The sequence below is a fragment of the Sus scrofa genome, chromosome 13, assembly GCF_000003025.6.
Source record: "Sus scrofa isolate TJ Tabasco breed Duroc chromosome 13, Sscrofa11.1, whole genome shotgun sequence".
Classification (NCBI taxonomy): Eukaryota; Metazoa; Chordata; class Mammalia; order Artiodactyla; family Suidae; genus Sus; species Sus scrofa.
In genome coordinates, this window is record NC_010455.5 from 118,140,527 (window position 1) to 118,965,526 (window position 825,000).

The 825,000-nt window shown below is 36.1% G+C and overlaps 4 protein-coding genes and 1 long non-coding RNA gene across 21 annotated transcripts; 2 read left to right on the plus strand and 3 right to left on the minus strand.

Annotated features, from left to right (window-relative positions):
* Window positions 32,005–473,892, minus strand: LOC102167959. Of its 3 annotated transcripts, none has more exons than XR_002338126.1 (7): window positions 473,777–473,892; window positions 471,180–471,276; window positions 145,241–145,283; window positions 138,553–138,774; window positions 137,783–137,869; window positions 132,990–133,045; window positions 32,005–32,763 (listed from the first exon to the last, which is right to left on the minus strand). It is a non-coding gene; the product is annotated as an uncharacterized LOC102167959 (long non-coding RNA). The 3 variants fall into 3 exon arrangements; XR_002338125.1 differs by lacking the exon at window positions 32,005–32,763 and adding an exon at window positions 129,271–129,318; XR_307046.3 differs by lacking the exons at window positions 32,005–32,763; window positions 132,990–133,045; window positions 137,783–137,869; window positions 138,553–138,774; window positions 145,241–145,283 and adding an exon at window positions 459,561–460,866.
* TTC14 (tetratricopeptide repeat domain 14) lies at window positions 473,866–497,703 on the plus strand. Of its 5 annotated transcripts, none has more exons than XM_001927185.5 (12): window positions 473,866–474,217; window positions 474,680–474,804; window positions 474,897–475,096; window positions 475,976–476,060; window positions 476,156–476,285; window positions 476,610–476,765; window positions 477,182–477,253; window positions 477,751–477,870; window positions 477,972–478,094; window positions 480,205–480,322; window positions 481,243–481,352; window positions 482,173–490,420. In XM_001927185.5, the coding sequence occupies exons 1-12, from the start codon at window positions 474,057–474,059 to the stop codon at window positions 483,089–483,091; spliced, it is 2,319 nt and encodes a 772-aa protein (XP_001927220.2). In that variant the 5' UTR covers window positions 473,866–474,056; the 3' UTR covers window positions 483,092–490,420. The 5 variants fall into 5 exon arrangements, 2 of the variants coding, with proteins under 2 accessions (XP_001927220.2, XP_013837684.1); XR_002338123.1 differs by adding exons at window positions 493,119–493,340; window positions 496,682–497,703 and having other exon boundaries at window positions 473,868–474,217; window positions 480,205–482,546; XR_002338122.1 differs by adding exons at window positions 493,119–493,340; window positions 495,208–497,617 and having other exon boundaries at window positions 473,868–474,217; window positions 480,205–482,546.
* Window positions 483,261–632,679, minus strand: CCDC39 (coiled-coil domain containing 39). 4 transcript variants are annotated; one of them, XM_021071234.1, is made up of 26 exons: window positions 632,543–632,679; window positions 632,329–632,450; window positions 631,499–631,556; window positions 558,789–558,901; window positions 557,400–557,529; window positions 550,576–550,689; window positions 541,518–542,533; window positions 534,999–535,118; window positions 532,486–532,632; window positions 530,029–530,187; window positions 529,185–529,277; window positions 528,960–529,088; window positions 525,291–525,482; window positions 522,376–522,479; window positions 521,917–522,049; window positions 517,980–518,174; window positions 516,904–517,068; window positions 514,488–514,625; window positions 511,956–512,164; window positions 495,164–495,287; window positions 490,428–490,587; window positions 489,761–489,867; window positions 488,720–488,860; window positions 488,430–488,609; window positions 488,196–488,284; window positions 483,261–486,974 (listed from the first exon to the last, which is right to left on the minus strand). In XM_021071234.1, the coding sequence occupies exons 7-26, from the start codon at window positions 541,605–541,607 to the stop codon at window positions 486,821–486,823; spliced, it is 2,829 nt and encodes a 942-aa protein (XP_020926893.1). In that variant the 5' UTR covers window positions 541,608–542,533; window positions 550,576–550,689; window positions 557,400–557,529; window positions 558,789–558,901; window positions 631,499–631,556; window positions 632,329–632,450; window positions 632,543–632,679; the 3' UTR covers window positions 483,261–486,820. The 4 variants fall into 4 exon arrangements, with proteins under 4 accessions (XP_020926893.1, XP_020926894.1, XP_003132600.1 ...); XM_021071235.1 differs by lacking the exon at window positions 550,576–550,689; XM_003132552.4 differs by lacking the exons at window positions 631,499–631,556; window positions 632,329–632,450; window positions 632,543–632,679 and having other exon boundaries at window positions 558,789–560,302.
* FXR1 (FMR1 autosomal homolog 1) lies at window positions 698,788–759,278 on the plus strand. Of its 8 annotated transcripts, none has more exons than XM_021071238.1 (18): window positions 698,788–698,841; window positions 698,995–699,084; window positions 716,803–716,855; window positions 718,720–718,813; window positions 729,837–729,908; window positions 730,322–730,470; window positions 730,695–730,788; window positions 731,427–731,543; window positions 732,828–732,998; window positions 734,394–734,472; window positions 738,183–738,292; window positions 743,808–743,894; window positions 745,388–745,595; window positions 750,308–750,511; window positions 752,679–752,879; window positions 753,624–753,704; window positions 757,362–757,453; window positions 758,205–759,278. In XM_021071238.1, exons 2-18 carry the CDS (start codon window positions 699,034–699,036, stop codon window positions 758,373–758,375), a joined length of 2,034 nt encoding a protein of 677 aa, XP_020926897.1. In that variant the 5' UTR covers window positions 698,788–698,841; window positions 698,995–699,033; the 3' UTR covers window positions 758,376–759,278. The 8 variants fall into 8 exon arrangements, with proteins under 8 accessions (XP_020926897.1, XP_005670074.1, XP_003132601.1 ...); XM_005670017.3 differs by lacking the exon at window positions 698,788–698,841 and having other exon boundaries at window positions 745,388–745,445; window positions 745,533–745,595; XM_003132553.4 differs by lacking the exons at window positions 698,788–698,841; window positions 753,624–753,704 and having other exon boundaries at window positions 745,388–745,445; window positions 745,533–745,595; window positions 758,205–759,273.
* DNAJC19 (DnaJ heat shock protein family (Hsp40) member C19) lies at window positions 766,773–772,744 on the minus strand. The gene is given in 7 exon segments (NM_001190204.1): window positions 766,773–767,374; window positions 768,926–768,996; window positions 770,086–770,123; window positions 770,126–770,164; window positions 771,555–771,628; window positions 771,708–771,759; window positions 772,588–772,744. Coding segments are annotated over 7 exon segments (348 nt in total). The 5' UTR covers window positions 772,591–772,744; the 3' UTR covers window positions 766,773–767,303.

Consider the following 825,000-nt stretch of genomic DNA (forward strand, 5'->3'; position numbering starts at 1 on the left):
TAAAAAGAAGACGGGAGGGGAGTGAGTATTTAAAGTATTTAAAGAAAAACTACAAGTATAAAAGAAATCTGCTTCCTGTGAATATATCATTCAAAAGTAAAGGAGAAATATAGATTTTCAGACAAACAAAAACCAAGGGAATTCACCATGACAGTTACCTGCAAGAATTATTAAAAGTTCTTCAGAGAGAAGCAAAATAATATAGGGAGAAACTCACATATACATAGAGAAAGGAAGAACATTAAAGTTGAAATAAATAAAGTAAAAGTAAAATATTTCTAATTCTTTTTTTTCTGAGGTATACTTGACATACAAATTTCCAGTTCTTTTTTTGTTTGTTTGTTTTTGTGGCACCTGTGGCATGCGGAAATTCCTGGGTCAGGGATGGGACCTGCACCTTAGCAGCAACCCAAAGCACTGCCGTGACAACACCAGATCCTTAACCTAACTATGCCACAAGGGAACTCCACAACTTTCTAATTCTTAATTGATCTAATAGGTTACTATTTATTCAGAGCAATGATAGCAACAATGTTTTAGGTGCTTATACATAGATGGGGAAGGGAATGACAGCAATATTATAAGGGATGGATGGGAAGAATATCCTGCTATAAGGTACCTGCACTAGTGTAAACTGTAAGTGGTAGTGTGCTACTTGAAAGTAGAATCATATTATTTATAAATGTATATTGCAAACTCTAGGGCAGTCTCAAAGAAATTAAAGAAGTATAACTGATATGTAAAAGGAAGAGAGAAAATAGAGTAATATATTCAATTAAAACCATAGAGGGCAGTAAACAAGGGGAAGACAAGAAATAAAGAAGACTGGAGAGGACAGACAAAAGCTACAAACATGATAGATATTAATCCACTGATATAAATAATCAATTAAAATGTGAAAGGCATAAATACATCAATTAAAAGACAGGGATTATTAAAATAAATTAAAAAACAATCCCAAATATATGTTGTCTCTAAGAAGTCCACTTTATATATGAATACACAGATAGATTAAAAGTGAGGAATGGAGAAAAATATACCATGTTAACATCAATCAAATGAAAGCTAGGACAGTTAATTTATACAACATGGACTTTGGAACAACAACTAAGAGGGTAATACATAATGAGGAAGGGCTCAAATCTCTAAGAAGGTGCCCCAATCCTTAATGTATATGCATTTAACAACACAGAATCAAAATACATGAAGAAAAACCCAATAGAATTGCAAGGAGAAACAGATAAATTCACCATTGTATAGACTTCAACACCTCTTGCCCAGTAGTTGACAGATCCTGTAGGCAGAAAAGCAGTAAGAACAGAATTGAACTGAACAGCATTATCAATCAACTGGATCAGACTGACATTTATAGAGGACTTCATACAATAGCAGACTACACATTCTTCCCAAATTCACAGGGAACATTCATCAGGATAAACTATATTCTGCACCATAAAACACATCTTAACAAATTCATAAAATAGAAATCTTACAAAGTATGCTCTCAGGCCACAATGGAATTCAACTAGAAATCAATAACAGAAAGATAGCTTAAAAATTCCAAAATAATTGGAGATTAAACAATATACTTAGAAATAACAAGTAGATGAGGAGTTCCCGTCATAGCTCAGTGGTTAACAAACCCGAATAGTATCTATCAGGATGTAGGTTCAATCCCTGGCCTTGCCCAATGGGTTAAGGGTCTGGCAGTGCCATGAGCTGTGGTGTAGGTCGCATGCATGGCTTGTATCCTATGTTGCTGTGGCTGTGGTGTAGGTTGGCAGCTGCAGCTCCGATTCTACCCCTAGCCTGGGAACCTCCATATGCCGTGGGTAGGGCCCTAAAAACTACAAAAGACAAAAACAAAATAAAACAACAACAACAAAAACAACCAAGTGGATGAAAGAAAAAGTCAAAAGGGAAATTTTAAAAATATTTTAAACTAAATATCAAAAATATGGAATACAGAAAAAGCAATGCTTACAGGGAAATTTATTTTTATGGCACCAAATGGATATACTAAAAAGAAGAAAGATTTAAAGTGAAATTCTAAATTCCATTTTAGGAAACTAGAGTAAGAAAGTAGTTTAAGCAAAAGCTAGCAGAAGAAAAGAAATAATGAAAATCAGAAAAAATTAATGAAGGTGAAAATCAGAAATCAAAGAAACCAAATCTGCTTATTGGATAATATTAAACTTTAGTCAATTTAACCAACAACAACAAAAAAGGGCAGACACAAATAAGCACTTAAAAAGATACTCAACATCACATGCCATCAGGGAATTTCAAATTGAAACAATAATGTGGTACCACCTCTGACTGAAAAACAAGGACAACACTAAATGCTGGTAAGTACTTGGAGCAATAGGAGCTCTCACTCATTGATGCAGGAAATGCAAAGTGGTACAGCACTTGGGAATTTTGGTGGTTTCTTACAAAGCTAAACATAGGCTTACTATATAGTCCAACAATTACATCCATAGTTGTTTACCCAAAGGAGTTGAAAACTTAGGTCCACACAAAACCCCGTGAATCAATATTTCTAGCAACTTAATTCATAATTACCCCTAACCCATCACAACCAAGATATCCTTCAGTGGGTGAATGGATAAGTGTACACAGTGGTACATCCATACAATGGAGTATTATTTCGTGGTTAAAAATAAATGAGCTATCAAGCCACACACAAAAAAATGGAGGAAACTTAAATGAATACTACTAAATGAAAGAAGCTAGTCTGAAAATGACAAAACTATATCACATTCTGAAAAAGGCAAAACTTTATAGAGATAGTAAAAATGTCTGTGGTTTCCAGGAATTTGGGGAAGGGAAGAGGGATGATTAGTTGAAGCAGGAGGGATTTTTAAGGCAGTGAAACTGTTCTGTATGATACAGTCAAGGCAGATTACAATACTATGTATTTTTCAAATCCCATTGAACTGTACTACCCAGAATTAACCTGGATGTAAACTATGGACTTTAGCTAATAATAATGTATCAATAATGACTACCTAGTTGTAACAAATGTACTACACTAAAGTAAGATGTTGACAATAGCACAATCTATGTGGGGAAGTTGGGAGTATACTGTGATTCTCTGTACTACCTATTCAATTTTTATGTAAATTTGAAAGTGTTCTAAAAATAAAATCTATTTGTTAAAATATATATTTGTTCTACTCTACAATTCTGATTTATGCTGCCCCCACAGGAGCTGTAATATTAAACCCCTTTAAAACAAACATTGCAACTTAAAGATCCAAATGAATCTTTTCTTTTGGAGCAATTACCTCAAGGTAATGTCCTTGTTCCAGAGATTGTAACATCTGTAGGCAAATCCCTTGAAGTGTTGCCTTCAGAGCTCATTTACCAGTTGTGCCATAGGCTTTTATTGTCCTGGCTCACATGCCCTCAGCCCACCTCTGGTTAGAGCAGCAGCTTCAGTGGACAGCTGCATGTGAACTTAGAGACACATGGAGAACATCTCACTTGAAGTTTTCATGCCTTTTCCAAACCTGCAGGAGTCCACTCAGCTACTCAGGAGGACAATCCAGAAATACAAAGTATTGAACAACTTAGGCTGCTTTCAACCAATGGATAAATACCCTAGTTTCCAGTCCTTTAACTGAAAAACTCTTGGAAGTATTCTACCCACGTTTCACAATCCCAATAAAGTTGTGATCCCAATGTTCCTAATGGTAACCTTGAAAAACAGTCTTATATTGACTTTTTCTCTTCCCTCCTTCACCCTCACCATACCCCACCCCTTCCTGAATCTTGAGATCACTGCCTAAATAAACTACTTGGACTCTGGTCCTTGTCTCTGACTCTCTTTGCAGGAGCAATGAAACTAAAACATATATTTTTTAACTCAATGAATTTTATTACATTTATAGTTGTACAATGATCATCACAATCCAATTTTATAGCATTTCCATCCCAAACCCAGCCCATCCCTACACTCCCAACCTGTCTCCTTTGGAAACCATAAATTTTTCAAAGTCTGTGAGTCAGTATCTGTTCTTCAAAGAAGTTCATTGTATCCTTTTTTTTTAAGATTCCACATATAAATGATAGCATATGATATTGATGTCTCACTAACTTCACTTAGCATGATAGTTTCTAGGTCCATCCATGTTGCTGAAATGCCATTTCTTTTCATGGCTAAGTAATATTCCACTGTGTATATGTACCACATCTTCTTTATCCACTCCTCTGTCAAGGGACGTTTAGGATGCTTCCATATCTTGGCTATTGAATATAGTGCTGCAGTGAACATTGGAGTAATGTATCTTTTTGAGCCATGTTTTTTTCTGGATAGATGCCCAGGAATGGAAATGCTGGATCAAATGGTAATTCCATTTTTAGTTTTTTTGAGGAAGCTCCATATTGTTTTCCATAGTGGTTGCACCAATTTACATTCCCACCAACAGTGTACGAGGGTTCCTTTTTTCTCCAAACCCTCTCCAGCATTTATTGTTTGTAGACTTTTTGATGATGGCCATTCTGGCTGGTATAAAGTGGTATCTCATAGTAGTCTTGATTTGCATTTGTCTAATAATTAGTGACATTTAACATCTCTTCATAGTTTTTTTTTTTTTGTTTGTTTTTTTGGCCATCTGTATGTCTTCCTTGGAGAACTGTCTGTTTAGATCTTCTGCCCATTTTTTTTTTATGGTGTCATTTGGGTTTTTTTGGTATGGAGCTGCAGGAGGTATTTATAAATTTCAGAGATTAATACCTTGTCAGTTGCTTCACTTGCAAATATTTTCTCCCATTCTGTGGGTTGTTAAACTACTTATTATATAGATAATGAATCCAGGAAACAGAACAACTATGGCCACATGTTTTTTAAACTTTTTTATTAAAGCTGATTTATAATTTTATGTCCATTTCTGCTGTTGGCCACATGTTTTAAAGATGTAGCAAAACAAATCTGCAAACTGGTTAGAGAAAAGACCTCCTGAGAACACTGTTAAGTCATGTTTTAACTGGTGTGTAGGAATAGAGTACTACAAACACATGAAAAGAGACAATTACTTATAACTGTCAACACTGGAAAAGTCTTCCCTTCCTTCTCACAGGACTATCAATATCTTAATAATTATTACCCATGGGCTGTATATGAACATACACAACATCCTGCACAGCCTTTTCTTTCCCCAAGGATTCACTAAACATATTTGGAGGATATTTTTCATATCTTGAGATTTGACCAGGCATTAATGATAGATCATGGTATCTAGGGAGTTAAAGAGTGAAGTGTGAGATGGATACGGCAAGAACAGCTTCAGTCTGAGTAGTGGCACTGAAAACAATGTTGTGGGGCATCTTCATAGGCATGATCATGATTTAGAAATGTACAGAGAAGTGAAATATGAGTAAGCAATTTTGCAGGCAGCCAAACTGCATCTAGTAGGTATGAAAATGGATAATAGAATCTCTATGGTGGTTTAAAAATATTCTCCAGAAATTTTTCAAAACTCCTCCCTCCAAAAGGAGAGGCTAATTTTCTTCTTTTGAATATGGACTGGACTCGGTGACTCACTTCTAACTAATAGGATATGATAGATATATCATTGTGTGACATCTGAGACCAGGCCATAAATAGCATTGTAGCCTACACTTTGCTCTCTTTCTCTTGAATCTAAACACAAGATTCTTGCTCCGAAGGAAGCTAGCTACCATGTCATGAAGGTACTCAAGCATCGGTAGAGAGAGGCCCATGTGACAATGAACTGAGTCTCCCTGCTAATTAACATGGGAGCGAGCCATCTTGGAAATAGACTCTCCAGCCTCAATCAAACCCTTGGATGACAGCAGCTCTGATCAATGTCTTTTTTTTTTTTTTTTTTTTTGTCTTTTTGCTATTTCTTTGGGCCGCCCCTGCGGCATATGGAGGTTCCCAGGCTAGGGGTCTAATCGGAGCTGTAGCCACTGGCCTACGCCAGAGCCACAGCAACGTGGAATCCGAGCCACGTCTGCAACCTACACCACAGCTCACGACAATGCCGGATCGTTAACCCACTGAGCAAGGGCAGGGACCGAACCCGCAACCTCATGGTTCCTAGTCGGATTCATTAACCACTGCTCCATGATGGGAACTCCTGATCAATATCTTAACTCTCAACTTCATAAGCAACTCTGAGCTAAACCACAAGCTAATCTGCAAGTGATTCTGATTTTCTTGCCTTAGAAGATAAAGTTCAAATATTCCTAGCAAGGCACCCCAGCACCTTTGTGAGCTGATCTTTATTCCCTCTCCTGGTTTCCTTGCTCATGCAGCCTCTTTCTAGTCATAATAATCTGTTTTCTGTTCTATCACCATCCCATTTTTCCTCATGCCCAACATATGCTATGTTCTCTGTCTGTAGGTCTGCACTCATCTTGCTTTAACTGTCTCCATCTGGAAAACTCTTGCTTATTATTTATGCTTCAGCTCAAGTGCTGTTCTCTCTGTGGACATTTTTTCTCATTTCTTCAGGAAGTTTTAAGGACTCTTTCTTCAAGCTTTCAGGGATCCTTGTGCACATCTCTCTTACTATAACCAACATGATGTAAATATTCATGCCCTTATCTTTCCACTTATTTGTATAGGGACTGATGTGTATGTTCTTTCTTCTTCTTCTTCTTTCTTTTCAAGTATAAAGTAAATAGAGTCACACTATTGTTGAATTCAGTAACTGAATGGATTACTATTGTGTTAGTGAACTCTTGCCGTATAAATAGCAAATGTAAGAAAGTTGGTTCTTTACCATTAGTTCATATTCAGCAAATGAGTATGAGCATTTGAGTATCTGTGGGTCATACATAATGCTTGGTATTGCTTTCTATGCTAGCTTATTAAATCTTCATAATAATCTGTGGAAAGGCTTCGGTTTCATTATCCCCACTTACTTTATGGTTTGGGTAGATCCAGGACTCAAACCCAGATATTCTGTCTCCAATCTGAGAATTCTCCCTCCACACTCCTACAGCCTTATTTCAGTAATAATAACAACCACATCAGAGAAAATTCTTTAGGGACTTAGAAGGTTGAATTGGGCCATGCCCTATTATATTCTAGAAGAATACTTTTCAATGTTCGTTTTATAAACATTTCAATAGATACTTCATTGAAAAGTATCTATTGAATAGATAGATACTTTTCTTCAAAGCAAAGCAGTACTTAATAAACACTCATGTCCTGGCCAGTTTTCTATTTATGCTGTGGGATTTTTGAGCTATAAAGTCAAGAGGCATGAAAGAAAACCAGCAAAGCATTTTATGACAACCATACTGGTGAGCAAGTAACTCAAAGAAAGCTAATTATTAGAATCATCAGAAAGTGTTCTCAGCCCTAATGAAAGTTTTTCCTTGGGGAAGTTCTTGGTGGTAGTTATTCACACAAATTATTTCTCAGAAGCCCACAACAGATTGACTACACCAATTTTCAATTAACTGCAGTATTTTCCAAGTGATAGAAGAGTGAAAGACATTTTTTAAAGAGAGCAGTTTCCTATCTAATAAATAACTACCTGCCATGGCATGAAATTTAACAGTAGTTGTGGCATTGTACATCAAAAAGTAAATTACAGTGTACAAAGTTAACAAAGTCTCAGTGTAGATGCTGCCAACTTTCTCTTTCCTAGAAGCACCAAGCAGTAGCGACCATGAAAAAACACTACCTCAGCTGTTGATTCTATACTAGATTGCAGACACTTCTAAAATAAGGCTGGTCACTTGTTGACCTAAAACAAATAGACAGCCAGTTGTTCCTCCAGCAAAAAAATGCAATTCAGGGATTTGCAACCACTGCTAGCCACATTCAAGTCACTGCATGGCAAGGCTAGGCGAACACTTTTTTTTTTTTTTTTTAATTTTTAAACAGCAGTATTGAAGTATTATTTATATTCCATTAAATGCACCCATTTTAAAGTGTACCATTGGATGAGTTTTAGTCAATGTAAATGAATGTACAACCATCACCACAATCCAAGCTATAGAAATTTTCATCACCCCAAAAGCAAGATAACTCATTTAAAGAGGGGGAAGGAAAGTTGAGGGGGCTATAGGAAACAATTCCTCTATTGGAGAAATTGAGAGGTCGAAGTATAGTAGCTTTTCATTGGCTGAGTTGTGACAGTCTCTCACTGGCTGAGCTTTTGCCAGGCAAAAAGAGGAAGTCTTTTTTTTTTCCTGTTGGGTTCTGCTATGGTGTAGGGCATGAGAGCTCTCCCTTCTGACTCCCTGATTCTATTTTAATTGGGGTTTCTGTTTATTAATTGTCACACGCTTTTGTAAGAATTATGAGTGAGGTCTTTGTTTTGGTTTTCTATACATTTATGTGTATTAGCATGTTACTGGTACATATTAAAGTGTAATTTTATAATAAAATCATAGCCAAGGCCTCTGTGAATATAACTGATAACTCTAGTATGTGTTTTCATAGCTTATTTTGTGTGTATACCTTGAATGGAATCTAATACATCATCACAATACACTGATGTGATTATTTCACAATCATTGATATGATTTTCTTGAGGGCAGAGACTGCGCTTTTATAATTTATGTTTTCTTAATGTTTGAATGAATGAATGAAATAATGGAGTATGTATCATCACATTTTTAATCATGTATGGTAAACATTTACTTTTGTCTGTCTGTTATCCCTTCTCTCTTCTGGCAATGTCATTTTCATTATTCTACAGGAAACCACCCTTTCTCTACTCTCAATTCACATAGTTTTGGGCATGTGGTGGGGTGGAAAGAGTTGGGAAAATTGTATATTCCTTTCTTTTGGTTCAGTGGTTTATGCACAGGCATAAAAACAAAGTTGGTTCAATTACAGTGCATCTTGGAAGTTTTGCTTTTTTCCAGTGAGTCCCACTGAAAAAGTCTAATCTAGTCTGAAAAGTAGGCAGCTATTCCAGCTCTGCCATGAACTTCTCATTTATATAAGTCAATAAGTTCCCAATTATTTGACCAATTTGAATTGGATTTGTGTCTTTGATGCCTTCTGCTTTGTTTTCTCCAAGGGTTTGTAAAGCCCTCAGATTAGATGCTAGTATGGTCCTGTGATGCTGGAATAGTCGGTGGGGAATAATTAGGCTTAGCCGCACTTTCTCTATATGTTTGGTGTTTGTCAAATGCATTGAAAGATAGATTGCTAGATAGATAGTTAGATAATTTGCAAAAAGTCCTGAATCATGGACTCTAAAAATTGATGATTTAACTATATGCTCTTGCATCTATCATTCTACAAGGAGTTCTCAGAGACTATGTCATCTTTGTATGCACAACATGGCACTGAAATAATGTCAGTCTCTTTAACTACTTCAGAGGGTTACGTCATATGTGGACCAGCATTTTCGAGGTCAGCAAGCCAAGTACATACTCTACTGACTGGAGAATGAAAGGCTGACACTTCCCAGAGTTTATATCAACTGCACCTTGACCACAGCTTTAACAAACTTGTCATTTTTGATGCTGAATTTCTTCATCTATAAAGGAGAAGGCTTATTTGGTATATGTATAGCAAGGAAGTTAAGGCTGAATAAGACTGTTTTTGGTATTAAAACTCCAGCGGTGATTTCATTTCTATTATTTTACTAAGGGGTATAATCAAAGAACAAAATTCTGAAGACTTTAGTGAAAAGCCTCAAGGCTTTGCCTCAAAATTAACTGGATACACTAGGTTACAATTATAACTAGCAGCATTATGCCTCACTGTTCAAAGGGAGTGACTAAGGAGATCTAATAAAGTACTGAGAGAAGGGACTGCAGATAGGTTTTAAACGTAACAAAGGATTTTTGGCTGAGTGAAGTTAGTCAATCTTGCCTGGAGAAGTAATCAATGGAAGAGTCATAAGAAAAAATTGGAAGATATCCTCCTTGGTCAGTATTAGATTTAGAAAACACACAATTTTAAGATTCAGCACCACAAAGACAGTTGGCTTCATTGAAATGTACTCAAAACAGGACTGGAATTTCATCCTTCTTCCAGTAACATGCTAGCTATGGAAACTGGAAAAACATAAAACCATGGTTTCTGTAAAGTGAAAATAAAAATAATTTTTTCATCATGTAGTAGCTTAGTTGTTAAAATAAATGATACAATGATTATCATAGTTAATAGTAACTTTACTTAGTACATAATATGTGTCAAGCACTGTGCTAAGTGCAGGCATATGATCTCATTTAGTTCTCAAGACAACCTGATGAAAAATGGCCACTGTTATTCTCATTTTACAAATAGGAGGAGAAGTAGGTTGCACAGAGAAGTTACGTACCTTGCCCAAGTCCCTTGGCTAGTAAGCGACAAAACACTTGCACTATATTGCTTTTCTCCCAGTGCAGACAGTAGCAACTTAATAAATCAGAGTTGAAACTGAATCATGCAAATGCTCAAACTAAGGAAGATGATTGAAGATTACCCAAATGGAAATAAAATGTAGTATACAGGTGACTTGTCCCTGTCTCCATTTTGATAAATACAGTGTTTATTCAAGATGTGGTACCCTGCTCTAGATCCAACGCCAGATCCATTTTTCTTCCCATATCAGGCTTTTCTGCTTGATTCCTTGAAATGGTAGTTCTTTCAACTCCTGCTTCTTCAATTTGAAGCATAATAGAGAATGAATTTACACAGCATCATTTCTTTAAAATTCTTCAAGTTTCTTAAACTTGTTTACAAAAGAAAGGCACCATCTTGAATCATCAGTTTCCTGGGATTTTCTCTGCATCCAGCAAAAGTGCCTGGGCATTGGATATTGACTCCATACTTGTATATACTATGACCCAACCAATGTCTTTCCTGTTGCATGTACATACAAAAGATGGCTTAAATCCATAATTTCAAAACATCATGAGGTCATGAAGCCTTTAAAACATTAAAGAGAAGATTGACAAGGGAAGTTATAGTCTTACCAGAGAGTAAACATAGCAATACTTCAACAAACATCATTAGACATACAAATAGACAGATTGATAGAATACAACACAAGGTCAAAAAATAAACAAAGAAATTTAATTAAATAATTTGGTAGATTATAAAGGTGCTCAGATCCATAGGGTAAAGATGAATTATTCAATAAACAGTTTCAGGGGAAATGGGTAGATGTATAAGACAATAAAATTTGAATAATTTCTTAAACCTCATTAGGTCACTAGAAAAAATTTAAATATAAAGGTTTAAATGTTTAAAAAATGGCAGAATTAAAAAAGTCAAGATTAAGGAAGCTCTAGCTATGACATAAATTTCAAAAGCTACAGAGGAAAGGTTAATAAATTCACGTCCAGATATTTTTTTACAAAGATAACCATATACAAAGACAACAAACAAATAATGTAATAGGAAGATATTTGCAAATTAGCTAAAAAATAGAGGGCTAGTTTTGCTGAAATATAAAGCATTTCTAAAAATTGATAAGAAAAAGACTCTTAAACCAATTGAAAAAAAAGTGGATAAAGAATATGAATTGATGGGTGAACAGAAAAGAAAAACAGTTCTTAATCATACAAAAATGCTTATCATCATTTATAATAAAATAATTTCTTTTATTACACTGATACCGCATTTTTTGTGTGTGTGTGCCAAAAATCAAAAGTTTGATAACACACAGTGATGGTGAAAATTTGGGAAAACAGGTACTATCATATATTAATGGTGGAATTATAAATTGTCTTATGGAGGATGATTTGGCAATACCCATCAAAATTACAAAAGATATAATGTTTGATCCAGCAATCCACTTCTAGAAATTTATCCTATACCTGGGTAATTGACATCTATTTATGTACGGGTATGGAGTGACTGACAATATACATTGCTGAGTGAAAATGGCAGGGTGCAAAATAGGATATATGGGTATACTTCAGTGCATAAAATATATTTGGACCAGAATCTGGGGAAAAAAACTGAATGGCTAGAGGAAACAGATGGGAAAATGCTTTTCACTATTTATCTTTTTTTTTTTTTTTTTTTTTTTTTTTTTTTTTTTTTTTAACCAGTAAAGGCCATGACTTTGGTTTCTTTTGTTGCCCAGATAGTTTGATCTAAATGGGTCTGATGTCAATAGTGACATTTTTAAATTTTATGCCATTGATCTGAAACTGAAGACCTCTCCATAATTTATGAATTAAATTTAACTCCTGTTTGATGTAAAACCGCAATAGACATACATAAAACTTCTGATTGAGGACTAGTAAATAAGGAAAGTCATAACACTTTTGGGAAACACTCTGCAGCTCCATGTATTATTGAAGACTTGGAGGAGTTGGCTCCTTCTTCAATGATGGATTTATTGAATGAAGCACATGTGATCATTTCCCTGTCTGCCATCAGCTTCATCTTGCCCTTGCTCAGTATTGCAGAGGAGAGAAGCCTAAAAACTTCATCGCCCAGACTCTCGTGCCAGCATAGTTCTTCTGGCTAGATTCTATCAATGGGAGGCACTATAGGAGATTAGACTAAGAGGGAGGACAAAAAGAAGAAGCAATTTTTCTTCCCACTTTAGGTTTTGGTGGCTCCTCTAGCAGTAATAGGTGCATAGTGTGAGTGCAGGCTTCTTGGTTCCTCTCAGACAATGTGGTCCAGCAGCCGTGGCAAGAAGGAATGCTCTGTCATCCCATCAGCATAGTGCTGAGGCAGTCTGATTCCAGCAGCAACAGTGACAGAAGCCTTCTGAGCTACTGAAGCATCAGTGGAAATGTGAGTTCCATGCTTCCTGCAGTGGTGGCTCCAAAGCCAGTGGCAGGTGCTCAGTAGCCTTAGTGATGAAGTTCCTTGGACACTGCATACCACCATTTTCTGTTTCCTTCAGCCTGGATGGGTAGTAGCTTCTTGTAATTATCGATGTCTTCCTTCCCCTTTACATCTTTAGACCTCCAATTTGTAACCAATGTCCTATATTATATTTCTACAGATTGAAAAAACTAGCATGGCACTTTTCTTAACTGACTTATACAAAACAGAAGAATGTTTTAAGAGATTCATGATTTATGAACTCAAGAAGACTGAAGAGAATGTTTCTTTTTGAAATCAGATCAAGATATCATAGAAAAGGAACCAAGACAAAGAAGTGCTACACGGATATGAAAAACAATATTGTGATACTTTAAACCATCAAGGAGACCCAGTAGAAAAGCAAGCTAAGGCACCGACTCATTATTCTGAAAACTGATAAAGGTAGAGAACTGATCATTTATTTTTCCTTTCCTATATGATTTGTATGTCAGGACACTCAAATAGTTATTGAAGGAAAATTCTTCTTTAGTAAAAGAACCACAGCTAATAAATGCAGAATAAATGATAGAATTAAACCCCCCCCCCACTATTTTGCAATGCCTAATGGAATAAAAGAAAATGAAAGAAACAATCAACAGTGACTGCTATAAACATTAGGTGAATGGTTAACGGAAAATTATAATGGATGGGTCTGAAATGACAACACCTGAACACTATAATTAATCTCAATGTCACTAAAGTAGACCAAACAAATATTAATTGGCATATGATGCAAGGAAGTAGAAATTACACAGCACCACCTATAAAATATCCTTGAAAAAAGGACTTATCTAATTAATCCTGAAGTTATAAGTACTAATTTTAAGAAAAAAAGGGAGAAAGAAGACAATGCTAATTTACACTGCAAGATACAATTAGCCAAATACAGAATGTGGGCAACTCTATAGAATCCCACCCACAGTAGACATTAAAAAAAGGACGGGGGAGTACACTGATATCCATTAAAAGAAACTTAACAATTGAACAGTAGTAATATATAGTCCTTATTAATGTGAAAAGACATCTTTTGAGACAGTTGGGGGAAATTAGGCATAGATAAGGTATTACATAATATTAAGAAATTATTAATTGTGTTGGGTGTAATATGTTATTTTTTGTGTGTACATTTTTTTTTTTAAATCCCTTTTTGGAGTTCCTGTCATGGTTCAGTGGTTAGCGAACCCAACTAGTATCCATGAAGATGTGGGTTCGATCCCTGGCCTTGCTCAGTGGGTTAAGAATCCAGCATTGCGGTGAGCTGTGGTTTAGGTTGTAGGCACAGCTCAAATCTTGCCTTGCTATGGCTATGGTGTAGGCTGGTGGCTACAGCTCTGACTGGACCTCTAGCCTGGGAACCTCCATATGCTGCTGGTATGGCCCTAAAGAGACCAAAAAAAAAAAAAAATTCATTTCTGTTAAAAGTGCAGAGTGCTTATGGGAGAAATGATATAATGCTGGGGATTTGCTTTAAAAGCTCCACCACTTTCTTTTCATTAAAGAAAAAAAAAGTATTGGGGCGGATATAAATGAAATAAGATAGGCTGGTTATAATGCTGTACCTGGGAGATAAGCACATGGAGGCTCATTATATATTTTTGTATGAAATTTTCCTAATAAACAGTTTAAACTAATTTTCTCTATGAAACACTTTTAAAACCCAGAGGCTCATGATTATTTTAAATTGTCAATTAATAGCTAAATTCTATATCTTAATAAAATATTTAAAAACACTGCAAATATTGGACTTCATATCTCAGTTTGAGTTTCAAGTTCTAGCTGAGAAACTCTGCACTGCTCCAAATATATACCATGATAGATAATTCATAAAGAGAGCACTTAAAAGTCATAGTGGCATTAAAACAAGATAAACACCTTAGTGGACCAGAAGTGGATCATAACACAAAGAGTAATGTGAGAGGGACTGAAGCTATAGACCTTTTGGAGTTTGGGTTGTTTATGATAGGGATACGAAAACCAATATTTGTTTACCAGTCTGTTACTTTTATAAGACAATGAGCTGCTTGAAGACAGGCGCCATATGCCTTCATCTTAATGGGCCTAGAAAAGTGCCTGGAACACTTTAGGCAATAATTGAGTAAATGATGAGCAAGCAAAAAGCTTGAGGACAGGATGACAAATAGGACCAGAAATATGCTTGATCAAAAGAAAAATAAAAGCTTGAATTCATACAAGCACTAAATAGACATGTGTTATTCTTCTGTTGTAGAAGACCAGTGGAAAAAAGCACTCTGTAGGGTTCAAGAGCCCTTACGTAATGATTTTTTTCTTTTCATAGGAAGAAGATGGATAGATTGATTGTGCCCACAGTTTACTGTTCTGAAGCAAGTATTATCAGGCCATGTATCCCTTCCAGAAAGACTGCAACTTCTGCTCTGAGAGAGGAAAAATGTGTCATACCTGCAGATTTCTACTTAAAGCTTTTTGTTGAGAGAATTCCTGCTTCCTTACTGTTGTGAAACATGTACATACATGTGTATATTTTAAAATTAATCAGGAGTTCCCGTCGTGGCGCAGTGGTTAACGAATCCGACTAGGAACCATGAGGTTGCGGGTTCGGTCCCTGCCCTTGCTCAGTGGGTTAACGATCCAGTGTTGCCGTGAGCTGTGGTGTAGGTTGCAGACGCGGCTCGGATCCCGCGTTGCTGTGGCTCTGGCGTAGGCCAGTGGCTACAGCTCCGATTCAACCCCTAGCCTGGGAACCTCCATATGCCGCGGGAGTGGCCCAAGAAATAACAACAAAGACAAAAAGACAAAAAAAAAAAAATAAAATAAAATAAATCAAATGGACACTCATCTCCTGTATATAACAAGTTCGATAAAAAGGATTATTATTGAATGGCATATGGCCACATAATTTCTGCCCCAGTAAAGGTATAAAAGAGATAAAAATTTGTCCCCCTTTCCATGGACATGTCCTATAGCTTTTCTTATAAGGACTTCTTTGGGCAATGCTGGCAAACTCCTATGTTCACCTCTTTCCTCACACAAGTTACATCATTTCCAGGGTCCAGGACTGTTCACACTATCAAACAGGGCTTTGTAGGGCTGTAATCATTGCCAAAAAAAATTCTGAAAATCTAGATATTGCTTGCATGATATGTGATACAGAGGAAAGAGAATGTAATTCTTTCTATCTCATTTTCAATCCAAAAGGTCAAATTATGGTCTAGCCACAGAGAGCCAGCTTAATTATTGCAGCCTCTGTCAAATCAACTCAAAATGAAATGCTAAATGGCTTAAATGTTATAAATCTGGGTAAAATTCAGCCTTTGCCTATCACAGGAGTGGTCAATTACTGGGTGATAGGGAGGAAACATTATTTCCTAAGAGGAACCTTTCCAAGTTATACTGAGAGGAGAATCACGGCCTTTTGTATTTGTTGTTAATTTTAATTAATAGGAAATAATGACATCCACATTTATACTGTTTTATATAAATGAAGTGGAAAAATCCTTGGATTGAAAGCTAAGTTCTAATGCCAATTCTGATTGACCAACTGTGTGATCTTGGACAGTTCACTTGACTCTCTGAGACTTAATTTTCCTACCTATAAAATAAGGGGGCTTGGACAAGCCTCAATCAGGTGATCTTTAAAGCCCTTTTCAGCTTTGTCATGGAGTTTAGGCTCTATTATGTAAGTGTGGAAATTATATAAGCATTTAAAAAGGCACATAGATATGCAGAGAAGTCAATGAGCAACAATATTGAGGTTTTTGGCACCTACAATTGTGTGAGATGATATAGCAAGAAAGAGAAAGAGAAATTTTAAATAGTGCTTTGGTGTTTTATATTCACTGACATTCATAAAATGGCCCAATTTAAAAGCTGTGGAAGACAGAAAATGAATTAAAATGCTAAGTATTAAGCATATATGAAATACTTAAGTATTCTAAATATAAGATACAAAGGCCCAACTCTGAATTTAAAGTAATTTTACCAATAGGAACTCTTCTGAAAGATAATAACCACATTGCTACTTATCTCTATATTTATAATCAACTGTTATTCTTTCTTTATAGAGGAGACATGGCAGCTACCAAGACTAACTGTAATCACTGTGTATGTGTTATTAATCTCCCTGTTACATTTCAGCAGTCAGAAACACAAACCCCACAAACCTGGTCAATCTATGTGAGCCCAAGCACTAGGCATATCTCTTGTTCCCATATCCCCTTCTTCTCTTCCCTCAATTGCATATATTTTGACCATCTAAGTAACTCAGACTCAAAGCAATTTATTAAACCAGGGCATATAGTTTCCTCTGGTATCTTATGCAACATTTTCAAAACAGCCCAGACATGCACGATAACCATGTTTTTTGCCTGTCAGCAAATTTTTTTCTTCCATTCTGAAAGGATTCTATCAAATTTGATAAGGTTGACGTGTTCTATAAATCCCTACTGCCTCCTTTAATGTAATCATAACTTCCCGGGGGCTGGTTCCTAGGGACAAAGCTTTATACTCCATAACTTTTCAGTGAAAGATTTACTATGTGGTGGAATTAATATGTGCAGTACATTTCACAGCTTTTCCACCTCAAATGGCATTTCTTAGTCAGCAGATTAGGTTTCCCATATGTATTGCCACAAATAGTAATTCTTCCTCAGAGTTCAGAAAGATTTGTGGAAACAGGTATTTTCAAATTAAATCTTATTCACTCAGCATAAACCAGTCTCACTTGATGAGTGCCTTTGACATGTCGGGGAATAATTAAATTTAATTTTCATGTACAAGATAGAAATGAAAAATATTTCTGCAGGCCTGTGGTAGCTGACTCTATGCTACCGCCTTTGTGCTCTCAAAAGGAAAGGGAAATGGATTCTAAGAGAATAGCGCAGTCCACAAAGTTCTAGGAGAAAACATTCTAGAATAGTACAATCTCTGCCGATATGGCAGCTTTTATTTTAGCCTTTAGGGTTGAAAGTGGGACTATACTTGGTGGATTTTTTTTTTTATTTTGAAAAGGTAGAAAGGTAATGTGACCTATTTATTATCCAAAAATTAGAAATTCACAGGCTTTCAAAAAGCAGACCTGAGAGGAAAGTCATAGAATCATATATTCCAAATTGTCAGCAGGCACTGAAATGGAGTGGAGCCTTTACTATTATTAGACTTTTGAATATTATTAATAATAACTAAAATAATACCTCAATGTATTTAGAACCCCTTATGAATCGGGTCTGTTTCCAAAGTTCCCTGTATTCTTACAAGGCAGTCTTATTGTTATATCTATTTACAGCTGAGGAATTTGAGCCTCAGAATGATGAAGCAAATTTCTTGATGTCACACAGCTAGTAAGTGACTGAACTGTGATTTGGCCTTAGGGTCTGGGTGTCTCCAAAACCTGTGCTCTAATACAATATAATTAAGAGCACAGTTTCCTAAAGCAGAATTCCCGCTTTCAAATTCAGACACTGCTACCTGTATAAAATCAAGTTCAGGTCCCTCATGTATAAAATTATCATTAATGTCATCATCATCATCACCATCATCATTTAGTCAGGCTATTGTGGGGATTAAATGAGTTAATACAGGAAAAGTGTTTTTACTCTCTTCTTGGCCCATACACAACACTCAATGAGTGGTAGCTACTTCTCATGTTACCATATTAGGTAGACGCTCTTTATGGAGGTTAAGGAACAGATGGAAAGTTGGGGAATCAATAAGACTAACTCCTTTATAAATGATTGAATTGGTTTTGAAGCAGTAAAAAGGTACATTGATTGCTTAAAGAGAAAACAGCCAGAGTAACAGAAGTCTGTGGCCCATACATTAAAATTGTATTGCCAAATCTGAACACAAGCAATAATGATGGGAAGACACTTTTGACCTACTCATTCACTCATTCAACAGATTCAATGCTTCATTTGCTTTTTTTTCTCCTCCAGAGTAAGAACGTATGTTTAGTGTTCACCCCTGGGTAAGAGTTGACTCTGCCTGAAAATTCCAATTTGTATCAACAAGCCATGAACTTTAGAAAACTTGAGACAACATGCTTTTATTAAACTTAAAATTTGTATACTGCTCATTTATTAGAAAGGTGTTTTTAAAATTATGCAGATTCTTGAAAGGAACACGGAATGACCATCCTTATTGTCTAATTAATTCAGTTCTTTTTATTCAGGGTTCTCCTTATCCTCTTTATTCACTTTATTATTATTATTTTTTTTTTCTGAGTGTCTGATGGAGACACCAAAGGTAGAGTGAAGTGAAATGACTTGAGAACAGCTCTTAGGGACATGGTGCCAAGGCTTGAAAGTCATGCTCAAATTTGCTTCTCTGAAACAGCTTTGCTCATATACACAGCTGTATAAATTACATCATTTTGAAAGAAACAAAACACCTTTTGTGCTTGTCTTAGAGTTCTTTTTCATTCACACCAGATTTCTTTCTCTGTAAGAATAATAGCAAAGATTTACTTTGAAAAACTCTGTGCTCAGAGCTGGAAGTAGGGGTTGGGAAAAAGGAGAAATTTGATCCTGACTTTTTAAAAAAAATCATGTAGTAGGCTGAGATTCCCTCCGGTGTGATAAAAAATAAAGTGAGGCCAGATGGTAAGGAGTTGTTTATGGGTTCTGAAGTAAAGTACTAAGTCATTAAAATCTGGAGGCTTCTCTCATTTATTTCAGCTTCCTCTTCTCATCAAATCCCTGTTTTCTGTGGCTGGAGGTACAGGGAGACAATGTCTGGGCAGCAAATATGAACGCCTCCTTGTACCAGGCCATAGTTAAAGAGTTTCTTTGCTTTTCTCAGATAGGGAAAGGTTATCTACTCTAAGTTTTCAGGTGTTTAAAATCTGAATGTACTTTGAAGCTCATTTGTTGGCATGGGCTATTTGGAGGGTTCCTTAGAGAATTTATCTTCATCAATGCATATAAGAGGGATGTTTGCAGTGTGATGAATCCTGAAAGGATATGCTCAAAATGGATATGCTGATTTAAAAACTACTGGCTGGTGTTATCTGCAAAATGGGAAGGATAACATTGTCCTGCTGTCATATTTTTAGAGAATGAAATCGATAAAGTCCACTCAAACTGTTTATGAGCATGATCCTGCTATTCCATGTAACTCTTGCCATGAAAACATCCTCAGAATTAAGCAAATACTATGCTTTAAAAAGCTGTAAGCCTTAGGTTGAATTTTGTTAAGTAACAATTTTCCCCTGATGAGCCCATACTAACCCTTTTGTGAAAGTTATGTGTACAGGGTTAGAAATTAGACTAACCAGGTTTGAATTTGGATTTAAATCTTAACTCTGCTACTTACTAACCAAGTGAACTTGGACACTTACTCAATACCTTTAAGCTACTGTTTGTTTTCTCATCTATAAAATGGGAACATTAATAGTTCTTACCTCATAACTGTAATTGAGGAAAATAAATTGAGCAATGTTGTAAACTCCTTTCACAGTTTTTGGACTATACTTCCTGGCTCTTGATAGGCACAACTACTCATCTTGACTCAATAATATCAACCTAACCCTCACAGTTAAAATGATAAAGAATCTCAAGGACCTACTGTATAGTGTAGGGAGGTTTACTTAATGTTCCCCCGATAACCTATGCGGGGAAAGAATGGATATATGTATAACTGATCCACTTTGCTATAAACATGATGCAAACATTGTAAATCAACTATACTCTAATAAAATTTTTTAAAATGATAAAGAATCATTTATAAGAAAGCTTACCAGAATATAGGAAGAGCCTTAAGAAACCAGAGACAACTGAGTTTTCTTGGGGTACTCATTGACCAGCTACTTTTTAATACCATGGAGAGAAACAGAGGTGTCTGTGTCAGGCTGTAGGGCTCTCCCCCACAGAGCAGTGTGGCTGGTGATGGTGGGGCCATCATGTCCAGAGCTACCAGGTTCCAATACTAAGTAAGTAGAGCTTGGTGGAAGATGGGTGGGAATTTGGATCAGGAACTACTGCGGGAGGTTTTTATTGCTTTGGAGTAATCCCTCCCAGGCATGTCTCATTCTTGACCCAGGACTCTGAGGACAATCAGGGCAATCAGGGAGACAGGGAGAAAAGAACAGGAAAGAGAAGTCCAGAAAAGCCCTGGAGGACCTCTTCTATTTAGAGGTAAGGAAATGATGTGCTGTGGATAGATTCCTGTTCCCCAGCACTGCAAAGTTTTATTGGAACCTTCATTCAGGCCTTTCTTGGTTCTAAAATGCATATTATCAGCTTTCAGAACCTCTGAATTTCAGAGTCTCTGACTCTTCTGTTTCCCTATTTGAAATTCTTACTTCTAAAAACATACGTGTCTGCATGCCATCTATTCTAAAAATAAAATGTATGTACAATATATGGATACATTCCCAAGGAAAAAATCACATGTGTAGAGAAAGTTTCACTTTACTACCAACCAGAAACAAATTGAATATGGCTTGTTTATAATTTGTCATAGGAATGAGGTCATTCTATAAATATTCTTATGCAACTTTTTTTTACTTACTAATGTTTTTATGAGATTTCTATGATAGCACATATACATATACACATTATAGTTAATTAATCTAGGATGAAGGAGGCAAGAATATACAAAAGAAATAAAACAGCCTTTTCAACAAGTGGTGCTGAGAAAATCAGACAGCTGCATGAAAAAGAATGAAACTAGAACATTATCTAATATCATATACAGAAATAAACTAAAGTGGATTAAAGACCTAAATGTAAGATGGATACTATAAAACTCCTAGAGGAAAACATAGACAGAACATTCTGACATAAATAACAGCAATACATTTTTGGGTCCAACTTCTAAAGCAAAGAAAATAAAAGCAAAAATAAATGGGAATCATTGACAAAATGAAAAGACAACCCATAGAATAGGAAAAGCTATTTGCATATGATATGAACAATAAGGGGTTAATATCCAACATATATAAATAGCTCATATGGAATTTTCTGTGGCTCAGAGGGTTAAGAACCCAACTAGTATCCATGAGGATGTAGGTTCAATCTCTGGCCTCACTCTGTGGGTTAAGGATCCAGTGTTGCTGCAAGCCGTGTATAGGTCATGGATGTGCCTCAGATCTGGTGTTGCTGTGGCTGTGATGTAAGCCAACAGCTGTAGCTCTTATTCAACCCCTAGCCTGAAAACTTTCATATGCCACAAGTGTGGCTGTAAAAAGAAGGGAAAAAAAAGCTCATACAATTCAACATCAATCCAATTATAAAAAATGGGCAGAAGATCTGAACAGACCTTTTCCCAAAGAGGAAATGCAGATGGCCAACAGACACATGAAAAGAGGCTCAACACTGCTAATCATCTGGGAAATGCAAATCAAAACCAAAATGAGATGTCACTTCACACCTGTCAGAATGACTATCATCAAAATGAACACAAGTAACAAATATTGGCGAGAATGTGGAGAAAAGGGAACCCTCCTACACTGTTGGTGGGAATATAAACTGGTGTAGCCAATGTGGAAAACAACATAGAGGTTTCTTTAAAAACTAAAAATAATACAACCATATGATCCAGCAATTCTACTCCTGTATATATATCTGAAAAAAACCAAAAGTACTACTTTGAAAAGATACAGGCAACCCAAAGTTCATAGCAGCACTGTTTTCAATAGCCAAGACATGGAAGCAACCTGCGGGGAGCCAAGGAGATACAGGAGGCCAAGGAATGGAACTAGCAGTTCCCAAAGGCATGGTTTCTAACCGAGGGAAAAAAAGCCTACCCGCCAGCACAGTTCCGAGGGCAGGTTTAGAAATAGGGTAAGGGGCTTACCCGGTGGCACAGTTCCGAGGGCAAGTTCTAAAAATAATGAGGCTCACCTGCTAACCCAACAACAACAGCAGCAATAACAAAATGAAGGCTTTGCAGAATAGTGCAAGAATAAAAAATTGCTTCTTGGAAAATTCAGTCTTTCCTGTTATTTACTTATTACTCAGCCTTTTCTGTTATTTGTTATTCTTTGTTATTTTTCTATATTGTTATTTTCTATATTGTTTTGTGATTCAATAAAATTGGAACAACAAAAATTGGAACAGTAATAAAATAATGAGTTTCACCTTGGTGAAATTCCCCCTATTCAGATCTAATACAAGCAAAAACAAAGTGTTCATTGGTTTATTACAAGTAAAAATAGGTTTTAGAGTTAGGTAATTGTGGAGTGTACAACAGGTTAGAATAGGTTAGACATACATCATTCTTGATGGAAAAATATAATCTTGCTTTTAATAAGTTTTGTAGGGAACTTTTAAGTTTTAGAAAATTAAGTTGCTTTGATATATAAAATATTTTCTCATACTGTCCCCTGACCATAACGCTTTGAAGTTAGTACCCTAAGCTTTAATCTAAAAAATGAGTTTTTGTAAATGTTAAATTCTTGTGCTTGTGACCTTTCTAGTTGTTAAAGACTAGCTTAAAACAATAACGGTGGTGCTTGCTAAAAGTAACCACAAGACATTTTATATCGAATTGCCTTATTTTCATATAATGATTTTTCCACATAATGTTTTGTACCCATTATAATTTTGCATGATGCATTGTATCCGTTAGTTTTGATTAAAATTTTTAGAACACATTGTATATCTACCATACCATGTAGTCTAAAATTTAACCTTTGAGAATGTGATCTAAGCACTGTGATGTAAGTTACAATTAAGCTGTCTATATAAACTGTTACCTATGCTAATAAAATTTGAGCAGTCCAGCACCCTGAAAGAAGGGGCAAAGAGGCTGTCTCTGCGTCCCCAGAGGGAATACCCTGGCTGCTTGAGCTGGACTCTGGCAGCAACTTAAGTGCCCATCGACAGATAAATGGATAAAGAATATATGGTAAATAAACACACACACACACACACACACACAATGAAATACTACTCAGCTATAAAAAAGGAATGACATTTTGCTATTTGCAGCAATATAGAAGAGGTGGAGGGAATTATGCTAAGTTAACTAAGTTAGACAAAAACAAACACTGCATGATACCATTTATATGTACAATCTAAAAAATAAAACAAACTAGTGGATATAACACAAAAGGAGGAGACTACAGATACAGAGAACAAGCTAGTGCAGATGGGGAGAGTAGAGGGCAGTGCAGGAGAGTGTGTGGAGAAAAGGGAACCCTATTACACTGTTAGTGGGAATGTAAATTGGTGCAACCACTGTGGAAAACAGTATGGAGATTCCTCAGAAAACTAAAAATAGAATTACCATGAGACACAGCAATCCCACTCCTGGACATCTATCCAGAGAAAACCATGACTCAAAAAGATACATGTACTCCAATGTTCATTGCAGTACTATATACAATAGCCAAGACATGGAAACCACCTAAATGTCCATCTACAGAGGAGTGGATCAAGAAGATGTACATATATCCAATGGTATATTACTCAGCCATTAAAAGGAATGAAGTAATGGCATTTTTAGCAACATGGATGGACCACAGAAATTATCATGCTAAGTAAAGTCAGTCAGACAGAGAGATACCAGCATCACAAGCTATCACTTACACGTGGACTCTAAAAAAAAGGACACAATGAACGTCTTTGCAGAACAGACACTGACTCAAAGACATTGAAAAACTTATGGTTTCCAAATGAGACATGTTGAGAAGTGGGGGGATGTGCTGGGGGGTCGGGATGGAAATACTATAACTTGGTTGTGATGATCGTTGTACATCTATAAAAGTAATAAAATTCATTGAGTAATAAAAATTTCTGAAATGGAGATAATAGTGTTTATTTCATAAGGCGTCTATAAGGATTAAATAGGATGTGAATACAAAACAAAAACAGAAACAAAAACAAAAAAACCCCAAATTATATGAATCAAGTGCTTTGTGATTCCTGGATTCTAATATTGTGAAAATTAATTTGTTAGACTCAAATATATTTGTGAATTCTATTTAGTTTTTGAATCCTGTGTAATGTTTAGAACAGTTATGAAGGTTTTAAGATTACTGTTATCTTTTAAAAACTCCTATGTATTTTCTATTACCATTATGGGTTTTTCTATATTTAAATATATAATAGCCCTGGTTTTCAGCATGATACTATAAATGAAGTAGCATCTACAAATATGATAAGTTGTATTTTTCTTTCTGACTCAAAATACTTTGAAAAATAAAATTCTATGTATTAGACTATGTTTATAGATTATGAAATTTCAAATAAATTTGAAAAGTGAAAAAAATCATTCAATACATTTTTAAAAATTTAAAAATATACATCTAGTGTATTATTTTTAACTGTTACATAGTATTCTACAGTATGAACAATTGACAATTTAAGAATTTCTCTATTGATAATGTCTGGTTTTCAAAAGTTTATTATTACAATAATATCGTAGTAAGCATCTTTCTACATATTTGAAAAAATACCAAGCAATAATTGTTCCATCATAGGATACTCAAATTTTAAATATTGATTAAACATATCATTGCCCTTCAAAAATTCTGTACCAATTTGTATTTCCTGTGCAGTGATGAGGAATTTGCCAATTTTGGACATTACTTATCTTCCAAATTTTTGCTAATATGTTAGGTAAAAATTATTCTATTAATATTTTAAAACGCATTTCCCTGATTATTTATAAAATTAACTCTCTTCATGTTAATTAACTATTTCTTTTGTGAATTATTCAAATTTTTGCATGTCTTTTTCTTAATTTTTTTAATTGGCAGGTGTTCTTTATATAATTTATGTATTTATTTTCTGTCACCTTCTTACTTTTTTTTCATTTAGATCATTTTATTAGTGGATGGCCTAAAGTAAGATATTTTGCCAATATTAAAATGATTGTTGACATAAAAATAGAGACATTTCTTATTGTTTTTGTTTTCTCAGTTTTAACATCTTTCTAGTCAAATATAGCAAGTTTTATAAGTTTAAGTGTAAAATATAAAATGATAGTGAATGGCCCATTATTGATGTCTTTGGGTTAAAAATGTTCCTAAGGGTTTCTGGAAGTGCCTTTCCGGAAAATTTTATTTATAACTCATTAATTACTATCTATGAAACACCTCCTATATATAACTCATTGTGTTAAAAAAATAGTATCATAGACCTTTTTTGATAGTCATTTCACTTTTTAAAATGGTGACTTTGTAGTATGGGTTTAAATTTTTTGGATAGTCAAATTTGTCCTTTTCTTCTTCCCTTCTTTCCTTCCTCCCTCCCTCTCCCTCTCCTTCTCTCTTTCTCTGTCTGTCTTTTTAGGGCCACACATGCAGCATATGGAAGTTCCCAGGGTAGGGGTTGAATAAGAGCTGCAGCTGCCAGCCTACACCACAGCCACAGAAACACCAGATCCGAGCTGCATCTGTGACCTATACCACAGCTGCAGCAATGCCTGATCCTTAACCTACTAAATGAGGCCAGGGATTGAACCCTCATCCTCATGGAGACTACATGTGATTCTTAACCTGATGAGCCACAATGGGAACTCCCCCAGTAGTCAAATTTATTGATGTTTTCTTTTTAACTTCCAGATTTGCTATTTTGTATAGCAAGCATTTCCAAAACATACTTCATTTTCTGCTAATATTTTATAGTTGATTTGTTGTGTTTAAAATTTAATCAAAGTAGAATTATTTTTGGATACATTCTTTTGTTTTGAGATGCAAAAGGCAGATACTGGAAGGAATTAAGGCCAGAGGTGAAGGTCTGGGTTTCTTAAGGAGTTACTAACGGGCAATTTGAGTCTGTATTAATTTTACAAGAGAACAATTTTGTGGTGATGGTAGAGGGAAGGAGTTTCTTCAGTATGTCTTCAGACCCTATATAAGCAATACTGCGTTTGTCATCACTTAAAGATGCCCTTGATTCTATCAACTATACATTTATTTTGAATTACACTTTTATAGTATTTTTCAACATGAATGCTCCACATTACTCAATCCAGGTAATGTGTCCATATTTTATAATTCCACATCAAAGCTATTCCATAATTACTCTTAATAGGAGTTAAATCCATTTTCTCAATTTATAAAGATCATCAGGAGTTTAATTGCAAATCACATTAGTGTTAGAAAATGGGGCAACTTAAGATTTATAATCTATAAGAATGTGACTAAGAATTAAAGATGAGAGGAAGAAAGAGGCCCAGAGTGAAGATCACATACCAAAGAAACCATTCAGAAAGACAACCTCACAGAGTAAAATAAAATTTATATTGGAGAAATTGAAGGAAGTTGCTAAAATACAGTCAATTTAAATATTCTAATGATAAAACACTTGCAGGAACTATTTCCATGACCTATATTTATTATTTATTTCTTATAGCCAGTTTTAAAAAATATCCTTCATAATGTAGGCATTGAATTTAGTCTATCTGGGAGTCTGAAATTTACTTTATCGTGATGTCTCTTGAGAAGACTACCATTTCTTCTTCCTACACTCATGATCAGCCCCTTGAGGCATCAAATGTTGATAATGTTCCATTAAGATTAAATGCTATGGAGAACATATAATAGACAATTAAAGCATTGGCTGGGAAAATAAGTCATTACTTCCACAAGTATGTATTGAATACGTATGGTGTTTCATAGATACTGTTTTGAGTAATTGGGATATATTTGTGAGCAAAAAAATTCCTGACTTCATAAAGCTTATGTCAGGGAGGAAAAATTTTTCCCCTACTCTCTTAGGTTCAGTGAATGGGGGCCTACAAATTATACTAACAAAAGACAGATTAATAGGAGTAAAAGCACACAATTTTTAATATTTATATGCACAAGAGTTCCTGAAAAAGATGTAAAACTCAAAGAAGCAGTTAGACTTGGGGCTTATACATCTTTTTAACAAAGGAAAGAGGGTTTGGGTTTTAAGAGGATAAACTGTGGGCAAGTGACTAAGAAATATATGAAAGAACTAATGGAAGATAAGGACTATTTTAGAAAGTTCTGTTTATGCAAATTCATCATGGTATTAACTCCCTATCTTGGACTGTAGGAGTATCCCTTCTCTTCCTGATGTGGGAGGTGGGCACCTTTCTCAATGGCAAATGTACACCAGATAAGGAGAGGGCAGAGAATTCTTTCTGTATCTGTTGATTCTTAATTGCCTTCAGCTCAATAATCCTTATGCCAAAGTGGCATATTTGAAGGCAGCATATTGATTCCCTTCACTTACCCTGCAGAAAGACGACTGTGTAATAAACTTGTCTAAACAGAAATGTTTGTTACCTAAGACTCAGAATTACCTTCTAATCCAAGATTCTCAAATTTAATATGCAAAGTATTACCTTGGGAATCTTGCAGATCTGATTCAGTAGGTCTGGCAGTGACTGAGACTCAGACTTTCTAATCTAGGAGGTGATGTCCATACTGTTGGTCCCTGGACCTCATCTGAATTGCAAGGTATCCCATGATTTTTCTATGTAGTTTGCTACAGGTGAACTCTCCAGACTTATGCTAATCTTTATCAATGTCTGTATATGAACTCTTCAAAAGTCTATGTCAATTAGCCCACTACACTATATTGCTATGGGTTCTTTTGTTAAAGGCTCTAAACATCCTCCCTGTAGGCCATGGAAATCAAAAGAACCTCTAACAAGATTCTGATCCCAGCACAATGGGAAGATACACATTTTCACCCTTTGTTTCACACTATTTTATGGATATTTGAGATTGATCTGCCCTATAACCTGTAGCTGAAAGTGCAAATGTAATCATATGACTCACGTAGCAGCACCTACCTCATCTCCAACACTGAGAGGGCATAGTCAGAGAAAATAATAAACACCATTAATCTCCTTTTACTATAGAGATTGGAGGGGGTAGGGTTGACTCCAGTGAAACGAAACATTTTACTTTAAGCTTCTGTTTGTGTGTGACAGCGTGGTCGTCAGGATGATTCTGTTGTTTGGCAGGATTCTGTAATGTGTCTCATTCTTAACTTCCATTTAGTTATCCGTGCAACTCTGCATAATAATGTATATTGATCTCTCCCTTTGGGGCAGAACAATATCTGCAGACTTTGTTGAATTTAGGAAAACTGTTTCTCTTCTTAAACGTAAATTTAAGTTGTACTATTGCTGAAAATTATTAATTTTTGAGGATCATGTGTGTATACTTTTGAGTGATTATTCTGGGCAAAAATTATAAGAACAGTACTACAGGTGGACTAAAGGGACAGAGGGACCATAATGCACCAAATACTGGTGAGCAGATTTCAGAGAACCAAATCTTCGGTGCCAAACCACATCAGGATTCTTGCATCAGGCCCAGAATTCCAAATTTCATCTGGACTGTCCCCCCACCCCCATGCACACTCTGACCTACCCTCCAAGGAGTTCTGGTGGGCAGTGCTTCACAACCCAGGTGTGGGTTGCAAACACTTGGGTGTTTTTTAAAGCATATCCATGCTGGAAGCCCACTCCAGGGATCCTGAGTTAATTGTCTGGGAGTTAGTTTTAGGCATAGTCCTATTTGAAACACTTTTCTACTTAAGTTAGAATGACAATAATATCAGTTCGTCCTGTGAGAATAGCCAGTTCTACATTGTTCAAGAGTTGCTGAGGCTGAGATGGGGAGGAGCACTGGTCTGGAGAGACAACCGCTGAAGGTTGGCTCAGGAGGCCAACAATAGGCTCCCAGTCTCCTCTCTCCCCCAGTGCCCTAGAGAAAGCTGTCCTTGAACATCCTTTGAAGATGGAGAGAAGCTGACATTGAGCTATAGTTTGAGGGTTTGAACATTTTTATTCCAGGAAACCTTCATTGTTTTCTTTGTTCTTGATTAGAGATTTGATAGGACCATTAAGTAGAAAATTGTAAATAACAGTTTGCAGTAAGATCTTATCGAGAGAAAGCAAGAACAATCTGAAGTGGTATGAAACTGGTATCTCTCTAGATGAAGAATGGCTTCCCTTATTCTTCCAAATTCACCACTGATAGCAGACAATGTACACAGTGATCAGTATGTGATTTTCTTTTCTTTTTTTTAATTTTTTAAAGTTTTATTGAGGTATAGTTGATTTACAATGTTGTGATAATTTTCTTTTTTTTTCTGTTTTTAAAATTTTTTACTGTGAAAGTGGTGTTTGAAGGCTTGAAGACATATATAAAGGAGTAGAAGCTAGCTATCTTTCCCTTGACTAGTATGTAAATGAGGTGCCCAAAAGTTGTAGTTTAATTTTGGTGTTTTTTTCTTTGGAGTTTCTATAGGATGTTTTATGACTTTTGGGTTCCTGTAATTGTGTACTATAATGACACAATTAAATTCAAATGGGGCTGGCATAAATTTGTTCTTGCTCCACTAAAAGACTATTCTTGAAACCTATTTACTGAAATTGATATAAAATTAAAGAAAATCACTTACTTGATGAATAATGTGGCTAAGGAAAGTCTTTCAACCCAGTAAAATAAGGAGGAATCAATCAACAAACTCTTATATTTTAAGTACATTTTTCCTGGTTTTTCAGATATAAAAGACTTTTTTCCAAAAGGAAAAAATTTTTATACAATGCATGTCTAATATGTGCAAATTATTATGCCTTTTGCCAACTGTTACTTCTAATCTCTCAAAAAGTCACTTTAAACTAATGAAAAAAGATAATTATCTTGAAACTGTCCTATTCACTGCTCATTTTTTTAGTCCTGGAAAACACTGAAAGAATGAGCGTCACCCCCCCATGCAAGTCCCCTTTTCCAATAGGCATAAAATAAACATTAGCAGAACTTGTCAAAATGAGAGGCAAATATTCCAACTATGACACTGTGATGCAGACTTGGGTTCCAAATTAAATCATTAGGAATTACACTATCACTTAACAGGAATGTGTCTGTAAACCTGCAAGTAGGATTTTCTCTGAACTAAATAGAACATCTTTAGTTTATCATATGGGAGAACAAGTCCAAATAAATATTAAATTATAAAACAAAAAGTCTTCTTAGAGGGTCTCTTGCAATCTATTATTAAATGTACATTCTACAGTTGGTTTTACTCCATGGAAAAGTACATGTGATACTTTTCATAAAATATTTTCTAAGAGTACAAATATTCAGAGACCATACTGGAGAAACTGAGGAAGTCAGAGTGGTTACTCCATCACTTTAGCCATCAGGATTCATTAGGTATCTGTAATGTTATATTTGTTGAGGTACCATAAATAATTTTTGATTTGTTTCTTTTTTCATTTTATCACTTAGTTAATTTAACTTCAATTCCATATTTGGCAAATCTTAGCTTTTGCTTAATCCAGTATTTCCAAAACAGTAATCTTACTTCTTCCAATATTTCCATTTAGAAGACTTAAGATATAAATTGCACCAAAAGTAGGCACTTCGGTGTTTCAGGCTTATTTCTTACTGGTTTATAATTATTTTACTCATATTTTAAAATGCAGAATGTAGACTTTTAAAGGACTTGAGAATTTACTTATGATAATTCCAAAAACCCATTTTAAAAAGAGAATATTATAGGTACAATCATGGGGCTAGGTTTTAAGTATTTCACTACCTTTTATAGCAGAGTCAGCAGTTGTCATCTCTTCTCCATGTGCTGGGTTCCAGGGTATGTGCTTTATACATATTTCCATATTCAATCTTCATAACAACCCTTCTCTGTAAAAATCTTGATCATGGGCATTGACAGGGGACATTCTCAGGATTATACAGCCTACTAAGAGAAAGCCAGAACTTGGAAGCCAGGCCTGATTGATTCTAATTCTTGCGTTTTGCCCCTACATTTCAACTTACCCTCTCCCTTCATGCAGTAAAAGATTAAAATTTTAGGTAAAAGAAACTAGAATATTTTTTATAACTAACTCTGTTAACATTTGTCACCTAGGACTTGAATGGGGGAAAGAGGACATATTTTATTTTATTTATTTATTTTTTTGTCTTTTTGTCTTTTGTTGTTGTTGTTGTTGCTATTTCTTGGGCCGCTCCCGCGGCATATGGAGGTTCCCAGGCTAGGGGTCGAATGGGAGCTGTAGCCACCGGCCTACGCCAGAGCCACAGCAACGCGGGATCCGAGCCGCGTCTACAACCTACACCACAGCTCACGGCAACACCGGATCGTTAAACCCACTGAGCAAGGGCAGGGACCGAACCCGCAACCTCATGGTTCCTAGTTGATTCGTTAACCACTGCGCCACGACGGAAACTCCAAAGAGGACATATTTTAGTATGTCAGTACTGAGACATCCTCTAGTGTGACTGCCACTTTTTTTGTTGTTGTTGTTGTTATTGTCTCATAGATATCGGTGTCTTAAAACTAGAAGAAGCAATTACATATGGAACCATTATTTTGTTCTTTATTATTTCTTTTTTTCATGCTCTTCTGAGAAAAATGAAACTAAATAGAGCTTAAAACCAAACTAAAGAGAGAGTAAGGGCAACAGGGAATTTCTGATTGTGCTTGAAGTCCCCCTCATTCAGAAGATCTCCTTCAAACTTAATGAAAAAACAAAACAAAACAAAAACCCGAGGGAAATATAGGAGGCATTTGAATGTAAAACTTAAGACCTGACATCTTAAAGTCACATACTTAGGACTAAAAATTCAAAGCAATGCTTAGACAAAAACAAAAAAACAAACCACTTTTCTAATAAAGGCTGGAAGAACTAAATGGATGGAGACTGATCACAGTTGAGCATCTCTGAGAAAAGAATTAACCACGGAAGTGTGCTCCTTAGGTAATATCCACAAATCCCACAGGGACTGCAATGTTGAAGATAAACTTCTAGAAAAGAAAAGACTGGGAAACAAGGGATTCAGCCAATCAATAAATATTTATTGATAGTTGTATCAGCTCTGAATGTATTCAGTGACAAGTAACAGAAAGCCACAATGACACTGGCCTAGGCAGATAGGGCTTTATTGGTCTCCAGAAGAGCCAGTCTTGAGCTGGCTGATATGGATGGCTCATCAGTGCCAGCAAGGACCCAAGCTCCTTCTGTGTATCCATTCTGACATCTTTAATATGTAGCCATTTGTTTGTTTATTCATGTTCTGTTCTTGGTTTCGCAATTTCAAAGGTTTTCTTAGTTCTTTAAGTCTTATGTCCAGGCAGGCAGAAGGCAGACCATAGAAACAAAAAACAAACAAAAAGCTTCCACCTAGTGCTTTAATTATCTATTACTGCATTACAAACTAACCCCAAATTTAATGGCTTTAACTGACAAATTTAAAATATGATATGCCATGATTCTGTGTGGCAGAGAACTGAAATTACTGGTGGTTGTCCAGGCATGTTTCACTCCTGACAGAGCCTCTCCATATGGCTACTCTGGGCTTCCTTATACCATGATCTCCTCAAGGTAATAAGGTTTCTTGCATGCTGGTTTAGGCAAACAAAAAAAAAAAAAAAAAAAAAAAAGGAAAGTCCTGGATCTTATAATGGCTAGGCCTACAGGTGACATAGCATCACTGGTACCACCTTCTATTGGTGGAAGCAGTCACAGGCTAGTCCAGATTCAAGGAGAGTAGCTATAGTCACCCCTCTTCCTCCATCTCTCAATGGGAGCAGTGTCAAAGAATTTAACTTCATCTTTATCACAGTCTGCACACTTGTCACAAATTATTTATATTTTCTCTAAATGCAAAAATATACTTATCCCTTGCAAGACTCAAAAAAAAAAAATCTCATTCCATTATGGCAGTAGGCTCAGGCTCAATATCTAGGCTCTCATAATCTATATCAGATGCAGGTAGAGATAAGGCTCTAAAGTCAGTAAGGTAGTTTTTTTTGTTTGTTTGTTTGTTTTTTCCAAGAAGCTAACAATTAAGATTTGGAGTCAGAAGCCTCAGTTCTGCCACAAAAAATTTGTACTTGACTTTTCTGGGTATAAGGTGTTTCTTTGATTCCAGGAGCCTGAGTACAATTCCTCTCAAGCTGAAGAGGTATTAGCTGAAGAGACAAGTTATCTGTCCCTCATATTTTATTGACCAATATTAGAACTCCAAGATGTGGAAACTCTAGAAAGCATGGAGAAACTGACGCTGGAGTGCCAGAAGTTAAGCAGAGCAAACAGCCTGAGAAGGAACTTATTTGCCCCTCTCCTTTGTCATTTCTTCCAAAGAATCTTTATCAAGAGGCCTCCATATCCTACTTTTATATTTTGGATCTAATAAGAAAACACTCCAGTGTTCCTTGAAATAAGAACTGAGTCTTTCCTCAGAAACCACAAAGGACACAATTCACTAAGATCAAATTAGAAATGAAAATTTGTGTATTACTATAAATTCCTATATTAAAATTGATTGATTGATTGATTGTCTTTTTAGGGCTGCATCTGCAGCATATGGAAGTTCCCAGGCTAGGGGTCTAATTGGAGTTATAGCTGTTGGCCTACACCAGAGCCACAGCTGATCTGAGCCGTGTCTGTGACCTACATACACCACAGCTCACGGCAACACTGGATCCTTAATCCATTGAGCAAGGCCAGGGATCGAACCTGCAACCTTATGATTCCTAGTTGGATTCATTTCCACTGCGCCACAATGGGAACTCCTCTATATGAAAATTTAAAATTCAAGGTACTGGAAGTGAGATTTTCATCACATGAAGACTGCAAGTTATGACTGTCAAGCATACTATCATATATTTCAATTTATGCTGTTCCATTTAAGCAATTTCAATCACTGCATAAGAATTCTGACTTCTGTAGACCAGCTCTATTTATAAAAGCAACAGCAACATTTAATAAAATAATATTTTGCAAATGTTAACTTTTGGAACAACTTCTTTGTAATGGGAATATATATTTGTCATAAGGCTTTGAGCTATTTAAGCTTGTTTGGAAAATATCTGCCCTGCTTCCTTATTTACTTGTCTATTCATCTTCCTTCCTTTCTTCTCCTTCCCTCCTTCCCTCCTTCCCTTGCTTCCTTCCTTCCTTCCTTCCTCCCTCCTCTTCATTCTCTATTTTCTTAGCATAGTTTTCACTTTACTTTTGAGACATAGTTCTTTCATAGCCAAAAAAAAGCAAACACAAAAACAAAAAACCAAAAAAACTTCACCCCAAAACAAAAAAGCAATTACAACAAAACCTTTCTATAGCTCTGAGAACTTGTATTCCCATGTCCAATGTCATAGACAAATGTCTAGAAAATGTTAAATTCCTGAATGTTGTAAATATAACTGTCTTTCCTTTTTATTTCTTAATTGAAGTCAACCCATTTCAGTCATCTGTTCTTTGCTTTGCTACTAAAGAGAAAAAGAAATACTGAAAACTATAAAAACAACCAATGTCTTGTTTATAACAGTTTAAAATCAAAACAACCTAAACATATTCACTGACTATTGCATGTGATAGTTTATGTATTGACATTTTAAAAATAATTTCAGGTTGTAATCAGTATACTTTATGGCCTCTATTTGTTGAAAAGTTTTATAATATCCTGAAGTGAGAATTTTATGAATAAAAGACCATCTGGCTCCCCAGAGTGTATGAATTTTTTTAGCCTCTTTGAATGGAGCTTTATTTTCAGAAACAAGCTACATTTAAAAAATGGGTTTGTGATGAATAAACTAGTGAGGCCTTGTAAATTGCCAATTTTGTCTTTTCAGGGAGCCTTTCTTTATCTCTCATTTCCATCTCTTTATTCTTCCTATGTCCATAGGAAATAGAAATTATTTTAGTCTCTATGACTTGCATTCTCTTTGTCTTGAGTTTTTACCCAGAGGGGTCTGGGATTGTATCACAATGAACTGAGGTAACTTATACCACTGACTGTGGAGGCCCTCTCTACTGAAGTTAAGTTGGGTAACACAGCATAAGACTTGTCCTTCAAAGACTCCCATGTAAATAACCCAGTCAAGAGTAAAGACCAGAGACACACTTACAGTGGTTCTGGAAATGAGGAATGGTATTATTCACATTCTAGGAGCATCAGCAATGTTCTATAACGAGAATGCAGGTGGTACAGAACTGATTAGACACAGAGTGTTAACTCATAACTTTTCTCCAAGAAATATGAATTGTGCTAGGGAATTAAGCTGTGTATGTTAGCTCCACTAGGTTATGTTGTGTAACAAATAGTCCTAGAATCTCAGTGGCTTACAAAATTAAAAAAAAAAAATTCAACGTATAAATGTTCATGCATGATAACACTAGAAGATATAAATGAAATAGAGAGATGTCCATAACTTTACCTAGAATAATTGAATGGCAAAGATAGAAAGGAGACTGATAGAGGTGTGTTGCATTTGGTAACTTGATCTTTATAAGAACATTACCATAGGAAATGTTATTTCCAAATAGTGACCAGAATTTTATCAAATTCAGAACAAAAGAAAATAGTTGTGTAAAATTCAGTATTTACTAAAATTATTTTTTAAATTGCTTCTATATCAAATAAATAGATGTTACAAAACTGCTGTAGTTTTTACTTATATGACCACCCCATGGGATATTTAAAACTATGTGGATATGAGAAAATACTTCATTATATGGAACTTTTCTTTACATTGCAGGATGTCTAGCAACCTAGTATTTTTTGCTTATTTGTTTGACTTGCTTTATTATGGTATTTGCTTAATTGCAGTGGTCTGGAAACAAACTGGTAGCATCTAATATTTATTATCTACCAACTAAAGAACAATAGTCCCTTTGAATCATTGGGACAAACAAAATTGCCCCAACAAATTTTCATAATGCCTTCCCTAAGGGTTCTCTTCTATTGAGAACCAATGCAGGGAAAGAATAGAACAAGATATTGGTCAATTAAAACATAAAACCAATGTTGTGCCAATTTATGCTGTACAGTAAAGTGACTCAGTCATACATATATTTTCATTTTTTATATTTTTTTTCCATCATGGCGTATCCTGGGAAATTAAACTATACTTAAAAAATAAATAAACCATCACAAATATTTGAGACAGTTACAATTAAGCACAAAATCAAGCAAGAAATAATAGATTTTTGCCTTTATGGGTTAAAAAACCCATAAAACCAAAAAGTAAAGGAAATAATATAAATATAAAGGAAGATATGATAAAAGAAAAAGCGAGAAAATATTAAAATAGGAGGTCCGTAAAGAATAGTAAGAAAATGCTGGTCTTCTTCTGCCTAAGAGGTAGGAAACTGGAGTGTTCCTTTCATTCTAACAACAATGAAAAAAGCCAAATAAACCATAAAATCATAACCTTCCTTGAACTTGTCAGACAACTGATATTTCAGGTCAATCCAACAGCATAACACCTAAGGAAAGACAGGTTCCTCCAAGGAGATGTGACATGAATACTGGTTTTCCTATGGCAGCGTTCAGGATGAAGAGATATAAGGTACCAATCAAGTAGACTAAGAATTCAGCTAAAAAATTTCAACATATTGCTAAAGGCCAAATGTGGGCTTGTGTGACACAATAAAACCCCTGAAGACCACAGGTATAAGCAGATAAGTGGATTTTGTACCAATTCACAGGATCTTTTTACAGGCCTGGAGAGAGGGAGTGGCCTTGTCTGTGGGAAAAGTACAATCTGTTTGGGCCCTTCATGCCTAGAGAAGAAAAGTCTTAAGAGAATTTATTGCAGACTGGGAAAGGGTAAAACATAAAAAAAGAAAGCCCTGTATCTTGGGTATTGGTGGTAGAAAATCTTCCTGAGCCCCAACCATTAGAGTTATTCTACTGTTGGGGATGGAGCAGGACTCTCACTCCAACATAAGACCCCTTGAAGATAAAAAGCAGAAATTGGCTGCCATTGGGAGGAGGCAAAAGACCACTGAAGAAGCCACAGTTAGCAACCCCAGGGATGCAAAACATGCTTAAGACAGGCCAGACCAAGATAAAAGAAAACATTCCTTCCACTTACCACCAGGTAGACAAGAATCAAGTATCAAGAAATGGTTGTTTACCACTGGAGATAAAGCAAGAATGTGCAGAGGGACCCCTTCTAAGGCACAGGTACACAGCAAATGTCAAAATATAAGAATAGAACAGAATTATTAAGAAAAACTCATATGTGTGTTTGTCCTTAAACTAAGCACTAGGTAATGCTAAGGAAACTTTTTTTTTTTTTTTTTTTTTTTTTTTTTTTTTGTCTTTTTGCTATTTCTTGGGCCGCTCCCACGGCATGTGGAGGTTCCCAGGCTAGGGGTCGAATCAGAGCTGTAGCTGCCGGCCTACGCCAGAGCCCACAGCAACGCTGGATCTGAGCCGCATCTGCGACCTACACCACAGGTCACGGCAACGCCAGATCGTCAACCCACTGAGCAAGGGCAGGGACCGAACCCGCAACCTCATGGTTCCTAGTCGGATTCGTTAACCACTGCGCCACGACGGGAACTCCCCTAAGGAAACTTTTAGTTGGTGAGGCATGGAAGTTAACAGTAGCAACAACATAACCCAAATCCAGACCATCTCTTTACCAGATATCTCTTTATAACCACTTATAGTAATTGTCTAGCAGCAAAGGAACATAAATATTATTTGCTTTTCTAGGCATAAATATTATTTATCTTAGCTTTTACTCCCATACAAACAATAAAAAAGTATGTCACACAAAAATGCAAGAGGAAAAAAAAGAACAACTGATGTCAAGATATAAGGCAATCAACCAAAACAGAGCTAGAGATGACTCAGATGTTGGAATTATTAGATAAGGATTATTAAATATGTTAATATGTTAAAGGCTCTACTATAAAAAGTAGACAACATTCGTGAACACAAGGGGAATTTCAGAAGAGAAACAAACTCTAAAAATCAAATGGGCATTCTAGAAATAAAAATGTAGTCACAGAGATGAGGAATCCCTTTGACAGGCAGACTCAAATAAGCCAAAAAAAAAAAAAAAAAAAAAAAGAACAAGCGTACTTGAAGATAGGGTAATGAAAATTCTGAAGTAAAAATTCTTAAAGAAACACAGCATCAAAAGCTCTAATATACATGTAATTCTAATTCTAGAAGGAGAAGAAAGAATAGAATAGAGAAAAATAAATTTTCAGAAAGATAAATGTCAAGAATTTCTTCACAAATAATGAACGATCTATGGATCTAATAACTCAGAGAAATCCAAACTGGATTAATTCAAAAGAAACAAAACCCACACATATACATATACCTATACATGTAATACTCAAGCTGTTAAAACTAAAGATGAAATCTTGAAGGTAGGAGTTCCCATTTTCTTCCCACTCTCAGTGGGTCAAGAATCTGACTTGTATCCATGAGGATATGGGTTTGATCCATGGCCTTGCTCAGTGGGTTAAGGATCCCTCATTGCCATGAGCTGCAGTGTAGGTTGCAGACACAGGTCAGATCTGGTATTGCTGTGGCTGTGATGTAGGCAGCTATAGCTCTGATTCCACCAGTATCCTAGGAACTTCCATATGCCATGGTGTGGCCATAAAAACAAACAAACAAAACAAAACAAAAACTTGAAGGTAGCCAAAAGAAGAAAAAGAACCACACATTACATGCTGAACAAAGATAAGAATTACAGTCCACTTCTTATTGTGAGCTAGACACAATGGGATGACATCTTTAAAGTGCCAAAAGAATAAAAAGTTTCAACCCAGAATTCTATATCCAGTAAAATATCTTTCTAGTAGTAAAGAAATGCATAGGTATCAAAACATATTTTTAATCAATCAACTTTACAAATCAAAAGCCTTCAGACACTTGGATAATTTACCCACTGTACACTGAATTTAATCTCTAATATCTAACCCCAAGTATTAGATCCAAACACCAGCTCATTCCATCCTCCAATTTTAGCTACTAATTATACATCCTAAACCTAGCTATCATCTCCTTCAATCCTTTCCTCTTAGAAACTACACACAATGATCTTACAAACACCTTTTACAGTTTAGTTTATAATGCAAAAAAAAAAAAGAAATCCACAAAACTCCTTTTACCACTTTAAATAGCTTGTTCCCCGTAAAAATGTAAATGGTTTTAAATACCTGCATTTTTAAAAAGACTTCTGACATCAATTTTTCAATGTTCAATTAACAGAAAAATACTTAGGGGGTTCCCATTGTGGCTCAGTGGAAATAAATCTGACTAGTATTCATGGGGATGCAAGTTTGATGGCTGGCCTTGTTTGGTGGGTTGGGGATCTGGTATTGCTGTGAGCTGGAGTGTGGGTCGTGGGCTTGGCTTGGATCTAGCGTTGCTGTGTCTGTGACTTAGGCCTGCAGCTGTAGCTCTGATTGAACCTCTAGCCTGGGAATGTCCACGTTCCATGGGCGCGGCCCTAAAAAGCAAAACAAAAACAAAAACAAAAAACTTAGTACGAATTTGCTTTAATGAAAATATAATCTATGTTTCTGAAACCATTTAAAATGGCTTTTGGATCTTTCATGAATGTGGTTAAAATATATTTTCCAACATATTAACTTCAGAAATGAATTTTTTTCTTTTATTTTGACTCCCTTCTATATTACCTCTTTCTTTCACTATTTTCCCTTTTCAAGTTCTCTCCCAATCCATTTTTATTGACATTTTCTTGAAATTTTTCTTCTATAAACATTTGTTCCATTCTATACTATGACATTGAAAACATTATGATTTTTACATTATGGAATTTAATTTCAAAAATTATGATTACTTTGTTTCTTAGCCATAGTTACGGCTGTGTTTAAGTGGCTTCAAAACTTCCCGACAGTTTTCTTTTTCTGTACCTATCTTAATTTATTGATTCATCTTTAAGATGGCTGAAGTGTATCTTCAAACAAATTTTTTAGACAAGTTCTATGAGTTCCTGAGTATTTGAGACTATCTTTCTCTTCCTTCACTTGTCAGTGATGGCCTGGTAGAATAAATAAATTTTAATTCACATCATTTACCCCTTAGTATTCTTAGAATTTTTTTCCTTAACTTTTTTTTTCTTTAAAAAATATTTTAGGTGAGCCTAAATATAACAAAGATGTCTCTTAGTTCTTTAATAATTAGTTAAAATACTTAAAGTCTATCTTGTATAACTCTAGGGAGGCCTAGACCTCATTGTATTATCTTCTTTTAGTATTTATGAGTATTTGAATTTTTCATGGCTTGATACCAATTATCACAGACCACCTTGTGTTACCACAGATCACTACTCTGGCTTTCCCCATTCATTTCTCTTGTCATTTTGTCTTAAGAATCTTTCCTGCTTTGTCCATGCTAGAGCAGCTTTCTCCTGATATTTTTCTCAAAGGGGTATGCCCATGCCATTTTAAAAAAAATCCTTAAGGCATAAATAATACATGTTTAAAGTATTTCCAAAAGGGTTACTGTGTGAAAAAAAAAAAGTTAATGTGTAGCATCATGCAGTGATTACAAGTGTGGCCCCTGTAGCCAGACTGCCTGGGTTAGAATTTTGTCTCTACCATTTACTAAGTGTGTGTGATCTTGGGCAAATTACTTAATCTCATTCTATCTGTTTTCTCAGTTTTAAAGTGGGAAAAATAATAGTGCCATGATGAAGATTGCATGAATGTTTATAAAGTGCTTATCCCAGTCCCTGGTATTTAGTAAATGCTATATGAACATTGTCAAATAAGTAAAACAAACAATAAAGAGTGTGACAAAGATATGCTCAAAATCATTAACAAACAATTTAGTATTGCTATCTTCACTGGTTAAGAGTACTCAGGAGTTAACCATTAGCACATTAAAAAAAATTAGTAGTTGTTATTACTGTTTACATTTTAGATCTTTTTTTCAGTCTCCCACATAGCATGGGTTATCTGCTTAGCCCCTGAGTGTTGAAATGCCCCCCCCCCTTTTTGTCTTTTGTCTTCTTAGGGCTGCACCTACAGCATATGGAGGTTCCCAGGCTAGGGGTCGAATTGGAACTATTGCTGCTGGCCTACACCAGAGCCACGGCAAAGGCCAGATCCGAGCTGCATCTGTGACCTACACCACAGCTCATGGCAACGCTGGATCCTTAACCCACTGAGGAAGGCCAGGGATTGAACCCGCAACCTCATGGTTCCTAGTTGAATTCGTTTCCGCTGCGCCAAGACAGGAACTCCGAAATGCTCTTAAAAATGTCCCTACTACTTTGTTTTTATCTTTTTTATTTTATTTTTTTACTTTTTATTTTTTCCCAGTCTTACTGAAGTACGATAGAGAAATAAAATTGTATATGTATAAAGTGTACAACATGATAATATGACATATGTATACATTGTGAAACGTCTACCACTTTTCCTACTGCTTTATTTATTTATTTACTTATTTATTTTGCTTTTTTACTTTTTTGGTTGCACTCACAGCATTTGGTAGTTCCCTGGCCAGGGATCGAGCCATGTCTACAATCTATGCCACAGCTGTGGCAATGCTGGATCCTTAGCACACTGCACTGTAACTGAACTGGCAAAGCCACAGAGACAAGCTGGATCATTGACTCACTGTGCCACAGTGGTTAATTCCCACTTTCCCACTTACCCTACTACTTTAGATCTAGGCCTCCAGATCTGCCTCAGACTCAGGAAGAAGAAAAAATGAATACTATATATTCGAACCACCCCCACACAGGAGCCACTCTGAATCCAATTAAGATAACATTTTCCATTAGTATGCATATAAGCAGAGAAGTCAGCTTTTCATTTTCTCAACATCCCCTTTCCAAAAGGGCCCATCATAACCTAAAGGTCTATGAAAGTGTTGGTTCCAAACTAGATAACCAACTGTGGATTAGTCATTTAAATAAGCTAGTATTAAGGTAAAACTGCTAGTATGCACTAAAAAGTTAAGGAATAGACAGGAAGATATGAAATGTGTCATCAAAAAATGTAAAACCTAAGGTAGAGAAGAAAATGTAGAACTTTTAGAATGTTTGAACTTAAATGACTATCAGTTTAAAATAAGTACATAGAGTTATAGGTCAATATATATGAACTCCATGGTAAACACAAATCAAAAATGTACAATAGATACCTGAAATCTAGAGAGAAAGGAACAGAAACATAACACCAATGTAAACTACAAAACCACAAGGAAAGAAACAAAAAGAAGAAGAAAACAGAAAAGGACCTCAAAAACAACCCCCAAACAAATAAGACAATGGCAATAAATACATACCTAACAATAACTGCTTTAAATGTCAATGGACTTAATGCTCCAATCAAAAGACATAGGGTGGCTAACTGGGTTAAAAAAAAAACCCAAGACTCATCTATATGCTGCCTATAGGAGAGTCACTGCACAGGTAAAGATACACAAAGATTAAAGTGAGAGGATGGGGAAAAAATTCAATTCAAATGGAAATGAAAATAAAGCTGGAGTAGCAATATTTGCCTCAGAGTAGACTTTAAAACAATGTCTATAAGACAAAAAGGGCATTATGTAATGATAAAGGGATCAATACTTGAAGAGAATATATTTGCAAATATATATGTACCAAATATAGGAGCACCTAAATACATAAAGCAAATATTAACAGACATAAAGGGAGAAATTGACAGTAATACAATCATTGTAGGGGACTTTAACATACTACTTATATCAATGGACAGATGATCTGGACAGAAAATCAATAAAGAAACAGTGGTCTTAAGTGACCGTTAGACTAGTGGCACTTAATAGATATCTATAGAACATTGTATCCCCAAACACCAGAAAATATCCTTTTCAAGTGCATGTGGAATGTTCTTCAAGATACATCATAGGCTAAGCCACAAAACAAGTCTCAACTAATTTAAGAACATAAAAATTTTATCAAGCATGTTTTCTGACTACAGAGATATGAAACAAAAAATCAATTACAGGAAGAAAGATGTGGAAAAAAACATAGAGACTAAATAGCATGCTACTAAAAAATCAATAAGTCAGTGAGGTCAAAGAGGAAATCAGAAAATACTTTGAAACAAATGAAAATAAAGACATGATTTCCAAATTCTATGGGGCAGAGCAAAAACAATTCTAAGAGGGAAGTTTATAGTGATATAGGTCAAAAGAACAAATTAAACAACCTAACTTACCATCTAAATGAATTAGAAAAATAAGAACAAACCTCAAAGTCAGCTGAAGGAAGGAAATAATAAAGATTAGAGAGGAATTAAATAAGCTAGAGACCAAAAAAAAAAAAAAATAGAAAAGATAAATGACACCAAAAGATGATTTTTTGAAAAGATAAATAAAACTGATAAGCCTTTAACTGGGCTCATTAAGGAAAAAGAATCCTGCTTGTACAGCACAGGGAACTATATCTAGTTACTTGTGATGGAACATGATGGAGGATAATATGAGAAAAAGAATGTATATATGTATGTGTAGTTGGGTCACTTTGCTGTACAGTAGAAAATTGACAGAACACTGTAAACTAACTATAATGGAAAAATAAAAATCATTTTAAAAAAGGAAAAAGAGAGGAAACAAATAAAACAAAATAAGAAATGAAAGAAAAGAAAAAACCCATACCATCAAAATCCAAAAAAAAAAAAAAAAGCCCAACAACATAAGAAAATACAAACAGTACATGCAAACAAACTTGACAAATTAGAAGAAGTGGGACAAATTTGTGGAAGCATACAACCTTTCAAAACTAATCAGGAAGACCGTGACTCACAAAGACACATGTACTCCGATGTTCACTGCAGCACTATTTTCAATAGCCAAGACATGGAAACAACCTAAATGTCCATCGAAAGAGGAGTGGATCAAGAAGATGTGGTACATATGCACAATGAAATATTACTCAGCCATTAAGAGGAATGAAATACTGGCATTCTTAGCAACATGGATGGACCTAGAAATGATCATGCTAAGTGAAGTCAGTCAGACAATGACACAACAACATCAAATGCTCTCACTGACATGTGGAATCGAAAAAAGGACAGAATGAACTTTTTTGCAGAACAGATACTGACTCACAGACTTTGAAAAACTTATGGTCTCCAAAGGAGACAGTTTGGGGGGGGATGCGCTGGGGTTGTGTGTTGGAAATCCTATAAAATTGGATTGTGATGATCATTGTACAACTATAAATGTAATAAATTCATTGAGTATTAAAAAAAACAGAAAAACTAATCAGGAAGAAACAGACAATCTAAACAAACTAATCACTAGCAGTGAAATTGAACTTGTACTTATAAAAACTCCCCAGAGTCCAGAATTGGACAGCTCCAAAGGGGGGAATTCTACCAAACGCACAAAAAAGAGCTAATAGCTACCCTCAGCAAATTATTTCAGAAAAATTGAAGATGAGGGAACACTCCCAAATTCTTCTTATGAGGCCATCATTACTATGATACCAAACCCAAAGACACTAAAAAAAGAAAGAAAAAAAGGAAATTACATACCAGTATCTCTGATGAATACAGATGCAAAAATCCTCAACAAAATATTAGCAAATCAAATTCAACAATTCATTAAAAAGAGCATACAACTTGATCAAGTGGGATTCATTCCATGGATATAAGGATGTCTCAATATCTACAAATCAATCAACATGATATACCACATTAATAAAATAAAGGATAAAAATCAAATGATAATGTTCATAGATGCAAAGCATTTGATAAAATTCAACACCATTCATGATAAAAACTCTCAAAAAAGTTGTTGTTGAGGGAAATATCATAATACAGGCCATTTACGACAAATCCATAGCCAGTATCATATTCAATGGTGAAAAGCCAAAAGCTTTTCCACTAAAATCAGGAATAAAGACTCCCGCTCTTGCCATTTTTACTTTTCATATATACTTATGGAAGTTCTAGCCATAGTAATTAGACAAGAATAAAGGCATCCAATTTGGAAGGGAAGAAGTAAAACTGTCACTGTTTGCAGATGACGATATTATATATAGAAAACCCTAACTCTCCACTGAACAACTTGTAGAATAAATGAATTAAGTAAAGTTGCAGGATACAAGATTAATATATAGAGATCTGTTGCTTTCTACACACTAATAATGAGCTAAAGAAAGAGAAAGCAAGAAAACAACCCCATTTATAAATGCATCAAAAGGAATAAAATACCTAGGAATAAACTTAACCAAGGAAGTAAAAGATATATATTCTGGAAACTATAAAACATTGATGAAGGAAACTAACAATGATACAAATGGAAAGCCAATCTGTATTCATAGACTGAAATAATTAATACCATAAAAATGGTCATACTACCCAAAGCAATATATAGATTTAATCCAATCCCTATCAAAATACTCATGATATTTTTCACATAACTAGACCAAATAATTCCAAAATTTTTATGGGCCCACAAAAGACCCTGAATAGCCAAAACAGTCTTGAGAAAAAAGAACAAATCTGGTAATATCATGCTCCCTGGCTTCAGACTCTACTACAAAGCTACTGTAAGCAAAACACTATTATAATGGCACAAAAACAAAAAGATCCATGGATCAAAATAGAACCTATAGTCAATTAATCCACAACAAAGGAGGTAAGACTATGCAATGGAGAGAAGACAGTCTCTTAATAAGTGGTGATGGAAAAACTGGACAGCAACATGTAAAAAAGAAAAATTAGGATATTTTCTCATATCATGAGAAAAATACAATAAATAAATAAACAAACAAACAAACAAACAAACTCAGGAGTTCCCGTTGCGGTGCAGCAGAAATGAATCTGACTGGGAACGATGAGGTTGCAGGTTCAACCCCTGGTCTCGCTCAGTGGGTTACGGATCCGGCATTGCCATGAGCTGTGGTGTAGTTTGCAGAGCAGCTCGGATCTGGCATTGCTGTGGCTCTGGCATAGGCCAGCGGCTACAGCTCTGATTAGACCCCTAGCCTGGGAAGCTCCATATGCCACGAGTGTGGCCCTAAAAAGACTAAAAAATAAAATAAAATAAATAAAAAATAAAAAAAACTCAAAATGGGTTAAAGATCTAACTATAAAACTGGAATCCGTAAAACTCCTGAATAAAAACAGACAGTACAGTCTTTGACATAAGTCAGATAATAAGCAATATTTTTTTGGATCTGTCTTCTCTTCTCAGACAAGGGAAACAAAAGTAAAAATAAACAAATTGTGCCTAATTAAGTTGAAAAGCTTTGCCACAAGGAAGGAAACTATCAACAAAAATGAAAAAACAACCTACCGAATGGGATAAGATATTTGAAGATGGTATGTATGATAAGGGATTAATATCCAAAATATAATAAGAGCTCTGCAACTCAACATCAAAAAAACCAAACAACCTCATTGAAAAATGGGTGAAGGACATGAATAGGCATTTTTCCAAGGAAGATATAGAGGCACATGAAAAGATGATCAACATCACTAATCATCAAGGAAATGTAAATCAAAAGTACAATGAGATAATCACCTCACACTTGACAGAATGGCTGTTATTAAAAAGAGAAAGATGACAAGTGTTGGCAACGATGTAGAGAAAAGTGAACCTTTGTACACTGTTGGTAGGAATATAAATTGGTGCAGCCACTATGGAAAATAGTATGGAGACTCCTCAAAAAATTAAAAATAGAACTATCATATGATCCAGCAATTCTACTCCTGGGTATATATCTGAAGATAATGAAAATACTTTTTTGAGAAGATATAGGCTTCCCAGTGTCCATAACAATAGCTAAGATATGAAAGCAACCTAATTTTCCATCAAAAGATGAATAGATGAAGAAGATGTGGCATATATCACAATGAAATATACCTCAGCAATAAAAAAAAATGAAATTTTGCCATTTATAATTACATGGATGGACCTGAGAGTATTATGCTCAGTGAAACAAGGCAGAGAGAAAAACAAATATCATGTCTTCACTTATATGTGAAATATAAAAAAAAAGAATGAATATAGTGAAACAAAAATAGATACATAGATATGGAGAACAAACTAGAGGTTACCAGTAAGGAGGGAAATAGAGGAAAGGGACTAAGAAGTACAAACTACTTGGTACAAAATAAAACACAATGATATATTGTATATTGTACAGTATAGGGAATATATAGCCAATGTTTTATAATAACTTTAAAATGAGTATAATCTATAAAATACCAAATCACTATATTGTACACAAGAAAATAGTAAAACAACTATACTTCATCTAAAAAAACAGAATTATAATCATAGTTATAAATAAGAATTTTGAAATATAGTCAAACTGATAAATCAGTGTATGAGTCAGATGTTTGGAAAGCAAAAGCAAAAGCAAAAGAAAATAATAAAAAAATAGATAATTTCTCTAAAATATCTAATTTAAAAGAATAAAAAAATTATAAGTATAAAGGTTTTATAAAATAAAGAGGTAGTTTAAATTATAGAAATAATTACATATAATTTTATATTAAGCGAGTTGAAAAATCTCATATGGATGGTTTAGAGGAATCAAAAAGCTATAAATTTATACTTTTTACTTTAATGAAAAGGTATTCAACATCACTAATCAACAGGGAAATACAAATCATATGACAATGAGAGATCACCTCATACCTTTTAGGATATCTACTGTCGAAGAAACTAAACAATAACAAGTGTTGGTGATAATGTGGAAAAATTATACCCTTGTACACTGTTGGTTGTAACATAAAATGGTATAGATAATAGGAAAACAGTAAAAAGTCCTTAAAAATTAAAAGTAGAATTGACATATGATCTAGGAATTTCACTTCTGACTATATATCAAAAAGAATTTAAATCAAGGTCTTAAAGAGATATCTGAACATCTAGGTTCATTGTAGCTTTCTTTACAATTTCCTAGACATGGAAACAACTCACATGTTTGTTAATGATAAGTGCATTAAAAAATGTGGCACATATGGTCAATGGAATATTATTCATCCTTCAAAAGGAAGAAAATCCTTCCATTTATGATGACATAGATGAAACTGGAGGACAATATTCTAGGTGAGATAAGCCAATTTGAGAAGGATAAATACTGTACAATTCCACTTACTAAGGTATTTAAAGTAGTCAAACTTACAGAAGCAGAGAATAGAATGATGGCTGGGGAGGGACTGGGGAGAAGGGCAAATGTTACATGGGTATAAAGTTTCAGTAATGCAAGATGAGTAAGTTCTAGAAAACTGAATTATTAAAGCAAGTCTAAAATCCAGAAAAACTGAATAGCTGTAAATAAAAGAATTAGTAAATATATTTCCTTAATACCGTACACAAAGGGTAAGACCAGATCAATTAAATACTGAAATGTGAAGCTATAATATTAATAGGAGAGAGATTATTTCAACAGAGGCAGGGAAGTAGTTTTTAACTAAAATTCAAAAGAGCAACCTATTTTTTTTAAGCCATTAGTTAAGAGTGATCATTAGGTTATAATCAATTTTAATTAAGGATTTCTGTTTGTAGACATGATGTACAATATTAGAGGTGGCTTATTGAGAAGAAAGGATAAGAAACAAAGAATAATAAAATACAGGTAAAAGTTACAGTGGATAAGAATAAATGGTTTCATATGTAACAATGAGTTGTAGAAGGAGAAAATGGGGGAGAAGTAATATTCACAGCCATAATGGCAAAAAAAGGTATGAGGCCTAATACTGGAGAGACACAGTCAGTACTTGGTTGGAATAAATAAAAACATGAGTGAAGGTGGTCAAGGTACAAACTTCCAGCTGTCAGGTAAATAACCCCTGGGGTTAAAATGTGCAGCACGGTGATGATAGTTACCAGTATTGAACTGCATATCTAGAAGATGCTAACAGAATAGATTTTAAGTTCTCACCATAAGGAAAAAAAATTGTAGCTATGTGTGATGGTGGATGTTAACTAAATTTACTGTGATGATTTTACCATATGTACATATAGTACATCATTGGGTTATACACCTAAAACTAATACATTGTTACATGTCAATTTAAAAAAATCATTAAAGGAGTTCCTGTTGTAGCACGGTGGTTAATGAATATGACTAGGAACCATGAGATTGTGGTTGAGGGGGTTTAGGATCTGGCATTGCTGTGAGCTGTGGTGTAGGTTGCAGACGCAGCTTGGATCCCACATTGCTGTGGCTCTGGCATAGGCTGGCAGCTGTAGCTCTGATTAGACCCCTAGCCTGGGAACCTCCATATGCCACTGGTGCAGCCCAAGAAAACACAAAAAAAAAAATTCATTAAAAAAAACCCAGAAAACAAAACAAAACAAATCCAAATCTTTACCTAAGCTCATTGTGGTGAAATTTCACAATGTCAAAGATATAGAGAAAAATCTCAAAAGCAACCAGAGAAAAGACAAATTTTCTTCCAAGAATCAATGAATATACAAACAGCCAACTTCTTGGGGGCAACAATAGATATCTAAAGACAATGGAATGATACTTTCAAAGTTCAGAAAATACCTATCAAATAAAGTATTAAAGATGAGGAAAGATGGATAGTTTTCAAAATTTTAGAAAGTTGGCCTCTCATAGATATTTACTGAAGGAATCATTTACAGATATAATTTTAAGGCAGCCAAATATTTGGTAATAAATGGAATAATAAAACTTATGATAAATATAGGAAAGAAAAAAATGATGAGTTGAAAACCAAATAGTGTCGTAGAAATAAGCACAAATATATGTATAATCAAAATAAATGCACATGGACTAAACTCATAGACTAAAAGGCAGATTCAGATTTGAGAAAAACAAAACAAAATATAGGTATCTAATGTGGCATACAAATTATAATAACCTAAATCAATAATGAAATATACCATGTTCTACATGGGATTTTAAATCCTACAATTATGTTAATTTTCTTCATATTTTTCCATGAACTTTATGAAATTCCAACAATAAAATTCTGATTCAGAAATTTACCTAGAAGTTGAGAGACCCAGGAACTGGCAAGACAATTCTACAAAAAACCTCATTGAAAACAGTCAAAATGTATGGAAGAACTAAATCTCTAAAATATGATATTGAATTAAAAAATTATACAAAATAAATTTTAGATGATTTATTTTTAATTTTTATTGTATATGATTTACAATGTTCTGTAAGTTTCTGCTGTACAGTAAAGTGACCCAGTCACATACACACACGTATAAGAATATACATATTCTAATATATATATTTTTATGAAGAATATATATATACTCTTTTTCTCACATTTTCCTCCACCATGTTCCATCACAAGTGACTAGATAAGAGTTTCCTGTACTATACAGCAAGATCTCATTGCTTCTCCACTCCAAATGCAAATAATTTTCATCTACCAACCCCAAACTCCCTCTACCTACCCTTGGCAACCACAAGTCTGTTCCCAATGTCCATGAGTTAGCTTTTTGTTTTTCATAGGTAGGTTCATTTGTGCTGTATGTTAGATTCCAGGTATCAGTGATATCATATGGTAGTTGTCTTTCTTTCTGACTTAATTCACTTAATATGAGAGTCTCTAGTTCCATCCATGTCGATGCAAACGGCATTGTTTTGTTCTTTTTTATGGTTGAGTAGTATTCCATTGTGTATATATACCACATCTTCTCTTTTTTTTTTGTCTTTATAGGGCCACTTTTGTAGCATATGGAGGTTCCAAGGCTAGGAGTTCAGTCGGAGCTGTAGCTGCCAGCCTACACCAGAGCCACAGCAACACAGCATCTAAGCTGCATCTGCGACCTACACTACAGCTCACAGCAATGCCAGATCCTTAATCTACTGAGCAAGGCCAAGGATGGAACCACATCTTCATGGATACTAGCTGGGTTCGCTAACTGCTGAGCCAAAACAGGAACTCCAATACCACATCTTCTCAATCCATTCATCTACTGATGGACATTTTGGTTGTTTCCATGTCTTGGCTATTGTGAAGAGTGCTGCAATGAACATTAAGTGTGCATGTATCTTTTTCAAAGAAATGTCCAGATACATGCCCAGGGGTGCCACTGCTGGGTCACATGGTAGTTCTATATTTAGTTTTCTGAGGTACCTCCATACTGTTTTCCATAGTGGTCATTCCAATTAACATTCCCACCAACAGTGAAGGAGGGTACCCTTTTCTCCATATCCTCTCCAGCATTTGTTATTTGTTGATTTGTTAATGATGGCTATTCTGACTGGTATGAGGTGGTACTTCGTCGTAGTTTTGATTTGTATTTTTCTAACAATTAGTGATGCAGAGCATTTTTTCATGTACCTTTTGACCATCTGTATATTTTCTTTGGAGAAATGTCTATTCAGGTCTTCTGCCCATTTTTCAATTGCGTTTTTTTTTTTGTTGTTTTTTTTTTTTTTTTTTGCTGTTGAATTGTGTAAGTTGTTTGTATATTTTAGAAATTAAGTGCTTATTGGTTGCATAATTTGAAACTATTTTCTCCCATTCTGCAGGCTGTCTTTTTGGTCTATTTATGGTTTTTCTTTTTTTTTTTTTTTTTTTTTTTTTTTGCTATGCAAAAGCTTTAAGTTTGATTAGGTCCCATTGATTTATTTTCATTTTTATTTCTGTTGCCATGGGAGACTGACCTAAGGAAACATTTGTATGGCTGATATCAGAGAATGTTTTGCCTATGTTCTCTTCCTTGTCCTATGTTTAAATCTTTAAGCCATTTTGAGTTTATTTTTGTACATGGTATGAGGGTGTGTTCTAGTTTCATTTATTTACATGCAGCTGTTCAGTTTTCCCATCACCACTTGCTGAAGAGATTGTCTTTTTCTCATTTTATATTCTTGCCTGTTTTGTTGAAGATTAATTGACTGTAGGTGTCTGGGTTTATTTCTGGGTTCTCTATTCTGTATGGTCAGTTACTGTATCTTTATAATATAATGCCTGAAGCCTGGGAGAGTTATGCCTCCTGCTTATTTGTTTTCCTCATGATTTCTTTGGCAATTCTGGGGCTTTTATGTTCCATATAAATTTTTGGATGGTTTGTTCTAGTTCTGTGAAAAATATCATGGGTAATTTGATACGAATTGCACTAAATCTGTAGATTGCTTTGGGCAGTACAACCACTTTTCCAATATTAATTTTTCGAACCTAAGCATGGAATATCTTTCCATTTCTCTGAATCCTCTTTAATTTCCTTGATTAATGTTTTATAGTTCTCAGTGTAAAAGTCTTTCACCTCCTTAGTCAGGTTTATTCCTAGGTATTTAATTTTTAGGGGTGTGATTTTAAAAGGTATTGTATTTTTACATTCCCTTTCTAATATTTCATTGTTAGTATACAGAAATACAACCAATTTCTGAATGTTACTCTTATATCCTGTTACTTTGCTGAATTCATTGATCAGTTCGAGTAGTTTTTGTGTGGAATCCTTAGGGTTTTCTCTATATATCTTATCATCTGCATAGAGCAACAATTTTACCTCTTCTCTTCCAATTTGGATGCCTTTAATTTCTTTTGTTTGTCTGATTGCTGTGGCTAGGACTTCCAATACTACATTGAATAAAAGTGGTGAGAATGAACACCCCACTCACATAAATGGACAGATCCTCTAGACATAAAACTAATAAGGCAACAGAGATCCTACATGACCCAATAAATGTTAGACTTTATTGACATTTTCAGGACATTGCATCCAAAAAAATTAGAATATACATTCTTTACAAGTGCACGTGGAACATTCTCAAGGATTGACTACATACTGGGGCACAAAAATAAACTCAACAAATTTAAGAGTATAGAAATTATTTCAAGCATCTTCTCTGACTACAGTGGCAGGAAATTAGAAATCAACCACAAGAAAATAAATGAAAAAACTCTACAGGGAGACTAAACAACATGCTACTAAAAAACCAATGGGTTAATGAGAAAATCAAAAGGGAAGTTAAAAAATACCTTGAGACAAATGATAACGAAAACACAACCATTCAAAATCTATGGGATGCTGCAAAAGCAGTGCTTAGAGGAAGTTCATAGTGATACAGGCCTTCTTAAGAAAAGAAGAAAAATCTCAAATCAACAACCCAGCCTACCACCTAAAAGAATTTGAAAAAAAGAACTAACAAAACCTAAAGTGAGCATAAGGAAGGAAATCATAAAGATCAGGGAAGAAATCAATAAAATAGAGATTCAAAAAACAATAGAAAAAAATCAATAAAACCAAGAGCTGGTTCTTTGAAAGGGTAAACAAAATCAACAAACCCCTGGCTACACTCACCAAAAAGAGGAGATAAATAACTCAAATAAACAAAATAAGAAATGAAAAAGGAGAAATCTCAACAGACACTGCACAAATACAAAAAACCATGAGAGAACACTACAAATAACTATACACCAACAAATTTATAACCTAGAATGAACAACTTTCTAGAGACATACAGCACACCAAAACTGAATCAAGAAGAAACAGATCTACTGAACAGACCAATCACTAGAAATGAAAGTGAATATATAATGAAAACACTCCCTACAAACATGAGAGTTCTCATGGAGTTTAAATCCAGAAAAACAATAATAAAATCAAATTACCACATATATTATAAAATCAAAATCTGACAAAGATAGCAAACCAAATAACAAAAAACTTGAGAATAATCCTAAGGATGGATAGTTGCAAAATAGATGCAAAATAACCTATTAAATATTAAGTAATTGAATTAATAGTATATTAGGAGACAATTATACCAAAGCCAATTAGGTTTTATTTCAGACATAAAAAGATGATGCATCATTTAAAAAATATCAGTAATACCATCAGTGGATAGCTCAGTGAAAAAATATATACTAATCTATTCAATATCTATTTCTTCACTGAACATTAGTTTATTTAACAAATACTGATTAAATACTAATTCCACATCTTCTATCAGGCACTGGACATAAAATAGTGAGAAAGATGGGCGCTGTCCCTGGTTTCAGATAGTTTACATAATAGTGGGGAAGACAGAGTGGTAATCAAGTAATTGGACTACAGAGTGATAATGGCTTTGTTAAGGAGGCACAGGTACTAGGGGGCCCAAATATCAAAGAATCTCTCCCAGCCTGGAGTGTCTGGGAAGGATTGCTGATGTAAGAATAAGAGTTAGCTGGCAAAAAAGTGAAAAAAAAAAAACAAAAAACAAAAAAACAAGTGTTTGAGGCAGAAGAAATGATATGGACAATGACAGCAAAATGAGAGAAAATAGAATATGGCTGAAGTGTAGAGGTAGATGGCTGGTGACAAAAGCAGGGCCATATGATTCAGTTGCTTGTAAGTCATATTAAGGACTTTAGATTTTATTCTAAAAGCAACAGAGAGCCACTGAAAGGCTTTAAGTAGGGGGGCAACATAATCAATTTTGCATTTCAGAAAATTTCATTTGAGCAGAAGTTTGGGAATGAATTGGAGAGGCTCAGCACTGGCAGATAGTTAAAAGTTCATATGCCCATAGAAGAGAAAGGATAACAGCATGAACTAAGGCAGTAGAAAAGGAAAGCCAGGGCAGATTTAAGAGGTATTTAGGAGGCAGAGTTGTGAAGTCTTGGTGATGACTAAATATGGGAGAGGGGAAGGTAGAGGGAAGAGTCAAGAGCAGGCTGGGTAGTGGTGGAAGGATTTGCTAAAAGCTCTCATTGACTGTGTTATTGCTTTCTCAAAATCATAAAAGTCGGAGTTCCCGTGGTGGCGCAGTGGTTACGAATCCGACTAGGAACCATGAGGTTTCAGGTTCGGTCCCTGCCCTTGCTCAGTGGGTTAACGATCCGGCGTTGCCGTAAGCTGTGGTGTAGGTTGCAGAAGCAGCTCGGATCCCGCGTTGCTGTGGCTCTGGCGTAGGCCGGTGGCTACAGCTCCCATTCGACCCCTAGCCTGGGAACCTCCATATGCCGTGGGAGCGGCCCAAGAAACAGCAACAACAACAACAACAAAAATAAATAAAATAAATAAATAAATAAATAAATAAATCAATAAATCATAAAAGTTATTTGTTTGAACCTAACAGATTTATTCTTAATAATAAAACACCAGAGACAGTCCTATGAAAATCTATAACAAGATAGTAATGCCCATTATTATTTCCCTTATTTAATGCTATATTTCAAATGGTAGATAGTGTAATAATGCAGAAAAATAAAAATAATTCTTGGAAGCCAAACTTTTATTATTGTGATATACAGATGACACGTCTATTTACCTAGAAAACCTAAGTGACTCAAGGAAACAAGTTAGAAAATATTAGCAAGTGGTAAAATTTCAAATTATAAATTGATTTTTTAAAAAAATCAATAGTTTCTGATTGTATCAGCAAAAACACATTAGTAGATACAGCAAAAAACTTTCTTTTCAAAATGAAAATTAAACATGAAATACCTAAAAAGAGGTTTAAGGATCAATCAGTATTGATATGAAAGAAAATATGAAACTTTTAAGAGATGTAAACTATTGCATTTGGAATGGATAAGCAACGAGATCCTGCTGTATAGCACTGGGAACTATATCTAGTCACTTGTAATGGATCATGATGGAGGATGATGTGAGAAAAAGAATGTAAAAATGTATGTGTGACTGGGTCATTTTGCTGTATAGCAGAAAATTGACAGAACACTATAAACCAACTATAATGGAAAAAATAAAAGTCATTAATAAAAAGAAAATATAAAACTACTGAATAAACAGGGATTCAAACAAAATTCTTGAATGTGGAAACACTTTGAAAAAAGTCAATTTTTTCAAATTGACATATAAATGTGATAAAACTTGATCTTTGAGTCAATTTAAAAAGTGTGAGAACAGCCAAGAAAAATTTTGAAATCTTAAAAAAGAAGAATTCTGATTAGGAATTATGCTGCCAAATATGAAAATACATTTTAAAGTCAGGATAATTAGAAGTCTGGTACTGTTACATAATTAGATAGCACAGTAGGATGGATTAGAATGCCTCAAAATATTGCCAATTATATGCCAATTTTAGTGTATGATGAAAATAGCATTTAAACTAGGGAGAAAAAATGAGAGTGTGATTGAATAGATGCATTTATCTCCTCTCCCTCTGGAAACCTTTCTAAAATATCAGTTAAAAGATTTTTAAACAGCAAAGAACTACAAGCACAAATGGATCAGGGCAGAAGATAAAAGTAGATAAGAGGTGACACAATTTTTGGAAAACAGAGAAATGGAGGAAATAGTAACCAACTCAGCAAGGGAAGGAAGCTAATATCTATGTGCCATCAGAGAGGGACACTGGAGGGAAGTCTAGACACAGTGGATGCTAATAAGGTTGAAAACAGAAGGATAGGGAGATGTCTATGTCCTGAATTGTGGGTTTCCTCCAACACCCTTCCCATAACAACATCCATTCATTTCCCTATCCTAGGCTGAATAAATGAGGATTACTTTCTTGGGAGATTGAGAAGGGGCTCCAATGTCAGGTGCATTTAGGCTCCATTATCTAAAACGTTATCTTCTTATCTTCTTCTTTATTGCTCTAAAATAAAGCCTACAAATTTAAAAGCTATCTTTTCTCCCTTCCCCTAGAAAAACTTCAGCTATATTTTTGGAATCTTTCTCTTAAATATGCATGGCATACTAGAAAATTTAAAAAAAACCTTCAACTTGAAATAAAGAAGACAAAGCAAACAGAAAACAAATAAAATCCTCAGATGGAACAGAGATAAAACAAATGAAACCCCTATAATCTGTATCCTCGGAAGGATAAGAGAAAATATTGCATCCATGAAAAAATAAAAGAATAATGCATAAAAGAAACAAACAGACCAGAAATGAACTATAAGAAATTAAAATATGAGAACCAGACCACAACAATAAATCAATAAAGGGGTTGAAAATAAAGTTAAGGAAGCATTACAAAAAATAGAACACACACACACACAGACAGAGATGTGATGTACTAAAGATTTAGCCTTGAGAAACAGGAGTGATCATTGTAGGCATAATTAGGTCAATTGTGTAAGGAAGGTTTACCAAGTAAGATTAGAGGCAGAACATAGAATAAAGCAGTTCATTTATGGTTGCATGATAATCTACCATAGATTCAGACTACAAATTTATGTTACTAAATTATAGTACTATTGTCAGACCTTACAGTTTTTCCCCAGTTTTTAACTCTTACAAATAATGTTGCAGTAAACAGTTTTGCCCATAAATCATTGCCTAAGTTTCAGTTTATTTTCTTAGGACAGATAAAAGAAATGGAATTACTAGATGCTGTCCCACTTTGAAGTGGTGAGGTGGTTAGGAAACCAGCTGAATACTTAAAGAATTTTTAAAAAATTTAAAGAATTTTGATGAAATGGTTTGAGAAATGATCCCAACTGATCAGTTATTTCTAGGGATAATATAGTTGTGAAGTCAGTATTTTCATAGCTTACTAGGAGAAGGGTGGGCCTCTTTCAGGTCTCTCAGATGTGAGAAGTTACCAAAGGAGTATTTGGGGCCATCAGACAAAAACAAACTCTCAAAAGCATATTCACAAGGAATTCTTGAAGAGGAAACCAAGGGTTCTTTCCCCAGCTTTGACAGGGAAGAGAGGAGTGGTTTTGAGTTTGAGAATAGGAATGCAGAGGACAATTACCCAGTGAGAAATACTCTACTGCCCTCTTCTTGGTAATAGTTATCTTATTATTCACCTGTGTCCAAGTCTCATCACACTTTGGCTAAAGCTGCTTTGTTTCTCTTACTTTGTTATTCCTTCTTCCAAGCACATGGAAAGATGCATGAGTTCAAGTTACGAAACCCTGAGGATATTATTTAGTCTTCTATTTGATGATGTTCCAATTATTTATTGCTGAAAAACAAACTACCTAATGAAAGTACAATTTGGGCAGGGTTTGGCAGGGACAGCTTGTCTCTGCTTCTTTTAATATCAGCTGGCATGGCTAAAAGACTGGAGGTAGAGTCATCTGAATCAGGATTTCTCAACCATAAGTACTGTTGTTATTTGGGCTGAACATTCTATACTATGGGAGACTATGAGTTGTAGAATATCTAGTCCTCTATCTACTAGATGCTAGTAGCACTCCCTTTCAAGTTGTAACAACCAAACATATCTTCAAAAATTATCAAATGTTCCCTCCTGGGGAGGTGGGAAGGCAATATTGTCCATGGTTGAGAACAATTGTGAAGGCTTGCTCATGCGGTAGCTGATGCTGGCTATAGACTGAGACCTTAGGGGAGATGAATGTGGAATACCGGCACATGATCTCTCCAAAATGATGTGGTGGCTGAGTTCCAAGAGGAAGTGTCAAGGTGAGGAAGGGAAAGCCATATTGCTTTTTATGACATAGCTCTGATGTCATGCAGATTTACTTCTGTTGCATTTGTTCAATTAAGCATCAACAAAGGCCATTCTCAATTTCAAACGGAGGAGAAATATATTCTACCTATTGATGGGGACTCTGTGAATGACTTACATGTAATCGTTGATTGTTACGTAGTCGCATTTCTGTACCCTTTCTAAATCTGTTAATATTAGTTTGCTAGTGACTTAAAGCACTTACTCTAAACTTTCCTGGGGTTTTCTTCAGAGGGTTCAAGAAAGAGCTAAGATATTGTTTCTGAAGAGTGGCTTAGGCCCAGAACAAAAGAATGGATTTTGGCTAGATAGCAGGAGAGGAATTCCTAAGTGGACCCTGCGTGTAGAAAACTGTCTAGTTGGAGAGGAGGGACAGCACAGAGAGGAGAACCAACTCAAATGGTGCTACAAAAATAGCGCTTGATGCCACAGGTTTCAGGATCCAAAAATATCAGGCTGGTGTTCAGCACCTACCTTTATTCAGACTAGAAGTGTAGCAAGGGAACTGTCCTTTTTTTTTTTTTTTTAAACACTTTACCAATCATTTCTGTTATGGAACATTCCAATATAAATGTCTTTGATAATTTATATTATCGTATCATGATCATCTTCCTAAGACTCCCAATGTGGTGCCTAACCTCAATTATTTCCTATTATGGGGTAATTGAAAGATTTTAAGAATTTCTGCATTATTTTAAGGATCAGACATTAGGGAAAAGTAGCAATAATAATAACAGCGACAAAAGTGAAAATGTTTGTCTTGGACTGCATGAATGCAGTTGGTTTTCACCAAGATTGAGTTCATATAATTGAAGACACACCTTGTTCCAGAAACAAAGCACAGCTTTCCTGAGGCTACTCAATCTTTATCAAGTTTTTCTTCCACAAAAGGCTGCTCTTGCTGAGCAAATTCATTGCCTTCTGGGAAAAGATGTTCTATAGCATAGTCCTCCCCAACCAGAGAATGCTCTCTGGAATAGCAAGTAGTTATTAATGTCTGAATCTTTGTGCTGGCACGTTATGATAAAAACAAGCCACCTTTCTGTCTCCTTGCTCCACTTTACTGTACTGAAGCTGGGCCCAGCCGCAGAATTTGAGGTGGTAGAAATAGTAATTGCTTATATTTTAAGATCAAAGTCACCTAATGGTACAAAGGGAAAAAACGGCCAAATAAAATGGAGGCTTTGCTATTTGTAGAGGAGACTCCTTGACAGCAGGGGATGAGAGCAGTAAGGTCTTGCTTTTGGTTTCATTAGGATTCTTCAACTCAGTAGGATTCTTAACCTTCCAACAAGTAATTCTTTCCTGAACTCTAGGAAGTAATAATACCTCTCTAGGGAGTTCTTGTTGTGGCTCAGTGGGTTAAGAGCCCGACATCTATCCATGAGGATGTGGGTTCAATCCCTGCACTAGCTCAGTAGGTTAAGGATCCCACATTGTGGTGAGCTGTGGTGTAGGTTGCAGATGCGGCTCAGATCTTTTGTTGCTGTGGCTGTGGTTGTGGCATAGGCTGTCACCTGCAGTTCCAATTCAACACCTACTCTGGGACCTTCCATATGCTGCAGGTGCACCCCTAAAAAGGAAAAAAAAAACTCTTTGTGACTCTAATTTTACTCTTGTTTCTAGAAGTAACCATTGTTAATACCATGGTACATTTCCCCCTCTTGCCTTCTACACATTTCCATGACTCATTTTTTAAATAATGAGATTATATTAAATCTATTGTTCTACAACTGCTTTTATTTTTAATGATATGTATTGGAAATCTTTTCCATAACTGACATTGTTATTATTAACACTGCATCACATTTTAAAACATCTATTGAATTCTGCAGGATGAACATGTTGTAATGTATGTAGTAAACCATTCTCCCTTCTACTGATGCAAATTTAGATGGTATCATTTTCTTAAAACTCTGCAAACAATGATTCAATGAGCGTTGCTGTACATACATCTTTTGCACTTGTATGAGTATTTCTGAAAGATGATACCTCAAAATAGAATTTTAATGGATACTGCAAATTGATCCCAACACCCTTTTCCCATTATAAATTCCAACAAATGGAATATGGCAGTGCCTATATCCAAAAGTGAATATTTTCAGTCTTTTGAATTTTTGCCGATAAATGATGCCTCATTGTTTTAATTTCAATTTTCCTGATTACCGGTAAAACATGCTTATTGCTCATTTATATTTCTTCTGTTATGAATTGCCCATTTGCATTCTTCTGAACATTATTATTTAGTGAGGGGAAAAATAATGAAATGATGAAAAATATATAGAAGTACATAAAGCACTTGTATTAGGGAGTAGAATTGTAGTGATTTTTTTCTCTTCTGTAATTTTAAAATTTCTACTGTTGTTACAGTAAAAGTGGGTTTTTTTGTTGTTTTTTTAGTGAAAAAAATCATAAATACTTCTGTGGCTATTCTTTAGTTATTTCTACTCCTTCAAAAGTCCCTTTTGGACTGCTTACTAAAAATAAACCTATTCCCTAATTAGCAATGGAAAAAAAAGCCAGAGAAGTTTATTCACTGTTTGAGGGTACATGCTTTTTATGAGCTTAAAAAACAATATTGATTATTGGTTCCAAACATTCTGCCAAGGTGGATTCTAGATTCTGTTGTGTCATCTCTACTGAAAATTTGGCATCAGCATGTTTTTAGCCAATAAAACTACATAAATTACTCTCACAAGAAATTGCTGAAAGGATCAAAGTGATAACAATGAATGATCTTCTCATAAAGAATATATTTTATGGAGTTCCTGCAGTGGAAACAAATCTGACGAGGAACCATGAGGTTGTGGGTTTGATCCCTAGCCTCACTCAGTGGGTTAAGGACCTGGCATTGCCTTGAGCTGTGGTGTAGGTCGCAGACGTGGCTCAGATCCTGTGTTGCTGTGACTGTGGCATAGGCCGGCAGCTACAGCTCCGATTAGACCCCTAGCCTGGGAAACTCCATATGCCGCGGGTGCGGCCCTAAAAAGACAAAAAAAAAAAAAAAAAGAATATATTTTATAAGAGAAAATGACTTATTATTTCATAAAGTTGTCATTTATCCCTTGTCCACCGTAGATAAAACATATCTGAGAACTACAGAAACTCTGATAATCCTGAACAAAGTCTGCCATTGAAGAATGTAATGGGATGAAGCACATGCTAACCTCCAGTTCCTGTACTGGTTTTTGAATCTCTCCATATTGATCTTTGCTCAGACAGGAGTCCAGGAGGAGGCTCAAGCATTCTGGGGGACAGATGGCATAGCTTGGAGTGGGAGAGAGGATCTTGGCTACTAGGCTGTTTGCAGTGATCTGGACATGAGGTGAGAACAAACTCAAAGTGTAATTAGGTGCGGAAGATTTAACACATGGAGTTGGTTGGGCTGTGGAGTTGTATAAAGTTGGGGTTCAAATCCTCACTTGATCTCTTTCTAGTTGTGAGGTTTGGGGTAAGTAATATCTATTTTAGTGTTATTTTTTTCCAATTTACAATGGGGATAAGAATACAGTTGGCCATGAAAGTAATTATGAGAATAAAATGAGATAAATGTGTGTAAAGTTCTTTACATAGCATGTAGTATAAAGATAGTGCTCAATAAATAGTAGTGTCACACTGACTTTTTTTTTTTTTGCCTTTTATGGCCACACTTGTGGCATATGGAGGTTTCCAGGCTAGGGGTCTAATCAGAGCTACAGCTGCTGGCCTATGCCACAGCTACAGCAATGCCAGATCTGAGCCACATCTTCGACCTATACCACAGCTCACAGTAATGCCAGATCCTTAATCCACTGAGCAAGGCCAGGGATTGAACTCGCAACCTCGTGGTTCCTAGTTGGATTCATTTCCGCTGTGCCACAACACGAACTCCCAACACACTGATCTTTTTTTAAATTTTATTTTTAGTTTAATAAAGCCAGAATAATGTGGCAGGAACCCTATTATGGAGACTAACATTAGAGTTCAGAATCCATGCCCTGGAGGGCTTCAGGGAAGTCCTGTCCTATATATATTTCCAATGTTTGTTCCATGCTTATTTCTTGATTCTTGCTTGTTCCTCTAGTTTCTCAAAGATTTAGAATCTGTGTAAGTTCACCTGAGGAAACATTAAACTTTTTGGCTTCTGCTTGTTTAAATCCCCCCTAGTCTAATGGCATGACTGGCTTCAAAACATTATTCAGGATAAAACAGACCCATGAGGGGGTCTCCGGAGGGGAGAACAGGGAGCCAGGCTGGAAAGTAGTGACAACAGATGCTCGAGAAGCAGTTTGAAGGAAAGAAAAAAAGTTACTAACAGCGCAGATGCATCAGTGAAGGAGAGAAGAGGGCCGAAGATGTTCTGACCTGAAAGAGCTAAAGTAGTAGAGACTAGGATTCTCACCATAGCATTCTTCATACATCCTGCAGCTCATGGAATTGGACTAGCAGTCAAAGCAAGTCTTCATCTAGTGCATCTAGCTTCCCATAATATAACTTTTAATACTTCTGTTTTCTTTTTAATCATTTCTACTTTTTTTTTCTTGTGGAAAAACCTTTCTGTTTCTTCTCATTCCTTATTTATAATTTACATAAATGATTTCCATAGCATCTAAGATTACTATTAGCAATAACTAATGATTTTTACAAATTGTCTCTGACACAAACTGATTTCAGAAAGAATTTGTATTTTTTTAATCACAGACTGATTTTGTAGCAATGTTCCCTGGAAGTAACTTTTGGATTATACAAGACTTCTCCAAATGATTAAAATTTCTGATATGGATGACTAATAAGGTATTAATATCCAAAATATATAAACAGCTCATACAACTCAATAACAAAAACCCAAACAACCCAATTAAAAAATGGTCAGAAGACCTGAATAGATATTTTTCCAAAGAAGACACAGATGGCCAACAGGCACACTAAAAGATGCTCAACATCACTAATCATCAGAGAAATGCAATTAAAAACCATAATGAGATATCATCTTATGCCTGTCAGAATGGCTATCATCAAAAAGACCACAAATAACAAATGTTGGTAAGAATGTGGGCAAAATGGAACCCTCCTACACTGCTGGTGGGAATATAAATTGGTACAGCCGCTACAGAGAACAGTGCAGAATTTCTTTAGAAAACTAAAAACAGAACTAACACATGATCCAGCAATTCCACTCCTGGGTATATATTTGAAGAAAAAAACCCACTAATTTGAAAAGATATACCCACCCCAATGTACACTGCAGAATTGTTTACAATAGCCAAGATATGGAAGCAACTTAAATGCTAATTAACAGATGAATGGATAAAGAAGATGTGCTGTGACACACACACACATACACACACACACCATGGAAAACTACTCAGCCATAAAAAGGAATAAAATTTTGCCTTTGCAACAAAATGGAAGGACCTGTATGGTATTATGCTACATGAAATAAGTCAAAGACAAATACTGTATGCTTTCACTTACATGTGGAATCTAAAAAATGCAACAAACCAGTGAATATAAAAAAACAGAAACAGACTCATAGATATAGAGAACCAGTGAGGAGAGGGAAGGGAAAGGGGCAATTTAGGGGAAGGGGATTACCAATGTAAATATCATATATAAAATAAATAAGCTATAAGAATTTATTGTATAGCACACGGTATGTACTCAACATTTCATAATAAATTTAAATGAAGTAGAATCTACATAAATTTTGAATTGCTATGTTGCATACTGAAATCAATACAATATTGTAAATCAATTATACCTCAATTTTAAAAAATTTTGATACAATAAGTCATGTGTTATGTGTATTGATAAAAATAACCCGTAGCAACTGACATTTTAAAATTATGCTATGATATAAAAGAAAAGGAGTACAGTCAAAATTTGACTGTTCAATAAGTCCATTCTCTGATAACATACTTCTAGTTGAATAAAGCTTAAAGATAAAATATATCTTTACAGATTAAAAAAAATAAAATTATAGTGTGATATTGATAGGCACCATGCTAAGCATTTTACATGCCTTAATTCATAGCAATTTTATGAGGATAATGACTTTGTCCCATTTTATAGATGAAAACTAAAGTTTAGAGAGATGAGGTTACCTGCAGCCACTTGAGAACACAGATGGAATTAAAAGCCAGGCTATTAACTTTTTACCTAGAGCATGCTTCTCAAGCTGGGTCCTGAGCTTTTCATAGCAAAGTGACAGTGGTTCCTTGAAGCATCTTTCTGGAATGTCAATTTTACTAGACTCTCTAGATGAAGACATTTTATACAAAGTAAGCATTTATGTGGCAATGTCTGGATTCATCAGCATGGAGTAGAAAAAATGTCATCCAACATCAGAACCCCAGAGAATGACAACTCTGAATCACCACCTGCCCACTCTGTCAGGATGTGCAGGATTTGCACTGGCTCCTGATTTGTTCAAGGGTCACAAGGGGGATTACTTGAGTTAGAGGGTAAGTTTGGTCTGCTCTAATTTTTTATTAGCTGATGCAGATCTCAGAGGTTCTCTCTTGAGGGTAGAGATCAACACAAACATGGCCCTGGAAGCTGAATATCTAAGAACCTGGTCACTTCTGTGTGGCTGCTGCTGCCCAGCATTAGCATAGATGCTTAGTTCAGCTGCTTTCTGACTATCTAAGCCAACTTCAGCAGCCCAGCACTCTGTGGATGTCTTATCTGCTCTGGATGCTCTCCCTTGCTCTGGATTTAGGAGAGGGGTGCTCCTCTTTACTTCTGTACTGATTCTTCCAAGCATTCCCAGGTTCTTCTCTAAGTTCAGGGGCTTTCGCCTTGCATAAAAGAAACCTTTAATCTCTCCCCAAGCATGTCCAATATCACTTCCAGACTGGCATATGGCCAGGGGCAGCTTACGTCCCCTGACTGGAGTTTATTCAGTCCTCCACAAGTAGCTGGCATGATCTGCTTTTCCAACATACGGTACAAATATAGATATACTTTATAAATACGTGCACTTTTGTTTTTCTTTTCTTTTTCTTTCTTTTTTTTTTTTTTTTGTGTCTTTTTGCTATTTCTTTGGGCCGCTCCCACGGCATATGGAGGTTCCTAGGCTAGGGGTCGAATCGGAGCTGTAGCCAAAGGCCTACGCCAGAGCCACAGCAACTCCAGATCTGAATCACGTCTGCGACCTACACCACAGCTTACGGCAATGCCAGATTGTTAACCCACTGAGCAAGGGCAGGGACCGAACCTGCAACCTCATGGTTCCTAGTTGGATTCGTTAACCACTGCGCCATGACAGGAACTCCCACTTTTGTTTTTCAAATCAATTGTTCACGTTCTATGTTCCTCCTCTAATTAATTCAACAACTCTAGGGCCTACTCTGTCCATAGGGATTAGTCCCTTCTCCAAATGCCAATCAAAGAAATGTAAAAACTCAATTAATCTATTAGCACCACTAGTTTGGACACTGCCACAACAAGTTGCTGTGTGACTCTAATCTCGTAGGTACTTGTCCGGGTACAGTGACACTCTTTCTGGCACAGGGTGAAATGGAGTCCCATGCTGGGCCCCCAAGGTGACTATTGTCTTAGTTTGTGCTTCTAAGATCAGCCACTGCTCCCCTAAATATGACTTCATGCCTGGTAGATGAATGTGGACAAACTTTCAATCCTCAGCCCAATGCAGTGCTGAAGACACAAATATTTGAACCATATCTACCTTCCTTTTTCCCCATGGTAAGTTATCTTTGGATAACAGGGTGAATGGTAGGTTTCCCAACCAGGCTTCCCTAACCCAATGAAAATTTGTTTTTATTTCTAAAAATAATTTTGAACTTCAAAATCAGAAAGGGCTCACTAGCTTTCTAGAAAATCTTTTAACTCCTTATTTGGTTTGGTTCCCCTAAAAGTGTTTTGCATACTGAGAGATATTATAATGACAAGGACACTGTACTAAGTCACCACTGATTCTCAGGAGAAATGTGCTAAGTCACATTAGGTATCAATCTCCCAATCTAAGGATAGCTTTAAGTTATGAGTACAGCTGATCCCTGCTTCAGATAGGGAACAAAGTTTTACTTGTTTAATATCTGGCTCCCTACTGCATACTTGAGTACCTTTTTAATATGATAAATAGTGAGAACACCCCCTTGCCCCCCATAAAATAAAAGCCCACACCTAAACTCTGTTATTCCCAAATTCTGAGTTGGTATTTTATCCATGGTTACCTAATAATGTATAGCTGTCTTATGGATTGTAAAGAAAACCTCATATCTTTTTTTTTAATAGATAAAACATAAAATGGCAAAGGTATTTTAAGCTTAAGGGAAGCATTTATGGGCTGAATCCCCAAACTCATGGAATTTAGGAATATTTTCAAGGGGAATTTGAGAAGTACTCTAGGACTTCAAGTGTAAAAAATATTGTTACACAACAGGCTTCATATTAGACCTTAAGGAATACTCTTAGGCTCAAAGTTTTGAATATTTATCTTATAAAATATGCATTAATGAAAGTATATACCATTAGCCTCATAAAAGTGGTTAGTGTAACCTGTACTTTTATAAATGTGCAAGACTATAAAACTCTAGAAAGAAGTCAAACAAGTTCAACTAGGCAGATTCAGTAATGGTCCTGTAACAATACATCTGTATATGATGAGTTTTTGTCAAAATACGGTAGCTAAATCATAGTGATGGTTGATATGATATTGCATAAGATACCACATAGCTTGATAATAGAACAACTATAAAAAGTTTAAATGCTTAATTATTAAAAACTAAAAAGAGTTTACTCAACAAAAATATTGATGACTATGGGAATGCAATAAGAAAGAAAAATATTAGGTGAGATTATCAGAGAACATTAGAATGTTTCCAATTTTTCAACATGACAAAAGGGGAGGTTTGAAGAACACAACTTGCTTCCTCTCCCACAATCTTCAGCTCTAGAGATGATTCAGAATTTGACTTACACTAGTGGCCTATGGGCCAAATCCTGATGATTATATATTAACTTTAGGCAGCACAGTATTGTAAACATTTTTAATAAACTGCCAACATTAAAAAATTATGCAATTAAAAAATTGCCAAGTTTCTTAAAGAAAATTGGTAATAATCTTGTATGGCATTATGACCCCATCAGGACTACTACTCTGCATGACTCAAAAGAGATGCCATCTATATGTATTCTAAGTAAATGATGATCCCTAGTGTTGCATAGCGTTTTGGTCCTCAACTCCTTACCTAACTTGAATCATTCGTTTGTGTTACCTAGGCAATCCATATTTCAGGATTCTACACACCATAAACCATGTATAAACAATCAGTATTACTCTTCTTTTCCCTATGGAAATCATCAATGTCTAAATGGAGCTCATGCAAGAGAACAAAAAAAGGATCAGAACCAAGGACTCACCACAGAGATGCTTCAGGGTTGGTCACAACAACAAGCATGGAGGGATAGGCAGGTGAGGAATGACCAGAGTTGTCTAGCAGCAGACATTATTCCAAATCCAGGAAAATAGCTGAATTCCATGAAGTCTATCTTTTATAAAAAGGGAATTAGCAACAGGACTGGGTTGAAGGAGAAATCCCTAAATCTGAGAAACAAAGCAGGATTCTTTCATCCTTGTGGAAGCTGGGAATTGAACAGGCAACCAAAAGTTGAGGTACAGTTGCTGGTATTGCTTTGTGTGCTGGAAACCCTGTTATGTACTAGTATAAAACCAACATGAAGGCAATCTGGTGCTGAGCTCTCCAAACGGAAATCTTGAATTATATGCCTGATTAGGAATGGGGCTGATCAAATCCAGGAGAGAAAGTTACATACACAAACACACTGAGCCTTATATGGTGATTAAGTTTACTCAAAACTGGGAGTTGGACTGATAAGAGGCAAAGGAAAAAACTATTAGAGTCAGTCAAAGGAAAGTGCTGATGACCTTAAATGCCCTGAAATAAATCGTTAGAGAAGAATGGCCAACAGTGTTTAATTTGACTTGGAGAGTTGAGTGTTTTCTTATCACTTAAGACATTTCTTCATGTCCATATTGAGTCAGTCCTCCTGAAGTAAATACAGAACCATGGGTCAAAAGTTTGCAAGAGTTTTTTTTTTTTTTTTTTTTTTTTTTTTAAATCTTTCCAATCCATAGTTAATTATCCCTCCTTATTAGGAAAAAAAAAAAAAGAATGTGTTCTAGATGCTCTCCTGTCTGTACTCATGCTTTCCTAGTAATTATGGAGTTGGATTCAGGACCCCACAAATGTGGTGAGAAGGTGGAACAGCATGGCCACACCTTTTTCGCCAATTAAGAAGGCAATTGTTTCTGAGCAAATGCACATATAATTTAGCTGTAGCTCTACCATCTGGTACTGAGTTTACAGTTGCATTTCCTGAAGATTCAGCAAAATGACAAATGAGACAGTGATTCTTTCCTTGTCAATCTAATTACTGGGAAAAGTCACCAGTTACTTCGTACTTATTCATGTGTTATTCCAGGACATGGCATAACTAATTTGAATGCACTGGATAGTCCAAGAAGAATCAGGTCCTAAAACTGGGGCAGGGACAAAAGAAATAGCTCTAAATTATACCTATTTAATTGATTATTCATGTATAATTTTTAAAAATAGTGGGAACTATTATTACTCGCACCTATTACTGACCACACGCTAAATATGCACTACTACTCCATATCTCATTTAAACACAGGTAATGGCTTCACTACTTATTTGAAGAAATTTCTGGGTTTGGAACAGGTTGGAGTTCCCGTTGTAGCTCAGTGGTTAACGAATTTGACTAGGAACCATGAGGTTTCAGGTTCGAGCCCTGGCCTTGCTCAGTCGGTTAAGAATCTGGTGTGGCCGTGAGCTGTGGTGTAGGTTGCAGATGCGGCTTCATTCTACGTTGCTGTGGCTCTGGCATAGGCTGGCAGCTATAGCTCCCATGAGAACCCTAGCCTGGGAACCTCCATGTGCCATGAGAAGAGCCTTAGAAAAGACAAAAAGACAGACAAACAAACAAACAAAAAACCAATCTGGTTACAGGTAGATTCCAGGGTGGGGGTGGGTGGAATTTGTCCTGAAGCTTCATTTGCGAGAGCTTTATTCAACAATTATAAATGATGCAAAAAAAAAAAAAAAGGGCAGCAGATTTTTTCCCCACTATCTCATGAAGATACTTTCTAACAGATTCACCCTAAATATTTAGGAGAATGTACTCAGTCCAGACTTAGTGAAGATACATGTTATATGTTAATTTGTAGATTTGTGTCTGGTAGGAATGCAAATAATTTCTGCTTAGTTGCAAAATTAATACCAAAAGTTACAGTTTATTGCCTTGGATGCATTTTTTATCTATTAGCAAATTCACTTTAATCATCCTTTTGTGTGATTAACTACGTAATTCTCCATTTTCAAATTCTCTCCTTTGTACCAGCCTAACCATGTTGCTGGTTTGCTTATTAGTTAGTAAAATGTATAAAATATTTGACAATGTTCAGTCTATACTTCCATTAGAGTTATATTCTTAACTTTTGGTAAGTGAAAATAAGTATTCTGGAGGCACAGACATTGCTTATGTTGTTGGCATCAAGCAACATTTGCTGAGCTTACAGTCCTGCTTAATATTTTCAAAATTGCCATAGATTCTTCTGTATCCCAAAGTTGATAGCTTCTGTAGCTGGATATTCCACAAGAAGCAGAAAAACAATAGCTCTCTCTTCCTCCCAACTTCCCAGGCCTTCACAGAGCCATCAGAGCCTCTTTTTGCACAAGGTAACCAAATGAAGGTTGACAAGAGTCCAGAAAGTTTACAGACTTCTTGCTAACTATGATATTTGGAAGGACATCAAAAGGAAGATATGAAACTGCAAGCTAAAAGGTAAATAACTACCAAAGAACAAATACATGTAGATGGGAGAGGACACTAAAAATATCCTCGATACTATCTCTAAGGTACAAAGATGACACATTAACTATAAATTCCATTTTACAAGAAATGCGAGTGCAGAGAAGTTAAGTATGTCACCCAATATCACATAGCTGTTAGGAGGCAGAACTGAGATCTGGATGTATGCTTCATTCTAACATTGACAATTTACCCATTATGCTACATTGCCTCCCTTATAAAGTGGGAGACAAAGAGGAGTAGTTGGTAGTGGAATGTGGCAGTAAGTATTGAGAAGATTAAATGAAACCTGACAGAACCAGAGTGATGGGAATCTAGGCACCAGCAATATTTGGAAATTGGAGCAAGCAGGTAAAAATCTGTGGCCCCTAAAACATCCCCATATATCAGTCTGAAAATTAGATTCAAATTCCAAACCTTGGAGGACTTAAGAGAGAATGAAGGAGGAAAAATGACATATAAATTACTAGATAGGGATTCAGTTACAGAATAAGCCAAGAGCTCTTTATCAGCTGGGGCACAGAATCAAGGTTAGAAAGCCACAGGTTCCAGGCTAAAAGCTCTAGTTAACTAACTGAAGTCCATTTGGGAATTCCAGGGGATATCATAATTGCATCTTAGTTGGTTATTTTTTTCCTTCCTGTCATCATTCTACAGTGATTAAGGACAGGATGAACTCAGATGAGTGCTTGCTCTCCCAAAAGAATTGAAACTGAAGGCCTGCTCATCAATTGCCTTGTCTCTGCTAATATACATGGAACTCAGAAAGAATGAATTTAAATTAAAATACAGGAGAATATCTACATAGCCACTTTTTAATTCAACTTTAGAGAATATTTATCAATGAGATCTCATAACTTATTGATCATTCGCACACACATTAATTCACTTAAAAACAAATTAACCACTGAGTTAAATCCTAGGAATACAAAGATGAATCAAACAAATTCCTTGCTTTCAAAGTACTTACCATCTAGAGAGGAATAAAATATATGTTGGGAACCATCTGTAATGTAAATCAGAATTAAATAAATAAACAAGTAAAGAACTGCAGGAGGAGGAGAAAAAAATAATAGACCAAATTCTCACTGAAGGGTGAGAGGGGTTTATGGAAGAGGTTGCTTTGTGGTAATTTTTTTTTTTTTTTTTTTTTTTTTTTAGGGCTACATGTGCAGCATATGGAAGTTCCCAGGCTAGAGGCTGAATCAGAGGTACATTTGCCGGCCTACCCCAAAGCCACAGCAACCCTATATCCAAGCCGCATCTGCGACCTACACCACAGCTCACAGCAACACCATATCGTTAACCCCCTGAGCAAGGCCAGGGATGGAACCTGCATCCTCATGGATACTAGTCAGATTCGTTACTGCTGAGTCACAATGGTGACTCCTGTGGTGATTTTTAATTAAGGCAGGATCATACTATTTATATGAAACTTAAGCATATATTTAAAATTTTATATTTTGAGGACACTAGTAAATGTGACTGTATCTCCTCTGTTTAATAGCTGTTTTTGTGCTTGTAAATTTATATACCTTGCCCCAAACCACACACACATACACACATTTGAACTTAAAATGCCTGGATGTACCCACAGGGTAAGTTTTGAGGTGGGGTGAAGTGGGGTGGGAGATGAACAGATGTCTTACACTTTTTGGTTCATACACTATTATTCTGATTGACATTTTTGGGACAAGCATGAAATATCTTTATAATAAATTACCTTTCATAAACAATAACTCCCTAGGTCAGTATGATTCTGACAGGGAGAATATGGTAGGGCTGAGTGCAGAGGAAATGGCAGATAGTACACAGTACTGAAACAAAGGGTTGTGGAACTTGAGGCTAATTGTTTGGAGTCCTAAGTGCTTAAATACTCAGAAATCTTCCAGCTGAAAGCAACAGAAAACCAGATTTAATCTGGCTTAAGCATGAAGGGAAATAATTATCCAAAGTAACTGAAAAGTCCAGGGGAGATGTCTTTTTCAGGCATAGCCAAATCTAGGTGCTTAAACAATCACTTCAGAAATATTTATCTCCTCTTGTCTTACCTCTACTTTTTTCTAACTGCACTTATTTTCAGACATAGAAATGGCACTAGCAGCCCCAGGCTAATATCCTATTGGTTAGGAACCCAGGTAGAAAGAAAACTTTTCATTTCCCCAAATTCTAGCAAAAGACTCAGAGCCAGCTCCCTCTGGCCTGACTCCAGCCATGTTCTCCTGTGTAGACTTGCTGGTTCCAGGGGACATAAGAGCTGCACGCAGCTACATTTGCCTCATTTTCCCATCTCTAAAGTGTCTTCTCCTGAAAATGAGAAATGAGCAGAAAGTTTAAGGGACATACTTAAGGCAGTTATCAGAACGAGAAATAGATCATGGGCAGGAAAACACAACAGAAAATTCATGCTAGGAAATTTGTGGATTTGAGAAAAATGGGCCTGAAATCTTTTTTAAAGCCCTTAGCATTAGTGATAAATGAGTGAGAAATGAGAGCATCCAGCTAATGACACACAACTACAGTGTGGGGAATGACAGACTCCCTGCATACATGATGAAAATGACCTTAGAGACCAAAGTAGATGATGAGTTATTCATAAGAAAACACTTGAATACACTCTGGTTGTTTTTAGGAGAATGAAAAAAAAATCCATGTTGCAAGTTATGGATGTAGAGTCCCAAAGTAGAGAATTTTCTCATCAGGAGATTTGTCAGTACTGGGAGAAAAAGAAGAAGTATCCCCACTTGTGCATGCAGATGACCCAAAGACTCACTGTCACTTAAACATGTAACTCTTTTTTTCTTTAAATTAATCAAATGTGCTCTGGCTTCTCTTATCAGAATTTTTTTTCCTAGTTCTCCCACTTATTCATTCTTTCCCTCAACCCTCCTATTGATGAACTAAAATGACATTATTTTTACTATATAACACAGGGGCTTGTTAAGTGAGTAGTACATGCTTTCATTTGTTATCTGCCTTATTTGGCTGATTTTGAGCCTATGTCTCTAATGACCTTAGTTTTAGTCCTGAATGCTTTCCTCTCTGTTTCTTACTGTTGATTTCAGCACTGGCAGCTTTGTTGTAGGGGGCTAAGAACTGTGTGTCTGCTAAAGCATTTCTCCTAAGTGAGCGTGCCAGAAACAAGTCTGAAAGATTGAAAACACACACACAATTGTATAGAATCTGGCTCATCCACTGCCTCACCATCTCCCCACCCCCTGCCACTACTTGCCCTCATCAAATATGATGACGGTTCATTAAGAGTTAGCATATTTTTGTTACTCATTACAGTTTAGAATATATAAAATATCATCCATTACCTAGCTTAATTATAGCGGAACAACCACACTGTGTTCACATACTTTTCATTCCTCATTGCCACAATTTTCTTTCTAGATTCCTGTTGCAGAGGGGTTGTGAGACTGAATGACATGAGCTTTAAGATTCTGGTCACTCAGTATGAGAGTTTCTAGTTCCATCCATGTTCCTGCAAATGGCATTATGTCATTTTTTATGGCTGAGTAGTATTTCATTGTGTATACATACACCACATCTTCCTAATCCAGTCATCTGTTGATGGACATTTGGGTCGTTTTCATGTCTTGGCTATTGTGAATAGTGCTGCAATGAACATGCAGGTACATGTGTATTTTTCAAGGAAAGTTTTGTACAGATATGGCCCAAGAGTGGGGTTGCTGGGTCATATGGTAGTTCCATGTATAGTTTTCTAAGGTAGCTCCATACTTTTCTCTGTAATGGTTGTACCAGCTTACATTCCCACCAAGAGTACCAGAGGGTTCCCTTTTCTCCACACCCCTCTGGAATCTAATATATGGCACAAATGAACCTTTCCACAGAAAAGAAAATCATGGACTTGGAGAATAGACTTGTGGTTGCCAAGGGGGGGGAGGGGTGGGATGGATTGGGAATTTGGGGTTAATAGATGGAGACTATCACCTTTGGAATGGATAAGCAATGAGATCCTGCTGTGTAGTATTGGGAACTATGTCTAGTCACTTATGATGAAGCATGATAATATGAGAAAAAAGACTGTGTACATGTATGTGTAACTGGGTCACCATGCCATACAGTAGAAAAGAAAATAATGTATTGGGGAAATAAAAAATAATAATAATAAAATTTTTAAAAATAAGATATAAAGTATATTCAGCTAAAGGATTTGGTTTGAGTGCATACCATGAGCTCTTTAAAGGGAAAGATGTGGGCTATTTTGTTCATAACAGTACCTGACATAATAGACATGCAAATAATACAAATAAATGTTTGTAAAATAATAAGAGAATGACAATTCTGGACTACTAAACACTAAACCAGTGTTACAGGTTGAATTATATCATCCCAAAAGATAACACTCAGAACTCAAAATGTAACCTTATTTGGAAATAAGATCTTTAGGGATACACTCAAGTTGAGATAACATTTTACTAGAATAGGTTGAGTCTTAATCTAATGACTCGTGTCCTTATCAGAAGGAAATTTGGATTCATAAACAGAGAGAAGATCATGTAAAGACAAATGGAGAGACTGGCATAATGCATTAACAACCAACAACTGCCAGCAACCACCAGCAGCTAGAAGAGTGAAAGAAGGATCCTCCCCTGGGGACTCCAGAAAGATCACAACCTTGCCAGCACCTTGATTTCAGACTTCCAGCCTGTGAGAAAATGAATTTCTGCTGTTTTAAGCCACCCAGTTCAGTGTTTTCTTACAGCATCCCTAGGAAACTGATATAGCCAGGATCCTGAACAATGTGGCACATATCTGGGGTGATGAAGGGATCACTGTTTGATCTCAGTTTTCATATTTAGAAATTTTATTTGGGGAGAATTTGATTTATCTTGACTTATATGACTGTCTAAAACAATTAGCTGTCACAGCAGAGGTTTCTTTATCATCGTAAAGGAAAACAGCAATATCTATTAAGTGTTATTAGTAATTATTCTGTCTTGGATAATATAATCTTAAGCCCAACTGTTTAAATCTTGTTTTCTGCCAATCATTTCATCTAATCATTTCTCAACATATGCTTCTTAGATCTTAATAGTTATATAATATTATACAATTCCCAGAAGATATAGAGTTGATCATTGCACAAGTCATATTTTCAGAAAGAAATTCTTATTTGTCATATACAAATTTATTGCTACAGGCTGTCTTTTGCATAACTTGCGTAGTTAACTACTGCCTCCATGTAGAGTTTAAACCTGTGCCAGTGGGCTACAGTGCAGCTCCATCTCAAAACATTTAGTGAGCACATACAGATTTGAAGGCTGGAATAGCCTTCTAGGAGAGATTACTTTTGGTCCTCATATTTTTGTGGGGAAATATGACTGGTGCATCTATATTGTGGATATCACTAGATGATGACATTTGTTGTTAAGGCAATTTTAAGTCTCATATCAATAGTTTGTTATGATACAACCTTTTCCCATTTTTCCAAATATAAAAAACATACTTTTGATTCAAAAGTCATCCTTTGAGGTACTCCCAATTTTTTAATTTAGTCTTTCAATAGCATCATTACTTTACATTAGAAAATCCCTACTGGACAGATTTTTCTTTGTGAAGACACTTCTGAATTATTGTACAAACATAAAAAGTTCTCTGTAAGTTCATCATAGGACAGAATTTATAGAAACTTCTATCTGGGTACCCAATTAATATTCAAGGACATCTCAAATATGCCAAAATTTGTCATGAATTATGCATTATTTTAGATTTTTATAATCTCTTTACTTTCTTTGAAATACGTGCTATAACTCTTGTTCTGATTCCTTTAGTTTCTGATGTTAACATTTTTATTTGAGTCATTTTTCTGTTCTAGCTTTTTTTCCCAGGGAGTAAACAAAGCATGATGATTTGCTAAAATTAGAAGGAAGCTTTTTAAAAAATCTCAAAATGCCTTAAGTCACACAAAGCTGTTTTTGTTGTTTTTCTTCATATGCATAGGTGCCAGTATTAGGTAATGGCATTTTACTTTTAAGTTTTTGTGCATAGATTGTCAAGGATTTTCTCAAATACATTGGTTTCATTTTATTGGACTCCTTTGGTCAGAAAAACAATAGTCTCCATGCCAATATCCAAGCTGACTCAAGTAAACTCCATTAAAAATATAGCATATTGTTGTATTTTTGTCCCAACAACCATCAAATAATGATAAGGCTTTCTTTTTTCTTTTTCATGTTATTTTGGAGACATCTGTTTACCTGTACCTGGAAATCTAGGTAATGCATTCGTGCAAGAAATTCCAATAAAAAGGGGGGGGGCAAGGACAATGTCAGGTAGAATGGAAAGATTCTTTTATAATTTATTATTAATATGATTTTCAGCTACTCATTTAAAAAATACTGTCATAATAATATTTGCTGCAATGCTATCATTCAAAGAAACACTTGTGGCATCCATATTTTGGAAAGAGGATGGGAAATCATTTGAACAGTATCTCTAATATAATAACTTAAAAATTTTTGTTCTATCTAATCAATGCTGAAACAGATGAACCTCTGTTTCATTTTTTTTTTTCCATTTTGGAATCACATCAATAGATCAAAGAAATTAGAGATGTTTGGTTTAAACCATCATTCTGCCTGAAAAAGATAATATCCATGGTAAAGTTAAGAAATCATGAGAATTTAGCTAACAGGATTTTTTAAAAGTATGGACTTTGGTATAGAAAAAAAAATTCAGTTGATTACAAGTGTAATTATGAGGAGTTCCCGTCGTGGCTCAGCGGTAAATGAACCTGACCAGTATCCATGAGGACGTGAGTTCGATACCTGGCCTTGCTCAGTGAGTTAAGGATCCAGCTGTGGTGTAGGTTGTAAACACAGCTCGGTTCTCGAGTTGCTGTGGCTGTGGCATAGATCGTTGGCTACAGCTCCTATTGGACCCCTAGCCTGGGAATGTCCATATGCTGTGGGTGTGGCCCTAAAAAGACAAAAAAAAAGTGTAATTATAAGAGATAAATTATGCACATGTATTTTTGTAAGATAACTTTTTGTTTTTTTATAAGAAATTTCCCATTAAATTGTCTATCCTTAAGTTGCCTCTGTTTCACCATTTATGTTGCTTTCTTATAGTATATGCCCATTTACCCAAAACTTAAATTGCTTAAAGGCAAAAAGGCATGGAAAAACCCAAAGTCAAAATTTATCTCTGCTAGTTCCCTAATTGTACAGGAATACATTTCCAGTAACAGATGAAGGAATGTTCTTCAAAATCTGTTCTCTACCTCTTCATTCTAGTAGACCCTTTGTCAAAATCCATTTCTCCTGTCACCTTTTTCCCTTTTGTTACTCTTGGCTTCCACTCTGCCCTATTTTGACCTTTTCTCATCTTTATAAAGACTCTCAGACTTAAAAAGTTTTGCCCAAAGTCTGGAACTATTAAATGTTGACACGAGTCTGACGCTTAAACTCTTGTTATTTCTACAATTTCAAAAACTACTCCAGCAAGATTCCATGTACACTTGTGTGTTGGCCATCAAAAGTAAATATGTTAGAACAGTGCTTCTCAAACTGTAATGTACATACAAATAAACTAGGGATAATTTTAAGCTGCAGATTCTGATTCAGGGGACCTGGGGTAGAGCCTATTTTTCTGTATTTCTCACAAAGCACCAAGGGATGCTGAGGCTGCCACACTTTCAGTATGAAAGCCCTGTAAAACCTAGCAGAAGTCAGGTGCTGTTAATAAAGCTACTACTGGATTTTGTTCACTATTTTTTTTTTTTTTACAAATCACAATGAGTCAATTTTGAGTTTATTGTTATAATAAAATAAGTGAAATTCAAATAAATTAATAGTCAGGATTATTAACTAGTTTATCAGTTCTTTGTACCTTTTTTTTTTTCTTTTGAGGTGGAATTGGTGAAGCCATCATTAAGAAAACAAATGAACTGAATATGATCTACTCCAACAAACCATTTTTTCAAGACAGACGATGGAGATTATGTGGATAATTTTGAACATGTGCTGTCTCCTGCCCCTTCTAACATTTTTATCCAGGTGAAAACAGATAGAAGGAATATGACAAACAGCCTTGAAGGAGATACAGATCACCACAGGGCAGAGAGAAGAGCAGGTATGACCGTAGGGAAAGGGCTGTTCTTAAAGAAGCACAGGATGGGGGCAGAGCTTCAAGAACCAGATAAACCTAAGCTGGAAGCATGGCTTGCCACTTACTGAGAATATGACTTTGGGAAATTTGTTTATCCTTGCTAAGCTTAGTTTTCTAATTGATGACCATCTATCTTGCAGTGATGTCAAAATAAACAAGATGATGGATGTAAAAGGACTTGTCACATACTAAGGCAGGCCACAAATTAATGTCCTTTTGATATTTCTGCATGAAGGTGAGCTGCTATGTGCTGCTTTTAGGCACACAGGCTTAAGTGGGGTTTCCCAGCTTTTTCTTTCTTATCCCCTCTCTGGAGTTTCTGTTTGGTTGGCCTCAGCACCAAATAGTAACCAAGAATGAAGTCTAGAGGAATTAATCCAATCCTAGACAACGCACTCTCAGTGGTATCTGGGTCATTCAACATCCCATTTATGCTTGCACATACATTATGATACTGTGGGTCATAAATATTTTACCAATTAATGCAATTGGGACCAGGCCCATCTCTATAGTCATTAAGTCAAGTGTGCTTAGTTTCGTCAGAAAGCATTACTTGACATACTTGTGCAAAATAAATTTTGCATGTGTTTTTGATGCAGAGAGAAGCCAGAAACTTTAAATAATGAGTAATTAAAATTCTGAAAATAATGAATCCCACCACTTTTTAAGCAGATCCTTTGGTAAATTTTTATTAGCATTTGACATTTAGGTCTTGTGCTACTTAGCATGAACAAGGTTTCTCAGAACCAACTTCCTCTTTCGCAAATCTATGATAACTAAAGTTAGTTCTTTAGAACTATTTTGGACACCATTTTAACTGATAAGTAGTGGGGCATGAAGAGCAGGGTGGGGGTAGCAACTTGGGTCTAGGAGTCATTAGCATGCTCACCAACACAACGAAGTGATGTGCATTTTCTTATTGAGATACTATTTGGGGAGATAATGGGAATGCTTCTCGGCCTCTGGATTAAGGGGTTTGGAGCAGAATAACACTTCCTGGAAAGATATATTCAACTCTACCGTTAAGTCGGCACCAGAATCCATTTTAGAGTTTATTATCTATGCATAAAGCAGTTGTTTCTGGGTGTCCAATAGCCGAGAAAAATACAATCTCACTAAACAAATTTCTTCCATCTAATTCACTGATTTCTCCACTTCCTTTATATCCATTATTCTATACCTTCCTTTACCTACATGGTTATCTAGCTTGGATTCCACAGGCCAGTTTCACAATTAGTCCCTTACCCCTCTCCTCTGGAACACATCTCCTTACAGAACACCATCCTGAATCAACCCATCACCTGTCTTTGCTGAGCCTTCACCAGAGCAGCTAAGTAGATGGCAGAGAAAAACTGCACCCCAGGTGGATTTATATTGTTCATTTGTCTCCACTGGGTCCCTGACACTGCCCAGAAATCTCTTCTTCCAATAAACTTGATCTTCCATCCATAGTAACTACCAGTTCACAGCTTATCTAGTCTTCCCTGACTTTCCATCCTCTACTTCCATTATTATTTTTTTGCTAATAACATTGCGTAAGACATGTTAGAAAAAATAGAAGTTATCAGGTAGAAGTTTCCTTATAGTTTGTCACCAAATTTACAATGTGCCTTCCTATTCCACTTCCACCCCCTTTTTCCGCGATGGCCCCTCTTATGGGCTGAATTGTGTCCCCCTGAAACGCATACATTTAAGTCCTAACCCCTCCTACCTAAAATGTGGCTCTGTTTGGACACAGAGCCTTAAAGATCTCCCAATCTAAATTAAGCTTCATTATTATATTTTGAATGTCCTATGTTTTTTCTTCATAATATTTACCATGATTGGCAATGATTTATTTATTTACTGTCTACCTCCCTCACTAGATTTTAAGATCTGGGGTACAGGGCAGGGCCAGTGGCAATATCAAAGGATGGAAAGGTTGTTATCTTCCTTTTAATATCCCCCTGCATTTACTTGATATGCACAATTGGCATTTTATTAGTAGTGTGTCAAGTGTTATGCAAAACAAGATTCAACACAAATGTCCTGACCTCCTTTCAATCACTTTTTACTTCTGAGCTTATTTTGCATAGAAATTATAAAACTGATTCTCACTAGGACAATGTCTGTTGATTCACTGTTATAGTCCTAGTACCTAGCACTATATCTGGTAGCTTTGATCAATAAATTCTTCTGGAAGGAAAGAAAGAATAGGGGGAGACAGGGAGGGAGAAAGAAAGGGAGGGAGGAAGGAAGAAGTAGTGGTTGTGGCCATAGGAAAACTAATTACCCACCACCAAGATGTCTCAGATACAGTTGATGTGAGGTAAATTGACAGCTTTCCATTCAGGGATTTTAAATTTGGTGTCTGTGGATGTTAAGTACCAGTGTATCTATTAAGGATCTATGGATTCTTGTGATCCTGGATTTACTGAGGAATCTGGAGTTTCATTAGGTAACTGATTTGCCTGGATTGTCCTGTTATTTTCACTTCCAGATGTATCATGATTTATTAAAACTGTGATGGTTAATTTTATGTATCAACTTGACTGGGCCATGGAGTGCCAAAATAGTCAGTTAAAAGATTATCATGGATGTGTCTGTGAGACTGTTCCTGAGTGAAATTAACATTTGAATTGGTAGACAGAGTAAAGCAGATTATCTCCCTCAATGCTGGTGGGCATCATCCAATTCATTGAGGGTCTGACTAGAAAACAAAAGGTGAATTAAGAGAAAATTTACTCTTTGTTAATTCAGTTGGGACATCAGTCTTCTCCTGCCTTCAGACCTGGCAATTGTCAGGTGGAAATTGTCTTTACTTGCTCTCCAGCTTGCTGAACACAGATCCTTGGCCTTCTCAACCTGTGTAGCCACATAAGTCAATTCCTTACAATAAATCTCTTTTTATATCTCTGTTTCTTCTTATCTATCTAATTATTTTATATTACATAAATATTGTACAAATAAAATATTGGTTCTGTTTTTTTCTGGAGAATCCAGACTAATACAGGCACCTAGCAGATATTCAGGGACTCTTAAAAGTGACAGGGAACTTAGAAATTATTTCATTTCTCAAATAAGTTATTTCAATATGAGAGCCATCTGAGTGAGCTCTTAAAATTTGAGACAAATTGTAGAAAGGCATTGTTTGCCAATGCAATAAAAATTCTTGGGAATTTTATGTGGAATGTTCAATACATGCATTTCCATATATGTATCTGTACATTTTCCCATAGAGGAGCTGCTAGGTTTTGCATCAGTTTATTTTAAAGAAATTTATTATGAAAAATTTAAAACATAGACAAATGTAGAGAATAGTATTATAAACCTTCATGTACCCATCACCCAGCTTCAACAATCATTAGCTCATGACCAATCTTAATTCATTCTCACCCACTCCCACTATTTTGAAACAGATCCCAGACATCATATCATTTTATGAATAAATGCCAAACAGCTAATTTACAAATACATTTTTAGAATATAATTCTCTACTGATTTGAAAATTGCCTGTATTTCCACCTTGGGCTGAATAACAGATTTATTAATTTTCTATTCTCTTTTCCTTATGGACATTTTTCTGTGTAAGAGAAAGAAAGAAATCTCTCTGCCAACCAACTACTTAGCCATATATTTTTTTAATCTATATAGACTATTTTGAGTAGAGAGCCAAATTTTGGTTCTAAGTTTGTGACTTTGAGTAAGATTTTAGCTCTCTGTGTCTGTTTCTTCATCTAAAAAACAATAAAATACTTGAGGATTGTGCCTATGACATGACACTCATAATGTTGGCTATTATTATTATTTAATATGACAACTAGAGCAAGCATGTACAGGTGGAAGTGATGACTCAACTGTAATTCTTGTAGTAATTCTAACAGCCCCTAACCCTATACTGCAGAGGCTCAGAAAATGCCACAAGACACAAAGAATTAACCTTTTTTTCCTTCTTTCCATTTTAGAGACTGCCAAGTGTCCTCATATGCCCTTATAATAGCTTTCTTTTGTGTCAAGGGGATAACAGGGCAGATTGATCCTCTCTCTAATGGCTCAAAGAGTCTCAGCTTACGTCTGGTGATAAATAATGAAGCATGCTAACTGATTCTTGCCTATAGAATTTATCACCAGTCGCTGTTTCTTAGTCTTTCATGGGGGCCTCAGTAGAGACTTACGTAGCCACAGACATGAAAGCAAAATAAAGAAAAAACAATTCCATCTGTCAAACTGATGATGGAGGCTGTCCAAACCTGTGAACAAAACCTGAAGTGCTAATTCTATGCACTGCTGATGCCTTTAATTATGTGACTTTGACAGATGGAAATATCATTATGCAGTTTTTATTTAAGAAGCTCATGCAACTGTAGTTTTTGTGCCAAGAGTAATCAGTCACATTAAAGAATTTGCCAGGAAGTAAACTCTACCTTATTTATAGTTTACTAGGTCCTAATTATGCTTCATAAATGGACAGTCATATAATAAAGCAAACAAAAAATATACATGACTGCAAATTACTACATAGCTGTTGCATGTCATAACAGGCAGCCACTTCAAACCACATAATACTTTCCTGGCAATATGCAGCAAACACACTCCAGATAATACCTTGTTGATTCAAAATTCCAAAGATCTGAAATGAGATTTTTCCTTTGTCTTGATTTTAGTAAGATATTCAGAAAGTTAATGAACAATCACTATTTGCCATATACAATATGTGGCATATATATATTATGAATACCTATAAGGAGTTTATCTGATTACAAGGATTTTCCAGACCCTCCTGCTAGTTCTTTGTAAAACTGCCTTTAGGGGCATCTGCACTGGTATTTTATCTCTGAATTACATCATCTCAAGATATTTTTATTTCTTCCTCTTGTATTCCTAACTTGGTGAGTTTCCATTGCACTCATCTCCTCCCCAATCTCCTTATCATGGCCTCTCTCTAAAGAGGAGACCTAGAGATACAGACATGTATATATAATCTATAGGTGATTACTGAGTGGTTAGAAGAGTCCTGTCTTCTTAGTTCAATAGCTAACCCTCAGTCCAAACCTTCTTTATCATCAAGCTATTACAGGTCCATGGCTGTGGGTCTAATCATTCCTCTCCCCTCCTGACTTAATCTGCATACTCCTGCAGGTTTCTTCTTAAATCTCAATCATTATACATTTCTCCTGCTCAAGAACCTTCAGTGAATCCCTTGCCTCTAAAATATAACCCCAGGTTTGGCATTCGAGCTCTTCATGACCCGGCCCTAATCAACCTTTCTATTCCTGTCCTTCTGCTTATTAATGTATACCCTCCATTCTAACTATAATGGACTGTCTAACATTCCCTGGCTTCTCTCTTCTAATCTTCTATTCCTCTGCACATTCCCATTATCTGCCCTAAACACCTTTTCAAATCATCTTTGCTTCTTTGAAGCCTACACTTCCTTTCCAGTTGAAGCACAACTCTTACAAATGTGTTCCCCCTCAGTGCAGTTTCGAATAATGGCCATGTATATGGATATTATATTTATCCGGCATTTAGAATATTCCAAATTATTACCTTTCCTTTTTTATATTTCAAGTTTTTCCCTTTCCAAACAGTCTATTAGTTTTTTAAGGGAAGAGACTACATATATGTCTTGCTAAATTATAGGCTTATTGGAGTTTAGGACTCTGAGAGGTAAAATAATGAATGTAAAGAATATGAAGATTAGCCTCAAACAGATTAAAACTCTGATCTGGCACTCATTAGCTGTGTGCCAGTGGATAAGTCTTCTAAACTCTGTGAGCCCTAGTTCCTTCACCTACAAAATAAGGATAACAGTCTTCTATTTTTAGAAGACTGTTGAAGAAGCAAGCAACAATAATAAATTAAACATGCTCAATACGTTATAGCTATTAGGATATTAAATTGTCTTGTACCTTCAATGCTGAGCACAGTGACTGGCAAATAGTTGGCCTTTAATAAACATTAATTGAATTAAACTGCATTTATGTTCATAGCATTTATCTTAACTACCACCACTCTTGATGTTCAATAATAATGTTCCCAATCTAGTTGAATCCCTTAAAAAATTGAGCATAAACACTGTTTTGAACTTGTCAATATAAAAATAGTATTATAAACTTTTATATCTATCTTTTTTTTTTTTGGTCTTTTTACCTTTTCTTTGGCCGTTCCCAGGCTAGGGGTCCAACTGGAGCTGGAGCTGTCGGCCTATGCCAGAGCCACAGCAATGTGGGATCCAAGCCAAGTCTGTGACCTACACCACAGTTCACGGCAACACTGGTTCCTTAACCCACTGAGCAAGGCCAGAGATCAAACCTGCAACCTCATGGTTCCTAGTCAGATTCGTCAACCACTGAACCACAACGGGAACTCCAAATCTTTTATATCATTTATTAATAAAATAAAAATATCTTCAGTTATGAACATGTGGATTACATTTAAGTGTAAACCTTTATGTGGCCTCCTGACAACATTGTGAATTGGATACAAAAGAAACAAGTGCCATGCTAATTTTCAGTAAAAGAAATAGGTAGCCAGTAGGAAAGAAAGCATTAGAAATAAAAGAATGGAAAAGGAGAACAAGATCTTTAGAACTTAGGGAAGGAGGGTGGTGTAATGTAGAAAACAAAGACAGAAGGTATAAGTACCAGTTCTATTTTTTGTCCCAAATTAACCCTTTGACTTAGACTTGTATTTGTAAATTGAGGGGGTTGGAACAGAGTATAATTTCACACACGTCAGTCATTTGTGAACCATCTTGATGATTTTTGGCCATAACTGAATACCATGTGAGCTATTATTTACTTGATATTTCTTTAAATTGACTGACCTTTATTTTACTCAAATAAATTTACTATAAAAGGAAATGACATATCACTGCCTAGAAAACCAGAATCAGTTGCCATAAATAGAATATAACTGTGAAAATAAACAAAAACAGAGCTATCTTATAAAAATAATTAATGAGATAAAGTTTCCAACTGAAAAAGTTGAGCCTGAATTTGACTTTTCTTTGATAAAAAGGGAGATTATCAAGGGGATGTTAAAGAAAAGTGGCACAAAAATAAGATTCGCTCTTTCATGTAATTCAAATATAGTGAAAGAAAACCAAAAAGGAAATGACTACTTAACTTGGTGACTCACTATTAGTGGTTGACATGCACCTACACTACCAGACTCTTGGACTCTCAACAATAGAAATGAAGCCTTACAAGATAATCTTGGTCAGATTCCTTACAGTCACACTAAACATGTGGCAAACAAAGCAGAAGTGAAAAGTTTGTACCAAATGTATAGCCCAGGTATAGTATGAGGAAATGGTTATGGCTACATTGCAGCTTCATATTCCACCAACAGTTTCACCTGACAGTTTTAAACTCTCAGTGTGTTTGCAGGATCTCTGGAGAATCTCAGTAATCAACTAAGCAATAATACCTACTTTTGGAGCCTGCTTCACCCCATACAAAACAATAAAATGCTTTATCTCACTTGATCTTCTGTGGGTAAGAAGAAATAAGTATCAATTTAGAAAACAATCTGAATAAGTTCAGGTCCCAAATAATCACTCTCCAGGTCTCTGGTCTTGAGAAAAATTACTTAATCTCATTTACTTCTAAAGGTGGTCTTTAAAGAGCAACATAGGAAGCCCCTGAACTTCTCTCAAAAACACACCATAACTACAGCTACATGTGAGGCAATTCCCTTTGAAAGAAATCCAGAAACTGAGTGACTCCTATGTACTGGGTAAATGAGAAAACACGCACAACAAAGTAGGCCACTTTGAGTCACCATGATCTCCCCGGAAGGATTTGTACACACATCTAGACCCTAGCTTTTATGGTTGCCACCAAAAGGAAAGACCCCTGGATATTCTGTTCTAATAATCAATGGGGCTTCCACTCAGGAGTCCCACAGGACTGCTATAAACAAAGATGCATTCCTTAACTGGCTCTCCTTCAAGGACTCAGCACAGAGAAAGCAGGCAGAAGTGCTCATTTCCCAGTCTTTCCCTGAAAGGGATCTGTTCGCATACTTTAAAAGGTTCTGTCAGAGGGTCAGGCTCTTAATTTAGTACATCTAGAGCTGACAGAAGTCAACCCCAGAGACCAGGGAAGCTGGCAGACACTTCCCCTGACAACTCCCCTGACTTCTTTTATAGCCTGGTTCAAGTCACCAGTATCACTTGGAAGGAACTTGACTGCTATGCCAACTTTTGTGGGTGCTGAGAAATGAGCCCTCTGATTGTCTGACTCTTATAGCCATTTGGTTTTGCATTTAGGAGTCCCATAGAACTACATCAAACAAATAAGACATTCTTAGTGGGCTCAAGAACTACCGCCTTCTCCACCTGCCCCTGGTATGGCTATACATCTCAGCCTAGTGCAAAGAGAGCATACAAAAAGGCCCACCTCCCAGTTTTACCTCAAAGAGACCTAACCACATACTTTTCTCAGATGCTGTCTGAGGGTCTGGCTTCCAATCCACCTATATCTAGGTGTTAAATGTAATCTTCCACTTTGGGACACTGATGGGCCTTGGCACACCTTCAGCTACTGAGAGCCACTAAGAAGAAAGCAGGTTGGACAAACACAAAAATATTTACTGAACATTCCATCTAATACCAGCAGAATACACATTGTTCTCAAGTGCTGATGGAATACTTTCCAGGACAGATAATATGTTAGGCCATAAAACAAGTCTTAATAATTTTTTTTTTTTTTCTGTTCAGGGCTGCACCTACAGCATATGGAAGCTCCCAGGCTAGCAGCTGAGTCAAAGCTATAGCTGCCGGCCTATTCCACAGCCACAGCAATGCCAGATCTGAGCGACATCTGCGACCTACAGTTCATGGCAATGCCGGCTCATTAACCCACTGAGAAAGGCCAGGGATTGAACATGCATCCTCATGGATACTAGTCAGATTTGTTTCTGCTGAGCCACAAGGGGAACTCTAAGTCCTAATAAATTTAAGAAGACTGAAATCATATCAATTATCTTTTTCTGACCACAATGGTGTGAAACTAGGATTCAATTACAAGAAAAAATTAGAAAATTCACAAATGTGTTAAGTTTAAACAACATGCTTTCAGAACAACAAATGGGTCATGGAAAAAAATCAGTAATAAAAATACATATTCCAACAAATGAAAATGAAAGTACAGCATACCAAAGCCTATGGGATGTAGCAAAAGCAGTGTTAAGAGGGAGGTTTATAGAGATAAATGCTGACATTATGAAATGAGAAAGAGTTCAAACAATCTAAACTTACACCTCAAGGAACTAGGAAAAAGGACCAAACAAAGCCCAAAGTAAGTAGAAGGAAGGAAATAAAGATCAGTGTGTAAATAAATGAAATAAAGATGTAAAAAAAAAAATAGAAAAGACCAAGGAAACTAGAAGCTAGTTTTTGAAAAGATAAACAAAATAGCCAAGCCATTATCTAGATTCACCAAGAAAAAATAGAGGGGACTCCAATACGTAAAATTATAAATGAAAGAGGAGACATTCCAACTGATACTCCATAAATACAAAGAATCATAAGAGACTACTATGAACACATATACCATCTATATATTGGACAATCTAGAAGAAATAGATAAGTTCCTAGTAACATACAACCTATCATGATTGAAACATGAAAAATAAAGAGATAGTATGAGAAGAGTGTATATATGTATACACACACACATGCACACACACACATATATATGCATATACATATATGATTGGGTCACTTTGCTATACAGCAGAAATTGAGAGAACACTGTAAATCAACTATACTCTAATAAAAATAAAATTTAAAAAATCTGAATGTATCAATTACTAGGAAGGAGATTGAATCAGTAATCAGAAATCCAGGACCAGAAAGCTTCACTGGTGAATTCTATCAAACTTTTTTTTTTTTTAATGATACCAATCCTTCTCAAACTTCCAAAAAAGAGACGAGAAAAGAACATTTTCAAACTCATTTTGCAAGGCCAGTATTAACCTGTTACCAAAATGAGACGAAAATATTAAAGAAAAGAAAATTACAGGTCAAGGGGAGGGGAGGGAGTGGGATGAACTGGGAATCTGGGCTTAATAGATGCAAACTATTGCCTTTGGAATGGGTCGCAATGAGATCCTGCTGTATAGCACTGGGAACTATATCTAGTCACTTATGACAGAGCATGATAATGTGAGAAAAAGAATAATATGTATGTGTGACTGGGTCATCTTGCCGTACAGTAGAAAATTGACAAAACACTGTAAACCAGCTGTAATGGAAAAAAAAATCATTATAAAAAAAGGAGAAAATTACAGGTCAATGTCTTTGATGAATATAAACGCAAAATCCTCAACAAGATATTATCAAACTGAATTCCACAGTACATTAAAAGGACCATACAACATAATCAAGTGGGATCCATTCTAGGGATGTTCATATCTACAAATCAATCAATGTGGTACTTCACATTAACAAAATGAAGGATAAAAATCATATGATGATCTCAATAGATTCCAGAAGAGCATTTGAGAAAATTCAACATCCTTTAATGATAAAATCTCTCAACAAACTCAGTATAAAAGAAACATACTTCAACATAATAAACTAATATCATACTTAATGATAATTTGACTTCAAAGATCAGGAATAAACAAGGGTGCTGATTCTCACTGCTCCTATTCAACATAGTACCGAAAGTCCTAGTCAAAGCAATTAAGCAATAAAAAGAAATAAAAGACGTCCAAATTGGAAAGGAAAAAGTAAAATCGTAGAATTAAAAATACTTAATATTGTTAAAATGTCTACATAGCTTAAAACGATTGACAGATTCAATGCAATCCCTATCAAAATCCAGAGAGCTTTTTTTTTTTTAACAGAAATGGGAAAAAAATTTAAATTTGTATGGAACCACAAATTTCTGTGATCAGCCAAAGTAATCTTGAGAAAGAACAAAGATGGATCATATGGAAGTTTCAGTGTTTAATTTTTTTTTTTTTTTTTTTTTTTTTGCTTTTTAGGGCTGCACCCAAGACATACGGAGATTCCCAGGCTAGGGGTCAAATCAGAGCTACAGCTGCTGGCCTACACCACAGCCACAGCAATACCAGATCTGAGCCGCATCTGCAATCTACACCACAGGTCACTGGCAATGCGGAATCCTTAACTCAGTGAGCGAGGCCAGGGACCAAACCCGCAACCTCATGGTTCCTAGTCAGATTCATTTCCACTGCACCAGGACAGGACCTCCTCAACTTTTAATTTTTTGAGAAATCTCCATACTGTGTTTCATGATGGCTATACCAATTTACATTCCCTTAAAATTTTTCCCTTTTCTCCACATCCTTATCAACATTTGTTATTCCTTTTTCTTTTTTTTGAGATAATAGTCATCCTAAGATGTGAGGTGATATCTCGTTGTTTTGATGTGCATTCCCCTGATGATTAGTGATGGTGAGCACTTTTCATGTACATAATGGCCATATGTATGTCTTTTTTTTGGAGAACTGTCTATTTAGGTCCTTTGCTCTTTCTAAAATTGGATTTTTTTGGTGTTCCCTGGTGGCTCAGTGAGTTAAGGACCTGGCACTGGCACTACTATGGCCCTGGTCACTGCTATGACACTTATTTGATTCCTGGCCTGAGAAATTTTGCATGATACAGGTGTGGCAAAAAAAAAAAAAAATGGATTTTTTTATTTTTGCTGTTGAGTGTATGAGTTCTTTACATACTTTGGATATTACTCCCTTATCAGACATATGGCCTACAAATATCTCTTCCCATCCCATAGGTCACCTTTTCAAATTATTTTTTCCATTTATGTACAGAAGCTCTTTAATTTGACATAGTCCCACTTGTTTATTTTTTGCTTTTATTGCCTGCATTTTTGGTGTCTTATCTAAGAAATCATTGCCTAGACCAATGTTAGGGTTTTTTTTTTCATGTTTCCTCTAAAGAGTTTCAGTTTCAGGTCTTACACTTAAAATCTTTGATCCATTTTGAATTAATTTTTTTTGAATTGTAAAGATAGGGGTCCAGTTTCTTTCTTTTGCATTTGGATATCCAGTTTCCCAGCACCATTTACTGAAGAAACAATCTTTCCTCACTGTCTATTCTTGGCACTCTTGTAACAAAATAGGTTATTGTAAATATGGGTTTATGTCTTGGCTCTCTATTCTGTTCCACTAGTCTATGTATCTGTCTTTATATTAATACCATACTGTTTTGATTATTATTGCTTTGTAATATAGCTGAAATCAGGAAACATGATGCCTCCAGTTTTGCTCTTCTTTCTCAGTATTCCTCTGGCTATTAAGGGTTTTTTGTAGCTTCATATGAATTTTATGAGTTTTTTTTTGTCTATGAAAAATGGCACCAAAATGTTGATAGAGATATGTTGAATATTTTTTAAAAGCCATTTTCATAGAAACAGAGAGTATAATGTTGGTTTCTAGGGGGTGGGTGCAGGGAGAAATGATATAATATAGATCAAAAGGTACAAATTTTCAGTTATAAGAAGAGTTAAGTTCTATGGACCTAGTGTGCAACATGATGACTGTAATTAGTAATAGAGTTCTGTACACATGACAGTTGCTGAGAGTAGATCTTAAGTGTTCTTACCACAAAAAAAGAGTTAACTATGTAAGGTGATGAATGTGTTAATTATCTTGATCTTGGTAATCATTCTACTGCAACATTTATGCATATGAAGTTATTAGGTTGTACATTTTAAATATATACAATTATGGAGTTCCCATTGTAGCTCACTGGGTTAAGGACCCAATGTTGTCTCTGTGAGGATATGGGTTCAATCCCTGGCCTTGCTCAGTGGGTTAAGCATTTGGCATTACAGCAAACTATGGCATAGATGCAGATATGGCTTATATCCAGTGCTGCTGTGGCTGTGTCATAGGCCCTAGCTGCAGCTCCAATTAGACCTCTGGCCTGGGAACTTCTGTATGCCACTGGTATGGCCATAAAAAGGAAAAAAATGTATATATATAATTACATTCTTCAATTATTCTTCAATAAAGTTAAAAAAGAAGAACAAAGCTGAAAGCAAATTATATATCTGATAAGGGGTTAGTATTTAAAGACTCATAACTCGGTAGAAAAAAAGACAAAAAATATACAGAGGAAATAATAGACATATTTTCAAAAAAAGACATAAAATGGACAACAGGTACATGAAAAGATGTTCAACCAGTCATTTGTGAAATGCAAACTGAAACCACAATAAGCTTTCACTTCGTACCTGTTAGAATGGCTATTATCAAAAGACAAGTAATAAACAGTTATTTGCAAAGATAAGGGGGAAAAAAAGGTAATCCTTTGCACTGTTGGTGGGAACATAAACTGATGCAGCCACTGTGGAAACAGTGTGAAGATTCCTCAAAAATTAAAAATTTAACTATTGTGTGATCCAACAATAATATATCTGGATATACATCTGAAGGAAATGGACATAGAATATTGAGGAGATACCTGCACTCCATGTTCACTGCAGCACTATTCAGAATAGCCAACACATGGAAACAACCTAAGTGCCCATCAATGAATGAATCTGTCTGTCTGTCTGTCTGTCTATCTATGGAATGGAATGTTTTTCAGCCATGAGGAGGAAGGAAATTCTTCCATTCACAACATGGATAAACCTTAAGTTCATCATTCTGAGTGAAGTAGGTCATACAAAGAAGGGCAAATATTGCCATGTATTACTTGTATGTGCAATCTAAAAAAGCCCAACTCATAGAAACAGAAAATAGAATGGTTGTTGTCAGTGGGTGGGAGAAATGGGGGGGGGGGATATTGGTCAAAGAGTACAAACTTTCAGTTATAAGATGAACAAGTTCTGGGAATCTAATGTACAATATGGTGATTATAGTTAACAATATTGTATTACGTTCTTAAAAGTTGCTAAGGGAGTAGATTTTAAATGTACTCAGCACATAAATTCAAAAGAGGTAATTATGTGATGGAGGTGTTAGCAAAGACTAAGGTGATACTCAATTTGCAATATATAAGTGTATCTAATCAATGTATTTCATATCTTAAACGTACATGTTACATGTCAATTATATCTCAATAAAGCTGAAAAACTCATTTATTTTTTTAATCACTTGAAAAATGAGATTAATAAGTCTCACTTCACAGGATTGCTGTAAGAATTAGAGGTAATGCATGTAAAGAAACTAATATTCATAGTTCCCATTGTGGCCCAGCAGTAACAAACCCGACTAGTAACCATGAGGATGTGGATTCAATCCACGGCCTCACTCAGGGGGTTAAAGATCCGGTGTTGCCATGAGCTGTGGTGTAGGTTGCAGATGTGGCTTGGATCCTGTGTTGCTGCTGGCTGTGATTTAGGCCAGCAGCTGCAACTCCAATTAGACCCCCAACTTGGGAACTGCCATATACTGCAGGTGCAGCCCTAAAAAGCAAAAAAGAAGAAAGAAACCAACATCTAATGGGATTTTAGAATTGACAAATCATCCTTATTACTAACACATAACAATCACCTGATAAAGTAGGTGGGACAGTCTATCATTTCTATTTTTCAGATATTTCTGTGGAAGCTCAGGAAAGAACAAGACAAAAAACCCAACCAGAAGTAGGTAGTGACTTAGATTTGAACTTAAGCATTTTGATTTCCAGACCAACTTTCTTCTACCTATTGCACCTCCTTTCTTTCTCCCTGCACATGGAAGCAGAGAACTAGCTATAATATGAAGGTGTTGGAAGATGAAAAGTCTGATATTTCTGCCTGTTTGCTTGTGTATACTTATATACTTGTATATCTGTGTGCCTTGAAGTGGGTAAATATGGTCTAAAAGGCCTCTTGCACTCTTTGCCTAGCTTATTTTGGCACTTCTTCTTGAAGGGCTTAAAGTGTGGGCAATTCCAATTAATGCATGGGCTTTCCCCCAAATACACCAGACACATGCACTGTGTATTGCCTTTGTTAATTTTGTTAGCTTCTTCAGAAATATACTTCCCCATTGCATTCCTGGCCCTGGGAACAAAACAAAAACCAAATTAAGACAAAACAAAGCATCCTAAGAAACAAAAGCCCTGGGCCCAGATCAAAGATCACTTCTTTGCCATAGCTTCTCCTCACACTTCCCTAAGAGAAAAGATTTCTTCCTCATTAGTGTCCTCTTTGCCACCATACTTACATTATCCTCACATTTTGGAATGGGTTTTTTTTTTTTTTGCCATATTTGTATCACTCTCCTACCTATGAGCCCTTTAAGAAGGGGACACGAACATGCCACTTTGAAACCAGTGTCTAGCATGTTGTCTGGCAGTACTTGCTCCACAAATGCAAGTTGACATAAATTCAACTGAATTTGTTCTTCTGAGAAAGTAAACAGTGAAAGAAATGTAACTTGCCTATATAGAGAGAATAATTAGAAATATCAACAAATGTGTTTAGCATAAGACTGGTTGCTGTGGAGCTGTGATGTCCTTGTATCTTTGTTTTCAAATGGTATAACAATATGTATATAAATGTATACATCTATTAAAACACACATAATATAATTTCTATAGCAAGGCAGAGACCATTGATGTTTTGCTTAGGATTTTATTAGCATTTGGGGCTTTGCTAAAAAATAAAATAAGAGCTATATTAAGAGTGCTAAGTTGAATCTGCCAGAGTATTTAGTTATTGGGGGAACATGGTAAGATGTAAAGTTATGCAAATGAACACAGGAAATTGATCAGACTTAAAGACCAAACAAAATAGAATAAACCCAAACTTACTGCCCCTAAATGCCATCAAGGTCCTTGCTTTGCTCCCCTGGGGAAATTTCTTTGTCTCTGCAAGATACCCTGGGACCAAGTAAGAGATAAGTCATTTCAAAATGAAATGGCCTATTTTTGGAGTACTGTCCTGAATTTTTCCTTTTGCCTATAATAATCTATTGTCCTGGATACCAAAAATAGTGTGGGGCAGGGATTATTTAAAGCTCTTCAGCAGAAGGCAGTTATGTAGCCTGCTGAACTTCTTAGAACAAAAGAAGTAAGTTTAAGCTAAAGAGAACTTTGAAACTGTCTAGAGCAGTGGAACCATGTATGCTGGCACCATCAGTATTTTCGTTTTCCTTTATTTTATTTTCTCAGAGTTGTAGAAAGCTCTAAAGATCCAGCAAGGTAGAAATTTGATATGTTAAAAACTAATTAGTAGGCTTTAGTTGGGAAAATCCACCTCAAAAACAAATAAAACATAAGGAACCATTTAACAGTGTTGTTTATTTAAGTTGGGTGATGCTGGGACATCAGAAAAGGCCAGTGTTTTTGGCTTAAGTATTTTTCAACAAGGGTCCCAATCCTTCTGGGTGACATGACTTCTTCACCAAGGGACTCAAGAAGTTATAATGTTCTTCAACTATTTGAAAGATTTTTTTGTTTCCTAGCACTACCGTAAAAGAATACCAAAATCTTAGTGATATTAAACCTTTAAAATCTTAAGCATTTAAAAAAGCATAAATTTATACTATTAGAATTCTGGACATCAGAAGTCTGAGATCTGATTCACTGGGTTAAAATCAAAATGTTGGCAGAGTAGGGTCCTTTCAGAAGCTCTGGAGAGAGAATCCATTATTTTGCCTTTTCCAGCTTCTAGTGATCTCCTTTATCCCTTTCCTCATCCTCAGAGCATATCACTCCAGTCTCTCTGTGCATCATCACTTTGCCTCCTCTTCTGTAGCCAAATACCCCCTTGTCTTTCTCTTATGAGAACATTTGTGATTATACTTAGATCCACTTGAAGAATCTGAGATAGTCTCCCCATCTCAAGTTCTTAACTTAATCAGATCTGCAAAGTCCCTTTTTCCATATAAGGTAACATTCACAACAACTTTTGAGGATTGGGATATGGATAACTTTCGGCTGGGGGGTGAAGTGGAAGAGCATTATTCAGTTTACCTTAGAGGGTTATCAAGTAGAAGAGGAATTGACCTTGCTTAGTGTGACCATGAATATAACCACCCATGACAAGACACATTTTTGAAATATGAAAGGAACTATTTTGGATTATTAGCATTTTCCAAAAGTAAAGAGGACTCCCTTGGGTGTATGACATGATATTAAACTATGGCACCATGATATAACACCTAGGACATTCCAAAGAGAAATGCTAGGCAGAAATGCAGATTTTCAAAGATAATAACTCTACAAGATGACAATCAGGAGCTCAAGAGATTGGAGATGGGGAAGGATTTTTGAACAGGTTTCTTTAGAGGGAGCTTCTTTCTTCTCCCTTGTTCACAGGGAATATGGCAAGGGTGCTCTCTCCTTTATGTCCAGCCTAGAAGGGATGGGCTTCAGAGAGACCACTCTAAAAAAGAGGAGTCTTGGACTGAGGTGTGACCAGAAAGAGGCTCTGGCCATCAATCTCTGTGGGAAGTGCAAAAAGAAACAGATGCTCTATATTAGAAGAAATTGCCCTGTCTCTGATGGTGAGTCAAAGATGCTCAAGGCCCAAGAACATATGTAGAAACTTAAGTCCTGCTTGAGAGGATTTCTACTGGAAGGTGAAGGGAACCTAGCAGAGGGTCTAGATAGGGAGGACCACAGGAAAATCAGAAGCTGAGAAGGAAGGCATAGCAACAAGCTAAAGAGTGGGACTTCTGGTATCCTGGAAGTCACCTCAGAGTGGTTCAGCAAGAGAGCTGCTGAAGAATCTGCCAACTGCATATACTCAGAAACTATCATTTTTAGTCATGGACTGTTGAACCAGCTTAAGGCAGCACTTGCAACTCCAAGTTTTGTGAGGTTTTAAACTTATAATTTTGAGAGGCTCTCTTTAAGAAAAAGAATAAAGTTTCACAAAATTAGCTAAAAGGCCATGGAAGAGGTATATACAAATGAAAAGTTCTAAAGTTTGATTTTGGTATCTTAATGAAGTAAAAATTTTCTGATGTCTTCTCCCCTTCTCTCTTCTTGTACTTCAACTCCAGAAGGGTCTGAGATGAAGATTAGCTAGGCTGACCAGGAAGAAAGGGGCAGATCACCCCACTAAAATGTAGGAAGAGATTTATGCCTTTGTATGAGGATTGAAGTATTGACCAACATATTGAATATTTAATTACATAATTGAGAATGTACTTTTGTACTTAAAAAGACTGCAACATTCTGCACTAGCCTTGAGTGACCAGGAAACATGAGTTCTGCCAGAGTTTCTATTTAGAGGCTGGAGAAAGCTTCTCCCACCAAGTACATATTAAAGTGACAATGGGAAGTAAAAAGTTATGTTTTGATTACATTGCATGAGCTGTGCTTATTCAATACACAGGTTATAGGTGCTGGTGAGTTCAACACCAATAATATATAACAAACAATGATAGCTTGTCAGCATGCAGAAGAGTTTTAGGCATCTCAAGTATACTAAGTGATCTTTAAAGTCATGCTAACTCTGATGATTTCTATTTCTTATATGTTTCTCAACCACTGATAATAGAGCCTTTCCTAAGTAAAGTTTGATGGAGAGAATGAGAAGCAAGCGAAAAAGCAAGAAGGTGGTGTTAAATTGATTACCTGTGTGTAAAACGAATGAGGACTGAAGTATTGACCAACATATTGAATATTTAATTACATAATTGAGAATGTACTTTTGTACTTAAAAAGACTGCAACATTCTCCACTAGCCTTGAGTGACCAGGAAATTATAAGGGACTGCAATTATAAGGGACAGGAAGGAAGAATTAGGATTGTATTGTTATTACAAGGTAGTGAAATGGCATAATGTTATTTGAAAGTGGACTTGGATTAGTTCTGTATTGCAAATTCTAGGACAACTATTAAAAATAAGTATAACTATAAGAAAAGAGAGAAAATGAAATAATAAAATTCTCAAAACCATAAATGAGAGAGAAAGAGAGGAAGATAAAGACAGGAACAAAGAATCAGAGCAAATATAGAAAATTGTAAGTAATATAGTAGATATCAATCTATATCAATAATGACTTTGAACATCAATGGTCTAAATACACTAAACAAAAGAGATTGTTAGAGTAGAAGCAGAAAACAAACTCAATTGTTAGAGTAGAAGCAGAAAACAAGCTCAAGTAAATACTGTTTACAAGAAGTTTGCTTTAAATATAAAGATGCCTATAAATTAAAAGAAAATAAATGGAGATAGATATATCATGCTAACACTAATTGGAAGAAAGCAGGAATAGCTGTATTAATTTCATACAAAGCAGACTTCAAACCACGGAGAGTTCTCAGTGATAAACAGGGGCACCGGGGGCATTATATTAATGATAAAGAGGTCAATTCTTCAAGAAGACACAATAATCCTTAAAGTGTATATGCCTAACAAAAGATCATCAAAATATATGAGGCAAAAGCTGATAGAACTGCAAAAACAAACAGATGAACCACCATTCATCTATCTCTAGCTGGAGACTAGTCTTTTCAACAAATGATGCTGAATCTACTAGAATCCACATGTAAAAAATTAAATCTAGACACAAATCTTACACTCCCTCAAAAGTTAACTCAAAGAAGATCATAGAAATAAACTAAAAACTCAAAATGATAAAACTCCTAGAAGATAACATATGAGAAAATCAAGATGACCTGGGGTTTGGTGATGACTTTTTGAGATATAACACCAAAGGCATAATTCATGAAAGAATTCATAAAATGAACTTCATTAAAATTTAAAAAGTTCTGCTCTGCAAAAGACATTGTCAAGAGAATGAAAAGACAAGCCATAGACTGAGAGAAAATATGTGAAAAAGACATATCTGATAAAGGACTATTATATAAAATCTATAAAGATCTCTTAAGATTTGATAAAATATAAGAAAACAACCTGATTTTAAAAATGAGTCAAAGACCTTAACAGACACCTCATCAAAGAAGACATATAGATAGAAAATAAGAATATGAAAAGATACTCCATATGATATGTCCTCAGAGAAATGCAAATTAAAATATAGATACCACTCTATACCTATTAAGTGGGCAAAATCTGGAACATTGATAGACACCAAATGCTGGCAGCGATGTGAATCAACAGGAACACTCATTCACTGCTGTCACTGGGAAGACAGTTTTCTAGTTTTTTACATAACTAAATATATTCTTACCATATGATTCAGCAATTGTGTTCCTTGGTATTTACCCAAAGAAAGTGAAAACATGCCACACAAAAACCTATACATGGATATTTACAGCAGCTTTCTTCATAATTGCCAAAATTTGGAAGCAACCAAGAAGTCCTTTAGATAGTGAATAGACAAATAAACTGTGATATATAAGACAATGGAATATCACTCAGTGCTAAAAAGAAATGAACTATCAAGCCATAAAAAGACATAGTTGAGCTTTAAATGCACATTATTAAGTGAAAGAAGCCAGTCTAAAAATACTATATGTTGTATGATTCCGATATGTCATTTTAGACAAGGCAAAAGTATGGAGAGAGTAAAAAGATCCACGGTTGCCAGAGGTTGAACCAGGAGCAGGAACGAATAATCAGAGTAGATAATATGTTTCTAGCAGTGAAATACTTGTACTGTAGGTACTACCATGATGGATATATGTCATTATAGGTTTGTTCCATTCCAAGGAATATGTAACACCAAAGTGAACACTAAAGTAAACTATGGACTTTGGCGATCATGATGCTTCAATGTAGGTTCATCACTTTTATTATATGTACCATCTGGCGGGATGTGTTAATAATAGGGAGGCTCTGCACATGTGGGAAATCTCTATATCTTCTGCTTAATTTTGCTGTGAAACTAGAACCGCTTTAAAAAATAAAGTCTACAAAGAAAATAATTAAAAAATACTACTGCCTACACTCAAACATTTGCATGCCTTTGTGGGGGCCTCTGTTCAAAATATATGTTAATACGAAAGAATAAGTTTACAGCCAAAACTCATTTTTAAAGTTGGTTTATCTCCAAATGTATGAGTGTTTTATTACTGTTATTATAAATGCCCTTTAATGCAGGGCTTCTCATTCATTAGCTTAGAGTTCCAAAGTGAAATGAAAAACAACAGTTTCTTGACAAGCTTGCAGACTTTAAAGCCATTAGAGTGGGTGGAAGAAATGAGTGCTGCAAAGCTTTATAGATATCGATAGGATTGCTTTATTCTGAAATGATGACATAAACAAGCCTCTTTAAAGGCTTCACTGAGTCTATCATGGAAACTGCCATGTAAATTTTGGGAACTTGATAAGCTTTGAAACTTGGGCATAAATAATACATTTCCCAGCAAAACTTGAGCCAATTCTTTTATTGGCATGTTCACAAATTTCTAAAGCTTCACCATGGCAATTTCCAAAAAGGCAACCCTTAAGCTAGCATTTTTTTATGTGCATATTATTGTCTGTTTTGAACTGAGGAAATGAATTTTCTCTAAAGAAAGTAGGAAGGGAATTGATGTTTAATGTTTACTGTGTGCCAGATACTTAACATAAGCTCTCATTTTATCCTGATGACAAATTGGTAAGGTCAGCCTTGTTATCTCTATTTTAGATATAAGGAAACTAACAGGCACTGAGAATAACAGTAGTTAAAGCTTATAGAACCCTATCTGTCAAGCAATGTTTTAAATACTTTTTGCTTATGTGGGTGGTAAATCCTCCTCATAACAATTTTTAAAAGTTAGGAACCATTATAACATCCTTTATGCAAGTGAGAAAACTGAAGCACTGAGTTGTTCAAAGTAAGTGATAGAGGCCAGGATGGAGATGCAGGTAGTCTGGCTCAAGTCTGACTTTTTAACCACTGAACTATAGCCTAAAGAATAGCAAAAGCTACCTAACAGCAAGGCAATGGTAGAGTTATTTTTTCTTGTCTTTCTAACCCTTGAAGTCTTTCTCATTCTTCAGGATTCAAGTTTCCATTCAAATGAGGGTCATTATCATACCCTGACTCTCAGGGTGCTGTTGCAATAATTTGTTTCCCTGAGCTACCATGGCCATATTATTTGTAGTCTTCCTTAGCAAGCATTTAGTTCTGATTTAGGTATTTACATGTAAGCTCTTTGAAGATAGAGACTAATGTCTTATTATCTCTAAGCAAACAATCTTTGTACAGTAGTGGGTGCTCTGGAAATTTTGAAATGAAAAAGAGGATTATCTATTTCCATTTTTAAGCAACAATGTTTTCCTTTTTGTTGTATGTTAAAGGAGCAAATATAACATGAATGAAAAGATCTATAGCTGATGATATTAGCATAGAGGACTGAGTAGTTTAAGCCTGAATTGATAACATTCAGAAGGAAAGAATGTCAACTAAATGACAAATTTAAGCTAACAGAAATAATGCAATGTAAACTAACAGAAATTTAATAAATGTAAAATGTAATAAAATTACTGTCTTTTCTACATGAATGTAACTTCTCTTAAACTCCATTTAGCCAAGAGACATATATTCTTTCAAACATGAGCCCCCATGTGAAGCCCAGAGGTACTACTCACTGGTCACTGGGAGTACATGGCTCTTATCACCCAGAAGATACCACTTCAGATTCTTCAAACCTGAGATGCAAAGCCCTGTTCCCAGAGACAGAGACATCTACCCTCTGCTCCAAGTGATGGAGCTCAGGTGCTATGGCCCAGGCATGTGGGTTGCAGTGAAAGCAGCACTGATCTTGGAGTCACATAATCTGGGTTTAAAACCCAGTCCTGATACTCCCTAGCTGTATGCTGGGGCAAATGCCTCATACTCAGTTTCTTCATTTGCATAATGAATGTAAAAATACTGCCACACAACACTGATTAAAGGGTTAATTGAGATTCTATTTGTGCAAATCTCTGGCCCATTGATCCTCTCAGCATTTGGGCAATGTGAGTTCTAACTATTCCTGTCTTGGTCACCTCCAACATGCACTGCCACTCTGGCTGCTGGTCCCTAGGCTCTCACTATGTGGCTTCTTGAGGTCTTCAGGCCACTCAGTGTTGACTTCAAACCCAGAAGCTACTACAGGGGTCTTGAACTTCCCTGTAGTCTGGCTAGATCTCTCCTCAGCTTTGCTGCTCCTATTGATTTCTTCCATGCATCTCAATGAAGATTTCATTTTTTCTAGGGGCTTTCTTGAGGCCCACTCTAGGCATCATCACCACCTCTAGAGAGACCTTCCATCCTTGTCTACCTTTGGCTGGCTAATACCTCACTTTCCAGATTCCATGTTCAGCATCCATGGAGTCCACAAACATTTACTGAAGGTCTACTAAGTACCCATCAGACACTGGAGTTACTCAGTTGTCATCCTCGAGGAGCTTAGAATTTAGAAGCAAAAATAGAAAAACCAACTATAACAATACTGGGTGACATGTATTAAGAAAGAAAGGAGAAGAGGAGATACCTGGGCTCATCTGCAGACATGCCCTTCTGGTATCCTAGCATTGCCACCAGAAAGAGTCCTGTGTCTAAGGCTTTGGATACAGGAGAAAGTGACCACAGATCCCAACACTGACAATGAAAAGGGCTTGCAGAGCTGTCATTATAATTTTCTGTGCCATGTCCTGGGGGTGGGGGAGTGCTCATGCTCATGTGCCCTCATGCTAGCAACCCACCTTGCTTCCTTAGCCCCACAGTGGAAGAAATCACTTGAATGATTTCTACCCCTGGTGGCCTCTCTCCTAATATGGACAGGCCTCCTTTGCTTCTTTGGGTCTACCATGGCTCAGGCTCACTTATTCATCCATAAACATTGATACCATGCCATAAAAGCTGTGCAGAGTGACTCATGGTTAAATAGTGATGACTCTGACTATAGGATCTGAGCTTTAGTTGGTTTTTCTACCATTGAAGATGGATTTGGGCTAATACTCTCAACTCTTTCACTTGCTTCTCAGGGAACCAATAGAAGACACAAATATGATTCACAAAAGATCAGGGTATGAGTTCTTCACAAGTCATGTGAAGATAACTAGCCCATAAGGGGACTAAACTCAGAACCTTAATTTCATTAGAGGTACATTCTGAGACTCTGGTCTAAAATAAAGTCATTAACTCAGAGGAGAGGTCCATGTTATGGACTCAGGGCCATAACTGCTTCTATAATATGGAGCTAGTGATTCAATTCTTAGATGCATACTGTAAAGATGAGTCTGTACATATTCTTATAGTTTTCATCAGCTTACAGATTAACAGAGTGGAATAACTGCTAAAATAGATAAAACAAAGTATATGAACAAAAGAAGCCATGATTAAGAGAAAGAAATTCTTGTCTAAAAATATTTGAAAACTTGGCCCTCAAATCATGGGTTCTTGGGAGAGGGACAGTCTATTCATCTTTGCATTCTCAGAATCTAGGAGATAGTTTCTGAACATTGCTTAATAAATATTATATAAAAGAATTCACAATTATTTGCCAAAAACCTGGAATAATGAAGCTTTGAGAAAGTAGTTAGTTGGAATGAAAAGTACTTAATATGGTAAGTCAAATTCAGAATAAAATATAACTCCATCTTCTAAAATATATTATAAATGCATTAGAGCAGATATTTATAAAAGTTGAAGAAATGTTTACTAGTTGAACTCTTATTAGTCTGTGACTGAAAAATCAACACAAAAATATAATAGAGGATTGGGAAGGAAAGCTTGAAACTTGGTGAAAATATTTATTTCTGTATGTCATAAATTTATCAATCTTAAAGAGATTTTCATATTTTTAATTTTCCCATGTAATCAGTAGAAAATGTACATTACCTGGGCTTTCAGAGTAAAAACATCCTTAAAAATTATTTTCATTGTTATTCTCTGAATAGGACCATTCACAAATATTTCACTTTTGATTTATTGAAAAGAATTCCTTTCTTTTCCAATAAAAAAGGACTCAATTTAAAAACAGTACATTATTTCCTTAAAAATAAAGTATCAAGAAAATTTAAAAATTAAAAAAAAAAGAGCCAAATGAGAAAGTTTTTTTGTAAGAGGCTATCTGCTGCTGCAAAAGGACACTTGCACTTCCTCTCATACATTCTGCAGTGACCCTGGGGCCCCTACAGCCTGAGCATAAATAAGGCCAAGTGGCCCCTGATGCAGTGTTCCTGTCTCCAGCCAGCCATCCCTCTGTCTGTTACTAGAGCAGCTGGAAGATGACTGACATGCCTTCTGGCCGCCTTCTAACCTTTCTAACCACAGCATCAAGTTTAATGCCTCTACCCCATCCACTCTCTAGAACTAGCTGGGCAGAAGCTGTTACCAATCAACGGGTATATTCATTACCTCCTTTAGTGTTCAGGACCAAGGAGAGAAAGTCTGAATTTAGAAATGAGAGGGTAGGGAGTTCCTACTGTGGCACAGAGCATTAGGAATGTAAATGCAGCAGCTTGGGTCACTGCAGAGTTGTGGATCCTATCCCCCACCAGGTACAATGGGTTAAGGATTAGGTGCTGCCCCAGCTGTCGGGTAGTTGCAACTGAGGCTTGGATTTGATCCTTGGCCCAGGAACTTCCATATGCCACAGGTGTGGAAAGGAAGAAGGAAGCAAGGAAGGAAAGGAGGGAGGGAGGGAGAGAAGGGAGAAAAGAAAGAATAAGTGACAGGGTAGACATTGAGCAATACCATGGGAAGGAAGTACCTTACTTGGCTGACATATTCCCCAGAGAGCTAATGGGGATGAAAGGAGAAAGAAGAAAAGAATCTCTGATATGTTTATTTCAGAGCTCAAAATTAAAATTTACTACTTGGTCACTTTGCTGTTTTTATTTTCTTTAGAATAGTATCCCAATGAGAGTTACAACCAAACATTATTTATCACAGGAATGGAGTTAAATAATATAATACGGAGTTCCCGTCGTGGCACAGTGGTTAACGAACCCGACTAGGAACCATGAGGTTGTGGGTTCGGTCCCTGGCCTTGCTCAGTGGGTTAAAGGATCTGGCGTTGCCGTGAGCTGTGGTGTAGATTGCAGACACGGTTCGGATCCCACGTTGCTGTGGCTCTGGAGTAGGCCAGTGGCTACCCGATTCGACCCCTAGCCTGGGAACCTCCATATGCCGCGGGAGCGGCCCAAAGAAATAGCAAAAAAAAAAAATAATAATAACAATAATATAATACATGACTTGATTTCACATCAATCTTAAAAGTTATTTTAAAAATGAAGGTACTGATTTTCTTAAAAAGGAACATTTTGAAAATTAAAAAAAAAATCTCTATGCATGTATACCTTGCTTTGTTTGTTTTCACTTATTCAATGCCATGTATTGAACACTTAGGGCAGCCTCATAGTACCATGTCAAGAAAAGCAGTGTGATGTAGAGACTCTTGCTATTCAATGTGTGGCCCAGACCAAAATATGGACATGAGCAAGGGACTTATTAGAAATGCTGAGTCTTAGCTGCATTAGACACACTGAACCTGAACTTGCATTTAACAAATTTCCCAGGTGATTTATGTGCACATCAACATTTGTGAAGTACCAATGTAGAAGTCTCCAAACTTTTTTTTTAAATCATACATCCCTATCTGTTAAAAAAGTAACACTCTCTAATATGTATGGATATATTTACAAATTATGTCTGTAACATATACTGTAACATGATACATATTTTATAAAGAATGCATAAAATATTAATATGACAAGTTAAAATACACTTAACATTTATTAATACATTACTAGACATTCTAGTAATTTCTTACTGTTGCCTCAATGGATTTTTTTTGTATAGCCACACTCGTGGCATATGGACGTTCCCGGGCCAGGGATTGAATCTAAGCCCCAGCTGTGCCAACCCTGTATCCTTTAACCCACTGTATGGGGCAAGGGATCAAAATGTGCCTCTATAGCAATCTGAGTCACTGCAGCCAGATTCTTAACCTACTGTGTCACAGTGGGAACTCCTCAATGGATCATTTTGACCACACACCCACTTTGCAGATCCCTGGCCCTGAGGAGTGTACACTGGGCTTAAGATATGAAAACTTAGTTGTGACTTCCAGTTTTACCAATTTTTACTTAGTATTAGTTCTCAGAAAGGCATGGGATGATGCAGCACAACTTCAGTTGTACAGCATTCTGGGTTGCAGGAAGTAGAGATGTTAGAGAAGGTGAGCTAGCAGGAAGCTAGTCATGACTAGGGAGAGGCTGATAATCGTAAATCAAGTCCCAATAAAAGAAAGGCAACCCCAGTTCAGTTATAGATAGGTTCACAATCTAAAGGGAGTTTGCTTCCAAGTGATTAAACAAGAAGTAGAAACTTGTGAGAAGTGTAAGCAGGTCTCATCAGAAGAATGGAAAAAGTGACGTCTGAAGTTGGGCGGAACTGGTTTCAAGTGCTGGCTCTACCTTTTATAATCTTGGTAAGTTACTTAAATTCCAAGTGTCTATTTCTTGTAAAGGCTAAAAAGAAGCTACCTTGGTCCATAGAGAAGTTTTAACAACCTAAATTCACCTCAAAGGAACCTACCTTGGCTTGAGGTCATTCATGAGGAAAGAGACAGAAGAGGCAAAAAATTCCAAATAAGAACAACCTGTTTTTTCCCCCAAATGTAGTAGTTAATTTTATGTGTTATCTTGAGTAGGCCATGGGGTAACCATATATTTGGTCAAACATTATTCTGGCTATTTCTGTGAAGCTGTTTTTGGATTATATTAACATTTAAATAGACAGACTAAGTAAAACAATCAATTAAAAGCATGAATAGAATAAAAAGACTGAGAATTCTTCCTGCCTGATTGTCTTCTATCTGGGACATTCACTTTTTTTTCTTTCTTTGAACTCAAACTGCAACACTGGTTCTTACTGGGTCTCAAGCCTGCAGGCCTCTAGATGGAACTATGCAATTGGCTCTCCTGTCTCTCTAGCAGCTGGCTCACCTGCTGATCTCTGACCTTAGCCTTCATGATCACGTGAGCAATTCCTTATATTAAATGCACCTATCTATTCAACTAAAAATAACATTCATAATATTTATAATTAAACAAGGAATTTTTCAACTTAGTGCATAGGACCAATTCCCACAAAAGCATAGACCCACTGTGGTTTTGGATTGAGCTTCTGCGTTATAAGATGCTGGAAACCCATTCTCATGATATCTTGGACCCCCAGTCTTCAGGTGGTGATCATGAATCCAACTGCTATGTGGCTGCTTCATGATCAGGAACCTGCCTATGCTCCTGTCCCAACATCCTCTCAGAAACAGTAGAGTGGAGTAGATGAAGAGTGCCCACTTTGGAACAATGCAGATGTGGACCTGAGCACCTATAAATGTTTAGAACACAGCAACTGAGAATAAGTTGCACTTTTTTCAAGGTTTTGAATGATTCTTGCAGGTCCCTGCTGGTTGGATGACTAGAGGGGTAGTTTTTCCTGGTGCCTCATTCCTGAGGAGGCAGAGCTGTTCCAGGTTAACAAGTCACTAGGATAGGAGGAGGCCAGAGGGACACTGGGAGGGAGGAGGTGTAGCTTAGATTGAGCTTGAGTTTAGATTTAGAAACTACATATCCATTAAACTACCAAAATTCCTGAGGCATCAAGCACCTCCCCATATTCTTCAGTCTATTAACACCAAGAGAATTCTTTTTCTATTAATGATTTGGTTGAGCAATTCTCAGAATTTGAATCATTGATGTTCTTGATATGACAGGAAGTCTCCATGTGAAAAAAGCAAATGTCAATGAGTTGGTCTATGTCTTGTGAAGAAAGCATAATCAGTTTTAGAAAAATTTAATTTCCATTTCAAAATAAGAGGAAGAAAACATGTATTTATTCTACAGAACTGAAAAAATTACTTTTAAGAGACTAGTTCGCTTCATTAACTAATCATTTGTTCATTCAAAAAGCATTGACTAAGTATCTTAAATATGCTAAGTCCTGTAGTAGCCTAATGCTGAGTTTCTATTAGTCTGCAATTCTGCAGAAATTCCAATGAGAAACATTGTGGGAAACAAAAATATCAGGAGAGTTAGCTTTAATCTGTCACAAAACGGGCTTCATTAGATATTTTCAAGTAATGATCTGAAAATTACATATCAAATGTGATGCATTAGTTTGTTGTGCAAAATGCTTCCACTGTAATAACTCTAGGAGGACACACCTCTATCCAGCATTCAGAAGAAATGTGTGTACGTCACAGCATATTTGCTGCTATAGTTTGCTATCACAATGACACAGGATTCTGAGATTTAAATAGCTGCTTTGAAGCAGCAAACTCCTCTGACTTAAACTTCTAGAATAGAAGACCCATCCCTATGGGAGACTTCCTTTATTTCCAACCTGATTTCCATTTATATGGGGCAATTCAGACTTTCCTCTTTAAGCTAGCATCTTAAATGATTTTTAGTAAACCTAGGATAGAGCAATAACAGGGCCACTCTTCTAAAGTCACTTTACCAGTAGAAGCCATTTCATGTTTTCCAGACATTCACTGGTGATGTTATTATTATCATTATCATTTTAGCAGTCATATATCTTATGTAGTGTAGAAGGCAGTCATCCTTGAAGGAACATTCTGAGCTGAATTCAGGCTGCATGCCATGTTTTTACATCTGAAAGCATATACTTCAGAATATGTACATTACTATAAACTGTGACAACATTTTGGTGAGAAAAGAAAACCAAGTCATAAAATCCTCAAAATGAGTACTGTAAATTTTCTGTGGGTGCACATCCATGTATAGGACAATATGGAAAGTTACAGAACAAACTGGTGATTGCATTACTTTGAGATGAGAGTGGGAAAAGTCAAAGAGGGGATCCAAATAGTGATGATAGTCTATCAGGGTAGTTTAAAATCAAACCAAAAATTAAAAAAAAAATCAAATTAATAGTGACCAAAAAGTTAAATTAATATTGATCAAAAATCAAAGTAATAGTGTCTTATTCTCTCACATAAGGGCAGTTCAGAGATACACAGTACAAGTGTGAAGATTCCATGAAGATAAGGAGATAGATTCCTTCCAGCACTCTTTGTCATCCTTAGGGTGTGGCCTTCATCCTCACAGTTCAGTATGACTGTTAGAAAGCTAGCCATCAAAACTGAGTTCTACAGAGTAGAATGGAGGAATGAAAAAAAGGGGGGGGCACAACATATTTGTCAACTATCTTTCATCAATAAATAGTTTTGGTTTGCATTTCCCTAATCATTAGTGATGCCAGGCACCTTTGCATGGGCTTGTTGATCATTGCTAATCATTTGTATATCTACTTTGCAGAAATGCTTACTCAAGTCCTTTGTCCACTTTAAAAATTATATAAGTTTCATGGTGCAGCACTATAATTTGAAATCTGTATATATTACACAGTGATCACTACCATAAGTCCAGTTACCATCCACTGCCATACAGTTGACTCAATTCGTTTCACCCACCTCTCTACTTCCTTCTCTTTGTGTAATCACTAACATGATTTTTGTATCCATGAGTTTTTTTTTAATTTTGTTTGTTGTTTTATTTTATTTTATTGATTTTCCATGTTGTCACAAGTGGCAGGACTTCATTCTTTTTTATGGCTGAATGGTACTCCATTGTGTATATATACTACATCTTCTTTACCCATTGATTCTTCTTCCATCCATTGATGGACACTAAGGTTGTTTCCATATCTTGGATATTGTAGATAATGTTGCAATGAACAGAGGGGTGTATATATCTTTTTGAATTGATGTTTTTGTGTTTATAAGATAAATGCCCAAAAGTCAAATGGCTGGCCATCTGGGAGTTCTATTCCTAATTTTTTTTATTTATTTATTTTTTCCACTGTACAGCATGGGGACCAAGTTACACATACATGTATACATAGTTTTTCCTCCCGTTGTTGTGTTACAATGTAAGTATCTAGACATAGTTCTTCTCAATGCTACACAGCAGGATCTCATTGTAAATCCATTCCAAGAGCAATGGTTTGCATCTGTTAACCCCAAGCTCCTAATCCCTCCCACTCCCTCCCTCTCCCCCCAGGCAGCCACAGTTTATTCTCTAAGTCCATGACTTTCTTTTCTGTGAAAACATTCATTTGTGCTATATATAAGATTCCAGTTATAAGTAATATCATATGGTATTTTTCTTTCTCTTTCTGACTTATTTCACTCAGTATGAGAGTCTCTAGTTCCATCCATGTTGCTACAAATGGCATCATGTCGTTCTTTTTTATGGCCGAGTAGTATTCCATTGTGTATATATACCACTTCTTCCGAATCCAATTGTCTGTCAATGGACATTTGGGTTGTTTCCATGTCTTGGCTATTGTGAATAGTGCTGCAATGAACATGCGGGTGCATGTGTCTTTTTTAAGGAAAGTTTTGTCTGGTATATGCCCAAAAGTAGGACTGCTGGGTCATATGGTAGTTCTAGGTATAGATTTCTAAGGTACCTCCATACTGTTCTCCATAGTGGCTGTACCAGTTTACGTTCCCACCAACAGTGCAGGAGGGTTCCCTTTTCTCTGCACTTCCTCCAGCACTTGTTATTTGTGGACTTATTAATGATGGCCATTCTGACTGGTGTGAGGTGGTTTCTTGTGGTATTTTTGATTTGCATTTCTCTAATAATCAGGGATGTTGAACATTGTTTCATGTGCTTGTTGGCCATCAGTGTATCTTCCTTGGAGAAATGTCTATTCAGGTCTTTTGCCCATTTTTCCATTGGGTTGTTGACTTGTTTGCCGATGAGCTATATAAATTGCTTGTATATCCTAGAGATTAAGCCCTTGTCTGTTGCATCGTTTGAAACTATTTTCTCCTATTCTATAAGTTGTTGTTTTGCTTTCTTTTTGGTTTCCTTTGCTGTGCAAAAGCTTGTCAGTTTCATTAGGTCCCATTGGTTTATTTTTGCTCTTATTTCTATTGCCTTGGGAGAATGACCTGAGAAAATATTCACGAGGTTGATGTCAGAGAATGTTTTGCCTACGTTCTCTTCTAGGAGTTTGATGGTGTCTTGTCTTATGTTTAAGTCTTTCAGCCATTTTGGGTTGTGCATGGTGTGAGGGTGTGTTCTAGTTTCACTGATTTGCATGCAGCTGTCCAGTTTTCCCAGCAATTCTTGCTGAATAGACTTTCTTTTTCCCATTTTATGCTGTTGCCTCCTTTGTCAAAGATTACTTGACCATAGGTGTCAGGGTTTATTTCTGGGTTCTCTGTTCAGTTCCATTGGTCTGTATGTCTGTTTTGGTGCCAGTACCACACTGTCTTGATTACTGTGGCTTTGTAATATTGCTTGAAGTCTGGAAGAGTTATGTCTCCTGCTTGGTTTTTGTTTCTCAGGATTGCTTTGGCAATTCTGGGTCTTTCGTGGTTCCATATAAATTTTTGGATTGTTTGTTCTAGTTCTGTGAAAAATGTCGTGGTAAATTGATAGGTATTGCACTGAATCTGTAGATTGCTTTGGAGAGTATGGCCATTTTTACAATATTAATTTTTCCAATCCAGGAACATGGAATATCTTTCCATTTCTTTAATAATATCTTCTTTAATTTAATAATATCTTCTTTAATTTCCTTGATTAATGTTTTATAGTTCTCATGATATAAGTCCTTTACCTCCTTAGTCAGGTGTATTCCCAGGTATTTGATTTTTTGGGGTGCAATTTTAAAAGGTATTGTATTTCTGTATTCCTTTTCCAATATTTCATTGTTAGTATATAGAAATGTGACTGATTTCTGAATGTTAATCTTATATCCTGCTACTTTGCTGAATTTGTTGATCAGTTCAAGTAGTTTTTGGGTTGAATCCTTAAGGTTTTCTATGTATAGTGTCATGTTGTCTGCATACAGTGACAGCTTTATCTCTTCTCTTCCTGTTTGGATGCCTTTTATTTCTTTTGTTTGAGGAATCTTCACACTGTTTTCCATAGTGTCTGAACCAATTTACAGTCCCACCAATGTGTGAGGGTTACCTTTCTCCACATTCTTATGAACATTCATTTTTTTTTTTTTTTTTGTCTATTGAATGATAGGTATAAGGTGATATTTCATTATAACAGGTGTGAGGTGATATTTCATTGTGGTTTTGATTTGCATTTCCCTAATAACTAGTAAAGTTGAACATATTTTAATATGCCTGTATATATATATATATATATAATCTGTATGTTTTCTTTTAAAAAATGTCTATTCAGCACCTCTGCCCATTTTTTAATTCAGGCTGTTTTGTTGCTGTTGTTGAACTGTATGAGTTCTTTGTATATTTTAGATATTAACCCCTTATCAGATATATGATTTACAAATATCTTCACCATTCAATAGGTTTCCTTTTCATTTGGATGATGTTTTCCTTCACTGTGCAGATGCTTTTTAGTTTGATGTAGTTCCATTTATTTATTTTTGCTTTTGTTTCACTTTGGAGTCCGATCCAAGAAACACTGCTAAGACATGTCAGTGAACTACCTGCCTATGTTTTATTCTAAGGATTTTATTATTTCATTTTTACTTTCAAATTTTTAGTTCATGTTGAGTTAATTTTTGTGTATGGTGTGAGATAGTGGTTTAGTTTTATTCTTTCATGTGCAGCTCTCCAGTTTTTCCAACACCATTTATTGAAAGACTATCCTTTCTCCATTGTGTATACTATGCTCCTCAGTCATATATTAATTGTATATATAAGTGGGTATATTTTTGGACTCTCTGTTTCACTGTTTATATTCATGGCAGTGCCATACTGTTTTGATAACTGTAGTTTTGGAGAATAGTTTGAAAGCAGGGAGCATGATACCTCCAGCTCTATACTTCTTTCTCAAAGTCATTAATATTTGAGATCTTATGTGGTTCTATAAAATTTTAGAGTGATTTTTTTTTCTGGCTCTGTGAAATATGCCATTGGAATTTTGATAGGGATTTCTTTGAATTTGTAGATTGCTTTGTATAGTATGGACATTTTAACAATATTTCCAAGCCATGAGCATAGAATATAACCATTTATTTGTGTCTCCTTCAATTTCTTATCAGTGTCCTACAGTTTTTAGAGTACAATTTTTTCACTTCCTTGGTATTTTATTCTCAGGTATTTTATTGTTTTTGATGCAACTGTAAATGAGATTATTTTTCTTAATTTCTATGATAGCTCATTATCCATGTAAAGAAATGCCATCGATTTCTATATGTTGATTTTTGTATCCTGCATCTTAATTAGATTCATTTATTAGTTCTAACAGTATTTTTGGTGTAGTCTTTAGGGTATTCTGTATATAGTATCATGTCACCTGCAAATATGACAGTTTGACTTTTTCCTTTCCAATTTGGATATCTTTTACTTCTTTTTCTTGACTTAAGTGCTATGTCGAGGTCTTCAAACATTATGTTGAATAAAAGTAGTGAGAGTGGGCAACCTTGTCTTATTCCTGATCTTAGAGGAAAAGCTTTTAGATTTTCATACTTGAGCATGATGTTAGCTGTGGGTATGTCATCTATGAGCTTTATTATGTTGAGTTATACTCCATCAGTGCCACTTTGTTGAGAGTTTTTATCATGAATGGATGTTGAATTTTGTCAAATTCTGTTTTTGCATCTTTTGAAATGACTGTATAATTTTTATTCACTTTGTTAATATGATGCATCATGTTGATTGATTTGTAGCTGATGAACTATCTTTGCATCTCTGTGATAAATCTCACTTGATAAGGGTGTATGATCCTTTCAATGTATTGCTGGATTTAGTTTGCTAATATTTTGTTGAGTTTTGCATCTATGATCATAAGGATATTAGCTGTAATTTTCTTTTCTTGTGGTGTTCTTACATGGTCTTGATATCAGAATAATGATGGTTTCATAAAGTGTTTGGAAAGTTTTCCTTCTCTTTAATCTCTTGGAACAGTTTGAGAAAGACAGGAATTGAATCTTCTTAAATATTTTATAGAATGCTCCAGTAACACCACCTGGTCCTGGATTTTTATTTCCTGGGAGATTTTTGATTCAGTCTTCTTACTAATAATCAGTATACTCAGATTTTCTATTTTTCATGATTCAATTTTGGAAGATCGTACACTTCTAGAAGTTTATTCATTTCTTCTATGTTGTCCATTTTATTGGCCTGAATAAATTTTTTTGTATTTCTGTGATATGTGTAACTTCTCTTTCATTTTTAATTTATTTGAGCTCTCTTTTTTCTTTGTCCAGCTAAAAGTTCATTGATTTTGTTTATCTTTTCAAATAACCCAGTTTGTAGTTTCATTGATCTGTTGTTTTTCTCAGTCTCTATTTCTCTTGTTTTCACTCTGACCTTTATTATTTTCTTCCTTTGACTAATTTTGGGCTTCTTTTGTTCTTCTTTTTCTAGTTCCCTTAGGTATAAAGTTCTATTGTTCATTGGTATTTTTCCTGTTTCTTGAGGTGACCCTGTACTGCTATAATCTTCCCTCTTATAACTATTTTTTTCTGTAGGCCATAGATTTTGGTATGTTGTGTTTAATTTTTCATTTGTGTCTAGATATTTTTAAGAATTTCCTTGATGAATATTGGTTGTTATATAGTATGTTGTTTAATCTCCATGTTTCTGTGTTGTTTTGCTTTTTTTTTTTTCTTGTCATGGATTTCTAGTTTCATACCACACTGTGGTCAGCGAAGGTGCTTGATATGATTTCAATCTTCTTGAATTTATTTATACTTGTTTTGGGATCTAACATATGATCTATCTTGGAGAATGTTCCATGTGCACTTGAGAAGAATGTATTCTGCTCCTTTTCAATGGAATGTTCTGTATATATCTATTAAGTCTACCTGATCCAATGTGTCATTTAAAACTATTGTTTTCTTAGTGATTGTCTTTTGGGATGACCTAAACCCTGATGTAAGTGGAGTATTAAAATCCCCTACTATTATATTGCTTTCAACTTCCCCCTTTTAAGTCTGATAACATTTGCTTTATATATTTTGATGTTCTTCCTTTGGGTGCATATACATTTATAAATGTCATATCTTCTTGCTAGAATGGTCCCTTTATCATTATGTAATAGACCTCTTTGTCTTTTCTTACAGTCTTTGTTTTAAAGTCTATTTTGTCTGACATGATTGTAGCTATATCAGCTTTCTTTTCATTTCCATTTGTATCAAGTATCTTTTCCCATCCCTTCACTTTCAGTCTGTGTATGTCCTTACTTCCAAAGTGAGCCTCTTGTGGGCAGCATATTTTATTTTTTAATCCATTCAGACACTCCATGTCTTCTGATTGGCAAATTTAGTCCATTTATACTTAAATAAATTATTGATAGGTATGTACTTATTACTTTTTAAAAATTTGCTTTCTGGTTGTTTTTGTAGTTCCTCTTTGTTTCTTTCTTCATCTCTTTCTCTCTTACCTTGTGCTTTGTAGTTTTCTTTAAAGTTCTTTATGGTTATGTTTAGATTCCTTTCTCATTTTCTTTTGTGTATTTACTGTAAGTTTTTTCCTTATTGCTACCTGTGAGTTTCACATGTAATTTCATTTGTAAATAGCTGTCTAAGTTGGTAGCAACTTAAACATATTCCAAAGTTTTATATTTTTACTCCCCCCTTGCCATGCTTTATACTTTTGATGACACATTTTGCATCTTTTTATGAATCCCTTAATGAATCATTATACTTTTAATTAACTTCATTACTTTTGTCTTTTAACCCTCATGCTTGCTTTATAAATGATTGATCTACTACCTTTATTAGATATTATCTTTATCAATGAAATTTTTGCTTTTATATGTTTTCTTTTTTTTTAAATTTTGTTTTTTTAGGGCACCCACAGCATGTGGAGGTTCCCAGGCTAGGGGTCAAATCAGAGTTGTAGCCACTGGCCAACACCACAGACATAGCAACACCAGATCCAAGCCACATCTGCAACCTACACCACAGCTCAGAGCAACGCTGGATCCTTAACCCACTGAGCAAGGCCAGGGATGAAACCTGGGTCTCATGGATAGTCAGATTTGTTTATGCTGAGCCATGATGGGAACTCCCTGTTTTCTTATTCTTAATTAATGTCACTTAGTTTAAACTTAAAGAGGTCCCTTTAACATTTCTTGCAGGGCCAGATTAGTGGTGATGAACTCTTTCAGTTTTTGCTTACATGGATGTTCTTAAACTCTTGAATTCTGAATGATAAACTTGCTGGTAGGGAATTCTTGGTTGGAAGTTTCCTTTTAAATGTGTCATGCCATTACCTTCTGGCCTGAAAAGTTTCTGCCAAAAAAATCTGCTGAGAAACTTATGATGTTTGTGTATAAGCTGTTTTTCTCTTGTTGTTTTTACAATTGTCTCTTTACCCTTGAATTTTACCATTTTAATTATAATGTGTCTTGATGTGTATCTCTTTGGGTTTATTTTATTTGAAACTCTCTGGTCTTCCAGGACTTAGATATCTATTTTCTTCCCTAGATAGGGAAGTTTTTAGCCACTATTTCTTCAAGTAATTTTTATGGCCCTTTCTCTCTCTCTTTTCTTTCTGGTACCCTTATAAGGTGAATGTTACCCACACTGATCTGTTCCAAAGATCCCTTAAGGGATCTTCACTTTAAAAATTTTTATTTTGTTGCTCTGTCTGGGATAGTTCTATTCTTTGTCTTTCCATCATGCTGATTTGTCCTTCTACCTCATCCAAGTTGTTCTTAAACTCCTTCTAATGAATTTTTCAGTTCAGTTATAAGTTCTGTTTGGTATTTTCCTATATTTTTCTAACTCTTCCTTGAAGTTCTCATGGAAGAACTTACATTCCTCTCAAGTTCAGTATCTTTATGACAATTACTTTGGAGTCTATCAGGTAGATCGCTTATCTCCATTTAGTTTAGTTCTTTTTCTAAGGATTTGTTTTATTCTTTTGATAGGAATATATTCCTCTGTCTCTTCGTTTTGACTGTCTATAATTGTTCCCACATATGAGATAAATCAGCAACCTCTTCCAGTCTTGAAGGAATGCCTTATGCAGAGATGTCCTGTGGGGCTCAGAAGCACAGTCCAAACTGGCCAGCAGAGCCAGGAGCTCAAGGGATATCCCTATATGAACTATGTGCACCTCTCTGTTGTGGCAGAGCTGTGACTGCTATGATGCATTGGTGGGTGGGACTGGCCCCTGATGGCTACAAGGCTGGGCAGAGGTGCAGGGGTGGGGCATGCCCACTGGCACTAGCAGGTTAAAGGAAGAATTCTGAAATGGCACCTGCCAGCACCAGCATTAGTAAGATTGCCTGAGATCATAAAAATTGCTCCCTTCAGTGTCTCAGTCCCCCAGGGAGTGCCCCAATTGGTTCCTGTTTCTCTGTGGGTTAATAAATGGGTCCCCTTTACCTAAAATCAGTGCATTTTTCATTGGTTTTGAGTTGAGAAAGTCTGTGTAGAAGCACTTTAAGAGTGATTTTTCTATTCACCAAAGTTCTATAGTTTTCCTGGACATGTTCCCTGTTAGTTTTCAAAGTCTTGTGTTTTGAGGGCTCATCTCTTTCACAGGATCTAAGGGTTGAGGAGCATGATGTAAACACAAAGTACTATCATTCACAGCAATAGTAGTAGCCAAGAGTCTCTACAGAGTATCTATGTACCTGCACTGATTCTCTGAATTCCAACTGCCCTTGGGTAGTGCAGAGAGCCAAGTGATACTTCCACAGAGAGTGGGTTATAGTGCACAAGAAATCTGAGCTCAGAGCAACCAAATCTTTTATAATGGGCAACCAACATGCCTGCACTTTTCTCTGGAGGGAAACATTATCTGTCTGTCAAGGCTACTTGCTATTTTAAAATCCTTATAAGATAATCCAGGACAAACAGAATTAGTGCCTCACTTTCAAGTCAAGCAGAAAGCCATGAAATTTTCTGACATTAATGAGTAGCACCTTTTATTTTACTCCTCAGAGCTTTCTGGCTAACAAGACTAAGAGGTACATATTCTTGCTAATAAATATATAGCTTTGCTTAAAAATGGAGCATCAAAGTTGAGATAAACTTTTTTTCCCTAGCCCTGAGTTATAAGGGGAAACAGGCTTTTGGGATCTTACTTAGAACATAAATTAAACATAATAAGTAATGTATTCTGAGTTTTGTACAATATAGGGAAATTTCTTTTCATATAGCCATATCTTACATAGATGTGGAAAAAAAATCAAGAAAAAATAAATCAAAACTCTGTGAAAATATTTTTATGAAGACGTTCTATATATTTAAACAGTAATAAAGTTTTAAATGTCTAATCTTCAATATGGTCATATTTACAGGGTATATACCTACAGCCAAAGTTTAGTCTAATGCAAATCATGAACAAGATAATACAGTCAACTGTTTGTTTTATATGTTCTACATTTATAAAATTCAGATGCCTCAATTTATCTTCCATTTTGATAAATAGAAGCACCTTATCAAACATATTAAAAAACAATCACCACCTATTTTGTTCTAGGCACTGTGCTATTTACTGCATATAAAGAGATGAATAGTACAGTTTCCACCTTCAAGATACATCCTAAACATCTCAAGTAGCTTGTGTGTCTTTAACTTATTTTCCTTGTCATTAGTCTTCATGGATGGCTTAATTCTATGAAGGGAGTTAAGCAGCTTGTTCATGCAAACCATTGGTAGGTAAATGGAAGCTATTTTACTTGGATCACATTTCATCACTGTTGTTTCATGAGCTTCTTAAGAGTGGCCCAATATAGTGGTGAATAGACAAATTTGGCTATTTAAATTAATCAAAATAAAAAATAAATCAATTCCTCAGCCACACTAACCACATTTCTAATGATCACTAGCCACATGTGGCTAGTGGCCAGTGTGTTGGACAGTGCAGCTATAGATAATTCCATCATTTCAGAATGTTCTATTAAATGGAACTCTTTCAACGTATGACTCTGCTTTTTAAAGGTACAGTCTTTAGTTATAAACTGAATATGTCCCCAGAGTTTGTACTCCTAATTTTTCATAACAGCAAATTCCTCAATATGTCAGACTAAATCCAAAATGAGGTAGATATACAGATATGCAGATGTATGGATGCATATACAGATATAGAAATAGACGTAGATATGAATATTTATTCTATACAAGTACCCAGTTCCTGACATTCTTTCTTAAGGAGGAAAAGGATCAATCAGTAATTAGTACAATCAACCCTCTGAACTTTACATCTGGAGTGGGTGATAGTTTCAGTAATTCTTTGTGGCTTCTACCCTATGATTGAAATTTTACTGGCTGCAGTATTTGTGATGGTTATTCTGTTGGAAAGTATAAAATCTGTAATTACTGCATTAGCTCACAGAAGAAATAGATAGGGTATGTGCTTTGTAAATGTCATTTGATATTTGCATGTGGCATTTAAATTCCTCCTAGTGGTAATACACCACAGAGATCTTTGTATTGTTTCTGAGTTGTTTCCTTTGTTAATTTTTATTCCACTTGCAGAAGGCATTTTAGGAGTTATTGGAAGAGTTAGAATTTTGTGTTTTATGCTACTGACATTCAGTAAGCTTAATAAAGAAATGACAATCCAAGAACTATGTGAGGCAATTTAATCTCTGATCTACTGTTTCCTTGAATTAATTACTGGAGAAAATAAAACAGGCTTCCAAAATCTGATCCTCAGAGTTCAAGGAGGGGGAACAAATAAAACAAGTACAGATGGACATAGTCAATTATATTACAAGTGGCTTAAATGTCATAATGAATGCATGTTCCCATGTAATATTTTTTGAACTGTACCATTAGTTTTTAGGGTTTCTATCAATCTGTGATTAGGATAAGTTTCACTTTATATGAGGAATCTTCCTCCTGTATGTAAGTCATCCATTTTGGTTCCTGGTATTGTTTCTTAATAGTATCTTCAATGGTCAGGTGTTTTTGAATTTTCATTATTATTATTAAAGGTGTTTATTTTCATGAGTGAAACTCATATTGAAAATCTTATCTGACTTTAAATATTTTTAAACTATGTGGATGCTCTGGTTTTGTTTGCTCATTTCTGTAATATAAGCAGGATCTTGCATTTAGTGATCCTCTGGCCAAATTTGGCACTTCTCTGCTTTACAGAATCCTTACTGGAGCTCTCAGTCATGTGCTCATCTGAACATTTTTCTCCCTTACATTCTCTTATAGTAAACAATTCAGTGTGATCTAACAGAATACATGAGAATTTAAAACTTCTACTGGACTTCCTTTGAAAAGTTTATTCATTTAAAATTGTAACTCAAAAACAAATTAAAGAACATAAATAAGAAAAAAATTTTTATTTCCTTAAAAGAAATATTCATAGTCTCCTCCCTACCCCCCAACAGAGAGAGGGACTGTGAACATCATGGTTAGATCCTTTATGTATATATTGTATACACATATCCATTTTTTGCAAATATAGGATCATATATGTTATTTTATAATATGAATATGAAATTTTTACTTCATTATCCTAAATATATTTCCCATGCTATAATTTCTTAATAAATTATATACTGTTCTAGAACATCATTTGTGAAGCAAATACATAATTTACTGAACTACCCACATCATGGACATTTTGCTTGTCTCTGACACTGTGGCTTTATTATCAACAACCTTCTGATTTGTTCATTCTATTACATATTTACTTTTTATATCAGTAGAGAAATTTCTGAACATTATTAGGAATAGCCAAATTTTAATATTCTTCTATTCTTTTATAGCAACCTACCTTAATTTTTCTCATGCAAAACAATAATTCAGAACTTATTTGACAAGGCCCAGTGGAATTGCTCATTTTCTCAGCATTCAGTTCCTCAGCTTTTTACTCACTTGCCAGTGCCTCTTTCCTATACTCCCTCTTGTATTCATGCTCTGTCTTCCTAAAAACCTACTCCTATATATTTTATTAACATGGAGGCATAATTAATTTAAAACAACTTAATGTTTTCCTTTATGAAGTTATTTGCACTTAACAGGGCTAAAAGCCTTACATTAACAAGATGAGGTTCTAAAGGAGGAATTGTAGGCATCTACAGAATGTTGTAAAGGATCCCTATGAACAAATCCTTTAATGTGTTGCTTATTCTTCTTATTTTAAGGCTTTGGGGGAATAAATGTTACTTGCTCTGTTTACCCATGGGTTAAGCTGCAAATATGCTTGTTATATCTCAAGTCCTTCATATGAGTCAAAGTGACAAACTAGAGAGTTAGCAACTTCAGGCAGAGATTACCTGTTGCTGTAATGCTGGGATGCCTAGCATTGTGCCAATCACATAACAGATACACAACAACTGTATGTTGTTTAATTGGTCAACTAACTGATTCAGGCTGTGGTCACTGATCTCTAGATATCTGCCTTTATTTGCTTTTGCTGCCAATTCCTGCAATTCTCTTATAGATGATAAGTAAGAGATGTTGTAAACTATGTTCATGGTTCTTTTATATGTAGAAGAAAGAATGGTCCTACAAAATCAGAAATATTTATATTCAGTCAAAGGGGGAGAGTAATGAGAAACAGTGGTGTAGAGGACAAACTCCATCCTCATTATGAAAAAATATGAACAAAACATGGCTCTTCCAACAGTCCAATAAGGGAGATAACTGTTTAAATAAGTGACTATTTTAAATGCAATAATATATTAATAGGCATGATAAAATGGTACAAAAAGAATGAGCCATGAACTTTCCCTGGAGCAGTCAGTGAAATATTTACTCAAGAGACTGCTTGAGATATCTGTCCCGTGGCTGGGAGGAAGGCTTCACAGAGGAGGGCACCAGCTACTTCACTGAATCAGGAGTTTGTGATGAGATTAACCTGGTGGAGTAGAAGGACTGGAGCTCACCATCTCTCATAAAAGCAACATAATTATAACAAACTACTGAACAACCTTCAACCAAATAGACTGAAAACTATCAAAAAAGATATCCTACTCCAGAAGACAAAGAGGAGGCTAAATCAAGACCACAGGAGGGGCAATTTTGTGATGTAAGCAACCCTACACCTACTGGGTGGGCAGCCCACAGACTGAAAAATAACTGTCTTGCAGAGACTCACCTATAGGAGTGAGAGTTCAGAGCCCCTGAGGATCTAGCATTGAGAGAAGGAGTCCCCAGAGCATTTGGCATTGAAGGCCAGCGGGGTCTGTGTGAAGGAGCTCCATGGGACTGGGGAAAATGGAGATGCCATTCTTGAAAGGAACACACAGCTTTCATGTGCACTGGGTCCTAGGGAAAAGCAGAGACTCCATAGGAATCTGGGTCAGACCTGCTTGCAGTTCTTGGAGGACCTCCTGAGAAAACAGGGGGTGACTATGGCTCATTGAGGGGGAAGGACATTGAAGGCAAAGGTCTTGAACTCCTCTAGAGGTGGCCATTTTGGAAAAATCTGGCCCCACCCATCAGGCCTGAGAATCCCAGGCAAAATAACAAACCACCAGGTGGGAACACAGCCAACCCATCAGCAAACAGGCTAGCTAAAGACACCCTCCACCCCATGCACATAGCCACCTCTAATCTCACCCAGAGACAAAGTCCCACACATCTGATGAGGTTACTAGCAGATTTTTCAGCTCCAACTACCCATGGGCAGGCATGAGTCCCTCCCATGGGGAAGTCTACAGCAAGTCCCTGTACCAACTTCAGCCACAAGGGGGGGCAGACATAAGAAGCAAGAGAGGCTACAACTCTATTGTCTGCAAAAAGAAGACCACACCAAGAATCTATATAAAATGAAAAGGCAGAGAATTATGACTCAGAAAAGGAAACAAGAAAAAAACCCAGAAAAACAGCTAAGTGATCTGGAGATTATCAACCTCCAAGAAAAAGACTTTAGACTGATGATTGTAAAGATGATCCAAGATCTTGGAAATAAACTGGAGGCAACAAATGATAAATTACAAAAAAAAAAAAAACTGCAATAAATACAAGATTTAAGGATTAAGCAAGCAAAGATGCAAAATATAATAACTGAAATAAAAAATTCATTAGAAGTAACCAGCAGCAGAATACAGGAGGCAGAAGAACAAATAAGTGAGGCAGAGGACAGACTCGTGGAAATCACTGATGTGGAACGGAAAAGAGAAAAAAGATTGGAAAGAAATGAAGGCAGTCTAAGAGAACTCTAGGACAATGTCAGATGCACAAACATATGTATTATAAGGGTGCCAGAAGGAGAAGACAGAGAGAAAGGGCCAGAAAATAATATTTGAAGATATAATAGCTGAAAACTTCCCTAACATGGGAAAGGAATCACTCACTCAAATCCAGGAAGAATAACAAGTACCATATAAGTTAAACCCAAGGAGGAACCCCCTGAGACACATATTAATAAAACTGACCAAAATTAAACACAAAGAGAAAATATTGAAAGCAGCTAGGGAAAAGAAAAAAATAATACAAAAGAGGTTATTGGCAGATTTTTCAGCAGAAGCTATGCAGGCCAGAAGGGAGTGGCACAATATACTTAAAGTGATGAAAGGAATAAACCTCCAGTCAAGATTACTCTGCCCAGCAAGGCTCTCATTCAGATTTGAAGGAGAAATCAAAAGCTTTACAAGACAAGCAAAAGCTAAACCAGCTTTATAACTAGTACTAAAGAAACTTCTTTAGGTGAAAAAGAAAAGGCCACCACTAGAAACAAAAATACCACAAATGACAAGGCTCATCAGTAAAGGCATGCTATAGTAAAGGTAGGAAATCATCCACACACAAATATGCTACCAAAATCAGAATTGTGAGAAGAGGAGGGTACAAATGTAGGACACTGGCGATAAGAGACCAACAACTGAAAACAACAGAAAATTAAAAGGGAAACTGCTTGAACAGGATGTTAAAGGATGATAAGTGTCTGTTTAGGTATATGGAAAAAGAGTAAGGGCCACTGTACAAAAGGGTGAAAAATTGTATCAAGTTCAATAAATGGTAAATATTATGATCCTTGAACACAATCTATTAGGCACAGAGTGGCAGAGGATCAAATCAGATTTATCACAGTGTAATTATTCCAGAGGCCTTGTGTGCTATGCTAAGGAGCCAGGAATTATATTCTCTAGGCCAGTGGCTCACTATCCCAGCCACACATTAGAACTGCTTGGGACGATTTTCAAAAATACAGATGCCTTGGGCCCACCTACATGTGTTTGAAGGGGTAGCAGAAATGTTAGTTCAACTTTAGATGGGACAAGTTGGGGATAACTGTGAGGCAAGGGAGATGGAGATGGAAATAATGTATGAATGGTGGGTTACTTGAGTCTGGAATTTGTAGAAAGCTGTTAGCCCTAAATTACTGTGGGTTCAGAGATTGCATAGTGCATTATCCTAACTCTGTGTAAAATTGTGCTTGAATCTTGATCTAAGGACACACCAGCTCCATAAACTTGGGAAAATTACTTCCCTTTGAGCTTTAGTTTCCTAATTTGGAAATGAAGCCGCTATAGGAGCCAGATGAGATATAAGTGAAAGAGTGCTTTGGAAAGTATTATGTGACTGTGCAGTTTTATTATTATCATTAATGACTGGTGTATATATAATGGAAATATTTTCTTAGTGTGCACATGGTACAGAAGAAAATATCAGACCAGGATCAGGTAATTCATCTTCAAATCTCAGTATTGTTATTATCTACCTGGGCTATTTTGGGTACTTGATATCACTCCTATACTTCAATATCCATAGAGTGAAAATTGGATGAGACCAGTGGTTTCAAAACTCTGCTCATTAGAGTCTTAGCATTTTTCATTGAGATACCCAGGTGCATGGAGAGACTACAATAGTCATACTTTCAGCTGACTTATGTATTAGATTTTTCTGTAGGGTTCTTTAAAAGAAAATGTTTTAAAGCTAGGAATAGAAAAGTCTGAAAACTTTTGAGTTAGATGATTGTCTTTCCTTCTGGAATATCCTATGGTTCTACAGTATTGTAAATGTTCCAGCATCTCCAAATTCCTGCCCTCTCCACAAGGTTGTGTGGAGGAATAGCTATGAAAAGCCTCCCAAAGTTGTAAGATAATTCTCTAAAGTTCCTTATTGGCAATATCCAGAAACCAAGTGATGTTATACCCATATCCATACTCTATCAATTATTTTATTCTTTATGTTTTACATATAAATATTGCAGGACAGGTATGAAAATACTCATCACACATGCCAGCCCTAGTGGCTGCCCAGACCCTGTGATGACCTGGTTTCTATGTCTGCATTTGGGTGACCCCCACAAAAGAAAGCTGTGATAAACTATTAATTTCTAAATTAAGCACAGAAAGAAGCACATGTATTAATATTTTTCACTCCTCTTAGAAGCAAAAAACAGCTTGGTTACCAAACATGCCTCCAACTTTTGCTTTTGCATACAGGGGGTTTATGCCTGTGGGGAACTATGCCTAAATTTTATAGCTGAGCTCTCTCTTGTGGCAGGGAGTTCTTTCCTATTAAAAAATTTGTATTCAATAAATGTAAGGGAACTTCCTCGATCTGAAAAAAGGGCATCATCTTAGTGATGAAAAATTTACTCCCATGGTCAGGAACAGAGTAAGGATGTCTTATTTCATCACTTCTATTTAAGAGTACTGGATGTTCGCACCAGTGTGATAAAACAATAAAAACTTTCTAGCAAAAGACTTTTATCCCAAATATATAAAGAATTCTTATAATCCAGTAAAAAGAAGATCAACAACCCAATTTAAAAATGGGTAAAAAGATTTTAACAGACATATCATCAAGGAGGATATGTAGATGTCAAATATGCACACAAAGATATGCACAATATCATTAGTCATTGGTGAAATGCAAATAAAAACAGCAACGATATATCCCTACATATCAGCTAAAATGGCTAAAATAAAAAAGACTGTCTATGCAAAATGTTGGTGAAGACCAGGATCAACTGGAACTCTCATACACTGCTGGTGGAAATGTAAAATGATATAACTACTTTGGAAGGTAATTTGGCAGTTTCTTAAAAAGTTAAATACATACCTACCATACTACTCGAAGTTTTTACTCCCTCCTAGGTATTTACCCAAGAAAAACAAAAGCAAATGTTGACTCAAAGACTTTTACATTATACTCATAGCCACTATATTGTAAATAGCCCCCAATGGAAATAACCTGAGTGTCCACACTGCCACCTGTCTGCTAGGTAAATGAATAAACATACTGTGGTACAGGCATTGAATGGAATACTTCTCAGCAATAAGAGGATACAACTACTGATATATACAAAAAACAGGGATAGATCTCAAAATAACTTTTAAAGCAAAAGAAGCCAGATAAAACTAAAATACTACGTAATTTTATTCATAAAAATTCTAAAAATATAAATTAAACTATAATAACAGAGAACAGATCATTGGTTGCTTTGGGACAAGAGAGGTGGGATGGCAGAGACCAGGGAAGAACATGATGAAAAGATTACAAAGAGACATGAAAAAACTTTTTGGGGTGATGAATATGTTCATTATTTTGATTGTGGTGATGCTTTCATGAATCTATATATAGGTTAAAAACTCACCAAACTATAATTTTTAAATATATGGAATTGACTGTCAACTAGACTTCATTAAAGTTAAAAATTAAAAAATTTAATTACCTGTCATTTTTGGTGACTGTATTAGCCATCTAGTTTTACTTCATTAGAAAGAAATTCATCACTTGCTGTGGAAGTTGAGCAAGTTTCTAACATCACTGGGATTCAGTTTTCTCAATTCTGAGAAACAGTTGACTTCTACAACGATGAAAGGTCCCTTTCATCATCTCTAGCCTATGATATATAAGCCACATTCAAGAAGATGGAGGAAATCCTATACTCTGATACTTAAATTCTAATGTTAAAACCAAAAAATTTTTTTTCTGGGATAGGGGACATTTGACATCTAGACTATGACTCTGACACTTGTACTATCAGCTGCTATGGATTCTTTTATTGATTTTTAGCTTGTGAGGTGTCTGTGGAAGATTCTGCCTGAGCCCAGGCTGAGTTGGTCCCAGGATGATAATCAACTGACAGGAGGATCTGAAATATCTGAGTGCCCTGGGTCACTTGAGGTTTCTTTTTAGAACTTATACAATTAATATACATTTGGAATGTCCATGAGATTGAAATTGATGTGGGATAAAAAGACAAAATGCTTTAAAGTTTTATTCTAAAAATTCTTAAATGTGTATAGACAATGCTTTCTAGAATTATAGGAATTGAAAGGAATGTGAGTAATTTTATTAGTATTAATCTTTATTTTCCAAACAATAATTAAAAAAACAAACTAATAAATAATGTTAGCATTCATTTAATGCTATTTGGTTCCTGGTACCATGCTTAATTCTTTGAATATATCATTTAATACTCAAAACTTTCAATATCATATTCACTTTTTCACACACACACACAAAAATGAAGGACGCCACTACTGAGAAAAACACCCAGTGTCATAGAGCTAGTGAAGTGCCAGGTACTAACTATTTTCACCACACTATTTACAGATCATGAATTTAACCTGAGCCAAGTGGGTTTTCAAATCTGTTTCATTCCACTTCTGACTTATAGACTGGCCTTCACAAAGCCACTAATCCTCTTCACATTCTGGGATCTGTGCTTTGAAAATGAAGATAATGATTTTCTTAAAACCCACACTCCGAGTACATAAGAAACATGACAATCAGATGGCAAAGAAAATCTACTTGTATTGATAGTACCATCCTCCATAAAAAATTCAAAAATAATTTTTATAGGTTTGGTAGTTGTCATTTATAGATATATCCCAATGTCAACCAAATTAACCTTGCCTTTTTTTTTTTTTTTTTAAGGTTAACATAAAATCAACTCAAGCCCTCTATCCTTTTAGGAAGTAGAAAACCCACCACCTTTCCTCACCATGTGCCCTTCAGAGAGCTGTTTATTAACTGGCATTTTCATGGACACCAGTAGTTCCCATTTCCTATTCTAGCTGAACTCTGAGTCTTATTGTTTTATCTCATCCTCAATGATTATTCTTTTTGCTCTTCTTATACAAAATAGGGAGGGGCAAAGACTTTTCCTTGATTTCTCCAAAATAATGTCAATTTCTATAGATGACTTCTCTGAAGTTTTACGACAATGGAATAGGGGAGTTTTAACACAAAATTACACACAAAGCATTTTAAAACATTAAAATTCCTTCAGTAGCCCTATTAGCAGCAATTATTCACCAACTTGCTTTCTTCAGGCTCTAGTCTTCCACCATATAATTTGAGCACTTCTTCTGTGTAATCAACATCTCTGTCATTTTTCTCTTCCTCACCGAAATCCCCAAATTTGATATAATGTTCCATAGTGAACAGTTTAGCCAGTACTTTCATATATTTCCTTCTAAACAACCTCTATCCTCATCTTCTATACTAATAGGCAAGTTTCATTTTCAAAACATTTGTCTCCCTAAGAGGAATTCACATGCCGTTCACTGATATAAGCTTTTAAAAACCTCATTTCATATCTAATGTAACTTTGCTAATTTGCAGTTACTTGTCTACTGACCTTAATACAAACCAGAAAGTAGGCATAAATGGTTCCCAGGAAGCCAAAGTCACCATCACAGGCAATTTGTTTATAAAAAGAAAATTGTATAGTAACAGTAGTGATAAAAATAAGGAAAACATTCAAAGAGTTTCTCTTAGAGCTACATATAAATCAATTAAATTAGAACACTCCCTCACAACACAAACTCAAAATGGATTAAAGATTTAAATATAAGACATGACACCATAAAAATCCTAGAAGAGAACACAGGCAAAACATTCTAGGACATAAATCATAGCAATATTTTCTGAGATCAGTCTCACATGGCAAAAGAAATAAAAGCAAAAATAAACAAATAGGACCTAATCAAACTTAAAAGATTTTGCACAGCAAAGGAAGCCATCAACAAAATGAAAAGTCAACCTGCAGAATGAGAGAAAATATTTGCAAATGATGCTACTGACAAGGGATTAATTTCTAAAATATACAAACAGCTCATACACCTAAATATCAAAAAAAAAGAGAACCCTATCAAAAAAATTGAGCAGCAGACCTAAATAGACATTTCTCAAAAGAAGACTTTCAGAAGGCCAACAGGCACATGAAAAGATGCTCGGCATCACTAATTATTAGAGAAATGCAAATCAAAACCACAATGAGGTATCACCTCACACCAGTCAGAATGGCCATCATTAAAAAGTCTATAAATAATAACTACTGGAGAGAGTGTGGAGAAAAAAGAGCCCTCCTAACTGTTGATGGAAATTAAATTAGTGCAGCCACTATGGAAAACATTATAGAGGTCCCTTAAAAAACTAAAAATAGAGTTACCATATGATCCAGCAATCTCATTCCTGGCATATACACAGAAAAGATGAAAACTCTAATTTGAAAAGATACATACAGCCCTATGTTCAAAGAAATGTTGTTTACAACAGCTAAGACATGGAAACAACCCAACTGCTTATCAATAGACAACTGGTTTAAGATGCAGCAAATATATACAATGGGATACTCAGTCATAAAAAAATAATGAAATATTTGCAGTGATATGGATAGACTTAGAGAATATCATATTAAGTGGGGTAAGTCAGAAAAAGACAAACATTTTATGATAATCAACTATATATGAAATCTAAAAAGTAATACATCTATATACAAAACAGAAATAGAGTCATAGACATAGAAAACAATATATGGTTACCAAAAGGAAAACGGAAGTGGGGGAGGAATAAATTAGGAATATGGGATTAACAAATACAAACTACTATATATAAAACAGATAAGCAACAAGGACTTACTGTATTGCACAGGGAACTATCTTATAATAACCTGTAATGGAAAATAACCTGGAAAAAATAAAACTGAATCACTTTACTGCACACCTGAAACTAACACAATATTTTAAATCAATTATAGTTCAATTTTTAAAAAAGAGCTTGTCAAACTATTACATTTACAGTGGATAAGCAATGAGGTCCTACTGTATATCACAGGGAACTGTGTCCAATCTCTTGGGATAGACCATGATGGAAGATAACATAAGAAAAGGAATTTGTATATATATGTATGACTGAGTCACTTTGCTGTGCAACAGAAATTGGTGCAACATTGTAAATCAACTATACTTTAATAAAAATAAAATAAAATAAGATCTTGTCCTTAATACAAAAGAACCCTCAAAAGTTGAAGTTCTTTTAGTAAAAAATGCTTACTTTCATTGTTTAAAAAATGAGTGTAAATAAGGAATATTAAGAACAGTTCCTGGATCTGACATGCTCTCAGGTATGATTAAAATGGATTAATGGATTAATTTATCATTAGATGAATGAATGATTAGAAAATAGCAATCATGATAAAATAAGATATGGTACACTTAAAGAAAAGCCAACTCTGCTTCACAAATAGGAAAGAAAAGACAGACACTTAGACATTACTGAAGGAAAAAAACAAAAACAAAAAATAACCACCATTGGAATATAAAAGCTTTGAATCCTCTTTTTAACTGGTAACCAGTAGAGAAGTATGAAGTTTTAATTTAAATATTTGAAACTCACTGTTACTTTTAAGTCCAACACCACCAGCTAGAATATGAAATAAATTTTGTAAAAGTACCTAGTTGAAATATTTACATATTCTACTACAATATTTTAATAAATGTAAATAAAAGGATTAATTACTGACTTCCTACTTTGTACAGCAAAAACTTCAAGAAGGAGACACCAAGGACCTAGGCTTTAAAGGATGAATAACATTTACAAAATTTAGATCCATGGGCACTCTAGGTAGAGGAGGCACAAAAGCCAAGGCACAAATGTGCCAATTACTTTTTATTCCACCAGGAGGACACTAAGATCACTGTAAATGAGTAAAATGTAGCTCCTGGAATGAAAAATTGAGAGGTCACTACTCCAATGAAAGAGCGATAGTATGATTAAGCTAAAATAAGTATTTCTTTGGAGTACTGGTACAATAGATTAAAAGTCCTGAATTTTTTTTTTCTTTTTTTTTCATTTTTGAGGAGGGTTAAAGGGGCTTGGATTTTGGAGAAGGAAGCAACAGAGGTAAGTTATTAACAAAAATATGTACATTTAACTAAAAAAAATTACAGGTCAGTCTTATGATGTGACTAATACCTTTGTTTAATATAAGTGTCTGGAACACATTTTTCTCTATGTATTTATATTAGTATTTATTATTTCCTCATTATATGAATGTTACATTACCTATCAACTAACCCCAATTACCAGGAACATCTAGACTTTGTATATAGGAAAATGAATAATATACTTCAGCAGTCCAGTGCCCATTCCAAGAAAGAATGTGTTCACTACGTCTCCCAAATGTCAGGCTATTGTTCCATTCTCCTTCAATTCAGAGATCTTGTCTAACACAGACTTTGAAGCCAGGGAATTTTATTTTTAGGAACTCACCTAGGCCACTAGGGCTCTCTCCATGATCCATACTTTAACGTAATATGCTAATGTTTGAATACTGAAGTTTTCTAAACAAAGTTTTCTATGACCTAGCCACAAGTACACACCATATTAGCAACTCATTAAATTCAATTTAAACCTCATCAGTGCCTTACTTCAAGTCCTAAAAAGACCTGAATAAAAAAAATAAGAATATATTCTGAAGAGTATTGGGTTCTACCTTTTTATATTCTAAGAGTGCATTCCTTTCACAAATTCAAATGCTGTACTTTCCGGGCTTAACCTCTATCTCAAATTGTCAAAATGATAACACTGTGTTTGGTAATTTATTTTACTATATTCGATATACTTTCTATTGTTTCTATTGATTTATTCTTCCTAGCAACTACATATGGTGATCAAATATTTAATTGTGCGACTTTCCTGTTTCGCCTTCAAGGAGATAGTGTAAATTGTAATCAAAATTATAATTTTAAAAAATCCTGGAGTTCCCATCGTGGTGCAATGGTTAATGAATCCGACTGGGAGCCATGAGGTGTGGTTCCATCCCTGCCCTTGCTCGGTGGGTTAAGGATCCGGCGTTGCCGTGAGCTGTGGTGTAAGTCGCAGACGCGGCTCAGATCCCGCGTTGCTATGGCTCTGGTGTAGGCTGGTGGCTGCAGCTCTGAGTGGACCCCTAGCCTGGGAACCTCCATATGCCGTGGGAGAGGCCCTAGAAATGGCAAAAAGACAAAAAAAAAAAAAAATCCTCATAAGACAGCATTATGAACTTTTAACATGAAAAAGGCATAAAGGATTTAGCAAATCTGCTCTTGTTCCCATAATGAAACTTTAAAAATAAGATCTAAAGTAGAAAATAATCTTTAAAAACATACACAAACAACAATAATGACAAAAGCTGAGCAAGAAATAGAACGAAATAGAAGTTTGGAGACCAACAAAAATTTCCATAGTGTGCTCAGAAAAATTAAGGATGAGTTTGCTGAATTAAATAAAACTTGTAAGGCTTAAATGTTTTCCACATGGATTTCCCCAAATATCACTCTCTTCTTTCCACCCTCTTTCTTAGCCTGGAAAAGAACAGTGGTGGAACTTCTGCAGAGATTCTTATACATTGTGAAAATTTCCTAATCAGCTTTCTAGAAGATACAGAATCCCAATTACTATCATATCTTAATAGTATTTGGAATCTGATTCATCCAAACCTTGTCAACATGCCATTTGTAGTAAAAATAAACAGGATGATTTCCTGTATTTCTGAACACATTTAAGCTTTTTTGTACCAGAAAAATATATCCTATACCAGATTATTTTCTAGAACCTTTTGCATTTTCCTGCAACCCTATGATATTCCTCCCCCTCCATGTGTAACACCACCCCTTTGCTCCAGTTTCTTTTAGTCCCAGCACAACTGCACCAACAGCATTTTTCATGGAGGCAGTAAATAGGCTACTCCCGAACAACCAACTATTTTGCAGACTTTCTCCTCAAATTTAACTCCTAAATGCCCAGAACACCCACCTGAGCCGATACATTCTGTATCTTTAGATGAGAAAGATAAATCAATTCCACAGAGAGCAATATGAAATCTACAATTGAAATTTAGAAGCAAAATCAAACCCCTTACCCTTTTTTATAGGACTAGAAGAAACTGTATGTGCTTAACTGGTGACAGTGAACTTGCTCTCGTGCCAATGAAATTAATCTTGAAGCTGATGTAAACTGTGCCTAACTTCAGTGTAGCAGCTCCCTCTGCTATTATCTGATAGCCACCACTTCAGAGATTCTTCTGGCTTTGTGCTATGGACATTTGCTTCCTATAAAGATGGTTGATTGGATAGTCTGACTTTGTGAAGGTTAGGTAAATTTTTTTTTCTCATACAAGTTACATGCACTTGAAATTGAAATTGGATATGATTCAGAAAAGACTTTTCTGCCCATGTGACCTGTGCATTATTTACCAGGTGTAGATATCTTAGGAAGATGGAATCTATGTTTTAAGTCATTTTGGAAGCTTAAGTAAGTCCTAGGTGAACTTGAAGGCTGGATGAGTCAACCAGAATTTTAGAATTGGCCAGACTTACTTTGGAGCCAGGATTTGCAGCTGGCAACTGGGCAATGGTTCAGGAGGAAGCTGATGCTAAAAGGAAAAAAAAAAAAAAAAAGTATGAGACTCACATGCTTATAATCAGCACCTAACCTCTTTAAAAAATACCCCTGATTTTCCTTGTGGTGGTTTCTTTTTTCCATCCAAATGGTTTCTGGATGTTAACTTTAATCTGATTTCACCAGGACACCAATGTGGTGAGAACAAAGGTCAAGGCAGGTGAGTAGCCTCCAGATTTTTTATCTGAGCTCCAATCATTCACTGGTGCCTCTGGCTGAAAAACACCAGAAACATGAAAGGGATGGAAATAGCTAAAAGCAAATTTAAGAAGCTGGAATGCTCAAATCTATTATATATTCCTATTAGAGGAAGGAGAAACTCAGAACTTAATGTGTAACCTGAGAAGGAGAAGTTGGTAGAAGAGGGGGAGGAGGAGGAAGGAACGTGGAGGAAGAAGGGGAGAACAGGGGAAAAGGTATGAGCTTTATCACTTGATTAGAGCTAGGTCCTCAGCTTTAGCTGTTTTGCTATCATAACTCCAACATCACCTCAGTAACTCATAACAATAACATTTCTTTCTTTCTCTTCCTCCATGTCTATTACAGGTCAACTGCTGTAACTGCAGAACTAGCCTCAAACTGGCCCTATCTTGTTTCTAACAAGATACTGAATTATTTTGTTCAAAGACAGCAGAACAAAACCACAAGGCTTGCAGCCAAAGCATGCACAGAGGAGATCTTGACCTCAAACAATACCCAGAACCAAAGTTTCTCCCCCATGCCCTCCTGGAACCAAATGCTTGGACATGCCTGGAATCTGAACTCTGGAATCAGAAGCGGAGGGTCTAGGCTGAAGCCCCTTTACCATTTCTTACCTCAAATGGCCAGGTTTCAACGTCCTGCCAGTGCTTCTGCATACTAGCCTTCCTCTCTAACTCGTGAAAATTTGAAGTACCCTAGTTTGACAGAATTGAACTGTGCCTCCTGTCTTCCTGCTGGTCAAGCTCACAATAAAGCTTTTTCTTTTATCAAAAGCTGCAAGCATAGTACTGGCTTCTATGCATGTCAGGCAGCAAGCTCTTTGCTTAGTAATGAAATAAGAGGGAAACCGGTGGGACACAACTACTAGATAATGAAGAAGAGGCACAGCTGACAGGAGATAAAAACCAGCTGGAACTGCCTGAAACCAAGGTGGTTTGAGAATAGTCAGGTCATTGACTTTAGCTCATTAAACCTTCACTGCAATATTAAAAATTACTCCCCCTTAAGCTCATTATACCTTCATTGTAATACTAAAAATTACTCCCCCTTAAGCCATGACAGTTCGGAGGCGGACCACAAAAGGCCAAAAAGTGGGCAGTGGCTAATCTTCACCCTTCCCCAAAATAGCAAGTTAGCCTATGAAAATACCCAGCCCATAATAACTAACAACCCTGTGCTCCAGAGCCTCTCTCACCTTACATTCTGCCTATGGAGTGTGTACCTCTAAATAAATTTGATTTTGCTTTTCTTTGACTCATTCTTGAATTCTTTCTGGCTCTAAGTCAAGGATTCTCAATTGCTGGTCCATACTAAGGACTTCTGTGTGTCCCAGGATGTGATATTTCCTTCTCCTGCAACAATATCACTCCTGCTGGGCAGTTCATTGTCTTCACTTAGGATTTGGGCTGATGGACTGAGAGGGCTTAATAGAGATATCAGAGGGAAAACAGCCTGACAAAATCACAAGACGGAAGCTCAGAGGGACACATTCACCTTTGTTCTCATTTCATTTGTCAAAGCAAGTCACATGCCTAAGCCTGACAATCAATGGGGTGGGAATGTATATTTTGAAAATATACAATTATCAAATAATAAGTAATAACTAAAAATCTTACCAAAATAAGATAAATGCCACTTCTTCCTTCTCTGGTGTATTGGTCAGGGTATTTTGTAGAATGTCCTTCAGTCTGAGTTTTTCTGATGTTTTTCTCATAATTAGATTGGGATTATGGGGTTTGAGGGAGAAAGACCACAGAGGAAATGTGCTATTCTCATTACAGGATATCAAGAATAAGTACTACCAACATGACTCATCACAGTTGGTGCTAACCTTGAAGGAGGGCTTATCAGATTTCTCCATTGTAAAGTTATTTGCTTTTCTTCTTTTTGGTGCTGTACTTTCTAGAAGGAAGTCATTATGTACAGTGTAGGCTATACTCCCACAGAAGTGGGGAGTTATGTTCTACCTCTTGAGGGCATTTCACTCTTTTTATAGGTAAGGAATCTGAGGTGTAGGCTTTAAGCCCAAGTTAAGAGTTAATTAAGTGGCATCAAGATTGAAACCCCCGTGATGTATAAAACTACACAAAAAGAAGCAGAATAGGGAAATGGTTAGAAAAATAGAAGGCTATATCTAGTTTGTTTTAAAGGAGCATGTTGAGAGGCATTGCCCCTTGATAATAGAGACATTCACATAATGATTCCTTACCGTGCTACACACTAGCCCTGGGAATGGAGAGTTATGCTCCTTGAAGTTATAATATTACCCAGCTACTGTTGTAATGCGGCCTAACTATTAATCTGTCTCTCTGCAAATGCACCCTAACTCCATTCTGATCACAAAGGCATTTTTCAAAAGGGAAACCAAGTTCTCAGAGCACTGATAGGGAGAGTAGAGGATGAAAATGATTTTTATCTGCCCTTATTATGGCTTCTAAGCAGTGGGTTTTTTTTTTTGTTTGTTTGTTTTTTGTTTTTGCTTTTGTTTGAAGAGAGTTACAACTCCAGATCTGTCTAATAAAGAAAAGGCATGTTCCTGTCACAGAAATAGCTTTTGTACAATGGGAAGCTGTCACTAAGGCTGAGAAGCAGAGAAAACAGGACAGTCTATGTCTGGTGGGTGAAAATTGCATGAGGTTTTTCCCTCTTACCATGATGATGTAATTCAATGTTGACATTTTAAAGAAGTGTGTCAGGTCCCATATCTAGTTTTATTTTAAAATGTCATTGACAATTCAAAGACAGAAACAGCCATGTAACAGTGTTGAATTGTGTTTTCTGAACCAGGATCAAATCTCTCTTCTGACAAAAAAATTAAGTTACAGAGAATGTATAAAGATAAAAGAGAGTTTGTGGACATTCTATATATTTCACATGAAGAAAAGTCTATTCTCTATCCATTTTTATAAAATGAGTAGAGACTACATGATGTCTGAGTCACATGTGCATACCATACATTTAATTGTAATCATATGATAACCCTGAATGTTATTAGTTTAAATATCCTCATGTGTGTGGTTTCTTGGTAGTCTGACATCTTTGCTGGCAATCAGGAAGTGGGGTTATTCACCTCTACTTTTCATATTATGGAGACATTTGTATTTTCAGAACTAATTTTCTCCTTCAATTGCTAAAATTGTCTAGGCTGTGTGAGGTTGTTATGTAAATCCTACACAAGGATTGAGCTTTTATGGCAAAAACTGTTTTGTTTACCATTGTGTCCCAGCACTTAGTAACTTCTAGAACACTGCATACACCTAATAAATGTTTGTTCAGTGAATACTGAGTAAATGTTTTCAAGAGAGAAGCACTGTGTAAATTCAAGATAGTCATCAAATATACAATTTCATAAAATATACAATTACTTCTAAAATGAAAGGCCACATCTAAAGTCTAAGATTATTAATTTCCTTCAGCTCAGAATAAAGCATATTTTTATGAGACCAAGTATAATAGTCTATATCACATAATTTACATAATAGCACATTTTCTTCCAAATATCCTGATCAAAGGCAAGAGCCCCAAAGATAGATATTGATAACTGACTTCTATGCTAGACCTCCAGGAAGTCACTAAAATTTTTAAGCATTAGGCTGTTATTCATATGAACAGAATGTAATTTTTCTTTTGATGAGTCAATAAAATTATATTTTCTTTATACTAAATGACCAAATTGATTGAAAATTAATACTTAATGCTAATGAGACAATGTTGAGAGAGTTACTCTCCTCTACTGTGGTGTAAGAGTATTCTGATACAATTTTTCCAGAAAATAATTTGAGAATATAATGAAAAAGCATTAAGAGTTCATAGCTTTTTTTTTTAACAAAGGAGTTCTATTTCTAGATGTTTATCTAAAATAAATCATCAGAGATTTTGCCAGAGATTAGTGTTTGAGAATATAGAGATGTTTGTTATGTAATAATAATAATCATGAGCAAGTGACTTTTTTTTAGATGGACCCACAGCATACGGAAGTTCTCGGGTGAGGGGTCAAATCTGAGCTGCATACACTACACTGGGCTAGGGATCAAACCCATGCCATCACAAAGACAATGCTGGATCCTTAACCTAATGCACCACAGTGGGAACTCCAAGCAAGTGTCTTATTTAATTTAATTGTGCTCTAATTTTTTTTTTTCTTTTTAGGGCTGCACCTGTGGCATATGAAAGTTCCCCCACTATGGGGTCAAATCAGAGCTGCAGCTGCCAGCCTACACTACAGCCATAGCAACAAAGGATCCAAGCTGCATCTGCAATCTGTCCACAGCATGTGGCAATGCTGGATCCTTAACCGACTGAGTAAGGCCAGGATCAAATCCACATCCTCACATACACTGTCAGGTTCTTAATCCACTGAAACACAAAAGAACTCCTTGTGCTCTAATTTTCCAAGGCAATGATTATTTTAAATTCAGTTTAATTTTTATTACAGTTATACATGATCATAATTTAGAGAATCAAATGTTGTATAAGACTTAATACAGAGAAAAAGCAGAGCTCTGATTACCTATTTCTGATTTCTGTTCCCTAGAAGTAGCCACTTTCAACTCTTTTAATTTATCCTTAGGATATTTGCTTCCACATTTCTACCACTCTAAAAACAAGCAAACAAAAAAGAAATTAGTTAACAAGCTTAATTTTTCAGTTTTAGACATTACCTATTGACTTCCTACTACGGAAAATTATAATCTAGCTTTTTCTCACTGCCTCTATCCTTAGCTTCCACATACAGCTTTACTATTTCCCCTTTCTTCCCAATAGAGTTTTATCATAATCTTTTTTTTTTTTTTTGTCTTTTTGCCATTTTTTGGGCCGCTCCCGCAGCATATGAAGATTCCCAGGTGGAATTGGAGCTGTAGCCATCGGCCTACGCCACAGCCACAGCAACGTGGGATCCAAGCCGCGTCTGCAACCTGCACCACAGCTCATGGCAACGCAGGATCCTTAACCCACTGAGCAAGGCCAGGGATTGAACCCGCAACCTCATAGTTCCTAGTCAGATTCGTTAACCACTGAGCAATGACGGGAACTCCAAGTTTTATCATAATCTTAAACATATCACTACATTGTATATACTATTATGACTATATAAACATGAAACCTTGCTGAGTCATACTGGTATTATTATTACTTTCCCTTTTCTGAACAATTTTTGCTTTTGGACTTTTATTTTTTTTTCTTTTTAGGTGATGCTATTGTTGTTTTTCTTAGCTCCCTGTATATTTGTAGTTTTTTATTCAGTTCCCCAGTTGTGAAAATCTTTTTTTCAGTACATACGTGCACATTAAGCATCAATGTCATCCTCCTGAAGAAAGTTTCACATGAGCCTTTGACTTTCCACATCTGGATAGCTGAAGCTTAGCTGTCTTTTTGGGGTATCCTTTCACCGTCATCAGGGAGTTCTCTTTCCATCTTTTGTATGGAACTTCTTTTCTTCTGGATTCCGTGTCATCACCTTTTAATTTTCTTTGTTTTGGCAGAACACAAATTCCTGAGGAGCTGCAGACAGGAAGTAAAATTTTTGAGACTGTGCAGCCTGAAAACTAAAAAATTTTACTCTCATGTTTAACTAACATTGGTTAGGAACAGAATACATCACTAGAAACTGTATCCTCAGAATTGTGAAGGCTTTGATCTACTGCCTTCTAGCTTCTAGAGTTGCTAATAAGAGGCTCAATAACAAAGTATAACATTTTCTCAGCACTGACTATGTGCCAGTCACACTTCTGTTTGTATTTATGTTTATCATCTCATGTAGTCTTCACAATAAACCTGTGAGGTAGGTGCTACATTTTAATTTCCTTTTTACAGATGTGGAAACTTAGACACAGAGTTGCAGAGACTTTCCCAGAGTTAAAGGGCTAGTAATCATAGAGTCTGGGATTTGAATCCAGCTGAACTGGATGGGGAGCTCATGCTGTAACCCATGCTTTACCGACAAACTGATTAGTGATCTTCTTAATGATGAACTTTCAATCAAATAATTTTGTTATTTTTATTATTGATTGATTGATTGTCTTTTTAGGACTGCACCCATGGCATATGGAAGTTCCTGGGCTAGGAGTTGAATCAGAGCTGTACCTGCCAGCCTACACAGCCACAGCAGCACCAGATCCGAGCCGTGTCTGTGACCTATACCACAGTTCATGGCAATGCCGAATCCTTAAGCCACTGAGCAAGGCCAGGGATTGAACCAGCATCCTCGTGGATACTAGTCAGGTTCATTACCACTGAGCCCCAATGGGAATTCCTATTTTTTTTTTATTTTGATTTCAGTATCCTGAAATTTTACAATGCTGTGTCTTGTAGTGGGCTCTTCCCATTCATTATCATGAACACACAGTGAGCCCTTTCAGTCTGAAAACGCTGTGCTTCAGTTCTGGAGAAGGTTTGTGAATTATTTCTATTATTAATTTCCTCCCATTTTCTCTGTTCTGTTTCTAGATTTCATGGACTGGTCCCACTAATTTTCCTATTCTCTGCCTGTTCTATTTTCCATAGCTTTACCTTTTTTGCTCCACTTTCTATAATATTTCCTCAACTTTATCTTCCAAAATTTTTTATTGAATTCATTTCCACTGTTATTTTTTAACAACCAAGAGTTCTTTGTGTTCTTAAAACATTCTGGATTTCTCCTCCATAGGTTTATCATCTCATGAATACCTATCTATATTCATGTCAATCAGAATACTTTGAGTTTTTAAAAAAGTTTTATCCAGGTTGCATTTTTATTTTCACTTGTATATTATCTGTGTATTTTCCGATGGCTGTCAGCTGTTTGTATTAGAAATTTTATTGGAACCTTTGTACAGGTGGATGGAGCTTATGAACTGGGCATCTGTGTAGTGAAATGGCTGAGGCTGTTTCATTAGGGAATTCTTGATGTCAGTATCTCTCAATTTGGGGCTAGTTTGATTCCCAAGAGATAAGTGTTCTAATCTCTTGCCTGGAAGGGAAGAATCTGGCTGCCAGCATTTGGAAGAGAGCCTTAAATGTACACATGGTATTAAAATCCTCTGCTTTTGACACAGCATGCACATCCTTAAATGCACTGGTATCTCCTGAGGAAGCCTCTGTCTTATTCTTTCCCTGGACTAAACTTCCAGTATCCTTTTGGGGAGGGGTGTAGAAAGGGAGGAAAGGAGTAGGTACCTTCCTGTATGGAGCAGGATTCCAAATTTGGGGCTTCAACACTATCAACCATTTTTGCAGTTTTCAGCCCCATCTTCTCCTGTACTTCTTGGTGTCTCTCTCGAGTTTCGGGGTCAGTTACAAAAGGCAAAATGAGTTGCACTTAAATTTTCACTGCCAGTTTAGGATTCAGCTTTCTCGAATTTATTCCATCAATTACATTTATCCATTTCCTTTGTAATGTTCTTATACTCTTAGTCCTGGTGTGTATAAGCCTTTTTTTTTTTTAAATTACTCAATGAATTTATTACATTTATAGTTGTACAATGATCATCACAATCCAATTTTATAGGATCTCCATCCTACACCCCCAGTGCATCCCCCCACCCCACAACCTGTCTCCTTAGGAAACCATAAGTTTTTTAAAATCTGTGAGTCAGTATCTGTTCTGCAAAGAAGTTCATTGTGTCCTTTTAGAGTCCATGTGTCAGTGACATCATTTGATGTTGGTGTCTCATTGTCTGGCCGACTTCACTTAGCATGATAATTTCTAGGTCCATCCATGTTGCTAAAAATTCTGGTATTTCATTCCTTTTAATGGCTGAGTAATATTCCATTGTGTATATGTACCACATCTTCTTGATCCACTCCTCTGTCAATGGACATGTAGGTTGTTTCCACGTCTTGGCTATTGCAAATAGTGTTGCAATGAATATTGGATTACATGAGTCTTTTTTTTTTTTTTTTGTCTTTTTGTCTTTTTTGTTGTTGTTACTGTTGCTATTTCTTGGGCCGCTCCCACGGCATATGGAGGTTCCCAGGCTAGGGGTTGAATCGGAGCTGTAGCCACCAGCCTACGCCAGAGCCACAGCAACACGGGATCCAAGCCGCGTCTGCAACCTACACCACAGCTCACGGCAACGCCGGATCGTTAACCCACTGAGCAAGGGCAGGGATCGAACCCGCAACCTCATGGTTCCTAGTCGGATTCGTTAACCACTGCGCCACGACGGGAACTCCTACATGAGTCTTTTTGATGGACATTTAGGTTGTTTCCATGTCTTGGCTATTGCAAATATTGTTGCAATGAACATTGGAGTACATGTGTCTTTTTGAGTCATGGTTTTCTCTGGATAGATGCCCAGGAGTAGGATTGCTGGATCAAATTGTAGTTCTATTTTTAGTTTTCTGAGGCATCTCCATACTGTTTTCCACAGTGGTTGCACCAATTTACACTCCCACCAAGAGTGTAATAGGGTTCCTTCTTTTTCTCCACACCCTCTCCATCATTATTGTTTGTAGCCTTTTTGATGATGGCCATTCTGGCTGGTGTAAGGTGGTACCTCATAGTGGTTTTGATTTACATTTCTCTAATGATGAGTGATGTTGAACATCTTTTCATGTGTTTTTTGGCCATCCGTATGTCTTCTTTGGAGAATTGTCTGTTTAGATCTTCTGCCCATTTTTTGATGGGGTTGTTTGATTTTCTGGTATTGAGGTTCAGAAGGTATTTATAAATTCTGGAGATTAATCCCTTGTCAGTCGATTCATTTGCGAATATGTTCTCCCATTCTGTAGGTTGTCTTTTTGTTTTGTTTAGGGTTTCCTTTGCTGTGCAGAAGCTTTTAAATTTAATTAGGTCCCATTTGTTTATTTTTGTTTTTACTGCCACTACTCTAAGAGGTGGATCTGAGAAGATGTTGCTATTGTTTATGTTGGAGAGTGTTTGGCCTATGTTTTCCTCTAAGAGTTTTATAGTATCTGGTCTTATATCTAGGTCTTTAATCCATATGGAGTTTATTTTTGTGTATGGTGTTAGGGAGTGTTCTAATTTCATTCTTTTACATGTTGCTGTCCAGTTTTCCTAGCACCACTTATTGAACAGGCTAATTCTCCATTGTATATTCGTGCCTCCTTTGTCATAGATTAGCTCTATCAAATTACCAAGAACATTTTTCACAGGACTCAAACAAAATATTTTAAAGTTTGTTTGGAAGAACAAAAGACCCAGAATAGCCAAAGACATCTTGAAAAAGAAAAATGGAGCTGGAGGTATCAGGCTCCCTGACTTCAGACTATACCACAAAGCAACAATCAACAAAACCATATGATACTGGCACAAAGACAGAAATATAGACCAGTGGAACAGGATAGAAAGCCCAGAATTAAACCCATGCACCTACAGTCCTGGTGTGTATAAGCCTTTTAAAAAACTCCCCTTTTGGTCATGTTAGCAGTGTTTGAGGAGTTGACAGAGGCAAAAATTGTGTGGGGGGGAGATGGGTGGTGGTAGTAATGGGTGCAATAAACCTCACTTTCTAAAGAGTACCTTCTGCTCAAGTGTTTCAATTTCCTCATATGTTCACGCCCTTTCCAATATGTATTATCTATAGATGTTTTTAATGATGGCCAGTCTGATTAGTGTGAGGTGATACCTCATTGTGGTTTTGATTTGCATTTCACTAATAATTAGTAATGTTGAGCACATTTTCATGTGCCTGTTGGCCACGTGAATATATTTTTTTAGAGAAATGTTTATTTAGTTCTCCTGGCCAATCAATTTTTTGATTGCATTGTTTCAGGTGTATGAACTGTTTGTACATTTTGGAAATTAATCACTTGTTGGTAGAATGGTTTGCAAACATTTTCTCCCATTCTGTAGGTTGTCTTTTCATTTTTTTCGATGGTTTCCTTTGCTGTGCAAAAGCTTTAAGTTTAATTAGGTTCCATGTGCTTATTTTTGTTTTTATTTCCATTATTCTAGGAGATGGAATCAAAAAATACTGCTGCAATTTATGTCAAAGAGTGTTCTGCCTATGTTTTCCTTTAGGAATTTTATCATATCCAGTTTTACATTTAGCTCTTTAATCCATTTTGAGTTTATTTTTGTATTTGGTGTTAGAGAATACACTAATTCTATTCTTTTATGTTTAGCTGTCCAGTTTTCCCAGTATACTTACTGAAGAGACTGTCATTTCTCTATTGTATATTCTTGCTTCCTTTGTCATAGATTAATTGAACATAAATGTGGGGGTTTATTTCTGGACTCTCCTTGACCCACTGAGAGAGGCCAGGGATCAAACCCATGTCCTTATGGATACTAGTTGGGTTCATTTCTGCTGCACCACAACGGGAACTCCTGTACATTAATTTTTATCCAGAAATTTTGCTGAACTTATTGATAAGGTCTCTTGTAGTTTTTTGGTGCAAAAATAATTTGGTAAACCTATTGATATAAAAAAGAAGTGGATATATGAAAACATAACAGTTGTCTTTATTTTCCAACAATTGGATTCTTTACTTATTTGACAGCTTCAAAAATGTTTATAAAATAACTCTTTCCTTTTTATCTTCTTATTTTTCCCAGTTTTATGAATTTTTCTGGTAAGGTGAGGAACCCAAGAGTGTGTGGGCCTTGTGGTGAATGGGAGAATTTGAAAATCTTGATTTTTCAGATGTATGTTCCAGTATAGCTTCCCAGTTGATGATACCAGAGCAAGAATTCAGAAATGAAGAGTTGCTATATAGGAAAAACTATGTCTCAAATCTTTATACCAAAATTAAATATTTTAAAACACTATAAAGTTAATACATTAATGATTTAATGAGCCATTAGTATCTTTCTTTCTGGTACTCTGGTACTCACTGTCATCCTGAATGTTTTCCTTTTTCATGACAACTCACTTTGTTTATTCAAGTCCAAAGTATAACTCCAAACTCAGATTCTCACAGCTAAAAAGGTGGATTAAATGTTATCTATTCCAAAATCAGAATTTTTCAGATGAAAAAGTATAGGCTAATAAAGTTTTCCTTTTTTTGTTGATAATAGAACTAGTAAAAATCAATGGTGTCAAATATAAAATCACACTTACAGATATTCCTGCACACCTCTCCTATTTCCCTGTGTTTTGTTCATTATAAATTTTGGGGTCATCACCTGCTTAGCCAAATTAGACTGTCCCTGCTTTTTGAAAGTGCCTATTAAGTCAAAGGTGATCTCTGTGGCACCAATGGATTATATAGGTGATTCTCAATTTAAGACTCCTCACTAAGCTGATAATCACAGCATTTTAAGTGAGAAAAAGAAATGGCCTATACCATTCAATTTATATTTATGTACACAGATGTTTTTCTTTTGGGGAAAACAAAACACAACAAAAGAAATCCCCACATTGCTTGCTTTTATAAAATTGACACTGTGACTCATAACTCATGTTTTCTTTTGTGCTGGTCCTTCTAGGAAACTCAGAACTAAATAATGCACAATCAAATCTCTAACAAAGATCTCCCAGCAATTTTTCTTCTTGCCTCCCAGCTTCAAGTTCTTTTACTACCTCAATTCACTTTAAATCCATTTTCTTAACCATGTCATTTTTACTGACATTGTTTCACAAATAATTTCAAGTATTTTTTTAATAAGGCATTATATAAACAAACAAGTGAAACAACTTTTGTATGCTTTTTCCAATGTACCTGCTGGTATAGGTACATAGAATTTTTTAAAAATTTGTTCCATTTTATTGAGTAACAAGTTCATTGTTATGCCTTATTCAGTGTTTGCTGTAGAAAGGTTCCACTTTACCTACTGTGAGGTTATGAAATAAAATTAGTAATTTTAAAACTTAGAAAGTTCTTTAGCTGTATAAATCAGCATTGCCCTTGAACCTCCATTTGATTCAATTTTATGCATAAGGCATTATTTCTTCCTGTAGTTTTTGACAGATATATAGAATTAAAGTAGAATATATAGGAAATTATGTAAATAAAATAAAGAAAGAAACATTAGACATACACTCATGGATACATAAACATCCTCAAAATGGTCTCAACTTACCTAGAATGGGAATTATATCATTTGTATTTATGCAGGTACTTCACTGAAAAATTAACAGAGATATTAATATACAAGAAAGAAATCACTTTAATTCCAGGTAATATGTAATTTTACAGCTCTTAAATGTTAAAAAAATTGATATATGTTTAATATATGTAATTACACCATTAGCATGTTCATATGGTATACGGTAAGGAATATGACTCCCATATAAATCATGGGATATTTGCTAATAAACATTTATATGACATATATTTTTTGTGTGTATACATATATACATAATTTGTGCTATTAAATAGATATTAAATATTATATATTGTTTTATTTTATTTTATATTATTTTATTACCCTTGAGGTATTTCCATATACACTATTTTAGTGAAACCTCAAAGTAGTCCTAAGAGCTTCAATGTTGACTCTACTTCAAATGTATGGAAACAGAACTCCAGGGAGATCGTGTGATTGAAGGTCAGAGTAGTAAAATGACAATGCCAGGACTAGAGGGTGGATGTCCTCACTCTCACTCCAAGGTATTTCTAATGCAAACTACTCTAGTTTCCAAATTTCTAAAACTCAATACCAGCTTATCCTCAGACTCACACAGCTTCTTATGACACTGACCTCATCCTGTTCTTATTAATATAAACATCAGTAGCTGAAAGAATGGAGAGAGGCTTACATATTAACACATTACTATCAATGTTGCCATACTGTATTCACACTGGCAGAAGATCAGTCACCTTTTCAAACATTAAGGCCTGGGCTTTCTTGGAGTTTCTCAGACTCTCTTGTATATTTAAACTTGCACAGATACTTTCAGTTTACACAGAAAGAAACTTTTCAGGAAATTCCCTTTACACATCAAAACATTATCTAATACAATGCAGTTTTGTATATGAGTTCAAAGAACATAATTCTTTTCAAAGAAGATATGTTTAAAGCTAAATAAAAAATAGGAAGTGAATACATTCAGAAAGAAAAAACTACAATGTTAATAGGTATTTCTCTGTGAATTAGAGCACTATATTTTTAAAATGTCTTTTTTATTCTTTTGAATCTTCCAAGTCCAGCATCTCAAATTTACATCCAATCAGAACTCTTGGATTTCTTCCCTATCTACCACACAAACCAGATATGTGCACCCTGCCAGGCTTCCACAAATTATTAGTGATCTCTCCATTTTCCTTTTGCTCAGTCCAAAAACAAAGGAGTCATTTTTACCTCCTCTCTTCAAAAGAGCACACTTTAGAGCAAAATACATCATGAATTTGATCACTTCTGATAAGATCTACATCCATCCTCCAAAATTTTACTGAGATTTACTTCAATAGCCACCTAATTAACTTACCTGTTTCTACTCCTGCCCACTGCCCTCCCCCAAGCCAATTCTATACATTGCAGCTAGAACAGTTTTATTAGTTTCATTACTAAGTCAGACCTTCTCCAGTGGCTTTCTCAAATCTTTCCCTGGGCTGTATGAGATCTTGTCCCAACCCACCTCTCCAGCTTTTTCCAGTCCCCTCTTACATCCTTCTTCAGGCCATAGTGGCCTTCTTGTTCATCTTTGAAATGACCATGTTTGTTTCCACCTCAAGGTCTTTGCATTCGTTAGTCCCCCTGTCTGGCACACACTTCCCCAGGTCTCTGCAGCGTCTACTTCCTGAATTCATCCCTGTCACTGCTCGATGTCATCTCCTAAGAGAGGTTTTCCTGACTCTACTCAAGGTATTTCTCCTTCATCTCTCTGCTCTTATCTGTTTCCTCCACTTGCTTTATAGTCCTTCATTGTACTATCACTACCTTACTCCTATTGAAGGTACTCTCATTTATAATCTTCCTTCCCCTCTAAGGTATTAGCTCTACTGAGGACAGGGCACATTGTTCAGGGCACCATCACCAAGTTCACAGCAGTTCATGCTCCATAAATATTTTCTTTCAAGTTATAAAGTAGTACTTTATAATTAGAAATAAAATACATACTTTTCTTAATTAGAAATAAAATACATACTTTTCTTATGTATGAGCCAAAACTCCAATTATAGACTGAGAACACTCTGCAAAGTACAGCTTTGACAAAGGAAAAGAATGAACTGTCAGTAGAATTGAAAGGTTAAATGAAGAAAGTGGAAGTTGAGCTGAGCCTGACCTGAAACAAGTCATTACAGAGGCTAAGGAGAAGAACAATAACAGGAGAAGGAAAATGAGACTGCAATTAAAAATAGAAAGGTTACTGAAGGCCAGCTTCCAGTTACCAGTGACTGAGTGCCAGAGAGGACCAAATTTTATAACAGCCTGTGGAGAAGGGTTTGGCACCTGGCCCTGGGATACCAGTGATATTATTCTGTAACAGAGCTTTGTGGACCATTTAATGATGACAGCAGGCACTCTGTTAAAAGGTTAGCTGCAGAGGGCACCTGAGGTGGAGAGCGAACAGCAAAGTGCATGACACGATATGGCTTAAATCTAGTAACTGCACCTGTAGAAGACTAAAATGTTTGCTGTGTAGAAACTGTGAACTGAAGAGGCACGTGAGATAGGGCAATGACTATTTTCAAAAATCAGGTTTACTAGAATCTAAATGAAGGTAACTCTAAAATATACACAAAAAGAAAATACTCCAAGAGAGATAGAACTAGAATAGAAAGATAGGGGTTCCTATGCAAACAGTCAGTTGACCATTCTTACGCAAATAATGTTCTGAGGGGAAAACACAAAGTTTGAAATAGAATCAAATCAAACCTTTCTTTCTCTCTTTCTTTCTCCCTCTCTCTTTCTTTCTTTCTCTTTCTTTCTTTCTTTCTTTCTTTCTTTCTTTCTTTCTTTCTTTCTTTCTTTCTTTCTTTCTCTATTTTTATTGTAACTATATAAGATGATGGATGTTGCTATATATCCATCTCATGGTAATCATTTCACAATATATGTAAGTCAAACTTTAATGATATACACCTAAAACTCATACAATGGTGTGTTGATTATTTTAAAAAGAAGAAATAGTACATAAATTCTCTCTCTCTTTGATATGGCATTACGTAGATGAACATATATTTGTGGAACCAATTTAAGATCTGTTGATAACCATCTGTCAGGACTATGAATTCAAAGCCAGAATTTCTAGAGTCTAGAACAGGTCAGATCACAGATTGGCTGAGTGATTGTATGTGATTCATTTCACTCCTTGAGCTTTACTTTTCTCATGGGTAAAATAAGATAATTTAACCAGATAATTCCTAAAGTCCATTCCAAATCTTACAACCCGTATCATGATAACCATTGGCACTGATCTCAGCTAAATGAAGTAAATCATAACTGTGACAAAGATCCTCAGGATTGACTTACTTCATTATTCTGCCTTTACTTAATCAAATATCATTCATCCATCATCCATCTATCCTTCATTAAACAAACATTTACTGGGTAACTAAGGTAAGCCAAGAGCCACCCTAGGATAGTCAACAAGGTCCCTGTCCTTAAAGAGGTCTACCAAAGGGTTTCACACTGTAGTTTTTAAAGGTTAATTTGTTTTAGGACCTAGGTCCTGAAAACAAATTAACCTTTAAAAACTACAGTGTCAATAGAGAGAAGCTGGTTAATCTGCCAACATGCAGATTTCTCTATATATGGATTTGCATCTGTGTTCTCTTGTGAATACAGACATTGGGATTTTATCTGCAAAGTTTGTATAAATACCTATACAAAGCTTTTACAGATTACTGAAGTCTTCCATACTATGTAGTGATAAACATAGTATGTATATCTCAGTCTCACCAACTGATTCACAGGACTCTAGCTGCTCTTAGGTTCCACACTTGGGCATGGATGAAGGAATAGTACTGCTTGTGCAAGCAACTTCAAGAATCACTTTGCCCTCATTGAGGTAGCTTGCTGAGTGGCTCACACTGGGCAGAGCCTCCTCCCAGGAAGTCAGGTTGTATATTAGCCCCTCTTAAAAGTCTGTTCATTGCTGACACTAATGCCCATTTACTAAAGAATGAATTCATTTTTCGTTCCCTCCTCCTCTTGAGAATGGTCCCCACCACTTGAGGGTTTTTTTAACAGTAGCTTCTGGAAATTCATCTTGTTCTTCTGATTTACCACGTATTTCTAGCATTCATTAAGTCAATTTTATGTTTCACTCTGGAGCTTTAGTTATCAGAAAAATAACTGACTCTTAAACAACCAAACAAGACTATTTTGGAATTTATGTCTCCTTTTTTAAGAATTGCAGAAAGACACCCCAAAGGACCTGTGTGCTTTAATGCAATTACCACCTACTAAATAAAAAACTCACACTTATTTATTTAAGAGCCAGATGGTCATTTCCTCCTGTTCTATTCCACCTAGAAACCTGGAAACATGTAATTTTCAAGAGAAACCCAAGCTTTTAAACAAAAAGTCATTATTTTTTCACTTAAAAATAAAAAATATACAAATACTGAATAATAAATTAATTATTATTCTAGCATGAATAATGTTTCTCTTATTATTTTGTGAGAGACACTCAAAATAGCATCCCCCAATGGCCACATGGAAATTCACTGCTCAGCTCTGCCTTCAAGAAAGGATTTGCTGTTAGATGGAGGGAATGTGGTCAGCAGGCAGCCTCCATCCATTGCCCCTTTAGGATTTGCAGAGAGCCAGGTTGGTGCTCTTCTCTGGACTATCTCCATCCAATGACTCTACAAGGTGGGGGTGTAAGTGGAGGACAATTTTGGCCTAAAGCAGGACATTCCGATGGGCTTAGATCCCTCAAGAATAAGGATTTGGATAGTGCTACTAGGTATTCTGTAGAAAAGAGTAGATTTGGTACCAAAGGTGAGGAAGACCCTTGAAAGTCGAGTGGAGGAGGGAGACAATGAGTACCAGTTGTTGGTACGAACTTTAGCTTGGCAGCTACAGCTTGTCCTACTAGTATACCTTTTCTAAGTTTCTCTAAGAAAAAAAAAGGTCCATCAGAACCCCAGAGGATCTGCTCCTAGAACATCAAGAAAATCTAGAAGGGACAAGGATGCACTGTAGTAGACATAGAAAATGTGTGTGCAGATCTTTTTCCAGGAATGAATTTCTGTCCAGCTGCAGGAAGTAGCTAATAGCAGACAGCCTCAAATCACTGGCTTCTTCAGAGTTTGCCTCAACTGCAGAGAGCCAGGGCCTCATTCTTCCTGGGATAACTGACAGTCAATGACTGAGATAAGACAGGGTGACATCTCAGCCCAATTCAGAATTCCTCTGATGGTCAATACTGCTCTGGACTCCACAGGGTTGGTGGAGGCCTTGCCACACCTGTATCATGATCTGAAATCTCCCCTTGCCAAGTCTTGCTCCCTCCCACTTACATTTCTTTCATAGATTTCTTTGCTTGTCTATGGACCTGCCTCCAGGAAATACAACTGGTGGCACTCACCCCTTCTCCCACTTACATGTAAGAAGGCCTCTTGCTTTGCCTCCTCGCCTCATAAGAGTGGGACAAGGAATGGAAGTGGTGGCCAGCAGCACAGAGCTCTGATGGTCAGAGTCTGGGGTTGTGGGAAAGAGTTGGAACAGAATTATTTCAGTGCTTTTTCACTTTTCTTCTCAGGCCTGAGATACAGAGTCCATCATTAATGGCATGAGAAACATCTATGGTTTGATGTACGACTACACGTTGCTTTTTAGGGTAATAGAAAAATCTTTAAGAACCTAATCACTTATGATGGAGCATGATAATGTGAGAAAAAAGAATGTATACATGTATGCGTAACTGGGTCACCTTACTATACAGTAGAAAATTGACAGAACACTGTAAACCAGCTATAATGGAAAAAAATAAAAATCATTATATTAAAAAAAGAAACGGATCTATTTTTTAAATGTTCTGAGGGTACTAGTTAGTTAAAGGTATTTTATGATGACTCCTTTAGTAAATAATTCTATTTTAATCTGTTTTACAAACACAGATTTTCATACGTCAGAATTACTCAAATTAAATCCTAAAAACTAAAATAAAGCAGCTATTCTAATTGATGCCACCTCAAAGTATAGGATGGGGAGGTAAGAAAACTACTTTTACTGTTATTCAAAAATGTATTTCTAAAAAACATTTGGACATCCACTCAATATTCTCTTTAGGTTGAAGATAGCATTCCTCTCACTTCCCCAACCCCTTTACCAGCCCCTGTTCCCATCCATGTTCCTGGCATTTACTCTCTTTTTAATGGAACTTAGCCCTGTCCCCTTGGCCTGACACATAGCATTCTGGAGAGTGGTGTAGAGTGCTGGCTTTGCACCAGGACGATGACAAGGAAAGGGAGGGCCAGGCCAGTTGGCTCAGGCACTTCTATGGTATAGCTGAGAACCACGTAGATGGAGTGATTTCTCCATCTATGGAGAAAGCTCCTTTCTCCCTGGGCTTTTCCTCTTCTACATAAGACATTCCAAGTCAAGACTGAAGAGTCTGGTCTCCTCTCCTTGTTTTTTTCTTCACGTGTACATCTAGGACCCTCATAGACACAGGTGTGCTGTAAAGCTTAACTGAGATGGCAAATGTGAGAAGATCCAGCACAATGCCTGGCACACCAAAGTTGCTCAAAAAGTGGATGTTTTTTCATATATGTGAATGGATTTAACAATTTTGTATTATATACTTGAAATTTTCTAAGAGGGTATATATTTTTTTGTTCATATATGTGTTTATTTATTCCTGGCCTTCTATCAGGAATGTCTGAAGATACGACACATGTTCATATCTGAGCCCGTGTACCTGTGCAGCTGGCAGAGTAAAGGAAAGGGAGCCCTTTAGGAGACAGGATTCCCTTATAGACTTAAGCCATTTTGCTTTTACTGCTCTGCTCTAAACTGCAACCCCCACCTCCATCCTTGGTGATTCCAAGTTCTCCATTATAATAACTTTAAGGTCCTCGCAGTTCTAAGGGAATCTAAAAAAAAAAGTACTTTAGTAGCCCCCTCTAACTGTATTTAAAGGAAAACAAACTGCAAAAACAAAAAAATCTTTATAGCTTTTGAGCGTTATGATTGTCATTTTGTTAATTGCTTTCTGTCTGTTTTGCAGTTATTTTGTCCCTCTCTTCCTCTGTTGCTGCCTTTCTTTGTTATTTGATGATTTCTTTTTGGAAGTGATTTGGTTTGATTCTTTTCTCTGTATCTCTGTGTACCTATTATAGGTTTTATTTTGTAGTTGGCTGCAGGCTTGCATAAAATATCTTGTAGTTATAATTTTCTATTTTAAGTTGATAACGATTTAAGTTCAATTGCACTACAGGTGCTTACAGTGATAGTGAAGGCTGCTGGGGTCCTCCTACTCTCTGCCAGGGTCAGGATCAAAGGTGTATGCACAGTGATGGCAATGTGGGACACCTGGGACGTCGATGCCCATGCTGTGGCACCAGGACTTGGAGGGAATATGTGAGGAAGGGAAGGGTATGGCACTTCTGGTCCTGGAGGGAAGCAGTGACAGCTTCTGCTTAGGGGCCAAACAGTGGCATGGACTCCAGGTAGCTCTGACAGCTTGGGTCAATGGAGTTCTTAGTGATGAAAACTGCTGTGATCCTTCTGGTTTCTTTTCCCTGCCATGGGAGAAGTTTGCAGCCCAGGGTATCTCTCTTGGCCTCAAGTTGTGTTAGGCTAGGGGATTAAGCAATGTAGGTAAAATGCTTCCTATACTTTTCAATACAGTCATCTTTGGTTTTTGTGGTTCCCTATTTTGCTATGGTTTCTTAATTGTAGTCCAGAGCTCTCCAGAGCTATTTTTTAACTGTCAGTGGTTATTAAACTATTGTTTTTGTGGGGGTATGACACCTATTAGTTTGCCATCTTGCTAATGTCACTCTGGTATTATTTTTCTTAAGATGGTATTCAAAAATTGAACCAGCTCCTGCAGCTGGTAAGTGGCAGAGCCAGATTCAAACTCAAGTCTGTCTGATTTCAAAGCTATTCCTTGATATACTTTTTTCTCCCTTCTCATTGTTTATAGCTTAATTTATTTCTCCCTGACCATCTCTCCCATTATCCTCAGATCTTTCCTTCCATTGAAATCCCTTCCTATTGCCAGAAAACATCACTGAGTCACTCTTTTTACCTTCTCCCAAAAAAGAGATGGTGATTTCCTGCTAACAGTTCCATTTCTCTGATGATTCTCTCCCCTTACGCTATTGTCAAAATTCTCAAAACAAGGTTGAGCTTCTTATCCCTACTACCATCCCCAGAAATTGCTAACCTGCAGAACAATCTTCTACCTTGTTTCATGGTAGTCTCTACAGCTACATTCTTTGCTAACTTTTGCATCTTCTCCTGCTGGCGCCACAGTTCCTTGACCTTCTCAATACACATGGTTTTCGTCTCTACTCCATTTGAACCACTCACAGTCATGATCACATCCTGCAACTCAGCTTCCCTCAGAACAGCTTTATATCTCAGATCTATGAAACTAAAATTTCACTTCTCCCACCCCTATGCCCTTTTTCATTCTTTGATTATGCTAAAGCTACTAGTTACCTTCCTAGAGAAGAGCAATAAGTTGTCATGTGCATTCTTGCTAACTCAGATCTTAAATTAACTCCTAAATTCATTTGGTAATTTAAAAAATCATCTACATTTGTCTACTTATGATATTCTACAGGGAACCTTTTCTTAATCTTTTCCCCCTATCAAATATTAGTCTATAGGTATTCACTTCCTGAACAAAACCTTAGCTCATACCTTACAGGAAAGATTGGGAGGGCGCCTAGCCCTTTGATCCTCTCTTTCCTCCTCAACAGTTCTTATTTATCACAAGCTCTTATTTGTCCCATCTGTCGCAGAGAAAGAAATTCTTTTTCTGTGGCATATGGATATTCCCAGGCCAGGCATTGAATCCAAGCTGTAGCTGTGACCTACAACACAGCTGTGGCAATGCCAGATCCTTAACCCACTCTGCTGGGCCAGGAATCAAACCCACACCTCAGGAGTGACCCGAGCCACTGAAGAGATAATGTTGGACCCTTAACCCACTGAACCCATAGTGGGAACTCTCAAGAAATTCTTTTTTAAGGGTGGCCCCCCTCCCTTCCCTTATCATATCACATTTTCTGATGCTTTGTTCCATCTATTATTTTTATATTTCCTATTGTTCCTCCTCCCTGGATTATTCCTCTACATCTAGAATGTGCCTTCTGTCATTCACTTGAAATAACTAACCTTTGGTGGCACCCTCTAGGATCCTCCATGTGTATCTGAGACCTCAAGCCTGTCAATTTTTCCAATCCTAATTAAAGATCAAGGAGGATATAAAGATGTTAAGGGAGATTTCAACAAGATTTCAGACTGCAGAGGAATACAGGGACCTACACAATCTTTAAGGCAAACTACATTATGGTAAGTAATAGAAATTTATCCAAAGTTGGGATGATTATCTCTACCAATTTTTAGGTTTTGTGACATAGATCTGGGTCATCAAGATGGAGGGTGTTAAAGTGCTGCAGAAATTTCAAGCTGAGGAAGATTATTGGCCATTGTCCTGGACTTTGGTCAAGGTACATAAACCCCTTAGGAAACAAAGCAGGTGTAGGAACAAGAGTAGCACTATGCACAGGCATCCATGTCTTAGAAGAACATATTTATGCCTCTATGTATCACTTTCGAAAGGTGAATAATTGGAAGGACATTTGAGATTCACCTAGTCCAGATGTGAGTAATAACTTGTGGGCTATATTCTGCCCATTGCTGATAAGGTTTTCTTGGTCCACACTGTGGTTTTCATAAAAATTGTACCAACACATTAAAATATAAAGAAATAACATAAATGTCATGTTTTGGTTCTTAGGAGATATTGGGAGATTTGACAGCCCAAGCTTGAAATTTCAGCATGGTAAACTTTGGTTGGCTCTGAGTAATGGCCAGCTCTTTAGATGGGGTATGCACTCTTTAGTTTACCCTCATCACTCTCTCATTCATTCAGGAGGCATCAGCATTGGAATTTCCAATTTATGGCTTATTCCAATGTCCTGATATTACAAATGATGAAATTGGAACCCAAGGTGTTCTCCTGGTGACTCCAAGATCACAAAAGCTGGTCAGAGACAGTATTGCACCTGATTCCTAGTTGTGCATCCATATAACATATTGCTCCACAAAGCTGCTTGGCCAACTTTTTTTGATGTACAGAAGCAACGAGTCTAATCCTAACAGAGGTAAAAAATTCAAGTAACACTTTTTCCCATTATCAGCTTTCAAACCATCCTTTTGGAATAATGCAGTTCACTCTGGAAGTCTTGTCACTGGGCAGATCAATAGCTCTGACCTACTTGATTATGTAACTTGCAATTCTGTTTCCATTATAAAACTCATTACCTATTAAAGCAAAAAAAAAAAAAAAACCTCACTTATCTTTCTTAGAATCTTTTCTCAAACTGCATAGGCTGAAGGTCAGGGCTCCTTACCAGCTTTATAGCAACTTTTTGGCTTTTGTTCAGGCAAGGAAACTGTAAGACACCATAACTCTGATTCTACAAATAATTCTCATCTTAAATAATTGAATTGATGTTTACATAGCTTTAAGTATGCCATTCTGGGACTACCTTATTTCCTTAGCATCTATATACATTTTTTTCTGTTGCTGCTATAAAAAGTAAAAATAAGGGAGACTTCATTCCGTGCATCCTTCCGTTCTCCTTCCCTTCCTTCCCTTCTCTTCCTTTCTCTCCCATGCATTTTTTTGTCTTTCCCTTTCTCTTCCTCTCCCTCCTTTCCTTCCATTTTCTTCTTTTCTCTTCGCATACTTCTTTAATCATTTATTGGTTGCTCACTGCATACTAGTAATTGTATGGCAAAATTTGAGGTGAAAGGAGACTGATAAAGTATAAGGTCTGATGAATGAATGAATAAATGATTATACAGAAGTATAAGGTGTAAACAGTAGATACTCTCAGTGTTCTCTTAGATCCCCATACCATACATTAACTTGACTTTCAAAGGCAACACTGGCATCTTTGTTGGTGGGCTTCCCTCACACTTCCAGAACCACTATGCCTATGTGTACCACAAGCTATGCGTACAGGAGTGCCTATACTGGTACAAGTTAACCAATGGTAGTCAGTGTAGAAGTAAAAATACCCATCCCAGATCCCACTTTCTTATCTGGGATAATTCTGAGGATTAAGTTTTAAACAGTCTTACAGAGTTTCCCTATGAGATAGTAATTATCAGTCACCCATGACAGTTACTTGACATAACAACATATCTCTTAAAGGCTGCCTTCCCTTCCCTGATTGCTTCCTTCTTTATCTGTACATGTTCTCTGCACCTCTGAAAAGACGCTTGACTCAAATCCTGTCTCTGAGTCTACTTTGGGAGGAATCCAGATCAAAATAAAGGAACTCATGACCCTTGTCTAATTGAGAATAGGTAGTTATAAGACCAAAGTCATATGGGACTACAAGAAAACAATTCTGTCTGGAAGAATTGGATAAGATAGCAATTTAGGGAGTGACATCTGAACTAGGTCTTAAAAAATAAGTATGAATTTGCCAAGTGGAGGTGATAAGATTCAATAATACTTGCAACTGTATACTTTGCATCTGTTTTCTCCTTTGATTCTCAGAAGAATTTTATGGGTTAGGTGCTTACTAAAATCCTAATTTTTACAAATGAAGAAACTGGGACTTGGAGCAATTAATCAATTTACATAAGGTTATTCCACAGGGCTAAGATTTAGAGGCAGTACCATATGGCTCCAGAATCATAGTTCTTCATAAGACTATACCACAAAGGAGAAAGAAAAGCTTTCCATGCAGACATATCTGAGCTTGGATGTTCTTTTGTATTAGCTGTGAGTCCTTGAGTGAAAATTAACTTCTAAATCTATTTTCTCCACTGAAATTGGAGATAATTACTCTGAAGAAAGTTTTAATGAGGTCTGCTTGAAATATAACATGCGACGTACCCATTACAATGCTTGTTATAAGTGGGCTTTCAGTAAATAGAGCATAGTTATGGACATATATCATAAGATTATTATGGACAGGTGAAACCACCATGTGAAAATTTTTGTGTATCTCTGAACGCGAGCCCCTTTAATCCAAAATATGATAGTTTAGCATGCCTATAGTATTTATGGTGAAAAATGGTGAGAAATGAAGTTACAATGGACCTTTAGGACCTGTTATATAAAAGGTAGGTATGTCAAGCTAAGGTTGACTTCATACTAAAGGCAAAGGTTTTTATGCCGGGATGAAGATGACATGTTTGCACCTGCATTTAGAGGTTAAGTCAGAGTGAGTTGAATTTTCCAGATGTGTTGTGGGGGGGTGTTGGTGGGGTGGATAACCTGAAGTCACCAAGAATGATAGATTAGAAGATTGTGGGTCTGGGGGAAGAAAAATCTTTCAGGAGGCTTTTGGGATCTGCTATAGGATTTTTCCCATTCTCACGTCATTGCTCTTCAACATTTTCAAAGCAGAATAAAATTATTAAGTATGAATTAATTCAAAAATTGTGTATTTGTATGTGTGAAAGAGAAATAGAGAGAGAAAGAGAGAGAGGGAGAGAGAACAAAGTAGGTGAAGAGAGGAAGGGTAGGCTTAGCTAGCCTAAAAAGAAAGGTGAAACTGGAAAGCACTTGAGTTAGTGTGACAGCAGTCCATGTGGTCAGCATCTTCTCTAAGGAAATCTATAGCTAACTATAGTTGCCAACCTCCAAGTTAGCCTGCAATGACCCATATCTTCTGGTATTCACACTCTTATGTAAATTCCTCCCACATGAAATCAGGGCTGTCCCTATGTGACCAATAGAATGTGGCAGAAATGGTGGTATGTGATTTCCTTCAATTTTTAAAAGTAATAAAAAAAAGAAGTGTTCTCTTGCCATTGTGTAACTGGATTAAGCCAGAGAGAAACCATAGATAACAGTGAATCAGTTGATGCCTAAACTAGGATAGTAGTTATAAAACTATTTTGAATTTACAATCTCCATCCCTAAGAAAGTTGTTTATCAAATTTAAGAGTTTGATCCCTCTTTAAAATTTCACTAAGAAGACCTTTTCGGTCTCTCCTTACCAAGAATTTTCATTCACATTATTTGTAAACCTCCAGGGGGTTCATAAATATTCACATGTACAGATAGAGTACTGATAGAGTGATATAATTGCTTGCCTGAGTCAACACTTGGGAATTTATTTCCATAATCTTCAATTTGTAAACCAGAGGACAGTTTATTTTCTCATCTTTACAGTAAGGTTTTAGAAGTATGATTGATTAAAGCCTAAAGAAGAGAATCTTCGTTTGGAACCAGTAATGAAAACATTTCCAGTTTAAAAAAAAAAAAAAAAAAAGCAAAGCATAAGACTAAAGAAAGAATGTTTCTTATATTGAGAATTATACCATAACTTGTAACTATATCTCTGGACAGAACTTCTCTTTGATACATTATTTTCCTTTAATTAGTGAGTATCTGAAGGCAGCAATTCATGTGGTCATGAAAGGACACTTATATATATTTTTACCATTTGGAGAACTGGCCATGTGTCCCTTTTTTAAAAGTTACCTTTTTACCAACTGCTTGAAAATTATGATCTGTTACCTGATTTCAGAATCATTTCTTTGAAAGGCCTTTATTTTGATAGGTTATTTGGGGATAATGATTGTAAAACTTAGAATTATTTAACATAATGACTTTATCTTTACTTCTTTTATAACATATTCCAGTTCTGAACTATTTAACTATTTTAACTTTTACCATTAACTAAATGGCCTACAGAGTCATCAATGCATACATTTATGACTTAGAAAATGTTCAGTTGTGAAGTTCTTAGTTTTCTGGGCAGTTATATAATACATAATATCAGTGGAAAGAATTTTCCCAGTTGGGAATTGTTGCTAAAAAGTTACATACAGAATGAGAAAATAAAAAATAGAAAATATAAGATTGTGAGATTGAAGATGCTATTTAAATTTTTCAGCACTTTTTGTGAAAAGCTTGTGAAATGACCAATGAGACCTTTAATTTGAAAGCAGCATGTCTCACCAGCTGCTTTTGTAAAGTTTACACTAGCTAACATGAGACAAATTCCCACATCTCAGATGCTTAACATGAGACATTTATTTCTCACTGAGGTAAATCCTGATTGACAAGTGACTTCTACCAAATGGTTCAAGGAGCCAGATTCTTCTGTCTTGTGGCTCTCTAACTTCAACATGTGGCTTCCAAGATCACTGTGTTAATAATTTACATCAAGGCAGAAGATAATGAAAATTATGCATGAGCGCCTTTACGGACCAGTTGCAAAAGAATATATATCACCTCTGAATTTATTCTATTGGCCAGAGTTCCCTCACATCACCATATCCACAGCAAAGGAGGCTGGGAAATATAGTCTACCTTTGTGTCCAGCAAGAAGAAGAAAGATTTGGCCATATCAGCTAGCAATGTCTACAATAACACCCAACTGCTTTATCCTTTTTAATGTCACTGCTGGAGTCTAAGTGAGCAGAAAATTTATATTTACCAATATTTGAGGTAATACAAAACCACCAGCACAAATTTTTCTAAGTGCTCTTATTTGTCATTTTCTGGTTTTAAAGAGTGAGAATAAGACTGTTTCTCTGATTTACTGTACTGGCATACTATAAATTTTGCCTATTGGTATTGACATAATTATCTAGATTTATGTCTTTATTTTTGTTTGGCTAAGCCATCTAATAATGATCTCTTATTTGTAAAGTGATTTTTTAATTTTTTTTAAGTTTATGTGATTTTTAAATTTTTTTCCATTATAGTTGATTTATGTAAAGTGATTTTTATATATCCCACGTTATCATTATTTACCTAAGTGGAACTCCATGTGGTTTATGATACCAAATTATTTTACCATGTAGATCACTGGAACCCTCTTCTCAATCACGTTGGCAGCAAAACATGATAAACTCATTCTCCTGCCTTTTCCTTTTCAAAAAATATCCTGATGGCTTTTTTTTTTCCCTTTTATGTCTCTAAATAAAACTCTGGAAATCTGTGCTATAATTAAAAGAAACAGCATTCTCTGGTAATGGGAATCATGGGAATGTTCTCAGACCAATTTGTTTCTCAGTTTAAGTTTACCCTAAGAGCTGTTTTTGGTACAGGGACTCTCAAGGGAAATCAAGAGAACCTCAGAAACTTGTTCAGAATTTCCAGGTTAAGTGGAACGGGGAAGCCATGACAAGTGGCTATGCAACCTGCGATCTGATGAGCAGCCAGAGGCTCCCAAACCAGAAGCATCTTCTCTATGTATCTGCTAATTGCCTCTCCACAAACACACACAAACCTTATTTCAGTACAGCCCATCAGCATCAGAACTTTGAGTATTCCATTTCATTAGGATGTTAACATTATTGTCACCAAACATTTCATAGATTATTATTGAGAAATAAATTAAAGAAGAAAAATGTTCATTATATGTGATGTCAAATGGTCCTTTGTTTACTAAGTGATTTGAGTAATAGGAAGTTAATCTTCAGACCACCCTGACCATAAAATATTTCTTCCTTCTTAGAATTTCATAGGAAATTTTATCACAACACTCAATTAACAATTTTCATTTGCTGTTCTACAGTAATGATAATTAAGAAAGTTTTTAAAAGAAAACACACAATCTTATCATCTTAACAAATTAGCTTTTTCCAATTTTTCTAATTTGTTAGTCATCTTTATGTATGTATATTTAGGGTCTTACTGTTGTTTATGATGTTCTTGTTGATATCCTTTAATCTCTTTTTACCTCTTTGAGGGTCCTACAAGGCCTGGTTTTGAACAGAGTATGTATTTAATAAACGTTTGTTGACAAATATCTACTGATCTTATACCATGTGCTGGATACTGTTCTGGGTCCTGGGAGAGAGTGAAAAATGAGATATAAATTTTGTCTCAAGTAGCTTATGTTCTAGGAGTGAGGTTGGGGAGATAGATAGTAAAATGTAAAGATTCAAATGAGTTAATGAGATATATATGGGGCACTGAGACCTGAATGATGAGAAGGATGTAGCTGTGTGAAGATCCAGGGATGTGTAAACAGCCTAAGCAGAAAAAGGCAGTTGCACAATGTACAGGTTTGGTGCATTTCAGGTACAGCACAAAGGCCATTGTGACCAAAACAAAGTGAGTAAAGAGAGAAAGGGAAAGAGAGAAGGTGGTTGAAGTTAATACGACTTCGGAGTTCTTGCAGATATTAAGAATTTATCGAAAAGCCATAGGAAAGTATTAAGTGGAGGCATGGTAAGATCTAATTTATGTTTGATGACTCCAGTTTCCCCGTAGCCGATATACAGAAAGGCGAGAAGAGGAAAGCCTGCGTGGACAGATAAGTCTGGTCTTAAACGGGGAGTGTATCAGGGGAGATACTGAGAAATGCTTGAACTATGGATACATTTTGGAAGTAGAGGCAACAGAGTTACCGTGAATTAAATGTGTGCTATAAGAAATTAAGTAGAATCAAGGAAGATTCCCAAGCATTCAGGTACCATTCAGGAATGTGATATAATTTGTTATGATAGACATATCTTGATGACATTCATTCAAATAGTTATTAAATGATTACTCTGTGTCAGACACTGTGATAGGCTTTGTGAACAGGAAGAATCCCCTGAGGAAATCTAATCTAAGCAAGAGAGCTGAGGGCTGGCATTAAGGCAGAGGGAGAAGGATGAAGAGGAAATGACAAATTTAAGAAATATGTGGGAGGTGGAATTGGCAGAATATGGTGCCTGATGTTGAGAGTGAGAAAAAATTCTAGGATGATTTGAAAATTTCTGATTTAAGTGGGTAGATGGTAATGCCATTAACATAGAATGAATACATCATAAGAAATTAGTTTAGGGAGCAAGTCCTTATTACATTAATAATGGAAGCTAATGTTTACTGATCACTTCTTATGTACCCAGCACTGGGCTTAGTGCTTAACACAAATAGACCTCATTTAATCCTCGCTATTGATACTCTGTATCGTCCCTGCTTTTACAGAGAAATCTGGGAATTATGGAAGCTAACTAACTTGCTCAGTGCCACATATGTAGTAAGTAGGAGAATGAGGTCTTGAATCCGTGACACAAGTGTTTGTGGAAGTTGCATTTGAGTTGTATGGATATCCAGTTAGGGGCATTTAGTAGATTTATAAACATAGACCTAGACATAGACCTTATAAACATAGACCATAAACGTAGATACAGATTTGAGAATTGTCAGTATAAAAATGATTGTTTGATTCCATACCCTGTGCTGGTTCCCTTCTCTTCCCTGTATTGCTTTCTTCCACCCCTAATATGTTTTCTGGGATCACCTTCCAAATAATCTACTTGCACTTGAATCCTTAACACGAAGTCTGCTTCTGAAGGAATCCTAACCCAGACAGAAACTGACTGAAAAGCAAACCGAAGGTGAAAAAGAAATAGCAACAAGCCCTTTCTTAAAAACTTGGCTATGAAAGGAGGGAAATCAATAGGGAAGTAACCGCAAGAGAATGCAGGACTACTTTTAAAGAAAGGAAGACAGTTTATATGCTAGGAGGAAAAAGTAAGGGGAACATTGAAGAGGTCCTGGTAAAAAAACAAAAATCTATTATTTTCTGTGAGATCGAGAAAAATTTTCTGCTCAGAGGTAGGGGTGACAGAGAGAAAGTAAAGTGGGGTTTTCAGTGGTACATGAGATGTTGAAAACCACAGATTTTTGGTGATAACAATTTGAGGGCTACCATGATTTTTGCCATTAGAGCTCAACAATCAGAGAGCAGAAGTGGAGATGCCTGAAATAATATGAAACTGGGTCAAAACTTCCAGAACTGACTTCTCTGAGTAATGCAAGTGTCCACGTTAGGAACAACAGTGTCCAAGTGAAAATGCAAACAACCCAGGCATTTCCAGCAACTCTAGTTCTTGCTGACCTGGGCAGAGACCACTTGACTGAGACTTCAAACCCCCAACCTGTCACGAGACATGTTTCTACAATCTTTTCGTAGCCTCTTTGCTTCTGTTTTCTATGCTGAAAACTCCATCTTGTCCTGCTTTACTTTACCCCATCTTCCTGCTTGAAAAACAGTCGCAGTGCTGGTAAATGACTTAAGAACAAAGACCTAAAGGCCTAAGTTATTCATAGGGTCAGCTGAATGAGGACATAATGCATTGGTCTAGGCAGCCTTTTGCACAGCCTGATGTGTCCTCTAAAGAATAAGAGGAAGATAAGCCTTGTGGCCCCAAGGGGTTTTGAGGGGTCTTTAGCAGGATATGCATTAGCAAGGAGAACTGAGGTGCAAACCTAGGCACGCCATCTGCAGAAGCACAATGGTGATTCTCTAGAATGCTATGCATAGCTAGCTGATGCCAAGCTTCTTCAATGCTAATGATTGTTAAATGCCTAAAGGTCAGAATAAAAGCTTAATCAGCAACCGGCTATGTGACTTTTAAAATAATTTAAAAAAACCCCTATATCCTGCACCTACAACCCCCTCCTCACTTGACGTAATCCTCAAGAGCACAATAAAAGCAGTGTGGTTTCTTGAACCAGTGCTCTTGGTCCCTGAGACCTTGAGTCCCCTGGTTCCCACCTTTAAGATAAATGTCTCTGTGTCTTGTTTTATGTTAACTTTTTCCTTAAGTTTCACAGCACCTGTTCTTCAGCCCCAACCTGCTGAGCTGGTTGCAGCAAAACCCTCTCTGCTTTGTCTTCTTAAATCCTCTTGGCCTCACCAATTTCTGATATACAACTTCCCTGGCATTCAGACTTCATGAATATTCTTATTGTCTTTTTTTTTCAGTAAAATTAAAGGAGCTATGAAGTCACTTAGAGTTGTTGAAGCTAGAAATATTTTGAATACAAAGTCTCAGAGAGGTATTCACTTGCCAAGATTAAAGAACAAGTTAGTAGATAAGCCAAGAGACTCTGCTTTTTCTACTCTACTGAGATAGCTCCCTTAAAGGTAGGAACAAAGAGTCAAGAGCAGAGAGGGGAATATGCAAAAAAAAGAGTGGATTTCAAAAAAAAAAATGGAATTTGTATTACATTTTTAACTCTTGCTAAGCATTTTTATTTCCACAATGTATTGATTTGATTTCTATCAGAGACAAATACAGTATTCTCACAGCCCTGGTTCTCTCACAGGGACTATTATCACTTTGTCTTTCAAGGAATGATCTCCCTTCTGCTAAAAAGGATGAGATGATGTGGTCATGAGATTGCTGAGGTCAGTTTAGAGCCAAGTATCCATGACAGAGAGTTCCTTCTCTCCCAGGGAAGCACCTCCACATTCAGCTCTGTCCCGGGAGGCAAAGGGGGCAAGAGATCAGGCAGGCTAATTAACTCAGATGTCTCCCCTTGGCCTTGGAAATCATTAATCATAGAGCCACCACATGGCTACTGCTCTTTTAATGATGATTTTAATTTGCATATTAAGCAAGCAGTCTCAAGAATGTTGTTTTGGGTAGAATTTGTGAGCCATGCCCAGGCAGGTTATTTCAAAGTCAATTGCACTTTAATACTCTTTTCTGAAAAGTCACTCTTTCATTTTGACAACTTCATTTTGTAAATACTGGGCTGTCATTTTCTTGGTGCTAGGCAAATTAATCCCAACCAAGCATTTATTACTTTTAATAACAATGGAAAAAGAATTTAAACTTAAAATTGCTTTTAAAATTGTAATGGTTGTGAAATAGCCTGGGTTTTTGAACTAGAAAGGAGATAAGATATTGTCTATTTCAAGTGTTTTGCAAATAAAATTAAGATGCAGAGATGTTAAGTGACTCATCAGAGGTCACAGAGCAACTGACAGAACTGGATCAAAAGTCTGGTATTTCCTACTCAAACTATTAATGAAATTAGATACATTAAGATACCATAGTACTTCAAAACATTGTACCATTTTTTCAGAATCAATTAAATCCTACATAGTTGAGTGCATCTGCATTCCAAATTAGACAACTTGGCTCACAAGCATTATTGCTGTCAAAAGCCATATCATCTCAAGCTAATTTTCTTAATATGAAAAGGAAAATCTACTTACTTGTTTTTCATTAAGTAATAATACTTGTCTTGCAGTAATGTGGCCCAAAAATTGCAATCATGAAGAAAAACAGCTTAATTGAACTCAGAACAGTACTTAAAAGAAACAATTATATCTGAAAGACTTTGAAATGTAATGCACAACGAATAAAATGGCCTACCTTAATAACAAAGGACATTTGAAGCAATTTACAGTTTTACAAGAGATCTCACAGCTACCTGCATTATTATAAATTATCCAATGATCTTACTACCTTTTATAATTTAAGATACAGGGTTGCAATATGATTTGTTCAAAGTCCCACAGCTGGTTCGTGGCCCTGCCTAACTTAGATCCTAGTCTCTGGATCTCCCGGTTCTCAGGGCAGAGTTTTCCCATCACTATAGTAATGGCCCTTCATTGAAATACATGCGATATTATGGTCACTCTGGGTTCTGGACACTGGCCAACTGACCAGATGTTCACATAATGAGTGTAAAGGGCATTGCTAAATTCCTCAACCGAGGTCTAGTCTCTGGCAGAACTGGGATGGAAACCACTGCTCCCTATTTTATCAGAGTTCTCTTAACTCCAGTGTGGACCCTATAAATTCTCTCACTGCTGGTTCACTGCCACCAGAGTCAACCACACCCATCTTTGGAAAATGCCCTTCTTCATACTAGGGCATTTTGGAAAATGCCATACTTCATACTGTTAAAGAGAAAAAGCATGGGCTCAAAATGGTGTCACCTGTGCTAAAGCCCAGAATACCAAATCTAGTTTTAACACCTAACCTAATTACAGTTTTGACCTTCCCCAGAAATATAATCTTAACCATTCTGGAATTTTCTCCTTAGCATCAATAGAAGTAATCTGTCACATAGGCCCTCTTTATCCCATTCCTGCCTCACCTAGGAAAGAAGAGGCAATTTGTATGATAAAACACAGTGCAGTCCCTTTGACCCCAAAAGATGATGTCCTGGCCCAAAGGAACCGTTTCTTATCTTTTGCTAATGATTTCCTTGCCCCACCCTCTTCTCTATAAAAATCTTCCATTTTATATAACTCCTTGGAACATGCTTCTAGTTGCTAGATGGGAAGCTGCCCAATTCATGAATCACTGAATAAAGCCAATTAAATCTTCAAATTTTACTCAGTTGAAGTTTGTTTCTTAACAACACGCTGTGGGTAGCACCACTGGTAGCCCAAGAACATGCTTACTAAAGATGTAGAGAGGATAGAATAAAACTTTTTTAAGATAGTCACGAAGCATTAAAAGATAAGGAAAGAGGACTGAGGAAAACAGAAAGATGCACAGAGCTGTGAAGCCTACAGCTTAAGTGGATAGACCCCAAGAAGTTCTGAAATGAGAGGAAATCACCCAGGTAAGGGTTTTTTATACTTAGGAGGCAGCACACTTCTCTGCCCAGGGACACTTCTCCATTACACTCCTGTTCAACACAGCAGGCAAATTTAAAACACTTTGCTCATACTCTTCATTCCAGGTGCATAGTCTTGTCAACTCAGGCTAATTCCAAGGATCTTCAAACTGTGGCACATACTCCAGTTGTATCTGTTAGTGCTCCTCCATATTTTAAAAACTTGGTCATACCTAACCTTCTCTCTGTAACAGGGTCTGTTTGTTCCATGATGGCAAAGGGGGAGGGGGTAATATAATTAGGATCATAATCTTTGCAGCATTTAGCTGTTTTCATGGTTTTCTCCTACTGGTGATGACTGACACTCTACTGTATGCCTATTGTCCCCACCTAATGATCAAGCATATCCTCTCCTGGGAGTTCCCATTGTGGCTCAGTGGTAACAAATCCAACTAGTATCTAAGAGGATGTGAGTTCAATCCCTGGCCTCACTTAGTGGGTTAAGGATCTGGCATTGCCATGAGCTGTGGTATAGGTCGCAGATGAAGTTCGAACCTGGTGTTGCTGTGGCTGTAGTATAGGCTGGCAGGTGCAGCTCAGATTTGACCCCTAGCCTGGGAACTTCCATATGCCATGGGTGCGGCCTTAAAAAACAAACAAACAAACAAACAAACAAAAAAAAAAAAAACAAAATCCTCTCTTACTCTCAAAGTGTCCTTCTTTGGAACTGCATGTTATTTGGTCACCATAGTCATATTTTGCAAAATGAATTTGCAATTTATTTGAACATTTTGTATAACTTACACTGGTTTTCCTATGCCATACCTTCAATCCAAAAAAACATTTATTGAGCATTTGCTGCATACAAAATCTTACCTCAGAAGTTGTAATGCTAAGGTGGAAACATGGTTTCTATTGCCCCAAAATGCATTATCATGATGAAAAAATAGACAATGAAAGAAAAAAAAAATCAATACCGCTGTAGAACAGAATGATATGAGTTATAAACAAGGTTTTAATATTGTGCTGTGGGATTGTGAGGAATAAAGAATCCTTGAAATTGGGACATTTTTGGTTTTGTTTTTTAAAATTTTACTGCTGTACTTATAACATATGGAAGTTCCTAGGGGTCGAATCAGAGCTGCCGCTGTTGGCCCACGCCACAGCCATGGCCACATTGGATCTGAGCTGCATCTGTGACCTACACTGCAGCTTGCAGCAATGCTGGCACATGACAGGGACTGAACACGAATCCTCTGAGAGACTATGTTGGGTTCTTAACCTGTTCAGCCACAATAGGAACTCCCTGGATTGGGACATTTTAAAGGATAAGACTTGAGGAGGCATTCCAGGCAGACGTAGCAAATGACAGTAATAAAACTAAAAGCAAAAAAAAAAAAAGTTATAATTCATTTATGCTTACTATTTTCCAGGAATAATGAAGATTGCTTTAGAGAGATTATCTCTAATCAAATCTAATTTAATCAAATCTGATTAAGTCATACTTTCTATTAAGTCTAATCTATATTATTAATGCTAGAATCCAGAAAGGTTGGGAGATATCTTGCTAAAGAGGATCTTGAAAACCCAGGTGAGTAGTTGACATTTCAAACTACAGGAAGCAGAAGCCATCTCATGTTTGGATTTGAAGTGGGGATATGACTAGGTGGCAGTGTTGGAAGGACGGTCAGAGAGAAAGGAGACAGCAGACTTATTAGGAGGCTATGTTAATGTAGACATAATGAGGGATTGAAGTAGGAAAGGGGTAACAGAAAGTAGGAGACAAATTTGAGACCAACCACAAAAATATTAAGGTGATTTTTCAATTTAATAAGATATGAGAGTTTCTTGTTTGTCTTGATGAACTCTAGTAAATTTCTAATTCTTAGGATAAATTGGTGGTATGTGTAGAGGAATGCATTGTTGTATTTGAAATTACTCTGCATCTTTCTCCCTTTCCCCCTTATTTCCTGTTTAGTGCATTATGCTTTAAATTATCTTTAACTCACTAGAAAAGTTCAGTAACTTTCAAGAAAAGAAGAGTTGCTCTTTACAAGTTACTTATCCTCTATTTTGTATGCAAGTGTTGTTTTTTTAATCACCTTTAAACCTTGTGCAGTATCATGTAAATGACATTGTGGAACGAGCTGTCAAAATGGATTCACTCACTGTAAATTTTAAAAAGTAAAAGTTGAGAAAAGACAATCTGGCTTAGAGCAAATCTGTGCATGGCAAGGTGATAACAATGATCACCACCAGTAGAAAATCTATTTTGAATTGTTTTTCTGATTTTGGTGTTGGCTAGTGTTCACCAATATTCTTTCAATTGGTTATTTGATTAGGATGTAACTGCATTAGGATCAACTCTAGCTTTAATATTTTTGATAATATCTTCAGATCAATAAGAACGATGGGCATGGAGTTCCCATTGTGGTGCGATAGAAACAAATACCACTAGTATCCATGAGGATACAGATTCGATCCTTGGCCTTGTTCAGGGATCCGGCGTTGCTGTGAGCTGTGGTCTAGGTCACAGACACGGCTTGGATCCTGCATTGCAGTGGCTGTGGAGTAGGCTGGCAGCTATAGCTCTGAGTTGACCTCTAGCCCAGGAACCTCCATGTGCCTTGGGTACAGCCCTAAAAAGTAAAACACACACACACACACACACACACACACACACACACACACACACACACACATACATACACACAAACTACGGCCTGAGTTGGAATAAGTTTAGGCTCAAGAATGACAAAAATGTGAGCTATACTAACAAATTTGATTCATTAGGATGCCTATGCTGAAGTTCAATTTAAAACTTAATATTAAATTTAATGAATTTAATAATGCTGAAATTTAAAAAAATTCAAGAGTTTAAGTTAAATATTGGACTTTTAAAAATATATATTCTATCTTAAAATTATCAGGTACAGATTTGAAGGTGATATCCAAGTCCATGCTGGTAATGCAGCCACTCATATTCTTTTCATTCAGAAAAGAAGTTAGATCTTAATATGAGGTATTCATGAAGAATATCTCCAATTTTTGATATCAGCTGCAAACAAGATTTTAAGCTCTAATAATTTATGAACCCCTTGGAATTATGGGTTTATCTCAAATTGAAAATAGATTCATAAATCATTTCGTTTCAAAAGTGGATATTTCCAACCACACTGTATCAAAATGTATTGTCTGTCACTTCAAGGATCATTTAACGTTTTCTACAAAGTTCGCATTAGTTAGACCATCTCTATAGTGTCGTTCTCCGAGAAATACCCACACAAGGAACTTCTCTATGCTTTCTCGTTCAGTCATGCTGCTCTTAATTCTACATTCCCTGTTCCCCACCAGAGGTAACAAAATGCTAAGCTTTTAGTGACAAGAAAATGACTTTGCCATCTGGAAGACCTTTGACTAATATCTCTGGAGAAAGAGAATTTCAGAAGAGCCTTTTCTCATAAATAATTTTTCCTACTTTCCTTTAAAAAAGAATTTATTCAAATTAGTATAATACTTTATGCTTCACAATACACTTTTACAAACATCATCTCACTAAAAAGAAACATCTCACATCTCTTAAAAGAAACTCTAATGGAAACAAGGCAGGTATCACTGTTTTGCCTATTTCAAGATAAGAAAACTGAAGTTCAGAAAGGTCACTTAAGGAGTAGGTGGTGGAGCTAGGATTTGCAGTTTGGTCTGAGTTCATATCTAGTGAGCCTGACACTATGTCCCAAGACAATGTTTGTGCCAATACCAAGAAATAAGAGGAGGCTGGTAAATAGGCTACAGGAGTTCTCTGACAACTGAATATTACACAGAAAAAGACCCTTGCGGTACAGTGGGAAAATAAAAAAAATTAAAAAAATTAAAAAAAAAGAAAAAGAAATATATTTCTTACATACCTAGTGATTTCTGACTTGTATACTGCAGCATTGTGCAGGCAGCCCTGGTTCTTAGCACAGATAGTGAGATCTGCACATTGGCAGGACAAAGCATTTATCCATCAGCAGAGAACAGTAGGAGCAGGGTGGTAGAACTTGGGGCTGGGTGAGGGACACAAATTTATAAGGGTCCAACAGCAGGGGTGCATGTTACCAGATATAGTGAGATGGTACATGAAAAGCCCATCTTCTCTCCAGGGTTCGCGTGCTGACCAGGAATTTGAATAATGTCATGGTCAAGTCCTGACCATCATTCCTGGCTCAGAAGCACTACTCCTCTTTGGCTGCTAGGTCTTTCCTTCTTTTCTTTCAACCTCTCTGCCTTCTTTTTCTCATTCATTTATTTATTGAGGTATAATTGACATCAAGTCTCATTCTTGACAAGAGCAAACCATGCCCAAATCCTCTTTGTTTTTGATGGGGTATCCACCCCTTCCTAGCAATTTGACATTTGTCTGGTCATCTTTTCTGGAAGAGACTGTTTAAATGCTTAATTTTTCCATGTCAGACTTTAGCTGATGGGAATATACACACAGAGGAGTGCAGCTCATCTAGCTCAACCCACCAACCATATCTAATTTTTAGCTTTGGCTTAAACAGAACACCCTTCAAATAATAATACATTAAGGATCTGACACAGAGGACAATATATATGGACAAAATATATCATGTTCCAAATTTGTATAAGATTCATAGATTTGCTTTGGAACTTGGGCCCAGAATTGAGGATTAAAGTTTACATAGAGCAAGTAGGAGTTTGGAGCCAATATGAGAGTCAAATATTTCTCTTTCAGATGTTTACAGGGATAAATATGGCAAAGAAATACTCTCTTCCCTTCCCAAAAAACTGTGCCCACCTTTCTAAGAGTAAGTCAAGAGTACAGCTGGGGTTTTATATTTCTTATTTTTTCTAGCTTTAGGCCACCTAATTCTCAATACATAATATGTGTTCAATATATATTTCTTATGTAAATTAACTTTTTATAACCATAAACATCTTCATTTTCTCTAAGTTACTGGTTTGCTGAAATACGGAAAGCTTAAGTACGATAAAGATATTTCAATGTATCTCCTCACCTCAGATTAATTTTGCATAACCTAAACCCTCAGATATAAAGAACTTTTGAGGTTAGAGCCCATGATTAATAATAATGCTACCTTCTGACAAAGTGTATGGTTGCAGCCTAGTTTTATTGCAGATTGAATAGCTATAGAAACACCTAGCTGTTTAATAAAAATTAATACTCCTTCTTTCTTAGTGAAGAGTCGTAGTTGGGAAGCATCTGCCCAGATAGTGATTAATCTACTCACACATTGCATTTGGGTTGGGCAAGGGAAGTTTTTCTCAAAGTCAGGGAAACAGAAGTGTTGTGAGTCACTTCCAGGCAAAGCTGTTAAGAAGAAAATACCTGAGAGGACAGTGAACCTTCATAATGGAATAGTCTGAGTTCTTGAATCTCCTTGTAGAAAACTGCTTCCAACCAGGAACCATTACACTATTAGATGAGTTTAGTATAGCCTTATAATGTGCTGAACTATTGAGATTTTTGTATTTGTTGAAGAGCTTGAGTTACCTAACCATGTATATATGTGGAAATAATATAACCAAAAATTTTTAAGTAGCCATGCAGCAATTTCAGGGATCCCTGAATGCAGTACGAAGGGAATCTGAGATATAGCAGGGAGAATAAATAAACAGGCCAGGAGAACAGGAATAGAAGAGAATAGCAAAGTACCTAAATGAATCTCTTTAAGTTGTCAAAGAACAGAAGAAAGAGAATTTGATTCCAAAAAATATGAGTGAATTGCTAAGTAAGAACTTTGTCTTTCCACAGATCTTAACTGCTGGTAAAACAAGATAGTAAGCCAAGTATGGACTTGACCATTAGGCTTTGTTTTTTATCAAAGATATTTAATTCAAGTCTTTCGTGACTTTTTTTTTTTCTTCCAAAAGGAAATATATTCTAATTAAAAAAAAACAGCAAAAATAAGATTCCCTGTTCAAATTTTTAAACCTGACCTTATTTAAACTCAGCTATTATATAAAGATTATCTAATAATATATGTTTATTGATATTCTACAAATATGACTTAAGGTATTTACATATCTGTATTAGTTATTTCTGTGTCCTGAATGTTCTGAAGAAATTCATTTCAAATATGCTTTTCAAAGGATATTATTGATATTAATTTTTCTTTCTCTAGAAATTAAGGCCTCTCTTTTGAAGTTGTGATACGTTAAAAAAAAGTTTTCCATGATGCAACTTCAAGGCCCAGTCACTTCCATGGAACAGCAATCCTTGTTTATGGTGCTGAAGAAATTTTTCTTCTCCACAACTTTACTTATGATAAAACCATCATTTCTCTCAGACTGACCTCATACAGTCAGAACTAGTTTGGTGAAAGTATATTTTGACAATTATGGCCCCAAATTTTAGTAAAAATTGACACTTCTCAGATTGTTGCTCAAGTTTAAAAATGTGTATCTTTGATTTTGCTTTCCCTCCAGTTACAATAATTTCCTGAGGTCAAATAAATGTGGACTTGTGTGCTGAATGTCAGCGAATTGTAGAACGTTGCTGGTAATTCATTTCTTAAAATATTATACATTATTTCTCACTTATTCTGTAATACTAAGTGGACCTATATTCTCTTTATTCATTTTACTGTTAGCTGGAGGCTGATACAGGGTTATATTATGAGGTTTAAAATAACAGCACACAGAGTGAAATCAATGTTGTTGAACACAACAAACAATCCACATATTCACTCAGTTATGATGATTTTGATTTTGATTTTGCCTATCATCCAATTAGTACCACATTCACTTCTAATTTCAATCCCATTGTGATTTGTTCAGTAACTCTTGTAATATCCCCTATGCTTTTTAGAACAGTGCTTAATATACAATAGATTCTCAATAGAAATGTTTAGATTCTGAATTTTTTAAATGAAGCAGATATACTATTATGTTCCAGTTGATTTAGTTGAACATTCTGAATTTTTGTAATGAGCTCCAATCAGGATTCATTCTGTGGTGATATGATACATTCTGTAAAGAGCTGTGCTCTTTGCTTGCAGGCCTGCAGGCAGAAACGCTGACACCAAGAGAGCTCAGCACCCAGCAGCAGTAAAGAGGATTTCCCTCTGGACATGGTAGATGCACTTCTTTCTCCACCTTCTGCATTTCTCCAATGACTTCAACTCATTTAAAACTAGATTTAGGGGCATGCCAACCAGACAACTGCCTAAGATGTCAGTCTTTAAGGAGTGCTAAGGCATCAACAGGATAAATTAGAAACGGGTGCCAGTTAACTCAGTTTTCCACCCATAGTTTATTGATAAAATGCTAACTGGTATTACTTCTGTCAAGAGAACATACAAACAACCCTACTTGATGTGCCAATCTATGTTGAATATTCTGAGGAATCTGAAATCAGCAACCACAGCTGAAATTCCTGGAATAAAGGAATGGTACGAGATTATATAGAGTGAACACATGATATATTTTATTATCCAAATGTTAAACCCTTTAATATAGTTCACAAAAAGTTTGCAGGTTCAGAAAATTGACAAAGAGGAGTTGATGCTGTGGCCCAGCAGGTTAAGGATACAGTGTTGCCGCATGGCGTAGGTAGCAGCTACAGCTTGGATTCAATCCCTGGCCTGAGGAATTTCCATGTGCCATGGGTGTGGGAAAGAAAGAAAGGGAGGGAGGGAGGAAGAAAGGAAGAAAGGAAGGGAGGAAGGGAGGGAGGGAGGATTCTGATGTCCAATAGGAGGTGAACAGACATCTTTCTCCAGTTTTTTAGGCAAAGGAAACTGAAACAGTATATGTGAAAATTATTGTTGGGTTTGGCTGCAAATTAGAGAAAACCTGAATAAGTTTTAAGTTTAAGCAATTAGTAGTGTATTTCTTACATGTCAAGAAATATGCATGAAAACTAGCTGCTGCATTGGTTTAGCCTTTCAATAATGACATCAAGGACCCAGGCTTTTCTAGCTTCATGTTCTGCCATCTTTAGCAATTCAGCTTTCATTCTCATGTCCATAGCTCATGATTGCAATATAGCTCTTGCTGTTTAGAAATCAAATTCATGTCCAAGCCAGGAAGAAGGAAAAAGTGAAAGAGACCATGAAAGAGTGTGCCCCTTTTCCTTTGGGAAAAAAGTTTTCCTAGAACCACTCAGAACAAATTTATTCTTGGGTATCATTGACCATAGCAGTGTCACAAGGACCACCTCTGGCACAGCTGGGATAGCTGGGACCAGGCCAGCCATAATTGGCTTAGACTAATCAACTATCCATCCTGAGACTGAGTGCACTGTCATCTTGCACAAAGTCAGGATTCTTTTAGCAAGGGAGAAGGTAAATATTGGAGTTAAGTATTTAAGAGTCTGCCACTGCCAGGTGTCATGGGGTGAGAGGTAAGGGGGAAGCAAAAGGGCAAAAAAAACACAGTGGTCATCATCTCACAGCTCAAGACCTTATCTCTGAGCACACACAGAGGATATCCCCTGGAAATACCCTAGGGAAAAAATGTGGACGAGAGGAAATACTTTTAGACCATGAGTGATCCTTTAATATAGTTTGGGCAAGACTCCTGAATACATTAATTTTTACCAGTCCTGGATCACATATTAAACTCAGGCTGCAACAAAAAAGATACAAACAAAAACCATTTTACAAGAATTTGAGAGAAGAGGATTTAATTTTATCCATGACAGGGATAATAGTCATATTTCCTCCTTCTCACCAAAACACTGTTTCCTCCTGAGAATTTTAAATTTCACTTTGGTTTGAACTTTGGACCCAAAGGCTGCTGATAATGTTAGGATATTCAGTTGAGTGTTCACTCATTTTGAGGGGTTGGGCTTTTGGGGATCAATAGAAAGAGGAAAAATCCATTACTTTTGTAGATCTGTGATAGGAAATACCAAATTAAAAAGATAAAGGCCGTGAGCTGTGGTGTGGGTTGCAGACACGGCTCAGATCCCGCGTTGCTGTGGCTCTGGCGTAGGCTGGCAGCTACAGCGCCGATTGGACCCCGAGCCTGGGAACCTCCATATGCCACGGGAGCGGCCCAAAGAAATAGCAAAAAAAAGAAAAAAATAAAAAAATAAAACGATAACCAGAATATCACTTTAGGAGAGGATTAAGAAGGTGGAATAGAAGGACTGGAGCTCAACTTCTCTCCTAAAAACAACAAAATTCACAACTAAAGACTGAGCACTCTTCACCAAAATGGACCAGAAACCTTAAAAAAGATACCCTACTCCAGAAGAAAAAGAGGAGGCCACATCAAGAGGTAGGAGGGGTGATTTCGTGATATAAACAACCCCATATCTCCCGGGTGGGAAGCCCCACAGACTGGAAACTAACTGGTTCACAGAGACTCACCTACAAGAATGAGAATTCTGAGTCCCACATCAAACCCTCACGTGCAGCACTGGCACTGGGAGAAAGAGCCCTGGAGCATCTGGCATTGAAGGCCAGTGGGGCTTGTGCACAAGAGCTCCACGGGACTGGGGAAAATTGAGACCCCATTCTTAAAAGGTGCATACAGACTTTCACGTGCACTGAGTCCCAGGGCAAACCAAAGTCTCCAAGGGAATCTGGGTCAAACCTGACTTCAGTTCTTGGAGGACATCCTGGGAAAACAGGGGTGAATGTGGCTTGTTGTGAGGGAAGGACATTGAAAGCGAAGCTCTCGGGAATATTCAGCAGCAGTGCCTTTCTCTGGAGGTGGCCATTTTGGGAAAATCATCAGGAAGCCTACAGCAAGCCCCCATACTGACTTTAGCCACAAGGGGAGCAGACACCAGAAGTAAGGGAGGCTACAACTCTATTATCTGTAAAAAGGTCACCACACCAAAAACCTATAAAAATGAAAAGACAGAGAACTATAACTCAGATGAGGGAGAAAGGAAAAACCCCAGAAAATCAGCTAAGCGATGAGATTCTCAGCCTCTAGGAAAAAGACTTTAGACTGTTGATGCTGAAGATGATGCAAGACATTGGAAATAAACTGGAGGCAAAGGTGGATAACTTACAGGAAACATTGACCAAAGAGATACAAGATATAAAACTTAAACAAGAAGAGATGCAAAATATAATAACTGAAATAAAAAATTCACTAGAAGTAGCTAACAGCAGAATACAGGAGGCAGAAGAACGAATAAGCGAGGTGGAGGACAGATTAGTGGAAATTACGGATGCAGAACAGAAAAGAGAAAAAAGATTGAAAACAAATGAAGAGAGTCTCAGAGAACTCTGGGACAACATGAAACACAACAACATCCATTTTATAAGGGGACAGAAAAAATATTCCAAGAGATAATAGCCGAAAACTTCCCTAACATGGGAAAGGAACTACTCACTCAAATCCAGGAAGCATAACGAGTTCCATATAAAATAAGCCCAAAGAGGAATACACCGAGACACACACTAATCAAACTGACCAAAATTAAAGACAAAGAGAAAATCTTGAAAGCAGCTAGGGAAAAGAAACAAGCAACATACAAGGGAACCCCAATAAGGTTATTGGCAGATTTTTCAGCAGAAACTCTGCAGGCCGAAAGGGAGTGGCATGATATACTTAATGTGATGAAAGGAAAAAAACTCCAAACAAGATTACTCTACCCAGCAAGGCTCTCATTCAGGTTTGAAGGAGAAATCAAAACCTTCACAGATACGCAAAAGCTGAGAGAATTCAGCAACACTAAACCAGCCTTACAACAAATACTAAAGGAACTTCTCTAGGCAGAAAAGAAAAGACAGCAACAGGAAACAAAAATGGCACACATGACAAGGCTCACCAGTAAGGGTATATATATATACAGTAAAGATACAAAATCATCCATGCACAATTATACCACCAAAATCCGAAATCGTGAGAAAAGATGGGTACAAATGCAGGACACTGGAGATGAACTTGCAATTAAGAGAACTGTCGCCAGAGGCCAGCTCCGGCAGCCAGGGAGTATACATCCCTATCGGAGAGGGACATGGCGTCAGTGAATGTACAACACGGAGACAGCCTCTTTGTCCCTTCTTTAAGGGCACTGGACTGCTCAAACTTTATTGGTAATAGTAGTTGATTATATAGACAGTATTTCATTATAGATTACACCACAGTGTTAAAAGTATATTGGTTAACTATTACATGGTATAGCAGCTATGCATCCTGTTTTAAGATCTCTATCTTAACTAAACTTAGTGAGTACTTTGAAGAGGCCATAAAACACAAGAATTTAGCATTTACAAACTTTGTTTGTAGACTGGTGCTTATCTTCAAAGTGTTATGACAGGGAGACAGTGTAAGTAAATATAAACCAACTTAATTAAACCAGCTATCACTAAAAAGCTTTTAAAATCAAAGACAAAACTCACAGCTAGGTTTTTTGGATAAGATATGGCTAACTTCTATGGACCTCATTAAAATCCTAACTCTAAAGTTTACTATATAACTAGTTAATAGATAAACACTATGTTTTAACTAAGTTGGATTTAAATAGGGGAAAGTCCTTCAGGATGAAATTCTTATTATATTCTTGTTGTAACTTTGTTAAATCACAAATCACCACAGGAAAATAAGAATAATAAGTAAGTAATCAGGAAAGACTGAGGAAAACTGAATAGCAAATAAAACAACAGGAAAGAAACAATCCATGTTCTCCAGCAAAAACATGGAAATTGTTTTCCCAGGAAAGCCCCAATTCTTTCCCATCAACATCAAAGTGAGAGCTGTGTAACCTGAGGCCTGCCCTCAGCTTGTACCCTGCAGGCAGGCTTTTATTCTGACCAGAGGTCCACCTTCGGCATTCACCGTTCAGGTGAGCTCCCTTCCTTGGTTAGGAACCTGCCTTCAGGTTTTTTTTTGCCATCAGGCAAGGTCCTTTTTTTGAGTCCCTGTATTTTCTCAGCTCCCCACAGAGAATAACAACTTAAAACAATCTCATATACATATAGACTCATATCAAAACTTCAGAATAACTGCAAACCCAAAATATACAATTGACACACAAGCAAGGAATCTCTGGAGAATAAATATATCTCATAGTAAATAAGTGCATAATCCACCATGAAGGGGGTCATTTGACATCATTCTTGGAATGCTGAAGTCTCCTTAGATCTAATTCTGATTTCCTCTCCATCAAAGAATTTATGATAATTATAATTAAATAATGCAACTGTACAATTAAATAATACAGTTCTACAACTGTATTATTAATAACCATTTCTCTCCATGGTACAATGTAAGGTCTATAATGTCTTGTTTATCATATCACCTAGAATGGTATAATGCCTATATTGAAGAATCAATAATATGTAACAAATTGTGAGGACATATTTATAGTTACACTGTTTTTTAATCAATTTATGCATTTTTTCTTTTACTTATTTTCATAGGGAGTATTATTTTTGTTATTCTTACCAGTTAAGTTATTCTTTTTATTATGCTATATAAAATATTTAATGGTATATAAGGCTTTCTTTATAAATTTTAGTTGCATAATATACACAATTTTAATATAATGCTAATATTTAAAGAAAAATTGAAATGTAATAGATAATACAAAATAGTAAAGATGAAAGCCATACAAAATGGGATAAAGTATAGAATAAATTTCCTATTTGTCTCAGCATATTTTCCATTCCACTTCTCCAGAGGGAGTCACTTAATCTCTTTCTTAAGATCCATGATATAATAATCTGTGTGAATGTAATTGCATTTAAATATATGTATTTTATTCTGTAAAAAATAAAAATAAAATTTTTTTAAGATTTAAAAAAAATGTAAAAAAAGGATAAAGAACCAGCCCAGTTTTTTCCTCCTAATATCAGATTCACTATCTATAAAAATATTTTTCATAGTTTGAAATTAGTGACAAAAAGAATGGATATTTGTGAGCTTCTAATTTTCTAGAATAGGTATGCACTTTCATTGATATTTGAGGATGCAAGTTAGTAAAATTGAAAGTTTTTCTGGAATATGAATGTTTTGATCATGAATAATTGTACTGACTGGCAAGATTTTAGTTTTACTTTAATCTCATACTGCCTCAGTTTCCTGTTGCTTTGAGGTATATTAGCAGGGACCTCTTCTATTGCAAATTATATTAGTACTATTCATAGCTCAAGTGTAAGGAAAAAATAATAATAATTTGTTTCTTTACATAAATGGAAGGTCTATGGCTTGATCCAGGGTTTATCTCTATTCATCTCTGTTTCATATTATGTTTTGACTTCCTTTTCTTCTTCTTCAGATGGCCCCTTCCATGTAGCCAAAGAAGATGGGAGAAAGTACATCTAGTTTATAGTATTCTCATAGCTCTTGATCTGAGAGGAATAAAGGATAGTGTCCTTGCCGAATGTATCTGGACATTGAGTTCAGACCTGTGGGTAAGGAAAGGGGGGGGGGTTCAATCTATCTCACCCATATAAAAAGTAGGAGTCTCCCAAAATAAAGGGTTAGGGTTAGATTAAAAACAAAGCAAAACAATGACAGTAACAGATGACTGCTCATGGACAAATCAGTACTTAATGGAATCTAATGCTTAAAAATAAAAAGGTATTGTTTATATTTTGTTCTACCTTGAAGAGAATATAATTGCAGCCATTATCAGGAAGTTCTAGAAAAAAATTATTTATTTTTGGGGGTTTAGAAAAAGTTTAAAGACATAAATGACTCTCATTAATTTAGATCAGTTTAGTATAATATCTACAAGCCCCAAATATCTACAAGCACCAAGAATTACATTTGTCACACTATTTTTTTTCCTGTAAACTTTGAGGCAATTAATTTTTCAGCCAAGAAAATTGAGACTTATGGAGGTTGAGTAAGTTGCTTAAGGTCATGCAAGGAGCTAGTGGCAGAGATCTTCTGGCTTTAAAAGCCTACTCTTTAAGATTCATTATTGTGAACTAGCTGATATCTGTTCATGTTGTCTGAGATGTTCTGAAACACCCTCAAATTGTTTTGTTTTCAAGAATACAAGCTAACAGCTAAAAAAAAAAAAAATTGTTACTTGGCAAAGTCTTTGGTATCCCTCTTTATTCTATGAATGCTACTATGTATTTACAATTTATAAATTTAATAAATGTATGAGAATAACTGGTAACCACCATATGAATTTATTTTCTCTAAATTAATACTGAAGTATTAGTTTCCTTGAGTAATCTAACCATTCTTGCCTACAAGATTAAATTGTACCATCTTTGAAACATATTTGTTAAGCTTGAGCTCAGTCCTTGTTTATATTTTCACAAATTCAAAATTAGTGGAAAGTATATTAATGTTTTTCTCCATTAATAAGACTGAAAAATAAGCCAATTTATTCCTCTATTAGAATGTGTACAGTGAAGTATTAGTGAAGTCTTTAGGGAAAGTATTTTAAAAGATCCAAAACAAAATTTCAAATCAATTAGAAATAGTTCAACATTAATCTGTAAGACATTCTCCTGTTTTTCAGAGTTTCTTCTTTCAGGTCATCATTCAACAATCAACAGATATATTTTGCTAGTTTTGTGTCAGGTATTGGCACAGGAGTTGGGAAACTGACAAAGAAAAATGTTGAATTCCCAACTTCAAGGAACCTAGAGCCTAATCTTGGAGACAGATGAGAAGATACAAAACTAAACAGAGTCTGAAGAGTGCCAGCATGGGGTACACAAAATGAGCTATGGGGATCTACAGAAAAAGCACCCAAGACAACCTAGGTGATCAGGATTGAGTTGGAAAAGTAATTACAAAAGCTTCCTAGGAAGCTTGATGCCTGAAGTGAGTTGTAAAGGATAAATATAAGACAGGACAGAGAAAGAAAAGGTTCCAAGCAGAATAGGCAGCATGTACTAGGGTCACCATACCCAAGAAAAGAGGCAGATGGAGGAAGGCGTGGGGTGAGGGAGTATTTAGAAACCCAAAAATTGTTGAGTATAATTTAGGATGAAATGTGATAGGGAAACAAGTGGGGATTTATGGGAAAGAAACATTGAGTTCTACCCCACCAATATTAATAGATAGCATTTTTGAACCTTACTTGCCTATAGAGAGATTCCACCATCTAAAGAAACAGTAGGCAGAACAACATGCAATTCAAAGAAGCAAGGTTCTAAGAGCAACCAAAGTCCATAACAAGAGGACATCAGGAGTTGCCCAAAGATACAGTTTGGGAAATAAAATGAATGAAAACTGGAAGAAGAAAGTTATGAGAATGAGGATGAGAAGCATAAGGAGCTGAGCATTCTAACCAAGAGTACCAAATAGTACTTTGACCTACTGTTCCTTTGGAGGCCGACAGAGGCTCTGTCTAAACATATAGAAGATGCACATACTTGACTGCCAATGTGGAGAATAGCTGCCAACTACAACCAGGAAGGATTATAGGACCTCACTTTCCCAAAGAGGAACAATGCTCTGGACAAATCCAAGGGCAGGGAAAGCAGAGCTATTTTAGACTCCTTGGCTTTCTCCTCTCTGACAAGAAATTGTATTAATATCCCTGGAATGCTATAAATAGCAATCTCTAATGAAGAAGGAAAAAAAAGAAAAAGACAGAATCACACATTTCCCTGCTGTACTTAGGGAAACACAACACTAATGCCCTCTTGATATGAATCTCAGAAATAAAAATAACTTTCTTGTTTATGAGAGATTGTGAAAGAGAATTATACATCATTAAGATTATGGTTATGGAAACATATTTATGTCAATCATAGGAAATTACAGACACTCCCTCTTGGACTGGCCCAAACCACCATCTAGTTCTTCAGCAAAGTTACTGCTGAACTAATAACCCAGGCCACCTCTCTCTGAAAACACAAATGGATATGGTCCCCTGGATTGACATCCTTGATCCTCTTTCTTGGATATGATTTTGCTACTTGCTGCCTGTCTTGAATGCCCCACCACTGATGAGAATGTGAAAAATGACCTCAATCCAAATTTATTTTGGATAAGCAAAGCTCTCTCCTCCTCCCCTCCCTTGTCAAGAGACAGATTAGATAATCAAATATGACTAAAAGTTTCAGATATGACTAAAAGTTTGAGAAGGTGGGACTGACAGATCAAATGACTTCAGAGACTCCCTGATTTTCAAAAGATTGAGCTCAAATAAACAAACAAAATTAAAGAAACAAAAACTGATGTGCGTTTGTGCAGACCCAAGTGGTCCTGTATCCTCAAAACTGCATGGCCCGTGTTAATCTCCCATTGGTTACAGACAACAAAGAAAGTGAGTAAAGTTTCCAGAGGTCGAGTGGTGTGGGGGCCTGGGGGAAAGCATTCTGTACTTTCTTTCAGGTACACAAATAGCGTATGAAAAGAGTTCTTGCCTAGTACAAAATACACTAACCACAAAAGGAAAAACTTGATGAATTGGGCTATATTAAAATTAAGAATTTTTGCTCATCAGATGACACCATAAAGAGAGAGAGAAAGAGAAATCACATGTTGGGAGAAGATATTTTCAAAGCATGTAACTGGAAAAGAGCTAGTAGCCAGAATGTATAAAATACCCTCATGATTCATTAAATAAAGGGTAAATGATGAAATAAAAAAATGGGCAAGACACTTGAACAAACATTTCACTAAAAAGGATGTATGAAGAGCCAATAAATGTATGAAAAGATACTCACTTAATTAGGCATCGGAGAAATGTAAACTAAAACCGAGTGAGACACCAAATGACCCATTTCTGGAAGGGCTAAAATTAAAAGAACTGATGATAATATGTGTTGGTGAGGATGAAGTAAAGATACATACAGTGCTGATAAGAACAAAAATTGTACAATCACTTTAGAATGCTATTTGATAGTATCTATTAGTATATTATGAATATAAGCACACTCTATGGTCTAGCAATTATACTTCTAGACATATGTCCAACAGAAATGTACACATATGCATACCAAAAACCATATATGAGTAGTCTATAGCAGCATTATTTATAATAGCCTTAAACTGAAAACATCCCCAAAGTTTATAAAAAATAATGTAAATTTAGAAATTGTGATATATTTACAACATGGTTAATTGGACAAATATTATGTTGATACAGATGCAAAACAATAATAATAAATAAGGGGGAAAATTTATCTATGGTATTAGAAATTAGGATAATGATTGCTATGTTAGTAGATAAGGGAGGATATGAATGAGGCTTCTGGGATGCTGGTAATATTTTATTTTGTGACTTGGTGGAGCTTACATGGAGTGCTTATGTTGTGATAACTCATCTAGCTATACACTTTCTTTTTTTTTAGCATTTCAGTTAAAAAAGTTTACAAGAAGTGCATGGAAGTGGCTTGATGCTTAGTTGTTATTTAAATAGTTCCTTGGACTTCTGCCGTCCAATACTCACTTGCCAAATATGGTTGTGTCTAAGGTGCTGACAGAACTAGAGCAGGAGAGAGGATCACTACATAGTTTGTCCTCAGGCTAGTTGGGACTCCTCAACCTTCAGGGAGAAGGTAATGGTTATCTGTCAAAAGATCTATATTTTTAAACTTTAACACATGAAGAGGGACATGTGGCTTAATTATATACTTACATGAAATGCCATGCAATGTCTTGGTAAAGACATGGATGTTGAATCTGTATAAAATGAAAACTGCTTGACAGTGTTAAAATACATATATATAATTTTGCTGTGGCATGGAAAGTATCACAGTTTTCCAGAACTAAGTAGATAAAGGATCTGTGTGTTATCAGGGAAAATAATTGGGCCCTGGTGGGACTGATTATGGACAAGGCAATCAGTCTGCTTCCTAAAATAATTTTTATATCTCCAAGGTAACATCACATAATCAGTGTTGGTTTTTTTTCATAGCATGTTTAGCATAGCAAAAATATAAACAGATTGTTCTAACTTACAGATGAGACATTTAAAAAGCTTAAATTGCCCTCTACTTATTTAGTTTTGAAATAATAAATTATTAAATAAAAATGCTAAATTCAGAGGCTAAATATCATCCGCAGGGTCAAGTCACACTACTCAGCATAAACTTCTCCATCTTCCCACCTTCACCCCTGCCTACTCCATCCTCTCTTGACCCACTGTATATTCCAATGGTTGCAATTACTTATAGTTACTGAATATTTGCCCTTCCAAATTTCCAGGCTTTGTGCAATGCTCTTAACTCCATACTCAAAATCCCTTCCTTAATTATCTTCCTGGAAATTTTCTGTTCGTCCTTCAACAACTTCCTCAGTCTCAAAGATTAATCACTCTTTCCTATATTCTAACTGCAAACCATTTCTGTTTCCATTGTTGACCTTATGATACTTTTTTTTCCTTCTTTAATATTTAGGATTCGTTGGAGATAGAGATTACATTTTATGCATCTATACACCAAATCCTTCCTGTTGTTCCAATATCTGGAGCATGGAAAATGATAAAGGAATATTTACCAAGTGAAACTGAAAAGAAATTTTGCTCTTTCATAAGCAATTTGCCAGAGAAGAAATTTAAATAGCCAATAAGCATACTAGAAATCTCCAATCTCCTTATTTAAACACTGAAAGTTGAAACAATATACACTATTTTCTTCTTAAATACTTAAAAAAATTATAATGCCTGTGTTGCTTATACACTCGGTTCAGTACTTCTTCTCCAACGCTTTTAAAACGTTTATAAACTTTGACCTGTAAATACAAAAATGCAAATGTAGATATAGTATCATTTCAATTATATAAAGAAAATATATAACTGGATGTCTATTCTCATGAAAAAATCTAACAATGTGTATATATTTATGCACTAACATATATTTACAGTATTATTTATAATAAAGAAATTGGAACATAAGCAAAGGGCCAAAAATTAAGGGAATAATTTAATCCCCTTAAATCACTAATACATCTTAACTGTTAAAAAAGAAACTACAGTCTAAAAATGGAATCAGTTGTGCTAAGGTCCATGACAGCAAACCAAGACTTAATTGTAATTTCAGCCACTCCCAGGAATATGACCTTTAACCAGTCATTCTGGAATTATCTAATTAGTACTACAGAGGTAATCTAAATGAGAGACCCTTGTCCTTCCTCTAAATGAAGCTCACCTTGCCTGAAATAATGTTTTATTTATGACTTCCTCATCCCATCTCTGTTGTGCCTTTAAAAATCTTCCAGTTTGTATAGGTCTCAGAGCTCCTTTCTGCTTACTAGATGGAATGAAGTTTGATTCACTGAATAAAGTCAATTAGATCTTCGAATTTATTTGGTTAGATTTTGTTTTTTAACACTACAATGGAATATGATGCTTTATGGTGTGTTTAATGGCATGGAAAATGTTTATGATATAGTTAACCTGCAAAATGAGATACCAAAAATGCAAATGTAGATATAGTATCATTTCAATTACATAAAGAAAATTGTTGATTAAAAGATTAAAGGAGGAGTTCCCATCATGGCACAGTGGTTAACGAATCTGACTAGGAACCATGAGGTTGTGGGTTCAGTCCCTGGCCTTGCTCAGTGGGTTAAGGATCCAGAGTTGCCATGAGCTGTGGTGTAGGTTGCAGACATGGCTCAGATCCCACGTTGCTGTGGCTCTGGTGTAGGTCAGTGGCTACAGCTCCGATTTAACCCCTAGCCTGGGAACCTCCACACACCAAGGGAGCGGCCCTAGAAAAGGCAAAAAGACAAAAAAAAAAAAGATTAAAGGAAAAATACCCCCAAAAGATAGCACTAGCTCCTCTAAGGTATGAACTTAAGAGAAAAAAATATTTCTTTTATTTTTTGAAGTATAGTTGATTTACAATGTTAATTTCTGCTGTACAGCAAAGTGACTCATAACTAAAGTTATATATAGATATATTCTTTTTCCATATTCTTTTCCATTATGGTTTATTACAGGATATTGAATATAGTTCCTGTGCTTTACAGCCAGCAGGACCTTGTTGTTTATCCATCTTATATACACTAGTTTGCATCTGCTAATCCCAAACTCCCAATCCTTTCAAGAAAATTTTTTTGATTTCATAGAACTTTCCCCTAATTCCTAAATTTTTTTAATAGTCCAGTTATCAGGAGAAAAAAAATCTGAATTTTGCGTTCTTATATATAAGTACACAATATAAAACTTTTTTATTTTTCAATTTTGTTTATTATTATTATTACTATTATTTCTTTTTAGGGCCATACCTGCAGCATATGGAAGTTTCCAGGCTATGGATCAATGCAGGATCCTTAACCCACAGAGTGGGGCCAGGGATCAAATCCACATCCTCATGGATACTGGTCAGGTTTGTTAGCACTGAGCCACAATGGGAACTCCAATAAAACTGTTTTTTAATTCAAGTAAACATTGGATAGGAGTTCCCGTTGTGGCTCAGTGGTTAGTGAATCCGACCAGGAACCATGAGGTTGCTGGTTCTACAGAGGTAATCTAAGTGGGCTTGCTCAGTGGGTTAAGGATCCAGCATTGCTCAGTGGGTTAAGGATCCAGCATTGCAGTGAGCTGTGGTGTAGGTTGCAGATGTGGCTTGGATCCCACGTTGCTGTGGCTCTGGTGTAGGTTGGCGGCCACAACTCCGACTAGACCCCTAGCCTGGGAACCTCCATATGCTGTGGGAGTGGCCCTAGAAATGGCAAAAATGACAAAAAAAAATGAAACCATGGATAGGACATACCTGATTATTATTAATTCTGAAACTGAGAAAATATTTTAAAATCATTTTTATTAATATCCAATGACTAGATAACTATATTTGATTTCTAAAAGGTAGAGTATTTCTCAGAGAAGGGAAGAATGTGAATCACCAAATATTTCTGAAGGTGGAATCAGGTTGTGGGACAAACTCTCTCATACATTTCCTTAGTAATATGCTATGGAAATACTACAGAGAAGACATCATTATTCACAAGTTGATGGTTTCCCCAAAATCACTCTGGTATTTGACAAAGTCATATTGTGATTTCAGGATTATCTGCAAAAAAATGTTATTCATTCTATTCCAATTAATTAACACTCTAAGCAAAATTAGAATTCACAGACTGCTTTAATGAAGAGATAAAAATTATTTGTAGTGAGTCATACAATTTACTTACTTAAAGCTTTACTAAATAGATTAAATTTGCTCCTGAATCATAATTTACACAAACGTTTTTATCAAGACATGGAATGCTTTGAAAACATGGACCATGTTATAAGCATTGCGAGTTTGTTGTTCCCAGCCTAGGGTCAGAAGCAACTACAGGGATTCAGTAAGAACCTGATGAATTAATCAGATACCTCAGCAGGAACTTTAATCTTTACAAGACAAAGTTATCCCAAATTTCAAATTAGGACAAACTAAACAAAGTTTTATTGTTTCCTCATGCACAGTTTTGTAAGCATGATTCTTAACCTTGACAGCAGGTTTTACTGTTAAGAAATAGGTCTCCCTTAAGATTTTAGTGCAGCCATTAAGAACTCTTTTAAGATCTATGGAAAATTATAACATCCTATTTTAGGTGCAAGGATTAAGGGCTATTGACTTTAGTTTCTTCTAGAAACACTTGTTCATTAATTTTGGGAGTCATTGCTACAATCATCGTCTTGTCAGGGGACCTCGAAGTGACTAAGATTTCCAAGAAACATTCTTGATAAATATGAACTTTGAGAACTGCCTCTCTGAGGCAGCTTTGAGTGGGTTCCATGCTGCTTTTGATGAAGATTACTGAGATTAAAACATAGCCAAAGATAAGGCTTGGTGGCCAAATTCTCTTCACAATCATTTTATCTTTCTAGGAAAATAGTGCTTTGAGGAATATTTATGAAAGGGCAAATGAGAAAAAGACTGCTTGAACTCCTACTATGAACCAGGTATTGCATGTACATTATTGCATTATAAATGAAAATAAAATAAAATAAAATAAAATAAAAATTTTCTATGAAGTAGGTATCCTTCATGTTACAGATGAAGAAACCAAGACTAAAAGTTCAGCAAACACTCAAGGACTCAGATAATAAAAGATCAAACAGGGTTTCTGAGCTGTTTCTTTACTCTCGGATATATTCTCTGCCTTCTCTCTGTCCTGCTATCTATTAGAAGAAACTAAAATTCCTAGGTTCCTTTATTGTGGTTCTAGATATATTTGGCCAAGGGGTAGGAGGGTTGGGACCTAGTGGAGATGACACTAATTCCCCCTACCAAGTTTATCATTAACCTCTCTATCTAAAACTTTATTTCCTTTCTTATCCTGACACTGTTCCCTTCAGAATTGAGTAGTATCAAAGAAACGGGGGGACTGAAACCAAGCAGGACACTGTAGGGCCTTCCCAGATACAAACCCCCTCTGTGCCCCCTCTTCTTATTTGGCTTTCCTGAGTTCCAAAGAGCAGAATCAAGCAGTTAAGAATTAGGGCAACAGAGTTGCCAGACTCCTAGTTCCTCCTGAAGTGACAGTGATAACAATCTGAAGAGTATCTTTGAGTTTTTCTGCATAAACTAAGACCCTTCCACGTCCACTCTGTGAAGGATGTTGACTACATACTGAGCACAAGCACACAGACCCCAGACTGGTTGGAACAACCAGAAAGTTGGTGATTAAGATTCCCCAAACACACTCTGTTACCTTACCACCAACCAATCAGAAGAATGTCCACAGCTGATCACACTCCCTGAAACCCTCACTCCTAAGTTGTCTTTAAAAACCCTTCCCTAAGAGACTTCAGGGTCTTTTGAGCATTGGCTGCCTATTCTTCTTGCTTGGTGCCCTGAAAATAAATGCTGTACTTTTCTTCACCACATCCCAGTGTCAGTAGATTGCACTTGCTACACATTACGTGAGCAGGCCTGAGTTCAGTTCTGTAACAGAGACTAGGAGGCCACAGAAAAGTAAATGGGACAGTCACCCCTCTCTTGCTTTGTCTGGGATAATCTTTTAAGAAGCAGTTCCAGCTCCTTGGTGGCTCTAGGTCTAATGGGTCTAGCTATAGCTCTAGCTCCCATGAGACTGCCTCAGTTTGGGACTCTGATGATCCACCTCCTCCCTGCCACTTTAGCCTAAGGGGCTATTGTTTCTTATTCTTGCTAATCTCTGAATTGCATAACTTGTCCATTTTCCCATCAGGTTCTCAGTCCTTTCATCAATTGTGTAAAAAATATTTTTCATTAAAACTCAAACATTAAAAAAAAAAAAGAAGGAAGGAAGGAAAGAAAGAAGGAAATGCTGGATTGGTTTCTGTTCCTAATTTACCCTAATTGATAAAGATGTAAATTTCAGTCTGTTTGATCCCCTTGCCTAGCTCTCTTTCTATTGATCCATGACCATACACTGCTAACAAAAAGGTAATTTTATTTAAGATGAATATGTGGTCAAAGATTAACATATGAAGCATTTCTGTCTCTGACTCTATTTCATATATCCCCTGACTATCCAATGTCTTGTCACTTCATGCATTTTTAAAATAGTTTTATGTAACTGGACACTATTATTGACACAGCTGTTTGTGTGTAAGTTAGTTACTGCAGTGTGGGCTGGATTTTGGCAGAGAAGCATATGGAGCCCAAAAAGTATGCGTATAACCATGGATTTTAATGTTTTATTAAGACTCATTTCCTTTTGGCCACCAATTTGTCATACTGTCAGATAATTTATAATTGTCTAATCCAGAAGCATTCTAAACAATTTTTATCCAAGCTTTAGAATGCTTTAAGGCAAGTGAAGATGTCCCTCTTACTAAAATGTGTGAAATATTATAACCAATTTCTTGAATTAGCTGTACTCAGGAGTATGCCAGTAGAAACCAAACTTACTTCTCTTCCCTTTTACTTCAAGCCACTCAGCAGCCTGGTTTCCTCCCATTATTGGAGAATATGTCCCCAAGTCCCACAGCTCCTTTAGTCACCCTTATATGATACACAGATACTTCCTTTGTTTTTATATTAAAAGGTCTAATACACTCCAAGTCTAATAATCATAAAGTCCTTCCATTAATTAATTTAGCAACTGTTTATTGAACACCTATTTACCTGGTAGTAGTCTAGGTTCTGTGGTTACAGCAGTAAATAAGACAGAAAACCTTCCTTTTATGCAGTTCATGTTTTGGTGGGGAGGTAGGCAATACATATAAGTAAGCAAAATACATAATACACTAATAATAAATGCTAAGAGGGCCAAATTTTAGATAGGTTGATGAAAAGGGGACTTTTCAAAGTTCATAGGACTTCACTCCCAGCTGATGACCTTACTTTCTATTTGCCTGAGAAAAGTGAAGTAATCAGGTAAGAACTTTCACAAGCTCCCATCATTGCATCAACCCATCTATCAACATCTATGCCCACTTACTCTGCCTTCTCTCTTGTTAATTTGGAAGAACTATTGACACTCTCAGATAAATCCAGCTCTTCCACTTATGCACCAGATCCAATCCCTTCTTGCTTACTCAAGACCATTGCTTTGGTTGCTCTCATCTCTCTTTCCTGTGTCATCAATTTTCTCTTGCTCAGTGACATGTAAACATCTCTCATCTTAAAAATCCTCTTAGAATCCACTTCATTTTCTTTTGGAGCAAAACTCCTCTATATTGTCTACCCTCAGTGACTCTCGCCCTGTTCTCTTTAGAGTCTATTTAAATCAGGCTTTCCCCTTATCTCTTCACTGAAATTGAAAGGTCACCAACAACTTCCATGTTGCTAAATACAGTGGTAATTTCTCAATCCTCATCTTATTTCCTCTTCACCACTGTTTCACAGAGGCCATCAATCCATCTCATTGAAACACATTTTTCACTTTGTTTCTAGGATACCCCAGCCTGGGTTTCCTTCCCTATCTCTGGAAGTGTCTTCTCAGTATCCTTCGGGTTTTCTCCTCATCAACCCATCATCTAAACATTAGAAGGCCCTATGCCTCAGTCTCTGAACCTCCCATTTTTTCTATTTATACTCACACCCTCATGGTCTTACCTAGCCTCATGGCTTTTGATACCACTATTATCCTGAAGATTATCAAATCTGTATCTCTAGTTTAATTTTTATTTTATTTATTCTTGAAGACATAATTTTTTTTCACTTTTACTCATCTTTTCCCCCAGATATAGTGAAATATAATTGACAAATAAAATTGCGTAAACTTAGGATATACAACATAAGGATTTGATATATGTATGTATTGGAAAATGACCACCATATTAAATTAGTTAACACATCCATCACCTTACATAGATGTCTTTTGTTTGTTTGTTTGTTTGGTGATATCATTAAAGATTTACGTTCTATGACTTTGGAATATAGTTTGGAATTAGGAAGTGTGACACTACCAAGATCTGTTTTTCATTCTCAAGGTTGCTTTGGTTATTCAGGATCTTTTTTGATTCCATACAAATCCAGGGTTGTTTCTTCTAGTTCTGTCATGGGAATTTTTATTAGGCATTGCATTGAATTTGTAGATGGATTTGGGCAGCATGGACATTTTACTAACATTAATTCCTCTGATCTGTGAGCATGGAATATCTTTCTGTTTTTATTTCTTCTTCCATTTCTGTCATCAATGTCTTACAGTTTTTAATGTAGAGATGTTTTACCTCCTTGGTTAAATTTACTCTTAAATATTTTTATTGTTTTTGATGCTATTGTAAATGGGATTTTAAAGAATTCCTTTTTCAGATATTTTGTTGTTAGAATATAGAAACACAACTGATTTCTGCATGTTGATTTTGTGTCCTGTAGCTCTATTAAACTTGTTTATTAGTTCTAGTGGTTTTTGGTAGAGTCTTCAGAGTTTCTATATGAAAGATCATGTATCTGCAGAGACTATTTAACTTTTTTGTTTCCAATTTCAATGCATTTTATTTATTTTTCTTGCCTAAATGCTCTGACTACGACTTCCAGTACTCTGCTGAATAAACATGGTAAGAGTGGGCACCCTTCAACCTTAAATTTTAGATTCATAAGTCCAACTGCCTATTCAGCATCTCCACCCAAATGCTCAATAGATAACTCAAAGTTAGCATATCTATATCAGAGTTCACTCTTCCATCCCAAAATGTACCAATTAAAGTTTTCCTCTCACTTTAGCATAGGCCTCCTTGACAGAAGGAGAAGACAGAGTTGGCTTATTTTCTTGGTTCATTCTGCCTCCTCCCCACTCCCCAGTTCCACTCTAGAATTGAACAAGGGATAGAGAAGAAGGAAAGTGACAGGAAAGACCTTCCCTGACCATCATGTAGCTCTTGCTATGTACTCTGAAAATTTAGTACAATATTTCACGATACATTTTCAAAAAGAACATGAATTATGGGATAGAAGATGAGAAAGAGAGGAATCAGCTAAGAAGTTGTTATTTCCGCAATTCATGTGAGAAATAATGGTGGCCTAAATTAAGGAGTAGTCATAGCAAGGGAAAAAAATCAACAGAAAGGTGAAGTTTTCAGCCAGTAAGTTAGCCAGGAGTTAATTGATTGGAAGTAAAGAGTGAAAGAGTGGGAAAAGTCAATGCTTTTAGATCCTAACTTTGGAGTGGTTACTAGTGACAATGAAACTGAGAATATAAGGAAAGCACACACTTTTGGAGAAAGAGGAATAAATGGTTTGATTTAAGTCATATTTCAAACTCATGTCTAAAAGACATTAATAAGAAACTGGAAAAAGTCTTCATGTAATTTAAGTACAGATGATAATTTTTTAAAAAAATATGGAAGCTGGAGTTCCTGTCATGGTGTAGTGGAAACAAATCTGACTAAGAACCATGAGGTTTCGGGTTTGATCCCTGGCCTCGCTCAATGGGTGAAGGATCCAGGATTGCCATGAGCTGTGGCATAGGCTGGTAGCTGTAGCTCCACTTAGACCCCTCGCCTGGGAACCTCCATATGCTGCAAGTGTGGCCCTAAAAAAAAATATGGAAGAGTACATCTGCACAGTAATATGACTGGAGGGCCAGAACTCTGCATTGAACCAAACTAAGGACCATCAAATATAGAGTGCCTCTGTTTCCCAATCCTGATGGAAGAAACACACTTGAAATAAAAATGCATACCAATCTCATCATTATATAGTTAGAGGAAAAGGAAATGGGCTGGTTGGCATATCATTTTGTTATAGAAATAAAGATGTACGGTAGCCTGCCTATAGTCACAACATTTTAAGATCTACATTGCGGTTTATGCCTTTCTGTAATCTAAACTCTTGCATAAACCTGATATCTTTTCCTTATAAATTCTAACCATTCCAATCCCATCCCCCACAACTACAGAAAATGGTATGTATTTAGGTCACTCAGTGAATAACAACAAAAGTAATACCTGCGTGTTTTCCTGACAACAGCAGTTCTGGGGGCTTTTGGGCTGGTGAAGCCACAGGGAGGCTAAGATGAAGACAGTTTTGGATCATGAATCATTACTAAAAATTGTGAGCTAAATTCTGATTGCAGAATCCTTATTACTGTGTTACCACAATCCAAAGAGAAGACAGCTGGATTCTCAGATGACAGGTGGAGCTTACAATTTCTGGCTGAAGACAACTCAATTTTGCAGCTATAAATTGTGCAAATTTGATATGGACATCACTGTAAGAGGATACATGTGGAACCCCACTAAGTTATTATTACAGTGACTTTTTCTGGCAGTAAGATTCACTTTATCATTAGAATTTTGCAGCATATGGAGACTCCCTATAGGGAACCAACCTTCTCCTCACAGAAACTTTCTAAAATTTTATTAACTTAATTTACTGAAAGTTAAGCTTTTAGTTTTATGGTAAAAAACACCAGCATTAAAACCCTATAATTTTGCCCAGCCTACAATTCCAGCCTTAACTCTTCACCTACCATCCTCAAATTCACACATCAGTGTTCTGCTTATGGCCCTCTGACCCTGGATGGCATTTTCCTTCTTCCCTGAGCCCTCTGAGATCCAGCTCAATGTCCCAACTCTCCTCCCATAAAACCTTGCTCAATCTCTATAGTTTGAAATGCTTCTCACACCTTTGAATTCCTATAACAGTCTATTGTGGGAAATTTTGGTAAATGGTAACACACTTAACAAATGTTTTATATATTATTTTGACTCAGCATCTCGCAATTCTAGTGGGAGTTTTTTTTCTGTTTATGAACTTTTATTCATGTTTCAGGGGACCTCAAGACTACCCTCAGGTTTATTGATTTACTGAAAGAATTCACAGAACTCAGAAAATCTGTTATATTCGTGACTACAATTTATTACAGTGAAAGGATACAGATTAAAATCAGCAAAAGCCAAAGATGCATAGGATGGAGTCCAGGAAAAACCAGGTGCAAGTTATCCTCTTCCACTAAAGTTGTACAAATAGGATTTAATTCTCTGATGAACAATGTCTGACAACATGTATGATGTATTGTCAACCGAAGAAGCTCACTAGAACCTTGGTATCTAGGTTTTTATCAGGGGTCAGCCACATAGGCACTCCAATGGTAATATAACAGAACTAACTATTCAGTCTCCAACTGCTCCCCCAGCCCCCAGAGATCAAATTGACACAGCATGACCCAGGGTTGCAAGAGAACAAAAACAGGTATTCACTGTAAAATTCATTGTTAGCATAAACTATCTTGTGTAGTCCAAGGTCTCAGGTATGCAAAGATACTCTTTTCAGGCAAAACATTCCATGAGCTCAGAGGTTGTCTCCCAAAAGGTAGGTTAAAGGTTAGTCCTTTCTATGGAATGTGTAGATCATCTGGGGTTTCCTGGACATCACTGCCCACCTATTTCTACATTTCCTCTGCATCACAATAAGATTTCATTTCCCAGAATTCCTAAGTCAGATTCCGATGAGAAGCACTTAGACTAGATTTGGAAGGTGGAAGAGAAGTCAGTAGTTTCTGCTGGCAGTGTGAGCAGATGCAGGAGTTTAGCAGAAGCCTCTAGACAAACTCCAGAGAATCATCTACTTCAAGACCCCAGTTGGAGTATTCAAAATAACATCTGTTTTTCTGATTAAAATCTGACTGATATAGATAGTGAAGAACCTTAAGATTTCTTTCGAAATATTTACAACAATACATTAGGAATAAAAAATTAAAACCTATTAAAAGATTAGAAAATTTTCAACTCTTTCTCTTAAAATCCATTTCAAAGTATACCCAAGAAATTTTTACTTGATTATAGTTTAATTCCCTTTTGATGGTCTTTAATGTTCTTTATCTTTCTCTCTAAGCCTGCTATTATTTTTGACCTACTGTATAATCTCTTAAAATGAAGCTAGAAATAATGAATAACCACCAATATAAATTTTAAATTATCTATTATAAATTATATTTTGCCTTTCATTTAGATTCTTAAAGGTTCCTTAGCAAAGATAGGATACCAAAGAGACTAATTTTTAAATTATTTTCCCAGGGTCTTGTAGATCAGCAAATTAACTCAAGAAACATGTATTGGGCACCTATACCAGCTATGCTCTCTAGAAACATAAAATTCAGTCGGTAGGAAAAATACAAACATGGAAATGAAGAAAACAATAAAACATATTTAAATAATACCTCAAGATAACAGAAGATGAAATGTTAAAAGTTAATGTATGACTCATTGCTCAAATTACTAACCTGGCTACTCAGAGAAGCTGAAGGGTTCTTCCATGCACACTTCCTCTGCCTTGATATAAAGAAATTAATCTCTTCACATTAGTTTGAGTGTTAAATATTACATAGGAAACCATGGGTAAGGAACCATGATTACCCTATGGTATTTCCAACTGGTATGAAATATTACTAGAAAGGCCTTCAAGCTTGACATCAGACCAGATGTCAATAATAAATTGCCTGTTCAAGACACAGAAATCACCTACCTATTAATATCCTCTCTCATAGTTAATTGCTCTTTTACTTTCAGTATTTCTATTTTATACTTTGCATTGAGAGAGCCTTGACTTTATGGACAGAACGTCCCACATTAGTGGACTGCAGGAATCGCCCTCACTACACCACAGGCTGAGAGAAAGAGTTAAATTAAAAGAGAAGGGAAACAAAGAAGGTCACAAAACCTGCCCTGTTTCTCCAACACATTTGCTCGTTCTCTGACCTTATACTCAAGGCATGTTTTATAATACATATTAATTATATATTATTAATATATAATAATATATTAATTTTCCTCTTTAATCCATAATGATATGGAATATATTTATCCACTAAGTATGGAGAGAAGCTCAAAAGTTCCTTAAGTTTTTTCCAAGTTCTATATTCCTCCCACCTGCTAGTCCTATCATTAAATCAAACTCCAAAAGTAATCCAGATTTCAAGAAGAAGGGAATTTGGTTTGACTCTGATTTTCTAGGTCTTATCAACTGGGAAGTAAATAGTTAAATAGAATATTTGCAATTCCTTTTCCCCATTCCTTTCCCATTAGCAGGGGAAACCTCCAGAAAAGAACAAAAAAAAAAAAAAAAAGGATGAACTGGTCAAATATCCTTGTAATAGTACTAAAGAAAATGATTTCTAGCAAACAAAGTAATAGCATTTGCTAACAGGACAGTCCTCATCTGTAGAAGGATATACTTGCTATCAGATTGCTTATGATAACATACCTGGAATAGATTTATAGACATGGTTTCCTGGAAAATGTCATAGAAACTATATAACTATCTGAGTATAAAATGGAGATGTTTCATGGACCAAATAGTTCTTTCTCCCTAAGTGACTTACCTGCACACCTCACTAGAAACCTCTAATACTAATCAGGGACCAGGAAACATTCTGATGCAGTGAGGAGAAGAAAAAAAAAAAAAAAAAAAGGACCTACAAAGATGCACTGCACTGACTCTTTCAGATGTCTCCCTGCTTCATCTATGTCTCATGATTACCTGCATACCTGAAATCATTAGTAAAACTTGTTCTTGGCCACAGTCTCTGATTTATTTGATAATCTGATTCTAGCCTTCACCCTAGCCTTGAAAAAAGTATTCTACTTAATTCTTAGTGTTCAGTCTCTGCTCTATATCCCCACTCTGCTATCTCTGGCCTAATTTCTATCTCCTGAAACCCTCTCTTGATAAACTTGTTGAGGACCTCAGACTTTACAGGGCTAATGTCCCGTATTTCTCATGCCAGTCTCTGCCAGAGACTTAAGGTTTTTTTCACAGCCTAGCACAATGACTTTCCACTTTGCACCTGTGGAAAAATACGACTGGCTTGAGATATATGCCTGGCTCTAAAAATAACATCCACTTCCAGAGTTTGTTGGCTCTTCCCATTTTCATGTCCCATGTTGCACCCATACTGGATCCCTTGTATACTGAATCTTCTAGAAGACTTTGACAAACTTTAGATACTCTGTTCTGCTGTCTCTTGAACAGTCATGGCTGGCCTTCTTCCTACCTAGATGGTAAGAGTAATTCCATGTTCAGCCCTCCTCAATTTTCCCTGTCATGCCCTTATATGTGATAAGTACTGGATCTTACAATGAACTTATATCCCATCTAGCCCACAGATATGTAATAATTGCCTGTAGATAGAGATAAGATAAAGAGCACCTAATAACTATAAATTATTTACACTTTCTTTTTTTTATAATTTTTTTTTTATTTTCCCACTGTACAGCAAGGGGATCAGGTTATCCTTAGATGTATACATTGCAGTTACAGTTTTTCCCCCACCCTTTCTTCTGTTGCAACATGAGTATCTAGACAAAGTTCTCAATGCTATTCAGCAGGATCTCCTTGTAAATCTATTCTAAGTTGTGTCTGATAAGCCCAAGCTCCCCATCCCTCCCACTCCTTCCCCCTCCCATCAGGCAGCCACAAGTCTCTTCTCCAAGTCCATGATTTTCTTTTCTGAGGAGATGTTCATTTGTGCTGGATATTAGATTCCAGTTATAAGTGATATCATATGGTATTTGCCTTTGTCTTTCTGGCTCATTTCACTCAGTAGGAGAGTCTCTAGTTCCATCCATGTTGCTGCAAATGGCATTATGTCATTCTTTTTTATGGCTGAGTAGTATTCCTTCGTGTATATATACCACTTCTTCCGAATCCAATCATCTGTTGATGGACATTTGAGTTGTTTACATGTCCTGGCTATTGTGAATAGTGCTGCAATGAACATGCGGGTGCATGTGTCTCTTTTAAGTAGAGTTTTGTCTGGATAGATGCCCAAGAGTGGGATTGCGGGGTCATATGGAAGTTCTATGTATAGATTTCTAAGGTATCTCCAAACTGTTCTCCATAGTGGCTGTACCAGTTGACATTCCCACCAGCAGTGCAGGAGGGTTCCCTTTTCTCCACAGCCCCTCCAGCACTTGTTATTTGTGGATTTATTAATGATGGCCATTCTGACTGGTGTGAGGTGGTATCTCATGGTAGTTTTGATTTGCATTTCTCTTATAATCAATGATGCTGAGCATTTTTTCATGTGTTTGTTGGCCATCTGTATATCTTCTTTGGAGAAATGCCTATTCACGTCTTTTGCCCATTTTTCCATTGATTGATTGGTTTTCTTGCTGTTGGGTTGTATAAGTTGTTTATATATTCTAGAGATTAAGCCCTTGTCCATTGCATCATTTGAAACTATTTTCTCCCATTCTGTAAGTTGTCTTTTTGTTTTCTTTTGGGTTTCCTTTGCTGTGCAAAAGCTTGTCAGTTTCATTAGGTCCCATTGGTTTATTTTTGCTCTAATTTCTATTGCTTTGGGAGACTGACCTGAGAAAATATTCATGATGTTGATGTCAGAGAGTGTTTTGCCTATGTTCTCTTCTAGGAGTTTGATGGTGTCCTGTCGTATATTTAAGTCTTTCAGCCATTTTGAGTTTATTTTTGTGCATGGTATGAGGGTGTGTTCTAGTTTCATTGCTTTGCATGCTGTCCAGGTTTCCCAGCAATGCTTGCTGAATAGACTTTCCTTTTCCCATTTGATGTTCTTGCCTCCCTTGTCAAAGATTAATTGACCATAGGTGTCAGGGTTTATTTCCGGATTCTCTATTCTGTTCCATTGGTCTGTCTGTCTGTTTTGATACCAGTACCACACTGTTTTGATGACTGTGGCTTTGTAGTATTTCTTGAAGTCTGGGAGAGTGATGCCTCCTGCTTGGTTTTTGTTTCTCAGGATTGCTTTGGCGATTCTGGGTCTTTTGTGGTTCCATATAAATGTTTGGATTGTTTGTTCTAGTTCTGTGAAAAATGTCCTGGGTAATTTGATAGGGATTGCATTGACTCTGTAGATTGCTTTGGGTAGTATGGCCATTTTTACAATATTGATTTTCCCAATCCAGGAACATGGAATATCTTTCCATTTCTTTACATCTTCTTTGATTTCTTTGATTAAAGTTTTATAGTTCTCGGCATATAGGTCCTTTACCTCCTTGGTCAGGTGTATTCCGAGGTATTTGATTTTGTGAGGTGCAATTTTAAAAGGTATCGTATTTTTGTATTCCTTTTCTAATATTTCATTGCTGGTATACAGAAATGCAACTGACTTCTGAATGTTAATCTTATATCCTGCTACTTTGCTGAATTTATTAATCAGTTCAAGGAGTTTTGGGGTTGAGTCCTTAGGGTTTTCTAGGTATAGTATCATGTCATCTGCATACAGTGACAGTTTGATCTCTTCTCTTCCTATATGGATGCCTTTTATTTCTTTGGTTTGTCTAATTGCTGTGGCTAGGACTTCCAAAACTATGTTGAAGAGCAGTGGTGAGAGTGGGCATCCCTGTCTTGTTCCAGATTTGAGTGAGAAGGCTTTCAGTTTTTCCCCATTGAGGATTATATTTGCTGTGGGTTTATCATAAATGGCTTTGATTATATTCAGGAATGTTCCCTCTATACCCACTTTGGCGAGGGTCTTGATCATGAATGGATGTTGGACTTTGTCAAATGCTTTTTATGCGTCTATTGAGATGATCATATGATTTTTTACTTTTTTTTTTGTTAATGTGGTGTATGATGCTGATTGATTTGCGTATGTTAAACCATCCTTGTGAACCGGGATGAACCCAACCTGGTCATGGTGTATAATTTTTTTGATATGTTTTTGGATTCGGTTGGCTAAGATTTTGTTGAAAATTTTTGCATCTATATTCATCAATGATATTGGGCGATAGTTTTCTTTTTTGGTGGTATCTCTGTCTGGTTTTGGAATGAGGGTGATGGTGGCCTCATAGAATGTCTTTGGGAGTATTCCTTCTTCTTCAACCTTTTGAAAGAGTTTAAGGGGGATGGGCACCAATTCCTCTTTATATGTTTGATAGAATTCACCTGTGAAGCCATCTGGTCCTGGACTTTTATTTGTAGGGAGTGTTTTTAATGACCTCTTCAATTTCATTTCTATGATCGGTCTGTTCAGTTGGTCTGTTTCTACTTGATTCAGTTTTGGTAGGCTGTAAGATTCTAGAAAATTGTCCATTTCTTCCAGATTGTCAAACTTGTTGCCGTATAGTTGTTCATAGTATTCTCTTATGGTTTTTTGTATTTCTGCTGTATCTGTTGTGATTTCTCCTTTTTCATTTATAATTTTGGTGATTTGGGTTCTTTCTCTCCTCTTTTGAGTGAGTCTGGCCAGGGGTTTGTCAATTTTGTTCACCTTTTCAAAGAACCAGCTCTTGGTTTTATTAATTTTCTCTATTGTTTTTTGAGTCTCTATTTTATTGATTTCTTCTTTGATCTTTATAATTTCCTTCCTTCTGCTGACTTTAGGACTTTTTTGTTCTTCTTTTTCTAATTCGTTTAGGTGGAGGGTTAAGTTGTCAATTTGGGATCTTTCTTCTGTTTTGAGAAAGGCCTGTATTGCTATAAATTTCCCTCTGAGCACTGCTTTCGCAGTATCCCATAGATTTTGAGAGGTTGTGTCTTCATTATCATTTGTTTCAAGGTAGTTTTTAATTTCCTTCTTGATTTCCTCATTGACCCATTGGTTTTTTAGTAGCATTTGTTTAGTCTCCATGTAGTAGGTTTTTTTCTCTTTCCTTTTCCCATGGTTGGTTTCTAATTTCATGGCATTGTGGTCAGAGAAGATACTTGAGATAATTTCTATGCTCCTAAATTTATTGAAGTTAGCTTTGTGTCCCAATATGTGGTCGATTCTTGAAAATGTTCCATGAGCATTTGAGAAGAATGTGTATTCTGATTTTTTTGGATGTAGTGTCCTGAAGATATCAATGAAGTCTAACTTTTCTATTGTTTCCTTTAGGATCTCTGTTGCTTTATTGGTTTTCTGTCTAGAGGATCTGTCCATTGATGTGAGGGGGGTATTAAGGTCTCCCACTATGATTGTATTCTCATCAATATCTCCCTTTATGTCTGTTAATATTTGTTGTATGTATCTGGGTGCTCCTATATTTGGGGCATATATGTTGACGATAGTAACATCCTCTCCTTGGATGGATCCCTTAATCATTAAGTAGTGTCCTTCTTTGTCTTTCTTTATGTCTTTTGTTTTAAAGTCTATTTTGTCTGATATGAGTGTTGCAACTCCTGCTTCTCTGTCATGTCTATTGGCGTGAAATATTTTCCCCCACCCTTTCACTTTCAATCTATATGTATCTTTTGTACTAAGGTGAGTTTCTTGTAGGCAGCATATTGAAGATTTTTGCCTTTTTATCCACTCAGCCAGTCTGTGTCTTTTGATTGGGGCATTCAGTCCATTGACATTTAAGGTGATAATTGATAGATGATTATTTATTGCCATTTGAACCTCGTGTTCCAGTTGATTCTATGGTTCTCCATTCTTCCTTTTTTTTTTTTGTTTTTTTTTTTTTTTTTTGGCTGGTTGGTCACCTGTTATTATCTGCTTGAGTGTATTTTTTTTTCATTTTTTGCAAATGCAATATTTGGTTTTGGCTTGTGGTTGCCCTGTTTTTTAAGTATGCTAACCCCTTCCCATAATTGTGTGTTTTAGCCTGATGGTCCTGTAAGTTCAAACACTTCATTACTATATTAAAATTAAGAAGAGAAACATACAAACAAACAAACAAAAAGGGTTATTTACTTCCTAACATCCCTTGCCCACATTTTATGGTTTTGATGACTCTTTTTCATTTTTTTCTTTTTAATTTTTTTTTGAAGCATGTTCATGATTAAATCTGTATGCTGGCTTATTTGAGTGACTGCTCTCTGATTGCAGTTTCCTCAGTCCTAGTTCTTCCTCTTCTTCTTCTTTTTTTTTTCTTTTCTTTTTTCTTCTCTTTCCTTCCTTTCTTTTTGGTTTAGAGAAGCCCTTTCAATATTTCCTTTAACCTGGGTTTTGTGTTGCTGTATTCTTTAAGTTTTTGCTTGTTGGAAAAAATTTTTATTTCCCCTTCTATTTTAAATGATATTCTTGCTGGATAGAGTATTCTAGGTTGCATATTTTTTCCTTTTAGCACTTTAAATATCTCTTGCCATTCCCTCCTGGCCTGTAGTGTTTCTGTAGAGAAATCAGCTGATATTCTTATGGGGGTTCCCTTGTAGGTAACATTCTGCTTTTCTCTTGCTGCCTTTAGGATCCTCTCTTTATCACTAACTTTTGCCATTTTTATTATGATGTGTCTTGGTGTGGGTCTGTTTGGGTTCAGTTTGTTTGGGGCCCTCTGTGCTTCTTGTATCTTGAACCCAGTATCCTTTAGATTTGGGAAGTTTCCAGCGATAATTTCTTCAAATATATTTTCCATCCCCTTATCTTTTTCTACTCCTTCTGGAATTCCTATTATGCGTAGATTGGCCCGCTTTATATTATCCCATAGGTCTCTTATATTGCTTTCCAGTTTTTTGATTCGGTTTTCTGTCTGTTGACTGGATTGAGTGATTTCCATTATTCTATCTTCCATATCACTGATTCGTTCTTCTGCATTATTCATTCTGGTTTTTACTGCCCTTAGTTCAGTTTGCATCTCTGCAAATGAATGTTCTAGTTTTTCTTGGCTCCTCCTTATATTTTCTAGTTCCTTTCTGAGGGTATCTGCATTACTGTTCATATCTTCTCTTAATTCCTTCAGTATTTTCACTATTTCTCTTTTGAACTCCAGGTCTGTCTGACTGCAGAGATCTGTTTCATTGTTGACTGTTTTAGGTGAGTTCTCCTGTTGGTTTGACTGGGGGTGGTTTCTCAGCTTCTTCATCTTGCTTGTTGTTTTCTTTCTCCTGAGGATGTTGTACTCTCCGTTATCGGGCAGTGTTTGCCTTGTCACTGCCTTGGAATATTTTCTGAGGGCTGGCATTGTTGGTCAACCTTTTTTGAGGCAGTGTGGCTTCTCTGGAGTGTTGATGGGGCTAATAGTGTTTCTTTGAAGCAAAGGAAGACTTCCTGAGGGCAGACAGGACTGGGAGGTCCACACCACGATGGTAGCAGATTTCACTTGGTCATGCAGAGCTTGCTCTGGTGTTTTTAGGCTGTGGGGTTCTTGCAGGGGGTTGGTGGTGTTGGGCAGCTGTTCCTCAGGTGTGCAGCACCCCCTGGGGGCTGGAGCAGCTATCTGGGTCTCTGAGAACCTAAGAGGCTCTTCCCTAGGGCAGCCCAACTCAGAAGGACGGCCTGCGAATGTAGGCGGATCTTTTCAGTCTGGCCAAGCTTGTTGCAGCTTTTCTGGGCTGCAGGGGGTTCTCCAGGGGGCTGGTGGTGCTGAGCAGCTATTCCGCAGGAGTGGGGCACCCCCCTGGGGGTTTGGGCGGGTAGCAGGGCCGCTCGGACTCAGAAAAACCGTCCGAGAATTAGGCAGATCTATTCACTGCCTGGCTAGGCTTGTTCTAGCTTTTCTGGGCTGTAGGCCTTTTCTCGGGGGGTGGTGGTGTTTGGTGCTACTCTGCGGAAGTATAGCCCCTCCAAAGGGCAAGCAGGCCTGTGCAGGGTCAGCCCTTGTGGTGGTAGGCTTCAGGCAATTGTTGAGGCCAGCCCTCCCGGATGGCAGGCAGCCCCAGGTTCAGCGAGAGCATAGGGGGTGGCGGTGGTGGGGGGAGGGGATGCACTGGGAAGCACAGCTTTCAGCTAGCTAGCAGGCCTGTAAGCTTGCTGTGGCGTGGGGGGTATTCTATGGGGACCCACCCCTTCTTCTCTCCCCTCCCCAGCATGGGCGCAAACCAGGCTCTTCTCCCAGGTTCCCTCTGATGCAGCTTTCCACTTCCCCGCCCCTAGAGTATTGCTCCCTTTCTCTGTGACAGCTTTGTTTTCTAGTCTCCCAGGCAGTCTCTGCCCCATCAAATGGTTTCTAGACCTCCCAAGCAGTTTCCGCTCCACCCCGCCCCCTCCAGCCCATTCTCGGGGACTAACCTCTGGAGCCGAGGTCTCAGTGCCCAGCCCCCACCCAGGCGTCCCCCAGCCCTTTCTCGGGGACTAACCTTTGGAGGCGAGGTCTCGGTGCCCAGCCCCCACCCAGGCGTCCCCCGGCCCTTTCCCGGGGACTAACCTCTGGAGCCGAGGACTCAGTGCCCCGCCCCCACCCAGGCGTCTCAATTTTTGGTGACTGTGCCCGTAGTTCAGATGGTCCGTTGGGTTCTTGATCGGCTTTTCCGTACTCCAACTTGCTGCTACATTCTTCTCTGCATCTGGAGATTCCTCCAGTTCATTTGATCTTTCCCCCAGTAGGTGACTTTCCAGGGTGCGGGATCCCTTTCTCCTCCGCAGTTCCCTTTCGGGAGCGCCCGTCCGGCTCGGATTCACCTTCTCTCACTCTCCTCTTTTCTCCTGTTCTGCCCAGTAATGTCACGAACTTCTTGCCGTTATTGGAGTTTAGGTTCCTCTGCCAGCAATTGGTTGCTGTTCTGTGCGAGTCATTTATTCTGTAGATGTGCTTTTTTTGTTGTGTTTGTGGGAGAGGGTGAGCGTGTCCCCCTACTCCTCCGCCATCTTGTCCTCTCCCCCCATTTATACTTTCTTTTTTTTTTTTTTTTGCTTTTTTTTTTAGGGCCCCACCCTCAGCATATGGAGGTTCCCAGGCTAGGGGTCCTATTGGAGCTGCAGCTTCCAGCCTATGCCACAGGCACAGCAATATCAGATCCTAGCCATGTCTGCAACCAATACCACAGCTCATGGCAATGCTAGATCCTTAACTCACTGAGGGAGGCCAGGGATTGAACCTGCAACCTAATGGTTCCTAGTCGGATTTGGTTCCATTGTGCCATGATGGGAACTCCTAAATTATTTATACTTTCTATGCACCAGGCATAGTGTGAGGATCATTACTGTATATAATTTTAAATCCTCAAAAAATATCCTGCAAGTGGACCATCATTTTGGTGATGAAGAAAATTAGCCTTAGAAACATCCTCTTCATCCAAGGCTTTACAACTAGCAGAGCTGAGATGTAGAGTCAGGCCTTTCTGGGTTCAAGGCCCATACTTGCTTATGACATCCTTTTTATTTTTCTTTATTTGATTATCCTTGAATTTTCTTTAGAAGGAAAAATGAAGTAAAGGAACTTTTTCAACTTAGTGTCAGGAATTCAACCATAACTAGCAATGATCCGATTTAGGGTAAGAAAAAAGATGACATAGGATTCCTGGGATCTAGCCGCAACAGAAAGGAAAAGTGTATGATGGAAATCATTTCATATTAATTACTTTCCCACTTCCTTTATATTCCTTGTGAAGAAGTTATCACCATTGTTTAAACTGCTTTGCTTCCTATTTATTGTTTTCTAGCACTCAATGACAAAATTCAATTTAGTCATGGGCCACAAGGTTTTCATTTGGAGGGTCCAAATTAGAAGAAATGATGTAGCTCTAGACCCCCTTATAAAAATTATTTACAATTATTTACACTGCAGTTCTGTCAGTAATGGATTTTCACACTCATACACAGAAACTAATTCAGAGGCTCCTCAAGTGAGAAGTTCTATTTTTATATTTAACCACCAAAGAGAAGCATACTTCGCAGAATATCTTTTAAAAATAAACATGGGAATGTACTGGTCATTAGTCAAAAAGCAATATCTATCTTTTAAGGCAAATAAATGTAGAAACCCCTCTGCCTGATTCTTCCGGGGTCTTTGGTAAAACTGATTTCTTTGGTTACTAGAAAATACCTTTTGGCACTAAGTCTTAATATGCTGAATGATACACACACACACACACACACACACACACACACGTGTGCCAAAAATATGCATTAGAGGCTTAAACATGTTTCTTAACACTTGTTTGTCATCTAAACAAAATTTTTCTGCCTCTGGAAGAGGAAAGGATAGGGTGTAATAGTGAGAGAAAGAACGAATGTAACAGTCTTTTACGATTTCTCCTTTTTAAGCTCCTGGAGTAACTATGAGATATAATTATTTATCCAGTGAACATTTATTCAATTCCTACCACATATGCAGAGGGGGGAAAGGTGATAAGAGATACTTCATCTCTGTCCTTTTGAAATTTACAGCATATTGGGGAAACATTAAACAATCACAAAGACTATAAAAAGGAAAATTTGTATATAGGAAGAGCAAGGGATGCTATGAGACCATCTAACAAACAGAGCTAAACTAACATGGAAAATTTAGGAGGGCATCCATTAGAAAGTGACACTTAAGCTAAAAGAAGAGTGGAATTAGCTAGGCTTCAAAATTTGGTAGGGAGGCTGAAGGAGGATTTTTAAAAGGTCTAAGGAACTTTTGAATCTTTGTAAACAGTTTAACTACATATCCTTAATTCAAAAGAAAGTGGGAATTTAAACAAATATTGAATTCTTTTTAGTAGATTTGTTTTTTTATAGCACTATAGCAATTATGAAACTTTTTTCTGGTATTGTAGAATAGAAAAATCAAGTAAACATATTGATATTAGGAAGTGGGGTTCTCACTGAAGAAGGAAGATACAAATGGAAAAAGGGTAGTAAAGAAAGAAACTTATGGAGTGTGTATTGAAATGGGAAAATCTCAGTGTAAATGTGTGTGTGTGTGTGTGTGTGTGTGTTATGGAGAGAGTGTATTTTCTAGATTTCTTTGCTAAAAGGAAGCAATAAAACTCATTAGCAAGGCTTACAACTAGCATACAAATCTCTATTTCAAAATAGCTTTCCACACTAAAAACATCCAAGGCTCTTTGGAAAACAAGGAAGTGTTAAAAAACATGGGGAAGATAAAGAGGCCGGGAACTACTTTAAAATAGGCTCACTGGCTGTGTCTGCAGCAATCTAGCAACAAACTAAAGACAATAACCCACTGAATAAAATAAGAATACACAACTCCGTATTGATGATGATATCAGATAGATTACTACATAGATAATTAGATAAATAGTGGTCAGAGAGATAGACAGAAGAGAAGAAAAAGTTGTTCCTTACAATAGACTACCAGAGGGAACAATGGACTTAGAAAAATAGAATTTTTACATTCATACTATATATAAAAACTTGATTCAGGCAGAATCAAAAACTGGCTGCTAAATATAAAGCCTTTGAAGGTAAGAGCTACTAAAACGAGTAAGAATCAGCACAGGGTCTGGCATCTGTTAGAAATTCCTATCTATTTATCTATCTTTAATTTATATATATATATATAAACACATATCTATATCTATTATTTATATAACTTAAACTTATCTGTTAAAAGAAAATACTCTGAAAGAACACCCTAGTTTCTATCTATGAATTGACACAGGAGAAGAAATGTGCCTCCCTCCACATGTCACGCTCCAGTGCAAACCCAACTGGCAAGTGTCAAGCATGAACATTTGTTCTGTTATACAATGCAGGAACAGAGCCCAGAGTCTCTGGGATTTTCAAGGGGTTACACAAACACTGGAGACATGAAAAATACATATGTTTCAGTTTCAAAACATGAAAAAGAGCAAAGTCTAAATCTACAAGTAATTAAATAAATTAAAACATATCAACTTCATTCTTAGAATTCACATTGTCTTTACTAAGCAACTTTTAGGTTAGACTTTCTCACTTCATTAAAAATTCCCTAGTACATATAATTATTATGAAGGAATCAAAACTGATTTTACTTAAATAAATTACTTAAAACTGTCTTCAACCACCTTCCACAGGGTTTCTTTCCATGTAATGTTGGTATCATTGAGGGGAGGGGTGGTGTCATGTGTGGTTCCACCTCTAATTATAAATTTTGTTATTTATTTTCATGGATGTATTTTTCATTATAATAACATTATCATAATATAGAGTTTAGTTACTAAGGTAGCTAGAAGGGGGGACTGTGTTACTCACTCTTAGACTCTCTCCTCTGGTCAAAATTCAACTGGGTTCTTGATTTATTCTTATTGTGATGGCAAGAACATTATGACTTTGTTTCTTTCTACTTTGTGTGTTGTTAACATATATTTTCAAGCTATACACTTTTTCTTAAATTTACTAATCAAGCATTTAATTTTACTTATCAAGCCTTTATACCCTTTTCTTCTTTGATGTAACAAATTCTCTTTCTGATCAGTTTTGCTAATTGACAGTAGTCAAATTATTCCAAAATCATAACTTGCAATGTTTCTCAAATCTTATTGGTAAAAATATATTTAATATGGTCTGTGAGGTATGCTGATATTTTGATACAATAAAGGTTCGGGCTTCTAAAATAAGTGGGTCTAGGCCCTAAAGCCAAGTAGTGAGCTAGAGAGTTCATACAATTATTCAACAATTAGTTGAGAGTCTATTATATTCCGGAAATTCTATTAGGTGTTATGGGGCAGACAAATAACTAAAGAGTACTACTTATATCTCTTAGGAGCTAACAATATAGTTGGGGAGTGTGAAAGTGACTGAGTAATTGTCACTGAAATTTGTTCTCATTCTTTAGCATATCATTAAGCTACTATCAGAGCTCTCCTACAGTTAGATGGACTATGGGACTGAATTTGTCTAGGGGAATGTGGGCAGAAGTGATGCATACCACTTCCATACTTGGCCACTAAATCTTCATGTAAATAAGACTGCACTGTCTCTTTTTTTCTTAAACTGTTGAGTGGATGTGGAGGATCCAGTGGAGACTTCTGAAAGCCTAGAGGATAGTGGTTACACTAAATGAATAAGTCTACATCCCGGAATTATTGCATGTATCAGAGTCCCTCCCCCCAAGCCTATATACTGTAAGATGATCAAGAATTAAATTTTGGGGAGTTCCTGTCATGGCTCAGTGGTTAACGAATCCGACTAGGAACCATGAGGTTACAGGTTTGATCCCTAGCGTTGCTCAGTGGGTTAAGGATCTGGCGTTGCCATGAGCTGTGGTATAGGTTGCAGACATGGCTCAGATCCCAAGTTGCTGTGGCTCTGGCATAGGCCGGCAGCTATGGCTCCAATTCGACCCCTAGCCTGGGAACCTCCATATGCCGCAGGGGTGATCCAAGAAATGGCAAAAAGACAAAAAAAAAATTAAATTTTGGTTGTTTACACCACTGAAATTATAGGCAGTTTGTTAAAGCAGTTAGAGTATCTTGAATAATATAGGGAGACTAAATTTAATCTCAAATAACTTCAGTTTTTAAAAACTGGTGTGTTAACAATAGAGATGTTCAAAGTACTAGAAATAATTTCAGTTTGTTAAGTGTGAAATGAGGGATGGTCATTCTAACAATGAGTAATGGTATCTGAGGCAACTGCTAATTGATTGCTACAGTCCCCACCATATATAAATCTTCCTCCTCTTATTTCTCCTCTTATCAATTACTTGAATGTATACCTTTCCATTTCATTTTTCTTTATTCTTAGCCTTAGTTTTTCAAATGTTTAAAAATCAGCCCCTTATATTACCCATGTTATCTACCTTTTTAGGTTTAGATTTTTAAATTCACAATTACCTTGTATGCATAGATACTATTCTGTTCCTTATATTTCATTTCCATTTCCATTTATTCTCAATCATTAAAGTAAGTCCTCTGGGCATATAAAGTTTTGTTCACCTGTATTATGTGAGTTATTTTATGTATGTAAAAGATACATATTTACTGAACATTAACCCTCTACTGTACCAGTCTAAGGGAGAGAGCTATATTATGGGAATTAGTTTAATAGTTAAAGATATGAGCTTATAGGTCACATTCATTTTGAGTTTAAATTTCTACTCTACCACTTACTATGTGCCCTTGGATAAATGACTTAAGCCATAAGTTTCTTATCTCTAAAGCAGCAATACTGGCATTTGCCTGCTTCATAAAATTGATATATGGTTTAATTGAACTAATATATATGAAACACCAAATTTATAGTGGGAACTTAATGAAGAGGAGTTACCATTATCATCATTATTATCATGGTTACAATTAATATCGGTATATCTGAATTTTTTTAAGACCCACAAGAGGGTCAGTATCTAGTAACTGTCCTGTAATTGATCATAATCAATGAAACAGGGGAAAAGATATAACCATAGGCTGCATCTGAGCAGAGCCACAGACACCTATAGTCAGCACATCTGACCTCTGTAAGTGCATGACCCCTGCTTACTTCAGCTCTCTCTTCCTCTGATTAAAGGCCCCAATGTAGGAAAAATGAAAAACACATACTTACTGGGAACAGAGCCAGCTTGAGCCCAACTCTCAAGGTTTCTGTTCCAGCAACTTGGGAGCAGTCCCTGCCCTTGAAAGGGCAGTGGGAACTACTAAGCAGAGAGGAAGTTCCACCTCATACCCTGAGCAGGCCCTAGCTTCTCCATCACAAGCCACACCTCTAATCAAGGTGATTGTGGCCAGCACACTCTGTGAAAGATGTGACTAATGTCCACATCAAATCCAGTCCTTCTACCAAAGAAAGGCATTGGCCAAATGCAATCTACATAGGGACACTCCCACTTAAGGACAGCCCTTAAGACCACAATAGGTAACTTGTTTTACCTAAATTCATAGAGACAAAGAAAGTTAAGTAAAATGAAAAAGTAGGGGGGTAATTCTCAATTGAAAGAGCAAGAGAAAACCCCTGAAAAAATAAATAAAATAAAGTTTACCAAAGAATTCAAAACAAATGCTAACTGAATTAGGAAAGAAAACTGAGTTAAACACAAATTGTTTTAAGAAGGAAAATATAAAAAAGACCAATCAAACATAGACAATTAAATATCTTAGATAAAAAGTACTCTAAAAGTAATGAATAGCAAACAAGATGAAGACACAGAAAAAGGCATAAGTGATCTAAAAGGTAGACTAACAGAAACCATCCAATCATAACAGCAGACAGAAAGACAAATTAAAAAATGAAAGCAATAAACTAAAGATCCATGGTATAATATTAAGGGTGCCAATATTCACATTTTCAGGGTTCCAAAAGAAGAGAGAAAGGTATCAAAAATGCATTTGAAGAGGACTTCCCATCATGGTGCAGTGGAAATGAATCTGACTAGGAACCACGAGGTTGCAGGTTCAATCCTTGGCCTCACTCAGTGGGTTAAAGTTCTGGTGTTGCTGTGAGCTGTAGTGTAGGTTGCAGACGTGACTCAGATCTGGAATTGCTGCGGCTGTGGCATAGGCCAGCAGGTGTAGCTCCAATTCGACCCCTAGCCTGAGAATCTCCATATGCTGTGGGGGCAGCCCTAAAAAAAGCAAAAAAAAAAAAAAAAAAAAAAAAAAAAAAAGGTATTTGAAGAAATTATGCTGAAAACTTTCCAAATAAAAGAAGGACACAAATATACAGGTACAGAAAACAGAGGGTCCCAAACAAGATGAACCCAAACATACCTATACCAAGACATATCACAATTAAATGGCAAAAGTTAAAGAGAGAATCCTAAAGGAAGCATGAGAAAAACAAAGAATCATACACAAGGAAATACCCAAAAGGCTATCAACTGAAACATTTCAGCAGAAACTTTGCAGACCTGTAAGGAGTGGCATGATATATTCAAGATGATGAAAGGAAAAATCTGCAACTTAGGTATCATGTAGAATAGGAGGAGAGATAAAGAAACTTTCAGATAAGCAATAACTAAAATAATTCAGCAATACTAAACCTACCCTAAAAGAAATGTTGAAGGGCCTTCTCTAAATGGAAAAGAAGTAAGCATCTACAAAAAGAGGAAAATCACAATAGGAAAAGAAAATATATGATAAGGATTAAAGATCACTTAAATAAGCCAGTATATATTAAAAGACAAAATATATAAAAATAAATATAACTACAATAAACAGTAAAAGGTTAAGCATGAAGATGTAAAATATGACATCAAAAACACAAAATGTGGAGGAAAGGAGTAAAAACTGTAGACATTTTAGAATGAATTTGAACTAAAATGACAATCAGTTTAAATCAAATAGATGCAGTTATGGGTCAACAGAGATGAACCCCATGGTAATCACAAATCAAAAACCTATAGTACATACACAAAAATCAAAAAGAAAGAAATCCAAGTATGCTACAAAAGAAAATCATCAAACAACAGGAGAAACAATAAGGACAAGAAATGAACAGAAAAAAACTACAAAAATACATGGAAAATAAGCAATAAAATTACAGTAAGTACACAACTACCAATAATTAAATGTCATTGAGCTAAATTTTCTGATCAAAAGAGAAGGTAGTTAGTTGAATAATACCATAATAATAATAAAAGAGTCTTCAATATGCTGCCTACAAGAGACTCACTTCAGGGCAAAAGAAACACACAGTAAGGGAATAAAAAAAGCTATTTCATACAAATGGAAATTATAAGAAAGTGGGGTTAGCAATAGTCATATCAGACAAAACAGACTTTAAAGTGTTAACAAAAGACATTATATAATGATATATGTTATATTATGATATAATTATATCATATAATGATAAAGGGATCAACACAAGAAGAGACTATTATATTTGTTAACATACACACACCCAATAAAGGAGCACCTATACATATAAAATAAATGCTAATAGACATAAAGGGAGAAGTTAATGATAATATAATAATAGTAAGAGACTTTAACAATCCACTGATATGAATGAACAGATTATCAAGACAGAAAATAAATAAGGCAACAGTGCTCTTAAATGATACAATAGACTAGTTGGGCATAATTGATACCTACAGGACATTGCATCCATCCAAAAACAGCAGAATACACATTCTTTTTCAAGTATACATGGAATGTTCTCGAGGAGATATCACATGTTTGGTCACAAAACAATCCTTTACAAATTTAAAATGCTAGAAATTAAATCAAGCATTTTTTCCAAACACAACATATGAAACTAAAAATCAACTACAGAAAGAAAAACAGTCAAACAATAAACATGTGGAGACTAAAAAACCTGTTGCATGGGTCATCAATAAAATTAAAGAATAAATCAGAAAATAACTTGGACAAATGAAAATGGAAACACAACTTTCCAAAATCTGTGGGATTCAGCAAAAGCAGTTGTTAAGAGGGAAGCTTATAATGATATAGGTTTCAAGAAACAAGAATAATTTCAAATAAACTACCTAAACAACCACTAAAAAGAAATAGAAAAAGAAAAAACAAAGCCCAAGGTCAGCAGAAGAAAAGAAACAATGAAGGTCAGAGAGAACATAAATAAAATAGAAATTTAAAAAAGATGGAAAAGATCAATGAAACTTAGACCTGGTTTTTTGAAAAGTTAAATAAATGCATAAAACTTTGGCCAGATTCAACAAGAAGAAAAGAGAAAGGACCCAAACAACAAAATAATAAATGAAACAGGAGAAATAACTGATACCACAGAGATATGTCAACAAATTAGGCAACCTACAAGAAATGGACAAATTTCTAAAAACAGTCTGCCAAGACTGACTCAAGAAGAAACACACACCCAAACTTCCATAAACGTTTTTCCTATGGCCTAGAATCACCTTTTGCCCTACAGCTAACACTCCATCTCCAAATTCAGCTCAGTAGTTACTTCAGCTAGGATGCTCTACTACCATCTCCATCATTACGATTTTTCTCCCTTCTTTGTGTCCCCAAAGCACCAGGTGTATACTCCTATCAAAGCATGAATCATCCATCGCACTGGGACTTCCTGTTATCTTTTCTGTGTCCCTAACTAGACCACTTATTCTGGGAAGCAGGGGCCATACACTTCATTTTCCCAGACCAGCAGCATCATTATGACTCTCCCAGACTTGTTAGAAAGACTATTTCTTGGGCCCCTCCCCTGACCTACTGAAAGAGAAGCTCTGGAGGTGAAACCCAAGAATCTCTTGCTTTATAACAATGAGAATAAATAATCCAAAACTATACACAATCATATGGAAAAATTCACAATTGCTGAGTGAAAGAAGCCAGACACAAGAAAGGTAACTACTGTGTGTGTGTATCCATTTTATACATTCACAAAATAACCAAAATTAATCAGTTCTTAGAGTGTAGTATAAGTGGTTACCCTTGCTCAGTCTGGCAACCTAATTGGTAGGTGCCAGTTTAAAATGAAAATGCAGGGGCTTTTGTTCGAAATGTAGTCCTTCAAATACCTTCCACACATCTTGGGCCCTATAACTTTTACTCTTTGTATTGTCTATTTTGGGATGCATTAACTCAGAAATTGAAATTGTTTGAGGTTCATTGATGGCAACATGAAAGGTAACTGGAATCACGGAAGGAAACGCTCTTCGAACAAGAAAGAATTTGGTAGAAACTCATTAGTGCTCAATAAATGGTGAATATTGGCATATTTGAAACAGTGCTGTATAAAGCAATTTTCCAAAAATACATGAAGGACATGCAGCCCCCTTGATTTTCTGCTAATATACAGAATGATACCTTTTTAGGGTTTAATAGACACAGCCTTGTCATTCTGATGCCAGACATCTAGGACAAACAGAAACTTCAGGAATTAGCATCCTGTGCATGAAAGCAAAAAATACAGCCACATTTCCAGCAAAAAAAAAAAAAATGTGTCAGTAATCACTAATTTACAGAGAAAGGTTTTGTGAGAGAGAAGATGGGAGACCACATGAGCACAGGCATCGTTTGAGGGTAAAAGACACCAAAAGGAAAAAGAAAGACATGAATTATTTTTCTGTTTTTGCACAAGGCCTTTCTGGATTTAAGCATACTAATATGCCCCAGGCTCAAAGGGTAACTTACTTTTGAAGTCGTAAACATGGCTGTTTGCATCTAAGAGAAGCCTGTCACAGAAATCTGAGGTGTGACATATTTGCCTGAGACTGGTGTTTCAGAGGAATAAAAATATGCTATAGTTGTGAGACTTAAGAATACATCAGTCTCTTCTTGAAGAGACAGCTATAGCTTGAAATCTCTGGGGGTCAAGGTAGGGGAAAGCTTTATGTTCAATCTTTAGGATTCCTGAAATATAAAGTGTATCAATGATAGAAAGTATATATTCTTTTGGCTTGTCTTTAAGACTGTTATGTAACATAGCTCTTTCAGAAAAGACATGTGACTGGACAAGTAGTAACTATATTTTTCTTTCTAATATAATAAAAATATATCCATTAAATCCTACAGTTTAGAAATACTGCTTATCCCATGAGATATACTGCCCATCAGCATAGCTCAGTGACATCTTTCTTCATCATTGCCATCATACTTATCAATCCAGTGGTGAATATTGCAAATACAACTGTTCCCTAAAGAAGATGTCAGCCTATGAACAACATACAAACACACACTATCTTATGTATTTTAAACAAGTATTGAATAACCAAATCAATTTATGCCAAGAGCTGTAAAAATGTAATGTCATGATTCCTGCCATTCTCAAACCGTGTAGTTAAGATACTAAATTTCTAACAAATAAATGTAAATCTGTGGAAAAGAACTTATCTGTAAAATGAAATGCAGCATGTCTCAATTTTCATGGTAGAGAATATTTCTCTTTTAGTAAAAAACTGAAACTCTTTATAATACTAATTCTCTCAGTGTTTTTGCAATAGTAGGTATATACTGATTAATTCAATAAATCTCTGAGGCCCATTGCATATCTAGTCAAAAACTTGAAACTATCTGTACTTTAATGTTACATTTACTAAATAATGTATCTGATAAACAAAAACTTTGAAAACCAATTCTTCTTAAGCATTCAAACATTGATTACAATTTGATTGTTTCCATACAAAACTGCAATTACAGTTCAGCATAACTGATTCTTTTGAATACACCAAACCCCTGCACATGAGACAAAACACACACAAATGCATTAATTACAAAATGTGGAGTTCCCATTATGGCTCAGCAGAAACAAATCTGACTAGCATCCATGAGGATGCAGGGTTCACTCCCTGGCCTCAATCAGTGGGTTGAGGATCTGGCATTGCTGTGAGCTATAGTGTAGGTTGCAGACGTGGCTTAGATCTGGCATTGCTATGGCTATGGCGTAGGCCAGCAGCTACAGCTCTGATTCGACTCCTGGCCTGAGAATCTCCAAGTACCATGGGTATGGCCCTAAAAAGACAAAAAAAAAGTGTTACTAAGTATATACTTTAAAATTACTCTGCAATAACAAAAACATGAGTTTAATTCATTTCTTCACTTTATGTTTTTAAACCTTCCTGCTATAATTACTATGGTTAAGTTCCCAAAGTTTTGACATAAATTGGACATCTTCCCTGGTTTGCTATATTCACCAGAAAATTTTTAATTACCAATATTTAACGTAATGAGTTGACATCCTAGCAATGTCCAATAGTTTGCAATAAGATTGTATCTTTCTCTTCACCATTCCTTCTCTTCCTCTTCTGAACATTAGAAACACAGCTTTAAATTTTTTATTGAAGGAGTTCCCATCCTGGCTCAGCAGAAACGAAACTGACTAGCATCCATGAGGACTCAGGTTCAATCCTTGGCCTTGCTCAGTGGGTTAAGGATCCAGCATCATCATAAGCTGTGGTGTAGGTTGCAGACGTGACTCGGATCTGGTGTTGCTGTGGCTATGGCCTAGGCTGGCAGCTGTAGCTCTGATTGGAGCCCTTGCCTGAGACCTCCATATGCCATGAGTGCAGCCCTAAAAGAACAAAAAAAAATAAAAATAAAAATAAAAAAAGATTTTTATTGAAGTGTAGTTCTTACAATATTATATAAGTTACAGGTGTACAATATAGTGATTCACAGTTTTTATAGGTTATACTCCATTTCAGTTATTGTAAAACATTGGCTATATTCCTTATGTTGTATATCCTTGTAGATTATTTTGTACCTAATAGTTTGTACTTCCTAAATCCCTGCCCCTATATTGCCCCTGCCCCCTTACCTTTCCCCACTGGTAACCATTAGTTTGTTCTCTATATTTGTGAGTCTTCTTTTTTTGTTGTTGTTATATTCACTAGTTTATTATACTTTTTTTTTAGATTATACATGTAAGAGATATCATACCTTATTTGTCTTTCTCTATTTGGCTTAATTCATTTAGCATAATTCCCTCCAAGTCCATCTATGTTGCTGCAAATGGCAAAATTTCACTCTTTTTTATGGCTGAGTAGTATTCCACATCTTCTTTATCCATGCATCTGTTGCTTCCATATCTTGATTACTGTAAATAACTCTACTATTAACATTGGGGTGCATGAATCTTTCTGAGTTAGCATTATTGTTTTTTTTCAGATACATGCCCAGGAGTGGAATTTGGGGGTCGTAGGGTAGTTCTATTTTTAGTTTTTTTGAAAAATCTCAATACTGTTTTCCACAGTGGCTGAACCAATTTATATCATTAATAACAGTGCAGGAGGGTTCTCTTTTATCCATATCCTTATCAACATTATTGGTATTCTTTTTGATGACAGCCATTCTGACAGGTGTGAGGTGATATCTCGTGTTTTTGACTTGCATTCTCTGATGACTTGCATTCTCTGAGCCTCTTTTCATTTTTCTATTAATTAGGTCCTATTGTTTATTTTTGTTTTCATTTTCTTTGCTTTAGGAGATAGATCCAAAAAACATTGCTGCATTTTACGTCTGAGTGTTCTGCCTGTGTTTTCCTCTAGACATTTTATAGTATCCAGTCTTACATTTATGTCTTTGATCCATTCTGAGTTTATTTTTGTATACAGTGTTAGAGAGGGTTCTAATTTCTTTTTTTTTTACATGTAGCTCTCCAGGTTTCCCAGCACTTCTTGAAAACAGTCTTTTCTCCATTATATATCCTTGCCTTCTTTGTCATAGATTAATTGACTATACCTATGTGAGTTTATTTCTGGGCTCCTTACACTGTTCCATTGATCTACATCTCTATTTTTGTGCAATACCATGTGGTTTTGATTACCAAAGGTTTATAGTATAGTCTGAATTCAGGGAGTATAATTCTATTGGCTCTGTTCTTCTTTATCATGATTGTTTTGGTTATTTGGAAACTTTCGTGTTTCCATATAAATTTTAAAATTATCTGTTCTAGCTCTGTGAAAAATTCCATTAGTATGTTTATAGAGAGAGATTGCACAGAATCTGTATATTGTCTTACTCACTCTCATCACTTTTATTCAAGATAGTTTTGGAAGTGCTAGCCACAGCAATCAGGAAAGAAAAATAAGGGAATCCAAATTGGAAAGGAAGAAGCAAAACTGTCACTGTTTGCAGATGACATGATGCTAAACATAGACAGTCCTGAAGATGCGACCAGAAAACTGCTAGAGATCATCGATTTATTGGTAAAGTTGTAGGACACAAAAATTAATATCCATAAATCTGTTGCACTTCTATACACTAACAAAGAACTATCAGAAAGAGAAATAAAAGAAACAATCCCATTGGCCACTTCATCAAAAGAATAAAATACCTAGGAATAAGCCTACCTAAGGAGATAAAAGACTTTTACTCAGAAAACTATAAGGCACTGACAAAAGAAATTGAAGATGGCACAGATGGAAATATATTCCATGTTTTTCAATTGGGAGGATTAATATTGTTACAGACAAGGCTTTTTTTTCTTTTTACATTCAATACAATTTAATCAATTGCAGTCTTAAAATTGGCCAAAAGGAGTCTCTTCATGTTGGCTCCTGTTTTCTTTTGTCATGACCCCATTAGCCTTTACTAGTCTTTGCTTTCTGGCAAATGATATATCACAGGTTTCTCTTGAACGTTTTCTGCCCAAACATAGAATCTGCCATTTCCCCCAAGGAGCTCTGATTCCTCTTAGTAGTCAAATTTCAACACTAAATTTAGGGATTCTGCACACTCATTGCTCCTGAGCTGTAAGACTCCATGCTTTTTCAGTGGTCACAGTTGGGAAATATTTATTTTTTATGAGAAGAAAAAAGTGTCATGAGTTCTGTCTAATATTTTCAATAGAAATTTAGTCAAAAGAGTTTTAACATCATTGATTTTTCTCCCAATTTCTCTCTCTCTGAAAATCTTGATTCCTAATGGCATTAACTTATTATTTGGTTTTTCCTATTTTGTACACACACACACACACACACATGCATATATATATGTGTGTGTGTGTATAATACTCAAAACATCATTGATATTATCACTAGCAATACAATTTTTGACTGTAGGTTAAAATTTCTTTGCATTTCTGAATCTATAGCCAAAACACTAAAGTTAGTGCAGTAATTATTTTCTCTAGATGATTATAATCCTAGATGTAAATTACATTCTCACTTGGCAAGATATACTATAATCCATTGTTCTGTCCTAAGATATTGACTTGCATTGTTAATATTCTTAATTTTTAATGTGCTTACTCATTATTATTTCCATTGGTTGGATCATTTAGAGGTTGTGGCTCCCAGAAGATGGCAATTGTGTCAACCTTAGCCATTAGTTCTCCTTTTTTTCTGATGGGGTTAATTTATCATCTTGAACATATCATTAAGCCTTGTTCCTCCTTGGTTATTGAGTGTGATCTTTGATGTCGATTCACAGCTCAGTTCTCTTTCTGACTGGCTATAATGTGTGATCACCAATACCGACCAGTCCTTGGTGTAGTTGCTACTTTTACCAGGATTGTACTCATGGTTCCCAGTATTTGGGTGGAAATAAGTACCTACCTATACTTCATAAACAGATGTATATTAAGTAGAAGTAACACACAGAAGTATATTAGCATTCTCTTTTTTTTAAATAAGTTTAAGAAAATAAGACATTCTTCTAAGAAATTAGGCTTTTTTTTGTTACATCTATCTTTTGTACACTTAATATTATGATGAACTTATGGCATGTACAGATTCAACTTATTTCAATTAGCCACAATTACCATCACTATTATTTTGATGCTTCTACCACTACAATTTTATCCTTTTAGCACAGCCACAATCCTTTAAAATGTCCTTGTTTGCTGGCAACAACATTTTTCCCAGGTCTATCTAAACTGTTCTTGCCCTAAGACCTGGAATAAGCTATCTCACAGAGTAATGGTTCCTTTTAGAGGAGAATAACATTTGTATCAGATACAATATCCATCCCATCCCTTCCTCTTGGCTTTACCATTTCAGTATCACTGACATCATTTCCAAAATGCCAGCATTCTTCTTCTCTGTGCCTGAAGGCTTTTTCTGGTGGCTAGGTTCTCCTTCCTGATTGGTAGGTTGGAAATGCCAGGGAATTAGCATCACCTGGGAGCAGTGCTCAACCAATGATTCAGGAAGGCTGGATATAAATACTTCAGCTCCCTCATACACAGGTATAATAAATCTGTGGCTTGAATTTCACACTGGCTCCCAGAGTCCCAAGCTAACCAGCTATAATGACTTGGAAGATATGTATCCTCTGTTAGCTTCATTCCCACCCCTATCTCATGTTTTTTTTTTTTTTCCATTGACAGATGAGTTTTATTTTATTTTATTTTATTTTTTTATTATTTTCCCACTGTACAGCAAGGGGGTCAGGTCGTCCTTAGATGTATACATTGCAGTTACAGTTTTTTCCCCCACCCTTTCTTCTGTTGCGACATGAGTATCTAGACATAGTTCTCAATGCTATTCAGCAGGATCTCCTTATAAATCTATTCTAGGTTGTGCTTGGGCTTATCAGACACAACCTATCTCATGTTTTTTGATTCCTCTCTTTACACTGGAATCTTGCCTCAGTGTCTGCTTCTGGAGTAACCTAGATTACATAGTACTAATGTAATGTAATATAGTATAATGCAGCTGTAGTGACAGAGCTGGAAAATATATGTCCTTTTTCACTGATTAACCCTAATTTTATTTTCCAGTTTAAACTTTTATGGTGCAAGACTCTACCTTTCTTACAGTATGTGGTTTCACTAATAAAAATTTCCTCTACTTTATCAAAGTGTTATTAAATAAATGTCTGATGATGGCAATGTGATAATGATAGATAATATCTATGATCTCAATAACTGAATCTTTTCAAAGAATTTGTTTAAAGTAAACTAGTATTTATGAGTGACTTATGTGTCAAACACTGGGCTAAGAGCTAGGAATACAAAAGTTAAAAACCTGACATTAGTAAATAAATTAGCTAGTTGTCTGACAGAAGTTGGAGAATTAAAAAGCCCATGTTTGGACATTTATGATCCTATAAAGGTCATAGTTTCACATAAGAATGGTTCTTTTGTATAAAAAAATGACTATTTGGGAGAAAGACAATGGCATTATTTTTTACATATTTATGGATACTTGTGGTAAGGAACTTTATTACCCTCTCAAATCTTTTAAAAATTGGGAGTTCCCATTGTGGCTCAGCAGTTAATGAATCCGACTAGCATCCATGAGGAGGCGGGTTCAATCCCTGGCCTCACTCAGTGAGTTAAGGATCTGGCATTGCTGTGAGCTGTGGTGTAGGTCACAGACGCAGCTTGGATCCCACATTGCTCTAACTCTGGCGTAGCCTGGTGGCTACAGCTCCAATTGGACCCCTAGCCTGGGAACCTCCATATGCCATGGTGCAGCCCTAAAAATACAAAAAAAAAAAAAAAAAAAAAAAAATCCCCATTAACCTTAGAAAAAATATTTTTTACACAAGATGGTAATTGAATTCATAGTAAATGGCAGTATGAGGTTTCCATCAGTATTTCAAAAAATAAATACTGTCAAAATTTCTTCTCTACTTGAGGTTTGTATATTTTAAAGAATGCTGAGAAGCAAGTTTTAGGTGAGGACTAGACTGAACTGCAGGGTATGCAGGGTAAATGTAAATTCAACACTGGAGTATTTCTAAAATATATTTGTGCTGATTATTTAACTACAAGGTGGAAAGCACCCATTTCTTCTAGTTACTTCCAATCATTATAGAAATCCATAACTATATATAATTCACTAAGCAACATATTCAGAATGAAATGCGTATATAGGAGAAGGCCCTAGTTTCCCAATTCTAGTCTTAAAATTCTTTTCAAATTTATAATTAATTTTTCTGATTATTGGAATCTTCTGTGGTATTTATTTTTCAGAGATGTATCACTTATTATTGAAAAATTTTAATTCCTGCCTATATTCTGTTCTCAAGACATACTCTTCTCATTTCCTTTATCATGTCAGTATTTTGAGAAACAATATGAAATAACAATTTAGAAACACATTTTATCCCCCTCCCCGAAAATGATGCTTAAATATGTCAGTTTAAATGAATTAACATTTGACTGATACATTTGGCAGTAGCAACAAATTCACATGCCAAGGCATGGACTGATTCTACTAGAAAATATGGTGTATCCTTATGTTTTTATGCTCTACTCAACATTAAAAAGTGGTAAGATCTTGTTTTCTCCTGTTCTGATTTTTCAAAGTGACATTCATGAGCCTATACCTAGTGTCCTAGTAAATACTTTTAAGTGTGATATTATACACTCAATACAGAAATGCAAAGATAGGGGAGGAGTAGGGGAAACAGTATACTATTTATCAAGATATGAGTACCTGTGGCTTAATTTTTATATCATTTTTTTTTCTCCTGGCATTACTTTCTTTTTATTAAATATAATTTATTATTATTTTATAAATTTTTATCTTTTTACAGCCATACCTGTGGCATATGGAAGTTCCTGGGCTAGGGGTTGTACTGGAGCTACAGCTGCTGGCATATGCCACAGCCTTGGCAACACTGGATCCAAACAACATCTGTGACGTATGCTGCAGCTTGTGGCAACACCAGATACTTAACCCACTGAGCTAAGCCAGGAATTAAACCTGCACCCTCACGGGGACTATGTCAGGTTCTTAACCCACTGAGTCACAACAGAAACTCTTATAATTTATTTTTTAGAAAAGTTTTAGGTTTACAACAAAACTGAGTAGAAGGTACAGTCATTTTTCAAATAATCTCTTCTCCTACCCATACACAGCTTCCCCCATTATCAACATCCCTCACCAGCATAGTACATTTTTTACAACTGATGAGCCTATACTGACACATCATAATCAAAGTCCATAGTTTACATTATGGTTCACTCTTGGTGTTTTACATACTACGGGTTCGGACAAATTTATAATGCCTTTTCCAGAATGTCATACAGTTGGAATCATAAAGGAGGCAGCTTTTTCAGACTGTCTTCTTTCATGTTAATTTAAAGTTTTCATGTCTTTTTTATTGCTTGATGGCTCATTTCTTCATAGTGTTAAATAGTATTCCATTTTCTTGATGTAGCACAGTTTATCCATTTGACTACTGAGGGAAATCTTGGTTGATTCCAAGTTTTGGCAATTTTGAAGAAAACTCCCATAAATATCTGAGTACAGGTTTTTGTGGGGATGTAAATTTTCAACCCTTTGGGTAAAAGCCAAGATGCACGATTGCTGAATTATATAGTAAGATCATGTTAGCTTTGTAAGAAACTACCCTACTGTCTTCCAAAGTGTCTATACCATTCTGCATTTCCATCAGCAATGAATGAGAGTTCTTGCTGCTGCACATCCCTGCAAGCATTTGATGTCATCATTGTTTCAGATTTTGGCCATATTCTAATAGGTATATAGTGGTAACTCATTGTTGTTTTAATTTACATTTCCCTGATGATGTATGATGTGAAGCATATTTTCATATTCTTATTTGCCACCTATACATCTTTGGTTTGATATCTGTTAAAGTCTTTGGCCCATTTTATAATTAGGTTGTTTGTTTTCCTATTGTTGAGTTTTAAAAGTTATTTGTACATTTTGGATAACAGTCATTTATCAGATATATATTTTGAAAATATTTTATCCCAGTCTCTGGCTTGACTTTTCCTTCCCTTGACAGTGTCTTCTGTAGAGCAAAAATTATTTAGTTTAATGAGAACCAGTTTGTCAATTGTTTCTTTCATAGATTATGCCTTTAGTGTTACAGCTAAAGTCATCACCAAACCCAAACTCATCTAGATTTTTCCCTTTATATCCTAGGAGTTTTATAGTTTTGTGTTTCACATTTATGTCAGTGATCCATTTTAAATTAACTTTATGAATAGTGTAAAGTCAGTGTCTAGATGCACTTTTTGCATGTGGATGTTCACTTATCCTCAAACCATTTGTTAAAAAGACTACCTCAGCTCCATTTTATGTCCTTTGCTCCTTTGTCAATGATCAGTTAACTATGTTTATGTGGCCTATTTCTGAGCTCTCTAGTCTGTTTGAATGATCTACTTTTTTTTTTTTTTTTTTTTTTTTTTTACCAATACCACACTATCTTCATGGCTGCAACTTTATAGTAAGCTTGAAGTCAGGAAGTGTCAGTTCTACAACTTACTTATCTTTCAAAATTGCATTAGCTACACTGGGTCTTTTGCCTCTCCAAATAAATTTCAGAATCAGTTTGTTGTAGCTAGAAAATAATTTGCTGGGATTTTGGTTGAGTTTGTGTTAAGTCTACAGATCAAGCTGGGAAGAACTGACAACTTCACAATACTGAGCATTCCTGTCCATGAACATTAAATATCTCCATTTATTTAGTTCTTTGATTTCTTTTATCAGTTTGTAGTTTTTCTCATTAGATCCTGTACATATTTTATTAGACTTACACCTAAGTATTTCACTTTTGAGGGTGCTAATGTATGAGGTATTGTGTTATTAATTTCAAATACTACTTGTTCATTGCTGGTACATAGGAAACAAATTGACTTTTTATGTTAACTTTGTATTCCATAACCTTGCTATAATTGCTTATTAGTTCCATTTTTTTTTTTTTGGTCAAGTCTTTCAGATTTTCTACATAGATGATGACATCATCTTCAAACAAAAATAATTTTATTTCTTCCTTTCCAAGCTGTACACTTCTTATTTCTTTTTCTTGTATTATTGCATTAGCTAGTAATTTCTCATTACTTATATCACTTTTACTTTCTAAAGATCAATTTGGTGAGAAAAAATTGGAAGTATTTAGGCTCTTGATATAAGAGAATTAAATTATAAAATTTCATTTCAGGCCAAAGGATCAAGATGATGGAGAAGTGAGATGTTGCGCACACCTTCTCCCACAAACACATCCAAAAAACCACATCTATATGTAGAACAATTTGCACAGAACATCTACCGAACCCTGGCAGAAGAACTTAAAACTCCAAAAAGGGCAAGAAACCCTCCACATAACTGGGAAGAACAAAAGAAAAAGAGAGAGTGAGAGAAAAGGAATCAGGATGGGTCTAGCATTCCTGAGAGGGAGCTGTTAAAGAGAAAAGGAACCCATACCATGGGAAGCCATCTAACCAATGGGGAGATCAGCCATGATGATCAAAGTTTCCGAGAAAAGCACAGCAGCTGGACTGAGGAGGGAAAAGCAAAGTGAGAACCACACAGATGATCTGCAACACTTCCCAGGCCACCACAGACTAAGATGCTCAGAGGAGAGCTGGGTGATGAGACTCAGGCTCCAGAAGTCAGTTCCAAGAAGAGGCCTAGGGCTGGCTGTGTGAAGACAGCCTGAGGGGCTGGGGAGTGGCGTGCCATGTGATGTGAAGTGGAACGCCACAGCCGAGGGAACTTGGGAGGAAGCTGGGCCTGCAGAAGAAGCAAGGCACCATTGTTGGGGAGGCTGAGAGGAGGAGGGGTGGACTAACATAGAAATCTCTTTCCCTGTGCATGCATGGGCTCTCAGAGGGAAGGCCACTTCTGGCACAAGCTATGGGTGGAGAGGCACCATTTGCTTGGGCTATGGGAGACTGGGTGCCTCTTGGGTGGGCTACAGGTGGCCAGGCTACTCTTGTGTGAGCTAAGGAAGCAGGGGGGCTAAGCATGACATGGAGCCTCTTGCATGATCTACAGGTGTAAGGGACAGACCACAGATGTCACCTCAGAAACCAGAAGGGGACATTACCTGCCACCACTAGAGGTCTGTGAACAGGCTCCACCTATGGCCCCAGTCACCTCAGAGGTCATCAAAAAAGAGAGCAGTGCAACCAAGCATCGCCCCATTGTTGCTCTCATTCCCCTCAGAACACACCCACCCTGCTGCTGCCGCCACTGCCAAACACTCTGGGCTGAGCCCACACAAGCCTGATCACTGTTACTTCCCAGGACCCTGTAACTAGGAGCAGCCTGTACAGCACCTCCTGTGTGGGCTAAGTGAGATGGGGTGCTTCTTGTTTGGTCTACAAGTGGCGGGGGCAAACCACCACAGATATCTCTGACTCCAGAGGTGGCATAGCCTGCCACCACTAGAGGTCCATAAATAGGCACCACTTGTGGCCCGAATAACCTCAGAGAGCAGCACAAAGGAGGGCATTGTGACCAAAAATGACCCATTGTTGCTCTTACTCTCCTAGGAACTGACACACCCTGCCACTGCCACTGCCAAATGTTCCAGGCACTGCCTAAATCTGCCTGAGGCTCATTAACACTTCCTGGGGCCCTGCAACTAGGAGTAGCCTGTGGCACCTTACTGCAGGTCCTTGCTACTGTCAAGGGCCCAGCAACCAGGCACTGAGTACTAACCCTGTCCATTGCCTCCTTCTCCCTGGAAACACAATCAGCACCCTATCAAGGGGATAACGGTCTGCTCACAATGAAAAAAGAGACAGCAGATATCCAAACTCACACACCAAAAATAAAGAGCAAGCCCCCACCCCAAATACAAAGGGGCACTCTTGCATACAACTATCCCTCCAAGATTACAGTGGTTGGTTTCAGTAAACTCACAGAATTAGAAAAATATAAATGAAATGAAGAAGCTCAGGAACCATTTCCCACCTAAAAGAACAGGAGAATTCACCTGAAGCAGAAAACAATAAAATAGACCTCTGCAGCCTGATGCCAAGTTCAAAAAGGAGCTAGTGAAAATACTGAAGGAATTAAGAGTGCATATAAACAGTAATCCAGATTACTTTAGAAAGGAACTAGAAAATAAAATGAGGAACATAGAAAAATTAGAAAATTCATTTGCAGAGAGACAAACTGAGGTAAGGCATTAGTAAGAAGAATGAATAATGCATAAAAAGTAAATAGTGACTTGGAAGATAGAATAATGGAAATCACCCAATCAGGACAGCAGACAGAAAACCAAATGAAAAAGCATGAAAGCAATATCAGAGATCTATGGGATAATATAAAGCAGGCCTTCTATGCATAATAGGGATTCCAGAAGGAGAAGAAAAATAAAAGGGGATTGAAAACATATTTGAAGAAACTAAGTCTGAAAACTTTCCAAATCTAAAGGAAACAGATATCAAGATGCAGGAAGCAAGAGGGCCCAAAACAAATCGAATCCAAACAGGCCCACACCAAGACATATTATAATAAAAGTGGCAAAAGTTAGAGGATTCTAAAGGCAGCAAGAGTAAAACAAAGCATTAATTGTAGGGAATCCTATTAAACTATCAGTTGATTTCTCTACAGAACCATTACAGGCTGGAAGAGAGTGGCAATATAGATTCAAAGTTTTAAAAGGGAAAAAATCTGCAGCCTAGAATACTCTACCCAGCAAGAATATCATTTAAAATAGAAGGAGAAATAAAGAATTTCTCCAACAAACAAAAATTAAAAGAGCAGAGCAATACTAAACACATTCTAAAAGAAATACTGAAAGGGCTCTTCTAAATAAAAAAGAAAGAAGAATAAATAGGATGGAGGAAATCAAAATTGGAAACCAATCACTTAAATAAGACAGTACAGATCTACAAGGAAAAAAAATAATATTGTAAAAGTTATGATAAACACAAGAAACAGCAAAAGGACAAACATGAAGATGTTAAAAAAAAGGACATCAAAATCACAAAATGTGGAGAATGAAAGTAAGAAAATCTAGACTCTTTCTTTTTTTAAATAATGTGTTTGAGCCTATATGACTATCAGGCTAAAGTAAGCAAATATAGGAAGGGATTAACTTACTTGAAAAACAGGGCAACAAATTGAAAGCAAACTTACATTCACAAAAGCTAAAAAGAAAAGGACATAAGCATAATAAAAGCAAATCATCCAACCAAAAAAAGAAAGGAACAAAGGAGAAACAATCAACTGGAAAAGTAGGTTTAAAATAGCAATAAATATTCATTTACCAATAATTACCTAAAATGTCAATGAACTGAATATTCCAATCAAAAGACATAACCTGAAAGATTGGATTAAAAAGCAAGAGCCTCACCTTAGGGCAAAGGACACATATAAATTGAAAGTGAGGGAAGAGGAACAGGTATTTCATGCCAATGGATGAGGCAGGAAGACAGGAGTTGCAATACATATATCAGACAAAATAGACTTTAAAACGAAGGCCATAAAGAAAGACAAAGAAGGACACTATTTAATGACAAAATGATCCATTCACAAAGAGGATATTAGAGTCATCAATATATATTCCCTTAACATAGAAGCACCCAAATACATATAACAAATGCTAACAGACATAAAAGGAGAAATTGATGGGAAAACAATTACAGTGGGAGATTTTAACACCCCATTCACATCAATTGACACATCCTCTAGAGAGAAAATCAACAAGGTGACAAAGATCCTAAACAACACAACAGAAAATTAGATTTGACATTTTCATGATATTACATCCAAAAAAATCAGAATATACATTTTTTTCAAGTGCACATGGAACATTCTCAAGGATTGACCACATACTGGGACACAAAACTAAACTCAACAAATTAAAGAGTATAGGAATTGTTTCAAGTATCTTCTCTGACCACAATGGCCTGAAACTAGAAATCAACCACAAGAAAAGAAATGAGAAAATACTGACTACATGGAGACTAAACAACATGCTACTAAAAAACCAATGGGTCAATGAGGAAATCAAAAGGGAAATTAACAAATATCTCAAGAGAAATGATAATAAAAACACAACCATTCAAAATCTGTGGGATGCCACAAAAGCAGTGCTTAGAGGGAAATTCATAGAATTACAGGCCTTCCTCAAAAAAAAAAAAAAAGAAAAGAAAGAAAAATCTCAAATCAATAACACACCACCTGGAGAATTAGAAAAAGAGGAACAAACAAAACCCAAAGTCAGCAGAAGGAAGGAAATCATAAAGATCTGAGAGGAAATCAATAAAATGGAGGATGAAAAAACAATAGACAAAATCAATAAAATCAAGAGCTGGTTCTTTGAAAGCACAAACAAAATTGACAAACGTCTGGCCAGATTCACCAAGAAAAGGAGAGAAAAAACCAAATAAACAAAATAAGAAAAGAAAAAGGAGAAATCACAACGGATACTGCAGAAATTAAAAAAAACAGAGAATACTATGAACAATTATATGCCAACAAATTTGACAACCTAGAAGAAAAGGACAAATTTCTAGAGACATACAGCCCACCGAAATTGAATCAAGAAGAAATAGATCAACTGAACAGACCAATCACTAGAAATGAAATTGAATATGTAATGAAAACACTCCTTACAAACAAAAGTCCAGGACCAGATGGCTTCACAGGTTAATTCTGTCAAACATGTGAAGAAGAACTTCTACCCATCCTTCCTAAACTTTTCTGAAAGGTTGAAGAAGAAATAATATTCTGCCCAAAAATATTCTGTGAAGCCACAAACACCTTAATACCAAAAACAGACAAAGATACTACCAAAAAAGAAAATTATACACCATTATCTTTGATGAATATAGATGCAAAAATTCTCAACAAAATTTTAGCCAACCAAATCCAACAACATATAAAAAAGATCATACATTTATGACCAAGTGGGATTCATCCCAGGTTCACAAGGAGAGTTCAACATATGCAAATCAATCAACATCATACACCACATTAACAAAAGAAAAGTCTATTCTCCAAGCCCATGATTTTCTTTTCTGTGGAATGCTTAATTTATGCCATATATTAGATTCCAGATATAAGTGATGTCATATGGTATTTGTTTTTCACTTTCTAGTCCAAAGGGGAGAGGGAGGGAGCAGGATGGATTGGGAACTTGGGGTTAATAGATGCAGACTATTACCCTTGGAATGGACAAGCAATGAGATCCTGCTGTGTAGCACTGGGAACTATATCTAGTCACTTATTATAGAGCATGATAATGTGAGAAAAAAGAATCTATACATGTATATGTAACTGGGTCACCATGCTGTATAGTAGAAAATTGCCAGAACACTGTAAACTAGCTATAATGAAAAAAAAAATCATTATATATTTAAAAAAACAGAAAACAAAAGTCAAAAAACACATGATGATCCCAATAGATGCAGAAAAAGCATTTGCCAAAGTCCAACATCCATTCATGATCAAAACTCTTACCAAAGTGGGTATAGAAGGAACAAACCTTAACATAACAAAAGCCATTTATGACAACCCCACAGAAAATATAATACTCAATGGAGAAAAGCTGAAAGCCTTCCCACTAAAAGTTGGAACAAGACAAGGATGCCCACTCTCACCACTGTTATCCAACATAGTATTGGAAGTCCTAGCCACAGCACTCAGAGAAACAAAAGAAATAAAAGGTATCCAAATTGGAAGAGAAGAGGTAAAAATATCACTGCATGCAGATGACATGCTACTATACATAGAAAACCCTAAGGACTCCGCACAAAAACTACTTGAACTGATCAAAAAAAATTCAGCAAAGTAGCAGGATGTAAGATTAACATTCAGAAATCAGTTGCATTTCTGTATACTAACAATGAAATATTAGGGAATATAAAAATACAATACCTTTTAAAATCACATCCCCAAAAATTAAATACCTAGGAATAAACCTGACCAAGGAGGTGAAAGACTTATATGCTGAGAAGTATAAAACATTAATCAGGAAATTAAAGAGGATTCAAAGAAATCAAAAGATATTCCATGTTTCTGGGTTGGAAAAATTAATATTGCAAAAAGGGCCATACTACCCAAAGCAATCTAGATTCAATACAATCCCTATCAAATTACCCATGACATTTTTCATAGAGCTACAACAAACAATCCAAAAATTTATATAGAACCACAAAAGACTGAGAATTGCCAAAGCAATCCTGAGGAACAAAAACCAAGCAGGAGGCGTAACTCTCCCAGACTTCAGGCAATACTACAAAGCCACAGTTATCAAGACAGTGTGTTATTGGTACCAGAACAGACATACAGACCAATGGAACAGAACAGAGAATGCAGAAATAAACCCAGACACCTATGGTCAATTAATCTTCAACAAAGAAAGCAAGAAAATAAAATGGGGAAAAGGCCTTCTTTTCAGCAAGCGATGATGGGAAAATTGGACAGCTGCATGCAAATCAGGGAAACTGGAACACACCCTCATACCATGCACAAAAATCACAAAAATAAACTCAAAATGGCTTAAAGACTTAATAAGACAAGACACCCTAAAACTCCTAGAAGAGAACATAGGCAAAACATTCTCTGACATCAACCTTACAAATGCTTTCTTAGGTTAGTCTCCCAAGGTGACAGAAATTAAAGCAAAAATAAACCAATGGCACTAATCAAACTGACAAGCTTTGCACAGCAAAGGAAACCGTAAAAAAAAAGATAACTTATAGAATAGGAGAAAATAGTTTCAAACGATGCAACTGACAAGGGTTTAATCTCTAAGTTGTATAAGGGCAAACAACTTATACAACTCAACAGCAAAAAAACCAACAACACAATTGAAAAATGGACAAAAGACATGAATAAACATTTCACCAAAGAAGATATACAGATGGCCAACAAGCATATGAAAAAATGCTCAATATCACTAATTATTAGAGAAATGCAACTCAAAACTACCATGAGTTACCACCTCACCTGGCTCAGAATGACCATCATTAACAAGTCAACCAAAAACAAACGCTGGAGAGGGTGTGGAGAAAAGGTACCTTCCTGCACAGTTGGTGGGAATATAAATTGGTATAACCACAATGGAAAATAATATAGAGGTACCTCAGAAAACTAAATATGGAACTGCCATATGACCCAGTGAGGCAGAGTAATGAATGATAATTCAGGTAGTAAGTTAAGGAACATGAGCTTCAATATATTCTTTGATGTGGTCATTGATTAACATCTGCGATTTAAGGGTTCCACGGGGTGATATTCCCACAGGCCTTTTTTACTATAGGGAGTACATGTGTTTTACATCCGTATGGATGTAAATCTCTAACCCACTCCTTGACTAATAGAAAAGGAATGAGAGGAATGGCAACTCCCAGTCTAGGGTAAAGGAGAAAAAAGGAACCATAAAACTCACAGGGCATACCACCGTTAAGACCCCTATTCGACAAGGACTGATATAGGTAAACTGGGCAAGATCAATGGGAAAAAAAACTGATATATGGACCCCACCTTGGTACCCCCATCTGTAAGAAATAAAACCCCTGTAGAACAATAGAGTGGGGGACTCTTCCTCCCCCTCCCAGTGTCTGTGCTGGGAGCTATTTGCTATCCTGTCATAAAGCCTTTTTGCTTGCTTGCTGTCTGGTGCTTGTGTGTGTTTGCAATGTTCATTCTTCAGCTCTGTGAACAAGAACCCAGATTTTGGTAACACCAGGAATCACAATCTTGGGCATATATCTGGACAAAACTTTCATTGAAAAAGATACATGCTTACATGCACCCGTATGTTCACTGCATCACTATTCACAACAGCCAAGACATGGAAACAACCTAAATGCCCATTGACAGATGAATGAATTAAGAAGATGTGGTATATATACATAATGGAATAGTACTCAGACATAAAAAGAACAAAATAATGCGATTTGCAGCAACATGAATGGAACAAGAGACTCAAACACTGAGTGAAGTCAGAAAGAGAAAGACAAATACTGTATATCACTTACATTTGGAATCTAAAATAGCACATATGCACCCTTCCACGGAAAAGAAACTGTGGACTTGGAGAACAGAATTGTGGTTGCCAAGAGGGAGGGGATGCAAATGAGATGGACTGGGAGTTTGGCCTTAATAGATGCAAACTATGGCATTTGGAATGGATAAGCAATGAAATGCTGCTGTATGGCACCAGAAACAATAGTCACTTGTGATGGAACATGATAGAGGGTAATGTAAGAAAAAGAATATATATATGTATGAGTGGGTCACTTTGCTGTAAAGAAGAAATTTACAGAATACTGTATATCAACTATAATGGAAAAAATAAAAATATAAAATAAAATAAAGTAAAATAAAATTTCAGATCTGAAAAGTTTTTTGAAGTTCTTATTGTCCAAAATTATGTCTAATATCATATTAAATAGAAACTTAGACTGAGATATAATTATAGTACTAATTGGGGTAAATAGATGAATGCCAGACACAAATCTGTTGAATATAACCATGAATCTACAGTGTCAGGGGTAGTAAATATATAGCAAACAGACTGTTACTTCTCTATCCTGAACTCGTGAGAGACACTGCTAATCAAACTCATTACTTTCACCTACTGAATTTAAACAAGGTTTCTGCACAATGTTCCCAGCAGTATTATCCCTAGGTCAAGGTTGGTTTGTGGAATGAAATTATTTACCATCCTTGAAGTACAATATAAAGAGTTCATGGAATAACATGCTTCTTCTAATTCTCAGGGTATACCACAACCAGAATAAGCTGGACTATGTAAGTATAAAAGTAGTGCATCTTTTTCCCCAGAGTTCTAAAATTATGGAGATTGCTACAGTTGTTGCATAAAAATATTCTGTTTCTTCTCTGTCCTCACGATGACAAGTGAAAATAACTCCAACTCCAAATTGGTAAGAGCAATAAATCAACTGTTTAGAAAGTGTACATACAATGAATAAGGCGCTTTTCCTATCAAATCCATGTAAAGACCATAGATAACATCTTAAGCCAAGTTCAAGTCTCTAGGTACTAGAGATCACTTAGTATACAATATCCCAGATACAAACGGATAATTGCTTTATGCAAGCAAGAGTTAGGACAACTTCTGTCATTAAAAAAAAGAAAAAAAGAAAAAGAAAAAGAAAAGTGGAGTATGTGGTAAGTGACATAGAAGCCTGCATCTACATTACTGTGTGTAACAGGGATAATGCCTAAAACTGATCAACCAAGAACAGCAGAGTAATTATATTATTTAAAGTATTAAAGTAACACTAGAGGAACAAACAGAGGCACAGAAGACAGCTGACTTTTTTGGGGTTTTTTTTTTTTTTTTTTTGGTCTTTTTGCCTTTTCTAGGGCCACTCCCGGGGCATATGGAGGTCCCCAGGCTAGGGGATCCGAGCCAGATCTGCGACATACACCACAGCTCACGGCAACGCTGGGTCCTTAACCCACTGAGCAAGGACAGGGATCGAACCCACAACCTCATGGTTCCTAGTCGGATTCATTAACCACTGTGCCACAAAGGGAACTCCGAGAAGAGGGCTGACTCTTAATCAGTGAGAAAGGAAAGCCTGAAAATCAGGAACTGCAATTGTTGTAACACTATTGTACTTTAACACTATTGTACTTTTCAGACCATACACACATATTATTTTGCTAAAAAATTTTTTAAAAAGCTGGCATCGTAAAAGTAGAGGAGGAAACTCGTCTGCTATTCTTCTGCCCACACAGATATAGATCAGGGTATGTATCAACTGATCAGGTGATTCAAATCGTAAGTAATACAGGGTCAAAGGTGAAATCGATATTTACATTATCCTCCTCCTTTCAGTTACTTTTTAATCTCTTAATTTGAAAAAATTCTGAATAAGGCAAGTTTTCTCAAGAAGAAACCATACGATATATTTTTCTATGCATAAAAATATTTACTTAATCTTTTTTTGGATTTTTGTCCCAAGCCACCTCTCTCTTTATAATAAATGTTTATGTTTTGTCACTCACCTCTAAATCCTGTAATTCATTTTGCATAAATCTATTTGCCTCCTCAGGGAACTCCAAATAATTAGCCATAATTTTTCCTATGATTGTATTTATTTAGATTAGTTACATTATATATAACTAATATATACACTCATATTTCTCCCAATTGGCTATAAATGCTTTTAAACTAATCCTTGCTGTAAATCCTACTTTCTTGTTCCATGAGGCACAGCTGTTTTCCTTCATCATTTTTGATCAGTAAGGTGCTTCGTAGAAATGGCTATACATTCTCTCATTTACCTATATGATGTTATGCCTCATTGGTTTGCTCCCTTCCAAGCCAGGTCTTGTCTGGCCCACTTCTGTGCACTATCTCGAAGTCTCTGAACCTAAAGCACTGATCTAAAGTTCCTGTGACAGTGTCTTCAAATCCTCTGCTGACGGCTGTGCCTCTGAATAACATAAACTGTCACCCGTCCATTGTAACCTCATAGTAGGTAGCAATAACGAATCAAAATAAATTAACCTCAGTTGCTATGTGCTGCAAACATTGTCCAGAAGTTGTTCCTAATCCCTTCTTTTTATAAAATTTAAAGACAGCATGACACCAGCAGATCAAACCATTCACCTTTATCCTCACAGCTAAAAATACATGTCCCAAATGTAGGCTTAAAATTGAACAAATGAACGTTCTTTCAATTGGGATGGTTAAAAATTTTTAAGACACAGTTAACAAGTTCTGAAAGTTATAAGGCCTCAAATGGAGATAAGAGGTCAAAATCAGGAGTTCCCATCATAGCTCAGCAGAAACGAATCTGAATAGCATCCATGAGGACTCAGGTTGATCCCTGGCCTCACTTAGGGAGTTAAGGATCCGGCATTGTGGTCAGCTGTGGTGTAGGTCACAGACACAGCTCAGATACCACATTGCTGTGGCTGTGGTGTAGGCCAGCAGATAAAGCTCTGATTTGACCCCTAGCCTGAGAACTTCCATATGCTGCAGGTGTGGCCCTACAAAGACGGAAAAAAAAAAAAAAAGATCAAAATCATTCATGAAATGATTTTTATTACAGAAACATGAGTCTGGTCTCTTAAAATGCAATACAACACATGAAAAGCCAAATTTATAAAATAAATTAGGTATTATTTTGCAATACAAAAGACTTTAATTATTTGAAAATCTTTACTTCAAAAGTGTTTTAAGAAAATAGTTCCCTGGACATTTAAGATTTTCATCTCCATAGATCTCTGACCACTCTAACTACTTTGATAAGAAGACAAAGGACAGAGAACTTTATTCTATTGTAAGCTGTTGATAATTGACTACATTAAAAACAAAACAAAACTCCAGCTGCTAAAATTAAATTTACCCAAATTTTTAAATACATAAGTTATTGTATAAAGAAGAGGTCACAGATTTGCCCAAAAGCAATAACTAGTATTTTTCTCTTCTTCTATCTTTTTCCTTTCCACTTTTATAAAAAAAAAATCTTTTTTTGAGACAAAATTTTAAATTTCAGGAATATCACATAAAAATCTGGACTCCTGGCCTCTCATCAGAAAATTCTAAGGATCTGGCAGTTCACATTTCCACTGGCAACAAGCAGCTAGAATTCATTAGCTGAGCTCTCTTTTACATGCAACATGAATTCCCTAGTTCCCAGAGGGTCCTTCATATACTATTGCACACGAGATCCAACCAAATTCACCCATTTAAATTACCTGCTTAATGTCTTTAGGCATTTATTTGATATTGTGAATGTCAGTTTCCTAAATAAAATAGTTATTATGATGCTCATTCGTTCGAGTTAGTTATGACACCAATAATGATGATCTTAATAGTCAGATGATGTCTTAACAGTTATAAGAATTTCTACTTAATTTCCTTGTCATCAATAAATACTATTTATTTATTTATTTATATAGCTTTTTTAGCACTGTACCCACAGCATATGGAAGTTCCCAGGCTAGGAGTCAAATCAGAGATACAGTTGCCAGTCTATGCCACAGCCACAGCAATGCCAGATCCGAGCTGTGTCTGCAACCTACACCACAGCTCATGGCAATACCTGATCCTTAACCCACTGAGCAAGGCCAGGGATTGAACCCTCATCCTCATGGATACTAGTCTGGCTCATAACCTTCTGAGCCACAATAGGAATGCCCCTAATTTTATATTTAAATTAATAGTGGCAGAAACAGAACTCTTATCTGAGTATCAATCAATCAGTCTCCTTCTGTGTAACTCAATTGAAAAGAAACTAGCCAAACAGTATTCTTTTTTCTTTTACTACTAATTTGATAAACTATGTATCAGTCTCCTAGGGATGCTGGAACAAATTACTTGGTATCTTAAAAGAACATAAATTTATTCTCTCACAGTTATGGTGACAGAAGCCTAAAATCAAAGAGTAGGCAGGGCCATGCTCTTTGGGGAATCCTTTCTTGCCACTTCCAGGTTTTAGTGGTTCATGGTATTCCCTGGTTTGTGACAGCAGAACTGCAATCTCTGTCTTTGCCTTTACAATCTTTGTCTTTGTCTTCTCCTCTTCCCCTGTCTGTGTTTCTGTGTCCTTTCTCTCATAAAGACAATACTCATTGGATTTAGAACCAATTCTAAAACCCTATCATGTCACCTTGAGACTCAACTTGATTACATCTGCAAAAATCCTATTTCTAAACACAGTCACATTTATAGGTATAGGGAGAGGGAGGGAAGGGGTTAGGACTTGAACATATCTTTTTTGAGGGATAAAACTCAACTCACTACATATTGACTTTTTCACAAATTTAAATAAATTTGTGGTCCATTTGGGTTTAAGTCTTTAAGCTCTAGTTATTTTCCAATTTAAATTCACATATTTAATAACATCAAGTTATAAGTATGAAGTTTTCAAAACTAGGATCTCTGCTGAATTATAATTAGTTGCATCTAATAAGCCAGTTCTGAGCCATAAGACAAAACTGAATAAAGGAAGTCTTAAAATTTAAGCCATAGCTTTTAAATCAGAGTGGCTACCACTTTTCTCTCTTTGACCAAGGATCTTCAAGATGGTTTTATGGCCCCTGCAATGGAGGCTGAAACAGGTTAATGCAATTTTGACTTTGTAAGAACCAACTGTTAAGTATTCATGAATTTTAAAAGCTAGTAGTAGCTTGAAATTGGCCATGGTTTTAAGTATTTACAACATAAAATTTGATAAATGCTGCAAGTCAGTGTCCCTTCTCCCCAGAGAGCCAGCTATTAAATAATTACCAACACACCATGCTGTACATTAACCAGTGATCCACAGGTGGTCTAGTAGTTTCAGAAGAAAAAGTAATTATTTAGTTTTGCTCACCTATATTTCATAAATGTGAAACACAAGATTAATTATTACCATCTCCCAAGTATTGTTACTTCTCAATCATCATTTCCTTAAGTGATGTTCAAGAGAAGCAAAGATAGCTACAAAGTCAACAAGGTGAATTAGTCTCAGCTAATGAATTTTCACATCATTTGCATAAAGTTGGCATTTTAAATTGTTATCATAGTGTTGTGTTATATCTGCAGCAATAGATCAGTGACTTAAAGTAATTCAGAAAAGCATAAAAGTAACAGGAAAGTTTCAGTTCAGAATATTATCATATATATGACCAGTACTCCAATATGAATGTAGAAATTGAATGTGTGTGTGTTCTGATAAAGATTCTGTGAGTATAATGATATCTTGAAAATAAAAATAATAACTATAAATATCTAAAAAGTGAGCTTTGTTGGCCAAGAAAGCCAGTCACTTCTTCCACCATGTATTGAGTGCTACAAGATTATGTAAAATAATAAAGAAGCTCTTTCATTTTCAAATATAGCAGAGTGACCTTCCTAGTAAACCAATTACATTTTACCAGAATGAATGCATAATAATGTTTCTAGCATGAAATTAACTTTGTTATCAAGTTTTGTTAACTTTGTTAATTAACTTTGTTAATCAATTTAGAAAGATGTGACCAAAACCATAGGTATCATTCACAACTGTACTCCTCTAGGAAAAAGAAGTAACCATTCTGTTATTAGTGAGATGCTTGTTAAATTAGCTACAAAGTTAACAAGTATCACAAGTATCACATTCACAGGGAAAATGGAATGAACTCTAGGTAAAGTTACTTAAACAAAACTATTGTATATCATATAATATCAATTACATAAAATATAGAGGAATAAGTACTGTTACATGCTTATTATATGAAAATGTACACTTGAATCAGAACAAATAGTATCGTGTGTGTGTGCACATGTGTGTGTGTGTGTATGTGTGTGTGTGCGTATACAGGAAGAAGAGGTATTGCTGGACAAATAAAGAAGTTGCACCCAAATGCCAGGCCACATACTGCCTTATTTATAGAGAAATGTTGGCAGTCACCAACATGTCTTCTCATCTTGACTCATAATTGAAGGAAATGATTCAAATTGCAAATATGGTCTAATTAATTCAAACTTTAATTTTGTCTAAAAGGCATTGATTGGGGGGGCAGGAATACATTAGTGATGAAAGCAGACAAAATATCCTTTCTCATTTTGGTATGCATGTGGATTTTTAAAGGGAAGCAGACAATAAACCAAATAAATAAGTGAATTACATAGTTTATACTTGGCAGTTTTTGCCCTAAAGAAATGATAATTTCATATAGTTCAGCTTAACATTTTAGAAGATGATAAATACCATGGATATAAATAAAGCAAAACATAGGAAGAGGGAGTTTGGGGGCAGGAGTCATAAAGGAAAGGGCAGTTGGAGGCAAGGAAAGTCTTCACTGGTACAACCATCTCAGTGAACTATACAGAGAAACTGGCAGAGTGAACAGGACTACTTTTGTTACTAAAGAATGCTAGCTGTTGAAAACTAGAACCAAGAACTTTAAATTTGGATGAAAACACTAAAACACCCTAACTAGCTAAAGCAATCTTAAGAAAAAAAGAACAGAGTTGGAAGAATCATGCTCCCTGACTTTAGACTGTACCACAGACCAAACACAATATGGTACTGGCACAAAAACATACATATATTTCAATGAAACAGAATAGAGAGCCCAGAAATAAACTCACACACTAATAGTCAATTAATCTATGACAAAGGAGGCATGAATATACAATGCAGAAAGACAGTCTTTTCAATAAGTGGTGTGGGGAAAGCTGGACAGCTACATGTAAAAGAATGAAATTAGAACATTTTCTAATGTCATACACAAAAATAAACCAAATTGGATTGAAGACCTAAATGTAAGACTAGAAACCATAAAAAACTCCTAGGAAGAAAACATAGGCAGAATACTCTTTAACATAAACTGTAGCAATATTTTTTTGGATCTGTCTCCTAAAGCAAAAGAAAAGAAAGTAAAAATAAACCAATGGGATCTAATTAAACTTAAAAGTTTTTGCACATTAACAAAATGAAAAGACAGCCTAATGAATGAGAGAAGGTATTTGCAAATGATATGACCCAGAAGGGATTAATATCCAAAATATACAAATAGCTCATACAACTCAACATCTAAAAAACAAACAATCTGATTTAAAAATGGGCAGAAGAACTGAACTTGCTCCAAAAAGGAAATGCAGATGGCCAAGAAACATATGCAAAGAGGCTCAACTTCACTAATTATCAAGGAAATGCAAATCAAAAGCACAATGAGATATTACCTCACACCTGTTAGAATGGCTATCATCAAAAAAAAACACAAATGTTGATGGGGATATGGAGAAAAGGGAACCCTTGTGCACTGTTGGTGGGAATGTAAATTGCTGCAGCCACTATGGAAAACAGTAAGGGGGTTTCCCAAAAAAAAAAAAAAAAAAAAAAAAACACGCTAAAACTGAAACTGCCACATGACCCAGTAATTCCACTCCCGGGTATATATCCTGCAAAAATGAAAACACTAATTAAAGAAGATACATTTTCATAGCAGCATTATTTACAACAGCCAAGATATGGAAACAATGTAATGTCCATCAATAGATGAACAGATAAAGGCCATGTGGTAAATATATACAGTGGAATACTACTCAGCCATATAAAACAATGAAATTGTGTAATTTGCAGCACTATGGATGGACTTGAAAGGCATTATGCTAAGTGAAATAAGTCAGACAGAGAAAGACAAATACCATATGATATCACATATATGAAAGCTAAAAAATACAACAAAGTAGTAAATATAACGAGTGATACAGACTCATGGATATAGAGAACGAACTAATAGTTACAGAGAAGAGAGGGAAAGGGGAAGGGGAACTTTGATGCAGAGGGTTAAGAGTTATAAACCATTAGGTACAAAATAAGTTACAAGGATATATTATACAACACAGAAAATATGGCAAATATTTTATAACAACCATAAATGGAGTATAACCTTAAATTTATGAACCACTATGTTATACATTTGTAACTTATATAATGTTGTACATCAACTATATTTCAATTAAAAAAATAAATACATAGTTACCTATAAAAAATAAAATGAAATGGAAAAAAGAGGAATGCTAGCTGTTGAAAGAACATGTGTTCACATGAGGTTTTGAAAAAATTGGCAAGATAAAAGTATTTCTCCATGAATTCATAATATAAGAAAAAGACGGTTTCTATTATTTGAAGTGGCTTACTTCAAGTTTCAAAGATATACCCTATATCTTGAATAGACTGAATTTATCATCTTGTTGCTAAAATGGCACAAGGGATATCAGGATTACTTAAGAGGACCAATTGGTGGGACAAGCAACTTGATGGCCAAGAATTCAATGCTTGCCAGAGAAATAAATTGACTTTTTAAAAAACCAAATCCAAATCCTGCAACAGAAAATGGGTTATCCTTTCAAATCTGAGTACTACCTAAAATGTAAATTGGAAAACCATTGGCTACATCTCCCGTGTTGAAGCTTTTAGGGTTGGTGTATGCTAACCCCGCCTATGCAGCATCTTTCAGAATGCTCAAAATAAGTTTCAGTGGAAAATATCTTCATATTTCTGGATCCACATGCAGTCTTAAAATCTGTAACTATCTGACAGTGCCAACAAATACTTGCTGCCATTTCTAAGAACCTATAATTATGATGAAAGAATTTCTAATTTAGCAGAAATAAAGACAAAGAAAAGGAACCAACTGCTTATAGAATATGACCTATGAGTGTAGCCTTCATGCTGAATAAATGCTCCCAAGTAAAATGCTGTAAACAGCATTATCCCACTCACAGATAAGATAAAGGGAGCAACATAGTCTCTGCTTAAGAGCTCAGGCACCGAAGTCTGGGTTTGAATCACATTTAACTAGCTACATGGTCCTGAACAAGTTATTTAATGTTTCCATGCCTAAATTTCTATCTGAGAATGATTGTAATAATGCCAATTTTGTAATGTGACTGTAACATGGGGTAATGTATGTAAAAACGTAGTGCCTGGTATGCAATAAGAACTTTGTGAATAATAAGACCTCCTGGGTTATTGTGATAAACTGATGGATTTGGAGACATTAGAACCAATGAGAAGAATTACGTATACACAAAAACTTCTCTACCTTGAAGAATATAGACAATATTCAGTCTGTTATGTCACCATCTTGTTAAACCTAATGCACTCTGTTAAGCCCACAGAAAGTAAAAGGTCAAAGGGAAGTTCGTTGTATAAAAATAAAACAAACGGCTTGAAAATAGCTTGTCTTGTTCCTTACACATTCCCTTTTACCTTTGTGGACATTTATTTGCTTAACAAGCAAGCCCCTTTGCCATATCCTTCAATGTTTACCAAATCCAAATTTGTGAAGTCCTAGCTTAGACTGTTTTATTAAATGCTCATAAGACTTTTATAGCTTTATGGGAGTTGAGTAGGATTTCCTCAGAAGTCCATGCCAAACCATTAAAATCTAGTGTTGCTTTCATTTAGTCATACAATTCCAGGAGAGTCTGCTTTAATAACAAATCTTAGACATGGAATGTGGGGGGAAGAATAGAAGAACACGGGAGACTAAGCCTGAATATTGGATATTGAACTTTAGACCCCAGTGGATATAAGCAAGTCACTGAAGCCTTTGATTTTTCCACATCCAGAAAAACAAGAATAATGATTGTGAAAAACAAATGTGAAAATACTTTGTAAACTGAAAATATCATGCAGAGATTCAAGAACATATCCAGGTTTTATGAGGCTTACGTATATTGACGGCTCTCTGTAAGAAAAAAAAATGCAGCATGATGAATACAAAATTATATACAGATGTAAAGAGTTATTTATAACGAGAAAATAAGGTATGACAAATTATAAATATTAAGGTATTTAAAAATACCACAAACATGGTGAAATCTAGTAATATAGTATAATATTTCTTTATTAATTAACTACTTGACATGCAGTTAAAATAGGCTTTTCCTATATTTTTGGATGCATACTCTTTAAACACCTTTTGATATGATAAGGGTTTTATAATTTTTCTATGGTAAATACAAAAAATATTCATACCTTCCTCTAATATGATTGATTAGAATTTTTTTAAGTAACTTAATAGTTTCTATTAGCTTCATAATTTGTTTTGGACAGTGTCGTATACATTTTTAGTGTTATTGTCATATGTGGAAAAAACTCTATTAGTGTCTTTCCTGTACGTGCTCTATGATCTCAGAGCACTTCTTGTTTTCCTGCATAGAGTTTAACCTAACATATTCATTGACTTAGTGATATCCATTAATCAATTTATCCTAGAATTATGTTATCTTCATCAGTTGTGATACTCACACCAAATTAAAATAATAAAATATTTTCATAATGTTTTCATATAATGTATTCCTCTTAATTAATTGGGTTATTAAACAATCCAAAAGCCTAACTCATTGTTTCTACTCAAAATTTATCCTGGAAATTATTCCTACATTGTGATAAGAGACAGCAATATTGACCAATTGCTGTTAAAATATTCAATTATTTAAAAATTTACCAAAATTTTTGACAATGAGAACATGGGCTTGGGCCCCCTCCTGGGACTTTGGAATGTTTCCATGCAGATGAAGTTTAAGCTTCATTAGCTTCACAGAAAATCTGTCTCTGAAGATTTAATTAATTTACCCACTAGAAAAATATCTCTCGCACCTCACTACTTCCAACAGTTTTGGCAGTAACTGATACAAACAGGCTCTGGATAAATATTTGGAAAATAAATAAAATAAGTTGTACTATGATTAACACAATTAATGAGAATTCATTAGCCATGTGGTAATATGATATAGGAAGAGATTTTCAGTATACCAAACAAAACAATATAATGGTAGAACATGAGCTGTGGATCCAGGATTCCTAGCTCCATCATATAAAGGCTATGTGTCTCAACCTTTTCTGTGCCTCAGTTTCCTCTTCTGAAAAACGGGGCTAATACTAATAACCTGCTATACAGGGTAGTAAGGATTAAATGTAGTGATGCATATAAAATGTTCAATGAGTTTTAACACAAAGTAAGCATTTGGCAAGTGTAACCATTTTTCTTTTACAAATAAAAATCTTTCTTCCCTCTTTACAAAAATGTTTTAAGGTAGCTTAAACAAAACACTTCAAAAGGCTAAAATAAAATTAGATTAATCAAAATGATGTGCAAACTAAAGATAAGAAACCTAAGAAAAGTCAGCACGTGAAGTGAGAAATGTCGTACAAAAAAAAAAGTCCCTTACGGTTGATAGAGGTAGGGAGCAAATCTGGCTTTATGAACCCTGTAAAGCAGCCCACTGTGCTAAAGAACACCTTCAGGATATTGCAGCAGCAGACTTCAATCTGTCCTATTATTGGCAAATGATGCTGGAAAAAATTATTAGTACTTAGGTCAAACATTTCTCTATCTTTCTCAAACTCCTCAGATTTTACATTATGGAGAAGCATTTGAATTAGTTAACAAGTGTTCTTAAAGGGAACTCTGCTCCTCAGTGATGGGCTAAGATTTATCAAACAGGTGCTGACAGTGATTGGGCAGACTGGATTGGAATGAAAGGAATACCTCATTTCTAGGTTTCTTGTGATCTTGTAGGACCAAGTGAATAAGAAGTCACAGGACCAGAAGAAATGCAGAAAAATAGGCATCTAAATCTAATGTTTCAACATTTTCCTTTGCAAAATAAGGATGAGAAACTTTTAAAGGCATTGTGTACAATAAACTAGGAAGGATAAAGGGTTTTAAAATTTTATAAAGCCCTGAGGATCTTCGTTGTGCTAACCCAAAGAATCTTCAAAAGCTATATAGCATATTTGCTTCCAGAATTACAGTTCTCTAATCCGAAAAAGAAATTGAGGCAATTCCTAAATTGTCTTTTTATTATTGCTGCTGTTTCAAATTCCCTTTAAAACAAGTCTGAAAATGTTTGTGCCTCCTCTAAGATAAAAATTCCCACGTACCACTTCAAACTTGATATTTTCTATTAGAGCTTAAAAATAACATCTACCTTCTACTTGAATTACTTCGGTTAAGCCTGTTAACATAAATTATGATACTCTGGAGCCATATAGGTTTGCTAAGTAATATTTAGCTGAAGAAAAAATATGAGCCATTCTTGTAGAAACTGACCAGCTAAAATAATTTCATCATGTACGGTTTGGAATTTGCCTATAATGGAAATCAGAGTGCCAATTCTAGATTTTTTTGGTTGTATGCATAGGCATACTGAGAAAATAATTTTTAAAAAATTATCAGAGGTAGTTTTCATATCCTCACAACATGGAAAAGTGGGGTATAGGAGATAACTTTGGAATTAATAAAAACCACAAACACTGATGTTTACCGGGATACCATAAATGAAACATATCCTTAAAATAAATTTGCCCTTTTGGGAAATTTTAATTAAATTTTCAGATTATGGTAAAATATATATAACACAAAACTAGCCATTTAAGTCATTTTAAAGTATACAATTCAGTAGCATTAATTACATTCACAATGTTGGAAAACCATTACCACTATTTCCAAAACTTTTTCATAGCCCAAAATAGAAACTGTAACCATTAAGTAATAACTCCATTGTTCCTCTTTTCCCCAATCCTCTTAACCTCTAGTCCACTTTCTGTCTCTATGAATTTGCCTATTCTAGAAAATTTAATATAAATGAAATCATACAATATTTGTCAGTTTGTCTGACTTATTTCACACAGCATAATGTTTTCAAGGTCATCCATGTCATACCTTGTATAAAAACTTCATCCCTTTTTATGGCTAAGTATATATAATTTCATCATGTATGGTTCTGAATTTGCCTATAATATATATATAAAAAACATTAACCATATGTGGTTATCCATTCATTTGTTGATAGACATTTGAAGTATTCGTACCCTTTGGTTATTGTTAATAAGGCTGAAATGAACACTGACATACATGTATCAGTTTGAGTCCATTCTTTCAATTTTTTTTTTTTTTTTTTTGTCTTTTTGCTATTTCTTGGGCTGCTCCCGCGGCATATGGATGTTCCCAGGCTAAGGGTCGAATCGGAGCTGTAGCTGCTGGCCTGTGCCAGAGCCACAGCAACCCTGGATCCGAGCCACGTCTGCAACCTACACCACAGCTCACAGGCAATGCCGGATCGTCAACCCACTGAGCAAGGGTAGGGACCGAACCAGCAACCTATGGTTCCTGGTCGGATTCGTTAACCACTGCGCCACGACGGGAACTCCCATTCTTTCAATTTTTTTTTCATTTTTCATTTTTTTATTTTTCAGTGGCTGCAACATGTTACATTTCCATCAGCATTATGCAAAGTCTTTCAATTTCTCCACATTCTTGCCAATACTTGTTATTTTCTGCATTTTAAAAATTATTATCATAGCCATTCTAGTAAGTATGAAATGGTACAAGATACAAGAAGCACAGAGGGCCCCAAACAAACTGAACCCAAACAGACCCACACCAAGACACATCATAATAAAAATGGCAAAAGTTAGTGATAAAGAGAGGATCTTAAAGGCAGCAAGAGAAAAGCAGAATGTTACCTACAAGGGAACCCCCATAAGAATATCAGCTGATTTCTCTACAGAAACATTGCAGGCCAGGAGGGAATGGCAAGAGATATTTAAAGTGCTAAAAGGAAAAAATATGCAACCTAGAATACTCTATCCAGCAAGAATATCATTTAAAATAGAAGGGGAAATAAAAATTTTTTCCAACAAGCAAAAACTTAAAGAATACAGCAACACAAAACCCAGGTTAAAGGAAATATTGAAAGGGCTTCTCTAAATCAAAAAGAAAGGAAGGAAAGAGAAGAAAAACGAAAAGAAAAAAAAAAAAGAAGAAGAAGAGGAAGAACTAGGACTGAGGAAACCGCAATCAGAGAGCAGTCACTCAAATAAGCCAGCATACAGATTTAATCATGAACATGCTTCAAAAAAAAAATAAAAAGAAAAAAATGAAAAAGAGTCATCAAAACCATAAAATGTGGGCAAGGGATGTTAGGAAGTAAATAACCCTTTTTGTTTGTTTGTTTGTATGTTTCTCTTCTTAATTTTAATATAGTAATGAAGTGTTTGAACTTACAGGTACCTCATTGTGGTTTTGATTTGCATTTCCCTAATGAGTAAGATTATGCTGAGGATCTTTTCCTGTGTTTTTTGGCCATTTACATATTTTCTTTGGAGAAATGTCTATTAAAGTCTTTCATCCATTTTTTTAATTGGAGTTCTCTTTTTGTTACTGAGTTTTAGGAGATCTCTATGTATTGGGGGATAATAAACTTTTATCATATATGTCATTTATAAATGTTTTCTCCCATTTTATAGCTTGTCTTTTCACTTTCCTGATAATGTAATTTTGCCTTTAAAAGTAGTATTTACTTTTCTCTCTTTTGAGATAAAAAAGAATATGAAAGTATTTAAAATACTAATCATAGAATTTATTGGAAATGCTATATGGAAAATGTATTTTCTTCTCAATTGTTTCACTATTCTTAAGGTAGAATACATTTATTAACCTTATTTCTTATATGTATAAATGAAAGCTGGTTTTAATTGAGCTATTTTTACTATAAAGAGGTCAAAGTAAAAAAAATGACATTAGAGGAAAAACTGAACACTTGTTTCATTTATAGAACACTGTCCTCACCTGTGCCTGAGGAGTCTTTACTTTATTGGAGTTAGATGGTATTGATTACAAGAGGATATATTATATCCAAGGAGGGAACTGTATAAGATTAGTGGAAAGAGAATATGTTAAATCAGCGAATTCAAGAAAATATGCATAGGCACATAATATATTGTGGAGAAGGATAAAAGATCAAGAAATTGAGGATAACTTTCATTCTTGGGACTACAAAAGTTATATGAGCCATGAATATAGCTGAAATTTACCCAAATGCACAAAGCATATAACTAACATAAAATGCATAAACTCTACTTCTGTTTTTTTGCCAAAACAATTCCTCCTCATATTATAGATATTATAAATGAGAAGAGCCATATGCACTTGCAGTTTATAGGAATCATAGATGGAGCTAGTTCCATTCAGGAGAAGGAATGGGAAGAAGTTTAGAGACAAAGGATAGGGCCAAGGAAGTTGCTATTGATCGTAGGTAAAAGGGATTATAATGAGCCTGTGTGCTAAAGATTTTCATCTTTATTAGAAAGCCTTTAAGAAAATCTTTTTGCAAGCATGGAGAAAAGACTTAACCATAAGTATTTTAAATTACATCAGGAAAAAAAGTCCATAAAACAGAGACTGATGAAGAGTTACAAAAGTCTTCAGAGTATTTTTCCAGAATCAAAGCTTTTTCTCAGTGAGTTTTGAGAAGGTAGAAAGGCAACCAGACTTGATAGAATCATTAATACCTAGAGCTTTCAATCATCCCCCAGTGCAGTATACCCCCGAAAAGTACACAGAGTGGTAGTATCCTAATAGAACTGTCACTTAGAAAATGAATGTAGCAGAACCTGACAATTTGGAACAGCATTTAAAACTGGATAAGCGTTTTCTAGAAAATGAACTTTTAAGAAATTCTTTACTATATCAAATAAAGGAACAATCTCTCTTAAATAATTCTCTAAAGTAGATATAAGGCATCTGTCAAATTATGTTCCAGCTAAACGTAGGATAAAAAGTCATAAATATCTAACATTTTATACTTTGGAGGTCTTGACTGCAAAAGAGTACTCATACTCATGGCACATATACTCATGGTAAAAATCTTTGCCTGGTTAAAAACTATAGCTAACTCAAAGAAAGTGGAAGGAGATGTTATTGATACTAGCAGGGTCTAAATCCAGCTAACCCAGTCAAAATGCCTTGTTAGAAGTATAAGTGTGTGTGGTAAGTATGCACGTCATCTTAAATAACAAATGCCAATATATCCCCAAATACATGAATTTTCAGGTCTTGTTCTAAGAGAGGAAGAAGAACCTTTTCACACAACTGTGTAGTCAATAGTAAAATAGAGGATAAACCCAGCAACTCAGTTAAAATGTCATACCTCAGTATGTATCTATGTGCATGTTAGTATGTGATTAAAAATGGCCATTCTCATGCAAATCAAAACTACAGTGAAGGGAGTTCCCATCGTGGCTCATTAGGGTGAGAACCCAACATAGTGTCTGGGAGAATACAGGTTCAATCCCTGGCCTTGCTCAGTGGGTTAAGGATCTGGTGTTGCCACAAGCTGCAGCATTGGTCGTAAATGTGGCTCAGATCCCACATTGCTGCAGCTGTAGTTCCAATTCAACCCCTAGCCTAAGAACTTCCATATGCCACAGATGCAGACATAAAAAGGGGGAGAAAAAAACAACAAAACAAACAAAAAACTACAATGAGGTATCATCTCACACCAGCCAGAATGACCATTAGCAAAAAAAATCTCAAACAATAAGTGCTGGAGAAGGTTTGGAGAAAAAGGAAACTTCCTACATTGTTGGTGGGAATGCAAATTGGTACAACCACTATAGACAACAATATGGAGGTTCCTTAAAAAACTAAATATAGAACTAGTATATGATCCAATAATCCCACTTCTGGGCATATACCTGAAGAAAACCATAATTTGAAAAGATACATGCACCTCAGTGTTCATTGCAGCACTATTTACAAGAGCTAAGACATGGAGCAACCTAAATGTCCCTCAACAGAGAATTGGATAAAGAAAATGTGGTGTATATATATATATATGCGTACACACACACACACACATACACACACACAATGGAATATTACTCAGCCATAAAAAAGAATGAAGTGATGCCATTTGCAGCAACATGGATGGACATAGAAATTATCATACAAAATGACATGTCAGACAAAAATAAATATCATATGTGATAACTAATATGTGGAATTTAGCAAAACATGATACAAAAGAATTTACAAAACAGAAATAGACTCAAAAACTTTGAAACCAAATTCATGATTATCAAAGGGGAAACACAGGGTGGAAAGGTTAAATTAGGGGGTTTGGATTGTCATGTACACACAACTATATATAAAATAGATAGGTAACAAGGACCTTTTATACAGCACAGAGTAATCTACTCAATACTGTATAATAACATATATTGGAAAAGAATCTGAAAAAGAATGGGTATATGTATACATACATACATATATGATTTACGTTGCTATAACCTAAAACTAACACAACTTTCAAATACACTCCAACAAAATATATTTCAAATATTTAATAATATAATAATATATATTTCAAATACTATATATTATATAATATACAATATTATATATTATAAAAATTTAAAATAAATTTCAAATATACTCTAACAAAATTTATTTTAAAAAAAGCCATTCTCTCCACTACCCCAACAGTGAAATGTGTATAGCCCCAGGGCTCATTTTGTGTTTACTGGATATTATTGCTTACTTAATAATGTTTCTCTGAGATGATGGGGAAAACCTACATCCCCGTGAGCAATGGTGAGTCTCTCCTGCCCCTGAAAAGCAGTGAAACTAGTTCTGAGACAAGCTGATTTGCAGAAGACATTGTTTCTTGGTTCCACACTTCTCATTTCAACTTGAAGAAGTCAAGATTAAGGACACTCCTAGATGTTGGAGAAGAACTCTCTAGTGATACTTTGAGACAAAGACTAGTCAAAAATGCTCTGGAATTACCCTTTTCTGTACAGTAGACCCTAGTTACTGATCTATTTTATATACAGTAGTGTGTATATGTCATTCCCAACCCCCTAATTTATGCTTCTCTAATTTAGCCTTCAGTCACAGACTGAAGAAAGAAGCCAGATTTATGAGCCAGGTTATAAAATCATACATTATCAGCTCTATTTCTTTCCCTTATGTTTTCCCAGGTGTTTGGTAAACCTATTTTTAAATGTTACCCTCTGGTCTACACAAAAATTCAAGTTCCATTAGGGCAGGGGTGTTTGTCTGCTTTATTAATTGCTCCATTGCCCTATGCTTCAAATAGTGCCAGGAGTACACAGGATAATTAACAAATATTTAATAAAATGATTGGGTTCATCACATTACTGGGAAATTAGGGATAATTTCTATAGTCATACTTTGATCCGTATTTTAAGAAATAACTTTCTTGAAACCAGAGAGTGGGGGCAGTAGTACTGGTGAGAAAACTTTAAGGAGTAATTCAGTCTGGGGGGAAATAATCATGGCTGTAATATAAAACCATTCCACCATCTGTGGGAATTGTTCTTTAATTGCCAGCCTAGAAGAATGTGGTTTTGATTTAAGGCAGCTTTGCGTTTGGAGGCAAAGTGAGAGGAGCAAGTGGATGAGTCCTTAGAGCTACATTACATAGTGTGATCAATAGTACAGCTCAGAAAAAAAAAAAAAAAAAAAAAAAAACCTGGGGAGGAGAGCAGGGAAGCAGTTTAACTATAGTCCACGAAGGACTCAGGCAGTCTCAGATCTATTTCCAGCCTTCATGAAGCTTCTAGTGGGAAGTAAAATAGGCATGATGTTAGGCTATTCACATTTGCCTTCTCATTTAATCCCACAATAACACTGTGAAGATAAATGACATGGCACTGATGCTGAGAGAGGGTAAATAGCTTCTTTAGATAGTAGAGGTAGAGAATGATTAAGCTTGGATTCAAACTTGGATCTGTTTAATTTCAGGGTTCAATTTTGTTACTCTAGGACTCAATGTCTTCAATCTGCCTAAATCCCAATCTTACACTCTGAACATTTTGACCCTTTACTGCACTGATATAATAGCAAGATAATTGCTTCTACATAGAAATGTGCCGTCTCAATTATTATTTTGTGTTTGTGTAAGGGATATGGGCATGACACCAGGAAAAGTACTGCTTGTGATGAAAGATTAGAAAATAAAACCAAAAATAGACTGTCTAGAGAAGTAGAGTTTGCTTTCAATGTCAAGTTTAATTAGGAGTGATAACTTCATTAAAAACAAACAGTACCTTTCTTATATGGTTTCTAAAATGTTTTTGCATAAATTCAGCCTTAGGAAAAAAAATAAAGATTTTTTCCCATGTATCTTTAAATGCCTTTGCTAGCCCATGGAAAATATTTTCTGCGTTCATCAAAGACTCATTCTAGGGGCTAAGTACTTCATATGGCTATATTCTTGAGATGCTGCTTATTAATACAAAATTCCACCATCTGAATCATCAAAAAAGGGAAGACTTTGTATAATTTCCCTGTGGGTCCTCTTTTCACTGTTCATTTGTTCTCATTCAATCTGTTTCTTCCCTACACATGGCTCCTACACTCTATTTCTCTTTTTTCCTATCCTCTATTGTCATGTGCTTTTAATAACAGAAAAGGTATCTGGGACATTTAATTTTAAGTATGTTAAAAGAAAAAGCAATTGAGTATGTAATGACAATGGAATATCATGAGTAATTGTTGGCTCTAGAATAAAAATAAAGTTTCAAGAAAGCTGAGTTGAAAAAAGTCTCTTGTAATTACCACAAAGAATTATATGAAGAATTCAATTTGGCTCTGGATTTGACTTTGTCTCTAGTTTTCCCAATCTCACAAAAATAAATTTGAGGGTAGATTTGGTTGACATATTTACTGTGGACCTACTATGTACCAGATGCTACCCTAGGAAGTACTTTACATATGCTCAACATTCCTTACAAGAGCTCTGTGAAGCGATTACTTTTACCCTCATTTTATAATTGAGGAAACTGAGCCTTAGATAAATTAAATAATCTACCTCAAATAACACTATAGAATTTGTTAGAGGTATAATATTAACCTCGATGAGTCAGGCTCTAAACTTTTGCTTTTTTGTTTTGTTTTGCTTTGATTTTTACAGCCACACCTGGGGCATATGGATGTTCCCAGGCTAGGGGTCAGATTGGAGCTACAGCGGCTGGCCTGCCACAACCACAGCAATGCTGGATCCGAGTCGCATCTGCAACCTATGCCACAGCTCACAGAAACACCGGATACTTAACCCACTGAGCAAGGCCAGGGATCTAAACCACATCTTTTTGGATCCTAGTTGGGTTCGTTACCACCGAGCCATGACGGGAACTCCTTTTGCTTTTTGTTTCCATTGGGAAGGACATTATTTAATTAATTGAATCTTTGAATGTCATCATCAATAACTATATGTTGAGCAAGGTATCTTCTGAAAATAGCACCTTAGCCTTCCTATGTACAAAAGAAATGTATAGGAGTTCCCCACATGGCGCAGTGGAAACAAATCCAACTAGGAACCATGAGGTTGTGAGTTTGATCCCTGGCCTCACTCAGTGGGTTAAGGATCTGGAGTTGCCATGAGTTCTGGTGTAGGTTGCAGATGAGGCTTGGCTCTGGCGTTGCTGTGGCTCTGGCATAGGTTGACGTCTACAGCTCCAATTAGACCCCTAGCCTGGGAACCTCCATATGCCGCACGTGCGGCCCTAAAAGGACAAAAGACAAAAACAAAAAAGAAATGTATAACTACAAGTCATTTTCTAGTATTTCTCTCTCTTCTTTTCTTTGGTTCTTTTTTTAACTGTACTAGTTGTATTTCCTTTTTTTTTTTTCTCCAGGGCTGCAGCATATGGACGTTCCCAGGCTAGGAGTCAAATCACACCACAGCCACAGCAATGCCAGATCCAAGGCCACAGCTGCAACCTATGCCACAGCTTAGGGCAATGCTGGGTCCTTAACCCACTGAGAGAGGCCAGGGATTGAACCCAGATACTCATGGATTCTAGTCAGGTTCTTAACCTGCTGAGCCACATCATGAACTTTTTGTTTTCCTTTTTTAAAACTGTGAAATGTATACAGAAGTATATATAAAATGAATATGTATAAAGGATCATAAAACAATGAATAACCATATATCCAGATTAAGAAAAAAGAACTTGGAGTTCCCATTATGGTGCAGCAGAAACAAATCCGACTAGTAACCATGAGGCTGTGAGTTCGATTCCTGGCCTCACCCAGTGGGTTGGGGATCCAGCATTGCCGTGAGCTGTGGTGTAGTTCACAGATTCGGCTTGGATCTGGCATTGCTGTGGCTATGGTGTAGGCTGGCAGCTTGTAGCTCTGATTAGACCCCTAGCCTGGGAACCTCCATATGCCATGGCCCTAAAAAGACAAATGACAAAACACACACACAAAAAAAATTTATCAACACATCAGGAGTCCTTTGTGGGTCCTCCCTTAATCATAATTTCTCTCTCCCCTACAAATGTTACCATTCTTGTCTATGTTAATTTTCCCTTATATTTCTTAATTATTTTGGTGCCCATGTATGTATCCTTTAACATATTTTATTGCACTATAAACAAATTAATAAGAATAAATCCAATTCACAGGAAAAGTCAATATTGCCACAATTAGAACAAAGTTCCTAGGAAAAGATAAACTGAACAGTTTCTGGGGCATAATCTTAATTCACCTTCCCCCAAAGTTTACAGGGACCTCTTGGGAAATAAGCAGAAGGGGATAGATGAATGTCGAAAAGACAGAATTCATCACAGTCAGATCCCTGACAGACTCAAAGTAAACTAGGGACAGAAAAAAAAAGGGAAAATTAACTCTGTATTTTCTACTTCAAGATCACCATTGGCCAACCTCAGTTCCTAGGAGCATATCTAAGAAAATCATTTCTTTGGAGCAACTCAGGTGATCACACCTGACCCAGGCAGCAGTTTGAAAAGGAAAGTAGAAATTTCACCAGCAACATGGTCTAGACAAGATAAGCACAGAATGCTCACTTGGACAGTCTGTCCTAGGTTTAAAAGTAGGTATAGTGGTTATCAGAGCAGACTTTTCAGTTTTTGCCCAGCACAGGGGGGATAGGGTTTAGAATTTAAGTCCTGCCAAGTTAGAAATGCTTAGTAAAGCCCTTAGGGTTTTCCACTGATAGCCTAAACTGGCCACTTCTTAGGAATGTAAATTAAGCTCCTGGATTAGGATGGAATTAAGATGGCGGAATAGAAGGACTGGAGCTCAACTTCTCTCCTAAGAACAACAAAATTCACAACTAAAGGCTGAGCACTCTTCACCAAAATGGACCAGAAACCTTAAAAAAGATACCCTACTCCAGAAGAAAAAGAGGAGGCCACATCAAGAGGTAGAGGGGCGATTTCGTGATATAAACAACCCCATACCTCCCGGGTGGGAAGCCCCACAGACTGGAAACTAACTGGTTCACAGAGACTCACCTATAGGAGTGAGAGTTCTGAGCCAAGCATCAAACTCTCACGTGTGGGGATCTAGCACAGGGAGAAAGAGCCCTTGGAGCATCTGGCATTGAAGGCCAGTGGGGCTTGTGCACAAGAGCTCCATGGGACTGGGGGAAACAGAGACACATTCTTAAAAGATGCACACAGACTTTCATGTGCACTGAGTCCCAGGGCAACGCAAAGTCTCCAAGGGAATCTGGGTCAAAACTGACTGCAGATCTTGGGGGACATCCTGGGAAAACAGGGGTGAATGTGGCTTGTTGTGAGGGAAGGACATTGAAGGCAAAACTCTTGGGAATATTTGGGAATATTCAGCAGCTGTGCCTTTGTCTGGAGGTGGGTATTTTGGGAAAATCTAACCCTACCTGTCAGACAGTGCTGAGAAGCCCCAGGGCAAACAACAACCCAGGTGGGATCCAGCCCCACCCATCAGTAAAAAGGCTACCTAAAGACCCCTCAGGCACACAGCTGCCTCTAATCCCACCCAGAGACTAAGCCCCACCCACCAGAGGGATTAGAATCAGCTCCTCTTACCAAGGGGCAGGCATCAGAACCTCCCATCAGGAAGCCTACACCAAGCCCCCATACTGACATCGGCCACAGGGGAGCAGACACCAGAAGTAAGAGAGGCTACAACCCTATTATCTGTAAGAAGGTCACCACACCAAACACCTATAAAAATGAAAAGACAGAGGACTATAACTCAGATGAGGGAGAAAGGAAAAACCCCAGAAAATCAGATAAGTGATGAGGAGATTCTCAGCCTCCAGGAAAAAGACTTTAGATTGTTGATGCTGAAGATGATGCAAGACATTGGAAAGAAAGTGGAGGCAAAGATGAATAACTTACAGGAAACACTGAGCAAAGAGATACAAGATATAAAACTTAAATAAGAAGAGATGCAAAATACAATAACTGAAATAAAAAAATCACTAGAAGCAGCTAACAGCAGAATAAAGGAGGCAGAAGAACGAATAAGCGAGGTGGAGGACAAATTAGTGGAAATTACAGATGCAGAACAGAAAAAGGAAAAAGATTGCAAACAAATGAAGAGAGTCTCAGAGAACTCTGGGACAACGTGAAATGCACCAACATCTGTATTATAGGGTTGCAGAAGGAGAAGAGAGAGAGAAGGAGACAGAAAAAATATTCCAAGAGATAATAGCTGAAAACTTCCCTAATATGGGGAAGGAACCACTCACTCAAATCCAGGAAGCACAACGAGTACCATATAAAATAAACCCAAGGAGGAACACCCCAAGACACATATTAATCAGATGGACCAAAATTAAAGACAAAGAGAAAATCTTGAAAGCAGCTAGGGAAAAGAAACAAGTAACATACAAGGGAACCCCAATAAGGTTATTGGCAGATTTTTCAGCAGAAACTCTGTAGGCCAGAAGGGAGTGGCATGATATACTCATACTCAATGTGATGAAAGGAAAAAACCTCAAACAAGATTAACCAGCAAGGCTCTCGTTCAGATTTGAAGGAGAAATCAAAACCTTCACAGATACACAAGAGCTGAGAGAATTCAGCAACACTAAACCAGCCTTACAACAAATACTATAGGCAGAAAAGAACAAGAGAAGAAGGAAAGGAAAAAGAACAGCAAAAACAAATCCAAAGTAATTAATAAAATGGCAATAAGAACATACATATCAATAATTACATTAAATGTGAATGGACTAAACACCCCAGCCAAAAGACATAGACTGGCTGAATGGATACAAAAACAAGACCCATACATATGCTGTCTTCAAGAGACCCACTTCACTTCTAGGGACACATACAAATTGAAAGCGAGAGGGTGGAAGAAAATATTTCATGCAAACGGGGATCAAAAGAAAGCTGGAGTAGCAATACTCGTATCAGGCAAAATAGACTTTAAAATGAACAATATTTTAAGGGACAAAGAAGGACATTACATAATGATCAAAGGATCAATCCAAGAAGATGATATAACAATTTTAAATATCTATGCACCCAACACAGGTTCACCACAATATATAAGGCAACTGCTAACAACCTTAAAAGGAGAAAATGACAATAACACAATCATAGTGGGGGACTTTAACACCCCACTTACAGCAATGGACAGATCAACCAGACAGAAAATCAATAAGGAAACACAGGCCCTGAATGAAGCATTAAACCAGATGGACTTAAGAGATATTTATAGGACATTCCATCTAAAAGCAACAGAATACACATTCTTCTCAAGTGCACTTGGAACATTCTCGAAGATTGATCACATCCTGGGCTACAAATCCAACCTCAGTAACTTTAAGAAAATTGAAATCATATCAATCATCTTTTCTGACCACAATGCTATATGACTGGAAATCAACAACAAGAAAAAAACTGCAAAAAACACAAACACGTGGAGACTCAACAACATGCTACTAAACAACCAATGGATCACTGAAAAAATCAAAGAGGAAATTAAAAAATACCTAGAAGCAAATGACAACGAAGACATGACACTCCAAAACCTATGGGATGCAGCAAAAGCTGTTGTAAGAGGAAAGTTTATAGCAATACAAGGCCACCTCAGGAAACAAGAAAAAGCTCAAATAAACAAGTTAACTTTACATCTAAAGCAGCTCGAGAGAGAAGAACAGATAAGACCCAAAGTTAGTAGAAGGAAAGAAATCATAAAGATCAGAGCAGAAATCAATGAAATAGAAACAAAGAAAACCACTGAAAAGAGCAATGAAATGAAAAGCTGGTTCTTTGAAAAGATCAACAAAATTGATACACCCCTAGCCAGACTTACCAAGCAAAAAAGAGAGAGGACTCAAATCAATAAAATTAGAAATGAAAAAGGAGAAGTAACAACGGACATCACAGAAATACAAAGGATCATAAGAGACTACTATATTTAACTACAAGGCAATAAAATGGAAAACCTAGAAGAAATGGACAAATTCTTAGAAAAGTACAATCTTCCAAGACTAAACCAAGATGAAATAGAAAAGATGAATGGACCCATCACAAGAACTGAAATTGAAACTGTGATTAAAAAACTTCCAACAAACAAAAGTCCAAACCAGATGGCTTCATAGGTGAATTCTTTCAAACATTTAGAGAAGAGCTAATACCTGTCCTTCTGAAACTATTTCAAAAAACTGCAGAGGAAGGGATACTCACAAACTCATTCTATGAGGCCACCATCACCCTGGTACCAAAACCAGACAAAGACTCCACAAAAAAAGAAAACTATAGGCCAATTTCACTGATGAACATCGATGCAAAAATCTTCAACAAAATACTAGCAACCTGAATCCAACAATACATTGAAAGGATTCTATATCATGATCAAGTGGGATTTATCCCAGGGATGCAAGGGTTCTTCAATATCAGCAAATCCATCAGTGCGATACCCCACTTTAACAAACTGAAGAATAAAAACCATATGATCCTCTCAATAGACGCAGAAAAAGCCTTTCACAAAACCCAACACCCATTTCTGATAAAAACCCTTCAGAAAATGGGCATAGAGGGAACCTACCTCAACATAATAAAGGCCATATATGACAAACCCACAGCAAACATCATTCTCAATGGTGAAAAGCTGAAAGAATTCCTGCTGAGATCAGGAACAAGACAAGGATGTCTGCTCTTGCCACTACTCTTCAACATAGTTCTGGAAGTCCTAGCCACTGCAATCAGAGAAGTTAAAGAAATAAAAGGAATCCAAATTGGAAAGGAAGAAGTAAAACTATCACTATTTGCAGATGACATGATACTATACCTAGAGAATCCTAAAGGCTCTACCAGAAAACTGTTAGAGCTCATCCACGAATTTGGCAAAGTCACAGGATACAAAATCAATACACAGAAATCGATGGCATTTCTATATACTGACAATGAAAAAGCAGAAAAGGAAATTAGGGAAGCAATACCATTTCCCATCACATCCAAAAGAATAAAATACCTAGGAGTAAACCTACCTAAAGAAACAAAAGACCTGTACTCTGAAAACTATAAGCCACTGATGAAAGAAATCAAAGAGGACACAAATAGATGGAAAGATATACCATGCCCACGGATTGGAAGAGTTAATATTATCAAAATGACTATACTATCTAAAGCAATCTATAGATTCAATGAAATCTGTGAAACTACCAAGGACATTTTTCACAGAACTCAAACAAAATATTTTAAAGTTTGTTTAGAAGCACAGAAGACCCAGAATAGCCAGAGATCCTGAAAAGGAGAAATGGAGCTGGAGGAGTCAGGCTCCTGGACTTCAGACTATACTACAAAGCAACAGTCATCAAAACTGCATGGTACTGGCACAAAGACAGAAATATAGATCAGTGGAACAGGATAGAAAGCCCAGAATTCAACCCATGCACCTACAGCCAACTCATCTATGACAAAGGAGGCAAGAATATACAATGGAGAAAGAACAGCTTGTTCAATAAGTGGTGCTGGGAAAACTGGACAGCCACATGGAAAAGAATGAAATTAGAACACTCCCTAACACCACACACAAAAATAAACTCAAAATGGATTAAAGACCTAGATATAAGACCAGACACTATCAAACTCCTAGAGGAAAACATAGGCTAAACACTCTCTGACATAAACGACAGCAACATCTCAGATCCACCTATCAGCGTATTGACAATAAAAAGAAAAATAAACAAATGGGATCTAATCAAACTTCAAAGTTTCTGCACAGCAAAGGAAACCCTAAACAACACAAAAAGACAACCCACAAACTGGGAGAAAATCTTTACAAATGAATCGACTGATAAGGGATTCATCTCCAAAATTTATAAACAACTTCTGCAGCTCCATATCAAAAAAACAAACAACCCCATCAAAAAAATGGGCAGAAGATCTAAACAGACAATCTCCAAAGAAGACATACAGATGGCCAAGAAATACATGAAAAGATGTTCAACGTCACACATTATTAGAGAGATGCAAATCAAAACCACTATGAGGTACCACCTTACACCAGCCAGAATGGCCACCATCCAAAAGTCTACAAACAATAAGTGCTGGAGAGGGTGTGGAGAAAAAGGAACACTAGTACACTGTTGGTGGGATAGTAAATCAGTGCAACCACTGTGGAAAACAGTATGGAGATTCCTCAGAAAACTAAACATAGAACTACCATTTGATCCAGCAATCCCACTTCTGGGCATCTATCCAGAGAAAACCATGACTTGAAAAGACACATGTACTCCAATGTTCATTGCAGCACTATATACAATAGCCAAGACATGGAAACAACCTAAATGTCCATCGACAGAAGAGTGGATCAAGAAGAGGTGGTACATATACACAATGGAATATTACTCAGCCATTAAAACGAATGAAATACCAGCATTTTTAGCAACATGGATGGACCTAAAAACTATCATGCCAAGTGAAGTCAGCCATACAATGAGACACCAACATCAAATGCTTGCACTGACATGTGGAATCTGAAAAAAGGACAGACTGAACTTCTTTGCAGAACAGATGCTGACTCATAGACATTGAAAAACTTATGGTCTCTGGAGGAGACAGTTTGGGGGGTGGGGGCATGTGCCTGGGCTGTGGGATGGAAATCCTGTGAAATCAGATTGTTATGATCATTATACAACTACAGATGTAATAAATTCATTTGAGTAATAAAAAAATGGAAAAAAAGAATATAAATTAAGTTCCAAAACTAAAATATTTTCCCTAAAATTAAGGGCAAAATGTTAACAGACCTTCATGAAGAAAGCATAAAGTTAATTCTTTATGCATTCAAGTTAGCTGCTACTAGAACAAAACTCAACACTTCAGAGGAAGATATCAAAATTCAGTGTCTTTTATAACATAACATCTATAAAATACAGTATGCCATCAAAAATATCTAGACATCTTAATAAATAGAAAAATGTGACACAGATCAAAGAAATATCAGTCAGCAAAAAGAGATCCACAGAAAACCCAGAAGTTGTAATTAGCAGAAAAGGATTTTAAAATTACTATGATTACTATTGTAGTGGGAAAAGAACTGCGGAATTCCAGAAGAAACCGGGGAAAATTCTAGAACTGAAAATTACAATATATAAAATCAAATATGCTTGAAAAGATTAAAGGTATATTGGACACATCGGAAGAAAAGATCAGTGACCTTGAGGATGGGTCAGTAGAAGTAATCCAAATACAATCACAAAGAGAAGGAGAAAAAATGATTACAAGCCTCAGTGGCATGTGTGGCATTATCAAGCCATCTAAATTATGACACTGGAGTCCCAGAAAGTAAGGAGAGTGAAAAGAGGACAGATAAATATTTGAAGAAATAATGACTAAAACCAATCTCATATTTGATCAAAAACAGCAAACCACCAACCCAAGAAGTCTGGCAAATCTCAAGCAAGATCCATCCATTTGAAGATGTCTGTGTCTTTTGCAAGATGTTTTATGAAAGATGTGGATCACTCTCTTATTCAATACCTCTATCATAGAGAGGTATAACAAAAATATTTCTAAAAATTTACTGTCGAGAAAAAAATATATATTTCTATTGGTCAGAGTGATTCTCTCCAACCCAAACACTTTCATGTCTTTTGTTGTATCAGGAAACTCAAAGCTGGATATAGATGTAGCAGATACTTACAGCAACTAAGTTACTGTTATCCATACCCTCCTATCCCCCACCACACACCTCTCACATTACATGTGTGTTTTATGTTGAGGTGGACTTTGTACAAGAATTTACCCCTTAGGAGTTCCCATCGTGGTGCAGTGGTTAACGAATCCGACTAGGAACCATGAGGTTGCAGGTTCAATCCCTGCCCCTGCTTAGTGAGTTAAGGATCCGGCGTTGCCGTGAGCTGTGGGTGTAGGTCGCAGACGCGGCTCAGATCCTGCATTGCTGTGGCTCTGGCATAGGCTGGTGGCTACAGCTCCAAATAGACCCCTAGTCTGGGAACCTCCATATGCCCCGAGGGCGGCCCAAGAAATGGCCAAAAAAGCCAAAAAAAAAAGAATTTACCCCTTAGCCTTCTTCACTGTGACTTGATTCTTCTGTGCCTAAATTTACTAACCTGTAAAATGAAGGTTATAAGAATACTTCTCTTACCTACCTTCATTGTTGAAGCATTAAATTATAAAATACACAGAGAGTGGGATCTCTGATAATTGCAGGCTATGCTTATTTAGTCATCTTGAACAATGCTTGGGAACAGCTATCACATAAAATATAGTACAAAGCAAACATTTATTTAAAGGTATAGTATTACAGTAAATTATGAAATTAATGAGAGATTCTCAATCCTTGTCTCTAGAATAAATACTGGACCAACATACTGAAATGTTCCATTAAGTTTCTAGGCAACAGGAACAGTGCACACAGTGAATGCAGCATTTGTTCATGGAACAACCTATAGACATTAACAGACTTTAAGACATCTTTGGTTAAATGCCTCCATTTTATTGCTAGGGAAATATACAATTATGTGTATTTTTAATGCCCTGGATCCCAAAACTTCATAAATTTTGTTATTTCCTAGAGTTCCACAGTACTTTATTGCTGACCCTAGTCTCCAGTTTCTAACTCACTGGTTTTTAAAAATTGCTAAATCTGAAGGAAGTTAAGTATCTATAAAATATGAATAATAGCATCTTCCCTGCCTAACTCATAAGTTATGAGACTTAAACTATGAAATATCTTAGTAAAAATATATATGTAAATGGAAAACTATTACTCTTATTATTTTCCTCTGTAGCATTTATTTTCCTCAAACAAAATCTTGGTATTGATCTTCTTAGACAGTGAGAGAATTCCTATTATACAACATATAAACGATCCAGTTTGTTTTAAAGGAGAAAAAAGCAGGAAAAAAAGACTACCATGGGATATATTTTACTTATTTTTTTCCATATATAATATGAATTTGAAGCAACTACTATTTAAAGTCTGTGTGTGAGGAAAAGTGTGTATAATGGACAAACCACTTGACCTTTTACTAGAATAGAGATATGTTTTCTGGTACCCACAAAAACTAGTAAATTACAATGGCTCTGTTGAACCAAGCAGATGACAATGATTCCAAGGGCTTTTAGTTCTCTTTCAATATATAAATGGATTGCTTCTTGGTCCGTATTGTTTACTTCTACTATTCCAATAGCCTCTTTACCTGCAATGAGCAACACTATGTGATATTAGAAGAGAAGAGATGGATTAGTTTACTTTCTGACAGAAGCATTTTCTGGGCAAGTGTTTGCCAACACAAACATAAACCATATTTTTCTAAGTATGAATTGCTATAAGTTATTTATTAGATTTAAGAGATGCCCTTTATAATTCACATCACATCAGAACACAGACATTTTTTAAAAAGAACAAGAAATTATGTTGAGGGCATCTACTTACACCCTGATGGGCTTCAAAACTGATAGCTCTAAGCCAAATCACACTTCTGACTGCCAGACCCCTGGTACTCTTTCAAATTCAGCATATACAATATCAAATTCATTATCACTTCCTCCCATCCAAAGCTGCTCTCTTCTATATTATTTCATATCTTTATCTAACAATAAAACTATTATTGTTTGATTAATTTCTTAATGGAGCTGTTGTCTTTTATTTGCTTTATTGAGGTATAACTGACAAATAAGAATTGTATATATTTAAGTATATAAATATACAACAATTAGATGTTTTTATATATGTACATATCGTGAAATGATCACCACAATCAGGCTAATTGACATATCCATCACCACACTTCATCACCCTTTCCTCTTCCTTCCTTACTTTGCATCTTTCTTCCTTCTTTTCTTTTTCTTTCTTTTTTATTGAGAACACAATACATGTACACTCTTAGCAAATTTCAAGTATACAACCCAGAATTATTAACCATAGTCACCTTGCTATACATTATATCCCCAAAATTTATTCTACTTACGTAACAAACATCATACCTTTGGGCCAGGACCTCTCCATTTCTCTCTCCACCCTGCGCCTGGTAACCACCATTCTAGCTGCTTCTTCTATGAGTCTATTTTAGAGTCTACATGTAAGTGAAATCATGTAGTATTTGTCTTTCTGCATTTGGTTTATTTCACTTAGCATAAGGTCCTCCAGGTTCATCCATGTCTTTGAAGATGGCAGGATTTCTTTCTTTTTTAAAGGCTGAATAATAGTCTAGTATACATATCTTTTCCTTTATCAATCTGTCAATAGATATTTGTTTCCATATCTTGGCTGTTAATAATGCAATCACCTTTTAAGGGACCTTCATTTTTCCTCATCCTGATAACATTATCCATACTGATCCACGGCTTGTCTTTCCAACACTCATCTGATAATATATAACAACACTGTTTTGAAGCCCCCAGTGATTCCACAACACCTATAACAAGAAATCTAGTCTCCTTGGTGAGACCCAGTGTCTGGTCTTCTTCTTAGCAGCTTTCCCAACTCTAATATCCTGTACATAGTTTGTGTTTCAGCCAGGGTAGACTGTTAAAGTTCCTCAAACAGCATACTATTCCATGCTCTCCTATCTTTGTGCTTAGTTTTCCCATCTCCTACATCCACCCATATCAACATCCACTTACCAAATTTTTACTCATCCTTCCAGACCCAACCCAAATTTATATCTATTAGGAAGCCTTCCCCTATGTGCTAGAGGAGAAAACTTGCTCCTCTGATCCACCTTGCTACTTTGCACATAACATCCTTCTACTGCTGTTCTTAACACATTTTATTGCAATATCTTTTCACGTGATTGTTTCCTTTTTCTAGAACTAGAATTCCTTAGGACAAGAAAAGTATGTTACTTGTATTGTCTTTTCAATGCTGAGCCCGTACACTGCATAGAGTAAGTCCACCATGAGTATTTGTTGATATATAGTAAATAAAATTTTAGAAATATCACTTGCATAAGACTAGAACTTTCATATATATTTTAATCCTTATCAGAGCTCTGGGATGTCAGAAACTCATGGTCTCTGCTGTGGAACTATTAACATATCAAGGTAATAAAAATCCTTGTATTCCAGCTCTAAAGGTCCAGTGGGTGGGTATTATGAGCATGGCTGACATGACTCATTGAGTAATCTAACATATTAATGTAACCTATGCTTACTCCCCTTGGAGTTTGATTTTTATAAAAAGTCTGTGCATATGCTACAGACATACATTTTTCTTTTCTCAGCTATTAAGAGACTACCAGCCACCTCAGATAAAAGTAAACTCTCTTCTTCTCAGAACACAGATCATATTATACCTACATTGTGTCTCCACTATTCAGCTTCCCCTACTGCCTGTGATCTCTCGAGGAAAAAAAAACTATGCCATTTTCATCTTTGTATCCCCAGCACTAATCACAGAACCCTGTTTAGTGGGCTCTAATGAAATGTCTTTAGAAAAAACGAAGTAGAAAGAAGGAGTGGAGGGAAGGAAGAAGGGAAAGAAAGAGAAAGAAAGCAGTTATTCCTGCTTACTAAAGAAAGACCCGTAAACATTATTACCATTTTTCAGATGAGGAAACAAAAGAAAAAAGAAATGTGCAAGACTACCCATAGACTGATTCACTGGTTAAGCTAAGACAAGAACTAAATTGTCCTGTCTTAGAGTTGAGGGAGCATGAAATCAGATATCTGGAAAGGAGTAGGCACCTGCAAGTTGATATTTCCCTCCCCTTTTCCATTGAGACTCATTGTCCTCTGATAAAGATGGTTGCATGCAGCAGTTTTTTCCAATGCTTCATGAATAAAACCAGGGATTTTCTGAGTATATTTGGACTTCAAAAGAAATACCTTATTCCTGCATTGCAACAAGCTGTGGCACAGGTCATAGGATGGCAGCTGCAGCTCCAGTTTGACCTCTAGCCTGGGAACTTCCATACGCCACATGTGTGGCCATAAAAAGAAAAAAAAAGTAAGATGATGACAACAGCTATTATATTTACCAGCCCAGGACCCACTTGATTTCCATTTGAGGAATTGCTTCCCAACTCTTGAGATCATATAATTCTCTCACATTGGCCCTACCTCTAAACTTCAAGGGACTTTATGGGACTATATGAACCAGGCCCGGGAATCAACCAGTAGCCCTGGTGATTAGTTCAGAGAAGAGTTTGGATTCTCAGTTAATGTGAACACAGCCAATCATGGGAATGTGTTAGAATAATTGTGAAAGAGAGGCTCTTTTCTTACAGAGGTTGATAAGAGGATAGCATACATGTCTGAAATTGCTGGCTATTACTGCAAGAGGGTGGGGATTACCTTAAAATGGAGCCAACAGTGAGGAAGACAGAAAGTGGTAATGACATTACTTAAACCCTTGGATATAACTATACCTTACTTTTCAGTAATGGAAGTCAACAAATTTTCCTTTTCATTTGAGCGATTTATGTTTCTATAACTGAAAACTGAAGAATGGTTAACAAAGTTATGGCTTTGTTATACTTTATGAAATAAATTGAATAATATTAAATCCTATTAGCCCAAATTTCTGGTCAGCTGCTAAGTATTACATGTATTTTTCCTGAATATATTTCACTTATTATAAACCTGGAAACTCACTAATACATGTCCACCATTCATTTTTTATTTTTTGTGTGTGTGTCTTTTTGCCTTTTCTAGGGCTGCTTCCCGTGGCATGTGGAGGTTCCCAGGCTAGGGGTCTAATCAGAGCTGTAGCCTCCAGCCTACACCAACACGGGATCCCAGCCATGTCTGCAACCTACACCACAGCTCATGGCAACACCGGATCCTTAACCCACTGAGTGAGGCCAGAGATCGAACCCGCAACCTCATGGTTCCTAGTCAGAATCGTTAACCACTGCGCCATGACGGGAACTCCCATGTCCACCATTCATAACCCAAATCTAAAATACTGCCTGATCCAACTAGAAATAATTCTTCATTTCCCTGAACACTTAAAGAAACTTACCTCTAGGAAAAGATAAAAATATTTTCAATTTTTCAAGTATTTATATATTTGTCTTATTTGGATGAAATTATTATGACAGCGAAGCTTTAATTATACACTTAATATTGTTTCTTAAATGATAAACAGATGAAACATTAGACTGTTTTCTTATTTTGATTAGTTTGAATTGGAATTATGAAACTGAGACTTTTAAATCAAAATTTATATCTCATCATTGTACTGGTATTATAATTACTAATTCTCATACTTAATAATTTTAGTTATAACTTAAATGAAATTTCATTATCTATATATGAGTTGCTTTGAACTCATTTATGTGTCCAGGAATAGTTTATGATTTCCCAAAATACCCATGAGAAATAAGTAACAAACAATTGCATCTGCATTGTTTTATCTAGCTTTTTTTACAGTTCCTATCTTGGTGAACCAAGGTAGATTGTTTAAGTATTTGGGTTTATCTACACTAGAGCTAGATTACATGAACAGTAAATCTTACATTGAAAGTCCCTTAGAATTAAATCCCTTTATTATGTATCATCTACATACATAATTAGCTTCATTACATCAATTCATGGTCATTCCCAATAATTCCCTTATTAAAATCTTATACTCAAAAAACACTAAACCATTTGCATTCCCTAAAACATAACATACATTTTTTATGCCTTCTTGCCTTGGGACATGTTCTTCCTTCTATTTTTAATGACTTTCTATCTTTTGTCCACCCAGGAATGCTTATCTATCTTTCAAGCCTTAACTTAACTATTATCTTATCAATAAAACCTCCCAGATACCCCATACTGTCCAAGGCAAAACTGATTACCATTCCTTCCTCTCTGCTAGCACTAAACCTATCGTGGCTCCATTATTATACTTATCCCTATTGAATTTGACCGTCTCTTCAACCAAAATATGAGCTCCATGAAAGAAGTGAACCAGATCCAATAGATGGCTGTACAGAGGCTAGAATGGACCCTGTGTTATAATAAATGTTAAATTTATGTTTAACAAATGAATAAATACACTGATTTATGTAGACAGCAAAATTAATTTATGTATGGATTTTATATTAATCAATGTCCTAATTCTGTTTTATAGATCAGTTTTAAACATAAAAATGAGATCTTTAAGCAAGTTTTTAAAGTGAAGTTTTGGATTTCAATGACAGAGTTTGAACTAAACTTCATTAGTCAAGATTCTAGTTGAGGATGGTATTTTTTTGCTGAAAAATTTAAATGGTACATGTTTAAGATGTAGTATAAGTGACATGGCAAGTAATGTAAAAAGATCGAGCATAGTTTCCCAAAACAATAAACATATAAGACCTACTACTGGCATAAGACATTCTTTTAGTTTGTAGAAATGTACAAATAACATCTCACGTTGAAAAGATAAAATAATAAAAATATGTTGAGACACCACTGCTAGAAAAATGACATACTTGCATGTTTCATTTTAAAGGCCACAAAGATAGAAGAATTCTCAGAGTCAAAAGACAATTAAAATAGAAAATGGAAAAATTTCTGTTTGATCAATTACACAGATGATTGAATCAGAGATAAATGTTCTGATCTACCCACAATCCATGATCCATATGGCAACCCCCATAGAAATGTAGCTTCCTATTCCATGGGAAGAATTAAAATGTTGGATTTACCATGTTTTCTGGCTGATTCAGAAAGATTTATGTTGCCCTTGTCATTGAGCAAATGCCCATAACTAGGAAGAATGTAACATTCTATTATTTTAAAATAGTTTTTCCATGTATTTCATAAATAAACAAATTTCTGGGTTAAGGCAATGTTTTCACTTTACAACAATAGTAAACCATGCCAATAACATGTATTTGTCTTAGTATATGATGAAATACTAAGGAAGAGGGTACCACTATCCAATACCATAGCTTTCTGATTATTAGTATTGTCTATGGCACATTTTTCTGTCTTGTATCTAGTTGACTATAGCATGCCTCTAAAATTTAGCCTTCTTTCAATTAGTCATTCATGTTGTTGAGCAAGCTGGGATTAAAAGGAAACAATTTGAGATTCAAGAGAAAGAAAATGGAATAGGAAGGGAGTTTCAGTTTAAAACTTTTTCAATTGTATATGCAGCTTTGTCTATGACAATCAGAATGTTTCTCAATCAGAAACATTCTTTTATTCATTCATTAATTTAGATGATACACATAATTTAGCATAGCCATGAGCTGGGCATTGTCCTATGTTTGTACATGAAAAGAAAATAATAAATAACATTCATTTGTAATACAAAGAACAGCTGCTCTATGCAAACTATAAAACTAAAAACTATCATATATCACCAATAGCTACTAGATGCTAGATTATTATTATATATTATCATAATCTTCATTATAATCCTATAATTTATTAATTATTATGCCCCATTAACAATTTAAAATATCAATAGAAATTTTTTTAAAAGATGTTAATTGATCAGGTAGAATATGTCTCATAAGCAGAGAAAAACATAAAGAGATGAAAATTATGAAGGAAAAGTAAAAGACTTGGAGGACAAATATAGGAGACTTAAAAGAGTAGGAAAGATCAGAGTCCCATCAAAGGAAAAGGAGGCAGTTAATTCTATCCATTACAATTACAAAGTATACAAAAGGCATAGGAACATCTATGATACAATTAATCTAGGAAACAATTAATGATCTTGGAAAAAAGTTGACCTTCAAGGATTAACAGGAGTTTATGAGGTTAGCCAATATTTCAGTTTGAAAGACTAGAACTACATAGACAAGAGAAGAGGATTTTAGTGTATGTTTGAGGAGTAGTGGAGCAGCCTATTGTGACTGCAAAACAGGATGCATGGAGAATGACAATAGAGAATGTTGTCAAGCCAGTTCATTAAGGTTTCTTGTGCTAAGAAATATGAATTGCAGCCTATAGGGAAGTAGTTCTCAAACTTCAGTATACATGATAATATCCTAGGAGTGCTTTTTACAATTGAGATTTCTGGACTCTAGCCCCACCTAACCCAGAACACTGCATTATAACACTCAGGTGATGCTAATATTCAGAAACAATGCTGTAAACTCAATGAAATCATGAAAGATTTTTAATTAGAATAATGGCATTATCAGACCTGTGCTTTAGATGGCTCTCTGGCATCAATGCAGAAATTAGATTAGGGCTGGGAGATTGGCTTAGGGCATTTAGAGGCCATTACCAAAGTATAGTTGAAAGATAATAAAAGCACAAGTTAGGGAAGAGAGAAACTGGGGAGAAAGTTTTCAAAGACATCAGAAATTGAATGAGCAAGACTGGTGATCAACTGAAAGTTGATAAAGGACAGGAAGGAAAGAAAAAAAAAAAAAAGAAAAAAACAAAAACACTCTCTTGTCCCACTCTCCTAGGACAAGATTGCTTGTTCTGAGGCCATGGTAGTGAGTAACTACCCAATTAAGAGTTAAAACCATTAATCATAATATGACAACTTTCCTCTGTGAATAAATTTCTGAAAGTTAGCCAATCAGTCTGACCCAAGAAACCATGCTTTTTCAGCTTACTTCAAACTGCTCCTATTCCTGAAAGTCTTCCAAACTCTGAAATCCATGCCTCCCCAAAGTCTGTCAATTTCTCCTCATGCCTTGCCCAAATGTTTTCTTTGCTGAGGAAGACTGCCTAACTTGCATCACCTTCCTTACTCAGAGACAGCATGACTGTCTAACAACAGAGGGATGGTTGAATAAATGGTAGTATAATCCATACTATGACCTTTTACCTAGTTCTTAAAAAGAACAAGTTGGATCTCTGTTTAATAAATATCTAATAAATTCACTTGCTTGTTTTAGCTATTATATGGTAGTCTTTTCCTTCTATAGGAAGAAGGCAATGTACTAAGAAAAGGAAACTGACATTTATCAAGTGACAGCTATATGTTGGGCATTTCGTAAGACGCTTTCACTTTTAATCTTTATTTATATTAAAACTCTGTGAAGTATTTTCACTACTACTTTGCATGTGAGGAAATGAAGGTGCTGGTGAAGAAACACAAATCATAAAACTAATCTGATCTTGATCCAGGGTTTGACCCCAGGACTTCTGACTCCAAGTCTAATAATTCTGGATTTGAGCTTGGTGAAAACTAGCTGAGATAGTAATCTAAGAAGAAAAGCAGATTTCAGGAAATAGATAATAAGCTCTGTCTTATACTTGATAAGATGGAGTCTGCTGAAAAATATTGAAGAGGAAATGAGTAATAAACAGTTGGAAACATGGATGAAACTCAGGAGAGAAGTTGGGTTGGGTCAAGAATGATGTACTTAGAAGAAACTGTATTTTAAGCTGATGTAAGATGAAATGTTAGTTATTTTAAATGACAGAGGATAAATAATAAAAGGAGAAAAAAATCATTCTTTAAGGAGAGAATCAAACAAAATAGAGTCACACATGAGGCCAGAGGAGGAAATCTGTGATCAAGAAGGATGTGTCTGACAATGCCATATGTTGCAGAAAAGTAAAAGAGGACGAGAAATTTAATGACACCACTAGACTAACAACTACTACATATTTGATGATTTCTATGAGAGTTAATTTCAATCAAGTGACAGAAATATAGACCAAATTTCAATGAATTAGAGAGGAAAACAATGGGGAAGAAGGAGAGACAAATGTGGCTTAAGGGAAATACACAACTAAGGGCATTTTTGTTGCTGTTTTTAGAATGAAAAAAAAAAAACTTGAACACATTTGTAAGCAAGAGTAAGGAAATTAGTGAAGAAGATGCTTTAGAATTAAGCAGGAGCAGAAGTGGAGAGATTTAGCCTTTGTGTGTGACCAGCTCTCATGAAGGAAAAATGGAAATATAGCTGACACTGGTGATGGATAGGTTTGCCAGTGAAGGAGAGAAAAATAAGGGATCATCTTCCAATTAATAAAGAAATTTATGCCTAAAGTGTCTTTAATTTTAATTAATCATAACAGTTTTTCTCAGGGGGCTATATACCGAATCTTAAGAGGTATTTGTGTCAACAAATTCTAATAGGAAATTATTTGAGGAAAATTAGACAACATGGAGAATGGCAGGAAAAGAATTAGGGGAAAGGGAATTCAATACCAAGGGGAAAAAAATGGGAGATAAGCTTTGTGTATAGGAGCCAAAACTTGTGAGTACAAAGATAAAAATTACTCTGACATTCATTATGATTCTGGACCGATTCCTTAATTTCTCCACCACTGAGAGTTTACAGCCTAATTATTAGCTTTCCCAGCTATAAAACTATGGGGCATGTCAAGTATTGTACAGCTAGTAGTAGAACAGTAATATTTGCCTATCTGCCTCAAGAGGAAGGCACAAAAGTTAATTGTTCAGAGTGTGTGGATGCACATACTGACGAATTAGAAAGGAGCAAGGAGGTAGAAATTTATAGAGAAACACTCTTTATATGAATATATTAATGGTTTTTAAAATATATATTGTTTTCACTAAATCCATTTGCTCTTATTCACTTCTCCATTTCATTTTGGGTACTTTTAGTCAGTGGTTCTATGCTTTATAATACAAAGATTCCGCAAAATTTTCTTGCAATTTACTTTTTCCAATTTCATTGCAGTTCATTAGGAAAAAAAAAAAAGATGTTCATTATTAAAGATTCATCAATTCAGGCTTTCAGACAAAAGCAAAATTTTTTCATAAATGGCCTAGAGCCACTAATACATAGTAATCTATTAATTGCTAGAAGAAACCGAAAATGGAAAAGTGATTTGCAGATAAACTGATTTAAAGCTAATTAGATTTCCTGAAGAGCCCACAAACTGGCAGTGAGTGCAAAGAATTTCACTTAAATTAGAATTCTTTGTGGAACTCAGTTTAAGAGAAAAACTAGAAATGGAACTATGAGGGAGAATAAGTGTCATTTGATTTACATATACTTTACTAGAGTTGTGAATGTGTTCACTTGTTCTTTGATTTGCCTTGCTTTTATAACATTCTGCGTGTTATTTGTAAGGTATACGTTTAAATAATATATATAGTCAAATCCTAAGAGGTTATATATTGGAAAAAATAGTAATCAGAAATTTCAGAGTTTGTTCGGGATATAGAAGTTCCCAAACTAGGGGATGAATCTGAGTTGAAGCTGCTGGCTATACCACAGCTCACCACAACACCAACAGGAGGAACACTCCCAAACTCATTCTATTAGACCACCATCACCACAGCCACTTCAATGCCAGATCCAGGCCACAACTGCAACCTACACCACAGCTCACTGCAACCACAGATCTGTAACCCACTGAGCAAGGCCAGGGATCAGCCCCACATCCTCATGAATTCTAGTCAGGTTTTTTAACCACTGAGCTACAAGGGAACTCCATCTCCTCTTATTCGTAACTTTAAGTGAGTCTTATTCAAAATTTGAGAACTCTCAACTGAACAGCTGACATTTGTCAGGCACTGTGCTGTGCCCCAAGAAATCAAACTATATTTTAATTTCCTGAGTTTTCTTGATCTATCATATTGTTTGTACCAGATTGATTTATTCTTTCTGGGTCATTATTAAAGTAACAGTTATATACAACTTTCTGTCTCTCTGAAAATATTTTAGATTTGGGTGATAAATATAAATGTGGGGAGGTCCTTCATTTCTTTGTATGTCTGTCTTATCTGTAAGAGCACTGTACAGCTGTTAATTTTTTGTCATTCCTTCTATTAATATTATTACTGGTCCTAATACCCATTATTTTAATCCTGTCGCTTTTTCCCTTTCCCCTTTACCCCTTACTTTATCCCTCCAAGTCCCCTGCCAAAGACAGAGTTCTACCAGATGGGTCTGATTGCTCTAGGCAGGGCCCTGTCACCCTGCCTCTCACAACATTTTAACAGGGAAAGTCAAAGAGCCTTAGGGCTGCAGCTTAACTAAACTCTTATTTAAGGATGAGTGTAATTCTCTCATGATTACTCTATATGGGTTACATTTAACAGCTTTAAAATACCAAATCAATTCAGCTTTATCTTAGGACGGCAATCAATTCAAACCTCTCCCTTAAAACTGAAACTTTTATAGTGGCCTAAAGCCCATGGCACTAAATTGAAATCTAAGAAGAGCCAAGGAAGATACAATCTGCAAATTTAGAAGATAAAATGGATTACAATGAAGCTGTGCCAAATGTCTATTCAATGTGTGTTACAAATTAGAAGGGAGCCAATTCCAATAAACTCATACTGAATAGTCGGAGAATAATGAAGAAAAATAAGGAAAAAAATTTGACTTGAAATTAGTGTTTAACTCAAAGGAGTCTTTTTTTTTTCCTTCTCTTTAAAATGTGTTTAACCCTAGATTAGCAGCCCTTGAAACAACCTTGGAGACAAGAAATAATCACTGTCTCCAATGATGATTCTATTGCCCAAGATAATAATATTTACTGTTTTGTTAAAAGATATTTATTGAATATTTTATCAATTCCTGGCTTCCACAATAGAAATTCAATGATGAAGCAGATACAGGCTCTGCTTCTGGAATGAGCTCATCATTTGGTATGGTATGGGAAAAGAGACGCATGGAATGCTGGGAGCATCCCTGGAGATGGCTCTTCACCCTGCCTTGGGAATTTACCTACTGTTGCTCAAAGGAGATAACATCTAAGTTAAACCTTGAAAGATGAGAAAGAAATAAATTAATCCCACTTAGATCTTTGAGATTCCAAACCTTGATACTGTTTCCCAGATGTTTAAATATGGAGATGAAAGAAATAAATAAAATTGTTCTTCTCCATCCAATATCATCACCCTAATCAGCATTAATACTTTATTTATTTATTTATTTATTTATTTGATCTTTTTAGAGCTGCACCTGAAACATATGGAAGTTTGCGGGCTAAGGGTCCAATTGGAGCTGCAGCTGCTGGCCTATACCACAGCCACAGCAACACCAGATCCCAGCCACATCTATGACGTATGGTGCAGCTTGCAGCAACATTGGATCATTAAACCACTGAGCGAAGCCAGGGATTGAACCTGCATCCTCATGGATACTAGTCAGGTTTTTAACCCACCAAGCCACAACAGGAACTCCGCACTTCCTTTTCCTTCTTCCAAAAATGGAAACAAGAGAGAAGCAGAGACAAACTGGGGGAGAAAATTGAAAGTTTCTTGAACAGCTTTCTAGAGTAGATTATACTTAATTACAGAGGAGTTCTCTGTTCCTAGAAACCACACATACATTAACAGTCAAATACCCAGAAACTTCCAAAGCCAACCTAAAGAGGAAAAACCGAAAATTCAAATTGAATGCTGGGCTCTGTAGAGAATTATATGAACGAATGGTTGGTCTCATGACTGTAGACCTTAGAAAAGGAAATATTTTATTATTTAGAATTAGTCTGATCCTCTTTCTCTAAAGTTCTTAAACTGTTGATGTCTTCCTTCTGCTATATATACATAATCTCCTAAATTATATAAGCTCATATTCAGGAAAACAATTGCACATATGCTGATAATTGTAGCTAGTCATACAACCATTTGTAATAATGAATATTTTAGTAATAAGTTCAGATCTTTAAATTCAGGTGAAAATTTTGCACATATCACCTCTGCCAATACCCTCATGAAAGATTTCTTTGAGTTTACCTAAAGAAAGCTCTGCTAATAAACTAACAAGGCAAAAGTACAAATAAAGATGTTACTGAAGAAAATGGTGTTTAAAGAAATATATCATTCTCTTAACTATATAAATATCTATTATCATCCTGGATTATTTCAACAAATGATACATCATCTTATTCTTACTCCTTGTCCATAATAAGTCCATTTCTCTGATTTTAAAAACTCATTGGTTCTTCAATTATAGTAAATTTTTTTAAAAAAAAACCCTCAGTTGTTCTTTAAGCACCCCAGCCTTTTCAATTCCAGCTTCCAGCTTCCCTACTCACTACTTTGAATCCATTTCACTCAGAGTTTCTGCAAATTAATGATCTCTACATCAGAATTCCTCTCTCTTACCAAATCTTCTTCTACAATCCCTACTGACTCATTCTACTGAATCTGTTTTTATGCTAATTGAACACTGAAACCTATATATTCTTAGCCCCTCTAAATTCTATCTGAAGTGAAGAGGAGGAATTAGATGTGGCCACTACCCTTCCATGCAGATGCTTTATGCACAAACCAAAACTAATCATCTTTCAACACAAACCTGCTTTTCCTTTAATTTCCCCTATCATTATAAATTATTAGAAGCTCACTATGTGCCAGACACCATATGGAGAGCAATGTATCAGTCAAAGTAAGCTATTTGATATAATAAAAAAGCCCAAATTTCAATAGCTTTAGTCAATGAGGATTTATTTGTCATTCACAGCACAATCCAATGAAGATCAGTGTGGTGGGATGGGAGTGGGCTTTACGCCACCACTTAGAAATCTAGCCTTCTTCCCTCAAGTGGCTCTGATCACTAGGAGAATTATAAGGACTGTTTCATAGGAAAGGCCTGGGGATAGGCCTTTCTACCTATATATTGTTGTCTAGAATTCACTTCTACCTATATCTTGTTGTCTAGAAGTCACATAGCTTCACCTAACCAAAGGAGGCTAGGAAATGTAGATCAGAGTGCCCAAAAAAGAAGAGATACATGTGGTGCCATCTAGCCAGTCTCTGCAACCAGTAATGAACAAATCAATGCTCTGATAGGTAGCTTAAACTCTAGTGTGGAGAGAGAAGATAATAAACAAAATATACAACATCGTGTTGGATAGTGATGAGCGCTACAAAGAGAAATAATCCAGGGTAAGGGAACATTGGAGAGAACCAGGAAATACTATTGTGTTTCATTAAGCCTATGAACATTTTTTTTTCACATTCTAACATCGCTGAAATCAGGATTCATCTTACAAAGTTGTCATACCATTGACTAACTGGTAGCATTTTTCTTTCTCAATGATACCCGAAATAATGATGCATCTTACTAAAAACTGCATATGAAATAAGATTTTTTAATGTAGAATCATCAGGGAAGACCTTTCTGCACTGACATGTCACCAGAGGCCTGAATGAAGATAAAGCTCTAACCATATTAAAAGCTCTGCACAGAGAAAATAGCATGTTCAAGGAAGAGCAAAGACATCACTGTAGCTGAATGGAGGAGGGGAGGTAGAGAATGGCAGAAAGGGAGGGTGGAGAAGTAGTTAAGTGGCTGATGCCTTCAACAAATTATTTCACTTCACTGAGCCTCAATGTTTTGAACTGTGAAATAACGACAGTAACATCTACTTGATAGAAATGTGTGAATATTAAATAACATAACATAGTGAAGGAAACAGAGGAACAGACATAGCATAGACATCCCCCTCTTCCTTTCATTACCCCCTGAAGATGAGGACCAATCCAGCAATCTTTTGATTTCCTTATACTATCCCTAGCAGAGTAGTGAAAATAATACATTTTGGTATCTCTAACTTTAGGTCTCAAATTTTAAGCTTTTAACGTTAAGTCGTTATGTATTCAAACACGTTGCTTCCTATTAACTGACAAAAGCTGTACTTAACAATCTTGGGGCCTTTTTCTTATTATATATTCTCAAAGGAAGGCTCTCTAAGTGCCAAACTAGAAATTCTATTTTTTTCATTCACTTTTTTTCCCTTTTTTTCTTTTCTCCTTATGTATGTAAACTTGACAGAAGAAGGATAAAGAGATGTGTGAGCAATGGGAGATTGCTAAATCTTAAAAAGACTCTCTTATTTCTGCATAAAATTGTATTCCCATCTCTCAAAACTTCATTGTAACCCCCAAATTTAGTCTTTTCTATTAGGTGTTGATTTTAATTCACTAGGAAAAAAGTTTTTGTGCTAAAATCAAACATTCTAACCAACTACACTACTGATCAAATGAAATAAAAATATGGGCTAGTGACTGGTGCAGTGAAATAAATTTGTCATATTTTTCTCTGAGATATTCAGGCCTGATTGTGAACACTAGGTAATACTTTACGTTGGTTATTTCCAAGGTATTTTCCAAGTGTCATTTCCAGGACCACTAATTTTTTATACATTCGTAAGATATAACATGAGTACTAAGAACTGCACACCTTACTACTTTAAAAAATAACCATTTTTTTCTAGTTAGGAAAATCTACAAAAAGACCCTCTAGAAAATTTGTTCATTCATTCATTCCCTTACTTAATAAAACATATACTGAGAGCCTAATGTATACAAAAGATGCAAATATGAAACAAGGCTATTTGCTACAGAAAAGTGATAGTCTAACATTAGTATATCAAAAATGTATTGTGCCATGAATTGTGCCAGGGATTTAGGGATACAGTAGCTGAGTAAAACATGATAGCTGACCTCAAATACTTTATTGCTAATGTGGAAAATATTTAAGTGAATGGTTAGAATACAATTTTATTAATACAGAACAAATGTATAAATTAAATATTGAGATAGTGGATAATGCATGGTGAACTAGAACTTTGTTCTATAATTAGAAGTGTTTGGAATGGTACAAGGACTTTTTTTTTTAATAATCCTAACCATAAAGAAAACTTTAAAATTGAAAGGTAAAACTACTGCACAGTCTCTCATTCTGTACTTTCCATGAATGAGATGGTTAAGCTACAGATCTGTCCCAATTTCTCAAAAACAGGAAAAGAGAATTTTGCAATGTCAGAGAATAAGAGTCAGGAAGCCCAGGACCCCAGACTGGCTTGGCCAAGGTTTAATCACTGTGCATCTGGAGGCATAGCTATTTAAAACCTTTACTTCTGTCCTGGTAAAACAGAAGAGTTAGACTGATTTCTAAGGTGTTTCCCACTTCCAATATTTCCTACTCTTAGCTCCTAATAACTTGTGTTATTGCTGAGGAGGGATTAGCTACAGGAAGGCTTATATGTCCTACTACTTCTGTCACCACATCAAAATAATAGTTTTTTAACTTGTGCATAAAAGATGAAGTTATGTACATCTCTATGAACAAATGGGCTATTTAATAAGTTTTTTCATCTAATAAAAGGGTTCTATAATGTGCTTTAAGTTTCTTTATGAAGAGTTAGAGCTGCTGAGTAATATAGGAATCTGTGTATGTAGAAAGTCTTTAATATAAATTATATATTAGAAAAAAATTAATTTGTTCTGTGATCACAAGCCAAAATATCAAATTCAAATTCAACAACATTACTACTTTCTGGCATGACTGATCACAAATCATGAATAATTTTATGAATTAATTTGGTCATTAAATCAGAATTTTTGACTATCCCTACAAATCAGTGTTTAAGATTTACATTCAAAGTGATTATGTATTCCATTTATATTCTGATTAAGGATCAGATTTATTTTAATCATAGACATTCTACTCTGATAAAGGAACCATCTGATCATGGTGGTCTAATAAACAGACTTACTTACTTAGTTCCTTTCCCAAGTTCTTTTCTTATTTCTTATTTTACTTAAAGTATTCCTTTGGGAAACCATATTTTAAAATATATTACTACTCTCTGTCCTTTTCCCAACAAACTAAATTGTCAAATATTTCTGTGAGATATTTTTATGGAAATGTTTATAAACAAAACTAACAAACTAGAAAAAAAAAGTTGCTAATAAATTCTACGTTTAATGATGAGACAAAAAAAATGTGAAACTTTCAAGGAAAAAGAAAAAAGTACTGGAATTTATCTAGTTTTCCCAATTTGGCTTAGATTTTAAATAAAGAAATGTGCTGTTATAAAATTTAGCAACTGGACTAAAAGAGGACACCTAAGTTCTCATCCTAATAATGCCCAAATGTAATGATTATAGAGTGAGTTTCATTATGCCCTTTTACAGCCTTTCGAAATACTATCTATAAAGGTATATAATGTACGTTAGTTTTAAATGACTGATTGGATTTAATCTCAAACTATTTTCATAATATGCGGAAATGTCCAGTAGTGAGATTTCTGTTTCTTTCTTTAAGATGGTCAACTTCAGAAGGCAATAAAGAGAAAATCACTTTAGACAATGTATAATATCAAGGACAAAAGAAGGTGAAATATGGAAAAGTAAAGTAGGATTTTTAATCAGAGAAAACTGAAATGACTAAGGCTTTAAATTAACTAACATTTCTCCCCTGCAGCACTCATATCCCTTGGCTCCTGTCCTCACCCCCAATTCAACAGCCACAGCATCCATTGTCTCCAGAAGAAGAGGAAAGTTTACTTCTGACTACTGAATTTCAAAAATTTGGAATCATAGGACAAAAGAAAAGGATTATTATGATGAAACAATCCACAAGAATCGTAGTAAAGCTAAAAGATTTAAAAATTAGCAAAAGAATAAGGGTTTCTAGGACTGGAGAGATCAGAGGGAAAAGATCTTGCCAAAACACTTAGGTCCATGTGTGCTTGGGTGAGTCTGTGCTCAATTCCTGAATAAGGACTGAGGAAGGAGCAAAACTCCAAGGTTCCCCACATCTCCTGTGGTGCACATGAAGAAGAGATGTCTCTATGAAGTAGGTAGCCAGTCTTTTGATGGTGTCCTAGTTATCCCTGTGACACCATGGGGCTCAGGAGCACAGAATGTTTCCTGTGTTCCCCAAAACAATGGAAAAATGGCACAGAGAAACAGCTGCTTGGTAAAGGATAAGGATAGACCCAGAAGTGACCAGTAGGATCAAAAGAGAATGAGGTCATTCCATCAAATGCTGATGTGGGCCCCCAATATTACAAACGGCCAGATGTGGTCTGCCCATGATTTGCCTCATGAAAGTCTCCTGCAACTTATAATCAATCCCAGATAAAGGTAGTTACTGAGAAGGAAAGCCATGATGAGTGAAATTATGTTTCTTTCCATTAAATTGAGTCTCAAATTAGAAATTATTTTCTTATAAAAAAATAAAGTTAATATTTTGTACAAGTCTGTTTTTTCAGACTGAGATATGTACCTGCCAAATGGGATGTACCCTGTTTGATTCCAACTTAGGTCATGCATTGGCCTCAGACAAGAGCCTAAATGGAACAGAGCAGAAGAGGAGAGGAGCAACAGTGACCCTGATGTAATTCTGCAGGTCTCCCTTTGCCTCAGTTTCAGAGTTCCTACACAGGAACTTTTGTGTGCCTCAGGCTGGGCTGCAGCCAAATTGTAACTTAGGCATTTTTCAGCCATTGTCTCTTTCCTCACTGCAACCTTTCTCTCATTGATAGAGTAGAGATGAAGAAACAGAGGTTTAGAAAGTTACATCATCATTCAAGTTCACACAATTACTAAGTGAAGATTTGGACCCAAGCCTACCTGAAGATCACACTATTTCTAACCCCTAGCTTGCCTCCAAGGATGCAGGTTCAGTATTCAAGGAAATATAACTGAAGGGAAATAATACTAGAACCAGATTTGAGAAGAATCAGAGGGGCAGCCTCTGGCTTTATGGGTAGGATGATGCCAGAAGTTTTGTTTGTTTGTTTGGTTGGTTGGTTTGGTTTGGTTTGTTTTTACTCATTCAGTCAACAAATACTTTCAAGCAGCTATGATATGCAAGGTACTATATATCAAACAGGTTACAAATATAAGTTCCCACTATGGAAGACAGTCTAGTGCCAGACCCCTACTTAGGGTACATACTGAGAACTATATCCATCCTTTCCCTCACTGCTTTGCTCTTGAAACCAGAACTGCTTTGCAACTCCTGGAACAAGCAGGCAGGGATGACAGGGAGCACACGCACTGCTCTGAGGAATAAGGAAAGTTGACAACTTGTCTCCTAACCAGTCCCCTGCCTCCAGTGTCTCCCCTTCTCCTATCTACTCTTCCCTCTCTCGGCCAGGAAATATTGTTTCTAATACACATATTTTAACTGTTAAAGTACACCGCTTAAATATACCACTTGCTTGCCAGATCCCATACAATGAAGTTCACAGTCTTTAGCATGAGTTCAAGGCCCTTTACTCTTTCCTGACCTTCCCTCCTCCAATCTGTCCTATTTCTCAACTATACTGTACTACTCTAATTCTTTGTGCAAGCTATACCCCACTGTCTAAATGCCCTCCCCAACCTTCTATTTCATGCATTCCTCAAATGTCCCCCAATTCTAACTCCTCTAGGAAATCTTTCAGGAGTCCTCGCTGCTTGTGAAATCAATAATTCCTCCTTCTGGTTCCACACAGCAATTCCTTCACATTTCTACAAAAGCACTTACCTCATTGGTTATGTTAAATGGGCAATACTAATCAAAGGGAGAATTCGGAGGGGGGAAAAAAATCCATAAAATTGGAGGAAGTGAAAGTATCAAGTATCAGAGTTAGTTAAAAGAAATGGAGTGTGTAGAGTCAGTGAAGTCAGAGGAACAGGCATAGGTCAGCAAGGAATAGATTAAAAATAAAAAAGAAGTTGAATATTTATAAACATATGACCAGAGATTCAAGGTGCCCCTAGAATACTGTTGTACCCCATGGAATATCTGGGGTTGAAATCTTAAGGTCCACATCCATTTTCCTTGTAATAGACATCTGCACCATGCCACTGGCATTATGATGGAAAAACCGCATGCAAATAAATTCATGAGAGGTGGGGCTGTACATAGACATAGTCTAGTTATCCTCACCTTTTGGGAAAGGTCTGGAGAGAGGTTTAGAGGGGTTTGTGACAAACAAACAAACAATTAGATCCTAAAGGATGAAAACTGGATCACATATTATAATATAGCTCATTTCCATTTGCAAACTCAAGATATTTTCTGGGAACTGTGCATACCTACTGTCTTTCCATGTGCTTTGTTGATGTGGCTAACAAGTCAAGTATTTCTCCCAAAACACGATGTCTCATCTATTCTACTCATCAACCCCACTGCCTAGAATAAACTTGAAACCAGATTTTGACCATAGCATGTTATACACATTATTTCCTTCCTCACTGCAACTGGGCAATGACAGAAGTTCATTTCCCAGGGACCTAAGCTATGTTGCAGATTGGAAAGATGATGTCAGTTCACTACTTAGATTTTCAAGGAATCAATAAATTGGCACATTGGCAAGGTGTGAGCTGGTCTCTGCTGAGACACTGGTAACACGACTTGACCTTCACTGAGGTAATTGTAGGGAGACTATAATAGTGCTTGGCATGAAAAATACAGGAATAGACTAATTCAGTCTCTATAATGGGGTGTCAGTAGGAATTCAACATTTAAACCAGTAAACATTTGACATATTAGGAGGTTCAGAAATGGAGAGAAACTTTCACGGCCCTGAAAGAATCTGGGGAGAGATGCACAAATAAATAGAACCAGAGCCATCTCTGGAAGTGGAGGAAAGAGGGAACTTGCCCAAACAACCAGAAGGTTCTGAGTGAATCAAAAAGGACCAGGGAGAGAAGAAAGCTTGCAGAAACCCAGCAAATCATTACTGCAAACTCTGCCTGGGGCCATTTGGGTATTGGAAGTAGCAGCTAACCTAGGGGAAGTGGTAGTCATGCCATGTCACAAGGAGACTTTCAAGGACAAAACAAGGAAAGATCTTTTTCCCTCTTTTCCTAGTCCCCAAGAAGGAGAGTGGCTGTGAGACCACTGGAAACTATCTACCCCTGTCTCTATGTCAAGGCTGTCTCCTTGGGTACTGTCATGACCCAAGGATGATGAATCAAAGACGGTAATCAGAATCTCTAGCAGCTGATAGCCTTTGTATCTGGACAGCTGTACTGCTCTAATCAAGGTCATCAAAGATGAGAGGGTGGCTAAAGAAGGTGAGACTGAAACACATTGTAAGATGGTCTGCCTCTTTGACAAGGGACCTGCCTACACAAGAATATAAAGAAATCTCAGAATTGTCAGCAATAAAAGGTGAAGAAACAAGAGAAACTGAATGAATACCAAAGGTTTTAAGAGGTGAGAGTGGGGCAATGCTGTGCTTTTATCGATCCTCTCAGAAAGAACAACCTAAAAAAAGGTTAGTTGCAAGTAAAGTGTTTTAAAGTAAAAAGTTTAAAACTTGAAGTGCAATGCTAGCTTCAAGACAAAACCTTAGGCTGTAATAAACTCTTTTTTTTTTCTTTTAAATGTCTGTGACTTAAATCTCTAGGCCTTGAGACTGTGTGAATGTTCAAAAAGAGAACCAATTGAATTCAATTTAATCTTCAGGGTTTCATTGCTTTGTAATAGATACATTTCCATTAGTAAAACTACAATGAAGTATTTGATTAGAATTTGGGCTATACTTTAAGAATTTTTAAAGCTATGTATTTTTTTTTTTCAGGATAGACCTCTGTTCCCAATTATACTGAACTGAAATTATCTTGAAAGAACTGACCTGTTGATTTCCTGTTATAAATTGACTTGTGTTTTAAAATCACTACTTTTGTGTTTGGCTTAAGTTTGTTCTTAGAAAGGTGACATTAAATAGCAATACAAAAATGGGTAAAGGTGGAAAATTTTCCTGTAACACAGAAACACTATGTCATTATGTGTTTAATAATAGTTATCTAAAAATTATTCTTCAAGGCTGAAGTTTTGGGGGGAAAGTCTTTGAAGGGTATTTTCCCTGGTTTGAGATTATGTAATCTGTGACTTCTAAATGTAAACGAGTCCTGGCTGGCCCTCCCCAGCATTTTTAATGCAGTATGATAATTAAAAGATTTACAATTACAAATTGGAAAGGCCCTTTACTTGGGAAATTTAAACTATTAAAAAATTAAAACCTTGAAATTTAAAGCTAAAGAATGTAAAGATGGTAGAATACATAATGCCATAAAATAGATGTTAGATTCTATTTTAATTTGAGTGTTTCTTTAGCTAATTGTCCAACTGAATAGATAAATGACTTTTTTTAGAGGGAATGAAATAGATTAATTTGTATGAGACTTTGATTTCTTTAAATTTTTGTGGCCATATCCACAAGCATATGAAGTTCCAGGGCCAGGGATTGAAAACTATGCTCCAGGTATGCAATGCCTAACCCCTCTAAACTACTGCACTGGGCCAGGGATCAAACCCCAGCAACCTGCGTTGCTGCAGATGGATTCTTAACACACTGTACCACAGCAGAACTCTGGGATTTAATTTTTTTTTTTTTTTTTTTGTCTTTTTAGGGCCACACCCACAGAGGTTCCCAGGCTAGGGGTCAATTTGGAGCTGTAGCCGCTGGCCTATGCCACAGCCACAGCAACAAGGGATCCGAGCCGCATCTGCAACCTACAACATAGCTCACGGCAACACGGGATCCTTAACACATTGAGTAAGGCCAGGGATCGATCGTGCATCCTCATGGATGCCCATCGGGTTCATTAACCACTGAGCCAGGACGGGAACTCCCTAGGATTTAATTTTTAAAAGGAAGTTATATACCTTATATAGCTAACTTAAATAGCACAGACTAAATCATGCTTTACTGTACTTTCCAACAGTTTAGAATACAGAATACTTGATGAGAAGTAATATTCCTTGGTCAGGTTGCTTGAAATCAATTAAGCCTGGTCTCTAGAAAAAAAAAAACAGGGGGTGCAATATAATAGAAAATTACATTCAAGCGTAATCACTGGATATTTTCCAATCTGGAAATCAGATGAACACAAAAAATAATTCAACTATCACCATGGTGCTATGAGATTTGACTTAAGAGTGACTTGGAAGCTCATTCTGCATTGTCCAAAACGTTTAGTGAGGACCCCAGATTCCTGCATTCTCCCATGAGAAGGGCTGCACCTGAACTCAACCTCCCAAACTTGTGACCCCCTTCCCCCAAGCAGAAGGGTCTGAAACTTCCCACGGGCTCTAAGTTCTCCTAGTCTAGGGCAGTTAGATTTCATGGAAACGTCCTCAAAATAACCAATGTAAACTCAGACTACCTGGCACCTGAATAATCTGTACCTCCCTGACCCCACTCCCAACTGACAAGATTGTTTTCATGCCTTTCCTAAAAGGAAGAAAGGTTCCTCGCCAAGACTGTTACTCTCCTACACCTTGCCCTGGCCTCAGCTTGCTCTTCTGGATGGGGGTTCTGGGTGCCCCATCACACTGGCTCTTGGGTCCTAAATTAAACAATAAATCTTTTTCGTAACTTATACCAAGTGATGTTGAAAATTTGCTACCTTGTATAACAGTTTTCTAAGGACATTTAGTATACAAAGAACAATTGTGGTCTGTGGCAAAGGGTCTATACAATAAACGTATTAGCATGGAAAGAATATGGTTCATTTCCTTGTCATCATTTGTATAACTATGGTTGATCCTCATTATTCACAGATTCCCTATCTGCAAATTCACCTACTCACTAAAGTTCATTTGTAATCTCAAAATCAATGTTCAGAACTCCATCGTGATCATTCATGAACATGCATGGAATGGATGATAATTTGAGTTGACAGACATGTTCCCAGCTGAGACATACAAGGAAACCTTTGCCTTCCTATTCCTTGTTCCCTCTCATACTACAAACAACTACCCTTGTGGTCTATTTAGCGCCATGTTTTTTGCATTTTTTGTGCTTTTTCTTGGTGATTTTGCTGTTTAAAATGGCCCCCAAACATAACGTTGAAGTACTACCTAGTGCTCTTAAATGCAAAAATCTGCGATGTGCCTTATGAAGAAAATACAGGTCTTAAATAACCTTCCTTCAGTTGTGACTTATAGTGCTGTTAGCTCAGAGTTCAATGTTAATGAATCAACAATATGGTACATCTAGAAAATAAGAGGCAACTTGCTGATCTATACATGAGTCCACCCTGAAAGTGCCAAAGTAACATCTACAGTATGTGATGGAGCTATGGAAAAGATGGAAATTTGTGGATTTATTAGATAACAAATGATTTAAAAAGCCTAGCAGAGAGCTACTGTTGTAAGGCTGGAAGCCAAAGAAATATATTGTCATGTTACCTAGGGTCAAGAAAATGTTAAAGCTTTCTTAGCTAGTGCTGGCTGCTCTGCTCACATGTTGCAAAAGACAGTACAGAGTGAAAAAGGTTAAATCTGCAGGTAAACAGGTTCTGTAGATGTGGAAGCCATGGAAGAATTTTTAAAATACTTGTTAAGCATTACACAGGACAAGGGTTATATGAAAAAGCAGATTTTCAATACCAGTGGGACTGAATTGTTTTACAAAGACATTGGCAAGTGAACCTATATAATGCAAATGACATTTTGGTTGATGAAAATGCTGTGACCAAAGGCTCAGGGAAATCTAACCCTGTATTTCCCAGAGGAGCAATAGTTCAGTATTTGTTAATTCAGTGTTTGTGGAAACTTTATAGAAGATAACTACTACAAGTAAGGAGATTAGATTTTATTAGGGTCAATGCACTGAGGAAATGTTTTTCATTTAATTGGAGAATTCTGAAATGGTCAATGTTTGAGGATCATCAGAAACAGGAGAGCTGCTAAGCGCGGTCTTATGGAATAAGAGTATTCCATCAACTCTGACCTCTTTTTCTCTCCCTCTTGGCTTGTGGGTATTTCTCAACCTTTTGACATTCAGAGTGAGCTGTGCCTATTCCTACAAAGCAGGCAATCACTAACAGTAACTAATTTCCTGAGAATGTACAGATGTTTCTGCCCTAGTGAAAAGTGAATCTCAATGGCAATGTCTTGCTTAAGAAAATCCAGTCACTGATTCTGGCATCCTTTATGTCCTCTAGAGATGGAACTCTCTCTGTGGAAGAGAAAAAGAATATAAATGCAAGCCAGAATAGACTAAATAAAAACTCTGAACTTCTGAATTTGAATTCAAAAGTATAGTATAAACTTATGTAATTTTTTTAATTGAAGCATAGTTGATTTACAATGTTGTGTTTCTTTAGGTATAGTGATTCTTTATATCACTATATGTATATATTCTTTTTCAAATTCTTTTCTTTTTCTGCCGCCCTCACAGCATATGGAAATTCTCAGGCCAGGGATCAAATCCCAGTCACAGTTGTGACCTATACCACAGCAGCAGCAACATTGGATCCTTAACTCAAGGCACTGGGCTAGGGATGGAACAGGCACCTCTACAGAGACAAGCTGGATTCCTAACCTACTGTGCCACAGCAGGAACTCCTCATATTCTTTTCTATTATAGGTTATTACAAGATATTGAATGTAGTACCCTGTGCTAAATAGTAGATCCTTGTTTATCTATTTTGCTCTGTTAATCTCAAACTCCTAATTTAACTCCACCTCCTTTCCCCTTTGGTAACCATAAGATTGTTTTCTATGTCTGTTAGTCTATTTCTGTTTTGTAAATAAGCCATTTTGTTAGATTCCACATATATGTGATATCATATTTGTCATATTCTATCTGACTCACTTCATGTAATATGACAATCTCTAGGTCCATTCACATTGCTGAAAATGGCATTATTTCATTCTTTTTATGACTGTATAATATTCATATATACTCCACATAATTATTTTATTTTCAGGAGGTTGAGGACAAGGCAGAGAAGGAGGAGAATGAATAGGAGATATATAAAATAATGCATATATATACACACATATATATACACATAACTATATGTATGAATGTATGTGTGTGTATGTATGCTCTTTCTACTGAAAATGTCTATTAACATAGTAAACCCAGAAGCAATATGTATCCATTAGTTCCTAGATTATATTAAAACTTATACTGCATTAAGAGATCAAAATTTGAAAATTTCTATAATCATGAATTCTTATAACTATAATTTAGAAATTCAAAACATAATACTAAATAATTTTTTAGTTCAAGAGAAAATATAAATGAAAATTATAAACTATGTGGAATGAACAATTATATCATCACATATTGAGATCTGTGGAACACAACCAAAGCAATATTCAGAGGGACATATATAGGCCAATAACATTTATCATTAACCAAGAATATCTGAAAATAAATGAAATAAGCTTTCAATTTAATAAACATGAAAAAAGGACTAAATAAATCAAACATTAGACATGGAGACTCACTACCAGATCCCCCTGTAAGGAGTTTCTGCTCAGAAATAGAGAGGAAGTGTGGTCAGCAGGCAGTCTCGAGCTGCCAACTTCTTCAGGGTATACCTCAGCTGCAAAGAGCCCCCTTGTCTGAGGCTACACTTTTCCAGAGTAGCCTGCACCTTTCACCTGGGGATAAAAAGACCCATTTGACCCAATGAGAACCAACTCTCATGGGAATTCCCACATCAGAGCTCTTGACACACTGGCCAAGGCTTTGGTAGTAGAATTATGCTTGTCTCAGAAATGAATTGGGGAGTATCTCATCTTTATCTATGCTTCAAATAGCTTGTCTCTTTTTTTTTTAAGGTTTGGCAGAACTCAATCCATCTAGGCCTGACACCTTATTTGGGGAGTAATCAGCTACTGTTATATTTATTAGCTCATTTTTCCTTCCTAAACTGATTCCGTCTTGTCCTGCCAATTTCAGTCTTCTTCTTCTTCTTCTTTTTTTTTTTTTTTTTTTTTTTTTTGCAAGGAAGGAGAGCACATAGAGAAAACTACATTTCATCTAGTTTGTAAAATGTATTAGCATGAAGTTGACTCTATGTCTCTGTAGTTTTGCCCCCTTTTAATTCTGATGTTGTTTACTTGTGTCCTTTATAAATTTTTTTGATCAGGTTTACTTAAATTTTATCTATTTATTTTTTTGGTTTTAATTTTTATTTTGTAAAGACTCAAATTTTTGTTCTGTTATTTTTGTCTGTTGTGAGCTGAAAAGAGACAAATGGAATTGGGCAGAAGGAGAAATACTGAAATTTTAAAGGCATCCCATTTAAGGCTGGGACTAAGACCAGAATGGCAGCCATTCTACTTTTTAACTTTGTAATGTAAGCTCCAGCTAATGCAATAAGATCTGGAGTAAGAATGAATAAATAATAAATGAAGAGGTATAAGAGCTATAAAGGTTGGAAAGTAAAGACAAAACTGTCAATTTTTGCAGACAATGTAATAGTCAATCTAGGAAGTACTAGAGAACCAAAGGACAAGTTTACTCACAATAGCAATAGAAACCACAAAGTGCTTAAGAATAAATCTAACAGGAAATACAAGACATTTATGTTAAAAACAAAGGAACTTTTCTGAAATATACAAAAGAGTTTGCTAAATAGACATATATTTATAGGCAAGAAGGTTGCTTATTAGAAGGTTATCAGTACTCCCAGGATTAATTTATTAATCCAATACTATCTAATCAAAGTAACACAAGCATTTTCATCAAGTTTTTGACAAACTTTTCTTAAATGCACAGTGAACAAAAAAAAAAAGCTATCATCATTTTTAATATAAATAAAAGATATCTATCTATACCAGCTGGAAATCAAGACAAGTTCTAAAATTAAAATAATTAATACAATACGGTCCTACACAGATGGCCAAAATGCACAACATTGCTAATTATTAGATAAATGCAAATCAAAACTATAACGAGGTATTGCCTCACATCAGTCAGAATGACCATGATCAAAAAGTCTACAAATAATAAACTATAGAGGATGTGGAGAAAAAGGAACCCTCCTACACTGTTGGTAAGAATGTATCCACAATGGAAAACAGTAGGGAGGTTCCTTAAAAAACTAAAAATAGGAGTTCCCATTGTGGCACAGCAGAACCAAACCTGACTAGTATCCATGACGATATGGGTTCGAACCCTGGCCCTGTTCAGTGGGTGAAGGATCTGGCATTACTGTGGCTGTGGCGTAAGCTGGCAGCTGTAGCTCTGATTCGACCCCTAGCCTAGGAATTTCCATACGCATATGCTGTAAGTACAGCCCTAAAATGCAAAAAAAAACCACCTAAAGATAGAACTGCCATATGATCCAGGAATCCCACTCCTGGCATACATCCAGAGAAAACCATAATTTGAAAAGATACATGCAGCACAGTGTTCACTAGAGCACTATTTACAATAGCCAAGACATGAAAGCAACCTAAATGTCCATCAACAGATACATAGGTAAAGAAGATACAGTATATGTATACAGTGGAATGTTACTTGGCCATATAAAAGAATGAAATAATGCCATTTACAGCAACATGGATGGACCTAGAGTTATCATACTAAGTGAAGTAAGTTAGACAAAGACAAATATCATGTGAGATCACTTACACGTGGAATCTAAAAAAAAAAGACACAAATGAACTAATATACAACATAAAACAGACTTCAAAAACAGACCTCAAAAACAAACTTAAGGTTACCAAAGCGGAAAGGTGAGGGAGAGGGATAAATTAGGAGGTTGAGATGAAAATATTCACACTGCTACATATAAAATCAACAAGGACCTACTGTATAGTACAGGCAACTCTACTCAATATTCTGTAATAACCTATATGAGAAGAGAGTCTGAAAAAAGAATGGATATATATATATAACTGAATCACTTTGCTATATACCTGAAACTAACACAACATTGTAAATCAACTATATTCCAATATAAAAAAATCAATCAAAAAATCAATCGATCAATCAATCAATATGTAACAAGTTGACTTTACCTTGGGTCATATATGCCCATATTTGAGTCCTTACTTCTTCAAATAGTGGCTATTATTCCATACATATAAAAATATAAATATATATTGACTTGGTATAGGAAAAAATAGATCAATGGAACACAACAAAGTGTCCTAAAACTGAATCATGTATGTGGTAATTTGTTATAAAAGAGAGGAAACTAATACAAGTGATTCAAAACAAAGATTTTTGCTTTGCCTATAATATGTCACCTTTTAAATTCAGAAGACAAATTTATGTACAATTCCAAATTATGTATAAAATAATTTATGTGTAATTTCCATTTTTTAAATAAAGGAAAAGGTAGTAGCTAGACGTCGCTGGCTGGTATTCATTGTGCTATTATTATTATTACATGCTTATTTGTTTTGTTCATTTACACTAATGCAACATGATATAAATTGTCACTGACTGTCATGAATGAGGACATCAGACTATGCAGTGGAGAAGTTTTCAGGTTCATTCTGAAGACTCATGCATTCTGCAGCTGGTCTCCAGACACCAGAGTCCACTTTTTTTAAGCCTCACATCTCAACATCTATTAAATTAAATCATGTGGAGAAATTAACTAGTGTTTTACGTGTTAGTTTCTTTGCCAGCAAAAGACAAGTTACCAGGAAAAAAATTTTAAAGTCACATGCAGTTTAAGAACATGGAAACATCTTGGCTCATTCACCTTTTCTCAATACTGGACATTAAGCAAGGAACAAAGACAAATCCAGATCTCAATGCCTTAGTGAACAAGTGGTGGTGATTTTTAGCATCAGCATGATCTGTCCCCACTCTGAAGCTATAACTCGAGTAGCTGCTGTGCTTTGTGAGGCTGCAACCTAATTCATTTGATAACTACAATTACCAAATCTAGACTGTGCTGACTACAGAATTCGAAAGAACAGCATGGAAGGAAAACCTACTGAGAACTTCAGAATCTATCAATAAGCTCCTGAAGTAGTTTAAAGTACTAAACAACTTCAACTAAAAAAGCAACACAGTGTATGTCATTTATATATGCATGCAAGACTTCTGCTTATTTTCAAAAATTACTTGAGAAAAGTCATAAATATGCGACTAGAAACTAGACAAGTTGCTAAAAGGAGGGTGATAGATGTTACTTTACCAACCTGAGAGGAAGTAGAGAAATTGGGAACATGTTTGTTTGTTTGGTTTTTGCTTTTTAGGGCCACACCCACGGCATATGGAGGTTCCCAGGCTAGGGGCGGCATCAGAGCTGTAGCTGCTGGCCTACACCACAGCTCACGGCAATGCCAAATCCTTAACCCACTGAGAGAGGCCAAGGATCGAACTTGCAACTTCATGGTTCCTAGTCAGATTCATTTCTGCTGAGCCACAATGGGAACTCCAGGGAACACTATATTTACTCTGGATTTCCTGGCAGCCAAAATAAAAGGAAAAAAACGATCTGAAATGTATAATGGCCGTATTAGAAATATTAATTGCTTTCAAATTTTCCTATTGTTTGATAGAAGGAATCATATCAGCTACTTTTTCAGGGATAAAATTTTTCATTAGCAATAATGTTAAGAAAGAATTTATGGCAGATATATATAAATAAAATACACTGAATAAATTAATATAAACTTCTGTCAACCAAGTAGCCATCTATAAAATTGAGAACATATATGATACTAAATCTTCACTCCATGAAATTATTTCTCCAGAGTGTTGGGATAATACCATTCAGCTGTATTGCTTTCTGATAGTCTAACTTTAATTTAGATGGAGAAGGTTGACAAACTAGAGAAAATATTAATTTGTTCACTAAGCAGTTTTTCAAGTATAAGATTCATAAATTAGTTTTGGAAATTCATGGCTGAATTCCCTCATTAGTGATTTAAGTGTCAATATTCTTTTTTGTGAACTAAATGGAGCTTTAAATATCTTAGGGAATAAGTATGAGGGACAGGGTTCTCACTATGGAAATTAATGGGCAAAACCGATGGTTAGGAATACTTCACCTTGAGTATACACTAACTTTAGAAATGATTACAATAAGCACTAACAATTTTCCCTAGAAAAAAATTTTGAAACTCCCTAGGCAGCTATCTTAAGCACCTGATTAAAACCTTCAAGTTTGTTGAAATGGGTAATGGATGTCCAATATGCCTTTCCCAACAGTTCTGGATATCCAACTTAGGGATGTAGTTATAAGAATGTAGTTAAAAGAATGCTTATTTTGCCACTTCCAACCCATATGACTCAGGCTGGCCAATTAGTACTATCCATTTCCCTGGCCATAATAATTGTTCAGGAGTGGGCATATGACCCAAGCAGTCCAAATGGAGTGAATCTCAGGACTTTGCTTGCATTACTGGAACTAATGTGGTCTTTTCAAATCCTTTTCAAAGCTGTGGTGTATGTGAGACTGGAAACCATGATGTCCATGTTTACTATCATATAGAAACCCCTGAGGGTGAAATTGACATAAGCAGGAGAAGAGAGTCAAAAGAATCACAGAGAAATGGATCTGTAGACCTGATAACATCATGGGCCCCTGGATAAAAACATTCCATCAAATCAAACTAGACTTTTCAATTTCATGAACCAGTAAATTTCCCTACTTAATAAGCTATTTAAATTATATTTTCCATTATTTGTAAATAGAAGCATTTGCTAGTTTTTATTACACTTGTTATCAAAGAATCTCTATTACCTATAAAAAGATAATTAAAAACCTTCTTCATGGCCTACTCTTAAATTTAACTCTAGGCTGATGGGCCTACAAAGATAAGTTAGGAAGAAAAGCATTCTCAAGTAGCTCAATGAAAGACCATCTGGGTGTGGCTGTTTTGGATTGCCCATTTACATATGAAAAAATATGGGACAAAAATCAACTACTTTAATTTTAATATTGTTAAAGTTTTCCTGCTCTGTTCTGAAAATAATTAGTCAACATATTCAGTTACTTCTTAAGTTAGTTTTAAAAATCCATATTATTAATTTGGAAAATGTTGTTTACCTTTATTTTGCCATAACTGGTGATGCACATCTTTTGTACCTCATAATAAATGATCCAAAAAATTTCAATATTCAAAGATTAAAGGCATTGTTATTTAAGAATTACCTTTTCTTATTCAGAATTCCACTGAAACGAATAGTGGGATATATAAATTGTGAATCAACTTTGAAAAAACAAAGGTGAAAGCTATTCACTTGCCTGAAAGTTGGAAGAATTCCTACTAGATACATGCCAACAGTCTACAAAAGGCATTGAGAGATGACACACTTGACTATCCATTTAAAGGAGGCAGCATGTTCAAGACAAAAACAAAGGAATTCTGAAAATATCTCCTTGCCCCAGACATTCCACAACTCACAACTCAAGGCTTCAGTTCAAGAATCCTTGACTCACAACACTGAGACAATGAAGTGATATTAGGAAGCCCTGAAATTGCCTGTGCATATCAATGACTAGCCCAGATACTCAATGAATAAATTAATGACCTGAGCAAAGATCATGAATGCTATTTTGGACCTACAAAACTCAAAGTGAAATTTAAGATTAAATTTAAGAAACATTTCCATCTCAGAGAAAAGGAAAAAAAAGACAAAAAGAAAAATGAAAAAACTGGGAAATCAACTTATAAATATCAACAATTTTTTGGAAAGAAAATAGCATAAGAAACAGAAGCAATATTCAAATAATGGGGGAAAGTTTTGATTAACTGAAAAAATTATATTTTTGGAAAAAGTATTATTTTTAATCCTCTGATGACTTTTAAGAAGGTTTCTACTGTTGGCTAATGAATAATTCCACAGAAAGGAAAGCCCTTTACCCAAGGAGAGGGGTATAAAGAAGATATGAGGATTAGAAAACATGCTAGATGAAGCAAAGGCTAGAGCCAGAGAAACAGGGAAAACAAAGTAGCTGAGAAGTGAGAGAAGGAAAAAGATCTCAAATGGGTATTTGGAAGTAAAATGAACTACCTTCCACAATACAATCATTTTCCTCCCTTTTAACACTAAAGATCTGGTAAAATGTATATTGTTCACTAGTACTTTGTAGTGTACCTGGTACTGGGAGACAATGCATTGCATTTCACATTCTGCCTCAAAGTTAGAGTGAGGCAAGAATGCAGACTTCCCATCTAGACTGTACACAAGGAACTTTCTTGCTCTAAAAAAAAATAAAAAATAAAAAAATAAACTTTGAAAGAAAGGAAATATCAGATTGTCCACAAGGAACAAAAGTTAGCCTGATCCAGACTATTCCAAAACACTAAACAGTAGAATAACAGTGAAATAATATCTATAGGTTTCTGAGGGGGAAAAAATGTGCCTTAAGAATAAGTGAGCTAATCAGAATTAGAACATTCTTATACACAAAAATAAACTCACTGTCCCTTCCCAGGAACCTAGAACAAGGAGCAGCCTTTGCAGCACTGCTTGTGGGGGCTAAGTTGGATAGGGTGCTTCTTGCATGGTCTACATGTGGTGGGGGCAAACCACAGCAGTTATCACTGACTCCAGAGGTGGGGGTGGCCCACTATCACTAGGGGTCTGTGAACAGCCACCATTTGCAGCACCAGTCACCTCAGAGCAGGGTTTTGTGATAGAACACTACCTGTTGTTGCTCTCACTCCCCTGGGAACTCACACACCCTGCTGCTGTCACTGCCAAATGCTCTGGGCACCTCGAAATCTGCCTAAGACTCATTACCACTTCCCAGGGCTCTGCAACTAGGAGTAGCCTTTGCACCTTCCTGCAGGTCCTTGCTGCTAAGAGCCCAGCAACAAGACACTGACTACTAGCACTACCCATTTCTTCCTCCTCCCTGGAAATACACTTGGCACCCTGGGGAAAACAGCCTTCTCACTCTGAAGAAAGAGACAGCAAATATCCAAACTCTCAAGCCAAAAAAAAAATAGTAACCCCCCAAAAATACAAAGGGGTGCTCTTGCATAGAAGTAGCCCCTCAAAACTACAGTTTGGCTTCCCTAAACTCACAGAAAAAGAAGAACATAAGCAAAATGAAGAAGCTCAGCAACCATTCCCACCTAAAAGAACAGGAGAATTCACCTAAAGCAGCAAACAATGAAGCAAACTTCTGCAGTTTGATAGACATTGAGTTTAAAAGGGAGATAGTGAAAACACTGAAGGAATCAAGGCTGATTGTCAAGGAATTGAGAAAAGATATGAACAGTAATACAGATTACTTTAGAAAGGAACTAGAAAATATATGGAAGAACACATAAAAGGTAGAAAATTCATTTCCAGAGACCCAAATTGAGCTAAAGGCACTACAGAGAAGAATGAATAATTCAGAGGAACAAATGAGTGACTTGGAAGAAAGAATAATGGAAATCACCCAATCAGGACAACAAACAGAAAACCAAATGAGAAAACACAAAAGCAATATAAGAGACCTAAGGGATAATATAAAGCCGGCCAACCTATTCATGATAGAAATTCAAAAAGAAGAAGAAAAAGAAAGGGGATTGAAAATATATTTGGAAAAAAAAGTCTGAAAAATTTCCAAATCTAAAGGAAACAGATATCAAGATACAGGAAGCAAGGGACCCCCAAACAAGTTGAATCCAAACAAGCCCACACCAAGACATACAAATAAAATAGCAAAAGTTAAAGAGAGTATTCTAAAGGCAACAAGAGAAAAACAAAGCATTCATTATAAGGGAACACCCATAAGGCTATCAACTGATTTCTCTACAGAAGCACTACAGGCCAGAAGAGAGTAGCAAGATATATTCAAAATTCTGAAAGAAAAAAAATTTACAGTCTAGAATGCTCTATCCAAAAAGAATCACATTTAAAACAGAAGGGGAAATAATGAATTTCTACAACAAACAAAAGTTCAAAGAGTACAGCAATACTAAGCCCATTCTAAAAGAAACACTTAAAGGACTTCTCTAAATAAAAAATGAAGTAAGAATAAATAGGATGGAGGAAACCGCAACTGGAAAGACATAATGTAAATAAGCCAGCATACAGATCTGAGAATGGAAAAGAAAAAAAAAACTACTGTAAAAGCAATGATAAACACAAGGAATAGAAAAGAACAAACATGAAGACATTGAAAAAGGACTTCAAAATCATACACTGTATGGAAGGAAAGTAAGAAAATCTAGACTCTTTTAAATAATGTGTTTGAGCCTATACGACTATCAGGCTAAAGCAAGCAGATACAGGAAGAGGTTAACATACGTAAAAAACAGGGCAACCACAAATCAAAACCAAACATTACATTCACAAAAACTAAAAAGAAAAGGACACAAGCATAAAATAAATGGAAATCATGCAACCAAAAAAAAAAAAAAAAAAAAAAAGAAAGGAACAAAAGAGAAACGGAATCAACTGAAAAACAAGGGTTAAAATTGCAATAAATACATATTTGTCAATAATTACCTTAAATGTCAATGGACTGAATGCTCCAATCAAAAGACACAGAGTTGTATATTGGAGAAAAAAGCAAAAACCTACAATCTGCTGTCTACAAGAGACTCGCCTTAGGGCAAAGGACACATATAGATTGAAAGTGAGGGAATGGGAAAAGATATTTCATGCCAATGGGCAAGACAGGAAAGCAGGAATTGCAATACTCATATCAGACAAAATAGACTTTAAAATGAGGCCATAAAGAAAGACAAAGAAGGACACTATTTAATGGCAACAGGATCCATTCAAGAGGGGGATATTACAATGGTCAAAAATCTATGACCCTACTATAGGAGCACCCAGATATATACAACAAATACTAACAGACATAAAAGGAGAACCTGATAGGAATGAAATTATAGCAGGAGACTTTAACATGCCACTCACATCAATGGACAGATCCTCTAGACAGAAAATCAATAAGGCAACAGAAATCCTAAATGACACAATAGAAAAGTTAGACTTAACTGATATTTTCAGGACATTACATCCAAAAAAATCAGAATATAAATTCTTCTCAAGGGCAAATGGAACATTCTCAAGGATCTGTCACATACTGGGGCACAAAACTAACCTCAACAAATTTAAGAGTATAGAAATTATATAAAGTAAATTATCTGACCATAATGGCATGAAACTAGAAATCAATCACAGGAAGAGAAATGAAAAGAAAAAAAAAAAAAAACCTACTTGGAGACTAAAGAACATACTACTCAAAAACCAATGGGACAATGAGGAAATCAAGAAGGAAGTTAAAAAAGACCTTTAGACAAATGATAATGAAGACAGAACCATTCAAAATCTATGGGATGCCACAAAAGCAATGCTTGGAGGGATTCACAACATTATAGGCCTTCCTCAAAAAAGAAGAAAAATCTCAAATTGACAACTAAACCCACCACCTAAATGAATCTGAAAAAGTAGAATAAACAAAACCTAAAGTCTGAAGAAGGAAGGGAATTATAAAGATCAGAGAGGAAATCAATAAAATAGAGATACAAAAAAAAAAAATAGAAAAAAATTCCATAAAACCAAGAGCTGGTTCCTTGAAAGGGTAAACAAAATTGACAAACCTCTGGCCAGACTCACCAAGAAAATGAGAGGAAAAAACCCAAATAAACAAAAGAAGAAATGAAAAAGAAGAAATCACAATGGATACTGCGGAAATATAGAAAAACATAAGATGACACTATGAACAATTGTAAACAAACAAATTTTGAAGAAATGGACAACTTTCTAGAGACTTAAAAGCAGGCCAAAACTGAATAGAGAAGAAATAGATCAACCGAACAGACCTATCACTAGAAATGGAATTGAATGTCATTAAAAACACTCCCTACAAATAAAAGTCCAGGACCAGATGGCTTCACAGGTGAATTCCACCAAACATACCAAGAGGAACTTATACCCATCCTCCTTAAACTCTTCCAAATGGTTGAAGAAGAAGGAACACTCCCAAAGTCATTCTATGAGGCCACCATCACCCTAACTCCAAAACCAGACAAAGATACCATCAAAAAAGAAAACTATAGGCCAGTATCTTTGATGAATATAGACGCAAAAATTCTCAACAAAATTTTAGCCATCTGAATCCAACAACACATCAAAAAGATCACACAGCACGACCAGGTGGGGTTCATCCCAGGTTCACAAGGATGGCTCAACACATGCAAATCAATCAACTGCATACACCACACTAACAAAAGGAAAGTCAAAAACCACATAATCATCTCAATAGATGCAGAAAAAGCATTTGACAAAAGTCCAACATCCATTCATGATCAAAACTCTTATCAAAGTGGGTATAGAGGGAACATATCTTAACATAACAAAAGCCGTTTATGACAAACCCACAGCAAATATAATACTCAATGGAGAAAAGCTGAAAGCCTTCCCTCTAAAATCTGGAACAAGACATGGATGTCCACTCTCACCACTTTTATTCAACATAGTACTGGGAGTCCTAGCCACAGCAATCAGACAAACAAAAAAAATTAAAGGCATCCAAATAGGAAGAGAAGAGGTAAAACTGTCACTGTATGCAGATGACATGATACTATATATAGAAAATCCTAAGGATCAACCCAAAAACTACTTGAACTGATTAACAAATTCAGCAAAGTGGCAGGATATAAGATTAACATTCAGAAATCAGTTGCATTTCTGTTTACTAAAAATGAAATACTTGAAAAGGAATATAAAAATACAATATCTTTTAAAATTGCACCCCAAAAAAATCAAACGCCTGGGAATACACCTGACCAAGGAGGTAAAGGACTTATATCACAACAACTATAAAACATTAATCAAGGAAATTAAAGAAGATATAAAGAAATGGAAAGACATTCCATGTTTCTGGATTGGAAAAATTAATATTTAAAAATGGCCATACTACCCAAAGCAATCTGCAATTTCAATGCAATCCCTATCGAATCACCCATGACATTTTTTATAGAGCTATAACAAACAATCCAAAAATTTATATGGAACCACAAAAGACCCAGAATTGCCAAAGCAATTCTGAGGAACAAAAACCAAGCAGGAGGCATAACTCTCTCAGACTTCAAGCAATATTACGAAGCCACACTCATCAATACAGTGTGGTACTGATACCAAAACAGACATACTGATCAATGGAACAGAATAGAGAATGCAGAAATAAATCCAGAACCTATGGTCAATTCGACAAAGGCAGCAAGAACATAAAATGGGAAAAAGACAGCCTTTTCATTAAGTGATAATGGGAAAACCGGAGAGCCACATGTAAATCAATGGAACTGAAACGCACACTCAACACCATGCACAAACATATACTCAAAATGATTTAAAGACTTAAACATAAGACAAGACACCATCAAAATCCTAGAAGGGAACATAGGCAAAAAATTCTCTGACATCAACCTTACAAATATTTTCTCAGGTCAGAGTCCCAAAGAAACAGAAATAAAAACAAAAATTAGCCAATAGGACCTAATCAGACTGATAAGCTCTTTCATGGCAAAGGAAAGCATTAAAAAAAAAAAAAAGACAACTTACAGAATGGAGAAAATAGTTTCAAATGATGCAACTGACAAGGGCTTAATCTCTAAAATACACAATCAACTTAGACAACTCAACAGAAAAAAGCCAACAACTCCAACTGAAAAATGGGCAAAAGATTTGAGTAGACATTTCCCCAAAGAAATAGAGATGGCCAATAAGCACATGAAAAAATGTTCAACATCACTGATTGTTATTGAAATGCAAATCAAAACTACTATGAGGTATCACCTCGCACCAGTCAGAATGGCCATCATTAATAAGTCCATAAGCAACAAATGCTGGAGAGGGTCTGGAGAAAATGGAATCCTCCTACACTGTTGGTGGAAATGTAAATTGGTACAACCACTTTGGAAAACTGGAGGTACCTATGGAGGTACCTCAGAAAACTAAAAATAGAACTACCATACAACCCAGTAATCCCACTCTTGGGCATATATCTGGACAAAACTTCCCTTGAAAAAGACACATGAACCCTCATATTCAATGCAGCACTATTCACAATAGCCAAGACATGGGAACAACATAAATGTGCAATGATAGATGAATGGATTAAGAAGATGTGGTATATATACACAATGGAATACTACTCAACCATAAAAAGCACAAAATAATGCCATTTGCAGCAACATGGGTAGAACTAGAGACTCTCATACTAAGTCAAGTAAGTCAGAAAGAGAAAAACAAATACCATATGATATCACTTATATCTGGAATCTAATATATGGCACAAATGAACCTTTCCATAGAAAAGAAAATCATAGATTATAGAACAGACTTGTGGTTGCCAAGGGTGAAGGGAAGGGAGTGGGATGGACTGGGAATTTGGGGTTAATAGATATAAACCATTGCTTTTGGAATGGATAAGCAATGAGATCCTGCTGTATAGCACTGGGAACTATATCTAGTCACTTATAATGGAGCATGATATTGTAAGAAAAAAGAATGTATATGTGTATGTGTGACTGGGTCACCTTGCTGTACATTAGAAAATTGACAGAACACTGTAAACCAGCTATAATGGAAAAAAAAAGATAAAAATCATTAAAAAAAATAAATTAAAAAACAAAGGGAAGTGATCCAGGCAGTCTGCCATTTTAAATATCAGTGGACAGGTAAAAGAGGAGACATTATAGACAATTCTAAAATTTAAACATAAATGACTTGGAGAGTAATAATGTCATTAACATAAATAGCAAACTCCAGAAGGAAGTTTGATTTGGAGAAGAACATAAGTTTAAGTTTAAACCAGCTGAATGTGAAACAGCAGCTGGACACCCAAGTGGAAATTTATTGAAGTCTATTGAAAACCTGGACCTGAAGCCCATAGAACAGGTAGGACTTTAGGATAGTAAGAGAGCTTTGGAAATCAGTTCAAAGAAGGATATTAAAGCCATGGAATTCTAAGAGAAAGAAAGAGTAAAAATAGAAAAGGTTCAAGGAAAAAACCTTGGGGAAGTTCCACATTAGCAGCAGAAATAGGAAGAAGAGTCTTATAGGGGGCTGATGAAACACTTAAGAGACAATAAGAAAATCAAGACAAAGACATCAATAAAGGAGCTTATAAACATGAGAATTAGTAAATATGGTAAAAATATACCGAAAGGCCAAAGTAGGTAAAGATAGGGGAAAGCTCTATATTAGCTTGGATCTAGATACAGCTATGTAGTTTATACAAAGCAGATATATTTCTCTTTTATTAGTATCCTAGGGGAGGGTAATCCTGCTTTACAGGGTTGTTAGGAACCCAATCTCTTTACTGCTTCTAGAATGTTGTTCCCTTCTATATGGTTCCTGACGGCTTCTCACAGTATTCTCATTTGTGGAGGCCATATGGAGAAAGACAAGGAGATGTGAACCAGAAATGGCACACATTACTTCCCTTCACATTCTTTTGGCTAGAGCTTACTCATATAGCTACAATGAGCTGATATGTAGACTATAGCTGAATATTCATGTATATAACTAAAAATTTTATTATAATGGAAGAAGAGGAGGATAAATATTCACTGCCCCTGTCAGTGAAATTCCTTGTATTTCAGTCTGATTTAGATGACCATTCTCTGTACTCTCAAAGTACTGGTCCTAGTATTCACCACTTTTATCTGAATTATTTTCTTTAAACATTTCCCTTTCCAGGCAATCAAAACCTTAGGGGCATAGAATATGACTTATCCATCTTTATATTCCTATTCCCAAAGATAGTATGTGGTACTAACACATGCTAAATAAATCAATTTCTGATGAATGAATGAAAGAGACAATATTAAAAGCAGATACAGTAGAAGTTCCCATCGTGGCTCAATGGTTAACGAATCCGACTAGGAACCATGAAGTTGTGGGTTTGATCCCTGGCCTTGCTCAGTGGGTTAAGGATCCAGCATTGCTGTGAGCTGTGGTGTAGGTTGCAGATTCAGCTCTGATCCCATGTTGCTGTGGCTCTGGCGTAGGCCAGCAGCTGTAGCTCCAATTAGACCCCTAACCTGGGAACCTCTATGTGCCACGGGTGTGGCCCTAGAAGACAAAAAAAAAAAAAAAAAAAAAAAAAAAAAAAGGCAGATATAGTATTAGTACAACTTTTGTAATTTATGTGATAAAGAATGAAAAACTATTTCCTCTACTGAATGCAGAAATGTTCTGGCATTTTTTTTTCAGATACCATAAAAAGTTTCTGTTTTGAAATTTCCTTGAAATAATTAACATAATAAGCACTGTGACTAGGACACAGAAGAAACTGTTCTGGAAGAGAAAACATCTAAATGAATTGATCAAAACAATAGGTAAGGAAGGTACAGGTTATTCCATATCCATTATATTGATACACATAGTAAAAACCTATGTCTGTGACGTGCACTTTTATTCATCTTTTACTAAAAGCTTTCCTATCCCTGGGCGTTCTGATCCAGAAAATTCTGAACTTCTCATGAGTAAACATAGTTTAAGGGTAATTATTTATTCCTATATAATAGTATTTATCATCTGTCACTGAGTGAGACATTTTTAGTGAATGAAGCAACATAAAATATATATTTATAACTAGGTTTTAAAATTAAAACAAGTCGGTTTTAATTAGAAAGACTTTACTTTGTGGTAAAAGCAGCTTTCACTTATGATCCCAAGTTGCCTTGAAATCAGGAGGTGCTTCTAGGTGAATGGCTAGCAGAACCAACACTTGGTTTTCAATTATTTCTTTGCCAGTTTGGACATATATAACCTGAGCTAAAAATTTTATTTTTTAAAAATTTTAAAATGTACAATGTTATGTTAGATTCAGGTGTATGGGCAAAGTGAATCAGCCATACATATATACTTATCCACTCTTTCTCAGAGTCTTTCCCATCTAGGTTGATAAAGACTATTGAGCAGAGTTCCCTACACTATAGAGTAGGTCCTTGTTAGTTACCTCTTCTATATATATAGCGGTATGTATATTTCAATATCCCAAACTCCCAGTTTATCCTTCCCTCTTCATTTTCCACTTCAGTAACCATAAAATTATTTTCTATGTCTGTGAATCTGTTTCTGCTTTATTAATAAATTCATTTGTATCTTTCTCTAGATTCCACATATAAGTGATATCACATAATATTTGTCTTTTTCTGTCTGGCTTATTTCACTTAGTATGACAATCTCTAGGTCCCTAAAAAACTTTAAAATCAACTTAAAGCCCCAGGAAAGACTCGAGGGCAAAATTGGATTAAATCCTGGGCCCTACAAGAAAAAATTTTTCTGTAGTCAATTGATAGCATGCTGTATAATGAATAAAAACAAAATCTACAAAAAACAAAAACAAACCAATGGGACCTAATCAAACTTACAAGCTTTTGCACAGCAAAGGAAACCATAAAAAAAAAAAAAAAGACAGAGAACTATGGAATGGGATAAAATAGTTCCAAACTATAGAACTGACAAGGGCTTAATCTCCAAAATATAGAAACAACTCATAAAACTCAACAGCAAAAAAAAAAAACAAGCAACCTAATTGAAAAACGGTCAAAAGACCTAAACAGACATTTCTCCAAAGAAGACATACAGATTGCCAATAGCCACATGAAAAAATGCTCAACATTAGTAATTATCAGAGAAATGCAAATCAAAACTACAGTGAGGTACCACCTTACACCAGTCAGAATGGCCATCATTAAGTCCATAAATAACAAATGCTGGAGAGGGTATGGAGATAAGAGACCCCTCCTACACTGCTGGTGGGAATGCAAATTGGTACAACCACTATGGAAAACAGTATGGAGGTACTTCAGAAAACTAAATATACAACTACCATGTGACCAAGCAATCCCAATCCTGGGCATGTATCTGGATATGACTTTCATTGAAAAAGGTACATGTACCCTTACGTTCATTGCAGCACTATTCACAATAGCCAAGACATGGGAACAACCTAAATGTCCAATGACAGATAAATGGATTAAGAAGATGTGTTACATATATGCCGGAGGCCAGCTCGGGCTGCCAGGGTGTATATGCCCCGAAGGAGATGGACGTGCTTGGAGGATGCACATGGAAACAGCCTCTCTGTCTCTTCGTTCAGGGTGCTGGACTGCTCAAATTTTATTGGCATAAGTGGTTGTTTATATAGACAGCTTTTCACTGCAGATTACATCACAGTGTTAAAAGTACATTGGTTAACTATTACATGTTAAAGCAGCTATACATCATGTTCTAAGATCTTTATCTTAACTAAATTTAGTGGGTACAATTTAAGGGCAATTAGGTACAATACATTATGTGGAAAGGAGGAGACTCAGTACAAATCATCCCATGGCCAGCCAGTCTTTACAAGTTGAAGAGGTCACAGACACAAGAATTTGGCATTCACAAATCTTGTTTTTAGACTGGGGCTTATCTTTAAAGCATTATGGCAGGGAGACAGTGTAAGAAAATATAAACCAACTTAACTAGCTATCACTTAAAAGCTTTTAAAATCAAGGACAAAACTCACAGCTAGGTTTCATGAATAGTATATGTCTAACTTCTATGAACCTCATTAAAATCCTAACTCTAAAGTTTACTGTATAACTAGTTAGTAGATAAACACTATGTTTTTAATTAAGATGGATTTAAATAGGGGAAAGTCCTTCAGGATGAAATTCTTATTATATTATTGTTGTAACTTTGTTAAATCACAAATCACCACAGGAAAATAAGAATAATAAGTAAACAATCAGGAAAGACTGAGGAACACTGAATAGCAAATAAAACAACAGGAAAGACTAGGTCACCCGAGAAACAATCCATGTTCTCTGACACAAACATGAAAATTGTTTTTCCAGGAAAGCCCCAATTCCTCCCCATCAACAGCAAAATGACAGCTGTGTAACCTGAGGCCTGCCCTTGGCTTGTACCGTACAGGCAGGCTTCAGCCTGCCCTCAGTTTTGCACCGCACAGGCATGCTTTTATCCTGACCAGAAGCCCACCTTCGGCTTGTACCATTCAGGTGAGCTCCCTTCCTTGGTTAGGAACCTGCCTTCAGGTTTTTCTGCCATCAGGCAAGGTCCCTTTCTCGAGTCCCTGCATCTCCTCAGCTCCCTGCACATATACACAATGAAATACTACTCTTTCATTAAAAAGAACAAAATAATGTCATTTGCAGCAACATGGATAGAACTAGAGACTTTCATACTAAGTGAACAAAGTCAGAAAGAGAAAGACAAATACCATATGATATCACATATCTGGAATCTAATATATGGCACAAATGAACCTATCTACAGAAAAGAAACAAACTCATGGACATGGAAAACAGACTGTGGTCGCCAAGAGGGAGGGGAAGGGAGTGGGAGGGACTGGGATTAATAGATGCAAACTATTGCCTGTGGAATGGATAAGCAATGAGATCCTGCTGTATAGCACAGGGAACTGTATCCAATCACTTGTGATGGAACATGATAGAGGATGCTGTGAAAAAAAGAATGTATCTAAATGTATAACTGGGTTGCTTTGCTGTACAGCAGAAATGGATAGAATACTGTAAATCAAGTATAATAAAAATTTTTAAAAACAAAAACAAAATTTATATGCAAAAATTAGCACTAGAATTTTTCTGTTCTAATATTATAAAGATTACATATCTCCACAAAACAGCCAAAATCATACTTTGTGTTGAAATATTAAAGTCAATCTCATTAAAGTCTAGAATAGATGGAAGTTCTGAAAAGCACATTAAGGACGTGGAAGAAAAATATACAATCAACTCATACAACTCAGTAACAAAACACTTAATCAAAAAATGGGCAGAAGGGAGTTCCTGCTGTGGCCCAGCAAGTTAAGTATCCAGCATTGTCTTTGCAGTGGCCCAGGTAACCGATGAGGTACAAGATCCATCCCTAGCTCTGTGGGGTTAAGGATCCAGTCTTGCTATAGCAGTAGCAAAGGTCACAGCTGCAGCTCAGATTCGATCCCTGGCCCAGGTGCTGGGAAAAAAAATATAGATAGATAGATAGACAGACAGACAGACAGGCAGGCAGGCAGAAGATCTAAATAGACATTTCTCCAAAGACATCCAGATGTCCAATAGGCACATGAAAGGATGTTCAACATCACTAATTATTAGAGAAATGCAAGTCAAAATGATAATGAGATATCACTTCATACCAGTCTGAATGCTCATCATCAAAAAGTCTACAAACAATAAATGCTGGAGAAGGAACCTTTCTATTGTATAGGAATATAAATTGGTACAACTGCTATGGAAAACAGTATGGAGGTTCTCCCCCCAAAAAACTGAAAATAGAACTACCATATGATCCAGTAATCCCACTCCTAGGCATATACCCAGAGAAAACCATAATTGGAAGGATACATGCACCCCAATGTTTATTTCAGCACTATTTACAATAGCTAAGACATGGAAGCAACTGAAATATCCATCGACATAGGAATGGATAAAGATGTGGCACATATATACAATGGGATATTACTCAGCCATAAAAAGGAAAGAAATAATGCCATTTGCAGCAACATGGATGGGCCTAGAGATTATCATACTAAGTGAAGTTAGTAATACAGAGAAAGACAAATATCATATGCTATCACTTATAAGTGGACTCTAAAGAAAAGACAAAAATTAACTTATTTGCAGAACATAAACAGACACACAGACTTGGAAAACAAACTTACAGGGGAAGGGTGTTGGGGAGGGGATGGATTGGGAGTTTGGGATTGGCCAAAGCACACTTTTGTATGTGGGATAGTGGTCAACGAAGACTTACTGTATAGCAGAGGGAAATCTACTTAATGTTCTTTGATAAACCATATGGGAATGGACATATAAGTTTATGTATAGCTGAATCACTTTTCCATACATCAGAAATTAATATGACATTGTAAATCAACTATACTTTGATAAAATTTTAAAAATAAAATAAAAAGGAAAATGAATGAAAGAGAATTCATGTATGGATTTGGATCAATGTCAAATGTTTCGCAAATGGAAAACACATTGCAGAATCCTAAAAACATATATATCCATGTTCTTTGACTTATAGTTCCAAATTTTAAAATAAAGTTATAAAACTTTTAGAAGAAAACATAAGGAGAAACCTGTGTGCCCTTGGGTTAGGCAATGAATGTTTAGATATGACACTAAAAGCATACTCCATAAAGAAAAAAATTGGTAAGTTGTACTTCATCAAAATTAAAATCTTTTTCTCTGTGAAAGATACCATTAAAAGAATGAAAATTCAAGTCATGGGCCAGGAGAAAATATTTACAGATTAAATATCTGATAAATATATTTCCACAACAGATAAAGAACTCAATTAAACAGGAAGAAAACAAACAACACAAGAAAAAATAACAGGAAAAAAGCTGAACTGTCACTTTATCAAAGAAGAAATATAGATAGCAAGTCAACATATAAAAGGATAGTTAATATTATTATTAATTAGGGAAATGCAAACTAAAATCATAATGAAATACCAACAACACTTATAGGTATGATTTCAATTACAAAACCAAACAAAAATAACAACTGCTAATAAGGATTCAGAACAATAGGAATCTCTCATTCACAGAAAGTTGGAATATGTTATAGTAATTTTGAAAAATCGTTCCTTACACAGTTAAACATACACTTACAATGAACATAAAATCTCAAACACACTGAGAATGAATGAACTAGAACTGCATGCAACAAAATGGATAAATTTCACTAACATAATGTTAATGAAGAGAAGCCAGAGTACATATTGAATAACTCCATTCAAAAACAGGCAAAACTAGCCTATGGTGTTAGAATAGTTATTGCCCTGGAGTGAAGGTTAGTTATTTGTGCACAGCATGGATTTATACAAAGACTTTTGGAGTGCTGAGAGTGTTTTGCTTCTTTATCTGGGGATTAGTTACATGAGTATGATCACTTTGTAAAAACATAAGCACTATATGTATACATATATATGGTTTATAAACTTTTTTATGTATGTCTTTCTTACTAAAAAGTTTACTAAGAGGGGAGAGGAGATTGCTTAAATCATCATATATTCATGCGATAAAACCATTAAAAACATTACAGTATGGTTTTGGTATTAAGATATAAGTAAGTGGTAAAATAATGTAGTATGGCCCTAAGTTATAAAAAGTTTAAGTATATACATAAAACAGATCTGAAAGACTATTTAAACTGAGATTTAAATTTTGGTTGGGTCATAGATGCTTTGTGTTCTTGGCACTAGCATTCATTATTTACTTCTTGTGTGATGAGCATATATTAATTGTGCATATTAAAAATCTTTAATTCATATAAAAAGTTAAAAAGGAGTTCTAACACTACAAGATCTCAAATACAATATAATACGTAAATAGCATAGGAATAGATATACGAGTAAGTGGAAGAGAATAGATAACCCAACAACAGAATTTTTACTGTGGTAAAAAGTGCTGCAGATATACATAAAAGTAGGGATACTTCGTAAATAGTACCAAGAGAACATTTTGGAAGAAAATAAATTTAGGTCTACACTTCATCTAAAGGAATAAATTCCTCATCAATCTATAAGTAAGTGTAAATACAATTAAGCAACAAAAAATACAATACAGCAAAACAATACAGGTAGATATTCTTTGACTATAAAGGGACTTTATAAAAAAGATTATATAGGTTTGACTATATTAAATAGAAGGCTCTTGTATTTCAAAAGAAAACATCACCAAGATTAAATGCAAACAATACAATGAGGACAATGTTTGGTATTAAGTATGGCACATAAAGGGCTTGTGTAGTTAGTATTTAATATCTCAGAGAAACATGTAATAAATTCATATAGATGTCAATCAAAAAGTAAGAAAAGAGCATGAAAATAATGAATTACAAAAAAGAAAATGTAAAAGTCCTTAACTTTTTGTAAGATTATTCCTACCATTATGTGAATACTAGATTTCAGCAGGACAAGTATTTAGGAGCTTACTGCAATGGTCCAGGTGGCAGACACTAGTGGCCTACTCTAGGATGGCAGTAGTGGTGATGGAAAGAAATGACACACTCAAAATGTAGTTTAGAAATATTACAATGATAGATTGGATGAAGGGGTATAGGTGGGTAAAGGGAAATAATCAATAATAACTCCTAGATTTCCTAGGTAATCAATTGGGTGATTGATTAATTATGGTATGAAATGGTTAAGGGGGGAGAAGAACTGATTAGGGAGGTGGATCAAGTATCTGTATTGAGGGGTACATTTGAGATGCCTGTGAACCATCCAAGAGGTAATTTCAAGCAAAATTAGACAGGAAAGTCAAAACTAAAGTTCTTGACTAGGTTTTGAAATTTTGGATTTATCAAGAGTTTAAATCTATTGAAATGGGCAGATGAAAGTGAACAGATATATTTTAATCATCTTTTGAAGAGACTCTCTATGAAGGATACTGAGAAGCAGTGAGTGAGGTGGGAGAAAAGCAAGAGGAAATAGCAATGGTAAGAGCCAAGGGACAAAAATTGTTTCAAGAAGTTGTCATGTGTCCATTGGCTCTGGTAACACAGACATCATTCATGGCATCACTGGTAGATGCTGGCTCAGTAGAATGATGAGTAGAAGCTAAATTAAATTTCAGTCTACCACTACACCTCCATTTAATTTTATTACAGCAGGAAGTAAAATTCCTATAATGTTAATCAGATCAGGTCAACCCAACTACACACTTACCTACTCAAGGATAACAAAATATAAGAAGTGGTAGAGAATAGAAAGTAATATGGATCCAAATTGCCTTTTAAATCTAGGGAGCTGGGTAGGTTTACTGAGCTAGTAGTAAACCAACTGGTATGCCTAGCCTCACAGAATCTAAAGAGTGGATAGAATATTGAAGGAATGTCCCAGAGAAAGAAAATTCATGGCATGCATTCATTCTCATCAATCATAGCACTTCTTCCTAATGAGATGGGATAGTGGAAGAGGTCCACAGTGCCCCTGACAGCCATTACCAGCTGATCACACTTAGCATGGGAATTGAACCCACTCACCATACTTATCCCAAGTACCAAATAAGTCCCCATTTCCTTATATAATCCCATTTACTTCACCTATACAAAACCATAGGCAGTCATTTAGCTTCTGCTTCAACAGGGGTAGAAAACATCCATCTTCTTTTGAGGTTGAGTCAAAAGCTGCTCCCACTACTTTTCACACCTTAGAAGTTATTGCAACTCCATGAGCCATCATAATCTTTTGGTTCCCATATGTCAAGATTTCAGGTATTTGAAGACAGCTATTTATGTTTCCCTAGAATTTTCTCCTCTCGAATAGGAACAACTTTAGCACCTTTATCAAAGGATATAGTTTCTAGTCTCATACCGCCTTATTCACTTTTACCACACTCCCATTTTCCTGAAAAACATATACCCCTCCACTATCATGCTTTACATACTCAGACTGAATTTAAAAACTGGACCTAAACCACAAATGGAGAAGAGCATCTATGTCTAAACTTATGTATAGCCCCAGCAACCAGCTGCTAGTTTTCCCCCAAGGACAGCAGAGCAGTAAGAACAAGTGTAAAGGGCTCCATGGGGATAAAGGGAGATCATTAGCAGGCATAAATCCCTGCTGTTGGAACTCAAGCAGTCTAACTACTGAGTGGAACAGATGATACATTCCAGGATGTTTCTCCCTTGGGCCATGTGAATTTTAGGATTGAAATATCTAGCAGAATAAAAATAAGTTCTGAATAAAATTATTGCAAATTAAAGATGAATAAATTTGGCTCTAATAGACAGACTACATTATCTTTTAGCCAGTTTTTACGTAAAGGAAACACTATTATTAAACTAATCCCTTAAGTAATTCAGAGGAAAAATTTTTACTTGAGGTTTCAGGTTTCTTATAAGTTACTTTATTATAGCAATATGGGGAGTTAAAACAAAAGGAGTATATTTCATTTCCAGACAGATCTTAAACTCCTTAAGTGGAAGGACCATTTTTCTTCTTTTTTTAATTTCATCCAATGATTGAATATCAAGGATACCCAAATTATGTGCTTATTAACATAAAAATAATTAATGAATAAATGAAAACATTTTATAAGAATAGAAAATATCCAAAACTTTTGGTTAGTCTTCAGTGTCTATATTACTGGGTCTACAGAAACAACTAAAACTTTTAAAATATTTTCTAGAAACTGACCTACCTCTCTCATATATACTACCAAAAACCATAAGCAGCTTATGTAAATTATATGGAAAGGCACTGAGGCCTTCCATTTGCACAAGACAAGAGGGAGCCTTTATTTCTTAATCTTGTCTTCTCTTCCTTGGCTCTCCTGTATTTGCTAGTAACTTTTTATGATCATCAGCAATTTCTCTTAAATAGAATTCTGTTGTTACCCAGACACCTCAACTGTAGCCATCTCTTTACAGGATGTCATGAACCTTTTAGTTAGTTTGGTTTGAGAATTTTCCAGCTTTGTGCCTTTTTCTTTATTCATTGCTTGACCTCATTGTTTCAGTTTCCAGTAAGTCTTATCACTTCTACTAATAAAAAAGAATGGAGTCAACACTGCCTTAGATACTATACCTCATGAGGCTAAAACATAAAGCTTTAAATTCATAAAGCTTTTTGAAAAAGAAGCTATCAAAATGACATTGTCAGTGTTTGAGTACTTTGAAAACTAAACTATAAAGTACTTCAAGCCTGCCAAAACTGAATAGAGAAGAAATGGATCAACCGAACAGACCTCATCACTAGAAATGGAATTGAATATGTCATTAAAAACACTCCCTACAAATAAAAGTCCAGGACCAGATGGCTTCACAGGTGAATTCCACCAAACATACCAAGAGGAACTTATACCCATCCTCCTTAAACTCTTCCAAATGGTTGAAGAAGGAACACTCCCAAAGTCATTCTATGAGGCCACCATCACCCTAACTCCAAAACCAGACAAAGATACCATCAAAAAAGAAAACTATAGGCCAGTATCTTTGATGAATATAGACGCAAAAATTCTCAACAAAATTTTAGCCATCTGAATCCAACAACACATCAAAAAGATCACACAGCACGACCAGGTGGGGTTCATCCCAGGTTCACAAGGATGGCTCAACACATGCAAATCAATCAACTGCATACACCACACTAACAAAAGGAAAGTCAAAAACCACATAATCATCTCAATAGATGCAGAAAAAGCATTTGACAAAAGTCCAACATCCATTCATGATCAAAACTCTTATCAAAGTGGGTATAGAGGGAACATATCTTAACATAACAAAAGCCGTTTATGACAAACCCACAGCAAATATAATACTCAATGGAGAAAAGCTGAAAGCCTTCCCTCTAAAATCTGGAACAAGACATGGATGTCCACTCTCACCACTTTTATTCAACATAGTACTGGGAGTCCTAGCCACAGCAATCAGACAAACAAAAAAAATTAAAGGCATCCAAATAGGAAGAGAAGAGGTAAAACTGTCACTGTATGCAGATGACATGATACTATATATAGAAAATCCTAAGGATCAACCCAAAAACTACTTGAACTGATTAACAAATTCAGCAAAGTGGCAGGATATAAGATTAACATTCAGAAATCAGTTGCATTTCTGTTTACTAAAAATGAAATACTTGAAAAGGAATATAAAAATACAATATCTTTTAAAATTGCACCCCAAAAAAATCAAACGCCTGGGAATACACCTGACCAAGGAGGTAAAGGACTTATATCACAACAACTATAAAACATTAATCAAGGAAATTAAAGAAGATATAAAGAAATGGAAAGATATCCCATGATCCTGGGTTGGAAAAATTAATATTGTAAAAAAAATAATATTGTAACTACCCAAAGCAATCTGCAAATTCAATGCAATCCCTATCAAATTACCCATTCTATTTTTCACAGAACTTGAACAAACAATCCAAACATTTATATGGAACCACAAAAGACCCAGAATTGCCAAAGCAATTCTGAGGAACAAAAACCAAGCAGGAGGCATAATTCTCCTAGACTTCAGGCAATATTACAAAGCCATAGCCATCAATACAGTGTGGTACTGTCACCAAAACAGACATATAGACCAATGGAACAGAATAGAGAATGCAGAAATAAGTCCAGAACCTATGGTCAATTAATCTTTGACAAATGAGACAAGAACATAAAATGGGAAAAAGACAGTCTTTTCAGCAAGTATTGCTGGGCAACCTGGATGACTGCATGCAAATCAATGAAACTAGAACACACCCTCACACCATGCACAAAAATAAACTCCAAATGGCTGAAAGACTTAAATATAAGACAAGACACCATCAAACTCCTGGAAGAGAACAGAGGCAAAACATCCTCTGACATCAACCTTACAAATGTTTTCTCAGCTCAGTCTCCCAAGGCAACAGAAATAAAAGCAAAAATAAACCTAATCAAACTTACAAGCTTTTGCATAGCAAAGGAAACCCAAAAGAAAACAAAAAGACAACTTTAAGAATGGGAGAAAACAGTTTCAAGTGATGTGACTGACAAGGGCTTAATCTCTAGAATATATAAACAACTTACACAATTCAACAGCAAAAAAGCCAACAACCCAATGGAAAAATGGACAAAAGACCTGAATAGACTGTTCTCCAAGGAAGATGTACAGATGGCCAACAAGCACATGAAAAAATGCTCAACATCCCTGATTAGTAGAGAAATGCAAATCAAAGCTACTATAAGGTACCACCTTATACCAGTCAGAATGGCCATCATTAATAAGTCCACAAATAACAAATGCTGGAGAGGGTGTGGAGAAAAGGGAACCCTCCTGCACTGTTGGTGGGAATGTAAGCTGGTACAACCACTATGGAGATAAGTATGGAGATACCTTAGAAATCTACACATAGAACTACCATATGACCCAGCAACCCCACTCTTGAGCATATATCTGGACAAAACTTTCCTTGAAAAAGACACATGCACCCACATGTTCATTGCAGCTCTATTCACAATAGCCAAGACATGGAAACAACCCATATGTCCACTGACAGATGATTAGATTAGGAAGATGTGGTATATGGTATATACACACAATGGAATACAACTCAGCCATAAAAAAGAACAAAATAATGCCATTTTCAGCAACATGGATGGAACTAGAGACTATCATCTTGAGTGAAGTTAGTCAGAAATAGAAAGGCAAATACCATATGATATCACTTATACCTGGAATCTAATATAAGGCACAAAGGAACCTTTCCACAGAAAAGAAAATTATGGACTTGGAGAATAGACTTCTGGTTGCCAAGGGGGAAGGGGAAGGAGTCAGGTGGTTGGGGAGCTTGGGGCTAATAGATACAAACTATTGCCCTTGGAATGGATTAGCAATGATATCCTGCTGTGTAGCACTGGTAACTATGTCTAGTCACTTATGATGGAGCATGATAATATGTGAAAATAGAATGTGTACATGTATGTGTAACTGAGTCACCATGCTGTACAGCAGGAAAAAAACTGTATTGGGGAAATAACTATTAAAAATAATAATAATAATAATAAAGCACTTCCTAAGGGTCAGTTTAGGAAATCTTGGCTTAATCTTTCTGAGATAAGTACTTATCAAAATGAAAAATTACTGGGATAAAGCCATTCAAACTATGGGTAAGAAACTAGGGAATGATTTGTTATAGCCTTAAAATGCAGAGCAAAGCATGGTATTACTTTTTGAATAAATGAAATTTGAACTTACATGAATTGCTACATCCTCTAACCTTTGGTCAGAAGATTCTCCTTGTAAAAGCATCTGTGTTATTATGTTATTTCATGCTGTAAAGACAAAAATACTTTGCAAGTTAAATGTCTCTTCACTCATATCATTCCAGTTTTATCAGTATTTTTTCACGATAATCCTCATAATGCTACATATCAGAGCATGTGTTTTGGTATGGACATGTCTATTTGTATGCATCCTTGTGAGATATGAGCATCCTATTTCTTTTTTAAATTAAATTTTACTGAAGTATAGTCGATTTACAATGTTGTGTTAGTTTCAAGTGTACAGCAATGTAAATCAGTTATACATATACATATATCCTCTCCTTTTCAGATTCTTTTCCAATATAAGTCACTACGATTTAGTAGATTTTCCTGTGCTATACAGTTGGTCCTTTTTAATTCTTTATTAACCAAAGAGGACCATACCTTTTGCTTCAAAGTAAGCCAAAGAGAATCATAACATTTTAATGTGCAAAATTCCCCAGAGATCTTATAGTTCAATGTCTTCATTTTATAGATAAAGTAACTGAGACCCAGAGGTCAAATGACTAGGCAACTGTTATTGAGTGCAATTTAGATGGCCCTGCAAGCCTCAAAACAGATCACTCATTGAGAGACAATGGCCCTAGTCCTCTCCAACATGGTCTAAAATCCCCATCAGCTTCACAATGCCTGGAGTTCCCATCGTGGCTCAGTGGTTAATGAATCTGACGAGCATCCATGAGGATACAGGTTCAATTCCTGGCCTTGCTCAGTGGGTTAAGGATCCAGCATTGCCATGAGCTGTGGTGTAGGTCGAAGACGTGGCTCAGATCCTGCATTGCTGTGGCTGTGGCGTAGGCCAGAAGCTACAGCTCCAATTTGACCCCTAGCCTGGGAACCTCCATATGCCATGGGTGCAGCCTTAAAAAAGCAAAAACAACAACAACAACAACAACAACAACAAAACCACAATGTCTGACACTTAAAGTACTTATCAATTAATCAGTAAGAATTAGGTAAGTGGAATCATTGTCCCTTTATGGACATTACTAAAATTGGGGCTGGAAGGAACTAAGCACAATTTGTTTTTCATATCCCTTTCCATCTCTTTCTTACTCTCTTGCCGTTTTCTTTTACAGCCTCAGAGGACTCTAACTTCTGAAGTCTGTTCCCAGCACCACTCCTACTGGGGTTTTTAATTCCCAGAAGTGACCCAGATCTTTCTACTTTACTTCACTGACTGGCCAAACTTATGTGACTTGCATTCTATTAATCTATATAACTAGGCCCTGTTATGGTAAACTATAATTCAGAGGCCACTACCATTTTCCCCAGTGTTTCAAATAACTCATTAACCTATAACCTGCTAGCATTTCAAATATTAAGGCATAAAATAAGCTTCCCTATATCTCATGGCATTAAATATTGATTCTTCAACACTTTGAAGTAATTATAGAACAGCAATGATTCCTAGGTAAGGATGTCCCTTCCCCAAACTCAACCCCTCAACAGTATATATCAAATGATCCTAGCTGTCTCCCTTCAGAACCTATCAGTAACTTTTTCTCCTAGACAGTCTATGTCAATTACAATGATTCAAGTTAGGAGCATTTTAGTTTTTCATAAAATTAAAAAAAAATCTTTATGAACTTATTCTCTGGCTAATCAGCTAATCTAATTGGTCTCTGTTTCAGAGTACCAATCATCTTTCTTGATATTATATTTGGTTTGGCTTGGTTTTTTAACAATAGCTGAAGTTTCTTGATCTTAATATAGACAATTATACTCTCCTAGTAATAGTGACAAAAACAATTAAAATAACAAAACATTTACTGAATGCTTCCTATGTATCAGTTTACTAAACAAATACTTTACATGCTTTGTCTCATATAATCATTTCAACAATACTTTCAACTATATGCTATAAATATCTTTTCATTTGTTGATGTGGAAACTTCTGGATGTGTGATCTTGGAAAATTACTTACCACCTGAATTTCTATAAAATGGGATGATAATAGCAATCTCTTTGATGATACAATGAAATATCCAAATAAATGTTTATCATGGTGCCTGACTTATAGTAAGTGTTTGGTAAATGACAGCGTTTATTGACTAACTTGATCCTAAGTCATACAGCTAGTATATGATGGATCCAGGGATCCAAGCCAGACAGCCAGCCTCCAAAGATACATTCTATCATCTCTAAAATGATATGCATAAAGCACTTATAAAGGTGGTTATTATCAAAAATTATTAGCCTAGATCCTGAAACATGAATACAACTTTCTCATAGTTTGCTTTTCCAAAAACAGTTTTAAATTTGATCTCTTAAAATTTTATTTTTAATTTTGCTATCTCCTTTAACAAATTTAAAATTCTGCAGCAGCTGTCTTACATTTATTTAACGTATATCGTAAATATTGACACTCTGATATTGTCAAAGAAAAACTAAAGTCCAAGACAAAATTAACAAAGGCCTACACTTGTAGAAAGGAAACCCATGTTTTTTTAAATTGAAATACAGTTGATTTACAATGTTGTGTTATTTCTGGAGTATAGAAAAGTGATTTAGTTATATATATATTTTCAGATTATTTTCCATTATAGGACATTATTCAATATTGTATATAGTTCCCTGTGATATACAGCAAATCCTTGTTATCTGTTTTATATGTAGTAATTTTTATCTGCTAATCCCACATTCTTAATTTGTCCCTCGGCCCTTCTCCTTTGGTAATCATAATTTGTTTTTTATGTTTGTGAGTCTACTTCTGTTTTGATATAAATTTGTTTGTATTATTTTTTATATCTCATGTATAAGTGATATCATATAATATTTGTCTTTCTCTGTCTGCCTTCACTTAGTACAATAATCTCTAGGTCCATCTAAGTTGCGCAAATGACATTATTTCATTCTTTTTATGGCTGAGTTATAGTCTACTGTAGGTATATATACCATATCTTCTTTATCCATTCATCTGTCTATGGACATTTAGATTTTTTCCCATGTCTTAGCTTTTGTAAACAGTGCTGCTATGAATACTTGGGTGTACATATATCTTTTGAATTATCATTTTCTATGAATATACGTTCAGTAGTGGGATTATATGATCATATAGTAACTTTGTTTTTATTTTTTAAGGAGCTTCTAGACTGTTTTAATAATGGCTTAGCCAATTTACACTACCATCAATAGTGTAGGAAGGTTTCCTTTTCTCCATACCCTCCCTAGCATTTATTATTTGTAGACCTTTTGATGATGGCCATCTGACCAGTGTGATGTGATGTCTCACTGTGATTTTGACTTGTATTTCTCTAATAATTAGTGATGCTGAACATCTTCTCATGTGCCTGTTGACCATCTGCATGTTTTCTTTGGAGAAATATCTGTTTAGGTTTTCTGCCCTAACATTTTTCACAGAACTAGTATAAGTAATACTAAAATTTATATGGAAACACAAAAGACCCAGGTTTGCCAAGGCAATCTTGAGAACAAAGAACAAAGCTGGAAGCATAACCCTTCCAGACTTCAGACAATATTATAAAATTACAGTATTCCAAATGGCATGGTATTGCACAAAAACAGACATATAGATCAATGGAACAGAAAAGAAAGCCTAGAAATAAACCCACATACCTACAGTCAATCTATGATAAAGGAAGCTAGGTTATGCAATGGAGAAAAGTACCTCTTCAATAAGTGGTGCTTGGAAAACTGGACAGCTAAATGTAAAAGAATGAAATTAGAACATTCTCTAACACCATAAATAAAAATAAACTCAAAATAGTTTGAGACCTAAATATAAAACATGACACCATAAAATTCCTATAGGAAAACATAGGCAAAACATTCTTGGACATAAATCATAGCAATATTTTCCTAGATCAGTCTCCCAAGGGAAAAGAAATAAAAGCAAAAAATTAATAAATGGCACCTAATCAAACTTAAAACTTTTGCACAACGGAGGAAACCACAAATGAAACCACAAAATGAAAAAAAACTATGGAATGGGAGAAAATATTTGTAAACAATACAAGTGACAAAAATATCCAAAGTATATGAATAGTTCATACAACTAAACGTCAAAAACAAAAAACAAAAATTAACAACCTGATCAAAAAATGGGCAGAAGGAAACATCTTTTATTTTGGCAGAGGTTCAAAAATTTGGGGAAGAAGACTAAATTTAAAAGAGGAAATACTGAGACAGTCAAGATAGTCTCTACAAATGTTCTATTAAGGTGGACTTTTTGAAAGTTGAGGAGACTTTTCAGTAGGTCTTCGGATAAACTAATAGTCCTTGGTTGAATGTAAAAAGGCAAGCAAAAATTGAGAGATGTTTCAAAAAGAGGAAGGAGTGTTTGATGTTCTACTGAGATAATCATCAGTGACTGGGCATTTCCTAGAACAAATGGGGTTGATAGTGGCTGTTATGGCAAGTCATTTCTTAATATTCTCAAGTATCCTCATCAGAATCTTGTGAAGATAGAGCAGCCATTATTACTGTCTTTTCTTTGCCAGTGAAGAAAGAGTAGCTGATGAGTTAAAGTCCCAAGGACACACAGCTATTGAAGTGATAAAGAATCTGAACCAGAATCTAGGTTTTCTCATTCCCTGTTCATTGTTCTTTCCACCATGTCACATTGATTCCATACCCCTTTTGTCAATTTGACATGTCTTGATTATAAGAAAACTAGGAATTCTTTAATATGGAATCAAAAGATATTTTCACCATGTACTAAAGAAATTATTTAGAAATCATTTTATTCCCACTGGCTATTAGAAGAGAGTTTACTGTCAGAAGACAAAAACTGCATGCAAGTATTTACCTGAGAAAGACTTGCTAGTCTTTTCTGATCTTTTGCCTCCTCTAAATATGTCTTAAAATCATGTACAAACAATACAAACACCATTCCATTTTATACATAAATGTATTTTATGTATAAGAAGTAGTTTTCTTATGTTTAACCTTTTATAAGGATTATTCTGCATTTCTTATTCCCCTTTGACAGCTAAAGCTATTGAGTGCAAAGAAATCTTTCTTGTAACAGGCAAGTGGTCAGTTAAACACATACAGACTCTCCCACTATATACAATCTCTTCTCCATTTTTGTCAAGTCAAGCCTCAAGCAATTTCTCCTTGCTCAAAAATAGCACACATGATGGAAAGCCCTGAGTGGATTGACGTCATTTAGGTGCTTGAGCAGTGAAGCAAGCACCAGGAGACTTACATACTGGTTTTAATGAACATCTTAAAAATACACTTGCATAGTTCATATTCTAAAATCCTTGGCGAGTGTCACACAATAAGCCTTAGTAACTGCAGAAGAAAACACAAGCTGGAACTACCAAAATCTTCATTACTTCATCCTCTTTCTCTCCCTCAACTCTAGCCTCACCAGTGTAAACATCACTGATGCTGGCAAGTGAATTAAAGGAATTAAAGTCAGCATTTCCAATAAAATTTTATCCATTTTAATTACTGAAATTAGTAGTGTGATTACTATAATCTGTCTTTGGTAATGCCCATACATTTTCTGGAAATTGCAAAGAAACTGTAGATTAAGATTTGAACTAAAAATCTAGAGAGGAAAGCTAGTACAACCTCGGAGAGTTATTTTTTTATTCAATTGCTTATTTTTTAAGAAATGAATATGGTTTATAATTTGATATTAGCATGTATCAGAGAGAAATAAGAAGGATATTCCAAAGTAGCAAAACTATAAAGGCAAACTAAACCTTTTCTGTTTTTAATGTGAATAGCCTGGGGAAGGGAGGAAAAAAAAGGACCAATGAATTTGAAGGCAGTATTTGCTGACTACAGAGAGAAACAAGCCAGGCACTGAAGCCAAGACATTCCAAAGAGGAAACATGGTTGCCAAGAAGTGCTTTGATTTTAAGCTAAAATACTTATCAGATAAAAAGAATAGTAAATGATTAGTGAGGAAGGTAATGGATTGTACCTTAAACACTTAGCTCTATACTTCTTTTCTAAATTTTTATATTTAAACCAGCGATGGTATAACATTATCTTAGCTCAACCACTCAAAAATAAAGGTTATTTTTATATAAAATATAATACATAGAAAATAAAAATTATATCATGGAGGCACAAGAAGAACACTATGACTTAGAAATCCTAGGGAATGGTTCTATAATGTAAGCCTTTTTCCTTTTGGAACTAACAGCAATAGGAGCTATCATTACCTGGTAGCAGTATTTCTAGATAGCATAATAATCTCTTTGAAAAATGATATTAACTTCTTGAACACAGAATCTAAAAGTAAAGACATGAGGTCTCATGGATTGCCATGATATATCTTTTTTGCCTGGGTTGAATAATGATATTCTTGTCCAAGGTCTCCTTTCATTTACTCTTCCCCTCACATATCCAAATTCATAAAATCTGAAAGCATTATTATAATAACTTACCCTAAAGTTTCAAATATGTTTACTTGACTTAGGTGAAAACTCTACAAATAACTGGAATGTCAATTTGTAGAGCAGTTAATTGGATCATTATACAAATAATAACTTAATTATATAAAAACTCAATAGGGATGTAAAATAGAGGATTTCACATATTTATGGCTCAATGAATGGCCATGAAGATAAGCAAGGGAGGGAGTTCCCTTGTGGCTCAGAGGGTTAAGGATCCAGCATTGTCACGGAAGCAGCTCAGGTTGCTGCTGTGGCACAGGTTTGATCCCTGGCCTAGGAACTTCCACATGTTGTGGGTGCATCCAGAAAAAAAAGCCAGGGAGTTAGATAAAGATAGGAGAGTAGGAAGAAGCAGAACTCACCTCGCCCCATAAATACATCAAAAATACATCTACATGTGGAAGAATTATCAATGAAAACTAATTGGAGACTGGCAGAAAGACTCCTATACAACTGAGGCTATAAGAAAGATCCACACAGAATTGGGTAGCAAAGGAAGAAAAGCAATTGGATCAGGACCTATGCCCCTGAGGAGATGCAAATGAAAAGGAAGATTACATGGGTGGAAATTCTCCCTGAGAAGTGAGTGATTTGAGCCACATATTTGGCACCCCAGCCCTGAAATCCAAAAGGAAGATGAGCCCCCTTGGCTGGTTGGGGGGCCAGTGGGACTAATAGTAGGGCTGTGGGAAGCCCACACTCCATTCAGAAGGTGTGCACTTGTGCTTCCTTGCTCCCAATGCAAGGTGGAAAGTGTGGATTGAGAACATGTAGGTGGCTGACTAGCTTCCTTCTAATGCATCAACACTGTCCTAGCCTGAGCTGAGCAAAGATAACAATCCTGCTTGCTTCATGTGGCATCTGTACACTGGAGTAAGAGCTACCATGCTTTGGAAAGACTTCTACCATAGACACTGAGGCAGCTCAAACCCAAAGTGGTGCATGAGCAGGGGATAGTCAGGCATTGTTAGCATTAATGGGTGATGCATCAGAGATACCTAGGACATCGCAGGGCCACAGAACTGCCACAGCCCAGTGCCCCAGACCTCAATGAGTGCCCCAAACAGCCTCTCTTGCTCCAGTGCTGCTGCAAGTGGGAAAAGCCCACACAAGGGAATTGAACTGTCTCTGATCCTCAGGTCTTCTACTCCAGCAATTTGGAATATGACCCTACCCTCAATAGTGTGGTGATTGCCACTGAGCAGGGGGGAAGCCCCAGATCACACTAGACTCTAGTTCTACTCTCTCTGTCTCCAGCTTCACCTCCAACCAAGGTGATATCTGCCAGTATTCCCTGAGGAAAGACACAACTTTTGTTCCTGCCAAATCCAGCTCTCCTACCAAAGCCACTGGGCACATGCAGACTCTATATGGACACTCTCACATAAGGACACCCTTTTAAGACTGAAATAGGTAAGTTTCACCTAATTCCACAAAGACATAGGAAGTTAAATAAAATGAGAAGACAGAGGAACTTGTTTCAATTGAAAAAGAGAAAACACCTAGAAAATCAACTAATAAAACAAGTAAACAATGTACACATAAAAAATTCAAGATATTAGTAATAAGAATGCTAACTAAATGAGGGAAGAGAATAGATGAACACAGCGGGAATTTTGATAATGAACTAGAAATTACAAAAAGAACCTGTCAGAACTGAAGAGTAGGAGTTCCCACTGTGGTTCAGCAGTAATGAACCTGACTAGTATCCATGAGGATATGGGTTTGACCCCTACCCCTCCTCCAGTGCTGCCATGAGCTGCAGTGTAGGTCGCAGACATGGCTCGGGTCTGGCATTGCTATGGCTATGGTAAGGCCAGCAGCTATAGCTCCAATTCGAGCCCTAGTCTGGGAAATTCCATATGCTGTGGGTGTAGCTCTTAAAAAAACCAACAAAAAAGAACTGAAGAATACAGTAACTGAAATGGAAAACACACAAGAAGAAATGAACAGCAGACTAGGTGATACAGAAGAATGCATAAGTGATCTAGAAGATAAGATAATGGAAATCACCCAGTCAGAAAAGCAAAAATAAATAAATAAAAATTTTAAAATTAGAACAGTTTAATAGATATTTGGTATAACATCAAGCATTCTGACATTTGCATTACAGGGGTTCCAGAGGACCAGAGAAAAAGAAGGGGGTCAAAAATGTATTTAATGAAATTATGGCTGAAAAATTCCCAAAACCTGAAGAAGGAACAGATATCCAAGTATAGGAAGCAGAGAGCATCCAAAACAAGATGAAGCCAAACAAACCCATACCAAAACACATAATAATTAAAATGACAAAAGTTAAAGAGAGAATTCTAAACACAGCACGAGAAAAACAAAGACTCATATCCAAGGGAACATCCATAAGTCTATCAGGTATTTTTCAGCAGAAACTTTGATGGCCTGAAGGAAGTGGCATGATATATTTAAAGTGCTGAAAGAGGAAAACATACAACCTAGGATATTCTACTAAGTGAGATTATTATTTTTAATTGAAGGAGGTATAAAGAACTTCTTAGGCAAGCAAAAACTAAGAGTTTATCAATATTAAATCGAACCAAAAGGTAATACTAAAGGGTCTTCAAAGTGTAAAGAAAAAGGCTATAAGAGGAAGTATGTATCAATTGGAAAGGAAAAATCCCATTTTAAAAGAAAATACATAGTAAAGGCTAAGGAGCAACTATTTAATAAACTAGTATGAAGATTAAAAGACAAAAAATTATAAAATCAACTATAACTACAATAATCAGTAAAGGCATAAACCTGAAGATGTAAAATATGACATCAAAAACAAAAAATTGGGGGAGGGAAGAAAAATGTAGGTCTTTTATAATGTGTTTGAACTTGAAGGACTACCTATTTAAAACTAATACATATAGATATGGCTAAATACATATGAACCCCATGGTAACCACAAGTCAAAAATATATAATAGGATACACAAAAACAAGAAAGAAAGGAACACAAGTATACCACTAAAGAAAATCATCAAATCATAAGCAAAGAAGCTAAAAGAAGAAAAGAACATGAAAGATCTACAAAAACAACTAGGGAAAACAAGTAATAAAATGGTGATGAGTACATACTTATCACCAATTATTTTAAATATCAACAGACTAAATGCTCTAGCCAAAATGCATAGAGTGGCTGAATATATATATATATATATTCTACTAAGCAAGTAGAATATACACAAGACCCAACTACATACTGCTTATAAAGACTCATTTCAGAATTAAAACACACACAGACTGAAAGTAAGGAAATGGAAACAGATATTATATGCAAATGGAAATAACAAGAAAGTGGGCATAGTAATACTCATATAACAAAACAGACTTTAAAACAAAGTATATAACAAAAGACAAATATTGCCATTATAAAAAGATGAAGTGATCAGTACAAGAAGATGATATTACACTCAATATATACACACTAGAGGAGCAACTAAATATATAAAGCAAATATTAAGAGACATAAAGGGAGAAACTAATGATAATACAATAATAGTAGAGGATTTTAACACCTGAGTTACATCAAAGGACAAATAATTTAGAGAGATAATCAATAAGGCAATGGTTGTCTTAAATGACACAGAGACCCACTGGACTTAATAGATATCTACAGGACATTCCATCCAAAAATATTTTAACACATATTCTTTTTGTTTGTTTGTTTTGCCTTTTCTAGGGCCACTCCCATGGCACAGGGAGGTTCCCAAGCTAGGGGTCTAATCGGAATTGTAGCTGCCAGCTTTCGCCAGAGCCACAGCAACACAGGATCCGAGCTGCATCTGTGACCTACACCACAGCTCGTGGATGCCAGATCCTTAACCCACTGAGCAAGGCCAGGGATCAAACCTGCAACCTCATGGTTCCTAGATGAATTTGTTAACCACTGAGCCACAACAGGAACTCCCTTAACACATATTCTTTTCAAGTGTATATGGCAAATTCTCCGGGAGAAATAACATGCTAGGCCACAAAACAACTCTAAACAAATTTAAGAGTGTAGAAATAATATCAAGCATTTTCTTTTTCCAACCACAACAATATGACACTAGAAATCAATTAGAGGAAGATGGGAAAAGCACAAACACATGGACCAAAAAAACTTGTACACAAATTTCCAAAATCTATGGGATGCAGTAAGGGGGAAGTTTATAGTGATTGAGGCCTTTCTCAAAAAACAACAAATATCACAAATAACCAACCAAAGCTTCCAACAAAATGAATTAGAAAAATAATAATAAGCATAATAAAGCATAAAGTCAGCAGAAGAAAAAAAAATAAAGATCAAAGAGGAAATAAATAAAATAGAGACAAAAATAATAAAAAAATCAGTGAAATCAAGCACTGGTTTTTGGAAAGAAAGAAAATTGATAAATCTTTAGCTAAGCTCATCAAAAACAAAAGAGAGGGCACAAATAAACAAGAAAAGAAATGAAATAGGAGAAATAATAACCAGTACAACAGAGGCAAAAAATCATCAGTTATTGGAAAACAAACTGGACAACTGAGAAGAAACAGGCAAATTTATAGGAACATATGAACTCCAAAGACTGAGTCAGAAAGAAACAGATAATCCAAACAGATAAATCACTAGTAGTGATATTAAATATGTAATTTTAAAAAAATACCAGGAGGGAACATTTGGGACAAGATGGCAGAGTAGGAAGACTCTAGCTAACCTCCTCTCAAGAAAGCACCAAAATTAAAACTAACTTCTGAACAACCATCAACAAAATAGACTGGAAGCTACAAAAAAAGATCTTCTACACCCAAAGACAAAAAAGAAGCCACATTGAGATGGTAGAAAGGGTGTTTTTGTGATATAAGCAATCCCATACCCACCAGAAAGGTGACCCACAAACAGGAAAATTACTATATTACAGTGGCTCTCCCATAGGAGTGAGTGTTCCAAATCCCACATCAGGTTCCCAAGCCTGGGGATCCGTGAAAGCAGCTAGAGAAAAGCAGCAAATAACATACAAGGGAACCCTGATAAAGTTAGCAGCTGATTTGTAAGCAGAAACTCTGTAGGCCAGAAGGGGAGAGAGATGATATACTTAAAGTGATGAAAGGAAGAAAGTTCTGACCAAGAATACTCTAACCAGCAAGGCTGTCATTCAGATTTGAAGGAGAAATCAAAAACTTTACAGACAAGCAAAAGCTAAGAGAATTCAGCACCACTAAACCAGCTTTACAATACATACTAAGGAACTTCTAGAGGCAGAAAAGAAAAGGCCACAACTAGAAACAAAAAATTACAAATGAGGACTTCTCACTATGGCATAGTTGGTTAATGATCCAAATCACCTCTGTGGCATTACCAGTTCAATCCCCAGCATGCAGATGTACCTCAGATTCCATTCCTGGCCTGGGAAGTTCCATATGCCATGAGTGCATCCAGAAAAGAAAAAAAAGAAAATTACACATGACAAGGTTCACTGGTAAATGCAAACATATAGTAAAGGTAGGAAATAATCTACAAATAAATATGATATCAAAACAAGCAATTGTGAGAAAAGGAGGGTAAAAATGCAAGACACTGGAGATTCATCTGTAATTAAGATACCACCAAATTTAAAAAATCATATATATACGTGTGTGTATATATATATAGTGTGTATGTGTGTGTGTGTGTGTGTGTGTGTATACACACTCTATAGCAAAACCTCATGGTAACAGCAAACCAAAAATCTATAACAGATACACACACAAATAAGAAAAAGCAATCCAAGCACAACAATAAAGATAGTTATCAGACCACAGGAGAAAAGGAAAATAAAAAGAAGGAATGAAAAAAGACCAACAAAAACAAATGCAAAACAATTAACAAAATGGCCATAAGAACACACATATCAATAATGACCTTAATGTAAATGGACTAAATGCTCCAACCAAAAGACATAAACTGGTGGAATGGATACAAAAATAGGACCCATATATATATATATAATGCTGCCTACAAGAGAGCTATGCTGCATTCAGTTCTAAAACTGAAAATGGGAGGATGGAAGAAGATATTCCATACAAATGGTAATCAAAAGAAAGCTGGACTAGCAATACTCATGTCAGACAACATAGACTTTATTTTTTTTTTTGTCTTTTTTTTTTGTTGTTGTTGTTGTTGTTGTTGTTGCTATTTCTTGGGCCGCTCCCGCGGCATATGGAGGTTCCCAGGCTAGGGGTTGAATCGGAGCTGTAGCCACCGGCCTACGCCAGAGCCACAGCAACACGGGATCCGAGCCACGTCTGCAACCTACACCACAGCTCACGGCAACGCCAGATCGTTAACCCACTGAGCAAGGGCAGGGACCGAACCCGCAACCTCATGGTTCCTAGTCGGATTCGTTAACCACTGCGCCACGACGGGAACTCCAGACAACATAGACTTTAAAGTAAAGAATGTTATAAGAGAAAAAGAAAGACATTGCATAATGATTAAAGGATCAATCCAAGAAGAAGACAAAACAATTGTAAATATATATGCACCCAACATAGGAGCACCTCAATATATAAGGCAATCACTAACAGCCATAAAAGGAGAAATCAACAACAACACAGTAATAGTGGGGAACTTTAACTCCCAAACTACAGTAATGGACAGTTTATTCAGATGGAAAATCAATAAGGAAGCACATGCCTTAAATGATGCTTTAGACCAGATGATCTTAAAAGATATTTATAGAACATTCCATCCAAAAGTAACAGAATACACATTCTTCTCAAGCACACACAGAACATTCTCTAGGATAGATCAAATTCTGGGTGACAAATCAAGCCTAAGTAAATTTAAGAAAACTGAAATCAAGTCAAGCATATTTTCTGACCACAATGTGAAAGGATTAGAAACCAACTACAAGGGAAAAACTGCAAAAAACACAAATCCATGAGACTAAACAATATGTTACTAAACAACTAATGGATCACTGAAAAAATCAAAATGGAAATTGAGCAATATTGAGAGAAAACTGAAAACAAAAACACAACAATCCAAATCCTACAGGATGCAGCACAAGCAGTTCTAAGAGGGAAGTTTATAGAAATACAAGCCTACCTTGGCAAACAAGAAAAATCTCAAATAAACAATCTAACCGTACACCTTAAGCAACTAGAAAAAGAAGAACAAATAAATGCCTAAGTTAGTGGAAGGAAAGAAATCATAAAGATAAGAGCAGTGATAAATTAAATAGAAAAAAAGAAAACAATAGACAAGATCAATGAAACAAAAAGCTGGTTCCTTGAAAAGATCAAAAAAATTGATAAACCCTTAGCCAAACTCATCAAGGAGAAAAGGAACAGGGCTCAAATAAAATTAAAAATGAAAAGAGAAGTTTAAACAGACATCAAAGAAATACAAAGAATCATAAGAGACTACTACAAGCAACTATATGCTAGTAAAATGGACAACCTAGATGAAATGGATAAATTCTTAGAAAGGTACAATCTTATAAATCTGAACCCCGAGGAAGTAGAAAAGATGAGCGGACCAATCACAAGTGCTTAAATTGAAACTGATTTAAAAATTTCTAACAAATAAGTCCAGAACCAGATTGCTTCACAGGTGAATTCTAAGAAATATTTAAAGAAGAGATAACATCTATCCTTCTGAAACTACTCCAAAAAAATGCAGATGAAGGAAAACTCCCAAACATATTCTATAAGGCCACCATCACCCTGATATCAAAGCCAGACAAAAATACCACCACAAAAAGAAAACCACAGGCCAACATCATCGATGAAAATACATGCAAAAATCCTCAACAAAATATTAGCAAACCAAATACAACAATACATTAACAAGATAATAACACCATGATTAAGTGGGATTCATCCTGGGGATGCAGGATTTTTCAAAATTAATCAATGTTATACACCACATCAACAAGTTGAAGAATAAAAACCATATGTCATTTCAATAGATGCTGAAAAAGATTTTAACAAAATCCAACACCTATTTATGATAAAAATCCTCCAGACAATGGGCATAGCAGCATCCTACCTCAACATGATAAAGACCATATATGACAAACCCACAGCTAACATCATCCTTAATGGTGAAAAGCTGAAAAAATTTCCACTAAGATCAGGAGCAAGACAAGAATGTCTGCACTCACCACTTCTATTCAACATAGTTTTGGAAGTCCTAGCCATTGCAATCAGAGAAGAAAAAGAAATAAAAGGAATCCAAATTGAGAAGGAAGAAGTAAAACTATCACTATTTGCAAATGACATGACACTGTACATGGAAAATCCTAAAGACACTACCAGAAAATTGTTAGAGCTCATCAATGAATTTGGTAAAGTTGCAGGATAAAAATTAATACAAAGAAATTGATTGCATTTCTATACATTAATATTGAAATATCAGTAGGAGAAATGAGGAAAACAATCTCATATACCATCATATCAAAAAGAATAAAATACCTAGGAATAAACCTACCTAAAGAGACAAAAGATCTGTACTCTGAAAATTATAAGACACTGATTAGAGAAATCAAAGATGATACAGATGGACAAACATGGGATTGAAAAATTCCTCTGGGATTGAACAAATCAATATTGTCAAACTGACTATACTACCCAAGGCAATCTACCAATTTAATGCAATCCCAATCAAATTACCAATGGCATTTTTCATAGAATTAGAACAAATTTTTTTTAATTTGTATGGAAACATAGAATCTCCAAATAGCCAAAGGAATCCTGAGAGAGAAAAACGGAGCTGGAGGAATCAGACTCTGTGACCTCAGACTATTTGACAAAGCTCAGTCATCAAAACAGTGTGGAATTGGCACAAAAACAGAAATATAGATCAGTGGAATAGGATAGAAAGCCCAGAAATAAACCCAAGTACCTATGGTCAACTAATCTATGAAAAAGGAGGCAAGAATATACAATGGAGAAAAGAAAGTCTCTTCAACAAGTGGTGCTGGCAACAGAACTTGATGAAACATTGTAAATCAACTATACTTTAATAATAATAGTAATAAATGGCAAAAAATAAAATAAAATCTTAAATTGAAATTTAAAAAAAAAAGTGGTGCTGGGAAAACTGGATGGCTACATTTAAAAAATGAAATCAGAACATTCTCTTACACCATACACAAAAATAAACTCAAAATGGATTAAAGAGCTAAATATAAGACTGGATACTATAACACTCTTAGAGGAAAACATAGGCAGAACACTCTCTGACATAAACTGCAGCAATATATCTTCAGATCCAGCTCCTAGAGTAACAAAAATAAAAACAAAAATAAACAAATGGAACCTAATAAAAGTTTAAAGTTTTTGCACAGCAAAGGAAACCATAAACAAAATGAAAAGACAATCCACAGAATGGATGAAAATATTTGCAAATGAAGCAACTTATAAGGGATTAATTTCAAAAATGTACAAACAACTCACACAGCCCAATATCAAAAAAACAAAGAACCCAATCAAAAAATGGGCAGAAGATATAGACATTTTTCTAAAGAAGACATGCAGATGAGCAAAATCACATGAAAAGTGTTCAACATTGTTAATTATTAGAGAAATACAAATCAAATCTACTATAAGGTACCACCTTAAACCAGGAGAATGGCCATCATCAAAACAATAAATGCTGGAGACAGTGTAGAAAAAATGGAACTCTCTTAACTATTGGTAAGAATGTAAACTGGAACAGCCACTATGGAAAATAGTATGGACTTTCCTCAGAAAACTAAGAAAACCATAATTTTAGAAGATACATGCAACCCAATGTTCAGTGAAGCACTGTTTACCATAGCTGAGGCATGGAAACAACCTAAATGTCAACTGACAGTGGAATAGATAAAGGAGATGTTGTACATATATATATTCAATGGAATATTACTTAGCCAAAAAAAGAAGGAAATAACATGATTTGCAGCAACATAGATAGACCTAGAGATTATCGTATTAAATGAAGGTAGACAGTGAAAAACAAACATCATATGATGTCACTTGTATGTGGAATCTAAGAAAAGGAGAGAAATGAACATATTTACAGAACATAAATAGACACACAGACTTTGAAAACAAACTTATGGTTACCAAAGGGGGCAGGTGGCAGGGGGGAGAGATAGACAATGTGTTTGGGACTAGCATATGCACAGTGTGGTATATGGAATGACTGGCCATTGGGGACCTGCTTATAGCACAGGGACTCTACCCAATATTCTGTAATAATCTATATGGGGGAAGAATCTAATGGGGGTGTGTACGTGTGTGTGTGTGTGTATATATATATATATCTGAATCATTTTGTTGAGAAATTATCACAGCATGGTAAATCAACTATACTTCAACAAAACTTTAAAAAATGAAAAAGAAAGCTCCAAGGAAACAAAAGTCCAGGACTGGATGGCTTCGAAGGGGAATTTTATAAAACATATAAAGAGGAGCTAATACATATAGTTCTCAACTATTCCCAGAAATGTGACAATAAGTGAACTCTTCCAACTTCATTAAACAAGGCCACCATTACCCTGATACCAAAACTAGATAAAGACACTACAAAACAAGAAAATTACAAGGCAATATCTTTGATAAATACAGAAGTAAAAATCCTCAACAAAATACTAACAAATTGAATTCAACAATATAAAAATATTAGCAAATTGAATTTAACAACATATAAAATGGATCATATAAGCATGATCAAGTGGGTTTTGTTCCAGAGATGCAAGAATGGTTCAATATTCACAAATTAATCAATGTAATAAACAATATTAACAACTGGAAGGATAAAAACCACATGATCATCTCAAAAGACACAGAAAAAGTATTTGACAAAATTCAACATCCGTTCATGTCAAAAACTCTCATCAAAGTTGGTACAAAGAGAACATATCCCAACATAATAAAGGCCATTTATGACAAACCCATATCTAAAACCATACTCAATAATGAAAAGCTAAAAGCTCTTCCTCTAAAATCAGGAAAAAGATAAGGATAACCACACTCACCATTTCTTTTCAACTAGAATAGGAAGTCCTAGACATAGTAATAAGAGATGTAAAAGTAATAAAAGGCATCCAAATTATAAGGAAGTAAAACTGTCACTGTTTTCAGACGACATGATACCACATATAGAAAACCATAAAGTCTCCACCAAAAACCTATTAGAGCTAATAAATGAATTCAGAAAAGTTGAAGGATATAACATTAATATACAGAAATTTGTTGATTTTCTACATATACTAATAATGAAATATCAAAAAGAGAAAGGAAAAAATCCCATTTAAAATTGCACCCCCCCAAAAAAAAAATACCTAGGAACAAACTTAACCAAGGAGGTGAAAGACCTGTACTCTGAAAATCAGAAAACAGTGATGAAGGAATGTGAAAATGATACAATGAAATGGAATGATACCCAATGTTTTGGGATTGGAAGAATTAATATTGTTCAAATGTCCTTATTTCTCAAAGCAATCAACAGATTTAATGCAACACCCATCAAAATACTCATGACATTTTTCACAGAACTATAACAAGTCATCCTAAAATTCATATGAAACTGCAAAAGACCTTAAATTGCCAAAGCAATCCTGAGAAGAAAGAACGAATCTGGTGGCATCATGCTTCCTGGTTTCAGACTATATTACAAAACAAAAAAAAATCAAAAGAGCATGGTAATGGCACAAAAATAGACACATAGAATAATTAAACAGAACAGAAAACCTAGAAATAAATCCCTACCCTACAGTCAATTAATCTGTGACAAAGGAAACAAGAATATACAATGGGGAAAAGAAGGCGTCTTCAGCAAGGAGTGCTACATGTCAAAGAATGAAATTAAAACATTTTTTCAAACCATGTATAAAAATAAATGAAAAACTGTAATTGCAATGTATACATATAAGGATAACCTGACCCCCTTGCTGTACAGTGGGAAAATTAAAAAAAAAATGAAATGGATTAAAGGTCTAAATATAAGACTGGAAATCATAAAAACTAAAAAGAAAACATAGGCAGAATACTCTTTAACATAAATTATAGCAATTTTTTTTTTTGGATCTATCTCCTAAGGCAAAGGAAACAAAAGCAGAAATAAACAAGTGTGATCTAACTAAATTTAAAAACTTTTACACAGCAAAGGAAACCACTGTCAAAATGAAAAGACACCTACTGAGTGGGAGAATATATTTGCCAATGATATGACTGATAAGGGGTTAATATCAAAAATATATCAACAGCTCATATTAAAAAAATAGTCAATAAAAAAAATGGAGTTCCCACTGTGACACAACAGAAATGAATCTGACTAGTATTCATGAGGATGAGGGCTCCATCCCTGGCCTCACTCAGTGGGCCAGATATCCGCATTGCCATGAGCTTCAGTGTAGGTCACAGATGTGGCTCGGATCCCGCGTAGCTGTGGCTGTGGTGTAGGCTGGCAGCTCTAGCTCTGATTAAACCCCTAGCCTGGGAATTTCCATATGCCACTAGTGCAGCCCTAAAAAGCAAAAAATAATAATATAAAATAAAATAAAATAAAATAAAACAAATAATCCCATTTAAAAAATGGGCAGAAGACCTAAACAGACATTTGTCCATGTGCTAATAGGCAAATGAAAAAAAGTGTTCAACTTTGCTAATCATCAGAGAAATGCAAATCAAAACACAATGAGATATCACCAATGGCTATCATCAAAAAGTCTGCAAATAACAAGTTTTGGCAAGAATATTGATAAAAGGGTATCCTAGTACCCTGCTGGTAGAATTGTAAACTGATACAGCCATACGACCCAGCAATTCCACCACTGAATATTTATCTGAAGAAAACGAAAACAGTAATTTGAAAAAGTACATTGCAGTATTATTTACAATAGTCAAGATATGGAAGCAATCTAAGTACCCATGAATAGATGAATGAATAAAGATGTGGCATAAATATACGCACAATGGACTATTACTCAGCCATAAAAAGAATGAAATTCTGCTATTTGCAACAACAGTGGATGGACCTAGAGAATATTATGCTTAATGAAATAAGTCAGACAGAAGGATAAACACTCTTATCACTTTTGTGTAGAGTCTAAAAACAAAACAAGCAAATGTATATAATAGAACAGAAACAGAAGCACAGATAGAACAAACTAGTGGTTACCAGTCAGGAGAAGGAAGGGGAGATGAGTGAGTTAGGGGTATGGGATTTATTTTAAACATTTTAGTCAGTATGTATAAAATAAGTAAACAACAAGGACATATTGCAGAGCATAGGGAAATACAGCCACTGTTTGTAATAATTAATGGAGTATAATATATAAAATTACTGAATCATTTAAAAAAAGATTTGAAAATAATGAATACTGAACTCATCTGTGAAGACTGTAATATGACATTACAAGGGCTTCCATTAGTGACCAAGAGCATACATATAGGTCTTAGAATTTTTTTCTTTCCTCTGGATTACTTTTACCATACTTCATAATTTCTAAATCACAAGTTAGAACTGAACAGTTTAAGGTTGAAAATTAGTGCTGAAATTTTGGCTGCTGCTAATTTTTGGTTGCCCCTTCCAATAGTAAACTCAGGACCAAATACAAGGAGGAAAAAACTATATACATATACTGAAGTCATACTCTGTCAGGAATTTCCATTTATAGCATAAATTTAATCTTTACAACTATCCAATATGGAAAGTGTTTTTATCCCCACTATCTAGAAGAGAAATTTCAGGCTTAGAGAAATTAAGGCATCAGTCAAAAATACTCAGGTATTAAGTGACAGAATCAAGCATCTCGCCCAGTCACTCTCCTTCTCTAGTAGTTATAAATTTACATTTTAAAATTGAAACATTTTTTCTTATGGCATGATCATTGTAAAAAGTAAAAGCATATGAAGTTAAAAGATCTCTTCTCTGCCAATTTATACATGCATATATGCATACCCCAAAAATATATATACACCCCAAAACAACCATACAGCAATCCTAGCAGCTTTCTCCTATCACTGACTACTAAATTATTTTAATTTTTATTGATCTGACGCCAAAGCTGCTTACTAAGACTATGCACAATAAATTAAATGTCCCTTCTATGTTGAAAGCTTTTCCAATACTGTGTTTTGAAAATAATTCTCATGCTCCACATTAGTATTTTTTTTCTTTAGATTTACCATGCCCAGTTCCTTCAACTACCTCTCTCATATAAAAGAACTCCCAGCTCTGGATTTCCCATCGTGGTTCAGTGGTTAACAAACCCAACTAGTATCCATGACGATGCGGGTTCAATCCCTGACCTTGCTCGCTCAGTGGGTTAAGGATCTGGCTCTGCCATGAGGTGTGGTGTAAGTCGCAGATGCAGCTGATATCCCGTGTTGCTATTGTTCTGATGTAGGCTGGCGGCTACAGCTCTGATTAGACTCCTAGCCTGAGAACCTCCATATGGCACTGGTGCAGCCCTAAAAGACTACAACAACAAAAAAGAATTCCCAGCGCTATAATTTTCCTAGACGATATCCTGGAATTAAACATATTATTCAAGATATAGATTGATCAGCTGCAGAATATTTAACCCTCTTAATTGGGACACTTGACTTTCTTGAGCATATAAACTTTAAGGCTAAAGTCTAAATGTTCATTTACTTTCTAATCACCTATGTCAAAATTTTCACTTTCAATGAGTTTATAGCCAATTGAAACCCCTAAGCAATTTGCCAAGTCTCTTCCTTTCTATATTTAAACACTAATTTGTCTTAATCTAATTGTGTATCCTCTACATTGCAAATATGTTCCTATCATTTGCCTATAATCCAAACCTGTCAAAAAACTTTGAATCAGCTCTATGATTCAGTATATTAGTTATCCCTTCCAGGTTATGTCATTTCCTGAACCCATTCACCTCCTATGTCTTGAGGTCACTGAAAAAAATGTCAAGCAGATGGCCAAAAAACACATGAAAAGATGTTCAACATCACTCATTATTAAATAAATTCAAATCAAAACTACTATGAGGTACCACCTTACACCAAACAGAATGGCCATCATCAAAAAGTCTACAAACAATAAATGCTGGAGAGGGTGTGGAGAAAAGGGAACCCTGTAGCACTGTTGGTGACAATGTATATTTGTGCAACCACTATGGAAAACAGTATGGAGATTTCTTAGAAAACTAAAAATAGAATTACCATTTGATCCAGCAATCCCACTCCTAGGCATCTATCCAGAGAAAACCATGGCTCAAAAAGACACATGTACTCCAATGTTCATTACAGCACTATTTACAATAGCCAAGACATGGAAACAACCTAAATGCCCACTGACAGAGGAGTGGATAAAGAAGATGTGCTACATACACACAATGGAATATTCCTCAGCAATAAAAAGAAATGAAATAATGGCATTTTTAGTAACATGGATGGACCTAGAAATTATCATGCTAAGTGAAGTTAGACAGTGATACACAAAAGTGATATGCTATCACTTATATGAGAATCTATAAAAAGGATACAAATGAATTCATTTGCATAACAGAAACAGACTCACAGAATTTGTAAAAATTATGATTTCCAAAGGAGGCAGGTTGCGGGTGGGGAGGGATAGACTGGGGGGTTAGGTTGAAAATGCTATAAAATTGGGTTGTGATGATTGTTGTACAGCTATAAATATAATCAAATTTATTGAGTTAAGCCCCCCCAAAAAATGTCAAGCAGATCAGGGCAAAAGTCACAGCCCTTAATTTGTCACTCAAAACATCCTTCCAATTTGATATTAATCCATTAATCAACTGCTTTTGGGTTCCATGCAATAGTGCAATAGATAAAAATCACTCATGGTATTGGTATTTTGAGTTAGCTTAAATTTCTCCATATTTTACATAATGATTGTAGCATAAAATGTTATAAAATTATGCACTGGTTTTATTCAAGATGGCAGATGGGTCATCATTTTTTGTTCACAGTTATGCATTTCTTACAGGGTATATTAGAAAAAAAGTATCACTGGCACATGACAAACCTGTGACCTTATAAATATTTTCATTTAGGATGAAGTTAAGTTTAAGTAAAAAAAATGAATTGATTTAAAGAAAGCTTTTAGGCATATAAAAGTAGACATGTTACATGAACACATCAAAAAATATGAAGTTATTAAGCAAATGACTGAAAACAGAGAAAACCTAGCACAGGGTTTTATGTACACAATACATAATACAATACAATAGAGTTTTCAGTTCACAAATACATCATAATACATCATCTGATCTGCATAAAACCACAATAAAAAGTACACGAGAGATATCAACAAATGCCTTAGACTATACGGCCGCTATTCTCAGTCACTAAGTTTCAAGAAAAAATAGGAAAAGAGTTTCACACAATTTTAATTTGTTCTAAGCAAACCTTTACAGGTTCCTGGGAATCAACATCTGCTTCTAACTCTTTATGAAAGTAGGTGGTGTTAAAATACAACAATAGAAATGTACTTTTCAGTATTTTTCCTAAGGTGTTCACAAGCCATCTGTCTAATAATCTGTTCTACAATTGTGTATGGCCTAAAGCTTGTGAGTCTTCAATTTCTAGATTCATTTTATATCCAGTATGAAAACTGAGACATTACATATCTCCAGTCTTTTGACATCTACTATCCCCAGTTCCTCCAAGATACCTGGCAATAACTCCTAAATCACATACGGATTTTTTTTTTTTTTTTTTTTTTTTTTGCTAGTCTAGTATGTATGTATTTCATTTGACCCTAAGGACTTGAATTAATTTAAACCATCTGCATGCTGTCATTCATTAGTCAATAAGCATTTTGAACATTCACTAAGTGCTGAACAATATGTTTAAAATTGTTTCCCCCAGGGAATTCAGTTTAACAGGAAAGAAATTTATGTAAATAAATACATATTTATTTCAACATGACAAGCGCTACAACAGAAATATGAACAAAATGTTATGTGGATACAGAAGAACCTGTGCATGTCTTTAAAAAGGTGGAGATAATGTGAGTTAAGTCTTAAAGACTGTCTATGAATCCCTAAAAAGTGGCATTCATACTAAAAGATTATTAAGTTTAATCTTTAGGAAACACCAAGAAATCTGGCAAAGCTGGAGCTGAAAAAGCATGAAAGGAATAGACAGATGAAAGAAAAGCTCACAACATACCATGAAGGGCCTTATGTGCTATGGTAAGAAGTCTGAACTGGGTTCTATAAATTTTAGAGAACCAAAAAATGTTTTTAAGTAGGGGAATAAAAAGATTTAATTTCAGAGAAATCATTTGTGGGAGTAGAGAAGTTATCTTCTTTACTTGATTGGAGGGTGAGAGGAAAAAATGTATGCCACACAGCACCAAGAATTTTTAAGAAGGCTGCTGAAATAATGCCAACAATCAATGAGGCCGGAATCAAGGTACTGTCTTGTCCTATTTGGGCCTTCAATCTCTCATCAACATGTTCTTCCAATTTAATAACTCTGATATAAGAGGTGAAACAGTATAGGGAACTAATTCTCCCATTTTTCCATCACCTATTAAAGTTAGAATTTTCCCCAAGTGAGAATTATCTATTAACTCCTTTTGTTATATTTATTCTAAATACAATTACATTTATATTTATTCCAAAAATAAGAAAAAATTTTAAACACTTAAAAGCCAATATTTTGATCTATATTCTCTGGATTAGTCTAGGCTTTTAGCATTCCTGAAACTATTACTACAGGTTTCTGCTACCCTTCTCTGTGAATTTGATTACATATATGTGGCAAATTTGTCAAACTCCCTCCTCCCATATGTGTCTGCCTCCATTTACTTTACTAATAGAACTCCCAGATTCTAGGCAGGAAGACAGATATCCAGACTAAATTTGCATTTCCCAGTCTTCATTACAGCTAGGTGTGACTATCTGACTAATGTTGACAAATGGAACTAGTATTTGCAGCTTAAGAGTACCAGAATAGTGTGGAGACATGCCCTTCTTCCTTTCTTCCTTCTTGATGGCTGGAATATAGAAGTAATGCCTGGAACTGGAGCAGCTATGTTAGACTACAAAGTGACCCTGAAAATAATGTCTATATGCAACAAAGCCACACACACACACACACACACACAAAGCTAGGCAAACTATTGCATTTAGAATGGATAAGCAATGAGATCCTACTGTATAGCACAGGGAACTATATCCAATCTCTTGGGACAGACCACAATGGAAGAAAAGAAAAGGAATGTATATACATATGTATGACTGGGTCACTTTGCTGTACAGCAGAAACTAGCAGAACATTATAATCAACTATTTTTAAAAAGGCTATGTCTGAGAATCTTATAGAACACAGACACTGTGCCCTCCTGTATTTTCCATCTATAGATTTTAACAGGAAAGAGAAATTAATTTCTATCCTGTTTAAGCTACTAGAACTTTAAATTCTAGCAGCCATACCTAAATCCCTAAGTGACAGGTATCTTTCCTTTCAAATTTTAATTTCTTCCATCTTCTTTTTAAAGATCCTGAAGCACAAGAAGAAGATAAAGTAAAAACATCACTGTCACCCTTCTCCATCCATATCATCTTGTGTACCACATAAGCTTATTTTGGTGCCTTTCTTTTTCTCCTTGATTGGAATAATCTCATATCAATTATAAAGGAAATGTGTCATTTAAAGGCCTGACATAATTACTGAGCCATCAGTTTTAAATTTTTTTCATTGAACTTTATTGAGATATAATTGTCATACAGCACTGTATATGTTTGAGGTGTACAGCATAATGGTTTGACTTATGGACATCATGAAATGAATATCACAATAAGTTTAGTGAACATCCATCACCTCATATAGATACAAAGTTAAATAGAAAAAAATTTTTTTCCTTGTGATGAGAACTCTTAGGATTCACTCTCTTAACTTTCATAGATAATATACAGTACTATTAATGATATTTATCATGTACATTATACCTCTAGTACTTAGTTATAACTGCAAGTTTCCACCTTTTGACTGCCTCCATCCAACCTTACTTAACTTCTCCCCCTGCCTCTGGAAATCCAAATATATTCTCTTTTGCTATAAGTTTGTTTGTTTTTGAAGCACAATTGACCTACAACACTATGTTAGTTACTATCACACAAATAGTGATTCAATATTTCAAAATGGTCACCACAGTAAGTCTAGTTATGATACATCAGCATACAAAGATAATTACTACTTACTGTACATTTCACACACATGACTCATTTATTTTGCAGCTGGAAATTTATACCACTTAATCTCCTTCATCTATTTCTTTCTTCTTCCCACTCTGCTTCCCTCTGGCTACCACCTGATTATTCTCTGCAATTATAACTCTTTCAGCTCTGTTACATTTATTTGTTTTGTTTTTTAGATTCCACATATAAGTGAAATCATACAGTATTTGTCTTTTTCTGTCATATTTCACTTAGCATAATACCTCCTTAGATCCATCCCTGTTATTTCAAGTGCAAGATATCTTTTTTTTGTGACTAATATTCCACTGATAGATAGATGGATAGATAGATAGATAGACAAATAAATATCATGTATAATAAACATACAGGACATCTTTATCCATTCATCTACTGATGGCACTTATGTTACTTTCAATCTCTTAGCGATTGCAAATAATGCTGCAAGGAACACAGGTGTGCACATATCTTTTAGAGTTAGTGTTTTTGTTTTCTTCAAATAAATACCCAGGAAAGGAATTGCTAGATTATGTGGTAGCTCTAATTTAATTTTTTGAGGAGTCTCCATACTGTTTCCCATAGTGGCTATCCCATATTAAATTCCCGCTAACTATGGTTCCCCTGTCTCTACAACCTCACTAATACTTGCTATTTGTTGTTTTTTCTTTTCTTTTTTTTTTTTTTTTTTTTTTGGCCTCATCCAAGGCATGCAGAAGTTCTAGGCCAGGCATCAAACCTGAACCACAGCAGTAACCAGAGCAACTGCAGTGACATTACCACATTCTTAACCCATGGAGCCACCAGGGAACTCCTATTTGTTGTTTTTTTGATAACAGCCATTCTTATAGGTATGAGATAATATCTTACTGTAATTCTGGTCTGCATTCTTTGATGATTAGTGATATTGAGCTTATTTTCATGTGCTTTTTGGCCATCTGTATGTCTTCTCTAGAAAAATGTATATTCAGATCTACTGCTCACTTTTTAATCAGGTTATATTTTGGTTTTTCTTTTTTTGATATAGAGTTGTATAAGTTCTTTGTTTTTAATATTGACCTTTTATCAGATATATCATTTGCAAATATCTTCTCCCATGTAGTATGTGGACTAAGGGACATGGCAAAAGCAGTTCTGAGAGGGAAGTTTATAGCAATACAATTTTATCTGAGGAAAGAAGAAAACACTCAAACAACCTAAACTTACACCTAAACATCTAGAGAAGGAAAAACAGACAAAGCCCAAAATTAGTAGAAGGAAAGGAATCATAAAGATCAGAGCATAAATTAATAACATAGAGACGATGAAAACAATTGAGAAGATAAATGAAACCAAAAGATGGTTCTTTGAAGAGATCGACAAAATTGATAAACCTTTATTAGGCAAACTTATCAAGAAAAAAAGAGTGATGGTTCAAATCAATAGAATTAGAGATGAAAAAGGATAAGTTACAATTGACACTGCAGAAATACAAAGGATCATGAGAGACTGCTATGAACAACTGTATGCCAATAAAATGGACAACCTAGAAGAAATGGACAGATTGTTACAAAGATACAACCTACTAAGACTGAACAAGGAAAAAACAGAAAATATGAATAGACCAATCACAAGCGCTGAAATTGAAAATGTGATTAAAAAACTTCCAGGAGTTGCCATCATGGCTCAGTGGTTAATGAACCTGACTAGTATCCATGCAGATGCGGGTTCGATCCCTGGCCTTGCTCAATGGGTTAAGGATCTGGCATTGCGCTGAGCTGTGGTGTGGGTCAGACATGGCTTGGATCCCACTTTGCTATGGCTATGATTTAGGCTGGCAGCTGCAGCTCCGATTTGACCCCTACCCTGGGAACCTCCATATGCCACAGGTGTGGCCCTAAAAAGATAAAAGACCAAAAAAAAAAAAAAAATCCAAAAAGCAAAAGTCTAGGACCTGATGGCTTCTCAGGTGAGTTCTACCAAACATCCAGAGAAAAGTTAACATCTCTTCTTCTGAAACTTTTCCAGAAAATTGCAGAGGGAGGAACACTCCCAAGCTCATTCTATGAAGCCACCATTACCTTGATACCAAAACCAGACAAAGGTACCACAAAAAAAAGATTACAGGCCAATATCACTCATGAACATAGATGCAAAAATCCTCAACAAAATATTAGCAAACCACATACAAATATACATTAAAAAGATCATACACTATAATCAAGTAGGATCTATCCCAGGGATGTAAGGATTCTTCAATATCCACAAATCTATCAATGTGATACACCACAACAACAAAATGAAAAATAAAAACCATATGATCATCTCACTAAATGCATAAAAAGCTTTTGACAAAATTCAACACCCATTACTGATAAAAAACTCTCCAGAGAGTGGGCATAGAGGGGAACTACCTCAACATAATAAAAGCCATTTATGAGAAACTGACAGCTAACATCATTCTCAATGGTGAAAAACTGAAAGCATTTCCACTAAGATCAGGAACAAGACAGGATGTCCTCTTTCACCAGTGTTTTACAATATAGTCCTAGAAGTCCTAGCCATGGCAATCAGAGAAGAAAAAGAAATAAAAGGAATCCAAATTGGAAAAGTAAAACTATCACTGTTTGCAGATGACATGATACTGTACCCAGAAAATCCTAAAGATACAGAAAACTACTAGAGCTCATCAATGAATTTGGTAAAATTCAACACACAGAAATTGATTGCATTTCTATATACTAACAATTAAAGATCAGAAAGAGAAATTAGGGAAACTATTCCTTTACCACTGCATCAAAAAGAATAAAATTCCTAGGACCAAACCTACTGAGAGAGACAAAAGACTTGTATTCTGAAAACTATTGGACACTGATGAAAGAAATCAAAGAAGACACAAATAGATGGAAAAATACACCATGCTCTTGATAGTCATCAAAACAGTATGGTATTAGCACAAAAACAGAACTATAGATCAGTGGAACAAGATAGAAAACCCAGAAATAGACCCAAGCACTATGGTCAACTAATCTATGACAAAAGAGGCAAGGACATACAGTAGAGGGAAGACAGTTTCTTCAATAAATGGTGCTGGGAAAACTGGACAACCACATGTAAGAGAATGAAATTAGAACATTTTCTAATACCATAAATTAAAATAAACTCAAAATGGATGAAAGACCTAAATGTAAGGCAAGATACTATAAAACTCCTAGAGCTAAACATAGGCAGAATGCTCTTTGACATAAATCACAGCAAAATCTTGTTTGACCCACCTCCAAAATAAAAACAGTAAAGACACAAATAAAGCCATGGGACCTAATTAAATTCAAAAACTTCTGCACGACAAAGGAAACCATTAAAAAATGAAAAGACAACTCACAGAATGGGAGAAAATTTTTGAAAATGACTCAACCAACAAAGGTTTAATCTCCAAAATATACAAACAACTCATACAATTCAACAACAAAAAACAAAAAACCCAATTGAAAAGTAGGCAGAAGACCTAAAGAGACATTCTTCCAAAGACAACATACAGATAGCCAACAGGCACATGAAAAAATGCTCAACATCACTAGTTATTAGAGGAATGCAAATTAAAACTACAGTGAGGTACCACCTCACATCAGTCATAATGGCCATCATTAACAAGTCAGCAAACAACAAATGCTGGAGAGGATGTGGAGAAAAAGGAACACTCCTTCACTGTTGGTGTGAATGTAAATTGGTACAACCACTATGGAAAACAGTATGGAAATACCTCAGAAAACTAAATACAGAACTGCCAGATGACCCAGCAATCCCACTCTTGGGAATATACCTGGACAAAACTTTCATTGAAAAGTATACATGCAACCCATATGTTCATCACAGCACTATTCACAATAGCCAAGACATGGAAACAGCATAAATGCCTATCAACAGATGAATGGATTAAGAAGATGTGGTACATATATATAATGGAATACTACTCAGCTATAAAAAAGGACAAAATAATGCTATTCGCAGCAACATTAATGAAACTATAGACTCTCATACTGAGTGAAGTCAGAAAGAGAAAGACAAGCACCATATGATATCATTTATATGTGGAGTCTAAAATATGGCACAAATGATCTACCTACAAAATAGAAACAGATCATGGATTTGGAGGACATACTTGTCCTCTTGGGGAAGGAGGAGGGAGTGGGATGAATTGGGAGTCTTGGGTTAGTAGATGCAAATTGTTGCATTTGGAGTGGATGGGCAATGGGATCCTACTGTATAGCACAGGGAACTACATCCAATAAACTGTGATGGAACATGATGGAGAATAATGTGAGAAAAAGAATGTATATATGTATATAACTGGGTCATTTTTCTGTACAGCAGAAGTTGGCAGAACATTATAAATCAGCTCTAGTTTAAAAATTTGGAGTTCCCATCATGGCTCAGCAGTTAATGAACCGACTAGCATCAATGAGGATGCAGGTTAGATCCCTGTCCTTGCTCAGTGGGTTAAGGATCTGGCATTGCCATGAGCTGTGGTGTAGATGGCAGATGCGGCTCATATCCTGTGTTGCTGTGGCTGTGGCATAGGTCAGCAGGCTACAGCTCCAATTGGACCCCTAGCCTGGGAACATACACATATGCTGTGTGTGCAGCTAAAAAGACAAAAAACAATTAATTAATTAATTTTAAAAAGGAAAAAAATTTTAAAAACCCCCCCAAAAAAACCTGCAGGTTTTATTCTAGATTTTGTAAAATATAGTCCAACATTTCCCAAGTTCCCAAATAATCTGGAAAATCCATTTCTATCCCATGATAGTATATATTCAGTTGGCTCTTCACTTGTAATAGCTCATTTTTTTTAACCATTTGAGTTCTCTAGGATTCCAAAATCACTTATCAATCATTCTATGTTTATTTTGATCATTTTGCTTATCACCAAAAGTGAGCGATCTTCAGTTTCAATGTCTTTCAGGTTTTCTCTTTCTAGTAAATCTCCATGTATCTACAGCTATACCCATCTTCTATAAAGAGTAAATAAACACTCACCATTAAGACTTTCTTCCTAGATCATGGGAGTTTCCACTGTGCACAGCAGGTTAAGAACCTGACTAGTATCCATGATGATGCAGGTTCGATCCCTAGCCTTACTCAATGGGTCGGGGATCCAGCATTGCTGTGAGCTATGGTGTAGGTCATAAATGCAGCTCAGATCCCACGGTGCTTTGGCTGTGGTGTAGGCCGGCAGCTGTAGCTCTGATTTGACCCCTAGCCTGGGAACTTCCATATGCTGTGGGTGCAGCCCTAAAAAAAAAAAAGACTTTCTTCCTAGGTCATTATTGTAGGCTTTTTTTAAAGCATGTTAAGTCCAAGTTCCCTGCATGGTTCAGCAGTTAACAAACCTTTCTAGGATCCCTGGCCTTGCTCAGTGGGTTGAGGATCTGGCACTGCCTTGAGCTGCGGTGTGTGTTGCAGATATGGCTCAGATCCCACGTTGCTGTGGCTGTGGTGTAGGCAGGTAGTTGTGGTGTAGGCTGGCAGCTGTAGCTCTGATTCGACCCCTAACCTGGAAGATACCATGTGCCGCAAATATGGCCCTAAAAAGACAAAAAAAAAAGCATATTAACTCCTCTGAATTCTTAACGCCGATTATTAAATATGAAAACAACTTCAATGAGCCTTCCAGTCACAGAGATAAGAGATAAGAAGTAATGTAACCATAATTTAAAAACAGTGTTCTTTCTGCTACACTATACTATCACTAAACAAATAACTCCTGACCCCAAATTCTTAAAATCTAGTTAGAGACCAAAAGTAATACACCGGGTATAATACAATAAACTTTAAGGCTATAAATTATATTAGGCTAAGTTATAAAAACATTATGAACTAAATAAGATCAGTACTAAAATATGGACACAATACTGTAGGAAAGAAGGATTTTCACAGTTTGAAGAGATTAGGAATGAATTCATGAAGAAGGTGGAATTTTAACTGTGACTTTAAGAATGGTCAGCATTAGATAGGCAATAGCTTAGGGGAAGGATTTCCAGTAAAGTTAAGGCAGATAGTAGGACTATCCATGACACATTCTTCAGAGAGTGAGCACACCAGCCTAACAGTGCAGGAGGCATGTTTTATTACCAATGTTGTTTTCTAAGCAGGAATGACTCAAGTATGGTGGACCCTGAGGTTCAGACATTGGAGTAAGCAAAACACAGCACAGTATTTTCCTAACTGAAACTCCACAAGCATAGTCCAAGTAGTCCACAAGGTTTTCCACAAGAATATTAGAATTTTGTGTTTTCATTTATTTTATTATCTAAGTAAATATTTATAATTGATAGATGTATCCATATGACCACTTCAATACCAACTACTGACAAGAGTCTGGTATCCACATCTGTGCATGTATGTGATTACATTGGTGCTAACTAATTATTGAGGGTTCCTGAGAACAAAACAGAAGCTGATTCAATACATTAATGATGTTGTCACACAAAACAAAGTCTACATGATATCACAGAAGAGTGTATGAATAAATATTCTGAGACAACTCAAATAGAAAAAAATGACATCACACAGTGACACAGGCCTATCAAATGCAAAAAAAATGTAGCTATAAAAGCAACACTATATTCACATGGTGACAGAGTTGTTTCAGCAAAACATCATCTGCCTTTTAAATTTTGGTAATTGAAATTTTACCAAATTTTCAGCTTTGGTTTATATTAAGTATATAAATGTATTTTTATGCTTGAACAAGAACTACAAGCATAAGCAGATTATATATAATTTTACATTTATTTTAATCTAACAAATAATTTAAGTTAGCATTGATCATCTATGAAAAAATTTCTTGTCTTTAAAAAGTGGTATATCTAGCAAAGAGTGGACAAACACCCTGTTTTAAATAGAGTGGTCTGAGGAAGCTCCTCTGATTAAGTGATATTTGAACAGAGTCCTAATAAAAGTGAATAAGTAACCCTATTAGATAGGGACTTAAGGGCAGAGCCTTCAGGAGCTGCAACTTCATTAGAGCCCTATCATTAGAAACCTATATGAATGTGTTCGAGGACAGAAGTGAAGACCAGATCAACTGGGACTTTTAAGCCATAGTAAGGATATTGGATTTTACTCTAAGATAAGAAGCCATAGGAGATTTTAAATAGGAGTGACATGATCTGACTTCTGTCTATAAAAATAAATGATAAAGAAAACTCCTAATTATTTTTAAATTAGATAAAGCATTTTGATTTCATTTTCTTTTTTCTGCTTTCCTCCTCCAAGTTCATCATTTATTAGTTGAGCTCTTTGTAGTCTGTTCTGCTTGTTAAGAAAATTTAAGTCAATTCTGCTTACATAAACAAGTAATATTTGAAATACTTTTAAACCATATGTAGTTTTCTAAAGATATATAAGAAGAAACTAATCTAATATATGTCAAAATCTCTTAATTAACTTAGCTGAAGGGGAAAATAAATGGGGAATGAGAAAACATGTGCTCAGGAAGAAGGCTAGAGACCAAGTGGCCAACTGTCTTTCCAGATCTCTCACCATCTGAAATGGAACATGGAGAGTGCATGAAGATAGAGAGAAGGGAGTAGAAAGAGAAATAAATATGATCAAATATATAAAAGAAAAAGTGATCTACATAAATGACTAGAAATGTTGTATATCTTGATCTGAATGGTAGTAACTTGGATGAACAGATATTTTAAAATCTACTGAACTGAAAAAAGTATGTGTACTTTATTGTATCTATATAATACTTTGATGAAAAAATAAAACCTGAACAAATAAATAAATAAAAGTAGTCTGTATTTTTTTTTTTGAGTTTGAGGAAACACTAGTACAAAAGCTTTAAAACAGACAGATTTATCTCCTAGTTGCAATTTTACTACTTACTGGCTGGGTAACTAAAACTATCTTCTTAACCAGTCCAAAGTCCATTTCCTCCATTTGTAAAATGAAGATAACAATAGATCAATAGACCTGTTATATAACAACTGTGCTCATTAAACAATAGTGATAAAAATAAAAAGAAGGAAAGGAGGAAGGGAGGGAGAGAGAAGAAAGCAAGCTTTGGCTTAACATGATACATACATGCATACATGTGTACTCACATGCAACCACATGATGTTGAAAGTTTTAAGCAAAGGAGGAAGAGGATGAAAGCAGGTCTTTAGAAACTGCAATCTGATAGGTTTTTTGTTTGTTTTTGGGGGGGTTAGGGGGTTTTGTTTTTGTTGTTGTTGTTTTGCCTCGTCTGTGGCATGTAGAAGTTCCTGGACCAAAAATCGAACCTGTTGCCACAGCAGTGACCCAAGCCACTGCAGTGACAATGCCGGATCCTTAACCCACTACACCACAAGAGAACTCCTCTGACAGTATTAAGGAAGGGTTAGAGTAGAAACCAGAGTGTAGGAAGTCTACTAAAGCACATCATAACTTTCAATAAACAAGTTGTATAAATCAGTAAATTTGATGGCCTGCAGTGAGCTTTTAGAAAGCTTCAAACACTAGTCAGTCTATCTGGATTTCCCTCCAACCTTCAGAGAACATTTATTAAGCACTATTTGCCGCAAAACTAATAAAAAAGGTCATGATTCTGCTTTACCAGGAACATATGAGCTAAATGAATAAATACATTAAACAAATCAATAAAGTACAAAAACTGCATATTCATTTTAGATTCAAGTAAAGAAATAATAGCTGTGGACTTTAAAAACTCAGGATATCCATTGTCAACACTTCTCAGATGCCAGAAGCAGGATGAGGGGTTTGGGGGCTTATATTTCAGTCAACATGGTCAGCAAAGATCTCTCCGAGAAGATGACATCCAAGCAGAAGTAGATAAAGAAGCTAGCTAAATGGATATTTGGAGGAGGAACATTCTAGGCATTCAGAAAGAAGCAAGCCCGGTGCGTTTAAGGAAAAGCAGGAGCAGAATGAGCTAAGGAAAAGGAATAGCAGAAAATGAGATCAAAGAAATAGTGAGGGACAGATCAAGGGGAACATACAGACCATGATAAGAACTCTGAATTTAATTCTAAATGAGATGAGAAACCATTAGAGAATTCTCAGCAAAGGAGTGACCTAATCTAACTTGAGTTTTTCAAAAGATTGCTCTGGCTGCTGTTTTGAGAAGGGACTGTGGAAAGGATGGAGGCAGGGAGAACATTTCATAAAGGGATTCATATAAGTAGAGAGCACACTGGCCTTATTCTCTTCTCTCAGTGGAAAAGCCCCTAAAGAACCACTCTTAAGGACTGGGAGAACTTTACAGAGAGAAGGCAAACATCTCACTTCCAGGAGTTGAGTTTTGCTGAACCACAAAATCCAGAGACTCATCTTGGTGTGACCACCAAGGTTGGAACTCTGAAAGAGTGAACCTGATAAGTGATCCCTGACATCTGGGAGTATTTGAGAACAGGAATATTTTTGCTTGCCTCTCATCTGAAGATTATATAAGGTGGCAGGAGCTTCCTATGAAGCAACAAAGAGAGAAGGAAGCAGAGGGGATATAGCATACACTTTCCCACTGTTAAGGCAAGGATGTAAGTTCCTCTAGGCCAGTGGGAGAACACAGAAGGTAACCAGGTTCAACCTATCCCACATAAACTAACTTTCTGCCAAGAATAGAGAAACCCAGGAGAAAGAGGGAGAAGTTATAGACAGGGGCTGAGATTGGGTCATAAAAGCTCAGTTTAAATACAATGGTTGCACAGTGCCTTCTTTACTAGGGGGCACTTACAACTAGATTACATATAAGGTTTTTAACCTTTTTCCTATTCTCACCGTCTACCCTAGAGGAAACAGAAAAAGTAAGAAAAGAGTAAAAACTAAGATCTAGTGAAAGAATGGGTTCTGCCCCTTCTTGTCATGAAATCTAACCTCTTCTGTACAGCTCCATAAGCATGTTAGAAAAAAACCACACCCAGAGATTGCTTGTCTTCAGGGCCATTACTACTCATTTCTTATTATAATCTAATTTGTATTATAAGGACTCAAGGTAGTTTGCATAATATTTATAGACAACATGATAGCCAATTATGAAAATGAAGTTATTTTTATAAATAAAACATAGAGAAAGAAGGTCACTCTTGTCTTCCATTTAAATGTTGTTGTCATTATTTGCTCTTAATGGAAATTAATCCGCAGCTACTTATATAAAATAGAACAATGATCTTTTTATACCTGCCAGGTGACAGTTACTCAGTACTCATACACAGAGATCACATAAATAAATGATAAATAAATAAATGATATATAGAGAATACATAAATAATAGAGGGTACTGATGATTAAATATAGATCAATATAGATGACTTTAATGTACATAGATTCATTCATTCAGCAAGTTCTTACTATTTACTGTGTGTTAGGCACTGAGCATTCAGTTGGTTCCTTACAATCCAAAGAGAAAGGCTGATATTTTAAAAAGTAAACACAAATTATATATTTCTCTGAACTCAGATCCATGCTATAAAGCAAAAGAACAAGATGTAGTGATGGAAAAGCCTTTACATTTTGGGAACAGGGGAAACTTCTCTGTGCAAGTGATATTTAAGCTGATAATTGAAGGATGAAAGGAAGCACCAGATGAAAATGTGAAGCAAAAACCCTGATGTGGAAAAGAGCCTGGAGTTAGCCAGAAATTTAAAGAGGAAGTAGAATAGTAAATAATAGCATAAGATAAAGTTAGATGGAAGTTTCAAGCATGTACCTTATGGACAGTCAGAGACTTCTTAGACTTTCCAAAGCAGTTGTTTGAATTTTATTCCAAGTGTAATGAGAAAACTTTAATGAGTTTAAACTTTGAAAACCCACATTTAGAAAGATCTCCCTGGCTGAAGGCTGTGTGAGAGAATGGAATGAATAGGAGCCAAAATAGAGAAATGTGAGGAGGTTATTACAAGAGATCAAAGATGTTGATAGATTAGATGGTGGTAGTGAAGGTGAAGAAAACTAAGCCTCTTTTTCTTCTAATTCTACATGCTTGATTGTGAGGGACAAGTTCATGATAACTTCAACTACCACTTCTACATTGATAACTCCCAAATCTATCTCCTGGATACAATTTCTTTCATAAAATCCGAGTACTCCCAGTCCCCCCCCCCCATATCCAGTTGCTTAATAAATGCTTCCTTTCAGAGAGTACAAATTCAAATGGAATTCTTCATCTTCCCCTCCAAACTTGCTGCCTTTGTGACTTTTAATCCTTATCCCCATCACCTGGAATCAAAAGCTTACCATCATCTTTGATGCCTCCATTTCTGTTCATCTCCCATGTCAGCATAGTGAAGCATTATGAGTACATGCTCTGGAATCAGAATATGTAGGCCCATGGATTGGAACAGCATTACAGAACATTTACCTGGTATATAGTTGCCATTGCTATGCTCTAGATGATACATTATAACTCAGGAGATTTTTAATTTCAACTCCTATATGCCGTGGAATGCGTAGGAATCCTAACCGATCACAGAGCATTTTCAGGTATAGTCTCTTTAATTCAAATAAACACAGCAGCACTGAATCATTCATAAAATGGATATCTGGTCTCCTTGGTTATGCTGAGAGGAAAACCATTATTTCCTAAATTGACTATAGTTTTTTCAGTGAATAGTATGCAGATTACCACAGTCCTTACTCTGCAAAACAGTCACACAAATAGAGAACTATGGTGGCCCTGAAGGAAGATGATCTATTTTTTTTGGTTTTGGTCTCTCAAGTAAATCTAAAAATCAATGCAGCTAGAGTTAGAGCCGAAGTTTCAGAAAGGACTGACAGAGTCTAGGTAGTTATAAGAAAGTGAAAAAGGATGAGACCCCCAAGGAATAGCACTTTGTGTGAGATGATCCAGTGATTAAAGACAGTACCAGCACATAGTAGAGGGGAAAAGGAAACAGAACCCATGAAGAATTCAGAGCAGCAAAGGTCAGAAAGAATGCTTAATGATCTTCCCTATGCCCTTTCCAGATCTACCCTCCACTTCTCTGTGGAGGAAGAGGTATATGTATGAAATTGTGTGGATAATACCTACGGACTCTTTTCCTCTTGCTTTCAGTTATGTACAGTTAATAGGATGTGTACCAGCTAAGATTTAAGAAAAAGAGAGAGAGGTTGGGTATTTATGCTTCTGCAAGGTTTCCATGGATTGGACTGTCAGCCTCAACCAAAGGCCACAGCTCTTCCTAGCAACAGGCCATTGTTATTACACCCAGATTTTTGTACTACCCCCTGTATTCTCCCTACATCATGCTCCTACACTTTATAAATTGTCACCTTATTAAACAAGAGTAATTATTAAAAAAGAGAAAATTATTGAATTACATGCTTATAAAGCTAGTTTGTCTCTGTTGAGTGTGGAAAGAAGAGGTTTCCAGTGGAAATCCTTATCCCCATGCAGTTTCTTTTCAGGTGCTGATTAAATAGTGTTTATGCCTGTTTGAGCTGACACCAAGGAAACAAGCAAGGACTTGACAGCAGGTTTCATTTAACTCACATCATCTCAGGAAAGAGTTCTACTAATGTCTAAAATAACTGGGGGATGAGAGTGGAGTGGAAGAGTGACAAGGAACCACCAAAAGAGCCAACATTCTTTTATTATTTTGAGAGACAGGAGATTTTCAAGTTCAGCAAGCCTCCCATTCTGCAGTGAACCTAATTAAAGTAAACAGAATTTTAAAATGAACCAAACCCAATTAGACAGCAGGAGCTAACATTTCCCTTCAATTATTATATGAGATCACATCTCAGAGTTGTGTGCTGGACACCTTCCCCTTTATTCAATTTGTCTTCCCCATCCACAGCCCTCTTCAGAGTACTCAAGAACAGAGAGACCTCTAGACCATCAAATGGTCTAAGCCAGCCCAAACTTCCCAGTCTCTCTTGTCCTATGCACAAATGGATGCTATTATACCACATAGTCAATTCATAACAGGGAGCTGAAAGAGAGCAAAGATGGCAGCTGAAGACAGAGACACACCAGGAGACAGTTATGCATTTTTTAATGCTAATTCTGTAGCTAGAGCTGATACTCCTTTGTAGTTTATAAACTTTTGATATAACTGCTGAGACCATTCCACCTTTGAAAAGGGAGAACTGCTACTTTTTTCATAACAAAAGAAACAGTCCCTGCCAATAATACTATGTCTTTCCCAGGAAAAGGGGGGGGGGGTTGAGGGTAGGGGGTAAAGAAGATCAGATTTAGCAAATGAAATCTGCTGTAATTATTATGCAAATGCAGCTAAGGGAAATGTCTGGTAAAACTATAGTACAACTCAAACACATATTATAAAATGCATGTCAGTCTAAAAGCAGAGTGAAAAAAAAATGTAATGCTTTTTTTAAAATACAACTCAGTATATTCAAGGGATACATCCGAATGCTTGGAAATCTATATACTCTTTATTAAATAATTCATATATAATTATAATATATGTACAATAATATTAATAGCTCTTTCAAAGTTTAAAATATTTTTAATAAATGTAATTTATTAAATAAATTTAGTTTTATAAAAATAAATTTCATACATGTATACAAAATTTTTCACTTCCAAAATATTTTTTCTTTATATTCAAAAAATCTATCATGTATAAGTTCCTAAAAGTAGAATTTATATTTATCACCCAATAAAAATGGAAAATTAAAAGGCAACCAAAAAAAAGTTAACTACTTGAGAATTAAGATTCATGTTTCTAAATAACCTTTAAATCAAAGAAGAAATTAAAACTGAAAGTTTCTAAAAGCATGGAAAGATGAATGCTTCACATCATTTATTCAGCCAATGAACATTTACTACGTACCTGCAATTGTGAAGAAAAGCACTTTGCCAAGCATGTAGGAATGTGAAAAAAAAATGTAACAGTCATTCAAGGTGAGGCCATCACAGACTCCAGTGAAAATATGTGCTGAGGATTGTGGGAATCCGGAAGAAAGAAATATTAATTCCAATTAATCAGAATACAAAAGAAAAAATTCTGCATTTGAATAAATCAGTTCTTGGGGAATATGCTGGTTTTGGTTAGACAGAGAAAGTGAAGGGAAGTGGACATTCCATGCTGCAGGAAGGCACAAAGACATAGAGGTATGAATGTAGAATGGGTGAAACACAGAAGTACAACTAAACCTGTCAGAAGCTGTGCCTGTAATGGTATAATTAAAATTAAAATAAGGTGTAGATGGCCTTAGATTATCAAAGTTTAACATGCAAAGCTTATGGAAACTTGCTAAAAAGATTTTGATTTAGTAGATGAAAGGCAGGGTCTAAGATTCTGCATCTCTAACAAGCTCCCAATCTATGACAGTAAAGTTGGTGTGGACAATACTTAGATCTGCAAGGTAATAAAGGATTCACAAATGGAAATCATGGAGATTTGGTGTCCCTGGAGAAAGCCAATGTAATGTAGCCATTAAAATCCAGTCTCTGGAGTCCCTCATGCCTCAGTGGGTTGAAGATGTGGCATGTCACTGCAGTGGCTTTGGTTACAGTTGTGGCTCAGGTTCAGTCCTTGGCCTGAAAACTTCTGCATGCCACGGGCAAGGCATATGTATACACACACACACACACAATCTTTGTAATCAGGATAGATAGGATTTAAATTCATCTCCTTAATTTTTTAGTTGTGTATCCTTTGGCAACTTACCTTTGGAGCCTGAGTTTCTCCATTTATAAAGTGAGAAAATAATTGTTACCTCAAGATATTGCTAGGATTACATGAGATAAAGATTGTAAATAACCTGGAATAGTACATAGCAAAAAGTAAATACTTAATATGTGATAACATTACTTCCTAGAGCCTATAACATAAGAGAGCTCCTTTCCTCTGCTGCTATCCTTTAGCAGAAAACCGCTAATTTTTCTTTTCTTTCTTTGTTCTTAATGCTAGATATTTCCTTCATACTATGTAACTCTTGAAAGAATCATTTAGAAACAAAGCTACTAGATGCTTACTAAATTCACTCTACTGGAATTTTTCTAAATTAGAGCTAAAATCAAAGCTTTCTTTTTTATTCTTTTAAATTGAAATATAATTGACATACAACACTGTAATTGATTTAGGTGTGAAAACTGATTTGATATAGTACCTACTGCAAAATGATAATCACAATAAATTTAGTTAACATCTATCACCATACATAATTAGAATTTTTGCTTGTGATAAGAACTTTAAAATCTACTCTCTTACAACTTTCAAATATACAATACAGTATTATTAAGTATAGTTACCACATTATACATTAATCACTGACTTTTCTGAATAGTCTGCTATGGGCAGGTTCTTCCACACTGCCTTCAAATATGGATAGCAAAAAAGGAAAAACAAGGAACAGGCATATAGTTGGAAAGTTTTAAATGATTAAAACCTTTAATGATAGGCAAAAGTGTATACTGAAATACTACAAAATATTGAAAAGAGTAAGAAGTTATGGTACAAATTTAGATGTCAACAAATTACTGTTCTGCTTAAAACAAAGATGATAGGGAGGAAGTAGTTATTTTCAGAATTGTCACAAAGAAAATGTGTTCAGTGTATCTCAAAAAGATAGGTTTGAAGGAATAGACAAATAGGTTGTCATGTTTGTGATGGAAAACACAGATAAGAAATGCCAATTATAGGCCAATGATTTTGCTAAAAGGGAGTGAAATTACTAAAGAAATAAACATATCAGAATTATAGTTTTAAGACAGCTTCATGTTTTTGGTCAAAATGAATTGTCTTAAGTGAAAAGAACTAGCCATATTCAGAAACTTCCAGTTATTTTATTTTTTTTATTTTTTTGTCTTTTCTGCCATTTCTTGGGCCACTCCCGCGGCATATGGAGGTTCCCAGGCTAGGGGTCTAATCGGAGCTGTAGCTGCCAGCCTATGCCAGAGCCACAGCAACGCGGGATTCAAGCCGTGTCTGCAACCTACACCACAGCTCAGGGCAATGCTGGATCCTTAACCCACTGAGCAAGGGCAGGGATCGAACCCGCAACCTCATGGTTCCTAGTCGGATTCATTAACCACTGCGCCACGACGGGAACTCCCCAGTTATTTTAAAGAAATACTAATCCTAATTCCTACCAATGAATCATTTTCTCTGTTTCCTTTATTAAATTAATTCTTAGATATATAATATCAACTAGATACAAGTATTTTTATACACTTTCATTTGTAAGTGTACTCAAGGCCAAAAAAAAAGTCTATCATTGTGGAATCTACCAGAGTAAGCAAGTATGAGTCAAATTCTGCTGATAGACTAAATAAATCCTGCCCTAAAACCATCTTCAAATACAAAATAGAACCAAAGAGAGATCAAAACTTTTTATGATTGTGTGAGTTCAAAGAAAAACATTTCTGTCTTTGTTTTAGACTAGATGGAAAAATTAAAAATAAACTCCTTGAAAGATGGAACATACCAATATTGGAAGTGATTCAATTCAAAAGACATTTACAGGGAATCTTTCAGGTACCAAGGCCCTCATGGGACTCATGGAAACTTGGTCAATGCTGATAGGACAGATGGGGGCATGGATAGAACACAAGTTCATAGGAAAAGGGCCCCTTTTATTGTTCTATGTTGGTGACATAGGTACATGGATAAATAACACTTAGTATTCAGTCCAATTTTTCATAAAGGAACCTTTCAAAACAAGGGCGTAGTCTTTCACAGAGTTTAAGATTCCATTCCCAACAAGCTAAGTAACTTGCAGAGAAAATAAAAATATGAGACTAGTCTCAAATTCTAATATTTTTATCAGCTGAAGTTCATAACTGATCTCTTCTTCTTTTTCAAACATTGTATCAGTGCCTAGCCTACTGGCTGAGGTGGCCAAATAATAAAACTCCCATCATCCAACAGCTACATATTTTTATTTCTTTCTTTTCCCCTCTTCAAGTATATTCCCCAAATTCAAATTTCCTTTCTGGTAATATGTGAGTCTGCAAGAATAATTTTCCCCTACATCTAATTTTATTCTCACTAGAGAAATTACATCATTAACTTTTATTACTACTACTGTCACTGCTGCTACTAAAAAGGAAGAGAAGGAAGAGGAGAGAGAGGAGAGAGAGGAGGAAGAATACTTACTGAACATTTATCATGTTCCGGGCATTGTCTCATTTAATTTTCACTGAAACAAATCAAAACTTGCTGTAATTAACTCCATTTATAGATGACAAAACTAAAGCTTTGAAGGGTGTGGTACTTTGAGATCACACAGCTTTGAAGTACAGGGGCAGAATTCAAACAGACAGTCTAATGCCAAATCCACATGCTTGGTCTCTTCTCTCACTGCCTCCCTAGAATCAGCTGATGAGGTTTGAGAGAAATGGGCAAGACCAAGCCCAAGTCAGTCCATATGTGAAGCCTTCAATCCTTGGTTCTCTAACTACCCACTTAGCCACTACCTACCAGTTTCCTGCATTGTGTCTGTAGATAATCAAATATTTAAGTAATCAGTAGAATAATCCATCCATTTCTCTGTTTCATTTTATTCATGAAACCAGAAACAAAGATTTAATCATTAATTACAAATGTATAACTAGGATACATGCTAATTCCTCCAAAGTATTTTCTTTCTGCAGAAATTTTGGTTTAGAAAACTTACTAATCTTCCCATCCCAAAATTGGATCAGCTTAGCTGCACCTCATCCTGGAAATATTAGATCAACCTTTGTCAACATTAGTAAATTAATAGCTATATAATACTAAGTTTTAAAAGATGAAAGTCTGAATTTACTCTGACTTTCAAAACATTATAGACCATGTGGTACAATTATTAGAAAATCTCAACTGAAATATGGCAAGCGAGAAAATTAAATGCAGAGCTCCTGATTCGTACCTTTCCTCAGAGATTTATCATGATTCCTTAGAACAAAAATGAATTTTGGATAATGACTTCCATTACCTTCAAAGCTTAAAAACCTCTTTTATCAGAAAGTTAACAATTTAGCTTCGTAGAATTAAGGGTGGGTAGGCCAAAGGCATTTTAGTTAATGCCAGAATTATTTCTGACTACCTTGTAACCTTCAAGAATATATTATTTTTGACTTGAGGCAGCTGTGCAATTGGACACACCTAACATTTCTTAACATATGTATTCTCATTTTCAAGGTCTTAATTCTGTAGTTACTTGATAGACAACTAATGTATTCTTTGGAAGCTCAAAAATCTCAATGAGCAAAGGCCAGATCTGGAAAGATTCTGCAAATCTCTATTCATACCAGATCAGGACTAGAAGATTATTTCCCTATGATCTCTGTACCTCCCCTCTTCATTACTTTTTAGCTATAATTTAATACTATTAAATGACAAAAAAATTAAGAAAGTTTAAAGCATATGGCATTGGTAAATCCCCCCAGAAGACAGGAATATAAATGTAAACGCCAAGGGATAGGTATAAAAACTTAGGAACTGGTGCTGTCAATGATGAACTATAGTGTACATAACTGACCTAAAAAAGCATTCAGGTTTTAAGCTTTTAAAAGCACTATCTAGTAAAATGCATACACCCACAGGATGAATTTGGCAGAAGAAACACGGTCAGTCATATTTCTAACCAAGAATCTAGTATTATTGATCATTTAGTAATTAGAACTTTTTTCATTATCAATAGCTATTTTGATACAGATCTCACAGTTAAAATTTATTCTGTCCATGTGTTCTGTTCCCCAAGTTTAACTGTTCACACAGCTGGGTTGAGCACTGAAGATGCTAAAAGGGAGGATAAAATTTATTTCTTTCACTGTTTGGGGGAAGCATTATTTGTAAATTATATGGCCTGAAATGTGCTTGCTAGCCCAATGAAAGCACAGATCTTGTACCATGTAATTGGATTTGATAAAGATTGTTGGGAAGCCAAAAAAAGCCAACAGGACTATATCACATGCAGTATTCAGAGGAAGCTACACATAAATGCTTCATGTTTTGGTCTAATTGTAAAGAACTTATTTCTTTTTTAAAAAGTGGACTACTATAAGTTTTGGTAGACTCTGTACAATAAATGTAGATTAGATTCAGTATTACAGGATTTTAATGAATTAAATAGAGGTAAGACATATTTCCACAGATAACAAGGTGGCTTCTCTTGATTCTATAACTCTATGATATTCATTCTATGATTTTTAGCCCCAGAATCAGTAGTGAAATCTAGATGACCTAGCCAATTAGTTTTGTATTGGTGCTCATGAGATTCAAATGTTTTAATAGTAATGACTGTGACTATAACTATGGCTAGGCTACAATTAGAAATCAGTATGACATCATTATCAATACAACAAAATGTTCTTGAAACAAAATTCATTTTGGGAAAGACTTTCTAAAAATGCAGATATGGTGTTAAGATACTGGCATACATTTTTCTGTAGGGTTACTGGCAATTTATATTTATTTTGTAAAATGTATATTTATAACTTAAGAGTCTCTTACTTTTAATCAGTTTTAAAACAATACTTGTAATGCTGTCCATGACTTTATTAAAAAATTAAGTCATAAGGATATAACATTTTTTAAATGTCATACCTCCTCTTCTTCCCTTAACTTCTCCTCCACTCCACATAACTTTCTCTAAACTTAGTAAGGATTTACAAGCTTAAATGTGTGTATAATATATTTTAAGCAACTTTACTAACAAGTATGAATTCTACAACTTGTTCTTTATCATTTAGCAATATGTTTTGAGAGTTTTTTTCCCAAGTGAGTGCCCCAAAATTTACCTCACCAATAATCATATTAATGAACATTTATAACATATATTTTGGCTATTACAACCTAAGAGCACATATGATTTGTCTTGGTACCAAGTCTCAGTGAAACTAGAGTGGGAGAAATTTCACAGACATTAAGTCTATCTCTGTACTATCACTTATTCATTGTTAAACCATTTTGTTAACTATGTTAGAGTCTAAACCCTAATGGTAAGGCATGACCAAATTATAATGTAAGTTGACCATGAAAACAATATCACATTAGATCAGTACACTTATTAAATTTATTCTCCAAATGTATTACTGACATCATTGGAATAGAGTTCAGCATGTCTTAGTTATTTTAAGGTACAAAAATGATTTTGCCAGTATGATAGGCATATTTAAATCTCCATGAAAACTCATGACTGTTTTTTTAAACGAAAGGATTCAGAATTCAGTGCCAACAGCAACAAAAATAATTGTTTCAGCAATTAAAATTTGGTAGCCTTTTAAACAAAATGACACAAATCTTCATTAGCATCTTGATTTGATATATAATTGGCAATGTTATTGTCATTACAGTTAATAATAATTGTTTAATTATACCTTCTGCATCTTAAAAACAATTGACCAAAAATTTCACCAAGATAAAATAATATTTCAAATATTTTTCTTTGACTGTTTAGGCCTGTCAAAAGTCTAAGCATCAGTGTAACAGCTCTCACTCTTTGGTTGTTTTTAATGTGAATAAATTATAATTCAATACTTTTATCATGCAATTAATTTATATAATAACTATCCTGCTAGACATGAGATTTCATGGATGAAAAAGAATTTATTGGCATTTATTAATCCAACCCAAATATTTAAAGTGAAAATGCTACTGTGGGAGTGCCCACTGTGGTGCAGAGGAACTGAATCCAACTAGGAACCATGAGGTTGTGGGTTTGATCTCTGGCATTGCTCAGTGGGTTAAGGATCCATCATTGCCATGAGCTGTGGTGTAGGTTGCAGATATGGCTTGGTCCGCTGCATGGCTGTGGCTGTGGCTGTGGCATGGGCCAGCAGCTGTACCTCTGATTCGACCCCTAGCCTGGGAACCGCCACATGCCACTAATGCAGCCCTAAAAACCAAAAAAAAAAAAGGAAAATGTTACTGTGAAAAAAGGTATATAAAGCACAAAGGAAATTTTCAAAAGAACTATTAGAATCATTACTGGTATATCACTACTTTGAGTGAAGTCAAAAGAAAGCAAAATTGAAATGAATTTCAAACTCTCTTCAAATTTGAGGCAATTGCTTAGATGCAATTTTTTTCTGAAATATGTTCTTTACTTTTTGACATTTCCTATTACTGTATATAGGTATGTGTGCATGTATGTGTATGCACACATACACACAGAGATATATGACAGAATGTTCTTCCTATATTAAAACTAATAGATGCACAATTTTTTTTTTTTTTGTCTTTTGTCTTTTGAGGGCTATATATCCATGGCATACAGAGGTTCCCAGGCTAAGGGTTGAACCAGAGCTGTAGCTGCCAGCCTACATCACAGTCACAGCAACACAGGATCCAAGCCACATCTGTGACCTACACTGCAGCACACTCAACACCAGATCCTTAACCCACGGAGCAAAGCCAGGGATTGAACCTACATCCTCATGGATATAAGTCTAGTTTGTTAACCACTGAGCCAAGATAGGAACTCCCCACAACATTTCTAATTTTTTATCAGAGAAATGAAAATGAAAACTACAATGAAGTATCATCTCACACCAGTCAGAATAGCTATAATCAAACAGTCTATAAGTAATAAATGCTAGAGAAGATGTGAAGAAAAGGGAACCCTCCTGCACTGTTAGTGAGAATATAACCATTATGGAAAAGAGTACAGAGGTTCCTTAAAAAACTAAAAATAGAATTTCCATATGATCCAGCAATCCTACTCCTAGGCAAATACACAGAGAAAATGATAATCCAAAAAGGTACACGCACCACAGTATTCATTTCAGCACTATTTGCAATAGCCAATACATGGAAGCAATGTAAGTGTCCAATGAGGGACGGGATTAAGATGGCAAAATAGAAGGACTGGAGCTCAACTTCTCTCATAAAAACAGCAAAATTACAACCAAATGCTGAACAACCTTCAACCAAATGGACTGCAAACTTTCGAAAAGATATCCTACTCAGAAGACAAAAAGGAGGCCACATCAAGAGGTAGGAGGGGCAATTACATGATATAAGCAACCCCATACCTCCCAGGTAGGAAGTAACTGTATCACAGAGACTCAACTAAGGAGTGAGACTTCTGAGACCCACGTCAAGTCTTCACACCTGGGGATCTGGCATTGGGAGAAAGAGCCCCCGGAGCATCTGGCATTGAAGGCCAGTGGGGCTTATGTGCAGGAGCTACATGGGACTGGTGGAAATAGAGACCGCATTCTTGAAAGACACACGCAGACTTTCATCTGCACTGGGCCCAGGCCAAAGCAGAGGCTGCAAAAGAATCTGTGTTGGACCTGACTACAGCTCTTAGAGGATCTCCCGGGAAAAAAAGGGGTGACTGTGGCCTGTTGTGGGGGAAGTACATTGGAGGGAAAATTCTTGGGAATAGTCATCAGGGTGTGTTTCCCTGGAGGTGGCCATTTTGGGAATATCTGGCCCCACACATTAGCACTGAGAAGCCCCATGCCAAACAATAATCCAGTTGGGATCACAGCCCCACCCATCAGGAAACAGGCTGCCTAAAGACCCCCAAGCACACAGCCAACTCTAATCTAACCCAAAGACAAAGCCCCACTCATCAGAAGGATAGCAATCAGCTCCACCTACCAGGGGGCAGGTACCAGTCCCTCCTATCAGGAGATCTACAGCAAGCCCTCATACGACCTTCAGCAACAAGGGGAGCAGACATCAGAAATAAGAGAGGCTGGAGTTCCCATCATGGCTCGGTGGGTAAGGAATCCAACTAGGAACCATGAGGTTGCGGGTTCGATCCCTGGCCTTGCTCAATAGGTGAAGGATCCGGCATTGCCGTGAGCTGTGGTGAAGGTTGCAGGCGCGGCTCAGATCCCGCATTGCTGTGGCTGTGGTGTAGGCTGGCAGCTACAGCTCCGATTCAACCCCTAACCTCCATATGCCGCAGGAGCAACCCAAGAAATGGCAAAAAGACAAAATAAAAAAATAAAAAAATAAAAAAAAAGAGAGAGAGAGGCTACAACTCCACTGTCTGCAAAAAGGACACCACACTAAAAATGTATTAAAATGAAAAGGCAGAGAAGTATAACTCAGATACGAGAGAAATAATTAAAAAAAAAAAACAGAAAAACAGCTAAGTGATCTGGAGATTATCAGTCTCCAAAAAAAAGACTTTAGACTGATGATGCTGAAGATGATGCAAGACATTGGAAATAAACTGGAGGTAAGGATTGATAATTTACAGCAAATACTGAGCAAAGAAATACAAGATATAAAACTTAAGCAAGCAGATATGCAAAATACAATAACTGAAATAAATAATTCATTAGAAGCAACCAATAGCAGAATACAGGAGGCAGAAGAATGAATAAGCAAGGTGGAGGACATACTAGTGGAAATCACAGATGCAGAACAGAAAAGAGAAAAAAGATTGAAAACAAATGAAGAGAGTCTCAGAGAACCCCAGGGCAACGTTAAATGCACCAACATCCATATCATAGGGGTACCAGAAGGAGAAGAGAGAGAAAAAAGGACATAAAAAAAATTTGAAGAGATAATAGACGAAAACTACCCTAGCATGGGAAAGAAAGCACTCACTCAAATCCAGAAAGCACAATGAGTATCATATAAAATAAACCCAAAGAGGAACACCCGAACACATATCAAACTGACCAAAATTAAACACCAAGAGAAAATATTGAAAGCAGCTAGGTAAAAGAAACAAATAATATACAAGGAACCCCAATAAGGTTATCAATAGATTTTTCAGAAGAAACTCTGCAGGCCAGAAGGCAGTGACACAACATACTTAACAACATGAAAGGAAAAAAACTCCAAACAAGATTACTTTACCCAGCAAGGCTCTCATTCAGATTTGAAGGAGAAATCAAAAGATTTACAGAAAAGCAAAAGCTAAGAGAATTCAGCATCACTAAACCAGCTTTAAAACAAATACTAAAGGAACATTTCTAGAAAGAAAAGAAAAGGCCACAGCTAGAAACAAAAATAACACAAATGACAAGGCTCACCAGTAAAGGTATATATACAGTAAAGATAGGAAATCATCCACATATAATTATGCTACCAAAATCAGAAATTGTGAGAAGAGGGTACAAATGCAGGACACTGGAGATGCACTTGCAATTAAGAGATAAACAACTTAAAACAATCTTGTATATATATATATATATATATATATATAGACTCTTATGTCAAAACTTCAGGATAACTGCAAACCAAAAATCTACAATTGATACAAACACAAATAAGAAAAATCAACTCAATACAACACTAAAGGTAGTCATCAAACCACAAAAGGAGAGAACAAGAGAAGAAGGGAAGAAAGAAGAGCAACAAAAACATCCAAAGCAATTAATAAAATGGCAATAAGAACATACATATCAATAATTACCTCAAATGTTAATGGACTAAATGCCCCAAGCAAAAGACACACACTGGCTAAATGGATACAAAAACAAGATCCATATATATGTTGTCTTCAAGAGACCCACTTCACTTCTAGGGAGACATACAAATTGAAAGGGAGAGGATGGAAGAAAATATTCCAGGAAAACAGGAATCAAAAGAAAGCTGGAGTAGCAATACTCATATCAGAAAAAATAGACTTTAAAATGAAGAATGTTTTAAGGGACAAGGAAGGTCACTACCTAATGATCAAAGGATCAATCCAAGAAGAAGATATAACAATTTTAAATATCTATGCAGCCAACATACGTTCACCACAATATACAAGGCAACTGCTAACAACCTTAAAAGGATAAATCAACAATAACACTGTAATAACACTTTAACACTGCACTTACAGCAACGGACAGATCATCCAGACACAAAATCGATAAGGAAACACAGGCCCTGAATTAAGCATTAGACCAGATGGACTTAGTAGATATTCATAGGACATTCCATCCAAAAGCAGCAGAATACACATTCTTCTCAAGTGCACACGGATCATTCTCTAAGATTGATCACATTCTGGGCTACAAATCAAGCCCTGGTAACTTTAAGAAAATTGAAATCATATCAAGCATCTTTTACAGCCACAATGCTATATGACTGGAAATCAAGGACAAGAAAACTGCAAAAAAACACGAACAAGTGGAGACTAAATAACATGCTATGAAACAACCAAAGGACCACTGAAAAAAATCAAAGAAGAAATTAAAAAATACTTAGAAGCAAATGACAAAAAAGATACACACTCTATGGGATGCAGCAAAAGCCATTCTAAGAGGAAAGTTTATAGCAATACAAGCCTACCTCAGGAAACAAGAAACAGCTCAAATAAACAACCTAACTTTACATCTAAAGCAGCTTGAGAGAGAACAGACAAGACCTAAATAAAGTTAGCAGAAGGAAAGACATCATAAAGATTACAGCAAAAATCAATGAAATAGAAACAAAGAAAACCATAGAAAAGATCAATGAAATGAAAAGCTGGTTCTTTGAAAAGATCAACAAAATGGATAAACCCTTAGCCAGACTTCTCAAGAAAAAAAGAGAGAGGACTCAAAACAATAAAATTAGAAATGAAAAAGGAGAAGTAACAACAGACATCACAGAAATACAAAGGATCATAAGAGACTACTATATGCAACTATACGCCAATAAAACGGAAAACCTAGAAGAAATGGACCAAGTCTTAGAAAAGTACAATATTCCAAGACTAAACCAAGATGAAATAGAAAAGATGAATAGACCAATCACAAGTACTGAAATTGAAACTGTCATTAAAAATCTTCCAACAAACAAAAGTCCAGGACCAGATGGCTTCACAGGCAAATTCTATCAAACATTTAGAGAAGAGCTAACATCTATCTTTCCGAAACTATTCCAAAAAATTGCAGAGGAAAGAACATTCCCAAAATCATTCTATGAGGCCATCACCAACCTGACACCAAAACCAGACAAAGATACCCCAAAAAGAAAACTACAGGCCAATTTCACTGATGAACATAGATGTAAAAATCCTCAACAAAATACTAGCAAACCAAATCCAACAATACATTTAAAAAATTGTACATCATGATCAATCAAGTGGATTTATCCCAAGGATGCAAGGATTCTTCAATATCCACAAATCAATCAGGGTTATACACTGCCTTAACAAACTGAGGAATAAAAGCAGAAAAAGTCTTTGACAAAACCCAACACCCTTTTCTAATAAAAACCCTTCAGAAAGTGGCCACAGAAGGAACCTACCTCAACATGATAAAGTCCATAGATGACAAACCCAAATATCATTGTTAATGGTGAAAAGCTGAAAGAATTCACGCTGAGATCAGGAACAAGACAAGGATGTCTGCTCTCACCACTACTCTTCAACATAATTTTGGAAGTCCTAGCCACAGCAACAGAGAAGTAAAAAAATAAAAGTAATCCAAATTGGATAGGAAAAAATAAAAATATCACTATCTGCAGATGAAAAGATACTATACCTACAGAATCCTAAAGACTGTACCAGAAAACTGATAGAGCTCATCAATGAATTTGGCAAAGTTGTAGGTACAAAATTAATACACAAAAATCAATGGCATTTCTATATACTAACAACAAAATATTAGAAAGAGAAACAATACCATTTACCATCACATCAAAAAGAATAAAACACTTAGTAATAAACCTACCTAAAGAGACAAAAGATCTGTACTCTGAAAACTATAAGACACTGATGAAAGAAATCAAAGATGACACAAATAGATGGAAAGACATACCATGCTCTTGGATTGGAAGAGTCAATATTATCATAATGACTATGCTACCCAAGGCAATCTATAGATTCAATGGCAATCCCTATGAAAGTACCAAGGACATTTTTCACAGAACTCAAATAAAATATTTTAAAGTTTGTTTGGAAGCACAAAAGACCCAGAATAGCCAAAGACATCCTGAAAAAGAAAAATGGAGCTGGAGGAATCAGGATCCTGGACTTCAGACTATACTACAAATCTACAGGCATCAAAAGCATATGGTACTGGCACAAAGACAGAAATATAGATCAGTGGAACAGGATAGAAAGCCCAAAATTAAACCCATGCACCTACAGTCAGCCAATCTATGAAAAGGTAGCAAGAATTTACAATGGAGAATAGACAGTCCCTTCAATAAGTGGTGCGGGGAAAACTGGACAGCCACATGTACAAGAATGAAATTAGAACACTTCCTAACACCACACACAAAAATAAACTCAAAATGGGTTAAAGACCTAAATATAAGACCAGATACTATACATCTCTTAGAGGAAATCATAGGGCAAACACTCTCCAACATAAATGACAGCCACATCTTCTCAGATCAAACTCCTAGAGTAATGACAATAAAAACAAAAATAAACAAATGGGATTTCATTATACTTAAAATTTTCTGCACAGCAAAGGAAGCCCTAAACAAAACAAAAAGACAACCCACAGGATGGGACAAAATACTTGCAAATGAAGTGACTGTCAAGAGATTAATCTCCAAAATTTATAAACACCTTCTGAACCTCAATACCAAAAAAACAAACAACCCACCCCATCAAAAAATGGGCAGAAGATCTAAACAGACAGTTGTCCAAAGAAGATATACAGGTGGCCAAAAAACACATGAAAAGATGTTCAACGTCACTCATTACTAGAAAAATGCAAATCAAAACCACTATGAGGTACCACCTTACATCAGCCAGAATGGCCATTATCCAAAAGTCTACAAACAATAAGTGCTGGAGAGGGTATGAAGAAAAAAGAACCCTGGTACACTGCTAGTGGGAATGTAAATTGGTGCAACCACTGTGGAAAACAGTATGGAGATGCCTCAGAACACTAAAAATAGAACTATCATTTGATCCAGCAATCCCACTCCTGGGCATCTATCCAGAGAAAACCATGACTCAAAAAGACACATGTACTCCAGTGTTCCTTGCAGCACTATATACAATAGACAAGACATGGAAACAACCAAATGTCCATCAACAAAAGAGTGGATCAAGAAGATGTGGTACATATACATAAGGGAATATTACTCAACCATTAAAAGTTAAGAAATAATGGCATTTGCAGCAACATGTATGGACCTAAAAATTATCATGCTAAGTGAAGTTGGCCAGACAATGAGACACCAACATCAAATGCTTTCACTTACATGTGGAATCTAAAAAAAGGACACAATTGGGTGTTCCCATCATGGCTCAGTGGTTAATGAATCCAACTAGGAACCACGAGGTTGAGGGTTCGATCCCTGGACTCGCTCAGTGGATTAGGGATCTGGCGTTGCTGTGAGCTGTGGTGTAGGTTGCAGACGTGGCTCGGATCCCACATTGCTGTGGCTCTGGCATAGGCCGGCAACTACAGCTCCGATTTGACCCTTAGCCTGGGAACCTCCATATGCCACGGGAGTGGCCCTAGAAATGGCGAAAAGACCGAAGAATAAAAAAAATTTTTAAATTAAAAAATAAAAAAAGGACACAATGAACTTCTTTTCAGAACAGATACTGACTCACAGATTTTGAAAAACTTATAGTTTCCAAATGAGATAGGTTGGGAGCTGGGGGGATGCACTGAGGATTTGGTATGGAAATGTGATAAAATTTGGTTGTGATGATCGTTGTATCACTATAAATGTAATAAAATTCTTGGAGTAATAAAAAAATCTAAAAAAATTTCCACCAACACATGAATGGATAAAGAAGATGTAGAATATTACTCAGTAATAAAAAAAAGAATGAAATATTGAATACACAACAACATGGATGGACCGAGAGATTATCATATGAAGTGAGTTAAATCAGATAAAGACAAATATCGTATGAGATTATACATGAAATCTAAAGACATGATACAGATGAACTAATTTACAGAACAGAAACAGACTTGAAAAACACAGTTACCAAAGGGGAGAGTGGCGAGAGGATAAGTTAGGAGTCTAGGATTAACATACATTCAACTATCTATAAAATATTTAATCAATAAGGACCTACTGTATTAGGACAGGGAACTCTACTGAATATTCCATAATAACCTATATGGGAAAAGAATGGATATATGTATATGTATAACTGAATCACTTTGCTGTCCACCTGAAACTAATACAACATTGCAAATCAACTAAACTCCAATATAAAATCTGGTATATATCTGGAAAAAATGAAAACTAATTTTAAAAGATATATGTACCCCAGTTTCATAACAGCACTACTTACAATAGCTAAGACACAGAAGGAACCCAGTGCCCATCAACAGACAACTGGCTTAACATGTGGTATGTGTATATATTATATATATATATATATATGTATGTATTTACTCAGCCATAAAAATGATTGAAATATTGCTATTTGCAGCAACTTGGACAGACCTAGGGAATATTACACTTAGTGAGGTAACTCACACAGAGAAAAACAAATATTATATGATATCACTTACATGTGGAATCTAAAAAATAATACAAATGAATCTACATACAAAACAGAAAGACTCACAGATATAGAGAACAAACTAATGGTTACCAAGGCAGGATTTAGGGGGACAGATTAGATGCACTGAGATTAACAGATACAAACTATTATATTGAAGTTCCCATTATGGCTCAGTGGTTAATGAACCTGACTAGGATCCAAGAGGACATGGGTTCAATCCCTGGCCTTGTTCAGTGGGTTAAGGATCTGGTGTTGCCATGAGCTGTGGTGTAGATTGCAGATGCAGCTTGGATCCTACATTGCTGTGGCTGTGGTGTAGGCCAGCAGCTGTACCTCCGATTCGACCCCTAGCCTGGGAGCTTCCATATGCTGCAGGTGAGGCCCTAAAAGAAAAAAAAGGAAAAAAAGAAAAAAAAAAAAACTATTATACATAATGTAGATAAGGAACAAAAATTTACTATATAGCACAGGGAATTATAGCCTTTATCTTGTAATAACACATATTGGAATATAATCTTAAAAAAAAAACAAAAAAAGGAGTTACCGTCATGGCACAGTGGTTAAAGAATCCGACTAGGAACCATGAGGTTGCAGGTTCGATCCCTGGTCTTGCTCAGTGGGTTAAGGATCCAGCATTGCTGTGAGCTATGGTGTAGGTTGCAGACGTGGCTCGGATCCCGCGTCACTGTGGCTCTGGCATAGGCTGGTGACTACGGCTCTGATTAGCCCCTAGCCTGGGAATCTCCATATGCTGCAGAAGCGGCCCTAGAAAAAGCAAAAAGACAAAAAAAACAAAACAAAACAAAGAATCACTGTGCTGTGTACCTGAAACTAAAACAATATTACAAATCAACTATACTTCAATTACAATATTGATCTTGAAAAATAATAATAAAACAAAAATAAACAAATAAAACTAATAAAAATTTATTTCAGTAATAGGATAAAACAAAAATGAGGAGGCACAATTCAGTTTCATTCAAATGGTTAAAATAGGGAGTTCCTGTCGTGGTGCAGTAGTTAACGAATTCGACTAGGAACCATGAGGTTGCGGGTTCAATCCCTGCCCTTGCTCAGTGGGTTAACGATCCGGCGCCCTATCCTGGGAACCTCCATATGCCGAAGGAGCGGCCCAAGAAATAGCAAAAAAAAAAAGACAAATGGTTAAAATAAAATAGAAACTGCAAAAAAATCAGTAATTTTGCTAATGTCTAATCATGAGAAAATGGTTCTAAGTTTGTTTGATATTATTTTAAGTTACATTGACAGGATATTATCTAACTATATTGTCATAATTAAGTTTCAAAGTTTACATACAGAGAAACAGTTTTATCAAAATGAGGCTATTTGGTTACAAATAAAGATACTACCTATGAATGCAGGGTGAATTTTAATAACATGGGGGTGGGGGAAAGACATATTACATTTGGTTTGGGGATTTTTGGGTTTTTTTGTTGGTCTTACTTCTTAATGAAGACAGAAAGCTCCCAAGATAGAATATGATAATGCTTCTCATTATGGGCAACTGATTAACTACCTTAAGTAAGAGGAAATATTTTACTTCAAATAAGTTTAAACCCTTTTCTAGCTGATAATGAATCTCAAAATTCAAAAAACTGTTACCTGGGGAGTTCCCATCATGGCTCAGTGGAAACAAATCTGACTAGTATCCATGAGGCTACAGGTTCAATCCATGGCCTTTCTCTGTGGACTAAGGATCCAGCTGCCCTAAGCTGTGGTGTAGGTTGCAGACATGGCTCTGATCCGATGCTGCTGTAGCTAAGGCGTAGGTCAGCAGCTACAGCTCAGATTCAGCCTCTAGCCTAGGAACTTCCATATGCTGTGGGTGCAGCCCTTAAAAAAAAAAAAAAAAACCTATTACTCTAATTTACTCTTGGAATATATTTCCCCTCAGATGAACTCAATGTATATAGTCTATTTTATTTATTTAAACAGCAGTCCTAAATTTTACTTATATTATACATCCATCATTATTCTGGATCACTCCCAGAACCTCACTCCAACTTTGTCCTCTGTATGTTAGAGGTCTGCGTCTTTCTCAATCTAATCTACAGTATCAGTAAGGAGACCTTGTGTCCCAGCTTTCTTAGGACAAGTCTCATTTACACCTAATGTTGCATATTTGATAGCCCCTGCCTCCCTTTCACTTCAAAATAGTCCCAGTTCATGGAGTTCCCATTGTGGCAGAGTAGAAACAAACCTGACTAGTATCCATGAGGAGGTGGGTTCAATCCCTGGCCTTGCTCCATGGCTTAAGGATCCAGCATCGCTGAGAGCTGTGGTGTAGGTGGCAGATGTGGCTCAGATCCCACATTGCTCTGGTTGTAGTGTAGGCTGGCAGCTGTATCTCCAATTACCCTAGCCTGGGAACTTCCAAATCCTGCAAGTGCAGCCCTAAAAAGCAAAAAGCAAAAAAAAAAAAAAAAAAAGAAATAGTCCAGTTTATAAAATAATTTATATGGTCACTCAATGTAAAAAGAACATGAGAGCCAGAAGTATAGCCTTTGTAATGTTTGCCACTGTCAAACTTTTTGACCTGATTAGGAAACTTAAATAAGAACTACTTATGGTTTTCTCATGAACCTATATCAGTTTTTAGTTACTTAACAGGAATCATCTATTAACACTACTTACATTTCATTCCTATTGATAAAGATCTCAAATTTTTATTTATTTTTTAAATTATTTATTTATTTATTTTTGCTTTTTAGGGATGCACCCGCAGCATATGGAGATTCCCAGGCTGGGGGTCAAATAGGAGCTACAGCTACCAACCTACTCCACAGCCACAGCAATGCCAGATCCTTAACCCACTGAGTGAGCCCAGGGATTGAACCCACAACCTCATGTTCCTAGTTGGACTCATTTCCACTGTGCCACAATGGGAACTCCAAGATCTCAAACTTTTAATGCATTTAAAAAAAAATCTTACAAATAATATTCTCTTGATAACAAAGAGAAAAAAAAAAAACACTTTTCTCTTACACCTAAATAATGTGATACTTTTTTTTTTTTTGGATTAACTTGAGAAGTTTCTGCTATAGAATGTAGGAAAATCAATAACCTCTTCTATGCTTCTTTCACTTAACAAATACCGAGGAACAATATGTGACAGTTATTCTGCTGAGCACTTTTTGGGGGTTAGTGTAAGAAGGGAGTGGTGAGAGAGAAGAAATTTTAAATGACATGTAGGAACTTCCAGTTACAAATCTTGTTTAAATGACATTAGAGGAGACCAATGTAGACAAGGGATGCCAGGAAACCTTGGAAAAGGGAAAGCCAACAAAGGAATAGTATTGACAAAATGACTAGAAGAAGCTGACATCTCCGTGCTTGCAGGGTGGGATAAGAAGAAATAAGCTATTCCTCACAGAATTCAAGTATAGAGGCAACAGGAAGTAATTAGACCACATGTTTCAGTAAAATGAGAATTTATATAAAGAAAGGGGAAGAAATGACAATGCAAAAAAAAAAAAGGGGGGGACCTGAAGCAGGGAAGCACAAAGGAAAATCTCAGGGGATGACAGCTTGCATTAGGCCAAAGAATGGGCACTCAGGTTGCTGCAGGGGACAGAGAACTTCAGGAGAGAGTTCCACAGAGTGAAAAGACAAAGGAACTGATGGAGTGTTTGGAATTGTGTTTGAGCATTTGAAAAACTTATTAGACTTGATAGATCTGAGGAAGCATTTTTAAAACTTAGTAAAATAATTCCTGGAGTTCATGGCACAGGGGAAACAAATCTGACTAGGAACCATGAGGTTGCGGGTTCAATCCCCAGCCTCACTCAGAGGGTTAAGGATCTGGCATTGCAGTGAGCTATGGCGTGGGTCGCAGACATGGCTTGGATCTGACATTGCTGTGGCTGTAGCTGTGGCCTGCAGCTGTAGCTCCAATTAGACCGCTAGCCTGGGAACCTCCATATGTGGTGGGTGTGGCCCTAAAAAGCAAAAAAAGAAGAAGAAAAGAAAAAAAATAACTCCCACTGTTCATAGGAGCACTATTTAAATAGCCAAGACATGGAAACAACCCAAGTGCCCATCAATAGACAATTGGTCTAAGAAAAGACACTCATACACTGGAATATTATTCAGCCATAAAAAAGAATGAAATATTGCTATCTGCAGCAAAATGGATGGACCTAGACATTTTTATACTTAGTGAGGTAAGTCACATAGGAAAAACAAATATATTATGATATCACTTATATGTGAAATCTAAAAATAATACAAATGAATCTATACACAAAACAGAAACATACAACGTAAAAAACAAACTTGTGGTTACCAAAGGAGATAAGGAAGGGGGGAGGGATAAATTAGGATTAACAGATACCAACTACTGTATATAAATATATAAGCAACAAGGATGTACTATATAGAACAGAGAATTACAGCTATGATTTTGTAATAATCTATAATGGAATATAATCTGCAAAAATACTGACTCATTATGCTGTATACCTCAAACTAACAAAATATTGTAGATCAACTATACTTCCAGAATTAAAGGAAGAAGAAGGCATGGTTCTATAGAATAAACCTAAACTAGAATTTAGGAAGCATGAATGGCTGTGCTAGCTCCACAACTGTAGGGTTGTAACATCTTGTGCAAGTCTTTCTGATCCTCAGTTTACCTCACCTATAATCCAAGGAAACTAAAGTAGGTGATCCTTATGCTTCTAAACCTAAAATCTATTATTTGCATAGTAGTATTCAAAGCATTTCTATAGGTATCAATTTTATTTCAGTATTACCACATTCAACAAGTTTGTAATGAGCATCTTCTATGTGCCAAATAATGCTCTGGATGCTTGGGATGCATCAATGAACAAACCAGATGCATCAATGAACAAACCAGATGCATCAATGAACAAACCAGATGCATCAATGAACAAACCAGAGCCATGCGGAGGAGCCTGGGAGCGCCCCCCCACCGCCATGTGTGAACCTCAGGGTCCCCATGTGCACACACTGTCAGATTGTGTGACTGTGGGTCAGCGACCCCAGCAGGACAGACAGGGATGAGCGGTCACAAACCAGATGAAGACTCTTACTTTCAAGGGACTTACATTTCAACTCATATCTTGTGAAATAAATGTTATTTATGTTTTACATAGGAAGAGAGTTTTAAAATAGATGTAAAGAACTGCCTAGATAAGTTAGTAGTAAGCAAAGTTAGGATTCAGGCTCAGGGCTTCTGATTCACAGAATGTGTTCTTTCCACACAATACACATCATAAAGGACATAATTCAACTGGGAAACAATTGAGGAAAATATAAGCTGCTGTTAACTGAGATGACTATTAGATAATGTCATCATATGTTCTTATTGGGGTCTTTGATGATGCCAATGATTTTTTTTAAAGAAATGAAAACTCTAATGGCACTAAATAAGGAATAGGTCTTATAAAACAGATGGCTTAGCAGATGGTAGATTGCTCCTTTTCTTCTTGGCACCTCCTGCTGAAATAATGTGACATGCAGGATGGTGAGGTATGTTTGACTTCTTAGGTCTTAACTAGTAGATATTTCTGGAACAGATGCTGCTTCCTTACCCTGAGCTCAACAAATTCACAAGTACAATCTGCAGCATTTCCTTTTCTGCCACTCTTCTTATATTGTGTCCAGTTTTATTACACTCTAATTAAAATATTTTATATTGAAATATGGACTAAAATGAGTCAAGAGTTTCAGGGTAAGTAACTCAGAACAATCCTGTGATTGTTCCCAATAAGAAGAATGGCAGTCACAATTTTGGGTAATTCAATATTTCATTAAATATACCTTTGGAGCAACAGAATGTATTAGGTGAAATAATATGCAGGTCACTGGGTACTATGGGAGGTTTAAGGATGATGAGATGTGATCTTGGTCTTCAAGGATTTCACAGTATAGGAGGCATTTAAATAAGCATACCAATCATTAAAATGCAGGGCAGAATGTAACTGCTATAAGGGTAGCTCAAAGAGTGAGTTGGTAATTTTGGGGAAGAGGATCTCACCTCTTGGTTGGACTTCGATGGGCTGGAGCAAGATAGAGTTAGGGTGAAAGAACATGCTAAAGTCAGACTTTGCAGGATGATGAGATTTCTGTAACTAGAAATAATAGGGAGGGCTTTCCAGAAGCATGGGCTTAAAGTGTGGAGGTGCGAATATTTATAGGGAAGTTATTAACTTTGACAAGAGCATATAACTTTGACTGGATTATGATGGCTGGGTAAATCAAGGCAAGCTATCTGAGCTTAGAACATCTTATAATAGGGAAATATTGAAGGATATCCTGCAAGAAGATAACATGATCTATGCTTTGTTTTAGCAAGATTATTTTCTTAGGAGTTGGGTTGGATTATAGGAGAGAGAAACAAAAGGCAGTGGGACCAATTAGGTGTTCTTATTATAGCCCAGAGAAGAGATAATGAGGGTCTAAAGTAGATCTGGTACTTGTTAGAGGAAGAAAGCAATGAAGAGGAGAGATATTGACATATTCACTATAATTTCCCCATCAAGAGGGGAAAAGTCTGTATCTCTTGTTAATAACTGCAAACTAAGTCCTGATCAAGGTTACTAGGGACATTAACAAAATTGCTAACTAAAATAGAAGCCCTAGGGTTGATTAAATTTCTTTCCCCTAATTTCATAAATTTCTAGAGAATTTTTATATTTTTTACATACATCCAAATGATTTTACGGTCTCTTCAGAATTGATTTATTATTTAAGTAAAACCTAAAAGGTAGAAACCTAAAGCAGAATTCAAAATTGACTTTAAAAGATTTCATATTATGTAACATAAGGTACCCTCTGATTCTTCACTGTGATTATATATGAGCATACAGTATCATAAAAAGCAGCTTTATCAAATATTAATAGATTTTCCTCTAACCAATTTCTATCCAACATAATTAATAATATATCTAAAATAAATTGAATTTCTTATAGTATGTGTCATCCAAGGGTTTTTTTTTTAAGCAAATCTTTATCTTTTAGAACTAAATCTGTCAGTAAAAGCAAAGACATAAATAAAAATTGTGCATGGAATGATACATAATGGATTTCGATATGGAAAAGAATTCTTTTCAGAGTTCTGATAAAACACCATGGAATGGCTCCAGGCTAAGTTCCCCTGGGTCACACATAAAGGCCGAGAGTGGTCTGCTATTGCCTAGAGTCTATGGAAGGATTAAAACAGGCCCATATGCTACTAAATCATGTTCCAGTCCATCCCAAAACTTCCAGTCCACCACATAGAAAGATCTGTTTTTGCAGCTCTGAGCTTCAACCACCACAAATAATGTTATTTCATACCCTAGGTGCTAATCAAATATAATTATTCACTCTTCAGGACACCATCCTGAATTCCCCACAAAATCCTTCTCACATTTTCACTGCAAAGTACTCTTTCCCAACTCTAAGCCCAGACAGCACTTTATCTGACCTATGTTTTATGTCTGCCATTTTCAAACTTCTTAATATTATTTTAAGCATAGGTTATCTCCCCCATAATATAGTAAGTTCCCCAAGGGCAGAGTCAAAGTATCATTTTCACAACCTTATGGTAGGCTGAGCTCATGCCACAAAAACACAGAAGAGTTGCTGATAAAGAAATGTCTAAGCTTCCGCTTCACAAAGAGCACTCCATTAGTCCCTAAAAAATTAAGAAATAGCTGAAAGATTCTTTAAAACTTATCAACTTTGTTATGTAAAACTGGATGAAAACTGGGCCTCAGTGTCAATTAACGTTGCTCAGATCTGTCTCAGGCTGAATTAACATTTCTCAAGGAGGATCAGGAATGTGGTTTATCATGCTATTCTTCCTTCCCACCTCATCATCCTTTCCCCTACCCTAGGCCCCCATTAGAGTTTTTTAGAATAAGTAGTACAATATTGGCAAAATATTTTCTTTTTCACATACTGAAGTTTCCTTTTTAGATGATCTTGTTTTTCCTTTTTTAGCTTGTCTTTCCCTGCCTTTATCAAAATAACCCTTCCCTTTTATAAAGATCTCTACCCTCATGGGGAACAGCTATTATATTTTGAACTATAAATGGAAAAATAATGTTATTATATTGCATTATGGAGCTTCTGCTGAAATTGCTGTTTCTCAGGAATTGAACGTACACTGGGACTCTTGTCTCTTCACAGTGGCTATTGTACTAATCCTGGTAAAGTGCTATAGGCTTCCTTCTCACCCATTTTAAATCTGTTTGCATAACACATTATGTTTAGTGTCTTGAGTCTAGTGTAATTACATTGAAATTGCTAGATGATGTGGACTGCCACCATTGAGTTTCCTAGAGACTCTGACCCAAGGCCTTTAATTTGCTTGCCAGTTTCTCTCTTACTCATGCCTTTGACCAAAATGAGGACTAATAACAAAGAGGAGTATCTAAGCCCTCTTTACATGATGAATTTAGTGTGCATAGGTGACACGATGTTAAAATAATAAAATCAAAATTAGAAATACAAAAAAAAAAAAATTAAGTCTGGCTAAGGCCAAGGGTTACCTAATCCAGCATCTGTTCTCCCTCATGGATAATTACATCACTAAGAAAATATTCAAGGTTTAGGAAATGTCCTTCAGAGCTTGAACCCAGTTCAGAGTTGTTGAGACCTTATTTAGTTCCAATGGTTAGCTGAAGTTTCAAATTATCTATAGTATTCATACACAACCTTGTCATTTCTATGGGACCTCTCTCTACATTGATAAAATATTTCAGCTATGTATTCATTTTGTGTCAAAATGTTCCCATGAAAGGCATTAGAGTAGGCATAGTTCCATTTTAAAGTTGAAGAAATGACAAAACAAAGCATTAAATAACACAACAATTACTAACATAGGTAAGTAACAATAGCGCTGAACAGCTAGGCAGGGCTGTACTCATGTGCTAACTTAACATTTGTTTTTATTTAAAACCTTAAGATAGTTTCACCTTCTTCTGTGGCTCTGACTTTTGACTATGCTAAAAAGCATAGTAGTGCAGAATATATATTTATTAAGAGAATGGGCTCTGAAGCTAGATTACCTAGGTTTAAATCGTAGCCTGCTACTTATTGGCCCTGGGAGCTTAGGCAACTGTCTTATGTTTCCATGCCTCAATTACCCCTCTGTCAAATTAGAATAACAACATATTTTTTTGTAAGTTTGTTGTGAAGAGTTAATATGTATAAGATCCATATGTGATGTATATGAAGTCCTTAAACATTGCCTGACACATAGGACACCTTTTTTTCTAATAGACCTAGCTTTACATTAGGCAATTCATTTAAATATTAATGATAGAGGCTATCTGATTTGGTAACTTCTGGCCCTTATTTCTAGCCAGTTGTTAAAAAACTGAATTTCCTATTATTGGGGAGGTGAAGAGGATTTAGGCCTTTGCTAATTTCAGCCATGCCTATGTAACTCCGGCATCATCTAAGTTCACAAGCCTTTGAGTTTTATATAAAATCAGAAAGACTATCCTTTACCCTAAATACTATGTGAAGTTCAATAACTTCTGCTAATTCTCACCGACATCTCCAAATCTCTGATTCTTCAGATCCCTGATCTCAGTTCCTGTAGCTATCCTTTTTCCTTTTTTTTTTTTTTTTTTTTCTTGCTCTATACCAAACCCAATGTAGGAATCTGCCTGATTTCCTTGATCACTGGAGTACTCCTTCTCCAAAATCCTCAGTCAAGATACATTTCTATAGTAGTCTTGAATGAAGGTTTGGGCTTACATTGGTGTGTTGTACATACTACTGTTACAGGCTTCAAGTCCCCTAGAAGATTAAACCCAAAAGCCTCTGGCCATGTCTCATTGTAATGCCCCTTGCCCCAACCAGGGCTGCTTTTTCCCTCCTAGGGAAGGAATGCTACCCATTCCTCACCCTGCCTCTATAAACCTGCTCCTCATGCAAATAAGATAACCTGCCTGGTTATCTTCAAATATGCCTCATATAGAGATCAAATAACACTCAGTTCTTACAGGAAGGGGCTGGGGCAGGAGAAATTGGGTATCCACTCAGGTCCACATAGTGGGGCTATAAATACAGTTGTAAAGCAAGGCAGGCCGTCTTTTTTTTTTTAACCCCCGCAGGCGCGCACCCATGTTCTCTCTCTTTCTCTCTCTCTCTCTGAAAATCTATTTTTGCTTTAACAAATTTGTAAAATGCCCATCATTTCAATGCTTTGCTATGGCAGGGCAGGGACAGAGGAAACTGCAATTCTATCATTCTGGAACAAATTCTATCATTACTGTGCTCAGTGAACCATGTCCCCTGAAGTTGTATACTAAGGGGATTTACATGGAACAACATAAACAATTTCAAGTGGAATATTAGTCTCATATAGTCTTGGACATTATTAGCTACCCGAAGGCTGGAATGTCCCACGTCCTTCAGAGCCTGTAGCCTCTTGCCACCTGATTTGGCAGCCCAACACAGACACCTTTATCAGCCTCCTCTCCTTCCTCTTTTTTCACTCAAATACACCCAGATATCCCCTATTCATTTCTTATTCATGCTTTACCTGAGGGCATCACCTTTTACCTGACAAAGCAGTTTATGAAGGTATTTTTCTAAACAAGGTACTTCCCTTCACAATAGGAATCCTGATATCAGTTAATAAAATATTATTTTCTGTTATATTTTATAATATATTTTTATCACCACAAAAATATGGATCAAATATATACTTAATTCAATCTATTTCACAAATATTTATTGAGCTCTGAGTAGTGGTTTTTAAGAAATCCAGAGGAGTGAATCCTACCCTGGAGAGATTTAGCTCTTTTCAGTCACAAGGGATAAATGATATAAGAGACATCAAGATGAAGTGCTTTGAGCATTTAGATGTAGATTAACCCCATCTGAATAGGCCCTGGGAAAAGTTTTTAAGAGTTACTAATTCTGTATTCAATTTTGAAATGGCTGGTTTTAAGTCAGTGAAACTGGACAGACTCTTTCACAATACAAGGGAGAGTACTTAAAGGATGTGTTTCTTTCAGCAATTTCACTAACTTAAAACTTTGAACTTTACACTTGGAGTAATATCAGATGGTTTATAAAGAACTGAAGTTTTGCTGTCTATAAATTCCACGTCATTCCTAGGCCACTTTAAGTATGTAACTAATGAAATATATACATACATATATATATATATGTTAAGAAAAAAGATACATATACATTCAAGGAAGTTGTTAACTTATAAAATCATAAAAATTATTAAAAATGGAAATGTATAATTGTTTCATATTTGATTAGGTAATTTGATTTTTTTCATTGTTTTGGTAAAAGAATGATCAAAATGATATGATTCTGCTAAATTAAGAGGATAACAAGAGGGGAAAACAACTCTCTATAATCAAGTTTAAGTAGAGAACAATGACCTGTGATTATAAGGCAAAAAAGATGGAGACATGGGAAGCACTCACTATAAAGGAAATCAGGTCATTAATCTTCTGACTATTGAAATAATATAGCCAAGTGAGTTATCTAACTGATAACAGTTCTATACAGATGTCAAAAAGGAGACTTTTAGATATTAGATTCACTTTTTTCCCCACGTTATCAGTTATTGGCTTTTAGGGTCTACTTTTCAATGCAGAAGATTTTAGAGATAGAAGGGATTTTAAGAGGTAAATTTCTCCCTAAGAAGAGGCACCCCTGTTTCTACAAATCTATCTGGTGGTAAAATAGCATAAATGCATTTTCAACACTAAGTAAATGTTTATTAAATGCCCACCTTGTAACAGCACTTACTAGGAGTTGGTTGGATTTTAGGAAACCAGATAGCGCCCACCTTCCTAGAGCTCATTGTTTAGTAAAGAAGGGTCTACTTTCAGACTAAGCAACCCTGTTTCTTTTCTGAATGACTCTAAAAATTATAAAAAAAAAAAATTCTATATTTAACTAAAATCTGCCTCCTTAAAACTCTTTTCCAAGTTATACCTTCTGGAATCATGAAAAATAAATAAAATATTTCTAAAATTTTATCCTACAGGCAGAAGAGACCTTTGAAAGATTAATTCATCAAAGTCACTTCTTAAAAAAAATATCAATAGGACAGAGCCAAATATAGAATTCTGCAGCCTACCATTTGTAAATTCTTAGTTAAAATCATTTTTCACATACCAAAAAAAAAACATTTACAGAAGCATGTTCATTGGCAATGCCATCTGCCTCTACAAGGATTAAGTCACTAGCCACTGAAGCTGCTGATCTTCACTTCTCAGAAGGAGATCAGGAATAAGGCACTCTGTGCTCTGGGAAAAACTGGCAGGATAGGACTTTAGTTAGATATTTTCAGGAGATTTTATGAGCCCAAATTCTTGCATTTCTCATATTCAGAAAAGTACTAAAATCATTAATGGTGACATCTGCTCCTCATGACTAGCAGCAAGCTTCTGCCAAAATGTATGCTTGAATGCACATACTCCTAAAATCACATATAACACTGACCTTCCCCCATATTTCAAAGCAGTTCCTCAGAGCTATCTGAGATCCTATCTCCTGGGCTATAGTCTTAATTTTTCCCCAAATAAAACCTAACTCACAACTCTCACATTGTGCTTTTTTTTTTTTTTCAGTTGACAGTGATAAAGAAAAAAAATACTGAAATATAAAATAGTAAAAAAGAAAGGTTAAGGAAGATGGCACGTTCCATTTCATGCAATATTATGCAAACATTTGACTCTTATTTAACCGTCTGCATAAGAGTATATAATATAGGGACTTTCATAAAGTAGAACATTAAGTGAGAGAAAAATTCTAGAGATACCAAATACCTGCATATTGAACACATGAATCTATCTCTACCCCCTCACAAAAATCCCACTACATGCCAGTAAAGTAATTTTAATACCTTTAAAGTAAATCTTGGAAATGTTTAAACTAATGCCAAAAGTACAAAGAATATGGGAAAGAAGAAGACAGGAGACAGGAAACAACAAAAATAAAATTTTGAATTTGCAAAGTAACCAATATAAAGGAACAAAAAGATATGGCTGAAGGAGCCACAACATGGCTGATTTACATTGTATAATCCCAGAAAGACTCAGAAACTCAAAAGAGTACTAAAGGTAGGGGTAAAGGTGGGACCAAAAACAGAAGGATTAGTTAGAATCTACATATATGTATACACACATATTTACTTTTATTTCCTTTTTTAAAAAAAGGAAAGAAAAGCCAGAAAAAAAGGAAAGAAATACCTTCAAAATTCTGAAGAAAAAAAATATTCCCTATCTAGACTTCCATGCCCAGAAATAATTAGTCAAGAGCGAAAGCAAAATAAGGATATTTTAAGACATATAAAATGTATGTCTCAAAAAGCATAATTTCCATGAATTATTTCTCAGAAACCTACAGAATATATTCCACCAAAACAAGGGAATAAAACCACAAATAGGAAAATGTGAAATTCAGAAAAAAAAAAAGATCTCATTCAGGAAAAGGTGAAGGTAAGCTTCAGAACAACTATAAAGGAAAGAAAAGTCCCAACATCAGCTAAGCATCTGGCACAGAGGTCAGATGGCTTCAGGTAAGTCACCAAGATATGTCACTCAAATATTTCACCAAGAAAACAATGAAACTGAGGAAATGGTTTATGTGTCTAAATAAATTGATAAGCAATTTACTTAATGACAGGCACATTCAAAGTTAAGCAAACAAAAAAGATCTTAACTGCAAATAAAAAATTTCACCAGAAAGGAAATAATGATAATGATATGGAAGAACAGGGTTACAAAAAGCATTTGTATAATCATCATATAATGTAGATGTTAAATATTTATTTAACCAAAAGTTTGTTACATAACAATATGAGAGAAAACAAAGTAGATGTGGATAGATATCTAAGCGGGGGGAAGTGTGAGGGGTAAAAGCTGAAGTGAGAGCTAATTCTCATCTTCCATGATAGGAAGTCAACAGATCTAGAAAATTATGTCATCGTAGAAGAATATGCTATTGTAAATACAAAAGTAAATTCCAAAAGAAACAGCTAATACAGTCAAAAGTAGTTTCTTCTGGGGTTGGAAAAAATAAGACAAAGGACTAGTCATTTTCATTGTAGGTCTTGAAGAACAATATAGTAAAATCTTTTTACAATAAATGGCATTTGCACGTTTTTATTTAAAAAAATTAAATGTCAGAGTTCCTGTCGTGGCATAGTGGAAACAAATCCAACTAGGAACCATGAGGTTGTGGGTTCAATCCCTGCCCTTGCTCAGTGGATTAAGGCATTGCCATGAGGTGTGGTATAGGTCACAGATGTGGCTCGGATTTGGCATTGCTATAGCTGTGGCATAGGCCACCAGCTACAGCTCCAATTAGACCCCTTGCCTGGGAACCTCCATAGCCACAAGTGCGGCCCTGAAAAGACAAAAAGACAAAAAAATTAAAAATTAAAAAAAATTTTAAAATTACATGTAAAAATGACCTCAAAATCCATTTTTATAATAGTCTTAAACTAAAGGCAAGAAATATACACAAATATAAATACAGTTTAGATCATTTGTTTTGTATACTTTTCTGGGTTATTCAGATTTTCTTTCATGAATATATATTATTGAAATAATAAAAAACTTAAATAAAAGGAACCAAATTGAGCACAATTTGTTCATTGAAAACCTGATGTTTCTTAATATTTAATATATTATTTCTACGTATACAATAATCTACTCTTTAATTATCTTTCAGATTCTTCTAGGAGTTGTTAAATTCATTATTCTATTCCTACAAGATGTATTCCTTCACTCACATCTAAAACACACACACACACACACACCCATTTCACAATTGAAAGAGTTGTTATCCATTTCTGCATCCTGTTCATACCCACTCTATGGGGCCCTTTAAAATCAACAATAACTGGCCTGTAACTATAAGTTCTTCCATACTCCAGAATTCAGTTTAATTAAGGCTAAACAATTAAACTTAAAACAATGATGCATGCTCTTATTTACCTTTTTATGGTAGTATGGTATTTACACTATATTTTCTACTCTAAAGATTCACCTTTTTATTAGGAAAAATATGTAAATGTTCATGTATTTTCACCATGATTATATAAATTTCTGTGAGATTTGAATACTTTCTTTCAAATTAATTTTAGATTATTAGCAAAATACTGTTTATGAAGAGGAGAAATTTTTTTAAAAAAAGTTGTCTTAGCTTGTAAATCAACTATAATTCAATAAAGCTTTAAAAAATGGGGAAAAAAGTTCTGTCTTATCTAAGGCCTTAAAATATACATTTCTATACTCTATTTCACATGCACTAGCTTATAACTCCTCCCATCACCACTATCTGAACTCAGACTCTCAACAATGCTCCTCTGGATCACTGAAATAAACTAAAATCGGTCTCCTGGAAGCATAACTCTCCCAGACTTCAAACAGTATTACAAAGCTACAGTTATCAAAACATTGTGGTACTGGTACAAAAACAGACATACACACCAAAAGAACAGAATAGAGAACTCAGAAATTTTTTTTTTTTTTTTTTTTGCTTTTTAGGGCTGCACCCACAGCTTATGGAGGTTCCCAGACTAGGGGTCTAATAGGAGATACAGCTGCAGGCCTATGCCACAGCCACAGCAACACCAGATCTGAGCCACGTCTGCTAACTACCCATATCTCACAACAGTTCCAGATCCTTAACCTGCTGAGCAAGGCCAGGGATCAAACCCACAACCTCATGGTTCCCAGTCAGATTCGTTTCTGCTGAGCCACAACAGGAACTCTGAGAATCCAGACATCTGGCCAATTAATCTTTGACAAAGGAGGCAAGAATCTAAAATGGGAAAAAGACAGTATCTTTAGCAAGTGATGCTGGGAAAACTGGACAGCAGCATGTAAATCAATGAAGCTAGAACACACGCTCACACCATTCCCAAAATAAACTCAAAATGGCTTAAAGACTTAAACATAAGACAAGATACCACAAAACTTCTAAAAGACAACCTAGGCAAAATGCTCTCTGACACAAACTGTACAAGTGTTTCCATAGGTCAGTCTCCAGAAGCAATAGAAATAAAAGCAAAAATAAACCAATGGGACCTAATCAAATTAAGAGCTTTTGCACAGCAAAGGAACCCATAAGAAAAAACAAAGTGACAGCCTTTGGAATGGGAGAAAATAGTTGCAAACAATGCAAGCAACACAGGCTTAATCTCCAAAATAACACAAACAACTTACATAACTCAACAGCAAAAAAACAACCCAATTGAAAAATGGGCCAAAGACCTAAGTAGATATTCCTCCAAAGGAGACATGCAGCTGGCCAACAGACATGTGAAAAAATGCTCAACATCACTAATTATTAGAGAAGTGCAAGTCAAAACTACAGTGAGGTACCACCTCACACCAGTCAAAATGGCCATAATTAGAAAGTCTACAAATAACAAATGCTGGAGAAGGCGTGGAGAAAAGGGAACCCTCCTTCACTGTTGGTGGGAATGTAAAGTGATACAACCACTATGGAAAACAGTTTGGAGGTACCTCAGAAAACTAAATATAGAAATACCATATGATCCAGAAATCCCACTCCTGGGCATATATCCAGACAAAAATTCCATTCGAAAAGACACATTCACCCCTACATTCACTGAAGCATTATTCACAATATCCAAGACATACAAACAACCTAAATGTCCAATGACAGATGAATGGATTAAGAAGACATGGTACATGTACACAATGAAATACTATGCAGCCATAAAAAAGAATCAAATGATGCCATTCGCAACAAAATGGATGCAACTAGAGCTACTCATACTAAGTAAAGTAAGTCAGAAAGACAAATACCATATGATTTCAGTTTATTTGTTGAATTTAAAATAATATGTACCTATCTGTAGAATAGAAACAGTCTCACAGACATGGAAACCAGACTTGTGGTTGCCAAGAGGGAGGAGGAAGAAGTGGGATATACTGAAAGTCTGGGATTAATAGATGCAAACCATTACATTTAGAATGGATAAACAATGAGGGCCTGCTGTATAGCTCTGTATCTAATCACTTGTTATAGAACATGATGGAAGATAATGTGAGAAGATTATGTATATATGTATAACTGGGTTACTTTGCTATGCAGAAGGAATTGATAAAACATTATAAATCAACAAAAAATTTTTAAAAATCTGGTGTTCTGAGTGCCAAGATTTCCCTTTCTGAGCTATTATCTGGTTTGGGAACCCTGTTCCAAATGCCTTTGTGCTCTCCTGTCTTTCATGTCTTACTTATGAAGTTCAAATTATTCTGATGCTTAGAAACTTTTTCCCCACTCCCTATCTGTTACTCAAAGTAACAGATCATCTCTCATGGTCTAACTCAAAGTCCAACTCTGTGAACCATATCCAACTTTCACCATTTGGAATTAGTACCATCCCTTGGCTATTTTCTCTCTAAAACATTTCTGTACCTCTCTTCTTGTTCTCATCTCAATCTATTTCAGGTTATATACCATCTTTGAGTCACCCAAAACACCTAGTATAGGACTTTATTCATAGTAGAGCCACAATGAATACTGAATTAAATTTTAGCTCAAATGACACAAAGTTACATCAAGTCACAAGTATCTGATAATATCAAAAGTAAGACCTAGAAATATACAGCTTACTTTGCAGCCACTGTAACTCTTATCTTTCCATAAAGAATTTTTAGTTTTTAAATGTATTGATCTAAGAGGCATTTGAAATTGTTTAAATTTCAAGATCTTACTTATTACTTAGTTTGGAAAGATGCTAGTTCATATGGACTATTTATCTTAATTGGTTCATTTTTACTTCATATGTGAGATCTATTTTTCTGATATCTTGATGAAAGAAAATTAGTCTGTCCACTGAGGTGAATAATGCCTTAGATAAAGGACAAATCAATGCCTAGATAGCTGTAAAATTCCATCACTGCAAAATGTTGCACTCCATTTCCTTACCGAACATTTCAGGGAAATGAATGGAAATTAGCTCAAAAGGCTCCAACACTTTGTCACACTTTGGCAGTTTATAAAAACAAATAGAAGAGAAAACCATACTTTGAATTTCATGTTATTTTTGAAAAACTGACCAGAAGTCTATCACCAAAAATACTTGTGGGAAAAAAAAAAAAAAAAACAAGAACCAAAAATGCCAGTAATAATCCCATAATCCAACTTTTTAAATTGGCCTTCCTAAACCTCCAGTCAAAAGGCCCTGTTTTCACTTTATGAACTGCTACAAATAAATAATATTTAACTGTCATAAACTTAGTCCACTAAAAAATTTGCACATACAGTTTTTAACAAATAAAATTTTAATAAGAAGTTTCCTGTAAGGGCTTAATTCAATTTAGATGCAGCTAAACTGAATTCTTTTATTTCCTTAACTAAGAAACTATAAATATTTATAGTATTCCTCCAAATGATTGGGATAAAACACATCCCGAATGTCCTCAACTCACTTAATACATTCTGTATCAGGGTGCTCTAAAGAAACAGAATCAAGAATGAATACACACACACACACACACACACATACTCACACACACCCCTAAAGAAAGTGTGAATTATTTCAAGGAATCGGTTCACATGATTGTCAAGGCCAGGGAGTCTGAAATCTGTAGGGTAGGCTGGCCTGCTGGATATTCAGACAAGAGTTGGAGGTTGCAATGTTGAGTCTGAAATTTGTAGGGCAGGCCAACAGGCTAAAAATTCAGATATAATTTCTGTTACCGTTTTTAGGTAAAAGTTCTTCTCTGAAAACCTTTGATTTTGTGGTTCCTATCGTGGCTCAGTGGCAACAAATCTGACTTGTATCAGTGAATATGCAGGTTTTATCCGTGGCCTCACTCAGTGGGTTAAGGATCTGGCGTTGCCTGTGAGCTGTGGTGTATGTTGCAGACACAGCTCAGATCCCATGTTGCTGTGGCTGTGGTATAGGCCAGCAGCTACAGCTCTAATTTGACCCCTAGCCTAGGAACTTCCATATGCCATGGGTGCAGCCCTAAAAAAATAAAAATTAAAAAAAATAAAAACCTCATTTTGCTCTTAAGACCTTCAGCTTATTGGATGCGGTCTACTCATATTATGGAGGGTAACTTGCTTTACTTGAAGTCAACTGATTATAAATGTTAATCACATTACTAAATACCCTTACAGTACCACCTAGACTATTATTTGACCAAATCACTAGGGACCATAGCCTAGCCAAGTTGACACATTAAATTAACACATTCAGGAGTTCCCGTCGTGGTGCAGTGGTTAACGAATCCGACTAGGAACCATGAGGTTGCGGGTTCGGTCCCTGCCCTTGCTCAGTGGGTTAACGATCCGGCTTTTCCGGCTTTTCCGTGAGCTGTGGTGTAGGTTGCAGACGTGGCTCAGATCCCGCGTTGCTGTGGCTCTGGCGTAGGCCGGTGGCTACAGCTCCGATTCAACCCCTAGCCTGGGAACCTCCATATGCCGCGGGAGCGGCCCAAGAAATAGCAACAACAACAACAAAAGACAAAAAGACAAAAGACAAAAAAAATAAATAAATTAATTAATTAATTAATTAACACATTCAGTCAGTATATATTTACTGAGTACCACCTAAGGGTGTAGTACTACTCCAGGCATAGACTTTACCCTCAAGCCATCACATTATCAATATGGAAGACAAACAAGTAAATCAACAATTACATAATAGTGTTCAAAGTGCTATGCTAAGGTGCTAAGAAGGCTAGGTTAAGGGCATTAAATTCAATTATAGTGATTTTGAGAACCATTAGAAGAAAGGTAATGATTGATCCAAATTTTGAAGGAAGATTAATAATTACTAGCTTGGTAGGATAAAGAAAGGGGACAAAGTCATATGCAAAAGTGATTTCTGTGGGAAAAAAAAAAAAGATGCAGGTGTATTTGATTTGCCTAGAGCAAAGAATACATATGCCACCAAGGCAGAAAAGTGAGCTAAAAAAGTGGGCAGATGCCAGAACTCAAAGGGATTTATTTATGTGCCAAGCCATGGCATATGCACCATACCCTGATGGCTATGATAATTCATCCAAAAGGAGTTATACAATCAAATAAGAATATCATAAAAATTTCTTGTACTGCAGGGATAAGATGCAGCTAAGCCCAGAGTTGGGAGAGTGGGGCTGAGGAGGAAATTAAAGCAGAGAGACCAATTTGGAAAGTGGCAACAGATAGCTGAGAAATTGGGAAAGCCTGCAGCAGTGAAATGAAGAGGAGTAGAGAGATTTTAGGAAGTAAAATAAATAGGATTTGATGACTAACTAATGTGGGATGAGAAAGATGGAGGCATATGTGATAACTTCTGGTTTTGGATTTGGATGAATATGAGCATGCTTGTGCCATATTAAAAAAAAATCTTGGTTAAAAAGGTAAAGCATAATGAGAAAGGAAGAATAAGGTGAAAGGAGGAAATAAAGCAAAGAATACTCCAACAGCTACTATTATATCTTTCTACACTAAGAGCAGATGGTGAAAACAATTTCATAAATTTCTCACTAATCCTCTAAATTTCCTTATACATGGCTAAACTATGCTTTGTGCAGAACAAAAGAGGTTGCTTAATAACAAAAGTAAAACTTTAGGGTACTTTTGGTACTTAAAAATTTACTTGTAAAAGAAATTACTCTGCTAAATTGCTTTTTCCTCTTCAGAAAAATGTACAAAACACTCCAAAATTCTGAATGGATTAGGTGAGAAATAGGGCAACAGTTAGCTTCTTGCCCAGAACTTGAAAACAGAATTTGTCTGTGATAATTAAACAGTAAAAACAATACACAGTGAAACATGGAGTACCCGTCATGGTGCAGCAGAAACAAATCCGACTAGGAACCATGAGGTGGCAGGTTCAATCCCTGGTTTTGCTCAGTGGGTTGTGGATCCAGTGCTGCCATGAGCTGTGGTATAGGTCACAGACATGGCTCAGATCTGGCATTGCTGTGGCTGTGGTGTAGGCCGGCAGCTGTAGCTCAGATTGGATTCCCAGCCTGGAAACTTCCACATGCTGCAAGTGCAGCCCTGAGGAAAAAAAAAAAAAAAAAACAATATTACAGTGAAACATGTCAGAAATATGCAGAATCTTGAAGAAACAGATTGATAACTGTATTAACAAATCTAAATAATGTGTTTATTTAGAACTGGAGCAGAAATAAGTGTTGTAAAACTAAACATAGGTAGGAGCCATCTAAGCATTTCTCAAGAAGAACACCCAGTGAAGATGAACATCTGGTCCTCCTGGCACATATATTTCTACTAGTGGGATGTATGAATAAAGCCATCAAAATCTGATGCAATTAAAAATTCAAATTAAAGCTCCTTTTCCTTTGATTATAAGCACTTTACTAGGTCACATGTGTAAAATTTGGCTTCTGAAGTAGATAACTATTTTTAGTCTGTCCTATACCCATCTCTTCTTCTGAACAGAATTGCACATTGCCCAAACCCTTCTCCTTCAGGAAACTGCTCCTTCTCTGACTCTAGAAATGTAACACAGTACCTCCCATGTTCTTAAAAACTCAGGCCCTAGTAACAGTAGAAAACAGTGGAAAACAGAGCCAATGAATGGAAAGGTACAGAATTCTGATGACATCATTTGAGCCCTTAGGTCAAACTTTACCAGAAAGCCAGCCATCCTTCCTAGACTTTCCAGTTACATGAAGTATTCAATTTCCTATCTTCTTTATGTCAGTCTGAGTTTCATTTTTTAGAACTTGCAACTTTGAGTTCTAACTACTACTATGCATCATTACATAATGTCTAAGGGATACACCCCATCTCTAAGCTGCTCCTGAACTTGAAGCTCTGTACACAATGAGTTGTTTTTGGTCATATAAAAAATTAACTTAAACACCAAACCCATAATACTAACTTGGGACTCCATCTAATAAAGCAATCAAGTCTGACCTTCAAGTCCATTAAAGTCTATAAACAGCCAACTGAAATGAATACATTCTTCTCAAATTATGGCCTCTTTAAAAATTATAAAATAGAAGTAGAGAAGATTTTTATCTATTTCATTTGCCAAGATAGAGGAAATGGTAGTGACCTAATTCTTTTTTAATCCTAATTCATGGAGTGACTACTAATATCTAGTTTCCACACAAACTATTTCTATGAGAAATATATCAAGATGGCTGAAAAAATCTCAGTGTACCATGTTGCAGAGTAGCTAAGAGATCAAAATTGTGACCCTTAAAATACCTCTCATTTAGAAATGCAAACACTTCTTAAAGTCAAGAACAGTGCAGCCTGCTCCCACATTGGAAATTCCTTTTTTTTTTAATTTAAGAAAACTACTCCAACGATTCATTGAGTGAAAGCATTATTGAGTAAAGCATTCATAAATGAAAGTAGAGACCCAATATATGATCTCCAAAAGTGGGATAAAATAAACTAAATGAAATTTAGCACAATTATACATTAAAATATGCTTATGAATGTGCAGCTCAAACAAAATAAATTATGTATGTGGAATTGAGTTATGTACTGCTTTTATATCAAAACCAAAATGTCTCATAAAGTCCACATGTGAGAGTAGTAAATACAGTAAAAAAAGACAAATGATTATTTTTCCCAATGATTATATTTTTTAATTTCTCACAATTTTTATGAAAAATTTTAGCCAATAGCAATTACTTGTTTTCCCTTTCCTACTAGAGTTTGACAACTTAAATTAATGACTACATAAATTTGATTATTTGAAGTCACATATCATCATTTCAAATCAATATTATGTAAAACTTAAGTAAGAGGAAGTCTTTATCATATATCCTACACAATCCTGACATTATAAAAAAAAAATTGTACTAAATAATGAGGTCGTCCTCACGTTTTACACCATGCACTACCCAACCTCATTCAAGGCAGGTGCGGAAGGAAGAGTATCTACCAGTAATAATGTGCTTTTGTAATTTTCCTCAGTTAAGGTGTTAAGGGACATAGCATTTGAATGGTATCATAACAGATCATCAAGAAAAAATGAAAGATAGTGTATACTAAACAGCAAAGCGAAGAATGAGATTAAGATGGTGGAGGAGTAAGACATGGCAACCACCTTCTCCCACAAACACATAAAAAAAAAATCTATGTGTAAAACGATTCTCACAGAACCCCTCCTGAACACTGGCAGAAGAGCTTAAACATCTAAAAACAGTAAGAAACCCCCCACATAACTGGGTAGAACAAAAACCCTCCACAAAACTGGGTAGAAAAAAGGAAAAAAGAGTGAGCGAGAGAGAGAACAAAATCAGGATGGGACCAGGACTCCTAAGATGTAGCTGAGAAAGAGGAAAAGAACCCACACCCCAGGAAGCCACCTAACTGATAGGGAGATCAGCTGAGACAGAGGGGACTCAAAGCCACAGAGAAAAGCTCAGCAGCCCCACCAAGAAGGGTAAAGAAGAGAGAGAGCTGCAAATGCCATTGGTAACACCGCCACCAGACAACAAAGCCCGAGATGCTCAGAAAGGATTTGGACATTGAGACTCAGACTCTGGAGGTCAGTTCCAGGAAGAGGACTAGTGTTGGTGGTGTGGAGATGGCCTGAGGAAACTAGTGCACCAAAGGCTGGAGAGTGGAGAACCATAGCTGAAGGAACCCAGGAGGAGGTCTAGGACCACAGTAAAAGCAAGGCACCATTGTTAGGGAGGGCAAGAGAAAGAGGGATGGCTCACCATAGGAATATCTTTCTCTGCACATATGAGGAATCTCAGAGGGCAGGGCTATGGGCAGCAAGGTGCCTCTTGCATGGGCTATGGGTTGTGGCACCTCCTGTGTAGGCTAAGTGAGATGGGGTGCTTCTTTCATGGTCTACAGGTGGTGGGGGCAAACCACCACAGTTATCCCTGATTTCAGAGGTAGGCAGGCTTGCCACCACTATGGGTCACTGAGTAGGTACCACATGCAACCCCAGTCACCTTAGAGGTCAGCAGAGAAGAGGGTATTGCAAGCAAGCACCACCCATTGTTGCTCTCACTCCTGTGGGAATGCAAACACCATGGTGCTGGCACTGCTACATAGTCTGAGCACCACCTGAATCTGCCTGGGGATCATTGCCACTTCCCAGGACCCTGCAAAAAGGAGCAGTGGGTGGATCTTCCCATGGGCGCTTGTTACTGTCAAGGGCTCAGCAACCAGGCACTGGCTATCAGTCCTGACCATTGCCTTTATCTCCCTAGAAGCACATGCAGCACCCTGTCAGGGGGATAAAAGCTCATATCGAGGAAAGAGACAGCAAGAATCCAAACTCCCACACCAAAAATAAGTAGTAAGCCCTCACAAAATATGCAGGGGTGCTCTTGAATATAAATAGCCCACAAAGACTACAGTATTTGGTTTCATCAAACTCACAGAATAAGAAAAATATAAGCACCTTAGAAATCTATACATAGAACTTCCATATGACCCTGCAATCCCACTCTTGGGCATCTATCCGGACAAAACTGTACTTAAAAGAGACATGTGCACCCACATGTTCATTGCAGCACTATTCACAATAGCCAAGACATGGAAACAACCCAAATGTCCATCCACAGATGATTGGATTCGGAAGATGTGGTATATATACACAATGGAATACTACTCAGCCATAAAAAGAATGACATAATGCCGTTTGCAGCAACATGGATGGAACTAGAGAATCTCATCCTGAGTGAAATGAGCCAGAAAGACAAAGACAAATACCATACGCTATCACTTATAACTGGAATCTAATATCCAGCACAAATGAACATCTCCTCAGAAAAGAAAATCATGGACTTGGAGAAGAGACTTGTGGCTGCCTGATGGGAGGGGGAGGGAGTGGGAGGGATCGGGAGTTTGGGCTTATCAGACACAACTTAGAATAGATTTACAAGGAGATCCTGCTGAATAGCATTGAGAACTATGTCTAGATACTCATGTTGCAACAGAAGAAAGGGTGGGGGAAAAAATGTAATTGTAATGTATACATGTAAGGATAACCTGACCCCCTTGCTGTACAGTGGGAAAATTAAAAAAATTATTAAAAAAAAGAAAAATATAAGCAAAATGAAGAAGCTCTGGAACCATTCCCACTTAAAAGAACAGGAGAATTCACCTGAAGCAGCAAACAATGAAACAGAGCTCTGCAGTCTAACAGAAATCAAATTCAAAAAGGAGATAGTGAAAATACTGAAGGAATTAAGGGTGAATATGAAGGAATTAAGAATGGATATAAACAGTAATGCAGACTACTTTAGAAAGGAACTAGAAAATACAAGGAGGAGCCAAGAAAAGCTAGAAAATTCATTTGCAGAGATGCAAACTGAGTTAAAAGCACTGAAGACCAGAATAAATAATACAGAGGAACAAACTAGTGACTTGGAAGATAGAATAATGGAAATCACCTAGTCAGGACAGCAGACAGAAAGCCAAATGAAAAAACATGAAAGCAATATTAGAGATCTATGGGATAATAAAAAGTGGGCCAATCTATGCATAATCAGGATTCCAGAAGGAGAAGAAAAAGAAAAGGGATTGAAAATATATTTAAAGAAATTATGGCTGAAAACTTTCCAAATCTAAAGGAAACAGCTATCAAGATTCAGGAAGCACATAGGTCCCCAAATAACTTGAACCCATACAGTCCCACACCAAGACATATTGCAATAAAAATGGCAAATGTTAAACAGAGGATTTTAAAGGCAGCAAGAGAAAAACAAAGAGTTAATTATCAGGGAACCCCCCATAAGGCTATCAGGTGATTTCTCTACAGAAACACTATAGGCCAGAAGAGAGTGGCAAGAAAGAGTAAAAATTCTAAAAGGGAAAATTTTGCAGCCTCAAACACTCTATCCAGCAAGAATATCATTTGAAATGGAAGGAAAAATAAAGAATTTCTTCAACAAAAAAACCTAATGGTACAGCAATACTAAACCTACCATAAAAGAAATACTGAAAGGGTTCTTCTACATAAAATAGAAGGAAGATGAAATAGGATGGAGGAAATCACAATTGGAAAGTAATCATTTAAATAAGCCAGCATACAGAACTAAAAGCAACAAGAAACACAAAGAATAACAAAAGGAAAAACAAGATGTTAAAAAAAAGGACATCTAAATCATAAAATGGGAAGGAAAGTAGGAAAATCTAGACTTTTTTTTTTAAATAATGTATTTGAGCCTATTTGACTATCAGGCTAAAGCAAGCAGATATACGAAGTGGACAATATACTTGAAAAACAGGGCTATCACGAATCAAAACCAAACAATACATTCACAAAGATTAAAAAGAAGACACAAGCATAAAATAAAAGGAAATCATCCAGCCAAATAAAGGAACAAATGTGAAACATATAATCATCTGGAAAACAAGGTTTAATATGGCAATAAATACATATTTATCAATAATTAACTTAAAAGTCAATGGACTGAATGATCCAATCAAAAGACAAAGAATGGCAGACTGAATAAAAATAACAAGAGCCTACCACATGCTGTCTACAAGAGACTCAGCTTAGGACAAAGGACACACATAAATTGAAAGTGAGGGGATGGGAAAAGATATTTCACACAAATGGAAAAGACAGGAAATCAAGAGTTGCAATACTCGTATCAGACACAAGAGACTTTAAAACAAGGTCATTAAGAAAGACAAAGAAGGACATTAATTATAAAAGGACCCATTCAAGAAGAGGATATTACAATAATCAATATATATGCCCCAATATAGGAGTATCCAAGTACATACAACAAATACTAATGGACATAAAAGGAAAAATTGATGGGAATATGAACAGTAGGAAACTTTAACACCCCTCTGACATCAAAGGAGAGATCTTTTAAACAGAAAATCAACAAGGCAACAGAGATCCTAAATGGCACAATAAAAAGGTTAGACTTAATTGACATGACATCTAAAAAATCAGAATACACCTTTTCAAGTATACCTGAAACAGTCCCAAGGACTGACCACATACTGGGGCACAAAACTAAACAAATTTAAGAGTATAGACATTATTTCAAGTGTCTTCTCTGACCACAATGGCATGAAGCTAGAAATCAATGACAGGAAAAGAAATGAGAAAGACTAAAAAAACCAATGGGTCAAGGAGGAAATCAAAAGAAAGACTAAAAAACCAATGGGCGAAGGAGGATATCAAAAGGGAAATTAAAAAATACCTTGAGACAAATGATAATGAAAATACAACTATTCAAAATCTATGGGATGCTGCAAAAGCAGTTTTTAGAGGGAAGTTCATAGTGATACAGGCCTTCCTCAAAATAGAAGAAAAATCTCAAATTGACAACTTAACCCATCACCTAAAAGAATTTGAAGAATAAGAACAAACAAGGAGTTCCCATCATAGCTCAGTGGAAACGACATTGAATAGTATCCAGGAGGATACAGGTTCAATCCCTGGTCTCACTCAGTGGGTTAAGGATCCAGCATTGCTGTGAGATGTGGTGTAGGTTGCAGATGTTTCTTGGATCTGCCATTGCTGTGGCTGTGGTATAGGCCAGTGGCTACAGCTCCAATTAGGCCACTTGTCTGGGAACCTCCATATGCTGCAGGTGCAGCCCTAAAAATACAAAAAAAAAAAAAAGAACAAACAAAACCTAAATTCAGCAGAAGGAAGGAAATCATAAAGCTCAGAAAGTAAATCAATAAAATAGAGATTCAAAAAACAATAGAAAAAAATCAATAAAACTAAGAGCTGGTTCTTTGAAAGGGTAAACAAAATTGGCAAACCTCTGACCAGACTCACCAAGAAGAGGAAAGAAAGAACTCAAAATAAGAATCTGAAGAGAAGAAATCTCAACAGATACTGTAGAAATACAAAAAAAAAAAAAGATAAGATAATACTATGAACAATTGTATGCCAACAAATTTGACAACCTAGAAGAAATGAACTTTCTAGAGACACACAGACCACCAAAACTGAATCAAGAAGAAACAGATCAACTGAACACACCAATTACTAGGTATGAAATTGAATATGTAATAAAAAACACTCCCTACAAACAAAAGGCCAAGACCAGATGGCTTCATAGGCAAATTCTACCAAACATACAAGAAGAACTTATACCGGTACTTCTTAAATTTTTCTAAAAATGTGAAGAAGAAGGAACACTTCCAAAGACATTCTATGATGCCACCATCATGCTAATATCAAAATCAGACAAAGGTACTACCAAAAAAGAAAATTATAGGCTGATATCTTTGATAAGTATAGACAAAAAAATTCTCAAAGAAGTTTTAGCTAACCCTTCTGTAAGTGGTCTTTTTGGATTTTTTTATGGTTTCCTTTGTTGTGCAAAAGCTGTCAGTTTGATGAGGTCCCATTGGTTTATTTCTGCTTTTATTTCTGTTGCCTTGGGAGACTGACCTGAGACAACATTTGTAAGGTTGATGTCAGAGAATGTTTTGCCCATGTTTTCTTCTAGGAGTTTGATGCTGTGTTGTCTTATGTTTAAGTCTTTATGTCATTTTGAGTTTATTTTTGTGCATGGTGTCAGGGTGTGTTCCAGTTTCACTGATGTACATGCCACTGTCCAGTATTCCCAGCACCAATTATTGAAAAGACTGTCTTTTCCCCATTTTATATTTTTGCCTCCTTTGTCAAAGGTTAATTGACAAAGAATTCCCAACATAGCTCAGCAGTTAATGAACACGACTAGTATCCATGAGGACATGGGTCCAATCCCTGGCCTCACTCAGTGGGTTAAAGATATAGCATTGCTGTGAGCTATGGTGTAGGTCGCAAATGTGGTTTGGGTCCTGGTGTTGCTGTGGCTGTGGTGTATACTAGAGACTACAGCTCCAATTCAACCCCATGCCTGGGAACCTCCATATGCCACAGGTGCAGCCTAAAAAGACAAAAAAAAAAAAAAAAAAGCCAAGATTAATTGACTGAAGGTGTCTGGGTTCTCTATTCTGTTCCATTAGTCTGTATGTCTACTTCAGTGCCAGTACTGCACTGTCTTGATTCATGTAGAAAATAGTATCAAATGATACAACCGACAAGGGCTTAATTTCTAAAATATATGAACAAGTTATACAAAAAAGCAAAAAAGCCAATAACCCATTTGAAAAATGGACAAAAGACCTGAATAGAAATTTTTCCAAAGAAGATATACAGATGGCCCAAAGGCAAATGAAAAAATGCTCAATATCACTGATTAAATCAAAATTACTATGAGGTACCAGCTCACACAAGTCAGAATGGCCATCATTAATAAGTCCAGAAATAACAAATGCTGGAGAGGGTGTGGAGAAAAGAGAACCCTCTACACTGTTGGTGGGAATGTAAATTGGAGCAACCATTGTGGAAAACAGTATGGAGGTACCTCAGAAAATAAAAACAGAACTACCATATGACCCAGCAATGCCACTCTTGGGCATATATCTAGTCAAAACTATCCTTGAAAAAGACACGTGGACACACATGTTCATTGCAACACTATTCACAATATTCAAGACATGGAAAAAACCTAAATGTCAATCAACAGATTAATGGATTAAGAAGATGTAGTTTATATACACAATCACATACTACTCAGCCATAAAAAAGAAGAAAATAATGCCATCTGCAGCAACATGTATGGCACTAGAGACTCTCATACTAAGTGAAGTAAATCAGAAAGAGAAAGACAAATATCATAAGATATCACTTATATATGGAACGTAATATATGGGATTAAGATGGCAGAATAGAAGGACTGGAACTCAACTTCTCTTCTAAAAACAACAAAATTACAATGAAATGCTTAGCAATCTTCAACCAAATGGACCAAAAACTTTCAAAAAGATATCCTACTCCAGAAGACAAAGAGGAGGGCACATCAAGAGGTAGGAGGGGCGATTACATGATATAAGCAACCCAATACCTTCCAGGTGGGAAGCCCCACAGACGAGAAAGCAACTGGTTCACAGAGACTAATCTACAGGAGTGAGAGTTCTGAGCCCCATGTCAAGGCCCTATGCCTGAGCAACTGACATTGGGGAAATAGACCCTGGAGCACCTGATATTGAAGATCAGTGGGGCTTATGTTCAGGAGCTCCATGGGACTTTGGGAAATGGAGACCACATTCTTAAAAGATGCTCATAGACTTTGACGTGCACTGGGTCCCAGGGCAATGCAAAGTCTCCACTGGAATCTGGATCATATCTGGCTACATCTCTTGGAGATTCTCCTGGGAAAACAGGGGGTGAATGTGGCTTCCTGCAGGAGAAGGGCATTGGAAGCAAATCTCTCAGGAATACTCAGCAGCATTCCTTTCTCTGGAGGTGGCCATTTAAGGAAAATCTGGCCCCACCCATCAGCACTGAGAAGCCCCAGGGTAAACAACAATCCAGGTGGGATCACAGCCCTGCCCCTCAGTAAACTGGCTGCCTAAAGACCCCTCAGGCACAGTCACCACTAATCTCACCCAGAGACAAAGCCCCACCCACCAAAGGGATTAGAATCAGCTCCACCTACCAAGGGGCAGGCATCAGAACCTCCCATTAGGAAGCCTACACCAAGCCCCCATACTGAGTGCAGCCACAAGGGGGGCAGACACCAGAAGTAAGAGAGGTTACAACTCCATTATCTGTAAAAAGGACACCACACCAAAACCTATAAAAATGAAAAGACAGAGGACTATAACTCAGATGAGGGAGAAAGGAAAAACCCCAGAAAATCATCTAAGCCATGAGGAGATTCTTAGCCTCCAGGAAAAAGACTTTAGATTGTTGATGCTGAAGATGATGCAAGACATTGGAAATAAACTGGAGGCAAGGATGGATAACTTACAGGAAACACTGAGCAAAGAGATACAAGATATAAAACTTAAACAAGAAGAGATGCAAAATACAATAACTGAAATAAAAATTCACTAGAAGCAGCTAACAGCAGAATACAGAAGGCAGAAGAATGAATAAGCAAGGTGGAGGACAGATAAGTGGAAATCACTGATGAGGAATAGAAAAGAGAAAAAAGATTGAAAACAAATGAAGAGAGTCTCAGAGAACTCTGGGACAATGTGAAACACAACAACATCTGTATTATAGGGGTGCCAGAAGGAGAGGAGAGAGAGAAGGGGACAGAAAAAATATTCCAAGAGATAACAGCCAAAAACTCCCCTAACATGGGAAAGGAACCACTCACTCAAATCCAGGAAGCACAACAAGTTCCATATAAAATAAACCCAAGGAGGAATACACTGAGACACATACTAATCAAACTGACCAAAATTAAAGACAAAGAGAAAATCTTGAAAGCAGCTAGGGAAAAGAAACAAGCAACATACAAGGGAACCCCGATAAGGTTATCGGCAGATTTTCAGCTGAAATGCTGCAGGCCAGAAGGGAGTGGCATGATATACTTAACGTGATGAAAGGGAAAAAACCTCCAATCAAGATTACTTTACCCAGCAAGGCTCTCATTCAGATTTGAACGAAAAATCCAAAGCTTCACAGATAAGCAAAAGCTAAGAGAATTCAGCATCACTAAACCAGCTTAACAATAAATATTAAAGGAACTTCTCAAGGCAAAAAAAAAGAAGAAAAAAAAAAAAAGGCTGCAAACAGAAACAAAAATACCACAAATGACAAAGCTTACCAGTAAAGGTATATATATATAGTAATAATACGAAATCATCCACACACAATTATGCCACCAAAATCATAAATTGTGAGAAGAGGGTACAAATGCTGGACAATGGACAAGCACTTGCAATTAAGAGACCAACAACTTAAAACAATCTCATATTTATACAGATTCCTATATCAAAACTTCAGAATAACTACAAACCAAAAATCTACTTTTGATACACAAATACAAAAAATCAACTCAAATACAGCACTAAAGATAGTCATCAAACGACAAGAGGAAAGAAGAAGGGAAGAAGGGAAGAAAAAAGAGCAACAAAAATAAATCCAAAGCAATTCATAAAATGACAATAAGAACATACAGATCAATAATTACTGTAAATATAAATGGAAAAAATACCCCAACCAAAAGACATAGACTGGCTAAATGGATACAACAAGATGCATATATACGCTGTCTTCAAGAGACCCGCTTCACTTCTAGGGACGCATCCAATTTGAAGTGAGAGGATGGAAGAAAACATTCTATGCAAATGGGAATTGAAAGCTGGAGTAACAATAGTCATAGCAGACAAAATAGACCTTAAAGAGTATTTTAAGAGGCAAAGAAGGACATTTCATAATGATCAAAGGATCAATACAAGAAAAAAATATAACTGTAAATATATATGCACCCAACATAGGATCACTACAATATGTAAGGCAACTGCTAACAACCTTAAAAGGAGAAATTGACAATTACACAAGAATAAAGGGGACTTTAAACACCCCACTCTCAGCAATAGACAGATCATCCAGACAGAAAATCAATGAGGAAACACAGGCCCTGAATGAAGCATTAGACCACATGGACTTAATAGATATTTTTAGGACATTCCATCCAAAAGCAACAGAATACACATTCTTCTGAAGTGCACTTGGAACATTCTTTAAGATTAATCACATCCTGGGCTACAAATCAAACCTCAGTAACTTTAAGAAAATTGAAATCATATCAAGCATTTTTTGGACCACAACGCTTTATGACTGGAAATCAAGAACAAGAAAAAAACTACAAAAAAACCACAAACACATGGAGAATAAACAACATGCTACTAAACAACCAATGGATCACTGAAAAAATCAAAGAGGAAATTTTAAAATACCCAGAAGCAAATGACAACAAAGACACGACACTCCAAAACCTATGGGATGCAGCAAAAGTCATTCTAAGAGGAAAGGCTATAGCAATACAAGCCCACCTCAGGAAACCAGAAACAGCTCAAACAAACAAGATGACTTTATATCTAAAGCAGCTAGAGAGAGAAGAATAGACAAGACCTAACATTAGTAGAAGGAAAGAAATCATAAAGATGAGAGCAGAAATCAATGAAATAGAAACAAAACCATAGAAAAGATCAATGAAACGAAAAGCTGGTTCTTTGAAAAGATCAACAAAATTGATAAACCCTTAGCCAGACTTCTCAAGAACAAAGAGAGGACTCAAATCAATAAAATTAGAAATGTAGGAGAAGTTACAACGGACATCACAGAAACACAAAGGATCATAAGAGACTACTATATGCAACTGTAGCCCAATAAAATGGATGACCTAGAAGAAATGGACAAAGTCTTAGAAAAGTACAATCTTCCAAGACTCAACCAAGATGAAACAGAAAAGATAAATAGACCAATCACAAGAACTGAAATTGAAGCTGTCATTAAAAATCTTCCAACAAATGAAAGCCCAGGACCAGATGGCTTCACAGGAGAATTCTATCAAACATTTAGAGAAGAGCTAACACCTATCCTTCTGAAGCTATTCAAAAAAACTACAGAGGAAGGGACACCTTCAAACTTATTCTACGAGGCCACCATCACCCTGATACCAAAACCAGACAAAGATACCACAAATAAAGAAAATTATAGGCCAATCCTACTACTGAACATAGGTGCAAAAATCCTCAGCAAAATACTAGCAACCTGAATCCAACAAGACATTAAAAGGATTGTACATCATGATCAATCAAGTGGGATTTATCCCAAGGATGCAAGGATTCTTCAATATCCACAATTCAACGAGGGAGATACACCACATTAACAAACTGAGGAATAAAAACCATACACGATCCTCTCAATAGATGCAGAAAAAGCCTTTCACAAAATCCAACACCCATTTCTAACAAAAACCCTTCAGAAAGTGGGCATAGAGGAAACCTACCTCAACATAATAAAGGCCATATATGACAAACCCAGAGCTAACAATATTCTCAATGGTGAAAAGATGAACAAATTCCCGCTGAGATCAGGAACAAGACAAGGATGTCTGCTCCACTACTACTATTCAACATAGTTTTGCAAGTCCTAGCCATGGCAATCAGAGAAGTAAAAGAGATAATAGGAATCCAAATTGGAAAGGAAGAAGTAAAACTATCACTATTTGCAGATGACATGATACTATACCTAGAAAATCCTAAAAAAATACTGCCAGAAAACTGTCAGAGCTCATCGATGAATTTGGCAAAGTCGCAGGTACAATATTAATACACAGAAATCGATGGCATTTCTATATACTGACAATGAAAGAGCAGAAAGAGAAATTAGGGAAGCAATCCCGTTTACCATCACATCCAAAAGAATAAAATACCTAGGAGTAAACCTACCTAAAGAGACACAAGACCTGTACTCTGAAAACTATAAGACACTGATGAAAGAAATCAAAGACGACACAAATAGATGGAAAGACATACATACCATGCTCTTGGATTGGAAGAGTCAATATTATCAAAATGACTATGCTACCCAAGGCAATCTATAGATTCAATGCAATCCCTATGAAAGTACCAAGGACGTTTTTCACAGAATGAAACAAAATATTTTAAAGTTTGTTTGGAAGCACAAAAGACCCAGAATAGCCAAAGACATCCTGAAAAAGAAAAATGGAGCTGGAGGAATCAGGCTCCTGGACATGCTGAAAAAGAAAAATGGAGCTGGAGGAATCAGGCTCCCGGACTACAAATCTACAGTCATCAAAAGCATATGGTACTGGCACAAAGACAGACGTATAGATCAGTGGAACAGGACAGAAAGCCCAGAATTAAACCCATGCATCTACTGCCAACTAATCTGTGACAAAGGAGGCAATATTCGATAAGTGGTGCTGGGAAAACTGGACAGCCACATGTACAAGAATGAAATTAGAACACTTCCTAACACCACACACAAAAATAAACTCAAAATGGATTTAAGACCTAGATATAAGAGCAGATACTACAAAACTCTTAGAGGAAAACGTAGGGCAAACAGTCTCTGACATAAACGACCGCCACATCTTCTCAGATCCACCTCTTCGAGTAATGACAGTAAAAGCAAAAATAAACAAATGGGACTTCATTAAACTTAAAATTTTCTGCACAGCAAAGGAAACCCTAAACAAAACAAAATGACAACCCACAGAATGGGAGAAAATATTTGCAAATGAAGTGACTGTCAAGAGATTAATCTCCAAATTTATAAACACCTTCTGAACCTCAATACCAAAAAAACAAACAACCATCAAAAATGGGCAGAAGATCTAAACAGACAGTTCTCCAAAGAAGATATACAGAAGGCCAAAAAACACATGAAAAGATGTTCAACATCACTCATTATTAGAGAAATGCAAATCAAAACCACATGAGGCACAACCTTACACCAGCCAGAATGGCCATTATCCAAAAGTCTACAAACAATAAGTGCTGGAGAGGGTGCGGAGAAAAGGGAACCCTATGACACTGCTAATGGGAATGTAAATTGGTGCAACCACTGTGGAAAACAGTATGGAGATGCCTCAGAAAACTAAACATAGAACTACCATTTGATCCAGCAATCTCACTCCTGGGCATCTATCCAGAGAAAACCATGACTCAAAAAACACATGTACTCCAATGTTCATTGCAGCATTTTTTGCAATAGCCAAGACATGGAAACAACTTAAATGTCCATCGACAGAGTAGTGGACCAAGAAGATGTGGGACATATACATAATGGAATATTACTCAGCCATTAAAATGAAAAAAATACCAGCATTTTTAGCAACATGAATGGTCCTAGAAATTATCATGCTAAGTGAAGTCAGTCAGACTACAAGACACCAACATCAAATGCTATCAGTTACATGTGGAACCTGAAAAAAGGACACAATGAACTTCTTCGCAGAAGAGGCACTGACTCACAAACTTTTAACAACTTATGGTTTCCAAAGGAGATGGTTTGTGGGGTGGGGGGATGCACTGGGGGTTTGGGATGGAAATGTATAAAATGGTTGTGATGATAATTGTACAACTATAAGTGTAATAAATTCATTGAGTAATATAAAAAAAAGAAAAGAAACTCAGGGACTTGGAGAACAGACCTGAGGTTGTCAAGATTGGAGAGTTGCCAATGAACTGGGAATCTAGGGTTAATACATGAAAACTATTGCCTTTGGAATGGATAAGCAACAAGATCCTACTGTATAGCACTGGGAATTATATCTAGTCACTTATGATGGAGCATAATGGAGTATAATGTGAGAGAAGGAATGCATATATATATGTTTGACTGGGTGTCTTTGCTGTATTGTAGGCAAATTGACAGAACACTGCATGCTAGTTATAAGGCAAAAAATAAAAATCATTAATAAAATTAAAAAAAATTTAGCCAACAAAATCCAACAACATATCAAAAGATCATACACCACAAACAAGTGGGATTCATCTCAAGTTCATAGGGATGGTTCAACATATACAAATTAATCAATGTCATATACCACATTAACTGAAGAAAAGTCAAAACCCACATGGTCATCTCAATAGATACAGGAAAATATTGTTTGACAATATCCAACATACATTCATAATGAAAAAAACTCTTACCAAAGTGGGTATAGACAGAACATACCTTAACATAATAAAAGCAATTTATGACAAACCCACAGCCAATATTATAATACTCAAAGAAGAGAAGCTGAAAGCTATCCCACTAAAATCTAGAACAAGACAAGGATGCCCACTCTCACCTATTTTATTCAACATAGTATTGGAAGTCTTAGCCACAGGGATCAGACAAATTAAGGAAATAAAAGGTATACAAATTGGAAGAGAAGAGGTAAAACTGTCACTGTATGCAGATGACATGATACTATATATATAAAACCCTAAGGACTCCACACAAAAACTACTTGAACTATTCAACAAATTTAGAAAAGTAGCAAGATACAAGACTAACATTCAGAAATTAGCTGGATTTCTGTATACTAACAATGAAATATTAGAAAAGGAATATAAAAACACAATACCTTTTAAAATTGCATGCAAAAAAATAAAATACCTAGGAATAAATCTGACCAAGGAGGTGAAAGACTTATAAGCTAAGAACTATAAAACATTAATCAAATAAATTAAAGAGGATTCAAAGAAATGATATTCCATGATCCTGGACTGGAAGAATTAATGAAAAGATATTCCATGCTCCTCAACTGGGAGAATTAATATTGTTAAAATGGTCATACTACCCAAAGCAATCTACACATTCAATGTAATCCTATCAAATTATCCATGACATTTTTTTTTACAGAACTAGAAAACAATACAAAAATTTATATAGAACCATTAAAGACCCAGAATTGCCAAAGCAATCCTGGGGGTGCAGGGGGAGGAATCAGGAGGCATAACTCTCCCAGACTTCAGACAGTATTACAAAGCTACAATAATCAAGACAGTGTGGACTCGTACAAAAACAGACATACAGACCAAAGGAACACAACAAAGAATCCAGAAATAATCCCAGACACCTACGGTCAATTAATCTTTGACAAAGGAGGCAAGAATCTAAAATGGGAAAAAGACAGTATCTTTAGCAAGTGATGCTGGGAAAACTGGACAGCAGCATGTAAATCAATGAAGCTAGAACACACGCTCACACCATTCCCAAAATAAACTCAAAATGGCTTAAAGACTTAAACATAAGACAAGATACCACAAAACTTCTAAAAGACAACCTAGGCAAAATGCTCTCTGACACAAACTGTACAAGTGTTTCCATAGGTCAGTCTCCAGAAGCAATAGAAATAAAAGCAAAAATAAACCAATGGGACCTAATCAAATTAAGAGCTTTTGCACAGCAAAGGAACCCATAAGAAAAAACAAAGTGACAGCCTTTGGAATGGGAGAAAATAGTTGCAAACAATGCAAGCAACACAGGCTTAATCTCCAAAATAACACAAACAACTTACATAACTCAACAGCAAAAAAACAACCCAATTGAAAAATGGGCCAAAGACCTAAGTAGATATTCCTCCAAAGGAGACATGCAGCTGGCCAACAGACATGTGAAAAAATGCTCAACATCACTAATTATTAGAGAAGTGCAAGTCAAAACTACAGTGAGGTACCACCTCACACCAGTCAAAATGGCCATAATTAGAAAGTCTACAAATAACAAATGCTGGAGAAGGCGTGGAGAAAAGGGAACCCTCCTTCACTGTTGGTGGGAATGTAAAGTGATACAACCACTATGGAAAACAGTTTGGAGGTACCTCAGAAAACTAAATATAGAAATACCATATGATCCAGAAATCCCACTCCTGGGCATATATCCAGACAAAAATTTCATTCGAAAAGACACATTCACCCCTACATTCACTGAAGCATTATTCACAATATCCAAGACATACAAACAACCTAAATGTCCAATGACAGATGAATGGATTAAGAAGACATGGTACATGTACACAATGAAATACTATGCAGCCATAAAAAAAAATCAAATGATGCCATTTGCAACAACATGGACGGATGGATGGAATCAGAGACCCTCATACTAAGTGAAATAAGAAAGAGAAAGGCAATTATTATAAGATATCGCTTATATCTGGAATCTAATATACAGCACAAATGATCCTAACTACAGAAAAGAAACAAACTCATGGACATGGAGAACATACTTGTAGTTGCCAAGAGGGAGGTGAAGGGAATTGGAGGGACTGGAAGTTTGTGGTTAGTAGTTCAAACTATTGCATTTGGAATGGATAAGCAATGAGATCCTACTATATAGCACAGGGAACTATATCTAATCACTTGTGATGGAACATGATAGAAGACAATGAATAAAAAAAGTTATGTATATAAATGTATATTTGGGTCACTTTATTGTACAGCAGAAATTGACAGAACATTGTAAATCAACTATAATAAAAAATTCTTTTAAATAGAAGAGGAAAAAAAACACAAAGGCAAAACATAAAGAAATAAATAATAAAACCAGATACCATTAATTAAACTTTTTCTCTATGCTAGATACATTTTATCTGTATTAACTTATTTAATCCTTACAAATGCCTAATGGTAGTCAACTTGTACAATCAGAAAAATGTCTGCACACCTCTCTTCCATAGCAACTGTGCAACTAAAATTTCTGCCTTAGGAGTAAGCTGGTGGCATACTGGGTTAAGGGTCTTGCATTGTCACTGCTGTGGCTCAGGTCACTACTGTGGCACAGTTTAGATCCCTAGACCAGGAACATGGGTGTGGCCCAAAAAAAAAGCATTTGCCTTGGAAAAAATGATGATACATTACATGACATTAATATTTCAGAATGCTCACAAAGAGCTGAGACTATTAGTGAATGCTAAAGTCAATAATACCAATAACCTCCCTCATCCCACATTCTCTCTTTCATCTCAAGTAACACTAAGTATTCAAAGATCTCATTGTTTCATTATGTCTGCTTTAGTCCTCTTTCAATGAATGCCATGAGGAAGAGAAAGGAAAAAAATAATGTATTGGGAAAATAAAAAATAAATAAATAAAACCTGTATTGGATCCATGCCAAAAAAAAAAAAAAAAGATTAATCAAAAATTAAAACCTGAAACATTGAGGGAAAAAAAACCAAAAAAGTGGTAATTCTAGCTCTGAGTGTCCTCTCTCTTGCATACATATGTGCATGTACATATATATGTGTGTACAGCTACTTTTCATAAGTAATATTTAACAATAAGCAGTGCCAAAATTAGCTGATTAATTTTTTATATTACTGGGGAAACTTGACCAATGTCTATAAGATGATCTGGCTATAATGACCCATTGTTTTCACATGTAGGTAATCAGCTAGATCTGAGTGGCAGTTACTCTTTCACTGATGCTGCTTGCCATATTTCTCTATCACCTCCTTTTACGTTATAATCTATAATGCTAAATTATGCTTTCTATCTGGCCCTTGTAGCAAATGACTTTGTGACCACTGACCAAACTTTTAATAAAGGTTTTGCTACCAACAAACTGTCCGACCTTAAATAAGTCATTAAATTTCTTTGGGATTCAAAGCCTTCACCTAACATTGGGAAAGGGAACTTAGGGCCCATGACATCCTCATCTCTAAGAGTCCTTCTAATGCTAATATTTTTTCTAAAGTTTAGAATACTCTCACTCCCTCATTAGAAATGGGCTGTCTGGTATAATTTTTTTATCAGCAAAATCTTTGCTATCATTAAATTCGAAATAGTTTATTAGTGCTTTTAATCACAAGAAAAGACTTCACCAATTTAGAAGTACTGGAAAGAAATATGCATGTATTTCAATTTTAATGTCCTTGGAAGGGTTTATCTATGTCAGACTTGATTTGGAAAAATTTGACTGAGCACCCTCTCTAAACATCTGTGGAATACTGATTCAATTAGATTACAGCTGGTATTGTCCACTGTCTAAAGTCTAACAAAAAAAGAGAAAGGTGAGAGTGTATTCATTTTCTTAAATTAAATTCTCTTCCACACAACTGATTTGGGAAGTGATTTTACCTAGGATTTCCCCAACTTTGCCATAATTACTCCACAGTATCTAATTTGAATGTGTTTTCAGTCTATTCTTTCAAAAAATTAAGTCACTTAAAAAGCACTGAGTAATTTTCTTGCTAGTAAATGCCATGTTAGATCATATTCTCAAAAGTATGCTGTGTATTTGCTGGGTCAAACTAGAAGAAGTGTATATATAACCACTACTTGGGATCACCAATAAAACAATATAAGATTTTTCAGGAAACAAAATACTAAATATGCAAAATGACAAATGTGTTAATTATTTTATCTTCATTTGTCATTAGAGAAGTGAAAAGAGTTAAGCCTTGCCATTCAAAGTATAGCGTGTGAACCAGCAGCATCAACATTCCCTGGGAGCCTATTAGAAAAGCAGAATCACAGGCTCCACCCCAGACCTGCTGTATTAGAACCCATAGTTTAGCATTATGCACAGATTATGGTATCAGAAATATTGGTCTGAGCACAACTGAGGAATAGTGCGTAGGCCTGATACTAATCCTGATTCTGCCAGTTATTGACCACACTTAATTTAACTTCAGTTTCATTATCTATAAAGTGAGAGTAAATGTTAATTACCTCAAAGAATGTTCCTTGATTTTATTTACTTTTTACATTTGAAGACTCTGGGATAGAGTAAGTCCTCAATAAACATTTGCCAAATCGAACTACCACAAGAAAAAAAAAGTTAGACACTAAAAATTCTGACTCCACTTTGAGGTTAAAATTCAAATGTATTTTTACAAATCAGTATTTTTTTTTTAACATGAACTGAATCTGTTCACTTTGATTAAGATGTATAACTATTTTCTTTGGTGTTTCTTCTTAAAAACTCAAATGGGAATTAAAAGAGAACTGGTTTCTTTCCTTTTACCTCTCTCTTCTTTCTCCAATTCATCCTTCCTTCAAACACAATGAACAAGTGCACCCTAAAGAGAAAACTAAATGAGCACTGCAGTGATTTTTTTAGGAATTCCAAATGCCCAATCCAGCACTAAGGGACAACACAGTTAAATGGTTAAATGACAAGATAACAACACAAATCCAATTTATCCACAGCACAGATGCAATGTTTGGGTAAAAGCCATGACTTGTTCATAAAGAGATAGTGGCAAGATAACCAGAGAGCAGAAGTTTGCTAAATTAAATGAAGAAAATCAAAACCGACAACAGGAATAAATGTTAACAAAAACACCATAAAGCGTAACTGTGCTACATGTCGAAAATGTAGGATATGGATGATCGACAGCCCCAGGAAGCAATGATTGTGACACCCTTTGATTTGCCTGGCACCCCAACTTTTAAACTATGGACCAAACCTACAAACTTTAAAACATCATATTTGTAATATGATGTTATTGTCATGATGTTCCTATCATATACCTAATATGAAAAAAATTACTCTTCAATTTTGGTTAACAATAAGTTTTCATATATAAACCATAATTTTAACTAAATTAGTAGGATTTTTAAATTTTATTTTATAAAATCTATTTTCACTCAAATGATTCCCTAGTTACCATTTGTATGTGGATCTTACATATAACCACTTTATTGATTTTTCACAACGTCACTAGATTAATAGTCTCCACTTGCTAAATGGCAGGCCTTCCATGCTTTCTGGTGTCCCTGAATATTCCAAAGTGAATGGGGAATATTTCACAAAGAATTTGCACAGCTTCCTATCTCTATTGCCCTTATGCTCTGGCTCTTAACATTCCTCTTGGCTAATTCTGCTTAGGAACACACATGGTGTAATGACCTCTGACATCCTTTCAAGATCTGTTTTCTCAACATCTGGTGCCAAAGACACCATCCTGCCTACAGGTTCCTAGCATAAACACCACCTGCAGCTCTATTCTGGTCACCAATACATTGATGTTAACCCAATCTTAACCTCCAGTCCTCACTTGGAGAGAAATGATTTCCACTTTTTCACCTCTTCACATTTGAAGGCAGAAGGCATCCTGCAGCAGAAAAGCTTGGGCTGATAGTGATAAAGTGCTTTCAACTTTACCATAAAACCATCTCTTTTTCAGGATCACAAGCACCCACAAGAGTCCTCAGTTTCACTTGATATATTAATATCACTTCTAGAAATTTTAAAACTCCAAACAATCAGATATGGATAAGTATTTATCTTCAAGGATTTCAGCATTATTTATAATGCTCGTAAATTGGAAATAAATTAATTGTCCAAAAGTGGAGGATAATTAAATTAATTATGATTCATACATGTAATATTATGCTGCCAATAAAAATTATATATTATTGGGAGTTCCCACGTAGCTCAGTGGAAATGAATCTGTTTATTATCCATGAGGATGAGGGTTAGATCCCTGGCCTCACTCAGTGGGTTAAGGATCTGGAGTTGCCATGAGCTGTGGTGTAGGTCACAGATGTGGTTTGGATCTGGTGTTGCTGTGGCTGTGGTATAGGTAGGCATCTGTAGCTCTGTTTTGACCCCTAGCCTGGGAACTTCCAGGTGCCAAGGGTGCAGCCCAAAAAAAATAAATAAATAAAAGCAAAAAAAATTTATACATTATTATTATTTGAAGAATATTTAACCACATAAATAAGTGCTACTTATATAATGTTTAGCACTTAAAAAGATGATCACAATTTTATAAAAGAAAACAATTTACATTAAAATTCAAGTAGGCTCATACAAGTCCTCAACAAAAACAAGACAAAAATAAAAAAATGGAAATAAGTTAATTGTCCAATAAATTAATAAAACCATCTCTTAGATCAGCTAGACCTTTCTCCAAAGACATAGAGATGGCCAACAAGCACATGAAAAGATTTCAACATCACTAATAATTAGAGAAACACAAATCAAAATGACAATGAGTGAGTCATTATGGCTTAGCAGGTTAAGAACACGACATAGAGTCCATGAGGATGCAGATTCAATCCCTGGCCTTCCTGATTGGATTAAGGATCTGGCGTTGCCACCAGCTGGGGCATAGGTCATAGATACGGCTTGGATCTGATGTTGCCATGGCTGTGTTGTAGACCTGCAGCTGCAGCTCCAATTTGACCCCTAACCCAGGAACTTTTATATGCCACAGGTACAGCCATTAAAAGGAAAAAAAAAAAAAAAACTTCAATGAGGTATCACCTCACACCAGTCAGAATGACCATCGTCAAAAAGTCTACAAATAACAAATGCTGGAAAGGGTTTGAGTGGGTGTGTAAATTTGTGCACCACTATGGAAAAAAGCATGGAGTTGCCTTAAAAAAAACTAAAAAAATTACTTACCATATGATCCTGCAATCCCATTCCTAGGCATATATCTGGAGAACTCTAATTCAAAAAGATGTATGTACCCCAATATTCATTGCAGCACCATTTACAACATCCAAGACATGGAAGCAACCTAATTATCCATCAACAGAGTAATGGATAAAGAAGATATGGTATGTATATAATGGGATAATACTCAGCCATTATAAAAATGAAATAATGCCATTTGTAGCAACATAGATGGACACAGAGATTATCATACTAAGTGCAATAAGTCATACAAAAACAAATATATGATATCACCTATATGTGGAATCTAAAAATTAATACAAATAAACTTATTTTACAAAACAGAAACAGGGGTTCCCACTGTGGCTCAGCAGTAACGAACCTGAATAGCATCCATGAGGATGTAGATTTGATCCCTGGCCTCACTCAGTGGGTTAAGGATCCACTGTTGCTGTGCTGTGGTGTAAGTCACAGATGCTGCTCAGATCTCACATTGCTATGGCTGTAGTATAGGCTGGCAGCTGCAGCTCCAATTCAACCCCCAGCCTGGGAATTTCCATATGCCACAGGTGTGGCCCTAAAAAGCAAAATAAAATAAATTTAATTAAAAAAAAACAGAAACAGAGGAACAGACATAAAAAACAAACTTATAGTTACCCAAGGGGAAAGGAAGTAGGGGAGGGATAAATTAGGAGTTAGAAATTAGCAGAAACAGACTACTATATATAAAGTAGATAAATAAGAAGGACCTACTGTATAGCACAGGTAACTATAGTCAATATCTTATAATAAACTATAATAGAAAAGAAAAAAAATGCAAGAAAGAAAGATACCAAAATTTAACAGTGGTATCTATCCTTGAAAAGTTTGTACTTGAATTGGTAGATATACTGAGTTGGTAAACATGTTACTTATATCTATTCAGCAATATGCAAGTAATATATCAAAGCATGATCAACTAATTACAGAGAATATCTTTTGAACTGAATCTGGGAAAATGAGTAGTTTTCCAGATGGAGAACTAATAAAAAAAAAAAAATAGGCATTCTTAGAGCAGGAAATAATGTATGAAAAGCTAGTGAGTCGTTTGTATCGGTATATAGTTCACGGGCTAAATATCAATTAACATCTGTTGAATACAGTAATTAATGAGTTATTAAAAAATTTATTCTGACTGTTCTTTGTCTCTATATTTCAGTCATTATGTCTACTATTACAACAGAATGATATATTACAGGTTTATAAAGTGACTAATTTAATATCAATTACATCTTAGGATGTTACTTCCTAAAATCATCTTGGAATTCTTTAATTTCATCAGTAATTTATCATAATTTATTAAAAAATTAATATAAAGTAAGGTAATTCTGGAAGACCTCTCGAAGAGTCAATTACCCCCTCTAAAAAATATTAAATCCTTTTCTTGCTTTTTATGCTAAGAAACAGCTGATATTTAGACAAAGAGCCCTTTGTCTATTCACCAACTATAAATCATAAGAATGACTATAATTGCTTTTGGAACATTTTCTTTAAAAAAAAATACCTACTACAAGGGGATCTTTGACACAATTTAGACTTCTTTTTTTTGTTATTATTAAAATTTAGTCGGGTCTTCCACTTTTTTTATTTCTCCAATACATTATTTTTTTCACTTTTTAAAAACGATTTGCTATTTTTTATTCTTCTTAAAATAATAAAGTGACGTTTGCAAAACTGATTTCAAAATTGATATTAAAAAAACTTAATCCCTGAATCATTATTTATTCTTTTAACATTTATAAAGACTGAAGTCCATCATCTTTTGTCAGCAATTATGAGACGGAAGGTGTAGATGGAAATTTAGTAATTTTTTTCTAATATAAGGGTATTTGATGGGAAAAATGATTACTGAAAGCAAAAGCAGAAGGACTCAATCTAAATTAAGGCAAGATTTAAATCATAGACAGGAACTTAGTTTCAAAGAGATTTATTTATTATTAAAATAATAGCAACTAAAAACTTTTTCTGTCATTTTACTTACTAGATACTCTAAATAGTCCTTTATATTGAGACAAGCAAAATATTGCAGATAAAGCATAGGACTCTCCACAAGATATGGAATCTACAGAAGATCCCTACATAAAGCTGGATTCCCTTTCCCCCAAAATTACACTTTGGACTCCTATAAGGATAAATAAAAATAGAGAGGCATTTCTGTTAATGTTTGGAGTCATTCTATCACCAAAGAGTACCTTTTCGCTTTTTTTTTTTTTTTTTTTTTGGCTGCACCCAGGGCATGTGGAAATTCCAGGTCAGGAATCGAACTCACACCACAGCAGAGACCCAAGGTACAGCAGTGGCAACATCAGATCCTTAACCTGCCAAACTACCAGGGAACTCTAGTAAAAGGTGTTTTTAATTGTGAGATGCTCAGTCTCTATTCAAAAGAGCAGAGGGGGTCTAAATGGTTTAAAGATATAGCCATGCCAAGAGAAGACTAAATGGAATTACGGTACACTGGAGGAATGGAGATTTCACAGTAGAAATGACTTTTGAGAACACATGCCTATGGAGAGTTACCCATGCAGGCTCACAAGATTCTCCACAACTGAAATCAGTACCATATTAATAATGTAATCTGTGATTTAGTTAGAAAAAAAAAACTGTCCTATGAAATCAATGGGGTTCATTTAAATTGCATTGGTTTTGTATTTTTGTCGTATTTAATTTACAGTATTTTTGTTTCATTGCTATGTAAGTCTTAGACATCTAAAGGGTTTACACTTAGTTTTAAGATTGTATATATTTTAAGAGGTTTTTTTAATAATCTTTTTTTCCTTCAAAAGAGATGCATACATTTTTTGATGGAATATAGAATGTACATTTAATAAGGACTGGCTTACTATTTGATTTCTTGTGTAAATCCACCTAGGATTTGGACCTATCCCTCTGGCCACAGTGTGCCATAACAGTTATGGTAGCCATTACTACTTGTGAGAATTACCTGGTCAGTCTCTATGAACCAGGCAGATTTTTGCCCTGAGGCAGAAATCCACCTTGGGTGAATTGGGTAGAACTATGTGAAACTGCCAGTCTTGTAGGTCAAAAATACTCACATATAAGCATTTTATTATCATACAACCTAATCCATGCTCAAGTTTCTTCTCCTTCAAAAAGGAGAACCTGATCTAAACCAGTACAAATGCATCACAACAGAGACCTCTTAACAGGTAGCTAACCTCCTTGATGCTATCTTAATTTTGACCAATGCCATTCAGGCAAATTAGAATTTAAAGGTAACGGCTTTTTCTTTATACAAAAACAGTATTTTTAAAACAAACAAACAAAAAAAGCAACTACTGAACATATATAAAGAAAGAAAGCTGGGAGTTCCCTTCGTGGCTCAGTGGTTAACGAATCCGACTAGGAACCATGAGGTTGCAGGTTCGATCCCTGCCCTTGCTCAGTGGGTTAATGATCCGGCATTGCCGTGAGCTGTGGTGTAGGTCGCAGACACGGCTCAGATCCCACATTGTTGTGGCTCTGGCATAGCTGGCAGCTACAGCTCCGATTAGACCCCTAGCCTGGGAACCTCCCATATGCTGCAGGAGCGGCCCAAGAAATGGCAAAAAAAGACAAAAAAAAAAAAAAAAAAGACTAAAAGAAAGAAAGCTAGAAGGAATATAAAATTAGATCCAAAAAAGTTTGACATTGTCTTAAGGAACTACTTGGCCTGGCCATTGATCAAGGAGAACCTCTTCTTCATAGACCAGAAGTTATTAATCAGGTTTTTGTTTGTTTGTTTGTTTGTTTTTGTATAGAGCAAGACAGAAAAGATTCAGAACTCCCAGAAACAAATAACAAAATAACTTTTTGATAAGTCCTTTTTTATTTTCTATTCACTCAAATACTAAGAAGTAATCAAATATTACCCATACTGTTATCTCACCCTTTCTTGTGAAGGTCCTTTCCTTTTATTGTTTCAAATTTCCCAACAGTGAAGAAACCCCACCCACATCTAATTGTAAAAGAGGACAAAGAATGGTTTGTCCACAGTTACTGCTTCCTTAGAGCTGAAGTGTTCTGCCTCCCTGTTTCATACCAAACATGATAGTGACAATATCCAAGTGCAACTTTTCTGGTCACATTTGGAACACTGAAATGCGCATTTCTCTTTCCTCCATCAGAAATATTTCAAAATAGTATGGATGACAAAATCATCATGATACAGGACAAGATATGAAGAAATATGAGGAATATCTCCTGTTTTTGTTACTCTCATGTTTAATATTTTTAATTTATCTTTTGGGAAGGAAACATCCCAAATTTTGTGTACAGAAGATTTATGTCCTTGTAATAATAGCTATACAACCATAAATATAATATGATTCATTGAATTTAAAAAAAAAAAAGATTTATGTCCACTTCATTCTCAGATAAAGGAAGGATTATCCCTTGACAAATGGCCAATGAAGCCTAGTCTTAGAAACATGATATTCCATGACTTCCACATCATGGCACCAAAGGGCTGATGTTAAGAAAAAAGATAACATATTCACAGAGGAAAAAATGTGATATATTGAGTCTATGAAAAAGAACTGAGTAAAATAATTATAAATGATAAAATATTCCTGATGTTTGATAACAGCTGTTATTAATTTCATTCAAAAAATATTTACAAGAATTTATTATATGTAAGATATTGAATTAATACAAATAATCAACATTTATTGACTACTTATTATGTGCCAGCTATTTTATTCACATTATTTTATAATTATCATGAACTAGATATTATTCCAATTTATAGAATAATAATAGGAAGCTAAAGAGGTTTTTAAAAGTTCTTAAGTGGCTTAACTGTCTATTTTCTTTCTACTACACTATACAAACCACTTAAAAACATTTGAAAATTGAAGGCATATAATAATTTAGGGTGCCCAACAATGTGCAAATCAATATTGTTAAAGTAAATATGATTCATTTTTAGGTTAGCCACCAAAATTTCATTTGGAGTCAAAAGCATAAATATGAAAGTACTTTTTCTGTTGACAGCAGTGTTTTCCCAATCTCATCTGTAGCACTTGCCAACAGCCAACATGATGAATTTTAAAGGAGTAACTGAAAATCTATCATTGTGTTGGCCAGTGTGGAAATTTCCTGCTGGTTCCTCTCTGTTGGTGGAGTTGCCCCTCAAATCTAAAACGCCTGGAGTCTGAGGAATATCCAAGATTGGTTTCCTTCCTATCGGTTTGCCAAATGACAACCAGAAGTTGCAGCTACTCAGTTCTCCTTCTATTTTGACTTCCATGGTAGTGGACTAGAGCATGATCATTTCATAAAAACACTTGATTATTACTTTATACGATAATCTCTTATTGAGAACCTATTAATGCAATCTATATTACATGGACTTTTGTTCAAAGAAAATACAACCAATAATAGTTTACATATCTATCCTGAGTAAATATGACACATTTAGTACCCTTCTATGATTCAGTCTACATACATGCTCTAAGAAAAACATATGGAGAAAAGCTATACCTACTTCCTAGTCCTCCAAATATCTCAGAACTTGTCAGGCTGAAAGTGTGCCTTTTTCACCATTTTTATTCCTAATCCCATGCATATATAGCTTGCATATTGTTGGTATTAAAATAAGAAGTTTGTTGAATAAATGAGCTCTATATCCTTTCAAGTCCTTTGGTACTATCTTTAAAAATAAGAGTAGTCTGTGGGTCAGAGGCTCTGGCTTAGTCCTAACAATATACCAAACCCACCATCTAACTTTTTTTAAAAGTCACAGCAATTGACTGCATCCATGAGAGAGAGTGGAACTGAATGGATGGCTAGGATGTTAAGGGATGGTACCAGATGTTCCTTAGTATAATATGAGTGGCTTTCAGCTCATTTCTGAAAATAATTTATTTAGAAAGAGGCTTCCACCAGGGAGCTTATAATGAACTATCAGACTTTTGGAGGTGACAGTGGGAAGTACTTGTGAGTGGTCTAACCCTGCAGACCTAGGAACTATGGAGAAGATTTAAAAAACTCTGAGACCCTGCTATCAGAAGGGCTGCACTGACTGGTCCCACACAGTGGGTCCACACTAGGAGACAAAACTAACTCTGGGCAGTGAAAGGAAATACAATCATCAAGATGTACCAGGTACCTGGGAAAGCAAGATAGGTGAGCTACATGGGAGCTTCCAGAAGAAGTACCCAGTTAGGGCCCTCCTTATGGGAGCAAATGAAGCATGCTTAGAGGAAGTCTGATAGCATGATACTTCATGGAAGTTTGCAGGCAAGTAAAGTTTGTAGGCTGTTCTCGGAGAAGAATGACAGACTCTAGAGTCAGTAACTACAATTGGCAACAAGGTAAAAGCAGGACACAGCAAGGCTGAACTAATGTTGAGACTAACAACCACAAAATTTCCCAAGAACTCTTAAAATCACCCTGCTGCTCATTACTTATATCATTCCTTCGATTCTGTGAAACTGATGACTGGTTTTTGCTCAGAGAAAATCCATCTATTTGATTCTATTTTTATCTTTTTCCTCAACTCCTAAACTATCTGTGGCAAATATTTTTCAAACAGTGCTATGGATGATTCCTTTGAATGAGATTCAGTGAACATAATCAAAAATGGTTACAAGGTCACTTAGATCTTATATTAGAGGTCCAGTGGTCACCACAGATCATGAGATAACCTGGTCCCTTCTCTTCTTTGCACACGCAAAGGACTAAGGTACAGGGGGATTGAGTGACTTCTTTGACATAGCAGAACTAGTTAGAAGTAGCATTAGGACTAGAATTCATGTTATGAACACACCTAGTTCTATGCTTTTTTCCCTACACTGTGTTGGTTCTACTATAATGTGAATACATTTAGCTTTCCTTACTTAATGTTCTATTTTGTACAAGACTTCATGAAATAATATTCTTATTAGACTACATTTCCCAAATAGCTTTCTTTTTTTCTTTCTTTTTAGGACCACATGCATGGCACATGGAAATTCCCAGGTTAGGGGTTGAATCAGAGCTATAGCTGCTGGCCTATGCCAGAGCCACAGCCACAGCCATAGCCACACAGGATCCAAGCTGCATCTGTGACCTACATCACAGCTCACGGCAACGCTGGATCCCTGACCCACTGAGATAGGCCAGGGATCAAACCCACATCCTCAGGGATACTAATGGGATTCATTTCCACTGCACCACAAGAACTCCCAAATAGCTTTCTTACTAAATCTCTCTTACTGAAGTGAATATCTTATTTGTTGGACTTCCGAGTCTTGCCTTTCACTGCTAAGAACAAAACAAAAACTGCAATGCCCAATGAATTATACATCTCTAATTGTATATGGCTCATAAATTGTCATATACAATTTATGTATGGTAGTCACTGTTATCAATGACAAAATTAAAAAAATCTTTAAGTGGCTTTAATGATAGGGATATTAAATTTGATAAGCTAGTAGAAACTAAGAAATTCACATTAAAATAAAGGCAGAGATTAAAAAAAAAAGGCAGTGAAAATTACCTGAAAAGGCATCCCAGTTCAGCCAACTAATTAATTCTGTAACCTCAGTGAACTCAAACTCTGTGGCCCAGATTCCTCATAAGAAGAAGAAGAAGGAAAGGGGGGTGGGGGACAAGGAGGGAGGTGAGAGAGGAAGGAGAAGGAGGAGTTGAAACTAAACTGAAAAGATTCCTGGATTCAAAGAAAGCCTCCAGAGTTCCATGTAGACATTCTCCAATTTTGGTAAAAACTGGGTCTAGGATATAAGCATGGCTTATGTACATACAGGTCTGTGTGATAATAATAGCTACGTTAGGGAATAATAACCATATGCCAAGTATTTTTCTAAGAGCTATGAATACATGTAAATTCATGGAATAATTGTCACAGAAATTCAATGAGATAAGCACCATTGTTTTCATCCCAATGTTTCAAATAAGGAAACTGAGGCATAAAGATTAAGTAATTCACCAACATCATATATATAATAAGAGGTAGAATCAGGGTTTAAACCCACTCTGGCCTCTTGAGCCATGCACTCAAAACACTATGTTATACTGCCCCCTGATGATGGATGAGCTGGCAGGTTTGGGTAGCTGGGAGATTAAAAGATCTGGGCTAGTCTTTTAAAGTAAAACAGATAATAACTTTTAATTATACATCCTTCCTGGGATTGTTTTCTTAGATAATTTACAGTAGTGAGGTACCAATATTCACCCAGTTGTTCAGGTTAAAAATCAAAGAGTAATTCTTGCTTTTTGCGTTTCTCTCACTCCAAAATCCATCAGCAAGTCTTCTCAGGTCTACGATCAAAACAAATCTAGAATTCAACCATTTCTCACTATCATACTGCTATCACTTGGTTCACTTTCATCTCCACCTTTACTTGTAATGTTGCAATTATCTCCTAATTCACCTCCCTGCTTTTACACTTATCCTTCTATAGTAATCTCCACATGGCATGCGAAGGGATCATTTTTAAAACATAAGATTACATCATCCCTCTACTCAAAACCCTCCTATGGCTTCACATAATATTTAGAATAAAATATAAACTCCTTACTAAGGTCTGACTCTTCAGATTCTCATGGACTTGTTATCTAGTTCTTTTTTATGAACTGCATTTTGCTATCTGAATAAAACTTCCTGAAGTCTTTGAGCTTCTGCTGTGATGTTCTGTACTTTTTCCTACCAAAATATAACTGCTATGTATTTACTGGAGGAGAGTTAATTCATTAGCATTTAACACTAATACAATACTACATTAAAATCCCATGCCATGTGGTTATGCAGAAATAAAAGCTGCCCCCTGCTTCCTTTGCTCTTCACAGTCTATGGCAACTGTCAAGACTGCTCTAAGAATTCTTTTTTTTTTTTAATGACAAGAATACCTGCTCATCAGCCTTTTTTTCTCTAGGTATTTTCTATTTGTCATTACAAATGATAAGTTGCTAGCTAAGATTGATGTTTGTCAGTTCAGAAAGAAATTTTGGAATAATTAGTGATAGAAACAATTTATTTTTAAAATCTATAGTAAGTTAAGGGCACGCACACACAATGTACGGAAAGGAAAAGTGCTGCTTCCCGGAAACTGATTTCTTCATCATGAGAGATCAAATAGGGCAAACACAGCTAACACACAAAAGTTGAAAAAGCAGACCTTGTCTCTAGTGATAGTTCGGACAAGAGCTCTAGAAGATTCCATTCACATGTTCTAAAAGCATGAATCTCTCCCTTAAATATCTGTGGAAGTAACCACTATCTAGTGATTTAAAAGACCATAAAATGGATATAACCCAATTTCTTTTCATTAAATATCCCACTGCAACATCTATGATTTGACTTCCATATGTACAGACAACAATAAAACTAAAAATTTCTAAATTGGCTGATTTCTCAGCTCAATCATAATAGTTGAAAAATTAGTTCTCAATTTCCAAAACAGTATTAAAAGCAACAGCCTTTTTTTATGTGTTAATTAGGGCTGTGCATTTATTTCTCTAGAAACAGATTTGAGGTTGTGTCCTCTGCTAACCTTTTACTGAGAATAGATCTATGCATTTTAAACTTTATTTGGGACATAGATTACAGTTTCTGTGACTTTGTTATTAAAATAAGATACCCCAAAATAAATATAATCGCAATGAACGAAGGAATTGGGATAAAATAGTAAGTAATTCAAAGGACAAGTTAACTTCCCTACTGTTAGTTTCAAAGGTTGTAGATAATAAACTAAAAACTACAAGCAAATTGAAATTAAGGGGGTGAACATAACTCCCAAGACTGATTTAGGTCATTTTACTATTTCTTCATTTCTCTCCCAGAAGATAAAATGGAGACTAAACTTCTGTTGTCCCAACCAGGGATGATATTAAGTATATATTTTACAACCAATACGGTACTAGCACTGACCTAGTAGAATAGACTTCAGCCTGCAAGAGTGAGTAAATAGTGTCCCTGAGGACCCCTTTTATGGCTTACATTAACCATTTAATTGCTAATTTGGAGGAGACCTGGTAGATTCCAAAGGAGAATCTAGAGGCAAGCCAATAGGGGTGAGGGTGGGGGCCACTCAAAGGAGCTCAATGTATAGAGTTTTTACTAATCAGTAAAAAAAAGTATTTCAGTATTTTTAATACCTGAAAGAGCCATACAATGCATGCCAATTGAACATTACTCTTAATACTGTTGTGAGCTTTGGCTAATTGAGGAAGGGAAGAGGAAAACAATGAACACTGTTTTCTAAACTATTTGTTTTATCTTGCCCATTTCTCTTCCCTTCGTGATATCCTACTCATCCATCACTTATAAAGTCAAATGCTTCCCTCTCAATTCCCCACCCTCCTTGTTCTCATTCTCCCCTCACTATAACTCTATACGTGTGTATATGAATATTTGCTCAATGTTTCTTTCTCACATTAGACTCCCTAGGGAGTCTTAGACCTTGACCAGACCTTATCTTTTGCCTCACTATTTTTTTCCTTACAACCAGAAAAATACTTACTGAGTATTAAATATTTTTAATAAACAAATGAATTGATAGGATAATTTATTTTTATTTTTTTATTTTAATTTTTTTTAATTAAATTTTTTTATTTTCCCACTGTACAGCAAGGGGATCAGGTTATCCTTACATGTATACATTACAATTACATTTTTTCCCCCACCCTTTGTTCTGTTAATTTGATTTTTAAATGTTACATGCCATATGGGGTCAAATAATTAACCATAGCCTACTCACAATAAAGGAGAAAGTCATGCAAGTTAAAAAGATAATATAAAAATATGTAATATTTATTGCATTCTCACTATGAGATAATCACTGTGCTAGGTGTTCCAAAACATGTTACCTTATTCATTTTCCCCAGACCCTATGAGGTAAGCATTATTTTCACTGTCCTCGTTTTGTAGATGAGGAAAAGAAGGCTTAGAGTAATAGAATTGCTAAAATTCAAGAGCTAGTAAGTGGTAGTCCAGAGTTTTAAGCAGGGCCTGTCCAATACCAGATACCAAACTTTTAACCTCTGTACATTTACTTTTCCCATATTTAATCCATTTTACATATACCTCCCTTCCTTTGGGGTGAATAAGCTGGCAAATATTGTGTGCTTCTGTACTGGATTGGATTAAGTATGCCTAAGAGTCAAAGTAATGCATTGTAAGAGAGATAACTTGACAAGAAAAACTGCTGCAGACATGTTCTGGTATCTAGTTGATGAGCAGATGGTGTACTTCTGAGAAATATCAGGATATATGAAAGAAAACATTTAGGCAACTGATGTTTATGTGGGTGCAATTTTCTGGCTATAGCAGATGCCCAACGCTTCCTGACATCTGTTATACTCCCTTTTAAGCACGCACACACGCGCGTGCACACACACACACATACACACACACACAGCTGATGAAGTTGAATAGACTATGACTTTGCATATCAGTAAATTGTATTTAATGGTCCTATAAGTCATCATCTAACCAAGAACTCAGATGCTGAAATTGAATTCTCAGCTACTATGGCACAATAGAAAGAAAATACACTTTGGAATCCAGCAAGCCTGAGTTCATAATCCTGGGCCTTCCGTTCATATGTTGTATAATCTTGAACTATGTTTGTAACTTTGCAGAGTTTAAATTTGTCAGTAACCTAATTCAATATTGCCTAACCTATTGGTTCCTATATGATTCAAATAGGAATAAAGTATCTGACAAACAGTAGGCATTTATAAATGCTAGCTAAATACCCAAACCAAACAAAAGTTGGCATAGTTAATATGAGGGTTAATTTACTGTCTCAACTTGGAGGGTGTTTTTGAATGAGATTAACTTTTTAATCAGTCAATTTTGAGTAAATAGATTTCTTACACAGGTGAGCCTCATCCAATCAGCTGAAGGCCTGAAGAGAACAAAAAGACTGGCCTTTCAAGCAAAAGGGAATTATCTATCAGACTGCATTGAGATTTCATCTGCACCAGCAGCTCTCCTGGGTCCCCAGCCTGCTAGCCCTGCAGATTTTGGACTCACAAGTCTCCATAAGCACATAGGCCAATTCTCTCTCTCCCAGTACATACGTCCTAACAATACATATATAAATATATATACACATGTATACACAAATCCTATTATATATACATTATATACATACATATCTATCTCTATCTCTACCGCTATCTCTATCTCTGTCTACACACACACACACACTTACATACAACCTATTGGTTCTGCTTCTCTGGAGAATCCTAACTAAATGTTCCGTAATTGCCTGATGAAACAAGACAAAATAAATTTTAGATATGGGAAGTTGGAGGCTAAGATTGGGCCTATAGGTGGAGTAAGTTTAAAGCTGAAGAAGAAATACACTTGGGCCTGAAATACATATAGGCCTAAAGGCAATCTCAGTTGGGGTAAATCACTTGGAAAAGGACTCAGAAGAAGTGTAAATAGAAGTGTGGGAAGTGGGCTATTGAGAGTGAAGATGAAAAGTAAATTGCAGGGACAGGCTATGGGACAAATCTGGTGATTGTTCTTTTTGTAGTATAAGATTTCCAAATCACAGTTTGTGGTATTCAATGAAGGATCCTAAGAGAAAATAGGTGCTCTGAGACTGTAGTTCACTGAGTGGTAAGACCAAAGGGATAATCTAAGGCTGGGATAATCTAATTTGGAAAAACTAGAGACTCCCATAGAAGTCAACTCTCAAAGTCAGGAGCTCAGAGAGATCCCACCATGCAGGCTCATGCAACTAATGATCACAGGTCTAAGGATGTTTACAAGAAAAGCAGCAGGTCCCAAGTTCTGTTGGATGAACAAAACCTTGAGAGTAGGCTTCCTAATATCTTAAGTAAAGTCCATTTTCATCCTGTTTCCTGACTTCCCTGGGGAAAACATCTAAGGGAATTCAGATAACTGAGAGAATACCTCTGCCAAAAACTTTGCTTGGTTTGGAACTCTACTTTTTTGCTACAGATGACTGGTTGTACATCCATGCAATCAAGTTTGTTCCATTCATCACATTTTTTAATACCACTCTTAATTACTTTGACCCAACACCAATTGATTAATATTGGCCTTACTCTATCAGCCCATTATTAGTCAGTTTTAAACAAGAATGTTTCAGTCAAGATTTTCCAGAGAAACAGAACTAATACTAGGTATATATGTAAATATACATATATATAGAGAGAGAAAGAGAGATTAATTGACTATAAGGAATTGGCTAGTGTGATTATGGAAACTAAGTATCACAATCTATTGTCTGTCTGCAAGCTGGAGATCTAGGAGACCTGGTATAGTTCAGTCCAAGTCCAAAAATCTAAGAACTAGGGGAGTCAATGACATAAATCTCATTCCATGGGTAGGAAAAGACTCATTTCCCAGCTCAAGTAGTCAGCAGAAAGGGAAATTCTCTTTTCTTCTGCCTTTTCATTCTGTTCAAGCCCTCAGTGGACTGGATGACACTCATCCACATGGGAAGGGTTGGGGAGAAATCTGATTTACTCACTCTACAGATGCAAATGCTAGCCTCATCTAGAAACATCCACATAGACACACCTAGAAATAATATTTAATAAAATGCCTGAGCACCCCATAATCCAGCCACATTGAGACACAAAATTAGCCACCCCAAAAATTTGGGTCATATTTCTAAGACCTTTTAAGCAAAGTTGTAAATTTGAAGACTGGTGATGCTGCTAATATGGGGTCATTCAAATTGTTACAGTCTAGGCCAGGGGTCAGGAAACTTTTTCTGTAAAGGACCAGATAGTAATATTTTATACTTTGGAGGTCATAAGATCTCTGTCACAACTACTTAACATAGATAATATAGATAATATTTAAATGAAAGAGCATGGCTGTGTCCCAACTAACATTTATTTATGGACACTTAAGTTTGAATTTCATATATTTTCACATATCACAAAAGATTATTTTTCTTTTTCTTTTATTTTTCAGTGATTTAAAAATGTAAAAACCATCTTTAGTTCATGAGCCATACAAAAACAGGGTGCAATTTGCTAACCCTTGGTCTGGGCTGATAATTCTTCAACAGTGGTCTTTGGTACCTTGTGAGCTTCAAAGACCTTCCTGATGGTATGTGATTTAAAATTGTGAGTTCCTTCTTTGACTGCTATAGGATGGATAAATGACATTAAATGCTATAGATTTATTGCTATGTACATGTGAAGCTGTTTACTAGTAACCTACTAAGTGATTTATTAAACATTACTTATATTTAGTTATTAGAAAACTAAAACTGATCCAATACTAGAATTTTTCCCTACCTCTTAGCCTTTTTAGTTTTTACAAAGATTACATGTTCTATCCCCCAAATTATCTCACAGACATTATACAACAGCATGAACCATAACACACTGTACTTTTATTCCATACCACTTACCATAATTATAATTACTTTTTAAAATAATATTTTATTTTTTATATTACAGTTGATTTACAATGTAATATAAATTTCTGCTCTACAGCAAAGTGACCCACTCATACATATATATACATTCTTTTTCTCATATTATCCTACATCATGTTTCATCACAAGTGATTAGATATAGTCCCCTGTGCTATACAGCAGGATCTCATTGCTTATCCACTCCAAATGCAATAGTTTGCATCTATTAACCCCAACTCTCAGTCCATCCCACTCTCTCCTCCTCCCCCTTGGCAACCACAAGTCTGTTCTCCAAGTCCATGAGTTTGTCTCTTTTCCACAGATAGGTTCATTTATGCAGTATGTTAGATTCCAGATATAAGTGATATATCATATGGTATTTGTCTGTTTCTTTCTGACTTACTTCACTTAATATGAGAGTATCTGATTCCATCTGTGTTGCTGCAAATGGCATTATTTTGTTCTTTTTTATGGCTGAGAAGTATTCCTTTGTGTATATATAACCACATCTTCTTAATGCATTCATCTGTCAATGGACATTTAGATTGTTTCCATGTCTTGGCTATTGTGAATAGTGCTGCTTAATAAAAGTTTTTACTCTTACTAGACTATTAGCTCTGTAAGATCAGTGGTCATATGTTTTTTTTTTTTTCATCAAAATGTACCCAGCCCATAGCACATCTGGAAAATTGTGGGTGTTTGGTACATATCTATGGGCTGAATGAACAAATGAATTGTTTTTGGTCATTAAATACTTCAATTCTTTTTAATTATAAATACCTTTTCATTTAGCGTCAATGTTATCAATCCAGGTTGTTAATAGTTGTTTACCCTGCTATTTGTAATGTTATATTTACACCAACAGTATTTTAGGACTATAATTTTGCACAGACAGGTCTTAAGACAAGAATGAAATGTGGTCTCAATATGAGCCATTCACACTTTTATTGTGTGTTTTGTTTTGTTTTGTTTTTTTAAGTTGAGAGTTAAGTTTTATTTGGGGTAATATGAGGACTTAGCCTGGGAGAAAGCATCTCAGGTAACCCCAAAAAACCACTTCCCACACTTTTATTGTTAAAACAGTTTTATGAAATTCACTCCTGAAGGGATAGGATGAAGGATAGAGGAAGGAAGGTTAACAAGGACACAAGGACTCTTTACTGTTACCTACAAGTTCTTACTCCAACTGAAAATGGTCAAAATGTTTGAAAGCCATTGTATTTACAAGAAATGTATTTGTAGATGATAGGGCAATGTCTTTTTTAGTCAGCACCCTCTGGTTCAGGGATATTTAATTTCAGTATTCTTGCTTCTTCTCTACCTTAAGGCTAGACTTTCAGAACATTTCTGGTAAGCCCACCTCAGCTTAATTTAGGGTAATGCAAATTTTACTAGCTTGTTTCAAGTCAAGATATAAGAAGGAAGGAGTTCTTCCAGCTCAAGATAATGCTTCTAAGTCGTTAGCCCTCTGTGTGCTTTGTTTTTAGAAGCATATATGTACAAAATGGAACCTCAGGGATGATTGTGCCAACCTTCAGATCTTAAAATCCAGATCTACCTTATATGAGACATAAAAAAGACTTCCTGGGAAAATAGGACCACTGATCTGTACTCAACAGCTTCAGGTACAGTTTTGGTCTATTTAACCTCAGTATTTCTAGCATTTAAGCAGAAAGATTCAATTCCAATGACTGTTATTTTAAACTATTATACTAAAGGCAGCGTTAAGGTAATTTAGGTAAAAGCGAAATTTAAACAAAACAAGGAAAAAGAATGTTAATTACTTTAGGGAAATGTATAAACTTCCTCTTCATTGAATACTCAATGGTTATTTGTTCTAATTGCTCTTTAGTGAGTATTTATTGTGCACATTGGCAAGATGCTCATTAGAATTACTGATTCAAAGACAAGAGGGAAAGTGCAAAACTACCAATAAGTTCACCAGAGAATCCTGAAATCCTTTTTAAGTGCTTAACTCTTTTGGCAATGTCTGCACAAAGTTATCAAGGAATCTAAAGATCCAGTTCTGCCAAACCCCAATCCAATACTCTAATATGTACTCAGAATTTAACCTGCAAGTTTTACACAGATATACCCAATTTGCAAAGTTGAAAAAGGTGGCTGGATTGTTCCTGACACTGTAATAAGTCCTTGAAAAGAGATTATCTTGTCAAGCTGTGATATTTAGGTAAGTCAAAATAACAACAACAACAAACCAAACCAAAACAAAAAAACAAAAAAAAAACTTAAGGAAAGGAAGCTTTCTTCCCCCATTTTTAAAAATTTCGTGAAGTATAGTTGATTTACAGTGCTGTCATAATTTCTGCTGTGCATAAAAGTGATTCAGTTGTAACATACATACATCCATTCTCTTTCAGATTCTTTCCCCACATTTTATAAGTGTGGAGGTGTTTGTAAAGGAGAAAGCTTACTGCTGCTTAGATTTAAACTGTCACTTCTTTCCTTTTTTTTTTTTTTTTTTTGGAGAAAGAACATTCTAGTACTGGCAAATAAAAATCGGTTTTACCTAACTTGGCCTAACTTATACATGTTAACATCTCTTAGAAAGCCCCTCTCCATCTATACAGATCCAAATCCACCTGAAGCCCTGCCCCTTCCAACTTCTGCCTGAGTCAGCTTCCTAATGCATCAACCCATATTGGTTCCCTTTTTCTTTAAAGCATCACTGTATCCATTGCTCATTATATCTCTTATTTCTTGGTTGCTCTACTTTTATTGAACTGTTTTTCCTCTTCTCCATAATCATAGTACAAACTAAGAGAGCTAGGAGAGTGTTTTTTTCTCCATTAAAACTAGGAGAGGGATGATATGAGGAGCTACTGGTAGGGTGTTGTGATAGCACTAACACAAACTTGGGGGTGGGGGATGGAAAGACTGCCCGGAGGATATACCCTGAAGTAGCATTCTCTCATTCCCAGGCCTCTGCTTAATCCAATGATTCAGCAAAGCTCTGGGTGTCTTTATCTTCCTTCTGATTATACCTACCTCTATTTTTTGAAAGCACATCCACCTTATACTCAATCAATCCTTTTGGTTCTGCTTTAGTGGTAAGACGTCTTTTGATTCTTTTCTTGTAAGGGCAGAAAGGGCTGAGCTTAAAAACAAGTTTGCTTCAGGCTTAATGGGTATTCTGATGTATTTTTATTTTTCTCTTATACCTCTGTATTATGTATGCTGTGGTGTTACTGCATATGCATTAGTTCCAGGTCACTGGTTGACAAACCCGTACTCCAGTTCCAGAGTGGTATTTCACTTGCAGACTTCACTGTCCGTTAAGAAAGTATGTTATTTGTGTCAGAACAGCAGATAAATAAATAATAATGCAGCAGACTTTCCACCCAGGGATTTTTGTGTTCTGCAAGCAAGTGGTGGTATTATATCCACTCTATGAGTAGGTGACTAAGGCTAGAGACACTTTATGTATCTAAAAAGCAAACCAATAAACCTACAGGGTTTTTTTTTTCTAAATTACAAAATAGGCTTTCACCTTCAAACAGATATTTGTATACCAATGTTCATAGCAGCATTATTTACAAGAGTCAAAAAGTAGATGCAACCTAAGTGTCCATCAATAGATGAATAGATGAACAAAATGTGGCATATACATACAATGAAATATAATTCAGCTTTAAAAAAAGAAAGGGGTGGTTCCCTGGTAGTCTAGTGGTTGGGATTTGGTCCTTGCACCACTATGGCCCAGGTTCAATCCCTGGTCTGGGAACTGAGATCTCACATAAAGCCACTGCATGCAGCAGTCAAAAAAAACAAAGAAGGGAATTCTGGCACATACTATAACATGAATGAATCTTGAAGATTTTATGCTAAATGAAATAACCCATTCATTAAAGGACAAAGTATTGTATGATTCTACTTTATAAGGTACTTAGAGAGATCAAATTCATAGAGACACAAAGTAGAATGGTGGTTGCCAAGAAAAGCCAGGGGATGGGGAGTTAGTATTTAATGGGTATGTAGTTTCAATTGTGGAAAATGAAAAAGTTCTGTATATGGAAGGTGGTGGTAACTACACAACAATGTGACTATATTTAATGCCATAAAACTGTATACTTAAAAATAATTAAAATGGTAAATTTTATGTTATGCAAATTTCACTATATAAAAAGGGGACTTTCTCAATAATACTTCTCTCATTCTTGAAAGTAACAAAAGATGAAAGAGAAACTAAAGATGGGATTCTGTTCATCTCTTTATCTGGTTAACATCAGCCTAGCTGTTCCAAAGATTGATAATACTAATAAGACTTACTTGATTGTTTTCTTTTTAAAGTGTTTTTCTTTAAACTATCCAAAGGAAATACATATTTTAATACCATCTTAAAACTTTTCTTTAAATCAGTATAACTTTCATATACCAGGTAGATTTTTACTTATTCTGCCCCTAGATGTTTCTCCATACCTTTTAATATCTGAAAGTATACGCACAGGGACACAGAAATTGTATTCCACAATAGAAAACAGGAATTAACATGCACACACAACTTAGGAAAGGGAACACATTTTTTCTAAATTAACTAAGCCACTTTTTATGGCGGTATGATTTTACAGCATCTTGCATTACAACAATTAGAAAACCTATTAAAATTTCTATGCTTAACATACCGAATCAGCAACTTTGGGACTGATGACTTGTAACGTGCATTTTAAATTAGATCCTCTAAGTTAATTTTAAGCACATGAAGTTTAATAACCAGTAAACTAAAACAAAAGTAAATAATACCAGTATCAGGAGTATATTTCCTTAGAAAAGCAGGAAAAGATGACAGATGGGAATCTGATCAGAATGCAGAAACATAAGATGCACATCAAAATTAAAATTATAATATCTTTATCTGTACTTACTGCTTCTTTAACTAAGATAGATAACATTGGAATGATGGCACAGATTTAAATAACAAAACAACAAGAAGCAAAAGTTTTTATGGGGAGATACACCCACTGAAGGAAACAGTCTGTCTTTGTGAAGTGTTTTACAGAATTTGAAGGAAAAGCATACTGTGTCATGTGTGTAAAAATTAATAAAACAGAGGAGTTTGCTGGTGGCCTAGAAGGTTAAGGATCTGGCATTGTCACTGATATGGTGCAGGTTGGATCCCTGGCCCAGAAATTTCTGCAGGCCGTAGGAACAGCCAAAACAATAATAATAATAAAACAGAAAACTAAAATAGAGTCAAGAGGCCAGAAGCAGATGCTCTCACATGCTACAGCCAACAGGAAAAAGAAAGACTTCTTGCCTGTCAAAAGGTCAGACAATGAGTGATTGTCACAACTCAGCCAATGAAAAGCTACTATATTTTGAATTCTCAATTCCTCCCATAGACTCTTTGTTTACTAGAGCCCTTCCAACTTCCTTCTCCCATCTTTGAGAGAGTTCTCTCCTTGCTCTGTAGGGATCTGTGCTGTCCCCAAGTTTGCAAACTCTGAATTGCAATTCTTTTTTTTTTTTTTTTTTTTTTTATTTTCCCACTGTACAGCAAGGGGGTCAGGTTATCCTTAGATGTATACATTGCAGTTACAGTTTTTTCCCCCACCCTTTCTTCTGTTGCGACATTGCAATTCTTTGTTGAACCCAAATAAACCCATTTTTGCTGGAGAAATAGCTGGGAGTCTATTTGTTTTAGGTCAACATGTGTCAATGGCAGAAACAGGAAAAGGACATTCCAACTTTGACCAGACAGCCCAAACTCAGATACAACTTTGCATTATTATGCAGTGTTTACATTTCACCTGAATTCCCAAGTAACTTCTATCCAGGAGCACTCAAAGATCTTTACATTTTGCTTTCTTGAATTCTGTCTCACATCTTTGAGAATTGTGGAGTGTCTTCCCGTGGCTAGCGTCAAAGTAATTAAAAGAATGTATGGGAGTTCCTGTCGTGGCGCAGTGGTTAACGAATCCGACTAGGAACCATGAGGTTGTGGGTTCGATCCCTGGCCTTGCTCAATGGGTTAAGGATCCAGCATTGCTGTGCGCTGTGGCGTAGGCCAGTGGCTATAGCTCCGATTGGACTCCTAGCCTGGGAACCTCCACGTGCCATGGGAGTGACCCTAGAAAAAGGCAAAAAGACAAAAAAAAAAAAAAAAAAAAAAAAAAAAGAATGTATGAAATACTATTTGTCTAAGAACTACATTTCTGCCCAAAAAGGGGGAAGAGAGAGAGGAAAGCGGGCTTAAAATCCAAAGCAATAAAATATTACATAGTATACAATATTGTCGGTGATGCAAAAGCCTTAGTATTCACAAAGCCTTTTTCACAGTCCCAATATGTACCCTATAAAGAGGATTTCGGAACACTGTAACTGCCATGTGTTTCATAGTCAATATGGTTTGAGTGATAAGGCTCTTTTCTCTTCCCTTCAACTTTTCTAGTGCCTATACTGTGCTTTCATTCTGTCCTTTCTGCTTGTATGTATATTTAACTCTTTACCTCCAAATAAAGAATGCTGCCTATCTGTGACTGTGACTGGCAATAAGTTCCTTTGTGAAAAATCTTAGTTTAATTCATGAACTAGAATGATATCTATTGGCATTCTTTTTAACGTACTGTGAACAAATAACTTTGGAGCAATTATCTAGAATATGGCCATCATCACTTCCCCCTCATCCCTTGGTATTTTATACCCATGCCATACTCACAGGCACTCTGTCAGAAAGGAGCAGTTTCCTAAGGAGCATGTGAGCACATCCACCTGTGGCACCAGACAATAAGAATGGATACAAGAGAATCCACTAGGAAGAAAGAGCCTTCAGGTCTTCCTGACTGGATAAAAAAAGCTAGGGAGAAAGGAAAGAGTCCAACTTAAATCAGAGGTTTCAAGCTGGGCAATAAAGAGAATCATGACACCAAGAGGAAACAGAAAAGAGAACTGTTTTGAGAGCAAAATAATGCATTTCACTTGAGATATGGGATTTTAAAACTGATGACTGCATATTCAAACAGAAATGTCTAGCAGATAACTACAGATACAATATTGCAGCTAAAGGGAGGGGGCAGGCCCTGAGAGGGTGATTTGATCATTTTCATTTATGCAATGGTTATGGCATTATAATGTATGAAACATATAAAGAGAAGGAGTGAAGAAAGACAAGCAGAGCATATGGCTGGACCTTTAAGGTATAAAGAAGAAGAGAACTCAATGAAAGGGACAGGAGAATAGTAATCAGAGAAACTAGGTAAGAACTGTAGTGGCTCAGAGTTATAGAGGTCAAGGAAGGAAGATAATCAAGAAAGTAGGGATCTCAGTTCCACTGAACACAGGAAAAAAGACCAATGAGAATGGGGACCAAGAAAAAAAATTAGGTTTAGAAATTTAGGGGCTGCTAATATGAGTCAGATTTTAGAATAATGAGGAAGTGGGAAAGATGGATGACAGCACTGAGTAACTGAAAGATAATATACTTTTATTTTCTAGTAGCTACATTAAAAATTTTCTAGTAGCTACATTAAAAAAGTAAAAAAGCAAAGCTTTGAAGTGGAAAAAAAGGAAGGATTTGGGTATGTCTTGAGTAAAGGCTATTGACATGGGGCTAGACAGGCTAGCTCACTAGAAGTAAGGCATGTTATGTGATTAGTCAGGGGTACATATTTGGCTTTTTCTGGTTGGTCCTAACTTGGAAGCAGGGACAAAAATTAGAGAAGCTGTTAGTTATTCATCAAGTTCTGGGCATTTGAGGCAGATTATAACAGGGGTTATTGTTTGGTTGCATTTCTTTAAATTGTTACTAGAGATAGCAGTCTGACTTCCTATCAGTCTGATATACAGCAAGCTGGCTTCCTGTGGTGCTGACCATAGATAATGAGTTGGTTTCCTGAGCAGGCTGCTGCAAATTGTGGGTCAGAGTTATATTTATATATATGGTCTGGCCATTATCCATTTGTATATTTAGTCTCTCAATAGCCTGGCATCTGTTATTCAAATTCTCTTGAATCTAGCATAGCTCAGGAATGTCACATGTTAAAAGTCAAAATACCTAACTAAAAATCTCCACTTTTCCCTAATTAGTAGTGAGATCCCAAACTAATCATTAAACATCTCTGAACCTCAAATTTTCTCATCCAAAACTGAAAAGCAATCAAAAGTTTTCAGTTCCAGAAAACAGACAAGGAAGACAGAAAGAAAAAATGAAGATGTCAACCACAGAACAAACTAACAATGTTTCAATACTGACTAAATATAATTAAACAAAAAATTATAGATATGAAAATATTAAAACTCCATCTACAAATGAATAAGAAGCAAAAAGAGATGTGAAATCATAGCTAACCAAACAATGGGAGATGTTGGGGAAAAATTATGTCAACAATTAAGACTAAATTACAAAATTTCTATGCACCAAAACAGGCATAGAATGGTATTGGAAACTTATAAACTAAACAGAAGCCTAAAATCAAAGGGTGGTATCTGAAAATCAAAGAATGGTATCTGAAACTTATAAACTAAACAGAAGCCTAAGTAAGAAAAAGTGGTACTAAGGGCATTTTATGTAAAGAAAATTATTAGAATTAGTATAAAGGTAATAACCACTGGAACAAAAATACAGACCTCCCTAAATACCAAAAGCAATATTAAAAAACGACAAAGGAAATATTATACAATGTGAATGACAGTGACCAAAATTATCAATGACATTACCAAATTCAAATATATTTTAAAAGAAAAAATTACTTTAGCTACAGAGTAAAACCCAACTCTATGCCATATGTAAGGAAAATCCCTCAAACAAAGTTATTTAGAGGGTTTAAATATAAAGAGGTGGGCAAACGTACACACACACACAAAGAGCAAACAAAAACAAGAAAGGGGTTGTAATCTTAACTTCTGACAAGCTAGAATTCAGTACCTTAAGAATTAAAAAAGACAATAAATAACATTGTCATTATACATAAGAATATGAATATATAACAGTTTTGAATATTTATGCAACAAATTTCATAGCAATCACTTTACGAAGCAGAAACTACAAGAGATGCAAGGAAAAATAACCAGAAATACACAGCAATGCCCAATTGTAATATATGACTCAGTTCCACATAGCCAACAAAAAATAAAGACAGAAGCCCTAAAAAACACAACCAATAAAGTAAATTTTATGAATATACATATCAGATTCTACATCCCAAATATAACTTCTTTTCAAGAACACATAAACATTCATAAAGACAATACATTATGGTCCAAAGAAAATCTCAATGAGTTTTACAAAGTAAAAATGAAACAAAAATAATTCTCTCATATTAAAAAGAAATTAATAACAAAATGAAAACGTAAATAGGCCTTTTTAGATAAAGTTTAAAAACTCTCTATTAAACAATTCTTGAGGCAAAGGAGAACTGAAATTTCAAAATTATTTATAAAAATAATGGAAATGACACTATATATCAGTATCAATGAGACACAATTACAGCAAAGATCAGAAAAAAAAATCATAGCCTAGGGAGTTCCTATTGTGGCACAATGGAAATGAATCTGACTAGTATCCATGAAAATGGGGGTCCAATTCCTGGCCTTTCTCAGTAGGTCAGGGGTCCGGCATTGCCATGAGCTGTGTGGTGTAGGACATAGACATGGCTCAGATTCTGTGTTGCTGTGACAGCGGAGAGGCTGACAGCTGTAGCTCTGTTTGGACTCCAGCCTGGGAATTCCCATACGCTGCTGTGAGGCCCTAAAAAACAAGAAAAAAAAAAAAAATCAGAGCTTTAACTGGTTATACAGGGAAATGAAAGAATGACAATAAATAATTATCAGCTTGACTTAATAAAAAGATACTCCTCGAGTTTTTTTGTTTTGTTTTGTTTTTTGCTCTGTAGAGCCACACTTGCAGCATATGGAAGTTCCTAGCAGCTGTCAGCCTACGCTGCAGCCACAGCAACTGAGGAGCTGATCTGCATCTGTAACTTAAACCACAGCTCATGACAACACCGGATCCTTAACCCACTGAGCAAGGCCATGGATGGAACTGGGCATCCTCATGGATACAAGCAGGGCTTGTTACCACTGAGCCACAACAGGAACTTACCCTTATACTTAAATAGGATTTATTTAGTATCACAAAGATGTAAATTCTTCACAAGTGTATAAAATTTAACTTGGGAGTAGTTAAAAATAAACAACACACAAAAAAAGGAAATATTAAAGGTAATGGCAAAAATAATGAGTTATAAACAGAAAAAAGAATTAATTAAAATTTTTGGAAAATATTAGTAAAATATAGATCCACCAGCTAACTAATCAAGCAAAAAAAAGAAACACAATTATACAAAATACGAAATGACAAGTAAATAACCATAAAAACAGATTTTTTTAAAACATGAGAGTCATATGATACACATTTTTTATTTACTTTTATAATATGTTTATTTTTTTCCATTAGAGTTCATTTATAGTGTTCTGTCAATTTCTACTGTACAACAAAGTGACCCAGTTATATATATACATATATACACACACACATATATATATTCTTTTTCTCACATTATCTTCCATCATGTTCCATCACAAGTGACTAGATTTAGTTTCCTGTGTTATACAACAGGATCTCATTGCTTATCCACTCCAAATGTAATAGTTTGCATCTGTTAACCCCAACTCCCAGTCTATCCCACTCCCTCCCTCTCCCCCTCCCCCTTGGCAACCACAAGTCTCTTCTCTAAGTCCATGAGTTTATTTTCTGTGGAAAGGCTCATTTGTGCCGTATATTAGATTCCAGATAAAAGTGATATCATACGGTATTTTTCTTTCTCTTTTGCCTTACCTCACTTAGTATGAGAACCACTAGCTCCATGCATGTTGCTGCAAATGGCATTATTTTGTTTTTTATGGCTGAGTAGTATTCCATTGTATATATATAACCACATCTTCTTAATTCATTCATCTGTCATTGGACATTTAGTTTGTTCCCATGTCTTGGCTATTGTGAATAGTACTGCATGAACATATGGATGTATGTATCTTTTTCAATGAAAGTTTTGTCTGGATATATGCCCAAGAGTGGGATTTCTGGGTCATATGGTAGTTCTATATTTAGTTTTCTGAGGTACCCCCATAATGTAATCCATAGTGACTGTACCAATTTACATTCCCACCAACAGTGTAGGAGGGTACCCTTTACTCCACACCCTCTCTAGCATTTCTTGTTTGTTGCCTTGTAAATGATGGTCATTCTGACTTGTGTGAGGTGGTACCTCATAGTAGCTTTGATTTGCATTTCTCTAATAATTAGTGATGTTGAGCATTTTTCATGATCTTGTTGGCCATCTGCATGTCTTCTTTGGAGAAACGTCTATTCAGGTCTTTTGCCCATTTTTCAATTGGGTTGTTGGTTTTTTTTGCTGTTGGGTTGTATAAGTTGTCTCAATATTTTAGAGATTAAGCCCTTGTCAGTTGCATCTTTGAAACTATATTCTCCCATTCTGTAGGTTCTCTCTCTTTTTTTTTTTATGGTTTCCTTTGCTGTGCAAAATCCTGTCAATGTGATTAGGTCCCATTGGTTTATTTCTGCTGTTATGTCTGTTGCCTTGGGAGACTGACCTAGAAAAACTTGGTACAGTTGATGTCAGAGAATGTTTTGCTTATGTTCTTTTCTAAGTCTTTAAGCCATTTTGAGTTTATTTTTGTGCACAGTATGAGGGTGTGTCCCAATTTCATTGATTTACATGTGGCTGTCCAGTTTTCCCAGCATCATTTGCTGAGAAGACTGTATACTTCCAATTTTACATTCTTGCCTACTTTGTTGAAAATGAATTCACCATAGGGGTCTGGGTTTATTTCCGGGTTCTCTATTTTGTTCATTGGTCTGTATGTCTGTTTTGGTACCAATAACACACCATCTTGATCACCATAGCTTTGTAATATTGTCTGAAGTCTGGCAGAGTTATACCTCCTGCTTGTTTTTTGTTCTTCAGGATTGCTTTAGAAATTCTGGGTTTTTTATGGTTCCATATAAATTTTTGGATTGTTTGTTGTAGTTCTGTGAAAAATGTCATGGGTAATTTGATAGGGATTGCATTGAATCTGTAGATTGCTTTGGGTAGTATGGCTATTTATATGACATTAATTCTTCCAACCCAGGAGAATGGACTATCTTTCCACTTCTTTGAATCCACTTTAATTTCCTTGATTAATGTTTTATAGTTCTCAGCATATAAGTCTTTCACCTCCTTAGGTTTATTCCTGGGTTTTTAATTTTGGGGGTGTGATTTTTAAAGGTATTGTAAGTTTATATTCCTTTTCTAATATTTTATTGTTAGTATACAGAAATGCAACCAATTTCTAAATGTTAATCTTGTATCCTACTACTTTGCTGATTTCAGTGTAGAGCTGGAGTAGTTTTTGTATGGAGTCCTTGGGGTTTTCTTTTCTTTCTTTTTTTTTTTTTTTTTTTTTTTTTGTCTTTTTGCCTTTTCTAGCTAGGGCCACTCCCGCAGCATATGGAGGTTCCCAGGCTAGGGGTCTAATCGGAGCTGTAGCCACCAGTCTACACCAGAGCCACAGCAACGCGGGATCCAAGCCATGTCTGGGACCTACACCACAGCTCACGGCAACGCCGAACCCTTAACCCACTGAGCAACGCCAGGGATCGAACCTGCAACCTCATGGTTCCTAGTCAGATTCGTTAACCACTGTGCCACAATGGGAACTCCAGGGGGTTTTCTAAATATAGTATCATTTCATATGCATAGAGTCAAATTTTACCTCTTCCCTTCCAATTTGGATACCTTTTATTTCTTTTGTTTCTCTGATTGCTGTGGCTAGGACTTCCAATACTATGTTAAATACTAGTGGTGAGAGTAGGCATCCTTGTCTTGTTCCAGATTTTAGTGAGAAGGCTTTCAGCTTTTCTCCATTGAGTTTTATATTGTCTGTTGGTTTGTCATAATGGCTTTTATTATGTTAAGGAATGTTCTATCTATACCCATTTTGGTAAGAGTTATCAAGAATGGATGTTGGATTTTATCAAATGCTTTTTCTCCATCTATAGAGATGATCATGTCAGCTTTGACTTTTCTTTTGTTAATGTGGTGTATGACTTGATAGATTTGCATATGTCAAACCATCCTTGTGAAACTGGGATGAATCCCACTTGGTCGTGGAGTACGATCTTTTTTATATGTTCTTGGATTTGGTTATCTAAAATTCTGTTGAGAATTGTTGCATCTATATTAATTAAAGATACTGGTCTATAATTTTCTTTTTGGGGAGTATCTTTGTCTGATTTTGGTATTAGGGTGATGGTGGCTTCATAGAATGTCTTTGGGAGTGTTCCATCTTCTTCAACCTTTTGGAAATGTTTAAGAAGAATGGGTATAAGTTCTTTGTGTGTTTGGTAGAATTCACTTGTGCAGCCATCTGGTCCTGGACTTTATTTGTAGGGAGAGTTTTTATTACATATTCAATTTCTTTTCTAGTGATTGGTCTGTTCAGCTGATCTATTTCTTCTTGATTCAGTTTTGGCAGGCTGTAAGTCTCTAGAAAGTTGTCCATTTTTTCCAGGTTGTCAATATTGTTGGAATATAATTGTTCATAGTATTCTATTTTTTTTTTTTTTTTTTTTTTTTGTATTTCAGCAATATCCGTTGAGATTTCTCCTTTTTCACTTATTTTGTTTATTTGGGCTCTTCCTCTCCTCTCCTCTCCTTGCTGAGTCTGGTCAAAGGTTGTCATTTTTGTTTACCCTTTCAAAGAACCTGCTCTTGATTTTATTGATTTTTTTCCTATTGTTCTTTGAATCTCTATTTTATTGATTTCCTCTCTGATCTTTATGATTATCTTCCTCCTGCTGACTTTAGGTTTTGATTGTCCTTCTTTTTCAAGTTTTTTTAGGTGGTGGGCTAAGTTGTCAATTTAAGATTTTTCTTCTTTCATTGAGGATGGCCGGTATTGCAATGAAATCCCCTCTAAGCACTGCTTTTTCAACATCCCATAAATTTTGAATGGTTGTGCTTTCATTATCATTTGTCTCAAGATATTTTTTAATTTATTTTTTTATTTCCTCATTGACCCATTGGTTTTTCAGTTACAACATGTTTAGTCCTCATGCAGTCAGTTGTTTCTCATTTCTTTTCCTGTAGTTGATTTCTAGTTTCATGTCATTGTGGTCAGAGAAGATACTTGAAATAATTCCTATACTCTTAAATTTGTTGAGGTTAGTTCTGTGCCCCAGTATGTGGTCAGTTCCAGAGAATCTTCCATGTGCACTTGAAAAGAATGTATATTCTGATTTTTTTGGATGTAATGTCCTGAAAATATCAATTAAATCTAACTTTTCTATTGTGTCATTTAGGATCTCTGTTGCCTTATTGATTCTCTGTCTAGAGGATCTGTCCATTGAAGTTAGTGAGATGTTAAAGTCTCCTACTATTATTATATTCCCATCAATTTCTTCTTTTATATCTGTTAGTATCTGTTGTATGTATCTGGATGCTCCTATATTAGGGGCCTATATATTGATGATTGTAAAATGGTCTTGAATATTCATTTTATCATTAAATACTGTCCTTCTTTGTATTTCCTTATGGACTTTGTTTTAAAGTTTATTTTGTCTGACATGAGTATTGCAATTCCTGCTTTCCCGTCTCTTCCATTGGCATGAAATATGTTTTCCCATCCCCTTTCAATTTATATGCGTTCTTTGCCCTAAGGTGAGTCTCTCATAAATAGCATGTTTTAGACTGTTTCTTTTTTATCCAATCTGTCACTCTGTGTCTTTTGATTGGAGCATTCAATCCATTGACTTTTAAGGTAATTATTGATAAATATGTATTTATTGCCATTTTAAACCTTCTTTTCCAGTTGATACTGTCTCTTCTTTGTTGCTTTTTTGTTGTTGTTGTTGTTATATGATTTCCTTTTATTCTATGCTTCTGTCCTTTTCATTTTAGTTTTTGTGAATGTAATGTTTGGTTTTGATTTGTGTTGCCCTGTATGTTAACCCTGTTCTATATCTGCTTGCTTTAGCCTGATAGTCATATAGGCTCAAAAACAGTATTTAAAAAAAAAAAGAGTCTAGATTTTCTTACTCTCTTTCACATATTTTATGTCCTTTTTAAGCCTTTTTTGTCCTTTTACTATTCATTGTTCCTTTTGCTGTTCCTTTTTTGTCCTTTTGCTGTTCTTAGTTTTTATCATCACTTTTATAAGAGGTTCCCCCCCCCTTTTAGATCTGTATACTGGCTTATTTAAATGATTGCTTTCCTATTGTGATTTCCTCTATCCCATTTCTTCTTACTTCTTTTTTATTTAGAGGAGACCTTTCCGTATTTCTTACAAATTACATTTTATTATTGATGTATTCTTTTAGTTTTTGTTTGTTGGAGTAATTCTTTATTTCTCCTTCTATTTTAAATGATATTTTTGCTGGGTAGAGTATTCTAAGTTACAACTTTTTCCCTTTTAGAACTTTGAGTATATCTTGCCACCCTCTTCTGGCCTGTAGTGTTTCTGTAGAAAAATCACCTGATAACCTTATGGGGCTTATAATTCCCTTAATTAACTCTTTTTCTCTTGCTGACTTCAGAATCCTTTCTTTAACTTTTGCCATTTTTATCATAATATGTCTTGGTGTGGGCCTGTTTGGGTTCAACTTGTTTGGAGCCCTCTGGGCTTCCCGTATCTGTTTCCTTTAGATTTGGTAAGTTCTCAGCCATAATTTCTTCAAATATATTTTAAATCCCCTTTTCTTTTTCCTTTCCTTCTGGAATCCTGATTATGCATAGATTGCCCTGTTTTATATTATCCCATAGATCTCTGATATTGCTTTCATGTTTTTTCATTCGGTTTTCTGTCTGCTGTGCTGATTAGGTGATTTCCATTACTCTATCTTCCAAGTCACTAATTCATTTTTCTGGATTCATTCTGCTCTTTAATGCCTTTACCTCAGTTTGTGTCTCTGCAAATGAATTTTCTAATTTTTCTTGTCTCCTCCTAATATTTTCTAATTCCTTTCTAAAGTAGTCTGTATTACTGTTTATATCTGTTCTTAATTCCTTCATATTCACCCTTAATTCCTTCAGTATTTTCAATATCTCCTTTTTGAACTCGGTGTCTATTAGACTGCAGAGGTCTGTTTCATTGTTCTGCTTCAGGTGAATTCTCCTATTCTTTTAACCAGGAATGGTTCCAGAGCTTCTTCATTTCACTTATATTTTTCTGATTCTGTGTTTATAGAAACCAACTACTGTAGTCTTGGCGGATTGTTTCTATGTAAGAATGCCCCTTTGTATTTTGGGGGGGCATACTTTTTATTTTGGGTGTGGGAATTTGGATATTTGCTATCTCTTTCTTCAATGTGAGCAGGCTGTTATCCCCCTGACAGGGTGCTGATTGTGCTTCCAGGGAGAAGGTAGCAATGGGCAGTGCTAGTAGTCAGTGCCTAGTTGCTGGGCTTTTGATAAGGACCTGCAGGAAGATGGCACAGGCTACTCCTAGTTGCAGGGCCCTGGGAAGTGGTAATGGGCCTCAGGCAGATTTAGGCAGTGCCTAGAACATTTGGCAGTGGCAGTGGCAGGGTGTGTCAGTTCCTAGGAGCATGAGAGCAACAATGGGTGGGTTTTGGTCACAATGCCCTCCTCTGTGGTGCCCTCTGAGGTAATCTGGGCCACAAGTGGTGCCTATTTATGGACCTCTAGTGGTGGCAGGCCATGCCAACCTCTGGAGACAGAGATGACTGTAGTGGTGTGTCCCTGCCACCAGTAAACCTCTCAAGAAGCACCTCATCCCACTTAGCCCATACAAGAGGTGCTGTACAGGCTGCTCCTAGTTACAGGGTCCTGGTAAGTGACAGTCATCAGGCATATGTGGGTGCTGCCCAAAGCATTTGGCAGTGACAGCAGCAGGGCAGGTGTGTTCTCAGGCGAGTGAAAGCAACAATGGTTGGTGCTTGGTTGCAGTGCCTTCTTTTCTGTCAACCTCTGAGGTTACTGGGACATAGGTGGAGCCTGCTCACCGACCCCTAGTGTTGGCATGCCACTCCCCCCTCCAGTTCTGAGATGACTGCTATGCTTTGTCTCCACTGCCTGTAGATCATGCAAGAGACACCATGTCATGATTAGCCCCCTGCTGCCCTTAGCCCACCTAAGAGGTACATGGCCACCTATAGCCTCACAAGAGACACCAGGTCTCCCATAACCCAAGCAAGTGGCCTCTCACAACCTGTAGCCTGAACCAGAGGTGCCTCACCCTCTGAGAGCCTGCATGTGCATAGGAAAAGAGATTCATAAGGCAGAATCCCCCTCCTCTTCTCAGCCTCCTTAAAAATGGTGCCTTGCTTCTCCTGTGAGCACAGACCCACTCCTGATTTCTGTCAGCTGTGTCGTTCCACTCCCCAGTCTGTGACATACCACTCCCTAGCTCCTCAGGTTGTCTCCACATGGTCAACCCTAGTCCTCTCCCTGGAACCATCCTCTGAAGCCTGAGTCTCAGTGCCCAGCCCCCATATGAGTGTCTCAGTCTGTGGTGTTCACAGTGGGTGGCGCAGATGATCTACGTGGCTCTCACTTTGCTTTGCCCTCTTCAGTCCAGCTGCTGCACTTTTCTGGGTGACTCTGAGGTCCCTCCATCTCAGCTGATCTCCTGATAAGGTGGCTTGCCAGGGTGTGGGTTCCTTTCTTCTTTCACAGCTCCCTCCAGGGGGTGCTAGTCCCATTCTGATTCCTTATCTCTCTCTCCCTTTTTTTTCTTTTGTTCTACCCAGTTATGTGGAGGGTTTCTTGCCCTTTTTGGTGGTTTAAGTTCTCCTGCCAACATTCAGTAGATGTTCTGTGTGAATCATTCTACATGTAGATGTGTTTTTTTGATATGTTTGTTGGAGAAGGTGAACACAATGTCTTATTTCTCCACCGTCTTGATCCTTCTCTCCAAATTTTTTAAAATCACAAGACATTGCATGGCATAACTGTGCTAATAAACTATAAAATATACATGAAATATATACATTTGGAATACTGACCTTAGCATATATAAACTGTCAAACTAATTTTCATAAAAGAAATAGAGATAGTTTTTCAAAATACTAGCCCACAAAAAGCACAAGGAAAAAATGGTTTCACAAGAGAACTCCAGCAAACCTCCAAAGATCAGATTATTCCAGTGCTTCTATGTTCCAAAACATAGAGGGGGAAATCTGTCTACCCTCCTCCTAAATACCTCTTTAATTATGACCCATACCCACAACCACTGCCTGAGCTCAGATCTTCAAAATCTTTTATTTGGACACTCCATTCCTTTTCCCTCTAATTTTTTCCTGAAAGCTAATCCTGGGGTGTTATTTTTTGAAAATTAAAATACAATCACATTTTACTTACTTTCCAAATTTAAATGTAACAGTACTGGAAAAATTCTGCTATCATCTTAAATATGCTGACTAATAAATCTGGCTATCAGTATAGTTTTGGGACATGTGGGGCTTAAGGGGCCTTTAGTACAACAAGGTTGTTTCTTTGGAAGACATAATGGAACTGAAAAGATAAGACAGCTGAGGATGGAATTCTAGATAATATATCAAAGGAAAGTAAACAAAAAAATAATAATTTAGTGGGAGAAAGTTGACGGCATAAAACAGATCTTCCCAGTGATTTTGTGGGCTAGCCAGGTAAGTAACCATCTTCATTTTGAGAACCTTGTCTCTGGATATTTACCTAAGGTCATATAATTATATGATGCAGCAAAAACCAGAGCCCAGATTACTACCATGTCTAGCATTCTGCACACACTGCCTGTCTTCACCCAGTAGTCCTCAGCAAGTTTGTCTTTTGAAATGTCAAGGCTTCTTATACTGCCTAGTGTTGATATCTCACTTCTCTTAAAGTTTACTCTCCTGAAAAGCAGCAACCATATCTTATGATACCCTTTAATCAATAAGGGTGCCTAGCACAGTGCCTAATTCATGCTACAGACTCTTGTGTAATAGTAACTATTATTATAATACATATTTCCTTGAATGTATTAGATTTCTGTGGAGCCTGGCACATACTTTTAAAGCTGTTTTGCTGTTGAAAGTGTCAAACAATAATCAGTATTGAGGCTGCAAAGAACAAAAAGCTTTTTTAGGGTCTTGAGAATTGCAATTTGAAACACACAGATATGGGTGATACCAAAAGATTATCCCAGAGAAGAAAAAGTCAGGAGCTTAAAAAGACAAAAGACACACGGTTGTTAAATTATGAGAGAATTGTGACTGGTTCTGATGAAAGTCGCGGGATATTTGTCCTTAAGGAATCATGAGTTGTTTTAGGATAAGGATTCAATAAGTAAATAGGCTGTCACATTATTTTAGGGTACATAGCCAGTAAGTATCTTGACTAGGACAGTAAGTGTTCAAAAGGTCAGATTCCATCTTGGCAGAGAGGTGCAGGAGTTACACTTCCTCAATGGCCTCCCAGCTCTTTTTTTTTTTTTAATTTTTTTTCTGAAGCACATGGAAGTTCCCGAGGGGCTGAGGGTCAAATTGAAGCCACATCTGCAACCTACACCACAGCCATGGCAATGCTGGATCTTCAACCCACTGAGTGAGGCCAAGAATTGGACCTGCATCCTCAGAGACACGATGTTGGATTCTTAACCCACAGAGCCATAAAAGGAACAATTCCAGCTTTATTTTAGAAAGCTCTCTTAGAAATACTGACTCTATTTTTATTTTTCTTCACAAAAGAGATTTTCTTTCACAAAAGAGATTGAGAGTAAATGTGTTAAATATAAAACAATTCACAGGGAGTTCCCTTTGTGGTTCAGCAGTAACAAACCTGACTAGTATCCATGAAGGTGTCGGTTTGATCTCTAGCCTTGCTCAGTGGGTTAGATATCTGGCATTGGCGTGAGCTGTGGTGTAGGTCACAGATGCAGCTCAGATCGCTTTGCTGTGACTGTGGCAAAGGCCAGTAGCTGCAGCTCTGATTTGACCCGTAGCCGGTGAACTTCCATTAGCCACTTGGGTGGCCCTAAAAAGAAAATAAATAAATAAATAAATAAAACATTGTATATATAGAGCAACCTTACAACTTACGCTTTTTTTTCCCTTAGGTCAGGGGCAATTTCAAACATTTTGTTTCATTATCACTAACAATAAATGTTATAGTTCCAAAAAATATAGCAACCAAGTACTTGTTAATAGTTTGAACCATTGTCCCATGTAAAAACTGTGCTATACAGAGAGGTTAAAAAAAAAAAAATACTGTGCTATATGTGAAGAGTCAGGAAAACTATATGAGGTGGAAATTACCTTGACTGACTTAGTAAAGTGTTCTCAACTTAAAGTATAAATAATAATGTGCTTCATCTTGACTATTGATTATACTTCATCCCCTCAGGCCAATACTGAATATCTATCTATTGTTAACCTATTATATGTGTTCAGTATGGTTAATCTTTTTAATTATATCAGTAAAAAAAAGCTCATAAGTGCTCACCATTCAGGCTAAGTGAAGAAAAGGCTAACATGGTAAAAAAAAAAAAAAAAAGTTTAAATGATAAATTGTATTAAAGGAAAATTACTACTTAAAATTACAAGACACCTAGTTGAAAAATCACTTCAATAAATACATTTGAAATTAGCATATTTAGAGGCTGTGTCTTAAGAAAGTTTGTTCACTTGAATAGTTTTTAACATAAACCTGCAAATTTTGTTAAAATTGTTAATGTTCTTAGGAAACCCTTTTTACAAGAAAAATTTTAGGCAAGTAATCATGGGATGTAAATTCACTGAATGTAAATGAACACTTTACTTGCATATAGATTGCTGCCATTTAATTTGGTATAAATTTCTAGATTATTTATTTATTCACAGAAATTCAAGTAGCCCTCCTTTTAGGATCTGGAGAAGCAAAACTCTTAAGTTGTGAGAGCTTTATAATGTTTACTTGGAGCTACTACGGGTAACAAAAGACAGTAGCATGATTGCATTAAAAGATAGTTTCTGGGATTGACAGACTGGAAAGAATCCAAAATTATAAAATGAGTCCCAGCTCATATACATGCCAACAGGCCTCATCAGTTCCCCTCACCAAAGACTTCCTAAAATTCCATGCATGGCAAAAAATCTGAAGCCTTGTCTTGATATTCAATTGAACATTCACCACCAAGCAATAAATTATTCAAATGGAGAGTCTAATTATGTCTTTTAAAACTACTGTATTTTCCATTTATTTTGAAGACCAAATGAATGGAGTATGTATCACTTAGATGGCAGAAAGAGATGGCTCTGGATTATCCTCAAACTGGGTAACTGAGGAGAATTTAATAGAGACCACAAAGGTATGGCATGGATTATAGGAAATCAATTAAGAATAATGCTTTATGCCAGGGCTAGCCATTGTGTATTACTCCCCCACATTTGTTGGTGTGAAGGGAGAAAATGGCTACTCAAATTTGGAGAAAGACACTTGACTGGATCTATAGCCTCTGCAAGAAGCTGCCAACCTATTAGTATCTATTGATAAGAATCACTTGGAATTAATGGGGGATAACTGCCATGACTTCAGTCTTCAGGGAGATTTCCATTGGCTGAACAAAACCAGAAGCCAGAGAGTAAAAGAACTCTTTGATGCAGTCCAGATAAGTCAGTCCCCTGGGGCACAGAGAGGTGGAGACTAGAGTGAATTTGGAGGACATATAGAAAATATCCGACACAGTACTGTTCCACAGGTAACATAAAATCTAACTCAAGGAGTACCCATCGTGGTGCAGCAGAAATGAATCCAACTAGGAAACATGAGGTTGCAGGTTAGATACCTGGCCTCTCTCAGTGGGTTAAGGATCCAGCGTTGCTGTGATCTGTGGTGTAGGTCAAAGGCACGGCTTGGATCTGGTGTTGCTATGGCTGTGGCTGTGGCGTAGGCCATCAGCTGTAGCTCCGATTCGGAACCCTAGCCTGGAAACTTCCATATGCCGTGGGTACAGTCCTAAAAAAAAAAAGACAAAAAAAAAATCTAACTCAAGTTTATATAAGCCCACAAGGGAATTTATTGACTTAAGCATCTGAAAACTATAGAGTATATCTTCAGCCCCAGCTTCACTCAGTATTGCAAAGCATGTCATTTGGATCTTGGATCCAGTATCTTTCTATCTGTTAGACCTGATCTCTTCTCTGTAGACTTTATGCAAAGTGGCAAGATATCTGATAGGACTTTCAGGTTGAAGTCCAAAAGAAAAAAAAAGTAAAAGAATAATAAAATTAAATAAAAATAGGTGTTCTCATCATGGCTCAGCAGAAACAAATGTGATTAGCATCCATGAGGATGCAAGTTCAAGCCCTGGCCTTGCTCAGTGGGCAAGGATCTGGCATTGTCCTGAGCTGTGGAGTAGGTCGCAGACACCACTTGGATCTGGTGTTGCTGTGGCTGTGGTGTTGGCCAGTGGCTACAGCTCTGATTTGAATCCTAGCCTTGAAACCTCCATATGCTGTGTGTATAGCCCTAAAAAGACAAAAAAAAAAAAAAATTAAATAAAAATAATAAAGTAAAAAACACAAAATCCTTTTAAAAGTTTAAAGAGTTCTGGACTTAACTCTCAGTGGCCTATATCAAGTCACCTGCATATTCCTAAACAAATCAATAATCAGAGGAATGAAACACGATGACTGGCCTGTAGTGAATAATATACCTATTTTTTTTTCTGTTTTTATATTTTTTATTACTCAATGAATTTATTACATTTATACTTGTACAATGATCATCACAATCCAATTTTATAGGATTTCTATGCCACAACCCCAGCGCATCTCCCCATCCCCAACTTGTCTCCTTTGGAAACCATAAGTTGTTAAAAGTCTATGAGTCAGTATTGCTTCTGCAAAGAAGTTCATTCTGTCTGTTTTTCAGATTCCACATGTCAATGAAATCATTTGATGTTGGTGTCTCATTATTTTACTGACTTCACTTAGCATGATAATTTCTAGGTCCATCAATGTTGCTAAAAATACTGTTATTTCATTTCTTTTAATGGCTGAGTAATATTCCATTGTTTATATGTCCCACATCTTCTTGATCCAGTCCTCCGTAATGGACATTTAGGTTGTTTCCATGTCTTGGCTATTGCAAAAAGTGCTGCAATGAACATTGGAGTACATGTTTCTTTTTGAGTCATGGTTTTCTCTGGATAGATGCCCAGGAGTGGGATTGCTGGATCAAATGGGAGTTCTATTTTGAGTTTTCTGAGGAATCTCCATACTGCTTTCCACAGTGGTTGCACCAATTTAAAATCCCACCAACAGTGTAATAGGGTTCCCTTTTCTCCGCACCCTCTCCAGCACTTATTGTTTGTAGACTATTTGATGATGGCCATTCTGTCTGGAGTAAGATGGTACCTCATAGTGGTTTTGATTTGCATTTCTCTAATAATGAGTGATGTTGAACATCTTTTCATGTGTTTTTTGGCCATCTGTATGTCTTCTTTGGAGAACTGTCTGTTTAGATCTTCTGCCCATTTTTTGATGAGGTTGTTTGTATGTTGGGTATTGGGCTATGGAGGCGTTTATAAATTTGGAGATTAATCTCTTGACAGTCACTTCATTTGCAAATATTTTCTCCCATTCTGTGGGTTGTCATTTTGTTTTGTTTAGGGTTTCCTTTGCTGTGCAGAAAATTTTAAGTTTAATGAAGTCCCATTTGTTTATTTTTGCTTTTACTGTCATTACTCGAAGAGGTGGATCTGAGAAGATGTGGCGGTCGTTTATGTCAGAGACTGTTTGCCCTACGTTTTCCTCTAAGAGTTTTGTAGTATCTGCTCTTATATCTAGGTCTTAAATCCATTTTGAGTTTATTTTTGTGTGTGGTGTTAGGAAGTGTTCTAATTTCATTCTTGTACATGTGGCTGTCCAGTTTTCCCAGCACCACTTATCGAATATTGCCTCCTTTGTCACAGATTAGTTGGCAGTAGATGCATGGGTTTAATTCTGGGCTTTCTGTCCTGTTCCACTGATCTATACGTCTGTCTTTGTGCCAGTACCATATGCTTTTGATGACTGTAGATTTGTAGTCCGGGAGCCTGATTCCTCCAGCTCCATTTTTCTTTTTCAGCATGTCCAGGAGCCTGATTCCTCCAGCTCCATTTTTCTTTTTCAGGATGTCTTTGGCTATTCTGGGTCTTTTGTGCTTCCAAACAAACTTTAAAATATTTTGTTTCATTCTGTGAAAAACGTCCTTGGTACTTTCATAGGGATTGCATTGAATCTATAGATTGCCTTGGGTAGCATAGTCATTTTGATAATATTGACTCTTCCAATCCAAGAGCATGGTATGTATGTCTTTCCATCTATTTGTGTCGTCTTTGATTTCTTTCATCAGTGTCTTATAGTTTTCAGAGTACAGGTCTTGTGTCTCTTTAGGTAGGTTTACTCCTAGGTATTTTATTCTTTTGGATGTGATGGTAAACGGGATTGCTTCCCTAATTTCTCTTTCTGCTCTTTCATTGTCAGTATATAGAAATGCCATCGATTTCTGTGTATTAATATTGTACCTGCGACTTTGCCAAATTCATCGATGAGCTCTGACAGTTTTCTGGCAGTATTTTTTTAGGATTTTCTAGGTATAGTATCATGTCATCTGCAAATAGTGATAGTTTTACTTCTTCCTTTCCAATTTGGATTCCTATTATCTCTTTTACTTCTCTGATTGCCATGGCTAGGACTTGCAAAACTATGTTGAATAGTAGTAGTGGAGCAGACATCCTTGTCTTGTTCCTGATCTCAGCGGGAATTTGTTCATCTTTTCACCATTGAGAATATTGTTAGCTCTGGGTTTGTCATATATGGCCTTTATTATGTTGAGGTAGGTTTCCTCTATGCCCACTTTCTGAAGGGTTTTTGTTAGAAATGGGTGTTGGATTTTGTGAAAGGCTTTTTCTGCATCTATTGAGAGGATCGTGTATGGTTTTTATTCCTCAGTTTGTTAATGTGGTGTATCTCCCTCGTTGAATTGTGGATATTGAAGAATCCTTGCATCCTTGGGATAAATCCCACTTGATTGATCATGATGTACAATCCTTTTAATGTCTTGTTGGATTCAGGTTGCTAGTATTTTGCTGAGGATTTTTGCACCTATGTTCAGTAGTAGGATTGGCCTATAATTTTCTTTATTTGTGGTATCTTTGTCTGGTTTTGGTATCAGGGTGATGGTGGCCTCGTAGAATAAGTTTGAAGGTGTCCCTTCCTCTGTAGTTTTTTTGAATAGCTTCAGAAGGATAGGTGTTAGCTCTTCTCTAAATGTTTGATAGAATTCTCCTGTGAAGCCGTCTGGTCCTGGGCTTTCATTTGTTGGAAGATTTTTAATGACAGCTTCAATTTCAGTTCTTGTGATTGGTCTATTTATCTTTTCTGTTTCATCTTGGTTGAGTCTTGGAAGATTGTACTTTTCTAAGACTTTGTCCATTTCTTCTAGGTCATCCATTTTATTGGGCTACAGTTGCATATAGTAGTCTCTTATGATCCTTTGTGTTTCTGTGATGTCCGTTGTAACTTCTCCTACATTTCTAATTTTATTGATTTGAGTCCTCTCTTTGTTCTTGAGAAGTCTGGCTAAGGGTTTATCAATTTTGTTGATCTTTTCAAAGAACCAGCTTTTCGTTTCATTGATCTTTTCTATGGTTTTGTTTCTATTTCATTGATTTCTGCTCTCATCTTTATGATTTCTTTCCTTCTACTAATGTTAGGTCTTGTCTATTCTTCTCTCTCTAGCTGCTTTAGATATAAAGTCATCTTGTTTGTTTGAGCTGTTTCTGGTTTCCTGAGGTGGGCTTGTATTGCTATAGCCTTTCCTCTTAGAATGACTTTTGCTGCATCCCATAGGTTTTGGAGTGTCGTGTCTTTGTTGTCATTTGCTTCTGGGTATTTTAAAATTTCCTCTTTGATTTTTTCAGTGATCCATTGGTTGTTTAGTAGCATGTTGTTTATTCTCCATGTGTTTGTGGTTTTTTTGTAGTTTTTTTCTTGTTCTTGATTTCCAGTCATAAAGCGTTGTGGTCCAAAAAATGCTTGATATGATTTCAATTTTCTTAAAGTTACTGAGGTTTGATTTGTAGCCCAGGATGTGATTAATCTTAAAGAATGTTCCAAGTGCACTTCAGAAGAATGTGTATTCTGTTGCTTTTGGATGGAATGTCCTAAAAATATCTATTAAGTCCATGTGGTCTAATGCTTCATTCAGGGCCTGTGTTTCCTCATTGATTTTCTGTCTGGATGATCTGTCTATTGCTGAGAGTGGGGTGTTTAAAGTCCCCTTTATTCTTGTGTAATTGTCAATTTCTCCTTTTAAGGTTGTTAGCAGTTGCCTTACATATTGTAGTGATCCTATGTTGGGTGCATATATATTTACAGTTATATTTTTTTCTTGTATTGATCCTTTGATCATTATGAAATGTCCTTCTTTGCCTCTTAAAATACTCTTTAAGGTCTATTTTGTCTGCTATGACTATTGTTACTCCAGCTTTCAATTCCCATTTGCATAGAATGTTTTCTTCCATCCTCTCACTTCAAATTGGATGCGTCCCTAGAAGTGAAGCGGGTCTCTTGAAGACAGCGTATATATGCATCTTGTTGTATCCATTTAGCCAGTCTATGTCTTTTGGTTGGGGTATTTTTTCCATTTATATTTACAGTAATTATTGATCTGTATGTTCTTATTGTCATTTTATGAATTGCTTTGGATTTATTTTTGTTGCTCTTTTTTCTTCCCTTCTTCCCTTCTTCTTTCCTCTTGTCGTTTGATGACTATCTTTAGTGCTGTATTTGAGTTGATTTTTTGTATTTGTGTATCAAAAGTAGATTTTTGGTTTGTAGTTATTCTGAAGTTTTGATATAGGAATCTGTATAAATATGAGATTGTTTTAAGTTGTTGGTCTCTTAATTGCAAGTGCATCTCCAGTGTCCTGCTTTGCTCTTCTTGGCAGCAACTCCTGAGGTAACTGGTGCTGCAAATTGGTGCCTATTCAGAGGACCTTTACTTGTGGAAGTCTGTATCATGAAGAGGATATTACACTCACAATATATATGCCCCTAGGTATAAGAGCACCCAAATACATATAACAAATACTAACAAACAAAAAAGGAGAAATTGATGCAAATACAATAAGAGTAGGAGACTTTAACACCCCACTCACACCAATGGATATAAAGAATATCATGAAGGCAACAGAGACCTTAATGACACAACACAACATTTAGACTTAATTGTTATTTCAGCATATTACATCCAAAAAAATCATAATATACATTCTTTTCAAGTGCACATGGAAGATTCTCTAGAGCTAACCACATACTGGAGCACAAAACTAACCTCAACCAATCTAAAAGTACAGAAATTATTTTAAGCATAAACAACATGCTACTGAAAAATCTTTGGGTCAATAAAAAAGTCAAAAAGGAAATTAAAAAAATATCTTGAGATAAACAAAAATGAAAACGCAATCATTCAAAAGCTATAGGATGCTGCAAAAGCAGTTCTTAGAAGGAAGTTCATAGTGATACAGGCTTTCCTCAAATAAGAAAAATTTCAAATCAACAACCTAACTTGCCACCTAAAAGAATTTAAAAAAAAAGAACAAACAAAACCTTAAGTCAGCAAAAGGAAATCATAAAGATCAGAAAGGAAAGCAATCAACTAGAGATCAAAAAAACAATAGAAAAAAAATCTGGTTTGTGAAAGGGTAAACAAAATTGAAAAACTTCTGGCCAGACTCACCAAGAAGAGCAAGAGAACCCAAATAAACAAAATAAGAAATGAAAAAGGATAAATCTCCTGCTGATACACAAAAAAACCTTAAGAGAATACTCTGAACAATTATTTGACAACCTGAAGAAATGGTTCTAGGATAACATTCTAGAAACATACAGCATGCCAAAACAAAATCAAGAAGAAATAGGTAATTTGAGCAGACCTATCACTAGAAATAAAATTGAATGTGTAATAAAAACACTCCCTACAAACAAAAGTCCAAGACCAGAGGGCTGCACAGGCAAATTCTACCAAACATATAAAGAGGAACTTATATGCATTTTAACTTTTCCAAAATGTTGAAGAAGAAGGAACACTCCCAAAGACATTCTATGAAGCCACCATCACCCTGATACCAAAACCAAAGATACTACCAAAAAAGGAGATTAGAGGCCAATATCTTTGACGAATATAAACACAAATATTCTCAACAAAACTTTAACCAAACGAATCCAACGACGTATAAAAAAAGATCATATGCCATGACCAAGTGGGATTTATCCCAAGTTCACAAGGATAGTTCAACATATGCAAATCAATCAACATCATACACCACATTAACAAAAGAAAAGTCAAAAACCACAAGACCATTTCACTAGATGCAGGAAAATAATGTTTGACAATATCCAACATCCATTCGTGATAAAAACTCTTAAACCAAAGTGGATATAGATGGAACATATCTTAACAGAGTAAGATTTACGACAAACTCACAGCCAATATAACACTCAACAGAGAAAAGCTGAAAACTTTCCCACTAAAATCTAGAATGAGACAAGGATGCCCACTCTCACCACTTTTATTCAACATTCACCTAGCCACAGCAATCACACAAACAAAGAAATAAAAGGTATCCAAATTGGAAAAGAAGAGGTAAAATTGTCACTATATGCAAATGACATGATACTATATATAGAAAGCCCTAAGGACTCTACACAAAAACTACCTAACTGATCAATGAATTCAGCAAAGTAGCAGGATACAAGACTAACATTCAGAAATTGGTTGCATTTCTGTATATCAACAATGAAATATTTTTAAAAGAATATAATAAAACAATACCTTTTTAAATTGCACCTAAAAAAATTAAAAACCTAGGAACAAACCTGATCAAGAAGGTGAAAGACTTATACATTGAGAACTATAAAACATTAATCAAGGAAATTAAAGAGGACTCAAAGAAATGGGAAGATAGCCCATGCTGTTGGATTGGAAGAATCTATATTGTTAAAATGGTGATACTACCCAAAGCAATCTACGGATTTAATGCAATCCCTATCAAATTATTCATGACATTTTTCACAGAACTAGAACAAATAATCCAAAAATTTATATGGAACCACGAAAGACTCAGAATAGCCAAAGCAATTTGGAGGGGAAAAAACCAAGCAGGAGACTTAAATTTCTCAGACTTCAGACACTATCACAAAGCTACAGTAATCAAGAGAGTATGGTACTGGTACAAAAACAGATAATATGGACCAACAGAAATAAAACTGAATATGTAATAAAAACCCCAGAAATAAACCTGGACATCTACCACCAATTAATCTTTGACAAAGGAGGCACAAATATAAAATGGGAAAAAGACAGTCTCTTCAGCAAGTGGTGCTAGGAAAACTGGACAGCTGCATATAAATCAATGAAAATAGAATGCACCCTCACACCATGCACAAAAATAAACTAAAAAATGGCTTAGAGACTTAAACATAAGAAAAGCACCATAAAACTCCTCGAAGAGAACATGGGCTAAACATTCTCTGATTAGGTCAGTCTTCCAATGCAATAGAAATAAAAACAAAAATAAACCAATGCAACCTAATCAAACTACAGATTCTCATACCAAAGTCAGAAGAAGAAAGACAAATACCATATGATATCACTTATATGCCAAATCTAAAATATGGCATAAATCATCCTATCTACACAACAGAAACAGACTCACAGACATGGAGAGCAGACCTTGGTTGCCAAGCAGGAGAGAGTGGGATGGACAGAGAGTTGGGGTTAGTAGATGAAAATGATTACATTTAGAATGGATAAGCAATGAGGTCCTGCTGTATAGCACAATGAACTATATCCAGTCTCTTGAGATAGAATATAAGAAAGGGAACATATGCCTTACATATATTTTTATATATGCCTGGGTCACTGCTATACAGCAGAAATTGACAGAGCATTGTAAATCAACTATACTTTAATTTTTAAAATGCCAGTAAAAAAATAACTTAATGCTAATAATGATGAAATTATACTTTGGGGTACTTTTCTCTGAAAAGGAAGTATCTTTATTTTCAAACATGCATCACACTGTCACAGAAATTTAAAGCTGGAAAGGACAGGACTATTTTAGGAACTAAGAACCCACAAAGTTCAAGTGCTGTAAAACTAGATAGCACTTTTTTTTTTTTTTTTTTTGGCTGTACCTATGGCATGTGGAAGTTCCTGGGCAAGGAACTGAACCAAAGCCACTGCAGTGATGACCCTGGATCCTTAACCCACTGAGAACTCCCTAGATAACATTTTAAAATCAAATCTTGAAGAAATGAAAGACTGTGTCCCAGAGAAGTTATAGGACGATGAGGTAATGTGAGTAGAGCTTCTATATTTTATCCAGAGACACTATGTGAACTTTAAATTCACAGTAAATTTTACAGGTGAGTGGCAAGGGACTATTATATTCCCCTTAAATCATCCTGTTAAAGGAAGAAAAGCTTTAACCAGGTAGACACCAAATTCAGTTCTCTCAGATCACATTTATAGGGTAAATGGACTGATTTTTTTTTTTAGTGCAGCTGTGTATATGCTGATTAGACAAAGAATGCAAATACTCAATCATCACATCTCTAAAATGATACAGAAAACCATCTATTTTTGGCTGTCTACTGTGCTTTTTTACCTTTCCTCTCAATAATGTACCTACACTTTAGTTTTTAAATTGCTTACCTACACAAAGCACATTAGCTTCTCACAGGTTTTTAGGCTGGCTTCATGTTTATTTCTCTACAGAAATGAGCACATCTTAAAATTATCCAGGAACAAATCTAAAGCTAGATGATTAGAAAAGCAGTTAGGGAGCAGAAAATCATTTTCTTTTAGCCTGTTTAACAAGAAACAAATTGAGATGTACCAAAATGAAAATTCATTTTTATTTGCATTCCCTTTGTCCTCTTCCCCCTCCCTGGTTGTTGTTGAGCTGGGGGACTTAAATATGCCACTATGACATCCAGGTAAAAGGGCTGTCCACTTTATATTTTAATTAGTCTCATTTTTGGAAACTGGTATCCTTGCAATATCATGTTTCACTGCTGTGCTGATAATCCATTGAGGTTTGGCAGCATCCTCTTCTGATCTTCATCCTCTTCTGATCTTCTCTCATGTGGGTGGTTCATCTCACCCAGACTAAGAGACTGTAAGTCTGTTCAGTCTTTCTTTCTCAACTATTTCCTGGGCTCTTTCTTTCCTATGGACACAGAGAAATGTTCATTGTTTTTTCACATGCTCTTGGACCACAAAAGTCCTAGGATTGTCCTTAGGCCTTAGCTGTGTCATACCATCTCTCCAGCATTCTCTGTTCCATTGCTCTCCAGTTGTTATGGCATGGTGAATCTCTGCAAGCCTACCGAAGTCCCAGAAAGAAAGGGTGATTCTTGGAGAGTAAACCATTAGAGGAAGGGGAGGATAAGGATTTAACCACCATTCTCTCCTCCTTATACTTGCCCCAAGATTCATTCCAAGGGAATCTATTTCATTTACACAGAAGTGACAAAACTCTCTTTCCTTGCCTATCTCCATTGCCACTCTAAATCTTTACATATACATATATATGTTTGTATGTATATATTTCTTTTTAGGGCCACACCAGAGGCATATGGAAGTTCCCAGGCTAGGGGTCAAATCAGAGCTGCAGCTGAGGCCTATGCCACAGCCACAGCAACACCAGATCTGAGCCACATCTGCAACATACACTGCAGCTTGCAGCAATGCCAGATCTTTAACCCACTGAGCAAAGCTAAGGATCAAACCCACAACCTCACAGAGACAACATTGGGCCCTTAACCTATTGAGCTACAATGGGAACTCCTACATATGTATTTATAACTGCTTTAAAAGTCCTGTCTGTTAATTTCATCATCTCTGTCATTTCTCGGTCTGTTTCTATTGATGACTTTTTCACCTGGTTATGGGTCACATTTTCATGTTCCTCCAAATGTCTAGTAATTTTTGATAAAGGTTGAATGTAGTGAATTTTACCATTTAGTGATTTTTGTGTTTCATTAAAGAGAGTTGAGTATTGTTCTGGTAGCAACTAATTTATAGGCATACCTCATTTTACTGCATTTCACTTTATTGCTCTTCACAAATACTGTGGTTTGTTAGAACTCTGCATTGTCAGATGATGGTAGGCATTTTTTTAGAAATAAGGTATTTTTTAATCAAGGCAGTACATAGTTTTTTTAAGATTTTTTTTAGATTAAACTCTTATTAAGTGACAGTATTGTATAAATATAACTTTTACATGTACCAGGAAACCCCAAAATTCACATGAGTCACTTTATTATATTTGCTTTATTGCAGTGGCCTGGATCTGAAACAGTATTTCTGAGGTATGCCTTACCTGGAGAGTAACATGATCATTTTGAAGCTTCTATTTCGACTTTGTTAAAGTGGGCCTAGAGTAGATTTTACTCTAGGGCTAGTTTTGGCCCCTCTTCTTAGGAGTAAAGCTAATGGTATAGCCTTTTGGGGATCTCTATTGAATTTCCTGAGTGTAAACAGGCCTTTCCACCTTAGTTGAGTCAGAATTCAAATATCTCCCAACCCTGTGAAACTCTGATGTTTTTTCAGCTCACAGCTTCCCTATAGTTGTTCCCTATGGTTCCTTCCTGCAGTTATTTGTCTGGCCTTGTGGAGTCTCACCCCATATATGTACAGCTTCGTATTCAGTCAAATACTCAGGGGGACATGCATGTAAATTTCTGGAGTTCTTTCCCTGCCTAGCTCCCTTCTCTCTGGTACTCTGCCCCATAAATTACAGTTTGTTAAGCCTCTCTAACTGACATCTGTCCCCCCCCAGCTTAGCAAAGCTGCCATGTTCTGTCTGGATTCCACCTCTCTCTACCACTGTCTAGGAAGTGCTTCCAGCCCAAAAACAGGGCAATTACAGGGTTTATCTAGCTTGATTCCCTTCTCTCAGACAATAGTTTTGCATTGCCTATTGTACAATGTCTGAATACAGTTGTTTCATATGTTTTCCAGTGTTATTTTTGTAGTTATTTACTGTAGAAAAGTTAGTCTGGTTCCAATTAACCAGTTTGTAGCTGAAAGTAACATTTAAGGCTTTTGATTTTCTCCATTTAAAATATTATTGACAAACCCTAAAATAATAGGTATCCCTCTACATAGGTGCCAATTGAGAAGAGGATCACCATTTAATCATTTATACCAGGGGAAAAATCAATTAATAATTCATAAATCATACTATCATAACTCATAATAAATTTCTATAGATACATAAACTAGATTGTATAGTCAAATTTTATTACTACTGTAATGACTATAATGCAGATATTTCATGTAGAGAGATCAGCTACAAGATTTATTCACAAAATTTGGACAAAAGAGAAGTTACTAAATGAGAAGCAAAAGATGGGAACTAGAAATGACTTCCTGGAATACAAAGGAAAAGCAATTTCCTGGAGAACAAAGGAGGGATTAACTTCTCTTTTTTAATAAAATTGAAAAGTTTCAGAATTTAATAATACAGAAAGCTGAAGTCAATGACATGATAGGGGCTGGTGTTTTCTCACTGCATGGCCTTGGGAAAATAAAACATAATCCATTAGAAGAGGGCAAACAGAGGCTCAAGTGAGTAAGATCTAAAAGGATTTTCATGGTTTCCTCCAAGACAGGAGATGTGATGAGTTAAGGCTGGCCTTAGAGAAGAAATGTGTCACATGCCCCAGATGAATGTGGGTCTTGCATGAAATGAACACTTAAGATAGCGTTTCAGGGAGAAACGCAGCAGAAACGAATCCGACTAGGAACCATGAGTTTGCGGGTTCCACCCCTGGCCTCGCTTAGTGGGTTAAGGATCCGGCGTTGCTAGGAGCCATAGAATAGGCCGGCAACAACAGCTCCAATAAGACCCCTAGCCTGGGAACCTCCACATGCCATGGGCATGGCCCTGAAAAGACAAAAGATCAAAAAAAAAAAAAAGAGTTTCAGGAAAACTGGCAGGGAATACAGACCTAAATGGACTTGCATGCCCAACAGTCTTACATAGAAGCTCTGAGAAGAGGTAAGGCATCAATGTGTGAAAAGGACAAATAGGCAAATAGGTTTGTAAATAATGAGAAACTTTCAGCAGTGATATGCTATTAATCTACTTAGTATAACCCACTTAGTATTTCTTATATAAAATATATTTTTGCTTAATTATTTTTAATAGAATCTATCATGAGAACATTTGCTCAAAATTCAACACTCTCTTGCTCCATGAACATTGGGAAAGTGGATTATATCAACACAGAATAGTCCATAAAACAAATATCCTAATAAGTGGTATAAAAATGTTACCAATTCAGTTCTTATTTCACTAATTCCAAGGGTCCCACAGATACTCTTTTGTTACATAGTTCAGGAAAGGAGTTATCCTTAATTTCATCAGAAATAAGAGCCAATAGCAAAGCACTGGAAATATCTGATAATTATACAGAAATAATCAATGTAATGGTATGTATATTGTGAAATTATACTATACTATACTACTGTGAATTTTACTCTTCTCTAAATCTTTACATTTTAATAATAGTACTAGTTATTTTATTCTGTAGAAATGATAAAAGTTATAGAAATAATCCTCTTTTCTTTCATATTCATATATACATATCTCCACACACTGTTGTGCTGGATATATTTCTCTGGAGAATCCTTACTAACACAACAAGCATGCAGGCATTTGTCCTATATACACAGAATACTACAGAGAGACTATTCCTAGTCACACCTTAAAGAGGGCAATCCTAATCACAGATATCATGAAATCAACAAAAATTAATAAAATTTTAATTTATAATTAAATTATAATTAAAAACAAGATAAAAGGCAACAAATGTAAACCATGGAGAAGAAAAATAAGAGAGGATGAGAGAAAACTGCATTTTTTTTAATCTATCATACCATTTAACTCATAATTAAGATAAAGGGGAAAAAACTCCTTTAAAGTATTTTAAAAAAATCAACCCATCTGCTTCTGGAGGATCCAGTTACCATGCTCCTTTCACTTGTCCAGAAAGCATTTTTATTCCACACTGAACCAGTAATATGAACTACGTTTTTGGAATACTGCTTTTTGTTGCTGTAATTTCCAGATGACATGTTTTATTTGCCTTAACTACCTCCCAAGCCAAGAAATGTTACCACGGTCCAGAATTAGAATTGATTTCCAGGTCCCCTTCATGCAACCTGGTTAATTAAGCCTTTCTCAGCCATATATGTGACATATATGATATACCATGTCCTATTCCTAACTCTGAGTGTGACATCTGCCTGTAAACACTTTTACATTGTCATTCATTCATCCAAACATATTTATTTAGTACCTGATGTGTGCCAGGCACTGAGCTAGTTATTAAGTACAGAGTCATGAACCAGAGAGACATGGCCCTGCCTTCATGGATCTTATATTTTAGTGAAGAATACAGATAATCAAGAAGACAAAAAGAAAATAAATTATGATAACTGCTATTATGGAAATAAATGGAGTGTTTTGAGAGAGAAGAGGTCACCTTTAAGCTAAGACCTGAAAATAAAAATAAAATAAAGTAAGGGAAGAGCATTTCAGAAAATAGCAAGTACAAAAGCTCTGAAGTGGGGAAAACTTGGCGTATTTAGAAAATATCAGAAAATCCATGTGGTTGAATGACAAATGATGATGACGGAGAAGGCTAAAAATGAAGTAGGATACATAGGCAGAGACAAGATGATAAAGGGCTTAACAGTGAATTTATTGGAGCAAAGAATGGAGCTCTCCTAAACTTGGAAATCAGATTACTTTCTCATAAAGTGAAACCAGGAATAAGTAAAGCATAAAGCACAAGAATCACCATTTGTGGAAGTGGCTACAAGCAGAAGAGAACTGTGTGCATGGCTGGAGAGCTTAAGAAACAAATAATTACAGAGTGACTACAGTATAGACATAGAGAATAATGATTAGAATATGACTATAACTTAAGCTGAAACATAATCAATGATATTGAACTTTGCCTGAAGAATTAATCTGTTAACAAGTCTGAGATATTCCTTAAAGGTACCTCTCCAGCCACAGCAGGGCAAGGAAGAGTGGAGAAGGTGTTAACAGGTTGCTTAATATCTTCTATCAATGCACCAACAAAGATAGTTCTGTTATCTGTCTTGTATATTGGGCTTTCATTTCAAAAAAGGTTAAAAGAAATCTTTGAAAACTGCCTCAAAAACGGCAAGTATAATTACATATATATATACATAAAATGGTATATAAGGAGAATATAACATATATATACAGAAAGAGACTACAACATATATATTTATATAAAGAGAAGAGGTGGGGAGAGAGAGGGAGATTGGGAGAGAAGAAGGGAGAAAGAGGGTGTGGGAAAGAAAGACAGAGATAAAGAGGGAGAGGTGGAAGGGGTGCTTGGATGAGCAAAGGATCATACAGCCTTAGCAGATATACTCACATAGAGGAAATGAATGCATAAGATTACATAGTTTGATGAAATTAGTCATGAACATCACCCAACAGACTGCTTTTCCTCTAATACCAGCTTCACAAACTTCTTCTGACTAAAGCTAGCTTCTCATAGGAGACTATATTGATATTCCACATGAGTTTCTGTTGTACATGACATTTATATTTCACCTTTAAACATCATCAAAATGATTTCTAAATCAGTGTCTCATTAATTTGGTTAGTGTGTATCTGTCTCCCAAGCTTGACTTGAATTTCTGCACTTGAAAAACAGGATTCCCAGTGCAATGACTACTTCATGGAACTGTCACATTCAGACTTCCTGAGAATTACCAACCAATATTTTTCTGTGACTTCTATGTCTGGTCTCTTTTCTATATGCCCAATTGGAACTAGAGAATTTCATCCATTTAAAGAGATTATCCAGGAAGTTCCTATTGTGGCTCAGCAGTAATGAGCCTGACTAGTATCCATGAGGATGCAGGTTTGATCCCTGGCCTTGCTCAGTGGGATAAGGATCCAGCGTTGCCATGAGCTGTTGCTGTAGGTTGCAAACATGGCTGAGATCCCACGAGGCTGTGGTGCAGGCCAGCAGCTGCAGCTGTGATTTGACCCTTAGGCTGGGAACCTCCATATGCCGTAGGCATGGCCCTAAAAAGCAGGGGGAAAAAAAAAAGACAGACTATCCACAGTAGGAATCCACACTTACCAGCAATGCAATACAAAAGAACTTATTACTTATTTCATAAAAAAAAGAAACAGTGGCTTAAAGAGAGACATGCAGTTTTAGCACCTGGACTGCTTTTATCATAGAACAGAAAATGTTAAAGGTTAAATCTGAAAGGTCATTGTATCCAACCCTTTATTTTTATAGGTGATAAGAGAGTCTTGGAAGATTAGATGGTCTGTTCCCAAAACACAACAAGGACTCCCGGGCTAAACTGGTCCTACTATAACTTCCTCCACGGTGGTAATAGTTGCTCACACTCTTAATCTTCTGGCAGCCATTGAAATTTTACATTCTCATTCTATGCAATGATGGATAAATTTAAAATGAAATTATGTTTCCTAAGACATAAAAGATAGCCTTCTTAAAGTTTTTTCCTTTCCTTTATGAGTAACACATATTTAGTTAACTCCAGCCTATATACAGCCAAAATGATCCTTTGATAATGAAAGTCATAATGTGTCTTTCTGCTTAAAACCCTGAAGCAACCCCTATTCCACTAAGAATAAAAGCCAGCTCCTCTAACCTCCTACAAACCCTGTACCACTGTGCTCATCCTGTTCCTGCCATAATGTTGTCATTGCTATTCCTAATACACCAAGTACTTACCTGCCTTATGACCTTTGTGCTGGCTGTTGTCTCTACCTGGAATTTTTTTCTCTCAAATAAGATGAATAACTAATTCACTTCCTTCAAGTCTATGCTTAAATGTCATCTTCTCAGTAAGACCTACCTTGACCATTCTATTTAAAAAGTATTACACCCATCTCTCTGAAATTCCAATTCCCCAACCCTAACTTACTTCTTTTTGTACAGGATTTAACATCCTCTAATATACTACATCATTTACTTATTTATTACATTTATTGTTCATTGTCTGTCTCCGTCCACCAGAATGTAAGCTATATGAAGGCAGGAATCTTCATGTATTTTTCCACCATTATTTCCCTAACATCTGAAACAGTGCCTAACCCTCAAATATTTGCTGGATGAATTAATTAATTCACTCAATTAACTGCATTTGGAAATCTATTTTATGTCTACCAATAATGAAAAGTCACATCAGAAGTGGACAGGATCAAAGTTAATCTTTTCTCAGATATGCTGGCTCTTCTGATGGATTCCATTAAGAAGGGCAATATACTAAAGCATTAATAGATTTCTAGTTTATGAAATTCTTCTTTGGTATTCCTATCAACAAAATAAGAGGAGTTACTGTTTAATAATTAAAAGATGATCACTACTATTTCCAATCTCTTGGGATAGATCATGATGGAAAAGAATATAAAAAGGAACGTGTGTGTGTATGTATGTGTGTATAACACACATAACTAAGTTGCTTTGCTGTACAGCGGAAATTGGCACAACTATAAATCAACTATAATTTAAAATTGCAAAACAACAACAAGGACTTTTCTGTATAGCACATGAAACTATATTCAATATCTTGCAACAATCTATAGTGGGAAAAAATCTGAAGCTGTACACCTGAAACTAACACAATATTAAAAATCAACTATAGTTTAATAAATAAAGTTTTTTTAATTTTTATTTATTTATTTATTTATTTTTGTCTTTTTGCCTTTTCTAGGGCTGCTCCCACGGCATACGGAGGTTCCCAGGCTAGAGGTCTAATCGGAGCTGTATCCACTAGCCTACGCTAGAGCCACAGCAACACGGGATCTGAGCTGCGTCTGCGACCTACACCACAGCTCACAGCAACGCCAGATCCTTAACCCACTCAGCAAGGGCAGGGATCGAACCTGAAACCTCATGGTTCCTAGTTGGATTCTTTAACCACTGTGCCACAACAGGAACTCCTAATAAATAAAATTTTTAAAAGGTGCTCAATTACTCTTTTGAAAGAAATGTCCACATTGCATTAAAAATGAGTATCAAACCAATCCAGAATGTATTGACCAGGAATACTAATTATTTAGCATCAATTAAACTATCAATTTTTCTTAGTTATAATCCTGACATGATCCCTTGCATAGTATTCTGAGAAACTGTCACAAAATAAGAATCTAAGAAGTATGTGTGTGTTTGTACATTTATAAGCAGTCATGACAAAGTACCTGGAGATAAGCATACTGAACTATTTTATGCAACTATTGCATACATCTTTCAACTGTTTTTTTTTTCCAACAATCATGATGTATTTATTCTTAAATATCCTCTTTCTGTTTTCAAGTCCCTTTAGTAAACAAAGACAAACATGGATAAATGGCTGAGAATCGCACTGCAGGTGGCCACTGTGTATGGTCAAGCACTACACATCTCTGGGACTGCCACCTATATCATATATGGATTATGATGTAAATGCACCAACACCTCCTCCAACACCCTTCCCTGGAGTTGTGCAGTATTCACCTCTGAGTCTGTTCAATTTAACCAGCCCATATTGGAACTGAAATCAATGACCTTTCCTCTTGGCAAAAGTAATTCAAAGTTACTGAGCTAATCAATCCTAGACAATGAGATATGAACTGATTTGCATTAAAATATCCTCAAAACATTTACTAGTTCTTGAAAAATGGACAAGGTGTTACAGACATAACTATCTTAAAATGATGCTATATAATAGGTTGCCATTTCCTATCCCTGAATCTTTAATTTGCAGTTGGTTTTCTGGTAGAAAATTTGATACCCACAATGATCTTATGGCACCCTCAAGTGGATAAATATTAGATCAGCAGTGCTTTTCTTAAAGAGATGTGTTGGTCTGTAATAGAAAAAAATAAATAGTAGGATAATGGAAACAAAGATTACTGAATGAATGAAAATAAACGGACCTCTACCACAAGGGCTTGTAATTTGAACAATGTTTTTAATAATGAAGACGGACTTTTTGTTGGTCTAGCTACACTTTCCATTTAGTATTCTTCACATTTTCTTGGGTCAATTTAAGGAGATTTTGAATAGAACTTTGAGTACAACAAAGCTAACCACCTTAAGTGGTAACGAAGCTGTAATCTAAACCTCTTGCACCATGTGCTTATGAATGAAACCAAGTGGCCTCATCATAGAAAAAGTGTTCAACACATATCTTTAGATGTTAAGGGAAGTTCCACACATATATATTTATAAACCATACCCTTAGGGAGCATGGTTTCTGATGATCATCTTAGATGTATGGCATGGTAGAAAGAATATTTGATATACAGGAAGATAATGTAGATTCTAAAATTAGTTTTTGAACAAATTATTAACTTTTCCATATCTGTTTCTTCATTTTTAAAACATTAGAGTAGAAACTAGAGCAGAGACTAGTTGATGGTTTCTTACTGAACTAGTCAAGTTTCTTTTGGTTCCAAACCATAAATTTACTCAAGCTAGCTTAAGCAACAAAAAGGAATTTTGGAGGGAGTTCCTACTCTGGCACACTGGGTTAGGAATCCGACTGCAGTATCTTGGGTCCCTGAAGAAGTATGGGTTCGATCCCTGGCCTGGCACAGTGGCCAGCATGCATTGCAGCTGTGGCTTGGATTCAATCCCTGGCCTGGGAACTTCCATATGCCATGGGTGCAGCCATTACAAAAAAAAAAAAAAAATTTTTTTAAGGGGGATTTTTTTTAAGAAAAAAAAAAAAGATGCTGAAAAATTAGAGAGAGGAGTAATAATATACCCCTAGGATCTTATTCGGTTCTACTCACCCTTTCTTGATATACACATTCTATCCTTAATTCCAGGTGAGGATGGACTTTGCTGAAATGGTTTACATCAGAGTTAAGAACCAGAAAAAAACAGTCTATAAATACCTATATAGTCATAGATTGTTTGTGAATATTTCCAAAAGGTAATATACAAGTTTCTGAGTTCGGAATAGACTTTATCTTTTCCAAACAGTGTTACTAACAGCCACACATTATTTTGAGAAAATTGGGGAATCTAAGAAAAGCTACTTTGCGATACTGTTTCTTTCCCTACTTTATATGGTTACCTTTCTTTAGCTAAGTTTTTGTGTTCTTTGCTAAATAAATCAGGCATTTAATCTTTGTGTGCGTGCGTGTGTGTGTTCACTCATGCAGAGACAGGGAATCTCTTCCCACCAATCTCTAACCTGCCTAAAATGACACACTTACATAAATGTCCATAACTAAAATACCCCTAACTTCAATCTTGCAGTATCCAGAGTATTTTGCTTATTCACATCTCTAATCCTTTAATTATATTGCTCCCTCATCTTGAAATGCACATACTTCCTCCCCTCCTCTCTTATGTTCATTAATTACCACTACTTCATCTCCCAGAAGAAAAAAAAGGGGGGAGGGGAATAAGCAGATATGCAGCAGGTGTCCATAACAATAGCACTTACCACTATGCCATATTTGCTGCTTCTTACATCTACTCCTCTATTGAACTGTGTGCCACACAGGAACCAGGTGTTTTTTTCATCTTTATATATCCAGGGCCTAGAGAGTATTTTTTAAAAGATACACATATGTGTTTATTTAGAAATGGAATTTGACATCACAATAAAAATAGGCCCAAGATGCAGACCCCAAAGAGTGGATTGTCTTGAATGTGCTGCCCTTTCTTATCTCCCATATATTCACCTAATCATTAATAATGATTAGTGTGGGAAAATATTTGTAAAGGCCAAACCAGTAACCCAAAAAGTTAAAGCAAGAACTGAAAAAAAAAGTGTTTTTTTATGTCCATCTTGAGAAGCCCCATATATGGAACTGGTTTCTCCAAGAAGCAAAACTAGTTGCTCACTTTCTCTCCTCACTCACTCCCACCAGTCCTTCCTCAAAGATCCAGTACTCTGTCCCCTTCAATGTCCCTTTCAAAGTCTAAGGCATCCATCCCAGCAGGAAACGAATTCAAATACACCTGTAATTGTAGAAGGCTCAAGCCCCTTCTATGGGGGTGGTATTTGGGAAGTAAACAGGGTGCCTCTGGCACTTAACTACTACCGCTACTCCTTTTAAGGACAGCACTAACCAAAGATAGAAAACCCTAGTCTGGTTACTTTCTCCTATTTTCATGGCCATACCACACCAATATTAGATGTTCAAGGTATGGGGTGGTTGGAGGTTACTCTGGTGTTGGAATCAGGAAAAAGAGTAAGCCAGATCCCATAGAGATGAAGGCATGTGCTACTCAAGAATGGCCTCACAAGGTGGCATTCTCAAACTAAGTGCCACTGTCCAGCATCTGGTTCACTGTCCAGACACTGGCTTCTCAGTCCCTCAGAGATAATTAGATCCCTAATAACAGATCAACCCTAACTAAAATCACATTATCTTATTTATCAGATAAGATATAATGCACATAGTTCCTTTTTCGTGTTAGCTTTCCTTTTCACAGACAGCACCCTCTTTCCTAAAAACAGCCATTGTCTAGAGCTATAGCTTAACACAAATCAGTTTGCAGCACTGTTTAAACTTCCCTGATACACCCCTAGTGGCTTGAAATTTATTATCTTTTTTTTTCCTTTTTTTTTTTTTTTTTTTTTTTAATGGCATGGAAGTTCCCTGGGCCAGGGACTGAATACAAACCCTAGCTGTGACCCATGCCCCAGGTGGAGTAAAGCTAGATCTCTTAATCCACTGTGGCAGGCTGGGGATCAAACACACACTTTTGCAGCCACCTGAGTCACTGCAGTTGGATTCTTAACCCACTACACCACAGTGGGAACTCTGAAATTTATTATCTTTTAAACTTACATTCTTTATTCCATTTTCTCAAGTCTTAGTAGACTGTTTACCTTTTTGCTTGGATTTTTTACAAAACAGTGTGAAGTTATTCACTAGGTCTGGGTCTTCTATCCAGGTGGTGAGACAGTGAAGGTCAAAGAGATCTCACCAAATACACATAGCTGGAGAGGTGGAAAAATAACTGCTGCTATTTATTTTTGCTCAAAAGGCCTAAACTACACATATTTAAATAGTACAGATTTTAATATACTGCAATAAAACAAAAACGCATTATCTCAGTATTAGAATAAGTTAGCCCTTCCATATAATAAAAACATTTTGTCTAGCAACTCTGAAATTTATTCAGACCTACGTTAGAATTCTAACTCCAGCCTTTTGCCAGCTGGGTGACGCTGAGCAATTTATTGAATCTCTTGATCGTTTTCCTCAGTCTCTAAAATGAGAGTACAAGGAGGTACAGTGGTTAGGTTCTCAAGTCAATAAGTAAGGGATAGGGTGGGGGTAGTTCCTCCACAGTGGTGCCGAATGCAGCGGTTTGGGTCACTGTGGAGTTGTGGGTTGCATCCCGGCCCCAGTAGGTTTAAGGATCCCACGTTGCCACAGCTGTGGAGTAACTTGCAGCTATGCAATAGGTTACAGCTGGGGCTCCTGTTCAGTCTCCTGTGCCTGGGAACTTTCATAAGCCGCGGGTATGGCAATTAAAAAAGGGAAAAGGGGGCAAAGAGCCTAAGTCACAATTACCTTTGAAAATCACCTGAATTACACTTAAGTATTTTAATATTGATTTCAACGGAAACAAACTATATAGTAAACTTTATGGACACTAAATTTTGAGAAACCACTTAGAGAAATAAAAAGAATGTATATATGCAATGTCTAGGCATTAAAGCCATTCTGGTTTTAAATTAAATCTAAAATCACTAACAGTGATCAAGATATGGATGGAGAACACAACTCCGGTGCTTAACAAATGTTAGTGTCCTTCCTTTCTTCCGCCCTTTAGCCTACCAGGAAATTTCCCAGAGCGGTCGTTTTAACGTGGTTGTGCCTGAGGCGTAGGTAGTGGTTTACCCAGCAAGTACCTGAGGGAAGAAACTTTAAGGTTTGGGGTTCTCATCCTGACACTGGCACTTGGAAGGTCCTCGCTAACAAGATAATGAATTATTTACCACAGATTAGAGCTCAGACCGTTTCAATGCACTAACACCTCGGAAATTTTAAGAAACAAACTTGTCACACGCAACGCTACCTCAGAGCCGTAGTTGGCCCTTAGCTCCGGAAAACCTTGACCAATCCTTCCGGCTTCCGTAATCTCGCTCAATTTCGCGAGACCGAGACTGGCTGCGCGGCACCGCCGCTAGGGGCGGATTCAGAACACTTCCGGGAGGTCACTCTGTAGGTGTCTGGGATGTATGCTTCCGGCGGCTTGCAGGCTCCCTCCTCAGATTCCGGGACCACCCGGCTGAAGTAGTGGGCCCAGAACAGTGGACAGGCAGCCCATTGGTTGTTGGGCCCAGCCGTCTCTCACCATGGACCGGGACCTTCTGCGGCAGTCACTGAATTTCCACGGGCCTTCATTGCTCTCCCTGCTCCGGAGCGAACAGCAGGACAATCCGCACTTCCGGAGCCTCCTGGGCTCGGTGGCAGAGCCTCCGCGGGGCCCGCCACCCCAGCAGCAGTTACAGGGCAGGTAATGGGATAGGGGCGCCGCTGCGAGACGGGGAAAGGGGACAGCTCGGGGTTCCACTGCCGCAGTCGGGCGCCTGAGCCTTCTAGGAGCGGAGCGGTGTTGTGAGCGCGTGGTGATTGTGGCGCTGGTTCCGAGGGCAGTGTGGAGGAGGGTTCACACTCCTGGTGTGAGGGCAAGATGGGGACTGAACTTTTTAAATCTGGTACTGCCTACCGGAGGCGCTGATTCTTTAGTAAAATCCCCCGGGGCTTCTGTATCTGGAACTGCGCGGGTGTCACATTTTTTATGTTTCCCCGCCCTCTATCTGGGCTGGCAAATGAGGTTAAAACATTTTTTCAGAAGGCGTACGGCCAAGAGCTTAAGATGGACCCGATTGGGCATTGAAAACCGAGAGCAGAAGCTTGGACGTACTAAAAGGTTTTGTAGATAAACCAGTTTTCATAACTTTTGTTTTTTTTTAAGAAAAGAGAAGAAAGTTGACAACATTGAAATACAAAAATTCATTTCCAAAAAAGCGGATCTGCTTTTTGCACTTTCCTGGAAATCAGGTACACCTACAACTTCTGAAATTAATGAAGATAATGAAGGTGAGTTTTGATTGCGGTTTGGTTTAACACCACTTCAAGTGAAATCGAATGCAAAGCTGTTGTTAGTACTGTTTTGTTAATTATTTTTTCAGATCATTATGCAGTCATGCCACCTTTAGAGCAGTTCATGGAGATACCTGGTATGGACCGAAGAGAGCTGTTTTTCCGAGATATTGAGCGTGGTGATATAGTGATTGGAAGAATTAGTTCCATTCGGGAATTTGGGTTTTTCATGGTGTTGATTTGTTTAGGCAGTGGCATTATGAGAGATATATCCCACTTAGAAATCACAGTAAGTTACTCACTCTTCAGTTATTTGATTGTCTCTGTTTTTGATAACGTGTCATCTCAATGCAAGAATTATGTCTTTGTATCCAGTTGTAATTAAGTGTATTCTGCAGACATAGTTTTGAGAAATAAGTATTATTTGGAGAAAAATAAAGCACTATTTCTTTTTAAAAAATTATTGGCAGTAATATAGTTATCTACTCCTCCACCACTTCTAGTTTTAGGGGTTTGGGTTGGGAGGGGTGGTGACCTTTTTAAAATGCTCAAAAAGATACCAGTGGACATGATGAGATTGGTAACCTGTGGTTATTCTAGATGAACGTTACCTTTATTAGCATTTGCTACTAGATATCTGCACGTGGACAATTTAAAAACAAATCCACTATCTATGAGATACTTTGCCCAAAGTAAATGACCTGAATTTAAAACATTTCACTTTAATTTAAAAGGTTTGATATTTATTGTCTATTAAGACAGATGAAAATGGAAGAAAAGCAGAAGGTATCGCCAACTAGATAACAGACCTAACCTTTGGAGAATTCACATTTCATTTTCATTGGAACTCTCCTACCTGCTGGACAAATTTTAATTTTATATTTAACAAGCACAAAATACCTTTTGGTTTCATAATCCGTGCTTATATTTGGGTCCTAAAACTAATTGCAAATTTCATGAGATTTTAGTTTTTTAACTGAACTAGAAAATTTATTGTGTTTGGGCACAGAAATTATTAAAATCCTTATTTAAATTTAAACTTTAGGGTGATAATTGTTTTCTTAATTTTTCTGTCAACTATCAGCTATTTATACTGAATAATTAGAATAAAAGAAGACACTTTCACTGAATATGGAATGTCTGGTATTTTAAAAACTTTTCATTGCAGGCTCTATGTCCATTAAGAGATGTGCCTTCTCTCAGTAACCATGGGGATCCTTTATCATATTACCAGACTGGTGACATCATTCGAGGTGATCAGTTTCATAATACTAATAAAAAAGTAACAGTTGTCAGATTTATGTTTGCATTGCCTTGTTAATCAACTTAATTTTTTCATTTTTTTAAGCTGGAATCAAGGATATTGACAGATATCATGAAAAGCTTGCAGTATCTCTATATAGCTCATCTCTTCCATCACACCTATCTGGTATTAAATTAGGTGTAATTAGTTCCGAAGAACTTCCTTTGTACTACAGGTAATTTATCCACATGTTAATTGCAAAAGTTTCTTGGCTAAAAAAGAGCAAATTTTGTCCAGTTTCTAACAAGAAAGTAGAATTTTATTTTCTCTTATTTCAAAATATGCTCATTTTATTTTTACAACCCTTAAATTTCTTGAAGTTTGACAAAAAGAATTAAATCATAATATTGCCACACCTTCATTTACAGAAATGGTCTGTATTTAAATCCCCTGTGATAATGTTATTTCCTTAGTAGAAATGGGACATGCTAATTGTGTTAATCATTAATATGTTTTTGTTGTGTGTGTGTGTATGTGTTGTTTTTTTTTTTTTTTAAAGGAGAAGTATTGAACTAAATAGCAATTCTTTGGAATCTTATGAGAATATCATGCAAAGTTCTTTGGGATTTGTTAATCCAGGCGTAGTTGAATTCCTTCTAGGAAAACTAGGAATAGATGAATCTAATCCACCATCTTTAATGAGAGGCCTACAAAGGTATAGTAAATTATTCTATTAAGTGATGAAGTTAGTTGGTGCTGAGGTCAAAATTTGCATAACTGAGGAACATAAATGGAAGGATAAAAGTCTGGTGACAGCAGTATGCCAAAGTTTGAACAAACCACGTGATCTCATTTCTTTCTGGAAATGTCATTGATTGATGTGTGCATGTGACCAAGTAGATGTGTAAAAAATTTATAAGATGCAGAAAAAGATAGGGAAAATGTATAAGAATTTTGTGCATATGCTAAAGAAAAGTACTGCGTAACAATAGTAGTCACTCCTAGGAGTTCAAGAATTTTGCTTTGTAAATGGAATACAAATTTCTTGCTTGGGATTCAGTTTTTATCTGTCAAGCAGAGTGAAATATAGTTACCAAAAATAGTACTTACAGTTTGACTTTTCTTTAATAGCAAAAATTTCTCTGAAGATGATTTCGCTTCTGCCTTAAGAAAGAAACAGTCTGCATCTTGGGCTTTAAAATGGTATGGAGATTTTTTCTTTCAACAATTGCATTATTTAGTCCAAAAGGTTAGGGTAAGGCAAGCATTCATTTGTTTATAAATGAATTTAAACAGTACTTTTTTTTGCCACACCCACCACGTGGAAGTTCCCAGGCCAGGGACAGAACCTGCATCATAGCAGCGGCCCTAGCCACTGCAGTGACAATAGATCCTTAACCCACTGTGCCACAAGGGAACTCCAAAATGATATGTTTTTGACATTAGATTTTAATAGGTGCAAATGGTATTATGTTGAAAACTGAAGATTTAAGTTTTAGCCAACATTCTTAATTTTTTAAAGAGAAATTGGTATATTGACTTCATAAATATTTGTTATGAAATTATCCAAAGAACAGAATACTTCTTAAGAGTTAATATTAACCAAATTTGATTTGCTTTAAAAACGTATTAATACTAACATTTTGTTTGGATATTCTGAGAAATGTTTGTTATTTATGCTTTTACGTGTGTCCGTTTAGTGTGAAGATTGGAGTTGATTATTTTAAGGTGGGACGCCATGTGGATGCTATGAATGAATACAATAAAGCTCTGGAAATAGACAAACAAAATGTGGAAGCTTTAGTAGCTCGAGGAGCATTGTAAGTGGATTGTGGGGTTTAAGGAATATTTATAAGATAAATGTACAAAATTTATGACTAGCTCACAAGATAAATTCTTCTAATTCGTTTCATACCTATAGATATGCAACAAAAGGAAGTCTGAACAAAGCAATAGAAGATTTTGAGCTTGCTTTGGAAAACTGTCCAACTCACAGGAATGCAAGAAAATACCTTTGCCAGACACTTGTAGAAAGAGGAGGGCAGTAAGTGTCAGATTTTAATAGTAGAGATCTGATATTCAACCACTATAAATCTTGAATTTAACATAAGGAAATAGCATTTGTAACTTAACTCAGACGCTCTTAACTTCAGTTTTGGTTGAAAAAAAAATTTTTTTTTACCTTTTAGGGCCACACTCACTGCATATGGAAGTTCCCAGGCTGTTGCTGCCTGCCTACACCACAGCCACAACACCAGATCTGAGCTGCATCTGCAACCTATACCACAGCTCACGGCAACGCCGGATCCTTAACTCACTGAGCAAGGCCAGGGATTGAACCCACAACCTCATGGTTCCTAGTTGGATTCGTTTCCGCTGCGCCACAATGGGAACTCTGAAAATATTTTTTAAATATAGTCCTCTTTAAATTTTCTAGTCCTTTTTTTCCTTCCTTATTCCTTAGGTTGTTTATGATCTGAGATATTTTATTGTCTTGAGTTCACTGTTCTGAATACTTATTCCCATTACATAGAAATATAATTGCTTAAGGATAACCTGACCCCCTTGCTGTACAGTGGGAAAATAAAATTAAAAAAATAAATAAATAAATAAATAAATAAAAGAAATATAATTGTAAAGGTATAAGATTAATAGAGAGAAATTTAATTTCTAATCATTTCATCATTCTAGTAATACAATGCCAGAAATATAAGTTGAGAACTCTATAGTTAATTGTGAATAAGATTTTATTGTTGTATTCAGTTCATTGCTCTACTTTGTCTAGTAAAATCCACAAATTTAGATTAAAAGGAGGAGTAAAATGTTAGGAACAAACAAACCCTGTGTTACTATCCTTAGATTCTGGCATACTTGGTGTAGTACCTGATAGACACACACAAAAATAAATATATGACTAACAGACTAGTCTATAAAATATTTTGAAGAAACATAATACTTCAAATATAAATAATTAGGTAGTAACCTGCTTTAATAAAGGCCAGTTTATAATTAAAAGCACCTTTTTGCTATTAGTTTTTTTAATGGAATTATCTCTTTTCTTTTTCATGAATTTTCCTGATCATTTCATTTTGTATGATCATCCCAGAATTCCACAAAATGAAATTTCACAATATTTGTTTTTAACTGAGAAACTTCTACTTGGATCCAAGTGATTGAAACAGCTTTTTACTTTCTCACTAGGTACCTAGCTAGTACCTACTTAGCTATGGTTGTCTTATCATTCACATGCTGGTGTTTTTTAGCTGAGTGAAGGTAGCATCATCTGTTTCAATATCCAGGCCAGAAATGTTGGTCATCTTTGATTGGTCCCTTACTCCCTTTGTCCAATCCAACACAAAAGTGATCCCATTGAAGCCACTGATTTTTTAAATTTGTTTTACAGTAATTACATTTTTCTGCTTTCTAAAAACTGAAAATATTTTACAAAATCCTTTCACCATTCTGTGTCCAAACTTACTAATTCTGATTTTTCACAACATAGATTTGAGGATATCAGTATATTAGGTGTTTTTATGTATTATATTAAAATATCAATGCCTGACCTGCAGTATGGCCTTAGTTACCAGTAATAGATTCCTGTTTGGTTTGCTTGTTTGTTTAACTGAGATATAATTAACACATAACATATTAGGTTCAGTTTAAGTACAACATAATGGTTTGATACACACACACACACACAGAAAGTGTTGACTACAGTAAGTGATTGACGTCCATCACACTTATTTTTTTTATGATGAGAACTTTTAAGATTACTCTCTTAGCAACTTTCAAATATACAATGTTGTTAACTATAGTCACAAAGCTGTATATTACATCCCTAGGACTTTATAACTAGAAGTTTATAGGTTTTGACCACCTTAACCATTTTGCCTGCTCCCTACACCCCCAATGAGTAACCACCAATGAGTTCAGTTTTCTCTTGTTTTATGTGATCATTTTACTCTCCCCCTACCCCCCCCAAAAAGAAAAAAAGTAAAAAGCACCTTATTTAATTACTGTTCCACTTGGAAAATAATTTGCTAAACATGTTTTTTCTGTAATAAATTCATATAAGCCTCTGCCCTACATGCATATTTGAAGACTTCTAATTTATATAAAAAAAAAAAAAACCTAAATTTTCCTTTCAAATTTAGGTTAGAAGAAGAAGAAAAGTTTTTAAATGCTGAAAGTTACTATAAGAAAGCTTTGGCTTTGGATGGAACTTTTAAAGATGCAGAGGATGCTTTGCAGAAGCTTCATAAATACATGCAGGTGATTCTTTATTTCCTCTTAGAAATTTAGCAATACTGAAATTAATGCAAAAACTCGACTTTCTTCTAAGGAAAATTATTATAAATCACTTAAGACATTATGAAGTTTTTTTAGATAGAGCTTTTCTTAATTGGGTTTGATAGTACTTCATAGTTTTGTTAATTCTCAAAAGTAAAAATAGTCCTGTGAGAAAATTCCCTTTGCCTAAATTTGGTATGTGATTTTGAGAACTTCTAGTAGTGAACATTCCTGGTGGTTACAGAATTCAGTATTGTTACTATAATTGATCTAATTATAAAAACCTTTTTGAGAAATATTTTAAACTGTCTTTTCCTGTAATACTGATGATGATGTTTTCTCATGCATTTTCTTCTGAATTGGACCATTGCTGCTGTGTCTGTGACATCTGGTGCTGCTCATCCCCATCCTCAAACTGGAAAATGATTTCTTATGTAATCATGCATCCAACTGGGCTGTGCTATTTTTTAAATGGTTTGTATTTGAACATGGTGATTCTCCCCTCAATTCACCTTAATGGAATTTCCTTATTTGCATTTTATTTATAAAATTTATGTCTTGTTTAAATTTTTAATTTTTTTAAAAATAATTTTTCATGTACTTTATTTTTTTCTCTTTCTTGCACTCTGGGCCATGGGTACCAATGCAATGGCTTCCACTTTTTTTCATGGAATACCAACTGCAATATGGTCTTCAATGCTCTTCTGGCTGTTCCAATGATTAATGCCAAACACCTGTGTGATTAATTTTTATATGTTAAAATCACTTGTTTAATACTGGATATATGGTGATTTGGGTATACCACATTTGGTTTCTGGTTGGGGGTGGTCTTTTGAAAACTGGGCTTTATATATTCTGCTATTTTTAACGTGTGGTTTTTTCCGATATCTGGGTTCTAAAAGAAATCTTTGGAATTAAGAGAAAAACAAGCTGAAAAGGAAGAAAAGCAGAAAACAAAGAAAATAGAAACAAGTGCAGAAAAGTTGCGTAAGCTCTTAAAAGAGGAGAAAAGGTAAACTATAATATTCAGTATTTCTTAACTTAAAGCAAGTACTGAGTTGAACCAGAGTGCCATACGGGAGGTAAAGTAAGTAAAAAGTAAGTGTTTCAACTCAATCTACAATTCTTGGCAAGTGTGTATACCATAAAATTTTCTATAAAAGAGATAAAGCAAAGTGAAATCTAAGGCTAGACTTGTGGGAAAAAAAATGTAACCTTAGAATTAAAATATCTAGTAAGCTGTTTTAATTATCTTTGTTTGAGGGAGAAATGTTTTAGAACTAGAGCAGTAATTCTCAACTGGGAGCAGATTGGTCCCCCTGTGGAATATTTTTGGTTGTCATAACTGATAGAATGTTATTGGCATTTAGTGCGTAGAGGTTAGGGATGCTGCTAAACTTAATACAGAGATGTAGGATCCCCCACTGCCACTCTATGCTCCCAACAAAGAATTATTCAGCAAAAAATATTAATAGTGCTAAGGTGGAAAAACTATGAACCAGAGGTAACCAAATATAAAACCTTAGTTTTCTCCTTTTATGTGTTCAGATGATCTTGTGCTTTTAAGGTAATATTGGAAATGTCACTGTGTCTTTCAGAAATGATAGGTTTGCTTACAGTGACAACTATCTACACAAGTATTTTTTCCCAAAAGTTATGAATAATGATAAAATTAGACATCATAATAACAGAGTATTATAACAATTCCTTATCTAAACTACAACTTTGATAAAATCTTTATAAAATAGAGAATGAATTAGAACTAACGGCTTTATGGATAATTAAATGTTTTTATAGTCAACATATCTAATGAGTTAACTACATTTTTTTAGGCTAAAGAAAAAAAGAAGAAAATCAACTTCTTCCTCTTCAAGTGTTTCTTCTGCTGATGAATCAGTTTCTTCATCATCCTCTTCCTCTTCGGGGCACAAAAGGCATAAGAAACATAAGAGGAATCGCTCAGAGTCTTCTCGAAGTTCCAAAAGGCATTCAGCTAAGGCATCCTCAAATCAGATAGATCAGAGTAAGAAAGATGAGTGCTTCCCAGTTCCAGCCAATACTTCAGCATCTTTTCTTAACCAAAAACAAGAAGTGGAAAAACTACTGGAAAAGCAGGATAGGTTACCATATCAAAAGAAACAGGTAAAAGAAAAAGATAGATGCCCTTTCTCTTCATCTTCAGTTGAAATTCCGGATGATTTTGGAGGTAGGTCTGAATATCCAAGAGATTTTTGTAATAGCTATAAAACTCAGGCAGGTAGTAGCAAAACAGAAAAGCCATATAAGTCAGAAAGACATTTATCCAGTAGAAGAGATTCCTCAGATTCCTTCTATAGGAATTCAGAGGAAAAGATTAAAATTTATGGTTATAGAAGATTTGAAAAAGATATAGAAGGAAGAAAAGAGCAGTATAGAAGGTGGGAGACAGGTTCCGTGAAATATTCCACTTCACCAGCAAGCTCAGAATACTCTTCAAAATCAGTTGAAAAGTATAAAAAATATACTTATTCTGGATCACGTGATTTCAGTAGACATGAGCAACGATATGAATTAAATAAAAATCAAGGAGAATATGAAAGAGAGGGTAATTATGAGGAGGATGCTAAAACTGAGGTCCCAGAAGAAGAAGGACTAAATAGCAAAGAGCATTCAGAAAGTGGAGTTAAAAAAAATTTACCTCAAAATTTACTCAATATATTTAATCAGATAGCTGCATTTGAGAAAGAAAAAGGAAGTAAGCCAAAAAATTAATATGCCAAAGGGATCAGTTCCATTACACTAAAGGCTTTTATTGAAAGAATTAGGTCTTTTAGTTCTAATAGCCCAGTGCAGAAATCTCTGCTCTTGTGGTTATTTTGTTTGTAGAGATTATAGAAATCAAATGCTTTTTATAGCTATTCTCAAAGTATATTTGTTTCAGTTGTAGGTCCCCTTTGCTTGATTTTTTAGGTATTTCATACGTGTGTTTATGTACAGTATTTCTTACTCTGATGATTTAAACTTCTTCATCTAAAGATAACTCAAAGTATTGTTCCTTCTTTGTATTACGGTGTATGAGAATTCCTTGGGTCCACCTTATCCTACTGTTTGAGAGAAAATTAAATTTGTGTATTGAACAGTTGGTTGTTTTTATCAAAAATTACTTAATTCCCTTTTCTGTTAAAAGCCCTTGGCTTTTGAAAGAGATATTGCTGAATGTTCCTTAAGTACCATTAAATATTAAATTTTTTGCATAATGTTTATTTTAAAATGGTAGACAGATTATCTGTCTTGTCTAATTGACCTCTAAAGTCTGATTTAACTAAAATGGTTTATGTACCAGCTGTTTGACTAGTATCTTAGGAATAAAGCCATAAAGTTGATTTCTCTTTTTTTCCCCTTCTTGCTAGCAGTATAGCCCTAAGAAATTTCTTTAAATATTGGTAAGACCCTAAGAGACTACATTCCAGGCTATTCAAGAATAGATCAGAGTAGAAAAGACTGCTCTTATTCAAAAAAAAAAAAAAAAAAACAAAACAAAACAGTGGCAAGAGAAGCACACTATATATCTGGTTTTCCACTAAGGGAAAGAAAATTAGGAAACTGTCCTACTATTGCAGATGTCCAGTTAGGAAGGCACTAAGCATGTTTGTAAATAGCCTAGAGCTGGCCTACATTTCTGCTTTTCTTCCTTCACACCTTTCCTCCAATACCTCCTTTCTCTGACAGAACCTGACAATACATTTCAGCAATTAGAGTTAAAGAAGGAAGGAACTTGGATCATAAGGATCCTCCCAAATTATTGAAAACTGTATAGAATGGAATAGATGTAAATAGGAGTAACAGGAGTTTATAATCAGCTTTTGAATCCTTCCAACTCATGATACTGGATGGGTAGGATGGAGGGTAGTGAGAACCCATCTACAAAGGTCTGTGTGAAAAGAACAATAGAGAAAAAAAACATTTAGTCCTTGTCTGTTTCACAGCTCTTGCCAACAGTAAATTACCAAAACTTTTAAGTATAGCTGGGTGTGTATTGTTTGCGATCTTCAGACTTCAGAGATGGGAGCTTAATGAAAAAGCTAAAATTTGTTTTTGAATGGAACAGAAAGAGAAACTCTGGTCAAAATCAATAGGTAATAGCAGTAGAAATCAGTCACTTTGGCATTAATCTTTGCACCAAGCAATCCATCTTCTGAAGAGTCCCTAGTTCTTCCCATGTATTAAATATTTCTGATATCATCCCTACATAGTCTTACATAGTGGTGTTTTAAAGAGTGGAAACTCTTGACATACGCCTTGACCTTTAGGAATTCCTAATACAGCTTCAGAATTTTACGTACACTTCATTTAATAAAAGCTCTTTGAGCATCACTCTCAAACAGCGTTGTCATTTTCCAAAGCACCTTTGTGACTTAATGTTACTTAATTCAGGTACAAAAAAATTATTATAGTACCTTACTCAGCCTGCCTGAATTTAGAAATTCCATCTTCCTCAAAGCTTCTTTCCTGGGGCATATATAAACTTAAGCAGATTATTTAAGACAATTTCTAAGGCTATGTTCAGGAAACCCATCATAGCAAAAAAATATCATTAGAGATTTACTTGTGAAGAATCCCTAGTGATAAATAACTTCAGCACTTTTTTTTTCCTTAACATCATTATGTCTGCAGTTTGTACATACTCAGGCTATATCTTGGTGACTTTAACAATATGTGAACGTTATAGTAACTTTCCAGATTTGGGGGTGATGGGGTTGATCCCTTGTCTCACCATTTAACAGTATTACACTGAAGATGAAACTGTTACTTAAGAGTAAAATACAAACTTGTATACTGGCCTGAGAACCTCACTGTTGCACAAATATTGTGTTAGGCTTTGGTTGGTGGCTCAGTAATAGGTAGAAGTTATTGTGCAATTCCAGTGTGTCAGGCTCTGTGCATTTTGTGTATATTATCTGATTATTTCAATAAACTTTCAATATAGGAAGCTGTCTCTATATTACAAATGAGAAAATAAAGCTTAGAGAGTTAACTTCCCTAGAGTCACAAAACTATTAAGATGTAACACCTGCCTTCATAGAATACAGTGTTAATATTTCAACTTCCAAGTAATTTACAAAATAGGGTGGAGAATGAGAACTTTGGTAAACATGCAAAGTGACCATAAAACCATCAGTTTTTAGGTCTTAAAAAATCTCACCAAAACAATTAAAAAAAAACTCAGCTTTTTAAACCACATTATTTATTGTACTTGGCTATGACTTTTGCTGGCTATTCCTAAATAATAATAATGATAGTAAAAAAATAATGATCAGAAAAATAAATAAATAAATAAATAAATAAATAATGATCAGGAGAAATAAGTTTATTACCACTATTGCCTTTCAGAAGGAACTGCAAATGACAGTTCTAAACAATGACAGTTGTCAAAACAAATTTTTTTTCCCCAAGGTTTGAAAGAGACAGTACTCATTTAAGTACATAGAATCTCATGTTTATTTGAAAATCAGTTTTTTAACACAGTCATACTTCACCCTCAATTCCAAGAGTTCAAAGTGTCAGGCGCATGTTACAATAAAGCATTGACTGGAATAACTAAATCCGGTAGTCTGCCTTTACTGCAAATTTATGGAATTTCCATTGCAATTCTAATCACACTGAGCTTTCTTTAAATTTTTTATTAAATGAAGAAAGTCTTGAAAAATACATTCTTGGTTGTATCTTGAAAGCAAAATCTCTAATATGTTTAACTTCTTTCAGGATCAGAGTGGACTACTTTCTAGAAATTTAAGCTACACTTTTATTGCTACACAGTGGTTCTCTTTTCTGTCAGTTTTCTTTGTGGAAAGGAAGGTAATGGGTTTTTTGGGGGTTTTTTTGTTTGTTTTTGACTAAAAATGTTTAAATTTTGCTCAAAGAGAAACTAATAGATTTCTTCCCCCAAAGTCCAGGAAGTATGTTTATTTTAATAAAGAAAACTAATTTTAGGATCTGCTAATGTAAAAGAATTTTAATAGTGTTATAAACTATAGTACAGTGAATCTTGAATTTCTTCCTGAAAGATGCAGTTACGTTAGAAGTAAGAGTAGTTTCATGGCAAGCATGAAATAATGAAGCAACTTTTTCTAATATAACAAACATCAGAATAACAGTGAAAAACATCATCTCCCTATGTCTGTATAACACATATCCTTATTAAGAATCTGTTGTTACTGCTTTCCCTCTATGTGAAGAAAATAGTAGGAAAAAAACTAAGAAAGTTAAACATTTCTTTGGTCTATTTGGACCCAAACTACTTGACTTAAAAAAACACTTTTTGTGTTTTCCACTAGGTAAAACTTTCATCTGGTTGTTTTGTATTTCTAACACTCTGAGTATGCCTTTACCTCTATTATAAACATGTGGCACTCAAAAGCATAGCCTGGGATATTACTATTTTAAAATTATGAGATTTTTGTTTTTGTGTTTATAACTTGTTCAAAAGAGAGATTAAAATGTTTATTTGTTGCTCTTTTTGCTTTTACCATTACTGGAGCCACTGCTAACACTCGCTGGTCTAGAAGTGCTGCCAATTAGTGGAGAGGCTGGGAAGTTTAGCTCTAATACTTTAATTGAAGTCTGAGAAGTAGAAGTACTTGTACTCTTAGACGACCTAGAATAAAATCAGAATTACTGTAAATTTAATTCAAAATTTTTATTTCAGTAGAGACCCCCTCTAATGGCAAAAGATGCCATAATTCCACAAGTAATTAAAGAAGTCAAAAAAGATAATTAATGCTATTAATAATGCTAATAAATTTTAAAAGCATGACCATTAATCATATCAAGAAATTAGTTTAAAAGGAAAAGAAAGGTGGTAAAGTTTCAAACCAGTAGAAAAATAGTTCAGCAAATCTATATGAAAAACATTTTCAACTATAATCAATTTAGAAATAGAATCATTATATATTAAAAATTCAAAAATCATTAAATATAAAAGGTAACAAAAACCAGGGACATGGGAATTTGGGTGCTGGCAAGAGTGATTAAAATGACAGGTTATATAATTTAAGCCAAAAAAAAGTGAGAGGCCTATTGACGGATGAAGTGGTGGGGCCATTTGAAAGCCATACAGTTATAAATACTAAGTTTTTAAAATACCTATATATTTTATAAAAGTACAGTGTTGTTCAAGTGGCTATTAGCTATGTTTACATAGAAGGTGGTTTGGTTTTGTTTTTACTTAGTCTTTTAGGAAATCCTTTTATGACATGTCTACATAAGCTAAGGGAAAATAATGTGGCTGCTGAATGTGGGAAATTAAATTAGGATCATCATTAATAATTTTTATTTTGTCAGCAAAGCATAAGAATGCTGACTAAATATCTACTTGATAGAATTCTGGATAAAACTAAACTGCAGAAGTAAAGAATAATTTCCCTTTTTTAGCAAAATAAAGCAGCATAAATAAAATTCTGACTATTTAAGATTTTATAATGGGTTTTAATCATAAAAATCTTACTCCAAAAGTCTGTACAGCTAAGTTGCCCTTTTATGGTTTAAATTCTACCCATACTCAGAGTTGACCATGCTAGGTGTACCCTCCAGAATTTCACCCTGTTTTATCCTAGTGAAATAGCTGCTAGTCACAAAGCCCTATATGCCAAAGTGGAAATGATAGCACCAGACAAAAGTCAGAAGGAAAGAGTCTTGCTCTGCTGGCTGTTTCCTGCATCTGTGACACTGGCATGGGAAGGCAGAGGAGAGCATTAGCAATGCACTGGCAGATCCAGCAGCTGTGGCAGTGTGTAAGTGGCTGGGCTCACTCAGAATGAAAGCTGTGAGAGTTGTAGGTAAGTTAGTTAAAGAGATGATGTGTTAGCCTTCCACTTACCTTGCTGATGATAACAGTGAAGTCTGTGAAGGAGATCTGGAACTGTGATGACTGCCTTTAGTGCTAGCTGTAGGTAGTTCTAAACCACTCTGGAAGAATATTCAATAGCAATCGTCACTGCCACTACATTTTAGAATATTTTTAAATAAGATTTCACTTTATTTTGAATGACAAATTTATTTTCATGAAGTGTTTAAGAAGTATTTATATTTAATAGAAGGTAATCTTGTTTACCTGTTGGAAGTATGTCTGAAGGATAGTACCAATCTCAGCATTTTCTTCTGCAATATCCGCTAACATTTCATCAATGATTTTATGAAGCCGTTTCACTTCACGAAGTTTGATATCATGTTCTTCTAATGTTACATCTTTAGTGTCTTTCAAAAGACGGATTTCCTTGGTGAGTTTTGCACACTGTTAGTCAATAGAATAATTTTTAATGGATACATGAGGATTTGGGGTTACCATTTGGAACTCTCAAAAACATGAATATGACAGGTCAAGTTTTTAAAAGTTATCAATACCTGTTTAGTTACTCTCTCTAATTTTGGCTTCTGCTCCTCAGTTTCTCTGCTTAGTTGAAGTGCATAAGCTTGCTTCTCTGACATTTTTTCTTTGACATTATTTGTTACATGTTCTATAACTGCTAAGGTATTTTCCATGCTCTGCAAAAAATACAGTATTAACATACTGGTTAGAATCAGAAATAACTCTTAGAATTTGCCATTTGTCGAGTTTTTATTTAAATCTGACTTAATTTATTTTTGTATATAATGTATATCCTATCAATATCATTTATAATAAGTATAATGGTTTTATGGTTTAAGTTCTATATATAATTCTATTGGAAAGTATTTTTATGGTATTTGGGAGAAAAATTACTCAAACAATGACCACTGAAAATATTTAATTTTCAAAGATTACCAATTTTTGTCATCTGTTCCTTCAACTTTATAAGTTAAAAAAAAAATCTAATGTTTACATAGAGCCTGCTTATTACCAAACATGTTTTTTCTCATCTTTCAAATGTTTTTGTTTTAAAGAACAGTCTTTAAGGTAATCTGAAAGGATTTAAGAGAAACAAAAGTTCCAGGAGTTCCCATTGTGGCTCAGCAATGTATCCATGAGGATGTAGGTTCAATCCCTGGCCTTGCTCAGTGGGTTAAGGATCCGATGTTGCCGTGATCTGTGGTGTAGGTCACAGACCCAACCTGGATCTGGCATTGCTGTGGCTGTGGCATAAGTCAGCAGCTGCAGCTCCAATTTGACCTCTAGTCTGGGAACTCCATATGCCACAGATGCAGCTGAAATGAGCAAGGTTAGTGGATAGATCATAATTAGCTAGCTCTGATTTCATCAACTAACAAGTAACCGTCAGAGGTCTAACCTGTGCTTAGCACTGAGATTTTAACTAATTTAGTTAATACTTTGATCACTTATTTTTTCTCATTTAAACTTTATCTTCTCTCAAAAATTGTATTTGTGCAAGATAACAAGAGAGTAGGATAAAAATAATGATAGTTAACTTTTACAAAGGGCTTATTATTAAAGTCTGTAGAATATACCTGGATATCTTCCTGTAGTTCTCTGATCTGTCTTTGTTTGTATCTGTATTTTTCATCAACAGCTCTTTTTTGTTCTTCTAGTTGGATTTTTAGCTCATACTCATCACCTAGAATTTAAAGACTTTTTACTTAAAATTTTGAACATGCTGTATAAAAAGCAACCTTCAAATCTTACCTAAATTAAACCTTTAACATGTTTTTTCTGGCCATGCCTACGGCATACGGAAGTTCCCAGGTCAGGGACTGAATCTGCATCACAGCTGTAACCTGGGCCCAGCAGTGACAACACCAGATCCTTAAGCCGCTGAGCCACCAGGGAACTCCTTGGACGTTTTTTGCTGTTAAAGGTTAAATTCCTTATGTCTACTTGTTGAAAAACAGGGCATGAAGTAGCTATTCTTAATTTGTCAACACAGAGCAGGCAATATGCTGCTCTTTTCTTCAGATTTGAAATTAATTCCCTATAGAAGTGTTGTATGTCATGTCTAAAACCAATAATGGAACAACTTAGCACTTATTTTAAAGGAGGGGGCTGATTGATTTTTTCCAAACTCAATCAAACATGGTATGTTTTTGTTTTTCTTATCTCAGTGTTCCTCTTTTTAAATAACTCTACAGCTTTCATTGCCTGTATATTCATTAAAAAGTTTTAATAATTCCTACATACTAGACGGTGTCACTTTCTTAAAAGATTGTTTGTAATTGTTGTTGCAACTGTTCAGCACTTGCAGGGTGTTTCCTAAAGCATAGATTTCTTTTTCAGCTTTGTTGATCTTAGCATCTAAACTGTCACCTTCCCTTTGAAGTTCTTCTTTTTCTTGAGCAGCCTATGAAAAACAAAATAGAACTAATTGATAAAAGTATCATGAGGGAGAACGTCTGTTTTCAAGGCAGGAAATAGTTAACTCACAACATTTGCCTTGAGGCCTACATTGCAGCAACAAGCATGTATTTCTTGTACTTGATTAAAAGTAGAAGATCAAATCCTCAAGGCCTTCCAAATATATAGCACATAGGATACAAAACCATGACGGCAACGTAGTAACTAACCAAAGTGTACATGAAAACTCTGCAACAAAAATGGCCATAAATGTTAAGCAGGTAGAAACTACTGAGAACAGAAATAGGGTTAGCTAGAAGTTTCAAACTAGATATTTAAAAGAATGTATGTTTCCAGCCTGAAAGAGACTTGGCACACTTTCTCATTTTAAATCTTAGAAGTAAAAGAGGTGAACAAGGTATACCCAGGAAAGTAAATGCTTATCCCTTCCAATGCAGTTATATGTATATTATCAGAAGTAGGATTTCAACATCTTTGAGCAGTTAAGTAGTGTTCAAATTAAAGTACCTGTTCAGTAGCACATACTAAAACCGAAACAACACAGAGAAGATTGCATGGTCCCTGCACAAGGCTGACATGCAAATTTGTGAAGTGTTCCCTATTTTTAAAAGGAAAAACACTTCATGATTGCACTTACATGACGTATGCAGAGTGGTTAAATTAGCAAAAACAAAGTAGAACAATGGTTGCCAGGGGTTTGGTCAAATTAACAAAAACAAAGTAGAACAATGGTTGCCAGGGGTAGAAACTGTTTAATGCATAGTTTCACTTTTGAAAGATGAAAAAAAGTTCTGGAGATAGATGTTGGTGTTGACTGCACAACAGCATGCTTAATACCACTGAATTATACACTTAAAAATCATTAAAACAGCAAATTTTGTATTTGATAACATTTAAGAAATAATTTTAATTGGAGAAAGATAATTGTGATAAATGTGGCTAGAAAAAAAATGAAGTCTATAAGTTGCTGAAGTCCAGAAATTCCTCAGTGAATGAACATAACTCAGTGACATCTTCCAGCTTAACTTTGTCACTGGGCTAGGCTTTTTAGAGTTGTACCCAAAGAGTTCCAAAGAACTTTCTCCAATTAAGGGTTGACAGGGATAGCATGCATATGTATTTAAAAGTACCAAAACCCTCTGCAGGTTCGATCCCTGACCTTGCTCAGTGGGTTGATCCGGCGTTGTGAGCTGTGGTGTAGGTTGCAGATGTGGCTTGGATCCCACGTTGCTGTGACTCTGGCGTAGACCAGTGGCTACAGCTCCTATTAGACCCCTAGCCTGGGAATCTCCATATGCCTCAGAAGCAGCCCTAGAAAAGGCAAAAAAAAATAAAGCACCAAAACCCATTTTTAGTCAAGATGTATCCTCAAGTATCTGTAACTAAACCAGAATGTGGTCACTGGATGTTTTATTGGTAATGTTTCAGTTCTTAACATTTTCACTGTTACTTGTTTTATTGTGCTTTAAGATATGCTACACATTTTATAGCAAATAGGACATAATAAAAAAATAAAGCTCAGCAAAATAAGGTAATAATAGTATTAGGAGTTCCCATTGTGGCTCAGTGGGTTTAGGACCGGATGTTGTTTCCACGAGGATATGGGTTTGATTCCTGGCCCTCCTCAGTGCGGTAAGGATCGCTGTGGCTGAGGCATAGGCTTCAGCTGCAGCTCTGATTTGACCCCCTAGCCTGAGAACTTCCATATGCCATAGGTGCAGCCATAAAAAGAAAAAAAAAAATTATGTTCTTAGATAAATTATATCTAATTCTTTTAAGTTGAATCTAGAATTAGCAAACATTTCATTCAAAATTCAGTGGGCGAAAGCGAGAATGAAAACATTTTAGTTGTGGATTTCCTACTAGTAAATGAAAAACATTAAATCACTTTACTACACCAAGTACAACTTATTTGTCAAATGAGGGATTGAACTTGCTCATTTACACAAACTCCTGATATAATTCCATATATATACCTTCTAAACCTCTATGATCCCATTTGCCTCTTAAATCAGAAATTATATAATATCTATTTTTTATCCTGGATTTAGAAGGGTTGATATTCAAAAGAAATTTTTATAACTTTCCATCAACATTTTAAAGCATTTTTTAGTAATTTCATTGGACAGTTTCATTAAATTCTATCAGAATGGAACTGTTTCCTTATAAAGACAAAGAGGAACTTGGAAATGAGATCTGAAAGATGTCAGACCTTCATTGATTACTGACTGTTTTTCTGACTCTTAAGGGTCAGATACTAGAAGATACTAAGGTGGGTAAAGGGAAACACAGCCATGTGTGCCACGTTGACAGGAGGCTAATGTAGGACAATAAACAAGGACTATAGATTGAATTGCTTCCCCCCAAAAATAGGTGAAGTCCCAACCCCTAGTACTTCAGAATGTTTATTTGCAAATAGAGTTTTTATAGATGTAGTCCAGTTACAGTGAGGTTGTTAGGATGGGTCCTGGTCCAGTATAATTAGTGTCCTTATAAAAATGGGAAATTTGGCCACAGGCATGGACTTAAATTGAGGGAATACTGAAGAGACACAAGGAGAATGCCATCTGAAGATGAAGACAGAGATCATGGTGATAACTTCCATAAGTTAAGGAACACAAAAGATTGCCAGCACACCGCCATAAGCCAGGAAAGGGACGTGGAGCAGATCGTCCCTCACAGCCCTCAGAAAATCGATCCTGCTGACAGCTTCATCTTGGACTTCCAGCCTCTACAACTGTGAGTCATTTCTACAGTTTAAGCTACCTAGTCTATGATACTTTGCTATAACAGCCCTAGCAAACTAATACAAAGGATCAACATAAGAATGTACCTGTTTTCTGAGAAGTGAATTCTTCAACATTATCTTCATAACAGCAATAACAGTAATGATAGCTAATTATATTGAGGGCTTTTTTTGTTCCAGACATTGTTTTATGGGCTTTACATATATTTTCTCATTTACTTCTTAAAACAGAGTGACAATATTATCCTAATTTTTCAAGTAAGAAAACTTAAGGTCTCAAATGGTTAAATAAAAGGTCACCTACCTAATCAGTGATAGAACCAAGATAAGGGTAAAGGCATTCTAATGAACTAATGCTGTTATGTAGCTCATCAGAGCCTTGTTGGTAGAAAAACTTAACTGGAAATGCAACACATATCTACTTCTCAACACTTAATATGCTAGAGCCTATCATTCACCCCTTGGGAACCTTCAAAACCTAAGAGGAAGAAAGTCATATTAATATTGGGCAGAAGCCTGAGGTACTATACACTGAGAAGTTATAAGAAGGGTTTAAGAGCTGGGACTCATCTCAGCTAGGTTAGGTGTAATTTTCCTGAGGCAAAGTTGCAGATGTATTGCACAGTGTAGTATGTGCTAGGGTGACAGGAGGGAGTTGCTGTCATGGCTCAGCAGTAACGAACCTGACTAGTATCCATGAGGATGTGGGTTTGATCCCTGGCCTTGTTCAGTGGGTTAAGGATACGGCATTGCCGTGAGCTGTGGTGAAGGTCATAGACATGGCTTGGATCCCCCATTGCTGTGGCTGTGGGGCAGGCTGGCAGCTGTAACTGATTTGATCCCTATCCTGAGAACTTCTATATGCCCTAAAAAGACAAAAAAAAAGGGGTGTGGGGGTGGGGCTACAGAAGGAAACTTGGAAGAGGTAGAAGTAAAAATGGAGGGTGAATCCACAAGGGGCATCCTCTAAAAGTGTGAACTGGGGATCTTCCCACTCCAATTCATGTATGAAAAAGGAAAAGTGAGCTGAAGTTACAGTTTCCATTCCTTCTTTGAACTGTATGAAAAAGGAAAAGTGAGCTGAAGTTACAGTTCCATTCCTTCTTTGAACTTCCCAGACCTCTGCTCAGGGTATTTTCTAAAGAGAAAGATGAATATAGAAGTGATCAGAAAGGAAACTGCATCTGATTCCTGATCACTTCTAAATTTCTGAATAGGTTTATGCGGTTAAGATAACCATAAGGTGGCAGACAACTCTCACAACATCAGAAAGAACAAGATAGAGTCACTTGATCTGCTTGTCTCCTATATAATATAAAGTCAAAGGAAAAGCTCTCTTTCTCTGGATATGTGCCACACCAGGACTGCAGTGGTAAATGGAGTATAAGAGTGGTGGTATAGCTCCAGGTGATGATAAAGTCTAGGCTGTGGTCATATGAGTGTGAGGCTACAGTGAAGTAAAGCTTTAAACCTGAGGTGTTGAACAGGTTGTCACAAGCATGTTAAAGACACCCAAAGTGATAGTAGGCCTTCGGGTAAAAGAGATTATGAATCTTAAAAAAAGAGGGAAAATGACATGACACAATGATAGCAAAAAAAAAAAACAAAAACAAAACAAAAACCTCTGAGTGATCTAGACCTCTCCTTGACCTCATGTGTATAAAACTAATAGTGCTTCAGTACCTCCATTTAGCAACTCATGTTTTATGGCCCTAATTAAGTGCAATAGCCACTAGAGTTGCCATTTTGGCTTATAACAAAGAGCTAAGAAAGCATACTTCACATTCTATCATAACTGTAAATCAATTAAGAGTACCTTTATTACATAATAGGCCTGTGTTTTCTCCTCTTCTCCTTCAGGAGGCAGCATAACAACAGTAAGAATTTCATATCTGTTCTTCAGCTTATCAATTTTACTTAGCCGCTCATGAAACTCAGCACTGATATGAAAAGGAAAAGAAAAATTAAATGCCCAAAAAATTTATATATACTTTTTAAAAAAGACTATACTGTTCTTACAGAAGACATTTGTATTTGTGTTGCTTCTAAACTCAAACAGTTCAAACATGTTCTCACTTTTCAATTTTATAATTCAGTCTAAAGGGTCTCAGATTTCACCCAATTTGAAAGCTAACAAGTTAGCCTGCCACAGTTTCATGGATGCTGGAAGAAAGCACAAGATTTCTGGGTCAGAAAAAAAGGAATTTATCACTCATGACATAACCAAGTAGCATGAGCTTCCTATTCGCATTGGTTCCCCTTGCTCCCAAAGTCCCAAGCAGATTAGGAGGGGCTCAAATGGATGCTGCACATACAATATGTTTATGTCACAGCTCAAGAAGCTCAACCTTAGGTAATCCAAATATTTCATAATGGGAAATAAGCAAACATACCTAATCCTTGCCCCAGAGGGAAATGAAACTAGCTCACAAGGCTATTTACTATCCAAACATCTTTTAAAGGATAGTCCACTACAAATCAAATCTATAATGAGATATCACCCCACACCCATGAGGATGGCTACTATCAAAAAGACAAAAAAGTAAAAATTATTGGTGAGGATGTGAACAAATGGAACCCTTATGCACTGTTGGTAGGACAATAAAATGGTGTAGCTGCTATAGAAAACATGGAAGTTTCTCAAAAAAAATTAAAAACAGAACTGCCATATGATCCAGCAATCCAACTTCTGGGTATATATCCTAAAGAATTGAAAGAAAGTTCTCAAAAAGGTATCTTCACACCAGTATTCATGTATTATTCCCATTATACAAGAGGTGGAAGCAAGCCAATGTTCGTGGAAAAATGAATGGATAAAATGTGGTATATACATGCAATGGAATATTATTCAGCCTTGAAAATGAAATTCTGTCACATGCTCCATGAGTGAAACTTGAAGCTATCATGCTAAATAAAATAAGCCAATCACAAAAAGACATGATTACACTTACATGAGATATATAAAGTAGTTAAATTCGTACAGACAGAACAATGGTTACCAGGGGCTGAGAGAAGGGGAAATGAGGAGTTAATATTTAATGGGTATAGAATCTGAGAGAGAATGGATATGTATATAGGTATGACTAGGTCACTTGGTTGTGTGGGAATTACCACAATTTTGTAAATTAGCTGTACTTCAATAAAACTTAAAAACAAATAATTGATAAGAGAGTTTCAGTTTTACAGGATGAAAAAGCTCTGGAGATCTGTTGTTCAACAATGTGAAGATACTTAATATCAATGAACTGTACATTTTTAAATGGTTAAGATGGTAAATTATATGTTTTTTACCAAAAAAAAAATTTTTAATATTGTCCACAAACACCTTCTGCAGCTCCATACCAAAAAAACAACCCCATCAAAAAATGGGCAGAAGATCTAAACAGACAATTCTCCAAAGAAGACATACGGATGGCCAAAAATCACATTAAAAGATGTTCAACATCACTCATTATTAGAGAAATGCAAATCAAAACCACGATGAGGTACCACCTTACACCAGCCAGAATGGCCAGCATCAAAAAGTCTACAAACAATAAGTGCTGGATTGGGTATGAAGAAAAAAGAACCCTATTACACTGTTGGTGGGATTGTAAATTGGTGCAACCACTGTGGAAAACAGTATGGAAATGCCTCAGAAAACTAAAAATAGAACTACCATTTGATCCAGCAATCCCACTTCTGGGCATTTATCCAGAGAAAACCATGACTTGAAAAGACACATGTACTCCAATGTTCATTGCAGCACTATATACAATAGCCAAGACATGGAAACAACCTAAATGTCCATCGACAGAGGATTGGATCAAGAAGATGTGGTACATACACATGATGGAATACTACTCAGCCATTAAAAGGAATGAAATACCAGAATTTTTTTGCAACATGGATGGACCTAGAAATTATCATGCTAAGTGAACTCAGCCATACAATGAGACACCAACATCAAATACTTTCACTGCCATGTGGAATCTGGAAAAAGGACAGACTGAACTTCTTTGCAGAACAGATGCTGACTCACAGACATTGAAAAACTTAAGGTCTCTGGAGAAGACAGTTTGGAGGGTGGGGGGATGTGCTTGGGCTGTGGGATGGAAATCCTGTGAAATTGTATTGTTATGATCATTATACAACTACAGATGTGATAAATTCATTTGAGTAATTAAAAAAATTAAAAAATAAAATAAAATATTGTCCAGAATAGGATAGCTAGTGCCTTCCTTGCAAGGCATGCAGAAATACAATAAACCATTGGAGAATTGTCTCCCAAGATTTAGATCCTTAAATCTGCTGGATATTTTTTTTCCCTTCTTTCCTTTTTCCTTCTTGTCCCAATAAATTTATATTTTTAAACTATTTTAACTTATTTTGTAATAACACCAATAATGCTGATATATGTATAGCAACATGGAGAATCTCGTTCGCCTGCTACAACCTCATGAAAATAAGCATTTCAGCCATGGTGAAAAGAAATCTTCAACCTATCAGTTTCCTTCCCCTAGAGAGGATTAATGGTAAAAGATATAAAGTATCAGAAGTTATAGCTTTGCTAATTTTTAAGTATTATTATTGTTTCATTAGAAAGTATTTACACTTTTTTTTTTTACTTTTGAGGGCTGCACCTGCAGCATATGGAGGTTCCCAGGCTAGGGGTAGAATCAGAGCTACAGCCGCTGGCCTATGCTATAGCCACAGCGACACCAGATCCGAGCCATGTCTGTGACCTACACCACAGTTCACAGCAATACTGGATCCATAATCCACTGAGCGAGGGCAGGGATTGAACCCACAACCTCATGGTTCCTAGTCAGATTTGTTTCCACTGCACCACAATGGGAACTCCATACACATTCATTATGTGGTTGTAAAAGACAGGGCTTGTTGGCCTTCCAGCTTAACTTGGTGAACTGAGTATAAGCATATCTTTCCTCTTTCCTAAAATGGAAAAGATTAAAAGAAAAAAAAACACCCCACCACAGTTCTGGGAACCAGAAAGAATTTTTCATGAATTCATGAAAAAATGGAAAACAAATGGGATATGGCTGACAAGAGGAAAAAATGGAGATACACACAGAAGATTATTGCAGAAATGAGACATTTTTCACCAAAGAACTCTGGAGAAAATCCAAACTCAGGAGTCAGAAAGAAAAAGAGCAAGAGTGATCTCTGAGGCTATTATCAAGGTAACTAATAAAAGGATTACCTACAGAACATCTGGGCCACTCTCCTCAACCCCTCAAAATACACATAAATGTTGGCAGGAATTATTTATGTTCCAATTATAACCCCCAAATTACCAGAATTCCTAACACTGTATGTTGAATCTGGAAACAAAAGCAAAAAAGAGCATGATGTAATTACAGGCCTGCACAACAGTAGAGGTTAATTTAAAATAAAATGGCAATTCCAGCCAGTAATGAAAGTCTTCATTGCCCAAAATAAACTCCTTATGTTCCTTGTGGAATGCATTAGAGAGACCTGTTAGAAAAAGTGATCTAGCACAGCAAAGGAAACACTAAACAAAATGAAAAGACAACTCACAGAATAGGAGAAAATATTTTCAAATGAAGCAACTGACAAGGGATTAATCTCCAAAATTTATAAACACCTTCTGAACCTCAATACCAAAAAAAACAACCTCATCAAAAAATGGGCAGAAGATCTAAACAAACAATTCTCCAAAGACATACAGAAGGCCAAAAAACACATGAAAAGATGTTCAACATCACTCATCATTGGAGAAATGCAAATCAAAACCACTTTGAGGTACCAACTTACATCAGCCAGAATGGCTATCATCCAAAAGTCTACAAACAATAAGTTCTGGAGAGGGTGTGGAGAAAAGGGAACCCTATTACACTGCTAGTGGGATTGTAAATTGGTGCAACCACTGTGTAGGACAGTATGGAGATTCCTCAGAAAACTAAAAATAGAATTACCATTTGATCCAGCAGTCCCACTCCTGGGCATCTATTCAGAGAAAACCATGACTCATAAAATACATACACTCCAAGGTTCATTGCAGCACTATATACAATAGCCAAGACATGGAAGCGTCCTAAATGTCCATTGACAGAGGAGTGGATAAAGAAGATATGGGACATATACACAATGGAATGTTAGTCATTAAAAGGAATGAAATAATGACACTTGCAGCAACATGGATGGACCTAGAAATTATCATGCTAAGTGAAATTAGTCAGACAGTGAGACACCAACATCATATGCTATCACTTATATGTGAAATCTAAAAAAAAAAAAAAAAAAAAAAAAAAAAGGATATAATGAACTTCTTTGCAGAACAGAAACAGACTCACAGACTTTGAAAACCTTATGGTTTCCAAAGGAGACAGGTTGGGGGTGGTGGGATCAGCTGGGGGTTTGCAGTGGAAATGCTATAAAATAGGGTTGTAATGATCATTGTATAACTAGAAATGTACTAAAATTTATTGAGTTAAATAAAAATAAAAAGCAATCTAACCTAATTACAGAAGAAATCCATACCAACTAACTATACCAATCACCACGATTATTAATTAAGTATTAGTTAATAATAATAAATACAACAGAAACCCAAAGACTATCAGTAGCTATGGAAAGCTAACAGTATGAATGAAAAGAATAAAATGAGCATAGACAGAACAGACCCTAGGAGATACAAAGATAATGTCTGGGATAGAAAAGAACTTTCGAAGTATTCTAAGTAGTATCCTCTCAAAGATGAAAGAAGGGAGTTTCCTGGTGGTCTAGTAGTTATTACTGTGCTTTCACTACTGTAACCTAGGTCCAGTTCTTTGTCTGGGAACTGAAATGCCATATCAAGCCACTGCACACTGTGGGCCAAAAAAAAAAAAAAAAAAAAAAAGGTGAAAAACATACTGCTTCCAAAAATGCCCATAATACTAGAATGGGCTGCCATGAAAAGAAAGAACCAATGAAAGAATAAGAGTTCTCACAGGTAGTCTCTTTTTAATTTAAAAGTAGTGAAGGAGTTCCAGTTGTGGCTCAGCAGTAACAAACTGATCAGTATCCATGAGGACATGGATTCAATCCCTGGCCTCACTCAGTGGGTTAAAGATCCAGTGTTGCTGTAAGCTGTGGTGTAGGTTGCAGACATGGCTCAGATCTGGTGTTGCTGTGGCTGTAGTTTAGGCTGTAGCTCTGATTCAGCCCTTAGCTTGGAAACCTCCGTCTGCCCCAGGTGCAGCCCTAAATTTTTTTTTTAATTTTTAAATAAATAAATAAAAGTAGTGAAGAATGCTGGGTGTGGTGCTGGGTGCACTTGGGAGGCTGAGGCAGGAGGATGTGGAAGGAGCTGAGGAGCCCAGCAGCTCTGAGCTGTAATGCACTATGCCAAATGGGTGCCTGCACTAAGTTCAGCATCAATATGGTTACCTGCCAGGAGCAGGGAATCACCAGCATCCACTAAAAGTGAACAACAAATGGGAAGATTGATATAAGGGAAAAAAAAGAATTAATAGAAAATTATTTTCCTGACCTGAAAGAAAGACTTCAATGAAATAACTGAAAGAGCTCACCAGGGTCAAACAAGAAAAATAAAAAGGACAAAACACCCAGAAATACAGAAATCCCGAAATTCCCCAAATAAAAACATTGTCCCAAAGCTTCCAGAAAGAAAAAAAAAAAAAACAGGATCCCTACAAAATAAAATGAATTACCCTGTCATGAACAACACTTTAATCTAGAAGAACAGGAAACAATACTTTCAAACTTCAACTGTAATTCAAATATGGGGTAGAATAAATATGCTTTAAATATATGAGGACTCAAAATTTTCAGAAAATATAAATTCTTGAAAAAGAGTTTCCAAACATACTTCAGAAAAATAAAATGAAAATACAAAAATATAGAGTGGCAAAAAATACATGAGAGAATATTAAACCAAGAAATAAATAAAACATTTAGCTAGGCTGAAAAGATTGTTGGCAATTGGCTGTACGGTTTAATGCAAGCTGTAAGGATTAAGTTCTTTAAAAAGGAGAGACATAATATTAAGAACAATAGGTAACAACCTGAAACTAATCAGTGATTTCAATAATACATGAAAGATGAAGAGAGGAAATTCAGCAATAAAAGGTGCAAAGAGCCTTAACTATTTTAGGAAGGAAAAAATAATAGGAACTAATAAATCTTCAGTATTGATAGAAAGATTATAATTTCTTTTGAATTTAAGAATAAATAACAAAATAATTAAAATTTATATATAATATAAATAAATTGAGGAAAAAAGGAAAATCCAATAAAACCAAAGAAAGAGTGGAAAGACAAAAAGAATACCTACCATATGATCTAGGTGTTCCATTTCTAGGCATCTAACCAAGAGCTACCCAAGAGAAAAGAAAGCAGATGACCATTCCAAGAACACATATGTTCATGGCAGCTTTACATGCAGTAGTCCTAAACTGGAAATGATTCAAATATTTATCAACAGGTAAATGTACATATAGTTTGAGTAGATACATACAATAGAATATTACATTTAGAGATAAAAATCCAAGGTCAGCAAACCATTCTACACCTGCAACTTGTTTTTGTACAGCTGATGAACAAAGAATGGCTTTCACATTTTTTAATGTAAAAATCAAGAAAAAAATTTTTAAAAATCAAGGTTGAAAATTAATTAGCTAGCATCTATCTCAAGTTAGGAAAAGAATACCAAAATAAACCCTCAAAAATAGAAATAAATAAATAAACTTAAATACAAGATTTAAAACTTAAGCAGGTGGAGATGCAAAATACAATATCTAAATTAAAAAATTCATTGGAAGCAACCAACAGCAGAATACAGGAGACAGAAGAACAAATAAGCGAAGTGGAGGACAGACTAGTGGAAATCACGGATGTGGAACAGAAAAAAGATTGAAAAGAAATGAAGACAGTCTCAGAGAACTCTGGGACAACATTAAATGCACCAACATCCGTATTATAGGGGTGCCAGAAGGAGAAGAGGGAGAGAAAGGGACAGAAAAAATATGTGAAGAGATAATAGCCAAAAACTTCCCTAACATGGAAAAGCAACCACTCACTCAAATCTAGGAAACACAACGAGTACCATATAAAATAAACCAAATAGCCAAAGCAATCCTAAGACACATATTAATCAACCAACCAAAATTAAAGACAAAGGAAAATATTTATTTATTTATTTATTGTCTTTTTATGGCCACACCTGCAGCACATGGAGGTGCCCAAGCTAGGGGTGTAATTGGACCTGCAGCAACAGGCCTGTGCCACAGCCACAACAATGTCAGATCTGAGCCGTGTCTGCGACCTACACCACAGCTCTTGGCAACACCAGATTCTTAAAGCACTAAGCGAGGCCAGGGATCGAACCCACAACCTCATGGTTCCTAGCCAGATTCAATTCTGCTGCACCACGACAGGAACTCCCCAAAATAAAATATTGAAAGCAACTAGGGAGAAGAAGCAAATACTATACAAGGAACCCCAATAGGGTTATCAGCAGATTTTACAACAGAAACTCTGTAGCCCAGAAGGCGGTGGCATGATATACTTAAAGTGATGAAAGGGAAAAACTACCACCAAGATGACTTTACCCAGCGAAGATTTCATTCAGATTTGAAGGCGATATCAAAAGCTTTATAGACAATCAGGAGTTCCTGTCGTGGATCAGTGGAAATGAATCCAACTAGGAACCATGAGGTTGTGGGTTCCATCCCCAGCCTTGCTCAGTGGGTTAAGGATCCAGCATTGACATGAGCTGTGGTGTAGGTTGCAGACGAGGCTAGGATCCCACATTGCTGTGGCTGTGGTGTAGGCCAGCAGCTACGGCTCCAATTAGACCCCTAGTCTGGGAACCTCCACATACTGTGGATGTGGCCCTAAAAAGACAAAAAAAAAAAAAGACCCCCCCCCAAAAAAAACTCTTTATGGACAAGCAAAAAAAGGGAATTCAGCAACACTAAACCAGCTTTACAACAATATTAAAGAAAAGTCTTTAGAAAGAAAAGTCTGCAACTAGATACAAAAAATACTACAAGTTATAAGGATCACCAGTAAAAGCATATATACAGTAAGTTAGGGAATCATCCACATACAAATATGCTACCAAAATCAGAAATAGTGAGAAGAGGAGGGTACAAATGCGGGACACTGGAGATGCACTTGTAATTAAGAGACTGTCAACCTAAAACAATCTTTTATGTGTGTGTGTATGTATATATGCATATGTGTGTATATATATATGTATATGTATGTATATATACTCCTATAACAAAACCTCAGGGCAACTGCAAATAAAAAATCTGTAATTGATACACACACAGATGAGAAAAATCAACTCAAATACAATGCTAAAGATGGTCATCAAACAACAGGAGAGAACAAGAGAAGAAGGGAAGAAAAAAGAGCAGCAAAAACAAATCCAAAACAGTTCATAAAGTGGCAATAAGAACATACATATCAATCTTTAACTTAAATGTAAATGGACTAAATGCCCCAACCAAAAGACAGAGACTGGCTGAATGGATACATATACACTGTCTTCAAGAGACCCACTTCACTTCTAGGGACACATACAAATTGAAAGTGAGAGGGTGGAAGAAAATATTCCAGGCAAATGGGAATCAAAAGAAAGGTGGAGTAGCAATACTCATATCAGACAAAATAGACCTTAAAATAAAGAATATTTTAAGAGACAAGGAATAACATTAAATAATGATCAAAGGATCAATCCAAGAAGAAGATAAAAAATTTTGAATATATATGTACCCAACATAGGATCACTACAATATGTAAGGCAACTGCTAACAACCTTAAAAGGAGAAATTAATAACAACACAAGAATAGTGGGGGACTTTAACACCCCACTTACAGCAATGGACAGATTATCGAGATAGGAAATCAATAAGGAAACACAAGCCCTGAATGAAGCATTAGACCAGATGGACTTAATAGATATTTACAGGACATTCCATGCAAAAGCAGGAGAATGCACATTCTTCTCAAGTGCACATGGAACATTCTTTAAGATTGATCACATCCTGGGCCACAAATCAAACCTCAGTAACTTTAAGAAAATTGAAATCATAAAAGCATCTTTTTTGACCACAATGCTATATGACTGGAAATCAACAAAAAGAAAAAACTGAAAAAAACACAAACATGTGGACACTAAATAATATGCTACTAAAAAACCAGTGGATCACTGAAGAAATCAAAGAGGAAATTTTAAAATACCTAGAAGCAAATAACAACAAAGACATGACACTCCAAAACCTATGGGATGCAGCAAAAGCCATTCTAAGAGGAAAGGCTATAGCAATACAAGCCCACCTCAGGAAACAAGAAACAGCTCAAATAAACAAGATGACTTTATATCTAAAGCAGCTAGAGAGAGAAGAAGAGACAAGACCTAAAGTTAGCAGAAGGAAAAGCATCATAAAGATCAGAGCAGAAATCAATGAAATAGAAACAGAAAACCAAAGAAAAGATCAATGAAATGAAAAGCTGGTTCTTTGAAAAGATCAACAAAATTAATAAACCCTTAGCCAGGCTTATCAAGAAAAAAAGAGAGAGGACTCAAATCAATAAAATTAAAGATGTAGGAGAAGATACAGTAGACATCACAGAAATACAAAGGATCATAAGAGACTACTACATGCAACTATATGCCAATAAAATGGAAAACCTAGAAGAAATGGACAAAGTCTTAGAAAAGTACAATCTTCCAAGACTAAACCAAGATGAAATAGAAAAAATGAACAGACCAATCACAAGAACTGAAATTGAAACTGTGATTAAAAAACTTCCAACAAACAAAAGTCCAGGACCAGATGGCTTCACAGGCAAATTCTACCAAACATTTAGAGAAGAGCTAACATCTATCCTTCTGAAACTATTCCAAAAAATTGAAGAGGAAAGAACATTCCCAAAATCATTCTATGAGGCCACCATCACCCTGATACCAAAACCAATGATAACACAAAAAAAGAAAATTACAGGACAATTTCACTGATGAACATAGAAATAAAAATTCTCAGCAAAATACTAGCAACCTGAATCCAACAAGACATTAAAAGGATTGTACATCATGATCAATCAAGTGGGATTTATCCCAAGGATGCAAGGATTCTTCAATATCCACAATTCAACGAGGGAGATACACCACATTAACAAACTGAGGAATAAAAACCATACACGATCCTCTCAATAGATGCAGAAAAAGCCTTTCACAAAATCCAACACCCATTTCTAACAAAAACCCTTCAGAAAGTGGGCATAGAGGAAACCTACCTCAACATAATAAAGGCCATATATGACAAACCCAGAGCTAACAATATTCTCAATGGTGAAAAGCTGAACAAATTCCCGCTGAGATCAGGAACAAGACAAGGATGTCTGCTCCACTACTACTATTCAACATAGTTTTGCAAGTCCAAGCCATGGCAATCAGAGAAGTAAAAGAGATAATAGGAATCCAAATTGGAAAGGAAGAAGTAAAACTATCACTATTTGCAGATGACATGATACTATACCTAGAAAATCCTAAAAAAATACTGCCAGAAAACTGTCAGAGCTCATCGATGAATTTGGCAAAGTCGCAGGTACAATATTAATACACAGAAATCGATGGCATTTCTATATACTGACAATGAAAGAGCAGAAAGAGAAATTAGGGAAGCAATCCCGTTTACCATCACATCCAAAAGAATAAAATACCTAGGAGTAAACCTACCTAAAGAGACACAAGACCTGTACTCTGAAAACTATAAGACACTGATGAAAGAAATCAAAGACGACACAAACAGATGGAAAGACATACCATGCTCTTGGATTGGAAGAATCAATATTAACAAAATTACTATACTACCCAAGGGTATCTTCAGAATGATTGCAATCCTTATCAAATTACCAAGGAAATTTTTCACAGAACTGGAACAAAATATCTTAAAGTTTGTTTGGAAGCACAAAGACCCAGAACAGCCAAAGCAATCCTAAGAAAGAAAAATGAGCTGGAGGAATCAGGCTCTTTGACTTCAGACTATACTACAAAGCTACAGTCATCAAAAGCATATGGTACTGGTACAACAACAGAAATACAGATAAGTGGAACAGGATAGAATTAAACCCACACACCTACAGCCAACTAATCTGTGACAAAGGAGGCAAGAATATACAATGGAGAAAAGACAGCCTGTTCGATAAGTGGTGCTGGGAAAACTGGACAACTACATGTACAAGAATGAAATTAGAACACTTCCTAACACCACACACAAAAATAAACTCAAAATGAATTTAAGAATTAGATGTAAGACCAGATACTATAAATCTCTTAGAGGAAAACATAGGGCAAACACTCTCCAATATAAACGACAGCCACATCTTCTCAGATCCATCTCTTAGAGTAATGATAGTAAAAACAAAAATAAACAAATGGGACTTCATTAAATTTAAAAGTGTCTGCACAGCAAAGGAAACCCTAAACAAAAGAAAAAGACAACCCACAGAATGGGAGAAAATATTTGCAAATGAAGCAACTGACAAGGGATTGGGCATAAGATCTAAACAGGCAATTCTCCAAAGAAGATATACAGAAGGCCAAAAAGCACATGAAAAGATGTTCAACATTACTCATTATTAGAGAAATGCAAATCAAAACCACATGAGGCACAACCTTACACCAGCCAGAATGGCCATTATCCAAAAGTCTACAAACAATAAGTGCTGGAGAGGGTGAGGAGAAAAAGAAACCCTAGTACACTGCTAATGGGAATGTAAATTGGTGCAACCACTGTGGAAAACAGTATGGAGATGCCTCAGAAAACTCAAAATAGAATTACCATTTGATCCAGCAATCCCACTCCTGGGCATCTATCCAGAGAAAACCATGACTCAAAAAGACATTACTCCAAGTTTCATTGCAGCACTATGTACAATAGCCAAGACATGGAAACAATCTAAATGCACGTCTACAGAAGAGTGAATAAAGAAGATGTGGGACGTATACACAATGGCTTATTACTCATCCATTACAAGAAAAGAAGCAAGGGCATTTGCAGCAACATGGATGGACCTTGAAATTATCATACTAAGTGAAGTTAGACAATGAGACACCAACATCAAATTCTATCACTTACATGTGGAATCTAAAAAAAAGACACAATGAACTTATTTGCAGAATAGATACTGACTCGCAGACTTTGAAAACCTTATGGTTTCCAAAGGGAACAGGTTGGGGGGGGGGGATTGGCTGGAGGTATGTGATGGAAAAGGTTTAAAATTGGGTTGTGATGATCATTGTACAACTATAAATGTAATAAAATAATTGAGTATTAAAAATATATAATTCTAGTCTTTTACACACTTATTACAAAAAAATGAGAAACACATATATCATTTTATAAAAGTGGATATAACCTTAATAACCCAGTAACTTGTCAGGGGCTGGAAAGAATTATAAGCATAGATGCAAAACTTGTTTAAAAATATTAGCAAAGAGGGAGTTCCCGTCATGGCTCGGTGGTTAATGAATCTGACTAGGAACCATGAGGACGGTGATTTGATCTCTGGCTTAGCTCAGTGGGTTAAGGATCTGGCGTTGCCGTGAGCTGTGGTGTGAGTAACAGATGTGGCTCAGATCCCACGTTGCTGTGGCTCTGGTGTAGGCCAGTGGCCACAGCTCTGATTAGACCCCTAGCCTGGGAATTTTCATGTGCTGCAGGTGCAGCCATAGAAAAGACAAAAAAGACACCAAAAAAATATACATATATATATATTAGCAAAGAAAATCTAGGTATATACAAAATGTAATATTGTATTTGCTACAGGAATGTAATTTTGTTTTAGCTTTGAAAAAGCCCATCAAGAGTTCTGTTTTGGGAGACAGGATTAAGATGGTGGAATAGAAGGACTGGAGCTCAACTTCTCTCCTAAAAACAACAAAACTCACAACTAAAGACTGAGCAATCTCCACCCAAATGGACTGGAAACCTTAAAAAAGATACCCTACTCCAGAAGAAAAAGAGGAGGCCACATCAAGAGGTAGGAGGGGCGATTTCATGATATAAACAACCCCATACCTCCCAGGTGGGAAGCTCCACAGACTGAAAACTAACTGGTTCACAGACTCACCTACAGGAGTGAGAGTTCTGAGCCCCACATCAAACCCTCACATGCGGGGATCTGACACTGGGAGAAAGAGCCCCTGGAGCATCTGGCATTGAAGGCCAGTGAGGCTTGTGCGCAGGAGCTCCACGGGACTGGGGGAAACGGAGACCCCATTCTTAAAAGGCGCACATGGACTTTCATTTGCACTGGGTCCCAGGGCAAAGCAAAGTCTCCAAGGGAATCTGGGTCAAACCTGACTGCAGTTCTTGGAGGACATCCTGGGAAAACGGGTGAATGTGGCTTGTTGTGAGGAAAGGATATTGGAAGCAAAGCTATCGGGAATATTCAGCAGCGTGCCTTTCTCTGGAGGTGGCCATTTTGGGAAAATCTGGCCCCACCTGTCAGACAGTGCTGAGAAGCCCCAGGGCAAACAACAATCCAGGTGGGATCACAGCCCTGCCCCTCAGTAAACAGGCTACCTAAAGACCCCTCAGGCACACAGCTGCCTCTAATCCCACCCAGAGACTAAGCCCCACCCACCAGAGGGATTAGAATCAGTTCCACCTACAAGTGGGCAGGCATCAGCCCCTCCCATCAGGAAGCCTACACCAAGCCCCCATACTGAGTGCAGCCACAAGGGGGTCAGACACCAGAAGTAAGAGAGTACAACCCTATAAGTAAGTAAGTAATAGTACAACCCTATTATCTGTAAAAAGGTCACCACACCAAAAACCTATAAAAATGAAAAGACAGAGAACTATAACTCAGATGAGGGAGAAAGGAAAAACCCCAGAAAATCAGATAAGTGATGAGGAGATTCTCAGCCTCCAGGAAAAAGACTTTAGATTGTTGATGCTGAAGATGATGCAAGACATTGGAAATAAACTGGAGGCAAGGATGGATAACTTACAGGAAACACTGAGCAAAGAGATACAAGATATAAAACTTAAGCAAGAAGAGATGCAAAATACAATAACTGAAATAAATTCACTAGAGGCAGCTAACAGCAGAATACAGGAGGCAGAAGAATGAATAAGCGAGGTGGAGGACAGATTAGTGGAAATTACAGAGACAGAACAGAAGAGAGAAAAAAGATTGAAAACAAATGAAGGGAGTTCCCATCGTGGCGCAGTGGTTAACAAATCCGACTAGGAACCATGAGGTTACGGTTCGGTCCCTGCCCTTGCTCAGTGGGTTAACAATCCGGCGTTGCTGTGAGCTGTGGTGTAGGTTGCAAACTCAGCTCAGATCCCGCGTTGCTGTGGCTTTGGCATAGGCCGGTGGCTACAGCTCTGATTAGACCCCTAGCCTGGGAACCTCCATATGCCGCAGGAGCAGCCCAAGAAATAGCTAAAAAAAGACAAAAAAAAAAAAATGAAGAGAGTCTCAGAGAACTCTGGGACAACATGAAATGCAACAACATCCATATTATAGGGGTACCAGAAGGAGAAGAGAGAGAGAAGGGGACAGAAAAAATATTCCAAGAGATAATAGCCAAAAACTTCCCTAACATGGGAAAGGAACCATTCACTCAAATCCAGGAAGCACAACGAGTTCCATATAAAATAAACCCAAAGAGGAATACACCAAGACACATATTAATCAAACTGACTGAAATTAAAGACAAAGAGAAAATCTTGAAAGCAGCTAGGGAAAAGAAACAAGTAACATACAAGGGAACCCCAATAAGGTTATCGGCAGATTTTTCAGCAGAATCTCTGCAGCCCAGAAGGGAGTGGCATGATATACTTAACGTGATGAAAGGAAAAAACCTCCAACCAAGATTACTCTACCCAGCAAGGCTCTCATTTAGATTTGAAGGAGAAATCAACACCTTCACAGATAAGCAAAAGCTGAGAGAATTCAGCAACACTAAACCAGCCTTACAACAAATACTAAAGGAACTTCTCTAGGCAGAAAAGAAAAGACAGCAACAGGAAACAAAAATTCCACAAATGACAAGGCTCACCAGTAAAGGTATATATACAGTAAAGATACGAAATCATCCATACACAATTATGCCACCAAAATCAGGAATCATGAGAAGTGGTGGGTACAAACGCAGGACACTGGAGATGAACTTGCAATTAAGAGAACAACAACTTAAAACAATCTCATGTACATATTGACTCTTATATCAAAACTTCAGAATAACTGCAAACCAAAAATCTGCAATTGATACACAAATAAGGAATCTCTGGAGAAGAAATATATCTCATGGTAAATAAGTGCATAATCCACCATGAAAGGGGTCATTTGACATCATTCTTGGAATGCTGAAGTCTTCTTAGAACTGATTCTGATTTCCTCTCCATCAAAGACTTTATGATACTTATAATTAAATAATGCAACTGTACAATTAAAAAAAAAAAGAGTTCTGTTTTGGCTCACTGGGTTAAGAACCTGACATACTGTCCATGAGGATATGGGTTCAATCCCTGGCCTCAGATTGCAGATGCAGCTCAGATCTGGTGTTGCCATGGCTGTGGTGTAGGCTTGCAGCTGCAGCTCCACTTTGACCCCTAGCCCAGGAACTTCCATATGTTACAGGCATGGCCATAAAAAGATTAAAAAAGCAATCAATATGTTCAATTATATTAACAGATTAAAGAAGATACATCATATCAATGAATGCAAAAGAGCATATAATAAAAGTCAACACTCATTCCTGGTTAAACAAATTAAAACAACCTCTTAGCAAAGAATGAAAATAGATGGCAGCTCCCTTAATATTATAAAGAGAATATCAAAAACACCACAGTAAACTTAATACTTAATGATAAAACAATGAAAACTTTCCCTTTGAGATCAGGCACCTGCAAGACAAGGGTACCTGCAATCACCACTGCTATTCAACTTTGAACTGGAGGTTAGTTAGATAATAAGGGCGATAGAGCAAGAACAATAGAAATTGAAAAGATTGAAAAAGAAGAGACGAAACTGTTATTTGCAAATAATGTCAATGAAATACCTAGAAAGTAAAATCTACAGATCAATTGCTAGAATTAATAAAAGTTTAAGCAAGGGTTTTAGATACTTAATATACAGAAATCAACTGTATTTCTATTTACCAGCAATGAACTGAAAATGAAATGTTTTAAAAGGAAATAACATTGACAGCAATCTTTACGAAAATAGCCTGCAGCCAGGAAAAATCTTACAAAACATATGCAAAATCTCTAGGGGAAAATTGCTTCAGTAAATGCAGCTGCCGTGTATCCATAATGGAAAGCATGTTATTGGACCCTTACCACAAACCGTACACAAAAATCAATTCCAAGAGGATTAATGATCTTAAAGTAAAAGGGTAAATCTAAAGAATGAGGAGTTAGCCTAAGGGGAGAGAGAGAGAAAAGCATGGCTTTGTGGCTAAAATATGACTTGTGTACTATATTAAAAGGCTTTTCAAGTGAAAAAGAAAAAGATGGACATCCAACATGGTAGAGGGAGCAGTCAGTTCTTCCGACATTACCCTTACATTTTCAAAATTCGATAGCAGTATTTTAAAACGCTATTACCTTACGTTTTGCCGTTCTTGATCAACGTATCTTATTTGTGATGCAAGCATTGTTTTGTGAACCTTAATTTCTTCAGTCCGTTCTTCCATAGCTGTGTGTAATTGCTGTTTTCTTTTTTCCAAAGAAAGAACCTCTTTTGCCTTACTGTGGAGCATTTCTCGAGCACGTTTAACTTCAAGTTTTAAAAGATTGTCTTCTATCATCAAATCCTATCAACATAACAAAATCATCAAATATTGAAATAATAATTTGTATACCCAAATCAAAATGTTTCTTTTTTATTGCTACAAAATTCAAACTTGAAAATATAACTCTTTCTAATTTGACCATTGACCAAGATATTAATTAGGATTAAATTTATGTTATTCCCAGTCACACTCGGGTTTTCTTTTCTTTTTAAGAAAGAGGTTTACGGCTATTCCAAGTCTTTTATTATAATTCATTTTAAATGCAAGTATTACTAAAAAACGAAAGGAAGAAGTTATTCCTAAAATTGAAAGTTACAAAATCCAGAAAATATATACAGGCCTATGGATGAGCTTTTTTATATTCTGAACTAAATCTTATGAAATAATGTGTAAATAATTTTTTTGTCTTTTTAGGGCTGCACCTGAGGCATGTGGAGGTTCCCAGGCTAGGGGTCAAATCGAAGCTGTGGCCTATGCCACAGCCACAGCAATGCCAGATCCGAGCTGCGTCTGCAACCTTATACCACAGCTCATGGCAGCACCGGATCCTTAACCCACTGACCGAGGTCAGGGATCAAACCTGTGTCTTCATGGATCCTGGTCAGATTCATTTTCACTGAGCCACAATGGAACTCCCTAAACTTTTATTTTAAAACAATTCAATCATGAGTAGAGTACTGACATAGGAGCACACCCATAGATCAATTTTCAGAACAGAAAGCCCAGAAAAAAAAATCCAGAATATGAGATTTTACTATTTCAAAACAAAGCTTTTCAGTTGGAAAAAAGATTAGATCCCCACATCTCATAGGCACCAAAAATAAATTCCAGAGGAATGAAAAAACCTAATGTAAGAGATGAAACCAATGCAGCCACTAGAAATAGTAAATGTTTTGATTTTTAATGTGATGAAGAAGTATCTAAGCGTAAAAAACACGGGAAAAACAATTATTTGATGCTTAAAAAGCATTTTTATGTCAAAAAACTGAATAGAAATTTAAAGACAATGGACGTGGGAAATCCGTTGTGGCTCAGCAAGTTACAACCCAACTAGTATCCATGAGGATGCAGGTTTGATCCCTGGCCTCGCTCAGTGGGTTAAGGATCCGGGATTGCCATGAGCTGCAGTGAAGTTGCAGACATGGCTCAGATCCTGCATTGTGACTATGGTGTAGGCTGGTAGCTGCAGCTACAATTTGACCCCTAGTCTGGGAGCTTCCGTATGCCACAGGTTATGGCCCTAAAAAAATTAAATTTAATTTTAAAAAATAATAAAATAAAAAATAAGGACAATGGACATAGTATTTATGAGAGTTAATAATTTTGCATATGAAGATCTTTTGTAAAGCAATTTAAAAATATAAACCTCCTAATGGAAACATGGACCAAGAAAATGAACAAAAAATCCAAAAGAAAAATTATGAAACATAATTGTTAAAATGCTTTAAACATTTTAATTGAAACATAGATATTTAAAATTTTATGTTTAAACATAAAATGTTTTAAAATGTCACCAATTTTTTTATATGGCCATACTTGCGGCATATGGAAATTTCCAGGCCAGGGATGCAATCCAAGTGCACACTATTGGTGGGAGTATTCATTGAACCCTCTAGACGGCAATTTGGCCTGAAAATAGTTTCAAGACACTAAAAATAATTCTTTTTGAAGCATAATTATACAACTAGAAATTTATCCTAAGGAACTACAAGAATAAATGTGTAACAAAATATGTGCATAGTACACGTTAGTGCTATTTCAAATAGCCAAACAATGGAAACAAACATATCCCAAAAAATAGGAGATGGTTAAATAAATAATGGTGACTTCATGGAATGTGCTGTAGGAAGCCATTAAAAATAGGAATCATGTACAATATATATTTAAATTTTGGAATCCAGTATATAAAGCCAATATTCTTTTGTTGTGTTGCTTTGTCTTTTTAGGGCTACACCCGTGACATATGGAAGTTCCCAGGCTAGCAGTCAATCAAAGCTGCATCTGCAGGCCTACACCACAGCCACAGCAATGCCAGATCTGAGCCATATCTGTGACCTACACTGTAGCTTGCAATGACGAACGATCCTTAACCGACTGAGCAAGGCCAGGGATTTAACCCGCATCCTCATGGATACTAGTCAGGTTCTTAAGCTGCTGAGCCACAACAGGAACTCCCTAAAGCCAATTTTCTTAAAAGGACTGAAAGAAAAAAATATACTGTAACTGCTTATCTTGTGTACAGTTATAGTGATTTATTCTTTATAATTTGTATTTTAAAGTTTATCTACAATTAGCAGGAAAACATGTGGTTTTTATATTACATATATATAGGATTCTATTGTACCTGTTTCAAAGCTTTGACTTTATTAAGTTCTTTCTCTGATCTGTCATTGAAAAGGTTTAGTTCATTTATTTTGGTCATGAGAGACTGCTTTTCATCACAGTTTTTACTATTTGACTTCTTGATAAAATAAAGATCATTCTGTAAAAAGGAAAAAAGATACATAAATACATATTTTAAATAAAAATATTAAATGCATACTACTAAATATGTATGACATTAAATTATATGCTCCATTAAATATTTATAATGATCAAATTTTTTAATCTCACCCTTTATGCTCCTATGTCTCTAAAGTAATATACATGGACATTCACATAGAAACATATTCATTTTTATTATCTATTGATGTTTGGGTTTAGTTTGAGTTCAATAATTCTAGGAAATATTATGTATGGTTAGAATTCGAACTGATTTCTCTCTTTCTCTCTTCCTCTCTCCCCCTTTTCCTCCCTCTGCTGCCTTTCTCATTGCCTATATTTCTCTGAAGTATAAGGACCTAAAATTGCAGCAAGACAAAAAGAATTTTTTTACATAAAGATAAGATTTCATAAAATTAACTTTTAGAATGAAAATTTTAATTTAAGGTAATTTTCAACCAGAAGAAATACATTTCTATCATGCAAAATAAGAGATGAAGTTGCAAGGGAAAGAGAACGCAGATTGACTTTATAACCTAATGCTACTACTGAAAAAGAAAAAAACCTTCATTAGACAGTTAATTAGCTTCAGTATCTTTAAAAATTCACTTGTATTTCCATTAATTTATTTATCTCTGTCAAAACCAGAGTTGGGATAGGCGTTAGCACTAGCCTAGTATATACAATGGACAGAACCCCAGGGTAGTTAAAAGGGGAACACTAGATCCATCCCCACACAGTAAAACAAGTACAATTCAGGCTAGGGTCAAAAAACATGTTTAGATACAAATGTCACCCTCAGCTCATTCCATAGTGTTAATATTCCCACTATGGAATGTAAGAGTATATAATTAAAATAATACAATTTATTGAATACCTACTAAAAGCACTATTAAGATATACATTGATTCTAATCCTCCCAAATGCCCTAAATAATATTAAATATTGTTTTCCACTTAAAAGTGAGTAAACTAGGAGTCAGAAAAGTTAAAATAGCAGTAGTGATATAACATTGACATTCAAAACCAGTTCTGATTCCAAACTTGGGAAAAGACATGTACTCTTTCCCATTAAACCGAAGAAACAGATTTTTAAAAACTTAATCATGCTACAGACTATACCAAATCAATATTTTGTCATGTGAAAAAAAAATTTTTTTTTTTTAATTTAAAGACAACTTCCTTTCACCTTTGTAGCCCTTAAGGAATTCAAGCAGTTCTTCTTATTACCACTAGAGGACACTCATCACTAGCCTTTCCAGCTGTTTAACATTTAAACCCTTTAGAGTTCTCTCCTCATTCAGGTCCATGCTCTCACTCCTTCCCTCCTACTTTCCAGTTAAACTTTAACATAGCTTTTATATTACAAGGCTCCCCTAACAGAGGTTTTATATTACCATAAACATATTAAAATACCTGAAGATGGAGAACATTTTTACTTCATTAACAAATTTGAGTCATCTGAAATATTTTAAATAAGTAAACATGTGAATAACAATAGATGACCCATAAAGGAGCAGCTTCTCTTAAATGCCATTTCAGAGATAAAAAAAACAATCACGTTGTTATGGTAGATACATAATAGAAAACCGGGATTTATCAGTTTTTTTTGTTTTTTTGTTTTTTTGTTTTTTTGTCTTTTTGTTGTTGTTGTTGTTGTTGTTGTTGCTATTTCTTGGGCCGCTCCCGCGGCATATGGAGGTTCCCAGGCCAGGGGTTGAATTGGAGCTGTAGCCACCGGTCTACGCCAGAGCCACAGCAACGCGGGATCCCAGCCGCATCTGCAACCTACACCACTGCTCACGGCAACGCCGGATCGTTAACCCACTGAGCAAGGGCAGGGACCGAACCCGCAACCTCATGGTTCCTAGTCGGATTCGTTAACCACTGCGCCACGACGGGAACTCCCTATCAGTTTTTTAATAATATTTTTAAGTCACATGGACCAGGGATCAAATCCTACCTCTCTGTATAGTACCTATGAAATCATGGACAACTTACTTAATCTGTAAAACAAGTAATAATACCTTCCTCTCAAGACATCTGTAAGGATTAAATGAAATAAAACACTAAAAGCATATAGTAAGTGCATAATCAATGGTAATGTTACATTCTCGTAGTCAGTCTAGAAATAAGAACATTAGTCCAAAAACTTGTTATATATGTGGATAGCCTAGCAATCGTCCTATCCAAAGTCAAGTCTTGGGAACATGTTGATTTAAAACAAAATGACTAATGATTAGGATATCTGAAGTATGAAAAGTATTTTGGCTAAGTTACATGAAGCTTCTTGATCTGTACTTCCAAAAGGCTGAGTGTAGATTTTTTCTCTTCCAATGTCTTTTTAAGTTCAACGGTTTTTGCTTCCAGGGCTTGTCTTTCTTCTGAATTAATTTCTCCTTTTAACCGTGACATTCGGCGTTCCACTTGTTGAATGTAAAAATCCTATTACAGTTTTAAAAATAAGTTAGTAAAAAGAAATCATTAAAACCATTTCTATAAGTGCAAAAACTCTGTAAATATTTTCTTATGTTTGGCCTGATGTCATCACTTATTAAAATCACTTTAATCCTAATTTATAGAATAAAATCCATCTTACTCTAAGGAGTGAAATAGCAAACTATTCTTTCACAACCAGGGCACATGGCAGTGACAAAGAACTAATTTTCTGAAAATACAACAAAGCAGTAGGTATTTATCATACTACTATGATGGGTTTACATGGACATGGATTTTTTGAGGGTACTTTTCTAAAGGGTGCAAAAAAAAAAAAAGAGTCACAAATTGTTGGCCATGAAAGGCTCAAATATGATGAACTTCTAATGAATTATTTTTAAAATTGTACTTTATCATTTGTAATTTTGAGAAACTAAGAATATATTAGATGAGGAAATTAAGATGTAGAGAGGGAGGACATTACGAAACTAATATGAGACAGAATATTATATAGAATAAATAAGGAAAAACTTTAAAAATACTTCTAATCTATTGGTCCAGGGCTGGAAGAGGGGAAGTTGATGTTAGTACAATTAAGAATCAACATACAGTTTTTCTAGGTGTCAGATATCCCACTCCCTGTTTTGTTTTACTCCAGCTCTAACTGCTCCAGGTCCCTTTAAACTGTGAACTAGAGCTATTTATCTTCTTACCTGCTTATTTCAGATCAAGAAAAAGAAATTGTTTTCAAGGCTCCCTCACCCTGCTACTGACCTAACATGATACCTCATCTTCAGCATCTGTCCATCCCCACCAAGAGTTCTTAGAAATTTTTATTTTCTTAGGACTCTGCAGAGTTATCTTGACCGCCACAATTATAGCAAATCAATATGGAATATAGTCATAAGAGTAACATCTACCTGACTGTACATAATTTCTTGCTGCTTCAAGGTTTCAAAGTCCAGTTTATGTAACTGATGGTTGAGGTGCTTTAGAGAAGAACGGGTTCCTTCGATTTCAGATACAATGGCTTTTTCTTTCATTGTCTCAGTCTGTAATTCCCGAACTTTCTTAAATAGCACATCTTTCAATATGTTCAGCTGAACTTCTACTTCCTGATAATAAGAACTACAGTGATTAATGAAATATAATGCCTTGAAGTATTTTATTGCACGAACATTATAATTTAGGGGCTCATAAATTAACCTGCATTTTAGCCCTTTAGAATATAAAGCCCTTCCCACAATTTCAACGAATTCCCAACATTACTTGTAGTCTACACTAGTCTAGTAGACTAGAATAGTCATTTTCTACTCCTGTGTCATACGCCTTGATCTGTCATCTTAATTCTATCCCATGTCACCTTAGCCTTAGAACTCAGCTATTCCACTGCTTTCCTTAGAACATAAACTATACTAAAGACACACAGCTTATAAGTTCACAAAGTTTACTAAAGTCTTGAGAATGCTAAAGAAAGAACATAAAATATACGAAAAATACACAGCTTATGAGTTCACAAAGTTTACTAAAGTCTTAAGGGTGTTAAAAGAAGAAATCATATCACTCAATCTCCAATCTTCTTTTGGGCACTATCCAGTGGTGAGCAGAAAAATGTTTAAATACCAGCCTTCTAGTGGATATGAGGTTAGGGGAAGAGGCTGATTCCTATGATTATTTATATTCCCACTATGGCAAATTTCAAGCTACTAACATGATTCCTCTAAATGCAGAGCTGATAAATATGCAGTAGCAAACCATTATGCAGTATATCTACTATACACATATAACAAACATTAGTAATCTTAAGTAACTTAAAAGGGTAGATAACAGCAAAAGGTAAAATAATTTGGAAGGGATATGTGCTGAATAATTATTACTTTTGTTTTTAATATAATTTATTTAATTATAAATAAAATATAATTGAATAATAAAATATAGCTGAATTCTTAATAGTAGCTATGTTTAGCAGCTGACTTATAAATTCCAGAAAATTTATCAATTCTTACGAGCTGGTAAGGGCTAGCCCCAACGTACTACTGGCACTATTCCTTATTCACACCTTGCCTGCAGCTGACTTCCCTGCACATGCACCCCTCCAGGAAACAAACCAGTACCCGTATCCCACTGCTCCTTTCTCAGGAGGCAAGTCTGTCTTGATCTCAGGGTCTCACATCAATGTATTCAAGCTTCAAATAGATCCCCATGCCAAGATCTAATGAAAGCTCTCAGTTTAAAACGTTGAAATAATTTCTCTCTGTGCTCTCATATACCAGATAAGAAGGCAGATAAGTATACCCAGATAAGCATATTTCCCTTTGGAAAACAATGAACCTCAATATGAAACAAAAGAAGTCTTTGGCACATTTAAATTTTCACAAATGAAGAAATATAATCTGATATAAGTTTATAAAACACACTATTTTTCATATAATAGACAAAGACTGCCAGTCAGAATTTTAAAATCAGTGCTTGGTGGAGTTCCCGTCATGGCGCAATGGTTAACGAATCTGACTAGGAACCGGGAGGTTGCAGGTTCGATCCCTGGCCTTGCTCAGTGGGTTAAAGATCCGATGTTGCCGTGAGCTGTGGTGTAGGTTGCAGACACGGCTCAGATCCCACGTTGCTGTGGCTCTGACGTAGACCAGTGGCTACAGCTCTGATTGGACCCCTAGCCTGGGAATCTCCATATGCCACGGGAAGCAGCCCTAGAAAAGGCAAAAAGACAGAAAAATAAAAAAATTAAAATAAAAATAAAAAAATAAAATCAGTACTTGGTGTCAACATCACTAATTATTAGAGAAATGCAAGTCTAAACCACAATGCGGTACTACCTCATACCAGTCAGAATGGCCATCATTAATAAGTCTAATAACAAATGTTGGCGAATATGTAGAGAAAAGAGAACCCTCCTACACCATTGGGAGGAATATAAATTTGTTCAAGCACTTTGGAAGACAGTCTGGAGAAAACTAAAAACAGAACTACCATATGATCCAGCAAACCCACTCCTGAGCATATATCCAGACAGACAAAACTATAATTCAAAAAGATACATGCATCCTTATGTTCATAGCAGCACCATTCACAATAGCAAGACATGGAAACAACAGAAATATCCATTGATAGATGAATGGATTAAGAAGATGTGGTACATACACACAATGGAATAGCCATAAAAAAGAACAAAACAATGCCATTTGCAGCAATATAGATGCAACTAGAGATTATCAAACTAAGTGATATAAGTCAGAAAGAAAATGACAAATACCATATGATATCACTTATATGTGGAATCTAAAATATGGCACAAATGAACCTACCAACATAACAGAAACAGACTCACAGACATAGAGAACAGAACAGACTTGTGGTTGCCGAGGGGAAGGGAGAAGGGAGTAGGATAGATGGGGAGTTTGGGGTTAGCAGATGCAAACTATTACATTTAGAATGGATAAGCAATGAGATCCTACTGTATAGCACAGTGAACTATATTCAGTCTTTTAGGATAGAACATGATGAAAGATAAGAAAGGGAATGTGTATGTGTGTGTATACATATATATAATATATATGCCTGGGTCAGTTTGCTGTACAGCAGAAATTGACAGAACATTGTAAATCAACTATACTTTAATAATAAATAACTAAATAATAAAGATAAAGTCAGTGATTGCTGGTGAATAACACAGCTCATCTCCAAAACACATAGGCTTGTAATTTTTCCAAACCAAAAAAAAAAAAAAAAAAAAAACTCCAACAACTACAAAAACCAAGATTAGAAACACAAACCTGCTAGAGCACAATCAGTACACATGCTGCCAATCTTACTATTTGCTAATTCAGCTGATTTCTTAAAAAATATCACTAGTTTTTAATTCTGTCTTCAGAAGGTCTATTCCATATAAACTTCATAGTCTTCATAGATTTTTAGTAAGTTCTAATACTTCCCCATTTCATGTGGTACAGAAAATCATGCTCTTAAGGGGGGGGGGCGGTAAAGAGACACAACTTTTTTTTTTAATTATGTTGTACAATTTGGACTAAAATACCACTCATGTCAAGATTGTTGCATGTCTCCATTACTCAGGAATTTTAAACATAGAGCAGCACACTGAGGAATCTGGATTCTATCCAAATATAAGTGAAACCACCCTTGATAATAAGCCTCAGCCAAGGGGGGATTTTACCAGCACCTTCAGCTGCCCCTCTTCTTCCCTCATCAAAAAAAAGTAGTGTCTATACTGATAGGTGACACAAGTCACTTTGAAGTTTTCAAAGAGGAAATGGTGAATCAGCCTTTGGGCCTCAAAAATTGGTTTTAATGTTACCAGAATACCAAAGAGATTAAGGTAGAAGGGGGACATCAGTAAAGTTAGTAAAGTGCTAAAATTTAAAAGCACATTTATCAATAAAAGGTGCCAGACTGTAAGAGGTTAAAAAGATAGCAGATGTTGAAGAAACACAAGTAATGAATGAAGACCACTGGGAGTAATTTGATCACAAACAAAAAAGATGATCAGGTGGAATCAGTTGTAAACTAAGGGCGCTTTTCAAGGTACATCTGCAATATGAGAATCTGTACATGGATGGCACACAGGGACAGGGACACAGAAGGCACTGAGCAGCCAAAGATAGAGGGGCTACCTTTAAAAGAAGACATCAAAGTTAAATGCTGAAAGTGAAGCAAATGGAGAATTAGGTAAAAAGAGGTCTAACAACTCAATAATCTGATTACAAAAGTGATCTCACCAGAAATTAGAGCCTCAAAAGACCTCATACTCTTCTGATCCCAAGAGTCTAATTAGTTCACTATTGCTAAATTTGCTGTGATTTTTAAAAAACTGAAACTAAACTTTACCTTTACACCTCTTTCTTCCTCCTTTAGCATGTCTTCCAAGTTGGTAGCTTTCTCTTCTACAGACATAGTTTTCTCAGTTATCTGCTTTAATTTTTTTCTTACAATCTGATTATGATTTTTAATTTTGTGTAACCTTTAGAGAATTTATAAGGAAAAAATATAAAACATGTATAAAATGTATTTAATGCAAACAAACAAGGATCAGTTTATCCTAAGATTTTTTTTCACATAACTTGAAAGTTTCTTTTGCCATATATTTTTTTTATTGCCAATATATATTTAATAAATCATAAAAATATTTATCCTAAGTCTTTGTACCAAAAAACCCAGGAAACTTTTTTAAGTTTAATAATTCACTAACTATAATTTTACAGTTGTTTAAACAAAAAACCAAATATTCAATAATATTTCTAGAAATAGTTAAAAACTATAAATATATTTAAATATCTTTTTTTTTACCTTGTTGTTTCTTCATTAATATCCTTCTTTATTTTGGAAATATTTTTCCTCAGAGCTTCTAAATCACTGGAACTTCTATTCACAGTGGCTTTTAAAGAATCCAGCTATTTATTAGTTAATAGACAGAAATTATATATTTCATTTCTGAGAGTTCTATTCTCAACACATTAATTTCTAACTTATGTTACACCCACAAACATAGTAACCATGTTTCTGTAATACATATTTAACAATTTTTATTTTTTATCTGACTTTTAATTTTAAATGACTTTTAAGATACTAGCATATAGAGACCTACATATATGAAGTACAAAAAGCAAAAGCTTCACAACACTGTATTTGGCAATGATTTCTTGGCTATAACACCAAAGGCATAGGAAACAAAAGAGGAAATAGACACATTGGACTTCATTAAATTAAAAAGTTTTGTACAATGAAAACACTATCAACAGAGCATAAAGGCAACCCATAGAATGGGAGAAAATATCTGCAAATTATATATCTGATAAGGGATTAATATTCAGAATATACAGAAAACCTTTAAAACTCAAAAAAACAACAAAAAGCCTGACTCAAAAATGGACAAAGAAATGGAATAGATATTTCTCTAAGTAAGAAATACAAAAGGCAAATAAGCACATGAAAAGATGCTCAACATCATTAATCATTAGGGAAACACAAATCAAAACTGCAATGAAATACCACCTCACACCCATTAGTATAGCTACCATTGAAAAAAATCCCAAAATAACAAGTGTTGATGAGGATGTAAAGAAACCCTTGTGCACTGCTGATAGGAATGTAAAATGGTATAGGCACTGTGGAAAATGGTACAGCAGTTTCTCAAAATTTAAAAATATAAGTACCATAGGATCCAGCAATTCTGAGATAATTGTACACCCATGTTCACAGCAGCATTATTCACAATAGCTAAAATATGGAAGCAATCCAAGGACACTGACAGATGAATGGATAAGCAAAATGTGGTATATACATACAATGGAGTAGTATTCAGCATTGAAAAGGAACAAAATTTTGACATATACTATAACATGGATGACTCTTGAGGAAATTATGCTAAGTAAAATAAGTGAAATGGGCAGTCACAAAAAGACAAATACTTCATGAGTCCATTTATATGGGGCACTTAGAACAGTTAAAATCATAGAGACAGAAAGTAGAATGGTGGTTTCCAGGGGCTGAGAGGAGGGGTAAAATGGGAAATTATTGTTTAATGGGCATAGAGTTACAGCTTTACAAGAAAAGAGTTATGAAGATAGGTGACAGTGATGGTTGTACAAAATTAAGAATGTATTTAATACCATAGAACTGTACACTTGAAAAGAGTTAAGATGTTAAATTGTATGTTACACGTATTTCACCACAATAAAAAAAAATTGAGAAAAAAAATGAAGTACTCTTACATGATACAACTTGTGTGAACTTTGAAAACATTACATAAGTAAAAGAATCCTGACACAAAATGCACCATATTATGATGTTCGAAATAGGCAAATCCATAGAGACAGAAAGTAGATTAAAAGTTGCCTGGGCCTGGTAGAAGAGGAGAAAGAAAAGAGATTGCTAATGGGTATGGGGTTTCTTTTTAAAGATAAAAATATTCTAAAATTAAATAGTGAGAATTTCACAATCCTATGAAATACTAAAAACCACTGAGTTGTACACATTGAAAGGGTGTATTGTGATTTGTGAATTATATTTCAATAAACCAAGTATAAATGAATGAATACCTAAATTCTTTTCTGCAAATGGTTTGTTTTTTTTTTGTCTTTTTGCTATTTCTTGGGCCACTCCCACGGCACATGGAGGTTCCCAGGCTAGGGGTCAAATCGGAGCTGCAGCCTCCGGCCTATGCCAGAGCCACAGCAACTCAAGATCCGAGCCATGCCTGTGACCTACACCACAGCTCAGGGCAACGCCGGATCATCAACCCACTGAGCAAGGGCAGGGACTGAACCCGCAACCTCGTGGTTCCTGGTCGGATTCGTTAACCACTGCGCCACGACGGGAACTCCCAAATGGTTTAAACTTTAAAAATTTTTTGAATGAGCTAGTAGCAGTGACATTTCATTTATACAAGAAATTCACTTATTTTACTTTTTCAAGATCTTAATTCTCTTCAGTCAGGAAAAAAAATCTTCCCCCCTTTATCAGAAATATAAAGTACAACAACTTATAGAATAAAATGCTCTGCACTATTCCAATTTATCACCTAAACAGCAGTAACTTCAGATAACATGGCCTCAGGGCACACAGCTCATAAAGATCCCTTTATTGCTAACTAAGGGGATTGCTAACTCTCCCTGTGAGAGTGTTACCTGGCACGTATGCTCCAAAGAAGGAAAGAAAAAAGCAGGAGTTTTATTTTCTCAGTGTATTCCAAGGTGCTACACCACTACACTGTCCCATTACCACACTGAAATATTTTCCCTTAACAATGTAAGAAACTGAATGTAAGCAGGTAGCTCCACCTAGAATTTGAGTTAAAACCATCATACACATGTAGCACTGGAAAGACTTTTCAAATTATCACCAATGTCAGTAATTCATCTTCACATTTGCTTATTTTCCAGTTATTTTATAATATATGACTTACAGCCTAGACCCTTCAAGAGCCATTTGCCTTTGGTCACTTATAAAACACCATGTGTGACAGGCAAGTTGGGCCCTGCACAACTCCAGGTGAAACATTTCATACCACTTGTGAGGTGAATGATGGCCTCTGTTGCCTTCATCCAATCAAGGCCTCATCAGAGTAACCTAAAAGTTCCACAACAGGAAGGTACATGATAGAAAGAACCAGAAAGCAGTTCCTTAATCAAAGGAAAAACTTTAGGCTTATTTGTACAGTAATTTGTTATAAACACACAAGCCAGTCTTTTTAGTTGACATACCTCATCCTTCAGCTGGCTTCTATTGGTTTCATGACGTTGATATTCTGTTCTACATTTTAAAACTTTGCGATCAGCAACAGAAATTTTTTTCTCATACTCTGTGTTATTCCCAATCTCACTTTCCAAAAACTTGATCTTTTCCTTAACCAAATTTTCTTTTTCTCTTATCTCCTGCTTTATCCTTGCTAATGCCTAGGATTTAAAATATATATGTTAAATATGTTTAATATGATGAACAAAACTAAAAGGAATTTAGTTCTTTATATTATTTAACAATACTTAACATTTTTAGAGAAATAATTTACATGAATAAAATATTAATATGCTACACATTAATATCTATAAACACACATTTTTTTTTCTTTTTGCCTTTTTGTCATTCTAGGGCCACATCCGGGGCATATGGAGGTTCCCAGGCTAGGCGTCTAATCAGAGCTGTAGCCACCGGCCTACACCACAGCCACAGCAACGCGGGATCTGAGCCGTGTCTGCGACCTACACCACAGCTCACGGCAACATCATATCCTTAACCCACTGGGCGAGGCCAGGAATCAAACCTGCATCCTCATAGATGCTAGTCGGGTTCATTAACCACTGAGCCAAGACGGGAACTCCTATAAGCTCATATTTTTAAAGGTCTCTATGTGTTATTTCATCCATCTAGTACTTTGCTAAAGAGATGAATAAAATGTCAATCTTTTATCAATGAAAAGTGACATCTAAAAAAAAATAACAAAAATTTGGAATTCCTGCTGTGATCTGCAGCATCTCTAGAGTACTGGGACCCAAGTTCAATCTCTGGCCCAGCACAGTGGGTTAGGGATCCAGTGCTGCCAGCTGTGGCAGGGGTCAAAACTGTGGCTCACATTTGATCCCTGGCCCAGGAACTCCATATGTTGCATAGTAGCCAAAAAAAAAAAAAAAAAAACATATATATATATATATATAATATATATATGAGTATTGAATAGTTTTCACATAGAAGGTTGGAGTTCAATGAAATTTTCCAAATATTTCCAAGACCAGGTTTTTTGTTTTTGTTTTTTTTTTCTTTTTTTGTGAATATTTTTGTTATTGGTTTCAATAGGAATGTCTTCACTCAGGCTTTTGGCTGGTCTTGGGGATACAAAATAACTAGAATATACACAGTAGTAACTGAGGTATGGACAAAGCACTATGGGATGATGATGATGATGAAGTCTACCAAGAGAAATCTTTTTAAAAGATACTACCTAAGAGGCTTCATTTGAGTTGGGCCTAAAAAGATAAATGGGGATGCATAAATAATATTGTTAGAGTATAGGGTAGGAGGAAGGGATGGAATGGCGATATGTTAAGAACGGGTGGTACAAATGATACAGATGAAGCTGGAAAGGCAGAAGTTAGGCCCAAATTGTGAAGAACTCAGTTTTTCAATTGCCATGTTAAAGAGGTTCAACTTTTAAGCAATGTGAAACAAAAATTTTAGAGGGGGGAATAAAAAGATAGACGGTTTTTATAGGTGATTCTGATGGCAATATGTTAGATGAATTGGAAGGAGAAGGAAAATTTACTCTAAAATACATTTCTTCCAAGTTTTCTGAAATAGGGTTCCACCAAACAACTAATCCCAGGAGGCTTGGTCAGAGGAGGGTATGTGTTCTGAAGTAAGTTTTAGAAATGCTGCATGTAAAACTATACTTATTAGCATATTAAGTCAATATTCATCTGAGGTTCACTGCACTTCTTAAAACATTCTAAATTTGTTTAATCTAATATTCACATCTATAAAACAATTAACATTCTAATACCTATTGTGTTCATTCAACCAAAGGACAGGTCAAAACTTCCTAAATTTTTATATTCAGATGATTATTCCGGAATTTCATGCTTTACATTAATTATTTTTTTTACCACTTAATCAGATGTTTAGATGCTTTAATTCCTACTTCGAAGTTCACCTTTTTTTTTTGGCCACAACTGTGGCATGAGGAAGTTCCCAGTCCAGGGACTGAACCGGAGCCACAGCAGCGACAACACCGAATCCTTAACCACTAGGCCACCAGGCAACTCCAAAGTTCATATTTTTTAATATGGCAATCTATTCCAATTAAGTTTTCATATAGATGATGCTTATAAGTAATAGTCCAAAACTTCTATACCAGAATAAAAGCATAATAGACAAATATTTTTCCTTTTCTCAATAATGTAAAAGTTTCTTTTAAGAAGCCAATTTCAGGATCATATGGTCAGACTCCTGCCAAGAAGGCACTGAGAAGGTAGGGTCTGTTTTAGAGGAAGAGGAACAAAAGGTTTCCAATCTCAAATCCTCTAGTGGTTTGAACTGGCTCTCACTGGCTCATCAAAGCTAACATATATACCTCTTCTCAACTTTGTGTTCAGGGGAGTCAAGTTGGTGTAAAGTCGTTTCACCACAGAAGTCAGAGCCTGTTGTTAAACTGAGAGCCTGTTGGTAAAAACTTAGAAGCATCCTACGACCATGGAATCACTTCTTAGCACCCTCCCTAGTCCTTTCCAACACATACAGCCAGGAGATGTCACCCTGTAAATAAGGAACCACTGAGGATATGACCAGGGAGCTACAAGCTGTGGATTCTGCCAACTCAGCAGGCTGAGTCAATTTAGTTGCAGGGTTGCATGAGAATTCAATCATGGATCTGCAATCTTAGATCTGACACATTTGATTTACACAGAGGAAGTAGTCAGGTCTTGAGATTTGAAAGCTGTTAAGAAGCCAAGAAAAGGAACCATATTAGCATTAAGAAATAAAAAAGAGCTCATAGTTAAGACTAGTTCTCCCATGTCACTCCTGGGGAGCTACAGGCCATTTTGTTGATAAAATGCTGATTACTTTCAGAAACTTAGAGAAATAACATTTTACATATAAGTTACATGTAATGAATAAACCACATGCAGATATCAGAACTCCACACTTCCAATAACCCAAGCTGCTTGCCAAATGCCTTCCATGGAGTTTATTCAGGATGGAAGTTAGCACATTTTCTCATCTGCCTTCTTTCCTCCTCAATTCCTTCTCCTTCCCAACTTTCCCTAATCTTCCATTTTCACTCACCACTATTTTATCCCTTAGTGATTTCCCCAAAATGTTCTCCTAGGTTACCTCTGAAAGTAGATAACATAACACTAGGTCTGTGTTTAATCAGTATGGATTCCACCCCTTCTGAGTATCCCATTATGGGTACCTCAGTTTCAAAAGGGAATCTTTTTGGAAGTCAAGGCTTCTCTCCTGACTCTCCCTCCTTTCTTGGCTATCCATGAGGCTGATTTCCCTGCACCTTTGATTAGCACACAAAGAGCACATGTCAAATCCAAGGCAAATTGGATTTGCCTTGGATTTGACAAATTGGACAATATGTTAGTCAGCACATTGTATTACTGCAATAACACTATCTGTTGACATTCTCTAGTCCCACATTTCAGAGATGACAGGATCCAATCTTCGGCATTATATACCATAAAGAAATAATCTTCATAAAATCACACTTCTAAATGGATATAGAGTCAGCTTTGAAAAACATTTACCAAAACTACTTGAATCCTGCTACAAAAGTGACTTTCAAATAAGAGTGTGATTTACATTTGAAATGAATGACTAAAATACAAAAGAGATAAATACAGCTGAATGTTGCTAGGATCAAACTACTTTACCAAGGCACAGTTATCGATGTCTCGATCTCTCTGCTGCATCTGTTCTATTGTGTTCTCCCACTGTTTAATGAGTTCTTGCCTTTCACTATGAATTTTACGAAAATCTTGGGCTGCTTTATCCAATTCTAACTGTCAAATGAAAAGCAAATAATATTTTTGTGAATTTAAGTGCTTTTGCAAATATCACCTAGACAATTAAGAAGTAAAAATCTTTATTAAACAAACCTGTGCACTTAGAGTCTCTGCAAGTTCGTTGTCAAGTACCTTTCTCCTCTGATTACATTCCACAGTCAGTCTTTCTAATTGCAGGGTCAGTGCCTATGATGTAGTTCCATGCAAAAATATTCATAATTATCATTTTATTAGTGTAAAAGCTGTTAGTGTATCTCACACTAAGTATTACTATATTACACATACACATTTATTCGATATCTAAAACAATTACAAAATAATGTATAAATTCTTTATCTTTGAACCACAAAGTGCTGCAAAGAAAACTGAATTGTTTCTAAAGAGACACTTAATACTTCTTAAAGTAAGTTAGAAAAAAGATTCAACAATATTTACCATTTTAAATTATTTTAAATAATGCATGCAGTATTAAATCTATTAGAAAATAGCACATTTCATGATGCTAAAGTATTACCAGATTTAATTACAAGTAGATTTTTAAGTAATGGTTACAATAATATATTAAATAATCAATAGCACTAGTCTCAAATCAGTAATAACTACCTGTAACATTCAAAGTATCACAGAAAAGAAGTTATATATAGTTCTATTACAAAACCTTTTCTGAAATGCTTTTGAGAAACCTCCTCAATCAGGATTCTTAACCTGGAGTCCATAGATCCTGAAAAGGTTAAAAGACTTCAGAGGATCTGTAAAACTTGCAGCAAAATTTTGTGGGTATTTGAGTATGTTCATTTTTCTGGAAAGGATATTTGGCTTTATTAGCCACCAAAATGTTCAAGAATTACTTTAAAATTACAAGTCCAATTTTAGAATAAAAGGTTGATATATTACAGATTTAGAGAAATTCTGACACTTACAATATATAATATCTCACCCTAATTTTATTATCATCTTGTTGTGCATACTTCTGAAGAGTGAAGGCATCACTATCTTTACGAGCTGATTCTTCCAGCCAGGCCTCCAATGCTTGCTGGTCCCAGTTCATTTGACATTTCAAACCATCCAGTTTTTGAATAGTTTTAAAGATGTAATTCTAATCTCCAAAGAGATGGGGCAGGGAGATTGTAAAACATTATTTACCATAAAGACTAAAATAAAACATACCATTACATATTACAGAATATATTTAAAAGGCTTAATCTCTGAATATACAAGCAACTTACACAACTCAACAGCAAAAAAGCCAACCACCCAATGGAAAAATGGGCAAAAGACCTGAATAGACCATTCTCCAAGGAAGAGATACAGATGGCCAACAAGCACATAAAAAAATGCTCAACATCCCTGACTATTAGAGAAATGCAAATCAAAACTACCATGAGATACCACCTCACGTCAGTCAGAATGGCCATCATTAATAAGTCCACAAATAACAAGTGCTGGAGGGGGTGTGGAGAAAAGGGAACCCTCCTGCACTGTTGGTGGGAATGTAAGCTTGTACAGCTACTATGGAGAACAGTATGGAGGTAGCTCAGAAATCTATACATAGAACTACCATATGACCCAGCAGTCCCACTCTTGGGCATATATCTGGACAAAACTTTCCTTAAAAAAGACACACGCACCCGCATGTTCATTGCAGCTCTATTCACAATAGCCAAGACATGGAAACAACCCAAATGTCCATCAGCAGATGATTGGATTAGGAAGATGCGGTATATATACACAATGGAATACTATTCAGCCATAAAAAAAGAACAACATAATGCCATTTGCAGCAACATGGATGGAACTAGAGACTCTCACATTGAGTGAATTAAGTCAGAAAGAGAAAGACAAATACCATATGATATCATTTATATCTGGAATCTAATATACAGCACAAATGAACATTTCCACAGAAAAGAAAATCATGGACTTGGAGAATAGACTTGTGGCTGCGGTGGCGGAGGGGGGAGTGGGAGGGATCAGGAGCTTGGCATTAACAGATGCAAACTATTGCTCTTGGAATGGATTTACAATGAGATCCTGCTGTGTAGCATTGAGAACTACATCTAGATACTCACATTGCAACACAACAATGGGAGGAAATAGTACATATACATGTATGTGTAACTTGGTCCCCATGCTATACAGGGGAAAATAATATATATATTAAAAAAAAAAAAAGGAAGAAAGAAATCCTGTTTCTCTCCCTGACCTCGAAATGTATGCAACATCATATTTAATTGTATAACTATCATACTTTTAATTCTTTCGTTGTGAAATAGAGGGGTGATGAGTGTATAAATTGAGAACAGTAGTTGAGTTAGAGGCTGCTTAAAAAGGCCTCAGGGTAGCTCCCCTAGAGCAATCTCATTAGTCATTGCACCAAAGCCACCCCAAGTGGGTGCGCAATCTTAAGAAAAATAATATGCTTGATATGCTAACTCAAGCCCAAGACAATTCCCTTTCAGCTCCGTTTCCAACCATATTTCTGCATCTAAAAGGCCTTTTATATAGAAATTTTGGAAGCACATTTGATTGAAATAAATATAGTAGTTAAGGAAATAAAAATATTTCTGTCCATATATTAATTTAACAAATCTAGATTCATAAAAGAAAACAGATCAATATGAAAAGAAATACAAATTAATATGATAAAATATGTATTATGCGTATGTATACATATATATGTATATGCATTTCCATGCATTATATGCATATGTAAAGAGAAGAAATGAATTTGGAAAAATTTCTAATCAGGTAACTAAAAACTAAGGAAAAAGAAAAAATAGATTATAGGAGTTTAATATTAAAGTCACAAGCTAATAAAAATAGATTATAGGAGTTTAATATTAAAGTCACAAGCTAATAATATGAAAGGCAAAAATTCTAACTGAAAAATGAAATTCAAAATTATAAGTGACTTTTTAATGTGGCTTTTAAAAATTTAGCACTTATCATCTTCCCTGTCTCAGCTTTAGCTCTGCCTTGACTTTGGTCAGCTTCCAGATGGCAGGATTATAATTCATTCATCCACTCATGTATTGTGTGTGTCAATAATTTTCATTTGTGGAATAAATGAAGACTACCCCCCAAAATAAAATAAAAATGTAGCACTTATAAATAAATTATGCCTAGTATGGTGTAATAGGCAGCCAGCATGGTACTTTGCACACAGTAAGGCTCAATGAATATTTGGTAAATGAATATTGAGAAAATAAATGTAACATTCTACCATTGTTGACTCAAATCACAGCTCCATGTGACTTTCATTGTCCGAAAAACAAGTGAATGTCAAGAAACTAATGAATGCCTTTCCCAAACAGGAAAAAAAAAAATCAATGTTTGTTTGGTGAGGGAAGATGGAACAATACTACAACATTTTAAGTAACATTTCAACACATACTTCCTTATCACTTTTCTTTTCCTGTATTGAAGCCGTTTCATTTTCCAGTCGTTGAATTTCATCCTTCACTCGTCCCAGTTCTCTTTCAGCAATCATCTTAAAGTGTTCTTCACTTTCAATCTCATGCTCCCTGGCTTTGCAAAGAGACTACACAATAATACAGAAGGCAGAAAGACTTTTTAAATTTTACTATTATACAATATTTATAATAACCCAGTAGACAAAAAAATCTCAAAGTCTGCACATGCTTAGATTAAGTGCTGTTAATTCCACTTCCCTGAAATTTACACCACATTAGATTTTGTGATTCAGTATAGTCAGTGTTGCTTATTAGTTGTAAGAAAGCCAAGGAATGGAATGTGCTAGGAAAAAAATGTTGTCAGCATTTTTCAGATACTACGTTGGTCTAGGAAAATAGCCAAAAACCAAAGTTTATGTAGTGAGACTTAAAAAGATAGAATTCATTTAACTCAAAATAAGAAACAAAATTAATTAAAAAATACTTAGGAAATGGTATGTTTCTAAAAATTGATCACATATTCTAATTAACAGAGATAATCTTAAAATAATTATATAAACACTAGGAGTTCCTGTTGCGGCTCAGCAGTTTTAATAAACCCAACTAGTATCCAAGAGGATGCAGGTTCCATTCCTGGCCCTTCTCAGTGGGTTAAGAATCTGGCACTGCCATGAGCTGTGGTGTAGGTTGCAGACATCGCTGGGATCCAGTGTTGCTGTGGCTGTGGTGAAGGTCGGCAGTTGTAGTTCAAATTTCAACCTCTAGTCTGGGAACCTCCGTATGCTGCAGGTGCAGCCCTTGGAAAAAAAATTATATAAACACCAATGGTTGTAAATATGTTCTAGATTATATTAATATACAGTGATACCTTTGTGCTAAGTTTTATTTAATAAAATAATATTTGTTAACTATTGATCTTGTACAGCTTCTAAGTTATCACCACCAGTAGTATTTTCACATGATTAAAGCTGTTAGCGTTGAAGGATGTTTATTGTCTTTTGTCTCTATTATCCTATTTAATTGATGTTTGACAATAATGAAATACACCTACAGAGAATCTCTCTCTCAAATCCCCAACTCAGTGGTTTAATAACTTGAAGAAAAGATGTTACAAACTGTTTATTAGTTACCAAATCACACCAGGATTCAAAAATTCTGAGATTGTTTTTAAAAATTTGTTAACTTAGTAACTTTTTTTTTTTTAGGGCCGCACCCATGGCACATGGAAGTTTCCAGGGTAGGGGTTGAATTGGAACTACAGGTGCCAGCCTAAGCCACAGCCACAGCAATGCTGGATCTGAGCCAAAGATCCTTAACTCACTGAGCAAGGCCAGGGATCAAACCCACATCCTCGTGGACACTAGTTGGGCTCTTAACTCACTGAGCCACAGTGGGACCTTCCACTAAATTTATAACTTTCTAACAACACTTGTAAAACCCATGAAGTAGTTACTTATCTGTATTAGTTATAAACTGGTATTAAAAACATAACTTTTTTCATATTTAAGAATTACATACTTTTTCAAAGAAAAGTAGATGCATTTTTAAAAAAAATAGTTTCAGATGGAAGTTAGTAAACTCTCCAATGCTGATTTGCTATCTAATTTGCTATGTAATTTCCTAGACATCATAAGAAGTTCTACCCATGAATAAATTGTCTATGAAACAGATGCTTAATCACTTTTTTAATTATTATCATTTGTATTAATATTTCTAAAATGCATTGTACTATCCAGTTACTTTAAACAGTTTCCCAAATATAATTATTTTATCATCTAAGGATTGTCATTATAAAAGTGAATTTTTTTTTTAAGCTGCACTTGTAGCATATGGAAATTCCCATGCTAGGAGTTGAATCGGAACTGCAGCTGCCGGCCTACACCACAGCCACAGCAACACAGGATCTGAGCTGCATCTGCAACCTACACCAGAGCTTGTACTAATGCCAGACCCTTAATCCACTGAGCAAGGTCAGGGATCAAACCCACATCCTCATAGACACTGCGTCAGGTTCTTAACCTGCTGAGCCACAACAAGAACTCCAGAATTCAGTTCTTTATGCTAAAATACGGTGGTGACTTAAGGACTAATGAAGTGTGTGGACTATTTGCCTCCACTCAAAATAGCAGAAACTCTATTAAGTATTTAATTAGGTCTGTTATTATGTGTTTTACTATGTCTGTTTCCACTTAAAGCCATTATTTACCACTGCTATCACAGTACACTTCTCATATACCTGCTGCCTAATATTATATCAGACTGTTTGGATGATGATTTCTCCTTTCAAATGAATTAATTATTCCTTAAACTTGGTGGCAGTAGAGTTCCTAAAAGCCTTTTTTTCTACCTACTTTCAGGTTCAAGGTATGTTCATAATTTAGTTATGCAAAAGTTTCCTATTATATCTCTAAAATCAAAGCACAGATATAAATGCAATGTGAACTGTTCCATGCTACACATGATATAATCAATGTGATTTTCAACATTATTGTACCTGTGTAAATAAGAACTCTTGCTTAACATTTTTGAAGTGAGAAGTCATAGCATTAATTCGATCTTCATAGTCACGAAGCTGATCTTGCAAGCTTGACCTTTCATTCTGCAGCTTTGACAACTGCAAAAAATAAATGATATGATTAACCAAAGTCCTACTAAGTTTTTATCATATTAAAGTTCTAAAATCAAAAGAAAATTAAATTTTCACTTACTTTGTTTCTTTCAATATCCATTAGATAACTTCTACAATCTACTGATCTTTTCAAAAATTAAAAAATAGTGTTATTTAGAGAGTACTGTGGGAAAATCAGCACCATATTAAAAGAGAATATAGGACTGGGATGCAGCAATCCCACTCCTGTGCATCCATCCAGAGAAAACTGTAATTCAAAAAGATACATGCACCCCAATGCTCACTGCAGCATTATTTACAATAGCCAAGACATGGAAGCAACCTAAATGTCCATCAAGAGAGGAATGGATAAAGAAGATGGGTACATATATATAATGGAATAGTTCTCAGCCATAAAAAACAATTAAATAATGCCATTATACATATATCCAGACAAAACTTTCCTTAAAAAAGACACACGCACCCGCATGTTCATTGCAGCTCTATTCACAATAGCCAAGACATGGAAACAACCCAAATGTCCATCGACAGATGATTGGATTAGGAAGATGTGGTATATATACACAATGAAGTACTATTCAGCCATAAAAAAGAAAGACATAAGGCCTTGCAGCAACATGGATGGAACTAGAGATTCTCATACTGAGTGAAATAAGTCAGAAAGAGAAAGACAAATACCATATGATATCACTTATATCTGGAATTTAATATATGGCACAAATGAACATTTCCACAGAAAAGAAAATCATGGACTTGGAGAATAGTTTGTGTTTGATTAGAGATCACAACATATGGACTCGAAAGAACTAGAGCTTGAGTCCTGAATCTTTCCCAACTGTTTCAGCTTCCTGCCCTTGGGTGAATCACTTACCCATACCTTGTTTGTGTGGCAGAGATAGCAGTATTCAAATGCTTTACTGTAGTGGGGGTGGGAGTGGCACCCCTAACACTTGCACTGTTCGAGGTCAACTGCAATATTAAATATGTATGTTTTGCTTTTCATTTCATTAATTTCAGTTTTATTAGCTCCCTTTTTACTTTGTTCTTTTTAAAAACTTATTAAGAGGAGTTCTTAGTTTCTTTCCTTATTGTTTTCCTGATTTTTATGGACTTAGGGTCTATGTTATCCCCAAAATCATATGTTGAAGCCCTAAGCCCCAGTGTATTGTTGTATGGAGGTGGGGCCTTTGGGAAGTAAGAAGGTTGAGAATAGGACATGAGGATAAGGCCCTCTTGATGAGATATTAGTATCTCATAAGAAGAGAAAGAGACCAGAGCTCACTCACTCTCTGCCATGAGAGAACAGAGCAAGAAGGCAGCCACCTCATTAGTACTCAGTCACTATGGCACCCTGATCTGGACTTCTAGCCTTTAGAATTATGAGAAATCAGGGAGTTCCCATCGTGGCGCAGCGGTTAACAAATCCGACTAGGAACCATGAGGTTGCGGGTTCGGTCCCTGCCCTTGCTCAGTGGGTTAATGATCCGGCGTTGCCGTGAGCTGTGGTGTAGGTCACAGATGCGGCTCGGATCCCGCGTTGCTGTGGCTCTGGTGTAGGCCGGTGGCTACAGCTCCAATTGGACCCCTAGCCTGGGAACCTCCATATGCCGTGGGAGTGGCCCAAGAAATAGCAAAAAAAAAAAAAAAAAAAAAAAAGAATTATGAGAAATCAATGTCTGTTTTGAAGTCACTCAGTCTTTGTTATTTTGTTATAGCAACCCAAGCCAACTGAAACACTGATTTAAAAATGAAAGCATTTAAGTCTACAAGTTTTGTCTAAGATTTTTGTTCTTTCCCATAGATATGGGTATGAAGCAGTCTCCTTCCATTGTTTTCTAAGAGGTGACTTTTTCCTTTTAATTTCTCTTTGACTTGGAGCTCCCGTCATGGCTCAGTGGTTAATGAATCCGTCTAGGAACCACGAGGTTGCGGGTTCGATCCCTAGCCTTGCTCAGTGGGTTAAGAATCTGGCGTTGCCGTGAGCTGTGGTGTAGGTTGCAGACACGGCTCAGATCTGGCATTGCTGTGGCTGTGGTGTAGGCTGGTGGCTACAGCTCTGATTTGACCCCTAGCCTGGGAACCTCCACATGCCACCAGTGCAGCCCTAGAAAAGGCGAAAAGACAAAATAATAATAATAATAATAATAATAATAATTTCTCTTTGACTTAAGAGCTATCTAGGAATATATTTCTGAGAAACTTGCCTAAGTTTAGGCTTAGGCTGCCATAACAGAGTATCATATACTGGGTGGCTAAAACAAACAAATTTATTTCTCAAAGTTCTAAAGGCTAGGAGTTTGAAGATTGAGATGCCACCCAAGTCAGTTTCAGTTCCAGTGAAATTTCTCTTCCTGACATGCAAATGGCTGCCTTCTCACTCTGTCCTCACATGACAGAGAGAAAGAGCCCTGGTCTACCTTCCTCTCCTTATAAACACATTAATCCCATGTGGGTCCCACTATCATGACCTCATCCAAACCTAATTACATCCCAAAGGTCCCACCTCTAACTACCATCATATTAGGGGTTAGGTCATTCAACATATGAATTTGGCTGGGGGAGGAACGCAAACATTCAGTCCATAACAATGGAAAAGAATTTAAAAACTGTTTATTATAAATTCTGTTGGCTTATGATTAGAGAAATGTGACCTACAAAATTTCTATCACTCATTTTATTAATTGTGATAAAATACATATAACATAGAATTTATCATTTTAACCATTTTTCAGTCTGTATTAAGTATTATGGCATTAGGTATATTCACATGGTATACAACCATCACCACTATTCATTTCCAAAAATTTTTCATCTTCCCAGATTGAAACTCTGTACCCACAAAACACTAATTCCCCATTACCCTTCCCCCCAGCCCCTGGAAATCATCATTCTACTTTGTGTCTCTATGAATTTGACTACTCTAGGCTATCTCATATGAGTGGAATCATATAGCATTTGTCATTTTGTGTCTAGCTTATTTCACTTAGCATGTCTTTAAGGTTTATCATTCACTTTTAGGTTTTATTCTGGTCTAGTACATGATCTACCTTTGTGAATGTTTTATGAATATACAGTATTTAAGAGACACATGCTCTCTATGAGTTTTGTCTTGGGAGTTTTTTGGTTTTGGGGTTTTTTTGGTGAAAGTTCCCAGTTAGGGATCGAACCTAAGCCACAATACTAACTGAGCCACAGCAGTGACTTAACTGCTAGGCTACTGAAAAACTCCTACGCTACCAGGGAACTCCTCTATGTTTTTATTTTTATCCTTTATATCTTTATTTTTGTCTATTAGAATTTTCTAATTCTGGGGACGCAAATATTGAAGCATCTAACTACATATTTTTGTCAAGGTCTACTTGCATTTATAATAGCTTTTACTCCTATGTATTCAGCTGTTGTGTTTTTTGGTGCTTTACCACTTTTATCACTGCATAATGAACCCAGAACAAAAGCATCTGCTTTTTAAATGAAAGCATAATGATTAACTCTCCACAAGTCGATAATTCCTTTCCCATAGAGTTCCCAAAAAACATTTTACTGTCCCTTTGTTAAGTATAAAAGGACTTGCAAGAACCACCAGGTATTTATTGAAAACTTACATAATGTGAGGGACATCATATTAAACAAACAAAAAGCTCCCAAAGGAAACATAATTTAGGACACTATAGACAAAAACACAAACACACACATTCAGAGAGATTGTAAATGATATTGTACTCCTAAAACAATATCATGTGCCGCAAAAAAGCAACTAGCAAATGACCTAAAAATTATGATACAGTTGCCAAAATTAAAATTGCTATGTAAAGATGAAATAAAACCCTAAAAGCTTCCAGAGATTAAAAAAGTAACCTACAAAGAAATGGAAATCACTTTAAGTTCTATTCACCAATAACACTTCTATTCACCAATAACAGGTAATAGGGCAATACTTTGCAAATTCTGTGGAAAAATTTTTAACCTAGAATTTTCTACCCAGTAAAATTACCATCAAATATGAAGATAAGTAAAAACATTTTTAGATTCAGTGTTTACATTTCATAGTCTCTTCTTAGGGAGACACAAGAAAGTATTTCATAAAAATAAGGGAATAATTCAAGAAAAAGAAGATATGTGATGTAGGAAACAGCACATCAACCCAGAAAAGGAATAAAGAGAATTCTTGGGTTGTAACAGTTGGGAAATAGGCCTGTAAGAAAATAGTCCATGTTGGAAAACACAGGACTCCAGGAGGAAGGAGTGGGAGGAGAGAAAAAGTTTCTTGAAGATCTAACACTATGATTTAAGGAGTATAAATTTAAAGCAGGCAGTACAAGGAGCCAGACTGGCAAAGAAGGATGTGAATAATGAAAAACTCAGTACTATGAGTCCTTCCTGAAACAGTCATACGTGTGCATGGAGAATACACAATCAGTAAAAATATGAATCAAAGTGAAAAATTCAAAAAAAGATAAACTAAGTAAAAGTGGTTACATTAGGGACCATTAAATCATTTTAAATATAAAACTAAGATAAAACATGGTAACTAAGGGCATTGAACAGAATGAAAATAAAATAAACCTTGATAATATAAAAAAATAAAACTACTATTTTTTAATAGGGTAAAAAGATGGCAGAAAGTGTTGAGAGATAATTTCTTTTCAAAGATGAAAAATTAGGTAGTCAACTCACACTGTCTACAAATTAATTGTTATTTAGTTTTTCTTAATATTAAAGAAAAATTTTAGCAACAGCTCTTTCTTGTAATTAATACTCACTTAAATTCAAATTCCTTCCAATTTCTCCTCCTAAATACACATAAAATTAAATTTAAATTTCTATGTTAAAACAGCACATACAGTAGGATCCCATTTTTATAATACTCCTGTCTTTTGTATCTATATATCTGTAGACCATGATGGGTGGGACATTTGTTTAAAGCCATGATAGACACTTCTACAGACAACAGTGAGTACTTTGGAGGGAGAATATCTTGCATTTTTTTTTTATATCCTTCTGAATAACTTAAACTTTCAAGAGTTGCTTTTTAATATCAGTGTTTATTTAAGTGAAGTGATTATGACCCTCATTATTCTTTTTATTGCTCTAATATTTTTTAAAATAGATAATACAAGTAACATGTATATAAAATCCTGAGACAATTATTATGGCAATAATACCAAAAGCTAACATTTGAATGGAACTTTAACCTATATTAATGCCCTTAGAACTATATTATAACCCTGTGAGGTAATTATTTTATTTATTTCCCGTTTACCTAAGAAGAAATGGGCTCAGTGCTGGTAACCAGGATCTGAACCCAGGACTGGATATTTGTTAATACCATCAACTCTCGGTGCTCAATGCGCAATCTCTTCTATTTTCTAATGTTGCCCTTCACTTAAAACAGAAGACAAAATCTGAAGTCATCTAAATTAAATATAAGTAAATAAGACAGAATATTTTGAAAAAAAATATTTTCAAAAACCAAAATAGAGCATTGTCATTTCTCAGAGGAGAGAAGACCTTCTCTTCCAGTCTCTGAAGTAGTGTAAACATCATCCGTTCTTCTTGGGCCCTCTTCCAAGAAGAGGCACAGGATCTGAGAGCTACATCTGTGGGATCCTTAGTTCACTGAGTGAGGCCAGGGATGGAACCTGAATCCTCAGGAACAGAAACTATGGCCGGTTCTTAACCCGCTCAGCCACAATGGGAATTCCTAGGCTGACTGCTAAAAGGTTTTTACAAGTTTCCTGAGCTGGTTGCAATTTTATTTTTAACAACTACCATGCATTGGTTCCAAGCTGGTGTAAAATATTCCTTACAAAGTAAAACACTTCATTGTGTTCTGTGACAACTTAATCCTCACTTTGAAAATCTGTAAACTGTACATTTTACCTGCTTACTAGAACACCCCTCTTTGAAAACGTTTCAAGTAACTTTAAACATCGTAGGCAGAAATTTAAAAAGAAACGTCAACCATAATTTGTTTTGTTTATACACATTCGCAAATAAATGTTGCTGCTCAAACCTCAGAAGTCCCTTTGCAAACCGTGTTTCATTCTGAAGAAGGAAGAAGCGGCACAGAAATCAGCCTTTCCTCTCCTGCTAAGGAGGCTGGAAATAAGTGCATGGAGTGGAAGAGGAGAGGGTAAAGATTCAGGCTTATAGTCGTGAATATCAATTATCGTTTCAGTATTTATTTACTTACTTACACGCTTAGCGAATACCTAAAAGGGCTGGCAGGTAAGGGAGGAGATGGTGCCAGGGAGAGGTAGACCAGCAAGAGATGGGATTAGGGAAGGTACGGAAAGAAATAAAAGGGTTGGGGTATTCCTGCCAATCAGAAGACGTCCCCCAACACAAACCCCTCCTCCCTCGTCTTCTTCACCCGATCCTCACCTGATCTTCAAGTATCTTGTTCTCCTCGTTCGCCACCGGGATGGCGAACCCATCCTCCCAATGCAGCTCCGCCAAGAACTCACTACTCATGATGACAAACGGATAGGGGAATCTCAGAAAAGGTGCCGAGGAAAGATCCACTTTCGCGTACCGCTTGTGAGCTGCACCTGAGGCAAACCCAAGAACTCTGCAAAGCTCAGAGGTAGTTGCTACCGGAGTTCTAGCAACCGTTTCGCGCCCTTAGTTACCAAGCAGGAAGTGCTCAAATCCCGAGGCAAAACTTCCGGTTGAGAACTCCTTCCCTGAATCCAGGGCAGTTTTTTCTTCTTGAGCAGCCGTAGAAGCCAATCAACTTATTACTCCAGAGGTTCGTTGGTGTTGCTAGGTGCCGGCATAACAGTCCTTCAAAGTGCGACTCCAGATAATCCCATTGATGGTCCCGGGTGGTGTAAAAATCGGTGACGCCCGCCATCTCCCGGGAACCGCGTTGAGCTACTTAGCTGAGACAGCAGGCGGAAGATGAGGGCTAATGAAATAAACCGGGTTTTCAAGTGTCGGTTGAGTTTCATTAGTAGATGGAATCTCGTAGGCTGAGGTAGACAGGTATTTTGAAGCAGAATTCACTCCCTCGAATCATTGTTGGATATTTTAATCTTCGTCTGTTTTTAACTTCTGCTCTTCCTCACAATGTTCAGACCCACTGCAAAGTCCTAGCTGACCTCAGTCATGAACCGCACAGAAATGGTAAACTTGCAGCGCAGAGTTGCTACACCTTTATTTTCTCCACATTTTCATTTGTTGACATTTACAAATCTTTAATTTAACATAAAAACTTGTATTTCTTCCTAATCTCGAAAAAGGCTAGAAAACACAGCCCACATTATCAAAAGGCATTATTCAGCTGAAGAGGCGCCCCCTTTAGACTCGCAAGCACTTCACCAATTCACTCATTCCAATTACCAGCTTGGCAACTGTAGGGTTTAAGTTTACGGCCTGTGCAGTACAGCTTCTCCAAACTGAAAAGGACAAAACAATCCTTCATTTTCTAGATAATTAAACTGAGGCTCCCAGAGGTGCATGAGGGGTGTTCTTGGCTGGAATACTCTCTACCACTGCATCGTGAGGATCAATTTAACTGTGCTTATTAAATAATCAACTTTCTGTAGGTTTTTTTGCCTTTTTGAATTTTATTTTACCTGTTTGTTGTTAAACTTTTTATTATAAAAAGTTTAAATATATGTAAGAATAGAGAGCAGAGTATAATGAACCCCCATATACTCACACCCTGATTTAACATGCATTTTTTGCCATATTAGCTTCATCTATATCTTTTGCTGTAACATTTTTAAAGTAAATCACAGACATCATAACATTTCACCAGTAAATACTTGAGCATGCACCACTGTTTAACGTTTAATGTTTTCTAACATAAACACAATATCATTATCACATCTAAAAGAATTAACAATATCAAAATATCTCATCAATATTTTTCAAATTCATATTTCCTCAAATGTCTTGAAAATATCTTTTTATCAACTTGCTTTTCGAAATCCTCTTTTGTGGCTTTGTCTCTGTGCTTACATGTTTTTCCATGTTTAATCTTATGGACTTAAAAAATAGTGTTTTCAGACAGTACAGTTAGCAAGGCATTGTATTCTCCACTTCTGTAATGCCTAAATTTCCGAGGTGGTCGAAAGAAAGACTCTGCTTGTAGAGGGAATTTTGACCTATATGGAATAATGAACTTTTACAGCTTAAATAACCCTATAGAAGATCATCTTTCATAAGAGCTTAGTCATCCCTACTAATGAAAATATTAATATCCAGCATATATTAAGATAACATAGGAGTTCCCATGGTGGCTCAGCAGAAATGAATCTGACTAGTATTAATGAGGATGCAGGTTCGATCCCTGGCCTCTCTTGGTGGGTTAAGGATCTGGCATTGCTGTGAGCTGTGGTGTAGGTCACAGACGCAGCTCGGATCCGGCATTGCTGTGGCTGTAGTGTAGGCTGGTGGGTACAGCTCTGATTCCACTCCTAGCCTGGGAACCTCCATGTGCCACAAGTGCGGTCCTTAAAAAAAAAAAAAAAAAGAAAGAAAGAAAGAAAGACAGAGAAAGAAAGAAAGAAAGACAGAGAAAGAAAGAAAGAAAGAAAGAAAGAGAAAAGAAAAATATAGCATATAGTTACTTATACTTGAAAGTTATATGTTATGGCAATGTCCCTTTTTTAAATGATTCTTTTAAAATGTGGCAATGTCCCTTTTTTAAATGATTATTTTAAAATGTGAATACTGAGGCAGCTGCCTTGGCCTGTGCCAATCTGTTGATCCATCCCTCGCAGTGTCAGCTATGGCTGCCAAATGCATGACTGCAGCTGTCTTTGCTGGGTACACACTTAGGCCCCAAGGACATAACTTTAGCAGCCAAATCCATGCAAAGAATTCTGTTTCCCATATCTCGAGTCTTCTATTTCTTCGATTTCAGGATGTCCATTATACAATTGTTTAATTTTGGACAAAATGTCCGTGCAGTCTCCAAATTCTACATTGTGCCTTTAAACAATATCCCTTCTTCTCCCCATCATCACCACAGCATTCCATATCATCCAATTCCTACTTTTTTAATTTTACAACTTCCAGATAATAACTCTCTTTGCATTCATTCAGATCTAGATTTGAAAACAAAACCCAGAGTTTTATAAGCTTTATCACTGATTGTGAAATAATCAATTTAATCCCCAAATGCTAAAGTAGATGTTACTCTTTTACTATATCATTCCCAAATATACAAGTCTTGGAGTTCCCATCATGGCTCAATGATTAACGAACCCAACTAGTACCCATGAGGACTTGGGTTTGATCCCCGGCCTCACTCAGTGGGTTAAGGATCTGGCATTGCTGTCAGCTGTGGTGTAGGTCACAGACACGGCTGGGACCCAAGTTGCTGTGACTGTGGTGCAGGCCAGCGGCTACAGCTCCAATTGGACCCATAGCCTGGGAACCTCCATATTCCATGGATGTGGCCCTAAAAAGACAAAACAAAACAAAACAAAATATACAAGTCTTGAATTTTGACAAATGCAAACACCTGGTTAATCTAAACTACTCTCAAGATGTGGAAAGGTAGCACTACCCTAAAAAGTTTCTGCTTGCTTCTTTCCAGTGAGTCCTACTCCCATCTCCCCTAATCCCCTAGAGGCAATTTACTGTTCTGATATTTTCTCTATCATAAATTATTTGCTTCTCTTTTAAAACTTCAAGTAAGTGGAAAGGAACTATATTATGCTACATTTGCTGTATTTACAATTTGTTGCCTTTCAGCTCCAAATTCACCTATTTTGTCTGTTCTGTGAAAACAGATATGGGCCCCTTAAATATTTCTCCTTTGAGTGTCTCAGTGGGGCACTCTGTTGCCAAATTGCCCAAGAGGTGGGAGCTATGGAAGGCTGCCAGGGGACTCTTCCCTGGGCATAGTCTGGAATTCTGGGTTTGGGGGAAGAAAACTACAGAAGTGAAATACACTTCTCATCACATCACACCAAAGCGTTCATAATGGTATCATGGCAGCATTACTGGTGATTTTAACTGTGACTATTCTGTTAAGATAGCATTTGCCAGTTTTCCCCATTGTAAAGCTACTATTTCCCCTTCCATACTCTAAATGATTCACTGAGTTCAGTATGCCCTCAAGGAGGGAGATTACACTCTACTTCCCAAAGAGAGAATATCTACATATATATTATTTGAAAATTTTCTGTAAGTAATATTATCTCTCTCCATTTATTTATTTATTTATTCAGTTATTTATATTACAATGGACTCACATTTATTTTATACTTTGGTTTTTTGTTTTTGTTTTGGCTTTTTAGGGCCACACAAGCAGCATTTGGAAGTTCCAGGCTAGGGGCTGACTCAGAGCTGCAGCTGCCAGCCTACACCATAGCCACAGCCATGCAGGATCCAAGCCGCATCTGCAACCTACAGTACAGTTCATGGCAACACTACTGAGTGAGGCCAGGGATCGAACCTGCATCCTCATGGATGCTAGCTGGATTTGTTTCCAGTTTCCACTGCACCACAAAGTAAACTCCCTATTTTATACTTTGGATTATAATCCAAACTCTGCTATTTTGGTACCCGATTTGTTCTAGCTTTGACCATTGGTCCCTATATCTCTTTGACATGCCTTCATCTTTTTGGGTTTGTTTTTTGTTTGTTTGTTTGTTTGTTTGTTTTCTTTTTGCCATTTCTTGGGCCACTCCTGTGGCATATGGAGGTTCCCAGGCTAGGGGTCGAATCGGAGCTGTAGCCACCGGCCTACGCCAGAGCCACAGCAACGGGGGATCCGAGCCGCGTTTGCGACCTACACCACAGCTCACGGCAACGCCGGATCCTTGACCCACTGAGCAAGGTCAGGGATCAAACCACTGCGCCACGATGGGAACTCTCATTTTTTTGTTTTTTGAGCTTCTCCTTACTTTCTGGCCTGCAAATGCTCTAGACTCACCTTGTATTTTCCCTAACACTGCCTGAGAATTAGCCATTTCTCCAAGGAGCTTTGGTTCCTTTTATTAGAGAATAGCATTTAAAAACCAAGATCTGGACTCTGGGCATGTTGGCTCTTACTGGATTGCCATTGCTTCTGGGCCCTCTCAGCAGACAAAATCAGATGATATATGTGTATATTCATCCAAGAATTCATACATATCTACAGTTGTCTTTATATCTATCTGTATAGGCCAAACATCAGTACATGCTGATATCTCTACTCCAATCCAGTACCACAGAGTGCATTCTAGCCTTCTCTTATTTATTTTAAAATTTCTTTCTGGGAGTTCCCATCATGGCTCAGTGGTTAACAAACCCAGCTAGGAACCATGAGGTTGTGGGTTCAATCCCTGCCTTGCTCAGTGGGTTAAGGATCCGGTGTTGCTGTGAGCTGTGGTGTAGGTCACAGACACAGCTTGTGTCCCGAGTTGCTGTGGCTCTGGCATAGGCCAGCGGCTACTGCTCCGATCAGACTCCTAGCCTGGGAACCTCCATATGCCGCAGGTGCAGCCCTAGAAAAGACAAAAAGATGAAAGAAAGAAAGAAAGAAAGGAAGGAAGGAAGGAAGGAAGGAAGGAAGGAAGGAAGGAAGGAAGAAAGAAAGAAAAAAAAAGAAAAGAAAAGAAAAGAAAAGAAAAAAGAAAGAAAGAAAGAAAAGAAAGAAAAAGAAAATTTCCTCTGACAGAAACCTTGCTCCCACTATCCATCATCCATTTACTTATTTAACTCCAAAGTACCTTTAAATTGTTTCAGAATTATTAACATGTACTCTCAGTACAAGTCTTTTCAAGGACATCTGTTTTTATTTTTCTGAATAAATACCAAGGAGAACAATTGCTGACCATACAATAGGTGTATGTTTAGTTTTATAAAACATGTTATACTTATTTATATATATTTTATAAACTATACAATCTTATTAAAATATATTAAATTTTACATTGATGTTAAATTAATATTAAAATTTAATATTCATTAACATTTATATTTATTAAAATATGTATATATAGATTTTTTTCTAGTACTTTTATAATTATATACCTATATTAAATTTTTAATGTACATAAAATTTATATTTGCGCATGAGGGCAAATAGATTCATAGTTCTTTTTCAGAACAAATAGGAATTTTCCAAAGGCCATTTGTTAAACAGTCTATCTCACTCCTTTGGTTTAAAATATGTCCTTTTTTAGGAGTTCTCATCATAGCTCAGCAGAAATGAAGCTGACTAGCATCCATGAGGATGCAGGTTTGATCCCTGGCCTTGCTCAGTGGGTTAAGGATCCAGTGTTGCCATGAGCTGTAGTGTAGGTTGCACACATGGTTTGAATCTCATGTTGCTGTGGGTGTGATGTAGACCAGCAGCTACAGCTCTGATTTGACCCCTATGAAATTTGAATTTCCATATGCCTCAGGTATGGCCCTAAAAAGACAAAAAATAAAATAAATAAAATGTCTTTTTTTAATACTAAATTCCCACATGTACAATGATATGTTTCTGCACGTCTGGTATTTCATCAATTTTTTCATCTATCCCTACAAAAACACCACACTGTTATGAGTAACAAAGCTTCTTAATAAGGTAGGCTCTAACACCATCTTTCACATTCATCACAACTATTCTTATGAGAAAGTACAAAAGCTTCCTTGCAATTAAGTCACAAAATTCAAAAAGGGTCAAAAATCCCTAGGGGTTTTCACAGAAATTTCCTTGAATATGTATAACAATTTAAGAAGAAATGAAACTTTTATTGTGTTGTCTTCCTACCAGAAATATAGTAAATTTCTCCTTTTTTTCACATTTTATTTTATGTAATTCGCTCTTAATATAGTTGTATATGACTACATTCAGAGCAGAATTAGAACTTCCAAGATTGCCCCTGGCTACTACATGTACTTCAGCAGTATGCAAGGCTTTTACACTGCTATTGCTCAGGTACTCAGTTCTTCATGAGGAAATGCATTTTATTATGAAATAGATAATGACTTGAATAACGAGATAACAGTCTCACTGGAAGAAGGTCAGAAAGGTCTTATAATTGTCCTGTTCCACAGTTTCTTTCCCTATATGAAACAGGTTTTTAGTGGTTAATATCTTAATATCCAATATTTTGCAAGGCTATATTGGATAATTGGCTACTCAGTTAATGAAAGAGATGGATGTCTTTACAAAAGAACACTTACCTCACAGCCAAATATCATGCAATATTTCTGAAATCATTGTTCCTTTTTTTTTTCAATGTTTTTATCATTGTTGCTGGAACATAGCAATCCCTCGATTAATATTGATGAATCAATGGATGGATTATTTTTAAAGATTTATTTCTCCTGCTAATGAGGGCCATTGCTATATTTAAACAAAACATTTTTGGAGTTCCCGTCGTGGTGCAGCAGAAACGAATCCGACTAGGTACCATGAGGTTGTGAGTTCGATCCTTGGCCTCACTAAGCTCAGTGGGTTAAGGATCTGGCGTTGCCGTGAGCTGTGGTGTAGGTCCCAGACTCAGCTCGGATCCTGCATTGTTGTGGCTGTGGTGCAGGCCAGCAGGTATAGCTCTGATTTGACCCCTAGCCTGGGAACCTCCATATGCTGCAGGTGCAGCCCTAGGAAAAACAACAATAGCAAAACTTTTCTATGCAGAGAAAAAGTAGAGAAAAGTCTTCCTTAATTACAGGCTTTCTAATATCCTTTTCTGGGAAATTACATTCACAAAATTTATTTTGCCCATGGCAACCACTGCCTTGTAAAAAAAACTACATAATTTAGTTTGGTACAGTCGGATGTGAGTGCAGATCCACATGTGTATGTATACCTATAAAATCAATTGTTTAGGTGGGTAACCTAAAATAATAGCTAACAATTTTCTGTGACTATTTCCTAGTGGCAAGGACAAAGGGGGAAAGAAGGCCCTATATAGCAAAGCATTTTAATCTTCCAGTAAAACAATCCTCAAAATCAAAAGAAATGGCTAAACCAATACTATAGGAAGCTTTGATAGTCATAGTTTCATACTTTTGCTAGTGGAAACATATATTTTACAGATTTTATTCATTTATTCTAATCCAGTAGATGGTGCTACATGTCTGTATATGTAAAGTACCACAAATGCCTTTTTTTTCTTTTTTTCAATATTTTCTTTCTTTTTTAGCCAGAACTCTCATCAAGGTCTACTATTATAATGAAGCTCATTATTCCTGACATCTGAGCCAAATCTCTGGGTTCAGCACTAAAGACGTACTTAAAAAGAAACCCCTCCAGAAATAACTGTGGCCCAAATAACAACCTAACAATCTATTAACAGCATTTTTCTTCCCCCTCAGCTCATTCTCACTCTAAAATGACAAAATCTTTAGTGTCACACAGAACTCTGTGTCATTCCATTGAAAACATCCAGATGCAAAATCAGAGTCCCTCTTATTCTTCTAAACAGTTAGCTACCATTATTGTGAAACAACCATAACAATGATAATAATTAACAATGAAATTTCAAGATTGTCATGGATATATCAACATGTAAATTAACCATTTTAGAAGATCACATATGCTAAAAAAACTTAGGTATATGAAATTTTATTAACAAAGTTTGTTTTTGTATCAGTGATTAAGCATCCAAATTAATGTTTCACTGTGAATCATGAAAGACTGAAAGCTTTAGCAAAGCAGAGACTCTAGGTATCAGCAAAAATAAAACCTATCACCCAGCAACCTTCAAACAGGTAATTTACATTACTTATTTATTAAAAACATATAATAAACTTGACATATAATCTGAATCCAAAGTTATCAATTTTCTCACCTCTTTTATCTTTGTAGATTTGTAATATGCTACTAGCTCATAAATTTATAATGCTCTTAAAGTGTCATTGTATTATGAAATAAGGATAAAGAGACATCAACTACTAATATAAAAATTAGAACATTTTATTTATTGTATTAAATTTTGATTGACTTAACTGTGAGGCAATTTCACAAAGTCCTTTCATATACTTTGAAAATTCTTTTACTCTTTGCATTGTATCAAAAGAAAAATGAGAGCTGTAATCACTAATTTTAGATGAGTTCTATACATAATATAGGTACTAATAATCTGCTGACCAAAGGCTTAACAAAATGGTTTTATTCAGTGAATTATATCACTTTAATGACTAGATTCTAATACAAATACAGGGAAGTCAGAGTAACCTTTCAGATAACTATTTTGTCACTTTTGCTTTCCTTCACTCATATTTTCATTAATTCTCTCACCAGTTTTTGAATAAACTCAAAGAGACAGAATTGCATGGATTATTTTTAGGTGGGTTATAGAACATGGAAAAGCCATGATCTTAATCCAGAAATGACATCTTGATGAACCCTCCCTCCAAAAAATAGTAAAAGAAAAAACAATTTAAATGGTCAGTTATACTATAGGCAAGGTAAGGTTATATAAACCAATCCATGTATCTACTGGGAGCAAGGTCAAGGTGGAGATGGCAGTAAATATCCTTTGTATAACTAGCTTACCTGGAGATCCAATGACTAGATGAGCCACAGGGGATGCAACTTCTTAAAGGAAGTGGCTTTTTTATTTTTGTTTTTCTGAGGTATTATAATTGATGTATGTAGAGTTCTTCATTCCTAGGAAAAACACTGGCCTAAGCCCTTAATTTACAGAATTGAAAAAGTTATTATTCTTTTCCTCAAGCAGTTTACCATCAAATGGAGAAACCAACCACAGAAGCCACCTCCTAACTGGTAACTATCTCCATAATTGATCTAACACCGTCTCCGCACCTCAGCCAAAATGATTTTTCTAACCCTCAAATCTCAGCATGTCATCCCCCTCCACAAAACTCCCCCACAGCTCTCCATGGCCTCCCTAACCTGGCTTATAAGGCCCTTGTGAGCTGGCCCTGCTCCCTCCCAGTCTCTTGTCCTCTCTTCTTCACTTCACAAAGAATGAATTTGTTTCCTTCAAGTTCTCTCTCATGTCAAGTCTTAGCACCTCTGATGCGTCTGCCTGGGCACGCTCCCCATATTTTCCCAGCTGATGTCAACCTTCTCTGATCTACATACACTTCTCCTGGCATCGATCTTGGCATTTCCTCTTTTTACTTTTCTGAGTCCTCTTATTACACTGTAAGCAGTATAAGTCAGTAAGTGTCTAGTTGATGGCTCCCCAGCACTAGGCATACTGTGATATTCATTCATTCATTCACTCATTCATTCATCATATACTCATTGAGAACTTAATGTATGACATTATCTCTGAAGTAAGTGATAGGGACATGTATCAGTGAGCAAAACTATAGTAGGATGCTGCCTTCCAGAGCTTTTGTTAAATAAGCTAAAGCATACCAAGTGCACATAGTATGGCAGAGCTACCAGGACCCATCACAGAAGCATGCCTGTCTCCAGGTGGGAGGATATCAGGGACAAAACAGTCATGCCATTAGAATAAGGTCTTATCTGAAACTTGAAAGAAGAGGATACAAAGGTTCCTGGTGAAAAGCTGAGGTGAAAGTGTATTCCAGGTAAAAAGAATAAAAATAAAAAGTCAACAGTGTGGAAAATATTGTGCCTGGGAGGTGGAGGGAAGTGAGAAATTACAAGTAGTTCAACATTGCTGAATGGGGAATGGGGTCGCTTTTGAGAGCAGCATTTGTCTGGAAGAGTAACATGAAATGAGGCAGAGAGAACTAAAAGGTACCATGTCACAAGAATATTTTCTTATAGACAATAGAGATACATTGATGATTTTAAATGGCAGAGATGAATGGAAAAGAGGTCAGTAATGAGAATCTGAAATAGGGAGAGAGAAAAGAGGCAGAAACTTTGAGACTGATTTGGAATTCCCGTGGTGGCTCAGTGGTTAACGAATCCAACTGGGAACCATGAGGTTGCGGGTTCGATCCCTGGCCTTGCTCAGTGGGTTAAGGATCTGGCATTGCTGTGAGCTGTGGTGTAGGTTGCAGACTCGGCTCGGATCCCACGTTGCTGTGGGCCGGCGACTACAGCTCCGATTTGACCCCTAGCCTGGGAACCTCCATGTGCTGTGGGAGCAACCCAAGAAATGGCAAAAAGACAAAAAAAACTTTGAGACTGTTTAAAAGTTGGACCAACCACAGGCCACAGGATGGTCTTCCCATTCTGTGGGGAATATCAGGGACCAGTGGGCTTGGGGTAAGGAAAGCTAGCTTCAAAATCTGACGGCAATATTGTGTCACCAGTAGAAAAGTTTTCAGAACTTCCTTAAGATTATATTCTCAAAGTGTGAATATGGTTTTGCTTAGCCTTTCAAACCTTATGTATTCTCCCACGTGCTTGACAACCATCTGCTAAATCATCAGCATATAATAGATAGTATCACCCACAGGTAACTGCAAGTTTGTGCACACCATCAGAGTGTTCTTATTCTCCAGGGTCCGAGGCAGGCACCAAAAGATAAAGAAAGAAAACAGGAAGGAAATAATAGCCTGTGTCTTATGCTATCCCAACAAAAATACTGATATCAGCCTTCTTTGCTTTCAGTGCTGCTCTTCAAAATAATACAAAGATTCTTTCACTTCCTTCTTTGTTCTTTTGTGAACTTTTTCATATTTTTTATAGTGAGCATGAATTATTTTTATAATCAGAAGAAAAATACTTGCTTAACAACTATAATACCCACGCCTCCACCCCTGGCAAAAAAAAAAAAAAAAAAAAAAAAAATCCTTGGAAGGTAATGGGCAGTGGTGAAAGAGCAAATGAAAAAACATACTCACTATATAACCACTATGTAGAAAAAGGTAGGGAAACGTGTGTTTTTCATGATACTATACACACCATCTGAGTGAGTGCAGTATAAAAAAAGTCTGGTATAGGGCTGCAGTTTGAACCTTCTATGCTGCTATATGGAAAAAGCACTACTCCATTGGGCTTTTTTATAGCTGAGGTTTTAAGAGACACTGCAGAGAGGTGGCCTGTTTTAATTCAATGAGCTATAGCTCTCCACATAATATATGGGTAGGTTTACTCAAAGTACTTTTTATCAGCTGTCAGTCTGTTTCCTAGCCTGCATCTGGCTACATTTCAGATAGCAAAGGAGAAAGCAGGGGTTATTCTATGGTTTTTGCCCTGGGGGAACTAATTGCTGCTTATTACTTTAGTGAATTGTGTGTGGAGTAATTGCTATTCTTCTGCTATGTTCTGTAGTATTATTCACATAAATCCTATGTAAAGCTAGATCTATATATACAGTTTACTCAGTTTAATTAAAAGTGGATGAAGCCCATATACATGTACCTGAGTTGTTGTAAGTGGTGATTGTCATCCCATGTTGGGATATCAGTGAAGGTATATTGAGTCTTACCTATTGGAATCTGCTCAGTGTGTCTGCCCACATTCTAAGAATTTTATGCCATCCATTGCTTTTCTTTTCTGTACACTGAATGCTGGTTTCTTGTTATTCCCATAGCATTATCTCACTCCAAACTCTTTTGTCAATTAGTTTTTTAGTTTCAGTGAGGATTTCAGAAAATACAAACTATTTCACACTCTTTCTCATCGTCTTTTAACTCTACCTCTCTCTGAGGTTCATGTAAGGGTGGCTAGTAATGGTACGAGAAAGAGAGCGAAAGAGAGAGGGGTAGGGGAGAGAGAGAAAGAGATGCACACATTAACCAACAGTTTTCTTTTATGAACAAGAAAATTGGCCGTTTTCCTATTAGCATATGAGGAACCTAAGACTGTCCCTTGTTGTCAAGGCAACAGCTGTTCCTTGGGTGTCTGCAATAGAAAAGAAGCCAGAGCAATCTTTATAGGATCAAGTCTTTTTTATCATCAAATCATAGAAAAGAACCTTGAGAGTCTACCCAACCTATCTTCCTGCCCTTAGTTAAGATTCACTAAAATAATTGGAAACTAATATAAAAAAATCTTATTTTAAATAATTCTGAAAAGATTACCATAGCTCTACGTGGTAAATATCTGTAATGTTTTATAGTTCACACTACTAATAATTTTTTCAGTCATTCTAACTTAAATCTTTCATGCTGCAATTTGAAGACCCACTTCCAATAGTTCTAATCTCGGTAGAAATAAACAACTGAACACTTTCCTCTAAAAGAGAGTCTTGCCTGTATTAAAAAATAAATAAATAAATAATAATGTCTGACAAATTCCTCAAAGTGAATGATGCTAGTTTCTTTTATCTTTTCAGCCACGTGTAATGTAGGTCTCCTCCTCCTCCTGCGCTGTGCAAGACCATTTCTAATTAACGAACCCAGTCCCATATTGTTACTATCTATGATGCTGATCAGTGGTGCCCAAAAAGAGCAGGATACCCACTCAGTTCTTGGTCTATATCCTCATGTCTTTTAGGTTAACTAAATCTGTAGAATTACATTCATCATATGTTGTTTTGCACAGACTGGCCAATAGAATTTTGCTGCTTGGTTTGAAAATAATCACTCATTTCCCACCCGATGCTTGGGCAACTGATTTATCTTTTCAAGAGACTACTATCGCTTTTCCTGGTAGAATCATATTTTCTTATGATTCTTTCTTTGAAGACCAAGTTCTTGCACTCCCCCCCCCCCCGCCCCTCACACTGGCAGGCTTAATAAGCATAATTTCTGTGCCATTATCCATGTTACTAATTAACATATGCTGAGCACTAGCCACAGAAAGGCATCCTGGAAATATTTTTTTAAAGATATCCATATTATTAACCAGGCACAAAAAATGTATCACCTAGAACCAGAAACATCCTTCTCACTGGACTTCCTGTATCATTTTGACCTGTTACCTTAGTTCTTCAGACACGGATGACATAATTTCTGGTCCTAATTTTTCTCCTCTCTAAAATGGAGGGACAGCATCTAGACTAATAGCATTTATTGATCCCTTTCACTATGTAAGGCACTGTGCTAATCACATTTTCTCACTTCATCTTCACAACAATCTTTAAAAGTAGGTATTTATTGTCACTCCCATTTTACAGAAAAAGAAAGTGAAGCTTAGCCTGGTCAAGTAACTTTCCCAAAATAAGATGGCTACTGGGAAATGGAGCCAGATTTTGGCCTAACCTCCCATGCTCTTAACCATGCTGCCATGGGAGCAGGAAAATGGGTACTCCACTCACATGCTGCTGTCAACATATAAATTGGCAGAATCTTTCTGGAAGGTAATGTGGTAATATCAGAATCCTTAAAAAGGTATGATCTTTTCTTCAGTATTTATCTTTTTATTTAGCAAACATCTATATAATATGTGCCAGGCACTGCCCTAAGCATCTTTCATATATTAAAAATAAACCTTTACGGTAACATTATCTCTGTTTTACAAAAAAGCAAATTGAGACACTTAGAAAATAAACAGTTTTCCTAAAGTTTCACAATTCATAAGATGCAGAGCTAGGTTGTGGCTGCTGAATCATATATTGATACATTTACAAGACAGTAAATAATATTATGGTTTATCTAACTTTTATTTAAAAACAAATTTATTTGGGGGGCACAAAAACATTAACAGAATACAAGAACAACAAAATTAACAGTGATAAGGTTATGGATGAGTGATTTTTTCCTTGAGTATATCTGTATTTTTCTTTCTTTTTTTTAAACAGGAAAAGTATATTTTTTTTCTAAATAGCAATTCTTAATTTAAAAGTAACCTAAAGATATTGCAATAAGGTTTCTCTGTGGTCTTTTTGACAGTGGGATGGTGCTTACATTATATGAATTTATATGAACAACCATGCTTAGAACAAAGTTTATATGGAAATCTAGTCTCCCTGGTCCATCTTTTATTAACAGGCTAGCAAGAAAGGAGGATTACTTGATTTGCTTTAATGAAGTTACATGATCTACTGAACAACCCTAATTTATGAATTCAGAAAACTTCACCCTAGACCCATCAATATGACAAGCCATTTAACTCCTCTTGCTACATCTGTGGGTTATGCTGAAGGTGTTTATGGTTCTAGGATAGAGTCATGGTTAAAAGCCAGGTTCCAGGGATCAGGCTCTATAGCTTCCATTCCTAAATCTACCACCTATTTTAGCTGTGTGAATCTGAACTCTTTAGGTCTCAATTTCCTCATCAGTAAAATGGGGATACTAATTGCATTTAGCATTAAGCCCAATGACTTTTTTGTAAAACACCACTATGTCAGGTACATAGTAGTTACTTAGTAGGGTAGCTGTTTTATTGCTACTGTTTATTACTGTTTAGTGTTCATTTTAAAAGTGTTCATTTTAAATTTGAGATTCTCTAGTAAATGCTACCATGCACTTTCTTCAGGTGTTCTCACCTGAAGGATTTAAATTTTTCTTTAAGAAGGAGATGAGAAAAAGCAAAGCATCATCTATGATCTGATCCACTTAAACTTGTTACACTTCAATATTATAAATTATCCCTATGGTTGTCTAAGGACAATTTTCATAATCAGTGTAGTGACTACACCAATACTGATTAATAATGATATTATGAACTATTCAGAATCCATAATCAATGTATACTTGTTTTAATTATGTCACAGACTATGTGCTTTTGCATACAGACTTTTACATACAGTCTCAGATTAAGCTGTGGACCCTCATATACCCTACATCAGACACCCATGCTATATTGTTTGACTATTGCCAGTTTCCCTAAGAAGAGAATTATCAGATTAAATTCAGTGTGTTATGGACAAGAAAAATATCAGTGAAATAGCTTTATCCTATATTACTCTATGGCCATTTACAAGAGAGACTTCCATGTTTCCACGCCAGTATAGGGAGAAATAAATGAGAATGCCCCCACACACACACACCTCTTTTCAATAAAACAAATTAAAAATAGTATTTACATACTTCCAACACTGTTTTCTCTGAATTCTGAAGAATCAGCTTTGGTAAAACCTTTGCTGTCTTTTGCCAATAGAGTTGTTAACACCAAAATCTGAACAAGCTTTTCAACTGGATTTGGTCATGTGAGTCAAAGCAGAGTTTGTGTTGTATGTCTTTCTGCCTCTCTCCACTCCCACATTAGTTGAGCCTCACTGCTCTTCACCATAATCCTCCCAGCCCTACTCTCCTTGTTGGTTGAGCCTCACTGCTCCAACAAGTAATGCACTTCTGACACAATGAGGGACAGCAGGAGTAGTGTGGGGGAAATCCGATAATGCAGACACCAGCTTGACAGGCCTGCTTCCTTTTGAGTGCCACATTATAAACTGGCCAAGTGAAACATGAAGGTATTATCCTGTCTTATCTCTTGGTTGAAAGGGGTGCAGCCTCCTTAATGGTAAAGTTTTTGGCTTGTTGCCAAAGGATTCTCACTTTCCCTGCTTCATATATTCAGCCAGAGTGCTGTTTCCTCACCTCTGTTAGCTGTTTTGACTCCAACGTGCTCCAGGATGAAAGATCATAACATGTCAGCACCAGGTGATGTTTCTGCCACAGAATTTTCATGAACAGGTTGATTCTGAAGCCAATTTACAAATGTCTACAACTGGAGAGAGAGTCGAGGGACTTCAGGTTACTGTACATATAACCCAGATTTCAGAGAGTTTCCCACACTCACGCACCTCCCAGGACTGGCTTTATTATTCTCCTAGGGAAACCTGTCATTCTTGGATCACCATCTTCCTACCTCAGAGAGAAGCATGTAAACACACACACACACTCTCTTCAGAGTCAGAGTCTATATGACATGGACCCAGGGTTGGTTTTTTTCAATAAGCTTCACAAGTGCATTTGATGCCTAATTTGTAATTTGAGAATGACTGCCCACAGCATTCCTACATCTAAAGACAAACTCAAGGGCTAACTTTTAAAATTTATGAGCCATTCTGATAGAGCAAAAACACCCTGAAGTTCACAGTTCCTCTTATTTATTGCTGATACTAAACAATAATAAAATGTACTGCATTACTTTTGAAAAGATATCTAAAATGGGTGCCTAGTATTTATTAAATGTTATAAGTAAATGGCTTAGTAGACCAGAACCAAAAGCATAGCCTTTTTACAGCATAATTAATTCTACAAAGACCAGCACACAGACCATCATCCTGTTGTTGTCTCTGTAACCCTGAGGAAAATTATTTAAGGTGTCTGAGATCTGGTCTCATTGTGGGTGAAATATATTCTCTATATATTTCATAAATAAGGATGAAAGATAAGTAAAGACCATTGCCAACACCCAGTTGGTAGATAGGAACACCCAGTTCAGGTTGTTGTCCTTCCCTTTCCTATTTCTGTTCATTCCTTACAAACAACTAGACTTTGCTTTCCTCTAGACCAGAGACCTTAATTTACCTATTCATCCATGTTGCTAAATAGCCACTCTAAGAGCTCAGGAAAGTAATGTACACCATTAGAGGAATATAAAGCCATGTATAGGTAACATTTCATTAAACCACATAAAAGTCTGATGTTGAAGGGGGCAAAGATTCTCATCTTCATTTTACAGGCACTTGAATTTTTTGAGGTTGTATGCTTCCAAGAAAACAACCAATCTGTGACAAAGATGTAATTAAGACCCACGATTTCTAATTCCCAGGCTTTGACTCCAACCTCTGAAAAAGCTTCAATTCAATGAAACTAATGGCACTTTGGTCTCTGGAATTAGATGCTGTTATCAATGACTTCCACATGGGAAGATCATTCCAAAATGTGTAATTAACCAAGAAAATGCAAATAAACCAATTTGTACCTGCTATTTAGAGGTAAGACATAGAAATGGCTTGAGTTCATTATTTGAAAACTAACCTTTTTCTGCTTCAAATGTAGCTTACGGTCTCCAGTTGTTTACAGGTATTTTCAAAAATTACATTTTCAGTGAAATACGGTACATCATTTGTGATTCTATTGCCAGTACAGAGCTTGGAATGGAGAAAGAAATACATGTCATTGGGCACAATGGGAAGAAAACACTTATTTGAATGACCTTTAGCAATTCAATGTAATAAACATTTTTTGAAACTCTATTGTGTACTAGGCTCTGTGCCGAGTGGGATATGAGTCAAGCTCCCAGTCTAGCCCAGTGGGAAACATGATAACATTTGGCAAATGTTACTGAATCACTGAACCTAGTGGAATAAGTAAATATTTAACTATACCTTCTAAAAGGCAGATGGTAATTGTATAATAAAACAGGCCTATAAGGGTACAGTCTAGAAAGGCTGCATAGAAGGGGAAATATTTAACGTAGTCCCAGAAGACTACTTCTTTCAAGTGACAGAGACTCAATTTAAAGCACTTTAAGGGAAAAACAGAGATTATGGTTTGGCACTATTAGAACAAGCACTAGAACACCTTGACTCTCTTAGTCTCTCCACCTCTCTTATCTGATTCTCCTTGCATGTTGGCCTCGTTGTCTCCTATTGGATATGAGCTTTCTCTTTGTATTACAGAACATGGTCACTGGCGGCTTTGTGCTAAACACCATGCCAAAGCAATGATTCAGAAGAAAAGAGTATTTCTTGCCTACCTTCAGTCTTGGAAGGACTCCAATTGGCCCAGCTTGGGTTTCTTGCTCATCCTTGGGTCAATCATTGTGGCCACAAGCATGATTATTTATGTGGCCTAAGTGACTGGCAAGGCTTTCATAAATACATCATTGCAAAGGCAGAGAAGCAGTTATCCTAGAAAGGGCAGTTCTGGGTAGACCAAAAGAATGAATTCCCTTGCAACCTAGAAAAACAAAGTGGCTACTACCCCCACGCTAAGGTAGAAAAAGAGGTCATTCCAAGCAGAAGAGCTTGAGCAAAGGCAAGAAGAGGGAAAATAGTATGTGTTGAAGGACCAGATAGTATTGGTGGTATACAGTGGGAAAGAAAGAAAAGGTGATTGGGGTCAAAGAGTGTGAATATTTGAAGCCCTATAAAAAATTGGTACTAAGTTCTCTAAGCAGGGTACAGGCTTTTAAGGTTTGGAGAGTTATGTAATACACTCTATATTTTAGAAAAATAATTTTCTCTTATATCATGGAGGATATTCTAGATAGAAATATCGGAGACAAGGAGAATGGGTAGAAAAGGTATGGTGGGCATACTGTTTTTGTCTGAAAGTTAGACAACTTTCCTGGTGAGAATTTCCTCTCCACTCTGAGGAATTTTGGTAGAACTGTCAATCAGTGTCCCACTAAACCACAAGGTTGAGTCAGTTATATCACTGTATTTCCTCAGACAAACCATCAACTCATGAAGAAGCATGTGACTCAAGCAGAGCTAATTTGTGTTCTTTCCTGAGGTTTAACCCATGAATCCTTTCAGAAAACATACTCTAAAGAGGTAGGCTGAGGAGTTTCCATTGTGGCTCGGCAGGTTAAGAACCCAACTAACATCCATGAGGATGTGAGTTCAATCCCTGACCTCACTCAGTGGGTTAAGGATCTGGTGTTGCCACAAGCTGTGGTGAAGTTCACAGAGGTGGCTTGGATCTGGTGTTGCTGTGGCTATGGCATAGGCCAGTGGCTGCAGCTCTGATTTGACCTCTAGTCTGGGAACTTCCATATGCCACGGGTGTGGCCCTAAAAACAAACAAACAAACAAAAATGACGTAGGCTGAGAATTCCCAACAGCCATCCTGTCATTACATAGAGAGAGTTTGTGTAAAATAAAAGCCAACACATGAGAAAAAATTGAGGTGAAAGGAAAAAGAGCTCTGTGGACATTGTGTCAGCCCTGCATTGACAGTCTTGAAATTCCCAGTTACGTGTGTCAATACCATTTATCTTTTGTCTCTGAATTGCATTTATTTCACACAACTACTGCATACAAAAGGTATCTACCTTTTATTGACTACCTATTACATCCTAGTCGTAGTACGGAGTACTTTACGCACATTATCATATTAAGTCTTGACAAATAACCCAAAGTATATATTATGACTCCCCATTTTATGGAATGAAAAATCATGACTCAAAATAAATTGATTTTTAAAAGTGTATTTAACTATTAAGAGTTAGAAATGATATTCTAAAGGTTTGTCCAACTCTAACACCTAACTTCTTTTTTACTCTACTATATCTATGCTACATTGCTCTATACCATTAGAAAGCAACACTCTCAATGAGAAATAATAAAAGACTGAACTAAGGCAATAGCAGCAAGAATAGGAGGAAAAGATAGACTCAAGAGATATTTAAGAAAGAAATATATGCACCTTGATGTTCATAGCAGCATTACCAAAAGCCAAGAGATGGAAGCAACCTAACTACCCATCAAAAGATGAATGGACAAAGTGGTTATATATATATATAAACACACATACAATGGAACACTACTCTACCATAAAAAAACAATGAAATTTTGCCATTTGCAATGACATGGATGGACTTGGAGGGTATTATGCTGAAATAAGTCAGACAGAGAAAGATGAATATTGTATGATATCACTTATATGTGGAAGCTAAAAAGTACAACAAAACAGTGAACAATACAAAAAAGAAGGAGACTCACAGATATAGAAAACAAACTAGTGGTTACTGGTGGGAAGAGGGATGGAGGAGGGAAAAGTTAGGGCAGAGGATTAAGAGGTACAAACTCATGTATAAAATAAGTTATAGTGATATATTGTACAACACAGACAAGATAGCCAATATTTTATAATAGCTATAAATGGGAATATAACCTTCAAATATTGTGAATCACTACATTGTACATTTGTAACTTATACAATATTGTACATCAACTATACTTCAATTAAAAAAATAAAATGAGTTCCCTTGAGGCAAAGAGGGTTAAGGATCCAGCATTGTCACTGCAGCCACCTAGGTCGTTGCTGTGGCATGGGTGTGATCCCTGGTCTGAGAACTTCCGCATGCTGCATGTGTGGAAAAAAATAAAGTAGACATTTAATATCCAAGTGGAGCCATCCAGTGAGTTAAGAAATGAAGCTCTGGTTATCCAACAGATAAATAGGTTTGAGACTAATATATCTATACCAGTGTTTGCAGCCACTAGAGTAGATGAGGCTGTTCACTGACAGCCCATAAAGTGAGAAATAAGAGGTGGCAGAAGATGAACCCTCCAGACTTAAAAACTTCAGCAAGTGAAGAGTAGGCCTTTGTTCCTGCTCCCTCCCTCTAGAGTGCTCTTTTCCTTTGTCTGCCTTATGTGTGTATAGTCATCAGAAATGGTATTACATAGCCATAATACCTCTTTGAGGTTTTGTTGGATCTTCCATTCTTCATCCTCTAATAGAACTGAATGCTTCAACCTTTCTGCCAGGCCCTGGGACTTTGCACAATATTCTTACAATAGTTTTATTATATAGCATTGAGGAAAAGAACACAAACTTAAGATTTAGACAAACCCGGGTTGAATTTCCACTCTTTGATCCACTAGTTGTGTGGCCTTTAGCAAATTATCTAACCTCTTCTGAGTCATGGTTTTCTCCTATGTAAAAGGGAGGAAAATACCTTCCTCACAAGGTTGTTTTGAGAATAAAGGAGGTATCTGTAAAGCTCTTTGTATATCAACTAGCACATAGAAAACACTAGACTAAGAGTAGACCTCATTTGTTTATAAATCTCTTTCTCCTTATCAGATTTCTTCCATGTTTTACTCATCTTTATATCTGTCTTCTCTGACAAAGTATCTGGTAACTGACGGCCACTCAGGAAATGTGTGCTGAACTTAACCAGGAGTAGATACAAAGCCAGAGAAGTAAGAGGACAATCAGAAAAGAACAGAGACATAGAAGGGAGAAGAGCATTTAAGAAATAGGGAGTGGTGAACAGTGCCAAATGCTCTAGAGGCATCTAGGAGAACAAGGCCTGAAAAATATATCATTAGTTTGAGCAGATAGGACTTTGATCATTTTTGTAATAGTTAGTCTAGTGAAATGTTGAGTCTAGTGAAATGTTACAGTGATTACAGGATAAATGAGATGAGGAGGTAAGAAGAAAGTCTAGACACCCTTTGCAATAAGTTGACTAACTAAGGGAAAGAAAAAAACATGGAGGTATTTTATTTTGAAATATAAACAGGTAGAAGGACAATTTTTCTATAACAGGAACAAATGTAAAATATATTTAACCAAAAGAGAAGACATAGTTAAGTCAGGGAAAATATCTGAGACTCGGAAATGAGTAAAAACAATTATTAAATGTTCTACTGGGACCCTCCAGGGTTTATATGACTTTGAGGGATATGTACCTCTAATTTATTTTATATTGACCAAGCAATTTTACAACTCAATGGAAGTGGAAGTTTATTTGTAAACAACAACAAAAACCCAACTGGTAGTAATGCAAATTATTCTGGACAATAGCAATACAAATGAATTTTGTCCAGTAGAGACATGATCAACTATTACCCTTTAGAAAAAATAACCACAAACATACCATTTCCTTGCCCTAAAGGATATTAACCAGTTTTCTATCTACTAGTAAGTTTATTTCAGCATTACCAACTACTTGTACACACTTCTATTTTTCAATTTCTCCTTCAGTACAGTCATAGTTATTTCAATAAGTCTTTTATCGATGATTGAGCTGCATAAAATTTTTGCCATATGTTTGCTTTATATTTGTATGAGAGTCATTTGTATATGAAACTCATATTTTTAACACTGAAAATTATAATTTAGCCCTGGAAGAGTTCTGTTGAAGGGCAGAGAAGAGAAAGCCATCTGCACAAGATCCTGGAAAAGGAATTCAGTTAAAAAGTGGGTCTAGATAAAGCATGCAAAGACCTTTTTTTTAATCTCTTTTATATTTAAAAAGTATTTTATTTTTAGATTAATTTTTAAATATTTCTTATATTTATAATTTTAAATTGTATAAAACAATTTTTAAATGTTACTTTCCACTTACAGTTTGACAAAATATTGGCTATATTCCCCATATTGTACAATACAACCCTCGAGCTAATCTACATCCAATAGCTTCCAATAGTTTGTACCTTCCACTCCTCCATTCCTATGCTGCCCCCCACCCACTGGTAACCACTAGTTTATTTTCTATATCTGTGAGTCTGCTTTTATTTTGTTATATTCATGGGTTTCTTATATTTTTTAGATTCCATAGATAAGTGATATCATACAGTATTTGTCTTTCTCTATCTAACTTATTTCTTGATGGAAGATTATATAAGTCAAACATTCAAACAAGCATTGTCTAATTTACTCACCACTGACTATAGAACAAAATGATGAGCTTCTCTTTCACTGTCCCCACTTTTGTTAGGCCACAATAAATGCTGTACATTCAGCTGGTGTGAAGAGACACTAAGCACTTAGTTTTTTATGATACATATACCTACAGCCACTTTTCAAGAGAATAACAAAACGTATTTTCCCATAATTCAAATATCTGTTATGTACTCCTGATTTAAAGACATCTGAAACATCTCTGCTTTCTGAGAACATTCAAACACAATGTTCCAGGAACACAGGGAACACTCAAAATATTTTTATAAAGTATAAGATCAATTTGGCATTATCTATTAGGGGACTTCAAATTGTGAGTAACTTTTGATTTAGCAATTCCACTTCCAGGAATGTATCCTAAGAAAAGCAATCAAAGGCTAATACTGCATTTAAAAATGTTGAATGCCACAGCATTTATTATGGTGAAAAAAATAACCTAATGTTCTTCAATAGGGAAATAGTTCAAAAAATTATAGTACAGTGTCAGTACATATTTTCAAAGATTATATGATGACACGGGACAAATGTATGCAACAAAATGTTAGGTAAAAAATCAGGACACAGTGTCACATACAGTATGAAGCCAATTTTGTGAAATGTACACATAAAAAGATTGGGAAGAAATACAATGTTCCATTCTATAAAAATTCCATTACTGAGTTCAGATAATAAAGTTTCAGACAGTTAGAAATACATGTATGTTAAAGTAGTAACTACCTCTGAGTGAGAGATGACTTTTGCAGGTTATGTACATTTGCTAAATTAAAATGCTTCATTTATAGTTAAGTTTATTAGGATACAAATATTTTTGTTTTAACAAGATATTAAAGTATTTTTTAATTTTTAGTAATTTCGATTAATTATAATTTATTTATAATTATCTGCCAACTTCTGCTGTACAGCAAGGTGACGCAGTTACTCACTAGACTCTGAGTTAACACAGATGGAGAACAGCCACAATTCCACTATTAGCATGGACAGATGAACACATTATTTTTATATAAACCATAGCGAATAACACAGAAAGCAGAGGCTTAAGAAACCAAATAAATGAATGTAAATTGATAAAAAAAAAAGTCTAGCTATCTTTAAAAATATCACTCATTGTTTTTGATTAAACTGAATACCTTTATTTTATCTTCATCACAATTTGAAGTAATTTATAATTTTCCCTCTGATCTCTTTAAATTTGTTCAATATCTTTTCATTGTAGAGGAGATGTAATACTCCATTGCTGCAATCCCCCAAAGAACATTCTACACAAATGACCCTTGGTATATACTGTGGAAAAAGGGGGGTCTGGGCCAAGGAACTTTGGGAAATGCTACTTTTTAATCTCCTGCTCTTAGAAAGGTCCAATACAGATGGCACGTAGTAAAGGCTAAGAAAAGTTTATTAGCTTAACTTTTTTGAAGTCTGGATTAGAAAACCTGTTTAAATTTGTAGCCCAACTAAAACATTTTAGAAAATGCTGATACGTAGATCAGTGGTGAGAGTCAAGGTCAGAAGACCAGGCTCCCATCCTATCTGTACCAGACCCTATAACTCATTTCAGTTCCAGGGCCTCAGTTTCCTGGTTTGTAAGTGAGGAAGCTGGTCTAGATAGTGCCAAAGGTCCCTTTCAGACCTAAAATTCTTTTCTTTTTTTTTTTTTTCCAGATTGTATCTGCAGCATATGGAAGTTCCCAGGGCTAAGGGTCGAAATGGAGCTACAGCTGCCAGCCTACGCCATAGCCACAGCAACACCAGATTCCAGTCGCATCTGCAGTCTACACCACAGCTCAAGGCAGTGCTGGATACTTAACCCACTGAGCAAGGCCAGGGATCAAACCACATGGAAACTAGTCGAGTTCATTACCACTGAGCCACAACCAGAACTCCTAAAATTCTATTGTAATCATGTCAAATAATTTGTTGCTTGAGAGATACTTAAGAAAAAATGTATGTCAAGGATTGTTTAATGTAATCATAGAGAACTAAATTTTATCACACAATGTATATTCTGCTTTTTAATTTTACATCATCAGCTAGACCTCTAGATGGACATTCAGATAACTGAAAGCTATTTGATCCTCACTCATGAAAATAAAATATAGTTAATTTGGCTCTCTCTGCCACGGTCCTCTTAAATACTAGTGACATTTTCTTCTTTTCCCTCCTGATAAGTAACTGAAATAAAACTAATGGATATACAAGTACAAAGATATCATAAGGTTGGGACCTCTGAGTCTGACAAACAAAAAGCCGATTCCGCATCTGCAGCATGCTGTAGACACATCTGGCTTACTTTAGCTCACAATGGAGTAATATGAATTGTGCTAAAAACCACTATTTGTGCAAATGCAAATAATATTCCATCTGCTCAGGATTTTTTTTTCTTATATAGCTTTTGTTCCAGCGTGGTAAAAGCCTGTTTCTTTACCCTGAAGTGCTCCTGCTGATGAAGAGTGAAGTACATGACAATGAACTAAAATCCATTATCAAACAAATACAGTGAGCTTTTCAGCAAGTCATCACAGGGAATGTTGCCTTTTTCCCTGGCATTAAGTTGAAAGCGATTTGTGCTCATGCAAATAAGACAAAGTGGTGGGTTTAAAAATAAAAAAAAAATGTATATATATATGCACACACACACATTCCATACACTGTAGTTTGCTTTGTAACTCTTCCATTTTTATATCTGTCTTGGTGGGGGAGGGCAGCAGAGAAGCATTTTGGCAGCCTTCTTTAGATTTCCTTTTGGTTTGAGTGGTGATAAGTTCTCCACAGAATTTGAGCTCTGCCTTATGCTGTCTTAAATAACTTACTTGGGAATTGGGAGAGCTGCTTTCCCAGCTCCTGAGAAGAGCCTAGGGCAACTTGGAAGGAAACTTAACCCCTGTGCTGCTGAAACCAAAGTAAGTTTCAAAAGATCCAACTTCAGGATTCGCTGGTGGTGGCAATCAAAGGTAAATGGTCCAAGTTCAATCTTAAACTAAATATATTTCTGAGTGCTCAGACATTCTTTTCAGTGCCCCGGGCCTTAATCTGGGGGCTTTGTGGAAGTTATACCTTTCCTAAAATTAATAGGCTATTTCTGTATTTTCAAGGAAAATATCTGCATGGGTGACAATTATGCTATTACTATTACTACTACTACACAAGATGTTAATAAGCCAACTCCAGAGAACAGTCAAATTCAGGAAAATGTATGCAGGCTTCTTTTCAGTCCACTTCACCCTTAGCTTTGCCTTTTGTTTTGCTTCCTTGTCCCCTTCTCCTAAGATCTATGATTCCTATTTCGACAACAGAGAAAAAAGCAAAAGAACTTGATCCTTTCTTCCTAAGATCAGAGAAGTGGGGCAGAAGAAGATTATAAGCTTGTATGAGCATGAAAACACACTTTTATTTAAAAAAAAAAAAACTCAAGGCTTATTTTACAGCATTTCTGGCTGTTTTATTTATGCCTGATGATTTTATTCAATTTTAGTTGGATTTTAAATAATCCGACTAATATTTTCATCTTCATGAAATTTGAAGAATATTCTTTTATGGAACAGAGAATATTTGGAGGTTTGTGTTTTTATAATTTTTAGAGTTTATAGATTTCAAATTATGCATTTCTCTTTTAACTTTAAATTTTACAATACTATTTTCAATTAACATTGATTTGTGAGTTTTAAATATAATGAAGCACATATAGTGATGTTAAGATACAATGAAATAACAGATGTAAAAAAGTACTTGAATTATTAGAGAAAAGGTTGCTATGGACATCTAAGATGCTAATGCTATTAATGCATATAATTTATAATTCTTGGGGGAGGAATGACTGCCATAAATTGAACAGTATTTCCTTTTCTACATCATATTGTAAACAAAAATAGATTACTATTTTCTTATAGCTTACTTTCTAGGGTGCGTATTAAACTACCTTTTACAGCCCAAGTAAAACCTGAAATTAAGCATTTGAGTACACAATTGTGTTTTATCAACAGTTTTGCAGTTAAACCACCTGCAAACATTAACATTATTCCCCAAACCATTCAATTTCACAGTTAAAAATATGATCTAAAAATAAATTAGTAATTTAGAACCCAAACGTACTAAACTACAGCAGTTATGTTGGCATGGTGTCTATAATTATATTTACAATTTTGTGGTGTGTTTTAGAGCAACTGAGAATTGTAAAGAAATAAAATAGTATTTGTCCTAATAAGGCCACTTTTTTCAAAGGTGATTTCCTTTTATGTTAAAGCAAGATAACTTTTCACTCTTCCTGACTTCAAAGGAAAACGTATTATTCCAAATATGTTTTAAACTTTTAACATAAAATCCTTACACATTAAACCATTAATATACGGTTGGTCAGGAAAATGTCTCATTCCACTCACAATAATGTCTCAGTTTAATTAGACCCTGAAAAGTAAAGGATTTAAATTCAAATCCTGGCCAACATTAATTATAGAATTCTTAATATTGTAGCATGCCCTTTAGTAAGTCCCTAGGATATGTCCTATGCTAAATAAAAAAAGGAAATGAGCTTCTGGTGACAAAAGGCTGATTATTGTAAAATATTATATGTATTGATATGTGGTACATCATCCTAAAGTCCTCTCCCAAGATTCAAAAAAATTAAAAAATTAAAAAACAAAAATTTGAAGTCCTGGAACTGTGGGTTTTGTTTTTTGGTTTTTTTCAGGGCTGCACTCATGGCATATGGAGGTTCCCAGGCTAGTGGTCGAATGGGAGCTGAAGCCGCCAGCCTACACCACAGCCACAGCAACATGGTATCTGAGACACGTCTGCAACCTACAGCACAGCTCGTGGCAATGCTGGATCCTTAACCCACTGAGTGAGGCCAGGGATCAAACTTGTGTCCTAATGGATATTAGTCAGATTTGGTAACTACTGAGCCACAATAGGAACTCCTTTTTTTTTTTTTTTTTTTTTTTGGTCTTTTTAGGGCTGAAGCTCTGGACCTTTGAAAACTGGAACTTTGTTCCAGTGTTCTTTCCCCACATGTATAGAAAACCAAAGACCTGCTGTTTCCAACAGCTGGACATCAAGAGCCTAATTCTTGAACCTTTTTTCAGCCTCTTTAGTAGGGAGATCACTCTTCTATGGTCTTCCGGAATCCTAGTTACATGAAGAGTTGGTCCACATATAGCAGGTACAGACACTGCCAGGGAAGAAGTATTCCTGAGCATTTCCTGATAGTAGGAATAGCACCTAGCAGTGACTAGGAACAAAATGCACAGCCACATGACAAGTCCCTCTAGTCCTATTCTGAAATCCTTGCCAGCGTCTTGTCCCTTCAATTAGAGATGACTTGGATTCATACCAATCAATCAACAAGTTTTTATTACACATTCATTTTCATATGAGGAGTTCTATGAACCACACCTCAGGCATCATGCTGAAAGGTAAAAAGCATTGACTAGATTCGCATTCACATCCAAGTTCTGCCAACTACAAGCTGGCTATGAGACTTCCTTAGCATATTAAGTTGCATTCTTTTTTTTGTTTTTTTTTTTTGTCTTTTTTGTCTTTTTAGGGCCGCACCCGCAGCATATGGAGGTTCCCAGGCTAGGGGTCTAATTGGAGCTGTTGCTACTGGCCTGCGCCAGAGCCACAGCAAGGCCAGATTTGAGCCGTGTCTGCAACCTACACCACAGCTCACGGCAATGCCAGATCCTTAAACCCACTGAGTGAGGCCAGGGATCGAACCCTCAACTCATGGTTTCTAGTCAGATTTGTTTCTGCTGTGCCACGATGGGAACTCCTAAGTTCCATTCTTAATATGGCTCGACTTTCTCATCTGTAAAGTAGTTTTAATACCTGCCGCATTTACCTCTTGGCATTGTTCTGAGAACTAAAAAATTAAGTATGCAGAGAATGCTTTGACAATTGTAAAATGCAAAACTACAGACAGAAAATAGTATTATTGGACTTCATACTGTGTGATTAATAAATTTCTGTAGCTTCTCAAAGAAAAGGTCTTAAATAATTTTAAAATTATAAAGAATTATAAAATGCACCTCAAATATCAAGGGAACAACGTCAACTCTAACTTTGGTCAATGGTCAAATAAATTAAAAGTTATTGTATAACAAACAATAAAAACATTTTATTTTATTGTTTTTAATATTCCATTTATTTATTTCTTAATGTTTTCCAGCTAAAAATTTAGATAATGACACTGAGTTTCCAGAAGTCAAAAAGAAATAATCCAAATTCTATTAATTCTTCAAATTTGGTCTTAAAGGAATTTTAAAAATTCAGTAGGGTGTCACTAGTGTTTGGCACAAGATTCCTTCTTGGCATTTCTTAGGATGTTTATGTGTTTTAATACCCCATATTCTGAGAAAAAAATCATTTAAGAAATTGGGATAACAGGAAATGCATTGTAATCATCCTTCATGAGTGAAGGCTTAACAGTCAACACAGAGACATGTCATGTTTCAAGGAATCCACTGCCATCAAGTCAAAAGCAGAAAACACTGAATGCCAGAGTAACAATTTACCCATTCTGAAGCATGGGTCTGTGGCCTCCTCACCAGTCTCAAAGCCAAAAAAAATATTAAGCAATCAAAACGTATATTATATTATAGCACACAGGGAGTAAAACTGACACACTCAGCTCACACAGGGAGTAAAACTGACACACTCAGCTCAGGAGAATACTTATGTCAGTAATCCAAACCAATCAAGTTGTTAATGAACATTTCTAACTTGTTTCAAGGCCAAAATTGATTTGAAGCAGCAAATTAGGAAGGAAGAGGGGCTTCCTACAAGCAGAATTTAGTATATTAATAAGACATGACAGTATAGAAAAAACATTATGAAAAGCAAAGCAAGGATTCAAAAAGGGCAGCTGTGAAGAGCTTTTAAAGGATGTTACAAACAGTCTTACTCAGGTCAGAGAAACCTTCCATAGCAATCTGCAGAAGATCTTGGAAATGTTTGCTTAGTACATATATGATTGAAAATCATACTAGAAAAATTAAAATATAATAAAAGGCTTAATTGTTGAGGGTTTAGTCCTCAGAAGTGGTATAGCTGGCAATATAGTTCAACTCACTTGGCAAGAGTTCAGTGTACTCACATGTAATTATATTTTTATTTTATTTTATTTATTTCCTTATTTATTTATTTATGGATTTATGGATCTATTGTCTTTTTTAGGGTCACACCTGCAGCATTTCGAAGTTCCCAGGTTAGGGGTTTCATAGGGGCTGCAGCTGCAGGCCTACACCATAGCCACAGCAACATGGCATCCCAGCTGCATCTGCAACCTACACCATAACTCATGGCATCTTTAACCCATAAGGCTAGGAACTGAACCCACATCCTCATGGATAATAGTTAGGCTCATTACTGCTGAGCCATGATGAGAACTCCTTATCTTACTTTAAAGCCATCTGAATTTTTCTACAAATAATTGGTAATATTACTGGCTCTCTATTGATGTGGAAAGCATTTAAGATAATACTTCATGTGGTTTTTTACACTATGATAAATTCCTAGTCTACCCCTTAACTGGTGATCTCAATGATTTAACATTGCTATTCCTCAATTTCTATCTATGTTAGCACCAACTACTCCAGTTTTGTGCTTCTGACTGTGATTATAAGGTTTGTGATCAATACTGTGATGAGAATAAAAACAAGAGCCCCTACATTCATAGCAGTTTATCAACTAGAATATTCTATTGCTCAGGACTAGTTTTCAGTTGTTTTGATATGTTATCTCATGATGGCTCTTTCTGGGAAAAAAAAAATAGGGTTTTTTTAGCAGTATACAGTTGATATCTAATCAACAGGTTCCAATGCAGTGCACTATACGCCAAGAGGATATAAGACGATCTATTGAAATAGGAGAAATAATGAGTTTATTTTTATCTTTAAAAAGGAATAAAAGAAACCCTACAGTATTTAAAATAAGTTGATACTGATACTCTCAAGTGGTCAACCTATCATAAAAGTTTTGTTAATTTGGCTGAGGGAAGTATGTGGTTTTAGCAATGTAGTGGATCAACAGGACAGCCTTAATTCATCTACAAGCAGCATATTATGGCATTTTATGCATGAAGCCAAATATATACACACAGATATTACTTTAAAGAATAGAGTCTTTACAATACCTGAAATTAGATTGGGAGAGAAGTCTGGGATATTATAGACCTTGCTGGTAACTTTTTCAAAAAGTACTGAAAAGGGTAGTTAAACTTAAAGACCTTTTTAGGGACAACTGCTCATGACTTATTGACCTTTTCTGAGATGATAAGTGTCAGACAATGGGTGTTATCCAGTAGATATTTTTATAAAATAAATAAATTTAATAATGGTGATGCTGTTAGCAGAAGAAGGGATTCTATAACATTAATAAGTGAACAAAATAAATTTTTAAATATTTCACCTTTATCTCTGTATCTCTAGATCACATAGATATTTACAGTAATGCATCTAGTAAGTAAATATTTTGAAGTTGCATGCTCAAATATTTTTTTCTAATAGAGATGTGGGACAGACTAACTCATGCATAATGACAGTACTTAACAACATCTTAATGATGACAACCACATATTGCTGAGTTCCTGGCAGTATTTTAAAGCACTATGGAATCATGCTTTTAGTTGCTTATCTCACTAAACTGGGAAGAGACAATATGTATCAATCAGACTGCTTTCAGTTGCAAGTAAAAGTAAGTAGGGTGGCTGGCATTTCCACTGTGGTACAGCAGTTTAAGGATCTGGCATTGTCACTGCAGCAGCTCAGGTTGCTGCTGTGGCATGAGTTCAATCCCTGGCCCTAGAACTTCCACATTCCCCAAGCACAGCCAAAAAAAAAAAAAAAAAAAAAAAGGAAAGGAAGAAGTAGAAGAAATAGTAGTAGTGTGGGCTTCAGACAAAGGGAAATAAGGGTTCCAGGCTCCACCTTTTGTTATTTTGTTACTCTCTCAGCTTTACCCTTCTCTTTGAGTCAGGTTTAGTCCTCAGGCTGACTTGCCTCATAATCTCAAGATTATTGCCAGCAGTAGAGAAACAGAATTCCTTGTTCATGTGTAAGGGAAATGTGAGTGTGTGTCAGTGAAAGAGATAGACAGACAGACAGAAACCACTTCTATCCATCTATTAAACTGTAGGAAGCTTCTTACCCAGAAGCCCTAAGTCTTTTCTCAAGTTTTACTGGCCAAATTGGTTTAGACAGGACCTTATCTAAACCAATCACTGTTAAATATGATAAAACAATAATTAGCCACTAAAGAGTTGGAGTGTGATGCCTATTGAAGAGTCAACCATAATGTTCACCAGATACTATTCTCCCAATTTTACAGATGCTTCCCACCTTATTATTCCAAAGGGTAAGTAGCTTACCCAAGATTACCTAGCAAATGAATCATTGACTTGACTGAAGTGATCTTTCTTGTCCTCATCATAATTATCATTTATTGTAATTATTATTATTATTGCCAAAATAGTGATAAAATGATGAAGATTTGTATTGCATAAAAGAGCATAATATTAGGAAAAAACTACCTACAGATCTAATAGGTAATTGAAAAATAAGCCAGATACTGTCATAAATCCATGAGACAACCAATGTAAGAGGCTAGAAAAAGTGGTCTACTCCATGGAAAAATTAAACTAACACTCTACCTCTTCATAAATATAAAAATAAATTTCAGACAGTTTGTATAAAAAACAAACTATAAAAGGAGAATTTTAATTTTTCTAATCTATATTTTTCCAAAATATTTAGAAGTAATAGTTATAAAAGTATTGACATGTATAACATTATAAAGGAAGGGATTTATTTTTTAATTATAAAAATGTAAAACTATTAATTTTGAAACATCATAATATGAAAGGGCCAATAATAAATGCAAAATACTGAATGGTTTTTATTTTAATATATAAGTAGTTCTTATAAGTCAATAAGAAAAAGATAAACACACCAATATATAAATGATGAAAGGATGAGAAAAAATGATTCACCAAAGACAACTCAAATACCAATATACATGGAAATAAAATGTTTGAACTCATTAGTAATATAAAAAACCCTAGTAAAAACAAATATGCTTTTCATTTAAAAAGCAAATTTTATCAAAACAAATAAAATACTTTGTTCTATTGATAATGTCCAGTGCTGATTAGGTTTATAAGGAAACTCATGAACTCATACACCTTTTTTTTTTCATTTTTTAAAATTCCATTGAAGTACAGTTGTTTTACAATGTTGTGTTAATTCCTGCTGTACAGAAAAGTGATTAAGTTATATCATATACACATATCCAGTCTTTTTCAGATTCTTTTCCCATATAGGTTATCCCAGAATATTGAGTAGAGATCCCTGAGCCATAGAGCAGGTCCCTGTGGACCATCCATTCCACACATAATAGTGTGCATATGCCAATTCCAAACTCCCAATCCATCCCTCCTTTAAAACTTTTGATAGAAAGTAAAATTTTAATTTATTAAATTCACAAAAGTTTTAAAAAGTAACATAACTCACACAAAGGGGATTTTAAAAGGATATTCTTGCATTTTATTTGTGAGAGTATAAAGTGCTACATCTTGTGGAGTTTGGCATTAAATTCTAAGTACCTTAAAAATATATATATTCATTAACAACTATTATTACCTAAAAAGACAACAAAAAATTGCAGACAAAAATCTGTTAAATAAATTTATCTAATAGCCCTAAATTAGAAACAACCTAAGTATCCAAAAATAGTAAATGGTTTGATAAATCATTATAAGGTTATTCAATTGAATATTTTAAAGTCATTAAAAATTATGCTTATAAAAATATTTGTCATGAGGAAGAATATGAAATGAAATGAAATGTTTATCAAATCTTAGAAAATGTGATTTCAGTTTTGAGAAAATCATATGAATATAGATATAGAAATAAGCTGACAACATATTCAAATGTCTGAAGTATGGGAAAAAATATTTTCATTTTTAAATTTATATCATTGTATAATTCTCAAATACTCCACAGTGAACAACTCAAGTATTTTCTTACTCAAGAATGCATTGACGAATTCTCTTGCGACACAGTGGGTTAAGGATCCAGCATTGTCACTTCAGTGGCTTGGGTCACTGCTGTGATATAGCTTTAATCCCTGGCCTGAGAACTTCCACATGCCACGGATGTGGAAAGAAAAAATGTATTGAGATCCTTTGTATTTTCAAAATCCTTGTCCTTTTTAAAGAAACAAGCTCTCCTCTGCTTCATTCATGTATATACATACTGAGGAATTTATATACGGAGGTCATAACAATATACTACAAAAAATACATATATTACATCTGGAGCACAACAACAAAGTTTTTACATACCTGCAATTGACTAAAGGTAAGTTATGTATGGAAACCATACCCATAATACTACCAAGACTGTGTAAAATCTGAAGTCCATCTTAAAAAGTCTTAGATACCTGTAGCTGGTTAAATGCACTAAAGACAGCCTAATGTTACCGAGCAACTACATACTCATAAGTCAATCATTTTCATCCATGACCTTATTCAGTCCTCCCAATAAACTGCAAGGTATCATTCCATTTTTCCAAATGAAGAAACTAAGGCTTAAGTGAAGCTATGTACCTACCCAGCAAGGTGATACTAGAACCAAGACTCAAAAGTTCCTAGCTTTTCACACCTCCATTCATGCTGCCTTTCAAGCAATTTACAAAAAAAAAGAACTGATCAACTAAATAATCAACTCAAAACAGTCTATAGGAAAAGCATACATGAAAAACAGCATGTGATTTATTCGCAAAACCTTTAATTTTTTGTTGAGTTATGCTGATAATTTAATTCATCTTTTGTTTTCAATTTTGATTTAAGTTTATTCTTAGTCTACAGCCCTTAGAACTGATAGGAAGCTGTGCCTACAAAATATCAACCATGCTGCTACTTTAAACTACCTAAAGGAATAGATGCTTCTCTTTTCACACAGGTGTTAGACTTTATGCAGACGCCCAGGGAGTAATGACAGTTTGTCTTCTGTGGGATTTCTTGGCTCAAACCACCATTGCTAAGGTAAAAATAAAACACCTAAGAAACCAGCTAGTTAAGCATTTTATAAACAGAGGATTAACATATCATGATTCAAGTAATTCACTGATCGTATTCTTTTGGAGACATTTGACAAAACTCTATTATTAATAAATTACACCTTGAAAATTTCAGAATAGATTTATCTTAACTGTATCATAAGAACATATAATTACACATTGAATTTTAGAATAATTAATAATGCTGGATACATAAATAGTGTTTTTCATCCCATTCTCTCAAGGAACAAACACCTTGTCATTAAACTTTGACAGGAGGAGAGATTACCCCATTAAAAAATCACTGTGGACAGACCTGAAAATGTTATTTTCCTCTGGTATCTTACACTGGCATACTTCCAAAATCATTCATATGTCTTTTAGTTGTGTTGCTAGGTTTTGTTTGCTTGATACCCTTTTTCAACATACATTTTGAACATCAATATAAGTATTTTGTTGTCTTTAAAAGATTTTTCCCAAAGAGAAAGAAAATGGCTAGTTTGGATTTAGGGCAGGGATGAGGAAAAAAAGAAGAATATGTCTCCTTTCCCCATTCTACTATACTTTCCTAGGGCTGTTCCATTTTCACCCCACACATACACCACAAATACTCACTTGTATTAATAACTTAGCTATTAAGATGCTGTTTTTTAAACCCCATTTAGTTATGGGCAAAGCATATCAAAACACAATGAAGATCTTAATAACAGAAACTAACAGGCATATTTTATTTTCCAGAACTAGGTTAAATGCTATTTGAGTATGATAACTATCCTCCCTGACAACGCATGCAAATCTCTTAAAAAAAATAATCTGTTTATACTGACATTTTATGAAATGGCTTGGGAGTGTTCTTTATTTCATCTTTTACAATATGAACTGGAGTTGAAGTTGCTTTTCAAAATAGTCCTTAGATAACTCTTTTAACACGATGCCATTAAAAGGGTAGAGGCTTATCAATGCTTCTTCAGCCTTCAATGACATGGTCACCTGATATTCTAGGAAACTTGTGATCATAATCAAAGTAAAATTAAGAGAAATTAGTCTTAAGTTACTGGAAACTTTGGAACTCAAAACCCTGTAGTAATAAAAAACTTTTTACCTGTCCTTAAAACCAAGAGGTCAAGTATTCATTGACCAATAAAGACCCCCCCATCAGCTAGAAAACACTTTAAAATCCAATTAACTCTTTCCCACAGACAGCCTTTATTTTCTATTTTATCAGAAAGTTAAGTTTGCTATTCTACACTCCAATAAAAGTTAGGTTGTTTTGATCTGATAATTGTAAGATGTACTGTATGTATCTTAATTTGTAAGTTTTTAATGCTAAAGCTCAAAGCTGTTCAGATATAACAGGAGTGCTGGAAATGAGGTACAAAATACTGGAATTCAAATTAACCAATAAATATATTTTAATATATATCAGCAGGACTCTAGAGGATTCCATTAATGTTGAAAAATAGAAAGGATTTAGGTTAATTTGGTAAGAAGGCAGGTCAGAACGTTTACAACAGTGGTATAGAATTGTATAGAGATGCAAAATTTTTCAAGAGAGCAGAATTTTTTCAAAAACGCTGACTCTAGCTGTCACAGCCCTGCCTTGGCTAAATCCAGTGGAGAGATAGGAGGACTTTCTAATTTGCTTTCCCTCTATTTTAATAATAGCTGTGCATAAGTAATTTATGAAAGGCCAACCAGGCAGTGGGCAACAGAAAATTAAACTCATTTTATCTGAAAGCAGGTGGATTTCTATATATCATTAGCATGCATAGAATTCTCACAATGTTATTTCTCATACTGATGGAATGTAACCAAATAATATATGAGTTTTTTGCTTATGCACGAGTGAAATTTTTAGATAAAAGTGCCAGCCCCAATGGCAATTTTCTGCAAAACGAAAACTAATTCTGCGAAGCTTCTTATTACTGGAAAGACTCATTTGGCTTGCATTAGAGACTGACATAAGTGACTTTAGGATTTTACTAACAGATTAGATGAGATGTGCCATATACAGTAATATCATTAGAGAATGTAACAGCACTGGAACGCTTTGGGGCACTTATTAAGGGTACCAGCACAAGTAAATTGTTTTCCTTTATAACACAAGCTTTTGAATTTTTTCTCTGATTAGAATGCTTTATTTTTATGGATTTTTTTCCCTGACATTTAAAACAACTTTTATTTTACACCCCTCAAAATTGCACACAAATTATGTTTTGCATGATTCAGCTCAGTGTTACTAAATGCATTATCTATGCCTTATTTCATGAATATCACCTAGGCAGAGGGTAGATATGTATTAAGAAAACAGCTTACCACAATACTAAAATCAGAACTCCTCTAACAGAATATTATCCTAACTTACAGCAAAGACTAATCTTCATGGCTCTGAGGAATTTTTGCTATTAGTACCTTTCACTAACTCCATGTTTGTGTGGGTTCTACTCTCAACTTCTAACAAGATCTTAAAATTGGACCATTAAAAGTGGTTATTATAATATGAATACTCCTATTGTTCTGTTTACTGCCATCCTAAAATTCATTCAAGTAAAGAAATATTATAGCTTTTTTATTCTGTTGAATCTTCCCTTATCAAAAATTATGTATCAAGCAAAACATTTCTTGCTAAGGTAGGCAGAAATATGGGGTGAAGATGGAAATGCTTGTCACTTTATAAAAGAAGCCATTGGAAGAGCTAGGAGTATTGGGGGAATGATTTTATGCTCAATAATTTTTCCGTTATGAATTATCTTTTCCTGATATAAGTTTTTACCTCTTCCTGGGTATAGAGAGGAGTTTTCTTCCCCCTTCTTTCTAAAAGTTCTTTCACACTTCATCGTAAGAGAAGGAAATTAATGAGAAAAATGTACTACGCACCAAGCTACCTAGAGAATAGCAGCCATAGTGATGAGTTTGGGAATGTGCATTTGGTGTCCCAGTCTATGTAGTGATGGGGTTGAGTTATGGAATCACACAGAGGGGAGATGGAACCCCATCTTTGCCATTTTACTACACACCTTACTTTAGGCAAATTACTTCTTCCCTTCTCTGAGTTTTTATTTCTTCACCTATATGGTGGGATCATGACAGCACTAACCCTGAAGTTTTTCTCTGAGGATCATATGCAACTGGATTACCCTGTTGCTCATATTCCACCTCTACAGTGGAAGAGAGGCTCCTGCAAAGAGGGTGGCCCAATGGATTGAAAATTATGTCAGACCAATTCTGCTAGATGTTCCAGATTTCTACAGGAAGAACTCAAGACTGTATTAGCTAAAAACAGAATGTGAAAATAATCATTGAGACAAACCCCCATGACCAATCCTGAGCCAAAGACACTTCAATCTAGGAATGACTGAAGTCAGTCATTGCAATGTTCAAAAGTCACCTCTTCTGAGAAATGGGTTGAACTGAGTTAGTCACAGCCATTGGTGTGTTCCTAATGCTGTTTTTATTAGCTCACTTAACACACTGCATGGATATTATTTCCTTAAATATCATCCTCACATCTTGAACTCTTTGAGGGCAGGACTTCATCTTTTCAATTTCTTAACCTCAAGCTGTCAGCACATTGCCAGATATATAGAAGTTATCAAAATAAGTGTCTATGAGCCTTTTGTGCACTTGTAAAAATGTCTGAGACCCCCCCAAAAAAAGTACAAAAAAACTTTAAAATTAAATCAGTAAGTACTAAAATTTTGACAAATGGGAGTTCTCTTGTGGCACAGTGGGTTAAGGATCCAGCATTGTCACTGCAGTGGCTTGAGTCACTGCTGTGGTGAGGGTTTAAACCCTGGCCTGGGAATTTCCATATACTGAGAGCATGGCCAAAAATTAAAAAAAAAAAAATTAAATAAATTTCTACAAATTTTCACCATAATGTGAAAAATAACTGTGAAATTTAATATTCATAAAACTTCATTACATTTTAAAAAGAGTAAGGTAAATTTTCTTATCACCAAAATTTCTGAGAATGCACAATGAATACCAAGAAATTATAGTCAATCTTAAAGTAAAATTAACTAAAAATTTTTGGATGTAAAAGTAGTACAATCCTTTTATATCACACATAGCTAAAAATTTTAGATGTAAAAGTATTACAATCCTTTTATATTACTTTTGCAGGAAAAAAATAATCAAAGTAAGATGTCAGTGCATTTCAGTGTGATATGATATGGGATAGGGTCTATAAAAGTGTGAGGGTCCAGGACCTCAGAGGTCTTCAACAGCCTGATAACAGGGGAAGAGTAGGCCAGATTTTAAACAGGCTGGCTGAAGCATGGTGAGACTAATCAAGAAAAGCTTCTTAGTGGAGGTTTCACTGATCTATAGTATAAAGGTAGAGAGAGAGAGATGGTTTGAAGAAGGGGCGTTATGCCCCACCAGAACTAATCGTATGAGTAAGCAAAGTAAAAGACTGAGAGTGTTTTCTGAGGTAGACAAGCCCCTTGACTCACCTGCACCCCCCACCCCTCCAAAAAAAAATTTTCCAATATGTCTTGGGAGACCTAAAATTCTACCAATAAAGAATAATTTTATTATCTAAAACTTATGTCAGCTAGTAAATGTAAATGTGCCTGAGACATCTAACCTTTTAAGCAATATCAATAATTTAGACCATACTGGGGGTTTAAAATCTTTCCTGTGGTTAGATTTTATAAGAAAAAAGGGCACTAAATGACCAAACAGGGATATGACGAGGGGTAGTAACCCAGCTATCAGGATTCTACTGTGAACTTCATTCAAGACAACTTGTAGGAGTTCCTGTCCTGGCTCAGCAGAAAAGAATCTGACTAGTATCCAAGAAGATGCAGGTTCGATCCCTGGTCTTGATCAGTGGGTTAAGAATCTGGCATTGCCATGACCTGTGCTGTAGGTTGCAGATGCAGCTCGGATCTGGCATTGCTGTGGCCTGTGGTGTAGGCCAGTGGCTACAGCTCCAATTACACCCCTAGCCTGGGAAACTGTGTATGCCATGGGTGTGGCCCTAAAAAGAAAAACAACAACAACAACAACAAATCCAGCTTGTATTCCTGGGAAGAACCTGAGACAAACACAAATTATGTTGAACCATTTGCTGGTGAAGTGTGAGTTGTATTTGATGCAAGAACCACTGAGGGCTCATGAATCACAGAGCAGCCTGGCCAAATAACACGAATGGAAAATTGTCTGAGCCTAACGAGTAGGGAACAAAAGTAGTGAACAACAGCAGCCACGTTCTTATTGAGCCATTGCAAAAGAGAAGTTAACAAATGGGTCATACAATATAATGCCAAGAGATGGGCAGACAAAAAGTAATAATAGCGGTATTTGCTATAATAACTATAAATGAAGTATAACCTTTAAACATTGTGAATCACTATAGTGTACACCTGTAACTTACATAATATTGTGCAGCAAGTTTACTTCAATTTAAAAATTATTTTTTAAAAAAAGACTATTTGTGACTCTTTATATGTCTCAGAAAATTCAAGGAGGCATGGAAATACTTAGACTTCACTGCTGGGATTAAGTAGACCAGGAATTCATAGCAAAGTCTTTGAACTCAAAAACAATATTTCTTATTAATACATAAATTTATTTTACTGTTAACCTTAAAATGGATATCTATGCAGTAGTTGAGAGAAGAGTAGTTATTTTTCTTTGTTGTTTTATGTCATTATTTACTCTGTGTCTTCCTTGGGTAAAATGATTGATATCCAAGGTGGTATCAATGAGTTCTCCCATTCTTCCCACAACATTCTATTTCCTAATCTCTTTTCTCAGTTCTCACCATAAAATGCTAAATCTCATACCCTATAATAGTCAGACAATTTCCGCTCAATCAAGCTGAAGGAAGCATAGAATTATTCTGCTACAGTTTGTCTCTAATCTATCTTCTAATTTGAGGAGGAGTCTAATTATTGATCTTCAAAGGATCTTTAGGAATGTTATGAAAATGGGTTAACATTTATTTAAGAAGGACTCATCAAGGATCTTATTTAAAATAAACAATTTCACCCTTTCAAAATCAGGGAATGGAAAAAAAGGATATTTTTCTCAAAGTATGAATGCCACAAGGGTTTTCTCACATTGATTCATTGCTTATAGATAAAAAACAACTTAAGCTGATTTTTGTTGTTTATAGACTAAGTGTAAAATGTTCCACCAAAATAGGTAATGACATTTTTCTGTCCATAGATGTGCATGTAAGTCCAATTATGTATTTGTTGTCATTTAAATATCACCGCCATTATTGAAACAGAAGTGCCAGTACTAATTCTTGCTGTCACATTTTCCAAAAATGAAAATAAGGCTTTTAAGTAAAATGCTAAGGTTTTCAATCTGAATTATTCATTCTTTGCATGGCCTTAGCAGAACACCCTCAGCAAAATAGCTAAACAAAAGCCTACCAGGGTTCTGGTTTCTAATCTGGTTAAGAAATACATTATAGGATTTTTTTTTTTAACTTCACAGTTAATGGAAAAGTTTTTCTTTCCTGAAACTCAGCAAAGAGTTGAAGAAAGCTCATCTAACTGCCACAGCCTCCATCTAACTGCAGTACCATGAGCAGACCTTGAAAATAGTGGCATTAATCACACAGCTAAACAAACTACCTTTAATGGTACCAGCTGACCAATCAGAACCATTCCCCAGATGATCTTTGTGGGAATAGCAATCCATTAATAGTAACTGAAGCAATGATCTTCCATGCCACCTTTATTTCATGCAAGTCCACTCCACTGGTAATATCTCAGGGGAATTATTAGCTATGTCAATGTCCTTCGGAAGGGACACCCTGCCTGTTCCAATATGTATTTCCTCTGTAACATATTTTTCCTCTCTCCCACAGAAGTGCTTTTTAGAAATTAAAATAATTTTCACTGTGGCTCTAGCAAGAATATAGGGAGTGAAGAGAAGAAGAAATGGGTGGGAGAATGAGCTGAGAAGAAAAACACTTTCTCCTACACCTAGCTCTGAGTTTCAAAACGTTTGAAGAAAAGTGATGCACTAAATTATATTATCTTGTAGTTGCTCATCTTAGCTACTCTTTGCCATTAAGGAGAATAAATCTATGTGTATCTAAATATTTCAAACTAATTATAAATAAAGCTTTGCAAAATTTTCTTACCTCTGATCTTAACACTTACACTAATCTTATGCTTAATAATTTAAGCTGGGAGAGTGAGAGAGTGAAAGGGTAATTAGAAGTCTAAGCTGTACCCCCAGCCACCTACCACACCATGAGCTCTACCTTGGAGTCTGTATTATTTGTCTTCTCATGTCCAACTCCTTGCATAGCAAAGGTGCTCAATAAATGTTTTATGAATAAATTCTCTATCATAGTGAACAAACCAAGGACGAAATCAGCTACTATAATGCTAAATACTCTATAGCATACCCAGTAGCTGCCTTTGTCATTTTTTTGATAATGATATGAACATTACCCCTAATTTATTTTAATACTACGTTTTTCACTTGCCAACTCCTTTCTCCTATAGGAGCTTGTCACATTTTCAAGATTGTGGTTAGATCAACTTACACAAACTCTCAGCAATGGAGGCCATAGTTTGGAAAACATTTTCCAGCAGTTGAACTGTGCAGAATAACTTATACGGTGTAAACCTCTACCCTACTCCCATCCCCAAACCTGCTGGCTAACTGGTTGATCTACAAGTCTACAAAATATTTTAGCAGTTCCAGACTTTCTGCATCACTTTGCACATCTAACATGGTGAGCATATAACTAAGTGATATTAGGGAAGTATCAATGATTCATGTTTTTAATCATTAAATATACCCGTATCCAAAGCCTGAACTGATTGACTGGTTTGTGTAATAGGATGAAACTTTGATATCTTAACAAGATCTCCTCCTTTCAAGAATATTATGTCATTCCATGACGCTTCTCAGGTGGTCAGAACTAGGCATTATTCAGGGAAGGAGGGATGACTGAAAAGGATGCAGAGTACATAGACGTTCAGTTCTTGTTTTCTGGTTGCTATAACAGACTCTTAGAACTTACAGCTTAAAAAAAATTTTATTATGGTAATTCTCAAACAAATACAAAAGCAGAAAGACTAATAAACTCATATCTATGGACCACCCAGGTTCAATTATTACCAATCCTGGTTCATCTGTACCCTTACCTACTCTGCTTCTGCCCTGCAGTTTTGGAGGCAAATTCTGGACATTATACAATTTCACTCACAAATACTCAGTATATATCTCCAAAAGACAAAGGCTTTTTTGTGATTCCCTTTTTCCACACCAGTTTGTTTGTAGTACAAGAGGTATTAGCTGAAAAAGACTCATATTTAAAGAAAAGAAAGAAAAGACTTATATTTAAGGAAAATATAACACAATAAATTCCATTATCACACTTAAAAGGTAAACAATAATTATTTAATATCATCAAATATCTTTTCAGTCACATTTCTCTGATGGCTCTTAAATAACATGCACATTTTTTTAGTTGCAAAATCTGAGCTTCAGGTGTTTCAAAAACCCAATCTGTATAGAATTCAGGACATGAAATTTATTCACTTAAAAAAAAATTGGAAGGAGGCTAGGTGAGAAGACCCAACATCTCACTCCAAAACCTAAGTATAGGTTATCCAGACTGGGAGACAGAAAAGTGGGGTAAGAGACAAGAAAGCAATAGCAATTGTGCTACATGTTTAAAATGGATGAGAGAATGGGTCCTATACCCAACTCTTTGAGCCAAGTCCCAGTCCTTGGTGAGTGAACACCGTGTAAACCCTCCAGGATTTAGATGCAAACCTGAGTTAAAAGGAAATTGAATTTCTGCCTCTCAGAGAAATGAGAGCTAGAGATAGATTTTAATTTTACCTGTAGAAGAATAAAGTGCTTTTTGACACACCTAAGGTGTATGACCTGTAAATTTATTCTCAATAAATTTGATTTGTTTTTCTAGATTAAGAATTGGAAGTATGAGTTTGACCTGCTCTATATAGCTAGTTGCTCCTTTGGAGGACACAAAAATAATATTCAATCAATCACATAGATCTCCTGGAAAAGTTATGTTCTCACCTCAGCCCTCCAAATAAAAGTGGCATCACCCCTGAAAATGATTCCTTTGAGCTTATAAAAAAGAAAGTTTCTACATTCTCACTCCTGAGGTTATTTGGTTTCCCAGTCGTAAATTTCTTACAATGCCAAAATAACAAGCAAATATATACAATAATAACAATAGCTTTTTTTTTCTTTTAAACATTGAGGTATATTTTAGAATACTTCAGTGACAATAGAGTCAATCTACTGGGAGTTCCCGTCGTGGCGCAGTGGTTAACGAATCCAACTAGGAACCATGAGGTTGTGGGTTTGGTCCCTGCCCTTGCTCAGTGGGTTAACGATCTGGCATTGCCGTGAGCTGTGGTGTAGGTTGCAGACGCGGCTCGGATCCCGCGTTGCTGTGGCTCTGGCATAGGCCGGTGGCTACAGCTCTGATTAGACCCCTAGCCTGGGAACCTCCATATGCCGCGGGAGCGGCCCAAGAAATAGCAAAAAAAAGAAGAAAAAAAAAGAAAGAGTCAATCTACTAAAGAATCTGCTTCTGGGAGTTCCTGTTGTGGCTTAGTGGGTTAAGGACCTAACTAGTATCCATGAGGATGCGAGTTCGATCCCTGGCCTCACTCAGTGGGTTAAGGATCCAGCTTTGCCACAAGCTACAGTGCAGGTCACAGATGTGTCTCAGATCTGGCATTGCTGTGGCTGTGGTGTAGGCTGGCAGCTGCAGGCCCAATTCAACCCATAGCCTGGGAACTTCCATATGCTGTGGGTGTGTTCCTAAAAAGGAAAAAAAAAAAAGAGTTTGCTTCTGGGTGTCCCCTCCAAAAAAAAAAAAAAAAAAAAAAAAAAGAATCTGCCTAATAGCCAAACACTTCAGACCACAAAGTTAACATTTAGATTACATACATCTTAGAACAAGCACTAACTTATCAGTTAAAATAAGTTATCTCAATAAGTTTCAGACACTGCTAAGCACTTCACATGGTTTACCTCATTTAATTTTCATAAAAGCCCTTTGAAGTAGCTGCTGCTTTCCGCAATTTATAGATGAGTACACCAACGTCACACAGCTAATAAGTGGAAGAGCCAGGTGTGACACTCATTGGAGCTTACAGGTCTAAATACCATACTTTCCTGAATTCCTCTTTTGGTAACTAAAAAAATAATTCTCAAGATTATGGTCTCCACAAGTGACATTTCCTTGAACTCTTAACTATTCATATTTTTATCTCAATTTAAACTTCAAAGTATAGAATAAAAACAAAAGATACTTTAAAAAATGAGTTTTTCAGAATCCTAACCCATATTGATGCTTTACTATTGGTTTGTTTTTTTTTTTAACTGCAATAGGCTTTGAATTTATTATCAAACTGCTCTTTCAAGCTACAAGTATAGAATTTAACCTGGTATTCATGACCAGGGTTTCTGTAATTCCAAGTCAGAGTTATGAAAGAAAATTATGAGACAATGGTTGATAATATTGAAAAAAAATCCATATTTACAGAAGATTTTTTTCAAGTGACTTACTATGATGTCTATTCATGGGAAGAAAGCATTTGAAAAGACAAGTATATAAAGAAGTTATCCTACAGTGAACAGAACAAAGCCCATTAATGACAATGATGTGAACATTCAAGAAATTATTAAAAGGACCTTTCACTTTGAGGGAAAATTAATTTACCCCGAATTTAGTGCAATTGTTGAAATAAGAAAATCAGAAAGGCAAGGCAGCAGACCTTGAGGCCAAAGTTTTGCCTAAAGTAATAGCAGTTATAAAGGAAACAGCATTCTGCTTTTCTTTTTTACATTTTGTCAAAAAGCACTGGTGGCATATACATTAGTGGTTCTTAACATTCTTATTTCTTTAACAGCATAGTTCTTTTTTTCCTTCCAGAACTTAAAATAATTAATAGGTCTATAAAGTTTTATCTCTGTTTCATCTATACATATTTTAAAATTCTTTAGTACCCAAATTTTACGGGAAAACAGCTTTATTTCACAAATTCCAGGCTTTCTTTTTAAAAATATTTAAACACATAGAGGCTTGGGAGTTCCTGTCGTGGCGCAGTGGTTAACGAATCTGACTAGGAACCATGAGGTTGCGGGTTCGATCCCTGGCCTTGCTCAGTGGGTTAAGGATCTGGCATTGCCGTGAGCTGTGGTGTAGGTCACAGACGCGGCTCGCGGCTCGGATCCCTCGGATCCCGCGTTGCTGTGGCTGTGGCATAGGCTGGTGGCTACAGCTCCGAATAGACCCTAGCCTGGGAACCTCCATATGCCGAGGGAGCAGCCCTAGAAAAGGCAAAAAGACAAAATAAATAAATACATGCATGCATACATACATACATAGAGGCTTGCAATCAATCACATAGATCTCCTGGAAAAGTTATGGTGTTTACTAGGAACACTTGCCTTGGGGCAGAGAGATGGTTTCTTTGTCTGACCACCTTCACAATGAGTAGCCATCTTTGTCCAGGAAAGTATCTTCATAGTTCTAATTCTATATAAGTGTTTCTCTCTCCAGACTCATCAACAAACCAACAAGGAGTAATGCTGAAAACCAGGGAGGAGGAAAAGGGATTTTGGACATGTCCCTTGACTTCAAATTTCATACAATCTCTCCCATCTTCTCTGCCTGTCAATGTGTAAATTGAAAACTAGGACCCCACTGCTGCAGGAAAGAGAAGACACAGCCAAAAAAAAAATCATAGAAAAAACTATCTAATTCTTGAATTTCAGAGTGCATAGGTCAGATCCCATCCATTTAAACAGTGATTTAAGAAATCTGCAGGGGGAATTTGGGGTTGGCAAATACAAACTATTATATTTAGAAAGGATAAGCAATGAGGTCCTACTGTATAGAACAGGAAACTATATCCAGTCTCTTGAGACAGACCATGATGGAAGATAATACAAGAAAAGGAATATATATATGTATATATATATATGACTGGGTCACTTTGCTGTACAATAGAAACTGGCACAAAGAAATAAATTTGCAGGGATCATTTCCATGTAAGAGGAAACTCTAGTGAATGAGTTGAGGTGTGTGTCTAAAGTTCTTTTTAGACCATAAATACTTCGTAAATTCAGAAAAAGATGGTGTTACGGCCTGCAGGAGGAAGTAGGGGAAGGTTCACACTGGGTATGCGGGAGATGTGAATTTTTCCTTGAGGGATGGGTTAGTTTCAGATGGAAACAGATTGGCTATTGGATTCAAGAACTGATCTAGGGAGTTCCTGTCATGGCTCAGCGGAAACGAATCTGACTAGTATCCATGAGGACTCAGGTTCGATCCCTGGCCTCACTCAGTGGGCTAAGGATATGACGTTGCCATGAGCTATGGTGTTAAGTCGAAGATGTGGCTTGGATCTGGTGTCGCTGTCACTATGATATAGGCCAGCGGCTACAGCTCAAATTCAACCCCTAGCCTGGGAATCTCCATATTCCATGAATGCAAAAGCCAAAAAAGAAAAAAAGAACTAGTCTAAGCAAAGAATATAGATGATACAATCAAGATTCAGCAGTGACCATTTAGGTTCCCAGGAAACCCCACTGGAGAGAGAATCTATCAGAACATTCACAAACCTATCTAATTTAGAAAGATTTCCCTATCTAAGTGCTGATTTCTTTCATAAACATCACTGTGTCATGGACCGAAAAATAGCTCTTAATTATAGGGTAGATTTAGCATCACTGTTTTACAAATTTACCTCTTGTCCTTTATTCCATAAAAAGGCAAATATGTGTGCTCCATGATTCCAGCTGAAAATCTGTCCTCTAGAACTCTATTATCCTTCTTACCTCTAAGCCTTTGCATTTCAGGGAAACCTTACCCATCAAGAATTAGCTCAACCATAACTTTATACCTGAAATCTTTCTGATACCTCCAATTCCTGAAACACTGCACCTCATTCACTATAAGTGGTATATGTAACCTAATTAACATTAATACGCAACTGTAATCATCTGCTTACCTATATATTTCTCTCTTACTAGATGGTTGTTCTTCAAGGACATAAAAATATCTTGTTCATCTTTTGATTCTTAGATCCAAGCCCAATGCCTGGCATATGTTAAATACTAAAGTTTCTGGTTTAAAAATAAACGAATGGGATTTCATTAAACTTAAAAGTTTCTGCACAGCAAAGGAAACCCTAAACAAAACAAAAAGACAACCTACAGAACGGTACAAAATATTTGCAAATGAAGCAACTGACAAGGGATTAATCTCCAAAATTGATAAAAACCTTCTGAACCTCAATACCAAAAACAAACAACAAACAACCTCTTCAGAAAATGGGCAGAAGATCTAAACAGACAATTCTCCAAAGAACACATACAGATAGCCAAAAAACACATGAAAAGATGTTCAACATCACTCATTATTAGAGAAATGCAAATCAAAACCACTATGAGGTACAACCTTACACCAGCCAGAATGGCCAGCATCAAAAAGTCTACAAACAGTAAGTGCTGGAGAGGGTGTGGAGAAAAGGGAACCCTATTACACTGTTGGTAGGAATGTAAATTGGTGCAACCACTGTGGAAAACAGTATGGAGATTCCTCTGAAAACTAAAAATAGAATTACCATTTGACTCAGCAATCCCACTCCTGGGCATCTATCCAGAGAAAACCATGACTTGAAAAGACACATGTACTCCAATGTTCATCGCAGCACTCTATACAATAGCCAAGACATGGAAACAACCTAAATGTCCTTCAACAGAGGAGTGGCTAAAGAAGAGGTGGTACATACACACAATGGAATATTACTCAGCCATTAAAAGGAAAGAAATTATGGCATTTGCAGCAACATGGATGGACCTAGAAATTATCATGCTAAGTGAAGTCAGTCAGACAATGAGACACCCACATTGAATGCTATCACTTACAAGTGGAATCTAAAAAAAAGGACAGAATGAACTTTGCAGAACAGATACTGACTCACAGACTTTGAAAAACTTATGGTTTCCAAATGAGACAGGTTGAGGGGGGGGATACACTGAGGGTTTGGGATGGAAATGCAATAAAATTTGGTTGTGATGATTGTTGTACAACTATAAATGTAATAAAATACATTAATTTTTTAAAGGGGGAAAAAATAACTGCAATTGCTCAAAAAAATAAATAATTAAATAAAGTGTCTGGTTTTTGGAGGAGAGGAGGAGGAATGAACTGCCATTGTGAGTACCTAGGTGATTTCAATCAGGCAAACAAAGCCATGAAGGTAAAAATAAGAATGGGGAAAGGAAGCATGAAACTTGCTCTCCGAGCAGAGCAGTACTAACTAAATCATGACTAAGGCATTTTGACTTTAAAGGCTTCTTAGGACTTAGTCTCCAGGACCCTTCCCATGACATCCTCAGCTGCTATGAGCTTCTACTTGGATTTGCCCTTCCCAGCCTGGATCCCAAGTCCTGTGCCTTTTCCTATTTCCTCTCCCCAAAATCTACCACTCTAGTATCTCTCTTAGCTTACTGCTCTCCGCCAGCAAACCTAAAACTTCAGTATGTGGAAATATATTATTGTGTTTCCCAAGTGTGTTCCCCTGAGATATTTCATTCAGAGTTATGTTCCTGTTAAATTTCAGAAATGTTTACATACTCCTGTAAATTCCAAATGGGCATTAACATACCAAAGGCTCAGAGAAGTCTTATACTAAGAATCTATTGCTTTTGTTTAATTCTGCATTTCCCAAAATTATTTGACCAAGAAACATTTTTTATAGCATCTCAATGTTTCACTGGTCTCCTGTTCCACAGAACACACCCCAGGAAGCACCAGGTGAGGATTAGCAGTTCCAAGTGACTTATCCGAATCACAACAGGTATTTTCTAAAGACTATGTTGTAACCCAAAGGCCTGATTCTTTGGTAGGAATTTCAGGTGCTTACTTATGACAAAGCTTTTGGGTAAACAGTCTCTATGGAGCACCTCAAATTATGTCATGATGGAGGAACTTTTCATATATGCTTATTAGGTACCAAGCAACATACTATGTGTTTTCATGTATCTTCTTCCAGTTAATCCAAAAAACAATCCTATGAAGTAGTTATATGTTTACCCATTTAAAAATGAAGAGACTGGGAGTTCCCATCATGGCTCAGTGGGTTAAGAACCTGACATAGTATCTGTGAGGATACAGGTTTGACCCTTGTCCTTGATCAGTGGGTTAAGGATCCGACATTGCCACAAGCTGCAGTGTAGGCTGCAGATGTAGCTCAGATCTGGCGTTGCTGTGGCTACAGCTCTGATTCAACCCCTAGCCTGGGAACTTCATAAACTATGGATGCAGTCCTAAAAAGAAAAAAAAGAGAGAGAGAGATTTAATATCACAAGGACTGGATTCAACTCATCACCATTTACGAACTGTATGGTCTTAGGCAAGGTATTTAACCTCTGAGCTCAGTTTCCTCTTTTTTTTTTTTTTTTTTTTTCTTTTTCTTTTTAGGGCCATACCCTTGGTATATGGAAGTTCCCAGGCTAGGAGTCAAATCGGAACTGCAGCTGCTGGCCTACACCATAGGCACAGCAATACTGGATCTGAGGGGCATCTGTTACCAACACCACAGCTTGCGGCAACACCAGATCCTTAACCCACTGAACGAAGGCAGGGATCAAACCCGCATCCTCACAGACGTGCTGTCAGGTTCTTAACCTACTGAGCCACAATGGGAACTCCCTATTATACACACTAAAGTTTGAGAACCACAGTTCTAGGTATGTGTTATTTTTACCACGTTGTATTACCATCATCCAACTAATTAGTCGATCAACACGTGAGGTTTCTGCTTCACTCTCAAGGACAGCCCAATCAGGTCTCTATCCTACACCGTCTTTGAATATTACCATACAGCTTCCCCTGAGTAAAGCAACTCATACCCTAAAGATGAAAGAGACAACAAATGAATCTTCTAATTTTGAATGCATTGCATTTGTTTATGTTATAGGTAAAACCAACTACTTCTACTGGCTCTCAGTGAAGTAACATATCTCAACTGGCAAAAATTTGAAAGATGAAGATACCCGGTGAAAAGCAGTGTTGGAAATAAAGAAATTCAAGGCTTTTGACTCTTTTGCTAATAATGATTTTTATAAGGTTTTTCTCTCTTTTATTGTTCATGCCTTTTATATATTACTATTTTCTTCTTTACTAATTCCCGAGATAAACAGCCATCCTTTCCGTTAAATTACCTGCCATTAAGTGCAGAAAGGTCAAGTAACTGTCATTTTTCTTTTCACTGGATCATGTGAAGTATTTTCAACTATGCAGTGAGGTGCTCTGGCCAAGAAATAAAAAACAAATAGCTAGAGTGTTTACAAATGTTTGTAGAAGGGCAGGGATGAGAGAGAGAGGAAGGGAGAGAATAAGTCCTGTTTCCCACCTTGACTTTTTGTTCCTTAGTTGAAAACCATCTCTCCTTCACCTCCTGTCTTCCCAGTTCATGACTATTGTTATAGGCATCACATAATGTAACTGATGTTTCATCGCTCTGTACTTTCATCTGGGAGATATTTGGTGAAGGTAAAAGTGAAGAAAAATGTTGTAACCAAGTTGAAGAATAGATATTAAAATAGGGATACAGAGACAGATTGATGGCTGCCTGCTCTAATGTGTATTCTCACCATCTTCCTTACTAATAAAACTCCAGCACTTTACTGCCCAGAATAAAGAATGCACTCTCGGCCTTCTTTACAGGTAGGTATAGCTGGGTGTTTAAGCAATGGCTTTTGAAATACAACTGGAAGAACTGTGTGGTAGTTTCTTGGAATTTCCTTTGCCCTCCATCTATATCCCCTAGAATACAAACATGATAACCAGGACTAAAACTGCTCTTTTGGACATGAGGTAAACTCAGAACAGCAAAGCAGCAAGAATAAAGGAGTTGGGGTCTCTGTGGGCCATGCAGCTACCACAGGAGCCCTGGACTCATTACCTCTACATTACTTCACTTGAAAGAGAAATAAAATTTTAACCTGGTTTAAGGCTCTATAACTTTGGGCTTGCCATCACATGCAGCCAAACCCATGCTAACTGATAGTGCCTCTATTTCTCCAGGAACTTCCACACACCACGAATCTGGTCCTGAATTTGTTTTGATGTGAGTAAATAAAATAAAAGAGATTCTATCTATAATGATAGTTTTGTTTAATAGTTTTAAAATCCTAGTTATCTTAATGGGATATTCAACTCATAGCTACAAAAAGTATGTGATTCCATGATTCTTTGTTGGCATTACCTTGAGGGCCTTAAGGTGGTATAGGAAATTGCAAAAGAGATTGGTTACATTTATATGTGATTTAAACAACTTTTTCTTTCATAAAGTGCAATCTCTAGATTGACTCAATTTAAGTTAAAACTAAATCACTGCTATTCCTAAAGTTCCTATATCTTGGGCCTTTTCTCTTCCTTTTAAAACACTATTTTCCTAACTAGGATACTGGATCACCACCAAAAATTTGGAAAACACCAATGTTTCTCTTTTCCTTGATTTCCCCTTGCCCTTTTTTTCTCCCAGGAGTACACAGAAAGGCAAGGAAAATGCCAATATCCAGAGGAAGTTCTAGAGAACCCAAGGGAAATGAAGGGCTGAGACTTCGAGAGTCCTTTATGCATCTAAATTGTCATAAACTGGGTAGCAGCTTGAAGAGGAGCAGTTTACATGTCTGCTTTTTCAGAGCAAGGCTCACAGTGGCACCTTCCTCTGTTGTTGTTTTTCCTAAACTTTTCCAGCTCTTTCTTCTTATGTAAATATATAAGTCCTGCACCCCATTTCATGCTTTATTATTCCCAAATAGCAGATGCATTAGGCCCTTTGATTCATCTGTGGAGAATGCATTTTGAAGCAAAGCTTAATACCCTAAAATGGTTAGTTCATGGGGTTTTAATTTTAGGAATATCAGAAAAGCATTAATTCATAGTCTTCAATTGGCACAAAAACTCAACGGATCTCCTCATGGAAAATCCCCCCTCCTGTCCTTTGCTCAGAAGTTGGCAGGAGACTTAATGCAAATCAAAGGCCTCATAAAACTTGAATGCTACCCTCTGGCTTCCTGGAGAGGCCGCCTGGACCAGTCTTGAAGAAAACTGTCTCCATAGGGGAGGCAAGTCCTTGAAGTCTTCTGGTGGCCAACCAAAAGAAAACTCATACCACTTCTGGGTCTTTCAAAATGTTTTTATTAAGAGACTCAGTTTTAGTTCCATAACCAAAAGCAAGGCCTGAAGTCCCTGAACTTATATTTCTTTTCTGCATTGATCAGACTGCCCAGTGGCACTTCTGTGCAGATAGTATTGTTAGGTTCATATCACAAAAATTAATTTAAAATAGATGATAAAAGTGCACAAAAATTGCATAATGCTAACAGTAATTTTGTGACTGTTTTTAACCAGTGGGTCATTTTTTTTCTCTATCTGCATAACTTTTGAGCAAATCATCCCTCTATGAAAATAAGTAGTTTCATAGTAAAAGAATAGCTGGAAAATAATTTCTGCAAAAATGAAACAAACCAAAAAATCTGGAAAAAATCCTCTGCTGCTTTCCTGAAAATTTTCAACATAAAACTAAATTAAATTTTACCTGCATAAATGTCCTAATATAAATTGGGGGTCAGAGGGCAGGTGTGGGGGCAAAATAAGTAAAGAATTTTTAAGTGTGTCTTTTGACTTATTTTTAAACAGCCTCCATATTAGTTTATTTTATCACTCACCTGGCTATCAACCATAGAAACCAGGTTTCTTGCTTGCTCCCAGGCCAAAGTCAGGATTGGGCTCGGCCTGTATTAAAACTCATCCTAAGACTGGTCTAGGTAGGAGCAATCCTAGCTCATTGCCTTTGGTGTTTTGTGCTCTGACCTTAGGCCCCATTTCTAATAGCTAGCCTTTCTATCTTAACCAGGCCTCTACCTCGTACCCTTGAACTGGGTCCTGATTTTCCACCCTGCTCTGTTTTCTTACCTTGACACCCACTTGGTTCTTCCCAGTTGTCTGTGGCTCTGGAGGCTTGTTCTGAATGCCAGTCTGGAGATAGGGACCCAGCCACCTACTTCCACTTTTGCCTCAGGCTCCTATTTCTGAATCTCCACATAATTCCTTGCCTGGGATTCTCTGTTGATCTTTGAGAACACCTACCTCTTGCCCCATCACCTAACACTGCTCTCTAACCAGAACACCACATATTGATATCTCCACTCTCATTGAATATTGTCATTCATCCAAACTAGATTTTCTCCAAGACCCTGCACATCCCCAAAGGCATGTAAGATTTCCCAGGTCCTCTCTGCCCTGCCCTGCTAGACTCTAAGCTACTCACCAACCTCCAGTCCTAACTCTTGATTCCCAAGATTATGCTTTTCTCATGTCCATTGGCTTGTTGATTTTAGATTTTTAGTTCTATGAAGGAAAAATTAAAAACTGCTATCTTACCTAACTTCAGGATTCAAGAATCTGGCACAAAAACAAAACAAAAACCAACCAACCAACAACAAAAGCAGATATTCAACCTTCATTTTAAAATCTCATAATCCCAAAATCAAGGAGAGATGGTATTTGTGATTTTGTAGCTTCTGACTCACTGCAGATATCATCTTAGCTGAGCCTCAAACATTTCCAAACAACCTCACCATTGTTAGATATTTCCTCTTTATACTGAACTGGAATCTGTAGCACTAAACATTCTATTCATTAATGAAAGACGCAACAAGGAGTATATGTAACCTCACAATCATCCATTCATTCAACAAACATGGTAGCAGGCACCACATGACAGTTGCCCTGGAGTCAGGGTGAAAAGGGAACAAGCTGGAGGCCGAAGGAGTCAGACAACTGCAAGGGAAAGCTGAGATTCAAGAATGTGGCAGGCTATTTGGAGTGAGATGGGAGATGGGGAGAAGAGAACTTCTGAATCAGAATGGAGCAGGAATCTGTCTCTTGCATGGCCCTAGGGTCCCAGAAATGACAGATATTTCTACATAAGAGGCCAGGCAATTCATAGAAAATTATGTAGGGCTACTTACTGGGTTTGTTTTTGTTGTTATTGGGGGGTTTGGGGGGGATTTTTGTTGTTGTTGTTCCTTCAATACCAATTTCCACTGCAAATTAGTTTTTTTTTTTTCATTTCACAGGTGAAAGTAATAGTTTCTAAAATGTAGATCAAAATTGCAAATTTTTAAAGTAAAAATTATGCAAGCTTCAATTTCCTCAGCTTCTAATAAAAATAACAATAAATCAGAATATTAATTAAATCCAGACTCTAGTCCCAGATTCTGTCTGATCTTGAAGACTCTGTTTAACCTCTTAGCCTGAATTTCTCCCATCTGTAAAAAATTAAAGTTAAAATACATCTTACCACATCACAGAGTTGCCCTGAAGCTGCAAAAATAAAAGCTACCATTCATCAAACCGATTCTGGGCCAGATTTCAACCTCTGCAATTTAGGTGCATTACCTCCTAAATCTGCACCATAGTCCTGTAAGATAAGAACCATTATCCCCATTTTCCAGATGATGAAACTGAGACTTCCAAAGGTTATGCAATTTTATTTTATTTTATTTTCCTTTTTAGGGCCACAATCATGGCATATGGAAGTTCCCTGGCTAGGGGTTGAATCAGAGCTATAGCTGTTGGCCTACATCACAGCCACAGCAACTCCAGATCCTTAACCCACTGAGCAAGGCCAGGGATTGAACCCACATGCTCATGAATACTACTCAGGTTCTGTTACTGCGGAGCCATGACAGGAATTCCAGCAATTTTCTACCAGAACTTTAACCCATACATATCTGACTCCAAAACCCTTTCTCTTAATTAGATGCTAAACTGTGGGAAAGGGTCAGCAACTAGTGTCCTTATGTAAGCACATGAAAGGAAATGTTAAAGAATTTTGTCTCCCCTACCTTGTCTACATGAATTCGACTGTTGGTTTCTTGTTACGATTACTTTCACTGCACAATTTCCAAAAAACCAAAAGTTTTTCAAACAATGTAGACTGTAACAAGTAAAAACCACACACACACTGTGCCCAACCTGCCAATCTCAGTATTGCTCTATCTCCCATTATTAACAATTTTGAGATATATCTTTCCAGTGCTTTTCCATGCACTACACGTTGATGTATAGAGAAAGATTCTACATTAATAGGACTACACTACACATATTATTCTGAGAGTTGCCTTTTTTTCACTAATCAATGGATCTTTCTTTCTTTCTTTTTTATGGCGACACCTTCAGCATATGGGAGTTCCTGATGCCAGATCCTTTAACTCACTGTACTGTGCCAGGTTTTGAACTGGTACTACCAGAGACAAGCCAGATCATTAACTCACTCTGTCACAGTGGGAATCCCTTTTTTTTAAAGGCCCTCTTTCAGTCTGCATAATATTCCATATGTTGATATACCATGTTTATTACCCTAATTTTAATGAACTCAGTATGTTTCCAATTTTCGGTTATTACTAGAAATGTTATCATGAATACCTTCATACATGTATCTTTGAGCACGTGCACAAAATACTTCCATAGGTTTGTCTTTGATGGGTATTATATAAGTTTACACTCTACTACAGTATATGTGTACTTTTGGCATCCTCATCAAAACTAGACACAACCAGGCTTTTATATTTTTGCTAATTTAATGGAGAAAAAAATAACTTATTCTCATTTGCATTTCCCTGAATACTAGTAAGATTATGCATTATGTTTACCACCTAGTTGTATTTCATCTTCCAAGAATTATTTGCCTCTCTATATTCTTTGTTCAATTTTCCATTGGAAGATTTTTCTTTTTACTGTTGGATTTGTGGGAGAACTTCACATGTTATAGATATTACTCCTTTGAATATATGTATTATAGATATTTTCTTCCAGTATATTTCTTGTCTTTTAACATTTTTAAATGGATAAAAACATTTTTTATCTTTATGTAAACTTGTCACTTCTTTACATTTATGACTTGGCAGTTTCGTATATTGCTTAGAAACTTCTCTGGTTAAAGATCATAAAAAGCATTCTCCTATATTTTCTTCTAGGATTTTTATGGTGTTGTTATTTTGTTGGTGGTATTGTGTGTTTGTTTGTTACAGTAAATTATTACTTTCCCTGAATTTTTTGTGAACAGTAAGGATCTTTTTTCAAATGGGCAACCAATTGTCTCAATACATAAATTGAATAGTTCATCTATTTCACTGATTTGAAATGTGCTTTTATCGTAACTACATTTCCACATATACATTGATCTTATTCTAGACTTTGTATTCTGTCCCCTTGATTGCTTAATCTATGCTTTATCAATACCCCTTGCATATCACTATATCTTTGACATATATTGTTCACTTGCTGCTAGCAAGGCAAGTCTTCAAACATAGTTCTCTTCCTAAATTCTCTTATCCATTATAAACAATGGCACCAAGGGATCCAGATATACCCTACCTGTCCATTTACTCTTGAAACTGCTAAATTCAAGAAGAAAATAGTACACTTTTGATGAAAACATCATTAATACAGACCATACTCAAAAAAGTCTTTTTGAAGCTACCTGTAATAGTAATTTCAACCACTACATCTTCATACTGAAGCCATTATGTTTCTGATTGAATGATTTTGAGAATTCCAGCCTTCTGCATCTTTCCTCCCTTCTGAATTAATATGGCCAAGAGATAAGTATCTCTCAAATCTTATTCCTTTGGAAAGGCAGGAAACTGATCAAAAATCCTGGTTTTCATAAGTAATAATGTAACATACCGACCATGTAATTTGGAGTATTCATTTGAAATCACATTTTAACGTAATGATTATATAATAGATATATTTAAATAATTAGAGCCAGAGCAGTTCAGTGATTTAAATTATGGGCTTTAGAGTCAGACATTTTAATTCAAATCATAAATTGTGGTAAGTTATTTAACTTTTCAGGAAACTCAATTTCCTCATCTATAAAATAAAGGTTAAAATGCAAAACTTGTCTGCTGTTTGTAAGGATTAGAAATAATGTATGTAAAGTATTTAAACATTGCAGCACTTAGTAGGTACCTAGTAAATTGTGATTGTTATCATTGTTATTCTATTGTATCTCTTGCATGAACACAGCAGTTTTCTCTTTTTCAGAGTGCTTTTGTGGGTCTTTTCATGTTCTTTTTATGGATGAAATGTGGGCACAGGGACATTGAGAGGGCGGACTGCTGGCAATTGTTCACTGCTGTGGGGGGAAACAAGGGTGGGCTTGAGGAAGCACTGTACTGTGGAATCTCAAGGACTCAGATTTCTCTTGCACCCGCAGTCACAACCTGAGAGGCAGAGCTCCTTTGAGAGCATTTGAGTGTTAGAAATTTATGAGGTTTTTATAAGATGATCCATTTTAAAAAGATCATATTTAATCCCATTTAGGACCTGGTTTAGATGAGCTTTTCTATATAACCATTGTAAATGAAAAATACTGTCAAAATTCTAACTTCCTTACATTTGCACAAAAGTGAGTGGGAAAATAAAGTTATATTTACATTTTGCATCATTTATTTGATCCTCATTTTAGGCCAATAAATTACATATTAAAAATCCTCAGTGTTTAACTTGTTTACCTGCTAAATTATCAATGATGATATAATCTTTATTGGAGGGACTATTTAGAGGTAAGCTTAAATGGGTAGATGGTGGTTTCAGTGCAAGCAATGAATAATCACATTTTTTTTCAGCATTGTAAAAAATTACTTCCTATCCATTTCTTAAGAATGACTTGCTTCAATATTTTCCTCTCACCCCTAGATCTCTGATCAATATACTTTGGTATATGTGCAATTTAGAATAGAGTAACAAGGGCAATAAAGAAATAAACCTCAATTTGCTCAGATGTAGGTCATTCTGGGACAAAGTCAGAGGATGTATGTCTTGTGGGGGTGTGCAAAAAACATGTTATAGACAATAATTATAATAATTATTGTTTACTTCAAAGTAGTGTGTTACTTCCTGGGACTCAATGCCCAATCTGTATCCTTTCAAGGTGTAAGATTATATGAAAACTGACATCTGATGCAAAAGGTAGAGTGAATAAAATGTTTCATAAGTTTGCAATATAGTATCTGAACTGCATTTGAATCTAACCATTTTCCTGGTGAATGGTAATGTGATAAAAATACAAATTTAAGCCAGTTCTTAAATAGACAAAGTAATAACCACATATAAATGAAAAACAAATCAACATTTTTAAAAATTGACAATAAAGGCACTGGGTACATAAATGATCATATATATTTTACATTTGCAAATAATGAAGCCTCACATGGATCATAATAATTGTTACTGGTTTTTAATATTGGGCAGAGCACAAATACAAAATGTACTTGAAGCTCAGCTTTAAGTAGATTATGAACATTTAATATAGAATGTTATCATAATATTCAGAGCTCCAAATTGCAGACTTCTGTCACCCACTTTCAAGCATGCTTCTGAAGATCATAGTTAATTCTGCTGATTTATGGTAATGCTGCAGCATTATCGTCCACAGCATCAGAAACCACTAACAAGCTTAGTATAAGCTTGGGCTGAAATGGTTTGAGGTTTAAATTTCTGTAACGATTATAAAGTAGAAGGAGTAAAATCCCACTTCAGCAAAAAAAAAAAAAAAAAAAAAAAGTACTGCATTTCCACTTACTATCACAACCATCCCCCACCTCCCAGTAGCCTTCCCCAACTGCATCAAGAAAAGTAACTTTTAATGGACTGGCATTTTAAATTTTCCACATAGTCTTTTCTGAATGGTAATATTCTTAATTCAAATACATAATGCTCACAGTTTTTCCTTGCTGAGGAAGACTACTCTAAAAGAAGTTACTCTACCCTATCTTTCTAAAACGGTTGCTCTTTTTAAAACAAATTCCATTCTGGAAGCTCCCTTTTTGAACATTAATTTACATTACATCCAATCTTCAAGAAAACGGTTAGAAATCAGAATATTTTAATGGCCATTATCCTCTTCTGGCCAAATAATTGTGTCATATTAATGTGTGGCCCTTAAGCAGATGAGACCCATTTGTTGTCTCCTGTAGGGCTGTTACAGTCAAGGAAGCCCGGGTCTGAATCACAACGGTAAAATGGGGCCTGCCTATCCAAACTGCTCCTCCAAAGGTGAGTGCATCCTTGTCAGTGAACACAATGAGCAAATGCTAATAACGGCAGGAGATTTGTGGCATCTTCAAGATGAAAAATATGGTAACATCCACACCATCCCTGCTGCAAGACAAAAGAGCAGCTCCCATGATTGCAAACTGATTTCTAAGAAAGTGAGCTAAAGGAAGGACCCCGTATAATGCACTTGTGGCTCTGTCCTCTGGCTTGGAATAAGACAGAAACAGATTCAGTAGGAACTGGCTTCATGTTTTCTATAAGAAAGTAAATTCATGCCACCCTTCAGCTTTAGCAAGAATCTGTCTATGAAAAAGCCTATGTTTGCCTTGTGTTATTTGGAAATAGTCACAATTCGAAAAACAGAAGGTGCGGGAGAGCGTGTTCCACAAAGTGGTTAATGGGCTGAGGTGGGGCAATTCACTGTGAATCCTTCCTGAAAGAGTAAGATTTGGTCCAGCAGCATGTACCTTCTGAAACTCTAATTTCAAAATCAGCTATAAGACAGGCTAACACTGAGGACACAGGGAAGACACACAGGTAAAGAAAACAGAATAATAATGTGTGCTAATTTGCACTCTTTATCTCTGCATTAAAAAACAAATGAGAAGGAATATTTCATGACACCTGTTTTTATTTGAGAGAGAAATTTTGGTATCCATGATCAAATTGTAGGGTCCCTGAAGACAAAATATTGTTCAGGAAAAAAGCACACCTGAGATTCCTAGGATGAATTTTTTCATATGGGTGGAGGAGGTATCTCTTCACAGTATGCACATAAAACATTGAACTCTGGCTCTAGGAACAGCAGTTGATGGGACTGAATGAAAGTGGAAGGGGTGAAGCGGTAGGAAGCCAAGGAAGTAAGAACTGAGATGGAAGCATCTGTGGAGACTGGGTACTAGGCTGGCAGGGGTACCCAGGGAAGGAGTCTTTGTGATTCCTAACAGGCTTCCTAAGGCAGAGGAGCAGGTCAGTAGTACATGTTCAGTATAAAGTGTGTAACGGGTCAAAACAAACAAACAAACAAAAAGCAAACGCAAGAAGGAAAGTAACTCGTAATTTCAGGCCTTTTAGAGCCCAGAGTGAAACGTGGAAACCACAGGTCTCCCTAAGATTCCGGATGGCTCATCTTCTGAAGTTCAAACACCAACTCCTTACTCCGGCTTTCTTTTCAAGATGTCATTCTCCCGCCTCCACACTCACTACCAAACAAACATAGAAATCTACTACTGTTCTCCCCATGCACTCCATTTTCTTCCAATCTGAGAGCCATTTGTGTGTATAATTGAAAATTAGCAGTGCAGCTGTTTGAAGAGAGTAATTTATCACAGCGCATTGTTCGTGCCTGACACTTTAGACCTGGCTCTAACAAGCCAGTGGTTGCTGGGGGTTGAGCTACAGAAAGTGATTCGGCTGTAATGCTGCGTTTCCCCTGCTTTGTTGCTAATTGTAGCCTCTTTTTCTCCATTGAATTGGGAGTTGAGTAAAAGAGCTTGTTTGCTCTGTGCGGTGAGGCTGCCAGGGCCGCTTGGGCTATTATCACAAGATACTCTTGATCTTTTGAAAAGCAGGAAATAGAATTTTTCTCCAACAGGGAAAGTAATTTGCGATGCGTCCATTAGTTCTTCATTAAAGCAAGATTAAATTGCATGGCAAATCACATCTGTGTTTGGATGATTAAAGGGTGGCATTTTAGAGGCCAAAACTAATTACTAGTCAAAATGAATGGGAGTGAAAAAACAGTCATGTTTTTACATTAGATAGTGTGGCTTGTAATTAGATTCAAGCTAATTCCACTATTTCTTCTCTTTTAATGAGATGAGCCTGTCCTCATCTTTTTCTAGGCCATGCTAACAACCCCAAATGTATAATTTTGATAATACTAAGAGTTTACTTTATTGAAATTTCTTTGCTACCTGCCACAAGTGACTGTTCTCTCCAGTGGTACTTCATTATATAGAAACACAGCTACTCAGCAATATAGTTTACAACAAAAGTCATTCCCACAGGAGGAGTAATTTTTAATGAATATGCAAAAATGTATATAAACAAAAATGTATATTTTTAAACATTATTGAAATTAGCCATCTCCAGAAATTTGGGCAAAACAAATCCTCAGTTGGGCAACTAAAACAAGCACCTTTAGCAAGGAAGAGTAGGGAGTAAGGTTTGCTTGCAGTAAAGTATTAAAGGGCTCCAAATTCATTGTGCATTTGGGTGGTAGTGTTTTTTCTCTGCCTTGAAATATAATTTTTCTCATATCCCCTATATGTTTTCACCTGTTCCTATGATTAAAGCATGCTATAAGGGATTCTCCTGAGTTGTTTGTATTTTTATTATAAACAAACATTGGAAATTAAAAGCATTGCATCAAGATAGAGAAACTAGTAAAGTCAAGACTCCTCAAGCAATTATATTGCTTAAAAGTAGGTTAAATTTGCTCTCAGAAATATGTTTCAGTTTTTAATGGTGAAAAAATGGTAATTTCTTAAATCACTGCGGATCATATTTAGATGAGTCAAGCAGATATTGCAGGGCGCAGGGGCGGGGGAAGAAGTTTCGACCCAGGTGTTCTTGGATATACTGTCTTATCAGAAACACCTTAGGAGGACCAGAATCCATTCAACTCTCTGTACTGAGTTTTGAATACATCAAACTTCAGCAGCCTCAGTGAAGTAGGAGCCCATTAAAAAGGACTACACAAAATTTTCCCTTTCTAGCAACTAACTTTAACCTTGACATCAGAATTTCCAAATCTCTCATGATCAAGGTACTATTTTAATAAAACTCTTTGTAGCAAAGTCTCCACTACATCTTCAGGTCAAAGACTGCACTTTCTTCACCAGTGTATTTCCAAAGCCTAGCACCTTTTATGACAATGGGTTAAGTGAATATTTGACCAAAACAAGAGAGAACAAATAAATAAACAAATTGGGGGAAAATAATCTTTACAAATCAAGTTTTCCTCAGTATTTTTTAATGAAGTCTGCCAAATGCAGGCTGTTCTTCCTATGGTAATGTAGGTAAACAGCATATAGCATTTTTTTTTTCATACTCTGGATTGCTTTTATTTTTGTTTGTTTGTTTGTTTTATTACTCAAATGAATCTATCACATCTGCAGTTGTATAATGATCATAACAATCCAATTTCGCAGGATTTCCATCCCATAACCCAAGCACATCCCCCCACCCCTCAAACTGTCTCCTCCAGAGACCGTAAATTTTTCAATGTCTGTGAGTCAGCATCTGTTCTGCAAAGAAGTTCAGTCTGTCCTTTTTTCAGATTCCACATGTCAGTGAAAGCATTTGATGTTGGTGTAGCATATAGCATTTTAAAACATGCGAACATGCAGTTTACATGCTCTGCCAACATAGAGATAAGAAAAGGAACAGGATTCCTGAAATCTGGTAACTGTACCAGGCACATGGATTTTTTTCTTTTTTACAATTATAGCTGATTTACAATGTTGTGCCAATTTCTGCTGAACAGCAAAGTAACCCAGTCACGTATATATATACATTCTTTTTCTTGTATCACCCCCCCATCATGTTCTATCCCAAGAAACTGGACACAGTTCTCTGTGCTATACAGTGTGGATTTTTATATTAAGCATTTATTTGTTCATTTATTCACTTATTCATTCGTCTCATTTTTAGCTGAATTTTTTATTAGGCTAATTGCATTCTTTAACTTTTCATACTATAGTTTTCACATAACCAACACTCAACACTTAATGGGTGATGTTTCCTAAGACAACAACAGTTTCTATTTCATTTTTATTTTGCCCTAATTGTTTGCATCTTGTTATAAAGCTGTCACAATGGCAGAGACAGACATTCAAAAGAGTTTTCTGATACAAAGCAGAATATGTACAACGCAACACACAGACACAATCTCTATAAATATTGGTTGTTCATGTGTGTGGTGATTTGACTGCAGTGCAAGTGAATAGTTAGAGATAATTTCTTTTGATACCAACTAAAGAAAATATGTAAAACCAAAGTCGGTGATCTATGGTTCCATATGAAGGAGTGGGTACTAATTTATGCTCTTGCCGGCCATCTCAGGAGAGGGTTCAGAGTTTGAATGGCCCGCAACCAAGAGTCCCTAGGAAGAGGTCTGTACTCAGCAACCTTCCCTGAGGACTTATGGAGAGCTCTTTTCCTGATGCTTTGGGAACATGTTTCTTACCTCCAGGGAATTTGAAATAAGGATTCTTGTTGGTAGTTAAGAAAAAAACAAAAAAAACAAAAAAAACAAAAAAAAACCTAGCAATTACTACACATAACATTAAAAATCTCTTTCTTAGGATTGAGACTCTTAATAAAGCAACAATATCAGTTGTCATTCTACAAGCATTTACTGAGGGTCTACTGTGTGCCAGGTTCTGGACATATAATAGTGCATAAAAGTGTTTCTGCTCCCATGGAGCCTATAAAACATAGAATTGAATAACGATAACTTAAAATTTATCTTAAATAAAAATTGAGAGGCCTATAAACACAATTTACTAAAGGAACATTACAATGCTTATCAAGTGTGAGTATCCAGTTCATTGTGACTTCTTTACAACATCTGATTCAAGTGCAAAAATAATTATCAAGTTGTGATTTTGTTTTCATCAGTGCTGCTGACCTCAGCTCGTTTAGAACACAGGGACAATGACTGAATGAATTGTGAAGAGAAAAAGAGCAACTGTCCTCTTGGTAAGTGGCAGCTAGTTGAGGGGAGGAACCATTGGTTGTCGAAAACACCCTACTACTACTATCTGCCAGTAACTCTACTTGGGGACTGAAGGCTAGTTGGGAATGACAAGTCTTTATAAAAGGACAGCCTGAAAATAGGCAGTAAATCAGAACTTAACAATATATTTTTTAAAGGTCTGGCAGACAACGTGGCAGAGTTCCAGAATTCCTATTTGTTCCACTCTATAGAACTAAAGTACTCCATACCAGTCCTCTTTGGCAACTAATCCTGGAAGATACAAGATGGCTGCTGGGCAAACCCACCCTGAAGCTTCCTGTTGTGTTTTTCTCAACAAGCTGCTTCCTAGAGGAGAAATATTTGTTAGCTCCCAAGTACCAGTCAAGATCTTAAAACCCATTTGAATGTGATTATTTTCCAATTATTGGCTTAATCAAAACTGTGAGCACAAATAACTGCTCTGTGTTCCTCAGGGAATAAGAGGATATAAGCCTTAAATTGCAGCATAAGTAACTTTTTTAGAAATAGTTTTAATGCAGTTATTATGATGTCTGGCTGTGGGAGGCAGAATTCAATGAATGCTGTGACAAAGACCATGTCTCTCAGCTTGAACCTTGGGTTATGTGACTAGACACAAAACTAACACACTAGGATAAAGACTTTCAAAGCAAATAATTTTTTGAAAAAGACAAAAACAAAAAAACTTCCATTAATCTTCAAAGGAGTAGAGGAAGTAAAAAAAAAAAAAAAGGCAAAGGTATAATAGTCCCTCCTTATCCAAGGAAGATAAGTTCCAAGACTCCCAGTGGATGCTTGAAACCTTGGATAGTACCAAACCATACATATATATGTACACACACACACACACACACACACTGTTTTTTCATATATGTACATACCTATGGTAATGTTCAATTTATAAATTAGGCACAGTAAATAAAAAAGAATGTGGAGTTCCCATTGTGGCTCAGTGCTTGACGAATCCAACTAGGAACCATGAGGTTGCAGGTTCCATCCCTAGCCTCACTCAGTGGGTTAAGGATCTGGCATTGCCATGAGCTGTGGTGTAGGTCGCAGACACGGCTCGGATCCCGTGTTGCTGTGGCTCTGGCATAGGCTGGCAGCTACAGCTCCAACTAGACCCCTAGCTTGGGAACCTCCATATGCCGAAAGTTCTGCCCTAGAAAAGACAAAAAAAAAAAAAAAGACAGAAATAAAAAAGAATGAAATGCCATTTGTAGCATCATGAATACAACTAGAGATTCTCACATTAAGTGAAGTCAGTCAGAAAGATGACAAATACCATACAATATCGCTTAAATGTGGAATCTAAAATATGGCACAAATGAACCTATCTACAGAACAGAGACAGACTCAACAGACATACATAACAGACTTGTTGCCAAAGGGAGGCAGGGAGGGAGTGGATGGACTGGGATTTGGGGGTTGGTAGATGCAATGAGGTCCTACTGCATAGCACAGGGAACTATATCCAGTCCCTTAAGGTAGACCATAATGGAAGATAATATAAGAAAGGGAATATATATATATATATATATATAATTGTTATATTATTATTATACATATATATGTATAACTGGGTCTCTTGGCTGTACAGCAGAAATTAGCACATTGTACATAAACAATACCTTAATAAAGATTAAAATAATATAAGTTATGTAAATATGATCTCTCTCTCAAACTCTCATTATGCTAAACTTACTGACCCTTCTCATTGTGATGGTATGAGATGATAAAATGCCTACATAAGGAGATGAAGTAAGGTGAATGACAGGCACTGTGATTTAGCATTAGGCTACATTTGACCTTCTGACTATGTCAGAATAAGGGTCATCGCTTTGGGTTATCCTGGACCATTCAGCTTGATAATGGCTAAATGTCAAGAGAAGACAATGTTGATGGTTGGGGATCCCTGGCAAGACTGGGTGGGATGGTGCAAGATTTCATCATGCTACTCAGAATGGCTCAAAATTTAAAAACTCATGAATGGTTTATCGCTGTTATTTTCCATTTAATACTTTCGGAACCTGGGGACTTTGGGGAACTACAACTGCAGAAAGCAAAACCATGAATAAAGGAGGACTAATGTAATACCTAGGCAAATATGAGAGTTTTCCTGCACAAACTCCACTCTAAACAAAACTTAGCTGTGGATGAAACTATTGGCGAATGTGAGAACAAAGATCTTAATGAGACTTTCCAAGGGAGGTTGGGATGAGGGAAGGAGGATTAAATGGTGGAATTACTTTTTTAAAGTAATGGAAGCTGAATCCATCTATAATTTTATGTTCTCCCACCCTGGCATCAGTTACACTCTCTTATACATGTATGATATGATAATATAATAACACTTTCAGCAAAAAAAAAAAAAAAATCATTTACACACACAACCAGACAGGGTTAAGGGGTTGTGTGGGTGTGTGTGTATACAATGTTTATGCATGTGTCTCTAGAAGAACTAGAGACTATTCTGTGCTCCCAGGCTTTGGCAGAGATAAAATTGTGAACAGTCTGCAGCCAGGTCATTTTCTAATGCTCTGCAGAAAGCTCTAAGAAGGCTAACTCTCTCCCCATGTAAATGCTCCCCTACAGAAGTAGGCTTTCTGCAGACCCTAGCCCAAATTAGATTATGGACCCAGACCTGGCTAAAGCTTGGGACAAGGATATAACTACTTCTGCTATGCAGAATTGCCCACGGGCATGGCAGAGACAGATTCTTTCCAACGGGACAGAGGAAGTAACCTGACCCACAAAATATCTGTCCTGACCTTTTCTTGAAAAATAGTCTGGAGTTGGCAGGATTACTCCCCTCAAAATAACTTTTAAAATGCTTGCATAACAGAAAAAGGTAAGCGCGCATAACAAAAACAATTTAAAGGAGAAATGACATAGGGCCTGGCTTAACCACTGTATAAACTGGTTACATAGAGAGAACTCCAGTTTTATTTCTTACGTATTTCACAAACATTCAAAGGAGGGCCAAAGGACATTACACAGAGTATAGATGCCACTCATCAGTGGCACATAAAGTAAGAAATAAATGTGTCTACCTTGTGCACATTAACGCAACAAGTGGGCTTTTCACTCCCTTGATCTCTAATTTTCACAAGCCTCACTTCAGTAGCTGAGGAAACTGAGTCAACAGAAGCAAAGTTAACCTTTCAAGTCACAATATTCAACAAGTTTAAAACCCAAGTCTATCAAATGCAAAATCCCAATACATTCTCTTTGACAGGCAACTTTTCCAAAAAGAACCTACCGCTTTAAGGTAAATAAAGTGATAATGAAGATTATTATGCAATTAAATGTTATTTTGATGATTTTTTTTTTTCTTGGGCTGTGTCTGCAGTATGAAGAAGCTCCAGGCCAGGGATTGAAACTGCACCACAGCAATGACTCACTTGAGCCACAGCAGTGACCAGGCCATATCCTTAACCCACTAGGCCACCAGGGAAATCCCAGTATTTGTCGTTTTTGCAGCAGAGAAACAGAGCAGAACTCTCCAACACAGATATAAGACTATACATGGAAACTGAAAATAAATGTTTAGCAACTTTGCCAGGTGTGAAGCAGAAAATACAGCAAATCATTTTTAAAGTAATAAAACTATCTTATTTCTTCCCTGTAGAAATAAGCACTCTTTAACTTTTGATTTTTTTCTAGCCTTTTAAAAATGTGTATGTTTTGGAGTCTCTGTTGTGTGGCTCAGCAGGTTATGAACCCGACTAGTATCCATGATGATGTGGGTTCAATCCCTGGCCTTGCTCAGTGGGTTAAGAATCCGGCATCACCATGAGCTATGGTATAGGTAGCAAATGTGGCTCAGATCCTATGTTGCTGTGGCTGTGGCTGTGGCATAGGTCAGCAGGTGCAGCTCTGATTTGACCCCTAGCCTGGGAACTTTCACATGCCACAGGTGCAGCCCTAAAAATCAAAAAATAAAATTAAGATAAAATGTATGTTTTATTTACTTAAAACTAGACTTATACTAACTGATGTTTATCCTTGCTTTAAAATGTTTAAAAAGGTAGCATAGGCAAAAATAATAACCTTTCTTTCTACAAATGATACCAATAAGGAATCTAAGTAGCTGTTTAAAATAATAAAATAGATCCATAAGAACTGAGTTGGAAAGCTGCCCAGGATGTATCATAATTTGAAAAAGAAAAATGTAGAGCAATATGGAATGTATGATTCTATTAAAACCAAAAAATAAGCTACACATATGCAACTACATGAATTCATGCATAAGTGTGTATGTATCCTCCCTTCATGTATGTTGGTGTAAGCATAAGAAAAAGACTGGAAAAGTGGTTGTCTCTGAAGTAGAAGTAGAAAGGGAAAGGAACCACTTTCACTGTTTATTTTATGCACTCTCTTATATCATCTAAATTTTTATAGTAAGTATGTGTGTTGTGGACTGAATGTAGGTGTTCCTTCCAAAATACACTGAAGCCCTAATCCCAAGTGTGGCTGTATTTGAAGTAAGGAAGTAACTGAAATTAAATGAGGTCGTAAAGTGAAGCCCTGATCCAATATTGGACACTAATCCAGTAGGGTCAGTGATCTTATAATAAGACACCAAAGACCTCATTCCCTCTCTCTCTCTCCTCCCCTCCTACTTCTCTCTCCCTTAGGAGACATCATGTGCTAGTTCAGGTTAGGGTAGGACAAAGTTCAAAATCTTGGAGGATAGGGGGACAATTAACCAAAGTTTGGTTAACAAGTATTTTGTTCCAACTGATCAGTGGGAACAAGCAGTTTGATCATTTCTGAGGCAAAAAAAAGAACTGCCGGCGGTGGGGGGCGGGGTGAGGGGGGAGTCTGTGTCTGGCTTTGCTACATTTAAACAAGAGAGGCATTTGTGAGTCTTATTAAATCATTTTTCAGAATACAAAGGGCGGAAGGATTTCTTAAGCTTCACTGTTTTCCAGGATCAGGGAACTCAGGTAAAATTCAATATTGTCAATTTCTGCAAATGACATTAAAAATAGCTACCATTCCACATTTTGAAAAGTTACTGGTATCCTTAGTCTTCCACTCCGCATATCCCCAAAATATTTTCATAAACTTCATAACATTAATTTAATTCACAACAGCCTCCCTGAAGTAAATACTACTGTCCCCATTTTTACAAATAGGAATCAAACTCATAGAAAGTAACATCCTCCAGGGTACAGGCCTAATAAGACTCAGCAGCAGGGAGTGAGAGAGAGGGAAGGCAGCAAGTACTCAAACCAGGTCTTTGTAACTCATTCAGCTCCCAGCATCCCACTGCCTTCATGAAATTACATGGACAGTTTAACCAGAAAGCTGGTGGATTCCTTGCTGATCTTCAAGGTGAGCACAGATTTAAACAAGAACATTCTCTTGGAGTTTATACTGTCTGAGTAGAAAGTAACTTGGAGAGGTGAAACTTTACATGGTAGAAAGAATACAGATTACATCAAATTACCTGTATAATGAGGATTGAGTACATTGCTATATTATGACTGCAAGTGTATCTTTAGATACCAATACGGAATCTAAGTAGCTGTTTAGATACCAATAAACAGAGATACCAACAGGAATCTAAGTAGCTGTTTAGATACCAATAAACAGCTAGAGTCCTAGCTGCATCATTTCCTCAATAAGATGCTTTCAATGAGGTGTTTAATTTAGTTGACTCTCAGTCTCTGCAACTTTGCAAAATGAAGATAAAAACAGAATTTCAAGTTTTCTCTTATTTGATCAGTGTATTAAATGCTTTACAAATTATAAAGCACCAGTACAAAGTTAGTCAACCTTCAATGACCTTCCTATTCTTACCAACAAATCAAACTTAAGATGCTGCTATTAAGAAGATAGGACTCATCCAAGTTGGCTAGAACGTTTTATAGAGTTGTTGACATGCTCAGTGGAAGCTGTTATTTACTTCCACAGATAAATATGTAGAACATTTCTAAAAGAAGAATGATTCAGGGCTAATAATTTAAATCTGACAGGGTCATATGGGATTGTGGTACTTCATATGCAGAAGATGTATTAAATAATCAGATGAAAAGAAACAGGGAAACTCACAGAGTACTTGACCAATAACACTGTGTATAAAAGCTAGGAGTGCTTTACAGAGATAGTGAAAAGATACACTTGCAGTCATAATATAGCAATGCACTCAATCCTCATTATACAGTGCTACCTACAAATGCTGTTTTGAGTTTATTCTAACTCTGTTTCCATTATAATAAGCCCCTTTTAAGGATTTATAATTCAGCCAAAATAATTTGCTCCAGGAGTGTTTCAAAAGACATTTTTTATAACCCTTTGAATAAAACTCCAACATCGGAAATTCTAAACAATAAAGACCCTGTTACTTTCTAAAGCAGTTGTTGTTGGATGAGTGTTAAATTTTTGGTCACATGAACTTTATTTCTATTATATGAAGTTCTTCTAGATCACATCTTACCTTAGTTAATAGGCACTAATAAGAAACGGAGAGCTTCAAAACAGATTTCTTTGGTATACCTTTTATTAAGAGAATGAAGGGAAAAGGCATTTGAATATAAAGAAAAAAGTTAATGTGTTTTTGCTAGGAAGTCACTTGGTCCAGCCCTGATAATTTAGATATACAAATTCAAGGATTTTATTTTGCCTCAACTATGGAAAAACTATGTGTCTGGGAAGTCTATTAAATTTTTCAAGGTACTAAGGAGATAGTGGGAAATACTGTGATAGAAAAATCACTTAATTCAGGATTCTGGTGTTGCTCCTAGGAACACCAGATGTTAATAGCTGGCCTACCTAAAACTAAATAAAATAAACAATAAAATGAATTCAATGAGTGATACAAATTTGGAATACTCTACCAAAAAAGCCCTCCTTGGAAAGCCACAGGGCATCTTTAGCATATTTTTTAAAACTCTGAAAAACATATTTAAATCTGTTTAATATGTTTAACCCTGCATTTCCCACATTAATTTTTACTCAATGGCTCCCTTTTCACAATTAACCACTGTTCATCATGAAACAAACATTAGGAATCAGTGATTTAATCCACAGATCAGTCTCTCTTTGTACAGGAAGAGATCATGGCCAGAATACCTTGTTAAATATATAGATTCCTGGGACCCAACATCAGACCTACCAACTCATACTCTGCAGAGTCCAGGCCCATGTTCTGCAAACTGACATTCCACTCCTGCCCCCAACCGCATCTCTGGGATTATGCTCTCTAAAGGTTGATAGCCACTGAGACAGTGTCCAATAGGAAATATCCCAAGGATGTAAAATTGGCAGCTATTGTTCTTCTGGGATAGAATAGAAACATTTTTTAAGAGATTGAAATATCTTTATTTGGAATCAGTCTCATCATGGAGGATATGATTGGACAGGCAATGCAGTTAAATTAGTGTAACTAAAAAGGCACCTGTGTAAAGTGGCTTTACAAGAAAATAGAAAGCCTCTTATTGAGAATCTGTTATCACTGTACTTTAATAAAAAAAAAATACTTCTGGAGAGCAGAAATAGGCACAACAATGTAAATCAACTATAATTTTAAAAAAGAGAATCTGTTATCAGTAATGGTATTTGAAATTCCTGTTTAGGAATTCTATTGTCCTTGGAAGTATAAATTCACGACAATGTTTTTCAAAAGCAATTTTACATTAGATAGCAAGACCTTAAAAAATATGAATACTCTTTAACTCAGTGATTCCACTTCAGGGAAAAAAATTTAAATTTAGGAAAACAAATTTGTACAAAAATGTTCCCTACAAACTTATAATAGGGAAATATTGGAAACAAACCCTCTGACAGTGTGTAAAGAAATTTGTGTATATTTATATAATGATATATTATGTATTTATACCAAAGTTTATAATAACATGAAAATTACATTGTAATGCTAATATAAAAAGCAACATAATGTCCAAGAATGGAATTGGAATTAGAAAAAGAAGAGGTAAAGCACCTTTTACTTTTAAATTGTTAGAATTTTTTTACAAACAATATGCATTATTTTTAACCATTTTTAAATTGCAGTATAGTTAATTTACAATGTTGTGTTAGTTCTAGGTATATAGCAAGTTCTCATTTTCAGATTCTTTAAAAAATTTTTTTTATTATTCATTTATTTTGACTTTTTTAGGGCCACACCCACGGTATATGGGGGTTCCCAGACTGGGGGTCTAATCAGAACTATAGCCGCTGGCCGCAGCCACTGCAACGTCAGATCCAAGCCACATCTGCGACCTACACCATGGCTCATGGCAATGCCGGACCCTTAACCCACTGAGCAAGGCCAGGGGTTGAACCTGCATCCTCATGGATACTAGTCAGGTTCATTTCCGCTGAGCCATGATAGGAACTCCAGATTCTTTTTCACTACATGTTATTACAAAATACTGAATATAATTCCCTGTGCTATACAGTTGGTCCTTGTTTGTTTTCTTTTTTATTTTATTTATTTTTGCTTTTTAGAGCCACACCTGTGACATATGGAAGTTCCCAAGCTAGGAGTCAATTTGGAGCTGTAGCTGTCAGCCTACGACACAGCCACAATGCTGGATCTGAGCCATGTCTGCAACCTATACCACATCTCACGGCAATGCCAAATCCCACTAAGCAAGGCCAGGGATTGAACTGGCGTCTTCTTGGATGCTAGTCAGGTTGTTACCGCTGAGCCACGATGGGAACTCCCTTGTTTATTTTATATATAGTATTGTGTATATGTTAATCCCAAACTCTTAATTTATCTCTTCCTCTCACCCCCACTATTCCGTTTGGTAAAAGTAAGTTTGTTTTCTATGTCTGAGAGTCTGTTGCTATTTTGCAGATAAGTTCATTTGTATCATCTTTTTATATTCCACATATAAGTGATATCATATGATATTTGTCTTTGTCTGGCCTACTTCACTTAATATGATAATCTCTAGGTCTAACCATTTTGCTACAAATGGCATTATTCCATTCTCTTTTGTGGGTGAGTAATAGTATATATAAAATTTAGTATATATCATACATACCAAATCTTCTTTATCCATTCCTCTGTCGATGGACACTTAGGTTGTTTCCATGTCTTGGTTATTGTATGCTATGAACAATGGGGTGCATGTATCTTTTTGAATTAGAATTTTCATCTTTTCTGGATATGTGCTGAGGAGTGGAATTGAAAGATCATATGATAACTCTATTTTTAGTTTTTTAAGAAACCTCCATTACAGTTCTCAAAGGTGGCTACACCAACTAACATTCCCACCAACAGTGTAGGAGGGTTCCCTTTTTTCTATACCCTCTCCAACATTTATTACTTGTAGACTTTTTAATGATGGCCATTCTGACCTGTATGAAGTGATACCTCATTGTACTTTTGACTTGCATTTCGCTAATAATTAGCAATGTTGAGCATTTTTTCATGTGAATATTGGCCATCTGTATATCTTCTTTGGAGAAATGTCTATTTACATTTTCTGCCCAGTTTTTTAATTGGATTGTTTGGTTTTTTATATTAAGTTATATGAGCTGTTTATACATTTTGGAAATTAATCCCTCATAGGTAGCACTGTTTGCAAATATTTTCTCCCAGTTGGTAGGTTGTCATTTTATGGTTTCCTTTGCTGTGCAAAAGTTTTTAATTGTCATTAGGTCCCATTTGTTTATTTTTGGTTTTATTTCAAACAATGTATATCATTTTGACAGCTTTTTTTTCTCTCTTTTTTTTTTTTTTTTTTTTTTTGCTTTTGCTTTTTAGGGCCACACCCAGGCACATGCAAGTTTCCAGGCTAGGGGTCAAATAGCAGCTACAGCTGCCAGCCTACACCACAGCCACAGCAACACCAGATCTGAGATGAAGGTGTGACCTATACCACAGCTCATGGCAATGCCAGATCCCCCACTCACTGAGCGAGGCCAGGGATTGAACCCACATCCTCATGGATACTAGTCAGATTCGTTTCCACTGTGCCACAATGGGAACTCACAGCTTTTCTAAGTAAGGTTAAAAGCCTGAAGAATGTGAAAAAATAAAAAGCTAATACTGCTTGAATATAAAGAATACGATTTGAGGTAATTTAAATTTTCTTCTTCAATTTTATGTACTTTCTAAATTTTCTCTTATAAATGTGTATTTCCTTTATAATTACAATCTGAAAATTACTATTTTTTAAATTTCAGTTTAAGATAAGCAGTCCTATAATTGCAAGTGGGAGTATAAATTGGCACAAAACTTCTCAAATATATTTTGACATGAATATAAGTTACTTTTGTAATCATAATACAAATTTAATTTTTAAAAATTTCACCAAGAAGTGTTCGGCAGATAAGTAAACTTCTCCAGTGTATTAAATAGTAATTTGCCCTGTAAAAGAGCCAACACCTTTTGAAATTTCTCCCAGATAAATGTAAAAGGAAAACTTGACCTAATTACTAAAGCTGGAAAGTTTGGAGAAGGGACCTATAGGGCTGGAACTTGAACCTTAGAGGAGGGGTCACCGGGAAGCAGACACTGGAATCTCTGAGAAGCTGTGATAGGGCTAGTTCTAGAAAACATATGAACTAGGACCAAGCAGTCCTTCAGAAACCAACTGCTGTTGGAACCAAATGACAGGAACAGGAAGTAAAAGCAGAACAGGAAGCAATCTAGTCCTCTGACCTCCTTTAGCTTGTTTATCTTCCCCAGCACCCCCTATTGACAGAGCATACCAGAAAAGCTGAAATGTAACAAAACAGAAATATGGTTGCAGAGTCCCAGCCCTAGTATCTCACAGAGAAAAGAAGTGTGGGTTTGAAGGTTAACAGCTTAATAATAAACACGCACAACATATTATTATGTCAAACAAGCAACTTGTAAACTATTCAAACTCCAAATCATATTCACCTCCTTGTATGAGGACTCCGAGAACAAATGATTGTCTCCTTTTCCCTTAATCATCCCTATATCCTTTCTTCTTGTTCTTTTTTTTTTTTTTTTTGTCTTTTTGCCATTTCTTGGAGAGGTTCCCAGGCTAGGGGTCCAATTGGAGCTGTAGCTGCCAGCCTACGCCAGAGCCACAGCAACACAGGATCGAGCTGCGGCTGTGACCTACACCACAGCTCATGGCAACACCGGATCGTTAACCCTCTGAGCAAGGGCTGGGATCGAACCCGCAACCTCATGGTTCCCAGTCAGATTCATTAACCACTGCACCACGACGGGAACTCCTTTTTTTTTTTTTTTTTTTTTTTTTTTTTACATACAATAAGACAAGCAGATATTTTGTTTTTAAAAAAATATTTAATATCTTGTGTCAGCCAATTTTTAAATGTAAAAAATATATACATCATTTAATACTATGTATCCAAAATATTAAAATTTCAACATGGTCAATATAGAATTATTGAGATATTTTATATTTTTCCTTTTACTAAGTCTTTGAAATCCAGTCTGTATTTTATATTTATACCATATTCAGTCTAACCATATCTCGAGTCCTCAGTGTCCACATGCAGCTGGTGACTCCATTTGGGACAGCATAGTTCTAGAGAATAAGCTTCATCCAACCAAAAAATAACTGAGAAAACATCAGCTGAAATAAGTATGTGTATATATAGCATGATAGTAGATTATTACAACCAAAAAATGAAGACAAAGGAGGAATAATGTATAAATATCAAATGTGACAAAATATAACTAATACAATTAAACACTGGGAGGTGAGAGGTATAAATTAGGAGTTTGAGATGAACAGATACACACTACTGTATATAAACTAGATAAAAAACGGGGACTTATATGGCACAGGGAACTATATTCACTATCTTGTAATCAACTACAATGGAAAAGAAACTGAAAAGAATATATATAACTGAATCACTTTGCTGTATACCTGAAACTAATACAACATTATAAATCAAATATACCTCAATAAAAAGGTAAAAATAAGAAAGGTCTATCAATTGGGAAATGGATAAACAAATTGAAGTACATTATACAATGGAATACTACTCACCAATAAATAAGAACAAGTCATTAATACATGTAACATGTATGGATTTCAGAAGCATTATGTTAACTGAAAAAAACTAGACACAAAAGACTATGTACTCTATGATTCCAATTATAGACATTCTGGAAAAGACAATCATTTAGGGAGAGAACTTAGATCTGTGAAAGCTTGGGGTAAGGAGAAGGAAATGTGCAAAAAAAATGAAGACATTTTTAAAGAAAAAATTTGCTAAAAAAAAAAAAGGAAAGGGAAAAGACTAGAATAAACATTTTGAAGGTAGAATGGAATTGGAGTATAAATTCATGGTTTTTAATATATAGACAGCTATGAGGGTGTATTATTTGTGTGTATATGTATGTCTGTGTATTTATGTGTCCGTGTGTATACATATAGTTTCTAGGTTTGTCTGCTGAGACGATCCAGAGGCAATGATATCCTAGCACTAATGGTAACTGTTAGCAAGTAAGGAAATACTCAAAAAAATGATGGGGACTGTGAGAAGGACAGAAGAGCCAACTTGAAGAGATTCCTGATGGCCAAATCTGCCACAATTTGAGTAGCAAAATAGTGACAATAATGAATTAGAATCCCCCCAAATAAAATAATTATCAAGCCCATGCTGATATAAACAGCTAACAAATAAATGAGAAGGAAAGGCTGTTTGTTATAGTAGAATTCTACCTAATAAAATGCTAAAGGAAAATGGAAATAGAAAGTTATCATTTGGCAAATACCACAGTAATAACTGTTTCTGGCAAGAATCATCAATTGATGCTGAAATTCATGGGCAAAATTATGATTAAAGAAAGCGGATTTATATAGTCTCAAAATATCTCCTTATAAGAGATTAATTAACTACAAAGGGAAAATCTTACGTTTTACATTTTGTAACAGAGAAAACCTGGCAGATACCACCTTGACCAAGCAATCAGTGTTAGCATTACTAGCCAGTGGGATAAAATGACATCAGCAACTCTTAATATTATGCACTAAAATGGACGAACACCACTTTTGTGGATTCTTATAAAAAATGCACAATATGAATTTAATAGTGAGGAAATATCAGACAAAACAAACATAAAGTACCTTCTACAAAATATCCCATTTTCTTCAAAAGTGTCTAGGACATAAAAGACTAAGAATGATGAACTGCTCTGTATTAAAGGAGATGAAGGAGACAAGACAGGTGAATGCAACAGGTGACCACTCAGAGAGAGGACATTAATGGAATGATTGGTGAAATTTTATTAAGTCTTTAGATTAAGTAATAGTACTATATCAATTTTAATGTCTTGATTTTAAAAACTGCATAGTGGTTGTTGTTTAGAGATAATTTTCCATGTCTTTTGAACAGATGCACTTTCTGTGTTTATTTTGAAAGGTCTTTTCAGGTGTGTTTATATAACAAACAGCCTTGAAAGATAGAGATAGTATCTCCCTTTAAAATAAATGGTAGATATACTTACTGTCCATTACAAAAGAACTAGTTTCCATAAACTCAGGGTTCCTTTCTTATAATGCATGGGCATCTATCTATCCAGTCCTTTTCACATGGCCTTGTGGGATGGGGAACAGGGAATCTATGCAATGTTGGCACTCTGACTGTTGCTATTACTATAGTAAACTGTCTTTAATTTCTGACCTAGGAGTCTCATGCTTTTTTATCAGCACAAAAATGAGACAGGCTCAGAGAACTTCAGGTAGACTTTAGGAACTGAGATAGCCCCAAGCTTATAACCATCAAGAAAAGGGTGACCTCAGTCCTATAATCTCATAAATTCTGTCAACAATTTGACTTTGAAGAGAATCCTGACTTCCAGAGAAGAACACAGCCCAGCTGACACATTGATTGGAGACCTCTAAGTCTCTGAGCATAGGATCTAGCTAAGCCATAAAATTTTTTGAGCCACTAAATTTGTGGTTATTTTTTATGCAGAACTAGAAAATGAATACACCATGAAACTGAGCTCAACTGTGATATCAATATCCTTAAGAACCTACCAGTGTCCCATATTTTTAAAGGAACACTTTCTTCTGCACTTTAGCATTTAAGGAGCCTCAGTCCTCTACAATGTTTTAAAGTCAAGATTAAGTCTTTGTGTCTCAGTAGGTTAAGAATCTAGTCTTGTCACTGCTGTGGCTCAGGTCACTTCTGTGGCATGGGTTCAATCCCTGGCCTGGGAACTTCCACAAGTATTAGGTGCAGCAGAAAAAAAAAAAAAAAAAAGAGATTTGTCTTTGAAAATATTCCATGAGGGGGAGTTCCCGTCGTGGCGCAGTGGTTAACGAACCCAACTAGGAACCATGAGGTTGCAGGTTCGGTCCCTGCCCTTGCTCAGTGGGTTAATGATCTGGCATTGCCGTGAACTGTGATGTAGGTTGCAGACGCGGCTTTGATCCAGCGATGCTGTGGCTCTGGCGTAGGCTGGTGGCTACAGCTCCAATTCGACCCCTAGCCTGGGAACCTCCATATGCCGCGAAAGCGGCCCAAGAAAATGGCAAAAAGACAAAAAAAAAAAAAAAAAGAAAGAAAAAAAAGAAAATATTCCATGAGAAATAGGGTTACATGCTCTTCATAATAAGTAATTCTCAGTAATTACATTTTCTTATTCACTACTCCACAGGGAAATAACAATGACTTTCTGAATTTTGTTTATTTGTATGAGCACATATTACTTATTTAACAATAAACTCTCAATATCTGGAATAACAGTTTCATTAGAAAAAGGACCAGTGCTATTGAGATGCTGCTTTGATAGCCCACTTCTGGTTAAATTAAGCCTCATGTGGCTCTCAGTTTTCATGGGAAGATGGCATTGTTCATGAAAAGAACGGCAAGGAAGCATCAGAATTAAGAGTTTCTTAGAGGAATTCCCGTCATGGCGCAGTGGTTAGTGAATCTGACTAGGAACCATGAGGTTGCGGGTTCGATCCCTGGCCTTGCTCAGTGTGTTAAGGGTCTGGTGTTGCCATGAGCTGTGGTGTATGTAGGTCGCAGACATGGCTCAGATCTGGCATTGCTGTGGCTCTGGTGCAGGCCGGCGGCTACAGCTCCGATTAGACCTGTAGCCTGGGAACCTCCATGTGCCGTGGGAGCAGCTCAAGAAAAGGCAAAAAGACAAAAAAAAAAAAAAGAGTTTCTTAGAAGCAAATCATGGCAACAAATGGGACAGAAAAGACATACCTGGTGACTAAAAGCTGGGATAAGATTCCTAGAAGAACAGATAGTTTGTGGGGATTTTTCTGGAGAAACGCTGATTTTTTTGTGTGTAAGACCCCTTTTTATACTCACAAATCTTCAATTAAAAAAACAAACATTTCACTTGTATATCTCATTTCGATTTCTTATGAATGCATAAAGTCGGGCCTTCATGAAAAGTCAGTCTTTGTGGATGAATAGGGTCAGTCAACATCTGGCTTTGGTTTCAAGGTTTTAGAAAAGATCTTGCTGTATACAGCTGTTAAAGTTAGCCTGTATTTTTTTTACCAAGTATAACTCTAAAGATGATGATAATTTTGAAAATCTACAGCCTTTTATCCTCTTTTATATCAGCCTTATTTTATGAGGGAAATACAAGCAGAGATGTTTTCTCAATCTAAGGAACCCCTTACAGTTTTCTAATGTTTACTGTGATGATAAAAATGAAGAATTAGGAGTAGGAGAAGTGTAAACATATATGCACCCATCAATAGGAACACAACAATATACTGCAAATACTAACAGCCATAAAAGAATAAATTGGCAACAACACAATAACAGTGGGGAGCTTTAACACCTCACATCGACAGTTCATCCAGACCAAAAAAACAAAATCAATTAAGAAACACAGGCTTTAAATGACACATTAGACTAGATGGACTTAACTGCTATTTATAGAACATTCCATCTAACAGCAACAGAATACACATTCCTCTCAATGCATACAGAACATTCTCCAGGATAGATCACATCTGGGTTGACAAACCAACCCTTAGTAAATTTCAGAAAACTGAAATCATGTCAAACATCTTTTCCAACGGTAACATTCTGAAATTAGAAATCAACTACCAAAAAACGTTAGAAAACACATGGAGGCTAAATAATATGTTACTAAACAACAATGGATCACTGAAGAAATCAAAGAGGAACAAGAGACATGAAAATGAAAACACAACTATCCAAAACCTATGAGATGCATCAAAAGCAGTTCCAAGAGGGAAGTTTACAGGAATACAATCTTACCTCAGGAAACAAGAAAAATCTCAAACAACCTGACCTAACACAAAGCAACTACAGAAAGAAGATCAAACAAAACCCAAAGTTAGTAGAAGGGAATCAAAAGATCAGAGCAGAAATCAATGAGATAGAGATGAAGAAAATAGAAAAGATGAATAAAACTAAAAGCTGGTTCTTTGGAAAGATAAGCAAAATTAATAGACCTTTAACCAGACTCACCAAGGAAAAAAGGAAGAGGGTTCAAATCAATAAAATTAGAAATGTAAAAGGAGAAATTACAACTGACACCACAGAAATACAAAGGATTATAAAAGACTACTGCAACCAACTACATGCCAATAAAATGAACAACCTAGAAGAAATGGACAAATTCTTGCAAAGGTACAACTTTCCAAGACCGAACCAGAAACAAACAGAAAAGATGAATAGACCAACCATAAGTACTGAAATTGAAACTGTGATTTTAAAACTTCCAACAAAAGCCAAGGACCGGATGGCTTCACAGGTGAATTCCATAAAACATTCAGAGAAGAGTTAACATCTATCCCTACTGAAACTCTTCCAAAAAATTGCAAATGAAGGAATACTCCCAAGCTTCTTCTGAGGCCATCATCACCCTGATACTAAAACCAGACAAGAATACCAAAAAGAAAGAAAATTATAAGCCAATATCACTGATGAACACAGATGCAAAAATCTTCAACAAAATATTTGCAAATGGAATCCAACAATACATTAAAAATATCGCACACCATGTGGTATTTATCCCAGGGATGCAAGAATACAAGCATTCTTCAATATCTGCAAATTATTCAGTGTGATACACCACATTAACAAACTGAAGAATAAAAATCCCATGGTCATCAATAGATTCAGTAAAAGATTTTGAGGAAGTTCAGCACCCATTTATGATTAAAAAAAAAAAAAAACCTCTCCAGAAAGTGGGCACTGGAGTTCTGGTCATGGTACAGCAGAAATTAATCCGACTAGGAACCAGAAAGTGAGCATAGAGAAACTTACCTCAACATAATAAAAGACATATATGACAAACCGTCAGCTAACATCATTCTCCAGGGTGAAAAGCTGAAAGCATTTCCACTAAGATCAGGAACAAGACAGGGATGTCTACTCTCACCACTTTCATTCAACATAGTTTTGGAAGTCCTAGCCATGCCAATCAAAGAAGAAAAAGAAACAAATGGAATCCAAATTGGAAAAAAATAAGTAAAACTATCACTGTTTGCAGATGACATGACACTATACACTGGAAAAACTAAAGATGCTACTAGAAAACTACTAGAGCTCACCAATGAATTCAGTAAGGTTGCAGGATACAAGATTAATATAGGGAATTCTTTTGTATTCCTATACTCTAACAACAAAAGGTTAGAAAGAGAAATTAAGGAAACAATACCATTTACAATCACAAAGAGAATAAAATACCTAGGAATAAGCCTACCTAAGGAGGCAAAAGAACTGTACTCTGAAAACTATAAAGACACTGATAAAAGGAGTTCCTGTCATGGCACAGTGGTTAACGAATCCAACTAGGAACCATGAGGTTGTGGGTTGGATCCCTGGCCTTGCTCAGTGGGTTAAGGATCTGGCATTGCCATGAGCTGTGGTGTAGGTCACAGACATGGCTCAGATTCTGCATTGCTGTGGCTGTGGTGTAGGCTGGCAGCTACAGCTCCAATTAGACCCCTAGCCTGGCACCTCCATATGCTGTAGGAATGGCTCAAGAAAAGGCAAAAAGACAAAAAGACCAAAAAAAAAAAAAAAAAAAAGACATTGATAAAAGAAATCAAAGATGACACAAACAGATATACCATGTTCTTGGATTTGAAGAATCAATATCATCAAAAAGTCTATATTAACCAAGGCAATCTACAGAGTCAATGCAGTCCCTATGAAAATACCAATGGCATTTTTCATAGTACTAGAACAAAAAAAAATGCTATAATTTGTATGGAAACACAAAAGACCCTGAATATCCAAAGCAACCTTGATCAAAAAAAAAAAAAAAATCCACAGAATTGGAGGAATCAGGCTCCCTGATTTCAGACTATACTACAAAGCTGTAGTCATCAAAGCAGTACGGTACAGGCACAAAAACAAAAATATACATCAGTGGAATAGCATATAAAGCCCAGAGACAAACCATGCACCTATAGTTGACTAATCTTTGACAAAGGAGGCAAGAACATACAATAGAGAAAAGACAATCTCTTCAATAAGTGGTCCTGGGAAAACTGGACAGCTACATGTAAAAGAATGAAATTAGAACATTCTCTAACACCATACACAAAAATAAATCAAAATGGTTTAAAGACCTAAATGTAAGGCCAGATGCTATAAAACTCATAGAGGAAAACATAGGAAGAACACTCCTTGACATGAATCACAGAAACATCTTTTTTGATCCCCCTCTGAGAGTAATGAAACCTTAAAAAAATAAACAAATAGTACCTAATTAAAAGCTTTTGAACAGCAAAGGAAACATTAAAAACAAAGACAGCACACAGAATGGAAGAAAATATTTGCAAATGAAGGAACTAACAAGGGATTAATCTTCAAAATATACAAACATCTCGTGCAGCTTTATATCAAAAAACCCAAACAACCCAATCAAAGAATGCGCAGAACACCTAAGCAGGCATTTCCCCAAAGAAGACACACATATAACCAACAGACACAAAAAGAAGCTCACCATGGCTAATTTTTAGAGAAATCCAAGTCAAAACTATGAGTTATCACCTCACACTGGTCAGAAAGGCTATCATCAAAAATGGCTACAGGAGTTCTCGTTGTGGCTCAGTGGAAACTAATCTGACTAGCATCTACAAGGAGGCAGGTTCGATCCCTGGCCTTGCTCAGTGGGTTAAGGATCCGGCGTTGCCCTGGACTGTGGTGTAGGTCGCAGACACAGCTCAGATCTGGCTTTACTGTGGCTGTGGTGTAGGCCAGTGGCTGCAGCTCTAATTCAACCCCTAACCTGGGAAATTCCACATGCCTCAGGTGCGACCCCCCAAAAAAGGCAAAAAAAAAAAAAAAAAGGTCTACAAATAATAAATGCTGGAGAGGGTGTAGAGAAAAGGGAACCTTCCGAAACTGTTGGTGGAAATGTAAACTGGTGCAACCAATATGAAGAACAGTACGGAGGTTCCTTAAAAAACTAAATATAGAACTACCATTTGATCCAGCAACCCCACTCCTGGGCATATATCTACAGAAAACCATAATTCAAAAAGATGCATGCATCCCAATATCACTGCTGCACTATTTACAATAGCCAAGACATAGAAGCTGCTAAATGTCCATCAAGAGGACATACACACACACACACACACACACACACACACACACACACACACACACACACAATGAATTATCACTCAGCCATTTAAAAGCCCTACAAAACAATGCCATTTGCAACAACATGGATGGACCTAGAGATGATCATACTAAATGAAGTTAAGTCAGAGAAAGACAAATATATGATATCACTTATATGTGGAATCTAATAAAAATGATACATAACTTATTTACAAAAAGAAGTAGTTCAAAATCAAATTTATGGTTATCAAAGGAAGGGGAGGATAAATTAGGAGTCTGGGGTTAATATATACATGCCACTATATATAAAATATATAACAAGGACCTACTGTCTAGCACAGGGAAATCTACTCAATATTCTTTAATAACCTATATGGTAAAAGAATGTGAGAAAGAATGGATATATGTATAACTGATTCACTTTGCTGTACCTCTGAAATTACCACAACATTGTAAGTCAACTATACTCCAATAATTTTTTTTTTAATTTTATAAGTCGGAGAAATTGCAAAGAGTGGCTTTGTAGCAACCGAGACTATTAAGACCAAGTTCACATTCAACAAATTTTATCTTAAGTATCAGTTGAATTAATTTTCTTTTTTTCCCCATTCATTTCCTTTTTAGAAAACAAGTCATTTCCATATCTGCTTGACACCAAGTCCTGAACACATAATTACTTTATTCTGCTTTACCAAAATAATGATAGTTTCTTCAGTTCTCAAGTTTTTCCTTGCTTCATTTGTAACAATAAATAAAAACCTATAATGTGTAACTTTAATTAGTAAACCTGTAATTACTGTTTAAACAAACTATTCTTTTAATATTCCAAAATAAATATTTTTTACTAAATCGAGTTTTGTACAAAACAGCATTATGTCTGTGCATTGTCTTTTGAAGCATGTATTGCATAATTTCACTTCTATCTGTCTCCTCCCCCTTCTTGTGGTAGAGACAAAATCTTCTCTAAGGATTCAACCCAAAATCCTATAGTGCTTTATATTCCAATCTCTCTCATCTCTCTCAACCTCACTCTACCCTACTCTCCTCCCCAAATAGTCACACCGTCCTCTTGAAATACACCCACAAAGTCAGGACATAACAGCAGGTTGACAGATTAGGGAAAAAAGGTAAAGCCCTAAGAACATGGCACCCTAGGAGTAATAGGTTAACACCACTGCTCTTAAAGTCCAGATTTCTTGTTTGTTTGTTTTGCTTTTTAGGGCCACACCTGCAGCATATGGAGGTTCCCAGGCTAGAGGTCAAATCAGAGCCACAGCTGTTGGCCTACACCACAGCCATAGCAACACCGGATCTGAGCCATGTCTGTGACCTACACCACAGCTCACAGCAACGCCGGATCCTTAACCCACTGAGCAAGGCCAGGGATTGAACCTGCATCCCAATCGTTACTAGTCAGATTCATTTCCACTGTGCCACAACGAGAATTCCCAGATTTCTGTTTTAAACTAAGATTTCTATAACGGTTAAAACCTGTCATAATTTATTGTATTAAAAATCCATCTAAATTTAAAGCAGAATTTTAGGTTTAACAATTGGGACCTTCATTTAGGAACAGTTATAAATATTTCTGTTTTTGAGATCTTCATATAGTGGTAGTGGTAAATATCTGTTTATAGATGAAAAAATTAAAAATACAGAGTGGATAATGGACTTAACCAAAATTTTGCACTCTGTAAATTTTACAGTTTTTACTTTTTATAAACATTTACTAGTGCCCTCTGGTGACAACATGGATAAGAAAAAACAGTGTGACACAGGTCACTCTTATAATGCTGCTTTTCTTTTGAAAATGGACATTAAGACTATTTAGATAAACATGGAACAGCCTTCACTTTTTTCTGTTCTGGTCCCTCTGAATAAGTCAATGTAATTTTTAACAATTTTTTCTATGCCTCACAATTCTGAATAGTGAATAATCAGCTTGGAAATAGTAGAAATACCATAAATATGGCCCTCTACATCTTCTACCTTCAGCTTTTGTTTCTTTTTCAGTCTTTCACTTTCTCATTTCATTCATAAGGAGAGGAAAGAACAGGAGGGCATAAATTTTGCTCATTTATACCCTGCTGTCTTTTATACCACACAACACCCAAGTGATCCAAGGCTGCCTTCATTTAAATCAGCAGTGTCTCTTTGCAGTGCACCCCTGCTCTGAACCCAAGAGTCCAAGCTGGATCTTGTCTAACAGCAGCTAAAACAAGAAAGTGCCTTCAATTCACCACACATGAGCAGTGATCAATCAGGCTGAGGGAAACATGATAAAGGACCCTCACTTATTTATATTCCTCTAAATTTTTGTTTTAAGATCTAAAGACTCTAGCAAATGGTTAAGTCAATGAGAGTTAAAAAAAAAAAAAATTCCGTGCCACTGTAATTCTGTTGAAAGCAATAATTTTACCCACCTTCTCCAGGGGGAGACAAAAAATAAGATAGTGGCCTGAAATCTTAAGCAGAGGAAAAATTTTAGAACTGTGATGGCCACTCATGCAATAAGCCTCCTCTGAAATGGTAGTGGTATCCTTTTCTCTCTCTGGCAACAACTAGTAGTATTCCATAAATAACTGGCCTGCTAGTGAGAGTCACATATCTTCTGTGCCAAGTGGGCCTGCCAATCTGATTCATCTGCTGAATTTACCTCATGGTTTGACTTCCCTTAGGGTTAAAACAGTGTAGGGACATGGAGAACACTGAGAACATAAAATAGTTGTTTGTTTCAGCTTTATTTTTGTTTAAAATCTGCCACAGACTTTCTGTGTGTGTGTGTGTGTGTGTGTGTGTGTGTGTGTGTGTGTGTGTGTGTGTTTTGTCTTTTTAGGACAGCACCTGTGCCATATGGAGTTTCCCAGGCTAGGGGTCTACTTGCAGCCACAGCCACAGCAATGCCAGATCTGAGCCGCCTCTGCAACCTACACCACAGCTCAGGGCAACGCCAGATCCTTAACCCACTGAGCGAGGCCAGGGATCGAACCCACAACTTCATGGTTCCTAGTTGGATTGTTTCCACTGCACCACAACGGGAACTCTTGCCACAGACTTTCTTATACTCAGAGGATCAATGCGGAATTTCCCATTGGGTTTCCAGGGAACATTGGTCCCATGAAATGCGCCATGAACTAAAGGTGATAAAGATTCTGCAGCCACATAAACTTGGGGAACGGTGTGATTATAGCTCCTTCCTGGAGATTCACAATGCACAGTAATAACTTAAAGGTTCAGAGTAGTCAAATAGGAAGGAAAACGATTGAATTTTTTTAACTCAGTATTGTTCAAATTTATTTGACAACAGAACATCTTTTTTTCACATCACACTCTTAGCCCCTGGCTAGTGTTCGAAGAACATACTTTAGCATATTGATTTAGCAGTTCATAGGGCAAAAGGTTTTATTATTTACTATTTTAATATAATGAGTAATTTTTCTCTGTGTGTTTGGAAATTCATAGACATAAATCTAGATCAGTAGTTCTCAACATAGGTAATCTTACTTCCCAGGGACATTTGACAATGACTAAAGACAATTTTGGCTGTCATTATTTAGAGCTGTTATTAGCATTCCTGGTAAAGGCCACAGATGATGCTAAACATCCCACAATGGACAGGACAGCTTACCACAAAGATCTGGCTCAGGTGCCACAGACCCAAGACTGAGAAATTCTGATCTAAATTGTGGTTAATTCTGAGGAGTAAGTGGGATTGGAGGTAGGGATGAGGAAGCAGTTTCAGTTTTGATTTTGTACAAGCATACTTCAATTGTTTTTGTAGTTAAAATATAAATAAGCAAAGTAATATATGTACGTTATAGAAAGTTTAAAAATACAAAAAATATACATTTTAAATTACCCATACATAACCACTGTTAAAAGGCTGGTAGATGAAATTAGAAATACTGCAGTATGGATGCATTTTCCAGCCTAACATCCCACCCCAGATTTACAGAAATAGAAAAATAATATTAATAAATCCACAATGCCCTAGGATAACAATAAAGGATGGCTACGTTGGTTTAAAAAACATATGAAATTACTGAAAAATGGGAAGCAGAAGAGGTTATTAAAAGAAAAAAATCACAGGAGTTCCCGTCATGGCACAGCAGAAACAAATCTAAGAACCATGAGGTGGCGGGTTCAATCCCTGGCCTCGCACAGTTGGGTTAAGGACCTGGGGTTGGCGTAAGCTGTGGTGTACGTTACAGACTCAGCTCAGATCTGGCATTGCTGTGGCTATGGTGTTAGGCCAGCAGCTGTATCTCTGGCTACACCCCTAGCCTGGGAACCTCCATATGCCACAGCCGCGACCCTGAAAAGCAAAAAAAAAAAAAAAAAAAAAAAAAAAGAGAGAGAGAGAGGGAGAAATCAAGTAAATAAAGATGTGCAGAATCAGCTCAAGGGGTACTTCGAGGCAGAGGTAGTAGCTCAAGGGGTACTTGGAGAGCTGGAAGAAGTCTGGTGAAAACTAGGTGATTAACCAGATGATTATCTGGGAACCACAGAAAGGGCAGCCAAGTGGGTCTATCATTAATTACTATGTTGTTCCTATTTAACTAACCTGGAGCAACAGAGGGCTCCTATCCTGGACAAGAGCAACAATGTGGAGCCCTTAAACCAGAGAGGCAGAGGGTCCCAGTGCCAATGACAACTTTCTGAAAGTATGATGCATTCCCACACCTAGAATACGCCACTCCATCTACAACCCATGCCACCTCTCCCCAGAATCACTAGAGTCAGGTGAGACTCTAGTCTCGTTAGGGAAAAAAAATGCACAGCATTCACAGATGGAACAAGAGAGAATCTAAAATAAGATTTTAAGGAAATGGACGTCAAATTCTCAAGAAAAACTAATTCTAGGCCCACAGTAACAGAGGCAAAAGCAGGAGTTCCTGTCATGGCTCAGTGGTTAACTAACCCGACTAGTATCTATGAGGACATCAGTTTGATCCCTGGCCTCACTCAGTGGGTTAAGGATCTAGTGTTGCCGTGAACTGTGATTCAGGTCGCAGACATGGCTCAGATTCTGTGCTGCTATGGCATAGACTGGCAGCTACAGCTCCAATTTGACCCCTAGCCTGGGAACCTCCATACGCCCTAAAATAGATGACAAAAGACAAAGAAACAAAAGCAAATGTGCTCTCAAGGGATATATCTTCATCCCAGATAATGGATGGAGTTACTACCAAGACGGAGTTTTAGATTTAATGTAATATGTCATGATAGCTGCTAAGAAGATATTCTAGGAGTACCTTAACTAATTTATCTCCTTTTCATTTTTTCCTAGGTATGTACAAGAATGCCATATAATATAATTTATGTTTAGATAAGCCAAAAAGATTTTTTTTCATCTTTTTGTCTTTTTAGGGCCACACCAGCGGCTTATGGAGGTTCCCAAGCTAGGGGTCGAATCAGAGCTGTAGCTACCAGCCTACACCACAGCCACAACAATGCCAAATCCGAGCCTCATCTGTGACCTACACCATAGCTCACAGCAACGCCAGATCCTTAACCCACTGACCAATGCCAGGGATCGAACCCGAAACCTCATGGTTACTATTCGGGTTCCTTAACCACTGAGCCATGACAGGAACTCCAAAAAAAAAAAAGATATATTTCAATAAATATTTTGAAATCTAAATGAAAAAAAGTATTGTCATCGTTTAATTGGCAGCTTTTTTGTTTTTTACAGTGATATATAAATAATGCCATCTTAAGAGCCTCTAACATGTCATAGAAGCAAAACTCCTAAGCTATCAATATATGAAAAGGATAATTTATCAATATATGAAAAGGATAATTTATCATGTCTAAATTGAGGTTATTCCAAAATTCAAGACTGTTTTAAGAAATCAATAAATGCAATTCATTGTATTAGCAGATTAAGAGAAATAGCATCTGACCTACCTAAATGCAGAAAAATTTACTTTGGATAAAATTAAACATCCAGGCATGACAAAACTCACTGCAAATTAAAAATAGAAAATCTCTTTAACTAATGAAAGGTATTTACAAACAAACAAGCTACTGCAAACATTATGCATAATAAAAACTCTTGAAAACTTTTGTCATCAGGAACAAGGCAAATATGACTACTATCGTCACTTCCATTCGACATTATACGTAGGATTTATATTCAGAAAATATAATCAACTCCTAAAAAGCAGTAAGAGAAAATTAAAACACATTTTTTTAAAGAAAAAAAACACTTGAACTTCACAAAATGGGAAATAAAAACGACCAAAAAATATGACAAATTATGAAATTCCACACACTGTTGATGGTTGTGGATTGTTTCTAAAATGTTGAAAACCAATTAAGCATTATTAGCAGTTAAAGATATACAACCTCTGTGTCCTAGCTGTTTTTCTGTATATCTTAAAGACATTCTTAGACGTGTGCACCAAGATAGTAGTGCAGGATATTTATGGCAACATTGTTCATAATAGCAAAAACTGGAAACACCCCAAAATGTCATTGAAAATTGGTAAACAAATAAACTGGTATATTGATACAACTGGATACAATAAAACAATGAAAACAAATAAAACTATAACCACACACCACTACGTGAATGGATCACACAACTAATACTGATGAAAAGCACGTCCAAAACAATACCTATCTTATGATTCCATTTATCTAAAGTTCAAAAACAGGCAAAACTAGACCTTAGTGTTTGTGACAGTGTTGTGAGTTGAATTCTGTCTCCCAAAAAGATATGTTGAAATCCTTACCTTCAGTACCTGGGAATGTGACCATATCTGGAAATAGGGTCTTTGTTATTCTGGCAGTGAAAAGCTGGAAGAGAGACCTCAGTCCTCATCTTTGAAGGAAAAATTCCACAAGGAGAACAAGACTGTAAAAAAGATAAGCAAAGTACGCATGGAAGAACACACGGGCGCACTCAGAATGAGTTATGGGCACTAGGGGCCGGCTTAGGTTGCTTACGTGGGGGCAGTTTTCCAGTTTGTCTCTAACCAGTCATCTCCACATTTTGTCCTGTGTGTATGCGCTTCTCTCAGCCAAGATGGATTCCAGCTTGCCGTTTCTCCCTTCTTTTGTCCTTCCCCGAGACTGAGGGCCTTTTCTGCGCATGTGTCAAGCTGGAAAATCCATGAGAAGGCACCTAATCAGGGCCCAATGTTCCACTGGTATCCCAGCTGCAGCTCTCAGCCTGGGGCTTATATATCTCCTACCTCATTTGCAGATGTAATTAAGTTAAGATGAGGTCATTAGGGTAGACTCTAATCCAATATAACTGATGTCCTTATAAGAAGGAAAATGGGAAAATGGCCATGTGAAGATGGAAGCAGATATTAGACCTATGCTGCCTCAAGATAAGGAACACCTGGAAGTTCCCTTGTGGCACAGTGGGTTAAGGATCTGGCATTGCTGCAGCTGTGGCGCAGGCTGCAACTGTGGTGCGGGTTCCATCTCTGGCCAGGGAATTTCCACGGATACCTTGATTTCAGACTTCTAGTCTCTAGAAATGAGAGAAGAAGTTTCTGTTGTTTTAAGCCACCCAATTTTTGTTACTGTGTTACAGCCTCAGGAAACTAATAAGAATAATAAAATTGTGGGAGGGGAGGGAAGCAAGTAATTTATTATTTCAAAAGGAAGGATAGCATTTACCTCTAGATCTCTAGAGGTCAGGGATGAGATTTTAGCGGGAGTGGTGCCAACAGTATCTTTTCTTTCTGGTTATTGTTAAAATCCACTCTTTTTGTTTGAGGTTTGTGATAGACTATGATGGATCTTGGTGTAGAATATCTTTTTATTTATTTTGCTTAAGATTCCTAGACTTCCTCTATCTGAGGCAGGTATCTTTCATCAGGTCTGAACTATTCTCAGCCATTATCTCTTTTCATGATGCCTTTCCCTCCTCTTCTCTATTCTCTCCTTCAGGGATTCTGACTGGATACATAACACTTGCCTCTAAATAGTTTATATGTCATTTCTTCACATTTCACTATTTTGCAACCATCACAGTAATGATTTGTTTGAATGAGTATCATCAATGGATGCTAAATCTAAGGGGGGGGAATTTGATGAGGAGCAGGTTATTTGCATGATCTCAAAGGGTCTCACCTCACCCCTAAAACTGCTTATTAGTTGCGAGGAGGAAAACCATGTATGTGGATAAAGTATAACCAAAATTATACTTTGGTTATACTTTGACCACACAACCAAAGTTAACATCATGAATGAAGGGAAGATATAGTGTGTGCCTTCAGCTGTGATATACTGAGAGGAACACAATTTCACATATGTAGTATTCTGGACAGTGGTACACAAATTTGAGTGGTACTCGAATCATGAGGAAACACCCAACTTTTTTCTTGCAGGGTTCCATGACAGAGTTAAGCCTTAAAGAAAATGACTTGAGTGACTATTTTCTCAATTTTCCATTCGAGACACATAGGAGAGAAATTAATTCATCTTATATAATGGATGCCCCAAGGTTTAATTCTCTCAAAGAATCACAGTTAAGAAGGGATGCCTCAGAAAATTCCAAATCAAGGCATTGTGTTGTAAATAACTAGCCCATATTCTTTGACAAGGTTAATGCCAACAAAGACAGGAACTGTTTGAGATTCAAGGAGATGTGACAACTACATTAATATGTGATCTGGACTGAGTTCTATCCTCAAAAGAAAAAAAATCTTGTACAAAACAAAATATTGGGATAACTGGGATTAGACTGTAGATTAAAGTACTTCATCAATGTTAAATTCCCTGAATCTGATGGCTATACTGTTGTCATATAAATGGGATATGATTGTTCACAATAAATGTACGCTAAAGTTTTACAGGAGAAAAGGAATATAATGTATGCAACCTACTCTCAAATAGCTCACAAACTATACACACATATACATGCACACATGAAATCAACTATATTTTTTAAAAACAAAAACAGTATTGTTTTTCAATCTCTCTGGCTATCCTAGAAATGCAAATTAAAACAAAATATCACTGTACACCCATAAAATGACAAATATTAGGCAATCAGCTAATAACAAATGTCAGTAAGGATGTGGGGAAATGGTAAACTGCGTGCACTGCTGGTAAATAATAGACTAGCACAGAAACCCTGGAGAGCAAACTGACAATACTTAGCAACTCACACTCAAGTCCATTAAAAAAATTCAAATGTAGCAACAATCCCAAACAATCTAAAAGGACTAAAGTTCTCCAGTTAAAAGATAAAAACTGTCAGACAGGGCTACAATGACACAAACTCTATCCATATGCTGTTTAAAGAAGACAGGTATGAAACAAGGAAAACAATGTTCACAGGGTTTTTTGGGGGGCGTTTTTTGGTAATGGGAAAAAAAAAATCCAGAAACAGCTCAAATGTCCACATGTAAACCAACTATAATGGAAAAAATAAAAATCATTACATAAATAAAAAAATGTCCGCATGTCCACAAACAATAAAATGAAAAATGAAACATGGTAAATTAATATGTAGAGTTCTTTAGAGCAATGAAGATGAATTAATTATAGATATACACACTGATATGTAAGAATATGAAAAAATTCAAGGAGAAAGCAAATCAGAAGCATGCAAAAAGTAATATTACATAAAAAAGTAATATTACATTTATATAAGGTTCAAAAACAGGCAAAACTAAATGGCTATTGTTTATTATACGGACATACGTAATAACCTTGAAGAAATGCAAGGTAATGGTAAAGACAAAATCCAACATAATTGTTAGCTCTGGGGAAGAGAAGAGGGCACACAATTAGGGCTGCATATAGACCGATAAGAAAACCTCAATACATCTGAAAAGCAGGCAGACAGACAGCATACAGACTAAATTCATTTATCACATGCAATAAAATTAGAAATTATCATCATAAGAGGCAAAAATGTATATATGTCTATTTGAAAATTATAAAATCCCATTTTAAATTCTTGAATTAAAGAAGCAATCAAAGGAGCAATTAGAAACTGTTCTGATATGAACAGTAACAGAACCGTATATCAAATGGTGTCCCTAAAAGACATCCTGCCTTCACATAACTACATCAAACTTTTGAATAATTTGTCCATTAAATCGATAACCATCAAGTGACTATAATCTCAATAAGTAGAAAATTTATCTTAGCATCAACACCATTTATTGCTTTTAAACATTATACTGTTACCCTTTATATTTTCTTACTGTTTTCTCTAATTTTAACAGTTGGTGAATGATATAGAGATGTTCGTTGCACCGTTCATTAAAATATTTTGTGATTTTAAATTTTAAAAGAAAAACAATATTAAAAAAACTTATTAAATAAAATATAAAAGTTTATGGCCTGCGGGTATGAACTGAAATTCCACTTAATTACAGACTAAAATATAATTTTCTCAGAATTGTAAGAAAAATTGCATGTAGTATATAAACAGATATATATAGATATAGATATAGGCATGAAATAAGGAAGGCCTTCCTAATTAAATAATACACGAGGGGTTTCCTGGTGGCTCAGTGGGTTGGGGATCCAACATTGTCACTGTGGCTTAGGTTGCCATAGCGGTACAGGGGCATTCCCTAGCCCAGGAAATTCCACATGTCACAGGTGTGGCCAAAAATAATAAATAAATAAATAAATAAACGAACACGAAATGCAAAACTATAAAGGAAAATGTTTGTAAATGATGAAAATATAATAACATCAATATGGAAATCTTCATTCAGATGAAAAACAACCTAAAGTGAGTTAAAGGACAGGTTATAAATATCAACCAAAATAGGATACAGTACTGGGAAAATGTAACAAGATATATGATATGAGGAAATCTTTAAAATGGCATTGCAGAAAATACCATGAAGTACTTACAAATGCATTGGCATACCATGTTACCATATATAATCACTAAAGCCCAAGCTAAAATTTAAATAAATTGTAATTCTAGCAAAGGATCAACAGATTTTTTTTAAACTCAACTCAAATTATTAGCTATAATTCACTGAGAAAATAAGGAAGCAAGAATTGGTGGGAAGGGAGTTCCCATTGTGGCTCAGAGGGTTACAAACCCAACTAGTATCTATGAGGATTCAGGTTCCATCCCTGGTCCCGTCCAGTGGGTTAAGGATCCAGCATTGCCATGAGTTGTGGTGTAGGTTGCAGATGTGGCTCAGATCCCAAGTTGCAGTGGCTGTGGTGTAGCAGCTGCAGCTCTGTTTCAACCCCTAGCCTGGGAACTTCCATATGCTGCAGGTGCAACCATAAAAAAAGCAAAAAAAGAAAAAGAAGCATTGGTGAGAATTTCCTGGAAAAAAGAAAGCAAGAAGACTGATTCTATAAGATATTTAGTATAAAAATGATGAAACTATTGCACTTGCATATGAATAGACAAGCAGCTCAATGAACAGAAAAGGAAGTCCAGAAATAGACCAAAAAGCTTAAAGAAAATCAATATGTGATAAAAGTGGCATTTAATTATAAGTGATTTTAAGTGACCAAGTGTGTTACCTGAGTACCAATTTGGGGGAATCAAGAATATGGTGTTTAGGAGGAAAGTAAATATTAATTTATTCTTCTCCTCTTATTCTAAAATAGATTTGAGATAAATCAAAGATTTGAATGTAAAAAATGAAGCCATTAAGAATTTTAAAAACCATGGGAAATATTTTTCTGTAATTGCAGAGTAAGGAAGGCCTTTTATATTTTATAAAACCCAGAAACCATCAAGAAAAATTAATGTTTGACTATGTGAGAATGTTTTAAATTATTCATGGGGGGGGAAGCACAAGAAAAGTTAAACATGAAGTGACAAACTGGAAAAAAGTTTTTTAACTTACAGCAATTGAAAGGGATAAATTCTAAAATACATATTTAGGTTCTATAAATCAGTAAGAAAAGGGACAAAAATACAATAGGAAAAATGGGCAAAAGATATCAATGGCTTATGGCAAATAAATATAAGTGGCTCTTAAATATATATAAAGATGCTCATCCTCTCATTATAAAAGAAATGCAAATTAAAACTATGTTTAGATACAATATTTCACCTATTTCTTTGATAATAGCTAAAAAATTACATGTTGAAGATGCTATGGGGAAAAGTTACTCTCAGAAATGGTCGGGGGAATATAACAGCTACTATGGAGGGCAATTTAACATCACTGTCAAAATTACTAATGCACTTCTTTGATTCTAGGAATATATTCCAGAGGTATGCTCCTGTCTATGTAAAATGACATCTACATAAGGCTGTCTATTGCACCATTTTTTGTAATGGCAAACTATTGAATACAACCCACACATTTGGAATTCTGGTAGAGGATGGTCCACTGAGTGAACAGGTGAACTAGGCAAGTGTGCTATAGCAGAAGACCAGAAAAGAAACTTTTATTTAAAAACATAAGCATGGGAGTTCCCATCATGGTGCAGCATAAATGAAGCCGACCAGGAACCATGAGGTTGTGGTTCGATCCCTGAGCTCCATCAGTGGCTAAGGATCTGGCGTTGCCATGAGCTGTGGTGTAGATCGCAGACGTGGCTTGGATCTGCCATTGCTGTGGTGGTTGTGTAGGCCGGCGGCTGTAGTTCCTATTAGACCCGAGCCTGTGAACCTCCGCATGCCGCAAGTGTGCCCTAAAATAATAAAATTAAAAAAATAAAAACATAAGCGTGATCAACAGCTTCAAATACTGATGAGTGGTCAAGTAAGAGAACAGAAAATAGATAATAGATGCACATTACTGATTATCTTTAAAAATAATAGTGGGTGAGGACAAAATGGAATGATGAGATAAAAAATCTTTATTGGAATGGGTTAGGGAGAGAAAAGGGGATGAGGAAGTGGAGGCAAGGGGTATAGGTTGTAGATGGAAAGTTTTGGGTTTTTTTTTAAAGATGAGTGATAGGAGTTCACTGGCGACCCGGCAGGTTAAGGATAAGGATCCAGCATTCCCACTGTTGTGGCCTGGGTAATACCTGGTTTGGGAATTTCACCATGCCACAGGCACAGCCAAAAAGAAAAAAATAAAAAAGATGAGTAATAGTGTAGGAATGGGATAATCCTATAGAGAAATAATAACATATGCACACCTTCATAGCTACATGGAAGAAAGGAAAAAAGGAAAATAAAGAAAAGGAGGAGAGAAGGAAGAGAAGGGGGGGAAGGATTCGAGCATTTTTGATGGTATACCATTTAAATTTGAACCACGAATAGCCCTTCAAAGAGGGCTGATTAATGTTAAGATCTTTTAGCTGTTACCGAACTTAGATCAGTTAGACTTTTTTTTCCTGATGGTCTCTCATAATCAAAGATTATGTTAATGGTGAGTATTATTAGAACCATGCATATTTCTGACTACTAATTACAGAAATTCTTGCTACATAAATGCCATCGTCATTTTGCCAACCTGTGGGCATTCCTGGGGATCCCACAATATGTAGTTCCTGCTCCTCTGATTCACAGGCCCTTCACTATGCCAACATGGCCTATCTAACACTGGGTCAAATCGAACTGCAGCTGAGGCCTATGCCACAGCCACAGCAACACTGGATCCGAGCCACGTCTTTTTAGGGCCACACCTGCAGCATATGGAAGTTCCCAGGCTAGGGACTGAATCTGAGTGTAGCTGCAGGCCTATGACACAGCAACACCAGATCTGAGCTGTGCCTGTGACCTACACCACAGCTCTCGGCAAAGCGGGGTCCTTTAATCCCTGAGCAAAGCCAGGGATCGAACCCACATCCTCACGGATACCAGTCAAGTTCTTAACCTACTGTGCCACATGGGAACTCCCAAAAAGCACATTTTGATGAGAAGGAAAAGAAAGCATCTTCAGGCCCAGGAATTCTGGCGAGATACTAGCAAGGAAGAGAAAAGGGAAAAAAGGGGAGGAAGGCAGAAGATACTCTAGATAAACTTATTCACAACTGGGCCTGAAATAGGTTATGGATGTGTTGCTACTTTCAGAAATACATAGTAGAGTATCACTTGTGCCGAAATGATCTCTCGAAAAGTCCCTAGCTATTTCATTTCCAATCAAAACTGGATTCTCTGCACTGCTTGGCTGAGATCTACTTCCTTTGCTTCGCTTTTACTCTAGATGGCAGTAGCAGAACAAAATAGAGGAGAAAAATGTATTTTCAATGATATTTATTCTGTGTCTAGTAGGTAAAAAAGGTCTCAGAATGCTATTTGAAATATGCCCTTTCAATTTTTTTCTTCCAGTATGGAAAAACATTAAAAAAATTTCAATAATTAAAAATCAAGGTACAGATGTCTTCATAATTGTTCAATTTGTCAGGCCACAGATAATATGATATTTATAGAGACTTTTTATTAGAATACAATACCTCTGTGAAGACTCACTTCTTATATGCACAAGTTTACATTGGAAGCTGAGATATCAAGGTCGAACAGCAAATATACTTTTAAAATTAAGGGGACTTCATCCAACAAAGAACCAGATAATCAATCAGACAAGAGCGAGAAATCCTCTTGGCTGAATATATTAGAGAAATAAAACTTTACTATTTCTTTAATAAATTTATGTTTTTAAAGTTGTTTCAAATAAACATACACACATGAAGCTGGCTTATATGTACATCAACATTATATAATTTATATAATTTTTAAAAGCAATAATTTTATTATGAAATGAAACTATCTACCACCACTCTCTAAGCTAAAAGGATATATGATCCCAAAACATGGTTTGTAGGGGAGATTGCAGAAACACCAGAAACATTTTTTTAAAGAAGTCCTATCCTAAAGAGAAATCAGGAAATTAAAAGGATGAAAGTGGTAACAATTCTCAAAAAAGGGTTTCAGGAAAACATTATATTGGTTTATATTATATTTTCACACAATTCCAGACTGGACTGAACAGAGGATTCCCAAGGAGTTGGAAAATAAATGGTCTAGGTTTTGTGCCTCATAGCTGTAGAGGATGCAACTCACATCTCTATAATCACAGGTTTATGTATTGGTTAGGTTAATTTTCCTGCAGAGTATTAGAGTGCCTTGGAGAAGGGTAATTTTTTTTTTCTAATATACACAAAAATGTCATTTGGACTAGCAGCGTCCTCCTGATTGTGAATCAGAAGGGCCTCATTAAAGATCTGCCAAACTAACACTTTACTTTCATGCTAGAATTATTATCTTAATAAATCAGAAGTAATTAATCAGAATTTTTAGATTACCATTGTTCAACCATCTTTTAACTAGATTGATGGAGAGGCAGCATAGATCATGTCAGGGACCCGGGCTTTGGAGTGGAGGTTTTAGTGGGATTTGTAACTCTCCCATTTACTCATAGGTCCTGCTGGTGTTTGGATGAATTGGAAAGTAGTCTAGTACTGTGTAATCAGAAACTTTATTTTTTTATTTTTTTAATCAAATAATTGCATTTAAAAAAATCTACATGAAGGGAGTTCTCCCTGTTAAGAATCTGGCATTGCTGCAGCTGGGGCATAGGTCTCAACTGCACCTTGGATTGTAGTCCCTGGCCAAGGAAACTTGGTGGGTGCAGATGAAAAAGGAAAAAAATTAATTTACATGAGGAAAAAAATAAGGAAGGTAGATAAAACTTATGCACAAAGAATTTCATCGTTATATGATTTACAACAGTGAACAAATTGAAAATGATATCCAACAGAGGAATGGTCAAGTAAATTATAGGATATACTAAGATTCGGTAATTAAATAAGTATTTATCAAGGGTTTATTAACATGCCATGAATTCTGATAGGAGATTCAGCATTGAACATGATAGATATGGAAACTGACTTTCCCAGAATAAGAATTTAATGTCAAGTTCTTAAAAAAGCAAAAAGAAAACCCTTACAATAATGTAATACTTTACAATACTATAAAACTCATATTAATTCACTATATGATTTATGTACCTAATAGGTGGAGAAAAATATTAGGAGAAAATACACCAAATGTTGATAATTGACATCTCCAATAATTTTTCAACAATTTTCTGTATTTTCTACAAGTATGTTACTTAAAAAAATTTTTTTTAATTATACAAAATGGCATTTTACCAAAAGTGGGCTACCGTAAGGAGACATTCATACCTAATAATGTACTCAAAAGCCAGGTCCCTTCATGGTAAGGAAAATCCCCGAGTATATTAAAACAAATAACATTGTCTTTTTATGGTGTTTTGATTTCTATTGCAGAGCTTTTCAAAGCCTCCTTTCTCCTCAGTGTTGGGAAAGTCTGAAGAAGGAATGCTGGCAGCACATTTCACCCAGATAACACAAGGGGGTGCATGGACCCTGTTTCCAAATGCTTCCCTTTGTCTTCCAGGAAAGAGAAGAAAAAAAAAAATAGACATTTGATTTGGTGACCGGTTAAAATGGCTTTTGTAGGTTTATTCATACAGTCCACAACTCTTTTCTAACCCGAGAGATCTGAGATCGTCTGTACAAACAACTCTACTTCATCACATTTATTTCATAAAGAAAAATATTGCAGGAGAATAAGCAGCCCTTTAAAGCTCAATTAGTAAAACTGGAGACAGCTTAAATGGCCAAGAATAAGGGTTGTTAAATAAATTATGTTAATCATAAACAAATTAGAAAGTAACCATTAAAATGATGTTGACATGGAAGGACATTAAAAAGCAATTTTAAAAAAGCAGTTTATACAATAATATGTACAATATGCTCTAATTTTTATTTAAATATATTATATGCATACATAGAAAAATCTAGACAGATATGCTAAAATATTAGTAGTCATTATCCTTAAGAGGTGAGTGACAGTTTTTTCTTTGCCTTCTTTCTGCATGTCTACATTTTATGATTCACCTACAATAAAGATTTGTTTTTAGAAAAATAAATGAGTCCTCCCAAATAAAAATAAATACTTGTTCTTATGACCTATGTTAATTAAATATATATGTAAATCACCACAAATTACTCAGAAGTGTGGTAATGCTGCTTCATTTGCTAAAGACAGTTCCACTTTATGACTCACTTCAGTATAACTATTTTCTTTTTCTTTTTCTTAGTAGGGCCGCACCTGAAACATATGAAGTTCCTGGGCTAGGGGTCAAATCAGAGTTGTAGCTACTGGCCTACGTACGCCACAGCCGCAGCAACTCAGAATCCAAGGTGCATCTGCAACCTGCACTGCAGCTTGCAGTGATGCTGGATCCTTAACCCACCGAACGAGGCCAGAGATTGAACCCACATCATTTTGGATACTAGTCAGATTTTTAACCTGCTAAGCCAGAATGTCTTTCAGGGCCTCACCCGTGGCACATGGAGGTTCTCAGGCTAGGGTTATAGCTGCTGACCTACGCTTCAGCCACAGCAATGCCAGATCCGAGCCGCATCTGGGAATCTGGGACCTATACCACAGATCGAGGCAATGCTGTATCCTTAATCCACTGAGCAAGGCCAGGGACTGAACCCACATCCTCATGGATCCTAGTCAGGTTCGTTAACTGCTAAGCCACGAAGGGAATTCCTCCAAGTATAACTATTAATAGTGCCCCTTTCACTCCCAAAAGTTTAAGCAAGTTGCCTACGGCTAAATTTTTAAATTTTTCTCGGGAGGTTTTAAGATTACTTTACAGCTTTTCCCCTTATATCAGCACGCTGCTTCCAATCAAAGGTCCCAATCCTTCCTTGTCTCTACCAATGTCCTAAGATGCAAGGTTGGCCCAGAAATTCTGAGATTCTTCAGGCTGCATTGGGATTGGTGTAAGACCAGGTTATATTCCAAACCCCATCTGAATCACAGTCAAGACAGAAAGTCTTTTTTTTTTTTTAATTTAATGATTTTTCTTTTTCTTTTTGAGACCCGATTGACTCTTGGCTGAGGTGCCCTTAATCGCAGTTACCAGGAACTCTTCATGGGACGGTGACATGACACCCTACAATCACAACACTTCTTATATGTCTTTTGGGACAAACTACTGGCGTTACTAGGATAGACAGTATTTTTCAAATCATTGCTCTAATGAAAAACCAGTAACTACACAGCTTTGTTGAAAATACCTTGGATTAGAAGTAACAAACACCACTCAAATAAGAGGTAAAAATGGAAAATTTTCTAAATTAACCTAAGGGGATCTCCTGGGACTTAGAGCACAAGGCCTAGCCAAGCCCCACACAGGGCAAAGCCAGAACTGGAAAGCACAGGGAACTAACTCTTTCTCTTTCCTTTCTTTTTTCCTTCACCTCCTCTTTCACTCTGTTTGATTGCATATTTCTGCTTCTTTGTGCACACGCATATGACTCTTCTCACTCTGCACACATCCTTATTCAGCCACTCCACACTCCATACACAAAGCCAAAGATGGCCACCCTGAGTGTCCCTATATGTCCTCTAGCAGCAATTAATTACTGCTAGTGCCCCTGAGTCCAAATTCCAAATTCCCAAGGGGCAGACTCTGATTGACTTATATAAATGAATGGGCAGATTTCTCCTGAGTCAAGTGTCCACTCTGGCTCAATTAATTATGTCCAGGAAGGGCCGAAAATGGATTAGGGACAAGGAATGTAGTCTGCGTAGATGCGTCCTTGAGAATCTGCTAGCTTTCCTTCCTTCAGAGAATTTGGCAAGAGAATCTCCTCTTCAATAATATACTCTGACTAAACAGAAAAGGAATTCTCAGTAACTCAAACTGCACACCACAGACTTTGTGATGAAACTTCCAATGACACCCTCAACCATAGTTTTCCTCACACCTATTTCATATTTTCTTTTTTTTTTTTTTTTTTTTTTTGTCTTTTTGCTATTTCTTTGGGCCACTCCCATGGCATATGGAGGTTCCCAGGCTAGGGGTTGAATCGGAGCCATAGCCACCGGCCTACGCCAGAGCCACAGCAACGCAGGATCCGAGCCGCGTCTGCAACCTACACCACAGCTCGTGGCAACGCCGGATCCTTAACCCACTGAGCAAGGGCAGGGACCGAACCCGCAACCTCATGGTTCCTAGTCGGATTCGTTAACCACTGCGCCACGACGGGAACTCCCATATTTTCTTAATTCTATTGCCAGCTTCCAGGAAACTAGGAACATGGTCCTTACCCACTTTCTTCCATATCTTAAAGCCTATGATGAAGAGTCATGAGGAGTCATGCATCACCCATTTGAAGAGCAAAATCTTTATTCTTTTGCTTTTTCATCCATTCATTCATGTAAAAAAACATTTATTGTATTGCTGCCATAAGTCAGGGTCTGTGCTCAGTACTGTGGGAAGCCATAAGACATGGTCCTTATTCACAGGCATTCACAATGTACTGAGAGAATCAAAGAGATAAAAGAAAAATTATGTTACAATGTGATATGACCTACAACAGAAGTATATACAAAGTACTCCAATTGCAGAAAGAAAGGACCCAAATCATCCTTGGGGATATCAATGGATAATACTCCATTTGGGTGCTGAAAGAATAAGACTTCTGATGGAGATGAAGGGGAAGATTCTGAGCTAAAATAACAATAATAAATAGATACCATATACTTAGCATTTACTGCATGTAGCTATTCAACCATATGTCATACGTGGATTATTTTGTTAAACTTTGCTGCCCAGCTGGTCTGTCTGTCACTCCACTATGCAAATGTATCTCAGGGTAAGTCACTTAGAACACAAGATCCCCAGGAGGGTGGAACTATGGGCACGTAGGAACTTTCATAAATGCCAATTGATAATCTAAAAATAACCATGTTAGCATGTGTGTGAGGAAACAAGCACTTTTATACACTACTCGTGGAAGTGCAACTTCCTGAAGGACAGTTTGTCAACATGCACCCAAACTTACTCTCGAAATTTACCTTAAGGAAATAATTGAGAATTTAGACAAAGTTAAAACTACAAAGATGTTCATCACAGTATTGTTCACAATAACAATCTAAAATGTTGAACAATGTTGTCATTAAAAAAATGACGTTGAAGGAGTTCCCATTGTGGCTCAGCAGAAAGAATCCCACAGGTATCTGTGAGGACACAGTATCCGTGAGGACACGGGTTCGATCCTTGGCCTCACTCAGTAGATCAAAGGATCTGGCATTGCAGTGAGCTGTGGTGTAGGTCGCAGAAGTGGCTGGGATCCTGAGATGCTGTGGCTCTGGCATAGGCTGGTGGCTACAGCTCCAATTAAACCCCTAGCCTGGGAACTTCCATATGCAGTTGGGGGTAGACTTAAAAAGAAAAAAATTTTTTTAGAATATACATGTTGGAGTTCCCATCGTGGCTCAGTGGTTAATGGATCCGACTAAGAACCATGAGGTTGCGGGTTTGATCCCTGGCCTCGCTTAGTGGGTTAAGGATCTGGCATTGCCGTGAGCTGTGGTGTAGGTTGCAGAAGTGGCTGGGTTCCTGAGATGCTGTGGCTCTGGCATAGGCTGGCGGCTACAGCTCCATATGCCGTGGGTGCGGCCCTAAAAGGACAAAAAGACAAAAAAAAAAAAAAAATATATATATATATATATATATATATATATATGTATGCATGTATTTTTAATGTGCATATTTGTCTATAGATGTATGCTTATATATTTTAGCATATATGATAAATATGTGATATAAATATTATAACACGCAATTACATGAAACACTAGAAAGATACACACTAAAATTTATCTGTGATTTCTCTAACCAAGAATTTGAGGACTGGATAATTTTTATTTTGCTTTATCCCTCTTTTTGAATTGTTCTATAAAAAGCTCATATTATTTTTGGAAGCAAAACAAAGATGAGAGCTTAAAATGCCACTTATTGATGACAATAATTGAATCACATTTAAATTTACCAAGCTGAGTATAAGATCTCAAGATGTGACTTAAACACAACATAAACTTACTTAGTATTTAAAATAGCAATGGTATCTCTGAAAGTGGTAAATTTTTGCATTTTTGAACAATATTTTCGTGGAGATTATTTATATATCCAAATTATTTCTTATTTCAAAGAAGCTGAACAATCCAAAAAAAGGAAATCTCCAGTCTGCCAATAATTTAAAATTTCTAAGTCATTTATCCTCTCTGACTTCAGATTGATTATTTATAAAAGGAAATAATAACCTCCCTTACTAATTCTTGTAAGGATTGAATGAATGTACCTATGCATACTTAATTATAAAACCTTATACTAATATTCAGGAAAATGTTAATAAGATCAGATATTAGGTCCTTGAGTTTTCCTTTCGGAATTTTTAAGAATGTCCTGGAGTGCCCGTCGTGGCGCAGTGGTTAACGAATCCAACTAGGAACCATGAGGTTGCGGGTTCGGTCCCTGCCCTTGCTCAGTGGGTTAACGATCCGGCGTTGCCGTGAGCTGTGGTGTAGGTTGCAGACGCGGCTCGGATCCCACGTTGCTGTGGCTCTGGCGTAGGCCGGTGGCTACAGCTCCGATTCAACCCCTAGCCTGGGAACCTCCATATGCCGCGGGAGCGGCCCAAGAAATAGCAACAACAACAAAAGACAAAAGACAAAAAAAAAAAAAAAAAAAAAAAAAAAAGAATGTCCTAAGGACCAACATCTTTTTAGATCACAAAGCTAAGTGAGGTATGCTCTATGTTATTCAATCATATGCAATCTATGAGACATTGCCAACCCCTGAAAACTGTGTTGTTCACATTTATAGGTCTGGCCACTGTTCTTACAACTTTGGAGTTCTACCATAAGTAAGGAATTTATCTTCTTAGTTGAAACCTTCTATGAAACTGACTCAAGCTTCTTTTTTTTTTCTTTTTTTTTCCCTGTGGCAAATGGAAGTTCCCAGGCTAGGGGTCAAATCAGAGCTGCAGCTGTGGTCTATTCCACAGCCACAGCAATACCGGATCTGAGTCACACCTGTGACCTATGTCAGAGCTTGTGGCAATACTGGATCCTTAATCCACTGAGAGAGACTAGGGAATGAACCTGCATCCTCACGGATACTGTATCAAGTTCTTAACCCACTGAGCCACAATGGGAACTCCAGACTCAGACTTCTTAATACATTGACTGAATTATCCTTCTACAGCAGGATGCTAAGCTTGACAAAATAGCCAGTAATAATGCTATGCTAATTTTAACTCCCTGGTCCCCAAACTAAAGGGTTACTCTTCTCTCTAATATATTGGAAAAGTCAATTGTTTCAGTCATTGGAATTCCTTTTCCTTTCTAGCTCCTATGCCCTCCCTAATCTGAGAAACCAATTTTAAACATGCTGACCATGAGATCTTACTTAGCCCCTATTTCATCTGTTGAGTTCTATATCTGTCTCTTATGGTTTCATTAGACACCTGTCCTGTGCATTATTGGAAACCACAATGAAAGGCAACGTTAGAATCTTTAGTTACAGAAAAGTTTTTTTCTTTAACATAAAATTCTTTTTTTTTTTTTTTTTACTTTTCACAAGCAGAGTCCTTGCCTCAGGTCAGCTTTTGACAAATACTCATGAAATCATATTGACAATGCTGGTAAGCATAGCCTCTTGGAGAAACCAAGGAGATCCTAATTTTGGAATCTTGAAATCTTTTGGCAACTCTGAATTTGAAAGATGATCTCAGTGGTGAACTCGTAACAGTGTGTTCTAATCTTCTTTGGGTCTATGACACCATTGTAAACGTACTAGGACAAATCTGAAGGGTGATTCCCTTCCCTAGCCTGCCAGTCCTCCACCAGCCCAGACAACTGTTTCGATATACTATTTTTTACCCTTAACATTTACCACTGTGGATAACAGAAATGCAACTACAAAGGGAAGCTGAACTCAAAGTGTGCTTTGTCTGTTAAATTATATTTCAATATATTGTACATCAACTATAATTCAATTTTTTAAAAAAAGAGTAAAGGCCGAATCAAAAAAAAACCCAAACTATATTTTAATAGTTATAGAATTCCATGCCTTTTATCATAATTTCTTACTTAATTGTAATTTATTGCATTTGCTTTCCCTTTAGACCATAAGTTCTGGTGTTGTGTACCCACAATTAAAATAGTGCTTATTAGAAAGTAGGTGCTGAATAATTTTTTTTTTTTTTTTTGGTCACCCCGCAGGCATATAGAGTTTCCAGGTTAGGTATCAGATTCTAACAACAATTGGGACCTATGCCACCACTGTGGGAATGTGGGCTCCTTTAACCCACTGTGCCAGGCTAGGGATCCATCCTGTGTCTTGGCATTGCGGAGACACCACCAATCCTGCTGCACCACAGTGGGAACTCCAGAATAATAATTATGAAATGAAGGAATCACTGCTCCCAATCCTGATTCCCATTTTCAACAAAATTAACTAGTGAAGAGGAAGGTTGTTAAAAGGCGGGTTATGTGAGTCAGTCCAAGAAATACAGTCCACCAGTACTAAGCACAGTTTTATCTCTGGAATGGGAATCAATACTCACTATCGCCCACAATAAAGATGTTTCCACAATGACAAATGGGTGATAGCCAAATAAAATGTTAAAAATAGTTATACTGGATCAATCAATGGCAAGGCATCAGTCACATTTTTTGTTATTTTGAAATCAAACAGCTTTTGCCATCTTTTGTTAACAATAACATTGCCTCTAGGAGTTCTCTGTTGGCTCAACAGGTTAAGGATCTGGTGTTGTCACTACTGTGGCTCTGGTTACTGTTGTGGCTTGGGTTCGATCCCTGGTCTGGGAACTTCTACATGCCATAGGCGTGGCCAAAATGGTAATAATAATGCTGCCTCTAGCAATTGCTCTTTCCTCTGCATAATGATAGCTAAGTCTCACTGAATGCATGCAGGGGATGAAACTGTTTTATTGCTCTAATCCTGACAATATTATGAGGTAGAGATAATTACTCAGTACATTTTATAAATTAAAAAATAAAGCAATAAGGTAAAAATAATCTAAGTTTCCAAAACAAGTAATAGAGCCAGAATTCAAATTCGCTTTTATTTGAAACCAGAATCCAAGCGCTTATCTACTATATCACTACTGATAGAGTTTTTATCCTATAAAATTTAAGAATACAAGGCTTATTTTAGTTTAATTGCATTATATTCAGAGACTATGCCTTCTGTGATTTCAATTAATTTTAACTTTCTTAGGGTTTTTTTGTTTGTTTGTTTGTTTTGTTTTTTGTTTTTTTGGTTTTTTTTTTTTTTTGGCTTTTTAGGCCATACCCAAGGCACATGGAGGTTCCTAGGCTAAGGATCAAATCGGAGTTGTAGCCACCAGCCTATACCATAGCTCACAGCAACACCTAAACTCACTGACTGAGGATCCTAAACTCACTGAGGGAGGCCAGGGATTTAACCTGCGTCCTCATGGGTACCACTCAGATTCGTTTCCACTGAGCCATGATGAGAATTCCCCTGAGCTTTGTTTTATGACCCAGGATATTCTCTACCTTAGCCAATGTTCTTGCTGCACTTGAAGAAAATGTATATTCTGCTGTTGTTGGGTGGAGTTCTCTATGAATGTTAATTAAATCCAATTGGTTGATGTTTTTTAATTCCATATTTTTGCTAATTTGCTCTTGTTCTACCAATTATTCTTCTGTTCTACCAACATTTCAGGAATTTTGCCTAGTATTTTAACATTTATTACTCAGAATAGTACATTACTATAGGTATTACAATTGCTTCCATTTTAAAGGAGGGAAAACTGAGGCTAAGGGGTTGAGTTACTTGCCCAAAGTCAAAAAGCAAGTAACAATGGCAGGGCTGGGATTTGAATCCAGTCTCTCATATACTAAACTTCCTGCTCCTACTCAATATCCTACAATGACTATTTGCTCAGTAGAAATGTTTTTGATCAGATTTCTAATAGTGGTGTAATATTTACTAAAGAAAAAAGAAGTTTTTTCTTTTATAAATTGCATATTGTAGAAAGACCTTGTGAAAGAGGACAGATAGATTGAAAATTCAAGGTGTTTCAGATTTTTAAATAAGGAAGGGTCGAAGAGCTTACATCTTTAGCCTGAGGTCTAAAAATGACTTTTTTTTTTTTTTTCCAAATGGAAAAATAGCAAAACATTGTAGAGATTGGCAGCATTTCACTGAGGGGCCTAAGGACTTCATTTCCACCATTAATGCAGGGCACTCTGACCTTGCCCTGAAACACTGAACAGGGAAGGAAACAAGGATTGCAAAACTGCACCTTGTAAAAATGGGATGAAACAAGCCAGAGCAAATATTGAGGTCAAGAACCCTATGTAAGTATTATTTCAAATTCAATCCAACATCTGGAAATCAACTTCTCTATTACATAAGACTGGCAATGATCCTGTACCTCTTGAGGCCAATTCATGGACTAATAAGGTGTCATAAGCACCAAGGACACAGAACTTTCATTATTTAATGTTCCACCTTTGAGAACCAAAAAGTTCTGAAGAATCAGGGCTACTTTCTTTTGTTCAGAAAAAAATTAGTGTTCATCTCAGAAACTTTCTGTTAAAGGGATTGTATGTAATTTGAACCTACTATGAATCGTCCAATAAAATTGTTTTCACATTTCTGGAAGGTAGTAGAACTAGAGTCTACAATTATTTTACACCTTTCTATTTTCTTTCTTTCTATTCTTTTCTTTCTTTCTATTCTTTCTTTCTTTCTTTCTTTTTCTTTCTTTCTTTCTTTCTTTCTTTCTTTCTTTCTTTCTTTCTTTCTTTCTTTCTTTCTTTCTTTCTTTCTTTCTTCAGCCATGCCTGCAGCATATGGAAGTTCCCTGGGCCAGGAATAGAATCTGAGCAGCAGCTGCAACCTATGCCACTGTTGCGGCAACACTGCACCACAGTGGAAACTCCTATTTTATACCCTTTCTGATAAAACATAGAACTTATTATTTGTACCACATGCTTCAGTCTAGAATATATGCAGCCTAAATATCTCATTTACACTGCTCTTCAATTTCCCCCTCTTTGTTGGTCTGGCTTTCTTAAGCTCTTCATGGAAGAACGAGTCAAATATTTATTCTACGGTGAAATGTATAAATATTCACATTAAGTGGAATAAATCAACAGTAAATAGTTTAAATCAAATTTTACTACAAATTAGTTGCAAAAAAACCTAGAAAAAAAATTTCTGAATTTAGGAATTAAAGTTACCAGTCCATGGATCTATAATCCTATGATAGAAAGGAGATTTGCTTGTATATATTGAATAGAAGTTATATTTTTAAATTAAACAAATTACAATCTTAGGCTTAAGAATATACTTGTGCATATACTTATGTACAAACTGTAAACATATATTAAAATAATTTTCTCATCTAAAGAAATTTAGGTGTTCCAGGAGTTCCCTTCATGGCTCAGCAGTTAACGAATCCAACTAGTAACGATGAGGTTGCAGGTTTGATCCCTGGCCTTGATGAGTGTGTTAAGGTTCCGGCGTTGCCGTGAGCTGTAGTGCTGTAGTGTAGGTCGCAGATGCCACTTGGATCTGGTGTTGCTGTGGCTGTGGTGTAGGCTGGCAGCTTGCAGCTCCGATTTGACCCCTAGCCTGGGAACCTCCATATGCCACAGATGTGGCCCTAAAAAGACAAAAAGAAAAAAAAGAAATTTAGATAATTTGAATTGGATTTGGATTCTCACAAATCAACAGTAAAAAAAAATAATTATGAGACAATTAATGACAGCAATGACGTTTTTAAAGAGTCCTAACTTTTTTAGAGATACACACAAAAATATCCGAGCTTGGAGTTCCCCTTGTGGCTCAGTGGTAAAGAATCCGATGTGGTATCTGTGAGGATGCAGGTTCAATCCCTGGCCTCCCTCAGTGGGTTAAGTATTCGGCATTGCCGCAAGCTGTGGCATAGGCTGCAGATACAGCTGGGATCCCACATTGCTGTGGCTGTGGTAGGCTGGCAGTTGCAGTTCTGATGCAACCCCTAGCCTGGGAATTTCCATATGCTGCAGGTGCAGCTATAAAATAGAAAAAAAAAAAATCTGTGCTTAAAATGGTATGGTATTTGGAATTCCTTCAACAATGATCTAGTTTTCCGTGTGACGGAATGAGGAGGAGTATAAATGAGATGATTGGCCATGCTAGTTGTTGAGGCCAAGTATTCTCTCTACTTTTGTACATGTTATTAAAAAATATTGCATATTAAAATGTTAAAATTTTTTATTTGAAAGGGAGGATGAACATGCCATTTGCTGATATTGTAATGTTATAGGAAGGACCACATAGGGGATGGGGAAGAGATCTAGAAAGAGGGAGATTAATAATTTTATTTTCTATTTTGAACATGAAGTGGTCTGAGAGACATTCAAAGGAAGATACTGATTAGTCAGATAGGTTTGAACCTCAGGACAGTCATCTGGACTAGAGAGCTGTATTTAGGATTTATCAGCAGATGGGTGGAAATTGATACAACTTAAGGAGATAATATATTGCAGAAAAAAACCAAAACATACTGGGTGCCTATAATGTACCCAAGCACTATTCCAAATTCTTTAAATGTATTCAGTTAATCCTCACAGTAACCACAAGAAGTAGATATTACCAGCAACTCCTTTAAATATATTAGGAAACTGAGGCATATAAGGTGTAAGTCTGGTCTATAGTGAGTTTCAGCACTGTAACCAGGATTTGGATCCTTGAAAAAAAAAAAAAAAAGAACATCTCAGGGCTATGACCTAAAGAGCTCTTACATCTAGAGGTGGAGGTTAAGTGAAAAAAGAACTCTGAGAAAAGCAGCCAAAGAGGTAATCAAGAAATAGTTGAGGGGAGTTCCCGTCGTGGCGCAGTGGTTAACGAATCCGACTAGGAACCATGAGGTTGCGGGTTCGGTCCCTGCCCTTGCTCAGTGGGTTAACGATCCAGCGTTGCGGTGAGCTGTGGTGTAGGTTGCAGACGCGGCTCGGATCCCACGTTGCTGTGGCTCTGGCGTAGGCCGGTGGCTACAGCTCCGATTCAACCCCTAGCCTGGGAACCTCCATATGCCGGGAGCGGCCCAAGAAATAGCAACAACAACAAAAGACAAAAAACAAACAAACAAAAAAAAGAAATAGTTGAGGGAAGTGTCAGTATAAACCCCAAAATGAGCATATTCAAGAAAGGGAGTGGTCAGTGGTATTGAATGGTGTGAAGATGCTGAGAGATCAAGGACAATGTATGCTGAAATTCATTATATCACTGACAGCCAGCTCAGCCCATGTCTCTCATTAGTTTCTTTTCTCTTCTTTTCTTTTTGTCTTTTGTCTTTTTTAGGGCCACACCAGCAGCATATGGAGGTTCCCAGACTTGGGGTCAAATTGGAGCTGTAGCTGCCCACCTATGCCACAGCAACACAGGATACGAGCTATGTCTGTGACCTACACCACAGCTCACAGAAACGCTGGATCCTTAACACACTCAGCAAGGCCAGGGATTAGTATCCTCATGGATACTAATCAGGTTTGTTAATCACTGAGCCACAATGGGAACTCCTTTGTTCATATATTTTCATCAAGATACTTTTCAATAGAAAGACTTACAATGTGATTCTAACTAATAAATAGTAAAGAAATAATAATTTCTACTATTATATATAGATAAGTATAATAGCTTCTACTATAACATATCTTGCCCTAAAATAACATGAAATACATGAATACAGACACTCAAAATATAAAGATGATTTTTTTCTGTGTTTAACAGTAGAATTCCTTACTGAAATGCTTCATCTTATGGTTCTTTTGTATAGGGAGTTTTCCTAATATGATTAAAATGTGATTCACTTTTCAAACCTATCAGACATGAAATTTTGAAGACACATTTGATGTGTACTTTGATTTTTATATATTTTAGTATTTGCTAGATTTGTTTTTGTTTGTTTGTTTGTTTTAGGGTTTTTTGTTGTTTGTTTGTTTGTTTGTTTTTTGGTCTTTTGTCTTTTTAGTGCTATAACCACAGCATATGGAGGTTCCCAGGCAAGGGGACAAATCAGAGCTACAGCTGCTGGCCTACGGCAGAGCCACACAATGCCAGATCCAAGCCGCGACTGTGACCTACACCACAGCTCATGGTAACGCCAGATCCTTAACCCACTGAGCAAGGCCAGGGATCAGATTGTACCCGAAACTCCATGGTTCCTAGTTGGATTCGTTTCTGCTGCGCCACAAGGGGAACTCCAATATTTGCTAGATTTGGAAGGATGTAAACTTTCAGGAAGAATGAAGCTTAAAATATGCTAAATAAAAATGATTAGCTTTTCCTACCACTCAAAGATTATCTTCTTTAAATTTTGAAATCTTACTTTCAGTTTCAATGAATAAATTGTTAGCATTTATGTTCTAGGCTTCTTAGGGAGACTCTTCACATTCTCAGGAAATTTATTTGTCATAAGGATAATAGTAAACTCCATTTTCGTCTGCTTATATGCAGCTCTTAAGGAATTTTCAAGCACCTGACACATGACACATCACAGAAAATGAGTTAGAGATCTTCCTTCTGTTTTTAATCATCAGTGTAATATTAGTTTATATTTTTACTTTGATGAGAGAAGCATGTACCATAGAGTATTTTTAGCTCAAAGTTTTAAAACTTTAATAACAATGCTAGAAAATAGAGATGATTACTTTCTCACCTGTGTTTGTTTGATTTAAATGTTAGCCTAAAGATAAAGGTGCAATTATTAACCAGTTGGCTTTAATCTGGAAAAAAAAGTAGAAGAAATTTATGTGGTACTCCACATGAACTGCATTATCTGAGGAAGTCTATGAAAAGTGAATATACTACTTCTCTTCCCTCATGTCTATGGTGAGAGAAAAGGACATAATAGATATATATACTGGAGCTGCCAACCACAGGACCAGAGCAGGTGCATCACTTAGCACAGTGACAGCTACATAGTGGGTGTTCAGTAAACAGTGTAGAACAAACAAATGAATAAATAAATAACAAATGAGTCCTGTGTTTGCACCAGTAATGAAAAGCAGGGGGAAGTGTTTTAAATAATAATAGCCAATTTGTACTGCATGGTTTTCATGTACACTGTGATTAATTTTAATAGCCAAGATTTATTACTGCTTTACCAGACCATTATTAATTGAAGCCTCAATAGGTAGCATTATTATCATCATCATTTCTCATCATTTCTTCTTAAAAATGAGTATTATGAAGTACAGAGAAGTTAAGTTACTTGCACTAAATCAAAGAGTTGGTTAATAGTTGTTCTGGATTTTGAATATTTTGTATTCAAAACCTACTCTTCCAACCATCAGGCCATGTTGCCCACATTCAGTATGGTTAAAAACTCTGTATGTTGCATTTGCTAAAATCCTTCCAGTTCACCCAAACCCCTGGGATGCAAGTTAGTAATAAAGTTTTTCAAGGCACCCTGTGAGACCTATCTCTACTGCCAGCAGCCTTATCACCACTCCTGGGGTGCATTTGTCTTCCAGAGTAACTGACTTTAGAGCTGAGTAGCAGCACAGAGATCAGTATAAGGTAGTAGCCAAATGCATGGGCTTTGGCCTCAGGCTAGATCCAATTCCTGACCTTGCCCTTGTATCAAGAATTTCTTAAAATTCCATCGTTATTATCTCACTTTGGAAAAAGAGGCAAGAATAGTGAGGAAGAAAGTAGTTTAATACTGCTTGCCAGCTATTGACTTCGTTAGTTCAGGTGCCTACTTTTACTAAACCCTAAGTCAGCAAAGATAGGGCAATCTGGTCATTGAGGAGTGAGTCTCTTCTTGTTATGAGTAAGTCTTGTTGTCAATGATTCCTTACTTCTGATGAAGCAACTTTGTGAGAAAAGGAGCAGTGAGAAACTAGCCCAATCTGACAAAAAGAGAAGTGGAAAATTCAAGGTCATATTAATACTGAACTCTAGTCCAGTGGTTTTCTAAATGCTATTTGCACACTCTTAGGGCCTCGAAGACCCTTACAGGGAGTCTACAAGGCCAGAGATATTTTAATAATAAAACTAAGGTGTTATTTTTCTTCTTCAGTATGTAAATATTTACTAGTACTGCAAAAGCAATGGTGGGCAAAACTGTAGGCTCTTTAGGAAAAATCAGAGCAATGACACCAAACTACACTGGTCGCTGTATCTTTCATCATCATGCACTCATAATAAAAATAAAATGTCAGGTTCACTGAGGAATTTCCTTTATATAGCAATAAAAATGATTAACTTTATTAAACCTACATATCTTATTAATATTCTGTATGGCAAAAAGGGGAGGATGCATAAGCATTTCTGCTGCATTCTGAAATATGATCTTGTCTCTAGGAAAAGAAATTCATGCAACTGAGTAACAAGCAGAACAAGCTTATGTTTTCAGGAAACATCATTTTTATTTGAAAAAAAAGATTGGCAGACAAATGATGGATAATCGGATTGGATATTTAGTAGACATTTTTTTTAATTAACAAGCCTATCACTTTAAGGAAAACAACAGATGGTATTTTTGCCTCTGAAAAATTTAAGCCTTCAAGAGAAAATTAAATTTTTTGAAAATCTGAGTACATCATGGTAAGCTTTACAATTTTTCAATGTTTAAAGTCTTTTCTAATGAGATTCATGATGATATTTACAGAAAATTTTTTTGGTTTTGTATAATGATATGGGTCAATATTCAGGAGATCTGAATAAGTCAGGGAACCAATATTTTCCCAATGACCAATGAATAATGTTACAAAATCAAACATTAGTAAAAGATCCATTCAAGGTTCAAGATAGATCAGTAGTTTTTCATTTTTTGGTTTTGTTTTTTGTCTTTTTAGGGCTGTACCCATGGCTTATGAAGGCTCCCAGCCTAGGGGTCAAATCTAAACTGTAGATGCCAGCCTACACCACAGCCCAGCAACATGGGATTCTTAACCCACTGAGCGAGGCCAGGGATCAAATCCAAGTCCTCATGGATACTAGTCAGGTTTGTCATCCACTGAGCCACAGTGGGAACTCCAGATCAGTAGATTTTAACACAACTGGGTACACAGTTTATTTGTATGGTCTCAGATTCCACATTGCTATTAACCTTTAAGAAGATACCACTTATAGGGAACTGGTCTAGTATAAAAGATAAGAAAACAGGGACAGACAGAACAAGCAAATTGCCTAGTATCAGAAATAAATTGCTGAAAGTCTGAGATTAGAAACTTGGTTCTTAAATCCATACATCCCAAGAAAAAGTTTCTATTAATATTACCCTGTCTTGATGGTAGTTAGATCCTCAGTGGTAGCTATTAAGATCCTTAAGAAGGACATGGTTCCAACTTGATTCCTAATCATCAGAACTTAAAAATTTAGAAAGAATTGGTCTCCACAATAGTTTCCAACTTTTTAATGCAAAAACATCTTGAGGACTTCTATATTTAATGCCTGTATTTTGAATATCCATTGACAAATGCTACAAGGAATTATATTCGGTCTACAGGCCATATGTGGTATACATTTTGATTCAAGGAAACCCTTTTCAAGGATTTAAACCCCACAAATTCGAACTCAAAGGTGTTTATCTAAACCTTTGAAAGAGCTAATAACAGGTGTGGCCCTAAAATTCAGACTATCACGGAAGGCAATAATTTGTCTCATCAGCTGTGGAGAAATCTTAATTGTGTGTGTGTATGTGTGTGTAGAAGGGACAATTTTCTCAAGAAGAATCTGTGTAATGTCTCTCCAAAGTTCTAGCTGGTTGGGATTAGTGGGAGCAATGGGAATCAGTGTAATCTGCTTTGTGAAGGCAGTATTCATCGGGCTTTAACCTGTGTTCCTGATATATCTCATTGCAACTTGAAAGATATAAACATACCATATTATTTCATTGCCAAAGCAAACCTGAAGTTGAAACAGATAGAAGATGCAAAATAAAAATGGCCGTGTGCAAATACAAAGTGTTATCAGTGTGTGGTCACATCCTGCCCTACATTTGTACTCAGAGAACTTCAGATTCAGCAGAAATCTTACACATCATCCAACCAATTCTCACTTTTCAGAGGTGAGGAAACTATGGCTTAGAAATGTCTTGCTTAAGTTTTTACAATGAGTTAATGCCATAAATGTGACTGAAAACCACAGGCTTTTTTCTGTACAAACTTAATCATCACACAACCTTAAAATTGCTTTTTTCCTTGATTGTTCGTTCCCTGTCTCTAAACCTAGATTGAGGTTTTCCTAACCACAACAAAACAGACACAGCGTGATAAAGAATTAGTTAAATAGAATCAAGAAACCCTATTTACTTTCAAAAAAAGACAAGGTTTTTTAAATGCTAAGAAGTTCATAATAGTCTAGTCATTTGACACAGGTTCTTAGGTTTCAATTACAGGAAAACATTATTGCCAAAGTCCACAAGTGCTACCCTAATTTTTCAGATTACTTCCTTAGAAAGTTGTGCTTTTGATCTGCTCTTCCATAGAAGAATAAATGTGCAGACTTCAATGCTTAATAAAGTTGAAAGCTTCTCCCTGGGGTAACTGAAATTCTTATCAAAGGGATGATAGACCTGGTTGCAGCTGCAACAAAGAAGTGCCATATAAAGCCAAGTGGAAAGCAGTTATACATCATTGGTGGTACAGGGCCATTGAACACGGTCATATTAATTGGAATCCATTGCACAGGACATTCCACTACATGCTGGGAAAATGACCCTGAAAGTTTCGAGTCTCTCTGGTGTATAAAAAAGTTCAGATGTAAAAATAATCATACAGATGGTGGATTCTCTATCCTTGAATGGGCATAGATACCCTGAGATCTAGGTGGCTGAAAATTTTCTTTTTTAAATAATGCCCTTTGAGTGTGTTCCCGTATATGCATCTTCTTTTACAACCATTTGAAAACTTATCTTCTAATAATTTCACACAGAGCTTTCAGCATAGCAACATCCAAAAGAATAAAACTAATGAAACACAGCAACTTTTACATTTTTACTTCTGTGCTTTGGGAAAATTCCGATTAAAAGATACAAGGCAGTTTCAAGTTAGAATTTCTTTATTGCTCCCAAAATGAATAACTTCTAATCTAATAGAAAAATTAGAGAGATTTAAAGCCCATGTAGTATGGCAGATGTTTCAGGTACACCAGGATGCAACCCTATGCATTTACGATTTAAATTTTTGTATCCTTAGATGTTCATATTGTTTCTGGTTGCAGGTTGTGTGTAAAGTGCAATCACTGTATTTGTCTTTGAGGCAGAAGCCATTTATGAGCTTCATTAAAGGTTCCTTATCTTACTCTTTAAACCAAATATTAAAAGTAAACTCTACAAGGTATTATATTATTGATGCTTAATCTTGAAATGTCAGAAATATCATCAAGATATAACCACCTGATAAAAATAATCCCTTTCTCAGTGTCCCAAATTTTGCCCAATTTTATAAATAAATGGTCTAGAATACAAATCAGTGAAAACGTAAGCTCTAGCTAGATGATGATGGGAGGATGAATGTCCTTTAAAAATATTGCTCTTCAAGCCAACTTTCATTTACTAAACTGGAAGCCCTAAATTCTTATGTAAAGCAATCTTTTCATCAAGCTATACAATACAGATTAAAATGATGCTGAGTTTATATTATATCCAAGTTCTATTTTCCCCAGGGATCAACACATAATGTTGACTGGATTTTTGATTAATGTATTTACCTAAAAGATAACACTCATGAGAAGTCCAAACACAGAAATCAATACAATTTGCAACCAATTTTTTTTCCTGGGTGTGCCTGCGGCATGCAGAAATTCCAGGGCCAAGGATCAAACCCCCACACCACAGCAGTGACAACACCAGATCCTTAACCTGCTGAGCCATCAGGGGACTCTGCAAATATCTTTTTTTTTTCAATAATTACAGCAAATGAAAGAACTATACTTTTTTTTCCCTTCCATAATGAATATCTTCTTTATATTTACCTTTTTACCAACAGGTAAAATTTTGATGATTTCTGCCTTTCACAAAATGATAACTTCAGAATCAATTGGAGCTCCCAATAGGTGGGCATTATTATTGCCAAGGAGAAGAGGGAGATATTTACAAACAGAGCTTGTTGGAGAAGAGTATCTATGGAAAACCTACCTTATCTCTTTGCCAAGTGTCAAATATCAATGAATATAGTATTTAGATAGAAGCAACATGACCTCTTGAGTCACACTCCACTGAATAGAATGGAACTGATAAAAGATAAATGACAAATGAAAGAGTATGGTATTCCACTCTGGACCTTGCTACCCACTGGGTAATGTCTTGCACTGAATGAGAGCCAGAATAAGATTTAATGGAATTAACAAGAGAGGCATATTAGACCCTACCAAATTCTCTCCTTATAACGAATAACTCTGACTATCACTGGTTTCATTAATAAGTATGGTAATAATCCAATGTGGCTATCATTGAAAAAAGGTTAGCAGGTTTTCCAAGTCATTATTGTTCATAATACTTTCTCCCACACTACTCTACCAAAATTGATGTGGCTATAATATTGTGAGAGACGTGAGCAAGTACTACTTTATAAGTGGTCTCACCACAAAACACAACAGTAGATAGAAATCTGTGATTGAAATATGCTTTTCTTGGATTATGTACTTTTGTTAATGTATATCATCTAGTATTATCCAAACAATGTATCTGTATGTACAGTGGGTAATCAAAGTAGACAATTTTCAGAGTTCCCTTCTGGCTCAATGGGTTGAGGATTCAGTGCTGTCACTGGTGTGGCTTTGGTTATAGCTGTGGCACAGGTTTAGTCCCTGGCCTGAGAACTTCTGCTTGTCATGGGCACGGCGGAAAAAAAAGGGGGGATTCCCATTGTGGCACGGGTTTGATCCCTGGCTTTGCTCAGTGGGTAAAGGATCAGGCGTTGCAGCAAGCTTCTGCGTAGGCTACAAATGAGGCTTGGATCTGGCACTTCTGTGGCTGTCGTATAGGCCAGCAGCTGCAGCTCCAATTCGAACCTTAGCCTGGGAATTTCCATATGCTGCAGGTGTAGCCCTAAATAGAAGGGAAAAAAAGTAGAGAATTTTCAACCCCAGAGTACAAAGTTTTCAAATAATCATCTTATTACTGTATTATATTTCTTAGTGCCTGGTAAACTGTGATCATGTTACCTGCCTAAAAGACCTACCAGAGATGTGTGAGGGATGTTTGATGGTCCACTTAACTAAAAATCAGTCACTGACAATATAACATATTAGATTTGGAATCAGACAAATCTAATTTGAATTCAGGCTATAATACATATAAATTCTGCAAGTTAGATCAGATTATGTAAGTTCTCTTAATCCTCAGTTTTTTTCATTTTTAAAATGAAAATGATAATGCTTTCAATACAGGGTTGTTATGAGGATTAAATGTGATAATAAATTTAAAACCCTTAGCACAGTGTCAGACACAGTAATTACAGGGATAAATGGTAGCTATCAGGACCACCAACAGACTTTACAGGTCTCTTGAATTAGAAAAAGCCCTGTGGGTATTCAGTTTGGAAAGCAGAGCACGAAATGGATTTTAGCCTACCCGTCCACCCCAGGTGCTTCTGTACAGTGGACACACTGCACAACTGTACTTGGAGGACTTGGGAGCCACTATCAACTACAACACCTGAAATTTCTCTCATTTAGGTAATTCCTTGTGAATAAGTTTTTTTTTCCTCTCTCTCTAGGAAGTGCCTGCTATTTTTGATATGAAATGAAAATAAGATGACAAGACAGATAATTTCACACACTACTGGTGGGATGTAAATGGTATAATATTTCTGGAGGAAAAATGGTAATATTCAATAACATCCTTAAAAAGACTCATATATTTGGGTTCAGTAATTCCATTTTTATACCCTACTCTCAAAATAATCAGATATAGAACAATATAATATTGAACAATGGAAACTATCTAAACATCTGATTATAGTGAAATGGAACACTCTGCCATCATTTAAATTGCTTCTCAGAGAAGTTTCAATAATAGAGCAAAAACTTACTAAAATATTGGGTGGAAAAAAAAGCAGGATGTAGAATTGCATATTTATACGATTCCATTAAAAAATACATTGAAAAAATCCTGAGATAAACTGAATAGAGCAATTACAGGTGATTTTCAAATTTTTCCTTAACATATTCTCCTTAGACTGATCTCTTTTTATTTTTTGGACATTTTTATTATTATAAGCAGAAAAGGAGGTTTTTTAATTTTTGAAAAATTAAATTGCTTATAATAGAAGATACATTAGTTCTGGTCCTTAGTTCATTAGCACTGGGCCTTTAGTGTGTCAACTAATATATAGCACAATCAAAGAATTAGCAGGTTTAATGTGGTGGGAAAGAAGAAAACAGTAATTCTCAGAACCAAACATGTGGAGATATGAAAGACTATTTGTTTTTGTTTTGTTTTGTTTTGTTTTTAGGGCTGCACCTGCAGCATATGGAATTCCTAGGCTAGAGGTTGAATCAGAGCTGCAGCTGCCTGTCTGCAGTGCCAGATCCAAGCCACATCTGTGACCTACACCACAGCTCACAGCAATGCTCCAAGCAGGGCCAGAGATCGAACCCACATTCTCATGGATACTAGTCAGGTTCTTAACCCACTGAGCCATAACAGGAACTCCATGACAGATACTTTTTAAAAGTCAAATTCAATTTCTAAAGATGGAAGCTACAATATCTGAGATGAAAAATACCCCGGCTGGAATTAACTAGAGGAATACATTGCAGGATAAAAAGTTAGTGAATGAACTATTGTTGAACTGGAAATTATCCAAAAGAAAAATACAAAAGAGAAGGGAGGAGACTGAAAAAAAGTAATAGAACATTTGTAAGCTGTGGAAGTTTCAAGCAGTCTAATGTAAGTGCAATTGAGTCCCCCCCCCCAAAAAAAAAAGATAGATGAGAGGACAGGAAAAAATTAGGAGAAATAATGGCTAAAATTTTCCCAATTTTGATCAATGTTATAAACCCATGAATCTAAGAGTCTCAATAAACCACAAGAACAAGAAATACCAAGAAAGATTTAGCAAAGCACATCATAAACAAATTGCTTAAAATCATTAATAAAAAGAAAATCTTTAAAGCAGCCAGAAGAAAAAAGATACATTAGGTATAAGGAATAAAGACTACAGACTTTTCATTGGAAAAAATGGAAGCTGGAAGGCAGTAACATCTTTAAAATACTGAAAGTTAATAAACTGTTTACCTAGACTTCTATACTCAGCAAAATTACCTGCCAAAAATGAAAGTAAAAATAAAAACTCTTTCAGATATACAAAAGCTGAAAGAATTCATCACCATCAAGAAGAACTGCACTATAAACAAATGTCAAATGAAATCCTTCAATCAGGATAAAAATGATAACAGATGGAAACCTAGAACCACACAAAGGAAGGAAGCATATCAGAAATGGTAACTATGCAGGTAGTTATACAGATATTTTCTTTATTATTTAAATTTTTGAAAAATAATTGACTAAAGCAAAATAATAATATGTTTGGGGGCATATAAAATATGTAGAAGTAAAATGTATGACAACAATAGTTCAAAGACTGGGAGGAAACAAATGCAAGGTACTGTCATAAGTTTAGTATGCTATATGAGAAGTGATGTAATATCACTTGAAGACAGATTGTAATGACTGAAAGATGTATGTTGCAAACTCTAAAGCAATCACTATATTCCATTAAAGAGTTATAGAAAATAAGCCAACAAAAGGAGTGAAATTATAAACATATTCAATTCATCCAAAATAAGGCAGAAAAAGAGAAAAAAGCAAACAAAGAACAGTTGGTACAAACAGACGACAAGTATGTGTAGATGGTAGATTTAAACACAAATATTCAGTACTCACATTTAATGCAAATGATTTTAAAACCCCAACTAAAAGGCAGAGATTGTTAGACTGGATAAAATAATAAGACACAACAATATTCAAAACTGACTTCAAATATAAAGATATAAATAGGTTTAATATTAAAGAACAGGAAAAATACACCATGCTAACACTAACAAAAATAAAGCTGTAGAGAGTATATTAATATCAGACAAAATAAATTTCAGAGCAAAGAATGTTTCCAGGGATAAAGGGGATCATTTTATAATGATTAAGGGTTAATTCATCAAGAAGACATAATAATCCTAAATATTTATGCACCTAATAACAGAGCTTTAAAATACATGAAGCAAAAGTTGATGAATTCAAGGTGAAATAAACTTACCATTAGAATCAGAGATTTCAATTTACCTCTCTCAATAATTGACAAGTAGACAAAAAAATCAGTGAGGGTATGGGAAAATTAAACACTATCAACTAACTCGACCTAATTGACATTTATAGAACAAACCACTCAACAACAGCAGAATACACATTCTCTTCAACTAAACTAGAACACTAACAAAACTAGGTCATCTATTCTAGGTCATAAAACACAACTTAAAATTTTGAATGAATTAATATCATTCAGGAGTTCCTGCATGGCTCAGTAGAAACAAATCTGATTAGCACCCAGGGGGACACAGGTTTGATCCCTGGCCTCACTCAGTGGGTTAAAGATCTGGCATTGCCATGAGCTGTGGTGTAGGTCACAGATGCTCTCAGATCCTGTGTTGCTATGGCTGTGGTGTAGGCCAGCAGCTATAGCTCCAATTCGACCCATAGCCTGAGAAATCCTATACGCCGCAGATGCAACTCTAAAAAGACCAAAAATATATACATATCATTCAAAATATTTTCTCTGAATACAATTATTTCAGGTATCAAGAACAGAAAGACATCTGGAAAACACTCTAAAATTTGGAAACTAAAAAACACACTTCTAAATAACAAATGGGTCAAAGAAATCAATAGGGAAATTATAAAGTCTTTGCAAATGAAATCACATAAATATAATATTGCAAAATTTATGAAATATACATGAAGCAATATTTAAAAAGGTATTTATAGCATTAAACACCTGCCATAGAAAAGAATAGGGGTTTCAAATAAATGATCTTAGTTTCAATCATTAGAAACTAGGAAAACAAGTGCAAATGAAACACAAAGTAAGCAGAATAAAGGAAATAATAAGACCGCAGCAGAAATCAACATAATAAGAAATAGAAAACATTAGAAAACTTTCAATAAAAACAAAAGCTGATTATGTGAGAAGATGGATAAACTTGGCAAAGCTGTAATAAGACTGATCAGGAAAAATGAGAAAGACACAGATGAAAGATCAAGAATGAAAGAAGTGAGAGTTTTCTGGTGGCTCAGCAGGTTAAGGATGTGGCTGATGTGGCTCTGATTACTGCTGTGGCACAAGCTCAATCCCTAGCCCAAGAATTTCAATATGCTGTGGATGGGAATGGCCCAAAAAAAAAAAAAAAAGAATAAGGGAGGTGAATTAACTTCAGATTCTACAGCAGATTCTACAGATATACAGATACTAAAAGTATAATGAGGAAATATTATGAACAACTTTATGCCATTAAATTCAACAATTTAGATGAAATATTAAAAATTTTTTGAAAGATACAAACTACTAATTTACTTTGGAAATTTCAATTCTGCTCAGTTAGCCAAAAGCAGGTTAGTATACAACTGAGAGAACAGAAGCAAGCATGGAAAATTATGGGGCAGTTATAATGACAGCTTTTAACACCCAGAAAATTTTAGTTCCTTTATGAGCATTTCTTTAGTAAAAAAGCATCAGGAGAAGCTAAAAATACAATTTTAAATGTGTCAAAGATGTGATGGAAAGCATTTGTCTTTCTTAAGGCCTAAAGGTAAAGGAGTCACTATTTCATATACTTTTAATATACAATCTTATGTAAAAAGTATGATAATGCAGTGATTAAGGCAAAATTAAGGATTTTTATATTCTCCAGAATTGTATTTTTATTAATTTGGATAAAATATATATAATATTCACAATTGACATTAAATAAGTATCTATAACCTATAAGAGGCTTCTGGAAATTAACAAGAAAAATAAATGAAGCTGTATAGAAATGATCAAAGGATATTGATATTATGACAATACACAAGAAAAATGGCAAATGTCCATAAATTTAAAAGTATTAAAATATCTTCAACTTCACTAGTTATCAAAAACATGCAAAGTAAAGTAATGATACAGCATTTTTCACTCATCAGACCGACAAAAATAAAAGAACTTAATCATTGCTTGACAATGAAGAAACAAAAAGCTTCATACTTTCTTTTGGGAATATAAATTGCTATAGCTTGAGAAGAGCAATTTAGCATTACCTATCAAAGTTTAAAATGCATGTATGATGAAGAAGGGATGCACCAAATAGATGCAGAAAAAGCATTTGACAAAATCAAGCACACTGTCATTGCAAAAATACTCAACAAACTAAAACAGAAGAGAACTTCCTCAGAGTTCTGAGGAACTGTGTTTGTGACACAGTAGGTAAAGGATCTGGCATTGTCACTGAAGCAGCTTGGGTTACTTCTATGGCATGGGTTTGATCCCTGGCCTGGGAACTTCCATATGCTGTGGGCATGGCAAGAAGAAAGAGGAGGAGAAGGAGGAGAAAGAAGAAGGAGAAGAAGAAGTAGACGATGACAAAGATGGAGAAAAGAGAAGAGAAGAAGGAAAAGGAGAAAGAGAAGAAGGAGAGGAAGAAGAGGAAGAAGGGGGAGGGGGAGGAGGAGCAGAAGCAGGAAGAAACTTCCTCAACCATAAAAAGAGCGTCTACCAAAAAACCCTAGAGCTAACAACAGCTTAAGGGTGAAAGACTAGCTGCTTTTCCCTATATCTGGTATTATATTCAACATTGAACATACTGGAGATCCTAGTCATGGCAATTAGGCAAGAAAAAGGAATAAAAGAAGTCAAGATTAGAAAGGAAGAGTAAAACTCTATTTGAAGATGATATACTCTTGTATGTAGAAAATCCTAAGGAATCCACAAAAAAATTATAAGAACTAATAAACAAGTTCTGCAAGTTTGCAAAATCCAAGATCAATATACAAAAATCAATTGTATACATTAACAATTAACAATCTAAAGCAAAACTATTAACAATCCCATTTATAATGGCATCAAAAAAGAATAAAATAATAAAGTATAAATTTAACAGCAACAAAAAAGTCAAAGATTTGTATACTGAAAACTGCAAAACATTACTGAAAGAGATTAAACAAGAGCTAAATAAATGGAGACACATCCCATGTTTGTGGATTGGAAGACTTCTTAAAATTAAAGTATAGGTGATTTACAATGTCTCTTTAACTTCTGTTGTACAGTAAAGTGTGGATTGGAAGGCTTAATATAATTAAGATGGCGATATTCCCCAAATTGATCTACAGATTTAGCACAATCCATATCAAAATCCCAAGTGGAGTTTTTGCAGAAACTGACAGGCTGATCTTAAAATTAATGTGGAAATTCCAGTGACCAGAATAACCAAAATAATCTTGGGAAAAAAAGAGTGAAGTTGAAGGGCTCACTTTTCTGGCTATAGAAATAAAACCAGTGTGATGCTCAAACAAGGATAGACATATACATTAATGGAATATAATTGAGAGTGCAGAAATAAGCCCTTATATTTATAGTTAGTTGTTTTTTACTAGGTTGCCAAGATCATTCTATGAACGAAACATTAGATAAATCATAGTTTCCACAGTGATGGATTACTGTGATTTAGGGGACCAGAATCAGGTACCCACTATTGAGGTGAGGAATTCAGAGTCCTGGGACTGACAATTCTGACACCTACACACACAGAGTGGGTGAGCAGCAATTCCCATGCACACAGCCCCAAATGCTAGGCAGATAAGAATAACAGATTTCAACTATATCAAACATTTTTGTCTGATGGTCTGACCTTGAAAAGGAATAGAGAGGTTAATAGAGCTAAAGTGAAATGTGGAGGTGAGATTTTTTAGAACAGAAGTGACTTCCCTACTCCAGAAGAAAAAGAGGAGGCCACATCAAGAGGTAGGAGGGGCAATTTCACCATATAAACAACCCCATACCTCCCGGGTGGGAAGCTCCACAGACTGAAAACTAACTGGTTCACAGAGAGAGACTCACCTACAGGAGTGAGAGTTCTGAGCCCCACATCAAACCCTCACGTGCAGGGGTCCGGCACTGGGAGAAAGAGCCCCTGGAGCATCTGGCATTGAAGGCCAGTGGGGCTTGTGTGCAGGCGCTCCACAGGACTGGGAGAAACAGAGACCCCATTCTTAAAAGGCGCACACAGACTTTCACTTGCACTGGGTCCCAGGGCAGAGCAAGTTCTCCATAGGAATCTAGGTCAAACCTGACTGCAGTTCTTGGAGGACATCCTGGGAAAACAGGGGTGAATGTGGCTTGTTGTGAGGGAGAGACATTGAAGGCAAAGCTCTAGGGAATATTCAGCAGCTGCCTTTCTCTGGAGGAGGCCATTTTGGGAAAATCTGGCCCTACCCTCAGTCAGTGCTGAGAAGCCCCAGGGCAAACAACAATCTAGGTGGGATCACAGCCCTGCCCCTCAGTAAACAGGCTACCTAAAGACCCCTCAGGCACACAGCTGCCTCTAATCCCATCCAGAGACTAAGCCCCACCCACCAGAGGGATTAGAATCAGCTCCACCTACCAGTGGATAGGCATCAGCTCCTCCCATCAGGAAGCCTACAGCAAGCTTTAGATTGTTGATGCTGAAGATGATGCAAGACATTGGAAATAAACTGTAGGCAAAGATGGATAACTTACAGGAAACACTGACCAAAGAGATACAAGATATAAAATTTAAGCAAGAAGAGATGCAAAATACAATAACTGAAATACAGAATTCACTAGAAGCAGCTAACAGCAGAATACAGGAGGCAGAAGAATGAATAAGCGAGGTGGAGGACAGATTAGTGGAAATTATGGAGACAGAACAGAAAAGAGAAAAAAGATTGAAAACAAATGAAGAGAGTCTCAGAGAACTCTGGGACAATGTGAAACGCACCAGCATCTGTATTATAGGGGTACCAGAAGGAGAAGAGAGAGAGAAGGGAACAGAAAAAATATTACAAGAGGTAATAGCCGAAAACTTTCCTAACATGGGGAAGGAACCACTCACTCAAATCCAGGAAGCACGAGTTCCATATAAAATAAACCCAAAGAGGAATACACCAAGACACATATTAATCAAACTGACTGAAATTAAAGACAAAGAGAAAATCTTGAAAGCAGCTAGGGAAAAGAAACAAGTAACATACAAGGGAACCCCAATAAGGTTATCAGCAAATTTTTCAGCGGAAACTCTACAGGCCAGAAGGGAGTGGCATGATATACTTAACGTGATGAAAGGAAAAAACCTCCAACCAAGATTACTCTACCCAGCAAGGCTCTCATTTAGATTTGAAGGAGAAATCAACACCTTCACAGATAAGCAAAAGCTGAGAGAATTCAGCAACACTAAACCAGCCTTACAACAAATACTAAAGGAACTTCTCTAGGCAGAAAAGAAAAGACAGCAGCAGGAAACAAAAATTCCACAAATGACAAGGCTCACCAGTAAAGGTATATATACAGTAAAGATACGAAATCATCCATGCACAATTATACCACGAAAATCAGGAATCATGAGAAGTGGGTACAAATGCAGGACACTGGAGATGAACTTGCAATTAAGAGAACAACAACTTAAAACATATAGACTCATGTCAAAGCTTCAGAATAACTGCAAACCAAAAATCTACAATTGATACACAAACAAGGAATCTCTGAAGAAGAAATATATCTCATAGTAAATAAGTGCATAATCCACCATGAAAGGGGTCATTTGACATCATTCTTGGAATGCTGAAGTCTTCTTAGAACTGATTCTGATTTCCTCTCCATCAAAGACTTTATAATAATTATAATTAAATAATGCAACTATACAATTAAATAATGTAGTTCTACAATTGTATTATTAATAACCATTTCTCTCCATGGTACAATGTAAAGTCTATAATGTCTTGTTTATCACATCACCTAGAATGGTGTAATGCCTTTACTGAGGAATCAATAAGATGTAACAAATTGAGGACATATTTATATAGTTATACTGTTTTTTTAACCAATTTATGCATTTTATATTTTACTTATTTTCAGAGGGTGTATTATTTTTGTTATTCTTACCAGTTAAGTTATTCTTTTTATTATGCTGTATAAAATATTTGATGGTATATAAGGCTTTCTTTATAAACTTTAGTTGCATAATATACACAATTTTAATATAATGCTAATATTTAAAGAAAAATTGAAATGTAGTAGATAATACAAAATAGTAAAGATGAAAGCCATACAAAATGGGATAAAGTATAGAATAAATTTCCTATTTGTCTCAGAAAAAAAAAAAAAAAAAGTGACTTGACTACGCTTAAGTGCATGTGCATAGTGGCCCCTAGTGAGCATTTAAAGATACAAAAGAAATGGAAGCTAATCAATAAACCTATAGAGATAATTATTTCCAGCTATCCCTTAGAAAATACATTCAGTAAAGAAATTTCTGGAGTTCCCATTGTAGCTCAGTGGTTAACGAACCTGACTAGTATCCATGAGGACTAGGGTTTGATCCCTGACCTCGCTCAGTGGGTTAAGGATCTGGCATTGCTGAGAGCTGTGGTGTAGGCTGCAGACGCTGCTCAGATCTTGCATTGCGTGGTGTAGGCCAGGGGTTGCAGCTCTGATTTGACCCCTAGCCTGGAGACCTCCATATGCCATGGGGGTGGCCCTAAAAAGACAAAAGACAAAAAAAAAAAAAAAAAAAAAAAAAAAAAAAAAAAAAAAAAAAAAGAAAGAAAGAAAGAAATTTTCTTGGATCCTTGGAAGATGACCCAGGCTCTTCCTTAACCTTCTTCTTCATGCTTAAATCATACAAAGTGGAATAACCACTTTGAATCACATTGTGCAGTCCAGTACCCAGGCCATTACATTAATCAGCCCTTCAGTGTTCATTAATGATAGGATTCTCTCCACTCACCCTCTCCAGAAAGGACGAAATTGCAGGCAGGCCACCTGCCTCAGCAAAAAGGAACATGGTAGGCTTCTTGTTTGCTCCCCTCCTCCCATATTCTCAGCTACTGTTGCTGACTCCTCTAAGTTGGAGCACTAGGAAGAAGGAGAGGGAAAGGAGGCAGAAAATTTCTTAGGATTGGTACTATTTTAAGATGTCTGCATACTCTAGTTTGGCAGATATTTATAGCGAATCATTTAAAGATGGCTTTATGGATTCTTTGGAGCCTCACCTGATAGACCCTTCCACTTGCAATGCCCATGACACAGGCCTTTCTTTCTGTACTGATAGCTACTGATCCACCCTTAGCTGCTACTAGAAATATCAGCCTACTTAGCAGATTTTATGTTGGAGACCCATCACCATCCCAGGCAATTTTCTTAGAAAAATTTCCTGCCTTGTGAAATTATAAATTTTCCTTATTGTTTAAGTTAATGGAGTCATAGTTTTAGGTTAAGTGAAACCAAAGTTCCTTTTACTGATTGGTAATAGACATTAACTTTTATTTTTCTCTTCCTGGTATTATTTTATATGAAAGGTGTTGTTGATTGTATGTTTGATTTCTCTTTAAGAAATGTCAATGGTCCTGCTTTGGAATCTCTAAGCTTAGTGCCTTCAGGCCTCAGAGACTATCAGAAAACTACTAATGAATTGATTATGATTATGGATAAAATTATAATAATGAATTATTTTTTAAAGTTTTGAGAATCTTATTCCAAAACAAAGGGCAGGATTCTCAGATTTTTATTCTTAAACCTCCTTAAGTGAGTTTTTTCTAAGATTTACAGATTTTATTTTCACAGTGTTTTGAAAATTAGATGAAATGCCCATGTGTTTTAAGCAGTAACTGTAATATATTTGCCTTAAAAACTGACAAGAAACCAAAAGAACTAGAACAAGAGCACTAATTTTGCACCCAGCTGCATGCTAAATACACAATGAACCAATTTGAACCCAAATATAACTGCTATTTTCAGATGTCTGTTTAATTTCATAAGTAACACATGAATATATTCTATTATGAAAGATTCAAACAGTCTCCAAGTTCTTTTCCTTTTTATAAGTATTTGCATACATACACACATATAACTTTAAATATTTTACATAAATGTAGTTATCATAAATATATTGTTCTGTGGCTTGCATTTTTACTTAATAATTTGTTTTGAAGGATTTTCCAAGTCAGTATACAGAGCTCATTTTAACAACAGCATAATATTCATTCAATAATGGAGTACATATAATTTATTTAACTATATCTAGTAACAGATATTTAGGTTCCTTCCAGTTTTCAGTTATTACAAACACTGTTGCAATGAACCATAAACCTTTCTTTATTCATATTTTCTGTAGCATTTGTAAAAATTGAGACAGTATATACCTGGAACAATAAAATACCCTTTAAATCAATCCCATATGCTTGCTTAAAGTTTTGGCTTCAATTACATGTAGGGAATTGTCTAAAACAGGTTGTAATAATCTATCATTTGAACAAAGAGATCACTGCATGCATGGACATTACCTAAAATAGTATACTTAATAAAATGTCTCATGTCTCAAAATGGAACTGCAACAGACAAGTTTATGAGCTGACTAATCTAATTGGGAATGCAAGCTGACTTTGGCCATGGTCTATTAGACCAAATTTCTTTCCTTCCTTTCTTCCCTCCCTCAGTTCTTCCTTCTTTCTTCCCTCCCTCCCTTCCTATCTTGCTTCCTTCTCATACTTGTAGATATCAGTAATCATGTATTAAACATGTTAGAACACACCTTTCACATTCTTGTACTTCCATTACTCACTGAAGTATATTTGTGTAATAATTATTACATAAGGACAACTACTAAGAGGTGTTTCTAATTTTCAGAATCAGAAGACTAAAAGATCAGTTTCTGAAAAGTGGTCCTTTTTTAAGCAGTTACAGAATTACGCGTGCCCAGCTGTTTGCTTTTTTTTATTATAAGCGAAAACTTGTATTACATTTTTATTGCCTGAAAGAAACCCCTGCCATGCTTTTCATGTTATCATGTAGTCTATAAATAGATTTTCTCATTCAGCAGAAAGGAAGGAGAAATTTGATAAGTTTGACATAAGGGATCAAATATTCCTGTGGTTCATGGGTCAACAAACCCAACGATGACACCAAATGTCCCTTACATATTACAGTCTGCATTAGCAGTAATTCTTAGGTTAGCAACCTAAGAAGAATATTGTAACAGAATCAAGGTCTGAAGGCATCAGAGGGTATTTTTAGACTTCCATGGGGTCATGGTCTGCTCTTTTTAGGTGTGGATTTCATGTATTAAAATTCAATAACTAGTTTTCCCAACGTCATAAAGCCCTTAAGACAAAATGCATAATGAAAAATTACTTAGGGGCCCAAACAGTAACAAATGATACATTTTAATTTTAATTCCAATATTGTTTTCAGTAGTTCTTCAACTTGTTTACTGCTGTGCCCTAGGTCTTTTCAGGCAGCTAGTTGTAAAAGGCTTCCGTGATTTGGCAGTACCAGAGCCCAGAAAGGAACACTAAGTTATTCCAATTAGCACAAAGGCCAGGTTAGATACTGTTAAGTGCAGCAATAGATAACATTCCTTGTATATATAAGGAACTTTTGTTAAATAAAACCTCCAGTCAGGTTGAATTTAATTTAACCATGCTCAAGAAAGAAAATGTTCAGAGACTTTGCAAATAGATTTCTTAGAAGGCTATAAAGCTGGCTTAAGTCTCTCAGTTGAATCTTTTAAAAAATCTTAATTATACTTTCTCAGCATTTTGCATCCAGAGCAATTTCTTCATACTCTGTTTTAAAATGTAATGAGTTAGAGTCAGGTTTGCATTTGTATCTGCATAGCGTTTAACATTAGGAAGAATTTTAAAAATGGATTAATAAATCCAGAAGAGATTTTTATTCTAATTCTGATTCCATGTAGTCTTAGGTAACTGTCACAAGTATTTTCATATAATTTGTGATTCATAAATCATACATGCTTTCTCAAATTTTGATTGTATGATGATAGCATTCTAATATTATTCAGATTTTTGAAGTGTGAATTTAACATGGTTTTATTAATTGCACAGGAAAAAAGTGACTACTATTGGCTCTTAATGTTGCAGCATGTGCAATTTATTTGATTCCTCCTCAGTGATGACATGGAATTGGATTGTGAGAGGGGGAAGTTCCATTCATTATTCATTTTCCGTTACCAAAGTTGCCAGATTTCACCACGAACCCAATGGCTTGCTTTCATTTTATAGATAAAGAGTAAAAGGCATAGAGATATTGAATAACTTTCCCAAGCTCACATAGCATTTTAATAACAAATCAGAATTAGCCTCCTGGAAATTGCAAGATGTGACTTAACCTACCAAATAATCTTAATCCCATAAAGCAATACTGAAGAAACTTGTTATTTTTAACATTTTCCCTAAGAGGAAAAGAAAATAACAAAGTATATAAACAGAATAAGAAATATAAATAGCTAATTAACATATAAAAATATGTATCCTCACTAAGAGCCAAAAACAAAAATAGATATACATGGGAAAAACTCTGCCAGAACACACACCACTTAACAGTTACTTTGGGGAAGCAGGATTGTGGAAGGAAAGACTTTTATTTTTAAATTTAAACATTATGGTATTTGTTACAACCAAAATATATGTTAGCCAACAAATATTTATTGAACTTCTATAGCACTGTTATTTGGAATATATCAATGAACAGAACAAAAATTCCTATTGTAGTTCAAAAGAGAGCTTAGGCACATTTAAGTGTAATTCACACAACTACAGCAAAAAAACTTAACAGGGAGAACCACTTTCTCAAGCAACATGAGTTACACTGAGGTGGATGTTTGTTTGTTTGGTTTTTGTCTTTTTTGTCTCTTTAGGGCCGAACCCACGGCACATGGAGATTCCCAGGCTAGGGGTCCAATCGGAGCCATAGCTGCAGGCCTACACCACACCCACAGCAACGTGGGATCCAAGCCTCTTTTGTGATCTACACCACGGCTCACAGCAACACTGGATCCTTAACCCACTGAGTGAGGCCAGGGATGGAACCCTCATCCTTTTGGATGCTAGTCGGGTTCCCTAACCACTGAGCCATGACAGGAATTCCGGGTATTTGTTTTTAATGACTAGGAGAACAAAAAAAAACAAAAACCTATGTGAACATGGAAAAAGTAACAAATCAAAAAATTAAAAACAGACTTTGGAGATAGATAATTTTGCAATATGTAAATTATCTCCAATACCAGCCATATTGTATGATTTCCAAAAAAAATACCTAAAGCATAAATCTCAAAACTTAAATTAATCCAAGAATATGGATTAGTATTTATATTTGTACTAGAATATTGTCTCTGTAGCACATTTGAGATCTTTTATTTTTTATAACAGGTGTCAGATGACAGAAGGAGGAAGAAATCAATGAAGAAAATGAAAGTATAACAAAATACAGTCCGAATCAGGGCTTTGAATCTTAGACCAAACTGTTCAGTTAATGTTGAACAAGGTATTCCAGAGCAGGGACGTTTACTACACTGAAGCTAAATAAACCAAAGGGCCAAGTGATTGCTTCAAAATCTTTAATTAAAAATTTGATGTCCTTCTTACAAGGTTGATACATATTTCTGACTTAATATTTTCTATTACCAAAGAAGTGGCTTAGGAGTTACCATGATGGCTCAGCAGTAATGAACCTGACTAGCATCCATGAGGTTTGATCTCCAGCTCCACTCAGTGGGTTAAGGATCTGGCGTTGCCACGAGCTGTGGTGTAGGTCGCAGATGCGGCTTGGATCTGGTGTTGCTGTGGTTGTGACATAGGCGGGCAGCAGCAGCTCCAATTAGACCCCCAACCTGGGAACTTCCATGTGCCACAGTGGGTGAGGTCCTTTAAAAAAAAGTGGCTTGGAGTTCCCGTCGTGGAGCAGTGGTTAACGAATCCGACTAGGAACCATCAGGTTGTGGGTTCGGTCCCTGCCCCTTGCTCAGTGGGTTAATGATCTGGCGTTGCCGTGAGCTGTGGTGTAGATTGCAGACGCGGCTTGGATCCCACGTTGCTGTGGCTCTGGTGTAGGCGGGTGGCTACAGCTCTGATTCAACCCCTAGCCTGGGAACCTCCATATGCCGCGGGAGCGGTCCAAGAAATAGCAACAACAACAACAACAGCAAAAAAAAGACAAAAAAAAAAAAAAAAAGTGACTTATATTGTTCCATACTTAGAAGGCACTAATTTTTACTTATGAACACATGTATACTTTTCAAATGTCTTTCAGACATACACAAGAACACTATATTATTCATGGTGTGGTTTCAATCACATTTAATTTTTAAATGTTCTTAAATTTATACTTGAAGATTTTCTTTGCTGCATGATACATACTTTTCTAATTTGATTTTGGATGCTACAACAAAGTTTTCAAAATGCTATATATGTGTTTTACTTTATCAGTCATACTGAAAAAAAAAAAAAAAAAACGCTATTTCCAAGTACTTACCCATAGCTATCTTTCTATAGAATACAATAAATTATGATATAAAGAGCTATTTCACTTTTATGAAGGTAAATTCTGTATCATACACTCATTCAATTTTCATTCTGTTAATCTTAGATTTTGAAATATATATATATATTTGTATATATTTATATATAATATATTGAAAGGTATTACATATATTACATACTGCACATGTTCTTTGTATATTGTACGTATGCTTTTTTCTTTATTTATTTAACTAGTGGATAAGAAAACAACCAAAATAATACCAATGGAGAATGATTTCTTAATAATTAGAAGAAAGCATGAATATTCTTGATGTATTTAATGTTGTTATTTTTCACATTTTAATACTTTCCAGTTAAGCATCCCACAAATTTTTGGCCACATCCTCACATGGCAAGTTCCTGGGCCAGGGATCGAACCTGGACCATAGCAGTGACAATGCCAGATCCTTAATCCACTGTACCACAAGGGAATTCCAAGCATCCCACATTTTTTAAGTCGCATTTTCCTGGGAATGAGGTGAATTATATATTTAAAGTGAATCAAAATACTCTTGACTCTTTTACACACAACTTTTCTTTTCTTTCTTTTTTTTTGTCTTTTCTAGGACTGCCACAGCATATGGAAGTTCCTAGGCTAGGGGTCTGTTGGAGCTGTAGCCACCAGCCTGTGGCAGAACCACAGCAATGCAGGATCTGAGCCATGTCTGCAACCTACACCACAGCTCACAGCAACACCGGATCCTTAACCCACTGAGTGAGGCCAGGGATCCAACCCACAACCTCATGGTTCCTAATTGGATTCGTTAACCACTGAGCCACGACAGGAACTCCACTTTTTTTTTTTTTTAATTTTTATTTATTTATTTATTTAACAATTTTTCTAAAAGTTTCAAGGTGAAATCGAAAAGTCATCCAAGAATTGGTAGACATACTTTTAATTCTCTTTTATTGTTAAGTTATATTTTTGTTTTTATCTTCTCAAAGCAGAAGTTCTATCTTATGGAATATGAACTAAATTGATATTGAAAATCCTGAACTCATGCCTAAAACTCTGAATTTACTAAAAGCAATTTAATTGGACAGGGTGGAATGAACAATTTTGCTTGGGTGTTAGGAATTTGAAAGAGTAGGTTTTGATTCTCTTTCAAATTCTAAATTTCATGTCAATAGAAACACACACGAAAGAGTCACTTATTATTTTAGCAGAATTCGATAAAGGCTAAGGGAAAGGAAAAGGGAAATATGTAACAATTACTGAAGAACTAAGTTTGCCAGGAATTGATACAAATGTTTTTTCTTAATCCTTACAACAATATTATGAAGTAGAAAATGTTATTCAACAATTTAGAGATGAAGGAAAGTAACTTTGCCCATGTCCCTGGATTAGTAAGTGGCTGTGTGGTTTAGCCAAAATCAGTGACTTCACAATTCAGTTCTTAGTGAGTATACTCTGCTGCCCATCTAATTGGTCTTAATTTTCTTTATTCTCCTCTACTGTTAATTCCCTATTTTCATGCTGCTTCTTTTAATTTTCCCCCATTTCCCTTTCTTTCCTTCCTTTTTCAAGACAAATGGAGAAAGACAAGTAAACAACAAATATTGCTTCATTGTATTTGGCAAAATACAAGGATATCCTAAATATTTTACCTTATTTTTTTTCAAAGTCTTCAGAGAAGGGTAAACACAGCAATCCTAAAAGTTTTTATCATTTAGAGAATAGATGGCATACTCAAACTTAATAATTTGAGGTTTTTTAAAAAAGAGACTATTTAAAAAGAATGATCAGGATGTAGGGAAGCTAGATGAGATGGTGCAGTAGGAATTGGGCTCCCTTGCTCCTCCTAGGCCTGTAGGGGAGGAGGACAGGGGACGGGGGAGGATTTGTGGCTTCCTGAACCTGGAGACTCAGAAAGCTCTGTGAAAAGAGCCATCTGACAGGCACTCTGATCTTTAGGCAATGGATGCAAACAGGTGCAAGATATTGGAATGGGTTCCCATAGCTCTTCCCCCTCTTACCATCTTCTGCTGGGGCTTTCCATTGGTGGCATCCACCTAAAGCTGAAAGGCAGAAAAGCCTGTGATGAAGTCTATGCAGGTCAGCCTTCCAAGGCATAGAGTAGGCTGAAGAAGATTGGAGAGAGGGCCTAGAGCAGCAAACGGAAGATATTCAGCATGAGGTCCCAGTTGTGGTGAAAAAGCAGTGCAACTACTCCAGCTGAGGGCATTTTCTTGTCTTCCAAAAGCTTTCATTTTTGCTGATATCAGAAATAGCTTTCCACAATGAATCCCATCAGTATTCATGTAATTTCTTTGTAGAAATTGCAATGACATTAAATATTTTAATCTGTGCCTGATTAGTTTATCATTTCTTTCTCACATATCATCGTTTCTAAGTTTTTGTAATGTATATATGTTATGTATGCTACTACTGAATCAGAATTGGGCCACTGGGGCTTCGTAGGTCAGATGGCTAGGTCCTGGTACTACAAAACACAATGCTGGAAGTAGCCATGTTTTCCAAACGGTATTAGCCTCAGGCAGCTTGTATCACTCAAAGCTTAAGAATACGAGCTCTCAGTGGGTTAACAATCCAGCGTTGCCGTGAGCTGTGGTGTAGGTTGCAGACGCGGCTCGGATCCCGTTGCTGTGGCTCTGGCGTAGGCCGGTGGCTACAACTCCGATTAGACCCCTAGCCTGGGAACCTCCATATGCCGCAGGAGCGGCCCAAGAAATAGCAACAACAACAAAAAGACAAAAGACAAAAAAAAAAAAAAAAAGAATACAGGCTCTGAAGCCAGACTCTGCTACTAGCTAGCTAGCCGTATGATATTGCATAAATTATTTCTGCCTATTTTACCTATCTGTAAAACATGGGGGAATGATATTATTTACTTCAAAAGGTTGTTCCAAGGTTAGATGAATTAACATGTGCAAAGTGATACAGCTATGCCTGACGTAGTAAACACCGAACAAATGTTAGCTTTTATTATTATCTCAAAAATTAATTTTTTTGGTATAACACAAATTGGTTGATTATAAGGAGACTATGTAAATATAGATTAATAAACTTACAATTAAGAAAAGAAACTCAAAGTGACTTAGAGACCACATAAAGAAACATTAGGGTACAAAACACATCTAAATGACCAATTTCCAGGCCAAAAACAGAATCTCAGAAACCAACTTTATAGTATGGGGTCTTGCATCTAATCTGCTAAATGTTTAGGTTGACTATTATATTTCTCTCATTCTAAAATACTTTACCCAGTATTTTAGGGTCATTCTAAGTGACCACAAGCTTAGGTCAAATTGTTTTCCCCCAGGCTTCACTTAGCTGATCCCATTTCTCAAATATCTTGATTCAGCCACTTTCCCTCTCTGCATCTCCAGCTCTGCCCTTGTTTCATTTAATTCTACTTTATTTCCCCTGCATCTAAAGACAATGCTTTTTTTCACTATTCTTGTTTCCACAATTCTCTAGTTAATTTTGCCTAGTTCACACTTAGGGTCCTGGATTATTCTCTCCAGAAGCCTGTAGCTTCATCAATTTTATTCCTGTCAATTTCTGCCTCATACAAAATGATTATCTTTGTGTACTCATTTTATGTAATATCCACAATTTTGTGGATCAAAAAACCGAAAGCATAAAAGACATGTTATCATAGATAAATGAAAAATTATTAGTGGTAATCTAACAAGCTCAATGTTTTTCAAATTGTAGGCTGTGAGCTATTATAGGTCATAAACTACACTTAGTTGGCAGATTACAGAATTTTTAAAATTAAGCAAAATACAATGAACCATGATGAAATAAAAAAATCAGAATCGAACTAGGAAGTTATTTACTATTTTATGGAATTTGTTTTAGTTATTTATATGTATATGTTTGGTCATCATATAAAATGCATTTCTTATTCTGGCTCAAGATACAAAAATTTTAAAAGCCCTCTAATATTTCACATTTATTTGTTTATTGGTTTTAAAATTCTATTAGTCCTTTTTATAAGGACATTTATACATTTTCAATTAGATTGTAACTTGCTTGCAGGAAGGTACTCATTCTTACTTACCTTTTGTATAACAGCTCCACAATGCAATTGAACCCACATTATTGAAGGCCTGAAACATACAATACACTAAGTATCCAGCAAATACTGGTCACCTTGACATCTATGCAATCAAAGATAAATGAAGGCAGTGATAGCTGAAAATAAGTGTGTCAATGAAACATCCAATTATAATAGGTCTCCAATTTATCCTGTTTCTTATAAAAGATCCATTTGTTAATATCATTCTATTAAATGAAAGAATTGGCTATATACTATATGGCAGGCCAGGCATGTTGCTAAGTGTTTAAGATAGACATGTGATTGATATACAGTCCCTGCTCCCAAAGAGTTCATGATCTATAAAGGATATGTGTTTTGATGAGGAAGGGGTGAATTATAAGTATGGAGTATCAACTGCTTTTGTCTCACAATATTCTATTTAAGTGGATATCATTATTCCTACTTTAAAGAAGAGGATTAGTACTCCTAACTGGGTTGACACTGCCCAATTAGAACTGATTTTTGCTCTTTTTTTTTTTTTTTTTTTTTTTTTTTTTTTGTCTTTTCTAGGGCTGCTCCCACAGCATCTGGAGGTTCCCAGGCTAGGGTCCAATAAGAGCTGTAGCCACCGGCCTACGCCAGAGCCACCGCAACACGGGACCCGAGATGCATCTGTGACCTACACCACAGCTCACGGCAACACAGGATCCTTAACCCACTGTGCAAGGCCAGGGATCGAACCTGCAACCTCATGATTCCTAGTCAGATTCGCTAACCACTGTACCACGACGGGAATTCCTCAAATAAACTCTTAAATTTTTAAATACACCTTAGTTTATTTTTTAAAAAAGAAGAGGAAACTTGTTTAGACATGAAAAATTTTACTGGGATTTCAATCCCTCTGAATTCAAAGCCTGTGATCTTTCTTCTGTTTTATTCTATATTATTTCTATTTCTACTTCTACTTCTATATACTTCTACTATATTAGGACCAAGATTTACATGTAGCTTACTTTGCCAAATCCCAGAATAAGGAGAGGCAAAAGATGGTAACATTCACATTTATCAACTAATCAATAATTATTTTCGAGTGTCTACTGATGTTCATGTTTAGAAAGAAGATAAACATACAAAAAATTTGGGACAAAAATCAACCACTGAATTCAAGGAAGTCTATAAGTTTAGAAAAAAATGATTGCCAGAGAAATGAGTTTATAAAAACCACTACAGGAGTTCCCACTGTGGCGCAGTGGAAATGAAGCTCACTAGTATCCATGAGGATGCGGGTTTGATCCTTGGCCTCGCTCAGTAGATTAAGGATCTGGTATTGCTGTGAGCTGTGGTGTAGGTTGCAAATGCAGCTTGGGATCTGGCATTGCTGTGGCTGTGGAGTTGACTGGCAGCTGTAGCTCTGATTCGACCCCTAATCTGGGAACTTCCTTATCTATATGCCATGGGTACAGCCCTAAAAAGGAAAAAAAAAAAAAAAATAAAGGCACTACAGAGGTCAAATAGAAGATCAGTTCAACTTAGTTTTGGTTAAAAAAAGATTTCAAAGAAATCCTGACTTGACTTCCAGAATTCCCATCGTGGTTCAGTGGTAATGAACCCAACTAGTAACCATGAGGACATAGATTCAATCCCTGGCCTAGCTCAGTAGGTTAAGTATCCAGTATTTATTACCATGAGTTGTGGTGTAAGTCGCAGATACTGCTCAGATCCTGCATTGCTTTGGCTGTAAGCAAAAAAGGAAAGAAATTCTGGCTCCCACATCATAACACAAAATTGGAATAGCCCTAAGAAACACTGTTTATATGCCCCCCCCACCACTGTAGCCCCCATCAACTTTAAACATGTAAGTCTGGGCCAAAATGGGCGGCCTAAACCCATTGAGTGAATATCAGCACCAAGTAATTATGTTTTACTGCAATAGTTTTCATATTTTTATAAAACTAACGGTTTCCTCTGTGGCAGGAAGTTTATAATGAAGTTTAAAACGTAGATGAGTTCTCGTGGCTTAGCGGGAACGAATTTGACTAATATCCACGAGGACGCAGGTTCAATCCCTGACCTTGTTCAGTGGGTAAAGGATCTGGCATTGCTGTGAGCTGTGGTGTAGGTCACAGACATGGCTTGGATCTGGCCATTGCTGTGGCTGTGACATAGGCCATCGGTGGCTGCTCCAATTTGACCCGTAGGCCAGGAACCTCCATATGCCAAGGGTGTGGCCCTAAAATAAATAAATAAATAAAAATGTAGATCAAATAAAAATTGAGCTGATTATGGACAGAAGAGTGGTGATGCAGAGCAAACCCCTTCCCTACCCAAAAGTGTCCAACTGTTACATGATTAGAAACAATTCATATAACAGATATTCCTCGATTATTTTATTATTTACTGGGCACTGGTGTCAACCCTCAGGAAGCACGAGAAAGTTGGAAGAAAGTTAAACAGCCTTTAGGAGTTTACAAAGCATATTGTTATATTTCATTTTCCCTCAATAATCTTGTATAGTAGGTTACAACAGAAATTTTAGACAACTTGGCCAAGATTGTGGATTGTGGAACTCCAACCTATTATTTTTAATTGGTTTATAAGTGGTTTTATAAGTATTCTTAAAATAATGTTATAATCAAAATAATTTAGGAGTTCCTATTGTGGCTAGCGGGTTAAGAACTTGACTAGTATCCATGAGGACGCAGATTTGATTCCTGGCCTCGCTCAGTGGGTTAAGGATCCAGTGTTGCCGCAAGCTGGGGAGTAGATCAAGGATATGTCTCTGATCCCAAGTTGCTGTGGCTATGGTGTAGGACAACAGCTGCAGCTCTGATTTCACCCTTAGCCCAGGACATTCCATATGCTGTGGGTACTGCCCTAAAAAGATAAAAAGATTTTTAAATACACTATTCCTTGACAAAACCAAAAAAATCCCTTGCCTTTTATGTCAAAATAATAACACATTTGGGAATTACCTTGTGGTGCAGTGGGTTAAGTATCCAGCGTTGCCACATCTGTGGCACAGGTCACAACTGTGGTGTGGATTTGATCCCTAGCCTGGGAACTCCCACATGCCACATTATTATTATTATTAACAAATAATATTACTGACTAATAACATTAATAGTTAATAATATACTTATTAAACTTATTACGGGGTGCAGCCAAAAATAATAATGATAATATATATGATTGGTGATGGTGAAATATGTTAATACTTTTTCACTGTCTTACCTATTATGCTTTGAGATTTCCTGAGTAACTGAACATTGTACATTCTTGGTTCTCAATTTTTTTTTTTTTTTTTTTTGCCTCACCCACAGCATACAGAAGTTCTAGGGCCAGGGATTGAACCTGTGTCACAGCAGTGGCCCAAGCCACAGCAGTGACAATGCTGGAATCTTAACCTACTGGGCTACTAGGGAACTCTCTTCTCTCTCCCTTTTCTTTCCCTCTTTTTTTTTTTTTTCTTTTTAGGGCCACACCTGCGACATGTGGAAGTTCCCGAGCTAGGGATCCCAGAAGTTCCCAGCCTATGCCACAGGCATAGCACGCGGGATCCCAGCCACATCTGTTGCCAACACAGCAGCTCAAGGCGTGGATCCTTAACCCACTGAGTGAGGCCAGGGATCAAACACACATCCTCATGGATACTAGTTGGTTCATAACCTACTGAGCCACAACAGGAACTCTGGGAACTCCCGTTCTTTGTTTTGATTGACATGATTGAAATTGATTTTAAGTGACATGTAGGGAAAACTTAAACTTTTCATGTTAACTTTTATATGTTTACACCTTTTTCGATATGCCTAAACTTCATATATCTGGATTCAAGGGATTAGAATCCCAAGTATACCTTAATAGCTTGAACATGTTTCCTCATCTTTAAGGTGGGGATAAAGTTGCCCACTTAATGATCATCTATTTGTAAACTATTTTAGAAAATTACTTGGTAAATGTCTAATTTATGAAAGTTTATGAATGTGTCAAAGTATTATATTATAATTTTCATATATTCCTACTATATATTCATAGTGTAATTTCTGAAGATCTCAGTTTAAACATCCAAGGCATTGACTGAAGATCTCAGTTTAAACCTCCAGGCATTGACTCCTCTCCATGATTATGTTATGATACTCTGCTCTGGACTCTAATAGAACCGTTTCCCCATCTGGAACCTGCCTTGTTTTATTATAATAATTGCTTGTTCAGTCATCTTTCTTGCCTGATAAACTGAAAGCTCTTAAGGAGCAAGAACTCTGTTCATCTTTCTCACAATGATGTGTGCTAGCATAGTATATGACATAGTAAAACTTGAATAAATACTTCTAGAGTAAATGAAAAGTCATAGTTGGAGTTTTTCTCCATTTCATAAGATTTTATTTTCAGTATTGAAAGTCATTACTTTCAAAAATAATTCATTAGTAATGCAGTCCCCTAAGGATCTGATCACTCTGTCCTCCTTCTAAACCATTAATATGAATATTTTTGCATGGAAAATATAATAGTAATAATAATAATAAAACTGTATCATTAAAATGCCTTCACAGTATATTTGCCTTGAAAACCAGGGTGTTTGAATGAAAGATCATCAAAAAGATGAAATTCAGAGTTATCATACTTGTTGAATTGCTGTGAGTTAATTATGTATTATTCTCTAGAAATGTCATCTTATCAAGGACATCCTTTTTTTAGGAAGATATTTCTTCGTAAAGAAAAAAAAAAGTTTCTATTTTTCTGCCTTGGTAGAGAAATAATTTGCAAAGCAAGATCAGAAAAAGAAATAAAATAAATCTATAAGTGACTTTCAGAAAACAAAATTGTAATAAAATATAAAGACTGCTTGGGTGCATTAACAATTTTGTTAAATTCTAAAGCTATTTTCTAGACAAAATAATACCTTATTTAGTCTTTTTCATGATGAATGCTAAGCCACTCTTAGCAACAATATGACCTATGATTAAGAATATTATGGTTACTATCTTGATATTAAAGTTTATGTACAACATAACTAGCAAATCAGATAATTCAAAAGAAATTGAGGCTCTAGGAATTTTCTCCTCTTTTTCTTCTCTTTTCTCTCTCTCTTTACTCCCTGGGGAGGGGACAGGGAATTCGTATAATTTGAAAGATTTTACTGAACATATACCCATCAAAAGAACAGGAGATTGAAAGAAATGGACCATGTCTTTTGCTCTTTGCAAATTTAGCACTTAGCAAATGCTTGACATGTTGTATATAATTGATGAACAAATAAAAAAAAATTTTTATTGTCCACACCTAAGGCATATGGAAGTTCCCAGGCCAGGGATTGAATCCAAGTCACAGCCATGATCTATGCCACAACTGTGGCAATACCAGGTTTTTAACCCACTGTGACGGGCCTGGGACTGAATCCATGACTCCACAGCAACCCAAGCCGCTGTAGTTGGACTCTTAACCCACTGCGCCACAGTGGGAACTGCAAAATATTGTCTTCATAAGAATCAGTTTTTCTTAATATCACACACAATTTTCAAAAATCATTATACTCCATACAAATGTATTTTTGGTACATTAACTATGTTAACCAATACATCTAATAATGTCTGTCAGAGGAAAAAATCTTGTTTATGGATAAAAACGTAGCTTTATTCAGTGAACTGAATCTAATACACTGTCTATATCCCCTGCTCTTAACACTTCTTAAAAGCAGTGTGTCATTATATTACTAAAACTCCTTTTTAAAAATCATTAACTTATACACAGGGAACAGAATGAAAAACTCACAGAAGAAAAACAAGAAAACAGAACAGTTAAACTAGGTCAAAAGATTCATCAAACCTGAAAACCCCCCAAAATTTCTATCTACACTCAATTAAACAGATGCCTTCCTCCCAATTTTTGCCCAATTGTATCTACGTGATTTAATGTTCTTTAGTTAGAAGTATCTTCCTTTTAACATCACCAAGTATAGATTTAAAGCAAAACAATTTTAATCAAATTCACATGAAGATTACATGGGCTCCAGTCAATTCTGCTTATCATAATTGACGAGAACTGTGGTACTACCGTGTTTTATACAGTTTTAGAATAATTGTCATTGATGCACATATCATTATGAAATGATATGGCCTGTTTAAAAATGTTTTATAAAACCAATTCCTTCTCTAATCATATTAAGTCTTGAGAGTATTGAACAGTAAAATTTTTGAAATGTATGTATTTCCATCTTTTTGGCTTTGAAATTTCCTTTATATTGCAAATTGGAGAAAACATTATTAAATTTCACATGTGTTTCAAAGTAGTTTTACTTATCCAAAATATTTTTGAATTATTATGAAGCACTTCTGCAGTTGTCTTTTAAAATGCCTCTTTAGAAATGGTATACTCAAAATTAGCAAAATTAGTTAAGTCCAAAATACATGGAATTTTATGGTAAAACTGAAAATGTGTATCATTGTTTAAGTTTGCAAATCATCTTAAAATATTAAGTGTATTATAGAGTCACAAGAGCATATAAAAATTATTAATTGTTAAGAGAATAAAAATAACAATACAAGAGAATAAAAATAACAATACAATGAACACTGATAAATTCATTAGCTTAGAATATAGAACATTACTATTACCGCAGAAGCTTTTTTCATGTCCCTCCCAGGTTAAAAATTTTTCTTTCTCCAGTCCAAGAGGTAACTGCTATTCTGACCTCTCTGCTAAATGTCTCCTTGCTTTCATTAATAGTTTGTATCACCCATGCCTAAGCACTTATGTTTCTTGTTTAGTTTTGTAAACCTCAGTAACAACTCCAAACCTTAATGTATACAGAAGGGGCTATATTGCCACTGTTATATACACCTTTCAAGGAGAATAGAAACTGAACAGGGTTTGTATGTTATAATCTTGTTTCGGCTTCCCTGAGAGTGTAAATCAGCCCTTTTTTAAGAAACTAGTGAGCAAGGCCATAAGTGAAGAGGGAAAACATCTGTTAGGACTGTAATGTAGGTCAACTTGGGAGATAAAGAGACAATGAGAGGTGGACAAACTTATAAAAGATCATTACTTAATATCATCAATATAGCAAAAACATAAAGAGAAGATATATATATATTCATATATATATATGTGTATATATATTTCTCTGAAGTACACACACACACACACACACAAACACACACACTATATTTTGCAAACATTGCATACCTGCAATGGGAAGTGACTAGGTCTGAGAGTTAAGTCCCCACGAATGGGATTGATGCCCTTATAATAGAGGTGCCAGAGAGGGCACATGCCCCTTCCACCACATGAAGTCACAGTGAAAAAACAATTATCTGTGAGGAAGTGGGCCCTCACCAGACACCAAATTTGCCTGCACAATGATCTTGGACTTCCTAGCCTCCAGAACTGTGATAAATAAATTTCTGTTGTTTATAAACCACCCAGTCTGTGGTATTTTGTTATAGTAGCCCTAATGGATAAGATAATTATATATTTATTTATTTTAGAAAATTAGAAGGAGCCACGGGAAATTAAAATATTATAGACCCTAGCCAGGGAACTTCCATATGCCACAAGTGTGGCCTAAGAAAGCAATACACACACACACACACACACACACACACACCAAAAAGTCTATAGAGAGGAAGGGTTGGGGAAATCTTTGAGAAAATATTAAGTAAAATATTAAGAAATGAACACTAGGAGAGAAAAGATACTACATCCAAATAGGAGGCATTCTAAAAAGCAAGAACAAAGGAAAAAGAGGAGAAAGGTCAATGAAATAATTCAGGAACATGGCCCAAAAAGAAAGACATTTGGTTCCAGATTGAAACAGTCTACCTTATGCCCAACACACAGATATAAATAGACCCACACCAAAGCACATCATCATGAAATTCCAGAATACTTGAGACAAAATAAGATATTATAATCCTCCACAAACAAAAGAATGATCCCATACCAAAAAAATAAAGGGTTAGAATTGCTTTAGATTTTTCAATAGCAACATTGGAAACAAGAAGATACTTGAGCAATGCACTTCAAATGTCTGAATAAATTTCCAACTTAGAATTTTACAGCCAGCCAAACTATCAACTATGAAGTAGAATAAAAAATACTCTAAGATATAGGTAAATTTACTTCTCCACATTTTAAGGAAGCAACTGAGGTAAACAGGGGACACTAATACAGGAGCGAGGTGAAATGAATTCCCAGGATGCTCAGGATGATAGCTGTGTATCTAGTGAAGGGTATAACCAGTCCAATTTAGAGGAAGTAAAAGCATCTCTGGGAGAGACTTTGGAATAGAATTATTGATAAGCAGTTAGAACATTAAAATTAAAAATAATTGAAACTCTAAGAATAATATAGTGTCATCCCTGAAAAATAATGCTCATTTATCTTATAACTCATCTCTGAATACACACACACATATATGTGCATATATATATATATATATGATTGATTGAACCTAAATTTCAATACTACTAAATTGGAGGAAAGTAATAGAAAGTGTGCATGTTGTAGGGGAGATAGGAAAAAGAAGAGACCCAAGTCCTCCTCTTCTATAGTGAGAAGTCAATAGATAATGCCCATGTACAGTTTAGAAGTATTAAAGATAGCAAAATAATAAGCTAGAAATTTAAAAGTGATTGTCTCTGAGAAAGGGGAAATGCTTGTAGATAGTAGTAAGGCACCATAGTTTCTAAAATTCCTTGACAATTAAATGATTCTTTAACTTAGGTATAATTTTTAAAGCTTAAGAGGAGATACATAATTTTTTTAAAAGATGGAGTTCCCACTGTGACTCAGCAGGTTAAGAACCCAACTAGTATCCATGAAGATACAAGTTTGATCCCTGGCCTCACTCAGTGGGTTGAGGATCTGGTGTTGCCATGAGCTGAGGCATAGGTTGCAGATGCAGCTCTGATTCAACTCCTAGCCTGAGAACCTCCACATGCTGCAGATGCAGCCCTAAAAAGACAATAAAAAACAGAAAGAAAGAAAGTGTATCCTGTGTGCTCTTCAGCGAATCTAAGACTGAAAGTCTGAGGTCTAGCAGTGCTAGTGGTGACTGAGAGAAGCGAAGGATATTCAGAGGGTTAATAGACAAGAGTTGGTTCTCATGTTTAGATTCCTATTTCAGTCTCACATTATCAGATCATTTTTCCACTCTTAAGCTGACTTCCTTCACCAATCTATTTAGGCAACTCTTATCATACAGTCTTATGCCCATTCCATTAGGTTGCTAATGATACTAAGATGTAACACAACAGTTAAGGGAATAAACTTTAGAATCAGTAAAACTGAGCTTGAATTTTAACTTGTTCTTTTACTTTTTATATAGTCTTTGGCGAGTTAGTTAACACCCCTGAGATCTCTCTTTTGTGAAATGAAAGCTAATAATGGCCACCTCTAAAGGCCAATGAGAGGACTAAACAAAGAAATATATATAAAGATGCTTGGTACAGTGCCTGGCATGTAATAACTACTCAGTTATTATTAATAAATTATAGAAGAGTATTACTATTGGAAACAATATTTTAATTAATTTTGAGAAGCATCTTTTTGAAACATATGGGGAATTTTTTCCTTTTTAAACTGCTAATTCTGATCACTGGATCATGGAATCAATTTGGTGATTTATTACTAATACTTTACAAACTATAAAACAAAGTAATAAGGAATAGACCAGAGTACTTTGTACTAATTAGGATTTATTTGAATGCTTGAGAAACATTGGTCTAAGTGTTGGAAGGAGGGAAGCATACTGTTTGAAGGTAGTAGTGGTCCTTTCCTTTTAAGTAAAAGAACAGTTATGTAAAAACAGATTAAAGATGATAAAATTAATTATACGTGTTTCTCTCAAATTCTTGGCTGCAATAATAAATTATAATGAAGGTCTAAGGTCAAGTCCATGTTTATAATAAGTGAACTCCAAGTTTTCAGGACTACAAAAGTCCAAAAAGAAACTTTTCCGAGTCCACTGCATCCTAGCTCATCTTTTATATCTAAGAATAAAATCCTGAAGTATTAAAAAAACAAGTTTATTTTATTTACTTATTTGCTTTTTAGGGCACTCATGTGGCATATGGAAGTTCCCAGGCTACGGTTTGAATTGGAGCTGCTGCTGCTGGCCATAGCCACAGCCACATCAAAGCAGGATCTGAGCTGCATCTGTGACCTACACCACAGCTTGGGGCAATGCTGGATCCTTAACCCAATAAGCAGGGCCAGGGATTGAACCCACATCCTCATGTATTCTAGTTGGGTTCATTGCCACTGAGCCACAAAGGGAACTCCCAAGTTCAGTTTATAAAAATGTCTTTAAGGAGTTCCTGTGTGGCTCACAGGAGTAAGGATCCAGCATTGTCAGTGCAATGGCATGGGTCACTGCTGACGTGCAGGATTGATCTCTGGCTCAGGAACTTCTGCAAGCCACATATGTGGCCAAAAACAAAACAAAAAAATGTCTTTGACAAAAAAAGTCTTTGACAAAAATTTTATATTTTAAAAGAAGCAGATATATATCACCCAGACCTCGGTTTTTAAATACAATTCCCTGGTAAAAGGAACCAGGGCTACTTGGAGAAATGGCTGAGCCTATAACAGGGGATGGAAAGTATAGGATGAACCTAGAACAACTCATTCAAGAAAGTACATACTGCTCAAATATTGATGAGCCACATTAAAAGAACTCACAAGCAAGAGTTCCCATTGTGGCTCAGTGGGTTGAGAAGCTGATATAGTCTCCCTGAGGATGTGGGTTCTATCCCTGGACTTGCTCAGTGGGTTAAGCATCTGGTGTTACCATTAGCTGTAGCATAGGTGGCGGATGCGGCTTGGTGTGGCTGTGGCTGTGGCATAGGCTGGCAGCTGCAGCTCTGATTCGACCTCTAGCCTAGGAACTTCCATATGCCTCAGGTGCGGCCATTAAAAAAACAAAAACAAAAAACCCCTCACAAACCAGTTTGAAGAGGCAGCCACCAACTACATCTGGGACACACTGAGAATCAAAAGGAATATTTGGAAAATATTATTATTTTTAGTCTGAGGTATGGAAAATATAAAATGAGCCTGGAGCACATTACACTAATAGAAAGCAAGTATATGCTCAAAAATTAAAATGACTGAAGTTTATCAAAAGACTGTCCCTGGTTCATTCTCTGGTTTCAGCACCAAAAGAAAAAAAAAAAAAAAAAAGACAAAGGAGCCAACCTGAAAAAACCTTCCAGTGGTCAAAGCTGGAATAATTTGAACAAAAAAAATTAATAAACTAGTATTAGATTTACCCAAAGTGTAAAGGAAATAACCATGAGTCCATACTTACAAATAAGTGATTGATTGAAAAAATAAATAAATAAATAGGAGTGAAGAGAGAAATTTTCCTTACAGAAGAGTTTCAAATAATACATAGATACTCTCTCCTCCTGGAAGTGGAGCTTAGTCCCGCTCCCTCCACTCTACTTTCCCTCTAACCCTCGCCATCAATGTGAGCTGGATTTATTGACTTGCAAGAGTATAACATGGATAGGGAACAATCACAGTGGAAAATCTGGAAAACACTACCTTAAACCAAATGATCAAGGTTAATTTCATCAGTAATAAGTCATGTTAATGACATTTTACTTCTGGATATGACATGATCAAGGCATTTCACCTCTATAGTATTCTTCCCCCAAGTTCATAACTCCAATCTAATCATGAGAAAACTATCAGACAAAGCTGAATTGAGGAACTTTCTAAAAAAATTATCTGAACAATAATTCTTAAAACTGTCAATGCCATGAAAGACTGAGAAACTGTCACAGAACAGAAGAGACAAAGGGTGACATAGCGACTATGTGTAATTTGGTATACTAGATCAAATTCTGGAGCAGTGAAAGGATATTAGTAGAAAAGTTTGGCGGACTTTGAATAAAGCATGTAGTTTACTTAATAGCAATATACCAATGTCAGTTTCTTAGTTTTAACAAATGTATAATGATAATGTAAGATGCTAGGGGAAACTAGGTAAAGTGTATATGGGAACTCTCTATACTAATCTTGTAACTTTTCTGCAAATTTTAAATTGTTTCAAAATTTAAAAAAATTATTTAAAAATAAATACAATTTAATAGCAATAACATTAGTAAATAACCAAAGACAAAGAACTTTAGAATAAGGAGTACCATAATTTTCTGTGTAAATTCTGGAAAATATTCAGAGAAATGTGGAAGTGAGCACATTTTTAGAGATTGATCACAACACCCAGAGGATAAGGATTTGAGATCATCCACTTTCAGTGTTTCATACTTAGAGAAGTTAAGAATTTTCCTAAAGGTCAGCTATGGCCAGGCAAGTCAGCTATCTTGTGATAGACAGTCTTTGCTTCTCTAAGTGCTCTCTCTCTCCTCTCCCATATATATACTTTTTATACTTTTTTTTTTTTTTTTTTTTTTTTTTTTTTTTTTTTAACAGCTGCACCTGCAGCATATGGAAGTTCCCAGGCTAGGGGCCAAATCAGAGTTGCAGCTGCCGGCTTACACCACAGCTGGCGACACCTGATTCAAGCCTCCACATCTGTTAATTTTGTCACCTTGGCAAGTCTATGGTGCCCAGTTATTTTGTTAAAACCAGTCTAGTTGTTGCTGTGAAGATATTAAAAAGATGTGATTAACATTTAATTTAGTAGATTTTGAGTAAAGCAGATTATTCTCCCTGATGTGTTTTTTCCAACACCAACAATTCTCCTATATCCAGTGGACAGTGACCAGGTGTCCCACCAATTTAACTCAATTCTGACACTATCTACCTATAGATAGCATTGGATCCCACCGATTAAGGGCTGAGTCCCACAACACTGCCCTCAATTCACATGCCAATCTCCACAGTTTAGGCTGGTTGTGCATCTGACTAACCCATACATTGGAGATTACCACAATGCCCTCAATTTTGACTAATTTGCTAGAGCAGCTCCTAGAAACATTTACATACATTTATCAGTTTATTACAAAGGATATTTAGGATACAGATGAACAGCTACATGAAGAGGTACCAAGTGTGGGGTCTAGAGAGGTCTGAATTGCAGGAGCTTCTTTCCTAAGGGAACTAGGGTGCACCACCCTCCTTTCATGTGGATGTGTTCATCAACTAGGATGATCATCAAATGCCCCTGTTCAAGAGTTTTTACAGAGTTAATTTCCAGCCTCCCAGACCCTCCTTTCTCCTTCCCAGAGGTTAGGGGTGGGCCAAAAATTCCAATGCTCTGTTCTGATCCCTTGGTCTTTCTGGACCAGCTCCATTCTGAGGCTATCTAGGGGCCCCCCACCCTAAGTAGCATCCTTAGCTTATACTTTGGTGTTTCCTTAAGAATAACAAAAGACACTCCCATCACTCAGGCTGGAAATTCTGGCAGTGGTTGATGTGGCAGTCTTGAGTGTGAGGACAGCCCAGAGACAGAATTCTCTCCTTTTGGGGAAGCCTCAGTCTTTTAAGGCTTCAACTGACTGCATGGAGACCCACCCACATTAAAGATGTGGTATAACATACATTTTCAAAAGATAGCATATGGTGTTTTAAGCCTCTAAATCTTAAATTTAGAGGCAATTTGTTTTTTATGAGGCAAGATAAAAAATCACATAAATTTTAAATACCTTACCATATACAAGTAAGAACCTTGACATTTGATATTTGATTGTTAGGATTTTTGTTAGTTTGTTTTTGGCTGGACCCTAGGCATGTGGAAGTTAGTTCCCTGGGCGGGGACCCAAGGTACTGAAGTGACAATGCTGGATCCTTAACCTGCTGCGTCACAAGAGAACTCGATTATTGTTTTTTGAGGGACATGGCATTTTATTTTAAAAAATTCACTTTAAAAAAAATTATAAAAGTTAATACATGTACATGAAAGAAAAAAGTAACAAAAAAATGCATGAAAAACCAATTCTCCCCCCTCGCATAAATAAACTGTGCTGCAGCTTATTTCTCTTAATAATACATGTGGAAGAGTTTTCCATATTTGCACATATGAATGTACTTCTTTTTTTGGCTGCCTCTTGGCATGTGGAGTTACATGGCCAGGGATAATACCCAAGTGGCTAGTGAGACCTATGCTGTTGTTGCAACAGCAACCCCAGATACTTAACCCATTCTACTGGGGTCTGATCAAACCTGCTTCCGAACCTGCATCTTGGCGCTCCGGAGATGCTGCTCACCCTGTCACAGCACAGTGGAAAATCCTGACTGTACTTACTTTCAAGGTTCCCAAACTTTCTTGCTTTATAGTATTCTTAGTATCTCAGTACTCAGTACCTTACCCAAATAAATACCCAACGATTCTGTTTATTAAGTGGTTAGATGTTAAACTTTATGAAGCATTTATGTTATAACAGTTTACTTATTTATATTTTTAGGGCCGTACCGTGGCATATGGAAGCTCCCAGGCTAGGGGTCAAATTGGAGCTACAGCTGCCTGAGAAAGCCACAGCCACAGCAACTTGAGATCCAAGCCCAGCCTGCGACCTACACCACAACTAATGGCAACGCTGGATCCCTGACCCACTGAGAGAGGCCACGGATACAACCCACATCCTTGTGGATACTAGTTGGATTCATTTCTGCTGTGCCACAAAGGGAACTCCATGTCATAACAATTTAATACACATGTGAAAATAAATGTCTAAACTAATAGAAAAAATATTTTAATTTCATTCTTAATCCAATTTCTTGCTAATGGGATGTGCTACCCATGGTCACTACACACCTTTCTTGGAATCACAGTGGACATTGCCTCATTTCCTATTCCAAATTGATTCTTGTTTTATTGTTACATTAATTGCTGAAAACCCATGCTTGCAGAGATGTGAAATCACCAATTGATGTAGCATGATATAATATTGAAACTGAACTACCTTGAGATAGCAGCGTGCACAATGTCCAACAGGTGTCAAGCATCACTGTGTTTACCTAAAAAATGTAAAATATCTTGAGGCACTTCTGTGAATTTACTGCCATGTCCTAGTGCCTGTTGCACTATCTGGGAACTCTGGCCCTCTCCCATTCCTTTTAATGAATGCATATTAATCCATTTTATGGGTAAACTTGTCTTAATTACTACTCTATTAAGGATTAACTTAGGCTCTTGCTGGCTTTTATTTCCTTTCCTCTTTCATTTGTTTTTTCCTTTATTGTGACTGTGAGTTCCTTCCATCCATGAAAATTCCTTATAAACAATCCTGTAAATTTATTGAGTGTATCTGTAGGATAAATTTGTGTAAATTGAATTGCTACCTTAAGTGGTATGATTAATTTAAATGTTGATACCTTTAAAAAAAATGTCTCCATAGAGGTTTAACCAATTTACATATTCGTGTATCAACATGGCCATTTTCCAAATTTTTTCTAACACTTGTTTCATGAAACTTTTAAACCTTTATCATTCAAGGAGATAAAAATTGTTATCTAAATGATGTTTTAATATGTATGTTTTTGTTGATAGTTTTAGCTGTGAGCATTTTTACTGTTTTAATTTATATTTAATTTTATGTCAACTGTTCATCTTCTTTGTCCATTTTTCTGTGGGATTATTTGTGCTTCCTTATGATTTGATTTGTAAGAGATCTTTATTTAGTAAGGAATTTAGTAATTTTTACTCATGGCTAACTTTTGATATTGTTTATGGTAATTTTTTTTCTTTGATTAGTTTTAGGTGTTTTTGGATTCAAATTTACAAGTCTTTCCCCATTGGTTTCTGGGCATTTTATTATGGCAGAAACAATTAAATAATAGTTTAAAATTTACCCATATTTACCTGTACTATTTTAATGATTATTTTTGCTGTTAAATCTTTGTTCCAACTAGAATTTATTTTGATATAAGTACTAAAGTAGGGATATGCATTTGTCAGATTTGTTGCTGTTTTTTTTGTTTGTTTGTTTTTTTTTTTTTTGATTTTGGTTGCCCCAAGGCATATGGAGTTCCTGGGCCAGGGATCAGATCCTAGTGGCAATGGAGACCTAAGCCTCAACTGCAGCATGCCATCCAATCCACTGTGCTTGGATAGGCATCCAACATGGGTCCCAGCGCTCCCAAGACAGAGCAGGAACTCCCATTTATCAGATTAATTAATGCTAACTGCTATTCTAAACAACCTAAAATCTTTGTGGCAAAACATTAATAAAAATTTTTCTCTCCCATACAGAGTCCAAACTAGAAAATGACAGACTTCTTTTGGATTTCAAATGGGCAATCCATATTCAGAGCCCATGCTCTTAACTCTTATTATTAATTATTCTTCAAGTGGGGATGTAATTTAGTCCTTTGTGCTTCAACTTTACATTAGGTAATGGCCTAGGGTGGAATGAGGCTCTCTGTGATTTGCAGAGTAATACCAGTATAGTTTCCTTCTTCGGTCATCCTGGGTTGCCTATATCTTAAGAAATAAATTAAGGTACACTACAATATAAGATAACTGAACTCAACAGTTTGGTTTAATGCAGTTTTCTTTTATATTAATTCTTATACTCAATGTCTGATAATGTATTGTGATAAATCAAAGATCCTATGGAACAAAAGCTGAAATATTTTATGACTCCTGAGTCTTTCATTAGCTATTTAAAATATGGCACAATCTGTTTTAAAAACTGTTGGTTGAAATATTAAATGTTATTTTAGACTTTCTAAATCTGTCTCGAGGAAGAAAAGCTATAGTTTCAATTTAGTCAAATTAAAATTATTTTCTTTTTTCTTGTCTTTTCAGGGTCACACCTGCGGCATATGGAGGTTCCCAGGCTAGGGGCTGAATTGGAGCTACAACTGCAGGCCTACACCACAGCCACAGCAATACAGGATCTGAGCTGGTCTGCAACCTACACCTGAGCTCACCACAATGCCTGGATCCTTAACCCACTGAGGCCAAGGATCAAACCCCAGTCCTTATGTACTAGTTGTATTCGTTTCCGCTGCGCCAGGAGGGAAAATTCCTAAAATTATTTAAAATGATTATAGCATACTTCCATATCAGATTTTATTAAGACAACTCCAACTAAATTTGGTGTCACAAAATTGATCAAAATCTTAGGTTCTTAGTGTTCCAGTAGCTTTCCCCAGAAAAGGCTAGGACTAGGCAAGTGGGCATTTCCTTTAAAGCAAAGCATTCTTTTCTAGAGTTTTTCTGTCAAAATGGTAATACAGTACATGGAAAAGAATAATTCTGGTATTATTTCCAAAGGCCTTGCTTTGGGAAAACGTTTCAGGATTAATAAGATAGGTACTCAAAGTATCTCCATAATATCACTTACTGTGTTGGTGTAGGTTCTGACAAAACAGTTAATTCGGGTTTGATCCTGTTTGTGGAAGTTCGCACGCGTTGCAGTAGGGGAAAATGTGGTGTCCGGCTTTGTCGAATTTTTTTGATTACTTCTAATAATGAGCATTACCTCCTAAACTCTGCTGCGGATTGTGAGCCCATCTAAGCTGAACTTTACTTAGTTTGACTTTTTAAACAACTAAAGTGCTAACAGGTGGGGAGAGGGCTGGCTCGAACAATGAATGTAAGGAGGTGTGGAACTGTGGAATTTGAGTCAGGAGACCACCGATTTCTTTTTTTTTTAAGAGCGAGACGAATTTAGACGACATAGTATGTACATTTTTAGGCTCCCTCGTCCTCTTAAAGTTTGTGGTAGTGGGCGTCTGGAAGCCCCTAGAGTTGCTCTCCAGGGCTACTAGCACTCAAGGAAGTTGCAGGGCAGGGTGTCCGAAGCCAACGGAATGCAAAAGCGTGGGGCTGGCGGCGCTCCAGAAGTTCACTTCTTGCGGCTGGAAGTACCGACGTCTGGGGCGGGCAAACTGCGGACACGGGGCGGGGACGTAGGGGCGGGTCAGCAAAGGCCAAGCGATTGTGTCGGGAGAAGGACGGGGCTTGGCGGCGGGCGGGCGGAGCCCCGGGCAAGTGATGTAAGAAACTGAGGGATCCCACTGGGAGAGTCTGGGCGGCGCGGTGAGACCCCAGGGGTGTGGGGCGGGGGATCCCAGTCCCCGCCCTGTTTTCCCCGCCCCTCCCCCTGCCTCCTTCACGCCCCGCCCTCCTCCTCCCCTCTGGTTGGAAAGTTTCTAGAATCTCTTCCCAGCGGCCTTTGCGGTTCCAACATGGCGGAGCTGACGGTGGAGGTTCGCGGCTCCAACGGGGCTTTCTACAAGGTACCAACCCTTCTGCCGCTTTGTCTGGTCTTCTGCGGCCTAGGGCAGGTTTGGGAGTGGGTTGGTGGTTCGGGAGAGTGAGGTGTGGGGTCGAAAAGTGCGGCTAGGCCAAAGCCCGAGGCCTCTGGGTTCGTCGCTTCTCCCCCCTCCACCCGCGGTTTAACGGTCTCGGGGGCCCGGGCTCCGTTATGTTTTGAAACAACACTTCGGACATCTCTTGCGTATTCCCACTTCTGAACCTTCTTCTTGGATGATAGTGCGGCCGTTGGCTGGCCGGTGAGGAGGAGCCGAGTGGCTGCAGGGCGGCAGGGAGTTCCCTGGGAGCAGGCCCGAGCGCCGGGAGGTGGGGGGGTCGTGAAAAGAGGTGGTGGGATTGTGTGGTCACAGCGGCTCCCCCGCCCCTCGGACTGGGCCGAGCGGAAGCGCCTCTGCCCGCTGCTCCGACCCTTCCCCACCCCCATGGGGGGCGCCTCGCGGAATCTCAGGAATTCACCTTTGTACTAGGGTTTTGGGCTAATAAACTTGAGTGTCTGAAGGGGGAGCGGGTACCGGGTTGAGAGTTAGGATCGAAGATAAAGCTAGAAAACCTTGAAATGTGGCGGGTAGGAATATTTTCTGCGGCCTGGGAAATTGGGCGGCGCCTTAGCTCCTTATAACGAAAGAAAAGGAGAGGGTTCTAGGCTTTAAGGTTTAAAACGTGAACTGTATCAAGGAGACAGGTGGGGAGGTGACTATCAGTTACTCAGTATATTTAGGAGGAGATACTGATTTTTGCGCCCCCCGCCCCACGAGGTTTTTGTTTGTTTTCATTGGAAGGAAGGCGATGCATTACTATGGGATCCGAGCTGGAAAACGGAAAAGAATTCGAGAGTAGAGGAATTTAGTAGGGGCTTATAGTGTAGGGGTCACATAACTGAAAATGAAATCTTTGCAGATTAGTTTTGCTGTTATAACGGTCCTTTCTCCCTATTCTCCCTTTCTTCTGAAGTGTGTTAGGGTGTTACAAGATCAATACAAAATCTCCCCAGCTGTTGTCTGTCAGTCAACCTCACTAAGCCAGCATCTCAAATGTTTGAGAGTCCTGGCTATTTTTATGAAGGGCCTTCTCCTAATACAGGAGTATTGTGAGTACGCAGAATGAATTCGTTTTAGCGTACCTTTGATCTCCCGCGGAGTTTGATTTTATTAGGTGGTCGTAATTTGCTATTTTCAGCCTTGTTTTTACTCTCCTAGTTTACTGATTAGCTGTGTGGAATTGGTTTAGCTGTCACGTGGTAACAGCATAGTGGGGAGTCAGAGTTGACGTCTAAAAGGATCTCCCTAGGCTTTTTACGAGTTTAAATCTCCTTACGTGGTTAACATAAAGTAAAAACGGTGACTGCTTGGTGGGGAAGAGTACTTTAATGCGTGACTAGTTATACCTTATCAGTATCTGTTTAAAACTTAGTATCAGACAAAAGGCCTACCTAAAAATTGGACACTTTAACTGCTGTTTTTAAACCTAATGGTTGCCTTCTCTGAGCAAGGCAGACACAGTTGTGTTGTGACACAGTGCACATAGAATGGGATTACCATACTTTTTTTGTCAGGTAGATAAGGTTCATTAGTTTTGCATCATTGTCTATTCAGTTTTTGTGTACAGTTCTTGTATAATGGAGGTATGAATTTTTTCCTGGCATATTGAAACAGAAAAGGGTTATTTGCCGTAACAAATTATGTTCAGCATGTGTAGATAGATGCAACACCATTTCTTTATAGCAAAGATGGTTATATTTATGTTGATCACTTGTTATGCATATGCTTTTTTTTATTTTAAAAGCTTCAATAAGATCATCAGTTTGAAAGTTTTAGTGAAGATTACCATCTTACTTTGGTTTCTCATAGGTTTTTTTTTTTTTTTTCTATTTTTTCTGTTTTTGTCAGTTCACAAATCAAATATCCCCATTTTGGAACTCTAAAGTATTTGTTGTTGATACCTGTCCATACTGTGCAATTCTGTTTGATTCTTAGGTTTTGATTCCATTACCCGTTTTTGCCTAACAAAGTAAGATGTTTCGTTGGCAGAGGTTAGGAAAGACCACAGTTGTGTCTATTGAGAGAGCACTTGGATGTTTGGAATTTTGTTTTGCCATAATCCATCTATACATGCACTATGTGAAAACTGTGGTCTTCAGAGCTCTGGGAGAGTGAAGATGGTGAAGTGGAAGGAGCTGTGCATTTAAATTTAAACAAATAGGAATTCTAGGTTTCTACTTCAGTTTAATCTTATTTAGCAATGTACTGCTGAACAGTCTCCTCGGGCCTATTTTCTTTTTGTGAAATGAGGGGTTTGAAGTAATTCAGTAGTCTGCAATATTTTTTATCCCTTGAAACTGTCCACTTGGAAAAAAATTGGCCCATTGCAAAAGCACTTTATTTTTAGCTACATGAATTATTGAGATTAATTGGCATATAGTAAAATAAGTTATTTAATATGCAATTATATAAGCTTTTGATACATGCTAACAGTTTTGTAACACCAGTACTAAGTAAGAGGAAGAGGCATTCCACCCAAATTTCTCTCATACTCCTTTGTAGTCAGCCTCTGTCCTCACTCCCAGAACCTTTGGTGGTTTCTGTCCTCATAGTTTTGCCTTTTCCATAATGTCCTAAACATAGCATTATACAGAATACTGTGTAGAGTTTTGAATTTGGCTTTTTTCAGTTAGCATAGAAGTGATTTTAAGTAATTTTTTCTAATTTAAAAAATAATACATGGTCAGTGAGGGAATTCTGGAAACTAACGGAAAAAAACAAGTTGCCTTAAGGTAACAGCTGTTAACATTTTGGTGTACTTTTAGTGGTGGTTTTCAGTGTACAGGTGATTCTGATTTTCCTCATTTTTCTCTCCTTTGCCTCCCCTCTAACCTACCCCCACAGACTTGGCTATGAATGTGAATGGCCATTGAAGAATTTCAAAGTCATGAGTTTAGCAGCCATTATCTGCTTGAAGCAGTGCTCTGTAGACATTGATTAAAGATTTTTAGTGGAACTAAACCTTCATTTCACAAAATAATTGGAACCAGTGAAAAACACCCAAAATTAAGATAGTCTTTTCCCCCTCCAAATATTTACACAAATGATACACTAAATACTTTGTTCCGCATCCTGCTCTTTTTACCTAACAACAGTGGATCTGTGGTTGTTAGGTAAATAAAAACATGACATACTCCTGCTTAAAGCCCTGTAATTCAATGGGGATTGGGAAAAATGGGAAATGTTTATTAAGCACTTGATGGGGATGTAATTTTATATAAAATTTTGCTTATACAGCCTTATTTATCTGGAGCAGAGCATCAGTGGGTTTATACTACTTAGTCATTTAAGGTACCTTTTTTTTTTTCTTTTTTAAAAAGTTTTCAAATAGAATTTACATTCTGTGATAGTGTATTTATAGAATGTGTAACTATTACTACAGTCTTATTTTAGAACTTTTTTGTTACCCCCAAAGAAGCCTTGTGCCTATTTGGAGTCATTAAAATGCCTTTTAACTGATGTATATAATATTAAGCTTTGTAATAGCATTGCAGCTTGCATTGCTGTAGGCAGAATATAATTTTAAATAAAAGTTTAAAGTAAGTTACTCAATTTCTGGCTCTTGTAAAGTTTCCTTGGTGTTCCAGGGAACTGTGTGATCTCTAAGATGACTGAATTTTCAAGGGTTGCATAGTAGAAGGTACTTTTAGAGCTCTGCAACTTCTGTTTTTGACTATGTAATTTATCAACTACAAAACATATTTTAGAGTACTGTATTTCCAAAATTTCCTTTTTGCTTTAGCTTAATTTGATGTTACAAGGGAACGTGGAGGTAATTATGCAATAGGTTTATTATTGATAATGATGATGACCTATAGAGTTATAGTAAAGGAGTTGTGATTTGAGAATGTATTGATTTTTCAAAGTTAGTGTAGACGGTTGTTGATTTCTTTATAGAGGTTTTTAACTGTGTAAAAGATGGTGGCTGTCTTAATTATATTAGGGACACTCTATTAGTTAAAAACATATAGTTCCATATATTTTGAAGCTATTTTTAGTTGTACATGTTTTAAAATGCAGTTTTTATAAATACGTAAAAAAAAAAACCCTAAGGTTTGATTGCGTGAAAAGGCCACTTAATTTTAAAAAGCTGAATTTAAATACTGTTGCTGTAAAGTTTTGTTTTTGTATTATAAGAGCAATGTGTAATTAATGAAAAATTTGAAAACACAAAAGCAAAAAAAGAAAAACATAATGTTAGCTGCCTAGAGAAAATATTGTCAGGACCTTATCTTAGAGAAAACATACTTCTTTCCATATTTTTATTTTTATGAACCTTTATATTTTTTATATCATCAGGTATTTGTGTGCCTTCTATAAGATAATAGTTTACTATGAATATTATTAACTATATATTCTTTGAGGCTTATACCTGTATTTCCTCATTTTGTTAGGACTACATGAGGTGTATGTGTTTATCCTTATTTTACATATTAGGAATCTGACAATAATGATAAAGTAACTTGTCCCAGTTATACTGTAGCTGAAATAAAATTTAATTCTAGGGTTTCTCACTTCAATTACGTATTATAGCATAGCATTAGAAGTTGTTCTAAGGAAATCTTAGGATCGTAATCTCATGTTTGAGCTAAGAAGATGGGGCAGATACAGGACTGGATAATAATTCAGGAACTGAATTGTTTATCAGAGTGTTAAGGATGTAGCATACTTGCTTTTGTGTCGTGAAAAGAACAATATGTGTTCTATGATTGACCCCTAATTCTTGTAGTAGCTAGTTGTGAGACCTTGGGTTTTTCATTGCAGTATGAGGCACTTGGATCTCTTTTGACGGTTTATCAAGTGGTGAAATCTGCTTGGTTGTTAGTTCACTGAGGTGCTATCTAACTCTAACAACAACAACATATTATTTGAGCACTCTATCAGAGTGTGCAGGTTCTTTACATGAATTTATCTTATTTAGTCCTCTCAATCACAGTGAAAAAGAGAGTGTCATCACCAGTTGAGGAAACTGAGGCCAAGAAAAGCTAGGTCCATAAAATTAATGCGCTTATTCAAGATTCAGACTGATATTTCAGACTCTGAAGAGCCTGATCGCTAACCATTATGTAATACTTTTTCATGTACAAATATATGGCTACCAAATTATTTTAAATTCTCATGAATACAGTGGGGGTTAAGAGGACTGAATTGGGAGCACTCTTGGTGAAATAATTTAAGCTATGTCTTTACTTTGCGAAAACCTGCCCTTTCCAGTATGGTAGTCACTACCATGAGGTTGAAGTGTGCTAGTATGAATTGATGTCCTTTAACTGTAAAAGTCATACTAGGTTTCAAAGACTTAGTATGAAAAAAAGGAATGTAAGACTCCATAGTTTTAAAATGTTGATTACATGTTGAAATAATATTTTGGATATATAGGGTTAAAATTATTAAAATTAGCTTCATCTGTTTGTTTTTTACTTAATATACCTAAAAATTTTTAAACTGGACAAATGGCTCAAATTATGATTTGTGCTGAATAGTTATGATTTATACTATCTTCAAACTGTGTATTGTTGGCTATGTACGGTATTTTGGGAAATGTTTGAAACGCTTTTATATGTGCATACAGATGTAACTTCCTGTTCAGATTTTCTTACGATGTAACACCTCTTGGTAATCTTAGCATAGTAGTTATCAAAAGGCTTGAGAAAATTCTTTGGCAGATATTTAGCTAGTAGTAGTAATTCTGTTGCGATGCTTATGTTAAATTTTCTAGGACTGGAGTTCCTGTTGTGGCTCAGTGGTAATGAACCTGACTAGTATCCATGAGGACGCGGGTTCGATCCCTGGCCTTCTCAGTGGGTTAAGGATCTGGCGTTGCCTGGACCTGTGGTGTGGGTTGCAGATGTGGCTTGATTCTTGCATTGCTGTGGCTATGGTGTAGGCTGGCAGCTACGTCTCTCATTTGACCCCTAGCCTGGAAACTTCCATATGCCCCATGTGTGGCCCTAAAAACCAAAAAAATAAAGGTTGGGGGGAATAGCTTGATGGTTAAGGATCTGGCATTATCAACTGCTGTGGCTCCAGGTCACAGCTGTGGTGCAGGTTCAGTCCCTGGCCCAGGAGCTTCTGCATGCTATAGGCATGTCCCCCCCCCCCCCCAAAAAAAATGAATAACTTGAGCAAAACAAAATTAAGCAATGGAAAGCATTGCTTTTGTTAATCTGAACATTTATATTTACACATAATAATCTCTTTGGTTTATTTTTCATTATGTTAAAGAGGCTGCAAGCCATGGCAAATTTAAATATCGATTGTTATAACTTGTCTCCCATACTGTAGCCTCAGCATTTCTTGCTTAACTTTTTTGGGAGCATGAATAGAGAGAGGTCTCCCTCAGTAATAACTCTGAAATTCATAATTATTGTTGGCAAAGGAACACGACCATTTCCCTGTCAGAATTTCTTCAGAATCAGGAATCTCATCTTACAGGCTCCTGACTGGGTGCCTTTTTTATTCTGGCTAATTAATCATAATAAAATTTATTTCATAGCTGTTTGCTTTTAATAATTTTTCCAGTCTTAAATTTTTCCATTGACTCGATTTGTGTAGTTAGTAGATTGTGTAGTTTAGTACATATTTGTTAAATGAATAAATGAATCAGTCATTCTTGGTTCTGGACACTATGATTTGTTAATTTGTATAAACACATATATACAAAACTAAGTTAATTATTTCTTATTTTGATTCAAACTCTTAAGAGGTTATGCCTTGATCCTAGTCAAGTTCAGAATTTGTCCCAGAACTGTGCATACAAAAAAATTATAGGAAATTCAGTTCTTTGCAACAGGAAAGTCATTATAGTTTTGTGTGACCATTTGAAACCTCTAAGTCATTCCATTTCAAAAACTGTTGGATATTATATAAATTTGTGAAATTTGTAGGCAAAGAACATCATTAATGCAAACATTAGTAGATATTTATATATTCTTATGTAATTCTCACATTCTAATGTTTAATTTTTAATTCTTAATTCAGAACAGTTAAATGTTCATTACTAACGGATGCCGAAGCCTTGCCTTGACTAACTTTTTTCCCTAACAGAACTGATTCTGTAAGGTTGGAATGATATCTTTAATGCATAATGTAATTAGTAAATTTGTGGACTTACTTGTAGAACATGTGTCCATTGATTTGAAATAATTTCCATTTGTAGATGTAAGTCCTTTTTATTTAAAATTACTATTTTTTTTTTTTTTTTTTTTGGCCATGTCCACAGCATGTGGAAGTTCCTAGGCCAGGGATTGAACCTGTACCGCAGCAGGGACCCAAGCCACTGCAGTGACAATCCTGGACCCTTAACCCGCTGCACCACAAAGAAACTCCTAGGTCCTTTTTTAAGTGTGTATTTTTTGAAGTTAAATTTTTTGATTGCAGGAGCAGTCTTAAAATGTGCTTGTTATGGAATCAAGTTACAACTAAGATCTTTTAGGTGTTGTAAACATCGAACAAACAAGATCTTTTAGGTGTTGTAAACATCGAACAAACGCATCTGTTACTTAGAATGTGGAATTTGAGATCATTAGAGATGGAAAAATTAAAATGATGTGGGGCGTGGTAATGAATATATGTATGTGCTATTTGGAAAAAGTGCTGTTGGACAAAGCATTGAAGATATGTCTCAACTCTTCAAAAATATTTATGTATGTGTGTTTAATTTTATACATGTGTGTAATCATATTACTTTATTATAATTTTTTCCTTACTTCCCTTCACTTGATCTTTTCTCATCCACACTCCATTTAAGTAGCCTGTTTTATAGCCAGATATACATGGTACCAGATTTTACTTCATACTCATATAATGTACATAGATATACATTCAGATGCAAATATGTGTTTTAGTACTGCTCTGAAAAAATAAAGATAATGTACATCTTGGCTCTTTTCTCTTGGAATGTAATTTGTTTTTTAATAGTTACGTTTTTGAAGGTAAATTTGAAGTAAGAACTACCGTGAAATCCATCCATACCCCAGTTAGTCGACATGTTTTTAGTTTTTTTCCATTCCAAATATGTTCCCATTGGTCAGGTTTCAAAGAGTGAGATAGCTAGGTGTTAGGGAATTTTTATCTTTTAACAAATTACATTCCAAAAAGTTTAACACATTGTATTTTTTTCATTTGAATGGTATCTCTTTTCTCTACATTCTTGTCAGAAATGGGTTTTAAAGTCTTTGATTTTTTGCTTTCTATTGTATGTAAAGGGTTATCTCATTGTGACTTTGATGTAAATCTCCACTTGTTATGGCTTCAGGGTTTCCAGTCCTGGTTAAGGCAGCCTTTATCCAGATTATACATATAATCTCTTAGATTTTCTTGTAGCATTTTATTCATTTTCTTGTAGTGTTTTATTTATTCATTTACTTCATGTTTTCTACATCAAAACTTATTTTGAATATTAATAGCAGTTGTACTAGCAGCGCATGTTAAATAATCCTAGAGTCCTTGTTGTGGCTCAGTGGGTTAAGAAGCAGACCTAGTGTATGTGTGGATGATGGTTCATCCCTGGCCTTGCTCCGTGGGTTAAGGATCTGCTGTTGCCACAAGCAAGTTGAGACATAGGTTGCAGATGCAGCTCAGATCTGGCCTTGCTGTGGCTTAGGCCAGCAGCTGCAGCTTCTGTTCAACTCCTAGCCCAAGGAACTTCCATATGCTGAGGGTGCGGCACATTAAAAAAAAAATGCTGTTACCTGAGGCATATGGAAGTTCCCAGGTTAGGGACTGAATTGGAGCCACGGCTGTGACTTACACCACAGCTCAGGGCAATGCCCGATCCTTAACCCACTGAGCAAGGCCAGGGATTGAACCTTTATCCTCATGGATACTAGTCAGGTTCCTTACTGCTGAGCCACAATGGGAACTCCCTCTAAAACCTCTGTTTTAGGGTGGTTTTTTTTTGGTTTTTTTGGTTTTTTTTTTGAGGGGGACACATGAAATAAGGTACTTGTTCTCTTTAGCCAGATCTTCCTCATTTCTGGAATTGGGATGGGAGAAGGATATCCATCATCTAGGCAAGCCGTGTCCCATTCAGGGTTGATAAAACCACCTGAGAATTGCTGCAAAGTCTCTAAGGTGCTCTGGAAAGACCATAGGGAGTTATGGAAGGTTGACATTGTGACTTGTTTTGGGGGAAATAAAGCCGGTTAAAAGAGTCTTATTTCCCTTACCTTACTGCTTTGGGCAGTGTTTGTTTTCTTGTGAATTCTTTTAAGTTAGGGATCATAAAAGCTCCAGGAAGAGTAACCATAGTATTTTGGGGGGAAAGGAATGAGTACCTTTAAGTACCTTTGGCACACCTTTGAGTGCCTAGGAGTACCTTAGTTTAAGAAGCTTCAACTTCATTTTGCAAATTGAGACTCATAATATGTAAAATTATAGAGGTAAAGATGACCACCTAGGTCCCAAAAGTCAGTTTTCTCAATCGCATAGAGTTTCTCATCTGAATTAGAAAATTCAGAAACACCATATTCTCAATTCTTCCAAGGATTGTGCATAGCTAGTACATTTTTAGATGCACAGAGAAGTTAGGTCGTTACACACAATGAATGCCTTAGTGACTGGACTGTACTCTCTTCGAACCCTGATTAAGAAATAACTTGCTGTATTCACTCATGTTTTTCTTTTTTTAATCCTGTAAAATGCTTCATCTATGTGTGGAGTGCAAAAGTAGGACAGCAGATGATTCTGACTGTTGACATGTTGATTTGAGGTATAAAAATAAGCCACAGATAGAAGTGTATATATAGTTGGAAGTTGGGTTTGAGTTCAGGAAACAGGTCATTTTTCCATATGTAGATTTGGGAAATTGGTGGAAGATATATGCAATTTCATTTTATCTAAAATAGCATTAGTTTGTAAGAGGCACTAGGAAAGAAGAAATATTGCTAGTGGATCTATGAGTGGTAGTTTACCTTTCAGGATTCTTGTTACTTATTGAAAGATTATTTTTATTTTTTGTCTTTTTGCCTTTTGAGGGCCGCTCTCTTGGCATATGGAGGTTCTCAGGTTAGGGGTCTAATTGGAGCTGTAGCCACTGGCCTACACCAGAGCCACAGCAACGTGGGATCTGAGCTGCGTCTGCGACCTACACCACAGCTCACGGCAACGCCAGATCCTTAACCCACTGAGCAAGGCCAGGCAGGGATCAAACCCGCAACCTCATGGTTCCTAGTCAGATTCGTTAACCACTGAGCCACGACGGAAACCCCGAAAGTTTATTTTTAAACACTTGGGTAAATAAAATGGAAAACATAAGCAGAATTAAGTGATTAAAACATTTTCATGTTCAGATGATTGTGTCTCTTTTCACAATATCTTCCTCAGTGCCAGGAGAGCATTGATGTTGCAAGCATACTTTAAAAGAGCTCTCCTCTATTATCTCTAGGATTTTCTTCCAAGAATTTTCACCTACTCTGCAAGTTTTGATGCTGGTGCTTTCTTGATTTTATCAGAAGGTGTCCACAGAACAACCTTCTGGTAAGAAACTAAATCCTTCCTAAATTGGTACTTAATTGGTTTGCTGAGTGAACTATCAAGGGGTTTCAGTCACTTCACAGAGAATTGCAGGCAAACCAAGTTTGAGCATGCTTTACAGTGACACTACTTGACAGCTGTTTGGCTATTGGTTGTTCTAAGAAGCCATCAATTGTAAGGAGCACCCTCATTCAGGGATGTAAAATTGTTAGAATTGACAGATTGAAACAGTAGACTGGGGCCAAAGAATGAATCACTAGAGAAACTGATAACTGACCAAAGAATAACAAGTAATCATCTATTTTGTTCTTGGGAAAACAAAAACCTGAGGTGAATTTTGCATAAATTCTGCTGTTTCCTTTTTCGTGGATTTTATTTTTGTAATTACATTTATCCACAGCAGTAAACTTTAACTGATTGGGTTGGGGAAAATGGAGAGTTAACCCAGTTTAAAGGCCCTACAGGATCTCACAACTGATCCCAGTGCCTCTTAATATATGATGAATTTAATTATTTAGTTTTAGAAATACAGAATTTTATCACAGAGTTGCTGCAGTAATTAAGTCATCAACTCTAATGTCTTAACTCTTTAGAAAGAAAACTAAAATGTAGATGTTTGTTGTGCCAAATAAATATAAAAATAAAGTCTTTAAATTTCACTCCAGTGATCTTAGGAAAGACTTGTGGGAACTTCTTGCTTGCTTTTAAAAGAATAAGTGTGAACTAGAGGTTTGATGGCTGATGAATCCTGGCTTTTTTCTCTTAAGATTAGAGTCATTAAAAACATAGCCTCCAATTAGGAAGATTATTCTGATTCTTGACGGCCTTTTTTGCTCAGTCTTTCGGCAATGGCAACGAGTAAACTCTTCTAACAAGAATTCTGATGTTTAAAAAAGAGTTAAGAGCTATAGGGAGCTCCCTGGTGATACAGTGGGTTAAGGATCTGGTGTTACCACTGTTAGGGCTCCGGTCACAGCTGTTGCCAGCTGTGGCTCTGGTCTGATTTCTGGCCCCAGAACTTGTGCATGACACGGGCCTGGACAGTATAAGAAAAAAGTTAAAGCTTTAGGGTGTAAATCTTGGATCCAGCTTCTTGTACTAGTTTCTTAAGTATTAAGGTTTTTGAAGTTTCTTTTTCCTTCTTTATAAGGAATGTACATTTAGCGTTGTAATGAATTGCAGTAATAAAGTCATTAGGGGTTTTTTGAAAAATCTAAAGTAGCAGGTGATTTTGAAATGAACTTTGTAGACCAAGTAATTTTTTTAGACTAAGATGCTGTGTTGTTGATGAGTTCAGAAGTTGGAGTGTTCTCAAAACAGAATGAGTTAGATTTTGATGTTTTGTTCTGGGACTTTGCTTTAAATAGGCGTTTTAGGAAAGGCGCCTTATTTCTTCAAAATAGTATTGTTACTAGACTTAACCTTTCAAGAGTTTAAAACTATGAACTGAATTACTAAAGGCATTTTATTTTCTAACCATGATATAATGCAAAGAGTTGCAGACAGAAGAGGAGGTTTTAAATTTAGCATTTATAACCTCCTAGGGAGTAAAACTTTGGGGCTTTATGGATATATATTTTTTCAGTTTCCCTTTCTCAAAAAGGATGGATCTGGAAGGTCTGTAGAAGAAAGTGTGTTTATCCTCGGAGCGGCTTTACTACAGCCAGGGTCCATAATTCATCTTTTCTGATTTTTGACTATATAATCTCAATCTTTCAATTCCTGAATTTAATTCATACCATGTTTCTTTCTCCTTAAGCAATAGGATTTTTTTCCCTTCATGACTACCCTCATCAGGTTTCTGTTTTTCAACTGTATTGTTCTGTAACTTCAGAAGTGTATGTTTAAGTTAGGCAGATATCTTGAAGTACACCTGTTCTTTCCACAGGCCATTTAAGCTCCCAACTCAAAATTGTCAAACACCTTATAAAAATGTTTTTAAAAATGAGGTTGAGGAGTTCCCATCATGGCGTAGTGGTTAATGAATCTGACTAGGAGCCATGAGGTTGCATGTTTGATCCCTGGCCTTGCTCAGTGGGTTAAGGATCTGGCGTTGCCGTGAGCTGTGGTGTAGGTTGCAGACGTGGCTTGGATCTCGAGTTGCTGTGGCTCTGGCATAGGCCAGCGGCTGCAGCTCCAATTAGACCCCTAGCCTGGGAACCTCCATATGCCGAGAGAGCGGCCCTAGAAAAGGCAAAAAGACCAAAAATAAATAAATAAAAATGAAGTTTATATTTGTAGTCCGATACGGAAGAGTCTACAAGAAATATATAGTGTGAGGAGAAAAGCAGAGTTCAGACCAAATTGCAGTAAACATATAACATTTTAAAGAGGATTTATATGTTATTACAGTTTGTTTATTTTACTTTACTTTTTATTTTTTTTTGCCACAGCGTGCAGTGGCTTGATGTGGGATCTTGATTCCCAGACCAGGGATTGAACCTGGACTGCAACTTGAAAATACTGAATTCTAGCCACTAGGTCACCAGGGAGCTCCTACAATTTGTTTTTTTGTGAATTACTCATTACATAATTTAGACCCATTGTTTCCCTCTCTTATCAGTTTGTTCAGCTTGTTTTTACTAACTCACCTGAGAATATGAGAATAGTATAAATTGAGAAATTAACTCTGTTGTGTGTTGTTCCCTCTTTCTCCCTTCCTTCTTGGTATGTGACAGTGTTTGTCATATTCCAGATTTTAGGTAGTATGAATTTATCAAACTTTGGCTTGTGGCTTTGAGTTTTTTGTTTTTTTGGTTAGAGAAGCCTTCCTTAATTCAAGGCAATAAGTAATTTGCTTATGGTTTCTCCTGGAATCTTTATCGATTTAAGAAAGTTTGGATCTTTCATCAGTTGGGTTTTAATGCTCATGAAGACATCCAATTTCATTTTCCCAAATAATTATCTAAATTTCCCAGTACCATTTAAAAATAATTCATTTCTCCCCCATTTGTAGTTCTTAAAAGATTTAACCTATTTTTAGGATCTGTGTTTTTTAAAAATGTCTTTTTTGTCCTGATTATTGTAACTTTAAAATTTAGAAGTTCCTGTTGTGTCTTAGAGAGTTAAGAACTTGACCTAGTGTCCATGAGGATGTAGGTTTGAGCCCCTTCTCTAGATCAGTGGTTTAAGGATCCAGCATTGCCTGCAAACTGCCATATAGGTCGTGGATGCAGCTTGGATCCAGTCTTGCTGTGGCCATGGTGGCAGCTGCAGCTTTGATTTGACCCCTAGCCCTGAAACTTCCATATGCCTTAGGTGTAGCCCTAAAAAGGAAAAGCATTTTTTTAGTATTCAGTATGGATAATGTTTTCTCATTATTCCCTATCTCCATTTAAAAGTTTCTTTTTTTTGAGTGCCGCCTTTTTTGTTTTTGAGATACACTTTGGTGTAATTTTATTAAGACTAATTCCTTAGTCCCTCAGCAGAATTATACACTTGGTATTTTAGTGGAATCTTATTTAGGGGCATATGGAAATTTTTACATAGACCTAAAATATGACGTGGTTTACATTTTTCTCAATGTTCTATTTATATTTATTAGTCAGGTTTCAAAGATGTTTGCACATAGGTCGTGCAGTGTTTTTGTTTGTTTTGGTTAAGGGCATTTCTAGGACTTTACTTTTTTGTGTGTTTTATTTTCCAGCTACTTGTATTTAGCTAGAAAGGCTAATTGATATTGGTTAACTTGCCACCTTACTGACTCTGAGTTGTCCTTTAAATTTTTATTTTAGGCTAGATAGGTTTTGAAAAAAAAAAAAAAATTCAGTTAGTGCTTCCAGTGCTCAAGAGAGTCCTGATATTCCCTCCATCCCTCCTTTACTCCTAATTTACATGTTATTTTTGGCAAGCCCAGATTTTTACTGTAAGATGCTGTATTTGATATTTTATCAGGGATAGCATTCTAAAGTATTTTGATTACACTTTGAATATGTTAAAGTGTCGTGTTACTTATCGATGATTATTTTAAATTACAGTTAAGTGTTTCAAATGTAAATATATACCAGGCTGTGTTAATGAACAAATTAAGGGACCATTTTATGGTGGCTTGGAATCTTCTATGTTTGCATATGTATGGGGAGAAGAAAAAGCAATGTCACGTATTCTGAAAAATAGGGGTTCTAGGCCAGATAAATATGAATAGGAAGAGAGACCAAATCGCCAAAGGTTGGACTACTGAGAAGTTATGGGAACTTAAAGTCATAAAGGCCCCTGCCCCCATGCCACGTGCAAGAAAATGTTGCTGTTATTATTTGATGTCTCCTGATTCTCATATGTTTTGGCAAAGGCCTAACCTTGCCATTTTTCGTCTTTTGAATAGTATATAGGACCAATCATCATTGTGGTGACTTGAAAAGTGTTGTGTCCTGTATCAGAAGCATCTGTTTTATAGAGATCTGGCCATTAGAAGCCCCTTATTCCTAGAATCTAGGGTTTGGAGATTAAAGTATGTTTTCTGATTGTTTGCTACCGTCCAAGCACATTTTATTTGGGTGTCAAGTTTTCAGTTTATTTCAGCAAAGCTGATCCTAAGGTTTGTGGTGGAAGTAAAGTGGGGGTGGGGAGAGATATAAGCACTGATATTTTTGTTGGAGAAAAAAAGGTTCTTACTGTAATGAGCAGAATTTCCCAGTGGTTTGGTGCTCTTATTTGAACTTATCCACTGTGCAAGGTATACAGAAATGATAAAGATTAAGGAAACATTCCAAACTCTGAAGGTTGTGAAGGACTAGAAAATGTTAGTGTAAGTTTAAATATGACTAACCTCTGATGGAAAGATGTTTTACTCTAATATTCATGAACTCGGTAATTCTCAGTTTATAAATGGCAGGGGTAAAATAGATTTGCTGGTAATGTAACTATAAAAGTGTTGACCAAAATGATTGTTGAAAAGTAGATGTGCAGATGAACTAGTAGAAGTAGAGAAACTGGCCAAGAAGTCATTGTTCTAGTATGATCAGATAATCACAGCATTAATTGGGTGGCAGCTCTTAATTTTTAGCTTTGGGAAGAGAAAGAATGAAAAATGTTTTCATAATTGCAAGCCAGGAGCTACTATAGCACTCTTGAAAGGATCTTGAGTTTTAGGCCTCACATGAAGATATTTGCATTGAAATGTCCCTGTAGCACACAATTAAATTGATAACAGGCATTTGGAGCTGGAGAGAGATCAAGGCCAAATTACAGAATCTTGCAATTGAGGAGCAAATGTGGGAGGAGGGCACAGAAAGATTAGATTTATGGGTTATATATATTCTGTGATTGGCAATCCTACATTATTAAAGAAAGTAAAATGATTTTATTTTCAGCCTTATCTGTTACCTTCTTAAGACTTTCTATCTTCAGTTCCAATGGTTTTCTGAAATGGTATTATTGATATGCTTGCTTTTTGGGTTTTCCACTGTCATTTTGTTTCTTAGCCTTTGGTTTGCTGACTTGCTTAAAATAATGTCTCACACATTTAAATATTAGTAATTTTTGCCTTTTTCCCCCTTTCTCTTCCTTTTTACGGCTTCACCTGTGGTATATGAAGTTCCCAGGCTAGGGGTCAAATCAGAACTGCAACTGAGGCCCACGCCACAGCCATGCCAACACTGGATCCGAGCTGCATCTGTGACCTATGCTACAGCTTGTGGCAACGCCAGACTTTTTTTTTTTTTTTTTTGTCTTTTTGCTATTTCTTTGGGCCGCTCCCACGGCATATGGAGGTTCCCAGGCTAGGGGTTGAATCGGAGCTGTAGCCACCAGCCTATGCCAGAGTCAAAGCAACGCGGGATCCGAGCCGCATCTGCAACCTACACCACAGCTCACGGCAACGCCGGATCGTTACCCCACTGAGCAAGGGCAGGGACCGAACCCGCAACCTCATGGTTCCTAGTCGGATTTGTTAACCACTGCGCCACGATGGGAACTCCGCAACGCCAGACTCTTAACCCACTGAGTGAGGCCAGTAATCAAACCGCATCCTCACGGACACTATCTCCAGTAGTTGAATCCCGCTGAGCCACAGTGGGAACTCCTAATTGTTGCTGTTTAAATTACTGTTACTCCTTTTCTGCTTTGTGAAATTTCCCAAATTTTGTTGCAACTTTTTTTTCCTCTCTTTTTTGTTTTTCTTCTTGTGGGGTTTTACCTTGAAATTCCTTTAGTAGTATTTAATAGACTTTTGGAAGGTAGATGAGATAAACAGATGTATTCATTTTTGTGTTTTTAAACTAAGTACCGCAAATGCATATCTTTTTTGTTTTGTTTTGTTTTTTTGCCATTTCTAGGGCCGCTCCCTCAGCATATGGAGGTTACCAGGCTAGAGGTCTAATCTGAGCTGTAGCAGCTGGCCTACACCAGAGCCACAGCAACGCCAGATCCGAGCCGCATCTGCTACCTACACCACAGCTCACGGCGACGCCACATCCTTAACCCACTGAGCAAGGCCAGGAATCGAACCTGCAACCTCATGGTTCCTAGTCGGATTCGTTAACCACTGAGCCACGACGGGAACTCCATGTTGTGTATTTCTTTAGCTGGTTTTTAGTATACATTATGGAGTCCAGTGTGATAAAGATGTTTTAGAAAAGTATTTACTAAGTACCTAGGGGTTCAGGGTATGTAAGCATTTGACTAGGATTGAGAAGTATGCAGTTCTCATTGACAGTAATATGAGGTGTCATTTAATGACAGTTGTAATCATGAAAGAGAAGTAACTTCTTTTTTTTTTTTTTTTTTTTTTTTTTTTTTTTTTTTTTTTTTTGCTGCTATTTCTTGGCCGCTCCACGCATATGGAGTTCCAGGCTAGGGTTGAATCGGAGCTGTAGCCACCGCCTACGCCAGAGCCACAGCAACGTGGGATCCGAGCCGCGTCTGCGACCTACACCACAGCTCACGCAACGCCGGATCGCTAACCATTTAGCAAGGCAGGACTGAACCCGCAACCTCATGGTTCCTAGTCGGATTCGTTAACCACTGCGCCACGACGGGAACTCCAGAAGTAACTTCTAATGTCGTACATCTTATAAATGGTAGAGATGGAAATCAGACCCAAATCAGCCTAATTCCAAGCTCTGGGTTATTATAAGTACTCCATATTGTATTTGTGTCTGCAATATAGCTGTTCAGAGTTAATGTAACATTTAATTGAGTATTTATATTGTTTTAATAATTTTTTTACAGGGATTTATCAAAGATGTTCATGAAGACTCCCTCACAGTTGTTTTTGAGAACAAGTAAGTTATTTTTTTATTGGTAGAGATCTTAATTTTAAAGTTTGTAGTGCCAAACTTTTGGCTCTTGCTATTGCCAGTGGGAAATGATTGCTTTTGGGTGGAGGGTTATTTGATTTAATCATCTTCTAAGGTCAAATAATTTTAGTTTTGATGACTTCACCTGTTTTTGTGCTCACAATTCATTCGTCTTTTTCGTGACCTTTTTCTTTGCCAAATCACATGTTGCTAAGAATCAGTAAGTAGTTTTTGTAAAAAATAGATGGCACGAATGTGATTATAATATGTCTACTTCTTACAAATCCAGAATTTTGAATGATGTGAAAGGCCTTCCAAATGGTCACTGATAGGATAAGTATTAGGCTGCAATCGCTTGTTTATTAATGAGGAATAGTACCAGTTTTATAGACTGTAAAGATTAGGTAAAGTTGTACTAAAAAGTGCTAAGGAAGGTGTGCTGAGTTGGTTAGGAAGGGTTATAAAGCATTGTATGGGTCAGAAAAGGACTAATCCACTTTTACTTTCAGTCTGCTTCTGGAACTGCCTGAAAAGATATTTTCCCAGCAGCTGTTTCATGTAGAAACAAGTGTTGAGATGAGTTCTGTCTTTGAGCAGCTGCCATTTAGACAGTGAAGATGAAAAGGAAGTACTAAGATAAACAAGGTCCTACTGTATAGCACAGAGAACTGTATTCAGTGTCCTATGATAAACCACAATGGAATATTAAAAAAAAAGAATGTGGAATTCCCTTTGTGGTGCAGTGGAAACAAATCTGACTAGTATCCATGTGGATGCGGGTTTGATCCCTGGTCTCGCTCAGTGGCGTAAGGATCCAGTGTTGCTGTGAGCTGTGGTGTAGGTTGCAGATGTGTCTTGGATTCTACGTTGCTGTGGCTGTGGTGTGGGCAGGCAGCTGTACTTGGATTCAACCCCTAGCCTGGGAACCTCCATATGCTGTGGGTGTGGCAGCCCTAAAAAGCAAAAAAAAAAAATGTGTATGTACAATCAAATCACTTTGCTGTACAGCAGAAATTAACACAACATTGTTAATCAATTGTACTTCAATTAAAAAATAGAAAAGAAAGCACTCAAACATTTTTTATTTGTCTCCTGTTTTGCCCAGCATTGGCACATAGAAGCTATAGGAATATTTTATATGCTGGTGTACCTCCCAAGCATATGAATGACCTATTAGTATTTAAAGTAGGAAAACATTTTAATTTTATATTTTAGCTTATAAGATACACATATAAAAATTAAGCAATAGCTAAATTAGTAACTTTAATACATTCGTATTTGCTACAAAGATTAAAGGTAAGCTTTTTCTAGGTTTTATTTATGTGTTCATTATAGCAAAGAAATTCCGTGTAAGGAATAATTCAGAATAATTGTACTGTTCTATATTTCTGCGAACATGTACACTAAAATGGAATTACGCAGTTTATATTGTTCTATAGTTTCTGAAATTGTGTTCCTTAGACACTTTAGTGTTTGCAATAAGTTCATTCTACTGCAGCAGTATAGAAATAACAGTTTTGAATCTAAGTTGTTATTATGAACTTGGCCTATTTCATTTGCAGAATATTGTATGTACTGTTACCTTAAGATGAGTAGTTTGGAAGGTAATATGTAGTTGTTATCAGTGATGTTAATTGTTTATAAACTTCATCAGGAGTCTTGCAAAATCTACTGTACCTCAGCAAATAAATTACTTGGAAAAAGTTTTAAAATGGAAGTTCTTTTTCTTTGGGGAAAGCTAAATTACTGATTTGAAAAATATACAGCATTAAGCATAGACTATACAGCTTCTATACTAGGGGCTATTGGAATATTATATTTTTGAATTGTTAATTTTTTAATCCTTCAGTTGGCAACCAGAACGCCAGGTTCCATTTAATGAAGTTAGATTACCACCACCACCTGATATAAAAAAAGAAATCAGTGAAGGGGATGAAGTAGAGGTATGTATAAGTTTATTTTCTTGTATGCCTATTTTTGTTGTCTCATATTCTTGTAGAAAAATACGTTTGGCTGATAGAGAATAAATCTAATTCTTTTTCTGCTCTTTCTGTTGAGTAACTTTGTAATATAGTGATGCTTGTTTTAAGAGTCAGAACTGGGATTTTTGTCTCAGGGCTATTACTGTTTTTACCTTTGAAGCCCTGTCAAGTTTCTTTACCACTAAAATGAAAATAACTTGAGAGTTAAAGATGATAGTGCATTTGAGGTGTTTTGCATTGAATCTGGCAGAAAACTTTCTGACAGTTACTGTTTTCCTTCTTTTTGCTAATTATTTTGTCTTGTGTTTTCTCTCAGTAGCTTTGTAAAATATTAGTTATTATCATTATTATAGTGATCATTAATATAGTTTAACAGTGTGAAATATTATAATTAGCATCCTTGCTTTGTTGAATATTCTAGAAATGCTGAGAAAAATTTCAAAGAAGAAACAAAAAGGAAAACAAAAATCACTGCCCATAGAGAAAAGCCACATTTCATGGTTTATATATTATTCCCAGACTATCCCTTCCCCCTCTATTTAAAAATAAAAATTCTGCTTCTTCTTTGTATCTTGCTTTTTTTGCATTTAGTAGATCTTGGATGCCTATCTTAAATGTATTAATATTTTTGGTTAATATGCTTGATGTTATGTAAAAAGAAACTTGGAAATAATTGTCATATAGAAGTGTAATGAGTTTGTTGGAGATAGAAAGTTTGATTTTCAATTTTCAAAAAATTATTACCTCCAAGTATTTTAACTGTATTTTCTCACGAAGAGTTGTCTTGATACTACTAAAAGAGATTTTCACATCTCATATGTACCTAGTTTATTATGTAGGTTGAGGTAAGAGGTCTGGGGCCATAGGACAGTCTTTAATGATGAAACAGCTATCCTAAATAGATGCTTTTATAAACACTTAATGGTATATACTGTGCAAGGCACTGTTCTAAGTGCTTTGCAGATGAACTCAGTTACCTGCCACTTTTATTCTTCATAATTTTTTTAATGGTAAGTTTTCCTTTATTTGCAGATGTTACACTGGGAAGCCAAATTGTAGAACTTTAACCCCTAACAACCTGAACTCACATTCTGAAACTCTGCCTAGATTTTAATAATACTTTGCTCTAAGTTTACTGCATTCTTGTGCTTTTGCAGATTATGACTCATTTGTGTCAGGGCACCATGAGCCCACTCCCTACTATTATAGCTTTCAGTTTACTTTTTTCTTTTATAGTTGACTTCCACCAAAAGTGGTTACTAAGAACTTTTTTTGTGAGCAGACCTAGAACTGTAGTCCAGGTGCGTGTGTATTTGTGTCCTTAAGGGAAATGTCAGGGAGGGGTATAGGAAGACTGGGGGAATTAAGTATCAAAGTAACTACTGAAAATTAAGGGATTTAATTTAAAGTAGGGTACTTGGGTGCTATGAATTGTAGCAGTGATGCTGCTGATTACTATGCCATATTCATTTGGGCTTTAGACTCCAGTGAAAAATATTTTCTCAATATTAATCAGCATCTTTACTGTGAAGATGAATAGAAGAGTTTGATTTGTTTTCATTTTTCAAAATTTATTCCTATTCTAGAAGTTTTTTCTTTTGAAATTCTGATGATGAGTCTGATCAGACAAGGAATGACTTAATTTTGAAAGTGTTCTGGAATTAGAAATTCGTGGTGGTCAATTCTGAGAGTAGTGCTTTGCATATTTTAAAAATTGTTACTCAGACAGTTATTGGTAGTGTAAAGGCTCAGATTAAAGGAAAAACACTGTGGAGGGCTGACAGTGTTGTTAGTGTTTTCCTCAGTCTCAGTCTAGGAAGGTCCTTTCCAGTTCCTGGACTATTTTTGTGACTTGCCTCCCCAGCTGCATACAAAACTTGATTGAATAGTGTGGAAATTGATTACCGAGGATTTATTTTACTTCGTTTTATTGGTTCAGTCTTGGTTTGTTCTTTAAAATTGTGAGAATTATGGGAATTAAGATGTTATTGTCATTTCTTAATACTTTTGAAGTTTTTGAAAATATACATAGAGAAGAAGTTTAAAGTTAATTTTGCCACTTGTGGGTTTATTGGGCTTTTTTGCCGCCATTAGTTAGGAGTTCATCCATATGACATGGAATGCTTAGGAATTATGGTTTTTAAAGTGCTTTATATTTTGAGCCAAATTATATAAGCTCACCCCTTAAATTTAGAGTAATAAAGCTTAATATAAAAAGTGAAATGATACAAATTACATAAAGTAAAAAGGGTTTCTTTTCTCTTACTACTGGAATATTATTAATATGTGCTTGTCTGCCCATCACAGCTTAAATCTTAAATCTCACCGACCAAAGTTGAGGGTCTATTTAAATTTTTTTCTTTGCATTTATGAAGACTATGTATGCTTTTTTTATCTTAGAAAAATTGGGAATTCATTTCATTTGTGATTTTTATATTCAGTTAATTAGGATATTATAGATGGTTTCGTGTTTGCATATATAGATTTAACTTCATTTTTTTCTCACCACTTTGTGATATTCCTTAGTACAGATATATCATAATAAAAGGCATTGACATTATTGACATTGTTTTTGCTATTACCGAAATAAAAAAGGCCAGAGTAAATTACCTTCTGGTTGTATAGATCTCAGTGGGTGGCTCAATTGCTGAATCAAAAAGTGTGTTTATTTCAAATTCTGATAGTACCAAAATGTACCGTTTTGTCCTCCAGAAATACTTTTTGAATTAGCACTTTATAATTTGGCTAATCTGTAGGATTTCATAATCATGATAGAAGGAAGCTTTTGTCTTTTAGAACTTCAGAACCTTGGTCACTAGTATTATGGAGTGCCTTTTAAATCAGTTTATTGGCTCTTAGCTCCTTGTTCTGTTTATTGTCTGTTTTTACTTTTCATCCATGTAGTTTTTGGTGTAGGAAATGTTTACATTCATTGGATAAGTTTTATCTGTTTTTTATATATATTGTGTTTTCTCCCAGGCAGTCTTTTTAAAAACAAAAAATTGTGCTTATGGCTTTGCCATTAAGAAGTTACAGTTTTACTTATTCAGATCTGCCAGTGTTTCAGTGTGTCCTCCAAGATAACACATTGTAGTATTTCTACATTTGTGGCCCTTTTTTACTAACAGTATTTAGATTTTTAATCTAAGTTGAGTCTTTTTTTAGGGTAATTTATTGCTTTGGTCACTGTTCTCTTTCTGCTAGTCATAAATACTATAATAGCACTAATAGCTGACTCTGTATAAATATATAACTAATTGGCTTTTTAAAACATAATTTCAGTTTGACATAACAGTCTCTTGAGAGCTTCTTCTAAATTGTAGGAATACTTTATTAGCCTTTCCAAGGTTTGTATAGCCTGAAGGTTAGAAAGCTGATAACCAGTTTTAAGTTTTTGTCCTGAATGTTATTCTCTTACATATGTCATGCTGTATTCGCAGTATCTTTAATTTTGTGCCAGACTCCAGCTCTTGCTCTTTTGCAGCTCTAGGAATCCTTCCTCTTTGAAGAAGGAAAAGGTGACTTTGATATGGCTATTAGTAATTGATTTAGAACAGAAATAATCCAGGAGAGAGCTTTTCATTAAGCTATTCAAGCAGTTATCTAAAGTTCAGCCATATGACAGAAAACCTAAATAGACATTTCTCCAAAGAAGATGCACATATGACTAACAGGCACATGAAAAGATGCTCACCATGGCTAATTATTAGAGAAATGCAAATCAAAACTACGGTGAGGTATTACCTCACACTGGTTAGAATGGCCATCATTAAAAAGTCTACAAACAGTAAATGCTGGAGAGAGTGTAGAGAAAAAGGAACCTTCCTATACTGCTGGTGGGAATGTAAGCTGGTGCAACCCCTGTGGAGAACAGTACGGAGGTTCCTTAAAAAACTAAATGTAGATCTACCATATGATCCAGCAGTTCTACTTCCTGGGCATACATCTGGAGAAAACTGTGATTTGAAAAGATACATACACCCCAATGTTCGTTGCAGCACTATTTACAATAGCCTAGGCATGGAAGCAACCTAAATGTCCATTGACAGATGAATGGATAAAGATGTATATATATGTGTATGTATATATATATATATATATAAAATATATATGTATGTATTTGTATACACACATACAGTGGAATATTACTCAGCCATAGAAAGAATGAAATAATACCATTTGCAATAACATAGATGAACCTAGAGATTATCATATAAAGTGAAGTCAGAAAGAGGCAAATACTATATGATATCACTTACATGTGGAATCTAATGAAAAATGATACAAAAGAACTTACAAAACAAACAGATTCAAAGATTTTGAAAGCAAATTTATGGTTACCATTCAAAGGGCAAATGTGGATAAATTAGGGAGTTTGGATTGACATATGCACAATACTATATGTAAAATGGATAGGTAACAAGGACCTATTATAAAGCATAGGGTAGCCTACTCAATACTGTGTAATAATCTTTACGGGAAAAGAATCTGAAAAGGAATGGGTGTATGTATATGTGTAACTAATTAATTTTACACCTGAAGCTAACACAACTTTGTAAGTCAGCTATGTATCAATAAAATTAATATAGAAAAGTCTACAAATAATAAATGCTAGAGAGGGTGTGGGGAAAAGGGAACTTTCTTACATTGTTGATGGCAATGTGAATTGGTATAGTGACTGGAGAACAGTATGGAGGTTCCTTAAAAAGCTAAAAATAGTTAATATATGATCCAGGAAACAAAAACTAATTCGTAGAGATACATGCACTGCAGTGTTCATTTATAGCAGGGCTGTTTACAGTAGCCAAGACAGAAGCAGTGTAAGTGTCCATCAACAGATGAATGGATAAAGAAGCTATGGTATATATATATATATATACACACACACACACACACACACACACACACAATTGAGTATTACTCAGCCATAAAAATAATGGAATATTGTCATTTGCAGCGATATGGATGGACCTAGAGATTGTCATACTGCATGAAGTAAGCCAAAGACAAATATTACATGACAGTGGAATTTAAAAAAGTACAGATGGACTTATTTACAAAACAGAAATACAGATGAAGAAAAACTTATAATTACCAAAGGGGAAATGCAGGGAGAGATAAATTAGGAGTTTGGGATTAATAGATACGCAGTATCTATTATTGTGAAATAGATAATCAACAAAGACTTACCTGTATAGCATGGGAAACTATATTCAGTATCTTGTAGTAACCTATAATGGAAAAGAATCTGAAAAAGAATACATATATGTATAGCTGAATCACTTTATACCAGAAACCAATATTGTAAATCACCTATACTTCAATTAAAAAAATAAAAATTAAAAAATTCAACTATATGAACTTTCCATTCCTGTTGGTCAGGAATGTTTGAGTACTGACAGTTTCATCTGGTTTACTCTAAAATTTTATTACTTTAACAAGCATGTTTGGCTACTAATGGCCTGAAGAACACACTATATGGTTTATAATAGAAAGTTGGTTTTGAAAAGTCCAAAATTCAAAGGTTTATTTTTAAACCTAATTAGTGGCTTTGGATTTGATTTCTTAAAAAGTAACATGTTTTAAAATCTTTGTAGCTTAAATTTAATGTAATTAATTTTTTTTGATTAACTCTTTGCTTAACAGTTGATTTTGCTAATAACCAAAGAAAATAGTGCTCAGCTTGTAAAGTTGGAGGTAATGGAAAATTGAAGAATTATTTAGATACTCCTAAGCTGAATGTATAATATAATGTTCTAAGATATTGGAAGGGCAGTAGAAAAGTTTTTCTCTGGTTTTCTGGTTGAAATATGGATTACCAAGTTTTTGCGACATACGCCTTTTCTTCCATCTTTTATGACAGATGTTATGGTTAAACATCTTCATATTTTAGTTATAACCTTGGGATACGAGTCCCTTGAGAGAAATTAGATAAAGGGAATAAGAATAGTTTGTGATAGGATACTCCCTTACCTTACAATTTTTAATATCATAAAAATACACTATAGGTGTATAGTTTACATCTTAACTTGAAAAATGTTTGTTTGATTCTTGCAACTAGTCTGAAAATTTTAGCTGTCTGTAGTCAGTCTTTCTCATAATACCATAAGTCCATTGTTAGCCTTAGTGCTTTGAAATCCTCACATTAGAGAATAGGAAAACCTATTACATCTTTTTGGGGGAGTGCCTGATTTCTAAGATTTATGAAACTCATTTGTTAAAGTATCAGCCACAAGTACTAATGAGATAATACTGTTGTTTAGCAGATAAATTACATTAGTGTGTTCTAGATGTTAAACTTGCTTTCCTAATGTACTTTTTCTACTTCTTCGTAGACTGATGAGATGAAGTAGATAAGGGGAACAATATGCAATAAATGTATTTCATGTAGTTGAAAAATAGGTCATTATGATTAAGTGTTTTGTTTAATGCTTAACATATTTAGAATTTGGTAAAATTTGATAAAAATTCTCTACTTCTGGTGTTCACGTTATCTCTATTTTGTTATATCTTTGGAAGGCATAGCTGAACTTTATTAACTTGAATGGAAAGTTGATAACATTAGAATCCAGACTAGAATTCCATTTAAGTCATGGTTATGTGCTAGAATTTGGAGACCATTTTGTAATAAGATTTGACTTGGATTCATTTGGTAGAAAGACTCTTGAAATAGGCTTTTGGAATTTGATTTTTTGAATTCTGTTCTCTACTCCATGAAACTATAGCTAGCCTTTTTCAATCAGAGCATTGTTGTGTTTTTAAATCCCTCATAGGCACTCTTTAGTCTTCTGCTTTTTTAAAGCTCTTTATTGGATTTGAAACTTAGAATGTTAGAGCAGTGAGGGCCGTTGCCTTAGTGTGAATTGCTCCCTTGGAATAGTTTGGAGATTTAAGTGAAATCTGAAGTAAGGGAATTTCTGTGAGGTGCTCTCTCCAATGATAATAGTCATAAATAAATTCAGTAATCAACAGCTTGGATATAGTACACTAGGGCGCAGTTTTAATGCTGGGTAATGATTTTTTTTTTCTTTTGTTTTTTAGGGCTGCACCTGAGGCATATGGAAGTTCCCAGGCTAGAGGTCTAATTGAAGCCACAGCTGCTGGCCTACAGCACAGCCACAACAATGCCAGATCTGAGCCGCATCTGTGACCTATACCACAGCTCACAGCAATGCCAGATCCTTAACCCTCTTAACAAGGCCAGGGATTGAATCAGCATACTCATGGATACTAGTCAGATTCGTTACCGCTGAATACGATCAAAGGGAACACCCTAAAACGATTTTTTATTGTGTTGAGATAACACTTCATTTTGTAAAGAATGTGATTTGATCCGCAGCACAAAAGTGGAGCCAAAATTTTAGCATTTTGATTCAGGCCAGGGACTTAGATTAGTTTGGCTTTGTGAGAGTGGCTTCATCTTTCAGGGGTACAGTTATTAATGAAGTTTACAGAGATGAATATAAGTATAAAATGGAATCCATCATTTTAATGTTCATTGAGAAATAGAGCTTCAAGGCAGTCCAAAAATGGTTTATTGTCTTTTTTTGTAGGTAAGCTTACATAGGAAGCCATATTCCTAGAAGGTTATTCTTTGGTGAAAATAGAATTAGAACAGATAGTTTTAAGACCTATTTTTCATCATTCAAGCTTGAGGCACCCATCCATTATAAATCACCTAGAGATAAGCCAGTCTGTTTAGCTGAAATGTCTAAGATAGTGCTTCCTGTTCTCAGGATTTTCTTTTCATTTTTTTAATTCTCAGTATACCAGGGAAAATAGTTATCATTTACCATTTGGGTCCAGTGGACCATTTTTATTATTGTTTTTTGTGTTTTTAAGTCATTTGACATATATAAACTTAAACAAGTAGAAGGAAAAGTATGGTGAAGATCAGCATTATATTAGATATTTTAATAAGTAAACAGAGACCAAATTTTTATTTCATATTTTAATTGTTTTGACAGTACATATACCTAAATGAGTAGTTATCTGAATATTGCTTATTGCTTATCAGTTATCATGTATAAACCCAGAACATAATCCATTTTATAATATTAGTATCAAGTTTAAAGTCCATCTCTGATAAGTTCTAGTTGATCATTTCTTCTGTTTCATCTTACACTTGTGAATTATCAGAATGCCACAATTTAAGAATATAGTTAACCCTTGAACAACATAGGTTGGAACAGCATGGGTCCACTTAGATTATTTTCAGTAGCAAATAGCAGATACTACAGTAATACATGATCAGTGATTGGTTGAATTTGCAGATGTGGAGCTACATATGCAGAGGGCTAGCTATTACATTACACTCGATTTTTCAACTTCATGGAGAATTGTCATCCTTACTCCATGTTGTTCAAGGGTCGATGGTAGTTTGGAGCTTTTGGTGGCTTCTGATTTTATTGAACAGAGCATTTTCACCTTTGCATTTACACCATTTTCATATTTAACCAATCGGATTGACTGATCTATTGCATTTTGTGCATTTCTTCAACTGTTTATTTCTAGTCACCTTTGTATATACAGCTGCTTTTGGCATTTGTTCTCTTAAGAGTTGTGCATTTTGGTATGCAGACATAAAAGATGAATGAATGCTGTGATATCCTTTTAGAGAAAACCCAATGGTTCAAATTCTTGTCACAGGATTTTGTGTGAAGAAGTCACAGCTGAATGATTAAGTGGGTGAGAATACTAAGTTTCCTTTCTCTCATTAGAATTAAATTGTTTGGGAATATACATCTAGTATATCACATGAAGAATTCATAGTCTGAAATTCTGCTTATAACTTCCAATTCATCACTAGAATCTAGAGTGCTGTTGTCTATCTTTGTATCAGTCTGATTCTTTTAGTAATTATGAATGTTTTTCCTCTGTACATTTTCTTCTCTTTGCATTGTGGGTGGAAAGTAGAAGTTCTGAATTCTTAATTGTTCACTGATAGCCAAAAGTAGACTACAAGAGTAGCGTAGCCAGTCTTATACTTTTTTGAAAGACTGTGCAGTGAGGAAGATCCAGTAGTCACCAATAAAGGACATTGTATGCTTCCAGGAAATGCCCTCATTTCTTCTGTTTTCTTTTCTTCTCTCTCCCTCTCTTTTTTTTTTCTTTCTTTTTTTTTTTTTTTTTGCCTTCTAGGGCTGTATATGCAGCATATGGATGTTCCCAGGCTAGGGGTCGAATCAGAGCTGCATCTGCCAGTCTATGCCACAGCAAAGCCAGATTTGAGCTGCATCTGTGACCTATACACCACAGCTCACAGTAACACCAGATCCTTTAACCTGGTGAGGGTTAAACTGAGTGAGGCCAAGGATTGAATCCCACATCTTCATGGATACTAGTCAGATTTATTACCACTGAGCCACAATGAGAACTCCTCTTTGGTTTTCTTTAAAAAAATTTTAAAAACGTAGTTGTGGATAATTAATGAATGATGACGAAGATAGCAAAGTATTTCAGGATATAGGAAACATAAGGTTGGGATTCTGCTTTAGATTTATGAAAGGGTTCACTGGATACATACAATAATTGCAAGATAGAGTGAATTTTATTCTATTCTAAAAAGTAAAGTTTCTTATTTTTTGGAATATCTGTAAGAAAGGATAAATCCTCATGTAAGAAATGCTAAAATTTAGTTCATTGGAACCTGATTGGTATGTATGTATAGTTTTTTTCCTCATAGCTTTTCTCTGATCTTGGTATACGGTAATGTTGACCAAGAAGTTTTGGCTTGTTTATTTTTAGCTCTAACATTACTTTCAGATCATCTTGATAGAAACTTCATGCTTCTCAGAAATATTTGCCCTATTAGTAGTTGTTTGCGTTATTTCACAGATGACTGTTAACATGTATTGATTGGTAGATTTCTCTACTCACCTGTGTAGAGGCAGTGTTAGTTTAATCAAGATTTTTGTGGAGTGTTTCTTAGTCATCTCTCCCTAGGCCTCCCATGATAATTATAGACATACACTATATAAATATTTAGATAGGATTTGTAAGATGTATAATCTGCTAGTGGACTGAATGTGTATAATTTTTTTGTGTTATTAGCTAAATTTAGTACATTTTAAGTTTTTGAGCAAGGGATTTAAATGTCATACCCTTGAAGGAATTTTAAAATAGGGTTTAATCACTTTCTAAAAATAATTCTTAATTTCAACATCAGAAATACTGATAAATAAAATTATATCTTATTAAAGTTCTAGCTTATCCTTACTTCTGATACTTGAATCATCAGAATGCAGTGCTTGAAGATGAACAGCTTTGACAGAAACTGAAAAGACCTCTTTTACACTATGTAAAACTTGCAGGAAGTATTTTTAAAAAAAAATAATATTTATGTTTTGTAATCCTTCAAGAATTTGGAATTTGATTTTAAAGGAACCAAATTGCCCCAAAAGTGTTCAGTTTTATTTTTCAGTAGTAAAATTTAAGCATACATAACTCTTATTAAATTACACTTAGTATGATAATTTCCATACAATAACTTTTTTTTTTGGTCTTTTTGCCTTTTCTTGAGCTGCTCCCATGGCATATGGAGGTTCCCAGGCTAGGGGTCCAATCAGAGCTGTAGCTGCCGGCCTTTGCCAGAGCCACAGAACGAGGGATCTGAGCTGCATCTGCGACCTACACCACAGCTCACGGCAATGCCAGATCATTAACCCACTGATCAAGGCCAGGGACTGAACCCACAGCCTCATGGTTCCTAGTCGGATTCATTAACCACTGAGCCACGACGGGAACGCCTCCATACAATAACTTTTAAAATTATTATTAAAGTATAATTGATTTACAGTGTTCCTTCAATTTCTGCTATACTGCAAAGTGACCCAGCCACATGTACCCTCCCGCCTTTTTTCATTTTCCATCAGATTCTTACCCAAGAGACTGGATATAGTTCCCTCTGCTGTACAGCAGTACAGTAACATTTTTGATTCTTTTTGGAATGAATAAGGGCATTTTTTTTTTTTTTTCTTATCAGGTGTATTCAAGAGCAAATGATCAAGAACCATGTGGATGGTGGTTGGCTAAAGTTCGAATGATGAAAGGAGAAGTAAGTCATTTTAACGCTTGGTTTGTGACCAATTTCCAAGGAAATATATGGATGCTTGGTTTCTGTAAAAGTCACTCCAAATCTTAGTTTTGTTTCTAAAAGCCTGCTTCAAAAATAGTTAATCACACATCTGGAAAATTCATAAGACCACTAATTTTTATTTGTGTTCTGTATTTGAAAACACCAAAGTTGCTCTTTGAGGTAGACCACAAGCATGTGAGGATCACCAAGGTTCATGATTGAATCTATAATCTAGTTTAGGCAAATCAGATTGATATAACTAAGCTGTGCTTAGCATTTGTGCCACAAGGGGGAGGACCTGCTATTTAAGCCGAGCACGGTAATTAGAACTTCATTTAAAGCTCATTATTTTTGTTCAGATGGAATTTTTAAAGTATTTTGATGTCTTTTAGTTTTATGTCATTGAATATGCTGCTTGTGATGCCACTTACAATGAAATAGTCACATTTGAACGACTTCGGCCTGTCAATCAAAATAAAACTGTCAAAAAAAATACCTTCTTTAAATGCACAGTGGATGTTCCTGAGGATTTGAGAGAGGCGTGAGTAATTTTGTTTACTATTGAATTGCTTTGTGAATTAAGAGGATTTTTCAGTGCTATAAATGTCTTTTTTCCCCAGACACCCACTCAATAACTTGATAGAAAATCTTTTTAATAAAACTTTTAATGGGTGATGTCAAAATGAGATATCAAGTTTGCATTATAATTGCCTTCTAAATTTAACCTGTTATTTAGGTCTTACACATGAATTAATTTCTCCCTAGGTGTGCTAATGAAAATGCACATAAAGATTTTAAGAAAGCAGTAGGAGCTTGCAGAATTTTTTACCATCCAGAAACCACACAGCTAATGATACTGGTAAGATGACTCCATATTTTAAGGTAGCTAATGGGTATTGCACATATTTTTTAATTAAATACTTCAAAAGATAAAAGCTAACTTGGTGCATAGTGAATTTATTAAAATCCAGTGTGGGGAAAACTTTTTTTTTTTTTTTTTTTTTTAAAGAAGGCCACACCTGTAGTACTTGGAAGTTCCCAGGTTAGGGGTTGAATAGGAGCTACAGCTGAGGCCTTTGCCACAGCAGCCATGGCAACACCAGATCCAAGCCACATCTTTGGCCTATGTAGCAGCTTGTGGCAATGCTGGATCCTTAACCCACTGAGCAAGGCCAGGGGTCAAACCTGTATCCTCACAGACCTTAACCTTCTGAGCCACAACAGAAACTCCAGGAGAAAATACAATATTCTTAACATCATAAAATTCTTGAATGTGTGGGATCCTGGATTCTACCTTCCCATCTTAATTTGAAGAGCAGATCTAAATAATATGAAGTAAGAAAGCAAAGTAAGATAACTTATGGGAGGGAGCATGTTAGATTAGGAGAGAGGTATAGTATAGTAGGAGGCAAAAATCAGGGAAGGCTTTATATGAAAGGCAGTGGTTGTGTTGAAAAAAGATTTACATTCTTGAGTGATTAACTTGTTTGTTTATAGTCTGCCAGTGAAGCAACTGTGAAGAGAGTAAATATTTTGAGTGACATGCATTTGCGAAGTATTCGTACAAAGTTGATGCTTATGTCTAGAAATGAAGAGGCTACTAAGCATTTAGAAGTAAGTGGGTTTACTCATAAAAGGTTTTTTTGTGTGTCCTTTCTAGTTGCATGAATACATTTAAGTTTCATGGCTTAGACTGCTAGATGGTTAGGTAAGGCAATTTGGGACCTGTTTTGTGGCTAATACTTGGAGTCATTATTGCTTTTTTCTATTGCTTTCGTCAAACATAGCCTTAGATCTGCTAAATGCTTATTGAGTTGTTAGGACCTGGATGACAGGAGCCAAAGAGCTTAGAAACTCATTAGGGATTTCCTGTAGAACTGTATTGCTAGCTCTTCTTTTTGCTCTGTTTTTACTGCCATGTCACCTGTCAGTCACCATGTACTTCATTAGTAGCTAGTTTGCTATGCTATCTCTTGGGTAAGAAGAGAGGAGGACACATAGCTTGTAGCTTAAAAAAAAAAAAGAGCCTACCATTGCTTCTCTATTCTGTCCTAAAGTTACTCCTGTTTTCTCCTTTTCTCAGTGCCACACTATTAGACTTGTTTCCAATACCCTCTCTCAAACACACTTGTATGTGCACATACACACACTTAGATAAATTGGGCAGTGTGTTTATCTTTAGGTTAAGTACACTAATGCCCAATTTGAAAGTTCCAAATAGGGATATGTGAGTGAGTTTTGAAATATGAATCATCTCAATTGGAAAGCTGCCTGTATCAGTAATTCTGGTAAATTGTTTTAGAATTACTGATTTTATTCTGACCATGATTAAGTAGACTGATCAAACTTCCCCCTCATATCACCCCAAATGATTTTCCTTCATTCCTTTTTACTTTAATTCTTTTCTTTTTTAAAAACTTGTGAAATAAACATAATGTTTACCATCCTAACCATTTTTAAGTGCCCAGTTCATATTGTTAAGTATATTCACATTGTTGATCAGTCTTTAGAACCTTTTCTTCTTACAAAAACCTAAACTATATTTGTTAAACAACTTCCCATTTCCACTTCTCCTCTAGCCCAGGCAACCATCATTGTACTTTGTTTCTATAAATTTAACTGCTCTAGATACCTTATGTAAGTGAAATCATTTGTCTTTTTGTGACTGGTTTATTTCACTAAGCATAATGTCTTTAGTGTTTACCCATATTGTAACATGTATCAGAGTCTCTTAAGGCTGAGTAATTCTGCATTTTACACATGTATCAAATTTTGTTTATTTATCAGTCTATTTGGGTTGCTTCCACCTCTTGATAATTGTGAATAATGCTATAAACATGGGTGTACAAAATTTTTGTTTTTGCTCTCTTATAATAACTACTAATTGCCTCTTACTAGTGCACAAAACAACTTGCAGCAGCTTTTCATGAGGAATTTGTTGTGAGAGAAGATTTGATGGGCCTGGCAATAGGAACACATGGTAGTAACATACAGCAAGCTAGGAAGGTTGCTGGAGTTACAGCTATTGAATTAGACGAAGATACTGGAACATTTAGAATCTACGGAGAGGTAAGCTGTTTATTTCTCACCTTGTGTGACTTACTATATAACATATTAACTACTGTCTGGAATTCCAGTTTCCTGTGAAACACTTTAAAATTAATCAACCTAGCAATCGTTACATATATGTAGGTAGATTAAAGATGATACTGTATTATGTGGGGAATTGAAAGAATTCCTGAGTATTTAATGTGTACTATTTTCAGAAGTTCCTTAATTAACCGCTTCTGAATTTTACTGTTTTATGTGCATTATAAACAATTCATTCAGATATTTTTGCGTGCCTACTCTGTGTCAGGGACTGGTAGCTGTTAATAGCATATAATAGAATAGTTTTTGTAGAACTTGAATTTGAATGATATCTTGTCACTGGTTAATTGTAACATTTGTGTGGGTAGGAAAATAATAAATCTGAAAAATAGCCCAGACTTTTCTTCTTTGAGACCATTTTTCACATCAGAATAAATAGATGCGTTTCTTAGGGGTGATAATTTCAAGTCTTGACTTCCTGTTTGAGTCATATAGGAAATCCGAGTAGAGTCCTGATTTCTACATCTGAAACCTTTAGAAGTGGACAGTATAATAAAGTAATTAAGATGAAAGGCTTTGGAGAAGCCATACTGCTTGAATAGGAATTCTGTCACTTTGAGAGGGCTTGAAGAAAGTTACTCAGCTTCCCTGCATAATTTTCCACATTGTAAAATGAGGATAATAGTGTTTACCTTACAGTTTGAGGATTAAATAAGATGCTAAAAGTTTGTTGTGTATGATAAAGTGGTCATACAACATGCTTGACATACGGTTGTTGAAGGACAAACATTAAAAGTGGAAGTTACTTTACTGAGAACTGTAAATTCCTTTTAGAAAGAACCCCTTCTCTGCTGTCTTCTAGTCTTTTAAAATTGTGACCATTAGAAATAAGGAATTTTAATGATCTTATTTTTATTGCATCTCTGCAAAAACAATCTTTTAAATCATTTCTTATGTTGAGGGTGAAAAAACAATGCAGACAGTATAAACAATTTGTTTTTAACATTTATCTGGAGAAATCTAGCACAGTAATATGGGCCAAATGTATTTAGGATTTGGGTAAAATTTGGCTAACATAAGTAAGTTAAACTCTTTTGCCAGTTTTCTTAGATGCTTAAAAGGTACCTTAGCCATGTCTAACATTTTGATTCTAAAAGACTTTTTTCCTAGCTGTTTAATGATTACTCTGACTTGTTTTGGAAAATTACTTCATGAAATTGCCTTGAAATGTCACTCTGGTGGTCTGAACAGAATCTTGTACTAGAGCTTAATAAATCAGTTTTTAATCCTCATTGCTTGTGTTTTATTGTGGATTGTGGGGTTTTTTATGGTTTTATTTCATATTTGTACCCCATCCTCTCCACTCCTTTACAGAGTGCTGATGCAGTAAAAAAGGCCAGAGGATTCTTGGAATTTGTGGAGGATTTTATTCAGGTTCCTAGGAATCTTGTTGGTAAGTACTTCAACTAAATGTTAAGTTAAATGTTATTTAATTACATACAGTGACTTAATTGAAGATTAGCCTTTTCTAATATCTTATTTTGCTTAAAATTACGTGCAGTATTTGGATAGTGGTACTTTTTCTTCTCTTTCTCTTTTTAAACAATAGCATATGTTACTTGTATCTCATTATTGTCATGTTAAAAAGAATGTTTTCTTCTGTGTAGGGCAACCCACTAATAAGACCTGTGATATTTATAAGTTTGTCATTATAGCTTTTCTTAAGCCTTCTCATAACTTAATATGTTCATTTACTTAATGTCTTTTTAACATTCATATATCCATCAAAATAGTCATAATACTTTTTTGAGAAGGTATTTGTGGTAATTTTTTTCTTTTGTCTAGTGCAGAAGAAAAAGAGTGGACTAACTGTAGGGTAATAAACTTCTACACAGTAGGCTTTGAGTAAGTAATAGTTGTTGCAAAGTCATAGAATAAGGTAAGAAATCACGTGCAGGAGAGAAGGATGGTGATGATGCTATGAGGGAAGTTTCAGTATTAAGTTTCTGATACTATTAATGAATACTTCTGTACCCACGGATTATAAATTGAAGCTGTAGTTAAATGAGCATTATAGCTTGGGATTAGTTGTTTAATAGCTCTGTTATTGATATCCTCTACATCTCTCCTTATAAATGTTGTTTCAAATAAATGGGAAAGCTTTGGCCACATGTTAAATACTCTGTTATTAGCCTAAGTTTAATATAAAAATAACCATCAACACATCAACATTAAGTAGTGAAGTTAACTAGGGGAATGAGTTTTTTTTTTTGGTGGGGGAGTTATCTGTTGAGTCTCAATAGACCTTAATGAAATAGTTAAGAGCCTATTGGGCTCTAAATTATGCCTGTTCTACCTTTAGGAAAAGTTTCTATAGACGTTCTGTCAAATTCTGTAAAACAGTAGTAGCAGAAAATTTAAATAAGACATAGCTTCCACTATAAAAAAGATGCTTGTTTTGGCAAATAACTAGTGTATTTAGGATGTAGTCTACAACACAAGAATTTGGACAGTTTCTTGATATTCAGCTATTAATTAGGTTATATAAAAAGCTTTTTACTTATGCCCACATTTGGGTAGGTGTGATGTACTGCCAGTTAAGTAAGCTCCACTTTTACCTGTTCTTGGAAACCACTGTGCACTATACATCATCAGATTGCCGGAGAGATGCGTTGAGATATTAAAATTGATGATGTCTCATGAATTTTGTATAATTTTAATAAATGTTAAGATACAAAATGTTACCAGCTGTTTATTGTCGTCAAATGAAATCACCTTTGAAAAGAAAGTGGCTTTGAAACTGATTCTCTTTGTTTTCATCATACTCCATTATTGACAGCTATCAGTATTAACATTTTGGTTGCTGCTTTTATAGAACATAATTTAACTTTGGTTTTTTTCACATGTAAAAATGATTTGGAGGTGTGTCCAAAGGAGTCAGGATTCCTTCTAATCCAACAGTTCTATAGAAGACAGCCTCGGTCTTAGAGAATTTGTAGTAGTGTTACTTTTGAGTAAACATTGCTGATATTTCTGAAATAAGGGTATTGGATATATTTATAGCTCTCAGGTTCTTTATTCTATTTGTTTATCTGTAAAATGATATGAGTACCTGTCATGTCTATGCTTTTTCTCTACCCTGGCTTGGTTGACTTTGGTGGTTTGGGTTATTTGTTTACTATTTAGAAAATAAATATGAGGAGCAACTATTAGACATTGGTGCAATACTCAGAAGTAGAGTAAAGACTTCAGTTGGTTGTTGTGAATAATAATACTACGTCTTCCTCCAAAATGTTTTATGGGTGGAGCAGTCTTTTGAAAAATAGTACCTTTTTAGTCCAAGTGAAAGATAAAAAGAGGACTGAGGAATAAAAGGGAATGAGGACTTAATTGGTAAGTTTCAGAGAGGATTCCCGCACATATTCAGGTTCCAAGAGTTCTAGACTTAGGCTATTCCCACCCCTCCCAAATCAAAAGAAAAAGTATTATGTGAACATTGATTTGAAAATGAATTGAAATTTTTCACCTCCTGGAAGCCTTCCTTAATCACTTCTCTACTCTGTCCCTTCAGCATTTATGCTCAGTGCTCAAATTATACTACAGGTCTGCTTCAGTTTGTCAATATGCTTTGGAATTTAACTGTGGAAATGATCAGTTAAAATATTGCAGTCTCTGGTGGGACTAAATAAAACTTACAGGTAGGTCCTTGCCATGGACCCCAGAAGGGTGATGGATATTCACTCACCACTGGTATAGTTCACAAGAAGGAAGGGGCAAAGATTTTGGGGTGGGGTGGGGATTATAATACATCAACCTGATTTTTGTTTTTTCGAAAAGATATTTGCTTATTTTTAGCAGGGTCAAGGATGGAGTTGCTGCTTGAGCTTCACTGTGTTAACATGAAGGTTGCTTTTATATGCTGCTGCTAGGGCTTCTCAGAGAAGACATACATCATGTGAATTCCCTATCCTACTTGATTTTATTTCTTCTTTTTACTGTTCTGTTGCTGCTGATTTTAAATTTAGGGTTATTGTAAAAGGAGGTTTGAGACTAGGAATAGAAAATTCTGTGATAGTGTCTGTTCTATTGAGTGACTTACTGTTGCCTTTGTTCCCTTACTTTATTGAAAACTGTTCTCTTAAGCATGCAGTAGGAAAAATGTACATTTCAGCCTCTTTGAACTAAAGTTATTTATTGTGGAAATACATCACTTTTTTTGTATAAACATTTTAGTTTATTGGGGATTTGGGCTTAGTAACAAATAAGATCTTGCTGTTAATACTAAGTTAGGGTACATGTATTCTGTAAAGTGATGGTTACCTGAATATCTACTTCTGTTACCAGGTAGCACTGCTCGATATTGCTTTGTTATTTTATTGAGTGTATGTTGGCTTTATAACAAGTAAGTTCCTAAGAAGGGCATTTTCATGTCCTCCTTTTAGTTTCTCTAGTTGGACTCACTAACTATTTGACAGACTTAGAACTTAAGTGTGGAGAAGGTAAATAATTGAATTTTACATCATTTTACAGTATTTCATATTTAGGAAGACAGCAAACCATATACATGTATGTAGTTGTATAGCTCTGAAGTACCTTTAAAACTTATAGGTGTGTAAAATGTAATACTCGTTAAATGTAAATATCATATTCAGTGAAGAGTATGTTCATTTTAAAAGAGTCTTCAAGTGATAGTGTGTTTTGAACAAAAAGGAACTTGAAAATAAAAGCAAGATCGATGAATTTGTTAGTTTGAATGATAATAAATGTAATATAAATGTAAACATATTGATGTGATTTATACCTAAATAAAAGTTTTTGCCTTCATTTATATATATAAGCTTTTGAAATGGGTTGGACTTGATATTTTAAAAATATAAAAATGATGTAGAACATGTTAACAAATATTTAGACTTTGAAAATATCCTTTATGTGAGTGGCACTTGTCAGAGTTAATAGTAGTAGCCTTAGGCCCACTGATGAGAAGAAGGTTTCAGGTCATAGGTTAGTCCCTCTGTAGTCTTTAGGATGAGCTAATTGAGAGTTAAAAGTTGGAGCTTTACTTGGTTTTTATAATCTGATAGCAAGTCACAAATTATTTGGGCTGGGGTAGAAATGATAGCAGTACTATTTTTAACTTATTATATCTGTTTTTTCTTATTAAAGGAAAGGTAATTGGGAAAAATGGCAAAGTAATTCAAGAAATAGTGGACAAATCTGGTGTGGTTCGGGTGAGAATTGAAGGAGACAATGAAAATAAACTACCTAGAGAAGATGTAAGTATTTAAAACATAATTTGCCCCCCACCCCCCCTTTTTTTTTTTAATCCCCTGTTCTTTTCTTGGTTGACTTACAGTGTTATTTTATATTTTGAAAATTGTATTAGGGAAGTTATACCCAGTGAACTGCTTACACTCTGCAGCAGAGTTTTCTTTTTTAAAAAATTCTGTTCTTTATAATACTGCTTTTATTCACTTAGTAAACAAGTCATCTTTCTATCATGGGCCTTGGGCTCATGGTTGGTTTCTCAGTATTTCAGTAAAACCAACTTTTGCTAAAGAGGCTTCAGTTTGATCATCTTAGTAGTTCTGTTTTAGTACTTAAGAGTGTAAGGCTGTGGAATTGATACTCTATAAACAAAAGCCTGCTAAGAAGGAATTCTTGATAAATAACAATTTCTTGACCTTTATTTTTAGAATTTGAAAGTTCTGACCATTTCTTATTTATTTATTTTTTTGTCTTTTTGCTATTTCTTTGGGCCGCTCCTGCGGCATATGGAGGTTCCCAGGCTAGGGGTCGAATCGGAGCTGTAGCCACTGGCCTACGCCAGAGCCACAGCAACGCGGGATCCGAGCCGCATCTGCAACCTACACCACAGCTCACGGCAACGCCGGATCGTTAACCCACTGAGCAAGGGCAGGGACCGAACCCGCAACCTCATGGTTCCTAGTCGGATTCGTTAACCACTGCGCCACGACGGGAACTCCTGCTTTTACCTATTGAACAGACCTGACCATTTCTTAATTGAAATCTTTAAGCTTTATATGTTGGTCTGTGTCGGTCTTTCTTTTTCATTCTTTTTTTCCCCTGTCTTTTTAGGGCCGCACCTGCTGCACATGGAAGTTCCCAGGCTAGGGTCAAATTGGTTCTGCAGCTGCCAGCCTGTGCCCCAGCCACAGCAACATGGAATCTCAGCCATGTCTGTGATCTATCCACAGCTCAAGGCAATGCCGGATCTCCCACCCACTGAGCAGGTCCAGGGATTTAAGCTGTATCCTCATTGTCACTAGTCAGATTTGTTGCTGCTGCGCCACAGTGGGAACTCCCTATATGTTGCTATTAATTCTGATGCCAGATTTCTTTTTTTGGGGGGGGGGGTCTTTTTGCCTTTTCTGGGGCCACTCTCGTGGCATTGGGCGGTTCCCAGGATAGGGGTCCAGTCGGAGCTGTGCCGCCGACCTACGCCACAGCCACGTCTGTGCTATATCCCAGCCGCATCTGCGACCTAAACCACGGCTCACAGCAATGCCGGATCCTTAATGCACTGAACGAGGCCAGGGATCAAACCTGTGTCCTCATGAATGCTAGTCAAATTGGTTTCCACTGAGCCACTACAGGAATTCCAGCTATTTTCCTTTATTCCTTTTAATTAGGTTAAATGTGGAGATAAATATACACTTAGAAACGAATGAGAAAAGCAAATGGCTTACTGTTATAGAAATGAGTATTTGTGGATTGATTTCATTCTATAGGGCTTCAAAAATTTCTCTAAATCTCAAGTAATTTTAACTTATTCTTAAGCAAACAACTGTCCCCATTTTGCATAAGATGAGGATTAAAATCAATGGTGTCATACTATTAAAATTGGAACTTCCTACATTTATACTTAATATGTAAAATAATAGTGATCCATTTGACATTAAACCACTGCCTCAAATTGATCTGAAGATGAGGTTTACTGGGCATGGTCATTAAATGACTCAACTGTAAATTTCTTAGCTTGATACTAATATCTCATCTTCCCCTTAGCTTGACTTATTCCAGTTGTTTTCTAGTATTTACCATCTTGCTGCAAGCTAATTCTTCAGGTCTTTCTTCATAAATTAAGAAGTTACTGTACTTTTCTGTTTTTGTAGGGTTTTTTTGGTCATTGTTATCCCCATTTCTGTGCCAGAGTTAAGAAATTTAAACACTGAAAGGTACCAAGCAGTTTATGTAAATGATCAAGCAGGTTGGGATATACAAGGGAGGAATGGGAGGGTACTACCATGCCTTTCTGTAAAAGAAATAGATGCTGCTCAGATTTAATTGGGTTACCATGTAGGAATGCATGTATTATGTGTTGCTGTGTCTTCTATATATATATATATTTTTTTTTGTTGTTTTTAGGGCTGCACCCATGGCATATAGAAGTTCCCAGGCTAGGGGTTGAATTGGAGCTGTAGCTGCTGGCCTACGCCACAGCCATTGCCATGCGGGATATTAACTGCGTCTGCAACCTACACCATAGCTCATGGCAATGCTGGGTCCTTAACCCACTGAGTGAGGCCAGGCATTGAACCTGCATCCTCATGAATACTAATGGGTTTCATTACTGTTGAGCCACAAGGGGAACTCTGCCTATAATGAGTTGTATCAAATTTTAATTAGTGCCATTCCAGGTGTTACATGTTATCTTCCCATTTCCTTGAAAGACATTCTTTATAAACATACTGTCATTTGCCCATTTTTTTGTCTTTTTTCATTACTGAATGTAGAAGCTTTTTGCATTTTGAGTAACTTGATTTTTTATGGGTTTTTGTGTGTGTGTGTGTGTGGCAAATATTTGTTTCATTTCACTTGATTTTAGACTTTTGCCTTATTCTGCATTTTTGTGTCATGTTTGGCAAGGTCTTCCCTATCTGTAAATTGTTCAGAAGTGTGTTCATATTTTTTTCCCTCCAGTTTTTTTTTTCCTTGTGTGTAAATTTTTCACTTCAGTTGGAGTTTTTTTGGTCTAATGCATCAGGAGCAGGGGTCAGCTTTGTTTTTTTCTGAGTGCTGGTTGTCTCACTGTCATCTATTAACTGTTAATAAGTTTAAAAATATTAAAAAAAATTTTTTTATGCTGTACCCAAGACATCTGGAAGTTCCTGGGCCAGGGATTGACTCCAAGCCACAGCTGTGGCAATGCTGAATCCTTTAATCTACTGTAGCAGACCTGGGATTGAACCCGTGCCTCAGCAGTGACTCAGGCTGCTGCCTTTGGGTTTTTAATCCACTGTGCCACAGTGGGAACTCCTAAAATATTTTTTAAACCTAGAAGTGTCACTGAAATAATTTTTAGATGTAAACTCATATATTCAATAATAATCATTTACTCTTTGCTCCAATTTTTTTTTTTTTTTTTTTTTAAGAGCTGCATCTATGGCATGTAGAGGTTCCCAGACTAGGGGTCGAATCAGAGCTGTAGCTGCAAGCCTACACCACAGCCGTAGCACCTTGGGATCTGAGCTGTGTCTGCGACCTACACCACAGCTCACAGCAATGCCGGATCTTTGACCCATGGATCCAACCCGTGTACTTATGGATACTAGTCTGGTTCGTTAACCACTGAGCCATGACAGGAACTCCCTAAATTTTTTCTTATGGTTTTTAATAGGCATTAAAATATTCTGTAAAATATGTACAGTTAAGGATGCCTTTTTACCAGCTCCTTTTCTTTGGAGGTAGCTGCTGTTGATAACATCTCCAGTTGCTGGGGTGGGGGGGGGTCGTCAAGTTTTTCTGTTTCTCTTAATCCTTAACATATCAGGTGTTTGGAATGACTTTCTTTATCTACATGGTATAATTCTATATGTCTATATGTTTAAATGACAATAATCTTATACATTCCCCTAAATTTCCACATTTGGAATAGCATAATTCACATTCTACCTATTACACTAATGCTGTACCTTGAGATTTTATAAGTATGTTTAGTATTTTTTTCTGAGATTGTGATTACGTTTTAGAAGAGGGACTTTGTTTTACATATTCCTTAAGCATAGATTCTGGCAGTTAACTTTAGGCAAATTGTTTTCTTAGCTGTAGAATTAGGATAATTCTTAAAGTGACTTTTTAATGAACATAAATAATATATAGTCCTAGAAATATGGTATGTGCTTAAAACTTTTTAGATCTCTTTTTTTCTTCTCCCCTGTCTTTTTTCAGTTTGTATCCTCTTTACCTGCCTGTGAGGAGCTTAAGTTAGAGCCACTTGTTTCATGCATTTCTAGTTGTAATTACTTCTTTACAGTCACTACAGCTTTCTTTAAGCTCTGTGATAACCTTCTTTTGTACTGTAGTAGCCTTAGTACCTGCTCTGTGCATTTCTTCTTTTTAATTTCCCATGCTAAAATTTATCAATTAAATTTTTAAAAAGCTATTTAGGAAGTGTTACATAGTAGTTTCTTATGTAAGATAAAATTTTGTTCAGCCACACTTAATTCCATATTTAGAACCTAAAATTCTTCAGCCAATCTGTTAAAATAACTGTTAGGAACTTTTCTGAAAAATCAAATGAGGGAAAGACACTAAAACTGTAGGTGTACTCATTTCTTTAGCCATTTGGAAGCTGGAAGTGTATTTCTTTAAAGGAAAAAAAAGCTATCTTATTTCTTTTCTTTTCCAGTTCTTAAAAAATTTTTTTATTTTGGGCTGACTTGTGGCATATGGAAATTCTCAGGCAAGGGGTTGAATTTGGAGCTACAGCTGAAGGCCTATGCCACAGCCACAGCAATGTGGGATCCAAGCCTCATCTTCAACCTACACCACAGTTGACAGCAGTGCTGGATCCTTAACCCACTGAGCAGACCCAGGGATTGAACCTGCATCCTCATGGGTACTAGTTGGGTTTGTTTCTGCTGAGCCAAAACAAGAATTCCTTTTTTCCCAGTTTTTAAAAACCTTCTTTTGAAATTCAGTGAAGTAAACCAGGTCTGAGTTAAACCTTTCATTGGCTTTTAATAACTGGTGATTAAGTATTTGCCCATATCAGTAATTCCTTTATTTTCACATTGTGTAAATATTTAGATTCTGTGGATAATTCAGTTCATCATCATGAAGTACTCCTTCCAATATACATTTTGAAAGTTAAGCCATCTGAATACATATTATAAGGATAACCTGGCTAATATGTTTTATTATGTTTTTAAGGGAAACATTAGTAAAGTGTATATATTCCAAAAATTCATGCCAGTTTGAAGGAAAATTTCTTTAGAAGTTAGTTTATATATTAAATTAGATTGAATTAGAAACCAGAAAACTGATACTTAAATTTTTTAGGGTAAATGTTGAATTATAATGCAAATATGACAATTTATTGAAAATATCAATAGTATTTTAAATTATATTGATTTTTATTTTTTAAAAAGCAGTTTGTTTCAGAATCTTGATGTAAATTACTGTGTTTTAGAAAAGCTTTCTGAATTAATATATTGAAATGTTAAATTTATGCTAGAACTTTTAAAAAATACTAAATCCTGAGGATGCAGAGTTCTGTTGTGGCTCAGTGGTAACGAACCTGACTGGTATCCATGATGACGTAGGTTCGATCCTTGGCCTTGCTCAGCGGGTTAAGGATCCTGTGTTGACTTGAGCCGTGGTGTAGGTTGCAGACCGGCTTGGATCTGGTGTTGGCTGTGGTGTAGGCCAGCAGCTACAGCTCTGATTCAACCCCCCAGCCTGTAAACTTACATATGCTGCAGGTGTGGCCCAAAAAAGACAAAAAATAAAATAAATAAAAACTGAGGATACTTTGTTTTCTTACAGGGCATGGTTCCATTTGTATTTGTTGGCACTAAAGAAAGCATTGGAAATGTGCAAGTTCTTTTAGAGTATCACATTGCTTATCTAAAGGTTTGTATACTGTTCATATCATTGTTGCTTCACATTAAACTTTTATTTGTACTAAATTTTAAATGTTTTTGTTAATTCAACCTCATATTTGCTTTTTTTTTTTCCTATGTGAGAATTTAAAATAAAAGGTCCTTTGCTGTTATATAAAATGATTGGACTCATGCGCATTGTTTCTCTTTCCCTCTGAACTATTACATTTCTTTCCTTCCTGTTTAAGACACGGTCACTCTTATTTCATGCAGATAGGGTGCAGAACTGGGAATGAAGGTGGGCTTTCTTGGTAACCAGTACTCTGAATCACATCCATTACCCATGTAGACATCATTTGATTATTCTTAACCATTTTTTAAATTTTTATTTATTTATTTTGTCTTTTTATAGGGCTGCACCTGTGGCATATGGAGATTACCAGGCTAGGGGTCTAATCGGAGCTGTTGCTGCCAGCCTACACCAAAGCCACAGCGACACCAGATATGAGCCGCATCTGTGACCTACACAGCAGCTCATGGCAGTGCCGGATGCTTAACCCACTGAGCGAGGCCAGAGATCAAACCCGCAACCTCATGGTTTCTAGTTGGATTCATTTCTGTTGCTCCACGATGGGAACTCCATAACCGTTGTTTTTAATATAGTCTTATCTAAGTTGATAAAGAGCAAAGGTTTTAGAAAAATGCCCTATAAAATATTATAAGTTGAAATTGTCATTTTCTACTTACTCCTGCTCTCTTTTTCTTGTTTAGAGCATAGTACCTCAACTTCTCTGTCTTTAGTAAATGTTTTCATTCCGGTCCCTCATATCATTGCTGCTATGGTAATATTTTGAAAGCACCCTGATAGTGTTATTCTTTTTTTAAAAAACTCATCTTTATGCAAGTCTCAATTCATTTTGGCATTCATGTTTTATCTTCCAGTACTCTGCTGCTATTAGCCAAGAGCTTTTTTAGATACTTTTCCTTCACATCCTGTAATGGCCTCAGTCTCTGAATGACCAAATCTATCAGTTCATCTAGGTCACAACTCAGGCTTCACTATTTTGATAAGAACGTAGATTATTAATATTATCTGTCACAGTTGGTATGTACTTCACTTTAACAGAGTTTCTATTCCCTGAGGACTAGATCTGATAATTCTGTGTAGTTATTAGGTATTTAATAAACAGTTATTTCAATACTTATCTGTTAAACATCCCCAAGATGATTCTAATGGTTGTTTGTAAACATTCCCTTGAAGGAGGAGAGTCCTTGTCTTTTTTTATATTGTATAACTGTAACATTTAGCATGGTTGGCACATGCCAAGGCATTTGGTAAATGGCTTGGTGAATTGAATCAGCAAATGACTTTGTAAATTGTTTTCACTAGGAATACAGTTACACTTTGCCAAATAACTGCTCAGGATTACAGCTTTCATTGATAGGGAGTATAGCTCAAGCTCCAGGCTTTAAGAAGACAAAAGAAATATATGTAAGATGTACCCTTTTTTGTTTTGATTATAGGAAGTAGAACAGCTAAGAATGGAACGCCTACAGATTGATGAACAACTACGACAGATTGGTATGGGTTTCAGACCTTCTTCCACCAGAGGGCCTGAAAAAGAGAAAGGATATACCACTGATGAAAGTACCGTCTCTTCTGTACAAGGTTCTAGGTCTTATAGTGGAAGAGGCAGAGGTCGTCGGGGCCCTAATTACACCTCCGGTTATGGTAAAAAAAAAAAACTTTTTTTGGTAGTAGTTATAGTTTAGGTGCGCTCCTATACATTTTGCTTATTATTTAGTTTATCACTTTATCTTGACTGAGGGCAGGAGATAGTTCTGAGGTATATGTCTTAATAATAATGACAGCATACTTTTATATCAGTGGTAGTAAAAGGTGTGTAGTGTAAGCAGCTATGTAATAAAATGAAACATGTTTTTAAGTTTATAGCTCATGGTCATGTTGTAAATATTTAAGTACATGTGTAATTTACCACATATTTTCCTTGTACAGTTATATATATTGTTCCAATAAAACCGAGTGATGGTGGTGATGCTACTAGGATTTATTTTTGCCCTCCCTCTCAGAGAAGTACAAATGAAAAAACAAGCTAATCACTGTGCAAAGATTGTGTACAGAAAATCTTTACTAGTTTTTAAAATATACTGTATTGGTTTATTTGACAGTTTTGAATATTAATATCTCACATCTGGAATTACTTTGTGAAGTACAACATTTCACTAACAGGGTTTTAAAAAGCTAGAACCTTAGAAACATTTTATAAGTGGACATTTTTCTAAAATATATTTCACTGTGAGGATGGGGCTTTACCCATGTAGGAAGGGGCCAGTGGATGGTGATGGTCAACAATTCTCTAATCCTAAATTTCTCACTTATTCTTCTTCAGCTTTGGAGTTGTTCCATTTCTCTACATTTGGACTTGGATCTTAACAGTGACCTGATTTTTTTTTTCCCCTCCCTTTCTCTCTTCCCTTTTCTCTTCTCTACTCCCCTATGCTATCCTAACTGCTTTGGGAAATACTTATTTCATAAGCCTTTTCCAGAACAGGAAAACAGAAATACATGAAAGCTTACAGTGTGCATATTCCACATCCACATTTCATGTTTACCTGAAGGATCATCTAACGATGCCAAATAGATTAAATTTGTACTATCTTTCATGTAGAGTTGGATGATTAATTTCCCCTTCCCTTTTTTCATTGTTTTGAAGTTAACCCTGTATTGAAGCTTAAAAATGAAATTGCAGTTAATACATTTAGTATGTGAAGGATTAAGAATTGCAAACTAATATTAGAATCTTGAAAACTCATGTAATACAAATAGCAGTCAGTAATTAAATAGAAATTAAGTATACTGAATGATTTTAGAGATACAAATTATTAGTTTCTGATTAATAATCAGATTTGGATATTTGGTTGATGAATTCATGAAGAATTTTATACATCTTTGGGGAGTCCACTTACTGATGAGAAGTTACCCTTTGGCAAATGCTTTTGTTGACAGTATATACAATTTAAATGAGAATGGTAGAGGAATATCGTTTGGATTGAAGAAAGCTATGCAAATTGTTCAGTAGGTGGCACTCTTACCTCTGAATCTTTGGAGACTAGTAACAGTTGTATTTCTTGAAAAAGCTGTTGAGCAAGCAGGCTCCATAGACTCAATAATCATTGAGTTTGGTTATAGATGTTCTTGTTAACTTAATAGGAGAAAAATTTTTAGTTGGTAAATATATATAAGCTGTATAAGAAATATTTGCTCAATTTAACATCTCCTGAGTTATCTGTCTTACAATGGATAGGCTTACAACAACAGTTGGCTGCATTTTCTATAGTGGCACACAAAATTTTATGACTTAAAATGGATACCATATTGAATTTCATAAAGTGTGGGACTTTATTAAGTTTAGCATACGTGTTCATTGAAAGGATGTGAACCCTCTTCATAAATTGATCTTAGAGGTTTAGGGGGAAATCTGATTTCAAAAATCTGTTTAAAATGTCTTTCTATTTGTTGGAGCCATTACAAATTGAATCAGTCTCATGAATCATTTTTAACACTTTTTCCTCACCCTCCAGGGGGGACTCCCCAATTTTTGGATTTACGAACTTATATTTTTCAAAATTGAGAGTGGAATGATTGCAATGACTAGAAAACCAATGGGTATTAGTTTTCTGTTGACTGTGTAGCAAATTATAAATTCAGAGGCTTGAACAATACAAATTTATTATCTTACAGTTCTGTAGGTCAGAAATCTGACATAAGACTCACTGAGTTAAAATCTTAGTGTCCGCTTATCTGTATTCCTTTTTGGAGGCTCTAGGGAAAAATCTGTTCCCTTAACATTTCCTGCTTCTAAAGATTAACTCCTTTGGTTTATGGCCCCCCCCTTCCTCCATCTTATAAAGCCAGTAGTAACAGTGAGTTTTTATACTGCCATCTCTGGTTCTCTGTGGCTGAGAATGGTTCTCTACTTTTAAAGACCCGTGTAATTGGTTTGGCTTCACCTAGATAATCCAGGGTAATTCCCCACCTCAGTATCTTTAACCTTAATTACATCTGCAAAGTTCCTTTTGACATCTCAGAAATGGTTAAGGGTTGTTTAATATGAAGAAAGTGGAGCACTAGCCAGTTTGTTACCTCTTTTTTCTTTATCTTTATAGTCATCTTTATCTAGTGAAGTCTTTGGTTTAGACACCCTCTTTAAGTATCTTGAATACTGTATTTGGTTAAACTTAAGAAAACTTCTTTCCTTATCATACTGAGTTAAATAAATACTACTCTATTTCTAAATAGAATTCAGTAGGAACTTTTGTCCTTTTAAAAACATCTGCTTTCAGATTTTGCTACTTTTTTAGGCAAGGTATATATGTTTGTAAATAAATCCAAAAATTCTTACACACATTCCAAGGATGGAGATGTATATATATGTGTGTGTGTGTGTGCGTATACACACACATATTTTAACTACTCATGGAGTGATACATTGCCCTTATTCCACCAAACCATGTTGTCAGTCTATAGAGTTCTTTTTTGTCATTTAGAAAAAGAACTGTTTGGGAGATACATTCTCTATTATGAGACAAAATTTCTTAACAAAGACTCAAATGTGAATACTAGAAGCTTGCTATATTTTTCCTAAAATGTACTTCTAATTATTACTTAATCCATTCTTATGTAATTGGCTAGCTATATCCATATTTTTTGGCATATGGAGAAAAAAGCTGGATTGAGAGTTATTTTTAAAGGAGAAAGGACTTAGGCATCTTTGTTAAACTTAGGTCTTATTCCCTATACTTTAGTGTTTAAAAATTTGCATCTGGAGAGCTCTTCTGTTTTGTTTTCATCATCAAATGACTGTGGAGTTATTAAAGGGTATTATCTTAGAATCATTCTTATTTGGGAGTTTAGTATAGGAACTTCAGAATTGTTCAAATTAATTTATCAATAGAAAGTTGATATGCATAACTTAGCTCTACCCTTTTAAATATCTTGTAGACCAAATGGGAAGTAAATCCAAAGGCAAATAAATAGAAAACAACACATGACAGTACTTCATGATAAACATTATTTTTAAGGAAATAAGGGGAGAGGTCTGTTTTAAATTGGTCTGAAACTTTAGAAATTGAATTGGGTTCTGAAGGAGATGTATTTGCATATATAGATATATTTGCATATGTAAGTTTCCCATGCTATCAGAAAGTAGAGTGTTCCTACGAAACCTTTTCTAAGCTGAAATGGCATAAAGTGAAGATGCATTTACCTTAGGACACATCTTGCTAATAGGTGCACAAAGTAAATTGAGATAAAGCACAGATGCTTACAGACACAGTTCAAAGTTTTGGTGATCTGATGCTGAGTTACTTCCTAAGGAAGGTGTTGCTAAGGCACGCTGTTCTCACTGCTTGGGCGCTTGCTGCCTCTGTAATGGCTTGCTGTAAAACATGCTGAAGGCTATTTTATTTTCTCTTTGTAATTTTTTTTTTCTTAAACTTGAAAATCCTTTTTGGATTTCTTTTGGATAGTGAAAACCGGTACTAGTATAGGTCTTTTGTAAAAACAAAATGGTGTAAAATGAACATTTGAAAAGTGCAGGCTACCTCCACCATAAAACAGAATGGTGAAAGAAGGGTTATCCTAGAACTAACAAAAGAATAGCAGTGGGAATGAGTATGGTACTGATTGGGTCATATGAATCTGACACTTTAGTTGTGATATAATAATGATACTTTAGGCTTTTATAGAATCTTTGCAATGTTTACAGTTTTCAAAGGTTACTATTAGGTCATTGGGATGTTAGTCTCTGTAAACGTTTAAAATCGTGCAGAATTTTTGTCTAACTGATAATGGCTTCAGATCTATTGATTGTCATGTTGAAGTTGTCTTTTCTTAGAGTAATCCAAAATGCATTCATTGATTTCAAATACTGTATTCTTCTAACTTTAAGACATTATTGCATGTAAAACATACTCTTATTTTATGTACAGCCATTAAAAATACACCCCCAGTTTATGAGACAATAAAATACCCTGATTTCAGAGATGTTAAATGTCATGGATAGTGGTTATTTTTATTAAACCAATAATTTATTAAAAACTTATAAAAAAGGGCAAAAATTTTTTTATTTTCCTAAATGCATTTTGCTGTTAAATGTATGTGTGACGTTTTGAATGTTTTCTGTAATATTCTAATTGGCTATGTTTCTGCATATCCAAACAATTAAATTTTTAATCTGACTAGTAAATTATTAGTATATCATATTAACATTTGATTATTTCTTAGTTAATTTCAGATTAATTTTTACTTATCTTTGGAGCAGCCAGAGTGATTTAAGCAGTGATTTGCAGAAAATAATTTTGAAAAATTTCACTCCTTTTTTAATAGAAATCTAATTGGCTTGTGTTTTCTTCTTTCCCAAGGTACAAACTCTGAGCTGTCTAACCCATCTGAAACTGAATCTGAGCGTAAAGATGAGCTAAGTGATTGGTCGTTGGCAGGAGAAGATGATCGAGAGAGCCGGCATCAGCGTGACAGCAGGAGACGCCCAGGAGGAAGAGGCAGAAGCGTTTCAGGGGGTCGAGGTCGTGGTGGACCACGTGGTGGCAAATCTTCCATCAGTTCTGGTAGTCTTTTATATACTATGTCAGCATCCTTTCTTTGTAAACAGTGTAATTTTATGCAAGTTATTTATTCATTTTTCAGGGCCACCCATTTTTGCAAGTTTCTCTTTTTAAACTGAGGAAAATAGAAGAACAATTATATACATAGCAAAATAAGGAAAAGCCCTATTAAGTGTTTCTCAGTGAAGGTTTAGCTAGAGTATTCAGGTCAGAGCAACTTGTTGGCTCATTTCTCTGTTTTATTGGTCAGATGTTTTATCCATTCAGTTTTTCGGGGCTTAGGTAAATTAGAACATTTTTTTTTTTAATCCCCCTAGCATTTTTCAGGTTACGTATTTCTGTTACCCAGACAAACCCAGGGATTCTAATGCGCAGAGAGATCTAAATGCCTTTATATACTTAATACTGAAAATTAACTGAAATGCATTCTTGGCTACACTATGTAACACTTTGGGAATAGGGAAAAATTGTGAAATCAACACCTTTAAAAAATTTTTATTGTTTGAGGAATTGACCTGTAAAGAGGAGTGTTTTAGAAGACTGAGATTTGAGGTGTATAAGCAACTTTTTATTCCTGTCTTTTTGAAAATTTCATATGCTGTAACTTAGTGGAGTTGTAGGAGTTAGTTGCCAGAATGTTGTTGCTTTAGCATAATGGGCTGGGGAAAAATCGTCAGGGAGATATGGACCTAGAGTATATCAGGGATATAACCTTAACATATTGCTGTATGGAATTTTTAAGAAAACCATTCTTAATGTTACATGCCCTGTGACAATTTATATAGTATTTTAAATATTACAGAACACACATGTACATATAATTACATACATACCAGACATGCTTACAAATAAAAAGAAAATAGAGTTCCTGTTGTGGTTCAGCAGAAATGAATCCGACTAGTATCCATGAGGATGCAGGTTTGATCCCTGGCCTTGCTCATTGGGTCAGGGATCTGGCATTGCCGTGCGCTGTGGTGTAGGTCACACATGTGGCTCAGATCCTGCATTGCTGTGGCTGTGGTGTAGGCCGGCGGCTGTAGCTCTGGCTTGACCCCTAGCCTGGGAATCTCCATGTGCTGTGTGTGAAGTCCTAAAAAGACAGAAAAAAAAAGGCAACTGGATCAAATCATACTGCTTACGGACTTTGAAAAAGATATTCTGTAGTAGATCTGGTAGTATGCTTTGGCCCTAAGCTCAGTTTACAGGGTTTCAGGGAATTTTTTTTTTTTCCCAAGTACATTGCTCACCATTATCAAGGTTTATAAAATTATAGTATGCTGAATTACAACATATATGTACTTTACCTAGTGTTTCTGATTAATGGATAAACTTAGTGTCTTTTGCAAAGATGCTAGCTTGCTAGCTGTTACCAAAGGAAACTTAGAAAGAAAAAATCGTGATTAGGTGAATTTCTTCTATAATTTGGTGGAGGCAATAAATGCACATAGGTAAGATGGGTATTTTTTCCTTATGAATTATATCTTAAAACCTTTCCTTTCCTTCCCTCACCCCACCTCACCCCACTTTCACTCTTTGTTTCTGGAGATGGGAGTCCTAGTCAACATTCATTTCCATGTTTGCCTATAACCAGTTAGAATTTTAAACTTTTTAGTGTGCTTTTTTGTGTAGACTTGTTTTGCTTGCTTTAGTTTGTAGTAATAGACTTCTATTATGTCATGGAGTAGGGGTGTTGAGTCTTATTTGGAAATAATTCATTAACATTGGCACAGAGAAGTAGCAGCCACTTTGAATTCAGTTATGGAGACTAAAAGCTCTTTCTTGGAATTAATTCATATTAGTTGAATTTTGTTTTCCTTTTTATTTCTCTAGCCTCTGGACAAGGTTAGCTAGGAATGTGAATGTAAAATAGCATGTAATAATATATTGTTTCCTAATATGTTTTCAAAACAAGTCAAAGATAAGTGGTAGAAAAGCCAAGGTGTCCACTCATCTTCTACTTTAATTTTTCATAGCCATTTAAAGTTTTTTCATATTTGTTATTTTTCAGGTAAAATAGTAATACAGAAAACATTTTATCTGAAGACAGTATATTTTTATTGGGGGGAAATTGAAGTTTCTTTATCATTAACATAGTTCAATGTAGATCAAAACATTCCGAATAACTGCAGCTCTCTTAAACAAATATTTCTTGCCTCTGACATGCATATAGTGCTCAAAGATCCAGACAGCAATCCATACAGCTTACTTGATAATACAGAATCAGATCAGACTGCAGACACTGATGCCAGCGAATCTCATCACAGTACTAACCGTCGTAGGCGGTCTCGTAGACGAAGGACTGATGAAGATGCTGTTCTGATGGATGGGATGACTGAATCTGATACAGCTTCTGTTAATGAAAATGGGCTAGGTATGTAAGCACTTAGGGAAAAGATATATATTATTGTATAATATTGAAAATGTATGATGCTTTTTTCAAAAAGAAATTCCCAGACATATGCAATTCACAAATTGAATTTTTCTTAGTGTTTACTTCAAATGAGGTAGATGGCTTTGTGTCTCTTTTTACATGTCTAGTTCTCAGATTTGTATAGCCAAATTATTTGAAACTGGGAGGGTTTATTAAAGTGCCCTTTTGATGCCATTAAAACAGTACAAATATTTCAACTGCAAGGCACTTAATACTCTTAATGTTCCTAAACCAAAATTGGGCTTTCAGCTTGCCTCATTAAATATCATTATAAATGATACTGATAAGAGGTGTGTGTACTGAATAGGTGTTAATTCAGCAAAATTCAGGCTAAAATGTTATTAACTTTGGTAAAAACTAAACTATTAAGAGAGGAAAACTTCATTCCTGAATGGTGATAATTTATATTACGTCTTAGAGATCATTTAATCAAGAATTAAACCCTCTTAATTTCCAGATTGATAATTTGATTTTTAATCTAGTAGGAATGTTTAAAATAACAAAAGCATTTTTCTAAGTGGGTAATATGTATTATCTTTCCTCTTTAATTAAAAGTTTGTCTCGCCCTTTCTTAAATCTTTGAAGGAAGAGAAAATTTGGGGGTTTTTTTGTTTTGTTTTGTTTTTGCTTTGTTTCTTGCTGTGTTCTTGTCAGTATAGTTCATGGTGAACTTTGCAATTACAGATGATAGTGAAAAAAAACCCCAGCGACGCAATCGTAGCCGCAGGCGTCGTTTCAGGGGTCAGGCAGAAGATAGACAGCCAGGTAACTTGAGTGGACCTGTTGACAACACCAGGTCACAAGCATGAAAAAAATGTCATGTGTCTGCTTTCTAAATATATTATACTTACATGTACACATGTGTGCATATACATTCAAGATGTGCATTGCATAAATTGTTTACTCAACTAATAAGACTACTATTCTTAAGAAAATGCATTCTTCCTTCACACCATAAATGTTTAGTAACCTGTCTAATTAAACTAATGTTGTGTCTCAATTTTTTACATGGAAATACTGTTGAGAAGACCATTATTTTGGCCACTTGGCAGATTCTGCACAATTGAGTTGGGGCCTGCCATCCCAGGGACTCTTTGTAGATTGTGATTGAGGTTGATTGGCAAATCTGGAAAGCTTTTGCATGGTGCCTGCTTATTATATCTGGATTCAGCACCTCATTTTTATGGGAGTTCTAATACCCACAGTTTAAAAAAGTATAAATGAGAAAAATACTTGAAAGTGTCTTTTTTCTAATAAGAGGAATGCATGTTACGTTTTCGTTTATTGTAGTGTAATGCCTTTTCCCTTACACCTACTAACTATTCAAATTAATAGTACTTACTTAGTTTTAGAATGTTAATTTAAGTAGATAAAATTTTTAGTAACTTAAAAGAAACTTGTTTGCTGTGTCTATACTATTTTGAACATAATTCCATTTCTTGTGTACAGAGAATTACATGTATATTCACAATGAAGAAATTGTGTGCACCAGAAATAAACCCCTTTTAAACTAATCAATTTTGCATTCTTTCCAAAGCAAATTCTTGTGTTTTCCCCAAATAAAGAATGTAAATTCCAGTATCTTCAGTATTTTAAGTTTAGTGGTTGTAGAGACATTTGAGAAAACTGGTTTTAAGGGTATTAGTTATCATTCTTGAAAAAAAAAAGCTCATGTTTTAAAGGTAGTTGTAAATTTAAAATGAATTAAATATTGTCAAAATAGGTTTCTAGGAAATGTTTCTTACTGTTTTCTCTCTCTTTAGTGTTAGAAATATCTGTTAGATAAAGAGATTGTATTTATTTTTTATTTTGAAGCTCTGGCATAGCAGTGAATGGTTTCTCGCCATATTTTCAAATTTAAGCTGTCAGTATGGGCTTGCTATTTATGCTGGATAAATTACAGCATAATTAACTAGGTGGATGGTGGTTCATTATGAAGTCAAAGGGTATGAAAGGACTAACATAAAGGAAATAGGGTTGAGAGATTTCTACATGGTATTAAAACTTGAGTAATTTGGAATTTTTAATAACTTGACCATTTGTGTTCTCTCTTGCAATTTATTCCTATTTTACTCTGTTCTTTGGAAGTACTGCTTTTCCCTTTCAGAATTCTTTGCCTCTCTCAGCCTGCTCCTCCCCAACCAAAACACACACACACGCACACACACACTCTCCCCACACACGTACATACGTACACACAAAACCGAAGATAGAATAGGTAGAACAAACACATTTTCTCCTTGACTCTGGCAGCAGTTCTAGGAAGGAGGCTTCTATCTGAAGTTAATATCAACATTGTCTGAAATAAACAATTACATACTTTGTTCTTATTTGCTCAAAATTTCTTGTTGCCCTTAATATAAATTAAGCAGTGAATACTGGCTTACTCTTCTTAGAATGTGACAGTATACTGGTGTGCAGTTGATTAACTTTGGACCCCTTAGAGGAAATTCTATAGTCCAAATTATGCTACACAGTTTGCCATGTGTTTGGAAGATACTGTAAATATTTATTATTAATCTGTTTTGAACTTTGAAGTGGCTTGTATTATGAAGATTGGCTATAAAAAGGTTTTTCTTTGATCAACTGAGTTTATTTTTAGTTTTACCTCCCTTTGGTGGGGGAGGGGCATTGGTAAGTTTTTACCTGTCCATCTGTGCCTATTAATTAATTGATAAACCATAAAGTATATTATTTGGTGTCTGTACATAGTGGATGAAGAGTTCTAAGAATTGTCAGGTGTTCAAATTTGGCAGTATGTGTGTTTATGGAGCAGAGTTTCCAAGTAGCTGAGTCCTTCCAGGTGTCACTGAGGGCTGAACCATGGAAACAGAATGAATTCATTAAGGTGCTCTCCAAACTAGAATACTTCCTATGATACTTTTGCTTCTGGGTGTGTAGATATAATATTGAAGTGGATCTTATAGCATCCCTCTCGCTCCAATTTTGGAAACTACTGTTAAATGTATTTATAAATTCATTTACAGTGAATTTGACAGTTTATAAAGCTCCTAAGTGAGTACATTGAGTTTCTTATAATGTGGAGAAGAGGCAGTTTGAAGACACAAAACATCCTTATTTAGAGGTGTTTCTAAAGATGTGTATTAGTTCTAAGTTGTTTCCTTAAGATTCATTTCATATTTCTGGAAGAATTCTTGGATCTTATAAAGGTGTTAGCATGTTCATGATTAAGAAACAATGAATTGTAAATACAGTCCAGCTTTTTATTATATCAAAATAATTTATTTTCATATAATTTGAACCTGATGGACTACTTCTCCCCATACATAGTGACTTTAAATAGTTTTAAATTTACTTGAGTTTTTATTCTTACATAATTAACTTGTTTCCGTAATTTAAAATACACTGGAGGTTCTAGTGTGGCACAGCAGGTTAAGGATGCAGTGTTGCTGCAGCTGTTGTGCAGGCTGCAGTTGTGACACGGGTTCTGTCCCTGGCCAGGGAACTTCCACATGCTGCGGTTGCAGCCAAAATCAAAACAAAACCCAACAACACTATATTTCACATAATCGGGGATTTTTCATCTCTAGAGAAAATAAGTTCTTTGAAAGGAGGAGGTTGATTATTTTGATACTTAATCAAATCAGTGAATCCTAGTTGCAAGTCCTTGAAGAGAAGGGATTAAGGTATAACATGAGGCCAGTACAGAGTACCTGCAGACTAGAGGTTGTTTGTTGCAGTTGGGTTGACAGCAGGGTGTTAGTTTGGGTTAGGCTTTTTCATCCTGTCCATTGAAAGACTGGCCAAATGGGGAAAAGGAGTGGTTACTGAATACTTGGTGGCACTTTCCCCACCATGATCAGTGTCCATATTTCAATATTTTTAGGTTGGTGTCCTGTCATGTTTAGTTTGCTTGCAGCTTTTTTTAGATCACTCAATGGTTTAATGAGAAATATTAAAAAGGAACTATAAAATACCACACTTGGAAATTTTCTTACTATGTATGTTTAGTAAATCTTTTACATCTTTGATGAAAATTGCAAATTGAAGCATGCTATACCATGATTTGCACTCAGTTTGCCCCATTTTTTTCCCCATCAGTAAGTACAAACACTATCTGTGCTTAGAATGCTGCATTTCCTTTTCTTGGTTGTGGATTTCTGTATCAAGCTTAACTCCACAACTATAAACTAACCAGAAGCAAATGGCTGGATTCTTGTGAAAGAGGACTTTAATCTAGGCTTCCTCGATCTCCAGCTTAAAATTTTCTGTAGTCAGCAGTAAATCACAGGCACATTTTTCAAGCTTTGTTTTTGGTTGGAGGTGGTACCCAGCTTAAGAAAATTTTGAAATTGGGTAACCCACCATTAGTTTATTTTAAAAGTAAGATTATTCTTTATCCATAAATAAACTTTAGAAATATTTTTTCAACACCTGTAATTTTTTTCTCATCTTCAACAGTCACAGTTGCAGATTATATTTCTAGAGCTGAGTCTCAGAGCAGACAAAGAAACCTCCCAAGGGAAACTTTGGCTAAAAACAAGAAAGAAATGGTAAGGAGAATTTAACCTGTAGGTTTTGTTTTTTTGTTGTTTTTGGTTTTGGTATGGTTTAGTTTTATTTTTACTTAACTTACTGTATGATCACTTGTTCCCCCAACTAGCCAAGTAAAATTTTGAAAGACTACTCTTGATTTTGTTCTTGGCCTCAGGTAACTAAAGATATGCATGCTTGAGCCTGAAATATTTTTTAGTTAGAACTCTATTAAATAGCATTTGTAAAATTCAGTCTGCCCAAAAATATTGGGCATAGAGACTGCTGCCTTAATTTGGGGAGCAATAGGCTGTATATACCTCTTCTCAGTGATGGATAAAGATCTTTAAAGTTTCACTTCTTTTAGATATTTTAAGGGGTTTGATATGTAAGTGTGAGTTAAAAAAAGGTGAGTAAAAGTAGGTGGTTTTTTGCTTTACTTAGGGTATTAACTGTTTATACCTTTTACATGGTAAGCATTTCAGAGGTTAAAATGAAATTAGGTGCAACTTTTCAGTAAACAGGTACAAATTCTTCCTGTGGTTTATGCACCGCTAGGTTCTAGAAATAAATGAGTTGAAAGATCCAGAGAGGTAGTGTGCAGTACATTGGTATTTGTTTTGAGTTTTATGAACGTCTTAATTCTTTGATCCAATGTGGTATATGAAACTAAAATTATTTATTAGCTAATTAATGTTTATGTAGCTATTTTCCTCCTCAGCTATAGATTTTATTTATTAAGAAGTTGAAAAAGTTGTCTCCCTTTGGCAGGCAAAAGATGTGATTGAAGAGCATGGTCCTTCAGAAAAGGCAATAAATGGCCCAACTAGTGCTTCTGGCGATGAAATTTCTAAGCTACAGCGTACTCCAGGAGAAGAAAAGATTAATACCTTAAAAGAAGAAAATAATCAAGAAGCAGCAGTCCTGAATGGTGTTTCATAAACTGAAGAAGTTCCTAGTTTACAGTTCTTTTACATTACATTTTACAATAGTGCTTGTACAAGCTTGCCAAAGATAGAATATGGATCGCCAGTCTTTACATCGCACTTTCAGTTCCTCCATTTGGAATTCAGAAAGGGGAGGGATCCTGAAGAAATCATATGTTAAACATACTTTGACACCTACTGTGTTAAAAATATATCATCAGATGTGCCTTGAGAATAGTATATGTAACATTAAAAAAAGTTGCTGGCTATAGGAAATGTTATTTTGTTTTCAAAATATGGCAGAGATGGGGGAGGTGGGTGGGGTGGGATCCCTAACGTAATATTCTTTATGAAAGCATTAGCTGCTTTTGTTACATTTTTAATATGCAACCACTTCTTCACCTGAGGAAAACTAGAATGAAATGCAGTCTAAGATATTTTGCACTGAATTGTAATTTCTTCATTAGTTTAGTCTGGAAACTGGTCTGTTTTAATGTTTTTAAAATGCTGTGTTATGTAGAGGCAAATCTGCAGACCACTGGAATACATTTGTTAAATTCTCATCTGCAGGGACACTGGGTGATATTGGCAGTGACTGTTCTGCATTGAGGCTTTGTTTGGTTTATTTATTAAAGTGTACAGTATTTAAAAAATCAAACATAGCTTTAGTTAAAACACTAAGCTGAATTAGTCATGTCCATTCAGACATAACCTGAACTACTGACTGAAAAGATCAATTTCCAGAAGGTTTATTCTGTATAAACTACATGTTAGTCTTCAGTAGTTATCTTTTCCTTTTCTTATTTTTCCTCCTTTTTTCTTTTTCTTTTTGTTATTTTTTTTTTTTTTGATTTTGGTTGTTTGATGTGCAATATGTTTTTGTATGCAGGTAGTAAATAAACTTTGATCTTCCATTTGCCGATTTTTAACTTTCTACTTTTTATACCAACTGTTGAAAAGTAGTTGGATCTACTTAAAGGCCTAGAATAGTAATTGCTTTTTAAGATGCATTTATTCTTGCTCATAGTTTTAAAATAATAGTTGGTGAGTTAATCATTTTGTAATAAATCCTCTGAAATCTTAGTATTTAAAATTTAGTTTGTTAGAATGATTTAGGGCATTGATCACAGATTTGATATTAGGAAAGTCTTTGTAACAATTCTAATCATAGGCAACTTTTGGAAGGCAATGGGGTAAAATCTAGAATTTTACTTTTGCCTTTGATTCTTTATTAAAGATATTTTTATAAAGAAGTATACTGAGCAGTTTTTAAATAAGGAATGTAATCTGATTTTTGGTTCTCAAGGAAATAATGTTAAAGGTTCTTATAATAATTGGATTTTTTGTAAATATTTTAGCCAGTGGCTTAATTTTAGGAAGACTACAGACTTTCACATGAAGTATTTTGCAAAATGATGACAAATAATGGTGGATTTATGGGAGGGTTTTGCTCCACAATATTATATAAAGACTACTGAGCAAGAAGGTGGCCCTTCTTTTACTTGGCATCTGTAAAGTGTTTTTTATGTGCATACTTTGTGTTAATTTGTTATGTGCATAAAAATGCTAAGTGATTTTAATTTATGACTAAAGGACAATTCAGGGTATAGTTAAACATATTTGCCACATCTGTGTGTGTGTGTATACATATACACTCTGGTATATACACACACACACACATAATTTATGACCCTAGCCCTCGAATTTATTATTATTGAGGTTAAGACGTGATACTAAATGCTTTTTCCTAAAACCCTGATAACTGAAAAATTTTAACGTACTGTGAATAGTACAATCCTTGAACTTTGACAAATATTATCAAGTAACTTTATACCCTAATTTAAAAAATAACGAATGTCTTTTTATCTTTCAAAGTTAAAATTGTTGGCCTTTTTATTCTTCTCAATAGTAGAGTTACAGATTATAAGGTGAGAAGAATTTTCATTAATCCCTAAATTGGTGAATGTGGCATAAAAAAATAAGATTGTTCATTTTCTTCCATGTAGAATAGATGGTCTAAAAGCTAAATACTGTTTCAATGGGAAAGGAAGAAACTAAAAACTATCTTAAAAAGTGGGTGTAGCCCAAAGAGTTCTTTAGAACTAATAACCACATTCTAGGAAATAAGATTTCATTTACAAATGACTAAACCCAGTGCCCTTTAAAAAATATTATACTGCAGAATTATCATAGACCCCCACTCCTTTCTTAATAGCACATGCTCAGATTCAGAAGTTAAAAGCCCACTCCCCAAAGATAATAACCATTCTTGACATGAGTAGCCTATGCTTATTTTGAGAGGGGTGCATCTTTTTTGGCCACTAGTGCATAAGATGTTACTTTGGGAGAACCTGAGCAAAAACAACAACAACAAACCTAAAATAGGTTTTGTGCAGCTTAAAATATTTAAGCATACACTTGTGATATTGTATATGATATCTGAACTAATGAAGTAAGAGCTGAGGTTACATGGGGGTAAAAATGATCTTCTGAAACCTTGGGAGGCCTAGGATTCTTGGGTTTGTCGCCACCTTTTTAAAGCCTTCCATGGGCCTAAAACTGCAGAATGGTATGGGTCTCTTGATCATCACTATTGGTAAAATTATAGTAGGGATATTTGAAAGTCTTAATTTTAAATAGTCACTGTACTTTAATGTGGAGTTAAGAGAAAGCATATCAAACCAGTGAGTTCCAAGAAAAGTTACCTGAGACACTGCTTAGGACCAGGCTGAGGGAAGTTGCTTAGTATTCTTTAAAAAGAAAATACAGATATATATGGGCAAGCAAAATAACCAAAGAAGAAAACACCAAGCCAATGTTTTACCCTTTTTTCTGGATCTCCATTCATATTAGCCATTCTTTTGGGCTGGGATCCCTCACCTTTATGCTAAGTCAGGTATTTTTGTAGCTGTTTGCTGAGTCTAGTATTCAGCGTGAGAAGGGTCTGCAAAGTTGGTTAACTGAATGTTGCCTTTAAATCTGTGTCTTCTGCAGGCAGATTGACTTCTTTGAGGTTGAAACCAACTAGTTAGTAGTCTCACAGGTAGTGGCTATAATGAGCTAGTCTGGTAAAGACAGATGAATGGAAACATTGTCATGCAGTAAGTCCTGTGTTAGATGATTAGTGGTTACTGGAAATTAGTAAAGGAGAATTTTATACTTTTCTAGAAGCTTCAAGAAACTTAGATTTGAATTGGATCTATGGATTTATTAGCAAAATTCCAAAAGGCAGGAAGTAGGATCTTAGTTGCAAAATTTTATTCAATCTTCCTATCTTTGCTCTTATGGTTTGGATTCCCTGTACCCTTTAGAAGGAATCCAGTAACAGTGAATGTGCTGATCCCTTTCTTAAAAAATTTTAGTTAGCTATTAGGATGTTTGAATAGATATATCACTTAAAACCTATGATTAACCTTTGATAGCATTTGGGTTTTATTTCAGGGAATTGTTGCATAAAGCAATAATTTGCAATCTGCTGTAGTTAAAACTTGGCAAGTGGTGGTAATTTGAAACTGCACTCAACTACAGTTGAAAATGTTGGTTATGCTGAACCATAGGAAATGGCTGGAACCTGATCAGTTTTGACTCACCAAAGTGACAGTTCTTATGGCTCAACCTAATAATACATTTTTAAGTATAATCGTTTACTCTAGAAATCCAAGCAAGGGTCTAATCATCCAGAAAACTCCTTATTACTGGATAAAGGACGTACATAGTCTATAAGGAAAGGAAAACATTAATTTTGGTTTTTTTTTGTTTTTTTTTTTTTGGTCTTTTTAGGGCTTTACCTGTGGCACATGGAGGTACCCAGGCTAGGAGTTGAATTGGAGCTGCAGCTGCCAGCCTATACCACAGCAATGCCAGATCTGAGGCACCTCTGTGACCTGCACCACTAGTTGGGATCGTTAACCACTGAGCCACGATGGGAACTCCTCATTTTGCTGTGTGTGTGTGTGTGTGTGTGTATGTGTGTTTGCCATTTCTTGGGCTGCTCCCTCAGCAGAAATTCCCAGGCTAGGGGTCCAATCCGAGCTGTAGCCGCTGGCCTACACCACAGCCACAGCAACGCGGGATCCGAGCCGTGTCTGCAACCCACACCACAGCTCATGGCAATGCCGGATCCTTAACCCACTGAGCAAGGCCAGGGATCGAACCCGAAACCCAATGGTTCCTAGTCAGATTCGTTAACCACTGAGCCAGGACAGGAACTCCCTAATTTTGCTTTTTAAAGTGGTTTATCAGTGGTTCACTTTAGACTGATTCATCTGTATCTTCTGTATTGCTATTATTACAAGTACAAAATAAGGTGCATAGAAATGACCCTGGATAAAAAATAATGCAGTTTTGTAAGAGGATTTCCATTATTTTCTTGCCTGTTTCTTCCTTTCATAATTCAAAAAGATGTTGTAGGTAAAAGTACAAAATTGGGAGTTACTATCCTAAGTTCTACTAGCTTTTTACATTCCATATTCCATTTCATCCAACTAGAGAGGGCTAGACTAGGTGATCCCATAAGGGCTCTTCCAATAACTTGTGTCTAATCAGTTAGACCCTGTGTGATACTTAGCTGTATTCACCATCACATGTACTCAAAGAGTATGCTGAATTAAAATGATGTTTTATACATGTATTCATCCCAGACATTTCCAACTATGTTGGATGCAATCTAAAGATAAAGGCACAATTATTTTTCACTAGCAGTCTCAGTCTCAAGGCCCCATGATTAAGTATACTAGTTAGTAATTTCTCAAATTTGTGTTTCAGTGAGTGGTATTTTTAAGGGGTGGAGGGCAGAATTATAGGCATATTTCCTTAATGTTTTGTACCCTTTTTATTTGATCAATTGCTACTCATTTTCTAGGCTAGAGACTTCATTACAAAAAATTTTTCAGTTTTCCTAGATGAACTAATTTATACATAATTGTTGGCCTAGTACTCATACCTTAACCTCTTTGAGTTTGATTTTTCAAGTGGCTGTTTTCAGGTTGTAAAAAAAATTGTAAACATTTCACTTGAAACTCCATTAATTGAAGCGGCACTAAGGTCGCAGCAAGTGTTGACATATTCCAGATTATATGTTAACACTATTGTCAAAAATAATAGGTTAACACTGGATAGAAGCTCATCCTATATCCTGTTGCTAAGGCAACAATTGGCTCTAAGCAGATACATACACAGCACTGAACAGTGACAGCAACAAAAAGCAGAGCTTAGATCATTTTAAGTTTCCTGGTACTCAAGTTTACTCTCTAAAAACCTACTGTAGCATTAAGTGGGTTTTTTTTTTTTAACTTTACCTCAGATTTACAGATTTTTCTTTCCTGTTCTTTGAAGATTTGAAGACAATTTCTAAATTTTTACTGGAATTAATGTGTGTAGGGGATCATTTCTGCTGAATAAAATATGACCCCATCACAAACTTGTGAGTGCAAAGCAATGTTTTAAAGGTCATTATCAACAGAAATATGTCTTAGAAATTCTCAAACAATTCAGTATTTTAGCCTAAAGTGTTTAAACTTAAGGTTAACTCTTAAATGAAGCACTCTGTCTCTGTTAATTTAAAAAATTACTTCTAATGGAAGGTTTTCTTTAGGTAGGGTGTAGATTTTCAGTATGCTGGATACAATATAGCTTTTCAGTATGGTATTGTCCAACATGTTTAGGTTTTTACCCTTGTGTTAAGATGCTGGTTATCCAGTTTTTCACTTCTCAGTGGTTTTACATCTGCCTTCTACCCATCTTATTTTAATTTAGAGCAGAGGAAATTAAGGATAGCAGAGAAAACTATAAAACCAAGTTTCTAGAACCATTATATATAGATAATGGGTTTGTGTTCCATCTACTTTAGTTCTCAATTAGTTTGGTGGGTCTGCTGGGATACTGATCGGCGTGACTTGTTTAAATGCTTCTGTAGATATTCACGTCATTTGTAAAATATTTGAAGGCAAGGTAATTTGCTTAAAATTCTAAGGGTGGGAAAAGATTTAACTTCAGGATTAACTCATTACAGCCCCTTTTCATCACCAGCAAAGCAGCTTTATAAAGTAGTGTAGGACTCCTTAATGTTAATCCAGGGCCCAGTGAAGGCAAGAGGGAAAAGGGTAAGTAAGGAAACAATGTGTAGTATGCCAGTTCTAAATGTTAAGGCTGTGGCTAGGCATGTCCCACCCACCCCCAAACATATCTACTAAGGACTAATACAAACAAATTACAAGTGAGCATAGTAAACTGAAGATACTCAGGGCTTACAATTTCACTAGCTGTCTAATGTTAGCATTTGCTCTAGTTTTTTCATCTTGCTATCCATAAAAGGTGGAGGAATCTTAATAATCTAAGTTGGCTATAATTTTTTTTCCCATTCTTACATGAGGAAGCAGAGCCTAAGCACATGTGTGCTTTGCTCAAGGTTGCCTGGCTGTTATTGCAGAAGTTCGATGTGAAACATGCACCTTCTGTTCCCTGGTGCTGTAATCAACTATATCTTGCTCTTTTTTCAAAAAAGTCTTAATCTGAACCGACCAACTGATAAAACAGGCCTCAAGGCAGAAGTTTAATGAAAAGTACCAACCTCGCATCTCAGTACCACCAAGGAAAACATCCCTGGGTTATTAGATTTGCAGAAGGGACCACGGTGTAGAGGTTAGCAGCACTTTGGGTTTGTGAAAGATCAGCCTTCTCATTCAGCAATGTTGCTTTGGGCAAGTTTCTTCACCTCACTGAACTTAAGTGTTATGAAATGATTTAGGGGAGATAGATACTTAGCACTTTGCTAAGCACATTGTAAGTCATCAATAAATGTTAACAATACACAAGTATTTTGTAAGAAAATAGCATTAAAAGATGAAAGCTCTTGTATAGGTGATCATACTTGCATCAATTATGATCTGGAGCCCCCAAATAGATGACTTTTCTCCCCCAAGAAAATGGTAGGTTTTTCTAGTACCCTTCGAAATACGGATTCTTCTACTTGAGAAAGGTAAGCGCAGAGAAAATAAAACTGACTACCATGAAAGAAAAATGTGCTCTGCTGTGCTCCTTAGTATTCTTTTAAAATGGTTTCCATTGTCTTAATACTCGTCTTAAAACAAGTACGCTATTTTTGCATTAAACACTCAAAAGTCCTACTACATGAAATTTTCCTTTTTAAAACTAATGCTTGATTTCCTGTGGGCATTATTTTCTATTTGAAAAAATTGCTTTTTTAGTTTATGCTCTCTCTTAAAACTCTTCATAGAAACATTTGATTAGTCTAAAGGACTGAAATAAAAGGTTAGAAAACAGTTGATCTTCATTATTAGCAGATTCCTTACTTGCAAATTCACCTATCCGCTAAAATCATACTCCCAAAGTCAACAATTGAGGGAAGTGCTTTCCTGGTCATAGGTGGACAAGCAATGTGAAAAATTTTAATCACCTGATAGCCACAAAGTAATGTCTGGGCTTATTTTAGTTTTCCTTCTATAAATAAGCATCCTTTTTGTGGTCCATTTTGTGCCATGCTTTTCACATTTCTGTCCTTTTTACCATTGATTTCCTTGTCTGTGATGGCCCCCAAGCTTGGTGAACTACTGCTGCCTAGAGTTCCTAAATGCAGGAAGGCTGTGCTATGTTAGCATGAGTTACAGCATTGTTGGCTGTGCACTGAAATGTTAATCAATCAACAGTATAAAATACGGTGCCTTACACAGAAACGCAGGGGGAAAAAAAGGTTATATATTGACTGGTTAGCAAAAATGTGACCAGAGGCTCACAGGAAACCTGTACTTATTCTAAGAACAGGGTTTGGTATTCACTAATTTAGTATTCTCAGTGGCTACAGAACACTATTTTATATAACAAAAACCAACTATACCTTCACACCCCCTTGTCCCTGGAAATAGTGAGTTGCTGAAGTTCATACTCTTAAATCATAGCTAATGGACTTGATCAGATTTTAGACAAGGAAATAGGATGGAAAGTAAAACCAAAAGAGCAGATACACCCTCCCCCCCTGGAAATGTCCTTAAACAGATTCCAATGACCTCTTATTTTGATCTTGAAAGTCTTTGTGTTCTCCATTAAGAACTTTGGAATGATTTAAGACAGTTTAGGAATGGCAGGTAGTATAATTTACCTCAGAACTGAAAGTATTCTGGGTAACTACAAATTAGTTATCTTAACCTCAGATATTTTATGTGAGTCAAAAGCCATTTACCCTCAAATATCACTTAAATACATCAGTGTATGAATTCTCAAGTCTTTAGTTTTATTTTGATAACTAAAGGCATCTCTGTTTTTACTTTCACTAATTGTGTTTTTAACAAATGTAAAATGATTACATAAAATAACTAAAAATTTTATCAATGGTCAGTCTTTAAGGAGTTAGCTAAATGTAGTATTTTCTCGATTTAAAAACAAGACTGGTACACACAAATCTTTATCATATTGTTACAGTTTTTAATGTATGAAACCAGAGATAAATACATACCTAGATCAATTTCTTAGGTTAAAGTTGTGGCTAAATTTCACTTTGAATTGGCTAGGGGAATCCTCTGTTCTTTGAACAGCCTTCCTTCCTAGTTAGATGAGTTCCTACTCTAAAAACTTTTGCTAATTCCATCATAATATTTATCACACTGTATTTTATTTATCAGTTTATCAATCTCCCATCAGATTGGAGACTCCTTGAGAGCAGGGACTCTTTGTTCACTTTGCCTTGAAATAGGTACTGGATTACTTGCCAAATGAGTAACAAAAAATTGTATTTGAATAGTATGTTTTATCTGTATCATGTATTAACCCGCAAATATTCTATAATTAATTTAATATCCTCAAATTTAAGCCAAAGCTTTGATTTAGCTTGTCCTAAATCACTTAAAGAATTTGTAGCTTTGAGGCATTTTATTATAAAAAGCTAGTACTCACATACATAATCAAGAACTTAAAAATTCATCATACATTTACTTCATTTTTTAGCTTGACCTTCTAGTAAATCTTTAGCTTCATTGATTTTGGCCGCTATATAAGGAGATCCTCCTACAGGAAGAAAGAAACAAGGAATAGTTATATATGGATTCTCAACTTCCGCTTGGTGAAAAGCTATTCTCTTGTTTCAAGGATCATTATGCTTATCTAAGAGGTGAAATGAGCAGAAATGGCATTTTGATTTTTTAAAATAACCATGACACGAACTGGATAAAAAATACATGGTTAATAAATTTGACCAAGGGAAGTTGCCTTCACAGCTCAGCGGTTAACGAACCAATTAGGATCCATGAGGGTTCAGGTTCGATACCTGGCCTTGCTCAGTGGGTTAAGGATCTGGTGTTGCCAAGAGCTGTGTTGTAGGTCGCAGATGCCACTTGGATCCTGTGCTGCTATGGCTGTGGTGTACGCTGGCAGCTGTAGCTCTAATTCAACCCCTAGCCAGGGAACCTCCAGATGCCACAGGTACAGTCCTTTAAAAAAAAAAAAAAAAAAATTTGACCAATGGGAAATGAGGTAATTCACATGAAAGGAGAGTTCCACAAAAAACCGCCACCTTTTGAAAAAAGCTTAAATTAATAGATCAAAAAAAGTTCTTATGTGGCTTTGAAATAAACTTTTTCATGAAGATTACAAGCCATAAATAAACACCAATGTATTATGCTGAGTTATTTTAAAACCATGAAACTTTCAGAGGGTTCTGAGCTTTTTTGGAAAGACCCCAGTTTGCTTTAGATCCTTTTTCTGTTCTTCAAAGTTTCTCTCTTTTCCTGCTATTAATGGTCCGTTCACAATGTCACCTACAACTACTTTTTACTAAACTCCTGGAGCAGTGATTCTCAAAAAAGTGTAGCCCCCAGACCAGCAAGTATCAGCAATCAGTAAGAAGATAGCTTACTAGAGATGCAAATTTATGGGTTTCATTCTAGACCTGAATCAGAAGCTCTCCAGTTAACACAAGCTAAATTTTGTAAAAGGGGTTACTGTAGTCAGATACCAAGCAATTAAAACCCTGTTTGAACTCAAAATTCTTAATGACAGGCCTACTCCTATGAAAGTAAAAGTAGTTGAACACTGGAACATGGATACTGTGGTCTATATTTTGGTATTCCATTTGGTCTTTGAACACAGCCAAGGCTGCTTAGTTTATTAGAAACAAGTATTTCCTTTAAGTTTCCAAATAGGTTAGCCTCTGGTTAAGGTCTCAAAGGAGAGAAAAAAACTTAAACTCTGAGTTAGAGCAACTGAAATTCAACATTTTCTTTACGAATATAGGCCGCCCACCCCTCAGGAGTATTAGTAGTATTTAAGACTTGCTATTGGAAGTCACATCACAACTGCATATCTCAAAACATGGTTTATGCTTATCACTGTTTCCAAATTAAAGGAGTTATTAAATCTGCTCATTAGTCTATAAATTTTTCACTCAAAATTAATTCTTTTGAGATAACAAAACAAATGGATACAGCTTGGGAGACAGTGCTCACAAAGAGATGTAGGCATTTCTTTTATAATAATCGAGAATTGGCTATAAAATTATCCCACCAATAACAATTAGTCACTCCCATCGGCACTATTAGCAATAGTTTAATGACTACTTACCCTTGTCTGGGTGATTTAAAAGCATAATTCGTCGATGAGCATCTCTTATTTTTCCTTTATTGGCAGTAGGGCTAATTTAAAAAAGAAAAAGTATTGCTTACTTCAGACTAATTCTGGGTCACATTATAAAATGGTACTTTAAAAGGTCAACTGAAGATACTGTGAAACGAGTAAATGAACATAACAGTATGAAAAGCCATTTAGAGAGTTCCCATCATGGCTCAGTGGAAATGAATGACTAGTGTCCATGAGGACTCAGGTTCAATCCCTGGCCTAGCTCAGTGGGTTAAGGATCCGGTATTGCTGTGACTGCTGTAGGTTGCAGATGCAGCTTGGATCTGGCCTTGCTGGGGCTGTGGTGTAGGCTGGGGGCTACAGCTCCAATTGGACCCCTAACCTGGGAACTTTCATATGCTGTGGGTGTGGCCCTGAAAAAAAAACTATTTAGGAAACTCTTTTCTAACATAAGGAAGATGAACATTCTGAATCACAGAACTAAAGAGAGCTCCTTAGAAAAATAAATAGGGAAATCTCAAATACTCAGTTGAACCTGAAACTATTCACTACCATAATCCTTTTATTGAAAAGGAAAGCATGTTTAAGTATTTGGAAATGAAGGCAGAATTTCACCACAAAAAATGTGTTACTCAGAGAATAATACTGAACACTGTGACTATCTGTTGAAAAATCTACCTTCAGTGAGTTAAAATACTATGTGTCAATGTACCTTCTTGTTGGACATTGTAGGAAATGTTCAGATTTTCTTTTCTTTCTTTTTTTTTTTTTTGTCTCTTGTCCTTTTTTTTGGGCCACACCTGAGGCATATGGAGGTTCCCAGGCTAGGGGTCAAATCGGAGCTGTAGCCACTGGACCAGCCAGAGCCACAGCAACACCAGATTCGAGCCAAGTTTTCGAGCTACACCACAGGTCACAGAGACACCGGATCCTTAACCCACTAAGCAAGGCCAGGGATCAAACCTGCAACCTCATGGTTCCTAGTCGGATTCTTTCTACTGCGCCAGGACAGGAACTCCGGAAACGTTCAGATCTTAAAAATGTACATGATACAATAACTCCTTCCTAATAAAAAGGTTTTTCTTACATTTGCTTATAGCTCTAAAGTTGAAGGAAAATATTAAAAATATAAGAAATTATTTTACCTTACACCTAGTATCAATGCTGCTTCCCGTTTTGTCATTTGGGTTCAAACCCACCTCTGTAATAGCCACCACTGAAGGCCTGAAAGAGTAAATGCATTTTAAGATTATTAAAATAAGATGAAAATTATTTTTAAAGTGTAAATATTTATAGAACCAGCAGAAAACTGAAGACATTTCAGAGAACTTTAAGTGCAATTACCATGGTATTTTAGCTTTATTAGTAGAAACAAATATTTTAATGATCATTATAGATCCACCTCCCACCTCCCTGCGAAAACCTAAGCTGTCTTAAAGATACAAAACAACAGTGCCTCAAAGCCAGTTCTTCTGGGAGTGAAGGGAGGGTTATTTCTTTTCTTTTCTTTTTTTTTTTTTTTTTTTGCCATTTCTTGGGCTGCTCCTGCGGCATATGGAGGTTCCCAGGCTAGGGGTCGAATCAGAGCTGTAGCCGCTGGCCTACACCACAGACACAGCAATGCGGGATCTGAGACGCCTCTGCGACCTACACCACAGCTCATGGCAACGACGGATCCTTAACCCACTGAGCAAGGCCAGGGATCAAACCTGCAACCTCATGGTTCCTAGTCAGATTCATTAACCACTGCGCCACGACGGGAACTCCGGGAAGATTATTTCAAGTTAGCCACATTATAGATAAAAATTTGATCTCAGAATATGACTTTTTTGTTGGCTGCACCTGCAGCATGTTAAAGTTCCCGGGCCAGGGATCAAACCCAAGTCACAGCAGCCACCTGAGCTGCTGTGGTGACAGCCAGATCCTTAACCTGCTGAGTCAGAATATGACTGTTTTAGAACAAGTTCTTTAAGAAGAGAATTTAGATATCTTTTGAGACAAGTAAGTCTAGGATATTTTGAGGTTCAAGGCAACTACTCAAATAAGATTTTAAGATATGTATTGAGAAAATCAGGCTATTACGTTCACTGACCTTAGTATGTCAAAACTCGTATTAGTAAAGCCTACCATCTGTGTCACATTCAAATTCATTCTGAATTTTGACCACAGAAGGTATCATCATTACATCCAGTCATACTTTAGAGCCTAGGTAACTGCAGTGTTACTCAAGTATCACGTCAGGGAGTGCCAGACCACACAGTAAAGATGGATCACTTCAGGTTCTTTGATCCCTGTGTTTGTGATGTAGAGCAGTTTAAGGATGGCAAAAATGTGGACAAATGATAAAGATAACCATATGTAAACAATAAAGTGATATTAACTTTCATGATGCTAAAACCTCTTCCCCAAATCCATTACACATAACATTTAATTTTTTTAGGGCAGCACCACTACAAAGCTCAGAACTTGTAAACCTTCCTTGTGGAAGGCAAGAAAAGGGGTCCAAAGCTATCACTCAGAACTTCATGGATGTCTGGAGATTTCACCCTCTTCAAGTGTGGTTCTAGGCCTCATACACAGATAGCAAAGAATTAACAAAAATGTTTAGTCTTACAGATTTTGGTAGACTTTGAAAAACTTGTTTTACTTGAGGTTCCATATGCTTCATGGCTTGTAAAGCGTAACGGCCTAAAAACAAAAGCAATAAAATAATTAAGAAATCTCCAACCTCCCCTACTTCACTTCCACACCCAAACCATTAACGAACCTGCAAATCCTGCAGCAGCAATGGTCAGTCCAACTGCTACCACTGTACTAGCCTGGTAAGGGGAAACAGAGTAAGCATTTATTTCTCTGATTCTCACCCTTCCCTATCACACCCATTTCTCCATTCCAACTCATTACAAGTTTTATTTCAATGGGAGAAACAACTTTTAGGGTGAAAAATATTCTGCCCAATGATCCTGAAAATTTTATATCCAATGCACTGTGAAGGAATGGGATTTTAACTACGGAAGAAAAAGGAAAATAGATTTGCTTATTTACTTTTACAAGAGTGAAACGGATTATTTCCCTCCCCTTGAAAAAACCTCTCTTTCACCTTTTGGGTAAGTGAAGTCACATTAAAATTCAATCAAGAGCAATGGAAATAAAGTTTCTACTAGAAAAGGAAGAAATGTTTACAGAGGATTCCTAAAAAATTCTGATAACGCATTTTCAAAGTTAAACATGGGCTTAACTAGGCTGGCTTTTCATAGATAGCCCTTTCGGGACCAACCTGCCTCACGATTACAGAACAAAAAAGAACGCCAAACATGTCCTGGAATGGAGAAGAGGTGTATCAGCAAGAGAGCCAAGGGGAAAGACAGAGCAAACTACACAAAGGACTGTGAGGATGTTTTAGGGAAATGGCAGGCATAATCCACTGCGTTTCTACCAATCTCCGAACCCCAAGTACGGCGGGCACAAAGGCCCGAAAACAAGGGTGAGCCAACAGCTCTGTGTTCTAGAGAGGGTGACTCCCCAGGGAGCTACACCCCTAGCCCAAAGTCGCATTAGGGTGACAACTGAAGTTCCTCTCCGAGACCGTGAGCTGAGGTCGAGGCCTGGGCGGGAGATTGCTTAGGAGGCCAAATGGCCGCACTCACCATGGCTCCTGTTCAGCTCCCCTACCTCCACCGGGATCGCGGTTCATCACAGCCCAAGTCCCTAGCACAAAGTGGCGAGCCACCACCAGCAAGTACAAAACGCTCAGACACGGGCGTCCCAGGAAATACGGCAGTGGCGGCCGTAAACTAGGCCGGAAAACTGTCGTAAAAGGGGACGGCTGACAGAAGGAAAAGGTCGCTCAAGAAGTGGGCAGGTGGAGAACGCGACTTCGGATTGGTTGATGGGTGGGCGGCTCGCCTCCTTACTGGGTTAAAAGGTGGGGCTCCTGTGTGTTTTGTCCTTTACTCCTGGCCTTAGGGTATTTGGAAATTCCTGCGGGGGAAGAATACTGCTGTAGGAGGGCAGGAGCAATCACTGTGTAACTTCTTCACTCAGAACATTTTTCTTTATTTACCGTTTAGCACTTCCATTTGTCATTTGTTTTGTTTTGTTTTGTTTTTAAACTGTTAGGTGTAATGAATATACATAAATATGCCATAACAAGTCCACGTAAATACGTATCAACCCAGTATAGCAAGGAGAAAACCAAATGAGCAAACCACAGTGTGTTCGAGGTGTTGTTTGGTATCTTTATTTTTTGCATTGTTTAAAAAAGTTTTATTTAAATACGTGACTTGACAGGAACTTATGTGAATGTTTGGGGGTCGATTTTGTGGAAAAGAATTACTACTTCAAAGACAATTAACATTCTGATCATGAGATCTCAAAATCACCATAACTGAAAAATACCTTTTAAAATTTCTCCCCCTCTCCTTAAAATAAAAAGTAAGATTTGGTTTTGCCCTTACAGGGCATCAGTTTCATATATCCCTACATACATGCTTGAGAAGGGAAAAATAATGGAGACAATAGTGGAAATTTTCCAACATGATGTTTGATCAAAATAAATTTGGAATTACTTCCCACTTAGAATTTACAAAGTATTTGGGAAATCTATTCACATTGCAATGAAATTCTGCTTTGAAGAGCTTGTTGATTAGACAAATATGTGAATTTGTTGGCTTTGCTTTTCTCATCTATAAAAATATTCTGTGTTTGGAGCTCCAAGAGCTTTAATAGCCCTAAGATTTTCATACTGTAATTTATTGTCCACAAATGATCCAGCACTAAGACCCTAGTGTTGACGTCTACATCTTTCTCTTTTGCTTCTCTTTTATCTAGCTTTTACCCAACAACTACAAAAGAAGTAACTTTTCTTATGTCAACTGGGACATAAGACCTTGGGAGCAAACTGACAGCAAAAAGCTAGACTGCTCCCTCCAAAACTTTCTGTTATGTGTAGTTTTGTCATGTACAAACTATGACATGCAGCTTGCTCATGGTATACGAGGCCAGTCTTAGGAAACTAGGGGTGGACAACACAAGCAAACACTTGAAGTTAAAAATAGCTCTGTTTTTGGAGGCAAATCAAGCTAGATGTATAGCCTGTCTCTGTGACTTGTTAATTGTTTGACTTTGGACAAGTTATTTCTGACTCTTGAGTTTTCTCATTTGTAAAAACAAGGGTAATGATGGTTACCTTGCCAAATTTTTGTAAGCAGGTAAATCACTTCTTAGGGAGGAATAAATGAGAGGTGAGAAGGAACAGCTAGAAGTATTCTTACTTTGTAGCTTTCAAACTTTTTTTTTTTTTTAACCATGATTCCTAGTAAGAAATGTATTTTACCTTGTGACCTTAGGAAATACATACTTGAACACACACAAATTCACATTGAATTTAATGTGAACTTAAATTGAATTTAATGGAAATTAATGTTTTTGAGACAGTGCTTGTACTTGCTTCAAGAGATGCATGCTGGTCTTTCTATTTCTTGAAAAAATAAACAAAAACAAAGCAAAACCCCAAAACCCATTAAGTTCACAGCTCACTAACTAGTCATGATCTGGGGTTTAGAAAGCATCACTCCAGGAAAATCCACCCTTGGAAATAAGATGCCAGGCAAATAAAAGGTTTTTTCCCCTAAAAACTGTATGTCAGACATTGTGCTAAATGCTTTATGTTGATGATTTCACGTCACTTCATGACAGTAATACTTATTTCTGTTTTGCAGATGATGATATTTTGCCAAATATATTTATTTTCCCCCTCCAGATCCCTTCTCTACTCTTTTACATTCTGTTCTGTGTCCCAGAGGAACACAGGAGGCTAGGAGGCTGACCTTAATGGACTGAATCAATGGGCTTCCTTGTCTTCCAGCTTGGGGTTCAGTTACATCTGTGATCAAAAAAGATCAGAAGACAGGAGGAGAGTGAGTTCATGGTCTTCATTTTTCCATTTTCATTTCTGGTGGTTGCTGAAGGCTAGCTGAGTTTTTCCAGTGAAGAATACAGTTCCTGTTGTGTGTGTGTTCAGGTAATTACTCTCACTCCTTGTTATTTCATGTCTAAGGGTGGTAAGGCGTTCATTGACCCTTGAAGCTGTGCTAGACACTGAATACTTGACTGTCATTTGCTAATTTTCCTCAATCCTGTCCACAACTTTGTGAACAGTCCCCAGTTAAAATTTCTTCAGTTACTCCACTCAGATATGCCCTTTGTTTCCAGCATGAATGGTAATTATTGTGAGAGGCTACTGCAATCAAGTAGGAGTTGGTTACAGCAATAGAGGTAGAAGTGGCTGGATTCCTGCTTATACTTTGAAGGAAGAGCTGATAGAATTTGCTAATGGATGAGATGTAGTATGTGAAAGAAACAAAGGATTAATGAATGACTCCCAAGCAGTAGGTTTTAGTAGCTGGAAGGCTGGAGTTGCCACTTCATGGAACTGGAAGGACTTCAGGAAGAGTGAGCTGGGGGTGGGAGTTTTTGTGTGTTAAATTCGAAATATCAACTGGATATTAAGGAGTTTCACATAGGCATTTGGATATATAATTCTGGTGTCAAGAGAGAGGTCTGAGAATCATCAGCCCATAGATGGTTTTCAAGGCCATGGAGCAGATGAAATCATCCAACGCATAAGTGGAGAGGTAAAGAAAAGGAAGAAGGATTGTGTTTTGATATCTTTCATATTTAGAATCTGGGGATATGAGGAAAATTAGACTGAAAGGGGGTGACCAGAAACTAGGTGAGTGTCCCAGAAGCCAAATGAAGAAAGTGTTCATTTAAAGGTACTCTTTAAAATGCTGCTAATAGTCAAATGAAAGAAAAGCTGAGAATTGACTACTAGAGATCATCGGTGATATTTATGAGAAGAGTTTATGCAAAATAATGGAACAAAATCAGATTGAAGTACATTCAAGAGTGGATGGGAAGAGAAAGGGTGGAGATATGATTTATAAGATATCTCTTTCAAGGAATTTTCCTGAAAACAGAATTAGACAAATAAGGTAGTAACCAGGGGGAGAAGCAGTGTAAGGAGAGTTTTTTGTTTGTTTGTTTTTGAGGTGGAAGAAATAAAAGCATGTTTATCTGCTATAGGAATGATCTTATAGAGGGGAACATTTGACAAAATTCATTGAATTATATAACTTAAGAATGGAAAGGAGTTCCCATTGTGACTCAGCCAAAATGAACCTGAATAGTATCCATGAGGATACTGGCCTTGCTCAGTGTGTTAAGGATCCGGCATTGCTGCAAGCTTTGGTGTAGGTCACAGATGCAGCTTAGGTCCTGCATTGCTATGGCTGTGGCATAGGCCAGCAGCTATAGCTGCTATTCGACCCCTAACCTGGGAACTTCCATACGCCACAGGTGTGGCCCTAAAAAGACAATAAATAAATAAATAAATGTTAAAAGAAAAAAAGAATGAGAAGAAAATGTAGAGATTGTTTCCACCCAGCCCCCCAAACAGCTTTTTCATATGAGGAAACTGGGTCCTAAAGTGGTTATACTGACTTTTCTAAAGTCCTGACAGGGTCCAGTAATTGTTTACCCTTACTGTCCACTTTCTAGTTGTATATTGTGTTAGAGTCATGAGAGGGACATAGATTACTTTTCTCTGTATTTCCTTACCATACTTTTTAGGAATTTGCTCACATGTTGATTAATGGAGTTTAAGCTCCTGACTAGCAGCCATTTAGCCCAGAGAATCTCTTGTTGGTAGCTCCTCACACAATGCAATATGTAAGACTAAATAGCACTCAATAAACAAACATTTAATTTCACTTCCCTTCTCCTTCATTTCACCCCTTTTATTCTCTTCTTTTCTTTCTTATCTCCATTGATCCTACCATGACCTGACAATCTACCATTAAGAATCTATCCTGTTATCTTCTGTTTGGATATTAATATTCCTGATAAATGATCATACTGAGCTATGATCAACAGACTCTTTCTGTTTTAAGGATCCTTTTGATGTTTTAACTAGTAGAAGAAACCTTCTGATTGGGGTGCAGAATGGAAGAAAGAAAGGAGAAACTTAGAGCCAGAGGAATGGAAGACAGTTTGGGTAGAAATATGAGGGCCTAGAGCAGTGGGGAAGTGGAGAGGATGCTGGAAAGCCAGAAGGGAAGGCTTTCTTCCTATTAGCCTCATCTGCATACAAGTAAGGTGATCTCACTCTACCTTGTGGTTATTATTAAATAATTTATCATTATTTCTCTTATGATTTTATCTCCCCTTTCCTCAACTTGTTTTATTCTCCCCTTACTGCATCTGTTTTAGTCTGACTTCCTACTTGCCTTTCTAATTACAAGAACTGTCATCCTTATTTACTCCATAGCATTTGAATGGAGGGCCAGTCAGAGAATTGCAATGTGTTTGACCAGAGTGAGTGTACTCAGGAGGCATGTATTTCTGGAAAAAGGCTCCACTGTCTTCTCAGACTATGAGGAAGGAAAATTGAGGCACTCAGTATTTCAGGGGAAACTTGGAAATTGGAATAGCCTCGGTATCTTTTTCCAAACGATTTCCTAACCAACCCTCCATTTTATCCCATCTTTTCATGTCTTTTTCCATTGAGTTCCTCAATCCTTTTCCACCTTGCCTAGCCACAGTTCCACTGTATACAGCAGCTTTATGCATTGACTAAATCAAGCCCTCCCTGCTGAGCTGTCAGCAAATGAAACTGACCAACAGAACAGTCTATGTAAGTGCATCTTGTGCGTGGGCCAGACAGACAAGTGCAATTATTTGATTGCTGGAGATTGCCACTAAATGAGGGTGAAATAGTGGGTCTGAGACTTGTTGGTGAATATTATTAATAATATAGTGTCATGCATTAATAACATAGTGTCATGTGAATCAAAGCTACATTGGAGGGTTTGAAATCCCATTTTAAATCGCATTTCCAGGGAGCTAGCTGGTGGAAGATATGAGAAATAATAAAGCAAAGTGTCTTTAAGCATCCATTTGGGAGTTTCAGTCTGACCTAGGCTGAAGTTAAAAGAATATACACTGCTCTCATGAGTCTTTTGGTGGCCAGAGTGAAGCATAGGATTCATCTCTAGATAATTATCATAAAAATTACATTACTATAGTGTTCTGCTAAGAAAAATCATGGTCATTTTCAGCATTAGAAATCTTCAAGAGAGGACATTGCAAAAACTTCATGAAATTCTTTCTGGCAACTGTAAAGCCTCAGTTATGTTATCATCCACTTCCTTAGCCCACCACAGACAACCCTTCCAGTTCTCTCTGCTTCTGCTTTCATAAACCTCATGGTCCTGCCAAAAGGGATTTGTCATCATTATTCTCCAGTTGTGTCCTGGTCCACTGTGCCTTGGCTTGAGTAAAAGTTATTCTCTCCATTCCAAGTGCCTTATTCTCTCCCAGCTCTGTTTATCAGTTAAAGGCCCAGATCAAATGTGCCTTTTGTGAAGCTTTCTTTGTTCATTTGTCTGGAACAAATGTCTACAAACTTTTTATGTAAAGTAAAAGATAGTACAATTTTAGGCTTTGCCATAGACCTATATTCTTCTTTGTTTTATTGAAATTTAGACTATCCTTAGCTTGCAGTCCATTCAAAAACAGAACACAGGGTAAATTAGGCTCATAGACTGTAGTTAGCCAATCCAGGGTCTAAAGTAATCTCTTCTTTCTCTGAACTCCTGTATAATTTCATGTTATGCATGCCACTTATCACATCTAGCCTTGTATAGAAATTATTGGTATACAAACATTTTTTTCTATTGGACCAAAGATCCTTGAGAGTAGAAATCATTTCTTGTATACTTTATTTACTCCCTATGTCTATTATGGTATCTGAACACAGAGAATCCTCAAAGGATATTTTTTAAATGAATGAATAAATTATCTTTCAGTCAGAACATAATTTATTTCCCAATTCCTCTAAGCCCTTAATTTTCTGATTGGTAGATCTTTCATCTTTACTCTGACCCTGGACCCCTTAATAAGGCCATGGGCACCATAAATGCAGCTGGTAATTAGACATAGAAAATTATTTTCATTTATTAAATATTGAATTAATTGAGCACTTATTATATGCAAATCTCTGAGAAAACATCAATAGACAAGATAGACAGAAACTTCAGCACCTGTGGTGTTTTGCAGTCCAGGCTGGGAATAGTGATCATAATATGAGCTCTCTTCCTGGTATGTATCAACTTCACTTTCCTATTTTTCCAGATCATTCACTTAATATTATTTGCCACTTGGTTTGCCAGGGTGCAAGAAATAATAATAAAACTGTAATAGTAGAAGTTGATACTTATCGTATACCTTATATAGTCATAGGTATACTTTTTATTTTCTTCACTTATTTTGTCTTTTCCATCTTTTTAGCGCCATACCCATGGCATATGGAGGTTCCCAGGCGAGGGGTCAAATTGGAGCTGTAGCCACCGGCCTACGCCACAGCCACAGCCACGCCATGTCCGAGCCGCATCTGTGACCTACACCACAGCTCACAGCAACTCTGAGCAAGGCCAGGGATCAAACCTACAACCTCATGGTTCCTAGTCAGATTTGTTTCTGCTGTGCCACGACGGGAACTCCTATTTATTTTGTCTTTTTAGGTCCTCACCTGCGGCATATAGAAGTTCCTGGGCTACGGGTCTAAGTGGAACTGCAGCTGTGGGCGTATGCCACAGCCACAGCAATGCCAGATCTGAGATGCATCTGCAGTCTACACCAGAGCTCACTGCAATGCCAGATCCTTAACTACTGAGCAGGGATAGGGATCAAACCCATGTCCTCACGGATACTAGTCGGGTTCGTTTCCACTGAGCCATCCAGATATCATTTTTAGTATCTACAACCACATAAGGAGTTTAATGAAGCAATTAACTTCATTTATTTATTTTGTTGTCAATGTGAATAAATGTGATCACTGCTGTCACTTAACCAGATAACAGGAGATAAGCCAGTCAGCTGGAGACAACATCCTGATCACAAGCTAAATATAACATATTCATTTATAATAGGCATATCATGCTTAATAATTGGTGGTGGTTTTAAAATAACTTACTTAGTAAGTAAAGGTGTGGAGGTTTGATTTAAGGTCTGTTTGAATCCTAAGCCTCATTTTTACAATGTAATCAAAATATCATTGGGTCATGTTAAGTTTCATTCTGAGCATGGATTTACATTGAAATGAATGACAGTGAAGCAAAAAAAAAGAAAGAAAAAAAGAAAAATAACTACAAATGCAATTAGTTGAAAGAACGTAAGATATTTTCTAAAAGAAAATCTCTAAAGAAAATATCAGAAAAGGGAATAAATTGTTAGTAGTCACAAGAATTTCTTTGAGGTCCTTTTTCCTTATTTTATCTTTCTTACTGTCTGCTTCACATAAAGTCCATTGCCAGACAAAACTTAACTCTCCCAATTCTCCCCCAATGCTGTTTGCTCAACTCTTTCTCCTCTTGCCACTACTCCTCAAACAATTTTATTTTCTGCTTCCACTTACTCCCCATTTTAAAATATTTTCTCCCTTTCTGCAATGCATATTTTTCCTGGTCAGATTCTAAGATAGCCCTTGAGATTCCTAGTCACTGGTGTAAACCCCCTGTATGATTCTCTGCTGTTGGGTATGAGCTGGACCTGTAAGCATGGTGGGAACATGGCCCTCTTGATTGATTACTTCAAAGTGTGATTACAGCAAAGGTGATGAGATAGTCACTTCTGTTGTTACACTACTTTATGTAAGACACCATTGTAGCAGAGTGGAGTGAGATTCTCTTGCTTGCTTTGAATAAGTAAGCTATTGTGTTTTAAAAGGCTTTGTGGCTAGTACCTAAAGGTGGCTTCTAGGAGCTCATCAACCTCTAGGAGCTGATAGCTGTAAGAAAGACTACAGGAACTGAATTCTGCCAACAACCTCATTGAGCTTAGATGAGACCCCCAAGCCTCAGATGAGATTGCAACCCTGGCTCGCACATTGATTTCAGCCTTGTGAGATCCTGAGCAGAGAACTTAGCTGCAGTGTGCCCAGACTTCTGACCTAGTGAGGTAATAAATGTTATTGTAAGTCAGTATGTTTGTGGTGATTTATGACAGCAATATGAAATAGATACATGTACATTAGTTTGGTATCTGTGATAAGGTCCAGAAATATCAGAGGAAAGGGAAAGAAGCGTATTTATATTTTGGTTCATACATTTATATTTTTATGTTCTTACACCATTATTCTAGTTCTAATCTGTTTTCCCCAGCATAATGCAATAGATCACAATATAATAAATAAATACGATATAGTGAAACAACACACCGGAAGAATGTGGTATCTTTCTATCACAATAGTGGCTCCCTCTACCTATAAATTTCCACGGGTGAGTCTAAGGTTTGTGTAGTTTGTCAAAGCCCCCTGGAAGGTGGGATATGCATATGCTTTGGGCTGAGATCTACTGCAATATATATATGCCTTTTTTTAAAAAATAGCTGCACCTGCAGCATATGGAGTTTCCCTGGCTATGAGTTGCATTGGAGCTGCAGCTGCTGGCCTGTGCCATAGGCCATAGCAATGCCAGATCCCAGCTGCATCTGTGACCTACATTGCAGCTTGCAGCAATGCCAGATCCTTAACACACTGAGTGAGGCCAGGGATCGAACCTGCATCCTCATGGACACTATGTTGTATTCTTAACCCACTGAACCACAATGGGAACTCTGAAAAAATTATTATTTTAAAGATTTTTAAAACTGGATCTGCTACCCATCTCTGGCCTAAATCATACATTGACTTTATTTGATTTCAGAGTCAGAGGCCAGTGAGAGTTTTCATATGCCCCCTCTTCATGATAAACCCAGTGCTAAACATTGTCTAGATATAACCTGTCCTTCTGCTTCCTACCTAAAGATGGGATTCTTTAATCATCAAGTCAGTTATGGGCTTCCAGGAAAGTTGTTATGGCTCTCTTGGTAATTATAGGTACTTGGTAAAGAAGATAACTGCAAGCATCCACATACCCAGTGGTTTGTTGGAGAGAGGTGTTGGTGGAAGTGGTAGAGGCATTATGGTTCCTTGCATGAAATTTGTTCAGGGAAGAAATAGTAGACTTTGGTAACATCTAACACAGCTCCTCTTTCTCGTTTCCCCCTATTTTTTCATCTTTTTTTTCCGTCAATGTTCATGCAGAGAATTACATTGATTTTTTAATGTTAGGACAGTTTTGCATTCCTTAGTTGGATCATGGTATATTTATTCTTTTTAGGTATTGCTGGATTTGATTTGCTAATCTTTCATTTAAGGTCTGTACCTATGTTTACTTAAGACATTGGCCTATAGTTTTCCTTTCTCATAATGTCATTTCAGGTATTGATGTCAAAGTTCTGCTGACCTCATAAAATGAATTGGGTTGGGTGGTAGGCTAGAAAAATACTCCCTCTCCCCAGTGACATGCATGACCCAATCCCTAGAATCTATTAATGTGACCTTATTTGGAAAGAGTCTTTGCAGATAAGATTAAGTTAAGATTCTTGTGGGAAGATTATCCAGGTTGGCCCTAGATGCCATTGTATGTGTCCTTATAAGAGTAAGGCAGACAGAGATTATACAAAGAAGAAAAGAAGACAACAAAGATGGAGGCAGAGACTGGACAAGCCAAGGAATGTCGGCAGCCCCCAGAAGCTGGAAAAGGCAAAGAACAAATTCTCTCCTTGAAGCTCCAGAGGGAGTATGACCCTGTTGACACCTTGACTTTGGCCCGGTGAAACTGATATTAAACTTCTGTCCTCCAGAACTGTGAGAACATAAATCTCTCTTGTTTTAGGCCAGTGTGTAGTAATTTGTTACAGCAGCCATGGACGGTAGCCACAGTCAACTAATGTATGTATAGTGTTCCTTATTTATTATTATTATTTTTAAATTCTTTGGAGAAAGTGAAAAATTGTTATAATTTTTTGGGAGTTCCCATTGTGGCTCAGTGGGTTAATAATCTGACTAGTATCCAGGCAGATGTGAGTTTAATCCCTGGCCTTGTTCAGTGGGTTAGGGATCCAGTGTTGCTGTGAGCTGCAGTGTAGGTTGCAAATGCGGCTTGGATCCCGCCTTGCCACAGCCGTGGCATAGGCCAACAGCTGCAGCCCTGACTCGACCCATAGCCTAGAAACTTCCATATGCCACAGGTGTGGCCCTATGTAGTGAAAAAAATGTTATTATAATATCTTTATAAAATGTTTGATAGAAGTCACGAGTAAACACTTTTGAACTGAGGTTTTTCGGGGTAGGTTTTAATTATAGATTTAATTCCTTTTATAGTTATATATTTTCTCTCTCTGTAGTAAGTTATATATTTTTAGGAATTTACTCTTTAATCTAAATTTCTAAATTTAATGACATAAAATAATTTAAAATATCCTCTTAATATCTTTGTAGTGTCTGTATTATCCATAATGATGTCTTCTTGGGATAGCTATGCTGTTTTATTTCTTCATCAGTCTCATTAAATATTTATCAATTTAACTGGTTTTCTGGAGAGCCCAAATTTAACTTTATCTTCAATATTATATATTTGGTTTTGGCTTGATTAATTTCTGGCCATATTTTTACTATTTTCTTTCTGTTATTTATTTTGAGTTTATTTTCCTCTTCATATTCTAACTTCTGATGTTTGCTTAACTTATTAATTTTCAGCCTTTCCTCTTTTCTCATACATGTATTTTAAGACTATGAACTCCCCACTAAGCACTGCTTTTGCTATTTCCCACAAATTTTGATATGCAGTATTTTCATAATCATTCAAATCCAGATTTTCCTGATTTGTATTGAGATTTTGTCTTTAATTCACTAGTTGTATAGAAGTGAGTTTACTTATTTTCAAACTTGTGGGATCTTTAAGTTACTCTTAAAAATAACTTCTTGCTTAATTACAGTGGGTCAGAAAATATTCTACATTGTTTGATTAGTTTGAGATTTCCTGAGATTTGCTTTATGGCTCAGGATATGGGCACTTCTAATAAATATTTCATGTGTCTTTGAAAGAGATACGCATTCTGCCATCGTTCAATAGATATTTTTATTTTGTTTGCTAATAGTGTTTAAATCTTCTATATTTTATTGATTATTTGTCCTAACATATTCTGAAAGAGATATGTTAAAATATTCTACTATAATTAAGCATCTCTCCATTTCCACTTTTAGTTTTTTTGATTTTTGCTTTGCATGTTTGGAGGCTATTTAACATGCACAGAAATTGAGAATTATTGTATATTCACGTTGTTTTTATATCCAGTAATGTTTCTTACCTTAAAGTTTTATTTTTTTTTAATATTGGTATATCTATACCAATTTTCTTTTGGTTATCCTTTGTAAGCTGTATTTTTTCACAGAATTTCATTTTCAACTGTTTCTTTTTTCTTTTTATTTTCTTCCAGTTTTATTGAGATGTAATTGACATATAGCATTGCATAAATGTAAGGTATACCGAGTAGTGATTTGACTTACATACATCATGAAATGATTATCACAAAAAGTTTAGTGAATATCCAATTCTTCTCATATGGATAAAAAGCAAAATAAAGGGAAATTTTTTTTCATTGTGATGAGAACTTTTAGGATTACTCTCTTAATGACTTTCATGTATATCATACAGCAGTGTTAATTGTGTTATATTGTATAATATATCCCTAGTAGTTATTTTGTAACTGGAAGTTTGTACTTTTTAACTGCATTCGTCCAGTCCCCCATTCTCTAGCTCCACTTCTAGAACCTCAAATCTAATCTCTTTTGCTATGAATTTGTTTGATTTTCAAATATAATTGATCTTTAACATTAAGTTAGTTCTTGGTACATGACATAGTGATTTGGTGTTTTTATACTTTACAAGATGATTACCACAATTGATCTACTTACCATCTGTTACCATACAAAGATACTACATTATTATTGACTAAATTCCCCACACTGTACACTTCATACCTGTGACTAATTAATTCGGCTCTGGTTGTTTGTACCTCTTAATATCACTTACCTGTTTCTCTCATCCTTACTTCTTTTTTGTTTGTTTGTTTTGTAGGTGAGAAGTAGATTTATTAATATGTTTTGTAAAGAGGATGCAGGAAAATGGGGCATGAGAGGATGGTCATGTCCCAGGTCTCAGGCGAGTTCCTGGGACAGACTGCCAAATGAGGGTCCTTAGTTCCATGCAGGAAAGAACTCTAGAGCAAGCCATAGTAGGGTGTAGCAGAGATATATACTCCATAGGCAGAATGCCACCCTCTCAGAAGGTGAGAGGAGCCTCAGCCCTATTTCTTTATATTTAGTGTATTTTTGTAAGCAGTATATGATTGAGGATTTAAAAATTTCCAATCTGATAATTTTAGTCTTTTAATTTGTCTATTTCATCTGTTTATATTGAGTATAACTAATGGTATATTATTTGTTTTCTATTTAACCCTCCTACTTTGTGTTCTCTTTGTTTTCCCTTCTTGTATTCTTCGGGGTTAGTCAAATGTTTTGTTTCATTTTAAAATTCCATTTTTGGTCCTCTATTACTAATTGGTTATGCACTCTTACAATTCCTTCTAGTTGCTACTCTGATAGTACAGCATGGATCTTTAATTTATTAAAATCTAATTTGGGAGTTCCCGTCGTGGTGCAGTGGTTAATGAATCCGACTAGGAACCATAAGGTTGTGGGTTCGATCCCTGGCCTTGCTCAGTGGGTTAAGGATCTGGCATTGCCGTGAGCTGTGGTGTAGGTTGCAGACACGGCTCGGATCTCGCGTTGCTGTGGCTCTGGCATAGGCTGGCGGCTACTGCTCTCTTTGGACCCCTAGCCTGGGAACCTCCATCTGCTTTGGGAGCGGCCCTAGAATGGCAAAAAGACAAAAAGACAAAAAAAAAAAAAAAAAAAAAAAAAACTAAGTTAATAGTTTGCTGTTTCCTAAAAGACTTTACCTTTTCCGCCTTTTGTGTTATTGTTGTCATGTATTTTAATTATGTATGTATTTTATTTTTTAAATTTATAGCTTTTGATTTATTTGGCATATTTATTTGCATTTTTCTTTTTAATGTATAGATATATATTTTTATTAACATGTAGGTGATATAGAATGTTGTGCTAATTTCTGCTGCACAGAAAAGTGACTCAGTTATATGTATACCTCCTTTTTTATATTCTTTTCCATCATGGTCTATCTCAGGTGACCAGATATAATTGCCTGTGCTATATATATACGATATATATATATAGTAGGACCTTGTTATTCATCCTTTCTAAATGTAATGGTTTGTATTTGCTAACCCCAAACTCCCTGTCTATCCCTCTCCCTCCCACTCTCACTTGACAACCACAAGTCTGTTCTCTATGTCTGTGGATCTGTTTCTGTTTTGTAGATAGGTTCATTTGTGCCATATTTTAGATTCCACATATAAGTGATATCATATATTATTTGTCTTTCTCTTTCTGACCTACTTTACTTAGTATGAGAATCTCTCATTGCATCCTTGTTGCTGCAAATGCCAATATTTCATTCTTTTTATTTCATTCTTTTTAATGACTGAGTAATATTCCATTGCATATATGTACCACATCTTTTTAATCAGTTCATCTATTGATGGACATTTAGGTTGTTTACATGTCTTGGCTATTGTAAATAGTGCTGCTATGAACATAAGCGTACATTTACATGTATTTTAAATACCAGAAACTTTATTTTTATTTTATGCAGGCGATATTCATTAAGATTTACTGGGATATTTGTCTTTTTATTGTCACTTATTCTTTTTGTTTTCCTTTTCTTCATTTCCATGACTCTGTGTGTGGTCGTAGCCCCTCTACCCAAAGAAATACTTTAGTATTTATTTTATTACACATCTGTCAGTGACCTACAGTTACTGTTTGCTTGGAAATATCGTATTTTGTTTTCTTTATTAAAGGCATATTCACTATGTATACAATTGTAGATTAATACCTATTTTTTTCATCACTTTAGATAAAAACTTTTCATTATCTCTGGTTCCCATTGTATTCTGGTGAAAAGTAAGATCTCAGTCTATCTAATTTTTCAACTTTATCATTTTTCTTTGGGTGCTTTTAAGTTTTTAAAATCTTTTTTTTTTAGCAATTTTAATATACCTGTATGTGGATTTTTTAAAATTTTCACTTCTTGGGGACAATTTTTCTTCATAAACCTATGGTTTTTTCATTTTGACAAATTCTCAGTCATATTTCTTCAAGTATTATTTCAACATCTTTTTTTTCCTCTCTTTCTAAAACCTAAATTAAATATGTGTGAAAACTTCTTACTGTAACTGCTTTCTTTTGCTCTGTGAATTAGTTATCTGTGACTGAGTAACAAATTACCTCAAAATTTATGGCATAAAGCAAACATTAGTTATCTTAGTTTCTCTAGATCAGGAATTAAGGAGCAGCCATCGTTATTCCTTAAGCTCTCTCATAAGGTTGCAGACTAGATGTCAGTCAGACATCTAAAGGTTTGAAGAGGATTGAAGGGAAATCTTTCAAGATGGTTCATTCGCACAGCTGTTGAAAGGAAGCTTCTTTTCTCATGTGGATTACTCAAAAAGGCTGCTTGAGTATCTTCATGATACTTTTATTTAATCTGGCTCTCCACAGATTAAATGAAAAGAGAGAGAATGCAAAGAAGAGACTGCAGTGTCTTCTGTGACATAGTCTTGGAAATCATACACTTACTTCTGACATATTTTATTTACTTGAAGTGAGTAAGTGGGTGTACAGAAGTAGAAATATAATATTGTACACATGCAACATATAATGTCATAAGCTAATGTTACCATGATAAAAATAAATCTAAAAAAACTAGCAAGATATGATTACAAAGAAAGAAGGGTTTTTAATAAAGAATGCGCAGAAAATACCTGTTCTTTTCTTTTGTAGCAAAAATATTGCTCATATTCTGGTAATGGACATAGAAAAATATTGCTCATATTCTGGTAATGGACATATTTTGCTTGAAACACAAATAATAGCCATTCTTACTTCTAGTTGAGAAGAATATTAGTTGCATGGTAGAGATCTCTGGCCTTGTGGTTATAAGTTTCTTTGGAAATTCCTTATATAATTTAAATGGATGGACAAGCTTATGTGGCTTTTTTGCTTTTTTTTTTTTTTTTTTTTTTTTTAACTCCACCCATGGCATGCATAACTTTCTAGGCCAGGGATCTAACCTACCCGACAACAGTGACCTGAGCCACAGCAATGATATGACTTGATGTTTAACCTGGTAGACCACCGGGGAACTCCATTTTTAAAATTTAGTGATAAGGGGAAGGAGAAAGAGGGAGAGAGAGAGGTGGGGGGTGGGGGAGAGTGAGAAGGGGAGAGAGAAAATGGGAACAATAACAAACTAATTTGTTGTGATTTTACTGACTGCACGGCTAAACAGACTTGTATATAGACCTGTGGGATGAACTGTCATGGGGATTAATTACTTGGAAGTTGTGGCTGGATGTTACTGTAGGTAGGAGGAGAATTTGATACTTTGGATTTTTGGTTGAGTCCTGTGTAGAGAAAAACTTCAAAGAGAAGTTGAAGGAGTTTCTTTAATGATGGGCTTTTTGAAATTAGAGACTGGCAAAACTGTTTTAATTCCCAGCAATTACTGAGACGTAGAAAGGGCATAAGGGTTTGCCACTAGGAACTCTGGGGGAATCAACTGCTATTTCATTAATTTGGTGCTGTGACAGTGAGACATACAATGAGAGCACAATAGGCAGCTAGAATTATGGTATGGTTACAATTGAGTATGGAAAATTCAGATTTTGTGGTCATCATTCTGGGGGTGAGATGAACGCCCTCAGAAAGAAAGATTCTGTTAAAAACAGTGATTCTGTATAAACTACAAATAGAAAGTTCTATCATTTTAAAAACATGATTAATTTATGCTTTCTTTTTTTTTTTTTTCCCATTTCTTGGGCCACTCCTGTGGCATATGGAGGTTCCCGGGCTAGGGGTTGAATCGGAGCTGCAGCTGCCAGCCTACGCCAGAACCACAGCAACGCAGGATCCAAGCCGCGTCTGCAACCTACACCACAGCTCACGGCAACGCCGGAACCTTGACCCACTGAGCAAGGGCAGGGATCGAACCCTCAACCTCATGGTTCCTAGTCGGATTCGTTAACCACTGCGCCACGACGGGAACTCCTATGCTTTCATTTTTAAAATTCTTGGCCATATCCCTCATTTGAGATAGCTTGGATCATTCAAAATTGAAAGGTTTTTTAGATGGAATATAAAGAATAGTAAAACTGAAAGGAATCTATCAGGTAGCAGAGTAGGATTAGCTTGCAGGTGATGAGTTTGCTGAGGGTTAGGAAATGAAAAGAAAAACAGAATTAAGAATTAAGAACTAGCCTCCTTTGTCAAAGGTTAATTGTAGGTGTCTGGGTTTATTTCTGGGTTCTCTGTTCTGTTTCATTGGTCTGTATGTCTGTTTTGGTATCAGTACCACACACACAGTCTTGATGACTGTGGCTTTGTAGTATTTTTTGAAGTCTGGGAGAGTTACGCCTCCTCCTTGGTTTTTGTTCCTTAGAATTGCTTTGGCAACTCTGGGTCTTTTGTGGTTCCATATAAATTTTTGGATTGTTTGTTCAGTTCTGTGAAAAATGTCATGGGTAATTTGATAGAGAATCTATAGATTGCTTTGGGTAGTATGGCCGTTTTTACAATATTAATTTTTCCAACCCAGGAACATGGAATATCTTTCCATTTCTTTACATATTCTTTAATTTCCTTGATTAATGTTTTATAGGCCTCAGCATATAGATCTTTCACCTCTTTGGTCAGGTGTCAACCCAGGTATTTGATTTTTGGGGGAGCAGTTTTAAAGGGTATTGTATTTTTTTTCCTTTTCTAATATTTCATTGTTAGTATACAGAAATGTAACTGATTTCTAAATATTAATGTTATATCCTGCTACTTTTCTGAATTTGTTGATCAGTTCAAGTAGTTTTTGAGTTGAGTCCTTAGGGTTTTCTATATATCGTATCGTGTCATCTGCAGACAGTGACAGTTTTACCTCTTCTTTTCCTATTTGGATGCCTTTTATTTCTTTTGTTTTTCTGATTGCTATAGCTAGGACTTCCAGTACTATGTTAAATAACAGTGGTGAGAGTGGGCATCCCTGTCTTGTTCCAGATTTTAGTGTGAAGGCTCTCAGCTTTTCTCCATTGAGTATTATATTTACTGTGGGTTTGTCATAAATGGCTTTGATTATGTTCATTCAGCAAGAATTGAAACTAGAACACACCCTCACACCATGCACAAAAATAAACTCAAAATGGCTGAAAGACTTAAATATAAGACAAGACACCATCAAACTCCTGGAAGAGAACATAGGCAAAACGTTCTCTGACATCAGCCTTACAAGTGTTTTCTCAGGTCAGTTTCCCAAAACAACAGAAAGAAAAACAAAAATAAGCCAATGGGATCTAATCAAACTGACAAGCTTTTGCACAGCGAAGGAAACCATAAAAAAAAAAAAACCAGACAATTTACAGAATGGGAGAAAATAGTTACAAATGATGCAACTGACAAGGGCTTAATCTCTAAAATATACAAACAACTTATACAACCTAACAGCAAAAAAACCAACAACCCAATGGAAAAATGGACAAAAGACCTGAATAGACTGTTCTCCAAGGAAGATATACAGATGGCCAACAAGCACATGAAAAAATGCTCAACATCCCTGATTATTAGAGAAATGCAAATCACAGCTACCATGAGATACCACCTCACACCAGTCAGAATGGCCATCATTAATAAGTCCACAAATAACAAATGCTGGCAAGAGTGTGGAGAAAAGGGAACCCTCCTACACTGTTGATGGGAATGTAAGCTGGTACAACCACTATAGAGAACAGTATGGAGGTACCTTAGGAAACTATACATAGAACTACCATATGACCCAGAAACCCCACTCTTGGGCATATGTCTGGACAAAACTTCCCTTGAAAAAGACACATGCACCTGTATGTTCATTGCAGCTCTATTCACAATAGCCAAGACATGGAAACAACCTAAATGTCCATCAACAGATGAATGGATTAGGAAAATGTGGTATATATACACAATTCAATACTAGTCAGCCATAAAAAAGAACAAAATAATGCCATTTGCAGCAACATTGATGGAACTAGAGACTCTCATACTGGGTGAAGTAAGTTGGAAAGAGAAAGACAAATATGTAATATCACTTATATCTGGTACCTAATATACAGCACAAATGAATCTTTCCACAGAAAAGGAAGTCATCGACTTGGAGAATAGACTTGTGGTTGCCTGGGGGGAGAGGGAGAAAAATGGGATGGATTGGGAGCTTGGGGTTAATGGATGCAAACTGCTGCCTTTGGAAAGGTTTAGCAATGAGATCCTGCTCTGTAGTGCGAGAACTATGTCTAGTTGCTTATAATGGAGCATGATACTAGGAGAAAAAAGAATATATACATGTATGTGTAACTGGGTCATCATGCTGTACAGTAGGAAAAAAGTTGTATTGGGGAAATAACAATAAAAAAAGAATTAAGAACTGAACCATTCATTCTTCATAAACTGGAATGTGGTTTATAGTAAATTAACTGCAATAGTTAGACATATGGGCTCAGTCTCAATACCAGAAAGTATTCATTGGATGAAATAGGAATAAATTTAGAGTTGAGTGATTTCTGCAGACTTCACTTTCTTTCTCTCCTTAGGTCACTGTTCAGACAGTTTCAGTAGTTTCTTTCTTTCTAGAAATTTGTCCTTCTCTACTAGGTTATTTAAAATTTTTACATATAACTGTTCACAGTATTGCCTTATCCTTTTTTATTTCTGTAAAGTTGGCATTAATGTCCTCTTTTTCAATCATGTTTTTAAAATTTTATGCATTCTCTCTTATTTTTTCTTTGGCCAGTTTAGATAAAAGTGTGTCAGTTTTGGAGTTCCCATCGTAGCTGAGTGGAAATGAATCTGACTAGCATCCATGAGGACGCAAGTTCCATCCCTGGCCTTGCTCAGCAGGTTAAGGGTCTGGCATTGCTGAGGCTGTGGTGTAGGTTTCAGATGTGGCTTGGATCTGGTATTGCTATGACTGGTGTAGGCTATCAGCTATAGCTCAGATTCGACCCCTAGCCAAGGAACCTCCATATGCCTTGGGTTTAACCCTAAAAATCCAAAAAAAAAAAAGAAAAGTTTGTCGATTTTTTTTTTGGTCTTTTCAAAGAGCCTATTTTATGTTTTATTGATTTTCTCTTTGTTTTTCTTGTCTCTATTTTATTTATCTACAGTCTAATTTTTATTATTTTCTTCTGCTGTTTGCTTTGGGTTTAATTGGCTTTTTTTCTAGTTTCTTAAGGTGGAAATTTAGGTTATTGATTTGGGATATTTCTTCTTTTTAAATGTTACTATCTAATGTCCTTTCATTTCAGTCTGAAAAACTCTCTTAAGTATTTATTATAGGGCAGATCTAGCTGGACAACTTTTTCAGTTTTTTAGTTTCTGGCAATGTTTTAATTTCTCCTTCATTTTTGAGGATTAGTTTTTCTGAATATAAAATTCCTTTTTTTTTTTTTTTTGTCTTTTAGGGCTGAACCTGTGGCATATGGAAGTTCCCAGGCTAGAGGGCTAGGGGTCAAATCGGAGCTATAGCTGCAGGCCTACATCACAGCCACAGCAATGCTGGATCCTTAACCCATTGAGCGAAGCTAGGGATTGAACCCAAGTCCTCATGGATACTTACTTGTTGGGTTCATTTCCACTGAGCCATGACGGGAACTCCCTGAATATAAAATTCTTGATTGATAGTTTAATTTTTTAAACACTTCAAATATGTCACATATGTCACTGCCTTCCAGCCTCCATGATTTCTGATAGGGAATTAGCTGTTAATCTTATTAAGAATCACTTATATGTGATGAGTCACTTTCTTTTTCATTGTTTATAATAAACATTTTGAGTAGACTCTTGGGGGGCAGGGAACAATGAAAGAGATCAAATAATGACTCTTATTTGGGAATGAGCTTCTGAAAGAGCTCCAACTCTGTTTTGTCCCCTCCAGTACTAGTATGTGGATTGTTGTATTTTCTGGGCTGCTAGGAAGCAGGAGATGGGATTAGGGTAAAATGAAATGCCATGAAACCTACTGTTCTTACCAAGATTCAGGAGTTTTTCTTAACTAAAATTTCCTTGAATTGCTGTAAACTTTTTTTTAATCTGATTTTTTTTGAGGTATAGTTGGTTTATAATGTATTAGTTTAAGGTATATAATATAGCAATTCAAAATTTTTATAATTATACTCCATTTAAAATTACTATAAAATATTGACTGTATTCCTTGTGCTGTACAAGATATCCTTGCAGCTGACTTACTTTATACATAGTAGTTTGTACTTCATTATCCCTTGCCCCTGTCTTGCCCTGCCTTCCTTCCCTCTGCTCCACTAGAAATGACTAGTTAGTTCTGTATATTTGTGCATCAATTTCTGTTTTCTTAGGTTCACTAGTTTGTTTTATTTTTTATATTCCACATATAAGTGATACCATAAAATGTTTGTCTTTCTTTGTGTGACTTATTTCACTTAGCATAATGCTGTCCAAGTCCATCTATGTAGTTGCAGGTAGCGAAATGTCATTCTCTTCTAGTTTGTTGTTACCGTGAGGTTTATACATAGCAAACTATCTATATATACCTGATTATTTTGAGTTGCTAATCTCCTAATTTCAAATGCATTTTAACAACCCTGCATTTTTGCTTTCCCTTTTCTTTAGTTGCTGTTTTCGACAGCATGTATTACATCTTTTTGTTGTGTGTATCCATTAATTACTTATTGTGGCTATTGATGATTTTACTATTTTAATTTTTTAGCCTTATTAATAGCTTTATATTTAGTTGATTTAAAACTTTGTTATATATTTGACTTTACCAGTGGCCTTTTTTTTCTTTTCATAGTTTTTAGGTTTCTAGTTGTGGCTTTTTATTTTTCACTTACACATGTCCCTTTAACATTTCTTATAAGTGCGGTTTGGTGGTGCTGAACTCTTAGCTTTTGCTTGTCTATAAAGCATTTGATCTCTCCATCAAATATGAATTAGTCTTACTAGGTAGAATGTTCTTGGTTGCAGGTTTTATCCATTTCAACTAAGTGTCAACTTGTTGGCCTATGTTGTTCATAGTATCTCCTTAATATTGTTTCAATAGCTGAGATAAATCTTGGGATCTCTACTCTTTCGTATCCAATGTCATTAATATACATATTTTCTCTCTCTTTTAAAATCAATTTCATCATATTTTCAAAAAACCATCTTTACTTTCATTGATTTTACTTTACTGTTATTTTTCTGTTTTATTAATTTCTGCTTTTATTTATAGTATCTATTCCCTTCTACTTGTGTTTTCTTTGCTCTTCCTTTTTGTATTTTCTCAAGATGAATTTTATTATGGTATAATGGTAAGGGATTCAGTTTGCCAAGAAGGTTTATCAATTGTGAATTTACTTATTTATTTATTTTTGTCTTTTTGCCATTTCTAGGGCCACTTCTGTGGCATATGGAGGTTCCCAGGCTAGGGGTCTAATCGGAGCTGTAGCTGCCAGTCTACGGCAGAGCCACAGCAATGCAGGATCCGAGCTGCATCTGCAACCTACACCACAGCTCGTGGCAACACCAGATCCTTAACCCACTGAGCAAGGCCAGGGATTGAACCTGCAACCTCATGGTTCCTAGTTGGATTCATTAACCACTGAACCACGACGGGAACTCCAACAATTGTGAATTTATATGCACCCAACATCAAGACACCTAAATATTTAGCAAATATTACCAGATCTGAAAGGAGAAATAGGCAGCAATGCAATAATAGTAAGGGACTTCAATAACCCACTTTCAACAGTGGATCAATCATCCAGATAGAAAATCAATAAGGTAAGATTGGACTTGAACTATGCTTTAGATCAAATAGACCTAGCAGACATAATATATAGAACATTCCACCCAACAATAGAAAATGTGAGAATACACATTTTACTCAAATGTACACTGAACATTCTCTAGAGTAGAGCATATTTTGGATCACAAGGCAAGCCTCAACCAATTTAAGAAGACTGAAATCATGTCAAGTGTCCTTTCCAACCATAAGGATATGAAACTAGAAATTAATAATAGGAAAAAAACTGGCAAGTTCTCAAATACGTGAAAATTAAATAGCACTTTCCTAAACAATTAATGAATCAAAGAAGGTATCAAAAAGGAAATTAAAAAGTATCTTGAGACAAATTAAAATGGAAATATAACATACCAAAACTTATGGGATGCAGCAAAAGCAGTTCTAAGAGGGAAATTCTTAGTGATGAACACTTAAATGAAGAAAAATGAAAGATAAGTCAAAACCCTTGCTTTTTCATATGCTTATTTGAGATTCACCTTCCACTGGTTGTTGAAAAGGCAACCTATAGAAGGAAATATTTGCAATCTATGCATCTGATAAGGGGTTAATATATAAAATATATAAAGAGCTCATACAACTCAGTAGCAAAAACAAAAACAAGAAATAAATAGTCTGATTTAAAATGTGTAAAGAGGAATTCCCATTGTGGCTCAGTGGTTAACAAACCCAGCTAGTAACCATGAGGTTGCGGGTTTGATCCCTGGCCTTGCTCAGTGGGTTGGGGATCTAGCATTGCTGTGAGCTGTGGTGTAGGTTGCATGGATCCTGCATTGTGTAGCTGTGGCATAGGCCAGCACCTACAGCTCCGATTTGTCTCCTAGCCTGGGAACTTCCATATACTGCAGGTGTGGCTCTAAAAAGACCAAAATAAATAAATAAATAAATAAAAATAAATGTGTAAAGGACCTGAAAAGACATTTTTTTTCCAGAGAAGACATACAGGTGGCCAACAGGTGTATGAAGAAGTGCATAACATCATTAATCATCATGGAAATGCAAATCAAAATCAAAATAAAATAATATCACCTCACACCTTTTGGGAGGTCCATTATCAAAAAGAAAGAGGTAATAAATGTTGGTGAGGATATGGAGAAAAGGGACCTCCTGTACAATATTTGTGGGAATGTAAATTGGTACAAGCATTATGAAAAATAGTATGGAAGTTGCTCAAAAAATAAAAATTGAACTGTCATGTGATCCATCAATCCCACTTCTGAGTATGTATCTAGAGGAAATGAAATCAAGGTCTGTCAGGGTACGTCAATGCTGTTCTCCATGTCCTGCGTGGAGCTGGTCACAGCTTAAAGAGAGGCAACTTGGGCATCTTGCCATTGAGACAAGCAGGGAAGGATCTGTATCCTATCAAGCAGAGCATTCTCTGCAAGAGGTTTGACAGCATTCCATCAAGCCTCTTATTCTACTCCAAACTATAGGTAGCATTCCACCAAGGCTTACATAATTATAGCGAGTACTACGCTTAAGCTATTTTCTTAAGTCTTTCCCTGCAAAGGTTTCAAATAGATATATCTGAATTCCCATGTTTATTGTGGCATTATTTATAATAGCCAAGAGATTTTCCATATACTCCCTGTCTCCACGCATGCATAGCCTCTGCTATTATCAACATCTCCCACCACAGTGGTACATTTGTTACAATTGCTGAACCTACAGATGAGATGTCATAATTACCTAAAGTCCATTGTTTATATAACAGCTCATTCTTGGTGTTATACATTCTATGGGTTTGGACAAATATTTTGTGACATGTGTCCATCATTGTGGAATCTTATAGAGTATTTTTATTGCTCTAAGAAAATCCTCTGTGCTTCATGTTTTATCCCATCCTTTCAATCCCATCAACTCCTGGCATCCACTGACCTTTTTACTCTCTCTATAGTTTTCCTTCTCCAGAATGTCAAATAATTGGAATTTCACAGTGTGTAGCTTTTCAGATTAAATTCCTTTACAAACTAATATGCATTTAATGTTCCTCCATGTCTTTTCATGTCCTTTTTTTTTTTTTGTCTTTTGTCTTTTCAGATCCGTACCTGCAGCATATGGAGGTTCGAAGGCTAGGGGTCCATTCAGAGCTGTAGCTGCCGGCCTATGCCACAGCCACAGCAACGCCAGATCTGAGCCACGTCTGTGACCTACACCACAGTTCACAGCACTTAAACCACTGAGTGAGTCCAGGGATCGAACCCTCAACCTCATGGTTCCTAGTCGGATTCGTTAACCACTGAACCACGATGGGAACTCTGTCTTTTCATGTATTGATAGCCCATTTCTTTTTAGGACTGAATGACATTCCTTTGTTTGGCTGTTTACTAATCCATTCACTCACTGAAGGACATCTTGGTTGCTCCCAAGTATGTTTGTTGTTATTGTTCTTCTTTATGGCTGTACCTTTGGCATATAGAAGTTTCCAGGCTAGAGGTTGAATCAGAGCTTCATCTTCAGGCCTATGCCACAGCCATAGCAACACCAGATCTGAGTTGCATTGGCAACCTATACCACAGCTTGCAGCAGTGCCAGATCTTTAACCCACTGAGCAAGGCCAGGAATCCCTGTTGGATTCTTAACCTGCTGAGTCACAGTGGGAGCTCCTAAGTTTTGACAGTTATAAAAAATAGTGGCTATGTATAGGTATGTGCAGATTTTTGTGTAGACAGAAGTTTTTTTTTTTTTTATTTGGATAAATACCAAGGCTCATGATTGTTGGATCATATGATAAGGGTATGTTTAATTTTGTTAGAAACTGCCAAACTAGCTTCCAAACTGTTTTCCAAAGTGGCTCTTACATTTCCAGCATCAATAGATGAGTTCCTGTTGCTTCACATCCTGGCCTATATTTGGTCTTGTTGGTATTCTGGATTTTGGCCATTCTAATAAGTGTGTAGTGGTATCTCATTGTTTTAATTTGCATTTCTCTGATGTCTTATGATGTGGAACATCTTTTTATATGCTTATTTGACATTTGTATATTTTCCTTGGTAAGGTATCTGTTCAGATATTTTTCCCATTTTTAATTGGGTTGTTTTTTTCTTATTGTTGAGTTGTAAGAGTTATTTATATATGTTGGATAAAGGTCTTATATCAGATATATGTTTTGTTAATATATTCTCTGAGCCTAGGGCTTATATTTTCACACTCTTTTTTTTTCTTTTTTTTTGGGGGGGGCACATCTGTGGCATATAGAGGTTCCCAGGCTAAGGGCCCAATCATAGCTGAAGTCACCAGCCTATGCCAGAGCCAGAGCCACAGCAATGAGTGATCTGAGCCACATCTGCAACCTACACCACAGATCACGGCAACAGCTGGATCCTTAACCCACTGAGTGAGGCTAGGGATTGAACCTGAGTCCTCATGGATGCTAGTTTGATTCATTAACCACTGAGCCACAATGGGAACTCCCTGTTTTCACACTCTTAATAGTGTCCTAAACAAAGCAGAAGTTTTAAATTTTAATGGCATCATTTTTTTTTTTCATTCATAAGTTGTGCTTTTGGTTTTGTATTTAAATACTCACAAACTCATGGTCACCTACACTTTTCCTATTAATATATTCTCCTATGTTATATTTTATATGTAAACTTTATATAGATATGTAAACTTTATAAGCTTTGTGTTTTACATTTTTGTCTATGATCCATTTTGAATTTATTTTTGAAAGATGTAAGGTCTGTTTCTAGATTAATTTTTTGTTTGTATATGGATGTATAGTTATTCTAACACCATTTGTTGAAACGACTAGCCTTTCTCTATTGAATTGCCTTTGCTCCTTTGTTAAAGATCAGTTGACTGTATAAATGTGGATCTGTTTATTGGCTCTTTAATCAGCTTCTTTGATCTACTTGTCTTTTCTCTCATCAATATCATGCTGTCTTAGATACTGTAACTTCTTAGTAAGTCTTGAAATCAGATAGTGTCTGATCTTTGACTTTACTCTTCTACTTTATATTGTGTAAAGCTATTCTTGGCCTTTTGTGTTTCCATATGAACTTTCAACTCAGTTGGTAAATATCCACAAAATAATTTTCTGGTATTTTGATTGCGATAGCATAAGATTTATAGATCAAATTTGGAAGAATTGAAAGCTTAGTCATATTGAATTTTCCTATTCTTGAAAATTGTAATATCTATCCGGATGTTTTCTTTCTTTCTTTTTTTTTTTTTGTCTTTTTGCCATTTCTTGGGCTGCTCCCACGGCATATGGAATTTCCCAGGCTAGGGGTCTAATCGGAGTTGTAGCCGCTGGCCTACGCCAGAGCCACAGCAATGCGGGATCCGAGCCGCGTCTGCAACCTACACCACATCTCACACAACGCTGGATCATTAACCCACTGAGCAAGGGCAGGGATCGAACCCACAACCTCATGGTTCCTAGTCGGATTCGTTAACCACTGCGCCACGACGGGAACTCCCAGGATGTTTTCTTTTTCAGCTCCACATTTTCCATTTTTTTCTTTCGTATAGTTTTATTTTTGTACTGAAATTTATATTTGCATTCATTATATATTTTCCTTTATATCCTTAAGCATAGTTTTATAACTGCTTTGAAATCATTGTCTACTAATTCTAACATCTGGATCATCCTGAGGTCACACTTCATTTATTGTCTTTTTTCTTTAGAAAACAGATTTCTGTTTCTTCATATTTTAGGCAACTTTGGATTTTACCCTGACCGTTGTGAAAATGTGTTGTTGAAATTCTGGATTCCATTATGTTTTAATTTTTTTAACATTTTACTCCCTTCACTCATTTCTCCCACTCCCAAACCCTTACCTCTGACAACCAACTCTGTATCTATGAGCTTGGATTTATTTATTTACTTATTTACTTATTCATAGATTCCATGTATAAGAGAGATTCCATGTATAGTATTTACCTTTCTCTTTCTGACTTATTTAACTTAGCATAATGCTCTTGAGGTCCATCCATGTTGTTACAAATTGCAGGATTTCATTCTGTTTTATGGCTGAATAATATTCCATTGTATATACATACCATAATTTCTTTCTTTCTTTTTTTTTTTTTTTTTTTTTTTTGTCTTTTTAAGGCTGATCCCAGGGCATATGGAAGTTCCCAGGCTAGGGGTCTAATTGGATCTGTAGCCACGAGCCTAACCACAGCCGTGTCTGCTACCTACACCACAGTTTGTGGTGATGCTGATCCTTAACCCATTGAGTGAGGCCAGGGATTGAAACATGTCCTCATGGATCCTAGTCAGGTTCATTAACCACTGAGCCTCAGCTGGAACTCCCATATCATAATTTCTTTATCCATTTATCCATTGTTAGGCATTTAAGTGATTTCCATATCTTGGCTATGGTAAATAGTGCTGCAGTGGACAAGGGGGTGTGTATATCTTTTTGAATTAATGTTTTTTTTTCCTTTGCATAAATATCCAGAAGTGGAATTGCTGAATCATATGGTAACCGTATTTTTAATTTTTTATGGACCCTCCATTCTGCTTTCCATAATGGCTGTACCAATTTATATTCCCAGCCACAGCTGTGCATGAGGGTTCCTTTTTCTCGGCATCCTAGCCATTACTTGTAATTTCTTATCTTTTTGACAATAGCCATATGACAAATGTGAGGTGATATCTCATTGTGGTTTTCATTTGCATTTCCCTGATGATTTATGATGTTGAGCATCTTTTCATGTGCCTGTTAGCCCTCTGTATGTCTTCTTTGGAAAAATATCTATTCAGATCTTCTACCCATTTTAAAATCAGATTTTTTGCTATTGAGTTGAATGAGTTCTTCATGTATTTTAGATAATTATCCCTTATTGGCTATATCATTTATAAATATCTTTTTCTATTGGGTAGGATGTCTTTTCAATTCACTGATGGTTTCCTTTTACTGTGAAGCTTTTTAGTGTTATTGTCTTGTTTGTTTATTTTTGTTTTTGTTGCTTTTATTTTCAGTGTCAAATTAAAAAAAAAAATCATCTCCAAGACTTATATCAAGGAGTTTACTGCCTATGTTTTCTTCTAGAATTTTTATGGCTTCAGCTCTTAAGTTCTTAATTCATTTTGAGCTAATTTATGGGCATAGAGTGGTCCAATTTTATTCTTTGCAAGTGGCTGTCTAAATTTCCCAACATTATTTATTGAATAGACTGTTCTTTCCTCATTGACATTCTTGGCTCCTCTGTTGTAAATTAATTGACCATACAGGTATGAGTTTCTTTCTGGACTCTCTATTCTGTTCTCTTGATCTTGTGTATTTCTAATGCCTATTTTAATTATTATAGATTTATAATATAGCTTGAGGTCAGAGAATGAGATCCTTCGAGCTTTGTTTTTCTCAAGATTGCTTTGGGCTATTTGTGTGTGTGATTTCATACAATTTTTGAGATTGTTCTATTTCTGTGAAAAATGCCATTGGAATTTTGATAGGATTGTATTGAATCTGTAGGTTGCTTTGGGAGTATGGACATTTTAACAATATTAGTTCTTCTGACCCACACAAATGGAATATTTTAAAATTTGTGTCTTCCTCAGTCTTTTCCCTTAATGTCTAATATTTTTCAGTATGCAGGTCTTTCAGATTCTTGCTTAAATCTGTTTCTAGATATTTTATTCTTTTCAGTACAATTGTAAATGTGATTTTTAACTACACTATTAGTTCTCATAAACAAATCATGATAAAATGCATAAAACATAAAATTCACCATTTTAAAGTGTAAAATTCATTAGTATTTAGTACATTCACAGTATTGTGTAACTATCACCACTATTTTGTTTCAAAACATTTTTACTACCCAAAAGGAAACCAGCACTAGTTAATCACTCATTTCCTATCCCTCCCTACCCCATCTCCTAGAAATCACTAATGTGTTCTTTCTCCATGGATTTGCCTACTCTGAATATTTCATATAAATATATGAATAATACAATATATGGCCTTTTGTGTCTAACTTATTTCACTTAGTATTATGGTTTTAACTTTAATCCATGTTATAGATTTTATGAATATGTCTTTCCTCTTTATATCTGAATAATATTCCATTGTATGGTTATGCCATATTTTGTTTATCTGTTCATCGGTTGGTGGATGTTTGGGTTGTTTCTACTTTTTTTTTTTTGCTATGCCTCTGGCATGCAGAAGTTCCAGGACAAGGTTTGAACTCATGCTGCAGCAGTTACAATGCCAGGTACTTAACCTGCTGAGCCACTAGGAAACTCCTGGCGTGTTTCTACATTTTGCCTACTGTGAATAATGCTGCTAGAAATATTCATGTACAGGTTTTTGTTTGACTACAGTCTTCTTTTTTCTTTTTGAAGTTTTATTGAAGTATAGGTGTGAATGCCTGTTTTCAATTTTTGAGGGGATATATGCCTAGGAGTGGAATTGTTTTGTTGTGTCTTAATTCTTTATTTAATTTTTTTTTTGAGCAACTCTCAAAACATTTTCCAGAGGATCTATACGGTTGTATATTCCCACCACTTTTTAGCACTGAGAAAGCTCCAAGATGTGCAGGGGTAGGCAGGAAGTAAACAAGTCCCTGGGCTGATCCCCGAGAGAGCCACTGGATAGGTCAAACACACTACCACGATTCTTTGAGAACAGTGTCCATATCGCTCCCTCTGGCACCATAAAAGTACACCAAGAGTCTTGGCTGACATCTTCATTGTTGCCACCTGAGCTAGGGGGTGGGAGATTTTAGGGAAGATAAAATGCAACAACCCTCTCTTACCCAAATTCACTAGTTTCTTTCCTCATTAAGTGCTCTGTTGGATATTGTACGGTTTTAATTAGTTTCCAGAGTTTTGAAAAAGTTGATTATGACTTTCTGAAAAACTTAATCATTGCTTTAATAGCAGGATGGAGTTTTGGAGCTTTCTGATTTGCCATTTTTGATAAAATCACTCCTATTATTTATTTTTTGAATATATTTATTTTGTTTTATCAGTTTGGCTCAGCTCAGATTAAAATTTTGTCTTTCCTGTAGAGAGCAATAGCTGAAACTTCAGTTCATTTCTTCTAGCCTTATCTGGGCTAACTGGAATTTGCCCTGTACAAACATTGTTCAAGAGTTAGCCAGAGATTTGGGCAGAATTTATACACAGAATTTGGGACATTCCTCTCTGGCTTTCTTCTTTCTGGGATGTCCTTTCTTTCTAGATGTTGTGGTTACCTTGGAACCTTTCTTTAATATGTCCAGCCAGTAAGACTGTGTTCTTCTGTCTAGTTTTTGATGTCCCAAATGTCATGTACTTGAGCTCAGTTCTTTGCTTTCTAAATAATTTAAGAGGGGTACTTAAAGGGAGGCTTCAGGCACCATCTAGTCAGGGAAGTTATACTGAGTATTTGGCATATGTATTAGTCTTCTATGTTTGCAATAATAAAATACCACAGAATGGGTGGTTAAACAACAGAAATTTATTTTTCACAATTCTGAAGGCCGGAAATCCAAGATCAGGATGTTGGCATGTTTAATTTCTCCTGAGGCCTCTCTCCTTGGATTGTAGTTGGACACTTTCTTGCTATATCCCCATGTGGCCTTTTCTCTGTTCATGCACAGCAGACCCCTAGAGTTTCTCCCTATTCTTATAAGAACACTAGACACATTGGATTAGGACCCCACCCTTATGACCTCATTTATACTAAATTACCTCTTGAAAGGTCCCATTTTCAAATGCAGTCACTTTGGGGGTTAAGGTTACAACATATGAATTTGTGAATTTTGGGGACACAAATCAGTCCAGAACAGCATCTTTTTAGTCTCATGACATAACTGAGATCAAGGAGAGGCAGGCATGTGAAATTAAAAATTAGCTTCCCAAAGAAAATACCTGAATTGTGAGTGTCACTGGAAGCTTCTAGTTGGCCGAGTGACAATTGTATACCAGAGTGTTCCTCAGTTTTGTTTTTCTGCTAGTGAAAACAAAACTTGTCGTATGGAAGCAATCAGCTGAATCTTTCCAACTAATTATTAGTTCCCTTTAAAAGCAAAGAAGTGATATCAAAAGTTAAAGTTTATAGATTTTGTTTTTCTCTCTCCCTCAGTAGAATAAATACAGGTGCTGTTAGCAATGAGGAATTCAGAATGCTTAGGAGTTATTTTACAGAGAGAAATGAAATTGTTCTATAAATATCATAATTTCCTTTTAGATGGTTTTTCTGGATGCATGTAATGCCTTAGTTGGAGAATGTTCTTTGAACACAGATATTTCAGAGTGTTGTCAAAAGTATCATGCTGTAGCAGATATATGTAGCTTTAGAGTAAAGCTAGCCAAGTACAGTGTTTTTAGAATGGGAGCGTATTCTTGACTCACCAGTTCATGGTTGCTAAACTGATAATAGCTTGCTACCTCACTGTCCATTGGTCCTCTTTCCATGAAACTAGCTTCCATGTGATGCTAACCAGGAACTTATCTTTAATGGCAAATTCTAGGCCTGCTTCAAGTATTCGGGAGCCTCCTCAGCAAGCCTTGTTGGTTCACTTTTTTCTTCCGTGTTGTGGAAATCATATTTTTCTAGCTAAAGTATTGGGACTCATGATTCTGATAATGAAATAAAAAATTGAGAAGACTCCAGCAGTCTAGGTTATATGATGTAATATATGGTAGCTATAAGGACAGCCCTAAGGTATATGACAAAGAAAGCCAGGGTATTGTCTGCTAGTAGAACTGTTTCTGGTGAGGAACTCTTATGGCAGTGGGTTGACACTGGGTATTTTGTAAGTCTTCAGAATAATGAGAAACCACAGGATTCTGGTTCAACTGGGACCTTGATTAAATTGAATTAATTAGAATATTCATAGGAAGTCCACACTTCCAGTGTAGCTTTTGAAACTGATGACCAGTATGAACTTTGTTTTTCATGCTGTTTGCTAAAACATTTTAAGCAAACTAAATGAATCTTTCTTTTGATTGTGTTTCTAACTGAATAACCATCTGCTATTTGGAAATCATAATTAGTTTTAGAATTTACATTTAAATATAAATTGTGCACTATCGCACTGATTGGTCTGAGTCTAAGATAAGAAGAAGAGAATTATTCTTATAGTTTGGTCTTATTATTCACTCCAATGCTTCATCTATTACATAGAATCCCAAATGTATCTTAAAAACCCTGATTGGTACATAGAGGCTTCAGCTGCTTATTATTCTTTCCTCAGCTCCTCATTTTTGCAGCATCTCTCATTCATTTAGAACACAGTTTTAATTTCCAGGGCCACTGTGGCTTTCCTGTGTTCTCTTAAAGGAAAACTGCCAAGGTTGATAGGTTCAAATTTGACTTTTCTTTCTAAGTGCATTTATGCAGTGCCAAGATCTTCCTGCTTCCTTACATGCTTTTGATTTTAATGGTTGATGCACTGCCAGTTGACTCAAGGACTAGGCAATTACAATAATGTCAGCCCTCAAATCTGATTGTATAAATCCAGAACAGTATGCTGCTTTTCTTTGTACTTAAAGAATGTAACAAGAACAGTGCTCAGGAATCAATTTAAGAACAATAGGCTGTTGAGTTAAAGCATATTATCATTAAGAGGTATTTTTACAATGCTTAGCATTTTTTAGTGGATGCAATGATTAGATCTAGAGTCTTAGCCCACTCCTACGTGACTTATTAGGTGACCTTGGGCCAGTCATCCTAAGGCCTCTGAGCTTCCTCATTTGTAAAAATTTGTAAAACGAAGTGTTAGACTGGATTTTTTTCCAGGTTACTTCAGATTCTTAAATTTATGATTAATAAAATTATTCTGCTGAATACTTTTCAAGTTAATCTGACTTTTATGAATAAAAATGGAACCACAATGGTATTAAAACTCGAGGTTATACAGTAAGTATTATGAAACTGATTTGAATTACTAATTCTTGATTCATCACTAACAACTCTTGGTTTTAAAACATGAATAATACAAAGACAACTTTTTGAGGACAAATATTTTAGGCTCCTGATGTGACAAATTTTTTTTTTTTGTAAATTATGTAAACAGTTAAGAACATAAAATTAGGCATACATTTTTTATGCTTGTAGCTCCTACAAAATTGAAAGAAATCAATAAATTAAACATAAAACATCTAAAAATCTAATTAGTTTAATAAGCTGGAAGATGTTTTGTTGAAGCCAAATCATTTATTGAGTGTTGTGATTGATCCTGTCTGTTTTGGAATGGGTTTCTTTGAATTTGACATACCTAAATAATAATGCCATATCATGACTCAGCTGTTTAAACAATTTCTCTTATTTATTTGTGTAGCAAACTGGGATGTTATTTGGCCTGAACTAAGTGCAAACCTATCATTTACTTAATCGACCTTCCCTGTTTCTCTTTAGCTTTTAACAGTTAAAGCAGTGCAACTTAGTGTCAGTATAAATTTAACAAAAATTTGAGCACTGAAGTTATGTGAATTAGTTATTTATTTGTTCTTTAATAATTCATATCCCAGATACTTCTATGTGCCAGGCCCTGTTCTAGGCATTGGGGATACAGCAATGAATAAAAATGAAAAAAGGCTCTGCCCTTACAGAGCTTATATTCTACTAAGAGTCATCAGGATGATTTAGAATATTAATAGATTATTATAAAATAAAAATGGAAATAAAAATATTCCTATAAAGAACTTATTTACCCTTGGGAAAAAGTCTGTGGCACATTTCTAAGAGATCTTTAGATCCAAAGTTGAGAAAGCTTGCTCTTTTGTTTCTTTCTTTTGTATTATGAACTTTGTAACTTTTGCAGTACACTTGAAAATATAATAGTTTATCTGGTTCACAACTTTTAGTAGAATTTTAATTTGAAAGGAGTTGCAACCTGGGCCATATTGCCCAGTGAGCTAAGTTAAGGCATCATGGCAAAATGTAAAGAACAAATGTTCAGGTATGTAATGACTGGGACTTTTGCCATATGATGTCATTTAGCAAACTGTCATGACCTTGAGTAAGACATTTAACCTCTCTGAACCCCAGTTTCCTCACCTTCAAAATTGCAAGGGTGCCCTAATCACTTATTCTAAACTTTTTTTTTCAGGGGGGAAGCTCTAACTCTTTGAGAATTAGATGAATCCTATAAAACAAACCTATCCATATGAAATAGCTTATACACACAGAATTTTACTTATGAATTCAGAGGATTTAAGAAATCCCACTACTCAGAGATAGCAACTATTAATATTTTGTTATAAATATTTTCTCTTTTAGTTAGTACTTGTACACTATCTCAATAATATATTGTGGCAATTTTTTCATGAAAAATATTCTTCAACATACTTTTAATGGATGTATTGTAATATATTTAAGCAATGACTTATTGCTAAACAAAGATGAATAGTAAACCCTTGCCTTTTGCATAATGTCAATTGTCTCTATTAGTGGTAATTGTATCCCACATTTCTTTTGTAAACACTTACTAACCATTTGTTTTGGGTGAGATTGCTCTAGCAAAGCCATATGATGAGGGTCAAGGTGGATGTGTAACAAATTAGAGTTAGCAAGAAATCATTTGTCAGATCTTCTGGGAGAAGATGGTCTGGATTTGGTGGTGTTCAAATTATGACCCTTAATCAGACCATTAGAAGATGAATTGACCCTGTGAATTAGCAGACTCAAAGGATGGATTCTGATGACATTCTCGGTCACAAGCTTTTCAGTCACAAGAGCCAAAACAGTTTCATTTTGTTTAAATGCTTGTTGAGTTCTTGGTTACTTCCAACCTAAAGAACCCTAAATACAGGTGTTTAGGTTATTTTCAGAATTTTGGCTGATATAAATAATGTTACAATGAGTAGGCTTACACTATTAAGTCTTTGGAGTATCTTTATTTCTTTAGTGTTAATTTCTGGAGGTAAAAGTCATGTTATTTCTTGGGCATTATTTTCTGGTTCTGTTTTATGCATCATGTATGGCACAACTTCCTGAATTACAAATGGATATATATTGAATACTAGCATGAACCAGTGATAATACAATATTTTTTCTTTCCAACCCAAGATTCAATCCACAATTATGCATTTAGTTGTTATGCTTCTGTAGTCTCCTTTAACTTGTAAGAGTTCCTTAATATTTCTTTTTCTTTCATACCATCAATATTTTTTGGAAAACACTTGCCAGTTTTGTTTTACAGAATGTTTGCCTGTTTTCTTATGAGTAAATGCAGGTTAGGAATTCTTGATAGGAAAGCTGTGTCCTTTTCAATGCATCATGTTAGAGGGTACATGATATCAGTTCTATTATTTTCCCCTTGGAAATTAGTAAGTAAAATGGGAAGATTCTCTGACACTGTGTAAGTGTCCTTTTCTCCTTAAAATATCACCCAGTAGTTATAGCATTTTTTCTAATGGTTGCTTAAATTGATTATTCCTTTCATGGTTCTGCAATGGAATTTTCTAACTATACTGTTCCTTTTACATTTATTAGTTGATATTCTGCAGTTAGAATGAGTTTTTCCTTCTTTCTCATTCCTTTATTCAACTCTTTCATTCATTTGTGTCTACTATCAGTATGCACTCTTGCATTCTTGTTTTCTTAGATGAATTATAATTCTTTGTGTCATCAGTTTTTTTAGTAAATTATCTTTTAATTTTGGAATAATTTAAGTATACAGAAAAATTGCAAATATAGTATAAAGATAATTTCTGTATGCTTCTTATCCAATTTCCCCTAATGTTAGCATCTTACATGAGTATAATTGTCAAAGTTTAGAAATTACTTTGGAACATCGTTATTAACTAAATTAGAGACTTTATTTGCTTATAACTAGGTTTTCCACTATTTTTTTTTTCTGTTCTAGGATCCAATCAGGATACCATAATTCTTTTAGTTAATATACTTCCTTAGTTTCCTTTGACCTGTAATGGCTTCTCAGTCTTTCCTTGTTCTCATGACCTTAACGGTTTTGAAGATCAGTGGTCAGGTATTTTGTAGATTGTCCTTCACTTTTGATTTGTCTGATGTTTTTTCATGATTAGACTGGGGTTATGGGTCTGGGGGAAGAATATCACAAAGGTAAGGTAGTTTTCTCATTGTGTTATATTTAAGTGGTACATGATATTAACCTGAATTATCACTAAATTGCATTAATTTTGATTATTTTCTTAAGGCAGTATTTCCCAGATTTCTCTACTGAAAAATTCTGTTTTCCCCTTTCCTTTCTCTATTCTTTGGAAGCTACATATTCTTCCTTGGGAAGAGGCCCACATTAAAAAGTGGATTAAATTAAGCTCCACTTCTTTTTAAAAATATTTTTATTGGGGTATAGTAGATTTAAAATGTTCTATTAAATGTTCTATTAGTTTCAGGTTTAAGCTCCACTTCTTGAAGAAGGGAAATATATACATATATTTTTTAAAATATTTCTGTAAGGAAAATTTTTCCTTTCAGTTTACTCCCACTGATTTATTAACTAAATTATTTATGCATATAATATTGAGTCATGCATATACACTTTATACTTTGGATTATAATCCAATACTACATTATTAATTTTTTTGCTCAAATTGATCCAGTTTCAGCCATTTGTAGTTCTCTTATTTTAGAGTTCATAAAATTTTTTTACTGTAGTTGATTTACAATTTTCCATCTATTTCTACTGTACAGCAAAGTGACCCAATGTTCCATCTCTTTCTACTGTACAGCAGTGACCCAGACACATTCTTTTTCTCATATTTTCTTCCATCATGTTCTATCACAAGTGATTGGATATAGCTCCCTGTGCTATACGACAGGATCTCATTGCTTATCCATTCTAAATGTAATAGTTTGCATCTGCTAACCCCAAACACCCAGTCCATCGCACTCCCTCCACCTCCCCCTTGGCAACCACAAGTCTGCTCTCCAAGTCTGTGAGTCTATTTCTGTTCTGTAGATAGGTTCATCTGTGCCATATTTTAGATACCACCTATAAGTGATATCATATGGTATTTGTCTTTATCTTTCTGACTTACTTCATTTAGTATGAGAATCTCTAGTTCCATCCATGTTGCTGAAAATGGCATTATTTTGTTATTTTTAATGGCTGAGTAGTATTCCATTGTGTATATGTACCACAGCTTCTTAATCCATTCATCTGTCAATGGACATTTAGGTTGTTCCCATGTCTTGGCTATTGTGAATATTGCTGCAATGAACATGCAGGTGCCTGTGAGTTTTTCAAGGAAAGTTTTGTCCAGACATATGCCCAAGAGTGGGATTGCTGGATCATATGGTAGTTTTATGTTTAGTTTTATGAAGAACCTCCATACTGGTTTCCATAGTGGTTGCACCAATTTACATTCTCAGTGAAGGAGGGTGTCGGGAGACATGTTTCTACAATCTTTTCTTAGCCTCTCTGTTTCTGTTTTCTATGCTAAAGACTCCATCTTGTCCTGCTTTACCTTTACTCTATATTCCTGCTTGAAAAAAAGTCGCAGTGCTGGCAAATGACTTAAGCTTAGGAACAAAGACCTAAAGGCATAAGTTATTCATGTGGTCAGCTGAGGAGGACATAATGCGTTGGTCTAGGCATGCTGGGCCTGTGCACGTAGGCATGTCTGTTTGCACAGCATGATATGTCCTCTTAAGAATAAGAGGAAGATGGGCCTCATGGCCCCAAGGGGTTTATGAGGGGTCATTAGCAGGATATGCATTAGCAAGGAGAACCGAAGTGCAGACCTAGGCACTCGGGGTTGCTGCAGATAAGCACACCATCTGCAGAAGCACAGTGGTGATTCTGTAGATGCTATGCATAGATAGCTGATGCCTAGCTTCCTCAATGCTAATGATTGTTAAATGCCTAAAGGTCAGAATAAAAGCTTAACCAGCTACTGGCTATGTGACTTTTAAAGTAGTAATAGTAAAAAAAAAACTATATCCTGCACCTATAGCCCCCTCCTCACTTGACATAATCCTAAAGAGCACAATAAAACCAGTGTGGTTTTTTGAGGCGGGGCTCTTGGTCCCTGAGACCTTGAGTCCCCTGGTTCCCACCTTTAATTAAGATAAATGTCTCTGTGTCTTGTTTTATGTTAACTTTTTCTTAAGTTCCACAGCACCCATTCTTCAGCCCTCACCTGCTGAGCTGGTCTCTGCTGGAGGGTTCTCTTTTCTCCACACCCCCTCCAGCATTTGTTATTTGTAGTCTTATTAATGATAGCCATTCTGACTTGTGTGAGGTGGTACCTCATTGTAGTTTTGATTTGCACTTCTCTGATAATTAGTGATGGGGAGCATTTTTTCATGTGCCTGCTGGCTATCCCTATATCTTCTTTAGAGAAATGTCCATTTAGGTATTCTGCCCATTTTTCACTTGGGTTGTTTGGTTTTTTTGTTGTTCAGCATGTGAGTTGTTTGTATATTCTGGAGATTAAACCTATGTCGGATGCATCTTTTGCAATTATTTTCTCCCATTCCATACGTTGTCTTTTTGCCTTTTTTATGGTTTCCTTTGCTGTGCAAAAGCTTCCAAGTTTGATTAGGTCCCAGTGCTTTGCTTTTGTTTTTGTTTTTATTGCCTTGGGAGACTCACCTAAGAAAACATTTGTGTGGTTGATGTGTGAGAATGTTTTGCTTATGTTCTCTTCTAGGAGTTTTATGGTGTCTTTTCTTATGTTTAAGTTTTTAAGCCATTTTGATTTTATTTTTGTGCATGGTGTGAGGGTGTTTTCTAGTTTCATTGATTTTCAATCAGCTGTCCAGTTTTCCTAGCACCATTTGCTGAAGGAAGAGACTGTCTTTCCCCATTTTATATTCTTGCCTTCTTTGTTGAAGATTAATTGACTTTAGGGGTCTGGGTGTTTTTCTGCGCTCTCTATTCTGTTCTATTGGTCCATGTTATGTTTTTGTACCAGTACCACACTGCCGTGATTACTGTAGCTTTGTAATATTGGCTGAAGTCTGGGAGAGTTAGGTCTCCAGATTGATTTTTTTCTCCCCACTTCAGGATTGCTTTCACAATTCTGGGTCTTTTGTGGTTCCATATAAGTTTTGGGACTGTTTGTTATAGATCTGTGAAAAATGTCATGGGTGATTTGATAGAGATTGTATTAAATCTGTAGATTGCTTTGGGTAGTGTGGCCATTTTAATGATATTAATTCTTCCAGCCCAGGAGCGTTGGATATCTTTCTATTTCTTTGAATCCTCTTTAATTTCCTTGATTAATGTTTTATAGGTATATAAGTCTTTCATATTCTTGGTGAGATTTATTCCTAGGTATTTTATTTTGGGGAGTGCAATTTTAAAGGCTTTTTAAAAATATTCATGTTCTAATATCTCATTATTAGTATATAGAAATGCAACCAACTTTGCTGAATTCATTGATTAGTTCAAGTCGTTTTAGTGAAGAGTCCTTAGGGTTTTCTATACTTTCTCATAGGGTGACAATTTTACCACTTCTTTTCCAATTTGGATACCTTTTATTTCTTTTGTTTGTCTGGCTTCTGTGGCTAGGACTTCTAATACTATGTTGAAAAAAAATGCTGAGAGTGGGCATCTTTGTCTTGTTCCAGATTTTGGTGGGAATGGTTTCAGATTTTCTTCATTGAGTATCATACTGGCTGTGGGTTTGTCATAAATGGCTATTATGTTATGTTCCCTCTATGCCCACTTTGGTAAGAGTTTTTATCATGAATGAATGTTGGATTTTGTCAAGTGCTTTTTCTGCGTCTATTGAGGTGATCATGTAGTTTTTGACTTTTCTTTTGTTAATGTGGTGTATGACATCGATTGATTTGCATATGTTGAACCATCTTTGTGAACTTGGGATGAACCCCATTTAGTTGTGGTGTATGACCTTTTTTATACGTTGTTGGATTTAGTTGGAGAAAATTTTCTTGAGAATTTTTGCATCTATATTCATCAAAGATATTGCTCTCTAATCCTTTTTTTGTAGTACCTTTGTCTGGTTTTGGTATTAGGGTGATGGTGGCTTCATAGAATATCTTTGGAAGTGTTCCATCTTCTTCAACTTTTTGGAAAAGTTTAAGAAGGATGGCTTTAAGTACTTCTTTGCATACTTGGTAGAATTCATATGTGAACCAATCTGCTCCTGAACTTTTGTTTGTAGGGAGTGTTTTGATTACATATTCAATTTCATTTCTAGTGATGGGTCTATTCAAATGATGTGTTTCTTCTTGATTCAGTTTTGGCATGCTGTATGTCTCTTAAAAGTTGTCCATTTCTTCTAGGTTGTCAAATTTATTGGAGTACAATTGTCCATAGTATTCTCTTATGGTTTTTGTATTTATGCAGTATCTTTTGAGATTTATCCTTCTGCAACTCTTATTTGGTTTATTTGGGTTCTCTCTGTCTTCTTCTTGGTGATTCTGGCAATTTTGTTTACCCTTACAAAGAACCAGCTCTTGGTTTTACTGATTTTTTTTCTCTTGTTTTTTAATCTCTATTTTGTTGCTATCCTCTCTGGTCTTCTGCTAACTTTAGTTTTTGTTTATTTTTCTTTTTCTAATTCTTTTAGGTGGTAGGTTAAGTTTTTGTTTTGAGATTTTTCTTCTTTTCTGAGGAAGACCTGTATTGCTATGAACTTCCCTCTAAGAACTGCTTTTGTAGAATACCATAGATTTTGAATGGTTGTGATTTCATTGTCATTTGTCTCAGGGCTTTTTTGTTTTGTTTCGTTTTTTTTTGTCTTTTGAGGGCTGCACCTGTGGCATATGGAGGTTCCCAGGCTAGGTGTTGAAACGAAGCTATAGCTGCTGGCCTATGCCACAGCGATAGCCATGCCAGATCCGAGTCATGTCTGTGACCTACACCACAGCTCATGGTAATGCCTGATCCTTAATCCAATGAGCAAGGCCAGGGATTGAACCTGCGTCCTCATGGATGCTAGTCGGTTTTGTTTCTGCTGAGCCACAACAGGAACTCCTATCTTGAGGTATTTTTTAACATCCCTTTTCATTTTCTTGTTGACCCACTGATTTTTTTGTGGCATGTTGCTTAGTCTCCATGTAGTCAGATTTTTCCTATTTCTTTTCCTGTGGTTGAATTCTCATTTCATGCCATTGTGGTCAGAGAAGATGCTTGAAATAATTTCTACACTTTAAAATTTGTTAAGGTTAGTTTTGTGCACCAGTATGTGGTCAATCCTTGAGAATGTTCCATGTGTACTTGAAAAGAATGTATATTCTGGGTTGTTTTTTTTTTTTTTTTGGATATAATATTCTGAAAATTTCAATTAAGTCTAACTGTTCTATTGTGTCATTTAGGATATCTATTGCCTTATTGATGTTCTCTCTAGAGGATCTGTCCATTGAGGTGAGTGGGCTGTTAAAATCTCCTATTCTTATTGTATTCCCATCAATTTCTCCTTTTATGTCTATTAGTGTTTGTTGTATATATTTGGGTGCTCCTATATTAGAGGCATATATATGGATGAATGTAATATCCTCTTCTTGAATGGGTCCTTTTTTTTTTTTTTATTAAATAGCGTCCTTCTTTGTCTTTCCATATGGCCTTTGTTTTAAAGTCTATTTGGTCTGGTGTGAGTATTGCAATTCCCACTTTCTTGTCATTTCCATTTACATGAAATGTATTTTTCCATCCCCTCACTTTCAATTTATTTGTTTCCTTTGCCCTAAGGTGAGTCTCTTGCAGGCAGCATATTGGAGGGTTTTTTTTTCCCCCCAATCTGCCACTCTGTGTCTTTTGATTGGAGCATTCAGTCCATTGACATTTAAGACAATTATCAATAAATACATATTTATTGCCATTTTAAACTTGTTTCCAAGTTGACTGTGCTTCTCCTTTGTTTCTTTCTGTTTTTGGTTGGATGGTTTCCTTTTGTTTTATGGTTGTGTCCTCTTCTTTTTAGCTCTTGTGAATGTATATTTTGGTTTTGATTTGTAGTTGCCCTGTACTTCAAATATGTTAACCCCTTCCAGTATCTACTTGTTTTAGCCTGATAGTCATACAGACTCAAACACATTCTAAAAAAAAAAGATTCTATATTTTCTTAGTTTGCTTCCCTACATTTTATGATTTTGATGTCCATTTTTTACATCTTCATGTTTATCCCTTTGCAGTTTCTTGTGTTTATCATTTTTTTTCCTTTTAGATCTGTATACTGTATTATTTAAATGATTACTTTCCAATTGTGATTTCCTCTATCTTATATCTTCTTATTTGTTTCCTATTTAGAGGAGACATTTCAGTATTTCTTTTAGAATATGTTTATTATTGATGTATTCTTTAATTTTATGTTTGTTGGAGAAATTTTTTATTTCTATTCAATTCTAAATGATATTCTTTCTGGGTAGAGTATTCTAGGCTGAAAATTTTTCCCTTTTGGAACTTTGAATATTGGAACTTGGAATATATCTTGCCACTCTCTTCTGGCCTGTAGTGTTTCTGTAGCAAAGTCAGCTGATAGCCTTACAGGGCTTATAATTCCCAGACTCACAGACTTGGAGAGCAGACTTGTGGTTGCCAAGGGGTAGGTGGAGGGAATGGGATGGACTGGGTGTTTGTGGTTAGTAGATGCAAACTATTACATTTAGAATGGATAAGCAATGAGATCCTGTCATATAGCACAGGGAGCTATATCCAGTCACTTGTGATAGAACATGATGGAAGAAAATATGAGAAAAAGAATGTGACCCACATTCACTTTTGGGTCACTTTGATGTACAGCAGAAATAGGTGGAACATTATAAATCAGCTGTAGTTTAATCAAAACATTAAAATATGTAATGAACATTTTTACTATTTCCTATACTCAGACATGTTACAGTGTTTAATGCATATTAACACATTAAGCTTATTTTATTCTGAAATTACATAAATTAGTACAATCATTACCCCCATTTTGTAGATGTGGAAAATGATACCAAAAAATATAAATAAATTTCTTAAGTACTGATGTAAGTATCTGAAATTATTTCAGCTCAGTGATGATATATAGCACCTTACAGATATGTGTAGCTCCCTACAGAGAAAAAAGGTCATGAAATAAATTTATTTCTAAGGTATTATTTATTCTAAAACTCCTCTCTTGCCCTGGGTCAGACTCAAGTTGTGTGGAAGAGGCTCAAAAATGGCCAATGAATTTCAGAACATGGAACCAAGGAAATTCTGAAAAGTTGAGTTCAGGGTGTAGTAGACATTGTGTTTTTTTTCTTCTACGTCCATTTCCCCTTCTCTTGGTCACCTGACTTTCATTTGGGTATCTACTCTTTTGACTCAGCCTACATGTTTGTGGAAACCTAACTTCACTCCTGTGTCTAGGGAAAGGGTTGCATATGCAGCAACAAAATCCTATCACCTGGTCAAGGCTTTGGTTCAGAGGTGACATGTGGGCTGATTTGGACCAAACATACTGGAAAATTTATTCTCGAGAGAGGACCAGATGGTGGAGGAGTAGGGGGACACGCTCGCCCTCTCCCACAAACACAACAAAAAAAGCACATCTACAGAATAAATGACTCTCACAGAACAGCAACCAGTCGCTGGCAGAGGAACCTAAACTCCAATAACGGCAAGAAGTTCGTGACATTACTGGGCAGAACGGGAGAAAAGAGGAGAGTGAGAGAAGGTGAATCCGAGCGGGACAGGCACTCCCGAAAGGGAACTGTGGAGGAGAAAGGGATCCCGCACCCTGGAAAGTCACCTACATGGGGGAAAGATCAAACGAACTGGAGGAATCTCCAGATGCAGAGAAGAGTGTAGCAGTAAGTTGGAATATGGAAAAGCCAATCAAGAACCGAACGGACCATCTGAACTATGGGCACAGTCACCAAAAATTGAGATGCCTGGGTGGGGGCTGGGCACCGAGACCTCGGCTCCAGAGGTTAGTCCCCGAGAAAGGGCCGGGGGATGCCTGGGTGGGGCTGGGCCCGAGACCTGGGCTCCAGAGGTAGCCGGGGATGCCTGGGTGGGGGCTGGGCCCCGAGACCTGGGCTCCAGAGGTTAGTCCCTGGGCTGGGGGGGCGGGGCGGAGCGGAAACTGCTTGGGAAGTCTAGAAACCATTTGATGGGGCAGAGACTGCCTGGGAGACTAGAAAACAAAGCTGTCGCAGAGGAAGGGAGCAATACTCTAGGAGCGGGGAAGTGGAAAGCCGCATCAGAGGGAACCTGGGAGAAGAGCCTGGTCTGCGCCTGTGCTGGGGAGGGGAGAGAAGAAGGGGTGGGTCCCCATAGAATACCCCCCAAGCCACAGCAAGCTTACAGGCCCGCTAGCTAGCTGAAAGCTGTGCTTCCCAGTGCATCCCCTCCCCCCACCCCCGCCACGCCCTACGCTCTCACCAGACCTGGGGCTGCCTGCCATCCAGGAGGGTTGGCCTCAACAATTGCCTGAAGCCTACCACCGTAGGGGCTGTCCCTGCACAGGCCTGCTTGCCCTTTGGAGGGGCTACACTTCCGCAGAGCAGCACCAAACACCACCAGCCCCCGAGAAAAGGCCTGCAGCCCAGACAAGCTAGAACAAGCCTAGCCAGGCCGTGAATAGATCTGCCTAATTCTCGGACGGTTTTTCTGAGTCGGGCTGCACCGGGGAGGAGCCTCTTGGATTTCCAGTGGCCCTGCCCTAGTGGATCAGCTGCATAGGACTGCCAGCTCCAGGCAGCTCCAGGCAGGACCCCCTGCAGCCCAGAAAAGCTGCAACAAGCCTGGCCAAGTCAGGAAAAGATCTCAGACAGTTTTTCTGAGTCAGGCTGCTCCGGGGAGGAGCCTCTTGGGTCTCCAATGGCCCTGCTACCCGCCCAAGCCCCCAGGGGGTGCCCCACTCCCGCGGAATAGCTGCTCAGCACCACCAGCCCCCTGGAGGAGCCCCTGCAGTCCAGAAAAGCTGCAACAAACTCGGCCAGACTGTGAAAAGATCCGCCTACATTCTCAGGCCGTCCTTCTGAGTCGGGCTGCCCTAGGGAAGAGCCTCTTAGGTTCTCAGTGACCCAGATAGCTGCTCCAGCCCCCAGGGTGTGCTGCACTCCTGAGGAACAGCTGCCCAACACCGCCAACCCCCTGCAAGAACCCCACAGCCTAAAAACACCAGAGCAAGCTCTGCATGACCAAGTGAAATCTGCTACTATCGTGGTGTGGACCTCCCAGTCCTGTCTGCCCTCAGGAAGTCCTCCTTTGCTTCAAAGAAACACTGTTAGCCCCATCAACACTCCAGAAAAGCCACACTGCCTCAAAAAAGATTGACCAACAACGTCAGCCCTCAGGAAATATTCCACGGCAGTGACAAGGCAAACACTGCCCGATAACAGAGAGTACAACTCCCTCAGGAGAAAGAAAACAACAAGCAAGATGAAGAAGCTGAGAAACCACCCCCAGTCAAACCAACAGGAGAACTCACCTAAAACAGTCAACAATGAAACAGATCTCTGCAGTCAGACAGACCTGGAGTTCAAAAGAGAAATAGTGAAAATACTGAAGGAATTAAGAGAAGATATGAACAGTAATGCAGATACCCTCATAAAGGAACTAGAAAATATAAGGAGGAGCCAAGAAAAACTAGAACATTCATTTGCAGAGATGCAAACCGAAGTAGGGGCAGTAAAAACTAGAATGAATAATGCAGAAGAACGAATCAGTGATATGGAAGATAGAATAATGGAAATCACTCAATCCAGTCAACAGACAGAAAACCGAATCAAAAAACTGGAAAGCAATATAAGAGACCTATGGGATAATATAAAGCGGGCCAATCTACACATAATAGGAATTCCAGAAGGAGCAGAAAAAGATAAAGGGATGGAAAATATATTTGAAGAAATTATCGCTGGAAACTTCCCAAATCTAAAGGATACTGGGTTCAAGATACAAGAAGCACAGAGGGCCCCAAACAAACTGAACCCAAACAGACCCACACCAAGACACATCATAATAAAAATGGCAAAAGTTAGTGATAAAGAGAGGATCCTAAAGGCAGCAAGAGAAAAACAGAATGTTACCTACAAGGGAACCCCCATAAGAATATCAGCTGATTTCTCTACAGAAACACTACAGGCCAGGAGGGAATGGCAAGAGGTACTTAAAGTGCTAAAAGGAAAAAATATGCAACCTAGAATACTCTATCCAGCAAGAATATCATTTAAAATAGAAGGGGAAATAAAATTTTTTCCCAACAAACAAAAACTTAAAGAATACAGCAACACAAAACCCAGGTTAAAGGAAATATTGAAAGGGCTTCTCTAAACCAAAAAGAAAGGAAGGAAAGGGAAGAAAAAAGAAAAGAAAAAAAAAGAAGAAGAAGAAGAGGAAGAACTAGGACTGAGGAAACCACAGTCAGAGAGCAGTCACTCAAATAAGCCAGCATACAGATTTAATCATGAACATGCTTCAAACAAAATAAAATTAAAAAGAAAAAAATGAAAAAGCGTCATCAAAACCATAAAATGTGGGCAAGGGATGTTAGGAAGTAAATAACCCTTTTTGTTTGTTTGTTTGTATGTTTCTCTTCTTAATTTTAATATAGTAATGAAGTGTTTGAACTTACAGGACCATCAGGCTAAAACACACAATTATGGGAAGGGGTTAGCATACTTAAAAAACAGGGCAACCACAAGCCAAAAGCAAATATTGCATTTGCAAAAAATGAAAAAAAATACACTCAAGCAGATAATAACAGGAGATCATCCAACCAAAAAAAAAAAAAAAGAAAGGAAGAATGGAGAACCATAGGATCAACTGGAACACGAGGTTCAAATGGCAATAAATAATCATCTATCAATTATCACCTTAAATGTCAATGGACTGAATGCCCCAATGAAAAGACACAGAGTGGCTGAGTGGATAAAAAGGCAAAAACCTTCAATATGCTGCCTACAAGAAACAAAAGATACATATAGATTGAAAGTGAAAGGGTGGGGAAAAATATTTCACCCCAGTAGACAAGACAGAAAAGCAGGAGTCGCAACACTCATATCAGACAAAATAGACTTTAAAATAAAAGACATAAAGAAAGACAAAGAAGGACACTACTTAATGATTAAGGGATCCATCCAAGGAGAGGATGTTACTATCGTCAACATATATGCCCCAAATATAGGAGCACCCAGATACATACAACAAATATTAACAGACATAAAGGGAGATATTGATGAGAATACAATCATAGTAGGAGACCTAAATACCCCCCTCACATCAATGGACAGATCTTCTAGACAGAAAACCAATAAAGCAACAGAGATCCTAAAGGAAACAATAGAAAAGTTAGACTTAATTGATATCTTCAGGACACTACATCCAAAAACAGCAGAATACACATTCTTCTCAAATGCTCATGGAACATTCTCAAGAATCGACCACATATTGGGACACAAAGTGAATCTCAATAAATTTAGGAGCGTAGAAATTATCTCAAGTATCTTCTCTGACCACAATGCCATGAAATTAGAAATCAACCATGGGAAAAGGAAAGAGAAAAAACCTATTACATGGAGACTAAACAACATGCTACTAAAAAACCAATGGGTCAATGAGGAAATCAAGAAGGAAATTAAAAACTACCTTGAAACAAATGATAATGAAGACACAACCTCTCAAAATCTATGGGATGCTGCGAAAGCAGTGCTCAGAGGGAAATTTAGAGCAATACAGGCCTTTCTCAAAAAAGAAGAACGATCCCAAATTGACAACTTAACCCTCCACCTAAATGAATTAGAAAAAGAAGAACAAAAAAGTCCTAAAGTCAGCAGAAGGAAGGAAATTATAAAGATCAAAGAAGAAATCAATAAAATAGAGACTCAAAAAACAATAGAGAAAATTAATAAAACCAAGAGCTGGTTCTTTGAAACGGTGAACAAAATTGACAAACCCCTGGCCAGACTCACTAAAAAGAGGAGAGAAAGAACCCAAATAACCAAAATTATAAATGAAAAAGGAGAAATCACAACGGATACAGCAGAAATACAAAAAACCATAAGAGGATACTATGAACAACTGTATGGCAACAAGTTTGACAATCTGGAAGAAATGCACAACTTTCTAGAATCTTACAGCCTACCAAAACTGAATCAAGTAGAAACAGACCAACTGAACAGACCGATCACTAGAAATGAAATTGAAGAGGTCATAAAATCACTCCCTACAAATAAAAGCCCAGGACCAGATGGCTTCACAGGTGAATTTTATCAAACATATAAAGAGGAATTGGTGCCCATCCTCCTTAAACTCTTTCAAAAGGTTGAGGAAGAAGGAATACTCCCAAAGACATTCTATGATGCCACCATCACCCTCATTCCAAAACCAGACAGAGATACCACCAAAAAAGAAAACTATTGGCCAATATCATTGATGAATATAGATGCAAAAATTCTCAACAAAATCTTAGCCAACCGAATCCAACAACATACCAAAAAAATTATACACCATGACCAGGTTGGGTTCATCCCAGGTTCGCAAGGATGGTTCAACATATGCAAATCATTCAGCATCATACACCACATTAACAAAAAAAAAGTCAAAAATCATATGATCATCTCAATAGATGCAGAAAAAGCATTTGACAAAGTCCAACACCCATTCATGATCAAGACCCTTGCCAAAGTGGGTATAGAGGGAACATTCCTGAATATAATCAAAGCCATTTATGATAAACCCACAGCAAACATAATCCTCAATGGGGAAAAACTGAAAGCCTTCTCACTCAAATCTGGAACAAGACAGGGATGCCCACTCTCACCACTGCTCTTCAACATAGTTTTGGAAGTCCTGGCCACAGCAATTAGACAAACAAAGGAAATAAAAGGCATCCATATAGGAAGAGAAGAGATCAAACTGTCACTGTATGCAGATGACATGATACTATACATAGAAAACCCTAAGGACTCAATCCCAAAACTACTTGAACTGATTAATAAATTCAGCAAAGTAGCAGGATATAAGATTAACATTCAGAAGTCAGTCGCATTTCTGTATACCAGCAATGAAATATTAGAAAAGGAATACAAAAATACGATACCTTTTAAAATTGCACCTCACAAAATCAAATACCTCGGAATACACCTGACCAAGGAGCTAAAGGACCTATATGCTGAGAACTATAAAACTTTAATCAAAGAAATCAAAGAAGATGTAAAGCAATGGAAAGATATTCCATGTTCCTGGATTGGGAAAGTCAATATTGTAAAAATGGCCATCCTACCCAAAGCAATCTACAGATTCCATGCAATCCCTATCAAATTACCCATGACATTTTTCACAGAACTAGAACAAACAATCCAAACATTTATATGGAACAACAAAAGACCCAGAATCACCAAAGCAATCCTGAGAAACAAAAACCAAGCAGGAGGCATAATTCTCCCAGACTTCAAGAAATACTACAAAGCCACAGTCATCAAAACAGTGTGGTACTGGTATCAAAACAGACAGACAGACCAATGGAACAGAATAGAGAATCCGGAAATAAACCCTGACACCTATGGTCAATTAATCTTTGACAAGGGAGGCAAGAACATAAAATGGGAAAAAGAAAGTCTATTCAGCAAGCATTGCTGGGAAACCTGGACAGCTGCATGCAAAGCAATGAAACTAGAACACACCCTCACACCATGCACAAAAATAAACTCCAAATGGCTGAAAGACTTAAATATACGACAGGACACCATCAAACTCCTAGAAGAAAACATAGGCAAAACACTCTCTGACATCAACATCATGAATATTTTCTCAGGTCAGTCGCCCAAAGCAATAGAAATTAGAGCAAAAATAAACCTATGAGACCTCATCAAACTGAAAAGCTTTTGCACAGCAAAGGAAACCCAAAAGAAAACAAAAAGACAACTTACAGAATGGGAGAAAACAGTTTCAAATGATGCAGCTGACAAGGGCTTAATCTCTAGAATATATAAACAACTTATACAACCCAACAGCAAAAAAAACCAATCAATCAATGGAAAAATGGGCAAAAGACCTGAATAGACATTTCTCCAAAGAAGATATACAGATGGCAAACAAACACATGAAAAAATGCTCAATATCGCTGATTATAAGAGAAATGCAAATCCAAACTACCATGAGATATCACCTCACACCAGTCAGAATGGCCATCATTAATAAATCCACAAATAACAAGTGCTGGAGGGGCTGTGGAGAAAAGGGAACCCTCCTGCACTGTTGGTGGGAATGTAAACTGGTTCAGCCACTATGGAGAACAGTTTGGAGATACCTTAGAAATCTATACATAGAACTTCCATATGACCCCGCAATCCCACTCTTGGGCATCTATCCGGACAAAACTCTACTGAAAAGAGACACGTGCACCCACATGTTCATTGCAGCACTATTCACAATAGCCAGGACATGGAAACAACCCAAATGTCCATCGACAGATGATTGGATTCGGAAGAAGTGGTATATATACACAATGGAATACTACTCAGCCATAAAAAAGAATGACATAATGCCATTTGCAGCAACATGGATGGAACTAGAGACTCTCCTACTGAGTGAAATGAGCCAGAAAGACAAAGACAAATACCATATGATATCACTTATAACTGGAATCTAATATCCAGCACAAATGAACATCTCCTTAGAAAAGAAAATCATGGACTTGGAGAAAAGACTTGTGGCTGCCTGATGGGAGGGGGAGGGAGTGGGAGGGATTGGGAGCTTGGGCTAATCAGACACAACTTAGAATAGATTTACAAGGAGATCCTGCTGAATAGCATTGAGAACTTTGTCTAGATACTCATGTTGCAACAGAAGAAAGGGTGGGGGAAAAACTGTAATTGTAATGTATACATGTAAGGATAACCTGACCCCCTTGCTGTACAGTGGGAAAATAAAAAAAAATTATAGAAAAAAATTATTCTCTGACAACATCTAAGAAAGAATCTCTCTTTATGTTTCTCATCTTATGAACTGTTTTATTCAGAATAAATGCCTAGTAATGCTGCAACATGTCATATTTCTACTGTGAGTGAAATTGACCTTAAGATAAAGCTATTATAATACAAGAGAAAGCAAAAAAAGAGAATAGATCCTAAGTGTTCTTATCACACCAAAAAAATATATAACAAACCCTAAAATTAACTATGTGAGGTGATAGATATGTTAATTAACTTGACCACAGTAGTCATTTCACAGTGTATATGTATATCAGACCATCGCATTGTATACCTTGAACATACACAATTTTTATTTGTCATTTATATGTCAGAATAGCTGGGGAAAAAAGAGTGATGGCATCTTTTAGCCATCTCATTGAAGTAACTGAGAATCCTGACCTACTACCAGACTTTTAGTCAATAAACAGAGTCAGTAAACTCTGTTTTATGAAAGCTAATTTAAGTGGGATTTTATGTCACTTGTCGTGTGACGCATGCCATTTGATACAATGGGTACAGAAAGAACTTAAGCTGCAAGATAGGTCAAATGGCACATCAGATTGAAAGAGCTGAGCTGAGAAGTGGAGAATAGGAATGTGGCATGGGGCAGAAATTGGAGATATTTAGACAGAGTCAGAGTTTAGATTATTGTGCAGGATGGAGTTAGAGCTGGGAGAAATTACCCAAGTTGAGGGGTTGTTTTCTCAGGTGGGTGGAAAAAACTGAGTACACCATACTGGCTCAGAGCTTCTGGATGCTTGCATTATATACACACTTGGCTCTGAAGAAGGGGTCAAGGAAAGTATCTTCATATCATTGCCTTTGGCTTTGAAAACCAGATTTCCTTACAAATGAATGCAGACCACAAACTGTGAGAGCCAGCTTGTTATTAAAATGTATTAAGACCTCCACTTTATCCCACAAGAATGAACTACCATAAGAATTTTCTTTCCCATCATAAATAACTAGAAAATAAAACAAAATCTATGGAACAACTATTTTCAGATACTGGACAATAGATAGTCCAGGACCGTAAACCCTAACAGGAAGTAAACAAATGGGGTAAGGTTTGTGATTATACCATTTTTCTTCCTGGAGGCAGGTTCCAGGTTACAGTACAGGGAGGGAAAATCAAAGCTGAGCCTAGTGATTTATTGAATTGAAGTGATACATCAGTTTAAGAAAATCTAGACAGCTATAAAAATTTTGTGGGAGAGTATTGGGGATAAGGAAGCTTCACTGAGAGAGAACTCCTGAGATCTGCAGAGATTCCTCTCAAGTCTTTGAGTAATAATCTGTACATCCTGAGTAGAAACTCACTGAGGCCACTGAAAGGAGAATTAGAAAGTAATAGGCCAAACAATTCACGGAATTCACAAAAGCTGAGAAAAGTTCATGTTCTCACCAGTTTGAGTGGAAA

Excerpts from the sequence above, each read along its gene's own strand:
- TTC14 (XM_001927185.5), top strand. The coding sequence starts at position 474,057 with ATGGACCGGGACCTTCTGCGGCAGTCACTGAATTTCCACGGGCCTTCA. Across the intron at positions 476,286-476,609 it reads GAACTTCCTTTGTACTACAG|GAGAAGTATTGAACTAAATA; the intron begins GTAATTTATCCA and ends TTTTTTTTAAAG. Across the intron at positions 481,353-482,172 it reads CTCTTAAAAGAGGAGAAAAG|GCTAAAGAAAAAAAGAAGAA; the intron begins GTAAACTATAAT and ends ACATTTTTTTAG.
- CCDC39 (XM_021071235.1), bottom strand. The coding sequence starts at position 541,607 with ATGAGTAGTGAGTTCTTGGCGGAGCTGCATTGGGAGGATGGGTTCGCC. Across the intron at positions 512,165-514,487 it reads AAGTCAAAGCTTTGAAACAG|GATTTGATGATAGAAGACAA; the intron begins GTACAATAGAAT and ends TTATGTTGATAG. Across the intron at positions 489,868-490,427 it reads TAAGAAAGTGACACCGTCTA|GTGATGAGTATGAGCTAAAA; the intron begins GTATGTAGGAAT and ends TTTAAATTCTAG.
- FXR1 (XM_021071238.1), top strand. The coding sequence starts at position 699,034 with ATGGCGGAGCTGACGGTGGAGGTTCGCGGCTCCAACGGGGCTTTCTAC. Across the intron at positions 699,085-716,802 it reads CCAACGGGGCTTTCTACAAG|GGATTTATCAAAGATGTTCA; the intron begins GTACCAACCCTT and ends ATTTTTTTACAG. Across the intron at positions 743,895-745,387 it reads ATCACATTGCTTATCTAAAG|GAAGTAGAACAGCTAAGAAT; the intron begins GTTTGTATACTG and ends TTTTGATTATAG.